The following is a 1,141,612-nucleotide window of genomic DNA, read 5'->3' as shown; positions in this document are numbered from 1 at the left end:
AACTATGCAGAGAAGATAAAAATAATTTTATTGTTGAGATATATCCAATTCTTCATGACCCCATTTGGGGTTTTCTCAGCAAAGATACTGGAGTGGTTTGTCATTTCCTTCTCCAGCTCATTTTACAGATGAGGAACTGAAGCAAACAGGGTTAGGTGACTTACCTACTATCACATAGCCAGTGTATGAGGCTGGATTTGAATTCATGAAAGTGAGTCTTCCTGATTCCAAGCCCAGTATTCTATCCACTATACCACTTAGCTGCACTTCAAAATTTGTGAATATCAGGATAGTTCTTGATTGTTGTTACAATGCCTAAGGTTATAAATTAGGACATCCCTAAATACTATATTAACTCTTTCAAAGCCTCAAGAATTCTAAATTCATGGGCTAAATTGTTTCCTAATTTGTCTGGAAATACTAGGAGATACAGCATTATTTTTTGGCAAGTAAGGCCATGGTTATTGTGTCATTGAGAAAAAAAAATTTTAATGTATGTGAAGACAGAATAAGAGTCCCAACTTTATAATTAACAAGCTATGTAACTCTCGATTAAGTCATGTGACCTCTAGTGTCCAACTCTATTAAAAAAGGACTTTGATTATTTAATCTTTTAGTTCTAACTTTTTATGGTTCTATAATTTAGACTTTGCTCTTTTATCTTAGAGATTTATGTATCATAGAAGACACATAAAAAGCAATTATACAAAAAATATAATGGAATGTTTAGACCAACTCCAGAAAAAGGTTTTATAATCTGTTTTAGTTTGTAACTTGTACTTTTCTTTGATTTCCAGTCAAGTAGTAAGTGGTTATGATAAAGAGATTATGTGAAAAGAGTTCAAGTTACACATGACTATTATTTTATCTGGTTAAAAATAGAAGGGCAAAAAGAATAGGAAGAGAGAGGGAAAAGAACATGAGTAAAGCTAATGCGCAATTGAGGTTGTGTGTGGGTGGAGCCCAACCAATAATAGTTTTCCAGAGAAGGCCAGTCCAAATGGACAGAGAAACCAGGAAGTTTGGGAGAAAAGTACAATGACTTCAGAGGGCTTTTGTGGGAACCCAAGGTATATGCCATTGGACATTTTTTGGTAATAGCCATGCCACAGTGGCAAGTTTTGAGGGCAGTGATTTGGAGAAGGAATGTGAGTGGGAGAAGGAAACTAACTCAATACCTGTGCAACATAATTAGAAAAGTTGCCTTTCCCCAAAACCCCTGTTTTGTACTAATCTGCTATAAAGCTGAAATTCCCACCATGAAAATCATTCCTTTTGGTGAAAGTTTTATATCTCCAGAAAACCATGGAAAAATACAGATATTTTACAAACCCCATTAATTAATTATGGTGGAATGGGTGGTGGTTGTTTGTCCTTCATTCTCAAAGACTTGTAGTGAATTAGATTTAAGTGAGGGAAGGCTGTGCTAGGTCATCAACCTCACTGTCTCCTCCAAAACCATCTGGGTCCACTGTTAAGAAATACATCAGGACAACTGGAGATGGCCCGGGATGTTTAAGGCAATTAAGGTTAAGTGACTTGCCCAGGGTCACACAGCTAGTAAGTGGCTGAGGTGAAATTTGAACTCAGGTCCTCCTGACTTCAGGGCCAGTGCTTATATTATATTATATTCACTGCACTACCTAGCTGCCCTAGTGGAATCGGTAGCAAGCTAGCTTCAGGGTCAGGAAGACCTTGGTTTAGGTCCCAGCATCTACTAGCTATGTAACCCTGAGTAAATCACAATTTCTTAGTGTTTCTGGAAACTCTCTAGACCATAGGTTTTTTGTTTGTTTGTTTTTTAGTGAGGCAATTGGGGTTAAGTGACTTGCCCAGGGTCACACAGCTAGTAAGTGTGAAGTGTCTGAGGCCGGATTTGAACTCAGGTACTCCTGACTCCAGGACTGGTACTCTATCCACTGCGCCACCTAGCCACCCCCTAGACCATAGGTTTTTAACCTAGGGTCCTTGAACTTAAGTTCATTTTTTGTTTTCTAACTATATTTTAATATAATTGGTTTCCCCTGGAAAGATTTACATGAACTGATGCTGAGTGAGATGAGCAGAACCAGAACATTGTACACAGTAACAGCAACATTGTGTGATGATCAACTGTGATAGACTTGGCTCTTCTCAGCAGTGCAATGATCCAAAACAATTTCAAAGAACTGTAACGATTGGAATGACGCCACCTGCTGGATACTTACTGTAGAAGAGTTCTGCCCATGAAGCGAAGGTCTTTGAGGGCAAGACCAGGAGTCTTTTCTTTGGCGGGGAGGAAGTGACGCAGACTAGTGGGAGGAGGAAGGAAGAGACTGGCGCTGACTCTAGGGCTCTTTCCTGAGGACGCTGGCGGAGAAGGGAGCTAGAAATGTGCTCTCCCTTTAATAGATAGGAATCTAGGCCTTTCTCTCTCTCTTTACCAAATTCTTATTCTCCTTAATAAATGCTTAAAAGTCTAACTCTTGCTAAAGCTTGTAATTGATTGGCGACCACTCATTAGATATTTTAGACAGACTAGCTAGAATTTTAACCCTTAACAGAACTCATGATAGAAAATGTTCTCCATATCCAGAAAAAAGAACTGTGGATTCTGAATGCAGATTGAACAATACTATTTCTACTTTTTGGCTGTTTTTTTTTCTTTTTTGAGGTTTTTCCCTTGTGTTCTGATTCTTCTTTCACAATGTGACTAATGCAGAAATATGTTTAATGTGATTGTACATATATAACCTATATCAGATTGCTTTCCATCTTGGGGACAGGGGAGGAAAGGGAGGGTAGGAGAAAAATTTGGAACTAAAAATTCTATGAAAACAAATGTTGAAAACTATCTTTATATGTAACTGGAAAATAATAAAATACTTTTATTATTAAAAATATATATAATTGGTTTCCTATAAATTTTATTCTGAGAAGGGCTTCTCCAGACTGCCAAAGGCGTCCCTGACACAATAAAGGCTAAGAACCCCTTATCTAGACCTGTAAGTTACAGGGCAATTTTCTGTCTGCATTGGTAGAGGAAGTTTCCATCTAGAAGTTCTTTGTATAAATGAAATCACAGGTCTGCTCTTGAAAAGAATGAACTCATTATCCTGGATATGCTTGGTGTGTATCCAATAGCTTAGATATGGGGAATGAGAGAGAGTGAGTTTAAAATGACTCCTAGGTTGCAAGCCTGAGGGACTGGAAGAATGGTATTGCCCTCTACAGTAATACTGAAAGGATGTAGGGAAAGGGTTTAGGGGCAAAGAGTTCCATTTTAAACATATTGAATTTAAAATGTCTTCTGGACATCCGGTTTGAGATGATACATTAGCCTATATTTTTAATAAGCAGTGATTAATTTATTGGAATACTTGTTGCCCATTATGATAGAGCAGATGTTCATACCACAAAGGAGTAACAGGTCTTCCTTCCATGACTTAGGTAACCTAAATCATCACACACTAGCTCACCACCCCCGGTTCCAAACAACCTAGAATGGTGGAAAATGTCAGTGGTCCTAGAGGCAGGAGAGACCTAGGTAAGAATCCTGCTTCTGAAGCACAGGTTATATGATCATGAACCATTCATTGAGCTTTCCTGAGTTTCCATTTTCTCACCTATAAAATGGGAATAATAAAACCAGAAATACTTATCTGACGGGTTGCTAGGTGGTACAGTGGACTGAGTGCCAGGCCTGAAGCCAGGAAGACCCGTCTTCCTCATTTCAAATCTGGCCTCAGACACTTACTAGTTGTGTGACCCTGGACAGGTTACTTAACCCTCTTTGCCTCAGTTCCTCATCTGTAAAAATGAGCTAGAAAAGGAAATGGAAAACCATTCCAGTATCTTAGCCAAGAAAACCCCAAATAGGGTCACAAAAAGTTGGACACAACTGAACAACAACAACTTACCTGACAAGGGTGTTGTGTCATACAAGGAAGGGTGTGTGACAAGGTTTACAAGTGATTTGTAAATGTTAAAGCTATATTTGTGTGGGTTATCATTACTAGGTGCAAGCTATGTTTTCCTTATAAAATAGAGCTACCCTAATGTAGGGATATTTCAGAAAGGAGTACCAAGGTGGTGGCTCTTCGGTGTCTTATCTGGTATTATTAAATAAGAATCATAAATATACCAAGCTCATCACATCACTCTGTTATGAGTTAACAATTCTGACTCTTTTAATGCATTCCAGTAACTCTCATAATGACTAATGAGTAACTAACAATCTAGGAGAGTAAGAGCACATTCAGTTTCACTTTCCGTATTCCAAGCACAATACTTTGCACCTGTAGGCATTACAAATATTTAGGATCAGAGATGTAGACTGAGAAGGGACCTTAGTAAGGAAGTTGGAGTCCAACCCCCTCAATTGTGTGTGTGTGTGTGTGTGAGGCAATTGGAGTTAAGTGACTTGCCCAGGGTCACACAGCTAGTAAGTGTCAAGTGTCTGAGGCTGGATTTGAACTCAGATCCTCCTGACTCCAGGGCCAGTGCTCTATCCACTGTGCCACCTCGCTGCTCCAACCCCCTCATTTTACAGATCAGGTTTGTGAGAGAGGGGAAGTGACTTGCTCAGTGTTACACAGTAAATATGTGTCAGAGAAAGTACTCAAACCCAAGTCTTCCTACCCCATGCTACTCCGTTGAATGAATGAACATATATAAACACAGACGCCTTAAAAAGAGATCTTCTGGGACTTGAGAGATTAAATTGATGAAGTATAAGAAATGTCTGTTTTTTGGCTAATGGTATCAATCCAGCCTTTAATTCAACTCAAGGCACAAGGAAATAACCTCAATGTTATTTGTCTAACATAAATGTTACTGTAGGCATTAGACTGTCTCCTCCTTAGTAGCAACCTCTGATCTATGTAATAGCTTAAGGTTATTTTATTAGGTTATTTTAGTTATATTTAATATGATTGGTTTCCTTTGTAATCCTATGAATTTTATTGAGAAGAGTTTTTTCCAGACTGCCAAAGGGGTCCCTGATACAATAAAGGCTAAGAACTTATCATTATTTTATAACTAGGTTGGCACTAACACTTTATGAACAGAAAACTAGGTGAAGCAGTAAAGAAAGCATTGGGCTTGGAGTCCAGAAGACATGTTCAAATCCTGTCTCAGACCCTTACTAGCTCTGAGAATCTTGCCAATTCACTTAAGCTTTTTTAGCCTTTTTCCCCCCCATCCGTAAAATGGGGACAACAATAGGACCTACCACCCAAGGTTGATTCAAGGATCAAATGAAATAACACTTAGAAACCTTAAAGCATTATATCATTTCTAGCTGTTATCTGAAATGATCTTAACAACAATTCTCTGTGCCAGGCAATAATAAAAACATACATTTACATATTGCTTTAAAGTTCCTAAAGTTCTTTGCATACTTTATCTCATTCTTCAAATGAGGCTCAGAGAGATTAATTTGTCCATGTGCACCCAGTTAGTAAATGTCAGGGCCAAGATCGGAACCCAGGCCTCCCTGTCTTCAGGTTAAGAGGTCTATCCCCTATTCCATGATACTGGTCATCTTAAGTTGTCTCCTATTTTTTTCTCTCTGAGAATCTGAATAGAATAGACTTTGAATTTATTCTCCACCCTTAGGGAAAGCAGTCCAAAAGTGGGATGCATAGGTATTATCTTGTAGGAGATTATCCAAATAGCTCTCTTACCCACACAAGTGTATACCTGCCGCGGTAGGCAAGTCCAGTCCTCTATAGATCTCCTCTTTGTTAATTTCTTTCCTAGATAAGTCTATGCCTACAACTGTGACAAAACCACTTGGTTAAACTATAACAGAGAAGGAAATCGGGGGCAAGGCACGAAACAAGACATGAGGCAAAATGATAAGCTGCTGGCAGGGCCGAACTGAACCTGAAATTGCTCCACACCTAGGCCTAGGGAGTTGTTTTGCAAATACCACAGAGCAGCAGTTGCTTAAACTGTTCTGTGGTTTCAGGAGAAGCTTCTGCCTTTACAGGAAGTGCATCAGCATGTAGCTTCCTCATAGGGACTACAGAAAAGCCTTATCTATAGAAGGGTTTCTTAAACTTTTTCCACCAGAGACCCCTTTTCACCTGAGAAATTTTATGCAACCCCGGGTATATAGGTATATAAAATAGGTATTTATAACCTTTTACTGTTGCCAAATTTTTTGCAACCCCCACATCCAGTTACCATAGTTTAAGAAGCTTTGGTCTATAGCAACCCCTAAACTCATTTCCAGAACTCTGAAATTCATTGTTTGGCCCTTTTCTCAGTAATGTCAAAATACATTATTTATTAGCACCTAAGAAAAACAGTTGAAAAGCAATTAGCTGAAGGTATTTAACTAATCATGATTTCTGAGAGAGCGTAATTCCGATCTATTTGATTTTTTTTTTCTAGTCCAGATTTCTGGCCCCCAGTGAATATAGTGGTCACACCCCCTAGTGTACGTGAACAGCTCTAGCCTGCCTCTTAATGTGGAAAAAAAAATTCTTATACTTTATTTCCTGCCACAGAACAAATAATGTGTGATGTTTCAGCTGAGTGCAAAGGTTGTGGTCACAAGACAAGGCAGTTTTAAAAAGAAGATTGTCTTCAGGTGGTCCTTTGGGTTTGATTATTCCCTAGCCCTGTACATTTATTTATCCTTAGACATCTTCCTAAATTCAAATCTGACCTCAGACACTTACCAGTTGTGGGATCCCTGGTAAGTCACTTAATCCTGTTTGTTGCAGTTTCCTTATCTGTTAACATGAACTGGAGAAGGAAATGGCAAGCAGCTCTAGTATCTTTGCCAAGGAAACCCCAAAATAGGGTCATGAAGAATTGGGCACAATTGAAACAAACTTCTAGACCAGAACTCCATTGCTATTTTTTAAAAAGCACATTACATGGATAATTCATGCAAAATCCTATTCTATGGTGATGTAGTGATGGGTCAGGGGCAGCTCCTCACAGTTCTATTTGCTGAATTGTCTCAGTGCACTCATAAAGCATTTCTCCTGGAGAAAATGGTTATCATTCTCAGAGGTTCCAAGGATGATAGAGGGAACTACAGTTTTCTCCTTCCTATAGCTACTTTCAAAACAAGCATAGTCATAAAGTAGGCTGTGAGGTAATGGAAAGAGTGTGGTACTTAGTGTCAAAAAATTTGGGTTCCAATGCTGCTTTGCTACTCACCACCCCAACTCACTTAACCTCTCTGAGGAGATTACATTAGATCATCTCCAACATTCCCTCTAACTCTATGTCTTTTTTTTTTTTTTTTTAGTGAGGCAACTGGGGTTAAGTGACTTGCCCAGGGTCACACAGCTAGTAAGTGCTAAGTATCTGAGGCCGGATTTGAACTCAGGTACTCCTGACTCTAGGGGTGGTGCTCTATCCACTACGCCACCTAGCTGCCCCTCCCTCTAACTCTAAATCCTATGATCCCATAGGTTCTGGAGACTTTTTATTTTCAGCATTTCCCATTTTCAATCATGCAAGCTTTCAAGTTCCAAGGTTTTCATTATGCCCTAATTATGCTCCCACACTCCCATCAAAACCCCTTGACCGGGGAGTCCTGTCCCTTTAAGGAGAGAACAGTGTGTGGAATGGGGACCTTTAAAGAGCTGAGAGGCAGGGAAGCGCTGGCCCCAGAACAGGTGTTGCCATGGCCAGATGTAGCGAAAACCTCATTGATAGCCAGACTGTAAGTGCTAAGGGAAAAATAAAGCCATTCTAGATTTTTTTATGTACAATCTCTCTTAATTTCTTCTGGGTGATAATGATTTCCCCACCTCTTCTTGTACTAGTAGAGAAGTGCAGGTGGCTTCAGCACTACCTTCTCCTTGTACTGACCTATATTGGTAGAGGGATTTTTCTTGTCCAAGAGTTCCCCATATAAATTCAGTCATTTCCTATGGCAACCTTGAGTTGGAGGGTTGGAGTGTAATGTTTATTCCAGTGTAGCTCTCTCTCCTCTTTCCTGTCTCTGTTAATAGACACCCAGCTAGTAAGTGTCTGAGGCCAGCTTTGAACTCGGGTAACTCCTGCCTTCAGGGCCAGTGTAGCTCGTTCTTTTCCTTCTGCCCTGGGGATATGGTTAGGGGTCAACAGAGACCAAGTCATTGCTGTCCTTTTAAGGGAGTGCTTCCTCAGTCTGACCTCTATCCAGGGGATGGGACCTGAGTCTTTTCTTTTCTTTTTTTAAAATTTATTTATTTATTTATTTGTTCGTTTATTGGTGAGGCAAATGGGGTTAAGTGACTTGCCCAGGGCCACACGGCTAGTAAGTGTCAAGTTTCTGAGGTCAGATTTGAACTTGGGTCCTCCTGAATCTAGGGCCGGTGCTCTATCCACTGCTCCACCTAGCTCCCACAACCTGAGTCTTTTCTAAGTGGGTAGGGGTTTAGCTTAACTGTCTCTGGTGGGAAAAGTTATGTCCCTAAGTGCCTGCCCTGTCACAGGTCTTAGAGGATTACTTTTTGGATAATGAGATTCTGCCTATGGAAGAGATGGCAGTTGGGGCAGTCAACCCATTTGGCAAAATGGATTGCAGCACAGGTATGTGGGGGAGACACAATGTTGAGATGAAAAGCTAGAGGTCAAGGAGGTATGGGAACTCACTAGGAGGAAAAGGATTGTTGGGGCAGCTGGAACTGATACTCAATTAAAAAGGCAACATAAATGGTTGTTAGGTGTGGGGAAGAGATGGTTGAAGGTGCTTACTTAGGAAGAAGACAACAAAAATGTTTGGAACCAGTCAGGTTTAGTATATTTTAAGAGAATATACTGTGGGCCTCTTTATATGCATGGGACATTCAGAGGAAGTGGTAGTCTCCATAATACAAAGTATTTTGTGTAGAGGGGATATGGAGGATAGTTTAGGGTCAGAGGGCAATCTGGGGTGGGAATATCCAGGAAGCAGTTTGTTTAGCCTGGGACTTAATGGCCTTCCTAAATTGGAACTCTGGGCTGCCCTTTCTCCAGACTCAAACTTAATGGAGCAAGGACCAGGCAAACCTTTTGGTCTGCAGATCCCTGAGGAGGCTAGCAGAAGTCACAAGGAAGAGGACACCGAGGAGGAAGAGGAGGAAAAACAGCAAGAAAAGGAAGAGAATGAGTTGGGAGATCCAGCAGTGCTCAGTGCCATCCATGGTGCCCAGGTGCTATCCGGGAAGGGATCTTGTGCTCTGCCCACACTCTCATTACTCCATATCTCTGACCCTCTCTTAATTTCCCCATTAATTTTTCCCCGTCAGCCTCAAATACCATTCTGACTTCAAGTAATACTATTTTACTTAGGGCTTAAGAAGCTATTTCCACCTACCTTTAACCTTCATGCTACCCTTCCCTTGATCCATTTTTGTTGCTTGTTTTTTTTTTGTCCTGTAGTTGATAAAGATGAAAGAGAACACAGGTATAGGGGGAGGAAAGATGGAACAAATTTCCCAAAGAGGAAATAAGCCTCTTCTGACCCTATGGAAAACTTAAACCTCTCTCAGCCTGTTTCTGGATTGCCCATCTTGCTCCCTGCTTAGAAGGATAAAGGATAAAAACTAGTCCAGTCTGAAGACTTTTTAGTGGAGGGAATTACCCAAATGGTACTCTTAAAGGAGGAAGAAAGGTTCCTTTGAAATGGACTTAACATGGGTAAGACTAGAGGGAGCAATGAGAGGCTGGCTAGCCTTTCAGCCCCTTTGCCCTGAGGAGATGGGATACGCCTTTGCAGAGGGTAACATAAAGGTCCCAAATAAGTCTAGGTTTTATCCTTACTGTAGAAAGGACACAAGGGCTCTCCAGGACTCAACACCTCCAATGTGCTTGGGATGTCTCCAGTATCCTTGCACTTTCTGTGTCAGGTAAGTCAGCTACATTCTCAACCTCATGAAAGAGTTGGCCGAGGGCTGGAAAGAATGAAAACCTAAAACATGTTCAGCTGCTCCCTCTTTCTGTAGAGCTGAGTCTCCTCTGATCCCTGCTTTGGAGAATAATGGTTAAATTGGATGACACACCAATTGAGCAATGGGTGTATGGGGATGGATGCCCCTCTGTCCTATTTCCAATTGTTTATAACTACAATGAGCTGAGTTAGTTTGCAGTGAGGTGTGCCTACTGAAGTAAAGTAGTGGGAGAGAATCCTAGCCCTAATCTCATTTCCACATTGTATCCATTCCCACATTTAATCTAATGTCCAAAAGGGGAATCTTTGAATTTAACAGCATTGGGTTTAATGGTAGAAAGGGGGACCCCCAAGGGGCAGCTAGGTGGCGCAGTGGAGAGAACACCGACCCTGGAGTCAGGAGGACCCGAGTTCAAATCCGGCCTCAGAAACTTGACATTTGCTAGCTGTGTGACCCTAGGCAAGTCACTTAACCCCAATTGCCTCACCAAAAAATAAAAAAAAAAGAGAGAAAGAAAGGGGGACCCCTTTTACTTAGGGTGATGTGATAATATACTATGCATATTATTATAATAGAAGATGAGGATCTGGCAGAAATACCTGGAGAACAATAGAGGAAAGAGGCCAGGGAAGAATTAGCACATCCAGCTATGCTGAACAAATAATAAAGCAAACAGTATGACAAAGAGGTCAGGAAAGAAAGGAAGTGAAAGACACTATCCCTGCCTTAGTGGCTAAAGCAGAAGGAACAAAAAGGGATTCTGAAACTGGGAAGCCCCCTGGAAGTGACACAGACAAGCGATGACTCACTGAGGTTAGCAACAAGAAGAGAAGGGAATAATAGTATGAATGGAATGTCTTATGCTGGTAGATTTGTTATATCAGTGTTAGAAATGTTTATCTAGAAATGACCATCAAAACCCTATTTCATCAGCAAAAAAAGATGAGTACAGTGGGATGGGGAATACTTTCCTGCTATTGATTTTTTTCCTAATTATCTTGAGCCTTTAAAAATGGGGTATAATATAAATATACAATATTATATTGTATATTTATGACAAATATAAAACAACTGTATTTTAAGTAGTATATAAATGTTCTGTCATATCTTTATATATGTATATAAATATATTTTAGATGGTATATATACTGTATAGAATACTATATATTTATCTGTAGTATATAAATAGAAGATATATATAATGTGTGTATATATATATATATATATATATACTGGGGGTGTGGGGCAATGAGGGTTAAGTGACTTGCCCAGGGTCACACAGCTGGTAAGTATCAAAGGTCTGCGGTCAGATTTGAACTCAGGTCCTCCTGAATCCAAGGCTGGTGCTTTATCCACTGTACCATCTAGCTGCCCCCAATATACATATATTTTAAATGCTACATAAATATATTGTATATTGTATACATATATGTGACATATAAATATAAATATAAAAATCTATTTTAAATGGTGTATAAATTCCCAGGAGGGAATGTTGTTTGAGATGGAAAGTGTTGGGTAACACTTCCCAGGGAAAAAGAAGTCCATGAGGTAGGTCTGCAAGTTTAAAAAAAAAAGCTACTTAAGGGATGAAGTGAATAGGAGAAAGGTTGAGAGGCTTTGGGATAGAGGTACTTGGTCAAATGAGATCCTTCTTTCCTAAGAGTTTTGATTCCTTCCTCAGACAATGGATTATTTGTCTCCAATCTCTTTCCCGGCTACATTTCCAAGTGCCAGTTCCCCCACACGACACTTTGGACCTCAGCTGCCCTCACAAGACCCATCTCTCTTCTATAGTCCACCAGCATCATGGCCCCTGATGTTCAGGTATTTTAGATTTTATAGACTGCCAGAACTTTGGCTATGTCCTTCCCATGACTAATTCTTAGGAGCATTAGCTGTGGAGGACTAAAACTACTCTATCATTTGAAAAAAAAAACAAACCAGAATCAGAGCTAGAAAGGGGATTTGGAGATCTTTTCCAAACCCCTCATTTCATGAGGCTTAGAGAAACTGTGGCTTGTCTAAGTTTACTGGGCTAATAAAGTGTTGGCAGAGCTAGGGTTCAAACTTGGGTTTCCTGAATCCCAGTCTAGTGCTTTCTTTTTCTTTTTAAAAAGTGAATGTGGAGCAGCTAGGTGGTACAGTGGATAAAGCACTAGCCCTGGATTCAGGAAGACCTGAGTTCAAATCCGACCTCAGACACTTGACACTTAACTAGCTCTGTGATCTTGGGCAAGTCACTTAACCCTCATTGCCCTGCAAAAAAAAAATTTTTTTTTAATTAAAAAGTTTAATATGCATTTGTAACATTAAAAAAAAAAAAGCTAATGTATTGCCTCCCTGGGAAGAGCTGTGGAGGGTCATAGGAGCTGTATCTTTTTTTTTTTTTTTTTTGGGTGGCAATGAGGGTTAAGTGACTTGCCCAGGGTCAACACAGCTAGTGTGTCTGAAACTAGATTTGAACTCAGGTCCTCCTGAATCCAGGGCCGGTGCTTTATCCACTATGCCACCTAGTTGCCCCCAGGAACTGTACCTTGAAGAGAGACTCTAAGTCCCACTGCGTTAAGACTGGGATAGGTCCATGTAGGAAGGTAGGAATAGAGGAATGGGAAGTACTGCCAGGGACCTTTTCTGAGAGCTCTTAGGATCCCATTTTAAAAACTGTCTCTTAGGACGGCTAGGTGGTGCTATAGTGGATAAAGCACCTGCCGGCCCTGGATTCATTGCCCCCAAAACAAAACAAAACAAAACAAACAAACAAAACAAAAACCCTGTCTCTTTACAGAGGTCCTCTTGAAGCAGAGGTTCCTAACCTTCTTTGTGTCATAAACCCCTGTAGCAGACTGGGAAAGCCTATGGACCCCTTCTCAGAATAATTTATTTAAGTTTAAAAATACAGAGGATAACAAAAGGAAACCAATTACATTAAAATGCAGTTGTCAAAATATTAAAGTAAAACAACAACAGCAACAACCCAAGTTCACAGACCCCATGTTCAGAGATTCCTTCTCTTTGGTGTGTCTTTTTTTGGGGGGGGAGTTGGTTTTGTTTCTTTTTTTGTGGGGCAATGAGGGTTAAGTGACTTGCCCAGGGTCACACAGCTAGTAAGTGTCAAGTATCTGAGGCCGGATTTGGACTCAGGTCCTCCTGAATCCAGGGCTGGTGCTTTAACCACTGTGCCACCTAGCTGCCCAGAGAGCCCTTCTCTTAAAAGAAGTTCTGGTAAATACCACCACAGTCAGACTAGCTACAGGTAAATATCAGGAGAGGGGAGCTAAGAACTTGGTTGCTACTTTGTCTGAGTTTCTTTGTAGTCTACCCAGTCACCTGACCCAGCTGCATCCCCAGCACCAACGGATCTTGCAGAAACAGCAGCAGGAACAACGGCGGCGTGATCATAAACACCAGAGGTAACATTAGGCAGGATGCAGGAGTAAGAGATTTGTTTGGATGTGAGCTATTCTCCCTCTAATGGGGAATATGGGCCCAGAATGTCTGCATGAATTGGGATCTTTGTCATCCCTGTCCCTGACCCCATCCTTCCCAGTGAGCTCTGCTCCCTTCCCAGCCTCTCTTTTGGGTGAGTGAAGTGGATAAGAGAGGTCCAGACATCAAAAGAATGCTCTTCCTCACTTAAAGTCCCCATGCTGGGAAACCGTGGTCCCAGAAGCCAGATCCCTATGCTGGTCTCATGAATCAAAAGGAGAAAGACTGGGTGATCAAGGTACAGATGGTTCAGCTGCAAAGTGAGAACCCCCAGCTGGATGACTACTACTACCAGGTAAGCTCCCTGATTGTATGGTAGCCCAGTGGCAAGAATGTTAGATTTGTTGATGGAGACCTGGGTTCAAATCCTGGCTATTCTACTTCTTATTTGTGTGACTTTGGGCAAGTCACAAGGCCCCTCTTTGGGCTTCAGTTTCCTCATATAGAAAAGTAAGGAATTGGACTAGATCACTTTCTCAAATTCCTTCTAGCTCTAAATCTATGATCCTCTGAGGTAAAGATTAAACAAATGTAACACAGTTCTCATGGTACCATCTTGGGTATGACCTCCTTGTTTCCTCATAGCAGAGAAGTCCTTAATCTGGGATCCACGGACCTCAAAGATTTCAGGGGGTCTATAAACTTGGATGGGAAAAAATTACATTTTTATTTTCACTAACACCCTACCTGAAGTTTAGCATTTTCTTTGATCATGAGGGTAAGCAATGAACCACAGTCTTTAGTAGTACTTGTGACTTTGCTGGCAATGAAAATCAGAGGTCTTTTCATATATCATATTACAGTTGTTATAGATATTTTGAAGTATTTTCTGCTCAATTACTATTTTGAAATTACCACAGATGTCAGATCTGCCATTAGGTCACATGTTATCACAGTCTTTGTTTCTATAGACTATATTTCAATATTGTTGGTTTCCTTTGTAGCCCCAATTTATTTTATTCATTTAAAAACATGATTTTGAAGTGTCCATAGATTTCACCAGACTGTCAAAGGGGTTCATGATACCAAAAAAAAGTTGAGAACTCCTGCCTTATAAAATCTAATTGACATGTTTTTTATTGATAATCCTTCAGTCAACCTTTTAGGCCCCTCTTCTTCAAGTTGACTCAATTTGTAAGTGAATGAAAGTCAGGAGGTATCAAATCAAAATTCCCAAAGCTAAATCTCAGAATGTGGTTTCTACCCTTGCTCTCAGTCAACCTCTTTGGTTTGGCTAAGCAAGAGTCTCTATTTACAAAATTGAATCACTTTCCAGTACTCTGTGACCTGCTAGGTGGTGGCAAACAAAGGGACCCTTCCCCTTTTCTCCCAGGCAAGTATTACTCTGACCATCTTTTTGCCCAAAATTACTATACTGTCTCCTCTCATTTCCCTAACCTCAAAACCAAGTCTCCAGTCTTTTTCCCATTCCTATTCACTCTGAGGTCTTCCTTTCTTTGTCTTGATTTGCTTCTCTCTTCTCTTACACATTAGCATTTTTTCATGCTAAAAGGAACCCTGCATCTTTAGAATAGGGTACAAGGAAATGTTTTGACCCACTTGCTTCCCAATCAGACATGGAACACAGCCCTGTGCCTGTTTTCCTTCCCATCCTTCTGCATGTCCTTCCTGTACTCCCCTTGCTCTCAGGAGTATTACCAAAAGCTAGAGAGAAAACAGGCAGATGAGGAGCTGCTTGGGCGAAAGGGCAGACTGGAATCAAAGTTGGAGACACCTTACATTCAGAAGGCAGAGACCTATGAATCAGGTAGGAATGGAACTTGCCAGGTTGGGTAGAGTATACTTGTGAATACACTGGGTAAAAGGGGAGAAATGGTTAGATGTCATTGTGCTTGTTTTTTTCTCAGTGGTTCGATTCGAAGGTTCCCTAGGCCAGGTGGCGGTCTCTACTTGTTTTGGTCCCCGCCGAGCCATTGATGCAGTGCCACATGGTTCACAGGAACAGGTAGGCTTGTTATGAACTTCTAGCTTCTCCTTTTATCTATTTTATTTTAATGTTAGGCAAGTCCTGATGTTACTCAGTTTCTTAAACTGAATTCAGAAGTCAGGTCAAACCCTAAAATTGAGCTTTCTGCTCAGATGTTAAAGTCCTAAGTTTTTTGATTTCTGGAAATCAGATGAGTAGCCAGTATCCCCTTTTCTCCCCAGGATACAGATATATATAATCAGAAGCTTCAAGTACTATATCGGATCGAGAAGGTAAGACCCCTTATTTAGCCCTTTACTAGCTCCTAAGGGATGAATCCATGTGCTTCAAACAAATTCTCCATCAGATATTTCTAAACCAAAGAAAAGAATCTGCTTTTTCACTGATTTCATGTTTTGGCCTACCTCAACCTAAAATTTTTCCTTCCTAATGAAGTCTAGAGGTTCATCTATAGCTACAGTCATGCTGATGCTTATGGAAAACTTGGGGGAGGGAACGTTGCGTGCAGGATAGGAGATGTTCAGCAGATTTATCCTTCTTCCTTCCAGATGTTCCTTCAGTTGTTGAAATTGGAGGAGAATCAGAAGGGCATGCCAGCAAAGTCCTATTTCTATGAGTTGCAGAGCAAACAGCTAGAAAAGATCTACCAGGCCTTGAAGAATGGTGATCAGGACGATTCAGAGTACATTTTGACACCCCCTCTCCATTTTACCCTAGGACACATGGGATAGTTAGAGTAGATATTAGTCCCATTCTAGGGGCAACTATACTTGATCATTTCTCTAAAACATCCTTTCTACAAACCTGAGGTACCTGGGTCTGAATCCTCACTCTGCTGCATATAAACTGTGTGATCTTGGGCAAGTCACTTTAAGAGCTCCAGTTTCCTCATCTGTCAGATTAAGAAGTCAGACTAGGGGGCAGCTAGATGGCGCAGTGGATAGAGCACCGGCCCTGGAATCAGGAGTACCTGAGTTCAAATCCGGCCTCAGACACTTAACACTTAACTAGCTGTGTGACCCTGGGCAAGTCACTTAACCCCAATTGCCTCACTAAAAAAAAAAAAAAAAAAAAAAAAGAAGTCAGACTAGATGACCATTAAGGCCCCATCTACCTCTTAATTCTGTGATCCAATTTCACTTTCAGGGAGGCAGCAAATGGATTCCTACAAGTACTATCAGTGAGGAAAGGCAAAGTCCTTGTAGCCCGGTTACTACTACTTCTTCCACGGGATCAGGCAGTCCACCTCGTCCTATCAATCACCAATCACTTGCCCTTCCTAATTCGAAGGGATACAGCTGATCAGGTACAGTGGGATTGGGCAGAATCTCTAAACAATCAGAGAACAATGATGATATTAATCTTTTGGGGAGGGGAGGCTCTTCCAGGGAGATACTTACATGGATCTGTATTTTTCCACAGTATAGACCATAGCCCATTCATGCCTTTTTATACTGTACAATTCTTGTCTATGTCTTCCGATTAATTCTCCAGCGGGGAGGGAACCTCATGTGCTGAGGGCTTTCATCTAGATCTTATAGAGAGAAAAGATAGTAGTAATTCATTCACCTGTGTAATTTAGCTCCTTTCATGAATTAAGGAGTTAGGAAATATGTAGTCTATGCTATATCATCTAGACAAGAACACAGTCTGATAGGAGGGACCTAGCCAAGACACATGGTGATAGTGCAGTGATGTCTACATGTATGCACTTGCAGGACTTGGGTAGCAGAGTCATGCTTCTAGTTGTTAGGCCCCAAGTTTTCTTTCCTTTAAGGCATTCTGGAAGAAATGGGCTTAGGGGCAGGGTGGTCTCTGGGCTGGAGAAGCATGAATGATAATAGAATTGAGTTGAATGATAGCCAGCATAACCTGACCATAAAGAGCCAATAGGAATGATAGAAATAAAATGGAGGACAAGTTAGAATGAGCTTATTCATGGGACAATTCCATTTGAAATGGTATCTGGCCTTTTCCCATACCTATAGGCTCTACATATGTTGTTCAAGCCCCTGGGAAAGTGCATCACTCTCTTGGCCTTTAGTGAGCTTCTTCAAGGACTTCAGGGACTGATGGTGCTACCACCTGGATCCCAAGAGCGGCCAATTACAGTAGTCCTTCAGAACCAGGTATTGTGGCCTGTAAAGCCAGAGAGACTTGCCTGAATTTAAGCCACTTCTAATTTTGATGACTAGATCCCATTTAAGTGGATGCCCCAGTGCCCCAGGCTGAGGTTACAAATGGGATACTTATGAATAGAAAGAGATGTCCTCTAGGTTTTTTCCACAAACCTCCATATTCCAGCCACACTTACTAGCAGTGTGACCCTGGGCAAGGCACTCTGCTTGAGTTTCCTCACCGGCAAAATGGTAACAATATTAGCACCTGGGGGGCAGCTAGGTGGTGTAGTGGATAAAGCACTGGCCCTGGATTCAGGAGGACCTGAGTTCAAATCCATCCTGAGACACTTGACACTTACTAGCTGTGTGACCCTGAGCAAGTCACTTAACCCTCATTGCCCTGGAAAAACAACAACAACATTAGCACCTTCCTCCCGGGGTGGTTGTGAGGATAAAATAAGATATTTGTAAAGTATTTTTCAAGCCTCAAAGCATTATATAAATGCTAGCTATTATTATTATGCAACCCTCTTGGGAGGAAAAGATCAGAATTTCTACAGTCAATGTAAAAATCTGACTATTCCCATGGAGGTTAAATTTCATTAGAGGGAAAACTTCCCTTGAGTTAGGTGAAGGAAGCAAGGCCTTGGGAATCACCGAATCACTGTTATTTCTTACCCTTTGCTTCAAGTTAATCCATTTCTTTTTTTTTTTCTGAATAGGATTTTGTTTTCCAAAATATATGTAAAAACAATTTTTTTTTTAGTGAGGCAATTGGGATTAAGTGACTTGCCCAGGGTCACACAGCTAGTAAGTGTTAAGTGTCTGAGGCTAGATTTGAACTCGGGTCCTCCTGGCTCCAGGGCCGGTGCTCTACCCACTGTGCCACCTAGCCACCCCTGTAAAAACAAAATTTTAACCATTTCTTACAGTTTGGGATCTCCTTGCTCTATTCACTCCTGAGCCACGGGGAACAGCTGGTGTCCTTGAATTATTCCCTGAAGCAGCACAGCAGCAGTGATCTAGCAACTTGGTGAGACAGTATTCAGATAGAATGGCCTCTTTAGCACCTCCTTCATTATCTTTGCGCTGGGTTGGCTGAGATTTTTTCCTGCCTTTATATTCTCTAGTCTGGGTAAAGAAGGGAAGAGGTTTGAGTGAGCTGAAGGTAGTTTATCTTTAGTATTCCAGGGATATTGATAGCCCATGGTCCCTTCTGTTCAGTAAGGTCTGTTTTGTTGCAGCTGATGGAGGTACTAAAAGTAGACAGGGGCCAGAAGGCATTTGTTGGTACCTGAGAACTTGGAATTTTCTTGAAGTGAATGGGTAGCCAAGCTTGTCCTCTTCTTGTTCCCCAAGTATACCAGGCTCTGGTTATTCCTCCCTGACGCTGAGCTTTCCCTTCTCTCTAGGACAGACATGGTGGTCCTGATTGCCTGGGAGATATCCCACATGTCCACAGCTTCTCTGGCAGAGCCACTTGTTGTCCCCAGCAACCTCCTCTCCCTGTTCTGCCGTTATGTGGACAAACAAATAGTACAGCAATTAGAAGCCAGAATGGAGTAAGTGGAGAATGAAGAGAGAGAGAACCTCTTGTTTAAACCAGTTTATGTTCCATTTCCTTCCATACTCCCATTTCTCCAGAACTTAATCAGGCACAGAGGCCACTTGGCTTTGGGTAAAGTTCCAGAACACAGTATCTCAAGTCTCCTACCTCTGTCATATTCTATTTCCATTCTCCTCCAAACTAGAACTCTTTTGACAGGAGGGAAAGATACTTAAATGACTTGTATCACTCTTCCCAAGTAGTTTCTTGAATTGGCAGGGATCCCAGATATGTGCTAAAGGCTTAACTTTTGCCTCCCAGGAATTTCACCTTATGAGAAGTTTATGGAAACTCTATTTAGGATTCTTATGGTGATTCCAGAATTTGAGTTAGTGGACCAAAGACTATTCACAGCTGTCTTTGTTTTTGTTTTGCAGCTATGCCCCCTTGGCTACCGACCTGACTTGTTTGGGGAAATTATCCTGCGCACCTACATACCAGTCTGTTAGGGCTGAAGTAGAAGAAGGAAAAATTCACTGACAGAGCTGCACCCTTGCCAGTCATACGAAGGCTTTTTTGATTTTCCTCAGTAAATGGAATGGGGACCCCAGGTCAGAAACCTAGAAGCTTCAGGATGGGGGGGCCGGACAGGGCATGATTTCAATTAAAGTGCTCATATAAAACTGGAATAAGTAGGTGCTGAAATACTGCTTTGATAAAGGCCACATTTTGCCTCCCCCCTCCCCATTTCCAAAAATAGCTTCTTCCCTTTCCCTTCTTCTAAGCATCTTTGCAGAGACAAAGGAAGTAGGTCTTTTTGCTAAATGAATGGGAATATAACAATGGAAAGGTGTCTCTCAGTAGAGCAGGAATGCCATCTGTCCTGCCAGATAACAAATGAGGTATTTTTCTCAGTGATTATCTTGTCTTTATTCCTTGGCTCTAGCTGTGAGCCTTCTTTCATTCGTAGAGAGGTCATTTCCCTTTACAACCACAAAATGAGTAAAATGGTTGAATAAATACCATAGGTTCTAGGATCTTGAAGTTGTCTTTTTTTTTCTTTTTATAAACAGTGGGATGGGGGGAAGCTAGGTGGCGCAGTGGATAAAGCACCAGCCCTGGATTCAGGAGGACCTGAGTTCAAATTCGGCCTCAGACACTTACTAGCTGCGTGACCCTGGGCAAGTCTCTTAACCCTGATTGCCCCCCCCCCAAAAGAAAGAAAATTAGGGTAATAAACCATGCCTCCCACGGAGTATTTTTTATTAATAACAATAGCTAACATTTACATAGCACTTTAAGGTTTGCAAAACATTTTGTCACAACTGCAAATCATTACTCCTAGGAGGTAGGTACTATTTTTAATTTCCTTTCTCCAGATGAAGGAGGCAGAAGGAGGTTAAGTCCAGTGTCTAAGGCCACATTTGAACTCCTCCTTCTGACTATTTCAGTACATTACACCACCTAACTACCTCTACTTAAGGGTCTTCCTTCCCTCTTTACTCTGATGACTCTGGTTTCATTGAGTATTGCAACTCATTTACACCTCATCTTGTATAATTCTGTCCATAAAGTCTTCTAAGGAGTATTTACTCAGTGGTCTCAAGGCCTTCCTTTTATGTGGAGTAACAGTCTACAGGAACCAGTGAAACACTTAGCAGTCTACTACCCAAGGTCCTACAATTAGTAGATGCCAGGTCTTCTGACTCCACATTTTAATAGAAAACCAGAGCATGCTGAGTTTATTTACTGAACCTGTTAACAGGTTCTAGGTGGCAGAGTGGACAAAGCACCAGCCCTGGATTCGGGAGGACCTGAGTTCAAAGCCTGCCTCAGACACTTAACACTAGCTGTGTGACTCTGGGCAAGTCACTTAACCCTCACTGCCCCCCCCAGGGGGGAGGAAAATCAAATAAATAAATACAAAAAACCAAAAATGATATTGAAGGCTTACAAAGTACTTTACACTTAACATACTGGGTGACCCTGGACAAGTCACTTCATCCTGTTTGCCTTAGTTTCCTCATTTGTAAAATGAGCAGGAAATGGAAATGGCAAACCATTCCAGTATCTTTGCCAAGAAAACTCCAAATGGGGTCATGAAGAGTCAGATACGACTGAAAATCTGAAAAATAAAATTACATGTTATCGGATTTGATCTAATTACTAACAAGCAAGCTGGGAGCTCATTATCCCCATTCTTCAAAAAGAAACAGAGGCTTAGAGACTGAAGTGAGTTGCTCAAGTTCACACAGCTACTAAGTGTCGGGGCAGGATCTAAATTCAGGTCTTTTCAGGACACTTGCTCTAGGCTTGTGTCACCTGGTTCCCTGCCACCGTAGCCTGCGACCAGCTGGCTGGTCATCTGACGCCCAGTTGACAAGGCCCCAGACGCTCGAATCCAAAGTGGGAGGCCTCGCTTAGGCCCTACATCCTGTGTTCCTGCAAAACGCTTGTTTTTGTTTTTTTTTTGTTTTTAAAGGTGGGCGGGCCTAAAATGGCGCCTTTCGTGCCACTGCGCATGCTCAACTTGCCGAGGCTGACAGCCCGCTTCCAGGCAGGCATGCGGGACTCAGCTGACTGACTGGACGGGAAGGGAGTTCCTTTAGCAAGATGGCGACGCAAGACGGTGCCGGAAGTGGATGCGACGGTGGCGCTTCCCTGACCCGGGCTATGGAGCGGGTGCTATCTGTATTGTTGGTGCCGGTTCCCGCCGAGGCCAGAGCGAGGCTGGGGCCGCGGGCCCGGCTACACCGGGAACAAGAGGCGCTGGGCAGCCTCACGGCCTCGGGCAGCCTCCAGCTTCTGTCCTTAGCGCCTGGCAGCCGCGGCGGAAGCGGCTGCACCCTCGAGGGCCCCTTCCGGCAGTAAGTTGGGGACCCCAGGCCCGTCTCCCGGCCTGCCTCTAGACCCCCGGCCCCGAGATCCCCCCGAAACCTTCAGGGTGCTTTGGTTCGAGGTTTCCACCAGACTAACTAGATAGAATGGAAGCTCTTTGAGGGTAGGGATTGGTACACAGTAGGTGCTTAATAAATTCTTGTCGATCGACTGAATGCCAGGAAGACGTGCTGAAGGTGAAGTAAGCGTCCTGGGACACCTCCGCCCCCTGTCCCTCCCACGCTTTGCCATCCACCGACCCCCATATTCAACTGTTCCCATTCTGGGGGAAGGGGGGTTGCGGAGATTCTTGCTCTTCCTACTCCTTGTGAATCATACTGCAAGAAGCCCTGAAGAGGCTCCCCTGGAAGCACAGATTTAATTCTGTTCCTAAGCGTTGATTAAACACCCATATGTCCTAGGCACTGCTCAAGTACTGGAGACACAGATAAGAAAATGGGTCTTCCCCTCAAGGAGTGTATGTTCTAATGGGGGAATATTGGTCCTCTCTATCCAGAACCAGGGCCCTTTCCACTGTACCCCACTGACATGTACAGAGAATAGTTTTATATATATGGCAAAGTAATTTTCAGTCACGTTAAACGACCCAATCCATTTCTGTCCCCCTCCCCATTACTCAGTTTCCATTTTTAAATGCCAAAATGGATGATCTTTAATGATCATCTGGTTCCTTTTCCCATGTCACTACTAGTCAGTTCATTCATAAAGAGGCATAGAGTTGTGCAAAGAGTGGTGAGGACCTAATCTCCAGTCTCACTTTTGAAATTGCTTCGAGACTGGGCAGCTCATTTATTTCCTTATTCCCAATTCTTCTGAGGGGAATCTGGTTTGTGGTCCAAATTTCTTTCATTTATTCCTTCAACAGGAATTTGGTTTTGTACTTAATACTCTGTGCTTTGAGGGATAACAAAGAAATTCATGACATAGGGCTTAACCATTTGGAGCCTCACCATTTAGCTGAAAAGGAACTAAGCTAGTGATCCAGGCACCTTATATAAACATAGTACTGTAGCAGAAAATTAGAGTAGGAGAAAGGCTAGAGAAGACTAGTAAGAGGAGTGTAATTAGGAACAAGTATTTATAATAATGAACCACACATCCAGGTGTAACAACTTCACCCGTCTGTCATTCTTCCTTCCATCCAGGCAGATTTAACCTTGGCTGTTTAAAATACAGATGATTCACAATCTAGGTGGGTTTCTGTAGGCAAAAAAAACCCCAAAACCAACCCCAAAACTAATCACTGTGTGGCTTATCCAATATCAGTAGGCTTCAGGACTTTTCTCACTGGATCATTCTTTATGTCTTTCTAACCTAGAGCTTGTGAACTTGGAGAGCAGGACTTTAGTGGAGATAACATAGCCATAAAAAAAAGTATGTATCTAAAAATAAAATTTTTGATGAAGAAGCAAAAAATTCTTGATGGAGAAGCAACAAATGAAAATTTTAAAGTCTGAATCCAGTCTTAATATTCATTCTGTGGGGGCAGCTAGGTGGCACAGTGGATAAAGTACCGGCCCTGGAGTCAGGAGTACCTGAGTTCAAATCCGGCCTCAGACACTTAACACTCACTAGCTGTGTGACCCTGGGCAAGTCACTTAACCCCAATTGCCTCACTTAAAAAAAAATATTCATTCTGTGTTTTGGGTAATGTGCTATCTAGCAAATGAAGATGAGATTTATCAGTATGCTTGACTCATCATTTCATTGTTTTCAAATGTTAGAACTTTTATTATGGATTATTCGTGCATTCATTCATTCATTCATTCATTTATTTGTTTGTTCATTCATTCATTCATCCATTTATTGTGGTAGGGCAATGAGGGTTAAGTGACTTGCCCAGGGTCACACAGCTAGTAAGTGTCAAGTGTCTGAGGTCAGATTTGAACTCAGGTCCTCCTGAATCCAGGGCCAGTGCTTTATCCATGGTACCACCTAGCTGCCCCCTGGATTTATTTATTTATCATTTTTTTGTTTTTTTGCGGGGCAGTGGGGTTAAGTGACTTGTCCAGGGTCACACAGCTAGTGAGTGTCAAGTGTCTGAGGCCAGATTTGAACTCAGGTCCTCCTGAATCCAGGGCTGGTGCTTTATCCACTGTGCCACCTAGCTGCCCCCTGGATTTCTTTCTTTCTTTCTTTCTTTCTTTCTTTCTTTCTTTCTTTCTTTCTTTCTTCCTTCCTTCCTTCCTTCCTTCCTTCCTTCCTTCCTTCCTTCCTTCCTTCCTTCCTTCCTTCCTTCCTTCCTTCCTTCCTTCCTTCCTTCCTTCCTTCCTTCCTTCCTTCCTTCCTTCCTTCCTTCCTTTCGGTGAGGCAGTTGGGGTTAAGTGACTTGCCCAGGGTCACACAGCTAGTAAGTGTCAAGTGTCTGAGGCTGGATTTGAACTCAGGTCCCCCTGAATCCAGGGCCAGTGCTTTATCCACTGCAACACCTAGCTGCCCTTTTTGGATTTATTTTTAATGATGGTATCATGTATTGCTGGATACCATATATTTCATTATCTTGAACTTTCAAAGGTGGGTAGTAGAGTAAGAGTAGGAAGGTATTTTGATCCACAGCCCTTCTTCCTCTTTCCCCCAACCCTCTCCTTAACAGTGCTGTTAACAGGTTCAGTAAATAAACTCAGCATGCTCTGGTTTTCTTTAGCTTTGTTTGGGAGAATTCCCAAGCCAGTGACCCACTACCAACAGACAAGCCTAAACTTCTGACCCTCAGTGATAATAATGAACTGTGTGTCCATGAGTTCAAGATGAAGAATGGAAAATGTGATGTGGCCACATTATGTAACTGCAATGGGGAGGCATTAAAAAAGCTAATCGAAGACAAAAAGATGAGTAAGTATGTACTGGCTCTGTGTCAGTGAGTATATCAATTTATGAAAATGACCATGACATTTTATACTTTACAGGTAGGGCTGTGTTCCCTGCCTGCCTGCAGGTGGGAGAGGCTCTTCTGAGACTGGCAGTGTAGGTGGTAGCCAGCTAGATTGTCACCCACAGCAGAAACTAGGACATACAGGCCAGGTGTGTTTGATATGATGGCAAGAGTGCTGAGTTTAGATCTGGGTTCAAATCATAGCACTAACGTTGAAGTATGTGACCACAAGTTATTTTATGTCTCTGAGGCTCATTTTTCTTACCTGTAAAGTGGAATACACTTGTACTACCCCTCACATAGAGTTTTTGTGAGGAAAACATTTTGTAAGTTTTAAAACACTCTTGGGGGCAGCTAGATGGCACAATGGATAAAGCACCAGCCCTGGTTTCAGGAGGACCTGTGTTCAAATCCAATCTCAGACACTTGATGCTTATTAGCTGTGTGACCCTGGGCAGGTCACTTAACTCTCACTGCCCTGCAAAAAACCCCAAAAAACAACTTGCTGTGAACAAGGAGGATTTGAACCTAGGTCCTCCTCCAAATGTGGCACTCTTTCCATTTCACCATGTTGCCCTTAGGTTAAGACTCCACTATTTACTGTCTGTGTGGCCTTGGGCAAGTCACCTATTTTTTCTGGGTCTCTGGTTCCTCATATGTAAGACTTCATTGGATGTTTAAATTTATGATGTGTAGAGAAGTCAAGACCTCTTATAAGCAAAGAGACTAATAAATATAGGCACTAGCAGACAAGTGTTTAAAGGTAATACATTTATGTGCCTGGTCTCTAAAATTCTTTTCAGTGCTAAACAAATTCTGTGGTGCTAAGATTGCTGCTGTGTTGCTAAAGGAGTGAATCGCCCCTGCTGCCTTGCTGCCAGTTATAGACATAAGCAAGGGGGACAGTGCTTCAGCACTCCCTGTCATCGTCTTCTCCTAATGCATGACCACTGAGTGACAGTAATAATAATGATAATGGCCAAATGCATGGACACTGATATAATAATAATGGTGAGCATCTAATATGGTACTTTAAAATTTTACAAAGCACTTTATGTATCTCATCTGACTGCACAACAACCCAGTGAGGCAAGTGCTGTTATTATTACCCTCATTTTACAGATGAGGAAACTGAGCCTGAGGGAGGTTAGAAGACTTTACGCAGGGTCATGTAGCTAGCAGATGTTTGAGGAGGGTTCCAACTCAGAGGTTACTGACTGCAAGTCCAGCACTCAGTCTTCTCTGCCACATTGGTGTGAGGAATGAGGATGTTTAATTTGTCTCAGGTGAGTGAAATCTGAATCAAATTTCTGGCCTAAATAGAATTATCATGAAATTTCTTTTGTTTTTGTCTTTTCCCCCCCAAATCAAAATGTTACTAAACTTAGAAATTGAATTTGAATTGATAACTTTCTGTTTTTCAGAAATTTCTTCTTTATCATGCCTCAGAATTCTGTCATTTCAAGACATGTCATCGTTGCTGCTCATCAACAGATGTATTGTTGTACATATTGCATTTCCTGGGAGAGATGCTGAGGTCAAAGCCCTCAGCTGTTTCACTCTGGCCTTGCCTTCACAGGCTTTGGAAAGGATAACTGATTCACAGCTTTGCAGAGGGTTTCTTTTTGTTTTGGATAGTTCTGGCTGGATCTGTATCCTTGGTAAAGGAAATAGCCTTTGAATAGTAAGGAAAGAGTGTTCTGAAAGGTGGTTCATTTTCTTAAGCATTTGAGATAGTAGATGGGAGTGCTCTCCATAGCAGATCTATAGGCTATTAGCAAAAATGTATTGAAATTTCATAAAAATAGTATTCTTTCTGCCTGCATAAATTTGTGATTGATTTTCTGAGTTCTGGAAATTATTTTTATGCTTCATTTATACTTGTTTGTATCCAAATTGATTTTTTAAAAGATGCTACAAAATGCTGGGTTAACCTCATTCTTATTATTAGATAGTGGAGAATGTCACCAATATGTCAGATTTCTTACTGACTCCTATCTCCATGTCACTGTCCTGATGTCTGTCTTAGTTTGCATGTTGTTTTTTTTTTCCTGTTATCATCAAGGAATGTTATTTTGGAGAACAGAATCTCAGCCTTTATAAATTCATCCTGTCGGGGTAGCTAGGTGGCACAGTAGATAGAGCACCAGCCCTGGAGTCAGGAGTACCTGGGTTCAAATGCAGCCTCAGACACTTAGCACTTACTAGCTGTGTGACCCTGGGCAAGTCACTTAACCCCAATTGCCTCACAAAAAAAAATTTAAAAAAAAATTCATCCTGTCTTATTTTTTGGATGCTTAATTAGATTTAAAGCAGATACTTTCTTTAACTCAGACTCAAAGACATTTTTGATGCTGTAGATGGCACATATCTTGCTCATGTGGATCTAACCCTTCACCAGGCTGATGTGTGTGATGAGGAGCAACAGCAGCCAGCTGACATATCTGCATTTACTACCTTGAAGGTGTCTCAGGAGCTAGATGTGATTGTGGTTATCAGCTGCTCCAGTTCTGCAATTGCTCTTGACTTAAATGTCTATTTCAGGTAGGTGGATTAAGATTTCCTAGTCTGTTTTGAGGCATATTGCAATCATAGATGCTATAGGGTCAGCACAGATTGGTTTGATTTAATTTAGCTTCTGCATCTCAGTGCATCTGGGCTCTTCCACCTGGGTATTTCTCTTCCCCCCCCCCCTGAAAACCCTCAATGACCTTTTATCCTTTGTTACTCTTAACCCATGCCTTTCTGTAAATCTGTAGTAAAAGATCCTGTCATTATGATTGATGCCTTCTTCAGGGTCTTTTAATATTTCATGGACACCAGGGTTTCTCTTGTTCTGTCTCTTACTCCTGATATTTGACTGGACCACTTCCTTTTCTGATCATAAATGCAAATAGTACAGGCCTGTATATTGTTCAGATTTCCTAATCTTTTTTAAAGTCAAGTAATTGCAGTCATAGATTAATTAAGTTAAAGCAGCAAGACTGATTTAAGTGTACCTTTTTTTCATGAACAATTTACCTATTTCATTGAGTTAATTCATGTACCAATTACTGCAGTGCACTATTGTGTTTGTGAAATATGAAACAGAAACTCTGATTACCATCTATTTATTTTTTGAGGGTAGATCAAGGTTTTGACTCATCTCTGTTTTGATTAATGTAGAAGTGTGTTTTTTTGTACCCACCCCAGAACAACAACAACCCTTGCCTGTCTGGCCTTTCACAAAGATAAAAGTGAGTGAGTGACAGGTTTTGCCAGTTATTCCTGCCCCCAGTGCAGTGATGGAGCCCTACTTAGCTGACCTAGTGCTTCAGTTATCTGGCAAAGACAAAAGTGCTTATTTGCATATCTATTATATGGTTTTAGGGCATCTCCACTTAGAGGTAACTCCTATTGATGGTTCCCAGAAATATATATATTTTTTGAAAGGCCCAAATTTATGGTGAGCTAAAAGAGTGAGCAAATTTTTAGGTCATTAGTTGTGAACTTCCTTTTCTCTAATTCCTTTCATCTCACATCCCCCTTCCTTTTACCCCTAACATCATTTCCCACTACCTCTACTTCATTCCAGTCTTTGATGAAGAGGCCCTCCACATGTACCATTGATCCCTTCCCCTCTAATCTAAGATTGCTCATCTAGGGGCAGCTAGGTGGCTCAGTGGTTAGAACACCGGCCCTGGAGTCAGGAGGAGCTGAGTTCAAATCCGGCATCAGACACTTGACACTTACTAGCTGTGTGACCCTGGGCAAGTCACTTAACCCCAGTTGCCTCACCCCCCCAAAAAAAAAGATTGCTCATCTATCATCCCCTCTCTTTTGGTTCCTTTCCTGCTGTTCACAGGTTTACCTATATCTATCCCATTCTTGAAAAAACCTTTTTAGATCCTACCATCCCCACTATTTATCAATCAGATGAGATGACATATATACAGAGCTCTGTAAACCTTAAAGTGCTGTATAAATGCTGGTTTTTATTATTATTAGCTATTTTCATCAATTTCTGTTTTCTCGGTGAAACTCCTTGGAACAAGCCTTCTTTGTCTAAACACCTGGTCCTTCTACTTCCTTTTCTTTCACTTTCTTCTAAAGTCTCCCCAGTCTGGTTTCAGACCTTATTATTCAACTGAAACCATGCTCTCCAAAATTATTAATGATTTGTTAACTACAAAGTCTAATGGTCCTTCCTAGATCCTCATCCTTCTTGACCCTCTTCAGTATTTGGCAATCTTGATCACCTCCTCCTGCACACTTTGTCTTCAGTGTGCTTTTGTGGTACTACGCGCTCGCTCTCTCTGTCTCTGTCTCTCTGTCTCTCTTTTAGTTCTCTACTTCCCTGTCTTAACTGCTCCTTCTCAGTCTCCTTTGCTGGATCTTCATTTATGTCACCTCCCTAACCCTGCATGTCTCACCAGGCTCTGTCCTACACCCCTTTCTCTTCTCTGTCTACATTCTCTTGGAGACCTTATCAGCTCCCACAGGCTCAGTTATTCATCTCTGTGCAGATGACACCTTGGTCTAAATAGTCAGCCCTAGTTTCTCCAATGAGAGCCCCAATCCCACATCTACAACTGTGTATTGGAAATTTTGTGAACAGTATGTCTGTGGGTATTTCAGATTCACTATGTCCAAGACAGAACTTTTGAATGTAAGCTCTTTGCTGTATCCCCAGCACCTAGTATGGTATTTGGTAGGCGCTTAATACATGCTTGGTGATTGGTTAAGGAAGCCATCTCCAAAGACACAGAGGAGTTCTCTTGTCCCAGCCCTTTAATTGCTTCAGCAAATGGATTGAACAAGACTTAAACAGGGACATTGGAGTGTTTATTTGTTCTACTCTGTTTCATGAATCTTCACATGGTTGAAGGCTGGATGGGACCTTAACGATCTCATCCAAACCCCTCATTTACACATGAGGAAACAAAACAAAATAAATGAAAAAAAACCAACAAATGAGGAAACCAAAGCTTAGAGAAGTTAAGCCACATAGCAGAAGTCACCACACTGTTTAGTAGCAGAGCCAGGACTAGGACCCAGGTAGACTGATTCTTAGATCAGTGCTCTTTCCTTTATCCCATGCTGCCTCAATCTCTAGTTTTTTGCAAAATGCTGCCTCTTCACAGGTATGTATGACTAGGAGTTAACTAGAACCCTGTTTTGTTTTTTTGCTTTGTTTTTTTTTCCCTGTTGTTTTTTTTTAAAGATGCACAGAAGTCTAAATACATAATGTAAAACTATGTTAAATACTGATATGAAACTTCAGAAGAATATTTCTAGTTTCCACCTCTGGGTTTTTGCTTATGTTTCCATTACTTGTTGTACCCTCTTACTGCTACTTTGCCTGTCCAGATCCTACTTCTCCTTCAAACTCAGCTCAGTTTACATTTGGAAAAGCCTTCTCTGAATCTGAGGTCTCAGCTTGAAAATTTCAAAATCTTTCCATGAAATCTTATGGCATAGTGAGAACCATAAAACTCAGCATTTAATTATCTAAGATCTCATCTTGTTCTCTCATTTTTCTCATGTGCATTGGACTTATCTCATCTAGATTATAATATGTCCCTTGAGCTCATGTTTTACAGAGCTAAGAAAAGTAAACAGCTACCAAGGACACAACATGCAGGGGTCCACTGAGAGACACTTTCAAATATGGCTTTTTACATATGCATACATTTTCAGTGCCAGAAGACTGTCGAGAGCATTTTGGTCCTTGTTTTGTGTTGTTTCATGTATTTAGCATAGGCCCAAAGCCTCTAGGAGATATACAAGAGGTATAATTAAAAAATTTTGCTTGCCTAGGCCAAATTCTTCTTTTGCTACTTTTACTACTGTGTTCCACCTCTAGGAATATTGAATAAATTGTAATGCTCACTAGGTGCTTATTCATTGATCGACTGACCTGACTCATGGTTTTTAAGGACTTTGACTTTGCATTGTTATACCTATAGTTATGGGCCTTCATGCATTTGGACTGAATTGTCTACATAGTCATAGCCCTTATTGCCATTGGAACATATTTGTTAAATGAAACTAGTGGTTGGTGATATTAGGGTTCAATTTGTTGACATGAAACTTTTTCTTAAGAAATCAAACTTATAACTTTGACTTTCTTAAAATTATGCTGTAGCTACAGGACTCAGTAGGCTCATCTAAAGAAAATTAGTCATCATGGCATTCCTTATGATTTACCATTTTTATTGATATAACAGCGGCATGGAAAATGGAAAACAATTGGAAGAATATTTATCATTACATTCAAAGTAAGCATTATTGGAGGCAGCTAGGTGGCGCAGTGGATAGAGTACTGGCCCTGGATTCAGGAGGACCTGAATTCAAATCCAGACTCAGACACCTGACACTTACTAGCTGTGTGACCCTGGGCAAGTCACTTAACCCTCATTGCCCCACCAAAAAAACAAAAAACCAAACAAAGTAAGAATTATCACATTTACACAATGACTTTCGCTATGTTTTAAAATGTAGGAAACATCCGGAACATGTACTATGTGAAAGAAAGCTAGAAAATCTTCCCATCAAAGGACTTGAAGGAGTGGATGAAGATGACCCTGCCAACTCAGTCTACAACATAAAACTGACCAGGTTTTCATTCCAGGTCGATAGGTATGTAGGGAAACTTTTTTTTTCCAATTTGTTTTTGTTTTGACATAGCCCAAATTTCCTGTTGTATCCTTTCCTCTCCCCTTCCCAGAGAACCACCTCAGATAACAAAGGATTTTTTAAAAGAAAAAATAAAAAGGAAGAACAGGAAAAATAAAATCATCAAAATCAATACGTTGAAAAAATCTGATAGTATATGCAATATGGTATGGGAACATCAAAAAAAATTTTTGTGGTTCTATTACCTTCTTTATCCTGGAGAAGAAAAGACTTAGGGAGTATGTATTATCTGTCTTCAGCTATTCAGAGGACTGTCAGATGAAAGAAAGATTGTTTTTCTTGGCCCTAGAGTTCAGTAGCCTAGAACTAATGAGTAGAAGTTACAGATCAATCAACAAGTATTTATCAGTCAACAAAGTACTTACTATGTGCCAGACGCTATTTTAGGCCCTGTGAATACAAGCACAAAGTATGAGAAAGCATATCCAAGTTAAGGATAAACATTCTAATGAGAGCTATGCACAAGTGAAATAGTAACTTTCCTATCTCTGATGAAGGTCTTGGAATAAATACTTTGGTGGTAGCTTGTCAGCATCTCACAGAGGCAGTTACTGCCTCAGGCAAGAGATGGACTAGGTGACCTTAGAGGTCTCTTCTAATTGTGAGATCCCATGATTTGTTAGATTGATGGGGTGCCTTTTCTCTGAAGAACCATCTCATAATGAGGGTTTTTAACTTCAAGAAATCCATGATTTTGTTAGTGTGGTCACTCCCCCAACTGATGCCGAGGGCACCTTCTCTATGCCTTAGATAGTTTTTAAGTTGCCATAACCCAAAAAATTCATCCATTGCTACCCAACTTTTTAGCAATAAAACTTAGCTAGCCTTATCTCTCATATCTTTATATCCATTCCCAAGCCTGTGTTCAGATGAAGCCTTTCCAACTTGGCATAGGACCCACCTTCACTGGCATCCCCTGCAGAAAAACAGGGTCTTCTTCATGTTACAGGGAAGCATTCAGTGAAAGGCAATCCTTATTCATCTATGTTCATTTCTACATTAGAGAACGGCTACATGGGAGGAGTGGATGAAGATGCCCCTGCCCTGATGATTTAGTGGAGGAAGAAAAAGGGTTTTTTCTCTTTTCTTTTCTTTTTTTTTTTTCAGGGCAATGGGGGTTAAGTGGCTTGCCCAGGGTCACACTAAAGTGTCAAGTGTCTGAGGCTGGATTTGAACTCACGTCCTCCTGAATCCAGGGCTGGTGCTTTATCCACTGTGCCATCTAGCTGCCCAGAGAAAGGGTTTTTTAAAAAGTCTCTGGACTAAGGACTAGATCTGAAATTTCATTAGTATATGCAACTCTGGGTGAGGAAACTCCCTCCACTAATGCAGGTTAACACCTTTTCTGCATCTTAGAGGCTTAGTAAGTTGCCTTGGACATTGAGAGGTTAGCTAGTATGCAAGCAGCAGGATTAGAACACAGGCTTTCCTGACTCTAAGGCTGGCTGGCTGTCTACCATGCTGTGCTACCTCTTTTTTTTTTTATAACTTTATTTTATTTCATTTTATTTTATTTTTTTGCAGGGCAATGAGGGTTAAGTGACTTGCCCAGGGTCACACAGCTAGTAAGTGTCAAGGGTCTGAGGTCTGGGGCAGCTAGATGGCACAGTGGTTAAAGCACCGGGCCTGGATTCAGGAGAACCTGAGTTCAAATCTAGCCTCAGACACTTAACACTTACTAGCTGTGTGACCCTGGGCAAGTCACTTAACCCCCATTGCCCCGCAAAAAAAAAAAAAAGGTCTGAGGTCAGATTTGAACTCAGGTCCTCCTGAATCCAGGGCCAGTGCTTTATCCACGGTACCACCTAGCTGCCCCCGCTACCTCTTTTTAAAGAAAAGAAAGTTGATTGTTTTGCTCAGTGACTCTTTGGGTAATGGAAAAGAGTTTCTTCCTTTCTTTTCCCAGATCCTGGAAAACCCAGCTGTCAGAATTGTACAACTCAACAAAGAAGCCCAGGTTAGAAGTTGTGAATTGTGTGCCTTGGTTCCAGGGTCTTCTTCATTTTGACTCCTCTGAATCTAGTAGCCACCCCACACAGGAACAGATTTGCACTTTCATTCCACAAGACCTAACTCATGTCCAGTACAGCCGCCTGTGGAGGGATCATGTTAGGTTTGATTTAAAGAAGTTGTGGAAGATAATTCCCATTGGAGAGCAAGAGGAAACAGCAGAGCTTACGTGTGTATCTGTGACAGGATTCACTGTACTTTTTACACGGTTAGTAGAAAATACAGGCTGGACAGTTGTTCTGTGGGACTTGGAGACACAGAATGTGCATCCTGTTTTCCTTGGCAAACAGTGCATTCCTGTGGACTGTAGTGGAAACCAACAACTGTTCCTCGTTCTGACAGGTAAGATCAAATTGTCTTTGATCAGATTGTCAAGTTGCTAAAGTCTTTCCATTCCTTGCCCTGCTATGGATGGGTTTATGCCTCAGTCATTCAGTCATTAAACATCTATTAAGCACCAACTATGTTTCAGGCATGGTGCTCAGTCCTGGGGAGACAAAGAAAGGCAAAAGACAGTCCCTGGTCATGAGGAGCTCACAGTCTAATGAGGGAGACAACATGTAAATAACTATGTACCAATAAGGTATATAAGGAAAATTTGGAAATCATCAACAGAGGGAAGGAACTAGAATTGATGGGGAATTGGGAAATCCATCCTGTAAAAAGTAGGATTTTAGTTGGGACTCAGAAGACACTGGAGGACAGAGATGGGAGGGAGAGCATTCCTGGTGACCGTGAGAATAGAGAGGCAAGAATAACTGGGGGCAGCTAGGTGGCGCAGTGGATAGAACACCAGCCCTGGATTCAGGAGTACCTGAGTTCAAATCCGGCCTCAGACACTTAACACTTACTAGCTGTGTGACCCTGGGCAAGTCACTTAACCCCAATTGCCTCACTAAAAAAAAAAGAAAAGAAAAGAATAACTGCAAGTATAGAACAGAGATGGAATCAGCAGGACTTGGTCACTAGATTATGAGAAACCTCCAGAAGCTATGCCCCCAGGTCACTGGGGAATTATTCCATTCGGCTTTGGAATTTCTGTCCTGGTACTGAGCTGGCTTGAAGGGTGAATAAGTACAAAATCAACTAGCCCGCTATATCTAACTGGCCAGGCCAGACTGACCATGCTTCACTTCTCATCCAGTAGTTCACCTGGGCCATCTTGCCAGCCATCTGCCCTGTCACCAGGCTTGGCATTGGTATGGTGTCATCTGCAAAGATGAACATTTGGAAAATCTTTCTTTTCTTTAAACCTAATGCAGAACATCTTCCAGGACATTTGGGAATACCTTTGGCTAACATATATCTTTATTTAACATCGTGTATAATTTTAATACTCAGTGGATTGTTGAGCAAGTGATCTCAGTACCTGCTGTCAGTGTAATCTTGTGTGACTTTAGTATGAAATGTACCTTTTTGGAGCGAGGTGTTTAAGGTTGCATTTTTATTCTGCCAAGTCAAATCTTTTTAAAAATTGATGAACAGCAAATGTAATGGGAACTCATTCTTCATTTTTAGCCATGTGTATAATTTAAAGATGTGATTCACTATTGTAAGGGGCTAAAATTCTAGCTAGTCTGTTTAAAATATCTAATGAGTGGTCACCAATAAATTATAAGCTTTAGCAAGAGTTAGACTTTTTTTTTTTTTTTTTTTTAGTGAGGCAATTGGGGTTAAGTGACTTGCCCAGGGTCACACAGCTAGTAAGTGTTAAGTGTCTGAGGCCGGATTTGAACTCAGGTACTCCTGATTCTAGGGTCGGTGCTCTATCTACTGCACCACCTAGCTGCCCAAGAGTTAGACTTTTAAGCATTTATTAAGGAGAATAAGAATTTGGTGAAGAAAAAGAGAAAGGCCTAGATTCATCTATCTATTAAAGGGAGAGAGCATTCCTAGCTCTGCTCTCCACCGGAGTCCTCAGGAAAGAGAGACAACCAGCACACCAGTCTCCCTCTTTTTCCTCCCACAAGCAAACGTCACTTCCTGACACCAAAGAAAAGATGCATGGTCCTGCCCTCAGAGGCCCTCTCCTCATGTTGGAGCTTTCCCACAGTAAGTCTCCAGCAGGTGGTGTCATTCCAGTCGTTACACTATAGAAAATTACATCTCATAATCTGCCTGCCCTCTTCTCATATTTAATTGAGAATACCTTAGATCATTATCATAAAAATTTTCTATACTTCAATTCTACTTCAGTGCCTCAGTGTGGTGTGGAGGCAACTGAAGGTTCTCAAAGTTCTTCCAGTGGATAAACTCTGACAGGTTCTACCATGCTGGAAAGGCTTCAGGTATGGACCTGGTAACATACTGAGTCTGTTTTCTGAGTTCCAGCCTAGCTAATCACAGAGGCACATCATTAGTACTTGCCAACCTGGTGATGAAACTATTTGACTATGGCAACTCATGAAACAAAACATAAAAAGTGGGGCAGCTTAGGTGGCGCAGTGGATAGAGCACCGGCCCTGGATTCAGGAGGACCTGAGTTCAAATCCGGCCTCAGACACTCGACACTTACTAGCTGTGTGACCCTGGGCAAGTCACTTAAACCCAATTGCCTCACCAAAAAAAACCCCAAAACCATAAAAAGTGACATTCTGCTTTGGTAGTGATAGTGGCAGAGTGATGGAAAAGGGGGCAGAAAATGCAAGGAATTGAACAGTTTTTAGATCTTCAGGAAACTTTGGATTGAATATTGGTATTCTAAAAGTAAGATTTTGTCCAGTGACCAGTGAATGGCCATAAAACTGGAGAAGCTGAATCTTAGCAATCTTGACCTTCTTGTTGTAAGGGAAAGCAGAAGAAAGAAGTTGCTGCTAAGTAGAAGAATGGCTCACCAGATACTCCTCGGAGAGGCAAAGAAAGGACTTGGAGTGGTTTTATTATATGCCCAGAAACAGTAAGAAACATTTCATGGGACATTTGGTCATCACATCTTTTTTTTTTTTTTTTTTTTTTTTAGTGAGGCAATTGGGGTTAAATGACTTGCCCAGGGTCACACAGCTAGTAAGAGTTAAGTGTCTGAGGCTGGATTTGAACTCAGGTCCTCCTGACTCCAGGGCCGGTGCTCCATCCACTGCGCCATCTAGCTGCCCCTGCGCCATCTAGCTGCCCCTGGTCATGACATCTTGTAGTATTCATGACAAGTATTTGCAAAAAGATTACTATGAACATAATCCAGTTAATGCAACAGTGTCTGCTGCTGAGGATGAAGTGATAGAGAAATTATGTGAGGAATTTCATAAGAATCACAACATATTGGAGCAGCTAGGTAGCGCAGTGGATAAAACACCGGCCCTGGATTCAGGAGTACCTGAGTTCAAATCTGGCCTCAGACACTTGACTAGCTGTGTGACCCTGGGCAAATCACTTAACCCCCATAGCCCCGCAAAAAAAAAAAAAAAAAGAATCACAACAAATTAACCTGTACTCTAATATTTGGTGACTTTAGTACAAAGGTGGGAAAAGGTGTAGATAGAGAAAACTGTATGGGAAAGTTCAGGACAAAGAAATGAGAGAAGGCAAAAACTTGTATATTAAACAGAAGCCTCACACCTCTATATCATGAACACTTTGTCTAAAAAAATAAATTTTAGGTATATTAGACATGGTGAGTGCCAAATATCACCATAAAGAATGAAGTAGATTTTATTTTAATAGACAGGAAAAGACTTATTGTCAATATGGAATTTATCCCTCAGCTGTACAAACAGCTATTGTACACAATACAATCAGACTATCAACTTGCTAGAGCTAAGGTCAGAATTTATTTAAAAAACACAAACCAAGAACAACGAATAATAATGAGAAAGAGATAAGGAGTAAAGTTAAAATGATTGAACCCTGAAATATTTAAACAGGTATTTTTAAAAAATGAGAAATAAACAAAAGCAGTTTTAGTGATAAGACAATAACAATTTCATCCAGAAATTTAACCAATGTTTATTAATTGTCACAGCAAAGAAATCAATAGAGCCCAAAGAGTTCTTTAGCAAACATTTGACTTACTTGCCAGAGATAGATGACTTCCAGTGGCATCCCCAGGTTTGTATATAAATTTGCCTTTAAAATCTTAAGAAGCAGCAGCAGTGTCTCATAAAGCAGAGAGGAACAGTAAAGGGAAAAGTCAGTTTAAAGAAAGTGTGGCAAGATATCTAATTAAGTAGAATTATCCCAAGGGCATTCAAGAGCGAAAACAGAGAAAGGAGTATAAACAAAAGGAAAATGGAGGGAAAATTGTAAATGCTATTTTAACAAACTGGTTTCCCTATCCAGGATAGTGGAACCACCACACTTGGACCTTGATGTCACAGCTCTGGAGATGCTTATAGAGAAGATCAAAATGATACTGACAGAACAGAGTTTATGGGGAAAAGAGTTGAATTGGACCAGGATAGAGAAGATCCATGTTGGAAGTAACACAATTGTGAAGGTGTTGAAGGGCCAAATACAAGTTATCTAAAGGGAGTGAAGAAAGCAGAGATGCAGGGGAAAAACCCAACAAAACCCCTTAAACCTTGTTAATACGGCTGAAGAAAGTGAATGAAAGACTTCAGTAATTACCAACCTATATGTCTTGTTTCATCTTTATGAGAATCATAAGGATCATATCTTTACTATCTTACGATGAACTGCAAGATGAAGAGAATATAAGATTGCATTATACTTATTGTTTGTTCTTTGTGAGGGGGAAATATGATTCAGTAGAACAAAACACCACCTTAACAAAATCTTTTAAAGCAGAATATCATCTATCCGGACATCAAGATCACTCAGGATTCCTTGGAAGGTAGAACAGCAGAAATACTCTTGTTCAACAGCCCTCTGATAGTAAAAATAAGCAAAAAAGAAGACAGGGAATAGATTTGATTATTTAGTAAAGGCATTCATCTCTGTGATGGAAGAGATACAGTGGAGAGTCCAGGTTGAAGAACTTGACATCTTCCCAAATGGTCCTGTTTGTGGATGAGGTTATACTGATTGCATCAAGCTCCAGGGCATTGTAGAGCCTCTTGAAAGAGACCTGTAATTACTCAGGAATTTGACTTGTCTGTCCACACTGGAAAGGACAAACAGACAAAGGAGTACCTTTTTGCTAAAATCTCAACATAGATCTGAATGGACACACCCTATGAAATTTACCTATCAATAAGTATATCTGGGACAAACAGTTTTTATATGGACAGTGAGATGGGTCCAGATTTGAAAAGGAGGAGAGCAGGCTGGATAGCTTTCTGGAAATTGCAAAGTTCTGTTACAAATCCTAAGCTTCCCAGGAAAGCAAAAGCAGCCTCTGTTTTCCATAGTATCATTTTATGGGTGTTGCTACAAGGGAGCAAAGTGTGGATCCCCACTGCCTCTGAATAATTAAAGATGATAAGGGCAGTGGAAAGGTGTGGTGGTGGGTGCAAACAGTTTGCAATACAGAATTAACCAGGATCTCAGGAGAACAGGAATAAAGAACATGAGCAAGGTATGGGACAGAAAGAGAAGATGGCTGGTCATAAGACAAGAGTAAGGGATGACAGAGGTGGGATGCCAGAGTGCCCCACAAGCACCCTTTCGATGTTGAGAGAGAGAGAGAGGGAGGGAGGGAGAGAGAGAGAGAGAGAGAGAGAGAGAGAGAAGGAGAAGGAGAAGGAGAAGGAGAAGGAGGAAGGAGGAAGGAGGAAGGAAGACCTTCAGAACACTGAATGGATGCCTTGTGGCAAATTGGGAAAACATAGGCAAGAAAGCCCCAGAATGGGCAGTCATAGATGGATCATGATAATATGTCATTAAAGGGAACTCCTGGTTATATTCAGATCCATCTGAGTATAAAAACGATAATAGCTAGCATTTATATAGTGCCTTGGGTTTATAAAGCACTTTACAAATATGATTTTACATAGAGTGAGAAAGCAGGTAGAGCAGTCAGATTCTCTGCTGGGCCCAAAGGCCGAGGCACCTAAGGAGCCAGAAGAGATCAAGAAGTCACAATTAAGTGGATGGATGATTTTCAGACTCTTCCTAGAGAAGGATATCATGGAATTGGCAGTGTTGGCTTCATTGATGTACACTCAGAAGTAACAAGAAACATCTTTTCATTGGACACATCATTTTGCTTTGTAATGCTCACAGTTAACATAAATAACACACTACTATGGCAATAATCGGAGTGTCTGTTAATATACATACATTACATAGGAGAAAAAAGTGGAGAAACCTGATAAAAACTTGATATTCTCTAAAGCAGAGCAATTGTGTACTCTGATATCTGGTTACCTGTTCACAAAGATGAGAAATATGATTTAGGTTCAAGTAATGAAAAAGGCCAAAAACTTAGTCACAGCTGCCCTGAATCCTTGTGATTTGATATTGTGAATCCTCCGAGAAAAGAAGGCATGGAACTTCAGTGAGCACCAAAGGACATGAAACACAAAATTGACGTCACTCTAACAGACAAAAGTTACTTTAAAAAATGGTTGCAAACTTGGTTGCCATTTTGGAACCATCTATTCAATGCAGTTCATCAGTAGGTTAAAGCAAAGGTCAAGCTTATTAATCAGTGTTTACACAGTGCTGAGTATCCTGTCATTGGCCTCAGGTTGTTTGCATGTGCTGGTCATGTGCATAATAATCCCTCAGGCTTTTAAAATGATGGTAAAATAATTTGTCACATAAGTATATGAGTTGCATTTTAATGTATTTGACTAGATTTTGAGATCAGATACCTAACACACTGTTAGTTAGCACTTATTATCAAGTCAAGTCATATCCAACAAGCATTTATATGCCTACTACAGTATACCAGGCACTGTCTAAAGAGAGACAGGCAAGAATCATCCTCTGCTCCCAAGGAGCTCAATAGTCTGATAGAGGACAAACAAGATATATACAAGACAAATTGGAGGTAATCAAAGCCCAAATCAATCCTTGATTGAATGTTGTGTTCTGAGTAGTGTTCTGCTTATGGTAGGTGTAATTGTATTTCATTTATTTACTTATGAATTGGATCAAATGGAGTATAATTATTGCTACACATTACTAATAGTAGAATTATAACAACTTGATTGTAAGCTAGCTTTAGAAATAAGTTAAAATTTTTACTTGCTCATCAATATTTTTCCCATTTAACCTTCCCTAATAGGTAGAGGGAATGAAATCATCATTCTTTACTTATTTGACATGGACAAATGGCTATTAATAAGAATGTTTTAGAATATTGTTTTATCTGAGACATTTGTAATTATCCTATCTGAATTTGGAAATAATGATTGGTTTTTTGGTGTTTTCAGAAAGAAGTCCTGATAACTAAGTGACAAATATTTGATTTTCTTTTTCTTTCTTTCTTTCTTTCTTTTTTTTTTTTTTAGTGAGGCAATTGGGGTTAAGCTACTTGCCCAGGGTCACACAGCTAGTAAGTGTTGAGTGTCTGAGGCTGCATTTGAACTCAGGTCCTCCTGACTCCAGGGCCGGTGCTCTATCCACTGCACTACCTATCTGCCCCTTGATTTTCTTATTAAGATGATTTCTGCTCAGCTAAATGCTTAGAGACAAAACTTGATAAAATTAGTAGTAATAAAGAAGATGGGGGTGGATCATGTGGTAAACTCTTAAGATCCCCAGTTGGGCTTTGTGATTTTTTTATTTTGATTTCAGTTTGTAGCTATCTTTATTCAGGGGCTAGAGTTACAAAACATAGGCAGCATCTAGGACCACAGCAAGAGACTGTTAATAGTACTTTTTATTTCTACTTTCCTTAGCATGTAGTTATTTTGTGATAAGCAAGTTGATGTGTTCCACTGAATGACCAAAGCTTCTGTTGGATACAAGGCAACCAGTTTTCACATGACGTCTGGAGTACAGATATGCCATCAGATGTTTTGGTTGTACTGTCTGTCATGTTCTTCCTTTTATGTACCTATATTTGGAAAGCACAAATTCCTATGGGTTAGAATTATACAATACAACAAACATTTATTAAATGCCTGCTATGTGTAGAGCATTACAATAAGTGATGAGGATATATGATCATGTCAGTAAGTGTTTAAATGGTTTTCTCCCAGTAAACTTGGAATTCTTATATTTCTATAAATGTCCTAATATCTTATTCATTCATTTATTCTGGAAGATAATATAAAATAGAAATATAAAAATTAATGCATTTCAATAAGGTACATTTGTGATGAGGACTTGTCTCTTGGTTAAGTTCTTTTCATGGTGTGATCTAAGAATAATTTTCTTGCAAAAATGTTGGAGATCAGATTGATGGATGTGTTTAGTTCTATGTCTTGTACATAGCAGTTTCAGTGTTATTGAAATACCTAGTGATTTGAAACCTTGCTTAAGTCTTAAACAACCTATTAATGCTAATGTGTCTGTGTTTTATTTTTAATAGAAAATGGACTCTCTCTGATTTTGTTTGGTTTGACTCAAGAAGAGTTCTTGAATAGACTAATGATCCATGGAAGTGCCAGCACTGTTGATACTCTTTGTCATCTCAATGCTTGGGGGAAGATGCTCAATCCCTATACATGCATTAGAGGTAACCTTGCTGAGTCATAGCACAGCCTTTATGTCAGACTTTGTAGGACTTGCTTGATTGGGTTTTATCAGATATTCAGTTCATGTGAATACATGGGGAATTTATCAAACACAGACAGCTAGGAGGACTATAAATTTGATCTCTATCCACTTACTTAACTCCTACCTACTATCCAACTATTTTTTTTTTGGTGGGGCAATGAGGGTTAAGTGACTTTCCCAGGGTCACACAACTAGTAAGTGTCAAGCGTCTGAAGCTGGATTTGAACTCAGGTCCTCCTGGATCCAGGGCCGGTGTTTTATCCACTGTGCCACCTAGTTGCCCCCTATCCAACTGCTCTTAACTATACAGAGCTGAAAAGTCTACCAAGTTATGGGAAGTGAAGTGGATGATTAAAAAGCCAAGGAAGTGGCAACAGGGAAGGACAGGGCACATTCACTGCTTCCTTCTCTTCCTTCTCTTTCTATTCAGCCAAACCAGGGACTACATTGTGGACACCTACTTTTAATTGATATTTTGTTACTTGTTGACAGATATGGCTATTGTAAGTTGTTTAAAAGGATAGAGACTAGATAGGAACTGGAGCTCTGGCTTTGTGGGTATGAGAAATTGCCAGGTGAGGAAACTCCCCTCATCAATGTAGATGTCTGCAAAATATAGGCTTAGAGAGTTTAATAAAGCAGCGAGAGGTTAAGTGACCTGCCCAGGGTCATATAGCCAGTTCGTGTATGATATATGGCTTGAAGCTAGCTCTTCCTGGCTTCTTGGCTCTTTATCCTCTGTGTCACGCTGCCTCTCAAATCGTTTACCGTTTTATTTGTTGGTTGTTGTTGTTCTGGACCTGTGATTTCATTGGTGTGGAAATTTCCTCCACCAGTGCATATGGACAACTCTTATAACTTATAGTCTTGGAGGTTTGTTTTGGGCACTGAGAGTCAGCGCCCTTAGAGCACCAGCCCTGGAGTCAGGAGTACCTGAGTTCAAATCCGGCCTCAGACACTTAGCACTTACTAGCTGAGTGACCCTGGGCAAGTCACTTAACCCCAATTGCCTCACTTAAAAAAAAAAAAAGGGAAAGGAAGAGAGTCAACGCCTTGATTCTGGTCCCATAGCTTGTTGTAATCTTGAACCCAGGTCTTTCTGACTCCAAAGTCAGCCCTCAATCCACTAGGCTATGTGTCCTTCCTTCAGTATTAGAATACTGTATAGATTTTTTGCTTCTAATAAAGAGTATGCTTGGGTCGGTATTCCTACCTTCGGAGCTTTGCAATACCATAAGCTATAGTTCCTCTGCCCCAATTAAAGACCTTATTTCTCCTAAAAAAAAAAAAAAAAGCTGAATGCTTGGTCATTCAGCAATCTGTATAAAAATATAAGAAGCAGCTTTAAAAGAATACCTCAAAACTAATGGTTTTAAGGTTTCGTTGCTGTTTTATTTAAAACTAGTGTTATAGTTATTTGTTTATATGTTATAATATTCATACAAGATTATAAGCTACATGTATTTGCAAACCTTTAATATGGGCTTAAACAATTCTACACCACCATTTTTTCAGAATCTAAGTTGCTTTACGTATACTTAGATTCATTGAAATTTAATCCAAAAAGAGATCCTAGAAATAATCTAGTCCAGTACCACATTTTTTTCAGATGTGGAAACTGAGGCCCATTGAACTTTAGTGGCTTAAAGAAGGCTTTTCAGTACATGAGGTATCAGAGTTTTTAAAGTGAAAATTATTCCTTGTCCTGACTTGATGATTCCCTGCCTTGATCATTATTCAGTCTATATAAATTATTGTGGTTTTTTGTTGTTGTTCAGGCTGGGTTAGAGAACCGTCAACTGGATACAGTAGACTTCTTTTTGAAAAGCAAGGAGAATCTTTTCAATCCCTCTTCCACCTCTTCTGTACCGGATCAGCCTGCCAGGCTTCCATCTCACTTGTATTTGAAAAGTGAGTAGAATCATCCTGATTTGCTTCTTTAACATTTACCATTTATTCTTTTTCCTAATTTTAAAGTGCTTTGTCCCAACATCCTGGGATATTCATCACTTTTGGTTATTATGGGAAGAACCTGAGAGAAAATGTGTAGGTGTCAGTATTTTAAGAAAGACTTGTTTTCTTTGTTGGTTTTGTATTCCAACTGTATGGTTAGGATATATCATTTTTCAAAGTGTCCAAGAAAGCAAAGTCACGTAAAAGAATACTTTGAAAGTTTCTGAGGTATATTTTTACCTTATGAAAGGACTATGATTACTAAGTTATGACTTGGGACTTATCATATGAATTTGGGGCCTAATTGTTCTGCTTGCTTGCTATATGGCTAAGGCTTTGACTTTCATTTCTGACAAGAGGAGAGGATCATACTTAGCTATTTTGTAAGAATTACTAGGACAAAGAACCACAGTGATCAATAGAAGGGCTTTAAGCTCTTTGATTAAAAGTGCACAGAAATCCGAGATGACAGTAGTAGTTTTCTAGTTTAAATAATCTTGTCAGATGGTGTTGGTAAAATGCTTAACTCCTTCTTTGGGTTAAACCAGAATCAGGTCCCTAACTCTCTGGTTGTCTGGGGGGACATATCTCTGTTAGGGACATTTGGGCCCCAGCTAGAAGTTGTCTGTCTCCTGTCTTCCCTTTCCTTCTCTTCCCTGACTACTTATGATGGCATTTTTGGTGCCCAGTAGCAATTTCTAGAGCACGTAAATACAAAAATGAATATTAAATGACTCCATGTGCCCCAGATCTACATCCTTCATCTTAAAGTATTTATCTGGGTTTTTCCTAGGTGTGAAGGAACTGATACCAGCATTGGATTTGCTTTGTTCAGCTATACGAGAGAATGATTCTGAAACTCAGAGCAAACATTTTTCCGAGCAGCTGCTGAAGCTCACCTTATCTTTCCTCAACAAACAAATCAGGGAGATCTTTGCCCACACTGAAGGTAAATGTTACAAGCATTGTCTCATTTTCACCAATTCTTTGGTAAGCTATGGGATTCAAACCTCAGAAATCCTGTGGGCATGATAGTAAGAATGATCATAAGTCAAAAGAAGGCCTTGGGTCAGAGTTGGGCAAAAGTTCATGTATCATAGGTAGATTGTTATTTAAGTGAATAAAAAAGATGTGGTATTGAGATTAACAGCAGGGTGGATTTAGAACTAGCTTTTACATAAAGGCAAAATCAAGTTTTCAAAGTGCAGAACTGAGGTGACCAAGAAGTTTTGGGATTTCTGTCTCTAAGATTTTGCATAACTAGTAAATCAAATTGTATCCACTCTTCTGCCTTTGCTTTTATTAAATTAGTTTATTGATGATTTCCATAGAGCTAGATGAACACTTGCAGAATGGTGTGGATATTTTGACCAACTACATTATTGAACTTCGAACTTTCATGATAAAATTTCCTCGGAAACCAGCTGATGCTGTAAATGCATATGTTGGTAAAGATGTCCCCAGAATAAATGAGAGTGAAATGTGGAAAAATCTGAGCACTGAGGTAAATATATACTTTTGGCCTTTACTTTTTTCTCTGTAGTTCATGGTGTTTGGGGAAATAATGGAAAATGAGGAGTTCATAATCTGCATACCCCTTATACTGAAGGTTGGCTAGTAAACTGCCTGTGTCATTGTATAGGTATCCCTGAACAAAGTATAGGACTTCAAGACTTCATGGTTGCAAACTCTCTTCTAGGAATTGCAAAATGATCACCACAGACTTGCTCTGTGTTTAGCTGCTTGTCAGCACTTCCCTTTGAATTAAAGCATAATGTACTTCTATGCCAGCAAGGCTCCACTTTTCCCACTCTACCCAGTGACCTATGGTTCCCTTAGGTTATTTAGAATTGTTGCCATAGACTGGACTTTAAGGCAACTATTTGAACGCTACTTCAGGTGCTAATCTCTTTCTTTCCTTTCTTTACTTCCTCTGCCTTTGTTTTCTAAATGTTGTTAGGACAACCAGACACATTGTTGTCAACTTAACTAGGATATGAGGGTGACCTGAAAAGGGAATAGAGGTCATGGTGATAGGGAACTTCCTGTACCTGGGAGCACCAGGAAGATTGATGTCAGAGTAACTCAGCTAAGACCAAAAGAGGTCTAGAGTGGTTTTATGAGTAGGCACAATGAACGATTCTGGCCAAAATAGCAAGTACAAAACAAGCCATTTTCTTTTTCTTTCAGCAAGTTATCACCAATGCCATTTTAAACAACAAAATACCAGAGGCACAGACCTTTTTCAGGATTGCCAACCATGCTGCCCAAAACCTTGAAGAACTGATTCGAATAGGATTAAATCTAGTCTTTGACAGGCTACTAAAGAAGAATGTCAAAGAAGCTTCCGAACTCTTAAAGAACATGGTAAGTGTTCTATCAGTCCGTCTGATTCTAAAGTTAGTGAATCTAGGAGGAGATTGGATTTATTTCCAACCGTTTCTTCAGATTTCTCCAGAATACAGGGAGATGTTAGTCTTAGTCCCATTGGACTCTTCCCTGGTCAGACCACATCTTGAGTATTAATTATTAATTATTAATAAATAAGTATCATGCTTATCCTCTGAGTGCCACAGGGAGGGCATTGATGAACAAAAATGGTTCCAGGATGACTAAGATCATAAGAGGCCTGAAGAAAACACCCAGTGAGGTTCAGTTGAGGGAACTGAAAAACCTAAAAAAGAGAATGCTTAGAGAGGATGACTCTAAGTTGTAGCTGTCGTGTGGAAGAGGGAACACTCTTCTGCTTGGCCCAAAAGGCCAGAAATGCGGGCAAGGACTAGACATGGAGAGGCAGATTTCTAGTTGATGAAAAGAAAAACTTCTTAACAGAGGAGTCCAGAAGTGGAATGGTCTGCTTCAGAGGAGAGGAGGTGCCACATTATTGAAAGTCCTGAAGTGAGGCTACTTACTATAATACAAAGAAGGGATACTTGTTCAGGTATGGGGTGTACTAGATAACCTTTGGAGTCCTCCCTACTTCTGAGATTCCTGTGATTCTGTTAATTTCTTCTACTTTTATAGCAAAATTATTTGGAATTTGTAAGTCAAAGTAATTTGCACAAAGTTTTCTTAGGACTGCTGTTACAGAGAAAACACATTTTTGTAAAATGAGTTTTTCTGAATAAATCTGCTAGAATGATGATGTTATCATCCTCTGCCCATTTTCTGAAAGTGAGGGGATAAGATTACTGGTCCTGATTCTGCCACTAATTAGTTATGAATTTAGGTAAGCCATCAATTTCTTCATTTATAAATGAAGGGCTTGTATTAAGTGGCTTGTGAGGCCATTGTGTATAAGCAAATGATTATCAACGGATGCTGCAGGGGAAAAAATAGTTTAATTGGCACGCTTTTTTTTTCTTTTCAGGGCAATAAAGATTGAATAACTTGTCCAGGGTTACACAGCTAGTAAGTGTCAAGTGTTTGAGGCCAGATTTGAACTCAGGTCCTCCTGGATCCAGAGCTGGTGCTTTATCCACTGTGCCACCTAACTGCCCCTACTTGATACTTTTAAGTTTAATCTGTATTATTAACATTTTCTCCATCATTTTCTTAAATCTAGACACTCAACAAAACAATAAATTAAGCCCTGATTTGTAGAGCTTGCCTAAATTTCTGAGGCGTAAGTGCTCACATCAAAAACTTAACAACCGGGGCAGCTAGGTGGCACAGTGGATAAAGCACCAGCCCTGGATTCAGGAGGACCTGAGTTCAAATCTGCTTTAGACACTTGACACTTACTAGCTGTGTGACCCTGGGCACTTAAACCCCATCACCCCACAATAAATAAAAAATAACCACCCCCCCCCCAAAAAAAAACCACTTAACAACCATTGCCTTCTCACTAGGTGGAGGAGGGGGAAGAATGGAAGAAAGACTTAGAACTGAAAATAAAATTGAATTTAAAAATGAAAAAAAGTTCATTTAACAATCGGTGGTTGCTAGCCTGTGGAGCCTGGCTCTGTCTCACTCCTGATTTTAGCCCTAGTGCTTTGATCCCTATGATTGTATGAAGCATCTCTGTAGTTTACAAGCTTTTAACCTCTCTCTGGCTCCATCTGTCTGTCTCTCCTAAACTGCATTTTCTTTTTTTCTTTCTTCTTTTTTTGTGGGGCAATGAGGGTTAAGTGACTCGCCCGGGGTCACACAGCTAGTATCAAGTGTCTGAAGCCAGATTTGAACTCAGGTCCTCCTGACTCCAGGGCCGGTGCTCTATACACTGCGCCACCTAGCTGCCCCTGAACCATATTTTCAAAAATGGTTTTCACTCATTTTCTGTTTGCCCAACTTTATATGGAAGTCAACAATTATCCGAGTATATAGTAATAAAGTTTGAAGGATCCTAACGAATTCTTTGTAGAATTTCTCTATCTCTTTTTCTTCATCTGCATAGATATTGGAGCATAAATTGCAGTTTTAAAAAAAATGTAACCAGCATTTATTTTCTGTCTCCTTCCCTACTTTAAAAAAAAAAAGAAAAAGAAAACCCATGTAACAAATAAGCATAGCCAAGCAAAACACATTCCCTATAGTTCATGTCCAAAAATTGATGCCTCGTTCTGTATTCTGAATGTCATTTTGTCAGGAAGCAGTGGTTTGAACTTTCTGCAGATACTTTGAACATAAAAAGCATCATCTTGTAGGCCATTTGATCAGCTTGTTGCCTTAGGCAGTTTTTACCAACTCCTTTATTTGCCTCTTCAAGAAGAATCTGTAAGCCCTCCTTCCATTTAGTTGCAACATCTTTTGGTTTTTAGGCTCATTCATAGTGAGAATGTCAAGTTTACTATAATTTATTTTCTTCAGCAGACCTCCTAGTTAAAATGTCAACAGTTAATATTTATAGATGTTCTAAAATCTGTGTTATTTTTAGTTGTCCTCTCCACCCCACCCCCAACCTCTTTTGACATCACTCTTCCATTTTCATCATAAAAGCACTGACAACTAGGAGGATCAGGAAAGTTTGCAGAGGAGGCAGCACCTGAACACAAACTTGTAGCAAGCCAGTGATTTTAAAAGGTGAAGCTAAGGAGGGAGTACATCTTAGGTAGGCATGGAGATGAGAGAGAGTGGGTTTTTTTGTTTTCTTTTTTGTTTTTGTTTTTTTACAGGGCAGTGAGGGTTAAGTGACTTGCCCAGGGCCACACAGCTAGTAAGGGTCAAGTATCTGAGGTTGGATTTGAACTCAGGTCCTCCTGAACCCAGGGCCAGTGCTTTATCCACTACACCACCTAGCTGCCCCTGAGATGGAGTGTTTGGAAAACGTAAAGTGCATGAAGAGGGATAATATAAAACAAAGTAGATGTTACATTGTGGAGGGCTGAGATATTTTTTCCTAGAGGTAATTTTTGAGAAGGGGAGACATGGCTTAATTTATACCTCAGGCATAGTATTTTCGCAACTATGTAGGCCAGATAGTATTTTGGCAACTATATAGGGTAGGTTGAGAATGGGGTGAGAATGGAAGAAGAGAGATCAATTAGGAGACTGTTAAAATAGTTAAGGCAAGATATGATGTAACTTTGGATTGAAGTATTTGTGGTATGAGTAGAGAAAAGGGGATGGATGCAAGAGATCTTGTTGAGGTGAAGTGATAAGTCTTGCCAAGTGATTAGATGTGTGGGATAAATGAGTGAAGAATTGAGAATGCTTTCTAGGTTAGGAACCGAGGCATGTTGGTGTCCTTGACATCAAGTTGGGGGGGTGGTGCAGTTTACAGGAAATACGAGTTATTGGTTTTTTGCATGGGGCAGTGAGGGTTAAGTGACTTGCCCAGGGTCACACAGCTAGTAAGTGACAAATGTCTGAGGCTGGATTTGAACTCATAATGAATCCAGAGCCAGTGCTTTATCCACTGCACCACCCAGCTGCCCCCTACAAGTTCTTTTTTTGATCTGTTGAGTTTGAGGAACTGGATGGGGCATCCCAGTGAAGATGTTCAGTAAGTGGTTGGAAGAGAAGGCTCTGGAGTAATGAATTTGTGGCTGGATAGGACTAGATCTGGGATCCATACCCACTGAATCCTTTATATTACAGTCTTTTAGTGTAGTGACTTTTTTTTTTAAATAATAAAGTATTTTTTTTTCCTGTTACATGTTAAGATAGTTCTTAACTTTTGTTTATACAAGCTTTCCATTTCAGATTTTTCTCCCTCCCTCCCCCTCCCTCCCCCTTCCCCTAGACAGCAGGTAATCTGATATAGGTTATATAGAGATAGAGATATAGAGATATATACACACACATAATAACATTAAACATATTCTGCATTAGTCATGTTATAAGAGAAAAATCAGCGCAATGACGAAAAACCTCAAAATAGAAAAACAACAGCACCAAAAAACAAAAGAAATAGTATGGTTCATTCAGCATCTGTCCTTCACAGTTCTTTTTTTTTTTTCTTGGATTTGGAGATCCTCCTCCATCATGAGTTCCCTGGAACTCTTCTGTGCCATTGCATTGGTGAGAAGAATCTAGTCCATCACAGTAGGTCAACACTCAATGTTGATGATACTGTGTACAATGTTCTTCTGGTTCTGCACATCTGACTCATCATCAGCCGTTGTAGTGACCTTTTTAAAGAGCTAAAAGAGGGTCCAGCATGGAATGTGCCTTTGATCCTGAGTGATTCATGTAATGTAATATTAACCCTGTTATACTTTAGCATAATAAAATGACACCTTCCTTTGAATTGTCCCACTCTGGAATAGGCCTTTGATCAAGTGCTTAGGAATCATAGTGATAGATTATGTGTTTGTGTGTATAATGTAGAAGAGGTTGAATTCTGAGAAGGCACTGAGCTTTGTAATGAGATCTCTATATACCATGATACTTGGCTATAGTAGAATGTTTCTATATCCAGCCTGCAGAAGGTCAAAGAATTCCTATTATAGATTGTAAGAAGAACTTTGTGTTGTGTGTGTGTATGTTGCAGGGCTTCAATGTAAAGGACCAGTTGCACAAAATATGTTTCTATACAGCTGAGAAAAACATACGAGACTTTTTGGTAAGTGAAAATTTTGAGAATCTGTAGTTAATAAGTCTGAGACGGAATGGTACTTAAAAAAAAATCATCATTGCATTAGGTTGTTAATTTAAAATGTGTTCCCTTTACTTTCATTCATGTTACTGCCTATATGCTCATAACACATGCACATGTGTACACACACACACACACACACAATTTTAATTTTAGCTTAAACATTCAATGTGCATTTCTTATTTGGCATTTATGAACTTGATGACAAGATGTCTTAGAAATGTAGTTGATTTTGTAGCATCAGTTATTTAATTTGGATATATTTGATTCAAGGTTGGCATTTTAAAAGAAGAAAATTATTTTTCTGAAGAAGAGAAGAGAACTATAGACTATATATATCAGGTTGAAAAATTGTATTCAGAGGCTTTCAAAGAAAACACAGGGACCCAACCCCTCAGGTAATTTTTTTCACTCTTCTCATACTGCTAATATGGAAGATCAATATTAATGTTTTTTAGAAAATTAGCTTTTGTTTAATTTTCTATAATCAGTGATTCTAAGTTTGTATCCCCAAGAACATAAAACATGCCCCCAAAGGAGTGTTCCTCACTAGATGCGTTTTAGAGCTTTCCTTCATCTTGATGTTTTGTGGGGGTTTTTTGGTGGGGCAATGAGGATTAAGTGACTTGCTCAGGATTTCACAGCTAGTGTCAAGTGTCTGAGGCCAGATTTGAACTCAGTTCCTCCTGAATCCAGGGCCAGTGCTTTATCCACCTAGCTTCCCTAACAGGTATCATTTTTCAGTGTGTAATTTCATGGTTTTTTTTCTTTCCAAAGAGATCCCTTTTTTTGAGGCAATGAGGGTCAAGTGACTTGCCCAAGGTCACACAGCTAGTAAGTATCTGAGGCCAGATTTGAACTCAAATCCTCCTGACTGCAGGGCTGATGCTCTATCCACTGCACCACCTAGGTGCCCCTCATCTTGATGTTTTTATAGTCATTCACTCATTTAGTCAACAAATATTTATTGAGTACTTTATGTAAGGTGCTTCAAGCAAATAGATATTGTTAAAGTATAACCAAATTGAATATACCGATTAGATGTTTTTTGGTTTTTTTTTTTTTTTTTAGTGAGGCAATTGGGGTTAAGTGACTTGCCCAAGGTCACACAGCTAGTAAGTGTTAAGTGTCTGAGGCCGGATTTGAACTCAGGTACTCCTGATTCCAAGGCTGGTGCTCTATCCACTGCGCCACCTAGCTGCCCCGAATTAGATGTTTTTTTTATAAATGTTCTTAAGCTAAAGAGAGAACAAATTTCCTTTTCATAATCCCAAAATCACTGTTAGTTTCAGGAGCTGGAGAAAGAATGATGATTTTTCCAAGCACGGATCTGTTTTAGACTTCTTGAAATTCAATGAAAAAGATGAAATTTATAAGCAGGATCATAGAATTATACTAAGCTGGGCTCAGTGGTGGGATGGTCCAACTCGAGAAAGCATCCTTCTTCCCAGGAGATCTACAGAAGGTAAATATCACATGACTTGAAATATGGGAAATAAAGTGTACATTTATAGATAGTTTATATATACATATATTTATAAAATCATGACATGTTTTCATACTTATAATAGGATATCTTAATTTTGCTTTTTAAAAAAATCTGTTTTCAGATTGTTTTCAAGCACAAACTGTCTTGTCATCAAATAACTCAATTAACCCAGCAGCAAACATTTATTAAGCACCTATTATGTGCCAGGCTTTATGCTATGTACCCATGATACAAAGACAAATCAAATAATCCCTGCCCTTTTCTTAGGGAAGTTCTGACAGCAAAAGGTAAGCAAAGATTTTTTTTTGTTTTTGTTCTAGGTTATTGGAAGCAGTGTCTTTTATTCTTTTTCTTATTTAAATTTTTTTGTTTGTTTTTACATCACATTATTGCAAATGCTTCCATTCTTCTCAGTCAGCAAGGTTCTTGTTACAGATATCTTAAGGCGGGGAACCCAGGAAAACCAAGCAGTATTAACTGAGTTTGATGGTATATGTGGTATTCTACACCCCTATTCCCCCCTATTTCTGCAAAGAAGAGAGGTGAATTTTTTTCTCGAGTACCAAGTTTGGTCATTGAGTTTTGTTGCCTTTGTATTGCCATTGTGTATATTGTTTTCCTGGTTCTGCTTACTTCATTCTGTATCAGTTCATATTAAGTTTTCCATTGTATCCCCAAAATTCTTGATATTCATTATTTTATTCCACTTCATCATGTACCACAGTTTATTTAGTCATTCTCATCATCAGTGGGAATCTGTTCTGTTTCAGTCATTTATTATCAGTAGTCATTTATTAAGCATTTACTTATGTGCCAGACACTGTTAGGTGCTGGTTATATAGAAAAAACAAAAACAATCCCTGCCTGCAAGGGCCTTATATTCTACTACATTTCTAGGGGACACAACATGTGCATAAATAGGTAGATATAAGATAACAGATAAGACAGGATAACTTGGGAAGGTGCTGCCCACGAGAGTCCTAGAAAAGCCTCCTGCTGAAAACAGTGCTCTAGCTGAATCTCAGGGAAGCCAGGGACTCTGAGATGTGGAGGGGAAGGAGGGGAGAGCATCCCAAGCATGAAAGCCAGGGCAAAAGCCTGGCGTTGGGTGTGTCACATGTGCAGAACAGCAAGTAGGCCAGCTGGGCCGGACCAGAGTATAAGGATGGGAGCGATACGGAAGAAGATTGTAGAGATAAGAGATATGCAGAGTTTTCAGTGCCTAAGAAAAGCATTTGAGAGGCACTGAAGTTTATTGAGTACTCACCTTGGTACTTACACGTGTGGAGAATGAATTACAGTGGGGAAAGACCAGGCAGTGAAAACAATTAGGAGGCTTTTGTAATAGTACAGATGATAATGACCTGAGCTAAGGTGGTAACTATGTGGAAAGAAGAGGACCTGTCTGAGAGATAGCATTTCTTCTATCTACTCAAGATTTGTAACCAACAAGATTATGGCCAGTTTCTTTCCTTTTTTATCATAAATTCTATTCAGTACTCAACATATTCAAGACTGACTGAGTCTCTTCTTCACAGAGCAATGAGGGTTAAGTGACTTGCCCAAGGTCACACAGCTAGTAAGTGTCAAGAGGCTGGATTTAAACTGAGGTCCTCCTGAATCCAGGGGCTGGTGCTTTTTCTACTGCACCACCTAGTTGCCCCCTTATCATAAATTCTAAAAGGAAGTGTTAACTCTCCCTCTCCCTCCCTAAATTCCTGTCATTTCCACTTCCTGGTAACCAGTTTTTCCCTCAGTGAGAATCAGATTCCATGTAGAATTTTGGAATTTTTACCTTTTGAAGGATGAAATTAAGGCAAAGCAAGGTTATTAGCTGCTCTGTTTTCGGCAGAGAAGATTTCCAGCAGATACCTGGTAATGCCAGGCTTGTAATGTTTCCTAAACTCATCTACTTCCTCTTTCTGTCTAAGGGTAAGCAAAGTTTAAAGAAGGAAGAAAAGGAAATGGCCTGGTGAATAGTATTTGAACCAGTTAATCACTGAGGGGGCAGCTAGGTGGCGCAGTGGATAAAGCACTGGCCCTGGATTCAGGAGTACCTGAGTTCAAATCTGACCTCAGACACTTGACACTTACTAGCCGTGTGACCCTGGGCAAGTCACTTAACCCCCATTGCCCCGCAAAAATGAAAAAACAAAACAAAAACAACAACAAGAACAATCACTGAATGATTGAGTTTACTAGCAGCAATAACAGTTCATTGCTATTCTAAGAATCATAACGATTTTCATTTCTTTTGTATGTAGAGCTCAAGTCTTGTTCTCCTGAAGTTCTCTGGATGCATTTCACAGCTCACCATGACTGCTTAAGCATTTTCTCATGGATTGAAGAATTGCAGACCCAGGATGGTTGTGTTCCACTTCAGCAAGCTAAATGGCCCCTTCTGACAGTTGATGTTATTGATCAGAATACATGCTGCAATAGCTACCTGAGGAATGAAATACTAGATAAACTGGCCAGGTATTGTTACTAGTAAAGGAATTTCTAGTTAAGAAACAGAACTAAAGTTTGCGGTGTCAAAGATATAAATGCATGATTTTTTCCCCTTTTGAATAGTATTAATTTGCTGCTGCTCTGTGTCCTGTTGCCTGTTATCATAGAACAAAATGCATTAACAATTACAAGACATTATACCCTGTCGTAAAGCTGAGATTTTACTTGGAGTTGCAAAAAAATCATTTTATGAGTCTGGTTCGTTGATGTGGCTATAGCAATGTTGTCATTGATATCCTCTTGAAGTTTAGGTGTAGTTTTTATCTGAGGGGATTCTACAAGATTTCATTGAGAGATGTTAAATAGTACCTGCATTTTGTGGCTGAGTTGAGGTTGAGATACCTGGTTGTCCTCTCCTGTATTGTGAACTCAAATTTGTCTGATTCATTACTATTTTTGCTCTACCTGTGTGACTAAAACCAGCTAAAAAGAGAGTTGGTCTGTGAAAGAATAGAAGTGAGGAATTTGGGTAAAGCTAAAAAGTTTAGGTATCACATGCCTCCTAGGTACTTTTCAGTGCCTTCTGTCTTCTCTGGGAGAATATTTTGGTTTTTAAAAAAAAATAGACCTTGGGCAGCTAGGTGGCGCAGTGGATAGAGCACCAGCCCTGGAGTCAGGAGTACCTGAGTTCAAATCTGGCCTCAGACACTTAACACTTACTAGCTGTGTGACCTTGGGCAAGTCACTTAACCCCAATTGCCTCACTAAAAAAAAAAAATAGACCTTGATTTGAGGAAGAAGTTCAGGGCTCTTAAAAGCACTGTAGTTTCCCCAGAGTCATCTAGTCTGCCCACTTTATGTCGTTCCACTCTAAGTCCAACTCATCTAATTTACAGAAGCAGGGAATGCTCTGAGACTTGCTTCTTTGAAATCCAGAAGAGGTACTGAAAAAAACAATCAAGTCAATCAGATTTTGAATTAGTAAGATTTTTTTGTTGTTGCAAAGCAAAAAAAAGAGTACAAGATTTGGAGCTTGAGCACCTGGGTTTGAATCCAGGATGTCAGTGATTATCAGTGTGACCGTGGCTCAGTCACTTCACAAATGCTCTAGACTTCAGCTTTATCATCTGTAAATTGAAGGGGTGACATCTAAGGTGATTCCAGCTCTTACTCTTCAGTTCTCTGGTCCTAAGGGAGTTTGTTTAACTTTTTCAAAGCACTTTCACATATATATGTTATAGAATATTATACAGTAGGTGTAGGGGAGATGCCATCCTCATCCTTCCCTCTGCATCAGTTCATTTAAGGAAAAGGAAACTGAAGCCAGGACTCAGTTAAGGTCCTGCAGCAGGTTAGCATCCAAGCTCACAGTAGGACCCAGGGATGCTATCATCATTTGCTTCTCTCTCTTTTTTTTTTTTTTACAGGCCAATGGGGTTAAGTGACTTGCCCAGGGTCACACAGCTAGTAAGTGTTAAGTGTCTGAGGCCGGATTTGAACTCAGGAACTCCTGAATCCAGGGCCTGTGCTTTATCCACTGCGCCACCTAGCCGCCCCCTAATAAAGATCTCAATGTTTATAAGAAAGGATAGTTTTAGCATTTTTTGGGGGGGGAGGTGTGAGGCAATTGGGGTTAAGTGACTTGTGCTTCTCTCGTCATTGCCCTACCTGCTTTCCATTCTTCTTTACTATATGTTGAAGGATCATCTGAATTGAATGTGAATGCATTTCTTCATGTAATTCTTCTAAACAGATGGACCCAATGTTCTGAGAGCCTTCCTCTGGATCTCGTAACATTGGTAAAAATACCAGTGGAGCATGTGGGTTCTCTCCATCAATGATTCCTCCTTCATACCATGTGACCAGTCCATCCTTTTTGCTAATCTTTCTAATGACATCTCCTTGGTCACTTCTGCAAAATTTTTCATCCATGCCTATCATGTGTGCTTCACCACTGTTCTCTTTAATTCTTGAGAGTTTATGATATCTCATGACTCAAAACCATATGGCATCACTGCGAGAATTTTTTTTTTTTAAGATAAGCCTTTGTTTGTGGAAAAACTTAGGGTTGTTAAACATACCACATGGTTTCCCTGAGGTGATCTGGTCCATCTTCTTCCTGCTCTTCAACTCTGAGACCAATATCCATTTTCAATGACTATCCAAGATCTGTATGTTGATAGACCAGCCCTGTGAGGTGTCCATCCAGCTCCATACCAGAGTCTGGCCAATTAGAAATTGTTTAGACTATACATACAGTGGTACTGAGTGTTGACAGCTTTTGTTTCTTAATACCTGTTTAAATGCTTTAAACTTATTCAGTATGATATGGTTTGCTCTAAACACTTTTTAATTTGTCATCACATTGATCCTCTTTTGCTTTGTAGAAATGGAATTTTCATAACATCTGAACTAGAAGACTTTGAACTCTTGCTCCTAAGACTAAGTCGTATTGGGGGCGTGATGCAGGACCCATTTCCTGTTCGAAACTATACATCCCGTGATGGTTTGGATTTCCATGCTCAATTTCTTCTATACTGTTTAGAACACAGTTTGCAGCTTCTGCTTTATGTCTACCTTGATTATTATAAGTGAGTGCTAGTAATTGATCTATCCTGCAGCATTTTCAATGGTTCCTTCAACATAAGCATAACTTTTTGGAAATGTTGGATATTCATTTAGGAAATGTTGATATTGAAAAAGTGGTTTTCCATTTATCTGTACCACACTTCGCATAGTGACATGCACAAATAAGCTTAATAAATACTTTTTGCTGGTATCAAGTATTTTGGGGGGGGTGGGGCAGGGCAATGAGGGTTAAGTGACTTGCCCAGGGTCACACATCTGGTAAGTGTCAAGTATCTGAGGTCAGATTTGAACTCAGGTCCTACTGAATCCAGGGCCAGTGCTTTAGCCACTGTGGCTGGTATTGATTCTTTTTTTTTTTTTTTTTTGGTGAGGCAATTAGGGTTAAGTGACTTGCCCAGGGTCACACAGCTAGTAAGTGTTAAGTGTCTGAGGCCAGATTTGAACTGAGGTCCTCCTGACTCCAGGGCCGGTGCTCTATCCTGGTATTGATTCTTTAAAAAAATATTTCTGGGGCAGCTAGGTGGCGCAGTAGATAGAGCACCGGCCTTGGAGTCAGGAGTACCTGAGTTCAAATCCGGCCTCAGACACTTAACACTTACTAGCTGTGTGACCCTGGGCAAGTCACTTAACCCCAATTGCCTCACTAAAAAAAAAAAAAAATTTGGGAAAGGAAAAAAAGAGAAAAAAAAAAGTCTTAAAGGGAGCAGCTAGGTGGTATAGTGGATAAAGCACTGACCCTGGATTCAGGAGTACCTCTGTTCAAATCCGGCCTCAGACACTTGACACTTACTAGTTGTGTGATCCTGGACAAGTCACTTAACCCCATTGCCCCGCAAAAAGAAGAAAAAAAAAGTCTTAAAGGGCAGCTAGGTGGCTCAGTGGATAGATCACTGGCCCTGGATTCAGGAAGACCTGAGTTCAAATCTGGCCTCAGACACTTGATACTTACTAGCTGTGTAATCCTGGGTAAGCCACTTAACCCCCGTTGCCTCACCCCCCCCCCCCAAAAAAAAAATCGGGAAAGGACACTGAAGGGTCTATCATTAATTATGTTATATTTTTAATTTCTGAGTTTTATTATTATTTTTTTTTACCAAAAAAACCCCAACTTAGCCTGAGGTATTTGTGAGTGTAAAGTGTCATTTTTTTTCAGTGGTAAAATTCCCTTTTGATTTGGAGTGACTATATAGCTTAGGATAATAATTTGAGTTCCTTAAAATCCCTGATCCTTCCCTCCCTCCCGTCATTTGTATATCTTGGAGATTCTCTAGCTATTGATTTTGAATATTTACAGACCATAAGGCATGTGTAAAACCATCGAATACTGTAGTGGTAGTATATGGTGTTCCTTTTTCAACCTATTATCTAAGCATTTGTATCTGTAATACATCACATATGTTCATCATGCTAATCATTGTCATTTTTATTGAATTTTTAGCCTTAGCCCTTTGAATTGTCCCTTTTTGGAGAAAAAAGAGTTACATGAAACTTACCCTTGGTTTGAATTTTTGGTTCGGTGTCGACAAGTTTCCAGTAATATGGCAGGTATGAATCTATTAAACAATAAGATTTTGGAGAACTAATTGGCCTATTGATGTTCCTTTACTTTAAAAATATTTATTTTATTTTTGTTGCTACTGTGTGCTTTTTTATCACCTTCATTTCCATATATATTTGTCTTCCTCCTTCCCTCCTCAGGGAACCATCCCTTATAACAAAAATTTTTAAAGAGCTTATTTTTCTATCATCATGCTTTTTTTCCTCTTTTCTTCCCCCCTCTCCCCACCCCCATTTCTTCTTTTCTCCCTGAGTATGGAAGGGGAGAAGGCATACAGAAATTAAGGTGTTTGAAAACAAAAGATACCAATAGATTTTTTTTTTAAGAAAAAAAAAGCAGTTCTACAAAATTAACATATTGACGTTGTCTATAATATTCCACATCTGTAATCCCCTACTACAAACCTCTACAGTGATTCTCTTTACTTTTTACTTCATCTGACAAAAGGCAAACTCATCAGTGTTTAGACCTGATGCAGGTTGTTTCTGTGTAGAAGGCCAAAAAATGTTTATCTGCTCCCTGGAAGATTGTCTTCTCTCTCTAAAGCAGTCTGTTCTCTTTGTACTTCTCTCCTTCCTCTTTGTCTTTTTTTTTTTTAAACTATAAAATCAATGAAGCATAAAGTATTTTTGTTTGTTTGTTTTTTTGTTTGGTTTTTTTTTAGTGAGGCAATCGGGGTTAAGTGACTTGCCCAGGGTCACACAGCTAGTAAGTGTTAAGTGTCTGAGGCCGGATTTGAACTCAGGAACTCCTGACTTCAGGGCCGGTGCTCTATCCACTGCACCACCTAGCTGCCTCGAAGCATAAAGTATTTTTGAATGTAGAGTGTCTACACTCAAAAAAGAAGAGGGGAGGGCAGCTAGGTGGCACAGTGGATAAAGCACTGGCCCTGGATTCAGGAGGACCTGAGTTCAAAACCAGTCTCTGACACTTGACACTTACTAGCTGTGTGACCCTGGGCAACTCACCTAACCCCAGTTGCCTCACCAAAAAAAAAAGAAGAAGAGGAGGAGCTACCTCTTTTTCCCATTGCTTCAACACATGATATCTCTAATCCATACAAAGGAAGATCTAGTCAGGGATTCAGCTACTTTGTGATCATTTGGAGACTCAAGTTATGGCAGGAAGAAATCCATAGTGTTTGTAACCTTGGTAATCTTAGGCTTTGTAATTATCCTGATGATGAAGGACATGTTTATCTGGTGTCATCCCAAAGATTTGGTAAAGGGGATAGTCTGGGAGACCATATACACAGGAGAAATCTCCAGTAAACTTTTTAAATAGAGAGTTCCCTGTACTGATAAATAAACCTGTTAACAAGGAGGGTTTTATTTTTTTAATCATTTTGCTTTCTAAAAATTATTTTCACCTAATTCCTAGTTTAGGATAGTTTTTTTCTTTTTAAAGAAAAGAATTTTTAGTGATATCTTTCATTTTTAGATCTAAGCAACTTTAAAAAAAAGATAATAATGCTTTTTTTCTAAGAAGAAACTATCCTAAATTAGGACTTAGGTGAAAATATAAAGCAAAATGTAGTCCTTCTCTCCCCCCCCCCACCCCGCCCCGAGAGCCATATAACAAAGAATATTTTTAAAAGAAATAGAGAAAGGGGCAGTTAGGTGACACAGTGGATAGAGCACCGGCCCTGGAGTCAGGAGGACCTGAGTTGAAATCTGGCCTCAGACACTTAACACTTACTAGCTGTGTAACCCTGGGCAAGTCACTTAACCCCCATTGCCTCACCCCCCTCCCCAAAATAGAGAAATAAGAGGGGAAAATTTCATTGATTTAATACAGTGGTGGTAGTAATTGGTGTTTTCTTTATTTTTTTAATCCCAAGGTTACAAAACATTCTGATTGAAAAATATTGAATCATTGCATTAAAAAACTACTGAAAGCTTAGGCAGTACTCCACATATCTCAGCCTCTCACCTTTGTAAAATAGATGACTTTTCATATCTCTTCTTTGGGGCCACACTGAGTTATTGCTTGTAATTTTTTTTTTTCTGGGCAATGGGGGTTAAGTGACTTGCCCAGGGTCACACAGCTAGTAAGTCAAGTGTCTGAGGCTAGATTTGAACTCAGGTACTCTTGAATCCAAGGCCGGTGCTTTATCCACTGCGCCACCTAGCTGCCCCCTATTGCTTGTAATTTTGCAACCATTATCTTTGCTTATTTTGTAGTTGTTGCTCTATATTGTTTCTGTATATACAAACATACACATTTATGTGTATTTTCTTGGCTTACCTTACTTCACTCTGTATCATTTCATTTAAAGTCTTCATATTTGTCTTTTCTTATAGCACAGCAATGTTCCATTATGTTCATGTACCACAATGTGTTTAGCTATTCCCTAAGTGATGGTTATCTATTTGGTTTCTCTTTCTTTGCTATGGAAAAGGAGCTGCTATAAATGTACATAGGGACTTTGTTTTTTATCAGTGATTTCCAGGGAATACATAGATATCTAGTAGTGGCACCTCTGGTTCAAAAGGTATGGATATATTACTCACTTCATTTGCATAATTCTAAATTGCTTTCCAAAACGGTTGTATTGATTCACAGCTCTTCCAACAATATCCTATACTAGTGTGCTTATCTTCCTCCACTCCCCCCGGAAATGAGGGTTAAGTGACTTGTCCAGGGTCACTCAGCTAATAAGAGTCAAGTGGGGGCAGCTAGGTGGCGCAGTGGATAGAGCACCGGCCCTGGAGTCAGGAGGACCTGAGTTCAAATGCAGCCTCAGACACTTAACACTTACTAGCTGTGTGACCCTGGGCAAGTCACTTAACCCCAATTGCCTCGATAAAGAAAAAAATAAATAAATAAATAAGAGTCAAGTGTCTGAGGGCAGATTTGAACTCAGGTCCTCCTGAATCCAGGGCCGGTGCTTCATCTACTGTACCACCTAGCTGCCCCTAGTGTGCTTATCTTTTTACAACAGCATTGGCTGTTAACATCTTTTGTCATCATTACCAGGTTAGTTAACTTCTTTTTATTTTCCTTTGCTTAGTAGTATTTTATTTTATTTTTTTTACCAATTACATGTAAAGATAGTTTTCAACATTCATTTTTGTAAGATTTTGAGTTCCAATTTTTTCTTCCTCCCTCTTTTTCCCCCCTCTCCAAGACATCAAGCAATCTGATAGAGGTTATACATGTATAATCATGTTAAACAAAATTCCACATTAGTCATCTTGTAAAAGAAAAATAAGAACAAAAAGTAAAAACTATGAGAGAGAAAAAAGAAAAAGAAAGCAAAAATAGTATGCCCCCTCTTTCCACCATCTTGCAGTGCTGCCACCATGGTGTGCATGAATGTCCCAGCAGATGCTCTCAGAAGCATCAACAATGCAGAAAAACAAGGAAAACGCCAGGTTCTCATTAGGCCGTGCTCTAAAGTAATCATTAGGCTCTTAACTGTGATGATGAAGCACGGTTACATTGGCGAATTTGAGATCATCGATGATCACAGAGCAGGAAAAATTGTTGTGAACCTCACAGGCAGATTAAACAAGTATGGTGTAATCAGCCCCAGATTTGATGTTCAATTGAAAGATCTGGAAAAGTGGCAGAATAATCTGTTACCATCCCATCAGTTTCGGTTCATTGTGCTTACAACCTCAGCTGGCATCATGGACCATGAGGAAGCAAGACAAAAACACACAGGAAGAAAAATCCTGGGATTCTTTTTCTAAGGGTGTAAAACATACATATAAATAAAATGCTCCAATGGACTAAAAAAAATAGTATGCCTCAATCTGTATTCAGACTCCATAGTTCTTTCTCTGGGTGTGGATAACATTTTCCATCACACATCCTTTAGAATTGTCTTAGATCATTTTATTGCTGAGAAGAACTAAGTCTATCATAGTTGATAATTACACAATGTTGCTGTTACTATGTATAATGTTCTCTCTCTCTCTCTCTCTTTTTTTTTTAGTGAGGCAATTGGGGTTAAGTGACTTGCCCAGGGTCACACAGCTAGTAAGTGTTAAGTGTCTGAGGCCAGATTTGAACTCAGGTACTCCTGACTCCAGGGCCGGTGCTCTATCCACTGCGCCACCTAGCTGCCCCTGTATAATGTTCTCTTGGTTTTGCTCATTTCACTCAGCATCAGTTCATGTAAGTCTTCAGGATTGTTACTTCTTAAAGAGAAAAACATATTCTTTCTTTCCAGATCCCAAACTGATTTTCCAGGCCAGTCTTGCTAATGCTCAGATACTGATTCCCAGTAACCAAGCCAATGTGAGCAGTATGCTATTGGAAGGACATACCCTCTTGGCCCTTGCCACGACAGTGTATGCTTCTGGGGGCCTCAGCCAGGTAATTGCATATCATTGTCACCAGTGCATATTTAGAGCATGCTCAGCTCTAATAAAAATATCTTGGTTTCTCTGCTCTCCAGTAGAATGGAAAAACTCAAATACGCTGGTTTTTAAGTATCTTTATAGCTTACATAGCACAAAATTTGGTAAATTTGTTTTCTGATTTCATTTTCCCTATTATCTGGTGAGTTTTCTTTCCATTTATTTTGTTTTTTAAGAATCTGTTTTTAAGCCTTGTGGCTTGAGGGTTAACTGGTACTTTTCTTATGGTTAGACAGCTTGTGTGTGGTGTATGGGGAACCACATTTACTGCTGGTTTTGGAAACCAGTTAATGACCTAAAGGGAATTTACCCAGTTTGCTTTGTGGAAATGGTAAATGGCCAGGGGAAATGTTTACATTATTAAAACATATCACATCAAATATTCTTCATTTTGCCTAAATTTTACATGGGTTATTTGGATTGTTACTAGCTGCAGGGTTTTTGTTTGTTTATTCACAGATATAGATTGATAACTCATCTGTACTTTTTTTTTTCTGGGGCAATTGGGGTTAAGTGACTTGCCCAGGGTCACACAGCTAGTAAGTGTCAAGTGTCTGAGGCTGGATTTGAACTCAGGTCCTCCTGAATCCAGGGCCGGTGCTTTATCCACTGTGCCACCTAGCTGCCCCTCATCTGTACTTTAAAATCTGAGAATTGCCCGAAACACTGAGAATTAAGTAATTTGCTCAGGGTCACACAGTATGTCAGAGGTAGGACTTGAATGCAGGCCTTTCTGATATCAAGGCTGGCTCTTTGTCCTCAGGGCCAGAATGCCTTTCTGTAGCATCAGTCTCTTTTTTTTTTTTCCTTCCATTTTTTGACTTTACCATTTGCCAGGAATTAAAGTCATTAGGAAAGAATTGTAGAACTTAAAGATAATTGAGGTGACTAATACCCAGAAAGAGGTGACATAGCTTGCCTAAGGCCCCACAGTTAGTTAATTGCAAATCTTGGAACAGAATCAGATCTCCTGGCTGCAGCCCATAGTTGTTTTCACTAGGTTGTATTGCTTCTCTCGTGTACTTGAAACTAATATTTTTTCCACAGGAATTCTGAGGAAAAAAATATTTGAAGGTTTTAAGAAGGGGAGGAAGGGGTGGTGATGCAAGTGCCATTATTTGTTTTCCTTTATACTTAGGTTGTTCAGAAAGAAGAAGGGGAAACCTCTCTGAGGAGGGTGGATCCCCAGCTACTAAAGATGGCCTTAGCTCCTTACCCCAAGCTCAGAGCTGCACTCTTTCCGCAGAATGCTGCCCCTAGTATCCTGCCCCATGATATCACCCTCTACCACCTTATTCAGGTATGGAATTATACTAGCCTGGCCTCCGATGGTCAATGGCAAACACAGTGTAATTAGGATGCCCCACCTCGTTCTGCTGCTGGTTGTTTTCCATGGCTGTATTTAAGGAAGCGTAGACCTTTTCCCTCTTGTGATCAGGTTCTTGGGACCATGACCTTTTCCTTCTTTTTTTCCTCTGGTGCACCTTGTTTCACTGTGTCTACAGCTAGCCACATGCCTTTTGAGCTGGTTAAGGGAACAGAAATAATTTTTTGCTACAGTGAGAAATCTAGGAAACTGTATAAATATTGTGTAAGTTACTGGTGTAGTCTCCCTGCTTAAAAGAGGTTGACTTGGTTCAACGTACAGGCTTTTACAGGCAATGTCCCTGTTTCATTCTCCTATTTACTGGCTTGCTCCCTTCACCCAGGTCTACGCTTTGGTTTCAGATCAAAACTATTCTTTCTGTAGCCTGAGAGAGTCAAATTCCCCTTCTGTAGGTCAGTCTTTTCAATCTTCCTGGACAAATTTCCCTCAGAAGCTACTTCTTGTTCCCTCTCACACCTTTTCTAAATTGCTTGCCCTTAATTAGTTATTGTTTCACTTTCTCATTGCCCATTTGGCCTTGGTCACATTACTCTGTGTTTTGGTCCTGTTTCTCTCGAGTTTTCTTTTCTCTTTTTCTTTCTTGTCCTCCGTCTGCCCACTCCCTTATTATCACATATCTTGGCAACTAGCTTGCATACCTGTCAGAGGCATATTAATGGCCTTATTAATTCCCTTGCCTGTCCTACTCAGCAATAGTTCTAAAGCCCAATTTTATATTATAATTATGCCTGCTTACACAGGCAGAGCTACAGTGTGATAAATCTGTATTTTGGGAAGGGGAATTTTCATCACTTAGTTATGAAAACAAAATAAAAATGTGTTTAACACTGTTTTTTGAACTATATTCCATTAGGAGGGTGTGATAATTAGATTACTTTCTCTGGGAATTAGATGTCTGTTGCCTTAGTGTTTCAATTCCTAAATTCATTTCCTTGAATTCAATTTCACAAACATTAAGTGCCTGGTGTCTATATATGACACTGAGCATTCAGAGACAAAAAAAACAGTTCCTGCCCCTTAACGAGCTTACATGCTATTGGATGAAATTGTATTGAAAAGTAAAGTAGTGGTAATGGTTACAAACCTTTTTTTTTTTTTTTTTTGTCGGACAGTGAGGGTTAAGTGACTTTTGCCCAGGGTCACACAGCTAGTAAGTGTCAAGTGTCTGAGGCTGGATTTGAACTCAGGTCTTCCTGGATCCAGGGCTGGTGCTTTATCCACTGTGCCACATAGCTGCCCCTGGCTACAAAACTCTTAAAGCACCCATAGGAAAGGGTTTTAAATTACTCTGCTATCAGGGAAGCAACTTGTCCCTGAAGCTCTTTTATAAAAAGTTGTGTTGGTATTGTTTTAGAATTTGTTTGTTTTTAATTTTCTCTCATTTGTCCATTTTATCTCCATTTCAGTCCTTGTCTCCGTTTGATCCCACTAGGCTGTTTGGCTGGCAGGCTACCAATACACTTGCCATTGCAGGTAAGTTGATACAGGCAGCCCTTGCTTTAGAGACATACAGACATATTCTGACATGATCAGTTCCAAGATGATTTTCAGTAAAGCTCATCCTGAATTTCCCATGAGTTCTGTTTTCAAGAAGAAATTTAGTCCTATAGAAAAAAACATCCTGCATTTGACTGAATTGTGAAAACATTTTGTAACATTTTTTCAGTTCAGCAAATATATATTCAGTACTTACTGTCCTGGGTATACAAGATGAAAAGCAGCACAGCCCTACTCTCAGAAGATTGAATTAGAGGAGATAAAACATGTAAACAGCTACGTGTGATATAAGGAGGAACAATGTGACGAGGCAGAGGAGTGATTTAGTTAAGGAAATTTTGAGAAGAAAAAGGTCACTTTGATTTGTGTAGATCTGGGGAGGTAGAGTATGTTCCCATAGGCCGTAAAAACTTCTCCTTTTCCTGGGGATTCCCTGAACTCTACTCTTCTATTTCCACTTCTATAATCTTTTCCATTTCTCCTGTTAGTAGGTTCCATTTTCTAATACAGAATCAGAGTCTGTTAGTACTAGAATAGACTTTAGAGACCATCTAATTCCACTCCCTCATGCTATAGATAAGGACTGTTCAACAAATATTTATTATCCATCTATTACATGTAAGACACTGGAGATTTAGAGGCAAAAATAAAAGTGTCCCTGCTTCCAAAGCTTAACAGAAGTTAAGTAACTTCTCCAAAGTCATACACTGCGTTATTGGCAGATATAAGCCAGGAATACAGGATACCTGTCTCCCAGAACAAAATCAGAAAGCTTCTCACACATACACCCATTCCTAACGTAAATACATAAGGATCAGACTGATAAATCCCCAAATCAGGTTCTTTCAGATCATGGGAATGGATCTTCTAGGCCCTGATAAGAAATGGGGTTAGGAATGGGGTGGTAGATTTTGCTCCGATCTTCCATATTCTAGCCATCTTTTATCAGATTTTATTGAGTGTCTTAAATAAGATATGGCTCCTGTGCTCGGGAAACTTACAGTCTCACATTAAATTCAGTCTTAGTTTGAGATAATGGAGCTCATCTGACATCGTAATAGCAAAAAGACATATACCCCCACCCCGACCCCTGCCCACTGTAGGAGATGTAGGGCACATACAAATCCTGTGTGTGAAATATGAATCGTCATTGTTGTCCAAGATCCCGTTTGTGCCAGGCCAGCTTCTTGCCTATCCACTAGTTTTGGTTCATGCAGGTTTTTCTTGCCTTCCTTCTAGCTTTCTTGTTACAAAAGAAGACATTGAGGCCATGAGAATTTAAGTGACTTGCCCAAGACCACTCTGCTAATTAACAGCAGAGCCAAGACTAGAACCTTGGACTCTTGATTTCCCCATTCAGTGCTCTTTCCACTGTGTCACCCACACATTACCTAATATTTGAGGCTTAAAGATGTCAGTGCATCTGTACAAACTGAATACAGTAACCAATCAGTTATCAGACAACATGGAGGATAAGGATGGGGACTAGAACTTCCTCTCCCAGTGCAGGTCTGCACCTTCTGTGTACTTTTCATTCATCGAGAGTTGACCAGTACACTTGTAAATTAAATGACACGTGCAAGGTCACACAGCCAGTGTGTGTTGAGGGGGACCTTGTACTCAAGTATTCCTAACTCCAAGGCCAGCTCCTATTCCACTAGTCTCTGCTGCCTCTTATTCTCCAGGAGTGAAGTTCATTGAACTGAGTTTTCAACATAACTGAAATGCTGAGTTTATTCAATCATATTTTGATGAAAATCTACCTTATTAAATAAAACTTACATCAGTATTTCAGAATATAAGTGGTTGCATTAAGTTGGGTACTCCTTTCCCTGATGCAGATTAAGTACCTCTGTACCTGAGTAGATGATCTTCATGAATTGCTGTGGCCAGAAAAATTATTCATCCCTTGGGACCAACCTTCTGATTCACCTTCTTGAAGTTAAGCCCGAATTCCAGGTAGTCGATGTACAGCCTGTCACTAGACCCATCTTTTGAAGTCTTTCTATCTCAGGAGGACCTCCCAAGGCTTGTGTGTCACTAGGCCAGGCTTCTAGAGCCTGGAATCACTTCCACACTGTGTGGAGGAGTAATAGAGTGTACTGGCCATCAGGTAGCCTTCTCTGTTCCTGATTACTTGTGCTTCTCAGCATAAAAATTAGTCATTATACTGAGCTGTGATGATAGATGTATGTAGTGTCGGATCAGAGTGTTAAAAGACTACATATCCTGATACTCTGGAACTTTTTAAGAGTTCCTGGTATGTTCCTTGGTTGTAGGAGCCAGATTTAGAGCCGGAGGGGATTTTAGAGCTCATCTAGGTGGAATTCTAGGTAGAGCACTGGCCTTGGAGTCAGGAAGAGCTGAGTTTAAATGCTGACTCAGACTCTTACTAGCTGTGCGTGACCCATGGACAAGTCCTTTAACCTCTCTCAGCCTCTGTAGAATGGATAAAAATGGTACCTACCTGCCAGTTCTGTTGTGAGGATCAGATAAGACAACATGTCGAGTGTTTTGCAAACTTTAAGGTACTCTCTGAATGTTGGCTCATCCACTATTATTATGAAGTTGATACCTCTCATTTAACAGATGAGGAAATCATTTACATTTCTCTCATGAAGGCAAAGTATCTGTGTAGCTGCACAAATGATTTCTAAGGCAACATAGTTTGACTTTGTTTCATTAATATTGATTGTCTTTTTTCAGAATTATCACAGGGGCAGGCTTTTCCAAACTCCAGTTCTGCTACTTACTAGCGTTGTGATTGTGGGCAGGTCATTTCTTCCTTTAGAGCTTTAGGTTCGCCTGTAAAATGAAGTTAGATTACCTCTCAAGTCCCATTTCTAAAATTCTTTGATCCTACAATATGTGGTGTGTTGTGCCAGATACACCTATCAGAAAGTACATATGTCTCAGTCTGATACTTTTGCTTATAAAAATATTTGCCTTTCAAAGAACACTGAGCTAGAGATATTATGCAAACCTTCTATCTTCTTTCTTAGAGAAAGTTTCATGGTGGTTCCCATCACATAGCTAGTTCTTTTTTGAGATGTATATGCTCATATGTGGCCTGGGTTATTCCATGGTATTGGGACTTAGATTGTCAGTGTTCTTGTGTGCATTTTCCCCTCTCCTCTCCATCTGACTTTCCAAGCAAAAATGATGAACTCTCTTTATTGACATGCTTGTACTGTGTGATGTGGTGTGACCTGGAGGCCATGCTGACCTAGGAAGCTGTCCTAGGAACCCCCAGGCACCAAAACCATGCTTCTGTGGTTGGCGTGTCATAAACCTCTGGGCCTTCTGACATTTCTACCATTGAACAGATATGCTGCTGTGAGGGGGTCTTTGCCCCTGAGGCTGCAGTTAACTATTCTTGTTTGCATCTGTTTTGTCAATGGCTCCACCTAGTGGTGCTCTCCACTCTTTCTTCATTTATGGCTGTACTCTTTCCACCCCATTTTTTCCTTTCTTCTTTTGTTCCCTGCCTTTCTCTTTCATACTTCTCACACTTTCTATCTATTCTTCTTCAGCCTTCTCTCCCACACAGTTGGTAAGTTGGGTTGGTAAGCTGATCATTTACATGGCGCCAAGCAGGCTTTATCTGATTGCTGCTTTAAGGCTATTTTCATTGTTGTTTGCTCCCTGAAAAGTCTCACTTTTCTCTGTGTGTGTGTGTGTGTGTGTGTTTACATGTGTGCATACATATATTTCTGGCTTTCTGTTGCAAATATTTTAGGTTACTTGATAACTGACACATTACACTACCTGATTACTGAGCATATCGCCTGGATATGATACCATAGTATGAGTACAGAGATTTTTGAACTCTCTCTGTTTGCTCTTTCTTTGTAAGCTTCTTGTTTAGTTTTGTACCCCTGGACAAGTCCTTTAACTTGTCACCTTCAGTGTTTTCATCTATAAAATGGAGACAATAATATTTGGCCCACTAAGCTCTGTATTGTTGTGAGGAAAGCTTTTTGTAAAATTTAAATTGTTATAGAAGTGTAGATTATTATCTACTTATGCAAATATTTATTATTCATATCTATCCTTTTTCCCCCTAAAATCACATATGGTGAAATAAGTTAGAATAAATATTATCCCCTCCCATACATACAAGGGATACACTCTACTACAACTTATCACATCCCTAGTGAGGTAGAAGACACTTGTGACCAGAAAATATGTCTGGAAGGGTATATGTATAGGGAACATATGACTAGGAAGCATGTGTAGGGGACACAAACAAAAGGAACACATGAGAATTCACATCCAGCTCCTTGGGGCACCTTGTGCTTCAGCTGTTGTAGAGCCATTGAGGACTCTGAGTAGGTCATTGGAAGAGATGCTCTTTGCTAAATTGGGATCCTCTGCTGCTCTGTCTGTTCTCTGCTCCACTTTTTTCTGCTGGATGTCCACAGTGAGCTACTTTCTGCTGCTCTCTTCTACTGCCTCCTAGTGTTGAAAGCCATTCTTGATGTCTATTTGGGAGTATCCTTATGGGATAGATCACAAAGAAAGCCATTCTCTTAGTCTTCTTGACATTTGTTGTGATTGCCTATACATTTCCGAGTGTGGACCAAGGTGTTGGATTTGTCCAGTAGTTTAGGACATGGTTACCATAGGAACCATAGAGTTAAATGTCCTCTTTGTAAGATATCATTATATGACTAACTTCAGCTGGTGCATGTCTAGTTACAGGAAATAGGCTTAGGCTTTGGGAAGTTTCCTGGGGGAGGTCTTCTTTAGAGCTTTTTATTTGTACTGAATCACCAGAATCCCATTTTATTGACACTTTAAAACATAAGTCAAAGCCTCTCTTCCTAGGCCAAGAATCTTCACAGGAATATGGAATGTTGTAGTAAAGTTGATGTATTTTTTATTTAGCATTTTATTTTCCCCAATTACATATAAAAATAATTTTACATCCATTTTTAAAATTAATTTAAAATTTTAGTCGCAGTTTGAAGATGACGATATTTTGAGGTCCCATAACAGAGCTTATTGTACTTAAAAAAAAATACCATCCCAAGATCCTAGAATGGAATCCTAGCTAAGAAAAGTTGAAGTGATTGTTTGCGAGATGCTTATCTCTAGTGGACCGAGGTCTGGGTCAGTAGTTTAAAAATCTGACAAAGCATAGAAAAAATATGAGATGTTAACATTCTGTTCCTCCAAGACAATTGCTCCTTTTATGTGAAGGTTTATTAGTTTTAATGTTTCTTCCCATTTTTTCCAGATACCTCAAGTGACCTTCCTCATTTTTCTAGTCCTGACCTGGTAAACAAATATTCTATAATGGAACGTCTGAATTTTGCTTATTATTTACGTCATGGACGACCATCATTTGCATTTGGTACTTTCCTTGTTCAGGAATTAGTCAAGAGCAAGTCTCCAAAGCAACTGTGAGTATTTAAAAAGTAATAGGGGGGACAGCTAGGTGGCGCAGTGGATAGAGCAGCGGCCCTGGAGTCAGGAGTACCTGAGTTCAAATCCGGCCTCAGACACTTAACACTTTTGTGTGACCCTGGGAAAGTCACTTAACCCCAATTGCCTCACTAAAAAAACAAAAAAACAAAAACAAAAGTAATAGGAAGTGAGTTTGTTAAATGTTAAAAGAGTTATTATTGGGGGCAGCTAGGTGGCGCAGTGGATAAAGCACTGGCCCTGGATTCAGGAGGACCTGAGTTCAAATCTGCCCTCAGACACTTGACACTTACTAGCTGTGTGACCCTGTAACCCTCATTGCCCCACCCCCCAAAAATGTTCTGAAAATGACCATTTTGGGGCAGTTAGGTGGTGCAGTGGATAAAGCACTGGCCTTGGATTCAGGAGGACCTGAGTTCAAATGCGGCCTCAGACACTTGACACTTACTAGCTGTGTGACCCTGGGCAAGTCACTTAACCCCAATTGCCTCACCAAAACAAAACAAAACAAAACAAAACAAAAAAAGAGTTATTATTAAAAGGGTTACAGTACCGGCCTCAGACATTTGACACTTACTAGCTGTGTGACCCTGGGCAAGTCACTTAACCGCAATTGCCTCACAGGGGAAAAAAAAAAGGGTTACAGTAGAACATAAAGATCCAAGACTTTGAGGTTCATATCTGTATAACATAAAATTGGGAGTATTACTTGGAGATAATGACTTGACACAATCAGGGTTAAGTGATTTGCTCATGTTCAAACAGCTGTTAAGTGTCAAGTGTCTGAGGTTGGATTTGAACTCAGGTCCTCTTAACTGTAGGGCCAGAGCTCTATCCACCGTGCCACCCAGCTGCCCCAGAATGATTTTTGAAATAAACTTCCTAGTAGACTTCAGTATCAGTCTTCTTTATGGCGTTTGTCTACAAACATGCTCTTGCACTGAGGATCAGTGACCTTTCAATCTTGGATATGAGGGTGTTGATTCTTTTTTCTGCAATTGGGCAAGGAAGGGATGACAGGCAATCAGGGATAGAGGAACTCTCTAAGTCATTCAGAAGACAGTAGCCAGGAAATGGAGTGAGCAAAATGCTAAAGACCAATTTTTCTTACTTTGTACTATTGCTGGCAGCTAGTTGGTGAGGTGGATAGGGTTGCTGGGCTTGGAGTCAGGAAGATGCATCTTCGTGAGTTCAAATCTGGTCTCAGGCACTTACTAGTTGTGTGACCCTGGGTAAGTCACTTAATCCTGTTTGTCTCAGTTCCTTATCTGTAAAATGAACTGGAGAAGGAAATGGCAAACCACTCCAGTATCTCTGCCAAGAAAACCCCAAATGAGGTCATGAAGAGTTGGACATAACTGAAAAACAACAGAAGGATAACTGTTGCTTAGAGCCATAGGATCATAGACTTAGGACTGGAAAGGTCATTTCATCTAATCCTCCCACACCTAATTTTATAGATAAAGAAACTTAGGCCTGGTGAGGTTAAATGACTTTCTTATGGAGGTAGTAGCAAGTGGCAAAGCTGGGATTTGAACCCAAGTCATCTGACTCCAAAGCCAGTATTCTTTCCACTACACTGTACAGCCTTCCATCCTAGACTCCACTGAGAGCCCTCTTTACACTTATCGATGGTTTTCAAAAGGCGTGCTGTGAATTGTATGAAACTTAACCTTGCAATCACATATGTATGTATGAGTCTTCAGACTCATATTATGCAAAGAATCATAAAGTGCCTCAAGCAAAAAAGATTTGAGAAGCAGTGTCCTCAGTGGTCATTATCTCTGCTGTGCTGAACTGATGTCGACCCCTGTTCTCTGTTTCAGAATCCAGCAAGTAGGACATGAAGCCTACATGTTGGCACTTTCCTTCTTTCATTTGCCTTCAGTAGGGGCTGCTTGTGTGTGTTTCTTGGAATTGCTTGGTATTGATAGTCTCAAGCTCAGAGTTGATATGAAAGTGGCCAACATCATCTTGAGCTACATGTGTAGAAATGAAGAGGCTCAGTACAACTGCATCAGAGAATCCCTAGGTAAGGCATGCTTTCTGTATTTGGACTGCTTTGTGCAATAGGAAAGGGACTTATTTGAGTTACCTAATCAGAAACTTCTCATGGGGGAATACAGCTGGGTTGCTGCCTTACCTCAGTTTCCAGGATTCTTCATTAATTTGAGCTCACAAATGGTATTGAAACATTGTAAATAGAAATTTTTGTTCTCCTGAAGAAATCTCTTTTTTGTCCCTTTATTTAAAAATAAATTTTCATTACTATCTTTTATTTTTCCATCACCTTGATTTCTCTCGGTATCTTTCTCCCTTTCCCCTCTCAGAGAGCTATCCTATATAACAGATTTTTTTTTCTTTTTTTTTTTTTAGTGAGGCAATTGGGGTTAAGTGACTTGCCCAGGGTCACACAGCTAGTACGTGTTAAGTGTCTGAGGCCGGATTTGAACTCAGGTACTCCTGACTCCAGGACCGGTGCTCTATCCACTGCGCCACCTAGCTGCCCCGCAAAGATTTTTTTTTTTTTTTTGCTGGGCAATGAGGGTTAAGTGACTTGCCCAGGGTCACACAGCTAGTAAGTGTCAAGTGTCTGAGGTCAGATTTGAACTCAGGTCCTCCTGAATCCAGAGCTGGTGCTTTATCCACTGTGCTACCTAGCTGCCCTCCCGCAAAGATATTTTTTTAAAGAAAACAAGGACAGGAAAAAAAATCAGCAAAACCAGTCAGTACATTGAAAAAGTCTGAAAATATACAATGTTACACATATATGAACCTCCTAACTTTCCAAAGAAGGTGGGGGAGGTATCTTGTCATAGTTCTTTTTGGGGGGCATATGTGGTTTTGGTAATTTTGCAACATTAACTTTTAATTTTGTGGTGGTAGTTCTTTCTATTTATTTTATTGTAGTTATTGTACATATTGTTTTCTTGGCTCTACTTACTTCTCTATGCATCACTTCATTTAAATCTTTCCATGTTTTCATTGTTTTACAGTATAGCGGTATTCTATTACATTCACATACTGTAGTTTTTTTGGGCATTCCCTAATCAATTGGTATCTACTTAGTTTCCATTTCAAGTGCTGTTGTAAATTTTTTGGTGTATCTGTTTTTTTGTTATCAGTGACCTTGGAGTATATAACTAGTAGTTGCTTCTCTTTGTCACATGGATATTTCACTCACTTTACTTTCATAATTCCAAAATGCTTTCCAAAATGGCTGCACTGATTCTTAGCTCTACCAACAATGCATTAGTGTGCCTACCTTTCTTCCCACAACACCTCCGAAGTGAATTATTCCCATCTTTCATCTTCTTTTCCAATTTGCTGCATGTGAGGTAAAACGTCAGTTGTTTTGATTTGCATTTCTCTTATTACAAATGATTTGAAGCAGTTTTTCGTGTGGTGTTTAATAGTTTGCATTTCTTTGAAGAACTGTTTTGTTCATATTCTTTGACTTGTTTGGGGATGTTTTCATTTTCTTTGATTTGTTAAGGAATGTGTATGTGGAGGTATACATACACAAATACACATGTACATATACTCACATATTTATAAATATACATATACTCATATATATAAATACATATGTAATACAAATATTTTAGTAGAAACATATGTTAGAAACCAAGCTCAGAGAAATTTGATACAAAAATTTTTTTTCTCATCCAGCTCTATCACTTCTTATCCTAGATGTATTAATTTTGTGTCTGCAGAAGTGTTAGAATTTCATGTAATCAAAATTATCTTTTTTTCTTGTAATTGCCGTGTCCTTTGTTTTGTTAAGAATATACATATACTTGGATAAAGCACTGGCCTTGGATTCAGGAGGACCTGAGTTCAAATCCAGCCTCATACACACTAGCTGTGTGACCCTGGGCAAGTCACTTAACCCTCATTGCCCTGCCCCCCCCCCCAAAAGACTATACATATACTCATAGTTGTGAAAGGTATATAATCTGCTTCTCTTCTAATTTTTTCATGGAATTATCCTTAATAATAAGGTCATTTTCCTTTTTAAATTTATTGTGGGCAAAATATGATTATGGTCTAAGCCTATTTTCTATCAGAGTGCTTTCAAGTTTTGCTAGCAGTTCTTCTGTTACAGGAAATACTTTCCTAAATAATTTGTATTTTGCAATTTTTTTTTTCAACACTGGGTTATTGAGTTCCATTGTTTCTGATTCTCCCTTGTCTATTCTGATCCACTTCTCTATTTGGGGTGGCGGGGTGGCGGGGCAGTGAAGGTCAAGTGACTTGCCCAGGGTCACACAGCTGGTAAGTGTCAAGTGTCTGAAGCTGGATTTGAACTCGGGTCCTCCTCAGGCTAGTGCTTTATCCACTGCACCACCTACCTGCCCCCAACACTTCTCTATTTTTAAACCAATTCTAAATTATTGACTGCTGCTTTGAGATCTAAAAGTACTGTTTCCTGGGAGGATCTCGTTACTATGTTTTAATTGTATTTTTTTACAGTTGAAAAACTAGTTAAACTGGCTAATGGTAAAAAAGAAGAAACTGAAGAATTGCTTAGTCTCTTAGAAGACGGCATATGGGATAGTATTCAACAACAAGGAATATCAAGGTTTGTCTGTTGTATTTCAGTGCCTTTTTTTTTAGCAGTGATTGTGCCAATTTGTATTTATCTAGCTTTTTTTTCTAAAGAATTCAGACCACCTCAGGTGTTCTTATTAATTAATTCTCACACCACCTTTGTGATGAAGGGAGAACAAGGTTGGCTCTTGCCTCTTTCTACATGGAATAACCAGGATAGAATAATACAAACTGAATGAATGTCTTTGAAGTATGTCACACTGAATTCTTTAAGTGGATTGAAAAGGGGAATCAATTGGCTATTAAGTTGATTTCTTTAAGCCCTGCTCTAATTCTGCTTGTTAGATTTCAGTTAAATCATTCTGAGAGCATGAGCTAGTAAGCCCTTCCCTTTCCCCAATCTCTTAAATTCAGGTTCATGCACTACGACCCCACTGAGTCTTATTCTTCCATAGTTAGACCTGCCCACTCTTTCTCTTCCTAACCCTTCCTTTAGGTCTAACACCCTAATCCAAACACAGGAAAAAGTGTTTCCTCTGCGAATGGCCTGCCTGCCAATTGTAACCCCTTGGGCTCCTCTAGACACTAGTAATTGATCCTGCTTATGCTATTTACATTCTTTCTCATGCATATAGAGAAACTTTGCTTTTTCTGTGTCTGTCTAGGGGTGTGTTTTATGATATAGCAAGAGTGCCATCTAGCTCTTGATTGCAGGAGAGGAACAGCCTCCCTGTGAAGTACCAGTCATTAGCAACCTTCATTTGGGATGATAGTCTCCTCTTTCTCCTGACCCTGGATGTCTCATATTATAGATCATGGGAACTCCACATTCTTTTTAGTATCTGAGAAGTATAGCCTTCCAACTTTTGTTGTTAAAGCTAACTTTTCTTGCTTGGCACTAGTGTTCCAGTTCTGTGGCTCTGTGGTACACATGTATACCAAATACAGTGCATACTGTACCAGCACATAGTAGGCACTTAATAAGTGCTTGGTGATTGTTTGAATGATTGCTTGATAGTAAAGAAATGTACTGTGTAGCGGGGAGGCCAGTGGCAACAAAAAATTATAGACTTGTACTTGGTATTTTATCTACAAGGCTTATTAGTGGTTGAGCAGCAGCCCAGATTCACTTTTTTTTTAATTTATTTTTTATTTAGAATATCATTTTACGAATTACATATAAAAACAATTTTAACATAAAATTTTAGAACTTTGTGTTCCAAATTCCCTTCCTCCCTCCACCCCCCCTTAAGAATACAAGCAATTCAGTATGTTATACATGTATAGTCACGTAAAACATTTCCACATTAGTCAGGTTGTGAAAGAAAACAGACAAAAAAAACCTTTAAAGGAAATTTTAAAAATTATGCTTAGATCTGTATTCAGATACCATCAGTTCTCTTTCTAGAAATGGATTGCTTTTTTTATAAGTCCTTCAGAGTTGTCTTGGATCATTATATTTCTGAAAACAATTAGGTCATTTACAGCTGATCATCTTATAATATTGCTTTTATTTTGTATACAGTACATTTCAGTTTGCATCAGCTTATATGAATCTAAGTTTTTCTGATAGCATCCTGCTCATCATTTTTTTTTGGGTGGGCAGTTAGGGTTATGTTATTTGCCCAGGGTCACACAGCTAGTAGGTGTCAAGTGTTTGAGGCCAGATTTGAACTCAGGTCCTCCTGAATCCAGGGCTGGTACTTTATCCACTGTGCCACCTAGCTGCCCCCCAGGAAAATACTTTTGATGTGGGAGGTGAGATCCCTGAACCAGCTGCACAAAAACCAGTAAAGTCTGTAAATTTTTATTAATTTGTCAGTTTCAAACTATAGCAATGTCTTATAAGATTTTATTTTTTCTGTTTTTAATGTCAGGACCTCCAGCGAATCAGGCCGCCAGTGGTCATTGGTGGTGCAGTTCTGCAGGCTTCATAATATGACGCTGAGCACGGCTTACCTCAGAGAGTGTTCTAGAGCCAATGAATGGCTACAGTTTATTGTGCACAGCCAGCTCCACAGCTATCCCCTGGAGGAAGTGAGTAAGCTACTGACCATACTCAGATTTTTTACATTGGAAAATGGGCATTTTTCTTAGAGGTTTGGAAAGGTCATTTATTTTGTGTAGGTTATTACACTTTTGTTTGAGGTAATATCATTATTAGCTAGATTCTATTCGAGTGACCAGAACAGCTGGAGAGGTGAAAGTCCTGGCCAGATGACATCCACAGGGCCATGTTCCCTTTTTCTAGGTCCTACAATTTAGGAAGGACTTTGATAATCTGGAGAATCTACAAAGGAGAATAGGTTGGTTGGAAGGGCCTCAGAATCCTTCTGCATGCATGGTGGTCAATTGAATAAAGTTAGCATGGTTAGCTGTGAGAGGAGAAGACTGCAGAGCGGGTGGGATGATAGCTGTCTTTTACATATTTTAAGAGCTGTCTTATGGAAGAGGAGTTGGATTTGTTCTTGGCCCTAAAAGTAAGAACTAGGAGTAGAGGATAGAAGTTGTAAAGTGACCAGTATCATCAAGGAGTTCTCTAAAAGTAGCTTCCTTCTTATTGAAGGTCTTCAAATAAAGGGTGAGTCATCTCTCTTGGGGTATGATATAGAAGGGATTATTCTTCAGATTTAGGTTGATCTAGGTGATCCCCAAGGGCCCTCCCTATTCTGGGTTTCTGTGATGCATAGTAACTTATACAGTGTAAATGAAAAGATCCTTTAAAGGAGACTGATCCAAGCATTTGACAACCAGTGATAGTATTGGAGAACTAAGATAAATCCTATCTCCCGCCTCTTGGCAGAGAGATAGGGAGCTATGATAGTTGAACTTTGCATATATTATCAGATATAGGCACTTAGTGATGGTTTCCTCATAATGAGTTTTCTTTGGTTACCAGGTTCAGTTTTTATATGGGTGGTAGATAGGTCCAAAAATGTCTGTGATGTAAAAACAAAAGGCATCAATGGATGGGATTAAGAGAAAGGAATAGGTTTTTTAATCATAAAAGTGTCTTATTATTTTCTAGTTACATATAGAGATAGTTTTCCACATTCTTTTTAATTTCAAATTTTTTTTTTAATTTTTTTAAATTTTTGCAGGGCAATGAGGGTTAAATGACTTGCCCAGGGTCACACAGCTAGTACATGTCAAGTGTCTGAGACCGGATTTGAACTCAGGTCCTCCTGAATCCAGGGCCAGAGCTTTAACCACTGCGCTAGCTAGCTGCCCGTTCCACATTTTTTTATACAATTTCTAGTTCCAAATTTTTCTCCTTCCCTCCCCCTTCTCCAAGACAGCAAGTAATCTGATATATCTTATATATGTACTATCATATTAAACATATTTCTGCATTAGTCATGTTGTGAAAGAAGAATCAGAACAAAAGGGAAAAACCTCAAAAAATAAAAAATAAAATAAAACCAGAAAAAAGCAGAAGCAGTATGGTTCAATCTGCATCCAGATTCTACAGGTTTTTTTTCTGGGTGTGGAAAGCATTTTCCATCATGAGTCCTTTGGAATTATCTTGGATCATGGTATTGCTGAGAAGAGTTAAGTCTATCGTAGTTGATCATCATATAATGTTGTTGATACTGTGTACAATGTTTTTCCTGGTTCTGCTCATTTCACTCAGCATCAGTTCATGTAAGTCCTTCCAGGTTTCTCTTAAATCTGCCCGCTCATCATTTTCTGCAACACAATAATGTTACATTACATTCATATACTGAAATTTGTTTAGCCATTCCCCAGTTGACGGGCATCACCTCAATTTCCAGTTCTTTGTCACCACAGAAAGAGCAGCTATAAATATTTTTGCACATGTGGTTCCCTTTCCCTTTTTTATGATCTCTTTGCGATATAGACCCAATAGTGATATTGCTGGGTCAATGGGTATGCACACATGGCAGCTAAGTGGCGCTGTGGATAAAGCACCAGAAGAAGACCTGAATTCAAATCCGGCCTCAGACACTTAACACTTACTAGCTGTGTGACCCTGGGCAAGTCACTTAACCCCAATTGCCTCAACACGCCCCCCCCCCCCCAAAAAAAGAGTATATATGGCTGAAAATGTCTTTGAACTATTGGGATACATCCAACTGAAAGCCAAAGATTATGGCAAATTTAGAATCAAACACAGGTAAGTGTGAGAGTGCCCCATTTAGTGAATGATCAGTGGTTTTTTCCCTTTCTGTAGTTTTTCTCTGTTTTAGAGCTAAAAGTTTTATTTGCCCAAATCAGTTCATTTTTGTTTTCTAGGTCAGGTTCCTCCTCCACTACTTCAGCCCAGTCCTGCAGGACCACCTGGGGCTGGCCTTTGAGCATTTGTCTTCATTTCCAAACTCCAAAGCATGTGATCGACAGGCTCCCGACAGACCACTCCAGGAGACTCAGAGGAGACAGGAGGGGAGCTCCGTTGATTTATTTCAGATTCTGCTTCAGTGTCCTAAGGAGCCAGATTCCTGGCGTTACCTTCTCGCCGAAGCTATGAAACAAAAGGCTCCCATCCTGAGCATCCTGGCCTCTTGTTTCAAGGTCAGTAGGCCATATAATCTCAGCAAAATGGAAGGAAGGTGAGAATACTAAGAGCAATTAAAAAAAAAAAGACTTAATTTCTCTTTCCTCTCTCAGGGACCCCTCAGCTTTGTTTTAACAGGAAAAGTCTCACTCACTTCAGTGGCTTTGTTGTCTATCCCCCATATTCAATGGGTCACAGTACTTTGAAGGCATAATAGCCGCTCCTGCTCAGCTTTTTTATTCTGGTCTGGGCGTGTCTGCTCTTGTCCTTGGGTGTGGATTTACCAGCTCTGCCCCTTTAGGACCCCCACCCTTTATAAGATTCCCTGACCCCCTGTGAGCTAGGTGCTTCATCAGCAATGGATATGTTGAATAGACCCTGAGGGAGGGGAGAATTATGCACTGACTTCATGCGTGCTGCTTCTCTTCTCACATCTCCAATTTTCTGTCTTATTGTACCCTCCTCCTGTCCAACTCCTGACACACACCGCCCTCCACCCCCATATGCCCTGGACATGGTTTGGAGCTCATTTTATCTTTAAAGACTTTTCCACATGAGTTTAGCAAGTTAGGATCCATTCTGCATATCATGTGCTAAAAACTTCAGTCCTTGTTGTGTCAAATGTCAGATTTTCTTTGAGCCTTCATCCAGGTCTGTTAGATAATCTAGGTACAAACTGATTTTATTTTTAAACTGTTCTTGTCCAATGACAGGACGCCAGTGTCGTTCCTTGTCTGAGTGTTTGGATCATCACTTCTGTGGAGGATCATGTCACTGCTGAAGCAACAAGTCACATTCAGGGCTCTATAGAAGACCATGAATGGGATCTGGAGGACCTTTCACTTATCTGGAGAATGTTGCTAACAAGAAAAAAGAGCAGAACTCTTACCAGAAGCTTCCAACTTTTTCTGAAGGTACTGCTCATCGGTTTAATGTAGTCAGGTTTCAGAAAAGCACCTGCATGGCATTGCTGCAGACAGGTTTTGGGAGCCCTATTTTCCCCACTTGCCCCATCCCAGCCTCATGGCCTGATTTTCCCCTGAACCCACAAATCAGGCAATTCCACAGAAGTGGGAGGAAAATAGATATTCATGCAGCTAACAGTATGTAGCTCTTTCAATAGAAACAGGTTATCAGGGAATGGATAAGAATATTTCCAGAGGGGATCATGGTATATACAACTGCCTTCTGGAATATTCCAAATCCTACTTTTGTGAGCCATGAACCACACATAAAGCAGATAGAAAGTTGAGAGTTGAATGTGTGGGAGTTCTAGTTCCAAATTTCTCTTTTTCCAAAGGAAAATGAAAGATGACATTAAACATGACATTTGTTGTTTTTAGCATTATTCGTGTGAGGGGTGAGGTGTAAGGGATGAAAAGGGGGGGGGGAAGGGGGAGAAAACAGATCTCTTTAGCCTTAATACTATTACCTCTTCACTCTCTTCTTGAAGGATTCCACTTTGCTGTTGATGATGGAGATGTACGAACTATGTATGCTCTGCAAGAACTACAAGGACGCTAAAGCCAAACTGCTAGAGCTCCAGAAGAATCTTGAAACCGTAAGCTAGACCACAACTCTCCTTGACCTTGCTGGGATGACCTGCTAGCTGCTGACTGGGGAGAAGTGAGGGCACTGAGGTCAGGCACTGTGGGACTCAGGTCCAAGCTCTTCTGGAGATAGAGAGGCAGAGTCAGGAGCACCTGGGAGTATCAGCTGACCAGGACCCAAAGCTGCAGCAGCATCAAACACAGACTGGGATTTTAGGGGGGTTTTGGTGTTTGGTTTTTAATAATATTGGAGATCATGGTTTTGATAAATTACAATACTAGAAAAATATGGCCTTTTTCATTAGTGTCCCTGGTGGTAACTTGTCTGGATGATTCTAAGCCATGGGGCACTGGGATTGCCCATTAAACATGTTCAGGTGCTTGGTCCACAGCACAGCTTGGTCACAGGGCAAGTAGGGGGTACTGAGGAAGAAGAACAATACCCTAGTCTGACTTGATCAGAAGGTCTGTGATAAAAGTGGGAGGTTTGGTGTCAGGAAAAACTTACACTTAGAGCTGTTCATAAATGTAATGGGGCACCTCGTTGTGAAGGTGGTGAATGGCTTGTCATGGGCTGCCGACAAAGGCTGGGTCACCACTTAATCACACTTCTTACAAGGGGGATTTTAGTTCTGGGGGTTTTGGACTCCATGACCCCGCAAAGTCCCTTCCAACCCCAAGATTCTGAATAATACAGCCCTGGAATCACCTGGGGAAAAAAAAAAGATGCTAAGCACATTGGCTCCAATTTATAATCCACACTGATGATGTATTTAGCATTGCTGAATTCTGTGTACATACTCATATCAGTTTACATACACTCCTCTTCACAGAAATCCAATAGTCGTTAGCCATCTCTGTGTGTGTGTGTGTGTGTGTGTGTGTGTGTGTGTGTTAGAGTTCTCTACATTTGCACTTTCCAGAAAAGGGCAGAGAGGGCATCACAGACAGCAGTTAGATTGGCACCATTCTTTTCACCTGCCAGTTTTACACCCTTCTGCTCTTCTCTCTTTTGCCTTCATCTGAGGAGTGACAGAGGCACCTAATCAAGGACAAATTACAGATCACTGCCATGCCACCACCTCATAGGAGCTGGGTGTTGTTAGACTACTTAGCCATTTAACATTTTTATGAACATTTGTTGTTTTCAAATGCCAAATTACTCATATCAGTCTGCCCAAGGTACCTAAGTCAGAGATGGCGAGTGGGGTTCCTCTTTCTGTTTTCCACATTTGAGAGACCTTTAGCTACTGCTGTTCTGGGGCAATACCAGGCCTCTCATTGCTCCTGTCTGACCACAACTTCTCCAACCTCTTGTGGAGAGAGCAAAATCTCAGCCATTGCCATAACTTCTGCTGTTGCTGCTTCTCCAGCCTTTAGCTTCTCACTTGTGCATATACCAATATAGTTTCACTGGGGAATAGACCTGAGTTAAGTAAGTTAAGTATTTTGTAGTTTTCATGGTAAAACTGCCTTAAAGCTGAAAGCTAAAACTCTTCCTTTGATCACGAGATCAGTTATTTTGATTTTTTTTTTTTGTATCATGAGCCCATCAACAGAAACAGTCAGATAAATATATAAAACATGGAGCAAAATCTTACCCCAGACCCCTAAATTTCAACATTGTAGGCCCAAATGAATTAACAAATAATAATCATGTTAATAAAATGTTTAGACTGATTTAGATGAGGGCATCTTATGAAGAAAAAATAATAATATAATAATAATAATAGGTAGTATTTACATCATGTTTTAAGATTGCACATCATGCTTTACAGGTTATTTTATTTGATCCACACAATAACCCTGGGAGGTACATAGTAATATTTCTCCCATTTTGCAGATGAAGAAACTGTGGCTTAGGTCAAATGACTTGCCCTGGGTCACATGGCTAATAATGTCTGAGACAAAATATGAACTCATGTCCTTATTCCAGATCAAGCACTCAAGTGTATATACTGTATCTCCTAGCTATTTGTAAACTAACTTCTTCTTCTTTTTTTTTTTTTAACTATTTTTGGGGGGGGACAATGCAGTTTAAGTAACTTGCCGAGGGTCACACAGCTAGTGTCACGTGTCTGAGGCTGGATTTGAACTCAGGTCCTCCTGAATCCAGGGCTGGTGCTTTATGCACTGCGCCACCTAGCTACTCCAAACTAACTTTTCCATAGGAATGTGTCACTATTAAAATAGAAGACTGCAAAAGTTGGCTAATTCAAACATTCAGTGGACAGGACAATAATTAAATAGAATTTTTCACTGGTGGACTTAAAATCCACTTGGGAAAAGAGGAAACTGAAAAAAAGTGTGGTTAGGACCTTATCCAAGCCATGCCAAGTGAAGAATGGGGAGCTGATTTTAGGTGAAATGATAGTTTTTATATTCCTGTGACATTGTTTTCAGAAGTGAAGGAATCCAGAATGCAGATTATGCTGTTTGAAAATGAAGGGTTTTACGATAGCCCCGATGAGAAAAGAGAGGAAATGGGGTATAATAAGGCAATCAGAACAGGTCTTCAGAAAGGGCCAGGGATTCGACAGCTCTGTCCGGCTCAAACCACATGGGGAGGCTGATGTTCAGTTTTGGCTGTCACGTGATAGGAAGGATGGTGGCAAGCAGGAAGGTGCCCAGAGGAGGATGGTCCTCTTAGCAAAAGGCCTTGGCATACCAAAGGAGGATCCCGTGCAGAATACTGGGCATGAGAAGAGGAGACACAGGAAGAACAAGATCACCCTCTTCAAGCATTTGAAGGGCCATCATGTGGAAAAACCGCATCTGCTTGGGTCATTAGGGCAGAATTAGTGAGCGGTTGCAAAGAAACCGAAAACATGAAGTGTCTATTGTGTGCCAGGTTATGTCTATCATGTGGCATGGTGCTTAGAGACCCATTTAGGTTTGGTGTCAGGAAAAACTTACACTTAGAGCTGTTCATAAATGTAATGGGGCACCTCGTTGTGAAGGTGGTGAATGGCTTGTCATGGGCTGCCGACAAAGGCTGGGTCACCACTTAATCACACTTCTTACAAGGGGGATTTTAGTTCTGGGGGTTTTGGACTCCATGACCCCGCAAAGTCCCTTCCAACCCCAAGATTCTGAATAATACAGCCCTGGAATCACCTGGGGGAAAAAAAAAAGATGCTAAGCACATTGGCTCCAATTTATAATCCACACTGATGATGTATTTAGCATTGCTGAATTCTGTGTACATACTCATATCAGTTTACATACACTCCTCTTCACAGAAATCCAATAGTCGTTAGCCATCTGTGTGTGTGTGTGTGTGTGTGTGTGTGTGTGTTAGAGTTCTCTACATTTGCACTTTCCAGAAAAGGGCAGAGAGGGCATCACAGACAGCAGTTAGATTGGCACCATTCTTTTCACCTGCCAGTTTTACACCCTTCTGCTCTTCTCTCTTTTGCCTTCATCTGAGGAGTGACAGAGGCACCTAATCAAGGATGACTACATGTTACTCCATTCAACAAATAATTATTTGACTCAGGAGAGCACTGGGCTATGGGAAGATAACTGGTAACAGACACAAAGTTTAGATAAGATACAGGCATGGAATGAAATTTGGGGGTTTCTCAGTTCCCTTAACTCCTAGCTGGTTGTTTGAGCAGAACCTCTCTCCTTAACCCTCTTCTCTTTTTGTTCAGATTGAAACAGCAGATAATACGGACCCTCTTGCCATTCCTGTGCCATGGCTAAAACATCAAGTCAGCTTTCTTTGGAAGCTTATGTTGCAGCAGTGCAAGACCCAGTATGAGCTACGAAAACTCTTACAGCTGTTTTCTGAAATAGGCCATCTTTCTGACGGTAATACCATTTCTGATAGCTAGCTTGCTCTTTTGTTTTTTCATCTTTGTGCCACTAACACCTAACAGTGCTTTGCCCGGGGTAGGTGCTTAATAAATATTATTGTGTTGGATTAAATTGGATTATAAGAGACTTGAGGTTTACTAGCTGTGTGACCCTAGGCAAGTCACTTAACCCTCATTGCCCTGCAAAAAACCCCCCAAAAACATGAGACTTGAGGAACTTTCTTAAGCCTTTAAAAAATCAAGTCTTTTTGACTCTTTCTCAAGAAATAAGATACCAGAAAATGTATACATAAAGTAATTTTTTTTGACTGTCCTTAATTTTTAATAATTTTCTTTGTAATGTGGCACTGCATTTTTTTTCAACTTTCACATACACTTTTTCTGTGTATATTATGTATCTGTATGTAGATAGCACATGTATGTGAAAATGTCAAACAGAAAATGGAGAAAGAAAAAGAAAACTGCCTATGTAACAGTATCAAGCTAGATATACCAGGGCAGCTATTCTATAAGAAGAGAAACAATAGTAGAAACACTCAATAATACACAGAAGACAACATACAGGTGTCTGTATCCAGATGCTCAAAGCAGGGGTGATAAGCAAGGTGAACTAGAGATCCTAAGGCAGGGAGGCAAATTTGACTTCCTTAGTAGTGTTGGAACTTGCTAGGATGCAGTCATGCCTAGAATATGACTCTGGGAGGGTAAGCTTGATTTTAAAATAACAAGAAATAAAAGTGGGGGATGGGTAAAGCAGAATAGTATTACTATATATTAAGAAGACCAATTCATGTGTGGAAATCCAGGGGGTTTCCTGGGGAAAGTTTGTCTAAGAATAGTAGAGGGAGAAATAGAAGCAAGATTATAATTGGAATATTTTGCAAATCACCTGAATAGAAAGAGAAAACTAGATGAGAACTAGATCACAAGATTGTATTGTAGGGTCCTCAACTGTCCAAATTTCTACTCAAGCTCACTTTTTCTGTCATAAGTAGAGCAATTAATAATTTCTTGGCTTGCCTTTATTGATTCCTTCAAAAGGTGGAGGAAGCAATGAAGGAAATTGCTATTCTGGGTTTGCATCTGACCAAATATGTGGAGCTCATTGCTGAAGCACAAACTTTGGAAACCTTGAAAGAAGTGACCCCATTGTCTTTGAATTTTTGATAAAGGAAAAGAAAGACATAGTCTGACATGTACTATAGTTCTTGAGAGAGCAGATCTTGAAGAGTTCAGAGAAAGGTAGAATCTTATGTTCTAAAATTCTACCACAGGGGCAGCTAGATGGCGCAGTGGATAGAGCACCGGTCCTGGAGTCAGGAGTACCTGAGTTCAAATCTGGCCTCAGACACTTACCAGTTACTAGCTGTGTGACCCTGGGCAAGTCACTTAACCCCAATTGCCTCACTTAAAAAAAAAAAAAAAAGAATAAAATTCTACCACAGTATAGTCAGCCAGAGACAGAGGGGAAGTTCACAAGAATAAAATTGGGAAATCAAAAAGAAAGAAATTCAATGAGGGAGAAGGGAGAGCTGTTAGAAGAGCCTCCTGTGTGATTGTCCAGGGAACTTAATGACCAGCTTAGGGTTTTTTTTGTTTGTTTCTGTTTTGTTTTGGTTTTTTTGCAGGGCAGTTGGGCTTAAGTGACTTGCCCAGGGTCACACAGCTAGTAAGTGTCAAGTGTCTGAGGCCGGATTTGAACTCAGGTCCTCCTGAATCCAGGGCTGGTGCTTTTATTCACTGCGCCACCTAGCTGCCCCCAGCTTAGTTTTTTAAAAGAAATGTAATAGAAGATAGATGCATGGGCGACTAAGTAAGGATGAATGCAGAAGCATGGTATTGTCCTGTAAGAATAATGCTCAGAGAGCCACAGTTGAGAGTGAGCTAAAGTGGGCAAGAATTCTAAAGAAAAGAAAAAGGGTTGGTTTATCTATGTGGAAAAAAATAGGAGCAAAGAAGAGGCCAAATCCCCATCCAGTGAGATACAGGGATGGTGACATGATGGAAAGTGAGAAGTGCTCAATTCTTATTCTGCATCCATTTTGTTTGCCAAGCAGAATAATCTTTGGACCAGAAAAGACAGAACAAATGTAACTAATTGGAAGGTGGAAACATGAGATAAGAAACAAGTATCTAAGGGCAGCTAGGTGGCTCAGTGGACAAAGCACCGGCCCTAGATTCAGGAGGACCTGAGTTCAAATCTGGCCTCAGACACTTGACACTTACTAGCTTGTGTGACCCTGGGCAAGTCACTTAACCCCCATTGCCTCACAAAAGGGGGAAAAAAAAAAAAAAGAAACAAGTATCTCCCTTCCCTTGCTGAATTCAAGTTAATGAAGTGAAATCTACAAGCCAAAGTCTAATAATGCTTGAACTTGATTCCTCACAGAATTATAGAATGCATTATTTATTAAAGGCCTAGTTTGTGAACATTTAGAAAGGGAAATGGTGATCTCTAAAAGCTAGAGCAATTCATGCCAAACTAACCTCATTTCCTTTTTTGACAGGGTTACTAGGCTGGAGATCAAGGGAATACTGTAAATATATTTTACCTGAATTCCACCCAAGCACTTAAAAAATTCTCTCATGTTATTCTTGTGGATGAAATGGAAAGATGTGGGCTAGATGATAGAATAGCTAGGTGGAAAAAGAAATGGTTGAATGACCAGACTCAAAGAGAAGCTCATACGTCAAATAACAGTCAGAATCGATAAAGATCTGAAGAGCCTAGAACAATAAACTTTATCTCTTAAAATGAAATTTAATAAAGATAAATGTAAAGCCTGATACTTAGGTCAAACCATTAACTTGATAAGTTCAGAGTAAAGAAGATCATTGTCGGCAAAAGATTCAAGTGTTTTTTGGAGTGCAATCTGAATCAGTAGTGTAACATGGCAGCTGAAAATTTGATTCAGGGACAGCTAGGTGGAGCAGCGGATAATGCACTGGCCTTGGATTCAGGAGGACCTGAGTTCAAATCCAGCCTCAGACACTTGACACTTATTAGCTGTGTGACCCTGGGCAAGTCACTTAACCCTTATTGTCCCGCAAAAACAAAAACAAAAATTCGATTCAGTCTTAGGCTTTATTAATTTCAGAATTTCAGAGATGATTGTCCACTTAACTCTGTCCTGCTTAGACCTGAGCATCATAAGAGGAACAATAATAAGCTAGAGAGCAACTATAAAAGGGACATCCTTACAGTGGAGACAATGCTGTCACGTGAGGATCAGTGGAGGGTCTGGAGATGTTTGTTTCAGAAAGGAGAAGACTTAGGAGAGAGATGGCAGCCAGCCTCAGATATTTGAAGGACATCTGTGGGCTCCATTTGTTCTTCTCAGGTCATTGTGTCAGGAGCAGCTGGCTAAGATTGGAGAGGCAGCTTTGGGTTTGGTACATTGAGGAAAGAGTCCTCAACAATGAGAGGTGTCCAGAGATAGAAAGGGATACCTCAGGGAGGAGCTGTTCTTCTCTAGGAGTCTTCAAGCAAAGACTGGTGGAGTACCGGGTGGGATTCTCATTCACGTAGGAGTCAGACCAGGTGACTTCTGTTCCTTCCATTTCAAAGCTTCAGTGATCTTATGTGACACCAGCACAGAAAGCCAGTTCACATTTCACATGTATTTTGCTAGTATACTATCTGTCTGTTCACTCACATGGAGCCCAGCTACATAGACCCTCCTATAGCCATCACTGGAAGGAGTTCTAAGGGAAGATTTTCATACTTGTTGCCTTTTTGAGTCTGTTTAGAATTGTATTTTCCAAGATATATGTAAAAACAAATTTTGACATCAATTTTTTAAAACTTTGTGTTCCAACTTCTCTTCCTCCCTCCCTTCCCACCCCCCACCCCCAAGAACTCAAACAGTTCAATATAAGTTATACATGAGTGGTCATGGAAAACATCCCCACATTAGTTAGGTTGTGAGAAAAAATGGTTTTTAAAAAAAGCTTCAGATTAAGGAATTGTCAAAGGAAAAAAAAATTTTTTAATGTGTTTCAATCTGTTTTCAGATACCATCAGTTCTTTCTCTGTAGATGGGTTGCAATTTTCATAAGTCCTTCAGGGTTATATTAGATCATTGCCTTGCTGAAAATAACCACGTTTCCCAGCAGATCATCTTACACGATTGTTGTTATTTTGTATAGTACATTTCACTCTGCTTCAGTTCATGTAGGTCTTTCTAGGCTTTTCTGATAGCATCCTGTTCATCATAACTTTTATATAGTACCTTAAACTTGACAAAGAATTTTCTTCACAATAGCCCAGCAAAGTATGTACATACATTTTGCCATTATAGTCAATCATTATAACTATTCCTCCATCCTATTCCCTTCCCATGATATTTACTCTATTTTCTATCTTCTTTTTCCCTATTGCTCCTCAAAAGTGTTTTACTTCTGACTGCCCCCTCCCCCACTCTGCCCTCCCTTCTTTCACCCTTCCTTCCTCATCCTCTTCCCCTCCTACTTTCCTGTAGGGTTAAATAGATTACTCCTCCCAATTGGGTGTGTATGTTATTCCCTCCTTGAGCCCACTCTGATGAGATTAATGTCTTTGAGCTAATTCTGAGTTCTAAATTTTTCTTCCTACCTCCCTCCTCAACCCTCCCTATGAAATCAAGCAGTTCAATATGTCATACTTGTGCAGTTATGCAGAACATCTCCACCTTCCTTGAAAGGGTTTTGCTTTTTATTTCTCTCTCCTCCAATCTGCCCTTCCCTCCTTCCCCTCTTCTCCTCCCTCCCCATCTCCCTCCCCTCCCACTTTCCCTCAGGGCAAAGATATATTACTATACCCACTTGAGTATATATGTTATTACCTCTTTGAGCCAGTTCTTATGATAGTAAGGTTCCCTCACTCCCCCACTCCTTCCCCCTCTTCCCCTCTCCTCCATAAGCTTTTTTCTTATTTCCTTCATGTGAGCTACCTCTCCCAGTCCACCCCTCCCCCAGTCTATTCCTCCTACCCCATAACCCTATTTTAAAGATGTCATCATGGTGGCACAGTGGACAAAGCACCAGCTTTGGACCCAGCAGGCCCCAAGCCCAAATCCGGCCACAGACATAAGACACAAAGAACAAAACATAAATGCTTTACAGATATCATCCCATCATATTCACTTCATACCTGTGTCCTCTGTGAATTCCTTACTGAGAAAGTTCTTATGAGTTCGAAGTATTATCTTCCCTTGTAGGAATGTAAACAGTTTAATCTTTTAATATCCCTCATGATTTCTTTTTCCTGTTTACCTTTTTATGCTTCTCCAGGATCTTGTATTTGAAAGTCAAATTTTCTATTCAGTTCAGGTCTTTTCATCACAAATGCCTGAAAGTCCTCTTTTTTAAGGAAATTCCATTTTTTCCTCTGAAAGATTATACTCAGTTTTGCTGGGTACATGATTCTTGGCTATAGTCCCAATTCCTTTGCCCTCTGGAATATCATATTCCATGCCTTCCTCTCCTTTAATGTAGATGCAGCTAGATCTTGTTTTATCCTTATTATAGCTCCAAAGTATTTGAATTCCTTTTTTCTAGCTGCTTGAAATATTTTCTTCTTGACCTGGGAGCTCTGGAATTTGGCTATAATATTCCTGGAGGTTTTCGTTTTGGGATCTCTTTCAGGAGGTGATCAGTAGATTCTTTCAATTTCTATTTTGCCTTCTGCTTCTAGAATATCAGAGCAGTTTTCTCTGACAATCTCTTGGAAGATGCTGTCTAAACTCTTATTTTGGTCATGGTTTTCTGGTAGTCCAATGATTTTCAAATTATCTCTCCTGGATCTATTTTCCAAGTCAGTTGTTTTTCCAAGGAGATATTTCATATCGCCCTCTATTTTTTTATTCATTTGGATTTGCTTTACTGTGTCTTGGTTTCTCATAAAGTCACGAGCTTCCAATTGTTCAATCCTAGTTCTTAGACAATCATTTTCTTCAGAGAGCTTTTTTATCTCCTTCTCCATTTGGCTTTTTAAGCTGTTGACTTTTTTCTCATAACTCTCCTGCATTGCTCTCATTTCTCTTTCCATTCTTTCCTACATCTCTCTAAATCTTCCTTCTATCTCTCCTACTTTCTCTTCAAAGTCCCTTTTGAGTGCTTCTGTGGCTTGAGACCAATTCATATTTTTATTGGAAGCTTTGGATGTAGGGGCCCTGAGGTTGTTATCCTCTTCTGATGGTGCACCTCAATCTTCCTTACTGCTAAAGAAACATTCTATTCTCAACTTTCTTTGCTTGCTCATCTTGCTGTTTTTTACTTGACTCTGGGCCCCTACTCCCAAGCTACACTGTCCAAGCTTCAGAGGGTCCCAGGTATTTTGGTTTGAGGAATGGCAGTTTTTTCTCTTGCCTGACCTGTTCTCTAGTCCGAAGGTAGCCTCAAGCCAATTTGCTAGTTAACCAGCCAGCAGAGTGCTGATGTGGTTCTTAGCTTCAACAAGCCTGCGCCCCTCCCCACCCTGGGCCTCCTTGTGCCCAGGATTTCTTCCTGGTTCCCTGATGGGGTATTATAGCTGAATTCCTCCTTAGGTCCCACAGATACCCCTGCACTTTCCTCCCTGGTCAGCAGTTCAGCCCTGTTACCTGACAGTAAGCTTAGTTGCAGAATATGCTGGTGCTGCAGCTGATTTGGAGGCTTGGGGATAAGTTCATCTTGCACTGCATGTCTGGGTTCCGTGTCTGCACGATTGTGGGGTTGGACTCTTCTTGCAGCCCAGTATAGCTGCCTTTAATCTGGAAAATTATCTCAGGCATCTTTTTGTGGGTTTTGCTGCTCCAGGGCTTGTTTTATTGCTGTTTTGGGGGGTAATTGAGTCAGGAGCTTTATGCATTTAATGTCTTTCCTCCTCCATCTTGGCTCCGCCCTGCTTCTGTCTACCTCACAGTGTTTTGAGGAAAGCAGTTTGTAAACCTCAAAGTGCTATATTACAACAGTAATAATGATAACATTTATCTAGCACTTATTATATACCAGGCCCTGTGCTAAGCTCTTTATAATTATTGTTTGATCCTTGCAACAACTCTATTATTATCCCCATTTTACAGATGACAAAACTGAGGCAGACTGAATAAATGTCTTGCCCAGGGGCACAGCTAGTAAGTGTCTGACTCTGGATTTGAACTCAGGTCTTCCTGACTACAGGTCTAGTTTCTCTATGCACTGTGCCATCTAGATAAATGTAAGCTATTATTTCTTTTTTTTGCAGGGCAATGGGAGTTAAGTGACTTGCTCAGGGTCACACAGCTACTAAGTGTCAAGGGTCTGAGTTCAGATTTGAACTCAGGTCCTCCTGAATCCAGGGCTGGTGCTTTATCCACTGCGCCACCTAGCTGCCCCCATGAGCTATTATTTCTGATACATCTCCTGTCTGCCCAAGTAAGAAATTCAGGCTTTTGAGGAAGATGATAAAATATATCTAATTGTGACATTATTACTTTTTTCAGTTTGTTCATGGAACTTCCTACATTGTGAGAATTGAGGCCACCTGAGGTTGATTTTCATGACTTCATCAAAAAGCATTGGTCAGCAATTTCTATAGGAAGGATGAGATTCCCCCAGGGATTAAACGGAAAACTTAGCTGGGTTTTTGTTCAGTTGTGTCTAACTCTTCATGACCCCATTTGGGGTTTTCTTTGCAAAAATACTGGAGTGGTTTGCCATTTCCTTCTCCAGTTCATTTTACAGATGAAGAAACTGAGGCAAACAGGGTTAAATGACTTGCCAAGGGTCACACAGCTAGTTTCTGAGGCCAGATTCAAATTCATGAAGATGAGTCTTCTGATTCCAAGCCCAATGCTCTATCCACTGCTCCACCTGGCTGACCCTTACCTGGGATACTCCTGATAAGACAGCAGCTGCAATGGGTTGAAATAATATGGCATTCTGGGGCAGCTAGGTGGCACAGTCAATAGAGCACCAGCCCTGGAGTCAGGAGGACCTGAGTTCAAATCCGACCTCCAACACTTAACACTTAACCAGCTGTGTGACCCTGGGCAAGTCACTTAACCCCAGTTGCCTAAAAAAAAAAAAAAAGAAAGAAAGAAATAATATGGCATTCTGACTATAGCAGGTCAGTACTTGGAGACTTTGTAAGCTGGCATTTGCTGCCTTAGCTGCCCTGTTATAATCAGTGTCTTCCATACCAGGTTACTTGGCATGGCTTCAAGTGATCTTGTAATGGAATCAACTACATAGTAGTGGCAGCTTGCATGTATACCAGATCAGAGTGGGAACAGTGCTAGAAAATGATGGGGCCCTAGAGCTTAGTTGACTCTTTGTTGTAAGCTAGGGTGTAGACTGAATGCATCTATTAATCCATGTTAAGGCTTACTGTTAGGAAGCTGAGTATGGTTATTTTGGATAGTTCTGGTGTTCTGTAGTTGCGAGACTCCTACTCTCTTTGTTTTTTTCTGTTAGTCTCATTCCTGAGTTATTAATAGTGTGGGCAGGTTCTACTCCCAAAACCCACATTCCTGTATTCAATATGGTATTCTTACCCCTTGTCCCCAAATATTCCTCAAATACCATAATGGTGTCCTTAATTTTCTTCTCTTTGTTACAGGTCCAGATGTGAAGAAGCTGTGTACGCTCAGCCAGATTTTGAAGGACACATCCATAGCTATTAATCACTCTATCATAACCAGTTACAGCACTGAGAACTTCCAGCAGGAATGCAGATCCATTGTGGAAAGGCTACAGACAGAAGGACAGTTTGCCCTGGCTAGGAAGGTGGCAGGATTAGCTGAATTACCTGTGGACAGCTTGGTTATTGAAGAGGTAAAGTTAGGTTGGTTAATTGTGTAAAATCTTTTATTTTTAGACTGATATTGAACAGGACGGCACTTTTCTTTAGAGTAGAATTAAGTCTGTAAAACAGAATCATTCCGAACTCCATCCAAGAAGCAAAATGGAAACATAGCTAAGAACTTTCAAAAGGACCTTTACAGAAATCAATCCATAGGAAGAATGTTAAGGGCATTGCCCATGGAAGGGTCCTGTGATTATTGATACAAATTCATCAAGAATTGCTTTTCATGCTTATGAGTTCAGTATAATGGACTTAGACTATAAAATAAATACTTAGACATAAGGAAAAACTTCTTAGGTGAGGGAATTTTGAAACTAAAATGAATAATTGAAAAGTCATGTGGAACATCTTCCTAATCATTCTTTTAAAATTGTTGCAAGTGCCTGGTTTTCTGGGGTGTCAGGAAATGAATGGATCAGAGGACCTTTTCTATCAGGGTCCTTCTAATCTGTGTGATTCTGTTTTCCTTTTATTTTGAATGTTATACTTCTCATACTATTCTTAAGGGTCAGTATGACCAGAGATCCTTTTTTTTTCTTTTTAAATATAGTAAAACCTAAAATAGCATTTGTATGTATTTTACAGATAACTCAGGAGATGCAGACCCTAAAACATATTGGTCAATGGTACCTGAAGCAAGCAAGAATTGAATTCTGGAAAAAATGTCATGAGAATTTTAAGAAGAACTCCATTTTGAAAAGAATAGCATCTGACTTTTTTTTAGCCCAGGCCACTGTGCCATCTGAGTCCTCAGCTGATGAGAAATGGTCTAACATCATGGAAAGACATTTGTTGCTTACCCTGTCAGGCCACTGGCTTGCCCAGGACGACCCTGTGCCCTTAGGAAAGTTAGAAGAGCTAGAGAAGCAGATCTGGCTTTGTCGTATCGCCCAGCAAATGCACTGTTGTGACCAAGAGGTGGTTGAGTCACAGTTTTCTCGACAGATTTCAACCAGTGGAGACCTTTCCTTTGATAGCTTAGCCACCGAATTTTCCTTCTCCAAACTAGCTGCCCTGAATGCCTCAAAATACTTAGAGATTAATGGCTTTCCCTCTAGAGAAGCCTCTGAGAGTAGACTGGATAAGAACGAGGCAGGATCACTAAACTTTCTGATTGGGCATCTGTTAGATGATGGCTCTGTGCATGAAGCAAGCAGAGTTTGCCACTATTTTCATTTCTATAATCAGGATGTTTTCTTGGTGTTACACTGTAGAGCACTGGCCTCAGGAGAAGCTAGTGTAGATGATTTGCACCCAGAAATCCAAGCTCTTCTTCGGAATGCTGAGCTACTGGAGAAGAAGGAGGAGGAAGAAAAAGAGGAGGAGGAAGAAGAGCAAGATGGAACTCCAATGAGGAGGTTTCCAAGCAGTATGTAACTTGAACCCAGTGGCTCTTGACCCCCCCTAGTATCAGGCACTGGAGGATGCTAGCCCCATATTTCACCCCCTACCCACTGCCAGGGAAGTAAGGGAGAGTAAGAGAGACAGAGTTATTGGTCTCCCTGCTGTATGGGATAAATGTGTTCTGGGAATCCCAAGCTGGAACTCTGAGTGCATTTTCCCCATGTAGTATATCATGATTATTATGGGTGAATACTCTTTTTTACAGGGAAACTCCTTTTTTGAATTCTAAACTGACTTAAAAGTGAGCTTATGGTATCATGACCATTTCATAAATTGAGTTTCCTCTCGATTCCTGGAATCAAAGGCTTTATTTTAATTGGCTAGCCATTCTGTTGTCATTTAGTATGAGGAGGGTATCAGTATTGCCTTGTGACCATCTCATATGAAAATGAGAATTGGGTTTATTTCCAATGGATTTATAGTCTAAATGGAAATAATCCTAAGGGGAATATCTCAGGCCGGAATTCTTGGAGAAAAGATCTGAAAGACATGTGGAAGGCAACTTGTTTAAAGTGATTCTGACTAACTGGCTATCTTTTGGAAGTATATGAAGGAAAAATGGGAGATGGAAACAAAACGGCCAGAACTCTAGGTTTACTAGGTGAAATGGCTTCTATGTCTGTCTGTTTGCTTCCCTCATACCTCTAAATTGCTTCTAGTTTCCAGTCTGGATAGTCATTCCTTTGTTATGGTGACACACCGTGATGAGATTGCAGCTTATCTGGAGACTTTGATAAGCAGATGTCTTCATGGGAAGAACTACTGCCGGCAAGTCCTTTGTCTGTACGAACTTGCAGAGGTATGTGCATATAGTACTCTTTAGGCCTGGGTAATGGAAAGAAGCAGCAGGCAGGTTAGCTGCCTGCCCCTCACTAACTCTGTAGCTTACAGACAGCAAGGCTCTCACATGAGACCCTTAGACTTTTGTCAAGGTAAGAATGTTGTTTTCACATGGAAACCCCCCTATGACACATGACACTGACTGCACCATAATGGGCAATTGCTTGACCTCCCGGGGCTCCTGGAAACCCATCAAGACTCTAAATTAAGAATGGTTGCTGATGTATGTTAGTGAGGAGAGTTTCTGCACTGGGGAACTCCTTACACTGAGAGTCACAGAGCCTCACTCTATGTACATGTTCCCCCCTATCTCCCTAATAAAAACAAAAACATAAATAAGCAGAAGCTAATGGGGCCGGACTGAATAGCTGAGAGGGCACAGGCTGGGAGGGAAATTGAGGGGCGTGTGGAAGAAGTGCCTAGAACCCTTGAGTACAATATTTTGAGATGTCTCAGCTGCTGGTTTGGAAGTTCAAGTGTTCCACTGTCCCAGTTGTCTGAATTTGGGAAGGGACATAAGTAAACAAGGGAAGGGAAGATGGGACGAGGAAAGTTAGCTAGAAAAAGAGTAAGGATTGACAGAGAGAGAGAGAAGGGAATGGAGGAGAGTGCTTGGGGAAAACATGAGCTGGCCTGGGAAGGGAGGGCACATGTTGTGTTTCCAATTTTTGGTGAAAATTTAAAAACTCAGTTATCCAAAAGAAATTATAGATAGTCTGTGGCACCTGCCCCTTTCCAAATGAAAGCTTTTTTGTCTGTTCATTCGGGTTGGGTTTGGATCCCTTAGTGAAATTGTAGCAAGCAGAAGCAGTACTTAATCCTTTTCACTCAGTCTTCCAAAGGTTTTAATAGAGAACTCTTTGGGCCAGTGTTTCCCTGGCATAGAGGTTTCAGGCTCAGGTTTCACAGTGCTCTCCTCACCCCCTAGGAGCTGGGCTGCACTTACCGGGAAATCTCCGCTCAGGACAATACTGCTGTGCTCCAAGCCATCCTGTCCTCACAGCAACCTGACCGTTGTAAGCGAGCCCAGGCTTTCATTACTACCCAGGGTCTGAAGGCAGACAAGGTGGCCGACCTTGTGGCTGAAGAGGTGATGCAGGAGCTGCTGGCCGCCTCAGTGGGAAAAGGTGATGGATGTGTCTCTTGCCCTGTCCTGCTGCCTTCTAGTGAAGTGATGACCTCAGGGGTGCACACTTACTCATGTCTTGTGACTATTCCTCAAAAGTTATTCTCTAGAGTCTTACTGAAGGGTGGTCATGGCTCTGGGTTCTCAGAGTCTAGGCCAACAGGATGTCAGCTTTAGCAGGTCCTAACAAGTGGGTGATTTTTGAGTGTGCACCCAGCAGTTGCCTGTCATGAAGACCAGCCTAGCCAAGTTTAGAGAGGCTCATCACCAAGCCAGCCACCAGATGATAAATTTAGGGCTCACAGCCTCTTAAGGAAGTGGTCTAATAAGGTGTGAAAGTGTTGTGATCTGCATTGGTGGAGGGAGTACCCACACTAAGGAAGTCAGAGATGTTTTGAAATATTTACACTTGCGTTTCACAAATTCATGCTGCCTTTGCAGAAAGATGACTACCCTAAATGAATTTTTATATTTGACATTGGGAATGACACTGAGGCTGATTATTCTTGGTAGCTTCTGATACTGACTCTTGGTATCAGATACTTTTTCCCCATGCAGAAAGGCCCTATCCAAGGATATCCCTTCTCCCCACCCACCCACCCACCAGCCTGCCATACTTAGCTGGAGCCTTGTGCATTTTCTTCTCATATTTACAGACAATAACTGTCTTTTTCTCTATCTGAACAGGAAAGAAGCAGGCATCCAGTCCAGCGGAGGAAGGTCTAATGCTCCTTCAGCTGACTTCTCTATGCCAGGATCGCACACTGGTTGGCATGAAGCTGCTAGATAAGATTTCCTCAGTTCCCCCTGGGGAACTATCCTGTAGTAAGTCAGTGCTTTGCACTTCCTGAGGGCTTGGGTGCATGTGGCCTTAACTTCGTTTGCCTCTGCAGGATCTGTCTGGAGGCTCAGTCCCCCTAACATTCCTCAGAACCAGAACCTTTCTAGTCTTTCATGACTTACCCTGCAGAATATCTGGAGGAGCCGTGGCCCAGGAAGCTCTGGACACCCAGGCCCATTTCTGTTGCCTGGCTCCTGTTTTCCTGTCCTCCTGTTTCCGGTTGTGGCCCATGGGGCCTGGACAGAAAGATAATCGTACTAACAAGTAGCAAGTGACATTTGGTTAGGCCCTACATGTGGGAGCAGAACCTATTGGGATTAATTAACCTTCCCTCTTTGTGGTCTGATCCCAGAGATTGGGTTTAGAGCTGTAAAAGATAGCATGGAACACAGGCTGTCAAGTCAGGTCACCTGGGCTCTTAATTTTGGCACTCCTCTGCCTGTGTGACCTTGAGCAAGTTATTTTAACTTTTGGATCTCAGCTTCCTCCCCAGTGAAATGGAGGGTAGACCAGAGCTTAGAGCTCCCTCCCAGCTCCAAACCTGGTGACTCTTCAAAAAGAAATAGACTTTGCAAATTCCTGTCTGGTGAATAGGTTCCACCCTGTATCAGAGACCTTTTGTGGAACCAGTCTGGCCAAGAGGGTACTAAAATAGTCTTTTAGGAGAATTCATTCCCCTTCTTAAGCCACCCAGATGTGAACTTTGGGCATTTAATGGTAGATCTGCCCCCATCTGACTGCCTTTTGTAGAACCAAGTGACGACCTAAGAGATCACTAGGGTAAAAACCCTGTATCTTTTTAAAATTTTATTTATTTATTTAATTATTTTAGTGAGGCAATTGGGCTTAAGTGACTTGCCCAGGGTCACACAGCTAGTAAGTGTTAAGTGTCTGAGGCCGGATTTGAACTCAGGTACCCCTGACTCCAGGGCTGGTGCTCTATCCACTGCACCACCTAGCTGCCCCATCCCTGTGTCTTTTTATATCCACATTAGTCATATTGCAAAAGAAAACACAAACCAAAAAAAGGGGGAAAGGGAAAAAGTAGTATGATTTGATCTGCATTCGGACTCCATTAGGTCTTTATCTGGAGGTGGATAGCATTTTTCATCATAAGTCCCTCAAGTCATTGTATTGCTGATAATGGCTAAACACCCTTTTCACGGATATCTAGCCAAGAAAACATTGATTCCCAGCCATCTCAGCAGCCTCTCCTCATTTCTGTCCCCAGCCACGGAATTACTGATTCTGGCCCATCAGTGTTTCACTCTGACATGTCACATGGAAGGCATTATCCGGGTCTTGCAGGCTGCTCGGCTGCTCACTGATAACCATTTAGCCCCCAACGATGAGTACGGACTGGTGGTAAGTGACTCCCTCACAGCCACACTCGATCTAGCCCAAGGAGAGCAGAAGTTCTGTGGAGCAGAGACTCTGTCCTATATAACTTTGTATCCCTAAGTACCCAGCACAGTATCTTCCATATATCAGGTGCTTAATAAATGGTTTATGCACAGAATTTTTGAGCTCATGTCAGGAGAGTCAGACATGACACGGGAAAAAGCAGTGAGCCTCGAGTTAGGGCCTAACGTGGTTTAGGGGAGCTTTGGGGTCGTCTTCCTTCATCTGATGGCACCAGGGGCCATTTTAGTGGCACACAGGAAGGAAGAATATATGTAACATGATCTTTGCTCTCTTTTTTTGTTGTTGTTCCAATCCCTTTTATTTATTTTTCCAATCCCTTTTATTTATTTTTTAATTTTTTATTTTTTTTACATATAAGGTATTTTATTTTTTCCATTACATGTAAAGATAGTTCTCAACTTTTGTTTATACAAACTTTACAATTTCAGATTTTTCTCCCTCCCTCCCCTCCCTCCCCTCCTTCCCCCCTCCCCTAGACAGCAGGTAATCTGATATAGGTTATATCTTTATATCTATATATCTATATACATATACATATAGATACATATATATATATACACACATATATACACATAATAACATTAATACTATTTCTGCATTAATCCTGTTATAAGAGAAAAAATCAGAGCAGTAATGCAAAACCTCAAAATAGAAAAAAAAAAAACAACAGCACCCAAAACAAAAGAAATGGTATGGTTCATTCAGCATCTATACTCCACAGTTCTTTTTTTTTTTTTCTTGGATTTGGAGATCCTCTTCTATCATGAGTTCCCTGGAACTCTTCTGTACCATTGCATTGGTGAGAAGAATATAGTCCATCACAGTAGGTCAACACTCAATGTTGATGATACTGTGTACAATGTTCTTCTGGTTCAGCTCATCTCACTCATCATCAGCTCACGTAAGACCCTCCAGGTTTCTCTGAACTCCTCCTGCTCATCATTTCTTATGATCTTTGCTCTCTTTAAGGTATATTTCTATAGGGGTTCAGGGTAGGTTGGTCTAAAGGAGAAAAGAAAGAAGGAATCTCTGAGTACTCTGAGAGTACTCCAGTTGTCCATTTGGGGGCTACATCTCCATCAGCTGGATTGCTACATCCCTTTGAAATGCATTATCCAGGGGCAGCTAGATGGTGTAGTGGATAAAGCACCGGCCCTGGGTTCAGGAGGACCTGAGTTCAAATCCAGCCTCAGACACTTGACATTTATTAGGCAAAAGTCACTTAACCCTCATTGCCCCGCAAAAAAAAAAAAAAAAAAAAGGTAAGCCATAAAGTACATTTTCCTGCCATCTAAAAATAGTGATAGTTTTGTCTCTTCTCTTCATATTTATACTTTTGATTTTGTTCTTAATTTGTTGCTATAGCTGGCGTTTCTACACCTGTGTCAAGTTGTGGGGCTGGGGTAGGGAAGGACAACTTTATTTTACCCCAGTTTGTAATGGTTAAGATTCTGTTTTCCCACTAGTAAGAATGCTAGTTCTTGATTTTGATCATATTAAAGACCATTCCATGTCTATGTTTTTTGTTTTTGTTTTTGTTTTTTAATTTTTGTTTTGTTTTGTTTTGCGGGTCAGTGAGGTTAAGTGACTTGCCCAGGTCACACAGCTGGTAAGTGTCAAGTGTCTGAGGCTGGATTTGAACTCAGGTCCTCCTGAATCCAGGGCCGGTGCTTTATCCACTGTGCCACTTAGCTGCCCCCATGCCTATGGTTTTTAACATAAATGAGTGCTGTATTTTGTCAGATTCCTTTTTTCTGCATCTATTGAAAGAATCGTGATTTTATTTTTAACTTTATTTTGTGATTAAATATACTAACTTTTTTAATGACCCATCCTTGCATCCCTGATATCAAAATAATTTGGTCATAATGAATTATTTTGGGAGTACATTTCTGTAGTCTTTTTCCATTGATTTTGTTTATAATTTTTGCATTAGTGAGATTGGTTTGCAATTCTTTCTTTACTTTATCTTTCTTCTGGGGAGTATTAGGCCTGTATGTTATAAAAGACCTGTGGTAGAGTGCTTTCTGTCTATTTTTCGAATGATTTTTGTAGCATATATGCTAGCTTTTTTTTAGGTAAATGTCAGTTTCCTTTGAATTCTCTATTTTCCTGGCATATGCTTATGTATAATAGTTTCTGATAATTTCTTTTATTTATTCTTAATTCACCTCATTAATTTTTTATTTGGTTAATTTGATTTTCATCTCCTGATCAGTTTGGCTAATAATGATTAATCTACTTTGTTAGTCTCTTCAAAAAAGCAGCTCTTAGTTTTGCCTGTCAGTTTTATAGTCCTTTTAAGTTCCTCTCTTCCTCTAATTTTCAAGATTTCTTTTTTATTTGTTTTAGGGTTACCAACTGATTTCATTTATAGTCTTTTCAGTTGAATGCTCAGTTCATTCTTCTGATGGATCATCCTCTGCCTTGTGCCCACTAAGAGTGGGTGTTCCTAAAGGCTCTGCCTGTCCTGGCCCTGTTAACTTTCTTTATTCTCTCATGGTGATTTTAACTGTGGGTTCAACTGTTATCCCTATGCAGATGATTCTAGATTTAAATATTTAGCCCTAATCTTTCCTCTAAACTCTAGTCATTTTGTCTTTCTTCCTAATCCTATCCCTTCTCCAAACTTCCTGATTCTGTACAGGGCATCCCTGTCCTCCTGGTAACCCCAGCTTTTAACCTTTCTGTCATCCCCAATTCTCCTTTCCTGATCCAGTCAGTTGCTACATCTTATTGATTCTCCCTCCACAACATACGTGGCATCTGTCCCTCTCGCTTCACTCACACTGCTAGTTCAGACCCTCAGCACCTCTTGTCTGCACTGTTCTAATGGCTTCCTAGTTAGTTTCTTCAGTTTTTCCTTTCTCCAGCATCCTCAACATAGCTACCAGAAAATGATTCCTAAGGCACAGTTCTGATTGTGCCACTCTCTTCCTCAAAAACTTTCATCAGTTCCCTACTTTATTATTACCTTTAGAATAAAATACAAACTCCTCAGCCTGACATCCTAGCCCCTCCGCAGTCTGGCCTTTTTTTCCTATTCCTCTCCTTTATGCACTCTGTTCTGGTGAAACTGGACTACAGTGGTGACCATCTTTGTTGTCCCTGTGCCATCTCACAAATCTCGCCCTCTCTTCCTCATCTTCCAGGCTCAGCTCAGGGGCCAGCTCCTCCATGACGCACTTCTCTGATACATGCAGTTGCTGAGTCAGTGCCCATCCTCATAGGACCTTGTATTTCTTTACTTACTGCAGTGTACCATGTGTGCTTCTCTCTCTCCCCACTACCCCCAGTAGAATGTAAGCTAAGGGTTATTTGGGGTTGTTTTCTCTGTCTCCCTAGCACCTTAACCTGAGTAGGTGTTTCATAAATGCTGAATTGAATAGGTGTGTCTATAAGTCTTTTAGATTTACAAAGCTTAGAGAACAAGCATTTCTGATGAGGTTTGCCTCCTTCCTCAGGTACGCCTCCTGACGGGCATTGGAAGATACAATGAGATGACCTACATATTTGATTTGCTGCACAGAAAACACTACTTTGAAGTGTTGATGAGAAAAAAGTTGGATCCGGTAGGTGCCAGCTGACTATGAATTAAATGTTTAACCCACTGAACTGATATCAGAATTCTGGGGGTGGGAGTGGTTTCTAAGGCCCCGAGCAAAAACAGAACCCCGAGAGAGTAAAAGGAGGCAAAGAATGGTCCGGGCTATGGCCCGTGTGTGTCAGGTGTGGGAGCAGCTGTCCAGCATGCCTGAAGATAACCTAAGGAGTGGGACTGGATCCAGGATTCCATGGGTAGAGGGAACTGACTTTCTGGATGAGGAAAGTGCCTTCATTGCAGGTTAGCCCCATCCCTGCAGCTGATAGTCTTGGAGAGTTACTAAGCGGAGCCTTGGGAGATTGATTAAATAACCACTAGCCCAGGGCCACACAGCTGTGTCTATCAGAGATGGGGATCCAGGTCTTCCTGGTTGTGAGGCCGGCTCTCTGTCCACCGCACCACACTGAAAATAAGTGTGTCATCATTCTGAGCTCTCCATGTGTGGATGCTGGTGGGATTCCTGACTTGACTGAATGGTGTGAGCAGTTAGTTCTGGTATCTCCCCAAGTGGCTGAGGACACTGCATTTTATTGGATGAGAATCCACCTGTAGAGCTGTTTCTTAGGAGTCCCATGGTTCATCTGTGACCCCGGGAGCGCCGCTAGGATAACGGGTTTGTCTGAGCGTCCTTAGGAAAGGCATCTGGCTCCTTCTGAGATCCCTAGTCGGCCTCCTTGTGGTGCCAGCTGCTGGTGATGCAAAGGGCTGAGGTGGGACAGGGGCACCCCTCCTCAGTGCTGGGCCTCGCACTGACCAAGCACTGGTGCAGGAGGGCAGGATTTTGTATCAGGTGCATGCCTCCTTCCCCTGGGCACAAGATGCCTGTCTGAAGCAGATAGCATCTGCTTGCAAGGTAAGGGAGGCTTTCCTTTGCTGGCAGCAGGGGTTTGACCAGGGTGGCAGACAAAGCACTGGAGATCACTTTTAGCAAAGAAACTTCTACAGATATTCTCGGGCTGTGAAAACAGCCATGTTGCCAAGAACTGAACACGTCTTGGTGTCGGTTCATTACAAAAATAATACAACTATGGAGATTGACTTGGGCTAGTAGATGTTGGTGACATGTGTCACTTTCTTCTCTGACTAGTTATAGGTGCCTTTTGACTCTAATTCTTTGACCCTCAGTTCAGGTTCAGTAGCATTTGATTTCTGTGAGGGAAGGCTAAATAAAGGCAGGAGTTTGAATCCAAGGAGAAAGTGCTATCTTTCATTATTCTCTCACACCCCTTCCTACCACCTCCAGCTGGCCCAGGCCTGGTGAGGGCTGAGCACATAGACTCCTATGTGGTGTATTCCCATAGTGCTTTTTGGTCATATTTCAGAGGAGGCTGGTTAGCACTGATTGAGAACAAGGTGGGGCAGTGGCCTTGTGTGAGAGAAGTGGGGGATGCCAACGGGAAAGTTCTCAATACAATCTCCCTATAGAGGATTTGAGATTCCCCCTAAAGCTTTTTGACTGAGGAAGTTTACAAGTGATTTTTTCCTATGCTGCTTGGTCCCTGGGTTTGCCCTTTTTTTCCCCTGGCAGAGTGGAACACTAAAGACAGCCCTCCTGGACTACATCAAGCGCTGCCGCCCAGGAGACAGTGAGAAGCATAACATGATTGCCCTCTGCTTCAGCATGTGCCGGGAGATTGGGGAGAACCATGAGGCAGCTGCCCGCATCCAGCTGAAGCTGATTGAATCTCAGCCCTGGGGTGAGCAGAGTCGGGGGCAGCACCCACACAGCAGCTGGTCTAGAGGCTCTCTGGAGGGGTCCAGAGATTAGTTGTGAAGCAAGGCACATGCTGTGTCGCACATCCCCAGATAAAGAGAGGGGACCCCAGAATGAACTGCATGTGAATTAGGAAGGGTTTAGAAATCCTGTGAAACTTCTGAGGGGAAGCTATCACCTGCCTTCCTAGCACTCTTTCAGACTGAAGTCTGTGCTATGCTATGAGAACTATCCTTAGTGTACCAGCAAGGGAGGAAGTCACCACCTCAGAATAAAGCTTGGCATTCCCGCCTTTCTGTTTCTGGCCAAACAGCCTTTCTTGAAGCATCCAAGACATCCTCCTTCAGTCAAAGCAGTGAATGAGGGCTCAGGCACCTAGGCAAGCCTCTAATCCTTTCTTATGCCACCCAGAGGGAACGGTTGATTCAGCATTAATTAAGATGGAAATGAGCCCCTAGGAGGAATATTTTGTGGGCCAGATCAGATGAGTCCAGTTCAGAAGTTTTGGGAAAACACTGGGAGGGAAGGCAAATGGCAATTCATAAGTGCCCTTCTCTTTGTACAGAGGAATGTGTCAAGGATGGGCCCCAACTGAAACAGCTGCTGCTAAAAGCCCTGACTCTGATGTTGGATGCAGCAGAGAGTTATGCTAAGGTAACCAGGCAAGTGCTGGAACCCAGTGAAACCCAGGAGCCAAAGCCAGGGCTCTGAAGACGTTTGCTCTTTAGAATACGTGTCTTTTCATCACCTTAATATCTTTCTCTCTCCACCCTCCCACTTGACCTCCAGGATTCCTGCGTTCGTCAGGCTCTGCACTGTCACCGGCTTACAAAGTTGATAACGCTACAGATTCATTTTCTAAATACTGGCCAAAATACAATGCTCATCAATCTTAACAAGCAGAATCTGACAGACTGCATCATGGCCCTGCCTCGGTTCTATCAGGTGAAAGGGGAAGGGTGGGGGAGGATTTGAGAGGGAGAAGCCCCTGGGATGTGGGACCTTCAGGGTCTTTACTTACTGCCAGAGACCACAGCCATTTTGGCAGGATTGAAGCCGGTAGGGAGTAGGACAGACTTGTTTCCTCTGAGCAAAACAGGTTCAAATGAGGTTGCTAGATGTTGTTTAGGCAAGAATACTCTTGAGGCTAGACCTAGGTCTTAATTTTAGACAGCTTCTAGCACCACAGGCAGTATTGGTAGAACTTTGTCACTCCAGCCAGCATTTTGCACCTTGGGTTCTCTTCCTCTTGCTCAAGACTCCCTTTTCTCCTGTAACTTGGCATGCTTCTCCATCCAACATGCACCGCCCCCCCCCCATATCATTTAGCCCTTGGAGACATAGAAGTTTGCTGGTGTCTGTGCTAAAATAAGGTGGACAAGTCCATTCATCATTGGCCTTCTGCAGCTATGAACCTGAACGATGGGACATGTTTAGAGCTGGTTCTGATGCTCTGGAAGGGCATGGGGAAAAATCCAGGCCTGACGTTGGGACCTCAGAACCACCCATCTCTTATAGAATTCTCTCCAGGTGTACTGGGGACATTCCATCTGGTGACCCAGCATTCTACTCATCCATCCCCAGAACTTCATTCATCACACTCATGTAGAGAAATTTGAGGGGCCCCACATGAGAATATTTCTGTTGAGAGGATAGCTTGGGGGGTTATTTGCAGAGGTTAAACTTGGGGGATTTCATGTCCTGTATAGGGTGTGTGCTGTGCTCTCTAGACTCTAGAACTAATCCAGTTTCCCTAGGAGCTTTTCTAACTAGTTTAAACATTTCATTCTGGATTTATTCTGGGTGGTGTTATCCAGGAACCAAAAAGCATGGATTATTCAGATTCTTTACTTCTTACTTTCTTGGTATTGATAAGTCACTACTTGTCTATACCTCCCTGCAGAGGAGATAATAGAGATAACTTCTGCTTCTCGGCAGTTTGAGTAGTAACTGAAAGAGGGAAGATAGAAAAGCCTGTTAGATCAAGTGAAGCTGTGTGTGGATTCCCCTGATTAAAACCTTCTCTTTGGGGACCAGGAACTACATAACCTTAAAGAACTAGTAAGAATATTAGAGACCTAGTCCAACCTTGTTTTTCATATGAAGAAACTGACATATAATTGGGACTTTACATGGAATAGCAGAAGGGAATCCAGTTAAAAATAATCATTTACTATTTTAATGTCAGAATGATTAAAAATATTTGGCATTCGTTTATATTGAATAAAATTTGCAAACTGAGTAAACATCTTTAGTTTTATACTTTCTGATCATCTTTTTTTTTTTAAAGGCCTCTATTGTAGCTGAGGCCTATGACTTTGTCCCAGATTGGGCAGAAATTCTGTATCAACAAGTGATTCTAAAAGGTGACTTCAATTACCTAGAAGAATTTAAGCAGCAACGGTTATTAAAAACCAATATATTTGAAGAGATTTCCAAGAAGTAAGTATTATAAAGCAGGCTGCCTTGTCAGCCTCAAAACATGTGACACACTGCTTAAAAAATACTCCTTTTGGTGACTTCCCCTTGAGGCAAAGGGCAAAAAAATATGCTAAAAGAGCTGACCTAGACTGCCACAAATACATAGCAGGTATTACAGTATTACATTGATTCCTTGCAAATGACTAAATAGCATTTTGTTCTTAAAATAAGCAGCCTGTTGGCAAAGATGAATTTGTTGAATTACTTTAATTATGTAGGTTTTACCAACCAAATTTTAATGAAAATAAACCCATTTTCTAATTGAGATGAATATTTTAAGGACAGCTGGCTTTCTCATTCAGCTTTAGATTGTGATTTTGTGAAAGCGCTCTATATGCACTTGTCTATATTCATGTATGTATATGTATACACACGTTAATGTTTCTCTTTAGATTTAAACAGCACCAGCCAACTGACACAGGCACAAAAAACATGAAAAAGTTACTCTCATACTGTGAAGATGTCTATCTGTATTATAAGCTGGCATATGATCACAAGTTTTATGATGTCGTAAATAAGCTTCTCAAGGAGCCTCAGACCGGATGCTGTCTGAATGACATATTGGCACATTAGACCAAGGACAAGAAGAAGTGAGTGTCTGCTAGCAAGTCCTGAAACAGGCACATTTTACAGCTGCAGACACAGATGGGCCTGGAACCAGCCTGGTATGTTAACACAGAACATAGATTCCACCATTCATTACATATTACCCACAAGACAGACAATTCTAATAACAATGAAGTTTTTATTTAAAAGTAAATTGTTTAAGTTGGGATGGTGTGCATCTTGAAGAAACTTCTCCCGAGAGCCAGAGAATGTTTTATAACGTGGAAGTAGATGTAACGTCCTTCTGAGACCCACAGACCAAGTCAGAGAGAAAGTGCAATACTGATTAAGAATCTGCGTCTGCTGTTCAAAAAGGCTTTCTTACCTGTGAATAAATTTTATATAGCTGAAAACTATTTGTACCTGGTGTTGAAAATTACAGTTTCCCCACGAGACTGGAATGCCTTCCCATTTGTTGCATGCTCTCACCCAGTGGTCTTAGAGAAGCCTGGCACTGGTTTTCTTCATATTGCATGCAGTTAAGAGAAACCAACCCCCTTTTCCCATAGGTCAGTCAGCTAGTTTTAAGGAGGAGTTCTTAACCAAAATTATTTGATAACTATTTATTTATTTCAAGTTTCCTTTTTAGATATTTAAAAAGTTCTGAGAAAACCATAGGTTTTCACCAGACTACCAAAGAGCTCCATGACAAAAACGGTTTGACTTAGAGGCTGGGATATTGTGATCTCTTCCTATCACATTCTGCAACAGGCCAAGTATGAAAAATGTTCTTCCTTATACTTTCTATCCCCATGACATTGAAAAACCCAGAAAAGATAACTTTTGTGTCTTACCCCTCATTTACAAAAACCTCCTAAAAATCTATTAATCACAGTGAAACTCAATTCAATACCACTTTGCTTCAATGGCTGTAGAAAAAATGTGGAAATTAAGCTTCTATCATAAGTGTTCATAGGCATTTCATACACAAATCATCCCTGTAAAGCTGTCGAGAGCTTCAAATTTAAGGGCTCTGTGAAAAGAGTACTACTTACAAATAGTAGAGACAGTATTTAAGCATTTGAATTCTCCAACATGTCAGAATAGGACTAGGTACCAACCACACAGCTTTATAGTTTCAGTATCATATTAATGGCATGACTCCTTAACAACAAGCCCCTCTCCTAAAGCAGCAGCAAACCAATCTTTGTTGGGCTTCTGTAACTACAGAGGGAAATCTGTTCCATTCTCTCCACTTGATTTACTTTTTTTTTTCAATCAAAGGTAAACTTAGGTCAAAAAATCAAGTCAGCATCAGGACACTTAAGTGTTTCCTGAGAGCTCACACACAAAATGAAGTCCTCACAATAGTGATTTTATTAAATTAGTTGCTTTATAAAACATTGCAGATGTCATAATTGTTAACATAACAATTTACCAAACTGTAGTTAACTGTTGCAGTTTGCTAAGCATGTTTGTAAAGGAAAGGAAATGCCAAAACCCTGTGAAAGTTGTTGTTTCAGCCTAGGAGAACAAAGGAACTTTTGTTTCTCAGACATTTTAAATCAGGCAAATAAAACAGGTCAAGAATTTCCCCCCTCTTAAGAGCTGCATCAGTAGAAATATTCCGGTAAATATAAACTAGACTGTTTATACACTCGAAATACCACAAGTTGGATTTTGTCAGATGCAAAAATGGAGACATTACCTCTGCGGCTTCAAAGTTGGTAGTTTTTGGTCATTTAATTTTTTAAAATGTCAAAACTAGTAGCCATTTGAGGCACAGTATCCTTACTCTGAAATAAGCAGTCGTCTTTGCAATGTATTTTTAAAATCCTCACGCTCTACCTTAAGACAAAGCAATTTTAATACTAGGTGCACACCCACATGCCCTTGTTGCAAACTGCTTTTGTTGACAAGATATGAAGTAGTTCAAGGAGGTATGGTTAAGGCTGTATTATTGAATGGTGCTGGTAAATACTACATTTTTTTTTGTCATGTTGCAACTATTGTTTCCAATTTAGTGACTCTGCTGCCCTGGAACGGATAGCAACAATGACAACATTATTAGGATTTGTTTTACTGTGATTTAGTAGCAACCGAGTTTCCCGATTTTAACCCCTTGGCAACAAGAACCAAGTTCCCCATTGCATTAGCACCTAAGTGTCAAGGGGTTAAGTAACCAGCACAAAGATACTGCACTTTTGATTGTAGCATTTGGCAGAACTTAAAGGAAAGGAAGTTGTGCTACATGTTGAAGGGACTGTGGGCAACAGAAGACATTGGGGAGAAGATGAAATGTCACATGAAGTCTTCAAAGTCTTGCACATATCCTCCATCATAGCCACCATAGTCTGCAAGATCATCTTTCATTGTAGCCTTTAATCCCCCTCCAGGAACCACACCTTTCTTCTTCTTTTTGGCTTTGCTTTGCTGAAGATGAGAGAGAATTCAATTAACTCAGTATTTGTTTTATAAGAATCCACTCTGAGGCAGTTTCTACCCACCTATGCCTCAGGTGTCAAGGGAATCTTATTTGAGCCACAGCCCACATAATTACCTACAAAAAGTGCTTGGGTGTCTCTAACCCTATAACTACTCCAGCTCACAGAATAATGTGGAATAAATTAGGACAGTTCCAATTAAGACCCCCTGAAATAAGCACAATTTTTATTGGAATGGAGGAATTTAGTGAGATACATTATGTGTTGATGCTTGCTTGGAGCGCCAGGTGTTCTGTTAAAGTAGGACACCATCAGGGTATCTGAACAAAGTGACATGGAATTTCTGGCCAGGTAGTGTTAAGCCATACCTGTAAACTATTTTCTGCCAACCCCTATGTAGGTGAAATTCCATACCACCATAATACGCTGAGAGAGATAAGATCTTTCCGATTTTGGTTTTCTATCTTTGACCCAGTGTTTTTTAAATCTTTAAGCATGTGAGAACTCAGTACTACTGTAGTTTGTACTAGAAAACACAGCTATCTTTTACTTACTTTTTCTTGTTTCTGTTTTTCACTGCATAGCACTGTCAATGAATTGGTAATCTTTTTCAAGTCATCAATTTCCACTAAAAAAAAAAAAGAAACTAGTCTGCAAAGCATTTGGGGGAAAATGATAAAGGTCTGAAGGAACATCAAGATATGCAGAATGAGACATACATTTTTGGATATGATCAATATGAGAATTTACTTTCCTTGACTATCAACGTTACAAGCATTTTCTATTGCTATTGTTTAAGGGACACAATGGCAAATATGTGACCCAGGAGTCAGTGTCTCAGGCATCAATCTTCTAGGCTTCTTCCAGAAGCTTTAGGGAAAGACTTGCATGTTCAATTTCCAAGTCTACATTCTTTCCTAATCTGAAGTGATCAAACGTTTTGTATCTAAAAGTTTATAAAACATTAACTCTTATTATCACCCTTCTTTCTTCTTAGAAGTCAACATAAGAAGCACAATTATATAAAAAACAACAAATGATGTTTTATTAGCTACTATGACACCTAGATTTCTTTTAAGGAAGCCACTGTAAAACATAATTAACAAGCTGACCTCAACAATAGCATAGCCACCTACTGCTCCTGGCTGTTTGTACAAGATTCCTAAAATCTAAAATCTTGCCTAACCAACATTAAAATCACTTCTATATTCTCATGCCACTGCTATTTGATTAAAACCATTTTAAAGAACCAAATGTTACTTACATGAAATACACACATCTCGAACTAATGCTTCCAAGAAACTGGCATAATATAGAGATTTTTCATACTGTGTAATTTTATCTTTTAATAACTTGCCAAACTCTGTGAAGTCATCTCTTGAAGAGGGGTTCATGGCATCTATACCACAGATTGTGTTATTAACACCTAACAAGAGAAAAGAACAGTGAAAATGCTAGTTGAGCTATCAGAAAAAGCTTACCAGTTGTACAAACCCCAAATTAGAAGGAAAGGTTTATTCACATTGATTATGAGTACATATAGTCCAAGGTAAGAAGAGTTAGGGGAAAAAAAACAAAACCAGAAACCTAACTCTAAAGGCTAAACTGGTTAAAATTGGGAGTGAGTGAGAGAGAGAGAGAGAGAGAGAGAGAGAGAGAGAGAGAGAGAGAGACCAATGCCATGTTTTTTAAATGTAAAATGTATGAGGGGCAGCTAGGTGGCGCAGTGGATAGAGCACTGGCCTGGGAGTCAGGAGGGACTGAGTTCAAAGCCTGCCTCAGATACTTAACACTTACTAGCTCTGTGACCTTGGGCAAGTCACTTAACCCCAACTGCCTCATCCAAAAAAACACCCCCCCAAAACAAATAAAATGTATGAAATGACACAAATTGTAATTTAAAATTATAAGCTACAATTACAAAGCTTTCACAAAACCAGTGAAATATAATTGCAAATGGTTAAACCAAGTCTGATTGCTATACTAAGCGCTTCTTTCCTACTATACCCACCTTGCCTCCCTAAAAGACTATACTTAGTTTGGAATTTTTTGCCTTTTACCTGTACCTTCTCAAAAAAAACCCCACAAAAACCCATTATTAGCAATCAATTTAAACCATGAAAATGAAGTACTCCTCAAACTTCTGTATAAAATAATGCTGTACCCCTGTAATTAGATGGTGATTTAAAGCTACCACCCACAGCATGGTTTATAAGCAGGTGTCAAATAGGGCCTTACATTTCCAAATTGAGAAATCTCTAACAAAATAAAGAAATAGAACATAGATAATGTTAATGTATAGTTTTCTAAGTCAATATGCAGCCCACAGGGATTTTTATGTATGGTTTAGTGCCCCTCATTTCTACTTGAGTTTAACACCACTGGTTCACAAAAATATCTATAACAATTCAGTTGGAATCACTGTAATTAATAATTAGTAACTACTACTAATTTTCTATGGAAAAGAGTAGTGACTGCCGCATCAGCCCCCTTTGTGTTATTCATGGTGTTATGGGATTCAAGAATTGGAAGGGAACTCTTACAGATCATTTATTCCATCCCCCTCATTTTACAAATGAAAAAACTCAGGCCATGAGAGAGAGGTAAAAAGTCATTTGTAAGCCATGATTGTAGAACTTATATCAAAACTTGGATTTTACCTCAACTTTTCTGATTCAAAATGCAGTGCTAGCCTTGAACTAAAAAATCTGAAAGATAGAAGTGGGGGGAAAATAATCAGGGTAATAAGAATGCTAACAATGGGGGCAGCTAGGTGGCGCAGTGGATAGAGCACTGGCTCCAGATTCAGAAGGACCTGAGTTCAAATCCTATCTCAGACACTTGACACTTACTAGCTGTGTGACCCTGGGCAAGTCACTTAACCCTCATTGTCCTGCAAAAAACCAAAAACAACAACAACAAAAACCCCCAAGAATGATTCCTTTATTTTAGGCCATTGTAACTTATAAGATAGTGGAATCATCAGCAGAAACTAGAAAGTTTAGAGGAAGGGCCGCTTTCAAGAGGAAGTTCAGTTCTGAAATGTTAAGTCTGAAGAGATAATATACTCTCATAGAACCACTGAAGACTGCTTCAATCAAGCATGCAAGTAGTGAAAACTTGTCCACTAACCTCTGTGAGAAACGAGGGCAATAGAATAAGACTAGCAGCTACAGAATTAGCTATCTATCCCTTGATTTTCTTTTTATAGTTTCTGGTATAGCAATGGAACATGGGGAACAATTCTTCCACAGGCTCCTGGATTATGGCCCCAGTCATATCTGCATTGTGTAGATTCGAACATTTTTTTCCCCTGCCAAAAAGAAGGGTGGCAAAAGGAGAAGGAAGAAGTGGTTCAAGGAGGAACAGAGGATTAAATCCCCTGAACTAATGGACATTCCTACATCCTGTTACCTAGCAAAGGCAACAGGACAGACAAGTTTGTTGCCAGCTTAATATTTAAGACTTTAAAGCAACATACCTTCCATTTCATACACCTGCAACTTTAAAACAACTGATTGATACACAGAAATGTGATCAAAGCACTCAAATTACTGTATCTCAACCCAGTGATCCTTTTCACTCCACATTCTTTCATTCAGTGCCCAAAGCATAGTTAATTTGAAACTAGATTATTCACCTAAAGTACTAAATCTAAGGGATCTCAAAGTAGGTCAAAACTCTGGCTAATATTTAAAAAACTAGACTCGGGTCTCCAGAGAAAGGAATGCTTCCCAGTATCATTGTGTAAACACTGGTGTTTTCATAAAGCTCTGGTCTGATAACACACAGTTGTATGCCATCAACTTACCAAAGGTTTCTTTTGCTAATTCAAGGTCTGCCTCTTCCTGTAATTTCTTTAGCCGTAGTTTATCTGCTAATTGTTCTTCTGGTGTGAGCTCTTTAGATTCTTCAGGTTCTTCCAACTATAATGCAGACACGTATGAAAATATTGTTTGAGACAAAAGAATTCCTGTCTGTCACGGCTATCTATGCATCTACAGTTTACAACACTTCAATTCAGAAAAATGCCCTACAAGCACAACTGCAACATTTTGTTTCTGCTAGTGGAGAAAACAATCCATGTGCAACTAAAATAAATAAGAAAATCTTAATATTTAATGATTCAATGATGTCCATAGTTTTGACACCAAGTGGACTACTGTCTAGCTGAGTAGAACAAAAGCTGAGTAAAAGGTATCGATGTAGACATATCTATAATAGAGATGTTTTTTATGTATATATGTAGTACCCAAAAACAAAGGGGGACAATCCATCCTGACTATAACACCCTTCAGAGATTCTGAGCTCCTTTTTGTAATCACCCATCATGAGAAGTGAGGGGTATCTCATTCTAGTTTAACAGATTTAGCACAATCAGATTAAAATTCCTTTGACATATACTGTGATGGGAGTCAATAAAATGCCAATATAGCACAATAAATTTATTCTGTCCTCAAAGATCAGAGAAGAAAGGGCCAAGGCAGCAGAAATGTTTTAATTCATACCCTGAAGTACAGGATTCCCCTCCCTAGGATATTATCATTTTATTCCTAATTATATTTACATAGAGATAAATTGTCCAAAAGCATTTCTAAAATATTTCTAACACTATTTCCAATGGCCAAAGAATGATGATACATCAATGTATATATCCCAGAAATGGGTGCCTTTCACATTCCTCTCAGCAAGCACAATGCAGATAATGAACAATAAATGCTAGAACTGCAGACAATGGCAGAGATCATTGAATGGTTAGTCGTGATGATTCCAGAAGGTCTGTGAAAATGTTTAAATGTTTGATTCTGTTTTTCCAGAACTGAAAACTAAGTTCAAGCAAATCTACTTCCTAAAGGATCAACTTTAAATGAAGGATTATCCACTAGACATTATTTGAACTGTGATATTAAAGTTTTTGCTTTAGGATATCAGTACTTACCCTTTTCTTAATTTCTTCTTGTCTTTTTTTCTGTTGCCGTTCTTTCTCTTTGATTTTCTCTGCTATCTTCTTCTTTTCTGAAACTTTCGTTTCTAAAAACGACACAGAACTTTTACAAATACACCCTACAGGGACAGCTAGGTGGCGCAGTGGATAGAACACCAGCCCTGGAATCAGGATGACCAGAGTTCAAATCCAGTCTCAGACACTTGACACTAGCTGTATGACCCTGGGACAAGTCACTTAACCCCAATCCACCCCACCACCCCCCCGCCCCCACTCCCCAGGAAAAAATATACACTACTGCATCATAATACTGTAGCTTTTTATCTTATGAAATAAGAGCATAACTCATATTTGATCAAGAGCCTAAGACCCTCTCCAAGTCTATAAAGATGACTTTGTGCTTAAATGGAAACATGGCAAAAATGTATCCTCTTTTCTGAAAGAGTCAAACATCAAACATTTGGAGAAAATGAGATTATAGCAAAAAACTATGCTGGGGAGGTGGCAAGAGGTGGTTGGTTTCTAAATTAAGGTTTTCAATTGAGTACTTCTACACGCCAGTAAACACTCTGGATGGTCACCAAGACACCTCACCAAAAATGGAAGGGAGCCCCAATGGCTCACCTGGTTTTACCTCTGTCTCCTCTTTTTTTTCTTCATCATCATCATCCCAGTTTTCCTAAAGAGAAAAACATGCATTAGTTCAATTATTAAGCTAAGATAAGACAATCAAGCCAAAGTTAACAGTTTTTTTTCTTGAATTGATTCACAATAGGTCTTAAATCTAAGAATTTGGACAACTTGCCTATCCCTAAATATTGTGAATCTTCCCATTTAAAGAAAATATTTGGCAGCTAGGTGGTGCAGTGGATATAGCACCAGCCCTGGATTCAGAAGTACCTGAGTTCAAATCCTGCCTCAGACACTTGACACTTACTAGCTGTGTGACCCTGGGCAAGTCACTTAACCCTCACTGCCCCACTTAAAAAAAAAAAAAAGAAAAAAGAAAATATTTGACATTTATATAACAGAACTGGCCAAATTCCATTATACTAAACTAGATACATAACCCCTCCCCACCCCTCAAGAAAAGTTATTTACAAATCCTAGACCATGACCATTTCCTCAAGGTATTTTATAAGTCTGATGTTTGTAGTCCAAACTCCACTAAGTTGGTCAGCTGATGGTAACATTTTTTGGTTATAGCAACTCTCAAGGTGGGAAATGAGACATTTTATGTAATAAAATTTGATTTTTTTTAAAAAGCCTTGCTTTGCAAGCCACTGTAATTATTTAACTTATTTAAGGTCACAATTATAATGCCAAGAGCCATCCATTTTATTTGAAAAAACACTTCTATGGGCAGCTAGGTGGCATAATGGATAAGGCACCAGCCCTGGATTCAGGAAGACCTGAGTTCAAATCCGGCCTCAGACACTTGACACTTTACTAGCTGTGTGACCCTGGGCAAGTCACTTAATGCTGTTGCCCTGCAAAAAATTTAAAAAAAAAATTTTTTTTTTTAAATCACTTCTATAAACCTGGAAAGGATACTGGAAGGGCTCCTTGAATTTGTCACTTCCAGTCCCAGGATAGTCACTAAATAATCCTAGAACTAAAAGTAGCATTGTTATCTGACAGAATTTAAAACAAAACAAAACCAAAAAACCCCCAAACACCGAAAACCAACACTGCTACAGGGAGCTTGGAGAACAAAACTGTAACTACCTACTAGTGATACACTAGTATTAAGTATCTATCTCCTTGCTTCCCACCACTGAACTTCTCTGGTTCCTCCAACTCGCCCCCAGCAATATCATTGGGAACAATCTACCTAATCAGCCTTAATACCCACACCTCATCTGCAGACAGGCACTCCTAACTCTCCATTTAGAGGGGTTCTAACATAGACAAGGAAGCTGGGTGGTGCAGTGGAGATAGAATACCTAGAGCACCAGGCCTGAAAAGTTGTTCAATGGTTTTTCAGTTATATCTGTCCTTTTGTGATTTCATTTAGGGTTTTCTTGGCAAAGATACTGAAGGGGTTTGCCATTTCTTTTTCCAGTTCATTTTACAGATAGGGAAACAGGCAAACAGCATTAAGTGACTTGCCCAGGGTCACACTGCTAGTGTCTGGGGCTTTATTTGAACTCAGAAAGGAGTCTTCCTGACTCCAGGACACGACTAAAACAACTGAACAACAACTTTAACCCTCCCTTTGGACTTAGTTAACTTCTCTATCATGCTCTCCCCATCTCACTTTTCTGGCTTTCTTTCACCTTCCCCCACATTTGACTGTAAGCTCCTAGAGGACGGGGATTTTCTTTTTTGCATTTGTATATCCAGCTGCTTTAATAAATGTTTACTAACTATGAAGTAGGGAAGCAGGTCTGTAAATGGCCAGCCTTCAAATTGGGCAGTGTGGTAAATTTAATAAAAGTTAAGGTGAAGGACAAGGAATGAAAGGTGTAATTAGTGTAAAAAGTCAGTGTAATTACTAGAAAAAGCTTATGTAAAGTGCTGCAACTCTAACATTAAGCTTCTTGTTTTATAAGACAACTAAAAATCTAAATGCATTCTAGGAAAACAAGCCAAACAAGAGGAACTGCTTTTTCAATTCTCACTAAAACCTATAGTTAGAGATCAAATAGTCTGATTATGAGGGGATGACATTCAGTTGTGGTATGCTTAGTTTAGAACTCTACTTTTACACCTTGCAATTTAAATGATAAAAAAGTCATAGCTTCAACAGATTCCAAGCAAACTAGCTGGTCATTATATGGACTATTTCACTACACTAAACCTTTACATTACCCACGTCTCTGGTAAACTCAGGTTCTCAGGCACAAATCAGTACCATGAGTATAAAAACAACAGTTAAGCAAATTACACTATGGATTTGGGCAAAACTAATATGGAGGGGGCAGCTAGGTGGCACAGTGGATAAAGCACCGGCCCTGGATTCAGGAGGACCTAAGTTCAAATCTAGCCTCAGACACTTGACACTAGGTGTGTGACCCTGGGCAAGTCACTTAACCCTCATTGCCCAGCAAAACAACAACAACAAAAACTAATATGGAGAAGTTGCATTTACCTCAAACGGTTGCTAACATATAAGTTTCTATACATTACATCCATCCAAAAAGGAAGTTCTCCAACCCTTTAAATAACCTGAATTCTGAATGGCCACTAAACCCTACCAAAGCTGCTCTTGAAGGATCACTGTATTTTGGGGGTTTTTTGTGGGGCAATGAGGGTTAAGTGCCCTTGCCCAGGGTCACACAGCTAGTGTCAAGTGTCTAAGATGGGATTTGAACTCAGGTCCTCCTGAAGCCAAGGCCAGTGCTTTATTCACTGCTTCACCTAGCTTCCCTAGTTTCTACTAATTTTTTAAGACTGGTGCTAGTAAGGTGGTTGGTTATACTATCCTTGATGGAGAAAAGTGTTGAAAAATGGCTTTTGCAAATCTTTTCAATTTTTTTCTGTTTGTAGTCAGCCTTCCATGTTTATCTTTGAAAGCTCACTAGCTGTGTGACCCTGGGCAAGTCACTTAACCCTCATTGCCCTGCAAAAAAAAAAAATCGAAAGCTCATGGGATGTCTTGGATTAGTTGGATATCCTGCGACACTTTATTAAACTGGTTTTCCTCTCAGTGTTTCTGTTTTGAGAGAAAATGCTATAACTGATCATCCTTCATAAGATCTTGCTGATGAGTTTATATTCCAATCTAATTTACTTTTGCTAACAATCACTTTCTGATTGGTAAATGTCAGGTGTTTGCTGACTAAAGCACTTTCTTGACTTTTGGTATCCTTGATGGAGTAATTAAGATGGGTTTAACTTCGGCATGAAGTTATTATAGGTCAGCATTACTGATATTTCTGTTGCCCATCTTTTATTTTTTTGTACAGCCGGTTCAGTGATCTCAACTCCCACATCAAAAGTATTTTCCTGGGGGGCAGCTAGGTGGTACAGTGGATAAAGCACCAGCCCTGAATTCAGGAGGACCTGAGTTCAAATCCAGCCTCAGATACTTGACATTTACTAGTTGTGTGACCCTGGGCAAGTCACTTAACCCTCACTGCCCTGCTCCTCCCCCCCAAAAAAGTCTTTTCCTGTCTGTTAAAATATCATTCAAGACACCTTTAGAAAGACCTGTTAGCAAAAGAAAAAGCCTGTTTAATGACCTTTTGATACTAAACATTGCACAAGGCATAAAACAGAGAAATGTATGCAGAAGAAATCTGAGGAGATACAGTGCAGAATCCAGTATTACGAAGGACACCGCCGGCCGCCCCCCCCCCCCCCAGCTGATGATAAGGTCCTCCAGATATTTCTATTTAAGGATGAGATTATAATGATCATATCAAGCTCTAGAATACTGCAAAATATCCTGAAGGAGATCAAGCAAAAGCATCTGGCCTGTCCAACCACATAAGACCAAGTGAACAACATGTCTATTGCCCAGATTCCAACATCCACCTGAAAGGATACTTCAGCACACTGAGTGAATCCTCTATCACAAACTTTTGGTAGAAAAGAGACAACAGTCATAAGGGATGTGCAAGCATGGGTCGGTAGCAATGTGTATTGCTGGAGCAAACTTCCAAATGGATAGAGACTAGAGTCAGGGAGACCAATTAGGAAGCCATTGAAATAGCACAGGTGTTGGGGCGGCTAGGTGGTGCAGTGGATAGAGCACCGGCCCTGGAGTCAGGAGTACCTGAGTTCAAATCCGGCCTCAGACACTTAACACTTACTAGCTGTGTGACCCTGGGCAAGTCACTTAACCCCAATTGCCTCACTTAAAAAAAAAAAATAGCACAGGTGTGGTAGGGCAGTAGTTGTTTAATTGGAAAAAAGAGGGCAGATGTTAGATATTGTGCAGAAAGATACAACAAAATTTGGAAACTATTTGGATATACAGAGTGAAAGGTAATACTGAGGTTGCAAACTTGATTAACCAGAAGAAAACAGGAGGTTTTGGAGAAGGATAGCATAATGAGATCTATGAAACAGATTGAAACCCATCCATGACTGTTCATTCTATGAAACTTTACCTTTCCACTCAAAATTTTTTAAAGAAGGGAAACAGGAAGAAAGCACCATACCTCAATTTACTATTCTCCATTTCCATGTCAGGTTAGACTTTATCAGTTCTTTACCAGCTTATACTATTCCAAAGTGTATAATCATTGAGAGGACTTCTATGTTTTTCGCTCCAACAATCCCTTCGAATACTTAGTTTTGGTATTAGGTCCAAAATTTGCTGCTTAGGTCATAACATCATACACCACAGATAAGCATGGCTACCACTCCTACTCTAGGAGAGTTTGGCCTGAAGTCTGTTTAAAGGACTAGAGGAATAGAGTGATGATGCTCAGAGGAGCAAGTTGGCCCTCTAATTCTGAACATAACAAAAGGTTCAGTCACTCTTCCCATCCAAGTAAGTCAGCAGGTACCTAAAAGGATTTTTAAAAATTGAAACAGATGTAAGCAGACAGATAAACAAATGGTCTGTCTTGCTCCTATACAGGGAATAGTCCTTTACTGGTTGCCCTTGGGCCCTAACATGAAACCCAAACCCCTGAAAAGCACCAAAAAACTTCCAGGATACTGCAGGAGGTCTTCCAGAAGGGAAGGTTTAGGACAAGCCTGGACCTCACCAGCAGCTTACATCTCTTTTAAAAATTTTTGCATTTCAGTGAAGTAGTATTTTTTTTTCTCCCTCCCATCTCACCATTTCAATTGAAAAAGAAATACAAAACTCTTGTGACAAATATGCATAGAAAAGCAATACAAATTCCCATGTTGTCCATGTCCAAAAATCTATGTTTCATTCTGCCTTTTGAATTCATCATCTCTCTCAGAGGGTGGGTAGCATGCTACCCCATTAGTCCTCTGAAATCATGGTTGGTCACTGAATTCAGACATCTTAAGTTTACCAAAGTTGTTTGTCTTTACAATATCTTACTGTCTAATTTTTTCTCCTGGTTGCTCAGTTCACTCTAAATCAGAGTTCATGCAAAAGTCTCCCCAAGCTTCTCTGAAACCATCCCCTTTTTCATTTCTTACTGCACAATAATATTCCATTATGTCTATATACCATGGTCTTCAGCCATTCCCCAACTGATGGGCACCCCTTTAATTTCTAGTTCTATCGAATTAAAAAGTGATGCTGTAAATATTTTTTGTATATATGGGCCCTTTTCCTCCATCACTGGTTCAAACTGGGGCGGCTAGGTGGCACAGTGGATAAAGCACCAGCCCTGAAGTCAGGAGGACCTGAGTTCAAATCCAGCCTCAGACACTTAACACTTACTAGCTGTGTGACCCTGGGCAAGTCACTTAACCCCCACTGCCCCACAAAAAAACAAAAAACAAACCAAAAAAACCATCACTGGTTCAAACTAACAGTTACTTTTCGAGCCCAATTCCAAATCGGCATCTTCAATTCAAAACAAATTCCTGGTGCCTTCCCTACTTTAAAAGATATTCTCAAGATTAATTATAACTACGCTGAACCCAAGGGGTAAAGGGGCATTTTTCTTAATAAATCCTACTTTTAATTATTTCAGCATACATATGGGAACTCCACCCACATGTAAAATGCTATATTAGACTCTTAAGACTCACCCCAATGTCCAATGGCTATATTTCTCACATTGGCTAAGTAGTATCAAAAATCAAGTCTGAACATTAAACGAGTGAGTTGTTTATATAAGCTAGAACAGAAAATGTGATAGGTAAACCTGGTCCACAAAAATTTAATTTGGAATTGGCCAGAAGTATACACTGAAATTATCTGCCTCTTGGCAGAATGCCCACTTCCCTAGTATTTCCAGGTCATCTCACATTTCTCTGAAACACATCCCCCCTTTCTTCTATTTTTTTTTTTACGGGGCAGTGGGGATTAAGTGACTTGCCCAGGGTCACACAGCTAGCAAGTGTCAAGTGTCTGAGGCCAGATTTGAACTCAGGTACTCCTGAATCCAAGGCCGGTGCTTTATCCACTGCGCCACTTAGCTGCCCCCACCTTCTATTTTTTCCCCCCCTTTCTTTAGAAGACTGCTTTGGAACCTTGAAGAATTTTCTAATTGTGGTAACTTAAAAATTACAGACTGATTGGGTTCTTGATTTGCAAAAACAAGGAGAAGAGTTCAAGGTGGAAAAGCAGAAAGAATCTCATCACTTCTTCAGGATCACTTTAAAGAAGAAAGGAAGAAAAGTAAAGTCCTTGAGATGGTTGTTCTATACACTCTGGATAAGTTTCCCTAAATTAATCATGGAAAACCAAATTTCAAAGGGAGGCGGTGGGGGAAGAAACCTACTATTCAACAGGCAAAAGATTTGCTGATTAAGAAGGGGGAATTAAATTAACTGGCCTATGACACCCATCCCAAGAAATGTTGATCAAATCTCAATGACATATGTTAACCTAAGAATTCAAACTGTTTTTTTCTCCCTTGTTACCAGAAGATGGAATATGGTCCTTTCTTCCTAGCCAGTAAAGCCCTGGTGGCAGGCATCAATGCACCAAAATTTAGCTTAAATGTTTGTTTTTACTTGAGAAGGAACACAAGCTTTCCTTTGTGAAACAGAATTCCACTCAAGTCTACAAGCAGTCAGCTGCAGAACAGGTTTTAGAAAGGACATCTGCTGTAAGAAAGCTGAATATGGTACTACCTACAAATCACCCAGCTGCCTTTTTCAGGATGTTACAAAGTGACATTTAAAACCCCACATAAATCTATATGGTTAAATTTTCATGAAGTTCATGAAAAAATGGTTGGTTTTACTAGAGATTTTTTTAGAGGCCCATTTCACCAGAAATTCAGGCTTTGCATCTTCTAAGGATTATAATTTTCTATCCCAACGAGTTAGCATCCATACATTTGGTCAAAGACTAACATTATTCAGAAACTTGGTGCCAACAGAACCAATTAGCTGACAATCTTCAACTCTAATTTTGTATTATCAATAACCCTTATATTTTTCAATGTGTAAATCATTTTCTGAGTAAGCAAGAGTTCAATACAAATGACAACCTAAATACATTTCAGTTAGAACATATGATCTGTACTAATAATAGGAACTACAATCAGATCAACACTGTATCCTACAGAAGTCCTAGATGCTCTAAATGAGAGTTTGACAAATTCTGTGAACTAGGTTGTCAAAAGCATTTAGCATTTTGGGTTAGTCACAATCAACCAAACTACAAAAAACAAACAGACGAACAAAAACCCAAACTGTTCTCATGTACATTTTTATTCTACTATTATAGAAACTTAAAATAGTCCACAACGCTGGACCAAGATACCAACACGGAGGCTCTTTGGGATTCTCAATCACTATCACACTACAAACTTTTCACTTTGGGGTCCAACTCCCTGGACAAATTTGGGGGAGGGCTAGCTGGGGAAGACTACACATCTGATAGTCATTAGGGTCCCAAGAATTAAGATGCGAGAAATTCGTCTTTAATTGTTTTCAGAGAATCCATTAAGACCCTTCTGTATTACCCCCTTCCCCCCAATCCTAATTTGAGGCTGGATTTGAGACTAAGATCTAAATCCCAATGACAATATGTTGCCTCTATACTCCTCCCCCTTTTTTGTTCTTTGAAAGATGACAAATTCATCTGGCTCCTATGTTTTGGGGATGGCTCCAAAATCAAAGCAAATGTGCTAAGTCCTACTTTAGAGAACTAAAGTACATTACATTAACTAGAAACAAATACTTGCTGACTAAATGAAACAAGGATTCTATATGAGATTACAACTTCATCAAATCTAGGCTCTTGGTTTTGATGCTGAAATTGAATTAAGATAAGTAAAGAGACAACTATTCCAAAGTATTCATTCCATAGAAGACATTCAGGGAATCTTGATAATGTAGTACAATCAATAGTATACTTCTTTTAAGAATACACACCAGATTATAAAAACTTTTCCACAAAGGTTAACAAAACCCAAATATCATTTCAACATTTCATCAAGGACCTGTGATTTCTTCATAATGGGTGGGAACTCCCTCCACCAACACAGCAATTTGTCCATAATTTAATCTTAAAAGGATGATTTGCCCATCGTCATGGGCTTTAAACCCAGGTCTAACTGGAAAGTCCAATTCTATCACTGCCTTTCAATGACAGTCATGTGGGCTATAAAATAAATCCCACAGAAACTCTCTGATCAGTTTTAAAAACTTATTTTTACTTAAGTGGGTTTAATAACTGGGGAAAAAAAACCAGACACCAGTTCAAGTACACACAAATAGCTTATGCTATATTGATTAAATACATCTTTTCAAACCAGCCCTGGTTTTGTTTACTTTCAGTTCTTTCGGTTTATTTCAACCTTTACTGGTTTTCCCATCATTCTTGAAATTCTTTTAACTTTTCCTCTAATTCTTCCTTTTGCTAACCTTACCTCCCCCTTCCACTGCTTAAAACATTTTATAAATTGCAGCATACATTGCACAGAGTTAAAGAATAGCAAAAAATACACATTTTACAGTATCTTAAAGTGTGCTTGGCTACTCTTTGGGGGCTAGGGGAGGGGTGGGGTAGACCTGAACATTGAGAAGTAAATAGAAGCCAGAGAGTTTTCGATTAAGTGCATATTTATTATTATGTTTCAGTTTTTAAGGTCTGCTGAACAGGTAGTGAGTCAGGGAAACACTCAACTTTCAACTTCATACATAAACATCTGCTGAAACATTTCAAGAATTCCACTACTTTATTAAGCTTTGAAACCCCTGACACTCTGGATATAAGACTTATGGGCTACTAAATAAAATACATGGGGCAATGTCCTAAAATCACATGACTGGCCCCATGACTAAAACGGCACACTTTTCAGAAATATACAATAAGGTTGAATCTACTCTGATGGGGAGCCACGAGATAAACTCAAATTTATTTCCATCACTTGAGAAAGGAGTCCCGACTGCCCTTTCACCACTATGCTATTCAGATATTAAAGGTTTTCATTCTCTCTGGCTTTTTGTGTTTTTTACGTGTACTGATAAATAAGCTCTCCTCTCCATTTCTCATGCAGCTTGTGTGGACTACTCCAGGTACAGATTACTTCTTCCAGCTGCTGGTATATTTCACTACTTAATTCCTTCAGCAGAGAAGAGAGAAGCTGTAACTCTTCATCGTAATGTTTCTAAATAGCTCTGGTAAATGGTTTGACAAGGTAGGGACTGAAGCTCATCTCTCAAAATGCCTTCACATATGTAAATTCAGTGATCCCATCAGCTACTCTTTAGAATCTGCGGTTAATCCGTGTGTACACCGAGAGGACAGAACTGGAAACTTCAGGGACCCTGAAGCAAGTTACTGACCGCGACTGGGAAGAAAAAGGCCAGGTGGGGACTCTTCCCCAGGATTCCCAGATGGAACATGCCCTGGGCCTCAACCTTCCAACCAACCCCCCTTTACGGGGCCATCCCCGAGTAGATGTGTGGGCCGGGCTGACCGGGTAGTCGGTCACCTCTTCTAGCTACTTGGCGGGCGACGGACACCCCAGGCCTGCTATGAAGGGCACTCGGTGAAATAGGGCCGGGCCGCCGCCGTCCCGGACCAGAGGGATGATCGGAGCAGGCCGCGGCCGCGTGTCTCCGGCCCGGGGACGCGAGGGGGAAGGACGCACGGGACTGCGCGTCCCGGCCCAAGTGGGGGCCTGGGGAAGCAAGGGCGCCACTATCCGGAAACGACGGCGCGCCCTGCCCGCAGGCCGGGATTGGAACCCCGCGGCCCAAAGGGACTGGGCTATCCCGTGCCCCCGCCCCGGCCGCCATCGCACAACTCCCCCCTCCCCCGCTCCCTCCGCCAGTCCCGGCCCAGCCTCGCGCCCACCTTGACGTCGTCATCCTCATCCTCGCCCTCCCAGCGGTCCCCGCCGGCCGCGCCCCCCGCCTTCCGCACCGGCTCCTCCACCGAAAACGTGTCCGCGTCTACGGAAGGGAGGGGGAGAGAGAGCCACGTTAGGGACTAGTAGTGTACGGGCAAAAGACACGGAGCCACCCCCTCCTCCCACCCCTAGCATGTCCCCTTACCCCAGGAATCCGAGTCCCCCGCCGCCGCCGCCATCTCGGGCCGGGTGTGTGTGAGTGCGAGAGGGAGAGAAGAGGGAAAGAGAGCGCGAGAGGGCGGGTGGTGAGTCACCGAACACCTTCTCGCTGGCTAACGCAGGGCACGCCGGGACGGCGGCGGAGCGTCAGGCCCAGGCCCAAAACCCCGCCCGAGGCCCCGCCCCTTACAAGCCGCGGGAATTAGGCGCGCCGAGCGAACCGAGCTCCGCCTCCCTCCTGACGCGAAGGAGCGAGGGCGGGACCAAGTCGTACGGAAGAAGAGGGCGGAGGAGGCGGGGCTTCAGGTGGGACAGGTGGCGGAACTGAATGACTGATAAGCCACTGGAAGAGGGGCCTGGGAGGAGGAGAGGCAGAGAAGCTATCCTTATATGCGCGCGCGCACACACACACACACACACACACACACACACACACACACACACACACACACACACACACACACACACACACACACGAGAGTACGTCATTGGGAACGCCCCTTTCTCAATCCCACAAGCACAAATCCTAGCTCTGGAAACTCCTCTTACACACCTACAGTTACAAGGAATGGCCCTTACACCATATGCACCTTCTCCACGAGAAGCACTGCTTTCTCACACACACACACACACACACACACACACACACACACACACACACACGCCTCTGTCTCACATACATACACACACATCCTCGCCAAGGAAGAGATACACCCCCGTACACAGTCGTGTTCCTTACACACCTCCCTTTTTCATACGCGTTCTCTTCATGAGAAACACCCCTTTCCTACACACGCAGTCCCCACCCCCAACCCGTCTACACACGCACACACAGAGTCATGTCAAAGATTCCTTTCACACTCACCCTGCTCACGGGGAAGCCCGTCGCACCATATACACACACTCCCAAGTAAAGTCCATATCCCACAAGTCCCTACGTAGCGTTCGCTCTGTATGTGTGTGTGTCTGTCTCTCCGTGTGCGACAGGCGCGTGTGTGAACATGAGTGATGTGGGAATAGATTTAACATGACTGCACATAAATAACCTAGATTAGATTAGTTGCTGTTTTAAGGAAGGGGGAGGGAAAGGTGGAAGAAAAATGTGGAACTCAAAATCTTACAAAAATGAATGTTGAAAACTATCTTTACATGTAATTGGAAAAAATAAAATACTATTAAGAAAGAAAAGAGGTGTTGTGTTTGTGGCGGGGCATGGAGTTCGCTGGTGACACTTATTTTACAAATTTGAAAAAAGGGTGTCTGGGTGTGTGTGTAAGGACAAGACACGTCTGCGACAAGTCTCTTGTCTCTATCTCCTTTCCCTTTTCCTAGTGTCACGGAACCTCAAGGGTACGTACGCCTCTTGACTATCTTGAAAAACGCGCCCCTTCCTCACTCACACATTCCCTCTTCCCGGGATATTCCTTTCTCACACACGTCAAGGAGAGGTCCCTTGCACACACAGTCACGGTGACACCCCACACACATACACCTTCCCCACACTCCCTCTTCAAAAGAAATATCTTACTCTCTCTCATATATACTCTCTTTTGACACACGCTTTCTCAAATCCGGGTCACCAGGGAACTCCCCGCCCTTCTACACAAACACACGCGCGCGCGCGCGCGTTACACACGCGTCATCAAGGAACTCCTTGTCCTTACACACACTTCCATACACTTTTCAAACTTGTAAAACAAGTGTCACCTGCAAACTCTTTCCGCCCCCCCCCCATACAACGCCTTTTCATACACACACATAGACGCTTGTCGCACACGCGTCACCGGGCACTACCCACCCCTTCGCGCATTCACACACGCGAGGGGTGTCCGATGGAACCGTAGGCCCGGAGGGGCCGGAGATAGAAACAGCCGGAGCCCCAGGACTGCGCCACCCCCAGCCCCAGTCATCCCCGCCCTTCTGTCCCTCACCTTCCTCCTCGCTCCTGGATTCACGTCCTTCCCACCGATCCCAGGTGGGAACAGAGAGCCCTCCTTTTCCCCAGAGGTAAATCGAGGCAAAGAAGGGGTGACGGGAGCACCGGCGCCTCTCGGGCCGGGCCTGGCCTTTGTGCTGCTCTCGTGCGACGGCGCGGGTCCCGAGTCCAGCCGGGGCTCCCCCGGCTCTGCAGTGGGGCCCCACGCGCGGTCACAATGGGGAGCCGCGCACGGTCATAAATTGGAATTCTCAGAGAGCGCTGCCGGGCCCCTTCACGTTTTACAGATGAGGAAACTGAGGCCCCAAGAGAAGCGAGGTGCTCATCCTAAGTCTTACAGCTGAGGTGAGGGGGAAAAAGGAGGGGGGAGAGTAGAAAACCCAGGTCTGGTGATTCCAGGTCGTAGGATGATAGGTCTAAAATTGAAAGAAGCCTCGGAGGCTATCCAGTCCAACACCTTCATTTTACAAGGAAGGAAACTAAGAGAAGTTGATGGGATAAGGACAGGATTCGAACCAGGGTCCTCGGATTCCGAATACAGAGTTCTTTCCCTACAGCCTCCTGGCTGATGCCAGAACCTCTGGTAGCCGGAGCCTAGCTTAGTACAGAAGGTCCTGTGAGATCAAAACTATGGAGAAAAAAAGAGAGAGGAAAAAAACACCTATGGAGAAATATAGAAACTGCCAGCCTAGAAATTGACTATACTGTCCCATTCATTTTCTATGACAGAATTTGCTAATTTGTCATTTACGAATTTCCTGCTACCTCCTGTTTATCACAGTGATAGAGAGCCTGTTTCCACCTTCAAGGTGTTTCAGTTTCCAAAGATGAAATCAAGAATCTACGTTTGTTCATTTTCATTTTTTTATACGATTTTAAAAGTGCCTATCTTTTCCGAAGTCAATGTGTGAATACTATCTTTTCGGAAGTCAGTGTATGAACACTATGTATCCAAACGCTATGTATCCTTTGCAATGGTGGATACACAATCATTCCTATTCAACACACCTTTGACACATACTCTTTATCTAATTAATATGTATCCTATTAGATCAAATATTAAATGACTAAATATCTAAAAATCAATGTCATATTTTCCTCTTATAGACAAATTGATGTTTGTGGCAGTTCACTATTGGGGGAGGGCTGACAGGTATTTATAAATTTTGTCCATTGATTTCTAATAATGAGGTAGGCAAACATTTATTTAACTAAAAGCAAGGACTTGGGATTTTTCCTAAAGCACCTGAAAATTATTGGCAGCTGTTTTGGAATAACATAATTGAGAAAATTAAACTTATTCCCTTCCAGTTTGTCATGACGTATTACTTGTAGTTTATATGACAGAAATCAAGGCGATCAATTTGACATAATGTATACTGGCAGCAGTCTAAAAGCTAGAGTGAGCTGCATTTGGAGATGGTGGAATTATGCTTCAGGGTTAAGATTGTGGGAAAATCACTGCCTCAGTTTTCTCAGCTGTGAAATGGAGATAATGATACTTGCGACTACATACCAAAAATGAAACAATCCCTGGACTCAAAGAGAAAAGAAACCATAGGCATACAGATAACGAAATCCTAGATATATACACTATAAGTACAGGGTGGTTTCTTAGGGGGAAGGAAGGGGAATCAAGAAGGGCCTATAGAAGGAGATGGCACTTAAGGGTTTGGAAGGAAGCTGGAGATTTTAAGAGGTGGAGGTGAAGAGGGAGTGCATTTCACAAATGAGAGACAGTTTATGCAAAGCAAGAGAAACAAAGGAAAGGAAGGGAATAAGTAGTTTTATAGCCCCTGAGTGCTAGGTACTAGGTTAAATGTTTTGTTTTGTTTTACAAATATTAAACAAGAGATGGACTGTCCCATATAAGGAAGCATTTGACTAAACCATAGAATACATGAAGGGAATGATGGGTAATATGTCTAGAAAGGTAGGGGTACAGCTAGGTGGTGCAGTGGATAAAGCAATGGCCCTGGATTCAGGAGGACCTGAGTTCAAATCCAACCTCAGACACTTGACACTAGCTGTGTGACCCTGGGCAAGTCATTTAACTCCAACTGCCTCAACAAAGAAAGAAAGAAAGAAAGGTAGGCTAGAGGCAGCCAGGGAAGGACTTTAAATGTCAAACATAAAAGTGTGTATTTTATCCTGAAGGGAATAAATAGGGAACTTTTCTATGGGGCAATGAGGGTTAAGTGACTTTTTCAGGGTCACACAGCTGGTAAGTGTCAAGTGGCTGAGGTCAGACTTGAACTGAGGTCCTCCTGAATCCAGGACTGCTGCTTTAGCTGCCGCACCACCTAGCCTACCCTCTAGGATAGATTGCAGAGAAGAGAGACCTGAAGCAAGAGAATTATGACCTGGCTGTTGCAATAGTACAGGTGAGAGCTGATGATGACCTGAACTAGGGTGGTGTCAGAGATCAGAAAGAAAGGGATGGATGAGAGAGATGTTGTGAAAGTAGAATGAATTAAGACCTGGTAATTGATTAATTCTGGGATAGGGAAAAGTTAAGAATTGAGAATGATTCTATAGTTGTGAAACTCAGTGACTGGAAGGATAGTTGGTGGTAGCCTCAGCAGAAACAGAGAATATCAGTGGAGGGATGGGTTTTAGGGGAAAGATAATGAATTCTGTTTTGGACATGTTGATTTTGAGTTGCCTATGGAAATCCAATTGGAAGTGTCTAGAAAGTAATTAGTTGGAGATGCAGTACTAACACTCCGAAGAAAGACCAAGAAGAGACTAGAGAGGGGCAGCTAGGTGGTGCAGTGGATAAAGCACTGGCCCTGGATTCAGGAGGACTTGAGTTCAAATCCAGTCTTAGACACTTGACACTTACTAGCTGTGTGACCCTAGGCTAGTCACTTAACCCCCATTGCCCCACAAAAAAAAAAAAGAAGAGACTAGAAAGACTGCCAAAAATACAAATTTAGGAGTCATGTGCATAGAGATAATAATTGAATTAACATGTCAAGAAATTATTAGCGGCTTGGCTTCAGGCGGAGAGCTCTTACAGATGCTTGAGTGAAAAAATCTAGAATTTGGGGGCTTAGAAGATAACTCAGTGGCCATCTAGTCCAATGCCATACTTGAATGGAATCCCAAAATAACACCGGTAAATGGTAAATAGTCATCCAACCCCTTCTAATAAGGGAAACCCACTTCCATTGTGAGGAAGTTTTTCTGACATTGTCTAAATTTGCCCTTCATCCAGCGTTCCTGGTTCTTCCCTTTGAGGGCAAATGCAAATCCTTGCTTTCCATGAAGGACTTTAAATTGCCTTTCGAATACTTGAACACAACTATCATGTTTTCCTTCAAGGCCAAACATTCCCAGTTCTTTTTTTTTTTTTTGCAGGGCAATGGGGGTTAAGTGACTTGCCCAGGGTCACACAGCTAGTAAGTGTCAAGTGTCTGAGGCCGAATTTGAACTCAGGTACTCCTGAATCCAGGGCCGGTGCTTTATCCACTGTGCCACCTAGCCGCCCCCCAGTTCTTTCGACTAAAGGCTTTCACCACTCTTTTTACCCTATCCTACATAACACCTTCTTTATCCTGACCTCTATAGTCTCTGGGCAGCTACGTGGCATAATGGGTAGAGCACTGGGCCTCAAGTCAGGAAAACCTGAGTTCAAATCTTCATCAGACACTTACTAGCTATATGATCCTGAGTAGGTCACTTAACCCTTTTGCCTCCATTTCCTCATCTGTAAAATGATCTGGAGAAGGAAATGGCAAAGTGCTTCAATATCTTTTCCAAGAAGGGGCAGCTAGGTGGCACAGTGGATAGAGCACCGGCCCTGGATTCAGGAGGACCTGAGTTCAAATCTGGCCTCAGACCCTTGACACTTACTAGCTGTGTGACCCTGGGCAAGTAACTTAACCCCAATTGCCTCACCAAAAAAAAAAGAAAGAAAATAATATCTTTTCCAAGAAAACCCCAAATGGGGCCACAGAGAGTTAGATATTGATGTAGGAGGCAAAAAGGTAGTGTTTTATTGCAATACTGTCTGGCCACAGCAACCCCCTCATTCAGCTTTTGGGTTCCCCGGGATGGAGTATGCATTGTGTTTTTTCCCTCTGTTGCCTCAGAAATCTCAGTCACATTGGGTGGGCCCCCGAGGTCTGAGGTAGGATTTTTCACAGGTACGGTCTTAGTGCAACCCACCTTAAAGGGAGAGAAAACATTCTGCATGACCCCTCAGGTGTATCCTTACAAATTTGGGGGGGGGGAAGGGAAAAAATTGGACATGGGTAAAAAGGACATATTTACAAGAGAAAGATTTAAGGTAATATACCTCTTGAAAGAAGTAATATCTTATGGCTGTTTGTTTGCTTGTCTGTGTGCCACTGCTAGTCTGCTTGTTGTCTCATGCATTTATGTGTCAAATGTTGTAATTGTGTTGTACAATCTGTGGGGAATTTTTGGTTGTATCCCCATAGCTTTTCAGAGTGATGGCCAGGCTCTGAAGGTGGGAGAAGGGAAGTCTCTGACTTCTGGATATCTGTACAGGTGTGTGTCTACTTAAGAGTTTTGAATTTGGAATTGGGATGTAACTTCTTTGTTATGCATTCATAGCCTTAGATGAACATTGTAAAAGCTGGTTTGAAAATGCTGCTACTTTGAAATCTTTTGTAGTGGAATGGTTAAAAATTAAGAACTATTTGTAAAGTGTAAAACTTTCCAAGAAATAAGTCAAGCATAACTTGCACTGCTGCTTTCTCTCCCCCAACCTCTTCTCCTGCCAGGTGCTGGCTGGCTGTGCAGCACCAAAGCAGAGAATGTTTAGAAAATATTAAGAAACTGTCCAGATTATTTTAAATTATTGGTAAAAGCAAATAGAGGGGCAGCTAGGTGGCACAGTGGATAGAGCACCAGCCCTGGAGTCAGGAGTACCTGAGTTCAAATCCGGCCTCAGACACTTAACACTTACTAGCTGTGTGACCCTGGGCAAGTCACTTAACCCCAATTGCCTCACTAAAAAAAAAAAGCAAATAGAAAGAAAACTGTGCCATTTTGTACTGACTGTTCAAAGAATTTGGAATCTTGAAAAAAAAAAGGGGGGGGGAGTATATTTTAGGTACACTGCCACTTTAAGTATTCACCTGCCATTTCAAGGTTTGTGAATTCTGGAAGAAACCAAAGAGTACTGTTAAAGTTTTAAAGTTATTTTTAAATTGATGTATATGTGTTAAAATTGTGTTAAATTTGTAATTGTGTTGAAATTGGAAAAGCAATTGATGGTTTTAACAAAAATAGGTATAGTAGTTGTTTCTTCTAAGACAGAGGAAAGCTTTGGAAGCTGGTAAATCATTAAACAGAAAAGGGCCTTCTAGACTTCTTTTAATTTGCAAACTTGCCAGAAAAGAGCTTGTTACAAGGAATGGTTTTGCTGAGGATTTTTAAGGTTGCTAATTGTATAGAAGTAATTTCTAATGATTGATCTTTGCACCAGGATAAAGTTTAAACCTGAGAAGAAGGGAAAAAACCCAAGCAACATGTGTGTGTCCTGGGAAATATTTTTTTTGCTCATTGCAATTTCATGAGAATAGAGGTTTGCTATTTAAGATAAAATATTTTTGGGAAAGTAATTTATAATATTGTTTTTAGTTTTGAATTCAGGTATAATTGTTTGGATGGTTAAGCCAGTAATGCAAGTATTGGAGAAAATGCCACAAATCAATGCCACAAGAGGGAATGTACTGCTTACAGGTGGAGGTATCTGGGTAAAAGCCGAGAGTGCAATTTCGGACTCAATCCGAGGTAGACTCCTTTTGGTTCATTGTGTTCCTACTGAATAGGAAATGTTTCCTCACCTGGCTATCTGAATTTGGCTAGTACTGTATGACTGGTGGTCACTTGTAACTTTTACCTGAAATCAAACAGAGCTAAGGATGTTTTATCCTGGCCTTATAATCATGTCCCTGCTTTTTCTTTTATAGCAGATTTCTATAATCAGAGCAAGTAGTCAGTAGAAGAAATGAGGACAATGCAAGTATGTAAGATCTTACTGTTTTCAGTTTAAATGTGTGGTCACTTGATATGTCAAACAAGGTATATTAATATTCAGGTTTGTCATCTGCCTGCTAATGTTTACATGGCAGTATGATAAGGTTAAATTAACTGGGTATTTTTTTGATTTAGAAGAAAGTGAAATTCTTCCCCATTGCAGATGAGAGGGAGGGTGGTAACTAGGAAACATAGCTATGCATTTCAGGTTTTACCATAAATCTGCCCAGTAAGATGTCTGTTATGTACTGCCAAGGGCACCAAACTATCAACTCCATAGTACAAGGGAATCACAGAGCAGACCTTGCTGCTAGATTAGTTGCCAGATCCATTCACCTGTCCACCCTAGCCCTGGTCCCCTTGTACTCTATTGTGCCCCAAAGGTATTTCCCCTTCCTATAACAAGGAGGAGACTATGTCTTTAGTGTTAACTACCAACTGCTTAAACCCATATGTTATCTTGGGCTATTTGGATTATAGAATATTAAATTATTAATAATATTATAATAATTAATAATATTATTAAAATAATATTAAAGTCGAAAGAGGAACCTGGGATAATTTTCTTTGGTGGGTCTGAAAAACTGCTGCCCTTATTATTCCTTTTGTGGGGTAACTTGAACATGAAGCTATGCTTACAAATTTAACTTTGGTAATGGAGTAAGTTTCTAATTCTACTGCCTTAGGGTTACAAGAATTGGAAGAGTGCTTGAACTCTCTGACAAATGTGGTCCTGGACTGAGGTGGAGTCCGTATGGTTCAGAACACCTCCTGAAGTTTGAGCTGCCATGCAGCAATTACCTAGATGGCTGAAACTGTTCACAATTGCTTGCTTCATCCAGTTTTGGCTTTTTTTCATGGAACGCTTAGATTTATTATGTATTAGGGTCCCTGTTGCCTCTTGGTCTGTTCATAAATCATTTGTCTTTTGTGTTGTGGTTCTTGCATTTGTAACACTAGTTCCTACATCTCCCTCAATTCATAAACCCCCTGTGGGCCCTACTTCACCCCTACTCAGCAGGAAGCAGTAACAGAAGAGATGATCTTCATCCTTTTTCCAGGGGTATATAAAAAGGGGGGAATGATGTAGGAGGCAAAAAAGGGTTAAAAGAAAAACCTAAGACCCAGGTTTTAATACAGATATTAGCTCTAAAAGGGAGTCAGATCTCAGTTAATGGATAACTTATGTTAGGTTCTCATACCCATAGTGATCAGCATCCATAACGGACCAGAGCGGGTCAGGTCAAAATAACAATAAAGGAAAAAGACAACCTATAGAAATTATAATGAAAAATTATTATATTTTAAAACTAGACATGGGAATCAGAAAGAGACATGCACAGAAAAGGCCAAATTTATCCCCAGATTCACCTTATGATGTGTAAACCCCCAAAATACACCTCCACTGAAAAAGGTACCCACCTCGGGGGTTGGCTTAGGACCCCCAGGAACTCCAAATTAGGATAAACCCTCCCCTGAAACACCCCTAGGTGGAGAATATTATAATGAGGACAGGCCCTCCCCTGTACCTCCCCAAGGTGGAGATTATTATAAAGAGACTGATAATCAATTTAACCATACTATAAATATAACTGTCTTTCCTTTCCTTATTCCAGAGATACCTTTCCAATATTCTGGTTCTCTCCCTGTGGTCACCCACAGTATTGCAATAAAACTTGGGGGGGCAGCTAGGTGGCGCAGTGGATAGAGCACCAGCCCTGGAGTCAGAAGGACCTGAGTTCAAATCCGGCCTCAGACACTTAACACTTACTAGCTGTGTGACCCTGGGCAAGTCACTTAACCCCAATTGCCTCACCAAAAAAACCCAAAAACAAAACCAAAATAAAACTTGGGAAACTGAGTCACTGAGTCTTGTAATTCTTTTGGGACAACTCACTATTAATTTAACCCCAAATTCCAGCCCACATCAGATATGACTGAAACAACTGAACAACAATATACTATCCAGATTATCAATGTCCTTATTAAATTGAAGCACTTCAAATGGAGGAGTCCTCTAGATGTAGTCTCCTCCTCCTCCTCCTCCTCCTTAACTTCTTTGGCTGCCACATCATTCTGCTGATTAATTACAAATTTGTAACACATGAAAACCCTCAGACCTTTTCCAGACAAGATGCTATCTAACTAAGCCTCTCTATTCTGTACTTATAAAGTTGATTTTTGGGGGGAGCCAAGTGTACATTAAACCCTACTAAATTTCTCTTTAAAATTTTTTATTTTTTTTTTGGTTACATTTTAAGTTCTGAACTGTTTCCCTCCCTCCCTCCCCACCTTGTAGTAGAGACCACCATTTGACATATATTGATATAGATATGTTCATGTCTATATATTTGTGTGAAACCATGCTATGTAGATTTGAATATTTATAATACTCATAATAACTGTTATTTGCAGGTGTTCTTTGAACAATATTGGTATTACTATATACAACATTCTCTTGGTTCTGCTCATTTCACTCTTCATTATTTCATATGTCTTTCCATGTTTTTCTAAAATCAACCAGCTCATCATTTCTTATAGCACAGTAGTTTTCCACTTGTGTAATTTAAAATTTTAAATGTGGGTTCTAATCTGTACCCCCAGTTTTGGGAGGAAACTAAAATCACTGATAAATGAGTTTAGGTTTTTTAAGGGTTTATTGAAAAATAGTAAAAGAAAGAGAAAGATTGAGAACAGATTTCCTATAACCTGGCAATCCTAGACTTCCTAATCTCCCACTTCTGAAGTTCTCTGCCACCACACCGATGTCTCGAAGCCAAAGAGGCTGAGTTCCCTCGCCAGCGTCCCCTTCCTCCTTCCTGTTCCCCTCCCAGAAATGGGAGGTTCTTCAAACTGATGGGCTAGTGTCATTCAAATTCATTGGTTCACTGGACCTGAAGGTGGTCTTGATGTAAAGTTCAAAGTTCTTAGCTTCTGAGAACAATCACGTTCCTAAGTACCCTTAAGTACCAGCCAGATGTGTTTATAATCCAGTAAACTGGAAGTTAACCAATAATCCAGTCAGTAGTCAGTTACTTTATCCAATTCAATCAGTTTAAACCAGTCTCCAGGTGGGCCCCTGAGTATCTGCTAAATCTCATCTATCACATCCCATTATCTTGACACACATTACAATCATATATTTCATTGATTAAATTAAATTTAATTAGATTCACTCATAGCTTTAGCCTATTGAGATATTTTTGGATCCCAATTCTGTCATTCACTATTTAGGCTATTCCTTCCATCTGTGTTATCCACAAATTTCATGAATGTCTCAGCTGTTTTTTATGCAAGTCATTGATAGCACACATCACTGGGAAACTTCTTTGGAGACTTGCCAAGTAGATGGTGAAACATTAACAATGACTTTTAACCAGTTCCAAACCCATTTAATTGTATTATACTCTATTTTACATCTCTCCATATTTTTTTTTTTGCAGGGCAATGGGGGTTAAGTGACTTGCCCAGGGTCACACAGCTAGTAAGTGTCAAGTGTCTGAGGCCAGATTTGAACTCAGGTACTCCTGAATCCAAGGCTGGTGCTTTATCCACTGCGCCACCTAGCCTCCCCCCATCTCTCCATATTTTTTACAAGAATGATATGAATTAATCTGAAGTTTTGTTTTTATCAGTTTTCTCTCACAACTTAGCTAATGTAGAGATGTTTTCCATGACTACTCATGTATATAACTCATATTGAATTGCTTGAATTCTTGGGGGTTGAGGGTGGGAAGGGAGAGAGGAAGTGAAGTTGGAACAGAAAGTTTTAAAAATTGATGTTAAAATTTGTTTTTACATGTAATTTGGAAAATAAAATTCTAAACAGAGAAAAAAAATTTAAATGCTTTATCAAATACTTTTGCTAAAATGGAGAGAAATTAGATCCACAGCATTCTCCTGACCTGTATCCTGTATTAGTATCCCTGTAAAACAAGAAGGACATAAGATTTATCTGGCATGACATGTTCTTGAGGAAGCTCTTCTGGCTCTTTGTGATCCTGACTTCCTTTTCTGGATGTTCATTATATTATTATTATTTTTTTTTAGTGAGGCAATTGGGGTTAAGTGACTTGCCCAGGGTCACACAGCTAGTAAGTGTTAAGTGTCTGAGGCCGGATTTGAACTCAGGTCCTCCTGACTCCAGGGCCGGTGCTCTGTCCACTGGGCCCCCAGCTGCCCATTCATTATATTTTTAATGCTCTTTTCTTTAATTTCCCCAGAAATAAAAGTCAAGCTCACTCACCTAGAGTTGTCAGACTTAGTTCTCATCTCTTTTATGAAATTTGGGACATCATTTGCTCTTCCCCAATCCTTTGGCATATCTCCCATTTCCCACAATCTTTTAAATAGAAAAAAAAAGTTTGTTTTTTGCGGGGCAATGAGGTGTTAAGTGACTTGCCCAGGGTCACACAGCTAGTAAGTGTCAAGTGTCTGTGGTTGGATTTGAACTCAGGTCCTCCTGAATCCAGGGCCAGTGCGTTATACACTGTGCCACCTAGCTGCCTCTAAAAAAAAATTTTTTTTTTAAATTGAGTTCTAAATTCTCTCCCTCCCTCCAGCCCATCCCCCACCCATTAAGAAGACAAACAAGATATCAGTTATACACATGAAGTTTTTATTTTTATCAAATTCAAATTGCTTCTTTGCAATTACCCTTCAAATAAACACTTGAAGGCAGTTTTCATGTCCTCACTAAAGCTTTTCTCCTTCTGGTCAATTATTCTTCAGACTGTCCTTTTATGATCTGTCAACATCTTGATTATCCTCCCTAGATGCTGTGTAGCTCATCAATGTTCTTCTTTTTTTTTTTTTTAACAGTTTTTTTTTTTTTTTTAGTGAGGCAATTGGGGTTAAGTGACTTGCCCAGGGTCACACAGCTAGTAAGTGTTAAGTGTCTGAGGCCGGATTTGAACTCAGGTACTCCTGACTCCAGGGCCGGTGCTCTATCCCCTGCGCCACCTAGCTGCCCCTTATCAATGTCCTTCTTAAAAAAGTAGCATTGGGGCAGCTAGATGGTGCAGTGGATAGAGCACCGGCCCTGGATTCAGGAATACGTGAGTTCAGATCCAACCTCAGACAATTGACACTTACTAGCTGTGTGACCCTGGGCAAGTCACTTAATCCCAATTGCTTCACACACAAAAAAAAAAGTAGCATCCAGAGGTGAGCACAATGCTGCAGATATGGTCTGATTAGGGTCCAAGAAGACTATTACCTCAACCTGGTCTTTGATACCATGCTTCTCAGTGCAGTCCCAAATTGTATATATATGAATAGATGGATGTAGGTATGTAAATGTGCATATACATCTATACACATACAAGTACATATACATGTGTGTTTTAAAATTATTAGGCTACTACTATATAAATTAATTGATTGCTATTGTGTGTGTGTGTATATATATATATATATAGTGTGTGTGTGTGTGTGTGTGTGTGTGTGTGTGTGTGTGTGTGAGGCAATTGGGGTTAAGTGACTTGCCCAGGGTCACACAGGTAGTGTCAAGTATCTGAGGCCAGATTTGAACTCAGGTCCTCCTGACTCAAGGCCAGTGCTCTATCCTCTGCTCTATGTAGCTGTCCCCTGCTATTACTATGTTTTAAAAAATAATTGCTATTGCACCAATTTTGGCAGTAAGCATTTATTATTATTATTTGGGGGGGTTGGGGGAATGGGGGTTAAGTGGCTTGCCCAGGGTCACACAGATAGTATGTGTCAAGTGTCTGACGCCAGATTTGAACTCAGGTACTCCTGAATCCAGGGCCAATGCTTTATCCACTGCGTCACCTAGCTGCCCCTTTTTATCTTCTTTTCTTTTCACTAATAATTTATTATTAATTAATATTATACATACCAATAAAGAATTGACTGCATGTCTCCCTAACTTCTCATGATCTCAGGCCTTCAGACCTATGTTGTCCTAAGAAGGGGGGCTAAGTCAAGAGAACACACTAAGCACCAGCCAAGAGAGCCAAGAGCCAAGAGAGAGACTCTGGTGTGACCAAGGGTTTTTATCTTCTTTTGATAGAGGCAGGTCACTATACATTGATCAAAGCTAATTGCTTAGCATCATTCAATTTCATTGACTGACATGACTCAAGGGTGGCCTGAATTAAAATGAATTCTACAGATGACATCAGGGAAGAGTATGCAAAAGACTCTTGTTGAAGGGCACAGGCTGAAGTCCAGTATCTAGGTGTAGTTTGATCCCATCAATCCTACACTGAACTAGACAAAAGAGTCTATCTCCATTTTTTTTTGTTCCCTTGGGTTTATCCTAAATAAGATCTCCTGAGACTCTTCAAAGACTGGACTTTCTGGAGGGGATGTGGGGGGAAAAAGAACTGAAACTGATCTTTGGGTCCCCCCCAAGAAATCCATCATTAGTAATTATTTGGGGGGCTGCTCATATTCTTTGACTACTTAGCTATTTGGGAAATGGCTTTTGGTCTTATCTGGTAATTGTATGTCATGGATAACAAACTTATCAGAGAAGTTTGAAACAAAGTCTTCACCCCCCCCCCCCCCGCCCCATTTGATTCCCTCCTTTCTTATCCTAAGAGCATAAATTTTGTTTGTATAATAGCTTTTCAGTTTTCTGTAATAAAATTATTTTGTGTAATTGCCCCTATCCCTTGTTTGGTTAAGAATACATCTTCTAGGGGCGGCTAGGTGGTGCAGTGGATAGAGCACCGGCCCTGGAATCAGGAGTACCTGAGTTCAAATCTGGCTTCAGACACTTAGCGCTTACTAGCTCTGTGACCCATGGCAAATCACTTAACCCCAATTGCCTCACTTAAAAAAAAAATACATCTTCTACCCATAGCTGTAAAAGATATATATAATCTGCTTCTCTTCTATTATTTTTAATGGTATGATCTTTAATCATATTCATTCAGAATGTGTTGGAGTATAAGGTACAAGATGTTAAACTAAACCTAATTTTTGCCAGTCTACTTTCCAATTTTCCTAACAGTTTATTTTTACTTTTTTGCGGGGCAATGAGGGCTGTGACTTGCCCAAGGTCACGCAGCTAGTCGGTGTCAAGTGTCTAAAGCCACATTTAAACTCAGGTCCTCCTGGATCCAGGATTGGTGCTCTATCCACTGTGCCATCTAGCTGCCCCCAACAGTTTAATTTTTTTAATCAAGTAGTTCTTTCCTAATTAATTTTTCTGGTTTATTAAACACAGTTATTGAATCCCAGTGTTTCTGATTCTATCTTATCTATTCTATTTTGTTGATCTACCTCTCCATTTTTTAGCCAATACCAGATGGTTTTGATGACTATTGCTTTATATTATAAAGATCTGGAAGTGTCATTCCCCTGTTATCCTTACTTCTTTTCATTATTTCTTTTGATAATCTAGATCTCCAAATGAATTTTGTTTTTTTATTATTTCATTAAATTCTATAAGTTACTTCTTTGATAATTTGATTGGCATAGCATTAAAACTAAACTTACATTATTATAATTTTTATTATATTGGCATCATCCATTCATGAATACTGAATATTCTTCCATATATTCAAGTTATTCTTTATTTAAGGAACATTTTGTAATCAAATCTATATAGGTATTTTGTGTGCTTTGGTAGATTGGTCCTGAAATATTTTATGCATTTTGTTATTGAGTGACATTCATTTTTATTACTGCCTCTTGAATTTTATTACATATTATATGTACATATGTCTTTTCAAAGAATCAGTTTTTAGTTTTAATGATCATTTCTCTATTTTTTTGGTTTCCAGTTTATTTCTTCTTTTAATTATCTCTTTTGTGCTTCTTTTGTTTATTTGATAAGTAACTGAACTGATTATTGTGCTTAATATGTCTGCCTTTAAAAAAATTTGTTTATATCTCTATTTCCTAATACATGGTCAATTTAGCAAAAATTCCATCTGGTGCTGAGAAATACATTTGTTCTTTAGCAGTCCCATTTCCAAGATGCCATATGTCTTTTAATTCTAGCTTCTCCATTAATTTGTTCTATATTTTCCCTTTTTTGTTTTATACAAAACTAAAGTATCCTGTCACTGTTGTATTACTGTCTATGCCTTTTAATTCAATTAAATTTTCCTTTATGAATGTAGATAAGGCATTTGGCACATATAAGCTTAATAATGAAATTGCTTTGTTGCCTATGGTTCCTTTTAGCATAATGTAGTTTCCTTCTTTATATCTCTTTTTATGTTAAGTTTTGGTTTTGCATTGTCTGAAAGCATGATTATAACTCCTGCTTTTGGAATTCACCTGATGCATACTAATTGTATCAACTTCTTTTTATTCTGCATGTCAGTTTTTAGGTATATTTCCTATAAGCAACATATTATAATGTTTTGGGTTTTTATCCGCTATGTCAGTCCTTTACATTTTATTGGATTGTTTAACCCATTCATATTTAAAATTATGAGTTAGGTTTATATTTTCTCCTATTATGCTAATGATTTGTTTCTGAATTAGGATTTCTCCACTTTTACTTTGTAAAGATAGTACTTTGTAATTTCAGTTATTTTAACTTAATCCACTTTAAGGCAATTCTAGTTCCACAACTTTTTTTTCCCCCTTTGCCCAAAAGCTATCCCCTTCCTACTTGTTACCTCTTTCTATAGCTTTAAAGCTGCATTTGACTTATTAATTCCTTTTTGTCTCCCTTTTACCCAATTGTCTGATTCTTAACTGTTTTTCTCTCACTTAAGTAAAGTAATATCCTTTCATCTTCAATTTGATTTTTTGTTAGTATTTATTTCATTTCCTGTGCCTTTTTATTGTAAGATCTTATTCCTATCCTTTTAAAAATTCAAGTTTATTTTATTTTCAGTTCCAGATTCTCTCTCTTCTTTTTCTCACCCATTAAGAAGACAAGAAATATAAGACTCATTAAAATATAGTCATGCAAAACAAATTTCAACATTAGCCATGTTCCAAAACAAAAAAAAAAAGAAGGAAAAAGAAAAAAAATGTGCTTCAATCTGCATCATAAGTCCATTAGATCTCTATCTGGAGGTGGGTAACATTTTTCATCATGAGTCCTTTGGAATTGTTGTAGATAATTGTGTTGATGAGTTACAAAGACTTTCATAGTCAATTATCTTTTAGAATATTGCTATTACTGTGTAAATTGTTCTGGTTCTGCTTACTTCACTGAACTAGTTCCTATGTCTTTCCAGGTTTTTCTGAAACCATCTTCATCATTTCTCAGAGCACAATAGTATTCCATCATATTCATATATCATAAATTCTCCAGTCATTCTTCCAATTAATGGGCATCCTTTCAGTTTCTGATTCTTTGCCACCAAAGAAAGTTGCTCTTTTGATACAATGGGTCATTTTCCTCTTTCTTTGATCTTTTTGGGGTATAAAGGTAGGTGGAAGAAAAAAAATAATTTTATTAAAAAATTCATAAGGAATAGCATAAGATAATTCACATTTACATAGCTCTTTAACATTTATAAAGCACTCTCCATAAAATGATCCTGTCAATTAAGTGGCATAAAAACATTATTAGCTCTATCTTACAAATAAGAAATCTAAGTTTTGGTAAGCTACAGTTGTGTATCTGGGATTTGAATCCAACTCCTCTGATTCTAGACTCAAGGCTCTTTTCCTCACATGCAATTTTGGTAAAAATTTGGGATGATTATAATTGGCTCAAAGAAAATTTGAACATGTGCTTTTTTTTGGGGGGGGGAAGATAACCTTACTTTCTAACTACTTTCCTCTGAAATCTTGTCTTGTTCTATTAGTCCCCTACAAAACAATTCTTTTCAAAATGTCTCCCCCCAAAAAATGTGGCATTATGTCAGATTTATATATAGATAGATCCTCTTGTATTTTACAGTTTTTCCTACATGCTAAAGATGACTAATGAAAAACTGATTTAGTCAAACCTTGGTCTGAAGCTTTATTCTTTTTTTTTTCGGTGAGGCAATTGGGGTTAAGTGACTTGCCCAGGGTCACACAGCTAGTAATTGTTAAGTGTCTGAGGCCGAATTTGAACTCAGATCCTTCTGAATCCAGGGCCGGTGCTCTATCCACTGCACCACCTAGCTGCCCCTGAAGCTTTATTCTTAAGGAAGCATACTGCTTCAACATTAAAAAGAACTTAGATGGCTCAGAGGACTGATGATAAACCATGCTACCCACCTCCTTTCAGAAGGGAGGACCCATATATTTTCTGACATGGAAAACATATGTAATTGTTTTGCTTGATTGTGCTTGTTACAAGGATTGTGGTTTTTCCTCTGTTTAGGGGAAGAGGATGAGAGAAGCAAGAAGTAGGAAGTAGAGATAGTGTGGCCAAAACAAAAGCCTCTTTTAAGGCTCATTGAAGCTTCTTAAAAATAAACAGAAGGGGAGAAATGACAGTTCAAAGGAAAATACAGACAGGCAAGACAGCTTTGAAAGTAACATGTTTAATTATATACATTAAAACAGTAAACTATATAAGAGATTTGTGGGTTCACATATAATCCTTTTATTTTCTGTTTTGTATGTGGAGATATTTTTTGGAGGTGTTCATTGGATTCAAAATTTAAAAATTAAAAACAAAAAATACAACTTCATTATATATATTAATTGGTATGCATATTTTTAATAAGTCAAAAAGATTACTCCTATGAACTATGGATTAGGGGATCCTAGAGGTATGGATTTTGTATTTTGGGTATGTGGGGGTAATATCCCATTTCATTCCATAGATGAAAATTGCCCAGCATGGATTGGAGAAGCTTAGTACAAGAGATCAGTGTATGTCATTTCAGGCTTAGCAAACTCTAGTGGACAGTGAAGATGAGACACTGCATCCTTTCTAAATGAGTCAGAAATGAATTAAGGTTGGCTAACAGTCTGGTGGCTCAAGGAAAACATCATTTGATAGGTACCCAGATATGGGACCACTTTGCTGAATAATTAATATAGTGACACATTGCCTTTTTATAGTCTTAAGGAAGACTACACATAAGATGATTTGGACTATAGAGTGCCATTGCTGCAGTGCCCTCAGTGTCATATGTAGGATACACAGGTGTCATGCCAATATTAATATTTTATTATAACGTCTATTTTATTAAGATACTAAAATGGAGGAATGAGTAAAGTATGACTGATGTACAAAGTTAAAATAACTGAGTATGAAACTTTTTAAAATGTATATTAATAAAAGGAAATTATCAGCATTAAAATGTGTTCATTTATATCAGAGAGCCTAATTGTACCCCTCCTCTATGTAACACTATAGAGCAATATCTAAAATAGGGTACACAGGGGTATGAAAAATGATCTATGGGTTCTTGGGAAGGCCACCTATTCTTCTCTTCCACCCCACTTCTTTCCAAGCACTGGGTAGTGACAGTGGCAGCAAAGACAGATGCAGGCTAAACCATGGACCAAGGGCAACTGACCTGATCCAGAACTATAAAGCTTTGATTTTGCAAACTACATAGACTACTCCTATAGTAGTTGTGAGGTGGCAATGATGAAGGCAGAGGTAGCAGAAGAAGCTGAGGAGAATGGGGCAGCTATGGAGGCTTTAGGGGCTACTTAGATGGATTGTAGGAGCCTACCAGAAAGTCCTAACAATTCTTCTTTCCCACCTCTCTCCAAGGGCTAGGTGTCAGGGACAAGTATAGGTTGAACTAGGGACCTGAAACAGTTAGAGATCCATATGGGTCCAGAACAGGTCAGAAACCAGGGCCTGGGCTGGCAGCTAGAAGTGGAAGCAGGATGAGCATCAGAGAAGGCTGGTATATCTGCATGGGGCCCATCAGGGTGGCATCTGGGCTCAACTGGCTGATGGAATTTGACAATGCTGCAAAAATGTATTATGAAGAGAGCAGAGATTGTGGAAATTATTCCAAGATTGCCTCAGGAACATTAGTACCTGTTGGTGGAACTCGAATTGTACCCCCCAAAATCATTAAACTACTTATGACCCAATGGTATTATTAGGCATGTACCCTAGGACATCAGGGACAGAGGAGAAAGTATATGATAGATACACATACTTACAGACAAAAATCTAAGTCAGCACTTTTTGCTATAGGGAAGAACCAGAAACAAAACAGATGTTCATCAGGTGGGGAATGATTGATTAAATTAAAGGATATGAATGTGATAGAATTTTATTTATTGAATCATAGGAAATTAGAAATATGACATATTCTGAAAAAAATATAGAGACATATATGAACAGATGTAGAGAATAGAGCCAGAAGAACAATTCATGTGATGACCAAAAGAAAGTGAACATAATTTTGAAAGAATGCAGAATTCTGACCAAAGCCTTTACCAATCAAAGCTTCTAAAGACTGATGATGAAACACACCTTCTATCATTGATTGGCAAAGAGAGGGGTGATGGACAGGAGGTACAGGATCAGACATAACATGATGAGATATGGGCAATGTATTGATTTGTTTTCATTTTGTTATAAGGAAGGGCTTATGTATGGAAGTGTTGGAGGGTCATGATCAGAGTGTAAAACATAAATAAAACATTATGAAAGGTACACAGAAGGAAAGGGAGGCACAGAAGGGGAATCAGAGAACTTTGTTAGTACTTGGTTGAGCTTATATGTTTTTTTTTTTATAAAATTTTTTTTGGGGGTGAGGCAATTGGGGTTAAGTGACTTGCCTAGGGTCACACAGCTAGTAAGGGTTAAGTATCTGAGGCTGAATTTGAACTCAGGTCCTCCTGACTCCAGGGCCAGTGCTCTATCCACTGCACCACCTAGCTGCCCCACCAGCTTATATGTTTTTAAAAAATACTCTCTGAAGCAGTTTGTGGTTTCTGGCACAATCCTTTTCCCTTTTCATGTCTTTAAATGTTTATAATTGTTGAATTTACAATAAAAAAGAAAGGTTGACTCTGAGACCAAAACAATCAACCAACCCCGAAAACAAACGAACAAAACCAGAAAATTAAGGTGTTTGGGGAGCAGGGGGAAGGGGAGATTCCAGTGTCCTCCCCTTTGGCTTGTAGGTTTGCTTTGTTTTGCTCTGTCTCCTAATCAGAGGCCCTGGTCTTTTCCATGGTTGTCATTGGTTGAAGCCCTCAGAGAAGGTCCTCTATCCCTCTGGTTGACTGTGGCTGCTGAGCTAGTCCATGCTGCCACTCTGCTAAAGCTCCCACCAATGAATTCAAAGAAAATGGAAGGAAACAAGGGTCTGGTATGTAGAAGAGATGGCTCAGGGGCAGCTAGATGGCGCAGTGGATAGAGCACCAGCCCTGGAGTCAGGAGTACCTGAGTTCAAATCCGGACTCAGACACTTAACACTTACTAGCTGTGTGACCCTGGGCAAGTCACTTAACCCCAATTGCCTCACTAAAAAAAAAAAAAAAAAGAAAAAAGAAGAGATGGCTCTTGGGGCCAGTTTCTACTATGATCTCAGTTGCTTCCAGGCATCCAATATCCACCTGAAGATACTCTAGCCATCTTCTTTTGGAGACTTGTAAGAAAATTGCCCCCCTACTGCAGTCAGCTGTGGACAATTTGGATGAAGAACTAAACCCTCTAAATTTAGAAATCCTATAAAGATAATCCTTGGTGGTTTAGATTCTGAAGGGTTTTGCAGGGACATTTTCCTCTTGGACCACTGTTCCATCATCTTTATTCATTTATTTATTTTTTGAGTTCTGAGCTCTCTTAGCTGTAACATGTGTTACAGATAAAGAGCTTAAGGACGGGTTGACCAGCATAAGTTCCTAAAGAAAAAAAATGCCTGAAGAATTGTTTGCCTTGTTACATGAATGAAGGAAGAGCCACTTATGAGTACCTCCAAATAAGTGTTCTACCATGAGTGATGCAACATGCCTACTTCTGTATTTTGGATGACTGTTGATATAATAAATCAGACTTATAGTCAATCATTCTTTCTGACCTAGAATTCCACTAACCTGGCATTTTTAACAAACGGAATGCTGTCTCATGTAATTTATGCTCCTCACCAGCCAATGGTAAGATCCAGGTTCCATTCATTTCCCTTTGTGCACAGAAAGTCAGGTGCTGTTGATGACAAAGGTGGGACAAGTAAAAGGTTTGGGTAGAATGAGGCAGCATGGAATAAGTAGACAGAGTACTGAGCTTGGAATTGAGAAGACATGGGCCCAAATACTGCCTTGGACACTTAATTAGCTGTTTTATCTTGGGCAAGTCACTTAATCTCTCTGTGCCTGTTTCCTCATCTACAAAATGAGGTGAATTCTAAGGCTGATTCTGGCATAAATCTGTGACCCTATGACTGGTGGTACTTATACATATTTGGGAAAAAATGATAAATTCTAGTTTAAAACAAAATAATCAAACTTTAATATTTAACATATATTAAAAGAGCACCTTATATATTATGACAGAACAATGGCATACAACAATCTCTTGAATCATATATGTAATCAATTTTCTTTGTATAGAAGGCAATTAATTTTAAGGAAAGATCTTGATTTTCTTCAAACACTTAGGAAATATCTTAGTGGAAGATCTTTGTTTAATTCAGCGTAGATATCTTTTTCATCATCTTTAACCAGACTGAGAAGTTAAAGGAATGATTTCAGTTAGATATTTTGTTCAAGGTATTAACTTTCTTGTTATTATTATTTGATATATTAGAAAAACCCAACCTTCCTGTTCTATGCTATAAAATTTTTATTTTTATTTTTGCGGGGCAACTGGGGCCAAGTGACTTGCCCAAGGTCACACAGCTAGTGCTAAGCTTATGAAGCTGCACCTGAACTCATGTCCTCCTGAATTCAGGGCCAGTGCCCTATCCACTGCGCCACCTAGCTGTCCCTTATGCTATAGAAGTTTGATTTTGTTTTAGGATTACTATAAAAATGAAGTGAAAATTGATTAGGTAAGAGAATTTTGATTAGCAAGGGAAACTATCAGATGGGCACCCTTTTTTACTCACTTTCACAAAAACATGCATATTGTTGTTTACCTGATTAAATGAATTTAAGTTAACTAGTTTTAACTAATCTAATCCTAAGAAAAGATTGATGACTTTAAAAGGTTTCCTGTTAGGAAAAGTCAATTTGAAGAGAATACTAATAATAGAAGCACAAGTGAATATGCCAGAGCTGACAAAATAAAAATAGCTTAACTTTATCTGACAAGAAATTGGAGATTAAAACAATACAAAAAATTAATATTGGTCAAAATACAGGTTTATATCCACTAATGTTATTCATGAATCACACCCTAAGTATACTACTATAAAAAATATTTGTTGACTAAGTATATATTGTGCCAAGATGTATTATTTAATCTAACAGTACTGGTGATATGGTATGCGTCTATTAATAGCTAGCATTTATATAGCAATTTAAGGCTTGCTAAGAGCATTTCATGTTATTTCGTTTTGATTCTAGCAGTGTGTGGGCTGCAGACTAATTACTCCCCTTTAGGTGACCCCCACTTTTGTGTGGGTGGGTGTTCTTCCTTTGGGCCATAATTCCTTCCTCAATACCCTTAACCTATTCCCCACTCCTTTAACTTCTCTCATTTTGGATTTTTCTATTAAATCTGCAGTTGGAGATAGAAGATGCAAAAGGTTAAATTATGCTTGGTCCTGTTTTGATTCCCTTAGGATCTTTAGATCTTCTGAAGGCAATTAGGTGGCACAGTGGATAGAACACTGGGTCTGCTGTCAAGAAGACCTGACTTCGAATCCAGCCCCAGAAACTTACTAGTTGTGTGAACCTGGACAAGTCACCAATTTACCAATTTCAGTTTCAACTGAAAATCAGGAGTAACAATACCACTTACCTCCCAGAGTTATTCTGAGAAAGGAGGAATGAGAGCTTATTGACTGATATACTTATAAAGCTCTTTTACATTGCCTGGGCACTTTATTAAAAATGGGTACCTAATGATGTGTTATTACAAGATCTCGCTGACAACTAAGGTTAGAGACCTGCAAGATTTGAGCCCACCAGAAGTACTCTGATCCTGGATGAAGTGTTAGCTCTGCAATTTCAAGCTCTGGGTTTGAGTGTAAGCAACACAATTGTGGGCTTGACCTTACTTGGCGATTCAGTAGACTGCTATTAAGATTCAGCCACAGTCAACCAGCTGGAAATCTCTGCAGATTTGGATTGAGAACTGTAGGCTCCCCTTTGGTCTGGGCTTCCTGCCCTTGTTATTCCACTACAGGCTTCAGAATGGGCTAGATCCAAGATCCTGCTCTACTCCTAGACTCAGGGACATAGTTGCTTGCTTCTGAACTTGCTCTTTGCTCAGCCCAAGCCTTATGACCTGCAAATTTTCCTTGACCACCACCAACCCGAGGTGCAAGTCCTCAGTGCACATTGAACTTGTGACCCAGCATAAAGGGAGTGAGTGATACAGCAGCCAGTAGGTACCAGTTCCTGCTCCCTGAACAAGGTCAGGTCCTTCTGGGACCTTTTCTTCCCTTGGTGCACAGCCATCCCCATGCTGGAAGCCTTCTGAGGGGTATGGTCCCAGTTAGACCATATCCCAGATATCTGAAATCTTGTTTCCTTGTGCCAGGTTGGTTTGGAAAAATGACCGATTTTTTTTTTCTTAGATTATCCAATAAGGACTCAGTAAAGTGCATTTTTCAGATGTTTTGTGGAGTAGTTTTGGAAGGAAGTCAGCAGTACAATTTCTTTCTACTTAATCATCTTGGCTGGTTTCACTCTGTTCACTTTTTGAAGGATAAAATAACCATTAAAGCTACTGAAGAAACTATCAGCCGTTTAGCTCTTAGCAGACTTAAGCAAATTTCCAAATAGCTTACCTACGACAGATTTACAGTTTCTGCAACTTATTTCCTCATTCTAACCAGGTAACCTGTGGAATACTCCCATTGCCTAAATATGTATGCATATATATATGTGTGTGTGTGTGTGTGAACACATACATATACAATGTAAAATCCCCACTGATCTCCAGTAAAATGCTCTCTTATCCTCTATCTTCTCCTTACCTGGATGTCTTCACAGCAATCTCTTCTTGGTATGCAATGCTACTCCATCATTTCTTTCATCTGTTCTTGTAAATTCTTGTTTTGCCACATATGAAAGTATCAGTAAGATCAGTGTGATTTAATTTACCTCCTTAGGTTTATATATCTGGTCCATTAACTATATTGCTTCTTACAAATTACTGAGTCTTTTCAACAATACCATACTTCCTGTATCATAACTGCTATTTGCAATAAAATCTGGCCTAGCACTAACAGATAGTTTCCCATTTTTGATCAGTTTAATGCCATCTTGATGAGTGGTATAGTGGAAAGAATGATGTCTATGAAGACAGAGGCCCTAGATTCAGATCACTCCTGGCACTTAACCAGTGTGGCCTCAGACAAATTTCTTAGCTTTCTTGGGCCTGTTTCCTAATATGAACAATGAGGAGGCTAAACTAGAGGGTCACTAAGGTTCCTTCCAGCTGAATCTTTGAACAGATAAAAAATTTGCCTGGTAAGGATCTAGGCAAATATATTCTATTTTTGTGTAGATGTATTCCATCCCCTTTATCTCCCCCATTATCTATTTTATATTGTGGTACAGACATTTAAATCTTATTTTTAGACCCTTTCCTTATTAAGCAGTCCACTTTCCATATACACCCCTATTCTGAAGGCCCTACTTTCACTCAGAAGCATTAGTGAAAACATTATCTGTGCCCTTAAAGTCTTGCCTCTTCAGTATCTTGTCTAAATTTCATATTTATGGTACTTACCACATTTAACATACTTACTTCACTCAGCAATTCTCATTCAAATAAAAGAAGGAAGAAAATAATTTCTTATATTAAAATTGAAAAAAGGGAATTCTCAGCAATGGAAGATGAAATGAAAGAAACCCATAGAAACTATTTTCCCTAATTATATGTTAACAAAATTGCTAACTTCAGGAATATATATATATATACTCAGACTAAAAGAACAAGAAACAACTCAATATTAAAAACAAAACCAAACCACAAACTGCACAAGCCATAAACTCTCAAAGAAAAAAGCCTAGGAACAGATGGATTTACAAGTGCATTCTGTCAAACATTCAAGTAACAATTCTAATATTACACATAAAATACTTGCAAAAATAAGAAAAAAGGAGTTAAACCAGGGAGAGACAAATCAGAGAAAGAACAATTTAAACTAGTAGTTCCCAAAGTTGTTCTCAAAGTGACATTATTTACCCATTAGAATATTTCTCCCTTCTCCAATTAAATATCTATGTGAGGTCAGATTTTCTTAGTATACTTCAACCAACACATTACATACAACAGATAGAATACAGAAGCAGATATGATAATTCAGCTGTCTTCTATTAAAATGACCTGTAAACATAAGTACATGCCACTCTTCTCACTAATTCTTTGTCTTGGAAAAGTTATCTTTCATAAAACATATTATTTATGGTAACATAATGGGTTATTTTAAATGGATTAATACAATATTTAAAATAAAAATTTTATGTTTTAATTTCTAATATGGTAAATACTGATAGGTATCTCTGGGTTATATAATATATGGTCATCATAAACCATAGCTCCCTAGGGTTATCAATACTTTTTAAGAGTGTAAAGGCCAAAAAATATTAAATGAAATATTAGGAAAGAGGCTATAACAAAATATTTAAAATGTTAATACACTATGACCCAGCTGGATTTATACCAGGAATCCAAGGTTTGTTCAATATAAGGAAAATTATAAACACAATAGAGCATATAAATAATAACCATAATATCAATAGATGCTGAAAATGCTTTTGACAAAACCTAACACCCATTTTGGCTAAAAACAAAACAACATACTAAAAAACCTAGGAATAAATGGATCTTTTCTGAATATGGTTAAGTAGTAGCTCTCTCTCTAAAACCAAGAGTCAACATTATGTGTAAGAAAGACTTGAATCCTTTTCTAATAAGATCAGTGTTTAGTAAAGCAAAGATGTAGTTCTAGAAATGCAAGCTATAGTAAGTTGGTAAGAAAAAAAGAAATAAGGGGCAGCTAGGTGGCACAGTGGTTAAAGCACTGGCCCTGGATTCAGGAGTACCTGAGTTCAAATCCGGCCTCAGACACTTGACACTCACTAGCTGTGTGACCCTGGGCAAGTCACTTAACCCCCACTGCCCCCCCCAAAAAAGAAAAAAAGAAATAGAAAGAATAAGGATGGGACAAGAGGAAACAAAACTATTGCTTCCCATAGATGATATGATAATTTAAATCAAGAAAAAACTAAAAATCTAACAACCAATTTCAGCATAGTTGCAGGATATAAAATCATTACTATTATCTGTATGTTACCAACAATACGAAGCAGGATGAAACATAAGGAGAAATTCCATTCAAAATAAAATTCATAAAATATTTGTGAGTCTCTACCAAGACACTCATAGGAGCTCTAAGAGTACACCTACAAAACATTCTTTACAGAAATAAAGACATCCCTAAATAATTGGAAGATTACTTGTGGGTAGGCCATGCCAGTATAAAAAACAACAAAAACATGCCTGAATAGTCTGCTTGCTTCAAATTTCTCTCCATTCCAATTCATCTTCCATTTAGCCACTGAAGCAGTTTTCCTAAAGTGCAGATGTGATCACCTACTTTCTACTCCAGTGGCTTTCTATTGTGTGCAGGAACAATTGCAAAATGCTCTTTCTGGCATTCAAAGCCTTTCATAACCTAGCCCCCTCCTATCATTCCAGTCTTTTTACACCTTATTCCCCACCATGTACTCTTTGATCCAGTGGCACTAATCTCCTCTCCTGACGAACTAGATATTACATCTCTCAGCTCTGGACATTTCCTCTGGCTGCTCCCCATGACTAGAACACTCTCCCCTCCTCTGTTCCAGCTACTGCCCTGCCTACTTTCCTTTAAGTCCTAACCCTAACCCCACCTTCTACAAGAAGCCTTCCTCATCCCTTCAATTCCAGTGCCTTCCATCTGTTAAGTATTTCCTCTTCATCTTTTATATACCGTGCATTGTTTATATTTGTGCACAGTGCCTGATATATAGTAGGTGCTTAACAAATGCTGTTTATTCATTATTTCACTTGTTCAGGACCACGCCAATCAATCCCCCAAAAGACCAGAGAACCAGAAGAAAAAATAAAATTTGGAGGAACAAAAAGTCAAGAATTTCAAGCATCAAAATGTGGTTCTAGCAGTACCAGATTTCAAACTATACTAACAAAGCCGTAATCATCAAAATCATTTGGTACAGGTTTAAAAAAAAAAAAAAAGAGAGGTTGATCATAGGAATGATTAGGTATACTATATACAGAAGCCAACATAGGGTTTAATAAACCAGAAGATCCCAATTCTGGGGGAAGACTATTTGACAAGAACTGCTAAGAAAACTGGAAAGGATGTAAGTTAGGTATTGAACAACATCTCACACCATAAATCAACATAAGGATGGGGTTGAAACCACAATCACCCCTTGACATGGTAGGTCTGATCATGTCACCTATTGAATAGGTTCAATAAACATTCCAGTGACTCCCTATCACCTCTAGGATCAAATATAAAATCCTGATGTTCATAGCCCTTCTTAACTCCCCTTCTCTCATCTAGACCACCCCCATGTACTCTTTAACTCAATGTTCCTGTCCTTCTTGCTATTTGTCCCAAGATAATCCATCTCTGAAGTTTATGCATTTTCACTGGTTATCCCTCCTGTCTATAATTCTTTCCCTTCTCACCTTCACCTTCTAGGTTTCTTCAAGTCCTATCTAATATTGCATCTTCTATAAGATTTTCCTGACCCCTTTTAATACCAGTACCTACCCTTTGTTGATCCTCTCCAATTTATCCTGTGTGTATCTTGGTTTTATACTTGCTTTTCATGTTGTCACATCCATTAAACTGAACTGGAGAGCAAGAAATATTTTTTCTTTGGGGGGGGGGGTTTCTATGCATATCAGGTCCTTAGTATAGTGCTTGGCACATAAGTAGGTTCTTACTTTTAGAAAAGCAAATTAAAGCAACTTATACCATTAGATAGGCAAACAACCAATAAAAAGGAAAATGTCAATTGATGGAGTTGTGGTTAAAGAGGCACATTAATAATGTTGTTAGTGCTGGTGTGAATTCATCTAGACATTCTGGAAAGCAATTTGAAATCATGCCAAAAAGCCACTAAACTGATAACTTTTGACACAGTAATGCCACTCCTAGGCTTATACCTCAAAGAGATCAAATAAAAGAATCCACATATATAAAAAATATTCATATAAATTCTTTGTTATAGCAAAGTACTACTGGAACCTAAGGTGATACCATCACTAGAGTAATCATTAAATTATGGCACATGAAAGTAATGAATTATGCTATAGAAAAGATAAAATGAATAATTTCAGAGGAGAAACCTTGGAGTAGGGTTATGAACTAATCTGGGTTCAGCAAGGCCAGAACAAATTATACAATAATACTAGAAAGAGAAACAACTAGGGGGCACCTAGGTGGCGCAGTGGATAAAGCACCAGCCCTGGATTCAGGAGGACCTGAGTTCAAATCCGGCCTCAGACTTTTGACACTTAACTAGCTGTATGACCGTGGGCAAGTCACCTAACCCCCATTGCCCCGCAAAAAAAAAAAAAAAAAAGACAAACAACTTTGATCTATATAATAACCAACCATAATTTCAGTGGACCAATAATGACCATTGACGTAAAATGAATGAGATTTATTTTTAGATATGGTCAAGGTGGGAATTTGTGCTCAGTTGCACTTTTGACAAAAAGGCTTTATTTTTCTTTTTTTCCCCTCAATTGTGGGAAAGGGTAGAGTGGCAGGGTACAGGAGAATTGGGAGGTAGAGTTGCCATAAAAAATATCATCTGGAAAAAAAAAATCAAACTGCTTCACTGAGTTCCTGGCATACTATCTAGTACATATGACCCTTTATTACTGACTGGCTCCTTTTTTTTTTTTTTGGTGGTGAGGCAACTGGGGTTAAGAGACTTGCCCAGGGTCACACAGCTACTAAGTGTCAAGGGTCTGAGGCCGGATTTGAACTTAGGTCCTCCTGAATCCAGGGCCGGTGCTCTATCCACTGCGCCACCTAGCTGCCCGTGACTGACTCTTAAGAAGTTTCCAAGTTCCAGAGCTCTCCTTTTGTGGTTTCTTCAGCTCCTTTGCAACCCATCCCTGGAACAGATCTTTCTTTTCATCAGAACCCCACTGCATAGCCTCTTCCCTGTCCTAGCCTATTTCTTCCATGTCAAAGAAATGACTTTGGATTTTTCAAAGCTATGCCAGCAGAACACAAACCGTTGAAAGTTAGACCAAACCAGAAAGGCTTTATGTACTGACCAATGACTTGGCTCTTGCTTAAAAAATCCCAGGTAACAAGGGGAAGTTCACCAGATGGGCCACCGGGCAATTAATATTTCATTTATAATAATTCTAAAAGATTACCAGCTAAATTACAAAGGGCTGTGATATATCAGTGGAAAGAGTGCCCACATTTGATGAAATCATAGATCCTTTTAAGTACTGTCCTGATCAACTGCCATATATTTATCTATATATACATACACATATCTTATGTTTTATGGTATATGATAGCAGACATTTCATTTATGGTTGATTAAATGTTGAATTACTTCTAGAAAACACTGAGAACCAAATTCTAAGAGTCATAAAATAACTATCAGTTGCTATCTAGTTGGAAATGGTAGTGTCTTGGTCAGGAATGTAACTGCCCTAACTTCACTCCTATGATCTCATTGCTGTACATCTCTACTCCTTTCAACAATGCAGGTTACAACCTACCCATGACTGCACCATCCTGTGTGATTTGTCTAAATCCTCCCATAAAATAACTTTTCTCTATCTTGATGTTGTACAGGTATCAATGGAGTATTTAGGCCATCCACCTTCATGTGAAATCTATCATGGCAAAATAAGAGGAAATTTAATTTCTTGCTTCATGGGGGGGAAATGGCTAACTCATCTCTTACTGGCAATGTTAAACAAAATAAACTGATATTGAGAAAAGTCATTGTACTACCACTTATCTACATGGCAAAAAGCAACAAAGGTATTTCAACTTTAGTATACTTCTTAACAAATTAAACAGTCCCATGAAGTAGCTCAAGTTTATTCTCATTTTTTGACAGAGTAAGAGCTAGAAAGCTCTTCAAAATCAGTCTATAAAGTTATTTCCATTTTATTCTTATACTAAATGGTTTTGTCATTCAGCAGTTTCACATAAACCATTAAAAAATTCCAGCCATTTCTGAATTTCCTTTCACAAATGGGCCAGAATTCAGGGCTTCATTGGTATAGATTCCACTTATAAAGTACAATTTTTGACGAGAAAGTGGCTTTAATGTCCCTTTTCTGAAATTGATCAACTCATTTTTTTCCACTCAAAGCAGCCAATGCAATTAATTCAATATTTCTATAGCTTCATATGTGTATAAAGGTTTGGGATAACTATGTAAATATTCTTCAAACTATCCCTTTCAAGTAGGTTGGAATTGTTTCATTTTACAGCTAAGACCTGGACACTGAAATAAGTTGCTCAAAGACACACCCTTTAGCAGAACGTACAGTCCAAGTATCATGTACTTCAGCCTCAGATCCACAAATGCCTCTGTAATTGCATAACTGTAATGCTTTTTTCTGGTCTACTATCAGTCATCAAAGAACTCAAAGTGTTTTCATAAAAATCTTATTTACCTGAACATCACCAGTGTGAGGCAGTGAGTTGAGGCCTTTGTTAATAGGAAAACCAATAAACAGTATAGTATAGTGGAAAGAGCACTGCTTCTGGACTCAGAAGACATGGTGTTCCAATCTTACTGTTTACAATGAACTACTCATGTGACTTTGGGAAGATCAGTTAATCTCTTTAGGCCCAAATTGAGGGACAGGGGAGTAGAGGGGGGTTGGACTAGATGACCTCTGAGGTCCCTTCTTGGTTCTACACCTGTAACAACAAATGATTCACTATTATTTTACATAGTAAACAGAAATCTTCAATTACTAACACTTCCATGATTTTGCAGTGATTGATTTAAAATATACAGCTAACGTACTGGTTAGTTTTACTGCACTGTTTTTTTGTTAGGAGGGATGGTCCACTGTATGAGGAGGAAGGGCATATTCAGAAATGAAGGTGTTATAAAAATGAAAGTTATCAATATCAATTTTTAAAAAGCAAAACCGGGGGGCGGGGGCAGCTAGGTGGTGCCTTGGATTCAGAAAAACCTGAGTTCAAATGCGACCTCAGACACCTGACACTTACTAGCTGTGTGACCACGGGCAAGTCACTTACCCTCACTGCCCTGCCCAAAACAAAAACAAAACAAAACAAAAAAAGCAAAAAATAGTTATTTCAACTTCTGCCTTTTCAAAGAATATTGGTTTGCAAGCCAGTAAACATTTGTGTGTGTACCTATCTCTCGAATCAGGCAAAGTGAATTTTTACTGTATATAGAAAGCAAAGGCATAACCTAGAGCAAGAGTTGGTAAACTTTGGCACATAGGCCAAATCCAGCCTTCCATCTGCTTTTTATATGACCTAGATTTGGCCGTTGGGCAGTAGCTGACTGACCCCTGATCTAGAGCCTTGTCCTTCAAATATAACCAACAATAGGAAGCTAAAGTTGTTATGGCTCAACTTCACTTTTTAAAAACAAAAAGGTAGCAAAACAAAACACTAGATACAGATCACTTTAGACAGTTGAAAAGATAAAGTGATTTCTCTGGTATAGGGTACTACTTCCACCAATGTAGGACAACCTTTCCACATTTCATGTATTAACTGCAGCAAAACTGTATTCCCTAACAGACAGGTACACTTAGGTTAGTCCTCAGACAACAATGTCTACAACTAGGCCTAAAACCAATGCTATCCCAGTTTATCTGCCTGGGCTTCCAACTGGGTATATACTTTAAGAGCCTAGGGTTACCTCCCCTGACCCTAGAAAATGAGGTGGTGGGTTAGATTTCAATGGAGAATAGTCATAGTTTATAAAAATAACACTCGAGTTTCAATCTATTGCATAAAATAAAGTAGCAGATAAATTTATGCACTTGACTTTTGTAGTTATTAAGATCAGTTCTTATTTTGAACATATTTCTATTAGTTTTCAAATCACAGAACAATTATGAAAATTAATGACACAACATATTTTTTAAAATATTCCACTACAATGTCTTCCCACATACTTTTCCCCATCTTTCCTTATTTGTATCAAAGTCACTAGGTACTACAGTAAACATTGATTAAATTTGGATGGTATTGAGTTCATGGAATTTCCACCTTCACACCTCCTGTAACTGTTGGTTTTTAAGCAGCAGTTGGTCAATGAGCTAGGACAAGAACTGAATTATAATAAAGTGAGCAGGAATGCTACTGGGGAATTGTAAAGTAAAATTTAATAACCTGAAGTTTCTTCTTGAAGCAAAGGTCCATCTGAGGAAGGAAGCTTTATGACATCAATATTCTTCTGGTGATGCAAGTCATGGAATACCAGAGACCAATTCCAAGAAATTAGAGTTGAAGGTCACCCAAAAAACAATGGAGAAGCACATGATGTAGTAGTAGGCTATAATGTTACCACTGGAGAATGCACAAGAAGAGCAGTGTGAAGGATGTCTTCAAAGAGATTTATGACGAAAATGAGAGGTGAAATAGTCAAGTACAAAGAGCAAAGGATAACTGATGGAAAGCCCATGTAGTTCCACATGTAGTTCTCCATAAAACATCAGATCTAGAAGAAGGTTCCTTCTGTTGTTCTTCATATTCTTTGTGAATCTACTTAGATGAGATCTGATTCTCATTAAGAATTCTCTGCTTATTGGAAAGTGTTTCACTATTATGATTGGTATTTGCTCACAGCTTGAATATAAAAATCATAGAAATTGAACTTCGATAGTCAACACAAATATAAAAAAGTCTATCTGAAAAAAACAGATTTTAAACAAAATGATTTTCACCATTCTACAGGAACTATTGTAAGATACACAATATCAAATCAGAAATAGAAGGAACATAAAAGGAATACATATGTAATCTGTCAATAACAAAATTAAATAGTCTTCCTGTGAAAGCTGGCACTACAAATTTCTCATTCAAATTTAGGAAACAGTTACCATTTTGCTAGGTAAATAAAACACTCTAGATAACAGAACATCTGGTGGTTGAGATTTGTTATCACCTTGAACTGAAGGGCCATAAAGAAAATGTCATATAGACTTGAGTGTTTATACAAATTACATGGACAGAAATTTAAAAATGCAAGAATGGAGAAAAAAACATTTTCCAACAAGATTACAAAAACTTAAAAGAATATACCAAAAGCCTTTAAGTACATGGAAAAGTATGTTAATATATTTTAGAGCAGTTATGTAATTATTACATTACTAAGCATAAATGAAGTAGCTTTTCCTTAATTTACAGTAGCTCAGGATATAAAATCTCAGGTATTCTGTTAGTGTTAGACAAATTTAAATCTATAAAATGTCTGCTTTGGTTTTTGATAAAAATCAACAAGTTATTGCTTTTTGAAAATGCTACAAAGCAAAAATTGAAGGGGAAAATATGTTAAGTAGGCCACAGAATTTTACAAAGGCCCTTCCAAATTTCCCTAGTCATTTATTCATGGTAACTCACTGTGCTTGATTCATTGGGTGATAGTTTTCAAAGTACATTCCTACTGTAGTACTGGACAACTGTAGTTGAGTTTTACCATGAAAAAAGGGAGGCTAATTAAAAATTCCTATTTAAGTGCTCAAAATGCACAAGGTTTAAGTTCTTGTTTCCCTTTTGTTGTGGGAAAACCCTTAGAGAATTCCTTCATTTAAAAATTACAAACATTTTCAGCAACTACAACACATGCTAGTCAGTCTGGAGGTTTTTCAAGTAGGGCTTTCTTTGATTGTGCTGCTTAAGACTAAAAGGGGAGGAGAACAGGGAATAATATCACCAGGTTCACAATCTTGCAAGAGGATATATAAAGGTAATGTTATGTACATTTTATTTCAATAAAGACAGAAGACAAACAGTGTAAAGATGCCCAGATGCCCTAAAGATAAATACATTTCAAAGATTCTCATTAAAACGAATCTGTAGTATCTTTTCCTGCAAGCAAAATACCTTTCTTTAAATACAAAAAAATCAGTATTCTGAATTGCAAATGCTTTTGCTTTTTTTGCAGAAAATCTGCCATGATTTTTTTTTAATGAATAAAGATTTTCCACAAAACAGGCTTTTTCTACATGCTAAATTTTTTGAACAGTTCAGTGACACAATGTGCTAACTACATACACAACAGATAATATAGTAAGAAAACACTCAACCTGATGAAAAGTTAAAATCTTCATTAATACACTGAAAATTGACATAACTCATGCCTTTAAAATCAAAAATACAAAAATTAAATGTTTTCCTAAAAAGATTTCCTTATTTTAAGGACTCATTTGAAAATGAAGCTGCATGTAATTTGTACAATAAAGTTGTACAAGTAAACAGGTAATATACATAAAAAATTAATTGACATACTTCTCAATTATCAGTTGTCCACCTTTAATTTCCAATACTGTACTTTCTTAACAAGCATACAAAATATCAAACTTCTCTTTAGAAAAAGTGCCGTTCTTTGACATCCTTTACACAAAAACAGTCTGAGCCCATGGCATGTTAATGCAGTCGAGAGGCCAAGCATACTAACTTTTACAAATTCTACCTTCCATAAAAAGCCTCCTGAAAAGGAGATTACACACCATTATAAAAATATCAACCTCTTATGGTAGCTGCATTAGAGAACCAAGGCCTGAAGACTCTTTCCATATAACATAGAAAACCACTATGATAGCATATGCACAGCACTGGCGGCATGGGGGTACTCTGCACCACAGGAGTGTGCGGAGCTCCTGTGAGGTACTGACACTGTTACACAGGGTTTTGAACTGATTGTTGTCAATAGCATAACAGAGGTACTACCAGCCCATGCAAAACAACTGCAAATACTGAGCGACTGTGCAGAATACTTCATTCCTGGAGAAAACCAAAGGCAGCAGTAACTGAATTGCATCAAGCCCAACAGTTGACCAAACATATATTCTCCTCAAAGATTTGTGTGCACAGCATAGTCTGAGGTATGACTTATCCAGTCACATTTTGTGCCACTGCAAGATATTGTCATCTGGAATACATGCCATCACAATGGTTTAAATCTTTTGAATATTAGTCATTCATATATTCTTATCTACCAGTCTCTTGATTTTTGAAAAGATTTCAACTACAGTAGAATATTACAGAAACAAAATATAAATGCAGGTATTTCTAAATGAAACTTACATGGACTAAAACTAGAGAATATTTTTAAACAAATATACAGTATGCAGGCAGACAAAGCAGGAAAACGGCCATTCAATTGTATAATAAAAAACTAAAATTTGGCTATTTCCAGAAAACTATGAAGCGCCTCAACTAAAAGGAATGCATAATGAAATTCTATTCTAATACAGGTCAAAAATGTAAAAAGGTTATAAACCTTAACAGGAAAAATAAAACAACTTTTTACTGGCCATTCCTGTTGAAATGAGAATCTTAAAGTAACAGAAAAGTGGCTACAAACCCACTTAGAGCACCAAACAGAGAGAAAATAAAAGTCCATTTTCATCTCTGTTATTATCATAAAATCCTGTGTTTCTACAGGTCAAACTGCTGGTGGCAGAAACAGAATTCTTTATAAACTGCAGATGTCCTGGACATAAAAAATTTTCACTGGAGTTGCACTAGTTCTAAAGACTTTTCTGTTCTAGCCTACCTACTGTATGTATTCAATCTGAGATATATATATATATATATATATATGCATGTATGTATATATATATAAAGTCTCTTTCTGTAACCCTTGATTATTGTTGGGCACCAAAGATAAGAAAAGCAAGACGGGGTACAAAAATGCAAAATTTCAACAGTAATGGCAATGTTTTTGTTCTAGTCCATAAGGGTCCTGCATTTTCTCCCCCTTCAGTGATTTGAAAAAAATCTTCATATTTAATCTGGGGGTAGCAAGTCATGCAAGCGAAATCTGTCTCTGATGTGAGGTCGAACATCCTCATTCTGCAAAAGAAAAAGAAGTATGTTTAAAAGGCACGGAGTTTTAAAAGTAATAAAGCTTTGCAGGTAAGGTTTTCACAACTTCTATTTTATATATAAAATGAAAACAGCAAATGGTCTTCCCTATTTTAATCACTTATGCTTTAATACTTATAAGCAGCACTGTTGGTCCCCTCCCAACCCCCCCTGCCCCACAATGTTCATAAAAGGAATGAACCAGCAATTATAAATGCCAAAGGTGCCTGAGAAATGTGGAAGGAATTCTTTTTTTCATAATTAAATTTTCAAATGAATAATTCTGTAAAATGTTGGTTGAAGAAATGTGCTCCTAAATTACACAAAACATCAATATAGATTTGGTTTCTATGCTAACTAATCTGCACACATTTTTTTTCATGTTTATGAAGATAAGTATTGCAATAAAAAATATTCCATACAATTTTAAAACTAAATTTTCTACTGAATGGCAGAAACTCTATAATGATACTTAAATTTCATTTAACATGACAAATCAATCTAGAATATTTTCAAGATAAATAAGCACAATTTTCTTTTCTTTCACAAGGTTTGAAAATAGCACTAAAGATTTTTAAGACTTTCCTCTAACCACCATACTGTGACATACAGTTAATACAGTTTTTCCTAGTATGGAAATGGTTAGTTTTATTAAAGTAGTATTTGTTAACAAATGCAATTACTATTCATACATTACTATTCAAGTATTAGATAAAGGAGAAAACAAAAAGGATTTATGACAGGATATACTCACCAGTTCTACAAGTTTCTCCAGAAAAGGAATCAATTTTAAGAGTTCATTGTCATTTTTATCCATGAACCAGCTCTCTATAGGGATTCCATTAGAAAGCTAAAATGATAAATATAATTCTGTCATGTTACATTAATATGTTACCTTACTTTGAAAAGTTCAAAGCAAAATAGATTTTTAAAGTATTATTCATAGATTTATAGCAAACTTCTTAAAGGCAAAAAACCATGAATATTCATATGACATCTGACATCATCATTAAATGTCTCAAACTATTAATTAGTGACACCTAATTTACTTTTCAGTACATGTTCTAGCCTGTGTATTTTATGCCTCAAGCAAGTGTGGTTCAATCAAATCTGTTAAATTATTTGTAATCTAATGATTATAAATAATAAGATCACGGATCTTATTACGGAAAGGGACTTTGGAAGCCTTCTAAATCCCATGTGAACAAACCCCAGCAAGGGTGTGACTTGTCCAATATCTCATACAATTATTTTTTTTGGTGAGGTAACTGGGGTTAAGTGACTTGCTCAGGGTCACACAGCTAGTAATTGTTAAATGTCTGAGGCTGCATTTGAACTCAAGTCCTTCTGAATCCAGGGCCGGTGCTCTATCCACTGCACCACCTAGCTACCCCCAAAGATATTATTTTAATCCACATCCTGACTCCAGAGTCAGTGCTTTTTCTACTTAACATGTTTCTTCCTGGATCACCCTAAATAAAAATGTGCTCATTTAACAAATATTTATATGTACCTATTATAGGGAAGTTATTATTCTAGGCCTTGGGATATGTATCAAGAAAAACTGGCAATTTAATAAATATTATATCTTTGGGGTATAGAGAATCCAAAGACTATCTAAAAGCCACTTCACATAGGTAGGATACACAAAAAATAATGAAACAAGTAGTTATTTTCCTGTTAAATTGAGTCTAATAAATATTTCAATGCTAGTTGAAGGTAAAGAAAGAAAATATGGCTGAAAGTCCTTCATAATTTAAAAAGCATTTAAAATGGATCTTATAAAGTAACATCTAGGCTCCCTAAGTCATTGTATTTATTGTGAACTATATATATGAGAAATGAATGTGGGCTGTTAAAAATCTTGGATTAGGGGCAGCTAGGTGGTGTAGTGGATAAAGCACCAGCTTGGATTCAGGAGGACCTGAGTTTAAATCTGGCCTCAGACACTTAACACTTACTAGCTGTGTGACCCTGGGCAAGTCACTTAACCCTCATTGCCCCACAAAAAAAAAAAAAAAAAAAAAAAAAAAAAAGAATGGACAAAAATCTTGGGTTAGGAACTGAGGAAACTAAGTAAAAAATTATACCTAAGAGTCAAAATAAAATTCTGTAAATTAACATTTGAGTTATAAATGGAGACAAAGAATGTAGGCATATATATATATATATGAATGCATAGGCATTTATGTATCATACAGAGGGAAGTTTCAAAATATGTATTTTAAAAAGTTCATTTTTATTAAAGCTATCCTTCCAAATAATACTAACAAAATTAAGATAGCTGATTAGGAAAATGTTCCCAAATGTTAAAATTAAGTAAATAGTCCAGAAGAATAACATTAACTTCTTTATATCATTTTCAAAGACCTATGTTAAAGGTGATCAAGTCAGCCAAGATAGTTGCTTGCTGCATCAAGTTTACTTTCCTTAATTCCTTCACCTTCTAATCTTTAACTTAGGTCTTTCTGAAAATCAGTTTTCCATGTCCTCAATCTCAATTTAGTCTTTTAAGTAAATCTTACAACTCTTCTGCATTAAACCAAAGTGAAAATTTCCAACCCATAAAATGTATGCCTCTCTTTCACAAACTATCTTCTACTATAAGTAAATCTTCCTTCCCAGTTTTTCAAACACCCTTCCAAACAGATTTTCCCCAATCTTAGTAGGTCTTAGCAAATTCTAGACCTACTTGGTAGGCAAAGGCTTGTGGTGAATTGTCAATTATGATAGTTTTTGAAAGATCTCTTCCAAGGATGTTTAAGTCTTTTATGTAGTTTCCTTGTACACACACGCAATGTTCACGGAAAAGTCGGTGCCTAGATAGAAAAAAAATGTAAACACATGTCAGAAAATCTAAGAAAGTACATGAACTGAAGCATACATACATTTTAAAACCTTAATTCTTCTTTCCCATCTTAGGAAATAACCAAATATGGGCTTTTTCCTCTGGGCCATCTTTTTTTCCATCAAAAATTTAAGCAATTATTTAAACCTTATATCCAAATATTACCATGCCTTTAAGAATTTGGGTTTATCTCAAAATTTCTTAATGTTTAAATAAAAAACAGGGATTAAAAAAAACTCGGTAAATTGTTTTTGTAATTTATTTACCCAGGAAAGCTCAGCTCAGATGCAGCATCTGGTTGTCAGCGAGGTCCTGCTTTTTAATCAATTTTCCAGTTGGGATGACTGAGGCACAAGGAGGTCAAGTGACTTGCCCAAGGTCCCACAGTAAGTCAGTGGTTAGCCCCGCATTGGAACCCAGGAGACTCCTGGCTCCCAGTCCTTTGATCTAAACAGTAGACCACACTCCCTATCCCTGTACATGCCAGAATAGAAAATATAAGAAGGAATGTTTCTGTGTTGGCATTTAAAAAATGTTTTGTTTTTTAAAGTTTCCCTTACAATTTAAGAAAAAGCTTTGAGGCCAAAACATTCCATCATGTCAACTTTCCTGCCCAATTCCTCTAATTGCTTTATTTTTAGTATTTGTATGTGTATGATTATTTGAAAAACAGGGACTAGAGCAAAAGGATGAATTTTGATTAAAGTATTAAAATTAAACTTTTTAAAACCAATATGCTGGACAGTCATAATTAACAATGAAAATGCCATAAGCATAACAAAATATTACATATATACAAGGATTTTTGTATTTCTCTATATTTTTAATGTTGTAGTTTCCCTCTAGTGCTCAAAGTGTATTAACATAGTAAGATATTTCTGTGAGATTTCTGTCAATTTTTTAAAACTTAAGGATTCTATGCCTCAACAGATGCTATTTGGCTTCCTTGTGTCTTAATCCCATCACAGAATCTTTCAGGAGCCAGGACCTACTTATAGTTTTAAACTTACACCTCGAGTAAAGGGACATTTTCTACATTCCACGACTCTTCTGCTTTATACAGGAACTGCTAATTACAACAGAGACCGAAGGTCAAAACCAAGCCCTTTGCTCATAGGTGCCCTGAGCATGTTCCAAAGGCTCCTATTCCACTTAGTGTTTTTTTTGCTTATCAACTCAAAAGCCTAGCAGGCTACTTTCCCCAACTTGATCAGACAATATTCACTGCTATTGAGCATTCAACTTCTAATGGCATGACAAGCAAAAGGTAAAAACAAAATTCAAATTTGCATCTTTCAGATAAAAACAGCTAAAATATTAAAAATATTTTTCTTTCCTTTGTAGAGGGAGAGATAGGAATGGGGAAATAAGGAAAAGATTAAATCAACAAAATTTTTTAAATGCTACACTTTGTGTGACTTCTGGTGGTCCTAAAGAAATATAGGTGAAAACCACCTTTTGCAGAATCAAAAGAGTAAGTCAACCTCTAGGGTCTTCACAAATATTTTAATTTACATGGTATAATTAGTATTTTCTTTAAATTTGCAATACATTATCTACACACTGGTAAAGTCAATTTTAAGGCAGGTCAAATTCTAACAATTTATGAAACTAATGTTAAAAGTAATATCTGTATATATACACATACACATATAAAATATTGAACTAAAAGTTTTTCTTTTAGAAGACGGCTGCAAATGTAAATGATAATAAGACTATCTGATACTGCATACGTTACATAATTTTGATGATTATAGTCTTTGGAAGGTTTAAATATAATTTTGTTTCGAAAGAAGCTAGACAAGATGATCATAGGACCTTTCCTAGTACACTAAACCTTTGGTTTACTTTCTACAAATATATATTTATAGATATTAGGAAAGGCACAGTGGGGGAAAAACGCATAATGTATTCATGCAAATGTCACTGTATTTCCCCTTTCATAGTAGCAGCAAATTCCTTCAAACAAGACAGAAGATAGTGAATACAAGCAGATATTCATATGCAAGCCACTATAAATTATGCTTTAAAAAACCCCAACCCTGTTTTTTCAGTAGACTTGAGTTGCAGGAATTTACTCAATTATTCTGAATCATTTCACTGGCCATTTAATTAAAAACAAAAAAACCACAACTTTCCATATGCCAATACAAGCCCACCTTGTTTTATTATTTTTTTTTTAAAAGCAAACTGAAGGTTTGTGGCAACCCTGCATTGAACAAGTCTATTGATGCCATTTTCCCAACAGCATGTGCTACATTGGGTCTCTATGTCACATTTTGGTAATTCTCACTAAGTATTTCAAATAACAACAATAATAATTATTATTATTTTAAATATCATCCATTATAGTGATCTGTGATGTTACTATTGTAATTGTTTTAGAGTGCTACAAACCGCACCCATATAAGACAGGGAACTTAACTGATAAATATTATGTATGTTCTGACTGCTCCATTGATTGGCTGCTCCCCTATCTCTCCTTTCCCTCAGGCCTCCCTATTCCCCAAAACACAACAATATTGAAATTATGCCAGTTAATAGCCCTACAATGACCTCTAAGTGTTCAAGTGAAAGGAAGAGTCAACTGATGCAGAAAACTTCATGGCTGTCTGATTTTAAGAAATTGCCACAACCACCCTTTAGCAACTAGCATCTTGATCAGTCAGCAGCTGAAGGTTCAGATGATGGTTAGCTTTGTTTTTTAACCAATAAAATATTTTTAAATTAAGGTAGGTACATTTTTTTTAGATGTAATACTACTGCATACTTAAAATACTACAGCATAGTGTAAATATAACTTTCATATGCACTGGGAAACCAAAAAATTCACGTGACTTGCTCAATTGCATATTTGCTTTAGGGCAATGATCTGAAACCGAACCCACAATATCTCTGAGTTATACTGGTATACATTTTCAATTAAGAGACTAGAAAGGATTCTAGGAGTTTGTCTGGTCACTCACATAGAGTGATTGTCCTCAACAGTAATTGCTAATTGTGTCCAGTGAGCCACGTACTGAGATAAAATAACTTCTCTAGAAAGTCTTTCAGAACACAACTAAATAAAATATCTTTATTATTAATGCAAATAGTATAATGAATGTTTTAAGGAGTTTAAATGGCAGTTTTAATTTATATTACTAATTTAATGCTGGTTTTTGCAAGCTATCTACACAAATCGGTTCTAAGTTAATGAAAGAATAATATCAGCTTATGCTTTTAAAAAAGTTAACTCAACATTGATTAATTCAGCTTGATTGATATTAAGCTCTCAAAATGATATAAAATGCTTATACCCTAAGATGTATTACTTTTGAAGGAAAGCTAAATATTATTAAACTTCAATGTATTTTTGTAAAGAATAAATGCCAAAGGGGCATGCTGCTAACCAACTTTTCTCCTGTTAAGGAGATAAAGTGAAGTTTACCTGTTTCTAAATCAAGCCAAACTACACATATAGGTTCAAAGATCACTTATTTCGCAGAGGAGGAAACTGAGACCCAAGGAAGTTAAATGGCTTGTCAAAGGTTACATGAGCAGTGTCAAAGGCAGGATTTGAACCTAGGTATTCTTTATTTCATAACCAATGCTCTTACCACTGTACCATACTACCATCACATATAAAGATGAACAAAACTAGTTCTTTTCATTGATTCCCAAAGCAAGAAGCAATACTACATAATCTCCTCAGAAAAATTAGGTCCATAAATTTGGTCAATATTAAAAGTAGTTGCCTGTACAAAAGTTAAAGCTAAATACTTAAAGGTATATATAACTTGCTAATAAGGTCTTTTAATGACTGAACATTTTATTATTGAGCTTGGGATTTTTCATAAGAAACATTTAAATATAACACTTGTGGGAATAGATATTCTGTAGCATCACTATCCAATTTTAAAGGATAGAATGCTATAACTAACTTGGAAACTATTACTAAATTGTGCCAATACTTCCACTAACCAGGAACACTTTGCATCTGCTGGTTCAGGACAGAAGATAAAGACCCAAGCACAGTGACTTGTCTGTGACAGAAACTTCAACGACTGATAAAAACATTGTGGTATCACTGAATCAAACCAAATGAAACTTGTAATTGCTATTCACTTAATACTTCTTGTTAAAGGAAAAAATTGATCCTGAAGAAGCAAAACGATTAAATTTGACCTCTTCTGCCAAAGTCAACTTAATTTTACTCTAAATATAAAAGATGACAGCATGCATTCAATATATCTCAGAGAAATGTAGCGAAATATCATGCACACAATGAAAAATTCTCTTTCCTCCCCAACTCCCTACTCCCAAAGAAATGGAATATACAGATGTTATAGTAAATATATACATTTTGTAGCCTGTAAAGAAAGTCTGTCTGGTTTTATTACATTATCAGAGTTCCTTAAAGACTTTGAGGAATTAAGTAAATTATTTTCATTCATTCCACAAATACAAATCTATATATGTAGCCAACTTAAAGTGGCCATTAAAAATGAAATAGAATCAAGACTTTTAATAGTAATTTCATAGATCAGTGTGACAGACATTTCCACTATTTTTTAATCAAATTTACCTGACCAGCTGCTTTTTAGGGTCTAGTATGTTCAGTAACTTGTCTGCATACACCTTCTTAGAAGCAGTAAAAAGAATGATCTACAAATTCAGGGGAAAAGAAGTAATCATTATACATGATCTAAATATGGGTATTATGCTGAATAAAATGAAACAAAAATGTAATTAATTTAAGTATTTTTACCTCATAAATTTGAGACATACGTTCCAGGAATTCCCTGAAGAATGGTCTTAATCGCACATAAACCTAGAATAACACAAAGAAAGGCTTAAGTAGATGATTACATAAAAAAATGAAAATAGCTCAGTGACAAGAACTGTGTTCTAGACTTAGTGTATTCAAGCAGTTAAAAATTTCATAAAAGAAGTAAACACTCATATAACAAGTTGAAAAGTAACCTAATCCAAAATATATATCAAGTAAGCAAAGTTACTTTTGACAGGGTAACAATAGCTATAATAATTTTACTTTGAATAGTTAAAACAGTAGCACACACTACACATTTCAAATGGAAAATAATGAAACATTTTAACTACAAACTGAGGTTTTTCCTCAGACATTTTGATCCACCAATCAGCTCCATCTTCCAGCCAGGTAGTATCCATCCAACTATAAGTGAGTCTGTATGTTGACCTGTAGCTGACCTGTCTCAATGACCTTCCTCAATAAATATTTAGTATTTCTTTTTGACAATTACTTTCTAATAATACTTTTATGTCTCCAGCTAAGTTGAGCTGATGAAAGGGGATGTCTAGATTGGTGGGTTTAAATAACCAAAAACATTTCAGAAACTATAGTGTTATTTTTCCAATATATAATTCAGAAACGGCATGTGTATTAACATTGCTTGATTATTTTCAGGCCAAGAAGAGCAAGTACTTATAAACCCATTACTGTCATTAAGAAAGGCTATGAGGGGCAGCTAGGTGGTGCAGTGGATAGAGCTCCGGCCTAGGATTCAGGAGGACCTGAGTTCAAATCTGGTCTCACCCAAAAAAACCCCAAAACAAAAAAACCCCACACAACCAAAAAACAAAGGCTATGAGGTACCTTATATGACTTTGTCTCTGCCCATATTAAAAGTAGCTTAATTATATGAATACACCACATCCAAGAGCCATAGAACTATAACAAGTTTCTCTCCCTTAAATATTTATTTCTAACATGGCTTTATTAGTGGGCACCATGTGATTTCCCCAAAATTTATCCATTCATTGATAATTCTTCCAAGCACTATAATTTTAGTGTATTTCCTCCACAGAGATTGTAACCCCTCTATAATGATTTCTGGGAGTTCTTGTGATATAAAACTCATCACCTGCCTTTTGGATTTACAGAGGTTATTCTATCACCAAATCCATCTAGGTTGGACAAGCTAGAGCTTATACTCCACTGGAATAGTTTTTGAACACCTAGCAGGTCACCTCCAATGACACAAGTAGGATGTAAAGGTTTCTTTTCTAGTGTTACCCCTTCCCCCAAGCCTTTGCAACATATCTTAGAGATGAGACCCTAAAGGTCAGTTATTAGTAACAATAAAAAAACCCAAAACTTTACTTAGCACTTATTGTATTAGATAAGAAAACCCCCCCCCCCCAAAAAACCATTTTGGGGGCAGCTAGATGGCGCAGTGGTTAAAGCACCGGCCCTGAATTCAGGAGTACCTGAGTTCAAATCCGGCCTCAGACACTTGACACTTACTAGCTGTGTGACCCTGGGCAAGTCACTTAACCCCCATTGCCTGCAAACAAAACAAAACAAAACAAAAACCAAAAAACACACACACACAAAAGAAAAACTGATCACTGCAAAGTCAACAAAAAAATACAAATGTCAAATAAACTTCTCAATGTGTCAGATTTAGTATATGTAATAAATTCTTTTGCAGCTGAAAGACATTCTGCAGTCCCTGCAAAAAGGCTGACTATTTTCAATGGAAATTATCTTCCGACAATTGCAAACTTCTTGAGTCTCTCATCACCTTAACATCCGCATGGTGACTATAAGTATTTTATAGGGTATGTGGTCAATAAATACTTGCTGAATCAACAAATGAAATGGAACTCCAAAGCCAAGGTGAGTTCTTGGGACAATTAATTTTGTACCTTGTAGCTGCACAGAATGTTTTATCTAGGAAATCTAAAAGTAGGTGCTGCACCAAATGTTTAGCTAAGGTGATTGACAAGGCCTTTGAGGTAAACTGCCATTTTACAACTGTGGAAAGTTGAGTCAGATATTCTAAAACTACAGTGATATTACTGAAATCCAATGAATTAAATAAGTGGAAGACTCCATTTGTATAACTATTTTTCTGACCCAATTATTACTACAGATTGTTCTTATTCATACTTTGAATATAAAGAACAAGATTTACTTCTTCCTGATGAGTCAAATATACTGCCTCATCTGGATTTTATCTCCTTTCCCCACTACTCTTCATCTTCCCCTCTGCTCTTCAATCATTTATCTTTCTCATTTTTTTTTTTTGGCTGGGCAATGAGGGTTAAGTGACTTGCCCAGGGTCACAAAGCTAGCAAGTATCAAGTGTCTGAGGCTGGATTTGAACTCAGGTTCTCCTGAATCCAGGGCCGGTGTTCTATCCACTGCACCACCTAGCTGCCCCTTCAATCATTTATCTAACCACAAAGATTCAAATATTTGGTCATTAGCTTTTTTTAAAAGTGAGGCAATTGGGGTTAAGTGATTTGCCCAGGGTCACACAGCTAGTAGGTGTTAAGTGTTGAGGCTGGATTTGAACTCAGGTACTCCTGACTCCAGGGCCCATGCTCTATGCACTGCGCCACCTAGCTGCCCCAGTCATTAGCTTTTTACTAGTGTGGATTCACTTTTCTCTCATATTACTGTCCAAAACATAACAGGAAAGTGGCTAAAGCTTTCAAGGCTGATAAGCGTAATCCTATTACATATCTACTTCCTTCACTATTAGCCCATGTCTGTATAGATCCCAAGAAACAAACACTAGCACATTTCTGGCCATAAAAATCAGAGTATAATTCATTACTTTCCCCACATACAATCCAGAGAACAGTTTTAGAGTATTTTACACCTCGGCCTATACACAGACACAGACACACACACCCTATACTTTAGCCTTAGGTATCATCCACTGTTTAGTCCAAGGGGATATTCATCTTCATTATGTCACATTCCATTCTTTATTATTCCCTATCAATAAACCAGGCTGTTTGCTGATAATGCCCTATCCCTATTGTAAGGGTTAAAATTCTAGCTAAACTGTCTAAAATATCTAATGAGTGGTCGCCAATCAATTACAAGCTTTAGCAAGAGTTAGACTTTTAAGCATTTATTAAGGAGAATAAGAATTTGGTAAAGAGAGAGAGAAAGGCCTAGATTCCTATCTATTAAAGGGAGAGCACATTTCTAGCTCCCTTCTCCGCCAGCGTCCTCAGGAAAGAGCCCCAGAGTCAGCGCCAGTCTCTTCCTTCCTCCTCCCACTAGTCCGCGTCACTTCCTCCCGCCAAAGAAAAGACTCCTGGTCTTGCCCTCAAAGATCTTCGCTTCATGGGCAGAACTCTTCTACAGTAAGTATCCAGCAGGTGGCGTCATTCCAATCGTTACAGTCCCCCCTGTTGTTCCTCAAGAAACAAAATGTTTCCTTGACGGAACAGTAAAAACAATATAATAACTATTGCTAACTAATAATATGTGAACAACAATATAGAAAAGGAAGAGAGGAAAGTTTTGTCCAGAGGGGCGATTTTTTTTTTGTCCTCATGAACCGACGCTTTGACATTAGTCTTGCAAAGGGAGGGCCTCTGCAGAGAATACATGGGAGGGGGAAGGAAGAGACTGGCGCTCAGTCTCGGGCTCTTTCCTGAGGACGCTGGCGGAGAAGGGAGCTAGAAATGTGCTCTCCCTTTAATAGATAGGAATCTAGGCCTTTCTCTCTCTTTACCAAATTCTTATTCTCCTTAATAAATGCTTAAAAGTCTAACTCTTGCTAAAGCTTATAATTTATTGGCGACCACTCATTAGATATTTTAGACAGTTTAGCTAGAATTTTAGCCCTTAACACTATTAACTAAGTATTCTGCCCTCCCCCTTTATTATTTATAGGATGGACATAATTGAGGAAACATAGTATCTGTTTTCAGTCTAAATAGTAATCTACTTTAGGAAGAAAAAAGTACCATCCAAAACGTAGGAGATAGTTTAATTCATTAATGTTTTAATACAATTTCAACAAATTCAAACCACTGTTCAATTCAAACCCTCTCTAGACAGCAAATTCAGTCAACTAATATTTATTAAACATTTACTATATGTGCCAAGCACTGTGCTAACCCTCTAGGACAGTATGTCCTCTCTCTACTCAAGATTGGTAATTCCAGGATATGCTTTAGTAGTAGGCAGAAGGATGGTTAAAATAATTTGTTGTTCTGCTCTCCTCTTCCCCAATTAGATTCTACTAACAAAACAATCTCATGATGAACCAATAGTCTTTTTTTTTTAAGTGAGGCGATTGGGGTTAAGTGATTTGCCCAGGGTCACACAGCCAGTAAGTGTTAAGCGTCTGAGGCCGGATTTGAACTCAGGTACTCCTGACTCCAGGGCCGGTGCTCTATCCACTGCGCCATCTAGCTGCCCCTGAACCAATAGTCTTTTTACTAGATGGATCCTGGTAACACATTGCCCCTGTAGCCAATATTTAACTTGCTTCTAACAGTAACAGAACAAAGTCCTATAAAAGCTCTCCCTGTGCTATCAATGAGGACGAGCCATCTTTTGTATATGGTCAAAAACAAACAAAAAAAAACCTTTTGAATTTCACATTTGGATCAATATTTTTTTTCAAATTTGTATGTGTTTGTGCTATGCTGACAGTAGATGATGAACTGCTTGAAAGGTTATAGGTGATACTCTTTCATTTATGCTTTTTACACAGTACAGCACTAAGCTTAGAAATTATTGGACAAAATTTTGCTCAGAAATTGGAATGTAGTTATCTATTTCACAGACTGACCATTCGATTCTACAACACAAACTTTGGTCTTTTTTTAACCATAGATATGATCACTTATCATAGCTTCACTATAGCTACTATACCTTTTTATATTCTTCTTCTTTTTTTTTTTTTTTGCGGGGCAATGAGGGTTAAGTGACTTACCCAGGGTCACACAGCTAGTAAGTGTCAAGTGTCTGAGGCCACATTTGAACTCAGGTACTCCTGAATCCAGGGCTGGTGCCTTATCCACTGTACCACTTAGCCACCCCCAACTATACCTCTTTAAAAGAGAAATCTTTAGCTAGTGTTCAGGTAATTAATCAACAAAGCTTTATTTCAAGTGCCTATTGTGTCAGGCATTGTTCTAAATGATACAAAGGTTAAAAAAAGAAACAACAAAGCCAGCCCTTGTTCTTGAGGAGATGACATTTTGACAGCATGATCCAACTAGTGAGTTAAAAAATTAAAAAAAAAATAAAGCCAGGGCATCTAGGTGGTGCAGTGGACAGAGCACTGGCCCTGGAGTCAGGAGGACCTGAGTTCAAATCTGGCCTCAAACACTTGACACTTACTAGCTGTGTGACCCTGGGCAAGTCACTTAACCCCAATTGCCTCACTAAAAAAAAAAAAAAGAATGTAGCAGGATCAACTTTAAATTTGACCCATTTCCCAAAATGTATATTTAGACATTTTGTTTGTGGGTTATTTGGAGGAGGGTGAAGGGAAGGCTGTTAAAGAATGTTTCTTATGAAAAGAGGTGGACTGTTCTCTTAAGATGTGAGTTTACCACTTCAGGTTAGATGCCTTACAAGTTCAGGTTAGACATCTCCCATGATTTGGTACAGGATATAGGTTTGAAGTAGATGAACAGGAAGTGGAATTTTGCATAAAGGAAGAACTAAGGAAAAGTAAAAGTTGGGTTGCTGAGTGAGATCAAATAAGATCTTTAAACATGGAAGGGTAGAAGTCAAGAAGAGTACAGCAGGGGCAGCTAGGTGGCGCAGTGGATGGAGCACCGGCCCTGGAGTCAGGAGTACCTGAGTTCAGATCCGGCCTCAGACACTTGACACGTGCTGGCTGTGTGACTTTGAGCAAGTCACTTAACCCCAATTGTGTCACTACTAAAAAAAAAAAAAAAGAAGAAGAAGAGTACAGGAACGGGTAAGAGGCTTGACACAGAAAGTGTTCAAAGTATGAGCAGATTGGTGAAAGCGACAGAAAGATACAAAAATAAGCTAAGTATTATTCGTCATTACTGGACAAGAACAGGTTAAGGAAGGAATTTGGAAGGGGAGGCCAGACCTAGATTTCTCAGACAATGTTTGAGATTATAACCACTTATTAAACTCAATCTCACAGGTTGATCTCAAAAGGAAAAACAGTTCTGTTGTACATAAATTAGGTCCACGTCCTCTAAATGCTTCATATCTCTAGAGTACTACTCTCTATTTGGTTTCTCTCACCTGCTTTTACACTGAGCCTCAGTTAACTGGTTCCTCTTTCTTACTTATCAGTTTATACCCTAACTACTTCTAATTTACATCCCTTTTAAACGCTGGTATCCTTTCGCAAATGGAACTGAGGTCATATCTCAGGATGGGAATTTAATTAAGTCCCAGCTTAAAAGCTTGCCAATTCCCACAGAAACTATTCCCTTTAAAATATTTTTTATCCCCTCCCCAATAAAAGCCAACACATGTGGAAAAACATGTCACATTTTATTAATAGCTAACACTATTAAGAAACAGTTATTGTACTTTTTTTTAACCCAAAGACATTTTCATTAAATAGATTTGATTGCTAAGTAAGTGGAGAGGAATTTGTGAAGGCGCCTGTTAAGACAGGGCTTTTTGTTCAATGTCATATGTTGTGTTTATATTAGCAAAGGAATATTAGTTATAAGCTGTCAACTGAGATATGGATGTAACATGGTTATATAGAATTGATTGCTACAAAGGCAGTCATTAAACCTGTTTTTTATGGATTTTAATAAAAGATAGATTGAGGTCTGTCCTGTTGACTTTAAACTCAAATTTATTAGTCTCTCTGATAATGATTGGATTTCAAGTTGCATATCTGTCAATGAATTAGCTCAAAGAGCAATTTCTGTTACAGAAAAACTGTTAGTAAACTTAATTATGAACATTTTCATCGCAAAATATTTCAGAGTTATCAAGTTCAGCTGATATGCCTAATAAACTCTACACAAAACAAAATAAATAACCCTAATAGTTTACCTACAAGCTTCACGTACCTTTTTTTAAGAAATAAAAAACTAGAGGGGGCAGCTAGGTGGAGCAGTGGATAAAGCACCGGCCCTGGATTCAGGAGAACCTGAGTTCAAATCCGACCTCAGACACTTGACACTAGCTCTGTGACCCTGGCCAAGTCACTTAAATTTCATTGCCCGCCCCCCCCCCAGCTTAGCTCAGAAATAAAAACTAGAAATTATGGAGGGGGTGAGCAGGGAGATTTGACTTTAAGTATACACATTCATCTAGGTGAAAACATACATGGTGGCTGATCTTAGAGTAAAGTGAGTAGGATATTAAAATAGTGCTGGAGTAATATGACTAACCCTATATAGTCAATTAAATAAGCACTGGCATAAACTAGTTATCTTAGGAACCTAAAATTTAACTCACAGGTGGATAGCGGGATGAATAAGAGGATTCCATAGAGCTGAAGTAAATAGCCTCAATCACAAAAAGATAACCTAGGACTAGTTTTTAAAAGTAGGTACAATTTTCTTGGAGCAGAGAAATGTAGGCTGAATGTCAGGGCTACAGAGATCAGACTCAAATGCAAACCTTTGTTATAGAAGACAATTCAGAGGTTTTTAGGGTTTCCTTTTCCTCTATCTAAATTGTAATATGATAGTTGGTTGGGGGTGGAGGGAGGTGTTGGCATGAGAGGACAATAGAAGATGAATCTAAGATATATAAATGCCAGAAAAAAAAATCAAAACTTGAATGTGTAAATGAATTTTTATGTGCTTATAATTTAGAATAGAATAAAAAAAGGACATTTATTTTAATGAAACTAAGAAAACATACTTTTAATAATGTATAGTTAACCACTAAGATTCTAAATATGCAAAACATTAAACAAATTCAAATATTAAAAAAGTACTACACAAGGCGATAGTTCCCTAGGTGTCATTAAATTTAAAAGATATTATCCTTTCAAATATAATTATTTTCTACAAAAAAAAAATTTTTTTAAAAGGGACATTGCTTAACATTTGTAATTTCTCTTTTATCTCTGAGAAGTAGACTGTGGGTCCCATTTTGACTTTAAAAAGATGTGCAATGACTTCACTTGAATTATTCATGCAAATAATCATGAAACAGTTACAAATACAGAGGAAACTGTCAACATCAATAGTTATACTATAGGTTTGTTCCCTCGAAATATTATCGCCTGAAATGTCATTTTTGTGACCTGAATATTTGTTTACAAAATGATTTAAATCAACAACCCAATTTCAGACTTTTATATTTCAATTTAAGAAATGCAAACCATCAACAAAATGCCATTTGGTCAAAGTTCACTTCATCATTAATCAAAGAACTCAACAGAGGCAGAAAATACTTGTCTACTTCTTACAAATCCTCAATCTATGGTGTCATTGGACTATTGTGTATTTCCTTGGAGCAAAACCAAACCAAACCAAACCAAAAAAAACCAACCCTAATAGGAGTGACTACAGAGAAGACACAAATGCCAATCACTCTTAACTACTGTGTTGTCATCAAAATTATCCCAAATTGTAAGATGCTTAAGAGGCAATCCCTACATTGAGAAAAGGACAAGAAATTGAATCTTTGCTGAGTATGGCTCCCCACCACCCCCTGCCCCAACTTTAACCCCAAAGTAACTTCTAACAAAACAGATGAGTTCAAGAATAAAAGCTTCCTTTTAGCAAATAAGCTCCCTATTGGATCCTATCTCTCCTTGAATGTGCTTACCACAATCTGATTTCTGGACAGCTGACCCAAAGTTTGTTGCTTTTACTGTTCTTCTGAAAGCCACTGGCTAAAGTCTCATTGGAGAACAGAGCCCAAAATCTCTGATGCCCCTGCCACACTTTACAGAATGAGAAGTTGGACAACAACACAGTTAGCTTTGGTTGCACTGTGGTAGAACATATGAGGCATCTTCTTTTTGTCTTCAATCAGCCACATGATTGGACTAAATAGCTGTAATACATCTTCAAAAAACAGAGCTCCAGTTCTTGATGGAGAGAGAGGAAGGTCATTGAGGAGGTGGTTTAGCTCAAAAGCTGATTGAAAAATCTGTCTTTATATTCAATCAATCCTGCTTGTGGATAGAAGTCATCTTCTGGATGGAAGAGGGAGTGAGATGACCTAGAGTCTTGAATTGGTGGATCTGCAGGAACAGAAACTAAATACAGTGGAGACCTCTTAACCGAGTAACACCACGAGATGGATTTCCTGACAATGTGCCAATGTAAGCTAAATATACACATGTGCTTTGGAACTGAGCATGCATTTCCGTTTTCCAGATATTGAATGCATTTATACAATTACAAATAAGCACATATTTTCAACTAGTAATTAGGTAATTTGCTTTCTGAACAGAAAATCTTGAATTTAAAAAACATGAAGACCACCACCCAAACAAAACCCTGTGTTTTTTCTTTGGTGTGCTCTACATCCTGACTAAAAAAAGAAGTATGGTTTTAATTCTGAATAATTTTTATTCCATATATGCTAATAATAATTCTACACATTTGACTCAATAGAGGAGAGCTGGCCCATAGTACTGGCTGTAGCACAGGCGCAGTATTTATATTTGAGATCACATAGGTCTCTTGCTCCCTGGAGGTAGAATTAAGGACTGTTCAGAGTTAAAGATTTGAGACTTAATTAGAGTTGTTGTTACTAAACACTACCTGACAGTCAATTCTAGTTAAACAACTAAAACAAAACAGTAACCTGAAACATATTCATATTCATCTACCAGAAAAGAAAAGGACATAGGACATGTTAATAGCCACTTTAGATTTCTACTAAGGGTAAACGGCTCCAAGACTAGCTATGAAAAGTCCACCAGCAAGATGGCTACAGAACTATTCCTGTCTCCATTTCTGAATAAAAACTTTGATGAAAAACATGTATTTTACTTCCTTCCTTCTGTTTTAAAAGTGTATAAACATATTGTTATAATGTACATAAACATAGAAAAAGATAACAATATTTTTAATAACCTCTTTTGGAGAAGGAAAGAAAGTGTATGGATAAAGTTAAATACAAGCCAATCTATAAAGTTCAAATATAATAAACTTTGAACAAGAATAAAAGGAAACTAATTTCAAAAAGCACTTTACAATACCAGTACAGCTTTAAGAATCCAATTCAAATGAAGAATTTGGTTATAGTTCAATACTGTTTTCTTTTTAATTTCAAACAAGCTTCTGATTTATATGCAAAGGCATATCTCTTGAATATAAAACTAACAAATATCCATGTTGTTTATTTCTAATGGGCCATATACTGTATTACAGTTGTTAAATATTTAAGTTATATCTTACCTAATAATGTGGTTTCTCCAAATTCTCCTAGATCATCTCAGACCCTTGTGTATATTTCTTCTTTGCCAGCAGATGGAGACAACACCACTGAAAGTTTAAAAGACATCATTCCCTGTTTAAAGGGAGCTTGCTGGTCTGAAAATTGTGGGGAACCCTAGCCCAAAGATTTCTCCGAACTGGTAACTAAAAAACTAGATGTTTCAAAAGCAGACAGAACGACTATGTCAAAACTATAAAATTCAAGAGAAGGTACAGAACAGACACCATGAACATCCTCAAAATATTTCCAAAGGGGAACTCTACCCATGATGTAGTAACTAAAATAGTTAATATTCAAAAACTAGCAACATCTCTAAGTTTTTATAGAATCAACTCTCCAACTCACTGCTTCTACTTCAGGACAGAATATTTATTTTTTCAATTTTGAAAGCCCCTTAACATACACTCAATTCAGAAGGAAAATCTCTTTAAGAATGTCTAGAAAAACAAACATCCATAGGGTTACACTGAGACAGGAGAGCAATTTTGAGATTTTTTTTTTTTGCAGCCAGTACTTAAATGCACTTCCAGAATCACATGCAAAATATGACACAACATCCATACTCATACGGAATAATCTGAACTTTATAAATAAGGTGGAGGGGGAAAAGAATATTAAAGCAAAAATGGTGAGAAGAAGAGATTTCAATTCAAAAAGAAATTTGGGGGAAGAGGGATTTGAACTCCTTTACTTTACATGTTCACTATTTCACCCCTAAAAAAAACACACACCAAAAATTAAAGTATTCTGGAAGTTCAAGATACAATGGAAAGCAACATTAACTCAAGTTTTTCAAATCAAGACCTTATTTCCCTATAAACCTAATAAAAACCTAAGTCAATCACAAAGAAAATTAAGCCACTTCTTTGATATTCATCTCAACATTTCTTTTCTAGAAATATACTAGCCAAACCCAATACCAACTGTTTCATAATTAGCTTATCTATTTATATATTTAAACAAATAGTTTCATTTTTCCAGATCAAATGAACATCCAGTTTAAAAAACAAAAGCTCTCAAAGGACCTCAGATAATTCTCTTTTCACACAGCTTTTACCTCTTCCCCACTTCCAAATATACATCAGTAGTGGGAAATTCACATTTTAAAAGTTGCCATACTACCTAGGAGTTACTCTAATACTGAGTTCAAATAAAGTAGTACTTGAAGCAATTGCTAAAATAGATCCTGCGATCACTCCACACTGTGAAGGTTCAGCAATTTCTAGACCAAAGTCTACTTAATTCAACCAACGAAGGATCCACTTGTGACTGAGTAAACAACCAATAAACCAACTTTTGATCATGTATTATGTGTAGATAACCACAGCATTTCCCCCATAGATTTAAAAAACTCTAGACAGCCTTTCCCCTGCCATTTAACATTGTACCTGGGGTATCTTTCCCTTTCCCATGGCCATTAATTAATTCAGGGAAGGCTAATCCATTTTAATATTATCACCATATGATGCTCCAAAGTTTTCAAAATATATATAAATTTAATTTGATACTAACAGTAGCCAATTGATGATTCAAAAAGTAAAAACTGCGACCAAAATTGGCATACACTCCAAAACCAAATACAATTGTTTTTTTTCCCACATTAATGATCCCTATCAGTAATACAGATGAGGTATATGTACCTATTTACAAAGCCTTAAGCAAACTGGCTACAAAATATAGAATTCTGTAATTAAAATAGCTAATTTAGATATCCACAGATTGTAAAAACTACATCATAGCTATATAAAAATATTGACCAACAAAAAATTAGTTTTCTTATATTTAGGGAGACTGACAAAAAAAACAAAACAAAACAACACAAAACCAGGTGTGTTAACCTGGTAAATTTCTCTCGGGATCTACAATTTCAGTGTTCCTGCCTCCACCTGCTGGCAAACAAGATTATAAAACTAAGCATAGGACACTGGCAAAAAAGAAGAATGTTAGCATTTTTCTCAACAAATGGTTTTATGTTACTATTTAGCAGTATTACTTTATTAGTAAAGTGTTTTAAATTAAAATTCTTATGAAATTCAAGTCATTACACATGGTTGTTTACAGACCAACATGTATCTCTCTTATGAAGAATTATAATAAAAAGATCTCTTGGTGCAGTATGTTGGCTAAAAGGTCAAAAAACAATAATTTATAAATATTTATCTAATTACCTGATAAATGACATCTTGGAAAAGGACTGGAAAAGTGAGTGCAGCATCTTCTAGTTCATTTAAACTACAGTGCACTAGTGTTTCATCCTAAAAACAAAAACCAAAACAAAACACACAATGACCAAACCAAGGAAGATCCCAGATGAATTTTAAAAAATTTATTCTTTACCACTACTAGGTCTATATCGCAAAGAGATCATAAAAAAGGAAAAACAACCCAAATGGACAAAAATATTTACAAGCAGCTCTTTTTGTGGTGGCAAAGAACCGGAAATCAAAGGGATGCCCATCAATTGGGGAATGGCTGAATAAGTTGTGGCATATGAATGTAATGGAATACTACTGTGTTATAAGAAATGATAAGCAGGTAGACTTCAAAGAAAAACCTGAAAAGACTTGCTGAGTGAAGTGAGCAGAAACAGGAGAACATTGTACACAATAACAGCAACACTGTGTGATGATCAGCTGTGATAGACTTAGCTCTTCTCAGCAATACAATGATCCAAGATAATTCCAAAAGTCTCATGATGGAAAAGGCTCTCCACATCCAGAAAAAGAACTGTGGAATCTGAATGCTGATTGAACCAGACTATTTTTACTTTTTTTGTTTTTTTCTTTCTTGAGGTTTTTCATTTTTGTTCTGATTCTTCTTTCACAACATAACTAATGTGGAAGTATGTTTAATGTGATTGTACATATGTAACCTATATCGGATTGGCTGCTGTCTTGGGGTGGAGAAAAATTTGGAATTCAAAATCTTATAAAAATGAATGTTGAAAACCATCTTTACATAACTGGAGAAAAATAAAATACTATCAAAATTGAGAAAAAATTCTTTTCATTATCACAAAAAATAGCATTTATTAACATACTCATCCTTACATAGAATCATTTAATTTATAATTCTTGATTGCAAGATTTGAAAGCTATTAGTCTATACTATCCAGCAATTCATGCCTGAAGTCTCTAAATGTTGCTCTTGAAAGATCACTACTGCAAAAGTCTTACATAAGTGGAAATTGTTAGAGAAAGAGAAAGAATGTGTGTGTTTTAGGAAGAGCATATGTCTGGGTAAATCACAAATAAATTCCAAGCATGTCAGGTAAAGAGAGGGAAAGAGCAGTGGACCAAAGGACCTTAGTTCAAGTCCTTGCTCTGCCACTATTTAGCTGTGGAATCTTGGGTAAATCACTTTTTGGGTCTCAGTATCCGCATATTTAAAATAGTAGGGAAAGGGAAGAGTGGAAGGCATTGAACTAAATGTTTCAAAAATCTCTTCCAATTCTAAAGAATCTTATGACTATCTAAAGTTAAGAGTTAAAGCAGACTCATAACAATCTTGGTTCTTACTTCCTTTCTGCTTACTGAGAGAAAAAGGGCAGGTCAGAATCCATTTATTTTAAGATATGAAAATTTTCTTTTTTTTCTACGTTCAACTCTGAATGATGAAAATAGATTTTTCACTACTACTATGATGCCATAGGACTTAAAAAAAATTAACTTAAATTTAAAATTAACTCTATAAAGCCAAATGTCAGGGCATTTGCTTAGGCTCTTACCTTTTCCTCTCCCCTACAATTGAATCATGACCCAATCCTGTTGCTTCTTCAGCCACAATATATCTGAATTATACCCATTCTTCTCTAACACCTTCTGCTTAATAAGCTATTCTTCTCCCCACCACCTAACAACATAGTTCAAAACACTAACAGCCAGCTGTTATGACCAAATAAATCCTCACCATCAAATCACCTTACAACAAGTCACGTCATTTTAAAACTCTCCACACTTTCTCAGTCTTATCATTCCTACCTTTTTATTTATCATCATTTCAGGGAAATAATTACTACTTGTTGTACATTAATTTTTCCAGCCACTGGACCTCTTCATTTCATTGCCTCCTTTTAACACAATTGCTACAAAAAATCCTATTTCATGTCTAATAAGTTCTCTTCAAAATCTGAATCCATTTGGATGTCTTTTGAAAGCCACTTTAGCTGAGAAAGGGGCCCTATCTGCCAAACTTTGAAATCCAGGCTATTCTTACTAAAAACAGAAAAAATGTTTTTCCTATGTATGAAGTCTGCACACAGCCCTAAGGCATGTCTTTTGCATTATACAGGGCATCAGACATGCTGCGACTTTTTTTTTAAAACATTTTTTTTTTTTTGGTGAGGCAATTGGGGTTAAGTGACTTGCCTAGGGTCACACAGCTAGTAAGTGTTAAGTGTCTGAGGCCAGATTTGAACTCAGGTCCTCCTGACTCCAGGGCCAGTGCTCTATCCACTGCACCACCTAGCTGCCCCTATGCTGTGACTTTTTAATAGTCAAATAAATGAAAGCCTTTGTAATATACTGTATTTTGTTTTTTTTTTGGGGGGGGGGGAGTGGTTCTATATACAAGAGATAGAAAGTGAAGGCAATGACTTTATGAAAACAAGATATGGTCAATAACAATAGTGTGTTTGAGCTATATAGTTGGGAGCTTTTTAAAGCTATCTTACTATTAAAAAAACAAACAGTTTTTATTCATACCAAGAGAACACATGAAGTGTCAGTAGGGCAATGGGGTCATGTTCTGTGCCTCTATTATTAAACTCTTGGTAATACAAGTTTCCTGGCATTCAACACTACTTAAAAATAAGTATAGTGAGGAGTATAATCTTACATAATGAACTTTACTAAGATAGGTTCTATATAGTTCTTGTAAGGAAAAATGATCCTCCCCAAAGAAAAGAAAATCTGCCATCTAAGAATTGTAGTTACAATGAAAAGAAAGAACTTAAAATTTGGATGGAGGGAAAAAACTGGGATGGAGAGATAGGATTAAGCACTCACAAGAGAAGAAAGAAGAAATGAACCTCAATGTCAAAAAGCCAAGAACCCTGCTTTATGGCACATTTACATAAAACATTTCAGTACACTGATAATATACTTTATATAGACATATCCCTTATTTTGAAAGTATTTTCACTCTAAGAATACCAAACCAATGACCCTTCACTCTGTTGTCCTCTATAGATTACATACTCACCAAGTCTAGGACTAGGGAAAATTCTGGTGTACTTCTTGTTTTCAAAGGAAGAGCTGGCTTCCTATTTAGTTGTTCCTCTGTCAATGGGGGAACATGCTTGATAAAATAATAGCTACAAGAAAAAAGTTTACAAGAATTATATCAACATTCTATTTATGCCCACTTCAAAATTGCTAACTAAAGTTTGTATTTAATTGAAACATAAAATATGAAATCTAAGAATACAAGCTGAAAGACAACGGACTAGTAGATACAGAAGGAACTTCAGTGCTTCAGTAAAATCACATACTTACGGGTCAAATACTTCCCAATCTTCTTCATAGGTTGCTTCTGCATGGGCTGATGAATAACCACTATCTGGAGACACAGGTGCTAAAATTCAGTAAAATAAAACAAAACAATATTTTACTCAATGCTTAAAAGCTTCAATAAAGTAAACTTTTTACTGCTTTGGCACTTCTACATATAAATCCCTGAAGCATTTTTAACTTTTAAGAGTTTAATTTTTAAGTATGAGAAACAATCTGTAAACGTTTTGAAATAAATTAAATAGTATATTCTTTTTTCAAACATCATGATATGATGAGAACAGTATTTAAAGACTAATCTGGCAGTAGCTCTTAGGATGTACTGGAGATCAAGTAGAGAGCTTGGGATCAAAGAAGTCACCTGAGAGACTGTTTAGATCTGAAGTGATGACAACCCAGATATAGTTAGCAAAAATGGGAATGGGTGGGAAAGGAGAGACAAAAGCCTTTCAAAGGAAGACTGACAAGACCTGGTAGATGGTTTTTTCCCTTCCCTTTTTCTTCATGAGGGGAAAGATGGGCATGAAAAGGAACAGTTTAATTTTAGAAGTTCATAATATTAAATGTAAACTAATTGCTATGAATAGAAACTATTCCATATTAGATATATGCTGCCTTACTTAGGTATGTAAATAAATTTTTGAATTCAATTGTGAGAAAATCACTATCAGTCAGTTTTGCACTTGTATTAAGTCCAAAATCAAATAATTTCAAACCCAGAAAACATTAATGAGAAATTGTCATTTGACAGTTTTGCAAACATAAGACAATAATTTTGAGGATTTTGTAAATTACTGGAATCACTGGATTCCTTTCACTGCACGTAAAGTTATAAGTCTGATTATTTCAATAATGACTACTTATATTTTAAGGTATAAGGTTATCTTCACCCAAGGGACACAATCTTGGAAGGCAGGTGTGCATCTGGGAACCAACTTAGCTTTCCCTCTCCTCCTCTATCTTGAAGCCAAAGCTACAAACTGTCCCAGCTTCAATAAAACTGCTGGAAGCTACCACCTTAAAGTTTTGCATACTGCTTCCCTCCTCCCTATAGCTAGCAAAGCCCTTCTTCAGCTTAATTCTGGAGTTCCTGCATTCCTTTGTCTAAATTCTTACTGTTTTAGGTGAAAATTCCTTTCCCTCAATATGTACTACTCCTGATTCATTTCAATCCCATCTTTCCCAAGTCCCAATCATCTACCTTCTGTCCACCTCTTCCACTGGAAGCCTGCATTCTACTCCACTATCAAAGAAGCAATTCATTTTATACTCCTACCTCCTGGTACTGAAAACACAGCTTTTCTACACCATACTTCTCATTACTTCTCACACTGGTCATTGCTTCTCTCACTTCACTTCAAGCCTATGAGGTGTTGGCACATTTGTTTACTTTCCAGTGAAGCTTTGAAACTCTAGTTCTACCACAATCACCTGACCTTATCACCTACTCTACTGATCTCTCTAGGACACTCATTTTCATTAATGACTTCAAAACTTGGTTTACTACCTTCTCTTGCCATCATCCTTCACAACTTGACATTTATGCTAATGACCATTATGATTCCTTGGCTTCTCACAATTTCTTAATCTCCACAACTTTAAAGATGATGCCCATTTTTACCAAACTGCTGTTACTACCAGAGGAGTGGTCATATGCTAGACCTTACCACCACTTGAAACTGCTCAATTGCTAACTTGTTTAATTAAAATTCTCCCAGATCACAAGCTTGTGTTCTTCCACTTCTCTCAGAATTTGAATCTTTGCTCTTGACCCATGGTCTCTCTCTCTTTTTTTTTGTGAGGCAATTGGGGTTAAGTGACTTGCCCAGGGTCACACAGCTAGTAAGTGTTAAGTGTCTGAGGCCAGATTTGAACTCAGGTACTCCTGACTCCAGGACTAGTGCTCTATCCACTTCGCCACCTGGCTGCCCCAACCTATGGTCTCTCAAACCCTAGTCTTCCAGGCTATCCCTTCTGATTTGGTTTCAAATTCTTAACCTTTCTTTATAGCTTGACTATATTACAACTGGTCAGTTTTATTCATTGATACACCCTTTCCCATGACCTTCTGCTGTTCTTGTTTTGTTAACTCTTACCATCATTTGGCTCTTCTCCAAGATGTTTGTTCTGTGGGGACCAATTTTTAATTGGGGAGTGTTAGCTAAGCGGCTCTCCACAATATTGGGGCAAGGAAGGAGACTGGCAGCCTCCCTCAAAACAGAACAGGATTTATTTTAACAAGAACAAACTTAAAAAAAACACACAAACAGCATCAGTAGGATCAAGGGAAAGGAAATAAAATGGAGAAAGGGAAATTATACAACCTGAAGAAATACCACTGCCCAGGAATCAGCTGAGAATACACAGCAGAGCTCCTGTCCCCTGCCAGCGTCCAGCTAGAATGGCCAATTCTCCTCCCCCAATCCCAGAAACCCCCCACCCGCAGCCAATGGGATGGCTGCTCTGACAGTCACATGACTGCCCTCACTAGGCTTCCAATCATTATAATTTTGCCAGGCCTAGGTAGGCGGCAGTGAGTGGTGATGACATGAGGTGCCAGTGCCATGGCAATGGCTACAACCAGTGGGTGGAGCACCATGCGGTTTGGGGGGCCTCAAGCCAGTGCGAATAAAAAACTCAAGTAACAATTAATTCTTTACAGTTCCCAAGCAGAGGTAAACACTGCCAGAGAAACAACTAGTATTAAGTGAGTTATTTCCTTTTCTGTGACTGTGGAGAATACCATTCTCCTTGTCAGAACTAACCACTATAACATGTCCTTGATTTCCATTTCAAATCTCCTCTGGCACCTTGCTCCATCAATTATGCTCTTTATGGCATCTTCAATCTTTCTTCTGCTGGTTCCTTCTATCAGCTTACGGATGTCAAGCAAACATCCCCTTGATCTTGCTATTCACTTCAAGTTAATGTCCTCTCTTTGCCCTCCCCCACTTTTACAGCTAACTGTCTATATGGTATAGTCAACATCTGCCATCTTTTACATTCTTACTACGCATTCAATCCTCATCCCTCTACAACCTGGTTTCTAGGACTACTATTCTATTCAAAATGTTTAAATATGGTCACTAAATCCAAACTCTAATGGTCTCTTCTCCTTAAATGCAAAAATAAAAGGGCTTCTTCTCCTTCATCTTTGATCTTTTTCTAGCACTTAAAAATACTGACTTATTCTGAATATTCTTTTCTTTTGGCTTTTTCTTTTTCTTTTTTTTGGACATAGCTCTCTCCTAATTCACTTAGAAAATTTCTCATTTTTTATCTCATTTGGTTTCCTTCATTGATTTTGTGCACCTACTTCACAAATCTGAGCTTTCCCAAAACCTCTGTGCATTGTTTTCTTCTTTCTAAATACTTTCTTGGCTTCAGTTACCATCTTCATGAGGATTATTCCTAAATCTTTATCTCCAACCAACCCTGAACTCCATGGTCCCACATTATGAACTGTCTTTAACTCATCATAGCTCAATATGGGTTCAAATTTCATCTCTAATGCAGGATGAGAAGAAGTCTCTTCTATCTCTAGAGGTATGAGCCCATGACATTTTCTGGAAGCCTGTATTTCTTCCTACATTACACATTTATACTGATTGCACTACCATTCTCCTAGGCTTAAAACCATCAAGTCATTCTTGACATTTTCTAACATTCAATGGCCATACCATGTCTGTTCTACCAATGCATTATCTTTTGCACCTGAGCCCTTTCCTTTCCATTTCTGCTATTACCGCTGCCTTTCATGTACTTTTGCTTGTATTAATGTAAGAGACTCCTGAGTGAGTTATCTGTGTTGTCACTCTTTCTCCAGATCACCTTCATACTACCATCATATTAATTTCCTCTAATGCACAAATCTGATTGTATCACTTGCCCTGCTTAAAAACCTTCAATGGCTTGCCAATGTTTAGGAATAAAACAAACTCATTTGTATGAGAGGTTCAAAATCCTCCACGTTCTGGATCCAGTGAATTTTTCTAGCCTTATAAGTAATATTCCCCTTTATGAACTCTAAGTTGTAGCCAAACTAGGCTATCCCACGTTTCCCAATTTATTCCAACCTTTTTCTATGCCTTTGTAAAGTTGTTTCTCCCATGCTTGGAATGGACTTTTCCTCTATACCTTCTCTACCTGGTGACATACTTAAAGCATCTTTCCTTCTAAAGTCTTTCCTGATTCCACAATGAGAAGTGATCCCACACCTCCTTTAATCACCTGGGCTATTTTATTTGATTTTTTCTTTCTTTCTGAGTGGGGCAATGAGGATTAAGTGACTTGCCCAGGGTCACACAGCTAATAAGTGTCAAGTGTTTGAGGACGGATTTGAACTCAGGTCCTCCTGAATCCAGGGCTGGTACTCTATCCACTGTACCACCTAGCTGCACCTATTTGACTTTCTTATACACCTTGCATTTTCCTCATCCCCTAAAAGTTGTTTTTTCTGTTTTGTTTTGGTTTTTTTTGCTGGGCAATAAGGGTTAAGTGACTTGCCCAAGGTCACATAGCTAGTAAGTGTCAAGTGTCTGAGGCTGGATTTGAAATCAGGTCCTCCTACCCCCCCTAAGAGTTTTATAAATTTTAATGTTAGAAAGGCCTTTAGAGAAAATTTGGTTCAATAACTTCATTTGGAAGCTGAGGACTAGAGAAGTTAAGTGACTTGACTACAGCCACACAGCTAATATGATTCACACCTAATATTTGAACTCAGATCCCAACTCCAACTTTAGTACCTTTTCTACTTCATCTCACTGCCTACTCTTAAATATTTTCTAAATTTGTATACAGGTTTCTCTTCCTTACTAAAGGTCCTCAAAGGACTGTTCCTTTTCATTTGTATTCCCAGCTTCTACCATAATGCTTTGAACTAATAATCAAGAAAAGGAAATAAGGGAAGGACATACAATTAAATGTCTATACTAACAATAAAGAGTTTGTAATTATTTCTACAGTAATCCTAGGAACCTAGAAAGAGTAGAAATACTTTTTACAGACTTCATGAAGGCCTGGGCATGTACTGATTCTAATTATGCCACAAATGAATTACATTCTTTCCTTAATAGGATCCATGGCAGTCTCCCAAACTCTGTAGTAAACACCTTTTTCCCCTTCTATTTTTGAAGTATGTCTATTACAACTCCTGTGGCCATAGAATCTGTAGTCTTTAATGTCTCCATAGTCTGGAAACTGCAGTGACCTAGCAGACAGATCATGGCCCTGGGAAGATTTAGTCTGGGGAAAGCCATCCCCTCACTCTCAGAGTCTATTAGGAAAGTTTTATTTAGCAATTTAAAGTACAGTTGAAAATATGGGCACTCTAATAGGCTCAAGGTGGTGTTATAGTTCATATATACTGAATAATTTTAAGAAGCATTCACACATATACAAAATATATCTCAAAGCTGAGATGTATCAGACAATCCTCAAAATATAATAGTACTTGTGAAAATATTTAATTAGCAAGGTTGATTTTTTTTATCACTAATTTTCAGTTGGGTATTAATTCTCAGCTGGTAAAAAGAAGTTTTCTGGATTAGTTAAAACATGGCTTTGCAAGTGATAACTTAAAATCTTCCTCTTGAATAAATTTCACTAGATTTTTTGGGATAAAAAGTATTTGCACTTAGTTGTCTATTTTAAAGTTTATGTATAATTTATTCCCTGATAATCTGTAGTTATTTAAGGGATGTCTTTACCTGTAAGAGGTGGTATATCACGATTAGTTGCTTCTTCCACTTCTTCTAAGCCATTATTTATTGTAGGCCTGACTTGAATTGCTTGATTTGAATAAGCTGTTCCATTTGTTGATGTAGTTGTACTGGTAGTGATTTCATCTACCTGTTCCATATCAAGCTGTTTTACTATTTCTTCAGCTTCCACAGCTTGTCCGGGGGAATCTGATCCTGATGTTCCTAAAATTATGATTCAATAAACTAAAAATCATTATCCTTAAAATTAAATTATCCTAAAGGATAATTTCTGAAAAGGGGAGGGGGGCGAGGGATGGGGACAGTGAAATATTGTAAAATTTCATTGTTTCTAGTAATAGTTTTGATAAACAAATCCTTTCTTCTGAGAAAGTTCAATGACTGAGCAATTTCAAAATACCTATCAAAAAAAAATCTTAAAGCACTTAAAGAATGTTTTATTAGTGTTCTTTTTTTTTGTCAAACTGCAGTGATTTCCTAATTAATATTCCTCCCTCTCTGAATATGAACAACCACCTTGTAACAAAAAAGAGTTAAACAATACCGGCCTACTCATTTTCTGGGACTAATATTGGTCACAGTAATTAATCTGCATCCACCTATATTTTAGTATTGCTTTCATATACATTATAGTAGTCACTATATATATTTTAAGCTCTTTAGAGTTATTCAGCTACATGGAAGAAACTGAAATACAACTGAAATTAAATTTTAATAAAATGTTTCTTCCTTGTCCCTGAAAGGTTATTCTATTTACTAAGTCACCTCCCTCATCATGAGACACAATTTTATATTTTCTTCCATCATTTTAAAAGCATGTTTTTACTGATATCTTCTATTTTTATATAACCTACATTTCCCAGTATGCTCTTCCTAGTCCCTTCACAGGAAGTCATTCCTTATAATAAAGACTGTATAAAAAAGAAGAAAAAAAAAGTTCGGCAAAAATAATTAAAGTTATCAAAAAAGTTTGGTGCTGTATGCAGTGTTCTATATTCATGGTCTATATCTGCAAAAAAGTGGAGGGTGGGGTAGGGCATAGCTGTGCTCTCATCTTTTTTTTTTTTTTTTTAAAGATCAAACCTGGTCATGGCATTATTTTGTTGCTGTTCATTCCATCCACATTGTTACCCTAATTGTGTAGATTATTTTTTCTGGTTCTGCTTACACATCAGTTCATAGAAGTTCTTCCATGCCTCTTTGTTCATATTCATAATATCTTATAGCACAGTAACATTCCATTATACTGAAGTACCACGATTTCTTTAACAATTCCTTAGTCAGTGGGCATCTAACACTGTTTCCCGGAGACATCCAAAATGGCTTTCTCTTCCTCACACACAATACTTGATAGCCCTTCTCTTCCCATATCTGGACCTTTTGTACTGGCTTGTCTCTCATGCCTGGAATTCCTTATTCATGCCCTACAGAGTCCTCTTTTCCTTCTAAAGTTCAGCTAAGATACTATCTTCTGCATTCAGTATACTCTGATCCCTTCATGTACTAGTGCTCTCCCATGCTCAAACTACCTTGCATTTGTAACAATTTGGTATGTCTCTATGGATTTATTAACTTTATATTTATTTTGTATGTATTTTTACACGTACTTGGTTCTTCTTTTAGAATCTAAATTCATTGCCACTAAGCATTGTCTCATATTTTGTACTTTAGCCATAGAATCTAGCACTAAATATAGTGCCTAAACACAGTAGGGAATTAAAGACTTGTTTGATTAAATGATTTGCTATCATAAAAATGGTGTGATAAATTATTTTAGTAAATATAATCTCTCTTTGTCAATGGCCTCCTAGCACTGTAATCTCTGGGTCAAAGGAATGGATAAATTGGTCACTTTGCAAAATTCCAAACAGTTTTCCAGAATGGCTTCATGTATCATTTAAAGGTTATGTACAAATAAAACCAATACAGGCAAGATTAGAAGGAAAGCAGAAAACTGGGGGAAAAATTTATAGACAGTTTCTCAGATAAAGGTCTCCTATCAAATATATAGAAAACTTTCTCAAGTTTATAAGAATGAGTAATTCCCATCAAAGGGTATGAACAGTTTTTTGATGGAAAAAAAAATCAAAAGTATAGTCATAAAAATGCTCTAAATCATTATTAATTGGAGAAATGCAAATTAAAACAACTTCGAGATATCATCTCACACCTATCAGATTGGCTAAAATGATTGAAGCGGTAAATGACAAATTTCACCAAGACGTACCTTTAAAAATCAACTAACTAGCAAGTATTTACTAAATGACTAATATGTGTCTAGCACTGTGCAAGGCTCTATTAGGGCAAACAAAAGGAAAGCTATGATTCCTGCCTTTTCCTCCTATCATAAAATACCTTGATAACATCTTTTATTGATGTTCCTATGTAATAGAAGCCATAAAATATGCAACTCAAAAAATCCAAAGTCTTAAAAGTATAAACTAGTAAAAACACTTGAAAATATACACTTTCTTAACCCACAGCATTTTTAATAGTTGATACTCACCATTTTTATTTGCTGGTGAGAAAAAGTTGAAGACAGGAGAAAAAATGGTGCCCAACAACGTAGTCCTTGGAGGACTCCCAGTGGCAGGACTATCTTCTAGTTTTCCATTTTGTTTTACATGTTGATTTGTCATTTCATAACTACCAGCTTCTGAGAAAAATAAAAACAAATCTTCATAAACCATGCTGAAAAGAAAAAAATTGCTTTTCACAAACATACCCTAAATTATTCTTCTCTAAAATAATGCTGGTAACATTCTATATAAAGGTCACTGTGTAAAATGGGTTATTTAGAGTATTCAGAGCAACTCCTTAAAGAAACATTGAGACAAAATCCTAGGTAAAGTTTGAATAACCTGGAGGGTTTTTTTGGGGTATATTTCAATGTTTGAATTTATTTTTCTTCAACTGAAGGTACATCTATATTTAAAATTATTACTGCAATATAAATCTACCAAACATACAAAATATATAAATGTTAAGTTTCTTAGAGTTTCTTTGGCTTCCTTCAGAACTCAACTGAAATTTAGGCAAGAGGCCTTTGCCTTTCCTGGTTTCCCTCAACTGCTAGTGACTTTCCCTTTCAGATAACCTTACATCTATTATGCATATATCTTGCATACACCTAGTTATTTACAAGTTGTTTCCCTTATTAGGGAAGGAAGTAACTGTTTTTGTCTTTCTTTGTATCTCCAGCAGTCAGCCAGTGCTTAGAACACAGTAAGAGCTTAATAATGCTTGTTGACTATTAATCATTTTGGCAAAACCAAAAAGAACCCAAAGAGACAAATTTTTCCATTACATATAAAAACAAACCTGATGCTTATGACCCAAGACTCATTTTGTCTTTTTTGTGTGTGAGGCAATTGGGGTTAAGTGACTTGCCCAGGGTCACACATCTAGTAATTGTTAAGTGTCTGAGGCCGCATTTGAACTCAAGTCCTTCTGAATCCAGGGCCGGTGCTCTATCCACTGAAACACCTAGCTGCCCCCAAGACTCATTTTGACAATTAAATCATTCATGTATACTTGAGAATTATATTTCCTAAACATTCCCTGCAAATAGTTAGGATAAAGAACAATAAAGAGTCATCATGACTTATGGGGCAACATGAACTAAACCAATAAGTTAAAAATGAGGTAAGCTGGCAAGAGGCTTAAGAAATTTAGGACACAAGCAAACCTGTGATAAAAAGTTATGAAGTTCCTTATGAACAAAACATTTGATTCAAACCTCAGATAAATAATAAAAGCTTAAAGCAATCGTAATTAAAACAGCACAGATGCACAGACTTAGGTTGAAGAATTTAAGAATAAAGTAAAATCGGGCAGCTAGGTGGCACAGTGGACAGAGCACTGGCCCTGGAGTCAGAAGGACATGAGTTCAAATCTGGCCTCAGTCACTTGACACTAGCTGTGTGATCCTGAGCAAGTCACTTAACCCCAATTGCCTCACCAAAAAAAAAAAAAAAAAAAGAATAAAGTAAAATCAAGTTATAGGAGAATCTTTAAAGTGATCATTATTGGTGCTTGATACTGGAAAACTTTCAATATTTTAATGGGTCCACTATGAGAGAGAACTATTTTTATCTCTCACTGGTCTCCTCCTCATTTTAGCTCTTTAAAAATGTTTTTGCCCTTTTCTTTTCTTGTTTATGCTTTTCTCTTCTTTCCTTTCCTGTCTTTCTTCTTTTCCTCCCCTTTGGTTCCCACCAGCAAGAGAGGTACAGCACTGGTTTGTGAACTTTTAAGATACTATAAAAATGCTACTATGATTACTGCATTTGGGGGAAGGAGGGGCAGGGCAATGAGGGTTAAGTGACTTGCCCAGGGTCACACCACTAGTAAGTGTCAAGTGTCTGAGACTGGATTTGAACTCAGGTCCTCTTGAATCCAGGGCTGGCGCTTTACCCACTGTGCCACCTAGCTGCCCCCAATTACTGTATTTTTTAAACAAACTCTGGGGGTAAATAACATATCTCTAAGACAATAGGAGGGGCTTATGTATTTGTGACCATGAGTTTTGTATGGAATATCACTCTGTTATACAAATGATTGAATACTTGATAGAGGACAATAGGCACATTTGTTTCATGAACACACACACACACACACACACACACACACACACACATATACACTAACAGAAAAGTTTATGGATAACTTTAGGAATCCCTATTCAACAAGTCATTAAATCACTTCCAATAAATGAGCTATTTGTCCCAGCAATCAAAAATGCATCAGTATTAAGTATGATAGAGCAGTGGTTCTCCACAAGCCTTCTAGAGGTCTGTGAGGTCAAAATCATTCTCATAACAATAACACTAAGATGTTTTAATTTCTAATACAGCACATAATGATAAATATCACTCACATAAAAGCTCTTGGGGGAGGGGGAAGTCCTCAATAATTTTTAAGTGTGTAAAGCATCCTGAGACCAAAAAGTTTGGGAACTACTGTGACAGAGAATGGAGGTATTAGAAAACAAATCCTAAAGAGTTGTGGTTCCCTAGCCCAATTAAGTTAAGCTATTAATGGAAGACTTATCAGTGAATCGGAAACAAACAAAAAACACTAAAATGAGCATACTTCTCAAATTCAAACTAGAAATCCATGGAGGAGAATAATAACTGACACTCATATTGTGCTTTTAAAATATTTATAAACAATCTTAATTATGCCTTATGGTAATCTTAGGAGGTAGATAATACAGATATTATCTTCACTTTACAGGTGAGAGTACAATGGAAGTTAAATGACTTCCCCACAGGCACACAGTTTGATCAAAAGTTTCTTCCTAATCCAAATCCAGTGTTCTCTCCACTATGTCAACCTAACTCTCACATAATGAAAGTTAGCTGAAATCATAAGCATGTGAATAAGAATTAATGAAAATAAACTGGCAGTAGAAAGCACTCAATACTTTTTTACAAAATCATGTCTTCCCTTTCTTTTCTATTATTTCAACTTAATACTATATTGAATGACTCCTTAAAGTACATACTAAAAATGACCTGTGGGGAATCTTTTCAACTGTAAAACAGGAGGAGGAAGGGTAACTGCACTAAATGTTTCCCTGAATTTCTTTCAATGCTAAAATGTTATGATTCTGGCAACAAATTTAAAACACAAATTTTAATCTTTGATTTGAGCAGCACTTTAATGGCTTCAGGAAATTAAAACTTTGTTAAGTAGTTAAAATGTTGGTCTAAATGTATTTTCAAGCCAACTAAAAGTCACAATTAGGTTTTCTAACATTCATTCAATTAATTTTGACAAGCATTTATTAAGAACTGCTTATATGTTGGGTATTAAGGAAACAAAGTCAAAAATGAAAACAGTCCTTAACCCTTAAAGAGTTTACAGTGTGCTGGGGGAAATTAAGGGATTCTAAGAATGCTGGCGTGTTAGAGCTGAAGATTGTCTAAAACAACTAGATTAGAGATCAGTTAATATTTATTTCTCCTTTTAGAGATTAATCTACTATAGCACCAAATATAATGTAGCAGAGATTTTTAAAAAGAGGAAACAGTAATTGAATTATTAGAGAATACTTGATAAAATTTGTCATGATAATAATGTTAATATTCTTCTATGGAACAAAACAATAAATCCTTAAATGATTTTCTCCTGTCCCCTTAAAAAACCAAAACAACAAACCAAAAAAAACCAACAGAAACAAAAAAATCAGGATTCATCCTGACAAATGCAGGGTGGCTTGGAAGTTACTACTCTTATGATTCACAGACCAGTTAGTGCTTAAAAGGACCTCGGAAATAATTCAGTCCAACCTCATTTTAAGATTTAGTAAAAATTCTCTTTAAAATGACATGATATTCCTTCATGCTCACATCTTAGGATAAATATTGATAAACTTAAGCAATGCATGAATTTTAAAAAGACTAATTTAGTGTCTACCCTCAACGAACTGAAACTGGTATACATTGTAGAAGTATGGTTGTATATTTTATTCCCTCAAAATAAATACTCAAAAAGCAGGGGAAAAGCTTTCCAAGATTTACTCCAAGATTTGAATCTAAAATAAAATCAATCATGCTCCTTTTTTGTATAGTTATCAAGGAGGCATTAATCCTATATTTACAGAAAGTTATTCATGATTAAAATCCAGAAAGATCAAATGTTTTGGAAAAAGGAATAGAATCCCTTCAATTGATATCTATTCCCACCCATAAATTAAATACACAAATATTAACAAACCTCCATTTACTTGACTTTTCCGTCTTACTCGAGATATCTGTTTATTGGGCTTTTCTCCTGTTCGAGGTGTTGATGTGATCAAGTTGTTATCTATATCCCGTTCTATTCTACTCCTCTTGGAAGGATTTTCTCTCTCTTCCTTAAAAAGTAAAAGAAAAAAACCACAGAACTGAATGATGCATTTCCTTCTCATAACTTACATTAATTAGGATGCTAAATTAAAATATAAATGAAATTATAAATCCCCCTTTCTGATTTTCATTTACAAAATAATAAAAAGTAACAGGCAGAGGTAGAATTTTCTTAATTCCATTTATAAGATAAACACAAAAAGTGGTGATCTAGTGATGCTTTATTAAAGTTATTAAATGTCAGCTATAATTATTACTATTAACAAAGTTCACTCTACCACTACCCCTTATTTAATAACATTTATACACAGCTACCTTGATAACAATCTAGCTCTAATGCCTCATCCTAGCATCATAATTCCAGGCTTTCTGAGACCATGGCAGAGGCCATCTCTGGCAGGTTCTATGTTGCCAGAAAGGTTTAAAATATCTTCTCTGATCTTTGGTTTTTGTTTTTGGGGGGGCAGGGCAATAAGGGTTAAGTGACTTGCCCAGGGTCACACAGCTAGTTAAGTGTCAAGTGTCTGAGGAGGGATTTGAACTCAGGTCCTCCTGAATCCAAGGCCAGTGCTTTATCCACTGCGCCACCTAGCTGCCCCCTGATCTTTTTAACAATATATTTCCAATGATTCTCCATGGTTCAAAAACAACTAAACTGGAGGGGTTACATACAAAACTAGGGAAAGGCACTTGATGGTTTTGAGTGAGCTGCAACAATTATAGTGTTAATGAAAAAGTGAGCAGTAGAGGCAGTGTAAAGGATCTCATTAGAAAGAAAGGATGCACTGGAAAAGAAAAAGGAAAAGAAAGAAGTCCATCAAGAAAAAAGGTGGAATGGCCTTGAAACACAGTGATAGATAACCAATGGAGAGCCTGCAAGCTGCATGACTCTGACACTGCAGTTTGGACAAATTAGATTTCTCTCTGTTCCTCATATGACACCCCATCTTCCATTTCCATGCATTTGAACTGGCCATCCTACATACCTAGAATACGGTTTTTCTTTACCTCTACCTCATAAAGTCTTTTTTCTTTATGAGGTACTTCAAGCATTACCATCACAAAACACTTCCTGATCTCCCCAACTGCTAGTGCCCGGTCTCTGAAATTGCCTTGTACTTAAGTATTCTGCTTAAATTTACATTTATTCGCTTAATATTTATGCTGTATATTTATGTACATATTTGCTGTCTATTAGAATTCAAGGTCTTTTCTAGTAGGGATCAAGTATCTATTAATTATGATTAATGGTGAATAATTAGCACCAGTGCCCAGTATAACACATAAAGGGCACCTAAATTATTTTAAGTAGATTGGTTTCTGTTTTTTACTTCTTTGGAGACAACTCCAACTTGACCTATTTAAAAAGGGGGAGATAAACAAATGTTACATGGATACAGAAAAAGATATCAACATGGGTTACCACAATTTCTTGCTGAAGCCCAGAAACAGCCTCAGTAATCAAACATGATCTTTTTGCCAAGCTGTAAGATATGGCAACCAAGAACAATACATATATGATATCAACTTACTAGTAAAAAGCTCAAGGAAGGCAATAGCAGAAGATTATTAGCAGTAATCTCAAGAGAAAAATGAATTTGTAGAAAGTGTGGCACAAAACCCAAATTAAGTTATATTATTCTAGAAGCATTCAAGATTAAATGGAATTATATATAGGATTCATTAACAGCTACAATAACAGATTAAACTTTTTGATCATCCCAGTTGTCATTATCAAGCCAGGCAGAGGAGTGTACAAATGGAGTAATTCTTTATAAGTGGTATGGTCTTGCAAATACTTGCTTATGAACTGACAGTGTGATTACTTTATCAAGTCCTGAAATACTACAACACCTCCATAATAAGAACCACAACCATTCAAAAGTCTGGAAGAAAAAGAAAGACAGATAATGCCTATTTTTTATAGATTATAATATGTAGGTGAAAGAACAGTCTATTTAATCTGTCAGTAAATATGTCTTGGAGAGACACAGCATATAGATAGTGAACAGAGTTCAGAAATAAGAGTTAGAAATGGAGCTAGAAGGCAACTAGGAAAGTGAGCATCTTTCAATAATCCCAAACTTCTTGAACCCAAAGACCACCTTGTTAATATTGGTATTCTTTCAATGATGCCACCATGTCATATGGTTTCATAGTAAAGAATCAAGGCCAATCAAATAATAGAAAACAAATGATTTTCGCAAAAAGAGGACACGTTGCATATTAAATGTTTTTTTAAGTTGCAATGTTTCCTGTATAAAGCAATAATTTAATTATTTTACTTTGTTCAAACTAATTTATAGAGCCCTCTACATGACTGAATTATAGAATACCACAGACTCTGCAGAACAAAAACTATAAATGATCCAGGTGGCAAAAGAAAGATGTGATGGGCATCAACAGGATCAGCATATTACCAATGATGTCTTACACACAACAATTATCATTAAGGATATCCAAAAGTATATGGTTGGATATGTATGCTTGGATCAAGTGATTATTGAAGCTAAGGTGTGACAGTGAGTACAACAGTGGTACCCATGTAATGTTAAAAGACCTAGAGGACACTTTCTTAGAACACCAAGTGAATACCCTATTGAAGATTGTTTGGAAGACATGGAAAGAAGTCAATGAGAAAGTGTGGATGAGTTTCCATCTGCAACTGAGGATACCTATACTACAGACCTACAGATATTTATGTGTGTATTTTATACATATGTGTGTATATATAAACACACACATGTATATGTTTTCAATTAAATTCAAATATTAGATGTAGCAGCAGCAAGACTAAACAATTTTTTCTAGGGGCTTATTAGGAATGAAAGAGAGAAATACGGGATAGGATGATAGTTGAGATGACAGGGTCAAATGAAGATTTTCTAAGAATGGGAAAGACCTGGGCAAGGGCATAAGCAGCAAGAAAGGAGCTAGTCAACAGAGAAAGACTGAAGATAAGAGAATAAGATGAGGCAAGTCCATGGAATTGAAGGCACAGGTAAACTTTGACAAGAAGGACTATATTTTCTTTTTTCTTTTTTTTTGGTGAGGCAATTAGGGTAAAGTGACTTGCCCGGGGTCACAAAGCTACTAAGTGTTAAGTGTCTAACTGCAGGGTCGGTGCTCTATCCACAGGACTATATTTTCTTTAGAGCTGGATCAAAGAAGAAGACTATAGGTGGAGATATAGTCAGTCAACAAGTATTTATCAAGCACTTATTATGTGCCAGGCACTGTGCTAAAACACCAGTAATATCAAGCAAAAAATAGTGCCTGTTATCAAGGAGTTCATATTCTAATCAGGAAAAGCAACATGTAAACAACTAAGTACAAATAAGATATATACAGAATGAACTGGAAGTATTTTGAAGTGTGAGGTAAGGGTAGATGAGGTAGATAGAACATGGTGATAGCCTTGATTTTCTCACTTAAATAAAAAGCAAAGTCATCTGTTTAGAGAAAGGGTTTGGGAAGGTGTCAGGGTTTGAGGAAGAGGGGTGGGGGAGAAGTATTTTAGAATAACATCTGAAGGTAATATGATAGAAAGTCAATTAGGGTTAAAAAAAAGTTCCACTGCAGCAGTGAAGTTACGCTGTGTTTGACTCTTCGTGACCCCATAGATCATACTGTCCATGAGGTTTTCTTGGTAAAGATACTGGAGTAGTTAGTTTATCATTTCCTTCTCCAGTGGCTTAAGGCAAACAAATGTTAAATGACTTGCTCAGGGTAACACAACTACAAAATGTGAAAGGCGGGATTTGAACACAGGTCTTCTTCTTGGTGTGATTAAAAAATATGAATTTATAGGGGACCCAATTCTCAGTAGTATTCAGCAGCATGGAGGAGAAAAGGAAGACATATATGAGTGGCCCAGAGTTGAGGTCTGGCAGGTCATGAATAGAAAGGGTAAAGGACAATAAAGTTGTCAACTACAGATTCAATAGAAAAGAAAGTCAGAGCAGAGGTCAAAGAACAGTGTAGTAATGTGATACAACAGTATAGTACCACAACAAGGCTAGAAATGAGATGACACAGAAGAATTGAACAACAAAAAGAGGACAGACAGTAATGCTGAGAAGGGAAAGATTTTCATTCAGAAATTAAAGGTGGGACAGCTAGGTGGCACAGTGGATAGAGCACCGGCCCTGGATTCAGGAGGACCTGAGTTCAAAACTGGCCTCAGACACTTGACACTTACTAGCTGTGTGACCTCGGGCAAGTCATTTAACCCCAATTGCCTCACTCAAAAAAAAAAAAAAGAAAAAGAAAAAGTGACTTCTAAAATATGAACAGTAATATATTTAGTGGTTCTTCCAAGACCTAATAAGATAGGATGCAATTGCATGAAAATAAACCCCACAAAATGTGCACTATTGATAGTTTACCTGACAAAATATCTCAAAGTGCAAAATACCCAACGAACATTAACCTGAAATTTAGTGTTTACTCAAAATCTCGATGACTAACCAAAACACTAATTAAATCTAAGAGTAAAAGACTGAAACTTCAAAACATTTTTGGTGATGGTAATATCTGTAGCATTAGCTAAGAATGATAAAATAGGTCTTTGTGTTTATTTTTATTGAAGATTAGGAGAACATAAACATTTTAACTCTCCTGCTACTGATGAAAGAATAAGTATTTTCAAAAACAGATTACCAAGCTCATAAAATGAGTACTGATTGTTAAGAAAAAAGCACCAATACAACACATTTTTACAAGAGCTATATGAGATATGGGCACCTAGTGGTTTTTTAATTGGGCTTTTAAGAACTTCTTATATAATCTAACAGAAGAAGTATAATAGTTCATGTACCTAGAAGTTCACAGGAATAAAAATCTAAGAAAGGAATCAACTATAAAATACATGGCCTCATAAAGCCATACACAAATATACAAAACATGACTAATAAGCAAGATGAACTAGAGACCCTACACTGAAAGAAGGCAAGTTTGACTTGATTAGTAAAACATGGACTTGGAGGGGGGGGGGTGAGGCTCATAACTCATAGGTAGAATATGGAAAGGAAAGGTTAATCTATTAAAAAAGGATTGAATAACAACGTGTATTAAGAAGATATACTCAAGTGACAAAATTCTTGAATAAGCATTTATTAAGTACCTACTATTTACCAGGCATTGTACTAAGCACTGGGGATACACAAAAAGAAAAAAGACAGTTCCTGCTCTCAGGGAACTTATAACATATAGAGAAGCATGGTGGGAGATTTTAGGTAAAATTCAAAGGAGATAGAAACAGAAATAATTAAAAAAGAAGAAAGATCAAATGCTAAAAATGGGGGAAAAAAAGAAACAGAAATAATTATGTTAAAAGAATATCTTGAACTAAAATGCTGATGTAAAATACCCATACATTCCATGTCCAATAAATACAGCAAGTTTCTGTTATCTTGCCAAACAAACATTCTTATTAGTAGAGCTGACAGATGTCCATATCATACATGGTTGGCCAATTTTCAAAGAAATAGAATGTAACAAAACTCCAAGTACAGTTAAGGTAATTTACTCTTTTCTTGATGACTCAGAAAGCATTTCTGGATTGTGTAAGAAGGCATAGTCATAAGTTGAACATGTTATTCTACTAGCAAAAAGTATAATAGGGAGTCTCTTGTAAGAATTTTAATGAATATGTCTTACCAAAGTGAAAAAAAGAATATGTTACAGACTACCACTACAGACTAGAACAGAGGCATGATATAGAAGTGCGGTGAAAGAGTTCAATTATGCAGATTTAAGTTAGGTTTCTCTCTCTGAAATTTCTTGCCTTGCCAAAATGATAATCAACCTCACTCCCAAAATGGAAGATATACTCTCCCTATTACGAATCTGATTCTAGCCACCAAGTAAGATAAGTTGCTGGGAAATAAATAATGGAAAGCTTTGGAAGAAGTGACCACTTTTATCTTACTATTTGTGGTAGAGGAAAGCCAGACAATCTGCCATGACCCTAGATTCGGGAGAAGAGATTTCAAAGGATACAGAGAAAGGATAGGTAAGAGTCTGTGTACTAAAAATCTCCAGGGGAATTCAGAAAAGATGGCAAGAATAGTGTCAGGAAGGCACTAACCTAGGAGGGATAGTTAACACATTGGATCAAAGTTGGGATTCCTAGCATACTGGGTTAAATCAGGATAAGAATAAATGTTAAAGTTTTATATTTGTATTTTAAAAAATCAACTTCATTAGTACAAAATGGGAAGAAATGACTAGGTTTTGAAAAGGAGCTGGATTTTTTAGTGGACCATAAGCTTGATATTAGTCAATAGTGTGATATGGAAACAAAGGAAGCTAATCCAGTTTTAGGCTATATGAACAGAGATAATGCTTAGTTCCTGATAACACATTATAGGAAGGACACTAACATCTAGGAGGAAGAGCTCTGAGCCCATGGTATATGAAAACTGGTTAAAGAAACTAGGCATGTTTAGCTTGGAGAAGAAAAGACTTAAGGAGCATGATACCTTTCTTCAAATATTTGAAGGGCTGCGGCTTGGAAAAAGGAATTCATTTTTTTCCAAATGGTTCCAGGGTATAGAACTAGGCATAATGGGAAGCTGTAAAGCAATAAATTTAGGTGTGAAATGTTGTTCAAAGTAGTCAAATAGGCTGCTTCAAGAGAGGGTTTTCCCTCATGGGAAGTCTTCAAGCAAAGGATGAATGATTACTTCTAAGATTTGTTGTAGAGAAGGTGTCTTTTCTAGTATAGAGTAGACAATACTGCCGCTGAAATTCCATTCAACTCTGAAATTTTGCGATTTTGTGTAATATCAAAAGAGTGATTTTGTCATCACAACAGGGAAAGAACTAAACAAACTACCATTTTAACTTTCAGTGATGCTTTATTCAGAAAACAAAAGTCTTAGGATTATATCAGATATTTTAACAATCCAAGACCAAAGAAGCACGGACATTTTAAAGTAAACCAATATACATTTAAAAGTTGTCTTTTTATTCAGGGAAAAAGGCAGAGCCTATTACCTGTATAATAGATGTTTATTAAATTCACTTTAATGCATATGTAATAAAATAAATTGCAACTAATTAGCAATTTCAAAGGGAATTTGAGAGATTTTCTGGTAACATCACACTAAAAGAATTCAATATGGTAAAGTTATCTGATTCAAAGCAGTGTATTCCCTTTAAGAACAGATTTTCTTTATATTCCTCCAAACAACTACTCAGTCCCTCATAAATAAGTGAATCTATATGAATATACTAGCTTTAAAAAACAAACAATGAATAACAGAAGATACCTAGGGGATAGCAAGGAAATGATGCCATCTACAGGCTTTTCCTAACATCCAGACAACTGTGCAGTGGAAAGAAGGCAGGATTTTAAAAGGCACTAGAATTATATGTGTGTACATGCATTCATGTGTATGTTTTGTACATATATGTATACATGCTGAGAACGTATCTGTACAACACACATACACACAAATATATAAATATATAGATAAACAAAGAAACACTGAGACTGGGGGGAAGAAGTGAAGTATAGGGGGGGAAATCAGGAAAGGTCTACTGTAAGTGACACCTAGGCTGTGAAAGGAAACTAGGGATTTTGAGATAAAGATGATGAGGGATTTCAGACATTAGGGTACCACCTGTAAAAAAGGTTTGGAATACAGCTTTTTTGTGTATGGGGAACAACTAGCAGATCAGTTCACCTAGAAAGAACTAGGTTGATTCTTTAGTGAAAGCCTCCATTAGTCCTAAGGAACAGACTAGGACACAGACCCATCGCTAGGCTGTGAAGCCTTTTCTGGATATCTTATACTCTGTTGGTGTCCCTGTTAAAATGTGGCACCTTGCATGTGGCCTAATGAGCACTAAAATCAAGTAAGCTTTTAAACTGCTATGTCATACTTTGGCTCATATATTGATTCAGTTCAGTCAACCAAAGTTCCAAAGCTTTTTTTTTAAAAAACTGATATTAAATCATTATTAAGATGGCATTTTCCATCATAAATTTTTTGACAAAATATCCCCATTAAATTTCATCTACTGGAAACTTCCTGATCTATAGGTGCTATCTCTATAGATCTTTAATCTATGACAGTTGAGGAGATTGCCAAGAGCAAAAATTTACAGAGAGAAAAGAGGACCTAGAACATACCATTGGGAAATAACTACACTTAGTGGGTATGAGGGAGTAAAGGAAATCAGGTAAAGGATCTTCACTGATCCAGTAAGGGAGACAGAGTAAAAGTCAGGGAGCTAGGAATCAAAAAAGCCAAAGGGTCATTTTCATACTTTCAAAATAATGTCACCATTTTTACTTTTACAAATGTTATTGAATAATTATCCTATCCTGTGTACACTTTACAAGATGCTATTGCAAAGGACTTATAAAGGATACTATTCTTGCTCAGAAAACTTACTTGCATTTAAAGCTACTAAATATTATTCCAAAATCCTCAAATTCAATAATCTCTCTTCCTTCAAGACACAGTTCAAACACTACCTTCTACATGATGCCTCTTCTAATTCCATTCAATAGCTTATGTTCTTCCTCCAAAACTACCTATTTAACTACTTTGTATTTTTCTCTCTACAATCTACATATATAAAATATATACAATTACACACACAAGCATTTGTTCCCTTCCCTATTATCATGTAAACTCCTTGAGAATAGGGATTCTTTCACCTCTGTATTTGTATTTCCAAAGATCTAGAACAGTGCCTGACACATTGCTTGACAATCCTTGTTGATTGGTTAATATGGAAAATGATAAAAAATTTTCACATTGAATTACTAATTCTTTTAACACCCGACATGTGATTCAGCATAAAAATATTGAAGACAGTACAATTATTTGATGTTAAAGCTGCTGGGCCCCAAAACTATTTTTTAAAAGACTACTGTATAACTGAGTACTGCCAAAATTTGAATAAGAATTTCACTTAAAAAAAAATCTAAATGAAAAAGGTTCTAGAAATATCATGGGTATAGGTTCTTAGAAATATTAGTAACTACAAGCATAAACTGAGAATAAAACTACTCTTCCCTCATCCTAATAAAGAGGAAAGGTGCACCTGAAACAGAAAAAGGAAATGTCAAAGAAACAAACAGAGATGTTATTAGGTAGCCATGGAGTCTTAGGGCTGAAACTCACCTAGACATGACCCACTTCACCTGGTTGTCCTTCCAGAGTAGGTATGCCTGAGAAGATGCATAGCCTATGCTTCCAACTACCTCCATACTAATCAGAGTCCAGGGAATTACTAGTATGCTTGGTTCTACTCTCATATTCCTCCAAACCAACTTTCAAAGAAAGTAGCTGATGGCTCCCATATTTTTCCAATGTTCTCAATCTTATCCTCCCTAATCTAATAGTAGAATAGAGATTCCCTGCAGTTCAATAAGCACACTTGAGGAGTAACCTAGCTGTAGCACAACTCCTGCCCAACAGAGAATGAAGAGCCTGAAAATGGCACTATGGCTAAATGGACAGTTTGGTCTCTTCCTGCTCTTATCGTTCAGGAAATTCCCGTGTTTTACCTCCAACACACAAGAGGACCCTCTGCCCTTAACTCTATCCTCTACCAACTAGAAAACAGTCCTGAGACAACAATGACAGCACACACATTGGATGTTATTATTATCCCAACTACTGGGGGAAAAAAGAAGAAATAAAAACAAAATTCTGCAACTCAAAGAACTTCTTCGATTTAAGAGACTTAAAGGATAAGCTACCCTCCCCAAATTCAAGCTGAAACATCAATAGATGGGGGGGGGGAAGAAAATTCAAATCTAAAATAAATATCAATGGAAGGGTGGAAGTACACGCACATATAAATCCTGTGAACAGATGCTGAAAGGAAACAGCTGGTATGGGTTCGCTAAGAACATGTTTCCTTTTTTGATCAGAATTACTAGAAAGCAAGCAAGGGGAATATCACAGATGCATGCATCTTCATTTTACTACTGCATCTAACAGTGTCCAATGTTATCCTTTTTTTGGACAACATAGAGAAATACCACCTGCATGATAGTACTGTTAGATGAGATTTTTAGGTAAATAACAGTATCCAAAGATCTGTATTTAAGATCAATGTCAACCTGGAGAGATTTCTAGCACACACACTTTGCTTGGTCCTGTCCTGTTAAATGATTCTTGTTCATAAACAAAAGAGAAAATCATAGAATCTAATAAAATTTACAGATGATGTAATTTAATACACTCAACAGTGGGATAAAAGCTAGTAAGATGAAATTTAAAAGGGATGAATGTTTGATCAAAAAAATTATCAGAGAACAAGATAAAGAAAAACTCTGTCTTAACAGTGGCTTAATAACAATGAGAAAAAGACTTTGGAACTTTGGTTGACCAAACTGCAAATTAATAGGAGCCAGAATATGACACAGAAATTAAAAAGCTTACAAGATTTTAGTGCTCATTAGTCAGGTTACACCCAAGCTAGTGTGTTCACTTCTGGGTGCCACGTTTTAAAGAGGGACACCAACGGAGCACAAGATGTTAGGAAAAGGGTTAACAATATGATGATGTGTCTATGTCCTAGTCTGTTCCTTAGGACTAATTGTAGGTTTTTATTAAGCATATTTTAACATGTGCAAGGGAAGGCTGAAGGCCCAACATGTTAGAGACAACCAAAGTGAGGGTTAACAGGAGAATACAAGTATAGGGAAATGATCAGGAAAAAGGAAGACTTTCCTTATACTCCCACCTTCCCCTGCTCCAAAGTTGTTAGTGCTCTCCCTTCTTAAACATCATGTATGATTTTAGTTATATAAATCATACTATTTTTCTTTCTTTTTGTATCCCCAGTGCTTTGCACATAGCGGGTTGTTTAATAAACTCTTAAAGAACTGGATAATAATTCTATCAAGTCTGAACCACTGAACACAGAAGGCTATAACCAGATATCGGTTAATCAGAATGGAAGTTGGGGAGAAGGAAGGTTGACAGACTTTACATCAAGGGTTCTGGGGCCAAAGCAGGAGAAAAAAGATGTGAATCATAGTTGTTCAAGAGGATGCCCACAGACAGCACATCCAGGTCACACTACCATTCCTACTCAATAAGTGGGGATGAAAAAATAAAAAAAGAAAAGAAAAGAAAAAGAAAAAAAAATAAGTGGGGATGCCTGGAATCTTCCATACCAGGATAGCTGTCCTCTTCATAGTGGACTTTTTATTTCAGATGGGCAATTAATCCTAGAGCCCTCTTTACCACAGGCTAATGCTAAATAAATAAATGTCTGACTCAATAAGTGGGGAAGTTTTCAGTGGGCAAATATAAATAATTGATAGAGATAATTAAGGGAAAATATGGCTTATAAAGCATTTACACGAAGATATACAGGTCAAGGAAAGGTGTAAATAGGAGGAGTATTATGCCTTACAACCTTATGATATTCCAACATATTATATAATAAACATTTGAAAAACTTGCCCAAAATGTTTAACTTGGAGAAAAGAAAACCAAGAGGACACATAACAAAGTCACTTAAACACATGAATTTCTGTCCTGTAAAATCTTAAATTTTAATTTCTCTAAATCCAGAAGGTAGAACACCAGATGACAGTTTTAGGAAAGCAGGTTTTGGATTGAGGTAAAGGAGAGCTTCCTAAAAATTAGAGCTGTTCAACAGAGGGAATAGGTTACTTAATAAAGTAGTAATTTTGGGGGGCAGCTAGGTGGTGCAGTGGATCAAGCACTGGCCCTGTATTCAGGAGGACCTGAGTTCAAACCTGGCCTCAGACACTTGACACTTAATTAGCTGTGTGACCCTGGGCAAGTCACTTAACCCTCATTGCCCCACCAAAAAAAACCAAAAAACCCCCCACACAAAACAAACAAAAACCACAAAACAAAACAAAAAAACCCCACCCAGAAATAAAATAGTAATTTTTTATATCACTAGAAGTATTCAAGCATAGACTGGAAACATATACTGTATTTACTGGGTGGGAACTGAGCTAAGATCACTTCCAATAGTAAAATCATGTAAAAAATGCTACAAAACAAGAAGATGGCACTTGGCCAAGTTGTTAAAAATTGAACACAATAATGGCTACCAACCTCTGTTCCATTTAAGAACTTTAATATTTTGTTGTCCCATATCTTTGAAACAGAAGTCCACTGGTAGCCAAAAAAAAATTATACAGAAGGTCCAATATTAGAAAAAGTTCATAAAAAGCACATTTCCAAGTCCAGAAATCATGGAGTACTAGTCTAAGAGTCTTTAATTCCAATTCTACTACTAAATAATTGAGAAACCCTGAGTAAGTCACTTAATTTCTACATGCCTAAGTTTCCTGTCTGTAAAATGAAAGCATTAGATTTCATGCTCTCTATGGTTGCATATACATACATATACAAAAAACCACACACACTTGCACATATGTATCTTGTTACAAAAAAATCTGTTTCTAAAAATAATTCAGTAAATTCTCTTCTCCATGTTTTTCACTTAAAATAGCTTCTCAGTATAACAGAAAAAAAACCACAATATACCTGAAATAAGACAAATATAACTTCCTTAACACAAGCATGGCAACAAGCCATCGCACAGAAGCACCCACCCACCCACCCCAAAAGAAAGCATACCTTTATTGGGAAAAGGGAAACTGAAAAGCTACTTTCATAGAAAAAAAGAGGAAAATAATTAAGAAATTTCCTGTTACTCATATTATTGAAGACTTTAAGGTTAAGGCAACAGAAAGAGTTTATTTAAAAGACTATTTCACTTGAATTCTTATTAAGTGCTTCAAACCTGATAGTAATTAAAATAAATTTCAATGACTGTGAAGCAAAAATAAAAATTCTTTAATTTGTGCTATAACAAAATTTAATCTATAATACTATTAACAAGTCATGCATGAATTCCATGCTGTTACCTAAAGCTGTATAAACAGTGTTATTCTGCTCATATTTTCTGCATTTTTACCATTGTAAGTTAAGACCTGAAATCATACCTTGGGTGTGCTTCCCTTAATGAATTTTTTAATTGATGATAACAAGCCGGTTTCATTCTTCTGTGTTTTTTCTACTCCTGCAGGTAAACTATCTTCAATCTCTGAATGTTTCCTCTTTGCCTTGACTGCACGTTGTGTATGAATTTTATTTGACTGCTGAGAAGCTTTCCGAGTTCTCAGCCTCATCTTTTATGGGTGCCACATGTAAAACTATAGAGGGGGGGAAAAAAGAAAAGTACAGGTTATTAACATTAAGAACAATCTATTTGAAATTCACAGTAGTTAAATGTCATTAAGTCTGATTTGGTTAAATTATGATGCCAAAGAATATCACTGCAATGAAAATCTGAGTAACAGATACAATCCCAGCTCCCTATCACTTATTTCAAGCAATATTTAAGTAGCGAAGCAAAAGAATTTATGATCACTCTTTGTGGTTCAGTGTAAAGGTCATTGGCTTTTGAAGGGTATTAACTATGCTTAACTCAGGTAATGCTATCTCTTAAAATGGCATACTGCTAATATCTGAAACATACTGAAACAAAAATAGGACATTATTAAGTAAAGGATTTCTTTAAAACATATTACTATCAAAGATGGGATGCAATTATGTAGGAGATGACCAGTTTTCCAGTGAATCACAAATTTGCTTGTCTGACTATATTCTAGAGCCAAATCTACTATGCCTTAACATATAAAAATAATTTCCAGAACAGAGGTTGTTAACCTTCTTTGTGTCAGGGACCCTTTTGATAATCTGGGGCAAACTATGGACCCCTTCTCAGAATAATGCTTTTAAATGCATAGGATTTACAAAGATAAATCAGTCATACTGAAATAGTTAGGAAAGTATTTCTCTAAAAATTCATAAATCGGAGATTAAGAACCTCTGTCCTAGGGACCACAGAAAAAAATAAGCTAAAAAGTCTTGCATATATTCATGAGGGCAGTTTTTAGAAGGGAGATAGCATATAGTATAGTCAAGCAGACTAGCTAAATCTGCTTCAAAGAACAAATATATATTAACGGTCAATTAGCAGAACAGCAGGTACAGGATTATGTAGTCATAGGACCAGAGATCTAGAACTGGAAGACACTTCAGAAACTTTCTAGACCAATCTCTCCTCATTTCACAGATGAGAAAAATGACCCCCAGTGAGGTTAAGTGACTTGCCCAAGGTCACAAAGGTAGTAAATATTAAAGGTAGGATATGAATCCAGGTCCTCTGACTCCAGGACTCCAGAGTCAATGTTCATTTTACTGTACCATGCTATGTGTATGCCTTTCTCCAACTCCCTGGCTTGTAGTCTCTAAACTATAGAGGGTGCTTCTTCTCCTTAAAAAAAAAAAAGATAAAACACATAATTCAAACCTCCGCTTCTCCAACCTGACTTCAAAAACTACTGTACAGGTGTTTAGGAGGACTACTGAGATAACTAGGTGATGGGAAATTTAACTAATCTTAACCAAGTACCAAAAGAGAATAAACTGGCAAAGAAGGTGCTCTGTCAACCTCTAGACTTGAAGGAAATAAAGTGTTGAAACTCAAATATCAAAACAGATTAAGGTAAGGTTTTAGTTACCTTCAGTTATTCTATCTACAAAGAGGGTCAAAATGTGGGTAACTTTATAGGGTGACAAAGGCCCTGGTTATAACAAGTCTCTGTTCAGGTAGTGGAATTGAGAGCAGAAGAAGATAATCATTACTAAAGGGGAAATCCCTGCTCTGGCACATCACTGCTAAGAGCTGGTAGACCAAAAGAACCCTTAGTATTTCCTTATTAGGATATATAGGGTACTCAGGGAAAAGCTCTGGGTACCCTGCAAGAACATCAGCCTAGGAAGACTATAGCTGAGGACAGCAGCAAGGTCCTAAGCACAAGAGCAGGAGCCACCCCACAATTTTTAGAACTTTCATGTGGAAACAAGGCCAGTAGACTGTTGCTTTAAGAGTATCCCATTAAAGACTTCCATGAGAAAATTCTTCAAGCTAGAACTGTTATACTAGGGAAAACTCCATCAGGGTTACTGAAATTTGCTTGTTAGAAAATACAGTTACCATTTACTTTAACAAAAAAAACTTTCCATGTGATACATTGTGGCCAATGACTAAATACAAGTGAGGAATTGATACCAGCCCACAAGTCTGTGCACCATTAAAGAGTTTCCACAAGTTTCAGGGTGGAGGTTAGAGCCTAAAGAAGCATGACCTCCTCTATTTCTCCAATAAAGTAATAACTAAGGTCCTTAGTGCCAGGGGCATCTGAGCTAACATGGGGTTGTACATATTTACAGATTTTGCTATGAAGGGGAAGCAACAATGGACTAGGAATCAAGAACCCTTGGTTTATTTAGTTCCAGTTCTTTCATTAGTTATTAGTACTCTAAGTCACTTGCCTCAGTTTCCTCACCTGTAAAATGGTGAAACTACTACTTCTGAGGTAAGCAGAACAAGAACCAAGAAAGGATGGACTAAAATCCTAAAAAGAACTTTGAAAAGTGCAAAGCCTATGCAAGTAATCAGCACTTCATATTCAGGAAGGTTTCATAGAAAGGGGAGATTATTAAGGAAGTTCGAAAATAGTATACATATATACAAATGCCAACTCTTCTCAATATGTCTGAGCTCCTGGGGCAAAAAAACCTTAACAAGGTTTATGATTTCAATAAACCAAGCAGGAAGTCAGAAAAGCTATAGTTCTGTTAATTATACAAAATACAAATGAAGAAAATTAGAGAGTTTCATGTATATAACAAAATTTTCACTTCAACTGTAACTCATAGGCCCCCCAAAAGGCACATCCAAAAATCCTTTCTAGACTACTATTTTTCTCTTATCTGAATCCCAGCTCAGTGCCAAATGATCAGATTATATAACTGTGTTATAACCTCTCCACACAAAGCAGCCATCAACTCTTCATGTTACTATCAGCTCCAAAGGGATTTATGTTATTTTAAATTTCTTAATTAAAAAAAAAACAGTTCTAGTTAGACTCTTGAATGTTGGCCTACAATCCCTGGTAAGTTTTTTATTGATGAGCTGGATAACAACTTTGCTTAGGGTAGGTTGTATTGGGGGGGGGGGGAGAAACATGGTGGGTTTTTTTAATGATGCCCCCCCATTTCTACTTTTTACTACATCATTATTTACTATTTTTATTAATTCTAGATATATATAGTTTTTATCTTTTACTAACTGGTCTAGACTCTAATCTTATATCATGGCAGGAGGTGACATGGTTTATTAATTTAAAAGATTTTCTTACAATAATGTCTGTAAAAAGATAATTTGAACAACAAGGAATTTCATAGCCTTTTGGGAAAAACTAACATTGGGTCACAAATTAACCATGCACTAAAAGGGTCAAATTTTTTAAGCTCCTATTAAGTAGCCAGAAGTCAGTGTTCACTTAACTGTCTAAGAGATGCTTAATTTTAGTTATCAAATCTTCTATTTGCACCCTCAGAAATAACTAGAAATGATGGCCAAACTCAGCTAATATTTTTATGATTCTATAACTGTTAGAACAGATTTAATTTTATCTTTAAAATACATATTTTATTTATTTCTCCAACTACAGGTCATACTCCTAAAATGGCATGTCTTTTAAAGAAAAAAATATTTAGTTATATAATGTAAAACAAATCCAATCTTAGGTTTTTATAAAAGCTAGATTTGAGGGAAAAGGACAGCTTATATTCACACTAACACAGTAACTAAAGTAGTTTAAAATTTTTGTCATCTGCAGTTAAAAATAATTTAGGATTTTGGCTGTTATTTTGTTGTTGTTGAAGGGTAGGGCACAGATCTGTGATTTCATTGTGAGGAAACTCCTTCCAATATAGATCTGCAAATGCTCTATAATTTATAATCTTACAGATCTGCCTGGACCACTGATAAGTTAAATGAGTTGGCCCCTGTCATACAGATCATATGTGTCAGAAGCAAGGACTTTAACCCAGATTTTCCTGAATTCAAGGCTAGCTTTCTATTTACTACACCAGGCTGCCTCTCATAAGGGCTTGTTATTGGAGAAAAATACCCTGACAATCAAAGTAGTTTTAAGTAAACGTGTTTTGGGTGGCTATTATCCACCTAATACATGTGACAAAAATATTCCCCCAAATATCCATGATTAACCTGTTGAATTGGAGATGGTTCACCTCCCAATGACTTCACATGTATCTGCTTCAATCAGCTTTGGTAAATAAAATAACCAAGTCATCCCGCTCAGATTTCTGATGCAGCTGCAAGAGTAATCTGAAAAAATAGCAAAATAAGTCACTGCTTTAAAATATACAGTGTTTACCTCCTAAAATAAAATCCTAAATCTATCAATTGGTTACAAAGAATACATATCAAAATTACATCAAAAAAGATTCTAGTTTCCAATGAAAAAATTGATAAATTGAACCTGTCCTTATGATTTTATGTCAACATAATTTAAATAAAATCCATCCTGGATAGCCCATACATGAACTTTTAGAATAAACAAAGTAGTCAAAATGTAAACTATAAATAAACATGTACAGATGTACACAATCTATATATGTGAAAATATCACAAGTAATCCCCACTTTTCAATCTCAATACTCTAGAACTTAAAAGGCATATTTTACTTGTCTTCAATCAGTTATTTCATGATTTCTATAGCAGTGACAGGATATCTTATTTAAAAATTTAAAACTCTAAGGTGTATCTCCAAATAATGAAACACCCCTTAATGAAGTAGTTTGACTATCCTAACAAACCTCAAGGGCGTGACTGTATTAGACAGCCCTTAAGTATTTGGGGATAGCAAAGAAATGAAGACAAAGGACAGACCAGATTCAAGAAAACCCATGGCTCTTCAAGTCTTCACAACTTGAGGCCTCCAAAGTTTTAGATCTTTTTTTAGGTCACTTTTTTTTTTAAGTGAGGCAATTGGGGTTAAGTGACTTGTCCAGGGTCACACAGCTAGTAAGTGTTAAGTGTCTGAGGCCGGATTTGAACTCAGGTACTCCTGACTCCAGGGCCAGTGCTCTATCCACTGAGCCACCTAGCTGTCCCTAGGTCACTTTTAAGTAACAGGAATTTGCATTCAAATGGCAATTTATGATTTATCCAGCACTTTTATAATTTTTGTAAGATTGACTGGAATTTTAAATGAAACTATAAGGATAGAATGATTCTGGAAAATCTATAAGAAAAGTTTAACCTGTAGGAGAGAGGATTTAGAAGCCATTGCATTTGTCTTCAAATATTTAAAGGGCTTTCACATAAGAAAAGAGATGAAACTTGTTCTTGCCTTGGGAGATTCAAACTTTCCTAAAAATAAAGAGCTGTTAGGAGAATAGACTGCCTAACAGGGCAATGTGTTCATTATAATCATTGTAGGTCTTCAAGTGGAAGTTGGGAGTCTACTTGTCAGGGATCCTTGTCAAGGTTGGACTAGTTGACCTCTGAAATCTCTTCCAACTCTGATTTTGTAGCCAGTTCTCCAAATTGTCTTTTCTTTTGCTTTAAAGGAACTATTGAAAAATTTAAAAAACAAACAACAAAAACCACCCAAAAAAGCACTTCTGGTCTATAATCAACTAGCAAAATGATACAAACAATTCTTAAGAGGAAGCACACACTGTTAATAAATGAAAAAGTTCAACCTCACTAATAGAGATAGGGAATTAAGTGAATTGAGGCATAAACCCAATCCTTATCAAATTGGCCAAAATAAAGAAAAGCAATAAGCCACTATTGGGAATGTTAACTATAAATGTTAACAAAAACAAGAAGAGATCTCTGTTCAAAGATTTCCACAGCAATATAATTTTTAATCGCAAAATAGTAGAATCAATCTAACTATCCAAAAGCTAGAAAATTATTTTTAAAACTGCAGGGCATTAATGAAATGGAATACTATAATGCAACTAAGATAAGTATTAGGAATACACCAAAATGTTGGAAATACTTTTATAAATAATGCAAAGTGAGAAAACCAAGTAAAAGGTACATGTGAATTATGAACATGAAATAGGACAAATCTAGGGGAGTAAAGTGATAAAGATGCCAGAGACTGAGGCAGTGACAGATATTATGGCATTTTATGCACTGGGATTAATTTAAATGTAAATAACTATGAAGTGTGCTTAGTTTTATTGATGTTTAATATTTGCTTTAAAAATATAATGGCTAATATATATATACACACACATGTATATATGTATAGATATATATAAAATGGCTAGTGCAAATACTCCTTTATTATCATAGACTCTAAGAGATAACCAGGATTTCAAAGGTAATCTAGTCCAACAAGGCTCAAGGAGTTACCACTCCTCTTAGAAGCCTTTATCCCCAAGCCTACTCCTTACTATTTGTTAGTATCCCCTCCTCCTTCACCTTCCCTTACACTATACTGATGGGCATGTTGTGTCACTTCAATAGAAAGCAAGATCCTTGAGGGCAAGAAACTATCCCATTCTGTCTATGTCAGTGCCAAGCATACTGTTTTACACATAGTGGGCACATAAATGTTCATTAAACTGAATCCTCTGGAATCAAGACAATATGCAAAAAAATACTATTAATTTTTATTAGCACTCGTACTTAACTGTAGGTCTAACTTATGATAGAGTAGATCTGTGAACCTCATGTGATTGCACATATTATGTAGGGTAAAATGGGGACCTTTAAAGGTACATATGGGGGGGGCAGCTAGGTGGCACAGTGGATAAAGCATCAGCCCTGGATTCAGGAGTATCTGAGTTCAAATCCAGCCTCAGACACTTGACACTTACTAGCTGTGTGACCCTGAGCAACTCACTTAACCCCCATTGCGCCATCCCACCCCCCCAAAAGGGTACATATGTCATACATTTATGCTCATTTTACAGGATTTGAAATAGTAATTTTATAAATTTTAGATACATATAGCTTTTGTTTTCCAATGAAATCTTACACATATCATAACATAGAGGTTACCTTGCGATCTAGATGATCACACTAGCAGAGCACAAACTCTGGTAGGTGCTACTCCAGCCAAAAAGATGGAGCATAGGCTTAAAATGGACCAACCTCGCAAAGCACAGAGAAGTTTATTACCAGAAGGTTGGTTATGAAGTGATTAATTATTTTAACCAAAGCAACTCATAAAGACTACCATTTAAAATACTAAAAGGGTGTTGTTGTCTATTGGTTAAAGAATAACCCTCATTTTATGATTAAAGTATTGTTTTCATATCTTTGCTTTTTTTGACATCTTTTTTGTCCATGTGTGCTTTATTTGATGTCAATTTCTTGGTTAGGAATACAACCTGCAATTATAATCATTCCTAAGGGAAAATATGATCTGCTATAAAACATGGTTTGTAGCAACATAATGCTACAAACAGTATGAACTGGCTACATATGGATGACTTATTTTTAGGGTACCAGATTTATATAAGTATGACCTAGACTGGTATTAGTTTGCATTCACTTAGCACATATCAACTGTTAGTCCAAAATGGTATCAGATAGCAGGAAGGAACTAGGCTAAGAATATCACTTGACATATATATTTGACAAGGCAGAAAATATACGGATAAATGAATTAGTTATATGCCTCATAATTCACAGTTATCTACTAAAAGTACATTTGGGGTTAAAATTTAAAAGGCTAAAGTTTCAAAGGAATAATAGAGAAGGCCCAAGAAATTAGAATTAATTGGGTGCAATGCGTGAACAGAGAATTACTGCTGTACAGTGCAGAATGAAGTAACAGGGAAGCTGAAAACCATTTGAAAGATATACAGAGGAATAAAATGACACCAAACTGCAAGCTTAGTCTGGCTGTGACATGGAGAACAGACTGAAGGGGAGGAGTGGAAGTGAGAGAAGCCTCTAAGAGATAACGACTTCCTTATCACTGAAAGTTTTCTATCAGTACCTGGTTTACCACTTGTTAAAAATGTTATAGACACAGGTTTTACTAGGTGATCTAAAGTTCATTCTAGGCAGTCAATAAGCATTTATTAAATGCTGTGGCACTGTGCTAAGTGCTGGGTGTATAAAAAGGAGCAAAAGACAGTCCCTGTTCTCAAGAAGCTCACAATCCAATGGAAAAGACTATATATATATATATATATACATACACACATATGTATGTATGTATATATATGTGTATACACACACACACACAAACAAGCTATATACACAATAAATAAGAAGGAAGGCACTAGAATTAAGAGTGGTTAGAAAGGAATCTGAATGATAAAGATATGAGGAACAAGGGAGAAGAGACAACTTACAACCAATGGCCTCAATTTTTTTTGGTAAAATATGAGGCAAAGTTTTCAGTTGAGAGGGTGGAAGTAGGAGAACTGGGGAGGGTGGGAGTTAGGACAAATAAAAGATTTTGGAAGAGAAGCTGTGGAGAATGGGATACTGAGCTGATAAGGGAGGTGTATTAAGATTGTCTATCAACAATGAAGGCCTACTAGTCGAAATTGTCTGACGTGAATTTGTACTGGATTCAGAATGGTTGTGTGATTTTCTCCACCTTCATTCAACAGCATGTATGGAGGAGCAAAGGAGGTGGATGGTGGAAGGGATCCAAGGCTGAGGCTTGGCTGGGTGTTAGTTAACTGGCAATATGATAAGAGATGAAGGGATTTGAGAGATGATGGCATAGAAGTGAACTGGCTCACGATGAGGAAAGGAGGAGTGTGACTAATGGAGGAATGATGGCCTTGGAGAGAGCTGAGGGACCAAGGGATTGGAGGTCATGGTGTAGATGAAAGTAAGGTTTGGTAAAGGAAAGAAAAGGGAGAAGTGGAAGGTAATAAGATAAGGAAATGTCATAGTTTTTTAACATGGAAGTGGTATATGTGTGGGTGATGGAAAAATCAAACTTATCTTTGTGTTTGACTGAACTGAGGTGGAGGAGTAAATCATGGAAACCGAGTAAACTGAAGACCTGAGAGGTTAGGATACTTGAGGGAGAGTCAATATGTATGCTGAAGTCCTCTAGAATGAGGGCAGGAATTAAGGAATAAAGAAAATTGTGAGCCATGTACTGAACTCACCAAGAAAAGAATACTGATTAGGGGCAGCTAGGTGGCACAGTGGATAAAGCACGGGCCCTGGATTCAGGAAGAGGACCTGAATTCAAATTTGACCTCAGACACTTGACACTCACAAGCTGTGTGACCTCCGGCAAGTCACTTAACCCTCATTGCCCCGCCGCCCCCACCCCCCCAAAGAAAGAAATGATGATGCTGATGGTTCCAGAAAAACCTGGGTAGACTTAATATGAACTCACGTAAAGTGAAGCAATCAGGACCAGGAAAACATTGTACATAGTAACTTTTTCTTTTTTTAAATTTTTAGTTCTTTCCCTCCCTCCGCACCTTCATTCATCAAGAAGGCAAGTAGGGGCGGCTAGGTGGCGCAGTGGATAAAGCACAGGCCCAGGATACAGAAGTACCTGAGTTCAAATCCGGCCTCAGACACTTGACACTTACTAGCTGTGTGACCCTGGGCAAGTCACTTAACCCCCATTGCCCCACAAAAACAAACAAACCAAAAAAAAAAAGGGGGGGGGCAAGTAACAAGTCATTAAATGTATATGGTCAATAATGCAAAATATTCCTATATGAGCAATTCTGCAAAAAATAAATAATAAAAAGCAAGAAACATAAAGAAAATGAAAAAAGTATGCTTCAGTCTGAACTCAGTTTTATAAGTTGTCTCTTTGGACGTGGACAGCACTTTTAAATCACTGCACTTTTGGAACTGTTTTATATCATACTGATCAGAGTGGCAAAGTCTTTCACAATTGATAATCTCAACTCTGGATTCTGTTTTATTTTGTTTTGGCAATGCGGCTAATATGGAAATGTTTTATTTTAATTATACATGACTATACATGTATAATGAGCATCATGTTGCTTGCCTTCTCAATGTGTGGGATGGGGCAAGAGGGAGAGAATTTGGGACTCAAAATTTTAAAAAATGATAGTTAAGAAAAAAGAAAAAAAGTTGAGAGAATCAAGACAAGAAAGTCCTACAGAAGAGAGAATTGAGAACAGAGTAGTCAATAATACATTAAGATGTCAAGAAGGGCATAAATGGAAGCCTTTGGCTGTTTTAAGGCATGTACTGAGATATGAACTGGGCTGTTATTTTAAAACAATCTTACAGATAAACATTTTCCAGTCCAAAGCATTTTTTCTAGGCTTTATGGCTTAGGTTAATGGACAAAATAAAGGCAACATTATTTCTCATTTCAAACAAAAAAGTAAACGGCTGCTTAGCAGCATTTAAATACTTGAGCTGCATGAAAGTGGACCCAGGTTTTGCTTTGCCTTAAAAGTTTTTAAGTCAATCATAAAATGTTTAACGAGAGCTTTTCATAGCCAAGGGAGCACCATGCTGGGTGAAGATGATTCTCTAAAAGACAGATTCAGGACACCAAGCATAAGAATCCAGGGATTTAGGATCCTGCTATCTACTTCTTTCATATTGACTGAGGAAAGCTTAATTCTTTGTTAACCTGGATTTGAGGCAAATTCAATTCAACCAACATTAATTGCCTACTATGTGCCAGGCATCATACTAAAAAGTGGGGAATACAAATACAAAAAAGAATAACAGTTCCTACCTACACAGAGCTTGCAATAAAATGGGGACAACACACAAAAGAAAGCTAAAAAGGAATGGGGAGGAAGAAAGAAGAGATAAAAGAGAAGAGCTTGGTAGAAGGACCAAAGAAATCCAAAATGCATTATTAGTGTTCCACATCTCCAACATTTACCATTTCCCTTTTTTGTCATAATAGCTGATCTGACTGGAATGAGGTGGTTCTCTAATCAAGACACTAACGCATTGTTGATGGACTTGTGAATTAATACAACCATTCTGGAGGACAATTTGGAAAACTGTGCATACCCTTTGACCCAGCAATACTAGTACTAGGTCTATATCCCAAAGAAATCATAAAAAAGGTCCCACATGTACAAAAATATTTATGGCTGCACTTTTTGTGGTGGTAAAGAATTGGAAATTATGGGGATGCTCATTAGTTGGGGAATGGCTGAACAAGTTGTGGTATATGAATTTATGTAATGGAATACTACTGTGTGACAAGAAATGATGAGTAGGCAGATTTCAAAAAACCTGGAAAGACTTACATGAACTGATGCTGAGTAAAGTGAGCAAAAACAGGAGAACATTGTACACAGTAACATCAACATTGTGTGATAATCAACTGTGACAGACTTTGCTCTTCTCAGCAATACAATGATCCAAGACAATTCCAAAAGTCTCATGATGGAAAAGGCTCTCCTCATCTAGAAAATTAACTACGGAGTCTGAAAGCAGATTGAAGCATACTAGTCTCACTTTTGTTGTTTTTTTGTTTTGTATCTTCTTTCTTGTGTTTTTTCCCTTTTGTTCTGATTCTTCTCTCACAACATGACGAATGTGGAAATATGTTCAACATGACTGTACTGTGTAACCTATATCAGATTGCTTGCTGTCTTGGGAAGGGGGGAAGGAGAAAAATTTGCAACTCATTCTTACAAAAATGAATGTTTAAAACTATCTTTATATGTATCTAGAAAAAATAAAATGCTATTAAAAAAACCTAACCAAGTAACATACTCCTTGGAAATTAGATCTGACAAAATAGAAATCAACGTATCCAAGATAAAATAAAAAATGTGAAAACAAACTGAAAAGAAAAGCAGAAGAAAATATAAGATACCTCTCATATAAAAAACAACTGATTTGGAAAACATGTCAAGAAGAATCTAAGAATCAGTGGACTATCATAACAAAAAAGAGCCTGGACATCATATATAATGAAATCTTTCCAGAGATCTATTAGAACCAGAAGGCAAAGTAAAAATAGAATCCAGCAGTCATTACCTGAAAGAAAACACAAAATGAAAGTTTTAGGGAACATCATAGCTAAAGCCCAGAGCTTCCAGGTCAAAGAAAAAATATTGCAAGCAGCTAGTCAGCCAGAAAGTTCAAATTCTAAGGAGTCACAGCTGAGATCACACAAAATTTGGCAACTACCACATAATGAAAAGAGCTTAGACTATGATATTCTAAAAGGCAAAAGATAAAGTTATACTACCAAGAATGACTTGTGAAAAATTATGACTTTCAGTGAAACAGAATGCTAAGATTTCTAAACATTCCTGATAGAAAGACCAGATAAGTACTAAGAAATGTCAACCGAGGAATCAAGAAAAACATACAAAAGTAAAATATATTTGTACAATTGGAAAGGACTATATATGGATCTACTCAGCACAGCAATAGCCCATCTTGCTCCAAAGCGGTCAACTATGACCCTCAATATCCCAGTAGCTGTGTCAAAGGGACCCGCAGTTGGCTGTGATCTTGGCACCACTTATTCCTGTGTAGGAATCTCCTAACATAGTAAAGTGAAGGTCGTGGCTAGTGACCAAGGAAACAGGACCACCCTATGCTGTGTTGGCTTCACCAACACAGAACCTTTAATCAGTAATGCTTTAAAGAATCAAGCTGCAATGACTCAACATAGTCTTTTATGCCAACTGTCTGATTGGTTGTGGATCTGATAATGAAATTATACAGTCAGACATGAAGTTAATGGCTAACGATGCAGGCAGGCCTAAGGTCTAAGTGGAATACAAAGGGGAGATTGTCACAAATGCTGGTGTCACAGTACCCACCTATGTCAATGATTCCCAACATCAGGCCACCAAAGATGCTAGAGCCATTGCTGGTCTCAATGTGCTCTGAGTCATCAATGAACCTGCTATTGCTAATGCAGCTAACGCGGCTGCTAATGCTTATGGCTTAGACAAAATGGTTGATGCTGAGAGAAATGTGAAGATCTTTGACCTTGGAGGAGAGGTACTTTTGATGTCTCCATTTTTACCACTGAAAGATGGCATCTTTGAAGTCAAGTGCACAGCTGGGCACACCCACCTGGGGAGGACTTTGACAACCACATAGGCAACCACTTCGAGTGAAAGCACAAGAAGGACATCAGCAAGAACAAGAAGGCAGTCCATTGTCTGCAGAGTGCTTGTAAAATCCACTCTCTTCTAGTACCCATGCCAGTACTGAGATTGACTTCTTCTATGAAGGTATTAACTTCTATACCTCTATTACCCATGCTCATTTTGAAGAACTGAATGCTGACCTCTTTTGTGGCACACTGGTCCTGTGGGAAAGGTCCTAGAGATGCTAAGCTAGAGAAATCAGATTCATGACATTGTCCTGGTGAGTGACTGCATTTGGATCTCCCAAATCCAGAAGATTCTTCAGGACTTCTTCAATGGCAAGGAGTTCTGCAAAAGTATCAATCCAGGGGCAGCTAGGTGGCATAGTGGATAGAGCACTGGCCCTGGAGTCAGGAGGATCTGAGTTCAAATCCGGTCTCAGACACTTAACACTTACTAGCTGTGTGACCCTGGGCAAGTCACTTAACCCCTATTGCCTCACTAAAAAAAAAGAAGAAGAAGAGTATCAATCCTGATGAGGTTGTTGCTTATGGTGCAGCTGTACAGCCTGCCATCTTGTCTGGAGAGAAATCTGAGAATATGCAGGATTTGCTCCTGTAGGAAAACACTCTTCTTTCCCTAGGAACTGAAACTGCTGGTGGAGTTATGGAAGTTCTGATCAAATGTAGTATCACCACCCTCACCAAGAAGATAGATCTTTACCATCTAACTCAGGCAACCAGCCTGGTGTGCTTATTCAGGTTTATGAAGGTGAGAGAGTGTTGACAAAGGATAACAAACTGCTTGTCAAGTTTGAGGTCACTCCTGCCCTCAAGAGTGCTCCTTAGATTGAACTAACATTTGACACTAATGGAAATGTCATCCTCAATATTTCTACTGTGCATAAGAGCACAATATGGAGAATAAGATCACCATCACCAATGACAAAGTTTGTCTGAGCAAAGAAGACATTGAGTGTACGGTCTAGGAGGCTGAGAAATAAAAGCTGAAGATAAGAAGCAGAAAGACAGTGTGTCTTCCAACGAATTATCTTAGATTTTATGCTTTCAACATGAAAGCCACTGTAGATGATAAGAAACCCAAGGCAAACAGACAAACAAAAGATACTTGACAAATATACTGAAATAATCAACTGGCTGGATAAAAACCAGATTGCTGGGGGCAGCTAGGGGGCGCAGTGGATAAAGCACCGGCCCTGGAGTCAGGAGTACCTGTGTTCAAATATGGCCTCAGACACTTGACACTTACTAGCTGTGTGACCCTGGGCAAGTCACTTAACCCCCATTGCCCCGCAAAACAAACAAACAAAAACAAAAAAACCAGATTGCTAAAGAAGGAAGAATCTGAGCATCAGCAGGAAAAAATTGAAGAAGGTCTGTAACCCTATCATCACTAAGCTGTACCAGAGTGCAGGGGGTATGCCAGGTGTGTTCCCAGGAGGGTAGAACAGTCCCAACTGGAGGGAGGTGTTTCTTCTGGATCCACCACTTAAGAAGATGACTAAATGTCGCAGAAGAAAGAGCATTCCACACAGCTTTCCAAAAACTGAAGGACTCAAATCTGTAGCCAAGGCAGTAGCAGTTTAAAAGTAACATCTAAAGCTACTGTGTAAATCTGGGCATTCTGAATACTTGAATGTGTGCAGAGGGAGAGAAGTGAAGAATATTACATTTTATCAGTACTGTAAACAAATGAAAATGCAACTCTTGTGCAGGAGAACAAAATCTATTTAAAATTGGCATCATAAGAAAAAGAAAAAAGAACTGCATAAAGTATTTACATTACAATAGGGAGAGAAGGAATAATTTTCCTTTAGGAATTCTATTATCATCAAAGGTAAAGGGGGTTAAATAAGACAGCAGGCCCAAGGACCCTTCTGTTCATGTGTCAATGATCTTAAAAGAAGAAAAGGGAAGGAAAAAGGAATATACAATAGAACTAAGAGAAAAGGGGAAGGAAACTTACAATCTCACATAATCTTGATGAGAAAGAATAAGGAAATGTGGGAGCACATGAATTGAATCTCACCTTCATCTGAACTGGTCAAAGGGGGATAGAATAAACATAAAATTTGGTGTAGAAATACATGCAACTCAAGTAAATAGGAGGGAACTAACTGGCAGAGAGAAGGAATAAACGAGGAGAATCAGAAGGGGAAAGTCAAAAGTAAAACAAACTATAACCTTAAAAAGTGGATTGTATAGCAAGTTCAAAAGGAAAAAAAGGATGGAACCTCTGGTGCCTAAGCAAAAGGAAGAGAGGAGAGGCAGAGGAGTAGAAGCAGACCATATCAAGTTTAGATTACTACAACCTTGCACACTGTTTCTGATTCACCATCCTTTTCTTCTTTGTAAATAAAGAACATAACTATAACTGAAAGACACTGACCCACCTATAAATCAGAAAGAGATTAACAGAATAGATTAGAAGCCAGAATCCAACAACAACTGTTTTCAAGAAACATGCTTGAAGCAAACATTTAAACAGTAAAAAGGGTTTGAGCAAAATTTTTTATTATGCTTATGAACTACAAAAAAACCAAACCAAACAAACACAAAAACCAAAAACACCACCCCCCAACCCTATAATCTCAAGGCCAAAGCAAAACCAGAAATGGCTAAAATGGTTAAAAGAGACATACAGGGAAATTATGTTTAAACACACAAGAGACAACAAATTAACAGTAATTATATACATATATATATGTGTGTGCATATATATGTATATGTATATTCACATTCAAAGTAGGATAGCATTTATTTATTTATTTTTATTTTAGTGAGGCAATTGGGGTTAAGTGACTTGCCCAGGGTCACACAGCTAGCAAGTGTCTGAGGCCGGATTTGAACTCAGGTACTCCTGACTCCAGGGCCAGTGCTCTATCCACTGCGCCAGCTAGCTGCCCCTGTAGGATAGCATTTAAATACTTAAATTGAAAGTTAAATGAGTTGTAGAGAGAAGTAGACAGTAAAAATGTAATAACAGTCTGAGTGATCTTAATGTATCCCTTTCAGGCATAGATAAATCTACACCTCCCCCCCCCCCATAGGAAGGAAGGGGAGGGCCAGAGAGAAGACATGAATAGTTTTTTTGAAGATATGATAGATTCCTGGATATTATGAAATAGGAATAGAAAGGGGTTTACATACTTCTCAGCTATGCAAAGTATGACTTTACCAAAATTGACCATGTATTAGGGGATGAAAATTTCAGACACAGAAAGACAGAAATTTTAAACACATCCTTTACTGACATGATAAAAATTATATTTAGTAATGGGCCATTGAAGAAATGATAAAAAAAAAAGAATTGGTGAGTCATAAATCATAGAAACAATCATTTCATCGAAGAAAGTAACAATGAGACAACATACCAATATTTGTATATTGTGGCCAAAGTAGTACTTAGGAGAATTTATAAACTCTTTCATCAATAAAAGAGCAAGAAAAGGTCAACGAACTAGATATGTCATTAAAGACCAAAATGGAAATTATGAAAACAAAGGTTAATAAAATTGCAATTTTAAAAAAATTGAAGGGGCAGCTAGGTGGCGCAGTGGATAGAGCACCCGCCCTGGAGTCAGGAGTACCTGAGTTCAAATCTGGCCTCAGACACTTAACACTCACTAGCTGTGTGACCCTGGGCAAGTCACTTAACCCCAATTGCCTCACTAAAAAAACAAACAAGCAAACAAAAAAAATTGAAATAAAAAAAATAACATCTACCACTCAATCAAATCTTGATAGTTGTTGTCTAAAGATCTCCAGGACACTCCCCTTTCTTCCTCAATGAGCTCAGTACCTGGCTCACAATCTTTCTCTCCAAACACCCTAACCTCCCCTCCCACTTCTTCAACTTACTCATTTTCCAAGACTTACCCTTCCACCCAAGCTCAAACACAAAGACAGTCATACTTTTGATCTTGCCATCACCCATGAATGCACTATCCCCATGTTCATGAGCTCTGAAATTCCTTTATCTGATCCCAATCCACTAGGTTTTCACTTTCTCTGCTTTCCTACACTTTGTCTATACCATGACCTCCAATCCCTTGACCCCTCAAGTTCTTTTCCAGGCAGGTCATCCCCTCCCATGTACTAGCCACACTCCTTTCCCCAACTTGAGCCCTTGGTAAACCAGTTCAATATACACTGACCTTATCTCTAAAGTCTCTTCTCCCCTTATATCATTGGTTGTGCCCTGCCAAAACTCAGCCCTTTGTTACTCCCATCATCTGTTACCTCTGCTCTTAGACAAGTGCTGCTGACTGAAGATCAAAAAAAATTATCTAACTGATCTGACTAGGTACACTACAAATTTATATCACAGAACCTCAAATGGGCACTCAACGATGCTTCTCAATTTTTTTATACCTTCCTAATTAACTCACTAATTCACTCATCAGAGGCTCTTCCAAACCTTTTCATCCCTCAAACATCACATGCCCCAATCCGTTAGCTGAAAACCTTGCCTCCTATTTTACTGAAAAAACTAAAGCCATTCACTTATAGTTTCCTCTCTACTCCTCTCCCCATACCACTCCTTATCTCACATCACTCAAATGTCTTCTGCTACTAACTCCTTCATTCATCTTACATGACGTGGCACTTCTTGTCAAAGTCAACATCTCTACATGCCCAAGTGATCTCATTCTATCCTATTTCTTCAGCTTGCCCCGTGTCATTTGTCTTCAATCTTTCCCAGTCCATTAGCTGCTTCCCTATTGCCTACAAACACGTCCCTGTCTTCCCCAACCTCAAAAAGACCCTTGATCCACCCATCTACCTCTAGCTATCATTTTATATCTCTTCTCCTTTTCCTGGCTAAACTCCCTGAGAAACCCCTCCCTATGATTATTGCCTCCACTTCTCTCACTCTCTGGCTTTAGTCCTTATCATTCAACCAAAACTGTTCTAACATTAACAATGATCTTTAATAGCCAAACGCAATGGTCTCCTAAATATACCCCCTTCCCCTTTCTCTAATGCTGCCACCACCCAGACCCAGTGCTTCATCTTCTTATGCCCGGGCTATTGTTAGTAGATCTGCATGCCCTGAGTCTCTTTCCACTCCAGTCTATTTTCCATACAATTATCAAAATGAACTTCATAAAGCATAGATCTGACCATTTCACCCTACCTCCCCCCACCCTGCCCTCATTCAATAAACTCCTATATGGTCCCCCTAATACTAGCAGGATCAAATACAAAATTACTCTATGTATCATGCAAAGTCCTTCATAACATACTCCTCCTCTCCCCACACCTTTCCAGTCTTCTTATACCTTATACATATCCCCACATACCCTTAAAATCCAGTTATAATGGCCTCTTTGCTTTACCTTCAACAAGACACCCAATCTTTCAACTCTGGGCATTTTCCCTTACTGCCTCCATGCCTTTCCTCCCTCCTGGCTTCTTTCAAAACCAGCTAAAATCCCATTTTCTACAGGAAGGTTTTGCCAATCCCTCTTAATTCTTGTGCCTTCCCTTTGTTAATTATTTCCTAGTTCTCCTCCGTGTAGCTTGTTTGTATATATTTGTTGGCATACTGTGTCTTTCATTACATTGCAAGTTCCTCTAGGGCAGAGCCTATCCTTTCTTTGTATCCCTTGTGCTTAGAACAGTGCCTAGCACATTGTAGGTGTTTAATAAAAGTTTATTGACTGATAAATAAAATTAAGACTTTTTTGGACTAAAAAAATTAGTTAATTTCAAAAAAGAAAGCAGAAAATCAATATGAAAAGTAAAGAATTGAAAATAAAGGAAAATCATAAAACTATTTTGTTTTCAACTACATACCAATATATATCATCAAAACAATTTAATGAAATGGAAGATTATTTATATAAATATTAAAATGTCTAGGTCAATTAAACAAGAAATGAAGGATTATGAATGCAATGGAATATTATTGTACCTTAAGAAATAATGAACAGGGGGCAGCTAAGTGGCGCAGTGGATAAAGCACTGGCCCTGGATTCAGGAGGACCTGAGTTCAAATTCAGCCTCAGACACTTGACACTTACTAGCTGTGTGACCCTGGGAAAGTCACTTAACCTTCATTGCCCAGCACCCCCCCCCAAAGTAACGAAAAGGACAATTTTGGAAGATTTGTATAGCTCGATGAATAATGAAGTGAGCAGAACCAAGAGAACAATTTATACAACAAGACTGAAACACTTAACTCTGATCAATTCAGTGTTCATCCATAATTTCACAGCACCGATGATGAAACATACTGTGCATCTCCTGAAGGGGAGGTGGAACTCAAGATACAGAATGAGACAGGCATTTAAAAAAAAATGACCAATATGGTAAATTTTTTTTTGTTTGACTATGCATATTTGCTAGGAAGGTTTTCTTTTTTCTTATTGCAATCAACGGAGTGAGGGAGTTGTAAAAGGCAAAAAAAGTAAATGCTTGCTAATTGAAAAAAAAGTTCACAAGAAAGATTATGGATTAATTTAAGTGTTGGTGGTGGAAAAGTGAGAAACACACATAGGCAGCTATAACACAAATTAGAAATTTTTTTAACACATAGGAGAAGAAACAAAGTGGCAGAGATTAGAGGAAGTGATCATTTGGGGGTGTTAGAAAACCAGGAACCACTTTAATGGAGGAAGTGGCACCTGAGCTGGTCCTTGGAGAGGAAAGATTGTCAATATAAAAAGATTTGGAGAACAAGGGAATTTGTTTTAGAAATAGGAAATGAAATGAGCAAAGGCAAAGGAGAGACAGCAGTTAATTGAGAGAACAGTGAGTTTAGTCCAAGAAGAGATTGCTTGAAAAGAAAAATTAGCTAAATACTAGAAAGATAGGACGGAGCCAGATTGTAAAGTACCTTAAATGCCCAGCTAAAAAGTCTCCATATTATATACAACTGAAACCCTCTTTCTGGATTTTAAGCAAGGGGATACTGTAGCAAGATCTATGTGTAAGGAAAATTACTTTAACAACGGGGTAAAAGATGAGGGTGGAAGAAACTAGAGAGCCCAAATGGGAGGCTACTACAATTGTCTAGGTGGAATCTCCAAACAGGTAAGTGATTAAATGGTCCAAATGGTCAAAGGACATGAGAAGTAAGTTTAGCATTGAGAACTGCTAGCCATTATATGAAAAACTGCTGTATTTGGGGCAGGTAGGTGGCACAGTGGATAAAGCACCGGCCCTGGATTCAGGAGGACCTAAGTTCAAATCCAGCCTCAGACTCTTGACACTTACTAGCTGTGTGACCCTGGACAAGTCACTTGATCCCCACTGCCCCACCAAAAAATAATAATAAAAAGAAAAACTGCTATAAACTACAAAAAACAAGCGAAATGCTAATAAAACAACTCTAAGGTTTCAATCCACACATAGCAAATAGGCAAAAATGACAAAAGACGGAAATAATCACTCCTGAAGAATCTCCAGAAGCTACTCCAACACAAGCTGTAAATTGGTCCAACCATTCTGAAAAGCAATTTGGAATGACTGACTAAAATGTCCATATCTTTTGACCCAGAGATCCTACTGCACATACCCCCAGGAAGTCAAAGACCAAAATAAAGACCCCATATATGCCAAAATATTACTTACAGCACTCTTTGTGGTAGCCAACAACTAGAAACAAAGTACATGTCCCTGATTGGAAAATGCTAAACAAAATGGTACATGAATGCAATGAATATTACTATACTGTAAAAAGCAACAAATATGAAGAAAACAGAGTGGTAAAATAATATACAAAATGACAACATAGCAGAAAGAACAATTAAACAAACTGAATCACCGTGTTATTACAGGACAAAGTTACAAAAATACAACTCCCACCTTTTTCATTGAAGAAGCTGGGGACAATGGGTACAGGGGTATAGAATTGAACAGATATTGTTGGAACCATGTGTTCCTTCATTTTTATGAACCAAGCATTTAAAAAAAATCTTTATTATAAAATAGGGCTCAAGGGATAAGGAAGGGAGGAAGGACATATTTAGAAATAAACGTGATGTAAAAACAAATAGTAGCCATAGAAAATGAAAGAATAGTCCAAATAAGGCCTGAATCAAGTTGGTTGCTTGCTGTGTGACCAAGAAAGACTGAATAGGTAAGAAGATATGATGGAGGGTGCGACACTAAGTGGAGAGAAAAGGATTTAAATGGAACTTTTTTAACAGAACACTCAGAACTGGACAAGTGAATTATGGGGAATGAATGACATTCATTCAATGATGGCATTGCCATCTGTCTTGACAAAAAATCATGAAGACATATGGGTCTTACCATCAAGCCTGCACCTGGATCCTGATATTTGTGTGCACTAACCCCTACAATAGAATGTGAGCTCCTTAACATCTGAGACTATTCTCAATTTTATATTTGTATCCTCCCTGTTTAGCACAGTGCTTGGCACACAGTAAGAAGCTACAAAATGCTTTATCATTCACTCTTTCATGAAGGAGAGAGGAGTTGAAGAATTTGAGATTTTCAGCTTAGGTAGTATCATCAATCAGAACATCAAAAATACTGTAGAAGAATGAGGATTAGGAGTGAGGAAAAGTCTGAATTTAAAATCCAGCCTCATATTCTTATTAGTTGTATAACTGTTTGCAAATCACTTATCTGTAAGATAAGGATACTACTTCTTATAGTAAATCTTCCTAACAGCTATTATGTCAGTCACATGAAGTAAAACAGCTAAAACAGTGGTGTCAAACTCAAATAGAAATAAATACCTGCCAGTGGAATACTGACTTAGAAAACCACAAAACCAAATTAAAGTTGCCATGTTGTATTTTTATTTGTTTTGATGGGTCCCCATGAATCCAATACCTCTGACTTAGAGCATTTGCAAATTTTAAAATGTCATTTAGATATCAGTAATTGTCATTAAGTTTGGAGGAGGGAGTGTTTCTATCAATAGTCCCCTTCATTCCCAACTCCTTACTCATCCCTTTGAAAATTATTTTACTCTTTTGTAAAGACTTGTGTTTCCATAAATTTTAATATATTTACACTGACACAAATGTCTGTTCTCTCCTATTCTACTGGCTTCACTAGAAAGTATTTTAAATATATCAAATAATGAACAAGTTGAAGAATTGCATATTTTTTAATATTCTAATAAGTTACATCCTTAAGATTTCAAAATGTTTCCTTAAAGTAGCATTTTAAAACCACCTAAATGATATACCTCAAATGATATCAAATGTACAAGCCTGGGATATACATGAACTTTTTTTCCATTAATGGCTAAGGGTCATCATCATGAACACCAATTATTGTACTTAATTAAAACACTGCCCTTTGAGTTAAGATCTGTAGGGTCATCTATCTTTATACTAAACAGTCACAGACTGTTTTGATTTTGAGTTATGATGTCTGCTTTTACTTGTTTTTCTGTCTCTGGCTATCAACTTCTTGTCCTTGCTGTTGCCACTACACCAGACACTAGCAATCTTTTCTCATAATTATCTAATTTGTTGATTTTAATCTCTTATAAACAGAAAGATCAGATAACCAAATTACTCCTATACTTTGGTAACCAAGGGCTTTGGTATGTATAAGCATTTAAACATTTATATTGGCTTCTCAAAGACTTTTTATTTCTAAATTTATTTTCTGGTTTTGGCTTTGTTCCACATGGCAGAAGCTGATCATTAAGTGACCTTTGGATGAAAGAATACTTATAAAAATATACAAAGTAGGGGCGGCTAGGTGGCGCAGTGGATAGAGCACCGGCCCTGGAGTCAGGAGTACCTGAGTTCAAATCTGGCCTCAGACACTTAACACTTACTAGCTGTGTGACCCTGGGCAAGTCACTTAACCCCAATTGCCTCACTAAAAAAAAAAAAATATATATATATATATATATATATATATATACAAAGTAGCAATATTTATTTTCATCATATTTCTTCACTTAGATTTAAAGTAATGTGAAGGTAGCAAAGGTGTTACATTCTTGCTCTCTGTTTCCTTACATAAGATAAAGAGAGACAGAATGGCCACTCAAAACTGATTTATGCAGTGCAAAACACAATGGATTTTGAATTATTCCCACATTTTATAGTTATGTCATTGGGAAAGCAACAACTTCTAAGAGCCTCATTTTCTCTCATTTGTAAAATGGAATTTACACACTACCTATATCATAGTATAGTTTTTTTTTGTTGTTGTTTGTTTGTTTTTTGGCAGGGCGATGGGGCTTAAGTGACTTGCCCAAGGTCACACAGCTAGTAAGTGTCAAGTGTCTGAGGCTGGACTTGAACTCAGGAACTCCTGAATCCAGGGCTGGTGCTTTATCCACTGCACCACCTAGCCGCCCCTATCACAGTATAGTTTTAAAGAAAGAATACCACTTAAAAATGAATTATTATTGTTCTTTTATATTACTGTTTCCCTTTCTATACCTACTCCAATATCTCATAGGTGAATAACTTTAAGTTTTTAAAACTTATGCCAGCAGATCATAGGCTCTGGAAGGTTCTACCATATAAAGGATTTAGTATTTTCACTGGAAGAATCCATATATTGTTTAAGGTGCAAGCTCATTAATTATAGAAAAAATCATCAGTAGTCCTGCCACTTCATGAGGAATTCTTTGGCCATGTTAACCTATGAAATAAGAATAATTTAAAAAGTATAGCCCCCTTTTACTTCTATAGTGATGATGAGGAATTGACATGAGGGACAAAATGATTCTAAGAATCACTTCTAGAGCATTTATAAACCCTACCTTAACAGTAAGTATTCTCAATATAACATATTTTCCAACAATCAGTGAATCATTGTCCTTTGGAAAGAAGTAAAGAACTTCAATATCAACATTCACATGATAAATGAAACCAAAAGAAAAATGGAAATTGAAGCTAAATGGAAGGTTGTCACAATTTCTCCTTAAGAAGCAAGTAAAAAAGTTAGCTTCTTCATGCATTGTAAGGGAACAAGAAATAATGTCATGGGACATATAGTCATATTGTCTATCTTTCAGTGCTAACAATGAGCATTAACAAAAAAAGGCCACCACAAAGATAACTATAGCTAATATGCCAAAATTTATACCAGAACAGGAAGACAGAGAAAAAGTTATGAAGAATTCGAGACCGTCTCTACACTGTGTCAACATATATTTGATACTTGGTAATTTTCATATGAAGATGAGGATAAAGCATGATGAAGGGAAAAAAGGTTGGAAAATATGGTTCAGGTTTGAGAAATAAGGCCAAAGGTCTGTTAGACACCAGTGGTGTCTACTCAAATTGAAATGGATCCCAGTAGCCCACACCCTCCTTTAGAAAACCCCAAATCAACATTACATATCGTATTTTATTTTTATTTATTTTGTTAAACATCTCCCAATTACAGTTTTTTTGTTTTGTTTTGTTTTTTTAGTGAGGCAATTGGGGTTAAGTGACTTGCCCAGGGTCACACAGCTAGTAAGCGTTAAGTGTCTGAGGCTGGATTTGAACTCAGGTACCCCTGACTCCAAGGCCGGTGCTCGATCCACTGCGCCGCCTAGCTGCTGCCCCCCAATTATAGTTTAACCTTGGTTTGGGCAGCTCTTCAGAGTTTTGCAGCACTTGATGGCCTTGAGTTCGAAACCTCTGATACAGACTACTAGGAAACCTTAAGTCTACATATCATAAATACTGTCTTTTAGAAATTGTAGAGGTGCAGCTAGGTGGCGCAGCGGATATAGCACCGGCTCTGGAGTCAGGAAGACCTGAGTTCAAATCTGACCCCCTGACACTTGTCACTTACTAGCTGTATGACCCTGGTCAAGTTACTTAACTCCAATAGAAAGGGGGAGCGGGGAGAGGAGTAGTAGTAGTAGTAGTAGTAGTAGTAGTAGTAGTAGTAGTAGTAGTAGTAGTAGTAGTAGTAGTAGTAGTAGTAGTAGTAGTAGTAGTAGTAGTAGTAGTTAGGGTAACCCTAATGCTAACCCTAACCCTATCCCAAAGTTATTTTATACTAACCACACAGAAATCATTTCAAAACTACAAAACTTGTATTTAGGAGGTTCAACATCATCTAGTAGATTAATCTTATTTTTAAAGACAACAGACATTAAACAGGGCAGCTAGATGGCACGATGGATAGAGTGCCAGGTCCAGAGGCAGGAAGACTCATCTTCCTGAAATCAGATCTAGTCTCAGACACTACCCAGCTGTGTTACCCTGGGCAAGTGACTTACTCCTGTTTGCCTCAGTTTCATCAACTGTAAAATGAGCAGGAGAAAGAAATGGCAAACTACTCCAGTATCTTTGCCAAGAAAGCCTCAAATGGGGCTATGAAGAGTCAGACATGACTGAACAACAACAACAACAAAGACATTCAACATTTATGTATCCCTACCCTTTTTTCTGCAAATACAAAATATTACTTTTATGAATTCATCTGAATGGTACATCAACAACTACTCTCATCAAATCTTTAGAAAAGGCTGAAGGCAAATGCTGATAGCTGTTAAAACAATAGTCCTCCTGGCTCGTGACTCCCAAGGCTCACCTCTACCTGGAATTTTATCATTAAATGAACCTTCTCAATGATGTAATAACTATTGCAAAGGATAGAGCAATTAGTTAGATGTTAAAATCTTAGACTACAGCTTACTTGAATTTTAATCTTCCCTTCATGTTTCTAGATTTCTAAAAAGTGGATGGAGGGGCAGCTAGATGGCGCAGTGGTTAAAGCACTGGCCCTGAATTCAGGAGTACCTGAGTTCAAATCCAGTCTCAGACACTTGACATTTACTAGCTTTGTGACCCTGGGCAAGTCACTTAACCCCCCTTGCCTACCAAAAAAAAAAAAAAAGTGGATGGAGCCAAGATGGTGGAAAAGCAGTACATAGTACAGGGAACCACCACCTCCCTCAATCTCCCCAAAAAAGTCCTCCAAAGTCATATGCCCAGCTCAGGTCAGCATAGGCAGACATACACACACACACACACACACACACACACACACACACACACACACAGGAAACCTTGTTTCTCTCATTGTTTGTGACTAAAGTATTGCTACAAATATTTTAGTGTTTGTGGGGCCTTTGTGTTATTGTCCTACTTTGACAATGAAATTTCTGGGTTAAAGGGCACGGACATTTTGGTCACTTTATTAGTGTAATTCTAAATTGCTTTCCAGAATGGTGGTTGAATCAATTCAAAGCTCTACCAGTAATGCATTACTGTGCCTGTCTTTCCATAATCCCTTCAATGCTGATTTGCCTATGTCAAAGTACCCCTGAGATTATAATACCTTGTGGTCAACTATGAAACATCTTGTTTCTATGTCCCACCTGTTCCTGGGAAAGGTTTTCCATTCCTTACCCATACCCCTCCCCAAGCCTCTGCCTCTCCCAAGTGGTGGGCTCCTTTGTACTAGGGCTTACCACTAGTGTCTGATTTTCCTCCTTAATAAAACTTTTCTGCTTTCAACTCAGCTTGGACACCATTTTGAGGAGTAGGCTTCAGAGACTGCCACCAGTTTGCTAGGTGTAAGGTCAGTTAATTGCCAAGCTTTTATTAAGTGCTTTACTATGTGCTAAGTGCATAAATTAGTCAAGCATTTACTGAGCACCTACTATATACCAAGCACTATGCAAAGTGCAGGGCAAACAAAATTAGGAAAAAGAAAGTTGGGATGGTGATAGGCCAGGTTGCCCTAAAAGCACTTTACAACTGAGGTGAGAGGCTGTGAACCTGAAGAGATCCCAGTGTAATGATTGGAATGACGCCACCTGCTGGAGACTTACTGTAGGAAAGCTCCAACTTTCAAATTTCTTTTAGTGAATACATACATTTTCTTTTTTTTTTGGTGAGGCAATTGGGGTTAAGTGACTTGCCCAGGGTCACACAACTAGTAAGTGTTAAGTGTCTGAGGCCGGATTTGAACTCAGGTACTCCTGACTCCAGGGCTGGTGCTCTATCCACTGCGCCACCTAGCCGCCCCTCTCCTTTTTTTTTTTTTTTTAATTTTTTCTTTTTGGGGGGGTGAGGCAATTGGGGTTAAGTGACTTGCCCAGGGTCACACAGCTAGTAAGTGTTAAGTGTCTGAGGCCGCATTTGAACTCAGGTCCTCCTGACTCCAAGGCCGGTGCTCTATCCACTGTGCCACCTAGCTGCCCCCGCCCCTCTCCTTTTAATAGATAGAGGAATCTAGGCCTTTCTCTCTCTCTTTACAAAATTCTTATTCTCCTTAATAAATGCTTAAAAGTCTAACTCTTGCTAAAGCTTATAATTTATTGGCGACCACTCATTAGATATTTTAGACAGTATAGATAGAATTTTAGCCCTTACACCAGACACAAGAAGGTGACAGGTGCCAAATGGCAGTTTTATTACCCGCTACCAAGTCCCAAGTCCCAAATCCAGGGAGGACTGAGAAGGGGCCATATGCCCAGCATATTGAGAAAGGAGGAAGTTGAGAAGCAAGTGGCAGAAGTGGGACTTAGACCACAGGAACAGAGGGGATACTAAGTTACAGCATCTAGCATAGCATGCAAAAGAATAACCAAGGCAGGAATTCCAAATTAAGGGGGAGTCAGAAGCCCACAGTTCTGTCACTATGTCATTTTGTGACTGGCTAACAGGGAATGAGTCCAGCAGCAATATAATGTTGCTCTGATCCAAACTCAGGTGAGGAACTTGAACTCAGAACAGGGAAACAGCAATCTGACTTTGTCCTGGATCAGAACACTTTGAGAGCACTGAAAGTATGCAGGTCCCTGGACTGTTCCTGAGATTCTGCAATAACATAACACTTAATACCCCCAAGAAAGCAGTAATAGGGTTAGCCCAAGCCTTCTCTCCAGAACTGCAGAAGAGACCAGCCTTAATATCAAGTCCAAAGTCATAAAAAAGGCTGGGAGAGGGGCAGCTAGGTGGCGCAGTGGATAAAGCACTGGCCCTGGATTCAGGAATACCTGAGTTCAAATCCAGCTTCAGACACTTGACACTTACTAGCTGTGTGACCCTGGGCAAGTCACTTAACCCCCATTGCCCCGCAAAAAAAAAAAAGTTTCAAAAAGGCTGGGAGAATAAGCAAAGAATTCCACCATAAAAAGATATTATGGTGGTAGGGAAGTTCAAGACACATACCTCCTCTAGAAGAGAACTACTCCAAAACATCAAAAAGCAAAACCTCAGAGAAAAATACAGCTTCAGCACAAACTCAACTAGAATTTCTAGAAGAGGTGAAACAAGAGTTAAAACAAACTCCCTGAAAATTAGAATGGACTTGATTTCTTAAGGAAACAAGAAATATTAAAACAAAGTCAAAATACAGGAAAAAATAGAATATATAAGTATCTCACAGCAAAAAGCACTGACCCAGAAAATGATTGAGGAGAAAAAAATTTTTAAATCATTAGACTACTTAAACACTATGACCAAAACAAGAGCATAGACACAATATTTCAAGAAATGTAAAAACTGCACAGAACTCTTAGAAACACAGGCTAAAGGGGAAACAATTCTGGAAATGAAAAATCTCAGGAAAATCTAGAAAAAATCCAGAGTTTCTGGGTCAAAAATACATCTATCGCACAAGCAAACAGAAAAAAGAAATCCAAGTACTGAGAAGATAGGATCACACACAATTTTGCAGCTACCACTATAAAAAAATACTGAGCTTGGAATACAATATTTCAGAAGGCAAAGGATATATAAGGATTATAGCCAAGAATAACTAAATTACTAAGAAAAACTGAATATAAACTTAGGGGGATTGGGGGAAAAGGACTTTTAATGACAGAAATTTCAAGCATTCCTAATGAAAAGATCAGAGCTATAGAGAAACAAAAGTTCAAACACAGGCATGAAGAGAAACAAAAAAAGGTAAACACATAAACATAAAAAAGTAAATGTGAATGAACAATAAGGGACTAAACAAGGATCAACTACTTACATACAAATATGAGGAGATGATACATGTGTCCTATCTGAACACCATCATTAACAGGGCTATAGGAGGAACCTAATTAGATAAGGGCTGAGATGACTCTAATATGTCTTGATGACCTTAATGAAAAGGGGAAGAGGCATACATTGGGGAAAAAAGGAAAGAAGATAGGAAAAATTATCTCATATAATCAGGAAGCAAAAGTAGACATCTATACAAACAAGGAGGGGATGGAAGGGAATAGCTGACAATCTCACTTTCATCTGAACTAGTCAAAGGAGGGTGCAGGAATGCAAACATACACACATAGCTGGGTAAAGAAATGCCTTTCAGTAACAGGGATATATAGGAGGGAAAGGGGAGAATAGTGAGCAAGGGGATTTCAAGGGAAGGCAGGTTAAGGGAGCATTAGTCCTAAGCAAAACAAACTAACAAGGATGTACAAAAATATTTATAGCTCTTTTTTGAGGTAGCAAAGAACAGAAATCTGAGGAAGAGCCCATAAATTGGGAAGTAGCTGAACAAGTTATAGTATATATAAATATACTATTACATTATTACCATGTAAAAAAAAAGGATGGTTTCAGGAAAACCATCTATGAACTGATGCAAAGTGAAGTGAACCTGGAAAAAAAATGTATACAATGACAACAATATTGTAAAGACAAACAATTTCGAAAGAATTAGGGCAGCTAGGTGGCACAGCCTGGATTCAGGAGGACCTGAATTCAAATGTGGCCTCAGACATTTGACACTTACTAGAGCTGTGTAACCCTGAGCAATTCATTTGACCTTCATTGCCCCACAAAAAAAAAAAAAAAAAGAAGAAGAATTAAGAACTATCAGCGTAATGATCAACTGTGATTTCAGAGAACTGATGATGAAACATGCTAACTTGGGGGGGGGATGCAGAGGGGACATAAGAATATGCAAATATGTTTGTAATGGGTTTTCTTTTTTTCCCCCTTAACTAGGGTGTGTGTGTGTGTTTCAGTGTGGGAGGGTGAAAAGGTGGATTTTTGCTTATCAAAAATTTTTTTAAAAAAGAAAATGCTTAAAGATCACCAAGTATAATTTTTACACAATAACAAGGGAGATAGGAACTCAACTTATGATTTTGTTATAGGGAGCTACCAGATGAGGAAACTCCCTCTACTAATCCATGTCACTCCCTTCTCTATAATTTATAATCTAAGAGAATTGTCTAGATCACTGAGAGTTTGACTTGCCCAGGGTGACATTAACATTAGATGTCAGATGCAGTATTTGAACCCAGGTCTTCCTGGCTTCAAGCCTAGACCTCTTTAAGACATAACAAAAAGCAACAAAAATCACATAATTCTATCAATAAATGTAGAAAATGCTTTTTCACAAAACACGATATCCATTTATGTTTAAAACATTAAAAAGCATAGGGTTGAATTAATCTTTCCTTAATATGGCAAAAAGTACCTACCAAAAACTATGAACTAGCATTATCATGTAATGGAAAAAGGCTTTCCAATAAGATCAGAGGTTAAAACAAAGATGTCCACTGCCATCACTATTATTCTATATAGGTCTAGAAATGTTGGCTATAACAAGAATATTGACAGAATAAGTAATTAACCAACACGTGTCGTTAGCACAAAATGGAAATAAAATGATCACTTTTTGCAAATGAAAAGACTGTCTAAAGAATCAGTCAACCAAAAAGTGATTCAAACAATATACTTCAGAGTAGCAGAATATAAAATAAGTCCATTAATTATCAGCCTTTTTATAAAAGACACCAACAAATCACAGCAGGAAATGAAAGAAAATAAAATCCATTCAAAATAACTATACGATGTATAAAATATCTGGCAGTCCACTTACCAAGACACCTAACAGTCACACAAATACAACTACAAAACCTTTTTACTTAAATACAGCCTTAAATAACTAGCTATTAGCTCATATTTAGTTGTAGGTCTAATAAAAATGATAATATTACTTAATTAATTTATAGATTTAGTGCCAAACTATCAAAATAAGACAAAAGAGTTACTTTAGAAAATTAGACAAAATAACAATGAAATTTAAGTGGAGAAACAAACAGGCAAGAATCTGAATGGAGATATAGAAAGGACGTAAGAAGGGCACTAGAGAAGTATTAGAAATTAAATTATACTACAAAGCAATAATGATCAAAAAAACTTTTGGTACTGGCCAGAAAATATAAAAGTTAATCTGTTTGGGACAGCTAGGTGGCACAGAGAATAAAGCACAGGCCCTGGACTCACGAGGCCCCAAATTCAAAATCCAGTCTCAGATACTTGACACTTAGTAGCTGTGTGACCCTGGCCAAGTCACTTAACCCTCACTGCCCCAGAAACACCAACAAAGGTTAATCTGCTTAACAGATTAGGTACACAAGACTCAAAAGCAATCAAATGTGAGAAAGCCAAGGACAACTTTACTCTAGTAAACAGTGACTATTTGGAAATAACTTGGAAAAAGTAGAAAGTAGTCTCGAAAAAATTAAGATTTGGACCAACATTACACTGTAGAGGAGTACAATAAGTTCCAAAGAGATATATAACAAAGATATTAAAGGTCATACTATAAACAAATTAGAGGAGATGGAAAGGAGATAAACTTTCCTGACTACAGTTAGGGAAAGAATTCCTGAACAAGGAACAACAAGGACCACAGAAGATAAAAGGACAACTTTGATAGCAAAAACTATTAAGTTTCTGCAGAAATACAATGTAATTAGATCTAGAAGGTAACCAGTTGACCTTTTTTATTCTTGACCTTTTGTTGTAATGGTGATATCACAAAAAGATATCAATGCAGCATTTAAAGAAAATGTATAGAAAAGAAGATTCAGAGAGCAATCAAGACATGCTCAAGTGAGTATGCTTAAAAACTAGTAACAACAAAATCCTCCAACATGAAGAGTCCCTTCACCTTGCCAGAGCAAACACCTCTACATAAACACAAGATCCGATTTCATCCTGTCTTCAACAGACCACCCCATCTACCATCCCCATTCTTGCTAATTTTCACTCTCTCCTTGTCTTGTCTACATGCTGCTTCCCTGATGTCTATAAACATGTCTCCGCAATCCTCAAAAAAACTCTTTGATCCACTCACCTCCCTCTAGCTATCATTCTACCTCTCTCCTCCTTTTCCTGGCTAAACTTGAGAAGGCCCTCTGTTTCCTCTCCTCTCACTCTTTGGCTTCTGAACTCATCATTCAACCAAAACTGTTCTTTCCAACATTAACAATGATCTTTTTCTCAATCTCCATCCTTCTTAACCTCTCTGCCGTTTATGATACTATCAGATACTCTCTTCCCCCTGATAGTTTATTCTCACTAGGTTTTCATGACACTTGGTCTTTCTGGGTTCTACTATTACCTATTTGGTTTTTTTCAGCTTGCACTGCTACATCTTCACCCAGGTTATGCTACTAATTGTGTGTGAAGGCCAAAATTTGATATACTGAGTGTTATTTGGGTGACTCACCTTAATATTGGGGTCCCAGAAATGAGGGACCTTTAAGGTTTAACCCTCCCCTCTGAACAGCCCTTTTTTAAGATATTTCTCCCAGGTCAATAAGAAAGGAGCCTCTAAGCTTTAGTTCACAAAAGTATTAGATTTTATTACTTGGGAATTAATTAAACAACAAAGGTGAAACTAATAAAAATCAAAGATAAGCAAATAGGAAAATAAAAATACAGATAGATATTCTTAACTCTAAGATTAACCCAGACCAGGGCAGCTAGGTGGCGCAGTGGATAGAACACCGGCCCTGGAGGCAGGAGTGCCTGAGTTCAAATCTGGCCTCAGACACTTAACACTTACTAGTTGTGTGACCCTATAGGCAAGTCACTTGACCCCAATTGCCTCACTAAAAAAAAAAAAAAAAAGATTAACGCAGACCCTTTCCAATTTAGCTAGTTCAAAGGAATTTAGGGTTTTCCCTAAGTAACTCACCTAACCTGAAAGTTTACAGTTGCTGACCAGAGACAGCAGTCACTACCACCACACACGGCCAAGAAGAAAGAAGGAAGCCAGCTCGAGTACCAGAAGTAGCCCGCCTCCCTTCTACTAGCGTTCAATGTCCCCTCCCCCAAAAGGGGAGGTCCTTCAAAAAGTACCTTGTAATCTCAGGGTGGGCCAGGTGTGGCCCCTCCCAAATGAGTTAGCTAAAAACAGGAATATTAATCTTTACCCCAAATAATTTTTACCACATGTGGGTGTACCTCAAGGGTCTGTCCTTAGCCCTGTTTTCCTCTTTACTGTTTTGCTTTGTGATCTCTCATATGAACTCAATTTTACCTCTATTTAGATGATGCTCAAATCTCTCTATCTAGCCCTAAACTCTCTCCTGTTCTCCTATATCCAACTGTCTATTAAACATCTTAAATTCATATCCACAACTGGACTCATCTTTTCCCCCAACTTTCCCCTCTTCCAAACTTTTCTATTACAATCAAGGATACCAACGTACTCCCAGTCCCCCAGGCTCAAAATCTAGGTGTGAAAATCCTTGACTTCTTGCTCTCTTTTCACTCCCATATCCAATCTGTTGCCAAGACCTGTTGATTTCATCTTTGTAAGATCTCCTAAATACGCCCCTTTTGCCCACCCTAACCCAGTGCTTCAAATTCTCATGCTTGGACTATTGCAATAAACTGCTAGATGGTCTGCCTGCCCCAAGTCTCTCCCTACTCCAGTCTATCATCCATTCAATTACCAAAGTGAACTTCATAAACCATAGGTCTGACCATGTCACCCTACCCTCAGGTTCCAAATCAATAAACTCCAGTGGCTTCCATTACCTCCAGGATCAAATACAATAAATTCCACTACCAAGTTTTTCTGGCTTCCTTTAAGATTCACTTCAAATTCTACTTTTTGCAAGAAGCTTTCCCCTCCCCCTCCCGACCTCTTCCCCTGCCCTCCCTCTGAGATTACCTTTACCTTCCCTCTTAGAATACATTTAGCCTGTAGATATCTTACACACAGTTGTTTTCATGTTGTCCCTGCCCATAAGCTTGAGAGCTAAGATTGCTTTACCTTTCTTTTTATCTCTAGTGCTTAGCACTGTCCTTGGCACATAGTAGGTACTTAATGAATGGCTGTTGAATGATTGACAAGCTATACATAATGTGGTCCATCTTCTATTTAATCCTTTCCCCACCTATTCTTTGAACTTGGAAATGTTTGTTTGTTGGTGTTTTCCTATTACTGTGGAGGACTCCATCAATCCTCCTAGTTACCCAGGTTGGCAACCTCAGTGTCATCTTTAATTACTCACCAACTCACTCTAAATGTCATATGTCCATGACATCTCTTATGTGTCTCCTTTTTTCTTTACTCACACAATCACTAGATTCCTTCAGGACTTCATTACCCATTACCTGGACTACTGCAATAGCTTCCTATTTAGTCTTCCTGCCTCAAGTAACTCCCCTCTCCAATCCATCCTTCAAAGAGCTTCCAAAAATTTTTTACTCAAGCACAGGTCTTATCATATCACTCCTCTACTCTAGTGGCTCTAAGAGAATCAGATATAAACTATATTTGGCATTAAAAGTTCTTTAGAACCTGATCCATTCGTTCCTTTTTATTCTTCTTGTATATTATGTCTCTCCATTCACAGTGTTCCAAACATACTGGCTTTGCTTGATTTTTCTCATGCATAACACTCCACCTCCAGTGTCCAAGCTATCTAGGGCCAAGCCTAAAGCAGGTTCAAAGGCTTAAAAATGCAATGAGCAGGGGCAGCTAGGTGGCACAGTGGATAAAGCACCAGCCCTGGATTCAGGAGTACCTGAGTTCAAATCTGACCTCAGACACTTGAACTTATTAGCTGTGTGACCCTGGGCAAGTCACTTAACCCCAACTGACCCGCAAAAAAAAAATATGCAATGAGCACTAGTAGGCCATAAAATCTAATTAAAAGCCAACTTTATGACAAGGATTAAAAGCATCCAATTTCAAGAATAAAAGGTCTATAAAAAACAACTCCCCTTCAGCAACCACCAGATCAGAACTCAAGGAGGAAACCTGAAGGCAGCTGGAGGTCAGGAAAAACATGACAGCCATTAACACACTTCTCCCACATCCCAAGACTTTTATAATTCCACAGCCAGATGTGTCAAGTGTTAGGTAGTGCTCAGCTAAGGGGCTGGGATGGTTAAGTGCTTAGCTCTTCTGGGTTGACTCCTCCTGTCCAGCATCCAGGGAATGGAATGCCAGTCCCCCTTATCTTTGCCTCTTAGAATCCTTAGCTTCCCTAAAAAATTCAGATCAAGTGCCACATTCTACATAAAGACTTCCCTAATCATTTCAGCAATTACAGCCCTTTCTCCCAAAGCTACATTGTATTTATTGTGTATATATTCTGTACATAAACATATGAACACAGGATTTCTCCCTCTTTACAACATAAACTATCTAGGGGACAGGTAGGTGACATAGTGGATAAAGCACCGGCCCTGGATTCAGGAGGACCTGAGTTCAAATCCAGCCTCAGACACTTGACACTTACTAACTGTGTGACCCTGGAAAAGTCACTTAACCCTCATTGCCCCGAAAAAAAAAATGTTGATAGAATATAAACTATTTGAAGGGACTATTTCAATTTTCTCTTTGCACCCCCATAATTAGCACAATGCCTATGGTATTTAACACATTTGTTGATTGATAAATGACTAATATTTCTCTCCTGGAGCTAGATTAAGCCAAGAGAACATAAAGGAAAATACAGAGCTGAACAAATTGTTAGAAAAACTAAATTTAACTAAAGTATGTCTATTACAGAATGGGAATGTTTCCTTCTCAATATGTAACCCATGGCACCTTTATAAAAACTCAACAAGGGGCGGCTAGGTGGCACAGTGGATAAAACACCAGCCCTGGATTCAGGAGTACCTGAGTTCAAACCTGAGCTCAGACACTTAACACTTACTAGCTGTGTGACCCTGGGCAAGTCACTTAACCCCCATTGCCCCGTGCAAAAAAACAAAAACAAAAACAAAAAACCTCAACAAGTTCTAGGTGTGAAAGAATAAAATACGCAAAAAAGCAGAAACAATGAACACATCCTTTACAAATCATAAAGCAACAAAAATAGTAATAAACGAACAAAATATGAAAACCTATATGAAGCCTAAGTAATGACATCCTGAATAATGAAAGAAAAAATATCACATCATAATGTCAAGCTTATTACAATGAGATAATAAATTTATTCAGGCAAAGCAGTCCTCATAAAAAAATTTAAATCTACAAAAATTTCTATTAAAAATAAAAAAGGATCAATGCAATTTTAAAGAGTACAAAATAAAAATTAAAAACTAGCAACTCTAAAACAAGTCTAAAAGAGAAGAAATCTTGAAAATGAAAGTAGAAATAGAGAAACCTGAAAAAAGGACTTTGTTTTATAAACCCAAAATGAAAATCACCTGTGCAAAGTAAGGTGTTTCTCTTTTTTCTGACAAGTTTAACATTTTCTTCTACCTTCTACCAACTTGCTTTATATATTTAATGTAAGACTTTTTGGGGGGAGGAGGGGGTAGGGGAGGGTAGAGAATGACACTAGACCTGTGATTTCATCTTATAGGAAATTCCTGAACTTGAAATTCTGTTCATAGATTAAAATAGTCTTAAGAAAACTGCTTGGACTATGGTGTCCAAAGTCGGGGTCATGCACCCACCCATCCACCCATGGGCACAGCATAACAAGGGGAAAACAATCTAAGGGTGGGAGCAACATACTAACTTCACATTAAGAAATCCAACTGCAGGCCTTGTCTCCAACACAACTACCTCTCCCTCCCCTCACAGTGGAGAAACAAATTCCCAGTATGTGGTTTATAACCCCACCCCATACTTTTCTTTTTTGGTGAGAGACAGTGAGCCAAGATGGAAAAGTGAACATGAATGAGTTGAGAGTTATATTGCAGATCACATTACATCATCTCCCACCCTCCAAACCCACAAGTCTTCCCAACTCTCGAAATTCTTTCAAGGGTACCACTATCCTTTCTATCTCCCAGCTTCTAAACATCATTATCCTGGAGTGATCCACTCAACTGAAACTGCTTCCTTCAAAGTTAACAATAATTTTTTTTATTGATATCTTTTATTTTCATCACCACCTAAGTGTCTCCTTGCCCTTCCCTGCTCAGAGAGTTATAGGTTATAAAACATATTTGATTGTTTTTAAAAGAAAAGAAAAAAATCAGTCAGCAAAAGTAATTGATATAATGAAAAAATCTGAAGATATATGCAATGTTTCACACTTTGTAGACCACCTCCCATTTCTTCAAAGAGTGGGAGATGTCTTTTCATAACTCTTCTTTGGAGTCATGCTTATTCTTTGTAATTTTACAACATGCAGTTTAAATTTTGTAGTGGTTTTTCCTTCCATTTACATTGTTTTAGTTGCTAAACATAATTTTCTTGACTCAGCTCAAGTTGACTATCAGTTCATTTAAGTCTTTTCATGCTTTTCTGTTGGTCACATTCTCCCATTATATTCATGCATCACAATTTGTTTTGCAGTCTCCTAATTAATGGGCATCTACTTTGTTTCCAATTTGTCACTACAAAAAAAAAAAAAAGCTGCCTTAAAATTTTTGTTGTGTGCTGAGACTTTCTTTTTTTTTTTTTTGCAGGGTCATGAGGGTTAAGTGATTTGCCCGGGGTCACAAAGCTAGTAAATGTCAAGTGTCTGAGGCTGGATTTGAACTCAGGTCCTCCTGAATCCAGGGCCAGTGCTTTATCCACTGCACCACCTAGCTTCCCCTGAGACTTTCTTTTTATTGGGTCAATTCCTAGTGGTGGAATCGAAGTCAAAGAGTATATACCCTGTAGTCACTTTATATTCATAATTCCAAACTCCCTCCCAAAAATAACTAAATTGTCAACTAGAAGAAATTTGATGGCCTTTTATCAGTCTTAACTATATTTCTCTATAGCATTTATCACTTTTGATCACTCTCCCAGTAGAAGTAGTTGAGGGTGGCCCCCCCACACCCCATCTTCTCTGGGGTACTGAAAAGCTTGTAAATGTGTCACCTACAAAAACTCCTACCTCCATATTAAAAAAAAAAAACTTGGAAACAAATTTTAACCTATTCAAAAATAAAACATTTCAAAAATTAAAAATAAATAAATAAATGAAACATTTCTGTAGGTTTTGAATCCATTTGTAAAAAATTTGAAAATTCAAAATCCAATTAATTTTTCAAAAAATTACTGGCATTGGGGAAGATGGAAATTTACTAGCTGAATTTCAACAAAAAACTGGATAAATGGAATGAAAAATGAGTGTCATGATTTAGAAAGCACAATAAATGATACATTTCTTCCATTTGGATCTATGCGTCATCCTGGGGTTTCTTTTTCAACAACAACCAATAAAACCAAGTATTATAATAAACAACCTAAAACAAGCCCTTTGAATCACTGCATCATGATTTTCTATTTTTTAATTTTTATAATGTAGATATTAAGTCCATATATGCATATATACAATATGTAGATAAGTAAATATGCACATATTAGGGGTACATGTTTTAAAAAGTCTGGAGACCACTGGCAGGTTACACAGCTAGCGTGTATTAATGACAGAACTTAAATCCAGGCCTTCTGACTACAAGGCTAGCACCTCCATTCATTGCTAACACTCATAAAAGAAATTAGAGGATTAATTACTTACATCACAAAAATATTAATAAGATTCCTTAGTTGATTCTTTAGCAGAATTATCAACCTCCTTAAATGTATTTACTCTACTTGATTTTATGTATCTAACTTCTGTTCTTAAACAAGTTCTATTTTATTGTTTCAGGACATTCAACTTTCATTATTTGTAGACTCAAAGGCAGATGTGACTTGGAAAGGACATACCTATTCCTAAGTCCCTTTTATAATAACATCCACAGACTGAGGACCACCTAGCTTCTACTTGAATAATTATAATGATTGGGAAAGTATTATCTTACACTTGTGGGTGTTTGCTGAGCCACAAAACTATTAAATTGTACATACCCTTTCACCCAGGGATACCAATACTGGGTTTATATCCCAAAAAGATCAAAGAAAGAAAAGGACCCATATGTACAAAAATATTTACAAAATGGTTGGTTTTGGGGGGGGGGTTGGTGGTAGCAGTAATTTGAAACTGAAGGGATGCCCCTTAACTGAGGAACGGCTGAACAAACTACTGTATATAGGAATATGATGGAATATTATTGTGCTGTAAGAAATGATGAGAGGGATGGTTTCAGAAAAACACTATGAACTTTTACTTATATGAGAAAAACACTATAAACACTTACATGAACTGATAGAGGGAAGTGAACAAAACTAGAACAATTTATAAAATAACAACATTGTAAAGAACCAGTTTGAAGAATTTAAGAACTCTGATCAACACAATGAACAACCATAATTCCAGAAGACTCATAATGAAACATGCTACCACCCCTCCTCAAAGAGGTCAATATGATGACCTACAACTCCAAAGCTCAAGAAGAGACTCAAGAGTGCAAATCAAAACATTTTCTTTCTTTTCTTCTTTCTATCCAGCTAATGTGGAATTTGTTTTGCATCACTACACATACACATGTATAGATACGTTTGTACGTATATGTGTGTGCATGAATGTATATAGGGCTTTGTTCTTTTTGCCTTCTCAATAGGTGAGGGACAGGTAGAGGAAAGAAAGAATTTGGAACTGAAAATAAAACTGCTGACTTGATTCAATAAAGTAGCTTGTTCCTTTGACCATGGTATCAGAAAGTTCTCTTAAATTGAGCTAGAAACCCTATGTTGAATATTTACTAACTACTTATTTCTGAAAGCTGGTAAATTAAACATTTATTATTAACATCTTCAAGTAATCAGTTAAATCAACCAAGACTGCTCTTAAATCCAAAGGAATCATATAGAATATGCTACAATTAGAAATTTAAACATTCTGTGGCCTTATCGAAATGCATTTAAATTTACTGGAGTTTAGAATTCCACATTATTTTTGTCTTCTTTTTTGAACATGAGACTTTATGCAACTTTTCAATACTGACATTTTCAGTAAACCTAGTAAAATGTGAGGAAAACCTAGTAAAAGGAAGGTCTATGTCTTCCTGCTCACCTTAAAGCTCTGGGACAATATCCAACTGGGTATATTACGGAAAGTGCTCTGTAAAAATCACTTTTTACTATAGTAGTTGTTAATCTGCCCAACTTTAGAAAACTGAGCTCTAATATTTTCACAAAACCTCTGAAACAAAGTATCTATTTAACTCCATTTCTCTGACAGAACAGGATCTGTAAATGTCCCGTGGAAAATCATTATACATGCACACTAAAATATATAATTATCTGATAAACACTCAACTATTTGAGGAGAAATGAGTAGGCACACATTTTCTCTTTTCTGAAAGTTGAAATAATTGTCAATTCCAATACTACAACCAAACAAAATTCAATTCAGCACACTTCTATTAAGTAAGGACCTATGACATGTGAGACACTGTATGGTGTGCTGGGGATGAAAAACAACAGTCCCTAGCTGCAAAGTTTACACTCCAATGGAGGAGGGATAGCTAGGTGGCGCAGTGGATAAAGCACCGGCCCTGGATTCAGGAGGACCTGAGTTCAAATCTGGCCTCAGACACTTGACACTTACTAGCTGTGTGACCCTCGGCAAGTCACTTAACCCCCATTGCCCTGCAAAAAACCAATACAAAACACTCTAATGGAGGGGAGAGTATCTTACCTAGACACAGGGAAGATAGAGGGGGATGAAGAGATAGGAAACGGAGATAGGAAAATGGGTAGTAGTCAGTCAAGTTTGACTGGGAACAAAAATATGCCTAAAAATGTTAGTGAAATAAACTTAAAAAGCAATTTCTAGTAAGACTGAAAAAGACCTTAAATGCCAATCTAATGAATTTCTATTTTGTCCTGTGAGTCGGTTGTAGTGAACCACTGAAGGTAAGTGAGACAGACTAGTACATTAGGAAAATCATTTTGTCAGCTATGTAAAAGATGCACTGAGGGAGGAGAGACTGGAGACGTGCTGGATAGTTGGTTGACTACTTATTACAGGGCAGAGAGCCAGAGTCAGGGTTCCAAATTTAGCCACCTTCCCCCAAGACAGCAAATCCCAGAGGGGTCTTATAGAAATATAAATTATTTCTGAGTTGGAAAAAACCAGAAGGCAGATAGTCTAAATGGTACTGGAACAGGAATCACCTTTACAATATCGGTCTTCCTTACTCTTGAAATTCCTCCAGTGATGGGGAACCCTCATTCTCTCCTCAAACAACCCATTCCATTTTTTAATAGTTCTAACTGTTAGGAGGTTTTTCTTTTCATCAAACTGAAATCCCAGAAACATCCCAGTACTCCTAGTTTTATCCTCAAAGAGCCAAGCAAAACAAGTTCAAACCTTCTTCCATAAGGTGGCCCTTCAAATACTTAGATATGTCATCCCTTATGTAGTTTCTTCTTTAGGTTAAAAACATCATTTCTTCAACTGTCTCCAGTAGCCCACATTTTGTCTCTGTATTCATTTGTCAATGTCTTCCTTAAAGTGTGATACCCAGGACTGAAAACAATATTCTAGATAACTGTCTGACCAAAGCAAAGTATATCTAGTATATATGCAGGTTGAATGGAAATGTTTACTAAATTATTGATAAGTAGGAAAGAGGGCTAAACACTGCAAATTGGGTAGTCACTCATTTAGTTACTTTATTCTACCTTATACATCCCCAAACTGACTGATGAGGGAAAATGTAAAACTTGGCAGAGCAGGCAATAATTCTCACTATAACAAAATACTATATGCTTATACATTTTTTTAAACTATTAAGCTTTCTCTTCTCACTCAACTGTCCTACAGCCAAAGACTGAAGTGAGAAACAATGGTTTCAGCTTGTCTTCTTCTTTTTTTTTTTAAATTTTTAGTGAGGCAATTGGGGTTAAGTGACTTGCCCAGGGTCACACAGGTAGTGTCAAGTGTCTGAGGCTGGATTTGAACTCAGGTACTCCTGAATCCAGGGCCAGTGCTTTATCCACTGTACCACCTAGCTGCCCCTCAGCTTGTCTTCTAATAACACGTATTATGATTGTAGTTATGAAAACAACCAAACTACACGTACTTTGCTATACAGAATAATCTGGATATTTCATCAAAAAAATGACACAGTAAAAAACCAAAACCAAACCACCTTCAATCACAGGAACACAGATTTAGAGCTAGAAGGCCATCCAATCTCCTTGTTTTACAGAGGAAACTAAAGGCCAGAGAAGTCAAGTGATTTGCTCATCATCTTACGGTATTAAGTAGAAGCACTAGGATCCAAACCAAAGTCCTCAGATTCCAAAACCAGGATCTTTTACAAGGCACCATGCTGCCTCTCAGAGTTGCTCAGAAATAGCCTAGTGCTCCTTACTTTCTTGATGGTCAGTGAAATAGTACTTTAAGACCATCATGCATAAGAAATAGAGATCAAAGTAGATACAAAATAAAAATCAAAAAAGCTATAGAAGGAAAATGAGATAGACTAATTCCTAATATGCTACGTAACCAGGTAAACTGCTAAAAAAAAAACCCTACCCAACTAAAGGTTTATCATTAAATAAGTATTTAATAAATAACTTACTTGAGGGAAGACATGTTAGGTATTGAGGGGCTCACAAAGAAGTTATGACATATTCTGCCAAAGAGAAATTTAAAATATAATTCATAAGCAAAAGGAGGCAGAACAATACAGTTGAGATAATGCTGGATTTGTAGCACAGAAACTGAATTCAAGTTTTGACTGTTGATTACTTTGTAATCTTGGGCAAGTCACCTTACCTCATACACTTCATTTCTTCACCTGCAAAATGAGAGGGTTAGATTACATGACCTCAAGGGACCTCTTCTTCCACTTCTAAATCCATGGCCCTTCCTAAAGAATTCCTAGCAAGTTTATGCTTAAATGAAAAGACAAAAGAAAAAGTTTAGTTACTGCTTTAAATGGGTGACATTCTCTTACTTACCTGAGCGTCTTTTTTTAATTTAGTATTTCAACTAAGTACCTTAAAAAATTTTTTTCTACACTGAATAATCCATACTAAGCAGCTCTAAGCTACTATCTATACCACAGTTTATTCTTACTACCCAATGCTCCCCCCTGAGTCAAATGAGGGAATAGGGTTTTTTTTATTCTCCTTCAATCTTTAACTTAATACAAGTCAAGTAGGGCAGAAACAAGTCACATTATATAATTTATTAACCCATCAATTCCACATTTTGGTCATTATTAATTTTGAAATGTGTTTTTCTACAAGCAAAAGAATAACAAGAAGAAACATTCAGTTTCTACTACTTTTTGTTTTGTTTTTTGAGGTTTTCCCCTTTTGTTCTGATTCTTCTTTTACAACATGACTAATGCAGAAATATGTTTAATGTGATTGTACATATATAACCTATATCAGACTGCTTGCTGTCTTGGGGAGGGTTCAGGGAGGAGAGGGAGAAAAATTTTAAACTAGAAATCTTATAAAAACATTTATGTTGAAAACTATTTCTACATGTAACTGGAAAATAATAAAATACTTTATGAAAAACAAATTTTAAAAAGAAACAATGTATAACTTTAAAAAAATAAAGAAACGAGGAGTTCAGAGAAACCTGGAAGGACTTACATGAACCAGGAGAACATTGTACACAGTATCAACAACATTGTGTGTTGATCAGCTGTGATAAACTTGACTCTCAACAATACAATGGTCCAAGATAGTTGCAAAGGACTCGATGGAAAATGCTCTCCAAATCCAGAAAAAAAGAACTATGGAATCTAGACGCAGACTGAACCATACTGTTTCTACTTTTTTTGAGGTTTTCCCCTTTGCTTGCTGTCTTGGGGAGGGAGAAAAATTTGTAACTAGAAATCTTATAAAAACAAATGTTGAAAATTATCTCTATATGTAACTGGAAAATAATAAAATACTTTTATGAAAAAAAAGTTACGGGGGCAGCTAGGTGGAACAGTGGATAAAGCACCCGCCCTGGATTCAGGAGGACCTGAGTTCAGAGCCGGCCTCAGATACTTGATATTTACTAGCTGTGTGACCCTGGGCAAGTCACTTAACTCTCAATGCCCCGCAAAAAAAAAAAAAGTTACACAGAAAAAGTGGGGTAAAAGAAACAATAAAATGTATGATCTGAAAAAAATTTTTTTTTAAATATAAGGTCTTTGTCACTTCCATAATCAAGAAGATTCAGTGATTTCTAGCTCCAGATTTATAATACATTATCCACTCTATGGTCCAGCCAAACTGGCTTATTTGCTTGCTTGCTCCTCTTACCTAACATTTCATCATCTGTTCCACAAGTTTAAATACATCTTGGAAATATTCTCTTCTTACTCCTCTGGCTCTCCATCATTTCGATGTTCAGCTCAAGCACTAACTCCTAAAAATGAAGCCTTTCTCGATCTCTCCCAGTTCTTAGTATTTTCCTCTACTGCATTACATTTTATTCTGTATCTACTTATATACGTACATGTAGTCTCTCTGATGGACTGACTGTAAGCACCTTTAAAACTTCCCAACTCCTAGCACAGTACCTAGCACATAAGTGCTCAGTAAATGTTTCTGGATTGACTGATAGAAAAGCAGTAGAAAATATCAAGATAACAAAAATTCTTATTTCTAATGAGTGTTAATTTTCTAGCTGCAAGAGGTAGGTTCCATCAATTATGCATGTTTACTTTCCCCTTAGGCTTCAAAATAAATACCTATTAATAATTTGGAGCTTTTATAATCATAATTCCTAATCATACCTGTCAAATGACAAATTATGTAAAAAAGGGCGTAAGTCCAAGAAAATATATGCCAATGCAAAGGACCTTACTTTAGCAAAAATACAGAGGCTTAAATTTTAAAGAAGTAGGCCTCTTTTTTTTCCCAATAAGCTTATATAAAATCTTGATATCACCATGCCACCTGTTCTCACAAACTAATAGGCTTTCTATTCAAGGTAACAACTCCATATTTAAAGTTTTTTTGAACATATATTTGCAAGTTTAGAGCACTGCCCCAATATATAAATTAACAAGAGTATTAAAAATATGAACTTAATTTCAATAAAATTATCACAAGAACAAGTCTAATTTTACCAAGAGGAAAAAAGTGATTAATTGGTTCAATAACCCCACAAATTCACAGGTAATTCATTTTGAACTTTAATCAATCGATAAATATTTATTAAGTGCCTACTATGTGTGAGACAATGTTAAAGGATCCATTATGTACTAGAGCAAACATCATTTTAGAGCATTAAGGTAAGCTAAACAGTAAGTTATAAAGAAAAATTATAATTTTATATAAAAACCTGTATCCAGGGGCAGCTGGGTGCCACAGTAGATAAAGCCACGAGCCCTGGATTCAGGAGGACCCGAGTTCAAATCCGGCCTCAGACACTTGACACTTACTAGTTGTGTGACCCTGGGCAAGCCACTTAACCCCCATTGCCCCACAAAAAAAAAAAAAAAGAAAAAGAAAAAGAAGAAGAAGAAGAAGAAGCTCTAATCACAATGGATAAAGCACCCACCCTGGATTCAGGAGGACCTGAGTTCAAATCCAGCCTCAGACACTTAACACTTCCTAGCTGTGTGACCCTGGGCAAGTCACTTAACCCTCATTGCCCATCAAAACAAACAAAAACAAAACCAAAAAACCTGTATCCAACAATGATAGAATGAAATGAAGACTATGAGAGTAGAAAGAACACTAGAACAGAGGATCCAAGTTCAAATCCTACATCAGCCCTTTGTGTTCTTGAGCAAGTCACTTAACCTCTCTGGGTCACAGATTCCAAATCTTGAAAATGAGGGGGGGCTGGACTTCTTTTTTCAAATAATAAACATTTTTATTTAAAGTTTTGAGTTCCAAATTTTATTCTTCCTTCCCTCCCTCTTCTCCCCTCTCCCTGAGGGGGTAAGCAATCAGATATTGGCTATATATGTACAATTATGTAAAACATTACCATATTAGTCATTTTGTATTAAGAAAACTTGAATAAAAGAAACAAAATGAAAGTGAAAAATAGCATGCTTCAGTCTTTGTTCAATCAATATCAGTTCTTTTTTTGGAGATGATAGTATGTTTCATCATTAGTCCTTTGGAATTGTCTTGGATCATCATTGTATTGCTGAGAATAGTTGTCATTCACACTTCTTCATCAAACAATATTGCTGGGCATTCTCTTGGCTCTGCTCGCTTCACTATATATCAGTTCATATAAGTCTTTCCAGGCCTTTCTGAAATCATCCTGCTTGTCATTTTTTATAGCACAATAATATTCCATCACCAGACTAATTAGTTCTAATGTCTAAATATATGGTCTTATGGTTATAATAGGAACCTACTCAAGGAAAAACAAGCAACAGATATTGACCAATAATGAATAGTTCCCAATCAAAAATTCTTAAGTCATTAAAGGTCTTAGGGCCTTAGATCTAAGTTGTTAACTGAATGGTTGTGAAATAATTTTCCACTACTCAGACTAACATTAAATAGTAGAGACCAGGCATACATAAACGCACTCTCACGTTTCACTACTGACAAAGCAGAGAATTAACCCTGATAAGTATATAAAACTAAGTAGCAGAGATAAATAGATGATGAAAAAGACTGAGTGGAAATACCTAGGTTTACATAGCTAACAGACAAAGCTATTTACACCAACTAGTCATAAATACTATATTTAATGATTTTTTGGGGTATCCAAAACCAGGCTTGCTATAAATTTAATCCATATTCATAATTCAGAGACAGATGTAACTTTCTATTTAGAAGCTATACAGCACTTATCTTAAATATATATCAGATTAATTTTGTAGCTAGCATAGAAAGCTGAATGATGATTTTGTTTTATTTAATAAAGGTTATGAAGTTCTTGGGAAGTGAATCATTCCCAATTCATTAGGATAATCATGGATTTGGGCTAAAAAGAGGAAGTTAACAACTATTATCAAAATAAGATATTAAACTGTTTTACTTAATTAACCCAAAATTATGTAGCTTGGATACTTTTTTTTCCAAGCAATAATTTTTTAAAAATAGAAGTATTTTAGGGACAGCTAGGTGGTGCAGTGGATAAAGCACCAGCCCTGGATTCAGGAGGACCTGAGTTCAAATGCAGCCTTGGACACTTGACACTAGCTGTGTGACCCTGGGCAAGTCACTTAACCCTCATTGCCCCACCACAAAACAAACAAATAAAAAAAATATATGAATAAAAAAAAATAGAAGCATTTTGCACACACACACAAAAAAAGTATGACAATTTACCTTCCTTCTTTGCAGAGTTATAAGGCTATGGGTGTGGAAGACTACATATCACATCAAATTTGATTCATGTGATGATTAGTTTTATATAGTCCTGCCCCCCATTTCTTTTTATTAAAAAGGATTGGGGGGCAGCTAGGTGGCGCAGTGGATAGAGCACCGGCCCTGGAGTCAGGAGTACCTGAGTTCAAATCCGGCCTCAGACACGCAACACTGACTAGCTGTGTGACCCTGGGCAAGTCACTTAACCCCAATTGCCTCACTAAAAAAAAAAAAAAAAAAGGATTGGGGACAGCTAGATGGCACAGTGGATAGAGCACCGGCCCTGGAGTCAGGAAGACCTGAGTTCAAATCCGGCCTCAGACACTTCACACTTACTAGCTGTGTGTGTGACCCTGGGCAGGTCACTTAATCCCAATTGCCTCACAAAAAAAAAAAGGGGTGGCATTCTTGGAGTGGGGAGGAAGTAGGACATATTGGAAAGTGATTAAATTATTAGGTGATTTTAAAAAACAAAACTTTTAAAAATAAATTTTTGGGGGGAATTCTTAGTTATTTATAACAAAGCTGAAATGTTTTACAAAAGTAAATAGATCTAACTAGATCAACAATGATAAACTTAAAATCCTGGCTTCCTCAAGTGAAGTCTTCTTTTTGACAAGAAAAAAAACAAAACAGGCCTTCTTGGAGTATTTAGAATAAGTTAGTTCAAAAAAATAAAAAACATTTTTTTTATGTCCATAGGACCTGTAAGTGGATTTACACTTTAATAATTTCTGATAAATCAAAAATGTTCAAGAGTAATCTCTGTAATTCAGTGTTGTGAGTCTACTTAAAACTTCAGCAGCAAACATTTTTCAAATTGTCCACTAAACATGCATTCCTGAAATTCATCACAGTTGATATTATTGAGAAATTATCAAATTATGTTGAAAGATTAATGACATGTATGCATATATGCATACATACATACATATTACTTCTCATTCCCATTCCCCTCGCCCAAGTCCCAAGGTGGGGGAAGTCATTATTATTGTCATCAAAATTATAGTCTGAGGCTGTAAAACTCTAATTTAAGCTTTTACTGTCTGATTTTTGGCTACCCAGAAAACATAACTCACATCTACAATTTAATGAATTAAGGACACTTTTGTCTAATTTGTTTTCATAGAACCACAAACCTCTCATATTTAGTTTTCTATAAAACTAAAAGAAAACTATGAAAATGTAGTGCTTCAAACCTAGCGAAACAGCATGGCATAGTGAGAGCTAGCTTCAGAGCTGGAAAAAACTGAGTTCAAGTCTGGCCAATTATATATACATATACGCTGGGGGAGGAGACATGTCACCTCTTAACTCTCAACTGCATAAGACTATTTATAAGATTATAAAGTGCAAAACAGGGGTTGATCTTCATTGGTAAGAGTTTTCTCACTGGGATTTCCCAATACCAGTGAGAACAGGTAAAGATTGAAAAAAAACAAACAAACAACCACCCTCATTTAATCAGGTTCTCATGGAATATATAATGACAATTAGGTAGGATACAGCTATATATTGTTAGAGGTCTATTTATTTGAAAGATGCTTAGTGTATACAATCTATAGCCTGTAGTGATGTAGAATGTGCGACTATTATTCAAATATTATATATCCAGGTTTTATCCCTATTCCATTATTTAAATGTTTTATCTTGGGGGCAGCTAGGTGGCACAGTGGATAAAGCATTGGCCTTGGATTCAGGAGGACCGGAGTTCAAATCCAGCCTCAGACACTTGACACTAGCTGTGTGACCCTGGGCAAGTCACTTAACCCTCATTACCCTGCAAAAAAACAAATGTTATATCTTAATGTTCAAAGCCCCCTTTATATGGACCTTTAAAATAATAATTTAAAGTAACTTTTAAAAAAGAAAACAAATTTGTTTTTGTCTCATATTAGGAAGAATGTGTGTGTGCGCGCACACGCGTGTTCACATGAGCACATATGTGTATATGAGAGAAGATCAAGAAGAAAGGAAAATAAATTGCCTAGTAAACTCCTCTTCAGCTCAATGTATAGTTTTTGGCTATAAAAATCTATTTGTAAAGTTGCAATAGATAGCTTTAAGGACAAGTACACATATGAGGTCAAATGACTTATTTTTAAAAGGACTTTCATCCCGGTTTTTAAACCTAGTTAAAGGGTTTTCATGTTACCACCCAGTTAACAAGTGTTTTCCACTGGATCATCCCACTCAAGTAAAATTCTATATCCCTTTCCCTGTACTTTTCCCACTTTTAGAAAATTAACCTTTTCTCTTCAGTCCAAGTGTCTCAGGGTCCCCATTAGCTGTCAACTAATTTAACAAACTTGTATTAAAAAGTGTGCCAATAAACAATATACCAACACAAGGGTAACACCTTGGAGACTATGCATTAGCACAATAGTGACCAATGATTAAAAAAAAAAAAGCCCCCCAACCCCACCCAAACAACTTTAGATCTACTGTAGGGCTTTGGTGCCCCCAAAATTGTACTTCATCCCTAGCTACTTACTCTGCCTACTTGTATGGTCCTGGTTATTATAATTTAATCTAAACCCAACCATTTTATAAGTGGTTACTGATACCTGTCTTTTCCCCTATGTACCCTCCTATGGTAAATGTCAAGCAAGGGACAAACTAGAACTGCCTCTGCACCTCCTATTACCTTCCCATCCTCAAATTACCAAGTATGTAGTAGATAACCCAGTAGAGAACTGGCAAGCCACATTTTCTATCTTCCTAGAAGACTTTAGACCACTCTTTGGTGATAACTTTGAACATACCTAAATAGGCAAAGTGTATTTTCCACTTTTAAATTTCTCAACTCATGACAAGAAGGTAAACCATGATTTTAAAAAATCCTTATAACTGGACAGTCTCTCTCAAAGGATCACAAGCCACTTTATAATTATCTTTAAAACTCTTTTCATAATTTCATTTGTTACACAGAAGACAAATTACTCTAATTCAACCCGTCCTAATACCCATGCTAGTCTTTTTTTTTTTTTAACAAATACAAGTTTGTTTGGTTTTTAGACATTATTTCTTCAATCTATTTGGCACTGGTCTGGAGGAGGAAGTCATGAACTTGAAATCAGAAACTTGAGAGTTCTAATGCCTTCAGCTCTGTTACAGATTGGCTAGGTGACCTTGGGAAAGTGACAACCAACCTAAAGCTCAATTTCTAAACTTACTGAATGAAGACATGCTAATCTTAAATTAAATGTCCAAGAGTTTTGGGGAAAAAAGTCACTACAAAGAACAGAATTATCAAAGTACAATAAAACAAATCAATCCTGCTTGTATTTCTGTGTAGCCCAATTGCCAGAGAGGCTAAGAGAACCCAACTAGTATCCTTCCAAATAATAATGAAAGAACTGATAAAGGCTCCCATGTGAAGAATTTCATATCTCAATACTATGAAATTCTCAAAAGCACCATACAAGTTCATTTAGTTACATATAAAATGAAATGTATTGAGTACATGAATGCCTTGAAAACTACCTAATGGTGTCACTGAAGTCCAAAAGTAAAGTAAATGGAATACCAAAACTCCACACTAGGCCAATAACTCACTTCTCATAACTCATTTGATCTTTTTTTTTAAATAAACATTTAAAATTACTTAACAAGTGACATACAAACTTCCATTACTACAACCACACTAGTTCTTAATAAACACAAGAATCTCAATGTTTGGAAAGGGGAAAATAGAGGTTCACTTTAGTTCTAAATGATTCTAACACAACATAAAGCCTAAAGTTCTGCCAATGACTCACCATGTAACCTTAGGCAAACTTTAACTGAAATAGGGATAATGATTTTTGCAACTTCCCATCTCTTAATAACATCTCTGGAAATGTGAAGGCCTTTGAGGTCTCAAAGATGAGCCAGATATCCTATGTTTTCATTTGTGTGAGCTGACTTGAACCTGACTTGAATAAAAAAATGGCTTGTTAGGAATTTCAATCGCTGTAATCAAAAAATTTAAAACATAAAAAATCAAACATTCTGATTCTGCAACAAAAGAATAAAAGTAACTTAAGACTAGGTCACAAACCAGTCAGTAATGCCAAAGTCACAAAATTCTTTGTAATTTGTCTTTATGAACAGCTATTTATATACTCCCTGCTGTAATATTGATGAACAGGTCAAGTAAAGGCAATTTAATTTAATTTGCTATTTGTAGTAATAATAGCACAACTGCAAACTACAGTTTCAAAGTTCGATATGGCTTTTTTTGGCAGGGGGAATGGAGAAGGATAAGCAAAAGTGAGTGAAAAGACAGGAAAGAACATACATAACTGTTACAGGTAAACTGAAAACCATACCAATAAACCTATCATTACTCAGAGTGCTAATTTATACATGCACGGATGGGCAGAATTTGGGGGATGGGGACCCGGAAAGTATCTGCCTTGGGGGTGACTAATTATGCTTCACAGCTAATAAGTACACTTCCTTTGAAAACATCCCGGTAGTTTTTACGATGGTTCTAACAGTAAAGGCTTTCCTAGTCACTCTATCTAGCAATCCCATTTACATGTTCCTAGGACTGAGAAGGAAGTCTATTTGGAAGAACTTGTCTAGTTCAAGGACGCAGGGGTGAACCCCAACCCTGATATTAATGCCAAAAGAAAGGCAAATGTCATCAAGCATGGAAACCACAGTTTCAGCCTACACTGCCCCCCCTCCCCATTCCCACTACATAGTATATTGGTCAATAGTATTTGGCCTCTTACTTGGAGGAAGGGGGAATGGAAAAAAAGAAAGACAACCTGATACTGGGTCCAGTAGTAGGCAAATGGACTTGGTGAAACGACTGGCTTTACCCACCTCTGACCCTCAGGGGTTATGTTTATAAAAACTGAGATGCCACGGAGAGCAACGCCCCCTAAAGCAAGATTCACCGGAGGAACGGATACACGCACACACGCACATACACACACTCCTCTCTCTCTCTCTCTCTCTCTCTCTCTTTCACACACACACACACACACACACACACACACACACACACACACACACACACACACACACACACACACCCCTCACAACACCTGGTTGGCCGAGAACGGCAGAAAGAGTATTTACCCTCACCTCTCTAAGGCCTAGAGGAGCAACCAGGGCTGGGGATACAGGAGGTGAAGGGGCCCGCACGTTACACATTTCTCCCCGTCAAACAACACAGGCCGCAGCCCGGGGAACTGCAGCTGGCGGGAACCGAGCTTCCCTACCCGATCCCCGGGAGGAAAGTCCAGAAGCAAGCGGCTCCACACACCGGAGGCACGAGGCACTAAAGCGCCTGCCTACGGAGGCTCCGGAGCCGCAGCAGGACCCGGGTGAGAGGGGGAGGAGACCCCGGCAGGAAGGGCCCTGGAAGAGGCGGAGGGTAGAGGCTGGGGGCGGCGGCGGCAGCCGTTCCTGGGGAGGGAGATTACCTGACTGTGACGGTAGAAAAGTGTCCTCGGACTCCAGCGGCAGTCCCGGCTGCGCACAGTGTGGTGTCTCTCCCGCTTCCTCCGCAACAGCAGCAGTAGCAGCAGCAGCAACAGCAGTTCCCTCAGCCAGTCGCCATTTCCCGCCTACCGACCTGCTGCACCGCACGGACAGAGACCCGGATGGAGAGCGGCCTCTCCGCGCAGGCGCCTTGGCTCCCTCCTCCCCCTCCCGCCACAATTCCGCGAGGTGGGGGGAAGGGTTGAGAGAGGCCGTAGCGGCTGAGGAGACTCCGGTTTCCGCGACGGGAATCAGGAGCTACTGCCTCTGGAAGGAACCGGCTTAAGTTCCTTACGGCAATTGGCCGGAGGGCCCTAGGACCTGAGGGAGCGGCAGGGGTACAGAACCTACGACAGGCAGAGAGATATTTGTACGTTAGGGGCCTCCGTAGCCGGCTGTGTTGTGATCGCGGGGGGAGTAGGGAGTAAAGCGTTGGGGGCGAAGGGGCGGGGACCGGGAGGACGGTTTTTCCTCCCGCTGGTAACGGAACTGCTGGGGCGGGGAGGGGAGGGGAGGGGAGGAGAGGAAAAGGAGAACGCGCCCTCGCCCTAGGGGCGGGGCTTAGAGGAACGTCGCGCTCCGTGGCCTAGTGGCTTTGGAACAAGCCCACGAGCCGGAAGGAGGGACCAGACCAGCCCCGCGGGGGTGGCGCGCTGCGGGGGCGGGGCTGGCGCCTGGCGCGCGGAAGGAGGGCACGGGGTTGGCGTGTTCGAGTGTGCGGGTTTGGCGCAGGCCGGCGGCCGAGGGCTATTGGCTTAGTTTGGGGCTGCCTTTGCCGCGGGGCCTTTGACGTCTGTCCAGCCGGGCTGCCGTGGCGTCATAATTGCTTTGGGGATTCGCTCTTGGCTCATCCGCGGAATTGCTGTCGCTCCATTCCTCCCTCCTCTACCAGGGCACACTCGGGCACCCGCCGAGATCCTACGTCCCACCCCACCACCTGCCTATCCGAGGCTCGACTTGTATTGGTTTCACGGAGTCAAACGCCCGAATAAACTCGCCTCCTGACCTCCCAACCCGACTGTAGGCCACTTTGGAGTCCCCGACTCTTGCACGTGCTTTACAAAGTGACTGGGCTGTATCGACCGGAACGACACAAACGCCTGGCATTTATCTAGTACTTTTTTTTTAACCTAATAGGGTGCATTCTTTCACATCCATTAGTTCATTTCCACCTTGCCACAAGCCTCCCAGGGAGTCAAGATAAGCTGAGTAGTTGGGAGTCGTCTCCTTCCCCTGAGCGTCCTACATCGACAGACCCAGCCAAGCTTTGTTAGTCAGTTTGCTCCTTAAAGCCTCACATTGATTGAAAAACAAATGCTGCGCCAAGAAACCCTCAGTGTGCCCATGGCATTTATTGAGAGCTTGCTGTTTGGGTAATCCTTGTTTAACAGAAGAGAGTCAGGAGATCACACTGTCAGAACCCTAGTGATGATTCCAGAAACCAGTGGCTAAGTGTTTACTGAATCACCAGCACAGCGTGACCTAGTGGGAAGATTTGTTAGGTACAGGATCCTAGCTCTAATACTATCTTGGGCAAGTCACAACCTCTCCCCCCACCCCTTTTCCTCCCTGTCCCTTCTCCCTCCCTCCTTTCCTCATCTGATCCTATATGATTCGATGAACCCTATTTTTTCACTGTTTCTAAGGGGGGAAAATCGCGTATAGCAATAATGACAATTCAGTAAGCACATACTTTAATTATCAAACTTTTTGTTTGTTTCATGTTTACCTCTTTGAGACCCCATTTGGGGTTTTCTTGGCAAAGATACTGAAGTGGTTTGCCATTTCCTTCTCCCGATCATTTTTTTAAAAATAGATGAGGGGGGCAGCTAGGTGGCTCAGTGGATAGAGCACCTGCCCTGGAGTCAGGAGTACCTGAGTTCAAATCCGGCCTCAGACACTTAACACTTACTAGCTGTGTGACCCTGGGCAAGTCACTTAACCCCAATTGCCTCACTAAAAAAAAATAGATGAGGGCCTCAGGCAAACGGGGTGAAATGACTTGCCCAGGGTCACACAATAAGTGTATGAGGCTGTATTTGAAATTATGAAAGGAAATCTTCCTCATTCCAAGCCTAGTATGCCATTCACTGTGCCACCCTGCTTGCCCTAAACATTCTCTAAGCACCAACTCTTTATTTACAGACTGACTAGCCTTTATTTTGCTATTGCCTGAGGGGTTCACACTGTTACTTTGATTGGGCTAGCACAAAATACACTGTAGATAGAAGGGCGAATTGATCCAATCAGAATGAATGAATAAAGCATTTATTAAGCACCTTACTATGCTTAGGTCTGGGGATACAAAGAGAAAAGCAGAACCAGTCCTTGCTCTCAGGGAGTTAACGTTCTCTTTTTTTTTGAGGGGGGGGCTGTTAAGAGTTAAGTGACATGGGCAGCTAGGTGGTGCAGTGGATAAGTCACCAGCCTTGGATTCAGGAGGACCTGAGTTCAAACCCAGCCTCAGATACTTAATAGCTGTGTGACCCTGGGCAAGTCACTTAACCCCCATTGTCCTGCCCCCCCCCCAAAAAAAGAGTTAAGTGACTTGCTCAGGGTCACACAGCTATTAAGTGTCAAGTGTCTGAGGTTGCATTTGAACTCAGTTCCTCCTGAATCCAGGGCCACCTAGCTGCCGGAGTTCACTATCTATTGAGACAATACATGGAAGTTTTCAACTCTAAGTCAGATGGGAAAGTCCTGTGGTCCTTAGGATGCAGCAGCAAAACAGATGTTAAGTTTCTTTAATGTCATTTTCACTGATAAAATCAGTGAATAATATCAGTTTGTGCTGTTGAACTATTTGACCCTGCCAAGGACTTTGGGAGCAAGAAACATACCTTTCTGCCTCTCCAGGAGCTGTGGCCATAGCACTTGTAGGATCATTTCCTGGATGTATCTCCATAGGTGTTTCTTCCAAGGATTATGGTTGAGGGCACTGGACTGAAAGCAGTGCTGTTCCAATATTTCTCTTTAGGAATTGCTTCTAGAGAAAATGGCAGTGAGAGCTGGGCTAGAATCAGGATTGATGGGTTGGGGGTTGCTGACACTTTCAGGGCTTCTATACCTAATGAGGGAGCTAGATGGCTCAGTGAATAGAGTATGGGCCTGGAATCAGGAAGATCGGAGTTCATATCCTACATCAGACACCTACTGTGTGACACTGGGCAAGTATCTTTTTTTTTTTTTGCGGGGCAATGGGGGTTGTGACTTGACCAGGTTCACACAGCTAGTAAGTGTCAAGTGTCTGAGGCCAGATTTGAACTCAGGTACTCCTGAATCCAGGGCTGGTGCTTTAATCCACTGCACCACCTAGCTGCCTCCCTGGGCAAGTCTCTTAATCGCTGTCTGTAAAATGGAGATAATAATAGCACCTACCTTCCAGGGTTGTTGTGATAAGTAAGGCAGTATTTGTAAAGCACTTTGCAACCTGTTAATTGCTATATAGTGCTTGCTCTAGTCAGTATTCGCCTGATGTTGCCAGTTGGTCAGCATTCTGGAAGGCAATTTGGAACTTTGGGCAAAAAAGTGATTAAAATACTCATACCCATTGACCCAGAAATTGTACTGTTAGATATCTACTCCAACAAGGCCAAAGAGGAAAAAAAAAAGGCCCCATGTATACCCGCATATCTGTCTTCCATCCGTCCTTGCTTGGGTACTTGTGTCTGTCTGAGCCCCTGAGTGCTGCCTCTCCTCTCATGTCTGTGTTCGTGTTTGCCCCCCCAGTTTTGACTACAAGGACTGTTCCCCCTTCTGTTCTCACTTCTCTGTCCCTGGTCCCCCACATGTCCTTGAACTGTGTGCACCCCTTTCCTTCCATGGGCTCTCTTCCTATCTTCCTCCCTTCCCCTGGCCCTTGGGCAAATTCGCATTATGTAAAATTGCTTTATGTAGGGGCAGCTAGATGGCACAGTGGATAGTGCACCGGCCCTGGATTCAGGAGTACCTGAGTTCAAATCCAACCTCAGACACTTAACACTTACTAGCTGTGTGACCCTGGGCAAGTCACTTAACCCCAATTGCCTCACCACCCCCCAAAAAAAAATTGCTTTATGTAGAAATCTGCTGAACAGTCCACTTAAGTAAAGTAAGTACTGTCCCACATATGCTCTGGGGGATAGGGTAGGTGTAAATAACTATTTGTTAATCAGTTCATTTGGTCAATGTAGTTAGCCAAGCAGTTAAATATTTTTAGATACTTTTTATTGAAAGATAAAATAGCAATCAAATGGTAGACCACAACAGTAAGTAAACATAATTCAGGAGGAGAAATTTCTCTCTGTGTGTAGATTACTTAGCACACACCATGTAAAAACAAGCAAAAAATGAGCTTTCTCTGATTTCAGCTTGGCTGAAAGTTTTCAATACAGATATATTCCCCTTATTTTTTTTTAAATGGCACTGCTTAATATTTGATGAACCTTGGTTTCCTATTCATGTTTAGATATTTTTAAATTATATTTTTTTTAAATTATATTTTATAGGAGTGTGAGGAACAGCAAGGCCAGTTTGGCTAGACCTTAGAGTGCCAGAGGAAAAGTAATATACAAAAAAAAAACCTGGAAAGATAGGCTGGGGCCAGGTTTTGAAGGGCTTTAAATGCCAAACAGAGGAGTCTATATTTGATCCTAAAGAGTTTACTGAATGGGGAGGCAATTGAGGAGAGTATGTGATATGGTCAGACCTACACTTTAGGAAAAATCACTTTGACAGGGATGTGGAGAATGAATCAGAGTTGGGTGGGGAAACAGACCACCAGTTAGGAGGCCATTGCAATAGTCCACAAAAGAGGTGGTAGCATTGTGAGTATAGTAAAGGGGACTGTTTGGAGAGACAGCAAGATTTGACAGCTGCGTGTGTGTGTACACACACATGTATATACACACACATATATGTGTGCGAGTGGAGTGGAAATGAGGAGTGAAGGATGACACTGAGATTGTAAAACATAAGTAAAAGGGCATCTAATCCAGCCCTTTATTTTATTAATGAAGATACTATATCCCAGGGAGTATTAGCGGCAGGATTTGAACCTATGTCTTCTGAATTCAGAGCTGATATTCTTTCCATTATGCTGCTGGTTGCTGCCCTCAACAAAATAAAGGTAAATTCAAACAGAAGAGGGAAGCGTTTGGGGGAAAAGATGTCTGCAGTACATATGGAAATCTATCCATGACTATTCATCCCTTATGATTCATTCTTTCCCATCCAAAATAAAAATGGAGTTCGGGTGGGGCTCTTACCTGCCACTGCTGCAGAGCTCAGAGCCCGAGTCATTAGATGATGGGGATTACTAGGGGAGGGAGGAACTGAGATTTTTAGAAAAGGAACAGTTTTCCCATGGTACAGGCTCAGCTACTGCACTGGATACCTGGGTCATAAATTATAATTGCCCTCAGACACAGAGTGCAGAAGGGTGAATTCAAGAATTCTTGTGAAAGTTAGGAAATGGGGGATGTTCCAGAGAGAATGGGTGAAGGGTAGGTGTGGTTGTGTTGAAGATAAATCACAAAACTGACTGTTATAGGGAGGGTGGGATGCAGCCCAGCTCATTTTTCCACCATGGGATTGGTTGATTGTGTGATCAACTCTTTGGTGTCTTGGCATAATCCCCTTTGAAGATTATACTTTAAAGATATCCTGGATTAGGGAATGGCTAAACAAATTATGATACATGACTATAATGAAATATTATTGTGCTTTAAAAAACATTGAATATGAAGAAATTGGAGACTCTGTGGGAAGCTTTCATAGGAATGGATGCAGTGAAGTGAAGCAAATAAAACGAAACACAACGACAGTATAAATGGAAAGAATAACAAAAATGAAGCTGAATGGTGTACAATTATAATTAAACTTGAAATAGGAAAATGCACCTTCCTTTTTGTGGACTTGGAATGCTGCATATACTGTCAAACAAAGTTGATTATTGAACTGTTTTCCCCCACTTTTTAATTTTTGTCATAAGGAATGGTGTTTTGGGTCAATTGGGATGGAGGGAGGATAAATTTGGAAATGAAAGTCAAGTAAATATAGATGCTAGTGATAGGGACTGTAATTTCACTGATATAGGGAGCTCCCAGGTAAGGGAACCTCCCTCCCCCAAGTCAATGCAGGTTGACACTGTCTTTGCAATTTATAATCTTAGAGAATTGTTGGAAGCACTGAGAAGGGAGGGTCATACCATTCACAGGCTGGACACAAATGCCAGCTCCCTATATCTACTTTGCCATGATGACTCTTCTAAAAATATGTCAGTTAAAGTTTTTTTTTTAAGTTTCGTTTGCTGGGAATGAATAAGTTTACTGATTTCTACTAAATATCATCTTATTAGATGTTCCATTAGTTGTCTGCCCTCCCTGAGGATGACCCAGATCATGGATTTTTGAATCCAGTTATTCAACTTGTTCTGAACCCATCTAACAATAGTATCAATTTTATATCTCTCCACCTTGTGCCCAAGGAAAGAATGAGAAATCTTGCCAAAGTCATTACCAAAATTCAATCAATAAGCATTTCTTAAACACCTCTTAATGTGCCATCTCCATTCCATTCTTTGTCACATTCTTGGCTTTGCTTTCCATATCCTGATGTCAAAGTGAGTCTTATTTTTAGGGATGTAGTGAAGTAAAAGTAAATGGCCCATCATGGTCCAGTAAATGTTAAATAATTTTGTGGTCTATACCTATAAATCACTGACAAAGCATGTAGAAAGCATCTGGAACTGAGACTGATGGATTCTAAGATTTGGGAGGGATCTCAGTGGTCTTTTACTCCAACCCATACCTGAGCAGGAACTCCCTCTACAACAACCCTGACAAGTGATCATACAACCTTAGCTTAAAGACCTTCCATGAGGAGAAGCCCAGTACCTCCCAGGGCAACCCATTCCACTTTGGAATTACTTCAGTTATAAAGTTTTTTTCCATATATTTGTGCTAAAAACTGTCTCTTTCCAGCTTCCACCTATTGTTCCTAGCCCTGTCCTTTGGGGCCAAACAGAACAAGTCTAATCCCTCTTACACATGACAGCCCTTAAGGATATTTGTAGATGGCCATCTTGTCCTCTCTAGGTAAGGCAGCATCGTACAGCAGAATGCTGGATTTGAGTCAGAGGCCCTGCATTTGGATTCTGGCTGGACCATTTGTGTAACCTTAGGCTTATTTACCTAAGTTAAACTCTTGGATATTTAGCTTCCTCATCTATAAAGTAAGGGATTGGACTATATGGTCTCTGAGTCCCCTTCCAACTCTAAACCTATGATTAAATGATCTGCTATTGATCCATGTTGGCTCACAGTGATCACATTTACCTACTAAATGTACATACACCATCCTTTAATAATGTCAGAATTTTGTAAGGCATCCACAATCAAAACTCTGACCTATAGAGGTTTAAGAATCCATTCTATTGCCTTTTTTGAACATCAGAAATTTTCCCATCACCAATCATACAATACTTCTCCCATTCTTCATTTTTTGATCATCAACAGTAGCAACAATCCCATCAGCCAGTTCTTTTAGTACCTGAGATAGCATTTGTCTGGAAATAATGGGTTAAACTCGTTGAAGAAAACTGGACTTTCTTAGGCAGTTAGGTGATGCAGTGGATAGAGTCCTAGTCATGGAGTTAAAATCTGGCCTCAGACACTAGATGTATGACCTTGGGCAGGTCACTTAATCCTATTTGCCTCAGTTTTCTCATCTGTAAAATGAGCTAGAGAAGGAAATGGCAAAACACTCTGGAATTATTGCCAAGAAAATGGAGTTTCCAGGGTCATGGAGTTGGGCATGACTGAAAGGACTCAAAAACAACATAGACTTTCTTGCCACCTCCTTAATTGTCTTGGATTTCAAGTCCTTGTTAACCATTTTAGCTTTCCCAGTGCTTAGATTCTTCTCCTTAGTAACAGGAGAAACAAAATGAGAATTTAAGAGTCCAACCTCCTCCTCCTCCTCCTCCTCCTTTTTCTTCTTCTTTTTGGGCAGGGCAATGAGGGTTAAGTGACTTGCCCAGGGTTACACAGCTAGTAAGTGTCAAGTGTCTGAGGCTGGATTTGAACTCAGGTCCTCCTGACTCTAGGGCTGGCACTTTATCCACTGTACCAGGTAGCTGCCCCCTGTTAAGGGTTAAAATTCTAGCTAGTCTGTCTAAAATATCTAATGAGTGGTTGCCAATAAATTATAAGCTTTAGCAAGAGTTAGACTTTTAAGCATTTATTAAGGAGAATAAGAATTTGGTAAAGAGAGAGAGAAAGGCCTAGATTCTTATCTATTAAAGGGAGAGCACATTTCTAGCTCCGCTCTCCGCCAGAGTCCAGAGGAAAAAGCCCGAGACCGAGCGCCAGTCTCTTCCTTCCTCCTCCCACTAGCCCGCGTCACTTCCTGACGCCCGGTCTTGCCCTCAAAGACCTTCGCTTCATGGGCAGAACTCTTCTACAGTAAGTCTCCAGCAGGTGGCGTCATTCCAATCGTTACAGTCCCCCCTGTTGTTCCTCAAGAAACAAAATGTTTCCTTGACGGAACAGTAAAAACAATATAATAACTATTGCTAACTAATAATATGTGAACAACAATATAGAAAAGGAAGAGAGGAAAGTTTTGTCCAGAGGGGCGATTTTTTTTTGTCCTCATGAACCGACGCTTTGACATTAGTCTTGCAAAGGGAGGGCCTCTGCAGAGAATACATATTACAGATGGTGTATATTATAACAGAAAGAGAAAAAAAACAACAAAAACAACAAATCAAAACTGTTCATTTAAAGTCTCTGAAAGTCTTTTCTCAGATGTCCTCTAGGTGTAGTCGTGGAATGGAAGTCTTTTCAGGGGTTGATGTGTGGATGCTGGTAATCAGCCAGGAAAATTTCCTACAAAATTGAGCTTAACACAACTTTAAAATAGCTTTGTCAATAATCAAATCAAACAATGAAAGTTCTCAAAAACATGTCTAAGGGAATTCAGAATCTTAGTTGTTACACATGAAACATATAATAAAACAAAAATTGAACCATTCTTTAAAATTATATTATTAGTATAGTCCCCCCTTATGGAGGGTAATTGAGAAGACAATTGCTGCAATATTAATTAATAAAAATAATTTTTATCTTTGTTTTATCACTTTTTGCATCATCTGCCTAATTATCCTCATGCCATTATGAGAAATTAAAAAATCTAATATAATTGGTAACAGGTGTCAAGGCCAAATTCAACACTGTATTTATCATGACACCTGAGATAATTATGGGGGTTACCATAAAAGAACAGAGAAATGATGGGATATGAGCATTCCCACACTTGAGCAATATATACTGCCCATGCAGTATGCCAGGCTTAAAATAGGTGGATGGAATATATGTCCATGCCACCGAACATATTGGAGGAAACTGAGTCAGACTTAATCAGATGCATGGATTGAGATGGTCCATGGCATCAGGCATATAGGAGGGAGCATAGAAGCCAAGTGTAGAAGTGAGATGGGTGGGATCAATACTTCCAGCCATCTGTACAATATATTGTGGGGAAAAATAAAATAAAATATTAAACCAAGAGAATCCAACCTCAACATTTGTCAAAAGCCGTTCCCTCAGCCGTACCTTGACTTCATGCATGTCTCCCCTCATGTGACAGTTCAATGTCTGCTCTTGCATGTATTCCTCTTGTGATTGGATGGCATCTTGGCCAACTGGCATCTGATAACTCAGAATAAAGGCAATTAATGTCTTAAATGATAAGTTCCCATAATCCAAGTCTCATATGGATTTAAAAATTGAGGATAATAAATGATTGCAAAAAATGTGAATACATCTTGACTCAGAATATAATATATAATTATGCAACAATTTCAAATAATACCTTTTTTTACTTAGTATTCAATTACTTTTGTGAAAAATCTGAACATATTTAAATACAAGTTAAATCACAACACAATCCTAAAGAAAACTTTTTTTGAAAAAAGAAAACTTTTACAAACATTCCCCTCTTTTTTTAAAAATATGCTTATCAAAAAAAATACTTCTAGAATCAATTTACACTTGCCATGGCAAACAATTTGCCAGGGAAATGCTTTAAAGAGTTTGATCAAATAATCAGTTGAGAAAAAATAACAAAAACAAACAACTCAGAATATGGGAGCACAATACTCCTAGAATTAACATTGTATAATAAAATCAAAACCATCTTGCAATGTTTCAAAATTAGATAGACAAATGAATAGAAGAAAATACACATGGAACAATAAAATACAGTGAAATTCAAACTAAGGAAATCTAAATGAATATGAACTTAATATCAATAAGAGTATTATAAAATATAAACTTGATCACATGACTATAAAAAGCTTTTACAAATATTCTCCTTGTTTTAAAAACTAAGTATAAAACACAATCTCAAAAGCATGAAAATCTCTATGAAAATAAACCCATACCATTAATTTCAAAATGTATATGTAATAGCATAGAAATCCTATGTAACCTCTGAACTGATACTATTACTCTGAGTGAATTCAGAACACTTCTGATTTCGGTATCTAAAATCCCCAATACTCATATCAATACCTTGCTGCTTACTTCTACATTTCTGTACAATATATACCCTTCCATGGCAAAAGAAGCGGAGTCTTGAACTATGGTGATGATTGTCATCCTTATTCAGCTTAAGGTTTTCTTCTTTAACCCCTCTATATTGTCTGTCAGTCTTTTCACCATACAAATGCTTTATAAGAATACTAATTAAAGACAAAAGCAGGTTAGCAAAATTATGAACAAAACGAGCATATCTGGAATTTAAAGGGCTTTCTAAGGTTGTCTCAGAATCACAGCCAGGCTGGGGAAGGGCTGAGCCTGAAGCTGCAAATGTAGTTAGAGAAAGTTGCACATCAGCATTAGATCTCTGGACTTCCCAGGCAGGGGAAGCAATGGGCTTAGCCATGGGAGGAGTAGAGGGTGGGGTCTGGAGAGGAGGGGAGGGACCAGAGCAATTTGAATCAGACTTGATTTTGAACTCAGGCCTGGATTCCTCTTCCCCCACTTTGCCTCCAGGTGCTAGGGGATTAAAAGCTTCTAGAGGGTGGGTCATTGCCTCCAGGCATGCAAAATTAGAGCAACAATTAGTGTTAGAATTGGGAAAAGCTGCAGGAATCTCTTCAGGTTTCTCTGAAAAAGCATGGTTGGGAGAGGGAGAGATATTTCCTTGTGTGAGTAAGTTGCTGGCTCTTTTAACAAAAATAAAAAGAAAAATAGAAAATCCACAAAAACAAAGCATTAACATGATCTTATCTCCCATTTGTCTGGTTAAACAGACTAAAATCAAAAATAGGGTAATTAGGGAGTTTAAAAGGTCCATTTGAAAAAATTTAAAGGAAAACACAGCCAGTACACCAGTACTTAGCAGTTAAAGGGAGAGGGAGGGGAAATTTCTTACCCAACCAGAAGATCAGAAGAAGACTGAGGTTTAGCTTTCCTCTTCGTGGTCGCCATCTGTTAAGGGCTAAAATTCTAGCTAAACTGTCTAAAATATCTAATGAGTGGTCGCCAATCAATTACAAGCTTTAGCAAGAGTTAGACTTTTAAGCATTTATTAAGGAGAATAAGAATTTGGTAAAGAGAGAGAGAAAGGCCTAGATTCCTATCTATAAAAGGGAGAGCACATTTCTAGCTCCCTTCTCCGCCAGCGTCCTCAGGAAAAAGCCCCAGAGTCAGCGCCAGTCTCTTCCTTCCTCCTCCCACTAGTCCGCGTCACTTCCTCCCAAAGAAAAGACTCCTGGTCTTGCCCTCAAAGACCTTCGCTTCATGGGCAGAACTCTTCTACAGTAAGTATCCAGCAGGTGCCGTCATTCTTCGTGGTCGCCATCTGTTAAGGGTTAAAATTCTAGCTAGTCTGTCTAAAATATCTAATGAGTGGTCGCCAATAAATTATAAGCTTTAGCAAGAGTTAGACTTTTAAGCATTTATTAAGGAGAATAAGAATTTGGTAAAGAGAGAGAGAAAGGCCTAGATTCTTATCTATTAAAGGGAGAGCACATTTCTAGCTCCGCTCTCCGCCAGAGTCCAGAGGAAAAAGCCCGAGACCGAGCGCCAGTCTCTTCCTTCCTCCTCCCACTAGCCCGCGTCACTTCCTGACGCCCGGTCTTGCCCTCAAAGACCTTCGCTTCATGGGCAGAACTCTTCTACAGTAAGTCTCCAGCAGGTGGCGTCATTCCAATCGTTACACCCCCAACCTTCTTTCAGTCATTATCACTGTCCAGTTCAGCTTGAACAAGAGTGTTTGCTGATCTTTAATTTAGGAGCAGCTAGATGATACAGTATCTAAAATGCTGGTTATGGAGTCAGGAAGACCTGAGTTTAAATCTGCCTTCAGACATTTTCTAGTGGTATCACCTTAGGCAAGTCACTTAACCTTTGTCTACCTCTGTTTCCTCAACTGTAAAATGGGGATAATAGCACCTACCTCCCAGTGTTGTCAGGATCAAATGAGATATTACTGAAGTGCTTAAGCACAGTTCCTGGCACATAATAAGTGCTAGGTAAATGCTAGCTATTTTGTATTAGCTATTATCTTGCTCCCACAATAATCCAAAGAGTTTACTTCATTATCCTTAGTATTCATCAAGAGCTTCAGTTTGTGTTAAGCTTTACCACTCATATTACCATTTTTTCAAGACCATGTTATTCTTCTGAATTCATCCTATCTTTGTTTCCGTCTCTATACATCCCATTTTAAAGAGCTAAATTGGTCACTGAGCTCAAAGTGTGTTCACATTAGTCTCTTTAAACAGCTCCCTCCCCTTCCATGTCTGAATAAATTGTGTATTCATAGTTTTGCTCTTGAAAATATCTCATCTCTCTTAGACTAACTTCCCCTATAGAATTATAATTCATGGAATTCTATTTTTTCCTTTGAATTCTGCTCTCCCCAAATGTAAGGAATTTTCTCATTCTTTATCTATTATGAAAGAAAGAATGAAGTTATTATGGGAAACAAGTCATATAGCTGGTAATTTGCCATGTCATAAAAATCTAGGGCTAGAATCCAGTTCTGTAAACAAGCTCAATTTATTTTATCCAGTATTTGTTAAATACCACTTCTGTGCAAGAGATTGTATGAAGTGCTAAGGAGAATCCAAAGAGGATACAATCCATTGCATTTTCATGAACAATATGCTTAGAGTGAATGTTGCCTATATGCAAGGCATTCAAGATGCACAACTCCTTTCTCTGAACTACCATTATGATTATAGTCAGTACAATTGTAATTTGCTCATTATCTAATTAAATCATATATCATATTTCTTACTCCCTTAACATAGCATATTATAAATAATACTGAACTTCTAGTCAGAAGACTAAGTTTTAGTACTCCCATTTACTAATCGATATTCATTATTATATGATATGATAATCATGTAAAACTTAAGTACTTATCTTTAAAACAGGGGTGTTAACAATGCCTTCTAATTATCAAATGAGATAATATATATTAATTCAAGGTTGTCCTTGTCTTCTTTCCAAGAGATCTTGTCCAGGAATTTGGCTTTGTCCTGGAATTCTACCTCCTCAGGGTCCAGGAGATCTAACCCTAGAATTCCATCTCTTGTTCTTTTGTTGTTCCAGTGCTAGACACATGCTATTATGTTCTGATAGATATAATGAAGTTTTCCATTAATTCTAGCAGCTTCTTGGCTTATCTTCCATGATCTATCTTTGACCATCAACACATCTGTGCCAGATAAGTGTAAAATTGGGGCAGTATTCTTTTCAAAAAGATCTTTGGCTGTGTGACCCTGGGCAAGTCACTTAACCCTCATTGCCCTAAAAACAAAACAAAACAAACAAAAAGATCTCTGGCTTTTTTTTTTTTTAAACTGCATGGTTGACATAGACAGTTGAGAAGAGGCTTGGTTAGATAGTAATATACTAGGAAGTATATTTAATTATATACCTAGCCAAAATCTTGATTTGGATTGTTATTTAGAATGGGCTTTATCAGGGAGATGACCTTGATATTTGTACTTCAAGTATTTCATGTTTGGGGAGCACAGCTAGGTCCAAAATCCCATGAAGTAGCTACATTATTAAAATTTGCACTGCATATTTTCACTGAATAGAAAATGTGAATTAGAATAATGCACATAGCAGGGGCAGCTAGGTGGTGCACTGGAGTCAGGAGGACCTGAGTTCAAATCTGGCCTCAGACACTTAACACTTACTAGCTGTGTGACCCTGGGCAAGTCACTTAACCCCAATTGCCTCACCAAAAAAAAAAAAAGAATAATGCATACAGTTGGGACCTGGCTGTAAGGATAAAGGCTTTTCAGGAATGGGTTACAGTGTAAACAGAATAACAAGGAACAAATAGGACATAATTAAGGGATAATGAGACTAGTCTACTTAATGGAGATGGGCTTATGTGAGAGAATATAGATACGGAAATAAGGCTAGACAGTTAATATTCTTATAAAGTTTCAAGGTTTACAAAGAGCTTTCCTCAAAATACACCTATGAAAGAAGTAGAGCAATAGTATTTTCCCCATTCTATAGTTGACAAAATTGATGCTCCCAGAGGTTAAATGACTTGCTTAGGGTAACACAGCTGGTAGAACTGCTAGGATTTAAGTCTAGGATGTGGGCTCTAATGCCAAACCTAATGTTAGGACAAATTTATTAAGGAACTTGAATGATAAACTGAGACTTTCACTTACACTCCAGTAGGCAGTGAGGAACCACTGGGGGTTTGGGGCAGAGAGTGACATAAGATCAATGTTTTAGAAAGATTTATTGAACATCCAACTCTAAAATCCTGTTGTAAAACTACCTCAGTTGTGGCACAGAGGATGACCTAGGTTTTCAGAGACTTTGCAAACAAAGCACTTGGTCACATTTTACCAAAAATAACAGGTTCCATTGATATAACACCTTAAGTTTTGTAAAACACTTTCCTTAAGGGGGCAGCTAGGTGGTACAGTGGATAAAGCACCAGTCCTGGATTCAGGAGGACCTGAGTTCAAATCCAGCCTCAGACACTTGACACTTAACTAGCTGTGTGACCCTGGGCAAGTCACTTAACCCTCATGCAAAAAAACCAAAACAAACAAAAAACCCACTTTCTTTAAAATAAGCCTGTGTAGTAAGTGGGCAGGAGAGGCTGTATGATTAAATAACAGATTGGCTGTTTCTTTTTAAAGGACCGGTTTAGTGTGAAGAGGCTTATCACCAGAAGTTAGGCCAACAGGTAATGAGTATTTTTGGCTACAGAAATTTAAAAAGATTATTTAAAAGCTATAGAACACTTTTATATCATGTCAATGGAGGGAATATCCCCACACTAAAGAAATAAATGGTAAAGGGAAGAAGGAGGGAAGGAAATAAATATTTATTAAGTACCTATTATATGTGAGATGCTATGCTAAGCACTTTAAAGATATCTCATACAACCATGTGAGGTAGGTGCTATTATTACATCCATTTTGCAGTTGAGGAAACTGAGGCAGGTCGAAGTTAAGTGACTTGCTTAGGGTCATACAACTAGAAAGAAAGAAAAAGGGGGGGCAGCTAGGTGGCACAGTGGTTAGAGCACTGGCCCTGGATTCAGGAGGACCTGAGTTCAAATCCGGCCTCAGACATTTGACACTAGCTATGTGACCCTGGGCAAGTCACTTAACCTCACAATTGCCTCACCAAAAAAAAAAAAAAAAGACTTTAGGGGCAGCTAGATGGCGCAGTGGATAGAGCACTGGCCCTGGATTCAGGAGGACCTGAGTTCAAATCTGACCTCAGCCACTTGACACTAGCTGTGTGACCCTGGGCAAGTCACTTAACCCTCATTGCCACACCCAAAAAAGAAAGAAAGTATATGAGGCTAGATCTAAATTCAGATCTTCCTGACTTCAGGTCCAGCCATCTATCTACTATACTACCTAATAGAAAAAGCACTAAACTATTCATATTATATATTATAATATTCATATTATATATGTTGGGTTATCTTGAAGAAATTTTGAGACCTTACTCTTAGTTGGCTCCTTTATAAAATGAGACAATTCTGAGAGCGAGAACAGATCGTTTAGATAATATTTGTAAAGCAATTAGCACAGTGTCTGGCACATAGCAGCTGCCATATAAATGTTGTTGTTGTTATTATTCATTCAGCTTCATTACAGTTTTTAGATATGTGATTTTCTGTTTTTTAAGGATATGAGTTGCATTTGAGTAGACAGAGGATGTGGTCAGGAAGGTCAAAAAGACTATTCTCTTAATAAAGGCAAGATCTGATAAGACTTGTGTTTAGGGTAGTGAATGAACAATTAAAGAGAAAAGAAAAAATATGAGAGACATTAAAGAAAAAGAATCAACAGGACTTAGTAAAATATTGGTCACTGAAGTCAAAGGAGAGGAAGTCAATTTTAAATTCTAGATTTTAAGCCTTTAAATTCTAATTAAAATTTTTATTTTTATAGAGGTAATTGGGATTAAGTGACTTTCCCAGGGTCACACAGCTAGTAAGTGTCAAGTGTTTGAGGCCGCATTTGAACTCAGGTCCTCCTGAATCCAGGGCCGGTGCACTATCCACTGTGCCATCTAGCTGCACTAAGCCTTTAAATTTTAAGGAGAATGGGAGAACATCGGAAGCTTTGAAAAACATGGTTAGGAATGGAAACCAGTTTGGAGGGGAAAAATGACTTCGAATTTTGAGGTATGGAGTTTCAGATTGATCCAAGTGATCATTTCCAGTAGGTAGATGGAAATACAGATTTGGGCATCATTAGCATAGCAATAATATTTGAAATTGTAAGCATGATAAACTCTCCTAAGAATCAGTGTAGAGAAAGAAAAGTGGCATCTGAAAGCCTGTGACTGGAGGGCCACTAAGTAGCTGAAGATGGAAGAAAAGATAAGACAAAAAAAGTAGAAAAGAAAAGATTACATCTTTAAGGAGATCAGTTTTCAGAACTGAAGACACACCTTGAGACTGCTCAGAGGAAGCAAGAATGATAAGCAAGTGTCATGGGAGGATTATGGGCCCCAGTCACCCCAACAATTCTCTGGGGTTTTCCCTTGAAATCAAGTAGGCCTCTCCTTGAACACACACACACACACACACACACACACACACACACACACACGCACGAACACACGCACGCATGCACGCATGGACTTAACGGAGATAAGTGGCACAGATCGAACTGAGCATGCTCCAGGACCATCACCCTACATTCCAGTCATCCTAAACATCTGGATGAGGTAATCCAGGAGAAAACCACCTGGAACCGCCCATCGGCAGACTGCTTAGACCCATCAGGACAAAGTTGATGCCCACCACCAGATCGCTCTCGAGGGATTCTTCCTACCCCAGAGCAACTCGGGAAGACCACCAGCCCCTCACCCAATAAGAGACTCTTACCCACCCCATCTAAACCCTATAAAATGGCACCCCACAAGTTAGCTGGGGAGGGAAGCGTTTTGTTCTGGTAAAACCTTCCTCCCGGCCGGTTTCTCTTGTACCCCAATAAACCTGTTCTTTTATTCCTAATCAGGTCTTGTGCAAGAGTGTAATTCTTTACAGAGGAATCCTAAGGACCCACATGCTTTCTCCTATCGATTTCTCCCCCATATCACAAGGTTTGCCCTGACTTCCAAGATCACAGAATATTTTAGAGCTAGAAAGGCTTCACAGGCTTTTCAGTTCAACCAGTTTCTGAGTAAGAACCAATTCCACCCATAGAGTAGTCATCAGTTTTTGCTCTGGACACCTCCAGTGAGGGAAGAAACCACTACTTTCTGAGGTATCCCATACTACTTCTTGATAGTTCTAGTTTTTTTTTTTTTTTAGTGAGGCAATTGGGGTTAAGTGACTTGCCCAGGGTCACACAGCTAGTAAGTGTTAAGTGTCTGAGGCCGGATTTGAACTCAGGTACTCCTGACTCCAGGGCCGGTGCTCTATCCATTGCGCTACCTAGCTGCCCTGATAGTTCTAGTTCTTAAGAAGCTTATCCTTTCATCAGGCCCACATAACTCTTTGCAACTTGCACCTATTTTTCCTCATACTGACTGTTTAGTGCCAAGCAAGACTAGTTTTATGGGGAAAGGGTGGTGAACAGTGCAGTGGCACAGTGTTTAGAGTGTTAGGCCTAGAATCAGGACCTGAGTTCAGGTCCTCTGTGACTCTGGGCAAATGAGGTAATTTCACTTTCCTCATTTATAAAATGGAATTAATAACATTACCTATCTCCCAGGGTTGTTTGGAGGATCAAATGAGATAATTTTAGAATGCTTACTCAGCACAGTACCTGGAACATAGTAAGCAGTATATAATGGTTAGCTGTTTTTTTTGTTTTTTGCTTTTGTTTTGGTGGGGCAATGAAGGTTAAGTGACTTGCCCAGGGTCACACAGTTAGTAATTGTCAAGTATCTGAGGTTGGATTTGAACTGAGGTCCTCCTGAATCCAGGGCTGGTGCTTTATTCACTGTGCCACCTAGCTGCCCGCTATGGTTAGCTATTATTACAAGATGATGGCAGAAGAAAAATATGGGCTTTCCTACTCTACAAGTTGTCCCATTAAACCTTTTCTCTAAACCATCTCCTTTAAGGTTTTTCTCAAATTTCACCTCTTTCATGAAGCCTTCCTTCATCATCTCAACCAAAAATGTCATTTCCCTCCTTATATAATTTATAGCCTCTACTTTTCATGAGGCACCCAATATCTGCTACCTTCTATTATACATTAGTACATATAAATATAATGTAGAAATAGAAAAAAAGAGAGCTGATCTCTTTTTTAAAACATTTATTTATTTATTTATTTATTTAAAGTTTTGAGTTCCAAATTCTATCCCTCTCTCATTCCCTCCCTCCCTGAAGTGGTAGGCAACCAGATATAGGTTATACATATGCAATTATGTAAAACATTACCATATTAGTCATTTTCTATAAAAAGACTCAAGTTTAAAAAAAAGCGCAAAATAGCATGCTTCAGTCTGTGTTCAATCAATATCAGTTCTTTCTCTGGAGGTGGATAGTATGCTTCATCATTAGTCTTTTGGGATTGTCTTGGATTGTATTGCTGAGAGTAGTTAAATCATTCACAATTGCTCAAAGAACAATAATGCTGTTACTTTGCACAATGATCTCCTGGTTCTGCTCACTTCACTATACATGGGTTCATATGAGTTTTTCCAGGTTTTTCTGAAATCATCCTGCTTGTCATTTCTTATAGCACAATAATATTCCATTACAGTCATATAACACACACACACACACACACACACACATATATATATATATATATATATATATAAAACCTATATCAGATTACCTGCTGTCTAGGGGAGGGGGGAGGGAGGGGAGGGAGGGAGAAAAATCTGAAATTGGAAAGCCTGTATAAACAAAAGTTGAGAACTATCTTTACATGTAACAGGAAAAAAAAAACTTTATTAATTAAAAAAAAACAAAACAAAAACACAATCATATAACAGCTTGTTTAGTCATTCCCTAATTGATGGGCATTCCTTTGATGTCCAATTCTTAGCCACTACAAAGAGTTACTATAAATATTTTTGTACATTTTTTTTCCTTTTCTCTTTTTCACTGTTACTATTGTTAACCGTTTCCCTCCTTCCTATTTCCTTCCCCATGATATTTATTCTATTTTCTATCTTTTTTCACCCTATCCCTCCTCAAAAGTGATTTGCTTCTGGGGCAGCTAGGTGGCTCAGTGGATAGAGCACCAGCCCTGGATTCAGGAGTACCTGAGTTCAAATGTGGCCCCAGACACTTGACACTTACTAGATGTGTAACCCTGGGCAAGTCACTTAACTCCCATTGCCCTGCCAAAAATATCCTGTAAAAGTGATTTGCTTCTGGGGCAGCTAGGTGGCACAGTGGATAGAGTACTGGCCCTGGATTCAAGAAGACGTGAGTTCAAATCCAGCCTCAGACACTTGACACTTACTAGCTGTGTGACCCCGGGCAAGTCACTTAACCCCAATTGCCTCACCCCCCCCCAAAAAAAGTTATTTGCTTCTGACTGCCCCCTCCCCCAATCTGCCCTCCCTTCTTTCACCTCTCCCTCCTTATCCCCTTCCCCTCCTACTTTCCTGCAGGGTTAGATAGATTACTCTACCCAATTGAGTGTGTATGTTATTCCCTCCTTGAGCCAACTCTGATGAGATTAAGGTCTTTGAGCCAATTCTGATGAGTGTAAGGCTCATTCACTGTGTGGCAATTAAAATTATATGTGGTTGCCCTATTTCTGTCCCAAGTTTTAGGGAAACAGCTGTGGTTCTTATATATATAGCTACTTAGAAATGAGAGGCTACTGCACCAGTTTGGGGCATTAAGCATTTATTAAAGCATATTAAATATTAGTTAAGAGAGAGAGAGAGAGAGAGAGAGCACATGGCTTAGAAAGATCAGAAGCCCTACATAGGTAGGATAGAAGGGAGAGAGAATAATCTGCGTCCTGCCTCCTTGAGTGTTAAAAGCCAAGAGAGAGGGGCAGCTAGGTGGCGCAGTAGATAGAGCACTGGCCCTGGATTCAGGAGGACCTGAGTTCAAATCTGCCCTCAGACACTTGACACTTACTAGCTGTGTGACCCTGGGCAAGTCACTTAACCCCAATTGCCTCACCAAAAAAACCAAAAACAAACAAAACCCAAGAGAGAGTGTGAGAGCCATAAGCTTCCAGTGGCCCAGAGCAGAGGTGGCCCTTACACACTGCTCAAAGATAATTGGATAGTATCATTAAAATCTATTGGCTTATTGGACTTGAGGGTAGTTTGGCACTGTACATGCTGATGTCAGAGTACAGAGCCCTCTGAGGAGAAAAAGCCTTCAGGTAGGTGTGGTTTTGAGTGAGGTAACGTCTATTGTCTGTATTCACAGTCCAAATTGACTGACTCTGGGCAGGTCTTAAAAGTTCAGGGAAGAGGGCAGCTAGATGGCATAGTGGATCAAGTACTGGCCCTGGATTCAGGAGGACCTGAGTTCAAATCTGGCCTCAGACACTTGACACTTACTGGATGTGTGACCCTGAGCAAGTCACTTAACCCTCATTGCCCCACCACCCCACCCCCAAAAAAAGTTCAGGGAAGGCTGGTTAGGTCCTTGAGTGGGGCCTCTGGGAATCCCAGAACCCCATTATTTTCTCACAACTGCCCATCTTAGATAGATTACTCCACCCCATTGAGTGTGTATGTTAATCCTTCCTTAAGCCAACTCTGATGAGATCAAAGTCAATTCTGATGAGTTTAAGACTCATTCACTACCCCATCTCTTCCCCCTACTCCATAAACCCTTTTCTGTTTCTTTCATGTGAGATTTTACCCCATTCTACCTCTCCACTCCCCCCCCCCAGTATAATCCTCTCACCCCTCAGTTTTACCCTAAAGATGTCATCATGGTGCAGCTAAGTGACATAGTGGACAAAGCACCCACCCTGGACCCAGGAGGACCCAAATCCAAAGACACTCACTCACTGCTTGACCCTGAGCATGTCACCCAACTCCAACCACCCCACAAAAAAACAAGATAAATTTTAAAAATGCGTTACAGATATCATCCCTTCATAACCAATCCCCACCTGTGCCCTCTGTCTAAATTTATTTCTATCATCTGCCCCAGTACTGAGAAATTTCTTATGAGTTAGATGTATCATCTTCCCATGTAGGAAATGTATGCAGTTTAACCTTTTAACATCCCTCTTAATTTCTTTTTCCTGTTAACCTTTTTATGCTTCTCTAGGGTCTTATATATGAAAGTCAAATTTTCTATTCAGTTTAGGTCTTTTCATCACAAATACCTGAAAGTCCTCTTTTTCATTGAAGTCCCATTTTTCCTCCTGAAAGAATATACCCAGTTTTGCTAGGTAGATGATTTTTGGTTGTAATCCCAATTCCTTTGCCCTCTGTAATATCATATTCCATGCCCTCCAATCCTTTAATGTAGAAGCTGCTAGATCTTGTGCTATCCTGACTGTGGCTCTGCAGTACTTGAATTGTTTCTTTCTGGCTACTTGCAATATTTTATCTTTGACCTGGGGGCTCTGGAATTTGACTATAATATTCCTCAAGTTTTCATTTTAGGATCTCTTTCAGGAGGTGATTGGTGAATTCTTTCAATTTCCATTTTGCCTTCTTCTTCTAGAATATCAGGGCAATTTTCCCTGACAGTTTCCTGGAAGATGATGTCTAAGCTCTTTCCTTGATTGTGGTTTTCAGGTAGCCCAATAATTGTCAAATTATCTCTCCTGGATCTATTTTCCAGGTCATCTGTTTTTCCAAGGAGATATTTTACATTGCTCTCTATTTTTTACTTATTTGGATTTGTTTTATTGTGTCTTGATTTCTCATAAAGTCATTTGCTTCTATTTGCTCAGTCCTAATTTTTAAGCAGTGATTTTCTTCAGAGAGCTTTTGTACCTCTTTTTCTATTTGGCCAATTTGGCTTTTCAAGTTCTTGACATTTTTTCATGACCCTCCTTCATTACTCTCATTTCTCTTTCCATTTTTTCCTCTACCTCTCTTACTTTATCTTCAAAGTCCTTTTTAAGCACTTTTGTGGCCTGAGACCAATTCATATTTTTCTTGGAAGCTTTGGATATAGGAGCCCTGATGTTCCTATTGTCTTCTGAGGGTGCACCTCGATCTTCCTTGTCACTAAAGAAACTTTTTATGGCCTGCATCTTTCTCTGTCTGCTCATCTTGCCTTTTACTTGACTTTTAACTCCTTCTTAAAGTGGGACACTGCTTCCATGATGTATTGTCCCAAGCTTCAGGGGGTCTAAGGTGCTATGATTTAAGGAGAGGCAGGTTCTTCACTCACCTGGCCTGTTGTCTGGTCCATAGATAACCTCAGGCCAACTTGCTAATTAACCAGGCAGAAAAACTTTGTGTCCTGTGGGTGTTAGCTCTGATGAGCCTGCGCCCCTGCCCAACCTGGGCCACCACCACTCAAGCCTACTTCCTGTTTCCTAACAGGGGTGAAACACCTAAGTTCTGCCTCAGCACCATCAGAGACCCCTGTAATCTCCCCCCAGTATTTTATCAGTAGGTTACTCAAAGTCAATCGCTCTCAGTCAAACTTACTTCAATCAGTCTAGATTAATCTCCTCTGGTTGGGGCCTTTGGGCCTTGACGAAAAGCCCATTATATCTTACATCATTTTGGTGGAATTGTCCTGGAAGTAATGAGTCATTGAGGCCCAGGAGGAAGTGATGGTATCAGCCTTTTTTTGACTAGACTTAATATTGTGTTTTAAGGACTCACAGTGAGGAAAAACCCCTTAAATAGTCACAGCTTGATTAACCCCCCTTAAATAGTGATACTTTGATTTTAACTATTTGAGGAAGGGTATGTCTAAGTCTCTGTTCTAGGATTGATTTAAATAATTCTTAGCATCTAGTTTTAGTTGCTAATTTCTCAACTCTCCTTTATTCTTTGCCTTACTCTCAGCACCAGAAGAAACTTTTAGCCCAAGGATTGATCCCTTGAGTCAAGTTTCATTCCAACCCCAACATTCTTTGTGTTAGGGACTCCTTTATGTGGTTAGCTTCTCATAATTGCTCTCTTGCAGCAAAAGCAACTATATCCTGAATAATGTCAGAGGCAGTGGGGTGTCATGGTGGATGCAGTGCTGGTCCAGGAGTCAGGAGAACCTGAGTTCAAATCTGGCCCGGATACTTACTAGCTGTGTGACTCTGGGCAAGTCCTACAACCTCATTTGTCTCAGTTTCCCCATCTGAAAAATGGGGAGAATAGTACCTGCCTCCCAGAGTTGAGGATAAAATGAGATATTTGTAAAGTACTTTGCAAATCTTAAAGTGTTATATAAATGCTAGCTACTATTATTTCATACCCACAAAATGTAACTATTGAGTAAGAGACATTTTTTAAAAGACCTGTATTAACAAAAGTATTCATAATGCCATCTTCCTCATCCTGACAAATTATTTTAATAAAACCTGTCCTACTCAACTCTACCCACAGCTAATTCTTCACTCATAGTGGCAGGCCCATTGTCACTATCCCATGTTAGCAATCGAGTACAATCTAATTCAGTTCTGAGAGGAGCACATAAAAATATAATTCTAGAATCTTCCAACTCATTGACGTATAAGTAAATAAGTGGCTATAACTTATTTCTTTTTTTCTTTTCTTTTCTTTCTTTCTTTTTTTTTTTGTGAGGCAATTGGGGTTAAGTGACTTGCCTAGGGTCACACAACTAGTAAGTGTCAAGTGTCTGAGGTCGCATTTGAACTCAGGTTCTCCTGAATCCAGGGCCAGTGTTTTATCCACTGTGCCACCTAGCTGCCCCATAAGTAAACAAGTAACAGAAACTACTCTGCAAAACCCAAATGAAGTATTAAAATACCTTATGAAGCATGTTCTTAAGTTATTATACACAATCTTACATAGTATCAAAAAGCTTTTCCTCTCCTTATTTATACCACCATCAAATTTTCCTCAATATTTCTTACTCTTATAATGTGAACTTTGCTCTAGGTCAGTTCCATGTTTGGCAGATATACCAACAGGTAACATGCAACATACATTGATCTTTCTTTTTTTTTTTTGTGGAGCAATGAAGGTTAAGTGACTTGCCCAGGGTCACACAGCTAGTGTCAAGTGTCTGAGATTGGATTTGAACTCAGGTCCTCCTGAATTCAGGGTCAATGCTTTATCCACTGCGCCACCTATTTGCCCCCAATATACATTGATCTTTAAAATTTTTCATAAGTTTCTACTCCTAACTTTCTAATCTCCATTTTCATCTCCTCTGCCAAAGAGGTACATCGGGATTTTCAGTATTGTAAAAGGAAGATCACTGCCTTGTTTTACCCAGGTACCCAGGTAAAGAAGTAGAAATTGGCAGGTATGGGAAGGGGAGTTAGAGAAAACATAATCTCCCAATAAAAGGGGAGTTGATGAAGGAATACTAGAAAACAAGAATAGTTGTGACAGTATGGTGGAGAAAAGGTTGTACTAATTAGCAAGACTGTTGTTCATAGGGTCTCTGAGGATTCCACTGTGGGTAATCCAAATGCCCTAATGGGCATTATGATCCCATTACAACTCTGGTCAGGCACACACATATGTTGACTAGCTGTTTACTAAATTGCTCCACAGGGGAGTCTAGTTTACTTACAAATTCCATTTGTCAATTATATTTAAAGGGATATAAATTTTGCACAATTATCATGAATATTTATTGAGCTTCTAATGAAGACAAGATCCCACAAAACTTGATTACAAAGACATGGCCCCTGCTCAGTAGAAATACACAAGATGCTTATTTTACATAGTATAAATTAGACAAATATAGCACAGGCGACACAAAACATTGAGATTCTTTTAAATTTAGTTATTTTGTTGGAGTTTCCTCCTCATCTTTTTGGTTATTTCACATTTAACATGAGAGAACTAGATTGAAAGTAGGAAGAGAACAAAGATGAAAAAAGGTTGGGGCATGATATAACAAAAATTTTGTCTCAGAAGGGCTCCTTAAAGAGAATAGTCCTTTAATGTGGATACTGGTGTCAAGGGAAGAGGCAGACACGTGGAGATGCATTTATTCAGAACCACTCACCCACTTAGATGCTTAGGACAATGTTAAGGGTCCTAATGGAGTTATGGGACAAAGGCAGGTAGGATAAAGAAAGGCAGGCAATAACTTATATATCATTATTGCCATGCTTCCCACATTAAGCTACTGTCACACACCTTTTCCACTGCACACAGAAAACCAGGTATGTACCTTAAGCATTTTATTTTTGTTCTGTGTTCTCACCAAGCGTGCTTTTTCTTATATGTCTATATCTACATTATCCACTTGAAACATGAGCTCTCAGAGGGCAGTTAACTTAAACTTGCTTTATACAATACAATGTACAGTACATATCATGTACATTAAGTGTTTTTCAGTGATAAAAATTCACTGAAATGATTTTTAACATTGACACAATGTTAGTGCACAGCCTCTCTCTATTGAGTCAATTTAATAAGCATGCTTTCTCCTGGGGATGCTCAGTCCCGGTGTTCTAAAGGATACTTTGTTGCCTAACTACAAAGGTCTAACTTAATCACATGACTGCAAATAACACAAGAGAAAATAGGTATGAAATCTTAAGATGACTCTTTTTTTTTTCTGGTAAAATTGTTCAACAGAGACAGTATAACAAAAGAAAACTACTGAAGTACAGGTTGGACTAATTGACTGCTTAAGTCTATTCCAAAAGTGAAAATTTGGTTATTTATTTTATTCCTTTAAAAAAGATTGATGGTATGATTGTTCACATTTCCCTAGGAATCATTCTTTCATTTTCATTTTATATTCTGTATCCCCCTTTCTCAATTCAGTATTCCATGACCTGAATTGTTGGATACCTAGATACAACTTTTATAAATAACTTGGTAGCTTGACTGTCATTAGAGAAGTTCTGTTCACTGGTTGAACACATTTCTGTTTTCTCCATCCTCTCAAACAGGAGTCATTTTTAAACAAAGTAGTCATCTTTAGCAGCTGATCACAACTAACAGTTTTACTAAGCACCTACTATCTATTATCTGCATAGTACTGAGTTGGGCACTGTAGGGGAAATAAGTGTAAGACATGGTTCTTGCTCCTGAGGTGCTTATAATCTAATGCTTGGGAAGTTAAGACATTTATGAGTAAAAAGTTGAAGGACACTAGGCAGTTTGTGATTAATTGCTAAAATGGTACACTGAATACTATGAGATCTTAAAGGAAGGAAAAATCACTATGAACAGGAGTTTTAGTAAGAAAGGCTTAATGGAAACAAGGGAATTGAACAAGGTCCTTCAAGAGGAGTAGGATCTAAAAACAATGTGAGCAAAGACACAAGATAGGAATGAGCAAGGTGATATTGAGTCGCTCAGTTTGACTGGAATGGAAACTTGATTTGGGGAGGACTAGAATACACTGAAGCCAATTGGAAAAAGCTTTAAATATCAGGCTTAGGAAGTTTCCTCTAAGATAAAGCCAAGGGAGGTTTTTGAGCAGGGGAGTCATGTTTTAGGAAAATGAATATGGTGGTGACATACAAAATGAAGTGCATGAGGGAGTAAACTCAAAGGTGAATAATTTAGGTTATAGCAATAATTCAAGCATGTGGTAATAAGGACCTGACTAGACTGGTAGCAAAAGGGAAGGGGCACATTTGAAAAAAAAAAAAAAAAGCATTGATAGAGCAGCAAAATAATTTTATACAGGAGGCAATAGAGAGTCAAATATGACTCCAAGGTTTCAGGCCTGTGTGCCTGGGAGAATAATAATACCTTTCATGTGTTAGCACTTAATTACAAAGTGCTTTCATATACATTATCTCATTTGATCCTCACAATAATCTGAGGTAGGTAGGAACTGAGGCTCTGAGAGGTCCAAATGATTTGTTCAAGATTACTCAGTTAGAAAGTAACAAGAGTCCCAATTCCATGTCTTCTAATTCAAGGCAAGTACTCTTTCCACTATACCATATTGTCATTACAGCAATGGAAATGAGGAATTTAGGAAGGCAGTTGCATTTTCTTTTCTTTTTTTTGGCGGGGGGGTGGGGGGTGGAGGGTGATGCATGTGAATGATTGGGGGTGGAGATGAGTTTGGGCTTTCATATGTTGCATTTGTGATACCAGCCAGGCACCAAGGAAAATGTCTATTGGTAGGTGAGACGTCATGAATGAAGTGCAGAAAAGAGGGTAATCATGGAAATATAGATTTGAGGGCTGTGCATAGAGAGGTGACAGCTGGAACTGTGAGAATAGATGAAGTCTCTGTGGGGACAGAAAAGCAGAAAAATAAGAATTGGGCAGGTTATATTCTTGGTTACAGGAAGAAAATGATTATTATAGTAAAACATATTCTTTTCAAAGAGCTCTATCAACCCTCTAAGAAAAGATACTCATATATCAATTTTTGTTTCAGGAATCTCTGAGCCTCACCTCTAAATATGCCATTGCAAATTTAGAAGGTAGCATGAAATGAAAAACCTGGGGAAACATTGCACAGAAGAAGCACTGAAGAAAGGACTAAGTTCATAGTATTTCATCATGATGAACTTGATTATTCCAATATGTATTCATTCTCATTCTGAGAAAAAAATGGAAAAATCCTGACCATGTCAGACTGCTTTAACTAATATCCCTTAGGTAGTGGGTTCAGCTAACTACTTTTATCTCTGAATTTTAAGCATAAATATCTTAGAGTAAAAATTAACTGTTTTTGTAGTGTCTGATATGTTAAAATCTTTCCTTTCTTTTAGAAACATGTCCCTAAAACTATTGTTCATTCTCAATAACCTAACCTAGCAAAGCTGGATACTTATGGCCTTTTTTTTAAAAACACAACCATTACAGGATTTTACTTGTTTTTATAGAAATAATATTATTCAACTATACTATAACATTACTAAAAAATTTTATACTGACATTAGACTGTAGTTATTTGCTATCACATATATATCATATATATAGTAATCATATATATCATATATATCAGAGTCAGCACCAATAAAATGAAAAGGTTCTTTTTATTAATTCTTAATTTAGTAGGAACCAGAAAGTGGTGACTGCAATAGCAAAGTTTCCATCAAATTAACACAATGTGGGGCAAAAATACATAAAAATTAAATCTTAAGGCAGAAGTAAACGTCACAAAACCAGCATTTCTAATAAAATCTGTAGAATGTCAGTCTTAAGAGATGCATGTTTTTATAGTAATAAGAGAAATTATATCAATTGGATCTAGATTTCTAGGGTTATAAAAATTTTAGGCTACTAGTAGAAATTTAACTGTGTAAATAAGTGATGGCTACTAAGATGCCCAAATGATTGGTTTTAGGCCAAAGGAACTAAGGCAAACGTTTTAAAATTCTATAAGATCATACAGTATTAGATACAAAGTATTACTGGAAGTCTTACCTCCCTGCCCCCATTGTCTCCTTAATAGTATTTAAATTGTTCTATGAATTCTCTCTCCACAGTAGGCTTTATCCTATTGGTGACAAAGAAACCAATCCTCGGGTGGTGCAAAAAAAGCTTGTTCATTGCCTAAATTACAGCACCTTCTCTTGGTTACAAAATGATTCCCAGATAACCTGAAACAGTTAATGAAATGAGGGATCCACTTATTTCTATTATTTGTGATTTAGACTTCAACCTGAGTACAGAAAGAGAAAAATACCTTTATGTTTATGTGCTATTAACAGTAGCCCTTCTGAATAGCAGTTAGGGTTAACATTCTCAATTTCTCCTTTAGTGAATAGAACTATTTTTGTAAAATTTAAAAGTGCTTTAAACCAGATTACAAAAATTACTTAACTTACAAATTCTAGTGAGATAGAAAACCAACAATGTCAAATAGGTCAAATGTCTTAAGATATATGCATTCAAATTAATTTTGAGAAACTGAGATTTAAATATTTATGAGATAAATGGGTTTTTAACAATAACATTAAGTAATAGCAAATTATATATACCTCAGACCTCTCTAATATAAACTTTTAAACTATTTGTAATAAAACAGCTGCAGACTCACTATACTTCTATTAACAGTTTGGACATTCATCAAAAATTCCATGTATATTCATTCTGATAAAGTGTAGGAAAATACTGCATTGTAGAGAATTCTCTAAAACTATTAGAGAATCTGTGAAATACTGATTTCAGGTTTTGTATGAAGCCAATTTAGCCCCATCCAGTATCTGGCATTTAAATCATGAACACTATTACCAATCTTAACTGGAGATATAAAAAGTATGGTCACTGTTGCCTACAGTTAAATAGTACTGGTATTAAAAAGATAAAAATACAGCCATGCTTTCCCCCTACCCCCACCCCTAAATTCAATTTCAATTCAATTTTCAGTTTTTTCAAATGAGGAGATACAACTTGTCAAAAGAATGTATGTATTTCTAAGTTATCTCACCTTTTGAAAGTTTATCCTCAGAACAGAAAACAGCACTCATATAAAACAAGGTTTGGGTGATGATTTTTCATACGTTACCCTCCTATGTCCCCCTTACACATAAGTATCTAGGTGCCATTCTTCAAGAACTCAAAATGAGGAGCAGAGGGATGGAGCAGAACATGTATTGAACCAATCAAGAATATATTTGTGTATAAAAGAAAGCTTTCAGCTTATTTCCACCATTCTGGATATGCTATGTTAAACATAAACTATATAGCCATATCTCCAATTTACCAATTTAAGGAAACAATTCAAAGAAAAATTTTGAAATAGATACATTAGTTTGCTTTAAATGCAAAGATTACAGTTTTTGTTTGCTTTGTTTATTGGTTCAACTATAAAAGAACCAAAAACATCTCTGGGTTTCATAATACAATATGCAAAAGTTCAAATATATACATATATACATTTCACTATTAAAGTTCTCCATTAAGTTTCTTCTCATTGTTTCTTTACAGGTGATTTTAAAAATAAAAGCCAAGAAATAATGAAGCAAAAATGGTTCCATTTGACAGCAATTAAGTTTTTCTGCAGTTTTCCTCCAGTCTAAAATTTATAGAACATCATTGAAGCGTTGCTTCCCATAGTCTGCAGGGTCCATTTGAAGTTCACGTTCTTCATCATCTGTAAGTAAAATGTTAACAAATCAAAAAGAAACTCTTAAAAAGGCCACTGCAGAAATTCACTTTAAACAACAGCTCAGACCTGTTCTTTCCCCTCTGCTTAAGGCTAGCTGCCTCTGTTCAGTGTTTTGTTTTGTTTTTTAAATTAAGATAGATATAAAATCTACATCACTTCCTTCCCCACAAGAAAATGACAATGGGGTAAGACCATTTTGATATTTCTGTCTTCCAGTATAAGCTTATGGCTTTGATTTAATTTTTCAAATTTAGGTACTGATATTTTATGCTTGGTTTTAAAAGGTTGCATGTTTGCAACAGAAGCCATGTAAAAACATTTACAGTAAAACCTCATCTGAAAGCTTTGGAGAATAGGTAGTTCTGAATAGGTAAGTTTTATAGTTAGTTGAAGATGTCCTCCCTCTTTCTACACCAAACATCTTTTCAGTAAGCATTTATTTAGTCCCTCTTTTTTTTTTTTTTTAGTGAGGCAATTGGGGTTAAGTGACTTGCTCAGGGTCACACAGCTAGTAAGTGTTAAGTGTCTGAGGCCAGATCTGAACTCAGGTACTCCTGACTCCAGGGCTGGTGCTCTATCCACTGCGCCACCTAGCTGCCCCTTACACCAAACATCTTTTACTTTTATCATTTTGCATAGAAACCTTTTAAATTACATTTCCTTGCTACATTAAACACAATTTAACTTTTTCTTATTGACTAAGGGTAATTATTATAATAAATATTAATCTCCTTCATATGCAGCAGTACAATGATGTCCTTGGGTCCTAATGGAGGTATTCAGAGGTAGGATTATAAATGTCTAATTGGAAAGGACCATATAGGTCATTTAGCCCAATAGCCTCAAGTTTGTTTTTTTTTTGGGGGGGGACACAGGGCAATGAGGGTTAAGTGATTTGCCCAGGGTCACACAACTAGTAAGTGTCAAGTATCTGAACTTGGGTCCTCCTGAATCCAGGGCCGGTGCCTTATCCATATCCTTAGTTTTACAGATGAAGAAACTAAGGTATAGATAGGTTGGGTGACATGCCTGAAGTAACAAAGCTAAGACTCAAACCCAAATCTTCTGACTCTATCCCCAGTACTATTTCCTCTATATCATAGGCTTACCTGAAACTAAATGTTACAGTATAACTACACAACATGGAATAGAAATTTCTAAGAACTATTGCTTTGCTTATATCTGTTATTACTTAGCCAAACTGAACATAGACTGATCATTATCATTTAAAGCAAAAGAAGTACACAGGCTAAATGGGGTATACTAATATAGTTCATTTCTGTAACAGAAAAGTCTGTTAAAAATTTCATCACTATAGAATGGCACTTAAAGGAAAGAAAACAATTAGAAAGCTATCCATTGTTGACTGAAATATTTTGTAATGTCTCAATTCCTTATGCAGCACAAAGTTAAATACCATTAAGTATGGGGTACCTTCAGGACTGTGTTGGCAAATGTTTAAGAACTAGTTCTTTTTGGGGTAGCTAGGTGGCGCAGTGGATAAAGCACCGGCCCTGGAGTCAGGAGTACCTGAGTTCAAATCCGGCTTCAGTCACTTAACACTTACTAGCTGTGTGACCCTGGGCAAGTCACTTAACCCCAATTGCCTCACTAAAAAAACCAAAACAAAACAAAAAAGAACTAGTTCTTTTTAAAAAGTACCTACAACACACTTTAAAGTTTAAACTGCATTATTAGCATATTTTCCCTTCACTGTCTTAAATCTAGATAATCAACAAAACAGAAAATCGAGCCCTGACTTGTGTTTGCGGATTCCTAAGGTATAAAAGCTCACACTGAAAATTTAACTACCTGCTCATAGCCAGCTTGAGCTGGTTTCAGTGATTGATCCTCTGGCTACCTCCCATAAAATGGGGTTTGTGAATCTCAATAACTAGGCAGGCTTTCTGGAGCAACAACACAATGGTGTGCCTTCATTTTCTTTCTCTTAAGGGTATAGGCCAATCCGCAACACTGGACTTGCCTTCCAAAGTGATCTAAACCTGGGTACCATACACCTCTATTAATTGTTTGTTCTTTTGTTTAGTTGCCTCTAACTGTTTTAGATTCTGTGATTCAAGGTTGATACCTCCATGGGATTATTGATGGAAGTTATTTTGTTTTGTTAATCCCCACTTTCAACTACAGTCTGTAAACATATATATTGAATGAACTGAATAAAAGAAAAGGTTTATCCTATACTTAGTGTGAAAATCCATAGAAAGTGTTTTAGGGCTATGGGTTGTTAGTCTTGGGGCCTTTTATTATGAGTTCTGTTCTAGATGACGTTGGAATCGATTTATAGGAAAGTAAATGAAGTCTCATGTAGGACTCTTTAGATCACAGAAGAGTGAAGAATACAATGTATTATGACTAATTATTTTTACTCTGTGGTAGTAAAGAAAAAATGTGCAAACTGGGAAAATGTGCCTTAAATAAAATCAGATTTTCCAAGGAAATGCTTTTTGTTTGGTCTCTTTCTTAGAAACACTCAATTTATGGATGACATATACAAACTGTCACCAGAGCCAGTGCTAAAGCTTCAGGCCCTAAAGCCAAAGCCCCTGGAGAACCTGCTGTTGGAATTAGAGCCCTAAGAGCTGGGAGCTAGAGGATCCAGAAGTGGCTAGAGCAATTGGGGGGTATGGGGTTGACTCCTTTGTCAGGGGCTCTAGAATTTGTGCTGGCTTGGATGAGGGGAGCTCCATCTGCAGGGTTAGGGTGAGAAGAAATGTACCCAGTAGTGGCCATATTAGTACCTCTGCTTATGGAAGCTTAATGAAGGTTCTGTTCCTACTACTGGTGGCTCCTGGTATATCTTGGTCTAGAATCTGCAACTTTTAAAAAACAGAATCAGTTATTGATGATAATAATATCTAGCATTTATTTATATAACGCTTTAAGGTTTGCAAAGCGCTCTACAAATAATATCTCATTATAACCTCACAGTAATCTTAGGAGGCAAGTGCTACTGTTATCCTCATTTTACAATGAGGAAACTGAGGCATTTGTAAGTTAAGTGATATGCCCAGTCTCACACAGCCATTAAGTGTCTGAAGCTAGATTTGAACTCAGGTCTTCTTGACTCCAGGTCTAGTGCTTTATCCACTGTATCACCTAGCTGCCTTAATGATGATTAGAATCCAGCGTTCTTGTTTGTTTGTTTGTTTTTGTGGGGCAATGAGGGTTAAGTGACTTGCCCAGGGTCACACAGCTAGTAAGTGTCAAGTGTCTGAGACCGGATTTGAACTTAGGTACTCCTGAATCCAGGGCCGGTGCTCTATCCACTGCGCCACCTAGCTGCCCCTCCCCAATGCATTCTTAAAAATATAATTCAGCTTCCTTATGGGCCAAGTAGACCTTAGTCAGCTGACTTAGAAACCTAAACACCATATATCAAAGATTTTATGGGAAAATATATTAAAAATGACATATTTAGAGTGGTAATGGAACTTAGAGTTTGCCTCATCCAACCATGTTACTTTACAGATAAGGGAATTGAGGCCTAGAGGGATTGAGTGACTTGTCAGCAGTCATGTGGGAAATAAGTATCAGTGAAACTCAAACGTGGGTCTTCAGACTGCAAGGTTCTATTAAACCACGGAAACACAAAAGATTTCATATATATTTCTCTGCATAAAGGAAGTCACAAAAAGCGACTAGACACTAGAAGCCAGTTATTCCTCACTTTTGAAAAATCACTGTTAACTTACCCCTACTACTGAATAAGTGGAGTACAGGCTTATTTCTTTTTTGTTTGTTTTTCGTTGTGAGGAAATTGGGGTTAAGTGACTTGCCCAGGGTCACACTGCTAGTAGGTATCAAGTGTCTGAGGTCGGATTTGAACTCAGGCCCTCCTGATTCCAGGGCCGGTGCTCTATCCACTGCGCCATGTAGCTGCTACAGTAGAGTACAGGCTTATTTCTTAACTTTGCATGCATGCCTATGTTGTAAATGGTTTGTGACCTTTGACATGTATAGTGATCAAGAATATGTATACACATCTAGAAGAATATGGGCCCCCTTCAACATTTATTATACTAAGTTTTAAGAAAGTAGTACATATTTATGTATATTACATATCTTTATCATAGCAAACCCACAGGAACTATTAACTTACCTGCTCTTTTAACAGTGACTTTAGAAAGTTCATCAATGACTCAAAAATATATCTAAAGAAAGATTGTATCTAAGAGTTATATGATAGTAAATGATCCTGCTATTCAAAAAACAGTACTTTTGCCACCCTAACAATTGTGGGATTAGCAGCTGTGCCTTTCTTTGATCCTTTGCTACTATTCCTTAAGGTCCAGAATATCTGCCCACAAAAAATCTGCCACAAAAAGCCTAGTGTTTATATACCCAACACTGATGCTTCTTCTTGAGTGTTTATGGTATATTTAAGTTTAGTTTTAAAGCCAGAGGAATAGTGTTTTACTGAAATTCTAAAAGAATAAAGGTCTATGTGATTATAACAGTAAAAAGCATTTTTTCAAACTGTTATTCGATTCTAAATGAAATTGCCACTTAGCAGTATATGACTGACCATCTTATGCCTCGGCTGTCTTCTGTCTAGTGTGATTTGAAGAACTCTGAAACTGTATTTTCTGTTGATAATTATCCTCTTGGGGGTAATATTAGAGTTCCTCTTAAAATACAAATACCCTTAAAAAGATATTATTTTATGTTACTAGCATCTCATGTCAATGAATTTTGTAGCTATTATAATCTTCAGGTGACTGGAGAGACAGATTTACAAGAGAGCTGAGCTTTTGGATAGAGTAGGTACACTAAAAGAGAAGGGGAAAGGAATGCAGAATGGGCCTACTTCTTAATGTTATCTAGGGTCAGCCCTGAATGAGTATACAATTTTTTTTTTAAGTGAGGCAATTGGGGTTAAGTGACTTGCCCAGGGTCACACAGCTAGTAAGTGTTAAGTGTCTGAGGCCAGATTTGAACTCAGGTACTCCTGACTCCAGGGCCGGTGCTCTATCCACTGCGCCATCTAGCTGCCCCCGAATGAGTATACTATTAAGCTGAAAATTGCTTAGAAAAGTCATTGGGCACGGGTAGCATACTGTAAATTACAGATGAAACTAAGTAATGTGTCTAGACAAAGCTCCAGAATTATCTTACAACCGAATGAAAAAAATACAAAAGCCCTCCAGAAAGAAAACTAGAGACAGAATTAAATATAAACAATTAAGTTAATAAAGCCAGAAGATAATGGGACATTCAACCAAATCACAGTTAGAAGCACAAAAGCTCAGTGAAAGAGGAAGATATGTCAGTCAACATTTATTTGATATAGGTTAGGGGAAGTAAGTGAAGGTTGGAGAGACAAACAAAAGGAACAAACAAAAACAAAAAACTAATACCTGCCCTCTGGGAGCTTACAGTCTAATTGGGTATACATGCAAGAAAAATGCCTGACAAATACAAAACACAAATATAACTTCAAAATAATGACATAACCAAAATAGGGCTGAGGATAAAGAATAAAAATGATCAGTGGGATGAGGTTAGCCAAGGCAGCTTTTCTGAAGGAGATGGTTATAATAAAGATAGGTAAAAAGATAATTATAGTTGCTTTAATAAGATGAGAAGTTTATTCCTACAAGGACTCTTCATTTATGCCTCTTCACATAATTTTTAACAACCATTCATCAATTTTCTTTCGTAAAGACTGTAGTCTTGGAAAACTATGGTCATATTAACAATCATAGGCCTACATGAAATTTGGTGGCTCAGACTTTCCTTTTTTTTCCCCCCTGTGAATTGTGCAATACTTTTAAAACCAAATATGTTTCCTTTTAATTTTCACAGCACATTTTAAAGTTGAAACTTTACTTACAGTAATGGCAGCAAGGGAGAAATCAAGAGCAACTTAAATTTACAATTACAAAAACATAATTTCCCATGCATTAGTATTATAAGATACAATAAATATATTACACATGCTATTTAATTTCATAATCAAATTTTGTAGGAAAGAAAATAAGTTCCACTGGAAACTAACCTAAATTACATATAAAGAGCCAGAAAGCAGCCCAGGTAAAATGGCAACAAAACTACATTCCCTGAAATACATGCAGTATTAAAACATAGGAAGGGCAGCATGCTCACAGGTAGTTTCTGAACTTTCATTAAATTAAAAGCTCAGAAGTAACATTTAACAAGGAAAATCTGTTGAATCTGTGTATTATACAAAAACCAGCTAATCTTAATGAACAGTTTAAATTTTAATCCAAGGGAAATAAGCCAAAAATTCCCTCTTACTTTTTATTAACAAATAAGAACTAAACAGATCTTCAGTGGAAAAGGGATGCATTCCCTTTTGTGCCAACCACCCCTGTAGCCCAAGGGTTAGCTGGATATTATTTACTTAGAAATGTTTTTTGAACACTAGAAACCTCAAAAGAAGTCCTTTGGTTTTTTTGGTGAATTTGCCTTAATAAAGTCTAGAGGCATGTAAAAGAACATTAATTCCTAGTCAAAGCTTCTAAAGATTTTAAATTTTCAAACTGTAACAAAATCATGAAGACATTTAAGATTACAAGCCAAAACAACAATTTTCTAAAAATAATTTCAGAATCCAAAACTACATTAAAACATTAAATTTTCAAAACAAAAACTAAATTGAAAAATTATACAGGCCTCCTTTGTATTAAGGCAGTTCTGCTAAAAAATGGAAAAAAAAAATTCTACACAAATTCAACTAGTAATCCAGAGGTGGGTTTCACTGTCACAGCATGGAGGTCAGGCCCACGCTCACCTTGGACGTCTTCTTCTCCACCATCACCATCTTCTTCCTCATTGTAAGCCAGCTCAGCCTGCTTGTCTGCCTCATACTCACCTACGTTACCATCATCCCCATTATAATCCGCCAATTTAGAGCCATGCTGCGGATCAACAGGGGATTCATTTTCATCAAAGAACCGGCCTGCGAAGTAGGCAGAGGATTAAGTCAGAAGCAAAGAGAAAAGAAAGAAAGGAACCTACATTGAAAGCCAAGCAGAGGGTAGGCTAATGAATCCTGGCAACTTTAGGATGCTGGTTAGGAAAAGACTATTTCATGAAGGCTATCCAAGATAAAAGTTAATAGGACTGAAGTAATTTAAAAAAAAAACTCTGAAGAATTTCTCAATTTTACTGTAGTGCTCCGTTACTTGATACTTCTTTAAACCAAATAGCACCAGTTATTTTCAGTTTTGTAGATTTTCCCTCAAAACTGAAGGTTTTTCTAGTGAGTACCTGGTTACTTTACCACTTTATAATAAAAAAACTAAAATTATTTTTATTAAGAGGTAATGGGGGGGCGAAGCTAGATGGCACAGTGGATAGAGCACCAGCCCTGGAGTCAGAGTACCTGAGTTCAAATCCAGTCTCAGACACTTGACACTTACTAGCTGTGTGACCCAGGGCAAGTCACTTAACCCTCATTGCCCCACAAAAAACCAAAACCAAAACCAAACAAAAAAATACAAGTCATTTCCCAATTGATACATGGTGAAAGGATTTGAATAGTAGAGATTTTTTAAAGAAAATAGATGTGAGAAGATGAAGTCAATTTGGAGCCTCCCCTCAAAAACATATGACGCAAAGAAATAGGGTGAATAAAATAACTGAACAAAAAGAGAGAATTAAGAAAAACATCAAGATTCAGCTAGTCTACTTTCAAGAAATCCAGAGATTGTTTCTTAACAACGACAGCAACACAATATTTTGGCAGTACTGACTGTTCCTTCCCCTAAAAGTTACATAAATGGTACAAATGCAAGCAGTAAAAATGATACTTTTTCCAAAAAGAACCAACTATATATTTGCTTTCCTTCAACACACAACATTTAAAGATGTTAAAACACAGTAAGCAATATTTTTAAATCCTATTATGGAACCAGAAATTCCCTATGTGCATTAAGTATTTAATATGGTGGTACCTATATGCAGACAACTCTATATATTCTTGTCATTAAAATTTGGTCAGTTTCTCAAAGCACTCTGTAATTCTTCAAAGAATGTCCAGGTTTAGGAAAAGAAGCCTATGATGTCAAATAACAATCACAAAATAGGACTACATTAATTAATACCACCAGAAATAGTATGTTAACTATAGAAAGAATAGGTCAAGCTAGGACAAACTAATATGTCCTAGAAATCTTGAAAATTGAAATTTCAAATATATAGACTTAATTAGCCTGGATTCATTCATAAAATGTTTAACACTACTGTTAAGGTGATTCTAATGGGTAATTTAGAAGCTAATTTAAATATAGATGATTATATATATATATATTTATATATTTTTTAATTAAATTGGGGGGGGCAGGGCAATGAGGGTTAAGTGACTTGCCCAGGGTCACACAGCTAGTAAGTGTTGTGTCTGAGGCCACATTTGAACTCAGGTCCTCCTGAATACAGGGCTGGTTCTCTATCCACTGCGCCACCTAGCTGCCCACAGATGATAATATATTATTTAAAAAGATGGTAACATAAAGATCCTTTGCTAAGAACTAATTAGTGCTAAGATATATTCAAACTTTTCATTTTTGAACAACAGCATTAAAATTCTGATATTTGTTTTAAAGGAAACATACTCTATCATCCTAATTCCTGTCATTACCCCCAAGCAGGATATTAAACTTAAAATACTGTTATGCTGGAATCAAGGGCCTATATCCTGAGAACAGAGAGCTCTATAGCATTTTTCATTTAGGAATAATAACTGACATTTATATGGTGTTTATTAATGTTTACAAAGAGCTTTACCTTTATAAAAACCTTATGGGGAGCAGCTAGGTGGCGCAGTGGATAAAGCACCGGCCCTGGATTCAGGAGTTCCTGAGTTCAAATCCAGCCTCAGACACTTGACACTTACTGGCTGTGTGACCCTGGACAAGTCACTTAACCCCATTGCCCCATTAAAAAAAAAACACCTTATGGGGGGCAGCTAGGTGGCGCAGTGGATAGAGCACCGGACCTGGAATCAGGAGTTCCTGAGTTCAAATCCGGCCTCAGACACTTAACACTTACTAGCTGTGTGACCCTGGGCAAGTCACTTAACCCCAATTGCCTCACTAAAAAAAAAAAACAACAAACAAAACTTTATGGGATAATAAGAATCACAGATATTATTCCAATTTTACAGATAAGGGTAGAGGATCAGAAATGTTAAGTGACTTAGTGTCCCTGGTCACCTAGCTTGTAAGCTGTTAGGTACGGGGCATTATTGCCAGATGCATCACTGGGTGGCTCTCCTACTTAGTGGAGAATGGAAAGAGGTACATTGAAGAACTAGGTAACTCTCCCCTTTCAAGTGACGATAAACTGACACTGCTAACCTTAGCCTACTATCTTATTTCATTTACAAGCTAGAGGTAGAATTCTTAACTCAACAAGAGATAGAAATGATCATGACAGATAAAAATAATTTTGGTTATTTAATTTAAAAGTTTTTATATGAATAAATTCAATTGTTTGGGGAAAATCTTTGTTGCAAATATAAAGGTCCCATATCCAAGATATTTAGGCAATTTATATGAATATATAAGAAAAGTTATTCCCCAATAAATAGGTTGTCAAAGGGTATGAAAAGGAAGATTTCAAAAGAAAGAATGTAAACTATCAAGAAACGTAAGAAAGAATGCTCCAAAAAAATTTTTTTTTTGCGAGGCAATGGGGGTTAAGTGACTTGCCCGGGGTCACACAGCTAGTAAGTGTCAAGTGTCTGAGGCTGGATTTGAATCCAGGGCCGGTGCTCTATCCACTGTGCCACCTAGCTGCCCCTGCAGCTTCCAGGAGGACCTGAGTTCAAATCTGGCCTCAGACACTTGACACTTACTAGCTGTGTGACCCCGGGCAAGTCACTTAACCCCCATTGCCTCGCAAAAAAAAAAGAAAAATTAAATGGCAAATCAAAACACCTAAGATTTCACCTCAAAACCACCATATTTGCAACAATGACATAAGGGGGAAACTTAGGTGCTATAATAACAGAGGATGTCAAAAATTATTTTAAAAACAATATCTGTAAAGCACTTTACACGCATTATTTCATTTAATCCTTAAAACACTCCTATGATGTAGATACTATTTTTATCCCCATTTCATAGATAAAGAAACCAAGGCTAAGCTAGGTGGCGTAGTGGATAGAGCATGGGCCCTGGAGTCAGTAGGACTTGAGTTCAAATGTGATCTCAGACACTTGACTCTTACTAGCTGTGTGATCCTGGGAAAGTCACTTCACCCCAATTTCCTCACCAAAAACAAACAAACAGAAAAAGATAGGTTAAAGGACATGCCTAATAGCTGCCTGAGGCATTTTATTTACTATGCCACCTAGTTGTCACCGCAGGTCCCAACTTTCCTTTTAGGTAATGATATTGAAGATGGGGGCAGCTAGGTGGAGCAATGGATAAAGCACTGGCCCTGGATTCAGGAGGACCTGAGTTCAAATCTGGCCTCAAACACTTGACACTTACTAGCTATGTGACCCTGGGCAAGTTACTTAACCCTCATTGCCCCGCCAAAAAAAAAAATTATATTGAAGACTAACCAGAAATCTACCAGCAACAGTATGATTTGTTATATAGCTTCATCAGGAAACCACAAATAAAGAATTTTCATATCTAGATTCATTTTAGAATAGTCTTTTATATATTATGAGTTTTAAAGCTATCAAAAATTCTTATAATTTGTTTTAAGTAATTATTTCCTTTCTAAGGCTGCTTAATATGCAATCTCTCCAGAGGTAGGGAAAGCAGGGTATGTTTTTAAAGAAATGTGGTGCAAACAAAAACATTAATTAAAGCAAAAAACGTGTAATCTTCTTACTGGAAGATAAATTAAAGTAACTATCTCCCTTTTTAATCCATGGCATGTGAACTGAACTCAGATTCCTCACATAATAATTAAAGAATAAAATTCACTGCCTGCTCAAGGATTTCTAGCAGTTTCCTATCATCAAAAGCATCAAATATAAATTCCTTTGTTTGGCAGTCAAAGCTTTTTATAACCTGGTCCCTTCCTACCTTTCCAGTTTTCTCACACTCTTTTCTTCCATGCATTTGATGTCCAGTCATACTGGCCTACCTGCAGTTTCCTCAAACACAACACTCCATCTCCCATCTCCATACCTTTGTACTGACTGTCCCCCAAGCAAGGAATCCTCTGTCCCTTCACCTATGCTATTCAATTTCCTTGACTTCCTTCAAAATTCAGCTTGGATCCACTTCAAGAAGTCTACCCCTGTCCCCTCAGCTACAAATGCCTTTCTATCTCCTACCTCTTTCCATCTATTCTATATAGATTTTGAAAGTACCTAGTGGTTTACATATTGTCTCCCTTATTAGAATGTAAGCTCTTTGAGGGGAATGGACTGTTTTTGCCTTTGTATTTATAGTACTTAGCATAGTGCCTGGCACTAATAAATGTTATCTTGATTAATAGTTTCCAACTGCCTTTAGTTAGTATATTAGAAACTTGTTATAGATAAAATACATCAAACATATACATTTTGACACTGCCCCCGACCCCCACCCAAAAGGGGAATGGAAGCCTAGATATTACTACCCATTAGAGGCCCTACATTAAAATCCTTGCTCTGCCTCTTACTACCCATGTGACTGGGGGCGAGTTATTGACCAGGTTAGAGTAGATTTCCTCTAAGCTACATTCCCTTTGTGTTGTTTAAAATCTAAATGTGGGGGGCAGCTAGGTGGTGCAGTGGATAAAGCACTGGCCCTGGATTCAGGAGGACCTGAGTTCAAATCTGGCCTCAGACACTTGACACTTACTAGCTGTGTGAACCTGGGCAAGTCACTTAACCCTCATTGCCCAGCAAAAAACCAAAAACCAAAATCTAAATGTGGGTTCTAATCTGCCCACCCCAGTTTTGCAGGGGGGGGGGGCGGGAAGCTGGCTAAAATCACTGATAAATTCAGCAAGAGTTTAGGCTTTTAAGGATTTATTAAAATATATTAGAAGTTAGTGAAGAGAGAGAGATTGAGAACAGATTTCTTATAGCATGGAAAATCCTAGCTTAGATCTATTCAGTATAGCCAGAGAGGAAAAACCTTCCTTTCCTAGCAGCCTACATGAAGTTCTGCCACCAAGCTGATGTCTGAACAAAAAGAGGGACCCTCCTTTTTTTCTCCCCGTCTGCTACCACGTGCCATTCCTCAACGAAAAGAGAGGAAGATCCTGCAAGCCAGTCTTACCTTCCTACTTCCTGTCTCCCTCCCCAAAAGGGGAGGTCCTTCAAGCTGATTGGTTGAGAGTGGTCTCTTGCTGATGTCAGTAATACACTGACTCTGAGAACATCCCCCCACTCAGGGCCAGCCAGGTGTGGTCTCAATTTTGATGGTCTTCAGGTGGGGCCCTTGGGTGTCTGCCAAATCCTATTATTTTATCACATTCCCTCCAGTGCTTTGTTAAGAAACAATTATTGGGGGCAGCTAGGTGGCGCAGTGGATAGAGCACAGGCCCTGGAGTCAGGAGTACCTGAGTTCAAATCCTGCCTCAGACACTTAACAATTACTCTCTGTGTGAACCTGGGCAAGTCACTTAACCCCAATTGCCTCACTGAAAAAAAAAAAAGAAACAATTGTTTCCTTAATACAGCAATAACATTAGATCCTTATGACTAACAAAGTAAGGGGAATGAAAAGAGAGAAAAGAAATTGAGCAACGCATTAACAAAGGCTAAAAGGGGGCATTTCCCTTTTAGCAGGAGGACATTACAAACAGAGAAAAACTAAAGGGGGCACTCCCCTTTAGTAAGAGGACATTATAAACAGTGTATACAGTGGGGAAAAGGAAAACAGAAAAATGTCCATTTAAGTCTTTGGAAGTCTTTTCTCAGATGATTCTTGGGATGTCCTCTGGGTGTAGTTGTGGAAAGGAAGTCTTTCAGGTGTGGATGCTGAAGATCAACTAACAAGTCTCAGCTGTAGAGTTTTGGATGTGGTTGTAAAGTCTCTCATGTGTTTTGGATACTGGTAATCAGCTGGGAAAGTTTCCTACAAAACTGAGCTTCACACAACTTTAAATAGCTTTGCCAATAATCAAATCAAACAATAAGTGTTCTCAAAAACATGTCTAGGGGCAGCTAGATGGCGCAGTGGATAGAGCACTGGCCCTGAAGTCAGGAGGACCTGAGTTCACATCCAGCCTCAGACACTTAACACTTACTAGCTGTGTGACCCTAGGCAAGTCACTTAACCCCAATTGCCTCACCAAAAAAAACCCAAAACCCCAAAACAAAAAACAAACAAAAAAGGTCTAAGGAAATTCAGAGTCTTTTAGAGATTTTACAATTATTGTCCAGTTGTTACACATGAAACACATAATAAAAACAAAAATTGAAACATTCTCTAAAACTACATTCCCCCCTGTGGGGAATAAATTGAGAAGACAATTGTGATATTAATTAAGAAAAGATTTTTTTCTTTAAATCTTCGTTTCATTACTTTTTGCATTATCTACCTAATTATCCTCATGCCATTATGAGAAATTAAAGGATCTAATATAACTGGCAGCAGATGTCAAGGCCAATCCAACATTGTATTTATCATGACACCTGAGATAATTATGGGGGTTACCATAAAAGAACAGAGAAATAACTGAGTCAGGCTTAATCAGATGCATAGGATTGAGACATCCATGACATCAGGCATATAGGAGGGGGAATTGAAGTCAGGTGTCAAATGAGATGGCATAGCCTGGCCATCTGGTGCCATGTGGGGGAAAATTAAACCAAAAGAATGTGATAAAATAATGGGATTTGTCAGACACCCAGGGGCCCCACCTGAAGACCATCAAAATTGAGACCACACCTGGCTGGCCCTGAGTTGGGGGGGGGGGTGTTCTCAGAGTCAGTATATTACTGACATCAGCAAGAGACCACTCTCAACCAATCAGCTTGAAGGATCTCCCCTTTTGGGGAGGGAGACAGGAAGTAGGAAGGTGAGGCTGGCTTGCTGGATCTTCCTCTCTTTTCGTTGAGGAATGGCACGTGGTAGCAGACGGGGAGAAAAAAAGGAGGGTCCCTCTTTTTGTTCAGACATCAGCTTGGTGGCAGAACTTCATGTAGGCTGCTAGGAAAGGAAGGTTTTTTCCTCTCTGGCTATACTGAATAGATCTAAGCTAGGATTTTCCATGATATAAGAAATCTGTTCTCAATCTTTTTCTCTCTTCACTAACTTCTAATATATTTTAATAAATCCTTAAAAGCCTAAACTCTTGCTGAATTTATCAGTGATTTTAGCCAGCTTCCCGCCCCCCCCCCTGCAAAACTGGGGTGGGGCAGATTAGAACCCACATTTAGATTTTAAACAACACACCTTCCAGCTCTGAATCTATGACTGTGACCATATCATATCCTAGATCACAGACCTCAAAGGCAACACCACAGCTTTAGTGTATCAGAATGATGAGTACCATGAAAATATAAGGACAAAATCCACCAATCTCTCAATAAAACATTGTTTTAATTTTTTGCCTGACTTTTTGCTTATTACTTAAAACATCACAAATTCTGACACAGACATCTAGTTCAAATTAGGAGATAAAGTGTTGATGGGAGAACAGAATAGAAATACAGAAAAACTTTGTTTAAAAAGGTGAAAGGATGATGACAAATTTGTCATCATCAAATTTCTCAACCATTAAAAAGCTATGTTAGCCTAGAAGAGAGAAAAAAACATTTCAAAGAATGTTTAGCAGCATAATGCAGACTAAAAAATTTTTAAACCAGTAAGGGGAATCATTTCACTGCTTCATTAACTTGGGTCATTTATGCTGTTTGATTTTCCAGCTGTTTGACTATGAAAATATATTTTAAAAAATTATATCATTCTATTTAAAGTATCACCACCATTTACTATAGCCACAGTAATGAGTTGTTCTCTGAGTGGGTATATGAAAATAATTCCAGAGATAAAAATCTTTGTCTTAATGATTAATATGTCAAGTGAAAGTTCACACATTAGATACATAGTACACATAGGATAATTTATTATCGAACTAAAGGGAAACACTACAATGCCATTAATGAGGATATAATGATTATGATAAATTCTTGCTTTCTCCTATGTGACTGGATACTGTTCAAATTAAAGGAGACATCCTTTAATAAGCAATACATCTGCTTTCATGTAGGAAATGTTTTTCGTTGAGGTGGAGAGAGGTGTTACATGGGTGTTTATAGGGAAACCTGTTATTTGAGTCTCAAAATAAAATGTATTAAATATTTTTTAAAAGGAAAGTGGGATTATTTATGAATGAAAATTCAGAAATAAGTCAACCAGCTAAGTATGGTCTACCCTTGCCTCCCATTTTATCAGCCATGCATAGTTGCTGAATAGTAGTTAACTGAATAAGTGTGACTCCAGAAACACTACTAATAGCAGCAATAGTAGCTAGCATCATTTCTATTGTCCAGTGATCTCTAACTTACTTTGCTTGTATACCCTTATTAGAAAAAAAATTTTTTGAGCCCTTCTAATATGTATATTATATATGTACTTACTTGTAAGTTCATATGTATGCATATACATATACACTATACTAACAATCAGTGTACGTTATAAAACACAAAATATAAATTTTAAAATGAGATAAAGATGAAATAATATTTGATTCTAGAGTCAACAGGAAGCCATTAGAGTTTATCAAGTAGGAAAGTGACAGATCACATCTGTGCTTCAGGAAAATGGCTTTGGGAGCTGTGTGGAGGATGGGTTGGAGTAGGAAGTGATCTGAGGCAGAGACACCAATTAAGAAGCTATTGCTGTAATCCTGGAGGGAGGCAGGTGAAGAGGACTTAAACTAGGCTGGTGGCTGTGGGAATATTGAGAAGGGGAAAGGTGTGTAAATGTGTAGAGAGAACTAGCAAGATTTAGCACTTGGGTGATATGGGGTGAGGAGACATGAAGAGTTGAAGGTGACAACAAAGTGACTGGGTGACTAGAAGGATGGTGGTACTCTCCACAATAATATAACAACAACAATAATTTAAATAGTGCTTACTAAGTGCCAGGCACTGTACTAAGTGAGCAATTTACAAATATTATCTCATTTGATCCTCTCAACAACCCTGGGAGCTGGGCAAGTAGTTGCTATTATTATTCCCATTTTTCAGATGAGAAAACTGAGGCAAATGGCAAATGACTTGTCCAAGGCCACACAGCTATAAGAGTCTAAGGCTACATTTGAACTCATATCTTTCTGACTATAAGCCCAGTGTTCTGTCCACTGTACCATCTGGTCACTCCAACAGGGGGCAAATAGGAAAATAGGGAAGTTCAAAAGATGGGTTGTTTGGGGGTGGTGCAGGGGAGATAATGTATTGACATCTGCATTCTAGGTCACAGTCGTTTCAGGTCTGTTCAACCAGTGTGAAGGGGAGGTGGTCAGTGGGGGTGTGTGTGTGAATTTTCTCAATGTCATCAACCAAACTGTTGTGGGTAGCTTTTAGCTTCGATTAGAATTGCCTCACTTGGGCAGTGAGGGTGGGGTGGAGAAGGTTAGGAATTTGAACAGCAGTCAGAAGATACTGAGTCAGAGAACGGTTGATCACACAGCTCTTGGGGTCTGCCAGTGGTCTAGGATGACACCTCAGCATTAACTCCAGACACCATACTGGAGTACTGGTCTTAAACACTTCTAATTTTGAATCCATAATAATTGCTGTACTAGAGTCAAAAGGATTCTGCACCTCTGCTTTCATTTGTATCTAATTCCAAACATCTGTGGTTTTACACACTTGAATGAGGGGGGTTAAGAGGCTTTATTTGTCCCATCACCAGGTTTTAAAAGGAAGAAAAAGAGACCCCCTTCCCCATGATCAAATTCATCCTTCCTAGTTCCACTCATATTTCCAACTTATCGAGGACATACTATGAACCTCATTATTACAAATCATTGTAGCATCTCTGGATTCTCCAGTATGGTATTTTTCTGTCTTAACACCCTGGTCCATTCACTTTTCACCTTTTATACCCCCAAACTAGTGAATGCTTTCAGCCTCTGACCCACCTACTTTATTAGCCTTCATGCTGTGTTGGACTTTGGCCATGAGCAATAGTCTGCTTAATTGTTGTTGTTTGTCCTTTGTTCTTGAAGAGGACCATGACATTGGGGTGATATGAGTTGCAGTGAATTGGATTTAAGTGAGGGAGGGCTGTGCAAGGTCACCATCTTCACTGTCTCCTCCAGAGTCATCTGAGTCCAGTGGCAAGATATACACCAGGACAACTGGGGATGGCCCTGGATGTTTTTAAGGCAATTGGCATTAAGTGACTTGCCCAGGGTCACACAGCTAATAAGTATCTGAGGTGAGATTTGAACTCAGGTCCTCCTGATTCCAGGGCCAGTGCTTTATCCACTGCACCACCTAACCTGCTTAATTAACCCCTCTCTGGTATGCTATAGTTCTCTTACCTCTATCAGTTCTTCAATATCTCTAACTGTCCAACTGTCTCACTGATTCTCACTGACTCCCCCTTCCATGCAACCCTCCCCCTCTCCCCTCCTCCCCACTGCCAGGTAATCCTTGATTACTTTGGCCTCTTCATTCCTGTGTCAGTATTACAGTGTTCTCTGAGAAAGTCCTACCATCAGGTAAGCTCTAGCTCAATGGAGGTAGGGTCAGTTAGGTGGCACTGTGGGTAGAGCACTGGCCCTGGAGTCAGGAGGATGTCAGTTCAAATCCAGCCTCAGAAATTTGACACTTATTGTATGACCTTGACTGTGCAAGTCACTTAACCCTGATTGCCTCAAACATCGGGGCCATATCCAATATTCCTGATATATATCTTGCCACTGGACCCAGATGGCTCTGGAGAAGAGAGTGAGGTTGGTGACCTTACATAGCCGTCCAATTCAGTGCATCACTTCTCAATGTCATGGTCCTCTTCAGGAACAAAGGACAAACAAAAATAACAGCTCACAGGAAGTAAATGGTTAACCAGTTCACAAATCACATTTGCTCCAAATATCCTTTCTCTAAAATTAGGTATCTGAAGCTGGAAAAGGCCTCAGAGATGATCTAGCCTGGGGTCGTGGACCTCTCTGGAAGGCTGGTGAAGCCTATTGGCTTTTTTTCAGAAATATTTGTTGCCTACATTAATAATGGTAGGAAATGCTAAATTTCTGTTAGAGGTTAGTAAAAATAAAGATGTAATTTTTTTCTCTCTAATCCAGATTCACAGAGCCCCTGTCATCTCCCCATGACTCACCGTTGGGGAGGTAGTCTGTGGATCCTAGGTTAAGAAATATCTGCTCTAATCAAAACTATTCATTTTGCAAATGAGGTTCCTGAGCTTCTGAAAGGTTAAGTGATTTGCCTACAATTTACAAAGGCCAGATACTTAAATCCAGGTCTTATGAATCTTAATCCTGTACTCTGCCTCCTAAAATACAGCTGTCAAGAGATGGGGAATATCTTCCTTTTACAGGGATTTAGCCTAAAGGGAAAATACTTTCCAATACAGGATTTTTATTTTAACTACCTATTTTTATATTATTCTTTGTATAACAAATGATTTCAATATTTATTAAATCCTTCAGTGGAAATTTTATTTACTTTTCCTGGCCACCCCTCCCAAGCCCAGCCCTCAAAGAGGATAGAGTCCTATTATTGCAAAAGTTCTGCATCTTTTAAAAACAAACCACTTTGTATTTTTTTATTACTTTAAAATCTGTAGAAGCAAACAACATATTCAGCAACATATTCTTCTGGGAAGGTTTCTAATTGTAGGCCTGAATGAAAATTGTCCAAAACAACATTTTACCCCTTGGGAAAATGCCAGAGATTGAGAATTTAAGGTAACACATTAAGCATTTATTTCTTGATTTGGAAATGACATAACAATAAAATTCTGCATATTGTGTTTCCATAAAATGAAAGTACTTGTTTATCTTGAACAGATCTCTTTGTTTCTTTAGGATGTCAAATAATCAACTACCCTAAAATCTACTTGGACATTAAAAAATATTTGTGTGTATATGTTTGTTGCCTACACTCATAATGGAAGGAAATGCTAAATTTTAGTTAGAGGTTAGTGAAAATAAAGATGTAATTTTTGCCCTCCATTTCAAGATTTTAACAGAAAATAGCAAAAGATAATGCTTTTAGAACCCAGCTATATGGCATTTTAGAACTACAGTAAGGCTTCATATCTGGATTGATTGGGACCAAGCATTAATTGGGCATTGGTTAAATCTGTTAAGCATCTGTCATTTCCCTGGTGTACCTAAAAACAAATCACTAGCCACCTGCAACTGACAGCCTTAGAGTGGTCTGAGGCTCAAAGACTGTAAAGTAACTTGCCTATGGTCAGGAAGCTATTAAATGTCAGAGGGGAGATTTAAATCCAGGTCTTCTTACCTCCAAATCCAACACTTTATCCACTATACTATGTTACCAGATAAACTACCAATACTGATTAACAAGTCAGATAAATAAGGCCTCCCTATATATGTTTTTAAAACTCAAAGGGGAAATCAGAAGAGGATCTGAGAAGTATATCCCTAATTAGCTTAGGATCCAGAGACCTTGAGGCTATTAACAAAATTTGAGCTAAGTGATGCTGCTTGAATGAAAGCAAATGTTTATTAATTAAAATGATATATGGACATACGACCAGACATGTAATGGGGAGTTCTCACATAGCAAGGAATCAAAGGAACCCTTGAAATTTGACTGAAAACCAATGGGTTTGGGATGTGGAGAAGGAGGAGGTTACACAGGGAGAGGCTTGAAAGTCAATGGGCAGTGGCTAGGTTTCGCAGCACCGGCCCTGGAGTCAGGAGGACCTGAGTTCAAATCTGGCCTCAGACACTTGACACTTACTAGCTGTGTGACCATGGGCAAATCACTTAACCCCCATTGCCCCGCAAAAAAAAAAAGTCAATGGGACTGGGGCAGCTAGGTGGTGCAGTGGATAAAGCACCAGACCTGGATTCAGGAGGACCTGAGTTCAAATCCAGCCTCAGACACCTGATACCTACTAGCTGTGTGACCCTGAGCAAGTCACTTAAGCCTCATTGCCGCCCCCCCCCCCCAAAAAAAAGTCAATGGGCCTAAGGAAAAAAACTCAAAGGCTTCAGCATCATAGAAAAGGAAAGAGGGACCCTTCCCTCCTCATCCCTTTACCATCTGGTTAAGATTTAACTGGAGGGGCAGCTAGATGGTGCAGTGGATAGAGCACTGGCCCTGAATTCAGGAGTACCTGAGTTCAAATCCAGCCTCAGAGGCTTAACACTTACTAGCTGTGTGACCTTGGGAAAGTCACTTAACCCCAATTGCCTCACCAAAAAAATAAAAAAAAAAAGATTTAACTGGAGACAATAATTTGGTCTTTAAAAAAAAAGAAAGAAACAATCTATTTCCCACAGTTGGGGCAGGTATAACCCATTCCATCAGAGGTACAGAACAGTGAACAAGTACTAAACCACTATAGCAACACATGGAAGGGGAAGGAGAATAGATTAAGGTTGGACCATGAAGTTTTCAAAGCCAAATTCTTCTAATTCTCCTTCCTTGGCACCCCTTTTCTTTATGAGATTAGATGATAATTAAGGTTCTGAAAGGCAGAGTGACACTGAACTTGCAGATACATAAGTTTCAAAAAAATCTTCAAATGTTTTCTTTCTGTTCTCTTTTCCTCTGCGTTTACCTTTCCTTCATGTTTTCTTTGTGAGTACCAAGGCTGGGTGAGTTTTGGCTCTAAGGATTAGCAAAGCATTGATTTTAGGATGGGGCTGGATATTTAAGTATTGTGAAATAAGGTTAAGGGGTTTTTTTTTGGGGGGGGGTTGCGGGGGGACAGGGCAATGAGGACTAAGTGACTTGCCCAGGGTCACATAGCTAGTAAGTGTCAAGTGTCTGAGGCTGGATTTGAACTCAGGTCCTCCTGACTCCAGGGCTGGTGCTTTATCCACTGCACCACCTAACTGCCCCCTCAGGTTAAGTTTAAATGGCTAAATGGTGTATAGCTCTATTTTATAAAGTAATAACAAAGTAACACAAATTAAGTCTGAGCAAGGTTTTATTATATGCAAATTTTTAGTGTTTTTCCATGGACATAACTAAAGTATTAAAATGATTTTGTTGTTGTTAAGTCTATAAAAATAAAGGCTTCTGCTGTTAAATTATTTTACAGAAAAAATGTTTTTCCCACATATTAAACAGGAATGAAGTCAGCTAACCAATCTTTTAGTTGATGACAATACTCTTTAACTTCTCACAAGACTTAAAATACTTTTAAAATCATCATAATAAAAATAAAAAAGATAAAAACCAGTTTATCTTAAATATTTCAAAATAAAATGTAGCTTATGCTTTATAGTAAAACTTTAGTCAAAGATGGTAATTTTAAAAATATTTGTATATGTCGTCTCTTCAAAAAGAGACAAAAAAGAAAAAACTCTGTTCATGGTTAAACATAAAATACATAACAATGGCAACTCTCTAAGACTCTAATTGGCAGAGAAAGTGCTAACCTACTTTGGGAGAAGAAATGTCCTTACCAGAGAGTTCCCTATATCAGTGAAACCAGAGGTCCAATCCCTAACCCTTGGTTACTAAAAAACAAAAATGAAGACAGCAACAGAGTTCATTAAAAAAGATATATTTACAGAAAACAATAAAAAGAAACAAAATGAGAAATTATGTTTTCTTATCTAATTACTATTTAACCACCTAGAGTCTGACTATATTTTCTATTTAGTCAAACATGAAGATTTAAGGAAACATTCTGGTATACAGTAATTAATCATTATTTTTGTGTATAATTACCAAATACAATACTGAGACAAGGCAAAGTAGGCAACCACCATATAAACTGGGGGTAAGAGTAGGAAAGAGGAAGCTCAAATACGGGGTACTTTTTGATATTACTTTTTATAACTTCACATATTTGTAAGAAGAACATTCTGATCTCCAAGGTATATTAGGCATTTATTTTCTGATGTCAAGTTGTAAGTATGAAGGCTCATGAGGAACTCACAAATGCTCTGTCCCAGGTCTGATGAATATATGTGCTTTTCAGATAATATTTTGCCAAAGACTAACATGTATATTTTTAAAATATCAAGGAGAATCTGTTGAAAAGCAGAGAAAATTAGAATAGTTGTACAAGATAAGGATCTGAAATCTAGAAAAGTAATTATCCCTAAAACAACAAACACATAAAGGCTAATACTCTATAAATACAATTTAAAAATAAAATCCCACGGATTTAAGTTAAGTCAACAAGCATTTATTGCTTAGTATGGACAGGCACAGCAACTGGGTGAAGAGAGCACTAGGCCTGGAGTTAGGAAGATTCATCTTCCTGAGTTCAAATCTGACCTCTGACACTTACTACATCTGTGACCGTGGGCAAGTTACTTAACCCTTTTGCCCGAGTTTCTTATCTGTAAAATGAGCTAGAGAAGGAAATATCACTTTTTTTGGGGGGTGGGGTGGGGCATTGAGAGTTAAGTGACTTGCCTAGGTTCACACAGCAAGTAAGTGTCAAGTATCTGAGGCTGGATTTGAACTCAGGTCCTCCTGAAGCCAGGGTCGGTACTCTATCCACTGAGCCACCTAGCTGCCCCAAGGTAGAGTTTATCATTCTATTCTTTTTTTTGGGGGGGGGGGTGAGGCAATTGGGGTTAAGTAACTTGCCCAGGATCACACAGCTAGTGTTAAGTGTCTGAGGCCGGATGTGAACTCAGGTACTCCTGAATCCAGGGCCGGTGCTTTATCCACTGCGCCATCTAGCTGTCCCCCCCTTTTTTTTTGGTGAGGCAATGAGGGTTAAGTGACTTGTCCAAGGTCACACAACTGGTAAGTGTCAAGCGTCTGAGGCTGAATTCGAACTCAGGTCCTCCTGAATCCAGGGCCCGTGCTTTATCCACTGTGCCACCTAGCTGCCCTCCTAGAGAAGGAAATATCAAAAGAAAACCCCAAAATAGGGTTTGCCAAGATAACCCCAAAATGGGGGTCACAAAAAGTTATACTTAACTGAAATGGCTGAACAACAACAAACGGGTAGGCATTGCGCTAAGTGCTGGGGATACAAAGAAAGGCAAAAACAGCCCTTGCCCTCAAGGAGCTTACATTCTAATGGGGAAGACAACATATGAATACAACTATGACATACAACAGATATCCAAGATAAATTGAAGGTAATTTTAGAGGAAAGTCACTAGCTGTAGGGTCCGGGATATAAAGAACAGAATATGCATATAAGGGATGGCATGTGAATTACAAGAAATGCAGTATGGGCTATCCATATAAGGAAGAGCCATATATACTGCCCTTAATGTGCTTATAGTATAAGCAAATTATGCAGGTGTTCATGCAGCCTTTAGTCCAATCAACATTTTCCTCACAAGCACTGAAACCAATGAATAATGTTTTAACAAAGAAGGCTCCTTGCCCTATGTAACCTATATGTATAAATATCAGAAGGGAATGTAGGGAAAGCCAGGAAATTCAAAGCAATTCACAGCACCCACCCACCACCAGGGATATTCTGACTGTCCTGTATGTCTCCTTTAAATAAATTCTATCTCTTTCTCCCCTGGAGGGTCAAATAGGCATTCTTCAGCATCAAATTTTCATCTGGGTATGGGGCATTACACATCTGAGCCCCAGTCATACCCTACAAGTGGTGTAGTCAGCAGGATACCTTAGAGGCTGTGGCGCGCCCAGGAGGGAGAAAAGGGAGTGACCCGGGAGATCCCCAGGTGGCTACAATCATCCATGAAGTACAGGACTGGCCACCAATTCTGGATAGTTGTGAGATGTATTAAGAATATAGGGGGCAGCTAGGTGGCGCAGTGGATGGAGCACCGGCCCTGGATTCAGGACTACCTGAGTTCAGATCCGACCTCAGACACATAACACTTACTAGCTGTGTAACCCTGGGCAAGTCACTTGACCCCAACTGCCCAGCCAAAAAAAACCCCCAAAAAAAAACCCCCCAAAAAAGAATACAGGATGCTGGAAATTGCCTGTGGGTTTAGAGCAGCTACCCCAAGAGTATAGGACCCTGGAATACTTGTGTAGGTTTGGAGCTGCTATTAGCCTAACAGGGGAAAGAAGAGAAGTGAAATGTTACTTCGGTGGGGTGACCCCTCCCCATAGAGTGGCAGCTAGCCAAAAAGGGGGTCCCAAGATGGGGAAGGAGAGTGCAGACTGGCAGTCTGCTGCTTCAGTAAGGCAGGCCGATCTCACTGTCTTAAAAAACTCTTGCATAGGATGGTGCTTGAGCTAGGAGCTGAAATAGAAAGCTGGGGGAAGTGAATAGAGATGATATGGAGGAAAGGGAAACACAGAGAGAGAACTTTTCTCTCTCTTTCCCTCCCTCCTTCCCTCCCTGGTATGAGCTGCCATTGGGAGTGGGTGAGGAACAGGGAGAATTTGAGAATAAAATGATTTAGCAGTTTTAAAGCGAGAGAGAATGAGAGAGAAAGAGAGAGAGAAAGAGAGAGAGAGAGAGTGTGTGTGTGTTTTTAGGGAATTGAAAGGTTATCCGAGATATGATAGATACAAGTAAGTAGGAAGAAAAGCTCTGCCCTGTTTGCACTGACAGTGTGAATGGAGAATTTGAGAGTGAACCATTTGGAAGTTTTGAGAAAAAAAGCAAAAAAAAAAAAAAAAAGGCATACTGTTGCTTTAAGGCTGTCCCAGCCTCCTGAGAACTCTAGGAACTTCGAAGGTTGCTAATCACCAATCTTAGTGAGCAAATAACTTGTTACGGGTTGCAAAATTCCTAAACAAGGAATGGTCTTATTGAGAATTTATGTTTGCCTATTATATAGAAGTAATCTCTAATGACTGACACCAGGATAAGTTTAAACTTAAGGAGAAGGAGGAAAGGAAAAACCAAGTGAAAGAAGTTACTGAAACCTCTTATATGTGTGTGTCTCCTGGTAAACTTGTATTGCTTTGCAACCCCATGAGGGTAGGAAATAACTGTAAGTTATTAGCTAAGCTGAGATTGGTGAAATTTTCTATATGAAGATAAGATTTCCATCTGACAGATCATTAAGTCATTAATCCACCATGTGAGAGAAATGCTACAAGTTCCTTAGAGAGAATGTGATCCCGAAAGGCTAGTGTGGAGATCTGTATTTGGGAGAAAAGCTGAGAGGATGATCTTGGTCTCTGCCTAAGGTAGGATCCTTCTGGCTCAGTTTGCCTATTGTATTCCTGTTGAACAGGAATGTTTCCCACCTAGCTATTCCTGAGTCTGGCTATGAGATGGAATTGTTACTGCATGACCAGTTGGCATGTATGACTCTTACCTGAAGTCAAACAGAGCTAAGGATGCTTTATCCTACCATACATGTGCCCTAAGCCTGAAGGACTAATTTGATGCTGTTATAATCATGTCCCTGCTTTTTCTTTTATAGCAGATTTCAGTAATCAGAGCAAGTGGTCAGTAGAAGATATGAGCACAATGCAAGTATGTAAGATCTTACAGTCTGAATGTGCAATCATTCCATATCCCAAATACTAAATGAATTAGTACTTGGGCTTATCACCTGCCAGTTATTACTTTCAGTTATGATTGGAGTAAAGTCAGCCTGTTGTAAGTAAATTCATTTCTGTAACCAGTGAACCTAGGGGTGGAAAACTTCTACCTGCAAGAGTATTTTTACTTACGTTTTTATGTATAGGATGGAATCCTCAATCACATCTGATCCTCTTAAAGCAACTGGAGTCAGTTAGAATAAAAATTTTTGAGGAAGTAACAACATCAGACAATCCTGAATGTCAAATGGAAATTATTCTAACGGGATATTACATTTTCTGTGGTTCCAAGTGAACTATGGGTTAATATAGTGAGATGCAGGTATAAGATTTAAGCTATTTAGCCCAGAAATTCAAGTCCTTTGCTACAATTGAAGTTAACTTGGTAAGTTTTATGTGAACTAATTTGCATATCATAGGTTATCTTCTTGTGAAAGGTATCCTGTAATCTGTTTTATGTGAGGATTAGTCCTCATCTGTTTCTGGCTCTCCTGAGGAGGGCACTGATTACTTGAATTAGATTGTAATTACTTTAAATCAAGGGATATTTAGATGTGGACTTCTAAAATGCTTAAAAACTAAAAATTATAAGGTAAAGAACTGAGAAAAAATGGAAGAAACATTAAGGTCAAATGAATATATATGTAATTTGGAAAGATTTAAGAGTTTTGCTTTCTGTGGTATTTTGAAATATTTAGGTTATATGGCTTGCATATATCAAGGCAGTGGTAACCCTTTGGCCTGTTGTTAACAATGTTTATATCCTGGACCCTACACTAGCACTGGGAAGAACTAGGAAATAAGAAGGGCTGCTTGCAGAAAGTAGCATTTGAGCTAAGTTGGAAGGAATTTTCAAGGAATTTTCAAATTTTTTTACATTTTCAAGAAGGTACAAAAATTCACCAAAATTTAGCTCTGTTAACTTCAAGACAGTTAAAATAACTGAAAGCAATATGAAAAAACTCACCTGAAGTACACAACAGTACACTAGACTCTATAGACATTTAATCTGTTTTTCTTTTAAGTTTCACTGCCCTTTCAATTAACGCTACACTGTTTGGAATATAGGTAGAGCTATTTTCTCAAATCTGGCTTGAATAAAATTTGAGAGCTGCCTCCATTTGATGCCCCCCCCCCGCCTCCAGTGTATACCGACATTTTTCCTTCTCATTTTAGGGGCACAGACTATATTTGAAAAAATATGGTAAAGAGCTGGAAAGAACCTCATTTACCATATAATCTACCTCCCTCATTTTACAGGTAAGAAAAGTCAGAGTCAGAGAGATTAAGTCACTTGTCCAAGGTCACAAAGGTAGTAAGTGGCAGAGCAGGGATTCGAATCCAGGTCCTCATATTCTAAATCCAAAAGTTTTTAAACTATACCATGCTGCCTCCATATTTGAAGGGGATGTGTCCAAAGTGGAATCTTGCTGTGGATATTAAAATGCTGTTGCTGAAGCTAACAATGAAGGCTGAGTTTCACAGTTGTGAAGACATTAAGTAAAAAAGAAATGTATTTAAGAATGATAAATGATTGTAACAAACTGACTCTTACTTTGTTTCATCTTATGGAAGTCACCAACTCTATCCTTTGAAGCCTGCTTTAACACGTCTGTCTGAATTTTGTGTTCATTTTCATTTTCCAAGTTTGGGCCAGGAATTAAACGTTGAAGAGGATTGGGAGGTATCTGCTTCAAAGTGTCAGGGTTTCCAATGTGGTTAACATGCAAATCTGTAGCATAAAAACACCAAGTTAATTTTATATTTTGAAACAAGCCACCATTTCACAACTACTAAATGATTCAGAAGAACTAAGAAAATTTTTCCTCTTGAATTTGGGCAATAATGTAACTCTTTCCTCTTGGCCCTGTTCCTAGCTTCTGGATTTCATAACTATTTGTTGCCTCATCCTGGAACTTCCTTGAGAGCCTGCAGCCCTGTGGCCTCTTGGTCCTGAAATATCTAACCACCTCTATAATTTTTTTCAACCTGGAATATCCTGTCTCTAAAACCTGTATCCATCTCTAGTAAGTGAGTTACTTCTGGCCTCCATTACCATCTAGGCCCTCGTAACTATTTCCCATCCCCCACCCCCACCCCCTTCATCTATTCAGCTCCCTTTTGTGTGTTGTCTTCTCCAATCAGAATGTAAGCTCCTGAAGGGTAAGGACAGTCTTTCTTTTTGCTAGTATTTGTATCCTCAATGTTGAACACATAGTAAAGGCTTAATAAATGCTTGTTTCTTTCCTTCCTTTTTACCATTATTGGTATGCTGTTCATTATGAAGTATACATCTATAATACTGATTACAAATTTTCTCTAAAACCAAAGCATTAACAAGGTAGAGTTATCTTTTCCTCTAAAAAACTTCCTACGTGACTGTTGGCAACATTAACACCCACTTTTTAATTTACTCATTGCTTAAGCCATAATTTGGCCATGAAATCAAATAAATCTAACTGATCTACAAGAGATGAGTCAAATTCATTGCATATTAGAACATGAGATGCTAATAGTACACAATCATAAAAAATATGTGTGTATATCTCATACAGCCATTCTGACTCTTTATGGAGTTTCACATAGATTACAATGTTGTTTATAGAACAAATATGTGAAGTTCTTTCCAATAAAGTCTTTCTGGAACTATATTGAAATGGTGTTCCATCAGTAATCAAGCAAGGCTGAAAAAGCTCATTCATCAGTCACTTCCTAATGTCCTCATGCTTGGTAATTATCAGGGAGCAAAGATACTTTAGTACAGGGGTTCTTAACCTTTCTTTATGTCATGGATTCCTTTGGCAGTCCAGTGAAGCCTTTTCAGAATAATGTTTGATACCTATACTCATAATTGAAAGTAATTCAAAATTTCAGTCAAAGGTTAGTGAAAATAAAGAGGTTAATTTGTTTCCCATCCAAGTTCATGGATTCCATGAAATGTAAGAAGTATATTGGAGCCCAAGTTAAATATTCACAGGGAAGAATGTGCAACAGAAATGGGAAGGATGAATAAAGAGGTCATTAATTTTTTTTTTGTTTTTGTTTTTTAGTGAGGCAACTGGGGTTAAGTGACTTGCCTAGGGTCACACAACGACTAAGTGTTAAGTGTCTGAGGCCGGATTTGAACTCAGGTACTCCTGAATCCAGGGCCGGTGCTTTATCCACTGCGCAACCTAGCCGTCCCTAGTCATTAATTTTTTAAAACAATTTTGAGAGACCATTAAGTTTTTGGTGTTCTATGGGCAAAAGGGAGTTGCACAAAGTATTTTATGAATCTGTGACCATGAACATCTTTTTCGTACTTTGTTAGTATATAGTAATGGCTATGACACTATGCTATGTTTTATTTTTAAAAATTAACTTAAAACACCATCACTCTCTGACTCATTAGTGATTATGCCTTTCTTCGTTTTTTGAGATCCAGGAGCCTCTCAGCTAAGGCATCAGTAATGAGCAAAAATATGTGTCACACAATCTGATGAGTTGTACGGGGTAAAGTAGATGGTCTTTCAAAACTGAATTTGACATGATGAATAAATATTCAGTCTTCTGATTTGTAAAACAAGCAAGGACACTTCTGTAAGTAAAATCCATTTTTGAAAATAACCCATGTGAATATGGATCTTCCTTATGTCTTCCTTCTTCTTTAAGATAGTAGTTCCAAATGAAGAGAGAAGACAAGTTTCACACACACCCAAACCCTATTATAAATTTATTACTATTTAGTCTGGTCAGCATGTATGACTTATTTAGTATTCAAGTCATTTTAATCCAATTTTCAGATTGAGTTATGCTCCAAAATATAAAATATTTACATTAATTGCAAAGGTTACCTAATGTGTCCTGTGCTAAAAGTCAGAGAAATGTACATTCTTTATTTAAGAGAACAGCTAAATATCCATGCCTTTAAGCTATCATGCCATTAGCCAATGTGCATTTAAAAATTCTAACAGATGGGAAAATATAAATGCTACATGACTGTGTACCTTAAAAAAACTGCCTATATTTACTAGTTCTCAAAAAAAGCTAGTTTCTATATGATAGTTTCAGAACTAGTCATGAAATATAAGAATAAAAGTTCATACCTGGTGCCATATTTGGGGGGTGAGGCTCTCCAGTTGGAGGATGTATGTTTTCTTGATGGCTTTCATGCTGAGAAACTGAAATAATGGGCTTCTTTAAAGCTACAGAAAACAGATAGACAAAAAATAGATTTTTATCAAACAGCCAAATATATATCTATTACAGAAGCATTCTGTTCTTAGCGTTAAGCCATGAGGCTTGTTCTCATTAATTTTTTTTAAAATTTGACACATTTATTTCAACATAATAGGCACTTCCAAACATAACACTGAAATATCACATGCCCTCAAGTACTTTCCCCTAAATAATCAATCAACTGTTAACAGAAAAGGAGGCAAGCATTTAATTCTGACAATAGTATACAATATTGTCAGTACTATAGTATTGTAATACTACACTGATTATTTACTGAGTTTTTGTTACCTCACCATGCTAATTTTATCTACATTATTGTGCTCCTTATTACAAAGACTTGGATATTCATGAACTCATTCATTATATCATCTACTGTGCATTAGAGTAATCAACAAAATAAAGTGTTCTATCATAGTGCTCCCCAGAAATTAGTGTAAAAAAAATAAATGGAACTCAAGATCTTTAAGCTAACTAAGCAACATAAGAAAAGTTCTAACTACTATTACCTCCTCCAGTGGAGGTGGGAAGCTGAAAGGAATTGATGGTATACTTATCAAATTTTCAGATTATACAAAACTGGAATTAAAAAGATATTACAACATCGAGCCAAATCAATTCATTAGTGTTCCAATTTTCCCACATCTCCAACATTTATCATTTTCCTTTTCTGTCTTCTTAACCTATCTGATAGGTGTGACGTGGTACCTCAGACTTGCTTTGATTTGCATTTCACAGAAGAAGCTATTCTTCCCTGATCTTGTACTCATGAAATTGATTTTTGAACCCCAACATTTGACTTTGCAAAGTACCTGGCACATGGTAACTACACAACAGTGAGCCTCCCTATTGGTCAGTCAGTCACTTACTAGTGATTGATAGAGTGTTCAAGCAGTCCTGTTGTACTACGTTCTGGTCACATCACACCTGGAATATTATATCCCAATATAACTTGAAAAGTATCCAGAGAAAGGTACCAGAAAGGTACCTAGGATAGTGAAGTTCATACATATAAGAGTCAGTTGAAGGAACTAAGAATATTTAGCCTGAAAAAGAGAAGAACATACAGCTCCACAATATCTTCTACATGTTCTCTTCACTCAGATATTTTACCACCTTAGTTAAGGTATCTATCACCTTACACCTAGATTACTGTAACACTCAAACTTGGCTCCTGCAGCAATTTTCTCATCACTCCTGTCTGTCCTACATAATGCTGCCAAAGTGATTTTCCTTAAATACAGATCTGATGATGTGATTTTGCTCTAGGGAAATCTCCAGGGGCTCCCTGTTGCAAAGATAGAATAAAATATAAAGTCTTCTGTTTGGTTTTTAAAGCCCTCCATGATGTAATCTCAACCTGTATCTCCAGACTCACTGAATGTCATTCCCTATGTACTCTGTGATCCAAGCAAACATTATTTCCCTCATTTGTTCCTTACACAATGGCATTCTATCTTCCATCTTCATGCTTTTGCTTTGGCTGCCTAGTGACTCTTCTGCCATGCTGGGAATTCACTCCCTCCTCAACCTCTGTCTCAAAGCACTTTGGGGTTGTTCCAATCGCAGATAACATGGAGAGAAAAATTGGTAATATATCTGAAGACCTTTTCAGTATATTAATTGATGCACTAAGATCTTCCTATTTTGTAGCATAAATAAGCTGCAGATGAAATTAACTATTTACTAACTCATATATGCTTGATACTGAGAATGATACTAGTGAAGATTTTTTCCCTTGAAAACCTATGGATACAATGCCACCATGATGATAGAGAAAATTTCAATATAATCAACAGATTTTAAAAATTAAAATCATTTAGTCTGGGAAAATTATAATGGATTTTTCACTGAAGGAGGTCAGGTGATATCAGGGCAATCCAGCAATCACCAAGCATTTATTAAGTAACTAATGTTTGTAAGGTCCTATGTTAGGTGCTAGTGATTCAAAGACAAATGAAAGAGTTCCTGCTTTTATGGAATTTACATTCTACTGGGAGACAAAACACACACACAGGCACACAATACATGCATCTGTATATATAGAATAAATATGAAGTTGTTTAGGGAGGCTGGATCGCAGATTATGGGATGTATAATGAGGCTGGAAAGGTAGGTAAGGGCTAGGTTGTAAAGGGCTTTCCAAGTCAAACTAAGGAGTGTATGTTTTAGTCTAGAGGCAGTAGGGAGGTACTGTAGTTTATTGAGTAGGAGGAGTGTCAAGATCAGACATATGGTTAAGAAAAATCACTTTAGGTAGGTATGTGGAGGATGGATTGGAGTGGGGAGAAACTTGAGGCAGGCAGACCAATAAGAAGGCCACTACAACAATTCAGGAAAGAGAGGATGAGGTGGTGGTTTTATGAGTATTGAGAAGAGGATAGATGTGTGCAGAAGAAATGCAGGTGTGTTAGCAGTAGTTTAAAATGTGGGAACACATTATGGACATATTATGTGCTTCACTACAGTCACTTTCTTAAGAACTATAAAGAGCTTCATATAGGTTTTTAAATTATTATAAGAGTAATCAACTCTGCAAAACCAGTTTATTAAAAGGAAAGTTCTTTGCAAAATTGTATGACCATATAGGGACAGAGCAGTGGACACTTCTAACTTATAATACAATAGATTAGATTCCTCATGCCAAAAAACTTAAACAGATTTTTGAGTTTAAAAAGAAATTGCTATTTTTCTAAGTGATAATAATGGAGAAGCAAATTTATTTTATAACTAAAATTTCCTTCTGAAATTTGGATATTTTTTAGGAAACGTAGTATTCTAAATAAATCAATACATGGTCCTCAACTTCATACTGTTATTCAGAGAGATTAAATAACTGTAATTATAAAATATTTTCAAATTACAAAAATATTGGAACTTCAAATGAAATAGAAGTAAAGATTTTATTATTAATAACTTGATTTATCTAGAGTAGCCATGGACAAATATGACACATTTGGTAATACTTTATCTCAACAAGAATAATTAACAGACATCTTATGACAGTATTATGAAAGAAGTATTTAAACCTGAAAATCTCAAAGGTATTTGGTTACAAGTGAATAAGGAGTTCTCTGTCTTATCAAACAAAGGAATACAAATGTTACTAATGTTCATAATATCTTTTGATGAAATGACATTTTCCCACTGCAGCTGTTCTAATGACAAAAATGACAATCTCAGTGAATAGTTTAAGAAGAATTATGGGATCAAGTGACTAGCAATATGGCAGGTTAATTGCTTTCTACAAACATCTTCAAACTCAAAAGGACAAAATTATGAACCAGATGTAGAGTGATTAAAGCTAAATATGACAATAAGAAGACAGACCCCACCCTTGCCAGGTCAGGTGAAAACCTTATGAACAACTACCAGAGAACTTTAATACATAGAAGTTTCACTTAGTATGCTTCCCTTAGCAGCCTCCATGTGGCAGCAAGCACAAGCATTTTGGACTGCGGGTAGGGACCTTCAGGACATATAAGGCTACAGTGATTCTGCCCAATCATCCTCCCAAGACACACACTCCCCATCCTCCAAGTAATACCAAACAGATTTTGCCCAGTCATAAGAAAGTAAAAAAGAAAGTAGGATAGGAATCAAGTGCACTGAGAATGTACTGATGTAGCAGAGTTGGGTCAGGCTTGATAAAAATGGGGCTAGAAAGCTAACAGGTCTGGCTTGTTCCCCACCTAGGTTACTCAGAGCAAGGACATAGGCAACTACCATGTCCTTCAATGAGAGAGGATACTAAGACAACCCTGCAACCCAGTCTTAGAATTCTGTGCACTAAGGGCAGCTAGGTGTCACAGTGGATAAAGCACTGGCCCTGGATTCAAGAGTACCTGAGTTCAAATCTAGCCTCAGACACTTGACACTTACTAGCTGTGTGACTCTTGGCAAGTCACTTAAGCCCCATTGCCCTGCAAACAAAAACAAAAACAAAAACAAAGAATTCTGTGCACTAGTAAACCAAATGGGGCAAACTAGAGAGTGAGTGATGGAGAATATAAGAAAGAGCCTGAAAGATCAAGGCTATCAAGAGAAAAGGCCTCAATAAAAGCCCAGCATAAACTTAGATAAAGCCACAGAAAGAATCCTAAAAAAAGCAAGAATGAGTAAAATTGCAAAGAGAAGTCAAAGTGCACTTAGCAGATATTAGAGCCTGATGAAAGGATCCTGTGGGGTCACCAGATATCATAAAAAACAAGTAACTGGAATAATTTACAAAATTGATAAAATTAATAAAGCAAGAAATTAGGAATAAATTTCAGCTACAAGTTAGAGCTTTCAATGTAGAAAATGGAGTTCCTAGCACAGCATTTAAATACACAATTATCAGAGTAGAAAAAAAGAATCCTTTGGAGACTCTTTTAGAAAGAGAAGATGCTATATGAGAGAGAACAACAGATTTAGAATGCAGAAATACTTAAGTGAAGGAAAATTGGCAGAAGAGAAACAAAAGGCAACAATAATAGAACATGAATTCTGAGATAACTTAAAGATCACAAGTCTCCCATAAGAACATGAAATTAAAAAAAAAAACAAAACACCTGAATATCATCTCTCAGGAAAGAATACAAGAAAGCTGTACAGAACTCCTGTATACACATAACAAAGCACCAACTGAGAAACGCCACATATTTCCACCAGGAAAACTATATACTACAAACTCCAAGATGCCTAGTATTTAAATTTAATAATTCCAATAACAACAAATTTTGTAAGTAGTCAAAAGAAAAACCTTCTAATATTAAGGAAAAGAAATTTATAAATAGAAACTACATTATGCTTAAATAAACTATAAACAATGAACTAATATCAATATTAAATCTATATGTACCAAATGACATAGCACCATAAAGGAAAAGTTAATGGAATTGCAAAAATAATACAATGATAACAGGAGACAATGTTTCTCTCTCAAAACTGGACAAATCTAACAAAAAGATAAAAATTAAAAATTGAGCATAATACAATTAGAAAGAGTACTGGATTTAGAGTCAGAGGGCCTTACTTTGAATCTTTCCTCTTCTATTTACTACCTGTGTAGCCTTGGGCAAGGCAGTTAACCTCAGGGGCCTAAGCGTTCTCATCTGTAAAATTAAGGGGTTAGACTAGATAGCCTCTAAAGTCCTTTCAAGCTCTGGATCTATGATCCTATGAGTAAACTGCTGGAGAATTTAGAGCTGAAAGAGTTATGATCTCTTTTGAATGAGAACACTAAATATACATATATTTTCTATAGCACCTGGTACCCTTACAAAACCAGATCATATGCCAGGACACAGAGAAACTGTACAAGGCATTAATACCAAATACGTCCTTTATAGATAAAAATAGTAATTAACACTAGCAACACAAGTAAAATATAGGTATAAATGGAGACTTAATAATAACATCCTGAATAATAAGTGGGTAAAAGAAGAAATCATAGAAACAACTAACAACTATGTTAAAGAGAATGCTGGGGCAGCTAGGTGGCGCAGTGGATAGAGCACTGGCCCTGGAGTCAGGAGGACCTGAGTTCAAATCCGGCCTCAGACACTTGACACTTACTAGCTGTGTGACCCTGGGCAAATCACTTAACTCCCATTGCCCCGCCAAAAAAAAAAAAAAAAAAAGAGAGAGAATGCTAATAATGTGACATTTTACAATTTCTGGGATGATACTAAAGTAGTCATGAGAGGAAATATTATATCCCCAAGAACTTGTATTTAAAAAATAGAAAAAAGAATTAATGAACTAAATGTGCAATTTTTAAAAACAGAAAATAAACCCCAAATAAGTAGAGAAGACAGATATATGTCAGCAAAACTGAGAATCTAAAGGAAAGAATATTATCTACAAAAATGTAAAACACCCAAATCAATAGAACATGAAATAGAGATCTTAATCCAATTTCAGGACATAAAATTGAATCAGCTATAAGAGGAGTTACCAATGAAAAACAAACAAAAAACATTGGCCCAGACAAATTTACAGATGAGTTCTATCAAACTTTTGAAGAAAAATGAATAACTATTACACAAATTACTCTTAAAAATTGAGAAAGAAAATAATTTGTCAAACTTTTTTATGAGACAAATATAGTCCTAATGCCTAAACTAGGAAATTACAAAGCAATGGAAGAAAATAATAGATCAACATCATTAAGGAATATAAATTTAAAATTTAAAAATAATTCCTGGCAAAAATATTATAGTTTCATATGCAAATTTTTTTCATTATGATCATATTCTAATTATACTAGGAATGAAAGGATGGTTCAATATTAAGAGAAAATAATATAATTAATAATATTACTAATAAAAACATCCAAAACCAAATGATTATGTTAATGGAGGCAAGAAAAATCCTTGACAAAGCACAACACCTATTTTTATTTTTTATTTTGTTTTTGGTGAGGCAATTGGGGTTTAAGTGACTTGCCCAGAGTCACACAGCTAGTAAGTGTTAAGTGTCTGAGGTCAGATTTGAACTCAGGTACTCCTGACTCCAGGGCCGGTGCTCTATCCACTGCGCCACCTAGCTGCCCCCAACACCAATTTTTACTACGGAGTACAGGCAAAAGGAGTTCATTTTCTAACATGCTAAAAAGTATCTAAAACCAAAAACTAACATTATGTAAAGTAGAGAAACATTAGATGCTTTCCCAACAAATCCAGGAGCAAAGCATCAATGCTCCCTTTCCAAAATTATCTGACATAGAATTGATACAACCTCTAGTCATGGAAAGAGATGAGAGAAAGAAATTAAAGGCATAAACAAGAAGAGGAAAAAAAAACTATTACTATTTTCTAATAACATGATCATTAGCTTAGAAAATCCTAGAGAATCCACAAAGAAAGTAACTTGAGACAAAAAACACCTTCACTAAAAGTAGTAGGATACAAAATATCACAAAAATCAATAGCACTTCTATATAGAAACAACAAAATTCAGGAAAGAAAAATAGAAAAGGAAATCCTATTAAAAAAAAAAAACTACAAAATACAGAAAGTATCTGGGAGTCAGCTTACCAAGACTTATACAGATACAGTTACATAATGCTAAAGAAATAAAGAGCTACTTAAATGGCTGGAAGGATACTATTTAGTGCTCATGGAAGGGCTGTGCTACTATAATTTGGAAGAATAAAAGGTCCAGAAACTAAAGGGAAATAATGGGAAAAGTAGGAATGAAGGGAAGAGCAGCACTTTTAGACTTTAAATTATACTATACTGGTTAAAAACAGAAAAGATCTTTGGAAAGCACTAGAGAAGGAGGAATCAGAAACAATTCCATAACCCATTATCTTAAAAACTGAGAACAAGTCACTTGGGGGAACATTTATTTATTTGACAAAATTGCTAGGAAAACTCAAAAGCAGTTTGTCAGAGATTAGGTTTAGACTAACACTTTTTTTGGGGGGGGGTGAGGCAATTGGGGTTAAGTGACTTGCCCAGGGTCACACAGCTAGTAAGTGTCAAGTGTCTGAGGCCGGATTTGAACTCAGGTCCTCCTGACTCCAGGGCTGGTGCTCTATCCACTATGCCACCTAGCTGTCCCTCTTCACTAAATCCTTATGTGCCTTAATAAATGTTTAAAAGTCTAAACTCTTGCTAAAGCTTCTAATTTATTGGCGACCACTCATTAGATTTTTGGACAGCCTAGCTAGAATCTTAGCCACCTTACAGACAGCAACCATTCAAGATATTTGTATATTTTTGTCATCATCATTTAAAAAATAATATCACTGAGATAAAGGGTATATACAGTGGATTACAGTTCCAAAATGTTTTCCAGACTAGCTGGAGGAATTCAATTTTGTTTTTTAGTGAAAAATGTTATGAAGAAAAATGCTGATTTTGCATGAATTTATTTCTATGGTATGCTCTCCTGGAAGAATATTTTAAATCTAAATTCACTGACTGTGATGTTTTTTATAATAGGCATTTTTCAATATGTCAAAGACCTGTGATTGTAATGGTATGGGAACTACCTCCTCTGAATATAGATCACAATACATTATAAATTATAGTCTCAGTTACCTGAGGCGTAAGATTGTAAAAAATATTTAACATTATATATTTTTCTAGACCTGTGATTTTACTGATATAGGGAGCTTCTCAATGAAGCAACTCCTTCTACCAATGCAGACTTTCAACTTGCTCCACAATCTGCCATCTTAGAGAGTTGCCTAGGGCACTGAGAAGTTAGGTGACTTGGCTAGAGTCACTAATGTGTCAGAAATGGACTATGAGCACAGGCTACAGCAATGCTAAGACTGGTTCTCTATCCACTCTACCATACTGTTTCTCAACACTGTAATAAACCAATAGGATGGTATTTTAGTACTTTGTAGAGAAGGGTAGATATATAGCACTTTCCTTTTTCACAAGTACTCTATTCTTTATAGAAAAAAATCTTTACAACAGTGATTAACCAAATTACTTCTCTAAAAACAAATCTACCACATTTTGTCTCTGATTCTTCTCCTTCCCCATGAAGAAAAGTATAAATAATATACTTTCCTTCTATATAATGTGCTTTCTCACTAATAGGAAGAACCAATGTCCTCTTTTCAGTTATTCTATCTCTAATCTTTGATTTTATGATCTGCCTTTCCATTCTCTACTCTCTCCCCCTTGGAGATTGCATCTACTCTAGTGGCTTCAACTCAATTAAAATTTTTTTAGCCCCCAACAGATTGATTTCAAAATTTTGGCTGCAAACACTCCATCTTTAAATCTATGCAAGGTTCTTTTCTAAAGGCCACCACTAGGGGGAGGTTTTATCTGTGCTACTTATTTGATTACTTCTCTAGAGTGAGTACTCCCTCACACCATGAAAAAGGAGTTTCCAAATAAGAAAATGTACTAACATATATATTCCTAACTTCCAAGGATACCTAAAATAACATCTAAGTGAGTACTCTGGGGCTGCTGAGTATTACTGGAAGCAGTCACAAAATTATACTGAGCCAGAAGATTATAAATTCAGGTTCTCTAGCCACAGGTGTGACCTCTTCTTCTGGGCTAACCTTTTATTCAGCTCTTACAAAAAGCCTCTAACAATCTCCAAAGCGACTGTTCTGCATCTTTTCCTTTTTCTCAAATCCCCAAATCCTATGGTGGTCCCCTCCCACCCCCATAAATGGCCTCTCTCATTTTTTACTGAGAAGAACAAAGCCACAAGGGGCAGCTAGATGGCGCAGTGGATAGAGCACCGGAGTACCTGAGTTCAAATCCAGCCCCAGACACTTAACATTTACTAGCTGTGTGACCCTGGGCAAGTCACTTAACCCCAATTGCCACCCCCCCAAAAGAACAAAGTCATACAACATTGACTTATGTAATGTTCTTCAAAACTTCTCTGTGAGGGGCAGCTAGATGGCGCAGTGGTTAAAGCACTGGCCCTGGATTCAGGAGTACCTGAGTTCAAATCTGGCCTCAGACACTTGACACTTACTAGCTGTGTGACCGTGGGCAAGTCACTTAACCCCCATTGCCTAAAAAAAAAAACCCAAAAAAACCCAAACCAAACCAAATCTAACATGTAAATCCAGACTTCCAAAACTTCTCTGTGACTTCATATGCCCTTTCCTTCTCTACATTTTTTTGGTAGACAAAAGACCAACCTTCTTACCAAAGCCACCAACTGGTCCTTCATCCCATATCCATAGGAGGTAGAGTGGATTGAATGTTGACCCCTGAAGCCAGAAGATCAGTATTCCAATCTTGGCTTCTATTTTACTATTTTTGTGGCTTCAGGCAAGTCACTTCAGAGAGGAGTGATCTAAATAGCTTCTGAGGCCCCTTCCATAGCCCCAAATCTATGATCCCAATATCTCACTTGCATGCATCCCTTTTGAAATCTACCTTAGTTCCATACTCTAAGTCCTGGCTCAAGTGTTGTGTTTTTCAAGAAGACTTTGTTTTTCCTTCCAGTTGGAAATTATTTTTCCTGAGATTTCACATAGCATCCCATACTTCTCTTATGTCCCTATCATATTCTATTCTGCATTGTCATTATTCTATAATTGTTTGTGATTGAAAATCTATCTTTTTCCAATTTGTAGCACAGCTATTTTTGAATAAGTGTTATTGTCTCCATAAGGTACTTGAGGTTAGCAGCTGACTCCTATTTAGATGCTGTATCTCTCCTATTTAGTTCTGTATCTCTCACTATATAGTTGGCACTTAATAATAAATGCTTACTGAGCTAACTTGACTTGATGAATTAACAGTCTAAACAGAAAGGTTGGCTGATTAATTTCAAGGGTCCTGTAAAACCAGGGTGAATAGTTCCAAGTTTACAAAGAAATTGGAAGCAGAGAAAATAATACATCCTGTCAATTATAGGCACATACATGAATTAAATATCAGCACTCTTAAGGTCGCAGTTTAAGCTAGTCCAAATTTATTTTGTTATATCTCTTGTGGGACTGGTCCAAACTACAATAGTAAGGTTGGGCTGGTTGAAGAACTTTTAAACAAAGACTCTTCAATAAACAGTTGAGAAGTGTGCCATGCATACCTAATGCTAGGAAGATTCTACTGAAACCTGAGTGAGACCCGAGGCTTGAACCATGGGGTCATGATCTTTAATCATTTTGGACTCTGCACATGTTATACTTTCAAGAATCCACATTTGCTGCAGGACTGTTAACTATTGTTGTATATTCTCATTCCAAGAGAGTTAGAAGGAATACAGTTATCAGAAAAGGGAATGGTTGCTGGGCAGTAAATGTGCTTTATAACTCCATAAGACAAATATTTAAGTAGTATTTTACAACTAAACTTTCTTTTTCTTCAATATCTAATGAACCACAAAAGGAAAGAGTTCAACCTAGGAATTATATGAACACAAATTACAAAACACTTTTCATACAAATAAAGTCAGATCTAAACAACTGGAAAAATATTAATTGTTCATGAGTATCCTTTCCCTCGCACAGCACTCCCTTTTTTCACCCTTCCTTCCTTGTCCTCTTCCCCTCCTATTTTCCTGCAGGGTTAAATAGATTGCTCCTCCCAATTGGGTATGAAAGCTATTCCCTCCATGAGCCCACTCCAATGAGATCAGGGTCCCTGAGCTAATTCTGTGTTCTAAATTTTTCTTCCTCCCTCCTTCCTCAACCCTCCCTTATGAGATCAAGCAATTCAATATGTCATACTGGTGCAGTAATGCAGAACATCTTCATCTTCCTTGAAAGTGTTTTGCTTTTTACTGCTATCTCCCCCAATCTGCCCTTCCCCCCCTTTTCTCCCTCCCCCACCCCCTCAGGGCAAAAATATATTACTATTCCTACTTGAGTATGTATGTTAGTCCTTCTTTGAGCCAATTCTGATGATATTAAGGTTCACTCACTCCCCAACTCCTTCCCCCTCTTCTACTCTCCTCCATAAGCTTTCTTCTTATTTCCTTCATGTGAACTACCTCTCCCCAGATCATCTCTCCCCTTCTCCCTCCCCCATTTTATTCCTCCTACACCTCAACCCTATTTTAATGATGTCATCATGGATTAGTTAGGTGGCACAGTGGACAAAGCACCAGCCCTGGACCCAGTAGGCCCCCAAGCCCAAATCCAGCCCCAGACATAAGATACCCCACCCTGTCTGCCCTACAAAGAACAAAACATAAATGCTTTACAGATATCATCCCTTCATATTTAGTTCAGCCCTGTCTTCTATGAATTTCTTGTAAAGACTTTTTGTTTTGTTTTGCTTTGGTTTTTTTGGTGAGGCAATTGGAGTTAATTGACTTGCCTAGGGTCACACAGCTAGTAATTGTCAAGTGTCTGAGGTCACATTTGAACTTAGGTTCTCCTGAGTCCAGGGCCGGCGCTCTATCCACAGTGCCACCCAGCTGCCCCTGAATTTCTTACTAAGATAGTTCTTATAGTCAGAAGTAAAACACCTCTAAGGAGGAATAGGTAAAAAGAAGAGAGTAAATGTCATGGGAAGGGAGGGGGATGGAGGAAAATAGTTATGATGATTGATTATAATGACAAAACGTATGGTACCTACTTTGCTGGGCTTTTATGAAGAAAATTTTCTGTCAAGCTTAAGGTACGATATACAGGTTATGATGAACAGGATACTATCAGAAAAACCTGGAAAGACCTAAATGAACTGAAGCAGAGTGAAATGTACTGTATACAAAATAACAGCAATAGTGGGGGATGATCTGCTGGGAAGCATGTGGTTATTTTCAGCAAGGCAATGATACAGTATAACCCTGAAGGACTTATGAAGATTGCAGCCCATCTACAGAGCAAGAACTGATAGTATCTGAAAACAGATTGAAAAACATTTTAAAATTTTTTTCTCATTTCCTCTTTGACAATTCCTTAATCTGAAATTTTGGTTTTTTTGATGTTTTCTCTCACAACTAGCTAATATGGGAATTTTTCCATGACTACTCATGTATAACTTATTTTTAATTGCTTGAGTTCTTGTGGGTGGGGGGTGGGAATGGAGGGGGGAAGAGAAGTTGGAATACAAAGTTTTTTAAAAATTGATGTTAAAATGTTGTTTTTACATATATTTTGGAAAATCAAATTTAAAAAAAATTGTTCATGAGTAGACTGAGTCAATATAATAAAAAATGATAATTCTACCTAGATTAATTTATGTATTCAGTGCTATACCAAACTACCAAAAATTATTTTATAGAACTAGAAAAAATCATAACAAAAAGTCAAGAATACCAAGGGAATTGATGAAAACAAATGTGAAGGAAAGTGTCTTAGCTGTACCAAATCTCAAACTATACTATAATGTGGTAATCATCAAAACTATCTGGTAAAAAAATAAAAACAAAAAACTATCTGGTATTGGCTATGATATAAAGTGGTAGATCAGTGGAACAGATTAGGTACACAAGATTCAGTAGTAAACAATCAAAGTAATCTAGTATTTGATAAATGGAAAGACCCCTGCTTTTGGGACAAGAACTTACTACTTGACAAAAACTCCTGGGAAAACTGGGAAACAGTATGGCAGAAACCACTTATAGACCAATATCTTATATCATATACCAGGATAAGGTAAAAATGGGTACATGATTTAAACATAAATGGTGATACCATATGCAAATTAGGAGAGCAAGGAATGAGTTTATCTGTCAGGTCTATGAAGGGAAGAATTTGTGACCAAACAAGAGACAGAGAGCATTACTACATGTAAAATAGACAATTTTGATTATATTAAATTTAAAAGTTTTTGCAGACAAAACCAATGCAACCAAGATTATAAGGAAAGCAGAAATCTGGGGAATAATTTTTATAGCAAGTGTCTCTAATAAAGGCCTCATGTCTTGGATATATAGAAAACTGATTCAAATTTACAAGAATACAAGTCATTTCCCAATTGATAAATGGTCAAAGGATATAAACAAGCAGTTTTCAGATGAAGAAATTAAAGTTATCCACAGTATATGAAAAAAATTTCTAAATCACTATTGATTAAAGAAATGCAAATTAAAACAACTCTGAGGTACTACCTCACACTTATCAGATTAGCTAATATGACATAAAAGGAAAATAATAAGTGTTAGAGGGGATGTGGGAAAATTGGGACACCAATGCACTGTTGATGGAATTGTGAACTGAAGAGCAATTCTGGAGAGCAATTTGGAACTGTGCCTAAAGGGCTATAAAATTATGCATACCCTTTGATCCAGCAATACCACTACTAGGTCTGTATCTCAAAGAGATAAAATTAAAAAGGGGGTGGAAGGGATCTACTTGTACAAAAATATTTATAGCCACTGGTTTTGTAGTGGCAAAGAATCAGAAATTGAGGGGATACTTATTAGTTGGAGAATAGATAATTGTAATGGAATATTATTGTGCTATAAGAAATGATGATTGGGCTGATTTCAGAAAAAAACTGGGAAGACTTAGATGCAAAGTAAAGTGAACAGAACCAGAACATTGTACATAGTAACAGCAATGCTGTATGATAATCAACTATGAATGACTTAGCTATTCTCAGCAATACAATGACCCAAGATAAATACAAAGCACTCATGATGAAAAATGCTATCAACTTCTAAAGAAAGAACTGATGGATTCTGTTTTTTTTGTTTTTGTGGGGCAATGGGGGTTAAATTACTTGCCCAGGGTCACACAGCTAACAAGTGTATCTACTGTGCCACCTAGCTGCCCCAACTGATGGATTCTGAATGCAGATTAAAGCATGCCACTTTTCACTTTCCGTATTTTTTTTCATGTTTTTTTTTCCCCTTAGGGTCTGTGTCTTCTTTCACAACATGACTTATGTAGTAATGTTTTGTGTGACTGAACATGTAAAACCTTTATGAAAATTGGTTACCATCTCAGGGTGGGGGGAGGTGAGGCAGAAAGAGAGAAAATTTGGAACTCAAAATTTTAAAAATGTTAAAATTGTTTTTACATGTAATTGGGGGAAAATAAAATATTATTTACAAAAAAGTTCTTTGTTATAGTAACAACTGGCAAAGGTTCTCTATAATCAATATATTCTCCCAAATTATTTTGAACAACTGTTATGCAGAACAGTGGGAATGGATTGCTCTCACCATTTGTTGCCTTAGCTCCTACACCTGTGCTACTGAAGGAAGGTGGAGAAAATTATACAACCATTCTGATTGGACTCTGTACAAATTTATGTTGTACAACCTCAACTGGGCCCTCACTGATGCTAGGCAATTCTACTCTTCCTTCCTTATCAACTCACTATCCCACTCTCCACAGTGGCTCTTTCAAATCTTTTCATCTCTCTTGAAACCTCCTATTGTTCCCCCTCCCCCCACCTTCTCAGATGAGAACTTTGCCTCATGTTTTATAAAGCAAATTAGGCCCATTTGCCAGGACTTATTTCTTTTCCCCTCTTCCTCATCTCTGATCACTCGTATACCTTCTGCCACTATCCCTTCCTTTACCCCTATCTCACATGATGAAGTAGCCCTACTGAAATAAATATGTAATTCTTTTCCCATCCAAGTTCATGAACCCCTGAAATCTATCCATGGAGAGGTTCACAGATTCTAGGTCAAGAACTTTTGCATTTGAAGTGTGACCATATCACTTTATAACTGTTCCTTCCTCCTGCTTCACCACTAAGCAATAGAGGACAGAAGGAAGCCAGAGGGATTACAGCAAGGCCTCCCAGCTACCCAGGAATGCTAGGAAAGCAAATTAAGGCTGCCATTCTCATTAACTCTACTTTCCTAGTCACAATGAATCTATATGATGAAGAAGAGATTCTGGAATCATACTTGGACTAAACACTTGGAGGCAGGAGAATGAAAGAAATCAAGGAAAGTTTCAGGGAGGAGGTAGAATTGGCACTGAACCTACAAAGGTATTCAGTGAAGGAGGAAAATCACATACACATGGGAAAGCACTAGAATTACTCATTTCATCTGCAGCAAATATTATATGAAAGGGGAAAAGGTTATAACAAGATATTAGGGAGCTTTGAATACTAGATAAAGGACTTTGGATTTCAGGTTGGAAAAGCAACAGATTTTTTTAAACAAAGTTTTTTAAGGTGATATGATCAAACTATAAGAAAGCAAATCTAGCAGCTAAGTATTAGGTATAATTACAGAACGGAGAGACTGTAGACAAGGAAACCAGTTAGGCTAAAACAAAAAATAATATGGGTTTGAACTGGATTAGTGACATAAGGAATGGATATGAGAACTCTTACTTTATCACTATATTATAGCATAATATGGTGATTTTTTATAAATTATAACCCTGAAACATCAAGAAAAAGTTAAATTATGTTCTGTATATTTTTTTTTACTAAGGCAGAAAGGTATGCATTAGATTTTTAAAAATATTAACTATGGCCTCAGACACTTGACTTACTAGCTGTGTGACACTGGGCAAGTCACTTAACCCCCATTGCCCAGAAAAAAAAAGAAAAAGAAAAAGAAAAATATTAACTAACAGGGGGGCAGCTAGGTGGCACAGTGAATAAAGTGCTGGTCCTGGATTCAGGAAGACCTGAGTTCAAATCCGACCTCAGACACTTGGCACTTACTGGCTGTGTGACCCTGGGCAAGTCACTTAACCCTCATTACCCCACAAAACAAACAAACAAAAATATTAAATAACAGTATAAGAAAAAAGTTCAGGAATTTAAAGAAATAACCCTCAGTTATCTAGGAAGTCTACTTATTCAGACCACATTGCCAGACTACACTGGGTATTATTGTTACTATATTATTACCATTAATAAAATGGAAAAAAAGTGTTTTCATATTATTACAGAAACATACTATAGTCTAGCCACAGTAGGCTACATAGCCTTATTCTTATCCTACTCTTCCTTATTACCAAATCTTATCTTTTTTTTTTTTTTTGGTGAGGCAATTGGGGTTAAGTGACTTGCCCAGGGTCACACAGCTAGTAAGTGTTAAGTGTCTGAGGCCGGATTTGAACTCAGGTCCTCCTGATTCCAGAGCCGGTGCTCTATCCACTGTGCCACCTAGCTGCCCCAAATCTTATCTTTTTTAATATGTAGCATACCAATCAATCAAGTATTTATTAAACATCTAATATATGGCATTATATATGTGTCTTTGATCATGTTGTCCCTCATATTAGAACATACTTGCTTCCCAACTCCACCTATTAAAATAAAATTTCTCCCCATCTTTAGATTAGGATACCATATTCTCCATGATGCTTTCCCTAAAACTCCCAGCTGAAAGTGAATTCAATTTCTCATAGTACTGTGACCAGATCTTTACCTTACACTTAATCATATTTTGCCTTATATTAGTCACTTGAATATATGCCTTATCCCCTCTACTAGACTATAAGCTCCTTGAGGACAGGGCATACATCTTATTTTGTCTTTATATACTCAACATAAAGCACAGTATCTTTCACATAGCATGTACTTAATATCTGATGAATAATATTATGCTGTCTGTTCAAATTTGTTACTCTTTATAAATTCTACCACCAAATAAAAAAAGCAGAATCATCTCAAAAAGTTCATCTGTTAAGAATATGTCTAGTTATCCTTACTTACAGGTAGGAAGATCATCAGCTTTTGCAAGGTCATTCTCTTCTATTCCAGGCATGCCTGCATCACCAGCTCGTTTAATTTGTTCTGCCCAAGAAATGACAAAAATATATTTCTGTATTTTTCCAAAGTAAGTTGAAAATATGTGAGGGGAAAGCAACATTCTCCATCTAATGAACATTTTAATCTACTTTGTCAATGATTTGGTATTCTGGATCATCACTCCCTGAAACAAGAAAAATTCTAAATCCTATATCTATTTATCAAAGGAAAATTTAATTCCTTGTGGGGAGGGGAAGGATATGATTTGGACACAATACTGAGAACTTTAGAGGCAGAGTGGCATACTGGACAGAATGCAGACATGAAATCAAAACCATGTGGATTCAAGTTCTGCCCCTGACATAAACTAGCTATATCCCCACTGGTAACATGTGTGTATGTATACACACACATATAGGAAACTGATCACCTGAAACTGATCTGAGATCATTAAACTGACTTTATAAATTTGAAGGGAAGATTTACAAACAGGAAGAAAAAACCATACCATTAATATATTTTAAAAATACCTTTCCCATGTGGATCATGATTGCTTGAGGGTTTCTCATTCTTATCTACAGCATTCTCATCTTCACTTGGAATATTTTTGGGTACTTCCTGATCTTTTTTATCCATTTCAATTACATTATTCTGCTGAGTCTTTAGGGCCTCTTGCTGTTGAAAAATATAGATTTGGTAATAGAAAATATTTTTCAATTCAAAATATTACATACTTATTTACTTCTTATATATGCAGAAACAATTAACTTTCCCTATATATGCCAACTTTTGAACCCTCTATATATGAAAGTGTTACATGTGGTATATTATTATACATTGGATGAGATACGGAGTCAGATAAGCTATGTTCAAATCCTGGTTTTTAGACCTAGACAAATCGCAAAACCACTTAGCCTGTTTCCTCATCTGTAAAATGTGTACATGTTGGGCATGTGGGGGAATGGGGTGGAAAAGAATAATACTTAAACTCCCTTCTGCTCAGGGTTGTATGGAAAATATTCTGTAAACTTTAAAGTACTATATGAAGGTGAATTATTGTTATTGGTTAGTAATAGGAAGTCACAAAAGAGTTATTTTTTAAAGCATCTAATTACAATAAATGGCCTAAAGTGTTAGGCTTACCTAATTATCCAATTAAATATGATACTGAGAAAAATATATTTACTTGTATAGCATTTTAAAACTGTATATCCCAGTGCTAGAACCAAAAAGTAATGGGAAGAGAAACATTCTGTCACTGTTAATAGAAGCTAGAATAATGAGCAAAGATGTTCACCTACCCATTACTATCTATATTACCACCTTGCTGTGTTTTTGGCATTAGTATGTATCATTTCCCAGCAAATTTTAACCTTGCATATATGTATATTTAGAGAGAGAGATTTATTTATGCACATACACATTGGGTATCTCAAAAGTTTCACTGCAGTTTTAAGCCATTTTAAGTTTTAAGCATTAAAAAGTAACTTTGTCAGGGCAGCTAGGTGGCACAGTGGATAGAGCACCAGCCCTGGAGTCAGGAGGACCTGAATTCAAATCCGGCCTCAGACACTTGACACTTACTAGCAGTGTGACCCTGGGCAAGTCACTTAACCCCAATTGCCTCACCAAAAAAAAAGAAAGAAAAGAAAAAAAGTAACTTTGTAACTTTATGATTTCCTCTTACAATGCAACTTAAAACTGCACTAGGACTTGTGGGACACCATATACACACATACACATATATACATATGCATCTATAGATATCAATATCTGGAAATAGTGCATATTAAGGTACAAAATATATTTTCAGACTTAGCTTGGATTGTAACCTGTACATTTCTCATAACAGAATTATAAATTCTTTGAAGAGCTTTCTTTTACTTTCATCATCTACTCAAATAGATTTGAAAATACAGAGTAATTAGACTTTATTAACAACTTTCCTTACAGGAGGCAAAATTATGTTTACTCTAATAAAAAGATGCCACCTTCTATGCTGAATGAACAGAACAAGATAATTCAAAATCCTTTTGCCTGCTAGAGGATGATTTTATGGTAGCAGAATTTCAGATAGGTTGACACTGTGTCACCCTAAAGAACAGCATGACAAGTTTTTTAGTTTGTTTCGACAAGGTAAATTTACTACAGGGAGGAGCCTGTTTATATACATACATATATATCTAATTATTATTGTAAAGTCTAATTCTATATAGTGAGACTATTTCCAGGTTTTAGTCTTCTAATCCTAACAACCTATTCATTGCTTTCCTAATGAAGATATATAATAAAGATAAATTCCATTCAATTTTTTCTATTAAAAAATAAAAAACAAATAGACATCATCAGATAGGCCTGTCTACTAACTATTACACTAGTCCACTACTGTTAACAAAGATCTTCCTTAAATACAAGAACAATTCTGATGCCTCACTGTGGCATGGTCAGGACCCTGGACTATGCTACAAGAGCACAATCTCTGGAAGGTTGCACCAAGTTGGAAAGGCTTTGGCTTCCCAAAACTAACTTGAAGGAGGCTTATAAACAAGCTGGCTAAAGGAAGATGAAGTTTTTGGTTACAGTAACTTTTAAAACTTGTCAACCAGGCCACAGAAGAACTGTGGAAGGAATACTCACCCTGATAAAATCCCAGTTTAGTTATTAATAAAAAGTCTCATCACCATAGGATTGGTGATGAATTTTTTTGGCTACAGAAATGCATGAAAATGTCTACCAGAGCATGGAAGGTATTGGATCTACACTGATAAAGTAAGAACACATACTGATGGAAATCAAAGGTTTGTGTAGTATCAAAAAATGTCAACTATCAAAGTATATATTGTCTTCAAGTAACATTTATGTACGATAATGGTATCAGAATATAAAATATTAAATATTCTCAATAAAAATTAACGCTCCTCCCAATATTGCACTGCTAAGCATCCTTTCCTGGGGAATCAGGGATTGCTAGTAAGAAGACTGGTCATTATAAGGAATCTTTAAAATGAAAAGATGGACTAGATGATTGCTAGGACAGCTTTCATATTTAAAATTCTGTGATTCTGATTTCCCATTATGAGATTAGTTTATCTTCTGGTTAGTCTATCTTGACAAAGATTCAATGTCAAGGTAGGATATTTTTGCAGTAGGTGGAAAGAAAGGGTTTTAATATGATAAATTGCCTATTCCCTGCAAAAACTTCCCCAAAATGCTCATCAAGTGTTGGAGTTCAACCTCTAAGGTAAACAATCGTGCAACAGAATATCCTGATACCCATGATTTTACTGTATTCAGCTAATGTTCAGCCAATACATCATTCACACAACATAATTCAACAAGCATTTATTAAGCATTTTACTATGTGTAAGATGCTGATTTAGGATGCTGGGACGCGTCAGTGAACAAGTGAGGACTGGAAGAAAGAAGGGGAAGCTTTTCAAATGCCTGATCTCTAACCCTAACCCTACCACCTTCTCTCCCCAAATTAACCCAAACTGCTTCTAGTAGTTTTTGCTTAATTCTAAAATAAGTCTGATGATTATTAAATACTGTACTGTTCCTCAAATTTAAAAAATTGCTTCATATTCAACATAATCTGACAAATACATAAAAATATTTTTTTCACTCTTAGAATAGAATTTTATTTTCCAAAATATATGTAAAAACAAATTTTAACATCAATTAAAAAAAAATTGTTCCAACTTCTCTTCCTCCTCTATTCCCACCCCCACCCACTAGAACTCAAGCATTTCAAAATAAATTATACATGAGTAGTCCATAAAAATATTTTTAAAAAACTTACAAGGAAGTTTAAGTGAATTCTAAAACTTAAGACAACTGTAGCCATGTAAACATTCCATCTATCTGGCAATTTAAGGTGTCACTATAAAATTGATGTTTGAATTTCCCGAGTTTTAAACAAAACATTTCAATAAAAGGAAATACTTAGAAATGATTTACCTTTTGTTCTTGCAAAAATTGATCTGCTAACTTTTTAATATTTTCTTCATGCTGTGCTCTTAGTTCCTTGATCTGTTGCCCACACTGAAAACTAAAATGGAAACAGTCATTCTTTCTTGTTACAGACCTCCTCTCCAAGTTGCCTAGAAGTGGACATACATTTGAAAAGGTGTGTATGGTTCAGCATCGCAATAGAAATGCAGAAAGCTAGTAGTCGGTGGGAAAAGTTATCAGTTAACAAGGGACCAAAAAAGTAGACTTTAAAAAGAGTGAAGTGTTCAGTATTTACTATTATTTTTGTACTGTACACATTTTCTACAGCTAGCCTCATTGGCAAGAGAGAAAGAGATAGCAGCAAGAGACAAAATTACTACCATATGAACCAGGAAAGGATGAGAACCACTAGCAAAAGATTTAATAAGGATTTTCAAGAGTTAGCACATATTTTTATTTTTAGCAGGCCTGGTAATCTGGAAAGGAAAATTTTAAAAGCTCAAATTTAAACAGAGGAATGGAGAAAAGTGGAATGATGAGGAAGAAGAATGACTAGGGGATAATATGAAAGGAAAATAAAATTGTTTTTACAGTGGCCTATCATCTAATGAGAGAATTCTTGCTTTTGTGGACTTGAGTCTGGGCAATGTAGGTATGTATGTAAATATATGTAGGGGCAAAAAGTAATGGGGCAAGAGTATAGCAAGGTGGTTTTATTCTACTTTTCTCTCAACCTCTGCTTTCCTTTTCTCTAATGACCTGTTATAGGTTAGTTTTACTTACTAGCTTCACTTCCAAAAGGGCGTTTTTCCTTTTTTGTTTTTGCCTTTGGGGCTCCACAAAGTCCTACTTCAGTACCTCACCTTGGCACAGGGATGACCCTGGGCTCTGCAAGTCTTTGCAGGTGCTTTGTAAGCACTAGTAGGTTCCACCACAGTGTAAAAGCTGTTAATATGGTAGTGGCAGCTGACTCTCTGCTTTTTGAGGACCAGCCTATCTCAATCATATCCCTATTACCTGTGGGCTGGTCACTTAGTGATGAATTCTTAGGCCATGAAAACCCACAAAATAAAGAAAAACATAAAACGATAGTGACAAAGTAGCAAAATGGGGGGAGAGAAGAGTTAACTGTCCAAAGACATCAACCATTGTTATTATACAATGTGAGATCCATGTCTAGTGACTAATATGTGAATATGTTACTGGAAGAAATGAAACAAACCAATCTTGATATTCTCACTACAAGTTAAAACTAAAACCAATCAATCAATCAATTTCTTAACTATATTTATTAAACACCTACTATATAGCAAGGACTGTGCTAGTTGCTGGGGATAAAAATGAAGCAGTTCCTGCCCTCAAGAAACTTAAAACCAGGAGATAAAAAGAACTACAACTAAATGGGAAAAAAAAATGGCTCTCCTTGGAAAGATGAGTCAGCAAAGTGAGTTTTATTTTATATTCAAGGGCAACAGGTACCATAATTTCAGGTACCATAATTTCTTTTCTTTCTTTTCTTTTTTTTTGTTTTAGTGAGGCAATTGGGGTTAAGTGACTTGCCCAGGGTCATACAGTTAGTAAGTGTTAAGTGTCTGAGGTCAGATTTGAACTCAGGTACTCCTGACTCCAGGGCCGGTGCTCTATCCACTGCGCCACCTAGCTGCCCCACCATAATTTCATGGGACATTTGGTCACCCTGTATTACAATGTCCACAATGAGGATTTATAAAAAGATTATAAAGATAATTGCAACCGAGGCACCAATATCTGCTTCAGAGGCAGAGGATTTGGAGAAATTCTCTAAGAACTAGATTAAAAATTTCCACATTTAATCAACATATACTTTGTTTGTTTTGGTTTTTTGTGGGGTAATGAGAGCCAAATGACTTGCCCAGGGTCAGACAGCTAGTAAGTGCTAAGTATCTTGGGCCAGATTTGAACTCAGGTCCTCCTGAATCCAGGTCTGCTGCTTTATCCACTGCGTCACCTAGCTGCCCCCCAACATATACTTTAATACAAAAATGTGTACTGAGGAGGACAGTGCAAAATTTGTTGAAAAGATGGTTCATGAGTAAATAAGAGAGGCCAAAGGCTTCACAGACTATACAAAAGTTCCATGCACTTATGTCATGAATACATTTTTCAAACAAAGTTAGGAGTTGCTGAGCAAGGGAAATGACAAACAATACCATAAAAACAAATTGATTATGGGGTTTTTTTTGCTTTTTGTTTTTGGTTTTTTTTGCGGGGCAATGGGGGTGATTATGTTCTGATAGACAGGATGATTGGTTACTGATGTGCAAGGCACTTCTGAATCAGTTGTCTGTCTATGCATGGTCAGACAGTGGACTTATTAAGGGAAAGATAAAAATCAATACCTAATTAGAAGAATAAAAATGAGAAGACAGTATGTAAGTGAGGCAACTCCAACCTGATCTATTTAAGCAAATTATGAGCACCAGAAAATGGGAAATGAATTTTAAAAACCAAATAGGCATAAACACAGGCTATCATTGAGTCCTAAAGAAATTTAACTGTTATAAATCCACTTTCCCAAAAAGAGATCAGAAGAGCCTGAAACTGCCCCGGCCAGCACAAAATACATCTCCTTGCAACTCAGAGTAATATGGCAGCCAAGGGCAACCTGGCCCATCTATGACATCTTATAGAAGAAGACTGTGGAAGATTATGAATAGTATCTTCCCATAAAACCTCAAGGAGTAGTGGAAGAAACAAAACAGAAAATGTGACAAGAGACTCAAGAATTCCAGATCATCTCAGAAGCATCCATGAATGAAAATGGGAAGACAACAAATAGCAAAAAAAAAAAAAAAATCACTCAAAAAATTTAAAATAATTTTCTCCACCAATGACAAGAAAGTTGTGATATTTATAGATTAATGTTACAGGTCCTGGTATAATAAAATAAGGAAACCATTAAATGGGCCTAGCCTTTTCTTTTCTTTCTTTCTTTCTTTTTTTTTTCTTTGCAGGGCAAGGAGGGTTAAGTGACTTGCCCAGGGTCACACAGCTAGTAAGTGTCAAGTGTTTGAAGTCACATTTGAACTCAGGTCCTCCTGAATCCATGGCCAGTGCTTTAATCCTCTGCGCCACCTAGCTGCCCCCTGAGCCTAGTCTTTTCTAATCTCCCTTAATGCTAGAGCCTTCCCTCTACTGGTTATCCCCAATTCCTATCTTGTTTATATATAGTTATTTGCATGCTGTCTCCTCCATCGACTGTGAGATCCTTGAGAATAGTAACTGTCTTTTGCCTTTCTTTGTATCTCCAGGACTTAGAAAATGCATACTGACAGACTAAAAAATAAAACAAAACAAAGATGGAAAGAATAGGTAGATTAGACCAAGTATATACAAAAGAGGTCTGTGCTGGAGGCAACACAAATTTCAGGTTGTAGAAGAATCAATTCACAAGTTATCTGAAAGAGGGAAGGATGCTAAACACTTGGGGGGGGGGAAATCACAGAATTTTTTATCTTTGCAGAAAAGGTGACTGATAAAATATCAATTACAGCCCTTTATATATGCCTACATTCTCTTTTCTACAAAATTATTATGAAATTAATTCACATATACACACAAGACATCTTAGGATAAAGTTAAGACTAGACAGTCCTTTATAAATGACATTATATAGCAAGCCACATCTTCAAAGTCATACAAATGACTGAAAGGTGTAGAAAATATAAGATCCCACTATAAATGTTCTCTTCCAAAAAGGTGTTTCTCATTCATATATCAAAGTCATACAAGATTCTCTGGAAGCTGTAACAGCAGAAATATCTTTGTCCAATAACACTATTATTATTAATATCAAGAAAGAAATAAAATAAGATTTTATATAACAATTGTATAACATATAAAAAGATATAAAATAATGTTTTCCCCAAAGGTATATATCACTGTCATGAAAGATGTTCACTGTACAGTCCAAGTAGAAGTGAGGTCCTTCATATATATAGCTTTTAAATGGGATTTATCATCATTAAAGAGAACTTGATCCACAGAAGAGAAGTAAGTGAAGAAAAGATTTCTGTTGTCTGCACTATAATACGCAGCTGGAGAGATAGCCTATAGAGCTACAAAAGCTATATATGTGTGTGCATTTAAATATATACATATCCATATAAATATAATATAGATATGGGAAACTGTGCAGTGCTTTATGGCCTTGGCTTATGGAATAATATTGTATCTGATGAATTAAAGTTGCAGATCATTCAAAGGTCAAAATAAAGGTGCACAGTGGATATGAGTAGTCTGGAGCTCAAAATCAGTGAAGATCTGTGTAGGAGAAGTGGTATAAAGGACATCATCAGAAAAATTAGTAGCTGAAAAAGAAGTGGGCTGGTCATGTAATGAGAGTGAGGGATAACTGACAGCCTGCAGGCTCCAGTGGTAACCATGTGATGTCACACATTCTACAAGACGACCCCTAACACTTGGGGTAAATGTCCTGTAGGAGAAGATATGACTAAGAGTCATATAGGATGACTCTTGTGGATTGATTGAGACCTGCGCTACTGAACAAAATACATCAATGAGATCATAGAAACATCAAACTAAATTTTTGCCAACTCCTATTTGTTAGGCTTGCTAATGGGTTATTTTTGACACATAAAGCTCTATATGCTGTCTTTTCTGAAGGATTTGGAATCTGAAGGAGTCTGTTAGAACTCTCGGGCCTGTATAATACAAGTCATTAAGACAGTAAGAAGGACTATTTTGATTTTCAAAGTACTAAACAGAAATGTGTCAAATATGGATTCAAAAAGGACAAACAAAGTCAATGCTACAACAAAACAAATGAAAGGACAGATCTGAAGGCAGAAATAGTACAGAAGTAGTTGAAAGACGAGAATAGAAACTTAAAAAGACAGTCTATTTAGGTTTTTAAATGAAGAAATGTGGATAAATATTCCTGACCTTCTTACCTTTCATACTCTAACCTCTTCCCAAAGTAAGTATTGTTCTTCTTGTAATCATGAAGTTGATCCTCTTGTCGAAGGAATTCTTGACGAAGCTCAGCAAGTTGCTCTAACCCAGAAATAAATTTTTAAAAAACCAAATAAATAAGTTGTAGCAGGCTTTTGAAACAAAATTACTGCACATTTCCCCCAATTATTTTATCCATAATCCTAAGGGTGATGAATGATGTCATTAGTATAGTACTCTGATTGTTACATATAAATGGATAATGAAATTTATTTTAAATTTGTGTAGCTTAGCAGTGTTATACCAAAAGTAGTAAAGTCACACCTCATATTATGTAGATAAAAGATGTAATTATAGTACAAATAGTTCTACCCTCTTCACAAATTCAATAATCTGTGATTTCATCAGCAGTGAGGTGGAGAGTAGAGAGATTATAAGACTAGGAGTCTGAAAGACCTGAATTCAAATCCTATCACATACATTTACTAGTTGCATAATCCTGGATATGTCATTTAACCTCTTTCAGAATAATCTTCCTCTTTTGTATGATCAGGATAATAATAGCAACAACCTCACAGGGTTGTTGTGATGATCCATTGAGGTAATATATAAAATGCTACATAAATGTTAGCTATTGTTTTCAATATTATTATTATCATGCATACTCCCCCTTCATCAGTAACAACTGCTTAACCTCTGTTGATTGCCTTTGAGAGCTATGTTGTAGCAAAAAATCTCATTACTATTATGTAGCCAACCTACTTCCTCTTCTATACAGCCTTAAATCACTGAAGGGATATTGCCTCAGACAAACTGAGACCTGGGAAAGACCTTAGCGTAAAAAGGTCAAGGTCTCCCACTGCATCTGGGGTCATCTTCAGTTGTTCTGACCTGTTTTGCCATTGGACTCAGATGACCTTGGAGGAGAGTGAGGTTGATGATTGCACAGCCCTGCCTCACTTAAATCCAATTCATTTGAAAGTCAAGACATCACCTTCCTGATATCATTGGTCTTCTTTGAGAAGGAAGGAGGGGGGCAGCTAGGTGGTGCAGTGGATAGAGCACCGGCCCTGGATTCAGGAGGACCTGAGTTCAAATCCGGACTCAGACACTTGACAATTACTAGCGGTGTGACTCTGGGCAAGTCACTTAACCCTCATTGTCCTCCCCCCCCCCTCCAAAAAAAAAGAAAGAGAAGGAAGAACAAACAACAATCTGCCCCACTGAGGACCCAACTGGCCAATTCCATTTGGGCAGGCCTTCTTTCCTTCCAGTAGTATTATACTCAGTTTTGCTGGGTAAGTTATTCTTGCTTTCTGGAATATAATATCTATTGCCTTCTGGAATATAATATTCTTAGCTCTCCAGTCCTTTATGCTGGTGGCTGCTAAGTCATATACAATCCTGATTATGGCTTCTCAGTATTTGAAGTCTTTCTTTCTCACTAGTTATAATATTTTTTCTTTGTCCTGGAAGCTCTGGAATTTACTATAATGTTCTTGGGAGTTTTCATTTAGGATTTCTACCAGGAGATGATCTGTGGATTCTATTTCTGCTTTGTCTTCTGGTTCTAAAAGAGCTGGGCAGTACAGTGGTACCTCACTACTTGTCATGAATCGGTTCCAGAAGATATGCCAAATGGTGAAAGTGAAGAGTACCAAATGAATTTTTCCCATAAGGAGTAATGTAAATTGAAATAATCCATTTATGAACACCAGAAACTTCACATTTTACCTGGCAACTTATAAAATGATGGGTTTAAAAAAAATAACAAAAGTCAACTTTTTATAAAAGTCCTAGTCTCCAATGGCATAGAGTAAACTCAATTATCCCATAGTGATTCAATGAACATCTAAATACAAAAGGGTCTGTTAAGGGGGAAATCTAAGCTGAAGGGGTATATGGGAGGAGGGGCAGGGAGGGATGATTATATTCTTGGGATTTGGTATTGTGATCATGAATTTTGCCTATTCTGAGAAAATGAAAAAAAAAAAAAGCACAAGAAAGCAAACGGGAAATATGTGGGATTTTACACTGAGCACAAGCTTACTGTGAGACTAATGCATTGGTATTTGTTTCATTTGCAGAGATGGTATGCAAGGCAGTGTCTTGATTTATACAGGTTTTAGCAAGTGTGACACTTGTTGAGTGCTGAAGCAATTTTTTTTTGTTGAAATGTGTCGAATACTGAATCCAGCGAGTTTCAAAACCGATGAGTTTTGAGGTATGACTGTTCTAAGATTTCTTGAAATAAAATGTCTAGGGTCTTTTTTTGTGTGTGTGTGAGGCAATTGGGGTTAAGTGACTTGCCCAGGGTCACACAGCTAAGTGTCGGAGGTTGGATTTGAACTCAGGTACTCCTGAATCCAGGGCTGGTGCTTTATCCACTGCACCATCTAGCTGCCCCCATCTAGGGTCTTTTTAAAAAATATGGTCATGGCTTCCAGGTAATCCAGTGATTCTCAAATTTTGTTCTCCTTGATCAATTTTTTCAGGTCAGTTGTTTTTCCTAGAAGATACCTTATACTTTTATCTTTTTTTCTTCAGTCTTTTGATTTTGTTTTAATATTTCTTCTTGTGTCATGGAGCACTGACTTCTATTTGGTCCATTCTAATTTTCTTTTTTCAAAATAAATTTTATCATCTATCAATCTATCTATCTATCCATCCATCCATCCATTTATTTATTTATTCATCTATTTTTTGGGGCAATGAGGGTTAAGTGACTTGCCCAGGGTCACACAGCTAGTAAGTGTCAAGTGTCTGAGGCCAGATTTGAACTCAGGTCCTCCTGAATCAAAGGCTGGTGCTTGATCCACTGCGCCACCTGGTTGCCGCACATTGATTTATTTTTAACATTAATTTTAAAACAAACTTTTGAGTTCCAAATTCTATCCCTCATGCTCCTCCTTACTGACATTGAAAGGTATTTGGTAGAAAGTAGATTTAGGGGGCAGCTAGGTGGCACAGTGGATAGAGCACCAGCCCTGGATTCAGGAGGACCTGAGTTCAAATGTGGCCTCAGATACTTGATACTTACTAGCTGTGTGACCCTGGGCTAGTCACTTAACCCCAATTGCCTCACCAAAAAAAAAAAAAAGAAAGAAAGAAAGTAGATTTAGGTCCACATCTTTTTTTTTTCAATAATAAACATTTTTATGTATAATTTTGGGTTCCAATTTTTATCCCTCTTTTCTTCCCCTCCTCCCTCTTTGAGTGAGTAAACAATCAGATATGGGTTATACACATATGATTATGTAAAATATTACCATATTTGTCATTTTCTATAAGAAAAGTTAATTAAAAGAAAAAAAATGAAAGAAAGTTAAAAAATAGCATGCTTCAGTCTGTCCAACAATATCAGTTCTTTCTTTGGAGGTAGATAGTATGTTTCATTAATAGTCCTTTGGGATTGTCTTGGATCATTGTATTGTTGAGAATAGTCAAGTCATTCACAGTTCTTAATCAAACAATATTGCTGTCTCTGTGTATTTAGGCCCACATCTTATACTGGATAACAAAATAAATTCCAAATGGATATGGAATTTAAATATGAAGTCACATTAAAAAATTAAAAGAGAATAGTTCATTGGAATCATGACTGGACTTCACGTCAGAGAACCATATCAATTATGCATGTGAAATCATGAAAAACACATTTCCATATTAACCATGTTGCAAAAAAGCAAGAAAAACAAAGAAAATTGAAAAATTATGTTTCAATCTGCACTCACACTTTATCAATTCTCTCTCTGAAGACGTATAGTATTTTTCATCATAAATCCTTTGGAATTGTCTTGAATTATTGTATTGTTCAGACATATAGGTCCTTGTCCTCTTTCTTTGATTTCTTTGGGATTTAGATGTAGTGTAGTATTGCTGGGTCAAAGAGTATGAACAGTTTTATAGCCCTTTGGGTATAGTTCCAAACTGTTTTCCAGAAGAGTCTAAGATTTGAAAGATGTGTCATGTCTCTCATCTGACACATACTGGCTGTGTGACCCTAGAAAAATCACTTAAGGTCTCTGTGCCCTTAGGTAAGTGTCTAAGACCATAAGACTCTAAACAGTTGCCAGTTTGTATTGATAGAGGCTTCCTTACTGAAAGTTCCTTATGCCAATGATAGCACAGATCCAGCCCTCCCCCCCCCAAAAAATAAAATTATATAGCAAAATAAAACATATCAATTTTTTTTTAGCCAAAAGGACATTAGAAAATTCAAGGAAAAAAATCCATACTTCGAAAGCTCCCTAGGAACTAAGCCAAAGAGGTTCATTTCCAGTTAATTAAATGCTAAGACTAATCACCACCTTTTCAAATGTTATTCACTGGTTGTTTTCATAGGAGAGGCAACAAGTTTAATGGATTATAAAGTTAGCTTCCAACCCAGGAAGAGCTGGGTTCTAGTTCTGCTTTGGATACATACTGGCTGTGGTTAAATTAGAGAAAGTTAAGAGGGGGGTTGGTGTGGAAACCACTCTGCTTCATTTTAGCTCTGATACCTTAATTGGATAAGACCATATCTTAATCAACCAATAAATTAAAAGACAATGGACAAAGTCTTTTAAAAAAGCCTTGGAAACAGAATGAAGTCTCACGAGAATCATATTTGGATAGAGAAAACTGAACTGAGACAGGAGAATTATAAACATGTAGCTTTCCAACATACCCTTAAGAAGGAACTGCCTGAGAAGGAAAGAGAGGCTTCAGCTTTGGCCTTGGCCAGATCTTTGTCCCCTCTCCCCTCCCTATTCCAACTTTGACCAAAGAAGGACACTTTGCCAGCTTTGAAGGGTCTGAAGAATGTTGGATCTCATCATCTTCCAATTGCCACACTTCTGGAGGGAAGGGAGGTTTGGGATGGTACTGTTGCTACCTTTTGGGGCATTGGGTGTTATGTTACTCTAAGATCTCAGAGACAGGCTGGGGACCTACATACTTTCAGGATTCTCAAAGTGGTCTGATCCAGGGCAAAGTATGATTGCTGCCATCCTGGTCTCAGCTTTGCAATTTCGTATCTTGGGTTTGGGTCTGAACAAAAGTAGACTGATTCTGGACCTCCAGCCCCAATCAGCTAGCTGACAAACTTTGTTACTTCAAAGTGACAGAACTGTAGTTATCAGGAATGAGTTTCCTTTTGTAATTTATTCCTGATGGTTTTTATAAATATAAAGGCTTGTATGGCTAGAGATGAGTTATTTCACTTCCATTGGACAGTTCCCTCATGTTAAAAGGAGGTTAAACCAGCTGAGTTCTAAACCCATAAACCCAAGATCCAATGCAGAAACAAATGGAGATAAAATTCCATTTTTGACTTCAAAGAGTGTACTTTCTTCTGGAGGAATAGATATGTACATAGTTAAGTAAAACAAAGCAAAGACTAGTCTTTCAAGTAGAGGAAGGAGTACTAACAACTAAAGGAATGAAGAAAGGCTTTAGGCTTTACACAGAAGGTGGCCCCCAATAGAAACTACATAGAAGGTAGAGATGAGAGAGAGCATTCCAGACCTAGGGTATGCCTTGTACAAAATGGAGGCAAGGTGATGAATATGTTGTAAAAGGAGAACAGCTAGTTTGGCTGTGGATAATAACCCCTATCTGATGGTAGGCAAACTTCTTCCACTCCAAATCTCTCTCTAGGTAAAAGTTCCTTCCTCTCTACTAATGAGGGAAAAAGAAAAAATCTTTATACCAAATATCTGATATGGGCTTTACATACAAGTTATATAGAAAACTAACACAAATATAAGACCAAGAGCCATTCCCCAGCAGAAATGTGGTCAAAGGATATAAATAAACAGTTTTTAAGAGAACTGCAAACTAATAATAAGAGAAATGTAAATTAAAACAACTCTGAAGGTTTGCCCAACATTCAGAAAATTGGCAAAAAAAAATTCCAAAAGATGAAAAATGTCACTATAGGAGTGGTTATGGAAAGAAAAGCACAGTAACACATGATAGAGCTGTGAATTGTTCTATCAATTCTATAAAGCAATTTAGAATTATGTTTTCGTTTTTTGGGTTTTTTTGGTGAGGCAATTGGGGTTAAGTGACTTGCCTAGGGTCACATACCTAGTAAGTGTGTAAAGTGTCTGAGGCCGGATTTGAACTCAGGTCCTCCTGAATCCAGGGCTGGTGCTCTATCCACTGCACCACCTAGCTGCCCCTTAGAATTATGTTTTAAAAGTGATTAAGGGGGCAGCTAGGTGGTGCAGTGGATAAAGCACCAGCCCTGGATTCAGGAGGACCTGAGTTCAAATCCGGCCTCAGACACTTTACACACTTACTAGCTGTGTGACCTTGGGCAAGTCACTTAACCCTCATTGCCCTGCCCCCCCCAAAAAAAACCTCCGATATATTATGGCATAAAACAACATTTATAAAAACGTTTTAGGATAGTGTGAAATATGGATGACTATAGATATACCTAATTTAAAGTCATATTATATATAAGATTTTTGACATTTATGTTTATAGGTAGAACTGATAGTTCTATTTTAGTCCACTACTTCTTGGGCCTTAGTTTTTGACATTTAGTACTCATTTACTTATTCTTAATTTATAATGAAATTTCTTACCCTTTAAACGATGTATGTCTGCCATCTGATATGATATGTTGTTCTGTAGCTTAACCTGAAAAAAGATTAAATTTTATTTTACTAAATAAAACAAAGCTATTTTTATTTACTATGGGTTTAATAATAAAAAGCAGAGCAGAAAGGTTTGATTCTGTAATTGCACAAATTTATTTTCAGTTTGCACATAAAAATATTCTTTTCCCTTTGGTGTATAGGATATAATACAGCATACAGTCTTTTGAAAAAATACTGCTTGTGATGAGAGCTGCTCGATAATTTTTTCAAAGCCCAATGGGAGGCTATATGTCCCAACTCCAATTCAAGAAAGGAAATATTAATTTTGAAAGGTAGTTGTATTATAAAAAGATAGGTACAGAGATGTACTCTCATCTAAAAGCAAGCTAAGAAGACTTAATATGTAATAAAACTACACCAGATGACTTAATGTTTTCTTTTTTTTTTTGATGAACCAATTAATTTATAAATGTAAATAAAGCTCTAGGTAAACATGATCCCAATTCATGAGTAACAATAATATATATTCCATGGCCCAGAACCTTCCAAAACTCTGAGCTCACAAGAATTGGATATCCTCCCAGGGACCAAACCTCTGCAAGAGAAATTTTCTCTTGAGAATACTGCCCCCATTCAAAGTTACTCCAAGAAAATTTACTAGTATACTCATGACATAGCTCATTTCTGGACTTTTCAGAATGTGAATAAAAAGGGTCCATCACCAATTCTTGCATATATAAACAAATATATAGATATACATATTTGTATACATTTTATGTGTATATGTATATAGAGAACAGCTTTTATTTTACACACACACACAATGAAGATGCAAAAGACTAACAGAAGCTCACAGATTAGAACTGAACTTGGCACTGCCTTTAGGGTAACCCTTTGACACGCCAGCATCTCCTCTAGCGCCTTGTAAAACTCTTAGTATCAACATGTGGTTGAGGTTCCCCTAAAGGGTAAACACACTTTGGGGGCTGTACCACTAGACCTGTACTATATAATGACCATGTTCTCCAAGTAGGACACTGTTCAAGAACTATGTAAATGATCCTTTTCTTTCCTCAAGGAACATGTTTCATTAGGAAAACTCTTTTTCTCCCAAAGGTCTAATCCTAGAATTTTCTAACTTGGACTGTGGGCACAAATATGCATTCTTCTTCCATTTATTTCTCCCGGAAGTCTCTCAGTGTCCTGGCTGCTACCATCTCTTGAGCTAGGAAACTCTAGTCCCAAGATTTCTTCTTTTAATTTGTGTATAAGCACATTCAAATCTATCGTGTACTTCTGTAGGAATTCTATTGATGCCCCAGCCATTGTTTTCTCTTTGGCTATGAACGTCCACTTGGGAACTGTATCTCTGATTCATGCTCTGAAGCTATAAGTAAGCACATGTAACATCCAAAGTTTCCTAGGTTTTCTTGGTAAGGTGCTAGTGGGCATGCTCAAATCCACAGGGAGGTATCTCTTAGATGTCTCCAAACAAAAATATCCACCCAGATCTCACTGGGATAATTGGAGAGTTCATCACAAAAAGGATTCCCCTGATCGATTCTCTTTACAATAACAAGAATAGTTAACATGTATACAGTACTTCATAAAATGTTTTTTATAAACCATCTCATTTGACCCTCACAGCCACCATGAAATATGTAGTATATTTCCCCCATTTTATATATGAGGACTAAGGTATAAAAAAGTTAATTGACCTGCACCAGGTTATACAGCTAGGAAGTAGCAGAACCAGAACTTGACACTAGAGCCTCTGAATCCAAATTTAGTGTTCTTTCCACTATATTATAGCTGCTTCTCTAAGAATTATTGTCTCATTTTTTCCCCTTAAATACTGCTGCTTCACAGTGTAAGAGAAATAGGATCACAGATTTAGAACTGATTGTCTAATTCAAATGCTTCATTTTTACAGATGAGGAAGGTGAGCCCCAGAACGTTAAATCACTTGCCCAGGGTTACAGGAGGTAAACAGAAGAGACAGGATTTAAACACAAGGCCTCTAACTCCAAATCCAATGTGCCCATTAGTCTTGAAAGTTCAGGACCTAATGACAGAAAAGAGGTCAATAATAACAGGGTAGTAAAATTTCAGCTATGAAGGTAATCCCAGGGAAACCACTCGTCTCCAAATAACACCTCTTGCCATTTCGAGAAATGAAACAGGTAGATTCATGGTGACCCAATGTCAGACTCTCCTTAACAGATTAAGTAAAGAGGTAATGGCAAAAAATATTTTATGTCTGCATAATATCTAATTCATTCAAATATTTATTGAGCACTTGCTTCTGTACAAGGTAATATGGCTGAGCAAAAGATGAATATGACACAGTCCCTGCATTCAAGGTGTTGACCATGTTTACAATCTAGTAAGAGAAAAGTACTTCTACCTACACAATGACAATACCAGAAATATGTGATAAATATCAGGGGCATTACCAAAAACTTTAAGATAATACTTTTAGGTATGCTGATCAGCCTAGCTCTGTGGGGGAATTGATATTTTAGTTGATACATGAATGGGTAAGATTTCAATAAGTGGACATTTAGAAGGAAAAGGAGAGCAGGCATTCCAAGGAGAGGGATCAGTGAGTAAAGCCAGCAGAATGCAATGTACGAATGACATATTAAAACATGGCAGTTTGACTAAAATAGAGGGTATCTATAGGGAAATTGTGGAAGGTAAAGCTGGAAAGGTAGGTTGCAGCTAGACCATATAGGACTTTGAATGACAGATAAAAATTCGGATGCTTTTCTGTGGGGTAATGACAATTTCTGAGCAAGAGAGTATGAAGCAGTATTTTGGGTAAATTAATCTCATAGTAGTATACTTTATGTATAACCATCCCGTCTCATTTGCTCTTCACAGCTTTTTCTATTATAGAAGGCACTTAAACATTACACATATTTATAATTCTTTCCCCCAACATTGTTTTTCAAAACTTCGTGTTACCAGTCACTTATAAACTCAATACATTAAAAATACCACTTTTCCTTTTATATTTCACCCACTTTTATATAAAACATCTTACTCTTCTGACAAATTCTTTTATATATGTATTTATAGGTTTAAGCATTTCTGATACTCAGTAGTCTTTATCTAGAATACAGTTTCTCTAATCTTCTTTTTTCCCTTTCCTTTTTCTTATTTTATATTTTTTTCTCCTTTCCTTTTTTTTTTTTTTTTTGGTGAGGCAATTGGGGTTAAGTGACTTGCCCAGGGTCACATAGCTATTAAGTATCAAATGTCTGATACCAGATTTGAACTCAGGTCCTCCTGAATTCATGGCCAGTGCTCTATCCACTGCGTCACCTGGCTGCCCCTCTTCTTTCCTTTTGTTTTTTGTTTTTTGTTTTTTTTTGGTGGGGCAATGAGGGTTAAGTGACTTGCCCAGGGTCACACAGCTAGTAAGTGTCAAGTGTCTGAGGCTGGATTTGAACTCCGGTCCTCCTGAATCCAGGGCTGGTGCTTTATCCACTGTGCCACCTAGTTGCCCTTCTCCTTTCCTTTTAATAAAATCCTATAAACTGTCTCTATAACTGTAGCTTGCCTCCTCTGTACTCCCCAATCATCTGATTTTTAAAAATGTTTTATTTAGGTGAATTCCAAGACGAAATGTTGCTGTGTTTCCTTCTCTCAATACCCTTCTCCTGGACATGTGCTGTCTTTTCTACCTCTTTGAATAGGAATTTGTTATATATACACTTCATGTTTATCTGCTTTGTCCTAGTTCTATTTCTTGTAGCCTATTGATGTTTTTGTCTTCAAATGTGTTGATTTCCATTTTATAAATAACTATCCCATAATATTTCTTTTTTTTGTTGTTTTTTTGTTGTTTTTTTTTTAAGTGAGGCAATTGGGATTAAGTGACTTGCCCAAGGTCACACAGGTAGTTAGTGTTAAGTGTCTGAGGCCGGATTTGAACTCAGGTATTCCTGACTTCAGGGCCGGTGCTTTATCCACTGCGCCACCTAGCCGCCCCCTAATATTTCTTTTTAAACTACTTTTCTTATTTTCCCTTTTTGCATTCTTGAGTTTGATGCTCCACTCTGCTGTTTTCTTCAAATGTGAATTTTTGGGTACTTCTACTCAATGCCTTTTTCTCAAAACAGTTGAAGTCTCCTCTAAAACCATGCTTCTTATTAGGTGCAGAAATGGCACTATATCCTTAAACGACTTTTTTTTTTAACTTTCAAATTTCTTTTAGTGAATACATACATTTTCTTTTTTTTTTTGGTGAGGCAATTGGGGTTAAGTGACTTCCCTAGGGTCACACAGCTAGTTAAGTGTTAAGTGTCTGAGGCTGGATTTGAACTCAGATCCTCCTGACTCCAGGGCTGGTGCTCTATCCACTGTGCCACATACATTTTCAAATCTGATCTCCCCAATTCACAACCATAATTATAAGTCTTTCAAATCAAACAACATATTTTGAACATCTATAAAATGTATTTTTTTTTTGCGGGGCAATGAGGGTTAAGTGACTTGCCCAGGGTCACACTGCTAGTAAGTGTCAAATATCTGAGGCTAGATTTGAACTCAGGTCCTCCTGAATCCAGGGCCAGTGCTTTATCCACTGAGCCACCTAGCTGCTCCCTATAAAATGTATTAAAATCTCACCCCTACTTTTGGAAAGACAGCTATACTAATGCATTTTTGGTGGAGCTGTGAAATGGTCCAAATGTTCTGTAAAACAATTTAAAATTATAAAAAGAGAGTAATTTAAATATCCAAACCCTTTAACCCAGAGATTCCATAGCTAGGCATATACTCCAAGAAGGTCAATGACAAAAAGAAAGGTATCATAAACCAAAATATTTATAGCAGCACTTTTTGTCCAACAAAGTAAATGCCCATCAATTAGGGAATGGCTAAACAAGTTGTGGTATATGAATGTAATGGAATACTATTAGGGCAGAAGAAATTTCAAGACATGATAAAATATGGGAAGATTTATACTGACTGATACAGAGTACAAAAAGCAGAATCAGGAAACAAGAGACACAACTATACAATGTAAATGGAAAGAACAGTAAAACAATTTTAAAAAATGCTGTGAGGGGACAGATAGGTGGCACAGTGGATAAAGCACTGGTCCTGGATTGAGGACCTGAGTTCAAATCCAGCCTCAGACTTATGACACTTACTAGCTATATGACCTTGGGCAAGTCACTTAACCCTCATTTCCCCACAAAAATAAACAAACAAATGGATAAATGAGTAAATAAACAAACAAATAAATAAGTAAATGCTGTGAAATGACAATAACCAGGTATAGTCTGAAGATGAAGTATGAAAAGGCACCTCCTCTCCCCCCACCTTTGCTGGGTTAAAGGACTATAGACATGGAATAATGTTAAATATTTATGATATGTTGATTATTTTTGATGAAGTATTTTCCCCCTCTCTTTTATTCTGTTATAAAGAATTTCTCTGGGAGAGGGAGGAGAAAATATTCATTGGGAAGTATAAATGATATAAAAACAAAAGATAGCAATAAAAATTAGTTTTAAAAAAATCTCACCCCATTTGAGATGGGATACTACACTTCTTTTGAGAGCACTTTGCTAGGTCCTTCATGTGAGAAATTGCATTGTTCTTCAGCCTTTCTTTTACTAAAATTATAGTTTTACTTATCTCATAGCCTCATAGGTTACACCTCTCACTTTTTTCATCTTATGCTATTTATAAGATTTTTAAGATGTGTTCTTTCTTTAAGCTTTATAATTCTAATTAGTCCTTCAAGGTTTCCTTTGAACTCCCTTTTTTTCCCTCCTACTCCCTTAGCCTGATCTCTTTCTACCTCTTTACTTATACTAGATTTTATGTTACCTCCCTCCTGCTTCTTTGGGGCCTTGGATTCTATACATAATGAACCAGTTATTCCTATTCTTTTTGTTCTCTTCTTCCATTCATTTCTTCAGAATGGTCTCCCTATTCCTTTCTTTCATTTTCTGTAATCTTTGTACAGATGCATTTCTTTTTAATTTTTAAATTTTTTTTTTTAGTGAGGCAATTGGGGTTAAGTGACTTGCCCAGGGTCACACAGCTAGTAAGTGTTAAGTGTCTGAGGCTGGATTTGAACTCAGGTACTCCCGACTCCAAGGCCAGTGCTCTATCCATTGCGCCACCTAGCTGCCCCAGATGTATTTCTTTTAAGGCAAATATTCTGTAACCTTTTAATGACAAGTTATCTTCTCCCTATTTTAATTTTTCTTCTAAGCACCTCTTATATACCACAAACTAGTCTGTCTTTTCTTTTGCTTCAGTACCACCCATCTTCTTTATTTTCCTCCAACTTCCTGATACCCTATTTTATTGCCCTTGTCTTATCTTATAGATTTAACAGGCTTTCCTAAATAAATATGGACATCTGTTGCCAGTTCTTTTTCATTTTCTCCTCCATTGCTGAGTTGCTTGCATAAGTATGTCTTTCATAAATATGCCCAGTACCACAAAGGTTACCTGTACTCCTCTTTTTACAAACACTATAAGATCAGTGTTTTCCTCATCTGAAAAACTAGAATGATTCCAGGAACTACATTTTTGTCTTTGATCAATGCCACTACAGTTGAATTTAATAATCTCTGCCTAAAAAGAAATTTACAAGCTCCTGGAGGGAACAACTATACAGAAGTAAGCAAATATAGGTTCCTTAAAGCAAGAAGAGAACCCTAATGACAAAGAAATCAAAGAGGTGTGGCAACTGAGCTGAGCATTGAAGATGTGAAGAGATCAAGATGGGAGACTGTATTTAAGGTGTAGGATGACCTGTGTAAAAGCGTGGAGGTGAGGGATGGAATGTTAAGTAGGGAAACACTTAGTTGATAAGTTTGGCTCCAACATAGACTACAGGAAGGGAAGTAGACTGAAATAAGATTGGTACAAAGGAAGGTAGGTTGGAGATCATAAAAGGCTCTAAATGCCAGGTTAAGGAGTTTTCATTTTATTCTAGGGGCTACAATGAGCCACTAAAGTTTTTGTTTTGTTTTGTTTTGTTTTTTAAGCAATAAAGTGACATAGTCAAACCTGTACCTTGGAAAGATTATTTTGTCAGCTTTGTAGAATGATTGGAAAGGGCAGGGAGACCAATATTGTTGTTTGTTGTTTGTCCTTTGTTTTCAAAGAGGATCAATGATATGATGTGACTTTGGGGTGAATTGGATTTAAGTGAAACAGAGCTGCACAAAGTCATCAGCCTTACTTTCTCTTCCAGAGTCATCAAAGTCCAGTGGTAGGACGAAAATCAAGGTGACTGGCGACAGACTGGGATGCAGTGTATGACCCTGGCATCTTTGACGTCTCACCAAGCTCTAAGTCTTCTACAATGTCTACTTCTGCAGCTTTCATGGCTATTGGAACAAATTGTTCTCATTTACCTATTCTGCCAGGGAAAGTCTTCACAGGCTAAGGTAGACATACCTCTAGGTTTGATGCCTGTTAGTTATCTTCAACCTGATTTAACCCATCTGCTGAGACATTTTTACTGAGGTGTGGCTGCTGCACAGGCTATATAGCTCCTTGGAACCACAGGTAAGAGTCGGGTGACAGATAGACACCAAAAGTGGATAAGAAGCCTTGAAAAGGGCTTGGTAAGTTCTCACACCAGAGGTGCTAGTCCTCTCTGAACACCTCATGTACCCAATAAGCAAGCTATCATACTGGTCTAGATTAGAAGAATTGACAGTTTAAATGAAGATGGCTACTGAGTAAGTAAAGAAAAAGAAACCACGTATAAATATTGAACAGCTGGTGTGCAGCTAAGTGGTGCAGTGGGTAGAGTTCTGTGACTGCAATAAGGAACACTCATCTTCCTGAGTTCAAATCTGGCCTCTGACACTTACTAGTTGTGTGACCCTGGGCAAGTCACTTAATCTTGTTTGCCTCTGTTTCCTCATCTATAAAATGAGCAGGAAAAGGAAATAGCAAACCACTACAGTATTTCTGCCAAGAAAACTCTAAATGGGGTCACAAAGAGTTAGACACAACTGAAAAATAACGAAAATCTTGAGCAAGCCACTTAAACTCCCTAAGTCTCTAAAATGATGGGGTTGGACCAGATGAGTTCTGAGGTCTCTTCAAGTTCTGGAGCTATATTCCTAATGTTGTGGAGAGAAGAAAGTTGGCAACTGACTGAATGTGAGGGAAAAAGAAGATGCAAGGATGACTGAGCTTATAAACTTGGGTTACTGAGAAGACAGTGATGCCCTCACAGAAGAAGTTCAGAGGAGAGACATTTATTATTCAGCTTAAAGCTCTCTTTATCAGATTTAACCACTGGATAGCTTCAATCTTCCCAGCAAAAGAGGTCAAATAATTTGCTATAAGTGTGAGGAGATCAGAGTCTGATTCAAGATTGAGTTGTGAAAAGTTCTGGAACAGTCACTGTATGGAATAAGGCAGTCAATAAGAATAGACAGAAGGGTTACTTGGCCACAGTCAGGGTTCAGCTAAAGTCATGAACTATACATTTTTCAAAATTTTATTTTTAGTGACATTTACAAAATCACATTCATTTCTGAATCCATCCTATGGTACTCAGAGAATTATACCTTGTGTTGTTTTTTTAAAGGAACACCATTATAAAAGATTTTTAAGAGAAAAAAAAACTAGTTCCAGTAAAAGACATCAATCATGTGTGACAGTATATGCCAATATTCCCTACCCATTGTCCTCCTTTATAAAAAGAAGAGGGAATACTATACATTTAGTAAATCAGTTTGACTTCATGGCTTTTTCCAATGAAGCTCTGCAACTCAGAAAAAGAAGATAAGAAATCAGATGGTGAATCTAACCCAGGGTTGAGGATTAGAAGATCATGTTTTATCAGTGTTAGAGGAATGATGGCTTCTAAGATGATAGCTAGTAGACATTAAAGTGACAGACAATGCAGTCAAAGATGGAAGTGGAAGCTAGTGAAACCAGAATAAGAAGGAACCAATGGATAACACAGAAATGAGGCAGAAGGATAGAAGGTATGGTCAGGGTGGATTTTAAAAAATTTCTTCTTTTTAATGTGGACTTAATCAGATACAAATATTTCAACATAAAAAGAATATTGAAAGAGGACTGTTTAAGAAATCATGACCTTGGGGCAGCTAGATGGTGCAGTGGATAGAGCACTGGCTCTGGAGTCAGGAGTACCTGAGTTCAAATCCGACCTTAGACACTTAACACTTACTAGCTGTGTGACCCTGGGCAAGTCACTTAACCCCAATTGCCTCACTAAAAAAACAAAAACAAACAAACAACAAAAAAAGAAATCATGACCTTCTGTTGTCTAGTTATTTTTAATTATATATATTTTATCATTATATATTATAATTTAAAATATACATTTATACATACATTTAACAAAGTAATGACAAAACTTCCATTTGTTTGTGAGTGATGGTCAATATGAATACTAAAATTCACTACATGGAATAAATTCACTACAATGGGATTCACAGGAAAATTTTTTGAAGAATGGTGACAAATCGTTTAGAAGTACAGTGAGGAGCGAAAAGCAACCAATCCTCCCAGCCTTGTGAATCAGGGGAAACTAGAAGATTGGCTTCTAGCACTGATAGTTGAGAAGTGGGGAAAATCAGATTTTATTTAAATGGAGGAAATAGAAGGGACATTGGAGAAAAAGTTCCTGAAAGCAGGAGAGTATGATAAGAACAGAGTGGGCATTTCCAGAGGATCTAGTGCCACAGGGTTAAGAAAAGGGCAAACCCAGCTGGGGTGGCCTGGAGGAGGAGGAAAGCTGGTTTGAAAAAGAATGGGAATTCAGGAGGGACTGGTAGCGCTCTCTCTCTCTCTCTCTCTCTCTCTCTCTCTCTCTCTCTTTCTCTCTCCCTTCCTCCCTCCTTCCCTTCCTCTTGGGGAAATGGGGGATCACAAAATACTTTGCTTATATTATTCTATTAGAGCCTCACAACAACCCTAAGAGGTAAATAAGGAACTGTTATTTTTGTTTTACAACTGAAGAATCAGGCTTAGATGGAGCAGCTAGGTGGCGCAGTGGAGAGAGCACCGGCCCTGGAGTCAGGAGGACCTGAGTTCAAATCCAACCTCAGACACTTGACACTTACTGGCTGTATGATCCTGGGCAAGTCACTTAACCCCAATTGCCTCACCAAAAAAAAAAAAGAATCAGGCTTAGAAAGGTAAAATGAGTTGACCAGGCTTGCAAAGCTAAGATGTATCAGAGAAAGTATCTGAACTCAGGTTTTTTTGACTCCAAGTCCAGCAATGAATTCACTAGGCCAGGGGAACCCAGATCTTGATTCCAGATCCAGTAGCTCACACAATCCTGCTGGGAGCTATGCTGTATGTACAAAGGAAATTAGTAGACCAGGCTTAGGTAAGGAGAAAGGAGAGCCAAGTTCAGTAAAGGTAAGTAAATAAGGAAGCACTCAGGTAAGTAAAAAGGAAGCACTGAGGTAAGTAAACATGACCTTGTTTTCACAGGTTTAAGAAATTATTATCTTGTCATTACATGTTGGACGAATTGGCCTAAGAAAACAAAAACATTAACGTTCTGCTGAGCAGGAGTCATTTGGATAGTCTTCTAAATGCAATAGTGGAATTACCAACATGAGACACAATAATTCTTGGTGTATGTCACACACACACACACACACACACAGAATGACAGAGAAAAAAGGAATATAGACAGACACATGGAGAGCAAGACACAGAGAGACAGAGCTCCCAGACAGCCAGAGACAGAAAAAGAAGACACACAGAGACAGAATGACAGAGGCAGTGACAATGACACAGAAAGAGACAGAAATATCCCACTGTGTTCTTCCTCCAGGTCCCACCTCTGAATCTTGGTAGCTTGCCTCCTAATGTTGTCAGACATGATTGTTTTTTTTTTTTCCAAAAAAGCAACTAGTGTCATAAAGAAAAAGAAGTTATTGCATCAAATATAAATTCATTTGCCATGCATTTAAGGCTTTCCATTAACTAAATCCCTCCTCTTCATGTCTTATTAGACTCATTCAAAAATGACTAAATGAAACAAAAAGCATTTTAAAAATACTATGTGCTGGACACTGTGGTAAATACTAGGGATACAAGTACAAAAAGTATGATAATCCCTGCCCTCAAGAAGCTTATAATAACTACCCGAAAGAACATATATGTTATTGTGACCAGGAGAGGACCTTTTGGTATGATAATTTCTATGGATGGTTAGTTGTCCTTTCCAGAATCAATGGTACTGTTCATTTGGTTGCTGTGATCAGAGCAAGAAATAGAGGCTAGGGGAAAAGAAGAAATAAAGTATCAAAAGGCAAGATGGCTTGGGTGGATCACTAGATAAGCTGTGAAGTATAGTTTGATCTGACCTGGAGCTGGCCTACGTAAGTGTGCACTTATTCAAGACAGCTGATCCTCAGGGTGGAAATTCCAAGAGTGAATATATTAACTTCCCCGAGGATTGAGTAAATGGATTCTGGAGGTTTAATGTATAGGGTACTAGTCCAGGTGAGGAAAACAGGCCAGAAACAACGGAAGGGGGGATGAAAAGATGAATTTGAAGCAGTCTGGTCTAGTCTGATCTGGGACTGGCTATACATAGTAGGTTAGCCAAGTTTGTGATCTTTTAAGTGTAATGGGAATTTGAAAGCTGAGCAAATTAGCTTCATGGTCACTCAATTGAGGTCAGACTAATAGTAATTAGAATAACAATGATAACAAGAACTTCTATATTACATGAAGGTTTGCCAAGTGTTTCACAAATATCATTTCATATGATCCTCACAATAACCTTGGGAATTAGGTACTATTATTACCCTCATTTTACAGATAAGGAAGCTGAGTCAAAAAGAGACTAAATGACTTGCCCAGGATCACACAGCTAGTAAGGGTCTGAGGCAGGATTTGAACTCAGGTCTTCCTGATTCCAAGTCCAGTGATCTAACCATAACTTAATGTACTACATCACCTCCATCAAAATCACAAAGATAGTTAAAAATAATAACAATGAGGAATAATGCACTCAATAACAGCTTTCACCAACTAGACTCCCAGACTGAACCCAAGTAATATGATCCTTTCAATGTCAGAACTCCCTTCGTGTCAAGGGTTCCAGAAAAGTGCCAAGATAAATGCTGCAACCAAGCTTATCAAAGATCTACTTTGATTAAATACTGGAGACATATTAAGAATCAAAAGAATGGTTTGTTAACAAAAGGTCTGGAAAAGGTAAGCACAAAAAAGAAAGAAAAATAGTAAGGTAATTACAAGTTTAAGTTCCAAGTAAAATTTCTATCCCTTGAAACCTATCCTAAACACTGTCCATTTGTGTGTCTTTCTATATTTCTCTTCCATGCTTTGTAAAGTCTCCTTGGTTGCTCCTTTATGCTTCCTCCCTCCCCCCTTTCAGGTCTGATGGCCAGGAAGACTGGTTCCTCCTATCCTTTCATATCCCTAGGTAACACAACAGATTAAACTCCATTTCTTTATGTTCCTGGGGTTTAAGCGCCACAAAGTCTTTGAACCCAAATTGGTTAAGTTTCAATTGATACTGCATGTCAGTTGGTCTCATTCTATCATCTCCCATCCAAGAAGGTTAGTAAACTAAACATGTGATGCTGGGCAAGACACTGAACCCTTTTTGCCTCAGTTCCTCATCAGAAAAATGAGCTGGAGAAGGAAATGACAACCCCCTCCAGTACCTTTGCCAAGAAAACCCCAAATGGGGTCACAAAAAGTCAGACACAACTGAACAACAACAAAAACCTAAACTGGTGATAAAGCCTCTCCCCGTTTCCAAAACTGTAACAATGCCTGCCCCAAGGCAGGTTGTTTTTTTTAAGTGAATCAATTTTATTATTTAAAACAATTAATGTGACTTATCTCCATTTTCTCATTAAAAGAAAAATATTTATTATATGGATTCAGAAACAAAATCCATTGTTATACTTCCTACAGGAAACATACTAACTATAAAATACACATCTAGGTCAACTTAAATATAACTAGGTTTTCTCTGCAGTAGGACTCCTCTGGTGTGGAAGGTTTATCTATGCCCAAAGGGTTTCTCACAATTATATACATAAAGCTTCACATTCATGTGACTTCTGATGTTGAATAAAAAGTTTCATCAGTCTCTGAATGTTGACCCTCATTCATTACACACATAGGTTTTCTCAAGAGTATGAACCTTCTCTCATATTCTATAAGGTGAGATCTGTGACTGAAGACCCTCCCATAAGGATTACATTTGAAGGGTTTCTCTCTAGTATCAACCTTATGAAATACCATAATAGATGAGCACTGACTGAAGGTTTTTTCACAACATGACATTTATAACATTTTTGTCCAGCATGACTCCTCAGGTGAATAATATCATGGGGGATGTTTCTAAATTTTTCCTACTTTTGTTTTATTTACAAGCATTCTGACCTGTATGGATTCTTTGATCTCTAAGAAAGTTTGTCTGTCCAAGAGAAGAATTTTTCTTTGTAGAACCTAGTTTCAATAGATAATACATTTATGCTTCCTAAACAAACATAAGAAAGATGAGTGATCCCATCCCATTCTTATCACCTCATTCAGCCAATCACTGCCCTAGAATCACTGGGAACTAGAAAATTAAACAATTCTAATGTAATAGTAGGGGCTTTTTTTGTTTTATAAAAGGGAAAAACCTTATAAATCATTGATGGTGCTACCACCCAGGTGAGCCGACAATACTATGCCCCCCTCCCAAACCTCACCTCATAACACAGGTGCTAATACCCTCTTCGGCAAATTTTTGTGCTGCCTAAATAACTAGTATAAAGCTATCTCTGAGACAACCTTCCTGAGGAGTTACCATCTAACTTTCCTACCACCCATTTGGAAAGTTCCCCTCACTGGTCAACCTGACATTACAAGCATCTGTGGGCTTAGAGGGCTTAGTGGAGACCCAACTCAAGACATTGACCTTAAAAGCATTCCACTTCATCATTAAGATTTTTAAGTTTTAGACCAGCAGTTTATTTCTTTCATCTACAGGTAAGGCAGTTAGTTTATCACAAAATGCCTGTTTTAGAAGGTAGTTGTGATTAAATGTAAGATGTTGAATACTTTTCTTTTTTGTGTGTGGGGCAATGAGGGTTAAGAGACTTGGCCAGGGTCACACAACTAGTGTCAAGTGTCTGAGGCTGGATTTGAACTCAGGTCCTCCAGAATCCAGGGCTGGTGCTTTATCCACTGCACCACCTAGCTGCCCCCTGATGTTGAATTCTTTTCAATGATTTTCTGCAAACTCTCAAAGTAATCCCATTCTCACTTCCAAAAAGGAATGAGGCAGCACTAAAATAATGGATCATCCTATACCCACATCCTCAATCACAGTTTTTATACAACAAAGCTGACAACTTCTCAGAAAGGGGAAGATGCAAATACATGGCTTTTCTGCTATTTGGAAGGTTATTCAGATTCCACTTGGCCCTAACCCCTATGACCAAAGGATTCTCTGTGAGTAGGACCAAAGCAAAGTGATAAGAGAAAGAACAAAAATATGAGACACTGAACCAAACAATAAAAGTATCAGTGCATAGCTGACTAAGGCAGTATTATTATTATTATTACATATCAAAGATCAGTACATATTAAAGATCAGAATAAAAACAACTTTTTGGAAGAAAATTCTATTTGGACTTTAGGCAAATACAATATATGAAAAGCCTGTTTTATATTGAGCTAATAAAAGAGCAACTAATCAAATAAGAAATATGACATTTCTACTTTTAAAAAAGTATGATCTAGTTGGCAACACAAGATTAACACAAAAGTATGAGCACCATACAACAATACATAATCAAGCACTGTTTAAGTACAAAAGTTTGAAAAAGGATAAGATAGCGGAGAATCAGAGTATTTAGAAAGGGCAGGTCTTTTAAGAAATATGAAGAAGTAGAAAGAGCAATGGATATTGACTTAGAGGTCCTGAGTCTGAGTGTGGGCTCTGCCACCTACTGCCTATAATGACCTCATATTTTCCTGGACCTCACTTTGTGCAGGATAGAATGAAGGGGGAATAGACAGGAGATAAGGAGATCAGTTATGGGGCTATCGTGCTAATAAAAACTATATTAAAGGGTTTGACATTAGGAACAAATATAACAGATACTTCAAAAGAATGGACAGGATTTGGTGACTTAAGGAATGAAAGATAAGGAATGAAAGGGAAGAATCATATTATTCTCAGATATCTAATAGTGGTATTATTACAGATGGAAAAAGTTGAAAAGTGGAGCCAAATAGAGTGTGGGGAGACAACAAATTTTAATGCAACACAGAATCTTAAGGTTTAGAAAGGATGTTAGTCCGGGGGCAACGAGATGGCGCAGTGGATAGAGCACTGGTCCTGGAGTCAGGAGTACCTGAGTTCGAATCCGGACTCAGACACTTGATACCTACTGGCTGTGTGACCCTGGGCAAGTCATTCAACCCCCATTGCCCCACAAAAAAAAAAAAATTAAAAAAGGATGTTAGTCCAAATTAATTATTTTGCAGTTTAAAAAAAATCAAGTCTCAGAGTTTAATGACTTGTCTAAGGTCATATAATTAAAATTAGTGGCAGCAAAGGTTCTAGAATTCAGGTCTCACTTCTCCCTATTTAGTGATTCCATACTACAGTCATTCCATACCACAGTCATCTCTTGGCATTTGTGGGTTTCACACTGGCGATTTTGGTTATTTTAGGGTTGGCCATCGATAATTAAATGGGAATTTTTGAAGATTTTTGGAGTATTGCAGAAGAATCACAGATGATCCACATATGTAAAGTAAACTAAACATTTTTTTTAGTAAATCATAAATGAGTAAAAACTGCATATTAATCTATTTTGTCATTTACTACAGTAAGTATACATACATAAATTTATTATAAACAGTTAAATTTTGTTCAAAGTTTTAGTATACTAAAGAACTACAGGCTAGACACTCTCTTTAGGAACACCTCCTCTTTGTCTCTCTACCATCCAGACTAAATTACATGATTTTTCTCCCATTGTGATCATTTTATCTTGTACTTGGAAAATGGTGATGAAGCTGCTGTAACTACACTTGTGGCTGTGATGACTCTGCAGAGTGTGTGAGATACTAATCTCTCTTGTATAGAAACTGCAACTTTTTAATGGGTGCAATGTGTTGTTTTATTTGGTCTATGTGTTAAATAAATATGATCAGAATTAGTAAAATTAAAGGTTTGGGGTGGGGCCTAAAGTTACTTGTGTTTTTTCACATTTATAGGGCCCTAGCCCCACTAAATGTAGAGACAAATGTATTTTGTTGAATTTGAGATATACTAAGACACTCAAGGTAAGAGACTGGAGCTGAAGATATTGATTCAAACTGTATACTAATGGGGTGGCAGCTGGGTTGTACAGTGGATAGAGTGCCAGGCCAAAAGCCAGGAAAACTCATTTTCCTGAGTTCAAATCTGGTCTCGAACACTTACTAGCTGTCTGACCCTGGGCATGTCATTTAACCTTGTTTGCTTCAATTTCCTCATCTGTAAAATGAGCTGGAGAAGGAAATGGCAAACCACTCTAATATCTTTGCCAAGAAAACTCCAAATGGTGTCAGGAAGAGTCAAACACAGCTGAAAAACAACTGAAACAATAAATATACCAATGAACTTGATTTTTATTCCTGAAAAAATTCTAGAATTTATTATTAAAATGGATGGTATGTGAGGATCCACATAGGGAAACAACAGATCACTAAGAAGCAGCACAAGTTCATTAAGAATATATTATGCTAGATTAAGTTAATTTCCTTTTTTTGACATATTTATTAGACTAGTAGAAGGTTTTGCTGAATTTTAGCAAAGTGTATGATGAAGTCTTATGTTAGTTTTATAAACGTAATAGAGAAATACAGGGTAGACAGAATTTCAGCTAGATGGATTTGCACTAGTACAATTTGGGTCCAAAAATGATTAATGGATCAATGTCAATCTGAAAGATCTCTAGGGATCTGTTTCTGGCTCTGTTCTGTTCAGCATTTTTATCAATCACTTTGATAAAGGCATAAATGATATCCTTCTCAAGTGCACAGATAGATAATACAAGATAATACAAAAATGCTGGACAAATCTGAGATGCAGAAAGATTTCAGCAGGCTAATATGATGGGCTGAATCAAATAAGACCAAATTTCAAGACCACTTTGATTCCTAATGAACAAGTACATAAATTCAGAATAGGGGAGATATAGCTAGACAACAATTGACACAAAAAAGATAAATGAGGTTTCAGTACATTATAATAAGCTCAATGAGTCAACCACCTGACATAACAGCTAAACGAGCTAATGTAATTATATTTTGATAGATCCTTGATTCAATTCATAAGTATTCCTTCTACCAAAACAGACTACAATCCACCCAAGCCTTTTCATCTTGTGTAATTACATCCAAATATTTTCACTGATCCCCTATAGAGGAAAAATGGTATAGTGGATAAAGTGATGAACTTAAAGTCAGGATGAAATTGGGTTCAAATCCTACCTAAGTCACTTATTTATTATCTGTGTGACCCTGAACAAGTCATTTGACCTTTCTTGGCCTTAGGTTTGAGGGCTCTAGACTCTGTGGCCAGCTGTTACTCTATAACCCAATAAGGACCTGTTCAATGTGCTGGACGCTCTGGCTCTTTTAATGTTTTACAGATACAAGTGCAATACTCCATCTGTCCATCTCTAACCTTTCACTCTGCTATATAACCAATCCACCTCCTTTGCTAGTCATGTGTCCTGGATGTTGTTTGTGCCATTTCTTGAACTGCAGTCATATTATTCAGTATTCATTTTTGTTAATTTTTTTATTCTGAACTTAACAAATACCAATTAAAATGAGGATTTCCATATGGATTGTAAAACAGGAGAGAACTATAGAAGAGACTGAATCTCTTTTATTATAGAGTTTGCTTTTATATCTATCTATCTATATATATATATACTTGATCTTAGCCTCAAATGACTAATAAATTCAACATGTAACTTTAAAAGTTGTACTCTCTGTTATTCTTTTTTTTTTTTTAGGAGGCAATTGGGGTTAAGTGACTTGAACAGGGTCACACAGCTAGTAAGTGTTAAGTGTCTGAGGCCAGATTTGAACTCAGGTACTCCTGAATCCAGGGCCGGCGCTCTATCCCCTGCACCACCTAGCTGCCCCTCTCTCTGTTATTCTTTTTGACCTACCTTTTGTTCTCTTCTTACTATCCCCACTACCTCATACTCGAGGGGAAAAAGAGAGATCCTTGAAACAAATACGCAGGTCATTGTTGGTAATATGCTTAGATTTCATTAATGGAGGGATAGAAAATGTTTAGAATTAAATAAGTGACAGTCCTGCCATCTTCTACCCTGTTCACACTTCTAAGGGAACATGATGACTGCCTTCAAGTAGTTGAAAGGTTGTCATATAGAATAGGGAGACTTGTTTTGCTCTTTTTTTAGATGGCAGAACTTGGGACAATAGGTAAAAGTTGCAAAGAAGCAGATTGCAAAAGAAGCTTAATAACTTCCTAATAATTAGAACTGTTAAGTTAAATGGCCTGTTTGAGGAGGGAATGGGCTTCCCTATTAATGGAGATCTTTAAGCAGATTGATAGATGCATATTAGCTAAAGATATATCAGAAGGTATGAGTTGGACTAAATAACCTCTGAGATCCCTTCCAAATCTGATATTTCAAAGTTATCAGCACAAAAAAGTAAGTGAAACCATTAGAATGTTTAGCTAGGATCAGAGGTCTAAAGCTAACATAGTGTAAAAAACAAACCTTATTTCCAGAGGACAGGAAGAGACAGGAGTACTAAGGAAATAGAGAAGAACAAGTTGGAAAAGTGTTAAGAACACCCACTAGGAAACAAATGTCTTTGAAGAGATGGTTTTAAGAAGCAGATAACAAATAACGGTATCAAATGCCAAAGAGAGATGAGGTAGAATGAAAATTAAGAAAAGGTCTTTGAATTTGTTCAGGAGGTCACTGGTGACCTTCAAGAAAATAATTTTAACAGAGTGGTAATGTCAGAAGATGTATTACTAGAGATTAAAATGAGAATTGAAGACAAGGAAGTAGAAACAGTTGTAAATTGCAGGTTAAAGAATTTTGGTAAGGGTAAAATACAAAATATACAGGAAGGAGAGAAACTACAATAGGTAGCATGGTCAAATGCAGGGTCTTTCTAGGAGATGAAAAAGCTGTGCTATGTATAAAGGCAGAAGAGGGGAAAAACAGATGGAATGAAACCTAAAATACAGGTAGAATGGTTTGTTTTTTAAAGAGGTAGTTCTTCCTTTGAGGTCAAAGAAAGCACAGTATAATGGAAAGAACACTGGGTTCTGGGTAAGAATATACAAATTGAAAGTCTGACTCTGATACTATATGTGAGACCTTAGAAAAATCATTTCTTTCTGGGTCTCAGTTTCCTCATCTGTAAAATCAAAGTAGTGGTACTAGAAGACATTTAAGTCTTATTGTAAATATATGATCCTATGTTATAAACAGTGATAGGTTTTCATGAAGAAGCAGGTATATGAGGACCTCAATCTTAGTGTTATAAGAGGTCAAGTGGTGAAGAGGCTAGAAAATGGTAGATGATGGCTTAAAAAGAAGTATTAAATCTAAGAAAATGACATACCTCATGAGGTTTTGGTGTAACATTCATTACCTGTATAACTTGTGGTTGGCAAAGGTTACATATAGATATCAAGGATGTAAAAATTAAGGTGATTAGCAAAAAAAGGAGTTCATAAAGACATTTATTTCAGCTATGGATTTCTGCTACATGAAAAACATTAAAATTAGCAGATTTATAAAGTGGTTTTAAGTATTTTTAATTTGAAGCCATTTATCATTTTCTGCATAAAATATAAAACCTAGAGAACTAAGAAGCAGCAATTACACTTTATTTCCCCACTCCCACTCCAAAAAAATCCCACTGAGAAACACTTTCATAAAATGTTAATCTAGGTACTTATATCTTTATGTCCTACCCTCCTACAAATTTAGCCAATCTGGAATAAATATGTTCAGGTTATAAGTTTGGCTCTGATAATATAAATGGATTCAAAGAACGGTAACGATTTGGAAATCACCAACATACAGTTTTGTGGAAATGATTATTGCTTAAAGGATAAGTCTTGTGTAACTCCGGTAGGTAGGCTGAGTCTGAAAAGGTGCAGTGGTGTTGGGTGGGTTTTTTTTTTGGGGGGGGGGGTTGTTTGTTTTTTTAAAAAGAAAAAAAGAACGAAAAGAAACATTTTTAGGTTGTACAGGATAAGGACGATATCAATAATAACCATACCAAATCTTGGCAGTCTCTAGATTTATGTGTTTGTGAGTGTGATGCTGCCACATAAGCCTGATGATTGCACTGCCAGCTCAGCAGCTGAGCTTGAAGAAAAAGGTGGGAGGGAGCGGTCCCTCCCCATCCATACAAGACAACCCCAACAGGAACTACACTTACCTGATACAGTCCAGCAGGGGCTAGGTGATGGAAGATGAGGGTGATTGAGCAATGGTTATTAAATGTCAGAAGCGAGGAATTCGTGGGAACATAAGAGAGACTCTGAGATGCTAGTAAGCTAACAGCATCCATTCCCCTGGGCCGAGGGGAAAGGGCCTGGAGTTGGAGGTGAGGGCTGGGGGGTGGGGGTGGGGGAAAGGGAGAATGGAAGAAAGGGGTCGCCCTTACCTTGTCATCTTCACATCTCTTCCCCTGGCCTTCCCTGGCCTGCAGCCGGCTGCTGAGGAGGCCGTAGTCGGCCTCCTTCTGGTCCATCTGCTTCTTGTGCGAGTCCACCAGCAGCAGGAGGTCCGAGTTGCGCTTCTCCAGGTGACTGCGGGCGACCTCGGTCCTCTGCACCTGGCTCTGCAGCTCCAGCATCTCCTCCTGAAGCAGGACGTGGCGGGAGGAGACCCGCAAATAGTTGAAGGCGAGGATTGCGATCACTACCAGCAGCCCCAGCAGCACCAAGGAGGGCAGGCGGCCGGCCCGCCGGTTGGCCCCGAATCCCACCATCCTCCCGGTTCAGACGCTGGCGGGAAGCGGATGGGGGCGGGGGGCAGGCAGGTTGGCGAGGCGGCGGCGGGATAAAGGCGGCCGCGGAGCTGAAGCACCTCCGCCGGACCGCTGCCGCCCAGGGGACCTGGCCCCAGAGCCCCCTGGCAGGCGGGAGGGATGGAGAGCAGGAGCCGAGAGAAAGGGGCGGGGCCGCGAGGGGCAGACCCGCCCCGCCCTCTTTCCCCTGCTCCTTTTCTCCTCTACCTGCTCTGCGCGCCTTTCCCCGGACTAGGGCTCAGCACCCACGGAGAACCGCTACGAGGCAGGGCCCGGTCAGAACACCCGCAAGAACCTCACGCCCCGACCCACCAAGCCCCAGTGGGTCCGAGCGAGAGCTGAGGGGGAGAGAAGAATCGGAAGGGGCGGGTTTACTTTGGCCCCGCCCAGTTGGACAGCTCCCGGCGATGGGGAATGGGGGGGGGGGCTTTTTCCCGGTTTCCGCCGACGCCCCTTTCTCGCGAGAGGGCGGGCGCTTTCTCGTCGACTGCTAGGGTTCCCGGCGCTCCGAAGCCTAGTGCTTGCGGCGGTGGTCCCTCAGTGGCTTCGCCGCCTGGATTTAGCGCAGGTTCGGGAGTTCTGGGCGGGTGGCTCCCGGCTTATTTGCTCCCCATCTAGAGCTTCGCGCCGCGGTCTTTTCTTGTGTGTAGCGCTCTGCTCCCTGGGCTCCACAAGATGCAGCCCTTCTTCCTAATGCCGCGCGGTCTCCGGTGCACACAAGAGAACTGCGGGGAACGAGACCGGGACCTGGGACGTGGCAGCTACAGCTGCAGTGGCCGAGACGAAGCGTTCCCTCGTCTCGTTGTTGGCGTTAAAAAAAACACAAACAACCCCCCCCCACCCAAAAAACAAAAACAAAACTCATGTTTTAAGTAAAGAAACCTTGATCATTAAGATCATGATAACCTAGACATCTCAGTTAAAAAAAAAAGATGCAGGGATGCGGAAAAATAGTATCCATAACGAACCATTTTCAATAGATACATCATTTTTGTTGTTTTATAAAATTTAACCTTTTTCAGTCAATGAAATCATTTTTGGTTACTTTATTTCAATCGTCGGGGGAAAAAATCAACTTTTTATCCATCCCACCACCCCTCCTCCTATTTAAAAAGCAAGAAAAATTACCCCCTTAACAAATAGGTATGTATAGTCACGTAAAATGAATTCCCTAATTGGCCATGTCTAGGAAAAAAAAGTCTCAATCACTCTTGAATCTCTCACCTCTCTATCACAAAGTTTCATGACTGGTCCTTTGAGTGATATGGGGGGAAGTGGGATACGTGTTGAGTTAGGGGTTGGGGTTCTTAGGAATTCCTCTTTAAAGATTTACACCCTCTTGCACACAGAAGTAGTTAGAATAAGGTGGTAGTTTAGGAGCAAGGGAAGGGAAGGGTGGGGGGGGGGGAGGGAAACCATGAAAGAAATCCTTGGACTTTCATGGGGAGATAGGCACAAAGCACATGGCTCAGAGGTACCAAATCTCCTGGAACAGGAGACTGGAAGGTACTTTTATAGAGGACTGATGGGGGTGGACCATCTGCCCGTGAAAAGCTCCTTTAGTGAGGGAGGACTGTGAGTTACCTCACAGGTCACTACCCCACTGGTGGTAGCTGGGGGAATTGGGTGAGGGGTGGAGGATCATCCCCCACTGGTAGTGACTAGAGGAATTGGGTGAGGGGTGGCTACAGATCCCTCTTCAGAATGCAAAGGCCGCAGCCACACCCAAATTTATCTCCCCCAGGGTAAGGGAGACCAGAATGAAGGGTAGGAATCCGAAGCTAGCTCCCTCCGATTTGGTTCAGCTTATCTCTCCAGGCGTTATCTGTCCTCTGGTTTAGTTTCTCAAGGAGAAGGTTCCTTGATGTGCCCCAGAGAACTTCTGGGGGGCTCTGCACCCCATGACAGGAGTCTGTGGATGGTCTTTGTGTTGATTAGAGTTCTTAAATCTTTCAAAGTGATGCATCATTTAAGCTCTTACTAGTGCCAGGCACTAGGGATAAAAAAAAAGACAAGTAGGCCTGACGGTCCTTTCCCTCTAACAGTAGAAGCCAGCACATAAAAAGTAGTTGGAAAGAAGTGAGGGTGGCCTTGAGTCTAAGCTTCCAAGATCAGAGTAAACACAAGAGAACTGCATTTCAGGATGGGGTGTGTTCCCATTTACTACACTTATCATACAGAACTCTAGTGGGTTTATACTAATTAGGTTTAAACAAACACTTTAAGCACAGTCTGGATTAAGTAGAAACAGAGGAGCAGCAGATTGCTACTCATTAGCCCTAACTGTAGTGAATTAGAGAAAACTACCCAATTACTATCCTCACTGAATATACCCTAGCTCTTTCACCCTGGGTCTGTGAATAAAAACTGTGAGTACATATAAGGTTTACTACCTTTAAAGGGAACTGAGTTACCTTGTTTTAAACCCTCACCCCTTCCTACCTTTCCAGTCTTTTTACACCTTACTCTCCTCCACATAATCTACTTCCCATCAACACTGGCCTAACTTGTAGTTCCTCAAACTGGATGGTCCTTTTCCTAGACCCCAGTGATCTGCACCCTCACTTCTATTTCTTGGTTTCCCTGGCTTCTTTCATGTCTCAGTGCAAGTCTCATCTTCTGGAGGTCTTTACTCCATCCCCTACTACAAAAGCTAAAGCCTTCCACTCCTCAGGTGGCTTTCAACTACTCTATATATTCTTTATGTACCTAGTTATTTACATGTTTTCTCTCCAATTAAAATGTAACCTGGGGGGGTCATGGGCTGTATTTTTGTCTTTCTTTGTACCTGCAGCACCTGCTACACAGTAAGGCATAATAAATGCTTGATTAACTTTCAGAGTAAATGCTGGAGACCAACACAGGACCGTCATGGAGAAGAGATCTGTTGTTTTAGCCTGCTTGACCCCGAAAGTCAGAAACAAGACCAGCTAGTTAAAGGTGTCCATAGTTACAGATAGATTTTAGTGCTGGCTAAGGGAAAACTTAGAACCACTCTATTAACTTGTAATTTTCTCTATATCCTATAGCAGATGGTCCAGTTTTCTACTTCATTGAATAGATTGGAATTGTCTAAAAGTGGGGGAGAGGGATGAAGAACGTTCTTGGCCTGTTCTTTTATTCTTCATGACTTCTCAACAATAGCATCCACTTTATTTGTTCTCTCTGTTGATAAAAATAGGATGTATTCCTGTTTTCCCCTCTCTTCTCAATAAGTTCTCCTCCTTTAAGATCCATACAATCCACATCTTCCACCCAGTCAAAAAGTGGGCAGCTAGGTGGCACAGAAGATAGAACACTGGCCCTGAAGTTGAAAAGATCTGAGATCCTCTTACTAGCTGTGTGACCCTGGGCACGTCAAAACCCCAATTGCCTTAAACATCTGGAGCCATCTCCAGTCATCCTGATGTATATCTTGCCATTAGATTCAGATAGCTCTGGAGGAGGGAGTGAGGTTGGTGACCTTGCACAGTCCTCCCTCACTTAAACCCAATTCAGTGCAAGTCATTGCACTGAGTTGCACTCTTCTAGAATGAAGGACAAACAACAACATTGCAATCAAAACTCTTGTAGATATTGCCTACAAACCTCTATGAGTTCAGTTCCTGACTCACAGACTCTCTCTTCCTCAACTCCTGCTTTCATATTAGGGGATTTCAACATATATAGACATTCCCTTAGACACCCCAATCAATCAGTTTTTCAGTCTACTCACCATGACTTACTCTTCTACTTTTCCACCCAATTTCAGCTGCACAAAGAGATAGTAATAGGGGGCAGCTAGGTGGTGTAGTGGATAAAGCACCAGCCCTGGATTCAGAAGTACCTGAGTTCAAATCCGGCCTCAGACACTTGACACTTACTAGCTGTGTGACCCTGGGCATGTCACTTAACCCCAATTGCCTCACCAAAAAAAACAACAACCCAACACGTCAAAGATGGAACTTTTCCTATAAAAAAGGAAGTCATGGGGGCAGCTAGGTGGCACAGTGGATAAAGTACTGGCCCTGGATTCAGGAATACCTGAGTTCAAATCCGGCCTCAGACACTTGACACTTACTAGCTGTGTGACCTTGGGCAAGTCACTTAACCCCCATTGCCCCACCCAAAAAAAAAAAAAGGAAGCCATTTGGGAACTATTACCCTACCACCCCAGTCTATATCCTCAGCATTTACCATAAGGATTGGCACATTAATAAATGCTTATTGACCTAGGTGCAGATATAAAGGTCCATAGCATTAGTATCCAACTCATGTATTCAGCCTCTTGTAGAGAATATCTTTTAATAAATCTTTTTTTGGGACACATAAGTTTTATGTGTAGGTTTTTTCCTTTTTCTCTTAGTGAAGATGCTGAAAATAATTATTCATTTGGAGAGGACTTTGCTGACAAATGTGGGAATCACATAGGGAGCTCCCAGGTTCAAGGAAGTGGTCCTAATTTAGCAATTTGGCCAAGGCTACACAGCTAATATGTCAGATGGATAAAGTTGCATGGATGGAGGATAGAGGAGCTCATGCTGGATGACATTTAGAAACTTGCCTCATTGTCCATGATGCCAAGCTTTTCACTGATCCAAAAGCCCATTCTCTTTAACATTCATATTCTTCTGGTAATAATTATCATCTATCAATCAAGCTATAAATCATGGAATATCACAGCCTCAGAAAAATAAAGAATGCTGTTGGCCAAACGAGCAAAGGAATGATACTTAGTGGGTATAACCAGACTGCAGTTTGTTACTGATGATGACTTGCTAGGGAAAGTGGGGTAAAAGACATCATCAAAGAATTGTAGTGAGTGAGTCAGTTAACTAGTATTTATTAAGCACCTACTATGTGCCAGACACTGTTCTAAGTACTGGGGATACAAGGAATGGCAAAAGAGATCCTGATTGCAAAGATCTTACCATTTAATGCCTTGTATAATGAGTCCATCATCATACTGGTCTCAAGAATGAGAAGCAGTGGTTTGGACAGACTGAGAACACTCAAGATACTAAAAGAACCAGAAGACAGCCTCTAATACATTAGGCAGATGTTATTCTATGGAGAATTAACATAATGACACAAGAGAGAATTACATAGGATAGAGAAGGAAAAAATTGTGATTTTGTGTGTTCCAATATAAGTAAGATCTCAGATTCATCTAAGTAAATTCTTTCTTCTATTCTAATATATTTTCAGTTTTCTAAAAGTCAAAACTATGACTATTTTGAATTAAAACATCATAAAATGGGGGCAGCTAGGTGGCGCAGTGGATAGAGCATAGGCCATGGAGTCAGGAGTACCTGAGTTCAAATCTGGCCTCAGACACTTAACACTTACTAGCTGTGTGACCCTGGGCAAGTCACTTAACCCCAATTGCCTCACTAAAAAAATAAATTAATTAAAATTAAAACATCATAAAATGAAGGAATACATAGGAATTTATAGTGATGTCTTCTAGCATACAGCCTATAGGAAGGGTGTTTGTATGTATTAACCTTGTTTTAAAAGTATTTTCAAATGAAACAATTTATGTAAAGTGTTAACCTTTCTAAGCCTCATTTTCCTCTTCTGTAAAAAGGAGATGATAGTACCTGTTGCACTTAACTTTAAAGTGCTGTTGTGACGATTTAATGGGATCTTGTGTGGAAAGTGTTTTGCAAACTTTTTCTTTTCTTTTCTTTTTTTTTTGGCAGGGCAATGGGGGTTAAGTGACTTGCCCAGGGTCACCCAGCTAGTAAGTGTCAAGTGTCTGAGGCCAGATTTGAACTCAGGTACTCCTGAATCCAGGGCCGGTGCTTTACCACTGTGCCACCTAGCCACCCCATGTTTTGCAAACTTAAGGATTATCATAATCAAAGTACAAGAAATTAGATAGGATGTTTCTGGCAAGAAAAAGAGCATTGGATTTGAATTCTCATTGACATTTACTTGTGTGACCAAGTCATTAAATTCTCTGAGCTTTAGTTCACTCATTGTAAAATGGTATTTGCTTTACATCTAACACAAGATCATTGTGAGGAAGGTGCCTTGAAAATCTTTAAGTACTCTAGAAATATGATTTATCACTATTTTTATATATTCTTTCCATGTAAACAGAGCCATCCTTAAGATAATTCAATTCAATTCAATAAAGATATATTAAGCATCTACTTTGTGCCAGGCACTGTGCTAAGCACTGGGTATACAAAAAGAGGCAAAAGACAGTCTGTACACTCATGGAGCTTACAATCTAATGAGGGATAATGGGATAACATGCAAATAAATATATACAAATCGAGCTATATACACGATAAACAGGAAATAATTCAGAGAGGGAAGACACTGGAATTAAGAGGAGTTGGGGAAGGCTTCCTATAGAAGGTGGAATTTTGGTTGGGACTTAAAGAAAACCAAGGATACCAGTAATTGGAGGAGAGGAGGGAGAGAGGGCATTCCAGGCCTGAGAGAAAGCCAGAGAAAATGTCCAGAGCTGATAAATGGAGTGTCTCGGTCATGGGACAGCCAGGAGGCCTGTGTCCTGCGTTGAACAGTACATATTGGGGGGTAAGGTGTAAGAAGAATGGAAAGTATATGGTAAATTAATACAGTTGCCCCAGGTCCCATGGTGGGGTAAAGGTAGAGGAAGGGGAAAGCATGCTGGACAGTGAAGGGATAAGGATGGGGGAAGAAGTGAATATGATGCTAGCTGATAATAAAAAAAGACCTGGGGCTTGTATGTGTATTTAACCAGTGACTCAGAATTTGAAACACTGCATTTACAATGACAAAACTCATTCTTATGGGCATCTTTCATTGGCTTGTGTCCTCACCCAGGATCTCTCCTGAGAACAACAGAATTTGGCTCATGTGTAGGTTTCCATATCAAAAAACAAAGATCTCTCATCTTCTGTGCAAACACTTGGGTTAACAAAGCATCAAATGCAGGGCAGGTTTTATTTAACTTGACAAAAATTGAAAAAATAATTTGTACCTGAGCACATCAACAGTCAATACAATTCTCCTTCCTCTCCAATGAGCTTCCACCTCTCCCAGAGACCTCATATAGCACCCTGACTAATAATACTTGTATGATGATTAAAAACATGAGAGACATAGTTTCTGGGTAATTTAATCATTTTATTAATATCCTGGTGAGTTATTGATAAGAGGATGATCAATCACCATCTCTCTCAGACCAAAGATCAAAATGGTGGTAGACTCATAGTTTATATACCCTTCTAACTGTAGGAGGTTTATCATATAGCAATCAAATCTAATTGGTTAACAGCAATCAAATCTAATTGGTTGACATGATTGGAGGTAGGTTACATTAAAATGAAGTCTTGGGATACTTGACTGAGGTCACTTAAATCTTGGTCAAAAAGACATCAGAGAAAGGGCAGCTAGGTGGCGCAGTGGATAGAGCACCGGCCCTGGATTCAGGAGGACCTGAGTTCAAATCTGACCTCAGACACTTAACACTTACTAGCTGTGTGACCCTGGGCAAGTCACTTAACCCCAATTGCCTCACTAAAAAAAAAAAAAAGACATCAGAGAAACAATGTAGACCCCACTCCAACTCCAAGCACAATAGTTTCTACCCAGGTGTGGCTTGGTGTAGACTAAATCTTATCAGTAAAATCCTTCAGAAAGGACTTAGAAAGAGGGGGAAAGAGTACTGAATATTCCCAAGATATCAATTATTAATAATTATTTCTCAGGGGCAGCTAGGTGACACAGTGGTTAAAGCACTGGCCCTGGATTCAGGAGGACCTGAGTTCAAATCCAGCCCCAGACACTTGATACTTACTAGCTCTATGACCCTGGGCAAGGCACTTAACCCTCACTGTTCCACTATATATATATATATATCCCTGGGGGAAAAGATTTAGCACTAGAGAACTGATCCTTTTCTTTGTGTGAGCCTGGCCCAATCCTATACAATCCTTTAAGTTTATGCAATGAGGTGACTGGCATATACCTAGGCTACCTAAGATGGCATCTTCCATGTGGAAGAAGTTGGGGCACAGTTTCCAGGAGAATGGAGGATGGGGACATGTAGGGACATCTTGTATTGTCCTATCATGCCATGTAGCCCAACAGATCAGTATTTTTGAAATGACCCAAATCTACAACTAGAGTAGTTTTTTTCTTGCATTCAGGTCTGAAGGTGAAGGACTCCCTCTGTCACAGAAGATGACACTGTCCAATAAGCCAGGAGCCTAAAGGCTATCTCCTTTCCCCCAACCCTTCTTTAGCCTTCTAGCCCTAAGAAACAGGCTTAAAGCTTTGGCTTTTTCATTTATGCTATTACATTTTATATTTTTTAATAGTATTTTATTTCCCCCAGTTACATGTAAAGATAATTTTTAACATCCATTTAAAAAAATTTGAGCTCTAAATTTTCTCTCTCCCTCCCTCACCTTCCTCCTTCCTGAGACAGTTAGCAATTTGATATGGGTTATACATGTTCAATCATGCACAACATATTACCATATTAGTCATGTTGTGAAAGAAGACACAGATCCAAAGGAAAAAAAACCCACAGGAAAAATATAGAAAGTGAAAAGTAGTATGCTTCAATCTGCAGACTCCATCAGTTCTTTTTCTGGAAGTGGATAGTAGTTTTCATCATGAAATGGAATTGTCTTGGATCATTGTATTGATGAGAATAGTTAAGTTATTCACAGTTGATCACTGTACAGCATTGCTGTTACTGTGTACAATGTCCTCCTGGTTCTGCTCATTTCACTTTGTATCAGTTCATATAAGTCTTTCCAGGTTTTTCCGAAATCAGCCTGCTCATCATTTCTTATGTGCTGTTCCATTTTAGGTGAAACAAGTTGTCATGGGGATCTGGGAGACCTGGATCCACCCTGGATATTGGAGCCAGTCCTATGGAATGCCCTGAGGACCACAAGGTCAAGGCCATAAGCTCAGTAGAAGTTGGCTTTGGACTTGAATTTGGTGGGATTAATGCCGTGTAGAAATTGAGTTAAACTTTAAATGCCTGTGGCATTGGAATAAATATTTATGTGCTTGTTTTTGCTATACCTGTAAAGTAAATAACCCTTTATAAAAGCTAATCTAATATTTAATGGTTAACTTGAGCTGTTACTGTAGTGTACTTGCTAATATTTTATTTGAATGTTTTTTGTCAATGTTCCTTAGAGATATTAGGCTGTCATTTTCTTTTTCTCCTTTGTCTCTCCCTGGACTAGGTATTAAGACCATATTTTTAGCATAGAAAGATATTGGAAATGTGTGTTCTTTTCTTATTATTGAAAAGAGTTTGTGTATTATTTGAATGAATTGTTCTTTGAATGTTTGATAGAATTCACTTACAAATCTATCTGGTGCTGGAAGTTTTTAATTTGGAAGTTCATTTATGACTTCTGCAATTTCTTTTTCTGATATTAGGTTATTTTAATAGTCTAGTTCTTTTGTTAATCTGGGTATTTTATATTTTTATAAAAATTAATTTGTTTCCTCCAAGATATTAGTGTTGTTAGCATACAATTGGGCAAAATAGTTTTCTAATATTTTCCTTTATTTCTTTTTCAGTTGTTGTGAGTTCCCCATTTTTATACACTTTGGTTCTCCTCTCTCTTTTTAAAAATGAGATTGTTTACTCTTTAAAAGAATAGCTACTAGGGGCAGCTAGGCGGCTCACTAGCACTGGCCCTGGATTCAGGAGTACCTGAGTTCAAATCTGAACTCAGACACTTGGCACTTACTACCTGTGTGACCCTGGACAAGTCACTTAACCCTCAGTGCCCTGCAAAAAAAAAAAAAAAAGAACAGCTACTATTTTTATTTATCAATGCAATGGTCTTTTTATTTTGCTTTTATTAATTTCTTCTTTAATTTTCAGAAATTTTATTTTGTTGCTTATCAGGGAACTTTTATTTATTGCTTTTCAAGGTTTTTGTTTTTTAAAATTCTATACCCAAGGGGTGGCTAGGTGGCACAGTGGATAGAGCATCAGCCCTGGATTCAGGAGGACCTGAGTTCAAATCTGACCTCAGACACTTAACACTTACTAGCTGTGTGACCCTAGGCAAGTCACTTAACCCCAATTGCCTCACTAAAAAAAAAAAATTCTATACCCAAATCATTGGTTTATTCTTTTGTTGATGAAAGTGTTTAGAGATATAAATTCTCCCCTAATAAGTGCTTTAGCTGCACCACTTTTTGGATATTTATCCAAGTTTTGGATATCATCTAATTATTGTTATTTTCTTTGATTAAATTTCCTATTGTTTCTACAATTTGTTCTTTGATTCACTAGTTTAGAATTATGCCATTTAATCACCAACTTCTTTTTAAATTCTTTCTTCAAGGGCCTTTTATCAAATATGATTTTTACGTCATTGTGATCAGTAAACTATATATTTAGAATTTCTACTTTTTTATGTTTTTGAGGGGTATTTATGTTCCAGTATATGGTCAGTTTTTTAATAGATCACATATATAGCTGACAATGATGTAAATTTCTTTCTAGTCTCATTAAGTAATTATCAAAAAACTATCATCTCTAATTTTAAAAAAATTTCTATTTGGGTCCTTAAATTTTTTTTTATACCATTTGGTTATATTTGTCTAGGACTGAACAGGGTACATTAAGGTTTTCCACAATTATATTTTTACTATCTATTTCCCACTTCAATTTGATTAACTTTTCCTTTATGTATTTAAATGTGATATTATTTGGTATTGTTAAAGGGCTAAAATTCTAGCTAAATTGTCTAAAATATCTAATGAGTGGTTGCCAATAAATTATAAGCTTTAGCAAGAGTTAGACTTTTAAGCATTTATTAAGGAGAATAAGAATTTGGTAAAGAGAGAGAGAAAGGCCTAGATTCCTATCTATTAAAGGGAGAGCACATTTCTAGCTCCGCTCTCCACCAGAGTCCAAAGGCAAGAGAGTGAGACTGAGCTCCAGTCTCTTCCTTCCTCCTCCCACTAGCCCTCGTCACTTCCTGATGCCAAAGAAAAGACTCCTGGTCTTGCCCCCAAAGACCTTCACTTCATGGGCGGAACTCCTCCACAGCAAGTCTCCAGCAGATGGCGTCATTCCAATCGTTACAGTATTTATATTATGTATTGATATTAATTTATCCATGTTATGTTTTGATGATTGATTGATGATAATTGGATGAAGATGAAGATTGATTGATGATGATGATAATATGTATAGTACTTTGCTGGGCTATTGTGAAGAAAATTCTTTGTCAGATATAAGGTACTATATAAATGTCATCTATTATTGTAAGGAAATCTCTCTTTAAAGTACTATATAAATGTAGTTTACTACAAAAAAAATGATGAGCAGAATGCTATCAGAAAAACCAGGAAAGACCTACATGAGCTGATACAAAGTGAAATGTAATATATACAAAATAACAGCAATATTGTAAGATGATCTGCTGTGAATGACTTTGTTATTTTTAGAAATGCAATGATCCAAGACAACTCTGAAGGACTTATGAAAAATACAATCCATCTACAGAGAGAGAACTGATGGTATCTGAATACAGATTGAAGCATAATTTTTTTTGTTAGGTCCTTTATCTGAAATTCTGTTTTTGCCTGTTTTCCTTCACAAGCTGCCTAATGCGGAAATGACTACTCATGTATAACTTATATTGAAGTGCTTGAGTTCTTGGGGAGGGAGTAGGGGGGTGGGGGGAGGGAGGAAGAGAATTTGGAACATGAAGTTTTCTTTTCTTTTCTTTTTTTTTTTTTTAAGTGAGGCAATTGGGGTTAAGTGACTTGCCCAGGGTCACACAGCTAGTTAAGTGTTAAGTGTCTAAGGCCGGATTTGAACTCAGGTACTCCTGACTCCAGGGCCGGTGCTCTATCGACTGCACCATCTAGCTGCCCCGGAACATGAAGTTTTAAAAAATTGATGTCATGAAAAAAGAAACAGACCAAAAACATGAAAAAAATTAAGAAATTGAAAATAGTATGCTTCAATCTTCATTCAGACTCCATCACTTCTTTCTCTGGATGTGGATAGCATTTTCATCATGGATCCTTTGGAATTGTTCAGAATCATTGTATTGCTAAGAACAGCAAAGTCATTCACAACATAACTAATATGGAAATATATTTTACCTGATTGCAGATATGTAACCTATATCAAATTGCTTACTGTTTTAGGGAGGGGGTAAAGTTAGGGAGGGAGGGAGAAAATATGGAACTCAAAATTTTTTTAATGAATGTTAAAATTTGTCTTTACATGTAATTGGAAAAACTAAAATGCTGTTTTAAAAAATTGATGTCAAAATTTATTTTTACATGTAATTTGGGAAAAGAAAAATTCTAAATATCCTCTAAAAATAATGTCATTTTCTTGCTTATTATTTTTTTATCATTTCCATTAAACTATATGCTTCTTGAGAGTATGGAGTGTCTTGCCTTTCTTTTTATCCCCATAATTTAGCACAATGCCTGGCACATAATAGGAGTGTAAGAAATATTAACCGACTGACAAAAAAGTCTACATTTACTATAGCTTTATTTGAAACTACAACTGCAGTCTCTGCTTTTTTTTTTTAGTTCAGCTGATGTATAATAGATCTTATTTGAAACCTTTATTTTAACTATATAGAAATATTTTTGCTTCAAGTGTTTTTCTTGCAAAAAACTTATTGTTAGATTCTGTTTTCTAATCCATTTTATCTTCTGTTTTATAAGTGAGTTTTTCCCATTTATGTTCAGCCTTTTTGTAATGGGGGAAAATGGGGTACGGGGTTTGGGGTAGGGGTTCTTAGGAATTCTTGTTTAAAGAATTACACCCTCTTGCACACAAAAGTAGTTAGAATAAGGTGGTAGTTTATTTAGGGGCAAGGGAAGGGAAGGTGGGGGGAAGGGAAACCATGAAAGAAATCCTTGGACTTCTCATGGGGAGATATGCACAAAGCACATGGCTCAGAGGTACTGATCTCCTTGAGCAGGAGACTGGTAGGTACTTTTATAGAGGACTGATGGGGGGAGGAGTCACCATTTGACTGTGGAAAGTTCCTTTAGTGAGGGAGGACCATCCCCCACTGGTGGTGACCAGAGGAATTGGGTGAGGAGTGGAGGACCATCCCCCACTGGTAGTGACTGGAGGAATTGGGTGAGGGGTGGCTAGGGATCTCTCTAGCAGTCTCTCTTTTCAGGACACAAAGGCCACAGCCGCACCCAAATTTATCTCCCCAGGGGTAAGGGAGACCAGAATGAAGGGTGGAGGTCCCAAAGCTAGCTCACTCCAAACTGGTTCCGCTTATCTCTCTAGGCATATCTGTCCTCTGGTTTAGTTTCTCAAGGAGAAGATTCCTTGATGTGCCCCAGAGAACTTCTGGGGTGCTCCGCACCCCATGACATTTTGATTATTAAATGTGTATTTTCTTCTACCTTGTCCTTTATTCACTTTTTGCTTCTTCCCCTCTCTTTACAAATAAGAAGTAGGAGCGAATTTGTCTGACACTTGTGATCTATAAATGAAATGGCGTGTTTCTTTTCTGTTATAGCTCTTCTCTCCCCCTTGTCCCATTCCTGATTACAAGTTTTTACTCTTTTTTTCTGTTACTTTTATCCCCCTTTCTCTCCAACTTTCAAGTTTGTTTTGCTTATAACTATTCCCTTACCTATCCTATAGTCCCTTTTACCTTCCTTTGTCCCTATCCCCTCCTATTTCCCTTTTGAACTTAATATATTTCTGAACCACAATACCTCTTTTATGTTGTGAGAACTACAAAATTTACTGAGAACTGATTCCCCACTAGTCCCCTCTTTCCCAGACAAATGAATTGCCTGGGGCTGACTGTCTTTGTCACAGCCAGACTCTTGATGGACTTATGGACCTTCCCCCAAGTAACTTATCCCCTCCCAATGTTCCCCACCTTACTCCCTGGACTTTATGTTATTATGTAAAACGGGTCCACCTACATTAAATAGTTTCAATTCAGAGTCAGTAACACCTATACTTAACTTAGGAGCAGTTCTATTATTTCTTTTGTCAAAGGTTCATTTACATTAAGTAGCTATATGTCACTCTGGAGCAACCTTTTGGTTCCCTTTTTGTTCTGTTAACCCATAAAAACCCTGTCTTCTGTTCCCATCTTTGGGTATTCTTTGTGATACCACGAGCTATAGTTTTCTCCTCTATTGATTGTTTCCTTAATTTCCAATTAACAGTTGGTATGCAAAATTGTATTTTATCTTCCTTTATCTAGTTCATATGAACTCTACCCTTCTCCATAATTATATACTCTTCATCTTATGTACCTTTATTATGTGACCATGATTTCCCTTCCCATTCTTGCTCCTTTCTTCTCTAGCATAGACCCTATCCCTCTCATTTTTACCTTCTTCCAAATCCATCAAAACAAAACATAACCACCTGTTATGGGCCCATAGCACCCCAGAAGTTCTCTGGGGCACATCAAAGAACCTTCTCCTTGAGAAACTAAACCAGAGGACAGACACGCCTAGAGAAATAAGTGGAACCAGATCAGATTGAGCTAGCTCTGGGACCCCCACCCTTCATTCTAGTCTCCCTCAACCCTGGGGCAATAAGATTAGGTGTGGCTACTTCCTTTGTGTCCTGAGGAGATGGCTTGAAAGATCTGCAGCCATCCCTCCCCCAATTCCTCCAGCCACCACCAGCGAGGGATGGTCCTCCCTCACTAAAGGAACTTTCCACAGTCAGATGGTCACCCCCATTAGTCCTCTATAAAAGTACCTGCCCAGGGGGCAGCTAGGTGGCACAGTGGATAGAGCACCGGCCCTGGAGTCAGGAGTACCTGAGTTCAAATCCGGCCTCAGACACTTAACACTTACTAGCTGTGTGACCTTGGGCAAGTCACTTAACCCCAATCGCCTCACTTAAAAAAAAAAAAGTACCTGCCTGTCTCCTGCTCCAGATTGGTATCTCAGAGCCACTTTCTCTGTGCCATGCCTTTCTCCCCATGAGAAGTCTAAGGATTTTTTTCATGGTTTCCCTTCCCTTCCCTTCCCTTCCCTTCCCTTCCCTTCCCTTCCCTTCCCTTCCCTTCCCTTCCCTTCCCTTCCCTTCCCTTCCCTTCCCTTCCCTTCCCTTCCCTTCCCTTCCCTTCCCTTCCCTTCCCTTCCCTTCCCTTCCCTTCCCTTCCCTTCCCTTCCCTTCCCTTCCCTTCCCTTCCCTTCCCTTCCCTTCCCTTCCCTTCCCTTCCCTTCCCTTCCCTTCCCTTCCCTTCCCTTCCCTTCCCTTCCCTTCCCTTCCCTTCCCTTCCCTTCCCTTCCCTTCCCTTCCCTTCCTTCCCTTCCCTTCCCTTCCCTTCCCTTCCCTTCCCTTCCCTTCCCTTCCCTTCCCTTCCCTTCCCTTCCCTTCCCTTCCCTTCCCTTCCCTTCCCTTCCCTTCCCTTCCCTTCCCTTCCCTTCCCTTCCCTTCCCTTCCCTTCCCTTCCCTTCCCTTCCCTTCCCTTCCCTTCCCTTCCCTTCCCTTCCCTTCCCTTCCCTTCCCTTCCCTTCCCTTCCCTTCCCTTCCCTTCCCTTCCCTTCCCTTCCCTTCCCTTCCCTTCCCTTCCCTTCCCTTCCCTTCCCTTCCCTTCCCTTCCCTTCCCTTCCCTTCCCTTCCCTTCCCTTCCCTTCCCTTCCCTTCCCTTCCCTTCCCTTCCCTTCCCTTCCCTTCCCTTCCCTTCCCTTCCCTTCCCTTCCCTTCCCTTCCCTTCCCTTCCCTTCCCTTCCCTTCCCTTCCCTTCCCTTCCCTTCCCTTCCCTTCCCTTCCCTTCCCTTCCCTTCCCTTCCCTTCCCTTCCCTTCCCTTCCCTTCCCTTCCCTTCCCTTCCCTTCCCTTCCCTTCCCTTCCCTTCCCTTCCCTTCCCTTCCCTTCCCTTCCCTTCCCTTCCCTTCCCTTCCCTTCCCTTCCCTTCCCTTCCCTTCCCTTCCCTTCCCTTCCCTTCCCTTCCCTTCCCTTCCCTTCCCTTCCCTTCCCTTCCCTTCCCCTTCCCCTTCCTCTAAATAAACTACTACTACTATTTTATTCTAAGTGCTTTTGTGTGCAAGAGGGTGTAATTCTTTAAAGAGGAATTTCTAAGGACCCCAAACCCCTATCCCTTTCCCAAACCCCCTACCCTATTTTCCCCATGACACACCCAAAGACCGTCAGTAATTTTAACCTTTCTCTATAACTTTTAAAGATTTAGGGTTCTGAGAAGACATTTGTTTCTTATCCCTCTATTAAGAAGTAAATGATCTATTCTTTATATTCCTTTCCAGTTAAATAAATATGTGTGCCTTCCTGTCTTTCTCTTGGCACCTAAATTTCTATTTCAAAATGTCTACTTAGCTCTGGCCTTTTTAACACAAATGCTTGTCAATCTTCTGTTCCATTAAAGATCCATTTCCCCCCTGTAGGATTATACTTAGTTTTGCCGGATGTTATACTTAGTTTTGCAGGATGTAAGCTTTTATCTTTTGTATTTTGAAATAAAAGGCAAAACTTGCCTTTCAACTTCTTGTGTCTTTTAAAGCAGCAGCTTGCCAAGTCTTGTATGATCTTTACTGTGACTCCTTGGTACTTATACTCTTTATTTTTAACTGTTTATAGTATTTTTTTCTTTGACCTGGAAACTCTGGATTATTTATCCATCACACTTCTAGGAGTTTTAATTTTGGAGTTTCTTTCAGGAGGTGACCAGTAGATTCTTTCTGTGTTAACTTTGCTTTCTGGTTCTAAGTGTCCTGAATAGTTTTCATTTATTATTTCTTGAAATATAGTATTAAGACTTTTTTTTAGTCATGACTTTCAGGAAATCTGATTATTCTCAGGTTCTCCCTTCTTGATGTTTTTCAGTCCAGTTGCTATTGACATAATATTCCTTTGATTTTCTTCTGTTTAAAATTAAAAAATTTTTTTTAACATTTCTGGTTGTCCCATTCTAATTTTCAGGGCATTTAGTTCTTTGGGCAGGTTTTCTATTCTCTCTTCTGAAGTATCAGTGCTCCTTGCTGCTCATTTACTCCTAAATGTATTCCTAAAATGGAATATATTTTGTATATCTTGTTTCATTTCTTTCAGGTACTCTTGTAATTCTTGTGGTTAGGATTTTTTTTTTTCTGAGGCATTACTTGGACTTCTTGTGGGGTCTCTATCCTCTTCAGAATTCACACCCTGGGTATCTCTCAAACAAAAGTATTTCCTCATGGCATTTTCTTAGGTTTGTTCATTTTGACAGCCTCAGTATCTAGGTGGGGGAGCCAGTCTCTAGAGTGTAGTGACCAAGAGTAGGCTTCTCTTTCAAGGGACTTGAACTATTCTGGTGCTGGTCTCTGCCTCGGGAACCACTCTTGCCCCTAGATGTCTAAAATACCATAGACTTAAGCCTGGAATCATCTTTGTCCAGGACTTTTACCTGAACTTTGGCCACTAGTGCCAAGCTGACCCAACCTGTAGCTATGGCTGCCCTGTATTCTGGATTCCTCCTATCATGAACTTAGGTACTCAGGGCTATTCTTTCCCTAAGACCTTTTTCCCATTACAGCACCTGGAGCTTTCCCACCCACCCTCAGGACTGCCTCGACCTCTATTTTTCATTTGTCCTGGCTTGCTTATCTCAGAATTTCCATAAGATTGGGGGAATGGGGTTGGGGAGAGAGTCTACAACTGATTCTTCTTATTTCCTTTCAGACATATTATAGTTCTCCTCATTTTTTTTTTGATGAGGCAATTGGGGTTAAGTGACTTGCCCAGGGTCACACAGCTAGTAAGTGTTAAGTGTCTGAGGCCGGATTTGAACTCAGGTCCTCCTGAATACAAGGCAAATGCTCTATGCACTGCGCCACCTAGCTGCCCCTAGACATATTATAGTTCTAAGCCCCACTCAGGTGTTTGCAGATGATCTGGTCTCATCTACAATCTATTATGCCACCATTTCCCCACACCCTTTCTCATTTTTTTTTTTTAGTCATAACCAGAAGTATACTAGAGACAGCTTGAAGCCACTTAAAAGAGGTTGATGTAGGAGGCAAAAAAAGGGTTAAGAGAAAAATATAAGACCCAAGCTCTAGTACAGATATTAGCTCTAAAAGGGAGCCAGACCCCAGTTAATGGATAACTTTTGTTAGGTTCTCGAACCCATAGTAATCAACATCCATAACAGACCAGAAGGGGTCAGGTCAAAATAACAATAAAGGAAAAAAACAACCTATAGAAATTCTAATGAAAAATTATTATATTTTGAAACTAGCCATGGGAATCAGAAAGAGACATGCACAGAAATGGCCAATTTTGTCCCCAGATTCACCTTATGACGTGTAAACCCCCAAAACCCACCTCCACTGAAAAAGGTACCCTCCTCGGGGGTTGGCTTAGGACCCCAGGAACTCCAAATTAGGATAAACTCTCCCTTGTAACACCCCTAGGTGGAGAATATTATAATGAGAAGGACAGGCCCTCCTCTGTACCTCCCCAAGGTGGAGATTATTATAATGAGACTTATAATCAGTTTATCCATACTATAAATATAACTGTCTTACCTTTCCTTATTTGAGAGATACCTTTCCAATATTTTGGTTCTCTCCCTGTGATCACTCACTGTATTGCAATAAAACTTGGAAAACTGAGTCACTGAGTCTTGTAATTCTTTTGCGATGACTCACAATCAATTTGACCCCAAATTCTAGCCCACATCCAAGTGACTATTGAAATTTCAGTCTGAACACCTTGGAAATCTGCAAATGCGGCAAATTAGGGCTTGTCTTATTTTTAAAAACATTTCTAGATTTATAAAGTGTCAGAGATAATGTTAATAATACAAATTAAACTTAAATGTGCGCCATGTATTGATCTTTTTTTTTCTAGAGAAAATAGTTGTTAAACATATACCAGCATACCACTGGTTGTTGTCCAATTCACTGATTTGTTCTTGCTCTTTCTGTTTGTTGATGAAAGTGCTTAGTGTTTAGAGATAACATTTCTCCTCAGGGCTGCTTAGACTGTACAAAGGTGTTTGTATGTTGTCTCATTTTTGTCATTTTTTGAAATTAATTATTTGTCTCTATGATTTGTTCTTTGACTCATGAATTCTCTAGAATTTAATTACTTACTATCTATTTATATTTTACTCCTTTCTTCAAAGACCATTTATTTGTTTCTTTGGTGAGACTTGCCATCACAGATTCAAGTTTTTCTGTTTTGCCCATTGTTTTTGCTTTGCAGTTCACACATTCTGCTGTCATACTTCTCCTTTCTTTTTTAAGTCACTCAGAAACAACATGTTGCCTTGTTCTCCTTAAGTTGCAGTGGATCCTCTATCTCATGTTTCTTTGTTTTGTAGTATTAATTCACAGATGCCTGAACTTTTTTTTTTTTACACTAGATCTGGAGGTTTTATTTCCTTCTGCTGTTAATGTTTTCCTTGTTGATCTATCTGCTTATGTTCATTGAATTTCCTTTTTCCTGAGATCCTTGGAAATTTCTGTCTTCCCCACCACTTTTATTTTCTCCTGTTGCTCACTTTCTGACTTTTTTCTTTCTGGTGGTGGTTTTTCTAGTAGCTAAATTTCAGAGTCTAAACCTCCTCCCATAATGGGTAATTCATGGTTCACCAACTTAGAAGTGGATAGAAAAAGAAAAGGAATCTGGTCAATATAAGTAGTCTATAATTGAAATGAACTGTTGCTATCCTCTATACCTCCTTTCTTCACCAATCCTAGACACATAGCTATGGTTCTCACATATAATTTCTCTTTTTGATAGCTCCTTTATGATCAAACCTCTACAGTTAAAACTTGTTTTGTGAGGGCAGCTAGGTGGCACAGTGGATAAAGCATTGGCCCTGGATTCAGGAGAACCTGAGTTTGGATCCGGCCTCAGACACTAAACACTTACTAGCTGTGTGACCCTGGGCAAGTCACTTAACCCTCATTGCCCCACAAAAAAAAACCCAAAACAAAATTTTTTTTCTTATAACTATTTCCTTCTGAATCTACTCTCCCTCCCCTTTCTCAGTCCCTATCTGTTTCTCGGTTGAATCTAATGTATTTCTATACCAAGATCTTTTTGTTTATGAATGTGTATTCATTCCCCTTTTATCTGGTTCAGATAAGAGCAAATCCATGCCTACTTAACTCACCTTTTATTCCATGTTTTTGTACTTTCCTCCATTAATGTGAAATAGTGTTTTCCTCCTTTTCCTTATTCAATCTCTAGTATAGTCCTTTCCCCCTTCCATTCCTTTCTTAAAACCAGCAAAATGGAAGAAATTCAGGCCCTATATTTACTTTACTTAACCTCCTTTGTGGTCCTTGAAGACATTAAAGTTATGAAGGGACACTTGTCTCTTCTTGCCTCATTGCAATGTAAGCATGATTATAATCATTTTCTCCCTTCTAATTGCTCAAATGTACAATATTTACCTTTCAAGATTTATCTTGTCTCCTGTGTTTTCATTTTGCAGTTTCTACAAACCAGACCCCTCCCTCCTGCCTCCCTACTTATCTTATTTTATTCCTTTTATGGCTTTCAAAAACATAAAGATTTTGAGGGGGCTCTTGGCTCTTCTCCCACTATTAGAATGTAAGCACTTTATAATTGCTTAGCCCCCTTCCAATTGTTCAAATTTACAGAAACTTTCTAGGTTTCTTTTGCTTCCTATGTTTTCATTTCAGAGTTTTGGCTCAGCTCTGGTCTTTTCATGAGGAATGCTTTGGCAGTCCTCTCTACTATTAAAAGTAATTTTTTTTCCCCATATAGTTTTGCATGTAGTTGCATGTAGTTTCCTCCAAACTTAGTTTTACAGTGTAAATTATTCTTGGTTGTAAGCCTTTATCCTCTGTGTGTGTGTGTGTGTGTGTGTGTGTGTGTGCATGTGTATGTTTGCCAAAGGCAGCTGGTGATACAATAGGTAGATAAATCTGGAGTCAGGAAGACCTGAGTTCTAGTCTAACCTCACATACTTATTGGTTGTGTGATCCTGAGCAAGTCACTTAAGTTCAGTTTCCTCATCTGTAAAATGGGGATAATAATAGCACCTACTTGGCAGGGTTGTTGTAAAGATCAAATGAGGGGGCAGCTAGGTGGCGCAGTGGAGAAAGCACTGGCCCTGGATTCAGGAGTACCTGAGTTCAAATCCGGCCTCAGACACTTGACACTTACTAGCTGTGTGACCCTGGGCAAGTCACTTAACCCCCATTGCCCTGCCAAAAAAAAAAAAAGATCAAATGACATAATAGTTTAAAAAGCACTTAGCACAGTACTTGGCACATAGTAAGTTCTATTTAAATACTTATGTACTTCTCTTCTTCCTCCTTTTTTTGTAATATTGTATTCCAAAATTTTAGTTGCTTCTAAGTCTTGGATGATCTTAGCTATGGTTCCTTTGTACTCAAACTCTTTCTGGCTGTTTGCAATATTTAGTTCTTTGTCTTGGAAATACTGAATTTGGGCTACGATATTACTTCATGTTTTCAGTTTGGGGTTTCTTTTAGGAGATGATTGGTAGATTTTTCCTACTTTTATTTTGCCTTCTGATTCTCATAGATCTGGGTGATTTTCTTTTATAAATTCTTGGAAAATTGCATCAATACTTTTCTTGCTCATGATTTTCAGGTAGTGTGATGATCTTTAAATTATCTCTCCTTGACATGTTTTTCAGGTTAGTTGTTTTCTCACAGTAGGTACTTTACATTTCCTTCTGATATGGGGAAAGCGATAGGAGAAAGCACGTGGGTCCTTAGGATTCCTCTGTAAAGAATTACACTCTCGCACAAGACCTAATCAGGAATAAGAGAACAGGTTTATTGGGGTACAAGAGAAACCGGCCGGGAGGAAGGTTTTGCCAGAACAAAACGCTTTCCCCCCAACTGACTTGTGGGGTGACATTTTATAGGGTTAGATGGGGGGTGGGTAAGAGTCTCTTATTGGGTGAGGGGCTGGTGGTCTTCCCGCGTTGTGCTGTGGTAGGAAGAATCCCTCGTGAGAGATCTGGTGGTGGGTGTCAACATTGTCCTGATGGGTCTAAGCAGTCTGCTGATGGGCGGTTCCAGGTGGTCTTCTCCTGGATTACCTCATCCAGATGCTTAGGAGGACTGGAATGTGGGGTGATGGTCCTGGAGCATGCTCAGTTCAATCTGTGCTGCTTATCTCCGTTAGGTGTGTGTGTGTGTCCTTGATTGTGTTCAAGGAGAGGCCTACTTGATTTCAAGGGAAAACCCCTGAGGTTTCAAGGAAAAGGTTCCTTGAACCCCCCAGAGAATTGTTGGGGTGACCGGGGCCCATAATCCTCCCATGACACTTCTATTTTTTCAGTCTTTTTATTTTGTTCCAACATTTGTTGTTGTTTCAAGGATTCGTTAATTTCTGTATGCTTCATTCTATTTTTCAGGTTGTTCACTATTTGAATAAGGGTTTCCACCTTCTGATGTAAACTATTTATTCTCCTTAACCACTTTTTTCCTATCCATCTGTCAATTTTATTTAAAAAATCTTTTGCTTCTTTTCTTCTTTATTGCCAGGCTATTTTTTTTTCTTTGAAGCTCAGCTTCTACTTGGTGTAGAATTATTCCCTTCTTCTGAATTTGCCTCTTGGGCTTCCCTGTTGCATTTGTTCATTGTGTCTTATGTTTCTTTTCTTTACTCATATTATCAGCCTCAGTTCTTGGATTGGGATTTTGTGTTCTGCCAAGTTCCCTCCAGCACTATTGGATGGATCAGATAGATTTTGGTCCTGTCCTCTCTATAGTTTGAATTATGCTGCCATTGATGATTTGTATAGAATGAATGGAATTAAGCCCCATCCTACACCTCAGTCCTTGACTTCTGTCTTAGTCTTTTGGTGATCTCCACTTCAGGTTCAGCCCTTATTTTGTCTCTTTATCCTTTTCTTTTCCCAATTAAGAGTTTTTTCTATGTACTGCTATGTTCCATATAGGTCATAGTGAGATGTTAGTCTTAGGCTCCTAAACAGCCCTCTTGGCACTGCTACCTGACCTTGTCTTCTGGGTCTCCTTGTGTTCTGAGTAGTACACAGCATGGTCTCCTTACACAGTGACCCATTGGGGCTAGTTCTGTCCCTTGCTTCTGTTCTGGAAGGCTAAACCTGGGGATCTGGCTCCAGGTGACTGATTTTTGGAGCTGGCTGTGACTTATGACACTCTTTGTCAGAGTATTGGCTCACCCAGGTCCATTTGTGGGATTTCTCATTGGCTCCCCAACTCTACCCATTTCTGCTACCTTCCTGTCCAGTGCCTAGAATTTGTGCCGGTTTCCTTAGCATGGCACTCTCCTGCCTGAACTGTGTGGCTTCCACTTTGACCAGAGATGGTGCTAGCTTCCCAGGTTTGTCTTTTCTACCAGCCTTTGCTCTGTTTTAACCATCTTCTTGTGAAGTTCTAGACTAAATGAAAGGGCTTACATCTATTCCTTTTTTAAAAAATCCTTTAAAAATGGTCTTTCTGGGGGGCAGCCAGGTGGCGCAGTGGATAAAGCACCGGCCCTGGATTCAGGAGTACCTGAGTTCAAATGCAGCCTCAGACACTTTACACTAGCTGTGTGACCCTGGGCAAGTCACTTAACCCTCATTGCCTTGCAAAAAAAAAAAAAAAAAGGTCTTTCTGGTGCCTTTTTCAGATATTTATTGGTGTTTCCATGGGAGAACTAGGTTTCTCTATGACCTGTCATGTTATCATTTTAACTAGAACAAGCCATTGGGTATTATGGATTAGGGGCATAATATACCACACTTGCATTTTATTTTATTTATTTATTTTTTTTTTTGTGAGGTAATTGGGGTTAAGTGACTTGCCAAGGGTCACACAGCTAGTAAGTGTTAAGTGTCTGAGGCCGGATTTGAACTCAGGTACTCCTGACTCCAGGGCTGGTGCTCTATACACTGAGCCACCTAGCTGTCCCCTGCATTTTTTAGGGTAAAAAATACATAGTAGTATTTGCTGTTGTTATGGGGGGAAAATGGGGTATGGGGTTGAGTTAGGGGTTGGGGTTCTTAGGAATTCCTCTTTAAAGAATTACACCCTCTTGCACACAAAAGCAGTTAGAATAAGATGGTAGTTTATTTAAGGGCAAGGGAAGGGGGGGGGGGAAGGGAAACCATGAAAGAAATCCTTGGACTTTACATGGGGAGAGAGGTATGGAACAAAGCATGTGGCTCTGAGGTACCAATCTCCTCAAGCAGGAAGCTGGTAGGTACTTTTATAGGGGGCTGATGAGGGTGGACTATCTGCCTGTGGAAAGTTCCTTTAGTGAGGGAGGACCATTCCCCACTGGTAGTGACTAGAGGAATTGGGTGAGGGGTAGCTACTGATCTCTCAAGCCATCTCTCTCTTCAGGACACAAAGGCCACAGCCACACCCAAAGTTAACTCCCCAGGGGTAAGGGAGATCAGAATGAAGAGTGGAGGTCTGGAAGCTAGCTCAGTGCATATCTGTCCTCTGGTTTAGTTTCTCAAGGACAAGATTCCTTGATGTGCCCCAGAGAACTTCTGGGGTACTTTGGGCCTACAACACTGTAATCATAACAATATTTAACATTTATATAGTGTGCTAGGTACTATGCGATTATTATCTCATTTGATCTTTGCAACAACCCTGGGAAGTAGGCACTATTATTATCCCTGTTTTACAGACTGAGGAATGTGAGGCAAACAGAGGTTAAGTGACTTGTCCATCATGTAGCTAACTAGTAAATGTCTTAGGCCAGATTTGAACATAGGTCTTTCTAACTCCAGACCTAATGCTCTACCCACTATACCACCTAAGCTGTCTAATCAATCAACAATCATTTCTTTTTTTTTTAAATTATAAAAGTATTTTATTATTTTCTAGTTACATGTAGAGATAGTTTTCAACATTTGTTTTTGTAAGATTTCTAGTTCCAAATGTTTCTCCTTCCCTCCTTTCCCTCCCCCCTCCCCAAGGCAGCAAGCAATCTGATATAGGTTATATATGTACAATCACATTAAACATATTTCTGCATTAGTCATGTTGTGAAAGGAGAAGCAGAACAAAAGGGGAAAACCTCAAAAAACAAAAAAAACAAAAATTAAAAAAGTAGAAACAATATGGTTCAATCTGCATTCCACAGGTTTTTTTTTCTTGGATGTGGAGAGCATTTTCCATCATGAGTCCTTTGGAATTATCTTGAACCATTATATTGCTGAGAAGAGTTAAGTCTATCACAGTTGATCATCACACAATGTTGTTGATACTGTGTGCAATGTTCTCCTAGTTTTGCTCATCTCACTCAGCATCAGTTCATGCCAAGTCCTTCCAGGTTTCTCTGAAATCCTCCTGTTCATAGTTTCTTACAGCACAATAGTATCCCATTACATTCATATACCACAACTTGTCAAGCCATTCTCCAATTGATGGGTATCCCCTCAATTTCCAATTCTTTGCCACCACAAAAAGAGCAGCTATAAACATTTTTGTACATGTGGGTTCCTTTCCCTTTTCCATGATCTCCTTGGGATAAAGACCTAATAGTGGTATTGCTGGGTCAAAGGGCATGCACAGCTTTATAGCCCTTTAGGCATAGTTCCAAATTGCTCTCCAGAATGGTTGGATCATCAACAGTAATTTCTTTTTTCCTTTTTTTTTTGGTTTTGGTGAGGCAATTGGGGTTAAGTGACTTGCCCAGGGTCACACAGCTAGTAAGTGTCAAGTGTCTGAGGCTGACTTTGAACTCAGGTCCTCCTGAATCCGGGGCTGGTGCTTTATCTACTGTGCCACCTAGCTGTCCCTAACAGTCATTTCTTAATGATTACTTCATAGGCTAAGTTCTGAGAATACAAACACAGAAGTAAGATACTTCTTACTTTTTTTTTTTTTAGTGAGGCAATTGGGGTTAAGTGACTTGCCAAGGGTCACACAACTAGTAAGTGTTAAGTGTCTGAGGCTGGATTTTAACTCAGGTCCTCCTGACTCCAGGGCCGGTGCTCTATCCACTGTGCCACCTAGCTGCCCCCTACTTCTTACTTTTAAGGAGTGTACATTCTAAAGGGGGAACACAAAATATATAGGGCATTAATAGTCAGGGAGGGGAGTTTTGGTCTAGTCAATCACAGGGATTACAAATGGAGCCATAGGGAAACAGATTGTCATGTTCTTTTTATTTTTATTTATTTTTGTCATGTTCTTTTTAATAGCAACAGTAATATTAATTTTTATTATTATTTCTAGAATATGATGGGAAACCGTGAAGCCAGTAGGGGAATGAAGAAAAGGAAAATGGAGGAATGCCTGTAGTGGTAGGCTCTGAATGTTCTGGGGGATACCTGGGTGGATGTGAAACATCATCTGGGGTCAGCTATGTATAGTAGATATCAATCTAGATCCCTCTCTCACCATAAATATAAGGTGATATATCATCCTGAGTTTCACAGACCCAGAAAAACAACCTTCTGTACCAGAGCCAGAGTCTTTTTCTATGAAACAGATCTTGTATGAAGTGAGAGAATATGAACTTGGAAGTAATTTTCTAAGAAGGGCTTGTGGGCAAAAGAGGACTCACTGAATAAGCTCCATACTATGTCACATTTCACTATTTTAGGTAAGTACTGCACTCATGTCCGAATGCATGAGAAGGATCCCAGGAGATTCCTCTGTACAATCCTTTTCTCCTACTTTTAGATTATTCTCAATCTTGATAGATTCATGTAATATAGAGTTATGTGGTAACACAAATGCCTCTTTTATTAAAAAGTATGTATTTTACTTCAGATTTGAGCCTACAATAATATAAACCAAAATTAATATTTAAAAACTATAGGTGTGGGGCAGCTAGATGGCGCAGTGGATAGAGCACCGGCCCTGGAGTCAGGAGTACCTGAGTTCAAATCCGGCCTCAGACACTTAACACGTACTGGCTGTGTGACCCTGGGCAAGTCACTTAACCCCAATTGCCTCACTAAAAAACAAAAAACAAAAAAAACTATAGGTGCAATAATGTTTGTTGCCCAGGAAAACTCTTTAGCAAGAGCTGTGGCCATCTAGAAAACTTTTGCTTTGCTTAAGGGCCACTAGATTAGCTATTCCTTCTAGATCTTGGGTTTATTCCACCCAATTCTCTTCCACATCTTAAATGTAATGAAGCATGAATGACTCAGGTAACAACAGTAGCAGACCTTGAAATCAGGAATACCTGAGTTCAAATGTGGACTTATTAGCAAGTCACTTAACCCCTGCTTACCTCAATTCTCTCTCTGTCTCTGTCTGTCTGTCTGTGTCTCTGTGTCTCTGTGTCTCTGTCTGGGCAATGAGGGTTAAGTGACTTGCTCAGGGTCACACAGCTAGTAAGTGTCATGTGTCTGAAACTGGATTTGAACTCAGGTCCTCCTGGATCCAGGGCCAGTGCTTTATCCACTGCACCACCTAGCTGCCCCCATGCCTCAATTTTCTCATCTGTAAAATTGGGATAATAATAAAAGCAGCTGCTTCCTAGTGTTAGTTGTGAGCATCAAATGAGATAACTGTGAAGTGCTTATTAGCACAGTGTCTGGCACATAGTAAGCACTATATATGTTAGTTATTATTAGTAGTAGTATTAATTTTTTTTGTGAGGCAATTGGGGTTAAGTGACTTGCCCAGGGTCACACAGCTAGTAATTGTTAAGTGTCTGAGGTCAGATTTGAACTCAGGTTCTCCTGAATCCAGGGCTGGTGCTCTATCCACTGTGCCACCTAGCTGCTCTTAGTTATTATTATTATTAAAGAATAAAAGCAACTATAGAAAAATAAGCTAGGTTTAAAAGTACCACAGTTAGGCCTGACTTTAGCCTCAGACAGACCAAACTGTCCCCTAAACTGTTGTCAGAGCTTTCTAACTTATCTTTCCACCTCCAGCACTTCTCTTTGACTCCTGTCCATCTTCTCTGCAATTGCCAAAATAATCCTGATGCATGGGCATGATCATACAGTTACCTCACATGGTCAAAATCTTCCAGCAGCTACCTATTGGCTTTAGTATAAAATGCAAACTTCTTAACTTGACATTTTAGGTCCTCCATAATTTATCTGAAATCAACCTTTCCAACTTGATTGAATCCTCCTCCCCCTCTATGCTGGATTACTAGCTGCTCTCTACCACCTCTTCTGATTCTCCTCTGCTTCTACACATTCACACACCATCATCTATGCTGGTATATTCTGCTCCTCTTCCCTAGCTGTTCAGATCTCTCCCTTCCATAAAAGTCCAGCTCTAGCTAGAACTGCTTCCTCCATCAAACTGCCCTTGATGTTTTTCTGGTAAAAGTGGTTTTCCCTCTCAAATTTTTCCTATTGTTTGCCTTTTTACTTTTTTTTAAAAAAGGGATTAAGCTCATTCCAAACTTATTTGTGAACTTGTTACAGACATATCCTTCTTATTAGGTTGTAAACTCTTTGAATACAAGGAATTTATTTTCATCTTTCATCTTGTTGGGGTTCAGACACTTGTAGAATTGGGGAGACAAGTTCCCATCCTCTACTTGCCCATAATACCAAGAGAGATTGTTGTGAGCCAAGACATTAAAGCACAGACCTGGAGCAATTTGAGTTAATTTTGCCCCTAAATAGATTAGTCTGGGACTCAGCTGTGGGTCCTTTGGGCAAGGAGGACATAGAATCAGTTCCGAGGCTCTGGCAGAAAACTCTTGAGACCCTAGAGAACTTCTTGATGCTTGATGCTCTTAACCTCTTTGTTGGCAGTATTTACTTGTTCTTCACTTCCTGTGAACTACTTTTTCCACCATGGGGAGTGCTTTTTCCTGGGGGTATGTGAACGTGTTTTGATTAAAAATATGGTTTGGGGGGCAGCTAGGTGGCACAGTGGATAAAGCACTGGCCCTGGATTCAGGAGGACCTGAGTTCAAATCCGGCCTCAGACCTTTGACACTTACTAGCTGTGTGACCCTGGGCAAGTCACTTAACCCTCACTGCCTCACAAAATAAATAAATAAAAATATGTTTTGCCAGACTTCACATGTATAATGGGAATCATATTGCTTGCCTTCTCAATGGGTGGGGAATGATGAGAACTTGGAACTCAAAATTTTAAGAAAGGAATGTGAAAATATAAACAAACATGGGGCAGCTAGGTAGTGCAGTAGATAAAGCACTGGCCCTGGATTCAGGAGGACCTGAGTTAACATTGGGTTTCAGACACTTGACACTTATTAGCTGTGTGACCCCGGGCAAGTCACAACCCTCATTGCCCTAGCCCCCCAAATAAATAAACAAACATGACTTAAAGGCCAGCTCAAATCCTTCCCTCCCCCTCCTCCATAAAGCTTTGTTTGATGCTCCAGCCCACTTCCACCCAGGTTCTGAAATCTATACCAATTGCAGTCTATGCTATTTTGGCATTGAATGATTTATTTGTGTGTCTTTCTTATCCAACTAGAATGTAAATCTCTGAAGGGCTGAGGTTATATTTTTTGGTTTTTTATTTGTTTGTTTTTGGGTTTTTTTGGTGAGGCAATTGGAGTTAAGTGACTTGCCCAGGGTCACACAGCTAGTAAGGGTTAAGTGTCTGAGACTGGATTTGAACTCAGGTCCTCCTGAATCCAGGGCCAGTGCTCTAATCACTGTGCTACCTAGCTGCCCCACTTTTTTTTTTTTTAATTAATTCATTTTACTTTTAATTTATGCAATAAAAGAAGCATTTCCGTAATGTAGTATAATAAACAAGATGATTGTACACGAAACCACGATTCTATTATGTACAACTTGCTATTCCTTTTAAATATATAATAAAGCTATCATGTAAATTCTCCCCCTCTTTTTTTTTGTTCCTTCCTTCCACTCCCACCTGAGAGAGGGCTACCATTACACAGAAATAGGTGTATATATGTAAAATAATTCTATACATACTTCTATTTATCAGTTCTTTCTCTGGATGCAGATGGCATCTTTCTTCACATGTCCTTTATATTTAATTTGGGTATTTATAATAGCCAAAATGAAAAAAAGAAAAGGAAGAGGGGGAGAAGGGAAGGGGGGAGAAGGGGAGAGGGGGAGAGGAGGAGGGGGTAGGGATAGGACCCATGATTTCATTGGTATAGGGAGCTCTCATGTTCTCTGCAATTTAATCTCAGAGAGTTGCGTAGGCCACTGAAAAATTATATGATTTACCCAGGGTCACATAGCCAGTATATTTCAGAAGCAGAGCTTTAATTCAGGTTTTTCTGGTTCCAAGGCCAGTTCTCTGTACATAGTAGATACTCAATAAATATTTATTAAATGAATTGAAAACGCTGATTCTTGGCAACCAGTGAAAAAATGGTTCAGCCTGCACAATCTGAGGAAATCTATTTCTTGGAGTTGGGGGAAAAAAATCCAAGGTTTTTTTTTTTTCCTGTACTGCAATTTTTTCTGATTTTTCTGCCCCCTTAGTGACTATGACTGATAGAATATTATTCTGCAGAATAACTAAATTAAAACCTACTTCTACTTAATATAGTATGCCTTTATTTATTTATTTATTTCGCACAGGGCAATGAGGGCTATGTGACTGGCCCAGGGTCACACAGGTAATAAGTGTCAAGTGTCTGAGGCTGAATTTGAACTCAGATCCTCCTGAATCCAGGGCTGGTACTTTATCTACTGTGCCACCTAGCTGCCCCTGTAGTATGCCTTTAAGTGGGGTTTGTCATCCTGTAACTTCCCAAACCTTCATTCTTTTTTTCCCCTATAACTTAATTTATTTACATGCTGTTTCCCCCACTGGTATGTAAGCTCACTGAGGACAAGGATTGTTTTTGTATCCCTCGAGTTTAGCATAGTGTCTAGCACATAGTAAGCACTTAATAAATGCTTGTTGATTGGTTGACTAATGATGAAGGACTGAGTCCTTATGGACTGACTTTAGTCAGAAGATGCCATTAATGGATGCCATATAGAGTCCTTTAGACAGAGAGCATTTTCCCCCCATTGTCCAAACAGCTAAAGGCTTTTAAAAATCCTATATGCTTTTATATATACATATGTATCAAATACATTATATGTAATATGCATTATGTATACTTATCTTAAAAAATTTTTAATAAACATTTTTATTTAAAGTTTTGAGTTCCTATACATATCTTTAGCTGTTTTTTGTCTTTTTGTGGGGCAATGAGAGTTAAGTGACTTGCCCAGGTCACACAGCTAGTAAGTGTCAAGTGTCTGAGGCCAGATTTGAACTCAGGTTCTCCTGAATCCAGGGTCAGTGCTTTATCCACTGTGCCACCCCCATGCATACTTTACTTCTATATTCCTGCTCATAGTCAGTATTTTAATTTGTTAGTATCTTAAAGAATCAGAGTGTGACAGCCTGGGGCTTTCTATTTAGACAGAAGTCAAAATTTTATAAAAGATATTAGTGTGTGCAATGACTTTGAAATACCTGCTCTCCATCAGCCTCCCCCTTATTTGTGGGCATATCTTTGCCTTCCTTTGTTTCTACATGCAGAATGTTCTCTGGCCTAGAATTTGGGAGTTCTGATTGCTAAAAAGCTATAATAAAAATGATTGGCCTCTCAAAGTAGATCTAATAAACTCAGCACCCTAGGAAACCACCATCAATGAGAAACTTGAAAAAAAAAAGGTTGAAAAGAAGCTTTATTTTGCCTTCTGAGAGCTGATGTTTGGCTGGTCCTGTGCACCCTAGCACACACAGGGAGAGCCTTAAAATGTTAAGATTTTTTTTTTTCCAAAGCAGAAAGGCTCCTGTGAATGTTCCATTACAGGCTTATCACTGGAATAGAACCAGAAGGCAGAACAAAACTGCAAAAGAAAAGAACAAATAGAACAATGACATGTGAAAATGTATCAGAGGAAAAAGAGGAACACAAAAAGAGACTTTGAACTACTCCGGGGCTTCAGAGGAGTTGGCGTGGGAAGTGGCTAAGAAATGTCTCTCACCTCCCTTACCCCTACCTCCTACATGCTGTACTCCTCTATGGTTTATCCTGCTTGTTATTCACCCAACTTTAGTCTATGACACAGAGAAGAGGCAGAAGAGGGTTTGGAGTTCCCTCCTTTGTGAGAACACATCTAAGTATAGTATAGCAAAGTCCAGGTGGGAAGATGAGACATATAAACATAAAATATAAATTATATCCAAAGGTATGGTGTCTGATGAGGGCGGATGCCAGTGGAAAGAATTCTCCCAGTGAATTTGCAATTGATGGCAACTGAACTTAAAATATCCACTTCAAGGGGCGGCTAGGTGGTGCAGTGGATAGAGCATTGGCCCTGGAGTCAGGAGGACCTGAGTTCAAATTTGGTCTCAGACACTTGACACTTACTAGCTGTGTGACCCTGGGCAAGTCACTTAACTCCAATTACCTCATAAAAAAAATACCCACTTCAAAAAATGGTCCTTAGCCCCATTAGTTAGAACTGTCAGGAAACAGGAGTGTTGGAAAGTTATGACTCCTATTGTGCTACTGCTCCTTTGCATAGCTATAGATTGGGCTACTCATGTTGGACCTATTCTTTTTTCCTAACTTTGATCTTGCAAGTCACCCAAAGAGCAAGAGCAAGATTCAGGATGGGGGTAAACAAGCTGCAGTGGACTGCCAGTGATGACTTGAACACCCTAAATGCTGTAAAAGACATTATCAAAGACATATATACCAAGAAAAGGATGTCACAGATGAACAACCATCTTGTCCATGGTGGAGGAAGAACCCAACGAATTAGACCATGACTTCATCTGAAGCTATCCACAAAGTTCTGGTTCTCACCACCTCTCCCCTGGAGTATTTTTTTTTTTTTGCGTGTGTTTTTTTGCTAAGGCAGTTGGGGTTAAGTGACTTGCCCAGGGTCACACAGCTAGTAAGTGCTAAGTGTCTGAGGCCAGATTTGAACTCAGGTCCTCCTGAATCCAGGGCCGGTGCTCTATCCACTGCACCACCTAGCTGCCCTCTCCCCTGGAGTATTTTAATAACTTCCTAATTGGTTTGTCTTCTCATTCCAATCCATCCTCCACAAAGCTGCCAAATGTCCTAAAGTTCAGATCTGACAATATTACTCTCCACCTCCCATCCCCTATTAATAAACTGCAGGGCTACCTATTATCTCTAGGATCAAATATAAGCTTTGCTGTTTGGCATTTAAGACTTTTCACAACCTAACCCCATCTTACCTTTCCAGTCTTATTGCCTATTACTCCCTTCTGAGTACTCTAATGTAAAAACTAAATTGGCTTTCTTGCTGATCCTCACACATGAATCTCCATCTTTCATCTCTGTTCTTTTTTGTTGGTTGTTTCCCAAGCTTAGAATGTAATCTCTCCTCATTTCTACCTCAGAGTGATATTCTGTATGAAACCTTTCCTGGTTTCCCCAACTGCTAATGCTTTCCTTCCCAAAGTCCCATTGTATATGTATTGCATGTGTAGTGCATGCTTTAGGGGTCATCTTCCATTCATACAGGCAGGCTAAGTTCCCAGAGGACAGCCACTATATCCCCTCTGGGTTCTAAATTTAACCCTCAGAGATTGGGGGGTGTTTTTTTTAGTGAATTCAGCTCTGCTCTAATAGTAATATGTGTTTCTAAAAATCATCACCCTACACAAAATAGTGCAATAAAAACCATAGGGCATACAGGAAAAATAAGGTAAGGGTCACAACATTCCAGTTACAGATATTCTTTTATTTTTAATAGCATTGTCTCCGATTAATTCCTTTATGTTTATTGCTTACCACATTTTCTCTTTTTTCTTTCTTTCTTTTTTGTTTTTTTTTTGTTGTTGTTGTGGGTTTTTTTGTTTTGTTTTTGGGGGGCAATGAGGGTTAAGTGACTTGCCCAGGGTCACACAGCTAGTAAGTGTCAAGTGTCTAAGGATGGATTTGAACTATGGTCCTCCTGAATACAAGTCCAGTGCTTTATCTACTGTGCCACCTAGCTGCACCTGCTCTTATTTCTTTCAAAATGATTATTATTTTAAGCTTTTTGTTAATACTGAAAGCTTTCCTTTTGCTAGTATTGCTTGGCTTTTTTTTAACAAACTGGTCATTTAATAAGCATTCATTAAGTGCCTACTATATGCCAGACACAGTGTTAAGTACTGGAAATACAAAGAAAGGTAAAAGTCCCTCAACGAGCTTACAATCTAATAGAACAGAGCAATTAGACATGTTTGGGATGTTGAATGAGTGTTTTATTTGGTTTTAATGTAGAAAAGTTTATAACTGTGAAAGAGTAGCAAAAAACATTCCTGTGGGAAAACATGTGGTGAAGTGAGGTAGTTGGTAAATGTTTAGGGTGTGTGAGTGTGTGAATTTGTGATGGCTCAGTTGGGTACAATTTTCTGTGTTCACCTAGAGTTTTTTGTGGATAAAATTGCACAAAATCAAACTCAAAAAATGAAATTATGTTCAAAATGTTCCCTAAAACATCAAATATGTTGAAACAAATTCATGTTTTCAAAAGAAGCATTATAACCGAACTGATTATATATTGGAGTTCATGAATCCTCAGGGGGGTGTTTTTCTCTCCCATAAGTACCAATTGATATCAATCAGCTAGATTAAATTAACTTTTTTTTTCTTTTCTTTTCTTTTTCTTTCTTTCTTTTTTTTTTTTTGTGAGGCAATTGGGGTTAAGTGACTTGCCCAGGGTCACACAGCCAGTAATGTCAAGTGTCTGAGGCCGGATTTGAACTCAGGTCCTCCTGACTCCAGGGCCGGTGCTCTATCCACTGCACCATCTAGCTGCCCCAATTAAATTAACTTTTAGAAAAAAAGTCTTAATAATGTGACATAGTAACAATTGGTATAAAACATCACCCAAAAGTTTACTAATACATTCTTCCACTGGTATTACAGAGTCTAAGAGAAAGTGGGATGGATCATATTTACAAGGCAAATGTAGCAAAGAATTAACTCATCACTCCTGGAAGTCCTTTTGCTTGAGTCTGCAAGAGGTTCCTCCAGTGTGTTGGAGCCAATTTGTACTGGCTCATAAAAGCTGATTATTACATTTTTTATGTGAGTATTTATATCTTGGAAATTGGCAAATGCCACAAATCAGGGCTTTATTTATTCTTTTGTTGATGATAGACTTAAGAAAGTGATGGAGAGAATGTTAATATTGCAAATTGAATTTTAAAATATGTTGTGCATACTTTTTTCAAGAGAGTCAGTTGTGGGGGCAGCTAAGTGACTCAGTGTATAGAGTACTGGCCCTGGATTCAGGAGTACCTGAGTTCAAATACGGCCTCGGACACTTAACACTAGCTGTGTGACCCTGGGCAAGTCACTTAACCCCAGTTGCCTCACTAAAAAAAAAAAAAAAGAGTCAGTTGGTAAAAAATTTGCCAGCACACTGCTGCCCTTAAGAATAATGCAACTTTTCTTCTGAGCTCCTTGTAGAGACTTGAATCTGCCTTTCATGTTTTCTTATTATTTAAGGAATTATTAGCCTTAGAATGCACTTCTACCTGATTATATTTAACCTAAATTTTTTGTGTAATTGTTTTTTCTTCTCTGGCTGATTTTCATGTGTGATTCATGCTATATCCAAATGCATGCTTTCTAACTTCAGTTAGTTCTTTTCTGCTTTAGTCTTTGGAATATGGCACGGTGGAAAGAACACTGGATGTAGAACGAAGAGAACTGGGATTTGAATCCCAGCTTTGTCATTTACAAATCCTGTGTGACCTTTAATATATCACCCACCTTTCTTCACTTTAGTAGTGTGAAAATGGATATTTTGATTTGCTTGAGTCCCCCTCCCCCCCATTATCCAGGTAACCAGGAGAACTGGATGAGAACTGACTGTATTGGTTGACATACCAATAATCCTTTGCAGAGAGTAAACCTAGCTGTATGTACAGAAAATCAGCAACTCTGAAGCCAATTAAGCTCATACAAGCCTTGAAGTAGACAAAGTTGACACCTGAAATTCCTCACTCTCCCCCTCCCCTTGGGGGTGGGGCTCACTGATTCATTCCTTTCTAAGCCACCTTTCCCCCCCCAATTCCTTACCTTCCTTTGTTCAAAAGATATATAAACTCTCCCCATCTATTACTTAGTGGGTTGTCAGCATAGGCTGACAGTCACCCATGCACATGTTTTTCTTCCCTGCTTTATAAAAACCTTTCTTTAATTTCACAGGTGCCATCTTCCTCTGGTTTTCTTCCTTTTTAGGGAAAAAGGGAATTTCAATCTTGAGAACTGGCCTTTGTGTTCTCTGGTTGTCTTCCCCTTTGGGGGAAAGAGAGATCTAAATTCCCTCAAGAGAACATTTGCCTCAGTTTATAGTAGCTTATCTGTAAAATAAGAGAATTGGACTTGATGAATTCTAAGGTCCCTTCCAATTTATGATCTGATGTTATTGATTCTTTACAAAATTCTTCAAAGGAACATTAAAAATTTTCTGCTGTCTTCAAACCCTTAATTCCACATGAACTACTCTTACTTACTATTGTTGTTCAGTCATGTCTGACTCTTCGTGACCCCATGGAACAACTATCTATGGGGTTTTCTTGGTAAAGACCCTGGAGTAGTTTGCCATTTCCTTCTCTAGTTTTATGTGTTAAGTGACTTGTCCCAGGTTACACAGCTAGTAATTGTCTGAGGTCAAATTTGAACACTGGTCTTTCTGACTCCAGGCCCAGTGCTCTACCCACTGTGCCACCTAGCTGCAGATAACAATTTCTTATTTTACTTTGAAAATGGGGCAGCTAGGTGGTACAGTGGATAAAGCACTGGCCCTGGATTCAGGAGGACCTGAGTTCAAATCTGGCCTCAGACACACACTTGACACTTACTGGCTATGTGACCCTGGGCAAGTCACTTAACCCTCATTGCCCCACCTCCTATTCCCCCCTCCCCAAAAGAAAATGAAGGCCACCCAATCTTTACTCCCTTACTTCCTCTCCTCTGTTCCTCTCAGGGTTACTGAGTTAGGAGACATTTCAGTTGCCTTCTAAATCAATTGTTACCTGAATAATAATCCTTTTTACTACATACCTGAAAAAAAGAGTCATCCTTGCTTTTGCTTGAAGACCTCAAGTGAGGTCTTCACTACCTTCTGAAGCAGTCCATTCCACTTTTAGATAGTTCTAACTGGTAATCAGGGATGTTTTTTCTGATAGCCAACCGAAATTTGCTTCTTTGCAAGTTCTATGCATGGTTCCTAGTACTTTCTTCTGGTACCAAACAGAAATCCTCCCTCTTTACAAGCCTTCAGGTGCTTAAAGATAACTTTCATTTCCTGCCTGTTTCCCCCTTCCCAGGGTCTTCTTTAAACATCCACTTGTTCTTCAACTTACCTTCATATGGCAATGATGTAGGAGGCAAAAAAGGGGTTAACAGAAAAACCTAAGACCCAAGCATGAGCCCTAAAAAGGACTCAGACCCCAGTTAATGGATAACTTACAAGTCAGGTTGCTAGGTTCTCTTACCCACATAAATCAGTACCCATAACGGGAACATAGGGAGGCAGGTCATGAAGACCTTAAAATATAACAATGATATACTGATAGGCTATAGAAATAAATGAAAAATGAAGATGTTTTGAAACTAAGCCATGGGAATCAAAGAGACACATGCAGAAGAGGCCAAACTTGTCCCCAGATTCACCTTATGACGTGTAAACCCCCAAAACACACCTCCACAGAAAAAGGTACCTGACTCAGGGGTTGGTTTAGGCCCCCAGGAACTCCAAATTAGGATAGGCCCTCCCCTGTACCTCCCTAAGGTGGAGATTATTATAATGAGACTGATAGTTTTAAAATTTCATTTTTTGTACCCCTTTCCAAAAAGGTTTTCTCTCATTCTCTTCATTATCCATCTTTTCTTTCTGTTTATTCTAGACCCTCATTTACTGATTGATTACCCTTATAATCGCCTAGCCTTTCTTTTCTCTGTATTCTTTTGTTTTGTTTTGTTGCAGGGCAATGAGGGTTAAGTGACTAGCCCAGGGTCACACAGCTATTAAGTGTCAAGTGTCTGAGGCTGGATTTGAACTCAGGTCCTCCTGAATCCAAGGCCAGTGCTTTATCCACTATGCCACTTAGCTGCCCCCTGTATTCTTTATATAATTAATGCTTCCAAGTTATCTATTCTAGGCTCTATCCTCTAGATGCTTGCTGCCACAGCCTTGTAGGGCTTACCCCATGCGTTCCCCTTTTCCATTGTGTCTGTCATAGGAGAAATAGTTCTTTTTTTGGTTTGTGTTGTAGGTTACTGCTTCCAAATAAATTCACCACAACACAGAAATTATAGAGGTAAAACCTATATTTAAGGTTTTAGGAAGTAGAAAAATAGCCTCAAAGATTAGGATTCTATCAAAGCTTTTTTTGCATGTGTATGTGTGAGGCAATTGGGGTTAAGTGACTTGCCCAGGGTCACACAGCTAGTAGTTGTTAAGTGTCTGAGGCTGGATCTGAACTCAGGTCCTTCTGAATCCAGGGCCAGTGCTTTATCCTTTGCACCACCTAGCTGCCCCTTAACAAAGCTTTTTATAGACAAAAATTACATCAGAGAGATAAAGAAATGCTTTTTTACATACATCAATCTTGTACATCCTCTTAGGCCATAGAAGTTGAACAAATTTAGTTAAACAATCATAATTTCATGCATCCCCTAAGGAAACACTCTAATTTAACAGACTGATATAAACTAAGTCAGGTTATAGATTAAACTGCATTAGGAGGGTTCATAATGATTGAGAGGGGAGATTTATATGCTTCAAAGATAACTACAGAATCAGGGGAGTCCTTCCACCAATAAAACAAGTTGAATTACTTTGGGAAGGTTTGCCTCTCTTTTTGGCTTCTTATCTGAGGAATATTTGAGACCTCATTTTCATATCCTATGGGACAGGTTTCAACCAGCTCAGCAACCTCCCAACTAAGAGAAAAGTCTCTGATCCCTCCAAATAATAAAAATTAATAAAAGTAAATTTTAAAATCCTCATATTACGCCTCCCTCTCAGAACAATACCAATTATTTCAAGTGTCAGAGAGGACACTGTTCCACTGACCCCTCCACCCCCAGCACCCCCACTGATCTGTCTACTTTCTTGTTGACCTTTTCCCCCCTACATTTGCCTGGAAATGCTCTCCTTGGCTCCGTATGTTTTTTTTTCCTTTTTGGGGGTGTGTGTGTGAGGCAATTGGGGTTAAGTGACTTGCCCAGGGTCACACACCTTGCAAGTGTCAAGTGTCTGAGGCTGGATTTGAACTCAGGTCCTCCTGACTACAGAGTCAGTACTCTATCCACTGTGCCACCTATCTGCCCCAGGGTCCAATATGCTTCTACACCTCCAGTTACTAGTTACCCTTCTCAGAACCAGTAGACTTTTTAGGCACTGAATCCTCATCCAGTGTAAGGTGCTCATCTCCCTTCACTCATTGGAGCATTCATCAGAGGGTTTTCTTCCATGTCCAAAGTAAGTCCTTTTTCTTCCCCACACCCCATCTTTTCAGTCCTTTCCCCCTCTTCCCCAATCACTTCTCTGTAGACTTTTCTCTTTCTGAGACCACAGAGGCTGCCTTCCCATCATTGCTAGTCCTTATTTTGACCCTGTGCATCAACCACTCCTCTCTATTCCTCTGCTCCTCTACTCCCTTTCATGTATCCTCCCATGTTGTAATGCAGTCCCATAAAAGAGGCATTCACCTGTAGCCAGGATATTGCGAAGTTCTGTCCAAAATGTCCCTGTCCAACTCATCACTGCTACTCCTACCAGATTTCAATCTTCATCCCTGCCTCCTCGTGTATACATATACATATAAGTATACATACATACATATGTTTTTGGGGGCGGGGCAATGAGGGTTAAATGACTTGCCCAGGGTCACACAGCTAGTAAGTGTCAAGTGTCTGAGGCTGACTTTGAACTCAGGTCCTCCTGAATCTAGGGCCAGTGCTTTATACACTGTGCCACCTAGCTGCCCCCTCTGGTTTTCTTTTAAAAAATGTTTCAAACTCTTCTTTGTTATTATATATCTTTTGTCCTGTATGATTAAGCAAAGATTTGCAGGATCAGTTACTTTATGCTGCATCCTAAGCTCCAATGATCTTCAGAAGACGCTATTCTATTCCCTCCTTTTTCTAGTGGGTGCAAAATATGTTATTGGAATGTCCTTTCCTTTGTAGTTTTAGGTCTTTCTCTTGAAGGCTTACTGAACTTATTTCTGAATTGAATTGTAAAATTTAACTTGTGTTTCGAGTTTGCAGTCTTGGCGTTTTTTGTTTTGTTTTATTTTTTTGGAGGAGATATATGAATTAAAATGTCATTTTTTATGTTTAGAAGTTCTAGGCAGTTCTCTATTATTTCCTTCATTATGGTGTTAGTGTTTTTTGTTCCATTGCGTTCTTCCAGGAGATCTGTAATCCTTATGATGTCTCTACATATCCTGTCTTCAAGATCTCTATGTTTTAGTTGCGTAATGAGCATATTTTCTTTTAATGTTTTGGTTTTGGGGGTTTGGGGCTTCTCTTCTTCTATGGTGTCCTCCAATTCTGTGTATTCATATCCCCAATGTATTGTTCTTTTTATTATTTCTTTGGTGAGGCTTGCCATTGCAGATTCCAGTTTTTCTATTCTGCTCATTATTTTTGCTGTGCAGGACATACATTGTGTTCTCATAGTTCTCATTTGTGTTATTTAAATTATTGGGGAACTAGGCGGGGTTATCTAAAATAAAACTGAATTATATATTAATGGTTATTGTACCAGTTTGGACAAATAAGCATCTTTTATTAATTAATATAATATATTATTAAAGTATTGACTACGTTTTCCCTGACTTCCCCACTAGTTACAGGTCTAAGCAATTACATACTTAGCGTATTGAACCAAGAGGGTGAGGAGAGGGCACATGGAGGGTAAAAGAGAGTCCAGGGAAGAAGAAAGCAAGAACCTTGTGACCCAGTCTTTTTACTCTTTTTGATAGAGGCGGGGCACCATACATTGATCTAAGCTAATTGATTAGCATCATTCAGCTCCATTGATTAACATGACTGGGGGGGGGTAGTCTATAGATCAAATTCCAACCATCTAGGTGTGCTTCTTCCCCTAGCTAATCAGAATAATCAATCTGCATTCCTTTTGTTAAGGTGCCCAAGCAGGTTTCTGGTGTGAGAGAGTAGCCAAAACTAATGTCTGAGTTTTTCCTAGAAATCCATTATTAATAATTATTTTCTCACACATTTCTTTTTTTTTTGTTGTTGTTTTTTGGTGAGGCAATTGGGGTTAAGTGACTTGCCCAGGGTCACACAGCTAGTAAGTGTCAAGTGTCTGAGGCCAGATTTAAACTCAGGTCCTCCTGAATCCAGGGCTGGTGCTTTATCCACTGTGCCACCTAGCTGCCCCCACACATTTCTTTTAAACCACTCAAGAACGATGTGTTGCGGTTCTATGCTCTCAGATTCCACAGGGTCCTCTCTGTCTCATCAAACATTGGATCATTTTCCTTCTTTTTGCAGTATTTATTCAGATGTTTCAACTTGTTTACTAGATCTGGAGGCCATATTACTGTTTTTCTTGTTGATTTTTCTGTTTATGTTCAGGATCTTTGAGATTACTTCTTCCTGACATCTTTGGTACTTTAAGTCTCCACCCCTTTCCACCCCATTATTTTCCTTAGCACTCACTTCCTGGCTCCTTCCCCTCTGATTATGGTTTCCTTTGGGACTGGATCTCAAAGCATCTCAGCCTCCTCTCACATTTGTCAAGTCATGGTTTACCAGCCTAGGTCGCTGCTCCAACTAACTTTTCAGTAGTCAAAATTGGTCCCAACTGACTGCCGTGCTTTTCCCCTCTGGCTTGGTGGAGCATGGTGTAGCTACCCACACATAGGGTGTCCTATCCCGTCCTCTGTTCACTCCCTCTGTTCCTTAGTTTTCTGGCTTGGCACCAGCAGTTCAGAACCTATAGATATTGGCAGGTTAGAGTTTTGCAGAGCTGGTGCTTCCATTTTGTAGCCCCCAGCAAGCATTTATTTGCTCCCAAAGGCCTGTGGCCAAGCTGTCTGTTAAGGCCTGAGCAAACTTTTGCATCCTGGAGCTGGGTTCTCTACAACACTGGAAAGGGGTGAGGGTAAATGGAGTACAGGGGTGCATTTTGATATAAATCTGTGTTGTGTCTTTGGGTCAGCTAGTGTACCCTCACTGTCAATAATATGGGAGCAGGGGGAAGGCTGCTGAGCCTTGATGCTGAGCTCAGGATCAGTGAGAGTCAATTCCTGGGTTTGTATTTTTTTCTGTTTATTTGTTAGTTTTTACCTTCTTTTAGATTCTGGGTATTCTGGACCATGGAAAAAGCTGAGGTTGCTTTATATTTGGAGCATACTTTGAAGAAGTTTGAGAGATTTGGGGAATTGGAGAAAAAAATCTAGTCCACTATCTTGTTGTTCACATGATCCAGAAGTCCAGACAACCTGTTGCTAAACATTTAATGTGCCTATCTTCCCATAGTGTCTCCAACATTGACTTTCTATCTTTTATTTACTAATCTTATGAATGTGAATCTAAACCTCAGAGTTGCTTTAATTTCAATTTCTCTTATTATTGGTGATTTGGAGCATTTATCATATAGTTGTTGGTCTTTTGGAAAATTTTATATCCTTTTAACTACTTACCTATTGAGAAATTGGCTACATAAATATGTAATGGGGGTAAATGGGGTATGGGTTGGGTTAGGGGTTGGGGTTCTTAGGAATTCCTCTTTAAAGAGTTACACCCTCTTGCACACAAAAGTAGTTAGAATAAGGTGGTAGTTTATTTAGAGGCAAGGGAAGGGAAGGGTGGGGGGAAGGGAAACCATGACAGAAATCCTTGGACTTCTCATGGGGAGATAGGCAAAAGCACATGGCTCAGAGGTACCTATCTCCTCGAACAGGAGACTGGAAGGTACTTTTATAGAGGACTGATGGGGGTGGACCATCTGCCTGTGAAAAGTTCCTTTAGTGAGGGAGGACCATCCCCCACTGGTAGTGACTAGAGGAATTCAGTGAGGGGTGGCTACAGATCCCTCTTCAGGACACAAAGGCTGAAGCCACACCCAAATTTATCTCCCCAGGGTAAGGGAGACCAGAATGAAGGGTGGGAATCCGAAGCTAGCTCAGTCCGATTTGGTTCCACTTATCTCTCTAGGCGTTATCTCTCCTCTGGTTTAGTTTCTCAAGGAGAAGTTTCCTTGATGTGCCCCAGAGAATTTCTGGGGTGCTTTGCACCCCATGACAAATACATATACATGTATGTGTGTGTGTTTGCATTAAAGTCTAATATCTAAGATCTATGTGAAATTGGTGTATCTATGTATATATATATATATATATATATACACAACCAATTCCACATATACATATATATATACACACGTGTATATATATATATGCATACACACACTAATTCTCCATATATCTTAGATATTAGATTTTTATGCAAAGATTTTTTTAACCACTTGGTAGTTTCTTTTATTATTCTAAGTTCATTGCCTTTTTTCCAGTTCAAAAACTTGTTCATAATATCATAGATTTAAAGTTGAAAGAAACTTTATTAGCTAATCCACCTTACTCCCCTCATTATAGATGAGAAAATTGAAGCCCAAATAGGTTAAGTTACTTCCTCCAGGTCATATGACAGTGTCAGAGTCTTTTTGACTCCTAATCCATTTCTTTTTCCATTGTACTACAATATGTAATTCAAGGTGTCTATTTTATAGTTCGTGATAACCTCTATACTTTCTATAGTTTATACTTTTTATCATTGTAACCAAAATTGTAAAGGGCATCTCCTTCCATTCTCTAACTTTTTTTGATATGATGTTTAAGTCTCATATCCAATTATTCAATGAATCAATAAACATTTGATTAAGCTCCTATTATGTTCCAGGTACCATGACACTAGACACTGAGGATACTGAGACAAAAAGATTAAACAATTGGGCCTTATTGTGAAATCTGACATGAGACATTGATCTAAACTTATTTTTTGCCAAACAGATTCCAGTTTCCCCAGAAATTCTTCTTGCATAGAAAGTCTTTCACTTAGTAGTTTGTATGCTTGGATTTATAGAAATTAACTTCTAGTGTTCAATTGTTTCTGGGTCTTATCTATCTAGTCTGTTCCATTGATCTATTTTCTTATATTTTGATGAGTGGAAATAGCATCTGGGCCATTGCCAGTTGTCTTGACTTCTGTCTTGCCACTGGACTCTGATGACTCTGGAAGACAGATGATTTTGTACAGCTCTATTTACTTAAATCCAATTCATCTGCAAGTCAAGGTATCACCCTTCTGATGTCATTGGTTCTTTTTGAGAATGAAGGACAAACAGCAACAAACAACTTATATACAAATAAATACAAAATATGTAGAAAATAATTTGGGGGGGGACAGGAATCAGGAAAGGCCTCATAGAGGATGTAATTCTTTTTTTTTTTTTTTTTTGCGGGGCAATGGGGGTTAAGTGACTTGCCCAGGGTCACACAGCTAGTAAGTGTCAAGTGTCTGAGGCTAGATTTGAACTCAGGTACTCCTGAATCCAGGGTCGGTGCTTTACCAACTGCACCACCTAGCTGCCCCGAGGATGTAATTCTTGAGCTGAACTTTGAAGTGAGCTACAAATCGGAAGAGGAAAGCTTAGGAAGAAGAATATTCTTAGTATGGGGAACAATCATTCCAAAGTCATGGAAAAGGAAAATGGAATGTCACATAAGTAGGTGGTTTGGCTGGAATATAAAAATCAGTCTTGAAAGATGGGCTGAAAACAGACTGAAGGGCTTTAAATGCCAAACAGAGAAATTTATACTCTATTGTATTAGTAATGGGGGGAAGGGAATAAATAAGCATTTATATAGGAACTCTACTATGTGCTAGGTATTATGCTAAATGATTTTTTTTACAACTATTATCTTATTTGATTTTCACAACAACCCTTTGAAGTAGGTTAATAGGAAGCCAACAAAGCTTCCCAAGGAGGGGATGACATGCTCAGACATGTGTTATAGGAATATTAATTTGCAAATGGCAAAATGATGGTTTGGGGAGTGTAGACACTGATTATGGGGAGACTGATTAGGAGACTATTTTAATACACCAGGAGAGAGGTCCCAAAGACCTAAATTTGGGTGATAATGATGTGAGTAGAAAGAAAATGGATGTCAGAGATATTTCAGGGGTTGAATTGATAAGACTTGGTAAAGGGAGATGAGGGAGAGGGAAGAGTTGGGGATAAGTTCAAACTTGTAAACCTGGGTGACAATAAGTGTAGTAATGGCTTTGACAAAAATAGACAAGTTGGAAAGAGAGATAAGTTTTGGGGTGAGGGTAGCTTCTCTCAAGGCTGATATGTTGAGTTTGTGATACCTATGAGACATCCAGTCAGAAATATCTAATAGGCATTTGGTGACACAAGACAGAGACAAAGGCTCATTATATAGACTTTGGAGTCATCTGCACAGGGATTATATTGGGCTCATGGGAGGTGATGAGATCACCAGGAGAGAGTATGAAAAAAAAGGATAAGGGCCCAGGTTAGAGTCCTGTGGGATGTGTATGTATAGTGGGAGGGTCATGGATGTTGATCCAGCAAAAGTGCCCAAGATGGAGCTGATAGGTCAAAGAAGATCCAGGAGAGAGCAGAGGTAGAACAACCTAGGGAAGAGGTATTAATAATGTCAAGCACTGCAGAGAGGTCAAGAATATTAAATATTGAGAAAAGGTCATTGGATTTACCACTTTATAAGATCACTGGTAACCTTGAGGAGAGCAGTTTCAACTATGTGGTGGGGTTGGAAGCCAGATTATAAGGAGTGGGAGGTAAGGAAATACAGGCAATGAGTGTAGACAACTTTTTCTAGGAATTTGGCTGTGAAGGTGAAGAGAGAGGATGTCTTGAGGTAATGGAAGGGTCAAGTAAATGTTTTTTTTTTCTTTTTTCTTTTCTTTTTTTTTAGTGAGGCAATTGGGGTTAAGTGACTTGCCCAGGGTCACACAGCTAGTAAGTGTTAAGTGTCTGAGGCCGGATTTGAACTCAGGTACTCCTGACTCCAGGGTCGGTACTCTATCCACTGAGCCATCTAGCTGCCCCACAAGTAAATGTTTTTAAAGGATGTAATAGGTGGACATTTATAAGCCATAGGGAGGGAGCCAATGGATAAAAATAGATTGAATGTTGAAAGAAAAGGGGGGAGTTATTAATGGAGATGAGGGGATGGGGTCAAAAGTTCAAGTAGAAGGATTCGCCTTAGTAAAGAAAAGGACCACTTTCTTCTCTGAGACTGAAGCAAAGGAGAGAATAAAGAATTTGTTGAGGGGAAACAAATTGTAGAATGGAAAAGGAGAGTTAGTTCATATCAGACAGTTTATATTTGGCAAAGTATAAAGTGAGGTCCTCTGTTGAGGGGAAAAAGGGCAGAGCTAATGACTTTAGGAAGGAAGAAAAGGTTTGAAACAAATGCTCTGGAGAGTGGACTAGAGTGGGAAGGGTAAAAGGATCAGCATGCAACAGTGAGGACCCACCTGATATTAGATAGCAAAAATTTGTTAACAAAAGCCAGTCAGCAAGATTATGGAACTTCTTTTGGTAGCAAGTAGGTGAGTAGGAAAAGAAAAGGCAGGTAGTGAGAGTAATATAATGTTGGTGTTTGTAAAGGTGTAAGATGCATTAAGATAAAGGGGCAAGGGATTTGAGGCTAGAAGATAGTATAAAGTTGAACTGGTGAATTGTCATGTCAAGTTTGAGAAGAGGGAAAATTGAGGCCAAGGCAAGGACAATGGATTGGGAAAATCTGGGAGTCATAGCTTGAGTGGAGACTGTGGTGGGGTTGAAGAATAGATTTGGAAGGGTGAGGCACAGGGTTTAATGGAAGGGTAGAAGGTTATGATCAGATAGAAGATTTTCAGATTATAGAGGTGGAATACTTGTGAGTGCTGGTGAGATCAAAGTTAAGACCATTTCTGGGTTTGGCTGAGACAGAGTAAAGCTGCAGGTTATTGGAGTTAGCAAGTTTAATGAACTGGGAGACCAAGGTGTTTGAAGAGACATTAATGTGTAGCTTGAAGTCCTCAAAAATAATAACAGGGTTTGAGGCAGAGAAGAAGAAATTTATTGAGGAGAGGAGAAGAGAGAAGAGACTATATTTATTCTAGGAAAGAGAGATATATCTTTTCCAAAGCAATAGGTTGGATACAAGTACGTACTAGTTTGAAAAGATAACACACTTATTCTTTCTTTTTTACTTTTTTTAGTGAGGCAATTGGGGTTAAGTGACTTGCCCAGGGTCACACAGCTAGTAAGTGTTAAGTGTCTGAGGCTAGATTTGAACTCAGGTCCTCCTGACTCCAGGGCCGGTGCTCTATCCACTGTGCCACCTAGCTGCCCCTATAACACACTTATTCTCAACCTGTAGATTCAGAATTTGTATTCTTCACCCCTTAACAAAACTATGGAAGGAGCTATGGACAGGTGTTTTACTCAGAATTAGGATAGCAACAGGAAATGTCCTAGTTCTTGTCCTCCAGGACCGGTTAAAGATGCTCCCCTCCCCCAGTTTCTTTTTGGGTTGTTGAGGATGAAGAGCCTAGCTAAGATCCCACAGAAGCTTATCCAACATAAGCCTGGCTCTCTGTAATGCATGGCATCTTGCCTGGACAATGTAGGAGCAGTTGAGATGGTAATTCTTTCTGGGTTTCTTAGAAGAGCTATTTTAAAACTTTTTATTTTTAACAAACAGGAAAAAAAGTCCTTCTCCAAACTTAAACCTTAGCTAACAAAAGTACTGCATTTGAGGAGAGTGCCCAACCCAGCTATCTTTTTTTTTTTTTGGTTTGTTTTTGTTTTTTTGTGGGGCAATTGGGGTTAAGTGACTTGCTCAGGGTCACGCAGCCAGTAAGTGTCAAGTGTCTGAAACTGGATTTGAACTCAGGTCCTCCTGAATTCAGGGCCAGTGCTTTATCCACTGTGCCACCTAGCTGCCCCACCAGCTATCTTTTAATTTCCTATTTTGCTGAGCTTCTCTGGATTTGGCTATCCTGTTCCATCCCTACCACCCCAATCCCTCTTCCAACTTTCTCTCTCTCTCTCTCTCTCTCTCTCTCTCTCTCTCTCTCTCTCTCTCTCTCTCTCTCTCTCTCTCTCTCTCTCGTGGGGCAATGAGGATTAAGTGACTTGCCCAGGGTCACACAGCTAGTAAGTATCAAGTGTCTGAGGCTGGATTTGAACTCAAGTCCTCCTGAATCCAGTGCCATTGGTTTATCCACTGCATCACCTGGCTGCCCCCTCCATCTCTCTTTTGTGCATTATCTTCAACCATTAGATTGTAAGCTTCTCAAGGACAGGGACTGTCTTTTAATTTTCTTTCTTTTTTATATCCCTAGGGCTTACCACAGGGCCTAGCACATAGTAGGTATTTAACAAATGTTTATTTACTAACTGACTAGGGCTTGGGTTACTGGCAATAGATGTTAGACTTACCATAGTGGCAATGACATTCACTCCTGCATGATTTCCTCTTAAAATCATGCTATTACCTTTCTCCTCTCCCTCTTCTTTATCTAAGGCTAATGGTCAATCACATGGGTATAAAAAAATGCCTCTGTGATTCTCAGGACAATAGGAAGCATATTAGGCTAGAGGAGCAGTGTGCCATAATAGATAATATGTGAGGGGCAGTTAGGTAGCACAGTGGATAAAGCACTGGTCCTGCATTTAGGAGGACCTGAGTTCAAATCCGACTTCAGATACTTGACACTTACTAGCTGTGTGACCCTGGGCAAGTCACTTAACCCTCATTGCCCTGGGGGAGAAAGATAGATAATATGTTGCTCTTGGAGTCAGGAAGACTTGGTTTCAAATTCTGCTTCCATTTGCTAGCTGTGTCACCATAGACAAGTCACTCATTTCTAAAGTTGGTATGATAATCCTAGGTTGTTGGGAAGCTCAAATAAATGAGTGTATATAATTGTAAATTTAAAAGATTTATATGAATATCAGTTATTATTATTTTTAGATGGTTTCAAAGCATCCAATGACCCATAAATATTTCACCAACTCATTAAGTGTTCCTCATGCCATATGCTGGCCAGGTGAGGGTCAGCTTGGATAAGTAGGGCACAATGCCCTCCTAGTGTGGGGTTTGAATTGGAATACAAACAAGTATAAAATGAAAGTTTAGGTCAGGTGGGTTTCAAGGATGGTCTGGAGTTTCAAAAATCCAAGGTGTTGAAACAGAAGTTGGAGGCTAGTTGCGGAAATGAAGACTTTTATGTCACTTGTGTTTATTCCCCCTCCGATCCTTCCTCCAAACCTGCCAACATATAGCTATAATCATAGATAGAGTTTGTCATTGAGTTGGGGGTTAAGTCCCTCCTAACTCAACCATGTGAATAAGGAGGTAGGCTTAGACACCTTAATAAAGACCACATCTACTGATGATGTAGTGACTAGGAATAAAATTATATTCCTGACAACAGTGAGCATCACTAGCCTAAAATAAGACTAGCCCAGAGCTCAGTTTCATGTAATGATTGATCTGAAAGGCTAGCTTCACCTATTTTTAGTTATTAAAAAATTCTTACTCACCTGCTACCTAATTTCTTATTCAACTATCCTAATGTCTCTAAAACCTTATCCTTTCACATTTCTATGGTTCGTTTACTGTTCAGTTCTGTGTTCAGAAACCTGTTATAGACAGCTGCATATAGCCTAAGTATATGGTTACTTTGCAGCTCATTAATGCTATGAAATCTGTGAACCTATTTATTTAGGCAACTTGGCAGGCAGTCAGTTTCATCTTCAGTGCTATCTACACCTCCAAGTGCCTGTAAGCTTGGCTACATATGGCCTCTTACACTCACACACAGACACACATATACACACATTCAGAAATGTCTTTCTCACACACAAAGAAGAAAAAAGCCCACAGCTCCCATTTGATCCATCTGCCATCTGGCCCTTCTGATCTATCCCTACCATACAAACTGAGCAAAATGCTCCCTATTGTATACATTTCTCTCTTTAGTCCTGATTTCTTTATGCATGCAGGGATGGAAACAAAATGGGGGTACAAAAAAGCAGCACATTATTTTTCACCATATGATTTCCTTTTTTCAGTGACATAGCTGTAGTCAGTACACATGAGCGATCATAGAGATGTTCTTTTGTGAGTATGTGGGGTGATAGGGGAATTCAGATTGAACAATTCAAAGGAAGCATCTGGGGGGGGGAAAGTGGAGATTCTGATAGCTACTGCTGTTACTGCAATCGTAAATCACTATGTGGCAAGAGTATATGTGCTGTTAGATTCATCTGCATATGTGAATTTGAATATTGGTCCAACAGCTGACCACAAAGGAAGAAACTGATTAGTTTTTATTGGTTGGTCTTACACAATGTTAATTTCATTTGTGGGAATGTTAATACTCATTGGGTCCTTTAAAATTAAAGTATTTTCACATTCAGCAGCAATTTATTATTGTCTTAGTCCCTTATGGACTGTGATAACCTCTTGTTTTTCCTTCTACACTCACTTTCAGGGATAGCTATTACAGGATATAAGTAACTAGAGCTAAGGAACTCTGTTTTTAGTTACTTTTACATCAGAGTAGTAGTATTTTCCAGAGAGGTATATTCTATTATACAAAATGGGAGGACTGTGAGTATACGTTCATTTGTATATGATTTATATTAATTAATATAGTAATAAATTAATTGTATCTATGCAAACTCGAGTCTATTCTTAGGGCAAGCCACATTTTTAAAAAAATTTCTTTTTCTTTTTTTTTTTTTTTAGTGAGGCAATTGGGGTTAAGTGACTTGCCCAGGGTCACACAGCTAGTAAGTGTTAAGTGTCTGAGGTCGGATTTGAACTCAGGTACTCCTGACTCCAGGGCCAGTGCTTTATCCACTGCGCCACCTAGCTGCCCCTGCAAGCCACATTTTAATTATCCCTCTCCTGAAGGTTGTCAATCTTCATATATATATATATATATATATATATAAATCTTCCTATATATATATATGAATTATAATGGTCAATTGTCATTGTGTCTGTTCAATCTCTGTATTCTATCCTTAGGGAATTTTCAAGTTAAACGTTTATTACTGATCCACAGAAGGCTGGAATTTCTTTGTTTCTTATTTCCTCTATTCCTATCATCCAAGCACTATCATTGGTCTATGACCAAGACATGTAAAATGCAATAAGGCAGAAGAGTGAGATGTGGCAAAAGCCTAGCATTTGACCACAGGCCACAGCATGGAGAATGTTCTTATAAAGCCTGCTTTACCATTGTAAATATGATAGCACTTAATGCTAGAATTTCTTGATGATTCTATTTATCTATTTATTCATTCATTAGTGATTGATTTTTGCGGGGCAATGAGGGTTAAGTGATTTGCCCAGGGTCACACAGCTAGTGTCAAGTGTGTGAGGCTGGATTTGAACTCAGGTCCTCCTGAATCCAGGGCTGGTGTTTTATCCACTGTGCCACCTAGCTGCCCCTTGATGATGAATTTTGTTTTTGTTTTTTTTTGGTGAGGCAATTAGGGTTAAGTGACTTGCCCAGGGTCACACAGATAGTAAGTGTTAAGTGTCTGAGGCCGGATTTGAACTCAGGTCCTCCTGACTCCAGGGCCGGTGCTCTATCTACTGTGCCACCTAGTAGCCCCAATGATGATTTTAAAATAAAAATTATATAGTATTTACACAGTGACATATTCAAGATATAACAACGAATGTCTACCACTTGATGTTCCAAAATAATCATCCCCCAAATAAAACTATCTTTTCTCCTTTACTCCTCTTCCTAACTTTCATTTTTTCTGTGGGATGGCATCACTTAATCAATGACCAATCATTTATTAAGCACATGTTTGTGCACCAGACACTGTGCTAAGTGCTAGGGGTACAAAACAAAAGACAAAAACAGTCCCTGCCTTCAAGGAGTTTACATTCTAAAGAGAGACATCATGTAAATAAATAGATGTAGTCTAGTCCCAATTAGTATAAATAACAAATCCCTTGAAGTGGTCTCATTATTCAGAATACACACTGCATATTTCCACTGGGCTGGAACCAATTGCCATATTTTACATAATTATAACTTCAAATAGCATAAGTTGGACCATTTCAGATGATTCATTATCTGTACTACAAATGCATACAGAGTAGATGGAAGGTAACATTAGAGATGGAGTTTCTAGCAACTGAGGATAATCAGGAAAGGCCTCATGCAGAAGGTGACATTTGAGTTGAGTCTTGAAGGAAACCAGAGATTCTTAAAGGCAGAGAGAGAGGGGAGTAGGGGGAACATTTCAAGCATGGGAGACAGCTAGTACAAAGGTCCAGAGATAAGAGATAGAAGATAGGGTGTGAAGAACAGCAAGTGGCAACATTATTTTTCAGTCACTCAGGTTTGAAACTTGGAAGTCATTCTTAAGTTCCCCCTTTCATTCACCTCCATATCCAATTAATTGTCAAGTCTTGTCAATTCTGTCTTCTCAACACCTCTCTCATCCATTCCCTTTTCTCTACTCAAATCACAGCCATTCTAGTTCAGGTCCTTCTCACCCCCTGCACTGTCACCCCCAAACTATTGTAATAGCCTCTGAATTGGTCCCCCTAAATTCAGTCTTTTCTCTCTCTCATAGATAACTAAATATAAAGATGACGTAATCATAGAAATCAAAGGGGGCATCTTAGAGATGAAAGGTAGTAATATATTAACAAGTTGTGGGGCAGCTAGGTGGGGCAGTGGATAGAGCACTGGCCTTGAAGTCAGGAGGACCTGAGTTCAAATCCGGCCTCAGACACTTAACACTTATTAGCTGTGTGACCTTGGGCAAGTCACTTAACCCCAATTACCTCATTCCCTCCCAAAACCCCAAAAAACAAACAAAAAACCCCCAAGTTGTTAATATTCGTATACCCTTTGGCTTTGAGGTTTTCCATAATGGAGACAGAGGTACACTGACTTATGGAAGATTGGTTCTACTCCTGGTCACCTTGTAAAAATTTACTGCATTTTTTCAGTTAACAAGCATTTATTTTCTCTCCCTCCCACCTCTCCTCAAAAAAAGAAAAAAAAATCTGTGTAATAAATATGTATAATCAAGCAGAATAAATAAAATGTGTCTTACTCTGCATATTTAGTCTATCACTTTTCAGTCTAGAAGTAGGTAGCATTCTGTGTTATCAGTCCTTTGGAATCATAGTTGGCCATTATATGGATCAATATTCAAGATTTTCAAAGAGATATCAAAGAAAGAGGAAAAGAACCCATATTTACAAAATTATTTGAAGTAGATTTTTTGTGGTGGTAAAGAACTGAAAACTAAGGGGATGCCCAACAAATGGAGAATGGCTAAACAAATCATAGTATATGAATATAATAGAATATAATAATAGACTATTGTGCCACAAAAATGACAAAAGAACCAGTTTCAGAGAAATCCAGGAAGATTTATATAAACTGATGGAGAGCAAAGTGAGCAGAATCTGATCTTTTTTTGTACTTAATAGTATTTTCCCCCAAGTAGTAGGCCTCCACCAGTCACGGACGACCATGAATCAGTGCCTTGAAGAGCCACAGGCCACAGTGTGGCTGTGCAGTCCGATATGGGAGCCGCAGCTCCCGAGTGACTTAAAACCGGTAACTGCCGCATCCCATGGTTGTATCTACCCAGTGAGGAATAGCTGGAGTGTCCTCTCCAGGGTGCTGGCCTGGGCGGATCAATATGGAAAACAAGCTGTTGCCCATTGCAGCAGGTTTTCCCTCTCCGTGACATTGGTGGATCCAAAGGAGAGGCAGAGCCAATACAGTTTGGCACCAGTGCCGCTGCAGGAGTTGCCAGAGGGATGTGATGTCCAACATCCAACTGCCTAAGGTACTCCAACTCCTGATTTTTCCTCCGGGTTAACTCCCGAAGCCTTTCCCATATGGTATAGCCACAAGGCAGCAGAGGTTTAAAATCCCCCTAATTACTTGGAAACATGGTTTCCGACATTCATTTTTGTAAGATTTTGAGTTCCAAATTTTTCTTCCTCCCTCCCCTTTTCTCCCCTCTCTGCAAGAAAGCAAGCAACCTGATCACTTTTTTGTTTTGTTTTGTTTGCGGGGCAATGGGCGTTAAGTGACTTGCCCAGGGTCACACAGCTAGTAAGTGTGTCAAGTGTCTGAGGCCGGATATGAACTCAGGTCCTCCTGAATCCAGGGCCGGTGATTTATCCATTGTACCACCTAGCTACCCAACTTGATCACTTTTTAAAAAGTAGTTTGCTGAACTCTGTAGGAAGTCAGATTTGGAGCAGCAAGTGGGAGAGGAGATTTCTTCTTTCTCTCCCACTGTTCTCCTTTCCCCTCATCTGCCATGGTTATACAGCTACTGACCATAGGAGAGCGGAGACATTCACATTGAACAGGGAGCAGAGATACATACTCCCAAGATAGACTCAGATACACAGAGGGGGTCAAGCTGAACAGCATGAGGCAGAAAGTAGTTTTAGGAAATGAGACCTCTAGCAGAGAAGAAGAGAACCATTCATGGACTCAAGAGAGAACTTGTCTAGTCCTTGCAATCAGGAGTCATTCTGCAGATCAAACCAGATGCTGGGAGCCTAACTGAGCAATCCGTCCAGCAGAGATGTTGCTACCAGGGGAAGCAGCATGAGGATCCTGCAATGAGAGAGAGGACATCAAAGTCCTATGACATCAGAGGAATGAGTTGCCTTGGCTACATGTAATCCACACATGTGCATTTCACTGTAATTGTACCCTAAATTCATACTCACTCTTCCTATGGACACTGTTTATTTTGGGAGGGAGCACTACAGGCTTATGGAGGGAATATTTTTTAAGATACTATACTTACAATACCATCTGAGTATATGCCTTTGCTTTGAGTTAATTGTTTCTGTTAGTTGACTGTTAAGGGGGAATTCCCTGGTGGGGGCTTGTGGACTTTAGTTTTAGAAATCCAGACCTACAAACTGTATTAGCACTAAGCATTTTTCATCTGTCTTTTCAACATAAAATGCAACTTTTATCTCTGTAAAAGAAAATATTCCAGAAGCAAATTATTCCACACCCTCTACTCCTGCACAAAGGCTTCTCATATGTTATCATAATTCCTGAACTCCGAAGCTCAAGATGAAAATGAAACTGTGAGATTCATTCCCTTCTCTTCACTCACCACCCTACCTCAGGTTCTTATTACCTCTTGTTTAGGTTACTGCTTTTTCAGTTGTGTTTAACTTTTCATGAGCCCATTTGGGGTTTTCTTGGCAAAGGTACTAGAGTGGTTTGCCATTTCCTTCTCCAGCTCATTTTACAGATGATGAAACTGAGACAAACAGGGTTAAGTGACTTGTCCAGGGTCACACTTCTAGTAAGTGTCTAAGGTCGGATTTGAACTCAAGTCTTCCTGACTCTAGGCAAAGTACACTCTCCACTGAGCAACCTAGCTGCAATAGCCTCCTGTTTGGTCTTCTTGTCTCAAGTCTTTCCCTATTATAATAATCCTCCACACAGCTGCCAAAGTAATATTGAAAAGATATAGGTCATAGGATCATAGATTTAGAGGCCATCTAAGCCAACTTCTTCATTTTACACATAAGGAGTTGAAGGCCTAGAAAGGGAAGTTTTTGCATACAGCACAGCAGAGATTTGAACTCCCATCCTCTGACTCTAGAGTCAGTACTCTTCCCATTGTATCCTGATGATGACATTTCCTTGAACAAAATTCTCTAGTGCCTATAGGGTAAAGTTAAAATTTCTCTCCTTGTCCTGTATGGTCCTTTTTAATCTGGCTCCAAGCTACTATTACAGGTTGTTTATACATATTCCCCTTTATTCAACTTCACTCCTCAGTCAAGCATGCCTACTTACTATCTTTGTATATGACATTCTATTTCCTTTTCTTTGTCCATGCCTCGTATAAACACCCTCCTCACTGTTGCCTCGAATCCCCACAAACTTAGCTCAAGTGGCACCTTCATTTTAGTGTACATCCTCTCTGCCCCTGCTATGATTTTGTATTTATTAGGTATATATTTTTTATTTACTTGTGTGTGTACATATACATACACACAGTTTCCATTTATTGAAGTGAGCTCCTTGAGGGCAGGGACTGTTTTATCTTTGTATCTCTAGATGCCAAGCACAGGACAGCACATAGATTGAGATGTAGTAGGTGCTTGACAAATGCTCATTGACTCAGGATTCATCAAAGCCAAACTTGAGAATGAAATATATTCAAGTGCACATCATTCAGGAGAACAAGTGGGAAATGGAGAAAACAGGGAATAAACTTAAACAAAAGAGAACTGTGAAGTGATTTTATTTCCCTTCATTTCCTCTCCTTCTTTCCCTTCTTTATTTGCCTGATATCTCATTTTCTACCTCACATTCTCATTTTTAAAATTGGCCCAATCTTACTCTATACAGAGAACAGATTTCACACATATCTCAGGGTGTCAATGGCATTCTCTTAAAGTTGTTCTTTTATACGTTTTTTCAAATCAATATATCCAAAATTGAAGTGAGATTATATATGTGTGTGCATATATACTATTTAGTACTTGCAAAGAATACATAATGTACCTGGTATTGTACAGTAGAAATAAGATGACTCAGTACCTAGCCTCAAAATGTTTTATTTTTGTGGGAAAGGAAAGGCAAGCAGCCAGAGATGTATGGGCCAACGTAGTAAAGCCTGTCTTTTGATTTCCTGGCAAGCTGTTTCCCCTCCAACATCTTCCTCCTCCACCTATTTCTCCTAAATGATGAGTTTGGTAGGACCATTACACTAGCTATGATCAAACAAGAATCACCGAGATCCTTAGAATAACAAATAACAATTTAGCAGTGACGAAGACTGGTCAGACTTGGCTCGTCTTCAGCAGAATTGGGGACATATTGGGGCAGCTAGATGGCGCAGTGGGATAGGCACCGGCCCTGGGTCAGGAGTACCTGAGTTCAAATCCGGCCTCAGACACTTAACACTTACTAACTGTATGACCCTGGCAAGTCACTTAACCCCAATTGCCTCACTAAAAAAAAAAAAAAAGAATTGGGGACATATTAGCAGAAACAACCAGAGGTTCTGTGGAATCCAGAAGATATAATTACTAGACACTGAAGAAATTATGCCAGCTCAGTTGCCCATTTTATTCTAGTTTTCTGATGACTGAGTCATTCATAAAGTGAGACCAAAGTTGCTTGCTTATTCTTAAGTTTAAATGAATGCATTGGTGATCGAGGATGAAGATGTCAGGGAGTGGCCACTCACATTATTATTGACTTAAAGTTGGAAGGAACTTATTCATATCAGTCTATGGTTTTGAAAAAACCATGTCAGCTCTAAGTCAGACTTCACATTGTGTCATGGCAAATCTCAGATGAGGACAAAAGTAGTTTTGTCATAAAGCACACATATCCACACTACATCCTTTGATTTATATCAACAAATTATAGTAAGACAAATTCCCTAAGGATAAGCCATGTTTGATTCTGTGAACTATGATCAACTTTGAGGAAATAATTCTGGGAGTAATATTAAAGGAGGCAATTTGAATTGGGGAAATGGAGTAAGGAAGAAGTGAAGACTGAGGTGAGCTTAGTCTGATTTATCTCTGATGGGAGGATCTCACAGTGGGGGAATTCAGCATGGCCATGTTTTGGCTATGGTGAAGGTAAAAAAAAGGCTTCATGCAGAGAAAGAGAGCAGAGTGAGGAGAGGGGAGGAGTCAAGAAGTAGACACCCAGGTCAACAGGAGTTAGGGCATTAGTCAGGGGACAGTAATATAAATCTGGAAGAAGAGAAACTGGATTGAAGATAGTGAAAGGAAAACCTAAAAGAGATAAGCGTACTTGGGAAGATGACTTGGCAAAAGTCCATCATGCTCTTTAAACTTCTTCTATAGTTTTGCTATTTGATTCACAGAATGATAGAAATCTCAGAGTTAGAAGGGAGCTCAAAGGCCATCTAATTCAACAGGTACCTGAACAAGAAGAATAAAAACTCTAATATACCCAATAAGTCGTTGTCAAGTCTTTGCCTGAAGATATCTAGTGAAGAGGAATCCACCAATTCCTAGGGCATCCTGTTTCACTTTTCGATAGTTCAAATGTTAGGAAATTTTTCTTTAATAAAAGGTGTCCCAGGGGCGGCTGGTGGCGCAGTGGATAGAGCATCGGCCCTGGAGTCAGGAGTACCTGAGTTCAAATCGGCCTCAGACACTTAACACTTACTAGCTGTGTGACCTTGGGCAAGTCACTTAACCCCAATTGCCTCACCAAAAAAAAAAATAAATAAATAAATAAAGAAAAAAAAATAAAAGGGGTCCCAAAAAGTCTTAGTGAAGTTTTACATTTAATAGCTTGTTATTATAGTGATGGATATATATTGTTAAGGGCTAAAATTCTTGCTAGTCTGTCTAAAATATCTAATGAGTGGTCGCCAATCAATTACAGCTTTAGCAGAGTTAGACTTTTAAGCATTTATTAAGGAGAATAAGAATTTGGTAAAGAGAGAGAGAAAGGCTAGATTCCTATCTATTAAAGGGAGAGCACATTTCTAGCTCCCTTCTCCACCAGCGTCCTCAGGAAAGGACCCAGAGTCAGCGCCAGTCTCTTCCTTCCTTCCTCCCACTAGTCTGTGTCCTTCCTCCCCGCCAAAGAAAAGACTCCTGGTCTTGCCCTCAAAGACCTTCGCTTCATTGGGCAGAACTCTTCTACAGTAAGTATCCAGCAGGTGGCGTCATTCCAATCGTTACAATATGTATATATCTTTTTGTACATAGTTATTTGCACATTGTTTCTCCCATTAGACTGTGAACTCCTTGCAATTAGGAACTGTTTTTTCCCTTTTCTTAATCCCCAGTGCTTAGCTTAAATACCTTAAAACTTCAATAAGATTTTTTTAGGGGGGGGGGCAATGAGGTTATAGTGACTTGCCCAGGGTCACCACAGCTAGTAAGTGTCAATGTCTAAGGCTGGATTTGAACTCAGGTCCTCCTGAATCCAGGGCCGATGCTCGACTCCACTGCTCCTGGACATCTAATGAAGAAGAAGGAGGAGGAAGAAGAGGAGCACATTTATATAGCGCTTATTCTCTGCCAAGCACTGTGCTTAAGCTTCTTCAAACTATTTTCTCATTTAACCCTCAACAACAACCTTACAAGTTAGCTGCTAGTATTACCTCCATTTTATAGATGAGGAAACAGTCAAATAGAGGTTAAATGACTTGTCCGGGGTCACACAACTAGTAAGTGTCTGAGGACAAATTTGAACTTGGGTTTTCCTAACTCCAGGCCCCAGAATCTGATTCACTATACCACCTAAATTCCAGATAGATAAACAGATAGGTAGATGATGGATGGATGGATGGATGGATGTTGTTATTCAGTCATTCATTTATGTCCAACTCTCATGGACCCTGTGGACCATAGCCACACCATTCTCTCCATGGGGTTTTCTTGGTAAAGATACTAGAGTGGTTTATCATTTCCTTCTCTAGTGAATTAAGGCAAACAGAGGTTAAGTGATTTGCCAAGGGTCATATAGCTAGTAAGTATCAGAGGCTGGATTTGAACTCAGCACTTCCCAACTCCAGGCCCAGTCAGTGCTCTATCCACTGAGTCATATAGCTGCCATATATGTGTCTCTAGATAAGACATAATATTTATATATACATAGCTATATTTTATATGAATCTATGTACACCTATTTCTCTCTATATATGTGTATGTAGACAGTTCTATCTGAATTCTGAGATTTATATGGAGATACCTTTGAGCTAGACATAGAAAGAGATTGATGGTAACAGATGTTTATAGATATATTTTTGGAGATGGATTGATACGACATAGATATGGAGTTACATGTGGTGTACATATACACACAAGAACATACACACATATATATCTTGCTTTACAAAGATATAATGTCTTGTTTTACAGGTATACAATTTATGTTATACATAACATCACTGATATATATGTATATGTATATATATGGATAAGAGAGCAAGAGAGTACATAGTCATTTGCATGTTATCTCCTCCATTACACTGGTGACCTGTTAAGATCAGGAACTGGGTTTTTTTTTTTTTGCCTTTCTTTGTATCCATAGTACTTAGCACAGTTGCCTGGGACATAGTAGGCACTTAATAAATGCTAGTTGATTGAATTGCTTTACACTAAGTTGAAAACTTCTCTGCCTTGTAACTAGTTCTGCTTTCTACAGTCAAAAACAGAACCAGTTTAAATCACTTCAAATACTTGAAGATGGCTTTCAGGGCCACTCCCTCCACTCCTACCCCAGCCTCACCAATGCCATCTCTTCTCCAAGCTAAACATATCCAAAAGGCTCAACATGAGGAATGGATATGGTTTTATCAATGAAAATGACATCAAAGAAAGTACTATCTGCTTTGTCATTGTACTCCTAAGGCACCACGGGCATTTACATTTGACTTGCAGCTGTAACCTCCTGCTTGTGTTATTTCCAGTATTAGAATGCAAACTCTTTGAGATAATAGTCAATAAGCATTATTAAATGCCTACTATGGTCAGGCACTGCACTAAGCCCCGGGGAACAATCTGAAAAGCAGGGAGGGGGGGCAGAGGAAGGGGGTAAGTTGTTTAATATAGGAGTGGCTGGAAACATCATGAGAAGGCCAAAGTATGCTGCAGCCTGAAGGAAATGAGAGCAGGGATTGCTTTGCTTTTCTGTTTGTATCCCAAGCACTTGGCACGACCCTTTGCACAAAATAAGCACTTATTAAATACCTTTTTCCTCTCTCTCTCTGTATCTGTCTGTCTGTCTGTCTGTCTCTCATTACTTAAAGGCAGCATTGTATAATGAATAGAGTGCTGAACTTGAAGTCAGGAAGACCAAGGTTCAATCCTGACTCAGAAACCTGCTAGCTGTATGACCCTGACCAATGAAACCTCTCTGAACTTCAATTTTCTCATCTATAACATGAGAGTTGGACAAGATAACCATTAAATGCTCTTCTACTTCTAAGAGCTCTAATTCTATCTAATTCAAATATTATTAATTCTTTATAGGAAACTTGTTCACTATGAGTTTGTTGGATACAAATGAAAATGGTATGGAAACTAGGTTTTATGATTTGGTAGGCTTATTTTATCATTAGGAGATTACATGGTATTGATGAAATACTGGCTAGATTGCAATTAAATACAGAGTAAGTTCCCACTATACCTAGGTGGTACACATTGAACTTGATATATTTTTTGTCTGTTTGTTTGGTGGGGCAATGAGTGTTAAGTGACTTGCCCAGGGTCACATGGCTAGTGTCAAATGTCTGAGACCAAATTTGAACTCAGGTCCTTCTGAATCCAGGGCCAGTGCTTTATCCGTTGTGCCATCTAGCTGCCCCTGATGTTATTTTTTTGATGAGTTTCTGGGACACATCCAAAATTACTGTTCAATTAAGGAAGAAATGTAAGGAGTACAGTTCTGTGTGGGTGATTTATATATTCTCATGCAGAATGCAATAAAACTTTTGTAAGGATGATGGTAGGGAAAACAATGTTTTTAGCTGTTATGTAGGTTAGATTCCAGATAGAAGAACAAATAGTTATCCTTAGGGTATTTGTGTGGAGAAGTGTGTGAAATAAAGGCAATAAAAAGCAGTATACACAGATGGCCTGAGAATTCCTTGTTTGCAGGAAGTTTCACTTGAAGACCACCCCCAAAGAAGTCTAGAGTATAATGTAGGTAACTACTGTGCTTTACTGGCTGGGAACCTGTATCTCTGAAAAGGATTGTGACCCTCATATCTGGGTGCAAAGAATTAGTTCTGACTGGGGTCCAGCTGAGACAAAGAGTGAGAAGAAACGTGATTTATGCTGTGACTTCCTCACTTGCTATTTGGGGAGAATATGCATTCTCTGTTTTTAAAGGCTGACTTGTCAGTAAGTACTTCATTTGCCATCTGAATCAAGGATAGTAGTTCTCTTATGTTATTGTTTTGTTTTGGTTTTGGTTTTGGTTTTGGTTTTTTTGCAGGGCAATGGGGGTTAAGTGACGTGCCCAGGGTCACACAGCTGGTAAGTGTCAAGTGTCTGAGGTCGGATTTGAACTCAGGTCCCCCTGAATCCAGGGCCGGTGCTTTATCCACTGTGCCACCTAGCCGCCCCCCTCTCTTATGTTATTTTTAATGAGAATCTTTTAGAGTCTACTTTACTTGGAATTCCCCCTAATACAATGGATGGATATCCTGGGTTGAAGAAGTTGGAGAAATAATCGGTTTCTTCTGCTAATTCCTCAATTTTAGAGCAAATATCTTCTAAATGGACAATTATATGGTGAGAGTTACCGCCATGCTGTTAAATGGTGAAAGCTAAGTTTTATGCATGAGTTAGTTGCTTAAGAGAAGCAGCTGTTATCTCAGAGTGGACTATTGCCCAGAACTGGTTGGTAATCATTAACTTAATGACCTTAGAAGAAGCTTTTTTATTTTTATTTTTTAATCTTAGAGTAGGCTTCTTGCAAAAGTTACAAAAGGGTAAAAACCTTGAAGGTCTTTAAGCCAGCTAATAGGTTGTAGTATTTATGATATACTTCAAATACAATCATTAAATCTTCATATGTAGATAGAAAAGGGATACAAAATACTGACTACAAGTATTTCTATTAAGGAAGAATATTTCCCAAAATGGGAGTTTCACTGTATTCTAGGTTTGTGAGGAAAATTCCAGGGGTTGGAGATCAGGGTCCCCTATCTATTCCCCAACATTTAGCAGCAAATTCTCTCTAAGTTAATAGTTATTTGCATTGCACATAGTAGCAGTAATATTGTGCTATGATCAATTGCGATAGACTTAGCTCTTCTCAGCAATACAATGATCCAAGACAGTTCCAAAGAACTCATGATGGAAAATTATCTCCACATCCATGAAAAAGAACTGTGGAATCTGAATGCAGATTGAACCATAATATTTCTACTTTTTTGGTTTTTTTTTCTTTTTTGAGGTTTTCCCCTTTTGTTCTGATTCTTCTTTCATAACATGACTAATGTGGAAATATGTTTAATTGATAGTTATTTGGTAATTATTGGCTCCATGCTACTAAAAGGTAAAAGCAAACCCCATTCACAATTTATATATATTCCAGCTGGATTAATAAAAAATATATATGTTACTATGGAAGAGTAACAAGAGTTCAAGATTGCTGACTAGTCATGATCATTATCTTCGGGCCCTACCACTGCTTGGAGGAATGGTCTAAAGTTCTTTGTAGGCAAGTAGTAATGTCATCTAGACAGTCATAGACAATAGACTTCTTGAACTTTTTACCACTCTTCTTTTTTTCCCCCCCCAGGGCAATGGGGGTTAAGTGACTTGCCCAGGGTCACACAGCTAGTAAGTTTTTTTAAGTGTCTGAGGCTGGATTTGAACTCGGGTACTCCTGAATCCAGGACCAGTGCTCTATCCACTGTGCCACCTAGCTGCCCCACTTTTTACCACTCTTGACCCCTTTTCGCCTGAGAAATTTTTTGTATGTTTATTTGTTTTTTGTTTGTGAGGCAATTGGGGTTAAGTGACTTGCCCAGGGTCACACAGCTAGCAAGTGTCAAGTGTCTGAGGTCGGATCTGAACTCAGGTCCTCCTGAATCCAGGGCCAGTGCTCCATCCATTGTACCACCTAACTGCCCCCTGAGAAATTTTTATGCAATCCCCAGTACAGAGGTATATGAAATAGGTACACATAACCTTTTACTGTTGTCAAATTTTTTTGTGACCCTTACATTCAGTTACATGACTCACAATTTAAGAAGCTTTGTAGTAGACCACCTAATATAAGAAGGACTGATTGGCATCCAGCCATTTAGTGCTTTTGTATTTTGGGTTGGGAAAATGAATGGAAGTCACATCTTGGAGTGTCTAATATGCATATCATATTATAATTATAAATTACACAATATAATAATATATTGCATACATTATTATTTCTATCATGTTAGATATTATATAATATTATCTATACATACCTGTATCCATAGATATAGATATAAAACCAGGAACATTTACCACCAAGGAAGGTGAGGTTGAGCTGATGATGAAATGTATTTGGTTATCTTCCCAATGGGAGACAAAGTAGGAATACCTACTTAGAATTTGAATCCTGCCTAAAGATGCTTACTAGCCTTGTGACTATGAGGAAGTCACTCAGTCTTCTCATTTATTTATTTATTTATTTGGTAGGGCAATGGGGGTTAAGTGACTTGCCCAGGGTCACACAGCTATTAAGTGTCAAGTGTCTGAGGCTGAATTTGAACTCAGGTACTCCTGAATCCAGGGCCAGTGCTTTATCCACTGTGCCACCTAGCTGCCCCCAGTCTTCTCATTTATAAAATAAGGGAGATAGACTCAATGATTTCTGTGTTGTTGCTGTTATGTTATTGTTCAGTCATGAACCATATGGACCATAACAGGCAAGCCCCTTCTATCCTCCACTATCTCCCAACGTCTGTCCAAGCTCAGGTTCATTGCTTCCATGACACTATCTATCCATTGTGTCCTCTGCTGTCTCCTTCTCCTTTTGCCTTCAATATTTCCCAACATCAGGGTCTTTTCCAGTAAGTCCTGTCTTATTTTATTATAACTGTAGGGGCCAAATTTAATATGGGGAGAGTTAATTGGGTGGCTTGCCATAATATTGGGGTTCAGAAAATGAGGGACCTCTAGGTCCAAAGTTTCCTTCCCACCAAACTGCATTTTTAAGTTATTTCTCCCAGGCCAGTAAGAAAGAAGCTTAACAGCTTCTTTTCCACAAACAAATCAGGTTTTATTTAATGGGAATAAAATATACAGCAAAGGTGAAATTAATAAAGTCAAGGACAAGGGAATTGGGAAAAAGGAAAATGGATAATCTCCCTGGCTCTAGCAAGGGCTGTCTCAAACCCAAACTCGCTTTTAGCTCAGCTAATTCAAAGGACTGGATTTAACTCACCACCAGGGATCTGTAATTTCTATGGGAGTCAGCAGCCAGTCTCTAGTCCACTCTGAATGCTCCTCCAAGGCCAGAGAGAGACTCCTACTTCCTCTTGTGGTCCCTTTTTCTATCTTTTTCTCCCTCCCGCAAAGGGGAGGTCCTTCAAGTAGTGTGGCTGAGATTGGTTCCCTGTTGATGACGCGGTCCACAGCCTCTGAGGACACTCCTTCTCAGGGTTGGCCAAGTTAAGCTAGGTCCAACAGGGTGGGCCAGGTGTGGCTAAAATCTAATCATCTTTAAGTGGGTACTTAGTAGTTCCTCATTCACATCCAATTAAAATCAATCAAGTTGAACCCCTGGGCAGCTGCCAAATTCTATTATTTTACCACATGACCAAAATATTTAAACTTTATCTTTAGTATTTGTCCTCCCAATGAACAGTCTGAATTAATTTCTTTAAGTATTGACTGATTTGACATCTTTGCTGTCAAAGAGACTTTCAGAAATTATTTCTAGCACCATAATTCAAAAGCATCATTCTCTGGCACTCAACTTTTCCTATAGTTTATCTTTCACAGCCATACATTACTATTGGAAAAAGCATATGTTTGACTATATGGACCTTTGTCAGCAAGGTGATGTCTCTGCTTTTTAGTATGCTACCTAGATTTGCCATATTTTTCCTTCCAAGGAGCTAGCGTCTTTTAATTTTGTGGCTATGGTTGCCATCTGCAGTGATCTTTGAGCCCAAGAATATAAAATCTTTTATTACTTCCATTTCTTCCCTCTCTATGTGCCAAGAAGTGATGGGAACAGTTGCCATGATCTTGGGTTTTTAAAAAATATTTAGCTTCAATCCAAGTTTTATGTTTTTCTCTTTCACCCTCATGAAGAGGCTTCTTGATTCTTTTTTACTTTCTGCCACCAGAGTGGTGTTATCTGATATCTGGAATTGTTGATATTTCTCCTGGTGACTTTAATTCCAGCTTTTGATTCACCTGGCCTGGCACATGATGCACTCTGCATATAAGTTAAATAAACAAGGTGAAAACATACAGCTTTGTCATAATCCTTTCCTAATTTTAAAATGATCAGTTGTTCCATGTTTGGTTGTAACTGCTTTTTCTTGACCTGAATATAGGTTCTTCAGGAGACAAGTAAAATCATATGATACCCCCATCTCTGCCACATTTTGTTGTGATCCACACAGTCATCGAGGTGCAGTTAATGAAGCAGAAGTAGATGTTTTTCTGGAACTCCCTTGCTTCTCCATAATCCAAAGAATGTTAGCAATTTGGTCACTAGTTCCTCTGCCTATTTGAAAACTGCCCTGCATTTCTGGTAATTCTCAGTTCATGTATTGCTGAAGCCTAGCTTGCAGAATCATAAGCATAACCTTGCTGGTATGTGAAATGAGTACAATTGTTCAGTAATTTGAACATTCTTTGGCATTACTTTTCTTTAGGATTGGTATGAACTGCTCTTTTCCAATCCAGTGGCCACTACTGAACTTTTCAAATTTGCTGGTCTGTTGAGTGCAGCACTTTAACAACAGCATATTTTACAATTTTAAATAGCTCAGCTGGAATTCTATCACCTCCCCATGCCTTATTGTTAGCACTGTCTATATGGTCTTATGGTTTTCCCTAATTTCTTCAATTTAAGTCTAAATTTTGCCAATAAGAAGCTCATGATCCAAACCACAGTCAGCTCCAGGTCTTGTTTTAACTGACTATATAGAGCTTCTCCACCTTTGGTTGCAAGGTATGTAATCAATTTGATTTCTATATTGACCATTTGGTGATGTCCATGTGCAGAATCACTTTTTGGGACCTTTTGGAAAAGGATGTTTGCTATCACCATTGAGTTATCTTGACAAAACTCTACTAGTCTCTGCCCTGCTTCATTTTGTACTCCAAAACCCAAATTTGCCTGTTATTCCAGTTATCTTTTGATTTCCTACTTTAGCATTCCAATCCTTAGTGTTGTTTCTAGAGGATGTTGTAGGTCTTCAGAGAATTGAATAATCTTGATCTCCTTGGTATCAGGGGTTGGAGCATAGACTTGTGTGAGACTAAAATTGGATATTAGATCATAAATCTACCCTACTTAACCTTTCCCTTAATTTATCTCCCAGACTAGTAAATGGAAGAAGCTTCTGGTTTTCTAGATAGAGCCTTTATTGTATGGTAGTCACAAGGTGATGTTGATTAGAAGGATAGGAAAGTAGAAATACAATACAAATCATCTTAAGTCTAGGCTTAGTCTATATTCTGTATAAAACTCACCAAAAGCAGAAGGCCACCTTTGGGGTGAGAGACCGAGTCAAGCGCGTGCTGTTAACCGAGAGCCGGGCCGAGTCAAACTCCAGTCTGCGTCTGTCTGTGCAGCACAGCCAGGAGACCAGCGGAGCAGGAAAAAAGGCCCCACTTCCGTTCTCTCCTTGCCTTTTAAGCTCGCACCCCAGAAGTCGAGTGCTCAGCAGGTGGACCGGTGTGCGTAGCTCATGCTGTTGGTCTCCTCCCCAAAAGGGTGGTCCTAAAAAAAAACTGGCATTTCTCCATTATCTAACTGACTGTTAAAACTTTTTACCACACTTGCATTACTATGATGTTGAATTGTTTGTCTTTGATTTGAACAGATATCATTTTGTCATTTTTGAGATTATATTCCAGTGCTGCTTTTCTCTTTTATTGACCATGAGTGCTACTCCATTTATTCTAAGGGACTCTTGCCCACAGTAGTGGATGTAATGATCACATGAATTAAATGAACCCATTCTTGTCCATTTAAGCCCACCAATACCCAAGATGTTGATGTTTAAACTTTCTATTTCCCATTTGACACATCCATCCTATCCTGGTTCATTGCAGGTTCCTATGCAATATTGATCTTTGCAGCATCAGAATTTCTGTTCATCACCAGACACATCCAAAGCTGAGCTTCCATTTGGCTTAATCCCAGTTGCATCATTCTTTTTTTTTGCGGGGCAATGGGGGTTAAGTGACTAGCTGTGTGACCCTGGGCAAGTCACTTAACTCAATCTGCATTGTTTCCCCAGTTCTTTTTTTCTGGATGTGGAGAGCATTCTCCATCATGAGTCCTTTGGAATTGTCTTGGATCATTGTATTGCTAAGAAGAGCTAAGTCTACCACAGTTGATCATTGCATAATATTGCTGTCACTGTGTACAATGTTCTCCTTGTTAGAAGAAGGCATTTTTGAGAAATATTGTAAAGGTGATATCAAAAGGCCTTGTCAACACATTAGATATAGGAAGAGAGTGAGAGATAGTGGGGAGTTAAAGATGAACCCTAGGTTGTGAGCCCAATGGATTAAAAGGATGGTATTGTCCTCTACAGTAATAGGGAAGGTGGGGAGGAGGTAGTTAAGGAGAAAAATGAATTCCATTTTAGACATGCTTAGTTAAAGATTTTTACTAGACATTCGATTCTAGATATCTAAAAGGCAGTTGGAAATTTGAGATGAAAATTCAGCAGAGAGATTAGGGTGGAATAGAATAGATAGATTGAGAATAAGCACAGAGATGGAATTAAATCCATGGACCTGATAAGATCAAGTGAAGTAATTTAGAGCAATTTAGAAGAGGGCCAGGACAGAGCCCTTTGGTACACCTATGGTTAGAGGGTATGATCTGGATGAGGTCCCAGCAAATGAGACTGAAGAGTGGTCAAGTATGGTGTCCCTCTAAACCTAGAAAGAATAGAGTATCAAAGAAGAAGGTGGTCAACAGTGTTGATGGTTACAAAGAGGTAAAGAGAATGAGGATTGAGAGAAGGCCATTGGCCTTGGCAACAAAGAGATCATTGACAACTCTGAAGACAATAATTTTAGTGGAATAGTAAGGTGAGTAGCCAAATTGTAAGGAGATAAGAAGAGAGAGAACAGAGAGTTGAAAGGTAGATGGCCTTTTCGAGTTTAGCCACAAAAGGCAGAAGAGCTATAGGATAATGGCAAGAATGGAAGGTTCAAATGATAGTGGTTTCAGGATGGGGGACATGGGTATGTTTGTAGGCAGTAAGGAATGAGCCCATAGTCAGGGAGAGACTGAAAATAAGTAAAAGAGTGAGGATGACAAAGGGAGCAATCTGTTGGAGGAGACAAGATGGAATGGGATTGCTTGAGCAGGTGGAGGGATTAGCCTTGGTAAGGAATAAAGCCACCTTATCATGTGAGGCCAGGGTGAAGGACGAGATAGTGGGAAAAGACACATGAGTGATGAGAGATGAGGAAGAAGGGAGAAGAGGAAGCTCACGGTGAATGGCTTCAACTTTTTTTTGTCAAATATGAGGCAAAATTTTCAGCTGATAGGATGGAAGGAAGGAGAACATGGAAGTTTTGAAGAGGAATAAAAAGGTTTGAAAGAGCCTCTCTCGAAAGTAGGATAGTGAATTGATAAGGAAGATATAGTATTCTTTAAGTATATATGTGTGTATACATACATATGTTTATATAGAATATTCATTATTCTTTTCTGGCTTATCCATGATTGATATATTCATAAAGTGAGCTTGAGTAACTTGTTTACTGTCATGTATAAAGGAATGTACTCTGAGGGTTGGTAGTCCTAGGCAGAGCTGGACAGCTCCTGTTTAGTGTGAGTGTGTGCCAGGACAAAACTTAGGATCTGAACAAAAAGGATGGGAATTCCATTGAAGTACAATTCCTTACTGTAGCCTTTGATTTGATGTCAATAAATTGTAGGTATATAAGTTCTCTTAATATGAATTGTGGCTCTTTCACTTGAATCTATAATCCAAGTGTAGGTAATAATCCCAATGACATTTCTTTTCCATATAGAAAGAATCATGTCAAGAGATAGCAAAGGACCTTGAGCTCTTGTCAAATGAAAATCACTTAAAGGAACTAGACATGTTTAGTTCAAGAAGAAAAGATTTAGGGGTTAGGAATTGGAGAGACATATGACAATCGACTTTAAATATTTGAAGGGATGTCATGTGGAAGAGATATTATATTTCTTTTTGACTGCAGAAGGTAGGACCAAGAGCAATGGCTGAAAAGAGGCCAGTTGAAGTTCATATCAAGAAAAACTTCCTAATAATTAGAGCTGTCCAAAACTGGAATGGGTTTCTTTGAAAGATGGTGGATTCCCCTACCTTGAAATTTTGGGGGCAGAAGCTAGATGGACACTTGTAAGGTATATGATAGTGGGTATTCCTTTTGGGTATATGTTAAACAAGATGGGCTGCCAAAGTCTCTTCTGACTCTCAAATTCTGTGACTGGTTTCTTTCTTCTTCTTCTTCTTCTTCTTCTTCTTCTTCTTCTTCTTCTTCTCTTCTTCTTTTTGGTGAGGCATTGGGGTTAAGTGACTTGCCCAGGGTCACACAGCTAGTAAGTGTTAAGTGTCTGAGGCTGGATTTGAACTCAGGTCCTCCTGAATCCAGGGCCGGTGCTTTATCCACTGTGCCACCTAGCTGCCCCTCTGTGATTGGTTTCTGATGAAACATGTAACCAGAAATCAAAACAGGCTTCTTTCATAAGTCAGTCTTTCTTTCCATCAAAGATTCCATACACTTACCTCTGTAGTCAGAGAAACTGGGTTCACATCCTGCCTTTGATGTTTACTGCTTGTATGATTTTGGACAAGTCACTTACTCTCTCTGGGCCACAGTTTCCTCATGCATAAAACGAGTGGGCTGAACTAGATGCTTTCTGAGCTCCCTTCTGGCTCTAGTTCTATTATCTAATAAATTACCCTTTGCCTCACCTCATACCATTCAGAGTTTGAGAGCTTTCAGCACTCAGAATTTTGAACCCCAAAGCCTGTAGATTGAAGATGAAAAGTCCAGTATATTGAGGAGTCAAAACGAAATGAAGATATTGCAGTTAGATTCTATTTGTTTCCTCTTGTTTTGATTTGTTAAAATATGGTTATAGTAATTAGGCTGCACTATGCCGTTTCAGCACTAAGTGGAGCCAGATACCCTACTACTTAAAACTAACAATCAGCCAAAGATCTCAGCACACCTTCCTGTAAGCTTTATGGTTGCAGTTGTGTTACAGACAGTGTAGAGAACTGTATGGCATCAGCTAGGGCCTTTGTAGTACTTTAGAATGCTGGAGCCTCAGAGGACAGGTGAATGCAGTTTGGTGTCTTCTCACCTGGTTTTTGGAATACACATAAACCAAAAATGAACTAACCCAAATTTTCTGTCTCTATGTATACCACCATTTCTAATATCTTTTTTTTGGTTGGGGGGGGGGAGAGGGAAGGAATGATATATAATTATGTTCCTAATTTCCCTCTATTTTATGTTCCCAATCTTTTTATCATAATATGAGTTTCCAGAGGGGTAGTCAGGTAGTACAGTGGATAGAGTGCTGGACCAGGAGTCAAGAGATCCTGAGTTCAAATTTGGCCTCAGATATTTACTAATCTGTGTGACCCTGGGTAAGTCACTTAGTCCTGCTTGCCTCAGTTTCTTCATCTGTAAAATGAGCTGGAGAAGGAAATGGCAAACTTACTCCAGTTTTCTTTGCCAAGAAAACCTCAAATGGGGGTCATGAGAATTAGACACAATTGATCAAACTGAACCATAGCAGTGATAAAACCTTCCAGAGCCTTATTTTTATTTCATTATTGGATCTTATGACATCACATGTTGGGAGGAGGGGAAATTGAGCAAATAAATCTGATTGCTGATTAAGCTGATTCAGAGAGGACCCAGGTGTGGGAAACTCTGACAAAGTTTTGATCATGCCTTTCCTTAGTACCAGGTGTTTAGTTCAAAAAAGTTTTTGACTCAAGCTAGGGTATCAGAAACCACAGGGAGTCCCCTTTGAAAATGAGAATTATTAGAGATGTATGAGCTCTCTGGGAGACTGGTAGGGGATATGAGGGAGAATTGTAGATAACTTACCCAGAGCATTCCTAGAGACATAGCTCAAACAGACCAAAATACTGTAATCAATGACAATCCCTTGTTTTTCTAAATATAGGTTATTTGAATGTCTGGGTAATTGGTTACTTTGTTAAACTTCAGTTTTTCTATATCTGTTAAGTGAGACTAAAAATGCGGGTTCTAACTCATGCTTGATCTTGAGGGACAGAAAAGGGTTCCTGGGCTTAGAATACCATTAAACATTACCTTATATGTTGGTCAGACAGCTAGGTGGTGAAGTGGTTAGAGTACTGGACCTGAAGTCAAGAGGTTCACTCCTGAGTTAAAAACTGGCTTCAGACATTTACCAGGTGTGTGACCCTGGGCAAGTCACCTAACCCTGTTTGCCTTAGTTTTCTCATCTATAAAAATCCTAGAGAAGGAAATGGTAAATCACTTCAGCATCTTTGCCAAGAAAATCCCAAATAGGGTTAACAAAGAGTCAGACACACTGAAGAACAAATGTTCCAGGAACTGTGCTAAGTTCTGGGGATAAAAATTTCTTTTTAAATTTTTTTTTTAGTGAGGCAATTGGGGTTAAGTGACTTGCCCAGGGTCACACAGCTAGTAAGTGTTTAAGTGGCTGAGGCTGGATTGAACTCAGATACTCCTGACTCCAGGGCCAGTGCTCTATCCACTGTGCACCTAACCTGCCCCCTAAAATTTCTTTTAAAGAGGCAAAAGCATCCCCTCCCTCAAAGAGCCTCACAATCTAGGCTCTAAAACCAGAAGATTACCAGACAGTAGAATGTTAACTCCTTGAGGGCATGGAAAAAATAATTTTCTGTCTATGTACCATCAATGTAGAGTGTAAGAAACTTAAATGTTTGTTGAATTGATTCTAGCTGTAGATGTGTGTGACTAGGGAGAAGGGAGAGAGTATGTTGTGATAGGGTACTATTGAATCAAGGTCAATCATATCAATAAATATTTTTAAGTTCCAATATGGAGACATGCAAAAGTAGAAGATGCCTCGAGGATCTGGCAAAGTAGTCGGGAAGACAAGACATGTTTAAATAAAACAATAAAGAACAACAATAACAATATATAATCAAGTGGCATAGGTTTTGTGTTCCTAGACAGATACTGAGATTTCACAGTGAGGCTTCAGTCATGGAGTTTGGGGGGGAGGCAAGGTATATGGAAATGTATCATCCCTTGAGTTGAATATCAAAGCAGAAACCAATGATAGTGGTATCAGATGATCAGGTTGTGCTTGGTAGTAATTGAGATATCTTGTCAGTACATTTGGGGGTCAGTGCAAAAGAATGAGAGGCAAGATTTGCTGGACCTTGATAAATCATTGTCTATCACCTCATATCTCATTTTCCTTTTATTGCAAGATTCCTAAAATTGTAGTTTATTCTTACCTCTTCTACTTCGTCTCCCATAGTTTTCTTTCTGAAATTCTTATACTATACATAAAATTGGGGGCAGCTAGGTGGCACAGTAGATAAAGCACTGGCCCTGGATTCAGGGGACCTGAATTCAAATCTGGCCTCAGACACTTGACACTTACTAGCTGTGTGACCCTGGACAAGTCACTTAACCCTCATTGCCCTGCAAAAAACCAAACAAACAAAAACATAAACCAATAATCACCAACAAAAATAACCCAATAAACAGGCAAACAAGGAATAAGATATAATGCCATTAACATTTAACAATGTTAAAACCAATGAACTAACACAAAAAAGTGCTGTGTTCTCTTACCTAAGTCCTACTCCCTCCAGATTTGTATGGTTGTGTGTATGTATAAAAGTTAGAGTCATAGCTATCTAGATATATTGTTATATATGTAGATTTAAATATATCACTATGCAGATGAGTTCTATTATCTTCTCCAGCTCTGATGTCTTTTGACCGAGTCCTTGATTTGTCTTTACAATGTCGCCATTTAGATGTCTCCCCCAACTTTTCCTTCTTTTCACAGTTACCACCCTTGTTCCATGGTCATTGATTCTAATCTGGCCTATTTACAGAATCTCCGAAAAGATCTTCCTGCTTCCATTCCTCTCTGTTCTCATACCTCTGTGGGAGTAATTTTGTCCTGAAAACACCACTTTGTGGAATTTAATTCCACCACTCAAAAACTTTCAGTGATTACACATTGCCTACACCATACAATTAAAAATTCTTTTAGCCAATATTCAAAGCTCTCCACAATCTGCACCTCCTCCCCACCCCCCCAACCTTTTCAACTTTATCTCCTACTACTATTCTTCATAAATCCTCTCCTCCTTCCAAAGGACTCTATACATGCCATAGTCATTCCACCTCTGCTTCTTTGCTCATGCTCTTTCTCCTGCTTATCATGCTCTTTTCCTCAGTTAAGTCCTACCTTATTCATGAAACATCTTTTGAATGCACAGTTTATTGATAGTTTTATGTTTGAACATCTGTGACCACTCATTGTTTGTATGGTAAGCAATATTTGGGACTTAAAAACACAGTGCCTTGTGTTTATATGTATGTCCTGTTTTCCCCACGAGACTATAAGCTCCTTGAGATCTGTAGAAGCTGTTGCCTGTGCCTGGAATCCTCTCCTTTCCAAACCTGTTTTTTGGCGTTTCTAGCTCCTTTAAGTCCATGATAAAATCCTACCTTCTATCAAGAAGCCTTTCCCAATTCCTCCTTAATCCTAGTGCCTTCCTCCTATATTGATCAGCAATTTATCTTGTCTGTGTGTTGTTGCGTATGGTTGTTTTGAATGGTTGTCTTCCCAAATTAGACTAGCAACTCCTGAGAGCAGGATCTGAACTTTATTTGCTTTTCTTTGTATCTTTGTCTTTAGCACAATTCCTACATACAGTTTATGCTTAATAAATGCTTGTTTACTTGACTTATAGAATATATCTGTATATCCTTAGAAACCATCACTCAGTAAGCATTCATTAGGGGCTTAGTATGTGCCATAACTGTGTTGGGTTCTGATAATATAAATATAAAATAAGCTAGCCTCTATCCTCAAAGAATTTACATTAGGAGGAGACAATACTTATAGGGACTGGTATCTAGGGAACTGTTTTGTTTTGGGGAATCATACAGATTCGTGAGTGGAGCCATAGGATCATAAATGATCACTACCTTTTTAGGACAAATAGTTGTATTTATAGGATTTCAATAATTGTTCCCAGAGGGAGAGAAAGGAGTGGAAAGTAGGAGTAGTGTGTGTAGGTATGCCATGGCAAGAGAGGAGGCAAAATACACATTCCAGGTAGGCATTCTGGTGGATGGCTAAATGGTATTTGAATCATAATTGAAGAATAGCTAGTTATAATTAGTTAGTTGAATTTTTATTTGTTTATCCATTGGTCAGGACAGTTCAGCTCAATTCCAGGGTGGCATCTCAAAGCTAACTGGATTAGCTCCCTTGGGTTGAAGGGAGAGTCTCTGGAGATCCTGGTGTGAAGGTTCACTTCTTCTGGTCGGGATAAGGTGGCAACAGTTGTAAGAAGGTTATGTTGGGTAAGGCCATGGTTAAGTGGAATGTAAAGCATGTTCTAAGGCTGATTAGAGATGGTGGATTAGGTGAAATTAGCATAGTGCCTCCATGCAGAATAGACTTCAAACTAAAAAAAAAAGATTTGATGATAATAATCAAACAACAAGCATTTATTAATTACCTGTTATGTGACAGCAGTGGTTTAGATGCCGAGAATGCAAATATAACTAACATTTATCACTTTAAAGTTTGCAAAACACTTTACATTCTTTATCACTTTTGATGTTTACAGCAATTCTGGGAATGCTATTTTAACTATTACCTTCAAGATTACTGATGTGGAAACCAGAGCTCAGAAAAATTAAATCATTCAACCAGCATTTGTACAGATTTTAAAATTCAAAGGTGGAATTTGAACCTAGGTATTTCTGACTCATGACCTAGCATGCTACTTCATTATGCCAAACTTATGATTATGACAAATTTCTCAACATTACCAATGTCCCACAATGATATCATTTAACCTCTAATCTACGTGCAACAACCCTTATTTTGCAGAAAAGAATTCTAAGCCCCAGAAATGGGAAATGACTTGCTAATATTTGCATATTGGCAGAGCAGGGTACAGAACCATGGTCTCCTGACTCTCAGGCCTGTGCTCTTTCTAATACTCTATACTGCTTACAGTTTCCTCCCCAATTCATGTTATTTTATTTATCTTTCATGCCCAAAGCAGGTTTCGATGAGGATGGAAGAAGCTATAAAAATCAAGAATGATATATAGTCTTCTATTTTGCTATGAAATGCTAGTTCAACAAGGAAATAAACAGAAGGCATTTCATGGGCTCTAATGCTCACTAGCACTATGGACAGCTCATAGCATTTTTTGTAACTGCTGAGTCAAACTGCTGCCTTGTTAGAATCTCGGAAATTCTAATAAGAGAGACAACAGAAGAGCAGATACCTATTACAATAGCACACGAGGAGTAATTTACTGACAAGTGATTATAGTGAGAAGATGTAGTGGAAAGAATATTTATCCTGTTAGCCATTTAACGTGCTGGATTGATATATTACACATTGAATTTTTTTCTTTCAAGTATGCCCTGGGATGGGAAGGGAGAACTAAAGTTCACCCTTTGTGCATGTAGAGGAATTATTTGGAGGTTGAGGTTAGGCAGTAGAAGAACTATTTGTTAAAAACTACTGGGGGCATGGTCAGGCAGAAGGACCCATGTTTCTTAGCTCTCTGCCATCCAAAGTTTATTAAAGCAATTTGTTTTCCATATGAATATACCACCTATTTTCAAGTCAGAAAAAAAAAATTTATTTAGGGGTTGTGACATTTGAGCCTGTATTCTTCATATTAGGTAACATTCAAGATAAATAGACAACAGGTTCTGGAAAAGAAGGTGTTTCAATACACCCCACATAAGATTAAAATAATGAATAGCAGAGGTCATCTTCTCCTTGGTTCTTTTGACTCCATGATGTAAATGTAATTGTTTGTACAGCTGTGAACAAAAAGCCTTGGCCTAATGTTTCTAGAGCAGGTGGAATAGAAAACTAAGCAGTATCATTAAAAGAATTTAAATATCCTTTCTTTTTATTATTTTTTTTTTTTTTGCTGTTCCATGGGATTTTGTTTCTGGGGGGGAACATATTCATAGCAGGTAGATATCTTTGTTCTCTTATCCTTATAAAGATGGGGGGGAGGAGGGTGGAAGAATCTACATACTGAGAAGGTAAAAAGAATAGCATTGAGGGCACCCACTAGCTGCGGGGGCACCCACTAGCTGCACACTAGGGTGCCTCCTTCTCATGAGAAGAAAATAAAGCCTTTGTCACCTCGCTGCTGAGTTCCTGAGAATTATTGGAGAAGAGGATGAATTTTTCCCCTCACACTGGAGGTTCCACCGAAGATGTAAGGAGCTGCGGCCCTCTGGGTTCCAGCACTCCCAGTGCCCTTCACCAGCGAATGGTCGGAGCTGGAGCCCCGGAGGGGGGCCACCCCCAACTCCTGAGTTCAAGGAAACTCAGCAGACACAGGGTGGAGCAGGCTCCCCAAGGTGGTAAGAATTTATCAAAACAGGGATGCTGTGGGGAGGAAGGAAAAGCAGCGCGCTGGTTTGGTTAGGCTCATGGTCGGGAGTCACTGCTATAGGTCTTTTGCAGGGGTATTGGGTGAATTTATGAATGAAAGCTTGCCTCCCAAGATTGGTGAAGATAAGCAAAATGTTATTGGGGTTTAGTATAAGTTTTTCTTTGGGCGGGAAAGCCAGGAGCGAGGTCCCTGAATTTCATCTCATGAGAAGAGAGCATGGTGTGGAGGTGTGGCTTGGTCTGATGGGGTCATCATCTGACTGTAGGGGTATCTGTTGGGGGAAGGCCATCTCCTACTGGTGGTGGCTGAGGGGAATTTTGGGTGAGGGCAGCTCCAGATCCTCATGTCATCCTCACTCTCCCCCTCACACCACTGGGATAGCAGCCACACCTAATCTTTTCCTTCCTGGGGGTTGGAGGAGACTGGAGTGAAGGGTGGTGGTCCTGGAGTTACTTTGTATCTCTTTGGGAATGTCTGTCCTTTGGTTTGGTTTTGTAGGGAGGGGGTTCTTTTTAATTTGCTCCAGGAAACTTCTCAGGTAAACTAGGCCCATTAGAAAAACAAAAGGGTTTGCTTGGGAAAGGTGAGAGAGGCCTAAGGGTCCTTCAAGAGTCTGGGATTAACAAAGACCGGTTAGCCCCAGGCAATTCATTTGTTTGGGAAAGGGGAGTGTGAATTCAGTGCCTTTTCTTAGAAAAGAAAAAGTTAAAAAAACAAGTTTGAGAATTCTACTTTAAAATCCTGAGAAAACTGATTCCATGTTTTAATTGGTAAACTGTTGACAGATGGAAATACGGTAATATTTAGCAGTTGTTGCATGCTATTGTAAATTGGTTTTGTGATTTTGCTAAGGGTTAAATACTGTTTGAGTTTATTGGTTAACTGAAAGCCTTCCCTGAGGCTTTTAGATATTCATTCTTTTACATTAATTGCCTTTCTTCTGAGTTATCAGATCTGAGCAAACAAGGTACCAACTATCCACAGGGAGAGAGGACTCGGTTTCCCCTACACTGTATTCCATGAGGCTTGCCAACTTCTGTTCTTTTATGGTAACCCCCATGATCATCCCAGGTGGCATGATAAACACAATGTTGAATTTGGCCAGGGCAACTGGTATCAATGGTATTAGATTCTTTAATTGTCGTATTAAATTAGAAGGGTAAAGATGATCACGTTATGGACTCCTTTGCAGGTGGCTTGGGGAAGTTTTTACAGCATGGAGCATTCTTGGCATCTCTCAACTGGAACAGCTTTTCACTCCTGATGCAGGATTCTGAGGTTCCTGGATCTCTTTCTGGTTTTGGGTGTGCCAAGGTACCAAGTGGTTAGAGTCTGTAGGTGCCAGTTGTGCCAAGCCTGCCAGGCGGTTAAAGTCCATAGGTGCCAGGTGTGGCAACCAGTGTGCCAGGTTGTTAAAGTCCGTAGGTGCCAGGTGTGGCAACCAGTGTGCCAGGCGGTTAAAATCCATAGGACCAAGTGAGCCAACCAGTGTGCCAGGTGGTTAAAGTCCATAGGTACCAAGTGTGCCAAGGTGCCAGGCAGTTAAAGTCCGTAGTGCCAGGTAATGCCAACCAGTGTGCCAGGGCGGTTAATGTCTGGTTAGGTGCCCAGTGTGCCAACCAGTGGCCAGGCGTTAAAGTCCATAGGTGCCAAGTGTGCCAACCAGGGCAAGCAGTGTGCCAGGTGATTGGAGTCCGTAAGCACCAGTGTGCCAAGCAATGTACCAGGAGATGCCAAGTATGTGCCAGCAGGGGTGGTCCCCAAGAATTCAAAGGGTTCATTTAAGATGAGAATGCCATCTCTAGTGATACAGAAAAGGAAGAAAGTAAAATATTGTTGCCTAATATAGGCTGGGTTTCCCCTCAAGGGGAGGTTCAGTCCTTTTGCCTAAATTGGGGTCTAATGAAAATTGGGTAGTGCCAAGCCTTAAATGTATATGTGATCCTTACTTGGGAAGGGAAACAGAGTTCCCAATAATAGAAATGAAAAGCATGTTTCTCAGATATTTCTGGCCTCTCTGCCTCTGTTTCTTTACTCTGACAGAAGGGACTTCTGGCCCAGACTCCTCAGTTTCCAGCTCACCAATTTAAGCCTGGAGACTGGGTATTGATAAGAGCCTGGAAGAGCAACAAGTTGGAGCCTGATTGGGAAGGGCTGTTCCTGGTGTTACTTTTCACTGACAGTGCAGTGAGGACTGAGGAGCAAAATTGGACTCACTACTCTCAAGTAAAAGGGTCACCTTTCCAGAAGAAAAACCAGAGCCAAACATGAGTAGTGGACTGTTAATACGGAATCTGATCGACTGAGGGTGAAGTTTAAAAAGACTTTAATGTACAATATACCAAGCCTGGTACAAAAAGGGGGAAGGGAGGTAACATTCTGGGGTAGTGGGAGCTTCTCAGGCAAACAAGTAGTGGAGGAGCAAAAAGGATTTGGTATATGGGCATCTGAAGGAGGAACTGATCCTGTAGGAAGAATAGGAATATTCTTTGAAAATATCCTTTGATCCACATCCCCCTATCTTTTAAGACTCCAGAAATAACCTCTCCAAGTCCAGAAGGGAAATTAGGAAACTCCTTAGTTACAGGCCAGTGAAGTTAAGGATATGAGACAGACAGTGGAGACAGAGACTGGGTTTGGAGATTCAAATGCTCAGATGGAATGGGTCATTGCTTTGGGAAGACCAGCTGCCCATACTCTAAGTCCAGATTAGCCTGGAGGGGTTCTGGTGTCTCCTTCAATTATACCAGAATGGGTTGACAAAGGGTGAGAGTTGCAGGGATTTGGAGCTACTCTTCCCTGTGATAAAAAGGACAGCAGAAAAGATCATACCCACTTTGTTGGAGTCCAGGAAACCATCCTGCCTGTCTCTCTGGATGGGTGAGAGGTTTTTCTGGTCTTGGGTAATATGAGCTGTGTCCAAACATGGGAAGTAACCGAGAAGAACTCGGTAGATTTTTCATCCTTGATCCTCCCCTGAGCTGACCTATGGTGGTATTGTGGTGGAAGATCAACCTTACCCCCTAACTGGGCTGGGACTTGTGGGTTGGTGTGGCTGGTCACCCCCTTTACCATGGCATCTGAGCATTTCTTCAAATCTGAGTCTAAATCAAGAAAGAAAGGGTCATCTGATGCTCTAATCTGCCTAGATAGCATAGGATTCACAGATTTAGACCAAAAGACAGAGGAAATATTCAATAAATGGAATGAGAGGAGCCAAATAGTCAAAAATAAAGAGGAGGGATTGTGAGAAATGGGTAGTTGTCTCCTCTCAATGTGGAATAACAGTCAGTCATACTTCCCTGACCTGTTTGTAGGACAAAGGTCTCAGATCCCCATCTCCCCCTCAGGTTAGCAAGGTCACATGGTTCAAGGAGCCCTGGTCTCAATTAGATCCTCTCCAGAGTTCTGTCCATATAAGGAAGTATAAGGTCCACTCCTGAGTTATGCCCATACAAGGAAGAGGGGTGGGAATACTGTGTTCCGATTAGCTAGTTTTTGCGTGTAGATTGTAACCCCGACCAGTGATGAAAAAGGGGAAGGTCCATTTGCGTTAGGGACTAGGGTATAAAACAGGGCCTTCGAGCCCCCTTTCAGGGCACCCACTAGCTGCACACTAGGATGCCTCCTTCTCATGAAAAGAAAATAAAGCCTTTGTCACCTCAAAAAAAAAAAAAATGATAGCATTAAGAAAGAAGGCTTCTGTAGAGGGTTTTGGTTTTGGGGGGCAGGGCAATGAGGGTTAAGTAACTTGCCCAGGGTCACACAGCTAGTAAGTGTCAAGTGTCTGAGGCCAGATTTGAACTCAGGTCCCCTTGAATACTGGGCCAGTGCTTTATCCTCTGTGCCACCTAGCTGCCCCCCTTCTATAGAGTTTTTGAAAATTATTTTTAAAGTTTCATTCAGCCTTCAGTAAGATGTAATAAAAATAGGCGGGACAGCTAAGTGGCTCAGTGGATAGTACATTGGCCCTGGAGTGAGGAGGATGTGAGTTCAAATCCGGCCTCAGACACTTGAGCACTTACTAGCTGTGTGACCATGGGCAAGTCACTTAACCCTGATTGCCTTAAAACATCTGGGGCCATCTCCAGCAATCCTGATGTACATCTTGCCACTGGACCCAGATGGTTCTGGAGGAGTAAGTGAAGCTGGTGACTTTTCACAGCCCTCCTTCACTTAAATCCAATTCACTTGTAGTTATGACATCACTTTCCAATGTCATAGTCCTCTGAGAATGAAGGGACCAACACAATAAAAATAGGCAATACAAATTATATGTCTCTGTACAGTATGCATTGGGAAGATTTATAACATAACATCTACAGACTACTGTTAGACACCTTTAATTCCCATAGTCCAGAAAGTCAATTTTTGGAGTAGTGCCTAGCACTGTGCTAGATGCTGGGGATACAAGTATGAAATAATCCATACTCCCATAAGATTTCCTTCTAATGGGAAGATAGCAGTACATATAAAATATACATATGTGTATAGATATTTAATACAAAATTAATAGATATAAATATATAAAAAAGTAATTAAATATAGGGTAGTTTGGGAGGGAGGGTCCTAACAGCTGGGGGTGGAATCAGGAAAGGCTTCATATAGAAGGTGGCACTTGAGCTTTTCTTAGACAGAGGTAAAGAGGGAAGGTATTCCAGAAATAAGGAACAGCTAGCAAAAAGGCATGGAAATGGGAGATGGGGGATCATGAATGAGGAAATGAAAGAAGACCAGTTTGGCTGGATCATAAAGCCTTAGGGGAATACCCACAGTAGTTTGTTTTGTTTGTTTTTGGGGGTTTTTTGTGGGGCAATGGGGTTTGTGACTTGCCCAGGGTCACACAACTCCTGAATCCAGGGCCAGCGCTTTATCCACTGCGCCACCTAGCTGCCCCCAGACTAATCTTTTTGACTGGCTTCCCTAACCACTGTTCCCTTGTTTGCAAATTCTAGATCAAATTCTATAAAAAGTCCTCCTTTGCTTCTTTTAGGTCAGACTTAGCATAATTAAGTAAGTACTCTAGGAAAGTATTAGGAATGGGAGTGAGAATTCTTTGGTGGCCAAAGCCAATTTCAACGAAAACCCATTTCTAAGTTTGGAACTTAACTCTTTGCACAAGCTGAATTCCCAGGCAACATGGATGTTGCCTTTTCCCTCTTGGGAACGAATATCTCTGAGGTTGTGCTGGAGCCAGCTCTAACTGGCTTGCAAAGCAATTGTTAAAATTTTAATGTGAGCATTTACACCTCAGAAATCTGCAATCATAAATCAGAGCTTAACTTACTGTTTTGTTGATTGTCTAGACTTAAGAAAGTATTAACAAAACAAATTAAACTTTACCAGCATACCGCTATTTTCTCTATAAATACTGCTGGGGCTCAGTAGAAGACTCAGAGAATGAAGCCATCACCAGGGTGGAGGAGAAGTGACTGGCAGGCTAATAACAAAAATAACAACAACAACTACTACAATCACCATCCCCACAACTGGCCTTCATATAATTTATATAGAGGCTTTAAATTTTGCAAAAAACTTTACATCCTTTCTTTCATTTGAACCTCTTAAAGCCCCTGAGTTTCTTCTAGTATTCCTGGGATAGAAGATACTAGAGAGATACCTCTGGCTTTAAAATCTGGAAGACGTGGCATCAGGTCTTGCCTCTGATACTTATGTGACCATTTGTAAGTCATTTAATTCTTCATCTCTGCCCCCAACTTTCCAAGACAACATTACTTAAGAGCTTCTGATCTACATCTATAGGGGAAGTTTTCACATTGGGAATTCCATAAACTCACAAAATTACCATTATTGACAAAGGAGAAAAAAGACACTTTCCTAGAAATATCAATGTTTGTTGATTCATCGACTGACTTACCACAAGGCAATAGGTAATAGGAATAAAAGCACTGAATATACTTGAGATTCCTTCTTTGGACCATCTCAACAGATTCATGAGTCTTGATTTTTGTTAATCTGAAGTGAGCTATTTATTCTTGAATAGCAACTGAAGTCTCCTTATTAGAAAATACTGCAACTCAAACTACCTACCTCAGGCTCATTTCCATGAGAAATTTCCCCATAAAGGTCACTTGTTAAGCATTGTTGAAGATTACAATTCTCTCAGCTCTAGAGAAAAGAGCTCATTCTTTCTCATTAGTTGGTGCCAGCATTAGATGATAATGCTCACAATTTTCAGATTTTTAAAAGAACCTCCCCCCTAGTCTGTTGTAGGAGCATAAAATTGGAAATATTTATTTTTGTAAGGTTAGAAAAATCAATCTAAATGTGATATTCAGTTTTTCTTTGTTAGAATGTTAAGTATCTTTCAAATTATTTTAAATTCTATGATTCGGGTTTTATTTTTACAGGGGGTGTGTGTGCATGTGCATGTGCATGTGCGTGTGCGTGTGGCGTGTGCGTGTGTGTGTGTGTGTGTGTGTGTGTGTGTGTGCATGTGTGTGTGTTAATGACTGGTAAAGAAAAACGGACCAAGACAATTTCTTAAAAGTAATAGGCCTGGGGAGCAGTTGCTACCTATGGAAATAATATCCCTTTGTCTTTCAGCTTGTGCCCAGTTTTCTAGTTTAGAGCTACCATAATGATGACATAACAAAGAAAGAATATGAGATGCCATCAGAAATTGGAAGCCAATTACCTGGGCACAGTTTCCAGGTTGATGGATATCATGAGAAAATTTTTCATTGTTTCCTTACGAAAGCAATGAAGAAGCAGTAGCCTTATAGAACATGAAAGCTTATCTTTTCTTTGGTAACAGACATTGAATAGCTGACCGGTTTTCTTTGACCCCCATCTCATGAAGGAAGGGAAAGCATAAAGGTTAATTAATTCATGCATGTATAAGGTTAAAGTGAATCAATCACTGTGACAATGTAGAGTGATCAGGACCTGTGGTGGGCATATTTTTGAAGTGGTTTAAACTTTCCTTTTTCTGCTCTTCCACCTCATTTTTTATGTGTTTCTCATACATTTTCTGTATTCTCTCCTACTTTTCTTGCGAACTATATCTTGCCTCACAATAAAGTTGTCTTTTAGCTTAACAACCCTCCCTGATCCCTAACTCTACCCTCCCATTTAGTCCTGTTCTTCCCCATGTGTCCCATAATCCAAAATGACTTCTTTTCTTCTCACTCCTTTTGAAAATTCTTTTAAATGTTTTCTTTCATTTTCTTTGGGGTAAAGATTCCAGGAATGCCAGGTGCAGTGGATAGAGTGCCAGGCTTGGAGTCAAGAAGACTCTTCTTCCTGAGTTCAAATCTGGTCTCAACACTTACTTGCTGTTGACCTTGGTGAAGTCACTTAACCTTGCTTGCCCTCAGATTAAAAATCTGAAAATTTCTCTTCATTTGTAAAGTGAGCTGAAGAAGAAATAGGAAACCACTCTGGTATCTCTACCAAAAAAACAACAACCCATGGGGTCACAAAGGTTGCACACAATTTAAAAAACAACTGAACAACAACAGCTATCTCTAGGGTTAAATAAAAGGGTAAGGATATCTTCATTATTTGGTTTACGAAGTACATAACTAGAATCTCCTAGGCCTCTGTAGGGAATTAAGTACAAAGGAACAAGACACCACAGTGTCCTGTCTTAGGCCCAGAGACTCTCAGTGTAAGAAAAGTGTTTAGGACTTTTGCACTGCTGGTCATGTATCCGATATGATGGAAGGCCAGTCCCTGGTGACACCTTAGTAGTGTGTGGGAAATCTTTCACTTCTTAAATGTTAGAGGTTCAGAAGTCAGATAGGTTTACTAGTGACCCCAGATTAGTGCAGTAATTCCTAACCCACCCCACCCCCCCTTTTTTCAGGAGAAATTATTTTAAATTTTTATTGAAGCCTGGGATTCCTGCTTTGGTAACAATGGTAGGGGGCCCTTAACAAAGAACAAATCCCTGATCCAAGGGGGGAAAGGGTGATGCTACAGGCTGTGCTTTGTCCGGTTAGAATCTCAATAAATCATAGAGAAGGAGGAATTGGTTGTAGCAACTGCTTGGAGATGTCAGGTGAGGCGTTGAGAACTCTAAAATCTTGACCTACTGACATGGGGTTCCTGGAATAGAAGATCTGTTTTGAATCTCTTCATTAGTAGAGGGGAAAGGAACAAGGATCTATTAACCACCTACTATATTCTAGGTGCTCTGTGAAGCACTTTACAATATTATCTCATTCAATCTTAACTTTTTAGGGAGGTGGTATTGTTTATCTCCAATTTACAGTTGAGGAAACTGAGTCAGGAAGACGTTAAATGCCTCACCCAGGGTCACACAAAGGCTAGTAGGCATTTGAGGCCAACTTAGAACTTAGATCTTCCTGACTCCAGGCTCAATATTCTATCTGCTATGCTACCTAACTGTCTCTGTATAGAGCATAGGACCAGGAAATAAATAATTTTCTCTTAAAAAGTTGGTGGAGGGGGGGCAGCTAGGTGGCACAGTGGATAAAGCACCAGCCCTGGATTCAGGAGTACCTGGCCTCAGACACTTGACACTTATTAGCTGTGTGATCTTGGGCAAGTCACTTAAACCCTCACTGGCCTGCCAAAAAAAAAAAAAAAAAGTTGGTGGAAACCAGGTGGTGAAGTAGATAGAACACCAGCCCGGGAATCAGGAGGACCTGAGTTCAAATTAGGCCTCGAATTAGCTGTATGACCCTGGGCAAGTCATATTACCCTTTGTTGCCTCAAAAAAAGTTATAGACTTAGAGATCTTTATAAACCTGAAATAAGTTTTAGCTGACTTTAAAAAACCTTTCATAGGATCGTATTTTTGATCCAGAAGAGACCCTGGAGGCCATCAAGTCCAAACTCCTCATTTTATAGATGAGAAAACTGAGGTACAAAAAAGATGAAATGATTTATCCAGAGTCAGAGGTAGTAGTGACTAAGGCAGGAAGCTGAACTGAGGTCTTCCTGCCTCCCAATCTGGCACTCTATCAAATACCCAGCTGGCTCACTGTTCTGCCAAACAATGAGTGTTTATGCACTGGACAGCAGTAGGAAAATGAAAGTGATGATCCTAAATGTTATAGGTTGTAAAAATCTTTACTTTCCAAGAATATTATTTATTTTATGCCGACAGCTTGGGTTTGGTTTTTATTTTATTTTTAAAGCCCCCAACTGTGTTAATATATGTCTGATTTAAATTGTAAATTCAGTTAATCAACAAAAAAATTAGTAGGCACTTAATATGTGCCAATTACTTATGCTAAATTCTTGGAATAAAAATAAAGGTGAAAATAGTCTCTGCCCTCAAGGAACTTAAATTCCAATGGGGGGAGAAAATACGCACATATTGGGTATAGACAAGATAAACTTAGAGAGGAAGGCAGTAGCAGCTGGGTGGACTGGAAAAGGCTTCCTATAGAAAGTGACACTTGAATTGAATCTTAAAGGAATCCAGGGATTCTTTTTTTTTTTTTTCCACAGGGCAATGAGAGTTAAGTGACTTTCCCAGGGTCACATAGCTAGTAAGTGTCAAGTGTCTGAGGTCGGATTTGAACTCAGGTCCTCCTGAATCCAGGACCAGTGCTTGGAATCCAGGGATTCTAAGAGGCAAAGATGAGGAGAAAGAACATTCCTGGCATGGGAAACAACTCCAGTATGAAAGAAATGGAATTAGTGTGTCCCAAAGAGTAGGCACGGCCAGTAAGGAGACCAGTATGGCCAGACCCAAGAGTGGTGGTGTGGAACATGCTGCTGGACCAAATCAGACTAAAATGTAATTGGGAAATAAATATTTAACAAAATAAAGAAAAATACAATAGAGCACAGATAATATTAATATGTGGTTTTTTAAAGTCAATATGTGGTCCAAAGTGATTGTTATATACAGTTTAATGGCCCCTGTTCTATTGAGTGTGGCACTACTCCCGAAGGATATGTAGAGGGGAGTAATGTGTAAACAGACCGGAACACTAGAAAGGAGCCAGGTCGAGAAGAGCTTTAAATATCAGTTTTATAGTTGATCTTGAAGGTCATAGGAAGCCACTGAGTTAATTGAATAAGGAGGTGATATGGTCAGACCTATACTTTAGGCATTCCAAAGAAACCCTTGAACTTGATATTTAAACTCATTAGTAATCAGGAGTTTTAAGAAAGCCATCTTTATTAAAATAGATACTGTGGGGGCAGCTAGGTGGTGCATTGGCTAAAGCACTGGTTTCATTTTGGCATCCTAATGGAGGATGTATTGGAGTAGGAGAGGTGAGGTAGATAGAGAATAGAAGGCTATTGCAATAGTCCCATCGAAAGGTGATGAGGGCCTAAATGAGGGAGGGAGTGAGCCATGTGAGTAGAGAGAAGGGGACATATCAAGAGATAATGTGGAGGTAGAAACAACAAGATTTGACAATGGGTGGATTCTGAACAGAAAGAGATGGGTAGAGCGGTTTTTTTCTTTTTCTTTCTTCTTTTTTTTTTCTTTTTGCAGGGCAATGAGGGTTAAGTGACTTGCCCAGGTCACACAGCTAGTAAGTGTCAAGTGTCTGGGGTCGGATTTGAATTCAGGTCCTCCTGAATACGGGCTAATGCTTTATCTACTGTGCCACCTAGCTGTCCCCAACATTTTTCCTATTCACTCAGCAGTCCTCCTCTACATCAATCTAAAAAAATGTGCCAGACTGAATCTGACAATGAGTCTAATAGCGAGTTGTTTTTTCCAGCCCAGGACAGTTAGGAAGATAAATCTGCAGGCACTAGGTTAGGAGCTGCCCTGGAGCCTAGAGTGGGGTCAGGGGCATGGAACATTCAGCACTCAGGATGGAAAGGGAGCTAATGGAGACTACCAGAACAGGAAGTCCCAGGGCAGAAAGAGACCCCAGGGAACCCCTGAATGAACAAGGGGGCAAGAATGAGTGCCATGCCTTTACCCAGTTCTGGGTCTCAGAGCCAGGAAGGAGAGAAGCGGCCCCTGTAAGGCTTAGGCTGAATATTACTGACCAGGGTTTGAGTTCCAGAAACTTAGCTGTGTGACTGAGTTCAGGAGCAGATCAGTGACTCAGTTCTGACCTTTAGCGAGTACAAAAGCCTACATGGAATGGCTAAGATGGGAGACAAAAAGGAGCCAGCATTTCAGTTGTTTTGAACCTGAAGAACCTCCCAGTGAGCTAAGCATGACTAAGTCCAGCAGCAATTGACTGAAACTCAACTATACACAAACAACAGACCTAACTTTCAGAGGTAGGCCAGGATGGCAATAAACAGACCCCTCCCTGGGTCACACCACTTTAGAAGCAACTGAAACTTGTAGGCCGCCAGACCAACCTGTGAAAGAAGCAGCAGACATAAAAAGTCAGAAGTTGGGTCAGACAAGAAGGGGTGAGAAACCTGAAATTTCAACACTTCATCTAAATTAGAGCAATTGTCAGTTTGTTCATTCATTAAGATTTGTGGTCATTTAATCCTTACCTTGCTTTCATGCATTAGTGATGGTAAAAGAGTGTTGTGTTCAAAATCATTATCCTCAGGGATAAAATGTTACACATAGATCTCGTTCCAGTCCACATTTTCTGGGTTTGATGCCAAAATAAATTCTTTACATCATAAATAATGAAGTAGTGAGGTTTCTCAAACATCAGACAGGAAATGTGAAACCCGGCCAAAGAGCCCAGCGAGAAACACACCTCCACCCTGTGATGAACTCCTAGAGAGCCATGGGATTTCTCAGGAAAAATAGCTCTTGTGTATGTACTACATAAATGGAACAAATTCCCTAGCATTTGGACAATGCACAAAATGGCAAGGAATATCCACAAAGTCCTTAATTATTGGTTGTGAACTCACCTCATTTTGACTGCATGACCCCCTTCTCAGTGGAAGATAGGGATGTACAGTGAGAGGAAAATTGCATCAGCAGTGACTTGCCTTACCCAACTGTGGAGTTAGGCCCCTGGCAACTTGGATAGATTTTCCTGAAGATCAAAGACAATAGGTGGCCCCTAGAGTGTGCTGTCCCCATCTTGATTACATTGGAGTGAGACTCTTTCTATCTTTGCAAAGACTAAGGCCTGATTCAGCCCAAGAGGCAGGGGAAAATGCTAGAATAACTCTGTAAGGAGCTAAGCACTCTGAAAGTCAAAAGACGTATTGCCTCCCCCAGAGAGAGGTGTGACACAAAAGCAGACAGACACCCAGGAGCATCTGAAGGGACTGTCTGAGAGTACAATTCACTACCTGTCTTATATGGGCTATTAACATTCTAGCCCCACAATCTGGTGACAAAAGGCTGAATTCACAAAGAGAATCCTTACAAATCCTTTTATCCTTACAAAGTCATGAATTACAATTTCTTTTTTTATTGTATTTTATTTTTCAATTCACAAGTATGTATTTTCTGTCTCTCCTACCTACCCTCCCCCATTTAAAAGAAAAATAAGGAAAAAGAAAACCATTGTAACAAATATTCATAGTCAATTAAAACAAATCCACACATTCTACATATCTGAAAATGTATGTCTCATGCTGCATCTTAAATTGGTTGCCTCTCTCTTGGTAGGTGGTTAGCATAGATCAGTACTCTGGAATCATGGTTAGACATAGAAATGATCAGAAATCATAAGTCTTTTTTAAATAGTATTTTATTTTTTCCAATTACATGTAAAAATTTGAGTTCCAAATTTCTTCCCTCTCTCACCTCCTCCTCAAGACAGTAAGCATTTGGCATAGGTTATATATATGTGCATTCATGTAAAACATTTCCATATTAGTCAATCATAAATCTTTCAAAGTCATTTGTCTTTATAATGTAATTATATAAATTGTTCTCCTGGTTCTGCTTACTCATGAAGTATGATTTCATATCTGAGGGGCCTTTTGACTTGGGAAACAATAAAAAATAAAGGTTTGGGTTATTCTAGACCCAACATTTCCTACATGGGATGCAATATAGAAACAGTATCTATTTTTTTGTTGTTTGTTTTTTGTTTTGTTTGTTTGGGGGGGGTTTGCGGGCAGTGGGGGTAAGTGACTTGCCCAGGGTCACACAGCTAGTAGAGTGTCAAGTGTCTGAGGGGCCGGATTTGACTCAGGTACTCCTGAATCCAGGGCTATTGCTTTAGCCAATGCACCACCTAGCTGCCCCACAGTATCTATTTTAATAAAGATGGCTTTCTTAAAACTCCTGATTACTAATGAGTTTAAATATCAAGTTCAAGGGTTTCTTTGGAAGGAGAATCTCTGACTCCAAGATATATGAAGACAGGACTTCTCTGGTCAAAGATACAAAGAATTCAATCCTTCTGACATATATAAAAAGAAAAACCTTGGTCTATAATAAATGAGTTTAGGATGGATCATCATGGTTATTTTTATGGTTTGGTTTCCAATGACTTGCTTCTGAAGTAATTAACTTTTAACTAGTTGATTTTATTTTCAATGATAGGCATAATCAGGGTTTTGTTGGAGCCAACTTTTACTTACTTGGGAGAGAATGTTAATTTTCTGAGTAAGCATTTACCACCTTGAAAATTGGCAAATGCTACAAATTGGGGCCTGGCTTATTGTTTTGTTGATTATCTAGACCTAAGAAAGTGAAGGAAAGAATGATAATAATATAATATTAATTTTAAAATTTAATGTATATTAAATTTAAAGTGTGTCATGTTTTAGCAGAGCTGGTTGTTAAACATTTACCAGTCACACCCCTGGTCATAATTATAACTTTTTTGGGGGGGGGCAATAATGGTTAAGTGACTTGCCTAGGGTCACACAGCTTGCAAGTGTCAAGTGTCCAAGGCCATATTTGAACTCGGGTCCTCCTGAATCCAGAGCCTATGCTTTATCTACTGTGCCACCTAGCTGCCCAATTGTAACATGTTAAATAAACAAATGTACCAATTCATGATCCTTGCAATACGTTAAAAAGAGGCCTGTGAAATACTCCTTGCTTAACTCAGAGAACTTGGAATCTATGTGAACTTAGGTAGAACTTGCTAGGGGCTCTAGTTTTTCCATCTAGAAAAACGGAAATTCCTTTCAGATCGAAGTCCTACATCTTCAAGAAGAAGAAGACATTTGCATTCTTTTGTTTGCTTGCATAGTTATCATAAATAAATGATACAGAGGAACTCTCCTGATATTAGGCTATGATAACACAGTCTTTTTTGGGAGGAGGCAGTCAGGGTTAAATGACTTACCCAGGGTCACATAGCTAATAAATGTCTGAACTCATATTTGAACTCAGGTCCTTCTGACTCCTAGCCACCTTGCCACCTACTTAGCTACTCTGGGATTGCACAGTCTTAAGAGAGGTACTTTCAAGTAGAACTTATTCACTCTCTCAAAGCATGAAAATGAATTTTATAGGAAGTCTCTGGCTTATCCAAAATGACAAATCACCACAGGAAAAATGATCACCATTTAGTTGGTGCATTTTGTCTGGTCCAGAAATGAGCAAACTAAAATGACCAAGGTTAGAAGTCAGGAGGTTAGGAAGGGTCCTGATTTAAACAATCATAAAATCAGTGAGCTTGAAGGGACTTTAGAGATCATTTAATTTAATCTCTTTATTTTACAGACAGGTCTCAGAAAGGTGAAATGCCTTGCCTAAAGTAAAAAAAAAAATGAGTTCATGCCAGAGTTGGGATTAGAACCCCAGATTCTCATTGCCTCCATAATACAAATGAATTCATCAATAACTAATACTAAGCTAATATCAACTAATAATAAGGGTGTCCCAAAATTCTTAGTGTAATTTAAAGCTTTATTAGCTACATTTTTTGTTTGTTTTGTTTTGTTTTGGTGAGGCAATTGGGGTTAAGTGACTTGCCCAGGGTCACACAGCTAGTAAGTGTCAAGCGTCTGAGTCTGGATTTGAACTCAGGTCCTCAGTGCTCTATCCGCTGCGCCACCTAGCTGCCCCCATTAGCTCCATTTTTAAAGCACCAATAATATCCATGCAAAGGTATTGAGCTTCAGTCTAGGATATAGGCCAAATTCAATGTAGATGTTCAGGTTCTTTATTTTTGACTGAAATAACCAGATTAAACTCCCTATGATTGGGCTGGCCAACATAACAGATGTAATAAGCATTGCAAGCAAGTCAGTTACCAAGAAATGTTGAATGACATAAAATTTTAGCGGTAATGAGCATAAGCACATCTGCCAATACATATTACATAGTCTAAAGAGCAACTATAGACTTCAACATGAGAAACCTTATGGTTATATTTTCTTTCTTATAACCTAATTAAACTGTAGTAATCTAGCCAGATTTAAAGGAGAGCTGAATAACAGCCCAATCTTGTTATTTTGAATGAGTTTCAAGAGCAACTACGTTTCTGGATAGAATAATCAGCTCCATCAGCCAGAGCTTCCATTTCTGGCCCCCTTTTGCCTTTACTTTAGACCCCTGACACCAATTATGTAAATTCACTCACACAGTGCCTGGTCGTTTATGTATTGTAATTTAAATGGAGGTGTCATATGTAGACAAAGGGAAATGCATTGTCCTTTTTAGAATTTGGAGTTGGAACTGATTCACTGTTTTGTTCATGTCCAATTACTAGGCAGCTGGAGAAACAGCTGGACCAGTTTCTGAGCCTCAACAAAAAACCTCAAGACTGAGCTTCAATAGTGGTTTTCATCTGAATTCCATATTATTGTTTAATAAATACAAAACATACTTTGCTAGTAATTGGCTGCTTTCCTGTTTATATTAGTAAATGCATTATGAAGAAGGAGCCAGCTTACTGGGAATTGCTCGATTTCACTGATAATTGTCAGGGTCTAGGCCCTAACAGAGTGTAGAACTGTAAAGTACAGTGTCCCAAAACCTCACTACTACCCATCTACTCAAAAATGAAAAATCATATATTTTTTCGAGCTTTGGCTGATGGAAATTATGCTACCCAATTTAGCATCTCTTTAAACCAGAAGTTCTTGGTCTGTGGATAAATTTCAGGGGGTCTATGAATTTGTATGAGAAAAAAATACATCTTTATTTTCACTACTCCCTAATGAGAATTTTTCACTTCCTTCAGTTATGAACATAGGTAGCAAGCATTATTTTTAGAAGTGGTCCATAGGCTTCACCAGATTGCCAAAGGGGTCCACGACTCCAAAAATTGGTCCTTGCTTTAAACTAATTTATTGGCCTTCCATCACTAAATCAGTGAGTCAACTACTCAAAAGTAGAAAGTTTGGAGTATATAGGCAGACAGTTCTATAGGAGAGAGTGTAGTACTCTTAGCCATGGGCTTACAGTATGGGAACTCCATTCATGGATGAGGACCAGTTGCTTGAGACATTAAATGACTTGCCCAGGGTTATATAGCAATAAATTACAGAGATAAGATTTAACCCAATGTCTTCTTCTTCTTCTATTTTTTTTAGTGAGGCAGTTGGGGTTAAGTGACTTGCCCAGGGTCACACAGCTAATAAGTGTTAAGTGGCTGAGGCTGGATTTGAACTCAGGTCCTCCTGAATTCAGGGCTGGTGCTCTATCCACTGCACCATCTAGCTGCCCAACCCAATGTCTTCTTGAGTCTAGTCCCATTCTATCCACTATTCCATGCTGTCTACCACTCCTAGATGTGCTTAAATGTATTATCCTACCTGCTCCTAGAGTACAGTTATCCCTTCCACAAAATAAATAAATAAATTTGCATACAATTTTTGGCCCTCCCTTTGTACTGAAGAAGAACTCTAAATTATTATGGTATTAAAAGATAAAATATGTGGATTTTATACAATACTATGCATACATTTTGGGCATTTCTGAATTTTTAAGCTTTTTCTATGTCATTTGCTGGCCTTTGAATGCCATCTGTGGCTTCCTCAAAACCACTAAAAATGTCCATTTAATGTCTTATGTCAACTTGAGTTCCAAACCAGGAGGGGGAAAGTCACAATGAGGAAGGAATAACTGTAAAGGGATTCTGCTGCTCTAAAGAAAACACTGGTTCATGAAAGTCTAATTCTCCTTCTGTCCAATTCTTCTATCTGCTGGTTGGAGCATGGGGCATCATAAATCTTCAAATCGATTTTTTTTTGTGAGGCAATTGGGGTTAAGTGACTTGCCCAGGGTCACACAGCTAGTAAGTGTCAAGTGTCTGAGGCCAGATTTGAACTCAGGTCCTCCTGAATCCAGGGCTGGTGCTTTATCCACTGCGCCATCTAGCTACCCCCTTAAATCTTCAAATTGAAACCACTGACAGGGTTAATTTTTGGGGAAAGGGACAAAACCCCATAGGGAACCTTAGAATATTCTTTCTTAAGAGGATTAACAGAGTTTCCCCTTTCTTGCAATGTGTGCATTACAGAGAGGGAATACAAATAGACATTCTTTACATTCTAAAACAATAGTCTCTAAAAATTCCATCATTACTTTTCAGTGCATCTCTTTGGGACATGCAGAAAATAGGGCCATAGACACTGGGTACATAGACCACTAATTTAGGGATAGTGAGTCTTCCTTGGAAACTAGATACTTCAATACGATCACAGACCATAGGTTTTTAGCTGGAGGATTACCTAGTCCAACTTTATCATTTTATAATTGAGGAAATGCTTTTCCAGAGAAGAAACGAGTTGCCCAATGTAACACTGACTTTAGGAGAGAACATTGAAGGAATCTTGGAAAAGGCTTCTTTCTCGTTTTGTGTTCAAGAAACCTCTTTCCTGCAATGCAGGGAGAAACTGTACTCACCTTTTTATTTTTTAATTTTGTTGATATTTTTGGTTTTTATAAAACCTTCATTTATGAATCTATTTGTAGCCATTTAATTATCCATTGTTATGACCACTGACCCCTGCAAAGAGGAAAGTGCCATGATTTTAAAAATATTTAAAATTAATAAATTAATATTTAACACAATAATATGTAAGTATAATTTAAAATATAACTTCAGCTATCATGTTTGTGATAGCTATAGTCTAGGTTTGAGAATAAGAATTGCCCTGGCCCTGGTAGCAGATTATTTGGACCTTTCTAAGCCTCAGTTATCTCTTTGTCAGATGGGGTTAAAAATATTAGGTAACATTTATAGAGCACTTACTCTGTGTCAGCCACTGTGTTGAGTGCTTTGCTATTATTCTTTTTTTGGGGGCAGGGCAATGAGGGTTAAGTGACTTGCCCAAGGTCACACAGCTAGTAAGTGTTAAGTGTCTGAGGCTGGATTTGAACTCAGGTCTTCCTGAATCCAGGGCTGGTGCTTTATCCACTTCACCACTTAGCTGCCCCCGCTTTGCTATTATACTAATTTGACCTTTATAACAATCCTGAAGAGGTAAAGACTACTATTATCCCCATTTCAAATATGAAGAAATCGAGGTTAAATAAGTTGCTCAGGATCACAGAGCCAGTAAACATTTAAGACTGGATTTGAACTCAGCTCTTCCCCACTCCAGGCCCATTGCTCTATCCACCGTATCAACTAGTTTTACTGGGTTATTGTGAGCAGCAACTGGGTTATTGTGAGGAAATATATGTAAAGTATCTTGCAAACCTGAAAGCAACTTATAAATGTCAGTTTATGATGAGGATGGGGATGATGATTATTCTCTGAGTGATAGACTGTGATTAAATGTCCAAGCTGTTCTTTCTTGCTCTACCAGCCACCTTCAGCATCACTAATCATAAGATGTGTCTATTTCATTTGCTATTTTTGATTGTGATGAATAGAACTGCTTTTCAAACACTCTTTCCCTACCTCTGAGACACACACAGAGGACTGGGAGACAGAGACAGACAGAAAGTGAGACAGAGAGATAGAGAGAGACAGATATGGAGACAGAGAGACAGAGACGGAGAGAGACAGAGAGAGGGAGAGAAGGTAAATAGAAGACTGGTCCCTGCAGAACCGATTTTTTCATGGATTACTTCCCTTACTTGGTCTCAAGTATCCAAACAGATAAATATGATGCCTAGCTGAGTACATCCTAAAGGAGAGAATAAAGGGAGATAGAATGCTCCATATTTAGGGAACGATGATAATGACAATGGTTAGAGGAAAGTGAAGGAGGAGGCAAAAGGGAGAGAAGAAGAAATAAATGGAACTGTAAAACTAAGACACTTTACCAGTTGCCTCTGCTGTACTGACCAAATATAGAGTCAATTTTCAATCATTCAGAGGATGATAATCCAGTTTGTAGATCACTTAAGCCTTTTGCTTTACTGTATTATTTCTACCACCTGTTTCTTGACTATCCATATTATGGTGTATTGGCAGCTTTTCCAAAGAATGGGAACTAGGAAGAAAAGATGATGAAATTCAAACTACTTAGTTTTACAGTATAATTGCAGTTATGGCAGAGGACATGCCTGGTTAGAGAGAAGGGTAAGACTACTGTTGGATAAATGACATTTTTGGTTTGGTCTGAGTGGTGCCCATTAGCAAGAAAACTGAGTTTCTACCTGTATTTCTTTCTTTCCTTGGATCTATGAAAGAGTCTTGGATTAGCAGATGCTTAAGACCTAATTGGTTTTTAGTTATAACTTAATTATAGAGTCAGTGTGATATAATAGATAGAGGACTGGCTTACAGTCATGAAAACCTTACCATATATATATATATATATATATATATATATATATATATATATATATATATATATATATGTGTGTGTGTGTGTGTGTGTGTGTGTGTGTGTGTGTAACCATGGGAAGTCACTTAACTTCTAGTTCTTAGGCAAATCTCAAATTATAGGTGAGGGGACAATTACATCATTGGAGGGCATTTCTACACTACAAGTTCCCTATCCTAATGAAATTGTGGATCAGATTCCTCTCTGCTTCACAAAAAAAGAAAACAACTGTTTAATACTAGGATGAAAGGTTTATAAATCCCTGGTTTTCTCAAGCAACCAGATTAAAAATGGGTGGTAAAGATTTTGGGATATGATTTGACTCAACAAATATTTATTAAGCTATTGCCTGGGGAAATTACAAAGTTTAGGTGTGGTTCCTGCCTTCATAGGTCTGTCTGAGATTGGGGTATGATGTATAAATGTTATAATAAAAGCTAAAGGACTTGAAAAGGAGCAAAACAAAGTGCTATTAGAAGTCCTTACCAACTGATATGGTCTGGTAAAGAAGGAGGTCTGCAGGCAAGTAAGAGAGAGAGTCTAGAATGATGCTCAATTCAGAACCTTGTAGATAAGGAAGACATAAGGTTAAGGATTTGGCTATGGGTTCAACTATGTCAAATTACAAGAAAAATAGCTGGGGATCTCAATAGAGAATCTCTCAATCTCTCTCTCTCTCTCTCTCTCTCTCTCTCTCTCTCTCTCTCTCTCTCTGAATTTGAAGATGTGCAGAGGGAGACCAGTTACCCAGACCTGAGGGTCAGATGCCTGTTATAAATGTCAGGGATGCCTCACTGAACATTCTGTAGTGTTATCAGAATCCACTTTCCTTTGGCAAAAGGCAGGCATTTACTTCTCTTTATTTTTGTGTAAAAAGTTAACCACCTATTTCAAGGAAAAATGCTACTTAGGCATGTTTGGCCTTTGTATTGGGCAGAGTCCCTTTCCTATTAGCTTAATAGAAGAGGGAGGAATGAAGAGAAAACAAAATCAATCATTGCTTAACCAACAATAAATGACAAAAGCATAGGGTTGCATATGCAACCACTCAAAATAATTCTTTTGCGTTGTGTTGCTTAACCGTTTGGGGACTGTAGATTTCTCTTTTTGTTTTTGTTTGGGAGTTTGCTTAGATTTGTCCATTTTGTTAAAATAAAATTTCTGAATAAAGGAAATAAATCAATTCTCTTTTGTCAGCAACTCCCATTATTCTTGCCCCCATAATTTTTTCTCAGTCTCCTACTGTAGAGGCATTGGTTTCATCTGTGATTATCTAATGGATAATCTTCCCATCCTCAGCTTTCCCCATGAGTTGTTAGGAAGTGAGATAGTATAGCTTGCTCTCTGAAATATGGTTGTGTGAATTGTGTTCCTTCAGTTAGATGAGAATTCTGCTATATACCTAACATCCCTATGCTAAATAGGAATGTTGTTAAACCAGTATGGGTGCCATAATAATTTTCTGTTGATTACAGTATAATTTTTTTATCTTTAATAATAATTAGTCAAGGGGGCAGCTAGGTGGCACAGTGGATAGAGCACCGGCCCTGGAATCAGGAGTACCTGAGTTCAAATCCGGCCTCAGACACTTAACACTTACTAGCTGTGTGACCCTGGGCAAGTCACTTAACCCCAATTGCCTCACTAAAAAAAAAAATAATAATAATTAGTCAATCAACACACATTTATTAAGCATTTACTACTTGCCAGACAATGTATCAGTTACAAAAGTGAGACAATCCCTGCCTTCAGGAGTTTACATTCTATTAGGAATATCTTAACTTGTTCACAGGTAAATCCTAAATGTAAGATTGATGTAAAATAAGTATAAAATGACTGGGTGGAGGGGAATGCTAGCAACAGAAATTAACAACCATCCTGGCTGCCTCAGTGTCTGTCACAGTCTTCCTGTTGTCAACATCCCCTTTTTATTGAAGGATAACCTTTATCTCTTCTAACAATGCCTAGACAACATGATAGATTTGTTAAAGGGCTTTCCCAACCCCAATCTGTCATAGACTTAGAACTGGAAGAGCTTTAATCCAACCCCCTCATTTTACAGATGAGAAAAATGAGGCTGAGAGGCTAAATGTTCAAGGTCACACAGCTGGCAGAGCCAAAACTCAAGACCAGGTCCTCTGATTCCAAATCCAGAATGACTTTCCCCAGTACTATGATACCTCTAAACTGAAGTATATATGTCACAGAATAGTTGAAAGAACACTGGTCTGGGTGTCAGGAGACTGAGGTTCTGATCCCAACTGTTCCTGATGGTTGATTTAATGCAAATTATTTAACTTTCTGACCTCAATTTTTTCATCTGTTAAAATAAGTGGGTTAAAATGGGATGACTTACACAGTCTTTTTCTTTTTCTTTCTTTCTTTTTTTTGTTGTTGAGGCAATTGGGGTTAAGTGACTCACCCAGGGTCACACAGCTAGTAAATGTCAAATGTCTGAGACTGGATTTGAGCTCAGGTCCTTCTGAATCCAGGGCTGGTGATTTATCTATTGCACCACCTAGCTGCCCCTTTACATAATCTTTTCCAGGAAAAAATATATGCTCTTGTGGTCTCAAAGGTCCTTTACAAGTTTAAATTTCCCAAATTCCAATGAACCTCCATGGATTTTTCCATAATTTTTTGGTGTTCCTTGTACCTGATTGCCTTTCTTGAGTTTAATACACAGAAAAAATGCTACCATAGGATGATAGGCGATGAGATGGGACAATAGGTTCCTGAATACTATGCTTCTCTTAGGGTATTCATTTTCTAGGCTGCAATATGACATTTTTGACTCACTGAGGTTTTATTTTTTGTTTTTTGGGGTTTTTTTTTGGTTAGGTTTGTTTTGGTTTGGTTTTTTGCAGGGCAACGAGGGTTAAGCGACTTGCCCAGGGTCACAGAGCTCGTGTCACGTGTCTGAGGCCAGCTTTGAACTCAGGTCCTCCTGAATCCAGGGCTGCTGCTTTATCCACTGTGCCACCTAGCTGCCCCCCTCATTGAGGTTGTAATGGTCAAAAATCTCCAGATCTTTTTTTTCCAGAGGAACTAACCTCATCTTCCCCATCTTTTTACATGTGAAGCTGATTCTTTGAACCTAAGTGTAAGCCAGTGATGGAAGCAAAGGAGAGATCCAGAGAAAGGGCTCTGGGAATATTTGATAAAAGGGTGTAGGAATGTAGGTAAGGAAATGAAGAAAGTCTTCATGAAGAAGATAGTGCCATAGCCGAACCTTAGAGGAACATAAGGACTCTGAGAGTAGAGGTGGAAGAGTGAATCAATTTTAATTATGGGGTAGTCTGCAGGAATATCCAGAAGCAAGAGATAGAATGTTCAGGCAACAACTACCTTGACTGAAATGTAGGGAGGCTTGCATGAAATGGATGTGAAATAAGACTGGAAAAGTAGATTGGAGCTAAAATGTAGAAGATTTTAAAAGCTACAATAAGATTGAATGATACTGAGGTGTCCTGCCTGGCTATCTGTACCATTGACAGAAATAGGGAAGTTAGGTAGAGGGTATTGGTTTAGGAGAAAAGATGATAAATTCTAGACTTGAGTTGAGGTGCCAGAAAGACATTTTGTTGTTATATATAGGCAGTTATGTGGTACAGAGCATAGAGTCATGGACCTGGAGTCAGGATGACTTGAGTTCAAATGTTTCTTCAGACACTTACCAGCTGTGTGATCCTAGGCAAGTCACTTGATCTCTGTCTACTGAAGTTTCCTGATTTGTAAAATGGAGATAGTAATAGCACTTACTTCCCAGAGTTGTTGCAAAGATTAAATGAGATAATATATATTTTAATTTAATATTCTTTTTTTCCTTTTTTCTGCAGGGTAATGGGGGTTAAGTGACTTGCCCAGGGTCACACAACTAGCAAGTGTCAAGTGTCTGAGACCTGATTTGAACTCAGGTCCTCCTGAATCCAGGACCAGTACTTTATCCACTGTGCCACCTAGCTGCCCTGAGATAATATTTGTAATGTACTTTGCAAACCTTAAAGTACTATATAAATGTGTTACACACACACACACACACACACACACACACACACACACATCTCAAAGAATTAGAAATGTGGAACCAGGAACTCATGGGAGAGATTACAGCTGGATACAGAAATTTGGGAATCATCTCTATAAAGGTGATGATTGAACTTAAGGGGAGCAAGTATGTAGAGAGGGTAACAACAACAGACATTTATATATGGATTAACTAAGTTCCAGGCATTGTGCTAAGTACTTTACAATTATTATCTCAATCGATCATCACAGCAACCCTGGGAGGGAGGTGTTAATATAATTCCCAGTTTTCAGATGAGGAAGATGAAGCAAACAGGGGTTAAATGACTTGCTCAAGGTCACACAGCTAGTAAGTGTCTAAGGCTGGATTTGAACTCAGGTCTCCCTGACTTTAGGCACTAGGATGTACCACCTAAAGAAGAGAATAGGGGTTCAAACAGAATTTGGGGGGATGCCCATGCATAGAAGCAGAGAAAAGTCTGAGAAATGATCAGCAAGGTTGGAGGAGAACCAGAAGATTCTGTGGTATCAGAGAAGCCAAGAAAAGAGAGAATAGATAAATACTAAAATTATCTTTTTTTTGTTATAGTGTTTAGCTACTATATTAGTGTGATTTAATTCAATTCGACCACCATTTACTAAATTCTTCCTATATTTTCCCTCTTTTTTTGGAGGAATGAAAATAAAATGTTACATCTCTAGGTATCTCTGGTAACAGGTTTACACTGGCTGTGAAATTAATTAACAGGACCATTGGACTCAAATCAATCATTCCTCTTTAGAAAACAAAGGACCAATAACAACCACTTATGTGCAGAGTACTGTGCTAGACACAATTCAGTAGGAACATATGGCATATATTTGAGTGTATGTATATATATCAATAAGCATAATACAAAAATGAGACAATGGGTGCAAAGAGCTAAAATTAATTACTATTTGAAAGGATTAGCAAATGCTTTATGGAAGGAGTAGCATTTGAGTTAGACATAAAGAATGATTAGGAACTGAATAAGTCAAAGAGTGGGAAACATTTAAAGCCTATGGAACAATGTGAACAGAGGCACAAACACTGGAAAGAATAGGTCTGACTTGGGGTCTGGAGACAGTTCTTGTTCGTCCTTTGTTCTCAAAGAGGGAGTAGATTAGAGAAAAGGAGTTCTATGAGAGAAAGCAGGCTAGGTAGAGTGGCTCCAGATTGTGGAGGACCTTAAATACTAAATCAAAAAGTGTGAACTTTGACTGGGTGAGTAGGAGCTATTGAAAGGTTTTGAGCTGAGGAATGAGTTAAGAAGATTTATGCATAGAGAACGATTAGTTTGGTATGCATTAGCCACTAGTCTGATAAACACTAGTGGTTGTGTGAGGGATAAGTTGGAGGGAAGGGGGCAGATGGGTGGTGAAAGGGATAGGGAATAGAATTAGGAAAACCTGTACGAAAGCTCCCCTCCTAAACTTAAAAAATAAAATAAAATGGGGGAAGGGAATAGAAATTCCATAAAATTAGTGAAGCTTCTATAAAATACTTAATGGTCTTTAGATTTTTTCAGCTCATAAAGGACATAGACGAAGACTCTGTGTTCTGTACAGTCCCCAGGCAACTAGGCTACCAGGCTTTGTTCAGAAGTACGAACGGATTAGCATCAGTTTTAAAGGCACAAGCAAAGGAAAGCACAGGTGGTGCATGTCCCTTAGGCTATTTCAAAAAAAACAAAACAAAACAAAAATGAAGGGCGGGGGTTGGGGATGGGGGGAGGGGGGGTCGGAGAGAGAGGTTGTGTATTTTAAATAAAGAAGGTGCGAGGTTCGGTTGAGGATAAGCCCAGATAAGGAGAGAGAACAGCTGGTGTTCTCTTAGACTTTGGCTGCTCTTGGTGAATGAACCAGGTGTCCTTCAAATCGGAGGGGATAGGGAGGAGAGAGGGCCTGCCTGGCCCTTCAGGAGTGTCAAGGTGCAGCCTCCCGGGCTGAGAGCAAAAGGCAGCTGGGATGCCTGCACCCTGCACTGGCCCGATGCTAGTTTCGTGTTACGGGACTCAGGAGGTGGGCCGGACAGCAGGTCTGTAGGTGAGTCTGGATCTCCTGCAAATGAGCCTCAGAGCCGGCAGGTCAGGACAATGTTAGGCTACTGAACCCAACCTGGTCTTTTGCTTCTGGCCTGGCGGGAGGGGCAACTTCGTTCTCAGAACAGCCAGGAGAAAAGCGCCCCTGGTTCGGGATGCCAGAGGGCCGGGCCTATTTTGCTCGGTTCCGAATCCTTTATTATCATTGGTTCTTCTGTCTGTCTTTTACTCCCGGCACCCGGTCTTTATTAGCTCTCCCGACCGCCACTCATTCTCGCCGCGCTGGCTCTCATTGGCTTCTTGTCACGAAGGCCCCACCCCGCGAGCTGAGCCCCGGCCGAGGGGCGCTGAAAGGAGAACGGGGCGCGGAGCCGAGCAGAGCCGAGCATCAGTCTCTGGGTTTGCGGGCGGGCAGGCGGGCGGCAGCGGCGGTGACCGAGGCGGAGGAGGAGGAAGAGGAAGAAAAGGAGGAAAGGAGAGGCAGCGCGGCCCGGCCGGGGTGATGGTGCAGGTGCCCGGGGCGGGCGCCGCGCTGCCCCACTGAGGGGAGCCTGCCCTAGTCCGGGGTCCGCAGCGCCTCCGCCGCTGCCGCCGCCGCCGCCGCCGCGTCGCTCCCGGGGGCGGGCTGGCTGGCGGACTGGCGGGAAGATGCTGAGCAGGTTGATGAGCGGCAGCAGCAGGAACCTGGAGCGCGAGTACAGCTGCACCGTGCGGCTTCTGGACGACAGCGAGTACACCTGCACCATCCAGGTCAGCAGCCCCCGAGCCCTCGCCCGCCCACCCACCCACCACGGGCGCCGCCGTCGGCTCGCCCCCCTCTCTCCATCACCCTCCTCTCTGCAGCAGCAGCAGCAGCAGCAGTAGCAGCAGCAGTAGCAGTAGCAGTAGTAGCAGTAGCAGTAGTAGCAGCAGCAGCTCCGGGGTAACTTGGCTCGGGGCCGTTCGCTTCCCGTCGCCTCCCTGGGCTTTGTCCGCGGACCGGTTGCGGCTCATGTGGGGTGGGTGGGCTTTCACCGGGGTAAGGGGTAGACTTTCCCAAACCGCTTCTCGGGAGCGGGACGCAATGCCCCCTTCTTTCTCTTCTCCCCACTTTTGTCTCCCTAGGCTCTCCTGGACTGGGGCGGGCGATCCCCAAGTGTGCTGCAGACTCAGGTGCAGGTTCTTGTCCCAAGCACCCTTTCCAGCCCCTCTACTAATGACCCTCACCCTCTCTTGGGAGCTGGAGAAACCTTGTCTTGCTCTATCCCTGCCACTCTGGGCGCACAAAAGCCTGCCCGGAGAGGGAGCTGTCCCCTGGGCAGGGCAGCCCTACTGAACGCACTCATGGGGACTGGTCTGGAGGTGTTTGGCCCGGCCGCCCCGTCGGAGCTGGGGTTTTTTAAGTCCATGGGCACAGGCAGCAGATACTCAATCTCGGGGTTGCCGGCCGAGCTGCTGCGCCTGCTGCTGGGATGGGACTCGGGAAGGACAGAAGGACTTCTGGGGGGGGGGGGGGGGAGCCTGCGCCGGACCTGGCCGGCTTTTCTTTCTATATTTTTTCTTTGATGGGAAGAATAATGCTATATGTCATACGTTTCAACGTTTTGTGAGTCAGACTCGGAATATAGGATGGAGCACAACAGCCCATGCAGAGTGGCCTATTGAACAGAGAAAGCGACTCCTCTTTCAGACATTTCTCAGCCCCCCACCCAATAAGCCCCTCTACACACACACACACACACACACACACACACACACACACACACACACACACACACACACACACACACACCACCGCCATTCACTTCCAAAATGATGTTGTGTTTAGCAGGTGTATGTATTTGGGTATGGAGGGGAGGGGGTAGTGAAAGGAAGAGATTGTAGATTTAGCACAAGTCTCGGCTATTGGGGCGGGGGGGACGCGTGGTAGAGAAATCAGCGCCTTAAAAAACAACAGCGCCGCACAGAATGCAAAGAATCCCTTCAGTGCCTGGTATATTACGATCCCGTGCTCTTCTGTTCCCTCCCTACTGCTGTGTGGTACGTCAGGAGTAGTAGTCGTTCCCAGGAATGCAGTAACAACCCTTTCTCCTCCTTTAGTCAGGGATGAAAAACACTGAAAAAACCCCTCAGTGTTTAATTCATTAGGAATTCGCAGCTGGAAACTGCCTTTTTCTCCCCTCCCCAGAAACAAATATAAGCAGAAATCAGTGGAGTCTTACCTGATTCCCACAACCCTAGTTGAAAGATCGAAAGCTCTGGGTTCCAAGATGTGGCAGACGGAAACTGTTGGCACCAGCCCCGGTGGCTCTGGCCCTTCTCACACTCTCCTCTTCAGTATTGGGATGTAGCAGTGTGTGAAGGAGAACGGCGATTATGATAGCGGCTGCTCTTTGCTGCCTTGGTTCTGGGTTCAGAGTCCTCATCTCTAATCGATCTCTTTCCCCTTCCCCTTGATGTCAACATAACTGTTAGGTGTTACCAAAGGTTCTTGAGGTCAGAGGAAAGCGTAGAAAATCTATTTTTAAAGACACTGAAGCACAGACTGAGCAGAATTTGTGATTAGGCTAGCCATCAAGTGAAAGCCCTACTGTATTTGATGGTGATTATTTGAGATGCTGTATTTTATTCTCTTTCAGAGTGATGAGTTACTTTACCTGTATTGTATTTTCATGTTGAATTTACAAAAATAATTTTTAACACTTTGTGGAAGGAAAAATGTGATTTCTACAATATACCATTTGGACATATGAAGTAAGCTGATTATCTGCCACTATAGTACATGTTTCAAAGTATGCATATTTTTGCTGGTTTGAAAGTTTAAAGCATAATTTGGATGGTTCTGGTAGCCTCTTGGAGGAGCTACAATATACGGTTGGGATATGGTTTGAGGATGAATTTCTGAGTCAAATCATTGTCATAATTTTTTCATGGTAAAAGGTTTTGAACTATTATTAGTTTTTTTAAAGTTTTCACTTAAACTAAAGAAGTAGTGACATCACCAATCTAATAGAAATGGCTGCCTACCAAGTATTTTTAATGAATTAAGATAAGTCACTTGATTATTTTCTTTAATAGCTGGGAGAACAACAAGGGTTAGTGATTGTTATAGGTTTTGGTAGTTTCTATGATCTACTTTGAGAAAGGAAATATAAATATTTAACTTTTAAGAATGCTGCTTATGATTTTCTTCTGCTGAGTGCATGCTTGCAACACCATCTTATACAAGTTGTGTGTTCTGTCGGCCTTAACTGAAACTAGTCTAACTTGTCATTGAAAATCCAGGCCTTTAACAAAAAGGAACATGATGTCACACAGAAATTTTTTGGTTTCCTTTGGTAAGATATGAAAAATTAGAGGTGAAATATCAAAATAGTATATTATATGAAAAGAATATATTCTGTGAACAGGACTTGAGTGTTTAAGAATTATTTTTTCCTTAACAACTCTTCTTTGCTACAATGCGATTTAATTTTTAATACTATTTGGAAGCAATATGGAAAGGAATAGTGAAGCATTTTTTTGTTGGGTAATTCCCATCATTTTTGGCATGGCAGTTCTTTGATTTTGCAACATACCATATGATTCTTGATAACTTCTTTAAGAATAGACATGAACTACATACAGGTAAGTATGTCTACATATAATGTGCACAAACTCTTTAGAAAGTATGTGACTGTATATATGTACACACATTTACATGTATGTGTATATAAACCTCTCCAAGAACTAAGAGCAATATATTTATGAATATATACACTATGTGTCTATAGGGAGAGTGATCTATACACATCTACCTGGCATGCTTTGGGGATTATGAAATTTAACACAAAACATTATTGTAATCTTTTATATTGCTAAAGTTATACTGAATCAGTTACCTTAATTTGCCATTTTGTTATAAAATTAACACAATATGTATATAACCTATATCAGATTACCTGCTGTCTAGGGGAGGGAGGAGAGGGAGGGAGAAAAATCTGAAATTGTAAAGCCTGTATAAACAAAAGTTGAGAACTATCTTTACATGTAACAGAAAAAAAATAAAATACTTTATTAATTAAAAAAAATTAAATTAAATTAACACAAACATGTTTCTATCCCCTAAATGAAGGTTGCTACAGTTACCACTTTTTTATAGGCATTCTTTCATTACTTCTAATATGCAAATGCATTTATAATCTATGAGAAAGAAAAGTATGCATTGTAAGACTGTAGTATAATCATTCTCCTGTGAAGAACATTGTTAACAGCTAGGGAATGCTGACTTGAATTTTGAAGGTCATTGCCTCATAAATGCAGATGTAGTCCATATTTTTCACTGATCTGTTTTATCTGTGCAAGTTTATATTTACATACCATGTTTGTAACCTTGCCTTCCTATTTTATTGGGAGGAAAATAAGGTTTATTAAACAACTATGTATACCTCTGATTTTAATGAACTGAATAGAGACATTAAATGCAGTGCTTGAACATAATAATATGCTGAAAAGTAGATTCTTAGCTGTCTTTAAGTGTGTAATAGTTGATTATAAAATGCTAGGGAAGTATATTAGAACATTTGCAGTAGAAAGGTAATTTAAGCAACCCTCTAACTTCTGTCATTTCAAGTGTAAAATATTTCTTTTTGTTTTTATGAAAAGTCAAACCCACCCAGGAGCTAACTTAATTTTTTTTTACCAGAAATACATATTAAATAACATTTTATACATTTAATTATTAACTTAGCACCTGAGCAAAATTAGCTTTTGTTATGACTTGTGAAGGAACAACTATTAATAGATACTGTACTCTTTACAGTTATTTAATGTGTATGTTTCCAAGTAATAAGATAAATTTATGAAATATTCTATTCTTTTCACAAGAATATATCAGCTGGTCTTGGGTCTACTTTAAGTTATTTATGAGATTTAATTTTAATTTTGATTTAGAAGAGCTGACCTGGTTTACTCAAATTAAGGGTTTTCCCAGTCCAAGATTTTTAGTTTGCTTCTCTTGTTCTCCTCAAGCTTTAACCATTACCTTTGATGTGATATGTCTTTCCTAAGAATTTCCTCTTTATATTTGCCTGTAAACAGAATTTTTATTTCATTAAGCAAAAGGAATATTACGTTAATTTTATTCACAGAAAAGAACACAAAGAGGTTGTATTTTAATGAATATTGATTTTTTTAAAAGAAGCTTTTATCTTAAGAGCAATTAAGCTATCTCAGGAGTTCTGTTAAAAATAGCAGTCACTTAGAATACATATCCTTTTAGGAAACTAAATTTTTGGAAGGTCTTAATTTTGGGGTCAGTTCTGTAACTCGTACACTAAACAAATTGCCTTATAAATGAAAACAAATCACTTCAGTATGTAAGGTAAATTCTGGAGTACAGCACTATGTTGTTGCTTTTAAAAATATTCTTCATTTAAGCATGAGGGACAGTAGGCTATAGAAAATGTGTGATTCTTTTGTTCACAAAGGTATTTGCATACATTTGTGCTTTAATAGATCTTTAGGACTAATTTATTAAGTAAGTAATACAGATGTAGACAAAATGTAACATGAAAATGACATATTCTTTTGCTCTTGTTTTGTCAGTAGCCACGAATGTTGTTTGCCATTATCTGATGTAGATTTGTTTGAAATACGTTTTAATATTTGAAGGATCTGTAATTTGATTGGTGTTTATTCTCCTTCTACCAGATCATATCATATCCCTTTTGTAACTTTAAGATCTTTGAGAGTTGCTGCAGTTGAAAAATTCATTACCCTGTTGTGCTCAACTTGATAGCACTGCTCTAAATTTAGCTACTAAGTTGGTACTCATTTTTAGGTTTTCTCGTTCCTCAATATAGTAAACCACCTCCAAAAAACAGGACAGGAATGCCCATGCCTTGACCACAGTCAATTCAATAATGGCTTCCACATATTATAAACAGATCCTCCCTAACATCTGCTCCTTTATAACCCCTTTGGGCCTGTAAAATGAAGGGGTTCAAGTGGATAAACTCTAAAGTTCTTGCTAGTTTTAAATTTATCATCTATATTCTTAAAACACTCTTATAATGTCATTTAGTTGATTGACCATTTATAAAATTTCCTCTGCTGCTAACAGCTCCATATATAATAATGTACATAATAATATGTTACTATTCTGTATCATCTAAGAGTATATTTCTAAAACTAATTAAGGGCTTTAGATGGGCTATGATGGTACTTAGGTGTATTACTCCTCTAGGAGTTACTTTCTACCAACTTTCAGTTGTAGGTTTGGTCACTTGGATGGACACCTGCTATCATGGGTTCAAGGATTCAAGGGGATCTTGTGGGAATCCACACCTAAAAAAAGCCCCCAGTGATAGATTTAGCTTTAATGGTCAGCCAGTAGACACAATTAGCTCAAAGTAAAGATAATTATTAAGAGGCCATTATCAGAATAGTTGCTATACATTACAGGTTTGGGACTCCTTGAAATCACTCTCTCCCAAACAACTCCAAGGAGTGGGACACTGTTCCTACCTTTCTTTCTCTCTTCTCACTTTGTTTCCTTTGTCTTTCCTTGAGATTGCTACTGGAATTGGGAGGACAGTTTCCAATTTGGGATATTCTTTCCAACAAATAAATACACAGCATCAGTGAGAAGAGAGTGGACACAAACTTAAAAGTACAGTGGTAATAAGGCACATATGGGAAACACTTGTAGCTAGGACAACTGATGCCTCTGGTATGGCATGGGACTCTGATGTCTTTTCTGCCTCTTTGGAGTCTTCATCTCACTCTTTTCTAGGTGTAGCATCTCTGTGGTATGAGCTACTCAGTGAGCTTTCTATATATGCTACTTTTTCTGGCTCAGAAATCCATAGTCCATTCTCTTCTTTGCTGCCAGAGGTCTCATTTTTTTTAAACCATTTTCTGCCAGTGGCAGTGTGGTATAGTGGAGAGGCCCTGGACCTGGGGTCAAGAAGATGTAGGTTCTGGGGGCAGCTAGGTAGTGCAGTGGATAAAGTACCAGCCTTGGATTCAGGAGGACTTAAGTTCAAATCTGGCCTCAGACACTTGATGCTTACTAGCTGTGTGACCCTGGGCAAGTCACTCAACCCCCATTGCCCCACAAAAAAAAGAAAGAAAGAAAGAAAAGAAAAAAGAAAGACAGAGTAAAAGGGATGGTGGCATAGCTCCTTCCTAGAGCTCGCTGTGGGTTCTACTAGCTTTGTTCTGTGCTGGTTTAAGAGAAACTACACAAAGTTTGTAGCAGAAACCACAATCTTTGCTCCTGTGCTATGACTGAGACAACACTTTGAATCTAAGATTTCTTTGTCTTTACCTTATGATTGATTCTGAGGTAAGTGTGAGTTGAACATCTCATGGTAATGATGTTGTTGCACTCCTTTGCCTGTTCAAGGGAGGAGTCAAACTATGTAGGTCTCAGAACTCCAAATTGATCCTATGTATGGGGGCCTTCCAGCTGTTTGCTAGATGTTTTCTGTTTTATTTTGTACTGTTTTCCCTAATTATTAAGTACTGTTTATTAGCTGATTGATTCTATGCTGAGTACAAATGCCACATCCAACATTCCAGCATGAAGCTAGTTTCCATGGGGAATCAATTGTATAATGCTAAGGGCAAGTGACCAGTGATGCTTGAAATTTAGCCCAGTGAAAAGGAGGTGGGGTTAGCCAGTGAGTGGGGGCTCAAAGCTAAGTTTTAATTGGATAGGTCCACAAATCCATATACCCCCATGTGATGAGTGAGGCCTCTCCTTAGTGAGAAACAAAACTGAGGTGAAAAGATTTTGGACTCTGATAGCCAATAGAGAGCATTGTATTTGGCTCTTCTAACTCATTTGGGCATGCATAAACTACAGAATAAATATGGACACCTCATCAGCACCATCTGGTGGTTAACTGTCACTTTCTTTTTCTTTTTCTTTTTTTTTTTAATGAGGCAATTGGGGTTAAGTGACTTGCCCAAGGTCACACAGCCAGCAAGTGCCAAGTATCTGAGGCTGGACCTGAACTCAGGTACTCCTGAATCCAGGGCCAGCGCTCCATCCACTGCGCCACCCAGCTGCCCCTTAACTGTCACTTTCTAAACCTGGTTATGTAAATGTCATTATTAATATCTTTTTTTTTAAAGGAAGAGAAGCTGGATTCAGACTCAGGAAGAACTGGCTTCAAATGTCACTTCCTACCCTTACTAGCCATGTGACCCCTGGGCAAATCACTTAATCTATCTGCGCCTCAGTTTTGTCATCTGTAAAATGACAGGGTTGGACTCAGTGACCTCAAGCTCCAATCAATGATTCTGTGACTCATTTCCAGTTAGGATAAATAATTCTAATTAGCCTAACTTCAGCCTACAACTCTTGTGATTTTTTGGTTTCTCCTTTAAGCCTACTTGAGGTGCTTGGGTCCTGGGAATTGAGAGATTATCTAAAATGGGTGTTTTATATAAACAAAGTGTTGATGATTTATGGAATTTTAGAGGTCTGCCTAAATGCCGTAGAGGAAAGATCCCGGTCATATGGGTAGCTAATGCTCAAGTAACTTCTTTAAAAGACAAATCAGGAAGTCTTGACAGAGATAGGACACTTCTATTGGTTTTATTAGCTTTTATAATTATCCTGTCTTCAGTTACCTTCAAACATACAACCTCAGTTAAGCTGAAGGAGATAGTTTAAAGGAACATTTGAGAACATGTAACAATGCCTCTCTTTACATTATCATTTGCTAAGCATCCATGTTAAGTATTTATTGTGCTAGGTAGGCACTGTGCTAAGAGCTGGGGAAACAAAGAAAAAGCTGAAATATTCCATGCTTCAAGGAGCTTCCAATCTAATCGGGAGAGACAACATATAAATATAGAATATATAGATTGTAAGTCTGTTAGAGGGAAAGGCATTATCAGCTGAGGGGACTGGGAAAAGCCTCCTGCAGAAGGGGGCATTTAAGCTGAGTCTTGGTACAGCCAATGCAAAGGCATAAAGACAGGAAATAAACCATCATGTGGAAGGAATAGCAAGCATTATCCAGATTTTCTTATATTTGTATTATCCCTTGTCTCAGTTAATCCAAGTATTTAAATTAAATTGCATTAAATAAGAAGGAACTTGAAGGAAATGTACATTGTAGATATACATGATTCTAAAAAATTTGCATTTATAATAATTGCACTTCTTCCTTCTCATTCCCCCACCAAGTGATTACTGTACAAAGGGAATTTGGCTGTGGAAGGCAGAGGGCTAGCAGAAAGAAGTAGAAGTAGAGGTAGTGGCAGACATGGCTATGGGAACTATTTTGGGGAAGCATAAGTCAGAACTTGGAGCAGGTAGGTGGTGCAGTAGATAGAGTACCATGCCTGGAGTCAAGAAGACTAGTCTTTCTGAATTCATATCTGGCCTGACACTTACTAGCTGTGTGATTGTGGGCAAGTCACTTAACCCTGTTTGCCTCAGTTTTCTCATCTGTAAAATGAACTGGAGAAGGAAATGGCAAACCACTCCACTATCTCTGCTAAGAAAACCCCAAATGGGGTCATGAAGAGTTGGACATGACATGACTGAAAATGACTGAACAACAACAAAGGCAGAGCCTGACATATAGGGGAATTGGTAATGGAAGAGGAAAGACAGAAATGCTGGGCAAGATTAGTACAGGTAGCGAAGATAGTTGGAAAGTAGAAATAATGAATGTAGGTGGTGAAGGGGAAATAAAAATGTTTTGCTTCTATAATTGTCCTACTTATTTTGTGACTTTTTTTTTAAATTAGAAAACTAAAGGGGGTGGCTAGGTGGCACAGTGGATAAAGCACCGGCCTTGGATTCAGGAGTACCTGAGTTCAAATCTGGCCTCAGACACTTGACACTTACTAGCTGTGTGACCCTGGGCAAGTCACTTAACCCCCATTACCCTGCAAAAAAAAAAAAGAAATAAAGAAAAAAGAAAACTAAGTGTTTGATGTGAAGGTAGCAAATATGACATGGAAATTGTAGCATATCAGTCTGAACTTTTTTTCTAGGAAACAGATCCAACATCATTGGATCTGCTGAAAGATCAGACTTATTGCCCAGTTTTCACAGGGTGAGAATTTTGATGATTTATTTCCCTTTTTTGTATTAGAAAATCTAGTAGAAAACAATTTTAGTATTACAATGACTTGTTATTCAAGCTTCTAGATTATCCAGAGTGAAAAACATATTAACAAAAGAAAAAGTTTCTATTTAAAATTAGACATAACATTCATAATACCAGAAGATTACACTAGCTTCTGCAATATCTATACTGCTTGGAACTATATACTCAAATGCCTCTTGGCCCACATTTTTTTTTGTTTTTTGGTTGGGCAATGAGGGTTAAGTGACTTGCCCAAGGTCCCACAGCTACTAAGTGTCAAGTGTCTGAGCAGGATTTGAACTCAGGTCCTCCTGACTCCAGGGCCAGTGCTCTATCCACTGTGCCACCTAGCTGCCCCGGCCCACATTTTTTTAACTGGCTTGTAAAAATTTTTATCTGTTCTTACATACAATAGTTTCTTGGAATCTGACACTGAGCATTAATAACCTGAAATAGAGTTAGATTTTTAAAAAAACCTCTATTAAGCTTTATTTCTCTAGGTTATTTAACTTCTGGTGCTATTCTCCTTTCCACATTCCCTGAAAAAATTGCTGAAGCATTCTACTGAATACAGCAATACATGTTACACAGTGAAATTATAGGTGGTATGTAACAATTTTGTGGTATACTTTGCAGATAGTATTGTACGGCCCTGGAATATTTTTCCTCATATATTGTCAAACCTCCTGGTTTCTGTGTTGTTCTAGGGGTTAAGGTTTGGATTAGAATAGTATTGGGTGGCTTGTTGCAATCTATCTTAGCCCCAAAAGAATACAGATCCTTAAATCAGTTGTTTAATTTTGTTCCTCTTCCCCTATTCCTAATTCTTTCTTGGACCATAACTCTCTCTTGGTATTTTCTGCCCAGAGTACTTTGGAAACTTTCAGCTGCCCTAAAGCCAGCTGGACAACTTATTTATTTATTTATTTTTGGTGAGGCAATTGGGGTTAAGTGACTTGCCCAAGGTCACACAGCTAGTAAGTGTTAAGTGTCTGAGGCCAGATTTGAACTCAGGTACTCCTGACTCCAGGGCCAGTGCTCTATCCACTGTGCCATCTAGCTGTCCCAGCAGCTGGACAACTTAAATGACCTTTGGATTAGCCTGGCACAGGCTTTGAGAAGACCATGTGGTGGTGCTTTCTAAAGCTGACCTAGGGTGTAGGGTAGGTAGGCCCTGTAATGTGGAAGTGCCAGGTAGTGAGGGTACCTAATGGTTGAGCTTTTTGCCACTTCTCATTCTGGAAGAGCTCCTTTTAAAGTTCTGCTATTCTGATGTAGAAAGGGTTCAGATGTTTGAATGTCCGCAGAGGTATACAATTTTGATGTGTCATGGTCTTTTGGTGTACTGGGTTTTTAGGCCCTTGCTAATTTATCTGGCTCCTTTTATTTCTGCTGCTCAGGAAGTTTCCTTAACTACCTTCAACAAAATAGGAGTACCATGTTTGTAAGTAATTTCCTCTATTCATTGGAATTTGTGATAGTTCCCAGTTCTCTGTCTGTCTCTGTCTCCCGATTGTTTCATTATTAAGCAGGGTTTTCTTGGAGGTGCCTTAGACTGGGATTCATCAAGTACTAAAAGTGTTTGTATTAGGGTGGAAGCTTTGGAGTTGGGAAGTAAGAATAATAACAATAATAATGGCCAACATTTATATAATTCTATTTGGTGCTCTAGAAAAGCTATTTTTGGTGGCCTGTAAGCTAAGAAGATGAAATAATCCTTTAAGGCCTGCAAGTCCAATTCCATGGCCATTACTTTAGATAAATGGATTATTTTTTCATCTAAGAATTTCTTAATATTTCCACAATGTTAGTACTAGGGACAAAGAATATAGTTTCATGAGTCCAGAGCTGGAAGACCATCTATAGTATAATCCCTTTATTTTATAGAAGCAGAAGCTGAGGACCAGGTAAATTAAGTGATTTTCCCAAGGTCATACAAGAAGTGACTTGGAAATAATTTTTTTTCTAAAGAATTGGAACAGCTGAAGGATTGGGATTGGAATATTCATTCCTGCTCTTCAACCCTTTGATTTGGTGACCTCACTTAATACCATGTTATTTCTGTATTAAGGATCTTAATTTGTGATTCATTTCATAATTGTGATTATAATTTACCTGTGCAGTTTTTCCTGGGAAACTAGGTCTTTGCTGCTTGTTTTACACAACTGTTTCAGCTGAGATTTTAACTTGTGTGCACACCAAAAGAAGGATTTAGTATATTTGACTCTATTGTCTTCCTAGTTTGTCTGCCAGCAAGTAATGTTAGTTTCCTTCTATATAGTAGAGCCTTTTGTTTGAAAAGGGGCATATAAATATGAGGTAGTCATATTGTTCTGGATGAGGAAGATGATGAAAGTCAACTTCAAATGAACAGCTCAACAGCTACTGGCAGTATATGGTTCATTGGCAGAAACTTTACCATTGGAATATGGTTGGGCCTATTGCAAATCGGCTGATGAACCTTACTTAAGTATAAATGGTCATTTAGGAACATTCAAAATCAGTGTTCACATTTTTTCTAGAAAGAAGACTGTTAATAAAGTTGTAAAACTACCAGTATGTGAGCTGAACAGAATAAATTTTAAAGAAAACGCAAAATACATTAGCAGGTGTTTGAGATACTTTAAGACTTTGAGAACTTTGCTTTGATTGGTTTGAAAGAGAGCTGAATTAGTTTCCACAAGCAGGGACATATTTATTTTGTTCATCTCTGATCAGAGCTAATGATGCTAATGGTTCTACATGGACTTAATTGGTTTTCCCCTTGAATCAGGTCCACCAAAGAGAGAAAGATCTATTTATACATAAGTGGGTTTCAGAATATATATATATATATATATATATATATATATGTATGTATATATGTATATATATGTATATATGTGTCTACATTTATTTACATATAAATGGAATAGCCTATATGCAGAAAAAAAATCATTTCAATTCCAATCATACAAATATTGTAAATTAAGGGGCTTGAAATGAGGGAGGGATAGGGAAGGCTTTAAAACAGGGTACTAACTTGTGCTGTACAATTCTCTGTCCTGCTTCTAAGAATATTTTCAAGTATAATGAATTTTTAAAAGATCAACATGTTGGGACATCTAGGTGATGTGGTGGATAAAGCACCGGCCCTGGATTCAGGAGGACCTGTGTTCAAATCCGACCTCAGACACTTAACACTTACTAGCTGTGTGACCCTGGGCAAGTCCCTTAACCCTCATTGCCCCACCCCCCACCCCCAAAGATCAACATGTTGACAAATCACATATCCAGTGTGTTACTATTATTACATTATACCATGCCCAGTGAAATATTTATCACGTATGCCATAATAATGTTTTCAGCTCTTGTGTTGTATTTGTTGCAATTATTTGCCCTGTTATTATGTATTGCTGTAGTGTTGTGCACTTGCTATAACTCTTTTGTGTAGGCAAAATGTGTCTGGTGAGTCAATGACATGATAAATGATTTGCATGCATGTGTATGTCCTGAAAATAGAGTTCTGTAGTATGTACCTACTAATTACATCCTGTCTCCAATGGAAATATTTTCTTTATAGTTCTTTTGTGTCAGAGTTTCCTGATACAAGGTTTTATTGTCGTGTTCCTGGAAATCTTTTGGAATTATGATGCTATACATATCTCTGCACAGGGTGTCTTTGTTCTAGAATTCAGTAGGAATGAATTCTAGCACTTTAAAAAAAGTTTTTTCAGAACCTTTTCACTCTTGTTTGTAATTTACTCTTGGATTTGTAAATACTATTTTCTGTATTTTTGACAATACAGATTTTTCTAATAACTCATTCTTAGGCTCTGGCATGTTGATACAAGAGATTCTGGCATTTGATTTGTTTTGTAATTGGTGACCCTTCTTCCGTTCACCAGTCTGTATTTGTCCAAAGGAAGAGTTCTGATGAAATATTTTAGAGATCTAGATTTATCAAAGACAACATTGTTAAAAGAAAACTCATGTAGTAAGAAATTGTTTAGGGAAGTCTTTTCTTTCTGATGAGTTTAGCTACTTCTGCTAAAAGAATGGGGATTATCTTTCCCATATGGGAAACTAAATTATAGTAGAATGCCTTCTGAAATCACTATGTTTGGTTTCCAGGCCAGGGAGGAAATGTGGCACAGCTGTCATTTGTTATAAATGATAATACATTACAGAAGTAGGTGAGGGAACAAGCAGGGATTTGCCGTAGGAGAACAGGCATTATATTTTCTTATCAGTTTTGTCAAAACACTTGCAATAGCTCATCAGTGTTGAAAGGGTAAAACTGAAACACCTTGTATACGTATATGTATTTATGTGTGTGTGTATATGTATGTACACATAAATATTTATATATCATTAAATATAATTGTAATGGTCAAAAGAATTTATTTTTATTAGCAAAGCTTCAGTTTTGATATCTTTCATTTTTAGTGGTTTGTCCAGAAATTATCATCTTGTTAAAATGGTTTTATGTGGACAGTTCTAGGGTAACTTGTAAAACTGAGTAAGCAGTGCATGCTAATATTAAGCAGGAATTTATTAGAATGCCTTAAAAGGAAAAGCTCAGATTTTTATCTGGTAGAGGTAACTACAACTACTTTACATGGGCAACGTGCATATATTTTCTCATATGCTTTAATGGATTTTCTCCCTTTTGTTTGGCAGTAGTCATCAGTATTCTTCCTGTTTCAACCTATCATCCTTCCAACCATTATTTTTTAGTGAGATTTGCCTTCTCGTCAAATTTGGCCTCAATCAACTCCATATCTGTCAAAGTCTTGATATAATAAGATTCTGGGACCAGCTTTTCTTTGAAATTGTGACCCTTCTGTTTACCAGATCAATTTCCAACTGCCCTGTGGTCACTAATTAATTAATTCCACAAGCATTTATTAAATATCTACTCTATGCTAGGCACATAGTAAAATACAAAGAGAAAATGGAATACAAAGAGAAAAACAGTCCTTGCCTTCAAGGGGAAAACTACACACACACACACACACACACACACAAGTAAATACAAAATTATGTAATTTCAGTGGGAGAGGGGGTGTAGTGATAATTGGGAGAAATTAGGATAGGCCTTTTTAAAAAAGGTGGTACTTGACCTGGACCTTGAAGGAAGCTCAGCATTCCAAGAGCAGGAGGTGAGAGGGAATGCATTTTAGGAATGAACAGCAGTCTGTGTGCAAAGACCCAGAGCTGTAATGTCATGTAATCGGACAGTTTTGCTGGAATGTAGAGTAAGACAAGTGAAGCTAAGTAATAGGCAATTAGCCTGGAAAGGAAGTCTTTTGAATGCCAAGCAGGAATTTGTATTTTATCCTAGAGACAAGATGATCAGACCTCCTTGTTTTAGTGTGTTAATCCTGCAAAAGAAACTGAGAAGGAGTAGCTAGAGAGGGAGGAGGAGAACCAAGAGAGAAGAATCATGAAAATGCAGAGAGGGTATCCAAAAGAAGGGGGTGGTCAACTCTCCAGGAGAAATGGGTCATCAACAGCATTATATATACTTTAGAAGAAAGAGAAGTTGATTTTTATTCAGTCATTTTAGCCTTGTCTGACTCTTCGTGACCCCATTTGGGGTTTTCTTGGCAGAGATACTGGAGTGGTTTGCCATTTCCTTCTCCTGCTTATTTTACAGAGGAGAAATTGAGGCAAAAAAGGGTTAAGTGACTAGTCTAGGGTGACATGGTTAGTAAATGTCTGAGGCTGGATTTGAACTCATGAAGATGAGTCTTCTTGATTCCAATCCCAGTGCTCCATCCACTGTGCCACGTAGACTTGGTACAAGTCATTTATTATTAGTTGCATGGTTAAAAGTGTTACTATATCATTTAAGTTTCCTTATTCTGTTTCCTTTCTGCACTCCTACCTCATTGGCAAGCCCATTTATTCCCTTGACTTTAAGGAACGACTTCAATATATATTTTTTTTTTGTGGGGCAATGCAGGTTAAGTGACTTGCCCCGGGGTCACACAGCCAGTAAGTATCAAGTGTCTGAAGCCGGATTTGAACTCAGGTACTCCTGAATCCAGGGCCGGTGCTTTATCCCCTGCGCCACCTAGCCGCCTCCACGACTTCAATATTGATACCTTTTGAATTTGTATCCAGGCTGGACCTCTCTCCATGGCTTCAGATCCCCTGCCCACCTACACCACTCTGGCTTAGTTCAAGAGTCATATCAGAGTGGGCAGCTAGGTGGCACAGTGGATAAAGCATCGGCCCTGGATTCAGGAGGACCTGAGTTCAAATCTGGCCTTAGACACTTGACACTTACTGGCTGTGTGACCCTGGGCAGGTCAACTAACCCTCGTTGTCCCTAAAAAAAAAAAGTCATATCAGATCCCACCTTCTGCAGGAGGTCTTTTCCAGAAACCCTCCCTAGGCCCAACTTAGCTACTAGTGTTTCCCCTCTGAAATTATCTTTCATTTACTCTGTATATATCTTATATGTACCAAGTTATCTCCCCTATTAGAATGTGAACTCTGAAGACAGAGACTATTTTTGCCTTTCTTTGTATTCCTAGCATTTAGCACAATGCTTGACATTTAATAAGTGTTGAATGAATACTTTATTAATTGACAGACTGATGTTTCTACTGTCATCTCAAAGTTAACACTGCCCCCCCCCCCAAATGAACTTACTTTCTTTCCTTGAAACCTGTTCCTCCTGACTTTATATTTGCTGGTGGAACAACAATTTACACTGTTCTAGACATTTGAAATGTTTGATTCTTTCTTCTTCCTCATCAATAATATACAATCATTTAAAAATCCTATCCGGTTCATTTCTGTTGTATCTTTTGTATCTATCTCCTTGTATTTGTTTTCACTGCCACCATCCCAATAAAGACACCAGCTCCCTTATTACCAACAACCTGGACTATTGAAATAGCTTTCTAATAGGCTTTACCTACTTCTACTTTGCTTCTTTCTCTCTTCTAATCTATACTTACAATGCTAACAGTCTAATCTTCTTTATACATAGATCTGGTTATGCCATTCCTTAGGAGACATTGAAAGGGTTTGAGTTGTGACCTACTAAATAAAGTTCATACTCCTCTATCCCAATGTTCTGGGTCCTCCACAATCTGCTATACCCCTTCCTTCCTTATCTCCTACTACTGTCTTCCATGTACATTTGCTCTCCCTTTTGGACAGCTAGGAGCTAAGAATGGTTTTTACATTTTAAAATCATGTTTTAGGCTATTTTTCCATCTTGGTGCTGTTCCTCATTCTGTCCTCTGTAATGAGCTCTCACCTTGTCTCCAGCCTACTGAATGCCCATCTAACCTTTCAGATTTGGTGTGGTAGTGACCTTGAATTCCTGAAGGTTGTTTCAATGGAGCCCAAACTCCAACAGCTTTACCAAGCCAGAAGGGATTCTAGAAGGAACATGATGACAGTGTTTGAAGGCTTAAAAGAGCCTAGATATGGAGTTGCAGCACTGATAGCTTGGCTACTGAGTGTGAATTTTTTGACATTAAATGGAGAAAACAAAAATGGTGTCTCTCCATTTTCTCAGTGATAATGGTGGTACTAAGAAGCACATAATTCTTAGTATTTTTTAATATGTGGTAGTTGTCTGTGACCAGTGAGTTGATACATTACTAGAAGAACTGAACTACATCCATTCTGACATCCTTGGTATAAATGAAACCAGAAGACATAAACGGAAGGATGGCTCACAGTTCTCTTTGGAGAGATGAATAAAGGAGTTGGAGGAAATTGGTTTCATCATGAGTCCAAAGGCAACCAAGAAACATCATTTATAAGACACTTGACCTTGCCTTATAGAACAAGAGTATAGACAAATAGACCACCATGAATATAATTACAAATTATGAGCCAACATCTTTTTTTTTTTTTTTTTTTTTTTTTGCGGGACAATGGGGGTTAAGTGACTTGCCCAGGGTCACACAGCTAGTAAGTGTCAAGTGTCTGAGGCTGGATTTGAACTCAGTTTCTCCTGAATCCAGGGCTGGTGCTTTATCCACTTCGCCACCTAGCCGCCCCCCAACATCTTTTGAAGTAGAGAATTTCCAGGAATAACTTTAAAAGATCTTAAAAAATCAGCCAACATATACTTTAATTCTTGGTGACCGATTCAAAGGTGAACCCAAAAGAGAGTGACAACATTTTTAGAAAATATAGCTAAAGGCTTGTGTAGACTATCTTGAAGTTTCTTTATATCATGATTTTTTTCTCTGAAGACAAAGATGAAAGGTGCTACATAAGACAAATACCAACCAATATTGTGAAACAAAGGTGGTATAATTTCAACAATCAGCAAGTGACTGGTTTCTGATGTGAGAAATAATAAAATAGGCCCAGAAGAACAGGTTGTATTTCATTTGTAAATAGGTGTTGCACTTTAATTGATTCTAAATTGTTCATGGTCACAAAAGTCCATCTTATTAACATTTCTGTTCTGGTGAGGCTATGTGGCTGCAAGTCATCTGCCACCACAGTCTTAGAAGAATAAAAATTTCAGTTGGCCCAAGTGGTCTTGAAAAGATTCTAGGTGGATCTAAGTAGAGTGCCATATATCCCTAATACTAAATGTCCCAGTGAAGGGAAACAAAAAATATTATCAGTTACAATCCCACCATATAGTGAAGGATGACAGATGGACAGCCAAAATGCTGCCCTCATATCCATGAAATATTAAAAGAATGAGAAGAAAGCCTCCAGCACATCAGGTAGATCCTTTGTGGAATATTTATCGAAAGACTTGGAAAAGAATTGCAGAGGATTAGAAGGTATAGACAGGTTTGATCTGTATGCCAGTGAGATAATTGGATCTTTTGGTTAACAGATCCATCAAAGTATTAAAGGAAGTTTCACTCCAAATTTGTATCCTGAACCCCCTTTTCCCCCATTCCCCCCCATTCCTTTTTGGGGATCTTTGTTCAGTCCATTTATCTTTCTGTAGTATTAGAGCCAAGTCTTAAAATGCATGAACCTATTACCTGCAGTGTAAAAAAAATGGCAGTCAGAAATTTGTAAACCCACTATCCCCAGCATATACATAACTAGTGGGAGGGATAAATGACCCTATTGTCTCTGGATCCTAGAGGAGGTAGCTCTGTTAGTTTTATCAAAAGGAATAGAGAAATAAGTTGGCTTTGTTGGTCCTCTCTCTCTGATTTCATAGAAACTGACATCATGATATATCTGGACACTGAAGACACCAACACCCTCCACTTCATTGATGAAAAGGCCAGTCTGACCTCTCTATAAAAAGGAAGCAACTTCCGCGTTTCTCATAAGAATGGTCTTTCTCCTCTGTTGTTCTCCCTTGAGGAGATGGGAAATGGTTGTTTTAGATTTCTAAAACTCCTCCTTTGGCCACTATTTCAACTTGTTTCCTTTCCATTTCATTTTCTCAAAGCTGGATATGTTAAATGGGGCTGAAATTAATGTGTTTATTTAGAGTGCAGTCATAACTAGAGATCAGTAATGGTTTACTCTGCCAGGAGACTTATTTGTGTGTCTCCATTGGGTCTATATCATTTTAACAGTTACCTTTGGAGAGCAACTGCATCAGCACATCCTATACATCATGCATCTTTTTTTTTTTTTAAAGAGCAAAGGCTAATTTTCAGAAAGACACTGATTATTCTAAATTAAAGCAGAGGAAAGCTAGCATGGTGTAATGGAAAGCATTCCAAATTTGAAGTTAGAGAGCTTGGGTTCAAATTGTCTTTTATTTATTTATTTTGCAGGGCAATGAGGGGTAAGTGACTTGCTTAGAGTCACACAGCTAGTAAGTGTCAAATGTCTGAGGCTGGATTTGAACTCAGGTCCTTCTGAATCCAGGGCTGATGCTTTATCCACCGTGCCACCTAGCTACCCCCAAATTGTGTCTTTGCCACAGATTTCCTTTGTGTCTTGAGGCAAATCGCTTCGTTCCTCTTGGTCTCAGATTAGTCATCTATAAAACAAGAGGTTTGGACTAGATATGCTCTGAATTTCCTTCCAGTCATAGATCTATGCTCCTGAATAAAGATATAAGAAGTTATAGTGCTATTTATTGAGCTATGTCAATGTGTTAATTTTTACTTAAATAGCAAAAAATGTCTATATGTAGGTACATTAAAAAATTTAAAAATACAGAATGAAACTAGCATCAGTTTGAGGGAATGGGGTCAACTTTTAATTATGTCATAGCAGATCCTTTTTTTTTTTCAGGTCAATGAGGGTTAAGTGACTTGTCCCAGGGTCACACAGCTAGCAAGTGTCAAGTGTCTGAGGCTGCATTTGAACTCAGGTCCTCCTGAATCCAAGGCTGGTGCTTTATCCACTGTGCCACCTAGATGCCCCCTATAACAGATCCTTATGTCATTTATAAGGCATCTCTTAAGAAGAGGTTAAAAAAAAAACATGGAATGAGACATCAGACTGCTGAGCTGTTTGAATTACTCAATGAAAATTTAAAGATGGCATGTATTTTAATCATTCATACTAGGAGGAAATCATTGTTTTGAGCACTAGAAAAAAACATGATTTCTAGAAATACTTCGGGGGAGCATTCATTGAGCTCATTATGTGTTCAACAAAATATTATTAAATAAAACAGTGTTGCTAAGTACAACTTTGCAAAAGCATAATTTTAATTTTTAAACTGTAACTAAAGACTTATAGAGTGAAGCTCTGATCAGTCCTAAAAGATTCATAGCCATTTCATTTGGGTTGTCACAATGTGATCAATGATTTTGTCTGGAAATAGAAAGATGTCTCTAAAATCATTCCAGACTTAATTATACTGGTATATATAATATAGCTTTCATATTTTTCATGATTTATAAGTTGGCTATTTAAGTCAATATCATTCTTAATCTTGCCACCAAATTCTGAGTGAGCCTTTGGACATTAGTATAATAGAAAGAGTGAACTGATCTATCTTTTTGAAGAAGAGGATGTTCTTTTGCTGAGTGACCCAGGATGATTTTGAGTGGGTGAGTGTGAATGATCTTGTTTAGGTTGTATGTACCATGATATTGTTTTTTGTTTGTTTTTTGCAGGATGATGAGGGTTAAGTGACTTGCCCAGGGTCACACTGCTAGTAAGTGTCAAGTGTCTGAGGTCATATTTGAACTCAGGTCCTTCTAAATCCAAGGCTAGTGCCTTATCCACTGTACCACCTAGCTCCCCCTTGTGCCATGATATATTATGCCTTTTTCACAGAACAGTGTTAATAAGTACCACAGCTAAAGAATTATCTACCAGCCTATTGCAAGTACACTTTGACTTAAAGAAATACAAGTTCCTAAAAATCTTTTTAGAAAACAATATTTTAAATGTAGTAGAGGAACTTCCCGACTGAGTATGTTTACAGTTGGGGTACACTTGCAGTAAAAACAAATAAAAACTTCTCTTACCCTCCATAACTTACTCAAGAATGGCAGAGCAATTGGATCTGGGCAAAACAGCTTGTCTTAATTACGGAGGACATGTAAGGCATTAGTCATTCTTAAAAGCTAATTTCAAATGAAATAAAATTTTATTTTGTTTTAGATTTAATATAAACATTTTAATATGTTTAGCATTTACATAGAAGTTTACAAAGTACTTCCCTTATAAGAGTTCAATTAGGTAGATAACACAAGTATTATTAACATTTTTATGGATCAAGTTGAGGCATAAAGAAATTGAATGTCTTGTTTCTAAAGTACCAGTAAGTGGTAGTTCCTACAGATTATATACTTTATGGAATTCAAAGAAATCATGGATGAAATGTTGAGAAGACAAGAGGAAAACTTTACTGGTGTATCTGGGATAAAGGGTCAAATCCAAATGAGTTAAGCTAACAGTTCAGTTCCCTTTGACTTTGTGCTTTTTATGATAAACTTCAATTTGTAATTATAAAAACAGCCATGGTATAGAATAGCAGACTTGTATTGTTTGTCACACCATCCTATTGAGAAACCAAAAGAAAACTGTGTAGTTCTTTACTTAAATAGTAGTAGTTAAAAATACTCATTCCCTCTCCTTAGTAATATAACTTAAGGCTGCAATGGAGATGGAAAAAAGGCCAATCTTGACAGAAATATTCATAATAATAGTATTATTATCAATAGCAAAAAATTGGAAACAGCCCATTACACAAAAATTGGGGAATAGCTGGATAAATTGTAATATGTGAACATGATAGAACAATACTATGCCATAAAAAAATAAATATGAAGGATAGAAGGAAGTATGGGAACATTTATGAAGCATTGAAAAATAAAGAGAAAAAAATATGAAAAACTACATAAACTGACTATGATTATGACAGTAATAAATAACAATAGTAACAAAATCCAGAAAAATACATAGAAGAAAGAGCTCTGAATGTAGAAAATAGCTTGTTTTTGTAATTTTGTTTTTAAAATTAATACACACATTTAAAATCAAATGGTAATTAATAGGTTATTATTTAACATATGAAGTGTTCCTTTTTGCATGTTTTTATTGACGCCTATTAAGTTTAGAATAAATATGGCCTTATAACTTTTATATATTTTAAATCAATAATCAGGTGGTTTTAGTACAAGGTAAGAGAATAGATTTTGTTAAAATTCATTCTTGAAAGAAAGGCATCAATTTTTTAAAGTTGTATCAAGGGAATCAAGATGGTTTGGGAAAACTATTTTCTTTTCTTTTCTTTCTTTCTTTCTTTCTTTTTTTTTTTGTTTGCAGGGCAATGAGGATTAAGTGACTTGCCCAGGGTTACACAGCTAGTAAGTGTCAAGTATCTGAGGCCGGATTTGAACTCAGGTCCTCCTGAATCCAGGGCTGGTGCTTTACCCATTGTGCCACCTAGCTGCCCTCAGGAAAATCATTTTCACTATATGAAGAAGCTTTGGAATACTTCTAATAATGGATAGTGTTTTAAGGTTTCCAAAGTGCTTTACATACTTTATTACACTTGATTCTCACCCCCCCCCCTTTTTTTTTTGCAGGGCAATGAGGGTTAAGTGACTTGCCCTGGGTCACACAGCTAGTAAGTGTCAAGTGTCTGAGGCTGCATTTGAACTCAGGTCCTCCTGACTCCAGGGCCACTGCCCCACCTAGCTGCCCCCTAGTTTATCAATTTGGGAATGACTCTCATTCTTATAAATTCGAATCGGTTCCCTATATATCTTAGAAATGAGACCTTTACCAGAGAAACCTGCTGCAAAGATTTTCTCCCACTTACCTACCTCTCTGGTTTTAGCTGCATTTGTTTTGTTTTGGTTTTGTAAAACCTTTTTAATTTTATGCAATACAAATTGTTCATGTGATCCTCTCTATTCCTTGTTTGGTCATGAACTTTTCAGATCTGAAAAGTGTTTTCTTCATTGCTTCTTTAATTTGTCTATGATCTCTCTCTCTCTCTCTCTCTCTCTCTCTCTCTCTCCATATATATATATATATATATATATATGTGTGTGTGTGTGTATGTATGTATGTATGTGTATGTATATATGTGTATGTGTATATATATATAATTATTTAAAATTCATCAGTTTTATCTATTTACCACCATAAAACTCATAAAAGACCTCCTCCAGTGCCTCATCTGGGCATGGAAATGGCCCTAGGCTTTCCAAAGTTATTGCAGTGAAGGAAAAGCTATAGAAGACCTCATTAAGTTAGAGAAAGGCTTTGAGACTAGACTTGATGTCTGTCATCGGAGGACTCGCCTAGTTCATAGAAGCTCATTACCAAGTTTGGCCACACAGTGATGAATTTTTCAGCTACAGCAACTCTCAAAGACCATCTAATAAGTCTTAGAGTAGTGGAGATATCTATCAGTGGGGCAATGAATGCACACTGATGCATCACATTGATATAGTCACAGTTCCTGTAAATATTGAAATATAATTGTTGAAATTTATATATTTTAGTAATAGTCTAATTATAGAAATTATATAATAATTATATAAAAAGCAGGAATTATAAAGCAATCAATCAATTTTAGTTGAAGGACGGGAGACACTGCTACACATTTCCCACATGTACTCAGAGACTTTACTATCAGTACACCTGAAAATAACATAATATATATAAAAACCCTTTGCAAAAGTTAAAGTGCTGTGTAAATGTGAGTGGCAGTGGTCTTTTTCTTTTTTTTTTTACTATCATCCCTTTGTGATCTAAAAGTTTGGAGAGACATTTAAAAATAGTTTCTCCTTACAAAAAGGTTGGAGTCCACTGCCCTAAAACAATGTTGTATTAAAAGTAAGCTTTATTTGGTACTTGAAGTCTAAGGGAGTGGAAGAGAATCCAGGTACTTACAGGAGGTTAAAGGCCGGAGAATACCTTCTGAAGGAGTTTAGTAAAAGGTGATTAGATCAATATAGAAAGCTTGGAATGGATTAAGAAAGAGAGGGAGCTGAAATGAAGATACTGTAATTGAGTGAGCAAATCTAAGAGTTGTTTAGGAGCTAGTAATAAACAGATTATTAAGTGCACAGGTTTTATTATACCCACCAGCTTCTATTGATTAAAACTAGAATGAGCTCGACTGGGAGCCTGTACAGCCATAGAAAAGTTTACTATCCCTAGCCAATGCTAGTGATGCCTCAGAGCTCAGGGAGAGAATAAACGGGACAATTTGAAAGCATGAGAGATGGGGAGGATTAGTTCAGGAAAAGATGGAATTATATCGATTATGAAATGATGGGGAGGGAAGAGAAATGTTTAGAGTCAGCAAAGCCTACAGCAGGAGGTGGGGTTGTGATGGCATAACACTTAGTCTTCTGACTAGAAGAAGGGAAAAATGACACACTAAGAGCAGTACATATGAGAAAATTCAGTGAGATGGAGGGTGACAAATGAAACAAAGAGGAATTCTGGAATAGCAAAAGTAAGTTTTCTTCATAAAGAGTAGTTATCCTGGGGCAGCTAGATGGCGCAGTGGATAGAGCACCGGCCCTGGAGTCAGGAGTACCTGAGTTCAAATCCATCCTCAGACACTTAACACTTACTAGCTGTGTGACCCTGGGCAAGTCACTTAACCCCAATTGCCTCACTGAAAAAAAAAAAAAAGAAAAGAAAGAAAGAGTAGTTATCCTGAAATATCCTGGAGGATTGGTTACCTCAGGATAAATGGTTTACTTTGGATCTTCTCCAAATAAAATTAGTCAAATTTGCAATTTTAACACCACAAATTAGATCAATAGTCAAAAAGCAGTTAAGTGGGCCTTGTGGTCCTGAAGGGCTTTGAAAGTACATTCTCAAGTTATATATTCATTTTTTCTTTAAAAATTGTCTATTATTTCCCCATTGATTCTATTATAATTTTAGAGAAATATTTCCATGGAAATATGGGACCTAACACACCCACTCTAATAGAAGAATCCTGATGTCACCTCAAATTTATCTTGAAATATCTAAAATCTATAATCACATTGCTGTGATATCTCCTCCAGCTAGGTGGCCCAGAGGATAGGCCCCTGGGCCTGGAATTGGGGAAAACTTGAATTCAAATCCAGCCTGATACTTAAAAGAGCTGTAATACTCAAGTAAGTCAATTAGCCTTGGTTTGCCCAAGTTTCCTCAAATGGTAAATGGGGATATTTATTGTACCTATGCCCCATGGTTGTTTTGAGGATCAAAGGAGTTGATATCCATTAAGTGCTTAAAACAGTACCTGGCACATGGGTAGGTTCTTATATGCTTTTCCCCTTCCCCCTCACCCACCTAGATCACAATTTCTCTGTCACTTAAAAAAAGGGACAACCTACAATATTTTATTGATGCCTTTTATCTTTTACATCTTTACCACCTCCCTCCAGACTGAACCCCCCTCTTATTTTTTCTCCAGGACCTTCATTTGGTTTTCTCATTTCTTAGAATTCAACTTCCTTTTAGAATAGACTCACCATGATTTGGTTATGAGAGCTGGAAAGGATCTTAGACATGCCTGTCTCTAGCCTCTTCATTTTAGAGATGTAATACTCATGGCCATGTATATGCCACACTATGCACCACTTGGGACTATGAAGTAGTATGAGCAATTCAACTGAGCATGTAAGCTGAATTTCTAAGCCTACAGAAAAGCAAGCTTTTCCTTTGTGCTTTGTATGCTCTCCCTGGTCTCTACTTCCTTCAAGTCTCAACTTAAAATCCTGCCATATGCAAAAGGCCTTTCTTATCCCCTCTCTTCCACTTCATATTTAGGATTACCCTTCCCCCTCATGCTAGTGCTATCCCTCTGAGATGATTTCCCATTTACCCGGTAACTATCTTGTGTGCATATAGTTTTTGCATGTTCTCTCCCCCATTGGAATGTGAGTTCCTTGACATCAAGGGCTGTTTTTGCCTTTCTTTACATCCCTAGTGTTTAATATAGTGCTTGGTAAATAGTAAACACTTTTAAAAAATGCTTATAGACTTGACTATGTTAATTATCCAGCAAGGATGTGGATATCAAGCTGCCAGTCAAATGTAAGTTCGTCATTCAATAAGCATTAAAAAAATTTTTTTTTGCAGGGCAATGAGGATTCGGTGACTTGCCCAGGGTCACAGAGCTAGTGTCAAGTGTCTGAGGCTGGATATGAACTCAGGTCCTCCTGAATCCAGGGCTGGTGCTTTATCCACTTTGCCACCTAGCTGCCCCTCAATAAGCATTTATTAAATGTTTACTATGTGCCAGGCACTGTGCTAAGGATTGGGCTTGCAAAGAAAGGTAAACACAGCCCCTACCCTCGAGGAGCTCACATTCTAAAGGGGGAGAAAACCTGCAAATGACTATGTACATACAAGATACATATAGAGGTAGAAATCGATATGAAAGACACCAGCTTTAAGGGATCCTGTGAAAGGCTTTTTATAGAAGATAGGGTTTAGCTGAGATTTGAAGTCAAGGAAGCCAAGAGACATGACATGATCCGACTTATGCTTTAGGAAGATCACTTTTATAGCTGAATGGAGAATAGACTCACCTGAAAGCTATTTCAAGTCTCTCTGGTATGCTTGTTTGAGTGAATGGCCCATATAGCCATTCCATGCAGCTCTGAATGGCAGTGCTGAGAGGTTTAAAAGAACCCACATTCTACATTTAGCAACTCAGAATATATTAAAAAACAGGAAATCTATGGATCTGCCCCTACCTGGCACCTATCCTAGTCAATGTCTTTCACTTTCACAGTACACAGCCTGTGTCCACATAATTTATTAGACATCATGGAAAATAAAAGAAAAAACTAAACTCTCTGCCTAGCCATTTTCCCAAACTCTTTGTTTACTCACCTTGTTCTTTGGGTACATCATGGGGGCCAGGGCAGATTTTCAAAACATACAGAATCACAGAGTGGTTGGCATAGGGATATGTGTCTAAGGCCCCTATCTTTGAGTCTTGAAACTAAATAAAAGGGAAGCTGGGGAAAAATATATCAGGGAAAAGAGTCATCTTACCTTCTACCAAATCTCAGTAGTATTTACACTGGCTTCAATGCCCTCATCTGATCTCTGCCATGTGGATATCTGGGTGCTCTGTTTTTGGAAAGTGCTAGTCGTGTACTTGGCTCTTTCTCCTATGGTCCTTGCCCAGCAATGGGCAGTCTTAGGCTGTTCCATTTCCCAAATGGTGATTAGCAAGTCCATCTCCACCATTAGCCATTGAATGCCCCAATTCTCCACATGGTAAACGAGAAGTCCCTCTCCAGGGCAAGGAGGTAGGAAATAGGAATCCTAATGTAGACTCACGTGCAGATTTTGTCGCTTTCTGATGTTTCACAATTTTGCTTCTTTCTCTTTGGGAACTTTTGGAGCTCTCATTTCTCTAGATATAAAACACCTGTTACACAGATTTCTACAAATACATTGGTATTAAAATTTTCATTTATTTTGGGAGACTGTACAGACTTCCTAAGACTTGAATATTTATTCAGTCATATTTGGCTATTCTATTAGTTTTTTCACTTAGTAGAGCTCACTAGCTTCAAGGACCACATAGAGATGATTTCTCAAAGTAAAGCTTGAATGATTCCAACAATAAAAGTATTACTGCCCCTTTGAGTCCTATCACTTTCTTTTTTCCTTAATTGGTGAATTTTGTTTCCACATATTATCCAAACCCCAACAAATTCTCAATGGGATTTCCTACAGTCCTTGAAAACAGTTAAGTAAAACAACATTTAAAGAATGATTGAATAAGTCCTATTACTTTCTAAAACAAAACACTTGTTGATCTCTTGACTTATTGGTGACCGGTTTCTAATCATTTACCTGATTAGCAGATCATTTGTGGTGTTAATTGAGCTAGCAAAAAAAAAAAATCTTAAGCAGTGTGAAAATAGGATTATTGCTCTGCTTTATTTAGCATAGTTTTGCTCTAAGAGAATACACATGGGATTTGTATTAGATAATTTCTAAATTTCCTGGACTGCCTCAGAATAGGTTAAATACAGAGTGTTATCCCTAGCAGGTGAAAGACCCGAGCCCTCACCAGAGAATTTTTAAGGGAGTGGTAGAAACATATATAGTATAGTATTTATAGATGAAAGAATTTGTTAAATTGAAAGTCATTGAAAGATCCTGAACAAATTCAAATGCTACTTGGCTTTCCATTTATTCAATTTATTATTTAGCATTTCATAAGTGATGATGTGGTTGGAATGAGATCATATAATACTTGGAAACCTTGCATGGGTCATTGAACCTAACTCCTGAAATATGCAGTTTGGAAAACAAGGTAGGTGACTTTAAAAAGACAGACTTTGTGTTTAATTAGAGGGATATTGTACTCATGTGAATTTTTGCTTTTTTGGTATGTGTACTCTAGCCTGGTAACTTAAAAGCCAGGCTGTTACATCTTCCCTTCAGGGTTCTACGAATACACCGATTTAGGGTGGATTTTCCCTCACTGCCATTGGCTCATGGACCATTTGTTAGGGACTCATGACTAGTGCCCCAGTTCCATTTAACCACTTAACATCCTAGCTACTTCAAAGATAATAGTAATAACAAGCATATAAATACACCTTTCCTTTTCCACCTCAATCTTTAGGAAAGTAGGTTCGGAACTTAGCTCAGTTCCTCCATGGCATCAGTCCTGCTATCTCACCTGGGCTAGGCTCCTGAGGGTCACTCCCAAAGTTTTCTCCTTGAGACTTTGTTGATATCCTGGCTGCAAACTTGTCTGTGAAATGCTGGGATGTCAACTACTGAAACGTTTTTTCTAATTTTCCATATTTGCCTATGATGAAATTGTATAAATAGCACTAGGGAAAGCCACTTTTCTCTTTGGCAATGATTCATGAATTTCCATTCTTGATAAATTCAATATCACCTTGGTTAATCAGGTTGATTTGAAAAGGAAGTGTTCTGGATAACTTTATTTTTCTAGATTACTGGAAGATAATACTTTGATTAAAAATATTTTTGTTTTAAATTTTTAATGGAAATATTTAAAAAATATATTTCCCAGCCTTAGTAAAGAGAGTACATTGAACCAGATTTAATCGTTTTCCTTTGTGATTGAGGGGCAGTATGAATAATTATTGTGCTGTTAATATATATATAATGTGGAATTTTAGGCTGAATGCATACTGTTCTCTGGGTACATGCTAGACTTTCTTGATTAAATACCATTTATCACTTTGACTCCTTTGTGATTTGCCTTTTTCTCATAAAAGTAGAGGGCAGAATGTAAATAAAGCTGCCTGATCTACTTTTTGTAGAATTATTAAATCAAAGGCAGTTTATGTCATTCTTAATCATTGTCCTTTTGACTGTTCATCATGTCAAGTAAAAAAGCATTTCTTAAGCTCCTACTATGTGACAGGCCTACTATATTGATCCACCCAGGCCAGCGCCCTGGAGAGGACACTCCAGCTACTCCTCATGGGGTAGATACAACACAGGATTGGACTGCACAGCCACACTGTGGCCTGTGGCTCTTCAAGGCACTGATCCATCAACTGGCAGATGCCTTAGTACTTAGGGTACAAAGGAAGACAAAAAACCAAAACAAAACAAAATTCCGAACTGTCCCATCTTTCTTTCTTTCTTTCTTTTTTGGCCAGGCAATGGGGCTTGTGACTTGCCCAAGGTCACAGGGCTAGTAAGTGTCAAGTGTCTGAGGCCAGATTTGAACTCGGGTCCTCCTGACTCCAGGACTGGTGTTTTATCCACTGCTTCACCTAGCTACCCCACCATCCCATCTTTCAGGGAGCTTAGAATTGAAGGAGTCTGGAAAGGTATTTAACATCTCAAAGTAACAATCACCCTGACCTCCCTTTTCAGTTTGTGCATTCTCACCTCCACTTGAATTTTCTTGTGTTTCTGAAAAATAAAGAAGTATTATCTAATTGTAATCATCATATTGCCACATGGTGAACCTTTAGGAATTAAAAACAAAAACAAAAACAAAACAAAAAAAAAACAACAACCTGGGGGCAGCTAGGTGGCCCAGTGGATAAAGAACCGGCCCTGGATTCAGGAGGACCTGAATTCAAATCTGGCCTCAGACACTTGACACTTACTAGCTGTGTGACCCTGGGCAAGCCACTTAAGCCTCATTGTCCCACCCCAAAGCAAACAAAAAACCCAAAAAACCCTACGGAATCCTGGTTATTTTTTTGTAAATATAGCCATGAATGGAATTTCATTTAAGATACAGCTTTTCAAGACTTCTTTACTGACTTTTGAGTTTGTTGTACACTACATAGTTGGGAGTGGTAGATAATCGTATTTAAGGTAGTTTGTTTTCTTCTCTCTTTCCCATCATTCAGTGGTGAATGATATTCCATTGGTCTAGGACTTAAAGGGGGAAAGAATCCATAGAAAACATCTTCTAGATCAACTTCCTCAACATAGAAATGAAGAATCGAGCCTTTGGAAGATGAAATGACTTGCCTAAATTCATATAATTAGTGGGATTTGAACTCTTCATTGTTTGTTCATTGCACTATAGTATTTCTTTTTTTTGCATAATTTTTTTATTTTATTTTTTGGTTTTTTTAGTGAGGCAGTTGGGTTAAGTGACTTGCCCAGGGTCACACAGCTACTAAGTGTTAAGTGTCTGAGGCCCGATTTGAACTCAGATAATCCTGACTCCAGGGCCGGTGCTCTATCCACTGCGCCACCTAGCCGCCCCGCACTATAGTATTTCTAACCCTTTATTAGTCCCTGAAAGGTTCTTCTCAGTTTCCTGTTTATACAACTGTAGGGGCCAAATTTAATATGGGGAGAGTTAATTGACTGGCTCACCATAATATTGGGGTTCAGAAAATAATGAGGGACCTCTAGGTCCAAAGTTTCTTCCCTTCCAAACTGTCTTTTTTCATTATTTCTCCAAGGCCAATAAGAAAGGAGATTAACAGTCTCTTTTCCACAAACAAATCAGGTTTTATTCATGAGAATAAAATATACAACAAAGATGAAGTTAATAAAGCCAGGGACAAGGGAATAGGGGAAGAGAAAAATGGATAAGCTCCCTGGCTCTAGCAAAAACTGACTCAATCCCCAACTTGCTTCCAGCTCAGCTAATTTGAAGAGCTGGCCTCATTTCTATTAACTCACCACCTGGGGTCCATAGTTTCTATGGGAGTCAGCTGTGCAGCCCCTCTCCAGTCTGCTCTCAGAAGTTCACCAACAGGAAAGAGAGCTCCTCTAAGCAAGCCTTCCCTTTTCTACGTTTTCTCTCCCTCCCCCCAAAGGGAGGTCCTTCAAGTTGCATGGCTGAGAGTGGTCCCCTACTGACGCCAGCAGTATATATCACTCAGGGCAGGGCAGGCCAGGTGTGGCCTATATCTAATTATTCCCAAGTAGGTACTTAGTCAGTTTCTAATTCTCACCCAATTCAAACAATACTAAATCAATCAGGTGGGACCCTTGGGTGTTTGCCAAATTTCATTATTTTATCACACAACTAAATACTTCATGGATAGTAGAGAGGAAGGAGGCATCAGACTAGAACTCCCCTTAGGAAATGTATCTTAGGAGATTGATTATAACACCTTAAATATTTTTATGGTATGTCATCTTAAAGCCAAGGTCACCTTTGAAGGTAAATTCTATAAACCCTTCCCAAACCACATGTGGATGCCTGACTAAAATTAGAACGTGATATAAAAGCTTTTGGCTTTAACTTATAAGGGATCACAGAGCTAAATTCAGAGTTTCTTTACTGATGTTTTATATTTGCCACAGTGTTTAGAACCCACTTCATGACCTGTTTTACAGGCATATTGCATTATTTTACATTTTATCTAGGATTGCATTTTTTACCATTATTAATTAGTTGCTCACAAATGGCCTAAATTAAAAATCTTTAGTGTTAGTTTAAATACCAAACCCTAGAAGTTTGACTTTTTTATTTTCACATTTTAATTATGTTCATTAAAACAGATCAAATGTTCTCCTTGATTAGATCTAAGTACTAGAGAAATATCTGAAAAAATGACCTTGAAGTAATAGGATTTCTATTTCTATTTCATTTCTATCTGAAAATCCTATAGAGCTTTACAAGGATGTATTAGTAAACCCTCCTAACTCCCCAAGAAACTGATAATTAAGATTATTTCTATTATGGCTATAGGAAAATTGAAGCACAGTCCAAGCCTCCTATGGCAATAGACCTGAGGTTAGAATTTAGTCATGTGTTTAATAATTTGGCCCTTCTAAGATAAGGGGACATATTTTAAACAAATCATTATTGTCATAAAATTTCAGCTGAAAGAGACCTGAAAAGACAAATTATGAATTGTCTCTATATAACAAACCTAACAAATCCAGATTCTACTTGAAGATTTCTAGTAAAGGGGAATCTACTACCTCTTGTGGCAACTGACTGCACTTTGGGACAGCCCTATTTGTTTGGAAGCTGATTCTGATTTTATATAGTTTTCCTGTAGTAGAATTGAAATCTTCTTCTCTGCAGCTTTTTTCCAGCATTCCTAGGTCTGTGCTCTGGGGCCATGCAGAACCAATCTAATCTTTCCTTTCATTTGACAGCCCTTCAAAATATCTGAGGAGAGCTATTTTACCAACCCTCACCCCTTAAGTTTTTTCCAGGTCTTTAGCTCCTTTACCCAATCCTTGTATGGCAAGGTTCCAAGTCCCCTTCAACCATTGCATTCTTCTGGATGTACTCCAGCTTGTTAATAGCGTTCTTAAAATGTGACACTCAATATTCCATTACATTCTTGTACCACAGTTTGTTTAGTTATTCCCTAATCAATGGATATCTACTTTATCCTAGTTCTTTGCTAATACAAAAAGTGTTGCTATAAATATTTTGGTGTATGGAACCTTTTTATTTGTAAACTCCTTGGTATAGATATGTAGCAGGAGAATTTCTGGGTATAGACATTTTAGTAACTTTTGTTTTTTTTAGCATAATTCCAGATTCTTTCTAGAATGGTTGGACCAATTCACAGCTTCACCAACAGAGTTCTCATGTACCTGGTTTCCTGCATATTGTTAACTATTTCATCTTTTGTTACCTTTGTCAGTTTGCTGAGAGTGAAGTACAAGCTCAGAATTGTTTTGACTTTAATTTTCCATATTATTGATGATCTGGAACAATCTTTCATATGACTTAACAGTTCACAATTCTTTTGAGAACCATTCATATCCTTTTACCATTTGTCCTTTGGGAAATGGTTTTGGTTGTGTTAGCTCTATATTTTGAAGAGCAGACCCTTATTCTGATAAGGAACAATGATATTTTGCACAAATCTACAACTTTCCTTTTTAGTTGCTTTAATTTTGTCCAGCTTTGACTTCCCTTTTGCTATTTTTAAGGACTGTGCTATTTTATATTGGTTTTTTGTCATCTTCCCTCAGCTCCATCTCCTGAACGTGTCATTTTAAAATCTGAATTTATCCTTGGATAGCTTGTTGAACTACCTCAGTTTCTTTACATAAGTTCTCCTTTTCTTTGTGATCAGAATCAGTGATGAGTATGTTTCCAGCATTTTTGTTTTTGAGTTCTTCCTCTCCCTCTTGTGCCAACTTTTCTTTTAAAGGTCTCAGGCTAGGGGGCAGCTAGGTGGTACAGTGAATAAAGCACTGGCCCTGGATTCAGGAGGACCTGAGTTCAAATCTGACCTAAAGGTCTCAGGCTATGAGGTCCTACTGTTGTTTGTCTTTCATTTTCAAAGGGGACCGATATAGATATAGATTATAGATTAGATATAGATATACACACACCCTAGTTTGATATATATGTTAAGGGTTAAAATTCTAGCTAGTCTGTCTAAAATATTTAATGAGTGGTCGCCAATAAATTATAAGCTTTAGCAAGAGTTAGACTTTTAAGCATTTATTAAGGAGAATAAGAATTTGGTAAAGAGAGAGAGAAAGGTCTAGATTCCTATCTATTAAAGGGAGAGCGCATTTCTAGCTCCCTTCTCCGCCAGAGTCCAGAGGAAAGAGGCCCGAGACTCCGCGCCAGTCTCTTCCTTCCTCCTCCCACTAGTCCGCGTCACTTCCTGATACCAAAGACAAGACTCCTGGTCTTGCCCTCAAAGACCTTCGCTTCATGGGCAGAACTCTTCTACAGTTAGTATCCAGCAGGTGGCGTTATTCCAATCGTTACAGTCCCCCCTGTTGTTCCTCAAGAAGCAAAATGTTTCCTTGACGGAACAGTAAAAAGAATATAATAACTATTGATAACTAATAATATGTGAACAACAATATAGAAAAGGAAGAGAGGAAAGTTTTGTCCAGAGGGGCGATTTTTTTTTGTCCTCATGAACTGACGCTTTGACATTAGTCTTGCAAAGGGAGGGCCTCTGCAGAGAATACATATTACAGATGGTGTATATTATAACAGAAAGAGAAAAACAAAAACAAAAACAAAAACAACAAATCAAAACTGTTCATTTAAAGTCTCTGAAAGTCTTTTCTTAGATGTCCTCTAGGTGTAGTCGTGGAATGGAAGTCTTTTCAGGGGTTGATGTGTGGATACTGGTAATCAGCCAGGAAATTTCCTACAAAATTGAGCTTAACACAACTTTAAAATAGCTTTGTCAATAATCAAATCAAACAATGAAAGTTCTCAAAAACATGTCTAAGGGAATTCAGAATCTTGGTTGTTACACATGAAACATATAATAAAACAAAAATTGAACCATTCTTTAAAATTATAATATTACTATAGTCCCCCCTTATGGAGGGTATTTGAGAAGACAATTGCTGCGATATTAATTTTTAAAAATAATTTTTATCTTTGTTTCATCACTTTTTGCATCATCTGCCTAATTATCCTCATGCCATTATGAGAAATTAGAAAATCTAATATAATTGGTAACAGGTGTCAAGGCCAAATTCAACACTGTTATTTATCATGACACCTGAGATAATTATGGGGGTTACCATAAAAGAACAGAGAAATGATGGGATATGAGCATTCCCACACTTGAGCAATATATACTGCCCATACAGTATGCCAGGCTTAAAATAGGTGGATGGAATATATGTCCATGCCACCAAACATATTGGAGGAAACTGAGTCAGACTTAATCAGATGCATGGGATTGAGATGTCCATGGCATCAGGCATATAGGAGGGGGCATAGAAGCCAGGTGTAGAAGTGAGATGGGTGGGATGAATACTTCCAGCCATCTGTACAATATTGTGGGGAAAAATAAAATAAAATATTAAACCAAGAGAATCCAACCTCAACATTAGTCAAAAGCCGTTCCCTCGGCCATACCTTGACTTCATGCATGTCTCCCCTCATGTGACAGTTCAGTGTCTGCTCTTGCATATATTTCTCTTGTGATTGGATGGCATCTTGGCCAACTGGCATCTGATAACTCAGAATAAAGGCAATTAATGTCTTAAATGATAAATTCCCATAATCCAAGTCTCATATGGATTTAAAAATTGAGGATAATAAATGATTGCAAAAAATGTGAATACATCTTGACTCAGAACACAATATATAATTATGCAACAATTTCAAATAATACCCCTTTTTTTTAACTTAGTATACAATTACTTTTTTGAAAAATCTGAACATATTTAAATACAAGTTAAAGCACAACACAATCTCAAAGAAAACTTTTACAAATGTTCCCCTCTTTTTTTTTTTTTTTGGAATATGCTTATCAAAAATAATACTTCTAGAATCAATTTACACTTGCCATGGCAAACAATTTGCCAGGGAAATGCTTTAAAGAGTTTGATCAAATAATCAGTTGAGAAAAAATAACAAAAACAAACAACTCAGAATATGGGAGCACAATACTCCTAGAATTAACATTGTATAATAAAATCAAAACCATCTTGCAATGTTTCAAAATTAGATAGACAAATGAATAGAAGAAAATACACATGGAACAATAAAATACAGTGAAATTCAAACTAAGGAAATCTAAATGAATATGAACTTAATATCAATAAGAGTATTATAAAATATAAACTTGATCACATGACTATAAAAAGCTTTTACAAATATTCTCCTTGTTTTAGAAACTAAGTATAAGACACAATCTCAAAAGCATGAAAATCTCTATGAAAATAAACCCATACCATTAATTTCAAAATGTATATATAATAGCACAGAAATCCTATGTAACCTCTGAACTGATACTATTACTCTGAGTGAATTCAGAACACTTTTGATTCCGATATCTAAAATCCCCAATACTCATATCAATACCTTGCTGCTTACTTCTACATTTCTGTAAAATATATACCCTTCCATGGCAAAAGAAGCAGAGTCTTGAACTATGTTGATTGTCATTCTTATTCAGCTTAAGTTTTTCTTCTTTAACCCCTCTATATTGTCTGTCGGGCTTTTCACCATACAAATGCTTTATAAGATTACTAATTAAAGACAAAAGCAGGTTAGCAAAATTATGAACAAAACGAGCATATCTGGAATTTAAAGAGTTTTCTAAGATTGTCTCAAAAGCACAGCCAGGCCGGGGAAGGGCTGAGCCTGAAGCTGCAAATGCAGGTAGAAAAAGTTGAGCATGCGCATCAGATCTCTGGACTTCCCAGGCAGGGGAAGCTATGGGCTTGGCCATGGGAGGAGTAGAGGGTGGGGTCTGGAGAGGAGGGGAGGGACCAGAGCAATTTGAATCAGACTTGATTTTGAACTCAGGCCTGGATTCCTCTTCCCCCACTTTGCCTCCAGGAGCTAGGGGATTAAAAGCTTCTAGAGGGTGGGTCATTGCCTCCAGGCATGCAAAATTAAAGCAACAATTACTGTTAGAACTGGGAAAAGCTGCGGGAATCTCTTCAGGTTTCTCTGAAAAAGCATGGTTGGGAGAGGGAGAGATATTTCCTTGTGTGAGTAAGTTGCTGGCTCTTTTAACAAAAATAAAAAGAAAAATAGAAAATCCACAAAAACAAAGCATTAACATGATCTTATCTCCCATTTGTCTGGTTAAACAGACTAAAATCAAAAATAGGGTAATTAGGGAGTTTAAAAGGTCCATTCGAAAAAATTTAAAGGGAAAACACAGCCAGTACGCCAGTACTTGGCAGTTAAAGGGAGAGGGTAGAGAAAATGCCTTACCCAACCAGAAGATCAGAAGACTGAGGTTTAGCTTTCCTCTTCGTGGTCAGCCATCTGTTAAGGGTTAAAATTCTAGCTAGTCTGTCTAAAATATTTAATGAGTGGTCGCCAATAAATTATAAGCTTTAGCAAGAGTTAGACTTTTAAGCATTTATTAAGGAGAATAAGAATTTGGTAAAGAGAGAGAGAAAGGTCTAGATTCCTATCTATTAAAGGGAGAGCGCATTTCTAGCTCCCTTCTCCGCCAGAGTCCAGAGGAAAGAGGCCCGAGACTCCGCGCCAGTCTCTTCCTTCCTCCTCCCACTAGTCCGCGTCACTTCCTGATACCAAAGACAAGACTCCTGGTCTTGCCCTCAAAGACCTTCGCTTCATGGGCAGAACTCTTCTACAGTTAGTATCCAGCAGGTGGCGTTATTCCAATCGTTACATATACCTATATGTTTGATATCTCTATCTCTATCATGTCTGAATGTCTATCTAAGTCTAGGGCATATATCTAGGGTTTAACCTTCCTTCTCTGTCACTGAACATTAGATTGATATGTTCTTACTTCTCAGAGTTGACATCATTACCATTCCACCAATCAAGTTACCCCTAAATGTACTTTCTCTGAATTCTGAAAGGTGAAATTGTCAGCAAGACAAATCAAAATATATCAGCTGCACTATAAGAAATGATAAGCAGGATTAGACGAACCCAGGAAGATTTATATGAACTCATGAAACACTATACACAGTAACAGTAATGTTGTAACACTGATCATCCGTGAAAGGCTTAGCTTCTTTGATCAAGACAGTGATCTGGGGCAGCTAGGTGGCACAGTGGAAAGAGCACTGGCCCTGGATTCAGGACGACCTGAGTTCAAATCTGGCCTCAGACACTTAACAGTTACTAGCTGTGTGACTTTGGGCAAGTCACTTAACCCCAATTGCCTCACCAAAAAAAAAAAAAGACAGTGATCCAAGCCAATTCCAAAGGACCCATAATGAAAAATGCTATCTTCAGAGGAAGAACTGACAGTCTGAATGCAGATTGAGGCATTTTCTGTGCGTGAGGCAATTGGGGTTAGGTGACTTGCCCAGGGTCATACAGCTAGTAAGTGCCAAGTGTCTGAGGTCCCATTTGAACTCAGTTCCTCCTGACTCCAGAGCTGTTGCTCTATCCACTGAGCCACCTAGCTGCCCCAATTGAAGCATTCTTTGAAAAAAATTTTCTTTATTTTTCTTTTGTGCTTGAGTGTGTTTTTCTTTTGCAACATGGATAATATCAAAATATTTTTGCATGACTTCATGTATTGTTGATATCATACTGCTTGCCTTCTCAATGGGTAAGGGAGGGGCAGGTGAAAGGGAGAGAATTTGAAACTTAAAATTATAAAAATTAAAATTAAAAATTTTAATGTAATTGAAATACTTAATGAAATAAATAAAATATGTTGTTAAAAAGAATGTCAGCTGCTTTGATATGCCTGAGAGACATTTCTAGATACCCCTAGCTGCTTGAAGTTACTCATAACTACTCTGTCCTGTCCTTGTACCGGTTTTGTAATCCTTATCAGGAGCTGTTCATCCAGACCTTTCATCCTGTCATTGTGGACTGGTAGTTTCCCGCTGATCTATAGCTTCTGTTTTTCCATTAGTAGCAGAGATGAATCTTGCTCTATTCAATTACTTGCTGTCTGACCCTGAACAAATCACTTAATCTTAATGAGCCTCATTTTCCTAATTTGTAAAATGGGGATATAATATGTTTCTCTGGTACAAACTGGCTATGTGACCCTAAGCAAGTCATTTCAAGTATAAATGCTTTATACCAGAGACCCTGTAACACTCCCAGTCATGGCCTGAACTAGATTAAAATGTAATTGGGAAATCTTTAACAAAATAAATAAAAATATAATAAAACATGGATAACATTCCATTTTAAAATTAAGCCAATATACTGCCTGCAAGGACCCTTTATGTATAGTTTAGTACCCTCTTTTTCTATCTGAGTTTGATACCACTGCTCTCTATGACTCTCGTTCCAGAGGAGGTGCTGACTTGCATTGGAATAAGAAGTTCACTATATGAATGAAATCCCAAGTTCTTATCTTAATTATAATACCTATCTAGCAGGGTTGTTGTGAGGAACAAATTAAATAATATGTAAAATGTTTTGTAAGCCTTAAAATCCTCAATAAATATAAGTTATTGTGATTGTGCCCCAAACCAGGTTCTTCTGCATTCTTCCATTGGGTTTATGGATCTTCATATAGATAAAAAAATATTTTTTTGGATATACAGTGCTACCTTGTTGCCTGTTCTACCTTGTTTATTTCTCTGAAATGAGAGATTCCTCTCCATTGCCATATCTGAAACCCAAGAACACATTCTGTTGGCTGCATAGTTAGAGTATATTCTCAAGGAAAGGTAAGATGCAGTTATTCTTTTCTCTGTCCTGACTGTATTAAGATTCTTAACAGGGTTACTCTTCTTACCACATGGAGAAGGCATGCAGATGATTAGAGATTGTGAATGCAATTGCTATTGAGTGCACTTCATTAGTATGAGCCAAATGAAATGTTGACAGACGTCATCATCTATTTCTTCCTACTCCTATTTTCTCTCACTTTCATCTGGCAGGGGAAAGGCTTTCAGACCTTTGGTACAATTTTCTGCTGTTTTCTCAGCATGATATCTTTTTTTTTTTTTTAGTATGATATCTTTTAACAGGATAGCAAAGCTGGTAGGCCATAGCAGAAGCTGGACAAATCTTAGACTGAGCAAGAGAAATCTCTCTTGTGAACTTTGTCCGTCCTTACTTGTTTATCTTTGTCTTCCTTCTTTTGTTCATCCTTACTACTTTCTGGCCTGTGTTGGCCCACTCCAATTTCCTTGATCTCTACTTACTAATTTCCTTTGTTAAATTTAAAAAGAGTAAAGCTTAACAAAAAATTCAGAAGAAACTTCTGATTTTGTAAAAAAAATTTATAAAAGAAAAATGCTTATGTTATGCTTGAGAAAATACTTTTTTTTTTGTCTTGTGAACATCTTCCTTAATAGTATAAGTTCTAGGAAGGCAAAATTTTGTTCATTCAGGTTAATTTCTGTGTCTCTTTTAAAAAGATTTTCTTATATTCCAAATTTCTTCCCTGTCCCAGATGTCTTTTTTAACAGTATTTTTAGATTTCTAGTGCCAGGAACACATAACTTTTTGTTATTTATTTCTAATTTTATCTCATATTCTGAAAATGTAGTATGTCTGTCTTAGAAGTAGAAATGTGGATATGATAGTAGGAAATTAATCAACAAACATTTATCAAGTATTCTTGGAGAAACTGTTCTAGGCTGAAAGTGATAGAAATATGTCTTTTTGAATAAATTTTAAAATTTATTCTAGACTTAAATAGAAAATGAGAAAAGAAAAAAATTGCCATGTATATAATAGAACATGATAGAATTATATCTTATGAAATTTCAGCCCTTAAGAAGCTTATTGTCTAATTTGAAGAGCAAGAAACATATGAAAGCAAAAACAGTGGCTTTTTCATGGGGCCTGTGATTTCATTGTATTAATACAGTTGTTGTTGTTACCAAATAGTAAAGGAATAGAGATAAGAACTGGACCTGTGATAGGGATAGGGAACTTCTGACAAAGAAACTCCCTTAACCAATGAAGTTTGGTATCTCTGCAAATTAGGGAGCAACTAGATGATGGGAGGATAGAGCACTGGGCCTGGACTCAGAAAGACTAGAGTTCAAATCTGACCTCAGTTACTTACTAAGTACCTCAGATATTTAGTTTTGTGACCCTGGGCAAGTCACTCAACTCCTGACTAAAACTGGAAAGGGAAATGGCAAACTACTCCAATATCTTTGCCAAGGAAACCCCATGGATAATTCCATGGGGTCATGAAGAAATGAAATGGACATGACCGAACAACAATAACAACTTCTGCAAATTATAGTTTAAAGAGTTGCCTTAGAGTAGTACTTAGAAGTTAAGTGCCTTATTCATGGTCACATAGCCAGTATGGGTTTTTTTTTTTCTTTTCTTTTCCCCCCCAGGCAATGAGGGTTAAGTGACTTGCCCAGGGTCACACAGCTAGTAAGTGTCAAGTGTCTGAGGCCAGTTTTGAACTCAGGTCCTCCTGAATCTGGCTGGTGATTTATCTACTGAGCCACCTAGCTGTACTGCCAGTATATTTTAGAGACAGGTCTTGAACCTGGGTCTTCCTGGATTCAGGACCAGTTCTCTATCTACTATGAAGTGCTGCTTCTTACAAGATAGTAAATAAGTGCCAAATGAATGGTAAAGACATAAGGGCATTTTGGGAAATCTGATATTGTGTTTACTACTAGTTGCAAAATAAAGCAGAATATCCTAAAATTTTTATGTTTATTTTCTTCTCTTAAATTCTTAGGCACTTCATTTTTGTTTTGAGTGTCCAAGTGAACTGTTAATGATTTACAAATATATTTATTTTTTGCTTTTTGCTCCTACACCAAAATCATTTCACCATGACAGTTTTGCCACCCTCTATTGAATCTTCCTTTGTAACAAAGAAAACTTTTTAAGCAAAATCAACTGATGCAGTAGATGATCTGATATAATATTCTGCATTCATAGCACCCTACCTTTCTGCTGAGAGAATGGAAGAAAATCTCTTTATCAGTTCTCTAGGACTGGGATGGGCCATTACTGTTAATAAGAGCTCATCAGGCTTTTACTTTATTGCTTCCTAACATAATTATATCAGTTTGTTGATTTTATCATAGCCAATGTTTTCTTGAAAGGCTAAGTATTCTCTACCAGTGTTTGACCTTTGTAACCAATTCAATAATGAACTTGGAATAAAAATGCAGAGAATTTTTATCTGACTGAATCTTTCTCTTGTAAATCCAGAGATGGCTATCATCCAGAATGCTAAATCCTTCCTAAATCTTTGGTAAAATTATTTCCTCTTTAGGTTGGTGAAATTGTAATTAGCTTCATAGTTGTGGTTAGGTTTATTCTATATTTGTAGCTTCTGCATTTTAAAAAATATGTAAGTGTTCAATAATACAAGTCTTAGAACTTTTGACTTGATTTACATTTTGTAAATACTTTATCTGTTCTAGATGTTTTTCTTTACTAGGTCATAATCACTTCCTGAAATACTCAGACTGGGGAGTGGTAGAAAGGAAAACAGATTTGATGAGACCTGAGTTTTAGGCCTAACTATGTACCTGATGACCTTTGTGATCCTGGGTAATGGAGTCATTTATCCTCTTTGGGTCTCATCTCTAAAATGGCAGTAATTATACTTTTTTGCATCTTAAAGTGGGATGGTGAGGATCAAATGAAAAACAACTTTGGAAAATATAAAACCCCATATTAAAATATCATTAACCTCCTTCCACCTTTAACCTTCCAACCACTGAATCCTTCAGATATGGATCTGAAGAGAAGCAATGACTTTCTTTATACTCAATCCTTTTAACAACCTTGGATACATAAACCCAGAGCTATGATATATTTCTGCATTAACTTCTGAAAATGGATAATGAAACCCAGATTATACTTACTTATCACAGCATAGAAAACCTGCCATACTTTCTGCATGTTTATATATGGGGTGATAGGGAGAATAAAGAATTATAGAAGCTTTCTACACTTTTTTTGGGATTGAAACTATTTGAGAGTTACTTCTCGTTGTACAATGAATGCCAAACAGTCAGTATTCTAAAGCAACCACTATACAGTGAACTGATGACTGACATTTGACAGAAGAGCTGACAGAATATTTTCTAAGAATGTTACTTATTACTAATGTGATTTTTGGGCAAGTCAGTTAACCTCCACTGGGTCTCTGTTTCCCCAAGTGTAAAATAAATGCATTGGACCACATGGCCTTTGTGGTTTCTTACAGCTCTAGATCCTTGAAACTAAGATCTAGAACTCTTTAGACCAGCAGTCAATCAACAAATATGTATTGAGCATCTACTATGTAAGGCATTGTACTGTATACCAGGAGACACACAGAAATATAAGGTGAACTTCTTATTCATATTTTTTTACATATTTTTAAAAATGCAGAAGCTACAAATAATATTTCCATATTATTCATGTTGTGCAAAAGGGAAAAAATACCCCAAAACCCAAAGAAATGAAAATAGTATGCTTTGATTTGCATTTTTAGATTTCAATAGTTCTTTCTTTGGATATATAGATAGTATTTTCCATCATGGAGACTCTAATTTCTTGAGGGTGAGTCATGTACTTTGTCCCACCTCCCCACCCCGACCCTTGCCCCCTCTGAACCTAGCACATTTCCTTCTGCTCGAAAAGATTTGTTGAATGATTGAGTTAGCCCAGGTTTTCAAGTCCAGGATGAGGACTATAAAATTCACTGAGATTATGGTTATAACTGGACTACTACATGGTTGCTACTGGTATTTTAGAAATATTTACAATCATATTTGATAACATGATAACCAATATGTTCAATTGATGTATCATCAGAACAGTTGAAAATGCTAAATTTATTGCTGGTTTAGTTGCATCATAGGGTCAAGTCTTAAATACTATCATTAATTCCAGTCCTTTATAACAGCCCTGAGCCTTAAAAAGGGTGTTTCACAGGAGAACTAGACTAGCCATTCAATGAAAAGAAATAAAGTTTATTTGATATTTCTTTAATTCACACAAAGGAAGGCTATATGGCTTGACTTGAGCTGCATAAGGAAGGGAATGTGAAAAGGGAAGTAAGGGCAACAAGTGAAGGACACTTTTCCCTCCCCTCAACCAGGATGGTAGCTGCCTCCTCCAAAGTGGGGTAAGGGGAAGGACATGGAAGAATTCAATCAGGGATGTCACCAAAGCACAATGGACTTAAGGTCACAACAGGAATAAGGTGTTCATGATGATCCTGGGAGAAGCTTCTCCTTGGATTGGCATGTCATTACACCAAGCTCTTGCCATTCTTCCTGGTTTTGATGGATGTGACTCTCTTCAACTCCATCCATCAAGCACTTTAAAGCTAGGAGTTTTACAGGGAAAAGGTATTTTCTATTGATATTTAATTTGTGATTTCAATGTGATATTCAATTTCAATGTGATATTTCAATTGATTTTCTAGAAAGCCAGAAGTTTCTAACATGGAAGTTTCCGTGCATAAAATATTTTAGAAAAGGGAGGGTGCCAAGGAGGAGAAGGGAGAATACATATAAAAGAAGAGCCAACTTGTTGCAACCACAGACTTCCTCATAAAATATAAATGGTAAGACTAACAGTAGAAAAAGCAAGGTATTTAATTTTTTCAAATAATTTTAATTTTTTGTTACTCTGAACTTAACAAACACCATTACACATTTTCATATACAAATAACAGAAAAATTATTTATTAGGCTTCAAATCTCTTAGTATAGCTTACTTTTTAAAAAAGTAGATATCAAATTGATCATATTACTTTCTTTTTTTTTTTTTTTTTTTTGGCCGAGCAGTGAGGGTTAAGTGACTTGCCCGGGGTCATGCAGCTAATAAGTGTCAAGTGTCTGATGCCAGATTTGAACTCAGGTCCTCCTGAATCCAGGGCCAGTGCTTTATCCACTGCACCACCTAGCTGCCCCCATAATATTACTTTCAAATCTATCCTATATGTCTATATCCCTCTGAGCTTCCTTCTTTTCTTTGCATTTTAATAAAATGCTTCAGTGACTCACTTTTCTCCTTTTTATAATTTTTAAAAGGCTTTCCATTATAACAGATATGCATACACAAGGAAAACAAATCCACACATTCGTCATGTCTAAAATTGCATGCCTCCTTTTGCACTTTGAGGCTGTCAGGTGTGATGTAGATAGTTTGCTTTATTGGCCGTTTAGAGTAATAGTTGGTTATTGCATGGATCAGAGTTCTTAAAGTCTTGTAGGACTTTTCTTTATAGTGTTGCAGTGGTTGTATGGACTGTCCTCTTGGGTCTGTTACTTTATTCTTCATTAGTTCAAGCAAGTCTTCCCAAGTTCCTCTGACTCCATCCTTTTCACCATTTCTTGTAAAAGTGTATTTCAAGTAAAGACTTAAAAAGCCTTTCAAAAGTGAATATGTTCTCAGACACTTAACACTTACTAGCTGTGTGACCTTGGGCAAGTCACTTAACCCCAATTGCCTCACTTAAAAAAAAAAGTGAATATGTTAAATGTAGCCAAAGGTAATTTATTCTGGCAAGAATTGTGCAAGGTTGTGACTTGATAATAGTTATACCATATCATTAATATGATGTAAGATTAACTTTGTTGAACATTTTTTATTACAACAGCATATTCCATTCATGTATGTTCAGACATTGTAGTTGATTGCTCATATACTATTATTATCTGTTTACAATTTAATTCTTGGTAGGAATGTAAATGTTGAACTGTGATTTTTGGTTCCAGTAAAATATTAGGCTTTTGCTTAGGCTAGGGTTTTTTTGGTTTTGTTTTAAATAAGTTTGTATTGCTGGTGCCTTTTTTTTTCTTTAATCATACCACACTTTCTCCAAGTATCATCTTCCTCCCAAAGAGGTATCCTATCTAACAAAGTATTTTTAAAGAGGAAAAAAAGAAGAAAATCAGTATAAATGATTAATACATCAAAAAAGTCTGAACATTTGTGACCCTCCCACCTCTGTAATGGGATAGGGTGAGAATGTCTTCTCAGATTTCTTTGGAGCCGTTCTTATTTTTCATAATTTTGCAACACTCACTTTTAATTTTTTTTTTGGTGGTCCTTTCGGGTTATATTATTGTAGCCATTGTGTATGTTTTCTTGGTTCTGCTTGCTTTATTCTGCAGACCATACCTAAGTTTAAAGGTGAGGAGCAAAAATCACAGAACTCTTCTCCTTCTAAGTAAGGGAATGATAGGTTTGATTATTGAGTGAGAGGTGATTATGGGACACTCCGGAGGTCATAATTTCATGGGAGACATTGGGCAGCCTCTTTTTAAAAATAAAACATAAAAATGTTTAAAATTTTGAGTTCGAAATTCTATATCCCTCCCTCATTCCCTTCCTGAGGCAATAAGCAATCAGATGTAGGTTATACTTGTGCAATTAAGTAAAGCATTTCCATATTAGTCATTTTGTGTAAGAAGAGTTAAATAAAAGAAAAAAGAAAGAAAGTAAAAATTACCATGCTTCAATCTATATTGAATCAATATCAGTTCTTTCTCTGGAGGTGGATAGTATGCTTCATCATTAGTCCTTTAGGATTGTCTTAATCATTGTATTGCAGTTCTTCATCAAACAATATTGCTGTCACTGTGTACAATGTTCTCCTGGTTCTGCTTACTTCACTGTATATCAGTTCATATAAGTCTTTTCAGGCCTTGTCATTTCTTATAGAGCAATAAAATTGCATTACAATCATATACCACAGGGGCAGCTAGGTGGCGCAGTGGATAGAGCACCGGCCCTGGAGTCAGGAGGACCTGAGTTCAAATCCGGCCTCAGACACTTAACACTTACTAGCTGTGTGACCCTGGGCAAGTCACTTAACCCCAATTGCCTCACTAAAAAAACAAAAACAAAAACAAAAACAATCATATACCACAGCTTGTTTATCTGTTCCTCTATTGATGGGCATCCCTTTGATTTCCAGTTCTTAGCCACTACAAAAAAGAGCTGCTATAAATATTTTTGCACAAATAAGCCCTATCCTCCTTTTTGGGATATCTTTGGGATATAAACCTAGCAGTGGTATTGCTGGATTAAAGGGTATTGGGCAGCCTCTTCTAATATAAGGAGGAGTCAGTTTTTGCTTTACTTTTCCCCAGGGGAAATCTTACTTCCTCACCAATTTCTTATATTATTAATTAATATGATTGCTTGCCATTCATGCCTAATTAACATACATATGATCTTAGATTTAAAGCTGGAAAGGATGTGGAAGACATCAAGTTCAACCACTTAATTTTGCCAATGGGGAAACTAAGGCACAGAATGGTTAAGTACGTTGTTGCATAAAGTTGTTTGCGTATTATCTCCTCCATTAAACTGTGAGCTCTTTCAGAGAAGGGGCAATTGTTATTTTGCGGGGTTTTTTTGTTTTGTTTTTGCCTTTCCTTATAACCACAGTGTTTAGGACAGTGCCTGCTACATAGATAGTAGGTTCTTAATAAATGCTTATTGACTGACTGTCAGATCAAGTGATTTACCAAGGTGACTCAAGAAAGAGATCTAAAACTAGAAGGAGCTTCAGAAATAATTTAGTCCAACTGCCTCACTTTACAGATGAAGAAATTGAGGCCTAAGGAAGTTGTAACTTATTAGTAGTTCTCATTGGGTCATTTTTCAGTCATGTCTGACTATTTGTGACCCTATTTGATGTTTTCTTGTCCAAGATACCAAAAGTAGATTGCCATTTCCTTTTCCAGCTCATTTTATGGATGAGGAAACTGAGGCAAACTGAGTTTGGACAGGGTCACACAGCTTAGGCTGGATTTGAACTCCAGTCTTCCTGTCTCTAGACCCAGTGCTTTATCTACTTGTGCCACCTAGCTTTACTTTTTTGTTTGTTTGTTTGTTTGTTTTGTGGGGCAACGGAGGTTAAGTGACTTGCCCAGGGTCACACAGCTAATAAGTGTCAAGTGTCTGAGGCCGGATTTGAACTCAGGTCCTCCTGAATCCAGGACTGGTGCTTTATCCACTTCACCACCTAGCTGCCCCCCTAGCTTTACTAATAATAGTTATACCATATTTCTAAATATGATGCTGGATTAATTTTGTTGAAAGTTTTATTTGATTATAACAGCAAATTCCATTCATTGGGCATTCAGACATTGTAGTCGATTGTTCATGTCACCTGTTTACAACTTAAATTCAGGGGAGCACTGTCGGTAGAAAAAATTATTACTTCGCAATTGAGATACTATAAATGTTGCTAGGAAGGTGTACACTACCTGCATTTAGAGTTGTCCCAAGTAAGGGCATACACTTCCATGTGGAAGAAAAAAGAGAATGAAAACATCGTAGCTGATGGAAGACTTTGCACTTTACTTCCTGGAGATGCATTCATTCTTCTGTGCCATTTAGGAAATCACTGGCTTTTCCAGGGAACCCTATGTATATGACGCCATAGTGGTTTTTGAAAAGAGTTAATACGGCTCCAACTGGTGACCAACTTACTCCCTTTTAATCAGATAAAGCCTAGTTGTAGCTTTTTATTCATTTGTACAGGGTACACACACACACATGCACACATATTTGTACAATACTCTGCAGAACAAGGGGGAGTGCACTTTACAGGCAAAGACTTCCCACACCGAATGCTAAGAGCAAAATATAAATAATAACAAACCCATGTGGATGAACCTCTATGCAAAAGTAGATACGTGTCCTACACTAAGACTCCAAGAACCCATAAGGCTTTGTATCAAAAAATGTCTCTAGATTAGAAACCCAGTGGTTAAAGATAAATGTAACACTTAACTTGGGACACTCTGAATCTCCATTGCTTCCAGTTTTCTCATTTTTCAACCAGAACTGTCTTTTAAGGAATTAGACTTGATTTCTTTGGTGTGCCACATGTTAGGGCCTTCAGTGAAATCAATCACCATTCCATGTTGGCATCACTTTTTCAATTTGTTCCTACCAGTAAGCTCTTCACTCAACTTACTGGTTCATGTCACCCCAACTCTGTGCCAGAGTTGTATGCAAATTAATACTCCCTCTCATGCACAAGGCTTAATGAAAATCAGGCTGCTGGTCTAAAAGATTTGGATGAATAATCTCTTTTTTCCCTTTTTTGTTAGGCATTGTTGGAAATTGGTATTCAAAGGTTGGTCTAGGCATGTAATTTTGGGAGCTTCTATTCTTTCATCTTCATGATTTGTAGGGCAAGAGGAAGGGCTGGCCATGTCCAGAAGTATAGGGTATATGGAGAGCTGTGTGAAAGGTAGGGGCAATACTTACATTATAGACTAAAAATGTGAGACTACAGATTCAAAATAATCTGTCTGCAAGCTGGTTTTAGACAAATTCTGTGATTATACTTGGGAATGCTGCATCATTTGCCAGGTTGTGAGGTAGGAAAGGAAGAAAGAAATATGTCTCTCATTATGCTATTGGATAGGAAACCAGAAACAAGATGTTGGAATGAATCAAGGAGCTAGGTAGGGCTTGAGGGCACAGATGTCTCTTCTTTTTCCTTATGTTCAATTTTTCTATAAACAGCAAAATAGATCAGAACAATTCTAAAAGGAAAGAGCTGCTACTACCTCTATCCTAGTAGCAGTTCATGTCTCATTTCTGGTTATATTTCATTTTGGTGTGAGGTAGTTGTATTTATCATATTTTAAAAATTAAAAAAATACAAGAAGGTATCTGAAATTCCTAGAATAAAATAAGATCTGAATGCCTGTCATCATTGAGTTTTTGATTTTACATTAAATTAGTGAAATAAAATTCTGACATGCCATTTAAATTCCAGCTTGGCCAGCTGTTGAACTGAAAAGGTCAATCTTCATCATTTCTTTACACTGAGCAAACATATTTGCTATGGTGGTTGAGAACATGAGATCAGAATCAAGCAATAAAAAAAATGCTCAGTAAAGTGAATCAATTGTCTAATCAGGCATATGATTTGAATGTAGTTTGAAGGGTCCTTGAGTTTTCTTTTTTTAAAGACTTGAAATCAGGAATATGCAATTGACACAACATGACTCATGCAGAACTGATTGAAGTTCCCAGCATTTTCCCCCTTTCAGCTCCTGAATTGAGCTCTTTCATTTTCTTCTCTATTTTGGATTCTAGTGAAAGGAAGTGACAGTAATTTAAAATGAAATTAGACTGTACATTTGCATATTGTAGAGCTAGTGCCATTTTGGACTTACAGTTTATGATGTAAAATACTTAGCAGTAGTTTTTCACACTGGATTCTGGGAGCTTACATTTCAACACTAACATTGGCTTTCTGGTGTAAATGTAACTATTCAGGGCTCTTTGAATAATTGTTGCTAAGTGTTAAGTTCTTTCCTTTTTGTGTGTGCCCTAACATAAACATTGGCCAAAACAACCTGTTTATCTTTTTAAAATAACTTTTGCTAAGATTTTTACATTCATACCTGAGGAAGATGAAGCTATGGCCTCATATATGTATAATGTAAATGCATGATATATGTATATATATAATATATATTAATATAACAAATTGTCTCTTTACTCTGAAAATCCTGCCATAAGACATTTAAAAAGAAGGATACTTAAGGGTCCTTTTGTTGTTATGCTTAGCAGCTACTCTAATATTAGGTTTCTGGAATATCTGAATGGGGCAGATAATATAGTTTTGCTGACTTAAGTTAGTAAACAAAGGTTTAAACTTTTAGAGGAAAATACTTCTGAAGAAAGTAACTTGGCAGTGCTATTTTTAGGACATCAGTGATATAGAAATACATGAGGACTTTCATATATTTGAATGCTATTCAGTCATTTACTAAGAAGTAACTCTGAAGCCTTAGTGTATATTACAGATGTTATAGACATCACAGCTGCAGAAATAAAACATCTTCTGTACTTACACTGGTGGATAATTTTTGAACTCTTGGCCAGGCAGAGAAGCTAAATTTTACAGGTGTATCTACCATAAGTGACTTATGCAAATTAAAAAATTTATTCAAATATATTTTCTTTTGTTAAACATTCCCCAATTACATTAAATTTTTAACATTCATTTAAAATTTTTTTTGAGTTACAAATTCTCTCCCTCCCTTTTGCGCCCCCTCCATTGAGAAGGCAAGCAATTTGATATCAATTATACATGTGAAGTTGTGTAAAATCTAGTTCTGTATTAGCCATGTTGCAAAAGAAAATACACACAAACAAGAAAAATGAAGAAAGTGAGGAAAAATATGCTTCAATCTGAATTAGAGTTTATCAGTTTTCTCTATGGAAACAGAATTTTTCATCATAGGTCCTTTGAAATTGTCTTGGATCATTGTCTTGATCATAGTAGCTAAGTCTTTCACAGTTAATCATTGTGACAATGTTGCTGTTACTGTACAATGTTTTCCTGGTTCTGCTCACTTCACTTTGCATCAGTTCATATAAGATTTCCCAGGCTTTTCTGAAGTTATCCTGATTGTCATTTTTTTATAGCACAATCACAAGCACATACCACTTGTTCAGCCATTCCCTAATTGGTGAATATTTTCTAATTCTTTGCCACTACAAAGAGAGCTGCTATAAATGTTTTTGTACAAATGAATCCTTTTCCCTTTTCTTTGCTCTTTTTATGATACAAAATAATCTTCTAAAAGCACAATTCTTTATAGATTTATTTCACATCATTTTATACAAAGGCAAGGAGGCAGGAAATAAAGGAAATAATTTTGGAGAACATCAAATTAAGTTTGACTAGAATCTAGAATATTTGAAGAAAAATGGTATAAAATAAGTCTATAAAACATAAGCTCAAGTGAGATTGTAAAGAGTTTTAAATACCTATATGAGGAAATTCTATTTATGTTATGGACAATAGGAATCCACTTAAGATTTTGAGCAAGGGTGTGATTTAGTCAGAATTGTTCTTTTGGAAAATTATTTTGGCAGCTGTATAAGAATGGGTTGGAGGAAGGAGATACTAGATACAGGGAAAATAATTAGGCTATTGTAATAGATGAAGTGAGAAGTAATGAGGGCCTAAACTAGGCTGGTAGGAGTGTGAGAAGAGAGAATAGGACAGGTGCTAGGCTTGTTGTGGAGGAAGCGCCTATAAAATTATGCAGCTGATTGGAAATGAAGTAGTAGGAAGCAGAGAGAGAGAGACAGAGAGAGAAAGAAGACTCAAGTGTAACTGTGAGATTGGATGCCATTGGAAGGATTCCCCCAATAGAAAGAGGAAAGTAAGAAGGATGTGTTTAGCAGGGACTATGAAGAATCCTGCTTCAGATGTTATTTCATTTCTAACTTGGTTGGTCATTTCCACTTCCTCTCTTTGTGGAAAATTGGACTGTACTCAAGGAACCATCCTGGCTTTTGATAGGTCCACTCTGGCCTTACTTTGCTCATTTTCAGGCCTCTATACCACTTCCCCAGAATCTCCAGTGATGCCATCCTAAGTGTATCACCTCTCCCTTATCCCACTCTTTTCTAGTTCCCCTTTATGTATTGTCTCTCCCCATTAGAATATAAGAATCCTGAGAGATCAAGGACTGTCTTGCTTTTATTTCTATCCCCAGTGCTTTGCACTTAATCATACTTTGTCTATTCATCTATAGATATTTGTTGTGGTTTTCTTCATGAATAGAATCTAACTGGTACCATTAAGCATTTTTTGGAATACTCTAAGATGCTAAAAACTGAATATCAGGCAGATACACATTGTCTAATGGAAATATAATCATATGGACATGTATTCAGATTATCATGTATGAACATATACTTATGCATAGAAACATCTTAACCTATATGAAGGAAAGAAATTTTCAAGTTTCCAGGAAAATTATGGGTAGCTAGGTGGCACAGTGGATAAAGTGCTGAGCTTGGAATCAGGAAGACATCCTCATGAGCTCAAATCTGGCCTCAGCCACTTATTAGCTGTGTGACCCTGGGCAGTCACATAACCCTGTTTGCCTCAGTTTCCTCATTTGTAAAATAAACTGGAGAGGAAAATGGCAACCCACTCCAGTAGTTTTGCCAAGAAAACCCCAAATGTCACATAGAATTGGACACAATTGAAACAGTCAAACAACAATTAAAATATTGATGTTGTTAACCCATTTCTCAGCAGTAAGATTTTGAAGGTGAAGAGAAACATCTTGGTCCTCAATTTAAAAGAATACAGCCTTGGGTCTTCCCTCTGCCATTATCTCCAATTTGTCTTGTAGATATTTTATTTATACATAGTTTGCATGTTGTTTTCAACATTAGACTGTGAGTTCCTTGAGACCAGGGATGGGGTTGGTATAGGTTTCTGTGCTAGGCCACTGTTTGCCTCATTCCAGTGAATTATGAATTTTATATCTGAACCATTTTACCTAATTTAGATTATATGTTAGTTCCCTGAATCTTTTATATGAGTGTCCTTGATATGCAAAATAAATGCATACTACCAAATTAAGATACAGTTTATAGATAGAGAAATAGATGGATAGATAATGTCATATTGCTAACTGAACTTTACTGGCAGAAAAGGGATTTGATTTTATGGTTTTAAAAAGCCACTTAAGTACCCTTTGTTGAGCACTGTGGGATAGCTGATGATCATAGGTGGAGAATCATTGGCTATTGAGCTAGAAGGGAAGGCAGAGACGCTCTAGGGCAGACCTTTCGTTTTACAGAGGATGATGCTGATGCCTAATCAAGTGAATTGCTCACTGTCACATGGAACTTGGATTTGAACATGTGGCCTCTTTCTCCAAATCCAGTGTTCTTTTACTCTCCTGGCACTACCTTTCAGAAGTGGTTTTAGAGAAGGTTATCACATCTATTGAGATGACAGGAAGGGAGAACAGTATGAATGAAGGGCCAGGAAAATTTTAAGGTGGAGAAAGATTTTTTTTAAAGGTTGTCACTCTTCTCAGTGAGGTATAGTGTGATGTCATTTGTTCTTTGTGTGTGTGTGTGGGGGGGCAGTGAGGGTTAAGTGACTTGCCCAGGGTCATACAGCTAGGAAATGTAAGTGTCTGAGGCCGGATTTGAACTCAGGTCCTCCTGACTCCAGGGCTGGTGCTCTATCCACTGTGCCACCTAGCTGCCCTATGTCATTTGTTCTTATATGAGGAAGGAGTGGCAAGGGCACAGAGCCTTTAAGGAAAATCAAAAAGATTTCAAACAGTGGAGGGTAAGCCAAGCTGATGTCATTCAGTTATCACCTCACCCTAGAACCAACTATCTTAGGAAGACTATGTTTTAGGGCAAGTAATGGTTTGTAAAAGTCTAGAAGTCCTAAAGTTTCCACTTAATAACAAGAAAAGAGAGAATTCTTGGCAATAGTTTCCCAACAGAATATAAGTGGATTGTCAGTATACAATCATAAAGATAGTAATGAATGATGTGCTACTTATTTCTAAACAAAATTCTAACCCCTGGGTGATAACATTTTAAAGATTGGCTATCTATGAGTAGGAATATTTTTCAGCTACATTTACATTGAAATGAGTTCTACTCTCAAATTTTCTTTGTTCTGAATTTAGTAAACCATTTAAAGGCATTTTATCATTTCCTGCTTAAACAAATCCAAATATTTTAATCCCTTACTAAAACATTTTTATTAGCACCAGAAACAAAATGTTGGAGATTTTACTTGTCTGAGAGTATCTGGGAAAATGTGGTCAAGCCAACTTGGAAGCTAATTATTTTTATCGTAAGACAGAGGTTTTAAGGTCTGTACATAGATGCCCCAAGTATGTGTAACAAACATGATGACCTAGAAATCCTACCAAAAAGGAGGCAAATTTGACTTCATAGCTACTACTGACGATTGATGTAGGATTAAAATCTCAAGTTGCATTGTGGTTCAGAATAGTATATTTTATTCAGAAAGGATAGGATGGGTAAAAGAAATGAGAGGCAAAGTAGCATTGTTCATTAAGAACATATACTCATGTGGAGATGTTTCGCATGACTGCACATGTATAACATATTGAATTGCTTGATTTCTTTTTTTTTTAATTTTAAAATTTTTTGGTGAGGCAATTGGGGTTAAGTGACTTGCCCAAGGTCACACAGCTAGTAAGTGTCAAGTGTCTGAGGCCGGATTTGAACTCAGGTACTCCTGACTCCAGGGCCAGTGCTCTATTCACTGTACCACCTAGCTGCCCTGCTTGGTTTCTTAGTGTGGGGAGGGAGGGAGGAAGAAAATTTGGAACACGAAATTTTTAAAAATCAATGTGAAAAAAATTTTTTACTTGTAACTTGGGGAAAGTTCTAAATAAATAAATTAATTAATTAATTTTTAAAAAAGAAAAGAAAATAGGAATCAAGAAGCCATAACCTGGTTATATTGTTTAATTTCTGGTTCTATGACTACCACATTTGTGCATTTATAAAATGGAAATGTTTGATGAGTGTCATAATAAAGTCAAGGGAAAACAGAAAAATAACTATTGATTTATATTCCTCTATTCTTACTCTTACCTCTGTTTTCAGAAGCAGTCACAAAAGGATAAATGGGAACAGAAACTTTACCTTTTTAAAATTTAATTTTAATTTTTTTGGTGAGGCAATTGGGGTTAAGTGACTTGCCCAGGGTCACACAGCTAGCAAAGTGTCACGTGTCTGAGGTTGGATTTGAACTCAGGTCCTCCTGAATCCAGGGTGGGTGCTCTATCTACTGCGCCACCTAGCTGCCCCCCTGAAACTGTACCTTTTTAATTAAATACTTTTTAAAATAATAATTAAATTTTTTCCCCAAGTTTAAAAATATTTACTTCCACAAAACTTCCCATCATTTTTACTTTAGTTCAGCTCTACTATCCATATGTTCAAAACTTTGGTATCCTTCCCTGGTTGAATTCTGTTTGAACACCAACCCTGGTAATAACTGACCCCTACCCCACCCCCAAGACTTTATACAGCACTTTCCAAGTGTTTCATATGTGCATCATGTGTTTTGTATTACAGCTATCTGTATAACTGACATCTATGTAATAGGTAATAAGCTATGTGAGGGCAAGAATTGTGTTCTATCTAAACTTTGTATCATCCACTTGCCCAATACAGGGCTCTGAACACATGTGAAAGAGCTTAATAAATATTTCTTGAAATGAAAAAGAAGAAGAAGGAATCATATGAAGGAATCAAGAAACTAGAGGAGGAATGTATGATGGAGAGAGATTTGAGTGAAGATCAGTAGAGATCAGAAATACAAATGATATTTTCATCAGTGTACTATAGCCATTTTAGAATTTGTGATAGAAAAAAAGAGAATTTGTGATAGAAGAGAAGCGGTAAGCTGAGAATAATTTGACGTGTACCATAAATTTTAGGAAATCATATTTTAAAGGTTCCAGAAAGAGAATACATAGAACTTCTTGGACTAAAATTCTAAAAGGTGAACATGAACCCAGTTAAGATAGAAAATTTTCAAGAATTAAAATATGAAAACACAAAGAGACATAATTCCAATGAAGAGGAAAAGGAGGAATAATCTAAAGAGGTTTTTTTTTTTGGATTCCCAGGGAATTCACCAACCAAATTAGATTTTTTTTTTAAAAAAAGGCCAAACAAAAGAGAGAAGCAATGGCAGGGAACGGGAGGATGGATACAGAAGTATGGTTCTGTCTTGTAAAAGCAGTGTCAGGAGAATTAGATTACAGAATAAGCTGAGATTGGCAAGGAAAGCTAAGGACCCAACAGGGATTTGAGAGCTATGTGGGGGAAAAGAGAAGGATCAAAGAATAGCTAGGATGCTTGAGATGTATAGGATGATAACAGACAAAGGGAGAAAGCAGAGATGTTAAACTCTTTCTTAAAAGATGTTTTCTCTGCCCAGAAGAATTATTTTTGGACTGGAAAGAATGTAATGATATGGGTAGGAGATATATTCTGGAAATGACCAAGATGTTAACAGGAAGATTTCTTTAAAAATTTATATTAAAAAAAGGAAAACATTTGGATTTTTTCTTTCAAAAATTATTTAATATTTTATTTCTCCCAGTTACATGCAAAAACTATCTTTAACATGTTTTTTAAATTGAGCTCTAAATTGTCTCCCTTTCTTTTCTCTCCCCTCTTTTAGAAGGCAAGTAATTTGATATAGGTTATACATGTGCAGTCATGCAAAACATATTTCTATATTAGTCATTTTGTGAAAGAAAACACAGACCAAAAAAAAAAAGCCTGAGAAAGATAAAGAAAGCAAAAAAAAAAGTATGCTTTGATCTGTGTTCAGGGTCCATCAGTTCTTTCTCTGAACATGGACAGCATTTTTCATCATAAGTCCTTTGCAATTGTCTTGGATCAAACAATCACTTTTTAAAAAGCAGGTTATAGCAGACTAACATTTTATTTTTTGATAGAAAAATTATTCAATATGAAGATCAGTTAAAGGAACTGAGGATATTTGGCATGGAGAGGAGAAGGTTTGGAGTGAGATATGGATACATGACAGTTGTATTTAAGTATTTAAAGGTTTAGCATGTGGCAGAATACTTGTTGCACCTAGAACCCAAGACCAGAGATAAAAGTGTGTGGTAGTTACAGTGATAAATGTAAGCTCAGTGATGTAGAAAAATTTTTTATTAATAAGAACTGTAGGGGCAGCTAGGTGGCGCAGTGGATAAAGCACCGGCCCTGGATTCAGGAGTTCCTGAGTTCAAATCTGGCCTCAAACACTTGACACTTACTAGCTGTGTGACCCTGGGCAAGTCACTTAACCCCCATTGCCCAGCAAAAAACAACAACAACAACCAAAAAAAAAATAATAATAAATTTAAAAAAAAAAGAATTGTACAAAAGTAGAATGGTCTGTTTCGGGAGGTTGTGGGTACCACTTTGCTAGAGGTCATAAGCAAAGGCTGGATCATTTCTTCTCTGGGTTGTTATGCAGGGATAGGTTGGCTTAGATGGCCTCCAAGATTCCATCTAACTCTGAGGTGATATTATCCTTTTAAGTAACACTTGATTACAGAGAGAGAGTTGTTTAGCTAGTCAGCTAAATTAGTGGTATCGTAAACAATAATAGAAAAGGCAATTTACATTGTTGCCTTTGTCTACTGTGCATAGCTGATTATTCAAGTAACCAAGTTCTGAGTTAGCCCTGCTATTATGACCTAACAAGTATTTCCGGGGTCCTCTCCTGTCAAGAAGAATGTGATTGTATAATTTTATATACCCACTAAGATGCTATCTTGGAAATGTTTTGTTTCAACCTTGTGCTGAAAAGACAGTTTATGCCCACATTATGGCATCCAAATTGACAAACAAAACCATTAAGTCCATCAGTACATCTATATATCTTGGACAGGTAATATAGGTGGACAGTGACTGGATCCAGAAATGAATAAGAGATTTGAACTGGATTGAATTTGAGATATTATGTTTTGCTTTCTATCATCCTAAGCTATTCCTTGTTTGCTGTTTCAGTGTTCTGATAATGACAGATGCCTATGAACCTCAAAGCACCAAGAATCACAATTTTAGGGAAACCTAAAGGGCAATGGAAAGGGTTTGTTTGATAATTTATGTGGTTCTATATCCCTTGTTCAAATGTACAGTATGAGCTGTTAAGGATTTTTCTTGCATGTGTTATATGATTATTTTTGTTAATATTAAGGACAACCCAGAGGATGTGAGGTTTATTTAAAGGCAGCATTGGGGTTGGGGGTGGGGAAGGAGAAGAGAGAAAGAATAACTGCTACTAAGTGTATGTCTACACAAACTAACACGGTGAGCTTGATGTCAATTTCTGACAAAACTCTGAAATAAACCACTAAATACCCTATAAACACTTAGAGAAAAGTGGTGATCACTTTGAATTAGCATGAGTTTTTTGTGCTAATTGCTAGTCTCTCTACATAGCACATAGACAACATGCTTTTGGGGGCTAGGATTGAAAAGCATGTATATGTAGAACAACTTTCTTAAAGGATAGAACAAAATACTTTCCTTGGTTTCTATATTTCTTACTGAATATTTAGGCATAGACACTAGGTGAAAGTACATCTGTTGGGCACCATCGAGTCAATTTAGAAAATAGAGAAACTTTGGGATTTCTGAAAGGCTAATATAATTTCAGGTTGATAAAATGTTTCTTAATCTCTTTCTCTAATGGTCGGAGTGTTCTGCATGAGTTGTAGTTCATGCAAGTCTGATGGAACTCTCAGTGCTTCTCCAGTCCTGCACTGCTTAATCTTTATCTCAATTTAGAACACATTGTACCTATTCCCCTCCCCGCCTCCCAAATGGACAGATCTTGCCTGGCTGTAACTGTTTACCTTCTCCCAAACTGATCCATCAAAATGCAAAGTTTTGCATTAACTTCTTTTTTTTTTTAAATTTTTTTTAGTGAGGCAATTGGGGTTAAGTGACTTGCCCAGGGTCACACAGCTAGTAAGTGTTAAGTGTCTGAGGCTGGATTTGAACTCAGGTACTCCCAACTCCAAGACCAGTGCTCTATCCACTGTGCCACCTAGCTGCCCCCATTAACTTCTACTTAATCATCATACTTTAACACCTTGCCATAGCCCCTCATTTCCATTATCTTCCATTCTCAGGAGCCACAAACTCCCTTCCATGACTGGTAGATTTAAAGGAAAATACTCAATCTTTGCACATGACCTTTTCCAGTTTTGCCCAGGGTAACTAGTTAAGCCCTATGTTAATGGTGATAAATTTCCTTAAAACAAAGCAATTTTCTGGGCTATCCATTCAGGTTTAACCTTTCTATTACAATTAATTTAAGGAAATAACAACTTCTGAATACTTGAAATTCCAGAGAGAGCTTGTCCCTAAGAGTTACTACCTGCCACAAAAGGCCTTTGCTGATCTCTTTCCTCCCCCTCCATAATTGTTAATAATAATGGCGATTGGGGGCGGCTAGGTGGCGCAGTGGATAAAGCACCGGCCCTGGATTCAGGAGTCCCCGAGTTCAAATCTGGCCTCAGACACTGGACACTTACTAGCTGTGTGACCCTGGGCAAGTCATTTAACCCCCATTGCCCTGCAAAAAAAAAAATTAAAAACAAAAAAAAATTTAAAATAATAATGGCGATTATGGTGGGGTGGTGATAAAGATAGTAATAATAATAATAGCAACTAATATTTATATGGCATTTACTGTGTGCCAGGCACTGTGCTAAGTGCTTTACAATAATTAACTCATTTCATCCTCACAACAACCCTGGGAGGTAGGTGCTATTATTGTCTCCACTTTACAGATGAGGAAATTGAAGCAACTAGAGGTTAAGTGACTTGCCCAAGGTCACACAGCTAGGCTCATAGAATTAGAGCTGGAAGAGACCTCAGAAATAACCCAGTCCAATCCTCATGTTTTACAGATGAGAAAAATGAGTCTTATGGAGGTTGTCACTTGTTACACAGGCAGTATTGAAGCCAGATCCTCTAGATCCAGAGTTGATGCTTTCCCCGCTGTACTATATACTTCTTTTCTCGCTATCTTGAAATTACTTTGTATTTCTTTATATATACTTTGTATTGACTTATCCACAGGCATGTAGTATCCCCTGATAGTGAACTCTGAGAGATGAAGAACTGTTTGCTTTTCTTCTTACGTATCAGAGGCCAGATTTGAACTCATGAAGATGAGCCTTCTTGTCCCAGGCCTGGCACTGGCCATCATGCCACCTAGCTGTCCCATTCCAATCTGGAAAGCTTCCAGCAAAACATATTCAGTGCCTATTTCTCAGCTCAACTTTTGTCAGTTTTTTTATTCTGTCTTCCTAGTACTGTTAGATACTGCCCTTTTGTTCTGTGGACATTTTGATTGCTGAAAAAGTCAGAAAAAAGACATTTCTATAAGAAATACTGATAAAGGGGCAGCTAGGATAGAGTGGATAGAGCACCAGCCCTAGAGTCAGGAGTACCTGAGTTCAAATCCGGCCTCAGACACTTAACACTTACTAGCTGTGTGACCCTGGGCAAGTCACTTAACCCCAATTGCCTCACTAAAAAAAAAAAAAAAAAGAAAGAAATACTGATAAAATCAGAAGTAGCACCCCAGACAAAATTGCTTGCAGAGTAATATAGAGTTTTATGAGGACCTGATAGAAAATTTCCTCCCAGATAAATGTACTGAGAAGAACTGTTTGAAGGTAAAGAACTAATTGTGTTAAACATGGCTACAGGACATTGTGGTCCATTAGCTCATTTGCATATGACTTTTTAGAGTTTTATAGTTATAACTTAGAAGTTATAAATCAAATAACTTTTTGGGAACTATGAATCAATTATATAAAAACTGCTGAAGTCATATCTAACTGGTAGATTTTTTGAGTTTTACATAATTGACCATATAGGTTGTTGTTTACAAGGGAGCCTTTATGTAAGGCATTAGAAGCTACAGGAGGGGGCAGTTATATGGCATGGTGGATAGAGCACTAGCCCTGGAATAAGGAGGACCTGAGTTCAAATTCAGCATCAGACATTCGACACTAACTGTGTGACCTTGGGCAAGTTGCTTAACCTTGATTTCTCCCCCCCCCCACCAAAAAAAAGGGGGGAACTATAAGAGGGAGAGAAGAGATAACCTGATGAAGATCAAAGCAGGAAAGGAAGGTGAGTACAGGAGACATCAGGAATAGAAGCCAATTAGAAAACTTCATTAACAAAAACAGAATTAGGAGTTGAGCTTACAGTTATGCTCCACAGCTGTTCTGTTGGGAGTTGTGCTGATTGGAAGAAAGATATTGCTCAGCTGAGAGCTGATTGACTGGAGAAAGCTTACACAGCTGAGAGAGAAGCTTGAAGAGAGTAATGGGAATGGAAGTCAGGTTGCAGGAAGTTTGAGAGGTAAGTAATAAGGAAAGCTCTTTGTAAAACTTAATGTATAAACTGTATAAAATTAGTTATCACTATTAGGATTATTATGCAGAATAGTGAGAGTGTAGACTAAACTTTCTAGATGTTTAGTAGTCAAGTAGAGACAAGAGAAAGATGGTAACTTGGACAGTATAAATAATGAATTCAATTTTATACATTTTAAGTTTGAGGTACAAGTGTGATGTCCAGCTGCTGGGTGGGAATACAGAGCTCAGTACCTATAATATACTTAATTATTATTTTATATTAAAGCACAATAAACAAGATCCTAGTTAATTTATTAATTTCTCTGCATTGACATGTTTCTGCTGTTTTTAAATACTGACTGCCATCTTCTTGACAATGACAGGAGAAAGTTTTTTATTGCATTTGCAAATAACAGATCTCATTTATGTTGCTTTATGCTACATGGAAATATGGCATTTGACTTCTGCCAAATCAAAACTTAGAATGTAGGGGCATATGTTGCTTGGTAAGATATAAAAGAACAGTATTTGCTTAAGACTTGTAAGCAAACTGACTGACCTAAGGAAATTTGCTAGATAGATGTAATGTATTTTTTTCTATAACTTGAAGGTAATGAAAGGCTGTGTTCCTTGAACATTGTGATGGATTAATATGGGCAAAAGTGGAAAACGCCATTGAGCTATAAAATAAATCTTACTCAGCTCTTTTCTTTGTGTTTTTTATATTTTACAGTAGTGGGCTTGGCAGTTCCGTACCCAGGGAAATAAAGCTCCTGTCTAGAGTTTGTAGAACAAAAATAAATATTAACTCTAGATATCTTTCTGAAAGAGATTTTGACTTGGATTTCTACCTTGCATAGTTTTGTTTTATTAAAATGTTATTTGCAGGGGCAGCTAGATGGCGCAGTGGTTAAAGCACCGGCCCTGAATTCAGGAGTACCTGAGTTCAAATCCGGCCTCAGACCCTTGACACTTACTAGCTGTGTGACCCTGGGCAAGTCACTTAACCCCCATTGCCTGCAAAAAAAAAATGTTATTTGCATCGGATAAAAAACCAACACATTTCATACTTTAGTCCTGACTTGGTTTTGCCCACATAAAATTGTGCATCCACCAATTCGATTTAGGTGCCTTTTAGGGCACCTGTTATTTGCTGAGATATTGGTGATACAAAAATCAAATTATCCTTTCCCTCAAAGAGCATACATTCTACTAACAAGCATAATGTAGACAGATAAGTATAATAATACAAGGTAGGGAATGATTGGGGGGAAAGGAGAGATCAGGCAAAACATTTTAAGAATGTTTAGGAAGGAAGATAACTTTATTAGCTGGGAGCATCATGCAATACCTTCCTGAACCTTGAAGGGTAATAAGGAATCTGAAAGACCAAGATGAGTAAGTAGTTAATTTAAGACTTGGGGGATGGACATGAAAGTATACAGAGGTAAGACATATGTTGAGTTTGAAGACTAGCCAATAATCCAATTTTTTTTTTTAGTGAGGCAGTTGGGGTTAAGTGACTTGCCCAGGGTCACACAGCTAGTAAGTATTAAGTGTCTGAGGCTGGATTTGAACTCAGGTACTCCTGACTCCAGGGCCAGTGCTCTATCTACTGCACCACCTAGCTGCCCCTTAATAATCCAATTTTAAGGAACATAGAATGGGTAAAAGAATAATGTGAAAAAGACTGGAAAGGTATATCAGGAACTAAGTTGTGGCAGGCCTTAAATCTAGGCTAAAGAGTTTGCAAATTAATTTGGAGATGATTGGGAACCACTGAAAGTTTTTTGAGTATGGAGAGTAACATGATATCTTGTGTCTTAGGAAGATTGTTTGGCACTGTATAAAGGACATACCTTGTTCATACACTCTAGTACCCCAGTAGACTGATGATCTCATTCATGTATATATTCCCTCTAATCAGGCACTTCACAACACATCCATGCCTGTTTATCTTGAATAACTCTCATGCATGTCTTCTCGTAATTTTGCAAGAGGGTGTCCACCCAGCATGCTAGGGCCTTAATCTAATCAGTCAGTAGATATTTATTATGCTTCTTATATGCCAGGCACTATGCTAACCACTGGGAATACAAAAAGAGGCAAAAGACAGTTCCTTCCCTCAAGGAGCTTACAATCTTACAGTTTTGAAAGATCCATAACCACTCAACCACGAACAAAGGCAAAACCAAGTTTATGAAGGAACGTCTGTTGTTTGGACCATACTATACAGTTGGATAAATGACCTAAATCACTCCTCTCTTATCAGGCTGAATTGTTTTGGGAAATTGCAAAGCATTGCAAATAATAGGTGTTTAATAAATGCCCATTGAATTGCTTAGAGAGGAAAGAGACTAGAGGTAGGGAGGGAAATTAGGAGCCCATTCCAAAGTCCAGGTGAGTGGTATTAAGCCCTAGGACTAGGTTACTATTTATGTGAGTGAAGACAAGGGTACAGTTATTAAAAACATTGGAAAGATAGAACTGACAAGACTTGGAAACAGATTAGATACATTAGGGAATGAAGAGGGGAAGAGTCAAGGGTGACTCAGATTTGGAGCTTAAGAAATTTGATGCACTTAACAGAAATATTCATGAAGTTGGAGAGATGATAAGTTCACTTTTGGACATGAGTTTGAGGAGCAATATCCAGGAAGAAGTACCCAGATGGAGATATAGGACTGGAACCCTGAGATTAAGGGAACTGTATAAGAAATAATGCAATGAATACAGTGCTAGCAATAAACTGAGATTGCCTGTAGATACTGTATCTCAACTGTAAATTCCCCCCTCCCAGCTCCCACTCCTTCCAGTTGTCAATAGTTTAGATACTCTCTAACTCCATTACTTTCTTACAGTTTGTCATTTGCCAAATCATTTCAATTTTACCTGCATAAGTGATTTTCTTTTTTATTCCCCACTACTATAGGTCAGCCCTTGTTATCTCTTTGGCATATTATATCAGGCTCATTACTCATCTCCCCACTCAAAAACAGCCTACACAAGCTGTCAGATTACTTACCTATTATATCCCTAGTAAAGTCCAAATTCCTTCAGCTAACATTTTAACTACCTACTTACATAAAACATTCTTATCTCATTAAGACTCCTTTCCACATATTCCACATAAGCCAAACTGGACTACTCACCATTCTCCAAACATGTCCGGTATTTTCCTATTCCTATACCTTTGGGCTATTTCTTTTGTCTGGAATGTCTTTGCCATCATCCCTTCCTGTTGAAATATTATTGATCTTTTATGATATAGCTCAAATGCCACCTCTTCCATGAAACCTATGAGGGAAAGGAGGGAGTGTCATGTTAATTTTATGTGTTTTTTCTGCAATCTGACACACTGTAGTATACTCTGAGTTCTTTTTCTACTCTCTGCTTTGTATAGAGAGAGGTGAGCCAGTGATGAAATAGATTTTTGGGTGGCCTGCCAATTGGCCTACAATCAAATGATTTCCTAAATGACTGAACGTGAGCCTAAAATTTTAGAACTGATGAATGAGCTCAATACATAGTACCTAAGTAGGGAAATTCCAAATTGTCATAGAGTTGTGGTTCTTAACATTTTTTTTGTCCTGGACCTTTTGGGCAGGCTGGTGAAGTTTATAGATCCCTTCTCAAAATAATATTTTTAAATGCAGAAAATAAAATTTGTAAGAGCACAAAGGAAGCCAATTATATTGAAATATATTTATCTTATTTAGAATTTTATTTTTCCCAAATTACATGTAAAAACAAATTTTAACATCAATTTTTGAAACTTTATGTTCCAAATTCTCTTCCTCACTCCCTTCCCAGCCCCCTTAAGAACTTAAGCAATTCAATATAAATTATACATGTGTAGTCATGCAAGACATTTCTACATTAGTCAGGTTGTGAAAGAAAACAGACAAAAAACTTTAGAAAAAGGAATTAACAAAGAAATTATGCTTCAATCTCTATTCATATACCATCAGTTCTTTCTCTGTAGAGGTATTGCATTTTTCGTAAGTCCTTCAAAGTTGTCTTGGATCATTGTATTGCTGAAAATAACTAAATCATTCACAGCAGATCATCTTACAATATTGTTGTTATTTTGTATACAGTACATTTCACTTTGCATCAGCTCATGTAAGTCTTTCGAGGTTTTTCTGATAGCATCTTGCTCATCATTTCTTATAGCACAATAGTGTTCCATCATAATCTCATTTCACAATTTGTTCAGCCATTCCCCAATTGATGTGCTTCTCCCCAATTTCAAATTCAACTTTTAAAAATCTCTTTTTGGACACCAACCTATTAGTGATATTATCTAGGTCAAAGACTATGCATGGTTTTATGGCACTTTGGCTATAGTTCCAAATTGCTTGACAAAATGTTTGAATCAGTTTACAACTTTACCAAAAGTGTATTAATGTCTCATCTTCCCCATATCCCTTGCAACATCTGTCATTTTCCTCTGCTATCCTGTTATCAAATCCAGTGGATATGAGGTAGTACCCAAAATTGTTTTGACCTGAATCTCTCCAATAAATAGTGAGTTAGAGCATTTTAAAAATATGACTATAGGTAACTTTGATTATTTCATCTGAAAACTTCATGTCTTTTGATCATCTCTCAATTGGGGAATGGCTCTTAAAAGGTATTTATCAAAAACATTTTTAAAACACAAATTCATGGAATGCTTGTAATCTATCCACAGATCCTCTAAGGGTTAAGAACCCCTGGCAGAGAGGTATTTTGTACTAAAAATGCCCTTCTTGGGTTAAACCAAAGAAGAAATAATATACTAGAGTGACTTCAGGCTTGAGGAATCATTTGGGTACACAGAGGTAGGCCAAGTGAAAGTTCAGCTAGACAGACAATAGCTTAGTAAATTTCAGTGTCATTCAGCTTTTACTTGGTAGTTTTTTCTTATCTATACACCATGAGGGGGCAGCATGGGCAAGGGGGAAGAGTACCAACTCTACAGTCAGAGCCTTTGGATTCAAGACCTACCTCTGATGTTTACTATCTAAATGACTTTGGCCAAATCACTTAACCTTACTGGGTTAGTTTATTCATCTGTAAAATAAGGGATTTGGTTTAGGAGCCCTTTGAGTTCTCTTCCATTTCTACATAATCCTCCAGATATTTCTATTTGTTGTTCTTTACCTTGTGAATAAACTCTAGAAAATTAACTTTTTTTTTGTCCTGGAGGATGTGGCTCCTAGTCCCTATTGAGTTTTTGAGAAGACTGACATTAACAGATGTTTGTATAAGGAATATCATTCTGTCGGTGGTATGAAAGATGGATCATAGGAGGAAGAAAATAGAAGTGGGAAAATCTGTTAGGTACCTATTGTAATAGTCTAGGTGGGTTATAATGAGGGATATTATGGAAGTGAAATAGAGAGGAGAGAATGGATCCAAGATATTTTGTAAAGCTAGAACAAATAGGACTTGGTAATTGAATATAAGACGTGAGGGAAAGGGAAGAGCCCAAAATGAGCTCAACATTGCAACAATGAGGACAAGGTGAATAGTGGTACCATAGAGAGAAATAGTAAATTCAAAATGAGGAACAGCTATAGAGTGAGAGATAATGACTTTGATTTTGGATATATTGAATTCAAGGTACACAGCCAGGGTGAGATGTCCTGTAGGCAATTTAAAATGCAGGTCTGGATTTTCAAAAAAGATTTTTATCAGGAACTAAAGGAAAGAAGGAAAATTAAAACAAAAATTGTTTGGAACTGATGGCTTATAGAGCATAGAAATTTGATCCTAAAATGTTCTTAAATTTGCCATAGAGGGCCAACATGGCTTCCTAGGCCTAACTAGCTTCTAGGCCTGGTATTAAAAGCCAATTGAAATGAAGAGGTAAGTTTCTTTTTTTCTTTCTTTCTTTTTTTTTTTGTGTGTGTGAGGCAATTGGGGTTAAGTGACTTGCCCAGGGTCACACAGCTACTAAGGGTCAAGTGTCTGAGGCTGGATTTGAACTCAGGTCCTCCTGAATCCAGGGCCAGTGCTCTATCCACTGCGCCACCTAGCAGCCCCAGTAAGTTTCTTAAAAGCTCCACTTTGGTTCCTCTGGAAAGGTCCTGGCGAATGGCACTTTCCACCATCATTTAAACACAGTTTACCAATCTGTTGTTCACCCTCCCATCAAGTTTCCCATCTTGGTGCTTTCAGGCATTAGTTCTTCATTCACTCTTTTGCAAGGCTGGATGAGGTAGGTACGACATAACCCAACTGCTCTTGGTTAACCATTGTGCACACAGTATGTGGTCTTATGCTAGAAGTGAATCATGGGGATGGGATCTTTGGAGCTTAGCTGGGAAAATCTTGGACTTGTTCAAATAAGAGAATCAATCCTGTTCTCTCTCTCTCTCTCTCTCTCTCTCTCTCTCTCTCTCTCTCTCTCTCTCTCTCTCCTATTCATAGATGCTTTTCTAGCTTCTTTTCTTGTTTGGAGGCAGCAGGGTGCTCTAACTTAAGTTTCCTCTTTAATATTATCAAGAGAATTCTGGGAATCTCCAAGGATTACTTTCACTTTTTGTTTACATTAAATAACATTATGCCTTTGAGGTGTCTATGGGGGTGGGAGGAGAGGGACAATTAAAGAAATTGCTGTCACTGGCTTATTCTGTCATAGAACAGGGTTGTTGCCATGGTTCCCTAGCCCCAGGGATGATGTCTGTGATTCCTTTGCTTATTACATTTTTTTTTGGGGGGGGGTAACATTTTATGCAGTGGTAAGCCCCAGCTCACAGCACATCAAAATTCTTAAGTTTTTAACTACTGTGTTAGATGTTAGGGTTTACAAAAATTGGGATTTGATATTGGAAAAAAGGAGTCTTCCTATCAGATCCCTCTATCTGCTCCTTTTTTTTAGTTGTTTCCTCATTTATTTAACTACCATGGAATCTATTGAACCTTAGTGCCACGAGAGTAAAAGATCTGATGGTTTTAGATTGAGGAAGAAGTATGACTATCCAGCACATTGTTCCAATATACCTGAACTTGTAATTGGGTCGAGGTCATGGATCCCTCAGAGACCATTTTAGAGTAAGGTAAACTTTCAGTCTGGATTCCTATAACATTTGACACATTAAATCAGTGAAATAAATTTCAAAGCGGGATTGGACAGAGATTCTTAGGGAACAATTTTAGTGCCGAAAGATATCAACATTATTTATAGAAGGGCCTCAGACTTCCATGCAACATGTTCAGCCACAGCCACAACACAATTTCTCATTCTTAGCCACTGTTTTGAATCAGTGACTTAATGGGAAAACATTTCAAGTCCTTACTAAGTACCAAGCAGTAAGTGTTTTGATAATATCATCCACCTCCCTTGAAAGAAGGAACCCCTTGCTACATTTCCCCTACATACCCTACAGCAGATCATCCCACTCTTTGCTTTTCCCTTATTTCATTTGTTTCAACTTTCTTCCAAGTCTTATTCAAGCTCTAAAGAGTCAGCCTTAAATTAGTTCAGTTTACTTTCTGTCATCCTAAGTGAAAAGGGATCAGTAATTGAAGGGGTTTGTTTTTTTGCTTGAAATGTTATTCAGATTATGTTTTAAAGCCCTTTTCCATTTTTGTGTCATTACTCAATAAGAATCCATTTGCTTAAATAAGCACAGACCTTGAAATATCTTAAATAACTCAAGGTTGAATGACACTGAACTTCTGGAGTGATACTTAATTGTTTTTTGCTTAGCTTATTAACCAACCAGCTTCATAACTCTATTTCTTTTCATGGTGCCTTCATTAAGAATGTCTTTTCTTATTGTTTTAATGCCACATTTATACAGACATGAAAAAATAATCTACATTTGGGGAAAACTGGGTAACCTTTTTCTTTTAGAAACTTTCAAAGGTGCTTGATATAATACTATATAGGGAAGAAATTTGATTTTCACCCTTGTAGCTGGTGGCACAGTGAATAGAATGCTGGGCCTGGAATCAGGAAGACCTGAGTTCAAATTCAGCCTCAGATACTTACTAGCTTTATGACTGGGCAATTCACTTAATGTCTTTTTGCCTCAGCTTCCTCAATTAGGATAATAGCACATCTCTTCCAGAGTTGCTGAGGATCAAATGGGATATTTGTAAAAAGTTCTTAGCACAGTGCATGGCACATAATAAGCACTATATAAGGGACTATACAAGTCCCTTCCTTCCCCCTACAACTGCTGAAGAAAAAGTTTCGTATAGGAGAAAATGGTGAGGAATGAGGGGGAAAATGAACTACTCCAATGCCATCCTCTATCCCTCACCTTATATTTGACATAACTGTGCAAAAAATGTTATTCCGAAAATTACATTGGCATCTACTATATATGCTTAACTAATGAACTTTACCCCCCAGAAGAACTAAGAACAAGAGAAATTGAGATATTCAGAAATTGGGAAAATGGGAGGGCAGTCATTGAGGAAAATAAGAAATTAAACCAGCTCTCTCCAGTTCTGAAATAAATGCTAGAAACCCTAGATTAGAATTTTGAATTAAAACTCCACCATAATTTTTGGTATCAGATAGGATCTATGTCCCTGCCTATATGTCCTGTGTCCTAGAAGTTATAAATTATATAATTTTAACTTGTAATATAAAGTGAATCCTATGGGCTCATAGTTAGAGAAGTAAACTAGCAGGGATCTTGGAGTCCAACCCTCTCATTTTATTGATAAGGACTCTGGGGGCAGCTAGGTGGCACAGTAGATAGAGCACTGGCTCTGGAGTCAGGAGTAACTGAGTTCAAATCCAGCCTCAGACACTTAACACTAGCTGTGTGACCCTGGGCAAGTCACTTAACCCCAATTGCCTCACTTAAAAAAAAAGTAAAAATAAAAAAGATAAGGACTCTGAAGCCTAGGAAGGTTACATAACTGTCTCTGGCACAGGTAACGAGTAGCAGAGACCAGACTTAAATCCAGACACTTTAACTCTAGAGCTACTCTTTTTTACACTACCATTCTGCCTCCTTGGAATGGAATATACAAGAATGTGCTGGCATGTACAAACATTCCTAAACATCAAACATTAAAAAAGTCATACTTTTTCTTTATATAATAGCAGGAGGACTGCCTAATTGGTTTGTACTAGGACTCTACTTCCATTTGCTTAGGGGGAGTTTTGGGGAAAGAGCTGGATTTCCAAAACTGTTTTGAATAATAGCAGGAAGGAAGTCTGAACTGAATGTAGAAGGATATTCCAATTATAGGATTTAGGTTGAAAGAGAACACAGAACTGGAACTAGTAGTACTAGGTAAGGTTGGCAGTATCCCAGGGTGCAACATGTACAAGAAATGCTTTTATATATATATATATATTTTTTTTTTAATCTACATTTTTAATGCCAAGAAATGGCATTTGGACTACTCTACATGATACATCAGTGTTTTTATGATAAATCAAGTCACATGTGTTTCAGTGAAGGTTAAAAGTGTCCAGTGGATAGTAATATGAGGGACTAAATACATATATAACATATCTCTCAGTGCCTAGTGTGAGCAAATGTTTTGCCTTTCGGAGGCAGGAGAATGGTGATCTGATGAGCGTGAATGGTGAATAGATTAACTTGAGTGGAAAAAAGGAGATGCCCAGGAGAGTAAGGGTGGAAAAGAGAGGGTAGAAATTGCATTAGGCTTAGCAAAGGCCTGAGAAACTGAAACTGAAAAGCTTATTCCTGTGGAATATAATATACTATGAAATCACTATAGAATCTAATGGAAGAAAAAGTGAAAAGGAAAGAGAAACTTAATTTATTGTAATTTTGAATTCTTGTGCTGTTCTAATCTCTGTTCCACACTTGCTTTTATTATAACACAGCCCCTGTCCTTGACAAGTTTATAGCATAAAGAAGCATAGACATCTGTTACGTACACAGACCATACAGCAAACCCAAAGAAATACATACACTTAGATAAGCATTATTTAAGGTTTTAAGTATTTTTAGACTTGTTTGTGTAGACTTTAATCTTAAATTCTCATTGACTAAAGTAATTGCTATGGAGAAGGAAGAATATTATACTGATATTTGTGGAAATTGAGATACTTAATTTTATTCGATGCCCTTGTTCCAGATATTCAACTAGAATTTCAGAGTTGGCATTTAGATTCATATTTCACCAAGCTGAGCTGTGTTCATTTTTAATGTGGTAACACATATCAGAATAGAGAGAGAAGGGGCTTAATACTGATTGACATTTGGGATGAGGGTCAAAGAGGTGGATTTTAAATGAGTCTTAGAATAGATATGGTACATTTGTCCAAACAAAACTATTGAAATAGCTGACCTGACTTACACTGGATTCTTAATACCATCTGATTGCAGTTCCTTCAGAATTTCTTCAAGTGAAATGTAATTTATGGAACTCACTGATAAGACCTCTTATATAAAAAAGTCTTATATTGCTTTTAGATACACTGTGAAAAAAGGTCATGATGCCCTAGAATTTACTGGTTACCTTTGTGCTTTCCCTGTAGCTAATAAGTAGCAGCAGTATAGTAAAGATGCAATATTAAATGACAGTAATAGGAGGATTTTCTGTGGTCAGATTTGTGATGTGTGCTTAGCTCAGTGAACATCGAAATAGAAAGTATGGTGGAAAGAAGTCATTAAGATTTGTTCTATTTCTTTGGAATTTTGTAGGTGATTGAAGAACATTTTATCTCTACATTCTGCTCTGTTTCTTTAGAAGCAAGAAAAAAATTGTTCTTCAGTTATATGTTAAAGATCAAACTAATTAATATTCATAGGCTGCCTACTTTTTCAGTATTGAGAGTTTTCCTAATAAAAAAGGCTATGGATGAATGTTTATTCTTAATTTCCAAGGCATCAAGGTAAAATAATACAGGTGTAAGTTGTCAGCTTAACGGTGACATTTGGGATACCAAAATAAATCCTCAAACAATCAATTTGCTATCACTTAGAACAGCATAAGATACTACACAGAAACCATGACTTTGTGAAGAGCAATTGTTTCTGACCAATTTAATTTCCTCCTATGATAGAGTGGCAGTCTTTGTAGACAAGGGGGCAAGCAATAGATACAATCTATCTTGATTTCAGCATGGACTGTGATTCTGCCTCATTCATGTATTGTTTTCATTGACAGTCTGGAAAAATATAATCTTGTCCAGTCCATGGTTTTTCCATGGGGAAGAGCATGTTTGAGTGAAAGGAGTAATTGGACAACTGTCCTAAAGCTTAATTCTAGTTCTGACTTTGCTATTTGTTAGTTATGTGGCCTTAGGAAAAAAAAATCCCAACTCATCTGAGCCTTAGCTTCCTCACTTATGTAATAGTGATGACAGTACTTCATTTTATTTATCTCAGAGAGTGGTTGTGAGGGTATGACATGATGTATGTAAACATGCTTTGTAAATGAAAATATTATATGAACATAAAGTGTCTAATATTATTAATAGCAATATGCTACTGTAGACTTTTTTTTTTAATGAGGCAATTGGGATTAAGTGAGTTGCCCAGGGTCACACAGCTAGTAAGTGTTAAGTGTCTGAGGCCAGATTTGAACTCAGGTACTCCTGACTCCAGGGCTGGTGCTCTATCCACTGCGCAACCTAGCTGCCCCTGTAGACTTTTAATATAGTTGTTATTATTATTCCTATTTATTTATTTGAGGAGGAGCTCATCATAGAATCTCAAAGTTGGAAGGAACCTCAAGGACCCAATTCCTATCTTACCTGTACTAGAATAGGAGTCCTCTTTATCTCCCTCAACCCATAGTTTGAATAAGTGGTCATCTAGCTTCTACTTGAGGACCTGCTATGTCCTAAGGTATCCCATTTCACTTAAAGATAACTCTAATAACTGGGATGTTTTTCTTTCCATAGAGCAGACATTTCCCTCTGCAACTCCAACCCATTATTCCTAACTCTATTCTCCTGCCATATGACATCCTTTTAAATACTTGCAGATGGCTATGATGTTCCCCATAAGACTTCAGTCATTTAGGCTAAATACCCCTACTTCCTTCAGTTTGTTCATATGTCGCATAGTCTTCCATTATCACTTCACTTTTTTGGTTGCTTTTCTCTGGATTTGTTTCAGCTTTTACTGCTTTTCCTTAAATATAGTGCCCAGAACCGAACATGAGGTCTCATTAAGGTAGAGTGGGATAGAAATACCACCTCTATCATTCTTTTTTTTTTTTTTTTTTGGTGAGGCAATTGGGGTTAAGTGAGTTGCCCAGGGTCACACAGCTAGTAAGTGTTAAGTGTCTGAGGCTGGATTTGAACTCAGGTACTCCTGACTCCAGGGCCAGTGCTCTATCCACTGCGCCACCTAGCTGCCCCCATGTCTATCATTCTAATACTGTTCCTCTAAAGGTAGTGCAGGTTGTGTTACCTTTTTTCCTTTAGAAATGACTATAAATAATATTAAACATGAGGAAAAGCAATTAAACGTACTTGTCCATTATTTATACTTAAGTGAATATTATTTCATAATTTTTTCCCATCTTTCTTCATAGTCCTATTTATTAAACTGGAAATTGATTTAGACCCATTTCACAACCTCTCAGTTAATTCCAGAGAGACTTAAAAATTAAAAGAAAAACTATTTAAAAAAAAACTGTGGAAGAAAATGGAATAATGTATTTCTATCAATTATGAAAGAGAGACAACAAAGAGAAGGAATCATTAGGCACAAAATAGACGAACTTGATTACATTAAAATAAATGATTTCTGTATGATAAAAACAATATAATCAAAAGAAAAGGCAAGGTAATAGATGGGAGAAAATATTTAAGGTATGACAGAAAAATTTTATATCTAAAACATGCTATAAAAATTTACATGGGTAACATCGTGGATAAATGATCAAGGGAATAGACAATTTTCAGGAGTATAATGCAAACTCCACTAGAGCAAAGATTCTTTTTAATTTTATTTTTGTAACTTGAGCAGAAAGCACAGTACCCAACAGATACCTGATACGTACTTAAGGAATACTTATAGACTTGAATTGTAGAGGGGAAACATCTTTTAGTAATCATTTGGGAAAAAATGTTTAGCTTTACTAATAATCAAAGAGATTACAAATTAAAATAATTTTAATATATTATCTCATATTCATCGACATGGCTAAAAAAATCCCAAAGAATGACATTGGTTTTGCCATTGGGGTTGTAGAGAAATATGTATATTCATTCATTGTTGATAGAATTGCAAACTTTAAAAAAATGTGTGGGGCAGCTAGGTGGTTCAGTGGATAAAGCAAAGGCCTTGGATTCAGGAGGACCTGAGTTCAAATCTGGCCTCAGACACTTACTAGCTGTGTGACCCTAGGCAAGTCACTTAACCCTCATTGCCCTGCAAAAATAATTAATAATAAAAAAATGTGTTAAAATTTTTTTCCAGTTAATGAAAGTCAATTTTCTCTGTTTCCCACCTCCCGTATCCCATTTGGGAAAAACAAAAACAAAACCTTTTAACAAAAATGTGTAGTCAGGAGAAAAAAATCCTTCATTGGCCATGTCCAAAAATATAGTTCTCATTCTCCATCTTCATTCCATTCCTCCATTATTACTCTGTCAAGAGGAAGGAACATTAACCTATGATTTTCATATATTCTCTCTCTCTTTTTTTTTTTTTAGTGAGGCAATTGGGGTTAAGTGACTTGCCCAGGGTCACACAGCTAGTAAGTGTTAAGTGTCTGAGGCCGGATTTGAACTCAGGTACTCCTGACTCCAGGGCTGGTGCTCTATCCACTGCGCCATCTAGCTGCCCCCATATATTCTCTTAATGCTAACCTTCCTCAGTGTCTTCAAATGGTCATGGGGGCATAAATCTAGAGCTGGAAGAACCTCAGAGACCATTCAGTCCAACATCTGTATTTTACAGATGAGGAAATTTAGGCCCAGGAAAATGGTTACTTGCCTAAGGTCACTGACACTAGATGTTACTGTTCAGTCATTTCAGTCACATCCTATTCTTTGTGACCCCATTTAGGGTTTTCCTGGCAAAGATACTGTGGAGTGGCTTGCCATTTCCTTCTCTAGCTGATTTTTTTTTTTTTTTTGCGCAGGGCTATGGGGGTTAAGTGACTTGCCCAGGGTCACACAGCTAGTGAGTGTCAAGTGTCTGAGGCCGGATTTGAACTCAGGTACTCCTGAATCCAGGGCCGGTGCTTTATCCACTGCGCCACCTAGCTGCCCCTCTAGCTGATTTTTACAGATGAGGAAACTGAGACAAACAGGGTATAGTGAATTGCCCAGGGTCAGCAGCTAGTAAGTGTGTGATGCCAAATTTGAACTCAGGTCTTCCTAACTCCAGTCCTGGTACTCTATCTGCTGCACCACCTAGCTGCCCAACATACACTGGTAATGTCTTGTTTCTTTAGATGATGCCCCTCTGGTATTATAGTCAGAGTCTCTACTGACCATGCCCTGATGAGCAGTGCAGTCTCAGATGTAATTTAACAAGTACTTATAGTGTATGGTCACAGAATTTCAGTGTCTTCAAAGACCATTTCTGACTAATTCTGTGCCTGGACTCCAGAGTGATGTCTTAACCTATCCTCAGGCAGAGAAGACATCCAGGTTAGAAACATACACGACATGGGGCAGCTAGGTGGCACAGTGGATAAAGCACCGGCCTTGGATTCAGGAGTACCCGCGTTCAAATCCGGCCTCAGACACTTGACACTTACTAGCTGTGTGACCCTGGGCAAGTCACTTAACCCCCATTGCCCTGCCAAAGGAAAAAAAAATAAAGAAACATACATGAGAATGAATACCACATACTGTAGAGCATATTAACAGAGTCTAATATCGAGGAATCTGATACCAAGGCAGTCCAACTACCCTGTTACAACGAAAGCCTTTTTCTTTCTCTTCATCATCTTGCACACAATTATTCTGCTCTAATGAAATAACAAGGAGCTAATTTAGGCAGCTTCAGTTATGATAGAGTGGTCCATTACTATAGGCTATCTGCTGTGGCTGCTGCCTTCCTAATCCCACCATTCAGCTATGTTCTGGATATTGCTTTATGAATTTTGACTTTCAAGGAATTATGTCTTCATCTGACCCGCTTTCTTGGTATGAGTGAGGAATCTCAGATAGCATCCCTCTACATAGCATGTTCCTTGTCCTGCTAGCTTAGCAGCTGCATATCTCTCCCTGGTTCTTGATCCCCCTCCAGTGGCCACTCATAGAACTACCCCTCCACCTCTATGCCATAAGTTTCTTTTTGTGCTGGAAGCAGTTCATTGTTGGGGCCGAGATCTTGCTTGAATTTTATTGTGTGTCATGTATATAAGTTTACTGCTTTTCTGTGCACATTAAGGGAAGAAAATGGTATAAGGTGGGCCTAGCTCTACTAACTGGTAGTAGAGAAATGTAGTTTTGAAATCTTGGATCAAAAGATTAAAACTGGAAAGTCTCTTAGAGATGATCTAGTGCAACCCTCACATTTTACAGTTAAAGAAACTAAGGACTAGAGATAAAATAATTAAACCAAAGTCCCAAAGATAGTAATGACTGAATTAGGGTTTTCCATGAAAATAGGGATTACTTCATTGTAGCCCCTAGTACAGTACCTAGTAAGTACCTAAATGCTTATTGATTGAGTGACATTATTTGATTTGAGATTCTCTGAAAGCTTTTTGGTTTTGCTCTTACAAGGACCTACCTTTCTGTCTCACAAAAGACAACCATGATTCTGGATCTAGGCTGTTTCTATGATACACTTTCTTTCCATTTTTCAATTCCTTCTTCAATGTGCCCTGCTAGCCTCCAATTTTTCCTTGCAGAGCTATAAGTATTTCTAAAGCTCTTACCTATAGACTTCTCTTTGAACTGGCCAGAAATGGTTTCCTTCCAAATCATCTTATTAAGCAGGCTACCTTATGTGTTAATGAGAATATTTCCTAGATCAGGGTTTGTGAAGTGTTTTTGACAGAGTTAGAGGGCTTTTGAAGAACCTCAGAGAAGGGGTACTGCTTACTAACATGTTGGGGTTCCATTCAGAGGCATGGTAGTACCTCCAATTTTTCTCACTCTCTGAACTGCAATGAACTGTCCTGACTACTTCTAGGAATTAGGAATGATTATGTGAGGTATAAAATGTTAAGAGTTGACATAGCCATAACTCTGCCTGACCACAACAGAAGCATGTTTGGATGAGCTTGCTGCTAGTGGTTGGCCAGCAAAACCTACCCCAATAGCAGCATTTTTTCCTAAATGTGCTCTACACCCATATAATTTTGAGGAACCTGACCCAGTCCCACGTCTCAAGGGAGACACAGATGGCCTGAACTATAGGCAAGCAGTTTGATATACCAATAGTTCTGTAGTAAAATGTATATAACCCATCAGGAAGAGTGGGCAGCCCAGCTGGGCCCCAGGGTGTGTACCTCTCGAGTATACACCAATGCTTCTCTTTGCTAAAAGGGGTCATTCTCTGAGAATTTTTCCTGGGATGACTAGTGTTCCATGTTTGTTCATCTTCCACTTCCAATGTAGATGCTTCCATCAGCCATTACTGACCATTTTTACCCTTTGGCCAACATTTCACTCTGACTGCTGATGGGACTTTTGAATTTTCCAAAATCTCAAGGTCATCTGGACATTATCATCTTGGGGTACTCATTCATTTATGACCAGGAAAGAACTACTTCTACTGCCACCACCACCACTAATATTGCCACCATTTGCCACCACTCTCACCACTATTACTACCACCACCAACTGACATTTATATAGCACTTACTATGTGCCAGACCTGCTATGTGCTAGGCACTTTATAATTACCTTATTTGATCCTTACAACAATCCTGGGAGGGAGGTACTATTATTATCCTCATTTTTACAAATGAGGAAACTGAGGCAAAGAGGTAAAGTGACTTGCCTGGGGTGATCTAGCTAGTAAGGATATAAGGCCAGCTTTGAACTTAGGTCTTTATGACTCCAGACCTGGCACTGTACCACCCCACTTCAAAGAAACAGAGATGGCTATGTGTTCAAAGCTGACATTGCCAGGTAGGGTAATGGGGCTGGCTGCCTCTTTCATATACTTGGATCTCACTAGGCAATTCAAGGACTTTCCTCATTTGATGCGCAGAAGGAAAGAGAAATAGGGGAGGAACAAAGGGCTTTTATGTATCTGTAGGGTTCTAGCTTAGCAACCCCTGAATCTTCAGTTCTTCCACCAGACTTTTTGTCATTGCATAGTAGATCTCCTCAGTCATGGAAGGCAAACAACGTGCTTCCCAAAGTGGATTATAACCAAGCAGGGAATTTGCTTGTATACACTGTATGATCCATGAGGAAGAGAAAGTCCAAAGATGTTCCCTCCATTACATGTACAGCTGGGTTTAAGGGGAAAAGTGTGCTTAGCTCATGGTGATGGCCATACCTGTAGAATGGTCATTTCCCTCCGCAGTTCTACCCAAGTTTCAATATATAACCTTTGCAATACACTTCCCAGACTAATATACATTTTATACTCTGACTTGAGTGGATTCCATGATGACAGAAATTTCATTGACACCAATATGATTGCTTGCTTAAGAACAAATTTCCATTTGTCCTAAGGAATTCCCATGGTGGTAGAGGCCATTGTGAACTGAATGAGGATTAATCTCTAGCTTCATCATTATGAGGCCTAAATGCTGGTCATTGTAACCTATATTCTGTTCTTTTCCTCGCTATTGCTAGAACTGCCTCAGATAATGTTCTTAAGTGTGCATAAACCTGCAGAGCCAAGGGTTAGACTTTCTTATAGTCAGACTCCTGCCATGATTGATATATCTAGCTTTAAACATATTTCTCAAACATATGTCTCTCTTGACCCCATTGATATAGAGGTCGCTCAGAGCTCTTCAACCATATGAGGAATAAAGAGGACTTGACCCCTGGAGTTAATACCTGGAGCTTGCAGGGAGCCTCAAAAACTTACACACAAAATAAAACTGGTTCCCAGTGCTATCAGGAGCATGTGAGCCATACTTAGCCCTCAACCCCATCTGAACTTGCTACTGGTTATATGTGCCAATAATATAATTGCTTTAACATGTTCAGAAACAGTGAGGCTGGTTTGATAATCACCTGCAGTGATGAGTTTCTTGTATTGTCGCGTACCTTTATAAATGTCTAACCTGAAACACTTCCCCCGAGTACTACTGGTATTATTTGAACATCCATATTTGCTGTCAATATGAACTATTCTCTTCCACTGAAACAGGGGCCATGTCTAATCATCAGACTCAAAATTGTTTCTGCATGTTTGAGCTGACTGTTACAGGTGTTGGAGTTGGGTAGTATCACGGGGTGATCCACTTAGACATTGCTCACTCTTTCCAGTACTTCTAGGAATTAGCTAGTGAGACTAAGATGATCTAGCTAGCTTTTGATAGTCTTGGGGACATTTTCTTTCACCTGCTTTCTATCAGCAGTACCTCCAGTCACCTAGAAACATATCTAGCACTTAATAGCCAGGTTGCTGTCTATCTTGGCTGTCCCCAAAATGTAAGGATCCTCTCCTCTCCTCCCCTCTTTATTCTGAATTTGATGAACCCCGAAAATAGGACATTTCTGTATACAAAATAGAATAGAAAAAGATTATATGTGGAACCACTAATTTTTATGATACAGCTTGTGGGGTATTTTAAAGTATATAATGAATTAAATGTTACTTTTGTTACTTTCAAAGCTGTCCTGCTTGTCTGTTTCCTTTTGTTCTCTCTTTTGTTCATTTGAAATTTTTTTTTCTTAAAAATAAATTAAGTGGGGGGCAGCTAGGTGGTGCAGTGGATAAAACACCAGCCCTGGATTCAGGAGTACCTGAGTTCAAATCTGGCCTCAGACACTTGACACTTACTAGCTGTGTGACCCTGGGAAAGTCACTTAATCCCCATTGCCCCGCCAAAAAAAAAAATTTAATTAATTAATTAATTAAGTGAAATTCCCCAATGACCTTCTTTCTTTTCTCTTCCTTATGCCTTTTACACATCTGAGGCAAAGGCTTTGCCATCTCCAACCCTAGTCATATAACTATGTTATCAGTCTTGAATTCTACCAATTCTGAATCTGCTAGACCTACTCAGATTGTTTGCCTTTTACATGAAGCTGGACATCTGTGAGGCATACAACTTGGCCTTTGTTCAGGAGGGAAATGAGTGGAAGATAGCATTCTGAACCAGATATGGCTACTTTTAAATATTCCACTATGCATTTTGGACACTGTAATGCCCTGGCTGCTTTCCAGTGTTTTATGAGCATGATGTTCCAAGACTTGTTGGACAGAAGCATCATTATTATGTGGTTGGATGATATATATTCTTATGACTCAGGACAACACAGTGCCCTCATCCAGATGGTCCTGGCCTGCTTCCAGTAATACCAGCTCTTTGCTAAACCTGAGGAACGTGGATTTGACCAGTTCTTGGACTATGTGATCTACCCACAAAATTTTGGGAGAGAACCTTGCAAAGTTAGGATAGTTCTGCATTGTCTAAAAGCACACCAACTGACGCCAAAGATTTCCAGCAATTCTTCAGGTGTACAGAGCATTTTGGAATCATCATTTCTCACATTTTTATTTTGAATATCTCTTTCATCAGTTTATTTCTTTAAAAGAACCAGGTATTTTAGTGTGTCTCTAAGGTCTAGACTGTTTTTAAGGAATTGAAGTGCCAGTTTACTTACACCCCATCCCAGCATACTTAGAGTTCAAGAAGTTTTTGTGTAGGCATACACCTCAGATCTTGGAGATGGGGCATCTTAACTCAGTTAAGTACTGATGCAGTCATTCTTCAGCCTTGTACAAACTTCTCATTCAAAATTAACTCCCCCTCAAGCAGAACTACTTGATGCAACCATCTTTGATAGCTGTTGTCCTATATTTGTTTCTTTTCTTAAGAAACCTATTAGATGTCTCCACTTCTTGTCCTCTCAATCTTTTCTAAACTCTATGCATTCTGGCTTTCAGCCTAATCATTTAACTAAAACTACTCTCCAAAATTACCATTGATCTCTTAATTGCCAAGTCTAACGACCATTTCTCATCATTCTTCTTGACTTTTCTTCATTTAAAAAAAAATTTTTTTTAGTGAGGCAATTGGGGTTAAGTGACTTGCCCAGGGTCACACAGCTAGTAAGTGTTAAGTGTCTGAGGACGGATTTGAACTCAGGTACTCCTGACTCTAGGGCCGGTGCTCTATCCACTGCGCCACCTAGCCGCCCCCTTTTCTTCATTTTTTGACACTATTGATCACCTCTTCCTCCTGGATGCTCTCTCCTATGTAGTGGTTTTTGTTTTTTGGGTTTTTTTTTTTAATATGGCTTCTTTTCTAGTTTTCCTTCTGTCTGGATGATTGCTCCTTTAGATTCCATTGCTAGTTTTTTACTGACTAGGGGTGTATCCCAGGGCTCTGTCTTTTTATTCTGTGCTATCTTGGTGATCTCATCAGCTCCCAGGAGTTCAGTTTATCACCTTTATGCAGATGATTGCCAGAATTGTATATTCAACCAATTCTCTTTCCTGAGCCTCAACCCTTCCTCACCAGCTGCTTCTTGGATATCTTGAATTGGATGCCCCATAGACATTTCAAACTCAATGTACCCAAAACAGTGCTCGTTATATTTTCCCCTTCTCTCTTCTGAATTTATTTCTTTATTACTGTAAAGGGCACTATCATTCTCCAGGTCAGGCAGGTTCAACTTTTCATTCACATTTACCCCACATATCTAATCTTGTGCAAATTTTTGTCTTTTTTTGGGGGGTGGGCAATGAGGGTTAAGTGACTTGCCCAGGCTCACACAGCTAATAAGTGTCAAGTGTCTGAGGCCAGATTTGAACTCAGGTACTCCTGAATCCAGGGCTGGTGCTTTATCCACTGCACCACTTAGCTGCCCCCAATTTTTATCATTTTTTACCTTCATAAAATATCTTGTATATGTCTCCTTTTTCCCTACTCACCCAACTAACCCATTTTTACAGACCCTCATCACCTGACACCTGAACTATTGCAAAAACCTTCTGATTGATATCTGTCATGGGGTGCAGAGCACCCCAGAAGTTCTCTGGGGCACATCAAGGAATCTTCTCCTTGAGAAACTAAACCAGAGGACAGATACCCTAGAGAGATAAGCGGAACCAGTTTGGACTGAGCTAGCTTTGGGACCTCCCACCCTCCATTCTGGTCTCCCTTATCCCTGGGGAGATAAATTTGGGTGTGGCTACGGCCTTTGTGTCCTGAAGAGAGAGCCACCCCTCACAGAATTCCTCTAGTCACTACCAGTGGGGGATGGTCCTCCACTCCTCACCCAATTCCCCCAGCTACCACCAGTGGGGGATGGTCCTCCCTCACTAAAGGAACTTTCCACAAGCAGATGGTCCACCCCCATCAGCCCCTATAAAAGTACCTGCCATTCTCTTGCTCGAGGAGATTGGTACCTCTGAGCCACGTGCTTTGTGCCTATCTCCCCATGAGAAGTCCAAGGAGTTCTTTCATGGTTTCCCTTCCCTCCCCCCTTCCCTTCCCTTGCCCCTAAATAAACTACCACCTTATTCTAACTGCTTTTGTGTTCAACAGGGTGTAATTCTGTAAAGAGGAATTCCTAAGAACCCCAACCTCTAACCCAACCCCGTACCCCATTACATATCCTTACTTCAAGTATCTGCCCATTCTAATCTATCCTCCACTCAGCTGCCAGAATGATTTTCTTAAAGTGTTACCATGTCAGGGGGCAGTTAGATGGTGCAGTGGATAAAGCACCAGTCCTGGATTCAGGAGGACTTTAGTTCAAATCCAGCCTCAGACACTTGACACTTATCAGCTGTGTGACCCTGGGCAAGTCACTTAACCCTCATTGCCCCCCTGCCCCCAAAAAGCCTGACCACGTCATCCCCCTCCTTAATTAACTCCAATAGTAGCTCCCTATTACTCTCTCGTGGCATTTGGAACCCTTCACAGCTTGGCTTCTTCCTATATTCCCAGTCTTCCTGTGCTTTACTTCCTTCCATACTCTGTGATATAGCTGTACTGGCTTCCTTGCTGTTCTTCACACAGGACACTTCATCTCCCAACTCCATGCATTCCATGACTGGAATGTTCTCCCTCCTTTCCTCAGCCTCCTAGCTTTTCTGACTTTCTTCTTCAAGATTCAGCTCAGATATTACCTTTTGTGGGATACCTTTTCTGCCCCATCCCCATTATTACCTTTTACCACTACTAGCCATTTCTTTCTAAGATTGCTTCCCACTTACATCATATAAATTATGTATGCATATGGTTACTTGCATATTGTCCACTCCATTAGAATGCGAACTACTTGAGGGTGGGGACCATGTTTTTGTCTTTCTTTGTATCCCTAACACTTAGCAGAGTGCCTGGCATAGTGTAAGTGCTTAACAAATACTTATTGTTGAGGCTTTGCGATATTATACGAAGTGACTTCCCCCTACCTAGCAGTAGATTCTAACTGGAAAACTGAATCATTGGTCCAATTCCTGTTACTTGATACTTCAGCCCTGTATGCTACAGTAAGTGGCTGCATTCCACATTCAGGATACACTTGGGTTTTTAGTGATCTCTATTCTACCCTATATATCCTTACTCTGCCCTCTTTTTATAACTATGATTACCAAAGAGAAGATGAATATCTATGTTGGAGTATATTAAACCATAGCTTCTAATGTAGACAGAACTAGTATCTCATAAATTGGGAAGGAGATGGCCCCAAAGGTTATATATAAGAACCAGTTTCCCACATACATGCCTCATAATGCATTGCAGATTTCTACCAGCCTAGGCTTCTTTTTGCCTCTGGAGATGTCCCAAAGGGAAAGGATAGTGTCAGAACCCTCCAGTTATGCTGGTGAAAAGGGCTTTTAAAATATCCTTTCACAAGCCAGTGGGCTTCTTATGCTATTTCACAAAAGCAGTCAATTCAGCCCTTATTGAAGTCATTATCTATTACTGCTTACTCTGCTGTACTCCCTGTTATAAGATGCTGGTTTGCCACCTCTCTTGCCCTTCACCTGATCTGGACTCTTTCTGGTTTTGTCAACTCTCAGCTGACTTTTGACCCCTTTGGTAAATGGATCTGATCTTGGCTTTCATGTCAGACTTCCTGATCCTGTGACTAATGAGCATTCCCTTGTATGGCTCTTATCCCTTCCCTACTCCTTCCTTCACCTAGGCATCTTAGTGTGGTCATTCCTGTCCTCTTCCTCTGAATCACATTCCTGTGATGTCTTCTGTCTTCTAGGAAGTATGTCTTGCCCTGGATTACTTTCCTAACTTGAGCAAGTGACTCTAGTCATTTTCCATCCTAGTGGTTTAGTCATGTAATTTGATGTTGTGCACCTGTCCCTGGCTTTCAACTGCCCTCCAGTGGCCACTTGTAGAATCAATCAATCTCTCTCTCTCCCCCCATACATACAGCATAAATACATACATACAAAATAGTGATATTTATTCTACCCTATATATCCTTTTTTGTTTGTGTTGTTTTGTTTGTGGGGCAATGAGGGTTAAGTGACTTGCCCAGGGTCACACAGCTAGTGTCAAGTGTCTCAGGCCAGATTTGAACTCAGGTCCTCCTGAATCCAGGGCTGGTGCTCTATCCACTGTGCCACCTAGCTGCCCTACCCTATATGTCCTTGCTCTACCCTCCTTTTATCCCCATGATTACCCTCAAACCTGGTCCAAAGGGAAGATTGCTATCATTGTTGGGTATATTGAGAGGGTTGGACTAGATTACTTTTAAGGTACCTTCCAACTCTAGTTCTATGACCCTATGACTTCTAATCTCCAAAAGTACTTTTGTATCAAAGTCATAAAGCACTAAACAGAGCTACTGTATAAGGTTATGGAGGTTTCCTTACTGGAGATCTTTAAGAAGATAATAGATTTTCCTAATGGTATAAATATTTACCTACAAAGAAGCTTAAAAGACCAGACTAGATGTGGCTATGTGGTCCCCATTCATCTCCCTTCTTCTATGAAAATGTCAAGAGGATTGAACTGTGTAAAATATGGTCTTAGCACCTCTGTCATTGCCTTAAGCTGAAACAATATTTGCCTGCCATCCTGTCTCCTTATTCTCTCTCTGATCAGTCCCCATGGACCCAAGGTCAACCATATTCAGTAGGCAGTATGAAAGGGCTGAGAGCAAACTGCATTTGTCCTAGGATTGGAGTCCCATCTTGCCACACCTTGCTGCCTTTCCATCTGTTTATCTTTTTTTGGGGGGGAGGGCAATGGGGATTAAGTGACTTGCCCAGGGTCACACAGCTAGTAAGTGTCAAGGGTCTGAGGCCGGATTTGAACTTAGGTACTCCTGAATCCAGGGCCAGTGCTTTATCCACTGCACCACCTAGCTGCCCCCTATTTCTGTCTTAATTGACCTTGGAATTGATAACTTGACTACCTGGACTTGAAGTATGTTCTTAGACTCTTCCTAGTTTGCTGGATTTGGGGGATTTAGTCCTTCATGATTAGACTTAAGCTATGACTGTCTGAAGCATGACATGACATTTTGGAGGTATTGTAATTTAACTTTGGGGCAAACATTTTTTTTTAATAACAATGTTAAATTTGCAGGTAGGTGGTGAAATGAATAGAGCACTAGACTTGGAATAGGGAAGATTCATCTTCCTCAGTTCAAATCCAGCTTCAGATACTTACTAGCTGTGTGACCATGGGCAAGTCACTTTACCCTGTTTACCTTAGTTCCTCATCTGTAAAATGAACTGGAGAAGGAAATGATAAATCATTCTAGTATCTTTGCCAAGAAAGTCCTAAAATGGGGTCATGAAGAATTGGACATGACTGAAGCAACAACAGCAACAAAAGCGTCAAATTTGGTTTTTATACTATAGTCTTCAGTACTGCTTGAAATTTAATAAAATGTCAATAAAAAAGAAAGTACCTCAGATTAATACTATTTTCTGAATAGATTGGGTTCTGTAGGTAGGTCCTGGACTTAGTAACCTTCAGCTTTTACCCCAGCAACTCATATCTTGAGTGACCTTCAGTAATTCTCAGTAATTCATTTTTTTTCTGATTGTCAAATGGAAAGAGTAATGCTGTTTACCTCACTCTCTGAGATCTTGTGAAGATTAGTGAGCCATTCCTGAAGATAGGCACCATATAAATCTAAGAAATGATAATGCAAAGGTGCAATATCTTAAAAATAACTCTTAAAGGAAAGGACCTGTATAAATTCACAGTGTTGTCATCCACCAGAATTGCTTCTTGGTATGAAATAGCAGGGTATGTGGGAAGAGCACTCATCTTGAGGTGTCAATAGACCAGAGTTTTAGATCTTGTTTTTTTTTTTTAACTAACCAGCTATGTGACCTTGGACAAGTCAGTTCATGTCTCTTGGCCTTTCTTTGTTCCTCTATAAAATGAGGATGTTAAATGAAATTATACCTAAAGTCCCTTGCAATTCTAAAAATGTCATCATTTAGTGATCTCTAATCTACCCTATATATCCTTACTCTGCCCTCCTTTTATACCTATGATTACTGTCAAAACTGGTCCAAAGAGAGGATGGATGTCTATGTTGGAGTATATAGACCATTGTTTCTAATGTAGATAGAACGAGTATCTCATAGATTGAGAAGGAAATGGCCCTAAAGGTTGTATGTAAGAACCAGTCTCCTACATACATGCCTCATAATTCATTGCAGATTTAAATTTTAAGGATGGTCAAAATCAAAGCTTGGCCATATTATCCATTCCTTATTCGACAAACAATTTGATTTGTGTACATTTTAGAAACGCATCTGTTACATAAAGGAGGATACACATGTGTGGCTAATAGCCAACTCTGTTGATGATGTGATCAACCACATAAGTTTACTTTTAATCTTGACCATAATATGCCCAGTCTTTGTAAAGTGCATATGCACTTTTATGTACTATAGAAATAATGTACAAATGGGATTTTAAAAATCTATTAGAAGTTTAGAATAATTATGTAGTTTTATACAATGTTTTAGGATCATGAGATCATAAATTTAGATCATGGAGGGACCCTAGAAGCTATATATAGTGTAACCTCCCCCCACCCTTACTTTGAAGATGAGGAAACTGAGGGCCAAAGAGGTTAGGAGTGGCTTGTTCAGTGTCACACAAAGTAATTTATAGAGCTAGGATTCAAACCCAGGTTCACTGACTCCCAGTTTCACATTTTCCACTACACTTAATTTACATCCTTTGACAAGTAAAAAATGGCCACTAAAATCAAGAAAGAAAGATTGAAATGTACATCAGATATGAAGAAATTCATCATTTTGTTTCTCTCATAGGAGTTATGTTTCTATCAAACCTATAAACAAAGTTTAAAAGCTGTGCAAAGTATTTATAAAGGTAACATCTTAAATCATATTTATAGCTTTTTGCATAGTAAACTGGTTTGTGCCATTTAATTATTCCTATACAATAATTTTTGGGAGAACATGAACAAGAGTTGCATAAGATGGGCAGGTGTGCATGTGATACAGTCTGCATCATTAAAAAGGACTCCAGAATTGACTCATTTTTGCCTTAAGCTGATCCTGTGATGCTAATCACCTCATGGGATGTGCTAAGGACATCGAATTGAACTGATGGTGGTCCAGGAGAAGAAAAAAAATGGCAGAAAAAAAATGAAGAGAGGATGCATGAAATTCTATCAAGCATAAAAAGCATGTTTAGACAAGAGCGTAGGACAATAATAGTCCTTATAAATTAGTTCAAAAGGTAGAAATACTTATGAGCAATTATATAATCCAAAAGAATACTCTTTTTTGGCAAAGAAAGATTAGAAACATGGCCCCTATCCTGTAGTTTGGGTCCTATGTGGAGATAATGGAAAACCATGATAAAGACTTGAGGAGGGAAGTTTCAGTATTCACTTAGACAAGTTTTCTTTTATATTTTTATTTTATAACAGATAGGAAATTACTTGGATATCTGAGACTTCTCACTCTTAGCAACTTTCATTAGTATTTAAATTTTTCTGTCTGTAAAATCAACTACCCACATTGTCACATACACAACAATCAACTGCAAAATTAATGGTAATCTAGATTGACTTTAACTCTTACTCCTGTCCCTAATGAAAAGTTTTTCACATGATATGGCATAGAGATAAACCACTTTAAGCAAAGATACATGTGTATGTGAGAGAATGGGGGACATTGTTTTTGTAAATGACTTTAGAGTACTGTTGTATTCTGGATAGTCTTTCAAGTTTCATTTTTTGGGTTTAATAATGTTTTGTCCAGGACAAGAAGAGCCAGACATCTGTTCCATCCCTCAATTTTTTCTTCTCGTTCTCCCTCTTAAAGCTGCATGAAGAAACCAACAACTCTACATTCCTAATCCAAGGAAGGTCAGATAGAGAAGAGAGGAATTAGGAAGGAGGTATCTGGGTGGAGTTAGAAGAGAGAACACTTACTAGCTCTCACCCTACCTTCTACCTTCAATCACTTGTAAGCAATTGACTGCTCCTTTAACCCTTTGCCTTCCCTGGTAAAGACTAAATTCTAATAGAGCAGGTCTTCTGGTAATATGTTTGATTCAAGGGAAAAAAAGTATGTGTATGTGGGGGCAGGGAGTGGAGACGTGCATTATGCAGAGAAACATTTTGCTTAAAATTTGTGTCTCTACAAAATATGATATATGGTTAAAGAAACATGTTTGGAAAATTACTGTGTGTGGAACTGTACGTCGACCAGTGAAGAGGAAGTTAATATAGTGTAGGTGAGAGATAATCAGAATCTGAAAAGTGGTTCTTTACGTAATCATTATCTAGAAGCTTCTGTACTTTCCTTTTGTCCTTGTCTTTCTCCCAGACTCAATGTGTACTTACCTCACCCTTTTCCTGACAGATACTCAGTTTTTGCTCTGTCTGAGATTCTCCAAACAAATTATCTTTTTCTTATTTTGTATGTATTACCTATATATGTACATATTATCTCCTTTCATCTGAAGATCAGGGATATTTTACTTTTAAAAAATTTTTGATACTTACCACAGTGGCTGGCTCATATTAGGTACTTAATTAATGTTTCCTGATTGATAATAGTAATAACTAACACAGTATATTAAGATTTGCAAATCACTTTATATGTATTATCTCATTTTACACATATTATAATAGATAATATGCTAACAAAAATGTGCTTCCAATGATGCAATATGATTGCATATTTTGGAACACCAAAGAATCAGTTATGGGTGATCTGGGGGTAATGTAAAGGCAAATACATGATAAGGAGACTTAGGTGGAATGGATTCTGCACTACCAGAGGGAATGACCATAACAAAGAAATTAAAATCTGACCCATTGAAGACCTGAAGTAATGATAATACCTAGCACTATAAGTAAGGTTTACAAAGTGCCTTACAAATGGTATCTCATTTTATCTTCACAACCCTGGGAGGTAGGGGCTTTTATTGTACTCATTTTACAGATGAAGAAACTGAGGCAGACAGAGGTTAAGTGACTTGCCCAGAATCCTACAGTTAAGCAAGAGTCTGAGGCCAGGTTTGAACTCAAATCTTATTGACTTTAGATTTAGCACTATGTCATGTAGATGGAAAAGATAAATACCTTAGTTTATTTTTTTTAACTTCAGATAATTTGTGTATTTTGAACCAAAATTCCTACTTTAATAGAAATTTAGCAGAATTTTGGAAATTCATCTTTGACATCCTTCTGTACCATGCTGCATTGACAAATTCAAGGGTTTTTGAGGTAGTAGAGCTATTTACCCCTTACGTACTTGCCTCCTCAAATAATTATTCTATTGATGAAGGGCTGCCTTTAATTTTTCTTTGCCAAAGTAAGGAGAATTTTCACAAATAAAACTGGAAAGCAGAAAGAATTGCTGGAAAACTCTGTATCTGAAATATATATATTTACATATATATATATATATATATTCCTTGTATTTTAACTAAAAGGCCATAAGCTACTCAGCAGATGCATGCTTCTGTTACTACAATTGCCTCTCTTGTTCTGTAGCCCTTGTGTTCCCTTCTAATGTGCTGTTAGCTGGGAAGGATTACCCAGTTTGTTAGAATTGTACTTAAAAAGAAGAGTAAAAAGTCTCTGAGTAAGCAACTAGGGGACTCTCCTATGAGTCAAGTTCATGAACTTTAGGGACTTCATGACATTAATTTTATCTGCTCAAAGACTTTTTTGCTGCCAGTTCTTCATTACAATTCAGAGCGTTGAGGTTATCCAATAAGTGACACCAGATAAATGAGGTGGGGAAAGCAAACTGGTTTAATGAACAAAAGAAATCAATGGATTTGGAACCAGCTCTTCCATTCACTGCCTGGGTTCCCTTGGATATATAATTTAATCCCTGGGTCTCAGTTTCTCCATCTGTACAATGACTTGGTAAGACTAGATGATTGCTAAGGTATCCTTTCTAACTCTAAATTTGATGATCCCATGAAAGAAGAGACAAGAATAGCCTTTAATATGAATAGTGTGTATGTATGTATATATACATATGCACACATAAAAACATGTACACATTTATATTATATATATATTTATTTATACTATGCTCTTTGAGAGCAGTATATTAATCCAAATATATGTGAGACATGTAATATGAGATATATACACATAGATAATATATATATATATACACACACACATACCTATGTAACATATCTGGATTAATATACTGCTTTCAGAGAGCTTAGTTTAAAGACATAAAAAGTAACATTCATGAAAAAGAAAGTGCAATTACGTGCACTATGTGGTAATGACTACAAAGACAATAGAATTTTGGAGGAGAAATGAGGAAACATGCCTCCTACCTCCTGACAAAGAGGTGATGGACTCAAGGTGCAAAATGAGACATAATTTTTTGACATGGCTAACGTGTGGGTTTATTTTGATTGAATATGTTTATTTTTTACAAGGGTTTTGTTTTTCCCCCCAATGGGGAAATATGTGGGAAAGGGAGGCAGTGATAGTAATGCCAAAGAGAAAAGAAAAGGAGAGTCACTGTAGCATTTAAAAGAAAATACATAGAAGAGTGAACAGAAGGAAGCACAGACAAGCAGGATAGTTTTGAAAGTAGTTTGTTTAATTTATTATATCCTTAAAAGCAAGCTGAACGTAAGTTTTTCAGTTTCATCTTTAATCCTCTCTTTCTATTGTATTTTGCACGTGGAAATGCTCATTTTGGGAAAGGTTATGTGCAGAATAAAAAAATTTTTTCAAAAGACATAATTAGGTTGGAGTTGGAAAAGTACAAAGTTATATACTTTTTGATACTTAAATCAATTTTAGGATGAAATATATTCTCTTTTTAAAAGAAAATAAACCTTGTCATTTTCCAACAGATGACTTCCAAAGGTTAATGTTGAAACGTTGCTTACTAAATAAATTTATAGTTAAAATGCAGAGGTCTTTTGATGGAATGAAATCATTAAATCAAAACAGACAAGATAAATAACTGGCTTTCAATCAAACATTGGGAGAAATGTGTGATTTCTATGCTTTAAATCAGGGATTTTAAAACGTGGGGTTCATAAAGTAACGACTCAGTATTCTATTAGAATTCCAATTTTCCCTTTGTATGTAATTGTATATGTAAAAGTATTTTAATAGAACCAGGTTTAAATACAATTAGATAAATGCTATAAACTTAATATAATTTGAAGTTGAGACTGCTGCCCCATATCATGCTTTAGATTTGGGTTTTTTCCCCTCTTCCTTTAAGAAGAAATTCCATTGAAGTTGTACTCTGCTTCCTTATGCTGGCACAGAGGTAATCCTGTATTCTGAAAGGCTATGTAACAATGGAGGGCACACTCTGGTAGATGATAAATGGAAAGAGCACTGGCTCTGGAATCAGAGAACCTGGGTTCAAATCCAACTTCCAATACTAAGTATTTGTGTGACATTGGGCAAGTCCACCCATACCACAAGGTTTCCTTATCTATGAAATGAAGGGATTACATAAAACGGCCTCTGATGTGTGATCCTTTGGTTCTGTGATGCTCTGTGAGAACCCAGCAAGCAGGAAAACCCTTCAAGTCTGTCTCAACAATAGATGGCGTGTTTGTTATCCAAGGACCAACCTAGCTGAATTTGTCAAGGTTCACCACCAGAAGGTTAGCTATCAGCTGACACATTTTTTCCCCTATGCTGAAGCATAGAGGGGATGCAGGCTATGTTGGTAGAGAGAGTGGAGTACTCATTCATCGGAAATCACTGATGCTTAAAGTATATCTGTGAAGGAATTTTGCATCTTTTCATTTTTCTGTATGTGACTTGAATAATTCTTCCAGAAACTGAGAAGGCACATGTCAAAAAGCAGCACCTAAACTGTTAGAAAAGTAAAAATATTTTAAGCCAACCCGACTTGAACTGATGAGCTATAAAAAAAAAATACGTCCAGTTATGTTCATCTTTGCTATCATTGCATTGGAAATGTTTCAGTAAAGCAAGAAGGAAAAACTTCTCTGATCTCTGTTGCTGACATAAGAACACCTTGTCCTTTCTTCAAAAAGTTTACAGCACTTCCTAGGTATTATGGGAACTTAACCACACATCTTTCAGAGGTGCTAATTGATGCGGCTGATAGAATCCCTGTGATTTAATTGAAACTCATTGCAAGTAGTAGAGATCTTGAGTACTCAACCTCAGAAAACTTAGCAATTTTAAAGTCCAAACCAATTGGATATCCTTGAAGTGTTAATAAGAAACAATATGGAGAAGCCCAAGTTGGAAAACTAAAGGTCATGATTGCATAATTTTAAAAGATGCATATTTTGAATTTTTATAATATGTAAAAATGGACTTCAGTGTTCCTATTTTTAAAGTGTCATTTTAAAATTCTTATAATTCCATGGAATGTTCAAACTATATCATTTGGATTCCATTCATGCAGTTTCCCTTCATTAAAGTTGCTAGGTGTTGTTTTTTTTTCCCTCTCCTCTTACTGTATAACATTTTAGAAGTTACTTTTAGACAATTGTATAAAGCTCAGGGGAATGGATAACTAAGTAGGGGAGGGTGAGAACCCTGCTGGGAAGGGTTTAGGGAAGCTAGAGGGGCAAAAAGAAAAAGATGGAGGAAAACAGGATTATCCAGAGTTGTTATTATGAATAGTCAGGTATTATTTTCTTAAGAATTTGCTTTCATTTTTGGTTCTCTGTGGCTGCTCTTAATTTCTTGGTTGCATTCTTCTATTTTGGCTTTCTTTTTCCTCCTGCCCCAAACTGCACTTAAAATTTGTATTCCCTCTCTCTATTCTTCTCTGCTTCCTCCTCAGTCAGATCCCTCTGGCCAAGCCTGAAGATCCTATATATGGCCACTACCATCTGTCTACTCCTTACTTCCCTCTCTCCTTCTTCCCTCCTTAATGCCATTACTCTCAGATCTTTGCATATATTTATGCTTTGATATTTAAAACGGGACAGTGATCTCATAGAGATGGGTACTTCCTCCACCTGTATACATTTCAGTCCCTCTACAACATCTCACCTATGCATTTTTCTATAAATCATCCATGTGGGGGCAGCTCGGTGGCACGACGGATAAAGTACTGGCCCTGGATTCAGGAGGACCTGAGTTCAAATCCAGCCTCAGACACTTGACACGTACTAGCTGTGTGACCCTGGGCAAGTCACTTAACCCTCATTGCCCCAAAAAGAAGAGAAAAGAAAAAAAAGAATCATCCATGTGGCATCTAGACAAAGCTTTAAAAGCTTTCCTCTGGTCCTTTTACTATTTTGTGAATACTGGTTCAGCCGTTGGGCTGTCTATTCTTGTTTCCCGTTCTCACACCTTTATTAAAACACATAGACAGAAACTGCACAGTTAACTCACATTTCATTGGCAATCCGCACTGATTCATTGACTTATTTAACTGACCACCCTTGGCTATTGCCAGTTGCTCCAGCTATTTAGCAAAGTGTAATTGACCAGTATTATTTCTTGACCTTGTTCTTTTTTTCCTTCCATCACAGACTTTCCACAGCTAAAAGTGTCCTCCCCCTTTTGCCTGTCCATAGGAAAGTTTTTGTTCTATTATCAACTTTCTTCTATGTCCATTAACTTAAGGATCCTCAGGAAAATACAATCAATCCTCAACAGTCCTTTAACTTTACTGACTTCAAGTATTTGTGGGATTTTATTAGTAATCACACCTTCATTTTCGCATTGGCAAATATGCACATTCAAGGCTATGTGCAGTAGAGAAAAAAAATTGAGAGGCAAGATTTATGGTATCCTACTAGGTGTAAAGATCTTCCCATGAATTCATTGCATATTTTCATTATTTGCCTTTAAAACTCAAATTCTGTGTTGCAATTATGCTCCCAGAGTGTAGTGCAAGTCCTTTGGGCTCTAAGCCCAAGTGTGCAAAGTCAACGATGTGACTTAGTGAGAAAATAAAGGTGTTAGGTTAAACTTAATGCTGGAATGTCTGCAGTTAGTAGTGTTGGCCATGTGTTTGGTGTTAACAAATGAATGATTTGTCACACAGTACACCACCTTCACACCACCATCTGATACAGAAAAAGATAAGAGTTAAAAATGTTTTAGTTTTAAGAATTTTATTTGCTGTACAGTATTTATGGTACTGTCGGTTTCATGTTATTAAAAGTGAATATTGTTTGAAATCAATGGGTTTTTATTGAGATATTAGTACAAAAGGTCACAGTATTCTAAGTAATTACTAGCAAGAAAAATATTTTGCATGTTTTCAATTTTATTTTATGTACTGCATTTTATGGGTTATTTTATGGTTACTGTGTTAGGAAACGTGCATATTATCAGAATTAATGCTACAAAGAATTGTATATAGAAAAGTATATTTTCATCTATCTCTAGTGAAAGATTAGTTTTTGGTGGTTGAAGAACCTAACCTATTTCCCAGAGGTTCAATGTATCAACCTTCACATTTTTTGACTTTTGAGAAGTTTTCTAGGAATGTTGCTCCCACAAAAGTTGAGGGTTGACTGTATTTTGTTTTCTTTCTTTGTGAAAATAAAATCAAACCATAGCCTATTGACCCTAGTACCCAGCTTACCCATTTGGTTCTAAAAAGCAGAAATAATAATGTAGTTTCTTCATAAAGCTAACACCAGTGGCATCACTTTTGATTGAAAGGATCCCTATCTAGCTAAATTTTAGAATCATAAAATCATAGGCTCCTAGAGTTAGAAGGTACTTTAGAAAGTCATACCTGGAAATCTTTCATTTGGGGTTGAAACAGCTGGGTAGGTTGGGTTGTGGCATTGGTACAGTGGTTAATGAAATTAGGTTGAGCATGATTGCTTAAAGCAAAGCTTCTTAAACTGTGGGGCATGACCCCATATGGGATTGTGTAACTGAATGTGGGGGTCATGAAAAAAATTGCCAGTAAATGTTTGATTTATATAACTATTTTATATACCTATATTCCAGGGGTCTTGAGTAGAAAAGGTTTAAGAACCTCCATCGTAGAGAACAGTCCAACTCAAGTATACAGGGAAAAGAGGTAGCTTATCCCATAGAAGTCACAGCCCTCATCACTGTGGAGGTTGCTAAGAAAGGCAGGTCCTGGAAGAGGGGTGCCATAGTGAGGAGACACCGGGTAAGGTTTAGCTCTGGGGCAGTTGTACCTCAGTACATTAGTTGTTGTTTGTCCTTCATTCTCAAAGAGAGATCAGGTAGTGATGTCATGACTTGCAGTAAATTGGATTTAAGTGAAGGAGGGCTATGCAAGGTCACCAACCTCACTCTCTCCTCCAGAACCATCTGGGTCCAGTGGCAAAATATACATCAGGATGATTGGAGATGGCCTGAGATGTTTAAGGCAATTGAGGTTAAGTGACTTACACAGCTAGTAAGGGTCTATGGTGAGATTTGAACTCGGGTCCTCCCAATTTCAGGGCCAGTGCTCTATCCACTGCGCCACCTAGCTGCAGTAAACAAATATGGGCTAGCAGAAGAGGTGAGGTACAGAAACAATGGTCACTATGGGAAGAAAGTCCCCTGATGCCCCCACAGCTGGTTTCTTGAGGCAAAGCCCCATTTGACCTGTGTGAATTTACAGCTTTGCTTATGGATCATTGATTGGAGACCAAAAAAATCTATATGCTGATGGAAGTGGTATACCTAGGGAAGGAAGAAATGATTAGCAATGTATATAACAGAAAGAGCACTGAACTTGTCAGAAGACCAAATTTCAAATTCTGCTCCTGTCATTTACTAACAATATGACCTTGGGTAAATCATTTAATGTCTCTGAGCATGTTTCCTCCTCTATAAAACTAGGATAACAATGCCTGCCTCACTCACTAGCTTGTTTTGAGAATCAAATAAAGTAATGTATATCAAGTGTTTTGAAACTATGACTTGCTCTGTAAATGAGAAGAGTTGTTGAATTTGGAATAGATTAATTTAGACAATTAAGCTAAATGTGTCTTACTAGGAAATAGATGACAAAGCATGTAGCCAAGTCTATTATTATATTTTAATTTTATAATCATGTTTAACTCTAACTTTATGGAAATTTATCCCACGAATGGAACATTTGTTTTTCTTAAATTTTGGTTTTTCAAGAAGATGTGGAATAGTTGACTGATAAGATAGACGACATGGCATATGGTGTTAATATGAAAGTTAAAAACAGTTATGGAAACAACTTCAGTACTGAAATATTTGTAAGTGCCAGTAAAGAGAGGTAAATGGCAATAGACTGAATTATACAATGTGTTTAATCATATCTATTGTGTGAAACTGCTCTGAAATTTGAGCAGAAGGGGCTTTTCTTTGGAAGACAAACATTAAATACTATGGTCTTATCATTAATGTTTAGTTTTAATTTTCTCCTTATTGGTATGAGTTTGGACTTTTGGTAGAACTCATTCTCTAATGATTGAACAAATTCCCATAGTCCCCTGTGTTGGGATGACCAACTCCAGTCTAGCTGATAGGCAAAATGATCACTAACCCTTACCATGTTCCCAGGGCAGTACTTACGTCAGGGCAAATAGCAGAAGAACAATACTGCCAATGTAGCAGGCACAAAGAGTCTTTTATTCCTGATTGAACACGCATGTCTTCTGGTCCTGGCATTTTCTTCCTTCAGACAATAGAAGGAATATCTTCCCTCCATTCATTCTGGAATTGCCCTATGACCCTTTCTTAGTATCCCAGGGTAGGGGTATAGGCTAGACTTTTGTTTGGAATCATCTCTCTTTTTTCCCCTCTTTCCCCTTTTCACCCTTGTCAGGACCCTAAGGTTTCAGAACAAAAGGTAGTGATTATTGATAGTGCATGTACTTCGTTTAGTCTTATAGGAATTCACATTAGGCAGCTGAGAACAGAAACTGGCACTTAGTCCCATAGGGTCATTGAGATGTTAAACTTAAGAAAATGAAGGAGGCTTAGGGCAGCAATTCTCAACCTTTTTTAAAAAAAAAACTACGTCCCCCTTTGGCAGCCTGTGGAAGCCTATGAAGTCTTTCCCATAATAATGTTTTTAAATACATAAAATAAAATACATAATTATATAGGAAACCAATTATATTGAAAAAAAGATAATTTTTTCCCATCCAAGTTTGTGGATACCTCCCAAATCTATCTATGGAGCTCAGGTTAAGAACCTGCATGGAGGTTCTGTTTCTACTACTTAAAAAGACCTATGTCACTTGTGTTCACTGCCCTGGTTAGTGAAATGAACTGGCATTTGAACCCAGTAATATATTGATTTCTTTTGTAGCCCCTGCTCCTTGAAGGTCTGACTCAGGTCAGTCCCCTGTTAGTTGAGATTTAATGTGGGAATGAAATGAGGCACTCATCTGTCACTCACCATTTGACAAAATTAGATTTCCTTAGCCATAACATAAAAAGGATATTCAACAGAAATCATCTATAAGTTATTTATATGTGTGTATAAGTCCCCCTTTTCCCCCATGTCTTTATGGAAATATGTCTGGTCAGTAGGGCAGGATGTGATGACTTGTGTGCTGTCTTAGGAGATGTGCCAAATCTGAAGGGCTTCTACTCCATGTGGGTAGGCCTTTTTATCCATGGAATCCATGTCTACTAGGAAGTTGTGCCAAAGGAGATACAACTTGAGTCCTGGCCCTCCTAGACCAATCAAGTCCCAGGAACAGTTTTTTCAGGGAAAAACTAGCCCAACAAATGTTGTGGTCAGAGGGGAAAAACCTAGTAGATGGTGGTCCTTTCACAGCCCCTCTGCAGAGGACTGTAGCCTATCAGAAGCTAATCGATAAATACTTTTAGAGAAATCCACTGGGGTGAGACCTTTGGTTAAATCTTCTTGGCTCACATTGGAAAAAACTTTTGACAAACCCAAGATATGAAATGGAGAATTAGGGGTATGGCAACATAATGTAAAGCAGCTAAGTGGTGCAGTGGGTTGAGTGCTGTGCCTGGAGTCAGGAAAACCTGAGTTCAGATGTGGCCTCAGACACTTACTAGTTGTATCACCCTGGACAAGTCACTTTACCCAGTTTACCTCAGTTTCCTCACCTGTAAAATGAGCCGGAGAAGAAAATGGCAAACTGTTCTAGTATCTTTGCCAAGAAAATCCCAGATGGGATCATGAAGAGTTGGAGACAACTGAAACAACTCAACAACAAATATAATGAAAACTTACTGTTAGCATTCATTTGAAAAGGTTGGATTTTCACTTGTTGGCTATGGTTGTAGAAGAAATTGTTGCTCAGATATAGATTTGACTAGACAGCCTCTGAGGTCCCTCACAGTCCTGAAATTCAGTGGTTCTGAGTCTGAGAAAGGATAAATAGGGGACTCAGGAAATCTATTTTGTACCGTTAACCTCTTTGGCTACTGGCTACTTCTTGTTGTTGACTTATTTTTCAGTTGTGTCTGACTCTCCATGAGACCTTTAGAGGTTTTCTTGGCAGAGATGCTGGAGTGGTTTGCCATTTCCTTCTCCAGCTCATTTTATAGATGAGGAAACTGAGCCAAACAGGGTGAAATGGCTTGTGTCACATAAGTAGTAAGTGTCTGAGAAACGATTTGAACTTGGGAAGAGGAGTCTTTTTTGACTCCAGGCCCAGCACTTAATCCACTGTGCCATCTAGCTTACCCGCTGGCTACTTGGTTCCCCTTAGTAAATCATCCCTGTTTTGTATTTCCCCTTTCCTCAGATTTTGACCTATTCATTATTGATCTTGCCTTTGTAATAATTGCCTTGATTCTTGTTTGCCACCTCTGTTTCATCTTTAGAGTTTAGAATTCTGTGCTCCTGACATTGTTGATCTGACCTAGATTGAGCAGCAGTTCTTAACCTGAGGTTTGTGAATTTTAAAAAATTTTGATAGCTGTTTCATTTTTGTAATCCTGTATGTTTCATTTTATTCATTTAAAAACATTACTCTGAGAAGGGGTTCATAAGCTTCACCAGACTGCCCCCCCCACATAAACACACCTCTGACCATGACAAAAAAAAGATGAACAACCCTTGAACTAGACAAAGCAATCTGAAATCCAAGCCTTCCTTACACAGATCTAAATATCCAGACTCCAGATAACCTCTTTGTGCTTTCCTAGAACCTGTTACCTAACACTTAGGGATACAGGAAGAACAGGTACATGACATTTCAGCCCAGGGTTCTCTGGTGCCCTTAAGAGGAGTTGGAGGCTGTGTATTCTCTCTGCCATTGGCTCAAGTTCCTACTTTCTCCCCTAAGTTTTAGGGATCCCCTGTACCCCAGTCCCATTTAATCACTTAACACTCAGATTAGGTTTTACAAAGACATTTACTTCAAAGGTCTAACAAGAACAATCACAAGCATCCCCTCCTCCTCTTCCCCCCCACCCCACACATACAGGGTGAGAAGAGAAGAATGTCTTCTCTTGTACCATCTCAATCTCAGGAGAGGAGAGGGGAATTGGGGTCATAGCTTAGCTCAGCTCTTTTTTTTGTCTTCTATGTTTGTTTGTTTTTTTGGCAGGGCAATGAGGGCTAAGTGACTTGCCCAAGGTCACACAGCTAATAAGTGTCAAGTGTCTGAGGCTGGATTTGAACTCAGGTCCTTCTGAATCCAGGGTTAGTGCTTTATCCACTGCGCCACCTAGCTGCCCCTAACTCAGTTATTATAAAAATCATGGGCCAACCAAATTCCAAGACCAAAGCCCCCTTAAGCTCATGTCCTAGCACCCTGGATTCTTGGGGCTTCCTTGTCAGGCTGGCAGTAACATCCAGCCAGGAATCTTGCTTCCAAGGTCTCCATATTTCAAGTCAAGGTCTGGTGATTTCTAACATGTGTCTAGAAAAGTACAAAAGAAATGGAATAAATCCGCAGGCACATTGCATAGGGCCATCAAGTGTAAAAGAGGGGAGGCAAAGGTGGTTCTTCCCCTCACCCAGCTCAGGTCATAGTATCTGGGCTGTGGGTAAATAGGACCTTCACTCACTCTGGTGAGACTGTCCTAGCTTGGTAGTTTTAAACATGTAACCTGTTCTGGGTACATAGCCAATTGGAAAAGGTTGTTCCCTCCCACATGGTAGGGAAACAAAGACTGTCTTCTCTTAGAGGTCCCTGGCATCTCCCATATGGGTACCTTCATGTTAGGTTGTCTGAGTATGCTCCAAGCCCTGTCACATACATTAATAGAATTAATGAATTATAATAAAAATAATAGTGGTATTAGTAGCAGTAAAAAAAGGAGATAGACAAAATTTATTACATAGAATTTGTTTTCATTGGGGAACTAGAAACCCATCATGAATGGCTCATTAGTAATTAATAAGCTTGGAGCGAAATGGCTAGTATTGGCTGAGGTTTTCTTTTCTAGAACATGACGAGTATCCCCATGGAGGACAGACAGAATTCACATCCTAAAACCCTTGGTGAGTAGATTGACAGTGATATAAGACAAAGACTTCTGAAACTTGACATTCCCATAGGGTTTACCTTTCCACTTGCTCTTCTGGGCCCCAAAAGAGCGGCCTAGCTGAAACCACTGGGACTTGCGTCATTGCCTCCTTGGCTAGTTTTGGTGTTGTGTCTTATTGCTCCAAGTGCGTCCATTTTTACCTTTATGGAAGATGTAGCAGTCACATGGGAAATGCCCCTCAACCAGACAGGATGAGTTGGATAAAAATACCTTGTTGCATTATAAAAGGAAGATTCAAAATCATTTGGAAAACACAGTGTGAGAACTTTGCCAGGAGACTAGAATTTAGCTCTTTTTGGATCAACAATCTTGCTATGTTTGCTGATCTTCACCCCTAAAACAAATAAATTTATTGCCATTCTTTATAGCTCACAATGTGAACATCTAAAAGAATCATGCACATTAATTCTTGTTCTCCATTTATTTATAGCTTTGAAACATTTTTCATCATTCTACTTAATTTATAGGAGTCACTGCATATATATCTAGAAATTCCAAAATGAGTTAGTAAGAGGTAATATATAGCAAATAAGAAATCCAATAAGCTATTATTATTAATAACAGTGGCAATGGAAGGGGAGGTAAGAGAGAAAGAAAACAAATGCTTTTTGATTAAAAAATAACCTCAATTTTTTCCCATATACGGCCTTTAAGTAAACAAAGCATTTTCTTCACAGCAGCCCTGTAAATTTAGTAATGTGAGCATTATTACTCCCATTTTATGGATGAAGAAACTAAGACCTAGAGAGGTTAAGTTATTTGGCCATGGTCACATAGCAAAGGAAGTCCCTGACTCTCTTGTTAACGTCGTTATTATACCTGCTATTCTAGATAATACTCACATAGTGAACAAAATGTATGTTTTAGGGGGCATATTAGCATCCTTCTTGACTGTTTTTTTGTTTCATTTCATCTTATTCCCCAGATCTTATCTTTTTAAAAAAAGCTCAATTTGATTATAGTTTGTCACAGTGAGCATGTGCTTATTTATATTAAAGAAAAACTGGGCTAGAATTGGAGAGTAGTAGATATGTGAGATCACGCAGTCATACAAACAGCAATGGAACCATATGACCAATTCCAAAATAAATTTCTACAGTGCTATCAAAATGCATTAAGGGTTAGTCTATTTCAGCCTCTTCTCTCCTGGTACAGGGTTAGCTCTCTTGTCTAGTCTATTTAACATAATTAGTAGTTGTAATTCATAAACACTGGGATTCTTTCCATAAAACATCTTATTCAGGGGGAAGGGAGGAAAAAATCCTAGCTAGAGACCCAGGGCACTTCTGGTTTTCTTTTGGCCCTGCTACTACATTCTGGGGTGATGTTACCTCCCTATAATCTGCCTCATTGGTTTTTATAATAAATCCCCATTGTTCCAAATGCCCTGATGGGGGAGGAACAGGATAATTAATCTAATGTTATGAGCTTTGCAGAAAGGGTAAGCATTAATAAGATACAGTGTGAGTACTATAGGTGCAATTTGTCAACAACTTGTCTTAACTAAATGTTGCATTGAGAGTCTTGTGTGGTTAAGCATTGTACTTCACCATTAACTGTCTTTATACCTGTTTGAATGTCTTCTAAGTACTTTTATTATTCTGGTACTATGAGTTCCATCAACTGCTAGGTGGAAAATCTGAGGCATAGGGATGTGAAGTAGTGATTAAGAAGGCTTCAGATATTCTGATCATAACTGGATTTCAGTTTTTAGCATGTGGAGTTGGAATTTGCTTCTTTCATTGCCCCACCTTGTAAAATGATTGATAATTGATTATACCCAAAGGTTGTATTTATACTATGGTTAGGATTTGGGGGGGGGGGCGATAAGGGTTACGTGACTGGCCAGGGGTCACACAGCTAGTAAGTATCAAGTGTCTGAGGCCGGATTTGAACTCAGGTCCTCCTGAATCCTGGGTTGGTGCTTTATCCACTGTGCCTCTTAGCTTCCCCCTTACGCTATGGTTTAGAATCAGATTTTTCTGCCATTTTCAGTATTAGTTGCATAACTTTAACTGCTGAAGTTAAGCAGGAAGTTACTTGACTCAAGTGTAACTAATTGTCATTTCAAGAACCAAACTCTGAATTGTGTCCAGAACTGTTCATATTGCTTATGAGAATGTTCACAGTATTGTTCAAATTATATCTCTAATGCCAAAAATACTTCCCCCATAGGAAGCCTGAAGTCACCTGGGGGTTACATTCTCTCTGGAAGGTAGAAGACAAAAATAATGACCCTCATATTTGGTAACTGGTGTACATTGGCAAGGAGCAATCTTCATCTTTCTCAAGGGAGATAGAGGAGCAAAAAATTAGGAGGAAGGAATTGCCTGATGGTTTTCTAAACCAAAAAAGAAATGGAACATTCTGTTATTTCTTCTCTTTATCTATATGGGAAGGATTTTACATCATCTTATGCCTCTGTTTCTTCTTTTTCTAAGATCTCTCTCTTTTTTTTTTCAGTATCGTGCTTTGTACATAGTTGAATGAATATGAAAGTTAATGTGTGTAAGAAAAGACCTTGTATATCTTAGAGAAGGTCAAGTCACATGGTATAACTGATTGTAGAAATGTAATTGGTCCTCAGTCAGTGCTTACTAAGATTTTCCCACATACCTTTGGCCTTGCCTAGACCTGTGATACATTGGGAGTGTGGTGGTATATATGTTTGTGTCCATTTGGCTTCCATGCAGAAGTAGTCCAACATAGTTGGTATTGATAGCATTATTTCTATCCTATGAACCTGTTGAATAGTCCTATTATATTTAGGTGTATAATCACTGTCCTATTACATTTGCTCCTGTGGAAATTTATTTTGATTTGGGGACCCTACCTTTGGGCTGAGATTAGAAAGCCTTAGGCCCTCAGGGTCTCTTCTGTGTGGGAGGTGCTGGTGCCCCTCCCCCTCTGCTTCAGCTGAGCCAAAAAGCCCCCTGGGCTGTACAAGATGCCAGGTCAAGAGAGCTGAGGGGAAAAAGCCCCCAGCTCCCTCCAACTTGAGCAGAGGTATCTGAGAGATGCTGGGCTCTGGCGTAGCCTGTGCTGAGGCACATGAGGCTCAGCCGAAGCCCTGACTGGCAGATTAGCTTGGTGTGTGGGTGCAAAAAGCCCCGAGATTTGAGTGGAGATAAAAAAAGGTATATATTAACCTGGGAGTTAGATTAGAAGGGGGGACAAGACGAACAGTAACGCAGGACTAGGAGCAAGGAGGAAAGGCTGGTGGACAAGATTAAGAGAGGCAGACAAGATTAGAGGGGAGGCAAAGGCAGCAGAGGGCAGACTGACGGAGCAGACAGACAGACAGACTGACCAGGAAGCAGCAGAGAGCACAGAAGTGGGTCAGCACAGGGTACAGGTTGGAGAAAGTGAAGATTAAGAGGAGTTAGAAGAAAGTAGCTGAGCAGGGAAAGTGTAACATACCCTGAAGGGAGAGGTGGCTAAGGCCCTTATTGTATTAAAAAGGTTCCAGGCTCAGCAGGTGAAAGGAAGAACGGGAAAGCAGTCAGGTTGTACATTTTATTTCCCTGTATTCTTAATTTTAAATAGCATCTCATAAATAAACTCTGCTTTGATTATTTAGTTAAGAGGCTTCTTAATATTTTGCTTATCAGTTTGGGAGTGGAGCAGTGTGGTGGAACTTTATGAACAGCCCATATTAAATTAAACACAGTCAGATAGCCAAATAGTCAAAAGTCCCCAGATTAGTCACCCCAGTCAGATTTAGGCCAAAATTAGGCTAGTCAGTAAAAATATTTTCACACTCCTCTCTGCCTGAAAAATGTTTGCTATAAATAGAAAGAGGCTTGTTTTTTAAAAAACCCAGAATGTTTTAATTTTTTTAATATAACTTTCTTCTTCATGTAATTTGGAAATTCATGTTAAGTGTCATGTTAAAATGAAGGAGCTTTGTATTACTTCCTAATTTTAATGGCCCAATTATATGAAATGTATGATCCTTCAGATAGGATTTATGAGGTTGGAGCTCTTACCTTTAGGAGGGAGACAAGAAACTAAGTCCAAAGACTGTGAGAAGCCAAAAAATGGGGCAGATAGGCGGCTCCTGGGGAAATCTCTGATTTACTGACATATACCCAGAGTGTCTTCATTAGGCATCAAAGTGTTACAACACACCAGTGTATTAGCAGTTGGGAATCCCTGACTCTTCATAGTAGGTCACAAGCTGAAGCATTTGGCAAGTTGCTGTTGCCACCTTTTAGGTGGCATGGGTGCTACCCTCTCTGTTCCCTTTCCTTTCTGTAGTGTCCTTAAATAGTGAATGTTCCTTTTTTCTGTGAAGATTCTAATGACTGTCAGGTAGGTGAGCAGACATGGAAGTTTGTGAACTTTCTAGCAAATGCATATCTTTCCTGGGACATTTGATCCTAATAGCAGAAGTCAGATCCTACTAGCTTTACTGAAATTTTTGCATCTCCACATTCTTGGTCCTATAATTTAATAACGGTGACATTTTACATAATATACATGGAACTCAAAAGCAGTTCTGCCTCTCGTCACAGTAGGGTTCATTGGGCTTTCCATCATTATTGGGGAAGTGAAGGGGGGGGGGAGTTGATCAGGATGCTCCTGATGAATGAATTTCCCCCCTCCCCATCTGATGAAATCATAGAAAACAAGCCAGCTGGTAAGAAAGACAAAAGGATGTTAAGGTCTTAAAGTGCCAAGATGTGTTTATACCCTATTATAAGGTATAAAGAAGTTATCCAATTAAAATGGATGGAATTAGAAGGAAGGTAGCTATTGTCTGGCTTTTGTAGTCTTTAAAAATTGAGACATGCTTTATAAGGAGTTAGTTGAGGCAGGAGATAGCTCTAGAAGTATCGGAGAAGAAAGCCAGCCATGGTAGATCCATGAACTTGAGAGGGAATTGTTCTTTTCCTTTTGGAGGTAGGAGTGGGTTTCTCTCTCCTTCCCTCTCCCCCATCAGCAGAACCACCTATTCAGGAGTCATATCGGGGCAGCTAGGTAGTGCAGTGTATAGAGCACCGGCTCTGGAGTCAGGAGGACCTGAGTTCAAATCCGGCCTCAGACACTTAACACTTACTAGCTGTGTGACCCTGGGCAAGTCACTTAACCCCAATTGCCTCACTAAAAAAAAAAAAAGGAGTCATATCACTTAGAAGGGACCTAAGAATTGAGGCAGGTAAGGAATATGAGGTCTTTGATCAAGAGAGCCTGCTTTGCCTATCAGGAGTTGAGCTACAGAAAGATACAGGACCAGGAAGCCTAGGTGATTGAAACACTTACCAGAGACACTGTGCCAGAGGAGACTAGCATGTGGACAGGACAGGTAGGAAAAGGACATCACAGCCTCACAGTATGTGAATGTCTTTGATCACATATATCCTCTACAAGTACACCTCTCTAGTAGTAGACTCCACATGTGAGTCCATTCTTCCCCTTGAGGCCATGTACTACTGGGAGAATGTATGTCAGATTTGAGGGAGGGGAAGGGACTTCTTACAATGTCATCTCAGCAAATGCTTTTGATTTCAGCTAATCATGTCTGCTTAGTAATTACTAAAGGTAAAAGCGCTAGTGGGAATTTATGAGCTGGAGTTTCAGGAGTGAACACCCATGGAATTCCACAGAGTAGTTGGCTCCTGCTCGCTCCTGCTCCCTCCTCGCCCACCCGCCAAGACCCAACTTGAGAATAAGATTTGAGAGAAGATAGCCCCTGAGATGGAACTACACATGTAAAGAATTGTAAAAATCAAACTTCTTCACAAAATAGTTTATCAGACTCATATCAGAAGAAAACAGAAGAACAAAACAATTTATTAAAGTACTTTCCTCATGGTAGCTAGCTCTCTTCATTTTACAGAAACTAAGTTCTAAAGAAGTTAAATATATAGCTGCTAAGTGTTGTATATGAATTGCTAATATATTGATTGCTGTCTTCAAATTTAGATGAATTCATTAAACATATGTTAAGTGCCTACTATGTGCAAGGCACTGCACTAGGATAAGGGCATAAAGATAAAAAAAGAAACAATCCCTGCCATTGTATCTACCCTAGTAGAATATAACATTTAAACAAATTCATGAAAGGAATATAAGAATCTTGAAAGGCAAAAATGTTTACTACAGTGGTTTTGTTTTTTTCTTTCTCACTGGGGTAGGGGGAAGTAGGAGGGAGAGGAGTTTTTTGTTGTTGTTGATTAAAAAAACAAAATGTTAAAAAACAAAACAAAACAAAAAAACAAAATGTGATTAAAAAAACAAAGTACAGCTACGGGGATTTCACGTTATAAGAAAATTAGTGTTCAAATTTTGCTGTAATGTAATTAATTTAATAATAATAGATTTGGTGGATATTATACAAAGTTTAATCTCATAAAATTTTAGGACCTGGAACCTTCTTAGCACTGCCTTTATTATAATCTAAAGTAGGAAGGATTAATCTTTAAAAAAAAAAAACAACCAAATAAACCCAGGGATATTAGGCTTTCTCAAGTCTAGCTTCCCTTCAGGTAGGGTAAGGAGTGATGGTAAAGTCAGATCACTTTGTGTACCTTTTTATTAGTGACTTGTATGACATAATATTTATCACATCTGAAAATGAAACAAAATTTGGAGAAATCATAATATATTGGATATCAAAATTGAGACATCAAAATATCTCAACAAGCTGGAATGATAACCCCAAATTTAATTTAAAAAAAATTAACAGGGACTAATGTTATTGTTATTGGGTTCAACAACTCAAATTGCAAAGTTACATGGACCTTGTCTGTTCAGAGACCAGGGCCACCACAGCTACAAGGTGTGAGCAGCTACTGTTTCTTCATCAGTTGTCTAATTGTTGCAAGCACTTCCACCTTCTTTTCCTATTTGTTACTCATCATTCCTTCTACCTTCATGTCCCTTGCCCTTCTCCTCCCCATTGACTCCTGTTTCCTGGTGACAAATACCAGTTTCCCATGTTGGTAAGATTGGATCAGCTCCCTTGCTTCCCTCAATAGAAACTCCATGACAACAACCTGGCTTTGAACTCAGCCCAACACCAGTGAAACCCAGCTGTGTACCTCCCTATCCCAACAGTCCCACAATAATGTGTTTGTTCTTAAGGCTAGAAGACTTTTAACTTCACTTGCTGGACCACCCAGAATGGAGGGCTTTGTTGTCTGCCCTGAGGTATTTATAGTCTTAAGTAAACTGGTATCATTGAAGTGCTGAGTTCCAGGACTATTTGGAGAATCTCCGAAGAGAAATGCCAGCATTTAGGACTTGATAGTTACAAAGCTTTTGCCAATAACTAGAACACATTTTCCAATCCTCAGGTTGTTAAGTTCACTGGAGGAGAATTTTGATCTTTGGCCCTGATCAGACTGTTCCTCAAAATCTACCCATACTGGTCAGGGTCAGGTGATAAAAGACAGATTTTTTATTTTATTTTTTTGTTTACCTGTCTAGGCAGTCCAGTGGACAATGGCATTTTTAATCAAAGAGAACTCCCTGATGAGAAAACTTGAGAATTTGGTACTTCAAGTCCCAGCTAAAATCATGCCTTCTACAAGAAGTAAAAATGTCCCACTCCTATGAGGAGGTGGATTTAGGAGTCAAAGAGAGGAAAATAATTTCTTTCTATGAGTTTGTTCACAAAGCAGTGGAGTCAACATGAGATAGTGGCAAGTGTTCTGAATTTGGAGTCAGAGGACCTGAGTTCAAATCTGGCTTTGCTAGTTGGGACCTGAGTTACTTTTGGCAAGTTTCTTAACTTCTCTAGGTTCCATTTTCTTCATCTGGAAAATGTAGAGTCTCTAAAGTTACTTAGAGATCTACCTCTGTATCTATAATCCTATGGTCAAGATAGTCTTGTCCAGACTGTAGTAAATGGGCTGAGAATGAAACGACCCAAGATACTAGTGTACAAGATAAGGAGAGTTCTTGCTTATAGGCCTAGACGCCAAGATCCTTTCCACCTCCTAAATCTGTAACTCTGATGGCTAATAAAAAAGATTTCAGAGGACTGGGAAGACCATTGATGGTCAGCCAGTGTTCCTAAAGAAGGAAAGAAACAAGCATTTATTAAGTGCCACTATGTTCCAGGCACTGCACTAAGTTCTTTTTTGTTTTTGGCAGGGCAATGGAGGTTAAATGACTTGCCCAGGGTCACACAGCTAGTAAGTGTCAAGTGTCTGAGGCCGGATTTGAACTCAGGTACTCCTGAATCCAGGGCCGGTTCTTTATCCACTGTGCCACCTAGCCACCCCGCGCTAAGTTCATTTACAAATGTTATTATGAGCTTAGTTTGATCCTTAAAACAACCAAGTACTATTACTATCTCTTATTTGCACTTCAGAAAACTGAGGCAGACAGTTAAGTGATTTGTCCAGGATTGCACAGATAGTAAGTATATAAGGTCAGATTTGAAATCAAGTCTTCTTTAATGCAGACTCAGCACTCCATCTCCTGTGTCACCTAGCTGCCTCCTAATGACGAGGACTCCAAAATATAGAATAGGTTTGAGAGGTAAAGTATTTTCTGTCACAGAAGGTCTTCAAGCCAAGGCAGGATGACTATTCATCCAGCAATGTTCCTAAAGGGATTTGTGAGTCAGGAACTAGTTGGACTAGATAGCTTCTGGGATTCCATTTTTTAAAAAAATATCAACCCCCCAGAAAACCACCACTTTTCCAAACTTCCCTACATCTATTGAGGGTACTGTCATCCTTGTGATTGATTACACACATCTACATCCTTAGAGCCATCCTGGGCTCTTCCTTTTCTCTCTCTTTTTTTTTTTTTTTCGGTGAAGCAATTGGGGTTAAGTGACTTGCCTAGGGTCACACAGCTAGTAATTGTTAAGTGTCTGAGGCCGGATTTGAACTCAGGTCCTCCTGACTCCAGGGCTGGTACTCTATCCACTGCACCACCTAGCTTCCCCCTCTTCCTTTTCTCTTAACCCCTTCCCTCCCACCCCCCTCCATTTATCCAAACAGTTGCTTGTTGATTTTATTTCCACAATATCTCTTCCACCCACTCCCTTTTTCCACTCAATCTGTCCTTACCCTAAATTATCGCCTTTCACTTAGACTATTGTAGTAGCCTCCAGACAGATTTCCCAGTTTCCAGTCTCTGCCCTTTCTAGCCCACACTGCTCCTAAATTAATCTTCTTATTCCCTTGCTGGAATACTTTCAGTAACTCCCTATTGCCTCTGTGATAAAACACAGACTCCTCAGCTTGCCATTTAAATCTCTCTGCAATCTGACTTCAACCTACCTTTCCAGATTTCTTTTATATTATTCCTCTTCGTATTTTCTACATTACTGCCAAATTGGCTCACTAGCCATTCTCCAAAGATAACATTCCACTTCGTCTCTCCATGTCTTCACAAAGGCTGTCATGCCTGGGGAGGTACTCCTTCCTTACTCCCACCTCTTAGAATCCTTGGCTTCCATCTATACTCAGCTCAGGTGCCTCCTCCTTTGGGAAACCTCCCTGATATCTCCAATTGTTAGAGCTCTCTTCCTTCTCAAATTGTCATGTATTTTTTTCACCTGAATAAGTATTTTATTTCCCTAAGAAAAATGTAAATTCCTTGAGGGAAGGAGCCAGTTCATTTTTGTGTTCTCAGTGCCAAACATATTACCTTGCAAAAAATTGGTACTTAAAGTTCGTTGAATTAAATGGAAATTAATTCTGTAAACTTTACAGAGACATCTGGAAGAAAGAAAATCTTCCCTGTTATGAGCATGGAGTGTGCCCATCTTCTGTTGCTGTTATTCAGATTTCTTTATTCTAGCTCTTTTCTTTCTTCTTGTCCTGATATTGTGAGTTCATTTTGTTTGGGTTGGTTTTTAACCATTATTAGCAAGTGATTAACTTCTTCTTTTTTTTTGGTGAGGCAATTGGGGTTAAGTGACTTGCCCAGGGTCACATAGCTAGTAAGTGTTAAGTGTCTGAGGCTGGATTTGAACTCAGGTCCTCCTGACTCCAGGGCCGGTGCTCTATCCACCGCACCACCTAGCTGCCACAGTGATTAACTTCTTAAAGAATGAGGAGGCATTGAAAGGAAACTCCCAAGTGTCTGTCTATGCCCTTGGAACTTTGGTGATGAATATTAACAGAATGACAAATGACGAATACCAGAGCTCCAACAGTAGAGTTAAAAATATTTCTTGTTTTTAAAACATGTTTCCTTTTCATTTTATATATGTAAGGACATATGGGAAAATGTAAAGAAAAGGAAAGAAAAATTTGTCTAAGGTTTTAGAAGTCTAAGGCTATCACACCAAAGGAAGAGAAGGAAAGAGCAAATAACACTTGGATATATTTGGATACTCAGTAGGACATCTTCCTTTTTCCTTTCCCTTGCCCTTGTGTGATTTTCTTTATATTAGAGAGGCAAATAGGTTTCTGAGCTATATATCAGAGAGGCAGTGGAGTAGAGGGGAAAGGAAGCTGAATTTGGGATCAAGCACCTGGGGTCAAATGTACAACTCTGCTAGTTGTGTAACCTGAACAGCTTGTTTAACCTCTCCAGGCCTCAGTTTTCTCATTTGTAAAATGAGGAGGTTGAACTATATGGTTCTTGAACTTCCAACTCTGAAGCTATAATATTATATGAGTTTTTAATGGAAATCAGTGGAAAAACAGAATTCAACGTTCAAAACATTAGCTTTGGGGGCAGCTAAGTGCCGCAGTGGATAAAGCACTGGTCTTGGATTCAGCAGGACCTGAGTTCAAATCTAAACTCAGACATTTGACACTTATTAGCTGTGTGACCCTGGGCAAGTCACTTAACCCTCATTGCCCCACAAAAAAAAACAAAACAACAACCCCCCCCACACACACACACATTAGCTTTGGAAAGAACTTCAGGAATCCATGAATTTTGTTTGTTTGTTTGTTTTTGGTGAGGCAATTGCGGTTAAATGACTTGCCCAGGGTCACACAGCTAGTAAGTGTTAAGTGTCTGAGGCCCGATTTGAACTCAGGTCCTCCTGACTCCAGGGCCGGTGCTCTATCCACTGCACTACCTAGCTGCCCCACCCACCAATTTTAAAAATAAGAGTTGTGTACATACATACATGTATGGATCTAGCCATATATGTGGACACACACACACACACACACACATATATATATATATATATGTGTATAGAGAGAGAGAGAGAGAGAGAGAGAGAGAGAGACATATATGAATACATTTGCATGTATATGTTTCTTAGTCATGGAACAGTAAGGGGATGAAATTCCTGGAAATTTTTTTTCCTTCTTTATTCCTTTCTAGATTACATACCATGTTCTCTGTCTATATTCATAGATTTGAGGAATGGGAAGAGAAGCAACAGTTTGAAGAGATGGTCTAGAACAGTGGTCAGGGGAATAAGTATTTATTAAGGGCCTGCTATGTTCCAGGTAGTCCTAAGCACTTTACAAATATTATTTCATTTGATCCTCTCAGCACTCTGTGAGATAAGCACTATCATGATCCCTATTTTGCAGGTGAGAAAACTGAGGCAGATAGAAGCGACTTGCCCAGGCTTCCATAGTTAATAAGAAGCTAAGGACAGATTCAAACTCGGACCTTTCTGACTCCACATGTAACCCTCTATCAATTTTGCCACCTAGCTACCTGATTCCAGAAGAATTTGAACATCATGTTTCCTTATTAATTTTTATCATAAACATTGATTTTTACACCTCAAAATTTCAGAAGTAATAATGTCAACTTTAACCTTGATTCATTAGTAGCAATATCTTTTTCGGCCTAGCACAAAATTAGTATCAAGTATTTTATAACTATATGTAGTTCTCTTGTCATTTAAAACCTTACCCAATTCCAATTTCTTCATGGATAAGAATTTGTCATCCTTCCACCTCTAATCCATAAATTCTTTCTCCTATGGCAAATTGCCTTTAATAACTGTATAACAGTGATGTCAAACTCACATAGAAATGGGAGCTGCTAAATTGGACATAAGGATGGGGGAGCACATATTGACATAGACAACCACATATTAACATTATCTATGTTCTATTGTATTTTTATTTATTTTGTTAAATATTTGCCAGTTACATTTTAATTTGGTTTCAGTGGCACCAGAGCTGAGTATTTGATACCTCTGCTCTGTAGAATCCTAGGGTTGAAAGCACTTAAAAATGACTCATTGTGACAGTCTGTATACTGTCTTGTTCCATTAATTACTGTACTGTTTCAAATGTTTAAACTTTTCACACTTTTTTTTTCATTCACATTTCAGTTTTGATGTTAGGAACCAGAACATAGGTTCATAGATTTAGAGCTAGAAAGTACCTTGGGGACCTTTGAATTCAATCCACTTACTTTACGGATGAGGAAATTGAGGGACAGAGAGGTTAAGTGATTTGTCCAGGGTCATATATTGACTAAGTATCTTAGGAAGGTCTGATTCCAAGTCAAGCACCCTATCTATTATGCTAAACTGACTTTATACTTTGTATTCTCCTCAATGCTAACCCAGGACTGTGTTTATAGAAGGCGCTAAATAAATATTTGCTCAGCAAATGAATAAAATGTGTCCAAAGAAGAAAAATACTTTCTGTAGTAAGTTTCTCATTAACGACCATTGTCCTTTTTTTAATTGTTTACTCATATACTCCTATATTTTTACTTTATTTTGACAATTAGGGAATTGTGACTTTTGTAGGTCCTTAGTTTATTTGAAATGAATGTGTTTACTGATAAAGTTTGAAATGATTTTTTAGGAGATTTTTTTTCTATTTTCTCTTCCACTTGAATACACACAGTTAGAAAATCATGGTGAGTACTTCCTCCTCTATGTTGTTTAGTGTTATTTTAAGAATGCCGCACCAAATGACTGCAGTCATTAAATGAGAATCTATGTAAACTCCAGCTGTTGGATGAAGTCTGTGCATATGGAAATATTTCCTCTTGGCCATATTTCATTTCCATGGATAGCTCTGTATTTAGACCAACTCATATTGCCCCGTGAGTGCTGGTCCCTTGCTATGGCTAAGGCACTATTTTCTCAGATTGTATATATTTGTAGAAAACTTTTCTATGAGATTTGTAAACATAATAAAACCTCATGAAATCAGATTAAGCATGGAAGTGAAGGGAATTGAGATATACTTTATAAGCTAAGAAGGTGTTACAGAATTATTATCAGTTATTTTCTAGCAACAACAAAATATATATTTAATTTTTGTGCTGATTTAATTTTGGGGGGGGGGCAATGGGGGTTAAGTGATTTGCCCAGGGTCACACAGCTAGTAAGTGTCAAGTGTCTGAGGCCCGATTTGAACTCAGGTACTCCTGAATCCAGGGCCAGTTCTTTATCCACTACGCCACCTAGCTGCCCCCAGCTGATTTAATTTTTTAAAATTATATTCATCTTATTTTTATCTTAATATTCTTATAGAAATTTAAGGGATTTGTCATTATCTCCATTTTAGAGATGTAAAAACTGAGGCCTAGAAAAATAGAATAGCCTATGTAAGGGTCACAGTTAAAGGTAGAGTCAAGACTGTGATCCAAATCTGACTTTCAGAGCTATGATTTTTCTAGTGTGCTTCCATCATTGTGCTGTTACAGCTAAAATTCAAAATGGAACTGTCAGAAAGGATGATGGATAGGTGGGGCCTGTGGAGGGGGAATCTAGAAATTCTGCTCATGACTTGGTATAATTCATCGTGCATATGTCCCTAGAGTACTATATTCCATTCTGGATGCCAAGAAAGACACAGTACAATTAGAAAAGGACAAGAGAATAGTCAAAGGGATGAAGCAGCTTCTATGTGGAGATAGTCTAGGGAGACTTGTTCTCCAAATTCCTGAACACTAGTTCTAGGAGGCTCTCCTCCCCTCCCCTCCCCTCCTCTCCTCTCCTCTTCTTCCTTACTTTCTCTTTTTCTCTCTTTCTGGCAATGAGGGTTAAGTGACTTGCCCAAGGTCACACAGCTAGTAAGTGTCAAGTGTCTAAAGCAGATTTGAACTCAGGTCCTCCTGTATCCAGGGCCAATGCTTTATCCATTGCGCCACCTAGCTGCCCCTAGGAGGCATTTCTTGAAAACTGAAGGAGGCAGAAGCATAAAGCTAGTAGGGAAGTACGGTATGGTGAATAGAGAGCTGGTCTCAGAGCCTGGAAGACCTGGTTCAAGTCCCTTTTCTGACACATACTGATTCTGTGACCTGCTGGCAAGTCCTAGAACTTCTATATTCTCTGGGCTATTCTCTAAGACTAAAATTTGCAGAGAAGGTGCTGATCTGCATTGGTATTGGGAGTTTCCTATACCAAGGAAGTCATAGATGTAACCTCTCTCCTTAGTCCAATTCCCCTATTTGAAAGGTAAGGCCTGCAAAAACAAAAACAAAAAAACAACAAACAAAAAACAAAAACAAAATGGGGCAGCTAGGTGGCGCAGTGGATAAAGCACTGGCCTTGGATTCAGGAGGACCTGAGTTCAAGTCCGGCCTCAGACACTTGACACTAGCTGTATGACCCTGGGCAAGTCACTTAACTCTTATTGCCTCGCCACACACACACACAAAAAACAAAACAAAAAAAAGAAAGGTGAGGAAACTGAGCCCCTCCCCCCCCCCCCACTACCACACACACACACTTAGTGTCAAGGCCAGGAGTTTTAGGATAAACCAAAGGAAGTACTATTTTACATCGCAGGGAGTAAACATATGCAACATTACTCTGATATAGTATATGGAATGAAAATATAAACAGGTTTAAGAATGTTTGAGATAAATTAATTGGTCAGTAATGTATTACAAGGAAGATTATATTTGACATGTCTGACATTTTGAGGCTGAGATTTTATAAAATAATCCTTTAACTTGCCCATAAAGCATCTTTTTGCTCCTGTCAGATGTTTTTATATGACAGCTCCCTAATTCTTATACTATACTCAGAATCAAATTCATTGACTAATATTCTTATTAGGATAGCTAGGGGGGACAGGGGACAGAGTGTCAGGTCTGGAGCCTGGAAGCCTGATCTTTCTGAGATCAAATCTGGTGTCAGATACTTACTACTTGTGTGACCTTGGGCAAGTCACTTAACCCAGTTTCCTTATCTATAAAATGTGCAGGAGAAGGAAATGACAAACCACTCTAGTATCTTTGCCAAGAAAATCCCACATGGGGTCACAAAAAGTCAGATAAGACTGAAATGGCTGAACAACAACAACAAATATTCTTGTTGCCAATGTGACCAACCATGTTGTGGAGAAATTTTTAATTCTAGATTCCCCAAATCAAACTAGACATAATGTTGACCCCCCCACCATTTTCACTGTCTTTTACTCGTTATTCAGATTTTCCCCCAGTGCCATTATCTTATACTCTTGAACATTTTGCTACTTTCCTTGTTTTAATCTTTATGATAAAAAACAAAAACAAAAACAAATAATCTTTATGATCTTGTTTTACTGTGTTCCAACTTCATTCTCAGAGCTGTTGAATATTTAGCACAAAAGGCAGATGTTTAGGCTCTAAAACATTCAAGACGTTTAACATTTAAACAGCGAAAAATTATAAACACAAAAAAACAAAAAACAACCAAAGAATTCAAGAACATTGAAATAAAGTCATGGCCAAAACCACAGACAGTGTTTAAGCCCTCTCTGGCCAATGGAACCTCAGATAATTTTGATTTGACCTTTCCTGACTTAGTTATGTTGGTCAGGTTTTAGATTGACAAGACAGACCATAACTAAAATGGTTTCCAATTAGACAGGACTATTTTTTCTTCTTCAGGGTAATGCAAATCAATCAACAGGGTGTAGAAGCTTTTTAAAAAAATAATTTTTTTTCTAATTACATGTAAAGACAAATTTTAACATTTCTTTAAAAATTTTTGAGTTCCAGATTTTATCCCTCCTTCTATTCCTGCTCTCTAAGTTGGTAAGCAATTTCATATAGATTATATGTGTGCAGCCATGTAAAACATATTTCCATATTAGTTAAGTTTTAAAAGAAGAAATAGACTAAAAGAAAAAAAACATGAAAAAATAAAGTGAAAACAGTATTCTCTGATCTCTGTTCAGACTCAGTTCTTTCTCTAGATGTCAATAGCATTTTTCCACATGAGACCTCTGGAATTGTCTTGATTCATTGTATTGCTGAGAAGAGCTAAGTCATTCATAGTTGATCATCATATAATATTGCTGTTACTCTATACAATGTACTCCTGGTCCTGCTCATTTTACTTTGCATCAGTTCATGTTGAGTCCTTCTGGGTGTTTCTGAAATCCAGCTGCTCATCATTTCTTATAGCACAAAAATATAGAGGCCTTTTGAAAAAGCATTTTAAACTGAATGCAAATAGCACTATGACCATAAGAAATTACCCACATCTGTTTACATACAGAGAGGCCTTGTAGCAGAGACACTAGAAAGCTGACATCAAAGTCAGGAAGACATAAGTTGAAGTCCTAGCTCTGAAACATGATGGCTGTGTTACTCCGGGCAAGTTGTTCAACCTCTCAGTGCTGTAGGCTGCGAAACCTAAGGAGAGAAGGTGCAGCCCAGCATGAGGGTAGGAATATGGGGGTGGTCTATACACCAATGAAATTACCAGCCTAGTCCTTACCTAACTTATTTGCTTATATAGATTCAAAAGGAAAAATAAAACCAAATCAGGGCAGCTACGTGGCGCAGTGGATGAAGTACCAGCCCTGGATTCAGGGGGACCTGAGTTCAAATCCGACCTCAGACACTTGACACTTAATAGCTGTGTGACACTGGGCAAGTCACTTAACCCTCATTGCCCTGAAAAAAAAGAAAAGAAAAAACCCAAATCAATATTAATGTATGATGCATATTGTATATGTACAGCATGTCACATTTTAAAAATCAGTACCCACATAAAGGTGAACACGGAGAAATGAGAGTCAATCTTGGTCATTTGGAGATGCACCTATGCTTGTGTTTTGAATGTAGGCTGGGAAAAGTGGTTCATGCTTAAAACAGAAGCATTTTTCTTGAAGCTATAAAAGTTCTCCCCCTAAGAATCTTGATAGATGCTTTGGTTCCCGATTATATTCAACTATTTTATTCTGCTGGGTAGTGCAGTTGAAGGAGTATGGAGGTTTTTAAAAAATCATATTTTTAAATTCTGTCTTCCTTTGGATAATTATATGAAACTCTCAGTAATGTTTTTCTATGCAGGGGCCAGAAGTCAAAGAAGGACCTTCAAACCCTGCTTTTTTGAGCCTGTAGTCAAAAGGTGTTCAAAAACCTTATCTTGAATATGAATGCTCCTTTCAGAGAGTACTTTATAAGGTGTTTTGCAACCATAAAAACTGTTATTAAAATCCTGAGAAACTTAATTTCATAATTGCATCATCCTCCTTTGGTACTGTTGTTGGATTCAGCAATCACTTGGGGAAATGCTAACTTAATTGCCAAACTTTATCTATCCTTCTTTCAGGACCACCTGCAAGAGTGCTTATCATAATGGGAATTACTCTTGTTCCAAGGAGAGTCTATCCTTGTGAATTAACCAATTAGTTGGTGTTCCATATCTTATCATTCATTCCCAAACTTCTGAAATTCTCTTTCTAAGTACTAACACTTATTTCTGAAGTTGCAAATTGAAATATGTCTGTTTCATTGCTGTATATCTCTTCACTGCTGAATTTGACGTTCAGCTATGGTTTTAGTCATTGTGTGTCTGGTTATGGGGAGACTGTGATGAATTCTAGTCTTCTAAAAAATCTTTTTTGACAAATCTCTCATTCCCAGTGTGCTTCTTTGCATTTAAAATAAGTTACTTTTCACAGAAATAAAGGAGCATTACGCTGAGATGCATAAGCATCTAGCTGCTGAGGAGTCAACAGATTTGGCTGTCAATTATAAATGAAATCTCTAGAGACAAAGCTGAGCCCCTGGAGGAGAACTGATTATTATATAGCAAGAACCACATATCAGTCTAGCACAGTTCAATGTGGGATTGGGTAAGGGGGAGATGGGGAATTTGTTTCCCACTACATGGAAAATCACAAGAGTTACACAATATGAAAGGGTGGTAAAACACTGCTATGACCTTGGGCTAGTCCCTTCATAGGTAAAACTGAGATTCAGTTTCTTCAACTGTAAACTGAGAAAGTTCAATTAAATGACTTCCAAGTCCTTCCTGCTCCCATGATACTATGTGTTAGACATAACAGACTCATGGTATTGAACCATTCTATACAGAACTCACTAAATCCAAAATCTAATACTTGTTTAAAGCACTGATTTGCTCTATGACCTTCATAAAATCTTTCCATCTCTGTGTTTCAGTGTCTATATAAATGGCAGAATGATCTGTACTCTTCAGGCTAACATGGAGATAAAATAGAAAGTATTTGAATATAAGCTTTGCTGAAGAATGACCGTTTGGAACTACATAAAGTTCCAAGAAAAGTGGATTGAGGAAAATAGAGTTTAAGACAATTTATAAGTCCAGTAATTTCATTTCTGAGTGTTATCTATTTTACTTTAGCTACTTTCTAGGTTACAAAAGACATTAGAGGATGAATGTTGGTGGCAGCTAGGTGATGCAGTGGATAAAGCACTGGCCCTGGATTCAGGAGAACCTGAGTTCAAATCAGGCCTCAGACACTTGACACTTACTAGCTGTGTGACCCTGGGCAAGTCACTTAATCCTCTTTGCCCTACAAAGCAAAAAAAAACAAAACACAAGATTAATGTTGAAGTTTGGGGTTTACTTTTTCCCTGATAAGTGCTTTGAGGCTGTCCCTTTGCCCTCAATGGATCAGAATATGACAATCAGATTCATTTACATTCACTGCCATCATGATGGACTGATAATTATCATGTATCCAAACTGTATAAAAATCCATATCAGTTAAGAAAATAGCTAAAAATAAAGTATTTTAATGCATATAGACATAACTTAAGTGTGAAATGGGGGTTTTCTAAAGGGTGCGAGATAGTTGTAGGCATTGTGTCGTAGTGAATGGAGAGTTAACCTCAGAATTAAGAGATACTTACTGTGTGACCTTGGACAAGTTACTTAAACTGTTATCGACCCAAGTGGCTCTTTCAGGTCATAAATTGCAGAGTAGTTCACCATTCTCTGTTAATAGAAGGGATTTCTGCCCCCCCAAAGTCAATTTAGAACATCTATGAACTGTCATTTCTTAGTGTATAGATTATATTTTAATAGGAGTCTCTTCTAATGAGAGAGTATGAAGGGATTATAAACTATACCAATGGAAGGGAGTATGCACATTGATAAGGTAATAGATCCTCCAAAGTACAAGGTGTCTTAAAAGTCTTAGTATAGTTTTAAGCTTTAATAGCAGTATTAGTAAGCTTGTGGACTGGAAGATGAACACAGTTCTTTGTCACAAAAACAGTGAAATCCACAGGGAAAATATGCAATGGGAAAATGTTAGAGAATATTACCAATAACTATTATAAAGGATTCCTTTTTTGTTCATGGAAGCATAATATTGGAATTGTTATTGGATAGTAATTTGTGACTTTGTTTTCTGGAAGAGAAACTCATTTTAATTACATCTCTTAAGAGTCAGAGTGTGATGCTTTTGTTGAGTAGCAACTAGGATGACTTGTTTATTTGTCTTTCCATAATATACTATAGTGAACATTGTAGTGGCACCTTGTTAATTTTTTTAAAAAGACAGTTTGGGTGTTTTAAGTTGTATGTAAAGGAAAAAATTTTTAAGAGTTAAAATCTAGAACAAGCCATATTCAAAACTAATCAGTAGGAAAATTATGTAAGCTTAATTAACTAGGTCACCAAGGGAAGGGCCAGGGAGTATAATGAAATATTTTAGAAAGGAGACAAAGAAGCCAAACTAAAACAGGGTTAGTTGCAATGCTTCCAAAAGACAGTATGGGAATATCCTTATCCCAAAGCTCTGCACAGGGAACACTAATTGACCTTGTGCCATATTTTCAGCCTGTGTAATTCTGTAATAAAATACCTTGGAGTGGCAGAGGAGAATTTATATCTGAATTAAATAAAAACTGATATGGAATTATATAGATTCTGTTTTCACTTTTGCCTGATCAGTTTCAGGCAATAATATGTAGATCAAGAAGATTGTTATGGGTAAGACATATATTGTTTTTATGCACAAAGGGGCCGAAATGTTTAGCCTTCATCTATCAGATGCCAAAAAATCCAATAAATATGAAGAACTTAGACAAGCAAGAGAAGACTTATATGAACTGATGAAGAGTGAATTAAGAAGAACAGTGCCTATCACAGTGCCTGGCACATGGTAGATGCTTAATAAATGTTTATTGAATTGAATTAAGAACTAGGCAATCAATAGATACATAGTGACTACAGCAATGTAAATGGAAGAGCAGAAAACAGAATTGAACGCTATTTGTAATGACACAACTTTCTTCTAGAGACTGAGAAAATGTGCTGATCTTCCTTTTTTACTCAAATGAGAGACTAGGCATCTAGGTGGCATAGTTGATAGAGCACTGGCCCCAGAGTCAGGAGGACCTGAATTCAAATATGACCTTAAACACTTGACACTATGACCTGTGTGACCCTGGTTAAGTGACTTAACCCTGATTGCCTCAGATATCCGGAGCCATCTCCAGCTGTCCTAATGTATATCTTGTCCTAGAACCAGATGGCTCTATAAGAGAGAATGAGACTAGTGACTCCCTCACTTAAATCCAATTCACTGAAAGTCACAACATCACCTCCTGATGTCATGGCCCTCTATGAAGGACAAACAACAACAAATGAGGGACTATGGAATATCACATGTACTCTCAGGCAGGGTTGATACATTAACTGACTTTGCATAACTACTTTACCTCTCCCTCTTCTTTATTCTTTGTCACAAGCACTGTGTTGCTAAGAAGAGATACATTCAGAAACAAAGATTATGTAAAAGCCAAAGCTATCAATAAAATAAAACAAAAACATCTGGCAGAATGTCTAGGTTTAAGTATCTCAGTTGGAGGACGGTTAAAGGATCCTCTGGCTAGATCTAAAATGTCAGAAGATCTCACATTTAGTATTCTGTTGTTGTTGATTTGTTTTTAGTCACGTCTGACTCTTCATGACTCCATTTGGAGTTTTCTTGGCCAATATAGTGTAGTGGTTTGTCATTTCCTCCTCCAGATGAAGAAACTGAGGCAAACAGGGTTAAGTGACTTGCCCAGGGTCACACAGCAAATAAGTGTCAAGTGTCTGAGGCCGAATCTGAACTCAGGTCCTCCTGAATCCAGGGCCAGTGCCCTATCCACTGTGCCACCTAGCTGCCCCTACTCCCTCTACTAATGCAGAATGGCAACTTTCCTGCAACTTATTATCTTAGAGAGTTGCTTGAGAGGCACTAAAAGGCTAAGTGACTTGCCTAGGGTCACAGCCTAGTATGTTTCAGAGGCAGGACTTGAACCAAATCTAGATTGTCTTGACCTTGAGCCTACTTCTCTGTCCATTGCACCAAGAATACTTCTCATTCAGTTCATATATGTAGTTTTCTGAAAAATGTTTTCATGTTTGATTTTTCTGGACAGTTGAGGGTTTTTCTTTTCAGTTTAAGGATTTATTTTGCCTTATTCTATGTATCTCCTTCCTTCCTTCCTTCCTTCCTTCCTTCCTTCCTTCCTTCCTTCCTTCCTTCCTTCCTTCCTTCCTTCCTTCCTTCCTTCCTTCCTTCCTTCCTTCCTTCCTTCCTTCCTTCCTTCCTTCCTTCCTTCCTTCCTGTCTTTTTTTTTTTTTTGCAGGGCAGTGGGGGTTAAGTGACTTGCCCAGGGTCACACAGCTAGTAAGTGTCAAGTGTCTGAGGCTGGATTTGAACTCAGGTACTTCTGAATCCAGGGCCGGTGCTTTATCCACTGCACCACCTAGCTACCACCTCCCTTTTCTTTTGGGAAGATTTTTCTATGAAGAGAAAAAGAAAACATTTTCTTCTAATTAACTTCTTTTTAAAAAAGGTATTTTATTATGAATTTAACATTGAACAAACACAAACATTTCTATATATAAAGAACAAGAAAGAATGTATCTTTTTAAAAGTATCTAACCTTCCTCTGATTCATATCTTTGAGGAACTTGGAGTAGCTGACTCATTATTATTAGCTGTGATGAAATAATGAGATTTAGCAGATACTCAAACACCCACCTGGAGATTAATCTAGACTGATTGAATCAAGTGAGGATGATTAACTGCTGATTAGCCTACTTCAAGTTAACTGGATTGTAATCACACCTTGAGAACACCTTCAGAACCAATGGATTTGGATGATGCTAACCAATCAGCTTGAAGCAGTGTGTAAGGACCGCCTCTGTTCCAGGCCTATAAAAAGCTTCCACAATCAGTTTGCTGGAGAGAGTTCATGATTGAAGCAGGCTTGTGGCAGAGGACATGAGGAAGAACCAGACCAGGCTGGAACTCTAGGCTAGATAGGCTTTTTTCTTAACTTTCTGAACTCCATGGGAATATCTGTATGCTTAAATAATTGTTTAATGCCCAAGGACTGGTGCTAAAGCTTCTAATTTAAGGCGACCACAATTTAGATTTTAAACATCACAGTTTGGCAACCACGAAGGGATTGCTGAACCCCTCAACCTTCTGATCTTCACATTGGGTAAGAAATTTTATGTTTGTAAGTATATTAATGCTTCATTTTGGTGGACTTTCTTTTTTGATTTATCTTTACCTGCTTTTGCCTTTAATAACTTTATAAAGCATTGGTATTATGAAAGAGAAAATAAAGGGGTTGAAGAAAAACAAGAGAAACTTTATCATCATCACATTTCAAGAATCTGTTTCTATTGCCATAAACTGGGACATATTTTGCCGAAATGCAGAAGTAGACAGCAAGAGATGTGGAGATTTTAGATATTGAAATAAAAATGCTCTAAATTCACTCAGAGAAATAATGTCAGTTCAAATGTTACATAAAGGTTTCCTTTTTATGCCTTTGTATCTACATTTTGAAATTAATAGTACGAGTTCGTTTTCATAGAGATTTTCATTCTTTTAAGATTGTGTTTTGTTTTTCCAACTGATTATTTGATCAAATTATATAAAGTATTTCCTTGGTAAATTGATTACTATGACAAGTGTAAATTAATTCTAGAAATACTATTTTTGCAAAAAAAATTATTTGGAATCATTGTACATTGTAACTTATATTCTGACTCAAAGCAAATTCACAGTTTTTGTGATCATTTCACATTTTTTACTATCATTATTATCCTCAAATTTTTAAATCCATATGAGACTTGGATTATGGGAATTTACCATTTAAGACATTAATTGCCTTTACCCATGAGAGGACTACATACAAGAGCAGGCATTGAACTCTCACAGAAGGGGAGACACTTATGAAGTCCAGGTACTGCACAGATGGCTGGAAGTTTTCATCCCACCCATCTCATTCTACACCTGGCTTCTATTCCCCTACAATATGCCTGATGCCATGGATGTCTCAATCCCATGCATCTGATTAAGTCTGACTCAGTTTCCTCCAATATGTTCGGTGGCATGGATGTATATCCCATCCACCTATTTTAAGCCTGGCATTCTGCATGTGCTGTATATATTGCTCAATGGTAATCCCCATAATTACCTAACAAAATGGTTCAGAACCCCTGATCCAGGGACTAATGCAAACATCAGCCACAATAATAATGCATTAATATAGCATCATTCTCATTTGATAGAGATTTAGCATTGGAAAGCGCCTCAGAGGTTATCTAATCCAACCTTCTTGTATTACAAATGAGGAAAGTACGGCTTAGGAAGGTCTCAGGTGAACTGATCAAGGTCACACAAGTAGCAGGTGGAAGAGATAGAATTCAAACTTCCATCTCCATGATCTCCTCTTCAGGAAACTTTCCATTTTACCCATATTGCCTCTCTCTGATCCTGACTGCACCTTGTGACTTAGGTACTACAGAGAGTCTTATTCCCATTTTATGGATGAAAAAACTGGATCATGGGAAATGTCAGATGTCATGATAAATACAGTGTTGGATTTGGCCTTGACATCTGTTACCAATTATATTAGATTTTAAAATTTCTCATAATGGCATGAGGATAATTAGGCAGATGATACAAAAGGTGATGAAATGAAGATTTAAAAAAATTCTTGTCTTCTCAATTCACGTTTTTAAGAACTTTCATTGTTTGATTTGATTACTGGCAGAGCTATTTTTTACTATTTCATCAAAGAACACCTGTTCCTAGAAGAAACAAAGGGGAGAATGTGATGAAATAATGAGATTTAGCAGATACTCAAACACCCACCTGGAGATTAATCTAGACTGATTGAATCAAGTGAAGATGATTAACTGCTGATTAGCCTACTTCAAGTTAACTGGATTGTAATCACACCTTGAGAACACCTTCAGAACCAATGGATTTGGATGATGCTAACCAATCAGCTTGAAACAGTGTGTAAGGACCACCTCTGTTCCAGGCCTATAAAAAGCTTCCACAATCAGTTTGCTGGAGAGAGTTCATGATTGAAGCAGGCTTGTGGCAGAGGACATGAGGAAGAACCAGACCAGGCTGGAACTCTAGGCTAAATAGGCTTTTTTCTTAACTTTCTGAACTCCATGGGAATATCTGTATGCTTTAATAAATGTTTAATGCCCAAGGACTGGTGCTAAAGCTTCTAATTTAAGGTGACCACAATTTAGATTTTAAACATCACATAGCACAACAGTATTGGTACAAATACACTTGGCTCTCTATTGCTCTGTATTATAATTAATACAGTGATTTTTTTTTTAAAAAAAGGAATATTTGAGTTTGCCTGAATTGTTATCAAGGTCAACAGGTTCCCACTCTGCTGCAGAGGGTAACTCTAAAAGATGTAGAGCTCCAAAATTAATTGGGAAAATAACATTTCCTCTCCAAACTACATTTTCTCCAAGTAGAAAGAACTCATTTTGAAATATCAAAATCAAGTTTCAGAAGTTTATGAGAAATTATAATTATTTCAGAGATAAAGTTTGAATAGAAATGCAAGATAAAAACAACTCTGTCTTTCAAGGAATGCATAAAGAATAATAGGATTGTCCACAACCAGAATGAAGATCATTCCAGGCAACGAGACTGTCAACATCTAACATAACATTGACATCTTGACATCTTTATAAAGGACTCAACAGTTATTGTGAAGGAATCCTGCAAAAGGATTTCAGGCATATCAATATTGAGCTCAGTCTATTTAGAAAGAAGGAAAAAAAGGTTCAGATTAATAAATGTTGGGGAAATTGAAAAGAACTTGCAGTATTTCACACTGCCTGTAATAATGTGCTAAATGTGATCAGAAGCATTATCCTGGGTTTTTGGTACAAGATGAGGTCTATAGATATCTAGCTTCATCATTAACATTGCTATTCAAGAGAATGGCTCACTCATTGAAGCTGGACACAGGAAGACCAGGTGTTGCTTGGGCTTTTTCTCAAGCAGAAAAAGATGATTGGTTGTTGTTTTTTTTCAAGGAAATTATACTGAACTTGCATCAAACTCAGCTGACTTGGTTCATCAGTCCACAACATTAAAAACAAGAATATCAAAAAAATTTTTGGATAGCACCTATATTTTAGAGAAAGGCACAGTCTGAAAATAAATTAGAAATTTGCATGGATGCTGAAGGAGTGGCTTCAGAACTTGACACTCAGATGTTACAATAAATATTTTTGGTAAAGGGAAAAGGACTTTTAGGTCAATACTTTTTAGAGCCATCAAATTTTGAACATATGGTGACAGAAACTTGAAGCTGCTTCTGATGACTTAAGAGGGAGAGTTTTATACCTATACATATAAAATAAAAATTTCCCCAAAGCTGTAATTTTTTGTTTATTTGTTTCATTGATGGCTTTTTAAAAAAGTAACTAGTGGAAAATACTCAACTATTTGCCATTTATCCTGTCTGCTGGCACTTCAATTTTCTACATATCTTGGCTGATCACTGTGATTTTTTGTTTGTTTGTTTGTTCGTTGGGGGTGGGGGTGGGGGTGGGGGGGAGCGGCAGCTAGTAAGTGCCAAGTGTCTGAGGCTGGATTTGAATTCAGGTCCTCCTGAATCCAGGACCAGTGCTTTATCCACTGCACCACCTAGCTGCCCCTGATCACTTTGTTTTACTGGCAAGTAAATAGGTCAGGTGAAATTTTACAGGTTTTTAAATCTAGGACATTAATATATGTAAGAAAATAGCCTAAACCATAATATTTAACTCTAGAGGTTGCCATTCTTTAGTATTTAAGACTCCAATAGTCTGGTAGCTTTGGGAATTTTCTTCATCAGCATTTAGTACAACATGGGACTTTTCAGAGATCTAATCATGTCCCTGCTCAAAAAATTTCAATGGCTCCTTCTTGCCTCCAGAATAAATTAACTTGTCAGTCTGCTATTTAAACCCAATCACAATCTGGCTCTAATCTATTGGTCCTGCTGTATTTCTCATTATACCTTTTTTTTTTTAAGCATTCTTACCAAACTGACCTACTGGCTTTCCCCACAAATTTCCCTTTCCTTTTCCTATCTCCATGTATCCCACACCTAGAATTTATCTTTCCTCATCTCTTCATAATACAGTATGTCTATTCTAGGGATCTTAGAATTCCTGGATTCCTTCTAGGTTCAACTCTGAATCGATTTCCTCACTGAAATCTTTCCTGATCCTTCCCAGATGTTAGTGTTCTTTCCCTCTTCAAAATGAACTGTATTTATTGTTTGGATACATATATCCTACCCATCCTCCACCCCCATTTAATCTGAGTTCCTTGAGCAAAGGGATGGTTTCATCTTTTATTTGTGTGTCCTCAGTGCCTTGCATATAGAAGACACTGTACTGTACTAAATATTTATTGGATAGCATTGTATATAGTATTCCCATCAACTACTTAGGGGAAGAAAACCATTTTGCAAGCAAAAAGAGAAAAAAAGGCTGAACTGATCAAAGACACATTTTTTTCTTAGTTTTGTTTTTTTTTGGTTTTGTACAGAGACTAGTTTGAATATTAGTTATTCCCACAATGCTATACTAGGAAGTATATGAGTAAAATAATCATGGTCATTGCCTCCTCGATGTTTGTCACATTTTACAGTACTGAATATTTACTCAAATCCTCTCCTATTATCAGATCATGCTGTGGAGATAATCCTGTCTGTGACAGCAGAATGTGAACTGTAGCCCATCATTCGAAATTGGAAAAGCTTTAAATGTGATCCCAGAAGTAGACTATTTGGCCCATTTTTATTTACAAAGGAAGCCAATTCTACTGAAATACAGCTATCAAAATATTTTTAAAAAACAGGTTCATAGACCCCCAGGTTAAGAACCTCTGCTCTAATCTATGTGATTCTGTGTCACTTAATATACCAGAGATAGAACTAAGAACTAGCATGGCATTGGGGGAGGGGGAGGTGTCTGGCTAATAAGCTAATAATTTCTGTTCTTCATGAATTGAACTTCCTATCCACCTCCCCACCCAACTGGCCTGCTGTTCCTTCAGCTCTTTTGACTGGTGCCCCTGGTAGTGACCTTTGGCTCTCAAACCCTTTCCCCAGGCTGCCTCCCCAAGGAGTGCAGGGGAACTCATCTATAAATTACATATGCTACTAAGGATATATAAAATGTGGGCACATGGCTTCCAGTGGGAGAATTAACAATGAAGGCAATACCTGTCAGCTACTATTACCCCCTTCCAATCCTGTACTCAGTTTTAGGTGTCTCAAGTCACTTATCCTTTGCTGCCCTCTGTTAAGGTGGTGAAGTGGATAGAGCACTGGCCCCGAAGTTGAGAGGAACTGAGTTCAAATTTCACCTCAGACACTAGCTGTGTGACCCCGGGCAAGTCACTTAACTTGTATTAAAACATCCGGAGTCGGAGCCAAGATGGCAAAGGAAAGGCAGTGAGCACTCGAACTCATAACATAATCACTCCAAGAAACATCCAAATAATACCATAGGACAATGCCTGGAGCAGCAAAACTCACAGAAGAATGTGCTGAAATCATCTTCTAACCAAGAACGGCTTGGAAGGTCAGAAGGAGTGAGCTGCTGTGCTGAGACAGGAGTCATGCCCAACCCCACAGTCACCCTGACACAGATCCAGTCCCAGGAAGGCCTCACCAGAGAAGGAGACCCCCAGAGCCTCTGAATCAGCTGCAGCACCAGTGTCATCTGAAACTAAGCTCACAGTCTGGTGAGAGGGCTGAGCCCTTGGCAGGAGGGAGACTACAGGAGTCTATGCTGGTGCTGAGGCAGAACTTGGGTTTTTCACCCCTGCTGGGAACCAGGAGGTAGGCTTGAGTAGCAGTGGCCAGGTGGGGGAGGGACACAGGCTCATTGGAGCTGGCAAACACAACACACAAAGCTGGTTGATTAGCAAGTTGGTCTGGGGTTATATATGGACCACAGAACAGGCCAGGCAAGTGAAGAACCTGATCCTCCTTAAATCATACCACCTGGGACCTTCTGAAGCTTGGGATACTGCAGCCTGGAAACAGTGCCCCACTTTAAGGAGCTGAAAGTCAAGTAAAAGAAAGGCAAGATGAGCAGACAGAGAAAGGTGAGGACCATAGAAAATTTCTTCAGTGACAAGGAAGAGGGGCAGCTAGATGGCGCAGTGGTTAAAGCACCGGCCCTGGATTCAGGAGTACCTGAGTTCAAATCCGGCCTCAGACACTTAACACTTACTAGCTGTGTGACCCTGGGCAAGTCACTTAACCCCCATTGCCCCACACACACAAAAAAACAAACAAAAAACCAACCAAACAAAAAAAAAAGACAAGGAAGATCAAAGTGCATCCTCAGAGGAACATGTCAATGTCAGGGCCCCTATATCTAAAGCTTCCAAGAAAAATATGAATTGGTCTCAGGCCATAGAGGCACTCAAAAAGGACTCTGAAGATAAAGTTAGAGAGGTAGAGGAAAACATCCGGGGTCGTCTCCAATTGTCCTGATATACATCTTTTTTTTTTAAGTGAGGCAATTGGGGTTAAGTGACTTGCCCAGGGTCACACAGCTAGTGAGTGTTAAGTGTCTGAGGTTGGATTTGAACTCAGGTACTCCTGACTCCAGGGCCGGTGCTCTATCCACTGCACCACCTAGCTGCCCCCCGATATACATCTTGCCACTGGACCCAGATGATTCTAGAGGGGAGAGTGAGTCTGGTGACTTTTCACAGATGTCCCTCATTTAAATCCATTTCAGTGCAAGTCATGACATCACACTGATGTCATGGTCCTCTTTGAGAAAGAAGTACAAACAGCAACAACACTGAAGCCTCTGCAAGTTCCTTTTGTTGTGATGCAGTGGAAAGTTTGCTACATGTAGTGTTAGAGGACCTGAGTTCCAACCTTGCTCTGCTATGTACTAGTTATATGACCTTAAGCAAATTGCTTAAATTCTTTGGACCTCAGTTTCCTCACCTACCAAGTAAGGTCACTTAGGTAACCTCTAAGATCCTTTCCATCTCTAAATCTATGATCCTAGATCTCTTACTTAACCAGTTCCTTCCATCTTGTGGTCCTCCCTGAAACTTGGCTTTCTCTTGAAGACACCCTATCTCTTGTTTTGTTTTTTGTTTTTTAGTGAGGCAATTGGGGTTAAGTGACTTGCCCAGGGTCACACAGCTAGTAAGTGTTAAGTGTCTGAGGCCGGATTTGAACTCAGGTACTCCTGACTCCAGGGCCGGTGCTCTATCCTCTGCGCCACCTAGCTGCCCCTGACACCCTATCTCTTGGAATCTATCCAAGGCAACCTACTCCTTCCCTTACACACCATGACACATATATTTAGAAGGAAGAGTTGGCATATTTCATGACCTCTGTTGCCACTTTTCAACTTTTCTCCATTACTCTGCCTCAGCAAGTAGTTTTCCTCCTATAAAATTCATTGCATCCTTTCTAACTTGTCATTGCTCTCATCTATGGGCCTCCAGCCCACTTTCCCCCCCTTCCTCAATAAATTAAATGCCTACTTTACTGTTTTCTTTTTCATCCCAACTTCTGTCCCACCCCCACCCCAACACCCTGGTTTCCTAGTCCCTCAAACTATTTGGATTTTATGAGTGTAACTCCAGCCCACTTCAGTCATATTCAGATGGGATTATACTTTGGAATTCCCAGTGTTATTTTGTGTATTTCATTTATTTTGGGGGGGCATTGAGGATTAAGTGACTTATCCAGGGTCACACAGCTAGAAAGTGTCAAGTATATGAGGCTGGATTTGAACTCAGGTCCTCCTGAATCCAGGGTCAGTGCTTTATCCACCATGCCACCTAGCTGCCCTATTTTGTGCATTTTAAAACATTATTCTGAGATAGGCTTCACTAGACTGCCACAGGAGTTATTCCCCTATATTAGAGAAAGATTTGGCTATGGTGGTTCTATTAATTGCTTAACTTTTTTTCTTTTGGACTGGTATCAGTGCAGGAAATTCCCTTTACCAATGCACATTGGTACCTGCTCAGCAAATTATCATCACAAAGAATTTCTTGGGGGGTTACTGAAGGGTTAAGTCACTTGCTCAGGATGTCTCAGGTAGGACTTGAACCCAGGTTCTCTTGATACTCTGCAGGGCTCACTACCCATTACATCATGCTGCTTGCTTATTATGTCTGGTTGGGGGTGGGGGGAAGGTTCATTTTGTTATTCTGTAAAGACATAACCTGAGGATGTGTGTGTGTAGGTGTAGTGCAGTGCGCACTATGACTTAAATTTTTTTGAAATATATTTTCTTATACTGCATTCATAGAGCAATATGTAGAAAGGATCCTTAAAGACTTCAAAGACTGATTTTTTAAAAAAAAGTCAGTGCTTAGAATATCTGGGAAATGTTTAAGAATGGCTTACCCATGTGAACATATGTCCTTTGCTAGGGTCTGAAAGTCATTCAGACCTAGGAGGCTCTGCTGAGTACGTGCCGGCTTGACTGTCACTGCCTGAGACAATTTGGTCACATTCCCTGAATCATCTCAACTTTTCCTTCCTTTCCTTCCCTTCCCCCCTTGTCCTCTCCTTCCTTCCTTCCTTCCTGTAGATTGTGTCACTTTACCTTTGACCGAAGTTTGCTTTTTCACAGGATCATAAATTTAGAACTGGATGGGACTTAGTGATCATCTCTTCTATCCTTCCTTATTTTTCAAATGAGGAAAGGATGTTAAAAAGGAGAGGTGACTTTCTAATAGATACTGTTTATTAAACATCAAATTTAATGTGTTCCTCCTAGGTGATCTATTAAGAGAATGATTTGGAGTCCCCCTGCCTTTTAGGAGATTACACTCTTGTCTTCATTGATATTGGGGTGGTTCTTCTGAGAAGTTCACCAAATTCCAGTGTTATCTGTGATCCAAGGAGCCCCAACCATGTACTGTGGACTCACATAGCCTGAAGTTTATCCTGAGATTTTTTCCAGTCATGACCCCTTTTTGCCTGAGAAATTTTTACACAACCCTGGGTTTATAGGTATACAAAATAGGCATACATATCCTTTTATTGTTGCCAAATTTTTTGTGACCCTCACATTCAGTTATGCAACCCCATATGGGGTTGCAACCCACAATTTAAGAAGGTAGGTTCAAAGTCAGGTTCTCTCTTTAACTCTGGCCCCACTCCAGATTAACTCGAGTGAAATCTCTAAAACAAAACTTAGGTATGTCTCACATCTAGGGATTCCCCCAAAAGTGAGTAACCAGACATATTTTCAGAAAGGTGTTCACCATTCAGTATGGCTCTCAGGTATAGGACAACCACTTATTTCATCCTCCATAAAATGCATAAAATGCAAATGCATGGATAAACAAGTATAGGAAACAAACATGATGTTTTCTCCTTCCCTTCTCCTGGGGAACCAAGGATCCCTCGTGGGGATGGCTGGACAGATATTTTTCATTCACCTCAGACATGTGCTTTCTAAGCAAACATTCTGGCCAACGAGAGCATGTCTTTCTGTAGGCCTCCTGGTACAGGATGGTTCTGGTAGGATTACTCTTTTCCTCTAAACAATGTGCTATTAAAGAAATGTCCTGTTGGGCAGCCTTTACCTGTTTTAGGAACTCAGAAGCTCAGTTTTACAATGAGCCAAGGCCAAAAATACCCTTTTCTATGAATTGTTAGTCACTGAGCTGTAGTCAGAAAAGGAAATAAAAGGATAAGGTAGCCAGGGACTCAAGATCCAGGCTCATGCTCTCCTAGGCATGCACATCTCTCCTACTTACCGTATATGGCTGCAAGTTGGCATTGCCCTTGGGGAAAAAGAGTGTGGAGATGGGGAGAGAAATACTGTTTTGTTGGGAGTCTGAGAGGGGTCAGAGCACTGGAAAAGAGGATCAAGGTAGAAGGGTCCAAAAGACATTAGACCCATAGCTTCAGTGATTAGGAACCAGTCAGGAGTCTTGTTTCCTCTCAATAAGATGCTAAGGTGCATGGCTAGCTCTCTGAGAGGTAATGGCACAGGTGTATTGCCTATAATCTCATCCATTTGATAGGGGACCCATCAAATTGACCAGGAGTTCATTTGATGTCTTTGCTTCACTAGAAGGGCAAATGCCAGCTTTGTAATGATCAAATGAGATAATATATGTAAAGTACTTGGCAAGCCTTAAAGTACTACATAAATGTCAGCCATTATGTTATGGAAATGTCAGTCTCTCAAAATTCAATCTGTATGTAGAGATAGAGGGAGATGATCTGGTCTCTGAATCCAGAATTATACCAACTTACTACCACCTTCTTTCTGTCTCAGTAACTGAAATTTCTATCTAGTGTTTGATAGTTCTCACTAGGAATTTCAGTTTTAACCATCATATATGCACAAGAAGTATTTTTTTTTGTTTCTTTTCTTTTGGTTTTTGGTGAGGCAATTGGAGTTAAGTGACTTGCCCAGGGTCACACAACTAGTAAGTGTCAAGTGTCTGTGACCAGATTTGAACTTAAGTCCTCCTTACTCTAGGGCCAGTGCTCTATCCACTGCTCCACCTAGCTGCCCCAAGAAGTATTTAAAAAAAAATGGACTATCACCTTGCAGTTTTTACTGATTAAAGGGATGAATCATTGTTGTTCTTTGAAATGGAATGTAAAGTATTTTTTTTATTATTCCTGAATGTTAGGTGTTGATAAGTTAATACCAATTTCTTTCTGAAAAATATTTAACCACCAGTGATATGGATGATGCCATTGCCTGTCATCCTTGACTTATAGTTCTCCCCAGGGAGGCTGTTGCAGTACAATGAACAGAGGAAATGTTTTAAAAGAGGGATGAATTGAGGCAAAAGTAACTATGATTTTAGATGACCTAAGGTTTCCCGGTAGCAATGTACATCCTGGAGCAAATCTCTGGTAGCCAAATAGATGAATGACAAATGACATTTCTAGGAGCAGATGTGATGAGTGGAATTGAGTTTCCTAAGGATAACTGCAGTCCATTGTCCAAAATTACATCTCCGAAAATCTCAGCCACTAAAACAGAGAGAAGGCTGTAAAAGTTTGGGATCATTCTGAGTTCAGAGATGAGAAAATCTTTATAATGCTACTTACAGCTTTATTTTTCCTCCGAGTTCTTTGTGCATGTCAGGATGTGTGTTTCTACTAGCCCTGTGTTCTCGCACTCCCAGGAAGTGAATAATTGGATTTAGAGACTTAGACCTCCATTTCCTTCTGCTAAATCAATCTTTATTTGCATGTGGGAATCCTTTCATACAGGAAATCTACCAGATAGGAAACTTAAAGGAGAGCATAACTGTGCTTATGTAGATTATTTTTTCTTAGCTTCAATTATTTTTTTTTAGTAATAAACATTTTTATTTATAGTTTTGAGTTCCAATTTTTATCCTACCTTTTCTCCCTCCCCTCCCCACCTCCCTGAGGCGGTAAGCAGCTATGGGTTATACATGTACAATTATATAAAACATCACCATATTAGTCATTTTGTACAAGAAAACTTGAATAAAAAATAAAAGAAAGTGAAAAATAGCATGCTTCAGTCTATGTTCCATCAATATCAGTTCATTCTTTGAAGGTAGATATTATAGTTCATCAATAGTCCTTTGGTATTGGCTTGGATCATTGTTTGTTGAGAATAGTTGTCATTCACAATTGTTCATCAAACAATATTGCTGTCTCTGTGCACAGTGTTTTGGTTCTGCTCACTTCACTGTACATCAGTTCATAGATGTCTTTCCAGGCCTTTTTCAAATCATCCTGCTTGTCATTTCTTATAGCACAATAATATTCCATCACCATCATATACCACAGCTTGTTTAGCCATTCCCCAATTGCTGGGCATTCCTTTGATTTCCAATTCTTCTTAGCTTCAATTCTTGTCAGGACAGTGAGTGTTAAGTGACTTGCCCAGGGTCACACAGCTAGTAAGTGTCAAGTATCTGAGGCCAGATTTGAACTCAGGTCCTCCTGAATCAAGGGCTGGTGCTTTATCCACTGTGCCACCTACCACCCCCAGTCAAGAAAGATTTATTAAGCACCTACTATTTGTAAGGCACAGTGTCACACTTGGGAGAGAGACAAAAATGAAGCAAGCCCTGGCCTCAAGAAGGTTACATTTTACTGTGAATGGGGTGGGGGGATACAAAATGTACACAGATTAAGAAAATACAAAGTAATTTACTAAGGGAGAAATGATTTAGGACTGGGGAGGGGGGGGATTGAGGCTTCCTGTAGGCGATAACAGCTGAGCTGAAATCTGAATGAAGATAAAGATTCTGGGAGATAGTAGTGAGGAGCGAGTACATTCTGGACATGGGAGATGTAGCCTGGGTGAAGACACAAAGGTAGGATACCAGATATTAATTTTGATTAATAATTAGAACAATTATCCCTTCCAGATTGTGGGGGTTAGGGGGTACAGCATCCCATGATCTGCAAAATCTGCATAAAATTGTTTGGCCCTCCCTGAGGACCAAAGAAGAAGTCTGAATTTTGTCTGTTTCTTTTATGGGATGTTTACAGTACCTTATGGTAAAATTTGGGCTAAGTATTTGATTATGGGCTCTGCGTTGTCCATTGGCCTTCGCATGTCAACCGCAGCTTCCCCAAAACTCCTAAAAATTTCCCATTTATTTTCTTGTGCCAACCCACAATATATCAAAACCGCATTGGGGAAAGTTGTGATGTAGAAGGGATAACTATAGTTCAGTTTGACTGAAACATAGAACATATGAAAATGTGTACAAAAATTGTGACCAGGAGTAAATTTTGGCAATTTAACAAGGTTAAAAGCTGGGCTTTCGTTTCAGACCTTGATAGCTACAAATATTCCATTGATTGAGTTAAGTCAGGAGCTTCAACCTGGCCAAGAAAAAGGGGGCAGACAGATCAGTCACAGTTCCAGGGAAAGATGTGGAGAAAGCAGAGACTTAAACCCAGAGTTGGCAGCTGTAGAGAAGAGAAGTAAAGGGTCTAAGAGGTGCCAGCCATCAGGATACATACATAGCTGGAGTGAGTCCAAGACCTCTTGCCACTTGGTCACTGCCCATGATGATATCATCTAATGTGCCAAAAAACTTGGTCAAAATATTGGAAACTAAGGGGGCTAAACTAAGGCTAAAAGAAATTGTGGTATAGAAATATAATGGAATAAGAAATGATTAATTGGACAATTTCAGAGAAAATTGGGAAGATTTTTATGAACTGATGGAAAGTGAAGTGAACAGAACTAGGACAATTTATTTAATGACAACATTAGAAAGAGACAAACTTTTAAGACTTTAGAACTATGATCAATGGAATGATAAACCATGAATCTTCAAGAATAAAGATGAAACACTCTGCCCACCTACTGACAGAGAATTGGTTAACTTAAAATGAAGAAAGAAACATACATTTTAAAGATACGGCTATCATCAAAATTTGTTTTGCAATGTAGGTTATATATTGATAGATTTGGCTTTTGGTTTTGTTTTTTAATTTGCTAAATAAGGGAGGAAAATAGTGAAAATGATAGAGCAATTTTTAAAAATTGCTTGATACTTGAAAAAAGAAAAGAAAAGACAAAGTTGTTGACCTCTTCACCATTGCCATATCTGAGGCCGGAGGAATAAGAGGGTTGAGAATTTGATCTCTTTAGGGTTGTGCCAATGTATAGGCTTTACTGGACAGGGACCAAAGTCTCTTGTCTCAGCTATCTCAGGATCTCTCCCTCAAACCTCTGGGAGATGTGTTTTTCCATTTCATAGGCCCAGGTTGCATTTCAGATCCATAATAATATGACTTAGTCAAACCATTTCAGGAGTTCAAGAACTAATACAATGGGGACCTATCAGGGAGATGTAATCAAAATCCTAAGCAATCCCTCACCTTTTTATCTTTGTTCAGTTACCCAGGCTTGCCCCTAGTCATCCCTTATGGAGCTAGATTAATAAGCTAAAGAGTTGGCATTTTATCCTAGAGGTAACATAGGACCACTCTAAGTTTTTTCAATAGGGTGATGTGGTCTGACCTATCCCTTAGGAAGATTATTTTTGGCATCTAATATGAAATAAATGCACTCCAAATAACATTATCTATAGTGGACAGATTTAAAGGGAACTTCTTCATGTTATACACCCCAAATCCTGAAGCGTTTCCTTAAGCCTTTATCCTCCTTGGTTTCCATGATGCATTTGGTATTGTTGACTTGCCCATTCTTCTAGAAACTACTTCCTTGGGAGCACCTAGGTGGCGCAGTGGATAAAGCACCAGCCCTGGATTCAGGAGGACCTGAGTTCAAATCCGGCCTCAGACACTTGACACTTACTAGCTGTGTGACCCTGGGCAAGTCACTTAACCCCAATTGCCTCACACACACACACACAAAAAAAAAAAAGAGGGGAAAAAAAAAAGATGATCTAATCTCACTTCCTTATTTTAAAGGTTCCTTCCAGCTCTATTGTCATGATTTTATGGCTATATAAGTTTGGTTGATGTCTTAGTTTAAAAAATGTCAGAAACAAGTATCCCTTGAGAATAAATTATGTAATCTATATAGATATCTACATACACACCTATTTACACACACACTTATGTGTATGTGTGTGTATATTTTCCTCACTAACCCCAGTTAAGGAAAAATCTGAGCAAACTTCCTATAGTGTAAAGGACTCTGTATTTGCTCCTTTAATAGGCCCCCTTTACTATGGGTACTTTTAAGTTGCCTGCCACCCTCAGTGATGGAGAATTTAGTCAAGATGAAGGCAAGTCAACAAGTATTTATTAAGTGCCTGCTGTGTTGAAGATTGAAGGTGAAGAAGTCCATTTTTGTTGTAAGGTCCAAGGTTCCTAGCTCCCAATCCTAAAAATAAAAATTATTTGGATCATTTTAACCAATTGACTAGGCAGATGAAGATAAAAATCTCATTTAACAAATAATATAACATCTGATTTTGTATAGTAGGATTATTTCATGTCCCAGATTGTAATCTATGCTAATACTTGACTGCCATGGACATGACAAATTCCATTGGAAGAGAAAAATCATATAGCAGAGATAGTTCCAAATCCCTGACTATTTAGCAATTTACTTAAGGAAGATACTGTCTTTTTGTTACAATATTTAAATACAGAAATTGTATTTAAATATCTATAGATATATTTTTTTTAAACTATCATGTGCTTGTATGTACGACCTCAAAGGAGCAAAGATAGTGTCTCAAATTCAGGGCAGTGCCAGGATAAGGGCAAGCACTCTAAAATAGTGTGTGTTAGAAGGTTAGAGGAGAATTCAAGATTTGACTGAAAACCTGGCTTCATAATTAAGTCTTATCTTTTTTTTTTTTTTAAGTGAGGCAATTGGGGTTAAGTGACTTGCCCAATGTCACACAGCTAGTAAGTGTTAAGTGTCTGAGGCTGGATTTGAACTCAGGTACTCCTGACTCCAGGGCCGGTGCTCTATCCACTGCGCCACCTAGCTGCCCCATAATTAAGTCTTATCTTAATGTAATGTCAGATCCTGGGGGGCAGGTACCATATAATTTTATATAGCAACATAACAATTCTTCAAGATTGTTAAAACCTTGTATAGCAAAGGGAAGTAGAGAATTCAATCAATTATTTGGGCAATATGGGTCATTCAATATTTAAATAAATATTTATTCAGTATTTAGTAACTCATACAACAAACATGTATTTGTTCAGGGCACTTAGGAAAGGCAAGAAAATCAGTCTTGTTTGAAATATTAACTTCTAGTTCCCAATTTAAGGGCAGTATTTTAACATCTAAACTGGAAGCCATTTTGATAATTAGCTAGATAATATAAAGTCATGTAGCTACTATTATTTAACTGGTTTCAGTATGTATTTCTTCATTGGAATGAAGATCGTTTATTTTGTAAAGATGGCATGATCTGGTGTTGTTTGTGCAAACACCCTTTCTTTTCCTTAGGAATCTTGTATTTTTTGATACCTGCATGCTAGACTTCCTCCTTGTTCCATTGCACATGGCTGATCAGGATTATAATTTGGAGTCAAAGGATTTGGGTTAAAATCCCCTCTTCCGTTATTTACTGTGTATGAGACTTTGGCCAAGTAGCCCAGTCTCACAGAGACTCATGTAAAATGAGGGGTTTGGACTAGGTGGCTTCTAAGGTTCCTTCCTGCTCTAAACCTATGACCCCCATCTATTGGGAAATAGGACCCCAGGTTTAGGGACAAATACCAATCATTCCCAGGTCATTCTGCTCTCACTTGAAAAGGTTATTATTATGTATTCAAAATGGGAGTTTGTGAGCCAATTCCTAAATTCTGCTCAGAATCCAAATCTTAACTGTGAGTTAAGAAAAGGTTAAATCTGAAATATAAATATGGAATATGAAAATCAGGGAGGCGAAGAGGATGAAGAAACCAGTTATCTTAGGGCTATTCTTATTTGGGGATGCAGCTCAGTGAGGCAGAGGAAGAATCAGAAAGTAGGCATGTGTATGTGAGTGTGAGTGCATGCATGCGCATCATGGTGCACCTGAGGCCACTTTGGGTTTGTGAGGCCAACTGGCAGCCGCTTAGTTGATTTCAGAAGCATTCCATCCTGTCCCTCCCCCTTCCTCTTTTCTCTCTTCTCTTTCCACCTCTGTCTCTCTTGTCCCCGTTTCCAACTTCTCTCCCCCTCTCATATCCCCCCCAAGCTGGGAACACACTTGTTTACTGTTCTTGCTTTGGTTGTAGAAACTCAAAATTAGAGTGAGAATGGTTAAAAGGGATTGAGTTAGCCGAGGGGGGAAAAAAAGGAGAATCAAGAGTGGGCTGCAAAAATAGCCAATGATATCAGGCAAATGAGAGTGAGACTAATCATTTTCACCTTTTGTAAATTTTTCAATCCCAAAACACCCAGAAAATCTTTAATGAAATGATGCTTGCAGGGGCAGCTAGGTGACGCAGTGGATAAAGCACTGGCCCTGGATTCAGGAGGACATGAGTTCAAATCCAGATTCAGACACTTTACACTTACTAGCCGTGTGACCTTGGGCAAGTCACTTAACCCTCACTGCCCTGCAAAGAAAAATAAAAATTTTTTTAAAAAAGAAAAAGAAATTATGCCTGCTAGCTGAACCAAAAAAAAAAGTGCTTACCATTGAATGTTAATAAAAAGAAAAAACATGTGTGAGCTAAAAATGGCCCATAGACATCTGAAAAAGACCATACTTCTGCAAATGTCTGTACTATGGCCTCAATTGAGGTGAGTATGCACCCTGGGTCACCCACTTGGCACTTCAAGCTTCCCAGTTGTCTATACTAATCTGCAAGAGGAGAGTAAGCTTCTTCTTCTCCTTTATTTTTTTTTACCCTGAGCAGAGATAGAGAAAGTTTTTGGTTTCTTGAGAAGTGCAGTGGTGGTGGGTTTGTTGAAAATAGAAATTGAGACCTAAATTCATACGTCCTTATATCATGAAAAGATTTTTTTACTGTTTCAGATACTCTCACCATCTCACAGTCTGAGGATGAGAAAAGATAGGAGGAAAGGGTGTCAAGGGCACATAAAGAGGGGTTGGCATCAGCAAAAAAGAAGAGCCACTTCCTTTTCAAAGATAGGAGAAACAGAGTGAGGAATGATGTCAAGGGGAGTTTGAGGCTAAGATAGTCAAGGAAGAGAAAGGTTTTTTGCAGTGAGAATCCTGGCTGTAGCATCAACAATTCCCTCGTTTTCCTCTTCTCCCCATCGTCTTTAAGTATATCAGCTAGAACATATGAATGAACAACTTAGACCAGGGTAGCAGGCGTGGGGAAGGACAACCCATCTGTATTACCAACGCCACCCACAGCCACACTAGGGATATAGCCAAGAGTATCTACAGCCCTACATCCCTGGCTTTTGACTAGCGATAACATCTCTTGGAGACTGTTATCATTCACCTAACACTCATTTACTATACTTATGGCTAACAGTCTCCCACCAAACTGTTTCTCTTCCCATCCCTTTATTATTCAATAACTAGTCATTTAGAAGCAATACATCTAAAAACCTCAACTAAATATAAAAAAGGATTTTTTTAAATTAAAGAAGAGATAAAATTGAAAGCAAAAAATGAGTTGGTCAACAAAAATTGGAACTTAAAAAAAATAATGAATGAAAGAGTTCAACAGCTAATTTGATTTTTAAAATTGAGGAAAACCAAAACTCTGCTATGAAAAACAAAGAGTAAGGAGAATTAACAATAGAAGATAAAATAAATGAAACTATCAGAAATTGTTTTGCCCAGGTCTATAACAATAAAATGGATAAATTGGATTAAATGGGTGAATACTAAAATATAAAATATTCAGATTAACAGAGCAAGAGCTAGAGAATTTATAAATAACCCACTTTCAGGGGGAAAATGTTGAAAAACTATAAATGAACTCCAAAAGGAAAAAGCCCCAAGGCTAGATGGCTTTATTAATGAATTCTATCAAATATCCCCAAAACAACTAATTCCAATATGACATAAACTGTTTGTAAAAATAAGAATAGAAGGGATTCTACAAAATTCTTTCTATGATAAGAATACAATTTTGAAACCTAAACCAGAGAGAGATAAAATATTGTCATTATTGCTAATGAATATTAATAGGAAAATATTAAGTAAAATATTAACACAGAAGCTACAGCAACATATTTAGATGACTATGACTTGGTTGGATTTATCCAAGGAATGCAGGATTCATTCAATATGAGGTAATTTTTATTTAATGGACCATATTAATGTCAATAACAATAGAAGGCACATAATTCTATCAATAGATTCGTTAAAAGCTTCCTATACAATGTAATGCCAATTTCTATTAGAAATAGTAACAAGCACAGGCCTAAATGGATCTTTTCTTAGTATGATAAATAATACCTATCTAAAAAGACCTCTAAAAAAGGCCTTTCTGTTTAAAACGTGGGTAAAGAAAAGATGTCCATTATCATCACTACTATTTTATTTAGTGCTACAAATGCTAACTCCAGACAAAAGACAAGGAAAAAAAATTGAAGGAGAAGCACAGGCAAAGAGATAACAGACTATTGCTTTTTTGCAGATGGTATGATGGTAGGTTTAGAGAGCTCTAACGATTCATTTAAAAATTAATCAAAACAATTAATAACTTCACCAAAGTTGTAGGATATAAAATAAACACACTTAATCACTAGCTATTCTATATACTACCAACAAAACCCAACAGGAAGAAATAAAGAAATTCCATTCAAAATAACTACAGGCTAAATAATATATTTGAGAATCTACTACTGAGACACACATGGCAACTATGTTAATGTTATACAAAACATTCTCTAAAGAAAAAAATAGACCCAATTAATTGAAGAAATAATAATTGCTTATGATTAGACCAATCTAACATAATATGAATAATACTACTACCTAAATTAATTTACTTAATAGAAGAGATGATCAGCAGAACAAATGAAATATACAACATACAGAACCAAATTTCCCTTTTAAGTCTCCCAGATTTAATAACATTGGGGTTTATGTTTGACACCTCACTCTTCCTTACCCCCTTATATCCAGTCAGTTTCCAAATCTTGCTGTTTCCACCTCTGCAACTTCTCTTATATCTAACCCCTTCTCTGTATGCATGAAGCCACCATCTCTTCATCATCTCTTTCCTAGATTATTGCAACATCCTCCTAAATGGTTTGTTTGCCGCAAGTCTCCCCCTACTCCACACTGCTGCCAAAATGATTGTCCTCAAGTTCAGATCTGACCATGTCACTCTCCAATTCAGTTGATTCTTTATTAGGAGGGGCAGTAGCTTCCTTTGCCTCTTGATAACATATAAACTCCTGTGTCATTTAAAGTCTTTTTCAACCTGGACATGACCTATCTTTCCAATCTCTTCATATATTACTCCTCCCTCTTGTACTCTGAAATCCAGACAATAGCCTTTTCTCTTTTCCTCACGCCAACACTTCATCTCTCATCTCTGTCTACCATGCACAGAAAGCATTCCTTCCTTACCTATACCTCAAGATCTTTCTCTTCCTTTAAGCTGCAGCTCAAACAATACTTTCTACATGATGCCTTTCCTAATTTCTATCTTCAGCTTCCCTCTGTTCCAAACTGCCTTGTATTATATTTATTCTGCATGTACTTACATATGTATTTTTTATCTCCCCCATTAGAATATAAGTTCTTTAAATGTCCTCACAGTCATTATTTCATTCTTTGTGTTTGTAGTTGCAGCTCTTGGCACAATACTTGAAACACAGTAAGCATTAAATCTAGCAACAAGCATTTATTAAACGCCTGTTATATTTTAGGTATTATGCTAATGACTTATCAATTTTTTTGATTCAACTTACTTGAGAAGGTTAGAAGAAGATAAAACTATTAAATCAGTTTGGAATTTGGATTCTAACCAACATCTAAAACAAGCTCTTAATGAATCATAATATAATTATGTGCTTTAGTAGAATGGACATTGGATGACTGAGCTCATTCTCTTCCAGCATTGATTATGCTCTTTCTCAGTTAGAAGACAGATCCTTGAACATACATTAGTATGACATAGAGGAATGTGACATGCTAGTCCGTGATGTCCTAAAAGGCTAAAAATACTCAGAGCTGTCCACTAGAATATTTATATAAAGGTCGTAAGCAGACTCTGACTTCAAAGCTTTCTGAATTTGACTAAATTGGTCATGGCAGCAAATTTCCATATTGTCTTGTGAAGTTAATATCCTCATTCTTGCCATTATAGGAGGACTAGGTATGCTCCATAAGCTTCAAGGTCCCCAATTTAAAAATAATTAACAGGAAGAAACAGTCATTCAAATACCGTTATGACAGGTTATAGAGAAGGTGCAAAACATTTGCATGGTTGTGTAGAACAGGTTCCTTTCTTGGTAGGCTATCATATTGCCCTGAGCATTATAATATATGCTTTGTTTTGAATATTGTGTGTTACATTTTAAATTAAGTTCCGAGTCATTAAAAATATTTTTCCTCTATGAAAGCTTTGTCTCATTTTAGGATTGTCTTGTGTAATTTAAGATTCTAAATGTGGATTCTAATGTGTTCCCCCAGTTTGGGGGAAACTGACTAAAAATCACTGATAAAACGAGTTTAGGTTTTTAAGGGTTTATTGGAAAATAGAAAGAAAAAGATTGAGAACAGAATTCTAACAGCCTGGCATTCCTATCTTTCCTCAAATTTCCTGTGAAGTCCTCTGCCGCCACCACCATCAAGTCCGGAAGCCAAAAAAGCCAGCGCTCTCTGCGCAGGCTCCCTTTCCTCCTTCCTGTCTCCTCGCAGACCATAGGAGGCTCCTCCAGTTGATTGGCTGGTAGACTTGATAGACAGCACCCATGAGCAAACGTCATTTCCTGACGCTAAGGAAAAGCCACAATGCCTCTGAGGCATTTTCCTCATGGTGGAGCTCTCCACAGCAAGTCTCCAGTAGGTGGCGTCATTCCAATCATTACAGTCCCCCCTGTTGTTCCTCAAGAAACAAAATGTTTCCTTGACGGAACAGTAAAAAGAATATAATAACTATTGCTAACTAATAATATGTGAACAATAATATAGAAAAGGAAGAGAGGAAAGTTTTGTCCAGAGAGGCGATTTTTTTTTTTTCCTCATGAACTGACGCTTTGACATTAGTCTTGCAAAGGGAGGGCCTTTGCAGAGGGTACATGTTACAGATGATGTATATTATAACAGAAAGGAGATAGTAAAAACTAACAAAGCAAAACAGTTCATATAAAGTCTCTGAGTTCTCTTGTCTTCTTGAAGTGGTAAGATGTCATCAGGAGGAAACTGGACTCTGGTCTGGAAAGCTGGATTCTCTTCTTTAACTGTTTGAATTGCTGTATTTTTACTAAACCTTAGCATAGCATTGTCAATGATCAAATTAATAAATTCCATTACATTCCTTCCTTTATATGGTTAGACTTGTAATAGAGGGTTGAGGTAGTTATGCAATGTGTAACACTTTTTACCACCATGTGTCTGGATCAAAGCCAAATTTAGTATGTGTTCATGACACCTGAAAATGTTATGGAAAGGTTATCATACCATATCTCATGGTTCCGAGACAGCCAGTGATTGTGCTAGGCCACAGGTGAGTTCAACTGAGTGAGATAAAAAGATAATTAAGTTCAGTTAAATTAGGTTAAATTAGGAGGGAGAGAGGATGAATACTGGACTGTGCCTAGTAATTGTGCTCTACATAGTCACCATCATAAGCAAACCATGGACTTACGTATACCTGTCTCTCCTTTTGTTGCACATATATTCTCTCCAGGGCCTGCATCAGAGTTCACAGCAAATTAGTCTCTGAAATGATAAGTTTCCATACTTCCAAAATCTCATTAATTTCACCAAAGACAGTATGATGGTAAAAATGCGTGCTATGCTGCATAACTGAGAATATATTAGTGATATATACAATAATTCCAAACCATACCCAGAGTATAATGACATATAAATAATAAACAAATGTAAATAGCTGATTACATTAGACATTATCACATAATCTTCTTTTAGCAAGTAAACCACATCATCTTATACATGAATTCTCTAGTATAACAGTAGCAGATACTTAAAGTGGTGATTAATTTTCCAAAAAGAAATAAGATTTCAATATTCAATGTTTTCAGTGAGGTATCAAGCAATAGGGTTCAATAACCCTTTCTGGTCTTTTTTAGTTAAACAGAACAACATAAAAGAGAAAGGAGAAAAAAATTTTTTTTAAACCTTAGCTCTAAAAATTAACATGGGCTGTTAGGATGTAAACAAGCAATTACGTATGTGTGTGTGTGTGTGTGTGTATGTATGTGTACATGTGGTAGGATACTGAAGCAATTTTAATTTTAAGATTTCATGATTGTCCAACACAGCAGTGTATTTTAGGTAATATGTTGGGTGACAAAAATCTGCGTCAACAAAATCTTAGGCTGAATAATGGAATAAAATCATATGATGAAATGTGGTAAGAATAAATGTAAAGGGTTATAATTAAGATGTTTTTTTCAAGTTCATCACATAAATATAGAATAGGGGAGTTCTGGCTTGAAAATGGCTCATGTGGGGGGAAAAAAACAACAAAGAGTTGATCATAAACTTGATAATAAGCCGTAAGTACTGCAGGGTTTCCAAAAAAGCTAATGTATACTGATAGGTATAATGTCTTGAGCAAATTAAATTATGATCCATTTCTGCTCTTCATTAGTCCAAAGGTACCTGGAATATTGTGATCATTTCTGGGTACCACATTTTAAGGACATTGATAAAATGGCATATGGTCAGTGGAGGTCAAATAGGATATAAAGAGTTTGAGAACCATGTAATATGAGAAATGATAGAAGTAATTAGGAAAATCCTGGGGTTCCCTTCTGCTTTTCTGAAGTTTGGATCTGCCTTTTAGTATCAATCATCACACAGCATTGCCATTATTTATCTGCCTGCTTATTCTTGAAATTCAAGGGGGTAAATCAAGTGGAATAGCTTTGCTGCAAAAATAGCTACAAGGTCACCTTTTCTGACAAATTATATTATCTATTCGAAATAAAGGTCCTGAACCCATGATCTCATATTCTCCTCCAAATTTTAGAAGGCGGAAGAAGCAGGATGTAAGAACATTTTATCTTTTGGTATATAAATTGATCTCATAAGGTTAAAAGGGTCCCCCCCCAAAAAAAAAATTGTGTCAATTTATATGTTAAATATGCTGACATCTGGACAGCAGAGCTTCCTCTCACCTTGTTGCTTGAATAGCTATTAATGGCTTAAAGGGATGGGGGTGACCTCCATTCATTTGCAGCTTAAACATAGAAGCATAAAAGACTAGGGGTAACCAATATTTTGTAAAGGCCAAAGCCTAAACTTGTGTTTTGAAAAATATGTCAATTTATATTTTTGGTTTTACTTATACCCACAATGAATGGAATCTTCTATTCAATAGATTCACTGAGTTCTAGTTGGATTGATAATGTTGTTTACTAAGTTGGATTTGGTAACTAAGAAATAAAGGTTTTCCATCAACCTGTAGTTCTAAAAAACTGTGTTTAGAAGAGAGATTGAATTTTATGGGTGTTTCCTTTTGGGAATGTCTGTTGTGATTTATATGTTTATAAGCTCTCTAAGGGAAGCCAGGTGGCACAGTGGAGATCAAACCAGGCTTGGAGCTGGAAAGACTGGAACTCAGATCTGGCCTCAGATACTTACTAGCTGTGTGACCCTGGTCAAGTCACTTAACTCTCCTTGCCTCAGTTTCCTCATCTGTAAAATGAGCTGGAGAAGTAAATGCAAACTACTTCATTATTACTGCCAAGAAAACCCTAAATTGGGTCACAAAGAGTTGGACACGACTAAACAATAACAACAGCAGACCAGCAGCAGCAGCAACAATAACAAACTCCTTAAAACTTTATACCATTTGGCATCCCAAGTGCCTAGCATAGTGCCTTCCATTCTACAAGTGCTGAGTAAATTTTGGTAATGTGATGGATGGATGGATGGACAGATGGACAGATATATACATACATGCACATACATGCATATGCATACATGCATAAATACAGTAACTGTATTTCTGGTGGCAATCTTTATCCTTTCTTAGTGGACTTTTTTGCCTTTCTCACTTATTTCCACACAAATTTAAATATTTTTATTCTTGAGCACAGGGATGGTGTCTATATTTTGTAGTATGTAATCTGAAACTCATTTTACTGAGCCCGTAACCAGTGTTTATTAATGAGAATGCCATATGAATTCAGAAATAACATAAGGAAAAACCCTTTTTTTAGTTGTGCTGTTATTATGAAATAATCTTTAAACATCTTGGGTCTTTAAAGGAACTTACTATTTGAATACTCAAATTAGCTTTTCCTTTTCTGGAGATATAGAAAAATAATTTTTAACATTTAAGTTGATGGATTTTTTCCTCATTAAGCAAGAATTTTCATCAGTCCACCTTATAAGCATGCTATTTAAGAGACTCCTTTTTCACATATTAACATTAGAGATATGGATGCCAAAGAGGCTGTCTGGAGTGGTCCTTGTTCCCAACCCCATCTCTGTTTTCCATCATTGGCAGAGAATAGACTCGAGCTTCTGAATAACTGACTTTAAATTCCCTACTTCAACCTCAAGTATTGTGGGAACTGTCCACAGACATGCCCTCTGTGTTATCTCCCCAGTTAAAAAAAATTACAATGCCTTTGAATCATACCAGGTAGACAAATATACATCATAAACATCATCTGGTGTATACTACATTCACAGGTAATTATCCTAAATATGGGGTGCATATGCAAGTACATAACATCTATTCTAGATTTTCCTGCACTAGACAAGATACATAAATCACATGCAGCAACCTAATATTTGACAAGTAGCAATGTTATATATGTTAGATCAAATGCATGACAAACTACATAACATATAGAAGAATAGTAATACATATTATTACATTTTGAGGTTAGGTACTAAATTAAACATGTAACTAAATGATGTACAGTGAAGAAATGCAAGTCATGTATATTCATAACATGCACTCCATGAATGGGCATTGCCTGCCATGAGTTAGAATCAACCATGTCCTTCTCCTACAGTCATTCAACAAGTATTGATTAAGTTCTTATTATGTACCAAGTGCTGTACTAGTGCTAAGGATATAAGCTTTTAAAAAATTAGAAAAGAAAAAAATCCCTACGTTTATGAAGCAGAACAATAAAAAAGTTGAGTCATGCTAACATAAATGCTATATCTGTTACATAAGCATACATTGTGTTCAGTCATTCATTCAAATCCAACTCTTTATGACCCCATGGACTTGTCCATGGCTGTATCTTTCTTGGCAGATACAAAAGTGGCTTGTCATTTTCTTCTCCAGTGTGTCCCCATTTTACTGATGAAGAAACCAAGGTAGATAGGGTTAAGTGATTTACTCAGGGTCACACAGCTAGCGGGGCAGCTATGTGGCAAAGCGGATAGAGTGCCAGGCCTGAAGTCAGCAATACTCATCTTCATGACTTCAAATCTGACTTCAGACACTTACTAGCTGTGTGATGCTGGGGAAGTCACAACACTTCTTGCCTTGGTTTCCTTGTCCATAAAATAGAGACACACTGGAGAAGGAAATGGCAAACCACTACAGTACCTTTGCCAGGAAAAGTGGAGGTCATGAAGAGTTGGACATGACTGAAAAAAATGACAACACACAGCTAATGTCTGAAGTCTGATTCGAACTCAGATTTTCACTACTCTAGGCCCAGTGCTCTCTCCACTGCACCATCTAGCCACCCATGATTCATTTGGAATTAAGGAGACAAAATACCTTCCTGTCTTCAGATCAAGGAGCAGAAAAGGTTGACAGTGCTTTGTCCTTATAGTACTAATAAACTCCTAGTAAGTAAAATATGATAGCCTACAGGCTTTGTCAGGCAGTAGCAAGACAGTACAATAGAAGCTCATTTACGCTTGCAAGTTAAAAGATGAGATATTGTGTCCAGATACTGTGGCCAAATATGTGCTTTAGAGAAAAAAATTTGAATTTTCTTCTTGGTTTATGACTGGATCACCAATATCCCCATATACGTTACAGAACTACTTAACTGCACTATTCCAGAGGGCATCTTTGCCATCTACATCTCTAATGTTAATATGTGAAAAGGGAGTCTCTTAAACAAGATGCTTATAAGGTGGATTGATGGGAATTCTTGCTTAATGAGTGGAAAAGGAGAAGCAGAAAGGGCTGATTTGATGTTCAGAGTCAATCAGCTGATATTGGTTGAGCTCTTGCTGCTCATATCTTTGTACTGCATGGTTCTCTGAGCCCCTGGAGCCCCTGGAAAAGGTCTGTATTCAGGTCCAGTTAGGAGTCTTTGGCCTAGGGTTAAAGAGCTCTCTAAAGTGGATTCTCCTAGAAATTCATATAGTATTATTATGTTACACTGCTATTTAGCTTCTTGGATAAATATGCTTTGTCTCCTCCACTAGATTATAAACTTTGTAAGGAGATGGAATTACCTTAGTTAAATTTCCAGGATGTGTTGAATAAGCATGACACAGATAGTGGTTTCTCTCTGCATCTTCACCAATATCCCTTTTATTTCTTGAGATCTTGAAGTAGCTTACACACGTTCTTGTTAATTATAGACTCTGTAAGTGCTGAAAACGACATCAGCAATCATCTAATCCAACCCTCTCATTTTACAGATGAGGAAATAGACCCAAAAAGGTTGTGACTCGTTGTTGGTCACACAGAAGGTCTTAGTTCCTTTTCTAGGTACAATACAAATGCTTAACCTAATAGTTTCACACCTGATTTTATATATATATATATATATATATGTGTGTGTGTGTGTGTGTGTGTATGTGTGTGTATATGTGTTTGTATATATGTGTATGTATGTATGCATGTATATATATACACACACACACATGTTCACTTATTTTGGCTATTAATTTTTTTGCGGGGCAGTTGGGGTTAAGTGACTTGCCCAGGGTCACATAGCTAGTAAGTGTTAAGTGTCTGAGGCCGGATTTGAATTCAGGTCCTCCTGAATCTAGGGCTGGTGCTCTATCCACTGTTCCACCTAGCTGCCCCACACTGTTATTAATTTTACATGTTTTAATCCAGTTCCCTTTCTGTCTTCAACCTTCCTGACTGAATTGCCCCAATTTTTTCAGTCTGTTCTCATACAGCAAAACTACATCCCTGCTACCATTTTTAGTTCTTATTTGGTGATTCTATAGTTTCATTATCTAATAAAACTTCTATCTTGGACATTCCAGAAATAAGAGTTCTCAATAAGACACATCTGGGAGTAGTTGAAGTTTAACTCTTTACATTTCAACCCTTTAATTTTAACAGTTTTTTTTAAACAATGGAAATATTTCTAAAACATATGCCTTACCTGACAAAGAGTACATGGAACCTAATTAAATCTTTACTTGATGCTTTCAAATAATTTTAAAAATTTTTGTTTGAATTTTTAATAACCCTTTTACTACCTAATACTCCATCCATATTACCTTCTGTTTTAACAAGGAAAAAGTTAAGCAAAAAGCAAAAAAAAATCTATTCATCTACCATATATCACAGTATATTATATAGCCATAATCTGTTGTCCTTCTCTTGATAAGAAACAAATATGTTTCATCATCAGCCCTCTGGAATCAAGGATTGATTATTATATTAATCTTAATTCGTGTGCCTCCAAATGTTAAATGTAGTCATTGCATATTTCAGGATAGGGTTTTTCTCCAGCCCCAATCAATCATTCAGTCAATGTACTATACACATATTGTTCTTTTCTGTTTTCTTTACTCTCTGTCAGTTCATACAAGTATTCTCAGTTTTTTAAAAAAATTCTCATATTTATTGGTTCTGAAGGCACAACAATATTTCATTACCTTCATTGGCAGCAGTTTGTTCAACTATTCTCAAATTAATAGGCATCTACTGTTTCCAGTTTTATACTACCACAAAAAGTGCTGCTATGAATGTTTTGCTATATTTGGAATGTTTTCTTCTGTCTTTGACCTCTTTGGGTTATACTCCCCAATGTGGTAACAGTGAGTCAAAGGGAAAAGCTAATTTAATCACTTTTCTCAATGCTTTCAGTATTTCCAGAAAGGTTGGGTCAATTCATAGCTCCATCAATCGTGTAATAGTGTACTTCTGGTAACTCCTCCAACAGTGACCATTCCTGTCTTCTATCAGCTTTGCCAATTTGATGAGTGTGAAGTGAAACCTCATGTGTCTTTTTTTTTTTAATTCATTTCTCTCATTGGTTAGTTGGAGCTTTTTCTTCATATAGCTATCGAAGGTTTGAGTTTCTTTTGAAAACTGTTTTTATCTGTGGTGAGGGGTTCATATTGTGATGGCATCCCTTCACATGTAGTATGGAAGTTTCATTGTGTGGTTTGAAGAGATGCATAATAGCTATCTCTGATCTATTCCCCCTCCCCTCAAATTCTTTGAGGGAGACTTTAATTCCTAACAGGAAGGGAAGCAGGACCGGGCTAGAATTCTATCTATCTGCTCCCTTAAATATTATTAGTCTAACGGGTGAGGTTTTCAGGTTCAAGCTAACTTCTGATTGCTGTTTCATTATTGGGGTATGGGGAGGGGAAGCAGGACTCCAAGCTTGATATCCAAGGCTTGGTCCCCCAAATACCAGTTCTTCAGTGAACACATAGGACACTCAGCTAATCCATCCAAATCATAGCAAAATAAAAGTCAGAGAAAGCATATATCAGTGACTATATTACCAGACAATACAGACTCCCATTGGAAGTGAAGTAACTCAGCTCAACCAAGAAAGAGTCCCTGATCTCACCCAAGAAGTTCCCCAAAGTCTCTACTGTAGCATGCTGGGAACAGGGTCATGATGGAGACTTGTCACCTCCTCTCATGTCTTCCCAGAATCTTTTCATATAGCACAGTAAAGTGGGACTGGTCTCCTCCATCTTTCCTCTCAAAGCTTGGGAGTGCCCAAGTCCAGAGAAACTCAGAGACTGGAAGAGAAACCAAAGAAGACTCAACAAAAACTCAGAGAAGATTCTCCTCTTTCCCACCTTCTCCCACCCCAATTATGTCCGATTGACTCAGATCCAGAACATTAGACTCCACCAATAAGGAGAGAACCTAGACCAATGGGCTTATATGTATCCTTACAATCTACTGAGTACTGGTTCTGGTCTTAAATGTTTATGTCATTTCACTCAGGGTCACAACTATAAACATTAGTTGTACTTTTTGTTTTGAGGTTTAAATTTTATAGGAGGTTAGAGCTCCAAAGAGAACTTGCAAATTGTGGTGTCCAGTACAGATGAATAAACATCAACAGAGAGATGGGGACTTGTCAAAAGATTGATTGGAGCTGGGTAGGAATCCTACCCTGATGTATACAATGACTATATTTAATCATTTAACATTTATATATTTATAATGACTATTCATTCATTTAACAATTAAAGACATACAAATTAAGATGAACATGATAATCAATTCTTGATTCCAGAGGGCTGACAATAAAACATACTTACGGGGCAGCTAGGTGGTGCAGTGGATAGAGCACTGGCCCTGGAGTCAGGAGTGTCCTCCTCAATCCAAGGCCAGTGCTTTATCCACTGTGCCACCTAGCTGCCCCCATGTGAAAGCTTTTTCTATTTCTTCTCCCAGAAACTTTTCCCCTCAACTGCATCCTCCCAACTGTGTTCCTAATAAGTACATCCACTAGCAAAATGCCCAGTGGTTAGCATTGTTTATAAAGGTAAAGTAAACATTAAAAAAAAGTAAAGACACTTTCCCCACTTCTAGGAGAAAAGGCTTCAGGTTCTCACAAAGGAACTCAAGGTGATAAAGATGATAGTAACTGCCATCTCATCTTGTAGTTCAGGTAGATTTCAGTGACTCAGTCTCTGTCCAGGCAAGCTTCCTCTTCTCAACTTGCCCAAGCAACCTTGTCTTGTTGTCTTTATGGTAGATGTTTCTGTCTATTTCTGCTCTCCCAGATCCATAGGGCAAAAAAAGTACAGAAAAGGTAGTCCAGAAGGAAGCACAGAGAAGAAAGACAGTTTTGAAAATGATGGGTTGAGGGGGGCAACCAGGTGGTGCAGTGGATAAAGCACTGTCCCTGGATTCAGGAGGACCTGAGTTCAAATTGTGCCTCATAAACTTGACACTTACTAGCTGTGCGACCCTGGGCAAGTCACTTAACCCTCATTGCCCCCTGCCAAAAAAAAGATGGGTTGAATTATTATATCCTTTTTTTTAAAAAGCCTGTGGTATGGAAGTGAGACCCACATTTTCATATAGTCTTCTCCTTCTGTTCTATTTTTTATATGAAAATGCTTATGTGGTTTTTTGTTTGTTTTGTTTTTGGTATTTGGTAAATTCAGAATTTTTTTGTGTGAGGCAATTGAGGTTAGGTGACTTGCCCATGGTCACAAAGCTAATAAGTGCCAAGTGTCTGAGACTGGATTTGAACTCAGGCCCTCCTGACTCCAGGGCTGGTGTTCTATCCTACTGCGCCACCTAACTGCCCCAAGTTCAGAATTTTTTTAAAAAATTAAAGGGGAGGGGCAGCTAGGTGGCACAGTGAATAGAGCACTGGCCCTGGATTCAGGAGGACATGAGTTCAAATCCGGCCTCAGACACTTAACACTTACTAGCTGTGTAACCCTGGGCAAGTCATTTAACCCCAATTGCCTCACAAAAACAAAAACAAACAAACAAACAAACAAAAATTAAAGGGGAAAAAAAAGAACTTCCCTTTCTGCAGCCCCTTGCAACTCCTACTTGTCCTGTCAGGAGCTGGATTCCTTTTTCAGTCTGTCTCCTGGATTCACTGAACTGATTTTTTAAAGGGCACTTCAAGGCAGAACCTACCCTTCTTTAAAATAAAGCAGTTGTTTTCTTTCTGATTCTTTCAATGGACCCATTTAGACCTTTAAAAAGGTAAAGCCAAATTTTTCGAGTTAGTTCAGAAATCTGTCCTCTCGCCTCTTTTTCTGTGATTAGGATTATAAAAGACTAAATCTGATTACAGGTGAGATTTTGAAGAAACTGAAGACTGAGAGAGGTTAAATGATTTAAGTAAGGTTAGGCTGTTAGTAAGTGGCAGAGTCAGGTCTCCAGCTCAGGGCTTTTGACTCCGTGCCCATTGCTTTGCCCACTAAACCATATTATTTTGTATTCTTCCAGATTATAGGGCTAATATGGCTCATGTCTCTTCCTGACTAACTCTCTATTTCTCCTTTCTCAAGATGTTTGCTTCTTCCTGCTCCTATATACATTTCTTTTTTTTTTTCAGGGCAATGAGGGTTAAGTGACTTGCCCAGTGTCACACAGCTAGTAAGTGTCAAGTGTCTGAGGCCATATTTGAACTCAGGTCCTCCTGAATCCAGGGCTCGTGCTTTATCCACTGCACCACCTAGCTGCCCCCTCCTATATACATTTCTAATCTCCATCACTATTTCTCATCTCTTGTTGCCACAGCTGGTACTATCACCCCTGCTGCTAATCTCCACAATTCCATTTTGCTTCCCACCTTCCACTTTGCTTTTTTTGTCTCTCCTGTCTCCTGTCATTATTCCTGTCAGAGACTGCAAAATGTTTGGCTTTTTATAGATATTGCTAACTAGAATACTACTTTCCTTCTCATCAGGAAAAAAAAAACAGTTGTTGCACATTGTGTGTGGTCTTGGGGTTTTCTCAGTTGCCTTCATTATTCTTGGGTGTTCAGAGGCTTGTGCTGTGCTGCTAAAATCTTATTTTCTTTTGCCTTCTTCCAAATTTGGAGCCATTCTGGAAACTTGAGAATTCCAGAGGGCTTAGATAACCAAGATCTGGTTGTATTCTTCAGGTGTGGTGTTCAGAACTACTCCCTGTATGCCAGGTGCGGAAGCTTCATAATGGTGGCTAACATATCGTTAATCCTTTTGAATGCAGCAGTGCACTAATCCAGTGTACTCGAAAAATTATTCAGTTCAACAGCAAGCATTTATCAAACCTCCACCCTATGCAAATCCCTGTACTAGGTGCTAGGGAAATGATAAGACACATACCTTGTTTTCAGGAAGGAGAGATGACATGCACCCAAGTAACTATGATTCAAGAAACTGTGTGCAAAAGAGAGGTTTAAGCAAAGTAATACCAGAAATTTGAAGAGAGGTAATTTTTTCTTAAGGGAAAGGGAAGGGTCAGTGGGAGTTTCACGAAGGAGGTAGCACTTGATTGGGGCCTTAAGAGAAGAAAGGGACTTAAGCTGATGGAGATTGTTGGGTAAAGAGTCCATTCTGGCCATGGGGGAATAATGGGAGCAAAGGCACCCAGGCAGAAAAGTACAAGATGAGCATTAGGAATGGAAGGTAGTATATTTTGTCCAGAATATAAATTATATGGAGGGATGGATGAAGGATGTTAATGGAAAAGTAATTTAGAGACAAATTATAGAGGTCTTTGAATGCCACGATCTGCCATTTCTACTTTATTAGGTTGTCCTTTCACTCTGGGCATGTGGAAAGTCTGTTTACCTTTCTTTATTGGAATAGAAACATGACATGATCATAGTGGTGTCTTAAAAAAGATTATTCAGGCAGCAGTATGAAAAATGGATGCAGGAGATATCATAGAATTAACAATAAGACCTTGGCAATTGATTGGATGTCTGAGCTGGGAGGGAAGAAGAGGAAGGCTCAAAGGTGACTACAAGGTTATGAGTCTTGGTGTATGTGAAGATGGTGGTGCTAGCAACAAATAGAGTTAGGAGAAGGACCAGGTTTGGGGAGGAGTTCTGTTTTGGACATGATGCTCTATCTTGGTGTACTAGTGGAGCTCTTCAGAAGACATTTGAAATATGACCCCGAAGCCTTGGGAAAGATTGAAGTTAGAGAGAGAGTTTGGAGAGTTATCTGCATAGAAATCATAGCTGAAGTCAGGGGAGTGGATGGGCTCAACAAAGAAGAGACTATGTGGAGAAGAGGGCCAAAGATGGAATTTTAAGAGACATTTATCTTTCAGGGGCTGGAGGAGGATGAAGAAACTAGCAGAAGAAGAGTCAGTCAGACAGGTAGGCAGAGAACCATGAGAGTAGAGTATCAGTGGAATCCAAGAGGGGACAAAAGGATGTTTCACATTATCAAATATCACAGAGAGGTCATGGAGGAGAGGGATAGGTTGGGGGAGGGTAGGAGCCATTGTATTTAGGGATTCAGTTATTAGTGACCTTGGAAAGACATATTTCAGAGAAGTGATGGGGATAGAAGTCAAATTACATGGTTTTAAGAAGTGAATGGGTGATAAGGAAGTAGTGTCAGTGAGTTGTTGCTTGGTTCTGGAAGAGAACCACAACATGGGGGTGATGTCATGACTTTCAGTGAATTGGATTTAAGTGAGGCAGGGCCTTGCAAAGTCACCAGCCTCCCTCTCTTCTCCAGAGCCATCTAGGTCCAGGAGCAAGATTTACATCAGGACAACTAAAGATGGCCCCTGATGCAGTGGGAGGTCTTGGCTTTTTTTTTTTTTTAAGTGAGGCAATTGGGGTTAAGTGACTTGCCCAGGGTCACACAGCTAGTAAGTGTTAAGTGTCTGAGGCCGGATTTGAACTCAGGTACTCCTGACTCCAGGGCCAGTGCTCTATCCACTGCGCCACCTAGCTGCCCCCAAGGCCTTGGCTTTTTAAGCTAAGGCCTTTCATAGTTCTCAGTCTGTCTGAGGGAATGCCTATTCAGGCATTAAGGCTAGATAAGAAATGAAACAAAGAAAGACCTCATTTCACCTAGTCAAAAATAAAATAAAACAAACAAATAAAGAGATGGATAAATTAATAAATAAATGAAGGGTGGGGGGAGACTCTCAGCGTCAATGAGTGAGTAGAAGCAGAAAGCCAACTCTCTAGAGAAACTTGGTACTCAAGAGGAGACTGAGAGAATAGTGGCTTGAATAGCTAGCAGAATCAAGGGATGTTTTTTTAAAGATATCGAAGACCTAAGGTTATGTGTTTCCTGAAGGAAAAGAGATAGTTAAGGAAAGATTTGAAGGTAAATGAGAGAGAAGGAGAAGATGATCAGTGAGGCAAGATATCAGAGGTGATTAGAGAATCGGACCTAGAGTCAGGAGGATCTGAACTGAAATCCAGCCTCAGACACTTACTAGTTACCTTAGGTCACTTAACCAACTCTGCCTGCTGCAATTTCTTTAGATATAAAATGGGGATAACGAGAAAACCCACCTCCCAGAGGAGGTATTTGTTTTGTGGATCAAATGAGACAGTATTTGTAAAACACTTAGTTAGCATGGGGCCTGTTGCATACTAAGTGCTTAATAAATGATTATTCCTGTTCTTTCTAGTATAGAAGGAGAAGCAAGCAGATAACAGTTGGAGAAGGGTTAGCTTTATCCAAAAGGAGGGTTTCCTCTCTCACATAAATGTCAGAGAAGGAGGGAAGGAGTAAGAGCATTAAAAAGTTTAGAGAACTATTCCTCTATCTAAAAGGACTCCCATGGGGGCAGTTAGGTGGCGCAGTGGATAAAGCACCGGCCCTGGATTCAGGAGGACCTGAGTTCAAATCTGTCCTCAGACACTTAACACTTACTAGCTGTGTGAACCTGGGCAAGTCACTTAACCCTCATTGCCCTGCAAAAATAATAAATGAATGAATGAATGAAATAAAAGCACTCCCAGATTTTTTCTTGGTATTTGACCCAGTCACCCAAAGGCCTTCAGCTTATATCTATCAGTCGTTTGAATTTTATGTTCCCTTAATGCCTTACCTAGTACTTGCTTATGTTGTCAGTCATCTGCAGCTTTCCTTCTATTTGTACTTATCCCTAAAATCCCCCTATAGTGTGTCCCTTCATCATTGCTGACCTCCAAAGATTTCGTTAGCACCAGATTTAGAGATTTTGTTGTCTTCCTTCTTCCAGATCACTGATAAACATATAAATAAACTTTATCCTCTCACTAATCCCTGAGTGACACCACTCTTTATTCTTTTCCATCTAGAAAAGTCCTCATTTATCCCTATCTTTTGTTTCCTATCTCTAATCCAGTGTGATAACCATGACAAAATAGAACCCCCCAATCCTATAGCAATTAAAAAAAAATAACCATGTAGAATCTTGCCAGACATCTAAAAAAGTATAATTAGATTACACGCATGAGGTTCCTTTTTTTCTACATGCCTGTTTACACCCCCAAAGAACTCCAATAAATTGGCCTTGCATAATTTACCCCTCGCAGAAATCATGTTGCCTTTTCCCTGACAGGTTATTTCTGTGTAAGTGTTCTGAACTTATCCTTAATTATAGATTCTACCAGCTTGCCTGGTGGTTTATTATTAAGACTAATAAAGAGTCTGTAATTCTCTGGGATCCCCCCTGGAATCCTTCTTGTGGATAAAGGTCACCATTTGTGATGTGCTACTGCTCTTGCCCAGTGACTAGAATGGCTAGTTATCTTTTGATCAGCGGTTACTTAGTTTCATTTTGGGGTCCTTCAGAACTCTTAAGGGGGATACCATATAGTCTCTGGGATTCATCTTTGTTCTTAATGTCATTTTGGCTTGGAGCACTCCAAATATTGACCTAACCCTTCTAACATGTTCATTTTAAGGGATATTTTGTGTATAGGAATCTCCCTAATATCCCTCTTTTGGTTAAAAAAAAACTGATGCAAAAAAAAAATATATATATATATATCCCAATCTGTCAACCCTTTATTTTTCCTCCTAGAGTTCACAGCCTTCATGAAAGAGATCTTTGCTTCATCTTCATGAGATCATCTGATTTTCTTTTATTTATAGCATCACTCCTGGTACAATAAGGAACAAATGTGAACTGGTAACTCATAAACAGTTTTTTGTCTTGTTCATTTGTCTTTGTGATATTTAGAAAAGTTGCAAAATAAGCCCTCCCCCAAATTGTATAACTTTGGCTGCACTCAGTAATGAAAATGCTCTTTGTCTCAGAGAAAAGAAATTTTACCCAGAATGCTAATTATACTCAGCCCATGGAAGCATCTGAATTATGATGTTGTTATGGTCTGATACATTGATACAAGACTCAGGGACCCTCACCCTGAGTCCTCCTTTCATGAGTTGTGTTGTAGTTTCCGCCTTTTCTATTCCTGACTTTAGCTTATTGTTGTATAGGCAAGGGCAGTGTGGTGAAAGGAGTCAGTGGTGAGGTCAATGAAACCTGGCATCAAATACTGTATGTGATGATTATTAACTGTGTGACCATGACAAGTCTCTTGAACTCTTTCTAAGCCTTAATTTCCCTATTGGCAAAAAGGAGATAATAACTACCCCATAAATTTGTTGTAAAGCTCAAATATATATATATATACACACACTCAAAAAAATATATATACACACATATAATTTAATTTATCTATATTTAAATATATACATACACACATATATACATATATGTATCAAATTATAGATATAGATATATGTAGTTTGCAAAATTTTAGAGTACTATATAAAATCTTTTCTCAGTCTTCAGCAACCTTTGACACTGTTGGTCTACCCTTTTCTCTGGGCTTAAGGAACCATACTCTCTCCTGGTTCTTCTGGTTCTCTGACCATTCCTTCTCAGTTTCCTTCGCTGGATCTTTATCAAAGTTGTGCCTGCTAACCATGAGTATTTCATGAGGCTCTATCCTGGGGCTTCTTCCCTTCCTCCTCTGAACTGTTTCACTTAGTGATCTCATCAGCTTCTATGGATTCAAATATAGATCTCAAATCTACTTATCCAACCCAAACCTTTCTGCTGATTTCCAGTCAAACTGCTTATTAGACATTTTGAACTTGTCCTGTACAAATCTTAAACAAACTCATTCTGTTTCCCCCTAAACCCTCCTCCCTTTCAAACTTTCCTATTGTTGTCAAGTGCACAACCGTCCTCCCAGTCACATAGGTTTCCAACCTAGTATCATCCTCAACTTCTCACTCCCAGATATCATATTCAATCTGTCGTCAAGGTCTTTCTGTTTTTCCTTTGAAGCATCTCTTGAATACATACTGCTTCACTTCTCTGACAGTGCCATCACTGTGGTTCAGGCCCTCATCACTCCATGCCTATACTATTGCAATAGCCTCTTAGTTGGACTGCCTATCACTCCTCACTTCAGTTCATCAGCCAACCATGTCACCCTCCCTGCTCAATAAACTCTATTCACTCCCTTTCACCTTCAGGACCAACTGTGACATCCTCTATTTGACCTTCTAAGCCCTTCATGACCTAGAACACCCCTACCTTTGCAGTCTTCTTACACCTTAAAATCTGCACCTCCTCTCCCCACCTACTCTTTGATCTAGTAACTGGTCTCACTGTTGTTCCTTGAACAAAACACTTATCTCCTGGTCTCTCTGACTTCCTTGAAGTTCCAGCTAAAATCCTACTCTTTATAGGAAGAAGCCTTTCCCAATCCCTACTAATTCTAGTGCCTTCCCTCTGTTATTTCCTATTTATATAGCAAATGCATGTTGTCTTTCCCATTAAATTGTGATCTTCTTGAGGGCAGGAACTGTCTTTTACCTTTCTTTGACTTCTCACTGCTTAGAATAGTACTTAATGTACAGTAGATATTTAATACATGTTTATTGACTGACTGACTTGTCCATTATTGATATTTTCCCTGGATCAGATTTCTACAATGGTTATTTATGAAAAAAAATAGCTGAGGAATCTGCAGTGAGTATTTTGGCTGAGAGGGCCTAGTAGTACCCTCATCTAGCAGGTGTGAAGTTTTTTTACTTAGACTGACAGTTATATCTTTTTTTTTCTTTTTTCCATTAGGATCCTGAAAAGTAATGGTAACATATTATGTGTAGTATTTGAAGGATAATTTAACAATGGAGTGAAGAAACTAGACTGATTTGTACAAAGGACCTTGAGATTGGGGGGAAAAACACCAGTGAATTTAAAAGGTTCCTGTGTGAAATGAACAGAATTTGAAGTCTTTGTACAAAACCTTCAACATAATTTTACTTCTTGTCAATGCATATTTATCCTTTTAGGGCCTGGGTCGTTAAAGTTCTTACTGTTTGCCATTAGAGTGTACCACATATTGGACAATTATGCTAACACCAGTAAGTTGTACTTTTGCATCAGACTGAAGATTTATGAGTAGACTGTAGGGACTCCCTGACATGATGTATTGGTTGGTAGCAGTGACAGATCAGATCAGAAAAAATGTCATGGTTTCAGTTTTCAAGAAAATATCTTTTGGAAGCTGATGAAAATGTTAGGACAAAATCTCCCAATTTGTGGGACATTTCCAAGGAGCATGCAAAGACCAAACAGAGGAATGGATGCTTTTTGATCAGAGGCACAGAGTATATCTTTCTCCAGCAGCCTAGTGTTTGTGTTGTTCATGTTTGGGGAAAAGTCTCTCTGGTTGCTGAGGACTGTCTCTTCAAGTATGATAATTTGGGCTTAATAGGACTAGAGATGACATTGTAGAAAGAGAATCTCCTTTGGCAACTTTGTGGTCAGACCATACCTGTAATTTGGAAATAGGAAGATTAGGGATTTTAGACCTTTCCCTTGTATTGCTTGAGGGTTTTATTGATGGCTTTGACTTTCCCAGTTACAATCATTACCAAATATAGCTCCTTCCTCACCACTACCCTTGCACTAACCTTCCCTTCTAGGAAAGGAAAATAGTTCAACAAGACCAACACTTCAGTGTTCACATCTGATAGCATATACAACATTCTGCATCTGCAGGATCCCATCTCTCTGCTGAAGGCAATGAGCTCTACTTCATTTTCTGTTTCTCCATTTCCAAGATTAGTCATTATAGTTACTTGGAGTCCAACTTTCTTTTAGTGTTATTTTCTTTTATAATGTCATAGACATTGTGTGTATGTTTTTCCTGGTTCTACATACTTCAGTCTGTGTCCTGCTTGGGATCTTGATAACTAATGTTAAGCATGTTCTTGGCCTTCAGCTATGTAAGATGAGTAATGAGCTATTTCCACTCAAGGCTTACCATCTGATATGGTCAAGTTGGCCCTGCTGAATCAGGATGATATGAACTCCAAGAATTTGTGTTTAGATAATCCCAAATCAACATTGAGATAATGTCAACATTCTCCAGAACAGCCATCTATCTTTTTTTTTCTTTTTTCTTTTTTTTTTGGGGGGGGGGGAACAGGGCAATTAAGGTTAAGTGACTTTCCCAGGGTCACACAGCCAGTTAGTGTCAAGTATCTGATACTGGATTTGAACTCAGGTCCTCCTGAATCCAGGGCCAGTACTCTATCCACTGTGCCACCTAGCTGCCCCCAACAGCCATCTACCTTACAAAGGAAATCCCCATTCTTTTCCTTTTACCTCCTTTCCTCTTCCCCAATCACAGAGAGTTCATCTGTCTTAATTCAATAAAGATGTGTTTCATCAGATACACCTCCTAGAGAATTTTCTATGATATTTTCTACTTGATATTATTTATCATATCATCCTAAATATTGAGAAAATATTGCCTTATCTACAACATTGTTGAAGATGGAAACTGGAATAATATGATGTGTATGAGAATAGCTGGTATTCCAAAACTGAAAAATAAATTTTTTTATTGAATTTAAAAAAAATTCACATGTAATCTCTGTTTACTTATCTGTATGATTGTATTATTCCAATTAAATGTATGCTTCTTGAGGGTAGAGATGATTTCAATCCTTGTATCGAAATCTCCAATGCCTGGCATTGCTTAAAAAATGCTTGCTCATGGATTGGTTGGGTGGGTGGGTGGTTGAATGTAAGGTCCTTGAGTCTAGGGAGTGTTTATTCTCTGTCTTTGTATTCTCAGTGTTTAGCTTGGTCTTTCACATAGAAATCACTAAATAGATATTTGTTGAATTGAGTGGAATTAGATAGATCTATAATCCCATCAATTTGGGTACACCCATAACTAATGTACAGATTATAATTCATCTGCACCTTTTTCTCCCCCATCATAGAGGATTCTTTCCCATGTATTTCTGTGAATCCTGCATATGTAGAAGATTTAGTCAATGTGCTTGAGATTATCCTCTGGTAGCCAAACTCCTTCCCTATATTTGGTTCTGATGCTTTCTTTTAAAAAATTTTTTTTCATTTTCCACCAATTACATGTAAAAATAGTTTTTAATATTCATTGGTTTTTTTTTAAGTTTTGAATTCCAAATTCTCTCTCTCCCTCTCTTACCTCTTCCCTGAGATGGTAAGTAATCTGACATAGGTTATGCATGTGCAATCATGTAAAACATTTCCATATTAGTCATTTTGTGTAAGAAAACTGAAAGCAGGCAGGTAGGGAGGCAGGCAGAAAATGACCACCAATTGGTCCCAGTTTTCCTATATCCCCTCCAGCATTTATCATTTTCCTTTTTTGTCTTATTAGCCAATCTGATAGGTGTAACTTGGTACCTCAGAGTTCCTTTAATTTGCATTTCTCTAATCAATAGTGATTTAGAACATTTTTTTCATATAATTATAGATGACTTTGGTTTCTTTGTATGAAAACTGGGCATGACTTTTTTTAATCAAAAGTATGCAAATATGCTAAATTAATTTTCCTAAATTCACACCCCATCACTTAGAAAAAGTCTTTCTTCTGTCTTTTGTGCTGTTTAAAGTATATATAGGACAAGTTTTTATTTTCTGTTTCTAGGTTTATCCACCTGAGGTGAATTGGACCATTTCTGTCTACACTTTCTCACTTAGTGACCCATGCAGCTTACATGAATTTAATTATCACTATCCATGTCTATATATCCCACCTAAGTTGATCTCCTGAGTTCCACACCCACATCATCAACTGACTAATGGACTTTTCAAACTGCACATCCCATAGGCATTTCAAACTTAACATTTCCAAAGTAGCACTCTTTCTCTTAAAACTCACTCCCTTTTTAGAATTCCCTATATCTGTCTAGGTCACTACCATCCACCCAGTCGCCTAAGTTTGTAGCCTTGGAATTATCCTCTACTCCATCCACTCTTCCATCCCATATTCTACTTAGTTGCTAACAAGGTAACAACCTCTCTTGCATATGTCTTCTCCTCTCTACTTTCACGACCACTAGCCTAGTTCAGGTCCTCGTCACCTCTTACTTGGACTTTTGAAATAGCTTCCTAATTAGTGTCTGCTTCAAGTCTGTGTCTGTTCCAATTTATCTTCCACACAACTGCTAAGGTAATTTTCCTAAATTACATGTCGGATTTGCTCAATAAACTCTATTTGCTCCCTTTACCATCAAATAAAAACTTCTCTGTTTGGCATTTAAAGCCCCTTAAAACCAGGCTCCAATATACCTTTCAAGCCTTATTACACAGTACTCACCTTTGTATACTCTGCAATCCAGCCAAACTGTTCTTCTTACTGTTCTCTCATACACATCACTCCATCTCATGTCTCTTTGCTTCTTCACTGGCCTTAATCCCTTAAAGCAGTCTTTGGTCACTTCTGCCTTTTAGAATTCCCAGTTTCCTTTAAGAGTTAGTTCAAGTGCCACCTTATAAATCCCTCCACTGATTCCCCTCATTACTCTAAGTGTTAGTTGTTTATATTTTTTTATCCTTAGGTTGCATATATGTACATGTCTCTCTCTGATAAAATGGAAGCTCCCTGAAGACTGGGACTAATTTACTTATATCTTTATGTCCTCAGTGCCTACCACACTGTCTAGCACATAGTAAGCATATAATGAATTTTTGTTAATTAATTTATTGATTTCTGATATTGCCATCTTCTATTTCTATTCCAGCAATTGTCAAATGTACAGAAGCTCTTTAAAAAGAAAATGGTTTTAAAATAGCACATATATAATACCATGTATAATACCCAACTTGCAGAATGGGACTCCCAAAGAATACTACCCCAGGTTCAAGGTACTCTGTGCATCTACAAACACTGAAACTATAGCTCATGAGCCCTCACCAGTGTGAGGGCTATCTTCTTTCTTTCTTTCTTTTTTTCTGAGGAAATTGGGGTTAAGTGACTTGCCCAGGGTCACACAGCCAGTGTTAAGTGTCTGAGGTCGGATTTGAACTCAGGTCCTCCTGAATCCAGGGCTGGGTACTCTATCCACTGTGCCACCTAGCTGCCCCATGATTTATCTTTAATAATTTGCCAGAAGGCATAATTAGTTTAAAATAAAGACATAATAAAATAGCATAGTAAGAACAGTAGTGATAAAATATTTTCCCATAAGTGTGGGGCACACTCTCAGATACAGACATTATCAGGAGGAAGAGTGAACATAGACAACATGTATGGAGAGGCACACATATAAGGCACACTTGTTACATGTCTAGATGGATACAAATAAAGAACATGTGGCCAGGACATTTACTTGGAAGGGAACACATATGACCAAAGCGAACACATATAGGGGCAACTCTTACCTCTGCCACCTGTCCACTGATGTTTTGGGTGATGTTATCATATTTCTTCCACCACATCTACTCTCTGTTCTCAGCTGAATTTATGGTCTCTGCCTGATGCTGCTGCTCTGGGAACATCATCTCTCCTGGACATGTAGTTTCTGCCAAATTCTCTCAGGCATAGTCCCATTGGGCAAACTACAAAGCTCTCTGCTCTCTAACTCCAGGATTTGCCTGAATTTGTTGACTATAGTACTATCTCTTCCTCATGAAAAGTGTGGGCTCTGCTGTACTGTTTCAGTTTAAAGCCCTGAGGCTTTTTTTTTTTTTTACAATTCTTTCAGAAAAGTAATAGCCCTTCCTAGCCTCAGCCATAGTACCAACAAAAATCTGGCCTTTAGGAAGAAAAAAAACCAATACCAGCTCTTTTCTCTAAAGAGTGGCATACTACTTCCTTTCCAGAGTCTTGGTTAAAAGGTATTCTGTCTTCACTATGCCCAAAGGGCTGTGGGACTGTGCTAACCCTTTGACCCAATAATACCACTACTAGGTCTGTATCCCAAAGAGATCATAAAAAGGGAAAAGGACCCACATGTACGAAAATATTTATAGTAGCTCTCTTTATGGTGGCAAAGAATTGGAAATTGAGGGAATGACCATCAATTGGGGAATGGCTGAACAATGGAATACAATTGTGCTATAAGAGCAGGGAGATTTCAGAAAAATCTGGAAAGACTTAAGTGGACTGATGCTGAGTGAAGTGAGCAGAACCATTGTACACAGTAACAGCAGCATTGTGTGATGATCAACTGTGATAGACTTAGCTCTTCTCAGCAATACAATGATCCAAGACAATTCCAAAGAAATCATGATGGAAAATGTTCTCCACATCCAGAAAAAAGAACTGTGGATTCTGAATGCAGATTGAATCATACTGGTTCTATTTTTTAAAAGGTTTTTCCCTTTTGTTCTGATTCTTCTTTCACAACATGAATAATGCAGAAATATGTTTAATGTCATTGTGCATATATAACCTATATCAGATTGCTTTCTGTATTGGGGAGGGAGAAAAATTTGGAACTAAAAATCTTATGAAAAGAAATGAAAACTATCTTTACATGTAACTGGAAAATAATAAAATACTTTTGTGATTAAAAAAAAAGGTGTTCCATCTTCAGTAGGAGATTCTTTGCTCCATGTCACAAAGCACCACCCCCCACAACTGCTTAGTAATCTCAGGCTTATTTTTTTGGAATCTCCAAGTTTCTCAACTCCCAAACCCTTTCTACTATCTCATGTAGATGACTAGGTAGAGGAAAAGTGAGCCCAGTGTCTCACCCACCACACCAATATTCCTGGCCTTTAGTTCCAAAGGGACTTTGAGCTCACTCATAAGCATGGTATAGTAAAATGTGAACCAACCTAGCCTTTAAGTAGATTTTGATACTCCATTAATTAGTAACCTGTTTTCCAGTTTCTGGATTATCCAGGCTGAGTTTCTTTCTTTAGCTATTTTCAGGCAATTACACTGCTTGTGGAGGCTGCCACCAGAGGGTGATGGAAGTACAGAAAGAAGAGGTAGAATTAAAATCATTCAGATGTATATCACTTGGAAACAGCTCTCATAAAGGGTTTGCTGAGGGGAAAAAGTTAAACTTAATGGTTAAGATAAGGTATGAGTATTACTTATGAATTTCAGTTATCCATTAAAGTATCCCTTTCTGTGCATAATTAAAAATTTATTATATGGGATGGACTTGGGCAGGGATTAACGGAAGGGATACTTGAGAAAATTAAGCTATCTAAAAAAATCAATAATTTTTTAAATAATTGTTTTTAAAAAGAACTGGCCAATAGTAGAATCCCAGACATTTTTTCCAGTGGGCTTTTTTTCCTCTCAGTTGTACTTGAAATCCTATCAGAGTTGGCACAGTATTCATATTCTATAGACAGTAATACTGATGGCTTTAACTTTTGTTCTAAGGTCTACAAACATGCTTTGACAGGTGGACATTTAGGGTAATAATTATATTTAAGACTGCCAACTTAAAATGGTGCTTCACTAGGGATTGAAAACCATCTGTTGTAATCTATAGAGAGATATCTTGTTAAATACCTAACATAAGCGTGGGAAATCCTTTTTTTTTTTCTTTTCAGTGACTACTAATCCATAGTAACAGAGAAAAAAAAGGTCAGGCCAGGGTTATGTACAAATAAAGAGTAATCTAATTAGTTGGGGGAGTGGATACAAAAAGAAATAAAAAATTTTCCTTGACTTTTTCTAAAACATTAAAAACAGAAGCACTGTGGCATAGTAGATAAGTCGCTTATCCTTGAACCGTGGTCCACACTATACCAGTGGTGTCAAACTCAAATAGAAATAAATGGATCCTTGCAGAAGCATATTAACTTAGAAAACCTCAAATTAACATTATCTATGGTGTATTGTATCTTTATTTATTTTGTTAAGCATTTCCCAATTATATTTTAATTTGGTTTTAACCACACCTGGATTTAGTTTTTGTAGGCTTCAAGTTGGATACCTCTGGTGTAAGACAACTCTAAGAATATAAGTTGTAGAGAAGGTGCTAACTGACCTACATTGGTAAAGGGAATTTCTTGTATGTATATATCAGGTCTAGTCTCTGCCCCTAAGAGCTAGAATAACATTATGTACACGTGTGTGTATACACATACATATATGTATGTGTCTTAATTTTTTCATTCCATTTCTAGTTTCCTTATTCAAATGAAGTAGGTCCAATCATAATTTTCTCATAACTAGCATTTCCTTTATAAGTTCTATTTCCCATCCTCCTGTTCTTGATATCTGCAAAGCTAAAATCTAATCTTCTTTCCATAGCTGGCCAAAATCCCCAACCCAATAGGCTTCTTGCGAAGCATGTTTTGGACCCAGCTTTTCGTCTACCCTAGTCTTGAGTCCTCACTATCATGTGGCAATTCCCACAGTTCCTTTTTCCTCCCCTGCTCCACTCCCAAAGTCATCTCCTGGGAGAAGACTTCCTACAATTTGTGCATACCTCTCAAAGAATGTCGTCCAAAGGAATTGCTAAGACAATAACAGCTAATGTTTATTGTTGTTGTTGTTATTGCATTGTGCCTGACTCTTCATGACCCCATTTGGGGTTTTCTTGACAAAGACACAAGAGTCGTTTGCCATTGCCTTCTCTAGCTCATTTTACAGGTGAGGAACTGAGGCAAAGAGGCTTAGGTGACTTGCCATGTGTCACACAGCTAGGAAATGTCTGAGACCAGATTTGAACTCAGAAAGATGAGACTTCCTCACTTCAGGCCCAGCACTCTATCATCTGTGCCACCTAGCCTGCCCTATGCTAATATTTATACACTTCCTTAAGTTTTGCAAAGTGGTTTCCTCATAACAGCCCTGTCAAAAAGCTAGTACAAGTATCAATTATCCTTATTTTACAGTTGAGACAACTAGGGCTCAAAGGAGTTTAAGTAAATAAGGGAATTTGGGGCTGTAACCCAGATAGTCTAATCCGAAGTCTAGTGCCATTTCCAACATACCACGGTACTTTTCCTCAGTGATGCCTCAGTAGAGGACCTAGTTTATAGGTCGTAAAATTTAAAAGTAGAAGAGACCAAAGGAAAAAAATGTAGAAGAGACCTTTATGGTGCTTCTCTTCCAACCCCGTCACCTGAGACCAAAACAAGTCTTATCACTTTCTCAATCACTTGGCAAGTGGTGGACTCAGCACTGGAGCTTGGATGTCTTGACTGTAGTACTTTGTCCACCATGCAACATGCTACTGATACCTAAATCCTGTAGTAGTACCATCTCTCAGCTATTTATAAGTGTCTTTGTGGACCCAATTTAGGCTATTAGGAAATATATATCAGGATAATTGGTTATAAGTCTTGGTCCAATTTACTTCTGAAATCCTCAGGTATACACACAATTGAACTTGTAGTCATTCACAGTAGAGAAAGACCCCCCCCCCCAAATTTCACTTTACCAAACTTGCTGCAGCCCAGGTGAAAGTCAAATTCTCCATCCCTGCCCTTGCAAGTAATTAGATAGCTTTACTATTGTTGCTTGTGTAATGCCTCTAGGGATTGTAATTGAATTGGTTTCTAGAAGTCAGGTACTTGGATGAGAATGAGTAAACTCATCTACCGAAGCCTGTAGGGCACCTCTGCAACATACATTCCTTTTTTTTTTTTTAAGATTCCTTCTTGCCTTTATTTTTTCTTCTTTTAATAATACTTTGTTTTCAGCTAATTGTGTGTAACAACAATTTTTAACATTCTTTTTTTAAATTTTAAGTTCTAAATTCTCTCCTGCCCCTCCCTGAAACAGTAAGCAATTTTATATAGGTTATACATTTGCAATTGTGCAAAATATATTTCCATATTAGTCATGTATCATATACATTCTTAATGGTTTGGGGCTGGGAAGGAGGCAGACCGAGAGCTTCAGTGACATGTCCAAGTTACACAGTCATGATGTGTATTAGGCATGACTTGAACATAGATACTGACTGTAAACTAGCTGTCTATCCACTATACTATGCTGCCTCTCCTTCTGTTCGCAAGGAAATAATTATACAAACCTTATGTTTCAGTTTTCTGGTATACTATAGTATACAGTAAGCTAGAAAACATCAGGAACATTGTTAAGAGAGGGAGATTAAATGTTAACTTCTCAGACTAATGTCTGTTGTTTTGTTTGTATTGAATGAGCTTTGTCAATTAAATGTCAGATTAAGTATAAATATTTTAAATATACATGGACCATGAGAAATGTTTTTTCTTCTAGAAAATCTAAATGTATTTTCTGTCAATTGTCTCTAATTTTTTCCACTGAATTTTTTCTCCCTTTCCTGTCTTAAAATGGTGGCTTAACATAATTTTTATCTTTTCCCCCTTCCAGTAATTTTATTTTTTAGCTTCTCACAGATGCATGGATTTAGAATTGGAAGGCACCTTAGAGTCCAGCCCCTCATTTTACAGATGAGTAAACTGAGTACAAGAGAGGTTTAGGGACTTGCCCAAAATCATTTAAGTAATATGTGTCATAGGCAGGATTTGACTCTGAGAACCTCTGACTTTAGATACAGTCCTCAATCCAATATAAAGACACCGTTTATTGTTGTTCAATGGTGTGTGATTCTTTGTCACCCCATGGACCCCATGGGGTTTTCTTGGCAAAGATACTGAAGTGGTTTACCATTTTCTTCTTGAGCTTGTCTCCATTTTACAGATGCAGAACTGAGGCAAATAAATCTTGCCCAGGGTCACACAACTAATAAATGTCCAATTTTGGATTCCAACTCAGAGCTTTCTGACCTAACTGTCCCTTAAAGAAATCAGTCTTTTCTAATTATTAAAGCAATTGGAGGTTGGGGGGAGAGGGAATGTGGGAAGAGACGGCCATGAAAGGAAGGATGGGCAGGAAAAAAATAGTGCAGAATTAAGCCCTGTAGTAGTTTAAGGCAGTATGACAAGTTGGGAGATGACAGCAGCAGAAGACAGACCCTCTTGCTGTAGGCACATGAGAGTTATAATGGTTCAGTTTGGAACAAGTTCTGGACTGTCTGAAGCCAACTAACAAAGTAATAAAAACTACAGTTCTTATAAACACTGATCATCAGTTAAAGTAAGGAAGAATTCACATTCTAGTACCCTGGTATGATGCTAAAGCTAGCCTTCATGCAAAGGAAGCAAAACTTAGCAGCACTGTGTTCAAACATTTAAAAATATAGAATGTAATTATCAAGTTTTTCCCTTTTTTTAATTCTGATCTCTTGTGTACCTTTATTTCACTTTTGCTGAATAAGGATAAAAGATTTTCCTCTCAATATTATTTGTTATAGAAATCCCATTTTTAAAATTTGATTGATTTTTCTTGATATATCCTTTCATCTGCTATGTGGAATTTATAAGGACATATACTACAAGTACCCTGAGGTAATATTTATTCTACTTTTCTCTCCCATTTTCCTGTTCTCTCATTGCTCTATTTAACTGAGCTAACTATGGTTGATATGAGTTGAGTGGCCTTTTAGAATGAATCATTTGAAGTGTAGCCAAGAATACAAGCTGCACCAGAAGAAAAAATGGCCTTGTCATAGCTTATTAGCCATTTCTCTTAAACTGGAGAAGACAGGAAAATGGGTCTTTGACATAAAATTCATACCCAGAGACCTAAGGTCAAATTGGAAAGGGTCTAAGGAAAAGGACAGAATGTGGTATATTCAGACTGTGTCAACTTTGGCCATCAGGGAGTAGAACAAATGTTTCCCTGGTGACATCTGTCTACCACCTGACCATCAGAAATCATCAGGTCCACCCCCACACATGCACACACCAAGCTAATTGCTGCCTTTGTGTTTTTGCTCATGCTGTTCCCCAGTCTGGATTATTTCCCCATCCAACCTCCCTGCCCCCACTCCCAGCCAAATACTATTCATCAGGGATTTAGAAGCATTGAAAATAACTAATTTAAATGCCAATAGTAATCTATCAAGCTTACTTGATTGTTTTGATATTCAAGATTAAGTTTTTAATAACACATTTAACTTTTTAAAATACTCTCTTCTATTGGAAATCAAAGGGATTCCCATCAATTGGGGAATGGCTAAACAAGCTGTGGTAAATGATGTTGATGGAATATTATTGTGGTATAAGAAATGACAAGCAGCATGATTTCAGAAAGACTTGGAAAGACTTATATGAACTGATGTATAGTGAAGTGAGCAGAACCAAGAGAACATTTTGCACAGAGAGCAATATTGTTTGATGAAGAACTGGGAATGACTTGACAATACAATGATCCAAGACAATCCCAAAGGACTATTGATGAAACATAATATCCACCTCCAAAGAAAGAACTGATATTGATGGAACACAGAGTGAAGGATGGTATTTTTTTTACTCATTTTTTTCTTTTATTCAAGTTTCTTGTATAAAATGACTAATATGATAATGTTTTACATAATTGGAAAAAATACTCTCTTCTTAAAGATCCAACTCAAAGTCTGTCTCCTCCAGGAAGCCTTCTTCTAATTTTCTGGTGCTCCCTATCCCCTACCCCCTTCCAGTGATTGCTTCCTTTTGGCAACTTATTAAATTCTGTACCATTCAACTTAGCCTGACTCCTGTGCCTTTGCCCCATGCCTTGAATTATATTTCTTCCTCACCTCTGCCTCTTAGAATCCTAGCTTCTTTCAAAGAATAGCTCAAATGACACCTCCTACCTGCAGACTTTCCAAGTCCCCCAGCAACTATTGCCCATCCCTTCAGTTACCTTGTATGTTTTGTATATTTTTATGTGTAAACGTGGCTTCCTCCCAATAGAATGTAACCTCTTTGAGAGCAGAAACTTTCATTTATGGCACCTACCACAGTGATCTCAGCCTCACTCATAAGGTTTACAAAAACTACCAAATGAAGCCTAGGCATAACACTGGAAAATAGGTGGTAACGGGGTCATGTTACTTAATTAGGATTCTAGCACCTCAAGAAGGCTAGTTCCAGGTCCAGAAGGTCAAATTGGAAAGGGTATGAGTTAAGGATTTTGTATTTTGTGGGGGCCAGGATTGAGTCACTGGTCTGGAAACTGAGAGGCCAAGGTATGACTGAGGGAGCCCATGGTTGGGACATATGAACGATCTAAGAAGTCATGAGACCAGAGATTGAGGGCTGCAAGAGACCCTAGAACTAATCCACAACAACCCCTTGATTTTACACATGAGGAACTGAGGTTAAGTGGCTTCTGTGGGAGAGAGCCTAAGGAATCATTTGTCAGGCCTCATTATCTTGCTAAACCTAGAATTAAGCTCTGCATTCTTCATTAAAGAATCTTGGATATTCTGTACTACCTCTGTCTTTTGTCTGTCTCGTCTATCCTAAGAGATTTTGATTTTTACCCTTGTTCTTAAATCGTGCTATTTGTTCTCATGTCATGGTAGATAGAGTGCCAGGTGTGGAGTGAGAAAGACCTGAATTCAAACTTGACCTCAGACAATGACTAGTTGTATGACCCTGGACAAGTCACTTAACTGCTATTTGCCTCATTTTCATCATCTGTAAAATGGGGATGATAATAGCACTTACCTCCTAGGGTTGTTGTGAGATGATTAAAGTGCTCAGCACAGAACATGGGAAGTGCTGTATAAATGTTACCCATTATTATTTTTATCCCTTGTAGATGGCATCTACCTTAGCTTTTATCCAACATGGCTTGGTAGTTAAATAGCATTTTAAATATTAAAAGGTAATAATATCACAAATTTATGTAGTAAGGGGTCCTAAGACCTTACAATTCTGATGGAGCGGGAGGTAATTTTTTTGCTGGTTTTTTTTTTAATGTATCTTTCTTTCCCTTGAAGTGCTTGGGAATAAGAACCCTTAAACTCCAACAGGGGTATACAGGGGACATTAGACTGACATTTTTGTTCATAGCCAATTAACACCAAAGGCAATAAGGAGGGAGTTGTGATTTGGTTTCCTAAGTTGCACTAGTCTCAGGGCTAAATGAACTGCAGGATAAGTTGAACAGGTTCTTCAGAGATAATAAGCAGTGGTTATTTGGATAAGTAGCTGGCCAAGTAAGTCACTCCTACTTAAAAGGCTTGAAAAACAAATTGCCTTACAGAAAAGGATGGCTGAGCAGCACAGCATTCTTGTGTGATCTGTGACCTTTTAAGATCTTATTATGGTAAATTATATCACTCAGCTTTCTAGGTCAACCAGATTCAATTAGACACCTGCCTGAAAAGCATATTTTTCTTCGACCCTTGATGAATAAGGATTGATCTCTTGGAATCCCAGATCATTGCAAAGGAAACAAGAAGGACTATTTCATTTATGCATTCTGTCTAGGTTCTGGAGTCTAGGGTCTTAAAGTCTTCTTGACCAACCTAGTTAAAGAAAGGTCTCCTTTCTGGGGCCTGCTGTTTTGTTTTCTTTTTTTTTTTTCTGTTTAAGTAATATTTTATGGGGAAATGCATTTGGTTGAAATGGGAGTATAGATTTGTCCTTCTAGTATTAAAATCAACATAGGACTAAAATCATGTTTTGTGTGTTTAGATTTTTTTTAAAGTATCAGGCACATTCTGATGCAAAAAAGAAAATTAAATGGGAAAGAATGAAGTAAATGGAATCTTAAATGGAACATAAATGTCACTTAAATTATTGACCATTCTTAAAAGAATAATCAAAGGTTACTTGGAGCAAAATATGAAAAGAGGTGTTAGTAGAAGAACAAGCCAGGGTTGACCATGGTAGTACATGCTTGTAATCCCCCTCGTGCTGGCTCATACTGGTGGATCACTTGAGTTGAGAAATTCTAAACAGAAATGTGCCCAAAGCCATCAGGTGTTCACACTAAATCTTGACACACTTAACTAGTTGTGTGACCCTGGGCAAGTTACTTAACCCCAATTGCCTCACCAAAAAAAAAAAGTATATATAGCATCAAATTAAAGTGAATAAATACAAAGTTGTTAAATTTAAGGTAGTTTGGAAGGGAAGTTACTAGCCATTGTGGAGAGAAGGGTAATCAGAAAAGGCTCCATGATGCTTGAGCTACAACTTAGGGGATACAGAGAGACTTTATGAGGCAGGGGTATATTCTTTTTTTCTTTCTTTCTTTTTTTTTTTTTAGTGAGGCAATTGGGGTTAAGTGACTTGCCCAGGGTCACACAACTAGTTAAGTGTTAAGTGTCTGAGGCCAGATTTGAACTCAGGTACTCCTGACTCCAGGGCCGGTGCTCTATCCACTGCGCCATCTAGCTGCCCCTGGGTATATTCTTTAATAGGGTATCTTGTCCCCCTCTTAAATGAAAATGTCCTCTTTAGATCTAGTTTGCTTGCTTGCCATCTTGGGGAAGCCATCTTGATTGCTTCACCACTTGTGAAAGAAGTTATGTTTGGCAGGAAAGGGATGGAAGTTGCTTCTCAGAGGCGAGTCAGACAAAATAACTCCCAAGGACCCTTCTCAGATTCTATGAGTTTCTGGTATTTTCTTCAGAACATCTTTGTAATTACCAAAACTTTAGGACCAATAGGAAAAGATCTTTGGTAGTCTCCAGATTCCAGAATCTAGGAAATGAAGGGCAGGTAGGTGGCACAATGGATAGAGCATTGGCCCTGGATTCAGGAGGACCTGAGTTCAAATCTGGCCTCAGGCACTTGACGCTTACTAGCTGAGTGACCCTGGGCAAGTCACTTAAACCCCAATTGCCTCACCAAAAACAAACAAACAAAATTACCTCTTCAGAATCTAGGAAATAGAATAAATGGAACTTGACCGTTTCCTTGACTTGATATAAGAATAATGTACTATAACTGTCCACCACTTAAGAGTACAGAAGAAGATGCTTCCCTGAAAACACCATGTCCACAGGGCTCTTGAGCATAACTTTATACTCTTGATCTTTCCAAGGAACTCAAAGTCAAACATTCAGTTCCATTGTTTTAATGGATTTTCCCCCTTTTTGTCTGTACAGGCAGGTAGCTGACTTGTTGCACCCATTTTCCCAGAAAGGAAAAAGCCTTGGACCACTCTACAGTTGTGGAGAATGTGAGTGTCTAGTCACTCTGCTAGGTTTCTGACTAGAAGACTCAGTCAGACTAACAACCCTTCCTCACTGCTTCAGAGCTGCTCCCTCTTTCGCTTCTTATTGGGCTCTCTTTTGGAAAACCTGTAGTCAAATTGCTCTGTTGACCTCTAACAATTTTAACTGAGAATAGATTTCTTTCTCCCTTTCTAGCTGCAGACCATTATTTTCTCTCTTAGCTAAGATTCAGACTCTCTCATTCTTTTGTTCAATAACCCTCAGTCTGTACATCTCTGTACCTCGCCTTTGTATAACCTCTAGTCTATCTCTAAGTGAAGGAGATACTGCTTTGTTCTTTCTCCCTTTTACTAAGTGTGGATATCAGAACAATACAGTGTCTTTGATCTTCTTTATCTTCTCTTCCTCCTGCTCCTTTTTTTCTTCCTAATGTTCTCAGAAGTCTCTGAAATATCTCTTCTGCCAGACCTCCCCCCCAAAAAAAATTCAGAATAATTCAGAGAACTTAAGAAGTACTTAAAAAGTGAAGCACTTGCTTCTTCCCACTGTGTTGTATAGTTCTAGAAAAGTTCAAGAATGTTGCTTACAGGGTGTAGGAAATTTCTCTCTGTCTCATTCATTCCAGTGGTCATCAATATATACACTAAGCATTAAACCTATCTACTCTCATAAGGGAGCAATGAACTAGATCATGAATTAGTTCTATAGCATAAAGCATTGGAAGATCTCTGTTTACAATGATTTCCCCTGAAGCAGTAATAAATGAATGGAGGAATCAAGAATTGGAAACAGGAAGGGAATATTTGCCAAGGGACCTCTGCTTCTTTCCATGGGGCCAGTAATTCTCCATCTGGTTTTACTAATTCATTTCATAGTATAAACAAAGCTCAAAAAAATTTCCACAAAAATTGTATTCACCAAATAGTCCTGTTTTTATCATGCTCCCAAATAGCAGCACAACTAAGGAATAAGTAAAAAAGAATAATTTACAGCAAACCAAGGAAAGGGGGGGAAAGAGGGAAATGAGACCAAGAAAAGTTAAGTGACTATTAAAGGCTATATAGGTTGTAATCAGCAGAGCAAAGATTCAAACTAAGATCTTCAGACTTCTGGTCTTTTACCAGTATACCACTCAATGTCTTTTGTAATGGTTGGGCCTAAGCTACTAACAGCTGCCATACTTTTTTCTCCTCTATTCCCAAATGAAATGAAACATTAGAGAGTATACTTTTTAGGTCATCAACATGGGTATTAGCTCCAAGAGGTACAGATTGGGATCCAGCCATACCTCCTTAACCTATATGACTTTTGTGCCTTCTCTTCTATAACTTACTCAAAAAAGGATCTAGCTAGCTTGCTATTGGAGCCTTGCTCTATGTCTTTTAAAATTACATGGCTACTGGGGCAGCTAGGTGGCACAGTGGATAAAGTACTGGCTTTGGATTCAGGAGGACCTGAGTTCAAATCCAGCCTCAGACACGTGACACTTACTAGCTGTGTGACCATGGGCAAGTCACTTAACCCCAATTGCCTCACTAAAAAAAAAAAGAAAGAAAGAAAGAAAGAAAGTGAATGTAATGAATATGTAGAGGGGAGTGCAATGTAAGAAGACTGGAAAAGCAAGAAGGAAGTAAGAACCATATGACTCAAGGATGAAGGTTTCAGCTCAATAATAAAAAAAAATTTTACTCATAATTAGAAAGGGATAGGAACTGCATCAGTGATTTCACGGGTATAGGGAATTCCCAAAAGACCAACTCCCTGTGCTTATGCAGATTGGCACTTTCTCAGCAACTTAAGATCTTAGAGTTGTCTGGGGGTTCTAAAGATAAGTGACTTGCCCAGGATCACAAAATCGTATGTTAGAGATAGGACTTGCACCTAAGTCTTCCTGGCTCCAAGGCCAGCTCACTATCCATTATGGAGTGGTTATTGTTAAGTCTTTTCTGTTCTGTCTGATGCTTTGTGACCTCATTTGGGGTTTTCTTTGCAAAGATACCGGAGTAGTTAGCCATCTCCTTCTCCAGCTCATTATACAGATGAGGAAACTGAGGCAAATAGGGTGATGTGACTTGCTGAGGATCACATAGCTAGTAAGTGTCTGAGGCCAGAATTGAACTGAGGTCTTCCTGACTCTGGACCTGGTGCTGTATCCAATACACCACCTAGCTGCATTATGCATTATTATTACTTCCTCTCATTAGAGCTTTCTGAAAATGGAATGGGCTATTTTATGAGGTACTGAGTTCCTTGTCACTGAGGTAGTCATAGTAAGGCTGTTTAGAATTTTACAGAAGGGATTTATGTTTTGGATAAGTTGGACTATATGATCTCTGATCTTCTACATCTGGGAGTCTATAATTTAACTTATTTTTTCTCTCAAGAAAAACACTTAAGGATTTACCAAAGATCATATCAAGAGATAAAATGATGTTTGAATTCAAATAGAAGACAAATTATTAATAGTTTATAATTGCTTTAAATTAATCTCCATTGATTTTTGAATGTGAATATGAATAATGAAACAGATGTTTTGATTTAATGTTGCAATTCTATTGCCAAGCATTTCCACAGTTATAATACTCTGTACAAGGCCCCCAAGTTGGTAATCTTAAATTCAGGTCCTCCTGAATCCAGGGCCAGTGCTTTATCCACTTTGCCACCTAGCTGCCCCCTAGTGGTCTTAAATTCTTAAACAGCCTCTAGTGTCCCCTCCCTGGAGAAAGAAATGGCAAGTCATTTTTGTCAAGAAAACCCCATGGACAGTATTGACGTACTATGGCCCATGGAGTCACAAAGAGTCAGACATGACTGAACAACAGTGTCCCTTCCCACACTGAGATTCTGCGATTCTATGATGGCTAATGATATTTATTTTTTTTCCTGAGAGCAACAATCAAACCCAGCAAAGCTATAAATTAAGAAAATAGTTGAAGCTATTGCATTGTTAGAATGCTTACAAACTGAACAGTTGCAATGTTGAGATTGCTGCAATAGTACAGGACAGTTAGTCATTGTTGAAATTTGTTGTTTCTAGTCCCCGTTCCCCCTTTTCATACCCTCTCCTAGCTTTCTTAGCCATTCTACTATTGTAACACTTACTGTAAAGGGTTTCCATTTGCCTTCCAGAAGAAACCACTGTTTACAAAAGAGCACAGAACAAATGAAAGTTAAGTTTGAAGATTGGAGCTACAACTTTGAGGTTAGTTTCTTCAGTAGGTCAGGGGAGGTGAAGGTGATTCACTCTGCTTAGTGCTCAAAAGAAAAAAGAAAACAAAAAAGCTTACTCTTTCAATTCAATTTTCTGGCTTTGATCTTCTGTCAGTTGATTCTTAGTCTCAAATGGCAATTCATTTCCTTGATCCTTATTCCCAAATGACTGTTTCCCACCCACCTCCATCAGGAAGTTCCTTAACTTAGCACCCCGAAGTTAGTCACAGATGCTCTTACATTCATTTAGCGTCTTCCAAAGTCACAGTTTACATCTAACATTAAAGATTCATCATTTTGATTCATAAATGGTATTAAGTGTCCCACCCACCCATTTATAGACATCTGGGTAGTGCAGTGTACAGAGCACTAGATTTATAATCCAGAAGACTCATCTTTCTGGGTTCAAATCTGGCCTCAGACACTGTGTGACCCTGGGCAAGTCACGTAAGCCTGTTTGCCCCAGTTTCTTCATCAGTAAAATGAGCTGGAGAAAGAAATGGCAAACCACTCTGGTATCTCTGCCATGAAAACTTTAAATGGGATCACGAAGAGTCTAACACAACTCAGCACCACTTGCCCTTGGGGTCTCCACTGTGATGGGGGAGGGGTGGTACCAAGATTAGAGCAGAGGTTGGCAGTGCATAAAAAGGGGGAGGTGGTACGCTAGAAATGATAAAGGAAGGCTTTGAAAGAAAGGGAGAAGAAGAAAAAGGGTGAGCAGACCTCTTCTGTTTAGATAGGTTAATCTTCTGTGACAACTGCATAACTAGCCCAGGGCTAGAAGTGATTGACAGGTAGGGCTGGATTCCCCTAGGGGAGTGGTCTCCAGAGGGGTGACTGTTGTTGCAGAGCTGTTTCTTCTGAGTAGCCCAGTAAGAGTTGCCTCAAGGCAGCTCACGATAACTGTCTCCCTGAGCTATCTGGGAGCTGAGAGCTAAGAACCTGGAATGCCTGTCATGGAAGAAAGGAGTAGAAAGCTATTATTGGCTATTATAAATCTAGATTTCCGCCAAACAAAAACAAAAAGTTAATCCAGTAGCATAAGGTTAGTTCTGGGTTCCAAAGTCCCTAAGAAAATTTTTCAGAAAAGGACCCTTTTATATCTACTATTGGTTTTTCATTTCCCAGTCCATTCTAATGCTGGTGCTATTTGATCAACATTTAACTGTAGTGAGTATTGCAGGTCACAGCAGTACATATGGAAACTTGAAGGTCTAGAACGAGTTCCTAGAAAGGTCATGTAGTAATTCGGGAACTGTTTAATCAAAGTATATTTAGTCTTCAACATATTTTTTATCTCATCAGATTTGGAGCTGAGAGGAACCTCAGAAGCTATTGCATCTAACTCTCTGATTTCATAGATGAGGAAAATGGGGTAGAGAGAAGTGCTCAGTTATGAATCACTCTGCTAGTGTCTGAGATCAGGTTTGAATCTGGATCTTTGTAATAGCCTTTTAAATGCTCTATTGGGGGGGGGGGGAGAGGGAGAGCCAAGCCAAGATGGCAGAAAAAAGGCAGGGACTCATCTGATCTCTCTCCAAACACCTTCAAATAATTCCTCCAAACAAATTCTAAAGTGTCAGAACCCATAAAAGGATGGAGTAAAACAATTTATTGTGCTATGGAAGTGACTTTGGGACCTCAAAAGCTATGCCAGTCCATCACAAACTCTAGTTGGGTGCTGCCAAGTGAAAAGGGCTTTGAATAAAGACTCAATATGGTTTTTGTTTAGGACCCAAGCAACCTAAACAAGGAAAGGTTCATCATGAAGGCTGGCCACTGATAGATTAATTTTATCAGCTTTAGGAATTTAGGAAGACTCTCCTAAAGGATAGAATAGTTGTAATCTTTACTAGTGAAGGCAATGTAAGTATTACCATTAGTCCTAAGAGAAAGGTGGTATCATTAGATTTTCTCTTAATTTCTATAAAGAAGAGGGGGGAAATAGTGATATGAAGCATTTTTTCATATAGATACTAATAGTTTGGATTTTTTTCTTAGAAAACTATGTGATCATATCCTTTGACCATTTATGAAATGGGGAATGACTTTCATTAATTTTTTTTCCTCCCTTCCCTACCTGCTTCTCTTCTAATTTTAGCTGTATGGATTTTGTTTGTGCAAAAACTTTTTAGTTTTATGTGTGTGATCAAAATTGTTCATTTTACATAACTTTTGTGATTCTCTCTCTTTTGTTTGGTTATGAATTATTTCCCTCTCCATATATCTAATTTTTTTATTTTTATTTTTTTTAGTGAGGCAATTGGGGTTAAGTGACTTGCCCAGGGCAGGGTCACACAGCTAGTAAGTGTTAAGTGTCTGAGGCCGGACCTGAACTCAGGTACTCCTGACTCCAAGGCTGGTGCTCTATCCACTGCGCCATCTAGCTGCCCCCCCTCCCCATATATCTGAAAGGTAATTTCTTCCTTGCTCCTCTCCTAGGTTTATGATGTCACCCACTGTTTCTAAATCATCTGTCCATTTATAGCTTATCTTGGCATGGCCATATAAAAAAAAATGTTCCAAATCACTAATAATTGGAGAAATGCAAATGAAAACAACTCTGAGGTCCTACCTCACATCCATCAGATTGGCAGAATTGACAAATAGGAAAAATAACAAATGTTAGAGAGACTGTGGGGAAAAAATAGGTAAATTAATATGGTTTTGGTAGACCTGTGAATTGAGCCAGTGGTTCTGGAAGGTAATTTGGAAGTATATCCATGAAGTTCCTAAACTGTGCAGAATTTTGATCCAGCAATACTAGACCCATTCCTCAAAGAGATCAAAAAAAAAAGACCCATATGTACAAAAATATTTATAGCAGCTCTTTTTGTGGTATCAAAGAACTAGAAACTAAGGCAATACCCATCAATAGGGTAAGGGATGAACAAGTTATAGAATGTGAATGTACAGAATACTATTTGTGCTATAAGAAATAATGAAGATGGGGCAACTAGGTGGCGCAGTAGATAGAGCACCAGCCTTGGAGTCAGGAGTACCTGAGTTCAGGTCCGGCCTCAGACATTTAACACTTACTAGCTGTGTGACCCTGGGCAAGTCACTTGACCCCAATTGCCTCACTTAAAAAAAAAGAAAAAGGGGCAGCTAGATGGCACAGTGGTTAAAGCGCTGGCCCTGGATTCAGGAGTACCTGAGTTCAAATCCGGCCTCAGACACTTAACACTTACTAGCTGTGTGACCCTGGGCAAGTCACTTAACCCCCATTGCCCCACAAAAAAAAAAAAAGAAAAAGAAAAAAAAAATAATGAAGATGATTTGATAGAAACCTAAGAAGACTTCTTGAACTAATGCAGACGGAATTAAACAGGACCAGGAGAATTTTACAATTATAATAACATTATAAAGACAAACAACTGTTAAAAAACAAAACAAAACAAAACAAAATTTAAGAACTCTAATCAGCACAGTGACCAACCAGGGTTCCAGTGGATGATTGATAAAGCATGCCACTCACTTCCTAACAGAGTGGCCAATGCTGCAATTTGTTTGCTTGACTATGCACATTCATTACATGAATTTTGTTTTTCTTTTTTTATTCCAATGGGGTAGGGAAGGTGGAAAGAAGAGAAAATGGATTTTTGTTAACTAGGGGGGAAGAAAAAACCCCTAAAACTTTTATTTTTTTTTTTTTTTGGTGAGGCAATTGGGGTTAAGTGACTTGCCCAGGGTCACACAGCTAGTAAGTGTCAAGTGTCTGAGGCCAGATTTGAACTCAGGTACTCCTGAATCCAGGGCAGGTGCTTTATCCGCTGCGCCATCTAGCTGCCCCTAAAACTTTTCTTAAAAAGAGAAAAGAGAAAAATCAGACTTCAAAATTTCAGCAGTCCAGCATAGCTTACCCTATGTACACCTTTGACTCTGTTCTAATTTCGCAAACAGAAAATAGAGACAAAATATTTAAGTTTTGTGATGTTGCCATGAATTTAAACTGTACCAGAGAAACTGGAGAATATTACTCTCCCAATTACCAAGTACTGCAAAAGCAAATCACATGTTTGCAAAAAGTTCTGTGAATAGCTGGCATTTATATGGTACATTAAAGTTTGCGAAGCTTTGTATATGTTATCTCTAACCTGTATAACCACCCCGTGGAGGTAGGTTCTATAATCACTATTTTATAGATGAGGGGACTGAGGCTGAGTGGAGTTAAGTGCCTTGTACACGTCACACTGTCACTAATTTTCTGCAGGAGGATTTGAACTGAAGTTTAATTAGTTCCAAGTCTGTGAACCAGACATCTACCTTTTAACCCAGGATGGCTATAGGTGCTTATGGACCCATAGATGATATAAATGAAGAAATATTCCTAAAATGTGCTGTACAGAGTGTTCAGAATCTTACCTTGAGTCTACAATTATAATTTAGTGAGTTTTGGAGGGTTGTGTGTGTGTTTTAATTCTTGTTTGTGCTTATTCCTATGGCTTTTTTCCTTCCTCTCTAAACATACCACTGCTCTTGGTTGAAATTCTGCCAGCCTGCCACCCATTGTTAGAAGGAACACTCCAGGATTCCCCCTAGCCAGTCTGAGATATCTGGACACCTTAGACAAAGGTCCAGATTCTGAGTTCTGAAAATTCCCCAAATCAAATTCACGAGCCCCTTGGGGAGATAGCAGCTTTGTTTCCTTTCCTTAGTCCACAGTGAAAACTGAGTGCAAATATGTATATGAAGGAAAGGAGAGAGAAAAGCTCACTTAACTTTTTGGCAAGCTTTGTCCCCTTGTTTCTGATTACCTGATTGCTACCTGGAGGGAGTTACTCTATGTTCTACTTACCAGAGGGTGTCTCCATTCTCTCCTATCCCTTTACTTGGTCTCTCTCCCCCTTTTTTACTAGCTCTCTCTTCATCTCTCCCAACTCTTATGCTTTCCTATCCCATTATCTCTCCTCCTTTTCAATTTAGTTCCAAGTGGAAAAATTACCACTAAGGAAGTAAGCCCATCACTTGAAGAAATCCAGGCTACTTAGAGAATCTGGTACTTTACTCTTTGTACCGGAGGAAGCCATGTAGACTTGAAAGATCATAGATTTGGTCCTGGAAGGCTCTTTACGAGTCATCTAGTTCAGCCTTCTCACAGATAAGCGTAGGTTCAGAAAGTTTAAATGACAAAGCTCTGAGTAGCAGAGCCAGGATCCAGTGCCAAATCTTCTCCAAATCGAGTACCCATGTTATTTTACCAAATTGCCTTATACTTTTTACAGGACATTCCGAAAGTCTTAGAGCGGTTTCAGGCTATTATTGCTTAAGTTATTATTGTTATATTTTAGCTCAGATTCTCATCTGGTGCTATTCTTCTATTCAGTTGTCTGTGAACTTGGGAAAACTTCATATTATAGTATATGAAGTAAGGTGGTTTTAGATTCAGAGGACCTAGGTTCAAATCCCAGTTCTGCCACTTATCATCTATATGACCTTGGAATGTCATTTAACCTCTCTAAGCCTCAGTTCTCTTATCTGCATAATGGGGGAGAGGGGAGAGTATTGGTCTAGACCTCTGAAGTTCTTTATAGCTCTAAATCTGTAATCCTATTAACTTTTTTTTTTTTTGGTGTGGGGGGGATAGAGATGGGAATTGAAAAATAATTCCTTGGTGAAGCATTTTAGGTGATCAGTGCACCTGCTATTCATTTTATTTCATGCCAGAAGCTCATTTAAGGACATATAGACAGCATCAAAAGAGCTATGGGTCACTGAATGATCATTTCAGCTATGGCTACATACACACACCATGTGGTAATTGTCACCAGTAGAATAATATTTGAACAGAAAGGGCAACAACATAGTAACTTTATAAGTTCTCTTCACTTCTCTCTTAGAAATGCTTTCAGTTTTTCTAGGTTTACCAAATTGGTGTTTTCCTGCTGACATGGCTCATTTTGGGGCTTTTCATGCAGAGCTGTCTTCCATATTACTGTTTGAGGAAGAGCCTTTCACCACACTAGAGCCTGAAATTAACTCAGAGAAAAAAGAGCAGTTTGAATTTCAGCAGTCTGAATACCTCCTACCGTGCCAGATATGTGCAGATAAGCAACAGTGTCTTGTAACTGATTTATAGGTCAGCCCCATTATGAATCAGTGGGATTTAAGAATGTTAAGCTTTTAAGAAAAACAATAATGCAAGACCAGAGCATTTATTTAAGTCACTGTGGTATTAAAGTGATAAGTGATCACATTTAAATCATGCGATATTAAAGTGAAAAGGGGAAGAGGGAGTAGGATAGCTGGACAGGACATGAGAAATGTAGGTAATAAAATACCCAGTATATTTTGGTATAGCCAAATGCTGATTTTAATTATGGAGTAGCTACAAGGATGGACAATAAGTAGAATACATTTTCTTCAAGTTAAAACATACCTAATTAAACCTATTTCATACCATTTTTTTTTTTAACCCCAAGGCTATGAATACTGTCTGGTCCTTTAAGGAATCAGGCACATTAATCTGGGGGCGGTGGGGGGAGGGGAGGGGGAGGAACCAAAACAAAACATGTACCTTCTGCCTTTTTCTGAGAGTCAGATAAGGAGCCTGTCTAGGGATATAATCCATGACCTGCCCACCTAAAGAAAGTAGCTGGTGAACAGCCACTTAGGCTGGCTCACCATGGTGACAGTTCATTGAAATTTCATCCCATTATGCATAGCTCCTTACTTTATTTACTCTAGCCCTGGGCTACTTTCTTTAATTATGTCAGTTCGGCTTCTGGAGATGTTTCTTTCACTGGTGACCCCTTCTATTCTATTATTATGCTCTATTTCTTAGTTGGGTATTTCATATACTATTTAGGAAACATCTTGGGGGGGCCGGAGAATTTTGGTGTCAAGAAAAAAATTAGTGCCTTTTCTTGAATACCTAACATATTGTGTGGTACCAATTTAGGCTGGAAAAATCTGACTCAGGATGATAATCACCAATCACCCTGAATGCTAGGTGCTACCTAGAGTAAATCTGAGGCAATGATCCTCCTCCTGTTGCTCCCCACTTTTACATCATGTTCATCCTTCAATCCTTAATTTTCATTTAGGCTATTTTTGTTGTTCTTCAGTCGTGTCTGACTCTTCATGACCCTGTGAACCATGGCATGCCAGGCTTTCCTATTCTCCACTACTCTATCAGCTACACGACCTTGCTGCCTGTAGGCCTTTATAGCACTATACAAATAAAATTTATATTCAGTTCATTTAAGCAATTACATTTATTCCTCTTTAGTAGGAATAAGTAGAGTGAGTAGAGTGTTCTTCCCCAATGTGATATGTACACAAGAATATATTCACACAGTAATGCATTAATGCTCCTTCCTAATTAAGAATAAAGGGGCTCAAGTTCATGATAAGTGAAGTCCAAACCTATTTCAAATGCTAGATTATTATTATTTTTTTTTTGCGGGGCAATGGAGGTTAAGGGTCACACAGCTAGTGTCAAATGTTTGAGGTTGAATTTGAACTTGGATCCTCCTGTATCCAGGGCCGGTGCTTTATCCACTGTGCCACCTAGCTGCCCCCTCAAATGCTAGATTCTTAAAGATTTTCATATTTCATATTACTCATATAATTCCTGGCTGTCAGAAATTAATGATGCCATGTTAGAAATTTGTATGAGATACAAATAATTTTGCTGAGAGACATTTCAAATTAACTGTGTTCTTCTTAAGATTAAAAGTTAAACTTGTAGAGGTAAGGACTTACTCCAAGCAAAGGAACAAATGATAATACTTTGAATTAAAATAGCATCTTTCTAACAAGAAGCTTAAATTGCCTCTCATCAAATACAGTTTCCTAATCACTTGTTTCAAGGCTCAATACCAGTTGTTTCCTTGTTAGATCACTTCTCTTAATTACTGTTTCACCTTAGCTAAAACTCTCTTCTAGTCAAACAAAATTGCTTATGGTCTTACTTTCTTGGTTTTAGTCAAGACTCCACACATGCCACTCTTCCTGCCTAAAATGCTTTCCCAGGATCAAATCTTGGAACTTATATATGATACTAGGTTCCAGATGGATTCTGGTGCAGCCAAATGCTATTTTTAATTACGGAATCTATAAAAGTATGGATAATGGATCGAGTTCGTTTTGTTAGAAATGAAACCTATTTCATACCAATTTTTTGTATTTTTGGTAGGTTCTAGGTGTGCTAGGGCCCCTTTAAAAATTACTCTCTTTACCCTCTCTTTAAGTAGCAGAGATAGTTTGGGCATCCAAAGTCTTTGGTAGGGGCAGCTAGGTGGCACAGTGGATAAAGCACCAGCCCTAGATTTAGGAGTTCAAATCCGGCCTCAAACACTTGACACTTACTAGCTGTGTGACCCTGGCCAGGTCACTTAACCCTTATCGCCCTGCCAAAAAACAAAAACAAAGTCTTTGGGCTACTTCTGGAAACCTCAGATCTTTTTAGTGGTAATCACTTGGACATGGGAAAGTCCAGAAGTTCAAAGTCCCTGTGTTCCCCACGTTCTCTGTGTTTCAGTAAAATTAAAGCTCTAATCAATCAGTCAAAAAGAGATATTAAGTGCGTGCCATGTTCTGGGTTTTGTGCCTACTGCTGAGAATATAAGTACAAAGAATAAAAGTCTCTAATCTGAAGTTTACATGATATTGTGGGAGACAATGTATACATCAATGTTTATATAGAATAAAGAAAAATAAATTTGTTGCTGCTCAGTCATGTCCAATTATTTGTGAATGCAGTGGTTTGAGGCAAACAGAGGTTAAGTGACTTGCCAAGGGTGGTACAGCTATAGTAAGTGTCTGAGGCTGGATTTGAACTCGGGTCTTCCTGATTCCAGGTCCAGCGCTCTATCCACTGAGCCATTTGGCTACCTCAAAAAAATATATACAAGAGTACAAATGTTTGGTGGGATTAGGCAAAGGTTTCATGTTGAAAGTGATATTTGAGTTGTGTTTGGGGGAGGGGTGAGGGAGAAGAATTCTGTGAGGTGGAAATGAAAAAAAGGGACTACATCACAGGGATGGGGAATAGCCATTTCAGTGGCACAGAGATAGGAGATGGATTGTTGTAAGTGAGGAACAGAAAGAAGACCAATTTGAATGAGTTCAGGAGTTCAGGAGGGGTAATAATGTGTAATGAGGCTGTAAAGACAGCATAAGGCCAAGCTGAACAGAGACGTTCTGAACAGATAGAGGAAAGCAAGAGTCTTTGGAATTTACTGAATAGGAGAGTGACGTGATTAGATCTGCACATAAGGAAACCAGTTTGGCATCTGTATAGAGGATGGACTGGAGAGGGAAAAGACTTGAATCAGGGAGACTGATTAGGAAATCATTCCAATAGTCTAGACTAGGCCTTCTTAAACTTTTCCCATTTGTGACCCCTTTTTTGCCCAAGAAATTTTTATATGACCCCAGATATATACATATGTAAAATAGGTATACATACTTTTGCCATTGCCAAATTTTTCACAACCCCCACATTCAATTATGCCCCCCCCTGGGGTCGTAACCCAGTAGTTTAAGAAGCTAGGGTCAAGAGGAAAGCTATGTGGCATAATGGATCGAGTGCCTGGCATCAGGAAGACTCATCTTCTTGAGTTCACATCTGGCCTTAGACACTTAGTATATCTATGTAACTTTGGGCAAGTTACTTAATCCTGTTTGTCTCAGTTTCCTCCTCTGTAAAATGAGCTGGAGAAGGAAATGGCAAAGCACTCCAATATCTTTGCCAAGAAAATCCCCAAAGAGGCTAAAATGACAACAACAGCAATAGCAATATAGGTGAGAGGTGATGAAGACAGAGTAAGGCAGTGCCCTGGTGAGTGTTCCTTCCTATTCTCTTTTTTTTAAAGTAATAAACATTTTTATTTATAGTTTGGGGTTCCAATTTTTAATCCCTCCACCTCTCCCTCCCCTTCCCCCTTCCCAAGGTGGTAAGCAATCTAATATTCTCATTCTCTTTTACCAAATCATGTCCCAAGATGTGTGGTAATAAGAATAGTTACAGGATTTAGAGTTATAAGGCTTGGGTCTGAATCCTGCCTCTGATACTTATTAGATATATAACCATAGGAAAGTCACAGCCTTTCTGGGCCTCATTATATTCATCTGTAAAATTAGAAACTTGTACTTATTTATCATTTATAGGCCCTTCCGCATCTAAGTCCTATAGTCATCTTTCCAAACTTAATACCTTCACAAAACCTAACTTCACAACTGTCACACTTATCACTCCAACAGCCCTAATACATGCTGTAGGTATTTTTTTAATTTGTTAACCTTTTTACATTTGTGTTTAATTTTGTTCATGTGTTTAGGATGATTAAACTAATTGATTAGAGGATAGTATTTAAGAGCCAAAGTCATGGATTTAATTTTAATATGGATTATTTCATGCTACGTAAAGAAAACATATTCATATGGGGCAGGTGGGTGGCACAGCTTACCAGCCCTGAAGTCAGGAAGACCTGAGTTCAGATCTAACCTCAGACACTTGACACTTAGTTGCTGTGTGACCCTGGACAAGTCACTTAACTCCAATTGCCTTACAAAAGACAAGAAAACACATGCACTTTATTTCAACATGCTATCTATTGTTCATTTACTACGTATTATCATTAACATGTTATCCAGACACTGTGGAACCAATCTAACACATCACCTAAGTTTGATGGTCTGTGCAATATTTGATACCTGTGGTCCCCCACCTCTACAAAGAAACAAAGATGGCCATTTTTTTCAATTCTTCTCTGGGGACAAGCCTGGTCATTATATCATACAGTTTTGGTTTTGTTGTTGTTTTTGTTCTTTCCATTTGCATCTTTATAATCATTTTGTATGTTGTCCTGGTTCTGCTTAATTCATGACTGCATAAATTCATATAAGTCTTCCTATGCTTCTTTGTACTCTGTTGTTTCTTATTGTGCCATAATGACACATTATATTCACGTATCACAATTTGTTTAGACCCCTCCCCCCCAATAATAGACATTTACTTTGTTTCCAGTTCTTTGCTACCATAGAAAATATTGCAATGACTATTTTGGCGAATATTAGACCTTTCTGTCTTTGGCCTCTCTGGGATATGTGCGTAGCAGAGGTATCTCTGTTTCAAAGGATATGGACTTTTAGTCACATTTTTAGTATCGTTCCAAATTGCTTTTCAGAATAGTTAGACTGATTCAGAGCTCTACCAACAGTATGTAAGTGTGCCTGTTTTTCTGCAGCCTCAGTTGTCAAATCTCAGCTGAAATCTGAACTCCTTCAAGACGTCTTTCCTGACCCCATCTTAATGCCAGTGCCTTCCTTCTGAGATTACTTTCAGTTCATGATGTAGGTATCCTATCTGTACATAATTGTTTGAATTTTGTCTCCCCCATTAGATTTTGGGAGCAGGGATTTGTTTTTGTCTTTCTTTGTATCCCCAGCACTTAGCTCATAATTAGGTGTTTAATAAATGCGTGTTGATGTTATTTAAGTTGATTCATTATACATAAAGTAAGGGCTTCAGTCTTTCTTTCCTCGTTTCATTTTTATATAATGGGGGATAAGAGAGGGATGAAATTGTTGAGGATGCATTGCCCAGCCTCTTTAGTGTGGAATTTCTTGCTAAAGTCTTTTAAAATAAAATACGCTCGGGGCAGCTAGGTGGCACAGTGGATAGAGCACCGGCCCTGGAGTCAGGAGAACCTGAGTTCAAATCCAGCCTCAGACACTTAACACATACTAGCTGTGTGACCCTGGGCAAGTCACTTAACCCCAATTGCCTCACTAAAAATAAATAAATCAATAAAATAAAATAAAATACGCTCTCATTAGGGTTTGAGTACATTCCTATGTGAAAACAGACTCTAGAACTAAAATCATAATAGTCATCAAGCATTTATTGGATTGCTAATGTAGCAGCAGTGCCTATAGTCACTCAAGGCCCCACAAAAAAAAAATGTGGAGCTTAAGTTTATTGTCATAAATGCAACCATACAAAATCAGAAAAATGCAGTCATCATACCAATCCTCAGGCTGTTCTCTCAACTCCAGAGAGTCCTACATTTCCTTTATTTTCATGCCTCCCCCCACCAGTGGCTAGATTCTTGGTACTTTGACTCACATTATCAATATAATTCCTGCTTGCCTCTTTTCAGCACCTAACATATAGGCTGAAATATAGATTTAAAAAAAAAATTTTTAAAGGCAATGAGGGTCACACAGCTAGTAAGTGTCTGTCACATTCCTGAGGCCGGTTTTGAACTCAGGTTCTCCTGAATCCAGGGCCGGAGCTCTATCCACTGCGCCACCTAGCTGCCCCCCTGAAATATATTTCTAATGATTTTCTCTGCTACTTTGATACTCTGTATCCCTCAACTGTACATACCACCAAGGTGCCTCCTCCAGCAGGACATTTGGTTGACATCATCATACCTCCCCAAACTATGTTTCCAAGGTATCCTCACCTCCTCTGGACTTTTGGATGGCAGCCATCTTATTCCCATGGATAAAGCAAATTTATCAATAGTTGTACTGACCCTTCTGTGACTCACTGATTTAGATTAGACATAGCCTCTTCTCCCAAGTGCATATAATCTAATAGGAAGATGACATGGACAAACACAAATATATTATGAATAACACAATCCATTAACAATGTCTTTCCTGTTTTATGGATATTGTGGTACACAAAATTGGTACCAAATTTAATACCCTAAATAATTTTACCCATCGTAACTCAGCCTAACTTCACCAAATGTGAATTTAGGAAATAGCGGATAAGAGATTTCATTATATTTTTTAAGGAGAGGGAAGGGAAGCAAAAAAATGATAATGGAAAAAGGTGAAGGAACTTTACAAGTCAAAGCCTATTTTAAAAAATAAAATAAAATCATCCTGATCTACCCCAATCCTTGGGGGGAAAAGACTCCAATTCCAAAGATTCCAGTTAGTTACCTAGCCCATGGGCCTTATTGAAAAGCAGTAAGAAGTTTGAGGAAGAAAGGGGAAGGAAAAGAAATGTTTTTATAATGAATGATTCCTTATCCCAGAAATGGGCTATTTTATCTTAAAATGTTATATGCAAGAGTCTCTGCCATGTTTCTTTGAAGAGAATTAATTACTTGACCAACTTTAATCACATTAGACCACCTGGTTTTCTGTAGACTACCATTAGGAGAAGCTCCATACTTTATTTTTTAATGCCCAAATCCCATTGTAAAATGGAACAGGTTTATATTTACTGCTGTAAAAATTATATTAACTGGGTCTTAATCTGTGAACTTTTAATTTAATATGTGAAGAGCCAATTGGGAGGCTCCCCCTCCCCCACTGCCTTCCAGGCTGATAAGAAACAAGATTAAACAGCCTCTTTTCAATTTAAGCAAATACCAGGGTTTATTGAGGTGAATAAACTTAGAAATTAGAATAGAAGTAGGATAATAGGACCTAACCACTCTGCTGCTACAGCCACGCCTCACTCTACCTCTCTCCTTCAGTCCTATACAACTGTGGCTCTTTCCTTCTCCACTACCCTGGGCTTCTTCTACAGACCAACGGGCTCCTTTTCTTACTTCTTCACTACCCCTGCACCTGAATATAAAACCCCATGCCCCCAAGCTAATTCGCTGGCACCCTCAGGGCCAGCTATCTTTCCTGCAAACCCCGACTTGGCTGGGCAGAGGGCCCCCAGGCAGAGCACGAGGTTTTCTGTGCTTCTGTGCTTATCCCTTTGAGGCAGAGGAACCTGGGGCATATCCCCACTGAGCGGGGCATGGTACAGGAGATTTACATGCCTGGGGTGGTTTCAGGGAGAGCTGGGGGAGGCTGTTTGGGGCGCCCAAGGCTAATTTTAGCCACTTACACTGCTTAACTATTCTTTGGAAACAAATGTAGGATTTCATATTTACATATTCTGTCTATGTTGACTTTAGACAAATGTTCCTTTTGGAATTCCTTTCCGTTGAGCAATCAAGTCCAGTGTTGCTAGATTCTCTCCTCCGGACAATCATCAAGATTTAGATTGGCAACCTGAGCTTGGAACAGATTTTTCAAGGATATAACTCCCATGATGATTAATGACCATCAGATCAACTCCTCATATATATTGTGTGATGGGATTAAGAGCTGGAAGTAGACAACCATCCCATTTGATGGTTTATTGATCAAGATATCCAGATTATGGTCTGTCGTGAGTAAATTAGCTAAGCAAAAAGAGTACATCTAGAGTGTGTTGGGCAGGACATGGGGAATAAGAATATACTTCAAATTCCATGAGAAGCATGCTGTTTAGAACAAAGTTTCTTAAACAGTAACTGAATGTGGGGGTTGTTAAAAATTTGGCCACAGTTAAAGGTTATACATACCTATTTTATATACTTATATATATCCAGGTCATGGAAAATTTTCTCAGGTGAAAAAGGGTCATGAGGGAGCAGCTAGGTGGCACAGTGGATAAAGCACTGGCCCTGGATTCAGGAGAACCTGAGTTCAAATCCAGCTTCAGACACTTGACACTTACTAGCTGTATGACCCTGGGCAAGTCACTTATTCCTCATGGCCCCACCAAAAAACAACAACAACAAAAAAGAAAAGGGGTCATGAGTGGGAAAAGGTTAAGAAACCCTGGTTTAGAATACAGAAACTCTTTACTTGTTCTGTGTAAAATGCCATGTTCTTTTAGCTAAACACCTGGATGGCAAAACCAAACTCCAGTTGGGTTAATCAGTCTAAATATTTGGTGTAGTTTTCATGCATTTTTGGATTTTTTTTCTCTGTCATTGAGTTCAACATCTCTGGGTCCGTAGCAATTGCCATTTAGTTGGATCATTGGAGAACAAGAAAACAATTTGATCTCAGTAGTAACAAGCAAAGAAATTGATTGAGTTTGAAACAAAGGAGATCAGTACTCCTTTGTGTCCTAGGGATGAGTGGAAAACAGAGTGATGATCTTTTCTATTATACACCAGGCCTAAACCTGGTTAAGGCCTTGCAACTGGCATTGCCTCAGACCTGTATGTTTTTTTTCTCTCCCACTGTATTATATTCAAGTTTGATAGCAGTAATGCTGTATAATTTAATAATTCTCTTCATTATTTACCTAACATTTACATTCAGCTTTTAAGCAGTAACATTGCATATGAGGAAGTGATAGGTCTATTAATTTTTCAATACTGGACAAAGCCAGACAACTTCTAATTTCATTCTCTCTCTCTCAGCATGGTACATGACTAATCTAACCCTTCTCTTTTCTTCCCAGTAACTATTTACTTAGGCAAACCATGTCAAGAAGCATGCACATTTGGCAGCACAGCCCTGAAGTTGGTGTCAGAAGAATTATTGCAACTTATGCAATGAGGTTCCAAATGCCAACTTTGTCATTTGTCTGGGCAAATGCTTTTCTGTAATTTAAAAGAGTGGCCTTATTTTTACTTAGTGAAATGAGACATGTTTTTAACTGAGTCCATTTTTAAAATTCTCTACCTCCCCCCTCTCAAGGAATCACTACTGACCTGTCAAGATGAAGCTGCATTTTGCATTCTTCTTTGTAATCAGGAAGACATGTAGTCCCAGAATAGAGTCACACTGACCAAGTCCCACTGGCTTTTGTTGAAAACTAATAGTTCCACCTTCAAATTCAAGTGCTGCTTACTAGCCTTATGACAGTGGGCAAATCATGAACCTCTCTGAGCCTGACCGGTGGTCATCCAGCCTCTCCTTGAAGGTCTCTCATGAGAGGAAATACACAACCTTTCAGGATCTTCCATTCCATTTTTAGATGGTTTTAATTGTTGGGAAGTTTTTCCTAACTTTGAGCCTGAATTTGATTTTTTACAGCTTCTATCCATTGTTGCTTGTTCCTTCTTCTGGAGCCAGACAGAGCAAATGTAATCCCTTCAAATACTTGAGAACAATGATCATTTTCCCCCTCTCTCCCCAGTCCTCTTTTCTGTAAGCTAAACATCACCAGTTCCTTCCAGTGATATTTATATTACCCTTCACCATCCTGATTGCTCTCCTCAGAATACTCTCCAATTTGTCAATACTTTATTTTATTTTATTTTGCAGGGCAATGAGGGTTAAGTGACTTGCCCAAGGTCACACAGCTAGCTAGTAAGCAGCAAGTGTCTAAGGTTGGATTTGAACTCAGGTCCTCCTGAATCTAGGGCCAGTGCTTTATCCACTGCATCACCTAGCTGCCCCCATCAATGCTTTTTTTAAATTGTGGTTCCCAGAATTTGAACACAGGACTCCAGAGGTTATCCACTTGAGATGGAGTGTAGCAGAACTGTCATCTCCTTTGATGTATTCAAGATGCAGAATGAGACATATTTTTGGACCTGGTCGGTTTGGAAATTTGCTTTCCTTGACTATACGTATTTGTTGCAAGGGTTTTGTTTTTCTTTCTTTTTGGAGGGGGAAAAATCACTGACCCTTTGGGCACTTATATAGAAGGGGTTTATGAATCAGTTTTGTCATAATCAATATTTATTAGGCACCCCAAATTCTGAGAATTTAGAGACTTACACAGAAAAAAAGGTAGAGAACAGAGAAAGGGAAATGGAGAGAAAAAAGATAAAGATCTGAGTGTCTACAAAGATGAACTGAAGAACTCATTCATTGATTCTTCTCGTATCAGTGCTGCTGTTCTATTGTGTGGGTAAAGGAATAGAGAGAGAAGGTTCTGCAGTCCAGGGGTGTTTGGTTTGTTTCCATGTGATGCTGTCCTTAATTCAAACTATTTATATTCAAATAGGTGTGCATTATTCTTCTGATTGTATTAAGGCAGAGGGGCTGACATGTCTTTGTCCATCTGATAAACTGTAGCCCTGGAAATTATGGCTTCTGTGGTCATAGGTGACACTGACCTGCCTTGTATCCCTGTATTGTAGTCTGCAAAAAAAACCCCAACCCAAACCAAAAAAGCTTCTTCCTTCCCCACCAGGAATCTGGGTGGTTCTGAAGGGACTGGGCTAAGGCAACTGACACAAAGCTCCCTCCTTATAGAGACAAGATAGGCAGACTTGGATTCTATTCTTGGCTGAAACAGGAACTTGTTAAAAGCCAATCACTTTGCCTTTGAAGACTCAAAATATCAGGTTTAGAAGGGACCTTAGAGATTACAATCATAGATTCAGAGCTGAGAGCTTAGTGATCACCACTTCTAACCTATGCTTGAGCAAGAATCACCTCTGAACTTGACTAAGAAGTAGACATTTACACCCCCCCCAAAAAAAGTAGACATTTAGTCTCACCTCATAGATCTCTATGCATGAGAAATTAATTACTTATGAAGGCAGCCCATTATACTTTTGGACAGCTTTGATTCTTAAGAAGTTCTGTATAGAGTTAAATTCTGACTTTTCTTCTCTCATTTTAAAATTTTTTTAATTTTTTTTCTCATTTTTCTTTACATTTGTTTGCTCTTGGTTCTTCCCTTTGAGGTTAAACACTAATGTCTAATCCCACTTCCACATGACCACACTTCATATACTTGAAAATGTCATAGCTCTCAAATCTTATCTCCTCTAAGTTAAATATCCCAAGCTCCTTCAAACAGTTCTCATATGGCATTGGTCACTTGTATGAGAGGGACACATTCTAGTTTGTCAATGTCCTTCCTAGCATGTGATGCCCAGAAATGAACACAACACTCAGGTTCTAACTGCTGCATAATAGAATGGTGCTATAATCTTCTGACCAAGCATAGTGTGGAGATTTGTTAGAGAACATTACAAATGCTTTTGATTTCTATACAGCGTGTGCTTGGGAAAATAACTTTGCTAGTCAAATATAAAGTATGTTTGTATTTAGTCTCTACCTTCAAAAAAGCATTGTTGGACTATGGTTATTATGGTAATTCATAACATTTAGGCATCTTGAGGGAAGAAACTATATTTTTATGATGTCTCACAGCGTGTCAATTGACCTCTCAAGTTTCAAAGTAGCCTCTCTGAAATAATGGGGCCTACTAGTATACTGAATGTTTATATAATATCCACTCTGGGGTGTTCACCAACTTGTAATTACATATTGGGTTCCCAGAAGTACAACTAATCCCAAGGTTAAGGTAGTTTTAGGGGTATGTCTTTCCCTATTCCTAAAACTATAACCAATGAGACTGCACTAGTTGTTTACCTTTAAATAGACAGTTGACACAATTAGCTCAAAGAAAAGGATTTATTGGAAGGATATCATAAGTTCAGTGGTTAGAAAACATCTCTCCCATAAACCTAGGATGAACTCTTCTACAGCATCCATAGGAAGTTTGGGCATCTACATAGAGTACTAGTAAAACATGAATGAATGAATGAAGTATTAAGTGCTTCCAATGTTTCAGGCATTATGCTAAGTGCTAGGGATATAAATAGAAAGAGCAAGACATGTAGGGAATACATGTGACCAAAGCAAACTAATACCCCTAGTTCTGTAGTGCCTCACTTTTCCTTCTTATGATGTTCTCATGCTCTTCCTTTGGGCACAGCGTTTCTGCTGGACTCCCTAGGCCTGTTCCTCTCTGCAGCTTAGCCCCCACTACCCAAGGCTTGCTGTCTTTCATATCCCAAAGCTCCTCCAGTCTTGTGCCTTTACTGACTTTCTTGTGCTGTATTTTTCTCTGCTGCATGCTTTGTTTCCTTTGGGGCACATAACTAGACTGCAAGATATTCCAGAAATCATGGCTGTTGGGAGGAGGAAAAGGAAAGAGAAGTTCCCCTCCTCAAAATACAAATAACATTTCCCTCTTTAAGAGATAGGTTCTTGGGGCAGCTAGGTGGTGCAGTGGATAAAGCACCGGCCCTGGATTCAGGAGGACCCGAGTTCAAAGCCAGCCTCAGACACTTAACACTTACTAGCTGTGTGACCCTGGGCAAGTCACTTAACCCCCATTGCCTCTCAAAAAAAAAAACCCCACAACCCCCCCCCCCAAAACAAGAGATAGGTTCTTCTTCCATAGCTGGCTCTCTTCTCTGCTGCCAGAGGCCATAATCCTCAGAGATATCTCTCACCACAACTTCCTCTTTACAGAATGTCTCAGTTTTTAAAGGACTATCAGGAGGTTGATTAATCAATCCTTGCTTGTTGTCTCTTTTATCCACCCCTTATCTTCTGTGGTTTCATCAGCTGTGAATTGTAGCTTCAATCTACAGTTTGTTGCCCAAAGTTCTGTATTACACAACCAATCAATCCAAGCAATAAGACTTTATTTAGAACTTTTACAGAGCAATCATTCAGAGCATATTTGCTCACTGCTTTTGGTCATTTATTTCTGACTAAACAGAAGCTGCATTGTTCTCACTTCTCAGTTTTCGAACTTTTGTAATGGGAAATTGTTCTTAGGTCTCCATATGGTGTGTGTGTGTGTGTGTGTGTGTGTGTAGGGGAGAGATGATATTGATATAAGAAATATAAGACAAGCTTACTATATGATCCTTGAAATTAGGGATGATATCTGTGTGCACAAAATGGTAAGAATTTTGTTTCATTTTTTTCTCATTGCTGTTTATAGGACAATGTTCTGCCTATGGTACTTATTTTATAATATTTTCAGACTTTTATATTCACTGTCCATCACCTAGCAATTTTGGGGTCTTCAGTTGAAAGCAAATTAATAATTATGAGATGCTTCAATGTAACAGCAGCCAAGGAATGGAATTACTTTGTTTTGTTTTCCCTACCTTCTCATCTTGTGCTTTTGAGAATTTTTTGAGCTCTCTTCTGCCACAAGTTTTGATGCCCAGTTCTCAGTATGTTATCCACAGAAACTGATCATATGCTGGGCTCTTGTCTATATTTTGGGAAATGAAGTAATTTTGGATGGCAAGTAAGCAGCTGAACAGAAATGGGGCTGTCTGCCACACAGGAGCAGAAAGCCTTGAGATCCAAATATTCTTTCAGTTAAATCACAGCCAAACATAATAATGCAGAAATACCACCCCCATTTAGCAAGTTCAGTTCATCAGTTTAGGGTCTGGCACCAGAAATAGAAAATTCTCATTGCAAAATAGTCTAGTCATCGTTGGGTAGGAAGAAATGCTCATTCTTCCTCTTGTGTATACCTAAATTTTGGACAACATGAGTGGTGATTGGCGATAGAGTTTGGTGGTTTGTACTTTACATGAATGAGCCAAATAGCTTGTCAATCACACCTTATTCCCCATTGTGAAATGTCATGCCCCATAACCATTTGTCTGACTATTTTTTCTAACCAGAAATGATGTGAAAGGTTATATGCAACACTGGCCTTGATCTTTAAGAAAAGAATAGAAATGAAACCCTAGTCATCAGCTAGGTGGTAAAATGGATAAAGTGCTGGGCCTGGAGTCAGGAAAACCTGAGTTCAAATTTGGCCTCAAACATTTCCTAGCTGTGTGACCCTGAGCAAGTCACTTAACTCCTGTTCGCCTCATCTATAAAATGGGGATTATAGGGACACCTACCTTGCAGGGTTATTGTAAGGATCAAGTGAGATAATAATTATAAAGCACTTAGCTTAGAGCCTGACACATATAAGTGCTATATAAATATTACCTACAATTATTATTATTATTCCTTCTGTGGAATATTGAATATGCCCTTTAATCCCTTCAGTGTCTCTCTATCAATGGTTTCTTCACTCCTCCACCAGTAGAAATCACTTATTCGTGTCAGTTAATAAATGATGAGCTAAGCAAGGCCATAACCTGAATCCTTCTGCATGAGACTGATTTGAGTTTTGTTAATTATACAATCCAACAGAATCCCTCTGTTATGTTACACAGAATGCCTCACGCAAAAGATCCTTTAGGAAATAGTGTGTAGCATTCAGAGGAAAAAAAATAAATAGTAAGCATATTCTGGAGGAGTACATGACTCAGATCTCCTGGGTTTTGAGGAACTTATCTTTTTGGTTTGTTGCTTGAAAGCAATATAAGTTGTATGGGAAAACACAATATGCTTCTTGTACAGCGTATAGATATTCTGCCTTACATGTTATGAGTAGAATGAATGGTGACTTGGTTCTTCCTGTCTACCTTGGCAAGCATGAATTAGCCTTCAAATTGGTAGAAAGACCTAACATAAAGAATTGGGTCTTAAAGGGGTGTAAGGGGAGTCATTAATTTTTGCAATAGAACTGCATTGAATAAACTCAGGAGATAGGAGACAATTTGTAGCAGACAAATGGATTGTTTCTTATGTGGAGTAAGCCAAGCCCAATCAATAATGTTAGCATTTCAGGTTGTCCCTAGCAGGTTTTCTGGAGGGGATGTGAAGAACTACAAGAGAATTTTTTGGTAGGAATATTTGCTTCATGACTGCACTGCAGAATGGGAAATTTCAACTGCTTTTAAGCTTCGACAAGATCTGGTCTCCTACTTTTCCAGACTAGGAAATTTGTGACCTGAGTGAAAGCAAACAAGGCAAAGATGAAGGCTTGGTTTGATGGTCTGGAACAAAGAAGTTGTAGAAACATCTACAGTAAAAATTGGGTAAGATATCCATCATTATGTAGAAAGCTGTGTGGTTCAGTGGATAGAGCTCTGGACCTGGAGTTAGGAGGACCTGAGAATCTAACCTCAGACACTTATTAACTGTGGGACCCTAGGCAAGTCACTTAACTTCTGTTTGCTTTAATCCATTGGAGAAGGAAGTGGCAAACCACTCTAGTATCTTTACCAAAAAAACCCCATGGACAGTGTGGTTCTCAGGGGTCACAAAGAGTTGAACGTTACTGAACAACAGCATAAATCTATCCTTGAAGTTAGAATGAAATAAATCCTCAGAATTCCTCTTGGTTCTTATCCCTCTGATGGAATCCATTTTCCTTCTGTCACTAATAACATTCATAGATTATTTTAAAAGTGAGAAGGAATCTTAGAGATCTTGAAGTCTAACCCCCTAATTCTACGAATAAGAAAACAAAAAAACAGAAAGGCATTGTGACCTTCCCTAGTTAGCAGCAGAGCCAACACTAAAATTCAGGTCTTCTAAACTCCCAATTCCAGGCTGTCCACTACATTGTGCCATATGCAAATTCAGTCAGTTACCCACACTCCCAAATGGAAAGATCATTTCTACCCAGTTCTTTGGGGAAGGAAGTTAGCTCTTCTGTCTTCCAATGTATACATGACCTTCAGCCCCCTATGTTGCGAGGGTTTCTGAGAAAAAGATAGTGTCTGTCATGCTCTTTAGCAAAACACAAAGGGGAGAAGGCAACCCTTTTATTCTTGTTACCTACTTTCCCTCCCTGAAAAAAGATTAGAATTTCCACAGGGTGGGATAATTGTACAAATTATGGCTTCATTCCTAAACAGATGCACCTTCTGGTATTCTAGAACAATCTCCTCTGGGTCTGGAGTTTGTGAAAGAAGGATTACCTAGGATAGGGATTCCTAGCCTTTTTTGAATAGGCAACATGGATCATTGGCCATTTTGTTACTCTCTTTAAAGATGTCTTTCCTCCTAAAGTGCTGTGGGGTTTGTAAGCATTCTTTGATTGAGAATGAGCTTAAGTTGATTTTTTGAGAGTCATACAACACCCCACAAGATAATTAGATGTGTAAAGATGTCGCAGAATCAGACTTGGGAATCCTGCTGAAGGGCCAGTTCCCAAGGTCAGAAACTCCAAGTCATTTTGAAAGAAAATTTCAGAGCTAACCCCCGAAAATGTCCCCTAGTACTAAGGTTAAAGAAATCATTTTAATTTAATGATAAAAGTTGAAGCAACATGGTTAAGTGGAAAGAATTCTGTATTTGGAATGAGAAGAACTGGCTTAATGCCCTAGCCCTGCCATTTATTATCTGCATGGCCTTGGGCAAGTAACTAACCTCTCTGAGTTTGTTTCCTTGGCAAAATAAGTGGATTGGACTGAGGTGACAGAAGAGGTCTGTTCCACGTCGAAATCCATGCTCCTGTTACCTTATTTTCATTATCCTTATTCCAAAGCCAAATTGAAGAAACACAACAGTATCTACTTTGTTTGCACTAATGAACTAGGTATTATTAGAAGATTAAAACAAAAGCAACTAGAAAATACAGTCCTTGCCCTTTGGAGTCTGGTAGTCGAGGCAAGGAACATCTGTGTTTATCATCTCAGATTAGACAAGATGTTTATATAGAATTGGGTTTTGGGGGGCAGCTAGGTAGCACAGTGGATAAAACACCAGCCCTGGATTCAGGAGGACCTGAGTTCAAATACGACCTCAGGCACTTGGCACTTACTAGCTGTGTGACCTTGGACAAGTCACTTAACCCTCATTGCCCTGCAAAATAATAATAATAATAATAATAATAATAATAATAATAAATAATTGGCTTTTGTTGTCACCGATTCTTGCCCGGACACCCTAACAATTGAAGGCCTCATGCCAGTCCAAGAAATTGCACAGAAAAAAAAAAAAGAAATTGCACAGAGAGGCTTGAGATTTAATTATTGTGCTCGATCTCTGTTGTTATATTGGAGGTAATATCAAGTAGAGCCAAGCCAAGCCAAGAATTAAGGGAAACTTAGAAAATTATAGAATGAGCAGTCAATCAGGATTCAGTTTAGAAACGAATAGTGTTCCCTGCTGTGTAGACCAGACCAGCTGATTTTCTTTAGAAAAGGGATTAAAGATTTTCTGAAACTGAATTTGTCAGGATTTTAGCACAGAAGATGTTTTCATTAAACTGGGCTTTTAAAAGAATCTGGATTTGTACTCAAAGTAAACTCTTAGTTTGGAGAGAGTGCTTGGGTGATTAATAAATCTAGCTTAACTATTCTTAATGAATATGCTTCTCTTAAGTCAGTATTTCTTATCCAAACCCTAGATTGTGGGTATGGAATGACCCTAGTTTGAATGAACAAGGAGAAACTATAACGATCCTTTTCTAGTCACTGGAGCTCTCATTTGTATGGAAGAAGCAACTTACATCACAACTACTGCAGTCCCCATCACAGAGCAGAGCCTCACTGAAATCAGGATTATTTTTTCTGCAGCTTTGCTTTCCCATCAGAGTTCTACTCCATAATCTAATCCTTTTTAAACTAGAAACAATCTAGGGCAAAAGGAGCTGATGTGCTTAGAAGAGAACAATTTAAAGACAGTGCTTAGGAGTAACTGGCAACTTATGGAGAGATACAGGTATATAATCATATTATTGCATTCTGTCCTAGAAGAGACCTTGAAAGGTTACCTTCTCTCTCCTTCCCCAGCTCGTTTTAAGTGCTTACACCATATTACACAGCAGAAATTTAGTTCAATTTTTTTAAGAAAGGCTTCCAAGGAAGAAGGTTCCCCAACTTCTCTCCATAATCCATTTCAACCTTTAACTATTCTCACTGGGGAAATTCTTCATTTTTAATCCAGAAAAGGATCTATTTTTCTTGCACATAAGTTCATTTTTGTTTGTCCAGTGTTTAGTGAAGACTTTTAACAGCTGACTTGCTTCAGGGGCTACTCCCTTGTGTAAAAGTCCTTGAAGATAAGCCATTACCAACTTCTTCACAACCTTATCTTCTCTAAATGAAATACCTTAGTTTCTTTAACCTTCTCCATAGGCCTAATTATCCAATACTCTAATCATCTTTGTTTCATCTTCAACATGAAGGGGTTGGAATAGATGATCTCTCTAAGGCACTTTCCATCTCTAAAGTTCTATGATTCTATGAAAGACCAAAGCTTTGCCTTATTCCTTTTCAAATTCTCAGTATCCATTTTAAGAGTCCAAAACTATATGCTATGCTCTGATAAAATCTACCCAGTGCTGAGTAGGGTAGAAGGCTTACCTCATGTTTCCTAAATATTTCATTCCTATCTTTCCACCCCCATTTCTGGTGTTTTCTTTTTTAAAAAATGTAATGCCAAATTGCCAATGCATCTTGAGCTGGTTTTCCACTAAAACATATATCTTTTCCTGACATACTTGTAGTCCTTTTCAATTTTGCTTTTCTCAAGTTTTTTTTTATTCTCTATACAAACAATCTTGTTTTCATCTTTATGAAACTTTATGTTATTTGTTTCTCACCTTCCTGGATTTCAGAAACACTTTGAATTCTGATCTTAACTTCTAATGTACTGGGCACTCACCTCCCCCAGATTGGCACCAGACTTAATAATCAAACTCTATAATCCATTCACTAATAAAAATGTGCAGGGGCAGCTAGGTGGCACAGTGGATAAAGCACTGGCCCTGGATTCAGGAGGACCTGAGTTCAAAGTCAGCCTCAGACACTTGACACTTACTAGCTGTGTGACCCTGGGCAAGTCACTTAACCCTCATTGCCCTGCAAAAAAAAAATGTGCAGTAAGAATCTTTTTAAAAATCAGTTATGGCTGCTCTTTACGTGGTAGCAAGGAATTGGAAGTTGAGGGGGTGCCCATCAATTGGGGAATGGCTGGACAAGTTGTGGTATATGAATACAATGGAATACTATTGTGCTGTAAGAAATGATGAGCAGGGGCAGCTAGGTGGCGCAGTGGATAAGGCACCGGCCCTGGATTCAGGAGTACCTGAGTTCAAATCTGGTCTCTGACACTTAACACTTACTAGCTGTGTGACCCTGGGCAAGTCACTTAACCCCAACTGCCTCACCAAAAAAAAAAAAAAAAAAAGAAATGATGAGCAGGAAGAGTTCAGAGAAACCTGGAGGGTCTTACGTGAGCTGATGATGAGTGAGATGAGCAGAACCAGAAGAACATTGTACACAGTATCATCAACATTGAGTGTTGACCTACTGTGATGGACTATATTCTTCTCACCAATGCAATGGTACAGAAGAGTTCCAGGGAACTCATGATAGAAGAGGATCTCCAAATCCAAGAAAAAAAAAGAAAGAAAGAACTGTGGAGTATAGATGCTGATTGAACCATATTATTTCTTTTGTTTTGGGTGCTGTTGTTTTTTTTTTTTCTATTTTGAGGTTTTGCATCACTGCTCTGATTCTTTCTCTTGTAACAGGATTAATGCAGAAATAGGATTAATGTTATTATGTGTATATATATGTGTGTGTATATATATATCTATATGTATATGTATAGATATATATAGATATAACCTATATCAGATTACCTGCTGTCTAGGGGAGGGGGGAGGGAGGGGAGGGAGGGAGGGAGAAAAATCTGAAATTGTAAAGCATGTATAAACAAAAGTTGAGAACTATCTTTACATGTAACGGAAAAAATAAAATATCTCATAATGTAAAAAAAAAAAAAAAATCAGTTATGGGGGCAGCTAGGTGGCGCAGTGGATAGAGCACAGGCCCTGGAGTCAGGAGTACCTGGGTTCAAATCCGGTCTCAGACATTTAACACTTACTAGCTGTGTGACCCTGGGCAAGTCACTTAACCTCAATTGCCTCACTAAAAAAAAAAAAATCAGTTATGTCTGGAATATTGACATTGATTCAATCAATCCATCAATTAACAGGCTTTTAATAATTCTTTGCTGTGTACCAAGTACTGCACTAAGCTCTAGGAATGCAACGACAAAAATGAAATAGTCCCTACCCTCATCGGGCTTATATTCTAATATGGAAACAACATGTACATATGTAAATATATCCAAAACGAATACAAGGTTGTTTAGGGAAGGAAATATACAGGCAGCTGAAGGAATCGGGAAAGTGGATTTTGAACTGATTCTTCAAGGAAACCTGGAATTGAAAAAGGCAGAGGTAAGGGGGGACAGTTTGTGCAAGATAAAAACAGAAAAGAGACATGGATCGTCATGGATGTGACAAGTTGTAGGCTAACTTGTCTGTATCATAGAATCCATGTCAAGGAATAATGTATAAAAAGACTTGAAAGGGAAGGGGCCAGGTTTATGAAGAGAGTTAAATGTCAGAGGGATGTGATAATTACTCACCTAGTACAACCTTAAAAACAGTTGTGAACTCACCTGATTATTTTGTGATCTATGTCATGCTTCTGCTGGAAGGAGCCTTAAAGATCATCTTATACAACTTCCTTGTTTTACAAATAAAGAAAATGAAGACTAAAGAGGTTTAGTAATTTACCTGAAGTTACATAGCTGGCAGAGCTTATTCCCAATGCAATGCTCTTTCTTACCTTACATCATTCAGGACTGAAAGTTATTGACAAGCTCCCTTCTTAGTCTAACCACATAGGTAATTTTTCTTATTCTTGTTTTAGAGTGTGAGTATATCTGTAGAGTAACCTATTGAAATGAAATGTCCAAATTGAAATTCACTGTAATGATTGGGTTTGGATGAACAAGTATTTGTGCTAGGGATTTTTGAAGCTCTCTGGGCCTTAAGGCCATTTCAGGAGCCTCAGTGCATTCCCTAACTCAGGTTTCTGCTCCAGTGCTCACCATCTGCCTGCTCTGAGTTTGCCCACCGGTGCCCAACTCGCTGTCACATCTGTGTGCTTAGATGTCTATCTGGCTTGCACATGTGGTGCTTCTAACTGGAAGCTATTCGCATGATTCCACATACTGCCTGCTCAGAGATGCAAAGGAAGGGAAAATGCAATGTTCCTTGTAGCCTCTTCTCATACTGTGAAATATGTTTAGAGTTAAACAAAACAAGAGTGACATTCTGGGCCCCAGGTGTACTGACCAAGTAAATTGGGTCTATTTGAGATTTTGAGAAATGCATTAGAAGGAGAAATACTGTATCTCTTCTCCTTTGATATATTTTAAAAGCTCATGAAAAATGAGAGGAAATGTGAAGGGTGCTTGATGTTTACAGGAATAGCTGTGCGTGCATTTAAAAGACAAAAATACCCAAACCAGAATTTTAGTCTTCTCATCTTCCTCAGCTCATCTGTCAAAAGCAGTAAATATGTGAAATGTTAATGTCTTCTTCTTGGGGTGGGAGGAACTCTAGTAAAGCTAATGTGTGTTTGAAGAGGATTGCCATGGGAGATTTGCTCCCTCTCACCTGCCTCACCATTCCCTTCCAGTCTAGTAGGTCTAGATTATTTGAAGCAGGGACTTTGGGACTGGAATATAGACCTTCTCTAAAGCTAGGGAAAACCCAATCAGAAGTCCAATTCCTGAAAGGGAGACTGACTGAAGAATGTGTCATCTGCCTGTGTTTGTGCCCAGCATTTTTGGTCCCTCTTGCTATTTAGTATACATTTGAGATGGCCTTGCATGGGGATCATAGTTGGTTGAGAAAAATTCTTTGTTATGCCAAAAGATATCTTAAGTGACTACAGGATGATTTTCACCTGGTAGTTCACACAGTAGATAATGTTACTGGGGGGTTGATAGAACTCATAGCTCTTATTGAAGTCTTTGCAGCAGGTGATGATCATCTTTAGGTGCTCATCTGTCCTAGCTCAGGGTGTCCCCCATTTCTGAAATGTACTTCTTGGTTTCCTTGAAGAATCAGCTCAAAATCTACTTTGTACTTGAAGGCTTTCCTGATTCCTCCAATTGCTAGTACATTCTCTCCTCCAAACTACTTTGTGTGTGTGTATGTATGTGTGTGTGTGTGTGTGTGTGTGTGTGTGTGTGTACAAAATATATGTGTATTATATGTACATGTAGAGGGAAAGGGGGAGGAAGGGAGATACAGAGAGAGGCAGAGAAAGATAGAAAGAGACAAAGAGCTGTATCATTTAGGAAAAAAAATGCAATTGAGAATATGGTCAAGTTTGCTGCTGCTCTACTGAATTCTGCAATGTAATCTTTCAATCATTATTTGTGCAGCTAGGTAGTGCAGTTGATAGACTGTAGGACTTGAAGTCAGGAAGACTCATCTTCTTGAGTTAAAATCTGGCTTCAGAAATTGACTAGTTCTTTGACCCTGAGCGAGTCACTTAACTCTGTTTGTCTCAGTTCCTCATCTGGAGAATGCAATGGCAAACGGCTCCAGCATCTTTTCCAATAATACCCCAAATGGGGTTGCAAAGCATAGGACATGACTGAAACAACCACAATCACTTATGTTTCCATCCAGTCTAAATTCTTACCTCACTAACCCAAATCATCAAAGCCACAGGATGATCCTTTGAAAAATATTTGTTTAACAAAATGGGCATTAACTACTGATTTTGTGTGAAACATTCAGCTAAAATGCTATGAATAATAGGGACTAGGCTTGTGATTTCATTGACATTGGTAACCCCTGCATGCTGAAATTCCCTATGTCAAAACAGGTTTGCACTGTCTTTACAATCTAACTGTCTTAAGGAATTGCTTCAAGCACTAAGAGGCTAAGTGACTTACCCAGAATCACACAGCCAGGAAGTCAGAGACTTGAACCCAAGTCTTCTGGCCTTTGAGACCAACTATCTATCCATTATCCCATTAGTATAAGTAGTATAAAAATAAATAAGCTGTGATTCACATCTGTACTTACATGACTGACATTTTCATAAAGTTCTTCACAGGGAAAATCAATTCATATTGTCCCCTTTTGAACCTATAACCCTACACCTTAATAAAAGTTCCTTCGTCCTTGTCTCTCTTGATAAACTTTATTCTACTATGAACAAAACTGCCCTGAATTGACCTATTTTGGTAGAATTTAGGAGTATCTAGAATTGCTAAATCGAAATGAGTATAGGCTCTAGCAGATTGCTGAAGAATTAGCAATTGGAGAAGATAAGAACTAGAACCAAGAGTTTTGAATCAGCATATCCAGGTCTATGGATAAAATATACAAGGTCATGATGAAATTTTCAGTAATCTTTATTGAAATGTTCCAAATAAGGCCCTATTCAGGTATACTTTACCAGAAGGACAGAATGGGAAACTTTTGGCTTTGATTGTTTTCCCATTCACAGGTCCTGGTAGGTGAGCAAAGAAGGACTATCCTGAGAGACTGCAGTACTTGGAAGAAAAATCTAGGGAAATGAAAGTTTTAGTAAGTCAATAAACATTTAAGTACTTACTACATGCTAGGGACTGTGCTAAGTTCTGGGTAAACAAAGAAAGGAAAATATACTGTGCCTGCCTTCAGGGAGCTCACCTTCTAATGGCAGAAAAACATGTAAATAATTACATACATACTAGATATATACAGAATATATGAAAGGTAGTTTCAGAGGGTAAGGTACTAGGAACTGTGGAAGGTAGGGTTTTAACTGAGTCTTGAAGGAAGCTAAGAGGGGGAGGTGAAGGAGGAAGATCATTTCAGGGTTGAGAGACAGTCAGCACAAAGGCACAGATTTCCATTTAGATTCATAGACTTTAAATGCAGAAGTAGGCATTTACATTTAAATTAATAAATATTTGAAGCATTAATCCTTATGGAAATTTCAACCCTAATAAGCTGGGGAAATTTGCTTTGTGTGATTTTTGAGCTACCATAAAAAGTCCATCTTGACAGGAAGTTTTCTTTCTGAAGACCCAAAGTTTGTTATAAGAACTTCTCTGTAGGGTTGCTAACATTCCATTTCTCCCCTAATGAACTGTGAACAATCAATCTACCCAATAGAAAGTAAGCATTGCTGGAACACTCTCTAAGTGCGTGTGCGGTAGGAAAATAGTCAATTAGCCAAGAACAGTTTTGCAATCTTGGGAATCCTGCATTGACCGCACTGAAGTCTCTATGCAATAATTAAAGACCTACTTTTCCCCCCTTCTTTTCCAACTTTCTACTTCACCTAAGTCAGGACTATTTCTTTTTTTTCTTTCTTTCTTTTTTTTTTTTTTTTTGTGAGGCATTTGGGGTTAAGTGACTAGCCCAGGGTCACACAGCTGGTAAGTGTTAAGTGTCTGAGGACAGATATGAACTCAGGTCCTTCTGAATCCAGGGCTGGTGCTCTATCCACTGTGCCACCTAGCTGCCCCCTGAACTATTTCATTCTGACATTAGTGTTCTTAGCTTTCTCTCCATGCCTGAGAGAAAGTGGCAACTCAAAACAATGACTTACTCTATAACGAACCATGGAATTTTAAACCTAGACAGGAAGTTAGTTACATATGTTAAATGAGGCTGGTGCTACCAACTGGACACCAGTTGTTGTTGGGTTTTTAAAAATTATTTAGTATTTTATTTTTCCCCAGTTGCATGTAAAAACAATTTTTAACATTCATTTTTAAAACTTCGAGTTCCAAATTCTCTCCCTCTCCCTTCCCCCCATTAAGAAGGCAAGCAATTCAATATAGGTTATACAATTGAAGCATAATTTTTTAAACTTTATTTTTCTTTTTTTATTTCATAAATTAACCCATTTATTGTTGGCCTTTGGGATACAGATATTTGATGGGGAGAAGATTTTACTGGTCTTTATTTTTCTAGAGGGTTTTTTGTCTATTTTCTTTCACAACACGACTAATATCAGTCTCAAAAAGACAAATATGGTTTATACTATACACTTTGGGGCATCAACATTCGCAAATGCTTACTAATTTTTAAGCTGAACATGGTGGCAAGAAACTCTTAAGAGAAAAAAAGGATGAATGATAAAGTGGAAAAATCAGGTAGCACTAACCAGAGCATACTGATGGAAGTGAGCTAAGGGCCAGGCTCTAATTAAAATCTAAGGCAAGAAGGCACTTTAAAGAACCAAATGACTTTAATTGAAGCAGAAAAGACATTAGGAGATAAAAAGGGAAATGTTCGTTTAAGGACGTAATGAGTAAGATTGCTTTATAAATACTCTGAGTTTTCCTAAATACCAATTCATTTCTAAAGAGATGAATATTTTTATTTCCCAAAGTACAGCCTCTAATATATGAGAGATTCAAAGCTCATCTATTGAGTTCACCAGCTTTGAACTCCTGGTAGTGTAGAAGGGAGATGGTTTTATTCCAAGCTAGAATAGTTAAGGACCTCATTGTGCTAATACCAAAATGGGCTCAATTGACTAGGCACTTATATTTTAAATGCTGTGAAATTGCTTAAAAGCTTGGTAGAATAATGTTTGCAGAATCTGGATACCTTAGTAAGAGCAATAGGATACTCATTAAAGAGTGAACAAGCAGACTAGGGTATAGGGCTAATCACTAATTAAAGGGTCATACTAATACTTCACAAGTAACATTTTGGGACATTCAAATTGATCATCCAGAATTCTGATCACTTGTTTTTGGACTTAGCATGTAACCAGTATACAACACCTATATCTCTTAAGCCCTTAGGTTCTGACATGTCCCTGATAACCTCACCAAGATTGCCTTCAATCAAAAAGTAACTTCCAAATGTTAGTAAGTGTTGCTTATGTAAAACACAATCCGATCATCACAATTTACCCATTAGAATAGTTTTCTCTACCTTATTGGTGAGTTTAAGAAGAATGAATGAAAGTATTTTCAGTAATACTGAAAGCATTATCATTGTTTTGAATTCTTAGTAATAATGCAAGGAAAATGTCTAAGGATTGACAACCTACTTTGCTAGAGGAGAGTTAATTTGACAAATAAAGTACCAGCTTTGTCTAGGAGGCAGAAATCTGCCCCCTCGCCCCATTTCTGACATCCTGTGCCTAGATTTCTTTCTACCTTAAAGTTATAGAGTCAACTACATGGGGTGGGGAAGATGAGAGAAGAGTTATTTTAAATCTAAGAAGTTTCCCCTTTCAAGTCTCTACTGGCTCACCTAACTGATCTTGTTGACTTCAGGGACCTATTTCAGCTCCAGAGGGGAGCTATTCAATCTGTAGGAATAGAAGTAGTATAATTTGGGGCAGAATAACACTCTAAGATAGTGGTAGCAGGAGCTAAATAAACACATCAAAAGAAGCAGTGATAATTTCTCTAAACTGAAGAGTAGAATTGTTTCTATCCTGAAAGGTACATATATAATTAACAAAGGGAAATACATGTTGACGGGAGGGGTTGGAGAGAAAGGAGCAGATTGTGAATATAGAGCTACCTTGCATTAGACAGCATGGAACAACGAGAAATTCACTGGATTTGAAGTTAAACAATTGGGTTTGAATCCATTTTCTATCACTTGCTTCTTATGTGAATTTGCCTTTTGAAGCCTCGGTTTCTTCAGACATAAAATGAAAGGGTTAAATTCCATGACTCCAAGGTTCTTTTCCACTTTGAAATCCGATGATCATATATTTCAGTGGCCATAAGGGTGTTTGCCTTCCACAAATACAAAACAAAACCCATCTAGGCTCAACTGTAGACTATTTAAATAGAATCATAAATTTAGAACAGAAGGAAGATTCAGAAGTCTTCAAGTTCAAACTTTTCCTTTTACAGCTGAGGAAATAGACCCAGAGTAGTAGTCTTGGCAGTAGTCACACCATTGGCACAGGTAGAATTTGAACCCAGTTCCTCTGACTCCAAACCCTGCACCCCTTTTTGCCTTTTCCATTCTGCTTCAAGTTGTCATGTCAGGAAAATTCATCGCTCTCTACCCAGTCTAATGATATGGGTTTCTCTCTATCTGGCTATGTTGGTCCTTGAAAGAAAAGCATGCGTTTTATTTCTGGGTTTATATTAAAAGCCTTTCCAGTTTGGTTTGACCTGCCATCCTATTGTTATTATTAATATTATAGGTTATAGTCTAATAGCATAGCCTTCAAGAATCCAGGGTCAACTCCATTATATAAGGAGACATCAGAGTTGGACTTTAGTGGAAATGTGACAATATAATACTTGATTGGGGGGGGGCAGGGCAATGAGGGTTAAGTGACTTGCCCAGGGTCACATGGCTAGTAAGTGTCAAGTGTCTGAGGCTGGATTTGAACTCAGGTCCTCCTGAATCCAGGGTTGGTGCTTTATCTACTGTGCCCCCTAGCTGCCCCCTATAATACTTGATGAAAAAAAAAAAAGAAAAAGGATTTTTAAAAACAAAGAAGGGGCAGCTAGTTGGTGCAGTGGATAGAGAACCGGCCCTAGAGTCAGGAGGACCTGAGTTCAAATCCGACCTCAGACACTTGACACTTACTAGCCGTGTGACCCTGGGCAAGTCACTTAACTCCAATTGCCTCACTAAAAAAAAAAAAAACCACCAAAGAACACCTCTATGTTATCTATTTTGGGGATCTGGATTTTCATGTATTATAGGATCTTGTTTTATAGAAGAATTCATCAGTATGCTAAAATATTTATAGTAGCACTTTTTTTTCAGCAACAACAAATGGGAAGTGAATTAAATACTCATTGATTAGGAGAATGGTTAAACAAGTTGTATATGAATAATGAAATATTACTTCACTGTTAGAAACAATATGATAAATAGACGAATAGGAAGACATGAGCTAGTGCAAAATGAAAGAGAATCAGAAACAATGATTGAAACAATATAAATGGAAGGAATATCAGCAAAACAGTTTAAACTAAAAGTTATTAAGTTATAGTGATCAACATGTATAACTTGAATTGCTTGAGTTCTTAAGGAAGGGTGGGGAAGGAGGAAGAGAATTTGGAACACAAAGTTTTTGTTTGTTTGTTTGTTTTTTGGTGAGGCAATTGGGGTTAAGTGACTTGCCCAGGGTCACACAGCTAGTAAGTGTTAAGTGTCTGAGGTCGAATTTGAACTCAGGTCCTCCTGAATCCAGGACCAGTGCTCTATCCACTGTGCCACCTAGCTGTCCGGAACACAAAGTTTTTAAAAATCAATGTGAAAATATGTTTTTACATGTAACTTGGGGAAATTATAAATAAATAAATACATTTTAATTTTAAAAAATAAATAATAATTTTTTTTAGAATTATAGGTATGGGGGGGGGAGCTAGATGGTACAGTGGATAAAGTGCTGGCCCTGGATTCAGGAGGACCTGAGTTCAAATCCAGCCTCAGACACTTGACACTTAACTAGCTGTGTGACCCTGGGCAAGTCACTTAACCCTCATTGCCTCACCAACAACCAAAAAAATTATAGTTATCAAGTTTCACCCCAATGATGAAATATGAGAAAATATTTCCCCCTTCTTTTCAGAAATGGGGGATTATGGATGTGGAACACCACCTTTGATGTTAGCCTTTTTGATGCAATGTTAGTTTTATTGAATTCATTGTCCTTACTTTTTACATTTTTTTGTTAAAAGGGATGGTTCTTTGAAGGGAGGAAGAAGAAGAAAGATGTGTTGGGAAACATAGGCAAGTAGGTAATATAAAAACAAAATGTTGGTCTTCTCCAAAAATCAAGTTTTCTTAATGTTTTATAATTAAAAATTTATCTTATGTCTTTTCAAGAACTCGCCTATCATATAAATCAAGGTAGGCCTCTCGTCTATTTACCTTATACAGTAATAGCATACACAGTATCATGCTACTCCCCAGCTTGAGACTTAAGAAAAAGTTTGCAAAGGTCTTTGTTTTGCCAAAGCTTGCAGAAATCATCCTTATTTGTGTAGATACCCAAGTTAAATCCTCATTGGAAGAGAAGGATTTATTTCTGAAAAATAATTGTAACTAAGAGTTAAAGGGTAGAGATGGAGGGGTCCTTAGGTGAGCTAAGCACTAGGATAAGGGAAAGGAGAGAGAGGTTAGTGTAACTACACCCTATACAATATTGGTTTTCTTGAACTGTGCGACTGACTGCTTGAGGACAGAATATGTAATAAGCTGTAAGACTGATCTGGGGGTCAGATGCTTAGGTTCATTTAACATCTTTATCTATTACCTATAAAATATGTGTGGTAATTTCTTCCCTCTTCTATTTGTAAGGAAAATTGTGATTGTAAATTGTCATAAGTAAGGTAAAAGTGCTTTGAGGTCTTTGGAAGACAGGCACTATATAAATACATGTTGGTGGTGTTATTATTAGAAAAGATATGGCCTGTATTTCAGCTCTGTTGGAATACTATACTTCCCACTCTAATCAAAGTCACTGTTCATCCATGAGGAATTGAAGTGCTGTACCACCTGCCAAGCTCTATTCCTTATCAATCTTTATTTCCATTTTTGGTCTCTGTTGCTGGGCTATATCCATTACTAAGAGCTCTCCCCTGCATTTCATTTATAATCAAATAGTGGGGAAAAAAGAAAATACTTTAGTCACCTTACTTCTTACTAGCTTTTACATTGATTCCTTTATTTGCCTTTTTAACTTTTTTCACAAGAGTAATATGTGTTAACATTTCAAATTCTAATAGGTTTAAAAGATGTGTGACTGCTAAAAGTATAATATCATGACCTCTATTCTCTTCAAGATCTTTCTTTTTTGGTGCCCACTTTACCTGGAGTCCTTTAGAACAATCAAACTGGAAAAAAAACAAAACAAGACAAAACCAAAAAAAAAAATAGAACAATTATACTGGGTCAAATTCACACCCATCCAAGTTAATATTCTATATCTAATAGAACTGCATCATGGGACATTTTGTGGGAATGGCAAAGTCATCTTCCCAGTGTTACAAAGATGCCTACTTGGGCATCTCCAGTGATCAGGGGTATTGAGTTCAGTAATGGACAATCTGATCTGGAGCTCTCAAGCCAGATCTGTGGGTCATATCATCACTACTCATATCCCCTCTTAGATATACTTGGTGTCTTTGTTGTGAAGGAGCATGGAGCCTGACATACATAAGATGGAGAAATATAAACATGCCTTAAAAACTTCTGACTGCCTTCTGCAAAGGTACAGCAAGCTGCTGCCATGTATTAATCAGCACCAAAGAAGATGAGAAGGAAACATCTAGGCTGCTACCACTGAATTACTGTAATCTTGTAGTATTTTGCTCAATTCTTTTTTTTTTTAAATGTATAAGGTATTTTATTTTTTCCATTACATGTAAAGATAGTTCTCAACTTTTGTTTATACATGCTTTACAATTTCAGATTTTTCTCCCTCCCTCCCCTCCCTCCCCCCTCCCCTAGACAGCAGGTAATCTGATATGGGTTATGTCTATATATCTCTATACATATACATATAGATATAGATATATACACACACATATATATACACATACTAACATTAATCCTATTTCTGCATTAATCCTGTTACAAGAGAAAAAATCAGAGCAGTGATGCAAAACCTCAAAATAGAAAAAAAAACCAACAGCACCCAAAACAAAAGAAATAATATGGTTCAATCAGCATCTATACTCCACAGTTCTTTTTTTCTTTTTTTTCTTGGATTTGGAGATCCTCTTCTATCATGAGTTCCCTGGAACTCTTCTGTACCATTGTATTTTGCTCAATTCTTCATTCTTCTATACACTACACTGTAAATCTTTCAAAGGATAGGCTGATCAGGGTACTTTAATACCAAAGGCAGTATTAAAACAGCTAAAATACCTAGTCATTCCCTAAATTAGATGAAGATGACCAGATCCCATGATGTTCATATTTGATACATGACTTCAGTTGTCCCCTTTTAACCCCTTGCTCATTAATAACATTCTCTCTTGCTCACTCTTCTTCCCATTTCCCAGGGGAAGGACACCCTGGACTTTGTCAAATGTTCTTAGTAAGAAGGGTTGACTGTTACCAGAAAACATATATCCTTCACTCATTCTCATGTCTGGTCCTCAGCACTGTATCTTTTCCAAGCCCTTAAGTTTTATCCATGTCCTCTCCATCATTTGCATTCTAAACTCATTGCTTCTGCGATCTGACAAAAATAGGATTTTATTGCTTTTGTTATTGTGGACATTTATGAGGATGGTGTCTGTTTTGGAGTAAATTTTGTAAGTCCTTGGTAGCCCTATTTCATTAATGAATGAATGAAAAAACATTTATTGAGTAAATTTGTGTCAGGCACTGTGCCAAACCCTGGTGATACTAATACAAAAAAGGAAAAAAGTCCTTGTCCTCAAGGAATTTATAATTTAATAGGGGGAATACAACTCATATTTGGAGACTTTTAGGAAATCAAGATTATTTTGGTCTAGAAAGTAATAGAGATATGGTGAGTAGAATTATGGGGCAATTAATTGACATGCTCTTTGCAGGAATGACGGTGTTGATTGATTATTGTTTCCAGAGCAAGAGTTGAAAGGTGGGAGGAAAGGGAGGTTGACATAGCATCATGGCAGGAAGATTCTCAGAGTTAGTAAGTCAACAAGCATTTATTAAGTGCTTACTGTATGCTAGGCAGAGTCATGAAGAGTCAGACATGGTTAAAAGGATTGAAAAACAAAGTGTGCTAGGCACTGTGCTACATGCTGGGAATATAAGAAAGGCCCATATTTTCCAGGAGCTCTCATTCTAATGGAATGTATCATGGTGGGTTTATGGGCACCTTGATTTAGTGAGCTCTTACCAATCAGGAGCAGAAGGTTCCAGGAAGGGATCTGGAATGCCCAGTTGGAGTCAGGGGTAGAAAATAGCAATATGACAGGAAGATGGCCAGGATGACTTTTATAGTTCCTGGTTTCGACCAATGGGTTATTGTAAAAGGAACGAAGTAAAGAAATCTTATTGTTGACTCAGTAGTCCAATAAGTATATATGGTCTCTGCAAACCCTATGTGTTACCTACGTGTTAGTGAACTCTCACCAATCAGGAGCAGAGTATTCTATTCATTCCCTTAACGTTAGGTCTACTGTTGGGGCGGCTAGGTGGCGCAGTGGATAGAGCACTGGCCTTGGACTCAGGAGTACCTGAGTTCAAATCCGGCCTCAGACACTTAACACTTACTAGCTGTGTGACCTTGGGCAAGTCACTTAACCCCAATTGCCTCACTTAAAAAAAAAAAACATTAGGTCTACTCTTATGATCAGGACTTTCATATTGTTTAGCACATCACCTATCAGTTATATTTCCATGATGCCAGGGTAGGCATTTACTGAATCTCTGGAATGTCTATTAAGCAGAAACACAGGGCATGTCCACATGCAGCTGAGGAGTCATATTGTCCAAGTATCAAATGTCAAGTGTGTCTCATTGTTGAAGATAGATTCAGTCATGGGCAAATACCATGCATAATTCCACTTTAGATATATTGTCTGTCAATGTGGTAACTATTTTTACCTCTTGACTAACATTTTCTGCTTAGCCTTGAGCCTGGAGGCAAGAAATTTTTTTTAAAAGAAGCAACTAATCTCTTTTGGAAGCCCATCTAGAATTTTCCATTAAACTCCTAAATCTTACATAAACAGCACCAGAAATCAACTAATTCAAATACATACACACACACACACATACACACACACACAAACATATATATATATATATATATATATATATATATATACTGAATACAATAAGATCTTTGGAATGCAGGCAACAAATTTGGACATGGGATCGATCAAGTAGCACATTCACAGGAAGCTGTATATCATTTTGTGGATGGTTATGTAGCCCTGTCCTGAAATCTACTCCTATTCAGAACCATTGTCATAAAGGAACTGTCCAGAATTGCTACATACTCCCTCTCTTTCAGTGGGACTGTTAGTATTCCAGAATTTAACACAGTTCTTTATATAGCAATGACTGTCACATCCCCATTCTGGATACCAGTAGTGATGACTGATGAATTCTCTTGTTCAATTCTTCTCTAAGATATACCACTAGCAAAGCTTGCATCATATGACCTCTGCTCAGTACCATGGAGTCACCACCCCTTAACCATTAAAGTATATCACAAGCTCAACTTGCCTGACCACACAAACTCCTGATGTAGAAATCTCAGTCTTTGTCTCTACAAGGAACTGTATTCTGGAAGAGGGATTTTGGCAGGGTATTCTGAAATACACAAAACAAAACAAAATGGAAGAGCAGAAGTGCCCACTTTATGTAATGATCAGACATGATATGTGCTTTTTAAAAATATACTAAATTTTTATGATAATTTGAGGGTGATCATTTAGTATCAGGCCCTTTCCAAGTGGTACTGCTATGCCTCCTGGGCTACCTTAATTCTGATGATTCCCTGGCCATTACAGTATAGTTGCCATACATAAGGGTTAACTGGAATAAATAGTAAGTAAAGACTAAGCAGGCATACCATCTCTTTGTTTAGATCCTCCTTTTTCTTTTCAATCCATTACATAAGTACTCCTGTACTACTACCAATGCATATTTATCCACCCCCCAAAAGTGTTTTTAGGGTTAGAGAACCATTATCAATGTTTTCCTCAATACCTAGAATACTTTGCCTTGTTCTAGCCTCCAGTAGAATCTAGATCCTTTTTATAAAAATCAAGTGAGGTTTGGGGGCAGCTAGGTGGTGAAGTGGATAAAGCACCAGCCCTGGATTCAGGAGGACCTGAGTTCAAATCCAGCCTCAGACACTTGACACTTACTAGCTGTGTGACCCTGGGCAAGTCACTTAACCCTCATTGCCCCACCTCCCCCCCGCACAAAAAAATCAAGTGAGATGTGTCAGCTATCTCAAATACCCTGGTATATGTGACTGTAAATATATATATATATATATGTACATATATATATATACACACACACATACATATGTGTGTATATACATGTACACACACACATATATTTTAATTTTTTTAAGTTTTAGGGGTGATCACTATGAAGGTGGCTGAGAATTGCTATAGTAATGACAACAAAACCCCCATGTTGAATGGAATCTGAGTTTGTGTAGGGTCCCAAAACAAGGTCCCTGACAATTAAAGTTAGCTAACTCTCCTAAGGTTGCTGAAGGGTCAGGGGCACAAATAAGGTTGAAGTAACATGACTGGCAAGAAATATTTACCTTGGAAGGAGTGGATTTTGACTGTTTCAAGACCTCCTTCCTGCAACATCACCATCCAATGGACAGATTTCCAACTTAAATAAGCAAGAGGAATGAACCCTGTGGGCATATATTTAGGCAATGTGAAAAAGAGGTTTATCCATCTAACTGTTGGTAAGAGTACCCTTCTTGTCCCTAAGAATGGAGAACTGAAGTTCTATATTGATTAGAATGGGCTCAGTGACACAGTAGTCCTTTTCCTGGACTAGAGTAGCCTATCTCCCAAGGTTAGAATGCACTCCCTCCTCGTCTTTCCTTCTTTACATTTTCAGTCTTCTTCAAAGCTCAGTTCAAATGCCACCTTTTTATATGAGACCTTTCTTGATTCCCCCACATGGTAGTGAATTCTTCTTCCTTAAAAAAAAATACCTTGTGTAAGATGTTGGTGCCCATGGAGGTTATATGTACATATACATGGTTTGTCTAACCTGTGCAGAGAGACATGAATAGATATATCTAGAATCTTGTCTACAATTCTCCAGAAGAGATTTTGATTCTTTCCTGGAAAAGAACAGGAGAAGTATCCATGAGGCTGGCCACACTGCTCTCCTCTGGGAGAAAGATACCATACTAGAATAACATCTGCCTGCTCTCCAATTATTACTGGTCTAGAGGAATTATTTTTTAAGATTCAAGATGTATAAACCTCTGATTACTATCCCTTAAAGAGGAAAGGGTTCCACATGCTTACAAATATAGGTTTGACTCCTTCCCACCAAATGCTACATATGCAAAAAATTATCATGGATAGAAATAGTAAGCAAAATAATTTATTTAAGCAATTAGTAAACAGAAATCAGAGAAGATACATAGATTAAAATATACTACAAAATGAACTCTCCTACTAGAAGTGAGATATCTCAGTTCAACTGAGAGATCCCAATCTCACCTAATGGGAAATTTCCCCAAACTCTCTAGGGATGGAAGCTGGAAACCAGGGACATGTTGAGTAGTTTTATTTCTCCTATATGTATGTGTTCTAGAGACTTTTTTCTGCTGTGTGTGTGTGTGTGTGTGTGTGTGTCTGTGTGTCTGTGTGACTGAAGTGAGTCTGGAACCCCATGTGTGTCCTTTCTTGAAGGAGGACTGAATGTTTTCCATCTCCAAAGCTCTTGTGCCAATTCCACATCTCATGCAGGCACACAACATCAAGGCATCCTTCTGTCTACCAAGGAGGAGAGTTTTATACAAATGCTTCAGGCTTGAAGCCCAAGTTATATTTGTATTTATTTTATATTTCTTTTGTGTGTCTTTAGGTGTGGACATGTTGTTTCCCCAGTTGAATATAAACTCCTTTTGGAGAGATTGCTTTTTAAAAAAAATCCTCAGCATTAGCACAGTGCCTAGAAGAGTCATTTCATAAATATTTGTTGATTGATTAGCAATGAACTCCCCTTCTCCATAGCAATAGGACACAAGGAAGTACATGCTTCCCAAGGACAAAGACTTATTCAAATCACATCAGTTGCAAAGGCATAAGATTCAGTTTAAGGAATAATTCACGTGGATCAAAAAAAAGCTAAGATCTATTCCCTCTGCACACCTTACCCCTGCCCCATCAAAATAGACCTGGTCAGTAGTGGGCTTTACTAGAGGCAGAGAGATGGGAAAGGTATGTATTGTTAACCTGCGCCAGCCTGTCTTACTGTGACACTGCATGATTAACTCTTGTTATTGCTCTCCTAACAAGTCACCCACTCACAGTACCCCTTTCAGGATTAGCAAGTGTAGAAGATATTACTTCATTAGAGTTGCTGTATCTGTCGCCAAGATGCTTGTTGTTAATCAATCTTCCTTAGTGATAGGAGGATGAGCTTAGTCATGGAGGATCTTATATAGGGCTTTCTGCCCAAATCTGCAAGGCACATCAATCACTGCTCATATCCTCTCTTAGATGTATTGTCCCTTGGCTCCAAAGCACTCCAAAACTTGACCATGGACCACACAAAACACCTGGGGAAGCACATATGTGACATACAAACTCTTTACTACTTTGCCGGAAAGCGCAACAGTCAGATGTCATAGAAACCACCATCAAGAAAAACAGGAAAGAAAAATCAAGTCTCCCAGAAACAAGCTACTGTACGTTCCTTAGAGCCTTACCTGCCTTTCAACCCTCTTTACTTTCCCACACCCTATACTGTATCCTTACAAAAGGAAAAGATGCTCAGACCAACATACACCAGTTCTGAAGACAGTGCAAAGCTGACTTAAATCTCTTCACCTTTCCAAAATTTGGTATGCACAGAGAGCCCTTGATTCTGGTCTCCCCTGTGATCCTCCTCTGCCTATTGGTAAAACCCTGGTGCTAAAACATCAGAAGTATGGAATGAGCCCTAGAAACCTTAGTTTCTTTTCTTCATTATACTTTGTCATCTATTGATGTAGCAAAGGCATTTTTATTTATGTTTTATTTATGAGTAAATAAAACACATTACAAATAACTATATAAGTAAATAAAATACATTGTAAATAAATGTAAGTGCATTTGTTTATAATGTATTTATATATACTTTTGAGTGTTTTCAGCAATATATCAACTCTTGGGTTAAGTAAAATCTAGCACCTTTTATGTGTTACACAGTTCAACTGTGTGACTCTTAGAAGGTAGGGCATATGTTCCCTAAATCCCCAAATACTAAAACTGCAGCAGCCCTCAAAGCCTGAAGGCAATTTGAAACAAAAGTTTTGAAATTAAATTTGACTTTATGAAGAATCAACACTGTACATCTCTAAAGTCCTTGAACAGTACAAAAAGTCCTCATCTTACAAATATGATGTGCTCTAAATGTTCATTCTAAATTGGTTATTTGAAACTTGTGAGGTACTTTCCCATATAAACTGTATTATAAATATAGGTTAACCCACCAAAAAAGGCAACCCCCCCCACATAACCAATAACATAGCTGAAATACATTTGCAAAATAATAATAGCGTAGAAGATAATTTAAAACAAAACAAAATAAGAAATAGTTTTTTACTTATCTTGAATGCTGATACTTGACAAAGATTTTATTAAAGAAGAATGAGGAGATAAAGACTTTAGGGGAGATTCTGTACAGGACTCCTGGGTATTTTCAATGACTTTAGAGGCTTACAGCACTGGGTTTTTATTATATTGAATTTCACTTGAAAACTTATGACTTTCCTTTTCCTGGATGTGTCAGAGTACTGCTCTCATGTTTTTCAGCCATGATTAGTTTCTTTTTTTGGTTCATAAATTGAATGAAGAGAGGAAGGGAAAAAAGAAAGAGAGCCTTCAAGACATTCTGCCATTTTGCTGAAACTCCTTTATGTCATATGGTCAGATTTATAGCAAGAACAAACATATGGATATGGGTTCAGTGGTTTATCAATTTGCTGGTTATTGGGAAAATATAATCTATACTTACCAGAATGTTCACCATTTAAATCTAGACCTTTAAAATTCCTTTAAAAGTTTTCATTTTTTAAGTGACCGAGTACATTATTTAGCCTCCTTTCTTTTCCTTGCATAGAACTTCATTTCCTTCATGCCCTAATCATATTCTTTTCTGTATAATAGTTATGTATTTGTATAGGTGTCATATCCCTTCTGATAAATCTGACTCCCCATGAATACAGAAATAACATATGAATTATCTTTTCATCTCCCCAGTGCATAGCATAGGGCTTTGTGCATAGTAGGCACTTAAATGATTGCTGAACAAACAAAACTAGTGTTTATTGAGTGTCTATAATGTGTATAAAAGGCATTTTACTAGGCATTTTAGGGGCAGCTAGATGGCGCAGTGGTTAAAGCACCGGCCCTGAATTCAGGAGTACCTGAGTTCAAATCCAGCCTCAGACACTTGACACTTACTAGCTGTGTGACCCTGGGCAAGTCACTTAACCCCCATTGCCTGCAAAAAAAAAAAAAAAAAACTAGGTAGAGCAGGAGAAAAAACAAGTTCACAAATAACATCTTCTGCCTTAAGTGTCACAAGACAAGTTAAAAGTATGATGAAAGTTTAGACGAGGGAGACATCACATTAGATTGGGAGCCTAGGGACAGGCTTCAGGAAGGAGATTCGATCAATTACACCCTAAGTGTACTTGAAATGTATTTTTTAAGACACTTAATTTACTAAAATGTGCTCCTGGAAATGAGCTTCAGGAACAGATTGGGCTAAATGCTGCATCCAAAGAGAGTAAGTTTCCCCAGATACCATGAATATTGAGCCAGGAAAATGGAGTAATGTATAAACAAAGAGTTGATGCAGTATTCTCTACTCATAAGCTGTGTTAGGTCTCCAGTCCAAAGAATATTGGAGTTGGAACATTTCAAAGACAAAAGAAAGGCTGTGTGGCAGAGGCCTTCTTTCTATTAACAAGAATACATTGTCAGAAGTGTTGGCAGCAATTAGGCATTGAATTTAATAAAGCCTAGTGCTCTGAGGTATCCTGGAGTGTTTCTGGGGATAGAGATCCCAAAATGAACCCGTTCCCAGCTTTATTTACTAATTTGTTTTTTAATTTTCATCTTTCTTTAGGATTTTAAAAATACAATGGGTACAAAAATTTAACTTTGGGAAACAGTATTGTTTGTGTTTTGTTTTTGTTTTTTCCTGTTCTTTACACCTCCTTTTGCCTCTATATTTTTGTTGGGGTAGAGGTTTTCACCTCAACCCAATTAATGAAATCAGAGAAGACCCTTGATTAAATCAATCAGTGTATTAAAAATGTAAACTAGATGTAAATTAGTCTTTAATTTGACAGGATTAAAGTGCTTTGATCATTGGATAAAAACAGATGCCACTACCCTAGAAACACTGAATAAGTTGCTGAAAGAATCAGACACGCCCTTCGGCCTATGTATAAAGCCAGCAGGTCAGTTTAGAGTCAGTCCAGTTGCAGACGAGTCTATGGGTGGAGAAGCTCTAGCCAAGCCACGGAGATGAAATCCTTTTGAGGGGGAGAGTGATTTTGTGAATTTGGGAGCTCTTGAGGTTCCATTGGGCAGCTAAGAGGGGCAATGGATAGAGCACAGGACCTTGAGTCAGGAAGACCTGAGTTCAAATCTAGCCTCAAACATTTACTACCTGTGTGACCCTAGGCAAGTCACTTAACCCTATTTGCCTGAGTTTCCTCATCTGTAAAACGAGCTAAATAAAGAAATAACAAAGCACTCCAGTATCTTTGGAAAGAAACCCCCCGCAAAAGGTCACAAAGAGCCTGACATGACTGAACAACAAAAGGTCCCATCACAGGCTCCACTGGTGACCAGAATTGGTAGCAAGGTCCACTGACACTGATAGCAGGAAACCATTGGCACCAGCACATCACTGAGCAGCAAATTGGACATGGTTGTGCCCGGATAGCTGTTTTTTGGGCATGGCATAGTCTGGAGAGATTGTGAGGTAGCAGCTGAGCAGTCGAGCTCAGCAGCAGCTGGCCAACAGATGGCAGCTTCCCCATCTCTAGCACCCAAGAAAAAGGAGAAGAGGACCAGCAGCAGCAGCAGCAGCAGCAGCAGAATGGCCCACCCAACAGAGAGAAGAAAGCTGAAGTATTAGAATGGTTGTATTATAAAACAGACAAGATAAGAACATGCAAATCTAAGAAAGAACTCATTGAAGATAGCCCAAGTTCTTATAAAAAAAATTAACCAAGGAATAGTGTTATTTCTCTCTATTTTACTGAGAGTTTCTCTAATTATCTAGGTTAGGTTAGCTCCTTCTCCCTCCTTCATTCACAAACTTACTTGTGATGGGTATTACTCTTTGAAAAACTCTTATTGGTGTATAGGTCAAATCCCTTGGTTCATTTCCAGGGGAGAAGGATTTCTAACTTTACAATACTATTTAGGTTAATGAGATAATTGGGTCATCTTAGGTTGATGAGTAAGTTACTGTTACTTGCAACCATTTATTAGCCTAGGGCCTTTTTTTAAGTAGTATTCAGCTAGGAAGTCCTTTCTGTGCTTCAGCTTATATATGGTAGTTTTCAGGGAACAACAATTTCCATTATTGGTACTGGGCAAAGTTCAACACCCACACATAGGACTTCAGCTGCTGAGGAATCCCTGGCTCTTTTAAAGAATCAGGGCATTTTAAGTTGCTAGGGTGTCTGGAGTACATGTAACAAGTAGAAGTGGAACCTGGAACAATCTCTTTTTCTTCTAATTCTGAATGTGTGTGAGGGAAGATAGAGGCTCTTAAATATAGTCGGAGCTAGTTCCATCCATCTTATTTTACTCTCTATTAAAGTTCTCCATGCCATTCTAAACAGAGACAGGCCCACAATGAAAAGACGTGGCTTACAGGGTGTCACTGAAAACAAAATGCTTTCAGTTGTTGGATTTTAAATTCCAGGTGGAATTCTAGAAAGGAGTGGAATAACAAATAATAAAAAAATGATGATTGATATTGTTGGTGAAGGAGATCTCTCGTTTCTGCTGAAGGGGAAAAAAAAGGGGGCCTGTTAGATTCAGAAGTAGGCCTACCACAGAGGTGAGAGAAAAATGAAATTTCTTAAATTAGTCATTCACACCCTCATATTCAGCACATATTTGTCCTCAGTGTTCTAAGGGTTATAGGAGTCTATTCATGAGCAATGCTCTAAAAAAGCTATAAGCGCATCATACACAGTAAATGGTATATAGCAAGACCCTACCTTAATAAGAACCAAAACTACAGGAATTAAGAAAAATCCTTTCCCACCCTTCCTGCCCCCAGTGAATTTTTGATATACCAAGATAGATTAAACTAGAAACATCCTGAACCAGAATATATTGTTAACTGACCCCCCCCCAAAAAAAAAGAAATAACCAAGGTGGTATGCAATATGTAGGAAATTATGAGAAGGGAAATTTCTTTTCATCTCATACTCTGGTCAGAATTAAAAGGTAATAACAAACATTCTACCCAGTATTTCTAATAAATTAAAGATATGAGGGATAGCACTTGTTTTTGTTTTTCATTTTTGGCGGGGCAATGAGGGTTAAGTGACTTGCCTAGGGTCACACAGCTAGGAAGTGTCAAGTGTCTGAGGCCGTATTTGAACTCAGATCCTCCTGAATCCAGGGCCGGTGCTCTATCCACTGCACCACCTAGCTGCCCCCAAGGGATAGCATTTGTAAAGAACCCTAGTTACTTGGATTTTCTTTAAGAGGATTTGATGTTTAAGAATTTGATGTTTAGCAAATTTTGAACTCAATACTGGGCCACGTACTGGATTAATAGTCTGAAAAGAGTCCAGAAGAGGGCAGCCAGTTTGGTGGAGCCTTGAGTCCATGCTATATAAGGTTATTTAGCCTGTAAAACTTTCTAGTATGGCTCAAACCAGATTAAAATATAACTGGGAAAGGGGCAGCTAGGTGGTGCAGTGGATAAAGCACTGGCCTTGGATTCAGGAGGACCTGAGATCAAATCTAGCCTTAGACACTTGACACTTACTAGCTGTGTGACCTTGGCCAAGTCACTTACCCCTCATTGCTCCACACACACACAAAAAACGTAATTGGGAAATGTTACCAAAATAAATAAAAATACAACCCATTGCAGTTGTTTTTTAGCCGTGTCTGACTCCCCATATCCCCAGTTGAGGTTTTTCTTGGCAAAGGTACTGGAATGGTTTGCCATTTCCTTCTCCATTTTTTTTAAAATTTTCATTTATTTACTCATTCATTCATTCATTTATTTTGGTGAGGCAATGAGGGTTAAATGACTTGCCCAGGGTCACACAGCTAGTAAGCATAAAGTGTCTAAGGCCAGATTTGAACTCAGGTCTTCCTTAATCCAGGGCCAGTGCTTTATCTACTGTGCCAACTAGCTGCCCCCCTCTAGTTGATTTTAGATGAGGAAATTGAGGTAAACAAAGTTGTGACTTACCTAGGATCACATAGCTAGTCTGAGGCCAAATCTAGACTCACAAAGGGGAGTCTTCCTAACTCCAGACCCAGCACTCTATCCACTGCACCACCTAACTGCCATATATAAATGATGTTGAATTTATGATTTTCTAAGTCAATATGCACTGCAGACTTCAGCGATCCATTTTTCTTTGAGTTTGACACCATTGACCTAGAGCCAGAGAATGACTTGTCCTAGATCACCCAGTCAGTATGTGTCAGTAGTAGGACTTGAATTCAGGCCATCTATATCCACTGTACCACACTGCCTCTCAATGAATAATAATAATAACTAATATTTATGTAGCACTTTATGATTACAAAGTACTGTCTCATAACTCTAGATACATGATTTCATTTGATCCTTATATCAACTCTTACTTTTAGTGTCTATGGTTACACATACAATATTTAATAAAAGCTGGGAGCCAAGAGTTTTCTAACTCTGAGTCCATTTTTCTGGCCATTTTATCAGGCTGCCTATCTACCCTCTTATTTAATGCTTCTCTCTCAGCTCTGGGGTCAGGCTTTTTCTCAGATTTTTACTTACAGCCTAGGGAGATGATGAGGGTCTCATTTGCTTTTTATATGTGTGTGTTTGCATTTAATACAAGCTTCCAGCATCAAACAGATGGAGAATGAAAATGAAATTGCTTAGGACTATAATGTTAACAGAATTTTTGTTTGAGAGTCAAATCTGTTTGGTGGTGTTCTTTCAGAGGCACGCTTCTGAGTAACCTTCCTAAATAAAGTAGGTTGTACACTCCAAGAATACTCATCTAAATTGTGTAACTCAAAATAATTGAGTTTACATTAGATGGGAAAATGTTTTCATACCTAAAGCCCTTTTGTTTTCAAGACAAAGGGTTAGATTTCAGTGTCGTTGCTCATTTTAATAATAGCCCCTTGGGCTAATGTATCTCCCGTGATGTAGATTTTGCTTTTATAAAAAGAGACTAGAAAGCTAAATTGTATGTGGGTTCTTCATTATTCACCATGTCTATTAAGCTATTGTACTTTATCTCTTTTTAAATTTTATTTTCCCAAATTACATTGTAAAATACAAATTTTGACATCAATTATTTTAAAACTTTGTGCCTTATCTCTTATTGGTAGTGAAACAGTCCTAAGCAGAAATGGTTGATCTCCATTATACTAATCCTATTATTATTATTATTATTATTTTTAGTGAGGCAATTGGGGTTAAGTGACTTGCCCAAGGTCACACAGCTAGTAAGTGTTAAGTGTCTGAGGTTGGATTTGAACTCAGGTACTCTTGACTCCAGGGCTGGTGCTCTATCCACTGCGCCATCTAGCTGCCCCCCTATTATTTTTTAAAATATCCTCTTCCTAAGAGAGCATACGGTCAGTGCAAATGTAAATATCTTGCTCCTTGTTGTAACTCCAAGAAGATGGGTCCTAAAATAACTATCTTTAAGTCATAAAGTATACCTGGCAGCCATCTAACAAGCAAGGATAGTCAGTAGAAGTCTCATAAATGCTGGGAATCTCAGCCCAGATAATAATGTTGTCAGTAAGGTCATTTATAAGCATGAAGGACAGCCAGGCGATATCTCTGTGTACATGTCATGTATTCATACCAGTTATCCTGACATTACTTTGATTTCTTCACTGGCTTTCTCAACTGGGCTGTTTGGAAACTGCACAAGATTATTTCTTAATTTTAAAGTCAAACAACTTTTTAAAACCTTAAAATACTTCATTTCCAAACCTAAAAAGCGCCTTATTTAGTCCATTATGAATATTTGAGTGGTGTTAAATTTATCATCCTGGCAGCACTCACATTGTACTTGTCATTAATTGTGACTCATCAAAGAATGTTTTGATGTTGCAACCTGGCTAACAGATGGCTGTGCAAGAGAAATCAAGGGAAGACAGTGAGATAGGAGGCCCAAGGAGAGAGACTTCTTATGCAATCAGACACTAGAATTTATTTGAATGTGTAAGAAATACAGTGGTCTCTGGTGGAGATTGGAGAGTTGTTTATAGACAGGGGAATTCTTCATTATTCAACCTTGCATGGAGAATTGATGTGATAGGTGACAGCATTGTTGCTATTCCCAATCTTAGCCAGAGGGACACAAATGGCCTACCCAGAAGCACAAAATGAAATACTAGAATGTTTGTTTCTATGGCATCTGTCACCGTGGTAACTGCAGACACAGAGATCATCACACAGAGGAAGAATGGGAACCTGAACAATAATAGTAATAATAAGTATTCGTTGACTGTGCAGTAGAAAGCATAGAGACAACACAACCTTCTCAGTCAAGCATTCACCTTTGAGACAATAAATGACCGTGCAAAACTCATCCATTTATAGAACACTTTACATAGAAATATTACTGGATTTATTTTAATTTTTTTCAGAGAAGACATAAGAAAGTTAGCTGCCTTTTATTTTACAGTTGAAAAATATAATTATCTAGCTTTTTCCTTATTTTATTGTGTGTTGGGTCATATTGATATAAGGTCTCCTGGGAGAAATGAATTGAAGAAAAGAGACAGGTTTGGGATATGATACTGACAGAAAGGCAAGAGGAAAACCAGGAGAGGGTACTTTCTACACGCCTAATGGAAAGTGCACTAGACATGGAGTAGTGACCTGGTTTCCAATCTCAGCTTTGTTACTACCTATGTGACACTGAGGGGCAGCCAAGTGGCATAGTGACTAGAATGGAGTCAGGAAGACTTGAGTTCCTGGGCACGTTGCAATCCTGTGTTTCAGTTTCCTCATCTGTAAAGTGAACTTGAAGAGGAAATGACAAACCACTCCAGTATCTTTGCAAAGAAAATACCAGATGGGGTCATGGAGAGTCAAATATGACTGAAAACCACTCAACAACAAATGAGACATTGAGCAAGTCACTTCTCTCTAGGCTGTTAGAAAACTCTCATTGTTAAGAAATGTTGCTTTATATCAAGCCCAAATCCTGCCTTTTTATATTAATAGAGAGTTTATATTGACAAATACTCTCTATAATCTCAATTCATTGTTCCTAATTATTTCCTCTCAGGCCATAGACCCTTTCTCCGTGTGTAAAGATCCATTGCCCACTTAGTGGGGGGTGCCTTCTCCCTCTAAGAGACTGTTTATGAACTCAAGCAGACCAGTTTCATGTCCTGGGGGAACCTAAGCCCCAAAGAGATCAGATTTTTCTCACACTTTCTGGCTTATTTCACCTTCACCCTAAAGTAGAAATATGGGGAGAAATCTCTAAAATGAAGCTTAGGAAGAGTTTGTCTAGGGTATCCCCAAAAGGGATTAACAGTATTTTTTCTATAAAGATACTCAATGTACAAAGTAGTAGATTTAGGATACAGGATAGCTATTTATTTCTTCTACCACAGAGAAATATTTAAAACACAAAAGACTTATGAGTATGTTATTGACACATACCTAAAATATAAAAGAATACTTCAGAACTGCTATTATGCCCTTGTGAGGGATTGGTATTTACAATATGAAATACTCAAGCATTTATCATTTTTGCCTTCATTCTGCACTGTTTGAACAAGTTGTTCAAAGTCCATTATCATTTGACAGACCAAGGCATAGTTTGAGCTTCCTTAGATCTTTCATCTACAGTGTCCTTTTGGTAGTGGTCATCTCTTCCAAGAAGTCTTTGCAGAGATCATCTCATGTTGAACAGTCACCCACCTAGACCCAGGCACTTGAGATCTCTTGAATTCATTAGATTGCCACCAAGACTAGAAGCAGCCATCTCAGGATTTCTTTTTAGTCACCTTTATTCAGAAAAAGAAAGATAAGACAGAAGTTGCATGTAGAGCCTTGAGATCAGTCTGAGGCATACCTAAATGAGCACTTGTTCTCACTGTAATGTCCAAGCAGCCTCCACGGCAACAGGGTTCAATGGAGGAGACTGGCCCTGAATCCAGGGCCAGTGCTTTATCCACTGCACCACCTAGCTGCCCCCTTGAGATGGGTTTTGAAGGAAACCAGAGAATTCCAAGAGAAAGAGGGGAAGAGAGAAAATATTCCCTCATAGCATTCTCCCTTATATCTTCCCTCGTCTAGGCTAACCATCTCCAGGTCTTTCAACTCAATTTATTGTATGATGTTTGAAAGCAAACATTCAAATAGATAATTGACAAATCAGAAAAAATTAGATTCCATCACAGAACCACAGAATAAGGTTTAATAGGGATACATGTAGGTCAGTATGCTTAAGGGAGAAAAAAACTGACCCTATAGATAAAAGATAGACAAGAACAATAGGAGGGGAAAAAAAGACATCTTAGGTTTCACAAAGGACTACAGCCTGAATTAATAAGCAATAAAATTATATTATTTTACAAGTAAATAGAAGAATATGTTAACAGAAGAGAGGACTGCTAAGCTCCAATGCCTTCACCATGTTTCACTGTAGTATGATTTCCAATTTGGACCCTTATGCTCAAAATCAGTAGGGAAAGAAACTGAGTTGGGATTCAGAAAAGAAAATAAACTACTAAATAAGTAGAAAACAGGATTTTTGATAAAAAGTTTAGAAATTGGGATAATTTAACACTTCCATTTGAGGCTGACAACTGATTGCAAGTATACAAAGGGACCATACTAGTACAGAACAGACAGTGAACACTCTGTAGTTCTTTGTCATCTCCATGGATGATAGAATTAGGGGGAAATAGGCTTGCAACAGGATAAGTACTGGTTATAGAACAGGGGAAAAATTCTAACTGGATTTTAAAATATAGTTCAGGTTCCAGTTACATGTAGAGATAGTTTTCAACATTTGTTTTTATAAGATTTCTAGATTCAAAATTTTCTCCCTCCCTTCCCTCTCTCCCCTCCTCCCCAAGACAGCAAGTAATATGATATAGATTATATATGTACAGTAACATTAAACATATTTCTGCATTAGTCATGTTGTAAGAGAAGAATCAGAGCAAAAAGGAAAAACCTCAAAAAAGAAAAATAACAGCACCAAAAACAAAAGAAATCGTATGGTTCAATCTGCATCCATATTCCACAGTTCTTTTTTTTCTGGATTTGGAGAGCCTTTTCCATCATGAGTCCTTTGGAACTATCTTGTACTGTTGTATTGCTGAGAAGAATCAAGTCTATCACAGTTGGTCAACACATGATGTTGATGATACTGTGTACAGTGTTCTCCTGGTTCTGCTCATCTCACTCATCATCAGTTCATGCAAGTCCTTCCAGGTTTCTCTGAACTCCTCCTGCTCATTGTTTCTTACAGCACAATAGAATTCCATTATATTCATATACCACAACTTGTTTAGCCATTCCCCAATTGATGGGCAGCCCCTCAATTTCCAATTCCTTGCCACTACAAAAAGAGCAGCTATAAATATTTTTGTATATGTGTGTCCTTTTCCCTTTTTTATGATCTCTTTGAGGAAAAGACCCAATAGTGGTATTGCTGGGTCAAAGGGTAACATAGCATGTATTTTTATTTGACACCTAACTCAGAGACAAGGAGAAGACATCTGAACAAAATTAATTTCTGAAATCCCTTTCCCTTTGATTCTATGAGTTTCCCACGGAGGAACTGCACAGAGGAAAATGAACAGGGCCCAACTAATAGCTGAAACACACCTCTTAGATTCCTTCCAACTCTGAGATGTAACAAATCTAATAAATAAAAGCTTAATCCATTTTCCTCATTTGAGCTGATGTTTCCCAAGTAAATGCTTCAGGGTATAAGATTGAGGCAGAAAATAGTTTATCTTGCATTCTGAATGTTTAAATTGTTTTAAAGACATTTCCCTGCAAAAATCATTGATAATAAAAGAATTAAATGCAAAGGAAAATGTTAGACTCCTCGGATGATCTTGGTTGCATGACAGATTATTTAGTATCCACCAATACATGAAAGTATTTTTAAAAACTTGTCTTCGAGATTAACGTTTTAAAAATAGAAATTTTAATTCCAAGATTAAAGACTTGTGAGTTACTTGACATTTGAAGTAATTTCCCACAAGTAGTTTCTTCTATAAAGGTTTATACATTTTGGTGGGAGGGCAACAAGGGAGTAAATTCCTCTGTGTCCACTGATTATTGCATCTATTTAAATTTGTTAAAAACCCACAGGATTAGAAGAAATCAAGAATGTAAATGGGTATGTTTTATGTATGATGGAATCACAAAGTATTATTTGAAACTGAAGGAGCAGGATGACAGTTATCCCTTTTTGTCTTTCCTTCTGCTGACTGAGATAACTACAACTGCCTGTCCTTCTAAACTTCCCTTGTTTGTGTTATGGTATGTTAATTTAAAATGTCATCCATCTAACTCGCTTTGTGAAACTGCTAACCCATTAGTCTGAACTCCCAAATGGGACTGACATCAAAACATTGTACCTAGAGCCAGAAAGAATTTGACTTCAGGGCGGGCCAACTAGGACCTCTGAGAGTGCTTTCTGTTGACACTGTATATATCTTATATGTACAAAGTTATCTGCATGTTGTCTCCCACATTAGAATGTGGGTTCTTGTGGGCAGGGACCATGTTCTTGTCTTTTTTTGTATCTCCAGCATTTATCACAGTGCCTGGCATGTTATTGTTCACTCATTTTGGTCATGTCCAACTCTTCTTGACCCCATTTGGGGTTTTCATGGCAGAGATCCTGGACTGGTTTGCCATTTCCTTCTCCAGCTCATTTTACAGATGAGGAAACTGAAGCAAACAGGGTAAGTGATTTGCCCAGGGTCACACATCTAGGAAGTGTCTAAGGCTGGATTTGAACCCAGAAAGATGAGTCTTCCTGACTTCAGGCCTGGTTCTCTATCTGATGCACCATGTAGCCATCCCATGTGGAATATAGTATGTGGTTAATAAATACTTGTTGATAGATTGACTTTTTAGGCTTGACCCCAAGGAAAGGCCTGAAATCACCCCTAACTAGGGCTTCAGACACCAGAGCAAACAACAAAAGGACTAGAAGGAGAAGGCAGGAAAGAATCAAGTATAGTAAGGGATCAGTTAGTGGAAGATTAACATAAATCAGTGGACCCAGTCAACATTGGTGATTACTTTGAGGAAGAAAACTAATAGTAAACTGTATGAAGTAAGATTTAAAAAAAATAAAAAAGTTCTAGGGGCAGCTAGATGGTGCAGTGGATAAAGCACCTGCCCTGGATTCAGGAGGACCTGAGTTCAAATCTGGCCTCAGACATTTGACACTTACTAGCTATGTGACCCTGGGCAAGTCATTTAACCCTCATTGCCCCGCCCCAAAAAATGTTCTGGCAAGGAAGTATCTCCTGATTATTTTTTTTTTAAGTGAGGCAATTGGGGTTAAGTGACTTGCCCAGGGTCACACAGCTAGTAAGTGTTAAGTGTCTGAGGCCCGATTTGAACTCAGGTACTCCTGACTCCAAGGCCAGTGCTCTATCCACTGCGCCACCTAGCTGCCCCAAGTATCTCCTGATTATTGTGAAAAGAGGGCCCTGGGTGTCAGGAGGAGCAGTCTTTCCGTCTGAGCTTTTAGTTCTTCCTTGCCTATTTCAGCATCCCACCAGCACCACCAAACTCACTGCTTCAGATTGTTCCTTTACTTTTCCCAAATTTATTCTTCCTGTCCCCTCTGGAGTATTTTAATCCCCCTAGGCAAATTTATTCTTTTATTCCTTTATCTGTCCGTCTCATTCTAAGACCTGACTATTTCCAAGCCTGACACCATATCTAGAATGGCCTTCCCACTGCAACTTTAAAACACTCCCACCTTCCCATGATTCAAATAGCTCTTTAAATTTTATTTTCCACGGAAAAATCTCCTCTGAATAATTTCAAGTGACTCCCACTCACATATAACTCCCACAGCTCCCTTTTCATTCACTACCACCTCCCAAATGCACTAATTTAATTTAAACTAATAATAATTAGGTAACTAATTTATATTTAATATGAATATTTAGAACATTGTCCAATCTGCCACTTATCAATGACTCAATTTTGTATCTCACCTGACAGAGTCTTCCAAACTTGGATTATTATTAATAATAGTAGCTTTTCCTTTGTGTAGTGCTTTATAAAGTTTTCTCTATGAGAGTTTAATTTGCTCTTTGTAATACCTCTTTGTGACTAGGTAGTACACTCGTTACTATTATTGCTATTTTTAAAATGAGAAAACTAAAACTCAGGTTAAGTGACTTACCGATGGTCACATACCTAGTACATGACAAATTTGTAACTCAAACTCAAGTCTTCTGGCTCCAAATAAAATACTTCTTTGAGAACACCAGAGCTACTTAAATACTCCTAGTGAAGGTATTGCCAAGAAAACATCAATTTATTTAATTTGGGTATTTATTAAATGAGAGGCAGTGAGCAATACTAAAAGTGGCTATGGGACAAGGCTTGGAGTTAGAATTTATGTTCAACTTATGCATCTGACACAAAAACTAGCAGTGTGATTATAGGTAAGATCCTTAACTTCTTAAGGCCTCAAGAAACTTTCTCCATTTTTAAGGTAAAGAAGAGTTGCTAAATATGTTGTTGTTGTCGTCATTTAGTCATTTCAGTTTATGATCTCATTTGTGATTTTCTTGACATAGATACTGGAGTGGTTTGTCATATCCTTTAACAGCTCATTTTACAAATGAGGGAACTGAGGCAAACAGGGGTAAGTGACTTGCCCAGGGTCACACAGCTTGTGTGTCAGATTCGAACTCCAGAGTCTTCCTAACTTCAGGCCCACACTCTATGTACTGTGGCGCCACCTAGTTGCCCTGCTAAATATGTACAAATATACAAATTCATGGAGAAGCAACTTTGAAGACAAGAAGACCTGGGTTCAAGTGCTGACTCTGTTACATACTAGCTATATGTCTCTGGGCAAGTTGCTTAACCTCTTAATGCCCCAACAAACCAACTAGACTTAACAAGGAACATGTACCTTGATGGAGGGAGTTCCCTCACCTGGAATCAACAAAATGAAATAATAGGTATTAATACACTTTGGAGGGGGGAAAAGGGTACAAGTGCTATATGAATATAATCTTAATCATTATTATTTTAAATTGTTATTATTAATAGATAAGTGAGAGTCAAGTAAAAAGTGCCATCTAGAAACTTCAAAGCAGGCTGCTGGCATAAGGAATGTGAAAGATTTGTGTATTTTTGCATTTTTGAGGATCTGTGAAGGAAATATGTATGTGTGAGCCAAGAGGAAAGGAAGGAACTTCTATGCAGGGAAAGGAGGTAAAGAATAGTTGAGAAGAGGGGGCAGCTAGGTGGCACAGTGAATAAAGCACCAGCCCCAGATTCAGGAGGACCTGAGTTCAAATGTGACCTCAGACACTTGACACTTACTGGCTGTGTGACCCTGGAATGTAACCCTAAAAGTTTTTATCCCTCTCTACCATTGTTTTCTTGCTGGATGTTTAGCCATAACCCTCTCTCCTTGCTTCTGTTTCCTCATTGGGAGGACAGGATTGATTGACACCTCTCCCCCTTCTAAGTATCAGATGAGAATAGTTCTTCTTCCCCAAATTAATGAAGGATGGGCCCTTTCCTGAAAGATGGGTGTGCTCAAGAGGATGAGCTCTTCAAATTAGCCAGAGAGTAATTTACCAGAGTTTAGCAGAGACTTTGGAGTTGTGCCTGTCTGAGAGGCCCCGACTTGGCTTCCTGTCAGATCTAAGGACAGCTCTGGTGCTACATCAAAATTAAATTATTGGGGCACCTATGAAGCGAAGTGGATAAAGTACCGGCCCTGGATTCTGGAGGACCTGAGTTCAAATCTGGCCTTAGACACTTGGCACTTATTAGCTGTGTGACCCTGGGCAAGTCACTTAACCCTCATTGTCCCACAAAAAAATTTTAAATTATTTCATGTTTTGTTTCATGATTTCATATGTATGAGTTCTTGACTTCTCAGTGGGTAGGGAAGGGGCAGATCAAGAAAAGAAAATTTGGAACTAAATTTAAGGTCATATTCTTTCCTTCTTTCTTTCTTTTTCTTTTTTTTTTTCTTTCTTTCTTTTTTTTTTTTTTTTGGTAAGGCAATTGGGGTTAAGTGACTTGCCCAGGGTCACACAGCTAGTAAGTGTTAAGTGTCTGAGGCCGGATTTGAACTCAGGTACTCCTGACTCCAAGGCCAGTGCTCTATCCACTGCGCCACCTAGCTGCCCCCCCCATCCCCCGTCATATTATTTCTTTAGACCTGTAATGGGACTCCTTTAGTATTGGACATAATTTTAGAATGTTGCCTGTGGTCATTTGGTTTCTTCCCCCTGGAGTCAGGTTTGAGCTTTCTCTTTATAATCTGAAGGAAAATTTTGAATAGAGCTCTCAGAATCCCAAGATGGGCCTCAGTGTGAATTTTTCATATGATATTTTATTTTTCCCCAGTTACATGTTAAAACAATTTAAAAACATTTTTTTTAAGTTTTGAGTCCCAAGTTCTATATTTCCACCACTCCCTCCCCCTCCCTGAGATGGTAAACAATTTTAAATAGTTTATACATGTGCAATCATGTAAAACATTTCCACATTAGTCATTTTGTAGCATGACTTTCACATCCAGGTCCCTGGCTTCTAGGTGTCCTCCCATCCATTAGGGCTGGAATTCTCAGCTTCCTAGATAAGGATACTTCCGCAAATAAGTTAGTTGCCTTTTTTTTTTCCCCAGCATGACTTTCTTTTTTCTTTCTTCCAGTCTAAAACTTCATCTCCAAGTGTAAATAAGGTCATGCTGTTCCCTGTCTCTACTCCAACCAATCTCCCTTCCCCTTTGGTCGCAGGGATGGACTCTTTTCCATTATTGTTATTAGCAGCTAATCCCATTTCTTATGCAAGTTTCCACACCATTATGGACTAGCAGATTCAACTCCTCTTTGGTCATAGTGGTTACAATGATGAAACCTCCAAGAACTGGAAGTTTTCCTCTCTCTCCCTTCACTACCCTCCTTCTGCATTGTGATGGTTCCTAAGTGAAAAGTACTGACTGATATTTTGTGTGAGGTTTCAGGAGACGGAAGACCTCTGACCTGGAACAGGGTCTGTACTGTTGGTGTCTGGATGACTGAGACATTTCGTTCATCCTGGAGGACAGCTCCAATTCTAGAACCTGCCAAATGCAGCAGGACTGGTCTGCTGTGGTGTTAGCAGTTAGCAGCACACTGATAAGATTTCATTCTCTCATTGCCTCAGCTGGCAGAGTTAGACAGAGTAATTACATAAGTACTGCTGTGCACTAGGTGGAATCTCATTAAAAACTGTATAAAGAACACTTGAGTTGAGGTAGAGAATATTCGTTTTATTCCAGTTGACTATAATCCATATAATAGGACATTATCTTGAGCTTAGCATTGCTCCAGCTCCCAGGTATGACATATTTGGACAATAAACGTGTTGGCTTCAGCTTTTGCTTTGATCTAGCTCCAGTCTAGCTTGATAAGGGTAGCTACAAATTCTTTCCACCTGGCTCAGAAGTCGTTGTTTATTGTAGCTTGGTTCTTATCCCTCCCAGGAGAGCCTCTCATCCAGCTTTGGCACAACTTTTTTATGGCATTTTGATGACTTGGCAGCTTTAAAATGGGCACACACACAGGGGCAGATAGGTGGTGCAGTGGATAAAGCATTGGCCCTGGATTCAGGAGGACCTGAGTTCAAATCCAGCCTCAGACACTTGACACTTACTAGCTGTGTGACCCTGGGCAAGTCACTTAACCCTCATTGCCCCACAAAAAAATTAAATTAAAATAATATAATATAATATAAAATGGGCACACACACACATGGGCTTGGAGAAGTTTTCCAAATAAGTTTAGGACAAGACCAAATCTGGATGTCTGATCTCATAACTTCATTCAAATTCAGTTCCATTCTAGTGCTTACTATGTACAAGGCACTATCCTAGACATTAAGGAGATAAATATAATATAGACTTTGCTTTCAAAGATCTTACCATTTAATGAAGGAAAATTTATATACACAAATAATACAAGGGAAAGGTAGGAAGAGAGGGGAGATCCTGGCAAAGTGTTATGAGAAAGTTGAGAAGAGAGAGATTGCTTTTACCTATGGGAGAATCAGGGGAGATTTCATGGAGAAGTTAGAACCTTTACTTTGTTCTCTTCTTGGACTCTAGAATGGAATTAATCAGGCCCCTTCACTGGACCAGGGATATTTTCCCATTACTGTCACTTTAGCTGTAAAGCTTCCATCTTGGATGTCAGTCACTATATTAACACAGGGTAGTACCGTCTAAGCCAGTGTAAAAGCCCAAGAGCTGAAAACATTAGGATACAGCATTTTGTCCTTAAAGATTTGTACCAGTGAGGCTATTTTCCCTAGTGACAGGGGATTACATTCAGTCTTGAGTGATCAGATACTCAGCTCCAAGTTAAAACACATGGACTCTGTGTCCCAGTTCCCAAGAAGTAACCATGGATGGATCACACAAAACACCCCAGGAAAACAGATTTGCCACCTAAGTTCCCACCTGACAGCCCTCTCAGAGGATGTTTTCTCCAACACTGTGGAGGAGAATAGGAGGAAATCCCAGACCACCTTAGCTGAACCTGCTTCAGGTTTCTCTAAGCCTTAGCTACCATCTACTTTCTTACTCTAAACACACACACACACACACACACACCCTTTGTATGGGTTGGGTTGGTCTAGCCAGAGCATACCAGCACTGAACTGTCTTAAATGCCTGCTAGAACTGGGAGGAGACCCAGATGTCCATCGACAGTGCACAACTTTGGCTGAGCCCCTGCGCCCCAGAGTGCATCTTTCCCATTTAGCCCTGGTGCACAACTCCAGCTGAGTTCCTCCTTCCATTCTTGTATCTAATACATGGATAGTATGTGAAAAAGCTCCATAGGTATGACCCAAGGGCCTAGCTTGGGTCATGATTCATTGCCTTTAATATTAGAAACACTTTGTAAACCTTTAAAGTGCTATTGAAATGTGAGCTATTGATATTTTTATAGTTTCACATACATCATTTTATCAGTGTATTCCTTTGATTATTCTAGATCCCAACCCTTCTTTTCTATTCAGTGTGAATCTTGTCTGAATCCTTCAAAGGGATCAGATATGCTGGAAACTTTCCCCTTATTTTTTTACTAGTAGCTTGCTCCCTTGCTCAAAAATCCTTGGTGACTTCCTGTTGCATGTAGGATAAAATACGGATTCCTCAGGTGGGCTCTTTAAAGCCTTCCATAATATGACTGCAACCTACCTTCTATTTATATTCCACACTGCTTTCTTTAACACATTCTAGATTCCAGCTACACTGGAATGTAGCCAAGGTATTGCCAAGGCTCAGTGTTCTGTCAACCAACCCTATGCTGTCATACAAGCCATTCCTCAGGGCTTGAAGGCACTCCTTCCTCAACTGTGCCTTTGAAAATCCTTATCGTCCTCCAAGGCTCTGCTCAAGTACCACCTCTCCAAAAATTATCTTCTTTCACATCCCATAAAATTATTCCAGTTCCCTCTCTCCTTAAATTAACTTGTATATATTTATCTGCGTATGTATTGTACACTACCAAGAACATGCAACTTCCCTAAGGGCAAAAACTATTTTGTTTTCACTGTGTATTGATGGTCCCTAGCATACTGCCATGTTTTTTGGTTTTTTCTTTTGTTTGTTTATTTGGTTTTGCTTTCCTTGGGTAATATTTTATTGCATATATATAAATATTCATTCACTCATTTATCTATCTATCTATCTATTTATTTATATTTGAAATTTGTATAATACTTCATTCCAGGAACCTTGATTATTTTTTTTGCAGGGCAATGAGGGTTGAGTGACTTGCCCAGGGTCACACAGCTAATAAGTGTCAAGTGTCTGAGGCTGGATTTGAACTGGGGTACTCCTGAATCCAAGGCCAGTGCTTTATCCACTGTGCCACCTAGCTGCCCCTTGATTTTTATTTTTTAAGCACAAAGACTTTTTTAAAATTTCACTTTTTATTTTTTAAATAAAATTTTATTTTTCAACTAATATGGAAATGTTTTACATAATTGCACATGTATACCCCACATCTGATTGCTTACAGCCTCAAGGAGGGAGAATGAAGGAAAGGGAGGAAAAAAGGGATAAAATTTGGAACTCAAAACTATAAATAAAAATGTTTATTATTTAAAAACATATTTTATTTTTCCCCAATTACATGTAAAGACAATTTTGAGCATTTATTTCTTAAAAATTGAGATCCAAATGTTCTCCCCCCCTCCTTGAGAGAGCAAGCAATTTTATATGGGTTATATATGTGCAACTATGCAAAATATATTTCCATACTAGTTGTGAAAGAAAAAACAAACCAAAGGGTAAAAAAGTGAAAAATAATGTGCTTTGATCTGCATTCACACTCCATCAGTTCTTTCTCTGGAGGGGGACTATAGCATTTTTCATCCTGAGTCCTTTGGAATTCTCTTAGTTCATTGTGTTGCTAAGTCATTTACAGTTAATCATAGTACAATATTGCTGTTACTGTACACATTGTTCTCCTGGTTCTGCTCACTTCACTTTGCATCAGTTCATGTAAGTCTTCCCAGGTTTTTCTCAAATCAGCCTGTTCAATTTCTTATAGCTCAATAGTATTACGTTACTATCAGATACTATAACTTGTTCAGCTATTCCCCAGTGTGCCCTTTAAAAGGGTGCTTGCCTGTTGCTGTTTATTCTTATTACATGACTAACCTATCTCTTTTTTTCTAGTCATGCATGTTCTCAGGCATATGAAGAGATGGATTGATAGGTTAAGATCAAAGACAGGAATTTCAGAGTTCTTGAACATGAAAGTAGAATGTACAGGTAGTGGCCAGATCAAGGATTTGACTAGCCCTGTGAGTAACTGAGGTGGAGTGGAGAAGTAGGTCATGAGATCTGAATAAACTGAGGAAATAAGAAGTGAAGTATTTGAGGAAATATCCCAACTATGCATTACTATTCATGATTTCTTCATCAGCTTAGGATACCAAATCCCAAGCTGAGCTCCCTGTGGTGACTCAGTTCTATCAAATGAGGGTGCTTAGTTTCTTCCCAACATTATGAAATTTTAGGAAAAGTTGAGATTGAGAGGGCAAGGTAATGTTTCCTTTATGGTGGTCTTGAATTAAGAAATATATTTGTGCAGGGAAGGGGATAGAACTGCTTCTGTAATTGTACAGGATTTTCAGTGTGGAAACTCCTTCCACAATGCAGACTGGCAGCTCATCTTTAAATTATAATCTAAAGGTATTTCTTAGGATACTGAAAAGTTAAGCAACTTGCAATGGTCACACAGTTAGTATGTGTCAGAAGTAGATCTTGAATCCAAGGTTTTTCTACTCTCCATCTATCTATACTATCCTGCTTCTCAGGACATCTCAGGAGATGCTTCTCCCAGTAAAGCATACCAGTTACCAATGCCATTAATTATATGGTTTAGGTATCAGTGAAAGGAGACAGAAAACTTTCACCCTTGACATTAAGATACCAGTGTTAATTGCTACTATTCAAGTTGGGCTCACAGGTCTCCATTTATGGTGTTGTTCAGTCATTTCAGTTTTGTCTGACTCCTCTTGATGTCATTTGGGGTTTTCTTGGCAAAGATACTGGCATAGTTTGTCATTTCCTTTTCATTTTACAGATGGGGAAACCGAGGCAAGCAGGGTTAAGTGACTTGCCCAGGGTCACACAGCTAGTAAATGTCTACAACCAGATTTGAACTCAGGTCCTCCTAATTCTAGGCCTGGTACTCCATCCATTCTACCACCAAGCTGCCCTCATCCCTGAGAGGTATAGATAGCCATATTGACAAATTCACATTTAAGTATTATATTCATATGATTGTAAATTATGATTTTATCAATTTATGTAACTTATATATATATATGCATATTTTTTCAATGAATATCAGTTCTTTCCTTAGAGATGGATAGTATCCTTCATCATTAGTCATTCGGGATTGTCTTGGATCATTGTATTCCTGAGAATAGTTAAGTCATTCACAGTTCTTCATCAAACAATATTGCTGCCACTGTGCATAATGTTCTCCTGGTTCTGCTCATTTCACTATACATCAGTTCATATAAGTCTTTCCAGGACTTTCTGAAATCATCCTGCTTGTCATTTCTTATAGCACAATAATATTCCATTACAATCATATACCACAGCTTGTTTAGCCATTCCCCAATTGATGGGCATTCCTTTGATGTCCAATTCTTAGCCACCACAAAAAGAGCTGCTATACATATTTTTGTACAAATAGGCCCTTTTCTCTTTTTCATTATCCCCTTATACATTAATTTATGTGTATTATACTTGAAAATAATGAATTTGATTTGAACTCATAATGATGAGTCTTCCTGACTCCAAACCTCACACTCTCTCCACTGCACCACCTAGTTGCCCCTCCATATACAAATCAGATATTTTATGGATTAAGTAGCTTCCCCCACAGGAAAAGAGTCTGGTCTCCCTTTCCTCTGGGGAGAATAGGAACTCTCATTAAATGTATATACATGTTTCCTGCTCACATTTGCCTCTCCCTTCCTCTGACCTTTCCATCCCTCAGAATTATAGCCGGTGCTAAAGGCATTCTCTTCAAAGACCCAGCTAGACTTTCCTTCATAGCCCATACACAATGCCAGGTACTCCTGTAAGATTTAACAATCACAGCAACTGAAGGATAGAGAGAATCCATATTCATTACCACCATTGTGACTGGGACTAGCTCCCAGCTCTTCTGACTGTCCTGTGTTCTTTCTACCACAGAGGACATTTCTTTGAGCTTTCAGGTAACTTTGTGAGTGCTTTTTTTGTTTTTGTTGTTTTTTCTTTTAATATCAGCAGAGATCCCAGCAGTGTGCTTATTCTACAAATATGTACACAGCAGGACGTTAGAGGATCATTTCTTCCTGAAATAGATGCTGAGTATCCAGAGTCTTTCTCTGCTTCCAACATGGTCCAATCCTAATGCATGTTTAATGTGTGTTTAAATAGCCAGTGCTTGATCCCCCTTGGAAAACTGGTAAAGAGACAAATCAGACTGACTTACATAGGTCCTAGTTAGGCTCAGATTAATTCCAGATATGTACCTTTTTAAACAAGAATCTCCTGGCTTATGGAAATTAGGCTGCTCATAAGTCACATAAGTCATTTTGATTCACTTATGCTAGAAATGACTGGTCAGCTTTGTAGAGGGGAATGGAACTATTAGAAATGCAGGAATTGTCTTCATAGCCATTCTAGGGACATGTATTCACCGCCAAGGACAACTAGGTGATTCAACGGAGAGAGCAGTAGTCCTGGAGTCATTAAGACCTGAGTTGAAATCTATCCTCAGATACTTACTAGCAGTGTGACTTTGGGCAAATTATTTAACCCTGTTTGCCTCAATTTCCTCATCTGTAAAATAAGCTAGAGGAGGAAATGGCCAGCTACTCCAATATCTCTGCCAAGAAAACCCCCAAAAGGGTCATAACGAGTCAGATATTACTGAAATGACTAAATAGCAACATTTACCACTAAGGGAATGTTGGAAGCCTTATGAAGAGTAATATTAGGGGCAGCTAGGTGGCGCAGTGGATAGAGAACTGGCCTTGGATTCAGGAGGACCTGAGTTCAAATCCGACCTCAGACGCATGACACTTACTAGCTGTGTGACCCTGGGCAAGTCACTTAACTATCATTGCCCTGCAAAAAAAAAAAAAAAAGAGTGATATTAGTACCCCTTTTTTTTGGCGGGGGGGAATCCTCATAGACCAATGAAATAGCACATTTTGGTACATGGAATCTGCCTTGTGAGAGTACATTTTCCACAGGTGGCTATTGACCAATGACTCCTCAGCTTCCTAGACTGCCTCTTCAGTGGGCCAGTATGACTATAAGGATAAGGATTGGACCTGTGATATTATTGGTGTATATTACTGGCTCTTGATGAGGCCCTTCCTCTACCAGTGGTGCTAAGCATGTTCTCTGCAATCTAGAGAGTTCCCTCAAGCACTAAGAGGTTAAGTGACTTGCCCAGGATCATTTGGCCAAAATCCATGCCAAAGGCAGGACTTGGACTCTGGTCTCCCTGATTACAAGGCCAGCACTTTCCAATATACTGAGCAGCCAGTGAAGTATACAAGGTCACATCGTGTGTCTCTTATGGCCAAAAGGACAATCCTCACTCCCATTTCAAACCTGAAGGAGAATAAATGTTGATGAGGTTTTATGGCTACTGAAGGAACATAAAAGAGGGAAGAACCACCCAATAATTCATCCGTGTACATTTTGGAAGTTTTTTACTTTGATGCTTTGAATCTGTGATCTTATTGATGTGGGTACACCTGTATACCTATACCTGTACAGATAGCAACTCATTCATATTATGTCATCTGATGTGACTCTTACCCATATCTTCTAACTCTTTCCCAGGGGTCCATCTAACATAATAGGGACCGTCTTCTAGGTCTTTTGACATTGTGTGGATGCCAGTAGAGCCCATGAAGGTGTCCATCAGATCAGATCCAGCTTTCTGCTGGAACTTCAAAATTAGTCTGGGAAAAGGCAAGTAAGCAGATGCTTTAAAATGTATATTATATTGGTTTTTAAAGATACATCATGTATATTATGTAAAAATGAAACATACTAATTGTGGAAAATACGTAAGACTATAGGGATCCTTTTTTTCTATTAATGAATCCATTGGGAACTAAGCTTTATAGGAAGTTAGCAGTGTTGTTTGTTTTTTTCAAAGAAGTTTCATAAATCATTCAAATCAGAGCTTTTTGCAGCTGCAGGATGAAAATTATCCAGTACACTGCTCTTTTCTAGTATTTAAATATGGATGATCCTAGGGAAAATTGGGAAGTTCAGCTTCTGCCCCAGCCTCCTCTTTCTTTTTCCTGTTCAGTGACACTATCCCTATTCCAGTTTTTGGCTACTCAGTACCCTCCTGTTCCCTTCTTCTCCCTCACACTCTTCATCTCTATCAGTGGAGAGTTAGACAACCAGTCATTTGTATTTGTTGCTTGTTTGATTGAGTCTAATTTAGAGGAGTCCTATTCATACTAAACTATTATCCCAAGCAGGGTTTAGAGTTTGGGGGTCTTGTTGTTAGTTAGTTATTTGTATTGTAAACTTTTTTATCCAGTTATTGAATGAAAAAATCAATAAGCTCCCCACTAGATATTTTAGAGTAGGGAAAGGGGCAGCTAGGTGGTACAGTGGATAAAGCACTGGCCCTGGATTCAGGAGTACCTGAGTTCAAATCTGGCCTCAGACACTTGACACTTACTAGCTGTGTGACCCTGGGCAAGTCACTTAACCCCCATGGCCCCGCAAAAAAAATAAATAAATAAAATTTTTAAAAAATAAAAAAATAAAAATAGACTAGGGAAAGCCTAGGAATTGCTTAACTTAAGGCCTACTTAACTGAGTGAAGACTGCTCTGATTTAGTCCTTTTTTTATGAGACAAAAGTTTGACCTTTATTTTTTAAATTTAATTAATATTATTTATTTATTTTTTTTTAATTTGCTACCATTTTATTTTTTAAGTAATAAACATTTTTATTTATAGTTTGGGGTTCAAATTTTTATCCCTCTTTTCCTCCCTTCCCTCCCCCCTCCCTGAGGCAGTAAACAATCAGATATGAGTTGCACATGTACAATTATGTAAAACATTACCATATTAGTCATTTTGAATAAAAGAAAAAAATGAAAGAAAGTGAAAAATAGCATGCTTCAGTCTGTGTTTCATCAATATCAGTTCTTTCTTTAGAGGTGGATAGGGTGTATCATCAATAGTCCTTTGGGATTGTCTTGGATCATTGTATTGCTGAGAATAGTCAAGTCATTCACAGCTCTTGATCAAACAATATTGCTGACTCTGTGCACAACTTTTCTTGGTTCTGCTCACTTCACTATACATTAGTTCATACAAGTCTTTCTGAAATCATCCTGCTTGTCATTTCTTATAGCACAATAATATTCCATTAGAGCTTATTTAGCCATTCCCTAATTTATGGGCATTCCTTTGATTTCCAATTCTTAGCCACCACAAAAAGAGCTGCTATAGATATTTTTGTACAAATAGGTCTTTTTCTCTTTTGGGGGATGTCTCTGGGATATAAACATAGCTGTGGTATTGATGGATCAAAGGGTATGCCCAGTTTTATAGCCCTTTGGTCATAGTTCCAAATTATTCTCCAGAATGGTTGGATCTTTTCACAACTCCAACAATAGTGGATTAGCATCCCAGCTTTCCCAGATCTCCTCCAACAACCAATATTTTTTGTTTTTGTTGTATTTGCCGCTCTGATAGGTGTGAGGTGATACTTCAGGGTTGTTTTAATTTGCATTTCTCTGAGCATTAGTGATCCAGAGCATTTTTCATGTTATTATGGATAGTTTTGATTTCTTTGTCTGAAAACTGCCTGTTCATATCCTTTGACCATTTACCAATTGGGGAATGACTTGTATATTTAGTTTTTTTAAAAGTGTATGGCTAGGTGGCGCAGTGGATAGAGCACCGGCCCTGGAGTCAGGAGGACCTGAGTTCAAATCTGGCCTCAGACACTGGACACTTACTAACTGTGTGACCCTGGGCAAGTCACTTAACCCTGATTGCCTCACACACAAAAAAAACCAAAAAACAGAAAAAAAGTGTATGGGAGGGGCAGCTAAGTGGCACAGTCAAAAGAACAGTGTCCCTGGAATCAGGAGGACCTAAGTTCAAATTTGGCTTCAGAAACTTACTAACTGTGTAATCCTGGGCAAGTCACTCAACCCTGATTGCCTCTTAAAAAAAAATGTATGGGGAGGAGAGCAGACAGGCATCCTGTTTCCTAGGGAGACTGGGTAAAGCTGCAGTCCCATGTCCTTTTGACTCTAGCATCTTCTACGACCAAGGACCAACCCTTACCCTAGCACAGATCTACCTGTCAACAAATCCAGGACCTCTAACACATCTTCACAACCTTCTTTGCTGGAGTTTAGATTGTCTCACTTTCCCATTTCTCCTAGCTTTAACATATTCACCGTCCCTTCCCTGTGCCTCAAGAATCCCTAATATGTATTTTCTATTCTGAACCACAGCTGATATTATTTTGTTAGGATCTTTTTCTTTTTACCATATTTGACATCATGGAATATACCTTTTTTTCTTCTTTTATTATTCTTCCCTCTGGTTGTGAAGTTTGTGCCTAGTGTGTCATTAGAGTGCATCCTCTTTATTAATAGAATTGTTATAGATTATCAAATAATTTTTCTTTTTATTTCAAGAAAAATAAAATGGAGACTTCCTGACTATTATTATGTCTACTTCGCCTGGAGCTGGCTCTGAGTTTTGTGTTCCTGCTGGTTCTTGGAGTCCATAAATGTTTTTTTGTAAAATCAGTAAGTAGATAGGTGGGTAGAAAAGTAGATTAAAAAGTCTGAGACAAAAATCCTTTCTCACAATTGCTAATGTTTACAAAGATTGAGATAAATGAAACTCCTTTGGCAAACTGGAAATCAGTCATTGTCAGTAAACATTTAGTAATGTGTGCCCAATTTGTACCAATGCTAAGCATTGGGATACAAAAAGAGGCAAAAAACAGTCCCTGCTCTCCATTTAATGAGGGAGACAACAAGCAAACAAATACATACAAATAATGGAATAAATAGGAAATAATTAAAAGAAGGAAAGCACTAGAATGAAGAAGAGCTGGGAGAGGCTTCCTTTAGAAGATGGGGTTTTCGTTGTGATTTAAAGAAAGCCAGTAGACAGAGATGAAGAGAGAGAGCACTCCAGGCATGAGGAGACAGCCAGAGAAAATGCCTGGAGCAGAGAAATGAAATGTCTTATTTGTAAAACAACGAGGAGGCTGGTTTCACAGAATCAGAGTACATGGAAGGGAGTAAGATATAAGAAGATTGGAAAGGGAGGAGAAAAAAAAAAGAAAGAAAAGGGAGGAGAGGGTTAATTTATGAAGGTCTTTGAATGGCAAACAGAGGATTTTGCTTTTGATCTTAGAGGCAAGAGGGAGCCACTGAGGTTTATTGAGTGGGGATGTGGGGGGTCATAGGTATAGTACTGGAAGGATCCATCCCCCTCTTTTTGCAGATTTAGTCTTTTTGCAAGTAAGGAAATTCAAGCCCACAAAGGTTAAGTGGCTTCCTCAAAGTCGCACAAGCAGTAAACATCAGGTGTGGGATTTAAACCTAGATCTTAACTCCTCCAGTATGATGTATCAAAAGTTCAAGAGACATAGTTTCTGGATAATTAATCATTCTATTTATTATGCTGGTGAGTAATTAATAAAAGAATGGTCATTTGACTTTCTCTCCTAAACCAAAGATGGATCATGGTGGCTTCTAGGTGCTTTTGGAAGAGTGGACATTCCCAACAGGTGACAGTCAACTCTGATTGGTTAATGATTAATGAGAAGAATTAATATTATAATGAGAGGTGGGTCTATTCTAATGAGGGACTGGCAGCTGTGACCTACCTAACTAGAACACAATGGACTGAATTTCACTCAGATTAGATTTTCTTTATAAGGTTTTTCTAGTTGAGTGGGGCAACAACTCCACATAGATAAGGTGGTCTAAGTGGGTGAAATTTGGGGGCAAGATCAGAGATCTCCTAGAAAGACTGGACTTTGAATGAGTGAATAGTAAAATGGGGGGGGAAAGCCTGGATCTCCCCAATAATGTTATTTAATATGAGATAAATGATCATTTCACTCACCAGAGACAGTGCTTTTTCCACAGGACCACATATTGTATAAGAGAGAAGAATACACATATTTCATCATAGTAGCTGAATAAAACTAAAAACTGGAGTATATAAAACACCAACTGATCCCAGAATGGATAGTATCTTAGAAAGAAAGGAAAAAAGGCAGAAGAGGAAAACTGAAGAAGGATAAGAAAACCAGAGGGGTAGGTATAGTCAATCAAAATGGCAGGTAAAATAAGATTAAAGGGAAAGGAGGTCAAATGAAAATTACTCATTTTTATGGTTAGAAAACTTTCTATCAGGTAACTTTCAACAGCTCCTCCTCAACTATGATGTGTCACCCTTGAATCTTTAATCTCAAAATTCTTGGAGAAAGAATGTTATTCCCCTCACCACTAAATGGAAATCCATTTTCTACTCAATCACGACTGAAAACACAGTCCCAGTTTAATATTTCTGAGCTGTTTGCTTCAGAGAGCCTCTAACTTCACATAATATTATGGCTTTCTGTTGCAATTGTTCTCCTTCTTCCCCCCTCATCTTGATCAGTTATTGAGTTGAGCAAGCACGGGAAATATGGCTGTTTCTGGGTTCTGATTTTAGGAGAAACAATAATTCTGAAAGATTCGAAGGAGATTTTCAGAGAAGATTTTAACAGTTAGAAAAAGATTAAATTTTAAAAATTAAATTGAGTATTAAAAATAAAAATAAATTTGAAAAAGTAAAGGAATTGGGATTATTCAATCTGGAAAAGTAAAAGCAGGAAAGACACTCTTTAAAATAATATGTAGCTGGGGAAGCTAGGTGATGCAGTGAATAGAGCACCGGCCCTGGAGTCAGGAGGACCTGAGTTCAAATCTGACCACAGATACTTGACACTTACTAGCTGTGTGACCGTGGGCAAGTCACTTAACCCCAATTGCCTCACCAAAAATAACAAAACAAAACAAAACAAAATAATATGTAGCTTAATAAAAAATAAATTTAAAAAATAATAATATGTAGCTGGGGCAGCACCAGCCCTGGATTCAGGAAGACCTGAGTTCAAATCCGGCCTCAGACACTTGACACTAACTGTGTGACCCTAGGCAAGTCACTTAACCCTCATTGCCCTGCAAAAAAACAAAACAAAACAAAATAATATGTAGCTTACAAATATAATCAGTCACATGTTTATAGAACACCTAAAATGAGCTCAACCTGATGTTGGGTACCATAAGGAACACAAAATAATATGGCATTGTCTTTGCCTCCAGGAAATTTACACTCTCACTGTGGAGAGAAAACATCTCTTTGGAACAGCTAAATAGGCAACTGAATGCTAAAGGAATTAGGAGAAAGAAAAGATCAGTGCATCTTGGCATGGTCAAGAAAAGGTTCATAGAGAAAATATGGCATGAGTTAGGGCATAAGGGATAAGGAAATCGAAAGAGTTAAGTAGTGGACTTCAAATTCTGAAAATTTAAAATTAATCATACATTAAAATGCCATTTATGTTTATGGTATATTACTAACTAAACATGAAACAAAGGCCCATTTTTAAAATACCAATAAAGAGTTAAATGTCATGAAACTAGCATCTCTGAGGAATTGAAATTGATTACTAACTATCATGAAATGGAGAAGTGTGTGGTTCAAAGGGCAAACCCCCTGTGGTGAATTTATGGGCATTTTAAGAGAAGACTCACAGAATGGACAGGCATGAATAGACTGAGCTGCATTTCTAGAAGTCTTGTTCTTATTTAGTCATTTCAATCCCAGTTGAAGTTCTTAGTAAAGATACTAGAGTGGTTTACCATTTCCTTTTCCAGCTCATTTTATAGATGAGAAAACTGAGCCAGACAGGGTTAAGTGATTTGCTCAGGGTCACACAGCTAGTAAATATCTGAGTCCAGATTTGAATTCAGGTCCTAACTGATTCCAGGTCTGACCCTCTCTCCACTCTCCCACCTAGCTGTCTTCATCATGGGGAGGTATAGCCATACTGACAAACTCACATTTAAGTATTATATTCATACTGTTGTGAATTACAATTTTATCAATTTATATAATTTTTACTTATTACCCATTTACATATTATATGTATATTAAACTTGAAAATAATGGAACTTGGGACAGCTAGGTGGCACAGTGGATAGAGCACTGGCCCTGGAGTCAGGAGTACCTGAGTTCAAATCCAGCCTCAGACACTTAACACTTACTAGCTGTGTGACCCTGGGCAAGTCACTTAACCCCAATTGCCTCACTTAAAAAAAAAAAGAAAAGAATGGAACTTTATTTTAAAATACCCTATAATCCATATTTTCATTAAATCAAACTTGGCCTTTTCCTTTCCCAGCATTCCAAATTATCAGGGTCTTGCTGAATTTTGGGGACAATGGGGTTATAGGGCATTCAAGTAAAATCAGGTGACAAAATACTAGGACTTAGAGGTGGAAGGGACAGAACTGACATCAGTCCAATCCCTCATTTTACAGAGAAGAAAACTTTCCCTGAGAAAGCTGGTGATTTGCCTTGTTAGTGACACACTAGTGTCATAAGCATGAATCACAAACATGTGACTCCAAATGTGGTGCTTTTCCCATTGTACCACAAGATGTTTATGGACTGTCAAAATCAAAATTCATTTTAAGCTGCCAGACCCTATCACATCTGAAAGGTGAAATTAAAAAAAACCAAAACACCACAACACATAGTTATGTGAATAACTATGGGGTTGGATTTTGAAGTCTTCACTTTTGACAGCAACCCTTCTACTAGAAGGTTTTAAATGAGGTAGGTAGGTACAGATGGCTGAAGCTGAAGATGCTAATTCAGAGCTTAAAATTCCACTTTTTAACCTTCAAAAATCACTTAAAATAGATTTTAATTAATCACTTTAAAACCTTGAACTAAAACTCAGAAGGGTCAAAAAGGAAACAACTCCATAACACCTCTTTCCCATAACATTGCCTTTTAACTACATCCTTATGATTATATGCATGTGTGTGTGTGACATTTCTGGATTTTGAATTAAAGTTGGAAATGAAAGCATTCTACAAAGACAGCTAGGTGGCACAATGGATAGATCACTGGACCTAGAGCCTGCAAGACCTGAGTTCAAATCCAGCTTCTTGCGCTTAAGTAGCTGTATGCCCCTGGGCAATCGCTTGACTTCCGTCTACTTCAATTTTCTTATCTGTAAAATAAAAATATTAGTAGCACCTACTTGTGAGGATAAAAGGAAATAATATATGTAAAGTGCTATAAATAATATATACATAAAGTACTCTATATAAATGCTAACCATTATTTTTAATTAAATGTCAATTTTTTTCATTTGGGGAGAAAATAAACACCGATATTTCAATGAATAAATTTCTTTCTGAAGTAACTAGGTTTTGGAGGAGGAAATAGTGGTTTTATTGACCTTGTTAATGTATTGAATCCAAAAGTTATCTCATTTCTGATACTTGGTACTTGACTTATAACCACACTCTGCTGTTATCCTATTTTTGGGATGCCCAAATCCAGCGAGAACTCTCTTTCCTTCCCCTTAATCCCCCAAAACAAGATGTCAAAGGAAACACAAAAGAACACTGGGCAGCCACCATCTTCTTAATCAGCTTTTCTCTTCCTGGAGCCACTTCACTTCGGTTTTCAAAATCCCTACTTTCATTTGTCAGCACCTGTGCCCCTGAGGTTTTCAGTTTCTTGCCTAGGACCTCATAATCTTTAGCAATATTGTTTAAGTTCCTTCTAAAAGTTTTATTTCTCCTCACATGAGTCACCCAAAGTGATTCATCAGGTTTGACAAGTCTCAATTGTCAAACACAAGTTATTCCACACCGGCACAAACTCAAACCTAATATACCCTCTATAGATCACAACCTCCCATGGCTCTTCTTCCCCCCACCCTCTCAGCTGTGAACCTTGCTTCATATTTTACAGAAAAATTGAGGCCATTTACGGTGAATTCCCTCTTCTTTGCTCTTCCCCATGTCCTATTGGTCATAACCCTTTTGCCTTCTGCCTCTCCCTTCATCTCTGTCTTACATGATGTGGTGACCTTCTCTCTCTCTTTTTTTTTTTTTTAGTGAGTCAATTGGGGTTAAGTGACTTGCCCAGGGTCACATAGCTAGTAAGGGTCAAGTGTCTGAGGCCGGATTTGAACTCAGGAACTCCTGAATCCAGGGCCAGTGCTTTATCCACTGCACCACCTAGCTGCTCCGTGACCTTCTCTTAACCAAGGATTTCATAAGCAATCCTATCCCATCCTGTCTCTCTCTGTCACCCCCACTCTCTCACTTATTCTCCATCTCTTCCTGTCTACTGACTTCTCTCCTATTGCCTGCAAACATGCCCATTTCTCCCCCATCCTAAAAACAACAACACAAAAAAAAACTTCACTGGATCCTTCCATCCCTGCTAACTATCATCCTATGTCTCTTCTGCCCTTTAAGGCTAAACTTGACAAGGCCATCTACAATAGGGGCCTCTACTTTCTCTCCTTTCACTCTCTTCTTAATTCTTTACAATCTGGCTTCTGGTCTTATCATTCTACCAAAACTGTTCTCTCCCAAAATTACCACTGATCTCTTAGTTGCCAAATCCAGTGGCTTTTTCTCAATCCTCATTTTCCTCAACCTCTCTGAAGTCCTTGACACTGTTGATACCCCCCTTCTCTTTGATTTTCTCTTCTCTGTAGGTTTCAGGACACCACTCCCTCTCTCCCAGTTGTCTGACCATTCCCTCTCTGTCTCCTTTGCTGAAGCCTTATCCAGATCATGACCTCTAACCATAGGTGTCCCACACAGCTCTGTTTTGTGCCCTCTTCTCTATCTACACTATTTCCCTTCGGTGGTCTCATCAGCTCCCATGGATTTAGTTATCATCTTTATGCTGAGGATTCTCAAATCTACCCATGCTGCCCTAACTTCTCCACTTACCTCCAATTTCCATCTGCCTTTCACACATCTAGAACTGGATGTCCTATAGAAATCTTAAACCAAACATGTCCAAAACAGAATCCATCTTTCCCCTTAAAAATCCCTCCACATACTTTCCCTATTACTGAAGAGGGCACCATCATCCTCCCAGTCCTTCAGGAATGCCACCTAGGAGTCATCTTCAACTCCGTACTATCTCTCACCAGCCCCCATATCCAATCTGTTGCCGACACATGTCGGTTCCACTTTTGCAACATTTCTTGAAAGTGTCTCCTCTCCTGTGACACTGCCATCAGTCTGATGCAGTTCCTCATCACTTCACATGTGGACTATTGCAATAGGCTGCTGGTAGTTCTCCCTGCATGGTCTCTCCCCACTCCAATCCATCCACCATTCAGCCACCAGAGAGATTTTCCTAAAGCACATATCTGACTGTGTTACTCCTCTATTCAGTAAACTCCAGTGGCTTCCTGTCACTTCCTGGATCAAATGCAAAATATTCTGTTTTGCATTCAAAATCTAGCCCCCTCCTACCTTTCTGATCTTCTTACATCTTACTCTCCCAACCATGTACTTTTCAATCCAGTGACAATGGCCTCCTGGATGTTCCATGAACAAAAGGAACCATTTCTTGGCTCCAAGCATTTTCTCTGGTTGTCTCCCGTGCCAGAAATGCTTTTCCTCCTCCACTCTAACTACTGACCTCCCTGGCTTCCTTTAAGTCTCAGCTAAAATCCCACCTTCTACAGGAAGCTTTCCCTAGACCCTCTTCATTCTAATGCCTTTCCTCTGTTAATTATTTCCTATTTATCATGTATATAACTTTTGTACCTATGCGTTTGCTTGTTATCTTCTTCATTAAATTGAGGGCAGGGACTGTCTTTTGCTTCTTTTTGTATGCCTATTACTTAGCACAGTACATGGCATATAGTAGGTGCTTAATAGATGCTTACTGATTGATTCATTTCCCCTCTTTTCTTTTATACTTGTTAGGTAAAAGATTCTCTCTCCTGCATAGAGTCCTAACCCTGTCTTCTATGTGATGTTTATTATCATTATTAAATTTATTATACTTCTCCTCTTGATAAATGTTTAAGTTAAAGCTACTTTGTCATGTCCTATATAAATGCTCCAGAAAGGAAGCTGACATCTCTATTGGTAATATCTGACTGACAAATAGCGGCCTTGGTAGCTTTCAGCAGAGAGTAATCAGCCACCACTACTTTTCTTTTCTTTTGACCTTTGCTGTATATTTTCTCTTCTGATGCTACCAATGAATCCATATAAAAATTCCTGAGAGTACAAAAGGCTATTTCTGGGGCAGGTACGTGGCGCAGTGGGTAAAGCACTGGCCTTGGATTCAGGAGGACCTAAGTTCAAATCCGGATTCAGACACTTGACACTTACTAGCTGTGTGACCCTGGACAAGTCACTTAACCCCCATTGCCCTACCAAAAAAAAGGCTATTTCTTCCCCAAAAGGGTCAATCAAGCTCCCTCCCTTTATTTCATCTATTAGCTCCAAGCATTCAATAGTCACTTTCCCCTTACTCCTCCATGATACATTCTTCTACTCTTTAACCTTTTAACACAGGTCAAGATTTCCATTGCCTTCTTTAGATGTTTGTCTTCCTTTATAATGTTTCTTCCATTCTTTCAATGAGTACTTGGATCAAGCTTAAGAACATTTCAGTCTTCTAAATGAGATTCATAATTACTAGCTATCCACACAGGAAAAACCAAGTGGATGGAAAAATTATTTTTATCTAGACCATGCTGTTCACTTGTATGGACAGATCAAAGAGTTAATTCATCAGTACTTATGCCTTGAATAGACCTTGCTGGTGGACAGTAAACAGGACCCACAATTGAATAGGAGAGAGTGCACTGCATTTCAATTGCAATTGGGAAATTGGGCAGTGTTTAAGTGATTCCAAGCTTCTCTTTAAAACAAAAGTTCGTCTTTTTAACACCAATATCATTCCAGTGATTTTAAAATGACCACAAACTATGGAATATCAGTCTCCAAGTAATTAAAATTGTGGGCCACCCAAAGGATGTCTGATAGGTGTAATTTTCCAAAGAAAAATTGCTTACTCAGAAGCTCCCTAAAAACGATCAGAGATTTATTTTGTTGGGGTTTTTTTTGGGGGGGTGAGGCAATTGGGGTTAAGTGACTTACCCAGGGTCACACAGCTAGTAAGTATTAAGTGTCTGAGGCCGGATTTGAACTCAGGTCTTCCTGACTCCAGGGCCAGTGCTCTATCCACTGTGCCACCTAGCTGCCTCAAGATCAGAGATTTATAATGGGACAAGAGATGGATTGGTCTTGAAACAAAAGGGAGGGATAATAGATGAATAGCTCAAGTGCTCACTAGTACATACAAAATGTCAAAATAACTACAGGATGATCCCCAGCACATTGAGTAGACCCCCATGAAGAATTTATGGGAAGATCATAGGACCATAGATTTATAGCTGAACAAAAACAAGAGTCCTCCAGAATGAGAAAGCTTGGGATATTGGAGAAAGTACCAGATTGATGAGATTATAAATCTATAGACATCTATCTAGGAAAGGGAAAGCCCTAATTTTAGTATTTTTATGTCTTCTGCAGAGAAGACAAATGTAAGTTATTCATTCCTGACTGAAACACAAGCATAACACATATTCTACTAATAGGTCACTTCAAAATTACTCTTGTTCGCCATTCTTGGTAGGATGGAGAGCTATCCTACAGATTTCACACTTGTTTAATATTTTCTTCACTATAAAAGTTATCAATAGAAATAAGTTAAATTTCCTCTATAGAGACAAGTAGTTACTGAAATAAATTCAGATACTTAACTAAACAAACATAAGTACCATCTGACATTACATTTTTTCTGACATTACATTTTAAAGTGTGTTGTGTTTATGTACTACAGCCATTTGACTTGACTTTAGAAAAGTTCACAAGAATCCGTTCATGGGAGGAGGATTTCAGGTGGGGTTTTTTTGTTTTGGTTTGGTTTGGTTTGGTTTTTGGTAAATGAAGCCAACCCACACACTTGGGTTTGGGAAAGAAGAGCTAGTCTAGAAAATATTGTTTTTCCTAGAACAAACTTTGCAAAAGGGTCCATTTGCTCTGAAAACAAATCAATACAATGACTGATTTTATAAGAAATTTTAATTATTTTCTTAATTAAAAGTGTGGTGTTCAGAGTATTGGGAGAATTAATGACTCATTCACGAAAATCACAGAGACATTATCCCATTGAAAACCAGCTTCTTTAACCTGTAATTTTCCCTGGACAAGCAGGTAACTCTCAATTATTGGTACAAAAAGAGAATAGTAGAGTTGTGAATAATCAAAATGGTTGCTAGTAATGAAAAAATTACTACTCTTTGGTTTCAGAATGCATATTTGTACTTTGAGAGTAAGTAGGGGACAGCTAGGTAGTACAATGGCTAAATCACCAGCCCTGGATTCAAGAGGACCTGAGTTCATATCCGGCCTCAGACACTTGACACTTACTAGCTGTGTGACCCTGGGCAAGTCACTTAACCCTCACTGTCCGAGAGATTGGGGAGGGGGGGAAACGAATCAAACATTTGTGGAGCTGGCTTCAGCCCAAATTACAAAACCACACTGCAGAGACCTACCTGCCTTAGAAGGATCTGGGAAAGTATCCATTTTTCCCCTTCTAACCCTGCTAAAATCCCCTGTGCAGCCCATTTCATCTTGCGACTTGAAAGCTTTTCTCTCAGACTTGTGCATAGAACCAGTCTCAGTTAATTTATCTTGGTTGAGAGCAGGGGTTCTTAACTCTTTTTTGTTCCCCAGGCTCCATTGACAGTCTGGTGACACCTATGGACCTCTTATGAAAATAATGTTTTTAAATGCATAAAATAAAGTACATTGAATTATAAAGGAAACCAATTATATTGAAATACACTGTGTCTATGTTTTCTGCATCCATTTTCACAGATCCCAAGTTAAAAACCCCTGATTTAGACCTACCCTGGAGTAGGGATGGTAGATTTAAATCTAGAAATGATCTCAGAGGTCTAGTCTAGTCCATTCCAGCCTCCTCACTTTACAGATGAGAAATGTGAGATCCAGTGGGATTAATAGCGACTTAGCAAAAGTCATACAGGTTAAGAAGTGGCAGTATCAAGATTTGGACACCAGATTCTTGACTCAAAACCCAGGATTTTCCCTACTTTTTCCATGTTTCCTGTACACAGCAGTTCAGTATTTGTGTTGTTCCTCTGCTTGAGAATGGCACCTACCTGAAAGTTAACAAATAATTAGTTCAAGTGAGCAAATAATAAGTTAGCAAATAATTCAGCAAATGAACCAGTATTTCTGAAGGTCAGTTGTGTCTAACTGAACTGTCTGCAATGAAGTGCCAGGTACTAAATAGATGTTATCGGATAATTAAGCAGAAGGCTGCAAGCAATGATACACGGACTTTAAGATAAGTTTTGCCCATGGTAGAGTTTGCCCTAACTAGAAAAATTTCATTTGTTAATTAACGTATCTCCTTTTCTATAATCTGTTACACGGGTTTGGATTAGCAATAATTTTTTTAAAATGTCCTTTTAAATATTGCATGAGGGGGCAGCTAGGTGGTGCAGTGGATAAAGCACCAGCCCTGGATTCAGAAGGACCTGAGTTAAAATCTGACCCCAGACACTTGACACTTACTAGCTGTGTGACCCTGGGCAAGTCACTTAACCCTCATTGCCCCGCCAAAAAAAAACCCCCAAAACAAATAAATATTGCATGAAGTTTTCCTCTGTTCTTTAAGTTTTAAAGAGATTGATTTAACAAATAGTAACTGAGTGTCTACTATGTGCATTTCTACATGCTGTGTAAGCATGTAGATTGGGTCACTGCCCTTACTGAACTCAAGCTTAGTAGGGGAGATAAGACTATACCCAAGTAATTACATTTCAAGGCAGAAGGTAAAAGTATAGTAAAAGAGGCACCAACAAAGTTCTGTGGGAGCTCAAAGGAGGGAAAGATTACCTGCTTCTAGAAGGAATCAAGAAAGGCTTCGTGGAAGAGTTGCCTTGAGGTGAACCCTGAAAGAGAGAGAATTATCAGGGAGAACTCTGAGAAGGAATAGCAAGAGAGAACCAATGAATGAAAAAGCACTCATTAGGTACTTAATTATGTTCAAAGCCCTGGGAATATAAATAGAAAAGGAAGACAATCACTGCTCATAAGGACCTCATAATATAACGGGAGACAACCCATAGAGATTTCAGCTACAAATAGATGGTAATGTCTTTCCTTTTACATCATTTCTACCAATGATCATATGATCATTGTTTCTGATTCTGATATTGATTCATTTAACAATACCAAGGACTCTGGTAGCAAGAGTTTGATGTCTTCAAGTAGCTATTGACTTCAAAGGTTCTTTGAGCAGCTACTTGAAAATAGATCTAGGGGCAGCTAGATGGCGCAGTGGATAGAGCACCAGCCCTGGATTCAGGAGGACCTGAGTTCAAATCCAGCCTCAGACACTTAACACTTCCTAGCTGTGTGACCTTGGGCAAGTCACTTAACCCCAATTGCCTTGCCAAAAAAAGAAAGAAAGAAAGAAAATAGATCTTAAGGGGACAATGGTAAATTATTGGCAAAAGGGACAGAAATGAGAAGACACAGGAAATGTTTGGAAAATACCAAGTAGTCTAGTTTGACTAGAGTACAGGATATATATGGGGAAGTACAGGGAGTGTAGAGGGACTACACTCTCAGTTGATATAAATTTAATAGTATGATGTAGTAACCAAAAAGTTAATGCAGTCTTAGATTTAATAGAAGTATATAGTGTCCATAGTGAGGGGGGTGTTGTTGTTCAGTCATTTTTTAGTTGTGTCTGTTTCTTCCCTACCCAATTTGGTTGTTATCTACTATTTCTTGGCAAAGATATTGGAGTGGTTTGCCATTTCCTTATCCAGCTCATCTCATAGATGAGCAAACTGAGGGAAACAGAGTTAAGTGATTTGTCCACTGTCAGACAGCTAGGAAGTATCTGAGGCCAGATTTGAACTTAGGAAAATGAGTCTTCCCAACTCCAGGAGTGGCTCTCTACACACTGCACCACCTAGTTGCCCCTTTAGTCCTACTGTATTTTGTGTTAGACCACATGTAGATATTATATTCGCTTCGAGTGTCACATTTTAAAAGGAACATTGACAAGATGGAGCACATTCAGAAGAAGCGTTACCAGAATGGCAAATCAACTCAAAACCATGTCATATTAGGATTGGTTGAAGGAACTCGTGGTGTTTAAATCTGAAGAAAGAAGACAGGGAGAATGTGATTTCAATATTGAAATATTTGGAAACTTGCTGTATGTGAGAGAAATTAGATTTATCTTGTATTCTCCAAGATAAGAACTAAGACTGATAGAAACTACAATAAAGCAAATTTTTGGCCTGTTATAATTAGAATCAAATGAAAGAACTCTTCTAGGAGATGGTTACCCATCATTGGGGATCATAAGATCTTAAATCAGGAGCTGCAAGGGACTAAAGAGGACATTTAGTGGAATTCTCTTCATTTTATATGGGAGGTAGGGCAGCTAGGTGGCACAGTGGATAGAGCATCGGCCCTGGATTCAGGAAGACCTGAGTTCAAATCCAGCCTCAGACACTTGACACTAGCTGTGGGACCCTGGGAAAAACACTTAACCCTCATTTCCCAACAAATAAATAAATTGATTAATAGATGTGGGTGAATAAATAGAGGAATGAATGAATGAATAAATAAATAAGTGAATGGATAAATGAATGAATGAATGAATAAATAAAAAGAAGTATATAGAAAGCATTCCTAGTTCAGGTTTAAATTGGATTAGATGATTTCTTAGGTCCCTTCCATATCTAAAATTCTGAGGCTGGAAAGGGATATTGTGGAGGGTTTTAAATGCCAGGATAAAGAATTTGGATTTTATTCAGTGGGCAAAGCCAATAAAGACTTTTGAACTATGGAGTAAGTAAAGTGATCAGGTCTGTGTATTAGGAAGATTAATCTGTCAACAATGTGTAGGGAGAGAAGAGAGGCTGAAGATAGGAACATCACTTGGGAGACTTATTGCAGTAGTAAATGGAGAGGTAATATCTCAACAAGGGCAGTAGGGATGTAGAAAGGAGAATGATGCAATACATCATGGTATCATAGATTTAGAATTGAACAGGACTTTAGAGACCATATAGTCTAACCCTCCCCCCCTCTTTTTTTTAGAAGCAATTGGGGTTAAATGATTTGCCCAGGATCACACAGCTAGTAAGTTTAAGTGTCTGAGTCAGGATTTGAACTCAGGTTCTCCTGACTCCAAGACTGATGCTCTATCTACTGCAACACCTAGTTGCCCCTAATCTCCTCTTTTCACAGATGAAGACACTGATGCCCAGAGAAGTTAAGTGAGTGTACAAGGTCACATGGGTAGTAAGCGTTAGTGTTGATGGGGTTTGAACTAGGGTCCACTTATTCCCAATCCAGTGCCCTTTTAACAGCACCATGGAGATATTTTGTCTTTTAAGACACACACACACACACACACACATACACACACACACACACACACACACACAAATATGTATTTATCACTTGCTAGTATCATTTAATCTATAGACTTTTTTTTTTTTTGGTGAAGCAGTTGGGGTTAAGTGACTTGCCCAAGGTCACACAGCTAGTAAGTGTTAAGTGTCTGAGGCCGGATTTGAACTCAGGTACTCCTGATTCCAGGGCCAGTGCTCTATCCGCTGCGCCACTGCTAGTATCATTTAAAAAGAATGATTCTCTTCTAACAACCACAATAATTATTATTATAGCTAACAGTTACATAGAACTTTGGGATTTGCAAAGTAATGTGCCAGTTTTATTTCATTTGATCTTCACAACAACCCTGTGAAATGGGTAGTACTATTATCCTTTTTACATATGAGAAAACTGAGGCTGAGAATGGTTAAGTGACTTATTCTGGGTCTCACAGATAGTAAATGTTTGAAGCTGTATTTAAAACTGGGCTTTTCCAACTCCAGGTCTAGCCAAAATTTTTACTTGTGCCATAATCGACTACATTGGAAGGAGACTAATCACAGTTTCCAAGTGGCCTTTTCAAGCTTTTAGAGTTATGGAGGCCTTTATTGCCATTTGAAGTTTTCTTCGTATATAACTAAGTCACTCTTAATCCCCTAGAAGGGGAAATTGAGGTAAAGCACAAGACTTGCCTCAGTCACATAGAGAATCAATAGCAGAGCTAGAATATTCCATTAAGAGTCCTAAATCAGGGGGCAGCTAGGTGGCACAGTGGATAAATCACTGGCCCTGGATTCAGGAGGACCTGAGTTCAAATGCAGCCTCAGACACTTTACACTTACTAGCTGTGTGACCCTGGGCAAGTCACTTAACCCTCATTGCCAGGCAAAAACAAAACAAAAAACAAAACAAAACAGAAAAAGAGTCCTAAATCATCTGGCTAGTTTCTAATCTGGTTGCCTCAGAGGCAAAGGAGATTCAATACCATATGTTTCTATTAATTTCAGCCTATCAAAAATAGTTTGGGCCTGGAGCCTGACAATTGTAAAGCACTGGAGGCTGACAATTGTAAAGATTCCAAAGGGAACTCTAGGGCAGCTAGGTGGCACAGTGGACCAACCCAGAGTCAGGAAGAACTGAGTTCAAATCTGACCTCAGACACTTCCTAATTTGAGACCCTGGGCAAATCACTTCACCCTGTTTGCCTCTGTTTCCTCATCTGTTGTAAAATGAACTAGCTGGAGAAGGAAATGTCAGACCACTCAAGTATCTTTGCCAAGAAAGCCCCAAATGGGGTCATGAAGAATCAGACACAACTAAACATCAACAACAAAAGGGAATTATAGCAAATTGATGACTGGTTGTGTCTTCTCCTAATCCTTTCTCTCCTAAAGAAAGAAACCTGGAGGCAAGTTCTTATCCTGACACAAAGACAACACTCCATAGCTTCTTAGTAACCCTAGACTTCCTGGAGTCAATCCTTCCTCTTTTTTAAAGTAACTTCATAATTAAAAAATATATAAGCATTGGGGGCAGCTAGGTGGCACAGTGAATAAAGCACCAGCCCTGGATTCAGGAGTACCTGAGTTCAAATCTGGCCTCAGACACTTGACACTTACTAGCTGTGTGACCCTGGGCAAGTCACTTAACCCTCATTGCCTCACCAAAATATATATATTGAGGTAAAGCACAAGACTTGCCTCAGTCACATAGAGAATCAATAGCAGAGCTAGAATATTCCATTAAGAGTCCTAAATCAGGGGGCAGCTAGGTGGCACAGTGGATAAATCACTGGCCCTGGATTCAGGAGGACCTGAGTTCAAATGCAGCCTCAGACACTTTACACTTACTAGCTGTGTGACCCTGGGCAAGTCACTTAACCCTCATTGCCAGGCAAAAACAAAACAAAAAACAAAACAAAACAATATATATATGTATGTATGTATGTATTTGCTTGAGTAATTTACATAAGATTTTGAATTTTCATGAAGTGACTTCATTGGAAGGATCCTCAGAAGTCATCTAGTCCAACCCACACCAAAGAAAGAATCTCCACAAAAGCACTCCAGACAAATGGTCATCTCCCCTGGCTTCACAAAAGCAGCCAATTCTAGTTTTGGACAACTCTAACTGTTACACAGTTTCCTGATGTTGAACTGAAATCTTCCCCTGTCAGTTCTCTCCCCCACCCCCCACCCCCCACACACACCTGCAGCCAGTAATGACTAGGCTTCCCATAGCATTTTCCCTTGTGTCACAAAATGTTGTGTAGGATAATTATCTCTGTCTATGTCCAATCCTCCCCACTCCCAAGATTTGTTAAAGCACACTGTCAAGATGAAATCAACGTTTCATCTTCCCTGACTCGGGTAACATGTGAGTCATCAGGTGTTGCTGAGTACCTAGATAACTAAAGTTAGATGTAGCTCACTCTCTGATCTGAACCCCAGTCAAGTAATGGAGAATTAATGGAGTTCACTCATTAAACCTGAAACTTCCTGAGGCATGGAGGATGACTTTAAGTGGCAATAGAGGTAAAGAATGCCTGCCTCAGATGATGGCTGGATTTGACTATGCTGAAGAAAAGATAATAGCTGTTCAGAGGTCCCTCTGGTTCATTTTTTCTACTTAAAAGATCTAAAGCAGCATGTTTTTCTAAGGGAAACATCTCTGATAAATTGAGAAGAGCACCCCTGAGAATAAGCTGTAAGATACTCAACTGGGGTGAGGAGCCTGCAGGGCCAGATACACTGAATGCTGCTGAATTTGTCTACTCAAACAGCAGTGGGTTGTTTTTTTTCATGAGCTAATGACTTGCTCTCCCTTTGGCTCATTCCTAGGTAGATTGGGACAATGAGCAGAAGAAGGGAGAACAAGATTGGTAAGTGTTTTGGGACTATAGAACGGGCACACACATATCTGGTTATCTATCCACATATATATATATATATACATATACATACACATATATGTATATATATATACATACATGTTCTTATTTTCTTTAGTTACTATTTAAACAGGACCCATATTCCATTCTTGAGGGAACTGAGTGCTGGTAAAGGGTAATTTCTATAGGTCATACAATCATCAGAAACTAACTCATTAGTATGCATGTCAAAGAATACTCTGAACTCAGCAGAATAAGAAACAGAGCAAAAATCTGATTTAAAATCTGCTCGTTTCTTTATTTAACTATCCTCAACACTGACTAGCCTGTAAGTTACATGGTATTTTCTTCATTTTTGAAGATAAAATTAGCTCCTTTTTCTCTTGTTTCCAATCATGTGCAACTCTTCCTGACCCCATTTGGCGTTTTCTTGGCAAAGATACTGGAGTGGTTTGCCATTTCTTTGCCCTGCTCATTTTACGGGTGAGGAAACTGAGGCATACAAGGTCCAGTAACTTGCCTGGGGTCATATAGCTAGTAAGTGCTGAGGCTGAATTTGAATTCAGGATTTCTTAACTCCAAGCCTGTTGTGCTACCTAGCTGTCCTGCTCTCTTTGCCTTCATAGAAAAGGCATCATTTGTATCATTTACAAAAGGTGAAAGAGGGTTAATTTTCTGGCCCAAGGAATCTATTGATCTAAAAAATCCAAAGATGAGCTCCTAAAAGAGTTGAGGAGAGGAGACTGTGAGAATGGGAATGTTTACCTACTCTTAGAAGTGATATTAAGAAATAATTAGTAATGTTTTTTCTCTTGATGGAGGCCTAAATTATTAATATTCTCTTCCCCTTGAAACAGAATTTAAATAGACATTGTAGCTCCTTCCTTATGTACATGTATCCTTTCAGTAAAATGGTATTGTTTTGAGGGGCTTAGGTTTGGGTTTGGGGTTTTTTTGTTTTTTGTTTCTTTTCTTTTTAGTTACCACTGCCTTTGAGTAGCTACTTAACAGAAGTATTTGGCACATAGTAGATACTTAATAAATGCTTATTTCTTGATTAATAAATGTTCTTTGCATTTAATTAAATATTTCTGAAGTACTTTATTTTCTATTTTTTTAATGAAAGGGGAAATAGAAATTTATTAGGGTTTTTGTCCTTTACATTTCATAGGATCTAGAACTAGAAAAGACCTCAGAGGACATCTAGCCCATTTCTTCCATTTACAGATGAAGAAACTCTAGGCCAAGAAGGAAGTTAAGTGACTTGTATCCATGGACACATAGGTTGTTTAGAAGTGTGATATGAGCCTTGGTCATGTGAGTCCAGAATCACTGTTCTTACTCAAGGACTTAGAATTTTGACTGGCTCAACAGAATATGGCAGCAAATGGCTCTAGCTCCTGGTTCCATTTTGTGTGCCTAAAAAGAAAAGGATGCTCTTTGAAGTACTACATACCCAAATAAACAAGATGTTTCTATAAAACTCTGCCAGGAAATTTTTGATGGGACTGTGCATATCTTCTCTACCCTTCTGAGACATGAAACAGGACTGAGGAAGAATCAGAGCCATTTCAGAATAGGATTGTCTGATTGTGGTTTTATTTTTTTTCTTTTATTTTTTTTGGTGAGGCAATTGGGGTTAAGTGACTTGCCCAGGGTCACACAGCTAGTAAGTGTCAAGGGTCTGAGGCCAGATTTGAACCCAGGTACTCCTGAATCCAGGGCTGGTGCTCTATCCACTGTGCCACCTAGCTGCCCCTTGGTTTTACTTTTTATATATATTTATTCCCAGATAAATTGAAAATAACGTGCTGTGGAATCACTAGGCCATTGGTGTCATTTTCCTGTCTTTTCCCTCCCTTTCAGTACCTATTGATTCTCCTTTCAAATATGTGATAATATTAGTTCTTTCTGAAAGAATTCTCTGTATTTAAATTTTTAAAAATCAAAATAGATAATTAAAAATAAAATAAGGCTTTCTGAAAAAAATAATTTGCTAAAATTAAAGATAGATATTTGGTTTAATTTGAGTTCTGAAAGTAAATAATGAAAGACATAATATGAAAAATATTAGGATGAAGTCATTTCCAGTCTTCCCTAGTCTGTTTGTGATTCCTCCTGAATCTATTCTCTGTTGTCATCATGACTTCCAGGTCTACCCTTCCCTTTTCTCTTAATTAATCACAGCTGCTCTGGCCTGGCTTCTCTGCCTTCTGATTCTTGCCCCTGTTGAGTTGCCCTGCTTTTTAAGGTCCATTTTGCTGGCCTATTTAAAAAAAACACTGGAGGGAAATTAACATACAACATTCTGACATTCCTAGACTTTCCTTCATACCAATTCTGGACTACCCTCATATTACAAAAGTAAGATGTTTGTGATCTTGAACCAAACTCCCTGTATCCTTTTTTTTAATCATAAAAGTATTTTATTATTTTCTAGTTAAATGTAGAATTCATTTTCAACATTTGTTTTTATAAGATTTCTAGTTTCAAATTTTTCTCCCTCTCTCCCCCTCCCCAAGACAGCAAGCAATCTGATATAGGTTATATAATATATATTAATATATATTAAACATATTTCTGCATTAGTCATGCTGTGAAAGAAGAATCAGAACAAAAATAAAAAAAGTAGAAATAGTATGGTTCAATCTTCATCTAGATTCCACAGTTCTTTTTTCTGGATTTGGAGAGCATTTTCCATCATGAGTCCTTTGGAACTATCTTGGACCATTGTATTGCTGAGAAGAGTCAAGTCTATCACAGTTGATCACAACACAATATTGTTGATACTGTGTACAGTGTTCTCCTGGTTCTGCTCATCTCACTCAGCATCCGTTCTCGTAAGTCCTTCCAAATTTCTCTGAAATCCGCCTGCTTGTCATTTCTTACAGCACAATAGTAAACTCCCTGTAGTCTTAAAAGAGACCACTGAGAAATGATTTGGGGCTTTTTCTTTTTTAGGCTAGGATCACTCAGAAGGATATTTAAGAGGAGTAGAGGTAACAAACCTTCTCTTCTGTTAGAGGAAAAAAAACATGAGGAAAGGGCTATGACATCTGTCATCCAGTACCCTGAAGGCTTGTCATGAGGAAGAGGTATTGGGGCTTGGCCTCAGAAGGCAGAACTGGGAGCAATCAGTCCAAGTTGCAGAAAAGGCAGATTTCAGTTGACTGTTAAATATACTAGTTAGGAAAACATCCTAACTATTGTAGCTGTACTAGCACCCTAACTAAAGGAATGGACCTCAGCAAGTTCTCCATATCTGGAAATCTTCAGACAGAGGTGAGATGCTCTTGTTGGAGCAGGAGATACTGTTGGGGGAATTTCTGCACAGGTTCAAGTTGGGCTACGTGACTTCTGAGCTCCTTTCCTATGCCGAGAACCTTATAATTCTGTTTCTGCAGAACAGGCACGTTTAAGTATAATGGTTAGGAAAATATCCTTGGGTGGAATGGGCCTGGCATTTCAATCTCTTCGAAACCAACCACTATTCTCTACCTCTCTAGTATACTACTCTCTAATACAGGAGCAGCTAGGTAGTGTGGTGGATACAGAACTGGGCCTGGAGTCAGAAAGACTTATCTTCCTGAGTTCAAATCTGGCCTCAGACACTTCCTAGCTGTGTGACCCTGGGCAGGTCACTTCACTCTGTTTGCCTCAGTTTTCTCAGCTGTAAAATGAGCTAGAGAAGGAAATGGCAAATCACTCTAGTAATTCTGCCAAGAAAACCCCAAATGGGATCATGAAGAGCCAGATACAACTGAACCACAACAACGTAAATTATAATTTTCAGTATAAATATCATACTTCTTTCTAATTTATCAGTGACCTCCTCTTAGAGGGCTTAATCCCTTCAGGTCTAGAATGCCCAGTGATATCCTGGTGAGTGGGTGTCTCTTATGGCCCATGATACAAGGTTGACTCCAGTCATGCTTCACTTTACTCCCCAGGCATCTTTTCACTATTTGCTTTCCTGGAGCAGACACGCCTTCTGCCACCCCACCCCTTTTTCCAGTTCTGGATTAATAATCAGATCAGTAAAGCATTGTGGCTGGAAAAGATGAGTCAATTTACTTCTCTGTGCTCCAGGAACTGTCTTGATAACATTCCAAATCAAAATGCCTCTCCATGACCACTCATTCATTCTCTATATGTGTTGTCTCCTCCCATTAAACTGTAAGCTCCTTGAGGGTAGCAACTGTCTTTATTTTTATATTTTTATCCCCAGCACTTAGCACAAGGTTTGACACATAGTAAATACTTAACATGTGCTTTTTCATTCAATTATTCATCATATCACCTGAGTACACTGTAAGCACCTAATGGCAGGTTTGTTGTGGGGTTTTTTTTTTGGGGGGGGGGTGAGGTCAAATCTAAATTTTCTCCATATTATCCTATAAGAAAGCTGCCAGATTGGCTCAAACATACATCAAGGAGATCATGCTGGAGAAGATACAATTGTAAAGATATAAAAACCAATATATAAGGTATCTGAAGGAGGGAAGGATACTAAAGGTTTGAAAAACATCTTGAACTTTCTTCTTGATACCCTCCAAAAGTGACCAAAAAAAACCATTAATAACTACCAACCAATATGTGTACTCCCCTATCTGTATAAAAATCTTTATAGGCATCATCTATCCATGAATCGAGGGTGTCCTCAATGAGGGTGTTAGTATAGAACAAGCAGACTTTCACAAGCAGTATTCAGCCATGGATCACATCTTTACCACCTCACAATTTCCTTAAGAGGTGTAGAGAATAGGAAATTCCGGTATGCTTGTTAATTGTTGGTTGGGGGCGGGGGGGATGAGAGTTTGATTCAGTAGAATAAAATGTTACTTTACAGGCTCTTTTGAAACAAGGTCTATTCTGGAAAGAAATAACAAGAGACCTAGGAAAATAAATATCAGGTGAGGCATAAAACAGGAAATGTATGTTCATCAAAAGTATTCAGCAATGTGAAGATCTAGTGGAGAGTCTAGGTTGCAGGGACCAGATGGTAAAGCCCTCAGGATGTTCTTGTTTATGGATAACATGTTGATAGCATCAAGCCCTTAGACACTGCACAACATCCTGCAGGTTAAGATCTGCAATTACTCGAGTTTGGCCTGCCCATCCACACAAGAAGGACCAGATACAGATGTGTGTGTATGTATGTATGTATGTATGTGTATATGTGTGTGTAGTTGTTGAATTATTTTGGTTGTGTCCAACTCTTTGTGACCCCATTTGGGATTTTCTTGGCAGATACTGAAGTAGTTTGCCATTTCCTTCTCCAGCTCATTTTACAGATGAGGAAACTGAGGCAAACAGGGTTAAGTGACTTGCCCAGGGTCACACAGCTAGGAAGTATCTGAGACCAGATTTTAATTCAGGAATATAAGTCTTCTTGACTCCAGGCCCAGTGCTCTATTCACTGTGCCTGTACACAGCTGCCCCCTCTCTGTGTGTATGTATAAATATGTATGTATGCACACATACAAACATCGACACATACACATGTGTTTATACACACACATATGTACATACCAGTGCAGATGGTCAATTGGGACAGCCAACTGTATTGCTTTTGGGAAATAGAAGAACACCTTTACTAACCACAAGTTTTCCATAGTAGCATATAAACATTTTACTAGTGTTGCTGGAATACGATTGCCTCTAAAGAACCAGATGTGAGCATCACACAAGGGCCAATGGAAAGGTGGGTGTGGACATATCCAGTGAGGAATTCTGAAGATCGGGAGTGAAGCATGCTGGTCAACAAACATTTATTAAACATTCACTATGTTCCAGGCACTGCGCTAAATAAACGCTTACCAGTCCTTACAAATACCAGCAAAGGAAAAAAGAGCTTCCTTGAGAAGCTTACATTCTTTTTTTTTCTTTTCTTTTTTTTTTTTTTTAGTGAGGCATTTGGGGTTAAGTGACTTGCCCAGAGTCACACAGCTAGTAAGTGTCAAGTGTCTGAGGCCAGATTTGAAGTCAGGTACTCCTGAATGCAGGGCCGGTGCCCTATCCACTACGCCACCTAGCCAGAGGAGAAGCTTACATTCTAATGGGAAAAGGCAACACATAAAAAGAATTGTGGCAAGAATGAAAGGTGATAGGTAGACAGTAAGAAAAGTGAAGAAGGCCAACAGCACTTTGGGTGGTTGCCCTAGGGCCAACTTTCAGGATAGGACGGGACAGAATAGCTAGATTGCAGTCTGTATCTTGAATAAATGAGATCCTGGAGTCATCTGAGCTGAGAACTAAGGATCGAAACAGTATCCTACTGAGTGTTTGTTGAATTATTTGTTTTTTTGGTGGGGCAATGAGGGTTAAGTGACTTGCCCAAGGTCACACAGCTAGTAAGTGTCAAGTGTCTGAGGTCGAATTTGAACTCAGGTCCTCCTGAATCCAGGGCCGGTGCTCTATCCACTGTGCCATCTAGCTGCCCACAAGTGTTTGTTGAATTGAAGTTGTTTGTTGAATTGGGTAGCAAGTGCAATCTTGAAATATGGCATTTAGGAGCAAGCTGAAATTCCCAGGAAACTAACTAAAATGGTCATAGGAAAACCACTTGCTCCATAATTCCATGGGATTTCTTGGGTAACATGAAAAGATACTATGGTGTTTTGGGGGGTATTTTGTTGTTGTTGTTTTAAAAGAAGATGCAGAAGCTGAAAGGGAAAAGCTGAGTCAGTACCAGCTGGAGAATTAAAAGCTGCTGCCTATGAGAGAAACTGGAAGTTCATGTCCAGTCAGGGTGGAACTGAGACAAAAGAAAGGAAATCACTGTAACCAGGCTTTCTGTTGACTGGGTGAATGACCTGAAAAGGTTTATTTTTTATATTTTTCTGGTGGTTGTAAGTGGAAGTACTCTAGCCAGTCTTCTACAAAAGAGGTGTCATAGGCTCTCAAAAGTTTTAAACCAAATATTTTTTCAGGAAGGAAATCTGTTCATTTCTAGCAATGTCTAGACTTTTCCTCTTGTTTATCTTGCAAGAAAACCCCAAAAACCTCCACATTTTAAAAAACTAATCTTCTTATTTCCTCTTCCCTTCTTCCTTTTCCCAAGAGCTTTCTCTCCTAAAGGGAAGGTATCCTTATTTTTTACTACTAGTGCTATTATTCTCCTGGTCGTTCAGGGTTTTGAACCTGAATCATATTTAATTCCTTCTTCCTCCTCATCCCACAAAAAAGATTCTTACTTATACTTTCTTTTCACATCCAGCCATTTCCTTTCACTTTAACTAATGACACCCCCAGTTCAAGGCTTCATCTCATTCCTAACAAGAACCTCTGAACTACATTTACTACCTTCATTCTCTCCATCTTGTCTCTCTATTACACCCTGCAACACTACTGCTAGATTAATCTTCCTGAAAAGCTGCTTTTATCTCCTCAGTCCCTCATTCAAAACCTTCAGTGGCTTCTTATTGCTTCCAGGATAAATGCCAAACCCTTTATCCTTGCATGCAAAACCTTCCACAATCTGACCCCAACCTACCTTTCCACCCTTTGTCTGGTTAAAAAAAATTGGCAGAAACCTCAAGGTGAAAGGGCATAGCATTCTGTGGGTTGGCAAATGAGACATACGAACGAATGAGATTTCCCCTTTATAAATCTTAGTTCCATACGATGTATCTGTTAGGTTACAAGGGTTTTCTTTTTCTTTTTCAGTGGGAATGAGGGGAGATGGGAAGGAGAGAAAATGAATGCTTATCAGTTGAAAAAATAATTTTTAAAATGCAGTACTCATTTTTGTTGTTAGTCTTGAAGTAATAAGGTTAATTTTTACTTAATTAAGCTTAGCTTGATCAAAGAAAAAGAAACTTGGAATAAATTAACTTTTAAGTTCAATTCCAATTTGGGGAGAGGGGAAGCTGAGCCTGGGATTTCATTAATATTTTGTTATTTTTCAGTCATGTCCAACCCCAATTGTGTTTTTGTATGGCAAAGATACTGGAATGGTTTGCCATTTCCTTCTCCAGCTCCTTTTACAGATAAGAGACTGAGGCAAACAGAGTTAAGTGACTTGCCCAGGGTCACACAGCTAGGCAATGTCTGAGGCCAGATTTGAATTCAGGAAGAATGATTCCAGGCCTGGCACTCTATCCACTGTGTCACCTAGCTGCCTGTTTATCAGTATAGGAAACTCCAAGTGTGGAAATTTCACTGATGCAGGTCAAAAAATTATATGCAGCTTATAGTCTTAGAGAATTGCCTGGGAAGCACAAAGGCAGTTGACTTACCCAGAGTCGCTCTGCAAGGTGGAGTTTGAACCAGGGGCTTTCTGACACCAAAGCCAACCTCGGTACTGCTTTTCATTGCCTTTCAGTTTTATCATTAAAAATAAAATCTTGAACTATGTCTAGGACTTGGAACCCCAAACTGTTTAAGGAAAGGAGGCCTTTATGTCTCTCTGAGCATACACCCAGAAAAAAAATGATTCATTCAAACTCCTGTATACACATCCTATTAAGGGACTTAGCTCTAGGCCATAGTATATGTTCTCTCAATCTCAGCAAGTTCATGATCAGTGTAGGGATTGGTAACTATCTAAATAGTGATTGATGCGGGGTCTCTGCAGGCCCCTCAAAAATACAAACTTGAATTTTTTTTTTAAATTAAAGATATTATCTGTGGACCCAAACATGTACTCTAGTGAGAACAACTATCTTTTATGGTGGCTCATATAATCTCCATGACAGATTCCAGAGATAAACCCTATCACATAACTTATTTTTCCAAGAAAACAGATATACATGGTGTCCTTCTAATTTAAGGAAGGAATGCCAGAGGAAGCAGTCCACATTTTCTGCCTGTTTACTGGTTCTCAAAGGAAGATTTAGGGGCACCGCATCACAAGAAGCAAACTACTTCCATTTTAAGTCTCCCAAACTAAATCTGCTGCAACTAAGGAGAAAACTTCCTATTTCCTTCTTGTTCTATATGCCTTTCAGACTCAAAACACATTATAGGGGCCCTGGATTTAGGAGGACCTGAGTTCAGATCCGGCCTCAGACACTTGACACTTACTAGCTGTGTGACCCTGGGCAAGTCACTTAATCCCAATTGCCTCCCCCCTCCCCCCCCCAAAAAAGTTATACCTTCAATTCCTCTTCATCACCAGCAGGTACCACTGCTATACACAACTCAAAATTCAACTCAGAATTCGTCATCATCATGGTCATCATCGTCTTTATTATCAACATACTTAACTATGTGCCAGAAAGCTTACTAAAGGGGCGGCTAGGTGGCGCAGTGGATAGAGCACTGGCCCTGGAGTCAGGAGTACCTGAGTTCAAATCCAGCCTCAGACACTTGACACTTACTAGCTGTGTGACCCTGGGCAAGTCACTTAACCCCAATTGCCTCACTAAAAAACAAAAACAAAAACAGAAAGCTTACTAAGCACTAAGGATAAAAGGCAAAAATATGTGTCCCTGTGCCCGAGGAGCTTACGCTGTAATGGTGCGGATAACATGCAAGCAACTCTTTCTATATAATGGAAGAGGGAATATAATCTCAGAGGGAAGGCGCTACAAACCTTAGCTACCACCTCTTTCCCCTCTCTCTCTTTCCACTTTATACTAGAACTAAATCATACTTAACGGTGATTTGGAATCAGCTAGAGAGGTATTCACCGCCAGCAATCTGCTGGAGAAGACAGGAGGGGATGCACTTGCTGCCAAAATAAGCACTTCCATCAATCAATCAACATTTAATGATGATTATGTCTCAGGCACTGTATTAGATGGTAGGAATGCAGAGACAAAAAATGAAACAATCCCTGTTCTCATGGAGGTTCCATTTTATTACATGAGGTAGCATGACTATTTATAAATATATAAATTTTAAAAATAAATAGATACAGAATAAATACAATTGGAAAATAAATATGAAGTACTTTAGGAAGGGAAGGTATGAGCATATGGAGAGATTGAGAAAGCCTTATTGCAAAATGTGGTGCTTGACCTGAGTCCAGAAGGAAATAAGGGCTTCTAATTGATAGAAATTGAAATATTCTCCTTTTAGGAGAAAAAGCTGACTATTTATTTGGAGTAGGAGGAGAGATAAGGAATGCATTTTTAAAGAAATGATGAATATTATTTTTTTGCACGACTGCACACGTATCACCTCTATCAAATTGCTTGCTCTCTCAGGGAGGGAGGAAGATAGTCAGGGAGAGAATTTGGAACTCACAATTATTTTTTTAAATGTTAAGAAATTGTTTTACATGTAATTAGGAAAAAATATTATTCAAAAAAAGACAGGTTGAATATTTTCAATAATAGCAAAATAAAGATGAGGGAAGGGGAGCATGTGTGTTCTGGCCATGGGGGACTGTGGCCAAAGTGGACCTCTGCCTTGAGATCCTGCAGGGCTGCAAAAAAGGAGTAAAACTTAGGGAAGAAATTGGAGTCAAGTAAAAGGAATCAGATATTCCAAGTACCCATACTTCAACAAAAATGTTGAAGGCAGAGTATAACTTCCATTATAATTTTTCTCCTTTTAATTACTTCCTCAACTAAAGTGATATCTGCTGTTCCAGCTCTATTTTTGAGGTTTCTTGGCACTCAGACCCCCTGGGAACGGAGCAGTGGGTTGGAGTAAGAAGACCCGAGTACAAATACGGGTTCTGCCTCTTACTACCCACCTGTGTGACTCACTTAACCTTTCAGGCAGCAATAATTAGATCATTATATACTTTTTATTTTACCCTGATCTATTTTTTAAGGAAAAAGACTGGTTGGGGTAAATGTTTTCTGGTAAACAAATCTTTATGTGCTTGATTTCTTTGTTAAAGTTGAAAGTCAGCAGAATTAAAATCATGTAAAGTCAAATACATCATCAGCTTTAAAATTAAGAGGTTGGAAGAGATCTGTGCATCCCTATGGGTTGCATATTGATTTAGAAAGCCACACATTATCTATGTTGTATTGTATTTTATTTTGTTAAGCATTCCCCAGTTACATTTTAATCTGATTGGGAGCTTTCAAAGTGCAGGGGTTAGCAGGTTTGTCATCTCTGGACTACATGACCACTTAGAGCCCTTTTAGATCCAAATCCATGATATGATACATGCCACTTTCTTTTGACGTTTGGGCAGGTAGCATCTCTGGGAACTTAGGCTTTCTTTTTGCCTTTTTTTTTCTTTACTTTTTCAAAAGTTTCCAAACAGATAGTGGTAGCAGTAGGTAGGTGGATTAATAGTAAAATGGAGAGAAAAAGGGGGCAGCTAGGTGGCGCAGTGGATAGAGCACTGGCCCTGGATTCAGGAGGACCAGAGTTCAACTCTGGTCTCAGACACTTAACACTTACTAGCTATGTGACTCTGGGCAAGTCACTTAACCCCAATTGCCTCACCAAAAAAAAAAAAAAAAAAAAAGATGGAGAGAAAAAGAAAAATGGAATGGGAAGGAAGGAAGAAAGAAAGAACAAGGAGGATAGGGAATTTTTCTTCCAAATTTAGATGATCACTTTTGTATTTGACCCTTCACAATTTTATCTGGAGAAATTCAGCTTACTTTCTACTCTAACCAAAAAATTAAAGATATAAATGTTTGTTTATCAGAAAACTTTTATCCCAACCTGTGCTTTTTCTTAAAAAAAAAACACAGATCAAGGCAAAGAATAGCATATAGTCATCTATTTATTACCTACTTGAATTTTCTGTTGGTGGCATATATTTGATGAATTAATTTTTCTACTTTCAGTCATGAGGCAGGTTTAGACCCCAGAGCTATCTAGGACTCTCTGTCAGCTCCCTTTGATGTTGGTCCTCTTAATCTTCTAATTAAAAAATACAACAGAATGTAAGCTCCTTGACGGAAAGAATTGGTGTGTTGGGGTTTTTTTTCTGTATCCTCAGTGCCTACCATATAGTAGGCTCCTAATAAATGTTAATTTTTATATAATATTTTCCCGATTACATGTTAAAACAATTTTTAACATTTTTAAAAGTTTTGAGTTCCAACTTCTTTCCCTCCTTCCCTTCCCTGCTCTGAGATGGTAAGCAATCTGATATTATACATGTATGAACATGTAAAACGTTTCCATATTAGTAATTTTGTATAAGAAGACCTGAATTTTTAAAAAAAGAAAGTGAAAATAGTATGCTTTACTCTGTATTTGGACAGTATCTGTTCTTTCTCTGGAAGCAGATAGTATGTTTCATCATTAGTCCTTTGGGATTGTCTTGGATCATTGTATTGCTGAGAATAACTGTGTTTCATAATTCTTTATTGTACAATATTGCTGTTACTGTGTACAACTTTTTACTGGTTCTGCTCACTTTACTTTGCCATCACTTAATGTAAGTCTTCCCAGGTTTTTCTGAAATTATCCTGCTTGTCATTTCTTATAGCACAACAATATTCCATCACAATCATATACCACAACTTGTTTAGTCATTCCTCAGTTGATGGGCATCCTCTCAATTTCCAATTCTTAGCCACCACAGAAAGCTGCTATAAGTATTTTTGTATAAATAGGTCCTTTTGCCTTTATTTATGTCTTTGGAGTGTAGACCTGGAAGTGGTATTGCTGTATGAATGGGTATTGCAGAGTTATATAGCCCTTTGGGCATAGTTCCAAATTGCTTTCCAGAATGGTTGGATCAGTTCACAACTCCACCAACAATGCATTAGTGTCTCAGTTTTCCTGCATCCCCTCCAACATTTATTATTTTCCTTTTTTGTCATATTAGCCAATCTGATAGGTATGAGATGGTACCTCAGAGTTGTTTTAGTTTGCCTTTCTCTAATCAGTAGTGATTTAGGGCAGTAATAAATGTTAATTGATCAATAGTAATCCAGCCCTCTAAACTTACAATGGGATATCCAATAAAATGTATACTCCTCAAATACAATGTAAGATCATTGAGGGGCAAGGACCATCTCATTTTTGTCTTTGTATTCCCTGTGTTTAGAACAATACCTGGAACATAGGTATTAATGAGTGATTGAAATCTCCTTTCTGCCCTCAATACTCTCCCCTAGTTGGGCTAGGGAGTCAGATGTAAAGTATTTTTTCAAGAATCTGGAAAGATAATAAGTTAATAGAATAGAAATGAAACTTGGAAAAAATGTGATGGACTCTATGTCTGTCTGTCAGTCCATCTGTCTGACTGTGTTGACTGTCTGGGTTTATGTCCTTAACAGCTTCTGCAGGGACTCTGCAGTAAAAAATAAAATAAAATAAAAAATCAATAGATGGGTTTATGGTAGGAGGCATATGGCTGGTATCCAATGCTGTCTTGTAATTCTTCATTGGATTGGGACTCTGGAGTGTGCCAAGTACACTATGGCATTGCAGCCAGATGAGAGGTGATATTTTAGAGACTGGCAGATAGAGCATTAGAAGAATTGTTCAAGGAAAGAGCAAATCTCCATAGACTGATGGAACTTGCTGATAGGGCTTTTGTAAGGTGTTTCTAGTGGGGTTTTTTGTTTGTTTGGTTTTAAATAAATGATCCTATTCTAATTAGGTCAATCATGGAAGCCTTTTCCAGATTCTATGTCCTCTTTCATCTAAAAATTAAGAATTTGGATATGAGATCCCACCCACTTACCAATTAAGCAAATGCCAAGGATCCTTGCAGTGGTCAAATGTGCAAGGATCTTAAATTCAGATGGAGATGCTCTCCCAAAACCAAGAATGGGTTTCTTTCCTGGGGTGACTGTTACATTATAAGTTATGCTTTCCCTGGACTGCATTGCAGATCCATTTTTCTGGGAGCCATATTGAAATATCCCCAGTAGTGGTGTAATTAAAGAATATAGAACAAGACCAGATTTCAATTCCCAATTCTTCTTCTGGCTACCAGTAAGATAATGTGTGTAAAACTCTTCATAACCATAGAACATTAGAAAATGTAACTTATTATTCTTATTCTTATCCCCAATTAACCTTGCCCCATCTTGTTTCGGTGTTCCTTGGGAAGGTTTAAAAGTCAGCTGATCACATGTAATGTGGTGGTACACCAGAGCTCAACATGGTTAGTCTATCCATGCTCATTTGACTGGGAACATTCACTCGATCCATTTGCTGAGCACCTATTATTGTACACTAGGCACTTTAGGCATGCACGTATGCATGTATGCAGAAATAGGATAGTCTGCTTACATTTTTTTCTATATGACACAACATAAGCAATAAATACAAAATAAGAGTTAAATAACAATATAAATCAACAATACAAAAGATAGATAGCTGATTGATCAAAAGGTAGAGGATTTATTAAATGCTTATTATATGCCAAGCACTGTGCTGACCACTGGGGATATAAAAATAAGAAAACAAGAGAATCCCTGCTTCCAAGTAAGCTTACATTCTTCTTTTCCTCCTTCTCCTTCTCCTTCTCCTCTTTCTCTTTCTCCTTCTCCTTCTCCTTCTCCTTCTCCTCCTCCTTCTTCTCCTTCTCCTTCTCCTTCTCTTTCTTCTCCTTCTCCTCCTTCTCCTTCTCCTCCTTCTCCTCCTTCTTCTCCTTCTTCGCAATGAGGATTAAATGACTTGCCCAGGGTCACACAGCTAGTAAGTGTCAAGTGTCTGAGGCCAAATTTGAACTCAGGTCCTCCTGAATCTAAGGCCAGTGCTTTAGCTGCCCCAAAGCTTACATTCTTAATAGGGGAAAACAATACAAAGGGGAACTAAAAGGCAGAAGAAGGGACAGTACCTGGGGTGGGGGATTGGCAGGAGGCCAGTGTAGAGATAGAATATATGGAGTTGAGGCAGACTTAAAAGTGAGAATGGTAAGACCTGGCCTTCTCATGATATGGAGGTTCCATTCGAAGCCTCATCAGTCATTAAGTTGGCCACAGAGTAGGTAAAATCATGGTGTCAGGGGTGGGGGCAGGCAGCTGTTGTAGAGGTGAGCCAGAAGAGAAGAGTGAGATCAGTTGTGGCTGAGCTTTCTTATGATACCAAGTTCCAGGCACGCACTCACCAAACATAATCAAAGCCTGGAGGACTGGAAGAGAGAAGCTGGATGATATCAAATAGTTCTGAGATGAGAAGGGGAGAAAAGGAGGCTCACTTTAGATAGCCTCAACTTTCTCCATACAGTTCTCAGCTGAGAGAAAAGGGGAAGGGGGAGATGTGGGAGCCTGGAGGAGAGAAGAGATTTAGCATATAGCTTCTGTGGAGGTCATATTACAGATAGAAAATAGGGATCAATTAGAGAGATATAAAAGCACTTTTTGGACCCAGTTAAAGGTGGATAATAAGATGATCTATGCCAATGGAACTGATAAGAAAAAATATTATTAAAAGTATCTCATTCACAAAAGAGAGAGAAAGAGAGAGAGAGAGAGAGAGCGAGCGAGCGAGCGCGAGCGAGCAGCTAGGTAGCACAGTGGATAAAGCACCAGCCTTGGATTCAGGAGGACCTGAATTCAAATCTAACTTCAGACACTTGACACTTACTAGCTGTGTGACCCTGGGCAAGTCACTTAACCCTCATTGCCCCCCCCCACACACACACACACAAAGTATCTCAGTATTCCTCAAAATGAACAACATACGCATGATTGACAACCTTTTTTCTTTTAGTGAGTGAATTTTAATCACAATCCTCATTCATCTGAATTGGGAAAGAATATTGGTTACTTCGTTTTGTTTTATTTAGGCTGCATACATTCATTTTGAACAGTTATGATTCATCAAGGAGAGAAAAATCAAAAGTATGCTTTGTTGTAACATGAGGGATATGGATTATAGATAAGAAAAAAAGCTTACAGAGTAAGTAGTTAGACGCTGAGAATGGGTTTGAGGGGCAGCTAGGTGGTGAAGTGTATAGAGCACCAGCCCTGGATTTAGGAGGACCTGAGTTCAAATCCGGCCTCAGACACTTAACACTTATTAGCTGTGTAACCCTGGGCAAGTCACTTAACCCCAATTGCCTCACCAAAAAAATTTTTTTAAATAAAATAAATTAAAATAAAGATAACTTTGAAAGGCTTAAAAACAGTGTAATGAATTAGCATAATAACCAACCACAATTCCAAGGAACTAATGATGATTCTTGTTAGAGAATATGTACTCAAAATGCAAAATGAAATATATTTTTAGTTATGGCCAGTGGGAGATTTGTCCATATTTTGTGCAAGGATTTTCTTTTTCTTTTTTTTCCATAGTGAGGTATAGAAGTTAGGAGGAAGAGAAAATAAATGCTCACTAATTTAAAAAATAAAGTTTAAAAAAGATTCTTTTTAGTTATTTCACATTTACTTCAAACTGACTTGTCATTTATATGAAAACCATTCTTCTAATACTGTTCAAGAGGATTCAGATAGCAGTCCTTTGATAAGCTACTACCCTGCTATTACTCTTCTATGTCTGATGAAGCTGTTGCATAGGTCTTTAAAGTAACTGCTTTTTGTCATTGAATGAAAATATTAGGATGTGAGTTCCACTAATGAAAATTCACTAAAAGCATTTCTGGCACAACTTCAATAGCAAACAAGTTGGAGAATGAAGTATATCTTTTCCTGTTCTCACATGATTTTGATTTCTTCTGCTACATATTTTGAAAGTTTTTCATTTCATATAGCTTGACGAATATGGGTATTTGGTACGATGAGATCTTCTTAAAATGTTGTTCTTAAGTGTTTATGGCTCAGTGTTATATCGAGGTACTTGTGGGCAACAGTGATGATGCTCCAGTTCCAATTCAGTTTACTGCTTGAGTTCTTTTTTTTTGTGAGGCAATTGGGGTTAAGTGACTTGCCCACGGTCACACAGCTAGTGTCAAGTGTCTGAAGTCGGATTTGAACTCAGGTCCTCCTAAATCTAGGGCTGGTGCTTTATCCACTGTGCCACCTAGCTGCCCCTACTGCTTGAGTTCTTATGGGATACTTTGAGCTAGCTCTCTCTCTCTCTCTCTCTCTCTCTCTCTCTCTCTCTCTCTCTCTCTCTCTCTGTAGCATGGGAATTTGTTGTCTGTCAGTCCATGAAAGATAATGAACTTTTGGTTTGTAGCTCCAGCCATGAAGTCATGTCTTGCTGAATGTTAGGTAAATTCTGCATTTCTACAGCTTGCAGTGACATATATCACCGTTTCTACCATTTCTTTGCACAATCCACATTGATCACTAAGTCCAACCTCCTTAATGTTAATCCTTCTATAATTTCTGGTGGTGTTGACCTGAATTACCATCATAAATCCCTCTGTTTCTATAGACAGATTTGCATGATTTTTTGCAAGCATTCAATACTTATTGGTCAACATACTGTTGACTAAAGTTGCAAAGGGAGGGCTTTTTGACTACATTCTTGGATCTTTGTGTCCATCAAATAGTGTCCATGAGAGGTAAACCACTCTCAATTACATTCAACAAATCAGATGGTATGTACCTATTATCATCTCAGTGAAGTAATATTCTTCCAAAAGGATTTCTGGAGGGTTTTTTGACCTGTTTCTCTTGTGTTCTGAGAATGTCTATCAATCCTCCTCCTCCTTGGTGATGAAGTATCAATGACTCTATGGCAGCTTTAATGTGATGGGCCCTCTGTTTCATTATTATTGTAGAGGTTCTTGTTTTGTTTCCAGCCATTCACGGGGCCAATCCAACTGCTGATCAGCATAGAAGCTTTGAACTTCTATATTTCTGACTGGCACTGATTTTTCCCCTCCTTAGGTAGCCTGGTGGCCTCCTCCTCCTGAGGGCCCACCATTTTAGTGCTAGATTTAATTCAAACATCCAGTTAGTTTTAGCATTTCACCACTCAGGAGCTCAAGTGATCCACCAGTCCCAGCTTCCACTTCCCTGGTAGTAGGAATTACAGGCATGCACCACCATGCTCAGCATACTTAATTCTACTTAGAAGATATGGTATTTAAATCTAAGTAAAGCCATAAAGGGCTTAAAACATCTTCCTGAACTATGCTACATTTTATATCAGTTGTTTTTTTGGTTTGGTTTTGGTTTGGTTTGGTTTTTTGTGGGGCAGTGGGGGTTAAGTGACTTGCCCAGGGTCACACAACTAGTAAGTGTCAAGTGTCTGAGGCCACATTTGAACTTGGGTCCTCCTGAATCCAGGGCCAGTGCTTTATCTACTGCACCACCTAGCTGCCCCCCAGTTGTTGTTTTAAAAAAAAAAAGCATTGGGTGTCCTAAGACAATAAACATTCAGCTTGTAATACTATCCTACATATTTTCTTTCTTCTGTAAATAGAGGATGTTCCCTTATTGAGATCATTAGGATTATTGTTGAGATTATTAAGACCCAGAGATGCTTAGGGAACTATGTTTTGAAGGACTTAGTCACTGAATGAAGAATTTTAGTTCTTCTACTAATCAGAAGATGTTGGGAACTATAATTACATAAAATGCCTGCAGAAATGAAAGGTAGAATGTGTTCATCTTTCAGGAGAAGAATGTTGCTTCTGGCAACATTGATTTATATGCCAAACACCATATCCAAGAGCAAATTGTGCTAACAGGTGGGTAATTGTGATGGAGTTTAAATAATAACTCTACCATGTTGACAACTCTTCCCCCAAAAAAGGGATGGCTAGGGCAGTTTTTTCAGGAGTGGCATTGGAACAAGGAACAGTGTTAAATCCAGAGATTTTGGAACATGTTTGCTATTTGGGGAGGTGCAATCCACCTTCTAGATTAAAGCTTCTTAAAATATGGGTTGCAAGCCCATATGGAGTTGAGTAACTGAATGTGGGGGGGTCACAAAATATTTGGCACAGTAAAAGGTTATGTATACCTATTTTATATACTTATACACAGGGTCACATAAAAATTTCTTGGGCAAAAAGGATTCATGAGATGTAAGAGGTTAAGAAGTCCTGTTCTAGAAAAGCTACAGGCTCATGATTGGCTTTTTTTCTATGTGGCCAGCTACTACTTAGAGTCTGGCCTCTAGTTTTTTATTCTGTTTTGCCCAGGTCACAAAGCCCAATAAAAATTTTGCAATTTTCTCATACCTAGCCTCCAGATACATCACCTTTTTTCTGGGAAATCTCAGTGGAGAATCTTGGAATCATGTGGTCTCTCCCTGTCCATTGGGAAGGGAGGCATTAGCAAATGGGGCTCATCCAATGGATATATGGTCCAAACCCAACTTAAAACTCATTCTTTGGGGATGGCAAGCTGTCAAGAGAGGATTTTGCCACTCCTCCCTGTTTCAGGCAGAAACAACCTGAAATTTTGTGGAGAGAAAAATTGATTCTGTTCTCTGTTGTTAACTGCCATTCCCTTGGCTGTTCTCTGCAATGGCTAAGTGACCGACTATGCATGATCTGGGAAAGCCCTGGAACCAAACAAGTAGGTTTTGAAACTCTTGGGCCTTGGATTTTGACTCCCCTTCTTAACCTCTCATCAACTGCTATCTTGATGTGCATTCATCTGGGAAATCCAAAGAAAAAGTCTGAGGCTACAATTAGCTCCTGTGGCATTAACTCCAGAGAGAAGCAATTATACTTTTTTATGAGGGATAGCGGCCCTGAGCTAATTTAATGAGACATACTTTGCCTAATGCCTTTTCTCTTCATTCTAATTAATGCCAAAGCACTAAAAGGTAGATCATCTTCTAAAATAGAATTCCACTCAATTCCCCTCACTTCTTCAACTAGCCCTTTCCTGGGTATTAGGAGGATATCTGGGAGGAAATGTCTTTGGTTCTAAGGAGCCAAGTAATACTTCATCAGAAGCTATGGAGACTTTCATGATTTTTAGATTGGTGGCACATAGGCCCTTTCTGTCAAGTTAAGGAGTGGACAAATCTGAAAGTGTTCCAAAAAATGTAGGCTAGGTACCTACTTGTGTTCTAAGAGTATGGCATATAAAAAGTTGGAGAGACATAGTTTCTGGACAATTAGTTGTTTTATTAATCATGCTAGCAATAATTAATAAGAAGGGGTCAGGTCAGCTAGGTGGCACAATGGATAGAGCACCAGCCCTGGAGTCAGGAGTACCTGAGTTCAAATCTGGCCTCAGACACTTAACACTTACTAGCTGTGTGACCCTGGGCAAGTCACTTAACCCCAATTGCCTCACTAAAATAAAATAAAAAAAGAAGGGGTCAGAGGCACTCTCAAATGTCAGAGACCCCTCATAGAACCCACTCAATGCTTATATGCCTTTGGAAGAGTGAATGAGGGTGGCAATTAACTCTGATTGGTTAACAATTAGTGAGAAGAATGAATATTATAATGAGAAGTGGGTTTATTCTAATGAGGGCCTTGGGGACTGACTTTATGGACAAAAATAGATTATCTCAAACCAGACCCTCACACCCCTTCCCAGGTTCCAGGCAATCTAATCAAAGAATTTATCCCACCTGAGCCTGAGTAGAACACAATGGGCTGGGGGGCAGCTAGGTGGTGACCTGGAGTCAGGAGTCCCTGAGTTCAAATCCAGGCTCAGACACTTGACACTTACTAGCTGTGTGACCCTGGGCAAGTCACATAACCCCAATTGCCTCACTTTAAAAAAAAAGAAGAAGAAGAATACAATGGGCCAGAATTCATCTCAGATTAAATTCTTTGTAAGGTTCTCCACTTTCGGAGTAACAACTCCAAGATTTCATTTCATCATCCACCCTGCCCTTCAGAGAACCAGGCCTTGATCTAATCTCCCAATAAGAAAGGAGAAAAAAATCCTGGGTCTCCCCAATATTAATATTAAGTTATTTAATAATCTTTTCTCTCAAGAGCCACATTGTATAGACCTCTTAACTGCCCAGATGAACTGTCATCACTGTAGCAATAGCCAGGGTTCTGATCCAGGAAAGAATTTGGTTTTGATCATTAAGTGCATTATAATAGTAGAGTTTAAGCTCCTTGTTATCAGGGACTATTTTGGTCTGGTTTAGTCTTTGTATCCTTATCTATACCCTGGATTTAGTAGGCACTTAAAAAAAAAAGTTTCTTGAATTGAACTGAATTGTTAGATTCCTTATTCTAAGTGAAAATAAGTGACAGAAGAATTTGGATATTTTCTCCCCCATAAAACTGTGAGCTCCTTGAGGGCAGAAACTTTTCTTTTGTTTGTTTTTTTGGGGGGGGGGGCAGGGAAGTTGCCTTTCTCTGTATCCCCAGTACTTAGCACAGTGCCTGGAATATAGTTGGTGCTTAATAAATGCTTGTCAATTTGATTTTACCATTATAAATATATCTGAGATTTTTCCCAAGCCTTTTGTATCTTTTGAGATATCTTGAAACAATCCCTCATTGACCTCAAAACCATATCACTTCCAACATGGACCTTGTCTGTGTACATCTGGTCTAGTCCAGCTACTCTTCCCATCTGGTTTTTGTTTGCTTGGGTTTTTTTTTGTTTGTTTGTTTGTTTTGGTGAGGCAATTGAGGTTAAGTGACTTGCCCAGGGTCACACAGCTAGTAAGTGTTAAGTGTCTGAGGTTGGATTTGAATTCAGATCCTCCTGACTCCAGGGCCAGTGCTCTATCCACTGTGCCACCTAGCTGCCCCTGTTTGCTTGTTTTTTAGTGCCATCTCTATTGCCTCATTTAATACATCAGGGGCAATGATGTTAGGTAAAAATGTGGTGGCTGCATTTTTTTCATTGATGGAGAAAGGATTTATTCTAAGAGTCTTTAGAGACTATTTTCTTTATTCACCTGTCTGTTGTCCCAGTTTCATTCTTAAATGCCCACAGAATGATGGGTCTTAGTAGGCATAGCTATCATCAGGTTTTTTGTTAATTTATTTTTCCCTCCACTACTTCTTATTGTATTTTGATGTTTTGCTGCCCTTTTTGCCTTTTTTTTAAGTATTTTATTATTTTCCAGTTACATGTAAGGATGTTTTGCTGCTCTTAATCTCCTACTATTCTTCTTCATAAAATGAATTTATATTCTAAGCTGATGTGGCCTTTGGCTGCCATATCTACCTACTTGTCAAGGAAATCAAGTAATTACTGGCTCAAGCAATCTCTAGGTTCTCCTGTTCACTTCATTATGATAATTGATTTATATTGCTTTAACTTCTTTCAGAAATGTCTAGAACTGGTGTTGACATCCATTTCTCCATACAGTTTCCATATTTTTAGCACAAATACCTTGTTTATAGAGCTCTAGTTGGTATTGTTTTAGTTATATGACATGTTTCTCTGTTTTTTAAATGCTATTTTGTATTGCTTTTGATCTTTGTTCTTGTAGTTGCTACCTTTCCTTTAAAAGATAATCAACTGCACTATGGCTAGGGGAAGAGTTCATAATTAAGCAAGACATAGACTATTTCTTCTTTCACAACATGACTATTATGAAAATATGTTTTACATAGGGCAGCTAGGTGGTGCAGTGGATAGAGCACCAGCCCTGGATCCAGGAGTACCTGAGTTCAAATCCGGCCTCAGACACTTGACACTTACTAGCTGTGTGACCCTGGGCAAGTCACTTAATACCAATTGCCTCACCAAAAAAAAAAAAAACTATATATATATATATATATATGTTTTACATGAATGCACATATATAACCTATGTCAAATTGCTTACTGTTTTAGGGAGGGGGAGGGAGAAAATTTGGAACTCAAATTTTTTTTTTAATGAATGTTAAAATTTTTCTTTCCATGTAATTGGAAAAAATAAAATACTTTTTTAAAAAATAAAAAAAAACAAGACAAAAAGGATCACAGATGGTAAAATGGACATTTTTAATTAGATAAAATTGAAAAGGTTTTGCCCAAACAAAATCAGCCAAAATTAAAAGAGAAGCAGGTAGATGGAGGGGGGGAGGGTGGCACACAACAGATTTACAGCAAGGTTTTATGATAAAAATTTCATTTCTAAGGTAAATGATTCAAATTTATTAGACTAAAAGTCATTCCCTAATTGATAAATGGTCAAAGTATAGAAACAGGCAGTTTTCAGAGGAAAAAATTCAAGTTAACAAAACCCACATAAAAATGCTCTAAATCACTAATAATTATAGACATGCAAATTAAAACAACACTGAAGTTCCACCTCATACTTGGAGGGGCTATGGAAAAAAACAATTACATTAATGCACTGCTGGTGGAGTTGTGAATTGGTCTAACTATTCTAGAAATCAATTTTGAACTATGGCACAAAAGCTGTTAAACTGCATATTCTTTGATTCTTTTATTCCATAAACAGGTATATATCCTACAGAGATCAAAGAGGAAAAGAACCCAGTTATGCAAATCTCTGCGTATGTGTGTATATACATACGTACATATATGCATATACATGTATGTATGGGGGTATGTGTATATATATTGTGTATATATAATATATACACATATACACATATATTCATATATACATATATAAAAGCTCTCTTGCAGTGTCAAAGAATTAGAAATTAAGGGAGTACTAATCAATTGGTGAATAGCTTACCAAATAATGGTATATTAATGTGTTAGAATACTATTAATATGTTAGAATACTGTAGAAAATGCTAAAGAAAATGGTTTCAGAAAAACATAGAAAGACCCATATGAACTAATACAGAGTCAAGTGTGTAGAACCAGGAGAGTTTCTAAAATAACAATAATATTCTAAAGACAAATAACTTTAAAAGACTTAGGAACTCTGCTCAAGACAAGGACCAACTGTGATTCAAGATGGAACATGCCACCAACTTCTAGCTAGAGAGGTGATAGACTCAGAGTGCAGATTGACACTTAGGGTAGGGAGGAGATATGGACAGTTAGGGAATTTTTCTTTGCTTGACATACATGTTTGTAACAGGGGTTTTGTTTTTCTAGCTTTCTCAATGGGAGAGGGAGTAGAATAGGACAAGTGAGTAGGAACGAGAGAAGGTGAGCTTTCACTGATTGAAAAAAAATTGATTTTTTTGTTATTATTTTATTAATAAAGTATTTTTTCCTGTTACATGTAAAGATAGTTCTTAACTTTTGTTTATACAAGCTCTCCAATTTCAGATTTTTCTCCCTCTCTCCCCTCCCTCCCCCCTCACCTAGACAGCAGGTAATCTGATATAGGTATATATATATGTATATGTATATATATATATGTGTGTGTATATATGTATATGTGTGTATATATGTATATGTGTGTATATATGTATATATACATACATATACATATATACATATACATACACATATACAGTAAACATATTTCTGCCTTAGTCATGTTATAAGATAAAAATCAGAGCAATGACGACAAACCTCAAAATAGAAAAACATCAGCACCAAAAACAAAAGAAGTAGTATGGTTCATTCAGCATCTATACACCACAGTTCTTTTTTTTTCCTGGATTTGGAGATCCTCTTCCATCATGAGTTCCCTGGAACTCTTCTGTACCATTGCATTGGTGAGAAGAATATAGTCCATCACAGTAGATCAACACACAATGTTGATGATACTGTGTACAATGTTCTTCTGGTTCTGCTCATCTCACTTATCATCAGCCCACGCAAGACCCTCCAGGTTTCTCTGAACTCCTGCTGCTCATCGTTTCTTACAGCACAATGGTATTCCATTGTATTCATATACCACAACTTGTCCAGCCATTCCCCAATTGATGGGCATCCCCATAACTTCCAATTCCTTGCCACCACATAAAGAGTAGCTATAAATATTTTTGTACATGTGGGTCACTTTCCCTTTTCCATGATTTCTTTGGGCAAAAGACCCAAAAGTGGTATTGCTGGGTCAAAGGGTATGCACAGCTTTATCACCCTTTGGGCATAATTCCAAATTGCTCTCCAGGATGGTTGGATCAGTTCACAGCTCCACCAACAATGCATTAGTGTTCCAATATTTCCACAGCTTCTCCAACATTTATTATTTTCCTTTTTTGTAATTTTAGCCAATCTGATAGGTGTCAGGTGGTACCTCAGTTGATTTTCTTTAAAAAAAGAGATAATTTGATTTTTTTGTGACTCCTTTTGGTGCTCACTGAATACAGCACTTTGCCATATGTTATACCATATGCCATGAGACTTCTATATAGAGTGCATGCCTTTGACCTGTTGTGTTTTACTAATGAACCTTGTACTGAAGTCGCTGAGTATGTGTTGATTTAAATATCAGCTGTAATTATCATCATCTTTATTATTTAACTTTGGGTTGTAAAGCCTAAAATTTCTGTGATGTCTAAAAAAATCTAATGTGTGGTGACCTTAAATTAGAAGCTTTGGGCATTACACATTTATTAAAGCGTATTAGAGCTTAGCAGAGAGAGAGAGAGAGAGAGAGAGAGAAGAAAAACAGCCTTCATCTAGCTATCTAGTGCATCTAGCCGACAGCCGGTTCCTGAACAAAAAAGACCCAGATCCTTAGCCGCTTCTCCCAGAAGCCCCCTGTGAAACAGGAAGCAGGGCCATCCTCACACACAGCTCCAAGCTAATTGGCTGGTAGCACTGATTGACACGACCCACAGGTGGTAGACACAACTTCTTTATGCCAATCCGACCCTCGAAACCCCAGAAAGGTCACCTCATGCTTTCTCCTCAGGGCAGAGCTTCCCTGAAATGTCTTTCTCAGCAGGGTGGTAGCACTCCAATTCTCACAGGGTGTTATGGAGTTCTTTGTTGAATTTCTCTATATCTCATCCTCTACAAGAGATAGTGAGGTTCAAACTAAAAATTATTTTCAGTGTAAAGTTTTAGGTTTGTTTTGGGGGTTCTTGTCATTGCTCATTATGAGCACTTCAATCAGTATAAAATGACCAAGTACCCTACCTCATGCTGTCTTTGAACACTCAAAACAACAACACCAACTCCATTATTTGCTTCACCAATGAGGACTTGTGAGACATTCCTCTCCTTATCAGCAATGTTCTTTTGTCTTGTTTCATTGGTGGTGAAAATGTCAAGATTCATGATTCGTTTCTTCCATTAGAATGACTACTCATTGGTCATTAGACAAAAAACTCACATTTGGAGTATAGTAAGCTAAATTAATGTTCATAGACAGGCAGAATACCTTGTGACTCTTAGTACTATCTGTCCCTCTTTCTCATATTTTGCCACCATGACTGCAGAACCAATAGTGGACCCCACAAGGCTGAGGACCATTTTGTAATTTTTTTTTTTTGGTTCATGGGTGGGCATGGCAGAAGAATTCATCACTAAATGACCAGGCTATTGGTTACAAATGACCTTATACTTTGCTTAACCAATCCTTAGGAAGCCAACATAGTCTGTTGCTGGAACTCTGAACTTTTTATAACATGGTAGAACCTATTATATCTTATGTGGGGGGAAAAGAGTATAATCAAATCCCCACAGGGAGATTGTACCCAAATAGAGTAGGAAAAATCCAAGGTGAGGTCACAGTAAACCATCAAACATAAACATGAAAGAAAAGATCTTATGTGAAACCGCTGTCATATACAATTTGTTAAAAGAATATGTTCAATTTAATGTGATAGTAACAAAACTACTTTGCTTGTCTGTGCCCCCATCTTAATTTTTTTCAGCTCTTTTCTGTGTATTTTTTTTGGGCGGGCAATGGGGGTTAAGTGACTTGTCCAGGGTCACACAGCTAGTAAGTGTCTGAGACCGGATTTGAACTCAGGTACTCCTGAATCCAAGGCCGGTGCTTTATCCACTGTGCCACCTAGCTGCCCCTTTTCTGTGTATTTTTAATGCTTCAATGACACTTTTTTTTTGGTGGGGCAATGAGGGTTAAGTGACTTGCCCAGGGTCACATAGCTAGTAAGTGTCAGGTGTCTGAGGCCGGATTTGTTTTGTTTTATTTTGTTTTGTTTTTAGTGAGGCAATTGGGGTTAAGTGACTTGCCCAGGGTCACACAGCTAGTGAGTGTTAAGTGTCTGAGGCCGGACTTGAACTCAGGTACTCCTGACTCCAGGGCCGGTGCTCTATCCACTGCGCCATCTAGCTGCCCCCTGAGGTCGGATTTGAACTCAGGTCCTCCTGAATCCAGGCCCCGTGCTTTATCCACTGCACCACCTAGCGGCCCCTCAGTGACGCTCTTTTCCATCATTGACACTATCCATAAATCCCCCACCTCAGAAAATAAACATCTTCCTTTCAACAAATAGGTATAGTGAAGCAAAAGAAATCAGCATTGGATATATATAGACCTCATTCTGTCCTCTAGTGCATCACCTTTTTGAACAGTGATTTTCCATTCATGTGACGTCTGCAGTTCCTAAGTCCATTAAACATACAGATACTAAGCTAGCAAAAATAGTCTGCCTTTTAATGCAAAGGTCTAGGGAATGGTGAATCAGAGAAGAAAGAAAAGGTTACTTTTCTTCTGTGGCAAGTACAGAGTGATCCTCAGTTGGGTTGGATGGCTTTCTGACCCTAGCTTCCAGCCTGATTCATTATACTAAGAAAAGGAATGACCAGGTTTTCCAAACAAATGATTTGTATCTTTGCCTTTTTTTAGAAGGAAGGACAATAAAATGGATTGTCAAACTGCTCCTGGTTGCAGGGAGAATGCATTCTCCCAAAAGTGTGGGAAGAAACAATATTCTTCCCTCAACACAACAATGTTCCCATTTGTATGTGTGTGTGTGTGTATGTGTGTACACATATGTGTACACACACACACAGAGTATAATGAATATTTTGTAACAGCCTGGCTGAATTTTCAGTAATCCTGCAGCTGTTGTGTGGTTAGTCCACAGAGAAATTCAGCATTGGCTGGAAAAACACAACAAAAACTTACTAAATCAATAGCAAGCAACAATGATGAGTTTTGGATGAGGTAGCTTTTATTGTGAAGCAATTCTAAACCTCACCTTGGGAAGGGTAGGGGAGAATGTTTGAAACACAAGTGATCAGCTTTTCCTCAGACTGGGTTTGATTTTTAGTCTTCTCTGTAATTGCTTCCAAGTATAAGGAGTCCACTTAGGAATAAGGAAGCACCAGCTCTTCAGACATTCATCATTATGAATAGGGCAAGCCCTCCTTCTGACAGCCGACTTGTGAAATGTACAAGAGAATTTAATGTTTCTGCTCAATGTGTCTGTATTGCCCTTTCTTCTGATCTGGTATTGGCTATTCATGAGGACTTAGGTATGGATCATAGGATTATGAATTTAGAGCTAGATGGGGCCTGAGAAGCCATCTGGTCTAACCTCTCATCCTACAGAGGCCTAGGGCAGTTAAGGCAGCTAGATGGCGCCATAGTGCACAGAGTTTCAGGCCTGGTGTCAGGCATCTTCCTGAGTTCAAATCTTTTTTTTTTTTTAAATGCCTTCAGCTTTTTTTTTTTTTTTTTTGCGGGGCAATGAGGGTTAAGTGACTTGCCCAGGGTCACACAGCTAGTAAGTGTCAAGTGTCTGAGACCGGATTTGAACTCAGGTCCTCCTGAATCCAAGGTCGGTGCTTTATCCACTGCGTCACCTACCCTCTGAGTTAAAATCTGACCTCACTAGCTATGTGACCCTGGGCAAATCACTTAGTCCTGTTTGCCTCAGTTTCCTCATCTGTAAAATGAGCTGGAGAAGAAAAATAGCAAACTGATCCAGTATCTCTGCCAAGAAACCCCAAAGGGGGGCATGAAGAGTTGACCAGCTCTCCTGTCGTAGCTCATGGTGACATTCACTTGGACACAGTGACCTCCAGTGCCCAAGATGGAATGAGATTCCTTTTTTCTAGTCATATTTTCCTCTGTATGTAACAGTGTATAGCAAGGAATTAAATTAGTTTTATGACCAGTGATGGTACAGCTGCCAGAACATCCTAAGGTACTACAGCTGGCATATGGAACTATAAGCCAGTTACTTGGCATCATAAAAATTACCCTAGCTTACTGAGTCTGGCTGCAGAATGGGCTTCTTGGTACAAAAAGAGCTGAAACTGTTGAAGCATTAGTCGGGGTTAATTACTGCAGATGCTTAAATAGACAACTTTTCCCTCTGGACACTAATCCTTTCCATACAAGGCCCTACACTCTCCTTTGAGAACTATTTCCTATTTCCAATAGAACCCTTTAAAGGTGCTGATGCTCAGGTGGAGAATGTGACTTTCTCTACTCAGGAATGCTTGAATCATAGTCTGATACACTGATGGTTTTTGAGAATATAGAATGGAAGAAACTCCTCCACAGTGGTCTGACTTTGACCTTTGACCAGGGTTTGGTTATCCTGTTTTGCGGGTGGATTTTTCCAGGTTTCACATGAGAGTGAATTGGTTGGCTTCTTCTTGTATGCACTGTCTGCCATTCTGGCTGCCACGTCAGCAATTCCAGAACAAATTGTGTTGGTTTACAACTCAGCGAGAAAAAATATGCTCCGGGGCCAAGAGCTTGGCAGGTGTTCCCTCCCATCAGGGGCCATTTTTCTGCTTAAAAAAGAAAAGAAAAACCAACACAGGAAAGTTAGGAAAATATGGGACAATGTGTATATTCTTGGAGCCATGCTTCTAGCTTTTGTATTCTGGGCATTTTCTCTCCAACAGACCTGCTAAGAATCAGAAAAGCAGCACATTCGTCCAAAGACAGGGGCCATTTACATAAGAAATGGTTTCATACATCTCTAAGGAGCTCAAATATAGAACACTGTCCAGTAGCTGAATTAATGTGAATCTTCTCTGTGGCATTAAAGTCCTTTTACACAGCATCTATTCATGAATTTAGTGGGCAAACAGCAGCGACACGCCTATCTTTAGGAGAGAGCTCTTGAACAGCTAAGCAAAAGAATGAAATATTTTACCCACAAAGAACTTAAATATGGTGCTAAATAGGGATGGAGATGCAAAATGGTGGCAGGAAATCAGGCCAAGTAATTGAAGACTATTGGTCATTTCTGCTGTCAGTATCACTGGCCCCTCAGATCTTTGGTTTTAGGCCTAGAAGGACACAATTTTCAGGTCCTACCCTTTTTTCTTCCTTATCCAGAGCTGGGGTGAACCTCTTCTGCCTACACATGTTTTGCTTATAGGTCCACAACAACAGAGAAGTCCACAATATTTTCTTTATCCTTTATAACAGGGATTCCTTTTTTAATAGTGTTTTATTTTCCCAATTACATGTAAAGACAATTTTTAACATTCATTTTTTTTAATTTTGAGTTCCAAATGTCCTCCCTCTCTTACCTCCCCCTCCCTAAGACAGTAAGCAATTTGATATAGGTTATATATGTGCAATTATGTAAAACATATTTCTATGTTAGTCATGTCTAACGGATTCTTAATGTCGTGTCCATTAATTATTTTAAAATTGATAACCGTATTTCACTAGTATTAACTTCTTTTGTAATCCTATGTGTTCTGTTTCATGTTTTTAAAAACTTTATTTGGAGGAATCCATAGGCTTTACCAGACTCATAAGAGAGGTCCCTGTCACCAAAAAAAAAGACTGAAAAACCTTGCTATATGAAGACTTTCAGTTTGTAATAGCAGTCTAGCAGTGGTGTCAGACTCAAAAGTAAATAGATCCTGCAGGCTAGAGATTGACTTAGAAAATCACAAATTTGCATCATCTATGTTGTATTGTATTTCTGCTTATTTTGCTAAATATTTTCCAATTACATTTTAATCGGGCTTGGTCCCCTCTTCCTATTAGTTGGACCCCTTTGCTCTATAGGATGATGTTCATATCTATTTAACTTCTTATCAGAGTGTTTTGATAACCAGGACTACTACTATGATATATTGAGAGAATCACCAGAAAAGTTGAGATTGCATTTGCATTAAAATGCAAGGTTTGATTTCTTCATTTCAGTTTCCCTTTGCTCTGAACATCCTCATAATCGGTGCTATGGTATTATAGTTAAATCCCTCTATACCTGTCAGCTCAGTTGTATGCTTCCTCAATAGAATCAGTGGCACTGATATTCAGCACACAACAAGCAGTTGGTGGTGCAGAGGTGACTACAGGAAAGAAAAATGGAAACAGCTGATTGCAAGAGAGGGCAGTCACTAGGCATTTCCCATCTGTGCCTCCCTGGACTGTTTGTTTTTGTTTAGTCATTTTTCAATCCTGTCTAACTCTCAGTGATCCCATTTGGGGTTTTCTTAGCAAAGATACTGAAGCAATTTGCCATTTCCTTCTCCAGTTCATTTTACAGATGAAGAAACTAAGGCAAACAGGCTTAAATGACTTGCCCAGGGTCACACAGGTGGTAAGTATCTGAGGCCAGATTTAAACTCAGGTCTTCCTGATTTCAGGTCCAGCACTCTGTCCACTGGGCCACCTTGCTGCCCCCAGACGTTTCCCATCTGTGCCACCCTAGACTAGGCACACTGAATTGAAAGGAGAAGGCTATCACTGCCTTAGAACCTGCCATCCTTGATGTAATTCACTGAAAGAGAAACCTTTAAGGATTTCCATCTTTTAGGGGCAGCTAGATGGCATAGTGGATAGAGCACCGGCCCTGGAGTCAGGAGTACCTGAGTTCAAATCTGGCCTCAGACACTTAACACTTACTAGCTGTGTGACCCTGGGCAAGTCACTTAACCCCAATTGCCTCACTAAAAAAACAAAAACAAGGATTTCCATCTTTTAAAGTTCCTTCTTTCAAGACCCAATTCAAATACAATTATCCCTTCCATATTGAGATTTTCCTTTTAATGGTGTTGCTATATAGGGTTGGCATAAGAAATTAAATAGGAATTGGGGGGAAGTTTTGCAGAAGCCGCAGATGACAAGCGAAGGCCAATGGATGACACAGAGCCTATGACCAAATACCCCAAATTTTACAATAATGTACTGTAAACACCCCAAAAAATAAAAAAGCACACATCTCTGGTATGAAAGGGGGGCCAAAAAATTGTACGCAGATTTTCCAGATAATGGGGCAACGGACCCCTAACCCCCACAATGTGGAAGAGATAATGTACTACTACCTTCATGACATCTTACAACTTTTCCCTTGCCCCCATCTTCCTCCCCCCATATCTTTCCCTCCTCAGATTTCTCATTGTACTTTGCTGGGACCCCTCCTTTACCCTCTCATTCTCCTATATATCACAGTTACTTGTGAACAGAAACTTCCATCTATTAAATTGTAAACAAATTTCCAAAAAATCTATTTGATTTTAAACTAAGATTGAGAGCTCAAAACATATTCCATATCTATTGTCTTCCCAGTGCCTTGCAGGGCACTGTCAATCAGTCGACAAACATTTACTAAGCCCCTGCAATGTCCAAGGCACTGCCCCAAGCACTGATGATACAAAAACAGAAAATGAAACAATCCCTTCCCCATACATTTCAGCTGCTTAAGAAATGTTTGTGAGAACATGACTGATATGGAAATAAGTTTTGCATGATTACACATGTATAACCTGTATCAAATTGCTTACCATGTCAGGGAGGTGAGAGGGGAGGGAGAGAATTTGGAACTTGAAAATTTTTAAAACAAATGTTAAAAATTGTATTTATATATAATTGGGGGAAAATAAAATAATATTTGGGGAGAAGCTTGTGAGATCATATTGAATCAACTTGAACCCTTGAAAATCCCATGAAAATACAGCATTAAGCAAAAATTGCTGTTTGTTATGTCCAAAGGAAAGTCAAGCTAGAGCTGAATGAGACAAGAGAGTTAGAACTCCCAGAAAATTGCAACTACTGCAGTATTTCCACCCTTCACTGCACGAAGCTCTTAGGATTCTGTTGAGTGTTTCCTCCTTCTTCCCAAGACTCCTGAAGGCACATCTTGCATGCCTGCATTGGGACAGTATTGTGAATTGGCTCCACTGACATTTCCTTAATTATTCCATCTAGCTTTAAGTGACACTAAATGAGCAACTTGGAGGAGCCCTTATCTTGTCCTGTAGTTCCTAGCACCTTTGAGAGATTCTGAAGTTAGAGAGTAGAACAAAGGGGAAAAAATAGCAGTCTCTTTCTCCATAAATCTATCAAGCAAGCTTTCTCAAAGCTCTTGTTAGCACTGGACATTGGACAAGTTGTTGTTCAGCTGGTTCAGTCATGAACTCCTCTTAACCCTATTTGGAATTTTCTTGGCAAAGATGCTGGAGTGGTTTGCCATTTCCTTCTCCAGCTCATTTGACAGATGAGGGAACTGAGGCAAACAAGGTAAGTGACTTGTCCAAGGTCACACAGACTTAACAACAACAACAAAATATAAAAGTTATATCCAAGGTAGTTTGGGAGGGAGGACACCAGCATTTGGGAGGGTCAAGAAACATTCATTAGAAGGTAGTGCATGGGGGGCAGCTAGGTGGCACAGTGAATAAAGCACTGGCCCTGGATTCAGGAGTACCTGAGTTCAAATCTGGCCTCAGACACCTGACACTTACTAGCTGTGTGACCCTGGGCAAGTCACTTCTCTTTTTTTGTTGTTGTTTGTTTTTGTTTGTTTTTGGTTTTGTGGGGCAATGAAGGTTAAGTGACTTGCCCAGGGTCACACAGCTAGTAAGTATCAGGTATCTGAGGCAGGATTTGAACTCAGGTCCTCCTGAATCCAAGGCCAGTGTCTTATCCACTGAGCCACCTAACTGCCCCCTGGGCAAGTCACTTAACCCCAATTGCCTCACTAAAAATAAAGTAAAATAAAATTTTTTAAAAGGTAGTATGTGATCTTTATCTTGAAGGAGGAGAGGGATTCTTGAAGGCAGAGGTGAGGAGGGAATGCATTCCAGGCATGAAGAATGTCCTTTGCAAAGTAATGGAAAATGGAGAATCATGGATTAAGAACAAAGAGACCAGCAGTTTAGCCTGATCTCAATGTAGGAGGGAAGATAATATATAGAACATGAGTTCTGACAGTTCTTAGAATCGTAGATCTAGGGCTGTAGGGGATTCAAAAGTCTGACCTCATTTTCAGGTAAGCTAGATTCAGCTAGGTGGCTCAGTGGGTAGAACACTGGAGCCGGAGTAAGGAAGACCTAAGTTCAAATTTGGCCTCAGTTACTTATTAGCTCTGTGACCCTGAACAAGTCACTTACCCTTCTGTCAGCTTCAGTTTCCTCATCCGTAAAGTGAGGATTAATTATAATATCTAACAGGGGCAGCTAGGTGGCGCAGTGTATAAAGCACCGGCCCTGGATTCAGGAGGACCTGAGTTCAAATCCAGCCTCAGACACTTGACACTTACTAGCTGTGTGACCCTGGGCAAGTCATTTAACCCTCGTTGCCATAATAATAATAATAATATCTATATCCCAGAGTTGCTGTGAGGATAAAATGATATTATATATATATATATATATATATATATATATATATATATATATATATATGTATTACCTGGCCCATTTGCAGAGGTGAGGAGAGCACTTGTGGCATAGGAATGAAGAAAAGCTTCAGGTAGGAAGTGGCACTTGAGCTGAGCTGAAAGTCATTAGTATAATAATGATTAGAGGCTTATTTAGTTTCCATTTCTTTTTTATTTATATATTGTATTTTAAATGTATGGAATAAAACAAGCATTTCCATCACATAGCATAAGTTTTTAAACTATGATTGCACATGAAACTGCAAATCTATTATGTACAACTTGCTATTCCTTTTAAATATATAATAAAGTTATCATTTTGATTTCTTGCCCCTCATGGCTACCATTAGATATAAATATGCATATATGTGTGTGTATGTATAAAATCATTCTATATATACTTCCATTTATCAGTTCTTTATCAGTTTTATGAGTGAGTTCATCCCATTCACATTCTTTTTTTTCTTTTCTTTTTTTTGTGAGGCAATTGGAGTTAAGTGACTTGCCCAGGGTCACACAGCTAGTAAGTGTCAAGTGTCTGAGGCTAGATTTGAACTCAGGTCCTCCTGAATCTAGGGCTGCTGTTCTATCCACTATGCCACCTAGCTGCCCCTGCATCCCATTCACATTCAAAGTTATAATTACTATTTGTGAATTTCCCTCCATCTTATTCTTACTCACTCTTGCCCTCAGCCTCTCTTTTTACTCCATTCCTGTTACTTCATCTTCTCCCCTCCAAGAGCTCTTCCCGCCTTAGTCTCTCCCCACACCCTCCTAAATCTTAATTACATAACCTCCTAAAAGTCCCATGTGACCCCATCAGGATAATTCTCTGCCCATACTCTCTAGTGTAGGACAAATGAGATAATGTATATTATTGACATGAACACTATTAGATATAGGCAAAAGAGGATAGTGGACTGATTGAGCTAAAATTCACTGTGGCATTTGGGGATATGAACATAGATCAGTGTCTTGTATTATATCTTATCTATGTCCAGGTATCAAGCTCTTTTGAGGGTGGGGACAGTGTCATTTACCTTCTTTGTATTCTTAGCTCTTAGCACTATTCTTTGCATAGTAACACTTAACAAATGTTGTTGAATTAAATTGTTGAAATGAACAGAGCTTTATTTTAGGAAGATCAATCTGGGATTGTGTTGAAATTGTCCAACCATATCTCAATGGCATGTCCTTTCTTTGCAGAGAGATGCCAAAGGCCAGTACCTGTTTGACCTTCTTTGCCACCACTTGAACTTACTTGAAAAAGACTATTTTGGAATCCGTTTTGTGGATCCAGATAAACAGAGGGTAAGTCTGAATTTAAAGAATAATAGGAACTTGGGGTAGTGAGCAGTCTCTTACTGGTATCTAGACTTTAACTCTAAGGATCAGGCTTCAGTAGTGCTGACCCTTCCAGTAGGACATCATCTCTTAGAATCATAGAACTTTGAAAGGTAGAAAGGACCTTAGAAGTCAACTAATCCAACTCCCAATCTTACAGTTAACCACTAGAGGGTACTGCTCACCAATTACCTGATCCTGCTTAGGTGTTTCATCATATCTGACTGTTCATGACTCCATTTTGGGGTTTTCTTGGCAAAGACACTACTGGAGTGGTTTACCGTTTCCTTCTCCAGCTTATTTTACTTAACCCCAAATGCCTCACTAAAAAAAAAAAAAAAAGCATAGCATACTTGAATATAGCACTTTAGTCATATTATTAGGGACGAATGAAACTGAACAAACCGAATTCTTCCCAAACAGAGCGGCTAAACCTCTCTTTGTGTGCAGACAAGCCCAAACCCAGGAACTCAGTGAAATACTGTTCAGGTGCATCCCCTATCTCCCACCACTTCTGCCACTCCTAGAGACTTTCAGGAAGGCTGGGTGCTTAGAGCTGCTAGCTGGATCCTGCTATTGCTCTGCTTCCCTTCAGTGTTTTCCACTCCAGTCCCTGCTTTGTTCACTGCCACAGCTGCAGACGACTTTTCTTGGCAGGCTTCTTGCTTCTCCTTCAGCTCCCCAGCTTCTAGCTCCCTTTCTCTTCTTCTCTTTTCCCCTGGGCCTGCCTCCAGCTCACAGACTGCATAGCTGGGCTATTAAAGTTCTCATGAAAACAGCTGGAGGGGGAGTGGGCAGGACGGCTTCATGCTGATCACCAGTTTTTCTCCAGCCCTCTTCACCTTCCCCCAAAGTTCATACCATCTGGCTCACATTATTTCCTCCAGGCGCCTCTTTTAAGTTCCCCATCCTTCAGCTTTTTTTTCACCCTCTCCTAGCTCTGAAGCTTAGATTGGAGGAGCATCTACTTCCCTCCCTTCCCCTTATGCCTGTTACGTCAGAGGAGGTCCCCACAGATAAAGTGATTTGTCTGTCTGTTGCTCTCACAACTATCTAGTGTCTTTTTAGGACCAATATTCTCATCTTGAAGCAGGGGCCACCTATATCATGACTCACTTTGGTGGTATCAACCTTGTGTAGAAATAGGGGCTCCTAAACTCTACATAAGCATCCCTCTGGCCATATGCAGGCTTTGGTTATTGTTCGGTCATTTTCAGCTCTGTCCAGCTCTTTGTGACCCCATTTGAGATTTTCTTGGCCATTTCTTCTCCAGTTCATTTTACAGATAAGGAAAACTGAGGCAAACAGGTTTAAGTGACTTGCCCAGGGTCACACAGCTAGTAAGTGTCTGAGGCCAGATTTGAACTCAGATTTTCCTGACTTGACTCTATCTACTATACCACCTAGCTGTCCCCATATACTGACTTAGAAGAGTACACATTAACATTATCTAGCTTCTATTGTATTTTTATTTTGTTAAATATTTCCCAATTACATTTTTTCTTGCAATGCAATGAGGGTTAAGTGACCTGCCTAGGGTCACACAGCTAGTAAGTGTCAAGTGTCTGAGGCTGGATTTGAACTCTGGTCCTCCTGGTCCAGGGCTGGTGCTTTATCTACTGTGCCACCTAGCCCCCCTCCAATTATATTTTATTATTATTTGGGGGGGCGGGGCAATGAGGGTTAAGTACTGTACACAATGTCTTGCACAAAGTAGGTACTAAAATACTTACTGAATCCAATTGAGATGAATTATCCTTTGATAGTAAAGTCATGACCTGAGATCTAGGATTTTGCTTTTAGCAGTAACAACATGCATGCTATTTACTGATTTCAACATCTGTTTCATTTGGAGATCTCTCTGCCTTTCAAAGGTTAAAACCCTGCTGGGGGCTGTGATTGAAAATGTCATATAAAGGGCTGTAACTTTCAGAGGTAGTTCTCCCACATCCTCTAAGGCAGAGCAGGCCCATGAGCAAAAACACTTAGCAGAATCAAGCAGTATTTTGTTCTTTAGTGTCTTCTGCTGCAGCTCACATTCAGCATTTTTGCATTTGAAGGCACCAAATTTAGAAAGGAATAAAAGGATTGTATAACCCTTCTTTATTTCCCTTCTGTCCCAGACCTCCCCCCTCCTCTGCCCCAGAACCCACAACCCCCACATTTTGTTAATACACTTCATCCTGGCCTTAAAAATATATCAGCTCAGCATTAATACTGAGGATGTTCAGCTGTTTCGATGAGATGGCACTTTGACCGTCACTCTGGACAGATCTCAATTATTATCCTGATGTATAGGCCTTCTTTAGGGTTGAAATGTGGCACTGAGCCACTTTCCATCTTCTGTCGAAGCTTCATGTCCTCATGTGTTATGGGAGCCCAGTCCACGTCTGTTCTTAATGATGATCAAGAAAATCTTGAAAATGTCTTGACAAATGATTTTTTCCTTTTAAAAAGCCATCTGTACTAATGCATGTCATTTTTGTGTTGAAGTGTGGAACAAATTAAGGGTCTTGGCTCATTGGTACATAATACAAATTTGTTTGGAAATCTTGTTTTATGTTTCTTGCAGTACTTAGAATCATTTCAATCATAATCCCTACCCAATTAAAAAAATCCATCTGAAATACCACTATTTCAGAAAGAAATCCAAATGCTCTCAAATCTCTGTGCTTCTTAAACAACATTAGCAGTAGTGGTATATGGGAATTTTTTTTTTGCAGGGCAGTAAGGGTTAATTGACTTGCCCAGGGTCACATAGCTAGTTAAGTATCAAGTGTCTGAGACCAGATTTGAACTCAAGGTCACCCTGAATCCAGGTCCAGTGCTTTATCCACTGTGCCACCTAGCTGCCCCACTCCCACCCCCAGTATATGGGGATTTAAAGACAAAAATGTATTCCATAGGTTTTTGGTTGGCCATAAAGAGTCAAAAGATCAGAGTAATGGGATTAAGAATGGAAACACGAAATAGGATTTTGTAAGTAAATAGAATGCTAAACTAAATATCAGGAAGATGAGTTCAAATCCTATATCTGACACTATGTAACTATGGGAAAGTCATCTATAGGATTTCAGCCTCATTTCCTGATCTTTAAAATGGAGATCATAACACTAGCCAACTTACAAGGTTGTTATAGATTTAGAATGGACTTTACACGTCATTGAGTCAAACCCCCTCATTTTACAGATGAGGCCCATTGTGATAAGGGAGAAAAGTAGGACTCAAAGTTCAAATCTTCCCTTTGATACTTATTCTCTGTGTGACCTTTAACCTCCCTGTGCCACAGGTTCCTTATCTATAAAATGAGAGGATTGGACCATGTCTTTCTATCTCTAGGCTTGTGATCCTTTGTTCATCCAGCTAGTAAAGGTAAAGTGCAACACCAGGATTCAAACCCAGGACCTGTGACTTTAAATCTAGTGCTTTTCTCAACCAACCATGCTGCCCCCTCTGGGAATATATTTGATTCTCCCTAGACTCCAGAGATCTTGGTATATGGGTTATAATCTTTCTTCCTCTCTTCAGTCCCATATGATCAGAATCATTCAAGGATGCTGGTACCAGAATGCAACCAAGCAGCTTTCAAAAAGGGACATTAGGAGGCAGCTAGGTGGCACAGTGAATAAAGCTCTGGCCCTGGATTCAGGAGTACCTGAGTTCAAATTCGACCTCAAACACTTGACACTTACTAGCTGTGTCACCCTGGGCAAGTCACTTAACCCCAATTGCCTCACCCAAAAACAAAAAAAAAAAGGAAGGAAGGAAGGAAAGAAAAAGGGACATTAGTAGTTTCCCATTTTCTTTTTTTAAAAAAGTATTTGTTTAGAAAAAAATACTTTATTTAAAAAAGTATTTGTTTAAACAAGCATTTATTAGCTCTCCTTCCTTGCCATTGAGCAGTTAAAAAAACTTTAAAGCTCTCATGCCAAATATACATAGTCCAGCAAAACAAATTCCCACGTTGCCATGTCCAAAATTGTGTGTTTTGTTCTTCATTTTAAGTCCTCTAGCAGCTAGGTGGTGTAATAGATAGAACACTGGGCCTAAAGTCAAGAAGAATTGAGTTCAAATTTGGCCTTGGACACTAGATTCCTGAACCTCAGAAAATTGCTTAATCTCTGCCTCCCTTGGTTTCTTCTACTATAAAATGGGGAATATTAATAGCACCAAAGTCACAGCGTTGTCACAAGGATCAAATGAGAAAATATTTATAAAGCACAAGTACATAGTCAGTACTTAATAAATACTCATTTCCTTCTGCCCTCTCTGATCTTTCCCTCCTTCCTCTCTCCAGGAGGTGGGTAGTGTGTTTTGTCTTCACTCTATTCTCTTCCAGATCTCTACCAAATATATTCATCTGGTTTTTTAAAAGATTGCTGGGGAGTTCAAAGCCGGCCTCAGACACTTAACACTTACTAGCTGTGTGACCCTGGGCAAGTCACTTAACCCCCACTGCCTCTCAAAGAAACAAAACAAAACAAAACAAAACAAATAAAAAGATTGCTGGGGACCCCTTTTTTTTACCCAACTCCCCCTCTTTCCATGACTCTCATTTTCCTCCAGGTTAAGTCCTCTCTCAACAAATTTTATAACAATGCTTGTATGTGGCTGTTGTTCCAGTCAACAGTATTTTTTCATACTCATTAGCTCTTTGCTGATAATGCATTTCTGTTACTCCTTCTCTACCTCTTGGAATTTTCGTTTATTTGAATCCACCTTTGTGCCATCTCCCTATGTATCTATGGGACTTCAATACTTTTGTTTCCTAGATTTTGCTTGCTGCTCACTTCCTCTGTCCCAGGAGTGGACAGATCTCCCACAACAGCTGGATTTCTTTGCTCTTTGCTCTTTCCTTCCACAGACTGGAAGAGGTGTCATCCTTTTTAGTGTAGAATTCCAGTTGTTTCCATGCAATTAAATCTTACAGCTTGGCTTCCTCCATGAAGCCAGAGCAGCAGCGGACTGTGTAATGTGAGAGGGACCTCTTAACCACATTCAGCTGCTGTAATAAGTTGCTTGCCTCACGGGAGCTCAGTTCAGTGGAAACAAGAGAGCAAGATGTCAGTCCAGATTATCCATGTAGAGCTGACAGCGGAGCCAGCTCTTAGTGGGTCCATTAGCTACATGACCCAAACCCACAAAGGAGAGATATGGGAAGCTCAGGCCAGTATGCCTCTCCCACCTATCTTCTAGCCAGGCCAAGGTTTTGGCCGGGGTGTTACACTAGATCATTCTTGGGGAGCAGGCTGGAATGGGATGCGTCCTCCCTTCAAGTGTTCCCAAAGGCTGGCACTAGGAAGTCAGGGTCACAGTTTGAACTGCTGTGGTCTAGGGTTTTTGTGTAGAGCTCAGAGATCTTGATAAATTGGTATGGACACTAGTTAATTAGCATTAATGTTGTACAGAGGAACAACATCAATAATGGATGTTTATGGGGTGGCCTGTGGACAACAGAGCTGGTGATGGGAAACAGTTGTAAAATAACCTGTTTCCTCCTTTCTGAAAACAAAGCTATTGCTGAGAGAAGTTGTAGCTGATAATCCTGCTGTCGACACTGGCAGCTCCTGCTGTATCAGTCCAGAGGAAGTGGATTCACTTTTCTGGAGTTCAGGCTCTGTATCTATTCGTAGAATCCAAGTGTGTCGGTTCCTGGGATGCCAACGTTCTCATATCTTTATGGGGTCAGCAGTCTGTGACATTGGTGTCAGAGGGCGCATAGGCTGGTCACTTTTCACTGCTCAGTTCCCATCACCACAACTCTTCCCACCTTCTTAGGGAATACTCTTGCTCTTTTCCTCACAGAAGTGGGGGACTGTGGACGCGGAATATGACATAGGCCATCAGACTCAATGTTTTGGTTAGCTTTTTGCTAAAATGCCCCCTTTTTTAAAATTTTATTTTGCAGGGAAATGAGTGTCAAGTGACTTGCCCAAGATCACACAGCTAGTAAGTGTCAAGTATCTAAGGCCAAATTTGAACTCAGGTCCTCCATGAATCCAGGACCAGTGCTTTATCCCCTGAACCACCTAGCTGCCCCTAAAATGCCCCTTTTTTTCTTTTTTCTTTAATCTTTATTACTCACTGGATAGGGGAGGGGGAAGGGATATATTCAGAAATGAAGTTGATATAAAAACAAATGAGGTCCATAAAAATGAAAGGCCTTTTTTTCATATGTCACAGATATTTTTTATTAATCTGTTCCTCTGTATATATCTCCCATTAAGCAATTTTTTTAAATTTAATTAATTAATTAATTAATTTTAGTTTTCAACATTGGTTTAGATAAGATTTCCAATTTCAAATTTTTCTCCCTCCCTCCCCACCATGAAAGGCCTTTTAAAAAAAGATAATATTCTTGTCAGCACATTTAGGAGCTGTTACTGATTAGCTGCTGTCATCACCTTGAGGACTGGTATGGAAACACACACACACACACACACACACACACACAGAGGGATGCCACAAAAACAGAGGCTAAAACTTTGATATACTACTTTTGGAAGGCTATTTACTTCAGTTCTAATGTATTCACATTTATAGATAAGCCCAGACATGGAGTTGTTGTGTGTCTATATGTATGTGTGTGTGCATGTGCATGTGTACATTTTTGTTTGGTTATTTTTCAATCATATTTGACTCTTTGTGACCCCTTTGGGGGGAAGGGAGGTTGGCAAAGATACTGGAGTGGTTGGTCATTTCCTTTTCCAGCTCATTTTATAGATGAGGAAACTGAAGCAAACAGGGTTAAGCGACTTGCCCAGGGTCACACAGCTAGTAAGTGTTTGAGGTCAGATTTGAACTCAGGTCCTCCTGACTAGGCCCAGCATCATATTCACTGAGCCACCTAGCTGCCATGTGTGTTTATACACATGCATATATACACATATGTATATATTACCATATAGACCTACATATATCTACACGTGTGTTCTGTATTACTGTATATACATACATGTATATCTATATACACATAGATATGTGCATTATTTGTTACCACACATATATACATGTGTCCTATACATGTGTGTGCTTATACATGCATGCACATAGGTATATATAGTGATACACATGGACATGAAAATATGCATACATATACATATACACACTGTATAAACCTATCTACACTCCTACATATGTTGGAATGCATGTGTATTATGTGTAGAGAGAGAGAAAGCAATTCTCTTACATAGCTGGTTCCGTGAGAACCCACTACTTCATAAAATCCCTTTCTTCATAAAATGCCTTTCTTTCTAAACCTATATGTCACAGCCTTTACAATGGATGACTCTTCACCTGAATTGTAAACTGTCTATTTAAAGTGTGCCGGCTAGCTTGTATTTGCCCTTCCTCCTTACCATTGTCTCATCCTGTCTTCTCCATTTCAGCACTGGTTGGAGTTCACAAAGTCTGTGGTGAAGCAGTTGAGATGTAAGTATTCTTTGCTGGGAGACTGGCACTGCCATTCATTTGTGAGGGGCAGGACGGGGTGTTTTCCCTACATAGTCATCCTGCACTTAAAGTTTCTAGCAGTTGTCTGTGTATAAATTGGCTCTAAAAGTCTGGATTACGTTTTCCTAATAATGCAATGACTTGTGCATCAGAGAATGGGGACGGAGCCATTTTCTGAGAGTTTGTCCTTCCTGACAGTCACCTGCTTTTTTTGCAGCCCAGCCTCCATTCACCATGTGTTTCCGAGTGAAGTTTTACCCTGCAGACCCAGCTGCCTTAAGAGAGGAAATAACTAGGTGAGACTGAATACGGGACTGCTTAAACTGGAGTCCATAAGCTTTTAAAAAATCAATTTTAATAAATGTATTTCAATATAATTGGTTTTCTTTGTAAATCTTGTGTATTTTGATTTATGCATTTATAAACTTGATTCTGAGAAAGGGTCCATAGGCTTCGCAGAAGGGATCATAGACTTCACTGCCAGAGGAGTCTATGATACAGAAAGGTAAAGACCCCCCTGGAGATGCCCTCTCCAGTTGTTTCTGGTACAGACAACCTGTTCGAAGAGGAAAGGAAGATACACAGCCCCTCATCTCTTAAAATCCAGTTCTTATTTATACCTAACCTCAGTTCCTCCCTGCTTTCATTTCAGACTGTTTCCTCAGTGGAAATGGAATGCAACTAGCTCCTTTCTTCCTGCTTTGCTCTATGAACAGCTATGGTGATGGTAATATTTGACCAAGGACTGTTCACTAATATTAGTACTTGAAGTGGCTGATTGATTCAAAGTGTTTGTCCATGACCAAGGAGGAGTGATGGTGACCAATGGACCCTGCAGGCATTTCTGGGCAAGACATTTGTTTTCTAGAGATAAAATGGACTCTAGGACTACCATGATGGGTACACTTTTAAAATCCATTACATAGACTTAAAAGACAAACTGGGAACTAGTGCATATTTAAATCCAAGGGAGTGAGGAACCTCCATGAAAGACTCTTGGTAATGCGATTGTTGTTTCTATAAAAGTGAATGGGGGCGGGCCGCTAGAGGGTGCAGTGGATAAAGCACTGACCCTGGATTCAGGAGTACCTGAGTTCAAATCCAACCTCAGACACTTGACACTTACTAGCTGTGTGACCCTGGGCAAGTCACTTAACCCTCATTGCCCCACTTAAAAAAAAAAAAGTGAATCAGAATGTGTGGGGCTAAGCAATTCTACAGGAGAGCAAGCTGAATAAATGGCTTCTAGGCACTATCTTGTATTTCACTTCACTGAGTTCCCTTAGTTCATATGGTACCTGTTCTACTACTTAGAGCTCTATCAGGAAAGACTGAAATCTACCAATATGGCTTAATATACTGGTTGGAAACCCCTACTTTATAGATTCCTTACCATTTCTTGGCCCAGTAAAATTTAAGCTCCTTGAGGACAGGAACTGTTGTATACTGAGTGCAAACACATAGCAGGTACCTAATAAGTATTTGAGGGTTTGTTTGTTTTGTTTTAGGACTAGATATCCCTGTCTTGCCTGGCCTGGAAGTGCAGGGGCCTTTCATAGGCCTTAACACACTAGGGTCAGCACAAAACCTTTGACCTCCAACCTGGTATTCTTCCTCTTTCCTTAGGCTATCTTATGGTTCCCCCTTCCCCAGGGCTCACTATATTAATGCCATACTTGGTGCTGATACCTCATTGGCTTACCTCAAAATTCCCAAATTCAGGAGCTCCACCATCCTCAGCCTCCCCAGTAGCAGGAATTACAGGTGTGAGCCCCTCTGCCTGGTATATCTTACTCTTTATTGAGTTGAGAGTTAATGCTGCAGGCTTTACACCATGTAAAGAAAATGAGTTTCAAATGAAAAGCAAAGAACTCAGTGCTTATTCTCTGTTGTTTGGGGTGAGGGGAGGAAAAAACGGTATAGAGATAAGAAGGCATTGAACCAGCACTGATTGCAACCTCTGCACAATGTAATATAATCTTTAGGGTGGTTGAATTTTAAAATTTACCACCCTTAGGCCAAACTGTTGATCAATTTCTCTGAGCTTCTCTAGGCTGGTTCTCAAATGACATTTGTACCACTATTCTGTCACTGGCCCTCCATTCAAAGTGTTTATATCCTGGTCAGACCTTCCAGAGTTTATAGTCTTTCGGCATATCCTTCAGGAACCCAGGATAATCTTCATATCAACAGGACATATCAAAGCAGAAGGCATTTCCTGAAAGAAAATGTAGCCACTGATGATCAACATTGTTATGGGGTGGCTGGTGCTGTGGGTCATATTTAATTCATTGTGATTGTATCCACAAGAAATTTTCATGAAGAAAAAATAAGTGGCCTGGTATATTGTAATAGCCTTCTGACTGGTTACCCTGTCCCATGTGTCTCCCCATCCATTCAGATACCTTTATACAAATGTTGCCCAGTGTCTGGAATATAATTCCCTCATCACCTCTACCTTGTAGAGTCCCTAGCTTATTTCAAAACACAATTTAGTTGGAGCAACTAGGTAACGCAGTAGATAGAGCACTGGCCCTGGATTCAGGAGGACCTGAGTTCAAACCAGGCCTCAGACACTTGACACTTACTAGCTGTGTGACCCTGGGCAAGTCACTTAACCCCAATTGCCTCACCAAAAAAAAAAACAACAACACAATTTAGGTGCCACCTCATGAGGCCTTTTCGTGACTCTCCAGCTATTAGCACTCTCTAACTCTTAAAATTACTTTTGCATTACTTAGTATTATTATTTAGTATTGCTTTGTATGTGTAAAGTATATGTTTATATATGTGTGTGTTTCACATGTGGACTGTATGTATCCACATGGGCCTGTCTAGATGTGGCTCCCAGGGAGACATAAATAGATAGATATTTCTAGTTTTTTCCACCCTCCCTTCATCAAGAGAGACTTCAGTTCCTGCCAGAAAAGAAAACAGGATATTGGTGCTGTGAGTCTGGCACCTCTGCTCTCCTCAGAAAGGGGTCACTGTGCAAGAATTATATCTGCCAGCCCCACTAAATATTGTTAGTCTAAGGGAAACCATTTTAGGTTTAATCTATGTTCCTGATTGCTTGCCCTCCATGGGAAAAGGAGTACCTCAAACCTCTGTATCCAAGGTTTGACTGACTCCCTTCCCACCAAATGGCAGTTCCCCAAAGACCACACATAGCCAATAAACCCATAATTATCCAAGATGACAGCAAAACAGAAATCAGAGAAGTTTTACAGATGAGAATAGTTATCCCTTGCACATGACAGGATTAGAGTCATGGCATCCCCGAGATCAGGAAAATCCACATAAAATTTTGTGACCCTCCCTTCATACCAAAAAAGAAGTCTGAATTATTAGGTATTAAAAGATAAAATATGTTGATATTTTATAATACTATGCATATATTTTATGCATTTCTGAGTTTTTAAACTTTTTCTTTGTTGTCTGCTGGCCTTCCCATGTCGGCTGTAGCTTCCACAAAACTCCCCAGAAAATCCCGTTTAATTTCTTATGCCAACCCAGAATATATTGAAAACACAATGGGGAAAGCCACAATGTGGAAGGGATAACTCTTTACCAGACAATACACAGAGTGAATAAGCTGTCCCAGTGGTACTGAGAGAACTCAACCAAGAGAGAGAATTTTAGATCTCATTTAAGAGGAAATTGCCCAGGGGCAGTGAGGTGGCAGTGGATAAAGCACCAACCCTGGATTAAGGAGGACCTGAGTTCAAATCCGACCTCAGACACTTAGCACTTACTAGCTGTGTGACCCTGGGCAAGTCACTTAACCCCAATTGCCTCACAAAAAAAAAAACAAAAAAGGTAAATTGCCCAAAGACTTTAGGGTAGTAATATGAGGATAGGGATGTGATAAGTCCCTTGAGGACTAGGACTTTTGTATTGTCATTGCCCAACACTGTGCCTTGCACATAATAGGAATTTAATAAATGGCTATGCAGTTGAACTGAATCTGCAAAATGAGGGGTTGAACTTAGATGATCCTTAAAGTCTCTTCCAGTCCATGGTGCTATAGTACTGTAGCTGAAACTATGACATTTGAAGATAGTAATTTAGCCAGGACACAAACTCTCACCATGCATAAATACTATATGCCATTATTTTCTTTCATTCAAATCACTGCTTTTAACTTCAAGCCTGATACATACCTCTTGAGAGAAGATGCCTCTGGAAGGGGACATGTAGATCTCTCTAGCCACCACCTTCACATTACAGCAAACATCTTTGTTTCAAGCCCTGCACCTTGGCCCTTTAAGAGTATCCGTCAGGGGGCAGTGGATAAAGCACTGGCCTTGGATTCAGGAAGACCTGAGTTCAAATCCAGCCTCAAACACTACTTGACACTTACTAGCTGTGTGACCCTGGGCAAGTCACTAACCCTCATTGCCCTGCAAAAAAAAAAAAAGTATCTATCAGCATTGCCTGGTATTTACCACATTGGACAAGTGATAGGGATTAAAGGGATTTGTCTTACATAACTTAGTAGTTGAGTGTTCCCAGAAGCATTTTGTTTTGCATTAAGAGAAAAATCTGATTGTCTTGGACAATGGAAGGAGTGCTTAACAATGCAATTTTTCTAAATCTAATGTCATTATATAAGTTAGTAGAACTTTTACCAGATAAAGCAGCATAGTGTATTGGAAAGAACTCTAAATTTGGCTCTGCCATTTATTAGCTTTGGACAGGTGACTTTAACTCTCTAGGCTCTAGTTCACTGAGAGAATTAAACTAGATAATCCATAAGATTTTTCTATCTATAAAATTATATGATTCTGTGAATCAGCCACAGATTTGGTTCATCAGTAACTGATCTAGGTAAATAGTCGACGATGCTGGGGGAAGCATGCGAATTCACAAATAGAGCTTCACTACTGAGTCGGACATGTCTGAACTATAAGAATTAGCCCCAAAATGTTTATTCTAAAGCCTGAGAATCTTCTTCAAGTAGCCATGAAACTTGGCTCCTTCGCTTGTCTCATGATCTCTTTGGTCAGTCAAGACTTGCCAGCACCTTTCTGTGCCCTTAAAAAGCCACGTGTCTATGCATAAGCAGGTCATAAGTAATAGAACTCATGAAACTAAAAGAAATCCTTGACCTAAATCTCAGATATTACACTTTGGGTAGCTAAGAAATAAGCCAAGATTGTTCCACAGCATACATTTTAATTATGGCTTTTGAGGTCATTGGAACTGAGCGCTGATATAAAGTTAATTTAATTCAGCAATTATTAAGCACCTGCTTTGTATCTGGAGGGCCTTGAATAAGGAAAAGGATTAGACCCATGATTTCAATGGTATAGGGAACACCCAGGTTAGGAAACTCCCTCTATCAGTGCAGGTTGTCACTTTCTCTGTGACCTAAAGTCTTAATTGCCTAGAGCACTGAAAGGTTAAGGGACCCAGGTTCCACAAAGTTAGTTTGTGTTGGAGGCAAGACTGGAACCCAGGTCTTCTTGGCTTGGAGATCAGCTTCCCAAGCACTGTGACATTACCTCTTTAGTACAATGAACAAAAATGAAAATCCAGATTCAACTCTAGAAAATCTAGATTCAGCTCTAGAAAACCTAGATTCAAGCCCCTCAAGGAGCTTGCAAAGTAGGAGACAAGACATTTATATGAATAACCGTGACGCAAAAAGGCAGTGTGGAGTAGTGAGTAGAGAGCCAGTCTTGGAATCAGGAGGATCAAGGTTCAAACCTTGATAGGTACTGACTGTGTGACTCTGAGCAAGTCACTGAACTTGCCAGTGCCTGAGCAGAAGTCTTTAAGTTGGAGAGATATTTCCAAAGGAGTTTCCTCAAAGGGTATTCCTTATACCAATGAAATTACAAGCCTGGTATAAGCCCCTCCTCCTCATTATGACCCAAGTTAAGATGTGATTGGAGAGACTCAACCGAGAGGCAGGAGAGAAGCTACAAAATAAGAGATCATTTCTGCCTTGGAGGAAAGAGTTGGCACAAGTAGTTCGGTAGACAGAAGTGTAGAAGGCATCCATTTCAGGCATGGGAAATTACCTCCTCAAATACACATAGGAGGGGGCAGCTAGGTGTTTAGAGCCCCAGCCCTGGATTCAGGAAGACCTGAGTTCAAATCTGACCTCAGACACTTGATACTTACTAGCTATGTGACCCTGGGCAAGTCACTTAACCCTCATTGCCCCACACACACAAAAAAAAAAAAAGAAAGAAAGAAAGAAAGAAAAAGAAAAAGCTTACATTCTGAAAGGCCTAAAACCAAAGAGAAATATAATTGTTGTACAAATCTGTCAGAATAGGGCTAAAGCCCACAATGAAGTGATGCTTGCAAAAAAAAAAAATGCTAAGAACAAAAAGGATTCTCTAAAGTGTATTCAGAGCAGGAAAAAGAAGAAGGAATTGGCCTGCTGCTTGATATATCATGAGAGGATAAGAGGGAGAGAGGACATCTCTGGTTTCTATTTTCATCCCATTTTTTCTAAGCAGCTAGATGGCACAATGGACAGAGGACTGGATCTCAAGTGAGGAGGACCTGATTTCAAATCCAGCCTTATTTACTATCTATATTATCCTAGATAAGTCACATACCTCTGTCTGCCTCCATTTCCTTATCTGCAAAATTGGGGAAAATATAGCACTTATTTCCCACGGTTGTGAAGATAAAATGAGACATTTGTATTTTGTAAATCTGAAAGTGCTATAAAAACATTAGCTGTTATTGTTATTATAATTATTCTTTGTAACCTCCTTGAAAGTAGGGATTTCCATTATTTCTTTTCTAGTGTCTAGCACAATACATTCTAAGTGTTTAGTGTTTTCAATTAATACATCGCCCTTTCTCATATAGTGAGTTGTGAAAAATCCATGATAAAATGCTATATAAATGTGATTATTGGGGCAGCTAGGTGGCGCAGTGGATAGAGCACCGGCCCTAGAGTCAGGAGTACCTGAGTTCAAATCCGGCCTCAGACACTTAACACTTACTAGCTGTGTGACCCTGGGCAAGTCACTTAAGCCCAATTGCCTCACTTAAAGAAAAAAAAAATGTGATTATTATTGTTGTTGTTGTTGTTGTTATCCTAATAGACCAGGTAGGAGACAATCCAGATGATAAGTAGGTGGATATGTAACTGATTGAACCACCATACCCCAAGAGTCTTTGTCAACTGACAATGATCTGCTTATGTTAAGCCAAGCAAATAGGATTCAAGGTAGATGTCCAAGTACAAGACTTCTTTGTTTGTTGTTTAGTCAAAAAGTCATATCTGACTCTCTGCGACTCCATTTGGGGTTTTCTTGGCAGTGATACTGGAGTGGTTCACCATTTCCTTCTCCAGCTCATTTGACAGATGAGGAAACTGAGGCAAACAGGGTTAAGTGACTTCCCCAGGGTCACACAGCTAGTAAGTGTCTGAGGCCAGATTTAAACTCAGGTGCTTCTGACTGCTAGGCCGGCATTCTATCTACTGTGCCACCTAGCTGCCCAAGTACAAGAATAAATTATAATAATTAATAAGAACTAATATTTATATAACACTCACAACAACCATGAGAGGGAGGGTTATTATCCCCATTTTACAGATGAGGAAACTGAGGTAGAGGTGAAATGATTTGCCCAGGGTCACACAGCTATTGTCTGAGGTGGAATTGGAACTCAGGTCTTCCTAACTTCAGGTGAACCACTCTATCCACTGCATCTTGGCAAATTGTTCATTGTCGAATTGAAAGCAGCCTTCTGGTATCATGCTATAGAGTTTTGGCCTTGGTCCTGCTTTTGTTCCATATTTTAATAGATTATTTAGATGAAGACATTTGTAGATGACGTAAAACTGGGAGAAACAGCTAACATATGGGATGACAGAATCAAGGTCTTGTCAGGCTGCAGTAATAGGTTTAAGCGAAACAAAATGAAATTTAATAGGAATAAGTGTAAAGTCTGGCAATCCCAAAAATAAATAAATAAATAAATAAATGCAGAGATATCGAATCAAGGAGATGTAGCTCGATAGCAGCTCATATGAAAAAGATAGAATTGTAGATGACTACAGGCTCTAAATCTTGGGATGTATTATCATAATAGCTAGCATTTACATAACTTTTCAAGGTTTGGGAAATACTTTTAATCCATTGTCTCATTTAATGAAGAGAAGAATAGTATCCTGAATGACAATTATAATAGCTCACATTTAAATGATGCTTTTCATCTTACAAAAGTGCTTTCAGCATAATGACCCTGTGAAATAAGGAGTGGAAATTATTATCCCTATTTTTGTCGTTGTTCAGTAGTTTCAGTTGTGTTCAACTCTCATGACCCCTTTTGGGATTTTCTTGGCAAAGATACTAGAGTGATCTTACCATTTCCTTTTCCAGCTCATTTTACCAATGAGGAAACTGAAGGAGACAGGGTTAAATGACTTGCCCAGAGTCACACAGCTAGTAAGTATCTGAGGCCAGATTTGAACTCAGAAAGATGAGTCTTCCTGCCTCCAGGCCTTGCACTATATCCACTGCACCATCTTAGCTGCCCTATTTTACTAATTAGGAAATTGGAGCTCATTGGAAATTGGGGCTGGTTAACCGTTTGTCAAAATTGCTACAGAGGACATTCCTACTTGGGGTGAGACACTGAACTAGTTAACCTCCAAGGCCCCATTCAGTAATAAAATCCTATCGTTCTGCAAAAGTATTTCCAGATTGTGACATTGTAACATTTTAGTCTTAAAAAGAAAGAGAAAAATTACCTGCTCTCCTCCTTCTGCCTGGAAAGGACAACTTCACAATGGGAATCAACTTGATCCAGTTAAAACCAACCTTAGTAGATAGGAGGGCAGCTAGATGGCATAGTAGATAGAGTACTGGGCCTGGAGTCAGGAAGACTTGAGTTCAAATGCAGCCTCAGACACTTAATGGTTGTGTGACCCTAAGCAAATTACTTCACTTCAACCTCCATTTCCTCATCTGTAAAATGGGGATAATAATCCTCCCTCCCAGGGGGCAGCTAGGTGATGCAGTGGATAAAGCACCGGCCCTGGATTCAGGAGGACCTGAGTTCAAATCCGGCCTCAGACACTTGACACTTACTAGCTGTGTGACCCTGGGCAAGTCACTTAACCCCCATTGCCCCACAAAAACAAAACAAAAAAATAATAATCCTCCCTCCCAGTGTAATCATTGGAATGACGCCACCTACTGGAGATTTACTATAGGAAAGCTCCACCATGAGGAAAATGCCTCAGAGGGCAAGGCCATGCGGCTTTTCCTTGGTGTCAGGAAGTAACGTTTGCAAATGGGTACTGTCCACCAAGGCTACTAGCCAATCAACTTGAGGAGCCTCCCATTTTCTGGGAGGGGACAGGAAGGAGGAAGGAAGGCCTGTGCGGAGAGCTCTTCTCTCTTTTTTGGTTCCTGACTTCACGGTGGTGGTGCTGGCATCAGAGGACTTCACAGGAAAATTGAGGAAAGATAGGAATGCCAGGCTGTTGGAATTCTGTTCTCAATCTTTCTCTTTCTATTTTTCAATAAACCCTTAAAAACCTAAACTCGTTTTATCAGTGATTTTAGTCAGTTTCCCCCAAAACTGAGGGAACAGATTAGAACCCACATTTAGAATCTTAAATTACACACCAGTGATGTGGGATGGAATTAAGGTGATCAGATTAATCATGAGGCATCCCAAAGGAATTACAAGACTCAGTGACTCAGTTTCTAAAGTTTTATTGCAATACCGTGAGTGAGCACAGGAAGAGCACACAAAGGAAAAAGATGTCTCTCAAATAGGAAAAGAGAAGACAGTTATATTTATAGTATGGATAAATTGATTATCAGTCTCATTATAATAATCTCCACCTTAGGGAGGCACATGGGGGTTCATATCCAAATTTGGACTTCTTGCAGTCCTAAGCCAAGCCCAGAGGCAGGTACCTTTTTCCATGGAGGTGCATTTTGGACGTTTATGCGTCATAAGGTGAATCTGGGGACAAATTTGGTCTTTGATGTGCATGTTTCTAAAGGCATATTTCAACTTGCCATGGTCAGGGTGTCTTTGTGTTTTTTATCTCTTTTTTCTTAGGCCTGGTTTCTGGGTATAAACAGTTAGGGTCTCTGTGACCTATTTCCTTATGTTTATGTTGTGGGTGGTAATTAATGGAAACCAGACCTCCAGGTAACAGTTAACAAGAACCTGGGCCCTTGCTTATACTGATGAGGGCCCAAGTCTTAAGTTATTTATTAATCTCTTTCAGAACTGGGGTCTGCAAGTTATCTATTAGCCCCTCTTGGAGCTCAGATCTAAATTAGATCTTGGGTCTTAGGTTTGCCTGTTAACCCCTTCTCTACCTCCTCTATCCCCAGGGTTGTTGTGGGTGCTATATAAATATTCTTTTTTTTTTTTTTTTTGGTGAGGCAATTGGGGTTAAGTGACTTGCCCAGGATCACACAGCTAGCTAGTAAGTGTTAAGTGTCTGAGTCCGGATTTGAACTCAGGTCCTCCACTGGGCCACCTACTACCCCGGGTGCTATATAAATATTAATAAGAATTATTAATCACTGTTGTTTAGTCTTGCATTTGGACATCTGGTTGGCTTAATGGAAGCAATCCTTTAGACATCTTAGGTAGGACCACAGATGCCCACTTCAAAATAAAGCAAAGCTCATTTGGTCATTTTACGTTGTACCCACTTGGGCACAAGAAAAGTTGCTTAACTCTCTTCATCACAGTTGTAGGGGGACTGTGGGTATGGAATATTGCATGGACTGTCAGATGGGGTTGATATCTAAGTTGGTTTTGTTTAATTGCTATTTTTCCCCTTTCTTTTTTAATTTGGTTACTAGAAATGTTTTCTGAGTGGAGGAGTGGGGAGGGATCTATTTGCAAATGGATGTGATATAAAAAACAAAAGGCATCTATAAAAATAAAATTTTAGAAGAAACTTACTGAAATGCTAGACCACATTTGACAGCTTCTAAAGCTTTTATCCTTTCTTTTAGCTCTCTACTCCTTCCCTCTTCTGCTCAGTCATTCCCTAAAATGTAACAGGTAAATGACCAAAAGGCCTGACAGAGTGTAGAGGTGCTGTAAGAGGCAATTCATAAAGCTGAGTCAACAGGAATCCTCTCTTACAGTAAGCAGAAAAGCAGCCTGGTCTCTCATCTGACCACACTCTGTCCCACCAAGCTCCTTCCACAACAGCCACAGAAACCAACATGATGTCACTTCATGCTCCCTGCAAAGTATAACTCAATGGTTTCCCCAGGGAACCCAAGGGAAGGAGGAGGAGGGCTCTACCAGCCACTGTTTCTTACAATGGAGACATTCTATTGGAAGATAGAACTTTGTGGATTTATTAATATTTGTTTTTAGCTTTACTGGGAAACACCCATGTCATGCATGAACCAACATAAATTGAGAGGGGAGGGCCCCACTCTGCAAAAGCCATTCTGCTGAGGGAATGAATGGAAAGAGACGTAACATATAGTTCCTGCCCTTAAGGAGTTTAGAATTTAGTGGAAGGAACATCCACATACAAATACGGCTGCCAACGTAAGGCAGACAACCCTTGCTCCACCTTAAATGGGTGGTGTGGACAGTAAGTGTTTTGGAATTCAAATGTAGGAGAGATCTCTATGCTAGGGTCATCCCCAGAAGGATAATTGAACTTGGGCTGGGCCTTTAATAAAGAGCTCAATAAATATTGACTAATTGGGGGTAGTGAGGTGGCACAGTGGATAAAGCTCTGGCCCTGGATTCAGGAGGACCTGAGTTCAAATCCAGCCTCAGCCACTTAACACTTACTAGCTGTGTGACCCTGGGCAAGTCACTTAACCCTCATTGCCCCGCCAAAAAAAAAAAAGACAGCTAACTGATATATAATAGGCAGCTTGGTGACATAGTGGAGAGAACCAAGGACTTGGAGTCAGGTGAGTTCAAATCCTTTCTCAGACACTTATTAGCTATGAAACCCTGGGTAAGAAGTCAGCCTCATCTCAGTCTCCATTTCCTTTTTTGCAAAATGGGGTTGATTTTAGCACCACATTTACAATGTCATTGTGAGGATCCAATAAGGTAACATTCATGACCTGTCCCCTTCCTACTTTCACAGCCTTCTTACACCTTATATCCCTGTTTTGTGATCCACTGACACTGGCCTCTTTGCTGTTCCTCTAATGCCATCTCCCAACTCTTAAAGAGTTTTCACTGGCTGTCCCTCCTGCCTGGAACTCTGTCTCTCCTCTTTACCTCCTGGCTTACAGGTGTTCCTTCAAGTGCCAGGTAAATGTAGCTGGTTTACACATAGTTGTTGTGAGTTAGACAGTGAGTTGCTAAAGGCAGGAGGGGGGGGGGGATTGGTGTAGTTGGCCTTTTTTGTGTACCCAGTAGCTGACACATAACAGGTACTCAATGATTGCTAGTTGACTGACTAATATATGCGTGTTGCTTAACCATTTTTCAGCCGCGTCTGACTCTTCATGACCCTATTTGGGGTTTTCTTGACAAAGATATGGGAGTGGTTGGCCACTTCCTTCTCCAGCTCATTTTACAGATGAGGAAACTGAGGCAAAGAGGGTTAAGTGACTTGCCCAGGATCACACAGCTAGTAAGTGCCTGAGGCCAGATTTGAACTCAGGAAGATGAGTCTTCCTGACTCTAGGCATGTCACTCTATCTACTGCACCACCTTGCTGCCCAGAGTATATGTATATAGGACTTTGTAAATCTTAAAACAGTACATAAATGTTAAGTGTTATTATAATGCAGGAGATAACACTTGGGCTGAGCTTTTAAGAAATCTGGGTATTCAAAGGGGCAGAGGGGAGGGAGGGAATGCATTCCAGACACAGGGGCCAGGCTGTACCAAGGCACAGGGAGGATAGTTTAGGATGTTGTATGAACAAGTTGGCTGATCTGGTGTGTCTGTGTCTGTGTCTGTCTGTATCTGTGTGTGTGTGTGAAGGACAATAATATATCATGAGTTTGGAAAAGTTGGCAGAAGCCAGATAATTAAGGGCTTTAAATACAAACCAGAGCAATTTGTATTTGCTCCTAGAGGCATCTGAAGCTTCAAGGGAATGACTGGGTCAGAGCTGTACTTTGGGAATATCCCTTTGGCAACTGGGTCCATTAGGAATTGGAGAGGAGAGAGACTTGAGAGAGGAGGGAGACAGAATCTAGTGAGAGATGTGGTCTGGTTTTTTGTTTTGTTTTTTTTGGTGGAGGAGTGAGGGTTAAGTGACTTGCCCCAGGGTCACACAGCTAGTTAAGTGTCAAGTGTCTAAGGCTGGATCTGAACTCCAGGGCCACTGCTTTATCCACTTCACCACCTAGCTGCCCCTGTGGTCTTGTTTTAATTCTTGTTATCTTCCTTCTCTTGTCTATTGGCCCAGGCCTTAGGGCTAAAAAGTTCTTTCTTCTCCTTTTAAGTTACTGCTGGTAGGAAGAAAAGTGGGTACCAGCTTTACTCAACATCTCTGCCACCCCAAGGCTTGGCTGTTGAACCGATATAGCTGTCAGTGTGATCTCCTCTGGGGATGTTAGTGTTGAATTCCCGCCCCCTACCTCCATCATTACCTAACAGACCCAGCAGAGAAGGGATAAAGTGGGGAAGTGGAGAGCTGCTTTTCATTTTATTACTTGGATTCTTCCCAGGTGATAAATTTAGTTGCCAAGCCCTGATTAATCTCTTTTTTCATTTTTAAAGTAATAAATAGAGTTGCCCTAGCTGCCCCTGAGGCCAGATTTGAACTCACACCTTCCTGACTCAATGTCTAGTGCTCTATCTGCTGTACCACCTACCAGGCCTTTCTGGCTCTGTGCCCCCTCAGTTGTTAGAACTACTAGACAAAAATATTCACTTTGTATATTCTTTGTATTTACTTTTATTTGTGTATCTTGTATCTCCTCAATAGAACCTAAACTCCTTGAAGGTAATGACTGTTTTGTAAATGTTTTTGTGTTGCCAGCACCTAGCACAAAGTCTGGAACATAGTAAGCATTTAATAAATGCTTATTGAATTAAATTTTTTTTAATTAATAAAAGAAGCAACTGCTAGGCAAAAGCGATGCATCAGCATCTAACTACTTTGGAAAATTATCTTGCATCCAAAAATACAGTTTTCCCTTCCCTGGTTTTCTGGCCTCGTAGTCAGCCTGAGCTAGGACTATGTAGGGCTTGATTCATACTCCTATAGGTTTGGAGCTAAATTATCTTTAGAACAAAAACTGGAAATTATCTGAAAACTGTCTAAAACCAAAAAAAAACAGGCAAAATCAGAACATGTTTCATAAGGAGTGCTACTTGTCTGGGTTCTCTGACCTTTAGTTTCTTTATGAAGATCACCTCTTTGAGCTTTTGTTTGCTCATCTGTAAAATTAATCAATTCATCAATAAGCATGTATTAAGTACCTGCTATACACCAGGCAATGTATTATATGCTGGGGACCCAAATATTAAAAAAAAAAACAGTTCCTGCCCTCAAGGAGCTTACAATCTAAAAGGGAAGACAACATACAAAAGGAAGCTAAAAAGTGGGGGAGAGGGGAAGGTACCCAAAGATACAGTGGAAAAGTCAAAGACCCAAAGCCTAGTGAGAAATAAGGAAGATGGGGATAATATGTAGACTATTTACCTCATAGTCTTGTTATGGGGAAAGTATTCTGTTAAACATGCAGTACTCTAAAAACAAAAGCTATTAGTGCTAAATTCTATCTTTGACCATGTAAAGGCTTCTCTTTGATAATACCTGGCTCATGAGTTGTTTGGGGTTTTTTTCCCCCTATGTGAATAAGAATGTTGGCTAAAGGTCTGGGAGTCTAAAGTCCTGGGTTCTAGTCTTGATTCTGCCACCAGCTAGCCTGGTGACCTTAGGAAAGTCTTTTGTTTGGTTGTGTGGTTTTGGTTTTGTTTTTTTTTTGCAGGGCAATGAGGGTTAAGTGACTTGCCCAGGGTCACACAGCTAGTAAGTGTCAAGTGTCTGAGGCCGGATTTGAACTCAGGTCCTCCTGAATCCAGGGCTGGTGCTTAATCCACTGTACCACCTAGCTGTTCCAAGAAAGTCTTTTAGACTTTTCTGGGTTTCAGTTTCCAGGGGAAGGAGATAAGGGTTCTATCCATTCCACCTCTGCCACTGACTAGCTATGTGACCTTGGATAAGTCACTTAAAGTCACTGGACCTCAGTTTCCTCATCTATAAAATGGAGGAGTTGGTCTGGATAATCTCTTGAGGTCTTTTCCAGCTCAAGCATTCTAAGTTTCTATGATTCAGCCCCAGAATTGATTTACCATTACTGGTTTGGGTAGTTTGAAGAAATGTTGGCAGGGCTGAGCCAGTATTTAGGGACCACATCTCCAGATTTATCTCCTTTTTTCCTTTCCAGCCTTTCTATGGGGTCAACTGGACTCTCTTTTGGAGGAAAGGGGGACCCTAGGGTGACAGGAGATAGCATGCCAGTATCTCTTCTAGGTAGTACAAGAAAGTTATGAGTTACAAGGAATATTAGGGGACCACTGATGTTATTGCCTGGGAATGGGGACCTTGACCACATTGACTACACTGGCCTTACCAGTCCCTGGAGGTCTAGAAAGCAGCTGTTACCCTAGCACATTAGTTTTGGAGTCTCTCATGGGTCAGATGGTGCAATGAATATAATGCTAGACTTGCAGGCAGGAAGACCTAAGTTCAAATCCAGCCTCAAACACTGTAACTATAGGTAAGTCACTTACCCTCTTCCTACCTCAGTTTCCTCATCTATAAAATGGGAATAATAATAGAACCTACTTCCCAGGGTCATTGTGAGGATAAAATAAGGTAATATTTGTAAAGTACTTATACCAGTATCTGATACATAGTAGGTGTTTAATAATTGCTGTTTCCCCCTACCCCCATATAGGAGTGAGTATCCCTGTCTGTCATGTGGGAGACTGGGATTAGATTCCTGATTGGAAGCCATGGAGAAGGAAATGGCAAACTACTTCAGTGTCTTAGCCAAGAAAATCCTAAATGGGGTCATGAAGAGTCAGACGTCACTGAAACCACAGAACAACAATGATCTCCCCCTTCTCCCTGCCCCCCACCCCTGCCCAAGTTGTTACTGTCCTGTATGGGCATGGAGAAATAGAGTCATGAAGGAAAGATGAAGGGTTATCTAGTCCCAGGAAGAATGAAACAAGAGGAAGAAAGAGTTTTATGACACAGGGCTAAATTAGGATATTAGGATACATTAGGACATTAAGATAAAATCAGAAGAAGTTTCTCCAGTGAGAAGCAAAACCAAAGACGACCAGATAACAGGACAGACTTATGGAGGAATCAAGAGACTATTAAAGTTTAGACTGACCAACTAGATATCAGGACAGACATACCTATAAAGTAAGGGGAGATAAAATTATTTATCAGGGAAGTCACTTAGGTGTGGCTACTACCTAGGAGACAGGGATAACCCCAGAGGTCAGGACCATTATTACAAAAAAAAAAAAAATCCCCCTGATTCTCAGGAATATGACAAGCATCCAAGCTTTCTCCACCCCACCCCCAAAAGGAACTTTCCACTTTCAGGTGGGCACCCCATCTATCTTCTATAAAAGCTTTTGCTTTCCTTCTGTTCTGGGAGGAGGATGTTTCTAATTCATCTCCTCCCCAAGGGTAAAGTCTTTGACTTACCCCTCAGCCACTTTCTCTAGTGCCAAAAAAAAAAAAGAGCATTTCAATTCTAATTGGACTGTATGCAAGAGTGTAATTCTTTGCAGAGGACCCCCACCTTTTCCCCTGTGACAGTTTATATCCAGAACACAAATCTTGCTTCATTTGAGGGGTAACAGAGGACCCTACAGAGGTGAAGGTGTGCAAGGAGCAGCAATAGCAGCAAAAACATCCTCTTCTCCCACAAACAATGTGATATTTCATGATGAGTAGCTAAGTCGAGACAAGCATTGTTTGGTGAGCTGTGTTGGTGGAGGAAGTGTAGTACAGTGGAAAGAGGGCTGAATTTGGAGTCCAACTCTGGGTCCAAATCCTGCCCCTTTCTGGGAAATGTTTTTTAAACCTTAAAGCACTATATAGTTATCAGCTAACATCTCTATTGAGCACAGGGTCTTGTAAATAGTCAGAACTTAACAAACATTTGTTGAGATGGGATACAGTGGGGGCAGCTAGGTGGCACAGTGGATAAAGCACTGGCCTTGGATTCAGGAGGACCTGAGTTCAAATCAGGCCTCATATACTTGAGACTTACTGGCTGTGTGACCTTGAGCAAGTCACTTAATCCTCATTTTCCCACGAAAAAAAAGGAGAGAGAGAGAGAGAGATGGGATACAGTGGAGGGGAAGGTGTTTGGCTACAGAGTCAGAAGATTGGGATTCAAATTCTGCTTCTGATGCTTGCTTCTTATATGACCTTGAACAAGTCTCAGTTTCCTCATCTGTATGATGAAGGCATTGGACTAAATAACTTCTGAAAGGTCTACCAGCTCTCAATCTATGATCTTCTATGTGAGAAGGTGCTATGCTCCATTTGTACTTTAATAAAGGCTGGAAGGTGAATAAATAACACCAAGAAGATGGAGGGTAAAGGGCAGAGTCTTTCTTTTTTTTTTTGTGGGGCAATGGGGGTTAAGTGACTTGCCCAGGGTCACACAGCTAGTAAGTGTCAAGTGTCTGAGGCTGGATTTGAACTCAGGTACTCCTGAATCCAGGGCCGGTGCTTTATCTACTGTGCCACCTAGCTGCCCCGAGGGCAGAGTCTTTCAAACGCAAAGAAAACACCTTAGAAAAGGTCTGGAGCTTGAATAGCTCTATTTGAAGAGTCCAGCAAGTCTGTGAAATTGTCCACAGCATAGCCATGTATTCCTTTCACTTCCCTTCACTAATTTCTTGAAATCTGAAGGATCCAGGGTTTCAAGCCCTTACCTTGTTTTCTACAGTAAAATCAATAACTAAGGAACTCTTCCTCCTGGGCATTTTCCTGTGGATGAACAGGTTGCACTAAAATCATGAGCTACAATCACCAGAGCTAAATGTGAAGTTAAGGATTGGATTCTTTGTTCCTCAAGATGTCGTCATTGGAATTGTGCAAAATGTCAGCGCCGTTTCTTCTCAATTCAAGTTGATGACATCGAAGGAATTTTTACCAGACTCCCGTTCCTCTCCCAGGGGAACCTCCTGACCTTTCACGTGTCCTGACATCAAAGCCTAAGATTCAAGACCCAGGAGGGTGGCTTTGTGTTCATTAGAAGAGTGGGGGGGGAGGGGTACATATCCCCACAGCTGCAGTCAGCAAAGGTTTTGATGAGCCCATTTTAAATGGCTATCTTTCCATGTCCATTGCTTGGGTTTCTTCCCAGTGGGCCTGTGAAATTTTAAATAGGATCATAGATCTAGAATTGGAAGGGACCTTAGAAGTCCTCTAGTCCAATCCCCTCATTTTATAGATGAGGGGACTGAGGTAAGATGGCTAAATAACCTGCCCAACATCACGTTGTTATTGTTGTTCAGTCATTTCAGTCACATTTGACCCTTTGTGACTGCATTTAGGGTTTTCTTAGCAAAGAGACTGGAGTGGTTTGTCATTTCCTTCTCCAGTGGGTCCATTTTGTCAGGCAATCAGAGGTTAAGTGACTTGCCCAGGATCACACAGTTAGCATGTGTCCAAGGCTGGATTTGAACTCAGGTCTTCCCAGTGTTCTATCCACTGAGGCAGTGGGTTGTTTCCATAATATAGGTATGAGAATGGCAGAGCTTGGATTCAAACCAAAGTCTTCCAACTCTACATCCAACCTCCTTTCCAGTGAACCACTTTCTCCTGCAACTGACAGTACCCATTGACAGCTTCTATGCCTGGAAATCCATTATACCCGACATGGTGGCTTCCCCCTGAGGTGTAATGTCTCTTCTCTGTAGTTGAACTGGTGCTACCTATGTGCTTCTGGTTAACTGTCAGGTTTCCTTTGGCTCTCCCTCCTGCGGAGCTTTATGCAAACCCTTTGAGCATCTCCATGTGGACAGAGGCATGTTCCTGATGCATAAAGCTTATTCGTGGTTTTTAAGGGACTGGTGGTCAATCAGGTCTGAAATTCTTTTGCAGATGGCTCATCCCTGCTCTCACCTTTCTAATTCTTCATAAGCAACATAATTTACAGCTTGGAATGAAAGAGAGCCTGGAAACTACAACCTCTCCAAGGGCAGTTTTCCTTTTTCCGCGCTGGATTGGCTGAGATCCCCTTCCTTCAGAGCAAGTGGGGAATTAGCTGCCATACACTGGAAAAGCAATATCTTTTCTGAGTACTCTGCTACAGAGAGGGACTGACAGGTTGTTTTAAACTGATCCATAACAGGGAAGCTAGGTGGTACAGTGGATAAAGCACCAGACCTGCAGTCAGGAGTACCTGAGTTCAAATCCGGCCTCAGACACTTAACACTTACTAGCTGTGTGACCCTGGGCAAGTCACTTAACCCCAATTGCCTCACTAAAAACAAACAAATAAATTGATCCATAGCTCAGATCAGGGCCAAGTATGTGAACCAGACTCCATGGAGATGGGAGATGTATTTGGGGGGGGGGCAGGTGGGAGTGAGATGTTTTAAAAGTTTTCTCTTAAGTGAAGTGAAAGTATTCTGACAGAGAATTTGGTTGTCTTGAATTATACATTTTATGTCTTTAAAACAATCAAAGAAATCCTTTCTAGCTCATTCTTCATTTCCTCTCCAGGTATTTAGTCTTCCTACAGATCAAAAGAGATCTCTACCATGGTCGCCTCCTCTGTAAGACATCAGATGCTGCTTTGCTAGCAGCCTATATACTTCAAGGTAATGCTTTTTGACAGGATAAATTTGCTTTTCATGCTAAGTACTGATTATATTATTTCAGTTACAACAGATCATTGCTTCATGAATACAAATGGAGTCTAACCCCAAACAGTCCTGGGCTAGGCATTTTCACAGGGATCCATTACAGAGCCCATCTCAGAAAGCATTGGATAGTGTAATGGAAACTTGACCAAAAACCCTACTTCCATGGCTCTTATTAACTTTTTCCACTCTCTTTTAGGAACTTGGCCCCCTGCCTTTAGATCATAGTATCATAGATTTAGAGGTGGAAGGGACTGGAAAAGCCATCTAGTCCTCCTCCCCTGTTTTGTAAATGAAAGAACTGAGATGCTGAGAGGTTGTGATTTGTTCAAGTCACACAGCTAATAAGTAGTAGAGCTGGAATTCAACCCCAAGTCTTCTCACTCCAGATCCAGCATCCTTTCTTTGTGCTGTACCATCCTGGTAGAATGAAGTTATTAAAGCACCAGAGAATTAACCTGAACCACTCTCTCCTGCTGTCCAGCCCCATCCTCTGAAATTTAGAGTAACACTGAATCCAGCACTCATTTAAGAGACCTGTTGCCTTTTGCTGAGTGCTCTCAGTTGAAAATATTTTCAGCTTCTTTAATAATCTGAAAGTCAGTATTAGGGATGCGCAAAGGGATTTCCAAAACTGACTTTTCTTGAGGAGAATAAGAATAAGTTGGATACAAGCTTTTCCTTTCTTCTGCCTGACCCAAAGTTCCCAAGATCCAGGTCACACTAAGCAAAATAGAACTGATCAGACTTCTCTCAGTTCCTGGACCTAAACGAGTCCTCCAGAATCTCTACACTCACCACTAGAGCCTTATCACTAAAGTTTTCACCAGAAAAACTGGATTTTTAATTAATGGATAAATTAGAAAATTTAGGCTCTTAGAAACTGCCTCCTGAGACTCTTCTGGATGACTTCACTCACAAGAGACTGTGGCCTCCCTGGCATGCAACCAGAGAGGTAGAGATCAGACAGAAAGGGCAATTCTGTCCAGTGGTCTTGACTTCCTAGGAAATACTGAGGGCTAATTGGGCCTCTGTTCAGAAACCCCTAGGGAAATTCCTTACACCATGATGTCATCATCAGGCAGGCTAGGCTGCTTGCTCATATTCCCCGTGCGCACCCAAAGCCGTGTCTTAAATTTTGAGGACAGAGAACCTACCCTGGCCTAGATGTTATTTTAAAATGTTTTATTTATATTGGCACTTATGTTCACATTTAAATGTTTCTCTTCTAAGAAAAGTCACTCATGTCCAATATTGATGCTTTCTACTTTTAGCATTTTAAAATTAAGCATCAACAATGAACCCAGTAGTTCATGTTCACATGGAAGAGTCAGCCCTAAAAGAATTATCCTGAAGAGGAATCTCTTTGGGTAAATGGCCACAATTTGACCATACATGAATATACAGCGAAGCAACAAAGTACTAAACCCAGAAATTGGGGTTCTATTTGGAGGCAAGAAGAGGTTTTGCTTTTTCCTCCTAATTTCTGGTATCATTCTAAGTTCTTAACCTCCCAAACAACAGGAGCCTGGAAACAAATTGCCATCAGAATCAGAGAATTTCATGGTTGGAAAGGACCTTAGAAGAACATCTAATCCAACCTATATCTAAAAAAGGAGGTTCTCTACAACACACCTGACAAGTCATCACTCAAGTAAGGGGGAGCCTACTACCACCCAAGGAAGCCTGCTTTGCTTTTGGTTAACTTTTTTTGAGGCAATCAGGGTGAAGGGACTTGCCCAAGTTCACACAACTAGTAAATGTCTGAGGCCAGATTTGAACTCAGGCAAGTCCTCCTGACTCCAGGGCCAGTGCTTGGCTAAGTCTTTAGTTGTTTTTCTCAACATCAAATAAATTTGCCTCTGTAAGTTCCTCACATTGCTCCTATTCCTATCCTTAGGGGCTGAGAAGAACAATTTTAATGATAGCCCTTTGCATAATTAAAGACAGTTGTCATTTTCCCCCCACTCCACCCCCAAGTCTTAATGTCTTCAAATAGAAACATCACTTGCTTATTCTACTTATCTTCATATGGCATGAATTCAAGCCCATTCAACCATCCTGGTTTCCCTCCTCTGCCTTCTCTCAAGCTTATCAATGTCCTCCCCAAAATATGGTGCTAAGAACTGAACACAATACCCAGCATGTGGTCTGATGGGGACAGAGGATTATCACCTTATTTCTGGACATTATACCTCTCTTAACATAGCCTAAGTTTGCATTAACTTTCACATCATACTGTTTCCTCATAGTGAGCCTACTAAGACTCCCTGGGCCTTTTTCCATAAGGAACTGCTTTCCAGCCACGCCTCCCCATCTTCTATTTAGGAAGTTCCTTTCTTGAACCCAAGTGTCAGATTTTTCCATTTATCCTTATTAAATTTAATCTTATTATATTGGACCCAAAGTTCTAGCCTGTCAAGAGAGGAAACAATACTAATACAGCTAAAAAATATCCACCACCTTCTTTTCTCAGCATCCATTACTGCTTCCTGCCTCCAGAGTATTTAGGAAAGAGGTTGTCTGGCAAACTCAGCCTCACTTCCAGCCAACAGTAATTCATGGAGGGGGTGTTGGACAGAGGGTAATATTATCCAAAAGAATTTTGCAGGAAGTGTCATTGCCCATCCCCACCCCCAAAAGGATCCACAGACAATCAGATCAGACTAATCTTAGTGATAATAAAATTGGATTCTCTCCAGCTCTTCCATTTATTGGAAGAGAAAGCCCCAACACAGTTAAATCAGTGGAGAACTCAGAATTTGGACTTGGAGTTTTCTAATTCACTGTTATTACTTTCTCATTGAACATTCACACAATCTACTGAGCTCTGCCTTGCACACAGTAGGTGCTCAACAAGGGTTCATTTAATTTTATTTTACTTAGACCAACCCTTGAGTCCTGAGGTTGAGTTTTAGCTCATTCACTAACTTATTATACTGCTTTGGATCTCAAGATTGAGTCTTGTCTCTGCAGATCTGAGCATGATAATTCCACACTGAGAATGAAAGGTGGCAGGCCAGCGCCTTTGGTTCTCCCTTCTTCCTTTCCCTGTCAGACCCTGAGCTGTGTTTGGGAACCATTGTTGTTTATTAATCTCATTTGTGCTTTCGTTATCAGTGTTTTGTCCTGCTTGCTTGACATTTAGTTCCTTTGCTACTTTCTCTTCCATTTCAGATTGATGATTCTCTTGTCTCTCCCTTCTCCTTCCCCCTTATGTCTCCATTCTGTTTGTTTTTGAAGCCGAGATTGGGGATTATGACCCCGGGAAGCATCCAGAGGGCTACAGCTCCAAGTTCCAATTTTTCCCTAAACACTCAGAGAAGCTGGAAAGGAAAATTGCCGAGATCCACAAGACTGAACTCAGGTGTGTAGCATATGTGGTCATGGCCCAAGAAACAGCGACTGAGCCAGCCACAGCTCATTGTATTGCCTTGGAGTAACTTGTTCTCCTCCAGGCTGCCCAGAGATATAAAGCACTGGTTAACAACCTTCTTCTCTTTGTGACATGTCTTGAAACTTTCCATAGATTCAAAGGCTTAGAGTTGACAGGTACTTCATAGCTCTAGTCCTACACCCTTATTTTGCAGATGAGGCAACTGAAACCCATAGACATTGAGTCAGCTGCCCAGGGTAACACAGGTAGCACAGTGGCAGAACTGAGACGAACCCAGGTACTCTGATTCCAACACCAAAGCTCTTTAATACACCATACATTTAGTAAGTACTTTCCCAAGAACAAAATTTAAAATTTGTTTGAATTTGGGGTCTGAGAAAGAGGTTGTGTTCAGGTTTTGTCTAGGATTTCTTTGGGGAAAAGTTTCTTTGGGGAAAGCATGGTGGAGAGAGACTGACCTGTGAATATTTTCTTAGCTAAGAGAAAGGGAGACACAGAAGGAAAGACAGAAGGAAAAGAGAGGATAGAGAAAGGAAGAAAGGGGTGGGGGGATGTATAAGATGAAAAGAGGAGAGGAGTTTAAAAGGAGAGAGGACAGTTATGAGCAAACTCGTACCCTGCTTCACTTTATTAATAGTTTGTGACAGCTGGCTTCTGCCTAATCAGATGTGAGGGCTCAGGGCTAGAGCTAATTGACAGGTGTGTTTGAGTCTCCTAGAGGATGCTCTCATTTCAAAGACTTCCTCTTCCCAGCAGTCCACTCTTCTGTAGAGCTGGTAGAGGCCACCTAGTTCTCCCTTTTATTTGACAGATAGGAAACTAAAGCCCATAAAGGTTAAATGACTTTGCCCAAGGTCACATAGACTTGTCCAAGGTCACACAGGAAATAAGTAGCAGAGCATGGATTGAAACTTAGGTCCTAGGAGTACAAATCATTTTTCCATTGTATCACACTGCCAACTTCCCCCATAGTCAGAGTCTACTCAGTTCCTTAGGAATCCAGAGCTAGAACTATAGATCTTCTCTTTAACCATTTATGGGGGCAGCTAGGTGGCGCAGTGGATAGAGCACCGGCCCTGGAGTCAGGAGTACCTGAATTCAAATCCGGCCTCAGACACTTAACACACACACTTACTAGCTGTGTGACCTTGGGCAAGTCACTTAACCCGAATTGCCTCACTAAAAAAAAAAAAAAAACCATTTATGAAGAAAAAAGGGAGAGGGAGTGTTGATGACTATCCTAAGATTAGATCCACCTCAAAATAAAAATCTCCACTCAGTGATTTAAAGTTCAGTTCTGAAGCCTACAGACATCTCTCTCAAAAAGGACACTTACTCTTTTCCTTAGACCCTTCTATGTGCAACAAGACCTAAAGCCATATTTCCTGAATGGCACCTTCTTATTACTGCTCATCAGCCTCTATACAATAACTTCCTTCATTTTCTGGGGCATAAATGAGACCTTGTGTTAAAGGTCAGAGCTTAGAGTAGGCTCTTAGACAGTTCTTAACTTGACTTGGATGTAGGAAGAAAATAAATTCAGTTCAACAAAAGTATATTAAGTACAAGCATTGAAATACATGAGAATCAAGCAGGACCCTGGGTAACCAGTCATATATATTTTTAGATGGTATAGTCACTGAGGTAACTTCTGTACTGACACAGTAAATGAAGCCCATTGTTGGGGAATTCCCTGCTACTGGTACTGATTAGAGCAGGACTGGGGGTAGGGAGGAAGGTTGGCAGTCACCATCCTTCAGAGTCAGTAGTAGCAGCCAGATGACAGGCAGTGGGCTTGTCAGAAAGGCCTCAGTCCTAATCAGCCAAATTTTCTATCCCTATGAAAATCTACCACAAAAGGAGAGTCCAGATAAACAGTATCTAGTGTACCAGCACCCTCTGGTGCCCAGTCTCATTTTTCAAAGTAACATAACTCAACAGCTTAGTTCAACAAACAATGGTGTATTGTTCAGCAACTTCAACTGAACACCTACAGTGTGAGTATCATGGTACTTAATATTGTGAGGAATATTAGAAAGTTGTGATAGCTCCTTCCTCTAAAGTCCTGTTAATGTTTTTTATGTAACCGTGCATTTCGGCCAGTCATTCGACATACATTATTAAGCACCTACTATGTGCAGAGCACTAAGAGATGCAAAGAAAGACAAAAGACAGTCCTTGCCCTCAAAGAGCTCATAGTCTAATGAGGGAAACAGCTTGCAATCAGATACATAAGGGAAGAATTGGAGAGAATCAGCAAAGTGAAGTCACTAGCATTAAGGGGAATCAGGAAAAACTTGTAGGAAGTAACATTTTAGCTGAGACGTGAAGGGAGACAGAGATGAGGAGGGAGAGAGTTCCAGACATGGGGGATGGCCAGTGTCCAGAAATGGAGTGTCTTATTTTAGGAACAGAGGAAGCCTAGGATCACTGGACGGCATAGTATGTAGAATGCAGTTAAGGAATAAGAATTGAATGGTAGGAAGGAAACAAGTTATGAAAGGCTTCAAATGCCAAGCAGATTTTGTCTTTGATTCTGCAGGTAATAAGGTGCCACTGGAGTTTATTGAATAGGGAAGTGATATAGTCACTATAGGAAGATCTATTTGACAGTTGAGTAGAGGGGGCAACTAGGTGGTGCAGTGGATAAAGCACTGGCCTTGGATTCAGGAGGACCTGAGTTCAAATCCAGCCTCAGACACTTGACACTTACTAGCTGTGTGACCCTGGGCAAGTCACTTAACCCTCATTGCCCCGCAAAAAATAAAAACAAACAATGACAACAAAAACAAAAAAACAACCAGACAGTTGAGTGGGGAAAGGGAAAGGGGAGAGGACCAGAGTGGAGACATGATTTGGCACCCATCATACATGGACCATCTTGTCTTTGGTAGATCCTTACATCACTCAGTCACTAAGCATTTGTCAAAGGTCTACTATGTGCCAGGCACTGAAGGGATGAAGTCAAAAGTTACACGGTACCTGTCCTTGTCTGCTTCATTGCCTCCCCTCTGTAGTCCCTATGGTACAGTGAGTCACACATAATAGGCGCTCAATCTGTTTGTTGACTGATTGACTAAAGAAGAGAATATGGTCTCTGATCTACTCAAAAGAGAATTCTACCAAAATCTGGACATATTTCAAAGTTTATCTATTGATCTGCTGTTATTTGAGGTAAATGAGAAACTTACGAATGAGCTGCTTTCTGACCTACCCACCAGCCATTTGAATTGCCTGTGGTGCAAGGATCTTATTCTTATTAAAAATTCAGTTTCCTGATATGTTCTGTTACGTTATCAGTCAATCAATAAGATTTATTAGGCACCTAACCTTTGACTCAGCAATACCACTACTAGGTCTATATCCCAAAGACATCAAAGAAAAAGGAAAAGGACCTATATGTATAAAAATAAATATAGTAGCTCTTTTTTGTGGCCACAAAGAATTGGAAATTGAGAGGATGCCCATTGATTGGGAAATGGTTGAACAAGATGAGACATGAATGGGATGCAGTATTATTGTGTTATAAGAAATGGTGAGGGGGCAGGTAGGTGGTGCAGTGAATAGAGCACCAGCCCTGGAGTCAGGAGGACCTGAGTTCAAATCCGGCCTCAGACACTTGACACTTACTAGCTGTGTGACCCTGGGCAAATCACTTAACCCCAATTGCCTCACCCAAAAAAAAAAAAAAAAAAGAAATGGTAAGGGGAATGGTTTCAGAAAAACATGGGAAGACCTATATGAACTGATGCAAAATGAAGGAAGGAGAACCAGGAGATTACTATACACAGTAATAGCAATATTGTAATGATGAGCAACTATAAAATATTTAGCTACTCTGATCAATACAATGATCCAAGACAATTCCAAATGACTCAATGATTAAAAAAATGTTATCCACCTCCAGAGAGAGAACTGATGAAATCTGATTGCAAATTGAAGAATAATTTTCTCACTTTTATTTTTCTTGGGGCTTTTTTTGCAATATGGCTAATATAGAAATATGTTTTGCATGATTTTACATGTATAATTGATACCATATTGCTTGCCTTCTCAGTGGTGGGGGGAGGAAGGGAAATAATTTGGAACTCAAATTTTAAAAATAAAAATAAATGATAATTTTTTAAAAATATATAGACATAAGCTTTGCTATGCACCACTATTTGCCAGGCAGGTGGCTCAGTGGATAGAACACCAGACCTGGAGTCAGAAAGACCTGAGTTCAAATCTGGCCTCAGACACTTCCTAGCTGAGTGATCCTGGGCAAGTCACTTTACCCTGTTTGCCTATGTTTCCTTATCTGTAAAATGAGCTGGACAGGGAAATGGCAAACCACTCCAGTATCTTTGCCAAGAAAATCCCAAATGGGGTCATGGAGAGTCGGATATAGCTGAAACAACTCAACAACAACATTTGCCAGGCATTGAGCTCAAAATTGGATAAAAAAAAAAACAAAAAAAATCGTTACTTGTATTTGTATGATTATGTCTGTGTTCCCACTGCCAGAGTTGGTTGATGCCATGAGTGTCATTCTAGGGATTCTGACCTCCCTAGGGAAGGATGTCTTCTAGTATGGACTATACTCAAGATCACCAGGGTTTTTGACATCAACACTCCAGTTAAAAAGAAAGCCATCCTTATGGATTGTATACTAGTGATTGTTTTCAGGCACCTTTTTTTTTTTTTAAGTGAGGCAATTGGGGTTAAGTGACTTGCCCAGGGTCACACAGCTAGTAAGCGTTAAGTGTCTGAGGCCAGATTTGAACTCAGGTACTCCTGACTCCAGGGCCAGTGCTCTATCCACTGCACCACCTAACTGTCCCACGGGGACCTTTTCATAGACATCTAAAAAAGAGGCCCATAATCTTAGAACTTGAGGGAACTTTAGAGGCCATTCACTCCAGCCCCCTCATTTTACCCTGAGGCCTATAGAAGTTAAGGTGAAGTCCCACAGCTAGTAAGCCGGTAAGTCAGAACAGACATGGGTTAGGCTACATCAGAACCTATTTGGGGTCTAAGAAGACACAACATTGAAGGAGATCTTTTGTAAAAATAGATTTTTACTGATTATCTTTTGTTTAGAAGGCCATCTCTTAACCAAACACACTTGTGCTTCTCTTTGGTGGGTAGGTTAAGGCCCTGGTTAACAGCAGTGGGATGCCTGGGCTGTTCAGTTTTACTTCTGAAATGGCCTAACTCCCATAGAGAAAAGTCCTTACTGATCTTTCGAAGAAGAAATGAAACACATGACTTCCCCTAAGCATTTCTTTTAACAGTGACTCTAGGGGCAGTTAGGTGGTGCAGTGGTTAAAGCGCCGGCCCTGGATTCAGGAGGACCTGAGTTCAAATCCGGCCTCAGATACTTGACACTTACTAGCTGTGTGACCCTGGGCAAGTCACTTAAACCCCATTGCCCCACAAAAAAAAAAAAAGTGAATCTACCTCAGGAAACAATAAATCTTTATAACTAGAGTTTCTTGTTTGTTTGTTTTTCTTTATTCCAGTGGTCAGACACCAGCAACATCAGAGTTAAATTTTTTGAGAAAAGCCCAGACTTTGGAGACCTATGGAGTTGATCCTCACCCGTGCAAGGTAAAGCTCTCCCTTGGCCTATGATGAGGCTACTCATTTCTTTTTCTTTTTTAAATTAATAAAGTATTTTATTTTTTTCCTGTTACATGTAAAGATAGTTCTCAACTTTTGTTTATACAAGCTTTCCAATTTCAGATTTTTCTCTCCCTCCCCTCCCTCCCTCCTCCCCTAGACAGCAGGTAATCTGATATAGGTTTTATATATATATATATATATATACATATAATAACATTAATCCTATTTCTACATTAGTCATGTTATTGTTGTTGTTTTTTTTTTTTTAAGTGAGGCAATTGGGGTTAAGTGACTTGCCCAGGGTCACACAGCTAGTAAGTGTTATGTGTCTGAGGCCGGATTTGAACTCAGGTACTCCTGACTCCAGGGCTGGTGCTCTATCCACTGCGCCACCTAGCCGCCCCATTAGTCATGTTATAAGAGAAAAATCAGAGCAATGATGAAAAACCTCAAAATAGAAAAAGCAACAGCACCAAAAACAAAAGAAATAGTATGGCTCATTCAGCATCTATACTCCACAGTTCTTTTTTTTTTCCTTGGATTTGGAGATCCTCTTCTATCATGAGTTCCCTGGAACCCTTCTGTACCATTGCATTGGTGAGAAGAATATAGTCCATAACAGTATCATCAACACTCAATGTTGATGATACTGTTAGGCTACTCATTTCAAGGGTGAATAGCAAGGGCCCTTCTTGTTTCTGTCCTGTTATACCACCCCTTTCCACCAGTACACACACACACACACACACACACACACACACACACACACACACACACACACACACTCACACACCCATTTGTGATGGTCATTAAAGACAGCCCATGTGCTCCCTTCTAGGCCTATAACCCATGAGTTCTTTCAGTATCAGATACCCCCCCCCCCGAAAAAGACAAAATCTCATTCTGAAAATTCCTCCTGACCCTGCTGTCATCTGCATAATTTGGAAGATACCACATGAATTTGGGAACGTTTAAAGCAATCGATCTAAATCACAAATTTCAAGGCAACCCTCCTCCACTCTGGCAGAGATGTGTAATTTGGCGGAAGTGAAAAGGGCAGTAATGTGTGAGGGAGTGCGACAGGTACTAATCGGAAGCAGCTCAGCAGACTGCCCACTCTTCCCTGACCCATAATCTTGTTTCCTTCCCAGTGTAGGTTTTATTGACTGCAGCAGCGTAAGTCACTGCGTGGAACTGCAATGGGGTCACATTTAATTCCATTAGGCGTCTTTGAGAGAGAGATGAGAAGCCAGGCTTGGAGGGCTCTGCCCAGAGGAAACCTCTGTAATTAATCACATGTTGTCTGGCCTTTTGGAGATGAACTTGGGCAGCCAGAGTTGCTCACTGAGCGCTAACAGATGTGCGCGCTCTTGATGGATCTCTCTCCCTGTATCTTGGTTGTCTTCCCACCTCTCTACCTATGTATTGGTTGCTCTGTCTCTCCCAGTTTCTGTATCTCTCTTTTATTCTGTCATTAGCTCTAGAGCCAAGTCTATGTAGGGCAGGAAAAACTAACGCTAAAACCCGTAAGCTGGGTAATAAGCTAAAGGGATATATGTCTTCACTAATAAAGGGAAGGGATGTGTGTCTCTACTGACGGAGGGGAAGAGTCTCACAGAGATGCTCAAAGAGCATTGCCTTTGTCCCTGAAGGGACTTTAGGGGCTACTGAGTCCATTTCTCTCAATTTACAGATGAGGAAACTGAGGCACAGAGGGGTCAAGTGACTTGCCCAGGGTCACACGTCTAGTTAATGCTTGAAGTGGGTTTTAGGCCCAAATGCTCTAATCCCACTGCAAACACTCATTAGCTGTGTGACTCACAGGTATATTTCCTTATCTAGCAGCCTCACACTTTGCTCTTCTGAACTCCCCAGGACTAAAAGATGTGCACACCAACATACTTATACCAAAAATAATTTGTATAGCGTATTAAAATTCAGGTAGCAAAAAATTACATATCAATAATTAATGAATGAAAAAGAATTAAAGTATTTAGGGGGCAGCCAGGTGGCACAATGGATAAAGCACCGGCCCTGGATTCAGGAGGACCTGAGTTCAAATCCAGCCTCAGACACTTAATACTTAACTAGCTGTGTAACCCTGGGCAAGTCACTTAACCCTCATTGCCCCACCCCCCAAAAAAAGTATTTAGAGGTATTTATGAAAATTAAATTGTATTAAATTATTATGAATTAATGAATGAAAAAATATTTAGGTGCCTACTATGTGCCAAGCATTGTGATAGATCCTAGGGATAGAAATAGGGAAAGCCAGACAGTCCTTGCTCTTGACAAGCTCATATTCTAATTGAGAGAGAGAGCATGTGAAATTTTAGCCGAAGGGCAGATAGAATGGCCTGAAAGTTCCAAGGGCACAGTTGTGAGGTGCATGGTAAGGCCTAGAGATCCTTAAATTATTGATGTGTTTTAGATAACAGTGCTGGAGAATTTCATGACATGGGGGTAAGGTAATCAGTAAGACCTGGGGGATCTGAGGGGCACAGCAGGCAGGTGACAAGGTCCTCCATCTCAAGTAAGGGGATGGAGTTGTTGACCTCCATCTCATGCAAACCCTGTGAGCAGTCAAAGAACCTGCAGTGAGTAGCTAGGGTAGGGGGTTGGGCACCCCCAAGGGTGGCATTCTTCCACCCTGATTATCAGGGTGGGTTCTGATACAGCCAACCCAGACTGGGGGAGATGGGAAGGCAGGTCATGATGATCTTCCCACTCACTCCCTGGCTGTCTAGGATGGGTTCTTGGGTAGCCTGGGGCTGGAGGAGAGGTTGAGGGTAGAAAGGAAAGGGAATAGGGTCCTCTTAGTGTGTGGTGATGGCTCTGAATTCAGAGACTGCCCTGGGCCTAGGGAGGGGTGAAACAACTGTCATTATAAGTGGTAGGGGGGACAGCTAGGTGGCAAAGTGGATAAAGCACCATCCCTGGATTCAGGAGGACCTGAGTTCAAATTCAGCCTCAGATACTTGACACTTACTAGCTGTGTGACCTTGGGCAAGTCACTAATAAATGGATGAATGAATGAATGAATGAATGAATGGTAGGGACTTGTGATCTCATCCTTGTGGGGGAACTCATAATATAGAAAGCTCCTCTATTAAAGCAGTTCTGAGGCCTGTAGTCTTAGAAAGTTTCCTGGGGAAAAAAAGGAAAAGAAAGTTTTCTGGGCACTTCAAGGTTAAGTGACTTGCCCAGGGTCACACAGCTAGTATGTATCAGAGACAGAAATGAACCCAGGTTTTCCCCATATCTCCTCACAGTAGTTCCCTTGGCAGTTCAAGTAGTTTCTCAAAGGCCACCTCTCAGGGGCAGCTAGGTGGTGCAGTAGATAAAGCACTGGCCCTGGATTCAGGAGGACCAGAGTTCAAATATGGCCTCAGACACTTGACACTTACTAGCTGTGTGACCCTGGGCAAGTCACTTAACCCTCATTGCCCTGGGCGGGGGAGGAGGCCACCTCAGAGCAGAAGCACCAAACTCATGGTCCAGCCGGAAAGACTCTGGCTGAGACCAGATTAAAATGTAACTGGGAAAATAAATAAAAATACAGGAAGACATAAGTACTGTTGTAGTTTTCTGAGTCAATATGCATCTTCCATTTCTATTGATTTTAACACCCCTGTCCTAAAGGATCAATTTGGTCCATAGAAGGGGCCCAGATCACCTCAGGACTTCACTCCAGGCCACACACAAGCACCTTCTACTTCACAGAGAGTCGGGAATGAGGAGGATTCTTTTTCATTTGGTTACATTTGAAGGATGAGGGGTAAGCCCACCCAGACATTTGTCTATTCAAGGACAAATCTTGCTTCCTCTATTTCTATCCTAGTGTTTGGCATACAGTAGGCACATAACAAATATTTTTTCATTCATTAATAAATGTATAAATACTTTTAAATTAATGAATACTTGCATAAATACTTTTAAATTCTTTCATTCTTTTTCATTCATTAATGAATAACATGTAATTGTTTGCTACCTGACTTATGTTATTGGTGCTGGTGATAAGTATAATTCCCACTAAGATTATCTGAGCTCCCTGCACTGTTCTATCATGCCATCCAGAGTTGGAGATGCCCATCAGCTGGCAGAGAATGTTGTGTGGCTACACTGGCCCAAACCCAACTGGGGACTGTTAATCTATGGACTTGGATATGTAGCCCATGGCTGCCTATCCTTTGAACACAGCTATTGTCACTACCCACCCTGCTTAGCTAGTAGGGATTCTAGGTGCCCATAAATGAGTATTTCTAGACCCCTGCTCATATCTCACATGGCCCCCACCCCTGTGCTCTTCACACCAAGCCCCCAGATTTATGGTTTCCCTACCCTCATACTCCTGAGTGTAAGAGATGAGTTGTAAAAAGCACCTTTGGTCTCATCGCTCGATAAAGTCACTCTAACAACACGTCTTCTCATACTCACTTTTATTTTGCTGCAAGGAGAGCTGGAACAAGCTCTAGCACTCTGTGTAATAAATACAGATGATTTCTATTAACAGAGAGGCAATTACTGGGCCCAGGGAATCTGGGGCATGCAGCCCTAGGGAAGGCAGAAGAAGAGGAATCGTTTTGATAATTAAATGAGAGCAGAACAACATTTTGGCTGTGCTCTCTTCTCTCAAGCTGATTAAGAAACAGTTGCCCATCCTGATCACACTGACATTTTCTGCCCATGTTGTCCTTGTCTAGGCCAAAGGAGGTTGAGGAAGAGTAGGTGCTACAACCCCTCATGGAACAAGATTGGCTTATTGCAGATAGCCTCTCAGGTAGCCAATATGGGACACCTGGATCTGTCAGGGCCTGCGCATATGACTTTCTCTCATTTTCAGTTTCTACAGAATGAGATCTGGGCTCCTCTGGTGATGGCCACTGACTGTGTGTACCCACTCTCTCCTTTGTACTACCCCCCACCAGGTCAGGCCAGCCACAGCTAGGGCAAGAGCATTTAGCTCTTGAGAGAGCAAGCACCTGAAAACCCAGGGAATGTCACCTCCTGAGTATAAAGCCTGAAATTGGGAACCTTTAAATACTGAGCTCTCCATGCTAGAGATAAAATAGTGACTATGTTCCATTCTCTTGTGGGCTGCCTATTTATAGCCCAGATTTCACTCCTTTCTCTCCAATCTGTTGGATTTGAGGCATGAATATAATTGAGTGATGTGTCACTTTTTGTGTGAAACGGTCTTAAGGTTGATAAGAGGAGTGTGGTTTGTGACCATTCACCTTTGTCTCATGGAGATGAATTTGAACCCATTGCTTGAGATTCTGACTTTTTAATCAGGGAAATGAGCTCCTGTACCTTTGACAGCTTTCTCTCAGTGATTTGTGCTTTTCCTGTTTGGTGGCTGTCCCTGAGATGTAAGAGGAACTACAGTTAAGAGATTATATTAGTACATGCATATATTAAATATATGTACTTTATAATATAGTATATGTACTTTATAATGATATAGTATATGTACTTTATAATGATACTATATGTGTGTCAATACACAGACATACATATATGAAGCAGCAAGGTAACTCAGTAGATATAGCACTGGACCTAGAATCAGGAAGGCCTGAGTTCAAATCTGGCCTCAGAAACACTAGATCTGTGACCCTGGGCAAATCACTTAACCTCTGTTTGCCTTAACCCACTTGGAGAAGGAAATGGTGAACCACTCCAGTATCTTTGCCTAGAAAACCCCATATATGATCAAAAAGAGTTGGACACAACTGAAAGACTGAAGAGCTATATTTATTTACATATCTATATGTATGTATATATACTATAACATAGTCTATATGCATATATGCATGTGTATATGTATATATGTGTGTGTGTATGTATACACACACGTATATGTATATATGTGTGTGTGTATGTATACACACACATTCACACTTCCCATTCCTGAATTAGTATGTTTTAACAATGATTTGGGCATTATCTAGCTTAGAATGCCTTCCCACCCTAGCCCCCAATTTTGTATTTTTCTTATGCTACATGTACGTTTTAAGATAGGAGGTAGTGTGGTACTATTGTTAGAGCATAGGATTTGAACTCAGAGGACCTTGTCCAGTCTAGGTTCTGTCACTTACTCTGTGTGTGTGTGTGTGTAGCAACTGGGGTTAAATGATTTGCCCAGCATCACACAACTAATAAATGTCAAGTATCTGAGGTCAGATTTTAATTCGGGTCCTCCTGACTCCAGAGAGGGTGCTCTACCCACTGTGCCACCTAGCTGTCCCTCTATCATTTACTTTCTATGAGACTTTGGCCAAGTCCTTTAACCTCTTTAGGCCTCAGTTTCTTCACTTGTAAAATGAGAAGGCTGGATTAGATGATCACTTAGATCTAGCTCCAATTCTATGATTTTAAGATAAAGCTATCACAGAAAAGAATTTCAAAATATACCACCTCCCTGACATAGCTCCTTTCCATTCTAGGTCTCTCAGGTTTTCCCTGGGCAATCCCCAGGGATCCTGGGGGCTTCCCCCCATCCCTCAGAATCATGACTGCTTTCTGTACACCTGCAGTCTTAACTCTCCATTTCTCTGTTGTCTCAACTAGCAAAAATAAAATATCTCAGCCCAAGGAAAAACAGCAGTCTTTCCCCAAAGACATTTACATTGAGTGAGGAGCTGCTGAAATGACCCATCTAGTTGCCAGCAAGTATTGGTCCCTTGGCATCTCAAGGATAGTCATCAGATGGAAAGACAAGCTACATGCACCTTTGTCTTAGCTGTGATATAGTAGAAAGAGGTTCTGGGTCTGGAGTGAGAGAGCCTGGGTTCAAATTCTGCTTCTGATACTTGTGTGACCTCAGGAAAGTCACTTAATCTCTCCAGGCCTCATTTTCCTCTTCTGCTAAATGGGGAAGTTGGACTAGATAACCTTTGCAGTCCCCCCCAGTTCTAGACCTATGATGTTTTTATTTTCCTGGGTCCATGGCTATCTCAGTCCTGAACGTTTTCTGTTACTTCCCTTTTCTAATTCTCTCTTCTTCAACCTATCCATAATGCTCCAGCCAAAATAGTCTCCTCTCTCCACTTCCCTTTTCCACATTTTTTCTTCATCTCCTTTTGACTTCTTTTTTCATTTTTAATAGTATTTTGTTTTATTTTTTTCCAATTACATGTAAAAATAGTTTTCAATATTCACTTTTGTAGGATTTTGCATTCCAAATTTTTCTCCCTTTCTCCTTTCACTCCCCACTTCTGCAGCCAGCAAACAATCTGATATAGGTTATGCATTGCAATCATGTTAAACATATTTCCACATTAGACATGTTATGAAAGAAGAATTGGAACAAAAGGAAAAAGCACAAGAAAGAAGAAACAACAGCAACAACAACAACAAAACAAACAACAAAAGTGAAAATAGTATGCTTCAATCTACATTCAGACTCCATAGTTCTTTTTCTGGATGTGGAGAACAATTTCCATCATGAGTCTTTTGGCATTGTCTTGGATCATTGTATTGTTGAAAAGAGCTAAGTCTATCATAGTTGATCCTTTGACTTCTTTTTAAAAAATAAAAACACCACCAAAAAACCCCTTTATGTATCAACATATTTTATTGATTATTTATTTATTTATTAAACAACAGATTTCACAGCCATTTTTCAGCTGTGTCCAACTCCTTGTGACCCTAGTTGGGGTTTTCTTGGCAAAGATACTGGAGCGGTTTGCCATTTCCTTTTCCTGCTTATTTTACAGATGAGGAAACTGAGGCAAATGCAGTGAAGTGACTTGCCCAGCATCATACAGCTAGTAAGTGTTTGAGGCCAGATTTGAACTTAGGAAGATGAGTCTTCCTGATTCCAGACCCAGCATTCTATCCACCTACCTGCTCCACAACGCAACAGATATTTCCCAAAAAGCACCCAAACAAATCCCTTTAAAAAATAACATTCTCTGAGAGAAAACAATTTAATTGCCAATTGACAGATAGTAATAATAGAAAGGAGGGATGTGTGCTCTAACTTTATTAGGTTAGGACCAATGTTAACCACTGTCTTTGACCAGAGCTTTATGGCCTCCAAATGTTGGGTCATTTTACATCACTGCAGTGTAAAAAGTGTGCATAGACAATGATACAGTGTGTCCTTTTAGTACTGCGTTCCTTACCCTGCATCACCTCATCCAAGTCTACGTTGCTTTGAATTCTTCAGTAATATTCCTTCCCATTCATAGACCATTTGTTCATTCATCTCCCACTGGTTGGGGACATTTTGTTTCCAGTTATCACAAATAATCCTGCTGCCTTCCACTACCTTCTAAAATATTCATTACCTTGCCCTTGTCTTCAGTATACCCCTCCTCACTGCCCCTGTTTCTCTGGCATTTTCTTGTGTTTCTATACACATACACCCATCTCTTCTACGTCAGCCAAGGTCAGCTTTTGCCTAACACCTTTGCTGCTCATCATAGTTCCTTCTTCTGCATTCCCGTATACTGTGAACATAGCCCTTACCTACCCCATGTAAAGTTCGTTTCCCCAGATAAGATCTGTGTGTGTGTGTGTGTGTGTGTGTGTGTGTGTGTGTGTGTGAGAGAGAGAGAGAGAGAGAGAGAGAGAGAGAGAGAGAGAGAGAGAGAGAGAGAGAGAGAGAGACAATTGGGGTTAAGTGATTTGCCCAGGGTCACACAGCTAGTAAGTGTTAAGTGTCTGAGGTCAGACTTGAACTCAGGTCTTCCTGAATCCAGGGCTGGTGTTCTATCCACTGTGCCACCTAGCTGCCCCCTCCCCCAGATAAGATCTTTACATAAGTCTGGTTTCTTCCAGGCTTTTCTTGAGCCCCAATCTATCCCAAAAAGTCTTTCCCTTTAGGTGAAAGATTTTTAATCAAATTATACCCAGGAAGCTTTTGCTCCCTAATTTCTGCTCCTCACCCAGATGCTTCCCTTCCCTGACCCATATCTCATGTCATGGGGTCAAAGACTTAGAGCTGGAAGGGAGTAAGCTGAGGCCAAGAGTTGTTAGGCGATTTGCTCAGGATCACACATCTAATAAGTAGCTGAGGTAGGATTCAAACCCAGATCTTTCTAACACCCAAGTCTAGCACCATCTCTCAGACCACACTGCCTCCTCATCACTTCAAGGGTTATCTGTTTAGGCCCAGGTAGGTGCCTCTTCCACAGGAATTAGTAGATTTTAATAACAGCAATCAACCAATGACGACGATTGTAAGGAAAACCCAGGCTCTGTGACTTTGCAAGGCTTTATTCAGGTTATTTTAGTCAACAAGAAGCTTTTAGATATATTCCATTACAAAGTAATCATAAGGGGGCAGCTAGATGGCGCAGTGGATAGAGCGCTGGCCCTGGAGTCAGGAGTACCTGAGTTCAAATCCGGCCTCAGACATTTAACACTTACTAGCTGTGTGGCCCTGGGCAAGTCACTTAGCCCCAATTGCCTCACTAAAAAAAAAAAAAAAATCATAAACTCAGCCCCTTGCTGTACCCATGGGTTGAATACCACTTTGCTGGTGGCCAGGTGACTGGATCACAATGAGCCACGAGTGTATATGTAATCTTGATAAGAGGATTAATAGTAATAACAACTTGTTGTCTAACACCTGAAAAACATATATTTAGTTCATCCAGCAGGCCTAGACAGTCACACTTGGAGTCCTGCCTCCACATGGCAGAATTTCAAAATGAAACTACATTCTACTTGAGAGAAGGAGCCTGTAGGGAGTTCCCAAAAAAGAATACTTTGGTATTCCAGCCAAAGCCCCTCATGGCTCTTGTGAATGACTAAGTGGAACACTCCATATGGAATGGAGTAATAATAGCTAACATTCATAGAGTGCTTTAGGATTTGCAAAGTTATACCCATTTTACAAAATGAAGAAACTGAGGCAAATAGACATTGAAGTGACTTGCCCAGGGTCACACAACTAGTAAGTGCCTGAAGCAGAATTCCAACCCGTTATCTTCCTGCCTCCAAGCCTGGCATTCTTTCCATCATGCTACTAGTCACATTAACCAGAGATAGCACCCTCCAGTGAGCATTAAAAACACATATGGGGGGCAGCTAGATGGCATAATGGATACAGCACCAGCCCTAGAGTCAGGAGTACCTGAGTTCAAATCCGGCCTCAGACACTTAACACTAGTTGTGTGACCCTGGGCAAGTCACTTAACCCCAATTGCCTCACTAAAAACAAAACAAAAACACATGTGGGAGGGGCAGCTAGGTGGCACAGTGGATAAAGTATCAGCTCAGGATTCAGGAGGACCTGAGTTCAAATTTGGCCTCAGACACTTGACATTTACTAGCTGTGTGACCCTGGGCAAGTCACTTAACCCTCGTTGCTCTGAAAAAAAACAAATACATGTGACCCTCTAAGCTTGCTAGAGCTCCCTCATCCCTGTCTCCTTATTGGGGGGGTTTCTGACCAGTGGCCCATGTAACACCACATTGCACATAATAGGTGATTAATATCAGACCAGACTATATGGTCATTGGTGAAAGCACCCACATTATCAAAATAACAGCTGACATTTATATAACACTTTAAAGTTTGTGAAGCACTTTATGGATATTATCTAATTTGAGCCTCACAACAACCCCTGTGAGGAAGCTTTACAAATGATATAACTGAGGCTGAGTACCTATAGTCACAAAGGTAGCTATTTATCATAGATAAATATCATATCATATCATAACATAGAGTTCTATGTCCAACCCTCTATCGATGGTGCTATAAGTCTCATATAAATCTTTCCACAGGGTTCTTAGAATGAGTTTCTGACCAACACTCCCCCTCCTTCCCCAGACCTCCAGTAGCCTCACCATGAGACTTCCCACAAACTGACCAAGAAGCATAACCTTCAAGATTGCCATTGCCCGAGGACCACAAAAGAGGATCGATCACCCAGTCCCACACCTGTTCTTCCATAGGTGTGAGGGCACCCCTATCCTCAACACTTCCCCTTTGAACATCTTCCGTATTCATGTCTCAGTCGGCCAGTTATTCCTATGCCTTTGCTGAGAGAGTCCAGGCCCAGCAGGGCCTCACACTGCCAAACCCCATATTTCTTTTTTTAATTTATTTTATGTTCAATTCATGGAACAAAACAAACATTTCCATAAAACAGTACAATAGAAAACATGATCGTACATGAAACTACAAATCTACCATGTACAACTTGCTGTTCCCTCCAAATATACAACAGTTATCATGTAAACTTTTTCCTTTTGTTTTCCTCCTGGGGGCAGCTAGGTGGTGCAGTGGATAAATCACCAGCCCTGGATTCAGGAATATCTGAGTTCAAATTCGGCTAAAGACACTTGATACTAGCTGTGTGACCCTGGGCAAGTCACTTAACCCTCACTGCCCCACCAAAAATAAATAAATGAATAAATAACTGTTTTCCTCCTGCCAGAACTGGATACCATTAGACACACACACACACACACACACACACGTGTGTGTAAAATTATTCTATACACACTTCTATTTATCAATTCTTTCTCTGGATGCAGATAGCTACCTTTATCTGCCCTGCCTCATCTCCAAGAGGATCTTGTGGCCCGTCATGGATCCTTCCTCACCATGATAACGAATGGTCTCATTGTGTTTCAGGATGTATCAGGGAATGCTGCATTTCTGGCCTTCACTCCCTTTGGGTTTGTGGTTCTGCAAGGCAACAAGAGAGTTCACTTCATCAAATGGTGAGTGCCTATCATTCCCAAATAGGGTCTTCAAACTTCAGCAGCGGGGGAGGGGGTCCTGGCATCTTTGTCCCTTCTGCCTGTGGAGAGCCAGGAATGATTCAGATCATTCTCCAAAGTTTTGCTTTCACAATCTTAACATTTTTAGGCCTCAGTCTCACGAGGGAGTCCGATTCCTCCAAAAGAGATTTGCCTAGGGCCAGTTGCACCAGAGACAATAGGGGTAAAAAGCCAGAGGATTGGTCCTGGGAGCCTGAAGCTAGGTTGTGGGACCCCATGCAGTTTTGAAGATTTGTCTAGGTTACTGATGGGGAAGAAGGAAGGTGAGACTGAAGCAGAGAATAGGGAAAGTGAGGGAGAGTCCCAGAACGGCTGTAATATCCTTTACAGCCACAAAGCTGTAGAGAGAACCATCAGCTTTGGGAATTGTCTCTCTCTTTGGGGCCATAGCTGGCCTGACTGACTTAATTGGCCATTCAGGCATATATCTCAACAGACAGGTCCCTAATTCCCTTACCCAAACTCCTAACAAGTGAGCAAGATCTGGGCTAAATGTGAGCAGTGCACTTACTTATCACACAGGCAGAAGATTCCTCATTGCCCCTGCCGAAACTTCCACATCAAACCTGATTCCTTGACCGTAAAGGCCTTGAAGGGTGACCTGCCTTGCCCTGATGGTAGCTCTGTTGCAGACTAGCCTCTCTGAAGCTCAACTCTGCTTGGTCCCTAGAAGCCTAGCTATTCACTCCCCCGGAAGGGCCATCCATACCCAGCCTAATTGCTGCTGCCTCAGTTGTAGCCCCATTGAGCCATCCATCATCTCGCAGTTCTCCAGGCCTCTGGGGCTGACCACTGTCTTCTGCTCTTTTGTGAGTCTAAGTTTCCACGTCTGACTCCTGGGGGTAGATGTGGGTCAGAATCTGCCTTATTACAGTGGCAGTGGCAGGTCCCCAGCTCTGTGATGCCACATGGGCTTCCCCAGGGAACACCCTGCAGCTGCTTTCTTTCCACCTCATCTGGGCGAGGTCCTGTGCTGATTAGCTGATTAGCCTTAGCTCTCAGCCTACACAAGGCAGGAAAGAGGGAGCAAGCAGAGCCACGCCCGGGCAGACCACTCCCCCATTGGCCAGCCTTTTCAGTCCGCTAAACAGCCTGTGGGAAATTTGAAGCTAGCAGGTACTCCCCTGCATTATTATAAAATCTCCTGGTTAGCCGGCTGAGCTTTCTCAGCACTGCCCTCCAGTGGAAAGGTGATGCACCTTCTTTCCACTTTCTTAATCTTGTAAACAATAGAGACCCGATGAGCAATTCTGAGCACCCTCGGAATCATTTCTTTGACCGGTGCCAGCCGACTGTCCGTTACCTAGGGCTGGACATTCACCTCCAGAGGCTGCCTAGGACCTCTGTACACAAAACTGTTTCCTAGGTTGTCTGGATTCCCCGCTTCCCTCTTTTGAGCGAGCATGGTGAGGGGCCAGGGTTTCTATTCAACCAAAGGGAGGCATTATTCGAAGCAGAGAGTGAGCCCCCATCTCTGTGGGTATGAAGGTCCTTCGGGACATACCTCAGCGTCTATATTTGGGGCATAGGAAAAGCTGCAGCTCTCCTGATGAAAGTGGCAGCTCCCTAATTAAATATTCTTGGATTGTCTAGTTTAGATGGAAAATCTAAGTTGCAGCCCTGAAGATTATATTATAGCTAATAAGCTTGCAAGGAACTTTACGGATATCATCTCATTCATTCCTCATGACACTATTATTATCCCTGTTTTACAGTTGAGGAAACTGAGGTTGAGAGACCTTAAGTGACTTTCTCAAGCTTATGTATATCTAGTAAATGTCTCAGGTGGAATTTGAACCCAGATTCTCCTGATTCCAAGTCCGCTGCTCAATCGGCACTGTCTTCCTGGGGGGTCTCAAATAAAGGCCAGCAGACCACCTGAAGAAGAGGCTTCCCTTCCCTAAATTATCCACAAAACCCCAGGAGCAGTGCTGTTCATTGCTCACCACTTTTCCCCTGGTCAGTCCTCTCCTGAATTTGGAATCCCTCAGATAGTCCACTCTCCATCCCTCCTTCCTCCAGAGAGGATAAGCCCAGCCTTTTCTGTCACCCTCACCAAGTTAGTAGACGTCACTTTGTTACTAACCAATTAGGGTTAGTAGCCTCACTTTGAAGACAGGGATCTCTTTAATCAACTCGAGCCTAGGTGATCAGTGCCTTTGTCTGTATATTAATCGGTTACCATTGGTATTGTGTCCGAGTATGAGAGCAAGAGAAAGTGAGAAATAGAAAAGCAGCAAAGCTCAGAGAGTGTCTCACCAAAGCTGATGGTCAGATGCTCTGAGTTATAATCCTGCTCTAGTCCAGGACCAGACAACAATGAGCAATAAGACTCCTCTCCGTGTCCCAATTTTTTTTGCATCTGCAAAATAGGAGCACCATCCCATCTCTGTCTTCTTCTTCCATATCCTTAGGTTTCTAGAGTGTCAGGGGGTGTCCAGAAAGAATGAGTAGAAATCCCCCTACAATTTATAGAGGGCAAGAAGCCAATGAATTAAGTTCTCTGTGTAGAATCAGTCGATAGAGGATTAGAGTGGCCAGACAATAAGGTCCCAGATATCAAAGAACAGTCAATGTGGTTCAGGAAGCCATCTGTACTAAGAAAAGAACACATCTGGTGTGGAAGGGAATGAGAAACAGCTGGATTCTTCGGTTTAGCTTTCATGACACTCCTTGACACCCACTCTCAGGCTGTCACTCCCACCCTCTTAATTTAAGAAGCCAAACTAAAGAATAAATAATTGATTGAAAAATTAACAGACACTTGACACATACTAACTGTGTGACCCTGGGCAAGTCACTTAACCCTCATTGCCTTGAAATAGGAAGGAAGGAAGGAAGGAAGGAAGGAAGGAAGGAAGGAAGGAAGGAAGGAAGGAAGGAAGGAAGGAAGGAAGGAAGGAAGGAAGGAAGGAAGGAAGGAAGGCAGGCTAAAAAGAAATAAAGTGAGCCAAACTGAGATGAGTATCTGAATATGAGGTCTGGACCATTTAACATACAGTAATTGTATCACTTCTTTTGATGTGTATTGCATCCCACTGGTGATGTAGCCCAGTATCCTGTTTGCCTTTTTCACTGCAGCCAAACACTGGGCTGATTGCTTCAAGGATTTTTCTACAATAACCCCTAAACCCCTTTCCCGGTCAGTACGCTGCATGACTGTTCCATGTAATCTGTACTATCTCTCTTTCTCTCTCTCTTTTCTCTCTCTCTCTCTCTCTCTGGTTTGTTGCCCCCCTGCCCACCCGGATTGATTGTTTTACATGCGTCTGCATTAAATTGCATTTTCCATCCAGTGGCACAGTCACCTGAAAGAAGCAGCTCCCTCAGAGCCTGGTGGCCCTGTTTTGTCATTATTTGCTGTATTTGGAACTTTGGCCTCATCAGCTAACTGTGGCATCTGACATCTGATATCCTCATCCAGATAATGCACCTGTGTTATGAACCAAATCCTGCAATGACCCCTGGACACTCCACCAAGAACCACTTTCCATCCAGAGATGTTTCCCTTTTACAGCCACTGTTGTTGAGCCTGAAATCCTCCTATATCCCCTTCCCCTGCCCCCCTTTCTTACACTTTGGTTGAACAGAAAACTGTGGATTGAAACTGTTCCAGTAACTGTTCCTTCAAACACACTGCGCTGCTGTCTTGTTTCGGTTCTGAATTTGGCTAAAATTGTGTCTGTGCCTGGATGCTCCTCCAATATAGGCAGGCTCTGTCTCCCCATAGTTCGCCTGTTGGGCTGGTGATGGGTGCTCTCTTTATTCTTTTAGGAATGAAGTGACCAAGCTGAAATTTGAAGGAAAGACTTTCTATTTATATGTAAGTCAGAAAGAGGTGAGTGGCTCCTTCTTTCTCTTCAGGAAGGGTTTGGGAGCTGGGGTGGCTGAAACTAGCCTGAACTGGATAAGCTAAGTGGTCCCTTCCTGGTAAAGCTAAGTCCTGGCACCAAGGTGGGGATTCTGATGCTGGGGGTGGACATGTGTATGCTGTACACCCTCATCGGTTGTACTGATGACACCCCAAGGTTCGCTACAGAAGATCCTTAGTACAGGATCTTCCGTACTACAGGGGGATTATTTTATTTCTTACCTGGAGTCTAAAACACAGCCTCTATACAGGCTATCTGTTAACCAAGGACTGAAAACTTTGGTTTGATTTCTGGTCATTAAGACACCCTGATACTGATTCTCTAGATTCAGCTGAATTTTGGCCTTTTCCCCTGTCTGTCTGGGTCCACATTGCCCATTTGCTTCCCTCCACACTCAGTTGTTTCTATATGAAATTTTTTTGTAGGAAAAGAAAATTGTTCTTACATATTTTGCTCCAACACCAGAAGCCTGCAAGCATCTCTGGAAATGTGGGATAGAAAACCAAGCCTTCTACAAGTGAGTCATCTTGGAGCCAGAATCATAAAACATTTCCAAAGGAAGGGCAGACAGACTGGGAACCGGGGAAGACGGGGAGGAAATGCTGGAGTCTGTGGCCTTTGGAAAACTCAGACACCCACTCTATGTCAGTTTGGTTCTGAGCTCTCTACCCTCGACCAAGGGTAGATACAGGATGACTAGTCATACAGCATCTATAGCTAGGTCTTTTTGTACCATTAGGTGTCTCCAGGCCTGCTTTAAAGGTCAAGCTCAGTGTCTTTGGGATTCATTATAGCAAGTCATCCCCAGTTAGTCTACTCTGGCTTGACCTTGGAGTTTCTCCTCTGCCCAAAATAACCCCCACCAAGAACAAAACAGTTCTGGAGTTTCTCAGAGATAGTGTGTTTCAAGGGAATCCCAGGGGATCTAGACTAAACCCATGACATGTTTTTGACCCTTATGAACCACTGAGAGTCCCTGGAATCCTTCTAGCTCTTCCAGAGACCAACCAGGACCCAAAACACCCACCAGGACTGCCACAATCCTAATCCAAACCATTAGGGTTTGGATATCAAGGCCTTGGGTCTATCTCATACTTTAAGAATCACCTCGTTCAGGGGCAGCTAGGTGGTGCAGTGGATAGAACACCGGCCCTGGATTCAGGAGGGCCTGAGTTCAAATCCGGCCTCAGGCACTTGACACTTACTAGCTGTGTGACCCTAGGCAAGTCACTTAACCCCAATTGCCTCACCACAAAAAAAAAAAAAAATTCAATAACCTCTTTTGACCCACTTAAAATTATCTTTCTCTTTTATGGATTTTTGTTTGGTCTTTTTACTGTGACTGTATATATTAGGTAAAACATAAGTTGAAATATATCACTTATGACATCCCAAGTGCTGAAAAACAGTGTTTATTTCAATCATTTGTATAAGAACATCTCCTCCCCCCCCAAAAAAAAACTATTTAGGCAATAGAAAATCTAACCGTTATCAATAGGAGCCATTTTCTTAGTTAGTTGAAGAATACACTACTTACAAGAACCTTTCTCCAATAAATTACTTGTATATATTTTATATTTAAAAAAAAAAAAGAATCACCTCGTTGGGAGTAACCCCATTATGTTCAGTGTTAGCTGGTACCAATCCCAACATTGTATCGGTGCTAATGATACCCCCATGAAAAATCCCTTAGAGGGGATGCTTGTATACCCCCAAGAAGTTAGGACTAGTGCTTTTCTTTGATTAAGTCAAGTGGTTATTAAAAAAAAATCAGAGAGCTAAGAAATTTCCCATCTAGAGAGAGAGAAGATGCCAGGTAAATTATGTTTCACAGAACCCCTTGGTCTGGTTTAAAAATAGATTGCAGTGTCTTATGTTTTAACAAGCTGCATTTTAATCAGGAAGATACAAGACAATATATGTACTGTGTTCTTCCTGGGACTGCTGCCATCAGCAGAGACACCTGCCAGGCAGACTTTCTCATCCTGTTCACCTGAAGGGAGAGCACAGTGTTGCTTATATGAACTGGGTTGGATCCAACTCTCTGCTGAAGAGAAAGGAACTCATTATCCTCACAAGTCACAGGTTCAGTGACACTTGCCAGCTGCAGTAAGACTACCCAAAGCAGGGCAGCTAGGTGGCACAGTGGATAAAGCATCGGCCTTGAATTCAGGAGTACCTGAGTTCAAATCCGGCCTCAGACACTTGACACTTACTAGCTGTGTGACCCTGGGCAAGTCACTTAACCCCCATTGCCCCGCAAAAAAAAAAAAAAAAAAAGACTACCCAAAGTGACTTGCTTAAGTTATACAGCTAGTTAAGTGCTTGAGGTAGAATCTGGATGCAGGTCGTCCAGACTTCACGGCTACCACTCTTGGAAGCAGAATAACTGAGTCGTCTTTGGACCCACCAAAGCAGTAGTACTTAGAGCTGTTTCTTACTTAGACTTTTATGTTTTTCTTTTGCTGTAAATGCTTGATTGTGTTTATGCATTTGGCCAGAGGACCAGGGATTCTTGAAAAGTACAGTATGGATCTCACATTGGTCTGGCTCCTGTGTATCCCAAGGCAGTGGCCCAATTGTTTTGTATCAAAGAAAAGATGCATTTGTCTGCTGCGAGGGTCTCCACTGACCATGGAAGGCCAAGGAAGATTGGACCTCAGAATAGCTCAATAACCTTGATCCTAAAGTTGACAAAAAAGCTCTCCAGCTTTGCTTCTTTGCAATATTCTCCTCCTCCACTTCTCAGGAACAACAAATGACAGAAGATTCTTCTGCCATCTCTTTTGATTTTCCTCTTAGTTGAAAAACATAAGGGAGAATATAGTATATTCTCTCTACTCTTTTTTTCTTCTCAGCAACAGTAGATAATACTTCCTGTTCCCATTGCCCAGCAACAAATGATAATTATAACCTCAATTATGAAATCTTTCCTATCTCTTATCTTTCTGGCTTCCAACTCTAGATTTTCTCTGTGAATGACCCTACCTCAGTTGATGATTAGTAACCAAGTTCTTATTTTTCTGTGATCAAGTAAGTTACATTCATCTCATAATTATAGAACAGGTTGAGTGTCTAAATTTCCCTAGTTAGCAATCTAAAAGTTCTCTGAAGTATCTTGTATTCTCCACCTACTCCAGTATTCTACAGCTTGTCTTGTTCAAAAGAGCAACTGCGGGGGCAGCTAGGTGGTGCAGTGGATGAAGTACCGGCCCTGGATTCGGGAGTACCCGAGTTCAAATCCTGCCCCAGACACTTGCCACTTACTAGCTGTGTGACCCTGGGCAAGTCACTTAACCCCCATTGCCCAGCAAAACAAAAGAGCAACTGCTATCACAGAAAACTAAATCAGACTTAGCTGCAGTAACTGCTTCTCTTAGAACTCCCAGTAGACCTATGACCCAGACAAGTGAACTATCAAGAGTCACATGTTTACAGATGGTCTCTGACCACTTTCGTTCTGGACTGTGTCTCTCTTGATAGAGTCTTAGATTACCTTAACATTTTCCTTGGCTTCCATGCCACACTGTTGATTCATGTAGTAGATGGTATGTTATTACCACAATCAATCCTCAACTTTCACGAGAGTAACATTTCTAGAAAATGGTGCAAAAATTTAAAAAAACCACAAATGTTGATATATTTGACCCATGGGAAATAGGGAGTTAGGTTCCTGTGACCACCAAAAGCTGTAATCTTTTGCTAGAGATTGCTGAAAATACACTTTTCTTCATACGGTTATTTATAACAAAACATGAATTCTGATAATATATATTTTTCCTAACCCAGTAACCATAAAATAACCCATAAAAATGTAATACATAAAATGAAATTGATAACATGCAAAATATTTTTCTCACTAGTAATTCCCTAGAATTCTGTGACCTTTTGTGTTAATATCTCAATAAAAAATTATTTCAGACAATAATCACTTTTCATAATGCATGTTATCTACAGTTTCCTCCTTTTGCATATATAATAAATTGCCAATTCATTAACATCAAACTCATGGCCAACAATGGCTGCAGACATTCTAACACAAAGTTTATCTAACATCTTTACTTTTGCATTCAACTGCATCAGGCAGCTAAGTGGTGAAGTGGATAAAGCACTGGCCCTGGATTCAGGAGGACCTGAGTTCAAATCCAGCCTCAGACACTTGACACTTACTAGCTGTGTGACCCTGGGCAAGTCACTTATTGCCTCATTGCCCTACAAAAAAATAAATGGGGACTAGCATTAAACTGCATCACTGACTTTCCACACTTGGACTTAGAGTGCAAAGGACCTGTGCTATGCTTCAGGGGCATAATTATAACAAAAACTTGAGTTTTAAAGGCAAACAATGAAAATGTGTAACAAACGTATGAGAAGCTCTTTACAAGGATAAGGTGAACAAGACCAGTGGGATGCCTAGTAGGATAGCAGCCACCCCACAGACTTCACACACATCACACGTCTCATTTTTTTCTCTACCGCATATAGCTGCAAATGTGTGTGGTTGCCAATGCAAAAGTGAAAATGAGGTTAACAATAAAGTCATGTGAATGCTTGAAGTTGTGAAAGTTAAATGTGAATGTTGAGGATTGATTTTATTTTGGTTTTGCCCACATGGGTCTGCCTAAATGTGACTTGCAAGGAGGCTAGAGTAGATGTCTCTAGCATCTTTTCTTCTACCTTTCTTCAAAGAAGGCTTTAGGGGCAGCTAGGTGGAGCAGTGGATAAAGCACCGGCCCTGGATTCAGGAGTACCTGAGTTCAAATCCGGCCTCAGACACTTGACACTTATTAACTGTGTGACCCTGGGCAAGTCACTTAACCCCCATTGCCCCGCAAAACAAAACAAAATAACAAAAAAAAAGAAGGCTTTAATTCCTGCCAGAAAAGCAAGTGGTTGGGGCCACAGGTTGGATACTCAGTTCTTCTCAGAGAGAAGACTTATACCTATGGGCTCCCTCAAATATTGTTGGTCATGGAAATAATTTACGCGCGCGCGCACACAGACACACACACACACAGTAGAGACAGTAGAGAGTGAATGAGCTCTCCCCTTGAGAGAATCATAACAGTTCAAACAAGGGAGAGTCCCAGATCTCACCCAAGGAGGAATTCCCCAAGATCTCTAGTGTAGTAAGTTGGAAATGAGGACATGATAGAGATTGCCAGTTCATCTATGTGTCAGCTTTTTCCTGGAGTCTTTCTTCCCCCAGAGTTCCAAACAAAGGTTAAAATAGTGTCTTCTCTTTCAAAACTAGAAACCCCAGGACCCTGGATCTCCTTTCTCTCCAGCTCTCACCAATTTTGCCTGTCACTCAAGCTACACAGGTGTGGAGCATTGAGGAATTAATCTTTACTGGTGAGAAGGGAGTCCCATACAATTGTTCCTTTGAGCCAAGGGTTACACTCATATAAGGTCTTCCAAGACCAAAAAAAAAAACCCTTTTTCATATGAAATGTTGTCTACTCTCCTTTAACGTTTATTTGTACAGTTGATCTTTGGAACCTAAATGTAGGACTTCACATTTATAACTATTAAATTTTCTTACTAAAAGCAAGCCATTAGGGGAAGCTAGGTGGCACAGTGGATAGAGCACTGGCCCTGGATTCAGGAGGACCTGAGTTCAAATTCAACCTCAGACACTTAACAATTACTAGCTGTGTGACCCTAGGCATGACAGTCACTTAACCCCAACTGCCACACATACACACACACACACACACACATTTAAAAAAATAAAAGCAAGCCATCAATTCTGGCAATCAAGATCTTTTTGGAACCTGACTTTTTCCTCTAACATGTTAGTTATTCTTACTAGCTTTGTGTCTGAAAACTCAATAATGAAAGCTTATGCTTCCATTTAAGTAGTTGATAAAACATGTTGAACAAAATAGACCCAAGGGGAAAACCCTTGGGATACTTCACTAGAGTCCTTCCGAGCTATTACTGATTATTAATCACTGCACTTTGAGTCCAGTCATTCAACCAATTCTGATATCTACCTTACTCTTTTACTATATATTTCTCTATTATCTATTAAGTATGAGAGGCTTTTTATGAAATGCCTTAGTGAAAACCAAGTATCCTACATATTTCCCTTTCTGAATAAGCACAAACCGTTCTTTTAATAATAACGTGTTCTAGAATGTTTGCCAGAATTAAAATTAGACTTCCTGGACTGTATTTTAAAGAATCTATCATCTAGGGGCAGCTAGGTGGTGGAGTGGATGAAGCACCAGCCCTGGATTCAGGAGGACCTGAGTTCAAATCCAGCCTCAGACACATGACACTTACTAGCTGTGTGACCCTGGGCAAGTCACTTAACCCTCATTGCCCTACCCACCCACCCCCCCCAAAAAAAAAGAAAGAAAGAAAAAGAAAAAAGAGAAAAAAGAAAAATTAACAGTGGCCCCACAAATTACTTCTGCCGGTTTTTTCAGTACCCTGGGATGTAATTCATCTGGCTCTTTTTACATGAACTCATCAAGTGCTCTATTACCCATCTCCATCTTGTGTTTCAACTCCCTGTTAGCAATTTTTGTTCTATTCCTCATCCAGAGATTGTTTTCCTTGATCAGGAAAATAGAAGCAAAGTAAGAACTGAGTAGTTTTACCTTCTCACCATTGTCCATTAACATTTTCCCATCCATCCCAAACAGTGATCCTATTTCTTTTTTGAAGTTCTCACCCCCAAAATAGCTGAGGAAAGCTCTTTTTGTTATCTTTAGCATTTAGACCAACTTTCTGAGTTTTTTGTGCTTTGTAATACTATTCTTTTATAACTCTGCCATTCTTTTGCACGACAGGGTAGCTAGGTGGTGTAGTGGCTAGAGCACTGGCCCTGAAGTTGGGAGATCCTGAGTTCAAATCCTATCTCAGACACTTACTAGCTGTATGACCCTGGGCAAATCACTTAACCCCAGTTGCCTTAAACAGGCAGGGCCATCTCCAGTCATCCTGATGTATATATTGCCAGTGGACCCAGGTGGCTGTGGAGGAGAGAGTAAAGTTGGTGACCTTGCACAGCCCTCCCTCAATTAATTGCAATTCAATGCAAGTCATTACATCACTCCAATGTCATTGTCCTCTTCAAGGAAGGACAAACAACAACTCTTTTGCATTCATCCTGGGTTATCCTGTATTTTATCCTGTACAAGTGTTTTTAGATCCAAAGTGTTCATTGAGTTCCCTACATATGCACATTCTCATCAGGCTATTCCCTCTTTTCTTCTTCACTTAAATTGGGCTTATTACACTAAATTTTGTCCTTAAAAGCCTCCCATTCCTCCATAGGTCAACATTCTCTGTAAAATTTTGGTTCATGGGACTCTACCTGTCCTTTTTCTGAACTCTGAAATCTACTCTCCAAAATCTAGCATGTGCATCAGACTATATCTGACTTTTTCGTCTCTTAAGTGGCATGATCATTTCCACTAATGGTTCCTGTAATTTCTACTTCAGCCAACAGTTCCTCCTTATTGGTCAGAATGAGGTCTACAAGAGCAGTTCTCCTTATTGCTTCCTCTACATTTTGAAGAATGAAATTATTAAGATACGTCAAGATATCAACTCCTCTGCTCTTATCACACAGAGTTCTTATAGTTGTCTGGGTAGTTGAAACTACCCACTGCTCATATACCATGTCTCTGTGCCAGATTTGTGGGGTTATTTAATGACATCATTACCCATTTCCTCCTTGTCTCTGTTTTTCCCTCTACAGTCACCCTAACTAATGCTTTTCCCCATCCCACTTACTCACCTACATATAAAACTACTACACCATCCCTTTTAGCTAATCTGCTTTTTCAAAGCCATAAATTACAAACCACCAAATCTCAGCAATACCTACAAAATTGAATTTCCTTCTTTGCAGCAATATTACTAGTCTACTTTATTTCACATACCCTGCATATTTGTGTATGTATATCTAAGATTATCATTTTAATTACTGCCCCTTTTCTTGAACATTGGTTCCTGAAATTTACTAGTCTTTCCTCATCACTGATATTCTTCTTCCTTTATTTTAACTGACTCTGTGTAGTATCTGGCTTGGAAGATATGTGATCAGTTTTCTCCCTTTCCTTCTATCTTCAGTTCAAGCCTGTGTGAACAAGAAGCTATCATGCCTATATCTTAAGTTATAAACCAGAAATCCAAATCCCATACTCATAATACTTTTTAGACATTATGTTCTAGTGGAGAGAGACCATAGAGACTGGAAGGTCTGTATTCAAATCCTGCCTCTTCCACATACTAGCTGTGTCATTGGACAAATCATTTGACAAATCATTTGACTTCTCAGTGACCCAGGCAGCTCTCTAAATTGCAGAACAGTTGCTGGTCTGTACTGGTAAGGAGAGTTTGCTCATAAGAACCTTATACCAATAAGCCCCATGAAGAATCTCTGAGAGACCGACACATTGTAAGATTCTGAACAGCAGTTGAGGGGGCGGGGGGCTAGGTCCAATATTGCTATAATCCAAGGAAGCTACAACTTGGTGGAAGGAGGAGGAAGAGGTAAGTATCACCACCAACTGGTGTTTAAAAAAATAATTCCATGGGGCAGCTAGGTGGCGCAGTGGATAAAGCACCAGTCCTGGATTCAGGAGAACCTGAGTTCAAATCCAGCCTCAGACACTTGACACTTACTAGCTGTGTGACCCTGGGCAAGTCACTTAACCCCCATTGATGATGATGGTTGTGGTGGTGGTGGAGATGATGGTGACCTGGGCTCCTTGATCTATTTAATCAGCACGTAAATATTCCCCATATATGCATTCTTTCTACCATCCCAAGGCAACCTGAGTATGGTTACATGGGAACAGCATCCTCCCCCCTCAGCTTTCTTCATGGTCTCTTTATCCACATGGGCATCCTCTTTAGATTGTACACTGCTGCCCTTTGGCATTCATTTGGCTCTTTGGGCATGCCCACCCCACTTGTTAGTTACTTTTTTCAGATGCAGCACAGCTTTCTAAACCTAGTGTAGATCTGACACTAAAACTCTGAACAAGTCACTTAACTTTGCCTGGTTCCTCATCTCTAAAGTACAGGTGTTGGACTAGATCAGCAATTTCTAACCTTTGACTTTCAGTTTGTTGTTCAATTGTTTCAGTCATGTCTGACTCTTCCTGATGCCATTTAGGGTTTTCTTGGCAGAGATACTTTTCCTTGCCATTTCCTTCTCCAGCTCATTTTACAGATAAGGAAACTCAGGCTAACAGGGTTAAATGACTCGCCCATGCTAATAAATGTCTAAGGCTGGATTTTAATTCAGGTCTTCCTGACTACAGGCCCAGCACTCTATCTACTGTGCCACCTAGCTGCCTTGGCTTTCAGTACAAAAGGAAATAAATTGCACCTATACATACATAAGAAATAAAATGATCTAGTTTTTCATTAAAAATATGTTATTCAGGGCATCCAGGTGGTGCAGTGGATAAAGCACCAGCCCTGGATTCAAGAGGACCTGAGTTCAAATCCAGCCTCAGACACTTATTAGCTGTATGACCCTAGGCAAGTCACTTTAACTCTCATTGCCCTGCACCGCCCCCCCCAAAAAAAGTTAAGAAAATGGTATTCATTGCCTGTGTTTTAAAGTATTATAGTGTTGCTAAATATTTTTATCAAAACAGAGCCACTCAAATTAGCAAGAACCTTAATTCATTTCTTATCAAATAACTCAGTGAAAAACTCACATCTCATATTCAACTTCTAGTTTGTTTTTTACTTTGGATTTGATTGAGAACAGGCCTGAGAATTGTGATTCACAGAGATAAGTCATTAGTCTTCACTAACACTACTACTCTGGGAATATTTCAAGAGGATAATTATTGTTTGTTTGTTTTTTAAATAAATTATTTCCCATACCCCCATGACAAGTCTTCTTGTATCCATCCACCTCTGGGTCCCCATGCACTAGATTCTGGAACCCCTGCACTAGATTCCTTCCATGTCAAGCAGTTCTTGATTCTATCATACCTCAAGTTCCCAATGTTTAAGATGTCAGTTCTGTTGATGTTTCTGCAAATGTGTTAAAGGGGGATGGGGGCAAAGGAAGGGAAAGTTTATAGAGTTGGATGAGACCTTAGAGATAATCTAATCCAGGGCTTCTTAACCTGGAGTCTATGGACACCCCCTCCCCAAAGAAGTACAAGGACAGATTTCAGAGGGTCCATGAACTTGGATGGGAAAAAATGCATCTTTATTTCTATATAATTGGGTTCCTTTGTAATCCTATATATTTTATTTTTTGCATTTAAAAATGTTTTTTTCTGAAAAGGGATCCATAGGCTTCACCAGACCATTGAAGAGGTCCATAATGCAAAAAAAAAAAAAAAAGATTAAGAATTCCTGATCTAATCCCACCCCTTAATTTTACAGATGAACAAACTGAGGCTGAAAAAGGTAAAATGTCTTCTCCAGAGTTACAGAGGTAGTAGAGGAGAACTGAGTGTCTAACCTCGGTTCTTGGACTCTAAACCAAGTACTTTCTTTTTTATCATAAAAGTATTTTATTATTTTCCAGTTACATGTTTTTATAAGATTTTGAGTTCCAAATTTTTCTCCTTCCCTTCCCTCCCCCCTCCCGAAGACAGAAAGCAATCTGACATAGGTTATATATGTATAATCACATTAAACATATTTCTGTATCAGTCATGTTATGAAAGAAGAATCAGAACAAAAGGGGAAAACCTCAAAAAAGAAAACAAAAGTAGAAACAGTATGGTTCAATCTGCATTCAGATTCCACAGTTCTTTTTTCTGGATGTAGAGAGCATTCTCCATTATGAGTCCTTTGGAATTATCTTGGATCATTGCACTTCTGAGAAGAGCTAAGTCTATCACAGCTGATCATCACACAATGTTGCTGTTACTGTGTACAATGTTCTCCTGGTTTGGCTCACTTCACTCAGCATCAGTCCACTTAAATCTTTCCACAAACCAAGTACTTTCTCCACTACATCATTATTACTGGCCCCAAGCCCACACACATTCATGGACAAAAACCAAATCATGTGGCTGGGACTCACAACCTTTCTTTTCCTACCATGTCTTTTCCACCTCTTCCTTTGGATATTCTTATAGTTCTACTTCTTGTATTTGGAGGTATGAGGGAAAGGCTTGATATATGCCCCTGAACTTGGGCACAACAGAGGTGAGAAGGGTCCTCTTTTACACACACACACACACACACACACACACACACACCACCACCACCACCACCACCACCACCACCACGTTATGCTCAAGGTAGAGAGGAAACCTCTCCCAAGTGTTTACATTTTCTTCAATTGAACTTTGAAAAGAGATGGAAAGGTGGTGCTTCCTCAGCACGAATTGTGACAGTTTCCAGAAATCTGGGCTTTGTCTTGCTGCAGGTTGGAGAAGTCAAGCCAGGTCCGCACGGTCTCCAGCAGCAATTTATTCTTCAAAGGGAGCCGGTTCCGATACAGGTAAATAGTGACAGTAAGTAGCAGTTAATGGACCTCTTTTCAGACCCTTCTCTGGAGAGTGAGCAGTCACTTGGTATTCCTTACCCTATGAACTGAGAGATGAGAGACTTCCACTGAAAATTCCCATTTTCCTCTCATTATTCTGTCCCCATGTTTCCAGATGCCTCTCTGACTCTTTCTTACTTCACGTTCCCTTGTTTGAGCCTTTAAACAAGATTTAGGGTTCCAGATAGAAGTGCCCCTTCTCCATCAGCTTACAATTTTGTGTCTTCTGGGATCAATTCTTGGAATGTCTTTAATTCTTAGAAGGCCAGTTCTTCAGGGATTATTCATTTTTATATATGATCTCTGTTTACCAGACCCTATGCTAGGCTCTGGAGATATAAGCACAACAAATAAAACATTCTCCTGTTTTCAGTGAGCTAACATCCTAATTAAAGGGATTTTGTGGCTGTGAGAGGCAGTTTACTATAGAGGACATATGAATACTGGACTTGAAATCAGGAAGACTTTACTCAAATCTTGCCTCACTAGCTGTAGAATGACCCTGGACAAGTCACTAAACTTCTGTCTGCCTCAGTTTCCTCATATATAAAATGGGGATAGTAGTACCTACCTCCCTAAGTTCATTAGGTTGTTATGAGACTCAAATGGGCATTTCCGTGAAGTGCTGTATAAGTGCTAGCTATTATCGGGGTGGGTGTTAGTGGAATCACACTTCCCCTCCCAAACTTTTCCTTGCTTTCCTGCATCCTATGCACCACTGAAGAGAAGATACACTATTCATTGCAAGGACTGGCATGACATAGCTCCCAAGGATGGGGAGGGTATTTTGAACTTCTATATGCTTTCAAGCAAGCCTTTCTCTGTGACTAGGCTGAGTAGAAGATGCTATTACCTATCACCAGGACTTAGTCACTTTGCCTACAACCCTGACAGTGGCAAGGATTAGGGGTTAGGGGGGTGGGCTGTTTCATATTCATCCTGTTGGGATGGCTGTAGGAATCTTTGCACCAGTCCTTACATGATTTTTTCAGTTTTGGTTGCTGTTTTTATTCTCAAATTGCTTTCAGTGGCCGAGTGGCAAAGGAAGTGATGGAATCTAGCGCCAAGATTAAAAGAGAACCTCCAGAAATCCACAGGTAAGAGGAGCAGGGGCCCCCTCAGAGCTAAATCTTAAACTCGAGGACCTTGGAGGGGGGAGCCAAAAGCCAGCAGGGTCACAGGACCCCCTCCTGTCCACCCCTACCCCAACCAAGGCCCTTGGTAGAAGACAGTAAAGGAAGTCCAGGTGGATGAGTGGGGAAATCACCCAGACAGATCCCATCCAACAGAGAGAGGGGAGGTTCAGGCTCGATTGTTAAGCACTCATAGAAGAAGCCAAAGAACTCCCATCTTCTTCGAGGAGGGAAAGCTCTCCATAGTATTCTCCACAAACGGGGATTCAGATTCAGCCAGTGCTGAAGTCCTAGCCAGTCATGTACCCTGCGCTTTGGTGAAAACTGAATCCAGGGCAGCTAGGTGGCGCAGTAGATGGAGCACTGGCCTTGGATTCAGGAGGACCTGAGTTCAAATCCGACCTCAGACACTTGACACTCACTAGCTGTGTGACCCTGGGGAAGTCACTTAACCCCAATTGCCTCACCCAAACAAACAAATAAATGAATTAATGAATAAGAAAACTGAATCTGAAATTAGAGGATTTATTTCAGCTTGTCTCTAACTTGTCTCATGAGATGGGATGGACATGAGGGGAGCTAAGAGCAGGAGGCCCCGAGATAGATGTCCCAGACATTTGTCCTAGGTGGAAGAGAAGCCCATAGCCCTTGCTGGTGGCCTTCTGAAACAACCGGTGCAGATAACATTTACCAGGGTGCTCAGAGCCCAAGTCAGCAGTGAAGTTCAAAAGGGACTGGTCAGTTTCTAAAAGACCCAGCAAAAAGATTGGTTGTAGTCAGTTGATTTTGAAGGGATGGATACTGGCCTTCTCTAACAGGAGAGGCAGTGGATCAAGGTGGGAGTACATAACTGGTCTGAGAGAGAAATGTCCCCAGGTTACAATTTTACATGTTCTCGGATTCTTCTGGAACCAATCAATCATTCAGTCAAATTTTAATTTATGATCCCCATGTACCAGGCCCTGGGTATACAAGCACAACAAATAAAACATTCCCTGCAGGGGGCAGCTAGGTGGCACAGTGGATAAAGCACCGGCCCTGGATTCAGGAATACCTGAGTTCAAATCCAGTCTCAGACACTTGACACTTAGTAGCTGTGTGACCCTGGGCAAATCATTTAACCCTCATTGCCCCACAAAAAAAGAAAAGAAAAAGAAAAGGAGAGAGAGAATGAAATGTATGTGGCCTGGCAATTCTAGGAACTTTCTGGTCTTCCTAACCCCCTACCCCCAATCCCTCCCTGCCCTTTGGCCTTTGAATTAACAGGTTCTTCTTTGCCCTTGTCCTCAGGGCCGGAATGGTTCCCAGCCGGAGCTGCCCCTCCATCACCCATGGTCCAAGACTGAGCAGCGTCCCCCGGACCCGCCGAAGAGCTGTTCACATCTCCATCATGGAAGGTGAGGTTCTCCTTGGGTAGGTGGAGATAAAGGGTCACTCATCGTTCCCATCATTGAGGCAACATATGAGCACTGGACTCAGTCAGAAAGACCAGAATTTCAATCCCACCTCAGATGCTTATTAGCTATTTGTGGGCAAGTCACTTAACCTAGACCTGGATTTCACCTTTAAAATGAGGGCTGTTGGTCTTGATGTTCCAGTTCTAAACCTAAGCCTCCCTGGTCAACCTCTGAGAATCCCTCTTTTGAGCCCTAAGTATGGTGTTTCTGAGCTTCTAGCTTTTCTGAAAATGGGACAAGTTCCATTAGAAACAGCTGCAAATTGCTTTGAGTGGGATGAGACTGTAATTGTTAGGGATATCCCATGGCTCTGGGAAAAAATGGTTTGAGTGTCAGGCTGAGAAAAAGCAGTCCACACACACACACACACACACACACACACACACACTTTCCATCTTGTGGAGCCAATGAGAATTAAAAAAGGGAAATAAGCAGCACCTCATTTCCCTTCCCTCCTTGGAACAACTGTTCCCAGCCCAGGCCCAAAGTTATGGGGCTTTTCTGTATTGGGCTTTGCGATCTGGTTCATTCTGGGAAACTGAGAACCACTTTAGGCCCACCCCATTGAAGAAGGTGTATATACTGAGCACTGCAGGGAAGCAGCTTCCTGTGAAACCTAATGGCAGCAGTCAGATGCCCAACAAGCTCTTGTCCATGCGGACCTTCTATTCCTCTGTCAGGTTAGTGGAGCTAGGACTCAAAACTATCATACTTGGGATTGACTGAATAGTCTGATGATTAGAAGGAAACTTGCAGGTGACAGAAAGTGTCTAACATTTCTCACATTAAAGAAGCTTCGCTCATTTTGCCCAATTTTGACCAAATCTCCACAGCCCCAGTGACACAGCCATTGAGGCAGAATAGAAATTGCAAATAGGTAAAAATGAGGTAAATAAAATTGTTTCTGGTCTGTATTATTCCAATAATTGTCTTAACCTCTGGCTTCTTGGCTTCATTAGAGTTGGAGAGATCTAGCTTTCTGCTACTTGAATCCCTCATCATTATTCCTGGAAATCCAGCCTATTTTTACTTGTTCCTGTACTTGCTCTTTTGTCCTTCCCCTCCCTTCAGAGGAGAATGTGTGTGTGTGTGTGTGTGTGTGTGTGTGTGTGTGTGTCTTTATGTTTTCATTGAACTGACTGTTCAGATAACCAAGGCCAAAACCTCTATGGTCTCCTGGTGGTTAACACAATTTAGCGGGAAGCTCTGGCTGTTACTCCTTGGCAGCTGCTTCTAACCCAGCTCCTCCTGCATGCTGAGGACAGGTGTAAAGTTTGGTACATCCTCCCTGCGGGGCAGGCGATTGGAAGGTTTCAAAGAGCGCAACAAAAATAGCTAGCTAGCACTGCTTTAGCCTTGTCTCCCTCTGTGATCACAGAGGAAAGTGTGCACTATTTCTGGGGATTCCTAAAAATGGTGGCCTCCTCAGAGGAGGATGAACTACCAGTGAGAAAAAGAATCTTCCTCCATTCTTGGCGGAAGTTGTAGGATGGGTGCCACTACTCAATTCGGCAAGTTAACAAGGATTCGTTCAGTGCATAACACGCAAAAGGATCCTCAAACATTGTGGTGGGAGGGTAGAAGAGGAAGGGGAAAGTGCTTGTGCAGGAACATGGTGAAGTCACGACTGGAGCCCAGAGAGGATGACCACTGCATAGTTCAAGTATTTGTCATGCCATTAGGACCCTCCTCCAATGCTCTATTTTGTAGTATAGAAGTGGCCTTCGGTTGTCAACAGTGGTGGAACATAAGCAATAGCAGCTGTTATGAAGCCAAAAGACAGGTGTGGACCTTGTAAGGGAGCCGTGGGTTATAACTGTGATCTGAGCCCTAGCCTCTCTGAGAGGCTCATCACATGATCAGTGACTTAGCCACAGCATCTCTTAAGAGATCACCTGCTAGGAGAACATTGTGCACAGTAACAGCAACATTGTGTGATGATCAGCTATAATGGACTTAGCTCTTCTCAGCAGTGCAATGATCCAAGACACCAGATACAACATAGAAGGATTCTATCTGAGAAGAATGAGAGATCCATTTTGAAATTATAGATTATTTTAAAGACCGAAGTAAGGTAAAACATAAAAACTCAAAAATAGGACTTTGTATAGGCATTTCCTTTGGTCCAAATTATTCTACAACTTGTGAATACAGGGAAGTGGCCAAAACTGGTAGCCTGAGCTCCACCCACTGCAAAATGGGAAAGAGAGGCTATGCCACTTGGTAGTCAGACTATGAACAAATTACTTAACTTCTCTGATGATGCTTTCTCATTTCTGAAATGAGAATAATAGCTGTGGGTACTGTGGAAGAAATAGGCTTTACTCAACATTTTGGGGTACAAGCCTACTAGAGATAATTTTATTGATTAGATTAGAGATAATTTTATTGATTAGATTATTTTAATGATAAGCATATCTGCTTAGAGAAAATCCAAAGGGATGGAAATCCATCCTGACTTTGTAAATCTCTCTCCAACATAAGCCATTTTCGGTCACAATTTATAGTACAGCTAGGTTCTGATCAGTAGGGAAGCCCCCTTTCCCAAAAAAAGGGCGGTCACTTGTATTGGAACTCATATTATTCAAAATTATTAGTGTGTAAAGGATGGAAATATGTAGTACAAATAAATTGTACAGCCACTTCAGGGGATCCATTATTTCCACTAACCAGGACCTAGCTGTATTTACTCCTAAAAAAGGGCAAAATCCCACAATAAGTTAAAACATAGTTACAAAGTTCCATGAAAGTTTAGGTAACAGCTCTGATTCCTCACACATCAAACATGCATCTTACAGAAGAATCATTTTCCTAATTAAAGTTAAGGGTGAAGATAGGCTAATAAGCTTAATTATATTTAGGTGTTCCTGCTCTAAATTGGCTACCATGCTTATCCATTTCCTAGAAACTTAGTGTGCTTTAATAAGTTTGTACCCAGTTTCCTCTTAGAGAGTGGTGAGGTAAAGATGATAACTGCTGTGGAGTCAGGAGGCCCTGAGTTCAAATCTAGCCTCAGGCACTTACTAGCTGTTTGACCCTGTCACTCAACCCCAATTGCCCCCCCCAAAAAAAGTAAAGATGACACAAATATTTCAGTATGTAAATTATCTCAAAATTGATAATTAAAGATGATTCCTTATCCAGATTAGTATACCAAAAACTTCAGGTAAAAGAGCCATCCTAATAGAGGAACCTCAACATCCTTCCACAGTATTACCTCACAGGATTGCCGTCCAACCCAGATGATATGTTTTCAGGATGCTTACGAGGTTTAAAGTACTATAATACCATCAGTTATTCTCATTAGCCCTACCCAAGATGGGCATGTTATCCAGATTTTTACCAAAAAAAAAAAAAAAAGCCCAGAATCGCTGGAGGAGGCCTGACCTTGGTTGTGGGTACACAGAGGATTTGAGCTTGAAAGCTGAAGTGAAAGGGAGCTGGTTCAAGGTCAGTAGACTAAAGGGGTAGAAAGAACAGGCAAAATCTGGGCAGATATTTGCTTCCTTTACTCTAGAAATGAATGGAAAGGAAAAGATTATGGCTTTTAAGTAGCTGAGTAAATAGAGCAAAAAACTAAGCCTATAGAAAAAGGGACAGTTTATTTCCAGTTCTTTGGAAACTGAATCACTCCAGGGTAGACCTCTGGAATTCTGCCCAAGGAACACAGTTATTTTCCTTATTGTGGGGAGCTGTATGGGGAGGATATGTGACAACCACAAAGAAAAGATCATTGATGCATCATCTCATCGTGGGCTCAAGAACCAAAGCTCAGACGCTAACTGGCTAAAACCCCAAGGAGCTCATGGATAGTGGAAAACTGGGCTCAGTGCTTTGTATGGGATCTCCAGCAGCTCAGAAGTGGCTTACCTCAAGTTCAGGAGGCCTAGAGGCCAACAGGAAGAGGAAGAAAGGAAGGATGGACCTACAAATTTTGTTTTACTGATAGCCCCCAGAAAGGGAATTTCACCCAATGGTAAGTAACAAGGCCACCTCAGCATGGCTTACCTGGACAGTAATACTATCTTCCAATGCATCAGTATTGCCAAGGAATCTAAAAACAGCATAAGGAATTATGGATGAGGCATCTACTTTCTTTTCTTTCTTTTTTTTTTAAGAATTAAAATGGGGGGCAGCTAGGTGGCACAGTAGATAAAGCACCAGCCCTGAATTCAGGAGGACCTGAGTTCAAATCCGGCCTCAGACACTTGACACTTACTAGCTGTGTGACCCTGGGCAAGTCACTTAACCCCCATTGCCTAAAAAAAAAAAAATTTTAATGGTCTTTTACTTGGGCACCTAGAGAGAAGTCAAAGACTTTGCCTCAAGGGGAGGAGATGGCTTAGAGACAGAACAAAAGGCCAAAGCTTTTATAAAGGATGGATGGGGTGACCACCTGACAATGGAAAGTTCCTTTTTTCTAGGGCAGGAAAGATTCCTGAGTTGGAAGATTTTCTTTTTTTGAAAGGACAGTCCCGACTTCTGGAGTTATCTCTGTCTCCTAGCTCAGGTAGTAGCCATACCTAAGTGAGTTCCCTGCTATAGAATTTTATCTCCCCATACTTCTTAGGTGTGTCTGTCCTGATATCTAGTTGGCCAGTTTAAACTTTAATAGTCCCTTAATTCCTCGATATGTCTGTCCTGTCCTAAGCCCCATGTCATTCCCCACTTCTCTACATGTAAAGGAAAAGGAGACAAAGATTCTTCTTCTGTAACTGCTTCAAGCTGAACAGGGTGAAGAAATCACAGGGAGAGGAGGGGCCCAGGCCAGAGGGTAAGGAGATTTATAGGCGGGGCAGCTAGGTGGCGCAGTGGATAAAGCACCAGCCCTGGATTCGGGGGTACCTGAGTTCAAATCCAGCCTCAGACACTTGACACTTACTAGCTGTGTGACCCTGGGCAAGTCACTTAACCCCCACTGCCCCACCAAAAAAAAAAAAAGATTTATAGGCACAGGCCTTAGCTGAGGCATCTACCTTCTCTGGGACTAGGGCCACTCTTGCACCCTTCATAAAGCCTTCTACCTTATTCTTCCCAGCTTAGCTGCTCCATGACCTTCCCAGGACAAATGGTGATAGCTTGGGTAGGGTGGCTAATGATATGTCTGATACCCCCAAGATGATCCTGTGTTAAATTGAGAATTTGTAGCTAAGGGGAAATAGCTTTTCTTGCAAGTGATAACATCCATTTTAAGTGAAAAGGAGCCCAACACAAAACCCTCAGGCAAAAACTTACCACACTCCAGTCTGCAGTTATCAGAAATACTCCTCAAGTGTGTATAGTAACCCAGCTGACAGAGCAGAGGTATGTGTATGCCCGGGGAACTCATCTATGTGGGCTGAGCTATTGGGCTTAGCCAATCCAAACACCAGCCTGGAATCTGTTTCTGGTTTGCAACGAATAGATCTCATGCCAGCATTTATCTAGAGTACACAAGCGCCTGATGAAGAAGCCACCAACAAAACCACTCAAATCCTGTGCCCATCACTAGAGCCGAGGCCCCTTGGGAGTCACAAGGCAAGATCCCTCTTATGAGTTCTTCTGTTTGAGCCCAGCTTCCTCAATACTCACCTCTCTGAAGCTCTCCCTTTCACCACTGCTCCACCCTGCCTCATTTGAGGCTCTGTGGTAGCCAGCGATGTGGGTCGTGCCGTGGAGCAGCTGAAAACTATTTGCTCCTGGCTGACTTCCCTTCCACTTCCTGATTTTCCATGGACTGATTTTTCAAGAGGAGCACTGAATGCCTAAAGTGGTGACCCTCCATCTCCCAAGGATCAACATGGGAAAGAGCCTGATAAAGATTCAGACCAAAGTTCCAGTTCAGCTCCGGATGACTAACCATTGTCAACGGTCCATGAGTGTTCGTATCTTGAGAGTGGGACCCAGACTGCAGGGGAGGCTCCTGGGTGTGGTGCCTCGGTGCACTGTGAGGGCCACTGCTGGCCAAGAGGATCATCCTGAATGCCACCAAGGTAATAACAGATAATACCGTTTTTGTTCTGTTGGCTTGCAGCACCTTATATCTTAACTAGGAAGGGCCAGTACATGTTCTTCTTTCTTTCTTCCCCTCCTTCCTCTCCCTTCCTACCCCAGGCACCACCTCATAATGCTGGATTTGACAGTGACCTTCGGGCCTTTTCTGAGATGGTAAAACCAAACCCTCAGGCCAGGGCTCACCTTAGGCAGACACAGTGACATTATCGCTGGGGTTTCCCAGCAAAATCAAGCCAGCCCACCGTGCAACTTGGATTTGGTGTCCCTTTGGCCTCTGATGTTTAATCCTTGTTCCCTCCCCCAGTATTCTCATAGCTTGGTCCATAGCTGGACCAAGCTGAGCCTTTTCTGAAGTGGTTGCTAATCAGCTGTATGAGTTAAGCTGTGGAAGCATGAAAGGCTCTGTACTATCCTTGTAAGGGTATGGGCACGTTGCCCTGGAATGCTCCACAGTGTCAGGCAGCTGCTGCCAGGTACCTTCTGTACTAGTCAAGGGTGGGATGAGATGAGAAAGGGAAAGGAAATGAAGGGATGGAACGGGAAATGGGGGAAAGTTGACAACACGCAGCCATCGGGGCATTCGGGCCACTCATCATGAACCCAGCACTGCACCCACCCCCTACCCCTTTGCTTGCCAAGTTGCATGAGCAGATGAAGACAAGGAAACCACTGGACAAAATGGATGTGCTATGTTAGGAAGATCATAGTGTGACTAGCGATCTTGGATGGGGCTTGTCACCTTCACATTGTTTCAGGACAGTTTCCCAGGCAGTTAACTAAAGGCAGTAGACTACTAGCCCAAAGGTCGGTTCATATCTCTGTTGTCTCCCACTAAATTTAGAGTCATTTAAGCACACACAACTGAGTCACTGAGCAGTGCCATGTAGCAGAAAAAAACATCCAGCTGAATGTCAGGAGACCTGAGTTTTAGTCCTAGCTCTGCCACAAGCTATTTGTCTGGCCTTGAACAAAGTCCACTAATTCTATTTTCCTCATCTGTAAAATGGGGATGTATAACATCTACTCTGGAAGCAGTTAGATGGTGCAGTGGATAGAGCACTGGGCCCTGGAGTCAGGAAGACCCGAGTTCAAATTCAGCCTCAGACACTTACTAGCTATGTGACTCTGGGCAACTCTCTTAATGTCTGTTTGCCTTAATCCACTGGAGAAGGAAATGGCAAACCACTCCAGTATCTGCCAAGAAAACTCCATGGACAGTATTGGCCCACAGGGTCACAAAGAGTCATACACAACCGAACAACAATAACACCACCTACCCTGCCTGTCTCACAGTTGTGAAGATGAAAGAGGGGAAAGATGTGAAAGTGCTTTAAAAAGTATTAAACAGGGGGCAGCTAGGTGGTACAGTGGATAAAGCACTGGCCTTGGATTCAGGAGGACCTGAGTTCAAATCCAGCCTCAGACACTTGGCACTTAACTAGCTATGTGACCCTGGGCAAGTCACTTAACCCTCATTGCCCTGCCAAAAAAAAAAAAAAGGTATTAAACACTGGGCAAGAGCCACCAGATAGCTTAAGACAGATGATTAAGCTATGTCATGTGTGCCAAAGGTAGGTGGCATGTAAGAAATAGAGCACAGTGATAAAGTGATTGTAGAAGAAGCCTAAGACTAATGTTCAGAGCATGGACATGAGAAGAGAGACCAAGAAAGCCATGCCCTGACAGCCTCCTTTCCTTTTGACCATCTGTGTTTTCCTCTTGTCCCTTCTTCTTTCCTCCCTGGAACCTGGCCAACCACGTGCTTTCAGGAGCTATCTAACAGGACTCAGCTAAGTCATTTGCACAGGCTCCTCATGTAGATATACACAGCCATTCCTCAATCCAACAGATGAATAAAAAGGTTGTCCTGAAGGAAAAAAGACCTATGGGCCAATAAAACTGAACAGTGACTACCACTCTTGGAGACTGCTATGGCTCTAGACACAAGTGTTTGGATCCATTCTAAGCTAGGCTTTGGTGGGGTGGAGGTCTTTTGAGCCTGGCTTTTTGAGGTGGCTCCTGATTCGACACTTGAGCTTTAGAGGGAGTTTTGGCTGGACCCTTCCCTGCTAGCCAGAGAAGATTCAAGACTGAGCTGTCACTGGTAAACTGAGAATATAATTGGAGTGGAGTCACTTCCCTTCTCCACCATACCTATCTGCTAGATCCAGATCTAGAGCATTGCCCAGTTTACTATTGATAGTCCCACCAGAGCTCAACCTAGAATGGATCTAAACCTGTGTCTAGACCTAGAGTGGTATTTACTTTTCAGTTTTATTGGTCCATGTGACTTTTTCCTTAAGCACCAACTCCATGCCAGACACTGTGCTAAGTACTGGGGATACAAAGAAAAACTAAAATAGTCACTGCCTTCAAAGAGCTTACAGTCTAATGTTGGAGACAACATGCAAACAAAAATGCACAAACAACCTATATATGGGTTAAATTTTTTAAAAATCAATAGAGGGAAGGCACTGGAAGTAAGGGAATCAGAAAATGGGAGCCTGATGCAAGGAACCACCAGGAGGCCCATCACTAGGTCACAGAGTGAGTGAGGTATAAGAAGTCTGGAAAGGTATAAGGGGATGAGGTCATGAAGGGCTTTTAGTGCCTAACAGAAAATTTTGTATTTGTTCCTGGAGGCAATAGGAACACTGGACTTCACTTAGCCAAATGGCAGATGGATTAGAATGGGCAGAGACTTGAGGCAGGCAGACCCACTAGCAGGCTATTACAATAGTCTAGGCATAAGATGATATGGTCCCGGCCTCAGACACTTAACACTTACTAGCTGTGTGACCCTGGGCAAGTCACTTAACCCCAATTGCCTCACAAAAAAAAAAAAAAAAGATGATATGGGCCTGCACCAGGATGGTGGCAGTATCAAATGAAAGAAGGGGGCATATTAGATGTTACAAAGGTAAAACCTATAGGCCTTGGCAACAAATTTAGTTTGTTGGTGACCATGACAGTAATAGGGAAGTTTGGAAGAGGGGACAGTTTTGGGGGAAGGATAATAAGTCCAGTTTAGGAAATGTTAAGATCCATCCACTTTGAGATGTACAATAGGCAGTGAGAGATGCAAAATTGAAGGTCAGCAGAGTGGTTAGGGCTGGATAAGATTTGGGAATCATGAGCAGAAATGGAGGCTGTAAGATCACCAAGTGATACAGTATAGGAGAAGAGGGCCTAAGATAAAAGGGGTCTATGGCTAATTGGCTGGACCTCAGTGAAGATCCAGTCGGGGAGAATGAGAAGCCAAGAGTAGTTTCCCAAAAACCCAGAGAATAGAGTACCAAGGATGAAGACTGAGAAAAAACCATTCGATTTGGCAATTAGGAGATCTTTGGTAACTTTGGAGAGTGCTGTGTGAGAAACTAGGCTGTAGAGTTGGGGGGGTGGGGATGAGAAGGAAGTGGAGGCACAGGAACAATATGGATGGAGCAAAGATTATCTTACCTTTATATGTCCACAACAGTTCTCAGTACTCTGTTTCACTCACATGTACTGAATGAGAGAGACTGGGGAAGGGCAGTGAATGCTTGGGCATATCCCACATCCTGGTAAAAGAAATGGACAATGGGGCAGCTAGGTGGCGCAGTGAATAGAGCACCGGCCCTGGAGTCAGGAGTACCTGAGTTCAAATCCGGCCTCAGACACTTAACACTTACTAGCTGTGTGACCCTGGGCAAGTCACTTAACCCCAATTGCCTCACCAAAAAAAAAAAAAAAAAGAAAGAAAGAAATGGACAAGGCGGGCTCAGGGTCTAGGGGCAGCGAAGGGGATCTTTCTTAGGAAATGGGGAAAAAAAAAAGGCTGCTTCCAACCACGTTCCTCTGAATGTGCCACTATCTAGCCTCCCTTCTACCTTTCCAATTTTCACTTTACTCACCAATATGTCCTCTTTGATTCAGTGACATTGGCCTCCCGACTGTTCCACGAACAAGACATTCCATCTCATGGCTCTGAGTACTTTCTCTTACTGTCCTTCATTCCTGGAATGCTCTCCAACTACTGACCTCCCACAGGAGGGCTTCCTCAACTCCTCCTTATTCTAGTGCCTTCCCTCTATTAATTATTGCATATTTACCCCGTATATAGCTTGCTTTGTATATATTGGTTTGTGCATTGTCTCCCCTATTAGATAAGTTCCTTGAGGACAGAGACAATTTCTTTGCTTCTTTTTATATCCCCAGCACTTAATGTTTATTTTTGATTGATTTAACAAATGAGCATATATAGAAGCTATTCTAGAATACTTAATATTTGCATCTGCCCTTGGATTTGGCCAGTATATTATGGATCCGTAATAGTGCCAGGAGCTTTGGAACCTAGTAATTCCCTACTACTAGCCAGAGTACTAGTCAGGGCTCCCCATTAGAATGTCTTGGCTCATGAACAGATCATATACACTTGTGCCATAAGGAATGAGGAGAGAGGGATACACAGAACTTGCACTCTTAAAAGAACTCAAAGTAGTAGAACCCTCATTACATCAGGTACTAGTGAAATGATTTGTTTGGTCTGGCAACCACTCTTATCAGTTTCCTTATCTGTAAAAGGGGGAATACTCAGTAGCAGAGGTCCACAAGTATCCACTATTCCCACTAACAAGGTATTACTAAGAAATTGTTTTCCAGCTTGATAGGGGAACTGTTTTGTTGCTGCTGCCTTGAGTATGCTATCTCAGTAAATGCCTTTGCTTTGAGCTGATTGTGTCCTTTGGCTGGCTCAAAATAAATATTTTAATAGGGGCTCATAAGTGATAGTACATACCCACAAAACCTTGAACCTGGGATAGTTCTCTTAACAAGAGACCCAAGGGGCAGCTAGGTGGCACAGTGGGTAAAGCACTGGCCTTGGATTCAGGAGGGCCTGAGTTCAAATCCAGCCTCAAGACACTTGACACTTAACTAGCTGTGTGACCCTGGGCAAGTCACTTAACCCTCATTGCCCTGCAGACAAAAGCAAAAAAACAAGAGACCCAACCTCCAAATTCAAGTTAGAGTGTTATCCTAGAATGGGATACTATCCTGTAGGTAGGGTATGGCCACAAGTTGTGAAAGTACATACTAAAGCTTTAGGCACTAAAGAAATGTGAGCTATCATTATCTTGTTTTGTTTTTTGGTGAGGCAATCGGGGTTAAGTAAGTTGCCCAGGGTCACACAGCTAGTAAGTGTCAAGGGTCTGAGGCTGGATTTGAACTCAGGTACTCCTGAATCCAGGGCCAGTGCTCTATCCACTGCGCCACCTAGCTGCCCCTGAGCTATCATTATTACATCTATTAGTAACAAGGGGTTCTTTTAGGTGTACACTCAGAGAAAGTTTGAGTGTTTTGTAGAGGTCAGTTCTATATGTAAGACTTCCTTTCCCAATCCTACCCCACAAAGCCTCACAATCTAAGGCATGACCTTCCTGCCTTAAGCTCCCCAGGTTAAATTTCCAGTGTTCAAAGGAAGGTGACAAGGCAATTCAGGAAATCCCTGGTGGTCAATATAGCCCAAATTTGGCACTGGAACAGAAATGCTTTGTGTTTTGTGACCATTAATTTAGTCTACTCTCTGGTTCTAGATTAACTGTGGTCACTGAAGCGGGTCTCTTTGGGGTGAAGAGTTCTTTCATATATCCTCTAAATAAGCTGCTGTTCTGGGGTTTTCCTTCCCCTGTAGATCACTATATCCAAGGACCTATAACAAAGCACAAAATTGGATCCTATTTTCAGCCACTAGCCAAATGTGCCTCTCCCTCAAATGATAACTCCTCCACATTCTTCTTGCCCACAGGTCTGGAATCCCTTCGGGACAGTGCCCACTCAACCCCAGTTCGATCAACCTCCCATAGTGATACCTTCCTGCCCCATGTGCGGAGTGGCCGGGCAGACAGCAGTGAGAGGGTGGCAGTGATAGCAGATGAGGCCTACAGCCCAGCAGACAGTGTGCTGCCCACCCCTGTAGCAGAGCACAGCCTGGAGCTGATGCTGCTCTCAAGGCAGATCAATGGGGCCCCTTGCAGCATTGAAGAGGAGAAGGAATCGGAAGCCAGCACCCCCACCACAGCAGAAGTGGAGGCACTGGGGGGTGAGCTGAAGGCCCTGTGTCAAGGCCACAACGGGCCAGAGGCAGAACAGGTGAATAAGTTTGTTTTAAGTGTCCTCCGTTTGCTCCTTGTGACTGTGGGACTCCTCTTTGTTTTGCTCCTCCTCCTGATCGTCCTTACCGAGTCTGACCTTGACATTGCCTTTTTCCGTGATATCCGCCAGACCCCTGAATTTGAACAGTTCCATTATCAATACTTTTATCCCCTCAGGCGATGGTTTGCCTGCAAAATCCGCTCAGTCGTGAGCCTGCTCATTGACACCTGAGAAGGTATGACTCCTCCCATTAACTAGCCAGGTGGACCGAGGAGATACCTGCTACTCGTTCCCAGCAATGGGACCCATCGCGGAACCATCGGCACATATAATAAGTCCTCCTCTCATGACTCCAAGTACACTGCAGCCTAGGAGGGTTGTTTCCCGGGAGAAGAAAGGGATAGGCTTGAGTCCTGCCTAAATAAACTGGGGAAACTCATTTTCTTCCGAAGTTCTTTCAAGAAAGACTCTGCGGTTCTGTTTTTCATCTTTCCAATTTGCAGGATAATTTCTGGTTTTGAATTTTGATTTTCATAGACATGTATATTATTTTGAAAGTATCAAATAAAAGAATTTATTTTATTACAACTAATGCTTATTCCATTAGTGTCACCTGGCAGATGGGACACTAGTTAAGGACTAGCAGGAGCCTCTGTAATGGTGCTACTGAGTGCTAGCAGACTGGCCATGGCAGCCTCAGAGGAACGTGTCTGGGGTGAAGCAGTTTCTGAAAAGCGGAACTGCTTGGGCTCCCTTCCCACACAGAACTTTCTCATTAACAGACATCTGCTTTGAATAGATTGGAAAGCTGATTCACGTACCTGACCCCCCTAAGCAACTGGTCTGAGTTGGATTTATTTTTTTTTTCCTTTTCTTTTTTTCAAATCTGAGCAGAGTGTGGGCATCTGAAGGGGCCATCGAAACAGCAGCAGCAGCAGCAGCAGGGGTAGGGTAAGTCTGTTCCCTTAGACTAGAGCCTGGCACACGCCAGGGTATATCTTGTTACATGAACTCAAATCATCTGTGGATTTTTTTCCCCCAAGCTTCAAGCCTTTTTTATTGGTCCAGAGGTACTAAAGTACTAAGGCAAATGAAGTTACTGGCCGAGGACTGCCCATTCAGGAATTTCAGGCAAAAGCATAGGTAGCAGCAACCATAGTTTAGTTACCTGAAAGACCTTTGATTCAGTGGTACATATTTTGTACCCACCCGAAAAGGACACTTTCACAATGTATAATTTAAGAACCAAATGCCGTCTTGTTAATCATCTTTCTTTTTTTTTACTTTGTGGAGTGAGCAAATAGAATCTGATTACAAAATGGTTCAAGGAAGAAATTGATCCTGAGGATGAAAAGCTTCCAGAAATACAGAATTCCAACATCAGTATCCATGGAGGAGGCCAGAAGAATCAGCCGAGGGGGATTTCTAAGTCTAGAAGGTAAAAGAACTGGACTAAATAGCATGGAGTCAATGCTGGAATTCGGCCTTTTAGGGCCATTCTCTTCTTCATGAAAACGAAGGCCCAATATCCTCCCTGAGGGGAGCCTCAGCAGCATCTGCCTAAGAACATGCAGGGAAGGCGTATGCTCAGAAAGGCACAAGATCTTGCTTTCATCTCAGGGAGAGATTTCTAAGTTATATGGGGCTTACCCAACCTTATTAAGGAAGACTCTAAGTGGCTATGTTCCTGAGACAAAATTCAGATGGCAGCTGCTGTTACCCTTAGAGGGGGAGCAGAACAAGCAGTTTTCAAGTTAGATCTTCCCCCATTAGCCACATACTCAGCCCAACCAGCAAATGAAATGGGATCCATGATTTAAACAAAACCAAGGCTATTGCACAAGCTAATTTTAAAAATACCATTTTATTGTTTTTTTATGAAAGATGCTTTTTCATCTATAACATTAAAAATCGTCTCCTGCCAATAGGTTGGCAGCCCTAATTACATGCTAGGAGCAGGAGGTATTGATATACCTGTGGCCATTTCCCCTTGGAAACCTTGTGTTATGTGAGGACCATAAGCCCACACTAGACAAAAGATGCCTGAACCCAAAAGAATAGGATGATCTAATAGAATGGATTGTTCCAGAGCCTCCTTGCCAGAAACACCTTTTTCAGCAATGACCTCTGGACAGGGTGGCCAACAGAGCAAGAACGATGGGAGAAAATATGGGTCACTGAATAAAAGTTTGGTTTCACTTTACAATGAGTCGCTGCCACTTGTAAGAAAGCTTTTAGCATAGGACTACAAAAGAAAAGTAGACAATGTGAGAAGAGGCTGCCTGGAGTGAGGGGGCTGGTTTTAATATGGATATCTACTGTCTTATGCAACATAGCAGATTAACTTTTAGTGTAGTGTTCCTACCTCAGCCTGTAGTAACATGGTGTTTCTATGCAGCAAGTCATAGTCTCAAATCAGACCGTTTTCATTCCCCATTAAAGATGCAGTATTTCATTTTCTAACGTGTTACTTGTGTCTAGAGTCCTAATGGTAGGTACAAATAGTGCTATACCACTTTTGATTGTGAGATTTTGTCCACTGAATTGTTTTTGTTTTAAAGAAGAGTTTAACCCAAAAACGATGGACAGAATTTTTTCACTAGATTCACTTTTGAACTAGAGATTGAATAACAAACCTCCTTTGTCATTCACTAATGTCATCTCGTGTCTCTTCCCACACCTTGGTGTTGGTCGTATTTTTAACGCAGTTTTCTTATGTGTTCCCCAAGATCTCAATTTCCTCTTCCAATTAGTTTTATCTCGTTATAGAAAAAGCATTGGTTTCCTGAGCTTTGTCCATCACAGGAAACAAAACTCTTACTAAAGAGTAGCGTACGTACTGCGTCTCTAAGCAGTAGAAGGTTTAAACTACAGCAAATGTGAATTTCTTAGTTTCATAAAAATAGTTGTTAACCTTTCATGTGCCAAATATTCAGTTACATTTTTCCTTCAATTGATGTACCTTTTTCTACATCTGTAGTATGTAGTTATCATAAAATCATTGGTGCCATGAAGACTATTTTTAAAATTAAATAAATATTTAAATATCATGGAAAATGAGTGGGTTTGGTTTTTTGGTTTTGTTTTTAAATTCTAGGTCTGCTAACAATGTTGCAAAAAAAAATTTTTTTTTAACTGAAAATAAATAAATAAAATAAAAATGTTAAATTAAAAAACAAAAACAAAACAATGTTGCCAAAAAATCTTCTAAGTGGAACTTCACACCTAACAGGTTCAAATGAAGAAGTATAGTAGTTCCCCTTTCTCACCCGTAGCTTACCTTATGGCCTTGCCAGCAACAGCTGCTAGCAACTTCAGAGAAAGGGCACCTGACTCTGATGACATCTGGTTATGACTAAGATAAAAATTAACACACAGGGTTTTATATAAGCCAAGGAAATACCCTCTCTTCCTTCCACTGCTCCAAGCAGTGAATGAAGAATAATAAAAAGCACAGAGAATGGACCAAGACTGTAAATGGCAGAATAGAAAATGTCATTCCACCTGGAATGCAGTGAAGGCCACGATGCTTTGCAGTATTTTGAGATGATGGTTGTGGTTCCTGGTATTCAGCTGAGTAAACGGGGTTCAAATTCCAGTTCCACCTGAGGGCAAGTCAACTTCTTTGAGCCCCAATTTCTTCATCTTTATAAAGATGAGATCAGATCAGGTGATTTCCAAGGCGCTTTCAAGGTCTAAATTCTATGAAACATGCTAACAACCTAGCATTCCCTTGAAGGCCCTGCCTATGCTGTTTCAAGGAATATATATGGGAGCTGGGACTTAGGAGCATGTACTACTCCATCTGGGAAGGACTATGGGGAAGGAGACACCTGGCAATTAAAACTCAGGTATCTCACACACACCCCTGCATTCATAGGCCACTCACTACTCATCGATTCGATTTGGGCTTTGGCTCTGGTCTATCCATGGCACCCAGCAGTGCCAAAACTACTCAACTTTCCCCTGGATTCTCAGAAAGGTATTCTTAAATGTTACCACAGACAAGACAAGGATACACTGAATGAGGAAAACAAAGAAGTAAACAAAAAAAGCCTCAAGCCAGAATAGCCAAAACAAGGACACTTGGCCGTATAAATCCCATGGGAAGATTGGACACTAACACTGACTTTAAAAATGTAGCCACCAGAAAGGAATCTGAACCAGCAACTACTCAGCCTAGCTTATTCTCCAACAGGTTCTACAAAGAAAAATTCTGAGAAGAAAACAGGAAATGTAGGTGATATAAATATGCAAAGTATCAAAATTTTTTAAAAAATTAAACAACATTAATAAACAAATGGCCACAGGCACATAATCTGAACTCCCAACCCACTCAGATTGGTTATTTTAAAAGGTTGCTCAATCACCCTTATTAAATAAAGGAATGGGGGGGGGGCAGCTAGGTGGCACAGTAGATAAAGCACCAGCCCTGGATTTAGGAGGACCTGAGTTCAAATCCGGCCTCAGACACTTGACACTTACTAGCTGTGTGACCCTGGGCAAGTCACTTAACCCTCATTGCCCCACCAAAAAAAAGGTAAATATCAATTAGGCCACAAAAACTTTAATACTGGTCATTTAAAACATTTTAGTACCTCTGAACATTTTATAAGTTTACATATATCAGCCCCCAAAATTTTCAAACACATCAACTTTTAGGAAAAAAAACTTCTCCAGATTTCTATTGCTTCTCCCTAGAAATGAAAGTGCATACTGCTCATTTTGGCGTTATATTTATAAAGCAACTTACTGTCTTACCAGACTAGAAATCATTGCTCCTTGGGCACCACCTAAATCGAATGAATCGAATCTAGTCAAAGCAAAAGCTTAGTTTTTTTAACCCTTAAAAACGTGGATTCTCCCACTAGAGTTCCCCCCAGCCAAGATATTCTGAGTTGGATGCATGACACTGATGGAACAAACAGAGGCAAGGCACTCTTCATCAATAAAAGAGTGTACCAGTTCTCCGCTCTCGTGGAATACATCTATGCTTCTTGGACGAGCCATACTGCCAACAATAAAGCAGTCTTCTTGCTTTGGATCCCAGACAGCTCTGAATCTGGTCAGCCACCGTCCTGTGTTGTTGTTATGCCTAATCAAAAAAGAGTATTTTTCAAAGGAGGTAAGCATGTCAAGTAATAAAATGAAAATATTCAAAGATATAATAAGTGGGGGCAGAGAGCATTGCTGCCAGGGAGTCATCCTCTGTCACATTTCTTATTATAGTGACTTGTATTGTCCTCAATTAGGAACAAAAGCCACACTTTTTTTTGTGAATACCTGCCTCTTCTGGGAGACTTACTTTACTTCAGGTCATAGAGTAAGAGCTCTCTGGTCATAACAGTGGTTCAAGATAACCTTAACCAAGTGTTTAAAATGACTACTCAGTCAATTTAATGCTTAGTATTCCTATATTGTAGAATTTCTATACAAGGCGTGACTTTAAAAATGTAAATAGTTTTGGGACTAGGGTAAAGAAATGTGGCATTTTCTCATTCCATACCAAGGTCCTTAATAAATACCCTTTTTAAAAGTACGAAACCAGGAGGCACAAAGCGCTATTCAAGAGTTACAGAAAATACCAGCTCCAGAATAGCCATTCACAGTAGATCTTAGGAAAAAGGAAAAGGCACACAGAAATAGACATACAAGTATAAAAGTGCCTGCTAATTGGGGCAGCTAGGTGGCGTAGTGGATAAAGCACTGGCTGTGAATTCAGGAGGACCTGAGTTCAAATCCAGCCTCAGACACTTGACACTAGCTGTGTGACCCTGGGCAAGTCACTTAACCTTCACTGTCCCGCAAAAAAAAAAAAAAAGGCCTTCTAAACAAATAAATGCAATCTAAAGTTTCCTCTTTCAGACTTTCCCCCAAATATGCCTTTGAATTTTACTCCAATTCTTTTTTTTTTCCTCCACTAATGCAGGTCCAAGGCAATGTGTCTGTTAACAAAGTGTTCAGCCTGGGACACTGAGTGGTTAAGGGTCTGCTTTGTGCCCAGTTCCACAGCTAGTAAGCATCAGAAGCAGGACTCGAACATAGGTCCTCCTGACTCTAAGCCCATCCCTCTACCCATTACACCACACAGACTCTCTTAGCAAGAAAACACTGTGAACCACACAAATGCTCAAAACATACACTCTTACTAGGCAAACCTGCAAGTCACAATCCTAGGGGTAGGGAAAGAAACACAAAAAACCTAAAACATTTTCTCCACTAAAGGAGAGATAACATTCTGTTGGGGGAGGGGAGCAAAACAACACATGCACAAGTGCACACATGCAAACACACACGCACATGCAAGCAAGTTAAATACAAATTAACTGGAGGAGGGGGCCAGAAAGCCTAGAATCAAGAACCATATCTAGATAGCCTATAGCATACTGAAGACACTAAGTCACTTGTTATATGCCTTTTAAAACTTGAAGAATCAGATGGTAATGTGCATACTTTAACAATTCTGCAATGGCATTCATTACCTGACATACTATAACTTACCTGACTCTGGTCAGCAAAGGAATCTTGGAAGACATACAGCTAGTGTCAAAGACTCTGCAATTTAAAAATAAACAACCAATTAATCCATGTTCCTTCTGATTTATCTCTAGGTGTATTGTAATAACAAGCAGCTAGCATTTTACATACAATTTTAAGGTTATATGTTATACAACATTCACCTACTTCTCTTGTGATCCTGACAATCCTGAATTAGTCAGTGCTTGTATTCTCCCCATTTCACATATAACCCTGAGAGATGTATAAACAGTAACCAACACTATCACTTAATAACTGCTGAAAATATCTGACTCTAGAATCTCCATGCAAGGTCTTAGAAATAAGGAAAAAAGAGCATAGTAATCATATATGTGCTTAGCAAATGACTGAATACTATTTGAATGAGAAAACAAAGCTCTCTCTTTAAGACTTTTCTCTTAACTGCTTTGGAATTCTATTCTAATTTCTTACATTTATTACATTCATGAATGCCTCATAAATGGACAAATCGTATTCACATTTTGCTAGCATTTCAGCATTTATCAAGTTGATAAAGCCTCTCCCATGTGTCACACAAGCTTGTACCATAAGTAATACAAGCATTATTATCCTGAAACTCAGAGGTTAGGGGACTCACACAATAGGTAAAAGACCCCTCTTAACAAAGATTTGTTTCAAGGATTCTTCAATGCAGTGGTTCTCAAAGTGACCCTTTCAAGGGATCTATGGGGTCAAAACCATTTTTGTAAATCATGCTAAGATATTTATATTTCTAATATGGAAACTATCAATAGCTATCACCCACATAAACAAAAGCTCTTCAGGGATTCCTCAATGATTTTTAGAGTGTGTAAAGGGGTCCCAAGACCAAAAAAGTTAAGAACCACTGCCCTAATGCCTATTCCCTTACCCACGTGTATGGATAGTATTATGGTACTATAACACACTAGTACATTTTCACATTTGTTTCAGCCAAGGAAATCTAGAGTCTATTTTTCTTCTAAACCATGTTTCTGCAAATTATGAAGTTTTTGTAAAAGGCTAAGAATTTTTTTAAAAATGCTTAAGTGCAATTTAAAAAGTTAAAGTCATTCTCAGCTCCCAAGAGACACAAAAATAGACTTTGGTCTCAGGGCAGTAGTTTGCTGACCCCTGATCTAGACCTCCTATACAAGGTATTCCCTGGTGTGGAAACTCCCTCCACTGATGCAGATCAGTAAGTCATTCAGCTTTAACATTAGTTCCCTAGGACACTAAATGGTGGTCATGATCACATACTAGGGTATCAGATGCAAGTTTTGAACTCAGTTCTTCCTGACTTCAAGGCCAGCCCTCCATGTACTACACTGACAAGCACTGACTGTCATGGAATATAGTAGTATCAGAATATGTGCAGCATGCATGCTCCCCACCAGAAGGGAGGAAATATGAGTAATATTATAGAGGTACAATCAAAACAAGAACAAAATCCAAACAACATAGGTCTGTATGTAGTTCCTCCAAATGTTTTTTAGATTCTTTTTAAATTAAGAAAGATGGGCTGATAATACAGCATGATCTGGTTTTAAATGTTTTCATATTTACATCATTAAGACTGAAATAAGACAACAAACTTAAGTTACACTGAGAATCACCAAAATGACAAATGTACAGATTCCATGTGCTGTGTGGCTAATTTACATTTTCTTTCAATGTCAGAATTCAACATTTTTATTCTCTCTCTTGTATCCCTGACATGAGTACTCCCTGCAGGAGGGCAGATCAGAAATGAATCCTGTTTTTTCATCCTATGCCACACTTGTCCATGTCCTTCCCTATAGACTCCATACAAGATCTAACTAAACTGCAAACACTGTACCCAGATATTTTAACTCTCCATGTGTGCCAATATAGTACTCTTGCTATACATCTTTCATGTATTTTTCTGATTCTGTGACTTGTTCCCCACATTTCCATTCATAAATTTCCTTTATTTGCCACTATCATACAGGAAATACAGTACAGAGTCTTAGTTAAAAAGAAGTTTCCTTTAGATAGTAAAATTTTCCTGTGCTCCTATTTGGGATTACATTTTACAGGCTACATTAGGCCCAGATCATTATAGGTCATCCTAAATTAGACTTATAATCACTCCAAAGAATTAAATAGATTAGGAATGCCTACTGTCCAGACTATGTTATGAGCATGTTCACTCATATTATATATACTGGACACAGATGAATCCAAAACTGAATGGGAAAAGAGATGGATAAGTTAGACTGCCTTTGGAAATTGCAAAGTTCTTTTTATTCATCCTGGGACTCTCTCTGAAACAAAGAACAGTCTTTTTAATAACAATAGCCATCAGGGGCAGCTAGGTGGTGTAGTGGATAGAGCACCAGCCCTGGATTCAGGAGTACCTGAGTTCAAATCCAGCCTCAGATAATTGACACTTACTAGCTATGTGACCCTGGGCAAGTCACTTAGCCCCAATTACCTCACCAAAAAAAACCCAAAACAACAATAGTCTTCAAATGATGATGTATGACTAAGAGTCAGAGAATACTAGTCTAAAACAATAGAGTTCAGGATTACCCAAAGGAAAATGGAGAGGCACACAGTGAGTCATGCTCACTAACAAGGAATTGTGTAGAAGTGATATGAAAGATGTCATCAATGAAACATGATTAAAAAAGAAAATAGGCTCCTCAACAATGGACACAATCAAAAGATAGCCCAAGTACTTCACTGGCATCCTTGTGACGTCAAGAAAATTCTAACAAGCCCCCCAGCATATCAAGCTGATCCCACCTAGTGATAATGTGGGAGAGAATGGATGAGAAATTATACAGGATGAGTAGGCACGGATGGGTGGCAATCTGTATAGCTGCAATGACTACCCATATCAATAAGATCACAGATTCACTAAAATAGGGCAATACTGCTGACAACTAAATAAAATTATCCCTTGGGATGATCTGGCTTAGTTGGATATCATGCCAAATTTTCCACAAACTTTTTTCCTAACACTCTTTCTCTTATAAGGTGATACTGATCATAATTTTCTACCATTTTTCACTCTGTCAGAGGCTTGTCAAATTAATATTTATTGTAAACTGATGTTGCCCTGGGTTAACACGTCTCTTACGTATATCAAATGTTTGCTGCCTGAGGCAGCTGCTGACTTCTTATGTCCTCCTCACTGGAACCATTTCCTTACATCAGCTAAAATGCAGTAGAAAATGGTAATGGTACATACTGTTAAGGGCTAAAATTATAGCTAAACTGTCCAAAACATCCAATGAATGGTCGCCAATAAATTATAAGCTTTAGCAAGAGTTAGACTTTTAAGCGTTTATTAAGGAGAATAAGAATTTGGTAAAGAGAGAAGGAAAGGCCTAGATTCCTATCTATTAAAGGGAGAGCACATTTCTAGCTCTGCTCTCCACCAGAGTCCAGAGGAAAGAGAGTCAGAGCGAGTGCCAGTCTCTTCCTTCCTCCTCCCACTAGTCCGCGTCACTTCCTGACGCCAAAGAAAAGACTCCTGGTCTTGCCCTCAAAGACCTTCGCTTCATGGGCGGAACTCTTCTACAGTAAGTCTCCAGCAGGTGGCGTCATTCCAATCATTACGATACATATCACTGGTTTTTCCCTTTTTCCATTACTGGTGACAATATGCTTGCTTGTATATGTAAAGCGATAATTTCCTGCCTTCTCATCATTATCCTTTCTTCAATTTAGGGTTGGTTTTGACTTCTACTTTAACTAGTTGATAACCTGACTAGACACAGCCAACTAATTTTTTAAAACCCGTATCAGTAACTAGTTGTTTCCTATCCATTAAAATATTGGCAATTTCATCATTCATTATGCTTTTTGGTCCTCATTATCCATAAGACATTTACAATATAAGCATGAAGCTAAGCAATCTACAAGCTTTGGGTCTCTTTCGTTTTTTAATAAGGCACTGTATTTTCCAATATATTTTCCATCATGGGAGGCAGATATGATGTAGTTGAAAAACTACAGGTTCTGGAGTCAGAGGAAATATATTGAAAATTTAACACTGATGCTTCCTTGCAGTATGATTCTGCACTGCTAAGTCATTTAACTTTTCTTGCCTTCAGTTTCCTCACACATAAAATGAAGATGGCTAGACTAGTTGGCTTCTGAGGTCCCCTGTAGCTCAATCTATAATTTTATGATTCTCTTCTACATGTTCACTTTCCTATTAAAGTCACCAAAGGGGGCAGCTAGGTGGCGCAGTGGATAGAGCACTGGCCCTGGAGTCAGGAGGACCTGAGTTCAAATCCGGCCTCAGACATCTGACATTTACTAGCTGTGTGACCCTGAGCAAGTCATTTAACCCCAATTGCCTCATCTAAAAAAAAAAGTCACCAAAGTCTGAAAGATCTCATGAGCTCTTCATAGATTTTTCTACACCCTTATACTCTGCAACAGATATTAGGACGTAAACTACAATTAACTTCATGTTGTTCTTTCTGTTTATGTTTATCATTAAGAAATCAAGGTGGGGGCAGCTAGGTGTCGCAGTGGATAAAGCACCAGCCCTGGATTCAGGAGGACCTGAGTTCAAATCCGGCCTCAGACACTTGACACTTAGTTGTGTGACCCTGGGCAACTCACTTAACCCTCATTGCCCAACCCCCCCCCAAAAAAAAAGAAAAAAAAAGAAATCAAGTTGAGATAAACAATTAGCCTGGGAAATGTTTCTTATAATCTTTTGATGCACAATGAAACCAGTTCCAACTATTCTATCTGCCTTTTCAAGGAAAGCCAATGTTACCTTTTCCATTTAGCTGCAACTGTCTTATAGTTTAATTTACAGTCATCGCTGTTGTTCAGTGTGTCTGACTCTTGATGACCTCATTTGGGGTTTTCTTGGCAAAGATACTAGAATAATTTGCTATTTCCTTCTCCAGCTCATTTTACAGATGAGGAAACTGAGGCAAACAGGATTAAGTGACTTGCCCAGGGTCACATAGCTATTAAGTGTCTGAGGCCAGATTTGAACTTGGAAAGATAAGTCTTCTTGACTCCAGGCCTGGCACTTTATCCACTTTACCACCTAGTTACTGGCTAGAGATTTCAAATTTAGAATTCATATAATTTAATATTTACAGATGGCCTAAAAACTAATTCTTAGGACTTTTTCCAATATCAAATTAATGTTTTGAAAACTACACTTTTAGGAAGTGTCTACAGAAGGAAATCAAAGCCAAGCTACTAGAGAAGCCCAGATTTACCTATTTCTTACATCTAAGTTAAGGGTCTGAGACTCCATTGAGGCAGTCAGAAAAAGGGGGGAGGGGGGATGGAGCTTAATTCCAGAACCACATTGGCAAGGATAACCCCTATTTCTTCCCAAAGTATTAGCAACTGTAACAATAAGAGCAATGATGATGATGACAATATAGTGCTTTATAAATATTATATCATTTTATTCTCACAACTAATTTGAGAACTAGATGCTATTACTACCCATCTTGCATATGAGGAAACTGAAGCTACGTGACTTGCACAGGATAACTAAATGTCTGAGGCAGAATTTGAACTCACTCAAGTCTTCCTGATTCCAATTCCAGCTCTCTTCCACAGTACCTCCATTGACTAAATCCTTCAATACTAAAATAACTGTGCTTCCCACTTATCCCCACTGAATAGCATTCATTATATGAAAAGTAGCAGTGTGAATAGGATCTCTTCAGAACAACCAACCTATTGGATGAAGGTCATATTTAATTTCTCCTTCCCCAGGTTCTAGGCCTCTAGACTAGCCCAAGTTCACAATGGCCTTGTTGGAGTATCTATAGACCATGTGTGTGTGTGTGTGTGTGTGTGTGTGTGTGTGTTTCAAATATACAAATATATAGTTCAAATAATGTCCCCAAGTTTATGCCATCATTACTTCTGATTTGATAACAAAGTACTAACAACATCTTCAGAGCATCTATCACAAAATAATAGGTAAACAGCCTCCCCAACTTACCTCAAATTATCATCAGCACATGTAGTCACTACTCTGTTGCCAGTGACAGGTGAGAAATATGCAGAAGCAAGAGTCTTCAAGTGTTCAGTAAAAGAGATCAAAGGTTTTATTCCTTTAGATTTGAAGTACCGCAAATCATAAATATGAACATCCCTGTAACATACATGTAATTAGCTATTTTTTTAAAAGTCAAAACATTAAAAACTAATAATATAAAAACATAAGATTTCATATATATAAAATATGTATTTAAAAGATAATACATATAAACAACTGTTTATAAACCCCAACGTGGTGCTCAGAACAAAAGAAGGGCACAATGAATATTTGGAGGGGAACCCTTTAACCTTTACTTTAGTGTTACATTTGCAAATAATGATGGAGATGAAGAAAAAAAATCACAAGCAAAAAACTACTTGGAGGACCTCCATTATGTGCATGATGTCCATTCTTCACTTCCCTTCCCACTGTGCTTCTGAGTCTATGGCCTTTGCCATCATGACCCCCACATTTACTCCTCCCCCTTTCAGCTCCCTTTTATGTATTATCTTCCCCCCATCAAAGTGTAAACTCCTTGATATCAGGGACTATCTTTCTCGTGCTTGTATTTGTATTGACAGCACATATCATGGTGACCATACCGATTTCAGATAAAATACATCCTGTGGGGGCTAAGAAAATGAAATATACCAAAATGATATTTCTACCTTTCATTCATTCATTCAACAAAAATTTAAGTGCTCACTTGCTCAAGGCAGTGTTCACTACGGTCTAGAGAGTCAAAGAAAAAATGAAACACTTCCTTGCCTCTAAGGAGCTTACCTTCTCCTGGGTAGATGCAACATGTGCACAGATAAATAGGAAAAAAAATATACAAAGTAAAGAAAAAGTGATTGATTTTTCAGGAGAGAGCATTAAGAGCAGGGTGGGAAGACAGGTGTTCAGAATCGGCCTTGTGACACTGGCACCCAAGCTGAAACTTCAAGGAACCTCAGCAAGCTGAAGAGGTGAGAGGAGAGTGTACCTTTCCAATGATTAATATTCAAGCAAGGGATAAATTTGAGATCATAAACGATGATTTCTCTAGACCTTATCAATATTTCTCCTAAAACACTAAATGTGCCAAAGGGAAAAGAAAAATTACTCATTCATAGCCATGTTTCATTTGTTTGATTTGAAATTCAGTAAACATATTAAGGATTTACTATGTGTGTAAGACAATGTACTGGGCATACAAAGACACAAATGTAACAGCCTTATGTTTATACAGTTTATATTCCATGAGGAGGGTCTGATGTACAAAAGTAACACAAACATCTGATCAAGCAACAAACAACTATTAAGTGCTCACTATGTGTCAAGCACGATGCTAAGCAGTAGGATTCCTAAGCAAGACAAAAATGAGATCCCTACCCTCAAGAAGTTCAAATTCTAATGGGGAAGAGCCATGAAAGTATAATATTCAGTGTCAAAGGGTAGGATAATCCCAAGGGGAGGGGGAAAGTCTCTTGCAAGTTATGATTTAAGCTGAGTCTTAAAGGAAGCCAGCAAACAGACTGGATATGGGAGAGCATTGCAAGCATGTTTGATGAAGAGTAAGAAGGCTACTATTCCTGGGTGGTGGAGTATGTGAAGGCAAGTCTAGTATAAGAAAACTAGAAAGGTGGGAATCCAAGGCAGTTTGAAAAAGAAGAGTAATAACTGAGGTATTCAGGGCAGCTAGGTGGTGCAGTAGATAGAACACTGGCCTTGGATTCAGGAGGACCTGAGTTCAAATCCAGCCTCGGACACTGGACACTTACTAGCTGTGTGACCCTGAGCAAGTCACTTAACCCTCATTGCCCGGCAAAAAAAAAAACACAAACAAAACAAACAAAATTGAGGATGACCCATTTAGAGCATAGCCAAGAAGTCAGAGTAAAGGCAGGGACTCAACTGACCTTTCCCAAATTCCCCTCCAAACAAATTTAAAATAATATCTCAAAATGAATTCTGTAGTGGCAGAACTTTCATGGAGGAGTTCCAAAGAAATACTAGAACTTCAAATGAGTCATACAAGAAAAAAAAAATACCATCTGACATATGACAAAGTTCAAGTTATATTCCTTTCTGACAAAATATCTTTGATAACTAAACTGAAAACCTTATACCCAAGGTTTAAAATACTGAAAGTAACATGAATATGGGTGGGAAGAACTTACCTTCCACCAGCAGCTATGAAATAATGTCTATTCACTGGGTGAACCTGGAGAGTTCTTATTAAGCTCATACTAGAATTGAAAAATTGTTCATATGAACTTCCTGATGTCCGTCTATCCACTATAGCCACACCTGCATCCCAGTGTCCTACTATTAAAGTAGATGCATCATCAGCCAAGAAGTCGAAGTAAGAAAAATCCCGTTCTTCATTTCTATACACCTAAAAACAAAAACATTTGTTTTAATAGCAATAAATAGCTTGTTATCTATAGTGTCCTTCTTCCAAGAAATTCTATGGACAAACTAGGTACTTATAAAAATTTGCTAACAGTATAAATACTTTTAATAATGATATCATCTGGGGGCAGCTAGGTGGCGCAGTGGATAAAGCACTGGCCCTGGATTCAGGAGGACCTGAGTTCAAATCCGGCCTCAGACACTTGACACTTACTAGCTGTATGCCCTTGGTTAAGTCACTTAACCCCCATTGCCCTAACAACAACAACAAAAAAGATATCATCTTCTTAATACCCTGAAAAGGAAGTACTGGCCATAAATTAGAACCCCTTTTTAAAAAGGGAGAAAATAGGGCATTTAATAACTACATGATTTAACCAAAGGAAAAAAAGGACAATCCAAAAGCAAGAGCTAGATCCCAGTTCTTTTGATTTAGTGAACAATAGCAAGTAAAAGTTTTTTGAGCACACACTCACAATATATGTATATTTACTTATTTATAAGTGGATATAAATATACCTACCATTGTACCAATAATTATGTGCATTATAAAACTTACACAAAAATTAAAAATGAAAAAAGATGATAGAGTTCAAATATTTTATTCTAGAGTCAATAAAGAGTCACTGAAATTTATTGAGTAGAGGAGTGACAAGTTAAAACCTGCACTTCTCACCCTGGCATTTACATGGAGAACGAATTGGAAAAGACACAAGGAGACTTAAGGTAAAGATACCAACTGGAGTAATGGCTATATGTACAGAGCTGAGATGAGAGATTTTTCAGAGGAAGAAAAACGACAATATTTGGCAAGTGAATAGATATGTGGAATGAGAGAAAATGAAGGCCTGCCAGACTATAGGTAAGGCCAGATTCAAATCTTGGAGGCTAAAGTACAGTAGCACCTTCCACAGAATTAGGGAAAATCAGAAGAATGGTATGTTTGTGGGGAAAGATAATGTAAACACAACTCATTCATGTGTGCTCCTTTTGCTCAATGAAAAGGGGTAAGAGAGAAAGGAGACATAATCACTGGCCACTGGGGAAAGCCAGTGCCCATATACTGAGGTGTACCTGCAAGAGGTCAGTCACAAGATGACAATAAGCAGGAAGAAAGAGGCTAAATTTCTCCTGCACAGCATTGGTGCCTGAGTCAGGTTAGATTATAACCATCATGAGACTCTCAAGTCCAAAGCAGCCATAAGAAGCCAATAGTGGGAAAAGGACAGAAGGAAGAGTACTGAAGAAAGATCAGGCATTATGCAACCTGGCAATGTGGCTCAATGGACAAAGATCAAATCAGAGAACACTTCTAGTTGATTCAGGAGCCTTTTGATAAGGGCGGATCCTTCACTGGCCTCCTTTAATGATTTACAATGCTAGTGGGAAGATAAGTACCCAAAGCAAAGTGTTCCCAATCAAATATAGGTCCTGAAACTTTTCTTAAGTACGGCTGAGCTCAGTGTGGCCTTCCAAGGCTAAAACCAGCCAAGGATTAAACTACAGAGAACTTGAGCTTCAGAAGCCTAGAATGAGAATGCAAAAAGGCCCAACGTGATGACATTTGAATGCATAACCAACAACAGCTAACTTTTCATCTCAACATCACTGGAACAAAAGCCTACTAGGTACAGATGTGTCTGATGTTCTTAATCCCTCATGGGACAATATGGAAAAAAGTTTTCAAGTGTGGTTGCTGTACACTCTAGTAAGTAGTTAGCTAAAAGGTTTTGGCTATTTAGGAAGTGCCTTTATTTGATGAAATACATTAAGCCCCAATTTCATGCCTAGATACAACCCCACCAAATTTGTGCCAGAGCAAGAACAAACAAATTAATTTTCCCTTCCTTATAATAAGTAGTCATATGACCACAAAATAAGAAAACAACATCTTTCATTTTTAAAGTGTCATCCAGAAATGGTCATTTTCTCACAATTTGCTTGTCACAACGACCACTTAACATAATTCCATAAAGCAGCTGGAATATTATTTGAGCTCTGCACAGAATCACACTGACACTCACCTCTTCAAACACAGCCCTAGTAAAATCTCCACAGCGTAATGTCCCATCGTGGCTCAGTGACAGCAAGTGGGCTGGATTGGCAGGTGAAAAATTCAGACAGCTAACTACTTGACTATGGAGAATAAAGGTAAAAACCCCATCTTCTCTAGGTTGCTGAGTCTGAAGAAAACAGGTATTTTTTAAGGGAGGGAAGATAGCAAAAATTAGAAATACTTATTATACTTACATTCCCTCTACTATACAACAGGTAAAACATGAAAATTTGAAGCTATACTTAAAATAGACTCTTACCAATTTTAAATCCAACTAAATGTGACACTAAGAGGCTTACACATTTTTTTCTCACCAGTGTCTGGCCTTTTACAAGCAGTTTAGTTATCAAGAACAGATTATCATTTGTTTCTCATTCAATCAGAAAAGGTGATATCTACTAGCCATTTCACTCATGGTGTAAAATACTGCCCAAATCAACTCCATTTCTATTTTGCTCCTTATACCCTTTTGGCAAGGAGCTAATACAGTTTTTAGAGAAATCATTCATTAAATATACTTAGATCCAAACATTATTTAAAATAACAAATTGTTCCCAAATACACAATAAAAAATGCAATGTCAAAATGTCTCCATTAATATTGTTATAGCCAAAAAAAAAATATTGTTATAGCCAACAAATCCATGGATTAGTCCCTGTGTTGTCCCATTTATAACTGAATTATCATCAACTCCTACCAAGTCAGTTTCTAGATGTAGATTTCACAAAATCACAACCTCAGAGTTAAAAGCTATCTCCTACTATCTGTTCCTCTATAATATCCCCATGACAATATACCCACTAAGTGGTCATCTAGTCTCAGCAGGAGCAATCTACTACCTCCTAACACAACCTATACTACTTCAGTATAGCTCTAATTGCAAGGTAGATTTTTCCTTATGTTGGCCCAAAATCTGTCTGCAACTTTTTTTTTTTTTTAAGTGAGGCAATTGGGGCTAAGTGACTTGCCCAGGGTCAAACAGCTAGTAAGTGTTAAGTGTCTGAGGCCGGATTTGAACTCAGGTACTCCTGACTCCAGGGCTGGTGCTCTATCCACTGCGCCACCTAGCTGCCCCTGTGTCTGCAACTTTTACCATATACTCCTACTTCAGTGCTCTAGGGCCAAAAAAGGACAGATCTAATCTTTCTTCTATATGGCACTTCTTCAAATACTAAAAGTTATCATGTCTAATAGATGTTAATGGTAAGTCCTGTTGGGAGGAGCTATGGGGAAGACAGTAAGTTTTACTGATGCCTTTTGTTTTTATATCATGTTTATTTTTAAATGTTAGCCTTCACTACTACCCAGTAAGCCATCCAAAGGGCAGCTAGGTGGCACAGTGGATAGAGCACTGGCCCTGGAGTCAAATCTCATCTCACTAACTGTGTGGCCCTAGGCAAATCACTTAACCCCAAATGCCTTAAACATCCAGGGCCATCTCTAGTCATCCTGATATATATCTTGCCACTGACCCAGATGGCTCTAAAGGAGACAGTGAGGTTGGTCACCTTACACAGCCCTCCCTCACACTTAAATCCACACTGCAAGTCATGACATCACCCCAACGCATGGTCCTCTTTGAGAACAAAGGACAAACAAAAACAACAATAAGGCTTCCATAATAATCAAGATTTAAAACAAAGAAACCCAATCCCAGTTAAGCAAAACCAACACATCAACCATGTCTACAAGCAACAAGTCTACAAGTATTAGCAACATTTAACACCCACAGTCCCTCACCTCTTCAACAAAAAGAGAGATATCTTTTCTCCAGGGACAAGCTGTCATTATAATTATCTAGCATTCCATTTCATTTTATTGCTCTGTTTACGTCATTATTGTCCTTGTATATATAGTTTCTCTAGGTTTTGATCAGTTCATTCTATATCAGTTTGTCTCTTTTTATCTTTCTGAATTCTTCATATTCATTGTTTCTTACAATACAATAACATTCCATATATTCATGTACTTTGTCTAGCCACTTTTAAACTTACAAGCACCCAGCTTTCTAATTCTTTACAGAGACTCTGCAGGTCAAAGGGAACAGACTCATTAGTCACTTTTTTAGCTTAATTCCAAACTGATTTCCAGAATTGCTGGGCCAATCCTTTGCACCACAAACACTATGTTATTGTACCTTTTTTCCTGCATCCCTTCCATCATTGGCTATTTCCAGATTTTGTCAACATTGTCAAACTGGTGGGTATTAAATGAAACCTCATTTATTTTAATTTGCATTTCTCTTATTGTTAGGGATGGTTGTTAATATAAAATGTGTCTTCTGAGATTTAGCTGTTTCTATCCTTTGACTACTTAGCTACTAAGAGAATGGCTCTTGATATATGTATGCTCATTCACTTTATAGCTTAGATATTGGAACTTTATCAGAAGTATTTGATGCAAAAAAAATTTCCCCAGTTCCCTTGTTATTATAGCTGCATTAATTTTGTTCATGCAAAAGCTTTTAAATTTCATATAACCAAAATTTTCTATTTTATCAGTTATGATTTTTCTATCCCTTATTTAGTTAGAAACTCTCTCTCATAGCCCCATCTTTATTTTGTTTGTTTGTTTGTTTGTTAGTGAGGCAATTGGGGTTAAGTGACTTGCCCAAGGTCACACAGCTAGTAAGTGTTAAGTGTCTGAGGCCGAATTTGAACTCAAGTACTCCTGACTCCAGGGCTGGTGCTCTATCCACTGCACCACCTAGCTGCCCCATAGCCCCATCTTTAAATGTTTTTGTTTGAGTAACCAAATATTTTCCCAGAAGTTCTTGTTGAATAGCCAAGTTCTTCCCCCAAGATATTTCTGATCTTGGGTTTATTGAGCAAAGTTATTTACTTCAGTTGTTTCTGATAAATGATTATTCAGTCAGTTCCACTGATCTAATTTTCTATTTTTTTAACTAGTACCAAAAGGTTTGGATGGTTGCTGTCTTATAATATGGTTTGAGGTCTAAAAGTGGCTATTAACCCTTCATTTCTACTATTTTTCATTATTCCCTTTGAGATTCTAGTTATTTTATTTCTCCAAATAAATGTTATTATTTTGTTTAACTCCATAAAGTAAGCCTTTGGTGGTTTCACTGGTAGAGCACTAAATCTATAAATTAAATTGGATATTTTTATTAAATTAGCAAAGCCCATACATTAGTAATGCATACAACTTCAATTACTTAGGTCTTTATTTCTATAAAGAATATTTTGTACTCAAGTATTTACGTTTCAAACATGTCTTAGTAGATTTACTCTTAGATATTGTATGCATTGTTTTATTGCTGCATACAGATATACTAGCAATTATGGTGCATTTATTTTGTATGCTCCTATTTGTTAATTAATCCACTATTTGTGGAGATGTGCCCTGGAAAATAGTTTGGAATTATACTGAAAAAGTCACTAATCTATTCCGTGACCCAGTGATAACACCAGTAGGCACAAATCCTAGTAAGGATAACGAAAGAAGGAAAGTTCCAATATATGCATATAGAGCGAGAAAGACACAGATATAGATATAGAAACACTTTTTGTGGTGGGAATGAACTGGCAGCAAAGTAGGTATCCTTCGATTAAAGAATGGCCAAAAATTTGGCATATAATGTAATGAAATATTATTGTACTGAAAGAAACAAGAAGCTTAAGGAAACCTGTACAGAATGAAGAAAAACCAAGAGAACAAAGTATACAATGACCACAATAAAATAAAACAGAAAGGCACTTAAGTGGATCAGAACTTTCATCAATACCGTGACCAATTATATCATATCAATTATGAAGTCATATCAATTATGACTTCATAATACTAACAGCAAAACATGCCTTCAACCTCTCAAGGGAGAGTACCATAAGTACTGAATGAAGTATCTACATTGACAGATGTGGTCAATGTGCTTGCTTGATTTGTTTTGCTTAACTATTTTATTATAAGGGCAAGTTCTATTGGGAGGGAAGCAGGGAGTCACTGGGAAGTGGTAGCAATGAGAAAAGAATAAATAAAATGTGCTGTGCCTTTTGTTCTGTTTTTAAGATGAGAGTGCAAGAAAAGAAATAATCAGGCTATTCCCTAAAGCAGAACCCCATTATGAAAAGATTCTTCAACTAGGCCCTGTAAATTATACCAGGAAACATTCATCATGAAACTTCGAAGAACTTGGGATTACTGTAATTTGCTTGTTGCAACAGTCTGCATACAATGTCACAGAATTTAGAGCTGGAAGTGGCCTTACAAAGCACAATTAATAAATATTGGATTTTCCTTTCTTTCTGATACTATATAGCTGGATTCCGACCTCCTACAGCAGGCAGATTGTTTTCCCAGGTGGGGAGAGGTTCAAGCCAAGTGTTACATCCTCCTATAAAGTAACCCAGGATTTTTATGTCAGCCAAGCACCTTTGACACAAAGGTTACAATTACATGGGAAATACAAAAAAGAAATACAGCTTTTCATTCCAGCTTTGCAACAAACAAGCCGCCACTGACCAACTACTGTCTTTGCTTTTTTGTGCCTTTTTGTATCTAAAGTGGAGCCAGAGGTAAGCTCCAGGACCATTCCAGATCCACCATTCGAGGCTACTCTTCATCCCACTGACCACTAGACATCTGTGCTCATATTTCATGAGGATAACATAAGACAACCATCCCTTTCAGACACCTGTTCTCTAATCTTCACATATATCAGCTGGATGGTGCAAAACTTTAAAACACCATCTTCACCCTTAAGCCATTCTCTCCCCCAGGGTGTCATTAGTATACCTGGTCTATTCCCTACATTGTGCTAAGTGATTTGAAAAAAACCAGAAGATATGGTCCCTGACCTCCATCAAGGGGGCACAGTGGACAAGAGTACAGGTCTGAAGTCAAGGAAACCAAGTTCAAATCCAGCCTCAGACACTGACCAGCTATGTGACCCTCTGCCTCCATAATAGCAATTCCCTCCCAGGGTTGTTGTAAGGCTCAAATGAGATAATATTAGTAAAATGCTTAGCACAGACCGGCAGATACATAACCAGAATTTAATAAATGTTTGCTTCCTTCCCTTCCTTTACATTCCAAGGCTTATCATCTAGGTTGAGAAGTAGGATATATCCAGAGAATAAATCAAGTAAATAAACAAGCAAATATAATTTAGTGGCTTACAGATCGATATGGTATAGAAGTACTAACAAATTCCAAGAAATCAATAACTGTGGGCTTTGGTTAGTCTAGAAGGGCTTTAGGAAATACATGAAACTTGATCTGAGAATGGAATATGAATTGGCCCTTGAAGGAACTATCAGATTTGGAAGTGCAGAAGAGGTGAAAAGAATAAGCACTAAAAGCAAAAAGAATTATTATAATTTTTTTTTGCAGGGCAATGAGGGTTAAGTGACTTGCCCAGGGTCACAAAAGTAGGAAGTGTCAAGTGTCTGAGGCCGGACTTGAACTCAGGTCCTCCTGAATCCAGGACTGGTGCTTTATCCACTGCACCACCTACCTGCCCCCAAAAAGAATTTCATAAACAGACACAAAGGCAATAATAGTCATGGCATGCAGGCAAAATAGCAAGAAGTCAACTAAAACAGAGGAGCCATTTACTTTGCTGTAAGAAAGGAAAAATATAAATGAGCACATAAGCATACAAAGATTTACAGGATCTAATGCAGAGTAAAGTAAGGAAAGCCAAGAAGATAACGTACACAACGACAACAATGCAAATGGAAAGAACAACTACAAAACAATCAAAGGTGAATGTTGTACATTTAAAGAACAAGCATGATTCAGAAATGAGAAGACACCCCAACTCCACTCCTTTGCAGAGGTGGGAGGTCCACAGGGGTGCTTCATTGAATGTATTTTCAGATTTTTTCAATGTATCAGTTTTCCTGAATCTTTGTCTCTCCTTTATTTTCTTTTAAAAATATTTGTTATTTGTCCCTTCTTTGGAGGTTGCAGGGGGGAATGGAGAGATACTGAGAGTGATGTTAAAGATATCAATAACAATTTTCTTTAAACAAAAATGAGCAGTAAAGCACCATTATGGCTTTTTAAACAAGAAATGAAAACATAAAGAAAGCAATGTTTTGGGGGGATTATCTAGCAAAAGCATTAACTCAAACAAGCACTAATTAAGCACTGATTACTTTACACAAGACACCATAGTAGGTGCAGAACAAACCAAGATGAAATGAAGAACAGACCCTGCCCCCAAGGCATTTAAATTCTATTGAGGATACAACATGTACATAGATGAATAAATACAAGATAATTAATAAATATGAGATAATTTAAGGAGGGAGAGAGCCCTAACACAGAGGGGGAGATCAAGAAAGGGATCCTATAGAAAGGGACTACTGTGTTGGAGGGACCACCAAGTGAAGCACCTTGAAAGAAAGCAAGATTCTAAAGATGGGAAGGTGAGGAGGGAGAGTGTTTTGGACATGGAGAACGTACAAAGGAAGGTTAAGACATAGAATACTGAGCCCAGGAAATAGCACCGAGACTAGGCTCCCCGAGACTATGAGCAACAAAGAATAGTGTGCCAATAAACCTGGTATGGTCTGAAGCCAGATGGTGAAGTGCCAAGCTGAGAAGTTTGTATTTTTTGTCCTAGAGGAGATAGCTCCTAAAGACTCTCGGGAAGGGGTTGATATGGTAAGAGCCTCAATAAAGATTATTTTGGCAGTTGTTTATAAGATAAACTGAAGCAGGGAGACAGTGGTAGTAAAACAAACAAACAAACAAACAACAATTTAGAGGCTGCAACATTCCAGATGTGAAGTCAAAAGAACCTGAACAGGGGGCAGCTAGATGGCGCAGTGGTTAGGGCACTGGCCCTGGATTCAGGAGTACCTGAGTTCAAATCCAGCCTCAGACACTTAACACTTACTAGCTGTGTGACCCTGGGCAAGTCACTTGACCCCCATTGCCCCGAAAAAAAAAAAAAAAAAACACAAAACAAAACAAAAAAAGAACCTGAACGAAGAAAAGAACCAAATAGACCCTTTTAAAGGAATAATCAAAAGGACTTATTAATTGGATACTGGAAATAAGAGAACCTGATAAAAAGAAGCCTGACTGACTATAGAGTTTCAAGCCTGGGAAACTAGGAGAATAAAACAATGAAACTGGAAAAGGGAGCTTATTTGGGGTGGAGATGATAAGTCTAGCTGAGTTTGATATGATTATGAAACTGTCATCCAAGTGAAAATGTCCAGGAGGCAGTTGCAGATGCAGAGTTAAAAGAAGAGTTGTTATAGAGCCTTCATTCCAAAGAAGAGGGGAAAAAAAAAAGCCTCTTTATTTTTTCCCTTTAAAAAAGAAAATGTACAATTTGACTTTCTTCAAGTCTCAGCTACAATTCTACCTTCTGCAAGAAATCTTTCCTAGTCCTACTTAATGTGCCTTCCCTCTCTAATTATTTCCAATTTATCCTATATATATTTTGTTTGCACACCATTATTTGCATGTTGTCTCCCCTAATAGACTGTGAGCTCCCTGAAGGCAGGGAATGTTTCTGCCTTTTTTTTCTTATCCTCAGTGTTTAGCACAATAGTACCTGCTACATGGTAGGCCCTTAATAAATGTTTCTTGACTTGGCCAGAAAAAATTATTCCAGTACACAACTTATATTATACCATATTTTGAGAAAAATAGAACCACATTCACAAATATTATAATTTATATTTTCAGAATAACTTATGATCACTTAATCAATCCTTTTGTATACTACTGCTATCTAAAACACCAATGATGTTCCAAGTTATAGGATCAGAGATTTAGAATTAGAAGGAACTTCTAGTTTAGTCCAATCTCCTCATTTTACCAGGTCACTGAGGTCCACAGAGATGAAATGATTTGCCCAACGTACCAAAGGCAACAAATGGCCATGCTGATTTTTCATCCAGGTTCTCTGAACTCAAAGCCACTGTTCTGTGCACTCCCTCAAAGTATCAAACTAACAGTGAGGCTCAACAAAAAGAAGCTTTGGGACCTGAATAATGATACTTACAATTATCAGATGCAACAAATTTTAATATTTATAACACAAAAGTCTAGGACATTTTCTTTTCCAGAACCTACTTTCTTATTTTGAAATATAAAACAGAAATAATTTACCAAATCCCAAAGTCCAACTTGGCCAACCCTGTCCCCAGCTGCCACCAATGTCCTAGTTTCTGATGGATGAATAGCCATAGAGCATACTCTGGTTTTGGTAACTTTGCAGATATTAGCTTCACTAATGACCATGCCACTCAAACTTGCTTGGTATCTGAAAAGAAAAATTCATTTAAAATATTAAAATGAAATGATGTATTGTGAAGTGAGCAAAACCAAAAGAGCATTGTACACAGAGACAGCAATACTGTTTCATGAAGAACTGTGAATGAGTTGACTTCTCAACAATACAATGATCCAAGACAATCCCAAAGGACTATTGATATACTATCCACTTCCAAAGAAAGAACTGATATTGATGGAACAGACTGAAGCATGCTATTTTTCACTTTCTTTTTTTTTCTTTTAATCAAGTTTTCTTGTACAAAATGACAAATATGGTAATAATTTACATAATCATACATGTGTAACCCATATCTGATTGTTTACCACCTCAGGGAGGAGGAAGGGGAGGGAGGGAAAGGAGGATAAAAATTGGAACCCAAAACTATAAATAAAAATGTTTTATTAATAATAAATAAATAAATGGATAAATATCAAAATAAAATATCAAAAGATTTCTATTTAAAACAACAAAAAAATTTGTTTAAATTTACCTTTTCATACTAGATGACTTCTTAGTACTCTCATTTCTTGACTGCAATATTAAAGAGAAATTAGAGCAATAAGGTAATGTTTTTATTGCAACTTCCTCTTTAATATACTAAAAACCACATAGTTAAAAGTTCTGAAAATGATACCTGGCTTATTTTCATCCACATATGCAAAACTCCTTTAAATACTTCATTTTCACCATTCTGATTTTCAGGTATCATTTCCAAAGGTCCAGGAGGTAAGCGAGTCTATTAGGGAAAAAAAACAGAAACAAGTTTTACTTTGGGGCTCTAAAAACTTTTATACAATATTCATGGTTACACATCCCTTTGTTTAACCCATAGTCCATAATCTTGATGAAGCTTATCTCTTAGTGAAAGTTCCAGAAAACAAAGAAATCAAATTCACCTATGGCAACACAGAATATATAAGCTACTTTCTAAGAGTAAAGTGCTTAACCATATAAGCTGTATGAACTTCTGGGGACCATCAATAAATACGTATGAAGTGCTTACGAAACATTTAAAGCTTACAATGTTGCCTAGTGAAACTAAATAAAAATCATTAACTTGCTTTTCCCCATAGTTTTAGTCCCTTGGAGAGCTCTTTCATATCATGTAACTATTTCAAAGATCAGTTAACTTCCTTTTTTCAAAAGTAGTGCCAATTTATTATATCAGAGAGGAAAGTATGGAATATAACACTCCAAAATAAAAATAAAACATTTTCAATAATTATATTGCAAGGGCAGCTAGGTGGCGCAGTGGACAGAGCACCGGCCCTGGATTCAGGAGGACCTGAGTTCAAATCCAGCCTCAGACACTTGACACTTACTAGAAAGATATTGTACTCTTGCAATATAATAATAATAATAATATAATTATTATTATTTTATTGCAAGAGTACAATATCTTTTGTGTGTGTGAGGCAATTGGGGTTAACTGACTTGCCCCAGGTCACACAGCTATTATTATTTTATTGTAAGAGTACAATATCTTTTGTGTGTGTGTGAGGCAATTGGGGTTAAGTAACTTGCCCCAGGTCACACAGCTAGTAAGTGTCAAGTGTCTGAGGCCGGATTTGAACTCAGGTCCTCCTGAATCCAGGGCCAGTGCTCTATCCACTGCACCACCTAGCTGCCCCAAGAGTACAATATCTTAACATCCTTAAACCCATCAAAGTTGTTCTCTTACAATATAATTCTTTCCCAATTTAACATGACCTAGAAGCTAAGGACAGAAAAAAGTTGATGACATTGAAAAGATAAATGTGAGAGGAAATGTCACTACCACCTTACTTTATTTCTCCTGGCAAATGCTTACCATTCCAATAACAGACAAAACATATATAATTTAACCAATCTATATGACACTACTTTTAAAAAGTTATACAAATAAGGGAGAGAAGGGAAGAGAAGAAGAGAATATGGAACCCCAAAATTCTTAAATATTTTTAAATTTTACATGTAATTGGGGAAAAATAAAATATTTTTTAAAGTTATACAGTGGTATTACAAGGAAAAACAAAGTAGCAAGAGCTATTTTGCCCTTTTATTCTAATACACACAGATGGATTAAAACAAGGCAGATTCTCTGTCCCTCTCCCTCCTATAACCTTTCTCTTCAGTCTTCTTTCCCTCTCTGTTCCCCTCCACCCTTCACTTCTACTTCATTCCTTCTTTAATTCCTTTGTCCTTTCTTGCCTCTCTTCGTGCCAATCAGCTTAGTCTATAATCTTGGATTACTTCCAGTATTATAGATAGTTAAGGAGAAACCAACTTTGTGATTCATTTTCTGACAGTCCTAGTTATGAAATAATATTGGGTTCTCAAGGGCAGCTGGAATTAATATCAACTTCCCCATCTATATATTTTTTCATTTATTTTCTTTCTTTATTTTTTTCCTTTGGATACTGAGTTTTCCTATCTCACTCTAGCTGAAAGTACAGCAACCAGATCCTATTGTTTATCAGAATAGAAGCTTTGACTTGATCAGATTCCAAACTAGGCTGGTTCACTCCTCCCTAGACAATTTGGTGTCCCCATTCCCACAAACCTCCTGACCTCACTACTTTGGGGTCAGACAGTACAGATATCTATTTGGCCCTAGCCCTACTGCATCTCACAATAACTGAATCAAGCAAGCCACTAGACTCATCCTCCCCAGTGGCAAGAGATTACAGGTATGTGCCACCAGGCCTAGTATTTTATCTGCTATTTACCTATTTAAAACTACTACCATACTTACTAGCTGTGTGACCCTGGGCAAGGCACTTAACCCCAATTGCCTCACCAAAAACAAAAAAACAAAACAAAACAAAACTACTACCATGTTACCATTAGCTAGCTTTTAAAAAGCAACTGTTAAGAGTAAAGGGATGGGGGGGGCAGCTAGGTGGAACAGTGGATAGAGTACCGGCCCTGGATTTAGGAGGACCTGAGTTCAAATCCAGCCTCAGACACTTGACACTTACTAGCTGTCTAACCCTGGGCAAGTCACTTAACCCTCAATGCCCTGCCAAAACAAAACAAAACAAAACAAAAAAAGAGTAAAAGGAAGAAACAGAATAGCATTTACATAGCACCTGCTAAGTACCAGGCAATGTGCTAAATGCTTTACAAGTAAGAGCTCTCTGAATTTGTGAAGTCTTCATTCTTGAATACTATGATAAAATGAATTTTTATTGTTTTCAATTAAATAAGTAAATGGAACACAGCTAATCAAGTGTTACCTAGTAAATACACTCAACTAATCAACATCAGTTTTTACTTTATATCCATTCAACTTGAGGATTTTTATAAAGCTTAAAAAAGCATAACCTCTTGGTCAGATAGGCATTCCTCTTACACACAATTAAACATACATAATTCATTTCCTATGTGAGTCTACAAAAGTCAACTTCAGTACAAATCCAATCCCACCTAATACATCTGATACAAATTCTAATTCTAATCCACATTGGTTAATTCTGAATTCATAATATTTTACTACAGTTTCAAAATCCTAAGAGTTTTAAGGTTCTTTTTTGGGGATTAGTGTATTCTATTTGAACTGTAACTCTTACATATTGATCAACTACTGAATCAGGCTGTGGTGAAGGATCTGGTAATGGGACTCCTGATGGATCTACTTTTAATAACCTCATGGATCTTCGACAAACAATCTCATCTTCTGCCTTCTTTGGCTTCTTTCTAAAGGAATTAAAAGTCTGTGTTAACTTATAGCATAAGTTAATAACTTTACTATTACCAGTGGGCAATCAACTCTAACAACTCTGAATTTAATTTTCATGACCGCAACCATAACTACAATCTACATTAGGTCAGAAATAAATTAATGGACTCTATTTATTGGTACTGCAAAGAAATCAACAAGATCAGCATCTGATGAAAACTATATTATTCTCCTTATACAAAAAGCAATGCTAGAGAGTAGCTGTTCATAGAACAGTGCTTTTGTTTTTCTAATAGTATGGATGCAGCTGATTCATCCACATTCTGTCACCTGGTCCCAATGAGTCCAGTGAGAAATAGCCTCTTAGAGCTAACTAGATCAGGTTAAAGGAAAGGAACTGTCCTTTATGAAAAGTAAGTATATTTAAAATAGAATAGGAACCTCATAAAGAAGTGACCACTCCATTTTAGAATTTGTGACAAAGTACAGGAGAACTGGGCAGAGTCTGATATATTCCCTAGATTGTAGATTTCAAAAGGTTCAGAGAAAGAACCAATAGGATCCCATGGACTAAAATTCTACAAGGAAAGTCAACTTAGGGACACAAAGCTCAAGAATAAAATTTTGAATACACAAAGAAAATCAATTCTAATGACAAGTAAAAAGAGGACTTCTCTTAAAAAAAATCACCTAGGTGGCACAGTAGATAGAACACTAGAGTCAGCAAGACCTGAGTTCAAATACAGTTTCTGACACTAGCTGTGTGACCTTGAGCAAGTCACTTGACCTCTGATTACCTCAGTTTCCTCAACTGTAAAATGGGGACAATAATAGCACCAGCCTTACAGGGTTGTTGTAAGAATCAAATGAGATACTGTAAAGTACTTAGGAAAACTAAGAGCTGGAGGTAAAGGTATTCACTTAGTATTTTAGGCATGAGGAACAGCCAGCCAGTGCTTGGGCATACTGTAGTACAAGCCGGTTCTTTCTAAAGTGCTTATTCTCTTCTCTTGCCCTACCAATATAGATGCACAGGGAACCAATCATCCTATATTTAAAAAAAAAAACCCTGTGTGACCCTGAGCAAGTCACTTAACCCCAATTGTCTCACTAAAAACAAAAACAAAAACAAAAAACCCAAGTATAGCAGATAGAAGCAAAAGCAGGTAACTAGATAACTATAAAAACATGGAAAACACTTATAAGAATGTCAAGCCTGCTAAAGCTCAGGATGAACTAAAGATAGGAAAGAAAGCTAAAGACATCAATAATGGTTTCCTTTCTTTCTTTCTTTTTAAGCTATACTAGAGGAAAAAGAAAGCTCAAAGGGAAAAAAACTGCTGAGTGGATAGGACAAAGATAACTAGAGAGTGGACAGAGTTGTTCAATTCTTCATTTTGTTTTTGCTTTTTCTGCAAATGAGAATAATCAGACTGGAAAGGGCAAACCAAAAAGGGTTACTCAAAAATTCATAAACAAGATAAGTAATTAGATAGTAAGAGTGTATCTAGCTTCCCAAATTGAATTTAAAGTCACCTAACACAGATGAACACCATCCTAGGAAACTGAGAGAGCAGGCAGACATAATTGCCAAATCTCTTCCAGCTAGTTATCTTTGCCAAGAGAAGAAATATCACAGGAATTGAAAAGGAAAATGTTGATTTCATTTTCAAAACTGAGACAAGGCTAGAGCCTGCAAACTAGAGGTCGGAGAGCCTGATTTCAATTCCTGGCCAAAATCATATTATTAGAATGCATTATTGAAATTAGTGAATAGAAGAAAATGAAGCAGTGATCAAAAAGAGTGAGCATGGTTTCATCAAGAAAGGTCAGACCAGACTAATCTTATCTCCCTTTTTGATGGTTGACTAAACTGGTAGATCAGAGGAAGGCTGTGGATATAATTTACCTATAGTTTAGCAAAGCATTTACCAAAGATTCTTGTACTCTTCTTATGGAGAAGATGAATAACAAATAACAGTACAATTAAGTGGATCTAGAAATGGCTGAATGGCTGAACCTCAATCAGAATAATTAATCCTTCTGTTAATCTCGGTCTCCAGTGGAGCACTCAAGTGATCTGTGCTAGAATCTATGATTTTTAACACTTTTACTTAAAACTTGGATAAGGGTACAGATAGCCAATTTATCAAATATGTAGATAACACAAAACTGGGAAGGAGAGCTAACAAGATTCAAAAAGATCCTGGCTGACAAGCTAATCACCAAGTCTAAGGCCCCAATTTTATAAATGAGTAAACTGAAGTCCAGAGAAGTTAAATGACTTGTCACATATCACACAGGTAATGAAGAGGCAGAATCTGAACCCAGATTCTGACTCCAAATAAAGCACTCTTTCTACTACAGCCATTTTAGGGGGGACAGTGAAAAACTGGAGAGTGTCCAGAAGAGGGCAAACAAGTTGGCAAAGAGCCTCAGTTCATGCCAAGACCATATAGGGACTTGCTGAAAATGTTCATTCTCGGGAAAGAGATCTGGAGGGGCAACCACAGAAACAAAAATAAAGGCAGAATTTGTGAAGAGGCAGATTTAAACTTGATGTAAGGAAAACTCTTTAAGCAAAGGATTGATGAACATTTGTAGCTATGTTGTAAAGGAGATGTCCACATGAGTATGAATGGTCCTTAAGTCTCTTCAAATGCTGAGATTCTGTGATTGTAAACAGAAATGGAATCTGTTACCTTTGATCATATATGATCAAGCTTTTGGCAAAGTTTACAAGGCTTAAATTTTTTTTTTAAGTTTCTTCCCCCCACCCCTTTTCTTCACTTCAGCTAGTTATTCATTCTGAATTCACTTTTGACACTTTTATCTCCTTGTCCCATGGTAAACTTTACTCTCTCTCTTCAGCTCTTGAAGAATAATTTGATTTTTCATTTTCTTCTATCTATCCAGCCCTAGTCTCTCACTGGAGTTCCTGGACATCTACTCTTCAAACATTTATTAAGCTCTTACTATGTATGCACTAGGTACTGTATTGAGAACCTGGGATACAAAGAAGCAAAAGCAATCCCTGTCCTCGAGACACTTACATTCTAAGGGGGGAGAAGTGGTGGGAGACAGAGAAAAAGACAGGGCCTCTTTTCATTATGAACTTCAGCTTGGTGGGAGACAGAGAAAAGGCGGACAGAGAAAGAGAGGAAAGTAGACAGACTTTTCTGGCATTACGGGATCCCATGTGTTGTCTTTACTCTTTAATAAATCCTTAAAAGCCTAAACTCTTGCTGAATTTATCAATTATTTTAGCCAGTTTTCCCAAAAAAAAACGGGGGGGGGGGTTAGGACCCACATTAGATTTTTTTGTTTGTTTGTTTTGTTTTTTGTTTGTTTTTTTTTTTTTTGGTGAGGCAATTGGGATTAAGTGACTTGCCCAGGATCACACAGCTAGTAAGTGTTAAGTGTCTGAGGCCAGATTTGAACTCAGGTACTCCTGACTCCAGGGCCAGTGCTCTATACACTTCGCCACCTAGCTGCCCCCCCCCATTAGATTTTTTGTTTTGTTTTTTTTTTTTTTTGTGGGGCAATGAGGGTTAAGTGACTTGCCCAGGGTCACACAGCTAGTAAGTGTAAAGTGTCTGAGGCCGGATTTGAACTCAGGTCCTCCTGAATCCAGGGCTGGTGCTTTATCCACTGCGCCATCTAGCTGCCCCCCCCCATTAGATTTTAAACATCACACTTTCTTAATCCATCCTCCACACAACTCCCCAGATAATCATGCTGAAGCACAAGTTGGACCATGTGCGTGGAAGGAATACTCCCCTATTCAAGAATACTGAGTAGCTCTCTACTGCCTGTAGGACACAACTCAAACTCCTCAGCTGAACAGTGAAAGTCACACAACTGGGTTCCAATCTACCTTTTGCTTCAGGTTTATTGTATAGAACCCCTCTTTGTGCACTCATGTTCCCACCAAACCAGTCTCCTTGCTGTTCCCCAACTCTATGTCTAAGATGCATGCTTTAGGGGGCCACTAGGTGGCACAGTGGATAAATCACCGGCCCTGGATTCAAATCTGACCTCCGGCACACTTGACACTAACCAGCTGTGTGACCCTGGCAAGTCACTTAACCCTCATTGCCCCGCCAAAAAAAAAAGGATGCATGCTTTTGTTGGTCCCCAAGCCTGGAATGAACTCCTTCCTCATCACCACCTGTTAGAATCCTTAGATTCCATTAAACTTCAGCTCATACATTATGCATTATAGGAAGACTTTTCAGCTCCCCAGTTATTAGTGCTCTCTTTCTCCTCATATTGCTATATGTTAGGGGTCCTCCCTATCCAAAGACTTATTATCTAAATCCCTGCAGCCATTTCATCCTGATCTTGAACTTAAATGATAGGGAATTCGCAGTGAGGGGACTCCCTCTGCCATTGCATTTAGAGTAGTGAGAAAATAATGACTTGTCAATATGCACCAGAGACCAGAATTAGCCTTCTCACACTGAAGCTAGCTATGATACAAGTTTCATTATAATAAAATCACTTATAAAATTTTTCCTCATTCAAACATCCCTTTCCCCTTTTTAACATTTAATCCCAACCACCAGGCCAAAGGTCAACACCTTTTTGTTTCACTAAAAATGTTTCAAGAAAATTATTTGAATATCCAAAAATTGTTTACTGAAAGAGATGACTCTAGAAGAAGTTAGGGGGAAGGGGATTCAGGGAAAAATTTACTTAATAAAAAAGAATGAGAGAAGCCCCTAGAAAGATAATGAAACCCTAGATTATTTTTGCAACAAGAACACTCCTATTATCCTGCTGCTAAAGTCAAAGGTAAAGTAAAAGACATTCTATCATACAATTGTGTTGGGAAAATTATACCAAGAAAGTCAATACTTGATTCATTCTTTAATGTAAAAATTGGTGCCTATTTGCAGTAGTCACCTAAATTTTATTAAATACAATAAAAACCTTATTTTTGTAAATTTCATTTCATTTTTCAAGATCAGGTACCAATCAAACATTTTCCCACTTACTTACTATGAAACGTTGGTTCCTATTTTAAGCAGATTTACTTTAAATCCTTACCTTTTTCTGGTACCAATTATCCTTGGATAATATATAATGGAACATGTATCCTTAAGATAATGAGGACCTTTTACCTGTTCGCATGCTGTATCCCTTCTGTAAAAGGTAATCTTTCAATTCAGAAACATGTTGTCAGCCAAGTACCATACTAGGAATATTTAGACAAAAATGAAAATAGACCCTGGGCCAGCAGCTTATAAACTACTGGAGGGAAACTACAAGTGTGCAGATAAGTATACAAAGTAATTAGGGAAGGGAGAGAAGGGGTAGCAGAAAAAAGGTAAAGTGCTAATAATTCAGGGTATCACACAGGTATTAAGTGGCAGAGGCAAGATTAAAACCCAGGTGTGATAGCTTCAAATCCAAAGCTCTTTCTACAGTACCATACTGTCTCTGAGACTGGACCCAAATTGTAAAGGGCTTTTAAATGTCAAATAAAGGAGTTTTTTTAATATCCCAGAAGGAATAGGGAGCCACTAAAGTTTTTGATTAGGAGATTCAAAAGGCTTTACTTTAGGAATTGTCTATTTGGCAGCTGTGTAGACAGAATGGAAAAGGCAAAGACTGAAGGCAGAGAAACCAATTAGATTATTGTAGTAGCATAGGTATGAAGTAATAGGAGCCTGACAGAATTTGAACTCAGGTCATGGCTCTTTCCACTGTAACCCACTGCCTCTCCAAGGATGACTTTCCCACAGGTTCTCTCCAAGTACCTAAACTCAGTTCAAGAGTTTCCAATCCATTTGATGCTACTTCCCCAAGTCTTTTAGCTACATATTCTATAATGTACCAGACTCTAAGAATCATAGATCTAAATATTACTTTACCTCTTGATTCCATGAGATGGTCTTTTAGTTATCATTTCACGTAATCTTTTAGCTGTCTGTAAAATATTAAAAAATAGATAAGTAAAAACTTTATGGTGATATGCTTTACCATAAACACATTTTTCAATAACACTTTTCTGAAACAGATATGGATATAGATATAGATAGCTTATAAAGTGCTTTTCTCACAATAACCTTTTGAGTGGAATTATCCCTGTTAAAAGAATGAAGAGTCTGACAGAGTTAAAGTGGATAGAGCTGGGGCTGGAGTCAGGGAGACCTGAATTCAAATCCAGCTTGAGACATTTCTTACCTGTGTGGCACAGGACAAGTCACTTAATCTCTGCCTGCCTCAGTTTCCTTAAATCTAAAATGGGATTAATAAGAGCACCTACCTCCAAGGGTTGTTTTAAGGATCAAATGAGCTATTTACAAAGTACTTAGAACAGGGCCTGGCATATAGTAGGTGTTAATAAATGCTTGACTCCTTCCTTTCACTCAACTAATACTTACTAAGTGCTAAGACACAGTATCAGTGGCAATGAGAAATAAAGAATGTATGTCATGGTAATATTTTCAAGGAGCAGTACTCAGGAAGGGATATAACATACCTTAATAATTATGCTGTTATTAATTCTGTCTTGTTTTGTCAATTGCACTTATTTCACTACAAGGCTGGTATAAGATTCTACCATTTTTATTAGAGTCAACAACTTTGAGTCTAAAAAAGATATATTTTGCTGAAAAGTTCTGTTAAGCAAGCTTTGATAAATCTAATCATATCCTCCACTGATTTAACACATTAAAAAGTATAGCTTCAGGTGGCGCAGTGAATAAAGCACTGGCCCTAGATTCAGGAGGACCCGAGTTCAAATCCAGTCTCAGACACCTGACACTTAACTAGCTATGTGACCCTAGTCAAGTCACTTAACCCTCACTGCCCTGCAAAAACAAAAACAAAAAACAGACAAAAAAAAAAGTATAGCTTCTATAGAAATGCTTTATCTGATCTGCATCTCCAACTTTGATTTCTGATCTTGAATTTGAATGGATATTAATTTAGCTTCAATCTTCTGCCTCTCAAACCACTCATACATCCCTCACATACATCCCAAGTATTTAATCATTGCTAATGAAACATTTAAATACAGTTGGAAGCTGAATTTAAGGAAACTGTCTTTTAAAGGAATGAATAAATTCCCTAAAATTCAAACTCCAGATTACACTTATTAACACTGATGCCAAGATAAAACCTTTCCTCTTGGAACACTACATGATAAAGCAGTACAACAACACATCCCCCTACTGTAGAACACATTTCTTATTGGTATATTCAGCCTTGGAATTAAACTGGCTGGAAGGTATACAGTGAACAAGGTATAAATGGAAAAAAAACAAAAACCACAAGTCAGATACAAATAGAGAACGTAGAGAAGTCAGAGGTTCCCACCACCAAACTTAAACTTCCAAAGGATTGGCTAAAGGAGAGAGATCCCTCTGGATCAGTTACCTAGAGAACCTTATTTATGAAGGAAAAAGAAATGGTTTTTGTCCAAAAGTTAAAATCAACAATCTTAGCTTGCATGTCCATTAAGAGCAATGACATGCCTACTAGAAAGCCAAAATGCACCCCTTACTCTGTGAAGTGGGAAGGATCCAGAAGTGAGGTGTAATGATGTAGTTTTAATATATAAAAATAACTCTCTTCCCAAGGCAGAGTTAGGAAAGAGAGCAGAAAGTCTTTATAAGATTGGCAATGTGGAGAGAATGTCCAACCCCAGCGCTAAAGAATGCTTTGACTAAACTGTATTTGCTATCCTTAAGGAATATCCCTCTCCTTATCCAAAATAAGGCAATCAGGGCAGCTAGGTGGCACAGTGGATAGAGCACTGGTCCTGGATTCAGGAGGACCCGAGTTCAAATTCAGCCTCAGACACTTGACACTTACTAGCTGTGTGACCCTGGGCAAGTCACTTAACCCCAATTGCCTCACCAAAAAAACAAACAAAATAAGGCAATCTAAAGATCCAACAACAGAACAGTAGCTGTAACAACTCAACCTTGAATATACATAGGTCCCCCCCATAAGTCTTCTTCCCTATCTTAAAAAGACATCCTGACTGGAGGGCAGTTTCCTCTCATTAAGCCCAAACCCTACTTTTCTTGGTATATTTTATCCTCATCTTTGTTTATGGGATGACATATAATTAGATTAAAGAAGCAGTCATTTCCCAATAGGATGGAATTTGTGTATTTTCCAGGTAAATTGAGAATCTATACAAACCTCTATCAAATCAAGTGAAGCAAAAAATTCAGCATTTTCTGATATGTTTTTTAGCCTCTTCTTCTCATAAGCTGATAGCTCTGTTGAACCATCCTACGGAAAAAAATAACTTATAAGTACAGTTCCCAATAAGGGCACTTTACAAAGACAGCAACTTAATTCAATGTAGGTCACCCCACATTTCTTTTGAACATCAACTCCCATTATTCAATGCTGTATACAACCAACAATCAGTCAAGATGATATCAAATCCCAGTCTTGGCAATTCCATGAAATGTCTTATAACATATTAAGTCTTTTAAATGTTTCTGTGGATTTCTGAAACAGTGTAAAGTGTCCTGAAAACTATTAACAAAGATGAAATTTACAAACACTTGCTGCCTTTACTTGTTCTGATAGGGAGCCGCTGCATTTACAATTTTAAGTGAAAGCAACAAAGGGTAAAAGGGCAAAATGTTAGGTCAGCTCTTGTTAAAATATCTTTTGTTTAAAGAAAGATCACAGCATTAAGAACCATCAGTCAATTAGCAAGCACCTACTACATACCAGGCATTGTGCTAGTACTGAGGATAGAAAGACAAAGCAGGGACCCAGGAACATAACACACATACATTTACATACATAAGAATATGGCTTAGGTTTGTATGGTCTAGATCAGAGATTATTACCCCATCCATGAGGGCCTCCCTAATCTCTTTTCAAGTCAGTATTTCGTGCCTGTTTGACCTTTATAACACACTTTTCTAAGTTGTATTAATGTGTATACATAGCTCACATCCAATCTGTTAAACTATAAACTCCTTACAAAGGCTGCAGAATTTTTCATCTTTCTGTCCTGAACATATAGAGCAACTTTACCAAATAAATAAGTGCTGAATTGAATTGTTACAAATAAAATACTTTGTAAAAGGCAAGGCCTACCTTAAATGTGAACTATCACCATGTTGATAACTAACATCCTGGGAATACAGCAAGTAAATAATTCAACTTAATAAACATTTCTGAAACACCTATCATGTGCAATGCCAACATCCTAAAAACTGAAGGAGATATACAGGTAAATAAAACAAGGTTCCTGCCATCCAAGAGCTTCCAAATTAGTGGAGATAAAACATGTAGGCAACTATCTATTCAAGCAGCAAAAACCTAATAGATTAGCTCAGAAAGTAGTTCATTAAAAAAAAAATAGCAGGGGCAGCTAGGTAGTGCAGTGAATAAAGCACAGGCCCTAGATTCAGGAGGACCTGAGTTCAAATCCAGCCTCATACACATGACACTTCCTAGCCATGTGACCCTGGGCAAGTCACTTAACCCTCAATTTCCACAGAAAAAAAAAATAGCAGTTAAGGTAGCACCCACTGATGTACTTTTCTGTTGCCCCAAGAGGTTCTATAAAGTAAAGTTCCTACAGACAAGAAGTCAAGCTAGGAATTCTCTGAAGTTCGGAGTAGGTCTAGGTAAGAACTAAGAAGAGAATTTGGACAAAAGCTTCTAATTTTTCAAGTTTATCTAGGATCTCTTCTCCATTCTATTTTCATTTGTGTTCCAGTAATAATAGTGATAATATATCATATTTTTATGTCACTGAGGCCTCTCACTTCAATTTCCTAATTTAAACAAATTCACAGAACATATACAAACTCCCTGGATCCAGAAAAGAAAAGGGAGCAATCTTCTGTAGCAACATTGTTGTCATTAAAAAAAATTGTCAAAGGAATGCCCATCAACTGGGGAATGGCTAAACAAGCTGTGGTATATGATGGTGATGGAATATTATTGTGCTATAATGATGAACAGGATGATTTCAGAAAGGCCTGGAAAGATTTGTATGAATTGATGTGAAGTGAGCAAAACCAAGAGAACACTGTGCACAGAGACAGCAATATTGTTTGATGAAAAACTGTGAATAACAACTATTCTCAGCAATACAATGATCCAAGACAATCCCAAAGGACTAATGATGAAGCATACTATTCACCTACAAAGAAAGAAGTAATATTGATTGAACACAGACTGAAGCATACTATTTTTCACTTTTCTTTTTTCTTTTATTCAAGTTTTCTTGTACAAAATGACTAATATGGTAATGTTTTATATAACTACACGTGTATAACCTATATCTTATTGCTTACTATCCTCAGGGAGGAGGGAGGGAAGAAGGGATAAAATTTGGAGCTCAAAACTATAAATAAAAATGTTTATTATTTAAAATACAATTTTTTTAAATTGAAAAAATAAAATTATTTAAAAAGATTGTACAATAGGGGGAAGCTAGGTGGAGCAGTGGATAAAGCACCAGCCCTGGGTTCAGGAGGACCCAAGTTCAAATCTGGACCCAGACACTTGACACTTACTAGCTGTGTGACCCTGGGCAAGTCACTTAATCCCCATTGCCCCTCAAAAAAAAAAAAAGATTGTACAATAAACATTTACTAAATACTTATTGCAAGGCACTTCAGTATATAGATCAGGTAATACAACATCAAGGCTTGTGGAATGTGAAATGATCCAGCCATTGTGGAAAGCAATTTGGAACTATGGTCCAAAAACTATTAAACTAAGAGGACAAGGATCCATATGTACAACAATATTTATAGCAGCTCTTTTTGTAGTAGCAAAGAACCGGAAGCTAAAGGGATGTTCATCAACTGGGGAAAGACTAAACAAGTTGTGGTATTTGTATATGATAGAATACAATTGTGCTAAAAGATATGATGAAGGGCATGGTTTCAGTGAAACATGGGAAGATTTGTATGAATAGATACAAAGTGAAAGGGGCAGAATCAGGAGAAAAATGTAGACAATATCAGCAATATTAAAGATGAACAACTTTGAAAAGACTTGGCAACTATGATCGACAAAATGACCAACCACAACTGTGGAGGACTCAAAATGAAACATGCTATCTCCTGATAGAGAGCTGACTGACTCAATAGAGACTTTTAACATGACCAAAGCACAAATCTGTTTTATTTGATTATACATGTTTGTCACAGGGATTTGTTTTTCTATTCTAAAATACTATACAATCTGAATGAAAATCTATTTTAAAACTATTTAAAAGGAAATGAAAATATCTATAATAAAGGGTTCTTCAAGCTGAACTGTTTCTCTTCATTAAGTTTAAGGCCTAAGAGGTTTTTGTGCAGATCATAGGCTTTTAGTTTGTAGTCAAAATCTGTGTATGAAACTTTATCTTTTTTTTTTTCAAAATTTTTATTATAGTAGTGCTGGGGTTTTGTTGGTTTGCTTTGGGGGGGGGGGTTTGCGGGGCAATGGGAGTTAAGTGACTTGACACTTACTAGCTATGTAACCTTGGGCAAGTGTCTGAGGCTGAATTTGAACTCAGGTCCTCCTGAATCCAGGACAGGAGCCTTATCCACTTCTCCACCTAGCTTCCCCCAGGTTTGCTTTTTTTAAAAAACTGTATCATATGCTCAAGTATATCAAGGGAATCAATCCAAATAAAAAGTGAAAGAAGGAAGCCTAGCAGTACCAGATATCAAACTACACTACAAAGTGGTTTTTATTCAAAACAATTTGGTACTGGCTAAGAAATGAAAAGGAAAGCAGGAAATTGGGACAAAATTTTTATAGCAGGTTTCTCTAATAAAGGGCTCATTTTTCAAATAAATAAGGGAACTAAGCTATATTTATAAAAATAAGAGGCATTGATAAATGGTTAAAGGATATGATTAGACAGTTCTCAGAAGAAAAAAATCGAATCAGTAGTCATGTTAAAAATGCTCTTGGGGGAGAGGGGCAGCTAGGTGGCACAGTGGATAAAGCACCAGTCCTGGATTCAGGAGGACCTGAGTTCAAATCCAACCTCTGACACTTGACACTTACTAGCTGTGTGACCCTGGGCAAGTCACTTAACCCTCATTGCCCTGCAAAAAACAAAAGCAAACCAAAAAAGTATCTCTTTCACTGTACCATATTAAAAAATTGAAAGCTATTTCAGGACAAAGAAGTATTTGAAGAAATTATCAGTTAATGAAATAAGTGGCTTAGCTCTCTTTTCTGGGTACTTGGGTCATAGGATTTAGAGCTACACAGTCTTAGAGATCATCTAATCCAACTGCCTCGTTTTACAAATAAGAATACTGAGAACTAGAAAGATGAAGCATTTTGCCCAAGGCAACATAGGTTTGTTTAAATTTAGATCCTTGGATTCAAAATCCAGTGCTTCTGCCAATCTTAATGCTTATAACTTAGCAAATTCACCAAAATTTCAAATTTTAAAATCAAGAGATAACATTTTCACTGTGCTAGTCAATTGGTAAAACTGACAAGATAATTATTAAACTGAGATACTTACCCTATCAGCTGTTTCATTTTCATCACCATCTCCATCTCCATCCTGCTTGCTTTGCATTTCAGTGCTGAGAGACAACACATCTTTAGTATTCTTGGATATCGCAGCACTTGGTTCTGTCTGAGAGCACAAAGCTGATTTTTGTAGACTGTATTCTTCTTTAGGAAACATAGCTTCTATTTCTGGAGTTCCAAGCTCTCTGTGTTTTCTTTTTACTTTATGTTTTTCTTCATTGTTAGAATTATTTTCTGATAGATTTTGGGGGTTTATCATTTGGCCCTGTTTGTTCTTTTTGACATCAAATGGAAAAAGGAGTACTCGAGCTTGCTTCTGTAAAAGTATAGTGTGTTGTGGTGTCAGAGAAAGGCCAGTTATGCTCTGGGAGGGTTTAGATTCATTCACCTGCTTAGTTCAATGAGAAATGCAAAGTGTTAGTGTGATCTTCCTCACAAAGTCCCTTGCTTGAGCTATGTAGTATCTGATGGTTCATTTCCTAAAGTGAGTATACAGGCATTTAAAAAGACCTCACCACAGCTGTATCTCTTAGAACCCCCTTTTTCCCATACCATATATATGCCACCAGTTTCTAAACAAGTCTAGTGTAACTTAAAGAAAACATAAAAGCAACCACTTAAATTATCAGCGGCGGAGTCCTGAGTGCAGACTAGTTAACACAGCGGCAATCCTGGACATGTCTCCTCAGTACCCAGGAGCCTCATTTCCTCCCCTTAAAAAAGACTTATGGTCACAAACTGCAGGCTCAGAACCATCAGCCAAACCCAAGGGGATCCTGCCTACCTACTGGAGCAGAGGCAGGGTCTCCGTCTCCCTCTCTCCTCCCTCCCTCCCCTCTCAGGCTTCTGCAGTTCGACTTCCGATGTGCTCTCAATCTCAAAACCCCGCACCTGAAGAGACTCCTGGGACCCCGCCATCCTCTCTCAGCTCCAGCTCCCTTCCCGCCAATACCTGGCGCCAAGAGCAGAACTAGGGAGGAGGTGGAGCAAGCCAGCGGAGGGAGGGAGCAAGCCGGTGGGCGGAACCCGGAGCAGGGAGGGTGCTAAGATGGGTGGGGTAGTTCAGTCGTTTTCAGTGGCCTCCAACTCTTCGTGACCCCATTTGGAATTTTCTTGGTAAAGGGAGTGGTTTGCCATTTCCTTCTCTGGCTCTTTTTACAGATGAGGAAACTGAGGCAAACAGGGTTAAGTGACTTGCCCAGGCTCACACAGCTATTAAGTATCTGAGGACAGATTTGAACACAAATAGTGGAATCTTCCTGACTCCTGGCCCAGCATTCTATGCACTGTGTCACTTAGTTGGGGAACAGAGCCGGAGAGAATGGGTGGTATGAGTTGGGGCACAGGGTGCAATATGGGGCACTTAGCCCAGAGTTCTAGCTGATACTAGGGAGCAAACTCTTCCTTTCTCCTGCCTGCCTAGATGGCTGGGCAGTGAGCTTTGGTTTCTAGCTCCTGTGGCCATGGTGGAAAGATCTCTGGACCTGGAAAGCTGTATTGAATGGCTAGCTTGTACACTTCTTGACTTTGTGGTCATGGGCATTCTCACTGGACCTTTGTTTATTTATCCTCCAAATAGGAGAGTACTTCTCTAGTCAATGGGTTGTTGTGCTTTGAAAACCTTAAAACTGTATATAAATATGAGTCTGTTATCACAGAGTTGCAGATTTTCAGATTTGGAAGGGACCACTGTGTCCACCTAGTTCAACTTGCACCTGAAAAATATCTTCTGCAATATACCCAAACAACTGGCCAACCTGCCTCTGCTTGAAAGTCTCCATTTTGGGGGAACTCACAATCTTTCAAGGTTGCCCATTACACTTGTGGATAGTTCTACCTGTAAACACCAACCTAAATCCGCCTCTGCAATGTCCATTAATTACTCCTATTTCTGCCCTCCAGAGTGAAGAACAAGTCTATTTTCTTTTAGAAATTTAAAAATCTGAACATGACAGTGTCAAACTTCATTCAAAAAAGCCACGTTAGCCACAAGAACTCAAAAGAACTTTTATGTTGTGTGACTGTCCTTTAAATACTTGAACATTGCTATTATGTTCTCCCTAAATCATCTCTGTTCCAGGTGAAACATCCATCAGCAGTTCCTTCAACAGGCCTTCAAATAACACCATCCTGGTTTAACTCTACTGGACATACATTAGCTTATCAAGGTCCTCCCTGAAATTCTGCACAGTTTTGGGCAGTGTAATGTGTGTTTTGGTGCCCCAAACCACAGGTAATAGTCCAGATGTGGTTTGACCAGGGTAAAGTAAAAAGGTAATTTGGCTTTTTAAAAAAATATTTATGGGGGCAGCTAGATGGCGCAGTGGATAGAGCACTGGCCTTGGAGTCAGGAGTACCTGAGTTCAAATCCAGCCTCAGACACTTAACACTTACTAGCTGTGTGACCCTGGGCAAGTCACTTAACCCCAATTGCCTCACCAAAAAAAAAAAAAAAAGAAAATATTTATGGTAAACAACTGTGTTTTGGTAACAGCTCAGGTTTAGATAAATTGGGTTTCAAGTGCCAATGGAAAATTAGTTAAAGATATTCTGTAGATACACGGAGATAACGATTTGGACATAAAAGAGGGGTCCTGTAAGAGGAAGCTGCAGTGGTGGGGATTAATCAAATTGTCAAGGGAAATAGTGTAGAGAAGAGGGCCAAAGATATAAAAATGGGCAATACCACAAAGAAAATAGACAGTGAAAGTAGTAGAAAAACCAAGAAAGTGTGTTATCCACAAAATGGTAGTCAACAATGTTAATTTCTAATGAGAAAATAAAAGCTTTAAATGTCTATTAGACTTCACAATTAGAAAATGTGATCTAAGTATTCTTATAAATCATAAAAAAACTTTTTAACCTAAAAAAGGGGAAGCAATTGGTAGACAAAATTCAGTGGGTTTGATTATACAAGAATAAAAAGATTTTGCACAATAAATTATAAAATGTCTAAAATAAAAAGGAAAGAGTGGGGAAAATAGATTTGTAATGAATGTATCTGATAAAGATCTGATTTTCAGAATAAATGATACATTGCTATAAAACTAATTCACACTCCCCAGTGAGGAATGGCCAAAGGTCAAAAACAATTTTTGAAGAAAATACAGGTTAAGAACTATGTGAAAAGATGTGCTTTGTCTATTTTTTGTCATTAGGGATTTTGAACATCAAACAACTTGGAAATGCTAAGTGTGTGCCTTTGAGTAATTCACTTCCCCTCTAAGCCTCAATTTCCTCATTTACAAAATTAGGGCATTCTCTACCAGCTACAAAGCCACATTCCTTACAACCATTATAGTGCAAAAAATAAATAGAATTCAATAACAACGTCTGACACACCAGAAACAAATTACTTAGCAAAAACTCCCTATATGATAAAAATTGCTGGGAAAAACTAGAAAGCAGATGAGGCAGACAGTCTCAGAACAACACTTTATTCTGTACTACAATTCTAAATCAATATATAACTTTAATATCAAAGACCATGCCAAAAAAATAAATTAGAAGAGAAGAAAATCATATACATCTTCCAGCTCTGGGTAGGAAATGTATTTTTAACCAAAAAAGGGAGAGAGACAAATACAAAGGGTATAACAGATAATTTTGTTTACATGAAACTAAAAAGCTTTTACACAGAGAAAATGAGTGCACCTAAGATAAGGAGGAAAGTAGTAATAATATGGGAAAAAAATCTTTGCATCAAGTTATTCTAATTATGGTATGGTACACAAGATATGTAAACAATTAATATATGAGCAAAAGCAATTTCTAATAAACAAATGGTCACACAATAACAAAAACATTTATATGACCAGCCAGAGGAGGAGGCCTTCCTCCTCCGCCTTCCTCAAATCAAAACATGGAAACCTACCTAAACACCCGAGGACCCCCTGGAGAGAATGTAAAAATTTGTATGGAGGAGTAAGGAGGCAAAGTTGGAAAAGGTAGAAAAAGGCTGGGTTGTACATGGCCTTGATTCTCTGAGTAAGAGAGCTGAGTAAATAAAATCAAACAAAATATTAAATGAAAGTAAAAGTTATAACAGTCAAGGAACCTTTAAAAAGTTGTAAAACATTCAAAGCGGTTAAATCCACGAGCCGCCAGGCCACTACTCGCACCCACCTTACTCCTTAGCCTTAAACGACCTTAAAACTCCCTTCCAACTCTGGATGTTATGATCTCGAAAGCTAGTGGCAAAGCTGTGGCTCACAACTCACTCATCTACTCTCGGCCTCCACAGCCACGGCCACGGCCAAGCCAATGCCTTCTCCTTCCACTGGGCAAGGGCCTACCCTGCCTCTCATACCAAGAAGAAACCACCTCCCACTCCTCACCGACGTATTCCTCTGCGACACCCGAAGTCCCACCTGGGATTTCTGCTCCCCTGGTCCGACCCCACGAGGGAAAAGACCGAGGGAACTCGGGAAAAAAAAGAATTTCCCGCCCACGGGCCGCAGGCACCGCCCCAATCTGGGCATCACGTGACCTGACGCCTGCGCATTAACATCCCTCCCGACTCCTCCCTTGGGACGTCCCCTAAGTCATCCTAAATCCCATAATCCACCAATCGGGCGCTCTGCCTCCCACTTCCGGTTTCTCGTTGCTACTTCTGGAAAAGAAAAAGAGAGGTCGTTTATGTTGTCTGTGTTGACTGTTCTGCGTCTCGGATTCCAGGACTGAAACAGCCGCTCCCACTATTGCCATCATGTCGGTCCCGAGCGCCCTCATGAAGCAGCCCCCCATTCATTCCACGGCTGGGGCCGTCCCAGTTCGCAATGAGAAAGGTAAGAGGCCTAGACCCTCCCTGCCGGGTTGTCCGACGAGCCTCGACTCCTCACTTCCCCAGTGCTCCGGAGACCCACGACCTACGACCCACGACTCCCGGCCCCGATGCACTGTGAGCCAGAGCCCGTCCCTCAATTTCTGGTTTTTCTTCGGAGCTTCCTCGAGCCTATCCCTCAACGTAACCACTTTGAGCTTCCCGTCATCAGTTTCCTCCTGAGCCCTATTTACTCCTCAAGCCAACTTTCCTCCCACACCTCCCCCTACCCCAGCCCACTAAGTCGGTGATCCTCACCGCAGGGACTTGCACGCACCCCAGCTTTTTCCTCCTCTCATTCTGCAAACTGTCACTGATCGTCTAGGTCTGGTTATAAAAGGGACTGGGCAGTGTGCACACTTATAAAGGAAAGGATCTTTGTCCTCAGGAAGCTTACAGCTTTGCCGAGAGGCAGGGGCAGAATGAGACCTGTACATATTCTTGGTACAAGATAAGTGTCCTAAGAACGTCATAACCTAACGATGTAGGAAAAGAAAGGAGCGTAGACCATCCCCTGCTGTAGATGATTAGAGAATGTAACAGGAGGGAGGATGAATCGAGCTACGAAGGATGGGAACATGATGTGGGGTGGTCAATAAATGAAGAAACATTATTTAAGTCCCAGCTCTGGTGCCAGACACTGGGCTAAGAAATGGAGATAAAGAAAGAAACCAAAGATAGTCTCTGCACTCAAGGAACTTACAATCTAATGGGGGAGACAACATGCAAACAAATATAAAACAAGCTATATACAGGATAAAAAGGGAAGGCATTGGAATTAAGACGGGTTGAGAAAGGCTTCCTGTAGGGAGTGGGATTTTATTTGGAACTTAAAAGAAGCCGGAGCAGTTATTGGTCAAAGTGGAGGAGAGAGAGCATTCCAGGCATGAGAGACAGTCAGAGAAAATGCCCAGAGCTGGGAGATGAAGTGTCTTGTTCTTGGAACAACTAGAGCAGTGTCACTAAATCAAAGAGTGCTCTTTGGGGAAGAAGGTGTAAGAAGGATGAAAAGGTAGGAGAGGGCTAGGTTATGATGGGTTTTGAATGACAGAGCATTTTGCATTTGATTCTGGAGGCAATTAAGAAGCCATTGGGTATATGTATAGAGATATATAGATATAACCTATATCAGATTACCTGCTGTCTAGGGGAGGGGGGGAGGGAGGGGAGGGAGGGAGAAAAATCTGAAATTGTAAAGCTTGTATAAACAAAAGTTGAGAACTATCTTTACATGTAACAGAAAAAATAAAATACCTTATACATAAAAAAAAAAAGAAGCCATTGGAGGGGGGGCAGCTAGGTGGTGCAGTGGATAAAGCACCAGCCCTGGATTCAGGAGGACCTGAGTTCAAATCTGACCTCAGACACTTGACACTTACTAGCTGTGTAGCTCTGGGCAAGTCATTTAACCCTCATTGCCCAGCAAAAAAAAAAAAATATATATATATATATATACATATATACATTTATTTATTTATTTATTTATTTATTTATTTATTAATTAATTAATTATTTTATCTTCTGGTGCCATAATAATTCAGACTTCTTCTCTGCTATGAAGGGAGGGCCAAAAACTTTTATGCCGATTTTCCCGATAGAGGATGTGCTGTGCCTCTAACTCCCACAATGTGGATGGAATAACTGTACCCATTACACAGGACTGATTTTAAAAATCAAATAAGAAAATATACATCAAGTATTTTATAACCAGAAAGAATTTTATAAGACATCACGAGATTGAACTTCTTATGTTATTGCTCACAGTACCTTAATTGCTTATGAGAAGAAAATGCGTATAGGGAGGAGAAAGTGTTCTGGGAAATAAATAGTTCTCAGAGGACTGATAGATTGAGGTTCACTTCTGGACTACTGTTTCCAATTGTTTTTGCAGCCATACAGAGTTTTTCATTAACAAGTATAAAGAATATTTAAATAGCAAAAAAAAAGAAGAAGAAGAAGAAGCTATTGGAGTTTGAGGGAGGTACATGGCATGATTAGACCTCCGCTTTAGGAAAATCACTCAAGTGGCTGAATGGAGAATACATCAGAGTAGGGAAAAACCTGAGACAGGCAGACCCACCAGGAGGCTATTGCAGTAATCCAGGTGTGAGGTGATGAAGGCAGCAGGGTTGTGGCAGTGTCAGAGGAGAGAAAGGGACCCTGTTCTAGAGATATTACAAAGCTGAAATCAACACAGGCCTTAGATATGGGGGGGGGGGGCGGCAGTGAGAGAAGGGGTTGCTTTCTACATTAATGGAAGGGGTTGCCATGGGGATTAAGGAATGGGGGGGGGAAAATAGAGTTCCATTTTGGACATAATTTGAGTTTAAGATGTCTATTAGACGACCAGTTTGAGATGTCTGTAAGACAATTGGAGATCCAAGATTGATGGTTAGCAGAGAGATTTGGGACAGAATAGGTAGTTTTGAGAGACATCAACATAGAGATGGTAATTAAATGCATGGGACCTGGTGAGATGCCCAAGTGAAGTATAGAAAAGGTCCCCAGACAGAACCCATAAAGATACTTATTGGTTTTTTTGTTTGTTTGTTTTTTGTTTTTTTAGTGAGGCCCTGGACACTTATTGTTAAAAGATGTGTTCTGAGCGGCAGCTAGGTGGCGCAGTGGATAGAGCACCGGCCCTGGAGTCAGGAGTACCTGAGTTCAAATGTGGCCTCAGACACTTGACACTTACTAGCTGTGTGACCCTGGGCAAGTCACTTAACCCTCATTGCCCCGCAAAAACAAACAAACAAACAAACAAAAAGATGTGTTCTGGGGGCAGCTAGGTGGCACAGTGGATAAAGCACCGGCCCTGGATTCAGAAGGACCTGAGTTCAAATCCAACCTCAGACACTTGACACTTACTAGCTGTGTGACTCTGGGCAAGTCACTTAACCCTCATTGCCCTGCCCCCCAAAAAAAAAAAATGTGATCTAGAAGAGAATCCACCAGAGACAGAGAAGGAGCAGTCTGATAGATAGGAAAAGAACTAGGAGAGAGTGGTGTTCCCAAAACCTAGAAAAGAAGAGAGCATTAAGGAGGGGAGAGTGATCAACAGTGTCAAAGGCTGCAGAGAGGTCAAGAATGAGGATTGAGAAAAGGCCATTGCATTTGGCAACTGAGATAATTTGTAACTTTGGAGAGAACAGTTTCAGTAGAATGATAAGATTGGAAGCTAAAGAAAATCGATAAAATATCAAATAAAAATCAAATTAATAGGCAATCGTGGAGCCTTTAAAGTTTTAGGACACTGAGTGAAACAGTGATATTTTGGAAAATTCATCTCAGATCAGTGTACAAATGGATTGGAAGGGTCAGAAACTAAAGGCAAGGAGGCCAGTTGAACAATTATGGCAGTCTAGATAGGAGCTTGAACTAGAATAGAAGTTGTGGAGATGGAAATGAGGGGATAAATTCCAAAGATCTTTTTTAGAAGGAAGAATTAAGAAGACTTGGCCATTGATTAGACTTATGAGCAGAGAAAGAAGAGTTAAATGATACTTTAAATAGGAAGTCAGGTGGGTGTGCAGCTGAGGTAAGGAAAGATGATTAGTTTTTGACATGTTGAGTTTGAGGGGCTGGCAGAATATCAAGTTAGAAATGCAGGACTGTTACTTCCACCTAATACTTCTGCTTCCTCACCACCCTCTCTATCAAAACTATGTTCTCAAAAGCTCCCAATCCTAATCACCAGATCAGATGACAATATTTAGTTCTCACACTCCTTGAGCACTCTGCAATATTCAATACATTTTGGCTAGTCCCTTCCTATACAACTCTTCCTCTTACCATCAGAAACAGTGTACTTCTCTTGTGATGAAATACACATCAAGTACCTCTGTGATTCCTTTACTATTTCCTCATCTCCCTGACCATCTGTTCTGAGTTCTCTTCTGTTCTTTCTACAGTCTCTCCTAAGTCTCATTTACTATTGCCTCTACACAGATAATTCCAAAGTCTATAGCCCTATGCTCTGAACACATCTCTTTCTGCCTACAGAATAGCTCTGTTTTTGTGTCCCAAAGACATCTCAGACTAACAGATCTGAAACCAAACTTACTCTTTCAGAATCTGTTGCTCTACCCAACTTCATTATTTCAATAGCACCACCATTTGCCCATGTTCAAAACCATGGTGTTATCGTCGATGCTTTTTTTTCTACTTTCATAACCAATCAGCTACCAAGGCATGTTAACTCCATCTCTGTCATCTCTTTTCTCCTACCCTTTTTTCTCATTACCACTGTAAGTACAGACCCTCCCTGCCTCCTCATAGGCTATTCAGGAGCCTCCTAATACATCTTCCAGGCTTTACTTTATCCTACCACAGAAGCCATCCTTTACACAATTGACAGGCTTGTGCATAGAACTGGTCGTGTAAGATGCTAAAACTTTTCAGTAAACCCATATTGTCTTGTCTTAAGTTGTTTGTGATTAAGAACTCTGGGCCTGAAGTCTCTTCTAGTTAAATCCTATCCAATGAACTTAATATCTCCTCCCAGGACCTAACACAGTGTTGGCACAAATGCAATAAATAAATTCATCAAATAGAATTTACTAGAGATAAAGATAGAGCTGGTGTTATAGATAAGTTTTCATGTTGTAGTTGTGATGTCAGTCAATCAGTAATTCATGGCTGGGGGATTGGAGGTGTGTTTACAAAGAATCTTTTGGAACCTAATGAGTACCTTCCTCCTGCAGGGGAGATTTCAATGGAGAAGGTGAAGGTAAAACGTTATGTGTCTGGGAAGAGGCCTGACTACGCGCCTATGGAGTCCTCAGATGAGGAGGATGAAGAATTTCAGTTCATCAAGAAAGCCAAGGAGCAAGAAGCGGAGCCTGAAGAACAGGAAGAGGATTCACCTAGCGATCCTCGGCTTCGGCGTTTGCAGAACCGAATCAATGAAGATGTTGAAGAAAGGTAATGACCGCAGCGGTGCTCCCCTCAACTGAACCCCTTGAATAAAATCATGAAACACATTCGCACGCACAACCTACCCTAGGACCCGAATTAAGTCATTAATAGAGTAGAAGGCATTGATTGCATGAAGAAAAGTTTTTAACAAACATGTTAAAGAATTAAGAGAAATCATCACACTGCTTTTCTTGTCTATCTTGTTGTTGTTGTTGTTGTTGTTGTTGTTGGAGGGTAATTACATTGATGTTCTTTAGGATAGAACCATATAAAGCATCCCACATAACAAAGAATCTGTCAGCAAAGATCTTTGTATGCTAGAACACTGCCCGGCCAGATGCCTTTTGAGTAGCCACTGCTTCCTACCCTGCAGTGTGTGCATTCTAGGGCCAACTTGACTACAGATTTTCTCACCAAAATTTTGGATAAAACTTTGTAAATTCTCTGTGCCTCAGTTTCTTCTTTAGGTAGTGCGAGTGGTGTTGATAATGGCATTGAAACCAGCTGTTGAGGGGGAAAAATTCTTTTAATACCTTAGGCAAATTATGTAACCTCTCAGTGCCCCAGGGTGTGCTCCAAAACACTTAAACCATAGAACATTTGCCAGATTGCATTGGTAGAATTCCTCATCATAATTTTCCTATAATGATGAAACCACAGGTCTGGTTTTTAAAAAATCAGAATGCCCAAATTTAAGTAGAGAATGGGTGATGAAACGCAAACATATGCCCTCACTTTAAAGTGTTGCTGGCATTCAAACATTGTGTACTGGAGGATATGACTCTTTTTTGCAGGTTGGCCCGGCATCGGAAAATAGTAGAGCCTGAAGTGGTGGGAGAAAGTGATTCTGAAGTAGAAGGAGATGCGAGGCGAATGGAGAGAGAAGACAGTAGTGAGGAAGAAGAGGAAGAAATTGATGATGAGGTAAAGGAAGGGCATGGTCGGGGAAGTGGAGGCTATTGTGGGCAGGTGAAGGCCATGTTGGTCAACCACTCTGTTTGGCCCTGACAGGAAATTGAGTGGCGTCGTGGCATGATGCGCCAGCGAGCACAGGAGAGGAAAAATGAGGAAATGGAAGTCATGGAAGTGGAAGATGAAGGGCATTCAGGTGAAGAATCAGAATCTGAATCTGAATATGAAGAATATACAGACAGTGAGGATGAAATGGAACCCCGACTCAAGCCAGTCTTCATTCGAAAGTAAGTACAAAACCATCCAGGCTTGCACCACAGGAGACAAAAGACTAGTAGTCTATCTCAGGCCTTCTGAAGGCCAGTGCTCTGACTTAGAGGAGCATCAAGCTGAAATATATAGTTAATACAAGTTCAGAAAACATTAAGATGGATGAGGAAAATGTTAGGAAGGTCCCTGCCTCTAGTCACCTCACTTTCATCTTTGTGAGGTTTGGAGAAGAGGTGCAATTGCCCAGAGTTTCTTAGCATTTAATGAACAAAATCTGGGTAGAAACCCAAGAATCCTAATTCACAATTTCTTCATCTTAACTACTAGAGTTACTTGAGGACCAGCAATTTACTAGTTGATGGAGCTAAGCATGGAACACCCTGAGATCAATGGAACGCTGTTCTTCTAAGGGCCCTGTTGCTAAAATTTCTAAGTTCAACAAAGAAACAGAGAAGTCTCCAAGCCATAGAAAATAGGTTCATCGAGAGAGGGCCTATCTCACAATAAAGCCGGACTCTAGCAGGGGTGATCTTGCAAAGACCCCAAGTATTGGGCGGGATCCCATTGCACCCTCAGAAAATTGCAAATGGTACAGGGAAAAGATACATTGAAACTTGAATATTATCTTTAGTGACAAAGGCCTTCTAATCACAAAAGGGAAACAATTAGTCCTAAAGCATATTCATAATTCTGAAGCAACATGGTCATGTCTTTCATCCTGAAGCATACTTCTAAAGCAACAGGTCATAAATCTCAATGCTGATTGGTTCCGTCAGCTTAATAGATACTATTTTTAGTGTTGTAGTTAACCACAGTGCACCTTTTGAAAAGGGACATCACAGCTGTGTGTCCCTGAGCAAGTCACTTAACCTTCATTGCCCTGCAAAAAAAAAAAAAAAAGAAAAGAAAAAGAAAAGGGATATCACTACAAAGCTGATACATGACCCACATTAAAGACTAGGTTGAAATATAATATGCACAGGGGCAGCTAGGTGATGAAGTGGATAGAGCACCAGCCCTGACCTGAGTTCAAATTCAGCCTCAGACGCTTAACACTTACTAGCTGTGTGACCCTAGGCAAGTCACTTAACCCCAATTGCCTCACAAAAAAAATAATAATAATAATATTCACAATCTCTTATATCTAAGGGTTGGGGAAAATCTCACAGCCCACAGTGACTGTGTGGCTTCCAGCAGAGAATTGTACCCTCAGATTGCTTGGCTCTCATAGTATAGAATCTGGTTCAGAATAGCTTCATGCTAATACATGGGAGCTTCAGGATACTAACAGGGGTCTTGTTGCTACAGGAAGGACCGGGTAACAGTTCAAGAGCGTGAGGCAGAAGCACTAAAGCAGAAGGAGTTGGAGCAGGAGGCAAAACGTCTGGCTGAGGAGAGGCGCAAGTATACACTCAAGGTACCAGCATAGGGTCTTTGAGAAGCACTGGGTGGAGGGCTGGACGGTTGGACTTATCTCATAAGGACTACCTCATCAACTATGAACCATGGACTGAATGTTTTGTCCTATCTAGATTGTGGAAGAGGAGACAAAGAAGGAACTGGAAGAAAACAAACGTTCCCTGGCTGCCCTCGATGCACTCAATACAGATGATGAGAATGATGAGGAGGAATATGAGGCGTGGAAAGTTCGGGAGCTAAAAAGAATCAAACGGGACAGAGAGGATAGAGAAGCGTAAGTAACAGGATGGGCTGTCATACTGATGAGGCTTTTGGCCTCAAGTGTCCTGTTGGCAACAGAAGTGACTGCACTTCTTGTCTAAGAAAAATGTTCACGTCTGCCACTAGGGGAGTAACATTAGTCAGAGAAGAAGGACAAACTATATGAGGGCATTAAGCAAATGGCCCTGTCCTATGTCTGCAACTCATTCTGGAGCAAGGGATCCTAAACCTTATTTTGTGTCATTCATCCCTTGGCAGTCTAGGAAGCCTGTGGATCTCTTCGCAGAACATTTTTAAATATGTAAAATTTGGGGCAGCTAGGTGGCGCAGTGGATAGAGCATCGGCCCTGGAGTCAGGAGTACCTAAGTTCAAATCCAACCTCAGACACTTAACACTTACTAGCTGTGTGACCCTGGGCAAGTCACTTAACCCCAATAGCCTCACTTAAAAAAAAAAGTATAAAATTAAAGGCATAGGATTATAAGACAAACCAATTATAGTGAAATAACCAAACAATTTTTTAAAACCAAATTAACAGACCCCCCACATTAACACCCTCTGTTCTACAGCAGTGATTCCTAATCTTTTTGTGTAAGGAGGTACCTTTTTAACATTAAAAAAAATGTCTTTAATCACAACATTTATTATATATCTTTGAAGAATATTAGGGGGGAGAGAGAAATGAATGAATGAATGAATAATCAACTTACAGGATGTCACCACATTTTCATAAAATTTAAATTGAATTCACTTTGATTTTTTAAGAATGTCCCAAAACTTTTAGGAACAAGGAGAATGGATGTTGTAAAATAAAATACTAAATAAGGTAGACTGAGTTTAGGGGGGCAGCTAGATGGCGCAGTGGATAAAGCCCTGGATTCAGGAGGACCTGAGTTCAAATCCAGCCTCAGACACTTGACACTAGCTGTGTGACCCTGGGCAAGTCACTTAACCCCCATTGCCCCACAAAAACAAAACAAAACAAAAAAATAAATAAGGTAGACTGAGTTTAAAACATTGGAAACCATTATCCTAAGGAATATGTTACAGATAGATTTGCTGACACAACTCCAGGCACCTCTCTTGAGCATTTCTTTCCAGAGTGTCCTAATTGTTATGACATGTAAATATCTCCTAAACCTGCTTTGTAGCTTGGCTTGCCAAAGGACTAGTATGATGGGACATGCTTGGAGGAAGGGTGTAGGCACTCTCCTATTTTCATATCCTCAAATTCAAAGTAAACTGGACCAACATCGATAATTTTTTCTGCCCTGAACAGGATTGAGAAGGAGAAAGCAGAGATTGAACGCATGAGAAACCTGACGGAAGAGGAAAGACGAGCTGAACTCCGAGCAAACGGCAAAGTTATTACCAACAAAGCTGTTAAGGGCAAATACAAGTTCTTGCAGAAGTACTATCATCGGGGTGCTTTCTTCATGGTAAGCAAAAAGAAGAGGAAAGATCAGGGAAACTCTTTTTTTCCCTTAGAACATAGGCATCGCCTGTAATACAGTAGAATGAGCACTCTCTGTGGAATCAAAGGCTTGGGTCAAATCCAGCTTCAGACGTTTACCCACCAGTACTACCTTGAACAAGTCATTTAACTTCCCTAGTTCTCAGTTTCCTTATCTTTAAAATAAGGAAGTTGAATTAGATGGCCTCTTAGGTACACGTTCTCATCTGCTTACTGCTTTTGAGTCTAGACAAAAAGTGACTTGGAAAGGGTAAGCAGATAGCTTCTGTGGGGTTCTTGGGCCCTATGAAAACTTAAAATCCTGAGGTTGTTCAGTGTCATGTCCAACTCATTTGAGTCACATCCAACTCATTCCCCTTTTTGGGGTTTTCTTGGCAAAAGTACTGGAGTTTGCCATTTCCTTCCCCACCTCATTTTACATACAGATGAGGAAACTAAGGCAAACAAGGTGAAGTGACTTGCCTACAGTCACACAGCTACTAATTGTGTGAGGCTGGATTTGAACTCAGGAAGAAGAGTCTTCCTGACTCCAGACCTGGCACTCCATCCACTGAACCAACTAGCTGCCTAGGTCCTGAGGCGGTTGCGTGTATTTATAAAATAACCCAGAATTTGTAGTCTGTTGCTCTGGCTTAATGCCTTTAATAAAGACATTCACCAGGGAAGTAAAAAGAAGTGCCAAGGAAGCTTCCAGATTAGTTTGGGTACTTGAAACAAGTTTTAGCTCTTCTTCAACCATACTCTCCTTGAACTCTACTCCACTGTGATCTTTCCCTTTGCATTTAATCTCCACAGCACTTCTGTAATCTGTATCACCTGTTTAGATGTTACTTAATTTATTTTCAGTTTCATGTTACTTCCAAGCTAGTTTGTAAGCTCTTTAAGAGTAGAAGCAGGAGGGGCAGCTAAGTGGCGCAGTGAATAAGAGCACCAGCCCTGGATTCGGGAGGACCTGAGCTCAAATTCAACCTCAGACACTTGACATTTACTAGCTGTGTGACCCTGGGCAAGTCACTTAACCCTCATTGCCCCACCAAAAAAAAAAGTAGAAGCAGTGCCCTCTATGTCCCCCCCTTCCCCATAATAGTGAATGTTAAAATGTAAAGTTTTTAATTTTTGATGTGTAGTCTAACCAGACCTGATATGAGTCTTTTCTTACCCACAGGATGAAGATGAAGAAGTATACAAGAGAGATTTCAGTGCTCCCACCCTGGAGGATCATTTCAATAAGACAATTCTACCCAAAGTTATGCAGGTATGGGAGACAGTGTGGTGGAGAGACAAATATATTAAGGACTGGAGTATAGTTTCTGCATATGATGTTGTTGCTTGTTATCTCTCCGCTCAGGTCAAGAACTTTGGAAGGTCCGGCAGAACCAAATACACCCACCTTGTGGATCAAGACACCACTTCCTTTGATTCAGCTTGGGGTCAAGAGAGTGCCCAAAATACCAAGTTTTTCAAGCAAAAAGCAGCTGGAGTGCGAGATGTATTTGAGAGGCCATCTGCCAAGAAGAGGAAAACTACTTAGAATTCAACTACCTACTTCTCTGATTATGGACACATGGAGAAGTCTGTTTTGGGGTTTTCTTTTGATTTTTCAAGATTGCTCATGCAGAACCTCCTCTCTGGCACCTTTTGAGCCTACCACCCTTTTTATAATTCCTATGGGACCCTAAAACAAGAGACTGCAAGAGGAATTTTTAATGCTGAAAAGCAATATCCAGGTATGAGCCTAAGCCTGGACTTGGTGGCTAGATCCTAGACTTGGTTTCATCACTTCACATACAAACTCTGGGTTATAAGTCTCAAGCTGGGACCATGGGTTACAAAGAAGTAATAATACAGTATCTCCTTAAGCGTTGGGAGAAATACTAATAGGGAACGTAAGCTTATTAAAAAAACCCTGTTTTTGACATTTTCTTACCTTGTCTGTTTCTCTGGATTTCTGTAAGAGTCTCCTCACTGTGACAATTAAAAATGAGATACTTTTGGGGGCAGCTAGGTGGCACAGTGGATAAAGCACGGGCCTTGGATTCAGGAGGACCTGAGTTCAAATCCAGCCTCAGACACTTGACACTTACTACCTGTGTGACCCTGGGCAAGTCACTTAACCATCATTGCCCCTCCAAAAAAAGAGATCGTTTCTGAGTAATTTAATCATTAATTGGCCACCAGGTTATTAATAAAAGGTCTACTGGCTGTCTCTCTCAAATCAAAGATCCCTAATGGTAGTGGGGTCACAATTCATATACCCTTCCAACTATAGGAGATCTATCACATAGCAATTAAATCCAGTTGGTTAACAACAATCAAAGCTAATTGGTTAACATGACTGGAGGTGGGTTATGTTAAAATGAAGTCCAGGGATACAGGGACTCTGGTCACTTAAATTCATAGTAATGACATGAGAGAAGAAATGTGGACCCCTCACCCAAAAGTTTCCATCTAGGTGTGGTTATCAGGCCAAATCTCATCAGTAAAGTCCTTCAGCTATCTAGACAAAAGGATCTGTCTTCCACTCAAGACTCCTTTGACCTAGATAAATCTTACTTTTAAGGAGAACTTATACCTGTGGGGGAGGGGAGGAGTAAGAAAGAGATCTCTGGGTCCCCCCAATATATTCATTAATAATTCTCACACCATGAACCTTATGGTATAGAAAAAGGTTCTAAATTCAGATATAATAAACCCCTAAAAGTGCTGGCCAGAGGGGCAGCTAGGTGGCGCAGTGGATTAAGCACCGGCCCTGGATTCAGGAGTACCTGAGTTCAAATCCTGCCTCAGACACTTGACACTTACTAGCTGTGTGACCCTGGGCAAATCACTTAAAAAACAAAAACAAAAGTGCTGGCCAGAGCAGCTCAAGACCTTTTTTTCTTTATCAAGCAAATGAACAAAATTATTAGTTCTGGCTTCCTTCCATTGAGTTTCAGGGAAAGATGTGTCCCACCTTCCAATTTCCCACCTATGAAACTTCTTTTGGAAATACAGTACTTTACCTTCCTTTAATTAAAATACTTTGTTTCAATATAACTGAGTATCAACTAGTATTACTCATATCATGGTTTATCCTCTTTACAGAAGCAACTCATGTATTCAATTTTTTAACTGCTTTACAACTTCCAGAGTTGTAAAAATTGATTGCAGCCTATAGAGAAAGAAGACATTTACTACAAAAAAATATTACAAAAGGACAAAACAACCAGAAGCTTCAATAACTTTATCATTCCAAACCCCCATTTATCAATGAAACACTACAAAGGAAGATGGGTGATACAATGAAACCTTTATTCCAATAAATAAATCCATCGAGGTGTTGCCATTCAAAGGTTAGTTGGTAAGGGTAATAAGAGCTTCTACTACATTGCCCATGTGTTCCCGTAAACTCCGTTCTGCTGCTGCCCGTGAGATTTCCATCTCTGTCATCTGCAGGCAAAGGGACAGATATCACCGTTCCAGTCCTTGCAAATACTATAAAGCCAGACATTGTCATCAAGAGATAACTGGTACTACTTTCCTCTTAGAGACTTTAGAAAACATTTTGCCCAATATTCTCATCTCTGGGCAAAAGATTGTCTATATTCCATAGCTCTTCTCACCCCTAAAACTACTATTGTCAACATTATGCTTTGTTTTGGAATGCCTGCCATCTCCAGGATGATACTTACTATCAGTTCCAGATCTTCCTTCTTGATTGTAACTTTTGCCAGTTCCTTCTCCCTGCAAAGTTATTTGTGAATAGATTCATTCAGGAGGGATTTATTGAGGGCAAGGCACTAAGGACACAAAGAAGAAATTGATGATCTTACAAAGTCATTGGGGGAAGCAGGGCACTGACAACTATGAGGATAAGGAAAGGTCTTATCTAGGAGTTAAGCACCCAAGCTGAGTCTTGAAGGAAGTTAGGGATTCCAAAAGCAGGAACAAAGGGAACCCAATTATAGGACGGAGTGAGACAGGAATCGTCAAGCAGGGCAGCTAGTCACAGTGGGGAAAGCCTGAACTCAAGTAAGGCCTCAACATTTACTGTCTGTGATCCAGGTCAAGTCACTAAACCTCTCAGCCTCAGTTCCTCTGCTGTAAAATGGGAATAAGACAGCCCCTAAATCTAAGGGTTGTTGTGAGGATCAATACAGTGAACTGTCAGGCACAAAGTAAGCGCCATATAAACATTAGTTAAGTGTCACTCTTATGCCTGTAAAAGTAACTGGTACTCCATAAATATTGGGTGAGGAGACCCACAACTCCCCAGTTACTCCGGAGTCAATCCCATTTTTCTGCACCAGTGCGGGAGGACACCGGTGTCTGGAAGACCAGCCTCCATCGCAGAGTCGGTTCGAGGTGCTAGGCATAAAGCTGGGGCTCTGGCTTACCGCTCCTGTTTGGCCTTCTGCTCCCGGGACCGTCGGTCTCCAATCACAGACATCGCCTAGGGGAGGAACACGCGCCGGGCAGGGTCATCAGCTCCGTGTCCCGGCATCTCCATGGCCAGATTCGGAGCCGACTCTCCTGGGCTCCGCCCGGCTCCGAGCGGCCACGGCCGCCTTCGCCCGCCTCTCCTCCCGGTCCCGAGCCCGAGGCTCCCCGCCCCCCACGCCCCCAGGCCGCCGCCTGCTCCCCGCCTCCCTCCCCCCTCACCGTCTCCAGGTTGGAGCTCTGGATCTCCTTCTCTTCCGCGTAGTCGGTCACTCGTTCAAGGTCGGCAGCGCCACTGTCATGTTTCCGTGGCTTCTCCGGCGGCCGCTCAGGGCCACTCGGTTCGGTCTCCAGTTCCAGTTCTACATCACCCTCGGTCGCCATCTCGTCCCGGCCGCACCGCCTCCTGAGCACCGCCTCTTCCGGGCCCACCGTTCCACGACTTCCGGACGAGCACCCACCCCTTCCGGCTGCATTTTGGACCAAGCTCTTCCTGTAGCGCTCCCGGTGGCCAACCGCCCTGAGTACCCCCTCGCGACCACGCCCCCTCCCTTGGGAAGTTGATGGGGAGGGTCACCCCTAAACTGGGCGGGGCGGGGCGGGGCTAGGCCGGGCATTCCCGCGCTGCAAGAGTGACAGCCTTAGACGGGGAGGAGGAGGAGGGGAGCTCTCGGCCCAGATCTCCCAGTCCCCTGCCCGGCTCGTGCGCTTGGACTTGGACCGGTGACGAGGACCAGATCACACCTGCAATTTATATTCTCACAGACCCAAACAGCCGCCACCACCAGCGCTCTCCCATCACCCTCTAGTCCAGACCCTTTCCTCTGACCCAGGCAGGGCCCCAGGAAATGAAGTCAAATCCTAAACCCATTAACAAAATTAATCCAGCCCGAGCCAGATATGCAAACTGCCCACCTAATCTGTGGATTGACCAGGGGCCCTTGGGGGCAAAGGGAGGTGGGCCCGGAGTGGTCACGAGAAGGCAGCACCAACACATTCACACATGCATGTACGCATGTACACAGTCCAGGAGATAGGGCATTGCCGGCTTGCTCCTCCTGGCCAGGCCGGGCCTGGATGCTGAGGAAATCTCTGCTACTGTAAAGGACAGTCCCTTCTTTTTTCCTTGCCGGACGCCCTAAGTAGACCTCTGGACCCTAGGGCAGGGATGGTAGGAGTGAAGGCTCCTCCCAGAAGCCCTAATTCATCTCTGAACCCGGCCCAGCAGTGGAGCTCGATCAACAGTACTCTGGGAAGAACTCTCTTATACCAGGTGAGAGGGCACAAGCTGCGTCTGGGCCCTTAGCAGAGAATAAGGCAGGGGAGCCACTTTAGGGGCAAATCGGAAGGAGTTTTTCCCCTCAACTAGTCTCCTCCCCTGACCGAGATTCCTGATTCCCATCTCCCTAACCCCTGGATTTCATCCTCAAAACCCTAATCAGGGGCAGCTAAGTGTCGAAGTGGATAAAGCACAGGTCCTGAATTCGGGAGGACCTGAGTTCAAATCCAGCCTCAGAAACTTGACACTAGCTGTGTGACCCTTGGCAAGTCACTTAACCCTCTTTGCCTCACAAAAAACAAACAAACAAACAAAAAATCCCTAATCAGAACCCCTAGGGAGAGATCAGGTATTGGTTGTAATTAAAGATCTGGGTAAACAATGCTTTGGAACAGGATCTGCTGGATATAATCCTGAGCCTGGAAGACCAGTGAGCAACACTGAGCCCAAAGCATCTGAAAGGTCCAGTCTAAAATGACAATGAATCCAGAAATTAGAGTAGAGGCCTGGGAAAACAGGAAGATTTCCTTAAACGTTGCTTCATCCATTAATATCTTCCTTAACACACTTTCACCTTAGTTCCTTCTGAGCAGAGCCCCATATCTCCTCCCCCAACCGAGATTTCTACCATACTCAATGCCCCCAGCAGCCCTCAAAGGGCTTTTCTGCATCACCTTTGTTCCCAGGCATCATGCTGCTGTGGTCCTGCCCCCTGTACTGGTTGCTGCTACCCTGGGTTGCCCCCTCTCAAGGAATCTACCAGCAGTCGACTGCTCTACACCCTTCTACATGTGGGGGCCTCAGCCACCTGCTGCCTCCTGCTCTCTCGAACAGTCCTGGACACCCTCTGGGGCAAAGTGGGTGAGGTCAACAGATTAAGGGTGGCCAGGGTAGTGGAGTAAAAAAGAGTGAGGGAAAAACTGAAATGTGAAGGAACCTGGGTAGAAGGGAGAACCTAGGGGATGTAGCTAAATGAATAAAGAGGAACCTGAAGCAAATTTTAGTATAATATGGGGAATAATGTGTCTTTCCCAAAATTCGATTATTCCTATCTGCCCTTCCTTCCAACCTGCCCCCAGGTATTGATACCCTCTGGGCTATGTAGTACTCCCTCTGGGCAGGATGAGTGCCCAATACCGAGTGGCTCTGGGGCAGTGTACCGAGTATGTGCTGGCACTGCCACCTTCTACTTGCTGCAAGCTGTGATCCTGATTAATGTCAACTCTTCTACCAGCCCCCGGGCTCGGCTGCACAATGGGTATGTGGGGAATACAATGTTTTATCTGGAGAAAGGAGGGAATAGAACTGTGGGGAAAAGGCAGTCAAATTCAGTATATTCCAGGAAGGGCTAAAATGGGTCCAATTAGGGAGCACAGGCCCCAAGGATGAGAGAATAGGGCAAAGTTCCAGCAGTCTTATGTCCCCATTGTCTCTCTAGGTGTTTTGTAACCTGATCTCTGTTCCAACGAGGCTACTACTTACCTAACAGCTATAAGGATCAAATGAGATGTTGTGTCAACCTTATAGTGCTCCATAAATGTCAGCTATTAATATTCCTTCTCTCCTAATAACTTTTCCCCTTCCTATTCGTTCTGCCCTGAGCATGTATTCTCTCTCCTGTGACCCAGCTTCTGGCTCCTGAAGCTGCTGGTCTTGCTGGGGCTCTGTACTGCTGCCTTCTACATCCCAGATGAGCATATCTTTCCAGGTAACCTGCAGCCCTCATTCTAACCTTGGCTCATCAGCTGAGGGTGGTGGGACGGGGAGGGAGGGATAAGTACACCCAGTGATAAATGAGTTGAACTAGATTTACTTATCGGAGCTCACCCTGCAGCATGGCACTATGTGGGTATCTGTGGAGGCTTCGCTTTCATCCTGCTACAGCTGGTACTCATCACAGCCTTTGCACACACCTGGAACAAAAACTGGTGAGGGGAAATATCCCTGGATAGGGATAGGGATAGGTTGGGGAGGTACTAGTAAACAGGTCCTAGATACAGCAGTGTGGCAGCTGCAGTGAAGGCGGAGTGTCACATGATGACTGTGCCCCCTCAACATTACCTGGGAGATGGAATGGAGTAGGATTCACTTAAGCAGTTACAAACCTAGGAGAATCTTGACTAGGATAGGAGATGGGAATGGCCCTGGCCACGGGTAGATGGGGACTACAGAGCTGGTTCTCACATTCATGGTTCTCACACAGGCTGACAGGGGCTGCCCAGGACTGGCGCTGGTTTGGGGCAGTGCTGCTGGCCACGCTGGTTTTCTATAGCATAGCTGGAGCGGGAGCATTCCTTCTATTCCACCACTATACCCATCCTGCTGGCTGCCTGCTCAACAAGGCTCTTCTCAGCCTGAACCTTTGCTTCTGTGGCATCCTCTCCCTCCTCTCCATCACTCCCTGCATCCGCCTCAGTGAGTACACCTCTGGATCTAATCCTTCCTCCCTGCCGATTAGGGCATGTTTCCCCCAACAAACCTGCCAAATTCTGGTCCCCTATATATTCTTGTTTTCTAATCTGGTCTCCCCTTTTTTTGGGGGAGGGGGGCGGGAGTGCTATTTTGGTAAATTTGTCCTGCCTTCAAGATCTCTGAGACAAGTAACAGATCTGTTTCCCTGGGGAAGGGAAGTTATTGTTGCCCCTAAAAGATCAAGTCTTTGGTGTCTCTTCTCAGAACAACCCTGCTCTGGCCCCCTACAAGCCTCCATCATTAGCTGCTATATCATGTACTTGACTTTCTCTGCATTGTCCAGCCGGCCCCCAGATAGGGGTGAGTAGAGATCCCAGGGCTCCTTGTGTCATTTTCCCATTCATTTCTACCTAATCCTTACACTTCCCAACCTCCTCTCCCATCTCCCTTCTATCTCTTCCCTACTTCATACCCAGTGTTACTTCGGGGACAGAATCGTACCATATGCCGGCCTAGTGTGAGCAAGGTAGGAGCACAGACACTGGACACCTCTCTGACCATTCTGAGTGCCGGCATCATGTATGCCTGTGTGCTTTTTGCCTGGTGAGTAAAGGTACCAAATGGAAAGGACAAGAGGGTATGGATGATGATGACTGGAGGCTGGGCTGTTAGAGGTGTTGAGAATAAGAAATATCCCAAGGGCAAGGGTAACTTCTGGGAAAATGATGCTGTGTATGAGCCAGAACCAGAACATCTTTGGGTCCCCAAGTCAACATCTGAGCATTTATTTAAAAGCCCACAATCAGTTGAAAACATTTAACTGGCCCTAGCCCTAACTAAACACCCATAGAGCGAACTGCCACACTAGATAGGAGTTCAGTGATACCCAAAGATCCCCAATAGGAACCTCTCACCCTCAGAAATTAAAACCACCCACTCACTCCCACCCTGTTATTATCCCTCTTATAAACCCTTCTACAATACTACTGAATCAGCAAGAGTTAACTCTCTACCCTCCTACAGTAATGAGGCTTCCTACCTGGCTGAGGTGTTTGGCCCTTTGTGGATGGTCAAGATTTACAGCTATGAGTTTAAGGTGAGGATCAAAATCTCAATACCCTTCTGTAGCTGTGAGGTCCCAAACCAGAATTCTTACCTGGGATCCCAAACACATATCCCTGTTCTTGTGGACCATATGCTCATAGCTCACCTTTTCCTCCAGCATCCTCTTTTTTAAAATGCCCCCTTACTTTACAGAAGCCCTCCATTTGCTTCTGCTGCCCAGACAATCTCTCACCAGAAGAGGGAGGTGAGTGTGAAGTGGGGAAATGCATAAGCGCAGAGGAGTAGGGAGCTCTGGAGGGTCAGGGAAGTGGTGGCCATGAGCCTAAATCCTACCCTGCCTGCTTCTCTCTAAAGGGCCCGATGGAGAGGAAGCAGACTCAGGTGCACCACAAACACCTCATCGACTCTCCTACAGTTACTCTGCTTTCCACTTTGTCTTCTTCCTCGCTTCACTCTATGTTATGGTCACTCTCACAAACTGGTTCAGGTAGGGAGAATCCTGTACCAACAGAGCCTTGACCCCCAACTTCCTACTAAGTAGGAAATCCCTGGGGGCCTGCAGGATGGGACTTGGGTTTCTCAGTAAAGCTAAGGTGATGGAAAGATACCTATTTAAGAGCCAAGGATCTGCTCCTTCTGAACAGAGATCTTGACCCTACAGTTATGAAGGAGCAGAGCTGGAAACCACGTTCACAAGAGGTAGCTGGGCTACCTTTTGGGTCAAGATCGCTTCATGCTGGACCTGTGTACTACTCTACTTGGGATTGCTACTGACTCCACTTTGCTGGCCAGCCAGTGGACCCACTCAACCTGTTCGTGTTGTACGTCGTCGATGCCGTCGAATCCATGTCTCTACTTAGCTGGAGTCTATCAGCTGTTCTGCCCCCAATAATACTGGACCGAGGAAACAGGACACAGCCAATTACAAAAACTAGGGTTTTTTAGCTCTATCCTTTGGAGCTAAGGGCAGAACAGCAAACACTGCGATTATGCTGTTTTGGGATATGATGGACATGGCCCTGGCCACAACTCAATCCAGGGAGGAAGATCTCCAACTCTCTGGGCCAGCAGCTCTTGGCAAAGAACCGACTCCCTAGAGTCAGCAGCTAAACACCTGCTATCCACCCCCACCTAACTTCTCAGATCTCAGCCCTCTAGCTGGAAGGGAGGAAAACTGGTCAATAATACCAGACGGAGGGGGAGTGGTAGGGGAAGGGAGAGAGAAATTAAAAACAGATAAAAGAGAGAAATAGAGAAAACACACTGTTCTGCTTTGGACAAAGGAAAGTAAAATTGGTTCTGGAATTAGTGATGCAGTCAAGGATTATAGCCTCCAAAAGCAAGCTTGGCCCTCAAGAAAGCCCTAGGGCTAAGGGATAGGGGCTTTGCCAAGTTTCAGTTATGATCTTGGGGACAAAAGGATCATCCTAATCTTTGAGGAATGACTGCCACTGGAGGACAGACATACCAGGTGATTGAGCAAATTAATTTCCTACTGACCAGGCAGACTGAGGAAGAAGGCAGGCACAGAAAGCAACACCCAAGAAAACTACCATTACACAATGAACTTGACCCCTCTCTTGCCTTGAGCTAATTTTCAGAAGCAAATTTAGAAGAGGGGAAAAGTCAAAAGTATAAGGAAGACAAAAGAAAAAGAAAATGACCTGAGGCTTAGGGGTCTTCAGAATTTCTCCACACACAACTCAGTGTGGTCAATATAGAATAAAGGTGCTTTTTTCTATAATCTGCTTCTTCCCATCATTTATATCAAGCTTCAAACCAACTTTTTAAATGTTTCTCCTCCAGTTTGAGAAGGTAGCCCACCCTACCCAACCCAGTCCACCCCACAATCGGACCCCTTAGTCACACAGGCATCAGAGGAATTACAAAGCTACTTTTAATACTCTGGGGTAAGCCCCATAGGAATAAAAAACACTGGGAGAGGGTAGCCCCCCTCACCCCCAGGAATGCCCTGGAGGAGAGCAAGGCTGCCTGGGGCAAAGGATGCACAGAGGGAACCCACTGCAGACACAGGGCGAAGGGAATGCCATCAGTTCTGGGACCTGTGAGCGCTACAGGAGGAGGCGAGAGCGTGACGGGACTGGCTCCAGGCACACGGTCGACCGGCAAGAGAGATGGGCATGAGCCATAGAGTTACTTGGGCTCTTCCTTCTTCTCATTGGCCTTTTTCTGCTTCTGTTGCATGATCTCCGAGTCCCTGGAGGTAGAGATGATGGGGCACTGGGGGTACCAGAGGGCAAAAAAGGACAGGACGCAGGGGATAAAGGGCAGAGAGGATAAAATGGATGTGGGCAGGGGTAATCAGTGTGTAGATAAATTGCTCAAAATCCTCTGAGGCCACAGAGCTGGAGCTCAAAAGACAGATACCTTCCTTTTACATGACCAAAAACCTCACCATACAGACCCAGAGTGTGCCTCATCACACTTAGCAATACTGGGGGGGGGGGGGGGGAGGGAAGGAACGAAGATAAGGAAAGAGCACAGAAGGGGAACATGAGACCCAGAAACACAGCAATACCTGAAACGTAGCTAACCAAGACTTAAGTCATACTGACACTGTCTACCCAAGCCTTTTCTAAAAGGTCCTAAGCTGCCAATTTGTAGGGCTGGCTCAGTCCTGCAGTGGGGTGAAAGGAGGGGAAAGAGGAGAGACTGCCCCTAATGCATCCTCTTGCCTCCACCCTCCCCCATCCTTCCACATCTCTTGGGCACTTCCATCTTCATCTGGTCCTCCACCCTCTCCCCCGCCCTGGGGCTACCTCTGCTTTCGGGCAGCGGCAGAGAGCCCGTCATCCCGGCGTTTTCCCTTGCCTGAGTCGCTTTGCTTTTTCATGTTCTTCTGGCGGGCAAGCTCACGCTGATTACCGCCTGCAGAAAAGGGAGAGAAAAAGGATGAGACCCTCGGCACTTAAGAGAAGACCCTCTCCCCTAGACCCGGCATCGGGAAACACTTCTGCGGATGCTGACCACGAAAACTGAGAAGGGGGAGGGGTAAAAGGAAGGGGAGGATGAAGAAACTGGAGGGGAGGAGAAGGCAATCCAAAGGTGGGGGGTGGGGTGGGCAGGAGAAGGGGAAGTACTGCTTGCACAAGGCACACCAGGGGCTGGGGAAGGGGGGGGGGGTCCCTATGCACACGTGTGCAAGGGGGACGTCCGCTTGAGGGCTTGCTGCAAGAAGATGGGGGAGGGGAGATCTCGGCGTGGCGGGAGGGGGGGAACTGATCTCCTCCTGTTGGGTTCCCGGGGCTCCCGTTATGGACACCGAGGCTGCAAGTGGGGATCTAGGCAGGAGTGGGGGAGGGGGCTTGAGGGGGGGGAGGGTCTCGGCATGCTGGGGGAGGAGTGCAGTGAGTGGAGACCGCCACTGGGGAGTGGGGCCTAGACTTGGGCTCCCCGGGAAGGCCTCCCGCTCCAAGAGGTGCTTTGGACTCGCGCAGGGAGGGGGCGTCGGTGCTCACGGGTCATGGCGACGGCAGCAGCTCCGGCCTGACTTGGTGGCGTCCGCTCTTTCCTCTACGACGTCCCCAACCCCGCCCCTTCCCCGCCACGTGATGTGCTCGCCCAATTCCCCACCGACCCAAACCACCCCCTCGCCTTGCCCTCCAACTAGGCGTCTTATTTGTCGAGATGGATCACGTGGTATCGAGGGCGCCCTGCATACTCCTTAGCCCAGGGGCGGAGAATCATTGACGAAGGGCACAGAGTAAGTAAAAAGGGGCTTCCCGATCCAGGGCGTGGGCGGGGCCTAAGGAAAATAGGCTGCGTCACGTGGCCGGGGTGGAGACATGGCGCTCCCGGAAGGGCGGACCCTCCCTGCTTCCTTGGCCAGGGAACTGACACGTGACCGGGTAGAATGGCAAAATTGCCTGGGTTAGCAGGGCAGGTCCATAGTCCGGGCACTCCGGCTCTAACTCTCTAAACCGGAGACTGAGTTTCCGGCTCTAAACCTCGGTTGTGGTTTCAGTTGTGCATTCATCCCCGACGCCTGAAGTAGACGATGGGTTCCACAGACCCTTTAAACGCTCAGATGTGTGTACCCACCGAAAGTGTTTTAGAGGCGCCCTAGGCCCCAAAGATTCCTAATTGTCAACCTACAGCAGTCTCCTGGGAATGTACTAAGAGCACTGAGTTTATTTCTCTCACGAGGCACTGGGGTAGCTGCTAAAGAAGGACGGCGATTGAGGCCTGAAATAAGTTATCATCTCTAAACTCAAAGGAGAATGTAGCCTTTTAGTCATGATTCAATTAAATAAACATTTAGGACCTACTATGTGTCTGACGTTGTGCTAAGCACTTGAGAGACAAAAAAAGACAAAAGACAGTCCCTGTCCTTTTTAAAGAGCTTATATCCTGATGGGGGAGACTATGAAAACAAATACATACAAAGTTATCTACAGGATAAACAGGAAATAATTTTGTTTTTGTTTTTGTTTTTTTGGCGGGGCAATGGGGGTTAAGTGACTTGCCCAGGATCACACAGCTAGTAACTGTAAGTGTCTGAGGCTGGATTTGAACTCAGGCCTTCCTGAATCCAGGGCCAGTGTTTTATCCACTGGGCCACCTAGCCGCCCCCAATAGGAAATAATTAAAAGAGAGAAAGAACAAGGAATTAAGAGAGGTTAGGGAAGACTTCAAGTAGAAGATGAAATTTTAGTTTATATAAGATGGTTCTGTACTCTTTCTAAGGGTCATCCAGTATCCAAAACGCTGACGTTTTTCTGTCTAAAGATTCATAAAGGCTCAGACTGAGAAGTTCGGTGTTAGAAGGGAGATGCTTGGTTAACATTATGAAGGAGGAAAAAATAACTTGCTTACTCCTAATTTCAAAGATTCAGACATCCCAACAGAGTGAAATTGAGTTCCAGGCTCTGGGAATCCAAGCTGATTTCCCCTAACTTTAGTCCTGCTTCTTCAGGTTTTTTTGGGGTTTTTCTTGGTGGGGCAATGAGGGTTAAGTGACTTGCCCAGGGTCACACAGCTAGTAAGTATCAAGTGTTTGAGGCCGGATTTGAACTCAGGTCCTCCTGAATCCAGGGCTGGTGCTTTAACCACTTCACCATCTAGCTGCCCCCCTGCTTCTTCAGTTTTAAACCTAAAACCATATTCTTCATTCACTTTTTGTCATTCCCTTCTTCACATAAACTATCAGTTGAGATTCTGACTTTATTAAAGAGGAAAAAGGGTAGAAAGGGTTCCTTTCTACCTTGCTACAGTTGGAACACCTAAAGGTGCTCGGATATAGGTGGAATGGTCTCTGAGCCCCTTTTGCCCTTTCTTCTTCTTAAGGACATTCTCTGAATACTTGGACCCTTTGTCTAAGATCACAGCCACCAGCAGCTAGAAAGCTAGGGCAGCTGAACTATGTGTGGTTCTTAAGCTGAATGGAATGGAATAAGAGAGATGAGTTGGGGAAGAACCTAGAATGTGGGGATAGAAAGACTGTCTTGAAATAGAAGAAGCCAGAGGGCAATTTTGTGGCTTAGTTCATAGGCACCATTAGTGGTGGTGGCTTGATCTTGGGGCTGTCACACCATTTTGTCTAGACAGACTTGTTCAAGAATGGAGAAATCCTCTTTATGCTGATTAGAAGTCAGTACATAGGGGCAGCTAGGTGGCGCAGTGGATAGAGCACCGGCCCTGGAGTCAGGAGTACCTGAGTTCAAATCCAGCCTCAGACACTTAACACTTACTAGCTGTGTGACTCTGGGCAAGTCACTTAACCCCAATTGCCTCACTAAAAAAAAAAAGAAAGAAAAGTACCTTTACATGTAACTGGAAAAAAATTAAATAAATGTTTGTTGGGGGGGGGGGAAGAAATCAGTACACAAATGTATGAAAGATGTTTGTATAATACCTGAAGAAAATTAAAGCCTCTTTACATAAACCAGAAACTGGTTTGATTTCATTGATGATATGGTAAATCTTGGAGGATTTGTTTATCAAACTGGCAGACAAAATAATTTTTGTTTGCCAAAGTAGCAGAAGTAGTAGGGAGTAGGGCAGGAATTTGAACCTTGCACCTCCGACTACAAATCTGCCATTTGTTCTAAGGACCACAGAGCCTGGGAGTTTGTAAGGTGAGCTACAGTGAAGTTTTGCATCACAGCAGCTAGATGTCGCAGTGAATAAGGCGCTGGCCCTGCAGTCAGGAGGACTGTGACCTCAAACCTTTACCGGTTGGGTGATCCAGGGCAAGTCACTGTTTGCCTCAGTTTCCTTATCTGTAAAATGAGCGGGAGAAGGAGCTTCTTTGCCAAGAAAGACCCAAATGGGATCACAAAGATTTGGTCCGGACTAAAACAACAACAATCCTGTGTGTAATCTGTTACAATCTAACCAGGTTCAGTATGTTATTTTGTTCCAACTGAAACCCCTGTCCCTCCCACTTCTTTTCTTTTTAGTGTTTTAAGTACAGATTTCTTTATGTTTCTCTTTGGCCAGTTAACACTTACTGGTTATCATCTTTCAGGCTGTTCATAGAGGCTTCGCCATTATGTACTATATACTTAGTGTTACTATATATCCTCAAGACACAAAAGTTCAAAAAAGAATAAAGTAAGTACTCTTTATTTGTTGTAGTTTTTTAAGGGTGAGGGGGAAAAGAACAAAGGAAAGGGGGTTGGACTGTAGAAGGAAAACCATTAGAACAAGATATCACGGGTTAAAGTGTCCTGAGCTGGTCTGCCTGAAGAAAAGCACTAAATTTAGATACAATGGAAGCCCCTGGGTTGAAGGGAGTCCAAAGAAATCCCCAGCTCTTAACCCCAGTATAGTGATTGTAGACAAGGGAATTGGGGAGGAAGAATGAGAGATCTAAGACTTCTCTGTAGGGAATGTCAGGAATAGGGAGACTGGGAGTCTGGGGATGGTGGTTGGCTGCTTATCACTTGCAGCCACAAAGACCCCAGCAGCTGTTTTCTGTCTAGGCTTCACAGCCAGTCTGGGGCACATTATTTCTAAAGTCATCACTTCCTAGTAGCTCCAAACATCTTGGTGAGATGAGGTGAGAAATCTGGTGAGGTGAGGTGAGATGAGGTGAGAAATCTGGTAGGGAGATGTATCCTGGGACCTGCACCTTGGGAGGGAGTCACTGGGCAGGCCAGGAGAAAGGACCAGGCTTTCTGCTGCTGCATTGTGTTCCATATAACCAGCTTGGACAGTGTCAAAGGGGTGGCCTGAGGAAGCAAAACAGCCCAGTGCTTAGGTGCTCTGCGCCCATAGATGCAGTTCTAGTCCCACTGGCACCTCCCAGCCCAGCTTTCTCAGCTGTTGCCATGGTGATGTCTCTGGGGTCTTAGCCTTCCCCCACAGAACTTTGCAAAGGGGTGGGGTGAACCTAGAGAGGAAGGAAGATTGGAGGAAAAAGAAATAAGGAACTTCAGGAATGGATTCAGAATCAGAAAGTAAACCAAGTGAGGGGAGTTAGCCAGAGGGAAAATATACAAAGGCAAGTAGGGCGTTTTGCCTTGTTAATGGGTTCCATCTTTTAAGAGCTCCTTCTGGGCAGCCAGGGCTGGAAAACTATCTCCACCCTCTGACTGCAGCTTAGGAAAGACATGGAACTTCCTCAGTGTGGAAAATGGATAAGAGTATAAAAAGCCCTCAGTGTGCGGTTTCCTACTGGTCTGGGTGGCTAGGACTGCTAAAGGTTCGGAAATGGCCCTCTGCCTCCCCATTCCCACTCCAACTCCCCACACCAGTCCCCAAGATTGTGCTATAGCAACCTTCCCTGCTCCTTTGTCCTGATGTGTAACCATCCCCCACAAACACACCTTACCCTTCCTGAATAAAGCTCAAACACTGGAAGGGGCCCAGATGAGTGCTTCTTCAGAGGACCTCAGACCTTCCCCTGATGACCCCAGCTCCAGCTGTGCTATTGCTGTGTTGTTCAGACACTTAACCTGCTCATCCAGCTGGTGTACCTCCTATTCCTTCTCCATACTAGGGCAAGTTGCTCCCAGTGGTTATTTCTAGATCTTGCCCCTCCACCCACCCCCAACTCCACCAGCTCTGTCAATCTCTCATCCTGCTTCCTCCAGTCTATCTTCTGCTTACTAATGCCCCACAGAACTTTGAAAACTGGAGCTCATTAATTTGGAACTATGCCCAAAGGGCCACAGGGCTTCCCATATCCTTTGACCCAGTAATACCACTACTAGGTCTGTATCCCAAAGAGATCATAAAAAAAAGGAAAGGACCCACATGTACAAAAATATTTATAGCAGCTCTTTTTCTGGTGGCTGAGAATCAGAAATCGAGGGGATGCCCATCAACTGGGGAATGGCTGAACAAGTTGTGGTATATGAATCTAATGGAATACTACTGTGCTATAAGAGATGATGAGCAGGCAGATTTCAGAAAAACCTGGAAAGCATTAAGTGGGCTGATGCTGAGTGAAGTGAGCAGAACCAGGAGACCATCATACACAGTAACAGCAACGTTGTGTGATGCTCAACTGTGATGGACTTAGCTCTTCTCAGTAATACAATGATCCAAGACAATTCCAAAGAACTCATGATGGAAAATGCTCTCCACATTCAGAAAAAAGAACTATGGAATCTGGATGCAGATGGAACCATACTATTTCTTTCTTTCTTTTTGGTGGGGCAATGAGGGTTAAGTGACTTTGCCCAGGGTCACACAACAAGTGTCAAGTGTCTGAGGCTGGATTTGAACTCAGGTCCTCCTGAATCCAGGGCCGGTGTTTTATCCACTGTGCCACCTAGCTGCCCATAACCTTCCTATTTCTAATATTTCTAGCTTAGTTTTGGGGGGGGTTTTGAGGTTTTTTCCTTTTGTTCTGATTCTTCTTTCATAACATGACTAATGCATAAATATGTTTAAAATGTGATTATACATATATAACCTATATCAGATTGCTTTCTGTCTTGGGGAAGGGGGAGGGAGAAAAAATTGGAACTCAAAATCTCATAAAAGCAAATGTTGAAAACTATCTTTCCATGTAACTAGAAGAAAATAAAATACTATTAAGATTGGGAAAAAATGGAGCACATTGTTTTCTTTAACCCTTTCCTCTGCCAAACCTCTGGTTCTCACCAAGACTAGGTTGGGATAGGGGCTCAGAGTCAAGAAGCTGGAGAGTTCTGGAGTGTCCCTCCTCCCCATCACAAGTGAACATTGCCCCACTCCCAACACAGCAGGACCAGGTTCAAGCAAGGAGCTGGGAACAGATCCCTAGTGTCTTGGGCTGAAGCAGTCTTCAAGAACTTAATTTCATATAGAATCATGGCCCCTTGTAGCACATCTGGGAGGTAAGGTACTATAGGATATGGGAACTGGGACTACAGGAGGACCCCTCTCACTTCAAGAGACATGATGTACTAGAACACAGAAATGCAGGTGAGTTAGTCATTCTCCTCAAGATGTCTCAGCACAGTAATAACACCTCACAGGCTCCATCCGTAGCTGTCTGGTAGGGGAAAAGGGCTGAGGATTGCCCAGAGGCAGGGAGATTGACCGGAAGACCTATTCAATATCCTGGCAAGTCCTGCAAGTATCTACAATTCTGAAGAGTTAGCTCTGCTCTAACCCACAGTCTTCTATTTCCCAGATTTGAAAACTTTGTTAATCCCTGGCCTTCCTCCAGCCCAGTCCATGGGCTCCCTTGCTTAGTAAACATATACTGTGTGCCTCCCTATCCTGGTGAAAGTTCCCTCACCTACCTCGGGGACCATAAGCATAGTTGGTTACTTGTGAGAAGGAAAGCAACTTCTCCATAATGCATGAACAGGACTCCCAGCTCCAAGGCCTGTAAAGAGGAGAAGGGACTGTCAAGGAAAGAACAGAGATGAAAGAGTGAGCAGTGAGATCAAAGGGCAAGGTTACAACTAATAATTTTTTCACCTTAGGGGAAAACATGATGGGGAAGGGTGTGGCAGCATCTCCTAGAAAAGGGGGTAATCCCAGAAAGTCTAGTCTTCATCTCTACAAAGAAATCTGGCTGCAGAAGAGAAGTGCCCATGTGCTTGGACACAGAATGGTAGCCTAGACCTGAATGAAGTGGCTTGATGCCCATGCCCCCTATCCCAATTCAACTCTTTGAAATACAAGGTAGAGGGGCAGCTAGGTGGCACAGTGGATAAAGCACCAGCCCTGGATTCAGGAGTACCTGAGTTCAAATGTGGCCTCAGACACTTAACACTTACAAGCTGTGTGACCCTGGGCAAGTCACTTAACCCCAATTGTCTTACCAAAAAAAAAAAAAAAAGAAATACAAGGTAGAAAAAAAAAATACTTATACCTCCCAAGTGCCTCCCTCCCACCCTCAGGTTCATCCTGATTACTATTCTGCTGATGGGAATGACAGGGTCTTAGTTACATCTAGATGATCCTTCCACCTCCCCCACCTCAATGGAAGAACTGGCAGATATTTTAATTTGATGATGATGATAACAGATAGGACTTATATGACACTTCAAGGTTTGCAAAGTGCTTTACAAATATTATCTTATTTGATCCTTACAACAGCCCTGGGAGGTAGGTGCTAGCTACCATTTTTTATAGATGGGGAAACAGAGGTTTAAGGGAGTTACTCAGGGTCATACAGCTAGTAAGTGACTGAGGCAGCATCTGAACTCAGGTCTCCCTGACCACACTCTATCCAGCTAACTCTCCAAATGTCTTCCTTTTGACACCTCTCCTACCAGGCCTCAAATTCATACCACTAAGAGACACTCTTTTGTGTCAAGGTAATATTTCCTGCAGAAAACCACTATTACGCTATTTTTTTTTTTTGCGGGGCAATGAGGGTTAAGTGACTTGCCCAGTGCTTTATCCACTTCGACACCTAGCCGGCCCTGGAGTCAGGAGTACCTGAGTTCAAATCCGGCCTCAGACACTTGACACTTACTAGCTCTGTGACCCTGGGCAAGTCACTTAACCCCCATTGCCCCGCAAAAAAAAAAAAAAAAGAAAGAAAGGAGGGAATATTTGAAATTAAGCCTTTCATATTAACATTTCAGTGCCATGAAAGATCAAGTTTATCAAATTAACTAGTTCATCATCTTAACTGACTTTCCCTAGAAAGCAGAGAACAGCACTCAGAAGGAATCACAGAATCAGAAATTTAGAACTGGAAGAGCCTTGGCCAGCTAGCTCATGGTATGAATGAGGAAACTGAATTTCCCAGAAATGAAGTCTACACAGTACAGTGGAAAGATTACTGACCTTGGAATCAGAGGACCCAGACTCAAATACAACCCTCTGACATGCTACCTGTGTGAATTTAGGCAAGTCAAATGACTTCCCTGGGCCTCAGTTTCCTCAATCTGTAAAATGAAGGGTTTGGTCTAGGTAGCCTCTGAGACCCTAGATCTATGATTGGATTAAATGACCCATATAAGATCACACTCTATGAGCAGAGGAACTGGGATTTGAATCTAGGTATTCTAATAATAATAGCTAACATTTATACAGTGCTTATTAGGTACAGTGCTAAGCACTTTACAATTATTATCTCATTTGATCCTCACCACTACCCTGGGAGGTAAGTGCTATGATTATCCTCATTTTACACTTGAGGAAATTGAGGCAAAAAATATTAAGTGACTTGCCCAGGGTCACATAGCTAGCAAGTATCTGAGATGCGATTCTAATTCAAGTCTTCCTGACTCCAAGGCCAGCACTCTAGCCACTGTACCACCTAGTTGCCTAATTCCCAAATAAGGGCTATACAACTTTGGACAGATACATTGGACTCTAAATTTGACACTTTGCAGCCTTCCTGTCTATATTTGCCCATGATGTCCCCTAATGTTTGGGATATATTCATCTCCAGTGCCATTTCCTTGGTGAGGCTTTCCTCAATCCTACAAATTACCTTGTAGCTATGGGTCTCTGTGTATTTTATATCTTCCCTAGAACAATATAACTGTAGGGTTCAAACATTTCTTCTTGTCTTTATATCCCCAGATATAAAGATGTGGAGCACAGCAAACATTTGTCGAATTGAATTTGTGAATGTCTACAGGGTGGGGCAGGAAGATCCAGGTAGGTGGAGGGCAGGGAAAAACGGGCATGAAGGTACTTGTAAGGGGACACAGAAGGCAGGAGGCAAAACACCTGGATTCCTCCTCCCTGACACACCTGGATGATTGCCCACTGACCCACCTGAAAGGTCAGTCTTAAGTCTCTCTCCACCAAGCTTCTGTCCTTTATGATCCCCAACAGCTCCACCATCACTTCTTGGCCTGGCTCAGGAATAGAGTCGTTCTCTTCTTCCACTAGTCACTTTCGAACCAGCCTGTTCTCTAGCGAAAACAGCTGAAGCTGAGTCTTGCCTTGCCGGTACAACAGGTCTCAGGTGGGGAGTGGCCTGAGCAAGGCTGGATCGTCCCCTTCTTCCCAGGCCACTCATCTCCTGTACCCTTCATGACCCATTCCGGACCTGCTTACCGGTCAGATCTACCCAGCCTGCAGCGGCGGAAAGTCTGTCCAAACTATCCCTCCTCCCTACCAACCTCACCCCCCCGGGCCCAGCAGTCGCTGCAGCCTTTGGAAAAAGTCCCACTCCTGGACTTCAGTGGCTGCTCCTTGCACTGGGTGCCGGGAAAGAGAAAAAAGACCCGTCGGGCTTTCTCACCTGGGATTTTACCGGGACGCTGAGACCAGGATTCCTGGCCTGCCATCTTCCAGCCCCTCCGGGGCTCAAGGCATTAACTTCCTGAGCAGCTTGCCCCACCTATAGTCCTCTCCTCCCCAACCTTCTGCCACGACATCAATCCCCTAGGTACGGCGCAGAAATAAAACTCCCTCGGAAGACCAGTTTTGAGACTGAGAAAAGCCAAGTGTTTTGCTCAACAGATGGCAGAAGAAACTGAAGCAGGAATGGGGATTTTGCCTAGAAGAGCTGACTCTACCAGGATCTCCGTGCTCCTCTCTACCTTCTCTTTCTAGGAACTCTTTAGTTCCTAGTTCAGGAGCGCTTCTGAATGTCCAGTGCCTCCCTGATCTCACCACTTTCAGGCCAAAAAGGTGCAAGACCTCCACTCACTGGGAGGGGTAGATTGAGGGACCAGGCATTCTACCAGACTGGCAAGGGCCCAGGAGACATGAGGGCGGAGTCTTAGGAGAGGCGGAGTCAAAACCTAGGGACTGGGCTGGGCAGGGATAGCTGGGGCTGCCCAAAGTATCCGAGACAAGCTGGAGCGGAGCGGTTATATTAGTGGTCCTCGACCTGTAGCAGCCTCGATTCTCTCGCTTCCAGTATCCCCACCATGGCTGGGCCACAGGAAGCTCTGAGCGGAAGGCTGCGGCTCTCTTTTACTCCTGGTCCACGAACCAGCCTCCTACTCCTTCGACTCAACGACTCTGCTTTGCGTGCGCTACAGGACTGTCTGCGGACACAGGTGAGAACCCTTCTTGGTCTAGATCCGGGACTGCTTCGCAATCACCCCGAGGTCTTTTTCTCGATCCTGCCCTCCCATTGAGACACAGGCTTCTCTCCAAGATCTTTAACCCCTATATCACTAGACCTAGACACTCCATATACCCTATTCCTAATCCCCGCTTCTCACTCCTCTGCGCAACCACAATTGCTGGAGACTTCTCCCGGTCCCTAAGCCTTCTATGAGCAACTGAGCTAGTCACTTCTTGGTTCTCAGATCTCCTTCCTTGTCTCCTTCAGGCCCAGCCTGTGATCACCTTCCAGGGCAACCGAGGGGTGAGTGAAGGACCTCGAGTGTTTATAATTGAAGGGTTATGAGAGCAAGAGGGCATTACTGAGGTTTCATGTGAGGGGGTCATTTTGGTTATGCTAAAAAGGTTATTGGGAATTGGAGTGGCACCACAAACCACTACACTGCCTTTCCTCTTCTGTCGAAGTAGCCTACCTGAGCCCATATTGAGGTACAAAGTTTGCCTTAGTGTAGGCACCAAGGAGCAGTGGGGGGAGGAGGATTGGGGGGGTGGGGAGTGGTAGGCAGTGAGGAAGTACCCTAGAGATTAGAGGGAAACTGCTTCCTGAGGGAGCTCAGGTCCAGCTGCATTTAATATCACTAACAAGCCCCCTGGGGACCCCAGTTCTTTGTCCCTGGCCAGTTCTGGGAGTCCTCTAAGTGCCCACTAAAGGGAAGTGATGAGCTTTAGGGAGGAGAGTAGACAATTTACTGAGTTTATTCTTTCAGTACCTGAGACTTCCTGGCCCTGCCTGTTCCTGCATCTTCTCTTTCATAGTGTCCCATTGTGGAGCAGATGGCCCAAGAGGTGGGCTGGACCTTGTTCGCCACCGATTGGGCAGGTAAATGAAAATACAAAGCAAACCAGAATGCACAGAATGGCGAATCCTTCAGATTTATTAAGCTTTACTCCCTCTTTCCTCCACTCTTTTTCAGGTCAGGACCAGGCCTGCTTCGGTGCCTAGGTCCTCTTCGAGAGCGAATTACCATCTGCTCTACTGTAGATTCTGTACCAGCATCATCTTCACTTAAGGGACATCAGCAGGGTGAAGTTGCCAGGGAAACAGGGAGCCAAGAGAGCAATGGATTGGATATGGGACCTCAACCACAGCTAGAAGTGGAAGAGGTGAGGCCAGGAGTTGTGGGATGTTACAATAAACATCTGGAGACCTAGGTATTAAGGGGCTCCAGATTGACACTGCTGCCTCCAGCCTAAGTCAGTGTCACCTCCCCACAAGGTGCTGGATCCCCTGGAGAACAGTCAAGAGGAACAGCCTATTCCAGGATCCTCAAGAGATCATCTGGCACAGTGGGCACTCAGGTACTAGGGGATAAACTAAGAGGGGCAGAAAGGGAAGGCAGTGTCAGCTTCCTCTCAAATCCCCTATAAAAAAATCCAAAAGCATTCTTAAAAAATTTAAATTCCAAATCACCCTTTCCCCCTTCCTCACACTGTAGGGACCAGAGCCCCCATCCCACAAAGGGGCCAGATCAGAGACCCTCTTCTTCCTCCAGCCAGAGGCACTTGAACATGGTAAGTGATTATTTACAGGATCATATATTTAGAGCTGGAAGAGATCTCAGAGGTCATCTAATTCAATATCCTCATTTGACAGAGGAAACTGAGGCCCAGAAAAGTGACTTAGGGTCAGAGACAGTAAATAAGAACTAAGAGTTTAAAACAGGTCAACTCCAAATCCAGGTGCCACAGTACCACCTTGAATAACTCACAGTAGCATGGTGCTTACAGAGCACTTTCTTTGGATGGACACAAACATTACCACAATTTTAGATGGGGAAACCAAGGCTCAATAACAGGACCACAGTCATGCAACTAATAGAGCAAGTAAGTTCCCACTAGTCTTCAAGGCCCTTTTAAATGAAAACTGCTTCAAAAAGTAATCCTGTGTTTTGTCTGGAGCGTTATGAACCCCCTTCCTTGGAGTTTTAGGATATAAACATGATTGTCCTTCAACTTCCAGAATTCTACTTTATGGTAGAACTAGTTGGGAAGAGGGAGGTATCTGCCAAGTCTAAGTCTGTGTTAAAGATGTGGATTTTAAACTTCTCTCAGAAGCGACACCCCTCCCCAGACATACCAGAACCAAAGGACAAGAGGCCCAGAGGTCCAAGTTCCCTACAGGAACTTCCCAACCACGATCCACAAGAAGAGGGAGAAGATTGGGAGAAAGATGACCATGATGTGAGCTCCTTAGCACAAGCAGGTAATGTTTATAGGGAGGGATGAAGGTTTCTGCAGTATACAGAGAGGGATATGACCTTTTCCTTTCATAATTATTTTTTTCACCAGGCCCAGAGCCACTGCTCCCAGGAGAAACACCAGACTACTTTCTGTGAGTCTCATTCCTTCTACACTTGTCCCTGAATGATCTTACCCCACTGCCCTGACCTTCCTGGGGCTGGGGAATGACATTTAGGAATAGTTGAGTGAGGATGACTTTGACTTTGGCAGGCAGTATGGCACCATCCACAGTACTGAACAGTGTCGTGTCTACGAGCAAGATTTTGAAGCAGATTATGCAGAATATCGGGCCCTACATGCACGTGTTGGGGCTGTCAGTCGAAGGTTCATGCAGTTGGGAATGGAGATCAAGAGAGTACAACGAGACACTCCTGAACACAAGGTGAAAGCCTTTTTAAAACAAAAAACAACAAAAAGTGACTTATTACCTATACTAAACTAAATCACTATATCTAACTCACTATAACACTATTTGGGGAGAAAAGTCTGTCTATAACAGAAGGTAAAAAAAAAAGCTTTTTACCTCCCTTTCAGAGAAGTTGAGGGTCAACTTAGGGCTTCATGTTTTTCTTACTGTTTCAGGTGCTGGAAGATAAGATAGTCCAAGAATACAGAAAGTTCAGGAAGGTATGATTAGGGCCTGGGGCAGATAAAGGGAAACTGGAAGCAAATAAGTTTTCTAAAGTATTAGCCTTGTCTTTGCAGCGGTGTCCAGGTTACAAGGAAGAAAAACAGCGTTGTGAGTACCTGCACCAGAAGTTGTCACACATCAAAAGCCTCATTCTGGAGTTTGAGAAGAACAGGGAGAGCTGAGGGACAGGAGGGCCTCAGGCCTTCTGTCTGGTGAGATGTTAATAAACAGGGCGGCTGTGAAACATGATTTAGGGGTAGCAGCCTACCACTGATCTTGTCACTGATGATAACGGGGGGGGGGAGGGGCGGGGAAAGATGGGGAGGGAAGAGCAGGTGCTGCTACAAATCCTTGAGGGGTTTGGCTCTCATTGTTACAATGATATTTACATTACCCCCCTGCGATCCAGGTTATATTGGCATAGTGCCAATCCTTCCCAGCTGTGCCCTAGCACAACAGGGTTTCTTCACCCTTGCCACAACTCTGATAACTTAAGCAATTAAAACCACCTCTAACACAGGATACTGAGGAAACAATGGTAAAACCTAATTTTGTGATCACCCTAAGAGACCAGATAAATTCATTTCCCATCAAATGTACTGAGGAGCAGGGCTTGACTATAGCCCATGTGGAGATCTTGGAAATGTTTAATGAATTTCTTTACAAACATGGCTGAAAAACAAATGATGACTGCTCCTGTGTGGTTTGTACAAATCGATCTGTTGTCAAATACTTTGAAAGTGGGGGACAGGTGCTTGCAGAGGGGATATGACAGTTGACATTTATTTAACCCAAACAACGCTAGGTTACTGAAGACACCAGTTCCCTTTCTAAGAACTTATTGACCGTCCTGAAGCTGGAGTCCCTATCATTTTTGAGTGATCTGAAAACTACACCTGAGGAAGGGGCATCTAGGTCTTACCCACAAAAATAGCAAAATAATAAATTTGCATATATATATCTATAGCAAATGTAATGCATCACTTAGGCACATCCTTTTTTTAATACAGCATTATAGCAAGAAAAGGGATGCCCTAAGAATATTACTACCAATACCAGTCCTAACAAGAGGTTACTATGCCACACCCCAGGCTGTAGGATGCATAGAACTGCACCCATATTGGTGTCAGCAGTTCCAGTAACAGTTTGGAATAAACCCCAAACTAAAGCCACACCCAAGCTCAAGAACTGCAATAGCAAGGATACTCTAGGGCTCAGAGCAGCCCTAGGGAAGTATAAACAAGCAATGGTCCCAGGTGTCTAGCAAGGATAAATAGCAACCTACCCTTGGAGCTTAAGCAGGGCTGGGAAGAATCCATGAATAAAAATGTCAAAAATCTTTGATAATCCCCAGAAAAATATCTGGGCAGTAAACACAGGGACAAGTCTGGTTTTAGATCAGATCGGTTACCTGGTATGAGGTAATGCTTTACCTCTACTCTAACTGCCAACATTGCCATTGTCCCCTCCACCCCCCAAGAACTTAGTTTAAAGGGGGCTCGTTTATTGTCACTGTTCCAAATGTACAAAAAAAAAATTAGAAAATAACCCCCAACTCAACTCCCCCCATCCCCTCAATGTTCCCCCAACACAAATAATCCACCCCCCACCCTCCATCCCTCAAAACCACAAACAAATATCAACTGGTCCTGGTGTTTCCATTAACAGTGCTCCTAAAGAAACAGCTTAGAGAAAATTAAACAGGATTCAAATGGCATCCACACTGTCCACTCATCCCTGAGGCACTGACTGCCCCATCACTGATAAAAGAGTCCTTATATAAAGTGGTCTGTTTTTGGCTGTTACTTTAGAGATCTTCCTCTGCCTTCTTCTTTTTGGATTTTTCCTCTTGGATCACAGGAGGATTTGTAGCTTCTCTTTGTAGGTAGTTAATAAAGTCAGTAACTTCACGGCCACCCTGAAAATAAAAGAAAAATTATCTAAAAATCTAGCTTTGTTTAGAAACTCAGGGGAAACTGAACCAAAAGACACCTTTGGATTTGAAGCTAAGAAATCTACTGCATAGGAGGACTGGGAATCCCTTTAAGTGGAGGGAGTAGCTTAAGGGGGAAAAAACCCTCAGGTGACTAGTGTGGAAGTATATTTAATCATCTAAGGATATTTTTTTCTCCCTTTCCCCTGAATGGACTAAGGTCCATCTTGCAAACAACTGCCTACTTCCATTACTTCTCCTCTTCAATCTGAATTCTTCATACGTTTCCATAGCAGGAATCTTACTGATTCCTCTGAGAGAGGGATGCAGGAAGAAGACAGTGACCTGGCTGCTCAACTCTGGAATGTCAACCCAGAGGCTATATTTTAAGATATCTTGTGCTTTTCAAGATTACAATGTCACCTCAAATATTCTTGGATCAGCAAGTCCATGTCTGAGGTCATGGGGAACTGTGCAAGTTTGGAAAACTTGTTCTCCAAACTAAAAATTTCTAGGCTTGAATGTAAATTAAAGATAAATTAAACTGTTTTCGGGCAGATCAATGCCTAAATCAGTAGAGTGCAGTCTTAATATTACTATTTTTTTCATCGACAACACCTATAGGTGTGTTTTGGGGATAAGTACACTAGGTACTTACTTCATATTTCCGTGGACTCTGCTTATCATTCGCTGGAGAGAAGTAGATGGTAGGGAAGCTGGGGAAAGAAGAGAATGTTATTTAGACTTCAGAAAAACACTGCCAAGATCCCTTCCCAACTCCATACCCTGGAAATGATTCTCTTTGTGGTTTCTTATTCTAGAAACACTGGCAACCATGTTATACCATATTAAGTCAAGCAAGAAACCATATAGCTTATAATACTCATGGGCATACAATGGAGAGCTCTGAACCAGAGTAGAAAGCATTATATATAACAGGAGGTGTGGTTTGACTTGGTATGTATGTTAATATTGCCTTAAAATAATGAGAACACTAGAAGGATTTACAGTAAGGAGATGGAGATGCTAAGAAGGTAGAAAAATGACTATAAAGTCTTCAAAATTCCATCTCGCATATATATATGTAGAGCTGAAATCCAGGAATATATAATCAGGGCAACTGTTAAGAAAGCATCATTTGGGGGCAGCTAGGTGGCATAGTGGATAAAGCACCGGCCCTGGATTCAGGAGGACCTGAGTTCAAATCCAGCCTTAGACACTTGACACGTACTAGCTGTGTGACCCTGGGCAAGTAAGTCACTTAAACCCCCCCAACCACCATTGCCCTGCCAAAATAAAAAATAAAGTATCATGTATCAAGCACAATATACTCAAGCGTTCATTCCAATAGTTAATTTGCAACCTACTTACCCTCTAACTTCATATGGAGAAGGCACATCATTGGCTGTAGCATCCATCTTTGCTATGACAATATTGGGATCTTTGCTGAGCTATAAACAAATTTTTTAAAAGCTTGTCAGAGCCTCCAAATTGATGACTGACCAACAAGTAAAAACATCAGTCCCACATCTGCAGGTTTCTGGGAACACTGATTCAAACCATGGTAATGAAGCTTTATCAGTTTAGAACTCCTAGTTTCTTTGTTTTGGGGGGAGGGGAAGGAGAGAGTGAAAGGAGAGACCACTAGCCTCTCCCATCTCATTAGCTCATCCAATGAAGATATGAAATGTCCTATAGTTCAAATCCACCTGGCCTAAAGAAATAACTAATTACATGAATTAAGTAGGTTAATTTAGAGGAAGAACCTATTATGCCCACGTTAAGCTGACACTGAAATTACAGGGTACCTTTTTTCAAGTTTAAACCTAACCCTGAAGTACTCAAACATATATAATACAAGTTTAAAGAACAGACAAAACTGGAGTCCTTAAGCAAGGTGAGGCACTAGGGAGCAGTCACAAGAAGTATTCCGTTTGTTGTAGTAGGTAAAAAATATTTATCAGGTGTTAAGTACAGTGTAGTAGCTAAGAAGGACAGTCCTAAACATATGTGAAGACTTTCAGCTCAAAGTCAACTTCCAGAGTAAGGCCCAAACATACCTTTTCTCCCAACTCTTTGTACTTGGGCTCCAGGTTTTTGCAGTGACCACACCAGGGTGCATAAAATTCTATCAGAACATCTTTATCAGTATTCACAATTTCATCAAAGTTCTCAGCTACCACTACCTGAGGAGAAAAAAGAACATCCTCCAGTTACAATTTTCATAAAACAACCATGATTAGAAGGAAAGTAGAAAGTTGGGAAACAGTTTTTACAGCCAGTGCTTCTGATAAAGGTCTCATTTCTCAACTGCAGGGAACAGAGTCAAATTTATAAAAATACAAGTCAATCCCCAATTGAGAAATGGTCAAATGATATGAACAGTTTTCACATAAAGAAATTAAAGTGGGGGGGGGGGGGCAGGTAAGGATACACACATTAGATTTTTATCATATATATATATAACCTATATCAGATTGCTTGCTGTCTTGGGAAGGGGGAGGGAAGGAGAAAACTTTGGAACTCAAAAAATCTTTCATTCTGATTTCTTCTCTCACAACATGACTAATGTGGAAATGTTTAAAATGACGGTACATGTATAATCTATATCAAGTTGCTTGCTGTCTTAGGGAGGGGGGAGGGAAGGGAGAAAAATTTGCAATTCAAAATCTTACAAAAATGAATGTTGAAAACTATCTTTACACGTAATTGGGAAAAATATTATTAAAAATACTATTTTAGGGACACCTAGGTGGCACAGTGGATAAAGCACCAGCCCTGGATTCAGGAGGACCTGAGTTCAAATCCGACCTCAGACACTTGACATTTACTAGTTGTGTGACCCTGGGCAAGTCACTTAACCCCAATTACCCCACAAAAAAACCCCAACAAACCTCTCTGCTAAATTTACTGATTACTCTCAAGATTGCCAAATAAGCAATCTTCATAAAACATTAAGATCAATAGCCAAGAATAGTTGAACCCTCAGCAGAGTCTCTCCCCCATTCTTTACAATTTCTCATATAGGACATCATTCCCATGACCTGACAAATATTGTCTATACCTATTACAAAGACAACAAATACCAAAAGTATTGTTTTATACAGCATAATTCTCTCAGAGGGATTTGTAATACTAATCTTTTTTGGGGGTTTTTTTTGCAGGGCAATGGGGTTTAAGTGACTTGCCCAGGGTCACACAGCTAGTAAGTGTTAAGTGTCTGAGGCCGAATTTGAACTCAGGTACTCCTGAATCCAGGGCTGGTGCTTTATCCACTGCGCCACCTAGCCGCCCTCCTGTAATACTAATCTTAATATCTGATCCATTAGAGAGGGGGTATGTTCCTGACTCCACAAGACGGCATAAACTCAGTTTAAGGATCAACTTTTTTTAAATTATGTGGACTCAAGGCTAGAATAGATTTTAGAAAGGAATCAAAATGTCCTTGGATATACTCAACATAGTTTTGTAAAGAGGAGAGGCAGCTTCACATTAGTTTGGTCAGACTCAACAGTTCTTACCTTCACAGGTCCATCATTATTCTCTGGGATAGGTTCAGACTTTAAGTATCTCCTCAGGTTGCCATCAAAATAATTCTGCAGGAATCGCTCAAGGGCCTTCCCATCTCGGCTAAAGGATAGAAAGACAAAATAAATACTCTTGTAAACACAATGATCAGTTTTACAAGCAGTTTTCAAGGACAGCTCCTCCTTCAGCTTTGATTCCAAGGCTAGCAGAAGACAAGAAAACCAGAAGCAGCATGGCTGACTCTTAGAACAGGTGAAGGAAAAATGGTTAAAAAGGGGGGAGGGAGGGAACCTATAGCCAGTTCTTTATTTCTAGGATATTTGATGTAGATTAAAAAGTTTGCAGAAGGAAGAGAAAAACGAGAGAATTATCTTTATGTAAAAGAGCTAAATGAAATTATTACCCAGTTAAATTACTCTGTTTGGCTAAGTGATGCAACACTAGCCTCCTCTGAACAATGGAATCAAAAGTGAAAATAAAATTTAGGTTTACTCTTGTGTTTGTCAGGTTGCTTCTGCTGAGTAAGATGGACACCAAAAAAGGGATCCTGCCTCCATAAAATTTTTAAAAGATGCTAGAAAATAAGTACTAGTGACCAATTATACCTAAATATCTCTTCCTTCTACACAGGTACTTGATCCCTTAATGGCAGGAGTGTAGGTTTTCATATTCCCTTTTCTACCACCCCAAAACCAAAAGAAATCATCAACTTACGAGAACTCCTCTTGCATAACATATTTCTCTCCTTTCGCAGTTTTAATAGCAACAACTGGCACTTCTCCAAAGGTTCTTTCCAAGCCAAATTCAGACAGTTCATGGCTAAAAGTTTTGCGACTAGCAACAGCGAAGTTGAGTTTCTGTCCAGCTTCCAGAAATTTCTTTGCCACCATCATTACCCTATTTAAAAGAAGAGATATTTATCAAGGTAACACTTTGAAACTAAGTAGTGGGCAGCTAGGTGGCGCAGTGGATAAAGCACCGGCCCTGGATTCAGGAAGACTTGAATTCAAATCTGACCTCAGACACTTGACACTTATTAGCTGTGTGACCCTGGGCAAGTCACTTAACTCTCACTGCCCTGCCCCCACAAAAGAAAGAAAGAAAAAGAAACTAAGTAGCGAGTGAAAAATCTACAAGTCATAGACTGTTGACGTTCTTCTGAGATTGCCTGATTCTTGAACACAGGAAAAAGATGCTACATTAATTCTACAACAGCCTACCAAGTTTCAGTCTCATCTTTCAACTTTGCTATTGAAAGGAAGCTGGTAGCACAGTGGATAGAATGCCAGGCCTGAAGTCCAGAAGACATGAGTTCAAATCTACCTCAGTTTCCTCATCTGTAAAATGGAGGTAACAATAGTACCCACCTCCCAGCATTGTTGTGAGAATCAAATGAGATAACTATAAAGTTCATAGTATAGTACCTGGCACAGAGTTAGTGCTATAAAATGTCAGCTACTAGCTATTAAGTGTGGTGCTGAATTAATTTCTACTGGCTTTTGTTACACTGTCTTAAGACTCAAATCTTCCTCAGAGAGGGTCACATGTAAGCAATGATCAAGAAAGAGAAGCTTCGGGGCAGCTAGGTGGCGCAGTGGATAGAGCATAGGCCCTGGATTCAGGAAGACCTGAGTTCGAATCCAGCCTCAGACACTTGACACTTACTAGCTGTGTGACTCTGGGCAAGTCACTTAACCCTCATTGCCCCGCCAAAAAAAATAAAAAAGAGAAGCTTCTTGATGGGGAAAGAACAACAAAAGGGTTAACCAGGCACATAAAAACACCTGTAACTTTTCTTTTACAGATCAATCTCCTACTGAGTTTAGACAAACTTTTTTTTCAGAGAAACTGCTACCTGGGCACATCCTTCCAAATAAAATCAACTTTACATACACAGCATACATATACAGTATATACTAAACTCGAGAAAGAGTTCTAGTTCTCTCAGCCTAGGGGACTGGTATTAGTGGTAGTGTTTCTCCCTTCAAAGGCACCCTGATCTTAACACAAAGTGTCTGGGAATCATTATATAAAGATATCCAGAGCATTGATACAATTCAAAAGAAAAAAAAAAACATAAAGGAGAATATGATCCCATTTATTTGTAATCCACCTGTTTCTCCAGTAGTTGGATCCTTTAGCGTTCATATCATAGTCTACGTCATAGTAAGCCACAAGTAGATCCTTGCCCTGGAGTAAGTCTTTGTTGTCTTCTGTCATGTGAGGGCAAATACCAAAACTGAAACAAAATAATCCATCATCAATCTGGATAGTTACATCATTTGGAAAGAAACTAAAACATTTAAAACTGGCAGCATCTCAGTATTTTGCTTAGCATATTTTGGGGGAAGAAATGGCTAACACATGAATTTATTTTGCCTGACTATACATATTTGTAATGGATTTTGTTTTTCTTGTTTTCTCGATGGGTGGGAGAGAGGATTCAGAACTGAAAATAAAATTGAACTGTAAAAAAATTCTAAAAAGAAAAATAAAATACTTAGGTAGTATATGCTGAACCACACAAAGGTCTAGATGTTGGCTTCCTATGAACTTGAACTATTATTCCTAAAGTTCATTTGAAATCCAAGTAAGTTTTAATTAAAGCTTAGGCATGACCAAGTCTAGAGATAGTGATGTTGAATGACTGGAATAATATTAGCATGGAAACCAAGATATCTGAATGAAGGTATGAAGGAAATACTTACACATTCTCCTGGATAAATTTTTTAATTTTGCCACTGGTGATTTTTTCCTCTGTGTATTGTACAGTGTTTCCCTCAAATTTGTTAGCCAGATGTGGAGGCCGGAACAAAGTGATACCCCTAAAAGGAAAATAACATCAAAGCAAGTAAGTTGGAGGAGGTGAGAGATGCTGTGTCCTGTCCTTTTGTCCAAAGCTAAAACTGCTTTACTCCTATTGCAAAAAGTTACTCTAGGATGGAATACAGCAACTTGGCAACCAGCTGCTGTAACACAAATAACAAGATCAGGCTGATTGCTTTTGCTGCCATCACTCAAGGACTTGGGGACTATTTCCTGGGGCATGTGGCTTTAAGGAGTTTCCCCTCCCTTTCAATTCTCCTCAGTGGCAGATCACAGGTGTGACTCTAATCAGGATATAAACAGGTTGGCAATTATAAGCACAAAGTATAATTACAAGGTCCAATTTAAAAGATTCCACTGTCCAATAACCCAATTATTTGGATATGAAGAAAGTCAGTATTCACTTTTTGATCTGGTCTAACCAAGAGGTCTAACTAATATAGTTCTTTTTAGAAACCAGGTTTTCTCATTCCTACACTCCTCCTATTAATTTACCTGAGGTTTTAGTCTTAGTTTTCCTGAGACACTGAGAAATAAATGTAAACTTATTTCCAATTTTCACACCAAGTTTTGTTTTGTTTCCCCCCCTAACCCTTGACTTTTACTTCAAGGGCCCTGAATTCCAAAACTCATCTAGTCCAACCTATGTATCTTAACAAGAAGCTCTTCTATTATATACCCAATCAGGAATCATCTAGTTTGTACTTTTAAGGCTTCTAGTGACTAAGAACTCCCACAGAAGTCAATTCCACTTTTGAGTGGCTCTAATCAGAAGCATTTGCTAACATCAAACCTGAATCTGCCCCTCTCTCTCTGACTACTATCCATATATCCTTGCATTTCTACTCTCTGAGGCCAAGCAGAGCTAATTATAATTGCTTTTCTACATGACAATCATTATGGACCATATCCCTTCTTCTCTAGGCTAAACATGATCCCCTCCAGTTTAGAAATGTCTTCCTTAAAATATGATATCCAGAATTGAACATGATACTTTTGAACAGAGTATAGAAGGACTACCACCTCCCTGGTCCTGACACTATAATTCTATTAATGTAGTCTAAGACCCCATAAACTGGTTGTTGTTTTTTTCTTGCCATACCACACTTCTGACTCATACTGAATATTTACTAACTTTTTCAAAAACAAAATAATCTATTACCAACTTCAGCAGTCATGTCACTTGAGAAAAAAAAAATCCCAGTTTTGGCTCATATACAAATCTTATTAATCTGCTATCAGTACTCTTCTCCAGGACACTGGTGTATCTTTTGTTTTGTTGTTTTTTCTTTTTTTTTTTTTTGGGGGGGGGAAGAGGAGAGATAGAAGACATGATTAGACTTATGGTTTAAATGACAGCGGGAAGTCACAAGTGAGGAATTCCTTCTACTAATGCAGATCAGCAACACATCTTAAGGCATTACTTGGAGAGCTGAAAGGTTAACTGACTTGCCCTAAGATCATAAAACCAATGTGTCAGCGGCAGGATCTGACCCAAGTCTCCCTAAGGCTAGCTTTCTATCTACTATGCCACACCTCCAAAAGGAAAAAATGTTAAAACAACATAAGGCCAAACAAAGATCCCTGGAGACTTCTCCTCCCTGAATGACTACTAATGACTATTTTTTTTGGGTCCAACTATTCAACCAGTTATATACACACACACACACTTGCAGGCAGTAACCTTTGTTGACCAAAGGGAATAAATAGTCATGGATACATATACGTGAAAGAAACAAAGGAAAGGGGAGGAACAAGTCAAGGAATTTAACACTAATTAATAATTCTCCTTAAATATCTTTTAGCTTAGCCCTTGAACCACAGGAAGTTGGAATTTTACACCTCACAGCAGGTATATTCTCCCACCAAATGTTAACTTAAACAATTTTCTTGGGCTTGGTTTATACACAGAGAGATATTTGGTGCAGAAAGAGTTGAAAATTCCTCTGTGAAAAGGTTAACTTAATATTTTCCATACTTAAAGACATCTGATCATATCTGATTATAACTATTTTCACTAAATGTCCAGATGAAAGGCTATTACTACTACATAGCACTACATGTTGGCAGAAACTACTACATAGGGCAGAAAAATCTATATAGCAAGTACAAAGGGGGTGCTACACAGCCAGTGAGATAAAAGGCTTATGTGTAAGAATTCATCGTGACAAGTCATGATTACAGAGTTCAGTGGACAAACAGCTTCCTTGATGATACTTTACCTATACAACCTCATCTAAGGTGTAGTGAGAGTGAACTCTTCCAATCCAGCCATCTGGAAAAACTGACCCCAAACAATGAAATCTTGCACAATGGTAACATTTTGGCCATTAGGATGAACTATTTATATTCCTCAGGTCACTTACTCTCCATCAGGATCATACTTCTTCACCAGAGCATCAACATTGGTGTGTGCAAAGCGGAAGTTTTCTCTCAAGTTTGTAGCTGCTTTTAGGAACTCTGAGTGAGAATCACTGACTAAGTCTTTGAAGAAACCTATATAGGAAGGAGAAGCAAAAAAAGTATCAAAATAAGTGTGCAGAAGGGCACTATAAACAATTCTAATTTAGAATTTTTTCTTGTTTTCAAAAAGGGGATAACATGCCCAAAGACTTCATTCTGTTGTAGACAATTATGGTTTACATTGATACCGTCACACCTGAAAACCCACAAAATTGCCTTTAATGCTTTCTCTTTATACATATAATTTACAATACATCTTCATGTATGACACAAATATTTGTAATATAGCGATTGCCTTCTTAGAGAGGCAGACAGAATCGGTAAAACCTCGCCAAGAATTTCTCTTCACTCAAATTCATCTATGGCCCAACAGGCACACAAAAAACTAGAATGCCTTGTATACTCCCAAAAGACCAACTAGTTGATAAAATCATATTTGAACGATCTTAAATATCCTGAGAAGATTAAAGCTACAAGAGGGAAACAGCTCAGAATGCTGTGCCATTTAGTTAGGTACCACCCCTTTTCAACATCCATTCGCAAGTTTTTCTGACTTCTTTCAAGACAGAAATAAAACCTTACCTATTCCAGGCCTTTTCCAGTTCCCCAACCAGCTGCTAATGCTTTGCTTTACCCTCTCAGAGTCCTTTCTGTTTACTCTGTATATATATCTTCTATCTACCTAGTTGTTTACATGTTGTCTCCTCCATTAGAAAATAAGCTATTTAAGTTCAGGGACTTTTTTTTAAAGTAGTAAACATTAATAAATGCTTGCTCACTGACTAAAGCAGCATGGTATAAAGGATAAAGGATTAGGCTGGGACACCAAAAGACCTAAGATGTCCCACTCTCTCTTCGAATAAATTACTTTATTTCTTTAAGCCCTGAGTTTCCTATTGTTTTGGAATAGATGAGTTCTAAAGTCCATTCTAGTTCTAAAATGTTATTATTAAACTTCTATGTTAAAGGTAACTAGATATCACGCACTGATCAGTCAAGCTCAAAGCACAGCCAGATATAAGCCAGATATAAGCAGTGGCCCAGTAGAAACATCAATGAACTTTGAGGATCAAGACCTAAATCCCATTGCCACCTTTGGCTAGAATTACTTATGTTAAGTAACTTGGGTATAGTTATTTAACTTTTGCAGAACAGAATTCAAATAATTTTAGACAAGAAGCACCTTTAGAAAATCTTTTCCAACCCCTTAATTTCATAAAGAAAGAGAGGTTGGGGGCAGCTAGGTGGCGCAGTGGATAGAGCATCAGCCCTGTAGTCAGGAGTACCCAAGTTCAAATCTGGCCTCAGACACTTGACACTTACTAGCTGTGTGACTCTGGGCAAGTCACTTAACCCCAAATGCCACCAAATAAATAAATAAAAGAAATAGAGAGGTTAAATGACCAGCTTTGGTCATATAGCCAGTAAATGGCTGAGATGGAAATATAACCGGGTCTCCTGGCTTCTAGTCTAGGGTCATACTGTGCTCGAATGCCTTATCTTACCATCTTTATTATCTCACAGGATAATTTATCCAAGTGCCACACAAATCTAAGATATTCTCAAATTATTCATCCCTGGGATCCATTCTTCTCTGCCCAAATATCTGGCCACCCATTTTGTTTTACTTAACTTTTCCATGTGCCAGTGTCCTATGCTAAATGATGGGTATACATATTTTGCTTTGAATGCAAGTTTTACAAAATAACTTATTAAAATAGTTCTTGGAACCAGGATTAAGGAACTATACCTTATGTATTCACTTAAAGGTCCCCCTATTACTCTTAGCTACAGAATTAAATTGTCTTAATTGCCTTATTAAACAAGTTGAATCTTGAGGTCTGAAAAAGCAATAGAAACCATAGGCATTATCTTGATAGCTAGACTGAAATGGAGTTTGTACATCGAATAAACAAGCAGTAGGACTTTCCTTAGCTTTATTAACTTTGCTGCTCTTCTAAGCAAGTGGATTTTTTTACTCTGATTTTGTTCCATGACCAACTTTTCACTACTTACCCACCACAGAGGCAGTTTTGTCACTAATGAACTTTTCAAATTCTTCTGTACTCATGAGAGGAACTGATGCAGGTCCTGCCTGTTTCTTCAAATGACTCACAATTCCATCTTAGAAGACAAAGTGAAAGATCACAGCAAATTAATGAGTTTAAATACACCATTTTCTATTGAAATCGAAATTTCATTTAGTGCCTAACACCAAGACAGATTTAATATCTATTAAAAGGAATCGTGGGTCATGTCTGACATTGCAATAAAACAGTAATATGGCTCATTATTGCAGGGAAATTCAGAAATGTGGGTCAAAACATAGAGCGCATAGCTATATATGATAAAATTAAATATGTGGAAATGTTTTGCATGACTGCTTGTGCATAGCTTATATTGAATTGCTTGAGTTCTTGGGGCGTTGGGAAGGAAGAGAATTTGGAACAGTTTTTTTTTTGTTTTTTTTTTTTTTTTGGCGGGGCAATGGGGGTTAAGTGACTTGCCCAGGGTCACACAGCTAGTAAGTGTTAAGTGTCTGAGGCCGGATTTGAACTCAGGTATTCCTGAATCCAGGGCCGGTGCTTTAACCACTGTGCCATCTAGCTGCCCCAGAACACAGTTTTTTTAAAAAGCAATGTCAAAATTTATATTTTACATGTAATTTGGGGAAAAAAATTAAATTCTAAATATAAAATCAAATGGGTAAAATAAATAAATGAATGGGCATTTGATAACAGAAATGCCACAACAGGGGCAGCTAGGTGGTGCAGTGGATAGAGCACTGGCCCTGGATTCAGGAGGACCTGAATTCAAATCCGGCCTCAGACACTTAATACTCACTAGCTGTGTGACCCTTGGCAAGTCACTTAACTCCAGTTGTCTCACCAAAAAAAAAAAAAAAAAAAAGAAATGCCACAACAGCCTGCTCAGATCCAAATCAAGTATTTATTGCATTTTCTTCCAAGATTTAAAATTATTTTAAAAGGAATAAAGGGGGGCGGGCTAGGTGGCACAGTGGATAAAGCACTGGCCCTGGATTCAGGAGTACCTGAGTTCAAATCCAGTCTCAGACACTTAACACTTACTAGCTGTGTGACCCTGGGCAAGTCACTTAACCTCAATTGCCTCACTTTAAAAAAAAATTCTTATTTTAAGAGTATCCATAAAACTTGTTTAAGCACTTCCCACACTCATGTTTCTTCTAGGATCTTTTGGTGTGTCCAGTATGTGTGTTCTGCAATAGTGAAACTAAAAACAGGTAGTGGGCAAAAAACTGGTAAGAGCCTCAATAAAACTTAATTATATGGGGATTTCAAGCTTGAGAAAATATAGCTAGTAAACTAAGTTTCCACCAATGAGGGGGGGAAAAGGGAAATTAAATAATGACAGGCATAAAAAGCACGTTACCAGAATGTAGATTCCCTTACCAGCTGTCCGAGGGCCATCGTAGGCACCTGATTCTTCACCATTTCTAAATATTTTCAGGGTGGGGTAGCCACTGACTCCATATTTATTACAGGTGTTTGAGTTGGCAGTACAGTCAACCTAAAAAGAGAAACATATCAAATTATCTTTTTAATAAGGGGAAAAAACCTTTTGCCAGCTCTGAATCCCCAAAGATTTGAGACTAGCTGATCTCTGACTTTTTGAGTCAATTCAATGGTCAGGCACAACAGGATTTAGGCAAGTTCAATTCCTGTAGGAAGTATTATAAAAGAGCACTATTATTTCACTTCTACACCTATGTGCAGTTTAGTCTATATTACCTTCAATGATTAAAAGTGATAGCTGCCATAATGTATGTTCAACCAATTTAAATGTTTTGAATACGACTATAACAAATTCAGTAGGGCAAACAGAAGTCAACAGATGTGTAAATTGTCCATTACATCAAAAGAACTGTGAATTTGTTACAAAATAACTTACTAACCACTCTACTCCATTCTAGGAGTAATTGACAATAGTATAAAAATATCCAAAATTTAAGCATATGGAAAGTTGAAACATAAATGTTATTATGAAATACACAATAAAGTCTACCTATCATTATGTTGATCATAATGTATGTACACTGGACTATTCTCATAACAACCATTCGTCACCATGAATGACTTAGTCTTGCTTACTTCCTAATTTATGAGTATTTGTTTCACCTATTCAATCTGTAGTGGTGATTGGGAGAAATGATAACATTCATCTATACTACCAACCTTCTAATCCCGATATTTTTACCTTCATTTTCTTCCAGGGTACTTGTTCTCCCCTCTTGCTCTAAAACACATGCTTCACATCTTTTCTTCTTGGTACTACCTGGTTCCCTTAGTCAGATTAAGAAATCTTCCTGTGCTCTTGAATCACTGACCCTTTTCTCATCAGTTATTATTATTTACTTATTTTATGATTCCTTATATAATAAACAATTTCTTCTATAATTCTAACATTTATTAGATCATTTTGCTAATGCCTCAAATTCAGAACACAAAATTAGGGGCAGCATGTTATCAATTTCTAGTAAATAATTTTCATTTACACTATTTTTGTGATTATATGATGGTGTGCTGTTATCCAAATGAGCCAATGTAATTTCCTTAGAGAGTTCCTTAACACCATAGCCCTGGAACCCAAGGACTAAACTTTCCATATTGTCATCAGTCACTTATTATAGAATCCAATAGCCCTTACCTTTGCTAAAGGAACTATTCCTTTTAGCCTGGTTGCTGCAGCTTCATATTCTGGGGCAAGTCTCTTACAATGTCCACACCTAAAACAGAAACAGTCAATGTTCAATATGATCAATGCAGTATGGAAAGAGAGCAGTGGATTTGGAGCCAAAGGACCTGGAAATGAATACCAGCTCTGCCATATTACCTGTATGACATTGAATGAGATGTTTAACCTTTTTGGTCCTCAGTTTCCTCCTCTTTAAAATTAAAGGATTGGATTTTAACGATCTTTATGGTACCTTTTGGGGCAGTTAGGTGGCCCAGTGAATAAAGTATTCTAGCTTAGAGTCAGGAAGACTCATTTTCTTGAGTTCAAATTCAGCCTCCTTACTGGCTGTATGTATGACCCTGGACAAGTCACTTAACCCTCTTTTTCTCAGTTCCTCATCTGCAAAATGAGTTGGAGAAGGAATAGCAAACCACTCTAGTATCTCTGCCCAAAAATACCCAAATGGGGTCACAAAGAGTTGTACACAATTGAAAATGACTTAACAAAATGGTACCTTTCAGCTTTAAATTATGATCCTATCAGTTTGCTAACTTTGTTCTCTAATAAGAATCTCCAACCACTAGAAGGTTCCACAAACTATTAGTAAAAGTAATTTACGGGGCAGCTGGGTGGTGCAGTGGATAGAGCACCAGCCCTGGAGTCAGGAGGACCTGGGTTCGAATCTGACCTCAGACACTTGACACTTGCTAGCTGTGTGACTCTGGGCAAGTCACTTAACCCCAATTGCCTCACCAAAAAACAAAACAAAACAAAAAAGTAATTTACTACATAGTATTATTAGCCCACTATAGCCATTAATATTAGAGTACAGAAGAGTTCCCAGAGGGAAAAGGCTAAATTTAATGAGGATGATGCCATAGGAGTGGCAGAAGACCAGAAGCAGCATGTTCTCTTACAAAGAAAATGAAGAGAAAAACTTAAAAGTCTTAAAGGTCAATCACCTTTGTAGAGATGAATACTGAATATACTATCAAATTTCAATGATGTGCTGATGAGTTTTACTGAAATGCCTTCTCTCCCTTTTCTTTTCCCACTCTATCACAGGGGATGGTTCTCTGGGTAGGGAAGGTGGAAGAAGACATGTTGAAGGTGATGTAAAAAGAGCTAAATATAGGATTAACATAATGATGATATAAAAATAAAATATGTCCATTTAAAAAAGCTGATCCTGACACATCCAGGTTGAATTGGTAGCTACACTGTGAAAGTGGACATGATCTTAATCTTGTGTCTAAAGGAGACAGGACAAGATGGCAAAACCAAATAGTATTGTAAAAATGTAATCAATAAACCCCCAGAATATCCAAAATATTTTGCAGTAATAAGTCTTCTTGGATAGCTATTTAGGTGATTTTTCCTCCATTACTTTAGTCAGGCAGTCAGTAACCATTTACTTATTGCCTGTTATGTGCCAGGAACTGTGGTTAAGTGTCAGGGATAAAAGAAAGCAAAAGAGACTTACCCCCCATCCTGCAGGGGCTCAGATATACAAATTGTGTACTGGGTAAACAGGAAATAATTAATGGAGAGAAGGCACTACAATTAGGAGGGACTGAGAAAGGCTTCTTGTAGAAGGTATGTTTATATTATAGTTGGGCCTTGAAGAAAGTTGGAGAAACCAGAAGGCAGAGATAAAAAGGGAGTGCATTCTCGGCATGAAGAAAGACCAGAGGAAATGTCCAGAGCAGAGATGAAATGTCTTGTTCATGGAACAAGGAAATCAGTGTCACAGGACTGAAACAGGGTATCAAAGTTATAAAGTAGGAAAGAATTCCCTGAGTTGGGTAAGTACTGGGAAATGGGGTAAGGCAAGGAAAAGAAAAGGCACTGTCCTTTTGCTCCTTCTGATCTAAGCATGATCTAACTCTTCACCATGTCTTTTGCAAATAAACAAAAACAAAAAATTACTACCATTCCTCAATGGATTTACATGAAAATTGGGAGATCAAGCAGAACTCAAAAGACAGAAACTATAAGAACTAAGCTGGCTTACAAAGAACTTCCAAAAAGATTATGTATCTACCCAAGTCTAAACACCTTAACATGCCATTTCTGATACGTAAATGAGACTACTCTCCCATTCTGGAAGCTTTCTGCTAAGATGGAAGCATTTAGATACTTACTATTGTAAAGACTTTTTACTTTCATGCATCATATTAGTAAGTATAATAATCTGTTTAATTTAAAAGAAAAGGCTAATTATGATCAGTTCATAGAATCAGAGATGATCTAGAAGAAGTGTACTTCCAGGTCATATGTTCCTCATTTTAAAGATAAGAAAACTAACGCCCAGAAAGATTAAAGTGACTTGCCTGAATTTAGGTTCTAGAATCAGTGTTCTGTACCACTGCCACTTCCCTGATTTACATCAAGACTTCAAAAACAAGAGGCAGCTAGGTGGTGAAGTGGATAGAGCACTGGTCCTGGATTCAGGAGGACCTGAGTTCAAATCCGAACTCAGACACTTGACACTTACTAGCTGTGTGACCCTGGACAAGTCACTTAACCACCACTGCCCCCCCCCCCAAGACTTCAACAACAAACACTTATACTAGCAAAAAACACTGGGTCTTTTCCTTCTCAACTGGGCTTCAGCATGCCATTAAAAAAACCCAATGTATTCAAGTCTGCCATTCTTAATTTCAGATCTACACTGTTCACCTGACCTGGCTACAAAAGAGATACTCAGGGAGGATGTATTGTCAATTCTGTCCAGCCAGCTATTAGGGACACCTGCTCCTCTGCCCCAAGAGTACTCATAGATTCCCCAAGTGTACAATGAAATCAGAGGAGCAAGGTACACTATTAACCCCTTAGCATAATCAGCTGAACATCAATACATCAAAAGCCAATGGAATTGCCATGGGATTACTCAAAGAAGTTTATAATCTAACATTTCCCCTGATACTAAGAGCAGAAACAATTAGAGAAACGGGAAGGCAAAACAGGGAAGAGAAAAAAAAGCAAGATGACCAACACTAACCTCAATTGTCCATAAATCACTAAAGAAATCATGATTCACTTGATTCACTTTGCCTTTCAAATGCAAATGAGATCACATAAAGATACATCTCCATCAGCAATAACACTATTGAAATCAGGAAACTTCATTTAAGAGAACATGAGATTATGGAATTGGATCATGTAACAAATTCATCCAAGGTACAGATCTTATTGTATTTGCCAGAAATGCCTTTTGAGAACCACTTATGATGATTAAAAGCAACAAAAGGATAAATATTCTTTGAAAATGGGTTTTAAAATAACCAAATATCAACTTCCACTAGAATAAACTAACTTAAAACCACTGAAAAAGTACATGTTAGACTAGAAAAGGAAGAATCACAAACAACTAATGTCAATTTAGAATTTAATAAATAACAAATCCAAGATTATGATTCACCTGGGAAGAACTGCCTATATGACAAGAATTGCTGGGAAAACATGAAAGTAACTTGGCAGAAATTAAGTTTAGACCAATCACATCACATACCACAATAAGCTCAAAAAGCACATGCAAACATTGTGTGATGATCAACTATAATAGACTTGGCTCTTCTCAGCAGTGCAATGATCCAAGATGATTCCAAAGAACTCATGATGGAAAATGTTCTCCATATCCAGAAAAAACTGTGGATTCTGAAAGCAGATTGAACCATACTATTTCTACTTTTTGCTTGTTTTTTTTTCTTTTTTGAGGTTTTCCCCTTGTGTTCTGATTCTTCTTTCACAACATGACTAATGAAGAAATATGTTTAATGTAATTGTACATATATAAAACCTATATCAGATTGCTTTCTGTCTTGGGGAGGGAAGGAGAAAAATTTGGAACTAAAAATCTTATGAAAACAAATGTTGAAATTATTTTTACATGTAACTGGAAAACAATAAAATACTTTTATGATAAAAAAGTACATGCAAAATTACTATTAAAGGTCACACAAAAGCAGGTCCCTTTCATAGGCATGGCTGGGGTAAGAACCCTTAACTAAACAAGGAATGGAGGCAACCACAAAAGAGAAAATAGTTAATTTTGAAATTTAAAAAATTAATTTATATTACATGTAATTAAGAAGGTACAAGGGAAATATTTATGGTTTTACCAACTTTCACTTATTCTGCTTAGCTCAAGTCAAATCGAATAGTCCTAATGATTTTCTTAATATTTTATTTTTTCCAATTACATGTAAAGATGGTTTTCAGCATTCATTTTGGTAAGATTGAGTTCCAAATTTTTTCCCTCCCTCTCTCCCCTCAAGACAGCAAGAAATCTGATATAGGTTTTATTCACACACACACACACACACACACACACACACACACACACACACACAATATCATGTTCAACATATTTCTACAATCTTCCTTCAGGAATGAAGGACAAAAAAGTCCTAATGTTTTTGAAAGGTTCTTTCAGTCAAAAAGAAAGGTATACCTATCTGCAAGCATTTAGATCTCTGAATTATGAGCCACTAATATCCCAAGATCTACAGAGATCTATATTTACTACTATATCTATAGAGATCTACTCTATTTTACTGGTTATACTTTGTCAGATCTGGAAAGCTAAATAGGTACTTGGAATTTGGCTTATTAGTCATTTTATTCATCAGAGTTTCTGGGTAATTTAATCATTTTATTATTAATGAGACAGGCATGTTATTAATAAAAGGTCACTGACATCTCTCAAACCAAAGACCCCATGGTGATGGGGCACAGAGCAAAAGCTTTGAAACATTAGGTGGTCAATGCAAAAAGAGATGATTTCTAGCCTTGGGCTATCAATTCAAAGAATGTCCTACTCTTCAATGCCCCTCCCCCCCCAAAAGAGAAGCCTTTGGCAATCTAGATATATGGATGTCTCCACCTAAGATTCCTTAAGAGCTTGGGTTGAGCTAGACCAAGATGAAGAGATTCAATGTAATCTTCTTTTCTTTTCTTTTTTTTTTTGCGTGGGACAATGAGGGTTAAGTGATTTGCCCAGGGTCACACAGCTAACAAGAGTCAATTGGCTGAGTCCGCATTTGAACTCAGGTCCTCCTGAATCCAGGGCTGGTGCTTTATCCACTGCGCCACCTAGCTGCCTGCGATGTTATCTTTTTCTACCCAAGATATTGGTTATTAGTAATTATTTCTCACAATAGGGGTTTTTTTTTGTTTATTTTAGTGAGGCAATTGGGGTTAAGTGACTTGCCCAGGGTCACACAGCTAGTAAGTGTTAAGTGTCTGAGGCCACATTTGAACTCAGGTACTCCTGAATCCAGGGCTGGTGCTCTATCCACTGAGCCACCTAGCTGCCCCCTACAATAGGTTTTTTTTTTAAATGCTACTGATAGAATACAAGCTTCTTGAGGGCAGAGCCTATTTTTTGTCTCCCTATTCCCAGGGATAAGGAGTGCCTGGCATAAAGTAGCTGCAAAAATGCTTATTGACTGATAGCTTATTCTATACAGGACTGTTAGGCACTGGGAGATACAAAATATAAAGCTACTTCTTACAAGGAGTTTACAATCTTATTGAGACAAGACTCAATGTATCAATAAGTGTTATAGGATGATGTTCAGCAAAGGAAGAAAAGACATAGTTGGTAAAAGATTAGTAGAGAACTAGGACTTGGACCCTGAACAGGACAGGCAGGGTTTCACAGGAGGGAGTAGGTTATTCTAAACAGGGGAAAAAAACCACAGTAAAGACAAGACAATAAAGCAGGAATGAACATAGCTTGTTCAAAGACATTAATTAGATTACAGGATCAGATTTTTAGAGCTCAAGAGATGTCAGAGGTCACTGTTTTCATTTAACAAGGCATTAAAAATTAGAAGATGGAGATTCAAAGTGACTTGACCAATGTCACAAATAACAAAAAGAGCCAAGATGTAAATCCAAATCCTTGGCTAGAAATACATTGCTCATTCCGCAACTCAAGTGACATAATATAAATATATTCAACTTTCCAATTTTCAAAAACTATTTGTATGTTTAGTTTCTGTTAGAGGTCAAAGAATGTGTCACATTAGAGGCCATAGCAGAAAGTCATTTCAATTGCCACCATTACCTATTTTTTAGCCCTGATTTTTCAAAAAGATGTAAATACTGTTTATTTCCTTACAGAAACAGAAAGAATGACACACGTAAAACCCAGCAGTACTTTACCCTCACTTTTTCAATAGTTACTATCTCTTTATTTATTAGGAATGATACCAATGCCATTCTGTGAAAAGAAACTAAAAGAGCAGGGAAGGTAATGAAAAATCCACAAAATAATGATACAACTGCACTGGAAAGCTCTTCAAAATATAAAGTAGCACTTGCTCTAAATAAGCCTATTTTACACTAAGAAACTTTTTAGGATTTAAAATAAAAGCAAACATTTTTATTGCATTAAAGTTTACAAAGCACTTTACAGTTACTATCCTATTTGGTCCTCCCATAGAACTGTGAAGCAGGCACTACTATCCATTATACAGAATAGAAAAATGAAACTAAATGGCCTAGGTGAGATTAGAACCTAGGTAGGTAGCTAACTAGCTGTGTGTCTATGAAGGAATACAATATTCAATATTTCTAGCTAAAAATATGAATTTTAATAATTTGTACTGAAAAGTCCCATATAGTTCCACTTAGTCATTAGCACCATTCTGATACTATCTTCTTCTAAACCAATTAAAAACAGACACCACAGCATGAATCCACACCCAGTTTCCTGGGATAGTTTAGTGCATGATGGGAGATGTAGTTTTTTTTTTAATGGTCACTAAAACAGTTTACTGGAGAAAGAAAACCTTCAATTTAAAATATGCTAGATGCCATCAGACAATAGCAGCTGGAGGCAAACCTTAAGTTTTAAAGACGTGAATATCTTCCACTGGGCAGAGAAGGGCTTTGAACACCTAAATATGTGTAAGGTTTTTCAAAGCCATCAGAGTAAATGAAGAATAGAGTAAAAGGAACAATTTCTTCTTCCTAACACAATCCACATCCCTCAGCGATTTCATTTTGATGTTAACCCCACAAGAATCAACAAACTGAAATAGTTTCTATAACTGTCTCATTCTAGTTTCAGGGGACAAGGGGACTATATATTAGGACATATAACAAACATTGTGGCATACTTTAAAGAGTATACAAGTCTAAGAGTCAAGAGAGATATCCATCAGATGGCGGTCAAGTCTCAGTTTCCTCATTTGTAAAGTGTAAAAATTTTGTTTAAAATGTCAAATGGGGTGGCTAGATGGCACAGTGGATAAAGCACCGGCCCTGGATTCAGGAGTACCGAGTTCAAATCCAGCCTCAGACACTTGACACTAGCTGTGTGACCCTGGGCAAGTCACTTAACCCCCATTGCCCTGCCCCCCCCAAATAAAATAAAATGTCAAATGGCCTCAAGTATATGAAAACACTTATGTGCACTTTCAAGAGTTATTCAAGAGTAGGGCATTATCATTAAACTGAGATGTGTTGTTCCTTAAAGAGGATATTTTTATACTGATCATAAAGAATTGGTAATAATAGATCACACCAATGCCCAGGTTAAGAATGCTTGAAGTTTGCAACAACTTGAGGCAGAGGATGTGAACACCCCCTACTTTAAAAATTAGGAATCTGAGGTTTAGAGAACTTATATGACTTACTGATGGTTACCCAGGCATTAAATTCTGGGACCGAACCCATGTCTCATGACTGTTAAGTCTTACAGAGATCTTTCTGATACACCATGATATCACCAATTGTTAGCTGTAGGAGTGCCACATTCTTACAAATTTTAAGGCATCCTTTTTAGTCACAATAGGATTAGAAGAGACCAAACCTGTGATTTTATCAATATAGGGAATTTATTCCTCCAATGCAGGTCTGCACCAACTCTCCAACTTGTATTAGAGCTGCCTGGAATATGGAACGGTTAAGAGACTAGCCCAAGGTCCCAAAGCCAATACAAATCTTAGGTGGGCCACACTAACCTATAAACCCAACTTGCATAAAACAGTCAAATCCCCAAGGAGTGTTTAGAACAAACTAAATCAAGGAGATCAAGTGATAAAAGCATGGATTTTGTATGCTAGCCTTAGGCATTCCAGTCAGACTGCAGCAAAAATGAGAGAATGTTTCTGAGAGAGAAAAAAAAGTAAAGACCTACTAAATTAACTCTTCTAATTTACACTAAGGCTTCCTTCATCAGAATCCACCTTCCTTGGTAGTTGTGGCTGTGGCCACCAATCCCTTTGAAAAAGATTCATTCTCCTCCAACAGTAAGTACTATATAACACTGGTGTCACTTTGGGAGTTTCTTACAAATGTAATACCAATTTACTTCAGCAATTTCTACCTGATGGTAAATTTCAGGCTTTTTTTCACACCAACAACTCCTTCCTAAGTCTCTTTGGTCAAATAATGGGTCCCCAGATACAAAATGAAATGTTATACCTATCACGACTTTTCCTCTCAGGAAAAGGCCCTATAAACAACCATTAACTCCATATTTATTATATTGGCCAATAAAGGCCTTAAGAACTAATCAGGACAGTTCTGCAGCCAGAAGTGACCTTGGTATGCAACCAATGACTGCGGGGAGTGGGGCAAATAGGGGAAGAAAATGCACCAAGGCCCCAAGGGCCTCTTCTTAATGGGATACGTGCCTACAGAGCACAAGCTTTCTTCAGCTGTCTCATTTGTAGGAGGAAAAAGTTACCACACAAAGCGTACATAAATGAAGACGAGATTCCACGAGGGAAGGGGAAATTGATTAAAGCACTTTACAAAGAGGAAGTACTGCAACAACGCCGATAATGTTGTGGCCCTACCCTGCGCCTAGCGAGGCCCGCGAGGCTTCCCCCCAACCCCCACTCGTGGGGAGACTGAGACCAAGGGAATAGTGGGAACCCTGACTGTCAGGACGAGCATGGACCTCTCTTCTCTCCCGGAAGGCCCCTCTAGGAGATTGGATTGTGGGTTCGAGCCCGGGGTCCGCAGGCGTGGCGGTAGCGCCTGGCCTCGAGCTCCCGGCCTCCCTACGTCCCCCCGCCCCCCAGCCCGGTCCTCTCCAACTGGCTTCCCCCGTAAGCTCCGGGTCTCCTCACCAGGGCGCGAAGAACTCCACAAGCATGAGGCCGGCACTGCCCGTATCGGCCACGCGCCGCTCGAAGTTGTCATCCGTGAGCTCCAGCACATCGGAGGTGGCGTCAGCAGCCGAGAAGGCCGCTGCCAGAAGCAGCATCAGACCCGGGAGCAGAGCGAGGCGGCGGCGCATGGCCATGGCGGCGAGGGGAATCGGAGAGCCGGGTCAAGGCAGGAAAGGAGGGGGGGGAAGGGAGGCGGGTAGGTCCGGGCCAGGCGTTGTCTCGGCAGAAGTGCGGACGGCAGCTCGCGTGATGTGCCTCTTCACGCTGTCTGAAACCAGCCGCCCCGGCAGCCGGAAGTCCCAACCCCCACCCGGTGCTCGTGCCTCAGTGTGGCAGCTCTGGATTGGCTAGGATCGCTTGGGCTTGAGCAGGATCGGGGCAACCTGGTAACTGCCGAATGGGCGAGAGGGAGGGGGCGGGGCGGGAAGGAGGGGACAAGAAGAGAGGGGGCGGGGCGGAACGGGGCGGAGGCGGGTCTGCGGCTGCGCAGAGCTTTGGGGAGGAGGGGAGCAAAGCTGGACTAGTCCGGTTTTCCGAGTGTTGCGGGTTTCGTGCGGTGTAGTTGTGGGGCAGGGAGACCTAGGAAAGATTTCCGGGCGGGTGAAGGTTGAGTAGGGGGGAGAAAGCCCTCAGAATGAAGGCGGACAACAGTGGGCTAGAGAGAGCCCGGCGCTGAGTCGGAGCAGGAAGTGGGGACTGAGGAAGGAGAGCTTGAGCCATTGAAAAGTTCAGTATCAGGAAATGATCCAGGCGCGAGATTCCAACAGTTTCTAAGTCTTAGCAGAATATGAGCTTCCTCTGCTCACAGGAACTCCTGGGCTTTTCACTCTTGTTATCCACTACCCCCCCCCATTATCTGTTTTTTCCTGTACCTTCTCTCTTCTTATATCCCTTTCTTTCCCTTCTTGGTCTCTTTCTCTCACCTCACCCTCTCTTCACTCTCACCCCTTCTGCTTTCCCTCCCCTACCTTATTTCTTTTCTTCTAACTCTCTCCTTTCTCTCCCTCCTACCACCTGCCTCTTTGCCTATATTTTTCTGCACTTTCCCTTCTCTCGACAATCCTTTCTCTCCCTCTCCCTGCTATTTCCTCCTCTCTTCTTCCTCCTCCCGTTTTTTCCTTTTCCCTTTCATCTCTGTTTCTTCTCTTTCATCTCTGCCACTTCTCAGTTCGGTCCAACTAGTATTTATTAAGGGCCTACTATGTGCACGGGCGCTTTGGATGCAAAGAAAGGCAAACACAAACACACACAAACTCTACTTCCAAACAATCTCTGGCCTTTCTTGTCTCCTCAACTCTGTCTCCCCCTTAACACTATCACTTCTCTGCCTTCTCATCTCATTGCATTTCTCCCCTCCTTACCCCAGCCTCACCTGTTGCATCTTTCCTTCTTTTCTCCCATTTTCTGTTTCTTCGGTCTCTTCTGTGTCTAGATCTCCTCTTCTGTTTTCCTTTGTACCTTTCTCCACTCCACTGTCTTTTTTCTGTATGTCTACATCTCTGCCATTTTGTTTTTCTTGTGTTCATTTCTCTCCCCTTTAATCCATCAATATTCCTCAGTTTCCCTGTCCTCTGTCTACTTGCCTGGTGTCCCAGAGTTCTGGATTGTAATTGTCATCGTACAAGTGATTCCTCAACCCTATTTGGGCAATTACTATAAGACTTCACTCTTATATCTTTGGTCTTCTGTTTTAGAACTCCAATGCTGTGAAGCTGGGTGATTTGAGTGTGCCTCAGCTGCTACTACTGGGCAATTCACTAGGTAGAGGAGTCTGCAGTATCTGAAGGACAAAGATGATGGTGATTGGGAGTGAGAGTAAAAATTTTCCCATCTTCCCTCTATTCATCACGGTTCAGTGCATTCTTTTCCCCAATTCCTCTGGGTTGTGTCTTTTTAATTTTTTTTTCTTAAATAGGGCCATTGCCCTTGCCTAATGTCTCTTTTTTTCTCACAGTCATCTCCATTGAGAGAGGCCCCTCAGCCAATGGTGGTGTCCAGAGCTGATGCTGTTCGTTCCAGACTCATTGACACCTTTTCTCTTATTGAACATTTGAGGGGCTTGAGCCAAAATGTGCCTCGGCATAACCTTCGAGAATTCCTGGGTCAGCAGCCTTTATCCCCACTGGGCGCCTGACCACAGCCTATCAAAACAGCATCTAACTTAGAATGGGACAGGAAGGGAGTCTAAGAGTGGGGGAACCTTGGAAATCAAGTGGGGTGTGTTGGGGAGCCCTAATTTTGGTAGAGTCAGCTTGGTAAAGCAACTGGATTAATAAAATCTCTTGGCCAGACTTCGTGGGCATGAAGCCTCCTTAGGGCAGAAATGAATTCCATGATACCTAAGTATAGGTACTAACACTAAAGGGACTAAAGGTTTTGTAAACCTGAATCTGCTGTACATGTATTTTAGAGAATGAGCACTGTCACTCATAAACAGTCTAGTAAGAAAAACTAAGTACCAATATTCTTACTCCAAGTAAGTTGATGGTTCTCTATTTCCATAAAGAGTAACACGATAGCTGCTTTAACTTAAGGACCTAGACCTACCTAAAAATTGATTTGTCTCTCAATCATGAGTGAAATCCTGCGTAGTCTTTATTCATCCCGAATATGCTCACAACAGATCCTGCCCGCCAAAGAAAACTGATGCAAGGAGATCATCATCAACTGGTCCGCTTTAGTATCAGGCCTGGTCGTGACCGAATCCATTTTACTCAGAGGCAGCAGTGTCGACTTAGGGTGCGTTGTAATCCATGGGCCCCCATTTCTCTTTGGGCTGGCTGGGTCCTTGAAAGTATCCTTTTCACTACTATAAGGTATCTTTGATTCCCATTCCTTGGCTATGGTCCCCAACTTCCTTCCTTGGCCCAGCTTCTACTCTTATATACTCCTTAAACCCCATCCATCATACACTTATGATGGACTTGACTACCTCACCCTCCAAACTAACCTGATTCCAATTGTCCTTATTCCTACCCTGAACCTCAACATCCCAACTCTACTTTGGATGGTTTTTTTTCCTTAATGGTAAACAGGACGTATCTTCATAAACTTTATCATCTTCCTCATCTTTTTGAATACCATTTTGCTCATGGTTGAAATAGGTGAGACTCTGGAGTGGTTGGAGGAGAGAAGGGCTTAGAAGACAATTCCCCCTGAATTTGTATAGGATTTCCTGAATCAAGTGGGACAGATAAACTAATCTCTTGGAATGGCAAACACAAAAAGAATAGTAGAAGGGACAGCTAGGTGGCACAGTGGATAAAGCACCAGCCCTGGATTCAGGAGGACCTGAGTTCAAATTCGGCCTCAGACGCTTGACACTTACTAGCTGTGTGACCCTGGGCAAGTCACTTAACCCTCATTGCCCCACCAAAAAAAAAAAAGAATAGTAGAAACATGAAGACCTTGAGAGTGGGGAAGGGAAACTTAGAAAAGTAAAATGTACAGTGTTATGGAAGCATAGGTAGCCTGTTAGGAACTGAAGAAAGGAAAACCAATTGAGCAAATTCATGGGTATGCTGCTGCTACCAATATAATCATTTGATTTGCTGGAACTAGCCTTTTCACATTTTTGTAAGCTATGAGTCCCTGTCAGTGAATGATGTAGTACATTTAAATTTTAACAAATATATTTGGAATGGGTTACCCAAATGAAGAAGCCAGGGTAATTTAGATAGATAGAATTAATAAATTGGAAGGAAGAAAATGGCAAACCACTCCTGTATCTTTTTCCAGAAAACCCCAAATGAGGTCACAAAGAATCCGACATGCCTGAACAATGTCAACAAAAGAATAAAAAATAATTCTAAGATCAAGGAACATCAAAACCAATAGATCTCTCAAGACACCCCATTCTATTTTGAGACAACTCTAATAGGAAGTTCTATCTTGCATTGAGTCAAAATCTACCTTTCCTTTTTTTTTTTTTGTTTGGTGAGACAATTGGGGTTAAGTGACTTGCCCAGGGTCACACAGCTAGTAAGTATCAAGTGTCTGAGGTCAGATTTGAACTCAGGTCCTCCTGAATCCAGGGCCAGTGCTCTATCCACTGTGTCATCTAGCTGCCCCTAAAGTCTGCCTTTCCAAATGTTTACCTGTTGCTCCTACTTCTGCTCTCTGGGAACACAAATCTAATGTTATCCCACTTGACAGCTCTCCAGATATGTGGAGTCAGGTGTCACGTCCCTGCTAAGTTTTCTCCAAGATAAACATCTTTGGAACCTTCAGCCATTTCTTCATGGTCACAACATGCTACAGTGGAAAGAATGCTGCTTCTGGAGCCAAAGAATTTAAGTTTAAATTTCTTGAGTTTTAACTTCTGTGTGACCTTGCAAAAGTCACTTAGCTTTCTTAGACCTAATTTTTCTTATTCTGAGAATGGGAGGGTTCAATTAGATGGCTTCTGATCATCCAGCTTTAGATCAGAGGTAATCCATTCAGGTTGCCCCACTCTGGATGTGATTCATTTTGTCAATTTCACTAATATCCCACTCTTTGTGACCACATTTGGGGTTTCCTTGGCAAAGATACTAAGGTGGTTTCCCCTTTCCTTCCCCAGTCATTTGACAGATGCAGAAACGGAGGCAAATGGAGTTATGACTTGCCCAGGATCACACAGCTAATAAGTGTCTGAAGCCAGATTTGAACTCAGGAAGATAAGTCTTCTGACTTCAGGCCTAGCACTCTATCTGCTGCACCATAGCTGCCCCCAACTTTATCAATACTATGGCTGAAATATGGTACCTGCAATTTAATATGCTAGATGTGATCCGATCAGAGATGAATACAGTGGGAATATCATCTCCTTTGTCCTGGATACTCTCTCTCCATCATTTTTTTTTTTGGCTGCCTTGTCAAATTGTTGACTCATAATAAGTTTGTAATTTTCTTAGTTCTAGATCTTTGTCAGATGATAAAGCCACATACATATGCCTATCCTGTACTTGTATAGTTCATTATTTTAACCCAAGTGTGAGTTTACATTGATCCTTGTTGAATTTCATCCTATTAGATTCAGTCTTTTGAATGTGATCCTGAGTCTTGTCATGCAGCATATTAGTTATCCTCTTCAGCTTCATGCCATCTGCATATCTGATAAATATGCCAACTATTCCTTCATCATAGGAGCTGAAAAAAAACTCTTCTGTTCCAAGGACCAAAGATAAATCACTCTATATTAAGTAAATGCTGATTCCACTTAACTACTTTTTTCTAATCCAGAATTCTCCATCTAGTCCAAAAAATGATGAGTTGCTGATATCCAGCTATGTTATATCTACTAAATTTGCTTGATCTCTCAGTCCATTATCCCTCCCAGTTAAAATACAAAATGGGACTAGTTTGGCATGAGCTCTTCTTGATAAAACAAGATGTTATTTTCCTTCTAATTGCTCACAAACTAACTCTTTAATAGTCCTAGAATTTTGCTAGGAATAAAACTCAAGCTAATTAATCTGAAGCTTACAGACTACCCACTTTAGTTACTTGAAAGTGAGGACAACATTTGCTTGGTTTTTTTTGTTGTTTGGTTTATTGTTGTTGTTGTTTTGGATCACTGCCTGGTGGTTGTCCTTCATTCTTTTTTTATTTGTTTTTTGTTTTGTTTTTTTGCTGGGCAATTGGGGTTAAGTGACTTGCCCAGGGCCACACAGCCAGCAAGTGTCAAGTGTCTGAGGTCAGATCCGAACCCAGGTCCTCCCAAATCCAGGGCCGGTGCTCTATCCACTGCACCACCTAGCTGCCCCGTCCTTCATTCTTGAAGGACCAAAATGACATCACTTTGTTAGAGTCAAGTTACAATGTGTCCAACTATGGCTGATCAGATCAATATTATCTCAAAGGACTCTACCACAAGTCAGGCACAAATAATCCATGTGAACATTTGGGGTGGATTTTCTAAATTTTCAAATCTCATGTTTCTTTTGAGCCACTTCAATTCTGCTTTGGTTATAGAGCACAGCACCTTCTCTGATGAGGTCATGCCATGCTTGGCAGTCCTGTGCCAGTGTCCCCCATGTCATGAAACCAATTCCAGAGTTCTTAAGAGAGACCTTGAAAGTGTCTTTATATTGCTTTTTCTGACCACCATGTGAGCACTGTGTGAGTTCTCCATAAAATAGACTTTTGGCATTCAAACAATGTGGCCAGCCCATCGAAGTTGTGCTCTCTGCAGTAGAGTTTGAATGCTTGGCAGGTTAGTTCACTCCATACATAATCAAAAGATCACTTATTAGCACATCAGTAATCACATCTGCCAGTTATTTGAGTACTCTAGAATGTAATTTATCCTGATGGCTTGACCTGATGACTTGATTCCACTCAGGGTAGCTTAGATAGTCTCACCATCACCATACTTCACTTTCACACACACTTATTAAACACTGTGTGTAGGACTTTGTACAAAGTACAGAAAAGACAAAGGCAAAATTGAATAAGTTCCTGTTAAGGAGCTAACATTTTCCTGATAGGCTAATATAAACAGATAAATTCCATATAATTTGAAGACAAAGAAAGCACTAACAGAGGGGGAGGAAAAAGTAAGAGGCACATCAGAGTTCCTGAAAAACTTCTGCTGGAGATTACTTGAGCTGACCCTAGAAAAAAACTAGAGATAATAAGAGGCAGAGGTGAGAAGGACATGCATTTCAGGCATAGGAGAAAGCTAAGATGCCAATTTGGACCATAGAGTATGTAAAAGGGGAAGTAACATAAAACAAGCCTAAGAAAGGAGCCAGATTAGGACTGGGAAGTTTAAATGCCATACTGAGTGAGGAGTTTATAATTTATTCTAGAAGCAATAGGAAGTCACTGAAGACTTTTGACTAGGGAGTCATGATGTGGTTAGACCTAGGCAGTTGTACATAGTTTGGTTTGGAGAGAGGAGAACCTTGAGGCAAGGAGACTAATTAAGAGGTGATGGCCATGAAAGGAGAAAAAGGAGCAAAATATAAGAGATGTAGATGTAGAATCAGTAAGACCAGGTAACTGATTGGTTTTGAAGATTAATGGGCAAGGGAAGAGTAAAGGACAACAAGTTGTGATCACTAGTGACTAGAAAGACTACATTGCCTTCAACAGAAACAGGGAAGTTTACAGGAGGAGTGAGTTTATTGGGGGAAACTGTTTTGGACATATAAAATTTGAGACTGAGTGATGAATCATCTAGGATGTAGGACTGTGGCTCAGGAGAGAGATTAGGGCTAGATATATAGATATATTTTTTTTTGGCAGGGCAATGGGGGTTAAGTGACTTGCCCAGGGTCACACAGCTAGTAAGTGTCAAGTGTCTGAGGCCGGATTTGAACTCAGGTACTCCTGAATCCACGGCTGGTGCTTTATCCACTGCGCCACCTAGCCACCCCCTAGATATATAGATTTGACAGTTATCTCAAGTAGCTGATGAAAAACAGAAGAAAGGGGAAAAAAGGTCTTGGAGGACACATTCGTACCGATTGAGAGATGAATATAATCCAGAAAAGAAAGACTCAGAAGGTCAGGCAGGTAAGAGGAGAACCAGAGGAGAGTATTTCATTGAAGACAAGGGAGGAGAAAAGTATCCCAGGTTGATAGTGTCAGAAACTAAAAAGAAGTCAAGTAAAAATAAGGACTAAAAAAAAAGTCTTTCGGATTTAGCAGTTAGGTCACTGAGGAGAGTGGAGAGAATACTTCGCTGAGTAGTATTGCCTCCACCTATTCTCATCTTTGTTTCCTCTAGTGCCATTTCTACTTCCTTATTCAGTACATTTGGGATTGTTACTGTTAGTCTAAAAATGGTGGCTCTACTGTCTTTCATAGTGAAAAGAGTTTGTGATATTGGTAAATGTTTAACTGGCTTTCTGGGAAAGAATGTATGCATAAGTTCAAGATTAATCTTCATTATTTATATTTTCTCCACTTGTCAAGACAATCATAAAACAAGAAATTAAGTTCTGATTTGTAGCTTTCATTGATTTTTGAGGTATAAATACTCACACTGAACATTTAACAATCAACTCTGAAGGACCAATAAAAGCTGGCTCTAGCACACCCTTGCTTATGAATCTTCTTCAATTTTTGTTTGTTTTCCTTCTTACAGTTTCTTCATTAAATACCCTCAGGATAATTTTAATTAGTTGGATCTCTCACCAAACTTTCTGCAAACTTCTGACAAGACATTGTTTTTTCTTGCTTCATGGGGCAATATAGCTTATAATCTTCCTCTATCCTCATCTGTAAGATTTTGTAAACAGATTTGTATTCTAAATTGGCATTTCTCATGGCCAACAAATCTCTGTTTGGGAAGGAGTCCAAGTGTTTGCAGCTAACATGCTTTCTAAGTTCTTTTGGCCTTATTATGGTTAAACTTCTTTAGTCACTGATAGTAGTCTGTGTCTGTTTCTGTTTTTTTAACCATTCCCTGTTTTTCAGTATCAACAGTTTGCTTAAATAGGTCAGGTTACAATTGACTCAATCAAAGGTCATGTTGTCTTCTAATTTTTATTCCTCATTTGATATTGATTTTGATCTTTGCTATAACACATCATTGGTCTCACTACATAGACCGGTAATTCAGAAATAATTCCCACAGCAATAACTGGTTTTTTAACTTTCAGTTCATATTCACTTTCATTTTTTGTGATGTTATTTGGTACTTACCATGTCCAGCACGTCCTGGTTCTCTTTTCAAATAAAGTTGTGGTGTTGTTTTTTTAAACAATATGTAGATAGATAAGAGACTTCTATGGGATACAAAGCCTTTGGCTTCTCTTCTATCTTACTCCTGAACCACATTTTCCAATATATTTTTCACTATCCTCTTGTGCTTATTTTGAATAGAAATTAATAAGAATTAAAGTATGTGTTGATTTAAAAGTCTTATCAAGTTCTTTGTCAAATTTCTCTCTCTAAAAGAAACTGACACATAAATTATAGTTATTTTTATGTCAGTCTTTTTGCAAATGCTCATCATCTATACTGCAATATAAGGTGATCAAATGTCCCATGAAATGTTTCTTTTTGTCTTTGTATGTACAATAAAATCAACTCATCCACTTCCTTTATTTGACTTTCTAGACAGGATGTATGAGCAAAATTTCCATTTAACTTCAACTTCCTTTCATCTTTTGTTTTCATTTTTAATAAGAATGCCAGTAATATAGGTCCACTTCAGTAAAATAAGTCCACTCATACATTGATCACTGGACAAGAATCTCACATCTAAATTACCAACAGTTACATTGATGTTTATAGACAGTCTAAAAAACAGTGTGATTTTTAGCACTCTCTTCTATTTCCTCTTCTCTGCCACTGTGACTGCAGAAGCAAAAGTGGACCATATAAGACTGAAGGACATTTTATATCTTCCTTTGTTTCATGTGATGCCATTTGATTGTGGGTTCCTTGAGGTCTGGGACTGTCTTTTGCCTCTTATTTGAGTACCCAGCATTTAGTACAGTGCCTAGGACATAGTAGGTTCTTAATAAATGTTTATTTACTGACTAGCAAAATAATTCATTAGCAGGTGCCAAATGTATTTGTACTTACCTTGACTAGTACTTTTAAGGCAGATATAGTTGGTTGCCTAAACTGTATTTACCTTTTCAGCATTCAACTATTCAGCAAGCATTAAGTGCCTACTATTAAATGGCAAGCCCTGAGACTAGAAAAACAAAAAGAAAACAGTCCTTACCTTAAAGGGCTGACTAGTATGGGGAAACAATATGTACATGATAGAACCCGTAACCTCCTGGCATAGCCTTTGCGAACGGAAGATCTCTTCCTTGCCACAACAAGGCTTTAGAATAGGGCTTTAAAATCATAAAGGCTATAAATAGGGTAAACATAGATATGGTCACTAAATCCAGAAAGAGGGAACACCTGTTAAAAAGGAAACAACTTTACAAAGACATAATAAATGTAAGTAACTCTTCTAATAAGATGTGATGCAGGCTAAACCTGGCTTCAGGATGAGTTTAGGTAAATCAATGTATTATGGATGCATAATGATTATAAAAGGAAACTAAAGGGGCAGCTAGGTGGCGCAATGGATAAAGTACCAGCCCTGTATTCAGGAGGACCTGAGTTCAAAATCAGCCTCAGACACTTGACATTTACTAGCTGTGTGACCATAGGCAAGTCACTTAACCCTCATTGCCCTGGGGGGGAAAAAGGGAAGCTAAAGGTGTTTGGTATTGTCAAGATAATGGAATGTGATAGCTGAGATTTGGCAGATACTCAGGAGCCCACCTGAGTGGATTACTGGTTGATTTGACTGGATTAGTAGTTGACTAGATTCTAAACACATCTGGCTGGTACTTGAGAGTACTTAAGAAAGCTTGGTTCTCAGAATCTAAAAAAACTTTGAACTTCTGGCCCAATCAACCAACCAGCTTGAAGAACCTCCCCATTCTGGGAGGGGACAGGAAGGAGGAAAGGGGAGCCTGCGTGAAGAGCGCTGTCTTTTTGGTTCCTAACTTGGTGGTGATGGCAGGGAACGACAGAGAGGAGCTGAGGAAAGATAGGATTGCAAGGTTGTAGGAATTCTGTTCTCAATCTTTCTCTTTCTATATTTCAGTAAACCCTTAAAAATCTAAACTCGTTTTATCAGTGATTTTAGTCAGTTTCCCCCAAAACTGGGGGAACAGATTAGAACCCACATTTAGAATTTTAAATTACACAGTATACATCCCCAACCTTTCAAGGTGATATCATAAAGAATACCCTCCACAAGAAATTTCTCTTGGTGTCACCATCAGAAACAAAATTCTGAGTGGGTTATACTGTTGATCTGATCAATAATGGAATTCCTTATGTTCTTAAGAATTTCACTAGTTGGTGGGAAGCTTTGCAAAATCAGTATTTTCACACTTATAGAGTCTTATTTAAGCTAATAACCAGCTATCAAAAGGCAAAGTATAGGAAGGATTTTAATAAGTGAATTTGCAAATTGTACTTTATGGCATAGGAGAAAGAAGACTGATTGTTAGAGTTCAAATACCTGAGTTTAAATGTCATCTCCAAAACTATATAACCTAGGACAAGTCATTAAGCCTCTCTGAGCTTCAATTTCCTTATCTGTAAAATGCTAGTAATATTTCCCTCCCAAGGCTGTTGTGATCAAACAAACAAATCCTCCAACAAATTTCCAAACCTTAAAACATTACATAAATGCAAAGAATATTACTATGAGTTATTTTTAGAATATATCTATAAACAATCATGTGCTATGATCTGTCCACATCACAGTTGTTTGCATGTCATCTCCATTAGATTGTGAGCTCCTTGAGGACAGGGACTGTCTTTTGCCTTTATTTGTATCCCTAGAGCTTAGCGCAGTACCTGGCACATAGTAACTGGTGCTTCATAAATGCTTATCGACTGACTAGCTGATAGATTCAGAAGCCAATCTGTTATTTGTCTAGTGTTCTGTGAGATACTCTGAATTCTTTATACTTTCTAGGATTGAGAGGGATCTTCTATCTCTGGACACTCAAATGGTCTGGCAGCAAATGAACTGCCTGGCCTGTTTAGTAGGAGGAAGTAGACTAACTAGCACCCATTCCTCAAGATAACTACCCCTAAATAAAATCCAACTTTCAAACACAAACTTTCAAACTTGACTGATTACTCAGTTGTTATATTCTATGGTCTAGTGTGGATTTTTCTAGAACTCTTAGTTCTATTCCTCTTAGGGTCTTTATGACTTGTTAAATTAAGATGAAGAATTCCCAAGATTTTGGATAAAGATTTGATGTTTCAATATCTGAATGATATTTTACATTTTTTGGGGGGGCGGGGCAGTGAGGGTTAAGTGACTTGCCCTGGATTACACAGCTAGTGTCAAGTGTCTGAGGTCAGATTTGAACTCAGGTCCTCCTGAATCCAGGGCCAGTACTTTATCCACTGCATCATCTGGCTGCCCCTGATGTTTTACATTTTGATAATACTTTAAATTAGTTTTCAAAGCATTTTCCTCATTACTAGCCCATTATTATCATTTTGCAGGTAAAAAGAATGAGGTTACGGGATTTTCTAAGTCTAAATATTCTTATCATGATGGGGTTGAACTGGAACATATCTAAGATTCCAAGCCCCTCAGTTTACAGATTAGGAAACTGAGGCTCAGAAATACAAACTGACTTATCTAATGTCACACAGTAAAGAACAGAGAAACTTGAACCCAAATCTTCTGACTCCAAATCTGGTGTTTTGTTTTTTCTGCACCACACTACCTCCCCTAGGTGATCTTACGCAAATTAATCAATTTCTCCAGGCTTCAATTTTCTATAAACTAGATGGCTTCAATTCCCCTTTTATCATTTAAAACTATCAATCAGTAGCTAATGGCAGTGATTTATGCCTTCCCCTCTTAATGTGTCAATAGCAGTATATTGCAAATTGTGGGAGCACTTGTGATGTTTCAGATACTATACTAAGTGCTTTACAATGATCTCATTTGATCCTCATAACAACCCTGTGAGGTAGATACTATTATTATTCCCATTTTGTGGATGAGGAACCTGAAGCTGAGAGAGATTAAGTGACTTCCCAATATCATAGCTAGTGTCTGAGCTGGTTAGAGCAACAAGCTCTACTATATACTATACTGTATTCTATATTCTAAAAACACCAGGCTCTATATTCACAGTGCCACCTAGCTGCCTAAGCAAAGTGGGACAACACTGACAAGAAGTTTGGTTCATATGACATGTATACATTCTTTTTTTTTTTTTTTTAGTGAGGCAGTTGGGGTCAAGTGACTTGCCCAGGGTCACACAGCTAGTAAGTGCCAGGTGTCTAAGGCCGGATTTGAACTCAGGTACTCCTGAGTCCAGGGCCGGTGCTCTATCCACTGCGCCATCTAGCTGCCCCTATACATTCTTTAAGTCATTTTGCAAACCCTTTTTGCATCCTTTTTTTTGCCCCTACTTCTTACCTCCTTCATATAGAGTTAGTGACTACTACAGATCCCAAAATGTTGCCGGTAATGCTGGTTCTAGAGGTGGGATCTTGGTTCATCCTATTTGTCTTCATCCTGGAGATTGTCCTCATGTGGTTGTACAATTTCTTCCTTTTCTGGAAAAGTGCCTGGAATATCTTCGACTTTGCTGTCACCCTAATGGTAAGAGTAAAAGGGGTTACTCAAAGGTGAGCCTAAGAATGTAAGAAGCAGCCTACAAAAATCTAGAGTGGGAGATAGATTTGGGCAGAATTATATGATATTATATTTAAGTCATATAAAAAAAGAAACTTGGAAGCTTTGATGCTCTCCTCGACTTTCCAACTTCTCTGAAAACTCAGAGCTGGGCAAGCCATTCCCTCGAAATGGTGCTCAATGGTTGGGGGTGGGAAGTTCATAGGATGAGGATAAGGGAACAGAGTCTAAAAGGTAATATTTGGAGAAGAGTATCTAACATCAATACTTTGCTCAAAATTTGTGTGGTTTCCACAGTCTTTGTTTCCTGAGATGGTGGTGATGACAGGGGTCTCGGGTGAATCAATGTGGCTGCAGTTGTTACGTATCTGCCGGGTCTTGAGGTCACTCAAACTCTTTACACGGTTCCGCCAAATTCGAGTCATCATTTTGGCCCTCGTCAGGGCTCTTAAGGTGACTGCACAAACCCAGGAAGGATAAAGTGGGAAACTGAAGCCAAATACAAAGCAGAGGAAAGTATAGGAGATGAATGGGACAGATGTCTATGGATGGAAGTGGATTGGTGATTGGTGGGGATGAATAGGTCCATGATTGGGAGTAAGGGTTAAAGTGTCAAATTCCTGGGCTGTACTGGGTTGGGTTGTTGGGAGAAAGCAGTCTGGCCTAATTCAATTATCCTTTGATTGTGACCTCCAGACAATGACCTTCCTCCTGGTGCTGTTGCTTATTTTCTTCTACATTTTCGCTCTGACTGGTATCTACTTCTTTGACAGTTATAGCCGTTCAAACATCCAGGACTTGAATTACCAAGTGTACTTCACGTATGCAGGACCAGGGGCAAACCTGGGGGAGGTAAAGGGAATTTGGGGTGGGACTAGGGAGCAGAACTAAAATTTAAAAATGAGGTAAAGTCTGGGATCACAGTCATAAGAAAGTGGAGAACATAATAAGGTGGGTGGGGGAGGTTGGAGAAAATATAATATGTGACTATGATCTTGAGAACAGAAAGACCTATCCACAGGATTAGGGAACAGTATTCACTCCAGGTGTAGTTGTGGATGCTAAGTTGCATACATACATATATACATTCTCTAGACATCCATAGCAATCAAATATTGTCACAAGGTCCACTTCTAGGCTTCTGGAGAAAAACAATTCTAATTATTACTGTCACTCTATAGGCACAGGGATTACATATCACATAGAACATACAAGCAAACTTCTTGACATCTTCAGTTATATTCAGTTATCCCCATGAAGATGTTCTCTGTCAATAAAATGTTCATTTACATATGGAGAAAATTATCTTGACTTTAATTATTTACAACATATACATAAAGTATTAGGCTTACCAGAAAGTAGTCATAGTTGGGCCAAGAGGCTCATAATAGGCTTCTTAGTGTCCCTAGTGATTACTTCTTCTTCTTCTTCTTCTTTTTTTGCTGAGGCAATTGGGGTTAAGTGACTTGCCCAGGGTCACACAGCTGGTAGGTGTCAAGTGTCTGAGGCTGGATTTGAACTCAGGTCCTCCTGATGGCAGGGCCGGTGCTCTATCCACTGTGCCACCTAGCTTCCCTGATTACTTCTAAGTTGTTGTTCATTCATTTCCAGTCATGTCTGACTCTTCATGACTCCTTTTGGGGTTTCTTGGCAAAGATACTGGAGTGGTTTGCCATTTCCTTCTCCAACTCATTTTGCAGATGAGGGAACTGAGGCAAACGAGTGTAAGTGATTTGCCCAGGATCATGCAACTAATAAGTATCTGAGACCAGATTTGAATTTAGGAAGATGAGTCTTCCTGACTCCAGATATAGCACTGTATCTACTGGTTTCCCACTTCTAAGTATTAAGTAATAACTTTAAATATACTTAATAAATTAATAATATTCAATAAATATTTAGATGAAATAGTACATGTAAAGCAAAATGCAACTTTCAAAAGCATTACATGGGTCTCAGTTACTGTTATCATTAGGTTTCAAAGTCTCATTTTATTTAGCATTAGTATTTTCAGAAAGTAGAAAGGAGCCAAAAGGGAAATGAGGTGGGGAAGAGTCATCTTTGTGAGACCTTTTGCCACTTCTTAGTGATGGGGTTATTTGCAAACATGATATATATATTACTCATTGTATATATCAAGCTCATGTCTACTTACACACTGAGAAGATGAAGAGAGCAGGTTTTTTTGTTTGTTTTTTTAGTGAGGCAATTGGGGTTAAGTGACTTGCCCAGGGTCACACAGCTAGTAAGTGTTAAGTGTCTGAGGCCGGATTTGAACTCAGGTACTCCTGACTCCAGGGCTGGTGCTCTATCCACTGCACCACCTAGCTGCCCCAAGGGCAGGTTTTTAAAATTTGTAGGTGATATATTAGATGCTGTCCTGAGTGGAGAATAGTCAGCTAGGTGGCACAGTAGATAAAACACTGTGCTTGGATCAGGAAGACTTGTCTTCTGAGTTCAAATCTGGCCTTAAGATACTAGCTGTGTGGCCCTGGGTAAGTCACTTAACCTCAGTTTCTCATTTGTCAAATGAGAAGAAAATGGCAACCACTCTAGTATCTTTGCCAAGAAATTCCCCAAATGGGGTCACAGAGTCAGACACAACTGAAACAACCAAAAAACATCAACCACCATCAGTGGAGAATAAGACTACAATAAAAAAAAAAACATTTTGGCAAGTGAGAGGATTAAGATGAAGTTCAGTAGGATGAGAGCTGGATTATTCACTTAGAGAAGAGAGTGTAACTGTATAAATACAAAGTGAAGAATGATTAGATAAGTAAATTAAAATATGGCATAAAAGGAGGTGAAGATCATAGTGGATTGCCAACTAAGAATCAGAAATGTTTTTTTCAAAAGTAAGTATGGGGGCAGCTAGGTGGTGCAGTGGATAGAGCACCAGTCCTGGATTCAGGAGTACCTGAGTTCAAATCCGGCCTCAGACACTTAACACTTACTAGCTGTGTGACCCTGGGCAAGTCACTTAACCCCAATTGCCTCACTAAAAACAAACAAACAAACAAACCCAGAAAAAGTAAGTATGGGATAAAGCACCAGCCCTGGATTCAGAAGGACCTGAGTTCAAATCCAGCCTCAGACACTTGACACTTACTAACAGTGTGACCCTGGGCAAGTCACTTAACCCTCATTGCCCTGCCAAAAAAAAAGAAAAGTAAGCATGACTCTGGGGACCTGGCTTGTTTTCTTGTGAAATTTAGTTTTCTTGTCTCTATTCCCCATTCTATTCCATTTCCCATTCCTTTCTTTTCTATAGGGATATGCCCAACTCCCTCGTGACAGTGTTCATCCTTTTCACCCTGGATCACTGGTATGCACTGCTTCAGGATGCCTGGAGAGTTCCTGGCCTGAGTAAAGCATTCAGTAGTCTATATGTTATCCTCTGGCTGTTGCTTGGCTCCATCATCTTCCGCAACATCATAGTAGCTATGATGGGTGAGCAAGGGCTAGGGTTGGGGTGACCTATGAAGTCAGAAAAACTTGGATAAAGGAGTAACTTTGGAAGAGAGGGAGGGAGGGAAGAGGGAAGAGACAGGATTAGTGTTGTGTGATTGAGGATAGAAGTGAACCAGATGTGGAAGGAGCTAGGCCTGGAACATATGTTTCCTCTGGTCCTCCAGCCTCCTCTAGCTTTTCTTAGTCTGTTTCAGCATTCACCCAACCCAGTTCCTTCTTGTCTTTGTGGCAGTTACTAATTTCCAGGCAATCAGGAATGAGCTCAGTGAGGAAGCAACACATTTGGAGGTGCAGCACAAAGCTGACATATTCAAGCGCCAAATCATCAAAAGGTCCACCACTCTCCCTTCCCATTCTCAAAGCTAACTTTGGCCTCTCAAGAATCCCTTGACCTACCTTCTCCCAGCTTCAAATGAAGCCACCTTTTCTCCTCCTGATCCCCTCTCTCCTGCCCAGCCCTCAATCCCCAGATTTTCCAGTAAGAAGTACCTAGGCACAGAATCCTTCCCTGCTCTTCACCTAAGCTTATTCTGTTCTTTCCTACCATCTTTACCCAATATCTTCCCCCTTGCCCACTTTCTGACCTTAATTCCATCTTCTATTCCTCTCCTTTTCCTTTCTGCCCTCTTGGTTTTCTTTTTTTTTTTTTTTGTAAAGCAATTGGGCCTCTTGGTTTTCTAATAGATAGACTCAAGTGCAATTCCCTTCACTCTACCTTCTTTGATCAACAGGAGACATCACGAGAGAGAAGGAGGAAAAGCAAAGTCCAGAGTTTCCAGGTAAGGAGCTTCATTAATGAGTAGGGCTGAGATAAAGGGACTGGTAAAGAATGGGGAAGTAGACAGCCAAAGCCAAGTGTGGGGGCAAAAGGAACAAGATTGGGGAATGCAGAGTAGAAATGGAGCTTAGAGGAGAAAGTATGTTTGTGGGAATAGTGGGGAATGGCAGGGTTGTGGAAATGGGAGAGCAGGAGTTGGGGACATGGATGGAGATGGTAGATGTGAGGATGATATGGGTTTGGAAGGCAGACACTGTGTGAGGGTCAAGGATATGACAATGAAGTTGAAGTGTTTGGGCTGATATTGATAGACTAAATTTCTAAGTGCTCAGGCCTGATTCTGTGAACATTTTGGACACAACCCTCCCTACCCATGGCCTAAAATCTGAGCTACTGGGTCTAAAGCTGGGTTCAAGACAAGAATTAAAAATATACCAGAAGTCATACTCTCTGGTTATAGCTAAAACAATAAATGTCACCTTTCTCTACAGTAGTGTCCATGTCTCACCCAAGACTTCTTATAATTCAGCAACAGCAGCAGTATCAAGTGACATTTCTCCATCTGAAAATTTAAACAAGGTATCTGCCCCTAAAGACTACGCATCTCCGCAAGAATACCCAGGTGAGCTGAACTGTCTTCTATTCAGACCCAAACATTCTAGCACTTTTTTCCTGAGGTTTTCCCATCTGGGATCTGACACTTTAGTGTTAAACCCTTTTGCCTCTCACATTCCCCTATTCTCCCCTCTACACCTGTTGGTCATCTCCCCTTATACTTAACCTATTGCTGACTCCAGAAGTGCTTCTCAAAAACAGCTCTTCCCCACAGTGAGCAGTGATGGCCCAGGCCTAATGGGTGTGGACTGGGAGACCCACGTGCACCAGAATCTCCATGGGCTGATGGAAATGGACCATGACGAGCGGGTGGTTTGGCCCCGAGATTCACTCTTTCGATACTTTGAATTGCTAGAAAAGCTTCAGTATAACATAGAAGAACGCAAACAGCTCCAAGAATTTGCAGGTAGGCAGAATCTGAGGACCACGATCAATGACCTGACCAAGAGATGCTTGTGACACTGGTTCGAGAGACCACTGTTCCATTGAAATTTTTTTTAAGTTCAAAACAGATTACTGCTACACAGAAATCAATACAAAGACCAAGTGGAGAAGTGAACTTAGCTCAGTTGGTGGCTTACAAAATGGCTCCCTTTTGGCAGTTCAGTTTTTCAGATGCCCTCCCAGCAACCAAGAAGCACAATCTCAGGTCAAGGTTGGGACAAGAGCAGGGCTAGGGAAGAGAACGAGAGGATTTGAGACCATGAGATATACTAAGAATACTAAGATAGCCCAGTATAGATGGGAGAACCTTCCAGTGAAAGTGCTGATATTGGGACATAATAGAGAATTGGACCATACCCTTAGCAGGAAAGTCAGGAAGGAGAGCCAGGGTCATTGAGTTTCTATACAACCCAAAGGAGAACAAGGGAACCTGGGGAAGAAGTTGTGGCTTTACAGGAGCAGCCCATATAGCCAGAGGCTGCATAAGGACATTGGACCCACCAGCAGTAAGGGGAAGGAGACACCAACAGTAAGACGCTGCCCAACTTTTAACTTCTGCAAAATTTTGCATATCATTTTGCCTCCATTCTTTAACAACTCTTCCAGCTCCTTTGTCTTGCTCGAAGGAGCTTGGGTAGTTTGGTTGAGAGAAGAGGGTAGTAAAATGGCCTTTGTAGCTCCTGGGTTCTTGTTCTCTACTTCCTACTTGAGGTAGGCTTCAAAAGATGGATCTAGGATTTGCTTCAGTTGTGTTGACAAACATAAAGTCTTCATTGAAAATGTGGGACCAGGGCAGCTAGGTGGCACAGTGGTTGGAGCACCGGCCTTGGATTCAGGAGGACCTGAGTTCAAATCCGGCCTCAGACACTTGACACTTGCTGGCTGTGTGGCCCTGGGCAAGTCACTTGGCCTTCACTGCCCTGCAAAAACAAAAACAAAAACAAACAAAAAAATGTGGGACCACATACGCACACAATTTAAAGGCAACTTTGATATGGGGACCCAAAACCCAACAAATACAATCCTCGCTAAGGGTTTATGCTATTCAAGATGACTCGAGAACTCCATTCTCACAGTCTGTTCTTTTACAGTTAAGGCATTGATAAACCTGAAGGACAACTAAAGGACAACTGCTGATAGCTGCAACAATGTCATAGACCAGGAGAAAGATGGAGAAAGAATTAGTTGGAAGGGGAAGGTGTCAGGCAAAAAATGTTTGAATAAATGTATCTGAAAGTTCTCCTTTTGCCCCTCTGTATCTCAAAGGGCTGCCAAAAGGCACAGACTCATTTGAAGAGTCAATTGCCTTTATATTCTTAATCCTAGCCCCATATTCCCAACTAAATCCTACTTTTCCTTTCTCACTATTCCCTCCCTATCCTGCTGAAGCCCACTTCCCAAATTTCTATCCCTACCAAAATAAAGGAGCCCTTTTCCAAGGCTCTCCCCACTTCCTGAAGGGAACAGATCTTAGCAGGGGAAGGAGTATGAGACATTGCTCCATAACTTTTCTGTAAGCTATCCCTGTTCTAAAACTACATGCAGCTCACAGGCTCTCTAATGTTGACTACTACTGGTTCCATAGTACTATTTCAATCCACAGCTCATAAGCCCTCATTTCTACAGTCACTGTAAGTCATGTGATACCATAGTAAGGCAGAGGGCATTTACTTAAAGTAAGAATGCACAGCAAATAATAAGCAACAACACTCTCACCACTTATTTTCCAGGGCTACTCCTCTCCCCGAGAGTTTCCTGGGGAGAATCATTGGTCTTGGTTTTTGATGAGCCATTCTGGGTTTAATCTGCCACCTCTGCAATACTCCAGTCTCAGCACATATCAATTCATTCATAGCAAGATGTGAATGTAGCATCAGAAACTGCAGTGTTGGTATACTGAATTTCTTTGGAGAATACGGTCGGGGCACTCACAGCAGGACAGAGTACTAGCAAAAGATATGCATTACATTGTATGGAGTGTTATTGCTTCCCTGTACAGCAACCTTGGAACAGGATAACAGGGCCAAGTCTCATCCATTGTCATTTCCTATCTCAACCCCCGGCTCTCTTGTCCCAGTCTCCTAGCTCATTTTTTGTTTCTCTTCAAGATTCTTGTAACCTCCTCAAGGGGGAGCACTGAAAGCTGCTTCTAGATGTGTAATTTTGGAGTAAGGATGGCAGATACCATGTCTGGGCCATCACCTTTATGTGGCCCTAATCTGTATAAGCATCCGTAACTATTACTGACCCATGTGAGAGTAAAATTGGATATTAGATCATAAAAAAAAAACCTGGCGTCTCTCCATTATCTAACCAACTGTTGAAACTTTTTACCACACCCAGAAGAAAAGCATCCCTGTTTTCTGCCTTCTACCCATTTTTTAGGGTAGTGGTCCAAAGCCTATAAAAGGATTCAGTTCAGAAAATTTATTCAACAAATATGTGATAGAATTGAAATGGACCTTTAAACATCATTTACTTTAACTTCCTACCCAATGTGGGAATTCTGACAGATGGTCACACAGCCTCTGCTTGAATACCTCTTGTGAATCAGCTCATGACATCACCCATTCTATTTTTAGGCAGTCCTAGTTGTTAGAAATTTTTGTTTAATTTTTGTTAGATGCTTGGGTAAAAGGGGGGAAGAAGAGAATCTAAGGAAGATACACAAAAGGAGATACCTGCCCTTAAAGGAAGAGTTTAGAGTCTTGTTGAGGAGACAACACACACGCATATGAAAAAGCTAAATAATGAAACATATAATTAGGTATCAAAACACATTGTGGTGGTCAATGCATATCTCATGTTGACTCAGTATATGTATATGTTTGTTTTTGTGGGGCAATGAGGGTTAAGTAACTTTTCCAGGGTCACACAACTAGTAAGTGTCAAGTGTCTGAGGCCGGATTTGAAATCAGGTCCCCCTGAATCCAGAACTAGTACTTTATCCACTGTACCACCTAGCTGCCCTCTCAGTATATGTATATGTCATGGGCAAAAGAAATATTTGGCAGGAAGGAGAAAATTACTAGATATTGCCCAAGCTAAAGTCTAGGGCAATGGTTCCCAAGATGAATATTGATGAGCTCCACATGATAGGAGGTCAGGGGCTTCCAAGGTCAGATACTAGGAAGAGTAGGTTTGATCTTGGAATTTCTGTATAACATCACTACATCTTTAGTAAATTATGCCTGACTCAGAATTTTTAAAAATCTTAACATATATCTAGGTTTCCATAAGGGGCAAAAGAAGTTGCCAGCTTCTGTATAAGCACTCAAGCTAACAAATGTACTTATTGGCTTCAGTATAGTCTTCTTTTTTTTTTTTTTAGTGAGGCAAGTGGGGTTAAGTGACTTGCCCAGGGTCACACAGCTAGTGACTGTTAAGTGTCTGAGGTCAAATTTGAACTCAGGTACTCCTGACTCCAGGGCTGGTGCTCTATCCACTGCGCCACCTAGCTGCCCCTTCAGTATAGTCTTCTGCAGAAAGTGCAGAAGGTAGACTGGTACTCATAATATAAAAATGCCAAAAAGGACGGGTCCCAGTTTTCCACAGAGTTCTGAAATCCTTTAGACTCACTGTCATCCTGTGGTTTGGGCTCCCCTAAAAAGGATGTTGAATGTTGGCTTTGTAGGTAGGGAATGCATTCAGACACACCCAACATTATGGAACCAATCTGAAGGCTTGGACTCTGCAGAAAGAAAACTCACATGCTAGATAGGCAACCTCCCTTCCAGACCCACACTGTCCAACTAACTATAGTAATGGTGAAGTCTAAAATCCAGTTCCTTTCAGCACTGGGGGCCTGTCAGCAATCCTCTCAGAGATAGTACAGGAAGGAAATTCAAAAGAAGGCTGGATCAATTGGGATAACTCAAAAGCCAATCCCTGAGGTTGATGTTGTCTGTGAAACAAGGCTAGATTCTGGAATTAGGCTGCCCAGGAATCCTTCCCACTAGAACTATAATTTTAGGATTCTCTAAACTCTGCCTGCTAGAAAAGAAACACTCAAGAACTCCCAAAGAAAGCTGGTATTTGGGACAAATTACACATTCCCTCCCTACAAGGCCAACATTCAACGTCCTTTTGTTTTTGCAGGACAATGAGGGTTAAGTGACTTGCCCAGGGTCACACAGCTAGTGAGTGTTAAGTGTCTGAGGCCAGATTTGAACTCAGGTCCTCTTGACTCCAGGGCCGGTGCTTTATCCGCTGCGCCACCTAGCTGCCCTCAATATTCTTTTGAGGGGACCTATGCATGGTGGTTAGGACTTATAGTACTATCAATATGTAACCTGAGCTTCAGAACACCTGGGCAATTTGTGTACTGACAGGTAGGTGGCATGAGGGGCAAAGTTGGCACTAGAGCTTTGGAGAAGAAATAGCTTGTTCATTCCTTCTTTGACAGAGACAAATGGGGTTCCAAACTCTCTTTGGGCAAAGCCTTGTTGAAAGAGGGAAAAAGAGACCTTGAAAAAAATCGCAGACAGGTAGAGAAGCCAACCACTCAAAATATCCCTATTTCCAGTTTCCTTGCCTGGAGACTTCAGGGAATTTCCCCTGGGGTGAGATACAGGCCATTCTCTTAGTTCAGCTGAGATATCTTTCTCCCAGTGAGAGTGCTCCTCTGATCTGTTTTTTTTTCTACTATATTCTAATTTGAAGAACTCATCTGTGTGCTATTTGCTTAAATAAATGGGTTTACTCCTTATTGACTGTTTGTGTCTTTTATGTAACTAGCATTTAATGGAAGGAGTCAAATGACTATGTATGTAAACTTGAGGCTATCCTTTTGCCTTTAAATCAGAAAAGCAGCTTGAACCTTAAAAAAAATCATCCCCCTAGACTAGCAATATTTCAGGGGGAGCAGGGACAGATATAGCCTCATGACATCTTATCTTTCTCCCCTACAGTCACGCCTCAGAGTCTCCTTTGGAGAGAGATAGGCAAGAATCTAGAGATATCTATCAATTTCTCCCTGAAACTACTGTTTTACATAATGAACATGGGAAGTACACACTCTACACATACTACGTAAGAGAACACTTAAGCATTTCAGTATGGTAGTAATTAGTAGTAAATGTACACTGGGAAGATCCCTAGATTGCTTGAAAGTATAGCAACACTTGGGTTCAAATCATAGCTTTGGCATTAATGGCTGCACTTAAGTTCTTTGTGCCTCATTTTTCTCTTCTGTAAACCATGATTGTCAACTATTATTATTTTTACTATGCTTCAAGTATATTAGGAATAGTCTATTATGAGATGATCTGGGAATTGAAACACTATAAGTGTTCCTATAGGAAAATGTGCTTTGCTATCCAAATAGCCATCTTATAAACACACTTTTGGAACATAAACCCTTTTTGGGGGGGGGTGAGGCAATTAGGGTTAAGTGACTTGCCCAGGGTCACAGCTAGTAAGTGTCAAGTGTCTGAGGCCGAATTTGAACTCAGGTCCTCCTGAATCCAGGGCTGGTACTCTATCCACTATGCCACCTAGCTGCCCCACACAAACCCTTAAAAAAAAGTAATAGTATTTTCCCCAGTTACATGAAAAGACAATTTTAACATTTATTTTTAAAACAATTTTTTGAGTTCCAAAGACAGTACCAAATGACAAATAGTATCAAATGCTGCAAACATTCACCAGCCTAAACCACTACCTCCTGAGCTGCCAACTCCTAGCACTTAATACTAGGACTCAAGTCCCAGTGAATCTTGGTTTCAGTTGCTGTGCTATAGGCATGGTCAGTCTTTGGGCAGGGGTAATTGTGGTCAGACTTCTCACAGATGACCACTAAAGGAGTACCATCTTGATTCCCAGGCTAACCATTGGATGACAAGTCCTGAAGAATAAGGTCTCAGGTGCTTTGTGACTACATTAGGGCTTTGGGTTTGCATTAGCAAATGTGGAAAAGGTGTCATTGATTGGCCACAGAACAGGCCCATTAAGTCTATCATTGGCAGGAATAGGAGAATGTCAATAATAACAACAACACTCCAACAGGAGAAGATGCAGGTCAAATGACATCTGTTCTGTAATGACATATGACATAGTAGCATCACCATTTCCATCTTCTTTTTCTGGGTTTTTGGTTTTTGGGTTTTTTTGGGGAGGCAATCAGGGTTAAGTGACTTGCCCAGGATCATACATCTTCTAAGTGTCTGAGGTTGGGTTTGAACTCAGGTTTTCCTGACGTCAGGGCTGATAATCTATCCTCTGCACTACCTAGCTGCCCCCCTTCTTTCTTCTTTTTAAAATCTAATCCCTCCCACAATGGCAGCTGCTAGAAAGATCAGTTCAGAGACATACTGTATGTAGTCATTTTAGGGAATTCAATATTCAGTATGTAGTCATTTTAAAGTAATATCCCTTTGATCAATCAACATGAATTATTTTTGGCAGGGAGCCAAGCTTGCTCTTTTTTTTTTATGTAAAACATTACCATATTTGTAATTATTTGTGTGGGGTAATGAGGGTTAAGTGACTTGCCCAGGGTCACACAGCGAGTAAATGTCAAGTGTCTGAGGTCGGATTTGAACTCAGGTCCTCCTGAATCCAGAGCCAGTGTTTTATCCACTGCACTACCTAGCTACCCCTGTATTTGTCATTTTGTACAAGAAAACTTGATTAAAAGAAAAAAATGAAAGAAAGTGAAAAATGGCATGCTTCAGTCTGTTCCATCAATATCAGTTCTTTCTTTGGAGGTGGTTAGTATGTTTTATCAATAGTCCTTTGGGATTGTCTTGCATCATCATATTGTTGAGAATAGTCAAGTCATTCACAGTTCTTCATCAAACAATATTGCTATCTCTGTGCACAATGTTCTCTTGGTTCTGCTCATTTCATTATATATCATTTCATAACATGAATTTTTTAAGGCACCTACCATGTACTAATATACCTCCCTTTTCCAGTCTTCCCCTTACCTTGTTGGACTGTATGTGACTGCCTACCTTTTCTATTTCTAGTCCTGGCTGTGAGTCAGAGGCAAAGAGAAGTGGAAGGGTAGCCTTGCAGATCTCCTTACAATTCCCTGCACATTTTTTGGTCAGTACTGTTTGGGCTTTTGCCATGTTGTTCTCAACTTTCTATTTATCCTGTATATAGATCCCTTTGTATATATTTCTTTGTATATGTTCTCCTCATTAGATCATAAGTTCTTTGAGGGCAGGGACTGTTTTTTGCCTCTTTTTGCACCGCCACCCCCCTCATTTCTTAGCACAATGCAGGCACATAGTAGGCTCTTTTTTAAAAAATTTTTTTTTTTAGTGAGGCAATTGTGGTTAAGTGACTTGCCCAGGGTCGCACAGCTAATAAGTGTTAAGTGTCTGAGGCCGGATTTGAACTCAGGTACTCCTGACTCCAGGGCCGGTGCTGCCCCTACATAGTAGGCTCTTATTAAAAGTTTTTTGATTGATTGATTAGGAGAAAATGGGTAGTTGCCTCTTCTCAATGTGGATACAACAGTTAATCATACCCCTCCTGACCTGCTTGTAGGACAAAGGTCTCAGATCCCTTCCTCCCCCTCAGGCTAACAAAGTCACATGGTTCAAAGAGCCCTGTTCTCAACAAGGTCCACCCAAGTTGTATCCATATAAAGAAAATAAGGTCCATTCCTGAGTCATGCCTATATAAGGAAGAGGGATGGGAATACTGTGTTCCGATTAGCTAGTTTTTGCATGTAGATTGTAATCCTTGAGTAATCGGACCAATGATGAAAAAGGGGAGGGCCCATTTGCGCTAGGGACTAGGGTATAAAACAGGGCCTGTGAGCCCCTTTTCTTGGCACCCATTTAGCTGCACACTAGGGTGCCTCTTCGAGAGAAGGAAATAAAAGAGTTTTTGTCACTTCGCTGCTGAGTTCCCAAGGATTATTTGAGAAGAGGATTGATTTTTCCCTCACACCTGCTAATATTGTCTGGATATACATCTTTCTTCCATAATCCCATTTTCCTTGCTTCTAACTCCCTGGTTCCCTATATACTGTGGTTCTTTCACACCCTAGTTCCTTTCTTTCCCTAAAGTCTCCAAGCTTCTCTCCTACTCATCTTACTGACTCCCTTCCATTTGGGCTCCCACCTCTGGTTCTGTAGCTCATTATCCCTTGACTATCTTTCACTGTTATTTCCCTCCCTCATGGCTACCTCCCTCTCTCTCCTTGTTTATCTTCTACCTTTCTAGCTCTCTCTAGCCCCTTCCTCTGGACATCCCTATCACTCTGCCTACCTCCCCTTTCCCACCTTTCCTTATGACCACAGGATCAGATGATCAGAGGCTCAGGTGACGACACCATGTTAGGTTACCCATCTGTTAGGTTACAGATCTTCTTTCCTGCTGGGCCTGGGTGGTGTTGATAGCTGGAGTCCATGGCTACTGTGTCCTGTCCCCGTTCAGCTCCTCCTAGGAAAAGCAGGTGCCTATTACTTACCTCCTAACATCTTAATGCTCACCTTGAAACATGGCTCTGAGCCTCTGGCCCTTGCTGCTCCTGTTGCTGTTGCTGCTGCTTCCCCATGCAGGTGAGGGAAGGGTTAGAGGATAGGATGGGGAGTGGACGGGGGACAGTCTGTGGGGAGGGACTATGGATGGAACTTAATACAGGTTTGTTGAATTGAAACGAAGGGTTGAAGGTGAAAGGGGAGAGGAACAGATAGACCAGGGCTAAGGGAGAAAGGAACCAATCAATGGGAGAACATGAAGGATTCAAAGTCGGGCCAGCCTGGACTGTGACCCAATGATAGAATGTAACTTCCCCACCTTCCCCACTCCTTACCTTTCTGAGCAGAGAGAATAGGGACAGCTGGATCTGGCCCCAAGCTTAGGTTCCGGTCATTTCTGCCAAAGTGACCTATGCCTTTTTCCCCCACAGTGACTCTGGCCCCTGTGGATTCCCAGGACCCAGACCCTGTGATTTCTCTCCTGAGGTCATTTTTAGGGGCTTTGGATATAGTCCCACCAAGCTTCTTCAGCCGTTCAGAGTTCTCTGCCTTTCTAGATAACATTTCTTCTTCCCTGGAAGGCTTAGAGCCTAGAGATATGGGGGGAGATGAGCCCCCAACCCTAAGACCCCCTGCCCTACGGCTTCATGATTTCCTGGTGACTTTGAGGGGCAGTCGGGACTGGGAACCCCTGATCAAGCTACTAGGAGACACCCTGGCTCTGCTAGGACATGAGCAGACACCTCGGGATTTTCTGGGGCACCAGGCAGGCACCCTAAGTGGGCTGGCAGAGGTGCTACTAAATATCCTGCTTCCTGAGGAGTCCACAATGCCTCCTCGACCCCCCTGTACTCGAGATGGACCCCCTGACTGTGATCTGGCTGCTGATTGGTTACCTTCACTTCTACTGTTGCTGGAAGGTACTCGCTGGCAGGCATTGCTGCAGATGATCCCTGTGGCTGACACCAACTTCACAGACCCTGGCTGGGGGGAGCCCCCACCCCGTCTTTTGCAGGGCCTCCTAGACCTGCTACAACCAGCTGAAGAGCCAGGTGTTGAAGGACCCCTTTGGGTGGGCCTTCTTCGTACAGTGGGCGCTCCCCTCTCTGCTGCCTTCCAGGGGGGGCTGCTGCGCGCCACCCACTCCCTGAAGGATGAGGTTTTTGCCATGCTGGGGCAACCAGAACTCAATGCCAGTGGGCAGTGCATGGGAGGTAAGTGGTGCCTGTGGGTAAGGAATTGGCAGTAGCGGGTAGAGGTGGGGTTGGGTTGTGGTGGGGTCATCTCCTTTTCTTTCTCCATCCTAGGTAACTTGAGACAGCTACTCCTTTGGTGAGTAACCGAAGACCAGATCTGAGAGAGATTGAGCCATATTAGTTGAGGGACAAGCTAAGGGAGCCAGGTCTTGAGGGCTATAGTGTAAAGGGATGGTGCCACAATGTGGCTGGCATGAGCCCTTCCCTGGGCAGTCTTTGAGTTGTTTAGAACCTGGCCTAGGTGGGCAGGAAGGATCCAGAGAGGGTGGTGCCTCAATTTTCTTCAGGTTGTGGTAGGATTTTTTTTTTAGTACTGTGCCCCTTCCCCACTTGCCCACCTCCTATAGACCATTCTCAGTAATACAGAGAATCCCAGAGAACCTAGCCTGTGGCAAAGTCCATATTTCCACCCCTCGCTGTCCCCCCCTCCCATGCATGACTCTGTACCCAGGGTTAGAAGAGTCCTGTGAATGAAAGTCTCCGAACTGACTGGTCCTGTCTTACATTCTCCTTCTGTCCTCAGGGGTGTACTACACAATGTATCCTGGGATGCCCAGGCCCTGGGATTCCTATCTGGGACACCACCCCCACCCCCTGCCCTCCTACACTGCTTGAGTACTGGAGTACCGCTGCCCCGAGCCTCCCAGCATTCCTCTGGAAGCAATTCTCGAGAGCCTCGGGCCTTCTCCATGGACACAATTTGCTACAATGAATCGGACTCTGACTTACCCTTCAGCATCTCCAATTTCTCCATCCACCTGTACTGTCAACATGCCAAACCTTCAACTCCCCGCCCACCTTCCAGTATGGCTGTGACCTGTGAGACAGCTGCGTGGTATGTGACCTCCCTAGAGGTGAGCGCCCAGTTTTGGTTGCAGGCATGCCATGATCAGTACCCGGAACAGTTCCTGGAGGTCATCTGCAGTAATTTCTCCCTGATGTCACTGCCCAGGCCCAACAGAGGCCTGGTGAGGCGGCTCTGTGCCAGCCTCCTCCCCCCACCCACCAGTTGTCCGGAAGGTCTGCCTCCCATTCCCCTCACCCCAGAGCTCTTCTGGGGTTGTTTCCTGGAGAATCAGACACTGTGGGTGGAGCGAATGTGTGTAGAGGAGGGCCTAGAGGCAGTGCCCCCACAGAACCAAGCATGGGTACATCATGTGTGCCAGGGTCCGACCCCTGATGCCAGTGCCTTCCCACCCTGCCATATCGGACCCTGTGGGGAGCGCTGCCCAAATGGGGGCAGTTTTCTGGAGATGGTATGTGTCAATGATACCCTTTATGATTCCCTGGTACCCTTCTGGCCCTGGCTGGAGGGACAGTGTAGAATTAGCCGTGGGGGTAATGATACCTGCTTCCTGGAGGCACTGCTTGGTCCTCTGCTGCCTTCATTGCCTCCTCTAGGGCCCTCTCCCCTCTGCCTGGCTCCAGGTCCCTTCCTGCTTGGCATGCTATCCCAGCTGCCCCGATGTCAGGCTTCAGTACCTGCCCTCTCCCATCCTACCCGCCTACACTATTTTCTTCGCCTCCTGGCATTCCTCCTGGGCCCAGGGGCTGGGGGTATAGAAGCCCAGAGGCTGCTGGGCCAGGCTCTGCTACTCTCCAGTCTTCCTGACAACTGCTCCTTCTGGGACTCCTTCAACCCTTGGGGCCGAAGTAGCATGCTACGGTCAGTGGGTGAATACCTGAAGCAGGAGCAGAGGCTGACCCCACCTGGTCCTGGCCCCCCTGATGACTCCATCCCAGATCTTGGCAAGAGGGAGCTGCTGGCTTGCTATAGTGTGAGTACCCTGGCTTGTCAGAGGAGTTGGGGACATGTTGTGGGACAGAAAGAGGTTTCTTTTTGTCACTGCTAACCTCCCCACCTAATACTTTTTTTTTCTTTCATAGGGTAGGGTGGAGAGATGGGTTTGGTCTTTGGGGCTGAAGGTAAAGGGAATTGGGGGCTAGAAAGGTCTGTGGAGCTAGGGTAGTGTTTGAAGTGAGAATACCTAAAAGAGTAGTGATTTCTAGTCTTTAAATCAAGACGGTCTGGACACATACCTCTGACATACTGACTGTGTGACTGTGGACAAGGCTTTTAAGCATTCTAGGCAATTCTCACCTTCTCACACTCACAACAATCATCTCTTGGTGTTCTAGTTAACTCTCTAAGACCATAATTTACTATAATTTATAAGGTATATACCATAGTGAAGAAGGGAATTTCCTCACTAGAAAGTTCCTTATTTCAATGAAATCATGTGAAATCATTAAATCAATGAAATCATGACTTCTGGATGTCCAAGAATTATAAAATGATAACTCAAATGCCATGTTCTCCATGAAGCCTTCCTTATCACCAAGCCAGAAGTGACAAATCTGATCTGTGAACTTTCACAGTACTCTATTTGTGTCTCTCTTACTAGACTATAAGCTCCTGAGGACAGGGACCATATCTTATTTATCATATCACTTACAGAACCTAGTGCCAAACTTTTCACATCCTGGGCATTTAACAAGTCATTAAATGAATGAATGAATAAACTCAACTAAAGAGAGAATGGCTAAGATTAGCCAAGAGACCTTTGTTCTAAGCCCAGCCATGCCAATAATTATCTTTCTGACTGTGGGCATGCCACTTTATTCGAGCTGGTTTTCTCATCCATAAAACGAGGGCATTATACTGGATGATCTCAAAAAATCCCCTCCATTCCAAAATGTTGTGCATTTATGTCATCCTTCTTTATGTCATCCAGAGTGGTGGCAAGTAGAGGTGGTTCTGTTGGCAGTAATCAATTAAATGATAAATATTTATTGAGTGTCAGCTCCATCCAGCCAGGATTATTTTCATTGGTCAAGAGGATTCAGAAATAAACATGGTCCCCCACCCAGAAGGAGCTTACCAAATAATACAGAGTATTTGAGGAGACAACCTACACCCACAAACAGTTTTGAATAACAACATGAAATAGTATGGCATTAAGACCAATTCCAAAGTAGGTAGAGTACCTGGGGAATCTGTGGGACTGGTTAGTGAGGAGAGCTGCCTCTCTTTGATGTGTTCTCTTTCCTAATGACAGCCTTTACTGTGGGGGAATTGCTCCAGAGGGAGAGAGTGCTTGGGTCCTGCAGATCCTTGTTCAGGTAATTGTCCAGGGAGGGGCAGAGCAGGGGTGGGAGACTGTGGCCCATAAGACTTGGATGTCACAAGTCATTGGACCCTCAGGTCCCTGCCAAGGCTTTGAGAGTATGCTTACTACAATGCACAATGCATTTTTCTTACCTTGATACCTTCTCCCTCTGCCATCCTCCAGGAGTACCTGCGCATGCCCCCAGAGAATCTCCAGCAGCTGGTATTACAGCAGAGAGTGAGGCAGCCCAGGGTTTCTTGGCACTCATCCATCACTCTGGGCCCAATTGAAAGGTGGGAAGCCAAGGGGGTTAACCGTTCCAAACTGGAACATATGGGGAAACCTGGAGAATAGAAACAAGGGATGGACAGGAAGATGCCTGGATGACTTGGGAGGGACTGAATTAGTGGGAAGAGGGACTACGAATGAAGGGGGTGTATCTGACGATCATGATCAGGATGAAGTCACTGATCATTATTGTGCTTCCATCAGGTGCCCCCATCAGAGGAGCGGGCCCTGGGCCGACTGACTGCTCTCTTGCTCCAGCGATTCCCTCAACTCACGCCTCAGCTCTTTATTGATCTGTCACCACTCATCCCCTTCCTGGCTGTCAATGATCTGCTTCGCTTCCCACCCTCCCTGTTGGCTAATGAGAGCGTGTGAGATACTTGCTTTTGTCATGATCTGTACTCTTCCCTGGCCCCCAACACCACCCTTGCCCTGGACTTAACCCTGTCCCCCCCATGACCTCACTCCATCTTCATTCCCTATTCTCATCATTTTCCCCCTGCTTCTCATTATGGCCTTACCCACTTCCCTACTTGCTTCCCACCAATTCTGGGGCCTCAGCCTACCATTCATTCATAGGATCACATATTTAGAGCTGGAAGATACCTTAGAGGCCACTGAGTTGAACCCCCTCATTTTACAAATGAGGAACTGAGATTGAGAGAGGTTTAGTAATTTGCCCATAGTTGCACAGAGTTGAAATTTGAACACAGGCCTTCTAACTCTTATTAATGCAGTACACTTTTCACTATACCACATGGCCAAGCGTGCCAAGATAAACCCTGGGTTGCCTCAAAAACTTGGGGAGTAGCGCAGCTAGGTGGTGCAGTGGATAAAGCACCAGCCCTGGATTCAGGAGGACCTGAGTTCAAATCCAGCCTCAGACGCTTGACACTTACTAGCTGTGTGACCCTGGGCAAGTCACTTAACCCTCATTGCCCTGCCAAAAAACCAAACCAAACCAAACCAAACCAAACCAAACCAAAAAAAAGCTTGAGAAGTAGAGCAGGGCTAGGGGGTGATACTCATCTGCCTCCCCAAGGCTGGCTGCCATCCGTGATCGTAGTCCAGCCATGAGACCTGAGCAGAAGGAAGCCCTGGCACAGCTGCTGCTGGCACCTGAGCTGTTTGGGGAAGTGCCTGCCTGGTCTCAGGAACTGCTGTGGGCTGCATTACCCTTGTTGCCCCACCTACCTTTGGAACACTTCCTGCAACTTAGTCCCCACCAGGTACTTCCTATGAATGTGAGAAGGCTGCTTTTCTTGACCTTGATCCTTGACCTTGGCTGTTTTTTGTCCATGCTCTGCCCCTTTTGAATGATTTGGGAACTAGTGGTCAGGATAAGTTAGGTCGTATGCTCTCTCTTTCCTTTCCCAATCCTCCCCAAGAGTCATGACCTTTCAGCTGAAAGAGGGCTTTTTGGTATAACATGTAGGGAGAAGGCTAGGCCCAATTGTGACCCTTACAGTATTCCAAGACACATTGACCAAACAATGACTCAGACCTCTCCACCCTTAGATCCAGGCCTCTGGAGGACAGCTGCCAGTAGCAGGGCTGGGACCAGGACAGGCCCGGCATGTGCTACGTAGTTTGGTGAATCAGAGTGTCCCAATGGTGAAGAACAGGGTGCGAAGGTAGGTGGTTGTGGAGTTAAGGGTAAGGTCCACATAGGCAGAGCTAGAAATGGACAGTACCAACTGGAATTTCAAATGTGTGAAACCTTTTTGGAGAGCAATCTGGTAAAACACAATAAAGGATACATAATTAATCAGAATCTTCAACCCAATGATTCAGTTGTTAGGAATATTGCCTGAAAGTATCATCCAAAAATGGACAGAAAGAATTGTTCAAAGATTTTCAGAGCAGCATTATATGTAATTGGAAAAAAAAAAAAACCCTCAAAAAACTGAAAGCGACTTTACCACCTTAGTAGAGTAGTTTAAATAAAATGTGGTACATCTTGTGATGAACTATCATACTTTATTAACATTGACAAGCATAAGGAATTTTTAAAATCTAGAAAGAATTTTATGAAATAATGGAAAAGTGAAGAAAAAGCAGAACTGGAAGAAGAGAGAACACTCTGAGATCATAATAGGAAATGTGAATGAGAATGAATGGAGAAAAAATTCTTATGGGAATTTAGAAAGAAGGAATACTTTAGAGGTTGAAAGTAACTGATATAAATGTAAATAGGTACATAAGCGAAGTTCAGTTGTTTGTCCTGATGCTTAATGTTAAATTTCTAATAAAGATTTAATTTCCAGCAAAGTGGAAATGGACCAGCCATTCAATAGAACCAGTGGAGCAAGAAAGAGCTAAGATGAAATTGTAGGGGATCTGGGGAGGAAGAGAGAAGGGAGAACATAGGGCTCTCAAGCAATATAGCTGAATGATTCAGATACAAGGCCAGCTTGGTACCACATGGTACCTGCATGTTCTGTTTCAGTGTTTCTAATGCCAACATAGAACCTCTTTAGTATCTATAAGATTCTTCCCTTCATGCCCATGTTAGTACCCACCCAGACACTGTTCTGTGACTTCTCAGGCTAGGTCCCTCGCCTGATTCCTAAGTACTGAGGAACTTCAGAGTCTTGTGCCCTTGAGGGACCCTGTGGGGTCAGTAGAACGAGGACTTCTAGAATGTGTAGCCAATGGAACCCTCAGCCCTGAAGGACGGGTGAGCCCCTTGACAGAAGAACCCTAGCAGCATGGGCTCCCTTGCTGTGCCCATGTAGTAATTCCTGCTCATTTGACCCAACCAGGCCTTGGTGGTATGGTGCAAGTCCCCCTGCTCCCTTTCTGTCCCATGTACTGTCCCTGTTACTACCCTTCCTAGTTCTCCCCCTGCTTTCTAATACTTCTACTACACCAGCACCTCTTCATCTCCCCGTTGCCCCCACCATTCTTGTCCTTCCTCCTCTTCCTTCTCCTTAACCCCTCCACATTTTGGTCCCAGGCCAGGGCTTAAAGACCCCCGAATGATTGAAGGTGAAATTAAGAGGCTGGTATCCAGGCGCTTGTCTCCCATTTCCTGCTTATGGTCCTTATGTTTTGCAGGTGGCACATGAACTGCTACGGGTGCTTCGTTCAACTGGCGGGGCAGAGTTGAGCCCCCTGGAGCTGCAGGCCTGGGGCCCCCTCTTCTCTCAGCTCGAACTCAACTTCCTGCAGGAGTTGTCAGATTCCCAACTCAGAACCATTCTCCCTGCCTTGCAAAGAACCGACCTCACACTTGGCCAGGTAAGAACATCCCTAATCCCTTAGGGAGCCTTCTTTGCTCCTATTTCCCACAGAAATCTTCCCTTATTGGCACTATGCCTAACCTAGTGATCTGAGTAGGCTGTAAGTCAGACTGACAGTGATAATGAGCACCAAGTAGGGGGAGTCTAAGGGCAGGACCAGGAGGTTTTAGGATAGGGGTTCTTAATCTTTTTGCATGACATGGACCAGCCTGGTGAAATCTATGGACTTCTCAGAACAATGTTTTTTTGTTTGTTTGGTTTTTTTTGGTGAGGCAATTGGGGTTAAGTGACTTGCCCAGGGTCACACAGCTAGTAAGTGTTAAGTGTCTGAGGCCGGATTTGAACTCAGGTACTCCTGACTCCAGGGCCGGTGCTCTATCCACTGCGCCACCTAACTGCCCCAGAACAATGTTTTTTAAAATACACAGAATTGGGGCAGCTAGGTGGTGCAATGGATAGAGCACCGGCCCTGGAGTCAGGAGTACCTGAGTTCAAATCCGGCCTCAGACACTTAACACTTACTAGCTGTGTGACCCTGGGCAAGTCACTTAACCCCAATTGCCTCACCAAAAAAAACCCAAAACACACAGAATTACCAAGGAATCCAATTAATACTGAAATACAGTTATCAAAAGAAATATTTTTTAAAAACCAACAAGTTCACATACATCAAGTTAAGAGTTCCTGCTTTAGGAGCTTGGGTCTGAGCTGGTTCTTCTTTCCTTTCTCTTTCCTCACTTCAGGCCACCCTGTTGCTTGAACGCCTTCTCCCCAAGCAGATGTAAGTGGCAGATCCTCTCTCCAAATGTCACCCTGGTGGATCACTGACCCACTTCCCCATTGCCACACTCACCACACCCAGCCTTTCAGCCTCTCCTCTTCCTCAGGCCTCCTGTACTGGTTTTCTCCTCAGCTGTCAGTGGAAGAGCTCTGTGCTCTCCATCCGCTGCTGCCAGGCCTCAGCCCACAGTCCCTCAGAGTCATCCCTATAGAGGTCCTGGCTGCAGCTTGTCCCTGCTTGTCATCTACACTGCCTAGGCTTTCATCTGCTCAGAAAGCAGCATTGTTACAGGCTTTTCGGGTATGTAAGTGCATGGAAGGAGGGAGAAGTGGGGATAAATAATACTAATGATTGGGAGGGTAGCAGATGCATCTGGCTCTGTCCTCTGCCCTTGTGAACACGGCACCCCAAAATGATGGAGATACAAAAACAGTGCCAGGAATTTTCATTCAGGTCAAAGGATGGAATTCAAAATCACAGGACCGATTGGTGCAGATCCAACTGTGTGCCCTGCTTGACCAGGTATGTCTGAAGTTTCCTTACTCCACTCCAACCTTACAGGTCTCAGGGCAGTTTTATTTGTCTGGTGCTGACTTGGGAGACCTTTCCCTACTCCAATGGTCCCCTAAGAAGTCAGACCTGTTCTATTCCCTGCCCTAACCTGCAAGAGATTTTATTCATCCTTGGGAGGGGTTCCAGAATCCTGGAGCTGGTCCACTTTTTTGTTTTGTTTTGTTTTTGTGTTTTTGTTTTTGTTTTTGTTTTTTTGTGAGGCAATTGGGGGTTAAGTGACTTGCCCAGGGTCACACAGCTAATAAATGTCACTTGTCTGAGTCCGGATTTGAACTCAGGTCCTGCCTGAAATCCAGGGCTGGATGCTCTAATCCACTGTGCCACCTAGCTGCTCCGCTGGTCCACTTTCAAGAAGTGTGGTCCAGGGCAGCTAGGTGGCGCAGTGAATAAAGCACTGACCCTGAATTCAGGAGGACCTGGGTTCAAATCCAGCCTCAGACACTTGACACTTACTAGCTGTGTGACCTTGGGCAAGTCACTTAACCCTCATTGCCCCACAAAACAAAACAAAACAAAAACAAAAGAAGTGTGGTCCAGTTATGTCCCATGAGCTGCCTCATATGTCTGAGCACCTAGTTGCGCAGGAGCCTAAGGACTCCCAAGGTCTATCTTATGAGCTACAGAATGGAGTGGAATGGCTCAACAATGAGAAATCTTGAAATGGTAGGGAAATATTTCTATCCCTAGCCCTGCCCAAACGGATCATGCTGTGGCTCCTCCTCATCTTCCCTTTCCCCCAACTACCATGGTTCCTATTTCTTTTCTAAGGGCTAAACATTCCCCCTCTCAATTCTTCCCAACCCTACCAGCCAGGCTCTCTTATCTGGCCAGAGTGTTTACTTCCCTTGCTGCCCCTAAAGCTGCTACAATTGGACGCCCCAGTTCTTCTGGCCAATCTCAGTCCCTATCGGGAGCTGCCCTGGTCTGAACAGCAGGTAACACCCCTTGCTTAGTACTTTCCTTTTCTCTTGCTCTCTCACTTCAACACCCAATCTAACTGACACCTATATATAAAACCCCTCCCATATTGGCTCTCCACCGTGCCCCCTCTCCATTTCTTCATTTCCCTTTCCCTGGGGGAAAAATATGTAGGTAGAGGTAGAAACTTTGGGAAGGTGGGAGCTGACCATGGTTCTGGCCAGAACCATGGATAAAATGGACTCTGGGTAGCTTGAGTTTTTGGCCAGTGCCCTAGCAGATGGGGCCACTCTTGTCTCACTTCCTTTGCAGGCCCAATTTCTCTGGAAGAAGATGTCTTTAACCACCAGCATGACCCTAAGAAACTTGCAGTGAGTGTCTTCTGTCAGAAACAAGAAGCGCCTCTTCTGTTCCCTCTGCCCCCGTTGAGGCAGCCTTCCTCCGTTTGTTCTTCCACCCTGGACCCTGCAGTGCTAAGAGACAGTTTAGTAGAGGCTTGGGGATCTCTCATGTCTGGCCTGGTCAAGAGGTTTCTAGGGTTTCTAGACAAGACCACTTAAGGTTGATAGATGACAGCTCCCTACAAAAATACACACATACATTTATATTGTTCAGTTGTTTTAGTCATCTCCAACTCTTCACAACCCTATTTGGTCTTTTCTTGGCAAAAACACTGGACATAGGGGGCAGCTAGGTGGCGCAGTGGATAAAGCACCAGCCCTGGATTCAGGAGTACCTGAGTTCAAATCCAGCCTCAGACACTTGACACTTACTAGCTGTGTGACCCTGGGCAAGTCACTTAACCCCCATTGCCCCACAAAAAACAAAAAACAACCAAAAAATACTGGACATAGATAGATAGATAGATATAGATATAGATATGTGTGTGATGCACAATTTTGACAGCATTACAGGTATCAAGCTGGGGGGTAGGGGGGGTGGGCTGTTATCTGGCTTAATTGCTTCTCCCAAATTTTTTTTCCCCTCAGGTCTTTGGGCACCCTGGCAGGAGGCATGACCTGTGAATGGCTGCAGCAGTTCAGCTGGAGGGCTGACTTCCTTAAAGTGGTGGTCTTGCTCTACCAGCTGCCTGGTGGGGTTCGAGGCAGTCTGGTGAGAGAATTTATTTACATGCATCATTGGGAAAACAGCAATACCAGGCATTGAGGGGAGGAGGGAGCAGCATTGGTATCAGATACCTAATTTGGGCTCCTGAAAACACTTCCTTACCCCCTCTCACAGAGGGCCTGTATTTGGGAAGAACTACAGAGGAGAATGGAAATGTCTGAACTGGAGCTAGGAGGCCTGGGACCAGACCTGAATGGTCTGCAACAGGAGCTACTTTTCCAATTACCGTAGGTACTGGGATCCAATGTCATGGGGTGAGGGTTATAGCTTAAAGTTCCAGGAGGCCTAGTGTGGGGAATGTGGGAGTTTTGCCCTTGGAAGATGCTGTCAAAAGTGGTTATTTTCTGCCTTGGATCATAGCGCCTTTCATAGTGCTTAATAAGTGTTTGTTTGACAGAGTTGGGTTGGATTGCATTGGGTAACTCAGATTACTTCTGGATCAGCAGGTAAGGATTCTGGTTAAAATTACTCCTTCTATTGGTTGGCAACCCAAAAGAACATCCCAGGAGTAGGAGGAGTAAAGGAGTATGTAGCCCTTGTGTTTATCTTCATGCTTTACTTCCATTGCAACATGTATCTGAACTATGTTGCTGGAGATTTTGGGGTAGTGAGTGGAGATGATCTCAGAGCTTCCCTAGGAATGAAGCAGTGGTAAAAAAGTAAATTCTAATGTCATATTCCCGAACCTTTCTCCAACCTCTCCAGAAACTTCAGTCTCTCCACTATAACTAACTGTTCTGTCTGGCTCACTTTCAAAGTTGTCATCTCTGGTTCTTTTTGATGATGCTATTTCCTATATCAAAGAAATAGGCCTGCTTCCAATGCCATTTTTGTGCAATAATGTGTGGGTGCTATGATGTCACTTCCCATCTGAGAGACTGTGCCCTCCTCCCCCACCAATTTCTTGGTGGAATGGGAAGATGAGAGAAGATCTGATTCCTAGTCCTTCCCCTTGTGGTGTGACTTTGGAAAGCCTCTCTGGGCTCTGGTTTTGTAATTTGTGAAATGGGGCTATTAATTTTTGTCTTGCTTACCTCAGAGTATTGTTGTGAAGATCAAATTAGATAATGGATGTGGAAGTACCTTGAAAATTGCAAAGTGTTATAAAAATGATAGGTTTCATTATTGTCTCTTCTGATTTGGTACATTGAATTATGTCATTGTCTTTTGGGGCTAGCATCAAGTGAATTTAATTGGAAAGATGTCTTTCTACATTTCCTTTTTGGAGGACCTGAAACCATCATACTTCCATTCTCCTCTCACTTGAAGTACAATCTTGGGGAATAAAGTCAGGGACATTTAATAACTTCATTTCCTGTTCAGGAATAGGGATAAGGAGTTCTGTTGGTATCATACTGTGCCTGTGGCCTATCCGATGTCACTGCTTATTTGGGGACATTTTGCTCTGTCTTGGGACTATGGGGTTATCTGGTGTCACTTTCCGTCTGAACTTAGTTACTAGGGTGCCCCTGTTATTTAACTCCTGTAGAGTCCAGCTGATTGACAGGCTGTCCAATGATTCCATTCTCTTGGTGCTGGAGCTAGTACGGGGTGATCCTGAGCAGTTCCTGGTGCTTCCCCCACTCCGACGGGAAGCCCTGGCAGAGAGGGCTCTCCGCAGCCTGGTAAGGGCCTTCCCCTCCTAGACCTCAAAAGAAATTACCCCCCAAACTACCTGAGTTTTCCTTATCCTTCAGGATCTCAGATCCCTTTATGCATTAGACTCTTTCCTAGAGCCTCCCTAGATCATTTCCTAGACCTACCCACAAATCCTGGATCTCACTTGTCCCAAGGTTCCATCCCTCCAGAGTCTACCTTTTGTCCTTAGATCCAGAAGAATCTCAGAAAACACCTCCCAGTCTCCCAGGCCTGTCCTTTCTTAGGTGGGTTCATTGTTCAAGGATATCTTAAAGACCAGAGTGGAATGGAGAATCACAGGGTTAGGGAAGGCCAGAGGTTTTAGAACATTGGTCAGTAATTGGGATGCTCAGAGACAGAGGTCAAAGTGGTCAAAGAGGCCTGCTGCTTCCCTCAGGCTCCACAGGACACCCCACTCTCAGGGGAGGTGCTGGAGGCATTGGGCCCCCTGGTTGGATCCCTGGGGACAGAGAGCGTAGGCCGAATCCTCCCACAGACACTGCTGGCCCACCTCAATCGTCTGCAGAACTTCTGCCTGGGAGAACCGTTTGCCACAGAGTTGGGATGCTCGCTGTTGCATGAGTCTGCATTTGGGTATGGACCTGTAGTAGTCCAGAACTCCATTTCTCTGCTCAGAATCCTTGAACCTTAACTCTACCCAGCTTCTAAACCCTCACTTATAATACTGCTTCTCAATTCCTAATATTCTCAAGTTCTCTTCCCCCAAGTTGCCTGGTCCCCACCATTCTTGTCCCTCTTCTTCCTCCTCTTTCTCCTTAACTCTTCCACATTTTGGTCCCAGGACAGGGCCTAAAGACCCCCAAATGATTGAAGGTGAAATTAAGAGACTGGTATCCAGTCTCTTAATCTAAATCTAAAATCTTGATCTAAATCCCCATTTGCCCTTTCCTTAGTCAGCCTTACTCTAGTGCCTCACTCCAGGGCTCTGGCACTGACTTCACCACAAATCCCCCAGGCGGCCAGAACTCTGGAGCCGAGATGAAGTGGAGCAGGCTGGACGTCTGGTGTTGACCTTATCCTCTCAGGCCATTCTCCTACTGCCCAGGGTAAGGTGGGGAGGAGGAGCAGGTGGGGAGGACATGGAATTCCATTCAATAAAAACAGGGTAAATTAACATATAACTTAGTGGGGCATGAAGAATCATAGAGAGCAGGGGGAGAAAAAAGAGAGGCATTAGGCATGTATGAGGAGGGTCCTAAAGGGGGCAAAGGCTTTAGGGGGTTAGAACTGAGGCATCTGAATTTGGCTGTCTCCATGTCTTCCAAACCTCTGTGACCAGGAGGCCTTGGGACCTGAGACCTTGGAGCGACTTCTAGAGGGCCAGCAGAGCTGGGAGAAGAGCAGGGCTGGCCAACTGTGCGGGGTTCCAGAGCTAGGCCTCAGAAAAGCAGCACTGGTGACTGGAGTTGTCCAGGCAAAAGCTGAAGATGAACCAGGTGAGAGCTCCTCAACTTCTTAGACTTCCAATGTGGTTCAATAAAAAGGAAGTAGGTACAGGGAGTGGAAACAAGTTCTAGTTCTAACCACTAACTTGCCTTATAACTTTGAGCAAATAACTTCATCTTTTGGGGACTAAGGCCTTACTTGTGAATAGGAGATTTAACATTGCCTCTAGCTCTTAACATCCTATGATACCATAATTCTCCATAACCTTTCTACTGCTCCCTGGACTCTTTTAACTTAACCTTCTGCCTCACCTTTCCTCTCCCTAGTGCCTTACTGCATTATTGTCTCTGAGATGGCAGACTGTGATGCCCCTCTCCATTCACAAAAATTGTAGGGGTTATTGCTTTCAGAGGAGCCTTGCTGGGGCTTGCATAGTTAGTTCTTCATGGTCTTTCTCTGGCCCTCCCTTGTCACCCCAGATCCTGTGCCCACCTGCGCAGATGTCCGGGGGACATTCCCAGCAGCTTGGTCAGCAGCACAGATTGCAGAGATGGGGCTCCCTGACTTCGAGGACTGCCTGGGGTTGTTTGCAAAAGATACTGGTCTTGGGCCTGAGGAATTACAAGCAGCTATGGGCAAGGCAAAAGAGGTCAAGTAGAGGACTGGTGGTATATAGAAGCTAAGGGGGGGGCGTCGTGATCAGTATAGGAATGTGAATGTGAATGTGAATACAAAGATGTTTGAGAATGAAGAGGGAAAGAGGGAGGGAAAGAGGCGGGAAAGGGTCAGGCAGAACCCCCTTCTTGAACAGGTGGACAAAAGGAATAGAGTTTACAATGTTCCCCTAAAGGGAGCCTGAGTCTCAAATTTTCTTCCTCCTAGTTGTGGGGTCCCCCTCAAGAACTTCATCCTGAGCAGATCCTCCAGCTGGGTCGGCTGTTAATAGGGTTAGGAGAGCGTGAGCTTCAAGAATTGGTTCTGGTTGACTGGGCAGTGCTGGGAACCTTGGGACAATTGGAAGGCTGGAGCAAAAATCAGGTGACTACTTTCCCAGGGACTCAAGGGTTTCAGACTCCTACATATCTGCAAGCTTTTAGATCTTTTCTTTGGGACTTTTGTTTCCCAGCCACCCTACACCTTCTCTTTTGAATTCTTCCTATCGTCCCTGTAATCCAATGATGTCATGTTCTGTGTGCTTCAACAGGCTTCTTAGATTCCCTTCAACTTCTTATATGTCCTCAGACCCCAACCCTGGAGACTTAGCCTTCCCCATAGGCCCTGTGCTCTTGATGTTCAGAGATTCAGAGTTGAAAGGGATCTCACTTATATGGCACCTACCTATCTTCTTAAAACTGGATAATTTTTTAAGGATCCATTCAAGTATTAAATTTCTATCACCATGGGGCAGCTAGGTGGCGCAGTGGATAGAGTACTGGCCCTGGATTCAGGAGGACCTGAGTTCAAATCCAGACTCAGACACTTGACTCTTAGTAGCTGTGTGACCCTGAGCAAGTCACTTAACCCCAATTGCCTCACCAAAAAACAAAAAAAAACCCTAAACTAAAATATTAAATTTCTATGACCATGATACTTTCCCCTCTATAATTCTCCCCATCGTTTCCATGTTCCCTTTACTCTCCAGCTCCAAGTCATCGTCTCCAGCTTCTTGCGGCAGAGTGGCCGACATGTGAGGAACCTGGATTTCATTCACATAACTGCTCTTGGCCATTCGATCTGTGGCCTTCGGCCAGATGAGATACAGCTTATCAACAGTCGGGAGTTCAGGTCCTTTGTGGTGTGGACAGTGAGGGGAAGGGTGGGTTCATAGGCAAAGGAGTCCATGGGAAAGTGTGGGCAAAGAAAGAGAATCCCAGTTCAAAGGCTAAATTTCACTTGCTAAGTACCTCCTATGTCCTAAGTACCCTGTCCTATGAGCATGCCCCTGGTTTCAATTGTCCACAGCAAGGCTGTTCTTTTCCTGGGCTCCCTGCCCCTCCAGTGTTCTGAGGATCAGCTAGAGGCCCTGGCTCATCTGCTTGTGCTGCATGGAGGCTTTGGACTTGTCAGTAATTGGGGGCCCGAGATCTTTACTGAGGTTGGCTCAGTTGCAGGTAGGAAGACACGATGTTCTGGAGACAGGGGAGGTCTGAAATCAATGGGTCAAGGGTCTCTGGTTTGAGTGATAGGGGAGAGTACCTTTCCAAGTCACTGACAGGATTCTCAAGGTGAAGAAGTGGAGGAAGGGGTCTAGGTGAAAGATTTGGGGATGATCTTGGGGGAGTCTGTGAATAGAGGATTAATGGGCACAGTCCATAGTATGACCTAAGTGCTTCACTCCAATTGATTCTCTAGCGGGGCTACCAGACCTGGTGCTCTCAGCACTGCTTCGGGGACAGATCAGGGGCCTCACTCCATTAGCCATTGCTGTCATGCCAGCACCCAAGTTTGCTGTGAGTACCAACCAGTGGGGTTGGGAATGGGAAAGTAGGGCCTGGAGTTGGCACGGACAGAGTTGGGATTGGGGGAGAATGATGCGGATTCACTAAACACCCCTAGGTGGTATTCAGCCCTGTTCAGCTTTCTGGCTTCACCAGTGCTCAGGCTCTGGCTATCACACCTGAGCAAATGGCCTTCCTGAGCCCTGAGCAGCGTCAAGCAGTCATCTGGGCCCAGCATGAGGGAAAGGAGATCCTAGAACAGCTGGGTGAGTGACCAGCTTCACGATTTGATTTCCCCACCCCTACAGCCTGTTCTTGACTCCCAGGAACTGACCCCTATTCTCCTGTGATATATGGTTCTTCACTCCTCATGCTATTAGGCTAGGTAGTACCTGGGGTAAAAAAGGTCCATAGAAAGAGGAGGCAGATTCTGAGTAGATCCCTTAGAAGTAGAAATCAATCTTTTTTTTTTCTATCCCTCTGCAGGGCGTAACACAGCTTGGGGCCAGGAACAGACAGTTTCTTTCTGGACCCCAACACTGATTATCTTCCTACTTGGCTACTTACCCTGAAGCTGAGGGTCTGGGTAGCCAAGAAGGGAGGCTGATGGAAGAAGGGCCTATGGTCACATTTAGAGGAGTATAAATGGAAGTGTACCTAGTTGTTATTTATAATTTTAATTTGTAATATATATCAAGGACTATAAAAGGAAAATGCTGCTACTTCCCATCTACTTGAGGTTTAACATGGCCTGGCCCCCAAGATCTTGTGTCCACCTCCACCAACTTACTATCTTTCTTGTTTTGTTTTGTTTTGTTTTTTTAGTGAGGCAATTGGGGTTAAGTGACTTGCCCAGGGTCACACAGCTTGTAAGTGTCAAAGGTCTGAGGCCGGGTTTGAACTCAGGTCTTCCTGAATCCAGGGCCGGTTTGCTATCCACTGCACCACCCAGCTGCCCCCAACTTACTATCTTTTCCTTTTTTTTACCTTTTCCTTTCTTTTTCTGTGATTAGTTTCTGTCACTCTACATAGCACCAGAAATTACAGACAACTAGAGCATAACAAGTGAGTTTTACTAGGTCAGGGGTCAAATTCAGAGTTGGCAGGAGAGGGTATTGGCTGAGCAATTGGCTGAGAGCTTATGAAGGTCTACGGGTGGTTGGAAAGCTAATTCTTGGTGTTGACAATGGGTGCAGGCACACGAATGTCCTGTCCTCTCTCTAGCCGTCGCTCACAGTCAATCAGGTAGTTGACCCCATCGATGACAAGCTGCACCAGCTCCACCTGAAAGGCATTGACTGGTTTTGAGACTCTCCTAACATGTACTCTGGGAAAAGACTCAGATTTTTGTCTTCTACACTCCCTGGAGCTTCTTTCCTGCTCTTTACCTCAACAGTCCCCAACATTTCATTCCCAATGACTTCCCCTACCTCAAATTCCATCTCAGACTTGCACCATCTTTTTGGATTTCACTTGGACTTGTTCTTCTATCCTTCTTAGGATCCACCACTCTTAACCCCTGTTACCTAAATCCTTTCCTTCAGGTTCTTACCTCTGATTTGCCTAGCCGATCCAAGTTGGAAATGTCAAAAGTGCTGCCTGTGGCTGCTGTGTCCACCCCACCAGTTCCACGTTTTTGTAGCCTTAGGTTCTCTAAGATCTTGGAGAATCGGCTGTCCTAGAGGGGAAACAAAGCATGGGAGACAGAGTCAGGAGAGAGGGAGGGAGGCTCTCCAGGGCCTGTGGCTGAGTGTTCTGTTAGAATTCTTCCCCTTACTCAGAATTCTCCCATTATCCTCCCACTTTCCCTTTGGCACCAACGTGTGCCTACCCCAACACTATTTCACTCTTCCCCTCCCTCAGCTCCTTCACCTTGCTTAACAGGGGCAGTTTGACATGCACGCCTGCTCGAAGTCCAGTTCCCAAATTAGAAGGACAAGTCAGGATGTAACCCAAACGCTCATTCCACATGAATTCCCAGCCACGTTCTTGAATTAGACGTTCCACCTGAGACACATAGACCCCCTTAGCTAAAACCATGGGCACATGGATCCTCTTTAGGGCAAATGACAGGGATTCAGGAATCTCTAGTTAGAATTGGGAAAATGGGAACATTTTCTCTAGCTTGAACTTTAAAGATAAAGATACCTCAGGGACTAGAACCTAGAACCTAGGATAGGGGAGGCCCCTCACTTAGTGTCACAGTTAGAACTATTTCTTTCAGTTAGAAATAGAGAGGCAGGGTCCCTAACCCATTGATATGAAGGTTACTAAGCAGAACTAAAGACACAGGAAAACCTTCCAGTTTGGAATGCTCCTTCATGCTTGCTAGAAGCTATGTAGACTGGTCAGCTAGAAATTGGAACACAGGAATTCCCTTCTCCCTTCTCCTGAAACTCTTAGCTAAAATTAGATATATGGAAACATGTACCTTGAATCTGTAATAGGGGGATACCTAAGTTAGAACTTAGATTGGGAACTCAGTTCCAAATAGAACTGGTGACTTCTTCCTTCTCAAGAACTTTGAAGACTTTCTCTCCTAATGATCACTTAGCTAGATGGAACTTCAAACATCCCACTCATTAACTAAAGCCATGGATGTGGAACCACGATAAGAATAAAAGGGCCTAGAAGCTAGGCTTACCTCGTATTAGAACTGGGAAGATGGAATATTTTCCACTATAATCATGAACACACTCATCCCCTTTCCCTTTATAGAACCATGGGTTTCCATTGGGCTGAAACTAGGGACATGACTCAAATTCTACCCATTCTCACTCATTCCTTCCCCACAAGGCTTTGTCATCATAACTCAGCTCATTCACCCCTTCCCACCACTGATCTCCCACGGCTCCCCTCCCCCATACTCCCCTTCACATTTTTGTCTTCTGAATGCCCTCCCAACCAATTCCTTTGCCCATTCCCCTCCAACCTCCTTGAGCCCCCGGCAGAATCTTTCGAACACTCTTTTCATGTTGCCACCCTTTTCCATTGAGATGACCCGTGTGTGATCCTCCTCATTCACCCAGATCAAGAAGCTTTTTTCATTGTTGTGCCTGAGGGAGTGGAGGTATAGGATCAGGAGGCAGGAATAGGGTGAGGGTTGAGTAAAGAGTGATGGAAAAAATGTAAGAATAGAGGACAAAAGATTGAAGAAGATAAGAAGCACATTCTATACCAGATTCCCTCGAGCATCTGGCCAGTCTCGGGCCATTCCTGCTGCTGTCAGCAAGGGAGATACAGGCTTGTCAAATAGGAAATGGTCCTGGGGGAAGTTAAAGGGAATGGTATGAATATCTTTGCAGGTCCTCCATTACTTTAACCTCTGGGCCCCTCCCAGCTCCAACAGTCACGTCTCATTCTGCCTCTCCCAACTCTTGTTTTTCATCCCACCCACTCCCAGGACTCCTCCATAGGGCCCCTCACATCTATAAGCTGCTGTTGCTCAGCTTCAGTCATTTCACTGAGCCGGTAATATCGTCCAGCCAAGTCACCCTGCAGGCCACTCAGTGCATCCACTACAACTCGTTCCACCTCCCGTCGCTCAGCCCTTGTACAGGCAGGGGGTAGACTGAGTCCCCTGATGCTTCGGCCAGTCCGGACTCTTGAGGATAATACGTACCGCTCATCAAAGTGGCCAGCCCGAATCTAGAGGATTTGGAAGATTAGTTAAGGACACCAAAGCAAGATATAGTAGGTGGACCTAGGAGGTTCTGGGGGTGGGGGTGGGACAAAATCTAGGGATATGCATGAATAAATAAGATGTATATAGGATACCCCATAAGTAATTTCTCCATATACGGACATTCCTTCAAAACATACCTCTATGTGGCATTGTTACTTTATCACAAGAACTATTGTGTTCTTCCTGCACTTGCTTTCCTTTAAGATGCTCCCCTCCCCACATCAAGATGAGGATCCAGAGACCAAATTCCCATATGAGGTCAGGGAGGTCAAGAAATTAGGAAAATCAGGAATGGCTCAGCAAAAATTCAGGGGGCTCGTGAGACAGGAATAGCACAACTTAAGTGATTTAGAATCTGAGTTTGGGTACTCAACGTTCACCTTGCTGGCATCCAAGTCTGTGGTATGCTTCATTGTTCGAGGATCATAGCCATTATGTCTTTCTTGTATCACGGGGTCAAAAAGCTCAGCAAATACCTGGGGAAATTATAGGAGGAAGGGTCTCCAATGGGGAAAGACAAATTTTCCTGTTTTCCCCCCAGAACTCAGTCTTAGATTAATTTCATTGAGACAGAAACTTTGAGAACAGGAGAATACAGGGTCAGAGGGGAATGTTTGGAGTCGCTGGAAAGAAAGAGCTAGAATACTGTGAGGAAGAAGTGGAAATCGCTAGGAAAGAGGAATTAGGGTCATTTGGAGAAGCTCAAGGGGTCCACCCACCTCATATGTTTCTTCATCTCCAGCTACCATGCCCACAGTCTTGATGAAAGGGTGACCAGGATTGTCCACACCAGTCTGGATACACTGGTCTAGTGTCCATCCTGTGGGCGTGGTCTTGTCGCAGAGCCGGGCATAAACAGCTGGAGTCAGGTGACTAGCCATGCAGTTGTTATGTTTTCGAAGGTCGGGATACTCTGCACTGAGGAGGGGTACAGAAGTGATCATAGGGGAGACATGGGTCAGGAATCAAACATAGCCTTTCTGGGATCTGTCCAGAAAGTTAAGATCCTGTGTATGACCTCCTGTTGTTCCCACCCCCCACTCCCCCCACAGTGGGAAGATATGCAGTGTGGAGAAGAGAGGGATTAGAGAGAGAGAGAGGTTCAGTAGTAATCGCTTTAGGGATCCTTCTGGCCTGTCCTCCCTACGTCATTCATATACAACCTTAGGCACACACACTAGACAGCTCAGTTTCCCCAAATCTACTCAGTGTCATTCTCCTAGGAATACAAAAGTAGGACTCAGGGAAGAGAAGAATCTGAATGAGATAGCAGAGGCTGCTTGGCAAAAGGATTATTATAAATGGTAGGAACAGATCAGAGAGCCCCCAACCTGCCTGAGCAGATCGAGAGTGACTAGAACTCTCAAGGCCAGTATGGGGCTTTGGGGGCGGGACATTTGGTAACAGGTCTCCAGGAATGTGCCCCATGGCTCCAGCAAGCATTCCCATCCCTGACCCTCCAGTTGACAGTCTCCCTGATCCAGTGTCGAGGTTAATATAGTCCCTATTCGAACCCTGGTTCCCAATCTCCATCCTCATCTTCCCATCACCGCCCTGGGCACCCCATTCCTCAGGCGCTGATACCTGGGTGGGTACAGCCTTCTTCGCTCGCCAGCCGCTCGTAGTGGGTCGGAGCGGAGCAGGTACCCAGCAGCCAGAGACCCTGCGCCGGCCACAGCAAGAAGCCTGAGTCCCGGGCGGGCAGAGAGTAATCGGGAGAAGGAACTAGCCATGGCGTGGGTGCCGGGTACTCGATCTGGGAGTTAGAGCTGGAGCTGCGGCCCAAAGCGAACCAGAGGCCGAAAGCTAGATCTGGAGCTGGAAGGGGGCCGGAGCTGGGCCAGAACCGATGCCGGAGCAGAAGGCGAAGTGGTTGGAGACCCGATAGAAATTGGAGCCAGAGCAGAGGCTGGCACTCGAGCTGCGTGGAGAAGCGCAGTGAGCTAGAGGGGTATGCGGGACAGAAAGGGTGGGGGGGGGGAGGCTGGAGCCGCAGTCCCTAGGGGAAGATTTCACAGAGGCCCCGCCTTCTACCCTACCCCCACAGTATGGAGGGGGGGGGGGCTGTTGTGTCATCTAGGAGCAGGCGATTGAGAGGGAAGAAGGAGGGGCCCCTCAGTCTAAGGAACGCCCACAGCAATCCTGGGGCTCTCTTCTTCGTAATTTCAGCACCAAACAGCGGACAGCGCTCATGGGAGGTGCGGCACCCGGATACCTGCCAGTCCCTGGAACGCCCAGTTTAATTTGTAACCGGAGAAGTCTACGACGTGGGTGTGAAAGGGTGACATTGCCTGACACCCCCGACTTTTCCTCTTTACCGAGCCTGCCCTACCACCATCTCCCTCTTAGGAGAGGCGGCGCCTTAGAAACCGAGAGAAAAGGGGGGAAACCCACTCAAACACCAAAGACAGAAGCAAAGGGTCAGAAACTGAGGTCTACATAGACTCATGCAAACAAACAGTCACATAGATACACAGAGAGACAGAAAGAGGCAAGTGGAGACTGGGCGAGGCATCCACTTGTTCAAGGTCACCCTTAGAAACAGGAAGAAGATTCAGGTATCTGCCTACCAGCCCTGTGCTTGCTTTTCACAAGGTTAGAGGAAATTCGGAAGGGCCTTTTTTCACCCCATGGGAAAGGGGATTCAACTCCTGACTCCACTTACACCGTGCACCCAAGCACCTGCCCCATGGTTCAAAACTGGTGCTCTGGTCTCCCAGAATCCCCCAGTCCCCAGAACTCAGCCCATCTTTCCCTCCACCCTACTGCCTCCCCATTTTTCCATTTTCTCAACCCTGGACCTGATCACCTGGCTGAAGTCACAGGCTTCTGGTCAGCTTCTCTGTCTGACTTTGTGGAGTGTGGAAGTTGGTTTGTAAGGGAATTCTCTTCCTCTCTCGGCTCTTCCTTCTCCCCAGTCTCTGGGCTGGAGGGGAGCGAATGAAGGGTGGAGTAAAGAGTAGGGGTGTTGGTTAGGAGATTGGGTATATGGGGATCGGACTGCCAGGCACAAAGCTCTTGGCATTTCAACCCAATATAATCGTTTCCTCTCTTGGATCTTTAATGCTAATTAATCCAGCTTTTAAGGTCTACTCAGGCACAAGGGCATGGGGTCATTGGAGGATCTGGTCCTCCTTCAACACACCGTCATCCAACCCCCACTTTCTCCTCCCTCTTCCCTTGAGTGACATTGAATGAATAACTGCTTGGTCCCAGGAGTTATAGGTGTGCCCCAGGTGTGTCTTGACCTTTAAACCTAGCCTGTTGCATCAGGAAAAAGGGAGAGAAACTGAAAGGGAGGAGGGTAAGAAAGGGAAGGGTGGGGCAGATTAGCAAGAGAAGTAGTTCAGTGATTTCTTTTCTTTACCAGACACCTCTGCAAGTCTGTGTGGAAAATCTTTGGGGATGATAAATTAAGAAAGAGGAGTTCCCACTCCATATAGCTTTCTATCTAGTGCTAAAATCTTACCACTTTCATTCTCTTCGGGATCCTATTGTTCTTCCTCACCACACTGGGCAAAATTCCTCTCAGAGTAGACAATTGCCTCTCTCCAGATCTTAACAATTCTTCGGGAGGTGCAGTAATTGCTAAAATGTGAATGAAGTCAAATCCTCTGAAAAGGATGAATATTACTTGTGCTTGTGGGATTGTAATTCAGATAAAAGGGGAGAAGGAATAAAGTTTCATTGGAAGTGAATATAATTGCTCAGGTAAGGGAGGGAGGAGTTAATCAGGTGTAGGAAGAGAGTTTTGCGTCAGAGGTGTGGGTAGTAATGAAAATTAGGGGGTGAAAGTAAAATTGGGAAAGTGCTACTTGTGTGGGAAGGTAGGGACTTGCCTGGGGAGCTGAGAAATTACCTAGATTAACAGGGTAGTTACTCAAATTAGGATAATTACTCCATTTGGAGAATATATGGTCAAGGGGATGTAATTATAAGGATGAAAACACAATATGCAGTCAGAGGGGTGTTTACATCAATGAAGAGATTGAAGGGAAAGTGCCTAGAATGTCTATAGGTTCAGCCCATAGACTCCTTGCCATCTTTCTTTAGGCCTTTAGGTCAGCATAGTGTGGAGTCTGGTAAAAATGGTGTAGTAAAGTGTCAGGGATCTAACAACTCCTTTGGGGGGGGGGGGCAATGAGGGTTAAGTGACTTGTCCAAGGTCACACAGCTAGTAAGTGTCAAGTGTTTGAGGCCAAATTTGAACTCAGGTCCTCCTCAATCCAGGGCCAGTGCCGTATCCACTGCACCACCTAGCTGCCCCAATCTAACACCTTCTGAGGAAGAAATCAACTCCCCAGGTGTTCTAGAAGAAAGGAGAAGCCAAAAATGGGGCAGTGGTGGGGTGGGGTGGTGGTGGTAGGGGCAGGGTTGCCCTTATGGAGACTTCCAATAGAAAATGGGCTGATAGAGATCAGCAAGAGTGAAGTAGGAGAAAAGTTGGTGTTTTTTCTCTCTAAAAACCTTTCCACCTAGACACCTCTCTACCTCTGGTCTTCAACTTGCATTAATTTTCTCTGTAGTGTCCCCGTCCTATGTATATATGCAGTTTGGTTTTTTGGGGGGCGGGGCAATGAGGGTTAAGTGACTTGCCCTGGGTCACACAGTAAGTGTCAAGTGTCTGAGGCTGGATTTGAACGCAGGTCCTCCTGAATCCAAGGCCAGTGTTTTATCCACTGTGCCACCTAGCTGCCCCCATATATATGCAGTTTTGGTCTCTCCCCTGAGCTCCAGTATGAAATTATGGGCTACTTGCTAGACATTTCCACCTATATGCCCATAGGTATATCAAAATCAACATGTCCAAAGCCGAAATCATATTTTCCTCAAATTTTCCCCTCTTCTAAACTTTTCTTTTTCTGTCAAGGGACCCACCATCTTTTTAGTTATCCAGTTTCACAATCTTGGAATCACCCTCTATTTATTGCTCTTCCTCACTCTAAATTATGAATTAGCTGTCAAGTCTTATTAAATCTACCTCCAAGACATTTCTTTCATCTTGGGGTGGGCTCAAGTGAAATAATAGATGTAAATATCAATGTCAATAATAATAATAATAGGGGCAGCTAGGTGGCCCTGGAGTCAGGAGTACCTGAGTTCAAATCCTGCCTCAGACACTTGACACTTACTAGCTGTGTGACCCTGGGCAAGTCATTTAACCTTCATTGCCCCACCCAAAATAATAATAATAATAATAATATTGTTATCATTATTAACCTACAGTTACCACACCTCTAGTCTGATGACTTCATTTTGAGCCTTCTACTGCTACTTCTCTGCAGAGCTCAAGTAATGTTTATAGAGCAATACAGAGGTGCTGGTAAATATTTGACAACTGGGCAGGAAGGGGGCCAGAAATAATATATTCACTCATACTTTTAAGTTCAATCTACATTAGAAATGCTTCCTTAAGTGTTTAGACAATCTTAAATGTCTAGACAATCAACAAAACAATAAATCAAGCCTTGATGTGTGGAAATTGAAGGATTTCAAAGGGATAAATGCTCACGTGGAACATTTAACAATCAGTTGACTTGCATTTGTACCCTTCTTTCTACTCACAAGGTCACTTTAGTTTAAGTCCTTATTACCTCTTACCAGTACTATTGCAATTGTCTGGGGCACAGTCAGGAAGAGTCAGGAAGACTTGTTTTCCTGAGTTCAAATTTGGACTCAGACACTCACTGTAGCTGTGTAACCCTGTGCAAGTCACTTAACCCTGTTTGCCTCCGTTTCCTCATTTGTAAAATGAGCTGGAAAAGGAAATGGCAGACCACCCCAGAATTTTTGCTCCAAACGGGGTTACTAAGAGTTGACAAGAATAAACAACTGAGGGGCAGCTAGGTGGCGCAGTGATAAAGTACCGGCCCTGGATTCAGGAGGACCTGAGTTCAAATCCAGACTCAGACACTTGACATTTACTAGCTGTGTGACCCTGGGCAAGTCATTTAACCTTCATTTCCCCACCAAAAACAAACAATCAAAAAAGAATAAACAACAAGCTATTGGTCTCCCTGACTCAAATCCTTCCCCAAACCAATCTGCTATACAAATGTCAAAGTGATTTTCTTAAAGCAAAAACCTGACCATATTACTCTCCTGATTAATAAACTCCAGTGGTTACTTATGAACTCCTCTGTTTGATATTTAAAAGCCTTCACAACTAGCACCTTTTAAAGCTTTACTCTCTCTTCATTCTAGCAAAAGTGGACTTCTTGCTGTTCATCACATAAAAACATTCATTCCATTTCCTATCTCCATGTCTTTGCAACTGCTGTCAACCATGCTTAGATTGCACCCCCTCTTTACTTCTGCTGCTTAGAATCCCTAGTTTCCTTTCAAAGCTCAGTTCAGTAGCTGCCTTCTCTTCGCAAAGAAAAACATCTTGAATTTTTTTTTTTTGTCGATATGTATACTTATGTACTACCAAAGGAAGTATGTTTCATTTTGGTCTTTGTATTCCCTGATATTCGCACAGTGCTTGGTATGTAGAAGTTGCTTAATAGTTGATTGTTGACACTTCTATCTTTTTGTCTTTTTGTGCTATTTCTGTCTTTGCTTCATTTTGGTGCTCTCCTGTCTCTATATTCTCTCTCACTCTGTGACTTATTTTATTTGTAAAATTTATTCTGTATTCATGTGTGCAATGTACAGGACTTCAAACTGAACTATAAGTTACAAAACAGTGGAAGATGTGGCCTTTGCCCTTTAGGGGATACAAAACTCCATTTGTTGTTTTTTTCCTCTCCCCGATCTCCTTTAAATGTCCGTCTGCCAGTTAGTCAGTCTCTATCTGGCTCTCTGGCTTTGTCTTTAAATCCCGGGGTTAAGAGTTGCAGGATGCGAGGAGATGCAAAGAAAAGGATTTAAGGTAGCTGTGACCGGCAAAAGCAGAGCGCTACCCTGCGCTTTCCCCCATTCTAACACCAGGGGGCGAGCTTCCTCCGAGAGCACCGGCCAACGCAGCCTGACGCTCTCCCCGGAGCGCGCCCGCATCTGATTGGCGGCGCGGGGGAGGGGAAGTCGCACTTTGATTGGGTCCCTGTCAGGTGCCCGCTGCCGGCAGGTTCGGCTGCGCCGGCGGAGAGAGGCGGGTGAGTGAGGGCCCCGGCAATGGGGGAGTGGCTGGGGGCCGGGGTCGGGGGCGGTGTCTGAGGGGGTCGCAAGTCCCGGGCCGCCTGGGCTGGGGGTCGCGGTCAGTAGGTGCGAGCTCCGGGGTTGGAAAGGGGCTCCGGGGAGACCCGTCCGTGTCAGCGTAGGCTGTGTGACCCGGGCGGGCGGGGGGAGGGGGGTGACGGTCAATGTCGGGGGCGGTGGGGGGAGGGGGAGAGCTACCTGAAGAGGAGGGGAGTCCTCAGGGGACGGGGTCATCCGAGGGTCATTGTCCGGGGTTAGTGTGTATCGCCTGCGGGAGCAAATCACAGCATATTTCTCTGGAACTGGGCGGGGGGGTGGGGGTGGGGGGACGGGTTAAGGAGAGGAAGAGAAGGGCCTGGGAGTTTGAGGAGCCTTCAGGAGACCCGCAAGGATCTGGGGTTGGGAAGGGGGGCGGAATCCTTCTTGGGGGTTTTAAAGATTGTTGGAAGACGTGGGATGCTTCTTGTTTTGGGGGCGGGGAGAATTCTACCTGGACCTTAAACTCGTTCTCCTCATCCCGAAAACCTCCACGAAATGTTCTAACTAGGAACTGTTGCGATGCAAGCCCTAAATTCTATTAAGAGGGTTCCTGAAATGCTTTTGATTCAGGACCGGGAGAAGGCATTTGGGTGCTTATAGCATGGTTTCGAAAATGTTACTTTTCTCATTTTTGACTACCCCCCCTCTCTACTTTTCATTCTCCCTACCCTCCGTCGTTCCTTCCATCTACTCCCCTCCCCCCTTCACCACCTCCCTTCCTCCTAACACTATCCCTTACCCCCTTACTTCCCCTTTCACTCTCAAACCCTTTTCCCTCCTCCTCCCACTTTCTATGGGAGGCTTTGAGACCTTCATTGTAACAGTGCATCTTATCACAAAATAAATACTTATGTGCCATGGAGAGTGGGAATTTCTGGCAAAAAAGAAGTGTCATTTATAAAAATCAATATTAAAAGTACCTTCCTTGTTGGTTCTCAATATATTTTTAGCGTGGCTTACCGCTAGTCCCAGTTTTGCTTTCATCTCAAGGTTTTTTCCTGCTCCTTCACCTCCTCCCCATGTCCTGCCACCCCTATCCCCTGCCCCCCATTCCCAATCCAAAGCAGAAGTCCCTAGAGAGGAGACTGCTTTGCTTTTTCTACTGTGATTCAGTCCAAAGTGAATGAGGCTGCCCTTTAGGCCTGGAGCAGAGTCTGAGGTTTCTATCTTTGTTACCATCATATATTGGGGGGGAGGAGGAGTGAGGAGAGAATGGGAAAGGTAATGGAAAGGCCTTGGCAGGGATATACTAATCCCAGCTTCTTGAAAAGATACATCAAGGAATTATCTTACTGTAATCAAAGTTTATGCCTGTTCTTTCACACAAGCCTCCTTCATAGCAAGTCCATTCTTATCATTGCTGTGGACACTTTCTATTCTTCCCTCCTTGACGTCCTCTAAGGCAAGGGTTCCTAACCATTTTTTGTGTCATAGACTCCTTTGTCTGGTGAAACCTATGGACCCCTTCTCAGAATAAAGGTTTTTTACATTTATAATTGAAGTAAATGCTAAACTTCAATTAGACATTAGTGAATATATAGATGTTATTTTTCCCATCCAAGTTTATGTACCTCCTAAAATCTGTCCATGGACCTCAGATTAAGAACTCTTGCTCTAAGATTTCAGAGCACCAGCCTGTGGTTATTCTTTCCTGATCTCAAGAAGTCATTTCCCATGATTAAGACCGCACCTGTCTTTAACCTGGTTTTGTTACCTTGTTTACCCTTTTTCTAGACCTTAAATAAGGGTATCTTTCTCTTCTGTAAACACATTTGAAAATGTAAGGGGTCCTTTGCTTCTCAGGCTTTTGTTAAGGTTCCTAAGCTTAGCACTGGAGAGTGAGAGAGGAGGACTACGAAAGTTCCAAATTGAGTTCTAAGTCTAGAATGTCAGCCCTCTCTCAGCAAATAACCCCTCCCCCATTCCACTACCCCTCAAAGCAGCCCTTCTTATGAATACACTTTTCCACTGGAAGAACTGAAGAAATGTCAATACCATAAGGGTTAACTCCCTGACTCCGGTAATAGTTTAATTCCTGGGATAACCTTTGGCTATTCCCCCTTTTGTCTACTCTTCTTACCTTTAATTATCTCAATTTCTTTCACCTGGCCTCTTCTTCCATTCCTACATCTCATCATTTTGCATCTGTTGTTCCCGATTGCTATAGTCTCAGTGTAATCTCAGTCTTGTTTCCCTACTTTCCCTAGTGCCCCATGCAGTTCCTTTTCCAATATTCTTGTCCTCTATGCACCACGGGAGCTAATGGAGTGCTGTCTCCTGCAGATCGGGATGAGTGGGTCTCCTGGTGGGAATGTGGTCATTGACGGCCAGTGAGATTGAGAGTGCCACGCCCCGCTTCTTTGTTGGAGCTGGGGATGAGGGGCTGGGCACCCAGGGAGCAGGCATGAGCATGGAAGAGAGTGAGAGTGAGCTCCTCGAAGATGAGGAAGATGAAGTGGTAAGTACATGAAGAATAAAATAATAGTAGAGCCACTATTACTAAGGGCAGCATTTAGTGGTGACTACTTCACCCTCTACAAAGGTCTGGTCTACCCGCCTTCTATTGGCACCTGGCTCTTTCATGATTTAAGAGATGGCAGAGTTGGGGCAGCTAGGTGGCGCAGTGGATAGAGTACCGGTCCTGGAGTCAGGAGGACCTGGGTTCAAATGCGGCTTTAAACACTTGACACTTACTAGCTGTGTGACCCTGGGCAAGTCACTTAACCCCAATTGCCTCACCAAAAAAAAAAAAAAAGAGAGAGAGATAGCAGAGTAATAAATCGCTCCATTGTAGAACCTTTCCTCCAGTGAACTCCAGTGAACAGTTAGAATCCAGGGGTTGCTGGGTATCTGAGTAACCTGATGCCTGGTCACAAAAATACCCTCTGTGCTCTTATGGAAAAGACATTATTCTTTGGGGTTGTTTTGTTTTGTTTTTTGGTGAGGCAATTGGGGTTAAGTGACTTGCCCAGGGTCACACAGCTAGTAAGTGTCAAGTGTCTGAGGCTGGATTTGAGCTCAGGTCCTCCTGACTCCAAGGCCGGTGCTGTAGCCTCTGCGCCACCTAGCTGGCCCCAAGACATATTCTTTGGACAGCAGGAGTCCCTAAATTTGTCTTGGGGGTGGGAAGAAGAGGGGCTACCCCAATGGATAGAGCACTGCTCCCTAGGTTCAGCTTGTCCTGTAGCTTCTATAAGGGGAGTCTGTCTTGACAAAAGGGGGAGGCTTTGTGTCCCTAGGAATTCCTACCACCTGGTAAGGAGGGTTTTTCTGACAACATCTTCCACACTGTAGCCCCTCCGAGCGCAGATTATCGTTGGCATTTGTGCCATGACCAAGAAGGTCCAAGTCCAAACCAATGACCCAGATCCTAGAACGACTATGGCCGCTTTGACTACCTAACTGTGATTATTCTGGGTGAGGATGTTATCCTCAACGAGCCTGTGGAGAACTGGCCACCTTGCCACTGCCTCATCTCTTTCCACTCCAAAGGTGAATGACTACCTCGGGGAGAATAGAGAGTAGAATGGGATTGGGAATTGTGGGGTTTAGATTTGCTCTTCACTGTTTCATCCCATTGAGAGTGCTTATTTCCTCTGACACATTTGAATAAAAAAGCCATTTTTGAGATCTTAGGACGGTTCCACAGCTTCTAGAACCGTCAGAAGGTTTGGCCTTCTAGAAGTAATTCCAAAGGATCTTTTGGATCTTTGGCAAATGAGTGAGGTGTTGTGGTGGGATTAGTATGTGGAGGGGTTCAGTGGGGTTCAGCCTCATTATTATAGTGTTTGTATCTTGGATTCTGCTTTTCTGTTAGGCTTCCCGCTGGACAAAGCTGTTGCTTATGCTAAGCTTCGAAATCCCTTCCTCATCAATGATCTGACAATGCAGTATTATATCCAGGACAGGTATGGCTTCTTCCTGTCCAGTCAGATATCTGGGACTGGGTCTTCCTTCCTTGTTGCCCACAGACTAAGCCTCTGGTATTTTGGGAGCCTATTTAGGGGAAGAGTAAAACCAAAAACTTGCTTCTGTCTCACATTGTGCTCCAATACCCTCATCTTCACCCCACCCCACCCTGCCTTGCCCTTCCTCCTCATGCTTCTTTTAGCTAATAGTTTTGGGGTTGCAGGCGGGAAGTATATCGAATCCTGCAAGAGGAGGGTATTGATCTGCCTCGATATGCTGTGCTTAATCGTGACCCTGCCCGGCCAGAGGGTGAGTAGCCAGCCCCATCCTTTGTCCTGCCCCCTGGGCTTCAACCTAGCTCAGTGCCCTTCAGATGTTATTACTGTTATTACTGGTTAAGAAGGGCTTTGGTTGTTGTATAGATGGGAGGGTTGGGGGCCTCGGGATAGGGCCTCTGGGGTGGTTCTTAGGATTCAGGGCTTGTGGATTTGAGGGTTGCAGAGGCTGAGACGCTGGGGGATTCCAGTGGTAGAAGAGGTGTGCCCAAGGCCCCCAGAACTGACCATATTCTACCTCTCAGAGTGCAACCTGATAGAGGGTGAGGACCAGGTGGAGGTGAATGGAGCTGTGTTTCCCAAACCATTTGTGGAGAAGCCAGTGAGTGCTGAGGATCACAACGTCTACATCTACTATCCCAGCACAGCTGGTGGGGGGAGCCAGCGCCTCTTTCGTAAGGTGTGGGGGCAGTCAGGGATATGGGGAGGGACAGAGAGATGGAAGGATAGGGATGGAATTGTGGGGTAAAAGCTGAAGGATTCAGGACCAAATGGTGAGGGAGGATGGAACCACATATTTTTTAATCCCTTCCCTTTCCATAGATTGGCAGCCGAAGCAGTGTCTACTCCCCTGAGAGCAGTGTCCGAAAGACTGGATCTTACATCTATGAGGAATTCATGCCCACAGATGGCACTGATGTCAAGGTTGCAGGGGAGGGAAGGGGCCATGGTTATAGAGATTACACAAATTAGATCATTTTGGAGGCAGAAGGGACCTCGGAGGCCATGACGTCTAGTCCTTTCATTTTAGAGCTCCGTTTCCTTCCCTTTATATATGAGGAAAATAAAGCTCTGAGAAGTTAAATGAATTACCCAAGGTCACCCAGTTAAGATGTTATCATTGGGGAGTGGGGGAGTTGGAAGTATAAGAAGGGGACTTACAGGATAAAAGCTAAGAGTGAATTTGGTAATGTACTGAAATTACAAGGTAAGGAGTGAAGATACAGGGATTGAGGCATTTTTGACATTTGTAAAATAGGGCTGTGAAGGCATTTGATATACTAAAGTGGGGGGTGGTGTAAAATAGAAAGTAGAGGATAATATTGGGGTACTGGTAGAGCAGTCCTCATACTTATGCCTCTATAGCCTTAATTGGATAAATGTTGATTTTCTTAGACTCAGATCTTTATTCTTTTTTTTTGTTTTGTTTTGTTTTTTTGTTTTGTTTTGTTTTTTTGTGAGGCAATTGGGGTTAAGTGACTTGCCCAGGGTCACACAGCTAGTAAGTGTTAAGTGTCTGAGGCCGGATTTGAACTCAGGTACTCCTGACTCCAGGGCCGGTGCTCTATCCACTGTGCCACCTAGCCACCCCCTCAGATCTTTATTCTTAATCCAAGCCTGAACACGATGCCCAAAGTCTCTCCTTTTAAAATGATTTTTTCTCTGTAATCTCTTCAAGTACATATGTCATGATTGGTCTGAGGGAACTGTGTGACATGGATTGTCTCAGGAATAATATATTTTTGTAGGTGTATACAGTGGGGCCTGATTATGCCCATGCTGAAGCCCGAAAGTCTCCAGCATTAGATGGAAAGGTGGAAAGGGACAGCGAAGGGAAGGAGATTCGATACCCAGTCATGCTGACTGCCATGGAGAAACTAGTGGCCAGGAAAGTTTGTGTTGCTTTCAAGGTAGAGGAAAATCAAAGGTGATGGGATGGTGTTGGTGGTATGGGGGAATATAGGATAAATGGGATGAAGGGAAAGGGGAACAGGCACGAGGAATTTGGGAAGAAGTTATTCCTCCAGCATGGTTTTATCCTTCACCTTATTCTCCCACAGCAAACAGTCTGTGGGTTTGACCTTCTCCGTGCCAATGGTCACTCCTTTGTCTGTGATGTCAATGGCTTCAGCTTTGTCAAGAACTCAATGAAATACTATGATGACTGTGCCAAGATCTTGGGGTATGGAAGACATTGTTTTGAGTGTGGGGAAGCCAGTCTGGGAGTTGGGGTTACCCTTTTTTCTCCTCTTTAACAGAGATCTTCTCTTTTGCAGTTTTGTTTTGTACCATTATGAGGAAGGTTGTTCTGTTACTTTTCTATATTTTCTTCTTTTTAGGAATACCATAATGCGGGAGCTTGCCCCCCAGTTTCAGATTCCATGGTCCATTCCCACAGAGGCTGAAGACATTCCCATTGTCCCCACTACATCTGGTACCATGTAAGAGAGAGGGAGAAGCTGTGGTCATTTGTCCACCGAGATATCCAGGGCTTGGAATTCCTAGGACTGACTGATAAGCACCTACCACTTCTTCTTAGACTGACAAGGGGATCCCTTTCAGGCTGTTTCCTTAGCTATACCCCCATTCTTATTGCAGACAGTGCCCTTTTTCCTCCCAGGCACTCATGAAGAGGTTTGCTGACTGAGGTTGTTCTAACATGCGTCTTCTTCCCAGGATGGAACTCCGCTGTGTCATTGCCATCATCCGTCATGGGGATCGAACTCCCAAACAGAAGATGAAGATGGAAGTTACACACCCCAGGCAAGGGGAGGGCCCATATACCAAGAGAAGAAAGGGGAAGACCAATGGAGATTGTTCCCACAGTTCTTGACTCTTCCACTTGTTTTCCTTCACTCTCCCATTCCCAGGTTCTTTGCGCTGTTTGAGAAACATGGTGGCTACAAAACTGGGAAACTGAAACTGAAAAGGCCAGAGCAGCTGCAGGTGGGTAACCTGGTTGAGGAGGAGAGTCACTATAGGAGGAAGGGAGATGAGATGGGGAAATCTGGCTGGGAAAATGTAAAGTGATCTGAAGATGGATGGGTGACTGGCCAAGAGCTGTGAACACATCCCAATATCCCCCTCCTCAGGAGGTGCTGGACATCACTCGGCTGTTGTTGGGAGAGCTGGAAAAGGATCCTGGTGGCGAAATTGAAGAGAAGACAGAAAAGCTGGAACAACTGAAGACTGTGTTGGAGATGTAAGGAGGGGATGAGGATAAGGGAGCTTGATGTGGGCTGTCACTCATGGAGTCTGTGTTCTGGGATTGGGATGGATGGTGGACTCTGTTCTTGGCAGGTATGGTCACTTCTCAGGCATCAATAGGAAGGTACAGCTGACTTACTACCCCCATGGAACCAGGGTCTCTAATGAGGAGCAAGGTGAGAGAGACAACCCACTCTAGCTCTCTAATTCTCTAGCCCCCTAGACCCATAGAACACCCATTCTTTGCCCTACCTCCTTCCTGCTTTTCTAGTTTCATCCCCCAGCCTTTTACCTCTCAGAATTGTTGAGGCTAACATCCAGACCTCTACTCTGTACTGCTTAGATGTTCCTAGAAGGTTACCCAGGCTCAGTTCACTGCTTTCTACTACCCTTAGATCAACAGCCCGAGACCCAGGCCCCATCTCTGCTGCTTGTGTTAAAGTGGGGTGGAGAGCTGACGCCTGCTGGCCGGGTCCAGGCTGAGGAGCTGGGACGAGCTTTTCGCTGCATGTACCCGGGGGGCCAGGGTGAGTGTGTTAAGGAGTAAATGTTTGGTGGATTTGGAACAAGATAAATATGGGATGAGTGGGGGGAATAAAGAAAACAAAATCACTGTGGCAAGGAAAAGTTGAAGGGGGGAGGAATAAATTCCCTCTTCCCTGCCATAGGATCCTGACAGATGTCTATTTGTGGTCCTCTTCACTCCCAGGGGACTATGCTGGCTTCCCTGGTTGTGGGCTTCTACGTCTCCATAGCACTTACCGCCATGACCTCAAGATCTATGCTTCAGATGAGGGTCGTGTACAGATGACGGCTGCAGCCTTTGCCAAGGTGTCCACCCTAACCCCAGAGTCATGGACATTGGCAGTTTGGAAAGCTGCTAATTTAGATGGAGGGTTAATGAAGTGCAGGAATTTGGGGTGCTTATCTCAGAAGGATAGGTTGGTGGCTGGATGACTGTATCTGACCCCTTTCTGCTCTTCTGGGAATAGGAGGTGGGAGGTAGGGGCACTCCTGCCCCCACCAAGCCAGCTCTGTGTCTTCTCCATAGTCCCTTAGGCCCATTCCACCCCTCCACCAGCAGGGCTGCTGGCCCAGAGAGGGGTTAACAACACTCCCACTCCCCATGGCTCCTGTCATAGGGATTACTGGCACTGGAAGGGGAGCTGACACCTATCCTGGTACAAATGGTGAAGAGTGCCAACATGAATGGGCTTCTGGACAGTGATGGTGACTCTTTGAGCAGCTGCCAACACCGTGTAAAGGCACGACTACATCACATTCTACAACAGGATACACCCTTTGGCCCTGGAGATTATGAGCAGGTCTGAGCTCCCTTGTGCCCTGTCCTCCAAGTATCTCATTCAGGATCCCATAAATAATACTGTCCACACCCCTTTCTGGTAATCACTTAGTAACTGCATTTAGATGGTTAGGTGTCTTGTCCTCATTTTTTGGTATTTGTGGAGTCCTAGTGATTCCTCAAGATGCTGCCCCCCTGCCCCCTTCCCCAGTGGCCCTGCTTCATGACCATGGATGCCTCAGGGTCTTGAAACCCATTCTGATGGACTCAGATTATATTTGTATCATAGATTGGAACCAAGGCAGAAGGCCCGCTTTGCCTTGGTGTTGAATGTAAGGAGCTGTTCCAAACCCAGCCTGTTAAAGGAGTTCCCTAAGTCTCATTCTGAAGTTGAAGGCTAGGTTAGAGTCTCTCTGTCCCAGAGATAGTCTGATTTCCAGGGTTAGCCTAGGCTTTGGTAAGAAGGAGACCATTTGCCAAATTGAAGTTGAACAACACCTCTCCATTTCCCCTTACTATTCCTGTTTTTGTTACTCTTTGAGGAACTTGAATGGACTGGATAGCTGGATACTTTTTCTGGGTTGGTGTAAGGAGGGGTTATTCTACTTCCTCTTCTCTTGGTCAGGATGTAATGAGGCCCCACCTGCTTCTCTGTACTCTTGTATCTGGTCAAGCAGACCCTTTATTACTTTTTCCATCCTGCACTATTTACTATAAGTTGGACATGGCAGATTCTTAGTTGTATAAATCTCCATACCATTGTAGGGCTCATTTACATCTTTTTTTTGGGGGGGGGTTGTTTTTGCAGGGCAGTGAGGGTTAAGTGACTTGCCCAGGGTCACACAGCTAGTAAGTGTGAAGTGTCTGAGGCTGGATTTGAACTCAGATCCTCCTGAATCCAAGGCCAGTGCTTTATCCATTGCGCCACCTAGCTGCCACTATAGATATCAATAGATATAAGAATAGATCTCCATCATAGGGAGCTGTTAACAAGTATTTGCTTTGTTTTTATCCAGACCCAGGGATCTGGTGAGAGGCCCTGAGCCCATGATACTCTCTCTTTTTGTTTCCCCCAGCTGGCCCCTACCGGCAGCCTCTCATTGCTCAACTCAATGGCCATAATTCAGAATCCTGTGGAGATCTGTAACCAGGTATTTGGCCTGATTGAGAATCTCACACACCAGATCCGGGAACGGATGCAAGACCCCAAGTCGGCAGGTGGGTAAGAGCACTGCCTTCTCTCCCCCAGGATATTGTCATGGTTTTGTTGCCTCTTCCTCTGAGTGTCCAGAGGAACCTTATCTTCCCTCTTGGATCCTGCATATTTGGAATCTGTTTGCCCTCCAGGGTAGTCATGGTGGCCAAAATCATGGTCCTTAGCTCATTTTACAGCTCTTTGCCTAATATGACTATTCCCTGTTACCTTCAGACCTGCAGTTGTATCACAGTGAGACTCTGGAGTTGATGCTGCAGCGCTGGAGCAAGCTGGAACGTGACTTTCGGCAGAAAAGTGGACGCTTCGATATCAGCAAAATTCCTGACATTTATGATTGTGTCAAGTATGATGTGCAGCACAATGGGAGCCTGGGGCTCCAGGGGACAGCAGAGCTGTTGCGACTCTCCAAGGCACTGGCTGATGTGGTCATTCCTCAGGTTAGTTCTAGAAAGAGCTCATGGCTAGAGTCTAGAAGGGCAGGAGAGAATAAGCACAGAGGCAGAGTGGGATTAGTGGAACTGCTCCAACCCTCTTCTGATGATCAACCACACTTTATAGGTGCCCTTGGACTAGGAGAAAGAGCAAAGGCCTCTGGCCTAAGTAGACATGAGATGTGATACATGGAGTGGGAGTAATAGTCTGTGTGAGGAGACCCAGGAATGATAGGAGGATGGTGTTAGGTTTGGGGAGGAGTGGTAGTAGGCAGAGGCAAAAGGAACATGGGCTTCCTTGAGTGCTTACTTAGCCTCTGGTTCTCTAGGAGTATGGGATCAGTCGGGAGGAGAAACTGGAGATTGCTGTGGGCTTTTGTCTCCCATTGCTGAGGAAGATTCAGCTTGATCTACAGCGAACCCATGAGGACGAGTCTGTCAACAAGCTGCACCCCCTGTGAGGGAGGGTTAAGGGGGTAACTGGGTGGGGGGTGGATGGGACATGTAAAGGACTCTTGAGGGAAGTCAGAGCTGGAACGATTCGAGAGGCTTGGGCACAGGAGGACTCCTGAATATGAGGGAGACATCCTCGTTAGGGATGAAAGAAAGATGGTGGAGGGGTGGTGCTATGACTGCATACTTACGAATGACAAGGCAACCTTTTCAGGTATTCCAGAGGAGTGCTCTCACCTGGCCGCCATGTCCGCACGCGTCTCTACTTCACCAGTGAGAGCCACGTCCATTCCCTGCTCAGCGTCTTCCGTTATGGAGGGCTGCTCGATGTAAGGATCCTTTGTCTCCACCTGCCTGTCCTGCGAGCAAGCTCCTTTCTTTAGTTCTCCTTGGTCTCCAAGCAAACCTTTCTTTGTGTTTCCTGGCTCTCCCCCATCCCAGCCTCAGGCCCACCACCCCTTTCCTTCTCTGTCCTCTCTTATCTCAAGACCTGAGAAGCCCCTCCTCATATTTGGTAGGAATCTCAGGATGTGCAGTGGCAGAGGGCTCTGGCTTATCTCAGCGCCATCTCAGAACTCAACTACATGACTCAGATTGTCATCATGCTATACGAAGACAACACCCAGGTGAGGAGATGTCAGGGTGGGATCAGGAAAAGATCTACCCTCTTTATCCCCAGCCACTGTTCAGAGAAGGAAGTCCTTACCCATCCCCATGGTCTGTGGACCACAATATGGGAGATCATTAGGAGCTTCCTGGAAAGCAGAGAACCAATTCTGGGAATAAGTAGCGCCAGATGGAACGACCTGGAATCCAGTCACTGAACCCAGGGCTAGGGTGACAGGAGACCTTCATAAGTGTTTCTTTAAGTGGATTATGTAATGATCAAGTTCCTGTGGGAGGTACATGAACAAAGCACCACAGTTTTGGGGGAGTGAGGATTCCTTGACCCTAGAGATTATAGTAGAAGAGATTCACAGCAATAGGGTATTGGAGGAGTCAGGACACAAAAGCCTGAGAATGAGGTGCCTTCTTGGAACTCCTTTTCATCTTCGTCATTACCTTGCTTCTTACCATCTCATCCTTTGACATCCTTTCATCTGGTGGTATCCCCTAGGATCCCTCATCAGAGGAGCGATTCCATGTGGAGCTGCACTTCAGCCCTGGAGTGAAAGGTGTTGAAGAAGACGGCAGTGCCCCCACTGGCTGTGGCTTCCGCCCAGCCTCTTCAGAGGTGGGAGAGGGTGCTATAATCTGTATCTCAGAACCTGGGAGATAGGGACCCAGAGAGTTGGTGGCAGGGAGGTGAAGGTGCTGGGCATAGAGAAGGTGATCACCCCTTCTTCTTTTACACATGATGCAGAATGAGGAGCTGCAGTCAGACAAGGGCAGTATGGAAGACCTGTGCCGGAGCAGGGGTCGAGATGAGCCAGATCGGGTGTTGCAGACATCACCCCAGCCTCCTGAGATCCCTGGTCTCCCAAGAAGATCACCACTCATCCGCAACCGTAAAGCTGGCTCTATGGAGGTAATAGGGAGAGGAGGGGGAAAGGATGGGGAGGGGACACATTGGACACTATCCATGTGTCCTCAATCACTGTCCCTCCCATCCCCATACTTGGTGACTTTGGGAGCTCTAAAGTAGCATCAAGGGGCAGCTAGGTGGCTCAATGGATAAAGCACTGGCCTTGGATTCTGGAGGACTTGAGTTCAAATCCAGCCTTAGATACTTGATACTTACTAGCTGTGTGAGCCTGGGCAGGTCACTTAACCTTCATTGCCCCATCCCCCCCCCCCAAAATCAGTATAACGATATTGCTATCATTCTCCTGGTTCTGTTCACTTTACATCAATTTACATGACTACCCAGGTTTTTCTAAAATTATCCCCTTCATCATTTCTTTTCTTTTTTTTTATACTGGAAATTTTCTTTATTGTAGAGGGGAAAATGTATTGTATGTAGAACAGTGCAGGTTTAGTGAGTTGCTAATGGAAGTGTCATGTCACACGGCTTTAAGTGTCATGTGTCTGAGGTCACATTTGAATTGAGGTCCTCCTGACCTGCACCACTTAGCTGCCCTGGACACTGTTTAGATGATTCCAGTTTTGTTGGCAACATCCAAAGCATCATAGTCTGGAGCCAGTCAGACATAGGCCTTTTTCTCTCCATCAGGCCTGATCCGTGTGTTGACCTTGGCCACATTGATGTCATAAAGCTTCTTTACAGCTTGCTTAATCTGATGCTTGTTGGCCTTGACATCCACAATGAAGACAAGGCTGTTGTTGTCCTTTCTCTTCTTCATTGTAGACTCAGTGGTCAAGGGAAACTTAATGCTGGCATAGTGGTCAAGCTTGTTTCTCCTCGGGGCACTTTTCCGAGGGTATTTGGACTGCCTTCAAAGTCTTAGAGTCTTGGGTTGCTGGAAGGTGAGGAATGTTCGGATCTTCTTCTTTTTGTGGCTGTGCACACCCTTCAATACTGCCTTCTTGGCCTTCGCCTTGGCTTCCATCTTGGGGGAACAACTGCTTCCTTCTTTGCCTTTGGCACCATCTTAAGGAAAAGGCCCTTCATCATTTCTTATAACATAATTCATTTCCTCATATTCAATTATGATAACTTGTATAGCCACTCCCCCCAATTCCAGTTCTTAATTTATCTTCCAGTTTGCTCTCCCCCTTCTGTACCCAGTGTGTGTGTGTGTCTAGTTTTCCCTCCTTTGACTAGTTCATATGAGAGTGAGGTTCAAGTATCATTCATTCTTCTCCTTCCTCCTTGTTAATATAGACTTTTATATGAAACACCTCAATACGTTGATTATTTTAACAACAGTTAAATGTAGCACAAACTTTACTCTGTCTGAAGAAGTCTAGACTTCTTCAGGCAGAGTAAAGCTGGTGCTTCATTTTTTCCTCTCATAGTTGTAACTCCAAACCTGCTAAAGTTCTCACAAATACACATCACACAATAAAAGCTGTACATAGATAGAAGGATGCTGTCTCTGGCATCAGAATACATTGACTACTTGGCTGACCAGTGTTTCCATCAGTCCTCTGGTGTGTGATGCCTCTTAAGTATTCATCAGGCAGGTGACACAGGACTGACATCCATAGGTAAACACAAATATTAAAACGTATCCAGGAATAAAATATTGTAATTGATTAAACATAAATGTGTAAACTTGTTATTTATAATTTGTTTTTAAAACAGTTGTAACACAATTTTCCCATTAGTTTTCATGTGCCTTTCCAAACAGCTTTATTTATTTGTATTTATTCAGATTTTGTTGCTGCTTCTGTTATTTCCACAGTTGAAGTCAATGTGTGTAATTCTTTTTTTGGATCTGCTTCACTCTTTATTACTTCATATAAATCTTTCTATATTTGTTTATATTCTCCATGTTTATTTTTTTTAAAAGTTCTTTTTTTTTTTTTAGTGAGGCAATTGGGGTTAAGTGACTTGCCCAGGGTCACACAGCTAGTAAGTGTTAAGTGTCTGAGGCCGGATTTGAACTCAGGTACTCCTGAATCCAGGGCCGGTGCTCTATCCACTTCGACACCTAGCTGCCCCAAAAAGTTCTTATTTTTATTGATGTCTTTTTTTTTGGGTGGTTCAATGAGGATTAAGTGACTTGTCCAGGGTCACATAGCTAGTAAATGTCAAGTGCCAGAGGCTGGATTTGAACTCGGGTCCTCCTGAATCCAGGGCTGGTGCTTTATCCACTGTGCCATCTAGCTGCCCCAGATGTCTTTTATTTTTATACCACATTTTCAGATAGACCCTTTCTCCCTTCCTCCTTAAGGGAAAATTTATTTAGTGCTTACTATTTGCAAGGCACTGTACTAAGCACTTTTTTACATGTTATCTCACTTGATCCTCAAAACAAGCCTGCTGAGGTAGTTGCTGTTATTACCCCATTTTACAGTTGAGGAAACTTAGGCAAACAGAGGTTAAGTGACTTCCTCAGAGTCATACAACTAGGAACTGTCTAAAATCCAATTTGAAGTCAGGTCTTACCGACTCCAGCACTATCCAGTGTGTCGCTACCAGGTAGCCATTACTGGTAGCAGAGATTTTTAAAAATAAAGAGAAAAAACTCAGTCCAGAAAAACGAAACAACATACCAACCATGTCTGACAATATAACATGCAAATTTCATACCTCCTGCACTGGAAAGCCATTATAATATAATTCTATAACAGTCAGATTTTTGCGTTGTTCTTTCTGTTTACATTGTCATCATGATGTGTATTGTTTTCCTGGTCTACTTACTTCACTCATCTTATGCACATATAAGTCTTTCTTCTCTGAATTCTTGATCTTCATCATAATTGTGATTTCTTATGGCATGGTAGTATTCCTTTATAGTCTTATGCCACTGTTTCTTCAGCCATTCTCTAATCACATACGGTTCCCCCTCTAGTTTTTATATATTACACGCAGCATTGCTTGGAATATTTTTGTAAAGGTAGGCCTCCTTTTTTTTTTTAATCCTGTCATTAACAGCTTTATGATATAATTCTAGCAATGAAGTCCTGGGGCCAAATGGTATGAACAGTTTTATAGTTGTATTATTTAATGCCATTTTGGGAGCCCTGACCTGGGATTTTATTAGTGGAGAGAACTACTGGTTTGTATATCCTTTCCTTTGATGCAGGTCAGCCACTTATTGTTAACTAGAGTTTTTGTTGTCTGGAGCATTAAGAGGTTAAAGACTAATTAATAGTTATATAGGTAGTATGTGTCAGAGGGACTTGAGCCCACATGTTCCTCATTTCAGAGCCTGCTTTTTCTTCTTCTTTTTTTTTTTTTTGCTTTCTATTCTTTGTACCATTCTCCTCATGTAATACGTTATTGCTTAACAAAATAGTTAAACCAATTCATAGCTTCACCAGCCATGAACCAGTAAAAACATGTCTGTTTTTCCATAGTAGTGCCAGCATTTAATTTGATCATATTTAGCCATCTTTGCCAATTTGATAGGTGAAGGGTGGTATCTCAAGAGTTATCTTAATTTGTGTTTCTTCTATCATTAGAGTGTTTGAACACTTTCATTTGAATATTGATTAACTTCCTTATTATGAACCTGTAGGGATCCTTCTGCCCTAACCCCAGTACAGCATTCTGCCTAGGAAAGACAGATCTCTTCCTGGCCTACCCAGGTGTGTTCTCTAACCTTATAGGAAACCTGTTTTCTCTGTTCTTTCATTATATAACCGTGTCATTTAAATTAATCCTGTCTCACTCTACCACTTGCATTCTACCTTTTCTCTATATTCATTTCTGTATTAGGGTATGGAATATGTGACTCTGATACTATCTATATCCTAACTAGTCTGTTTCTCCACCTCTAACTAGCTTTCCTCTGTAGGAGCTGGGGTGGGGGGAGGGGGATTGAGGGGTGGCCTTTTGCAGCCCTGTGACCAGCTCTTCATCTGGTCTGCTTGCAGGTCACAAATACATAGTGCACAGATAGGCTGACCAAATATCCCTTTGGGGATGGCCCATGGAGGTCAAGAGACCTCCCCAGGCCTCTCCCAGGCATTGGCCTATAGCCCAGGGTTAGGTTTCCCACCTACCTGGCATCCTTTGTATAGGTCCCTCTCCCCAACCCCTTTTCTTTTCCCACCTTCTATCTCTGATGCTTGGGATCCAGAGGCTTAACACACCTTGCAGGCAGGGTAGGGCATGGTGTTTGGAGGAAATGATCAGGTGTGTCCTCCTTGAAACTCCATTTCTAATCTCTAGGTATAAGACAGTGTGTAGGGTAGAGTTTAGACGTGGTGGGAAACTGGGAGCTCAGGGGTGTGGCTGTAGGACAACTATAGTTTCTACCTTCTTTGTGCAAGTAGAGATGGGAGAAAGGAGTCATCAACATAGAGATTTTTTTTGGGGGGGGGGGTCATCCAGACTGTTTTCTGTTTGTGACTGAACGATTGTAAACCTGAAACCTAGGGAGAAACCTGTAGGAAACAGGGAGCTCTTTTCTGCTGGGACTGTGGAGTAGGAGGAATGGTGGTTTCTTAGTTGAAATGGAAGGGGTTGTAGGGAAAGGGAAAAAAATGGTTTCCATTATGGAAGAGAACCCGGGCGGTTCTTCTCTCTGTATACTTATTTTCCCCTCACATCTCCTCATTGCCCTTTTTGTCTTTCAGTTCTTCTGATATCGGCTGCTTGACTTTACAGGGAACCAGGGATTCACAACCTGGGTTTAGTTTTCTGGCATATGTAAGGAGATGGTAACATATGATCCTTTTCCCACAGGTGTTGTCTGAGACTTCATCCTCAAGACCTGCTAGTTACCGTCTATTCCAGTCTTCACGTCCCCCTACGGAAATGAAGCAAAGTGGCCTGGGTATGGTTTTCCAACCTTTGTTCTTCAATGGTGGGTAGGGAGGTCTGCCCTATGACTGCAGCCATCCCCAACCCTGGGAGTTGTGTATACTCAAGTATTTTTGTTGCCAGCTGGGAATGGAAGTGGGAGGACATGCACTTCGGATAAGAACTTTGATCTCAGGTGACTGGTTCCTATCTGTGAATGATCACTCCTTTGATTCTCTGCATCAGTCTCTTTCCCTAGGTTTCCTCAGTCCCTGAAGTCCAAAGTGGACCTTAAGGGAACTAGGAGATTCAGAGCCACCAGAGTCATCAGAGATAGAGCTCTGAGCAAGGACACCTGGAACCCTAGACTTACCCCATCCTTTCTTTGGAGAGTGAAAGCCATCTTCCTGAATCCCAATCCTCCTTTTTCTTTCCCAACTCCCATGCCCTCTTCCTCTGTCCTCTCCCCTATTCCCTTCTCTTTTCTAAAAGTAAAGGATGAATCCTAGATAAAATTACAAGGCGATGGTACTTCTTTGATTTGGAGATCTCCAGTAAGTGTGGGTAGGGTGAGGGATTCAAACACTGAATGTCTCTTAAAGATGCCTTAGACCAAAGAATACTTAGAAAAAAATCTTAGTATTTGGAGGTGAGGAGGAGGGAGTGTTAGTCAGTAAGAGGGAGATGCCTGTTCACTCAGTATCAGGCCAGTGGCTTGAACTTCCATATTTGGGATCTCTAAGCTTGGTCTCCTGATCCCTGTGCCTCTTATTATCCTGCTTAGTCTCGTTGCCTAGCTCTGTCTGTGGTCTCACTTCTTTTTCCCTGGAATCCTGGCCCCAAGCAAGTTAGAACTTGAGCGGAACACTAGATGAGGGTATTTGTTGACTGTCCTGCCATCCCTTGCTGGGAAGGATGCATCTAAAATCTCTTAAAGGTCAGGTATAGATCTGTGGTTTGGGGCACTTTCTCCCAAATGCCTTAGAAGAGAAACCACTCCCCCAGAAGAGTGGATGGGAAGACCAACTAAATGGTGGTAGTAGCACAGATAGAGTAGGAAGAGGGAAACTAGATTTTAATAGACGTTGGCGGTAATAAGGTTGTGGGACCCAGAGAAAACTCCCCAGAGATTATTACCCCAAGGCTGAACTACCAGTAGGGTGGGTCTAACTCATGGGGGAACAGAGCCAGTGAGGCGTTGAGATCAGATCCATTTATCTTCTTAGAGCCTTCATCCTAGAGAGTGTAGTTCAAATATGAGGGATGTGGACAAACCGTTATATGAGTAGAAATGCTGACGTAAAAGTTTGGTTCTGAGGACTAGAACAGTTTGTCATCTGAACTACTTTCTTTTATTCCTTGACGTAGGTTACCCCTGCAATCCTAACCCCCTTCCTATAGACTCAAGGGAAACTCAAGAACTCCCTGACAGGTCTGATATTCTGTTTCCTGTAAATGGAAGTTAGGAGTCTTGACAAAGTGTAATAATGGGAGCTGCCAGTCTCAGGAGCTTAGGCAGCAGCTTGAGTTCATCCTCTCTCTGAAGTCATTGACAGGGCAAAAACCCTATTTAGAGCAGAAGATAGGCTCAGTTAGGCGCATCTTGTTTCCACTGTGGGACAGACAGATCTTAGGGGTAGCGACCCTTTTTGTCTTTCCTTTCCTTTGGGGCTCTTGTACTTGACAGGCCTCACTAAGATCTTTTCTCTCTTTTGGCATTATGATTCTGAAGTTCTCCTTTAGAAGAAAAGTGTTATAAAGGAGAGAACCATGAGTTTGGAACCTGAGGACCTGGGCTCTGCCACTTTTGCTCTCTAATCTTGGGAAATTAATTTAATCTCTTTGGCCATCAGTGTTCTCATTTATAAAATGAAGTGGTTGGCCTAGATAATATCTAAGGTCCCTACAGCTTTAAAGTCATATAATGCCTAGGGCTGCGTGTTTCCTGACCATGTGGACTTCTGACTTTCAGTATCGTATTTAGGTAAAGATGGTTGTTAATTGATAGTAAGCCTTTTTTGGGTCAGTAATCATATCTTTTATTTTTGTTGTTCTCTTTTTCTCTGTATCTCATTGCCTAGAGTGGTTTTCCTCACATAGTAGGCATTCAATACAGTATTCATTGACTCTGGAGCTCACTATAGTGTCCCATAAGGGTTTGGGGGGAGGAGGGACAGGAGAGGTAAGAGGAATGTGCCAGTCTAAATAAGGGTAGAGAGCTCTATACCATTTCAGGGAGTAAATTTTCATTTTGCTTGTTGGTGGAATTGGACTGACTGTCAGTAGACCTGTACAAGTGAACATAAGATTTTGAGGTCTTAGTTTTCTCTTTTGTTTAAAAAAAAGGGGGGGGGGCAATGAGGTGGTGCAGTAGATAAAGCACTGGCCCTGGATTCAGGAGGACCCGAGTTCAAATTTGACCTCAGATATTTGACACTTACTAGCTGTGTGACCCTGGGCAAGTCACTTAACCCTCATTGTCCCACAAAAAAATAAATAAAAGGAGGCTATATATGGTGATCTCTGAACTTCCTTATGGCTCTGAAAGTATTTTAGTCCTACAATTTCTCTCTTGGAGAAAGCTTAAGGCCCCAAAGGCTTGGTTGGGGAGGCAGAGGGAGTGAAAGTCTATGAGGAGAGTGAAAGGGAGCCATTAAGACCCTGGGATCTGGTCTCTGGCTTCCCCCAGAATTATTCTTCTCTCTGCCCCTAAGGGCCTGGGGTGCTTCAAGCTCTGTTCTCAGGATGGGGGAGCATCAAATAGGTATGGAGAATCCAGGAGAAGTTCTCTCCCTTGGCATTTTAGGGAATTATCTGAAGGAGGACAAAGCATAACTTATCCCTCCAAGCAGCTTTGACTCCCCTAAAATGACTAAACTGCATGGAGTAGCAATTTTTTGCCCTTGCTAGGGGTCTGTGCACAAGACCCTTCTCCTTCATTAACTTGTCAAGTATAGTAATGTGTGGCAGTGAAGGCTATGTGTAGTGGTGTGGCAGCTATGAATGGCCTTGCCCTGTGTGTTTTTGTTATGTGTAGTAGTTGTAACTTTGTTTGGCTGCTAACATGCTTCCGGCTTTGCAGGCTCACAGTGCACAGGGCTGTTCAGCACCACAGTGCTGGGTGGCTCATCAAGTGCCCCGAATCTCCAGGACTACGCTCGCAGCCATGGCAAAAAACTCCCACCTGCCAGCCTGATGCACCGAGATGGTACGTGGGTTGGGGGCAGTAGTCCCTTTCCTTAGCCCCTCACCCCACCTCCCCTTCATCTCCCTTCTGAGCCTGTGGCTAAGGAATCATTTAGTCTTCCAGATGACATGGCAGCAGAAGTAGCCTACTATGTAGGTGAAAGAAGTACTTCCCTGCTTATATTAGGTACATTTCATGCCACATAGCTACTATCCAAGTGCATTCTAATCATTCTACTTCTACCTTGTACCCTTTCTTTCCTGCACTTTAGACAATATGGGTGGATAACAAGTAGTAGGGAGGGACGTGACACAGTTTATGACTGGAACCTCAAGAGATCCAGCTGAGGTAGCACCTGGGGTAGGGACCAAGAGTCCCATTGGGACTTGATTTCCAGCTGAGAGCACACCCAGGATATGGTGAAGATGAGAATATGTGGAGTAGGCTTAGGCTAGGAATGGGATGTGATTTCTCATGGAGAGATTATATGAGGGGAAAAATTGATGTAACCGTCAGAGAAATGTTTGTATGGTAGTTGGGGAATGGTGAGGTTTGGGTGTAAAGGACAAGAGGGTATGTTGCAGCTAGAGTCTAGTGTAGGGGGAAGGGACAGATGCAGGTATAATCCCCACGATGTCTTCTCTCCTCAGAGTTCTTGTCTGTCCCGGCTGTAAAGCGATTTTCTGTGTCGTTTGCAAAGCATCCGACTAACGGTACGTTTGCTTCTGACTTGATGTCATACCTCATCATGTCACCTTCACTGACTCAGATACTCACATCTGACCCCTGGCACTGACCTCCCTCCTCTTTTCCTTTGTGTTGGCACCTTAGTGTGTCCCTTTCTGGGTTCCCTGCCTGAATATTCTCTTGTTCTGACCATGACCACTTTGGCTGTGTACACCCCATATTGGTCCTATCTTCTTGACTAGTCTCAGTCTTACCTTCCATCACCATCACCCTCATTGTTATCTTTGTCACCGTCATCATTAAAACTCTGTTTAAGTCCTTCTCACAACATTCCCAATTTGGGGCCTTGTATGGATATGAACAATGATTCCCATCCTCAAGGAGAGTACTATATAATGCCTAAATCCTCAAACCCTTTTCCATCTCCCCTGCAGCTCATGTAACTTGGATCTTTTAATGTCCCTTTCTACCTTTGTGTTTAGGAGAAAAGACTAATTCCTTCCTGTTTGGAGACTGTGCCCCACCCCCTACTCATTCCCATTCTCCACACCTTCAGATCCTGGGGTACAGAGTTTCTTCCCATCTTCTTACTCCACCCCCCCCATTGTGTGTGTGCTTCGTGGTTCTTGTGCTCTTGCCATCCGCTTCATGTTGCTACTAACCTGGCATCTGGGCCTGAAAGGCAGAAACCCAAGTGGTTTGCGAGGGCTGTCTGTGGTAGAGGCAGAGGGAAGGAAGGGAGTCAGTTCCAGCATCAGAATGAGAGTAAAAAGAGCAGTGTTATATCCTTGGTTTATCGACATCCATTCTATACAACCCAAGTTTACCCAGGGCATAACTTGCCCCAAAGAATCTGGAAGTGGAGGGATTAAGTCAAAATGTCCAAGAGAGTTGAAGAGCTAGGACTGCAGGTACCTGACCTGAAGGGTTTGGGGGCACCAATCCAAGGACTGTGCAACTGTGAGTTCTATGTGGGATCCTGGATGGGGGAGGGAGCTGGGAAGGGAGTGGCACTTCAGCAATGGAGTTGATTCTTTGTATGCTCGTTTTTATCTTCTGGATCTGTGTTTAGAGTAAATGAAGTTTTCTAGCCACAACCTCTTTCTTTCCAAAGGAATCAGGGTCAAGCCCAGATACCTGGAGGGGTCTCTTGGTTCTGGACCCCAGCTTCCAATCTAACCTTGCTCCCCCATCTGCCACTGTGACCCTGGGCATAATCAGGCTTTTGTGCTGACCCTCCTTCTCTGTTCTCTCTCCAACCTCACCACCTGCCCTAGGCCTTGTTGCCTTCTCTTTCTGGGCATGAGAACCCCCAACTCTCCCAGTCAGAACATGCTCCAGCCTCCCTGGGAAATTGTGGCAAAAGTACACTCATTCACAGTGTGGAAGCCAGGCCAGTATATGCAGCTGAGGAGGAGCCGATGCTGAGCTTTCCTAGGTCTTCGGAATCATGGTCATCTCTTAGAACAAATCCTAGAACCCATATTCCTGGAGTATGAAACCCCAAGGAGCCCCAGCTTCAGAGTATGGAGCTTAGAAATCATAAGCCAAACAGCCCTCCAAATCTAGGAAATGAAGTCTGGTGGCTGATGTTTCCTTTCTTGAAGCCTGAGTTGGCAGTCCTTCTGTAGAGAAGGCAAGGTTGGAGTTCAAGCATCGAGCAAGAAAGGGCCACTGCTATGTTCTCTTCTGTTTATTTGGCGACCCAGCCTGTCTCCTCAGAGCTCTTACAACCCCAGCTGGTCTTCTTGCCTTTGGGCTTGGAAGTTATACTGGCCAAGAAGCTCTTCACATGATACCTGCTAGATAGCAGCAAGGGAAGCTGGGAGTAGCCGTGTTGGAGTAGACAGTTAAGTTTCTACTCCTGGCCTCTAGGATGTCCCCACAGCTCTGTTAAGGTCAAGACTTTGCATCGCTGATAGCATAGCAGCAGAAATGACATATGTCTCTGTTGCTTATGGCAGCATATTTTATATACATGTGTGTGTGTGTGTGTGTGTATTCACCTAGCACCATCCATCATCTCATCAGAATTCCTGGCTTCAATGCAGTGCCTAGAAAACTTAGGTTTGGAGGAAAGGCAGAGCTACTTTCTTCCCTCCTTAAAATGTGAGGACAGTATGTGGTTCAGCTCTACCCCTGAAGATCTTAGTCCTGAATTCTCTGTCCCTTGTGGGGACAGTCACATCATTGGACACATCATGGGATTAGGGCAAGCCTGACCAAATGTGTTGGCAGTTATCAAACCATAATCTGAACCTGTTTGAGGAAGCCGAGATAACATGAAAGAGGAGACCAGGACTGTGTGAAATGGCTACAAGCTGTTGTCAGTGTGTGCTGAAAAGTTCCTGGGTTTTCTGATGATGGCCAGTTACTGCTCTTCAGATCAGTCTCTGGAGCAAGACCAAGCCTGGGAATCCTGAGTAAGAGTTCTAGTAGCGCCGCCTCTAGCCCATCTATATATCGTCTCAAACCTGGCCACACATACTTAACTTGCAGGTTTGCTTCTCTGTCAAGCCTTATGCTCATCCTGCAGCCAGCCATCTCTGACTATTATCCTCTCCAAGAATCTGTCCCTTCTCCTGCCCCATACCTTTCTTCTGGGCCTTTCCATATCTGCAGTCCTTTGCAGCTTCATTACAGAGACCAGCAATCAACAAGGAACAATTCATAAAAAAAAAAAATCAATATTCATCCAGCATATGAATGGAATTAAATTGAAATTCTCCCACCCACTAGCTGAAGAAAAATGCAGTCAGACTTAATAGCTTTAGGAGGAAGATGAAAAATAGTCCAAAGTCTGGCCCATGTAATGAATTCAGGGCCGGCCAACTCCCTTTCTCTGCAGCGGCTCCTGGGACTTCTGCAGAATTGCTTTTCAAATCTTTCTTACTGGTACCTGGTTGGGAGATATGGTGGTTTGGGGTCACAGTGTCATATAACCAGCAATACCAGTTGATAGTGGTATTCTTATACAGTGACTTTATCAAAACGTAATTGACTTGGTTTCATGCTTTGTCAGTATTCCTGTAACTGGCCTTTTGCCCAGTTTTCTGGACCTTGCTGTGGTTCTCTCAGAGTGTGGCTCAGAGGGGCCAGGCATGAGCCCTTGAAACAGTTCAAGCTTCAGCTTCAAACTTGATGATGCTTATATCTGTCCCATTCTTGGCCCTCTGTGTGCCCTTGGTCCTCATCACCTCCATCTTATTCTCAAAACCCCTTGGTCTTGGTAGCAGCCCTTTGCCGGTGCTGCCCAGCAGAGATCAAGGCCAGGGGTGCTCAAGCCAGGATCCTACTGCCAGCCCATTCCTGCCAAGAACAAAGTCTGCAGGCATCTTTAAAAAAAAATTCAGAGCTGGGCTACGGGAGGCTGGTGTGGCAAGGACCTCAAGTCTTTGTTTTCCTCTTGGGCTTCATTTTGTGATGCCTGTCCACCCCTTTTTTTTCTTGCTGGAGATATCTTGTGGCTTCATCCATCTCTCCTCTTTTAGCCCATGTTTGGAGCTGGGTAGCCCACATACATTGGGGTCACAACCCCACCTCCTTCTTATGCTTCCATTAGCCATTGCCCCCCTCACTCTCCCTCTTGTTTCTGTCTCTCTTTGCTTTCCTTTATGGCCCTGTCCTCCTGCAGAGCTGCTGGATGACCAGCACCCTGTGGTCCAGCTGCTGCGCAGTTTCTCCGACTGCCCAGGGGGCTGGCCAATCTCCCTGGATGCCACGCTGGCGCATCACCTGCACCAGTGCTCCTACCACCTTCGCCTCTTCCGGAACTGGCTACGCTCAGGCCAGGATGATCCCGAGTGCCTCTACGGTACCCTTTCCACCCAGCTGGCTGCTTTGCTTGTTGCTATACTAGCAGGAGAGCCTGCCTATATATCTGTACCTTTCCTGAGGCTACATGATGGTGCATTGAGCAGCTTAGATGGTGCTGGGGCCAGGCTGTCTGGTAACTGTAGCATTGGCTGCTCTTCACGACCCCCCCCCCCTCCCCCGCCCACACACACACACACTCCCTAACCCTGCTGCCTCTTACTGCCTCCTTTTCTGTCTTCTCACCGTCCTTACTCCTAGAACTGATCTTCAAACCACTGTTCCCCCGGCACCCAAATCTATTCAGCATAGAGGAATTTCTTTCCCTCTGTTACCATAAATCCTTTCCCCTTCCCTACTACCATCCTCTACTCTAGAAAGGAAAGGAACTCTCCTCTCTCTGACTCCTCACTGAAAAAAAATTCCCTTTGGCTACTTGTTCCCTTTATCTCAGGAGCCAAAGTACAGTACCCAAAGTCAAAGAGATACTACTACCACTCACTACTGCTGCACAGTAGGAAAAAATAGAGAGGCTCAGAGTTGTTGAAAAGTGCCTTCCTTGGTTTCCTTAGCAAGCCCTGGGATTAGGGCAGGGCCAGAGGCAAGGAGAAGGTATGGTAGAGTTGTAAAGAGAGGACTGAGTCCTTTGAGCTACAAAGTTGGTCCAAAGTTGGGAGATTGGAGTCAAGAGGACCTTTTGATCCTCCTCTCCCTCCAGTACCCCTAGGGATATATAGAGAACATATGGGAAAGGCTATATTAAATTGTTTTTCAAGGGCACGCTTGGTCTTCCAAGAGAGGGGTTTTTGCCCCTCGCCAGCCCTTGGGGTCAAAATTACAGATGTTCTTGTCACTATCCTGGGTGGTGGATGCAGAGACTGACATTGAAATTATCGGGAAGGGGGCAAGAAAGTGGTTTTCCTTGGAGGGAACCTGGCCCATTCTTCTGATTGGCAAACTGCCATTCATAGGGGCTAAGGCCTCCCAAAGGAGAGATTTTTGATGTGATGGCAATTAACCAAGGAAGAACTCTCACCCTCCAGCCTGCTCATGCATGTGGTTTTGCTGGACTGAACTCTGTGTGTACTGCATGCTCTTTCAACTTCTCAACATTCCATCTCCTCTACCCACTTGCATGTTCCCCCTATCCTCCCACCTCCAACTCCATATGCTGGTAAAGACCCTGAACATTACCCTCTGTTTATTCCCATTGCCTTTTCATTCTAGAATCCTCTACTTCCTCCAAATCCTGGGACCTCACCTCATGTCATGCTCTACACTCACATTTTTTTTTTCTCCCAGAAGACTTTAGGGTTTGACTCCAGTAGAATTACAATAGCCTCCTAAATTAGGCATTTGTAGATTAGGGTTTCCTGAATAGGGCTGTTGTGGGTCTTTCAAGGCAAGTTTTGGGCCAGGGGGCTAAAGGAAAGCAAGGTAAGCTTAAACAGGAGATCTGCAGCATTTCCTCTCCTAGTAATTCTGGAATCTCACTTTCCTGGGGGCTCAGTGGTACTAGCTTTTGAGAGATAGCTCACTATCCTGATGCCTTAGGGACTTACTTTACCAGTTTCTTTGAGGTCTGGTAAGGTGCCTTCTGCAGGGATCTTTACTTACTTTGTTCAATTCAAATCTTACCCCTGCCAGGATTTGAAGGTTGTTCCATGGTGCCCACTATCTATCCACTGGAGACTCTGCATAATGCCCTCTCCCTTCGCCAAGTGAATGAATTTCTGAGTTCAGTCTGCCAACGGCACACAGATGCCCAAGTATCTGCAGGTATGGAGATTCCCTCTCACTCCTCCCTGTCTTCCTCCAAGGTATGGTCTGAGCTGGAGGACCATGGCAGAATAGGGCTGGGCAAGGCTAGGAAGAAACATCTGACCACACATAGGCCTCTGCTGACCCTTTAGCATCTCCAGAAATGGTTCCTTCCCACTTTTTCAGCATGAGAGGGCTGAGAAGGGGTACAGTAGTTGAGACCTGTTAGGAAAGGCCTTGGACCCCCCCACACACTCAAACTCCCACTCATGTGTATTCTTTCTTCCCTCTCCAGCTCTGTTTGATTCCATGCACAGCAACCAGGCTCCTGGGGGCCCATTTGCTCCACCCCAGACCCTTCACTCACCCCCTTTGCAGCTCCGGCAGCGCTCTGAGAAGCCCCCATGGTGTGAGTGCTCTTGGCGGGAGGGAATAGGGGCATAAGGGGTAAGGGATGAAGGGATGGGAAAATAGATGAATGGGGAAGGGAGCAGGAGGGTTGTGGGATGAAAGATAGTAGAACTAGGAAGAGGAAAATAGACATCTTATAGGGTGAGGTGTCCCCATCCACTATAATTGAGGCTAAGAAGTCAGAATGTGGGAGGTACCTGCTCCCTCTTCACCTCTTGTCTTCTTGGCCCACATTGCCTCATCATTCCTCCTCACTGGAGGTAAGCCTGAGAAATAATGAGGAAGAAGGCCACCAAATCAGAGGTTGTAGAGGGAGGAGAAGAGCCCTCTAAGGAGGAAAGAATAGAAACCTGATTCCCTTTATATCCATAGTTGGACTATTTTTCTCCTTCCAGGAACATATGCCTAGGGAGGAGAGCTGGATATAGAGAACAGACAGGAATAGTATATCAAAGCCTGCTACTGACTGTTCTGTGTTCAGCTTTCTCTGCTCATTCTCAGGCAGTGCCAGTTCTCCAGTGAACTTGAAGGACACTGGGGAAGAGGAGGAGGCGTCCTGCCTACCCTGACTCCTTATCCCAACCTCGGTCCTTGGGGATAGTATGTAGGTCATCTTGATTGTCTCAGCTCTTTGTTTCCTTGTGGACAGGTCACAAGATGTTCTTTTGCTGTGGCATTAAGGGAGGGAAGAGTGAAAATGGGGAGAAAGATCACTGGATGATGATTTTGGGCTGTAGATAGTGATGTTAGAGATACCTTCCCCTGAATGCTTATCTTTTGCCTAATATCTGAAGCCAGACACGACTTGCTTTCATGATTTTGCTTAGGTTACATTAGAGCTATAGCTGAGGGAGAGACTCAGGTTTTGTTCATGTGGGCTATAATGACCAAGCTTGTGGGGCAGCGCTTGCCATCTGAGACCATCAGAATATCAGGGTCTGGTGTGATCTTAAAGGCCATCTAGTTCAACCAGTACCTAAACACATACTTCTTCTACAACATGGCCCAGAATTGCTAACCTAGACTTTGTTTGAATGTGTCCATTGATGGCAGACTCATTACTCTTCAAAGTAGCTTATTCAGTTTCCAAATAGTTCTGATAGGAACTTTTCCTCCTATTAAAATGTTATAATTGTCAGAAGAGTGCTTTGTTAACTTGAAAGTCCTCAGTAATACAGTTGACTTACATTGAGTTCGATATTTGCTAAAATTCACAGATCTTTTTAATACAAACTGTTGTCTAGCCATGCTAAACCTACAAAGCTTTTTTTAAAAAATTAAGTATAGAACTTTATGGTTATACTTATTATGTTTCATCCTATTAGATTAGCTCATTATTTCAGCCTGTCATCTTTTTGGATCCTGATTTTGTCATCCAGTGTATTGGCCATTATTCTCAATTTAATATTTCGGGAGGTTCATGATCTTCTTGCTATAGGTATTCCCTCCAGTGATATTAATTTTTAAAATTTTCAATTTTTTTTTTTGCCGGGCAATGAGGGTTTAAATGACTTGTCCAGGGTCACACAGTCAGTAAGTGTTAAATGTCTGAGGCCAGATTTGAACTCAGGTCCTCCTGACTCCAGGGCTGGTGCTTTATCCACTACTCGACCTAGCTGCCCCCAATATCCCTTTATTTTTAACATTTTTTTTTTTTTGTAATTAGAAAATTTTTTTTTGTAGAAATAGTTTTCAACATTTGTTTATATAAGATTTCCAATTTCAAATTTTTCTCCCTTCCCCCCACCTACAGACAGCAGGTAATCTGATATAGGTTATATATACATAATAACATCAAACATATTTCTGCATTAGTCATGTTATAAGAGAAGAATCAGAGCAAAAAGGAAAAACCTCAAAACAGAAAACCAACAGTACCAAAACCAAAAGAAATAGTATGGTCCAATCAGCATCCATATTCCACGGTTCCTTTTTTTTTTTTTTTTGGATTTGGAGAACCTTTTCCATCATGAGTCCTTTGGAACTTTCTTGTACCATTGGATTGGTGAGAAAAATCTTGTCTGTCACAGTTGATCAACACATAATGTTGATGATACTATGTATAACGTTCTTCTGGTTCTGCTCATCTCACTCATCATCAGTTCATGCAAGTCCTTCCAGGTTTCTCTGAACTCCTCCTGCTCATCATTTCTTACAGCACAATAGAATTCCATTACATTCATATACCACAACTTGTTCAACCATTCCCTAATTGATGGACATCCCCTCAATTTCCAATTCCTTGCCACCACAAAAAGAGCAGCTATAAATATTTTTGTACATGTGGGTCCTTTTCCCTTTTTTATGATCTCTTTGGGAAAAAAGACCCAAAAATGGTATTGCTGGATCAAAGGGTATACACAGCTTTATAGCCCTTTGAGTTCCAAATTTCTCTCCTTCCAGCCCTTCCCCTACCTATTGAGAAGGCAAACGGTTGTGTAATATCTCCAATACAATCCAGCTTGCTCTTTGCAATTCTTGCCGTTTCATCTACAGTCCCTATACAAGATATATGGATGTACCAATCCTATGGACTGCTTATCTAGAGAATCCTAGAGTAGGAAGGGACTTCAGTAGCCCTCTAGTTCAAGCCAAACTTGAAAGAAGTCTCTGCCTCTCCTAAGGCAGCCCATTTCACTATTGGACAGCTCTAATTTTTAGACAAAATTTCCTGACATCAAGGAGCAGTGTGGGAGAGTGGCTAGAGAGCAGTCTTTTTTTTTTTAGTTCTGGGTAATTTAATCATTTTATTTTTTATTTTATTTTATTTCATTTTTAGTGAGGCAGTTGGGGTTAAGTGACTTGCCCAGGGTCACACAGCTAGTAAGTGTTAAGTGTCTGGGGCCGGATTTGAACTCAGGTACTCCTGACTCCAGGGCGGGTGCTCTATCCACTACACCACCTAGCTGCCCCCTAGAGAGCAGTCTTAAAGTTAGGAGCACCTATGGCCCACTTCTGACTCATACCACTTATGTGACCCTGGGCAAGTCACTTAATGCCTCGCTGCCCTGGGCAACTCCCCAAGTTGTTAGGGGCTATTAGAGACTTTGTAAGCTACAGATGAGTTGCTGAGCAATGTGGACCATCAGAAGTTGAGAAGCTAGTCCAAATGTGGTAGTTCCAGTTGTTATATGTGATTTAAACACTAGTAAATCTTATTTCATTTTTTCATTTATTTGTTGTTTTCCCATTTTCATCTATGAATGCTGTTTGATGACCTGACTCAGATAGGTCTTGGACTGAGCCTTCTGGAAGACCCATTTTCCACATTCTATAGATTCATTACCCCTTCCACTACTTTTTGCTATATTATGAAAGAAATGCTACAGAAAATACCCCCAAAACAAAAGACTGCTTTTAAGCTTTCTCTATTCCTTCTCAATATTGATTTGCAAATAATTTTATATTCTAAACTGGTGTTATTTCTGGCTTCCATGTCTTTCACTTGGCAAAGAGATTATGTCTGATGGCTGAGGTTCTTTTAGCTTCTTTGTTTATGTCAACTAAACTTCTTTAGGAAATGATGGTAATCATTGCATTTTCAATTATCCATTTCCCAATTTTTGGCATCAGTAGTTTGTCTGAATAGGTTAGGTTGGAATTGTTGGAATTGACTGCTATGGTGTCAACTTCTCATAGTCATCATTTTTTGGTTTGGTATTGTATACAACTAGTTGATTATCTGACTGTACATAGACCTGCAATCCAGAAATGGCTCCCAATATCATTAACCAGTCATTTTCTGACACTTTGTGATCCTGAGCAAGAAGTATAAGCTCTTTAAACTTTAATTTTCTAATCTGCAATATGAGGATAATAACACCTATATAACTATCTTATAGGATTTTTATGAGGCTTAAGTGTGATAATGTAAAGTGTTTTGCAAAATGTAAAGTCACTATATAAAGTGTCAGTTATTTAATAGTTAATTTTTGTGATGTTATGTAGGCTCATAGGGCAGCTAGGAGGCACAGTGAACAAGGTCAGAAAGACTCTTCTTCCTGAGTTCAACGCTGGCCTCAGCTACTTGCTAGCTGTGTGACCCATGGCAAGTGATTTAACTCTATTTGTCTCAGTTTCCTCATCTGTGAAATGAGGTGGAGGAAATGGCAAACCATTCCCATATCTTTGCCAAGAAAACCCCAAATGGGTCATGAAAAGTCAGACATGCCTAAAATGACCAGACAACAACAACATTCAGGTTCATCATGTCCAGTACATTTTGGTTCTCATCTAGATGAAAATATTGAATATGTGTATATGTGTGTGTGTTTTATGTGTGTGTATACACACATATACTCACATATACATATATGTATGTGTGTATATACAACATACATATATAGGCAATAGGCTTATGAGAAGTCAAGCCTTTGACATCTTCTGTTTCTTACTCCTGAATCATACTTTCTAATGTTTTTGTCATTCTGTCCTATGTCTACTTTTACGTAGATATCATAGAGTATCTATGTACATATTGACTTGGTTTAGAGGATCTTGTTCAGTTATTCAAATAATTTTTTTCATCATGCTCTGAAATAGATGTTGATGCATAATCTGTAAATTATCTTCATGTTAATCTCTTTGCTTATGTACTTCATGAGAACAGCAAGGTGAGATCACCAAGTGTCTTATGCTGTCTTGGGTCACAGTGAAACCAAATCTGCAAACACTTTTCTTTACCTCTTCAAAGAGTTCCTATTCTTTCCATCTGTTTAGCTATAGCTTTCTTCTATCTTCTAGTTTCATTTAGAGAAAGAATGCCAACATCAATATGGTTCATTCCTCCAATAAAAAAAAAATCTATTCTTTAGCTATTGAATAAGGATTTCACATTTTGAGTATCAATAGCTAGGTTAATGTTAACAGTCTAAAACTTGTGTGATTCTTAGCACCTTCTACACTTCTACCATTTTACTACGATTACAGTTGAAGCAACCAAGGATGGAGGGGTGGGGCACACAAGACAGAAAGCCATTTTGTATTTTTCTTTGTTTTTTGGGTTGCCATGGCCTGAGAATCCTACACCTAGCAGCCAACCTACTGATGATGAACTTCTCCATATTTAGCTAAGATAAAAATAAAACAGCAGGCAGAATGTCATGGGGCACCTATTCAAAGCCTTTCCATCTTAGTAGAGCATGCTGGTGCTTGTGCTTCCTTATTATAGCCTGTAAGAAACAAGGATTGCTGCTATACTGTGGTGAGGCATCTGTAAATGCATAAAGAAAATCCCAAAAGTCTTAGTGCATATTTTAAGCATAATGGTTTAAAACTGCACTAAAGGGGCAGCTGGGTGGCGCAGTGGATAGAGCACCCGCCCTGGAGTCAGGAGTACCTGAGTTCAAATCTGGCCTCAGACACTTAACACTTACTAGCTGTGTGACCCTGGGCAAGTCACTTAACCCCAATTGCCTCACTTAAAAAAAAACCAAAAAACTGCACTAAAGCTTTGGGATAGTCACACTGGGATTTGGGATTTCATCACTGTAGGGAACTCCCAAATAAGGAAGTCCATATCAAGTCCATCACTGTGAGTCCTTGGTGTCCTTGCAACTTAGTCTTAGAGAGTTACTGAGGTTAAGTGACTTGTCCAAAGTTACACAGACAGTATATGTCAAAAGTAGGATATGAACCCATGTCTTCCTGACTTTGAAGTAGTTTTCTACTTGCTGTGCTATACTGTCTATCATTTATATACACATAAATCCATATAGTCAGTAAACATTTATTAAACACCTACTATATTCCAAGCATTGTGCTGAACTCTGGGGATTCAAAGAAAGGTAAAAAGGATCTTACAGTCTAATAGAAGATACAACAGGCAGAAAACTATATACAAACAAGCTCCATATTGGATAAATTGGAAATAATCAACAGAGAGAAGGCACTAGAATTAAGGGGAATAGGATAAGGCTTTCTACAGATGACATTTCACCTGGGATTTGAAGGAAGTCAGAGAAGCCAAGAGGCAGAGATGAGGAGGGAGAGTATTCCAGGTTCCATGGGTACAGTCAGTGAAAATGGAGTATCTTGTTTGAGGAACAGAAGGATTAGTGGATCACAGTATATGTGGAAGGGATATAAAGTATAAGAAGACTAGAGGGGGGGCGGGGAGAGAGCCAAATTATGAAGGGCTTTGAACACCAAGCAGAGTGTTTTATGTTGGATCCTGGAGGTAATAGGGAGCCACTGGAGTTTGTTAAGTGGGAGGCACAGTGATTTGGTCAGACTTGCTTTTTAGGAAGATCACCTTGATGGTTGAACGAAGGATGAAGGGTATAGACTTGTGGCAGTGAGATCAGCCAACTGGCAGGCTATTGCAATAGTCTATCCATGAGGTGATGAGGGCCTACACCAGGAAGGTGGCAGTGTCGAAGAAGAGAAAGGGGCTTATATAAGAGTTATTATGAAGGTAAAATCAACAGACTTCAGCGACAGATGGGATATGAGGGTTGAGAGAGAATTGAGGATGTGAACCTGGGGTACTGAGAGGATTACTGAACAGTAATAGGGAAGTTTGGAAGAGGAAAAGGTTTTGGAGAAAAGATTATAACTTCAGTTTTGGACATGCTCAATTTAAGATGTCTATAGGACATCTTAAGATATTCAGTAGGCAGCTGGAGAGACAAGACAGGAAATCAGCAGGGAAGTTAGGGCTGAATAAGTTGAGAATCATTAGCATAAAGATAATTGAATCGTGGGAGTTGATGAGAGCAACTAGATGGTGCAGTGGATAGAGCACTGGTCCTGGATTCAGGAGGACTTGAATTCAAATCTGGCCTCAGACACTTGACACTAGCTGTGTCACGTAACCCTCATTCCCCTGCCAAAAATATTAAAAACTCTAAATAAATAAATAAGATTGTTCAGGGTGAGAAAGCCTGAATGGGCTTGAGAGTACCCATTGAAATAGCATAAGAAGGGCAGCTAGGTGGCGCAGTGGATAGAGCACCCGCCCTGGAGTCAGGAGTACCTGAGTTCAAATCTGGCCTCAGACACTTAACACTTACTAGCTGTGTGACCCTGGGCAAGTCACTTAACCCCAATTGCCTCACTAAAAAAAAAAAAAAGAAATAGCATAAGAGAGGAGAAGAGAGCCCAGGACAGAGTCCTGTAGGACATTCACTATTAATAAATATGATCTGGATGAGGGTTCAGCAAAGGAGACTGAGAAGGGATTGTCAGATGGTTAAAAGGAGACCCAGGAGAGAGTAGTGACCCTAAAACCTAGAAAAAAGAGAGTATCAAGGAGAAGAAGGTAATCAGCCATGTCAAAGGCTGCAGAGAGGTCAAGAAGGATGAAGAATGAAAATAGGCTGATAGATTATAAGATCATTAGTAACTTTGGAGAGAGCAGTTTTGGTTGAATGACAAGATTAGAAGCCGGACTATAGAGAATTAAGAAGAGTGAAAGGAGAGGAAGCTGTTGTAGATGACCTTCTCAAGGAATTCAGCCACAAAATGTAAGAGAGATACAGGATAATAGCAATCAATGATGGAGGGATCAAGTGAGGGTTTTTTGGAGGATGGGGAGATGTGGTTGTGTCTGTAGCTAGTAGACAGGGAGATTGAAGATAAGTGAAAGCAAGTGGTGATAATAGAGAGTGCAAAATGTTGGAGAAAATGGGATCACGTGCATATAGAGTGGTCGACCTTAGCAAGAAAAAGGGCCACCTCTTCACATGAGATTGGGTGAAGCAGACACTGGAGGTCAAAAGCATCTGGGTAATGTGAGGAAGAGAAGAGAGAGCTGTTAGTGAATGGCCTCAGGTTTTTTTCAGTAAAATATAAAATAAGGCTCCCTACTGAGAGGGTGGGATTTGGGAGGAGATGGACTGTTAAAGGGATCTTCCTAAAACAGAGATCTGACCATATCACAAATAACCTGCAGCCCCTACTCATTAAGCTCCCTTTTAGCCTCAGGGATCAAATATAAAATCTTCTGTTATTAAAAACTGTTCACATCACACACACACACACACACACACACACACACACACATATGCAGTGGTAGTGAGGAGGAAGGAGAAAGCCTATTCCTCCTGGTTCAGTGGGTCAAAGGGCTTGAGAGAAGGCATCCCTACTATTAGAGAGAGTGCTGAATATCTCTGAGTGCAAGGAGATATAAGGGGAGGGATGAAGTAAAGGATAAAGGCAGTTTTGTTTTTAAACAAAGGCAGTTTTTAAACCAAAATGGGAGTTCAGAGGACCTGATGGAAGGGACTAGGCGGAGGTTAGTAGGGAATCAAGAGAGATAAGGCCAAAGTGGATGGAAATGAAAGAATAGAGACTGATAGCATTTGAAAGGGGTTTTGTTTGTTTTTGCTTAGGCAGCTATGATTCTGAATCTCTGTGATTGGGAAAGAGGAAAGTAGGAATTTGCTAATCATTAGATAGGGAAATACCTTTGGGCTAGGACTTCTACTTGCAAATGTCTTATGAAGATGGAGGGCTGTATCAATTTGTTTTTTTCTCTAGTACTAGGGAATACAGGATATCGAAGTGGGTCTCTGCATCTGGTTTCTAAATCAGAAGCATGATTGAACTTATTTTCAGTGCCAGTTCTTTTTTTTTTTTTGTCGGGGCAGTGAGGGTTAAGTGATTTGCCCAGGGTCACACAGCTAATAAGTGTCAAGTGTCTGAGGCCAGATTTGAACTCAGGTTCCTGACTCCAGGGCTGGTGCTTTATCCACTGAGACACCTAGCTGCCCCTCTCAGTTACTTTTTATCTTATTAGATTTACCCAAATGTTCTAGCCTATTATGATCTTTTTGGAGTTAGGCTCAGTTGTTCATTGTGTTTATTATGCCCCCCCAAACCCTGCCCCCATCTTAGTATTATCTGTAAATTGGATAAAGCATGCCATCTATGCTTTCATCTAAGTCACCAATTAAAAATATTGAGCAGAGTAGTGTCAAGAGCAGATCTCTGGGGCACTCTACTTAAGACTAACTTCCGGGGGCAGCTAGGTGGCGCAGTGGATGAAGCACCGGCCCTGGATTCAGGAGTACCTGAGTTCAAATCCTGCCTCAGACACTTGACACTAGCTGTGTGACCCTGGGCAAGTCACTTAACCCTCATTGCCCTGGAAAAAAAAATACTAACCTCCAAAGTTGGCATCAGAACATTAATTAATTGTTTCTGGGTCTAATAACTCAGCTCGTGGATCTGCCTAACTGTATACATCTCTCAATTTTGTCTATAAGGAGAATAAATTATTTTCTCAGAAGCTTTGCTGAAATCCAGGTGTATCATGTCTTTAGCATTCTCCTGATCCACCAACCCTAATAAATGGAAATGAGATTAGTCTGACCTGACTAGGTTTTTTTGTTTGTTTGTTTGTTTTGTTTTTTTACCACTTTGGGGCACCTATACAATTCTCAGCCAATCTGGCAGTTTCCTGATGCCAGGTTAGGTTGTAATACTCTATCTATTTCACTTTAGCCAACTTTTCTCTCTCCTTATCAAGGGAAATTCAAAGGAATCCAAAACGGTTACAATGTTCCCATCATCTCAGAAAGATCAGAATTCAACCTAACACAGGTCACTGCCCACGTTTTCTTTCTTTCTTTTTTTTTTTTGTGGGGCAATGGGGGTTAAGTGACTTGCCCAGGGTCACACAGCTAGTAAGTGTCAAGTGTCTGAGGTCAGATTTGAACTCAGGTACTCCTGAATCCAGGGCCAGTGCTTTATCCACTGTGCCACCTAGCTGCCCCTCCATGTTTTATTTTTTTAATCCCTTTCTTTACTACTGCATGTGGATTTCTTAGGTCAGAATAAGTAAAATCTAATCACAGATTAGCATGGTTGGTACAGCATACTTCTGATTCCCAGTCTCAGTGAGAAAGAGAGACAATGAGAGAGAGAGAGAAAATGAGAAAATGAGAATCCAAACTCAGAGCAGATTTGAATTGGCAGTGCTGCCAGATCTGGGAGTGTGGGGAGCCTTCCCTAAAACATGCTTCCTTGTATAACAAGATTATTGTGAGAAAGTATTTTTTAAACCTTAAGTTGCTGCTTATGTCTATTCTCTCTGATATGTGTGATTTCATATATGAGTTATGTATGATGATAAAAATATATACATATGTGCACATATACAAATGTATACACACACTGTTATGCCTGCATGGGGACCCCCTCCAGCACCCACCTCCATCCCTTGCTTATGACACATTTCCATTCTGCAGCCGCCCAGGGCTATGCAAGTTCATCCAGGGTTAGGGGAGGGGTGGGGAGGAAGGGAACAAACATTTATCAAGTGCTTATTATGTGCCAGGCACTGTGCTAAATGCTTTACAAATATTATCTCATTTGATCTTATTTGAAGGCATTTTCCTATATGGCCTTAGACATTTCCACTCTAAGCTTTAGGGTGTCTCATGATGATCTTGCACTTGCCTCCTTTCTCTCTTGAAGGCTTTTATGGTGCCAAGCCCTTGAATATTATATATTCTTGCTCATCTCAGACTCATTTCATTCCTTCACCAAAATATTGAAGAAACATGTAGTGCCTGCTGTGTTCAGTGCACCATGCTAGGCCCTTAGGAAAGCTACAGAGTTTAAATAAAACCTGGTCCTTTTGCTCTCATTGAGTTTACAATTTAATAGGGCGATAAAAGACAAATATACCAAATATTATCCCTGCAAAGTTAGAGTTTAGACCCCTGAGCTTTAGGGCCCATTTTTCCCCCAGAGCAAGACTGGCACTGGCCCACCCAGTCTGGCAGTTCTAGCTACATGTAGAGGGTCATACGTAGTCATTTGGGTATCTTGACTCAGTCCCTTTGCTTTGCTTTACAGATAGCAGTGGTCCCTCCAGCACTGTGTCTAGTGCTGGGCCCTCTTCCCCTACTTCAGTAGATGGTGGCTCCAATTTTGGCTTCAGTGACCATCCAAACCTGAGTTCTCAAGTGAGTGAGGAGCATCAAAGTCATGGGCAGTCTCAGGAGATTCCTGAGGATGGGGGTGAGAAGACTGCAGAGATGGGAAAAGGGTCCTCTAAAACCATCCAGCCATCTCAGGAAATGCCTGCAGAGGGTGGCCTGCTGCTGTTCCAGGAAGCCCGTGAAGAGGTAGACCAGGCATCCCAAGAGGTTCCGGTGAAAGTTGAGCAGCTGACTCAGGCAGCCTCTGAGATCAACCAGCTATCTCAGGAGGGCTCTATCCAGGTTGATCAGCCCTCTCAAGAGATAACTGTGAATGTTGACCCACTTTCAAAGGAAGCCCCTGGAACTGGCCTCATGTCCCAGAAGGTTCCTGAGGAGGTTGACCACCCAAACCAGGGGGCTAGTGAGGAGGTTGACCAGCCAACCCAAGAGGCTGATAAGGAGGTTGACCAGTCCACTCAGGAGGTTGATGAGGAGGTTGACCAGCAAACCCAAGAAAGTAGTAAGGAGGTTGATCAGCTTTCCCAGGAGGCTCCTGAGAAGGTTGACTTGCTATCTCAAGCCATTCTTGAAGAGATTGTCCAGCCAACCCAGGAGGGTGCTAAGGAGGTTGGTCAGCTATTGGGAAAGAATGTTCTTCAAGACCAGCTTGTGTCTAGTGACCCAGACCCTTTAGACCAATCCCTGACCCTCAGCCAGCAGCCTCCCTTCCCACCAGCACCACATGACTAAGCACTTTGCCATTAGTGGTCACATTGTACCAGTCATTTAAACCAGCAGCAATTCTGCTGGCCACCTCGCCTGCCAGTTACAGGCCTTGGCTCCAACCAGAGGGTTCTGAAGAAGCCACCTCTCCCCTGATGAGGAGGTGTATCCCAGCAAGAGTTGAGATGGGGTGGAGCCAACTACTAAGGGTCCCTTAGGTCTGGTTGCCTAATTAATGTCTTCAACTCCTCAGAATAGGTCAGAGGGTTCCAGGTAACTGGGAGTTGAATGAAATGTCCTTTTGTTGCTAACGACCATTGAGGACTAGCACAGATCAGGGAAGGGATCCCAAGTGAGGGCCCTGGGTTCTGGCTAATGCCCTAGCAGAGGGTGAATAACCTCACAAGGTCCCTTGGGCCCCATGGGCATTCAAGAGGTCTACCCAGGTTTAGGATGGCCAATCAAATTGGGAGAGGAAAAGAGGATTCCATTCTCCAATTAACCATCCTGGGTGGCCAAAGATATTGAAATTGGGCTAAAGATATTCCCATATTATCCCCAAGTGCCCCCCTCCTATCCACCTGGACAACAGCTCTGGCATAGGATGGGTATCAAACTGCTCTAAAGATTTGAGTAACCACTTAAAGCTGCTTTAGGGGTATCTTGCCTTCAGGGGACCCTTGGCCAACTGCTGAGGGTATCTTGGCTCAGTGTGGGGAGGGAATCTATAATGGAGAAAATCAGGTTTTATTTTAAGCAATTAGAAGAGATCACTATTGTACAGACAGGAGCAAAGATTTAATATATATATATATATGTGTGTGTGTGTGTGTGTGTGTGTGTGTATATATATATTAAATATATATATATATATATTTCTGTAGTGTGGCCAGGGCTGCGCCCACCAGGGACCAAGCACTCCAGGATCCCTGTGAGGCTTGTCCTTGCTTCTCGGGTCAGGTGTGATTGTGAAGCTTTTCCCAAAGATGGTGGGGGGTGGGGGGAGGGAAGGGAGATACAGTTATTTGGCTGAAGGCAGGAACATTGTGAGTGCTCAATAAATATGAAATAATGACTGGTTGTGGGTTCTGTGTGAGCATGAGACCATGTGTAGTTGGGTGAATGATAACTAGTACAAGATTGAGTGTCATTGAACATTTGGATAGGAATGTAGTAGGAAGCAAATGGAGGCCAACTATTCTAGGAGATCCCTGTGAACCAGCTGACCTGGTGAAGCCTTGAGGAGTTTGGGATGTGGGGGTCACAGAAGGCAAGTGTAGCTGTCTGAGTCCATTTTCTTACAGTTTCTACAGTTTCTTACTAGACTAGTCATTCAGCTCTAGATCACCAGGTCTTAGTGCCTTCTTTGCCACTTTTATATTAATTTACTGCTGCTTCTCTCCTATGACCTGATATACCCATACCCATCATAGCTTCATTGGATTGGCCTCCCTTCACTATAATCCGGAGTGAATTTTCATGGGATCTGAATCCTAGGAGATTCTGGGTCTTACAGGAAGTGAGGGGCCCAACAAATTAGGCCATAATCCTAGTTCATTTTTTTTTTTTTGCGGGGCAATGGGGGTTAAGTGACTTGCCCAGGGTCACAGAGCTAGTAAGTGTCAAGTGTCTGAGGATTTGAACTCAGGTAGTGCTTTATCCACTGCGCCACCTAGCAACCCCTTAATTCTCCCTCCTGCCTCATACTACCTTTTTTTTTTAGTGAGGCAATTAGGGTTAAGTGACTTGCCCAGGGTCACACAGCTAGTAAGTGTTAAGTGTCTGAGGCTGGATTTGAACTCGGGTACTCCTGATTCCAGTGCTCTATCCACTGTGCCATCTAGCTGCCCCTATCCTAGTTCATTTTTAATGATCAGTCCCTTCATTCTTTGGACTCTAAATCCCTTTATCAGTAATCCTCCCCAAGGTGTGTCACTGACTCTTTTTCCCTGCCCATAAGCTCTTGTTTTCTGTGCTTAAGCTTTTCTACCTGTTCTCAGAAACCAGCCTAGTGAAGTACAGGGACATCCTATTCCTCCCCTAACACATACATGGTCTTTTGGAGGCTTCTGGCCACTCCCTCCTTTGAAGCTACAGTCCCCTTGGGAGAAGGGGAAGTGGTGGGAGGAGCAGAGAGGGAGAAAGTGGGGTCCACAGAACAAGCAGTATGGTGAAGTCAACAAGATCCTGGCCAGCCCAGCGGGTTAACTGCCACAAAGTTGGTTTATTGTTAATGTTCGAGGTGGCTCCTTTACAACAGTGGGAAGATGAGTGTGTGAGGGGCCAGGGGAAGGAAGATTGGACAGGGATGAAGAGCAGAGCAGCAAGGTGAGGGAGCAGGGAAAATAACTTATTTTGGTTTCTTCCCTTCAGGATAGGAGCTGAGCCCATTCAATTAACTATGTCAGGGTCTGGGCCTCACAATCCCGCAGCAGACTGGCAGGGCAACACATGGACTTTCGGGGGGTGTGAGGGTGGGGCGGCAAGTCCCTTGGTCTAAGGTGCCATGGTCAGCCTGTTTTGATCCTGCAGGGATGAGCTGTGGTTTAGCTCCGCCTCCTCTCCTGCACTCCCCATCTTCCCCATCCCACTCTTCTCTGCTATGGCTTCCACCTCCCAGCTCTGATTTCGGAGAACTCTGGGCTAGGGAGGAAGTAGGGATCCCCATCTCAGCTACAGGATGGCAGTAGGGTATTGGAAACGTTGGGGGGGGTATTGCACAATGTTGGGGTGTCAAATGTTAGGGTTCAGGCAGTGAAGTATTTTCACCCATTACACACCAGGCCAGCGTCGGCCACATGCATAGAAGCCAAGCAGGAAGGGTTTGGGCAGTCACATGGGAGAGAATATGCCATGGAGTCCGGGGGCTTCTGGGATTAGGCTGGTCTGGTTCCTCCCTCATCCCCTCTGCTACCCAACAGGCCTGGCCTGGGCATTAGGCCCTTGGCATATGAATGGGATTAGAGGCAAGATCCCTGCCTTTGCTACCTACTGATGAGGGGCAGAGGCTAATAGGGGAAAGTAAAACCTCTTCTCCCCAGTTCGGCCCCATTGTCAAAAGAACTTCAAGTTTGAATTGAGACATTCAGATATGAAGGAATCCTGGGGCAGGGTAGCAGCAGGCCACCCCCAACTCCTGCTGGAATTAGGGGATGGGGAAGATAGGGTTGTAGCTCTGAGCATTTAATTGACATGTCCCCAGGCCATAAAATAAATTATAATTGGAAATCCTGGGATGAAAAATAAATACTTTTGAGATAGGGAGGTCCCCCAGGAGTGGGGAGTGATTTTCCTCCACGCTAGAAGACAGAGCTCTTCATGAGAACCCTGGGTCCTGTACTTATTCCCACCCCTATACTCCAGCCTTTGGCAGTACTGGAAGAAAGTGAGTGATTCCAAGGCCCCCAGGCAGCAAGTGACCTTCCCCTGTCCCCATTTTGTGCCTACCCCCCTCCCCTCACTCCCTTTGGTTCTGGGGAAATCCTTTGGTTCTGAGATCTCTCTCAGGTATGTGGATAAAGGGAAGGAGGCATTGTGTATTGGGGGGAAGAATGATGCCTCCCACTCAGTGCAGCCCCCAGAACCCAAGCATCTTGTCCTATTCAGCCTCCATAGCCCCCCCACTCCCAAAGGACTCAGCCTCAGCCATTCTCTGGGAAAGCTGGGGAAAGGGATATGAAAGGGAGGGGAAAGCAGTCCCTTCAGAACTCGATCTTGCAGGCCGGGAAGGACTCATCCTGCATGACCACGGTGCTGCTGCTGGCCAGGACAAGGACATTCAGCTGCTGCTGCTGCTCGTGTGTCTGCTGGTACCATTCACGGGTCACTTCTGTGTCATGGGTCGGGATCAGAGTTACCTGAATGGGGATAGGGGTGGGGGGAGAAACGTGCCAAGAAGTGAGTGCCTAGTAGGATACAGGGGAAAGGAGAGGGGAAGCCGATAGTCTTATGGGCCTTTGTGTCCTCCCAAATCCAGTGGGTGTTTTTTTTCTCTCCCAAAGGTCCCCAGAAAGATTCAGATTATGTTCTCTCTGCTTCGGACAGAGTTGGTCATAACTAGGGTTTACCCCTCTTTGGTAGCTCTGCTTCCTGCTTCTGCTCACCTGCAGATTCTCTCCCCACTGTGCCTTGCCCTCCAGTAGTGCATCCAGGACAGCCCTGCTTGGCTCTCCATTGGCGGGGTCATTCCCACTGACCACATAGTAAGCTGCCCGTACTCGGCGGAAGAAGTCAAGGTCAGCAGTTTTGCCGCTGCAGTGATTAGGGATGTAAGCAAGGTCCACATACACCGGAGGGCCAAAGCCACCCTTCTGGCTTGAGGCAGCTATAGATAAAGAAATGTCAGAAGTCTTGGTTATAATAAAGGGGACCAAAACCAGGATCCACCTCTCCCTTCTCACTAACTCTCCACTTCCTCTCTACCCCCACCTTCTTTCAGCCACCAGTCTCCCATTCTTCCTTTTGTTTTTGCTACTTACTTGAACCAGTCTTGAGCCCATTGACCAGTCCCTTGGTCAGAATGTTGTGTCCGTCCTTTTCTTCAGAAGGTGGTAGCTGGCTTGCAGTGGCACGGGGCCGAGGTGGGACTCGGGAGGTGCGTTCAATGGGGCCCTTCCCAGGTGTGGGAGAACGTTTGCCCCGAAGATCCAGCCGCCTGGCAGGGGAGGCTGGCTTGGCCCTGCCTAGGGCCTTTCGCCCACTCCAACCCTTCTCCTTTTCTCGAAGCCGGTCAGCCCGCCCTGCCTCTGTACTTAGACCCTCAGGGTCAGCCATGCACACGTCAGGGCGTGGAGGGGATGGGCGGGGGTCAGGCTGGGGAGCTGGGGGTGGGTCATGGACTGGCCGGGGATGGTGTGCCCCACTGACCCCCCCAGCTTTGTCCACGGGTAGGAAGTCACCATCTTCGTCTGAGTCCAGTGCTGCCTCAGCTGTGATGGAGGGACACTCCTCAGTCTCTGGGGGAACATCTGAGTCTGACTGTGAGGAGCCCGAGTCACTAGCAGAAGTGGGAGGTGTCTCATCAGCCACAGGGCCCGGTCCCCCAGCGCCTCCTGGCCCACCCACCCTGCGCCGTCCCCCTCGCCCAACTAACCGTGCCTCCTCCATGGAAGGATCGCTATCATCGATGGACCTGGGCAGGGAAGGGTTGAGAAAAGATGGGGACAGCTCTCCACAGTAGGGCCAGGACTCAGCAGCACATCCTTGAGGCCCAGATTCTGGCTCAGGGGAAGCACTGCTGGGCTGGCTCCTCGTGGATGCTCCTGGATACAAGGACCGCTCTGGAGATAATAGGGTGGCTGGCCGGGTGCACTTCTCTGCCCCTTCAGGCCACCCTCCACACTCCCAGTCTGGACGAAGCTCGGTTTTCTCTTGGACTTCTTTGGCTGTGGGGAGACCTGGAGGACTGGGGCTGGCCTCGGTGGGGCCATTAGCTGCACAATCCCTGGGCGGGCTTGAGCAGGATCCCAGTGGCTTGGCGACTGCTCCAGAGCACTCCAGGCGGCAGGGCAGGGTACCGTCATCCATGTCCCCAGGCAGGCTGGGGGCAGGAGCAGAACTCAGTGTGGCAGGAGGGGCTGGACTCAGGGCGGTTAGGTCCCAGAGGCTTCTGCCTGCTGGTTCTGCTCCTGTCTCCATCTCCCCAGCTGCCAAGCTTAGGGGGAAGCTCTCAGTCACACTGGTGATGACAGGAGTGGTAGCCTCAGATGAGGAGCCCTCCGAAAGGGCGGGTGAGGCAGGCCGGGGCAAATTGGACCAGGAGAGGAGCCCCAGGAGAAGTGGGGGATGGAAGCTGGGGCAGTGAGGAGTCTAGGCTAGGTGCCTTGGTCACCTCCAGGTACTCATCATGCCGTGCCCTCGTTGGGGGCCCTGGGGTCAGAGCTAACGCACGATCCCCAGAGAAGGCAAGGGAGCCACAGGGTGCAGATCGAGGTTCAGCCGGGGAGGGCAACTGCGGGGCAGATGGCTGCAATGAGGAGAAACCAAAGGCCGAGGCAGGAAAATCCAGGCTAGGCCGAGCTGGGGCAGGGGGTGAGCCATAGGAAGTACTAGTAGGTACCTCCGAGCCAGCCTTGGGGATGGAAGGTTCGGCAGGGGGAGGGGACGGGGAACTTTGGGGCCGGGCTTCCTTCTCGGAAGGTTCTCGAGCCCCCTTCTCCAGTTCAGAGTCACTGGTGTGTTCGTCCCAACATTCTGCCTGCCCTCTACCTGATTCCTTTGGGGACAGAGTTACCTCTTCTGGTCTGCAGCTCAGGATGTTTCCATCAGGAAGGGGACTCGGGGTTTTACTGGGAGCAGCAGCACGAGGAGGCACAGCCGGAGGGATGGGACCAGGCTCCAGACCCTGCTCTTGCTCGATCTCCTGCCTCAATGCACCCTGTCCAGGAAATGTTGCGTAGTGGAAGGCTGTGTCTGTACTTCGGTCCTTAGGGGAGGCTGGAGATGACAGCTCCTTTTCTGCGGGGGTGTGCCGGCCAGCTGCCTCCTCCTTAGCTGAGATTCGAGGGGGCCGGTCCCCCACTGCACCCAGTGGGGTTTCCCTGCTTGGACAAGCAGAACTGAAGCCGGACAAAAGCACTTGCTCGTAGATATCTGCGTACTGAAAGCTCCTGTCTTCTGGGTATGGTGTGGGCTCCCTCTGCTCTGGCTCTGTCTGCTCAGGCTCCTTGGCTGTGGCACACTCCCTAGCCTCCAGGACCTGTGAGCTTGAAGTCCCATCCTCCCTTCTACTCTCTCTCTCTCCTTCAGCCTTTCGGTAGTCTTTTCCTAGGGGTGAATATGGCCCTCCTTCCAACTCCACTGCGCCCTCCTGCACGGCAGCTACCACACTGTCATACTCAGCCATACCCCAAGAGAAGGGGGCAGGTGGGAGTGTCTCTGGGGCAGGTGTAGGGGGTGCTGGAGCAGGGGACTGAGGTGCTGGGGGGAGTGGTCTGTCTTTGGGTACCCACGGGGGGATCTCAGCCAGCCAGGAAGGCGTAGTAGGCTCTTTCTGAGTAGTTGGCACGGGTTTGGGCTCTGTGGCAGGAGCCTCTTGGCCTAGGACCAAAGGAGCAGCAGCATGATCCAGAACTGAGCAACCCACCTGCCCAGCCAGCTCAGGTGGGGAAGCTGGAGGGGAAATGATCTCAAAGGGGGAACGAGTTACCCTCTCCTCCTTTGGTGGAAGTCCAGTCGGGGACTCTGCGAGCCAACGCTCCATCTCCAGTTCCCCCTGTGGTGAAGATTCCTGGAAACTCTTATAATCTGGGATCCAAGGGCTCCTGGGCGCATGATCCAGAGGGAGCACCTCTTGGTCGTCATCTGGGCCCTCGTCCAGGAAGGTGCTCTCCCGTTCCTCGCTGTACCGTGGTCGGGCCCCTTGGCCTGGGGCCCTGTCCAGTTCATGTGGGAACCAGACCTTCCTCTCGCAGCTCAGCTCCCTCCAGTACGTCTCCTCTTCAGCCGCCCTGTCCTCCGGTTCTTGCCAGTAGCGGTCTTGCTCACGGGCTGCATCTTCCCACCTCTGAGTAGTCTCTTTTTGTTCTCCCGCTGGAGCTTCCCTGGCTGTGCCCTGCCTTTCTCCACTCACGTCTTCCCGTTCCCTCCAGCATTTTTCTTCCTGCTCTTGGGACTTGTATTCCCAGATGGAGGCCTTGGTCTTCTCTAGGGTTTTGTCCTCTGAGGTCTTCTCTTTCTGCTCCAGGGCCTTGTCTTTTTCTCCCAGGACCCTATTTTCTTCTGGCATTTTTACCTGCGGTGGGGCCTCGTCTGGTGATTTATCCCCCTGCTTTAGGGTTTTGTCTTCTGGGACCTTGTCCTTTTCTTTTGGGGTTCTGTCCTCCCCCATTGGGATCTTTTGCTCTGAGTCCCTGTGCCCTTCCAAGGCTTTGTCCTCCCCTTCTTGGACTCTGTCCTTCTCTTTCAGGGCCTCTGCTCCAGCCTTGTCCTTTTCCTGGTCCTTATACTCCTCCATTTCCCAGCCTTTCTCCAGGTCCCTGCCCTTTTCCACCTGGGCCCCACCCTTTTCCTCCAAGAACTTGCCTTTCTCTTCAGAAATCTCATACTGCTTCAGAGCCTCATCCTTCGGCTCTGGGTATTTTCCCTTATGCTCCAAGGCCTTATTGTTTAGTCCTAGGGCCTCACCCTCCCATGTTGGGGCTGCATCTTTCACAGCTGGGCTTTGAGAGGGCTTAGGCCCTTTAGTGAGAGAGCTGTCCAGGGTCAGGTCATCCTTCCCAGAGCCTGGGGTCATTTCAGGAGAGAGTGTAGAGTCTCTCAGTGCCTCCGTATGAGAGGAGTGACTGGCAGATGTTTCTCTGATGGGGCTGTCATCTGTGACATGGGTCTGAGCAGTGTGTGTTGGGGATGTTTCCGTGACAGGAAGCCCTACGGCCGGATGGTCAGATGCAGGGGCCAGGTGATGAGTGGCATGCTCAGCCAGGGCTGGAGGCACCCTCTCCTCCTTCTCTTGGCTCAGGTCCCCAAACTGGAGAGTACCTACACTGTCTGGTGACAGCTGCTTGGAGGAGATATCTAGAGAGGTCTCCTTGCTAGGACTCTCTTCTGAGAGAGAAAGTGACCTGGTATCCTCGGGGGAGATTCCTGGCCAGTGCTCCTTGGGTAGGTCATGTTCTGCTAAGCCTTGGGGAGACGGTGAAGCAGGTCCTTTGTTGACAGAGTCCGGGAAGGCTGCCTTGGCCACTGAGAGAGGCTCAGCATCTTCTGGTGAAGGGATTCTGCTAGAAACCTGGGGCGGCTCATCTCTCTGGATCTTGTCCTTCTCTTGCAGTGAAGCCCCCAGACCTGTAGGAAGGGTCTCTGCACCAGCAATTAGGGCCGGGATCTCTGGCACCTTCACAGTCTCTAGGACGGCGGCTTTGTCCTGTTGTGGCATCTGTGGGATTCTGCTCACAGCTGTTTCTTGGGTGTGAGGGCTCTTGGGTACCAGGGCATGCTCCTTCTCCTTTTCTGATTCTCTTTCTACTGTTTCTGATTTGGGCTTTTCCTTAGAACTGTCTTCCTTGCCAACTCCTGGCATACGTCCAGCCTCTCCCCAGGAAACTGCTTCATCAAAGTCCTGAGGCTCCGATTTATCCTCCACAGGGGACTGATGGAAGGGCGTGTGGGCAGCACTGGGTGGGCCCGAGGGGGGCGGTGATGCCATCTTGACCGTGCTATCATCAGGACTGAAGCAGCGCTCCTCTGGTTCCCCAAGGATTGGTTCCCCTGAGTGGAGAGTGGGTCCAGGAGTGTCAAAGAGGGGGGACCCATAATGATCCCGCAGTTTCTCTGAGAGCTCCACATGGGGAGTCTCATCTTCCTCTAATGCAACTCCTTCTCCGGGCAGGCCTCTTCCTGGAACCTCTCCCTTCCTCTCAGTCTCACTGGGCACTGGGTAATCCTCACAGGGTGGAGACTTGAAGCCTTTGTCCTCCTCCAGGGAGGAGGTGGGAGAGATGGTACCAGCAGATGGCACATAGTCGAGGCCCTGTGTAGCTTCAGTGCGAGATGAAGGGATACTAGTGACTGTGTCCAGCAGCAAGGAACTCTTGCCTGTCTCTTCAGTCTGGGGAGCAGTGAGTGAGGCTACCGACTGGTCTTCAGCCACTGAGGTGGCAAAGGAAGACAGCTTGTCACACTCGGTGATAGAGGTGGCCGAGGACACGTGTTCTTCTTCAGCCAAGGGGGCAGCCACCATGTTAGGAGGGTAAGTGAGGAGTTCTGTCTCTGGGGGCCCATAGCCCTTGGCAGGGGCGGAAGGTGTAGCACTGTCAATGGGCGGGCTGGTCTCAAAGGAGCCGGGAGCATCGGGCCCTGAGAGGTCATAGGTACCTGGAGGAAACCTGGGTGGGGCAAGGCGCTCCTCAGGCTCATCGTGAATCTCCTCATCTGAGATGGTCTGCTCTGTTTCCGAGTAGCCAGGGATGGTTTCATCCTGTATATATGAGACGTGCTCTGTGGCCCCTGCAGGAGTAGCTAGGCTACTAAGGAATGATGATGTCTCCTTCTCAGGGGCCTTACCCTGTGGGGGTCCCAGTTCCCGACTCCCAAGGGCCTCCCTGCCCTGTGAGGTGACCCTCTGGGATTCCTGCATGTGGTGCTTTTGGTAGAAACCCTCAGCCTTTGTCTCTTCCTCCTCTTCCTCCTCTCCATCTGATGGATGTCCTTCCATCTCTTCCAGCTCAGCTTTTTCAATCACATCCTCCTTTGTCTCTGGTTCACTCTCCTCTCTGGCCTCTGGCCCTTCTAGAACCTTCTCAACTTCCCCTTGCTTCCCATCCTGGACCTCCCCAGCTTCTTCAACCTCCTCTTTTTTGGCTCCAGAAACAGGGCTCCTGACCTTGCAGGCGGGTCCTTCGGTGGTTTCTGGGACGACCTCTTTCTCTTCCTTCACAGCCTCATCCCGATCCGGGCCTGGGCCAGAAGGTAAAACACCCAGGCCAGTTGTGCTGGGGAGCCCTTCTTCCCTAGTTTCAGGAGGCTGTGGACTCACCTCCTTGTCGATGTCCTTTGGCTCAAGCAAAACTCTCTCTTCTCGCTTCATCTCCTCAAAGTCCCGCGTGAGGTCTTCTGGTGAGGATAATACTAGCTCTCTTGGCGCAGTGACCGCCGGGGGTGGTGCTACCTCCTTCTGGGCTGGAGGTGTCCGGGGTTCAAGGGAGACTTCCTTCTCACGGACTGCCCGGCTCTTTTCCGCCTTGACCCTACCTGGGACCTTAGCTTTGTACAATGTCTTGCGTACCTCTGGAGTGAAGGGTTTCAGGTCTGGTTTAGAAAATTTCTTGGGTTCTGGCTTAGCATCTTTTTTCTTATCCTCCTTCTTAGCATCCTTTTTCTCTTCTCTCTTTCCCTCCTCCTTTTTGATTTCTTTCCTCTCCTTCTTGATCTCTTTCTTCTCCTTGTCCTTTTTCTCTTCCAGTTTCGACACTTTCTCCTTCAAGTGCTTCTTCCCAGTCTTATCTTTGATCAGCTTTCGCTTCTCAGCCTTCAGGGCTTCACTGGATTCAGTTCGGACCCTCTCAGTCTTGGCCGCCTTCTCTGGAGGTTTCTCGGGGGTCTCCTTTGCTCTCTTTTCACTCTTGGTCAGCTCCTTGGCCATCTCCGACCGGGCCTCCTTTGCCCCTTCTTCAGGCACCTCCTCCCGTTTGGCCAGCTTACCCACGGCAGGCTTGGCAGATGCTTTGAGGCTCTCTCTGCTGTCGGCCCGCTGTTTGATCTTACTGGGTTTCAGGTTAGCTGGTACAGAGCCAGAGGCCAGGTCTTTCTGTGTGGCTACAGGATAGCGGAGGAAGTCCAAGTGACGAAGCTTTTCCAGCCCCTCTAGGATCTTGTTCTGGGGGGCATTCCCGGGGAAAAGCACTCGTACAATCTTCTCTGTGGGACTGGCTGGCAGCCAGACCACCAGGGCAGTGATAGAAGTGAGGTAGGGCACCGAAATCTCACCCTCTTTCCCGTTGGCCAGCACTATACCTGTCTTGGCCTTGCTGTTGCCCGCCCACTTCTGCATGAGGAATTGCATTTCCTTGCTGTCCTTGACAGGATTGAGGACGTACATATCCAGCCGGCCCACACCCATTTTGTGGAACAGGGTCAGTGGCTCAATGGTGTTGCTGACCACCCGGTATAGTGGCTCTGCCTGGATGCCCAAACGGTTCAGGTGCTGTAGGGTCAGGCAGGCCTCCTCGATGCTCCGCTTGGCTTTTCGGGCAGCATCAGGCAGGCGCAGCTTGTCGGGGACGTTGAAGAAGACCACCCCGAGCTCAGGGGAGATGAGATTCTTGACCCAGTCGCTGTAGCTGCTGGAGCCTTGGGACTGCTCCTCCTCCTGTTCTGCTACCTTGCGCTGCAGCAGGCCATTGATGCCAGGCAGGTTATCTGCACCTATGTGAGTGAGCAGGACTGAGTCGATGCGATCTAGGTGCCTCACCAGCTTCCAGAAGCAGGACTTCCGGTCTGAGCCACCGTCCACTAGGATGTTGAAACCATTGACTGCAAAGAGAGCAGAGTCCCCGCGTCCACCAGGGAATATGTAGCAACAGGGCTTGGAAAGCTTGAGGAAGCCTCCTGACGTGGGGGGCTCTAGCAGGTCAAAGGGAGATGGCACATCCACAGTCTCAGAGACATATTCTGCAAACTCGGCCACACCATCCATGGTGGGCAATGTGGGTTCTGGGTTTAGTCGAAGGTGCAGGGTTTCCTGGGAGCTGTATTGGCCCAGGCAGCTCCAATCACCCTCACCCAAGCACGACACAGTGAGGGAGGCCTGAACACTGGGGTCTCTGTTGCTGAGCAGCTGTGCAACCTAAAGAAACAGGAGGAAAACCTAGTCATGGTCACTGGCGCTAATCTACCTCTCATCTGATGTTGGGTTCCACCTCTGACCAGGGTCCCCACTCCCATCCTTCCCTAGGCTGAGGACTCTAACATAAGAACCTTCTGATGTCTTCAATGGTTCTACTTCCTTCTCAGTCCCCAGTCCCCTAGTGATTGCCTACTTTTATGAGTTCCCTTAGCCCAAACCCCCAAATGAAGCTCACCTCTGGATTGTGAAGGACCTGGGCAAAATTCTGGTAGGAGTAGGTGCCACTCTGTAGGATGAGGTCCCCACCAGGCTCTGAACTCTGTCCGCTCAAGATCAGTAGCTTGTGAGCTGATGGGCTGCTAAGGAGGGAGTAAACCTAAAAAGAAGTAAAAATGGACCAAGAGACAGCTGTACTTTTCTCTTCACCTTATTAAGTCCTGTAGTCTCCTTTATGTATATATACTTTGGATTGAGCCTCAGATTGCTATGGCACCTCTGGGAGGGAGACCCAGAGATGGTAGGAAAGGGAGAATTAGAAGTCACGTGTGGTGACTGTTAGTCCTGTGGTAGGGAGTAGAGAGAGAGAGGGGAATCTCAATGTTAAGAAGGAAAAGCACAGGACTGCTGCCTCACCTCAGAGCTGATGCTCCCTGCATTAGGGTTTACCAGGATGACTGTCTCGAGGGTCTCACTTTGATGACAGAGGGTCCGTTGGCCTGTGATAGAGAGAGGAGTATTTTTTTGTTTGTTTTGGGTTTTTTGTGGGGCAGTGGGGGTTAAGTGACTTGCCCAAGGTCACACAGCTAGTAAGTGTCAAGTGTCTGAGGCCGGATTTGAACTCAGGAACTCCTGAATCCAGGGCTGGTGCTTTATCCACTGTGCCACCTAGCCGATCCCGAGAGGAGTATTTTTTAAACGGGGAGTGGACAGGAAAAGGTGGGAAGGGGTGATGTAGGACTGATTAAATGAAAGGAGAAATAATTGACTTGATGAAAGCATGATGGAGGTTGGGAGAGCAGGGCTGGAAGGAGGAAGAAACTAGGGAATGTGAGGATTTGGGGAGGAAAAGAGGCTGGCTAGATCGAGTATAGCATGTTGGGCCCCCTGTCCTAGAAGCAGCAAGGTGGTATAGCGGATAGAGCCCTGGGCCTGGAGTCAGGAAGACTTGAGTCCAAATTCAGCCTCAGACATTTACCAAATATCGCCTCAGTTTCTTCAACTGTAAATCAGAGATAATAATAGCATCTGTCTCCCAGGGTTGTTGTGAGGATTAAATGAGATCATATTTGCAAAGTGCTCAACATATTTGATACACATAAAAACAAAAAAAAACACCTAACATCTCTGTAGTGCTTACCATGTGCCAGGCACTGGGCTAAGGGTTTTACAATTATTATTTCATTTGATCTTCACAACTCTGGAAGGTAGGCGTTATTATGATCCTCATTTTACAAATGAAGAAACTGAGGGAGCTGTTCAACACAGTGCCTGGCACATGGTAGGTGTTATATAAATGCCTATTATAATTCTTCTTCTTCTTCTTCTTTTTTTTTAAAGTGAGGCAATTGAGGTTAAGTGACTTGCCCAAGGACACACAGCTAGTAAGTGTCAAGTGTCTGAGGCCACATTTGAACTCAGGTCCTCCTGACTCCAGGGCCAGTGTTCTATCCACTGCACCACCTACCTGCCCCCAATTCTTCTTATTATTCATTCCTACCCCCTTTGAGGGACTGCTCCCTTACCACTCCTCTAGACTGCCCCCTCCCAACTGGTTATCTGCTTTTTCCTCTAGTCACCCAGGCATACTCCCAGTCCTCCCCCTCTGCCCTCCTACTCCAATGCTTTGTCTATGGGGACTCCCGCCTCTGACTCCCTGGTTGACAAGGAGCCTTTGTCCAACTCGAGCCCTATGCTCCTGGTGCTGCCTGGGGGTAGGGACCCAGATGGGAGGTCCCCCAAGACCATGATCCTTGTTCCGCTTCCCCCACCCCCGATTAGTTGTATCTTCCCCTGGACTTTTAGATCTTTGATGGGGTTAGGAATGAGAAGATGGTATCTCTCTTTCCCCACCCCACCCCCTCCACTTCCAGTATTCTTTTTATAAAGGCTCAAAGAAGTCCATCATCATTGACAATTCAGAAATAGAAATAGGGCTCTACTCCTTTACTCTGTTCTGTGGGCATATTGGACACCCCAAATCCCAACACATAACAACAGTTTCCCGAGCAGCAGAGTCTCAGAGCTTTCCTGTCCCACATCACTTTCTGAAAACCCTAAGAGTCCCAGTTTGATAAAAAACCTCCCTGAGAATCCTGGCAGGGAGTGGTCTGAAAAGGCAATGTGGTAAATAGAAAAATTCTCCAGGCTAAGAATGAAAAGACCTGAGTTTAAGTGCTGATTCTTCTACTGAAAGAGCAGAATGACCTTGGAAAATTAATTTAACCTCTGGATGCAGTCTCCTCATCTATAAAATGAGGGAACAGGAACTGGCTGGCTAAAAAACTAAAGAGCTAAAGACTCTTTTAGTTCCAAAATTTTATGATTCTGTGATTTCCCCTTTCCCACTTCTGACCCTCCCATAGCTATGTCCCCTGTGTCTAAGCACAGAAAGCAGAGTAGGCAGAGAGGGGTTGGAAAGAATTAGAGAGCTACCTCAGGAACTATGGAGAGAAAAGAAACATTCCAGTTACCTCTCCCCCCCCCCCATCCCTATTTCCAAATTCACATCCTATCTCATTTCTTGGAATCTTAGCAAGAAATCAAACCATGGCATAGAAAAACGAGGTGATGAGTCAGGCAGATGAATAAAGAGCCAGCACCCTCTGGACTTACCCTTAGCCTTTTACTTGTATATTTCTAAGTAGCAGAGGAATTATCATGGGTCTAGGTTGGAAGGGGACATAAGGGTGGGATCTTCAACTCTTAGTCCCAGGTCCCTCTTGCCCTCTCCAGTTCCCTAGTCCAGGGTGACTTGGAATAAAGGGATTTCTGAGAAAGGTGCATCTGACCCCAAACCATAAGATGTAATTTGGAAGGAATATGGAACAGGCATATTGATATCAGGACCAAAGTGAATGAGGGGAAGGGTGGGAAATCCAGAGATATGGAGGGGGCAGAAAATCTATTATGTTTTAGGAGTAAAGAATCTTAGAAGGAGAAAGGGGATTTGGGGGGGTTCTATTCAGCAGATAGGGAGCTGGTCTGGGAGTAAAAGGTTGGACTGGGGTTGGGTTGGGAGATATGAGGGGTCATCCATAACTTTTCCATGGAAAGAGTCTGAGCCCACCTCCATCCCCACAATCCAAAGGTCATACATTCCAATCAAAAAGGTAAAAACCAAACAGTCTGATTGGCACCACACTTCAGGATTCTATTTGGCCCTAAGAAATCAATCTGAACCCCCTTTCCCCTTTGTTCTGATGGTCTTCTCTGAGCCCTCTGTACCTAAGGAACCCCCAATTCTGTCCTCATCATGCCCAGAGTTCCAGTTACTAAATGGTTGATCTGCTTCCTTGCCCCCAAACTCCCATAGAATCCAGATCCTCCTCCCCTTTTCCCTTAACTCCTTTCACTGGAGTGAGGGGCCTAGGGTATTGGACCTTACCCCATTCTTCCTCTTCCCTTAGGAAAGGCTCCCTAACAGCTATCCCCTTCCTCAGGGATATAGGGGCATTTTTCCGGGTGGGATGTGGGGGTGGGGTGCTGAGCCAGGGCAGTGGAGGGGGCAGGTGGCTCCGCAGTAAGACCGGGCGTGTGTGGGGGATGGCTCCAGCAGCTGCAGTGTGCCGCAGTGTCTATGTGTGTATGTGTGTGTGTGTGTGTGTGTGTGTGTGTGTGTGTTCAGCTCCAGCTCCTCCTCTCTCTCTCCCCCCCCTCCCCCCTACACCATGACAAGTCATTTTCTTGGCTGTCTCTGCAAGGGGGGGTGGGGTGAGGGGTAGGAGTGTGTGGGAGAAGCAGGAACAGAGTGTGCCCCTCAAAGCAAGGACCCTCACTCTGGGAATGCTAAGCAAAGATGAGGAGGGGGCTACAGAGACATGACAGGAAAGGACTGGCCTGGAAGCCTCAAGGGTTCAGTCCGGGAGAGAAAGGATGGCTGATGGTGAGGGTGAGGCTCCCAATCTCAGCCATGGTTCCAGCCAAGCTGGAACCTCAAGGACAGGGCCTCAGGGGGTGCAAGTGAAAGGGGCTTCTAGAAGCCCCGATCTGACATTCGCTGACAGTAAAGGATAGCCACTGCAAACTAGCCTGTCCTGGAGGACACCCTTGCCACGTTTCAATGACCCCCTCCCCCAGTCGATCCCCCAACACCCCCACAATATTCCCTCCCATGCAGAAGCACATTGCAGCACCATCTCCACTCCCTCCTTCCCCTTCACCTCTCCCCCCCCCCCAACCTCTCCGAGCAGCTGGGAAATCTGGCAGCTGAGGCTCAGGGACCCTCCCACTAAGACACATTCCCTATACCAGTCTTTGCCCCCCCCAGCCCCCCAAATCCCCTCCATTTACACCAAAGATTTCTCCCTAGATGTCTGTGTCACCCCAGCTTGCTAAGGGTGGGGGGAGGGAGGAGGCACAGGGAGTGAGGGTCCGGGCTTAGGTATTGGGATCACCATGCAACATCCTCAGACTCGGAGCCCCACAGCTCCACCCGGTCTATATCAGGGCTGTCACAGACACAGCCTAGACTGCTTCCCTGCCCCAGTCCTGGTCCTCCCTGGCTTCCCACCCTTGAATTCCTCCCTCTTCCGATCATCCCTGGGCCAGTCTGCTACCCCACCCCTAGGTTCCAGAGTCCCACATTATTTATCCCTACCATGTCCTCCCCTCTCCCACTCCCTAGTTCCTCTTCTGCCTTTCCTCCTGTGCCCACCGTTCCCCCATCCACAGCCTTCCCTTCCCCTCCCCTCCTCCAGTCCGGCTCTTACCCTGGGGTGTGGGAGGGGGGCCCTCATGGAGGCGGGTGGCTTCGGCCCCAACCAGCAGCGATGGGGAAGAGTCTGCAGCACTTTGGGGGGGGAGGGCTTGGCTGGTTGGGGGGAGGTAGGCGGGATCAGGGCGGGGATGGGGGGGCTGGATCCATGACGAGGCACTAGAGTCTTAACTCTTTCCTCTCTATATTCCACTCTGTTTTAGAGTTTCTTATGTGTCTCCACCTCTCTTTGGGAGTCCTTTGGGAAGACACTGAGGGAAAGAAGGCTGGGGGGAGACTAGGGACCATAAAGAAGCAGGAGATACAACCTCTCTGCTCCACTCCCATCCCTCCCCAAATGGGCTTCTCTCCAACTCTGTCAATTAAGACATATTTATTGAACTTTAATATACACAGGACTTTCTGCTAGGTATGGGGGGGGGGAACAAAGAAGCAGATGACCATCCCTTCCCCCCATTCTGTTAAGCACCATCTGTTCTACTCTTGGTAGGTTCAAGGAAGCACCGTTCTCTCCCCCCCCCCCCATATCCCAGGAGGAGCAAGAGACAAAGAGGCTGGAGGGAAAGGATGGGGAAGAAGAGAGACAGCCAAGGGAAAATTGGGGAGTGGGGGAGGCAGTGAGAAGGAACTATGTGCAAAGCTTCATGAAGCTTCACCCAATACTGAACCTGTAGCTGAACTAAGGAATGAAGGGCAAAAAGGCCCATCTTAAAGCAGGGGCTTAAGGTTTTCTATTTGATGGGGCAGAGGGGACAACCTGTGAGGCTTCAGATAAGTGTGGCCTAGGAAATGTTCTAGAATTCCTCCAGGGTTCATTATTCTCCAGTTACTAAGTGTGAAGAAAGGAGCCTCTGATTTGCTCCTATGACTTCCTGGGGATGTCGGAGCCAAGTCTCTCAGTTTGGGGGTTGGGGAAGGGGGCTGGACCTGCGATTTAATCACAAGGTCATGGACCTAGAGCTGGAAGGGCCCTCAGAGGCTACCTAGTAAAATCCCCTGATTTTACAAATGGGGAAGCTGGTACAGGGAGCTTAACTAACTCAGCTAAGATGATGACAGTAGAATTCCCGGTCTGGAACCTCTCTCTACTAACGGAGATATGCCACTCATCTGCAACAATAGTCTTAGACAATTGCCTGAAATCACTGAGAGGTTAAGTGATTTGCCCAGCACCTAATCAGTGAAGAACTGGAGACATCCTCACTTCGAATCAGCTCTCTACCCACTCCCCCACTCACTTCTTAAGCTTCTTTTACCTTAAGTCGATGATTCACATAAGTAATGCATTAAGATGTATTCTTTCCATCCACTTAAAAATGACACAAGTTTTCTGATGTTAATGAGAAAATGGGGGGGGGGTAGGGGAGTGAATCATTCCCGGTCTTTCTGCCTCTAGATTTGTCTGTGTCTTCTTGGTATCTTGCTCCCTGAACTACCCCCCTCTAATTTCTGTCTCCCTGTGGTCCTTTCTCTGTCTCACATTTAGTGAAATGCTCTGAGCAGTCGGGATGAAAACTTATCGAACCTTAACGTTTCCATTCCATTTGCAAAATCGTCAGGCTCCTCACTGAGCTATTTCGTCCCCTGTTTCTATCCACCATTCCTCCTTCCCAGCCTATCCCGGTAACTACCCATTTCCCCTGCATCATCTCCCCACCCTCTTTGCTGCCTTCCACTCTGTTGTGTCACCTCATTCCAAAAATCTCTCCTGGACCTCAGACAGCAAGCACTAGAAGGTCAGAGAAAGCGAATCAGTCCCTGGTCCTGGACAGCCAGCATCTCCCATCCCCCTCTTAACTATGCAGTAAAAAGAGGAGCTGAGTCATGGAGTACCCTAGTAAGGGGGAGGGGTTACTCTTCAGATCCAGGGATGTAAAATAGCCATAGTACCAGGGTGGGGTGACCCCCCCCCCCAAGGAATACAGAGGGGCGGGGAAGGGCGGGGTTAATAAGGTAAAACATGGAAAGTTAAAGCAAAAGCCTGGCCAGGCTTCGTTCCTACCACCACCAGTAGGAATAACAGCAAGCAACGCCCTTTCCACCAGTCCTCCATTCCAATTCCCCGATGGTGATGGCGTTTAAAAGGCATTTTCTACCCACTCCCTGCCCTGCTCATACATACCTCGTGGGACTTCGTGTTGAGAAATGAGTGAGGGGGATACTCTGGGGGGACAGTTTCAGTTCTGACAAAAGTTTTCCTATAGCTCCCCCTCTGCTTCCACCCACCCACTGAGCTCCTGGCCTGTTTGGGGAGTGACATTTTGAAGAGAGCAGCGCAAAAACCCGTAGACTTACAGAGACATATGCTGACTTAAGCACAATTTCTTAAAAGCACATTATTCTACTTCCCTTTAAAGAGAGAAGGAGAGAATACTACAGAGGGATCCAGAAAGGCTTGAGCCCATCCCAGTGATTCTAATGGGGCAGGTCACTACTGTTTGGCCCTCCGCCCTGTCAGAAAACAGCTTAGGCCTTTCGGCCCCTGGTTATGGTGCCTGAAAAATAGATAAATCTACCTGCTAATGCCTTGGGAGGGAATTTGGAAACCTTCCTAGGTTTCTGAGGCTCTAAGGGCCATTCGTGCTATTTAAAATGAGTAGACCAGGGCTCCTATCCCAAATAATCAAGCTTGGAGTTATGGTTTTTTCCCTTTACACCCCTGCCCCTCTACTCCTGCCCCCAAAATACTCAACGGTAGAAAGGTCATCCTAAACCCATAACTCTGATTTGGTTCTGAGTTTGTGCTAATAAGACTGGAAACAAACAAAACCATCACTGCACAATGGAAAGAGTGTTTGAATTTGTGTCCCAGAGATCAAGATTTGAACCCTGGTTTTGCCATCTTACCTGGATAACCCTGGGAAAATCACTGGGCCTCAGTTTCCTCCCCTGTAAAATTGGGGCCTTGGACTAGATGACTTCCATGGTCTCTTCCAGTTCTAAAGCAATGCTCCTACCAACTGTCATTCATTAAAGCTCTGAAGGGACAGGTGCCAGGTCACCATTTATGTTCTGCAAAGCAGGACCTATCCTCTGCGACAACAATGACATTCTCTGGCCATCAGAAGGCAATAGGCAGGTGGTGGTCGTTTCTTTCTCAGAGAAGACCACTCTTCCCAGGGGCAGTAGGGATAAGAGGGTATTGTTCCTTTATTCTAATCCTGGAAGATGAACTTCCTTCCTTTTTAGTAGCTTCTTGGAATAGGGTTATGCCATGGCCTTGTGGGGAGAGGAGGGCAAGGAAAAGGTACAGTACATATGCAGAATAAGCACAGGGGAGCAGACACCGGGTTGAAGAGTAGTGTGGCGCTATGGAGAGAGACCTTGCCTTAGGTTCAGGAAGACCTGGGTGTGAATCCCCTCCTTCTACATTTAGCTGTGTGACCCTGGGCCAGTCCCTTAACCTCTTTGAGTCTTAGTTCCTCAGCAATAAAATTTATTTATATATGTATATATAAATATATATCTACCTCATGGGGTTATTATGAGGTTCAAATGAGATAATGTAGAGTGATTTGTAAACTTAAAGCAATACATAAATGTCATAATGTATTAGTCCTAGTTAGACCAATGTGACCTTGAGTAAGCCAATTCTCCCCTTTAGATCTTAATATTCTCATCCGAAAAAGGAGCAGCCTGGATTAGATGATTAACAGGGTTTCTTCTATTTCTATGACTGTATTTGTACCTTGCTTTCCCACAGACATCCCAGAAGTGTTTACAGCTGCTCTGGCCTGGCTGGTATCTCTGAGACAGCTGGTGAGGATGCAGTATGTATCTCTATTGGTATTTGAAAATACTTGGCTTGGAGGGAAGAGGAGGGGAAACAGAGCAGGGTGAGTCTGGGACTGTCCAGCAGTGTCTTTTTTTTTTCCTGGAAATTCTCCAGGACACCCCACCCCTATCCTCACGGACATCGATCTCCACCAAACAAATGTTGATGTCTAAAATAGTACCAGTACACTGGTACTTTCTATGGCGGGGTGGGGGAAGCTTTGATCCTGGGATATATGAGCCCAATTCCCACGACAAGGCTTGTGCTTGAAGAAACCTGGGCTGGGTCGAGTATCTACATTTTTGCCTGAGAGTTATCTGAGTGTGACTGTGTGATATTCTTTATGTTCCTCTGTGTCCTGACTTAAGACTGGAATTCCATGACTTGGTTTAAATTCTGATCTGTGTTTCAGCCTATTCTTGATTCAGAGGCCCAGGGTTCTAATTCTTAGTTCTGTGACCTTGGGCAATTTAGGAATTAGGAAACTGACCTTCACTTTCCTCATTTGTAAAAGAGGAATAGGAATGCCTGCCTATTCCATTGGGCTGTTGAGAAATTAAAAAGAAGCACTATGCATGAAAGTACTTTGTGAACCATAAAGCAAGACACAAACATAAATTGGTATGCTGTTATTGTTATTGAGTCTCCATGGTCATAAGGGAATGATAGTTAATTAAGGATGGCTAAAATGGAGAGAGAACCCCAAACCTCAATTTAAGTGTTAGTTTTACTCTTCTTCCCTCACATCCAGTTTTTGTCAGAGCATCCAGTAGTAAAAAGTGGTAAATTACTTTTTTTTTCTTATCAATGCTAATGGAAGAAGTGACGATGTGGATAATCTAACTCGGAGGGTCATCCAAAAAACCATTTATGTTTGATTTCATAATACATTGTTTTATTTTTAGAAGGCAAATTCATCTAGTCATGTTTTGCTTATTTAGCCTGGTATTAAAATTAGGTGACACTCCCCAAGCATGCAACATCTGACAGCACAGGGCGGATTGGCCCAAAAGTATGCTGGGTGTCCAAGGGATATCAGCCTGGGATTTAAAAAAAATTATTGCAGATAATCCACCAAATATACAATCCACATGGAGATGATAGGGAATTGACTATATTAACCTTCTTCTCCCCCTTCTCCAGCACTATCTCTGGAGGTGTCAGTGAGCAGGTAGTAGGAGGGAAGATTAGGAAAAAGAAGAAGAGGGGGAGGAAAAAGGCACTATTTCTAGAGGTGTCAGTGAGCAGGTAATAGGAGGGAAGAATGGGAAAAGGAAGAAGAGGAGGGGGAGTTTTTTGGATAATCCACACAGAAACTGACTGTTCAGGGTGTGCATATAATCAGATGAAGGGACTGCGCAACTGATGTTTTATACCTATGAAGCTAGAGCCAATAATTTACCAATAATGTGCCTACTCATGCTTCTTTTGAGCTATGATTTTTCATGCTTTTATATTGGGTTTGCAACACTGTCACCCATCTTCTCATAGCCTAGGCCCAGAAGACTCCTAGGAATCTATGAAAATGCTTTTGCAACCAAAAATCAGAGTTCCCTAAGATTATACTTTCTGAAGTCTCTAACCCTAACCCTAACCCAAAATGTGAGAAATTGCAATCTTTGACTTTTGTTCTCTATGAGTTAGCTTTTCCCCCAGGATGTGATTGGCCCTATAAAAATGCACCTAAGAACCTCTGATTCACTCAAGACCTGTGAGATCTTCCTCAATCTTGGTTCCTAGAACTCAACCCTGATAGGAGCTGAGCCAACAAAATCAAAAAGAGAGCCAAGGAAACTTGTTGAAGGGACTATTTTTGCCCTTCTTTGTAACCCTGGGTGCTTAGCACAGTGACTGGTACTTAATAAATGCTTGTTGACTGACTGGTAGATGGAATGTGAGTGACAATATGAAAAATGCAAAGGGATGGGGAGAGACTATGGGAGCTCTGAAGTAGGAAGGTGGGAGAAAGAGGAGAGAAAGGCAGGAGGAGAACAGGTTCTCCATGGCAAATTTTTTAAAAACTGGAGAAGTAGATAGTTCCTACAGAGAGGACTAATGAATGTCATTCTAACGATTGCCACCAAATTGTCCTTCTCTTCTGGCTGAGCCAGATCTCCACAGCTCTCCCCTGCACCGCCCCTCACCCCAACCCCCTCCAATAAAACACTGGGCTCCTCCCCACCAGTTCCAAGGATCCTGGAATTCCCAGAAGGCCCAGCCCTTTCTGGTTTGAAGTCCCAATAGCAAGACCCATGTCCTACCCATCTGTCCAGCCCTCACCCAAAGGATATAGACAATTGCAGATGGACCTGACCTTTGACCTCTGAGGAGAAGTGGGCTAAGTGCCGGGTGATGAAGAGTCTCAGCTGCTGATTCAGGTTGCAGGCAGATAAGTCAATGTTCCATGAAAGAATCCCTGAGAGACAAATAGAGAGAGGGATGGGGTCAAAACGGTCAAGGTTTGAGAAGTAGCAGGTGCAGGAAGGAAAAGAGCTGCAAGGCATGCAGAAGGTGTAAAAATATAGTCTCAGATATCAGAATCAATGGCACATCTGCAAAGCTAAGAAAAATTTCTCCAGCACCATCTCTTCACTTTCACCTTCTCCAGGCTATTTCAGGGTGGTATAAACTTTTTAAAGAATGAGTTTTTAAATCTAAGAATTTTCTATAAAAGTTTTCTTAATGCTGTATTGGCCAAAAGAAAATAAATAAATAAAACACCCTAGTTTTATGCTCACTTTGCTGTCATTCCTGCTTCAAAGCTTTCAGCTATTTGAGATTCTAGACTCTCCTTTTCTGCCCCCTCCTCTGCTCCACCCCACAAGCAGCTGAGAGTCCCCCGCAGGTAGTGTCTCTGCAGTGCTGCGCCATAGGCCCCAGAAGTCGAATCATGGTCCCTAGCTAGCACCTTAGCTCCCAGAGGCTCAGAGACCTGTCTGAGGCAACCGAAAAGAGCCGTGGTGTTTCCCCCATCCCCGAGGGTCCATGATTGGGGTGGTTGGCCTGGGACTTGGGAGTTTCACCAGGTTAAAAACTCTACAGGAAGGGGTAAGGATCGCTGGGAGGATTCGAGGTCCTGAGACACTGCAGGACACAGGGGGGAGGAACCCGGACCCGTATGAGGGGGCTGTACAGAGCCCCCTGGAGACTGCAGGACAGCAGTGGGGAGTTCGGAAAGGGCATGGGAAGCTAGGTGTGGTTAACGCATGGGGGAAGCTGGGGTCGTATGAAATAGAGGATGTATAGGACGGAGAAAGCAGCTGCCTTAGGTAAATGGTGTAGATAAATGAAATGCACGGGATGCTGGGGATGTGGAGATTTGAGATGAAGGATGAAGATGTACGGGTTAGACGATGTAGATAGGACTAGCAACACGGGGCGGAGGATGCACTGAGCGCAGCCGGTACTATGGTTCTCACCTTGCTCCAGGTGGACCCGAACGGCCCGAAGCTGGCTCTCGGTGCCGATGTCTCCGATCACGATGAGTAAGGAGTGCTTCCGCGGGTCCCAGCGTGCGGCCGCCACCCCAGCTTCGCGCGGCACCTCCCCGGGGCTCTGAACCAACCGCGCGCCGGGGCTGCAGAACCCCAGCCCGGGAGTTGTCTCCATGGCAACGCCGGCAGGCCTCCCGGGCCCAGCCTCGGTCTCCATGGAAACCTCCGCTGGCGCGCTAGGCCGGCGAGAACCAGGCTGCAGCGAGGAGAGTGCGCGGCTCTTAAAGGGCTACGGGTGAAGCCTCTCATTGGCCGAATCTCGTCAGGGGGCGGAGCCCCAGCACTGCAGGGGCGGGGCCGAAGCTCTTGTCTGGAGAGGGGGCAATCCGAGGCCGCGGGGCTCACTATACGCAGGGGCGGGGACCTAGCTCCCTTATTCCCCCCCCCCCCAGTCTCCCTCCCTAGGTTTCCCCTCCCCCTCCCTAGCTGCCTTTCCCCCTCCCCCTCCCACCTGCCTCACTCGAACCTGCTGCGGCTGGACCTGGGCTGAGGCACGAGGCAGGGGCGGAGGGAGGTAAGGGACCCAAAGGAAAGGGTCAGGGGTCCGGCTGGTTAGCAGCAAGAGCTGTTCGCTAGGACTTTTTCCTGGGGCCTAGGGGGGAGCCATCTTGCTGCTCCCAGAAGCCTGTCTCTGTAAGACTGGCTCTCTCCATCTCTGTCATCCTACATTGGGCTAGCGTCTCATCTCCCGCTGGCCCGAGTCGTGTCATACCTAGTTTCTATCACTCCCACCCCTACCCTATTCCCCACCTGCCGTGAACAGGGTCTCCCCTTCATGCTCATCCCCTCAGCCACATCCCTGCACCCCAGGGATCTCTAGCCCCAGCGCTGGAGGCAGAGCCTCCCCTCCCTCCCCAAATCTCTAGGAGGGCATTGTGATTTAGAGCATAGTGGCTGGCTGTTCTCTGTCTTCAAGGAGAAACTGGACGCCAGGGAGTGAGCTCAAACTGCATTGAGGGGGTGTTAGATAAGACCCAAGAAAGACCTTTCTCTGCAGACTTCTCCAGATCGGGGTGGGGGGTGGGGAAGAAGGAGGTGCAGAGACCTCCCTCTGATCTGGGGAAGAGGCTAACCTCTCTTACTGCGGGAGGAGAGAAGAGGTGACCTCTGGAGGCTCCCAACAATAGCGTGTGATGGACTAGAATATACTTGCAAATGAAGCTGGACTAAGTGAATTTATCTGCTCTCTCAATCGACTATCCTATGTTCTTCCTTATTCTAATTCAGGTCTGTGGATAGCTCAGCTCCCAAACTAGACTAAGCAAGCATTCATACAGTGAGAGGTGATCCTCAGGGACCCAGCAAATTGCAGTGGTACTTCTCTGTCCCATGTGCCTAACATTTTGGGAGGAAGGGGCATACTTCTTTTTTATTTTTATTTTGAACTTAAGCACTTCTGGCAAGAAAAATACAACAGAACACAGAGTATTGTACATATGAAACCACGAATCTCTAGTTCATATAGCTTTTAAAAAAAATAGACTATATGTCAGATGCCCCTGACCCCTGGAAAGTTCTAAGGAAGATGGTCAGTGGTTTAATAAAAAAGATTTTACGTGCTTGGGGTGTACCTTTCCTCAGGTTAACTCTTGCCCAGTTTGGCCCTTAGACCAGTCCTTTTAACCCAGGACATCAATGGAGACCTATATCAAAGTTTTGTTTTTTTTTTAAATGTAATGTTTTTTTATCACCACTTTATACATAACCTTAGTTCTGTGACAAAGCAATCAGTCATCATAGCCATGGTGGTAAATGGGTTTTTGTCCATACCTAGATGGGAAAATAGTAGACTTGTTTTCTACTAGTAGCTATGTGGTAAACCAGTCATCCATATTTGCAACCAGGCTGAGGATAACAGGGTAATTAGTTTCAGTGATGGGAAGATACAAAGGAGAGAGGGAATTGGGGTGGGGAAGGTTCTACAACTGGTAAAACATGAAATAAGGCCCCAATTCTGGTCTTTGCCTTTTAAATCTGCCCCTGATCAAGGGGAAAAGGATAAAGCGTATCATAGGCTTTTCTTTTTGGAATTAGAAACACTGCCAAGCGGTGATATGGAGCTGGTGAAGAGCCCAGTAAGAATAGAAATGAGCAGTTCCTATGGCAACGGGCTAGAGATGAGGCTCTTGTCTAGGGCTAGACCCTGCAATAGGGGTTAGCAGCATTTAGCTACAGGTTTCACTACTTCATCAAGCCAGGCAAAGAGATAAAACTGCTGGTGATGGAATACAAAGACATGAATAGAACAGTCCCTACCCTTGCATTTTATAGGTCCTGAATAAGTGGCTTATGGATAGTACATCATGGGAGGGTCCTGGTATAAATAAGAATGGGCAAGCATATACTCCGGGTATCCAAAAGACTTATCAGGAAGATATAACCTAGTGAATGAAGAACTCACTTTTGAGTTTCATTTCATTGTTAGGCTGTCACACTATCCATATCTAATTTCTTGGGAACTCCCTTCCTTGATGTAGTAGAAAGAGTCCTGGATTTGGAATGAGAAGACCAGGGTTTGAATGATGTAGTTATTTACTATCTTTGTTGCCCTGGGCAAGTCTCGACCTCTTGGCTTCAGTTTCTTCATTTGGGGGTGGGGGTGGGGCAATGAGGGTTAAGTGACTTGCCCAGGGTCACACAGCCAGTGTCAAGTATCTGAGACCAGATTTGAACTCAGGTCCCTCTGAATCCAGGGCCAGTGCTTTATCCACTGCACCACCTAGCTGACCCCAGTTTCTTCATTTTTAAGATGATAGAGTTGTGGGGCAGCTAGGTGGTGCAGTGGATGGAGCACTGGCCCTGGAGTCAGGAGGATCTGAGTTCAAATCCAGCCTCAGACCCTTGACACTTACTGGCTATGTGACCCTGGGCAAGTCACTTAACCCCAATGGCCTCACTTAAAAAAAAAAAGATGATAGAGTTGTACTAGATGACCTCCAGGGTTCCCTTCCTGATCTAAATTCTATCATCCATTGATACTAGTGCTGATTCAATTCAACGAACATTAGCTTTTGCCACAACACCATGTGCTTGGACCCCAGAGACAGAAAAAAAAAGCCCATTCCCACAGAGAATTTATAATCTAACAGGGGAAATGATCAGTAGGTATAGAAATGTTATATTCAATTTTTAAGTGATCCATCAATAACCATGATTAATATGCACCTGTAAGAGAACAACATTTATGGTGGTGGTGTATACAAACTAGGGTGTGAAAAATTTCTAGAATTTTGCTGAAGTACATGGCAGATTTAGAAAGAGTCAGCAGAGTGGACCCACTCCCAAGGGTGGCACAAGATCATTAACAATTGCAATATAGAATGAATTTGGTTACTCCTCCTGTGATCTTCCCTTGGTGTCCTACTCTACTGCTGTCATTGTTGAGGGGGTTGGGGAAGGCCAGATAACACTTTTGCTCAATTCGGCAAACATTTATTGAATACCTTAGATATTCAAGGCACTATGGTAGGCACTGGGAAATATGAAGGCAAAAATGAAACCACCTCTGTTCTCAAAGAGTTTAGATTCTACAGGGGAATACCAACATGTACACACATAAGTAAATACACTGCATTTGGGTTCTCTCAGAACAACTGCTCTGGGTTCTAGGGTGCTTGGTGGATCTGTACTCCTAAAACTATATAGTGGGGGGCAGCTAGGTGGTGCAGTGGATAAAGCACCAGCCCTGGATTCAGGAGTACCTGAGTTTAAATCCGACCTCAGACACTTGACACTTACTAGCTGTGTGACCCTGGGCAAGTCACTTAACCCCCATTGCCCTCCTAAAAAAACCCCAAAAAACAAAAAACAAAAAAACCCAACTATATAGCTCACATGTCTCCACTGATGTGTTTGCCTTTAAGTAGATATCCAAAGGACACAATGAGCTCACAAGATTAACCCCACAAATTTAGGGCTCAGTTTCCCACAAATGTACATCACATCAGCAGGAAGAATGAGCAAGTACAGAGCTTTTGCCATTTTTGCTTTGATAGGCTCACTGGGCTTGTTTTATTCAGGGTGTGTTGCCATTCTGGTTGCTGGTTCGCTATAGCTTCCCTCCCTCTCCTCTTCTGGTAACCTAAAAGTCTTGGCTAGGACCCTGCTAGGTTCTTTCAGAAAATCAGAACGCTTAACTTGGGACATTTAGGGAAGTATCCCCATTTTTTTTCTCTCTTAGGGTCTTAGCTCTGAGGCCTTCCATCTCCTTAGTAGAGGGATCCCAGTTCCAGTTGCCAAGCTCTCTCTCCTTGGATTTCTTTACAGAAGGCTCAGGAAGCCATGTCCTTGAAATTCCCTTGTAGACTACCTTTGAATATATGTTTGATGGCCATTCCTTGTGTGCTCCTTTGTCTCCCTTCCTCTTCATCTTATAATTCTGTGACATCATTTCATCTGATTTCCCCCTTTATGCAAGAAATGACTCTACCTTTCCCTCTGTGTACCCTTGATCCTATGTCCTTCCATCATCTGCAACAGATTGCTCCCATGATCACTTCCTCTTTTAATCTTCAATTTCTCCCTACCTACTCACTTTTTCTTGCTGCCTACAAATAAACCCATTTCCTCCACTCTAAAACAAACAAAAAAAACCTAAACAAAACAAAACCTCTCACTAGATGCTATTATCCCATCAAACTATTGTCCTCAATTTCTTTTTCCTTTCTTAGTCAAACTCCTTGGAAAAATGCCCCCTATATTGAGTGTCTCTACTATCTAGCCTCTCCTCTCACTCTCATAAACCTTCTGCAGTCTGGTTTCTGACTTCATCATTCAAATGAAATGACTTTGTCCAAAGTTACCAATGCTCTCTTAAATGTCAGATCAAATGTCCTTTTCTCAGTTCTCCCATCCTTTTTTTGGACCTCTTTACAGCATTTGACATTGCTGAATCCTGTCTTCTCCTTGATACTCTCTCTTCTTTGACTTTTCATGATACTCCTCTCTCCTGATTCTACTCCTGACTGCTCCTTCTTAGTCTTCCTTGATAGATAAGCTTCCATCTTATGCCCCCCTGAATGAGTGTATTCCCAGGTATTTTACTGGGCTCTCTTCTCACTCTAAATTTCCTCTCTTCTCAACTGACTCAGAGCCAGCTTGCTTTTTATGTAGGGCATCAGGGACATAGGTGATCCTTGAAGCCAGTTATTCAAAGGTCCTTGTGCCCATCAATTGCCTTCATCTAATGGCCAATAGTCTATAATTTGAAGATTGAGAAACTTCTTCAGTCTGATCAGTAACTAACAAAGGCCTATCCTTTATTATATTTTATCAGGTTAAGAAAATCTCCACTCCCTACACCTCAAATTTGATCAGACTTCCTCTAATCTTTCTTCTTTACACAAAGTTTATACAAAGTAGTTTCCAAAGGAAAGAGGGCTAACAACTGGGGGAATTAGGAAAGGCTTGTGTGGGAAGTCACACCTCAGACACTTTGAGGGAAACTAAGGATTCTGTGAAACTGGTATATGAGATGATTATGGATTTGAGTCAAATTAAACTCTGAGGATGGGGTTTGGAAGGTACCCAGCCCCGCCCCAGTATAGTTAGTTTAAAAGTTTATTGCTTGGGGGCAGCTAAGTGGCTCAATGGATAGAGCACCAGCCCTGGAGTCAGGAGGACCTGAGTTCAAATCCGGCCTCAGACACTTAATACTTACTAGCTGTGTGACCCTGGGCAAAGCACTTACCCCCAATTGCCTCACCAAAAAAACCCCAAAAAACCAAAACCAAAACCAAACAAAACAAAAAAGTTTATTGCTTGTCAAATTCTCACTGTCTCCTTTAATTTTTTTTTTTTTACTTTCAACAAATGGGTTTTATTTCAACACAGTAATCAGCTTTTCAAATCACTTTATCCAACTTTCAACTGACCGTATTAAGCTTTTCCTGTTATTGTAGAAGGCAATACTACCTTCCCAGGCCCAATATATTGTTTTGTTTTGTTTTGTTTTTTTACATATAAGGTATTTTATTTTTTCCGTTACAAGTAAAGATAGTTCTCAACTTTTGTTTATACAAGCTTTACAATTTCAGATTTTTCTCCTTTCCTCCCCTCCCTCCCTCCTCCCCTAGACAGCAGGTAATCTGATATAGGTTATATCTATATATCTATATATCTATATACATATAGATTTACATATATACACACACATATATATATACACATAATAACATTAATCCTATTTCTGCATTAATCCTGTTACAAGAGAAAAAAATCAGAGCAGTGATGCAAAACCTCAAAATAGAAAAAAAAAACAACAGCACCCAAAACAAAAGAAATAGTATGGTTCAGTCAGCATCTATACTCCACAGTTCTTTTTGGTTTTTTTTTTTCTTGGATTTGGAGATCCTCTTCTATCATGAGTTCCCTGGAACTCTTCTGTACCATTGCATTGGTGAGAAGAATATAGTCCATCACAGTAGGTCAACACTCAATGTTGATGATACTGTGTACAGTGTTCTTCTGGTTCTGCTCATCTCACTCATCATCAGCTCATGTAAGACCCTCCAGGTTTCTCTGAATTCCTCCTGCTCATCATTTCTTACAGCACAATAGTATTCCATTGTATTCATATACCACAACTTGTCCAGCCATTCCCCCAATTGATGGGCACCCCCTCAACTTCCAATTCCTTGCTACCATGTAAAGAGCAGCTATAAATATTTTTGTACATGTGGGTCCCTTTCCCCCTTCCATGATTTCTTTGGGAAAAAGACCTAAAAGTGGAATTGCTGGGTCAAAGGGTATGCACAGCTTCACAGCCCTTTGGGCATAATTCCAAATTGCTCTCCAGAATGGTTGGATCAGTTCACAGCTCCACCAACAATGCATTAGTGTTCCAATTTTCCCACAGCTTCTCCAACATTTATTATCTTCCTTTTTTGTCATTTTAGCCAATCTGATAGGTGTCAGGTGGTACCTCACAGTTGTTTTAATTTGCATCTCTCTAATCATTAGAGATTTAGAGCGTTTTTTCATATGGGAATAGATAGCTTTGGTTTCTTCATCAGAAAACTGCCTGTTCATATCCTTTGACCATTTCTCAATTGGGGAATGACTTGGATTCTTATAAATTTGATTTAATTCCCTATATATTTTAGAGATGAGGCCTTTATCAGAAGTACTGGCCTCAAAAATTGTTTCCCAGCTTTCTGCCTCCCTTCTAATTTTGGATGCATTGCTTCTGTTTGTACAAAAATTTTTTAATTTAATATAATCAAAATCATCCATTTTGCATTTTATAGTATACTCTATCTCTTGTTTGGTCAAAAACTGTTTTCCTTTCCAAAGATCTGATAGGTACACTATTCCTTTCTCTCCTAATTTACCTATGGTATCACCTCTTATGTCTAAATCATGTATCCATTTTGACCTTATTTTAGTATAAGGTGTAAGATGTTGGTCTATGCCTAATTTCTGCCATACTATCTTCCAGTTTTCCCAGCAGTTTTTGTCAAATACTGAGTTCTTATCCCAGAAGCTGGAGTCTTTGGGTTTATCAAACACTACATTACTAGTGTCATTTACTACTGCATTTCCTGTCTCCTTTAAATTTTATTGCCAATTAACAGCATTTTTTACTTCTACTCAGTCTCCCCACTTGTCAGCTACATATTAGTTTTGTCTGGAATCCATCATGTGTCAGAACCCCAGTCCCTGTTGAGTGGGTTGGGGAGTTTGCCCACCAATTCAATACTCGGGACTCAAGAAGAAAGGACAGGGCTTGGCACAGGATGCGGCAATTAAGTTGAGACCAGATGTTAAGTGACATGTCTCTTTTTCTCAGAGCAGAATCCCCTTGATCCTAGGGTTCCAACAATGGATTATTCTTTTATTCTTTATTCTATTTTTTTGATTTCCCAACATAGCTGAAGATAAATTTTAACCCTGTCATCCTTCTAAAATTAACACGACTACAAAACAATGCTGAAACACCTGAGTGATTCTCCCTGTTATTCAAGTTGAATATCTTTAGAGATGGGGGCCAGGAGAGGGGAGTCAGTGGGAACTGTGAGATCTGAAACATCTGACTGTCACTCCCCCATTCCCTCTTCCTTCAGTTTGACCTTGTTCCCCCTCCCCTTTTCCCCCTTGTTCCTGGAACACGTATGCATGTCTCCATACATTGATCACGAGCTAGACACGAACCCTGGGTGAGACAGGATTGGATGTTAGATTGTGAGCTCACCTAGTGCGCGTGGGGACTTCCCCTCTGACCAACATTCCTATAAAAGGTCAAGGCATGTATTAGCTATCGCGACTCAGTTATTGAGTTTGCCCATTCCCATGGGAATGTAATAAATCTGTCTCTGCTTGACTTGGTGGTCTCCTCGAGTTATTTGGGTAAACTGAGGCAGTTTGCCCCAAACACTGGGATGAGGAGGGAGCACATTCTAGACATGGGGGACCAATTTTGCCAAGGTATAGAAGTGGAATGAGAGATGGAATGTTGCCTATGAGGAAGCTAGCAGGACAGTGTGATTAAAACAGAGTGGAAAAAGTATTACTATTTATAGGAGCAGGTGAATCAAGGTTATTGATGCATAATTTCAGTTAGGCATGGAGTAGATGATAGTAATAAATTCTGTTTGGTAAGGAGGGTCACTGTCATGTTTTAAGGTGGCTAGGTGGTACAATGGATAGAGAGAGACCTGACTTGGAGTGAGGAAGATCTAAGTTCAAATTAGATCTCAGAAACTTTTAAGTTAAAAAAAGAAACAAATAAAAAAACCTTACAAGCTGTGTGACCCTGGGCAAATACATCCTCTGCTTGCTCCAGTTTCTTTAACTGTAAAATGGGGATAATAATAGCACCTACCTTATAGGTTGTTGTGAGGATGAAGTCAGATACTATTTGTAAAGCGCTTAGCACAATTCCTGGCACATAGTAGGTGCTTAATAAATGCTTGTTCTCCTTTATTTTTTAGGAGACCTGGATTACCAGAGGATTCATAGCAGCTAGCCCTCTTGTTACATTTAAATACATTTTTTAAAAAATGGCAATGTCCCCTATTTATGACCCTCTAAATTTAAGCAGTCTTCAAGGGGCTCTGGCCTCCTTTGGCAGAATTCCAACTTGTCCTGGCTAGGTTGAAGGGTTCTATGACCTAAAGTTTTAGAAAAGCAGCAGCTCAGGTTCCCATTACATACTCAGTTTTGCCCATGAGGCAAAGTCTTTATGCAGAGTTGTGTTAGATTACAGGATTGCAGTGCCAGAGGCTATATCTTTGGCTTTTTGGAAAATATGGAGAGGTCATGATGCAGCTGAGCAGCAAGGGTAGGGTCACCTTCTGGCATAAGCCGGGGATGGCGCTGAATAAGATAACCTAGAGGAATGTTGCAGAGACCACTCAGTATGAAGAGTGTGGGGTTTGTAAGAGGATTCTGCCTTTCTCAGTTAATGTTTATTCACCCTGCCTAGATAAGGCAGAGTTTTGGCATCTTTTTTCCTTTCCTTTAGCATGTCAGCTCTTTTAAGTAGGGATTGTTTCCATCTTTGCATTTATTTCCAGCTCCTAGCAAAGTGCCTGTCATACTAGGTGCTTAATAAATACTTGATTGATAGATTGAGGGAATAGTTCTTCCCCTCTTTTCCCCCTTTTCACCCACTGACCTTCCTGTCACCCTACAAAGGACAACTAACTTTTCCCCTCTCCCTTTCACCTTTAAATGTGATTGGCAAAGGTGGAAAGGAAACATTTATGGAGATCATTTCTTCCCCTTTCCCAGCTTGCCCTGCTCCAGTCCCAACTCAGGCTACCTGGCTCTGACTTCTTCATTCCAGGGCCTTCCCACAACCCTCAATCCAGGCCACCCTACTCCTACCCCAGGATCTTCCTTCTTTCTCTGGAGGACTTCTCCAACCAGACTCACCTCAAACTGCTAACTCCCGATTTCTCTCTAGACTCCCCATAGGCCACAATTTCACTTGCTCTTGATTGCTATGAGGCAGGACATCTGGGCCCAGAGGCTGGATCTTTAGGAAATGAAATTGAATGGTCTAATCACTTATCTCCTTCAGTGGACCTCTCTACTCATTGATACTCTGCTTGACTTCATCCCTCAATGGTTAATGTACTCCCACCCCCTCACAGTCTCACCATCCCAGTGATTCTGAACCCATGGCTGACTTTGTACAAATACTATTCCCTATTCCCCACTGCCTTTTTTTTGGTGGGGCAATGAAGGTTAAGTGACTTGCCCAGGGTCACACAGCTAGTAAGTGTCAAGTGTCTGAGGTCAGATTTGAACTCAGGTCCTCCTGAATCCAGGGTTGGTGCTTTATCCATTTCACCACCTAGCTGCCCCCTCCCCACTACCTTTTCCCTCATTCTTATCTCCCTCAACTTCACCTACCCCATACCCAGTGTCCTACTCTACATCTATCTAGAATACTTGCTACATAATTCACAGACTTCCTTTAATCTTAGACCTTTTCTTTTCTCATTCTTTCCATCTTCTGGTTCTTATTGAGACCTGACTCTGTCCTTCTGACACTTCATCACTGACTAACCCTTTCAAGCACTGCTTGTACTCACCCTCCCTCAAACAAAACAAAACAAAGCAAAAATAGATCTGTTAGGACAGACCAAATGCTGCTTGCTCTCCATTATCTTCTTCATTAAGTATCCCCTTCTTTTTTTGAAGTTCATTCTATCCACATTTATCATCCAATTTAGATCCTGCTGTCTGTTATCTACTGACCCTTAAGAGGGTCTCTTTCCTTCTTAAAGAGTTCAATGCCTAGTTCAGAGTCTGTTTTCTCTATTTTAACTCCTAACTTTATACTAGAGGATTTCATCAGAAATATTGATACTCCTTTAAATACCCTAACTTCAGACTTTCTTAGCCTTATTAGTCCTCATGACCTACTCCTCCACTCCATTATAGCTACACAGAGAATCATACCCTTGATCTTAACATCATTTATAAGTTTTCCATTTCCATGTTCGTGAACTCTGGATATCCTTTATCTTATCATAATTTTTTTGTTAATCTATGTTTTCCTCTGCCTTTCAACTCCTAAATCCACTTCTTTTTGTCCTCATGGTGACCTCTAATCCTTCCACTCTTCAATCCTTCCCTAGTTCATTACCCCATGCACTGGTTATTCTTCCTTACTTTAATTTACCTCCTTGGATAATCAATTCAACTCTACACTATCCTCTAAGCCCTAGCTTCTTAAACTGTGGGTCTCAACTCCATATGGGGTCAAGTATAAATGTGGGGCTTGAGAAAAATTTGGCAACAGTAAAAGGTTACTTATTCCTATTTTATATACCTATTTACCCAGGGTTGCATAAACATTTCTTGGGCAAAAAGAGGTCACAAGTGGAAAAAGTTTAAGAAGCCCTGCTTTAAAGATTCAAATCCCTTGCCTGCTTGTCTTATTGTTAATTATGTCTTGCCAAACTTCAACTATTGATTACTCCCATCACCCATCACCTTTACTCCTATTCACATACTATTGAATGGAGCTGGAGGAAATAATGACACTGTACTCAGTAGGTCCCTTACAGATTTATGTTACATAACCTCAGCTGGGTCCTCACTGTAGCAAGGTAATCCTTTTAAATATCCCTGATCAGTTAGCTCTTCTTCTCACCAGAGTAGCTATTCCAAATCTTTTTCACCATTCCTCAAGCTTCCAATGGCACCCCCTGTTCCCACTTTCTCATCTTAGGACCTTGGCCTATAAAATTCACCAAGACTGAGTCCATTCTCTAAGAGTTCCCTCTTCTTTTCTCATTTCACATCATTCAGATGTCTCTCCCACCTTTTATCTCTCTCTCTTTTTTTTTTTTGGTGAGGCAATAAGTTTAAGTGACTTGCCCAGGGTCACAGAGCTAGTAAGTGTTAAGTGTCTGAGGCCGGATTTGAACTCAGGTCCTCCTGAATCCAGGGCTGGTGCTCTATCCACTTCATCACCTAGCTCCCCCTCCACCTTTTCTCAATTTCTTCCTTCACACCTGACAAAATAAAACTTATACCCCTTGTTTTCCAGAGCTAAGGCCAAGCAAGCAAGTTGTGCCCTGAGTTTGGCAAGACAACAATCCTTTGTGATCACCCTCTGGATGATCTCACCCTCCGGGCTAGTCACATAATTCACTAGGTGTTCTTTGATCAGACAAGCACAGGATAAACTCAGAAAGTCCTACAATGAATCAAACTTGTCACATTCTTGCTGTTCCCTCATTGTCAGGGCTACAATTCACTGAGCAGCCACTAGTATAAGTATTGAGTTCTCCCCACAATGCCTCAGGTTCCCCCACTAGGGGTGGGGCCCTGGTACATGTGTCTATAGCTCCTCCTTGCTTACAGTATTAGAATTAATTGTTCTTTAAATGTTTGGTAGAATTCACTTGTAAATCCATCTGGCCCTGTAGATTTTTTCTTAGGGAGTTCATTGATGGCTTGTTCAATTTCTTTTTTTTTAAATGAGGTTATTTGGGGGCAGCTAGGTGGCGCAGTGGATAGAGCACAGGCACTGGATTCAGGAGTACCTGAGTTCAAATCTGGCCTCAGACCCTTGACACTTACTAGCTGTGTGACCCTGGGCAAGTCACTTAACCCCAATTGATTCACCAAAAAAAAACCGGGGTTATTTAAGGATTTTATTTCCTCTTCTGTTAATCTGGGCAGTTTATATTTTTGTAAATATTCATTCGTTTTATTCAGATTGTCACATTCATTAGTATATAGCTGGGTAAAATAGTTCCTAATTATGGCTTTAATTTCCTTTTCGTTGGTGGTGAGTTCACCCGTTTCATATTTGGTGCTGGTAATTTGGCTTTCTTCTTTCTTTTTTTAAATCAAATTAACCAAAGATTTATCTACCTTATTGATTTTGTCATAGAACCAAGTCTTAGTTTTATTTATTAATTCTATAGTTTTCTTACCTTAAATTTTATTATTCTCTCCTTTAATTTTCAGAATTTCTAATTTCTATTTAATTGGTGATTTTAAATTTGTTCTTTTTCTAGCTTTTTTAGTTGCATGCTCAATTCATTGATTTCCCTTTTCTCTATTTTATTCATATAGGCATTTAGAGATATAAAATTTCCCCTAAGAACTGCTTTCGCTGCATCCCATAAGTTTTGGTATGTTGTCTCATTATTGTCATTCTCTTGGATGAAATTATTGATTGTTTCTATGATTTGTTGTTTGACCCACTCATTCTTTAGGATGAGATTATTTAGTTCCCGATGAATTTTTGGTCTATCTTTCCATGGCCCCTTATTACACATAATTTTTATTGCATCATGATTTGAAAAGGATGCATTTACTATTTCTGCCTTTCTGCATTTGACTGTAAGGTTTTTAATGCCCTAATACATGATCAATTGTGTAGGTTCCATGTACCTTGGAAAAAAAGGTATATTCTTTTCTATCCCCATTCAGTTTTCTCCAGAGGTCTATCATATTTTATTTTTCTAAAATTCTATTCACCTCCTTAACTTTTTTCTTATTTATTTATTTTGCAGTTAGATTTATCTAGTTCTGAGAGGGGGAGGCTGAGGTTCCCACTAATATAGTTTTGCTGCCTATTTCTTCCTGTAACTTAACTTCTTTAAGAATTTGGATGCTGGGGCAGCTAGGTGGCACAGTGGATAGAGCACCGGCCCTGGAGTCAGGAGTACCTGAGTTCAAATCCCACCTCAGACAATTAACACTTACTAGCTGTGTGACCCTGGGCAAGTCACTTAATCCCAATTGCCTCACCAAAAAAAAAAAAAAAAGAATTTGGATGCTGTACCACTTGGTGCATATTTTGTTTTCTATGGTACCTTTTAGCAAGATGTAGTTTCCTTCCCTATCTCTTTTAATTAGCTTTATTTCTGCTTTTGCTTTATCTGAGATAAGGATTGCTACCCCTGTTCTTGTTTACTTCAGCTGAAGCATAATATATTCTGTTTCAGCCTTTTGTCTTTACTCTTTATGTATTTCTCTGCTTCAGATATGTTTCTTGTAAACAACATATTGTAGGATTCTGGTTTTTAATCTACTCTGCTCTCCATTTCTGTTTTATGAGAGAGTTCATCCCATTCATATTCACAGTTATGGTTACTAACTGTGTATTTCCCTGAATCCTATTTTAACCCTTGTTTTTACTTTTCTCTTTTCTTTCTCCCATGCCTTCTCACCAGGGTTTTGTTTCTGGCCATCACTTCCGTTAGTTTACCCTTCCTTCTATCAGTTCCACCTCCTTTTTGCCCTTTCCCCTTTCACATCCTACTGTTACCCTCCCTTATATCAGAACCCCACCCTTTCCTTTTCCCTTTCCCCTTTTACTTCCCTATAGGGTAAGATAAAATTCTATAACCAACTGAGTATATATGTTATTCCCTCTTTGAGCCAAATCAGATGAGAGTAAGGTAGAAACAATGTTCACCCCTCCTTTCTTTCCCTCTATTGTAATAGGTCTTTTGGGCCTCTTCATGTGATGTGATTTACCCCATTCTACCTTCTCTTTCCTCTTCTCCCAGTATAATCCTTTTTGTTACCCCTTAAGGTATTTTTTAAAAAAATATAGTCACATCAGAATCAACCTATGCCCACACCTTCTGTCTGTGTGTACTCCTCCTCTCTGCCTCAATAAAGATACAGTTCTCAAGAGTTACAAGTATCTTCTTCCCATGTAGGGATGTAAAAATCTTAACCTTATTGAATAATATGTTTTGTTTTTTCCCCTTTTTACCTTTTCATGCTTCTCTTGAGCCTTGTATTTGTACAGTGATTTTTCTATTCAGTTCTGGGCTTTTCATTAGGAAAATTTTTAAGTCCCCTATTTTATTGAATGCCCATCTTTTCCCCTAAAAGATTATGAATAATTTTTCTGGGTAGTACATTCTTGGTTGTAATCCCAGTTCCTTTGCCCTCCAGAATATGACATTCCAGGCTTTCTGATCCTTTAATTTTGAAACTGCCAGGTCCTGTGTAATCCTGATTGCTGTTCCTTGATGTTTAAATTGTTGGTTTTTTTCTGGCTGCTTGTAGTATTTTCTCCTTTAATTAATAATTCTGGAATTTGGTTATTAGAGTTTTCCTTTTGGGGGGTCTCTTTTAGGAAGTGATCAGTGGATTCTTTCAATGACTATTTTTTCTTCTGGTTCTAAGAGATTGGGGTAGTTCTCCTTGATAATGTCCTGCAATATGCTATCTAGGCTCTTTTTTTGATCATGGTCTTCAAGTAGTTTAAATATTCTTGTATTGTCCCTCCTGGATCTATTTTCCAGGTCTGTTGTTTTTCTGAAGAGGTATTTTATGTTTTCTTCTACGTTTATATGTTTTTTATTCTGCTTTACTTCTTCCTGTTGTCTCATTGAGTTATAAGCTTCTATCTGCCTAATTCTGATTCTTAAGGAATTATTTTCCCCCATCAGCTTTTGCATCTTCTTTTTCATTTGGCCAATTGCATTTTTTATCATAAAAGTATTTTATTATTTCCCAGTTACATGTAAAAATAGTTTTCAACATTAGTTTTCATAAGATTTTTAGTTCCAAATTTTTCTCCCTTCTTCCCTTCCTTCCCCTCTCCCCAAAACAGAAAGCAATCTGATATAGGTTATATATGTACAATCATATTAAACATATTTCTACATTAGTCATGTTGTGAAAGAACAATCAGAACACAAGGGGAAAACCTCAAAAAAGAAAAAAACAACAACAAAAAAGTAGAAACACTATGGTTCAATCTGCATTGAGAATTCACTGTTCTTTTTTTCTGGATGTGGAGAACATTTTCCATCATGAGTTCTTTGAAATTGTCTTGGATCAGGGCAGCTAGATGGTACAGTGGATAAAACATTGGTCCTGGAGTCAGGAGGACCTGAGTTCAAATCCATCCTCAGACACTTGATATTTACTGGCTCTGTGATCTTGGGCAAGTCACTTAACCCTCATTGCTCCGAGGGGGAAAAAAAAGAAAAAAGAAAAATAAAGACAAGAACACTAAAAAGCACTCTTTACCAAATACATTTTAAGAAATTGACTTGGATCATTGCACTGCTGAGAAGAGCCAAGTCTATCACAGTTGATCATCACACAATATTGCTGTTACTGTGTATAATGTTCTCCTGGTTCTGCTCACTTCACTCAGCATCAGTCCACTTAAGTCTTTCCAGGCTTTTCTGAAGTCTTCCTGCTCATCATTACTTACAGCACAGTAGTGTTCCATTACATTCATATACCACAACTTGTTCAGCCATTCCCCAATTGATGGGCATTCCCTCAATTTCCAATTCTTTGAGATTTCAAAGATAGCTGCTATAAATATTTTTGTACATGTGGGAACTTTTCCCTTTGTTATACTCTCTTTGGGATACAGACCTAGTAGTGGTATTACTAGACCAATAGCATTTTTTTTAATGAGTTGTTTTCCTCAGTCAATTTTTGTCCTTCTTTTTTCAAGCTATTGACTCTTTCTTGTGTAACTCTCATTTCTTTTACCAATTTTTCTTCTACCTTTCTTATTTGGTTTGTAGAATCCTTTTTGAGCTCTTTTAAGAGGGCTTTTTGGTCTCGAGACCAATTCCTCTTCCCCCTTAAGGCTCTACATGTAGGTGTTTTGACATTGTTATCCTCCTCTGAGTTTATGTTTTGATCATCCCTGTTGCTATAGTAATTTTTTTAATGGTGAGGGTTCTTTTCTGTTTCTTATTCATACTTTAGCCTCTTTTGTGCCTTTTAATGTTGAGTTCTGCTACTGGGGTACAATGTGCACCGTTTCAAACTTCATTTGCTGGGGCACAGGGGCTCAGTCACTGGCTTTCTGCTCTGAAGCCTCAGCAGCTTGCAACATGCTCATTGCACTGGAATGGCTCAACCTAGTTGGGCCTCTTGGGTACCAGATACCCCAGGTGGCAGATTGCCTTCTGTGTTGGGGCTGGGGGCCTGACAACTGTCCTGCTGTGCCACTAGCTTGCTAAACTAGGACCAAGGGTCCTTGGCCACTTATCTGTATGACTAAGAGCCTTTTGCTGGCTTGCCCAGACACTATCTGCACTGAGTGGTGCTTCCTTTTTACCCAGATGAGACAGACCATTCCTGAAGATCTAGGTTATCTTAAGTCAGAAGATTATTTCACTCTATCTTTTTTTGCAGGTTTTGCAACTCCAGAATCTCTTGAGAGGCTTAATTTAACATTGTTTTTGAGGGAAATTTGGGAGAGCTCAGGCAGCTTCCTGGTTTCACTCCATCATCTTGGCTCCACCTCCCACAAGACTCTTCCTTGCTTACAAGTCTTTTTCCTCACTCTGAAAAGAAAACTTTATTTAATTTCTGACTCTCCTGTCTTTGGCCTGCTCTGTTCAGCTCCCACCATTCATAGATTCATAGATAGATGGTTCGGATCCAGTTGACACACCTGACTCACAAGAAGAATTAGTCTGTCTCCTTGCCAAGGCAAATTCCTCTATGTGCACCCTTGATCCCATTCCATTCCATTTTTTCCCAGTAGATTCCTCCCACTATAGTCCCCGTTCCTTTCCTAATGTTTAATCTCTGCCTACTGGCTGCTTTCTTACTACCTACAAACATACCAATGCCTCTCCTATCCTTAAAAAAATCCTTACTTCATCTGATCACCTCTTCTAGCTTTCATCCTCCATGTCTGCTCTCCTTTGCAGATAAACTGCTTGAGAAAGCTATCTATACTTGGTATCTCTACTTCCTTTCTACTTCTGTTATTAGGCTTCCAACTTCATTATTCAACTATAACTGCTCTCTCCAGTGATACCTTATTGTCAAATCCAAGGACATTTTCTCAATCTTTGTCCATGTTGAACTCTTCACAACCTTTGACCAGTTGATTGTCCTCATCTCCTGATCCATTTCAGTTTTGGGTTTTCAAAGCACTGCTCTCTTCTGGTTCTCCAAGGTCCTACTTGTATGACTGCTTCTTTCAAGACTCATCTCAAATTTCACTTTCTGCAGACTTTTCCTGGTTCCCCCAACTGCTACTCCTTTCCCTCTTAGATTGTCTTCTGTGTACACACACACACACACACACACACACACGTATGTGTGCATGTATATGTGTGTGTGTGTATATATATATATATACATATATATATGTATGTATATCATGTATAATTTTTGGCTTCTTTCCATTAGACTGGGAGCTTTTTGAAGATTAGAACTGTCTTTGCCTTTCTTTGTATCTTGGGCACTTAGTACTATTCCTGGCATAAAATAAGTCCTTAATAAATGCTTGTTGAGTGACCCTTTTTCTTCAGTCTTCAGGTTTTAAGGGCAGTATTTTTTAAATTATAAAAGTATTTTCCAATTACATGTAGAGATAGTTTTCAACATTTGTTTTTATAAGATTTCTAGTTCCAAATTTTTGTCTTTCCCTCCCTTCTCTCCCCCCTCCCCAAGACAGCAAGCAATCTGATATAGGTTATATATGTATCATCATATTAAACATATTTCTGCATTAATCATGTTGTGAAAGAAGAATCATAACAAAAGGGAAAAACCTCAAGAAATTTTTTTTTAAAGTAGAAACAGTATGGTTCAATCTGCATCCAGATTCCACAGTTCTCTTTTCTGGATGTGGAGAGCATTTTCTATCATGAGTCCTTTGGAATTATCTTGGATCATTCTATTGCTGAGAAAAGTTAAGTCACAGTTGGTTATCACACAATGTTGTTGATACTATGTACAATGTTCTCCTGGTTCTCCTCATTTCACTCAGCATCAATTCATGTAAGTCTTTCCAGGTTTTTCTGAAATCCTCCTGTTTATCATTTCTTACAACACAATAACATTCCACTACATTCATAAACCACAATTTGTTTAGCCATTCCCCAATTGATGGGCATCCCCTCAATTTCCAATCCTTTGCTACCACAAAAAGAGCAGCTATAAATATTTTTGTACATGTGGGTCCTTTTCCGTTTTTTATGCTCTCTTTGGTATTGCTGCGTCAAAGGGTATGTACAGTTTTATAGCCCTTTGGGCATAGTTCCAAATTGTTCCCCAGAATGGTTGGAGTTTACAACTCCACCAACAATGCATGAGTGTTCCAATTTTTCCATAGTTTCTGCAACATTTTTTTTCTTTTTTGTCATATTAGCCAATCTGATAGGTATGAGGTGGTGCCTCAGAGTTGTTTTAATTTGCATTTCTCTAATCAATAGTGATTTAGAGCATTTTTTCATATGGCAATAAATAGCTTTGATTTCTTCATCTGAAAACTGCCTGTTTATATCTTTTGACCATTTCTCAATTGGGGAATTAGGTTTTAAGGGCATTATTTATGTTGTGATCTCTGGCCCCCATATTTCTTTTTCAGTATAAACAGAACTTCTATCCTGTAGTATTTTTGAGAATTCACTTGAAGGGGCAGAATGCAAGACAGGATTTAAATCCAAGTGTACTGAATTAGAAGCCACATCTGCCTTTGAATTTAAATTTGCATATTATTTTCAAAGTATCCTTAGCTGTATTCACAGGATCATAGATTTAGAGCAAGAAAGGACCTTACAAGTCATTGAGCCTAACTCCCCCATTTTCAGATAAGAGACCTAACTAAGGCACAGAGAAGTTTGGGGAGAATGGGCTCAAATTTAAGCATTGGTCCCACTAAGTTCACTTCCAAATGTAGCACTAATGGATAAGTTCCAATATCAGCTATTGCTGGGCTGGGACCCTTAAGGTTATTCTTTAGGAACACCTTACTGAGCTGGACCCCAAGCCTGATATGGACTTTGGGTCCCAGACCACTGATGATTTGTTACTCTGACCTTTCTAAGCTCACAAGGCCATAGTTGTCTCCAGTGTACTTAATATAAATGCAGGAAATGTTAGCTACAACAGATAGAGAAGCAACAGGACAGTCACGTGCTCACAATCCATATGGTCCTGAAGCCTCAGTTTTCACTGAGGGCTTTGTCCTTTCCTCCATACTCTAGTGTAAAGCTTCTTAAACTATGGGTCTTGAACCCATATGGGGTTATATAACTGAATGTGGGGGTTGTAAAAAATTTGGCAACAGTAAAAGTTTATGTATACCTATTTTAAAAAACCATACCTGGGGTCGTGTAAAAATTTTTCAGGTCAAAAGGGATTGAGAGTGGGAAAAGTTTAAGAAGCCCTGCTCAAGTGAATCTTGGTAAGAAAAAAACCAAAACACAAGATTCTTTGACTAATGCCTTTGGAATGGAATATATTCCAGTCCTAGCTCCACAGCAGATCAAAAAGGTTCTTCTTCACCAAGAGGTTAGTAGACTGGAACCAGTTAAAACTGTCTGTACATGCTCCCAAGTCTACGTGGAGATTTCATCAGCCAAGAACATTGTGCATGCTCACCAGCCTCCTGTTACACCTGATAATCAATCAACCCTTCATTCCCAGTACTATTCCAACCAGCTCATAGTAAATGACCTTTTTAATATGTTGCTTTAGCCTCTTTGCCAATATTTTACAGAATGTTTTTTCATTTATATTCATTTATCTATAATTTTCTTTGGTTTATTTCTCTCTGGTTAAGGTATTAGGATTATATTTGTCTCACAGAATGAGTTTGGTAGGATGCCTTCTTTCTCTATTTTTGCAAACAATGTAAATAGTTTTGGAATTAATCTTTGACATTTTGAAAGAATTGTCTGATTGGGCCTGAATTGCTATTTTTTTCTTTGAAAGATTATTTATAACCTATTTAACTTTTTTTCCCGAGGTCGGGTTATTTAAAATTCTCTATTTCTTGTCCTATTTAACAGCATTACATATTTTAAAAGTATTTATTTCATTTAGGTTATCAGTTGCATAAATGCATAACTGGCAAAATAATTTCTAATAACTTCCTTTATTTCTTCTTCATCTCTTATGATGCCTCTTTTTCATTTTTTTATTTTAGCAATATGATTTTATTCTCTTCTTTTTTAATGAAATATGCTCATGGCTGGCTCATTTTATTAGTTTTTATAATTTCAATGGTTTTTATTTTCAGTTTTGTTTCTCTTCTTTGATTTTCACTATTTATAATGGTCTTTTCTCAATCCTTATCTTTCTTGGCCTCTCTTCAGCCTTTGACATTGTTAATCGTTTTCCCCAGGATTCTTCTCTCTAGATTTTTGTGACACCACTCTTTTTTTGGATCTCCTGTCTTCTAACCATTCCTTGGTCTCTCTCTCTCTCTGGATCTTAATGTAGCTTTTACCTAGGTGTTCACTATGGCTCTGTCCTCGGTTTTCTTTTCTTTTCCCTCTATACTATCTGACTTGGATTTAATTATCAGCTTTCATGGGTTTAATTATCATTGCTTTGCTGATAATTCCCAGATTTTTATGTCCAGTCCTAACCTCTTTCCTGAATTCCAGTCTCACATCACCAGCTGCCTCTTGGACATCTTGAGCTGGATGTCCTATAAATATTACAAACTCAAAACACCCAAAACAAAACACATTAACTTTCTTCCCAAGACCTTTCCTCTTCCAAACTTTCCTATTATTGTCAAGGACACTACTGTCCTCTCAGTTACCTAGGTTCACAACATTAGCCTTGCTGTTTCTACCTTCACAACATCTAAAACATAGACCTCAACTTCTTGCCACCCCCACCTGGTGCAAAAACTCATTACCTCTCACCAGGACTATTTCAATAGCCTTCCAGCTGGTCTCCCTGCCTCAAGTCTCTCCCCACACCAGTCTATCCTCTTGGTATCTACTTAGGTGCTAAAAAGATTTTCCTAAAGTGCAGGTCTGATTGTATCTGACTATATCCTTCATTTACCATTGTAACGATTGGAATGACGCCACCTGCTGGAGACTTACTGTAGAAAAGCTCCGCCATGAAAGGAAGGTCTTTGAGGGCAAGACCATATGTCTTTTCTTTGGCGTCAGGAAGTGACGTTTGCTGGTGGGAGGAGGAAGGGGGAGCCAGGCGCTCTGTCTCTCCCTCTTTCCTTTGGACTCTGGTGGAGAGCAGAGCTAGAAATGTGCTCTCCCTTTAATAGGTAGATGAATGTAGGCCTTTCTCTCTCTCTTTACCAAATTCTTATTCTCCTTAATAAATGCTTAAAAGCCTAACTCTTGCTAAAGCTTATAATTTATTGGTGACCACTCATTAGATATTTTAGACAGACTAGCTAGAATTTTAGCCCTTAACACCATATATATCTTAAATGGATGATTTTTTTTGGCATGTTCGAATTAGAATTAGAAGTCCTTTAGAATATGAGAATAGAGACCCATTAGAATATGAAGCCCTTGAGGTCAGGGACTATATTTTTGCCTTACTTTGCAATCCTGTACTTAGAAGAGTGACTTATATTGAAAGAACCTAAATAAATGCTTGTTGACTGAGTGACTGTTTTGGTATTTAGTTGGGTTTTTAAAAATTTACTGTTTTTCTAATTTTTTTAAGTTGCATGTCCAATTTATTGATCAGTTTTTCTCTCTTTTACTCATGGAAATGGTTAGAGATATACATTTTTACCAAAGGTCTCATTTGATTATAACTCCGAAGTTTTGTATGTTGTCTTATTGATGTAATTTTCTTTGATAAAATTATGTATTTTTTCTATGATTTATTCTTTGACCCATATCGTCTTTAGATTATACTATTTAGTTTCTATTTAAGTTGGAATCATTTCTTCAAATACATTTTATTGATTAATATTTTTATTGTATTGTGAGCAAAGGATACATACCAGTGTGCCACACACAGGTAAAATATATGTATACAGTACTCCTTTTAATTTCCATTCAGTAATTTCCACAGAGCTATCATATCTATTTTTTCTAAAATCCTATTTGGGTCATTAATTTCTTTTTTTGTGTGGTAAGTATCCCCTGGACTCACTACCTCAAAATAACTCCTATCCAGCATGTGGTTAGCAGATTGGAACCAGCTCCAGGATGTCTGCACATGCTCCAAAATTTCTCTAAGGCACTTCCATTACATGTCATTATAGCTGTCCCAGAAGCAGCTCCTTAGCTCTTCCACATGGGAAGGAGCATTAAAAGGTTTCTGTTTATGTTCCAGTCTCCAGTTATCTTTTTGTTAGATTTGTCTGCATCTGAAAGGGGCACACTGAGGTCCCCAAATATCTTCACTTAAATCAAACAAAATGAAATGAAATAACCTCCATGTTCTGTGTTTGTCTTTCTTTACCTCCTCTGTGACCTTTGAATCAATCAAGTATGTATTAAGTACCTGCCATATGCCAGCCACTATGCTTGATACTGGGAAGTTCAAGAAATGAAGCAATCCTTACTTGTAAGGAGCTTTCATTATAATGGAAAATATTATATATGTACACACATACACATACATGTATGGTATACAATTCCTAAATACATATATACAAAATACTTAAAATACAAGGTAGAATAGGAGGAAGAGCTCTAGTGGTTGGGAAATCAGGGAAGATTTCATGTAGAAGATAGTGCTTGAGCTTTATCTTAAGAAAGATAGAGACTGAGGGAATACATTCCAGGTATATAGGATAACAAGTGCAAAGTCGTGGAGATAGGATATTGGAATGTATGTAATTAAATCAACAAGCCATTATTAAGTGCTTACTGTGTTTCCAGATTCTGTGCTTAGTCCTTCAGATACAAAGAAACAGTCCTTTCCTTCAAGGAGTTCACATCTTAATGGGGGAGACAATATGCAAATAACTACGTACATATACAATATATACAGGAAAAATTAGATGTTATCTCAGAGTGAAGGCACTAGCCATGGGGGAGTTGGGGCAGGTGACTGGGAAAAGCTTCTTGCAGAAGATAGGATCTGAACTGTCTTGAAGGAAGATAAGGAAACCTGTGAGGAAAGGTGAGGAGGGAGAGCATTTGGGGCATGGAAACAAGCAGTGAAAAGACATGGTCAGTATCATGCTTAGGGAAAATTACTTTGGTAGCAGGACCTAGGATTGAAGTGGTGAGAGACAAGAGACTATTGCAGTAATCTAGGTAAGAGGTGAGATCCACCTGATTTAAGGTTGTAACTGAATGTAGAGAAGGGAACTGATTCGAGAGGTGTTGTGAAGGTAGAAATAGTAAAATTTAGCAACTGGATGTGTGAGGAGAGTGAGGAATTATGGATAATGCCACAGTTACAAACCTAAAAGCCTGCAAAGATGGTGATGCATACAACAGAAATAGGGAAGTTTGGAAGAAGGGGTGGGGCTAAGAGTAAAAGATAATGAGTTTAGGTTTAGATGCATTGAGTTTGAGATGTTTCTGGGACATACAGTTTGAAATGTCCAATAAGCAGTTAGTGATACAGGATTGAAACTTAGCAGATAGACTGGTACTGGATACATAGATCAGGGAGACATAGATAGATAGATAGATAGATAGATAGATAGATAGATAGATAGATAGATAGGAAGATAGATAGATAGAAAGATGATAGTTAAACTATTGCAGTTTATGGAGAAAGAGAGAGAGGGAGACAGGAGGAGAGAGAGAGAGAGAGAGAGAGAGAGAGAGAGAGAGAGAGAGAGAAAGGAGAAAAGTCTGAGACACTGGGGAACATTGAGAGTTGGAGAAGGGGGTAATATCTCTTCATACATCTTAAAATATAAGTACTTCCTTATCATGTGGCTCCTTCCAATTACTTAAATGTATTTACCTTTCTGGTTTTCCTAATCTCCTGTGTTTGGATTTCAAAGATTCTCCCCCACTCTGTTTTTTTGGGTTTTGTTTTATCAGAATGCTTAAAAGTATTCCATTCTATTAAAGACCTATTTCCCCCTATAGGATTATTATCAAATTTTGGAGGGTACATTATTTTTAGTTGTTAAGCCTTTTTATTTTGCCTTTTGGAATATTGTATTCCAAGATTTTCTGTCTTATAATAATTACAATAGTCCCGTGTGATGGTGATTGTGATTGAACTTGGGATTGAACTCCTTCAGGCTGCTTCCAGTATTTTTCCTCTGATGTGGAAGCTCTAGATTTTGTTTGTGACATTCTTGAGTATTTTTATTTTTGTTTTCTTTCAGGAGATGACCAGTGGATTCTTTCTATTTTCACTTTGCTTTCTTGTTCTTATATATTTGGGTACTTTTCTTTCATTATTTCTTTTTGTTCCCCCAACTACTGTTTTTGTAAATTTAAAAATTTATTTTAAACTTAAATACAAAATAAGGAAAAAAATTGCCATGTACACAGCAGAACAGCCATTCTTTGCTTCTTTGTAGGTTTTCTTTTGTTCTTTGCTGTGTGCTTTTTTCCTCTTCTATCTTCTGCCTCCATCCCCACTGCCTTAAAGAAGGCTACAATTAAGCTGGGATACTCACACACACATATACACTCATACACATATATGTAAGACCATACTATGCTTATTTCCACTTGTCATCTATTTCTCAGAAGGTGGATGGCATGTTCCTTCATAAGTCCAAGTATTTCCATGTTTTTCTAAATCAACCAGCTTATCATTTCCTAAATCACAGCAATATTCCAACCAATCAACATCCTATCTGAGAGATTTCTATGAAAGTTTTTTCCCCTAATTTTCTGCATTTCTTCTGTTCTTGGCTGCATATATTTCATTTATACAAGAACATTTTTATTTAAAATAATAAAAATTATCCGTTTTATACTTCAACAATGCTCTCACCTTATAATATAGTTTAAGGTCTGATGCTGCTGAATCCGCTTCTTTTACATCTTTTTTCTCTGGTTTCTTTGAATTTACTGATCTTTTGTTCTTTCCTATGAACTTTGTTATTATTGTTTCTAAATAAGATAGGGTTTTTTTAGTAATTTAATTGGAATGTCATTGAATAAATAGATTAGTTAAGTAAGAATGTCATTAAAAATATATTGGCAGGGCAGCTAGGTGATGCAATGGATAGAGCACCAGCCCTGGATTCAGGAGGACCTGAGTTCAAATCCAGCCTCAGACACAACACTTACTAGCTGTGTGACCCTGGGCAAGTCACTTAACCCTCATTGCCCTGCAAATATATATATATATATATATGTGTGTGTGTGTATATATATATATATATATATATATATATATATGTATGTATGTATGTATATGTATATATTGGCTTTAGGGGCAGCTAGGTAGTACAGTGGATAGAGCACTGGCCCTGGATTCAGGAGGACCTGAGTTCAAATTCAGCCTCAGACACTTAACACTTACTATCTGTGTGACCCTGGGCAAGTCACTTAACCCCAATTGCCTCACCAAAAAAATAATATTGGCTTTACCTATGCTCAAACAATAAATATTATTTCAGTTATTTAGATCTGACTTTATTTGCATAAAAATGTTTTATGTTCATATTAATATAATTCCTCTGTTTTGGCAGATATATTCTCAGGTATTTTATACTCTTTAGTTATTTTAAACTGTCTAAAACAATATTCATTAATACTGCTAATAGATAGTGTAATTTCCTTATTTTTATCTTTTTATTGAATCTATTTTATCTTTAACTTTATCTGAGATCATGATTATTACCTCTGCCTTTTTTACATAATAAATTCTACTCCTGACTTCATTCTATCTCTGTGTGTCTCTCTCATTTTTATGGCATTTCCTGAAATCAACATATTGTTGAAATCAAATTTTTAATCCATCAGTTTCCAATTTATGAGTAAATTCATCCCATTCACATTCTAAGCCATAATTACTTGTTGTATATTTTCCTTCTTCTTATTTTTCCTTACTGTCCTCACCCTCTTACTGTCCCTCCTCACTCCTCTGCTTTACTTTTACCCACTACCTTGGCCATCCTATTCCTTAACCTACCCACTCCTTCAAGAGTTCTTCCCTTATCCTCTTCCCCCACCCTATCCCCTTGCCCTCATTTCTTTCTGAATTTGAAGACTTTTGTAGCCTTCTAGATATATATATATATATGTGTGTGTGTGCATATATGTATATGAAAGTATATATGTATGTATGTGTGTGTGTGTGTGTGTATATATATATATATATATATATATAGTTTCTTCTTTAACCCATTGCCCAATGAAAGTATAGTTTCAGCACTACCCACCCTCCCCCTACTAGTTTCTTCTGTATCAATTTTTCCTTTTATGCCTCATTTATATGAGATAATTTTCTCTTTTTATCCCTTACTACACAGTTTTATATTTTAGAATTACCCCATTATACACAGCTCAGCCCAAGTATTTTTTCAAACTACCCAAATAATGACAGTCATAAGAGTGCTGATATTATTTTCACATAAAAGGGGTAAAAAAATTTGATCTCATTGAATCCCTTACTTAGTCTGTGATGTTTACCTTATATTTCTCCTGGATGTTATATGTTGAATTTTCCCTTAAGTTTTGCTGTTTTTGTCATAAATACCTGAAAATCTTTCAGTTCATTAAATGTCCATTTTTTTTCTCATTCAGGATTATACTTAACTTTGCTAGGTAAGTTACTCTTGGTTGGTTTTTTGTTTTGTTTTGTTTTTGTTTTTAGGAAGAAGAATCCAACAATAAGTTGTTTATTTTTTTTTCTATTTTATTTTTTTTTCCATTACATGTAAAGATAGTTCTCAACTTTTGTTTATACAGGCTTTCCAATTTCAGATTTTTCTCCCTCCCTCCCCCCTCCCCTAGACAGCAGGTAATCTGATATAGGTTTTATATATAGAGAACATTAAACATATTTCTGCATTAGTCATGTTATAAGAGAAAAATCAGAGCAATGAGGAAAAACCTCAAAATAGAAAAACAACAACACCCAAAACAAAAGAAATAGTATGGTTCATTCAGCATCTATACTCTACAATTCTTTTTTTTTTTCCTGGATTTGGAGGTCATCCTCCATCATGAGTTCCCTGGAACCTTTCTGTACCATTGCATTAGTGAGAAGTATATAGCCCATCACAGTAGGTCAACACACAATGTTGATGATACTGTGTACAATGTTCTGATTTCTGCTCATCTGAGTCATCATCAGTCCACACAAGTCCCTCCAGGTTTCTCTGAACTCCTCCTGTTCATTGTTTCTTACAGCACAATAGTACTCCATTACATTCGTATACCACAACTTGTCCAGCCATTCCCCAATTGATGGGCATCCCCTCAACTTCCAATTCCTTGCCACAACATAAAGAGCAGCTATAAATATCTTTGTACATGTGGGTCCTTCTCCCCTTTCCATGATCTCTTTGGGGAAAAGACCCAAAAGTGGTATTGCTGGGTCAAAGGGTATGCACAGCTTCACAGCCCTTTGGGCATAATTCCAAATTGTTCTCCAGAATGGTTGGATCAGTTCACAGCTCCACCAACAACAATGCATTAGTGTTCCAATTTTTCCACAGCTTCTCCAACATTTATTATTTTCCTTTTTTGTCATTTTAACCAATCTAATAGGTGTCAAGTAGTACCTCAGAGTTGTTTTAATTTGCATCTCTCTAATCATTAGTGATTTAGAGCATTTTTTCATATGGGAATAGATAGCTTTGATTTCTTCATCAGAAAACTGCCTGTTCATATCCTTTGACAATTTCTCAATTGGGGAATGACTTGGATTCTTATAAATTTGATTTAATTCCCTATATATTTTAGAAATGAGGCCTTTATCAGAAGTACTGGCCATAAAAATTGTTTCCCAGCTTTCTGCCTCCCTTCTAATTTTGGATGCATTGCTTCTGTTTGTACAAAACCTTTTTAATTTAATATAATCAAAATCATCCATTTTGCATCTTATAATATTCTCTATCTCTTGTTTGGTCATAAACTGTTTTCCTTTCCAAAGATCTGAAAGGTAGACTATTCCTTTCTCTCCTAATTTACCTCATCTAAATCATGTATCCATTTTGACCTTATTTTAGTATAAGGTGTAAGATGTTGGTCTATGTCTAATTTCTGCCATACTATCTTCCAGTTTTCCCAGCAGTTTTTGTCAAATACTGAGCTCCTATCCCAATAGCTGGAGTCTTTGGGTTTATCAAATACTACATTACTAGTGTCATTTACTACTGTGTTTCCTGTCTGTGCCTAGCCTATTCCACTGATCCTCCACTCTTTTTTTTTTTCTCATGGTGGCCGGCCAGGCCGGCCAGCTGGACACTTTATGTAGTTCAACACAGAGTGACTGATAGCAGTGAGGGTGGGAGGCTGTGGGGGAGGCCGCCTGCCGGGCCTCCTTCACTTTTTCACTATCTGAATGACGTCCTCATCTTCTAGCGTGTGGTCCTTCCCCACTTTCTGAGGGTTGTGCTTCACAGACAGACCCCAGACCAGGGCATACTTGAATTCTTTGATGAGATTTTTGTGGATCTTCATGCAGAAGTCCTCCACGGTGGTCCGGGAGTCTGGCAGCACCACTGGGGAGGTATAGTCTGGCAGCTGTCCCTTGGGCTTGGTGTAGATCCTTACTAGCCGCAGGTAGTCCCATATCCTCTCAAGCAGGTCATCGAAGTTCCAGCGGTGGTGAGCAGAGATGGGCGCACAGTGAGGCACCTTATAGATGATGTCCAGTTCTTCAATGGAAATCTGGTCGATCTTGTTCAGCACATAGATGCAGGGGATGTAAACTCTGTTGCCCTCCACCACGTCAATGAGGTCGTCAGCTGTAACGTCACTGCGCAGGGTCACGTCAGCATTGTGGATTTTGTATTCTGCCAGGATGCTCTTCACAGTCTCGGCATCTAGCTCACTCTGGGGACACGTGGCCGTGAGGTTGATGCCTCCTTTGTCCTTCTTCTTAAAGCCAATGTTGGGGGACTTGCTGTTTAAGCGGATCCCAAAGCCTTCGAGCTCATTCTCGATGATCTTATGTCCCAGGGGCTTCAGCACATCCAGGACGATCAGAATCAAGTTGCAGGTTCGGGCCACTGCAATGACCCGACGGCCTCTCCCCTTCCCATCTTTGGCACCTTCAATGACACCTGGGAGATCTAGAAGTTGGATCTTGGCGCCCTTGTACCTGATGACGCCGGGCACGGTGGTCAGCGTGGTGAACTCGTAGGCCGCCACCTCCGAGTACACCCCGGCCAGGTTACTGAGCAGCGTGGACTTGCCCACGGACGGGAAGCCCACGAAGCCGATCCGCGCGTCGCCGGTATTGGCCACGTCAAAGCCTTCTCGGGGCCGCCGCCGCCGCCGCCGCCCTTCGGGGTGATGAGCTCCCGCCGCAGCTTGGCCAGCCGGGCCTTGAGCAGCCCCAGGTGGTGCGCCGTGGCCTTGTTCTTCTGGGTCCGAGCCATCTCGGCTTCGATCTCGGCGATCTTGGCTAAGGTCCCGCTCATGGTGTCGCCCTCCCGGTCCTGCCCTGCCCTGCCCTGCCCGGCCCGATCACCCCGTTCCAGCTGCTGCCGCTACCCTAGACCGGAGGGAGCCCGGGCCGCGAGACCGCACGTCACTCTGCGCAGGCGCGGGCGCAGGCGCCTCCACTCTATTTCTTAGCCAGTACCAGATAGTTTTCTTTTGTTTTTGCAGGGCAATGGGGGTTAAGTGACTTGCCCAGGGTCACACAGCTAGTAAGTGTCAAGTGTCTGAGGCCGAATTTGAACTCAGGTCCTCCTGAATCCAGGGTCAGTGCTTCATCCACTGTGCCACCTAGCCACTCCCAGTACCAGATAGTTTTGATGATTGCTGCTTTATAGTAAAGCTCCAGGTTTGGTACTGCTAACCCACCTTCCTGTGCATTTCTTTTTTCATTATTTCCCTTGATATTCTTGATTTTTTGTTTTTCCAGATGAATTTTGTTATGATTTTTTCTAGCTCTATAAAATAATTTTTAGGTAGTCTGATTGGTATGGCACTGAATAAGTAAATTAATTTAGGTAGTTTTGTCATTTTTACCATATTAGCTCTGCCTATCCATGAGCAATTGATATCTTTCCAATTATTTAGATCTGATTTGATTTGTGTGAACAGTGTTTGGTAATTGTGTTCATAGAATTCCTGGGTTTGTCTTGGCAAATAGACTCCCAAGTATTTTATATTATCTACTGTTACTTTAAATGGAATTTCTCTTTCTATCTCTTGCTGCTGGACTTTGTTGGTCATGTATAGAAATGCTGATGATTTATGTGGATTTATTTTATATCTTGCTACTTTGCTAAAGTTGTTAATTGTTTCAAGTAATTTTTGAGTTGATTCTCTAGGATTCTTTAAGTATACCATCATATCATCTGCAAAGAGTGATAGTTTTGTTTCCTCCTTGCCTATTCTAGTTCCTTTAATTCCTTTTTCTTCTCTGATTGCTAAAGCTAACATTTCTAGTACAATTAAATAATAGGGGTGATAATGGACATCCCTGTTTCACCCCTGATCTTATTGGGAAGGCCTCTAATTTATCTCCATTGCATATAATCCTTGCTGATGGTTTTAGGTAGATACTGTTTATTATTTTAAGGAAAGCTCCACCTATTCCTAAACTATCTAGTGTTTTTATTAGGAATGGGTGCTGTATTTTGTCAAAAGCTTTCTCTGCATCTACTGAGATAATCATATGATTTTGGTTAGTTTTCTTATTGATGTGGTTGATTATGTTAATAGTTTTCCTAATGTTGAACCAGCCCTGCATTCCTGGTATAAATCCCACCTGGTCATAGTGTATTATCCTGGTGATCACTTGCTGTAATCTCCTTGCTAATGTGTAATTTATGATTCTAAATGTGGATTCTAATCTGTTCCCCCAGTTTTGGGGGAAACTGACTAAAATCACTGATAAAACGAGTTTAGGTTTTTAAGGGTTTATTGGAAAATAGAAAGAAAAAGATTGAGAACAGAATTCCAACAGCCTGGCATTCCTATCTTTCCTCAAATTTCCTGTGAAATCCTCTGCCGCCAGCACCATCAAGTCAGGAACCCCAAAAACCCCAGAGTTCTCCGTGCAGGCTCCCTTTCCTCCTTCCTGTCTCCTCCCAGAAAATAGGAGGCTCCTCAAGTTGATTGGCTGGTAGCCTTGATAGACAGCACCCATGAGCAAACGTCATTTCCTGACGCCAAGGAAAAGCCACAATGTCTCTGAGGCATTTCCTCATGGTGGAGCTTTCCCACAGCAAGTCTCCAGTAGGTGGCATCATTCCAATCATTACACTAATATCTTATTTAAGATTTTAGTATTAATATTCATTAGGGAAATTGGTCTATAATTTTCTTTCTCTGTTTTTGCTTTGCCTGGTTTGGGTATCACCACCATATTTGTATCATAAAACGAATTTGGTAGAACTCCTTCTTCAGCTATTTTTCCAAATAATTTGTATAATATTGGAATTAATTGTTCTTTAAATGTTTGGTAAAATTCACCTGTAAACCCATCTGGCCCTGGGGATTTTTTCTTAGGGAGTTCATTAATGGCTTGTTCAATTTCTTTTTCTAATATGGGTTTATTTAAGGATTTTATTTCCTCTTCAGTTAACCTGGACAGTTTATATTTTTGTAAATATTCATCCATTTCATTTAGATTATCAAATTTATTGGCATACAGTTGGGCAAAATAGTTCCTAATTATTGCTTTAATTTCCACTTCATTGGTGGTAAGATCATCCTTTTCATTTTTGATACTGGTAATTTAGTTTTCTTCTTTCTTTTTTTAATCAAATTAACCAATATTTTATCTATTTTATTGGTTTTTTCATAAAACCAGCTCTTAGTTTTATTGATTAATTCTATAGTTTTCTTGCTTTCAATCTTATTAATTTCTCCTTTAATTTTTCAGGATCTCTAGTTTAGTATCTAACTGGGGATTTCTAATTTGTTCTTTTTCTAGCTTTTTAAGTTGCATGTCCAATTCATTAATCTCCTCTTTCTCTTTTTTATTCATGTAAGCACTTAGAGCTATAAATTTTCCCCTAAGCACTGCTTTGGCTGAATCCCATAGATTTTGGTATGTTGTCTCATTATTGTCATTCTCTTGGATATAGTTATTGATTGTTTCTATGATTTGTTGTTTGACCCATTCATTCTTTAGAATGAAATTATTTAGTTTCCAATTGATTTTCATTCTGCTTTTCCATGGCTCTTTCTTACATGTAATTTTTATTGCATTATGTTCTGAGAAGGATGCATTTACTATTTCAGCCTTTCTACATTTGACTATGATGTTTTTGTGCCCTAATACATGGTCACTTTTTGAAAATGTGCCATGTACTGCTGAGAAAAAGGTATATTCCTTTCTATCCCCATTCAATTTTCTCCAGACATCTATCATGTCTAACTTTTCTAGTAATCTATTCACCTCTTTCACTTCTTTCTTATTTATTTTTTGGCTAGATTTATCTAATTCTGAGAGGGGGAGATTCAGATCCCCCACTAGTATAGTATTACTGTCTAATTCCTCTTGTAACTCATTTAACTTCTCCTCTAAGAATTTGGATGCTATACCACTTGGCACATACATATTTAATATTGGTATGACTTCATTATCTATAGTACCTTTTAGCAAGATATAGTTTCCTTCCTTATCTCTTTTAATGAGCTATATTTTTGCCTGTGCTTTGTCTGATATAAGGATTGCTACCCCTGCTTTTTTTACTTTAGCTGAAGCATAATATATTCTGCTCCAGCCTTTTACCTTTACTCTGTGTGTATCTCTCTGCTTCAAATGTGTTTCTTGTAAACAGCATATTGTAGGATTCTGGTTTTTAATCCACTCTGCAATTCGCTTCCGTTTTATAGCAGAGTTCATCCCATTCACATTCATAGTTATTATTACTGACTGTCTATTCCCCTCCATTCTATTTACCCCCTTTGTACTTTTCCCCCTTCTTTCACCCTATTCCTCCTCACTGACGTTTTGCTTCTTACCCCTGCCTCCCCCAATCTGCCCTCCCTTTTTATCACCCCCCTCCCTTTTCTTTACCCTTTTCTCCCTTGCTTTTGTCCTCCCTTCTATCAGTCCCCCCCTTTCCCTTCCCCTTTTACTTCCCTAAAGAATGAGCTAAGTTTCTTTATCCCAATGAACGTATATGTTATTCCCTTTTTGAATCAAATCTAATGAGAGTAGGGTTGAAACAATGTTCACCCCTCCTTTCTTTCCCTCTATTGTAATAGGTTTTTTTTCACCTCTTCATATGATGTAATTCACCCCATTCCACCTCCCCTTTCCTTTCCTCCCCATATACTCCCTTTTTAACCCCTTAATTTTCTTTGTATCATCACATCAAAGACAATTTATATTTATACCCTCTGTGTAAAGTCCTTCTCTTTGCCCAAATACATTTACAATTCTTAAGAGTTATGAGTATTATCTTCTCGTGTAGGGATGTAAACAGTTTAACCTAATTGAGTAACTTTTTTCCCCCTCTGTTTACCTTTTTAAACTTCTCTTGAGTCTTGTATGTTAAGATCAAATTTTCTACTCAGTTCTGGTCTTTTCATCAGGAAACATCGAAAGTCCCCAATGTCATTGAATGTACATCTTTTCCCCGAAAGAAAATGCACATTTTTGCTGGGTAATAGATTCTTTGCTGCAATCCAAGCTCCTTTGCCTTCTGGAATATCATATTCCAAGCCTTGTAGTCCTTTAATGTTGAAGCTGCCAGGTCCTGAGCAATCCTGACTGTGGCTCTATGATATTTAAATTGCTTCTTTCTGGCTGCTTGGAATATTTTCTCCTTCACCTGATAATTCTGGAATTTGGCTACAATATTCCTTGGGGTTTTCCTTTTAGGGTCTCTTTCAGGAGGTGATCGGTGGATTCTTTCAATGATGATTTTATCCTCTGATTCTATAATATCAGGGCAGTTCTCCTTAATAATTTCCTGGAATATGGTGTCTAGATTCTTTTTCTGATCATGGCTTTCAGGCAGTCCAATGATTCTCAAATTGTCTCTCCTGGATCTGTTTTCCAGATCAGTTGTCTTTCCAATGAGGTATTTCACATTTTCTTCTATTTTTTCATTATTTTGATTCTGCTTGACTGATTCCTGGTGTCTCATGGATTCCTTATCTTCCAACTGTCCAATTCTAATTTTTAAAGCATTGTTTTCTTCCATGAGATTATGCACCTTTTTTCCATTTGGCCAAATGAATTTTTTTAAGGCATTGTTTTCTTCAGTGAGATTATGCCATTTGGCCAGATGAATTTTTTAAGGCATTGTTTTCTTCAATGAGATTATGTACCTTTTTTTCCATTTGACCAGATGAATTTTTTAAGGAATTGTTTTCTGCAGTCAACCTTTGTGCTTCCTTTTCCAAGCTGCTGATTCTTTTTTCATAGTTTTCTTGTTTTGCTTTCATTTCTCTCCCCATTTTTTCTTCTACCTCTCCTTTATGAGCTCTTCCAGGAAGGCTTTTTGTTCTTGAGTCCAATTCACCTTCCCTCTTGAGGCTTCACATATAGGCAATTTGAGGGTATTGTAAGCTCTCAATGGAGAGGGCTCTTTTTTGCTTCTTACTCATTATTGCAGCTTATTTATTTGTTTTTTAAGTTGAGGTCTGCTCTGGGGGCACCAGGGTTCTTGTTTTGGGCTTCTTGTGCAGGGGTATAGGTGCTATGTGACCGGCTTTTTACACTGAGGCCTTTATAGTGTGTGCAGTTCACCCCCCTGCACTTCCTGTCTGAGTGCGCTAGATTAGTGGGCCTAGTCGCTCCTATCCTGTTCGTGGCCCTCTAGCAGGCAACTTGCCCTCTCAGCTGGTGCAGGTAGGTTTTTCCACTGTCTTGCTGGGCCACCAGATTTTTGAGCCAGGATCCAGGGGCCTCAGTTGTTTGGCTGTGGCCCGCAGCTTCCTGCTGACTTGCCCTGACTCCCTCAGTGCTGGGCTGCTGCCCTGCGCTGCACCTCCCTTTTGCCCGAGTCAGACCAACCTTTCCTGAAGTCTTCTAAATTATCTCTGGTTGGAAGACTGTGTCTCTCTGTCTCTTCGCAGGTTCTGTAGTTTCAGAATCCATCCAGAGGCTTGATTTAATGTTCTTTTTGAGGGAACATAAGGAGAGCTCAGGCAGCTTGCTGATTCCTCTCCGCCATCTTGGCTCCGCCAGTTACTCTTGGTTGTAACCCCAGCTCTTTTGCTCTATGAAATACAGTATTCTAAGACCTACAGTTCTTCAACATAGTAGCTGCTAGGTCTTACGTGATTCTTACTGTAGCTCATTTCTTTTTCTTGTTGCTTCCAATATTTTCTCCTTAACCTGGGAGCTTTGAAACTAGTTATGATATTCCTGTAAGTTTTCCTCCTGGGATCTCTTTTAGGTGGTGATTAGTGGATTTTTTTTTTCTATTTCTGCTTTGCCTTCTTGTTCTTCAGTTCAATTTTCCTTGATAATTTCTTATAATATTGTATCAAGATTCTTTTTTTAATCATAATTTTCAGGTTGTCTGACTATTCTTATATTATTTCTCCTTGATCTGTTCTCCAGATCAGTTGTTTTTCTGATGAGATGTTTCATATTCTCTTCTATTTTTTCATTCTTTTGATTTCTGAGAGGAAAATGTCCCCTGATCAATACTTCCCTGGAACTCGGCTGTGATATATCAAAGGCTCATTTTTTTCATTCTCATGAGAATGAACATTTGCAAATAAGTGCTACAGCCAGCAAGTGTAAAGCATAGGACTGCAGGTCCCATTTTAATCCCTAGTCCCTAACTCGAAATGGACCCTCCCTTGTTTATCACTGGCTGATTACTTAAGGGTTACAATCTAAGCATGAAAGCTAGCTAATGGTAATGCAGTATTCTTAACCCTAATTTCCATAATTATTCTTTGAGTTCTTAGCTAATGGAGGAGGTGACACAGGGATATTCCTTCAATCTTCCTGGGAGAGGACATGATTGAGAGCAGCTCAGTGCTACTTGAACCTCTTCATCTGTCTGTCAGAGGGAAGGGGAATTGAGACCTGAATCCTCAAAACAGGTCCAGAGGAGTATAATTTGAATGGTTCTGGCTATGTCCTACTGAGAGGAGACCATTGCTCCTTTCCTCACAATTTCTTTTTGTTTTAGAATGTTATTAGCTTACCTTTGCCCAATTCTGTTTTTTTTGGGGGGTGGGGGGAAGGCAATGAGGGTTAAGTGACTTGCCCAGGGTCACACAGCTAGTAAGTGTCAGGTGTTTGAGGCCAGATTTGAACTCAGGTCCTCTTGAATCCAGGGCCACTGCTTTATCCACTGCACTACCTAGCTGCCCCCAATTTTAGTTTTTAAGGGATTATTTTCTTCCTTAAAACTTTGAGTCTCTATTTCAAGTTGGTTGACTTTCTTTTCGTAGTTTTCTTGATTTTCTTGGATTGCTCTTATTTCTTTTTCTAATTTTTTTTGATTTCTCTCATTTGTTTTTTAAAGTCCTTTCCGATTTCTTTCAAAAGCTCTTTTTTGGGCTTGAGGCCATTTGACATTTCGTATTTAAAAAGGAGTGACTTTTTTAGGTCCATCATCTTGCTCTGAATATGAACCTAGATCTTCTCTTTACCCATAGTAGCTATCTATGGTTGGGTTCTTTCTCCTTTGCTTACTAATTTTTGTTTGTTTATCTTATTTTGTTTTTAGTAGCTATTAGTGTGATCAAGTTATAGTTACAAAGTGTGGGGAATGATGCCCAATGCATCAGGTCATTCTTTTTTTTTTTTTTTTGTGAGGCAGCTGGGGTTAAGTGACTTGCCCAGGGTCACATAGCTAGTGTCAAGTGTCTGAGGTTGGATTTGAACTCAGGTACTCCTGACTCCAGGGCGGGTGCTCTATCCACTGCGCCACCTAGCTGCCCCCCTTTTTCTCTTTTTTTATCGGGCTGTGCTTTTTATGGGAGGTTGGCCTATTCCGTGCACCACCTAACTGCCCCTCTCTCTCTTCTTTCACCCTGTCCCTCTTCAAAAGTGTTTGCTTCTGCATTGTCTCCCCCAGTTCACCTTCCCTTCTATAAGCTTCCCCTCAGCTCCCTTCTCTAACCTCTTCTGCTCCTACTTCCCTGTAGGATAAGATAGATTCCTATAGCCAAGTGAGTGTGTATGTTATCTTTGAAATGTTTTATCTAGGTTTCATTTATCATCATGGCTTTTTGGTAGTCCAGTGATTCTTAAATAATGTCTTTGATCTGTTTTTTGGGCCAGTTGTTTTTGATATGGAATACCTTACATTTTCTTCTATTTTTTTTTGGCAATCTTTTACCCTTGTTTTATTATTTTATGTTGTCTCAAGGAGTCATTAACTTTGGTTTGCTTAATTCTGTTTTTCAAAAAATCCATTATTTGGGTAATGTTTTCCTCCTTCTTTTCTAAGCTATTTATTCTCCTTCCATTTTTTTCCCATTGTTCTGATTTTTTTTTGTCCCTTGCTTAATTTCTTCCAGCTATTATTGACATCCTGCTAACCAAGACATCTTTGTCCTTTCCCTTTCCCAGAGGCAACTATATGGTGCAGTAGCTAGAATATTGGGTCTAGAGACAGGAAAACTTGAGTTCAAATCCTGTCTCAGACACTTACTACATGTATGACATTGGGAAAGTCACTTCACTTTTCTGCCTCAGTTTTTTCATCTGTTAAATAGAAATAATAATAACACCCACCTCCCAGGTTTGTTATGAAGGTCACATGAGATATTTGTAAAGCACTTAGAACAGTGCCTGGCACATAGTAAGCACTTAATAAATGCTTGTCCAAATCATTCCCTTCTCCTCGCCACCCCCCCCATCCCCATTACCTGCTTTCAGCTTATCAGCAAACTAAAAGGCTTATTGCTACTATAGGGTGGGCCAAATGTCATAAAGGGGTTTCAATATTTAATAACTCCTTTATTTTTTGTTTGTAATTTACCATACCATAGTATCATATGTGAAAGATATAGGAAATGAATTTACATTATGTGTGAAAAATCAAATCTTGCAAATAGTGAAAAATAAAGAAAAAAAATTTTCCAAAAGTTATTAAAACTGGGTGGGGGGGGGCAGCTATGTGGTGCAGTGGATAAAGCATCAGTCCTGGATTCAGAAGAATCTGAGTTAAAATCTGACCTCAGACACTTGACACTTACTAGCTGTGTGACCCTGGGCAAGTCACTTAACCCTCATTGCCCAACAAAACAAAACAAAACAAAAAGTTATTAAAACATTGTGACTTTTGGCCCACCCTGTACATAGCATCAGCCACACTAGTTAATGTAGGCCCATCAAGCTTCTACACAGTTGGTCAGCAGTTGTTTCTCCTAGTGATGAAAAAGGTGGACTGCTTCTCCACAAAAATTTCTCTTCTCAGTGATTGATGCAAGGATTTGGTTGGAAGCAAGTCTAGCGGCCTAGTTCAGGACTTCTTAAACTTTTCCCACGTGTGACTCCTTTTTGCTAGAGCAATTTTTATGTGACCCCAGGTATACAGGTATATAAAGTAGGTATACATAACCTTTTACTGTTGTGAAAATTTTCATGACCTCCACATTCAGTTATGCAACCCCATATGGGGTCTTGACCTCTGGCCTAGGAGACACTCTTGGGGTGGGGGAGAGAAGAGAGACCGGGGAGGAGAAGGGGAAAGACACTGAGAGGAAGAACAGGCTGGAAAGAGGAGGGGAAAAAGAAAAAAAAAGAGAAACACACAGCAATGGAACTGAGGGTCCCTGTCTGCTACGTGGGTGGATAGTAGCCTGTTTTAGGAGTTACATACTTGTGTTGTTGGCAGTCACAGGCCATACTGTCTACTATCATCAGTACAGTCAAGATGGGTGGTGACAGCAAACTAACAGACTTGAATCTGTGCTAATGATGATGAGGGGATCAGGGGCAGAAGTGATGGGATCAGATTAGGGGCACAAAAGAAGGAGACTGGATTGAGTGAGAGTGCTGGTGACTGTCAGCTCTTGCAAAACTCAGAGGAATAAGGAATGAGGGCTGGGAGACCAAGCTCCCTCCCTGCACTGCCTTTACTTTACTATTTAAACTCTATTGTCAGGGCTGCTAGGTGGTACAACGGATAAAGAACTGGCCTTGAATTCAGGAGGACCTGAGTTCAAATCTGACCTCAGACATTTGACACTTGACACTTACTAGCTGTGCAACCCTGGGCAAGTCACTTAACCCTTGTTACCCTGCAAAACAAAAACAAAAACCTTTATTGTCTATAACTGGGACCCCCCCTTCCACATGCCTGCACACAAACACATAAAAATACATACACACACCTTCTTTTATCCTGCTACATGAACAGTGAATGCTGGTATTTTGCATCTTTCCTACCCACTGAAGAATGGGAAGGTAATCTGGAGAGAGAGTTGGGTGGAACAAAGTAATACTTAACATGGAGGAATGCTTAACTGGTTTCTTTGATATGTTTGGACCCATATTTCATATAGTTCCTCTTGCTTAAACCAGCAACCACAAAAGCTTGGTAGTCTGTGGTGGAGGGAGGGGTCTGAGCACTTGTGGGCTGAGTGCCCCCTGGTGCAAGCCGTTCTCTTTTTCCTGAGTCTCTACTTGTATTTGTGGAATTATTCTCTTCTTCTGGGCTTACTTTATGGCTTTTCTTAGCTCACAGTGTTTTTGGATTACATTTAGAGTTTTCATCTTTTCACTTACATCTCCAGCTTCAGTTTCTGGATTAGGCCTTTGTACCAAAGCTAGGGTGCATACCTTCTTGCATTTTTGTATAAGGGCCCTGTTTGGTCCTTTTGCTTCTGTAGTTTGGGTGCTGATGTCACCACTGTTCTGGATGAAATAGCTGGTACTAGTACTCATGCTCTGCTATAATCTCAGACTTCTACCACCCTCTCCTGGTGTCCCAATGTAGCTGTTGACCTTGGGTCCATCTTTGTCTCCTTGCATAGTCCCCAGTTGAGATCTGACTTCATCGCCTGGTGTGATCCTTACCGATTACAGTTGGATGTTGGGCCTCATACTGGTATCAGTCTTCCTGCAAGTCTCTGTGGCCTGGATGGTTTTTGAGCTGTCCATCTTTTGTTGTGGCTCCATGTACGAACTGACCCATCTCCTTGCACATTGACCTGTTAGAAGCTGATTCTGTCCTCTGCTGCTGTTTTGAGAGGTGATAGCTAAGTTCACACTGGCTTCAATTTATATTTATATAAATACTTATAGCTCCAGCTGGCTTCATGACCTCCTGATGTGTCCCCACTCAGAACCCCCACAGGTTTCAGGCCTGGTTTAGCAGAGCTTATGGTGATTTTTGTCACACTCCCAGATTTCTGGCCATCTTCTTATGCAGTCTTGAATTGACTAGAGAAAAATTATTGCTATTTCTTCTTGATCATATATTGTTTATAGAGAGCTATCCTATTCTAGTTTCTCTAAATTAATATAAGGTAAATATTTACTTAGAAAGCCTAGACAAACTGCAAATAATACAAATTCACATTTTCATATACAATCTTATTTATTTTTATATAGAAATGTTTATGTTGATGATTATTATATTAATTTAACTCACTGATGTCAATTAGCTTTTTGTTTTGTTTTGTTTTGTTTTTGTGGGGCAATGAAGGTTAAGTGACTTGCCCAAGGTCACACAGCTAGTAAGTGTCAAGTGTCTTAGGCTGGATTTGAACTCAGGTACTCCTGAATCCAGGGCCAGTGCTTTATCCACTGTGCCACCTAGCTGCCCCCTGTCAATCAGCTTTTACAATGGGATATTTATTTCAAAATAAAGCAGAAAAAGAAATAAAAATATTTCCCCCTAACACCTGAAGAACACATTCTGCCCTATATCACCTCAGTACTTGGAGAGAGTGGGCTCAGACTTAACACAATTTCTATAGACCATTCACCCTACCAACTTCACTTCCAAACACAGCATGGCTGAAGGGATGGATGAATCTATAGCTCTGCTACTACTGGGTTAGGTAAGAAGGTTATTTAGGACTTCTCTCCTCACTGTCTTTCAGAAAATTCTGGCATGGACTCCAGCTCCTAGGTTCCATTGTCTTACTCTCCTCGCTTTTTGAAGCTCACAAGGTCATACCTATCTCCAATCTTTCTTACCTAAAACAGGAAAAAGTAAAAGTGAAAGGGCAAGACAGAGGTCCAATGGAGAGGGACTGAGGCCTCTTCCCTAATATCCTTGTTTCTCTCCCCAAATAGCATCTAGGAAGGAATGACACAGAGCAAGGCAAGGCCAGTCCCTGGCTGACTACTGCCTTTTGAATGCAATCTATTCCATTCCAATGCAGCCAATAAAAAAGTCTCTATTTCACCACATGCTTAGTGGACTGGTTGTTGTTTGTCCTTCCTTCTCAAAGAGGACCATGACATTAGGGTGATGTTATGACTTGCAGTGAACTGGATTTAAGTGAGGCACAGCTGTGCAGAATCACCAGCCTCACTCTCTCCTCTGGAGTCATCTGGGTCCAATGGCAAGATATACATCAGGAAGACTGGAGATGTCCCCAGATGCAGTGGGAGACCTTGGCCTTTTAAGCTAAGGCCTTTCAAGGTCTCAGTTTGATTGAAGTAATGCTCATTCAGTGATTAACTCTAGGGAAGAAATGAGGCAAAGAAAGGTCTCTTTTACCTAGTCAAAAAGCATGCAAAAAAACCAAACAAATAAATAGAAGGGGGTAGGGGAAGATGCTCAAGGTTTCTGGCCAAAATAGAAACAATTTCTATTTTCTCTGGCTCTGAACCATCAAGAGGCCAAACAATAGACAAAGGAGGCTTAGGCTAGAAGTTGTTGTTGGCCAATCAATGAAAGTCAGAGTTATTTGGGTTTAAAAAGTGGTCCTTAGAAGAAATCTAGCAGGTAAACCCCAAGACCTCTTATGGGGTTTCAGCAAAAAAACCCAACAACCCCCAAAACCCTTATATTCCTTTGAGCCAAGTGCCTGCAGGTAGGATATGATTCTCTGTATGGTGAGAGGAAGAGGAAGAGAGAAAGGGAGAGGGAGAAAGAAGCTGTGTTACACATGGTTAGTGTACTGGTTATAGAATGTCTGAAAATGTTCAAGTACACTTGAGGAATTGCATCAGGAGAACACATTGGGCATGTTCATAAAAACTGGGCTCATTGGCCAGACCCCCATTACACAAGTCTTTGTAAGTCTTTTTTTTTTTTTTTTGGTGAGGCAATTGGGGTTAAGTGACTTGCCCAGGGTCACACAGCTAGTAAGTGTTAAGTGTCTGAGGCCGGATTTGAACTCAGGTATTCCTGAATCCAGGGCCAGTGCTCTATCTACTGTGCCACCTAGCTGCCCCGTTTTTGTAAGTCTTAATAAGTTTTTTGTATTTTTTTGTGGTGCACTAAGATTCCATTTTATTTATATATTGCAGTTTGTTCAACTATTCCCCAGTCAATAAGAACCCATCTTCCTTCCAATTTTTTTGCTATTACAGAAAGTGCTCCTATAAATATTTTTTATTCTCTCTTTGACCTCCTTGGATTGTATGGGTAGTAAGGAATTATATGTGTGCCTAAGTCAAAGGTTATTTACAATAGAGTGACTTTTTTATAGTATAATTCTCAGTTCCTTTTCAGAATGATTACACCTATTCACAATTCCACCAAGTCTTTTGCTGTGCCAGTCTTCACAAAGCCTCTCCATTATTTATCATCCTTGCCTTTTATTATCTTTGCAAATCTATTAGTGAGGTAGAGCATCAATGTTGTTTTAATTTGCATTTCTTTTATTACTAGTGAATTGTAGCTTTTTTCATGTACTTGCTGATATCATTTTCTCTTCTGAAAACTTCCTATTCAAATCCTCTGACTACTTATCAATTGGATAATGACCCTTCTTAAATATTTATATCAATTCCCTATATATTTTGAATATTAAACCTTTATCAGAAGTATTTGCTGTAAAGATATTTCCCAATAGACTGCTTTTCTTCTAATTCTACCTGCATTGACTTTGTCCATGCAAAAGCTTTTCAAATTTATGTAACCAAATTGCACATTTTATCTTCTATGAGCACTTCTTTCCATTTTCAAGTTACAATATCTCAGATGCAGACACTGGAACTTTGTAAAGTTGAGTGAATCTCCCACCAGCAAATGGATTCTGTCTCTCAAGTCTCATGAGACATCATCTCTGTGGGCAAAGCCAAAGACTGATTATGGTCATTTAGATCTTATATCTATTTGGAGTTTATTATGGAGTAAGATTTTTAGTCTGTACTTAATTTGTGCTAAATTGCTTCCAATTTTCATAGTGGTTTTTTTTTCAAATAGGGAGTCCCAACTATTGTAGCTTGGTGTCCTTGGATTTATCAAACATGAGGTTGCTATGTTCAGTTTTTTCTGGGGCATGCTTACTTAGTCTATTTTATTGATCAATTTTTCTATTTTTTAACTAGTATCAAATAGTTTTCATGATTACTTCATAATATGGCTTGAGATTTGCTAGGCAAACTTCATTCCTACTTTTTATTATTTTATTTTTTTGCGGGGCAATGGGGGTTAAGTGACTTGCCCAGGGTCACACAGCTAGTAAGTGTCAAGTGTCTGATGCCGGATTTGAACTCAGGTACTCCTGAATCCAGGGCTGGTGCTTTATCCACTGCGCCACCTAGCTGCCCCCCTACTTTTTATTATTTTCTTTGAGACTTTTACCTTTTTATTTTCATTCTGTGTCATCTACAAAAATCTATATGAGAATTAGCTACATAAGAAGAGAAAGGAACAGGTGGGTTTTCAGAAATTATAGTGCATAGCTTACCATATATTTTTTTGATGTTCAATTGTTTTTCTTTTTTTTCTTTTTCTTTTTTTTTCATGAGGCAATTGGGGTTAAGTGACTTGCCCAAGGTCACACAGCTAGTAAGTGTTAAGTGTCTGAGGCTGGATTTGAACTCAGGTCCTCCTGAATCCAGGGCCGGTGCTCTATCCACTGTGCCACCTACCTGCTCCTTCAGTTGTTTTTCTGTTGTGTCTGATACTTCATGACCCCATTTGCAATTTTCTTGGCAAAGATACTAGAGTGGTTTGCCATTTCCTTCTCTACCTCATTTTACAGATGAGTATCTGAGGCAAACAAGGTTAAGTGACTTACTCAGGGTCACACTCCTCATCAGTGTCTGAAGCCAGATTTGAACTCAGGCAAATGTCTTCTTGATTCCAAGCCCATTGCTCTAGTCACTGCAAACCCAGCTATCCTGACTATATCTTTATAATCATACAATTGATTGATGTATAGCTGTTATAAGAGGGAAGGAAGGTGAAGAAAACAAGCATTTATATAGTGCCTACTACATGCCAGGTACTCTATTAAGTGCTTTTTGTGTGTGTGGCAACTGGGGTTAAGTGACTTGCCGAGGGTCACACAGCTAGTACATGTTAAGTGTCTGAGGCCAGATTTGAACTCAGGTCCTCCTGAATCCAGGGCCAGTGCTCTATCCACTGTGCCACCTAGCTGCCTCTATTAAGTGCTTTTTATAAATATTATCTCATTTGACCTTCCCATCAACCCTTCGAAGTAGGTACTATCATTAGCCCCATTTTACAGTTGGGGAAACTGAAACAAATAGAGGTAATGTAACTTGTCTAGGGTCACACAGCTAGTAAATATCTGAGGTCAGACTTGAACTCAAATCTTCCTGACTCCAGGCCCAGTACTCACTCTTTCCCCTGCTCCAACATCTGCCTTCCCAAAGCCCATAATACTTGTTTATTTACTAGGGGGGAAAAACCATTTGATTCAGTTGACATTGTTTAATGTTTCTAGTTGCCTCTGGTGTCATCAACTTCTATTTGACCCAGTCTTATTTTCAGAGAGTTTGTTGCTTAAGTAAGGTTTTGTACCTTTTGTGCCAAGGTATTAATTCCCTTTCTAATTTATTTTTTCATAGCTCTCATTTCTTTTCCAGTTTTCCCCATTTTTTGTACTCATTTCATTTAGAAAAACACTTTAAACTCTTAAAAAACTCTTCCTTCATCTCTTTAAGAAATTCTAGTTTCATTTGTGCCTAAAGTGTGTTTCCTTTTGAGGCTTTACTTGTAGATCTTTTGGAGTAATTTTCTTCTGAATTTGTATCTTAAGCACCTCTAACACTATAATAGCTTTTAACAATGGGATCCTTTTTTTTTTTTTAACATTTGCTCAGCAGCCTAGACCAGAGGTATCAAACATATTGTAGCCCATTCCCAAGTGTAGCCCAGCCACATTAAAATGTAATTAGGTGCAGAAATAGGATTAATGTTATTATGTATGTATATATATATATATATAACCTATATCAGATTACCTGCTGTCTAGGGGAGGGAGTAGGGAGGGGAGGGAGGGAGAAAAATCTGAAATTGTAAAGTTTGTATAAACAAAAGTTGAGAACTATCTTTACATGTAACGGAAAAAAATAAAATACTTTATTAATTTTTTTAAAATGTAATTAGGAGGGGGCAGCTAGGTGGCACAGTGGATAAAACACTGGCCCTGGATTCAGGAGGACCTGAGTTCAAATCCAGCCTCAGACGCTTGACAATTACTAGTTGTGTGACCCTGGGCAAGTCACTTAACCCTCATTGCCCTGCAAAAAACAAAAAACAAAAAAATGTAATTAGGAAATATTTATTTATTCTATTAAATAATATATAATAATAAAGTAACAAATAATCATATAACATAAATAAAATATAATTGAATATAGATAATATTAATGTATGGTTTTCTAAGTCAATATTACAGCTGACAGGGTCCCTTATGTATGGGATAGGGATTTTTTTGACACCATAGTTCTAGACTACTTCTTGACTTCGGACTTTATGTTAGGTTCAAGCTCCAGGTACTTCTTTTTTTTTTTTTTGTTTTGTTTGTTTTTAGTGAGGCAATTGGGGTTAAGTGACTTGCCCAGGGTCACACAGCTAGTAAGTGTTAAGTGTCTGAGCCCGGATTTGAACTCAGGTCCTCCTGACTCCAGGGCCGGTGCTCTATCCACTGCGCCACCTAGCCGCCCCCTTCCAGGTACTTCTTGAAGGATAGTCTGGACCAGTCCTACTGTTTCCTTCTTTGAATATTGAGTATTGTATTATTCCAGGCTCTCGGGGATAGCTCAAGCTGGAGACCTGCAAGCTTTTTGTGTTCCCAGAGTGGTCTGATCTAGGGCAAAATTTGATCATTGCCCCTCTGGCATATGCTCTGCAAGTTCCTGATAGGGGTTTGGGTTTGAGTAACACATATGTGGGCTTGTCCATTTGGAGTTCCAGTAGACTGTTGCTAGATTCAGCGACTATCACTGTCAATCATCTGGAAAACTCTATTGGTTCAGAGTGACAGAATTGCAGATTTCCCCCTTTGTTTGGGATTTTCTGTCCTGGTTTTCCCACTGTAGGCTTCACTTTGGACTAGAATTTGAAACTGAGACCCCATACCACTCCTGGGAATTGAGCCACTTCTGAACTTTCTCCTTCCTGTAAGTTCATGTCATTTGGCCAGCAACCTTTCTCCCTCTGAAATGCCACCCTTAGGTGCAGGTCCATTCTCAATCTGTCCTGGATTTGTGACCTGAAACTAGGTAGTGAAGGACAGGAGAAAGGAAATATTTATTAAGTGCCTATTATGTGCTGGGCACTGTGCTAAGCACTTTACACTTTCTTATTTGATTCTCACAGCAACCCTAGAAAGTAGGTACTCTTATTATCTCCCCCATTTTATTCTTGAGAAAAACTAAGGCAAATAGAGACTAAATGACTTGCCTAGGTTCACACAGCTAATACGTGTCTGAGGCTGGATTTGAACTCAGGTCTTCCTCACTCCAGGCCTAGCACTCTTTCCACTGCTAGATATCTTGCTGCTTCATTTAGTAAGTGACAGAATTTCTAGTTGGCCATTGTGCATGAGTTTGGGCCCCTCTTTGCAGATATGGGATTTTGTATGTTTTCCCTGGAGCATAGTTTCTCCTTGCACTGGAATACTCCTGGCTAGTCTCCAACCCTAGTTTCTGCAAACCTCTGTCTCCCTATGTCCACGTGGGTTGGAAAAATGACTTTCTGTGATTTTTTTTTTCTTTAATTTCCCCATTAGGATTTGGTTTGGTGCATTTTCTAGATTTGTTTGGAGGAATTTTTTTGCAGCTACTTCTTGCTACTCTGCCATCTTAGCTCCCTTCCCCGCATTTGATTCGGTAGAACAAAATCCTGCTATAAAGCCTCTTTAAAAAATTTAAAAATTAAAATAAAAACTTTCAATTAATAAGCGTTTATTTTTCTCTCTCCCAACTCTCTCCCCCTCAATTGGAGAAACAAATATGTACAGTCAAGGAAAATAAATTCTTGCATTGTCCGCATTCAGAAATGTCTCATTCTGCATCTTGAGTCTATCAGTTTTCTTTTGGAGAGTGGGTTGTACGCTTCATCAACAGTATTCTGGAATTTGAACTATATGAACTCTTTTTGCTTGCACTGCTGAAATGAGTTTCTGTTTTCTCTCTCTCTATCTTTTTTGTTGTTTTTTGTTTTTTTGGGCAGGGCAGTGAGGGTTAAGTGACTTGCCCAGGGTCACACAGCTAGTATCAAGTTCTGAGGCCTTATTTGAACTCAGGTCTTCCTGAATCCAGGGCTGGTGCTTTATCCACTGCGCCACCTAGCTGCCCCTGAGTATCTGTTTTCAAATCCATGCTACCTTAAGGGAAGTCAGCCTCATTTAACTCCTTGAACCCTGGTGCCAAGGTAGTGTCCCTCCTTTTGTTATCACCTCTCATTAAATCTTGAAGCTTAGAGAAGAACCCTAACTCTAATTAAATTCCTGAAATTAAGAAAGAAAAATATTTTTCATTGTTATTCAACTATTTTCTCACCAAAAACAGATGAGTCCAATAGTTTGGTATGTCAGTGTTGCCAATAGAAAAAGAGACTTTTATAGCTTTCATTCACATGCATGAAAGGTCAGGTAGTGAATTGGCATCACAAATACTTGGCCACTTAACATTGGATACAGTGCTGGATTACTTAGGAAGCACCCCAACTAGGCACCCCAAGGTTAGTGGAAGCAAAATAATTGGCAGGTTGTTTTTTGCTTATGTAAGTACAGCTATATGGTCCAAATTTCAAACCATTTGTTCACTCTCTGTGCCCATATCTCTTACCTTTTGGAGCCCTGGTCTCTAGGTCCTGAGATGGCACAGTTTCTATGAGCAAGGGACAAATGCCTTTGTCCACTTGATGCTGTGCTGGATCTGATTCATTTCTACATGCCTCACAAATGGGATACATTTCTCCATGGACCTACATCTTATTCTCCCCAGTTTGTAAGTTTTTGCCTTCCAGCAGAGCATTTATTATTTTTATAATTAATATGTAAGACTATAATTCTCATGTTATTTGGGAAAAGAACATTATTTGTTAAGATTTAAAATTTTATTTAATGATTATCAATACTAAGATTTTTTATTTTATTAAATGATTATAAATTTTCTCAAGTTTACTTTGATTTAATTTTTTTCTATTTTACTTTTATTTAGAATTTGCTTTCTCAAATCAATTACTTTGATTTTCATATTTGTTATAATTTATTCAGCTTAAAACCATTACAATTATTTGAATTTTCCAAATCTAGTTTTTCTTTTGCAAATTTATATATTCTTGTTATAGTCTAAAAATAAAACCAAAGAATAATAATGGCTTATTTATACATTTCAGTGCTAACATATAAATTAAAATGTCAAAAGCAGCTTATAAGTAACATAATATGATAATAAGCCTGTTTCTCATTTTTAAAAATGCAATTTAAAACATTTTAGCATAATATTGTAGTTATTTTTATGTTTTTAAAAAAACATTACAAATTATGAAGGAAGGTCCACAAACTCTTGGTACCCAGGGGGTACCAGAAGAGTTTAATACACCATAGAATGAGATTCAATTCAATACATTTATTATTATTATTAAGTTCCTTCTAAGTTAAATATAAGGAAGTTAAGCAAGAAGGGTTAAAAATACATAGGCAAACTTGGTTCAGAAATAGAGATGATAAATGTCAAAGACTTGCAGTAGGCATTTAGTCAAGAAGACTAAAGTTCAAACTTTGCTTTACTATCTATGTAACCTTGTGAAAGTCACTTAATTTCTCTTATCCTTATTTTTCACTTTTGAAAAATGTGGATAATAATAGCATCTATCTCACAAGGTCACACAGCTAGTAAGTGTCAAGTGTCTGAGGCTGGATTTGAACTCCTGAATCCAGGGCCAGCGCTTTAACCACTGTGCCATCTAGCTGCCCCCTATAACTATTTTCAAAGTACCGAATTGGGAATTACTCTTTGTGATGAGCACCAAATACTATGACAAAAAATAAAGTCAATTATGTTTTAACAGACAGGAAATGACATTATTTATGTGGGAATCATTCTCGAATCAGCTGGTTGTATACAGTGAGGTTATCAATTTATTAAAGAAAAGAAAACTATAAACTAGAAGAATTTTTAAAAATAATAATACATAGTATGCAAGTAAAACAAATTTGTCTGACCTATTTAAACAAGTTATTGGTGCCAAAAAAATGGGAAATGGTTGGAGAACAAGACATCAGGACTGAGTATGCCAATTTCATAATACCACAATAATAAAACTAAAAGGGCTTGAAAATTTAATTACCAGACAATATGCTTACATCCTAAGCAGAAACATATGATAACCAAGAGTAACATTGTTTTAGAATACAAATTAGTTTGTAAAACCTTAATGGAGGAGGATGATGGAAGATTATTAACAGCACAGTCTCATAAAACAATGGGAAGCCATGGGAGAAAAAAATATATATTTTTGGTGAGGCAATGAAGGTTAAGTGACTTGCCCAGGGTCACACAGCTATTATGTGTCAAGAGTCTGAGGCCCCATTTGAACTCAGATCCTCCTGAATCTAGGGCTTGTGCTTTATCCACTGTGACATTTAGGGGCTGGAGAAAAAAGAAATTTAAAGGAAGTTTGAGGAGACCCAACTAAACAAAGCCCTTACAGAGGTATTTATAAGGATGAAGCTGGAAGACAGGCAGACAAAAGATGGGGAAGATCTGCAGGAATTTTGAAAGCAAACACTTTTCAACATCAACAACAATGGAACCACCTCTTTTGGATTCTAACATCATTGTTCTTGATGTGCTTCTTGAGCAAGTAGAAAGGGCATTGAAGAAAACAAAGACTGGAAAAGATGCTAGACTAGCTCAAATATATATCAGGGTCTTTACTGGAGGTATTTCTTTTAAGGTTGATGAAGGATCAGTTGAAAGGTACACTATTTGAAGAAGGGGAAGGTATGAAACACAGAAAAAAATCCTCAGGGTTCATTATTACTAAAATAAGGTGTTCTAGAGAACGTTACTAAGTGTTAACCCATATGTCTACTTTTCCATTTTTTAAATGAGAATAATCTACAAATATATTTAAGGCATCCTTGTTCAGGGTATTAAAAAGGGATATGTGGGCTTTCACAAACAATATTCCACAATAAACTAAATCATTACCACCATACAAGTTGTCTGAAAGATGTAGAAAATATATAATCTTACTCCATCATTTGTTGACTACAAAAATACAGTTTGGCAAAGCAAAATACTGCTTGCTGTAAAAGGCTCTCCTCCAACAAGGTATGTCCTGTAGGACCTTTTATTATGTTCAGATAATTAAATATTCTTTTGAAATATATAACAGAGGGGGAAGCTAGGTGGTGCGGTGGATAAAGCACTGGCCCTGGATTCGGGAGGACCTGAGTTCAAATCCGACCTCAGATACTTGACACTTACTAGCTGTGTGACCCTGGGCAAGTCACTTAACTCTCATTGCCCTGCAAAAGAAAAAAAAAAGAAATATATAACAGAGATAACCTTGTTCAGTGACTCTCATTAACACCGTGAGGCATAAAACATGGAGATGTGTACTTGCCAAAGGTATTTGTCATTGTCGTTGAGGACATCTAGCCCTCAGTCCAGGTTGAGGAGGGATTTCCTATAGTGAGGTTCAACAAATGCTAATTTTGGGGTGATACTCTGCTACTTACATCAAATCTTGGAATATTCTAGATGAGATACATAATCATTCAAAGGAGTTTGGTCTAACCATGTACACAGGAAAAAATAAGTTAATAAAGATTGCCTATTTATGATTTTTAAAATTCAAATTCATTATTATTTATTTTTAGCATTATTTTCTTTTTAAATTTTGAGTTCCAAATGTTCTCCCTTCCTCCCACCACCTCCTACACCCACTGAGAAAGCAAGCAATATATCAGTTATACATGTGAAATATAAAACTTTTGAATGGACAACCTGTAGAACTTCAGCAGTATATATATTACATATATATATATATATAAATGTATATATGTGTATCTATCTATCTAATTTTGGACAAACTCTAGAAGTGAATAATGAGCTGGGCCCTGAACAGACCAAAGGAAGAGATTGCAGGCTGGAATCTCTTTGGGAAATTCCAAAGTTCTTTTGAAGAATCCAAGAAAGGCATATACATATACACACATACACATACACACATACATACATATACACACACATATAACTTACAGTAATGCTCTTCTGGTGACACAGAACATAGTCATAGAACATAGAACAAAGAATTGGAATTGAGGACCACTCAAAGGGTAATAGGAAGATACATGGTTAAATATGAACAGCTGCAATATAATACAAACAAGTAATTATAAAGGAGAAGTGGTTTTTAAAAAAGCTATCAATGAATAATTTTTATATAATACAAAAATAAGATTGCTGGCCACATTAAAATGAGAAATAATCAATGAGCATCGTGTGTGCTCTGCTGATATCCTAAGGGTATCAAAATACTGCAACAAAGCCCTCTGGGTGGATCCTCTGAGGTAAACTTATAGGAAGACATAGATGAGAGTCCCCTTGGGATGGGCAGTCATGGAGTCTTTTTTTTTTTTTTTTTTGGTGAGGCAATTGGGGTTAAGTGACTTGCCCAGGGTCACACAGCTAGTAATTGTTAAGTGTCTGAGGCCGGATTTGAACTCAGGTCCTCCTGAATCCAGGGCCGGCGCTCTATCCACTGTGCCACCTAGCTGCCCCAGTCATGGACTCTTGGCCAGGCCTAATTCAGGCCAGTACAGTGGCTCAGGCTTAGGATTAGAATAAAGTCAGATACTTTTGGACCATACAAATGCATTACAAGAACTTTAGTTAAGATTAAAAAGAATATAAAACATGAGATAAAATGCAACTCTTCTGAGTTTCTGCATTCATCAGGACAATGGCTATTTTGGTCTGGAAAGGTATCTCTACAAGAAAATGAGAATTCTACTCAAATCTCTGACACCAAGAACTCCCCATAGACTGGGGCCCTTTATGTTTCAGAGGCAAGGAAACCAATGAAAATTCAAAGAATGACCTCTCTGCTCCCTTAAAAAAAATCAGATTAACCTACTTAAAATAGGTACCATTTCTACCACATCTACCTCTTGCTGGCAAGGTCTTACAATTTTCCTAGGGGACCTTCTACCACTAAAATACTCTTAAAACAATTCTGATCTTAGGAAGAAGCCTAGCATACACAGCACTGGAAGAGGACCTTAATACAAATCATAAAATCATAAAAACACATAAAAACAATATAATTGATTTTCTAAAATATATAACTCATACAGTAAGGGTAATTGTCAGGGGGCAACTCAGAACAGATCTCTTGTAAAAGATACACTAAGGAGCAAAAATAGCTCCAGACATATTGGGTTCACAGCATAAATGACAACACCTCCAACACCATTGCCACTCCTCATTACAGGTTTGGGTCACCTGCAGCAAGGTAGTTCAGCAGTCATAAGCATTTTACATGCAACTTGTCTCAGGACTTAAGTTAATACTGAAATTCATCTTGTACTATTACACACTCAAGGTTTTCTGGTTCCCAACCAAAACCATCAGGGAAACCCTTTAGAGATTTATTCTGTTTATTTATTTATTTAGAAATTTCCCCCCAAGTTACATGTATAAGTTACATGTATTACCTTCACTCTTCCACTCATCTTTCTCCCTAAGCCCTCCCTTCCTAACTTTCCAGTTACTGTTGAGAACAGCACCATCTTATCAGTCACCCACACTAGCAACCTAGGTGTTCATCAACAAAAATTGCTACCCAGTCATATGAGTACAGGAGCTGTGGAATCAGTAGCACCTCCCAGACTACTATTCCTGCTTCCAGCCCATCCATCACAGTCAATATCCAGGGAAGTAATTCCTGTGGAGAAGGGGTCAGCCATCACCACCACCTGTCAATTAGCTGCTACACGCAGGCCAGGCAAACCAGCCTACTGAAAACAATAAGGCACTCTGGGGGAGTGACAGGAGGCAGCATGTGCTAGACTTTGGCCACCACCTCCCCTCATATCATACTGGGTTCAGCCCAAGACCCTGAACCCAAAAACCTTGGAAATAGTGTCAATACCAGACCAGTGCCTACTTCCATCATTCTCCAAAGCCACCCCTATGGAGATGCAGCCTGGCAACTACACCTGCAGGTGCTAAGTCACAGCTACTGAACACCCAGAAAGGAAAGTCTTTGCTAGGAAAGTTCTTGGCACTGTCAAATGGCTCAACATTAAAAACATAATTTTGGGGGCAGCTAGATGGCGCAGTGGATAGAGCACTGGCCCTGGAATCAGGAGGACCTGAGTTCAAATCTGACCTCAGACACTTGACACTTACTAGCTGTGTGACCCTGGGTAAGTCACTTAACCCTCATTGCCAAAACAAAACCAAAAATCCAAAAAAAACATGATTTTGCCAATGGAAATGAAATTAAAGAAGAGACATTACCATCAGTTTTACTGCTGCATCATAGAACTTTTCCATCTGACTTGCCACTGGAACCTTCTGTGTATGTTGTTGTCTTTCCTCATTAGAATGTGACCTCCTTGAGAACAGGGGTTGTCTTACTTTTCTACATATACCCAGTGCTTAGCACAGTGCTTTGTATATTGGAAGCACTTTATAAAAGATTCACTC

The 1,141,612-nt window shown here is 39.7% G+C and overlaps 20 protein-coding genes across 40 annotated transcripts; 10 read left to right on the top strand and 10 right to left on the bottom strand.

Moving 5' to 3' along the window:
* Window positions 1–7,633: 7,633 nt before the first annotated feature.
* Window positions 7,634–19,509, top strand: PATL2 (PAT1 homolog 2). The gene is made up of 16 exons (XM_043989800.1): window positions 7,634–7,672; window positions 8,430–8,526; window positions 8,953–9,128; window positions 9,744–9,824; window positions 11,551–11,693; window positions 13,184–13,279; window positions 13,509–13,650; window positions 15,006–15,123; window positions 15,224–15,321; window positions 15,525–15,575; window positions 15,852–15,985; window positions 16,450–16,609; window positions 17,292–17,432; window positions 18,356–18,456; window positions 18,836–18,985; window positions 19,407–19,509. Exons 1-16 carry the CDS (start codon window positions 7,634–7,636, stop codon window positions 19,507–19,509), a joined length of 1,830 nt encoding a protein of 609 aa, XP_043845735.1.
* A 2,027-nt stretch (window positions 19,510–21,536) lies between these two features.
* On the top strand, window positions 21,537–109,399 carry SPG11 (SPG11 vesicle trafficking associated, spatacsin). The gene is given in 41 exon segments (XM_043980724.1): window positions 21,537–21,836; window positions 24,512–24,699; window positions 26,164–26,391; window positions 27,082–27,283; window positions 31,223–31,360; window positions 33,324–33,769; window positions 41,805–41,917; window positions 41,919–41,951; window positions 43,771–43,903; window positions 44,739–44,894; window positions 45,277–45,449; window positions 46,136–46,312; window positions 50,880–50,951; window positions 51,258–51,382; window positions 52,277–52,449; window positions 54,738–54,951; window positions 57,312–57,515; window positions 58,952–59,058; window positions 63,252–63,397; window positions 64,580–64,741; window positions 66,235–66,301; window positions 71,568–71,733; window positions 73,582–73,787; window positions 76,232–76,340; window positions 78,187–78,346; window positions 80,567–80,842; window positions 81,539–81,739; window positions 82,279–82,386; window positions 86,032–86,191; window positions 94,757–94,971; window positions 95,588–96,371; window positions 97,066–97,205; window positions 98,175–98,373; window positions 99,060–99,197; window positions 100,445–100,578; window positions 104,103–104,210; window positions 105,771–105,939; window positions 106,522–106,610; window positions 106,746–106,901; window positions 108,247–108,398; window positions 108,830–109,399. Coding segments are annotated over 41 exon segments (7,362 nt in total). The 5' UTR covers window positions 21,537–21,582; the 3' UTR covers window positions 109,011–109,399.
* Window positions 62,320–62,769, top strand: LOC122738818 (40S ribosomal protein S15a-like). Its single transcript, XM_043980726.1, has one exon. The coding sequence runs from the start codon at window positions 62,377–62,379 to the stop codon at window positions 62,767–62,769; it is 393 nt and encodes a 130-aa protein (XP_043836661.1). The 5' UTR covers window positions 62,320–62,376.
* Window positions 109,400–109,591: 192 nt separating the features above from the next.
* On the bottom strand, window positions 109,592–127,600 carry EIF3J (eukaryotic translation initiation factor 3 subunit J). Its single transcript, XM_043980725.1, has 8 exons — window positions 127,440–127,600; window positions 127,240–127,337; window positions 116,997–117,051; window positions 116,367–116,458; window positions 115,239–115,353; window positions 112,692–112,853; window positions 111,982–112,055; window positions 109,592–111,416 (listed from the first exon to the last, which is right to left on the bottom strand). The coding sequence occupies exons 1-8, from the start codon at window positions 127,471–127,473 to the stop codon at window positions 111,285–111,287; spliced, it is 762 nt and encodes a 253-aa protein (XP_043836660.1). The 5' UTR covers window positions 127,474–127,600; the 3' UTR covers window positions 109,592–111,284.
* Window positions 127,601–162,357: 34,757 nt separating this feature from the next.
* Window positions 162,358–266,691, bottom strand: CTDSPL2 (CTD small phosphatase like 2). Of its 3 annotated transcripts, none has more exons than XM_043986805.1 (14): window positions 266,218–266,691; window positions 217,684–217,803; window positions 213,542–213,751; window positions 200,438–200,576; window positions 196,221–196,367; window positions 193,703–193,918; window positions 187,980–188,058; window positions 187,687–187,798; window positions 184,653–184,739; window positions 172,084–172,146; window positions 171,901–171,980; window positions 167,178–167,304; window positions 165,240–165,335; window positions 162,358–164,473 (listed from the first exon to the last, which is right to left on the bottom strand). In XM_043986805.1, exons 3-14 carry the CDS (start codon window positions 213,725–213,727, stop codon window positions 164,408–164,410), a joined length of 1,398 nt encoding a protein of 465 aa, XP_043842740.1. In that variant the 5' UTR covers window positions 213,728–213,751; window positions 217,684–217,803; window positions 266,218–266,691; the 3' UTR covers window positions 162,358–164,407. The 3 variants fall into 3 exon arrangements, with proteins under 3 accessions (XP_043842740.1, XP_043842738.1, XP_043842739.1); XM_043986803.1 differs by having other exon boundaries at window positions 196,221–196,370; window positions 266,218–266,688; XM_043986804.1 differs by lacking the exon at window positions 217,684–217,803 and having other exon boundaries at window positions 196,221–196,370; window positions 266,218–266,689.
* A 23,900-nt stretch (window positions 266,692–290,591) lies between these two features.
* GOLM2 (golgi membrane protein 2) lies at window positions 290,592–380,637 on the bottom strand. 6 transcript variants are annotated; one of them, XR_006354870.1, is made up of 11 exons: window positions 379,909–380,637; window positions 359,182–359,236; window positions 352,603–352,705; window positions 347,657–347,747; window positions 344,227–344,371; window positions 343,661–343,741; window positions 326,507–326,605; window positions 323,977–324,153; window positions 303,663–303,830; window positions 295,201–296,872; window positions 290,592–294,054 (listed from the first exon to the last, which is right to left on the bottom strand). XR_006354870.1 is itself a non-coding variant. In XM_043985430.1 (11 exons), exons 1-10 carry the CDS (start codon window positions 380,233–380,235, stop codon window positions 301,040–301,042), a joined length of 1,266 nt encoding a protein of 421 aa, XP_043841365.1. In that variant the 5' UTR covers window positions 380,236–380,637; the 3' UTR covers window positions 290,592–296,872; window positions 301,008–301,039. The 6 variants fall into 6 exon arrangements, 5 of the variants coding, with proteins under 5 accessions (XP_043841365.1, XP_043841363.1, XP_043841364.1 ...); XM_043985430.1 differs by adding an exon at window positions 301,008–301,059 and having other exon boundaries at window positions 290,592–296,872; XM_043985428.1 differs by adding an exon at window positions 299,647–299,724 and having other exon boundaries at window positions 290,592–296,872.
* Window positions 380,638–483,634: 102,997 nt separating this feature from the next.
* FRMD5 (FERM domain containing 5) lies at window positions 483,635–865,950 on the top strand. 6 transcript variants are annotated; one of them, XM_043988499.1, is made up of 16 exons: window positions 483,635–483,975; window positions 785,695–785,799; window positions 793,221–793,263; window positions 793,502–793,580; window positions 812,969–813,066; window positions 816,352–816,475; window positions 822,010–822,097; window positions 833,709–833,797; window positions 837,632–837,695; window positions 838,155–838,246; window positions 849,107–849,181; window positions 850,255–850,323; window positions 851,650–851,756; window positions 863,596–863,939; window positions 864,837–864,893; window positions 865,236–865,950. In XM_043988499.1, exons 1-15 carry the CDS (start codon window positions 483,874–483,876, stop codon window positions 864,849–864,851), a joined length of 1,494 nt encoding a protein of 497 aa, XP_043844434.1. In that variant the 5' UTR covers window positions 483,635–483,873; the 3' UTR covers window positions 864,852–864,893; window positions 865,236–865,950. The 6 variants fall into 6 exon arrangements, with proteins under 6 accessions (XP_043844434.1, XP_043844433.1, XP_043844435.1 ...); XM_043988498.1 differs by having other exon boundaries at window positions 837,632–837,680; window positions 864,119–865,950; XM_043988500.1 differs by lacking the exon at window positions 864,837–864,893.
* Window positions 865,951–868,416: 2,466 nt separating this feature from the next.
* WDR76 (WD repeat domain 76) lies at window positions 868,417–909,809 on the bottom strand. Of its 9 annotated transcripts, none has more exons than XM_043985622.1 (13): window positions 909,708–909,809; window positions 905,327–905,725; window positions 901,006–901,098; window positions 898,722–898,777; window positions 892,733–892,859; window positions 889,816–889,917; window positions 889,672–889,712; window positions 889,016–889,169; window positions 880,890–881,048; window positions 878,631–878,848; window positions 876,430–876,582; window positions 870,444–870,497; window positions 868,417–869,037 (listed from the first exon to the last, which is right to left on the bottom strand). In XM_043985622.1, the coding sequence occupies exons 2-13, from the start codon at window positions 905,594–905,596 to the stop codon at window positions 868,782–868,784; spliced, it is 1,683 nt and encodes a 560-aa protein (XP_043841557.1). In that variant the 5' UTR covers window positions 905,597–905,725; window positions 909,708–909,809; the 3' UTR covers window positions 868,417–868,781. The 9 variants fall into 9 exon arrangements, with proteins under 9 accessions (XP_043841557.1, XP_043841558.1, XP_043841561.1 ...); XM_043985623.1 differs by having other exon boundaries at window positions 909,675–909,799; XM_043985626.1 differs by having other exon boundaries at window positions 905,327–905,653; window positions 909,675–909,768.
* Window positions 909,810–909,920: 111 nt separating this feature from the next.
* MFAP1 (microfibril associated protein 1) lies at window positions 909,921–921,339 on the top strand. The gene is made up of 9 exons (XM_043989961.1): window positions 909,921–910,124; window positions 914,863–915,082; window positions 915,871–916,000; window positions 916,088–916,275; window positions 917,567–917,675; window positions 917,791–917,951; window positions 919,219–919,378; window positions 920,579–920,668; window positions 920,762–921,339. The coding sequence occupies exons 1-9, from the start codon at window positions 910,046–910,048 to the stop codon at window positions 920,942–920,944; spliced, it is 1,320 nt and encodes a 439-aa protein (XP_043845896.1). The 5' UTR covers window positions 909,921–910,045; the 3' UTR covers window positions 920,945–921,339.
* Window positions 921,340–922,682: 1,343 nt separating this feature from the next.
* HYPK (huntingtin interacting protein K) lies at window positions 922,683–924,273 on the bottom strand. The gene is made up of 4 exons (XM_043980089.1): window positions 924,055–924,273; window positions 923,790–923,845; window positions 923,085–923,136; window positions 922,683–922,842 (listed from the first exon to the last, which is right to left on the bottom strand). The coding sequence occupies exons 1-4, from the start codon at window positions 924,214–924,216 to the stop codon at window positions 922,747–922,749; spliced, it is 366 nt and encodes a 121-aa protein (XP_043836024.1). The 5' UTR covers window positions 924,217–924,273; the 3' UTR covers window positions 922,683–922,746.
* A 393-nt stretch (window positions 924,274–924,666) lies between these two features.
* On the top strand, window positions 924,667–930,388 carry SERINC4 (serine incorporator 4). Its single transcript, XM_043980090.1, has 12 exons — window positions 924,667–925,105; window positions 925,798–925,968; window positions 926,191–926,369; window positions 926,740–926,819; window positions 926,946–927,039; window positions 927,315–927,526; window positions 927,788–927,883; window positions 928,000–928,126; window positions 928,547–928,619; window positions 928,781–928,832; window positions 928,943–929,075; window positions 929,250–930,388. The coding sequence occupies exons 1-12, from the start codon at window positions 925,001–925,003 to the stop codon at window positions 929,446–929,448; spliced, it is 1,521 nt and encodes a 506-aa protein (XP_043836025.1). The 5' UTR covers window positions 924,667–925,000; the 3' UTR covers window positions 929,449–930,388.
* Window positions 930,389–930,462: 74 nt separating this feature from the next.
* SERF2 (small EDRK-rich factor 2) lies at window positions 930,463–932,214 on the bottom strand. Its single transcript, XM_043980624.1, is given in 5 exon segments — window positions 930,463–930,567; window positions 930,569–930,741; window positions 930,744–930,829; window positions 931,369–931,477; window positions 932,068–932,214. Coding segments are annotated over 5 exon segments (399 nt in total). The 5' UTR covers window positions 932,075–932,214; the 3' UTR covers window positions 930,463–930,543.
* A 9,585-nt stretch (window positions 932,215–941,799) lies between these two features.
* Window positions 941,800–945,100, top strand: ELL3 (elongation factor for RNA polymerase II 3). Its single transcript, XM_043981272.1, has 11 exons — window positions 941,800–941,976; window positions 942,255–942,290; window positions 942,754–942,866; window positions 942,961–943,150; window positions 943,263–943,345; window positions 943,483–943,558; window positions 944,099–944,249; window positions 944,336–944,378; window positions 944,498–944,669; window positions 944,870–944,914; window positions 944,993–945,100. Exons 1-11 carry the CDS (start codon window positions 941,845–941,847, stop codon window positions 945,098–945,100), a joined length of 1,149 nt encoding a protein of 382 aa, XP_043837207.1. The 5' UTR covers window positions 941,800–941,844.
* A 447-nt stretch (window positions 945,101–945,547) lies between these two features.
* On the bottom strand, window positions 945,548–969,855 carry PDIA3 (protein disulfide isomerase family A member 3). The gene is made up of 13 exons (XM_043981271.1): window positions 969,480–969,855; window positions 960,355–960,433; window positions 959,100–959,217; window positions 957,685–957,792; window positions 955,572–955,701; window positions 953,088–953,204; window positions 952,493–952,618; window positions 951,094–951,276; window positions 950,373–950,481; window positions 948,912–949,037; window positions 948,223–948,302; window positions 947,510–947,567; window positions 945,548–946,836 (listed from the first exon to the last, which is right to left on the bottom strand). Exons 1-13 carry the CDS (start codon window positions 969,653–969,655, stop codon window positions 946,726–946,728), a joined length of 1,521 nt encoding a protein of 506 aa, XP_043837206.1. The 5' UTR covers window positions 969,656–969,855; the 3' UTR covers window positions 945,548–946,725.
* A 1,650-nt stretch (window positions 969,856–971,505) lies between these two features.
* Window positions 971,506–989,090, top strand: CATSPER2 (cation channel sperm associated 2). Its single transcript, XM_043980569.1, has 12 exons — window positions 971,506–971,623; window positions 972,145–972,315; window positions 972,557–972,625; window positions 982,451–982,623; window positions 982,954–983,109; window positions 983,353–983,477; window positions 985,931–986,109; window positions 986,363–986,462; window positions 986,862–986,909; window positions 987,403–987,530; window positions 987,738–987,929; window positions 989,059–989,090. The coding sequence occupies exons 1-12, from the start codon at window positions 971,506–971,508 to the stop codon at window positions 989,088–989,090; spliced, it is 1,491 nt and encodes a 496-aa protein (XP_043836504.1).
* Window positions 989,091–996,428: 7,338 nt separating this feature from the next.
* Window positions 996,429–1,013,762, top strand: STRC (stereocilin). Its single transcript, XM_043988168.1, is given in 31 exon segments — window positions 996,429–996,489; window positions 996,840–997,622; window positions 997,716–997,740; window positions 998,188–999,442; window positions 1,000,724–1,000,756; window positions 1,000,758–1,000,787; window positions 1,000,958–1,000,997; window positions 1,001,000–1,001,067; window positions 1,001,267–1,001,433; window positions 1,002,105–1,002,291; window positions 1,002,581–1,002,696; window positions 1,003,616–1,003,742; window positions 1,004,123–1,004,305; window positions 1,005,051–1,005,092; window positions 1,005,221–1,005,396; window positions 1,005,549–1,005,621; window positions 1,006,471–1,006,596; window positions 1,006,892–1,006,950; window positions 1,007,569–1,007,692; window positions 1,007,822–1,007,934; window positions 1,009,197–1,009,332; window positions 1,009,743–1,009,939; window positions 1,010,322–1,010,412; window positions 1,010,646–1,010,802; window positions 1,011,232–1,011,401; window positions 1,011,635–1,011,790; window positions 1,012,395–1,012,537; window positions 1,012,715–1,012,863; window positions 1,013,105–1,013,202; window positions 1,013,309–1,013,456; window positions 1,013,677–1,013,762. Coding segments are annotated over 31 exon segments (5,319 nt in total).
* A 480-nt stretch (window positions 1,013,763–1,014,242) lies between these two features.
* CKMT1A (creatine kinase, mitochondrial 1A) lies at window positions 1,014,243–1,019,835 on the bottom strand. Its single transcript, XM_043990185.1, is given in 11 exon segments — window positions 1,014,243–1,014,474; window positions 1,014,743–1,014,868; window positions 1,015,063–1,015,197; window positions 1,016,123–1,016,246; window positions 1,016,369–1,016,376; window positions 1,016,378–1,016,455; window positions 1,016,617–1,016,838; window positions 1,017,256–1,017,351; window positions 1,017,595–1,017,793; window positions 1,018,460–1,018,796; window positions 1,019,685–1,019,835. Coding segments are annotated over 10 exon segments (1,254 nt in total). The 5' UTR covers window positions 1,018,609–1,018,796; window positions 1,019,685–1,019,835; the 3' UTR covers window positions 1,014,243–1,014,357.
* A 4,081-nt stretch (window positions 1,019,836–1,023,916) lies between these two features.
* Window positions 1,023,917–1,065,072, top strand: PPIP5K1 (diphosphoinositol pentakisphosphate kinase 1). Its single transcript, XM_043981205.1, is given in 33 exon segments — window positions 1,023,917–1,023,972; window positions 1,026,338–1,026,512; window positions 1,027,349–1,027,396; window positions 1,027,398–1,027,439; window positions 1,027,441–1,027,546; window positions 1,027,872–1,027,962; window positions 1,028,187–1,028,272; window positions 1,028,544–1,028,698; window positions 1,028,842–1,028,943; window positions 1,029,768–1,029,929; window positions 1,030,080–1,030,201; window positions 1,030,359–1,030,460; window positions 1,030,696–1,030,782; window positions 1,030,890–1,030,965; window positions 1,031,112–1,031,221; window positions 1,031,320–1,031,402; window positions 1,031,622–1,031,753; window positions 1,031,936–1,032,057; window positions 1,032,369–1,032,551; window positions 1,033,606–1,033,747; window positions 1,033,959–1,034,182; window positions 1,034,506–1,034,633; window positions 1,034,844–1,034,958; window positions 1,035,148–1,035,255; window positions 1,035,747–1,035,863; window positions 1,035,993–1,036,157; window positions 1,040,892–1,040,982; window positions 1,044,031–1,044,156; window positions 1,044,786–1,044,848; window positions 1,048,457–1,048,636; window positions 1,050,283–1,050,414; window positions 1,050,692–1,050,805; window positions 1,061,614–1,065,072. Coding segments are annotated over 32 exon segments (4,479 nt in total). The 5' UTR covers window positions 1,023,917–1,023,972; window positions 1,026,338–1,026,365; the 3' UTR covers window positions 1,062,432–1,065,072.
* Window positions 1,065,073–1,066,104: 1,032 nt separating this feature from the next.
* MAP1A (microtubule associated protein 1A) lies at window positions 1,066,105–1,087,074 on the bottom strand. The gene is given in 8 exon segments (XM_043981204.1): window positions 1,066,105–1,066,261; window positions 1,066,508–1,066,728; window positions 1,066,883–1,068,158; window positions 1,068,160–1,074,687; window positions 1,074,923–1,075,063; window positions 1,075,321–1,075,403; window positions 1,085,710–1,085,811; window positions 1,086,815–1,087,074. Coding segments are annotated over 8 exon segments (8,739 nt in total). The 5' UTR covers window positions 1,087,047–1,087,074; the 3' UTR covers window position 1,066,105.
* Window positions 1,087,075–1,115,935: 28,861 nt separating this feature from the next.
* Window positions 1,115,936–1,117,082, bottom strand: LOC122742500 (developmentally-regulated GTP-binding protein 1-like). Its single transcript, XM_043986788.1, is given in 2 exon segments — window positions 1,115,936–1,116,921; window positions 1,116,924–1,117,082. Coding segments are annotated over 2 exon segments (1,101 nt in total). The 5' UTR covers window positions 1,117,080–1,117,082; the 3' UTR covers window positions 1,115,936–1,115,976.
* Between the last annotated feature and the right edge of the window lie 24,530 nt (window positions 1,117,083–1,141,612).

This window comes from Dromiciops gliroides, chromosome 2 (assembly GCF_019393635.1).
Source record: "Dromiciops gliroides isolate mDroGli1 chromosome 2, mDroGli1.pri, whole genome shotgun sequence".
NCBI classification, from domain to species: Eukaryota; Metazoa; Chordata; class Mammalia; order Microbiotheria; family Microbiotheriidae; genus Dromiciops; species Dromiciops gliroides.
This window is presented reverse-complemented; position numbering and strand designations above follow the sequence as displayed.

Excerpts from the sequence above, each read along its gene's own strand:
- PATL2 (XM_043989800.1), top strand. The coding sequence starts at position 7,634 with ATGGCCAGATGTAGCGAAAACCTCATTGATAGCCAGACT. Across the intron at positions 7,673-8,429 it reads ACCTCATTGATAGCCAGACT|GTCTTAGAGGATTACTTTTT; the intron begins GTAAGTGCTAAG and ends GCCCTGTCACAG. Across the intron at positions 18,986-19,406 it reads CAATTAGAAGCCAGAATGGA|CTATGCCCCCTTGGCTACCG; the intron begins GTAAGTGGAGAA and ends TTTGTTTTGCAG.
- LOC122738818 (XM_043980726.1), top strand. The coding sequence starts at position 62,377 with ATGGTGTGCATGAATGTCCCAGCAGATGCTCTCAGAAGCATCAACAAT.
- EIF3J (XM_043980725.1), bottom strand. The coding sequence starts at position 127,473 with ATGGCGGCGGCGGCGGGGGACTCGGATTCCTGGG. Across the intron at positions 115,354-116,366 it reads AAGAAGAAATTAAGAAAAGG|TTGGAAGAACCTGAAGAATC; the intron begins GTAAGTACTGAT and ends TCTGCATTATAG. Across the intron at positions 112,854-115,238 it reads ATTAGCAAAAGAAACCTTTG|GTGTTAATAACACAATCTGT; the intron begins GTAAGTTGATGG and ends TTCTCTTGTTAG.
- CTDSPL2 (XM_043986804.1), bottom strand. The coding sequence starts at position 213,727 with ATGAGGCTGAGAACTCGGAAAGCTTCTCAGCAGTCAAATAAAATTCAT. Across the intron at positions 187,799-187,979 it reads GATTGGGAAGTATTTGACCC|CTATTATTTTATCAAGCATG; the intron begins GTAAGTATGTGA and ends TTTTTCTTGTAG. Across the intron at positions 165,336-167,177 it reads CACAAGCCTTTGCCTACCAA|CTTTCTAATGGAATCCCTAT; the intron begins GTAGGTCTAGAA and ends TTATCATTTTAG.
- GOLM2 (XM_043985426.1), bottom strand. The coding sequence starts at position 380,235 with ATGGTGGGATTCGGGGCCAACCGGCGGGCCGGCCGCCTGCCCTCCTTG. Across the intron at positions 303,831-323,976 it reads CTTCCATAAGATGAAACAAA|GCCGGTTCTTTGATGAAAAT; the intron begins GTAAGAGTCAGT and ends CCTACTTCGCAG. Across the intron at positions 296,873-303,662 it reads TGGAGAAGAAGACGTCCAAG|ATGATGAAGAACGTGAACTT; the intron begins GTGAGCGTGGGC and ends TTTTACTTACAG.
- FRMD5 (XM_043988495.1), top strand. The coding sequence starts at position 483,874 with ATGCTGAGCAGGTTGATGAGCGGCAGCAGCAGGAACCTGGAGCGCGAG. Across the intron at positions 483,976-785,694 it reads AGTACACCTGCACCATCCAG|AGAGATGCCAAAGGCCAGTA; the intron begins GTCAGCAGCCCC and ends CTTTCTTTGCAG. Across the intron at positions 851,757-863,595 it reads TCACATCTCCATCATGGAAG|GTCTGGAATCCCTTCGGGAC; the intron begins GTGAGGTTCTCC and ends TCTTGCCCACAG.
- WDR76 (XM_043985619.1), bottom strand. The coding sequence starts at position 906,255 with ATGGCGGGGTCCCAGGAGTCTCTTCAG. Across the intron at positions 905,726-906,228 it reads GGTCCCAGGAGTCTCTTCAG|GTGAATGAATCTAAACCCTC; the intron begins GTGCGGGGTTTT and ends TGAACTAAGCAG. Across the intron at positions 901,099-905,326 it reads AAAATGAAACAGCTGATAGG|GATGGTTCAACAGAGCTATC; the intron begins GTAAGTATCTCA and ends TTTTTTCCGTAG.
- MFAP1 (XM_043989961.1), top strand. The coding sequence starts at position 910,046 with ATGTCGGTCCCGAGCGCCCTCATGAAGCAGCCCCCCATTCATTCCACG. Across the intron at positions 910,125-914,862 it reads CCCAGTTCGCAATGAGAAAG|GGGAGATTTCAATGGAGAAG; the intron begins GTAAGAGGCCTA and ends TTCCTCCTGCAG. Across the intron at positions 916,276-917,566 it reads AAGCCAGTCTTCATTCGAAA|GAAGGACCGGGTAACAGTTC; the intron begins GTAAGTACAAAA and ends TTGTTGCTACAG.
- HYPK (XM_043980089.1), bottom strand. The coding sequence starts at position 924,216 with ATGGCGACCGAGGGTGATGTAGAACTGGAACTGGAGACCGAACCGAGT. Across the intron at positions 923,846-924,054 it reads AGAGCTCCAACCTGGAGACG|GCGATGTCTGTGATTGGAGA; the intron begins GTGAGGGGGGAG and ends TTCCTCCCCTAG. Across the intron at positions 922,843-923,084 it reads AGGAAGATCTGGAACTGATA|ATGACAGAGATGGAAATCTC; the intron begins GTAAGTATCATC and ends CTTTGCCTGCAG.
- SERINC4 (XM_043980090.1), top strand. The coding sequence starts at position 925,001 with ATGGTAGGAGTGAAGGCTCCTCCCAGAAGCCCTAATTCATCTCTGAAC. Across the intron at positions 925,969-926,190 it reads TGGACACCCTCTGGGGCAAA|GTATTGATACCCTCTGGGCT; the intron begins GTGGGTGAGGTC and ends ACCTGCCCCCAG. Across the intron at positions 926,820-926,945 it reads AGATGAGCATATCTTTCCAG|CATGGCACTATGTGGGTATC; the intron begins GTAACCTGCAGC and ends CTCACCCTGCAG.
- ELL3 (XM_043981272.1), top strand. The coding sequence starts at position 941,845 with ATGGCTGGGCCACAGGAAGCTCTGAGCGGAAGGCTGCGGCTCTCTTTT. Across the intron at positions 941,977-942,254 it reads AGGACTGTCTGCGGACACAG|GCCCAGCCTGTGATCACCTT; the intron begins GTGAGAACCCTT and ends TGTCTCCTTCAG. Across the intron at positions 943,559-944,098 it reads GCCAGAGGCACTTGAACATG|AAGCGACACCCCTCCCCAGA; the intron begins GTAAGTGATTAT and ends AACTTCTCTCAG.
- PDIA3 (XM_043981271.1), bottom strand. The coding sequence starts at position 969,655 with ATGGCCATGCGCCGCCGCCTCGCTCTGCTCCCGGGTCTGATGCTGCTT. Across the intron at positions 959,218-960,354 it reads GAATAGTTCCTTTAGCAAAG|GTTGACTGTACTGCCAACTC; the intron begins GTAAGGGCTATT and ends TTCTCTTTTTAG. Across the intron at positions 951,277-952,492 it reads TCCAACTACTGGAGAAACAG|GGTAATGATGGTGGCAAAGA; the intron begins GTGGATTACAAA and ends TCTTTTAAATAG.
- CATSPER2 (XM_043980569.1), top strand. The coding sequence starts at position 971,506 with ATGGTGGTGTCCAGAGCTGATGCTGTTCGTTCCAGACTCATTGACACC. Across the intron at positions 971,624-972,144 it reads TAACCTTCGAGAATTCCTGG|ATCCTGCCCGCCAAAGAAAA; the intron begins GTCAGCAGCCTT and ends TGCTCACAACAG. Across the intron at positions 987,930-989,058 it reads ACAGCTCCAAGAATTTGCAG|TTAAGGCATTGATAAACCTG; the intron begins GTAGGCAGAATC and ends GTTCTTTTACAG.